Here is a 1,116,305-nt window from a genome sequence, read left to right on the forward strand (position 1 = left end):
TAACACGGACTGGCGTGGACTCTCCTTGCAAGGAGCGCAGCGGCAAATGCACAACAGAGGCACATGACAAAAGAGCTAACCTCTGTTGATGTTGCTCTCTGCTGTGGCTCTCCTGACACTGGTGTGTGTGTGTGTGTGTGTGTGTGAGAGAGAGAGAGAGAGAGAGAGAGAGAGAGAGAGAGAGAGAGAAAGAAAGAAAGAAAGAAAGAAAGAAAGAAAGAAAGAGAGAGAGAGAAAACAGCCTGGAAATGTATACCCTACACTTGTGCTGTATGCTGTATGCCATCCACAGTGATGGATATGTGTATCTTTCAGATTTTAAACTCTGAAACAGGTATTGCAGTTGAGAAGGGTGAAAACAGTTAGAATTACTAAATCAGTCCTTTATTGAGTGGGCAGGCTGAGCCTCTTCATGGGCAGTTTTTCGATGGTGCATCAACAGAGAGTTTGAAATGACCTTACTCTTTTTTGTTACCGAGGGAAAGAGGGAACGCACATGGGCAGCTGCATTGCAATCTTAGGGTGTCCTGGGGAGGGGAAGGAGGGGGAGAAAGGGTACTCGGGAGCATAAGCCAAGGAAAAGAATAAATTTATACCGATGAATTGATGGGAAAGCCAGTGAACTCGGAAAATCTGAAGCAGGTTGGGAAGGAGATGTACCAAGAATTAGGTTGAAAGTGTTCTCGCCAGCCTCTTAGGTTTAACAGCTCTGGTTCACCTGATCCATCTGCTGCTCAGCTTTATACTTTTTACACATGTCCTCATCAATCCAAAAGCTACAGATTTTGATACACACAGTATGCTCACTGCCACATGTGCAAAGCTTTCGTTACACCAACACACTTTAAAGTACTTCAGAACCCACAATTGTACAATATCATTTTTTTTTTAACCAACCAGAATGTCACAGAAGTCCTTTGAGTTCTCCTGTACCCTTCATCAAACAAGCTTTTACACAAAGCAGGGGGGTAACGAGAACGAAGAACAAAATTAAGCTGATGTAGCCATGTGGTCAGTTTGCAGAGCCTGTTCAAATATGGACTTTGTTCTGGTTGGTTCTTGCATATTGTTGATGTAATAGCACAGCTTGCAACTTCTCCAGCAGTGTTTATATCCCAGATTTGGTGCCCTCCAAATGTTTCAGACTCAACTACCATCTGACGGGCTGATGGGATTTGTAGTCAAAATTATCTAGAGGGGATCAGGTTGAGGAAAGTTTTCCCAGAAGAAAGCAGCATAGAATTCGGTCACAAGGAGCATCCCTGCTAGAGGGTTGGCACATGCATCTCTCAGATGGTGCATGCAGGGGCAGGCCATAGCTCAGTAGTCGAACACATTGTTTGCATGCAGAAAGTCCCAGGTTCAATCCCATGCCTCTCCAGGTAGGACTAGGAATGTCCTCTGAAATTCATGTGAGCCAATACTTACGGTAACTAAAGGGACCCAGTGGTCTGAGTAGAAGACTTGTTTCCTATGCCCTGGGCTTTCAGGTGCTACAGAGCACTGTAGAAAGGAGAAGAATTTGATGAAACTCACCTTTCCCTCCCTCCCTCTGGTGCGAATGTCCCATGAGTGACATTCCATTTACAGGAACTCTGAATCCCACCTACCCCATGGATCTACATTATCACCTGTTTTATCCCAGTACTGGTAGTGCTTAACTACAGTTGGCCCACAGTTAACATGTAACAATAATAGTAAACAAATGCTTTTAACTTTTCTTGCAGGGTAGCCGATGCCACAGACTTCTGGCATTCTGTTCTCATCTTCCGAATTGGTTGAATTGAAGAGCTATCCTTCATGTTGGCTAAGGAGACCCATGTTGGCTACAGATCAAGGTCACAGAAGGGGACTCATTAGTCTGGATTAAAACCTTGGCTTTTGCTGGCTCTGCTTTAACTTTAAAGATCACATGCTCTTTATCTGGTATCTGCTGCCTGCCTATCTGTACTTCTGACAATTAAGTCCTATTAATACGCACGTTTCGGGATTTTTCTACTTCATAGGGGCATTAAAGGCATGACTAGATTTAACTTTGTGTCACTACTGTTAAATTATCCTCTCTCTTTTTTTACTTGAGATCTAGAAGGTACCTAGATTTTATTACTATTTTTAATTGAGTAGTTGATTTCTGCATGTTTCTTCATCCTATCATCCCTGAGTGTAATCTGAAATCAGCACAGCACCTAGAAGAGCCTAGGTGCTTCCACACACCATTTTAATAATAATGCACTCTTAATGGTTTCAGGAGCAAGCCCCTTACTCAGCACTCAGCCTGATTAATCTGCAGAACTCAAGATATTACTCATTATTTTGTGCAATTAAATAAGTTGCCCTACTATCAAAGGATAGAGGATAATTTTACTGTGCATTTAGTATGAGCAATAGCAGACAATATTTCCCCCCCAGACTTCATGCTGATTAAAAAGAGATATTTATGCATTGAAAGTTTAGAGTGGGAAACTTTGCTGGTATTAAACTCTGGAGTAGAGCGTTTTCTAGACACACAGTGTAGATTTGTTTTAGCCCAGGAATTAAAAACAATTGCTATAATGCAGAAAACCTGGGTTCCACAGGGTGCTCATCATTATATATCAAGTGAAAAGAAATGTGCTGAAATGGATCTTTGACTTCCTGTAGTTGTCTATAAAAAGCCCATGTGCTTACAATTTTCTGGGCCAAAGCCAAAGGCCTAGCAATATGAAAACCAAGGCACAGCAATTCTTCTTTACACCCTAAAAGGGTGTAATACACTGGGCCCAGTACAGTAACGCAGCTGAATATATTCTGCAGACATTTTCATGCATCTGCTTTCATCTTCACCCCCATTTCCATGCCTCCCCCCTTTCTTTTTCTGCAGCCCCCTTTGCATACAAACCCCATTATCACATTCACCCCCCTTGCCCTCCTCCTTGCTTTTCTCAACTCTCTCTTGCACACAGCCTACCCCAAATTGCCATGCCCCATTCTTTTTCCTATTCTGCAGCTCCCTTTGTGCACACATCCCATGATGATCTATGCTCTTATATCTTTAAGAGCATGCCTGACAGCTTGTTCAGTTGGAGAAGATTAAATTCAGGCTGTGGGTGTTGTCCGTATACGCGTGTTTGATTGTTAATAATTTACTACGTGGAAGCCGAAACTTCACGTTGAAGACAACACATGGTACCAGGAGTGAAGTACAGTCTGTAAGGGCACTATGGAATATTGGAGGATTCCATATCCTTTATCTCTCTCACAGGAGGTAGCTGAGAAATGGAAGAGCGATAAGTTTGAATAAATGGTGTTGGAGGGGCACTGAGTGTTTTTTTAAGCAGCAGCAGCAGCAAGCAGTTTAACAAGGAGGAATAGCAAAGGTGGGTACAACATAGAAGCTAACACCAACAAGCTAGCTCAACAGAGCCTTTCTGAACTCCCTTCTCACTATACTCACACCTTGTTTTAAAAGGCCATCCCGCCTGCAGTGTCACACACTGCTTGCCCTACTGAAAATGGCCTCTTTTTCCCTCTCAGTGTTTCTCCATCCTTCCCTTATTCAACAGGGTTGCCAACTGCTATAGAAGAAGTTCAGTCTCTGCAGTCCATTTTTAAACTGGTCACCATACTCCAGGGAAGTAATCAAATAATTTATCCTCCATGATTCTAGATCATTTGAGCCAGAGAAGAACCACTTCTGGTTTTCCATTCATTTATTTGAAGATTTCTGTTGAGTAGCAGTAGAATCATAATATTTCACAGTAATGTCCTTCAACCATTTAATGGCAGTTCACCACTCCAGGCAAGCACTGCAGCTCATGAAATGGGCAGGTGTTGTTGCATTCTTTGATTCTTTTTAATGACTATTTACTTTACCTTTTATGACATTTTGGAATCTTAACAGAAGTCGTTTCCATACCTACATAAAGATTGTAAAACCAGCTAACAGAAGGTGGAAAGAAATATTTACTTGGTCACTGGAGACTAAACTACTAGTTTTACAAAATGGTTTATTCTCTCTGTTTTAAAATTATAAAACATTAGCTGTTAAATCGGCTGCAAACCCATATTTAACAAGATGAAGGATGTTACGTTGCTATATATATATATTTTTTATAATAATATTTAATTTTTTTAAACAATAATCAACATACATAACAACATGAACTTTTTCAGTAACCACATTTCGATCTCATCCTTGGACTTCCTCACATCTCTTGTTCCTGCTTTCTGAACACATAGATTTTCTAGCAAATTATTTGCTTAACTCAGTTTATATCATATAATTGTCCAGTATTAAATCTCAAATCTTAGAGTTTAAATCACTCTTTTTTTAAAAAAATAAATCTTAATTCTAGCATATTATTTATCTAAAATTTGTATTTTCTTTCAATCACGTTTAAATTTGTATTCTTTCGTTACTAATTTGTTGGAGCCCTCTTATTACAGATCTTACATCTTTCTTAACATTCATACAATTTACAGTATTTTTGTAAATAGTCCTTAAATTTCTTCCAGTCCTCCTCCACCGATTCTTCTCCCAGGTCTCGGATTCTGCCAGTCATCTCTGCCAGTTCCATATAGTCCATCAGTTGCATCTGCCATTCTTCCAATGTGGGCAAATCTTGAGTTTTCCAGCTTTTAGCGATGAGTATCCTTGCTGCTGTTGTGGCATACATAAAAAAAGTTCGGTCCTTCTTTTGCACACTCTGGTCAACAATGCCCAAAAGGAAGGCCTCTGGTTTCTTAAGGAAGGTATACTTAAATACCTTTTTCAGCTCATTATAAATCATTTCCCAGAAAGCCTTCACTCTAGGACAGGACCACCAGAGGTGAAAGAATGTTCCTTCAGCTTCTTTACACTTCCAACATTTGTTATCAGGCACATGGTATATCTTTGCAAGCTTGACTGGGGTCATGTACCACCTGTATATCATTTTCATAATATTTTCTTTCAAAGCATTACATGCGGTAAATCTCAGACCTGTAGTCCATAACTTTTCCCAGTCAGCAAACATAATGTTATACCCTATGTCCTGTGCCCATTTTATCATAGCTGTTTTAACCGTTTCGTCCTGTGTATTCCATTTTAGCAGCAAGTTATACATTCTTGAAAGTATCTTAGAGCTGGGTTCTAACAGTTCTGTTTCTGACTTTGATTTTTCCACCTGGAATCCTATCTTTTTGTCAAACTTAAAAACTTCTTTGATCTGAGCATAATGTAGCCAATCTCGCACTTTATCTTTTATTTTCTCCATACTCTGCAACCTCCAATTATCTCCGTCTTTTTCTATTATTTCCCAATATTTTGGCCATTTGGCCTCCATATTGAGTCTTTTTGGGGCCTTAGCCTCCATTGGTGATAACCACCTTGGGGTCTTGTTTTCCAATAAGTCTTTATATTTTATCCAGACATTGAACACTGCTTTTCTGACAACATGATTTTTAAAAGCCTTGTGTATTTTAACCTTGTCATACCACAAATATGCATGCCACCCAAAAGCACTGTTAAATCCTTCCAAATCTAAGACGTCCGTGTTTTCGAGAAGCAGCCAGTCCTTCAACCAGCAGAAAGCTGCTGATTCGTAGTACAACTTTAAGTCTGGCAGGGCAAAGCCCCCTCTTTCTTTGGCATCAGTTAATATCTTAAACTTAATTCTGGGCTTTTTGCCCTGCCAGACAAATTTAGAAATATCTCTCTGCCACTTCTCAAAAACACCCCATTTTGTCTACAATCTGTAGAGTTTGAAACAAAAACAACATTTTAGGCAATACATTCATCTTAATAGCAGCAATACGTCCTGACAAGGAAAGTTTCAATCTTGACCAAATTTTTAGATCCCTTTTAATTTCAGACCAACATTTTTCATAGTTATCTTTAAATAAGTTCCTGTTTTTGGCTGTTATGTTAACCCCTAGGTATTTTACTTTTTTAACCACATTTAGTTCTGTCTCTTTCTGAAACCTTTCTGATTCTGAAGAGGTCACATTTATTTCCAAAACCTTGGTTTTTTGCTTGTTAAGTTTAAATCCCGCCACCCGACCAAACTCATAGATCAATTGCAATACCCTTTTGGTACTGGGCTCTGGCTCCTGTAAAGTCAATACTAGGTCATCTGCAAATGCTTTGAGTTTATACTGTTTCGCTCCGACCTGAATACCCTCCACCAACCGGTCTCCTCTAATCATATTTAAGAGCACTTCCAGGACCAATATAAATAACAAAGGGGAAATAGGACAGCCTTGTCGTGTTCCTTTTTCAATATTAAACTCTTCCGTCACCACATTGTTCACTATCAGTTTTGCCTTCTGCTCCGAATAGATTGCCTCTATCCCATTCTCAAACCCCCGCCCCACTCCCATTCCTTCAAGGTTTTTCTTCATAAACTTCCAAGAAATATTATCAAAGGCTTTCTCCGCATCTATAAATATCAAAACTGCTTTTGTGTTGATATTTGTCTGCAAGAGTTCCAAAATGTCAATAATGTTTCTTGTGTTTGCAAACAAATGTCTACCTGGGAGAAAGCCTGCTTGGTCTTTATGGATCACTTCATTTAACACTTTTTTAAGTCTGCTTGCTAAAATGTCTGCAAATATTTTGTAATCCACATTCAGGAGGGAGATGGGGCGGTAATTCTTGAGTTGTGTCTTTTCGGTTTCTAGTTTAGGTATCAATGTGATGAAAGCCTCTTTCCACGACTCTGGTGCCTTCTTCCCTTCCATAATTTCATTACAAACCTCCATTAGTGGGTGTATCAAATAGTCTTTCAATGTCTTATAATACTTGGAGGTGAGACCATCTGGCCCTGGAGATTTGCCCAATTGCATATTCTGAATGGCTTCTTCAATCTCTTGTTGTGTTATTTCGTAGTTCAGGATAGTTCTATTTCGCAGGGACAACCTTGGTAAACCATTCTTCTTTAAGAATTGTTCTATCTCCGGTTCGTCTTGCGGCCCTTGTGTATATAATTGCTTGAAATATCTCTGGAAGCACTTTCTAATCTCCGCTGGGTTCTGAATATTTCTTCCTTCAATTTCTAAATTTGTTACCGTGTTCAGTTTTTGTCTCTTTTTCAGCTGCCATGCTAGCAGCTTTCCACATTTATTTGCCGATTCAAAGGATCTCTGTTTCATTAGCTTGATTTTCCATTCCACTTCCTGATTTATCAGTTTTGAATATTGCGCTTGATAAAGTTTAATTTCTCTTAGAATCTCCTTTGATTTCGGTTTAGATCTTAACTTCTTCTCACCTTCTTTAATTTTCTCCAAAATCTTATCTTTTTTCTCATTCTGTGCTTTTTTCCTTATAGTGTTCTGTTGTATCAGAAACCCCCTCATAACCGCCTTGCTTGCATCCCAGACAGTTCTTTTTTCCACCGTGGTGTTCAGGTTAATCTCAAAATAGTCCTTCAAAGCTTTTTGGGCCTTTTTAATAATCTCCTGATCTCTAAACAAGTTGTCATTCATCCTCCATCTAAAGGAGCCGGTTGGAATTAGTCTCAAATCCATCTTTACAGCGCTATGGTCGGAGCAGGCCTTTGGATGTTATGTTGCTATATAAGGTGTGTTTATACAATAAGACACAGGATACACGCGAACATAGATTTTAATTATCCAGCAGGTTACAAACTTACGGTAATATGTTGTGAGTACATTACAGATTTTTTTTCTTAAAGTAGATTTCTTATACATTCAAATCTCTTAGTCAACTGTGTCCTGAGATGAACGTAATTTCAACTGCACTTCTATTCGTCTTGCCCAGAATGGATGGGTAGTATCTCAAAGTCTCTTGGCTTCTATACAAATAGAGTGGTACCTCGGGTTACATACGCTTCAGGTTACAGACTCCGCTAACCCAGAAATAGTGCTTCAGCTTAAGAACTTTGCTTCAGGATGAGAACAGAAATTGTGCTCTGGCAGCACGACAGCAGCGGGAGGCCCCATTAGCTAAAGTGGTGCTTCTGGTTAAGAACAGTTTCAGGTTAAGTATGGACCTCCGGAACGAATTAAGTACTTAACCCGAGGTACCACTGTATAGCAAAAGAGAAAGGAGCAGCAGCAGAAGACTTCTGATACTTGTGCCCTAATTGGTCACCCTGATGGATTACCTGTGTTGAGAGTGGGACAGAGGTAATGCATCTGTGTGTCTGCTTCTCAGTCTCTTGTGGCTTTTGGTACCCTTAACCATGGTATCCTCCTGGACTGGGTATTGGGCACTGTTTTACAGTGGCTTCTTCACTCTTACCTACAGGGTTCTGTCCAGAGCAGGGATCAGCAACTTTTTTCAGCGGTGGGCCGGTCCACCGTCCCTCAGACCATGTCGTGGGCCGGACTATATTTTGAAGAAAAAAAATTAACGAATTCGTATGCCCCACAAATAACCCAGAGATGCATTTTAAATAAAAGCACACATTCTACTCATGTAAAAACACCAGGCAGGCCCCACAAATAACCCAGAGATGCATTTTAAATAAAAGGACACATTCTACTCCTGTAAAAACACGCTGATTCCCAGACCGTCCACAGGCCGGATTGAGAAGGCCTACCCCTGGTCCAGACAGTAGCATTGGGAGACTGTTTTGACCTCATGGTCCTAGTCCTATGATATGCTGCTACAGTCTTGCTCCTGGTATTTGTCATTATTGTACTGAGTTACTTGTACACCGCTTAGAGACAATCAAAATTAAGTGATATATCAATTGACACATAAATAAGTGAAGTCATTGGTCAGTTGCAAACTGCAGGGAGCGGAGTCCTGCACTTACAAGTGGGGCAAGTTTTTCCTGTTACGCTGATTGTCACCTGCAGTCATGCTGCAAAAGGAAACTGGCAAATATCTGAGATGGAAGAAGTGCTGACAAAGTGACATTGGGTTATCGCAAAAGGAAATGGTCACCAGTTCTATTTGCCCTCTGCCGAAATCTATCAGCTTTGCAAAAACTTTGCATGAAGTAGTTAAACCATGCATGCCACACTTGCAGTAGCAGCAGCAGCATCAACTCATACGAGCATCAACTAAGCTACAGTGTGCACCTATCCTGGGTTAACCAATCATTTCAGTGCAACACCCCATATTCTAAGTTTTACTTACTTTAAATACTGGCTTGCTCATACAGCCAATCACAGGATCAGACAGTTGATTGGTCCGGTTTGTCAGACAAAGCCTGCAAATAGGTGTCGGTCTTTACTGATGTGCAATGTTTAATGCAACCGGAAATACAAAAATGCAGCCCAAATACAACTTGCAGCTGTAGAAAGTGAAGTGGTAATTAAGTGTGGAACCAACCAGTCTATGATGGGATGTTATAGATTGTATTGCCCAGGCCTGGCATTTAAGTAAAGCGCAATCAGGTTTATTTATAGCAATTCCAATATGGAGGATTCAGCAACCTTTAACTAAAGGAGTCAGCTGCAATGTGTGACTAATGATTTCCCAGGAAATACTGCTAACAACTGCTGCTCATATAGAGCCAAGAGTACAGGGAACCCTTAACATTAATTTTAGTTATTAACTTTCATGAATAAGTTAATTGAAAGGTGGGGGAAATATTGATTTTGCTATAGAACTGTTTTGTTGGTATTTTTAGACCATAAGGTGGGGGGCAGACCAGCCAGTAAGCTTGCTGAAGCAGTGATTGGGCCTGATATTTGTTGCATGGTGGTAGTAAGACCCTGGGTTGACTGACCCCACCACCAAAACACCAAGTTTCAGGGCCATTTGCTTGGCAGCTACTCTATTGGCAAGCCCTCTTTCAAGGGACATGTTTGTACCTGCACTGGCAGAGTGACCTTTGTGTTCCTCCATTGTTAGTGGGTGGCCAATTAGAACTGGGAGGGTCACAAGGTGGGGTGGAATTTCTCTACTCAACACTTCTTCATTCTGACCTCATCTGTTTATTTTATTTTTATCCAGCTGACATGGTGGCTGTTGAAACCAAATAAGATTTTATGTCCTTTGTGTTTTTAACTTCTGGGTCAGCTTGGTTTCTTTCTCCTTTTCCTATGATTTCTAAATGTATTTTTGCGGGTTTTTTATTTTTATTTAGTTAACCAAGAAAGCCATTTTAAACGACAATAATATTTATATTTTTAATAAATTTGTATCCTGTCCCAAAGGAGCGCAGGGTAGCAAGCAACAAAGCAGCAGAGCAATGCGAAAAGTAAAAATGAAGAAATATTTATTAAACAAAATACAAAAGGGCCATATTTCTAAAACACAAAGATTTGTTTCACATTTTATGCCCCTAGTTTTTTTCTACAGAGGCTGTTAAACGTGGCTAAATATAAGTGTCTGGAAAGCTCATGCAAACTCCATGCCCCCATAGGAAAACAAACACAAAGCAAAAGCAGAAAAGAAAGATCCCTAACGGCAACTAAGTTTTATTTGCTTTTCACACTCCGCCCTTCCTGTGAGGAACTCCAGAAGCTCTCACGACTCCTAACGCGCATGAGAAATGGCTTTTAGAGTGCCATTGTAACACCACGTTCTGGCCAAACGGTGCATTGTATGCCTGCCTGCTTCGAAGTAAGTCTTTTGGAGTTCAGTGAGACGTACTTCCAAACAAGTATGCATATGACTGTAGCCTAGCTCACTTCCATTTCAACTCGCACCGTTTTCTGCGAGCTGCATATGCAGCGCAACAGGCACTGCTCCCCCCGCCCCACCTCCCCGTTGCATCTCGACTGCTGGCGAATTGCCCTTTGCCTTCCACTTCGCGCGCTCTTACGCAGCTGCTGGAGGTAGAAAACCCGGCTATTTATTAATTAAAGGGTTAGCAAAGGGGAAAGGAGAGCAGCCTTGCTAGCTAGTCGTGCTCGCCCGGATCGCAGCGCTGCAGTTCCAAATAAGAGCAGCCGCGCCTGTTTCCGAAAGCAACGGCGTTTGTTCTTTAAGCAACCTAGCAAAAGTGTGTTATCGTTTTCTTTCGACCGGAAAAAAACCCCCAGCCACGCAAAACAGCGCTCTGCCTGTGGTTGGGCGTGATTCTGAGGCGAAACAGAGGCAGCAAGAGTGCAGTGATGTACTTCAGAGGTTAGGGGGCATGTCGGGGGGCGCGAGGGGAAGGCGGAGGCGGGCGAGACCGTCCTCCTCTCCTCTCTTTGTATGCAGCGGGGCTGCTGGGTCCTGCGCGCGGGGTGGCGCCCAGCTCCCTCCTCCCCAGGCTCCCGCCCCCTGCCGCCGCCGCCCCAGACCCAAGCCCAGCCCGCCCCGACTGGCTCTCTTCCCCCACTCGCTGCCTCCACCCCCCGGGCGGTGTGAGAGCTGCGTTCGCGTCCGGGCCGGCAAGATGGCGGCATCGTCGGGGTCCAGCGGCGCCGAGCTGCCCGGGACTCTGGGGGAGTCGGAGGGCGCGGCGGCGGCGGGGACGCCTCGCGCTCTGGCCCCCGAGGAGATCGCCCGCAGGCTGCGCGGAACCAGGCGGGAGCTGAGCAACAGGCGCAAGATCCTGCTGAGGAACCTGCCCGCCGAGAGCAGCAGCCAGGTGAGCGAAACGCCCCCATTTCTCCCCTTCCCTCGAGGCGCGTGGGGAGTGCCGCTCGGGGCAGAGCCCTCGGAGGGGCGGCGGGGGGGGGGAAGGAGGACGACGAGCCACGGGTCCCCCCAGCTTTCCCCGGGGCTGGAGCCGAGAGTTAATGGGTTGCAGCTGTGGAAGGAGCTTGGTCACGCAGAGTTGGTCACTCAAGGAGCGTGACGGGAGCCCGTGGGGAGAGAAAGGATGGCCCGGGGGTGCATCGTCTCTTGGTAGGGAAGAGGTAATTTAGAACTTGCCAGGGATAACGGAGGTGACTGGGCTGGGAGGGAGGCTTCTAGAGGCACATCCTCTCCAAAGTGGAAGAAGAAGGGGAAGCCCCCCCCCCCTTTTACTGTTGGGAATAATAAGATTCCAGAACTTTGCAGGTAATGATAAGTGACCCAGGTGGGTAGGTATCGTCATTCATCTCCTGAGATAGTGGGAGAGAGGGGACGTCTCTATAATTGGTTGAAAGGGAACACATGCAGAAGCCTAAGTCTTGAAAGTTCTAGGAGGGATTGTGAGCTGGAGGGAATTAAGGAAGAACACTCCTCTCTCGCTTTCATAGCAGCAAAACATGCGGAGTTGTCTTTCGCTTTATTGCAATGGATACAGTGCTGTGGATAGGAAGTTTGCTTGTTGCCCTGTGTTGGGATTATACCTTACACTTGGTGGCATGAGCAGCAGCTCAGCAGGAACTCCCATCCCTGAATAAAGAAAGTCAAAAGGCAGCCAGAATAGGAGAAAAGAAGCAAAACAAAATGGGCATTGCTTCTTGTTCTCCTATTCGGAAAGCAGATGAGATTTTGTTCAACATCCTGTCTGTGCCTTGTTTTTGCCTTTGGAAAAAACACTTGTATGTTCTCATCCTCCCCAATTTGTTTATTGCTTTGCATGTCTTTTACTGTTGCGGAGACCATAATTTTTATTTACTTTTCATATTCACTCACCAATAATATATGCCTGTAGGGTAGGTGGAGGAAAGTTTTGTAAGAATTTTATTTTATTGACTAAAGAACTTAAACATTCTAAATTGCTTCCCATTGCTAACTTCAATGACACTTACCGGTAACTGGAATAGATAGCTGAAGCTGTTTTTCTTTTTCCCCCCCTTGGCTTTTCTAACTCTTGTGTAGAATAACTATGTTCTGTTGCAAAGGTTGTACAGTAGTTCAATGAGAAAATACAGACATGGATAGCCAATAGGAGGTTTTTGGAGTTATCTTTTTCAGCCTTTTGGGCACCGTTAGAAATTATTGTTTTCCATTAAGTAACAGATTTGTAGTCTTCATGATTGCGCAGGTGCATCTGAAAATTGGGGAAAGTTTGGGAAAACAATAAAGAAGTAGAACTGGGATTACATTTTATTGTTTTAAATTGTCATAGTTTTCCAACTCAAGATAAGAGGTTTTCGCAAAGGCAGTCTCAAGTTCCTCTAACATTTACAGTTTTGGAATAAAAGTATAATAAACCCATGCCATATCCATTTATAAATGGTCAATCTCAAGCAATAAAACATGCAAATTAACCTGGACTTTCTAGCTCCTGTTATGTTCCTGAATGCTGAACAAGTTGCCTTGTTCAGTGACAATCTCTCTGTGCTTTGCTTTTGTGGGTGGAGGTAGGTTATACAGAATTGAGTTTTAAAGAGGCTATTAGTCCCCAGGAAATTACTGTATTGATACGCATAAAATGTTTACTAGTGGTAGGGACACACTTCTAATGAAATGCATTACTGTTAAAATAGTAAGGCGTTGGCAAGTTAAAGGCAAAGATTCTATCATGAGCAAGCTAATGAATGTCACTGAATGAGTCTGTGGATAATGAAAATGAGTGATAAAAAGAAGACAATAATATTCTGTTCTGTCAAGTACCACATAGAAAGTTCCAAAATCTGGCATCTTTATAATATAGTGCAAATGTTCCATTTATTATTATTTATTATTAAATGTATTCATTGCTTTTTAAAAATAAGTCTCATATCAACTTGCAATAAGTTAAAATACAGGAAAGGTGAACACTAAGAACGAGGCTATAAATCAAACCAGATTAAGATCTTACAGTTCTTGCAGAGACTGTGCCAGTTCCTTTCATTTGCTGTTAAGTGGATATGATAAAAAAAACCCTTGAAACCTTTTGTGTTCCTATTTTGCCCTATGCATGGATGCGGAGGCATTCAAAATACAAAAGCTCAACTCAATGTGGACATCAATAGACAATTCCGATTTTAAGGTCACAGGTGTGCCGACTGTAAACCCCATACACTTTCCACCATCACCCTACTTAAAAGAACTTTCAAAATCTGTTTTACCAGGAGTGACAATGAGACAAAACAAATATATGTGTGCACCATGGGAAAGAATTGCTTCTGCAATTTGTCTGTGGTCTGCCTTCAGCCTCAGATAGAAGTACATATTTTTCTGGTTTCAGTGGAACTTACAGGGTGAGATCTAACAAACTCTTTCCCTGAACAAACCACCCAAAAATCAATTGACTTAAATCTGAGTATGGTTAACGTTGGATATTACACATAATGCTGATCATATATGGATACAAGGAAGGCCTTAAAAATGTCACAGCAACTTACTTTGAAGTAAGGTCCATTGAACTCAGTGGGACTTGCTGCTTAAGCAAACATGCGTAGAATCATACTGTAAGCCATTTTAGGTTTCAGCTTTCCAATTAGCATTCTGGGGATTATTAATTGGTTAAAAATAAGTGAGACCTTCAACAAAATATTGCATTGTTGAGGTTCCAGCCAACTAGTTAGAGCTTCTTTCAGAAGTTTCTGTTTCATTATCTTCAACTTTTCTGTCTGTAGTACTTAGTTTTCCATGCTCACTGAGCATTCTTGGTGGGTTGCTCAGTCTCTCCAGTCCCCCATATATATACTTTAAAAACATTTCTGTACTTTCCCCTAATCTGCTGATACTTCTCTCTTGTTCATGGTCAGTGCTGTTTTGGCCACATAAGGAACTACACTGTCTGAACGAGTTTGCCACATAGCATAGATAGAGGATGGGAAATATGCATTCAGGCTACTGCTTGTCCTGTAAGAATAATTGCTTGAAATAGATTAAAATATTCCTTAAAGTTATGTACTTTCTGACAGGAAAACAGGTTCAAGTGTTTTTCCATAAGAGGGAGTCAAGCTGCTATGCTGTGCTGAAAAGTAATTTTAGGACATATGTCTTTGTGGTCCAAATAGTCCTTGTAATAGAAACTTGCAATAGGATTGCAGGGATTGTTACCAAAAAAGGATTTCACTGCCAAGATGTTTTCATTTTCATTAGCCATGCTGTCTGAGTATTCTTTAAGCTCATTCTTTATCCAGGCTTTCTTGGATATCCATTGGAATATTGGATTACACGTAGATAGGAGTAAACACATGGTGTCTAAATATATTTTGCTTTTGGAAATATTGCAGCCTCAGAACAAGAATAATTTAGATGATAATTTAAAAAGCAATAGACTTTATTCTCCTTAAACCTTCTGTTTCATGTGAAGGATGGTGCTTCAGTGCTGTTTACTGTATTTTTTTAACCATGTTATGTGAATGAAATGTAAAAGGATGAACGCTGAGATAAGCACAGGAAGGTATTGTGAGAAAGTATAGGCTGAAGACAATTACTGTACATATGCGTGTAGAAATCCACGTTTCAAGACAGAACTAATGATTTGTCTCTGGATATGTACCACGGTGCATCTAATTGGCATACATGGTTTCTGATCCAGAAGGACATTCACATGTAAACTTCTCTTACTGAGTGGGATGTTTGTACATGGGTTGCAGTTATAGGTCCTGTTTAGGTCAGTAGGTCTTCAAGTAACGAGGCATAGGATTGGACTGTACTTGAATGTAGTTTTCCTTTAGGGAACTATAGATTCAGCTTGTAGTGTTTGGGGTTTCATTCTTTATAAGCTAATAACAAACATTTGTTCCTGCTTTACATGACCTCTGTCTTTGTTTAATTGGCCCATTAACCAGTCTTCATCAATTATTTATTATTATTCATTTCTGGATTTTTGTGTCGTCTGCACTGGTCCTTCCAGGTGACTTATGAAAACACTGATTCAGAAATACAAAAATATATAATACCTAATTACATCCCCAAAATGTGAAACAGCCAAACCCCTCTGTATTACAAAACTTATACACAGAAGATTCTCCATACCACAGCACCGACATAAAAATTCCACTAAGCAACAACTAAAAACTTTTAGCAAAGAATAATAAAACTCTAAAACCCTTAAAACCAGGTGACTTTTAAGATAAATAAAACTACTAAAATTACTGAAAAGCATGGGGGAGGGAAGAAATGTCTCCACATTGTGTCAAAAATATTGTACAATGGACACAGGTTGAGCTTGCAGAACCTTTGAATTGGGTCCAGAAATGCGCTGGCAGCCACTACAAAAGAGTAAAAACTGATGTAAATATGCTCAAGATGCCAGGTCTCAGTTAAGCAACACCACTGCTTAATGTTCCACTGGCAGATGTTTCCAGACCTTGCTCAGGGGAAGACCATCAAATAGCACAGTGATACATACAGAAGGTGATCAGATTGTAGATCCCTGATGCCAGGTTATATCCATCCAAGATAGAGCTGGTGAACTGTATTCAGTGCCATGGAGGCCACAGGTGCCTTCAGTGACTCCCAAGCTTCAGTACTCCCAAGGTTTGAGCTGCATCTTTCAGGGGAAGTGCAACCCCATCCAGAACTGGTTGAATCCCAGTTATAAAGATTCAGAGACGACCCACCAACATCTCCATTTTGTCTGGATTACACCTGAATATATTGGCTCTCATCCAGTCCATTCCTATGTTGAGGCACCTGCCAAGAACATCGGCTGCCACCATCACAGCTGATGAAAAGAACAAATGAAGTTGTGTGCCATCTGCATATTGGTGACAGCACATTCCATAACTACAGATTGTCCCTCTCAGCAGTTTCATGTAGATATTAAACAGCACAAGGAATAGAATTGGCTCCTGTGAAACCCTATAGGACAAGCTCCTTGAAGCTGAAAAATCCCCCCAGCACCACTATCTGGTTCCAAACACTCAAATAAGAGCAGAACCACCACAAAGCATGATGGTACTGAAAGTCACTGAGAGGGCCAGTAGACCTGATGGGGTTGTGTTCCTCCTGTCACAGGTCATCCAAAAGGGTGACCAATGCGGTCTTGTGCCAGAACCAGGTCTGTTCTGCTATTGAAATTTATACAAAAAATCAGTTTCTTCAAGATGACCTGGATCAGTTCAGCAACCAGCCACTTCAGGACGTTGCCCAGGGCGGTCCAGGCTGCATGCAGCCCTCACTACCTCTTTTGGCGGCCCTCAGCAATATTTGCTGCCTTCCTGAAGCTGGGTTATTGAAGCGCTGGGCTTGGGGCTCTGGCATGAGGGCTCTGGCAAGGTCCTAGAGACCTCCAGCCTCCATCACAAATCCTAGTTAGCGCTTCTCCAGCTTTGGGAAGGAGCTGAGAGGGCTCTGTGACCCTGCTAGAGCCTTGTGCCTCTTTTCTAAAGCACAACACTTCACTTAGCCAGCTTTGGGAAAGCAGCACAAGGACTGTGTGTGTATGCGCACGTGCCAGCGCCAACTTTTGGCTTCGCTCACTGCCCCTGCGCAACAAGGCAGAGTGTGGCCTGCAGGTTCCATGTCGAAGTACTTTTGTGGCCCACTTGGTATGAAAAGTTGGAACGCCCAGCACCAGCTTTTAGTTGTTTGTATTTTATTGGTCTTGGGATAGTTTCTTTAGAATTGGATTCACCTCCATTCCTTGAGGCAGGGAGAAACTCTTCCCTCTTATAATGAGGCATTTGGAGCCTCCCTGGCCCATCCTGCTAGACTTCGTAAGCCAAGTGGTGCAAAGATCCGTAGCCTTATCTACATCCTCAGACCACATCAACTGAAACTCATATATCACTATTGGACTAGCCAATGGGAAAGGGCACTTAGACTGGAGTCCTTTCTGCTGGCTTGCAATGGACTGGCTTGAGTTATTCCAACATTGTGTCTCTATACTCGATTTCATCAAGATTCTATAAGTCCTAGAAGCTCATAGATCCTTGTCCATCTATTTTTAAATATACACTTTTAATTTTACAGACACCTGATTATCTGTTCTAGGGAAACCTCTAGATACATGGAGACCATTCTCTTCTTTATGTAGAAACTGATACTTTATTTGGAGGCAGGGAGTGTTTCACACTGATAGGCACTGAGCCACCAACACTCTCTAGTTGAGAGAATGATGCCTTATATATGCATTTGAAACCAAATTGCCATATTTTATCATTTGCACTTGTTATGGAAATGTTTTCTGGTAGCTTTGTAGTGATACATACTTCTGTTTCTTGGCATTTGAAAATGGGGAACTGTTAATCTTTAGTCTTGTGGAAGCATAGCTTTTGGTTCTGGAATATATTTATTAAAATCAGCTGCAATTAGAAAAGTCCCTTTAATGAGAAAGCAAGCTTTCCCCCCCAAACCGACTACAAAATAGCAGGTACTCATCTTTGCTGCTGCTTCAACATGACTGCATTTGCCTTTTCCTAGAAATAATAAATTGTGAGAACACATAAGCTCTTGAAAGTATCATAGCTTGCTTGGTACATTAGAAATCTGACTATGATTTAGCATTTTTATGAGTTAACATGCAAAAGTGGACTTTATTTGATAGGCTAGAAAATATAAAATGTATTAGTTGATAGAACATTCATGCGCACTTTCGCATCTCTGCTTAGTGTCACAAGTTGTATTTTTCATAGTTAAAGTCATTTGCCTCAGAACTATACTTCCTGTTCATTGTAGTATTTATTTATTTTATTTTAAAAATGTATATTCTGTACCACTTAACTACAATAATCTATAAGTGGTGTACAAGTAACTCAATGCAATGAAGATAAAAGTTAGTTAAAGCTACAAAATCAGAATTTCAGTTGTTCATAGGTAAAGGTAAAGGTACCCCTGCCCGTACGGGCCAGTCTTGACAGACTCTGGGGTTGGTGCGCCCATCTCACTCAAGAGGCCGGGGGCCAGCGCTGTCCGGAGACACTTCCGGGTCACGTGGCCAGCATGACAAAGCTGCATCTGGCAAGCCAGCGCAGCACACGGAAACGCCGTTTACCTTCCCGCCAGTAAGCGGTCCCTATTTATCTACTTGCACCCGGGGGTGCTTTCGAACTGCTAGGTTGGCAGGCGCTGGGACCGAGCAGCGGGAGCGCACCCCACCGCGGGGATTCGAACCGCCGACCTTTCGATCAGCAAGCCCTAGGCGCTGAGGCTTTTACCCACAGCGCCACCCGCGTCCTAGCGGGTTAGTTAAAGCTACAAAATCAGAATTTCAGTTGTTCAAATGCCCACTAATTATTTTTTTTAAAAAAAGTCTTCAGTAGGTGCTGGATGTTTAAGAGGGAGGGGGCCTCTCTGACCTCAACGGGAATAGAGTTCTACAAAACACTGAACATATGGCTCCTGGTGGATATAAGCCATGTATCTGAGCCATGGGGGACCACTAACAGAGGCTCACATGAAGACCCCAGTGATTGGGCAGGGATATAAGGGATTAGTCACTTCTTTTGGCAACCTGGACCCAAATTGTTAAGGGCCTTGAACCTGGCCTGATAGCAAATGGGCAGCCCGTGCAAGCTTTTATTTATCTGCTGGCATTGTAGTGAGCAGTCTTCTAATTCTGGTTCCTTTTCATAAAGGATGCTGCTATGATTTTGCTGGTGCCTCTTATGCTGTCTAACTAGCAGACTGAATAAGTACATATTCTAACTAATGGCCGAAGGCTATGCTTAGCTTTGCAGGAAATAAACAAAAAGATGGGATCCTCTCGTTGTAGCATGGGATAGTAAGAAAGTCTTATTATAGCTATCTACTTTCTCTCTCTGTAATAATGTGAGCAGCACAGCTAGCTGTCAAGAAGCTAAAAGAGACCGATGCCTTTTCCCACGTTAGTTAAGCTGGTGTATTGGGAGTTAAGCTGATTTTGTTCTCTTAAAGTCAAAGGTTATAAATTAACTTAACAGAAAGTACTTTGTAGTAGTGGGTTGGTGATTTAGCTGTCAGTAGTGAATAAGAAGGTACTATTTGAGATGAGAACTGAGATCAGAGTGTGGGTAGAGTATGGGGTTTGAATTGGGGTGACCATGGTTAAAATCCTCACTCAGCTGCAGAGCTAATTGAGTGACCCTGGAGAACTTCCTACCTCACCATCCTGATCACAGGGTTGCTACGAGGGTGAAAAATGAGCTAGCTCCATTGATTCCTAGACTCCTTGGAAGAATAGTGGGATAGATGTGGATGATAAATAATGTGACTGTTGAGTAGTGTTGCACTGCAATCAAGACAATAATTTTGCTCCCAAGACATATGTGAGAATATGCATTCCTTTTGGAAAATAGCATTTCTGAATCTTCTTTCTTATTTGGAGTTCTCAAAGAAACACTTCACAGGTCAGGAGGCAAACTCTAGCAGCCCTGTTTAAAAGTGTGCTAACATTGTCAGGTTGTACAGCAGGAATGGGGAACTGGGTTTCCAGAAGCCTGAGTCCTGGGTTCTTAACTTTGCACAGCCCACCTGGCATCACTCTGAAATCAGCTGGCCAATTCTTCCCTGTGGAGAGTGGCAAGCTGTATTGCAAAAGAAAATCCAAGCTAAGCAAGGGCTGAAGCTGCTGCCTGTCAGCTAGTCAGCTACCTTGGAGTTGCCACCTATCAGCTGAAAGGTGGCAACTTCAAGCCTGCTGGAATTCCCCATGCCCCACTTTGGGCAGGGATCAGTTGCATTGCCAAGTTCCCCATGCAGAACCCAGTAGTACAGATGATGCTAGCAGGCTCGTGCTCACTGCCAATCAGTATTCCTTGCTAATGCACAATTGGGAGTGATATTAGTTGTGTGGGTCAAGGGGGTGTGATTAATGGGTAACTAGAACCCCTGTCGGGCTTAATTATATCCATGGAATGGAGGCTCCCCACTCCTCTTTGTAGAATATTGGCCTGGTTTGCATGGTGCAGTAAGCCAAACTATGCATTTGGGGAATCACACAACCCCTGCAGAGAAGCCACTTTGCTCCTTCCTGGTACTTCTATTAATTCCGTGGTACACTGAGCTAAGCCAGTGTTTCCCAACCTTGGGCCTCCAGCTGTTTTTGAACTACAACTCCCATCATCCCTGACTAGCAAGACCAGTGGCAAGGGATGATGGGAATTGTAGTTCAAAAACAGCTGGAGGCCCAAGGTTGGGAAACACTGAGCTAAGCCACATTTTACTTAGTGTGTTGCCCAAACCTGGGCTCATGGTTTAAGCTCTCCCCTTTCTAACCATTAACTGAAGCCAAGGTTTGTTCTAGGCTGCAGCTTGTGGTTAGTTGAGAAGAGAAGTTGAGCATAATAGCTCAGTCAGTAGAGCATGAGACTCTTAATCTTGGGGTTGTGGGTTTGAGCTCCACATTGGGCAAAAGATTCCTTCATTGCAGGGGGTTGAACTAGATGACCCTCATGGTCCCTTCTAACTCTATGATTCTGTTATAAGCTCATGTTCAGGCAACATGCTGTTCTAGCTCAGCATGGAGTGGCAGTAAAACAGGACTGAGGAAGAGCAAAGCAGCTGCGAATTTGGTTTGCCATGCCGTGCTAGCTAGGCCATTGTTTAAAGTACAGTCCTACTTGCCAGAAAGTATAACAAATTCCTATATATAGAGACAGGCTTAGCCGATCATTTTAGTGCGTGAATCATTTTTAAAAATATTGTTTTATAGGTGTCAGCTAGGGATTGTTTTTATTTGATGGGTACTCCAAGGGGAATAATGTGTGCTGACAAATTTCAGAAGATGCATGTGTGAGTTTCAGGCATGCTTTCAACCTTCTGTAAATATCAAATATATATTTACACATAACAAGTTGGTCGTGTACTGACCATTCCTTCCCTTTAGTGATGGTGATTTAAGACTCCAAAGAAATGTGCCTTCCTCTCATCTCCCTATGTCAGTCAGAATCCCCATTCTGGTCACAACTCCACCCCCCCACCCCCGCATTTAACCCACCATAAGGCAGATGTATTGGATTGCTGAGTAGTAGCAATAACATACTATCAGTGTATGTAGATAGCCTGAGGAGCAGCATCATGTTTTATTAACACAGCATTTGACAGCTGTTAACCGATGAAATAAGAGACTAGTATCCAATCTGACTAAAAAGAATACACTTGATCCTATTCAGATCAAACCCCTATTACCCACTAAGCTATGTATATTGAATTAGCAGATTGGCAAGGTGGGAGTGTGTTGTGATCTAGGACACTTTGTAGAGTAGAAGGATGTGTCATAACAAATTCAGTTTCATTGGAGACCTACAAGGCAGAGTGAGTGTGTAAATATATCATAATCAGTCTGATTAGGGCCAAAAGTACTCATTGTTTTTAATGCAACAACAGGGCCTTCTTGGTCACAGTTCCTCTCCCTGGTGAGGTACATCTGTCTTGCTCATAATTTACATTATTATTAACGTGGGATTTAAAGAACATTTCTGTTCAACCAGCCATTGGTGGCTGAAAGATACTGTTCCTGGCAACTTTGAAATTCTTTAACCTGTGAGGATATTTTATTGTTTTTGCATTGTTCTTTTATGTTTTGTTGTTTCGGGATGAAAGATGGAATAAAAATTTAATCAGTAAGTAAAATTTGCTACGTCTTTCTTTAGAACAGTGCTGACTAACCTGTGGGGCCTCCAGATGTTGTTCTTAATCTCCCATCAACCATGGTCATACAGTCCAACAACATCTGGAGCATCACAGGTAAGCCATACCTGCTTTAGAAAAATCTGCGGGTAGACTAGGAGGGTAGCACAGGCCTCCCCTGTATAGTTTTCCTAATCAAAATCTCCATACAGAACTGATGATTGTTCCAAAGGTGCTATTTGAAGGGCAAATAGCCACATCAGGGGTGATTTCTGGTAGCAAATGGCCCAGCAGGAAATGGTTAAACTCTCCTCCAGCACAGCAGTCCTGACCTAGATTGGGAGGTCATACCAAATGCTCTTTTTAAAAGGAAGAGACAAGCCAGTTGCACATTAATTGAAAAGAATGTTCCGCAGTGTGCAGGTCAACTCCTAGTCATGTTGAAATTCTGATACAGGCCCTCCTCGCACACTAGATACACCAGGAGAAGATATGCCAGCCATAAACTGAAATCAAAATAAACTGAACAGTGCAACATAAATGGGCAATGAATATGAAAGTAGCATTAGATTATGATTTGGATAGATTGTTATTTGGAAGTTGTAATAAAAGTAGCAAAAAAAACCGAAACAAAAAAACAAATACTAATAATGGTTGTGTCCAGTTGACACAAGGAATTTTGCCTGTGCTGGAGAACTTCCTCTCTCCTTTTCCTGTGAGCTCCCCCAAATCTGTCCTGCCTTCCATCCCACCACACAACCCTGTAAAGCATTGGGGGGGGGGGGAGATGAAGTTCCAATGCACAGGATGAAGTCCTTGTGCTATATGACTTCACTGGATGCAACCCAATGTTTTTAGTTGTAAATTGTTTTGTAAGAAGAGACTCATAAATTAAATAATAGTGCTTGTTTACACCCCCAAAGTAGACCTAATTCTTTTTATAATAATCAATATCTATGTATCTCTTCCTATGCTGTGGGATTCCATTACAGTGGTACCTTGGGTTAAGAACTTAATTCGTTCTGGAGGTCCGTTCTTAACCTGAAACTGTTCTTAACCTGAAGCACCACTTTAGCTAATGGGGCCTCCCGCTGCCGCCGTGTCGCCGGAGCATGATTTCTGTTTTCATCCTGAAGCAAAGTTCTTAACCCGAGGTACTATTTCTGGGTTAGTGGAGTCTGTAACATGAAGCGTCTGTAACCTGAGGTACCACTCCATTATTGTTTCATCATTACTTTTTGCCACCTTTCCTTTCTCTTCTAAACTGCCGTATTTTTCGCTCCATAAGACACACTTTTTTCTTCCTAAAAAGTAAGGGGAAATGTCTGTGCGTCTTATGGAGCGAATGCATGGTCCCTGGAGCCGAATTGCCCAGGGGCAAAAAGAAGATCATGCTCTTTTTTTTATTTGTTCTTTTTTTGAAAGAGGGAAGTGGATGTTGAAACAAAGCCGCTGATCCACAAGCGATCGGAAGGGAGATAAGAGACGCTAGCAATAAAGTAGGCTGCCTGGGATGGGGGAGGTAAAAGCCCATGGATCCTCAGGATTTTTACATTGGGTCACCCCAAATTCAACATCAGATCACATAGCATGTCCATGGCTACAGAGTGCACCAAAAAAAATCACACACCCACTGTTGCGTGGCGCAAAAACGTGGTTACAAAGCATGGATCCACATGGATTCTTAGGATTTTTCATTGGGCTACCACAAACTCACTGTCAAATCACATGTCTGTGGCCACAGCATGAACCACAAAAATCATACATACACTGTTTCGTTCAGAAGATTTTTTTTCTTGTTTTCCTCCTCTAAAAACTAGGTGCGTCTTATGGAGCAAAAAATACGGTACTTTCCTTAAGCACTAGGTTTTGCAGCCCCTGTTTGTTGTGGCTATAATAAACTATTTTCCTTTTCTTTTAAAGCTCAAATTAACAGTTTTGTAATGTCATATAGTTCAGACATCTTAGCATTTTCTCATAATTGCATTTCTTGAAGTAAACTTTCTGTGAACTTTACTTTCTGTATTACCCCTCCACAAAATGACTCAGTTCATATACCATAGTAAAACAAACCTTAGTTTACAGATTGTGGTTTATTGGGAGCAAATACTGGTTCAGGCATAGCACTAAGCCAGGAGTTGTGGTGAGTTTCCCCTATGCAATTGCAGGGAGAAAGCAAAACAGCCCAGAATGGTGTGCATTCACCGTCAACCATTAACTATGGAATAAACCTGTTATGACAACAGGTTTAGAATGTTCTTCTTTAATGAGGGAAATCTCATGTCCCTTCTGGAACTATCTCGATTTTACCAGCCCAAATATGGTATCTATATACATTGCCTTGTCTCTAAACCTCTGAGTTTATTGTCCCTCTAGTGAGTCTATAAAGTTCCCATTGACCCCCAACCCACTTTCTAAGTCATTGACAAGAGAGAAGCACATGTTCCTTTTCAGTACACAACAGGAAGAGGATGCAACACCCCTTGGAAAAAAATAAGAAGCATTTAGCACCTGTGAAACAGGTGCTAGCTATTGAATTCCTCAGGGATGTGCACAGAATTTGCTAATTATAGAGGAGGGAAAATGCATTATAAGAGTAGTACTGTGTAAGTTCATTGAAATGCTGAAAATAATTGTGTTCTCTAATTATACTTCTCTGTGACCTTGTTTGCAATGGTTAGATGCACACAATAAAATGTTGGGAGCATGCAGACTTTCCCCTATGACTTTAGATATTGCTAACTACTCATTGACGTGGTGTTTAATGCTGTATCTTTCAATAAAACGTGACTACTGAAGTTTGGATCAAAAATTATATTTTTGATATTTCATTTCTGTGAAGAACAAGGCAATCTGTCTCAGTAAGAGATTTCATTTTAAACAGAAGGAGTTTTGCTGTACAATGCAGAAGAATACCGTTGAGTTGCATTATTAGCAGTGTTCTACATCATCCTTATCTGGCAACTCAGTATGCCAGCCTTTTATAGTTCTTTTTTTCATTAGGCAAAAAGTAACTACTCTAGGAATTCCACTTTTCAAAGGACAGAGCTTGTGGTTGAAGTGAGTGCTCACTCATATTGATTACTAATTAATGTTTGTATAGCAGTGTGTCTATGGAGTAATTCTTTATTTGGAACAATTCGAAAACCTTAACATTAAAATAAAAATGTTCAGTGCACTGAGTTTCTTCTGATGGATTGTGTTGTTTTTTTCTTTTGCCACCTCCCCAGGAAATCCATAATTTATTAAAAGACTTTGAATTGAAGTACTGTTATGTGGACAAAAATAAAAGAACAGGTAAGAACCAAGAAGTATTATTTATTAATCACCTTCCACACATTGCTTACAGCTTAAAAAACCAGTTAAAAACAAGTGGTGTGTGTGTATTTATTTATCTACCTCTCTCTGTGTGTGTGTTTGTGTATATATACACATACAAAAAGAGTTTACGCCCATGGCAGAGAACTAGGACTATAAGATTTTGCATACAGAGCTAGTTAAGTCCATAAGACACACATGTAGTTAAACTGTGACTTCAGTGCCCTTGTTCACACATATTGCAAAGCTGTGGTTTAATGCTATATGAATGAGCCTTGAAGGATTCTGAAACTGACACTCCCCATGTCTGTTATCCCATTGTTTGCATGGGAACTTAGTGTGTGCATTGTAACCTCTTGTGTGAGCAAGGAGTACGGAAATGTTGCCAGATTCAATTATTTCAATTTTATCAGAACTGCCTTGAATTTCCTTTGGTTTAATCAGAAGTCTTTTATTGGTCTTAGATTCACGTTCAACAACACAATTTATTTAGTATGAAAAGCAGGGATTCCTTCCTTCCTGTTTAACTCAAGGACTAAACACCAGCAGTGAGTGAGGCCAGAGCCAAAGTGGGTAAAGCCAGATCCACCCCCAATAAGAATAAGAATAATAATTGATTATTTGTACCCCACCCATCTGGCTGGGTTTCCCCAGCCACCCTGGGCGGCTCCCAAAAGAATATTAAAAGAACAATAAATCATCAAACATTAAAAACTTCCCTAAACAGGACTGCCTTCAGATGTCTTCTAAAAGTCAGATAGTTCTCTATTTCCTTGACATCTGATGGGAGAGTGGGTGCTACCACTGAGAAGGCCCTCTGCTCTTCTTTCTTTCTCCCACACAAGCGTGCACTGCATCAGTCATCACCCATTCACCATCAACTCTCTCCCTGCCACTCATGGCGTTAATCTATTCACATATACACAAAGACCTCTCTTTCCACCTCTTCTTCTTCCTCCTCCTCCTCCTCCTCCGCCTCTCCTTCTCCTCTCCCCATGGGGCAATTTGGCTTAGATCAAAAGCTTCCATTGGCACCAATGGAAGCTTTGCCTCCTAAGTCTAATGGTGGCAGGGCAATGGTGGTGGCAGCTTATAGGAAGGTCTTACTGTCGCCTCCCAAAAATGTAAATTGCTCCCACCATGCAGTGGTTAGACTTCTTAATGGTATTGTAGTTTGTAGGCATCATAATATAATTCTTTTGAGCAAAATAGGAATTAGTAGTTTATAAGCATCACACTTACTTCGTTTCAGTTTCACTACTGATTGCTACCATATTTTCTAGAACATGAAGTGTGTGTGTGTGTGTGTGTGTGTGTGTGTGTATGTGTGTGTGTGTGTGTATGTATATATATATATAAAATATTTATAGATGAATAACAGAATATATAAGGGTGGTGGTATCACACATCCTGATTGGTCAAATTGTGCAATACAGAAATTTTATGAGGAAACAGCTGTTTCCCTTCAATTACAAAACATATTGCAAGTTATAAGAAAGCTTTGCGTAGTGGTATCTAGACCAAAGCCTTAATGATACAGTAATACTTACTCTAATCTATCTATGTATGTGCTTAATTAGTATAAGATGGTCCCAGCTACGATTCAGTTAAACCTGCTTAAAAAAAAAAGTGTCACTATGCTTATAATTTATTTAGGAAACCTTTTAGACTTGAGGATAGTGTAACCTCTGATTATTCAGGCTTGAAAGAAAATGTTAGCATTCCCGATTCTCAGTGGTATCATCTTTCCACTCAGTTTCACTTCTACTTGAGCTTCGGTGTTCAGTAGAAGCAGATGATTAATAGGCAATCTGGAATAAAAGATGTTTTCTGTTTTAAACCATAATCTTGCAACCAGAGCTTCCTGGAATTGAATTTCAGGAAAAGGCTCTATTGAAATATGATATGTCAGCAATAACTCTAAAAGGTTACAGCGCATGAGGCAGCACAGTCACCCCCACAGACACATCATGGCAATTTTTGACAAAGCACATGGTGGGGGAGGAGGGGCCATGGAATTAATAGGTACATCCCATGTTACTTGGTTTTTATTTAACATTATGCAGGTGTGTTTGTTTTGAGCTGTTGACCACACTACTAATAATATTTAAAGTATGCCCTCACATAGTAAAGACAAAGAATATTTTCTAAGTAAGCCTTGCTTGTACAGTGGTACCTCGGGTTAAGTACTTAATTCGTTCCGGAGGTCCGTTCTTAACCTGAAACTGTTCTTAACCTGAAGCACCACTTTATGTTTTATGTTTATTGTGATTTTGGGGCATCACGAAAGTCAACCACCAACTTTGTAATAAATGCTGGTACTTTCCTTGCTCTGAGGCTTATCCAACAAGCCAACATTGTTGCTGAAGATGAATTGTGGTAGACTATGTAAATATCTGTTGCTGTTTTTGCTGTCTTCCAGCTTTTGTTACTTTACTGAATGGAGAGCAGGCTCAGAATGCAATACGGTTGTTTCACCAATACTCCCTTCGAGGAAAAGAAATCTCAGTTCAGCTTCAGCCAACTGATGCCCTGCTCTGCATTACCAACTTACCACGCTCCTATACATTGCAAGAGTTTGAAGAGTTGGTGCGGCCCTATGGCAATGTTGAAAGACACTTTTTGATTTATAGTGAAATCACTGGGTATTCGAAGGGCTATGGTTTTGTGGAATACATGAAAAAGGATTCTGCAGCTAAAGCTAGGTTGGACCTTCTAGGGAAACAAGTAGGTGGGAATGCCCTTTTTGCTCAGTGGATGGATGTCAATCAGTTAACTCCAGAACTCATACATTCAAAGTGCCTTTGTGTGGAAAACCTCCCTACAGACTACACAGATGCAGAGGATCTGATGCAAACTTTTTCGTCGAAATATAACCCTGTGTTTTATCAGGTATGTAGAAATGTAGGACTTTTAAAGCCACAGCTCTTGTCATTGGGGGCTGTGTGGTTTGACTACTCACCTTACATGGAATTTCCTTTGTTTGATTTTTAGCTTAATATGTTCAAGCTGGTGAATGATTATAGTATGCTTGTAACAGCTCCAATAGTAGTATAAAGGTTTATTAGGGTTGGGTATGGCTGGCCTGCATTAGTCACCTGAAAATTATGTAAAATGCCATCTGGGCCACTTCCTTGCATTTACAGAATTTCTGTTTTAGGAAGCAATTCTGGGAAACATTTTAAACTTTCACTTATAAATCTTAGAGTTCCTGGTATTTCAGGGGAGGGGAGTCGGAAACAACAGAATAAAGCTCCCTCTGTATAAAAAAAAAAAAGTTATATTTTAGAACCCCAAATTGGAATTTAGAAATCATTTACTGTAAATTGGTAAAGATAACCTACTGACTGAGGAAAGCAATTAAGACATCTGATGAAGTTGTCTCTAATTCATGAAAACTTGTGCCGCAAGAAGTCTGCTAGACTTCAAGATTCCAGAAAACTCTCCGTAGCCCCCCCCCCTTCAATAGACTTAAGTTGGCAATCTCTTTGGATACTAGAAAAGACAGGGGCAAGAACATCACCTTTGTTTTGAAGGGGGTGTATGGGATTAGACAATTTAATACTGCTTGTTTATAGTATTGGAGAGGGGACTATAGCTCAGTGGGTAGAGTATATGTTTGCATGGAGAAGGTGCCAGACTTAAGCTCCAGGATTTCCAGTTAAAAATATATTGAAAGCCAGAACTTAGAAGGGCTTTTGCTTGAGACCACAGTGATCAGTATACTGGTCTAGATACCACAAGACTGTTCCATGTGTTCATAGTTATTTCCAGTGTGCTGAGAAACATCCTTATATTTAATATTTTTCTTTCTTCCCTACCTCTTCCTTGTAAACTAATTTAAACTAGCCCCTTCTCTTAATATATGTTGGAGATACGTTTGTCTTAGACTATTTCAGCTGTGGGCTGTTTAGTCACAGATGTTATTTTTTTCTAAACATTATTCCAGTTTTGTTTACATGTAGTTTTGGAAGAATGTACACTGCTTCCTATCTGTTTGACCTGTCACAATATTATTGTCTAAATATATAAATATGTTGAGGTTTGGGGTTTTTTACAGCATCCTTTGTGGCTTAAAGATATATTTTTGGTTGATAGGCATGGTTTATTATGAACCTTCAATGCATTTTGATAGGGTTTGCACCAGTTGATTATACCTATTATGTTTTTAATGTTGTTCCAAAGTGATTCCATAAGACAGAATAAACAGCTGATGCATGTTTATCAAAGGGCAGAAGCTTTCAGCTGGCATGAAATAAGCCCTGATGAGCTCTAGATTTCCTGAGAGACAAAATCGTTTTAGATGTTTTGAAAATGGGCTACAAGTAAATTAGTACAATGTGGAACCTTCAATATATATAGAAATGCAGCTAGTTTTTATTCATTTTACTATTTTTATTGTAACATATGTTAATTGTATTACTAAGCTTTGTAACACTGGTTGGACGTTGTATCCAACAAACAATCCCTGCTTTTCACTAGTCGATTCGATAATTACATAAAACTGACGCCATCCATATCTTCCTAGGGAATACCTATGTGACAGTAAAGGCTACTGAAATAAGTCTTAAGTTGTTGGTGGTGATCCAGAAGGGTACATGTGCCAAATTCTTTCCTCTGGCCAAATATCAAGGTTTTACCCCTCCTCCTCCTCCTTTAGTGCAGCATAACTCTCACCTCTAGTGAAACGCAAACAGCTTTTGTAACATGGCTATTTAAAAGGCAGCTTCTGGTGCGTTTTCGGGAGAGTGCTGCAATCCTGCAAAGAAGCAAGAAAACTAACATTTGCACGTGTGCAAAGCAGTTGGTTTCCTGTAGCTCCGCCAATAACTGAGGTGTCAAAACTAAATATATACCACCAGCTAGAATTTCATTGAATTTTGCAGATGTCACCACTGCAGTTTTTCATATTATTTAAAATGCAAAACTTTTCAGCAAAACTGTACATGAAAAAAATTAGTATTCCTCACCCATAGGAAAGAAATGCAGGGGGGGGGCAGGGAATGTGCCCATGGTTTCAAAATAATCCCCAGTTTAATTCCGTCCCTTAATGCTCCATAAAATAACTGTCAAATTTATTTCATAGCTCAAGTTCTTCATGAGATTAGATGGCAGGGCAGCAGTAATTCAAGTACAGTTCTGTGTGGCTGTCATCTGCAAAATATTTGTGTATTAAATTTAGCTTGGAGGGAGGAGTGATCTGCAATGTTAATCTGGTCTTAGAAACACATTACTTAGTATTTTTCACAGGTGGTTCGTGCTTGAGGTGGAAGGATATAGTGCTGTCTGGAAACTGATATAGAGAGCATGTACTTCATTCATTGTGTTGTGAAATGTCCCTTCAGCTTGCTCAGGATGAAGATAGCTCGGTTGATGGCTTTGCAGTCGTTGAGTATGAGACAGCAGAGCAGGCAGAGGAAGTCCAGCAAGGCACAGATGGCTTGACTTTCAGAGAGAAGAGAGTTCATGTATCTTATTGTGCTCCGGGAGCTCCAGGGCGTGGAACTCTTGCTACACTTATAGCAGCACAACGCATGGTAAGAGACTCTACCACACCCTACACCCCCAAGGAAAAACATGTGACAAATGCATTTAGGACACTGGACATAAAAAACTGATTTATATATTTATATGATGGCTGTATCTTTGGGCATGGTAGGCAGTTAGTGGCTTTGTTTATACATAGTGCTGACCCAAGTCATGATTTAGCAAGAACGAACAAGAATGCAGATACCCACTCTTGACTTAGCAAGAATGAATGAGCATGTGACTACTCTGGGAGCAAGTCATGGCTGCTTTGCTACTTAGCTACCAAAATTATGGCTTAGCATTACGTGTGAACTTGTGCTCATAGTTTGTCTCCCAGAAAGGAACGATGAACCGTGAACAAACCTTGGTTAAGGCTCATGGTGTGTTGAGAGTGAGGCAACCCAGGGAACTCAGATTTGTGTGTAGAGCGAAACCAAATCATTACTTAGTTCTGCGTAGCGTGGCAGCGACAGAAGTTGCGGAGGAGTAAAGTGGTTGTGGTTTTCTCCATGGAAACTCACACAGCTCCTCATTCTTGCTAAGTCACTATTTGGTTTACTTCTTAACTGGGATCCTGATAAAACCGTTCTTAGATATAAACACTGTGGTTTCCCCAGGTTTTCTCTCCCACCTTGTTTGCATCACTAGCGTATGATATGGTGATTCCTGCAATTTTTTGCTGAACTACAAGCCAATAAAATCTCTCCTGAAATTTGAGCCAAAGGCACCTGTATATATCCCAAGAACGTTCCCCTTGCTGGATTAGGTCTAGCTACCTAATTTTGTCTAAACTCTTTGGTATTTAAAAACACAAAGACCAGAGGGGGTAGTTATTGAGCTTTGTCTGACGCTTCAGAGCACTGTAGTTAAGCAATTTTGGAAAGAATTGCTTCCGTAAGAGAGTGCTATGCCATTTAAAAAACAGGCGGTGCTGACCAAAAAGCAGAGAGGTATACAACAATTTCAAGATAGTGGAGTTGGCTTGATTTCATGCTTGATGAGGAGTGAGGCTTTCCTGCCTTTCTTGTCATAAGAGATTATTTCTCGGAATATTGGGTAGCGAGGTATTACTGGAAGTTGTGATTTTTGTATGCAGCCTTAGATCAGAATGAATTCCCACTGCGTATGTAATGGTGGCTCACAAACTTCCTTAGGACATAATGTACTTTCCCCAATCACCAAATTTTTAATTTTCTGGCAATGGCCAGTATGACATGGCAATCAAAAGGAAGGATGAAAGCAATAGGTAGCAGAAATGAGTAATGTGGAGTAGAATATGGCTTGATAAACAAAAGAAGAGCAAGATGCCATGTAGGGCAAAGCTACTTTGGCACTCACATACTGGACCCTGGTGCAAAAGCCTTGCATATCACCTATATCTAGGATGCCAGCCAGGTTTTTTCCAAAATGAAACGAAGAACCTTGGGATTCCATTTTGCATATGAAACCACTCAAGCACAGCCCAATAATACCTCAAAATGAGAAAAACAGAGTTTTATTTTTGATTAGAATGTAATGCTGACATGCTGAGAAACAGGCTGCTAAAATCTCAACTCCTTTGTTCTTGGATGTGTGTGCTCTTGTAACCCACTGGTAACCCATTGGAAAATTGGAAATTTTCCAGTTTCTGATTTCACAGTCCTCTCACGAGGAGAATTGGCTGTGTGACCAGGCCTTTCATGAAGACTCTATTTTGTTGGAACAGTTAAGAGTTCACTAGGAAGTTACACACATACAAATATTGATTCCTTCAAAATAAAATGATATCAATAGATAAATGTGCACTGAATAAAAAAGAACCATGGTTTTACACGCTCAACTTTCTCAACTGGAACACTTTCACACTGGCAGTCAGGCTCAGTACCTTGATCTGAACCTGGGATCTCTTCTCACTGTGAGAGACCATGGCCTGTTGCAGGGAAGCAGTGTGTTAAGCTGCAATTCAGATTGGTGGTAGTAATCAGGTGGTCTTGTCTGATAAAAGATATTCTCTAGTAAAATCCAGTATTAGTCTTAGTTCCAGAAGAGGAGAGGGGTTGGGCAAATACTGGCTGCTTGCTTTCTTGAAATTTTAGACAGATTAGACATCTTTTGATGTCAAGTACACACAGCTGGGTTGTGTGTGTCGAAGTTGTGTTGGAATTATGCTTCCATACTTTGTGGAAATTGGTGCTAATTCAACTGTGCCTAATGCACAAGTATTGTTCCTCCTTCCTTTGGAAGTAAATGTTTAAGGTCACATGACTCAATGCTCTCTAATACCAAATGGTCCCAATTTTAATCTCTGGCAACTCCAGATAGGGTTGTCTAGAACCCTGGAGAACTGCTGCCAATTAAAATTAGATAATACTAAGTCAGATGGACCAATGATTTGGTGTGGTTTAAGTTTATGCCTTGTGTTAAGGATTAAATATAAAATGGGCCCTGTTGAAAAGTACTGAATTAACAAAGAAAGGTACAGTACAGTGATGTGTAAAAAAGGAAAAGTTAAAAAGTGTCTATATCAGTGGTGTTGGCAGATATAGAAAGATATGAGTAACATAATCTAGTGATTTGATTGGTTGACATGTATTTTCAATAAACAACATTGTAGGGGGGTTTTTATATTCATAGAGTAGTAGTGAAATAGTTAAGGGGACTTTATGTTATTGTGATAGTACATAGGTAGTTTTGTCTTTGGTTAAATATTTTCTTAGACCAGTTTTGAGTATCACAGCCTTTCTCAACTTTGGGTTCCCGTATTTTGTTGGACTGCCACTCCCATCATCCATAGGCAACAGGGGCAGCAGTCAGGGATGTTAGGAGTAGTAGTCCAAAAACATTTCGGAACCCGAGTTTGAGAGAGGCTTATTTGTAAAAGACTATCTGAGATTACAGTTAATATTATTAGCTTTGACAGTGCATATAATTAAGACAGCCTGCTCATCTTACTGTCTCTTATCATGACTGCTTGGAAGCCACAAAGTAAAAAATAAGATTGCCTGTTTGTAAATGTTCATGAAGTGATGCCCCTTGCAGCCACAGATCCTTATCCTTAATAAGCATATATGCAGTAATTGAAATCTAAATGGCTAAAAGGGAAAATGGGAGCATCTCTAGTCTCTGTCAGAGTTACAAAAGGTTCCTCAATGTGTTCAGTCTTACATGTGACTGAGAAGCTACTTGAAGTTCAACAGCTATATGCAAGCAACTCTCCTTTACAAAATGAACTTTCTTCTATCTTGGGAGAGAATCTGATTTTTTCCCTATTTCTTCATAATTCAAGATGAGGAACAACAGAAAAGGTTTGCTTCCTGAACCAAATGCAGTGCAGATTATGAAAAGCTTAAATACCCCAGCGATGTTACAAATGTTGTTGCAACCTCAGTTACATGGATGTTCTAATAAACTTGGTAAGATTTTTTAAATATATCTGTCTGTCTCCGTCTCTATCTATCTTTCTATCTATCTCTACCTATCTATATCTATCTACAGTATATCTGAAGTGGCGAAAAGTCTCCACCTTAGTAAAGGCTTTTGAATACAGACTTACTGTATTAAAAACAGGTTCTGGGGCCACGTTCTTGTGATCCTTGCATTGCATTGGCCCTAATTCACATATCCTTGGAGGACCTCACTGTTTGCATGCTTTATAGAAACTATCAATTTATTCCTGTGTTCTGACTCCTTGAACCAGTTACAGATCCGTAAGAGAACCTGTCCTCTTCTTTTTCTTTGTAAAAAATGCTTTCTTTATCATCCGTGGGATATACCGGTTGACTCTTCCGAGTACCCACAAAAGTTTTGGTGATACTTTGCTCAGCAGGGTTTGTTTTTCTGTGTTTCACTAATTCTAGCTTTAATATGTTTTCAAAATTGGAACATCAAGAATTAGCCCGATAGCAATACTGCTGCCTATTTGCTTTTTGTGTAGCAGTACAAGCTGTGTTGTGTGCTGCTCAAGTGAAAACTCATTTCTGTGCCAAGCAGAGTGTGCAAAGTTGGCTTGCTCTGCTTTACCTCCAAAAGCTCATGTGTGCTTTCCCTTTATATTAGCTATGGCTGGTGCATAATTAAATGCAACTGTACAGTTCTTAAGAATCAAAAAGGAGATTTTGTTTCACCCCTTTCAGATTCTGCATTGGCTTCCATAGACTTTCACCAGCAGAAGTAACTCTAAACTGTATCATTCTCTAATTGGTTGTGTTTTCTTCTTTGTGGCCAACTAGACAAAAACTGCCAGGACGTGTTCATTGTTATCAGCATTCAAGGACTTCACATTGTCATTAAATCGGGGTGGGGGGAGAGGGTTTGTGGGAGATAGGAAAATTCGCACCCAAGAGGAATTGTCAGTTTTGTCTGCATGCTACTAAATACCAGTGGTACCTCGTGTTATGGACGGGATCCGTTCTGGAGGCCCGTCCGTAACGTGAAATGCCCACAACTCGAAGTGCTGCGTCTGCGCAGGCGCGCAACACGATTTGGCACTTCTGCACATGCGCGAGCAGCGAAACCCGGAAGTAACCCCTTCCGGTACTTCCGGGTTGCCGCAGGACGTAACGCGAAAAGACGAAACACGAGGTATGACTGTACCAAAGCAAATTCAATGTGAAGTGCAAGCAACTGTAAGGCATATGAAGAAGTTTCATTGGCCCAATTTGCAAGTAATGCAATGGTTTATTGCTACATGCAAAAGCTAATGACAAGCCTAAGCAAAGCCTTAAACTTGAGTGCTCCACTCTTCCTCTCTCCTGTGTCTATGAGACTATACAAATGTTGAGTTTCACTTTTCACCTAGTTTGTGTCATGTGAACCAGATCTCTGGTTTAAAACAGACTGGTCATTTTCAAAATAAGACATGTTCAAAACGTAGCTTTTGAAGGTAGCCTTGTTAACCAGAGTTTGTGACAGGCCATAATCTCTGGTTTGTATGCAACAACAAGCAGAGATTCTAAGCTGGACTTCCCTGGGACACTAAATATGTGAGAGGAGGAGAGGAAAGGAGCCCTCGATTTTGTTTGGGTTCATTCCAACAAAACCATGATTTAGCATTTTTTGCAAATGACGACGACTTAGCTATTTACACATCTAGCAGAACAATTAAAAAATAGCAAGGAAAGTGTGGCATTTATAGCAATTATTTATACTCTTTATATATACAGGCATTAAGTGCTGTGGATTTATAATAAATATGACAATCTGTTTACTCTAAAGCAGTCCTTGGAGCTCCCATGAGTGTGCCCCACCTTGTAAACCCATCAATCAACCCAGCCTTTTTGCATTTCAACAATGTTCATCAGGTATGTCTATAAGCTGATATAAAATATTTTCGCGAAGTAATTTAAGTCAATATGCACAGTGAGAGTTCACATGCAGCTAGTGCAAAATGTCAATTATATTCCAGGGTTGTAGTCAATATAGCATTAAGGGGAACATTGCTTCAGTGCAAAGATTTCTCCTTGTGCAATGGAACATTCTTCCCATCCCCACCAGATCTGCTACGGGGTTTTCCCCAACCCAGCAGAACAGATTTGGGGATGGCACATGGACAAGAAAGGAAGGAAGTTCCATTGTGCAACTGGATCTTATTTTGCTCGTGCAGCTGGGGAGTTCAGGCATCCCCAAACTCGGCTCTCCAGATGTTTTGAGACTACAGCTCCCATCATCCCTGACCACTGGTCCTGTTAGCTAGGGATGATGGGAGTCGTAGTCTAAAAACTTCTGGAGGGCCGAGTTTGCCTATGCCTGCTTTAGTTGAATACCACCTGTTTTCATTGACATATAATAACAATAATATATTATATGATCCACACTTCAGAATGGAATATCATTGAAATATCTTTGTAATTCTTACTCGAGTATAAGCCAACTTTTTCAGCACATTTTTTATGCTGAAAAAGCCCACCTCGGCTTATACTCGAGTGAGGCAGGCGGCGGCGGAGGGACGAGCGGCCCAAAAGCAGCCCTTTCAGGCTGCTTGTTCTTCCTCCGCCGCTGCTGCCACCACCAGGTTTGTCGTATGGTGAACCGGCTTATACTCAAGTCAATAAGTTTTCCCAGTTTTTTGTGCTAAAATTAGGTGCCTCGGCTTATATTTGGGTCAGCTTATACTTGAGTATATATGGTATATCATCTTACAAGGCAATACAATAATGCTTGCTTTCCTAAATACACTCTCAAAAGAGAGCCAACTATCATTGATTTATTCATTAAACAGCAGAAAAAGAAAAGGATCTGTTAAAATAAAGCATCTTTCAGTTAGGGAAATGTTCAAAGCATGACCTCATTTTGAACTGTCTGAGACAGCATGAAATCTTGGGATTTTTTACTTGATCCACAATGACAGATTGTTCTAAAGTTTGGAGGAGGGAGAATTAAAGAATAAACCATAAAGCGAATATAGCATTTCCCTTTAAAATTCTATTGTATGGCTAAAGGAAAACACATGCTAAGCCTCCAGCTTGTTCTCATAACAGACTGTCTATAAGGCAACATGAATCTAAAGATAATAAGCCTTGTTTCACTTTTCTAGAAATACGCTGAAGCATGAGGATTTTGTTTTTGTTTGTTTTCTAAACCAGAAGATTGAGAGAGAGAGAATAGGTATAACGTGATATGCAGTTGATTCACACTCGGCAGATCAGAGGGTCAATCACACTTCTGCATTTGGAAGTGTAACTGCTAAAGTTGTGTAGGTGTTAGCTGTTACCGCTATTATGTAGGACTTTGGTTTATACCCAAAGAAAATTGCTCCCCCCACTCCCGGGAAGTATCACTGGAAACACATGTTGCATGGTTGCATTTTAAAAAGTAACCCTTTCCCAAATACATGTCATTGGTGTTTATCTCTATGGTCTTTGCCAATTATGTAACTACTTTGCAAAGGAACAGGAATGCCTTTCCTCAATTCACAGTGAGGAGGCATGTTTGACTGTAGTCAGAGTCTGAATGATGAGGCTTGAGAATCCTGCCTTGGATTAGGTATGCAACGACCAAACAAGGAGGTGCTTTTACTTTGCAACAGAATTATGCCCTGAATTTACTTAACGGAAGAATTATGGTTTAAACGAGTCATTAAACTTGACCCAGAAAGATGAATTAAACTGTCATATAATCAGCTATATTTTGTTTAACACCATACTTGTGATATCATTGCTGAAAGATTTATTTTTATACTTAACTCCTGACTAATTTAAATTGCCGCAGCTTCTTTAGAATCCAGTGGTTTTGTATTTATGTAATTGGTTGAAGAAAGTTGGCAGCTCCCTTTATCTGTGTTATACTGCAGTTTACTTCCAAATGTGTTTTTGATAAAGTTGTTTGGTTTGAAGAATGTATAAGTCCAATATCATCTATTGAAACAAGCATTGAGGGGAGGGGGGGTGCAGATTAAATGCTTTGAGGTTCAAAGTGATTGCTGCAGGGGACTTAAGGTAGTATAAAAAAAGAAGGGAATAGAAAGTTCTTCCAATTTATAATGGAGACTATCCTGAATAATAGAGTAACTTTAAATAACCTCTTAACAGAATTGTGAATTGACAAAAGCAGATAATTAATGTAGCTCTTGAATTTAATTTTCTGTGATTGTAGAGTTTTCTGACAGACATATGAAAATATTTCTTCTTCTGTATCTGAATAATGCTGGTTTCATATATAACTCATTTCTCCCCTCCCACTTTAAACTGACAGGGACCAATTCTTGGAAATGCATCTAGTTTGCTGCTACAGAACCTTTCCAATTTACAGCTGGCACAACTAGCGAAGCTTGAGAATATTCAGACAAATAGTGTGAGTTGAAATCTTAGACTGACCATAATAAACCTGTAGTAATCTCCTTTAGTCTATAATTCTGGATTAGATAAAAAGTGGGGAAGTCTTCCTCCTAGAGAATGTTATCTTGTCGCACACGAAATGTTTCCTTGTTTCTTTGGTCTTCTGTTAATCCAGTAGTATACTCAAATAAATTACCTGCATTTGAAAGGCTGAGAAACAAGTCTACTAAGGCATCTCTTAAACGTATGCAATTCTTTTGTACTTCTTTGCAGAAACCAGGCTTGCTTGGAGAGCCTCCAGGTGTGCTGCTTCAGACAATGTTAGGAATGGGTGCTGTGCCATCAGTCACCACAGACATGGGGAGTCACGGAGAAGCACGCAATTGCAAGTAACATTTCGATTGCTGTTACAGTAGCAAACGCCCGCTTCGAAAATATGCTTCTGACTCAGGTGGTGAACCTCAGTCCTGGAAGCCTAATGCAGCTTTCCAGGCCCCTCAGTCTTGGCTTTCAGGACTCTTTCCCAGGACATATTCCTTGGCCATGGGTGGCCCTCTGTTTCAGGGTTATGACCCTCAATGGACCTGCTGCGCAAGTGCTTTTCTCTGCCTCGAATGTGTCTTTGAACTGTGTAAATGGCTCTTGCTTGCCTGAATTGAACAATGTTTGTGTGGAGGGGTATGGGTGCATGCAGATACCTCTGACTTTTTATGTGGTAGCCTGTTGTACAATGCAGCCCACTGAACCAAGGTAAAGAGCCATAGTCGTTGCTCCGCCCACTTTTGCATGTGGCCCCTGGAAGGTTGTCCCTGAGGGAATGTGGCCCTTGAGGTAAAAAAAGGATCTCCCACAGTGCATATATAATTAAGAACAGCAGCCCCTTTAGATAGCATGCTCTTGGCTTTGTTTTAGCAACTGCGTTAGAAACGAGAATGTTTAACAAAGACAGTTTATGGGTAGCTATGGTTGTTTGCCATGGTGGATTTCAAATACCTGGTAGAGGGACTGCAATCCTATTATAGGATAAAGTTAAATAGTCATAGAATTGCAGAGTTAGAAGGGACACTGAGTATCATCCAGTCCAAACCAAATGCAGAACTATGCAGTTTGTCTCATACAAGGATCGAACACGCAACCTTTGCATGTGTGGAAGAAGGCAGCAGAAAAAAAACAATGGGCATATCCCCATGTATTTTTAAAAAAATTGTCTTAATGAAAGCTCTACTCCAGTTCTACCCATGTTCCTTCAAGAGGCTTCCATGTTTTGCATTTCCCACTTCCTCTGTCACACCCTGTTTAGTTACAGAACAATGAATGTCTTTGGAATGGGGGCATGGGCGTAGCCAGGATTTGAGGGGGGGGCAGGACCGTCGTGATTGGTCAATTAAGTATTTCTATCGTTTTGCTTGATCTAGGGTGGCAGCTGCCCCTCCCTGCCCCCCTTGGCTAGTCCCATGGCTCAGGGGTGGGGTGGACGGACAGGAAATGGGGGCAGGGGCAGGAGGGCCTGAAGGAAAGCGTGGCTGGCACCATTTTATTGTAGGTCCAAATTGTTTCCTCTGTAATAAAGAGAAGGTGGACTGACATACTGCTGGGCTGGAATGGCCAGTATGTGATGGCAGTTATGGAAGGAGTCTATGTCTTATGTTCCTCTTGTTAGCAGATGGTGGCCCTCATATTATTTGACAATTCAGATGTTTTAAGGTATGAAGCGCCGTAGCTTTCTCCTTCAGCACAGAAGATTCTTCCTAATGCTTTCTTGCCTAAGGCATCTTCTTTTAATTCTTCTCTGTGAAATTTTAAAGCACAAGATCCCGCTTTTCAGTCACTAGCAATGGTTAAGGTGTAAGACCAGTTGTATACATAGCAAAGTTAGAGAGTCTTTTGAGTTTTAATGTATTTCCTTGCCGGCCGCTAGAATTATCTTTTCTGTTGCAATCATTTAAATAGATTTCTCAGTGCTTTTCACATAATAAACAACATGAGCATGATGTTCTAGTAATAATTCTTGCCTAATATGGCTTCCTTTTTTTCCATTTATGGTTGGCTGCGCAGTATCTACTCGGACTGCAGCTCAAACACCGGTTGCAACAGAGTTTGGCATGTTGCCATTCTTCCCAAATCAGCATGTATCTGGACAAGCAGCGCCAAGGCAAAACAACACGCAGGACAAGCTGTCACCCGCAGTAGGACTGACAGAAGGCACTAGCTCAGGGTCCCAGGGTTACCTGCAAAGCTTACCAAATGTCGCTGCTGGAGGCTTACGGGCAGGACATCTCAAGCAACAAGGCCAGGCAAAGAGCCCAGATTCAAGCTTGGGGGTAAGAAGTTGAGTACATTATTTTGAAAAAAAATGTTTTTAAAACTTGTTGTTTTTTTTTTTTACTGATAACTTTGTTTTATTATCGTTGTAAACTGCTTCAAATTTATTTTGCTTCTCTTTACATTCAAGAGGTGTCTAAATTTTGTAAGTTCAGTACAGTCGTACCTTGGAAGTCGAATGGAATCCGTTCTGGAAGTCTGTTCGGATTCCAAAACATTTGGAAACCAAAGCATGGCTTCTGATTGCTTGCAGGAAGCTCCTGCAGCCAATCGGAAGCCCCATTGGATGTTCAGGTTCCAAAGAACGTTCACAGCTGAAATTTTATATTTGTAATTATTCTGTGTGGGGGTTTTATTATGCAGCAGAAGCTGATGTATAGATAATCAATGTTTCTTTTATGATGTAAAGTATTTAGTTATATTTAGTTAAAATTTCAAAACAGTGCATTGGGACGAGTGCAGAGATAATTAAATGGGCTTTCTAAACTGCAGTTAAGAAGAGTTAGGTCACAATATCATCAACACTTTACATTGATTGCATTGAATTCCACTGCCTGTATTAACCACAGTGCAGCACTGCATTATCATTGCCAGTGACATTAACTGCAATTATCTGAAACAGGCTTAAATGAACGAACAAATGAATGCATGAATATGGCTATCGGTCATGGATGCTTTTGCTGTGATTCCTGCATTCCAGGAGGTTCGACTAGATGACCCTCAGGGTCTCTTTCAACTACAACAACAACAACACCAAAACCCCCCATAAAATCTTAACGAAGATTTGAAATCTAAATAGCTTTTAGTCATATCATGAGTGTTATGGAGAGGGAAGAGTGTTTATTCTTGGGCAAGGAATAAATGCAGGTTACTTTGGAAACACATTTTTAACTGGAGCCTTTTTGCATTAACATAATTTCCATGTAAGTGGTGGTTTGCAAGGCATCTGCTAGGAGTAAATAGATGTATGTTTTTGCTGTGTTGATACAAACCTGACCCGTGGTTCTTCCTTTGTCTTTCAAGAAACAATGACTGGAAAGTGAGGAAGAGTCATACAATTCTTATCCATTCATGCCTTATGCATACACAACTTAGGAAAATTCAGACTGGGGGCAAGATTCAATATGGCACCTGTAAATGAAATGCAACTTCCTCTTGCTCCTCTCCTCTGTCCTGCTCACATCTGCTCTGTGTCTCCCAACCTACCAGAGAATGCATTAACGAGGATAATGTAGTGAGGAAGAGTTGTTGTTGTTTAGTCGTTTAGTTGTGTCTGACTCTTCGTGACCCCATGGACCAGAGCACGCCAGGCACTCCTGTCTTCTACTGCCTCCCGCAGTTTGGTCAGACTCATGTTTGTAGCTTCGAGAACACTGTCCAACCATCTCGTCCTCTGTCGTCCCCTTCTCCTTGTGCCCTCCCAACATCTTTTCCAACATCAGGGTCTTTTCCAGGGAGTCTTCTCTTCTCATGAGGTGGCCAAAGTATTGGAGCCTCAGCTTCACGATCTGTCCTTCCAGTGAGCACTCAGGGCTGATTTCCTTCAGAATAGATAGGTTTGATCTTCTTGCAGTCCATGGGACTCTCAAGAGTCTCCTCCAGCACCATAATTCAAAAGCATGCATTCTTCGGCGATCAGCCTTCTTGATGGTCCAGCTCTCACTTCCATACATCACTACTGGGAAAATCATAGCTTTGTTGGCAAGGTGATGTCTCTGCTTTTTAAGATGCTGTCTAGGTTTGTCATTGCTTTTCTCCCATGACAAGGCAGCGATCCATGAAGGAGGGTGAGGAAGAGCGGAAAGGTTAAATCTCATTTATAGAAGCAGAGGTCCACTGCACAAACAGGATAACACAGTTGAATATCATTCTTGGACCCTTTTTTTGGTTTTGTTTGTTTCTATACCCATTTTCTCTCTTCATCTCTGCACATAGGCACCCACGCTAAACAGCTGATTGCCATAATGCTGATTTACTGTTTCCTTCCTTATATAGAATTGCAGCCTGAATCTCTTCAGCTCTATGTTATGAGAAGTAAAATTTCCCTAATAGGGTGTTTAATTTCAATATCTGTTCAAAATTTATTTTTTTATGTTGTTCAACCTTTAGTAGAAGTGTCGACATTTTATTCGCTTTTTACTTCAGAGTTCTTCAAAAAACCAGACCTCTCTGCTTGGAGAACCTCCCAAGGAGATCCATCTGAGTACCAATCCCTACTTGAACTTGGCAAGTGTGCTGCCTTCAGTCTGTCTTTCAGGTAAGCAGGTAACCAACCGGTGCCTCTGAAGGCAACCCTTGGGTTTTCTCAAGAGGGGGAGTGTGGTTACTGTAGTTGTAAATAATGCCAGCGACCGCGGTATTTCAAATTATTTAAAATAATCTTTCATTTTAAGAAGATCACCATTAAAAGAAAAAATTATCAGGTATACTGGGCCGAGGCTGTTTAGGGCTTTAAAGGTCAGCTTCAACACTTTGAATTGTGCCCGGAAACGTACAGGGAGCCAACGTAGTTCTTTCAGGACCGGTGTTATGTGGTCTCGTCGGCCGCTCCCAGTCACCAGTTGCATTCTGGATTAATTGTAGTTTCTGGGTCACCTTCAAAGGTAGCCCCACGTAGAGCGCATTGAAGTAATCCAAGTGGAAGATTACTAGAGCATGCACCACTCACCTTCACTGGATTTTGCCTTCTTAATCTAATTTCATATGATCAAACTAATTCATCCACAGTCTCAACTAAACTGTGTGTCTTAACTAAACTGTGTGACATAACAGTCAGTGTTCCACCTATTTAACTCCAAGAAAATGCTGATAACGAAAGCCAAAATACTACATGATATGTTGACTTGCCAAGCGACAGCAGGGCCCACCCACTTTGGATTAGGCCCACGGTTGGGGGTGGGGGGCGTGTATCTTAATCCTTTCTTTGCACACCAAAGCCTCCGCTCTATGAGCTGCTATTAGTTGCAAGGGGAAACGTGTGTCTTAATTTAATTCTGCTAGTTTTGCCTCTGCAGCTAATTGCAACTATGCATGTGTGTGAGTTTCAGAACTGCAATAGGGTAGGGTACAGTGGGACAACCCTCACTGAATGCCCATAGTCCCAGTTAAAAATGGGAGTCCCCTACAGCTGTTTTTACAGAAAGGATTTACTTGGAAGCACCAAAAGCAAAGCTCCAACATAATATGCAGTTTAGCCCTAAGGCCAGAGCCTACCCCTTATGAGACAAACATGGGGGTTTCCATCCTTGTGCAAACGCGCAGAGGTGGGGAGGCATTTATGGTGAGAATTGGCAGTCCTAGTGCTTTGCGTATTCCACTGATTGTTCACCACAAATGCTCTGTGCTATTTTTAGCTCATTTTCTCCCAGCTAGGTTCCTGGCTGAGGGGAAAACAGCCTTAAGAGAGCATTTGCAGGAGCTAATCAGAAGGTGGGGGTGCTCCTTACCCCCCGATTCTCCTCTACAAAAAGCCTCTGAGCCTCTGCATTTGATCTGGCCTGGTGCCTTACCACCTGCCTGTCATGCTCCCTAGATACCAGAAGTTGAGGAACTGAGAGTCCCAGTTATAACTTTAAGTAAATGACTACAGCCTACCCCTTTTAATCAGAACCTTTTAATCAGGAACCTAGGGCTCCATGGTGATACAGAATCATATATAGAAGGCAGAATAGTAGTGAAAAGACAGAAAAGATTTATACAGACTTAAACGCCTGGTCTATCTCTTCCCAAGTGTTGGGAGAGGCTTCCAATCGAGGCCTAGATTCTGATATTCATTAAGAGAGAAGCCAATGGTTAGTCAGCAAAATTGCCCTGTTCTGTATCACTGCCAGAATTTCATGGGAACTTATACTTCGATGAAGAATAAGATCTTCAGTCAGTGTGATAACCAAGTGCTCAACATCACTCCTTCCTTTTTCAGCCTAGCTTTGGCCTTTGGGGCTATGGATTGATGGTGAACGTTCTGTTTTAGAGGAATCCTTGTTTTCAGTCTTATAGGACATGTAAGAATGCTTTTTTTTTCTTCTTTGAGCAGCAGCAATTGCCCGCAAAGCCAGTAATACTAAGCAGCAGGCCGGACTTTCAAATAACTCACTCAGTTCTGCAGCTGCTCAGGGAACTACAGCGCAACAACCGGTAGAAAGCTATTTTAACTATTCACCGCAGTATGAGGATTACACACAGGTATGTGGCTTGAATATGGTTTCATTGCAGCTGGTGGCTGTGTGTTTTGTTTGGGTCAGAGTTTGTTATAAAAGCATGACTGGGTTCTAGGCAGATGATCATTTAAGGAGACCCATAAATTATCATGCATTAAAAGCATCAGACAGTGAGTCAGATTTCTAGCTGGTAAATGTTTTGTGTGATGTAAGGGATGGTATAAGCTTTGGAATACCATTCACAGAGTCATGAACCTTTCTGTGCAGGAAACTGATAAAGGTGAATAAAATTGTTTATGTGTCGGTTTTGAATAGAACATTGAGGGGAAAAGTATAACTATTACCTGTCTGCATTTTGCCACTTTTTTAGTTCTTGTGAATTTGCTTTCTTCTAAAGTGCCTGGTCTGCCTTATGTGTGTCGCTGCTAATTGTGGAAACTGTTGACAGCAGGATTCTGTAGGTCTCTGCTGGCAGACAATCCTGCTGTCAACAGCTTTTCATACATTTAATGGGAGTAGAAACAAATGGCACCATTTAATATGGAAGCACAGCGAGGCAGATGATTCTAAATTGGTGAGGTGCTGCTAATAGTGCACCTGGAACCACATGGCAAAGTATGTCCTGTAGACCCAGTACAACTCGAGAGGGATCACCAGCACTGTTTTCCATTCAGGAAGTTTCTGACACTGATGAGAAGTAGCTGTGGCATGCAGACACACATGTACAACACTGTTTTAAGGCTTGGGGGAAGTTGATCTAGTTGAGCTGCTACAGCAGCTTAGTTTATTGAGTCCTGAAAGAGAGAATTAAGATCATTCGCTAATCAGTTGGTTTGATTAAGTTTCTCACTGGCATTTCTCATAATTTATTTAATCCATGCCGTAAGTGCTGTGCTGTGAATGTTGCTGGGAAAGCCGCCTTTTCCTCTGTGAACATGGGGCTGAATTAGCTTTTACCAGACCAGCCCCCCTCAAATAAATACACTGTAGCTACTAGCTTGTTATCGATTATGCAAGCCAGGGTGCAGCAAAACTAACAATTAATTCACCAAATACAGCATTTATAAAAGAAAACGTAATAAAGGATAAATTTATTCATATAAAAATTGACATAACAAGCAATTCTAAGTAAATTCTACCTTAGCTTGTGATGAATGTTGCTAAACAGATGGCAAAACTTGGATTTAGTCTTCTGTTTTAACTCAGTTTATCTAACCTGCACAAATTCTAGTTGGCCTTTCATCCTCTTCTTTATTTTTTTCTGGACAGTCAGTCAGTATACATAATAGAGGCCAACAGGTCATTAAAAATAGGTCTCATGACAACTTCAGCCTGGTTGGTTTTAAACTAGTCTTGCAAATATTTTCAAAAGCCAGAGTGTAAGTCCGTTTGTGTCACATTGACATTCTCATCTAAGTGTATAAATACATTGCAACCTGTTAGCCAAGAAGCATTATTTGCTGTAATACTCAAAGTTATCTTTCAGCCAAGACAGAGGATTTTACATTTGAGAAATATAGATAAGCACGCAAGGGCAGAAACTTGGATGACTGCAACAACAGTTACACTAAGTAAGGTCCTGAGAACAGGATACTGGAATAGATGGGCAAGAATTTTCTTATGCTTTGAGCTGTTTTCCACAAATTGAAATACTTGTCACAGGGACTGTATTGGTTTCTTTCCAAATTAAAGGATGTGCCTAATAGATGGAGCCAATCTATTAATTCTCCTGTAGCTGTGCAAATTACTGTATAAATTATAGGATTATGATGGTCAAAATATCTCAAGACACTGAGTATTAAACACTTTCCAGGACTGTACTTCCTGAAAAACCTTAAAGTTATAAACTTGTTAGATATTGTTGGGGGATTAAAGCTGATAAATCAAGGAATCCACTAGGTAAGCACATATAAAAACACAAAATATTGCTGAGTGATGTGTTATAGGAAATGAAAGAGAATAGGTAAGAGGGAGCAGAGAAAGCACCACCTTAACTTTCTCTTGCATTCAGATGGAGCAGATTGATCCAGATTAACAAAAACATGCATATGTATTTGTTTTTGCAAAGCTTGTGCTTTTAATATCTCATAACGAGCATATTAATCATGGTGCGAAATTGCAGAAGTTGATAAATTTAAAATTGCCTTGTCTTTTGCAGGATTCAGTCCAGCAGTGGTATCAACAATATGCCCAGGCATACCATACCATCCAAACTAGAGTAGGGGAATTAGAAAATGGTGGCTCAGAGGTAAGTGGATGATGATTCAGTATGCTTCACCAGCAGCCTATGTCAAGGTTGTCAGTAAACAAGGCTAGATTTTGAAATTCAACCAAAGTAACAGATTACATAGCACTTCTTATAATTTTCTCCCTGAAGTTCTTTCAGTAAGCATATTTCAGAATCTTCAGGACACCTGTGTGCTATGAAGTAACCAAACACTATTTGAATAATTATTTTTTTTTCTTTGCAAACTTGAGCTTATCCTTCTTAAAAGGAGAAAAAAAAATAGGCTAGGCAGTGTGAACCATAGAATTCTGAATTTCCCTTTTTGCGGGATTCTTTTCGTAAATGAAAATTATCCAGGGTATTTATAGGATAGGTATTTGTTGGTAGTAGAAACATTCCTTTAATGGAATGAGGTGCATTCCTCTAATGTTAATGTTCTGCATTTATACCGTATTTTTCGCCCCATAGGACGCAGCGGCCCATAAGGCGCACCTAGTTTTTTGGGGGGGAAATAAAGGGGGGGAAATTATTTTTCCCCCAGGCGTAGGGCTGGGGCGGGGGAAGCCCAAGCTTCCCCCGACCCTAGCCCCCAGAACAGGCAGCTCTCCACAAGCCGTGGGAGCCCAGCGCCGGGCTCCCACGGCTTGCGGAGAGCTGCGCGAAGCCTGCATTCGCCCCATAGGACGCACACACATTTCCTCTTCATTTTTGGAGAGGAAAAAGTGCGTTCTATAGGGCGAAAAATACGGTAATTGCCTGCGTTTTCCTTAGCTCATCTGGGCACAGGAAATCAAAGAAAATTGTTCATTGGGCTCTAGCAAAATCTCAATACCATTGTCAAAACGCCTGTAATTTTAGGGAAGCATTTTAACAAGGTGATGTAGCATAGGTTACAGCATCTGAAAAACAGAATGAACTGGTTTTCATTGGTGTTTGGGGTAAAACATCTCCCAAGTTTGGTACTGACCATGTTTCTGGCTCAGATGTCTGAGAAAAAAATATACTCTCACCAAACAGTAAAGGGAGATTCTCAGAGATACTTTGCCTTTAAGAAACTTACACTACTTTTGAATACAGGCAACAACAGATTTGTGTGTGCCCCTTTGAGGTGCGACTGCACACGTGCACATTGCAGAGACCCAGAAGTGGTAGGAAAAGCAGGCACGGTCGAATGGGCTTATGCACCCTCTTGCTGTGACACGTCATGACCTGGAGTGCAACCCCTGCGCAAATTGGGGGTTGCCTGCACATTGATACTCTCCTCTTTCTGTCACAGAATTTATGATTGTTTCTCCCAGAAATATGTCTCTGTTTCTGTTCAGTGGCCAGCAACCGTAGTGCTTCCCTTTCTGTGTTTTCTCCATGTAGGAATCTGATAGTGGAGTGTATGGGGACTTCAGTAGCTACTTGCAAGTCATGCCATCGTATTACGCTGCCACCCAGGGGTCCTTCCATCCAGGCATTTTGCCACTGGCGCCTCAAAACCCACTGAAGGTAAGAGGAAAGCGTTGGCACGCTTATTCCTGACGCAGCCGATAAATTACACTACACATCTGTGATGGATAGCCCTTCAGCATTCTCATGTATTTTTAAATAGTATGCAAATGAGAAATTTCGTTAGGTACAGCTTTCCGAATGCAGTGGATGAGTAGGATGAAAGTGCAATAAATAAATAAGCTAGAATTGCTTCACACATACATATGAAATGTAGTCAAATTTTTATATTATATATATATAGAGAGAGAGAGTGAGTGAAGAAGAGAGACCAATTTGGAAAAAGTTCTGCACACTAGTCTGTTTCTCTGTTGGCCCCTACATGTTGCTAGGTTGATGTCTTGTGCTGCCACCTAGTGTTCAGTAAACGCATAATGCAGCTTAAGAATTTGTCAGGGCTGCTATACAAAGTCTTTTGACTTCATTTTGTTGCTATTGAAAAACATTCCAAGTAGCCTTATGGTTTGTCCTAGTCCACTTATTTTATTTTATTTACGTAACTAGATCTAGTGTTGGTCATCCTTAGAGAGCAGTATAGTTTGCTTATAGAAAGGATAATTCAGTATTCTTTCAAATAACTGCACACACGTTGCTGTAATAATGGGCTTTTATGATGTTTAGATGACACCAATAAGAAATGAAAAGCGGGGCTCTTCGTACCTCATCACCACTCCAGAAGATGGCCCAGTGGAATACGTTGGTCAGCAAACTCAGGGCTCGGGAGTACATTATGCAGAATTGTATCTTAAAAGAAAACGTGTTTATTAAGATCAGCATCTTGCTTGGAGTCAAAGCCACATTCATGTCATCCTTACCTTTCACTTTTAATATGTATTGTAGATACTGGAGAACCAATCTATGTAGTTTCTCTGAGTAAATTTGTGTGTGGGGAGGTACTAATGGCGGATACCCTCCAGACTAGTTTCTATGCATTGAGTGACAATTAAGTTATCTCTTAAGCTCTTAAAGAAATGGCAGCTTTGCCCCCTTGAGAATGTCTCACGAAGCAATAAAATAACAGTGAGAGGAAATGTTCTTTGCTGGGAAAGTTGCAGTGGTAGTCTTAAAGAAACAATTGTGCTGGGTTTTTCCTCCTTCAAAGATTTTGATTCTTGGCTGCAAGGTTAAATTCATGTTTATTCCTGATAGCAATATTCCTTTATTGGCTTTAATGGGGCTTGCATATTGGATTACAGCCCAGACAATGGTTAGGTTGAGTATAATCATTGCAGTACAGTCTAGTCAAAGTAGGCAGATCTTTTCTGGATTAAAAAAATAATAAAATAGCAGTTGTAGCTGCTAAAGTGGAAGTATGCTAGGAAGATACCAACGCACTTCATTAAAATAAATGATTGCTGGCAATACCAAGTGTGCATGACAAAATTTCCATGAAGAGAATTGATACTAGCTGTGCATTTATAGTCTTAGGCTTCTAGGTCTATTTCTTGTTAATCGGTTTCTTTGGGGGGAAATAATGTGAATTTAGTATCCAGTGGAACTGAATGCATTGCTATCTTACTGACTTGCATTTAGTTTAAGGATCTATGTGCTCCACACCCTATGTCTATACTACAGTACTCTTGATTAATCACTGCCACCTTGGAAATTCTTCAGTATCTTTTCTTGCACTTTATAACCATGGCAATTATTTGTGTTCACTGGAACTGGGTGGAATGTGGTGTATTCATGCTTTTTGCTGGCTCTTAATTTATTTCTAACTAAGATTCACAGAAAGCTACTTTCCTGTTGTTTGGAACATGTTTGAAATAACCACTACAGCTGCCATTTTCCATAGTAACCCCAATTTGTAGGTTTTTGTTTCTGAAGTAAGATTTAAAATGCATGAGGCCCAGCATTAGCAATGGTAAAATCTGCAGTGGGAGGTTATGAAGAAATGTACATCAATGAAGGCAGCATAGTTTGTCTCCAGTGAAGAGAAATCAAGGTAAGCCTGATTGAAATCCAGTCAGATTTAAAAGTAGGTGCAGTTTACAAGTTTCTTGAATAGGAGGCTGTTATATAAAACTAATATACATTATTCAGAAGTAACAGAACGTCATAGCGAGATTTTTCTTCTCTGTGTTTAGTATTATTCACATTGAATGTATCTTTTCTGAGCAATCAATTTCTCTGTAAATAAATTGGCAAGCTACACTGAAGTATAAAGCTGGCGTGGCTTATTGTGTGCTCCTGAAGGTACATTGTGAATGTTGGGTAGGGGGGAAAGACCTGTTGTGAAGCTGAGAAGAGTTGTGTCCTATGAATGCATAGTCTTGTGGCACATTTTAAAGATACTTATGGTGCTACAAAAAGCAAGCCATGTCAAATATCAGCATTACCTTTCTGAAAACTTGATTTGTTGAGCCAGTTGAATATTTGTAACCCTAGTACAAGACAACTCTTTTCTTGAAAAGTCAGTGGTCCCCTAAAGTGTATGTGTTGTATTGTTGACATGACTGGAGGTCATATTGCTTGAATTTTTAAGTTTCTAGGACAGGCTGGGCAACCTCCAGGCACCATAGGTTACCCCTCACCTCTGATCTAGAAGCGTTGCTGTATTTAATTCATGTTGTACTTACATACCAACCTATTTTCACAGTAGCAAACTGGCTGCCAGTACCAGTAAGGTTATAGCTGCCGTTGTGATTCTCCAACAGTCTGACTTCACCTTTAGAGGTGCACTCAAGACAGTCACCTTTAGAGGTGCACTCAAGACAGTCAACACCCCTTGAGAAATGTTGTCTCAGCTATGAATGAAGGCAATGCATTAATTGATAAAATCTTTATTTTTTATAAAGAATAACAAAGTGCATACAGAGTACAGTGGGGGGAAACAGGCTTGATAGCATTTCTAATTTGATACACATTACATTATTGCAAATTCTGAATAATTCCTGAAAAGCAATATCTGACTTTAGGAAAAGACTAGCCTCCAAAATTCACAGAGTAAGGCAATGCATGCATTCTGGCCCCAGAGCTTGTACATGGCTCTCTCTCTTCGTTGCAGATCCCACTTCTTTTATAGCAAGTGCACAATGCAGGAATAATGTACATCCATCCCCCTATTCCAGGTTGGCATATGTTATCTCTTGTAATATCTTCATTTACAGAGTGCGCATTAAAATCCATGCACCATTCAGCCTCACTGGAGAAATTATGTCTTCAAAACTCACTATTCTGCTTAATTGTCACTTGCAATCTGTTATCCAGTAAAAACCCCAAATGTTGTCATGCTTCAGTGGTCTTTTTGCACCCCTAAGATTATAGAGTTTTCCTTTTAAAAGAGAAGGAATATATGAGAAGGACTGACTTCTTTCTTGATGTAGAGATTTTGTTGGACTAGATCAGAATGCTCCAGGACAAAGTGCCAATGGTGTCTGGATTTTAATGAATATACTAAAAGCAAATGCTACAAATATCTATCAAGAGGGAGAAACAATGCTGGGATGACAGGAGTTTCTTCAGGTTTGCTGAACACAAAACTGCTTTTGCGAGTTGATGCAAGCTCAAAAAGTAGCTTGGGATGTGTGGAACAGATCCAAAGTCCCTTTGGGTGTAGGACAAAACTGGTGTTGGATTCCAACAAAAGTTATCTAGCACACCTCCTTAATATTCATTTTTGAATGCTGTCAAGAACATTTCTATTTATCTGCCATGATTAACATTTTGTACTGTAATGACAGCCACTACACTGTTTGGAAATCATATTTTGCTCTCTAATACAACATGATTCAAACTTTGTATAGGCAACCTGAAATGATTTTTTTTTCCTCCCTCAAAAGTACTTGGCCCAGCAGCTGAGATCCTACAGGTAGACCCTGTTGGCACAGACTGCTGCTTAGCGGACTCGCGTGTTGGCTACTCAAACAGAAAAACCCTTTTCAGACACAACATTACCAAAGTACAAAATTACACTAGGTAATAAAAAGGCCTTGTACACTTTTCAAAACATTTAAGTGGCAAGTATAAAATGCATGGATTACATTTTGTTGATAAGTGCTTCAAATCCTTGAATCAGATTGTGAAAGCTTGTCCGCTCACCTGGGTCTTGAACCCAACACTTCCCCATCAGTTGGTTAACCTAGTAAATGAAAAGGGTGTGTTAAAGAAATAAGATTTGGACATTTAAGTTTGTGTCTACATGTACAAACATGTACAAAAGGTTGCTCGATTATCAAGAGTATTGGCTACAATAGCAGAAATAGCCAACGTTTAATGCAATGAGCTTTAACTATGGTATCAGTAAAGCTCACATATTATGAGGGAGACACTCCAGGTTGAAGAATCACGACATTCGACTTCCGGGTTAGCGCGAACGGCTAATGGCGGATTCCCTCCGAGCTCCGGAGGGAATCGGCTCTGCTGAGGACGGGTCTTGCCGTGCCGGCGACACGGGGACCCTCAGAAACCGCAGGCGCGGAAGCCTGCGGACTTGGTGACTCGGTGGGCACCTTAAGCGCCCTCCCCGACCCACGAAGAGCCTTTTTAAAGGCTGCGGAGAGGGTACGGAGAGTGGCGTGGTGCTGAGAGTAGACCGCTACCTCAGTAGAGTGAAGCCGCAAGCCATGGCCGGAGAGCGCTGACTTTCTTCCCAAATTTGGACTGGATAACAAAGGACCCGTGAGTAATGGAATTTGGACTTTAAAAATTTTATCCTGTGAATTCGGCACGATCGGGGGATGTGTTAAAGGGAAGTCCGCACCCCCTCTACTTATAGACGTTTCAAAGCAAGGAACGGAGAATTAAGGCGGAATGAATACTGTTTTGAGGATTTAAAAGTTTCTCACAAATTTGATAGAACAAGATTTTTGTGCTGGAGAGAAAGGGAATTTGGAACTTTGTGTGTATCCCCCCCAAAAAACCCGGGAGTGTCCTATTTGGGTCCCGGAGGAAGAAGTGAAAGGAGTTTGACAGCTGTCAAAGAAGCTGTCAAACGGGCGGACAAAGTAAAGAATTTTGCTATTTAATAACTCTTGGAATTAAAGTTGATACATTTGGACTGAGGCGATTGGAAACAAAGTATTGATAATAACAAAGTAACAGATTATTGGAAAAGGACTACTAAATAACTGAAAGCCCCCTAGGGGGAATTAGTGACATTACAATGGCTGCAGAGGGAAAATTACTGGCGGAGATAGAAAAAATGTTTTTTCTCGTGGGAATCCTGCAGGAGCAGAGTATGGCTCTGAGTAAAGTTTTTATGACCTTGAATCCTGAAACAAACAACTCTGCTGAATGCACAAAGGAGATGTACGATAAAAATTCTGCAGCTGAGCAGGAAGAGATGCCTTTGGAATTGACAGAGAAAAAAGAAGGAGTTCAGACACTACAAGTGGAAAATATCAACCAGAAATCTGCAGCGTCAGAGTATGAGCAAGAAGACCTCTGGATTACAGACCTGCGAAAGATGAGAAAGAAGAAGAGAGAAGCCCCTGGAGTACTTGGAATATTAAAACTAGAAAGAACAAAGCAATATGATTGGGACTTTTCTCTTGAGTATGGAAAACTAGATGGTCTTTCGCAGCAAACACTCTTCAACATTCTGAATGAAAGAAAATATGATCTGACTCTGACTGAACTCCTTCGGGGTCTTAGGACCATCAAAGAGGACTACCAATATAGCTGGCAGAGAGGGACTGACAGAGAATCAGACGCCTCGGACGTGAGGAATCCGGGCTAGAAATATTTTTTGTTTGTTTTCTGGACATTTGTCTAGGAAGGGACAGAAACCGGGGCAGGGGGGGGAGAGAATAGAATTATAAAATGTTATGTTTTGTTTTACTTGGTCAATGTGACCTATAATTAATATAATAAAGGGAAAATTTGTGAAGGGGAAGTTAGATCGACCTTAAAAAAAAAAAGAAATTAATGATTATAAGAGAATTGGATAGTTGAATACAGATAAACAAAAGATTTTAATTTTCAAAAGCAATGTGAATATCTTTAAGAGGTTAGGTAAGAACTTGCTGAATTAACTTTGGAATTGGGATGTAAGAGGAGGGGGTGGGGGGAAGTCAATGAAAGTGGGTAAAGAAACTTAGGGTATGTAATTGTATTTGTGTGTTTGTTTGTCTTTGTCTTTGTGTATGTGTTTGTTGTTATAAAATGTAAAAACCCAATAAAAATTATTTTAAAAAAAAAAAAAAATGAAGAATCACGACATTCAACGCTCTACTGGAAGGATGGAAAACAAATAAGCCAGATCCAGGAACTGGCATTTCCCCCACCCCATATTATGGGCCTAAATGAGAGAGCTTTAGATCCTGTCCTTCCAAAGCTTCCCTCAGTTCACTCCTAACAAGCCTTCTCTGCCACCCGCAGGAGCACTGCCAGCTATGGAGGCATCTGCAACCACAAGGAAGCTTCTAGGGGTGGACCTCCTCTGCCTGCAGAGAGAGGGGTCCATAGCATCTTATGGCTCCTAGGATACCTTCCTACAGACCAGCAGGTTGTGCCCATAATACTTGCTGCTTTTGTTGTAATCTCTACAATAAAATCCTACAAAATACAAGTATGATTCAGTTAAGAAAAACTGTACAGTGGCTAGTCAGCTGGTAGCACTTTTTATATTTATATTCAGTCTTTCTTTCCTGACAAAAAAGTTCAAGGTAGGTAACAAAAAAATATGGGAATAGGTCAGCAGATCAGTGGGAGAGAGCACCTACAAAATCAGCCTTTGAGAGTTTCTGCATAGCCCTGACTGACGTTCGTACAGGTAGTATAAAAGATGTCATTGAAAATTGGATGGTATTTCCAGGGGCAGTTGAAAGTTTAAAAAAGAAGAAGAAGCTAAAAACAAAATACAACCTATCCCAACTGTGAGAGAATTGTGATTAAAAGAGCTTTTTCCTGTGAAAGCTCATAAACATCAAGCTCATGGGAATTTGCCCAACACAAGACGATGCATAAACATTCTTAATGCCTTACCTCTGATGGGCAATTTTTAGGACATGGCAAACGTTTGCCTTCTCCTAATACCCGCACAAGCCGTGTCACTGTCATCTGGCCTTGAGTTGGTCCAATCATATTCAAGAATTCCTGTAAGTTATGAAAACCCACGTTTAATCTCATTTCTCTATTAGTAAAAGGGTACGGCTGGGCTGGGTGCAAGAGTCAAGGGAGAGCGTAGGAGTGGTGCCTGCTTGATGACAAGGGCCCAAAGATAGGTAGCAGAACCTTGGACTATTGGGTGTGGAGGTGGGTGAAGAGAGGTTAACGATGGGGGGAATAGTTGGGATATGTATGCATGCACGGCTGCCATTCCAAAGACCAGCAATGGTGGGTTGTACATAGGTAGAAGGGAGGGAGCATGGGCACTGGGGCAGAGGGTTACGATAAATGGAATGCAAACAAAAGCAAGGAAGTCAACTTTGCTGTAGAGACCAATGTGGATTGCAGAAACCTGGGGAGATTGAAACTGGCAGAACCTAGGCTTCAGTTTATTGAACGAACCCCTCTTTCCCTCTTTGTTGACCTGTTGTGTCTAGCTAACCATGGACTGGGACGCCCAACCCCTTAGGAACAGTTTCACATCTTTGCAAAGGATGAACGCCTAAAAGTGAAATTTCCCAAAATAGACGGTGTGTGTGTGTGTGTGTGTGTGTGTCTGTGTGTCACACATCTTTGTCACATGAGACAAAAATGAGAACCAAGTGTCCTCCAGGTCAAGCTCAGCAAAACTTTAAAGTACAGGGAGCCTGCGATTGGAGAGTTTCAAAGGCACGCAACGAAAAGTTTAAGAACTTGCCTATCCAGTGCTTTTTTTCAGGGGTACTCAAAGAGGTGCAGGTAGTGTATACCCTTAAGCGTGGCACTGACTGTAACAACTTCATGGTGAGTACTGGCACCTATTTGTCTAGGAAAAAAAGCACTGGCTATATATCAAATTGCTTTCTTAAGATCCCTAGACAACCTAGAAGTAGTAATGGTTCTCCTGTGAACATAAATAACTAGTTTCAAACAGAAATAATGGGACCACCTATATAAAGTATGATCATTTTCATCAAATAAAAGGTCTATGTTCATCCTTTCATTTCATCCCAGCTTAAGTTTAGGAGTTTCATAAGTGCTTCGGGGGGGGGGGGGAATCATTTTCAGACAGTGAACAACATTCCCCTAAATGCAGTGTTATCCATGTATGCACACACTTAACTGCCCTGAAATCTGGGACTTTTAAAGATTATGGGGGGGGGAAGGACCCCTTAAAGCACTTACACACACTTTACTCTTATTTTGGAAGAAAGCATATGGGAAAGAACTTTTCCTTTCACAGCTACTTACTGCCATTGGACTGCATGCAGGATCACAATAGGTCAGTAGCTCATAGAGGGTCACTCCAAAAGACCAAACGTCTGAAGCAATGTAGAATTTGCTCTGCAGTAAGCATTCAGGAGCATACCTGTAACCATATAACACTTTCATTTACTTTTGGTACAACTGCGGCACAAAAGCCAAAACTCACTTTGCATCATTAAATAATGGAATTCTGGATAATGATGTTGCCGTCGCAACAGAAACTACTAAGATGACTCCATATGCTTCACATAAAAGTATTATGCATCAATTGAACAAACAAGAAAGAAACAAATATTGAAATAATTAAAGGTAGGAGAAGATTGTAAAGAGAAACAAATATCAAAGTAAGGACTAATCTACACTGGTCAGTTAAAAACATTAAAAACGTGTTATAAAAATATGACACCAGAAGGCACTGTAGAGCAGTGAGCCATCGTCAATGTAAAATTGCATTGAGAGCTTATACTACTTTTTTAATAGTGTTTTCCAGATCACCTATGTCTGTTTTCAGGCAAAGACAACTATGAGGCACTTTATAGTTTTGCAAGTAATTCCTATACCTAACCATAAATGTAAGCATAAAATGCATCAATAAATACATGTACATGCCACCACCTGTCAGACTGCTCTTGAACTAGAAAATGCAATACAAGAACCCTTTCTTATGGTCAAGTGATCATTATCAAGTTAAAACCTCCCATTACTTATTGATAACACCTACCATGAGGATAATCCGTAGTGACACACAGTGCAGTTTCAGCTAAAAATATCTCTTGCAGCAAAAACTTACTAGCTTGTCACTATATATCTCTCTTCCTTACCAGAACACAGGGCTGTCTTTTTCATCATTGACTTTGTAATATTCCTTATCCGTCTCAATTGCTTTGGTTAGCCCGAAGTCCCCAATCTTCACTCTCTGTTCATTTTCAACTAGAACATTCCTTGCAGCCAAGTCTCGATGAACATACTGCTGAGATCCCAAGTAGTCCATTCCCTGATGGTTGAAGACACACAAAATTTCAAGTATTGTTTCATTCTCTTGCAATTAATTGCTTTCTACCTCAAGCACCTCTAACAATGTTCTTTAGAATTTGTACACCCAATCCTTCTGTTTGGTAAGCTTTTCAGTGCTCATAGTCTCAACCTCCTACAGAACCAGCTAGAGTTTTGGAACTAAAGCACATGGCAGCATGAAGAATCCCTAGCCTTAGGCTCTTTTTACTTTTTCTAAGAAGTCCTCTCTGTTTCTGCTGCTGCTTAGTTACATATAATTTAGCCAGAGAGAAAATTAGCAACAAAGCTCACTTTAATACAAGGCTGTATTATCATTTTCAACATCGTTTTCAACTTTCATAAATGAAATCATTCACCTCATAAAACATGGGGCACATTAAAGGTAAGAAACCTGGAGCAGAGATAAAGTGAAGGAAGAACCAGCTACACACACCTTAAAACTCCTTAAACCCCAAAGTGGGATTCAGGGGACCTGTATCCTGCCATCACCAAGGTCAATAACTGGTGCCCCCACACTTGTGGACTCTGTCCCTCCCCCAGGAACTTGCCTTTTAAGCAACCCCTAAATACTTTTTGCATTTATCCAAGCTGCTTATGGCTGTTGTCCCATTAGCTTTTATTAGCCTTTTTGCTCAGTTGGTTTATTCTTGCATTTTTATTGCAACTGAAAGGCTGGCCTTAACTGGTATGGAAATGTTGAATAAATTATTTTTTTCAAAAAGGTAACAACCCACCCCCATATTCATGCATTATGATTTTAAACAGATATTTCAATTCTGAACACATGAATGAAAATTAAACATCAAGACACTGCTACAACTAGATATTAAAATATGTACAGCATTACCTTGCAGATTTGTACAGCGTATTTCAATTGCTGTTTCAGACCGATTTTATTCTTGTTTAGTGGAAGATATTCCTTTAGGCTTCCAGAAGGAAGAAACTCCATGATCAGCTTAATTCCATTTCCACCTTTGATCAAGAAAGCCAAAATTATCTCAAGCAATTTTCAGAGTCAACACCTATTATATAGTGAGTCCAGCCAGTGGTAGTATGGTAACATCTTTATTCATGGCAGCAAGCAAGTAGAAAGACACACAAAACCCCAGCCCTGCTGCTATATATAGGCACCTGGGCTAGGACTACCCAACCCAGCTACTTAAAAGCAATTACTACCTCCCTTAATTAGTTCCTGGCTGCTCTGCTACCGTGCTGTGCCTGCAAATTCAATACACAACACCCTTGACCACATTATTATTATTACTATTATTATTATTATTATTATTATTATTATTATTATTTATATACTGCCCTATACCTGGGGGTCTCAGGGCGGTCAAGTATTACTTTTAAGTATTTTCCATGGTCCATTTCATCCAGTGTTTTCCTAACACTTTTCCATCCCTCCTAATATCTTTCCGTTCCAAGGAAAAGAATGATTCACAATGACCGGAAAAAAAGGTCAGTTTGTCCATTTTCCCAGCTGCCATAACCAGGGGATGTAACATGCATAATAAATATGTTCAATGGGATTAAGTGTATTGTATTGCTAGAATTTAGTAATTGGTCTTTTCCTAAAGATATCTGGGGGGGGGGGAGGGATAATTTAAAAGCAAACAGGAAAACTGAAAACATTTTCAGAACTTCCAAGACTTACCATCTTCGGTGCAGATTCCTTTGTATTTCACAATGTTTTCATGATAAAGCTTCCTCAGGATTTCGATTTCTTTCTTTAGCTCAGCAATATGGTTCCCACCACAGTCAGGTTTCAGTGACTTTACCGCCACTTGTTCTCCAGTATTATCACCCTCAGGGTCGTACCTGCAGAGTTCAACTTTTCCAAAATGGCCCTAATTTCAAAAATAAAATTAAAAAACATGGTCAGCCACCCACACTCTTGCTTTGCAAAAGAAAGAGAAAGAGAAAACGAGGCAGCTACTTCACCTAGGAGAATGTTTCAATGATACCCAGTGATAGGCTGTATTCGTGATCAGCAAACCACTGCAATAACGGGGTGACCTCCACTATTCAGAAGTTCCACAGAAGAAAAATGAATAGGAACCAAATCCCTGCTAGGTTTCTTTTACAGACATTTGAATCTGCTTCTGACTTTACTGCTTAGTGGATCTGTGGTTCTTGGGACAATCACTTGACCCTTATGGACCAAAAACCACTCCATGCTGGGCGCTTCCGGGTATCTGCTTCAGTCCCTCTTTGCAATACCAGAACATATCTAGCAGGGGTGGCTAACCAGTAGCCTTCCAGGTGGCGTTGGACTATGTTGGATGGGGCAAATGGGAGTTGTGGCCTTCCGGATGGTGTTACTTAGTTACCACAGATGTCAAGCAATAAACAGAATGTCTATAAAACGTGTGTGAGGTGCTTTGTCTCACTGAAGTGTTTGCTACAAGTAAAACGGGGGCCTGGAACTTACACCAAGGGAGGTGCGACTCCCAGGCAGGTTTGAGCTAAGGCATATCTCTACTCAGAAACCTTGCCCTTTGCACTCTGTGCTGCTTTTGGAGCCCTCTGCATATTTATTTATGTCAGAAGGGAATATTCCACACTTCACTTGCTCTATAAACATATGAACAAATCCATTGCCCTACACAGAGAAATGGGCTGACTTAACACGTTATTCCCGTCTCTAAAAACAATAGAAGGAACACAATGCTGAATGATCACAACAAAAATACAAGCCATCTATGTTTCAGCACACTATGACTACAGGTGCAAAAGGGGAATAAGAGCACCTTGTACAGCACCTCAGTGCCAAATCTTCAAAAAATACTTAGCAGCAGCAATAGAAGTAAACATACCTCGCCTAAGTCACGAATGCGCTTCAAGAAGCGTTTCTCAAAAATGGTAGGATCAATCTCTGCATTAGGCTTCTTCTCCGAGACGATATCAGGATCTGGCACAGGTAAGAATATTAGTGTGGTACAAATGAGTACTTTTACCCTTTAAATTTTCAAATCTATTTTTACATACGCTTACTTTGCATTTCAACAGACCCCATCACCTTGCTGAATGTTCTGTCAAACTGCAGATTCCTAACATTTGTGTATCTTCCTCTAAATCATTGGCCCCAGTGAAAATCTTCCCAGAAGATGGACTACTGCTTTAGAAATGAGGGAGTTAAACTGGCAAAGGGAAGCTGGCAATATCTGAGGGCAGGGATTAGCAGTCACCCACTCCATTCTGAACGTTCAGAGTAAACCTTGTAGTCTTATTCCTAGCCAAGAGCCAACCACCCTCTCACCAAGGCAAGCAGAATCATAGCACAAGGTGTGGGCAATAAGACGACACACAACCTCTCATTGTATACTAAGGGCTATGGAAGGGGTATTAACACTGGCAAAATAATCATTAATACACAGGAACTGATGGTGAGGCAGAGCTTGACAGCTCTACCCTTGCGTCACCCTGGATGCTTCCATAACTACTGTAACACAAACAATATTCCATGACAACGGCAATCCAAAACAGTGTCGGGTTGCGGATTTTTATGTATAGAGCCATCTTGGTAACTATCTTACTTTCTGAACAGCAAATCCCTTCTGTGCCTGTGGGGGACTGTATATGGCTTTTTTTATACTGCCATCAAGATGTTTGCAAATTCATTAATGTTAATGTATCCCACAGAGCAAAGAAAATAAAACTGACAATGAAGAGGGGAAATAAGCAAAATAGATTACTTACTTTGTTCTTCTAGCTTGTTGATGTCTCGCATGATTGCTCTGAAGAATGGTCTCTGGCTGGGGTCATAGTGCATGCACTGCTTCATCAGGTCAGCCAGCTCCTTGCAGGATGGGACTGGAAGCGTGAAATGCCCTTCATAAAACCTCTCCTTCTGCAAGATTGGTTGGGAGACACCTGTGTTATTCTTGGAGCTAGGAAACATGCCTTCTTTCACACCCCACCCCAAGTTTCAAAAGAGGCTGCCTTCCAGCAGGAAATATCCTTTTGTAGGGGAGCTCTTAGCAGTGGACTGAGGTTTTGCAAAACCCCACTGGGGTTTAATTAGGCTACTCAGAACGTGGCTTCTGTTTGTAAAACTCTACTGCGCACTACGACAAGGTTCTTCGGCTGACATCTCCACTTGCCCTACACGCTTTCTACAAGAGAGATAAAAATGTATTTCCACAAAAGGCAAAATATAGTAAGAAAGGGATACCTTAACGCCGCCACGCCACAGCCACCCAGGCCTTACCTCTGCTAATGTCTTGTCTTTAAGTGGCACTTCTCCATTGTAGCAAATTTCCCACAGTGTTGTACCAAAGCTCCACTTATCAGCAGCCACACTTAATTTTTTTGAGTCTTCTACACATTCTGGTGCAAGCCAAGGGATGCGCTCAACACATTCTGGGAGGAAACAAAAAATTGAGGTGAAAACGGTTTTGAAGCGAGTCATGGTATTGGTTGCTTAAATACATGTTCCTTTTTAAACTACTTTTTTGGGGGGGGAGTGTACATTGAGGAGACTCACTTTTAATGTAAGCACAGAACTATTAATAGAAATAGCCACTCCTATAGAGAAAATACACAGAAGGAAAGAATCTGGAAGCAGTTATGGAATGGGTGTGGGTTCGAACCCCACATCGGGCAAAAAACCCCCCCTGCATTGCAGAAGGTTGAATATGGTCCATGTGGTCGCTTCCAATCTACAATTCTATGTATCTGCCATATTTCAGCTGTGCGAACAGCCTTGAACTACCTGAGTCACTTGAAAGATTCATTTATTGCCCTCTTGTTTCTAGGGAGAAACTTGCTAAATCTTGTTTTTTTACTTTTCTAGTATTCAAGGGATCTTGATCTATATACGCACATCATTCTTAATTAATGTGTAAACAATCTGCCCATTTTGAGGTGTCCTTTAAGTGCCCTATATTGCAAGAAGGGTGTATAAATATCACATTTTCAAAAAAAAAAACAAAAACCCAAACCAGTAATTTTGGCCTCTTGGACCCATGTATACCAAATTTCAGGGCTGCACATCATCAAGAGTTATTCCAACACTTTTTTTTTAACACAAACAAGTTCAAAGTTGCCTTCATATCATGGGCTAGTCAATTGCTTCAGAACCCTAGTTTCTACCGTTCAGTAGCATTGAACAAAATGGAAAACTATAGTTAACTGGCTTGTCTGTTTGCTCACACAAAAGGAGGAACAAAGTACTGCAAGCAGAGAGTCAAAGCCTAGATATGAGCATGTAAAGGCAACCAGTGTGCAATTAAGTTATGGCATTCAGTACCATGCTGTGGGCAAGTTAGTCCTTCTAATATTAACCCAATTATAATATTAAGAGCAGTTCGACTTTTTAAGCAGAAGTTGAATGGCCATCTGTCATGGATGCTTTAGTTGTGATATGGACAATGCCAGCTATTCTCAGTGCATCTCTTTGGAAAATTAGTGCCAACACACCCTAGACATACACACTGATACACAGATACAGATGCATGATACAGGTAATAACAAGTAAGGTTGTTTTCTAAAGGGAAGACTTTCCCGGCAGACGCCTCTCGTGACACCCACTGCTCGTCTGTCGTGATTTTCATTCCTACAGTTTTCTTTACAATTCTGATAAAAACTATTTTCTAAAAGAATACCTTTTCTAGACAGCACTGTTATTGGAATTCCTGGGTCGCTCAGTTTTATGAAAGGTCCATATTCATTGTCAATTCCTTCCCTTGCCAAGAGTATATTTTTTGTGCAAACGTTTCCGTGAACTAGATCTTTGTCCTCCTGCATTTATAAGAGAATGTCATAAAATTGGCGTGTTAATACGATGGCATCCAAATGCACTGAAAACATTTTTGAATAAACTGAAAAACGTGCTTAGAACAACAGTTCACAAAACGCTACTGAAGTTCACGGAAGGCAAGCTTCCACTCACTTCAAGACTGACTGAGCCTATGTGTGCATAACTGGCTTATCAGAATGCATAGCCAATGCAAGTTGCATTTTGTGATATGGAAGACTTGCAGAAAGAATTGCTATCAGTAGATGACATCTGGGACTTACCAGGTAGCTCAATGCACTTGCCAATTGCTTTGCTACTTTGAATTTCCAAGGAGTAGTAAGCAGATCGCTCTTGCGGTGCATGAAGAGATCCAGAGGTCCAAATTCAACAAACTCTTCTACCATAATGTCTGCAACAAGCACAGGAAAAAAATTAGTGGTGTTGGAAGAGCACAGATACTTCAATCTCTTTAATGCATTTTTAATTGAGAGGGAAATTGCAGGCAAGGCATATTTCAGGCAGGTTTAACTTAGAAGCATATGCATCACCAGACTGATTTTTTTATTTAGAGAGAGAGAGAGAGAGAGGTGTCATTTTAAGATGAGGAATTCAACTACCACTTCGTTTTGAAAAGCAGTACTCAAAAGATTTCACTTACTTTCCACATCACGGACACAAACTCCATGGAGGAGGACGATGTGTTTGTGGGAGATCTGCCTCATCATGCTTGCGGTCTCAAAAAATGCCTATTACACACACAGGGTGACAGAGCAGAGATTTTAGATCAACAAAACTATGAAAGGAAGAAGCAACAGTAAAAGTCTACAGCCAGAGGGTGCCTAAACAATAGCCAAGTTCAGTGATGCGCATATGTTTAAACTACTGCTTGAGTTTGTTATTATCCATGAGCAAAATTCCCCTCGCCAATTACAACAGCCCAGGTAACAGGTTTTATGTAAAGTCCTGCAGCCACAGAAAGATCCTGGAGTGATTCATATGGCTGTAGCAGAAACACAGGTTGCCAGTTTCTAATGACTTATAAAGGGAAGCATTCTGCTGCATTTCTAAAGCTCCAGTGATGTGCAGTCCAAGAAGCACTTGCTGGTCTGCACCATTAGAGGAGCAGTATCTTAAGATGCAGCACCTGTTTCTACCCTATAATGACACGCAGGAAATGAGAAACCCCTATGCAACACACATCTTCCCCTCCAGGCAAGAAAGAAAGATTTCCTGATAAAATATGTCAGTTACTAACAGAAATTTGGGACACCCCATTCCTAACTGGGAACATGAGACAGATCTTTCACACACAAAGAGACTAGTTTCAGTTCAACAAATACCTTTAATAAATGGGTATTTTATCTCTTCCCAAGTGGAAATATGCATTGATGTGGCTTCAGAAACAATTGTATGACCTCCCACCCAGGTTATAAACCGTAATTTCAAATGGGGTTGACAATCATTTATAGTCTTGCATTCCAGACTGCCTATAAAAACTTAGCAGCAGTGACAGCAGCCATTTCATAAAGTGAAACATACCAGAGAAAAGTGCCTGTGACTGGGGTCCAAGACTTTCAGGAGAACCTTCATTGCCTTTTCAGCCTGATAGCTCTCATCTTCCTTATACCTAAGGACCCCAGAGTAAATCTGCGTTCTTGTTCCTCTGCCAAGGTGTTCACCCTAAAGTATAGTTTAAATCCAACAGTTAGAAATTGTGCCATACTTATCCACTGGCTTTAGTACTGCAAGGACTATCACATCACTTTGGGTTTTCATTATCAAGAGGTATATTAATTGTACTATACTCATTTGATAGATAAGAGATCAGTCTTCTGCATTAGTATCAAATGAGTCCAACGTGACAGATATAATTAGAATATTGCCTAATGGCTTCTTTTTCAAACTAACAAGATATGAATGCAATTATTTTGAAATCCTAAAAAGTAATTCCAGTTGGGTTGCTATCTTTTCTTCAGGCTGCAAGTCAGTTTGATGGGACAGGTTTGATAATAAGTTATTTGTACTCAAATGAATTCTGGAGTCACAAGAGTGTTCTGCAAATTGCAGTAAAGTTACTTTATGCTTTACAGAATCATGTGTGGTAAGCATTTCTCATTAAGGAAGTCTTCCTCTTTAAAACAAACTGATCTGAGTAACCTTTCACCTAAAAACAGCTTGACTCATAGCTCCCTCTCCAAAAATAGATTAGAATATCCTTTTTGCAACAGATTAATAGCAGTGCATACAATAACTTGCAGGATTTTAAGAAGGCGGAAATGAACCTTTTTGTTACCACAGAAACATGAAGGTGCATTGTAATCTGAACATTTACGACTGATTTCAACAGAGGTTGGGATAAGGTGATCAGTGTTTTCCTCCATTTTCTTAGACATTGGTATTAATATTTATCAAAGAATAATAAAACACAAAATGTTTAAATGTCATGATCACTTACTTGTATTATTTCTTCTTTAAGGATTCGGTGGAAGCTCAGCTGTCCTAACGGGCAGACTGGTTGCCATTCTAGGGATTTCTTTGTCGCCACCAGCAAATTGGAGATTTCTGGAAATACAAAAACCGTTCACTAAAACACTTCAAATAGATTTGCCACTTCATGTGATGTTTCCAGAACAGTGGCATTTAGCCAGCACTGGCGTATTACTGTAGTAGGTAAAAAATATGCTGAACATACTCTTCAGCATTGCCCCGATTAAAACACAGAAAGCTTATATGAGATACGGACTTTTTCTATGAGAAACACAAGTTGAAGTTAAAGATTTTCTGTAAGAAATATACTTCTGTAAAGTATCTTTACAGAAAGACCCCCTTCAAGACTCTACCTCTTGGCTTTGGCTGACAGCACTTCTTTAGTGTGAAGACTATATTGTCTGTCCTAAGCATCTGTCCTTTTAAATGGTCCATCAACTCCTTCAGAGATAGAAATAACCGATCAGATCCATGTAAACGACATCCATCTTTAGTCATTTCAATCTGGAAGTTCTTGTACTGTTTTGAAGAGGTCAGCATTTGCTGTGGGAAAGGAAGGGAGACAGAATAAATAATCATCAAGTAAACCCAAGTAACATGGAGATAATAATTAGGTCTAAATGTATTCCTGAGGAGATTCCAGTAAATGCAGTGAAATCATACTAGAGGTTTGTTTATCAAGCATTTGATGAAGCATTTTCATCCTATCTTGTGACACAACAAAGGAGTCCTGGATGATTCATCACATGTATGATAATGAGAGGAAACATCACATGTATTTTCTCAGCCAGAATCTGGAACAATGTCATCAATAGCTTTGCCATCCAATGTAAGTTGATCAGTTAACAGTGCCATGTCAATCAGAGAGGTACAATGACAGATGATTTCAGAACTCCTTGGCACCAAAATTTCAGATTAATACTTTAACTACACATAGATCACACTCCAACTGGTAGTAGAAATACTACAGATGAGAAGGGACCACCACACCTTATTATTTAATCAACCACTCCCTGTCTCTAGTTTACCTCCCAGATAGTAGAAAGGTACATAGTATGGAGTCTGCTTAAATTTGTCACATGCAGAAATAGACTCAGCTAGTTTCAGCTTGCAGGCTCTCTCAGAAATAAGTGGGAACAAAATGTCACACTTGTGCTGGAGTCTCATGAGCATATAAAACCAGCAAAGGCAAGACTTTTCTCAATCCTAAATCCATAAATTATTTTTTATAGATCAAAGTACAGTCTTTACAGCTAAAGCTATTGGGCATATAAATGATAACTCTTATCGTACCTGTGAGTATTCACTACATATAACAGTCATGAGGATGTTATGGAAATCTGTACAGCTCCACCTCAGGACATACATCCCCTCCTCATTTCCTTCTTGCTTCAGCTTGTTGATCGCATAATCTGTGCTGGAAGTGTTCAAAAATGAGCAGTTATACTCAAAAGCCTCTTGAAAGCAAGTCTGTCATGTAGCAAAACTGAGCCAATTTTTTAAAAAATATGGGATAACCACAGAATAGACATTTCAGGTAGGGGCCATCAGGAATTCCAAATAAGAATAAGAGTGAGAAATTCAGAATACGAAGTTCAGTTTTCATGACCTTAAAAGTTTGGAGATTCTGTAGACAGCAGTTTAAGAGCAGGTTCAAATTTTGGACTGTGACTCATATTTCTTAACATTTGGTTTTTAAAAAAAACCTTTTTAAGATTACTGAACAAAGTATCCAAGAGGTAAGTTGTTTCAAAAAGAGGAACAGACAATCTACTACTACTATCTTTTATTTAGATACAGTTCCCACAAGTTGCAAAATCCTTATTAAACACATAGAAAGCATTCCACAACCAAGAATACCATGCTTATTCAAAAGTACCACCATATGGAGGTATCTTCTCTAGATGTTCATATTATTATTATTATTATTATTATTATTATTATTATTATTATTATTAAGTTAACCAGTGGCACTGAATGTGGGAAGGGAATACTTTAAGAACAACTTTAGCAGCTGAAGCTGTTATCAGTTCCTTCACTTCAATGTAACCGTTTACTTTGGTTTTAATTATTCTGCAGAGTCCAAAGTAGCATTGGCGAGAAGTAACATGCATGTTGTTTATGTGAACAAAACTTTACAAACTATAGTATTTGAAGGATATCAACTAACCATATTGGACCATGGCAGCCATTTTTAATGTTGTGTTTTATCAAGGGTGGCGCGACATCAGTGCAGAGATAATGATGGGCATCTGCAGTAAGCCTGAAATACCCATCTATCAAAGCGGCAAATGACAAAGCTTCCTCACACGAAGACAGCTTGAATTCCTAGAGCAGAAAAGTAATTTCATGAAGAATTATTCCTCTTCAATTAAGAAACAAGAGTAATCAACATTCAGGAATCCATTTGTTTGCTTAGGATTTTGAAGGTTGTAAAATGTGTATCTATCACACACAGTAGACTTGAGAGGAATTTAGTTAGTTAGTTAGTTAAAAGGATCTTCAGCTTAAATCCATAGCACCTGCTCTGAGGAGGATAAACTGAAGACCCATTAAAAAGGAAACACCTCCTCTAGATCTTGGCATTTCCCTACAAAAATGTTCAGCCTTCTCTGGATTCAGATCTACTGTACCTCAGACACAGCGTCCCAGTAATGGGAAGCAGACCTTGTATGCACAAACAATTTGCATAGGATAGAGTGCTACCTTAATTAACAATACACAGTTGGGTTTCTGTCAGTACTTTTGCAACACCTTGTGCAAGTGGTTTGGATGATCACACACACATATATATGAGGTAGACGAGTCTCATGTATTTTCCAGTCCTTTGATGACAGTGTAAATAGGACAAAGTTCCAATTTCAAATAACGTTCAGCAGGCTACTGCAAAAGGGTAAGAGGAGCCTTGTCACATGCTAAAATTCTCTTGTTAATAATTTACACTGATAGAATAACCTCCTTAGTGCAACACTTGATTTTCTACCAAAGGGCATAGAATTCAGGAATGGTAATTTTGTTATCATTTGCACAGAATTCAAAAGTGTATGAACATGTGTAATGGGATCTAGAGCTCTTACCATCCTTTTGTTATCTTGCTTGTAAATGCAGACCATGGATTCCTTGATCACAAGGTGAGTAATTTCAGGAAAGTAACAAAAACTATTCCATTCTTCTCTCTCATTTTTTTCTTCGTTTTTCTTGGCTTTGCCATCTGATCTTTTCCTCTTTGTTTTGTGTTTCTCTCTCTCGCTCTGTGTAACCTGTGTGACATAAACACATGTAGACTAGGGGCAGAAAGAAAGGGGCAGAACCCTGAACCTGAACAGTTCTGGAACTGTGTGTTGTGCCGTGTGCTTGCACAGAAAAGACATAAAAGAACACTGAATGATAAAAGTGAAATCAAATTAATTGTAGGCAATTGTGTTGGCTTACAAAAAGGCAGTTTTATATTTCTTCAATTATAACTGAATTACAGGGCTTGTCCACATTTCTGCTTGTCCCATAACGAGAAAGCATGGGTCCAAGCAGTTTTTCATTTGTCCCAAGGAAAACCCACTGTTTACCACTAAATCAGAACAAACATCAATCTGCAGAAAAACTGTTGGTTCCGATTCAACAGTAAAACACTGGGTTTTCCCAGGAGAAAATGGTGTGGCAAGTGGAATGAGCCCCAAATGAGGCTTTAGAAGTGCAAGACTTCCCATTAGTATTGAACCATGACATGATACCTGCTCCTTCATTCATTCTTGATCATCTCACTCCCATAAAACAAAGAGTTCAAAAGTCCTATAACTGAAAAGATCTCTGTCCATTGTTTGAACTTCCTTCTGTTGTACAGTCTTGCTCTAATGAAACCTTATTTAGCAAGACACTTCTACCAGTACAAAGTGTGTTTATAAATAAGTAAACACATCTAAGCCATAGCTACCGACTGGCTGCAACTTTCATGACCTCAGAGGCTGGGTGGTTTACCTATGAGATTCCTGATTATAGCAGTTTCTGAAATTAACAATGCTGTACAGATGTTATTTAAATAAATAGGTGAAATGCAACGAAACAATTCCTCTAGCGCAAGGACTTTTAGCTAGGCAATGGAACTGGCACTTATGCCCATCAGGATACTTACAATTGGTTTCAGCCGCCACTGGATTCCATTATTGCCTGTTACCATCACTTGATAACATGGGATGATCTCGGAGTAACCCGTGTCAAAGATCTTCTCGTTCTCTGATGAAATCAACAACGAGGCAGTCTCGAGTATTTCTGCACCAAAATGTTGCGTTAACGTTTCCAATGTCGCCAAGTATTTCACCTTCAGATCATGTGGAGAAACGCTGCTGTCGCAAATGGTCTTCTTGTTAAATTCCTTAAGGAAATCCTTGAAAACATTGTTTATCCGTGTTCTGGTTAAGAAGTTCCTCTGTCTTATGGTCTTGCTCAGGCTTTCGGGAATATACCGTTTATAGCTGGGAAGGGGTGGGGAAGAGGTGCATATTCATTGTTTCTGTCAATGTTTCATTTATACTAAGCTGCCCAAGAGGATATTTCATGAAAAACAATGTATAGAGAAACAAAAAATCCTTCAAAATATCAGATAAAAATACTGAATACATATACGTAAACACATAAAAGCATATTTGTTGTTTTTGAGTGCAATGTATGTAAAGATATGTGGTTCAATTTATTCCCCTTCCAGCTCTGAAACCTCTCCTTGAAATAGAGGGTTGATATCCTTTGATGTGTCCACCACTGACAGAAGGCATGGTTTCCAAAACTTGGGTTTCCAGCTGTTTTTGGACTACAACTCCGATCATACCCACATTGCAGGGCCCTAGTGGTCAGCGATGATGGGAACTGTAGTCCAAAAACAGCTGGTTGGGAAACCTTGATCTACAGTAGGCATTCCCAAATTGTGATCTGAAGACCATCAGTGTTTGACAATATTTATTCAAATCAGCAGGAGGTCTGCAGTCTGTGTGTGTGGATTTGTGGTTGAAGATGGGAGACAGCACAACCACTGCACTGAATATTCATATTATTTTTAGTTATATTTGTATCGCTTCTTATATTGTATTGCAGTTTATTGCTCAGGTCTGATGGTTACTGCAGACTTGATGGAATATATGTTTTGTTTGATGAAGTATATTCGATTCTATTTCTTTATGTATTGAATTGTGGTGGTCTATGGCTCTTAGCAATAAAGATCAGCAGCAATAAAAATACAATTAAGAACCATATAGCTTGGTCAACTGCCACACTCTACACAAAATGTGCCGAGCAAGAGACAGACGACCTTCCCGAATCACATGTCCAGATGGAACAGCCACTGAACACCTCCCCTTGACCAAGGCTAATGCTTCTGGGGACATAAAGGAGCTCTTAAGAACAAGTCAGAGAGTTTACCTGGCCCCAACTGCTACCATATTAGTCATGACTAGCTAATAAAAGTAGTGTTCTGGACAACAGTAATAAGGAACAGTGAAATAAATGGAGTTAAAGGGAGAAGGTAATGCTTCTGGTAACTGCAGAAATGTGCTACTTGATTGGTACAGTTGAGACCAGGCTGAAGATTTCCAAGTCAGCAAAGCCCTGGCTAAACTACTCTCTTGTAGTCATGCAATATCAACAAGACAACACAGGCACATACTGTTGCTTTGCAAACAACAGGAGACAACTGAGTGGTGTGGAATTGTGACTGGGATTCTGAGGGGAGAAGGCAAGAATTCAATCACATCAACTCCTGAGAGACACACCATTAACATGCTTTGAGTTCAGTGACAACTTAAGTCATTATAGATCACACCAATAAAGGTTCAGGACCCGCTATGGCACATTTGTACTATGAATGCCTTCAACTTCATAAAAACTTTTTAAAAATAACAATTCCGACTCACCTGAAGTCTCTGGAAACATCTGGCAACTTCAGGTCTTTTTTAAGTGCATAGTGTGAGATTGCAAGCACAGCCATCCCCAGACACTCATTTTCAATTTCATTAATCTCCTGGTCATTTTTCGGATCCCGAACAGGTGCAAAGCATCTTATCAAATCATTTTGTCCCTAATCAGAAAGCGGGAGAAACCTGTTTTTAGCTAAAGGCATGGCTAAATCTCTTCAACCACCAGAAACCCATGAAGAAAACTATGTGAAACATTTTAAAGCTGGAATCAGCAAGCGGGCAAGGCCACTTCTTCACGACAAAAAATAAATAGTTAACACATATAGGATCAAGAGGCTCAGGTGTACGATGCGAAAAGGTTCACAAACCTAATTTACTTATATTGCATTATCTATAGGTAACTTTTCTGCAGATGTGCATCTAAAGAAATATAAAATTAAAATGAATCTATTAAAAAAACATTGTTTAACATTTAGTCAGTAGCGGCCAGTGGTGTGGGTGGAGCAATATGGCTCCCCCTGCTTCCCAATACAGTGAGTCACTTATTGAGAGGCAAGGTGCAGGGAGCTCAATGTGCAGCATGTAGAGGTGGGAAGCATCAGATTGGCTCCACTGCCATGCACAACACTGGGCCAAGCTCCATGTGCCCTTACCCTTGGCAAGCACCAGTGGCCCACCAGTGGCTCACACCACTTCACTAACCACTACTGCATTTAGACAGTGTACGAACGGAGAACTTAAACTGGATTTTATATGGATCATTTTAAAAATAATCGATCAGGTCATGAACATGATCATGAGGCCCACCCCCTCCTGAAGAAACAAATACAAAATTGTACTGATAATTTTTTTTAAAAGGATGCTGCTGCTATACCACAAAACATAAAATCACCCTCTAACTTACCTGTGCAAAGATATATTCTAGTGAACTTGCATCAAGTAGAGGTGTTCCTTCTTGTGCTAGTTTCTTCTCATAAGCACTCTTAGATTTCTTTGGAGAATGTCGCCAGACCGGGGGTTCGCTTTCATTTGTCCCATGCCAATTAGTAAAGTAAAACCTTGAGGAAGTAAAGAGTGGGACTTAAGGAAACTATGTGAGCTCATGTGCAAAATTTAACCTTTTTAATATAAGACTGGAAAATAAGGACTCAGCAAATACCAAAATAGAACCTGGTGAACAAAAATAACATTCAGCTAATAGGAATGGCAATTCGCTCATAACCACTCAAGCTGAGGCTACTAATTTAAGATTAGCAAAGCCACCTAGTCCCTTATACTGCTCCTTCCCAACACCCCCAAAATCATTGAGCAGCCCAAGCCAGTGATGGCTGTATAACCTTCTTAACACAGAATTTCCCCTTAACGTGACTTAATCCCAGCAACTACTTCCTGCTAGACACCAGTATCACTCAGAGTAATGACCACACAAAGTTGGGCAAAACAGAACATTAAACTCCACCCAATAGGTTTGTGACCTTGTGGGGGAGGGTGAATTCAATTTACCATATTTAATATCTGGTACAGTACTGTTTAGTTTAATTGTGCCACTAACAATACTGTCACTGAAGCGATGAAAACAGAGTAAATTTAAAAGAGCATTCTGATAAACAGGTGGTGCTATCCTGTTCGCATGGATCTCTGGAGCAGAGTGGGCAAGAGTGAGCTGTATACTGGAAAGTCCACAGTTCAAATCCTCCCCATGAACTTACTAGGTGACTTTAGGTTTTGTGAATTGTAAGTAATAAAGGAGGATTCTGATGATAAAGATCAACTGAATTAGAGCTGGGAGGTGGGTGGTATAATATGTATGCTCAGGAATTTAAAGCTAGAAAATTAGACCGTGTGTGTGTATACATATTATATATATATATATATATATATATATATATATATATATATATACACACACACACACACACACATACACACACACACACACACACACACACACACACACACACACACGTCTTTTAGGTAAAAAATGATGCATGAGTCTGGGAATGGCTACATCTCCATCAGATCAGCAGGTATACCTTCTCATCCATCTGATTGCTTTACTTTATGTAGCCTGGAAATACAAACCATCCTAAAAAGGGTGTGTGGAAATGAATATGAGAAAGCAGCCATAAATTTGCTTTTTTGTTCCTTAACACATACACAATCTTGCATCGGTTTTTACTTTGCTGTTTTTTGGACTGTAGCCAATTTCTCTTTGTGCTAAATAGGACAACCCCGCCAGGGTTCAAAGAATACACTTTTGCAGGCTACAAAATGCTATAACAATTTTTCCAAAGGCAGTCAGAGATCAACGTTACCTCGAAGACCACGTTTCAAGAAACCCACAGTTCATATAAGTTTAAATTCTTAGACACAGAAACTATAAGAAGTTCAGATCCTCCTATAGTAAGTAGGGTTGACATACATCCGGAATTTTCCGGACATATCCAGAATACTGAGGTTGGCAGCAGTGTCTGAGTGGAAATTGGCAGAATGTCCATGAAAATTCGGGTGTATGTCAGCAGTGCCATTTTTCATAAAAAATAGTTCAAAAACAGCATTTTTTAAAGTGATTTTGCAAAAAAAAAAAAAAAAAAAAAAAAAGCTGAACAACTAGGGGGAGGGGAGCTCTGTCCAGATTGCCAGTGTTTGAAATATGGCAACCCTAATTGTAAGACTACATCAAACCAAATAATTATGACTTTATGCATGGTTTAGTTATTCATTGAACTTATACCTACCGGTAATCTTCTCTCAACACCCCTGGAAACTCAAAGCAACAATCAAATAACAAAAGTTACAATAAAATCATTTTGTGTCATAAGCAGTAAGACTAAAACCTTTTCAAACCTTTCAAGTCAGACTCTTGGAAAGAGATATCCAAGGGCTGGTTGCATTTTAAAGTAAACTGATTAAATACCATATTCTACAGAAAGTCACAGGTATTTGAAAAGATTTAACAATGGAATAAAAGTCTTGTTACGTGTACCTCATGCGATAATGTACTCGGAGTACAGTTTTGTCATCTATTTGGAAGACATGATTCGGGGCATACCACAGCTTTGTGTGTTCGTCAAAGAGTGCAAACAGGTTGTGGCACAATGGAGATATAGCTGTTAAAAGAAAACGATGTAAGTTCATCAGCTTGGGGAAAAGCACAATAAAAATGTATTCGCCCAAGTCCTTAAAAAGAAAGAGGTGATAGGGAACTGAGCAGAGCACAAGAAACCTAGAACTAAAGGGCATGTTGCATGTGAATAGCAGCCAGTTAGCACTGTGTGCCAATCTGGGGGGGGGGGGGGGAGGGGTTACACAGTACTAGACACTTGTGATGACAAAGTCGGATAAAACAAATACAGAAACTTCAGCCCTGTTTGCATGTTAGCAACCATGAGAGAAGTGGGAACTGTTTTAACATAAGTTGTCAACAGAAGAACGGAGGAGATATTAAACCATCCTTATGAAGGCAGCCCTGTTTAGGGAAGCTTTTAATTTTTAAAAGACTGTTGTATTTTAATATTCTGTTGAAAGCCACCCAGAGTGGCTGGAGAAACCCAGCCAGATGGGTGGGGTATAAATTGTTGTTGTTGATGTTGCTGTTGTTATGCCACTGCAACTACCCTTCTGAAATTTGACAAGATGCATCCCCTCAGAAGGAACTACCATGCCTACAAATATCACTCAATTCAACCAAAATATAGGAAAGTTATTGCCCGTTCCTTTTTTTTGTTGGGGGGGGGTGGAGTAGGGTATCTAGCACAAAACCCCTTAATTTGGTGGATATTGGTCTGCACAGGAAAAATCCATCTACTGTACTTCTGTCAAAGGGACTTAAAATATATATATCCGTAACAGCGAGTATGGGAAGCATGATGCTTTGTTCTTCAGTATCAGGATACAGGTCTGCACCCTAAACCAAATCTGACAGCCTCAGAATCGCTTCAGATCAAATGTTGCTCTTTTCCAAAGCAAGGTACAAACCAAATATTGTGACCAGTGCACAACTTGGTAAGATGGAAGACAACACATTAGGGAACAGGACATATTAAGGAGGACTTAGTGGGTCACATTTATACATGGTGTCCACACAAGCAGAGGCAAAACTCAGAATCTGTTAAACTAATAATTATGAATGAAAAGGGGGGGGGACTAATACAATATCTAAAGGGATATTTAAAAAAAAATCAGAAAATTATTATATTTAAACCAGAAAAGGTAGCTGAGAATGGAATAGAATGAGTTTGAGTGTTGGCGACTGGTGGTATTTTCTTTTTGGGACTGACTGTCGTAGTTTAAACCAATGCTAAGGACTGGAGGGATTGTGTTCATGGTTTGATTGCCTCATATTGTGCTTCATTTTTACTTATTTTGTTTTTTATATGTTGCATTGTATATTTGTAAGTCACACTGAAAAGCTTTTATAAAGCTACTAAGCTTCATAAACATTATGATTATTTTTGCGGCAGCATCCTGGAGGGCCCAGTCTTTCACTGGATAACATAGTGAAGCCAAGAATTCTTGGCCAACTCTATATCCATTAAGGGAAAACAAACTCTAGTTTTCTCAAAAGAATCACCTACAGGGAAAGAGTGTTCCAAAGGCCCACAAACAAGATTAAAAGTGTGGGGGGGGGGGAGAAAAACCTATTTGGGAAATTTCGGCAGACACTAGGCTACAGCAGACCAAGCTAACTGCATTGGCATTCAGGTTAAACAGTAGTATAGAAGACAACTAAAACTCACAGCATTTCCGAGCAGCTTCAATGCAAAGGTCTTCTGCTGTATACCTGCCAGACGTATACCTAAGAGAAGGCTTCTCTTGCAAATAGAATGCTACTTCCAGGCCTGGTTCTTGAGCTTCTGTGTTCACTTCATTTTTCCTGGAACTTCTCAGTTTGGCACAGAAAGCCATGGCTTTGCAGTCTTCTCTTACATTAAAAAACTATATACAGGTACATGAAAGGGGAAGAACCAGAGAACAGTACACAGAAGAATTAGATTGTACTTCCATTTCCTTCTCGTCTTGCAGCTAAGGTTGTGTAGGCATCTGGGGATAGGCATCAATGTGAGAAAAAACTCCAGAAAATACTATTAAAAATAAAGACTCTAGTAACTATGGTCAATTTTGGATACACGGTTTTCTTGCAACAGTAAGGTGCTAACAAAGAATCCTATCCAGCTTTTAAGGCACAAACATTTTTGGCTGGGACTGACAATCAATATTACTTTCTTGATTTTCATTGCAATTAACATCAGCTATTCTGTTTCAGTGCACTGTCACAGAAAGTCATCTTATCTGGAACTGCTTTTGCTCTTTCACCTGCTTAGTGAAATGGATGGCTTAATGCCGTTTCCTGTGTGTAGACACTGTACATCTTTCTATGAAGTGTTTTTAAAACTTAAATAGTGCTTTCCTCCAAAGGTGGGTGGCACATACCAGATATCTCACTGCAGCAGCCAGCTATGGGCAATTCAGGGGTGTAGGGTAGCAAGCGGGCTGAAGGCTGTACAGGTGGCTCCAGCTATTGATAGATCCAATACCAGTGTACAGTGGTACCTCGGGTTAAGAACTTAATTTGTTCCGGAGGTCCGTTCTTAACCTGAAACCGTTCTTAACCTGAAGCACCACTTTAGCTAATGGGGCCTCCCGCTGCCGCTGTGCCGCCGGAGCACAATTTCGGTTCTCATCCTGAAGCAAATTTCTTAACCCGAGGTACTATTTCTGGGTTAGCAGAGTCTGTAACCTGAAGCGTCTGTAACCCGAGGTACCACTGCACAGGTCTTGATCAATGGAGAGGGGCCAATTTTAGAATGCTGATAGTGAGCAAGTCAAATGGTAGTTTCTCCTCTGCCCTACACCCTCTCAAGCTCTGATTCTGGTTCTATGTTTGCTAGAACCTAGATGCCCTCTCACATGGCACAAGCCACTACTAACAGGACACACACTCCTAATGATATAAATACCAAGATAGTATTCCAACAGTAAAAGGAGTACACCACAAATCTGACACTGCTGAATTTGGACTCAGCAAGTTCTGGGACTGTCACTCATCACAGAAATTAACAGATCATGCTTCACCTCTGTATCACCAGTGGCTCCCTAGTTCAGAAGGGGTCGCCCATGCGGAAGAGTTGTTGCATCAATCTAACTGGATTCTGGATTCATTTGTGCTCTGCATAGCATTGAGACACACACTATTGTTTCCTGCTTGACTTTGTGATCTCACTTTGTTGAAGAAGAAAAAATCCTTTCTCTTTGTACTCAGGACATACATGCCTATCCACCTAAGTACCACTTTGAGCAACTGACAAAGTGGGCTCTGGCTAACCAATTCTTATACTATAAAAAATTGAATCTTTAAGTTGCCACAATACCACATATGCTATTGACTGGCAGGAAACAAGGACTAAACTGATTTTTTAGGAAATGGTATGTGGTTTGGTCTTAAATTTGCTAACACTATAATTACATTAAAATACATACCGGCATTTATATGGCTGTTTGAACTTCCAAGCCAGCTAAATAGATGTGACTTCAAGATAATCGAGAATTTAGTCAGCCCTGAACAAGAGAACAGAAAATAGTATCAAATCCCCAAATTTTAGGCTACAGGAAAATGCCAAAGATAATTTTCAGTTTACCAGAACAGGGTTTTAGGAATGCTCTAAAAATACGATACTTTAATTATCTAAATGTTCTAAACTAGAGTGGCTATATATTTGAGGTGAGGAGAGAGAGATGTCCATTCTGTATATAATATAGCTAAAATACAGAGCCAAAGCCAACTTTTCAAAAACTCTCATCCATGTCTACTGATGTTCGAAACATCGCATGTTATCATTTTACAACAGCAAGGAATCTTTTTTCCATTGGAGAGCCACATGTCCTCATGGACAACAACATTTAAGAAGTGGTGGGATCAGTAGGTGGAGCAATGGCTACATTTCAACCATAGGCAAAAATATCCGAGAAGGTAAAGCGGGATTGGCAGGGGTGTGGCCTGGGACAAATGGTGTAGCCCAGTGGTTTTCAACCAGTGTGCCGTGGCACCCTGGTGTGCCTTGAATGATAGTCAGGAGTGCCACGAGCAACACTGGCCTCTGTCCCTCTTTCCTTCCTCCTCTGATTCCCTCTCATGTCTCTGCCTCCCAAAGGATTGCACAGCTGTTCGATGCTGCAGCAGCTCTGGCTACAAGCTTCCCAGGCAAATGGTGCCTCTGGGGCTGACCAGGGATGCTTCCCAGGCCGCTGTGGGGCAATGTGAAGAGGCACCTCTCTTTGGGGCAGAAGGGAGAGCTCAGAGACCAGGGCGGCAGCTGCGGCTGCCCGGGGGACTCCCAAAGAGAGGGGAGAGGAGAGGAGGCTGAGGGAACATTCCACAATGGAAGGTGTTTGAAAATGGATGAAAGGCTGCCAGCTCTGCAGGCAAGGGGTGACATAACTCAGCACCTGAGCCCCACAAGGGTGCTGCAGAAAGAATGTAGCTGGGTCAAGGGAGCTGTGGACTCAAAAAGGTTAAAAACCTCTGGTGTAGCCTAAGGAGAGTCCTGAGGGATGGAGAGAAAGACCCACCCCTATTTTACAAACACAGAACATGATGTTAACACCCCTTTTAGTACATCCTAGTATTCCACTCCATAGGGTCTCACAGCAAAATTAATTTCTCCTGAAGACTACAGAATCTAGACACTCATTGGAAATGCCTTGTTTTTTTAATAATAACTTAATAGAGGAACAATACATTTGAAAATTGATTATACCACAACCACTGAAACATTTGTGAGAACTACTATCAAGGAAGAATACAGATTTAAAGATGAAAAATAAAACCTACAGCTTTCCCGAAAACCTCACCTCAAGTCAAAACTATTGCTTTTGAGAACTGCTTTTATGCTACACTTAACCCTTAACTCTAGTCTCCAATTATAGCAACTATTCCTGGAATACAGAAAGTAGTGAGTGCAATTCTTTTGCAATAATCTTCTAGGGGCCAAAACAATCAATGCCCAGTCAATAAGTACTTACTGCAAAGCTGTCCTCATATTCTTGTTTTCAGTAGGATTTTTTAATTTTTAATTTTTAAAAAGCAGCTCTTCAGCAACAATCTAGTCAGTGGGACATAGTCATCCACAATATTCACCTTGGTTGCTGAGTACTCCATATCCAGCAAATGATACCATTTATCTAGACACTTAATACAGTTGTATCATGGGAGAAGAAAAGAACAGAAATCCAGACTTATGGTCCACACAAACAATACCTTGTATGATCTCGAGCATTTCTACTGCTTTGGGAGAATCATGCCAGGGTGCAAAGAGCAGTTTCTTCCACCACCTGCTGCAGGGATTTGTGTAAGGTGGAGGGTGGAACCTCACTGCATCCTTTGGCTTGTTGCTGTCTGCTCTCTATGGCAATGGTCACCAAACTGCCCACCCTGCACCCCAGACTGGCCACAGACTGCTTGAATATTACTGAGGGTTTTGGTGGGCTGCTTAAGGATTTTTCTGCTGTTGTAGCAATTGTAATGCACTGTGTCAGGTGCTTTACAATTTTTAATTCTGTGGTCCATGCTGTAGACCAGCGTTTCCCAACCTTTGGTCTCCAGCTGTTTTTGGACTACAATTCCCATCATCCCTGACGACTGGTCTTGCTAGCTAGGGATGATGGGAGTTGTAGTCCAAAAACAGCTGGAGACCAAAGGTTGGGAAACACTGCTATAGACCACAGGGACAAAGCTGACTGCACTTTGGGAACCCCTGCTCTATGGTGTTCTATTAATATATATTTGTTGGCTAAGTATATTTAAAAGCAAGTGACAACTGTAAAGTATTTTGGGTCTGGCTAAATATACCTCGGAAGTCGAACACCTTGCGAGTCTTGGCTCCTGAACACTGCAAACCCAGAAGTGAATGTTCCAGTTTGTGAATGTCCTATGCTGGTTCCGCGGGTTCCGATTGGCTGCAGGACCTTCCTGCAGCCAATCGGAAGCTGAGCTTTGGTTTCCTAATGTTTTGGAAGTCAAACGGACTTCCGGAATGAATTCTGTTCGACTTCCAAGCGGTTCTCAACCTGTGGGTCCCCAGATGTTGTCGGACTACAACTCCCATCATCCCTGAGCTCTGGCCTTGCTAGCTAGGGGTGATGGGAGTTGTAGTTCAACAACATCTGGGGACCCACAGGTTGAGAAAGGCTGTCTTAAAGCAAGACCAATAACCTTGGATGGTGTGAAAAAGCACGTAATATACTGGATATACTGATGAATAATTATTCTTCCTCTTGAAGCAGTAGATGTGTTAGACATTAAGAACTTAATATTATAATAGCAATTGTTTGCCCGTAAGCAGTAGCTTAATTTAGCTACTGAAAATAATATGACATGTAATCCGGAATTTAAAATTACTCTTAAAATATTAATGTTGGAAGGCAGCTTTAGGGCATTAGGTAGTGTTTACAGAAATCTATGGCCAACATGAAAAATTAACAGCCTTATAATATCTATGTACTGCTAATGGAGGTATTTCACTATTGGAAGAAGATTGCAAAGACAGCCACTAAAATCACAATTCTTTTAAGGATATTAATGGAGGAAAACATTAAAGGATTCCACTGTTAACTTCCGTGGACAGGAAGGGAAACCAGTTCCTTCACAACTGAATCTTTATCTTGTTACCCAAATACTTCTTAGTAAATCTGAATAGCTGCAACTCATCTTCCCAACCACTTTTTAAGAAGTGTTCAGATTTGAGGAAGGCAGCAAATAAATAAACCAAACAATTATTTTTTTGCGCCCTGCTCTTCTAACCAGAGGGCACCAAGAGCAGATAATTTTTATTACAAGACTTTAATGCCACTTTTCAGGACTGGGGTTCTTTCAAAGTAGCTCACAATCAAAACAGAAGCCTGCACATTATCAATACAAGCATTAAAACCACATTTTTTAAAAAAGAAAAACTCATAAACATAAAAAACACTGAAGGCCAGCATAGAACCAATTGGTTGGGTTACAACCTGCCATCAGCTATGCTAACCAGCATAGCTAACAGTGCAAGGACAATGAAAGTTAGACTACAATTCCTGGAAGGCTGGTTACAGGTTCTACATCCCAGACTTAAATAAATCAAGTATTTATGTGCATGAGGCATGTTATTCCTAACATGCAACAATCAAATTCATAAATGCTCAAGGAACTAACCATTTCTGCAGCATTCATTTTGGAAAGGGGAAATGAAAACCTTTCTGTCCCTCTGAGGTGAAAGTCCAAACCTTATAGCCCTCCAGAATATTATGTATGCCAAAAACTGTCCTATCATCAGGGCAAGGTGAACATCCCACATAGGCTTGCTTGCTTATTTATTTGTTTGTTTGTTTGTTAAAAAAAAATCAGTTTACAAGCATAAAATTTTAATAATACCAAATAAATACCCACATTGAGATTTCTCTGAATCTCTGGACTTATTTGTCATCATTTTCAACTGCATATAGTTTCATAGTTCATATTTTGTATCTGTCCATAGTAATTGTTACATTACAAGTGTTATTAAAATCCTGCTAATGTTTTCATTTGCTTACAGTGGTCTCCTAAGTAAATTATATATATATTTCCCATTCTTTCTTAAAGTTTTTGTCATCTTGGCGAAACTGACCAGAAAGCTCAAGAACAAAGATGACACATAGGCATATTTAAAATACTTCTTCACTGAAATAATAGAATTGTAGAGTTGGAAAGGACCACGAGGGTCAGTCTTCTCAAACTCCCTGCAATGCAGGAACCTTTTGCCCAACGTGAAGCTAGAACCCACAGCCCTGAGATTCAAAGTCTCATGCTCTACAAACTGAGATATCCCATATTCCAGGGCAGTATGTAAGAATGTGCATTAAATTAATTCACAAAATAAATGAATCAATATACCATTTATATCCATTTCACAATTAAGGTTGTGCTACTAACAAGGCCCTATACAATTCAGGACCAGGTTATCAAGAGACCGCTTCATCCCTTACATACCCAGTAGGCGTCTGCACTCTGGAGGAGAGTTTCTCCTTCAAGTTCAAAAAAGACAGAAGCCTACTCCACAGTAACTCGGAGCAGGACTATCAGTGTAGTTGCCCCTGTTGGATAAAACCATGTCCCTGCTGAGATATGACAGGCACTCGCTATCTGTACTTTCCAGAAACTACTGAAGATAGTTCTCATCCTGAAGCAAAGTTCTTAACCCGAGGTACTATTTCTGGGTTAGCAGAGTCTGTAACCTGAAGCGTATGTAACCTGAAGCGTATGTAACCCGAAGTACCACTGTATTTTCATTTGGCCAGGTTTTTCAACTGGATGCAAAGGTTTAGAAACAATACAAAGCAAACATCTACCTTCCATAGTTTCTGTACTCTTTTAAAAACCATTTAAACTGTTTATACGGTATGTTTGTAAACCACCCAGACACATTTGGAAAAGGAGATTAATAAATAGTGTAACCATCATGCCAATTAAGATTAGGTATAAAGGTGCATCTATAATTTATACACATTCTGAAGATATGTTCTTTGTATTTAATAAATTTCTTCTCATAGTGTTTAATCTCTGATCAGAAGGTATGCAACTGGATACTGCTGTATAACCCAACTAAATTAAGATGGGGGCAAAATATATTTTGCACAAGGGCCGACAAGGAAGTATGGCCACCACTGGATCCTTTTAAATTACATCCGAAAACTATTCCCATGCACTAATCATCTGGCTAAGTGTTGGGTCTGGTAAGCCCCAGGAGCCTATCTGATCGAATGCTGGCTTTTCCCTTGTCAATCATAGTCTTCCTTTCCACTAGTCATAGCACAGTAGTACAGGTCAGCAACAAGTGAAATATGAAGTGGCTCTATGGTTGGCAGCACAGACTGACAGCACAACCAGCAGCTCATTTTATGATCAGATGAGGTACCTAGCACAATATACACCAATTATAAAATACAATCAGAGCATTTGAAAAGAATAACAGCTTTATCTAGATTGCCTTCAGTACTTACCATATTTTTCCGTCTATAAGACGCCCCCATGTATACGACACCCCCTATTTTGGGGGACTCCAATTTAAGAAAATGGGGGAGATGTATCCGTGTATAAGACACCCCCAAATTTTTGACCTTTTTTAAAAGGAAAAAAAACCCTAGTCTTATACACGGAAAAATACGGTATTCAGTCATAGTACAAAAGAGTTCAAAAATGTTCTGTGCTTATTTTTTAAAAAAACCCCAACAACAACACTTTACTGATCAGCTATTGCTATAGAATCACATTTACAGTTTAGTTTTCACACAAAGGTATACATTTGACCAACTTTATTTTTATGGGGGATAAATATTAGATTGCACTACAGACCATAAGCCTTAAAGAACTACGACTATAATAGTTTTATTGTTAAAATAACCATGATTTAAATCAGTGACAGAGAACCTGTGATCTTCCAGATGTTGCTGAACACCAGATCCCATCAGCCCCAGCCAGCATGGTCAGGAATTATGGGACTTGCAGTCCAACAACCTCCACAGAGCCACAGGTTTCCTACCCCTGATTTCCTGTTTCCAGGAAGTGTGGGAAAAAGAAAGCAGCCCTTCATAGTACATGGAGTCTTTTTGGAGTGACACATAAGGAGACACATGAGTCAGAACTACTCTCAGCAGATCTGTTCTAACCTTAAGATGAGTCTAGTCAAATATCTGTACCTCTAGGATCCTTATCTATTGGCCAGGCATTTCTTCTGACTAGGGAGGAGAATCCTTCCTCTGCTCCACACACATGGTTTATAGCAAGGTATGGGGCAAATCAAGAAAATGGGGGCCTGAAAGGTGTCAAGATGCAACAGCCAACTAGTTCTGTACTGCATAAGAAGGAAAAGAAGACCTTCTCAGGGCATCAAATGAAAAATTCATTCTCTCTCTCTCATCAGATATATTTTAGGGATGTAGCTAACCCTGTTCCCTCACCCACATGCAGATGTTAGAGAACTGTTTATTTTATAATAATAATAATAATAATTTATTATTTGTACCCCGCCCATCTGGCTGGGTTTCCCCAGCCACTCTGGGCGGCTTCCATAAAAACCAGAAATACACTAAAATATCACAGATTAAAAACTTCCCTGAACAGGGCTGCCTTAAGATGTCTTCTGAATGTCAGGTAGTTATTTATCACTTTGACATCTGATGGGAGGGCGTTCCACAAGGCGGGTGCCACTATTTTGTTTTAAGTTTTGCTTCTCCTCATCCTAACCACTACTTTTCACCAGTTGGCTTCTACTTCCTCTTTGAATGATGGGGTTTGATTTTATTTCTCTGAAGAAATGCTGAATTTGCTAAAATACATTTAGGAAAAAAGGCTGATTATATTTAATGTAACATGACCCACTCCCCCCAAAGGGTGCATGTATGAGACCTTTGAGAGAGAATTATATATAGATATGGTCCAAGATCATGAAGGAGTTCATCATTTCTAGAGGAAATTGCATCCCCCTCTCCACACATAAATATTAGCAAAATGTTTAGGTGAAAAGATGCGATGGCATGCACACATGCACACACAGTCACACACACATGTGCGATAATGAAGAACAAGCATGAGGTCTGCCTTGATACAGGTGCCTATTTTAAAACAGTATTTTACATAAAATCATAATCATATTTGCTCAAAAGGTCTTGTTTAGCCACACATTAATGCACTCTACGTAATTCCAATTCAGCTGGTGCAGCTCTGGGTACAAGTACAGTGGTACCTCAGGTTAAGTACTTAATTCGTTCCAGAGGTCTGTTCTTAACCTGAAACTGTTCTTAACCTGAAGCACCACTTTAGCTAATGGGGCCTCCTGCTGCTGCTGCACCGCCGGAGCATGATTTCTGTTCTCATCCTGAAGCAAAGTTCTTAACCCGAGATACTATTTCTGGGTTAGCGGAGTCTGTAACCTGAAGCGTATGTAACCTGAGGTACCACTGTACAGTCTTCCCTTCCCTTCTCACCCCCCACCCTGCCCTATAACATGATGAGATCTAGAGAAAGACCTACTGGCAGATGGATTCCTCTACTTGTCTCACAACTAAAAAAAGTTACTTAAAGTATCCGTGAAGCACCTTATTTTTTGCTGATAAAGGACAAGTAGAAATATATCCATGGTATAAGGTAAGGGTAAAGGGACCCCTGGCCATTAGGTCCAGTCGTGGATGACTCTGGGGTTGAGGCTTTATTGGCTGAGGGAGCCAGCGTTACAGCTTCTGGGTCATGTGGCCAGCAGGACTAAGCTGCTTCTGGCAAACCAGAGCAGCACACGGAAATGCCGTTGACCTTCCCGCTGGAGCGGTACCTATTTATCTACTTGGACTTTGAGGTGCTTTCGAACTGCCAGGTTGGCAGGAGCAGGGACTGAGAAACGGGAGCTCACCCCGTCGTGGGGATTCGAACCGCTGACCTTCTGATCGGCAAGCCCTAGGTTCTGTGGTTTAACCCACAGTGCCACCTGCGTCCCATGGCATAAGGTACTTGCTTACTAATGGGGGGTTTTATATCAGAACCCCCAACACAAATCAGTGTATTACATATGAAGCAAAAGAAGAAGACATGCAGAGTCCTGAGAAGCCTGAACTGCTGTATAAAAATACATAGAAGATAAGCTAACGCAGAATTGTTTATCTGGGCAATATATGTAACATAAACATTCAAAGAAAATTCCTAAGCAGTTTCAACTTTTCACGAGACCCTATTCTAGTCTATCACTGCAAAATTACTCATTATAATAGGCTTCTCTGGTCCCTTCAAGTATTCAAGATAGGACACTTTCACACACAGTCTTTCACACGCAAATCTACTTAGCATCAGAGATCTACCATGGCTCCTGCATTGCTATAACACCTGCAACAGCTTCAGCTAAAAAGGTGTGGTTTCCTGTACACTTTAAAAAAAGAAAAGAAAAGAAAGAAATGCATTACTTTTCTCCATATGTGGGCAAAGTGAATACGCTGATGCCCACACTGCAATTCATATATTTTAAAATCAAGAGTCGTTTTTAAAAAACTGCTTACACATGCTTCAACAATTAGGTAATTCACAAGAAATGTGTTTTTGGCAGCAATATACAACACAAAACACAAAAAAGTATTTTGACATCAAATTCCAAGTAAACAAGCATAGGAATGGATGGAGCTTAATAGGACTTACAGGTAAGCATGTATAGGACTGTCTGCAGTCACAGTTACCAACAACTCCTGTAGCTAACATGCAACTGTTTAATTTTAAAGGGAAATAGACTGATGCTCTTACCCCATAAATCTTATTGCCTATGAAGAGAAGGGCTTCAGCCAAGTTACATTTAGATTCTTCATTCATCCCACCTTGAAGACTTACGGGTACATAATAATATTTTAAATGTAATAATAAACCCAAAGCATAATACAGTTCCTTTTAAACCCCTGATCTCTGCACCTGACAAGCCAAGCAGCCTGCTTAAAAGACTGCAGTCCCATAATATGTGTCTGTCTGTCTGTCTCTCTCATCAGGAAGAAATACCACTACCCAGTGGGACTTACAAACACAATTGCATGAATGCTTGCTCAGTTGTAGCCTAAATGCCCAGTGACATAAATCAATATAAAATAGGTGGAAATGAACAGTCCACATCAGGTATTTTTAAGATGACCAAATAGTGAGCTCATTAATATGAGGGAGGGGGAGAGATGATTTCAAATTCTGTTTTCCATTGCACAAAGCGGTACTACCTAACTTTATTATGGTAATTTCATCCATAATGTTGCTTTATATTGCCATAGAAGAGGCACATCCATATTTCTTCACTTTGTCAAAACTATAAACTGTAACATTGTAACAACTGGCTTTATCACCCTAAAGAGCCTAACTGTGCTTTGGTCACATTTTAGCCAGTATCAGTGCTGATTAACAGCAACACATTTTTCACCTGGTGCAAATAAGTTTCACCTGGTGCAAGTTCATCAAGCTCATTCTGTACTCATATTGCTGCTTTACCACTCCTAAAATCTGAAGACTAAAATGTATACATAAAACACAGTAGGTTGAGCAGTTCAAAATAGGCTTTTTAAAAGTACATTTAGCAAAACAACTGCTACTATTTTTCTCTATGACACAGAACTGTTCTTTCACACGAAGTCAATGTCCTTATGCAACATTGTGCCTGTGTCGGTTCCTCTTTCCTCCCCTTCCCACACCATTTGTCCTAGAAGGGCAGCTTCATTTCTCTGGCCCTCCCCCAAGCAAAAGACAAAACAGTAAACAGGGAACTTCCTGATGCTACAGCTTTCTTCAGAAGCCGTGCCATGATTCAAGATTAGGACTATTCGTGCCCTTCTTCGAATGCTGTAGCTCAACGTACAAAGCCCAGCGATCGGCAACAGCTGCAAGTTCTTTTCTGGTTTTAAAGAAACCAGAAAGAAGAAGCCTGTGTGTGGACGGGGTCATCTGGTTATCGAGAACTGAGCAAGCAAACACACACACACACACACACACACACAAAACCCTCACTATTAACACCAAGCTGTCTCAAGAACACAGACCACCTCTGGTGCGATTATAAACAGGATGTCAGCCATCTCCACTTCTGGTTGTTTGTCACCAAAGCGCAACGACGACTTGTACACGCGAGCTGGCTATGTATGCAGAAGGGAAGGAAGCGGGTTTGCTTCTCTCTCTCTTCTCTTTTTCTGCAAACCTCTGGTCTCGTACACATCCCCAGCAACAAGTCCACCCGTCATCCTGCCTCCATCTCTTTTATTTGGGGGTGGGCAACAGTCGAATTTCTTGGCTTCTGCGGGACGACCCCCCCCCCCCGAAGCCACCACCAACCCCCTACCGAGCTTGGTGCCGCCTACTCTGGCCGGCAGCAGCAGCAGTTCTCGAGGGTTTCAATTTCCCCAGTCCTGCCTGTAGGGCGCCGGGGATCGAAAGCACCGTCCAAAGCAGCAGCCCTTCCAGGGAGCTCCAGCCATTGCCCCACTCCCCGGAGGGAGGGAGGCTGGCGGGTTTCCCCTTCCCAAGGCTGTCCCGCCTCTTGCGCTGAGTCCCCACCCTTGGAGAAGCACCGCGGGGGCGGGGGGAGAGCTTTGTGGGCAGGAGACCCCCGCAAAACAGGCAAGAGCGACCCCCAAGCTGGGCGGGCCAGGCTTCTACGCCGGCAAAAGAAGAGTCACCCCCGGGGGGGACGCCATTCACCCCGCAGCGCCCCGGGGTAGGAGGAAAAGAGGGCTCCTTTCTCGCCCTGCGCCCCTCGACGTACTCACCGCTTCCATGGGCGCCTCCTTGGGCGAAAGGGGTTCCGCGCTGCTGCTGCTGCTGCTGCTGCCCGACCTCACTCTCTGCCCCACATACTTTCCTCTCCAGCCAGAGCAGGGAGGGTGGGGGAGAAACGCGGGGCTTTCCAGGCTCCGACCCCAAGGGGAGTCGATGTCCGCTCCCGCCCACGCAGGATGGCGACGGACCCACTGAACCCCTCCGCTCCTCTCGCCGACGGCTGAGTGAGGAAGCCAGCTCCGCCGAGCCAGTGCGCAAGCGCCGGGGGGTTGCCCAGCGCAGGCGCACTGAAGTTTCCTCAGCCTTCGCTACGTTTTCGGTCTGTCCAGCCCCGTGTGTGTGTGTGTGTGTGTGTGTGTGTGTTTTAAAAGTGACGTATTGTTCTGCAAGGGGGGGCTGTTGCTGGAGTCCCTTTCTCGTCTTGCCACCCTCAGAACCTCTCCAGGAGGAGGCACAGGAAGAAGGGCCCCAGAAGATGATCTCAGGGTCCGGGTAGGTTCATAAGGAAAGAGGCGGTCCTTGAAGTATTGCCGTCCTAAGGCTTCACAGGTCAAAACCAGCACTTTGAATTGGGCCCAGAAACTAATTGGTAGCCAGTGCAGTCGGACCAGGATCAGTGTAATATGCTCAAAGTGTTCTGCTCTGGTGAACAACCTAGCTGCTGAATTCTGCACCAGCTGAAGTTTCCGAACTGTCTTCAGAGGCAGCCCTATGTATAACACACTGCGGCAATCTAACCTTGAGCTTACTAGAGCATAGACGACGGTAGTTAGGCTATCCGTGTCCAGATAGGGGTGTAGCTGAGCCACTGAGGCCATCTGAACCTTGAGCAGAGGATTAAGGAGTACCCCCAAGCTATGAGCCTGCTCCTTCAGAGGAAGTGCAACCCCATCAACAGCAGGCGATCTCCCACCCATCCAGTCTAGGGAACCACCCACCAACAGTGCCTCCGTCTCATCTGGATTGAGTTTCAGTTTGTTGGCTCTCATCCAATCCATTACCGAGGCAAAACACTGGTCCAGCACTTCCATTGCCTCACCTGCAGATGTAAAGGAGAAACAGAGCTGAGTGTCATCAGCTGATGTACTCCAAACCTCTGGATGACAACCTCACCCAGTGGTTTTGTGTAGATGTTAAACAACATACGGGATAGGACTGAACCCTGCAGAACCCCACATTGAAGGTTCCACGGGGCTGAAAAGCATTCCCCAAGCAACAGCCTCTGGGAACAACCATCCAAGCAGGACTGGAACCACTGGGCAGTCACTCCAGAAGGATACCATGGTTGATGGTATCGAAAGCCGTTGAGAGGTCGAGAAGAACTAACAGGGACATGTTTCCCTTGTCTCTCTCTCTCTCGACAGAGGTCATCTTACAGGGCGACCAAAGCAGTTTATAGCACCTGGATCTGGTCTACAACCTACACCTAGATGGAGGGGAGAGTGGTAGCTGGGGGGGGGGAGGGCGCACTGGGTGCCACACTGCAGGGGATGGCACTTACTGTGCCAGAGCCATGCATCTTTCCTGGGAGTAATGGGGTGGCTCAGGCGCCTGCAGGCTCCATGCTGCCCAAAACAGCAGTGTGGGCAGGCCTCCCCCTCAGCCACTCTGCAGTTGAGGGAGATGCGGTGGGCGGACTCTGTACTGCTTGAAAAAGCAATGCGCCTGCACCACCCTGAGCTCCCTAGCTATGAAGGTCTGGCTTTCATGAAAGCAGCAGCATTGGATTCAAAGGACAGCAAAAAAAGGGGGGGCATATTCTGTATCAATTTGTTCAAGCCTGTCATTCTGCTCCTTGGACCCTCCCCCTAACCTACCTCATTCAAAGTTGAAAACCTAAGCCTCTGCCCACTAACACCCAGCAGATCAGGGGCCCCATTCCCCCTTAGCTGAGAGTCATGCCCTAGCAGTTCTTCTGCCTTATTACTAACAGCTTGCACATTTTAAATACTGTAGTGAGCATGTTCGTGCAATTGTTACACAACACCACTTTCTTAAACAGATGGGTTAAAGATGAGGCATTTGTAAAGATTCTTCTCAGTGTATATCTTGAGAAATTATCTAATGATGCCAGACCCAGTGTAGTTAATAGAATATTTCTACAATCAGTCATTGTTTGAGTGACAAAAAAAACTAGAAAGCTGATCTAGAATAAACAACTCTAGAAGTTAACTGACTCAGAATGAACTTCTAGTGATTTTCTCATCCTATAAATGGAGGCGGTGTATATATTACTATTTACTCCAGCTCCAGTGGTGTTTGAAGCCAAGTACACATAGCATTAGCCACAATCCACATGCATCCAAGTGTGTGCAGTAATGTAAAAACGTGACCTGAAATACAGGTGAGGGGGACATCTTTGCGGATGGAGACCCTTCAACAAATATGAAGGATAAGAGATTTTAAGCAGCAAAATAACTGGCTAACAGCATGTTCCTAACCATTTCTACTCAGAAGTAAGTCCTACTGACTTCAATGGGGCTCACTCTGAGTTAAGTGGGGTTAGGATTGCTTAAAGCTGAAAGTTCCCAAAGAGATTAGATAAAACAATCTGAAGTTATAATGAGATAAAAGATAGTATGTACAAATATGCATTCATCTATCACTGCTTGAAGAAGGCACTCAAAAGCAAAATGGAAAATGAAGATTAACATTCCCAGGTAGGAAGTTCAAGCATCAATGAATACTATAGGAAATTTATGGAATAATACATACCATGGCACCCTTTCTGGTTTTTTATTTATTTTTTTATTAAGAGTTTTGTTGATACAGTAGAGAAAAGACAGAATAAACAGGTAATAGACAGAAAGAAGAACAAACATAAAATTTAACATCTTGTAATACCCATCTTTTGGACTTCCTCAGATCTCCCGCTCTTGCATTCCAAATTTATAAAACTTTAGCCAGCAACTTGTCACCTTGTTTCAATTCTTATTATACACATTTCCAATGTTTTGTCCCTAACTTTGAATATTTTTATCTAGGTCTTAAATACCTGATTTTAACACAATGTTTATTCAAAATTTATTTTTCTCGTAAAATTCACTCATTCTCATAATCTTATCAACTAACTTTATGGGCCCTGTTATTTTCAAATCTCTCATCCTTCTTAGCACTCATATAGTTTACAATGTTTTTGTAGATAGTCCTTGAATTTCTTCCAGTTTCCTTACATTTCCAACACTTATTATCTGACAGGTGATATATTTTTGCTAGCTTGACTGGGGTCATGTACCACCTATATATCATTTTCATAATATTTTCTTTCAAGGCATTACATGCCGTAAACTTCATACCGGTGGTCCATAACTTTTCCCAGTCAGCAAACATGATATTGTACCCAATGTCCTGTGCCCACTTTATCATAGCTGATTTAACCGTTTCATCCTGTGTATTCCACCTCAGCACCATGGCACCCTTTCTGAAGTGATAAATCTTATACTGGATACCCTGAACTAAACCCAGTTTAGCTGGCACATATGCAACCAAATGTGTAACCGAATGGCAGAATAGCATGGATTGCACAAATCAGTCAATGTTTTTGTGTATTTATATATTATTGCTATTCATGTGCTGCTTTTCTGTCCTGCAGCGGGTCTCAAGAGATAATGAGTTGGTCAGCTGGGGGAAATAAGCCACAGACAATGGGGGAGGTAAGGTTTGACTCAGTCTTGCCATAAAACATTATAGCACCAGAGTTGATGAGAACTAAAATTTGCCAGCTCCCATCTCTATGTCAAACAACAACAACAAGCCAACTGTATGGATCCAGAGCAGGGGACATTTTGCATTTGAGCTACAAGGTTGAATTTGGTCCCTGGTTCCCAGCTCATCATCAAACAACAGGGAAGACTTTGAAGAAGGCATTCTCTAACATCCTCACTGTAAAGTAAAAACACAGAGAGAGAGAGAGATGTTTGAACAGGGTAGATCTTCTAGACAAGGGAAGGGCAAAACTGAGCAGCAGGGGAATTGTTTAGCAGTGTTCTGTAAGATTTCCTCCTTTTTCCTGCAAATGACACCTACTGGCACTGGGAGAAACTCAAAAGATGCAAAAGGGGTGTGTGGGTTTGTGTAGTGTAAGAGCATTTTACCAAGCAGAAAAGGAAGACAGCAATGCTTGTGGTATAAGGTGTGCAGAATGCGGTACTAGGATTTAGAAGTATACACATCCACCCTGCCCTCCCACCTCAGGCCTTGGGCCAAGCTTAGGAATCCTACAGTTCTGTCGAAATCGGCCTCCCAGATTCTGGTGCCCTTCGGACATTTAATCGGCCCCAACTCAAATTGTTCCAGGCCACCTGCCACGCTGGCTGGTACTAATGGGAGCTTAAGTCCAACATCATCTGAAGGGCGCCAGCTTGACGAAGGCCGCTCTGCGGAGATGCTAAACCCGAGTAATCCACATCTTTTCTAGGACAGCGTAGCAAAGCAAACGGGAGTCTGTTCTAGTCTCCTCTCTCCCTCGTTTCCACCTAAGTTCCATAGACTTCGCCTCAGCTGCACGACACGTGCAGAAGCGCACGTCCTTTTCGTTTTGTTTTCTCGCCTCTGCGTTTCGGCTTGGCCCGCTCTCTCCAGCGCGGTCGCACCGCTTGCAGGCGAGTGGTCCGTCTGTTCTCCCGCCAGGGCGTTGCAGAGCCGGCCTGGGCCCTTGCTGATGCCAAGCGCAGCGAGAAGCCGATGCGCCCTAGGACCCGGCAGCTGCATGGAGCCAGAAGAGGAAGAGGCCGGGCGGAGCCTTGCAGCCCTCCGTGCTGCGTGTACGCCGAGACGTCACTGCTGGAAAGTGGAAGGTGGGCGGAGGAGGCGGGGAGAGAGGGCTTTACCGAAAGTGGACTGCGCTTGGCGGGGTTTGGATGTGATATCCTGGAATTCCCATCAAGTATTGATTTGGTTGTGAGATGAATAGATCAGGTTTCATGCGTGCCACTAACTTTGTCGTGTCTCCCCGCTTGCCTCGAGTCCTTTGCTGGTTTTCAGAGGCTGGAGTGGGGATCAATCCTGCGCTTGCTAACCTTTCGCGAGGACCTGAGCCCTGCCGTCTTCTCGCCGCCGGAGGGGAGGGGTGTGCGCGCGCGGTGCGGGAACGAGCATTACTCACGGCTCTTCCTGGAAAGTCAAGGTTGGAGCAGTAACGATGGCAGAAAAAAGCTACAATAAATCGCACCATTGCAGATGGAAATCGTTTTCAGAAAGCTGCGTGCTGCTCATGCAAGCAAAGTTGCTGCGGTTATTGTAGAGTCAACAACAACAACAACACCTTCATTAAAATGCCAGCCTTTACTACTTTTTAAAAAAACATTTATTCCGCATTTGCTCTTACCACGGAAAATCCACACACCAGACCATCATTCATAGCACATTCAGAGCTCATCACCCGTCTCTCCCCTCCCCCCACGGAACTGTAGTTAACCTTCCACACAGAGCTAAACGCTCAGCAGTCTTAAAAACAACAACAACAAACAGTTCCCAGGATTCTCTGGAGGGAGGGAATGTGCTTTAAGGGTAGGATGTATGCCAAGTATTTATTTATTTCATAACATTCACAAAGGGCTTGATTTTAGAAAACAAAGCAGTTTACAAAAGTAAAAAATAACACACATCTGCCGCCACTGCTAGTGTGGAAGCTCACTAGTGTAGGTTTTCGGGTGGGACGTGGGACTATGGGTATCCAGTTTGTGATGTCCTCTAACAGCACACCATGACTTCAATTTGCTCCTCGCTTCAGCTCTGCCTAGCTATTTTGTTTCCTGTGGCCCTTTCTAACTGAGCTGTCCCTCAAGCATATTTGCTTTTTTTTTACTGATTGCCTCTTGCTGAAGTCGCATTTGAATTTCAACAACCCAGTTATAGAGTTCATGTGGGGGGGTTACCGCAGAGGCTGTGATCACGGTACACGCACTGAGATATTTTCTTGCACAAGAATGCAATATATTTTTTATTTCTTTTTATCTAATGGAAATGGATATTGCTCATCCCTGCAGAAAAAGCCATGGAGCCAAGCAACAATTTCCCCGTGCTAATTTCTGGTAGCAACCATGCAGGTAGGAGCAGAACCACCTCCCGCTTCCCCCAGTCACTGTAGAAGAACACCATGGTCAATAGTGCCCAAAGCCATTGAGAGGTCAAAAGGAACCAAGGTGGTTTCATTTCCACCATCTGTCTCCCAAGAGAGGTCATCAATCAGGTTGACCAAGGCTGTTGTGGTGCCAAAACTGAGTCTGAAACAAAGCTGGACCAGGTCAACACAAGCCTAATACCTTATACATTATGTTCCAAGTGCCATCGATAGCCAGCTTTCTCCCTTTGAGATTACAGTGGGGATCATATAAAACTCCAAAGGTTCTGCACCTGCATAAAACTGGGAATTACCTATGATCAGTGTATAACTGATGTCTTTTGGGATTACTCCCCCCCCCCATTATTCAAGCCTTTCCTGTTACGTTTCCCTCTGTAATAATGAAGCCAGACATAAGTTTTGTTTTGACATAGGATGCATTCCGATGTGGGGGTTATCACATTAGTTTTTCTGATTACAATGTTGGTGCTTCTGCCCTGATATCCAGTGTTCCTTTTACACTGTTTTACCTGCTGTGTTGTGGAATTGTGGCTTTTTAAAATTGATGTACTCCCATGTCATGCTAAGTTCCATCCACATCACTGGCTGGCGTGTGACACAGCAGAGGATGTCACTGGACATGTCACCAACCACTACACACCCTTTATGCGCATGTGTGCTTCTGTTCCCCCATGAGTTGCCTATGGAAATGGTGGGAAAGCACAGTATGCCAGGATACCACCCCAAATTTTGTCCCGCAATTGTTCTAGGTTAATCGGGCTGAAAATTAGAAGCAATTAACACAGAGATGAGTGCTAAACTTCTGCTTGATTCTGCTAGATTTCCAGAAGCAGCTCAAGTGTACTTTCAGTTTGATGCAAATGTGTATTTTCCAGTATATAGTAATTAAAGCTGGGAATACCATAGCATTAGCTAAAGTGAACCCTGAAGGTATGAAAAAGTGCCAAACCTGATATTGCCTCCTGACAAAATCAGGTGTGGAAAGGTTGCCTAGTAAGCAACAATGGGGAGAAAGTTTTATAAGCTCTTGCTTAAGATATACTTACTACAATGATGTCTGAAGGTGAGTAGCATAGCCTCAGAGAGAAAGCATGGTACAAACAGTAGTATCTGGAAATTGGGGCAAGAAGCAACAAAGAGTCTTAAGCACCTTATAGGATAAAAAAAATACACTGGCATAGCTTCTGTGGACTGCAGTCCATTCATCAGGTGCTCTGGATAGCACCCACAAGACTTTCTGCCATAAAAAATGGTTAGTCTTTAAGGCGCCATAAGATTATTTTTACTGCAACAGGGCAACATAGCTCAAATGCTACCCATATGGAAACTGGAGCTAGGATGTTCCTTTGGCATAAGGTCCCCTTTGCTACAGAGGGAAATGATTTCCTGCTTCTCATCAGTAAACCTGATGCTTGGTCTTTAATTCCAAGGTGGAAACAGATGATTGTTTGCTTTTCCTAGAGAGCTGAAGGCTGTTTTAAAAAGATTGATGCTTGTCAATTGTACATACCTCATTTGCATTGCTAGCAAACCGGCTTTGCAGGGTTTGGTATTGTTGCAAAAGCTGACTGAACCTAGTTGGCAATGTGTGTGGGAGGGGATCAATGTTTCGTTATAAGTTTGGTGCGTGTATTTGTCAGACTAGGTGCCAGACCCCTCTAATCCCTGGATCAAGCAAGTGTTGAAATCTAATCAAGACAGGCTAGCTTCCTGAACCCCTGGATCCACCAAGTGTTAAAATTAATAGCCAGGAGGTATAAGGAGAACAAAGGAAAGGGCTCTGTGGAAGACAGCAAATGAGCAGGGCCCATCCTTCAAACTGCACATAGTAAGAAGGGCAAAAACTAGGGTTGGGAGTTAAGAGTTTGTAGTGATATGACCTAGAAGTAAAGCAGCAAGCTAGAGAAAAAAATCAGAGCAACATTTGAATCCAAGGCTATGGCTATGGGAGAAACAGTACTCTTTGGGGTGTTGATGCTGTGAACCCCTCCATCATAGGCTCAGGTTGTATATATGTGTAAATAAACCATATATCCTAAAGACAGCACAGTCTCCTCTGTATGTCATCCTCAAACACCTGTCAAAGCCCACACCTAAAATGGCCAGGGCCCCCGATGCCATTGCTGCTGCCCTTGCCATTTCTTACTGGCTCTCCGCTTGTGACCAAAGCAAAGAGAAAAAGAAAGAGTGTCATGCCATCAAGCTATGGGATGGTAACTGCTGCCTCTTACTCCCTTATCTGGCCTTTCCTCTCTGAGAAATGGTGGGGATTGGGCTCAGCATGAGCAAGCAAATGATTGTAGGAAGAGAGTGGCTAAAAGACATCCACTTCCAAAACAAGAACAACACATAGCTTCCTTCTGTATTCTTGCATTATTTCAAAGCTCCAAGTCATGTGGAAATGAAACCACCAGGGTTGAATTGAGTTTGATTTTTCTTTTCTTTTCAACTAGATCATTTTGATATATTTCAAAAAGGAACAACAGAACACAGGGCAATGTTGTTGTTGTTGTTGTTTAGAACATAAGCTATGCCCTGACTTTGAACTTCAAAACTGGTCCCTGGCAAGAAGTTAGTTTGTTGAGTGGGCAGATTACAGTACTGCAGAAACGTATAATTTGGTATGTTGGAGGTTTAAATTATTTGTATTGGGGGAAAATTTTGTAACCATGGGAAAGCCCTGGCTTTGCATCCAAAATATCCCACATTTAATCCCTGCCATTTTCAGTTTGGACTGGAGAAGGCTCTTGCCCAAAACCTGCAAAGAACTACAGCCAGCCAGGGCACACAGTACTGAAAACCAGTGCTCTGACTCAGTAGAAGGCAGCTGCATTTGTTCCTTCGTCTCACCTGGCTTTCTCTCCCAAAAAACCAAGAAATTCTACTTTTCATATTGACTGTTCCTTTAAAAAGTCACATGAGACGGTTAAAAAAAAAAGGTGATACCTAGCTGTATCAGCTTTTAATCTGTTTCTAGTTGCATACTATATCTGGCCAGGGAAAACAGGGCAGTTTGCCTGTCTTTATTTACCTGGTAAATGAATAATTGCCCTTTTCACCTTTTGGATGAGTCTGCAAATATCTATACATATCTATACATATCTATACAACTGCACAGAAGACAACTCTGCACGAGCATGTAATTGTTGTTTCCTAAGGGCAACACACTTGAGTTTATGCTATTATTATTATTATTATTATTATTATTATTATTATTATTATTATCATCATCATCATCATCACCTTCCTCCACTGTCAAAGACAGTTAACTTCTGAATACCAGTTTATGGGAATCACAGGTCATGAGAGTGGTGCTGCACTGAAGTCCAGCTTGCAGGCTTCCTATAGGCATCTGGTCAGCCACTGTGAGAACAGGATGCTAGGCTAGGCAGGCCATTGGCCTGATTCAGCAGGCTTGACTGTTGTTGTTGTTGTTAGGCACTTTTATCCTACTGAAAAGGGCTCCAATGGCAGGGCTGATTCCATATATAAAGTTATATGGAATTACAAATGTAAAAAAAGTAAAGACCAGTGCTGTGGTTTGGAATGTAGCTGAAGACAGTATCTATGTAGGGAAATAACTGTGTGGACCTTGGGCATGATAACTGCTGGCCCTTGGCTGTTTAGCAAGAGAGTCTTTTCATCTCTGGGTGGCTTCTAAACCTTTATCCAGGAGGGCTGTATCTGTTGTGTCATATGAGATCAACTTATTACAGATAGCCTGTGCAGGTAATGGCAGCTGAAATTGCAGCCACAGGCAGGGTTAGGAAAAGCATGAGGCGTAACCAAAACCCAGGCAAAACACTTACTGTTGCCCACATGGTAAGCAAACACCTCTGTGGCATGCCCATTGTTTGTTTCCAGCCTAATTCTTTTGCTTTGTTTGCTCCCTTTTGGAATTACTTGGGGGGAGGGGGAGAAAATTAAGTTTCCAACTGAGAAGTAACCAACAGGCATGGTTGCATTGGCTGTTAATTCTTACCTTCCTTTTGTTAGCTCAGGAAGAGACAAAACCTTTAACTAAGACTGTAATCTCTTAATCCTAGCTTTGATAAGACAGGAAAATGGGATTCTTAGTATTTGCTCTCCTTTTAATCATTAAGGCCCTATCTTAGTCATAAAATGGTTGCTTTTTGCTTTTGGGGTCCCCAAAGAGGCCTGATTTCCTTTACATGTGACTTTTCCTCCCTGCCTCACCTCCTCCTCTGTCACTTTCTGTTGCTGAACAGGTGCCCTCATCTCAACCACAAAAAACCCACCTCCTTGTAGACATATGGAAAGTTATTAGCCCTTCTCTCTCTCTCTCTCTCTCTCTCTCTCTCTTTTGCAAAACCAAACCCCCACTCTCTTCTATATTCTGCTTTCAAACCCAATCAGGTCCCATTTTCTTTGGTAAACCTGCTCTCTTTCTTACCCTTTTACTCTCAGATCATTCTTCAAGGGTGTGTTCACATTACTGTCCTAGAGCATAGTTACACCCCACCTGTTGTGTGTGCACTCTCCATCTTCCACTTAGTGTAGAAGCACAAGAAGGGTGCTTGTGGGGACCATAAGGAGATATGTGTGGGAGATTTGCTATCAAACCTAATAATGCCAGTTAGTATGTGAAGGGTTAAGGAACCACGGAGTTCTAAATTTATAGAGTAGGCTTACTGATGTCACCCCCCCCCCCCTTCTCCTGAGAGGGAAAAAGTAAGGCATGTAAGGTGGTGGAAACACTCAGAGACAGGGGATTGGTGGTAGGGTGGTGATGTGTGGTCAGAGGGAGAAGCGGGAGCAGACTGGGAGGAGGAGGTATCAGAAGGTGAAGAGGTAACAGGGTTTTAGTGAGCAGGAAGTGGCTGTGCCAGAGAACAGTCCAGAATCCGAGGCAGAGAGGAGTGGAGGCTGGAAAGAAGGGCAGATCAAGAGGCAGAGATCTGGCAGGCTGCTGAAGATGCCAGGGAGACTCCTCCTCCTGTTGCGTCCAGCTCCCCCCCCCCCCCCCCGATCTCCCAGAACCAGACAAGGAATGAAGAGTGCAGAGCAAAGAAGGACAAGATGAATAAATCTCAGGTTGCTGGGGAAGGACCCAGGAAAGCAGTCATGGAGAGTGGTGGGAAGGACAGAACCTTCAGTCATCGCAACTGGCCCACTGGGGCAAGACCTACTGGAAAAAATTGCTGTGATCAGTAGGCATGAGGTGTCTTGGTTTCTTTGAATAAAGAGTTAACTTCACTGATACTGTGTTTTATTGTTGACCTGCTCCTGACTCCAGCTCCTGACTGTCATAGTCTCATTGCTGAGCAACAGTGTGCAGAGCTCAGTGGAGTGGGAAGCCAGCCAACCAGAAAAATCTCTGAGGTGTACAGTGGTACCTCAGGTTGCGGACAGGATCCATTCTGGAGCTCTGGTTGGATCCCGAGGTTTCCACAACTGGAGGGACAGCTTCTGTGCATGTACGTGCGACAGTAGAACACTTCTGCACATGCACGTGCGGCAAAACCCCAGGAATATACTTCTGGGTTTACCGCTTACGTATCCCAAAGTTTACGTAACCGGAGTGATATGTAAGCGGAGGTTTGACTGTACTTGCCTGGAGGCAGAAGTCAGGTCCAGTCTTAGGTTTGGGCGAACAGCAATCCACGTGGTCAGTTGGTCCAGGGGTCAGGAAATCCAATGTTCATGGAGTCAAGGGCCAAGGCCTAAGACGAGCAGGAAGCAGCAAGGTAGGGCCAGGAACTTCCAGTGTTGTTACCCGCATCTGACTGCTGCTGGAAGCTCTGCGTAAGAAGGCTGAAGCCAGCAGGTTATCAGTGCTTTCTCTGTGTCCTTGAAGGCTGATCAGCTGCAGGTGGAGTCACTCCCCCTTCTCCCCCTTCAGGCTACTGACTCCTGGCCCATGGCACTGACACTGAGTCAGGTAGGATGTAAAGCAGCCATACCTAAAAGGATAAAACCCAGCTTTAACGGCTCAGGCCAATTTTTTTTTAATATAAAGTTGATTTAGAACCAAGTGAGACTTTTTCAACAGTACCCCTTTCTACCAGTGCAATCCTATACATGCCTCCTCAGAAGTAAGTACTATTGAGTTCAGTAGGTTTTACTTCCAGGTATGTGTGCATAGGATTGCAGTTCAAGTAGATATTTCCCCATTCCATTTGGATATTGCCCCAACATATGAAATGGAAGGCGAAACTGAAGGCCAAATGCACAAAATATACTTTATGGAAATAGCGTTCATGTAGTCTTCTATTCCATGAGGAATGTGAAGCTTTTAAAAGAACTGGCTGAAATGAAGACTCTGTGCTGGGAATGAGTTTGTTTGCAATTTTTATGCCTCCAGGGAAGATATTCCCCCTAGGAGCAGGCAGCGCTGAAATAATTTCTTCTGGGAAACCAAAAAGTAATAAGGCCTTTTCAAACATTTTTATTTAAAGGACAGGTGTTTGATTATACTATTTGAGATTTATCAATATAATGTATATTTAATCATTATGAAAATACATTCATACTTGTATTTGGGTTATAACCAATCTTAGTCACACTCAGAGGAGGACTACAACAATTAATGGGCATGATCAATGTCTCTTTATTTCTGTGGGTCTGCTCTGGGTGTATATTAGTTGGATATAATACATTATTTCCATATACAGTGGTACCTTGATTTATGAACGTAATCCATTCCAGAAGTCCGTTCTTAAACCAAAACCATTCTTAAACCAAGGCACGCTTTCCCTAATGAGGCCTCCCGCTGCCGGTGCCCTTCCACCCTTTGGCTTCTGTTCTTAGACCGAGGTAAAGTTTGTAAACCGGGACACTACTTCTGGTTTTGAAGTGTTCTTAAACCAAATAGTTCATAAACAGGGCTGTTCTTAAACAGAGATACCACTGTATCTAACAAAAAACTAAAATAATGGTGAAAATCTGGAACAAACCTTACTTACAAGAGTAGGAACAGGGTAATAGTGTATGAGAAAGTACTGTCTTAGCTGTGGACCTAAATTAGGAGTTGGTAATTATCTGGTTGGAAAACTAGACAAAGGCTTGCCAACCTTCATGGGTGAGTGGCCACTTTTGAATTTTGATAAACTGTTATGGGTGCCCACCACAAAATGACTGCTCTTGGGGTATGGCATAACACAAAATGGCTTCTACATCTAATTTTTTTGTGAGAGGGGGATTGTGTTCAACCAAAGATGAACTGTTCTGGACGCTTTGCTAGTACCATCTTGGTAATCAAAGATAACCCCACAATTATTGGTAGTTGCTGCAGCAATGAGCTCATATATGTTTATATATATGTACCCTTATTTGTGAGCTTGAGGGTGCTGGGCTCTGAGCTCAGAAAAGGGAACTATCTGTAAGACTTTGGTATTTGCCACCTATGCCCCCATCTAGTCAAGTGAGGTGATGGGAAGTCCTAGAGTGACCTATGATGCTCTGTGTCTAAAGAATATGTGCACTTTTGCTTAGGTGCAGACAAGCCATCTCTTTGGTGCAGTGTTCAACCTGTGTTTGTAAAGTCTAGGAGACCTACACCCATCTTTAATAAAGCACTGGAACTGGCCATTCTGATGTTTTTGACATCCTTCTTTGGTATCCCTGCACCCAACCACTCACAAAATCCCTCCTTTGGGCCAGCAGTTCAGAGCAGGAATACAGGACCACATTGTGTGGCATGCTGCCCATTAGTTAAAAGTTATACCTACATCAGCCACCACTATACTTGTTCAGTGAGCCCACCAGCACTTCATGTGGTGCCTATGCAAGTTTTCAGTAAATATTGCCTCAAAAATCAAAATGCACGAGAGTCTGTTTATTCTTATTGCTCAATTTCTGTTTGCACATTCTCAGCCTCTCGTACACTGAACGTGTTCCCCAAAATATGTCTACATTTTATTGGATACCAGAACTGGACACCCACCTTCTGTTCTGTTCTGTTCTGTTCTGTTCTGTTCTGTTCTGTACAGAGGAGGGGTTCAAGGAAAGATGCAGCACCACAAACATGGTAGCAGCTGATGGGAGGATATATTTTGGGTTGCCTGACCTCCAGGGCTGACCTATACATGCTGCTTGCATGCTTCAGCCCAGCAACAGCTGGCTGAAAATTATTGTATAGACTCCCTGGCTGGGGTCTGCCCTCCTTTCCATTCCTAACCAAACTTTTACACAGCCATGGAGTCCTCTCCCTTATAGAGTGTTACCATGGAAAAAAGAAAGACTGCACTGGAGTGAAGGGAATAGTCCCTAAGCCTAATTACACACATACCAATAATGGGGTGGTACACATACAAAAGGATGCTGACCAAGGATTCCTTGTAACAAGCAAATACGGGAAAAGGTGAGGCTTTGAGAGAAGCAGCCGCAGCCCCGTGTTGCCTCTGGGTTTTTGCTATGTTGCCTTCCCTGAATTGCTTTCTCCAAATCAGCACTGAGAAAGAACTACTTTTATAATGGCATGTAGTTTAGAGAACAAAGACCCATGTTCCAGGAACCATAATGGCATAGATTGTGAAAGCATTATCCTTTGCCAAAATCCAGTGCCAAAATCCAGGCCTGTCTTGATTCACGTGCATGGGAACAGCCGGTTGTCAAGGCCCAGAGTAAGTAGCAAAATCCAGCTTGCTCCAGCTTGTTCTTCAGCCCCTGTAAGAAAAACCATTCTGGAAAATGTATCTGTTCTGATATGTGGTTGCTAAGCAGTTGCTAAAAACATCTAGGCTTGATTTTAAGGTTACTGATAGAGAATCTGCAGGGCTTTATTATACCAGGTTTTAAATCTAGCTACTGTATTAAAGAAATTTAATAAATGAAAGGGCAAAAAGGAATTAAGATGTGTTGCTTTTTAAAAGCACTATATGTAATAAAGAATATATCATGAACATAAATGACTCCAGCAAGCATTGACTTACTGCACTTTCTCAGTCTGTCTGAGTACTCCAGTACAGTATACCTGAAGGAGCGCCTCCACCCCCACCGTTCAGCCTAGACTCTGAGGTCCACCACCGAGGGCCTTCTGGCGGTTCCCTCACTGTGAAAAGTGAAGTTACAGGGAACCAGGCAGAGGGCCTTCTTGGTGGTGGTGCCCACCCTGTGGAACGCCCTCCCATTAGATGTCAAAGAAATAAACAACTATCTGGAGGCAGCCCTGTTTAGGGAAGCTTTTAATATTCAATGAATTATTGTATTTTAATATTTTGCTGGAAGCCACCCAGAGTGGCTGGGGAAACCCAACCAGATGGGCGGGGTATGTATGTATGTATGTATGTATGTATGTATAAATAAATAAATAAATAAATTATTATTATTACCCCACAACTTCCCCCTGGAAAAAGGCACTGGTGGATAGCTCAGTTGGTTACAGCATGGTACGGATAACACCATGTTTTCAGGTTTGACCCCAGATGGGACAGCTGCATATTCCTGCATTGCAGGGGGTTGGACTAGATGATCCTCAGGGTCCCTTCCAACTCAAAACAAATCTCTGATTCTACAAAAACCCACTCTTTGCTGCTGAATCAGAGCAAACTGCAATTCAGGTTTTCCACAGATTGTTGTTCTGATTCAGCAGTATAGAGAGGGTTTTCACAGGGAAAGCATCAGGGCAAAAATAAGAAGTGCTTGGAGAAGGGCTTGGAAAGCCTGGACCCACCCCTAGAAATGCAGAGCAAATGTAAACGAGCACTTACTAAAACTATTTTTAAATGCAAAATGCATTTTAATTGTGACATTTCCTTAAATTTCCAAATGTGCCCTCTGGCCTGAAAAGGTTGGCAGCCCCTGGTCTAAGTCTTTAATACTAGGGCAACTTTAGCAACTTCAGCTAGTCAAGTGGGTAGCAGATTTAATTGAACACACATGGCCAATACAAACACCATAACAGTTGGCCTCTATTTTGGGAAAGAGGCCAAGGATCAAAGATTCTGAAAACATTTATATATTGGCACAATATTTTTAATGACTTCGGAAAAATAAAATTTAAGAAATGAAGGATACAGAAATTCACAACAAAAATTGGCATCAAGAACTGTCTGCAGCACTCACTGACTTCAATGTGTCAGTGCTTTGGCAGCAAAAGGGACCATACTGTGAGGGGACTGGCAAAGAGACAGGAGATGTTATGGACTATCTTTATATGGTGGTTTCTTACATTCAAAGTTTTCTTACATCATGGCTGACACATACATAGAAGCACCGGGATTTTTTTCTGCACAGCCACTGCTTACAGCTGCAGCTTTGAGAAAATGTAGAATATATTGCATGTGGCCATCGCTACACAGCAGCTCTTCCTGTGCCAATCATGTGGTGATTGTAATGTTGGAAATGCTTTTAATTCAGAACATGCTAGGACCATGTTGTGGTACCCAGGAAGGTACGGTGTATGTTCTGACAGAGTGAACTTCAGTTTTGTATAGGAAATGTTATGCTGTACTCAATATGTGATATTTTCTCTAGGTTGCACACCCTGATCAGTCTAATTAATCAGTCTAATTAGCAGCATCCTACTTTTGTTATACCATGTTTTCCTGAATCTACTTTTTCCCCCTGCTCCATTTAGAGAGAATAATGTTCCTTTGGGAAATACTAGTTTGCTGATTTGAGCATGTTTACTATTGCGATACTTGGCTGTTTCAAACAAGATTCTTTACTGATTGCCAGGAAAAGAAAAGAAAAAATCCCACTAATGGTAGTCAGCCATGCCAAGAACTAAAAGCACAGAACTTAACAGACCTTGGGACTGAAGTTTTTCCTATAAAAACTGGACACAGATCTGCTGGCATAAGACAGGGCATGTATAGTAGCAGAGTTAATGCCAGAGAGGGGCAAAGGTCTAGGGAAACCCATGATGTTGATGATCTTTCAGGTTTCTTCCCTGAACTCTTAACCTCTTCATTTTAAAAGTCTAGTCCTCTTATTAAGGGAGAGAGAAAATGAAAACAACAAACAAACCACACGAGCAATATACTGTTTAATTGCTCAGTTAGAAGCAAATATGATCCCACATTCAGGTTTTCTAGATAGTGAATGCAAAAAAACAACAACAGTGGGATAACTAACTGATGCTTGTCCACAGCACATTTTCTATGCAAATGCAGATTTATTTATTTTTTAAAGATATGAACTACCTATATTTTGTGTTATGTTGTGAATTATAAAACTCCACCCAATGTGTACTTGGATTTACCTCATCTCAAAGTTTGCTTTACTTGAGATTTCTTCTTCTTCTCTGAATGCCAAACTGATTTCATTTTGTATTGTGCCATGAGGACCTATTATACTCCTTTCCTGTCACTGGGAAGGCCAGGGAATCACTGCAGGCTGTTATCTGAGCACTGGGAGCTGCATCCTTCTGAAGTGTCAATCAGCTCATCGATGCTCCCTAAGGAAGGTGCTACATGGCTGCATTGTAAACATTTTGGCAGGTGTCAATACCAGAAGCACCATAGTACTTCAGATTACTCTGGCCCAGGCAAGTTTTATGACTTGTAAACAGGCAATGGCCTGTGGCAGAAATGCAGGGAGGCACAGCCCAATGAAGTTAACACAGTTCCTATAAAATCTATCTAAGGAGGCTCTGTCCCTGACTCATTCAAATTCCTATTGAATTTTCTATTATTATTATTATTATTATTATTATTATTATTACATGGGAAACACAGTTTGTTCTGCACAGACGTTTTGTGCATTTTTAAAAGCTAAAAGAACATTGCTCTGCTGTAAATCTTTGAACACCTCCACCCCTCTGTCCATTTTTGAATTATTTAGCATCTCCTGTCAACTTATAAAGTTAATTAAGGCAGTCAATACTGTACTGAGCTTCAATGCAAAGCAAGAGGGTCGTTGGGAAGAAGACAACTGGAAACCACCCGACCTTCCTTTGTCCTTCTAGAAATGCTCTAAGTGGGCTGCATTGTAACTGACAGACTTCCTTAGTGGTACTGACAAGCCCCAACCAAACGCTGGGTTCAAAGCAAACATGCCTTAATGTAAAGAGACGTGTGAGCACAGTGATGCAGGCCCAAATGTAGAACACAGCAAGTCCTGTAACAAGGGTCTCCTCGGGAAACATGAACACTATCTCTACAAACTAACTAAAAAAGGTGGGAAGGCTTGAACAAACGCAGCACTGTGGCCCTGTTACAGGACTGCTAAGCAGGAAAAAGAAAGAAAAGCAAAAGAAAGAAAGAAAGAAAGAAAGAAAGAAAGAAAGAAAGAAAGAAAGAAAGAAAGAAAGAAAGTATTTAACAGCAGCTGGATCTTCAGAGAGATCAGTGGGTGAAAATTTTGCAACATGGAGATAAGCATTATCACTTGCTCCTGTCTGAAGATCTAGCTACAGTTAAAAGGGAGAGAAGCAGAGACTGGTGGGAAAAAAGAGGCAGCCTTATTCTATAGCAAATAGATTATGCTTTATTGAGGCATGTGATTTTTACAAAACAAACTGCCCTTTGGGTGCAAGGAATAAGAAACTAGGAAAACTGGAAGACCCGCTGAGGGTCATTTAGTCCAACCCCCTGCAATGCAGGGATCTCAACGTGTCGTCCCCCATCCAATCTGAAACCATACTGGACCCTGCTTAGATTTGTGAATGTGCTAGCAGCTTTATTGCTGGACCACTAGGAGCAGGATTAATATTTGAAAAAGCAAGAAACAATAAGCCCTAGTAGAAAATTACCCACACCTCAAGAGTAGAGCTCACTATACAAAATCAACCAAAAATGCAAACCTAGAGCAGCACACAAAGCATTACTTAAAGGGCCTGGTTTTTTAAAAAATATCCACAGCAATCAAACTTTTCAATATGTGTTTAAACACAACCAGAGAAGAAAGAGGTTTCTGCTTGTTGTGAAGCTATTGAAAACACAGGATCCCTCCTAGAAAACAGAAGGCAAACCTCTCGTTCCAATCATATTGGGATGGGGGTCAGCGATCATTCAGAACTTATCCTAGCAAAAAGAAGGCAAATATCTCATTTCAATCGTATTGGGGTGGAGGGATAATTCAGAACTTATTTTGTGGCACATAAAAGTCTTAATTCAGCATGGAAAAAAGCTAACTCTTATGGGGTTATTTGCTTCACAGGATATGAGCAGGAAGGAAGTGCTCAGCTTCTAAAAAAGAAAGTAGACAAAACATGCAATGGTATCTCTGTATGGCTGCATAAACAGCAATCATAAATTGATTCTTGTTCTTTTTGTTATTGTGCATAATAAAAGGTGCTGGAGAGGAGTGTTTTGGACTTTGAATCAGTTACAGATAGGTAGCCGTGTTGGTCTGCCATGGTCAAAACAAAATAAAAAAATTCCTTCCAGTAGCACCTTAAAGACCAACTGAGTTAGTTCTAGGTATACCTAGAACTAACTCAGTTGGTCTTTAAGGTGCTACTGGAAGGAATTTTTTTATTTTGTTTTGGACTTTGAAGTTTGCTTTGTGTTTCTGTTTAGAATAAGTTTTGTAATGTTGGGTGTTCACAGTATTTTGAATCCAGAAAGTGTTTACCCCACTCAAAACACATTCATATCTCCTGTATTTCCCCTTTGATAGAACAAGTACCAGATGTGTGCAGCTTCAGCCAAGATCAAGACTTGGCTGAGTCCGTCATGTTTGTGATGCATGGGATACAACAGAAACCAACAAACAAATTCACCCAAAGCAACATCTGACTGCACTTTGGAATGATGTCCAGATCTTAAATGCTGGTTTGGCTTTAATAATGTTTTTGCTAAAAACATTTTTTGTTTAGGCAAGCCTATGAAGACATGTTTTAATCTGGTTGGTGTGTTTTTTTAATAGCTTATTGCTGATTTTAATTGTTTTTTGAATAGTCATTTCAGTTGCTGGGAGCTACAGGCTCTGTGCAACATAAAATAGTATTGCTCACCTGCACAGAAATCTGAAGAGACTGAACTCTGCAGCCTGTGGAGAGCATCTGTGCAAGGCTAAATAGAGCAACCCCTCAACAAAAAAGCCAAACAACATTGTGGTCAGCGTCTACTACTATAGGCCACCACACCAAAGAGAGGATGTGGATTGTGTCTTCCTGCAACACATGTTTCAGAGAAGCAAGAATTAGAAGTCACAGAGAAATTCAACTGTCCTGATGTTTGCTTGTTAGACAAACGCTAAGCATGGAATATCGAACACATTCCTGGCATGCACTGCTGAACAACATCCTCTTGCAGAAGCTGGAGGAAGGACTAAAGAGATTAGCTGCCCTCCATTTGATCATAACCAGTAGTTTGGTCAGTGAGGTTAAATCAGGAAGAACCTTGCGGGGGGGGGGGAGTGACCATTCAACACTGGAATTCTTATCATTAGGAAAGCTAAAGGTTAGTACTGTATAGTGGATTTCAGGAAGACTAGTTTTTAAAAAGCTCAGATACTAGGTAAGATTCCATGGCCAGATATACTAATGGAGAAAGAAACTCAAGATGTGAGGGACTTCCGGGTTAGCGCGAACGGCTAATGGCGGATTCCCTCCGAGCTCCGGAGGGAATCGGCTCTACTAAGGACGGGTCTTGCCGTGCCGGCGACACGGGGACCCTCAGAAACCGCAGGCGCGGAAGCCTGCGGACTTGGTGACTCGGTGGGCACCTTAAGCGCCCTCCCCGACCCACGAAGAGCCTTTTTAAAGGCTGCGGAGAGGGTACGGAGAGTGGCGTGGTGCTGAGAGTAGACCGCTACCTCAGTGGAGTGAAGCCGCAAGCCATGGCCGGAGAGCGCTGACTTTCTTCCCAAAATTTGGACTGGATAACAAAGGACCCGTGAGTAGTGGAATTTGGACTTTAAAAATTTTATCCTGTGAATTCGGCACGATCGGGGGATGTGTTAAAGGGAAGTCCGCACCCCCTCTACTTATAGACGATTTAAAGCAAGGAACGGAGAATTAAGGTGGAATGAATACTGTTTTGATGATTTAAAAGTTTTTCACAAATTTGATAGAAGAAGATTTTGTGCTGGAGAGAAAGGGAATTTTGGAACTTTGTGTGTAATCCCCCCCAAAAACCCGGGAGTGTCCTATTTGGGTGCTGGAGGAAGAAGTGAAAGGAGTTTGACAGCTGTCAAAGAAGCTGTCAAACGGGCATAGTTGGCAGAGAGGGACTGACAGAGAATCAGACGCCTCGGACGTGAGGAATCCGGGCTAAAAACTATTTTTTGTTTGTTTTTTTTGGACATTTGTCTGGGAAGGGACAGAAACCGGGGCGGGGGGGGGAGAGAATAGAACTATAAAATGTTATGTTTTGTTTTACTTGGTCAATGTGACCTATAATTAATATAATAAAGGGAAAATTTGTGGAGGGGAAGTTAGATCGACCTTAAAAAAAAAGAAATTAATGATTATAAGAGAATTGGATATAGATAAACAAAAAGAATTTAATTTTTAAAAAAACAATATGAATATCTTTAAGAGGTTAGGTAAGAACTTGCTGAATTAATTTTGGAACTGGGATGTAAGAGGAGGGGGTGGGGGGAAGTCAATGAAAGTGGGTAAAGAAAATTAGGGTATGTAATTGTATTTGTGTGTTTGTGTGTTCTTGTCTTTGTGTGTGTGTTTGTTGTTATAAAATGTAAAAACCCAATAAAAATTATTAAAAAAAAAAAAAAGAAACTCAAGATGTAAGGCACAATCACAAACGTTTCCAATGAGAAAGAAAAACGGGACACATCTTTAAAAGGTCTGTGAGGAAGGCGAGGGGAAGGGGGGGGTTGGATTTTGTTTCCTTCGGCTACTTGTATGGATTGTTGCATATCATAGAGGCATGGATATTTCGCCTGTTTGTAAAGATATCATTCTTGATTATCCATTGGGGAGTATAATGTTAATTTAGAAACCTAGCAAATACTCTGAGACTCAAGTATCAAGGTACGTACAGTGGTACCTCCGTTTACAGACTTAATTAGTTCCGGAGGTCCGTTCTTAGCCCGAAACCGTTCTTAACCTGAGTTGTGCTTTCGCTAATGGGGCCTCCTGCCGCCGCCGTGTGACTTCCACTCATACCCGAGGAAAGTTTGCTACCCGGAACACCTACTTCTGGGTTAGCGGAGCTCATAATCCGAAGTGTTCGTAAGGAGGACAGTACGTAACCCGAGGTTCCACTGTAGTTAAAACTCCATTGCACATGTAAGAGCTGACACGTCTCTTTTGAAGTTAAAAGACTCCAGACTTCCTTGAGCCTGTAACCTGAGGGGAGGAACATGTGATTGACAAGGGAGAATGTACATAAACTGGTAGATAGCTAGGAGGCTGGCAGTTCAAGTTATACAATAAGGAAAAAGCTTTGGAAGCCTGGCAGATAGGCAAAAGGTCTTCTATTTCACTCTTGTTTGGTGAAGAGCAAGAAGTAAACTCCTATAAATGTGCACAAAATGGATATGCTTTAATTTCTGTTTTTAAATCCTCAGTTTTGCATAGTACAAAGACTGTGGCCCAGGGATTGGGAACCTGGGGTTCCCCAGCTCTTGTGGGACTCCAGTTGCCATCAGTGCCAGTCAACAGGACCAACAGTCAGGGGTGATGGAAGCTGAAGTTCAACAACATCTGGAGTTTGCCATTCCTACTGAAACCAATAACTTCATAACACTGGAGCCAAGCTGAAGTGGTTAAGCATTCTTTAGATTCCTCCCTGTTCATAAAACCTAGGTTTTAAAATTTCAGCAAACCTAAATATCAAGACACTCTGGCACCCTCTAGTGTCCGGTTCTTAATTTTGCAGCTTTAGACAGCAACAATGCAAGACTTCCAAGGGCTGCTTCCAGCATTGCTTCTGTTTTACAAAGCCTGATACAAGTTTGAGAGCAGTTTCTGATGTCTTAACAAATGTTGATGGAAATGTGATCAAGCAGTACTTTGGTTTTTATGCTTTTTCTGTACCATGGAAGATGCACCAACTATAACTGCCCCCCCTGCCCGATCTCTTGAAGGACAGAACGCATACACCCCCAAAGTCAAGGTGTGTGTGTTTTGTTTTCATAGAGGAGCAGCAGTGGGAAAACAGGAAGTGCAGCTCAGTCACACTTCTTGTTTTGGTGGCTGTTCCATTCCCCCAACTGGGCAACCATTGAAGTCACCCATCAGAAATCTTCTATGAAGCTAAGCTCCCCAGTTCACACAGCTCAAATAATTTGGCAGTGTGACTCACATCTGTGCACTGGTTCTCAGTGCCCAGTACTGTTAATGTGGTAACTATCAACATTTCTGACCATTATTAACATTATGAAGACAAATTCCATCTTCTTCCCTACACCCATTTTCAACACTCAAGTAGGGGGGTGTAAAATGGTGTGAACCCGGATTGCTCTTGATTAGCATGGAGTGGCTCTGTAAGGGGTCAGAATGTGAAGGTAGTAACCAAATTATATAATATTGGTCTTTGGCTCTGTGTTGTATTTGCAAGCTAGTAGCAATTCCCTTTCAATCTGGTCATGATAACAAATTTGTAGCTTCAAGAACTGGCAGTGCCTGGGTGCTTGGTTTTTTAAAATCTTCTGTCCCCATCTTTTCCCTATTGTGTTGTCTTTCAGATGAAAAGCCTGCAGCTAGGATCCACCGTGGGGTTTTTTTGCTTATTGATTTTATGTATGTGAGCCATTCTGGGATTTGAGGCTGAAGAATGTAGAATTGCTTAAAATAAATACCCAATCAGGAACAGGCCATGTGATCAGACTCTCCCTCCCCTCTATTATGAAGCAGAGATTCCTCCACCAGGCTTAACCATGACTAACAATTAAATTGGCAGCAAGGGGAATTAGAGTTACTGGCGAAACTGAGGTTGTCTGATTAATCTAGGATCTGAAGCTAGCTCTAAAGTATGGTTTCAGGTCTTGTGTTAAGTAGAACCCAGGTTAGTCCTGCACATAGTTAATGTTGATTTTGACAGGGCGCTTGTCCCATCTGAGCATTATTTAGCTGTTAACTCAATCCCCAGAATAGTTCCCACCTGCACATTTTTAAATTCATGTATGAACAGCAACTTTGGTTTTTCCCATTTATACCAGTAGGCATCTCTTTTGTGTTTGTCTCTGCCTTCTAATTTGTTGATTCTGTTATGCGAGTTAAGTACTGACAGGGCATGATCACATATAGCTGCTCACGTTTTGTTTTGTTTTTAATTCCCCGCTTAAGAAGTGTGCAAAAGCACAATGTCAAGCAATTGTCATTTGCTTGTGCAGCTTTCTGGTTCTGTGGAAATGTGAGAAAAGTATATATAAAGTACTGTATATTAAAAGGCCAAGCACCTGGCACACCCTTGCTGCCATGCTGGAAAAGAAAGGAATTGTAAATTCTCAGCACACTCTTTTCAGATTGGTGCCCAATATATCTAGTGTAGACGTTTTCTTCTTTTTCTTTGGTGATCACTTGTAGCTGAGTAAGATTGTCTTTCATGAACACGGTCTTAGCAGTGAGTCTGTAAGTGACTGTGGAGGTCAATTCTGGGGGCATAGGTTTCCGGGTGAGAGTTGATCATGGTGAGGGTTTGCCAAACATGCCTTCCTCTTAGCACGTTTCTCTCTTTCGTCCTGATTTTAGTTCGAGTGTCTTCAAAGTCCATGACACCTTTGGTAAAGGCTGTTCTCCAACTGGAGCACTTGCAGGCCAGTGTTTCCCTGTTGTTGGTGTTTATACTATATTTTTTTAGATTTGCATTGAGAGAGTCTTTAAACCTCTTTTGTTGACCACCAGCACTACACTTTTCATTCTTAAGTTCGGAATAGAGTAGTTGCTTTGGCAGATGATAATCAGGCATCTGAACATGACCAGTCCAATGAAGTTGATGTTGAAGAATCATTGCTTTGACACTGGTGATCTTTGCTTCTTCCAGTACAATGGCATTAGTTCACCTGTCTCCCAAGTGATATGTAAAATGTTTCGGTGACACCCTTGATGGAATCTTTCAAGGAGCTGAAGATGGCATTTATAAGTGGTCCATGTTTCACAAGCATACAGGAAGGTTGGTCGTACAATAGCTTTATAAACAAGCATTTTGGTTTCCCTGCAAATGTCCCAGTCTTCAAACACTCTGCACTTCAATCGGGAGAAAGCTGCACTCATAGAGCTCAGGCGATTCTAGATTTCAGCATTAATGTCAGCCCTTATGGAAAGATAACTGCCCATGTAGGAGAAGTGATTGACACTTTCCAACGTTACACCATTGAGTTCCATTTGTGGTGCTGCAGAGGGGTTGTTTTGTGCTTGTTGGTACAACACTTTGGTTTTTTTGGATGTTGAATGAAAGGCCAAGCTTTTTGAAAGCTTCTACAAAGATATTTAGGATGGTTTGGAGGTCATTCTCTGAGTGTGCACACACTACGTTGTCATCAGCATACTGAAGCTCTATGACGGATGTTATGGTAACCTTACTCGTTGCTTTCAGTCTACTCAGATTAAAGATCTTTCCATCTGTTCAATATATGATTTCTATCCCGGTGGGATCAAGTGGGATCATGGCAATGAAAATAATAGTTGGGGTGATAATAAAACCCTGTTTAACACCTGATCCTACTGTGAATGGTTCACTTTGAGAGCCATTGTCATCTGCGATTGTTGCTGTGATATTATCACAGAGGAGCCGTTGGGTGTTCACAAATATATCTGGGCAGCCAATTTTCAGAAGGACAGTCCATAGGGCATTATGATTTACAGTGTCAAAGGCCTTGATCAGATTGGTGCCCAATATGTCTAGTGCAGAAATTTTTAATGTGGTTTGCTTGTGCAGTTATCCGGATTTGTGCAAATCTGAGAGATCAAGAGGGAGGACCCAGGAAATAGTTATTAGCATAGCTGGAAAAGAAATGACAGCATAGAGGAAGTAGTGGGCCCAGAAAGGGGAGGAGGAGGAAGCGACAATGGATCCACCCAATCCAAAGCACCAAGTTTTGGAGCCCAATCCCCCCCCCCTCACAACTCATCCAATTATCTCCATATAGAGTAAACTCAAATTTACTGGAGAGGGATAAACATGGGAGATTGGTACTGTTTGAGGTCAATGTCTTGTGGACTATGCAAATTAAATGGGAATGCAAACAGCTGCAAACATACAGTAAACTCCAGTGGATACAGGCCCTAAATAGCTAACCATGCTTAAGCCTGTCAGAGGAAATTTATAGCTCCAAAAATATTGCTTGGAAACATTACCTTGTTCTCTCTCGCTCAAATTGTCTAACAATGACTATGTAACTGATAGCATTATGTTTGTGTTTTCTAGTGAAACGTTCACCATGACCATAGATTTTTGTCTTTGTTCCCACAACTTGGGAAAGGGACTCACCCATCAATTCTGAACGCCAATTTAAAATGTTTAAAAGTCACATTGGAAGATTTGCATCACATACACACAAACCAGTTAAAGTACTCTGTTACCACTTTCCCAGTCATGACTTCTGCCAAGGAATCCTGGGAACTGTAGTCTGGAGTCTCCTAACAACTCTCAGCACTTTGACGAACTACAGTTCCGAGTATCTGTTGGACAAAAGCCATGACTGTGACAGTGGAATCCAAGTGCTTTAATTGGATTGTGTGGGTGTGCTGTTACAGTTTGCTAGGCTCCTTATACCTTCGGATGAATGACGGATATTTGTCAAATTCAGGTTTTCAAACTGCATCATGTTAAAAGTGTCCTTCCATTAAAAAGGTGATTGTGCAGCAAAGTTTGATTTTCATTTTTTGGAGAGATCACCAAACCCACCTGTCACTCTTTACTCTAATGTCTATAATTTTTGGGAGAACCTCTAAATAACAGAAAGGAGTTACATGAGAAAAGCAAACTTTTGCTTTCAAATTTTATTGAAGGTACCATCTTGAAGTGAAATGTTAAGCTGCAAAAATGGTGAATGTGTGTTTTCCAGCTTTGGTACGTGCTGCTGGCTTTGGTTTTCATCAATATAATACAGCCAGATTTTCAGGACAGAACACAGTCTTCTCTGATCACCGCTTGCTGAGTTCCTGTGATGCTAAGATGGCTGCCATCCTTCAGTTATCACAGTACTGTACCTTTTGTATAGACAGCATCAGCACAGTGATAACTGAGCCAGGGCAGCCTGTCAGTCATTGCCTACCCATGTTCTTGGGATGAGTGGACTTCCAATTACCAGATGCAGATGGCCCCAAGACTCAAAAGCTTTACTTCTCCTCAGCTGCATGTACAGAAAGATGAAGGTCACAGGGGGCACTGATGCTCGACTCTCGTCACCGCTGAATCTGATGCACACATAATAAATATACAGAAAAATTTGCTTGGAAGCTTATTCAGTAATTGAGCAACCATGCTGCAGGCACTCTAGTTAATTGTTCATGGTATGACTAGATGTATTTTTATACAAACGGCTCAGAGAACAACAACAACAAAAATCACTGGTACAGCATTTATTGACAAAATGGTGGCCGAGTCATTCCAGAGAGACTGGCATCATGCTCAAAAGACTCCCATTTGTGCAAAATAACAACACTGTGGTTGAAGAGCCGTTCACACGGGGGGGGGGGGGGACATGGCATGGCTTGTCTTTCACAGTGCTGCTGAAACCAACTGAAATGTTGAGTCAGGATTCAGTGATGCGTAATTATTAGACTGGCACTCCTACTAGGCCTTATTATGTCACTTTCCTCAGGAAACGTTTCACATGAAATCATGTTTTACACAATACCTATTTTTAAAAGCAGTTTTCAGACTTGGAATGGGGAGATCCTGAAAGAATAAACATCACCCAATGGACCTCAGTTTGTTTGCTCCGTCACCAGCATGTACTTTCCGGAAACTCCTGAAGATATTTTTGTTTCAACAAGCTTTTTCCAGCTGGATGAAAGGGTCTCTACCTTAGATGTTCATTTTGTATTGTTTTTCACCTATCTTCAGTAGTTGTTTTGTACTGTTTTTACGGTATGTTTGTAAATCACGTTACTCATGTAACTGGGAATCCCATTCAACTCCATTAAACTTGCTTCTGCATAAACATGCCTAGGATTGTGCCATTGGACCATTACTAACAGAACAGGTAGAATAGCAATGGTGTTGCAACTGCAATATTTCAGGCTTCTGCCTTGGGTGCTTGCTTATATTTAAATCTAGCTGTTGTTGTTTTTGTAATTTTTTTTACCTGCTTTTAATGGTTTTTATGGTATGGTTGTAAATCACCTCTGGACCTATGTGAAAGGTAAATCATAAACTAATTAAAAAACACCACCAAGACCACCAGAGCTGTTATGTCTTGTTTTGACTACAAATCTAATCTAGGTCTCAGAGTTTTAAAAATCTAAGCTGTGGGGGTGGGGTGGGGAGGTGCAAACTGTTTTGTCCACAATACGTTTAAACTTCTAGGTGCCGAATAAAGAAGGAAGAGTGCAGAATTGCTGTCAGCAAACATTAAAGATCCTCTGGGTTTGCAGTGCCTGGTTTGAGGGTGGAGGGGTGGGAGGCTGCAGGGAAGATGCCCTCAGTTGGCCTACCTCTCCCTCACTGCCTTTCTCCCTCCTCCTATTTCTTCTTACAGCTGCCTGCTCTCCCCAGGAAGAAAGCAAATAGATAAGATAGAGAGAAGGGAGGCCTGTCAGCTGCTTCTGCCCATCTTCCCACTACCATCACCTGCTTGTTCATCACTTCTGATCCAAAGGAGACAACTGAGCAGCAGTGCTTAGAGGTTATGGAATGACTGGACCCCTAGATTGTGAGCCACTGGAGGTACCCAGTCACATCAACTTCTGACACCCGTCCCAGACGGTAAAATCATTATTAATTTACATTACTTATAAGTACCCCATGCCAACAACAACATTTTCTGAGCAGCTCAGGAAATAAAACATTCTTTAAAAAGCATTCAGCAATACATTAAAAAAAACACCACCAAGATAAAAGAAGATATACTGTACAAAACCTGTAAATTGCTGTTTGCATACCATTTGCTATTTTGTGTGTTTTATTCATCATAGCCCAACAGCACAATCAAAGGCAAGTCTACACAGAGGCAAGTCTTATGGAGTTCAATGGGACTTCCTCCCGGGTCTGTGCATATAGAATTGTAGTCTTAGGTTAAATAGGGTTTTTGTGACTACCTACTGTAGCATTAATAACTGTTGTGGCACAAAAAAGGAATTTCCAGGACCCAGGGCTCATCTGTGAGTACATCTTTCCAAAAACAATGCAGCAAAACTCTCGGGAACTGATCCCAACAGAACTCTTGTCTCTAGTAGTGTTACTCCCTAATGGAAAGTCAGTGCCATCCAGTGGCTGGTGTGTTGCATTTGTTATGAAACCTGCCAGTTCAAATTTCAGGAGAGAGATCAGAGATGGGGTGACTACTCTAGCCCGGTGGCTAAGAGACTGTTAATGCAATAGGCAGCCTCAGGCAAACTGCAGCCCCCTTCCAGTAACAGGGGAATAAGAATGTGATCTACATTACAGGTCTACCAGAATGGTTACTAAGATGAGGTATGGTAAAGCACTCAGAATATGAAAAAGGTACTGCAGAAGTGCTAAATATTACTAGCAAGTCTTCAGAACCATGCTTTGTCACGAGGCCCACGTTCCTGAATAATAAAATACAAAATGCTGAGAAAATATATTGGGCACTGCAGCGCACTTTCAATCTGAAAAATAGGTACTGCAAACTTTGCATTAGTGAGGAGTGGGAACCTGGGTATGTGAACTCTGAAATAGCAAGGAGCCCTCAATGAAATTTCCTTGTGATAAAGATACATGAGACCTATTGCTGAAAGGCCAGCCATCCTTATGTTAGCCAAATGACGAATGATTAAATGAACCTAGCAGCACTGTGGCCATTTAAACAGGTGGAAGCAGCAAATCACTGTGTTTCAAATGCTCATGTTACATAAAAAAAACACATATTACAACTGATGTTTCACTATACAAGCAGGGTATAAGGACTTTGTTTCACAAAGCATTTCAAAATGTTTCATCCCAATTCAGGACCTGCCCAATTCAGGCAGCCATCTCTAATTAGGCAGGGTGATTTGGGGCAGCATTAATATGCATATACATCAATTGCATCCACACACAAACATATAAACTATATTGCTTATCTTCACCCCCACCACTGCCACTTCTTTCCTTCTGCTGTCTCCACCTCTATATTTAGATTGTAAGCTTGCTGGGGCAGGGAACTATGTATTGCTTATAAAGGTAAAGGGACCCCTGACCATTAGGTCCACTCTTGGGTTGCAGTGCTCATCTCACTTTATTGGCCGAGGGAGCCGGCGTACAGCTTCTGGGTCATGTGGCCAGCATGACTAAGCCGCTTCTGATGAACCAGAGCAGCGCACGGAAACACCGTTTACCTTCCCGCCGGAGCGGTACCTATTTATCTACTTGCACTTTGACGTGCTTTTGAACTGCTAAGTTGGCAGGAGCAGGGACTGAGCAATGGGAGCTCACCCCGTCGCGGGGATTCGAACCGCCGACCTTCTTATCGGCAAGTCCTAGGCTCTGTGGTTTAACCCACAGCGCCACCTGCGTCCCTGTATTGCTTATAGTTCTCTGTTAAATATCATGTTCACTGATAGTTCTGAATAAACAGAAAGCAAACAAGCCGATTTTTAAAAAAATTGTAAAGAGGGAACCCTAGTTTGATTTTCTGCTCAGGTAAACTTAACTTCACCTTATTTACTAATGTGCCTTAAACCACTCCTCCAGCCCCATGGAACAGAAGATTTCATCAAAGGGCTCCTGCTACATTTGGTGCTGCACACCAGTCTGACCAAACTGCGGGAGACAGTGGAAGACCGAAGTGCCTGGCGTGCTCTGGTCCATGGGGTCACGAGGAGTCGGACATGACTAAACAACTAAACAACAACAGTCAAAATTGAGCCTCAGTGCCCTCTGGTTATTCCAAGGAGCTCTGGGACATAACCTCTTACTGCACTCTTACGGGTATTAACAAACATAGCAAGAGACCAGAGCAAGTCCGGCCTCTGCTAGAAACAGTAGTGCACTCAATTACTGGAATGCAAGTAGGATAAAAAAGGCAACTTGCAGAAAGATGTCAACATTTTCCATATGAAGACAAAAGCTAATGAAAAATTACATAAGAAGATGGCTTATAACAGTCTGGTGATTTAGGATGCCACTCAAATCAATGACTGCTTAGCCATTAACTTCAGCGAGACATGAACTGTAACCTCAGGCTACGATGTTCCTTGACATTTAGATCCAAAATACAAAATGTTAAACCAGTATCTCTAGAAATGAAAGGAAACAGAACTGCAAATAAATAAATAAATAAATAAATAAATAAATAAATCTGCATCTAAGTTCCCAAATAACTATGAATGTATACGCCAATGAATGTTTCCATATTACAAGATAGGAATCATAAAGCCATCAAGCAATTGCACAGAGAAATTGCTAGGCTGAATTAGTATTAGAATAAATCTTGCATACTTTGTTAAACACAAGAGGGCAATAAAGAGACAGAAAAACTTCTTGGAAAAATACTTTTAAAATAAATCCCAAGCAAATGTTACATAACAGCAGAGAGATATTTACACAACGGGATATGAAGCCCCAGCCATCCGATCTTGGCTAGTTGGAACCTGGAGTGATCCGACAAACCTATTTACCCAAATTTTCTGGGTATCTCCCACAAACCCCTGTGCCAGTATAAAAGAAAAGAGGCATGTAACGTAATAGCCCCAGATCCAGAGATTATACTGTGTATAAACAGCTGTGCATAAGCTGCAAGATGTAAGATGTGAGGATTTCCTGCACTCACCACAAAACAGATGAGCAAGATATTCAGTTCAGATAGTGATCACCTGTTGAGGAAAGAGACATTGCCTTGAGTCAGTCTCCCAACCCCCCAGGTCAGCACTGTATGCACACTTTCAGGTGTTGGATGTGAGCTTTCCCCCTTGTGTTTGCGCTGGCCAGCAGCCGTAAGAGCAGTTCACACACAGATGGCTGTTTCCAAGTACAGACTTGGCACTCACACTTATCCAGACCTCTTAATACAAACATGTCATTTTCAGATACGATGGTGCCAGATGTTGGAGAAGCTGAATAACAGGGTTGAAAGAGGCATTCTTACTTGAGACCTACAGCAAGAAAAGCAAAATAACATATTGCCTTGGGGGTTTTTTTGAGAGGAGAGAGGTCAGAGGCAGTATTTGAATGAGTCCTTACTTTGGTATAATTCACATCACAGTACTCTGCTAATCAGATTCCCCAAGTGAGGAAATAACAGACTCTGAAATTGAACACAGCTAGGCAACCGACTTCAGCTTCCTTACCCATCTTCACATGCCCATCATCTAGTACGTATAAGTACTTCCCATTTAAAAAGTACATGTTGTGACTGAACCATAAAGTGAGTTTGCTGCGACTCCCAATCTTCTTATTCCAAACAAGCACAATGCAACTAACGTGAAAAAGTGAATGTCTTGAATCTTGCCATTTAATGCCTATTAGATTGGAATGTGAAACCTTATTTTCCATTTCACTTTTCTTTTAAAATGAACACTGAGGTGCAGCTAGCTCTCCAGAATGAACTAAACAATAGGAACTGCCAATGGTAAAGAGGCTAAACCAAAACAGCACCCAGTCTCTCCAGAAAATACCTACACATGAAAATACTGTAATAAAAATAGGTGGTGGTTTGGATCAAGAGGAAGCAGGAAAATTGAGAATTAGCAAAAGTCACCCCCTTTCATACTGTACAAAAAATTGCAATTTCTTTAAATATACATATGCATATACATGTGCTCCTTGGAGAAAGAGCTATAGTTCTGGGCCATGCCTCAAGTGGTAGAGCACATGCTATGCAATCAGACTCATGGAATTGTAGAGTTGGAAGGGACCCAGAGGATCATGTAGTCCAACCACCTGCAATGCAGGAATATACAGCCTGTTTATAAGGATGGTGTAAACTATATGTTGTACCACTGAGCTATAGCACACTGCACTGTTCCAACAATATTTTTTTAATTATATAATCTGTAATGACAATCAAAGTTCAGCTTGTTGCTAAATGTATTATCCCCTTTCCCCATAGCACCATACGCTTCATTAATAGCCTCCACACTACCCAGCATTTACATCTACAAGAAGGAAATGCATCACAATCATGATTAGCAAGAATTAATATTTTAATCAAGGGAGATATTAAGTACAATCCACTGGGAAACTTGTATGCAAGGCCTATTGAAATCAGGGCCACATTTCAATGTGGTTTGAGCAAGAAAGGTTCCCAGCAGACAATGCTGTATGAAATTACAATAAGAGCAGAGCTCCGAGTGCTCTGGGTGCTATTAAGGAGAAAATCTATATTTTTGAAACAAATGAATTACTAACAGAAGGAAAATGTAGACACAGCAATGGAAAAGCCATAGTTCTGAAACTGTCATTAAAATCAATCAATTTCCCAGTAAGTTTAATGAGCAAGACTTCTGCCTTATATTTTATTTTTGAGTTCTCTTTCCTTGAATATTTTAAAGCACCAGGCTCCAACCTTTTTTGAGTCAGGGCCCGTATTTAATCCCAACCTTCAACACTGGGTAAACTTACTATTATCCATCTAAATGGCTCCATCTTTTTAGATCTTCATTTCTCTCACTTGCTTTCTTTCTCACCCTGTCTGTCTTTTTTATTTCCTCTAGCAGGTGGTGGCTGCTAGAGGAACAGACCTTAGGTGAGGCTCCAGGTTACATCCTACCAAATGAAAACCTATATGGCATAGGCAAGTCCTATGCAGGTTCCCCAGCCAGAGGCTTAAATGGCTGTTGTCTGTGGCTTAAGAAGAACTGAACATTGATGGTCCACAAGAATCACACAAACGACATAAACAAAATCTCAGCTGTGCATCAGTCATCAAAAGGCTTCTGGCTGCCTTTCTTTGGTCCATTCTTCTCCTTTCCCTTCTACCACACCTTTCTTTATAGACATCTGTTATTTGAGAGTCTACACATGACAAGAGAATTCTCACTCACCCTGAAAGGCAACTTCTGCTGTCAGAGCACCAAACAAATGAATAATTCAACACATAAGTCTCCAAAATGCCTTATTAGTTATGCATTAGCTATCATTCACAGGCATGTAATCCTGTCTTTCTTTCTTTTCCCTGGAAGCCTCATGGACCAAACAACTTTCTCCAAAAAATCCTCAGATATGCACTCCCAAACCTGTGCTCTTGTATAAGAACAATGGAAGATATCAGGTTAATATTATGGCAGCATTGATCCTATGTCTCCTAAGACAAAGGCTGCAATCCCACTTACCTGGGAGTAAGCCTCACTGAATTCAGTAGTGTTACCTCCGAGCAGACCTGGTTAGAATTGTGAGGTTAGTATCTTAATCTCTTCCCATTATCAAGTGAAATGGAGACCAATTTTGATCAAGAAGTTTAGATTCAATCGCTTCCAAAGTCCTTATTAGCACTCAAAAATAAAGGGAAAATAAGAGCTAGTTGTTATTTCTAGAATGTCTCTGTCATATTCAGGTGTGCTGTAGATCAGTGGTAGAACACCTGTTTTAGTATGCAGAAGGTCTTAGGTTCAATTCCTGGCATCTCCAGGTGCGGCTGGGAAGGACTTCTGTCTGAAACTCTGGAAAGCTGCTGCCAATCAGTGTAGGCAGTACTTAGCTAAATGGACCTAGGGTCTGACTCAGTAGAAATACAGCAGTTTCCTATATTCCTATCAAAATTCACAGATGCTGCAGTCATGGAACCAAGGCCATAGACCTGGACCTTTGTCACTTATTGGCCAAAGAGAGCAAACATCCCTATATTTTGTTAAAATATAACCTCAGTCACCAAGAAGCAAATGGTTTATCCAAGCATTCTGACGGAGTGGCCATTCTGTTTGTTCATATATAAACTTAGCCCTAGAAAATCCCTGGGTTTGCCAAGTAGAGTTAAATGATCTTATCTCCGCTATAAAGCAAAAAACCTGGGATCCAACTGCAGGTGAGACTGGGGGGGTGGTAGTATCTCCACCTTTTCTCCTTATCAACTTATGGTTTTGGGTGCTCTGCTGAAGCCCTCCTGATATTTCCTTGATCAGAGAGACAGCACTCAGCAGCAAGAGACAGGGCATTTTCAGTGGTGGCACCCCAGCTATGGAACATCTTCCTTAGAGAAGCTTGCCTAGCACCAACTTTATAATAATGTTGGCACTAGGCAACAATGTATTTTATTACCCAGCTGTTTTAATCTGCTGGAAGTCAATTTTTTAAGCGTTTTATTCAATTTTATTTTTATTAAAATTATTTATTGTACACAGTTCAGAAATGAAATAAAAGATGTCTGGCAGCATGAAAATGTTTCAGGTAACACAAGCAGAAGGGACCTAGGGAAGGAACTTCAAGTCCAACCTCTTGCTCAAGGTGAGATCCAACTACAGCTTTCCTGGCAGGATAAGCTGCCCAGTCTCAGCTTAAACATGAGAGCCTGCTGCTTCCCAGGGTCAACCTGTTCCTCTGTGTCAAACATCTCCTACTACTTCTAATCTTTAGCTGGGGTCTGCTTCCCTGATATTTTCACCCTGCCCTCTGGAGCAAGAGAGAATAAGAAATAAATAATTAGTACATTTGGATGAGCAGGAAAACCTTGAAGCTCGGCTGGCAAGTAGCCCAGTTGACACAAGCGTGTTCAGAAACAGCTAAATTGCAACATAAAAATAAAACGAGAGGGAGAGAGAGGAAATGCTCTCTGGATCTTGCCGGAATAGCTTCATAAGGATTTGTTATGCCTAGAACTATCAGATATCCTTGATTTTTTAAAAGATGTTATGTATTTGAAATTTGTTCCCTCAGTCCATATTTTCAGAGCATATTCCTGGAATCTGAGGGTCAGAATGTCCCAGACTCAGTGTGTGATGGAAAGACACTCTGGCCATACCCAGAGGCACTCTAGTCTTACATGCATTGCTAGGAATTGAAAACAAGATGGAGGTTAAGGCTTCAGTCCTGCACGCTTAATTGGGGGTCAGCCCCAATGAACTAAATGGACCTTCTTTCTGAGTAAACGTGACTAGGATCAGTTCGCATACCACCGTTTCTGGATAAACTCAAGCCTTACAGGGCCAGTGTGAGACAGTAACACACTACTGGCTTCTGACAAGAGACATACAAGTCCTGATATCTGCTCAGCCAAGATGCCACTAGATAGCTTTGGGCAAGTCACTCTCTCTTAGAGAGGATAAATGTGGTGTGCATGCTATGACTGCTTATAATAGGGGCAGCCTTTTAAACACCCAGGGCCCTAGTTGTGCAGATGAGGGCATTTTAGCTGATGCAACTTGCAACCCACTGCGCACCTCACCTCACCACAGTACTGATGGGGCTAAGCTCCATCTCCCCAAATCTCTCTGTCAAAAAACACAAGATCCCCAAAGTTAGTGTTGTCAGCTGACAGGCTAGAGATCATGGATGGTCTTTTGAAACCTCTGAAGCAAGAGCAAAGACACAGCCACTAGGCTGCCCTTTCCATTCCTTCACTGTTTCCTATCCAGCTGCCTTAACAAGCAGGAGTTGATACTGCCCTACAGAGGAGAAAGGTGGGTGACAGGGACTAGTGGTGGAATAGGGCAGGTGGCACAAAACTGCAGCTTCCTTCACTTTTAAAGTGACAGGCAATAAAGAGCTAAGAGCTGACAACACCCCCCTCTTTAATTCAAAAGATGATCATTTCATGCACAGCCTCAAAGCATTTTGCCTTAAAATCCAAACTCTGCAGTAAAACAAACAGAACAGAGTGCCCTACACTGAGTCACTGACAATCTGCTGCCCCTTCAGTGCATCTTCAGCTTTATTATGTTGGAAGGCACCCCGGCCCTCCCTACCTTACCAGCTGAAAATAAAAGAAGATGCACACCAAAAAGTGCCCATACTGGAGAAACACGACTCTACAGGAAGCTGCCTTAGACCAAATCACACCAATGGTCCATTTAGCCCCCTACTGTCTACTCTGAATGGCAGCGGCATCTCCAGGGTTTGAGGCAGGAGACATTCCCAGCACTGAGAACAGCAGCAGGCCAGACCAACCGGCTCGCCTGCCCTGTGCCAGCCCGGAATCTCCAACAGGGAAGAAGCTTTGGGGTATCCGAGTAGCAGCACTTGTCCGAGGAGCGACCCTCAAAAGCGCGCGGTACCAAGGCTGCTTGACAACAGCTTCCAGCCCCAGCTGTAGCTCCTCCTTTCGGGATACTCACCCCAGCCAGCCTGGGAGCCTCCTCCGTCTTCCTCTTCCTTCTGCTTCCGAGGCTCCTCCCTCTGGATGTTTCATGTAAACAACATCTAGGCTATATTTACAATCGCTTGACTGGAAGGGAGCAGCGCCAGGATTCTTAAGCAAAATAAGAGTGCGCAACGTTTTTTAAAAAGCTACCCAGGCACCCGCCCTCGGGGGGCTCACTAGCCATGCGCCCCCCACCGCCACCTCCACAATCGCCGCGCAAGAGGAGGTCTCCCCTCCGCAGGGTAGAAAAATTCGCCTTGTTCTAAACATCCGCTCCCTCAAAGGGTTCGGGGAGAAGATGGGACCCCACCCCTACCCACCTCCCCGTCCCTCGGGGGTGGGGAAGAAACCCCAAAGCAAAGCAAAACATTCGCTCCCGTACCCGAAAAGTGCGCCTGCGGTAGGCGTGCCTGATGGTTAGAGCAGAATAATTAGCCAGCTGTTAGGGAGCCCCGCTTGTAAACAAAACCCAGCGTCTCCAGCGGCGTGCAGCCACGGGCGATCGCGGATAGGAAAGGAAAACAAGGGGGAAGGGAACCCGAATCTGACCCGCTACTCCTCCCCTCAGACCCCGCACCCTCGAGAAACACCCCTCCCCTCTCCGCCGTAGAAACATGCACCAACCTCGGCAGCTGGGCTTTCCAGGAGAGTCTGAAATGTGAATGGAGACCTGGCAGCTCGGGAGTTGGGCTGCCTGGCTGCGATGCCCTGGAAAAACACACACGGCCGCCCGCCCCCTCCCTGATCCCGTCCAACCCCCGCTCCCCGCAAGCCGCTGCCTTCTGCCCACCCACCTTTCCAGTCGCGTTTTCTACCCCCTCTCTCTTTTTTTCTTTGTTCTTAGCGATCTTTGCATGAAGATTATCTAATGACGCAGCATAGACTCGCCACAACGTGACTGTCGCCATTTTTCTGTTTTTATTATATATCTCTCTCACTGCCATGTGATAGATTAAAAAAAAAAAAAACCACCACAGAGAAAGACACACACACACACACACACACACATATATACACACACACTTCCGGGTCTCATGACCAGAATGAAAGCAGCACAACAAGAAAGGAAGGAGACAACTTCTGGGGAATGTGTGGGCACCTTGTCTCGGTCTCTCTCCTATCCAAGCGGGAGTCTCAGCTGACAGAGCGGCAGCAAACACATGGCGCATCGCTTCTAACCTGCACACCCGATCAGCTGGTGGCTAAAGTGTCCGACCAGGACCACACGACGCAGGGCAGGCGTCGCTTACCCCGGAGTCACTGACAGTTCAGATGGTATCAAAGCAAAACTGGCTTAGCTCCCTCCTTGGCAGCCGAAAGGGCTTTCTGCAACATGACATCTTGGGGAACCAACTCAAGGCATTTAATTTTACTTCCAAAATGCATTAAGGATACTAAACACTATCCCTTGGGTTTTGTTTGATTTCGGAAACTGCTGCTGTTTTGAAGCACAATAGTAAACAGATTCTTTTCCTGCTTTTTAAAACATCAATAATAAGACGGAATGCCAGGGATTAAGGGTCAGTTTACATGTGTGTACATGTGCACACTGGCGGTGCCTCACAATTGGTATTCATGCTCAGAACCAAAGGTGTGAATTGACTGCATTGAAAAAGCATTCAGATGCAGGTGACATGCAGTTCTGTGGCTGTTTAATTTCTGGTGGCAGCTTTACACATGCAAATGAGGACTGCTGCCTCCTTTACTATTTTAAATATTGGCATGAGCCATGAACTTTCATATATCCAGTATCCACACAAAACAGCATAATGGTGTATGTTGGACCTTTAACAGTTCATATGGCATCTTCACTGTAAGCCCCTCAAGCGTGGCACAGCTTCAGTGGCTGCCTCCTTCTCCTTCTCCTGTGGAGAGGAAGGAGGGCCAAAGGAGCCCCTCACCAATGGCAGTGGCAGCAGCAGCAGGAGGAGCCAGTGGCCACTGAAACTATGCTGCTGATGCATTCAGCTCCACCCTGGCTCCTCCCATTGCACGCACAACACCGTGCGCATAATGTCACCCCCCCCAATTGCCCTTGCAAGCTGTTGCCCCTGCGCTGGAAGGAGCTCAGAGAGAAGAAACACCATGGTGCATCTGAAGTTGCCTCCATCTTCCCTAGCTGCAACAAACATGTCTCTTCCTTATCAGTCTCTACAGCCACAGCAGGCACTGCAACCTTCCAACAGTTTGACTTTGCCCCCAAAGGCGAACTCCTACATTGTCTCCTGAGGCAGACGAATGCCAACATTGCGTTTTATAAAACAAAATATAAAAGTTCAGGCGGTGTAAATAAAGCAATAAAAGTTCAGGCAACATATAACAGTGGTATGAACAGCACCATTAGAACGGAAACCTTCCATTAAAACAGGAATGCAGAGCCTCTGGACCAGGGGTCAAATGCAGCCTTCCTGGCTTGTCTAACCTGTGTTCAGGATTCTCCCCAAGCCACATCCCTCACTGGCCTGGAATGTGTCCTTGAATTCTCCTAATGCTTTTTGCTTGCCTATAGGTTCCATCTGCACTATATATTTGAAGCAGTATAACACTACTTTAAACAGTCATCACCTCCCCTTAAGGATACTGGCTATTGTAATTTGTCAAGGGTCCTAGGAGTTGTTAGGAGACAATTTGCCTCACAGAGCTTCAATTCCAAAAGCTCTCTGGGAAGAACAATTGATTGTTAAACCACTCTTGTCATAGAGAGGAAGAGGGACTGAATACGGAAAGTAGCCTATTGTAGGAACCTAACATTCACATTGGGATGCGGGTGGCGCTGTGGTCTAAACCACAGAGCCTAGGGCTTGCTGATCAGCAGTTCAAATCGCAATGGAGTGAGCTCCTGTTGTTCGGTCCCAGCTCCTGCCCACCTAGCAGTTCGAAAGCAGGTCAAGTGCAAGTAGATAAATAGGTACCACTCCGGCTGGAAGGTAAACATGATCTGGAAGCTGTCTGTGGACAAGCACAGGCTCCCTCGGCCTATAGAGTGAGATGAGCACGCAACCCCAGAGTTGTCCAGCCCTGACCACTGCTATTATGCAGGCTGCAGAAGGTTGTCCAGAAGGAAGTGCAGCCCTGTGGCTGAGAAAGGTTCAGCCAGAATAACCCACAGCACACTTTGACCTCTCAGACATCCCTCATGGGATATTTCTCCCAGGTTTCTTGTGCTGCAGAAACGAACAGTTCCATGATTCTCCAAGTGGTCAGAAACTCAAAGCAGTGCTCAGATTTATTACTATTTTATGAAGCATCCTTTTGTGAAGAGAGTGTGAGAAACTCTCTACGTTCAATACACACACACAGCCTAAAGAGGACGAGTATGTATGTCAAGCATGCTCAAGTAGCCACAAAATGTGGAGTGAAATTTCACAGATTTGTACTTGAACTTAGCTTACAGACTCTGGGGTTGCGTGTTCATTTATTCAATTTCTATACCACTCTGTGGTGCAGCAATAAAACTGCTAGCACATTTGCAAAGCTAAGCAGGATCCAGTATGCTTTCAGCTTGGAAAGGGGGCCACATGTTGGATCCCTTCCAACTCTACAATTCTGTGATTCCTCTGAGGATCACGGAACAGTTTATAATATAAAATATAAAAACACAAAAGCGCACTGCATAGTAACAAACACCCCCCCCCTTTAAAAGGCCATAGACTGCTTAATTAGCCAAAGGCTTAGGAGAAGAGGAATGTTTTTGTCTAAAGATATGTAACAAAGGTGCTGGCTGAAGGTCCCTGGGGAGAGCATTCCACAAGCTCATGTTGCCTCCTCTAGACCTCTCATCAACTTTGAATAATCAACAATTATTGCAATCTTAAAACAGGTTTACTCAGAAGCAAGCACCATTGAAGTAAATGCAACTTACTCCTTGGTAAGTATTGTTACTAGGTAAATACTTTCGAACTCAAGGGGACTTACTTCTGAGTAGTTATGTAACCAATTGCATTTTAAATTTTAAAAATGTTACAAAACGGCTTGCAGTTTTGTAGTTAGATTCCCCCCTCCAAATTGAAAGCAAACTTGTTTCTTCTAAAGACAGCAGAGACTGATGAGCGATGCTGCATATGAAACTCATATGTAGATGTTTGTGATCCATCAGAAGAAACTGCTTAAATGTTTCTATTTTCCTTCTTTGCCTTTCAGTTTATTATGTGATGTCTGAAACATTATTTCCATGATAATTCTAGTTTTTGTCTGTTGTAGTCCAATGATTGTATAAGGATAAGGCTGGGCACCTGTCCTTATAGATCTAGCATAAAGGGGTCTCTGGTCCATATTTTAATTATTATTAGGGATTGTGCATCTACAGCATGAGGAGAGGGTTGCATGCATTTCCTAATTTGGGAGGTGAGGGCCCTAGTAAAGCAGGTATAAAAATGTAAAAATGACTCCCAGGGCCTTAGTACTTCAAGGCTGCAATGTACTTTCTTTTGAGCAGACATGTATCAAGTTCAGCTTTGTGGCTTGTATTTTTGTTATACAGCGTATGTGTCAGGTTGTATACTCTGCAGGAGGTGTTTTGCCCTCAGAACTTGGGTACAGAAACTTTTAATGTTGAATGGCGTCGATTCAATGAATAGTGATAGTTATGTAAAAAAAATGTAGCTGCATTAATTTTAATATTTATATCCATCTCAGTGAAAAAAATTTGTTCCATAGATCTCTGGGGAACGTTGCATTTTCGAGGGGTGAGGGGAGGAAGAATTTATAGAAATGTGGCTGTTCTTTAAAAATTCCACCACGTGTCTTGTCCTCTTCCTAGACGTTGCAAACCTACGAATTAGCAGTCTTGTTAGAAGGTTGTTTCTTATTGTGTGGGTGGTTGTTTTTTTTTTAAAGTCATACTGTGCAAACTTTATGATACCGCCTAGTCTAATAGAAATCAAGGCAACTTTCGAGTAAGCACGATTCCGGCTGCAAATAATTGTTCCCTACTCCCTCGGTGCCAGTAGGGGGACCCGCTGCCTTCCTTTTTTTCTACTGTGTTTCCAACCCTTAAAATTAGCAAAGGGGATGGAGAAACTCTGCATCCGAGGAACAAACTTCCAGGTTTCAAATAGTTAAAAACAAACAGTACGCTTTTGATAAAATGATTGCTTCTACCTCTAGACTACTCGCTGCTGATTAAAAACATTTCCTGCACGAGCTGTTCCGCCCGCCATCCTTTGTAACATTACGAAATAGCGCCTACGTATCAAAAATCCCCATTTTAAAAATCACACATTGCCCAGTTGCACCTATGTACATTCCAGCGTATTCCTATAAGGAGAAGGGCGGGACACGGTCGACTTCCACTGGGCTGCTGGGATACGTAGTCCAGCCGAGCGGCAGAGGTTAAAGGACGGTAGGCTTTTAAAACTGCAGTACTACAAATCCCGAAGTTCTTTGCTTCCTACAAGGGGCGGAGTTCTCCTCGCTGTTGTCTACATACAACTGGCATTTCTTTGCTTTAATGATGGGCTGGCTCCTGCTGCCGCCGCTGCTTTCGCGGGCAGGATGAGTAATTGAGAGCAGCAGTTTGCATTTGCAGGCGCTCACTCTCTCCTCTTAAAGGCGCAGGCGGAGCAGCGGGACAGCAAGGGGGGGGGGCATTGCGAGCTTGTATTTTTTTATTGGATGTCAGGATAGAGAGGTAACATGTGAAACAATCAGTTGAACATTTTAAAAACGCCATTTTGCGGGTTTATTTGCTTTCCTGGTGTTCCCTCGGCCCTCCTCTCTTTTATAACGCTCCAAAGAAGTGGTGAGTTGACTTTTCTTTCTCTTTACCCTAACAGGCTATTTTTGTTTAAATCTGGGCGTGTGTCAGTTTTCCCGACTAGGATAAAAGAATGGACCGCGTTGCTAGCTTGCTTGCGCTCCACCCCCCACCCCCTTCTCCGTTCAGGCGTCAAAAGTTTTCTGGGAGTTTTCTAGGGGTCTCTAAGCCAAGTTAGTGTTGGGGGCGCTCTCTGTTTTTATAGCCTGCTGCTTTAGCGGACGGCAGGGCTGAATTTTCACTCATAACGGCGCGAAGGAAGTTTTATTATTGATTTCTATGGAATCACTGCTGCCGCTTAAAAGGCATTTGGGGAGACTTTGTCCACGTGCAAAAAAGGCGAGTTGGGGAAGGGAGAGTGCACACGGGCATAGCTCTCGTTCAAACTTTTGCAATTGTGTGTTCCATATTGCTTTCTGTGTCTCTGCATTTATTTAACTGGCTCTGGGAGGAAGGGATTGGAAGTGACAAACCACCATTCAGTTCTCCGTTCCCCACCCCTCGCGGGGAACATTCCTGCCTCGTCTCCGGAGGTGATGGGCGGGGAGGGAGAAAGTTTTGCTAGATCAACACGGTCGGAAACGACTGCTGTGGCGCTTGCTCCGGACTTGGAATGATTTGAAATCTGGGCTGTCCTCCCCCCACCCCGTACTGGGGTGGTGGTGTTTTGACACGGAAGCAAGGGCAGTTAGGAAGCGTAGGACGGGACCGTATGCAATTCTCTGGTAAGTTATGGGAGCCGCGCTCTGCTTTGCAGGTTTTACTGGACGTCACGGTTTTGACTCTTTGCTTCTTCTTCTAGATTGGGCGCAATGGCCTCCAAGCTTCTGCGAGCTGTTGTCTTGGGTCCCCCGGGCTCCGGCAAAGGAACCGTGTGCGAGAGGATCGCCAAGAGCTTTGGCCTCCATCATCTTTCCAGTGGGCAGTTTTTAAGGGAAAACATCAGAGCAAACAGTGGTAAGGGGGGGGGGAGTCCTCCTCCTGCTTGAGATCTAGTACGTGCTTTGCTGCATGCAAAAGATACATTCGGAACGGAGCAGATCAGTTGCAGCAGCTGTCTTCCAGCTCTTTTTCGTGATTTGTTCAAAATGACTGTACACAGTTCCTCTAGGAAAGGAACAGATTGGCATGTGTTTTCGGTGGGGGCGGTAGCGTGTATCATCGGAACCTGCACTTTGGAAAGGGCTTCATGTGGAGTACTAACTTGAGAAGAGGACTACAAGATTTAACATTGCACCTTCCATCTCCATGCTGTCTTAGGGACTTGTGCAAAAGCTGCAATATGAGTGCAGGGCGAAGATTAGAACCAGTTACACGGGAGGCAGAGAGCAGCCTTTCCCCCAGTATTCTGAGAGCTGGTTGTGAAGTCCTCTGTTTAATCTAAGCTGACCTGCCATCCTGTATCTACACAGTATCCTGTATTGCCCGAAGCAAGTCCTATATAACTTGGTGATGCATACTTCTGAATAGTCATGCAAACGATTAAACATTAAGATTTCAACACCACGATTTTTGTATTTCAGTTAGTAAGGCTGGAGATTGTGGACAAGGTGCTTGGATAGGTCAGGGTGACCACTTGTGTGTGCTCTGGATCCTTTTTCCTCTTGGCTGATTAGAAACTAGCAGGAAGGGAACAGTTCTTGGAGGAAACTGATTTTCTAGATTCATTTCAATCAGGGTTTAAACCCAGTTTTGGTGCAGAAACCAGGGGCGAAACTAGGCATTATTTCTCCCAGGTCAAAGACACAATTTGTGTATGCCAGAGGTTTTAAACCTTTTTGATTCCACGGCTCCCTTGATCAACTGTGTTTTTTTCTGCAGCACCACATGAGGCTCAGAAGCCCAGTTATGTCACCCCTTTCCTGCAGAGCTGGCAGCCTCTCATGCTTTTTTGAACATGCTCCCTTGTAGAGTGTTCCCTCAGCCTCCTCTCTCCTCTCCTTGGGATTTCTCTGGGCAGCTGCTACCGCTGCCCCCCTGTTCCAAAGAGAGGTGCCTCTTCACACTGCTCCACAGGGGCATGGGACCTCAGCTCCAGGCAGCAGCACCCCCTGGCCAGCCCCAGAGGCACCAGTCACCTGCTGAACTTGTAGCAACAAACAGCTGCACAAGCCTTTGGGAAGCAGAGACACCATCAGAGGAAGTAGGGAAGGGTAGAGGGACAGAGGCTAGTTGTCCGCGGCACCCCTGACCACAATTCAAGGCACCCCAGGGTGCCACAGAACACTGGTTGAAAACCACTGGTGTACATACACAGGCTGGGAGCCTCAACAGCACCCCTCTGGAGGCTACACTGGGGGGGAAATCCTGGCTAGTCCCCCCCCCCCAGCTACGGCTTCTGACAGAAACTGCTTTGATTGCCCTGTATGATGACCTCTGTCGGGGGAGAGAGGGGAAAAATACATTCCTGTTAAATCTCCTCAACCTCTCAGCTGTGGCGGACCTTGGGGTCTCAGATTTCAGCAATGCCCTGTGCAACTCCAAAATTTGGTGCTCCTTGCCTTTCATTCTACATCTTGGTTGTGGTGTCCCCTGCAGCGCCCCGAGGCTCTGTGCCCAGTGTGACTGTATCAGTCGCACTCTCTGTTCTCAGTGGCTTTCAGTATCATCAACTGTGGTATCCTTCTGTAGCAGCTGTCTGAGTTGGGGTGGGTGGCACTGCTTTGTGGCGGTTCCCTTCCTCCTTGGGTGATCATTACCAGAGGGTGATGCTTGGTGAGTGTTCTTCAGTTCCATGGAGTTTCCATGTGGGGTTATTCAGGGTTTGATTTTCCTCCCCATGCTGTTTAACATTTACATGAAACTGCTAAGTGGGGTTATCCAGAGTTTTGGAGTATGTTGTCAGAAACATGCTGATGACAAACATGCAGCTGTGACAGTGGATGTTCTCACAGTAGTACCCTATATATAGGGCAGGGGTCAGCAAACATTTTCAGCAGGAGGCCGATCCACTTTCCCTCAGACCTTGTGGGGGGCCGGATTATATGGGGGGGGGAATGAACGAATTCCTATGCCCCACAAATAACCCAGAGATGCATTTTAAATAAAAGGACACATTCTACTTATGTAAAAACACACTGATTTCTGGACCGTCCGCAGGCCAGATTTAGAAGGTGATTGGGTCGGATCTGGCCCCCGGGCCTTAGCTTGCCTACCCATGCTATAGGGTGTTGACATGTTGCCAAAAATGTGCTCTTTGCAATCAGCTTTGTTCGGCTGCAGATAGGCACATTGGCTCCCAGTCACTTGTAGTTTTTTTTATGCATGTGCAGTCTTCTGGTATAAATATCAGCCTTTATTGCACATTTTGGGCTTTGTTAGTCATATCTTATTCATTCCCCAACATTGCCATTTTATCAGTTTGTTAAAAATGTAACAAAGATGAGCCTTGTAAATGATGCATGTTACCAAGTGTTTTGATAAATGAAAATGTCACTTAGCTCCCTAAATGGGAAGTTTTTTATTTAGACTGTAGCATTTAGAAAGCATGCCGCACAGGACAGAATATAGGATCAGATGCTGGCACCAACAGCTGGCCCCATTCCTGTGCCAAAACAATAACAGCCATCTGCTTCCAAAAGGAGTCCCTGACTTGGTACAGGAATACTTTTTTAAATGATCCATTTTTCCTTTAAAGAGGGTAGCAGACATTAACATCTTTAAATCTGGCAGCCAGTTTATAACACCAGTGCAGTTTTGTGCTGTTCTTCCTTGTATTGCATAAGATCTTGTTTTGTAGGTGTTTGCTCCATTACAACTGCAGAAGCGAGTAGGAGCAAGCTGCCTATCTAATCACTGCCTTGTACATGCGGCAGATTTGAAGCTGAAATTTGAACCCATAACCAAAATGTCAGAATTGGCTTATTCTAAATATTTGTTGATAGAATTTGCCTCAAGTTCCCCAGGACTGGACTTTGGCATTTAATTATGTAGCTATTCTTCATTCTACTGCTATGTAATTATCCAGTGGAGTCCAGAATCAATAATTGTGCCTAAAAACCAACTATCAATTTGGTTTTGCGCTTATGTATTGCTGTATTACTCAGTCTCGTAACCTCTGAATGTGCAGTTATATGGCTTTTTGCAAAATTGTGAACAGATGCATGCAAGCCACATATTGTGCTATACTTACATTGCACGTTTGCTTAATAATGGAGAAGGAATGATAAGTATCGGTTCATCAACTGGGGCAAACTTTTCCCTCTTTTATCACTCCTGTTAAAACCAGTGACACACCTACTTGCTTAGCATGGGCAGGATCATGCCATGGATCTTGTCTGTATCTAAGAAGCATGTGATTATATAACCTGATACTAACTACAGTCCTTGGAAACAAGTTGCACTGATTTCAGTGGAGTTCATTTCTGAGTAAATGGGTTTAGGCTTATAGCCTTCATGTTGAGCCTTCCTAAGTAGCAATTTTGACAGGCTTACTGAACTTAGTTGCAGCTGTTGAGCGCTCTGTTAACGTGCTGACATCCCAATTATTTAAATGGGACTTGGTATATCTAACTGTGGGTGGCGGGTTGTTTCAGCCCGGCAGAGTTTCTGTGGAACAGGTGGCTTTAAGCCCATTGTACTGAATAAATTAGTTCAAAATATGTCTTAAGTGCTTCTTTAAATGCTGAAAGTATTCTGTCCCCTTATGCACGAATTGTTATATTGTTGAAAGCAAAAAGGAAAATAATGAAGCTGTTTTCCTTTATATTCAGTGTATCTTTCAGGAAATAAGCAGCAGCAAGCAGATACATTTCCCCCCATCTTGTGAGGATGAGAAAATACAGTGCTTTCAACTTTAGTGTAACTTTATTTTAATCTATTAATTTACAATGAATGTAGCCTTTAAAATGCTGGATGGAAGTATTTCATGGTTTTTGATCCAAAAAATGCTTCCACTAATGTAAAAGTGGGAAGGGTTGTGGCTCAGCAGGAGACAATCTGCTTTGCATGCAGAATCATAGAACTGTAGAATTGGAAGGGACCCTGGCAATCATCTAGTTCAAACCCTGCAAGGCAGGAATATGCAGCTGTCCCATACAGGAATTAAACCTGCAACCCTGGTGTTATCAGCACCAAGCTCTAACCAACTGAGCTATCCAGGCCAAGTAATGAACTTTCCAGGTTCAATATCTGTGTAAGAGGAGGGGAGGACATCTTATCCAAATCCCCCTGTATCCCCAAAATTCTGTTCCAAAGGTTTAGGGCACTGTCCAGATGGGTAGGGGAGGGAGCTGGAGGGGAAGGGGGAATTTGAGGAAACAGGCTCACCATTTCCTATGTTAGCATTACTGGAACAAAAGCTATTTCACTAATGGAACAGCACCATTGGATTTCACCCACTATCTACAAATTATTCAGGACTGCATCTTGTCTCACTTATTGAAGCAAATTGCTTCTCTGCTTCAGGAAGCAAATGTCTTCATGCCTTGTAATGGTCAATATAACAAAATGCAGCATATATAAAATAAACCAAGGCTACATTCATGTCAAAACAATGACAGAAGAAATATATCTAGAAGAAACAATTCAATATCAAAGGTCCTACTTCTGGCCTTAATATTCCCACCCTATGTTCCCATATTTGGCTTCATTTGTACAATGATGTGGGCTGCATCTCCATGGGATAATCCCATACCAGTACATGATAGATGGTATGTGCCTTGATTCTACAAGAGAAACACAGCTGTGTCTGGTATCATATTGAATGTACTTTTTCCGTTGCCCCATAGTCAATTGTTTGAAAACTTGTTATAAATTATACTTTATAACAAGATACTCTGGATAGTGTCCTAGGTTTGCCACCAGAGCTCACTCAGTTCTACATATCATTTGGGCAATTAACAAATTACTGATAAAAAGAATTAACAATAATCTTAATTGCACAAACCTAAGTTTCTAGGTATGCACTTGAATTCTTTCCACCTGGAGGCATTCAGGCACCCTATTTGACGAGTTTCTGTGGCATGTTAATAAACCTTGAGTTGCAAGGGTTTTTTTAGAGTGAATGTCACCTCAGCTGTGTTTGGTGAAGATTTGAATGGAAAGATTATACTTGCATGGCCCTTGCACCCTTAAGTAGAGTTAGAATACCACTGGAGTTGAGTGCATCATTGGATATTAAAATTCAGCATGACAGGTGTGTATGTATTTGTTAGCAAGAACAAAGCTCTTTTTCTGATCTTTCTCTTACCCCATTGTTTCTGCATTACCCTTTTTGCACAGATACAGTATCTGTGTCGCTCTGTTATCATGTCCTTCTTAGCTAGTTGGGTAAATATTGGACAAATAGTAATTCAGTATCTGAAAGAAAAGTGTTGTTCTTATTGGTTACCTAGGAGATGCAATGTCAGATAAGAGAACTTGGGTAATTTAATGTTATGTTCTTCTGAAGGAGAGAGTGGCAGATATATATTTTTTAAAAGCAGGGCATTAGTCTAAACACACTGAAACTTTCAAACTGGGGCAGGAAATAAAAGGTTGCAGGAAGAAGGGTGTTATGGTGCAAGGATAATCCTTCTTGGGTAAAGGAACTCAGTGTCCTAGAAAAAGAATTTGGTTTGCTTTTTTAATGAAAAGACTTAATTATATAGTTGTTTTCTATTTTTGTTTTGTTTTGAGTGGTTCTTGGGAGATGGGGGGGTTGAATGCAAGGCCAGATCCCAAACTCAACTGTTAGGATTTGCACATTTATAAATCTTTTTCACTATTGAATGAGAACAATATTGCGAATTGAAGTGGCCTCCTTCTGGTCCGGGTAAAGCTCTGTTACACACCTATGGCAGCAAGCCACTCACACAGGTTAAATTCTTGCTCCTATTCTCAACTATACCACTAGGCAAGAAAAGTTATTGACTTCAGTTTATTATGGGCTTGCTGAAATCATGTCTTCTTCTAATGGCAAACCCTGTCTAAGGGTTTATCCACACTTCCTCTTGTTCTGCTGCTTTCCCTCGGGGAAAACCACTTTTTAGTGCTCAGTTGCAGCAAACAGCAATTCAGCATTTTTCCAGATTGCCATTTATTCCCAGGTGGGTTTTCCCTTGGAAAGTAGTAGATCAAGCAGAAAATTTCTCAGACCCGTGTTTTCTAGGCCCTGCACAGAGTGGATGAGCCCTAAGGTTAGACAACTAGTTGCAGGAGACAGGTCTTCACTCTTTACCGAAAGATATCTGAAATTATTATGAATTTTAGTACAGTGGTACCTTGGGTTACATACGCTTCAGGTTACAGATGCTTCAGGTTACAGACTCCGCTAACCCAGAAATAGTACTTCGGGTTAAGAACTTTGATTCAGGATGAGAACAGAAATCATGCTCTGGCGGCGCAGCAGCAGCAGCGGGAGGCCCCATTAGCTAAAGTGGTCTTCAGGTTAAGAACAGTTTCAGGTTAAGAACGGACCTCCAGAACGAATTAAGTTCTTAACCTGAGGTACCACTGTACTTGGGTAGTACATGGCTAATCAAATAACAAAGTTAAGGGTCACCTTGATAATTTTTTTATGATCAAAAGACACAATCCTTATGGTGTTACCTTCTCCTAAGCCTCACTTCTCCCACCCTCTGATTTGTTGGTGACTCTCCTACATCCATGGGTGTAGCCAAGGTGGGGGACGGGGGGGACTGCCCCCCTAAATTAAGCAAAAAGTATTCCACTAACTGAGGTTCTGCCCCTCATAACATAAAGCCTGCCCCCTAACATAAATCCTGGCTACACCCATGCCTACATTCTGATCTGTCCGATAATTCGTTGGGGAGGCACAAGCAAGACTGATACTGCTACAGCTTTCATCTCTTTGAGGCAATTTAATCAAAGGAGGGCTTTCCCCCCTCATGGATAAGGTCCATAGGTTTGTAAAGTGTGCCTGAGGGTTTTTCATAAGTCAAAATTCTCTAATTCCTTATGGAGATCAAATTGTTTCAAGTGAATTTTCTGGATGGGAAATTGGGATTTAATTTTATATTGTACCTGTGCCTTTAGCATTTGTTTTAGGGGTTGCTACCATGTAAGTATGCAGTGCTGCTCTGCATCATGTCATAAAGATATGGAACAACAAATGACCAAGCGACGCTTGTTGTTCAGACTTCTAGGCATGTTCCAAAAGCAATACCTTTCCACCCTGCTCTTTTGTATCCTGCTAAATTCACTCTTGACTTCTTGCCAGCCCATATAGGTTTATCATAATCTAATATGCTTTCAAGTCTTTTACGATAAACAGTCACAGTTTATTAAACAAGAAACATAATCTGAGTGTGGAATCCTTGTTCATTATGGGGATCTTACCAAATCCAGGAGACTGCAATTTAAACCAATTGTAGGTTTTAAAATAACAATTCACCCAATGTAGCAAATGGAAATTCTCTATAAAACTAATCCTTATGTATTTTATTGGACTTTCCATCTGCTTTATTTTATACTTAATGGTTGTTTTCTGTTTGGATGCTTATTTGTTACCTTCAAACTTGTTTGGTTTTTTAAATGCCCGTGACATTTTGTCTTTTTCTTCCCCAACCCAAATTCCCATCTAGTTCTGAGCCTTCAGGAAATGTCTTCAAAGCAATGAAATGCAAAATACCATGATAAAAGCAATGGGTTTTCCTTTTGCCTTGCTAAAGTTTATATTGCTTCAGAACAGTACTGAGGATTGTTAGAATGGCTTTTGGGTATTGGAAGAAGCTGGTCTTAACAGATGAACTCTAATCAACCTGGTGCATAATTTACTGTAGTTAGTGTAGGATTAACTACAGCAAATATGCATGCGTCCTCATTAATGAAAGCCTTTTGCTAAATTAAAGAAAAACTAGAGTTTTTGTTTTGAGGATTTTGGCCTTGATCACGATGGATAGAGTGCATTTGGCAAGTGAAAGCAGTTAAAGAGCTGTTTGAAGATACCTTACACATATACAGTGAACCACATGCAGCGGTACTAATCATTGTAGTGACTGCAAAGAACCCCTGAATGTGCAAATGTATGTGCAGTGGACTCAAACCACGGCATGTTCAGACCCTCTGCTTTTCCAAGCTTCCCAACAGTACAGAGAAGAGCTTTCTGTGTGTACAGATCTTCTCAATGAACACACATTCATCGGAGGTGGGAGCTTGCCACCCCAATGCAATCCACCTGCAAAAATATTCATTAGAAGTGCATAAAGCAGCTTAACAGGGCCCAAGACTGGCTATATTGCACTATTGATTTAATAGGGATTTGGAAAAGTTGCATGAATTAAAGTATAACGCAAGAATTCCATGGGACTAGAACTAGCTTCAGTAACCAAAAGAAGAGCACTGTGGTTAAGCCAGGAGGACCATTTGCCAATCTCATTGGAATACTTGCAGGGGGGGGGCCGTTCACATGTTTATTTGAGTTAAGCGGCAAGGAAAGAGTCACTCATGCTATAAGAATCATTTCCTAGTGTGGACAAATCTTTTACTACATCTTGATCACTCCATAGGACATGCTTTTAAGAGTATTCCAACTGTGGATGTAATTCTGATACATATTAATGATTGAGAATGTCAAAGATGAATTGGAATAAAAATATTATTTATAATATAAAATCCCTCAGATTGTTTCAGCAGGAAGCCAGTTAAAGTGAGCTGTACTGTGAAGTTCTATGTACAAGTATATGGAAGTGACACTTTTTAGGTTGAATTGGGTATGCTTTTAGAATGGAAGGTGTGCCTCCACATTTTTTAGGGCAATTTTACACATGGGAATAGGCTGTCATCCAATGTACACTTACTTGAGAGTTGATCCATTAGACTCATGGGAATTTCTAAGGACACATTCATAGAATTTGGCTGTGGAACCTGTTGGTGAAAACAGAAAATAAAACTCAAGAAACCTCTTACAGGATTGCTAGATGCTACTTATGTTAAAAGGGTTATTCTTTATTCCACAATAATAAAGGTATATAGAATGCTCCTTTACTCAGCATCACTCTGTACACACTTGAGTTCATTAGTAAAGGTAAAGGTAAAGGGACCCCTGACCATTAGGTCCAGTCGTGACCGACTCTGGGGTTGCAGCACTCATCTCGCATTATTGGCCGTGGGAGCCGGCATACAGCTTCTGAGTCATGTGGTCAGCAGGACTAAGATGCTTCTGGCGATCCAGAGCAGCGCATGGAAACGCCGTTTACCTTTCCGCCGGAGCGGTACCTATTTATCTACTTGCCCTTTGACATGCTTTCGAACTGCTAGGTTGGCAGGAGGAGTTCATTAGTAACCAAGAGCAAATGTTAATTACTTTTCTTATTAAATGCAAGTAAAATAAACATGCTAAATTAGATCACTCTCTAGGGCACCAAAATTTTTACCATGAAAACTGAAAATATTCTAATGCAAGTTTACCCGTAGCAAATTTCCCTGTGGGTAATTACCCTAACTTGCATAGAATTTTTTCCTGGAAAGAGAGTCAATTATTTTCTGACTTTCAAATATCAGAACACTGGTTTTTCACTAGCACCATAAGTGATTTCTGCTAGTTATCTCAATTTAGGATTTATTGGCCTTTCCTAGCTAAGAAAATGTGGGTTGGCCTCGTAAGCGCCAGCATTCCTTGGAAAGGCCAAGGACTGTATATTCATAAAGTATTCCCTTAATTCTCAGCTTTCTTTCTAGTTATTGAGGCATATTCTGAGAATATGAAGCTTTGGTTCAAGGCCTTGTGGGTTGGGAGCAGAGAGATCTCCCCCCCCCCCCATTTTATATAATGTAACTTTTGACATATGTGGCTCTTCACTTTATGATGAAATTGGTTATGATCTTTCACCAATTCCATGTTCGCATTGCTAGGCCCATAAACTGGCTGGGTCTTTGTTCAACCTTTGTGCCTGAATGATGCACTTGGAAGGAGGGAAGACAGTTCATATTCCATCTTCCTGTTTCTATTCAAGCTATGGATGTGGCTCTTCTATGTCTGGTCTTGCCTGCATGAAGTGTCTCTTGCCATCTGACTTTGAAAAGCAGCTAAGGGATAGTTTGCTTCCTCCACCTCTTGCAGCTCCTAGGATAGGCATTTGTCATCTCTCTCATAGAAATGGAATGCTTTCCATTGTGATACTATTGGCCAGTGGTGAAAAGAGCAGGTGCCTTTTAATTATAATAATAGGTGTAGGGTAATTTGTGACTCCATCTTTATTGTTATTCATTCACAGTCCTAGGGATGTGTTTGTGAAGGTAGCACTTTGATGCTGTACTTGAGCAGACAGATCTTACTCTCACCCCAGATAAAGACACTGAGGTTTTGAAAACAAGCCTGAGTCTGTGAATGAATTGCCGCACAAAGCAACTCACACGAACAACTGTGTTGGGGAGTGGCTCTTCCTAGCAACAGTGCATTCTCAAGCTTTTAGCAAAGTTGTTAAAACAAAAAAAGCAATCAGAAAGATGTTATTACAGGTCATCTGCAACGGTTGGTTTCATAACTTGTGTTTTTCTAGTTCTCTTAAGGAGCATTAGCCAAGGTTGCAGTGAGGAGTGGAAAGAATGTCGATGTGTCTGTATACAAAAATCTCTTCAGTGAAAATCAAAATTGATCTTCACTGACACTTTGTGTGCACACAAATCTCCCCATCTGATTTAAACTTGCTTTAGTAAAATACCTTGCTTTAACAAGTGACTCATCTTCTTTACAGTAAAATGAATGAGCTCACTTTTCAACATAAGGTTGATTATCTGGAATATGCTGTGTTTCCAACTTCTTTATGCTTCCGGCAGGGAAATGCAAAGAAATATCCATTAAGTATTATAAAAAGCATTCCTAGCAATAAATATGCGAATTAACAGTTTTTAAACTTTGGTATACCTTTTATCATTGATAATGCTAATGATTTGTAGATCTTCTTTCTCCATTTGCTTGGCACAGTTACTTGCACCTTCTGAAGGACTTTGTGTTAAGTTCCATATTAAAATGGGAACATTCCTGTATCCCAGTTTGTGGTGATTTCTAGCTGACTGTGCCACAGAAATGTCTTGACACCTCTCAGAATTGTCCTAAATATTATTGGTGCTTGCTGATTTGGGGCTGAAATTTATTTTGCTTCATTGTTTAGAAATACGCCATCAAAAATTGATTCACAATAATACACCCGTTTAAAATAAAGCTTCAATTGGACCATAACACCGAGATGTGGTAGGGCGTTATTGAAAAGGTGTCTGGGAAGGAGATGGGATGAAAAGTGTTTGGTACAGATTAGGTGGCTGCCTACTAGAGAATAGAGAATGTTTGCAGCGGTGCTGCCTGTTTGTCAAAAGCCCTTCTTGCGGGGGATCACTTGGTGTCTACATTGTGATCTTTTGGGCACCAGGTCTCAAATGTTGAGTGTTTTTAAAGATCATTTGCACTATGGTTGTTCCCTGTCACTGGTTTTACTTTGGAATTATTCTTCTCTTATTTTTATTGGCTTTTGGTTCTATGCTTGTCTTGTATACTCATGGGCAGTGGTAGGGGGATCTTTTTCAGCCCAAAGGCTGAACTTTCTGAGGTACGGTAACTTTCTGAGGGGTGCATGCCTGAGGTCAGTGGAGCTAGCAATGTGGCTATCGTCTTTGTATAGTTGGCTAAAATTCATGCAAAAGTCAGCCTCAGTCTCTCTCTCTCTCTCTCTCTCTCTCTCTCTCTCTCTCTCTCTCACACACACACACACACACACACACACACGTGTGTTCTGTTCTTCTTCCAAGCAAGCAAGAGGCATTAAAATAGTTCAAGGACAAGTTCTAGGCAGGGAAAAGTACTTGAAGGGAAACTTGAAGGGGGACTGTATTCCAGCCCCAAGGCTCATCACTCAGCTCTTGGACTTTAAACTGCTCAAATAACTTGTTTTTAGGTGGAATATAAATAGTGTAAGTAAATATTCCTGATAACCAAAAGTGCCTGATGCAACTACTGATGGCCAGAACCATCCTTTAAAACAGTAAGTCCACCCAGTGTGAGAGAAGATGTAATTCAAAGATGTAATATAACAGGTGTTTGTAATATAACAGGTGTTTTAGTTAAATTCCTAACTACTGTGCTGAGTTTCAATGGTAACCAAGTTATGGAATACCCACCCCAGTTTTGATTGTTTGCAGGGTTAGTGTCCCCCCTCAAAAAAAAGTTGCTTTTTTCTGGACAGGAGCTTTGGTTGTGCCATAATTAATAATTTACATCAGCTTAGTATAAAGAATAGTGTTTTGTATGAGAGCCAAACACTAGTTAAACAGCAGTCTTTTATGAAATGGTTCCAAGTGCCTGCCATTTGTTACAAGGTTTATGCTGCATTCACTTTAGCCATAAGTAGATCCGTTTATCCCCTAGAGTTCGCTTTTATACCAGGGACATCCAGGGTTTGTAGTGCCCTAGAGGGCATTTAGAAAAAGCTGTGTTTATGGCTCTTTTCATTGCACCATTCCAAGATGGGGCACCAACCATGGAAACCCACCCCCCTTAAGGAATCCCCCAGATTCTATAAGTCATTGGGCAGTATTCAACTAGTATATAACTGTGCAAATGGAATTACTCTTGCTTAAGCAGTGGGACTCCCCCCCCTTCTCCTCCCACCATGTGTCCCCTGCACCACACCCAAATGTTCTTCAGAGCAGATTAGGGGAGCACAAGGAGAGAAGGGAGAACGTCCCATGGTGCAAGCTGAAGTCCTTTTGTTCATGTAAGGAGTTACTCAGTGTTACAGCTCTGTCTGTGCAGATCATCCTAATTGTCCCTCTATCCCTGCAGTCAGTCCAAATGTTACCAGGAGATGGTTGGTCTAGGGCAACATGGTGACTATCACCATAACTATTAACCAGCTGTCCAGTTGAAGAAGAAAAAATCTAGGGTATGACCTGCCTCGTATAATGAACCAACAATGTTTTGAGACAACTCCATGCCCATGTTAGTCATGATGTGCCAAGCCAATCCATTCAAGGCGATTTTTGGTTGTTTATTGAAATCTCCCAGAACCAGCATCCTGGGATTATCCAACAGTACCCCAGAAACCACCTCCACCAGCTCAGTGAGGAAGACTTCTGAGCAGTGTAGTGGATGCCACACCAGCAGAATCCCTGCTTTGTATCTCTGGTGCCACATCGCATGTATGTATACTGCTTACTAACAGCCATGCCAAACGATAGTTTGCATGTATGAAACATATACCATAGATGTGATAGCAAGCATGCATATCACCTGGAACAGTGTTTTAGGATGGAGTCGGTAAATGTGTTCTGTGTGTATGAATTAGGCCATGACACTCTCTTCTGTTATTTTGACTTTTGCTATGATGAATAGTAATTGGAATTGACAGCTGGTGCAGCAAATCTCAGAGCTGGCCTTACAAATATTTTCCCCTATTAACCCTGTAGGAAGGCAGGCCTGGATTTGTATCCTCTGCCACGCATTTCTGTTACAAGACCTGTTATCTCCTGTCCCATCCATCTTTATTTTGAACTGCTTCCCTGTCAGAGAAGACTTACAAGCTGTGGTATTTGGTTTTTCTGTCTAGTATATTGTATCTGTTGTCTCTGAAATCAAAGATTCATTTAGCTAACAATGCAGTCTGCTGAAAAGAGGTTGTTCTAGCTTTTCTCGCAGAAACTATTGTGAAGAAATCAAAAAGCTTTTGTTGTGTCATATACTAATAAAAGTATATTTAGGGAAAGGGTTGGATCGCTCCCTTTCACCTAGTAAATGAGTTGCAGACTTTTCCACTGCATTCTTGAGTTAATATGTAAAGGTTCTGGTCAACTGAGAGCACTGGTAAGGAAGGGTTAGCTAAAGGAAGTTTGAATGGGTGAAAGGTTACTCAGTCTTTAGGCATCTTAACATGCTGTATATATTGTTTAACAATTTAACATATATGTAATGTAATGGCTAAATTATCACCAGATAAAAGATGACTTAATATGATTTTGTAGTACTGTGGGATAAATGTGCCTGGTAAAAAAACCACAAAAAACTTCTTTCTGGAATAAAGTTGTCTGTATAAACTAATAACTATTTATTTATTTATTTATTTGCGCTGTGGTCTAAACCACTGAGCCTAGGGCTTGCCGATTGGAAGGTTGGTGGTTCGAATCCCTGCGATGGGGTGAGCTCCCGTTGCTCAGTCCCAGCTCCTGCCAACCTAGCAGTTCGAAAGCACGTCAAAGTGCAAGTAGATAAATAGGTACCTCTCTGGCGGAAAGGTAAATGGCATTTCCATGCGCTGCTCTGCTTTTGCCAGAAGCAGCTTAGTCATGCTGGCCACATGACCTGGAAAAACTGTCTGCAGACAAATGTCAGCTCCCTGGCCAGTGAAGCGAGATGAGCGCCGCAACCCCAGAGTTGTTCGTGTCTGGACTTAACTGTCAGGGGTCCTTTACCTTTTTTATATTATCTTAAGTCTCTGTCATCTTATACAGTGGTACCTCGGGTTAAGTACTTAAATCGTTCCGGAGGTCCGTTCTTAACCTGAAACTGTTCTTAACCTGAAGCACCACTTTAGCTAATGGGGCCTCCTGTTGCTGCCGTGCTACCGGAGCACAATTTCTGTTCTCATCCTGAAGCAAAGTTCTTAACCCAAGGTAATATTTCTGCGTTAGCAGAGTCTGTAACCTGAAGTGTCTGTAACCTGAAGTGTATGTAACCCGAGGTACCACTGTACCTGTCTCTGTGTTGGCCTTCCCTAAAAAGAAAATCCAGTCAGGCAAGATGAAGATGGTTTATTTAAAGCATTTTCACCTCACTTGTTAACTGAAGCCTCAGAATGGCTTACAAGAATCTGTAGTAAGACAGTTTCTGCCCTCAGGTTTATAATCTGAAAAACATTATGCACAGGGAAAGGGGCAGGGGGTAGGGAGTAAAGAAGAGAGGAGCAAGCTCACACACCAGTTCTTTAAAAATCCTGTTCTTTTAATGGCCAACTGGGATGGAAACAGTTCAGATAGCCTGATGGAATGGCTGCTGGTAGGTGATAGTTGACTAAAGGCCAAAGGAAGTTGGTCTACTAGCAGGAGTGATGGAAAATTCATGATTCTCTACTCTGCATCAGCTCTTAGCAGAGGCAACAGACCTGGCATAGTTTGGTCAGTAGAGCATGAGACTCTTAATCTCAGGGTTGTACATGCAACCCCTTTTAGGCAAAAGATTCCTCCATTTACAAGGAGTTGGACTAGATGACTCTTATGGTTCATTAAACCTCTACAGTTCTGTGAGTCTTTGATCATACGCCTGTAACCTCTATGGGTTTTTTTTTTTGGGGGGGGGGAGTGTTTTCAGACCAAGGGCCACACCCTTTCCTAAACAACCTTCTGAGGGGTACATGCCATTGGTGAGTGGGGCCTGAGGCAAATGTGTAAAGTGCAACTAATCAATCAATCAATCAATCAATCAATCCCTGCCCATCTGGCTGGTAAATTCTACCATTGTACAGTAGTTTCCACACATCTATCCTCTATCCAGGCAAGCCAAAGGCATCATCAGAGCTCAATGACACAGTCCAGTAAGGCAAAAGTGTGTTTGTATGTGGGGGGATTTTGAAGCAGGACTAGTGAGGGGTGTGGTCTGTGGGTAGGAAGCAGGGGTGCCAACTTGAATAAAATATGGGAGGGCAGGCAAGCCCCCCCCCCGAAGCGATCACCTGGCGCTACATGCACACCCCATTTGAATGTTTTGTTCCCCTTGTCTGGACTCTAATCTCATTTTACCAGCTGTCTGGCTGCTGCTGTTCGTGTTCTGACAGGCAGGTGGGTTGATTACATGCTTGTTTTAGGTCTTCTATAAACCAAGATAAACTGCTTTTGTGGAAAGTACATTTTATCCTGTTTTGAATAATACAGTTCAATTAAAAACAATGCTTGTGATGTCACCTCATATGCTATCAAAAAGCAACTTTAAAAATGCATTCTATGTACTGTCAAGGATCTAGAACACTATTCTAAATGTTACTTTAGTAACATTCAGATACGAATAGCTTGATGAAAAGCTATTCAGGGTGTTAATAGCTATTTTGCATCATGTACAAAAAGCAGGGGTAAAGTGTAAGGTGTTTTGTTTGTTTGCTGGGGGATTATTTATTGAGTGCTCATTTAAATTCCTTTTCAATGTTTTGAACTCTTTCGAGCTTAGGTCTTATTTCTGTTCAGAGCTAAAATGAAATGTTCATGTTGTTACATGCCCAAGCTATTGAATGCCTGGAAAATGTAACAGCTCAGTTTAGTCTGTCAGGAAGTTGCTTTGCCAGATAAATTGTCTGTCATGCATTGTTTCCTTTTACCTCTTCTCTCTCTCCCCCTCCCCAGTTACATCTCTGAAGCTTCTAATCTGAATCTTCCTTACATGGCAAATTATTCATAGCATGGAGAATACAGGGAGAGTGTTTTTTATCCCTTTCTCATAACACTAGAAATCGTGGACATCCAATTAAGCCTAATGTTAGACTATTCGGGACGATTCCAGCAGCAGATAATTAAACTATGGAACTCTATGCCACAGGAGGCAGCAATAGCTATCAGCCTAAAAGGTAAAGGGATCCCTGACCATTAGGTCCAGTCGTGACCGACTCTGGGGTTGCGGCGCTCATCTCGCTTTATTGGCTGAGGGAACCGGCGTACAGCTTCCGGGTCATGTGGCCAGAGTGACTAAGCCGCTTCTGGCGAACCACAGCAGCGCATGGAAATGCCGTTTACCTTCCCGCTGGAGTGGTACCTATTTATCTACTTGCACTTTTATGTGCTTTCAAACTGCTAGGTGGGCAGAAGAAGGGGCCGAGCAATGGGAGCTCACCCCATTGCGGGGATTCGAACCGCCAACCTAGCTGACTTTAAAAGTTGAGACAAATTAATGGAGGAGAGGACTATTGATGGTTTCTAGTCATGGTGGCTATGCTCTACCTCAGAGGTCAGCAAAATTTTTCAGCAGGGGGCTGGTCCACTGTCCCTTAGACCTTGTGGGGGGCCGGACTATATTTTGGAGGAAAAAAATGAACAAATTCCTATGCCCCACAAAGAACCCAGAGATGCATTTTAAATAAAAGCACACATTCTACTCATGTAAAAACACCAGGCAGGCCCCACAAGGAACCCAGAGATGCATTTTAAATAAAAGCACACATTCTACTCATGTAAAAACACCAGGCAGGCCCCACAAATAAGCCAGAGATGCATTTTAAATAAAAGGACACATTCTACTCATGTAAAAATATGCTGATTCCTGGACCGTCTGTGGGCTGGATTGAGAAGGTGATTGGGTCGGATCCGGCCCCCGGGCCTTAGTTTGCCTACCCATGCTCTACCTCCACAATTGGGAAGCAGCAATGTTTCTAAGTACCAGTTACAGTGGTGCCTCGCAAGACGAAAAGAATCAGTTCCGCAAGTCTCTTCGTCTTGCGGTTTTTTTGTCTTGCAAAGCAAGCCCATTAGTGGCTTAGCAGATTAGCGCTATTAGCGGCTTAGCGGATCAGCTGATAAGCGGCTTAGCGGCTTAGAAAAAGAGGGGGAAAGGGAAAAAAAAACCCGCAGGAACTCGCAAGACATTTTTGTCTTGCGAAGCAAGCCCATAGGAAAATCGTTTTGCGAAGCACCTCCAAAATGGAAAACCCTTTCGTCTAGCGGGTTTTCCGTCTTGCAAGGCATTCGTCTTGCGGGGCACCACTGTACTGGAAGCCACAGGAGGGGAGAATGTTTGTGTGCTCCAATCCTGCCTGCAGATTTTCCACAGGCACCTGGTTGGCTGCAGTGAGAACAGGACTCTGGACCAGATGAGACATTGCCCTGATCCAGCAGGTTGTTCTTATGTTCTTACCAGAATTGTGGGGAAAGGTAGCCACCTACCTGCAGACAAATACTGAAACCCAGACTGGAGTAAGCCCCATTTATAGGCAGTGGGATTTACTTCTGAGTAAACATGCAGTGGATTGTACTCAAAACATAGCTAGATATGTTAATAAGCAAATGAATTATCAGGTGATATAGTGTGGGATTGTAGGTCTTAAACTAAACTAAATCATTTAGCAACTTAAATACTGGGGATGTGGCTCTAAAGTTGGGTACCCATTTGCCTCCACTGTTCCCAGCCCTCTTAGATCTACGATTCTCCCCACTGGTTTTTCCTTTCCTCAGTTATCTTTATTTAAACTCACTGCTTCTTCCACCTCTGATTTCCTTAGCTGTTGTGTTTTGGGCTGATGCATAATCTGCCCCCCTTCTTGAAGTTTCTGGCCCCTCTTCCATGGCTCCCTGCTTTTTCTTGCTGGACCAGGAGTGGTTAACCTGTGGTCCTCCAGATGCTGTTGGACTCCATCTCCCATCAGCCCCAGGCAGCATGACCAATGGTCAGGTATGATGGGACTTGTAGTCCAATAACATCTGGAAAGGCCTCAGATTAGCTACCCCTGTCCTACGCTTTCAACTTGGCTCTGACCCATGCTTCCTTTGTATTGTCTTTCCACAGCAATTTCTGCATTATCTGACTTTATGCTCATTTGCAGAGCAAAATAGGTAATCTTCTCAAGAGTATGTTGCAGCAATATCTCTAATACCACAACTCCCCATGTCCATGCAAGTACTTCCCTTATGGCTGCAGATATAGCTATAGCTATATAGACTGAGCATGGGAGAAATTCCACCCTTAAGGTTTCAGAATTGGTCTTTGGCCTGCCAGATGCAAGATGGCTAAGCTGACGTACGTGGCAACTTAATGATTCATCTTAGCCTGGCAGATAATGCTGGGAGTTGGAATTATGCTAATGAGATGAGAGGTGTGTTTCCCTGTTTAGGGAAGTTTTTAAGGATTGATGTTTTTAGATATGCTGTAACCTACCCAGAGTGGCTGGGGAAACCCAGCCGGATGGGTGGGGTACAAATAATAAAATTAGAATTATTATAATGTATTTATTTATTTATTACTAGTGGTGTCAAAAGGCACGGAATGCTGAATAGCCAGCCAGTCTTTGCATGGCTTTCTCTGTAGTTCTATAGGGCATGGGGAGATATTGGGGAGGGGGGGCATTGCTTTGGGGTAGACAGTAATGGAGCTTTCAAACATTGCCTGTTTCTTTCTCTTGCTCTTTCCCGCTCCCCCAGGCATTCTGTTTGGTACCTCTTTCTTTTGAGTTAGTGAAGCAGTTCAAGAGGGGGGAATAACTCATTCAGAATATGTCCAGAACATACATACATACATACATACATACATACATACATATATTAGCAGAACAATAAAAAGTTTTTGTTTCTTCTTTCATTCCTGAACAGATGTTGGCATACTAGCAAAGCAGTATCTTGAGAAAGGCCTTTTGGTGCCAGATCATGTATTCACACGAGTAATGATAACAGAACTGGAAAAAATGCAGACCCAGCCTTGGTTACTTGATGGTAAGTCGACCCCCCCGCTTTTCTTTAAACATTTTGAGTGCTAGTAAAAACCATTTTGCACTTCCCTCCTTCTACAGGCTCTTTTAAATTTGATTTAAATAACATGCTATTTGTGGAAAAGTAATGTAACATGAAAACAGCCTTTCCAGTATTTTTAGCAACTGGTGGTGTAATGGGGAGGTAAGTGAGAACACCCTGAGAGCTTCTAAGGACAGAGGATTCATAGTTAAACCTTTGGCAACTATGATTCCACACATGGAAACTAAGGGATGAAAATATCTGGGTTTCTTTCACAATGGTGCATTTATTGAGCAACTGAAGAAAGGTGACCACAGTCCAAGCCACCTTGGATTTCTTTTGGGGCAGCTCAGTACAGTTACGTACTTGCCTGAATTATCTTCAAGTACTAATATGAACTACTCTGCTCCTAACATCCCAACACATTCAGTTTCATTTTGCCTCAAATGTTCATTTGGTGAATGAATTGGGAAGTTACTGATGATGCCTAGAGCAGTGTGTCCTGCAACTGGCTATTATTGTTTTCTGCGTCGGCACACAATTATGTTCAAGAGAGAAAATGGCCACTTTCCCCTCAATACCTGAAAAAGGTGAAAAAGACTGGCCTACTCTTTTAGGAGAAAGAACTATGATAATATTGTGGGAGATACAGGATACTAAGCAGGAGGTATTATCTTTCCCTAAGGTCATCAGTGTGATGCCCACAGGGACCAGTGTGCCCACCAGCAGGTGCCTACAAAACATAATACTGTTGTAAAGATCCCTTTCAAAATCCAGAGTGTGTGGATGTTCAAGGCTTTCGGCTTTCCCTGTTCAGTGTCTGTTTGCTCGGCCTACCCTACGCTAATCACATAGCCTTGAACATGTCAACGTGTCATTGGATGCCACAATTAGACACCCACCATCCCATTTGCTCTGAACATAGGAGAGGTACAAAGAACTGTTCCTAGCAGTTCTTTTTGAAGATGGTATCTTTTCCTTCATTGATGGGGTATGCCCACAGTACTTTGTGGTCCTGTCTCTTTTTCTGCTATTTAGATGTAACAGCTATTTTGTGTTATGCCATTTTGTGTTATTTGGTGAGTGGTGCCCACTGACCCCAAATGATTGGCAACCCCTGCTATATTCATATCCTGTATTAGACTGTCTCTCGACTTCTGCTGCTATGGCCAATGAATGCATAAGCACTAGGAACTTATATTTTTGAAAATATAAGATGGAAATTTTATTTCTGTTTAATGGGTAATATCCTATGTAGCCTGAGGGGGGTGTCTACTTATGCAGTGTGGGGGGGTGTTCTTCCTCCACTGCCGCACCTGCAGGGTCCTGTTCAGGTTTGGCCAGGCTTATGTTTGACAACACAGTCCTTCTGGTAACTAGGCCCCAAGACATCTAGGAGTTCAAAGACAAGTACCAACATGTTGAATTGTGCATTGAAAGCAGCAGTGGTGCTGTCTGTTGTTTCAGCATGGTCTTGACCTTCTGAAATGAAATTGTGCAGTGGTTGAAAAACACATGCTTTAGCTTTGCCATCCTTCCCAGTGAAAAATGACACATAGGAGTCTTGCTACCCTCAAGTGCTTGGGGATATGACTAAGCTGTGAGGCTCCTGGATTGGCCTTCTGTTGCATGAAACAGTGTGATCTCTCTGTGTGTCTGAAGTGTGGCAAGTAGCAACTGGTAGGTGGGAAGGAAGGCATAGAGCCAAGATAAATTGCTAATAGCAACATCATCTGTGTGCTATGAACAATTGCTAGCCATGCCTCATTTATGCTAATTTGCGTCCTGTTTTTTTTATTAAAAAATAGATACTTCATCCAAAAATCATTTTCTTTTAAAAAAGCAAGTTTCTTTGCATTCAGGAAGCTTGAGTTTATGACAAATTACTATGGGAAGAATTGATTATATGGATTTTTGAACCCAGCCTCCATACTAAAGCAGGAAGATAGAGGTCAAAAATAGAACAAATACTACTTGGGGGTGGGTGGGGTGGCAGTACTTTCCCATGCATACTTGAATTTAACTTATTGTAAATAATAATAAAAATTCTGCAACCCTCTCCATCTCTCTCTAAGACATTACTGAGTAATGTGTAAAGGTAAAGGACCCCTGCACAGTTCAGTCCGGTCAAAGGCGACTATGGGGTGTGGCGTTCATCTCACTTCAGGCCGAGGGAGCCAGTGTTTGTCCACAGACAGCTTTCCAGGTCATGTGGCCAGCATAACTAAACCACTACTGGTACATGGAACACAGTGATGGAAGCCAGAGCTCACGGAAATGCAGTTTACCTTCCCGTAGCAGTGGTACCTATTTATCTACTTGCACTGGTGTGCTTTCCAACTGCTAGGTTGGCAGGGGCTGGGACAGAGCAATGGGAGCTCACCCTGTTGCACGGATTCGAACTGCCAACCCTTCCGATCGCAAGCCCAAGAAGCTCAGTGGTTTAGAACTTTAGACCACAGTGCCACACTGGACAATGAGACTTCTAGCCAAGTTGGCAGATCAGATGTGAAAGACTTTCTTTTCTGCCCAGGGACTTATTTACTAACAAACCTTGAGTAGCAAAGCAATAAAGGCTTTCAGCCTTGAAATGCAGCTGCTACTTGGCATTAACCAACTTTTCCCAACCTGAGGCTCTCCAGATGTTTCCACCAGTCACAACAGCATGGATCAGGGATGATAGTAGTTGCAGTTCAAGGCATCCTGGGGGAACCAGGTTGGGGAAAGCTGGTGCTAAGTGTGCATTAGTTTGAGATGGTATAAGGCACATACATCTGATATAAAAGTGAAGGAGCTCTATCTAAGTTGCTTCAGAGAAAGCTCGGGGCAGGAATCTATCCACAAATTATGCACTATTTTGCTCACTATAACATACTTATGATTTATTCAGTAGTTGTCTCCATTTTTTTCCCTTGACCAAGTTCCAAATCTATATCTCTATAATATTAAAGAGGTGGCTTGCATGAGACTTAAACAGCCACTAGCTTGAATAAATGTGTCCTTGCTGAAATACTGCAGTATTCAGAAAGAGAAATAAGTTGTTGCGGGTTCTGAAATGTTCCTGTTCATCTACATAAAGAAACCAGTGTGGGTTGAGAGCTCCAGGAACTAATGCACATGGCTTGCAGTACTGTAAAAGATCACGTTGTTTCCTAACGAAAGACATGAAGTAAATCTTTAACACTCCCATCCTCTCTTACAGTGATTCTCACTGTTGCAAAGAACATGTGTAGATCTAGTCAAGACTGCCAGTACAAGAAGATAGCACTGTGTATTTATAAAAAGAGAAAAACCCATTTGTTCTGTTAACTCAGTGCTTGGTAAACCTTGTGGTGGAAAGCAAAGCAAAACACCCCTCGGGGGATGTTGGACAGTCTGAAATGGGGACAAATATGGTTATCAATCAGGCCCTGTGTAATAGGAATCTGCCTTATACTGAGCTGGTCCATTGGTTCATCTAGCTTAGTATGGTGTGACACTGACATAATAATAATAATAATAATAATAATAATAATAATAATAATAATAGTAGTAGTAGTAGTAGTAGTAGTATTTGTACCCTGTCCATCTGGCTGGGATGCCCCAGCCACTCTGGGCAGCTTCCAGCATATACAAAAACATAATGAAACATCAAACATAAAATGCCTTCCTATACAAGTTTGGCAACGAAAGCTCATGTAGTAATTAAAGTAGCTTAATTCTAGCATATTATGTTGTGTGGGGCAGCAATCAGAACAATCCCTGATGTGATCGCTCCTATAGCCTATTGCACTTGAGATCCTGATACTGTTTCAAGTCTGGAGTCACAACACAGGTAGATAGGTATGTGATGAATTCAAAATTCACAGCAAACTCTTGTAACAGGTTATTAATTTTTGTTCTCTTTTTGCACATAGGTTTTCCAAGGACACTGGGTCAAGCTGAAGCACTTGACACAATATGTGAACTGGATCTAGTGATAAGCTTGAACATCCCATTTGAGTCCCTAAAAGACCGCCTAAGTGCTCGTTGGATTCACCCAGCAAGTGGGAGAGTCTATAATATGGAATTCAACCCACCTCAAGTACATGTAAGATAACTAGTCCTGCCCAAACAATGTGACTTGGCAAGAGAAACCATAGACTATTCATCTGCCAGTAAAAATGGCGAATTATCTTAATAGTTGTCAGTGTGTTGCCCTTGGGTTTTGATGTTGCCTTCGTTCAGGGGAACTCTCCAATGCACTGCATCTCAGGCACACAAATAATTCCTTCCATGCACCATTTTGAAACAGGAAGTTCCATCTGTGCTTCCCAAATGGTAAAGAGAAGGAACAATATATGTGTATGAGAAGTAGTACATAGGAGATTTTCCCTGGCAAAAAAAAAAAAAAAGAAAGAACCCAGTGGCAACATGGAAATTCATTGAAAACTATATTGTAATACTGGGTGCTACTTAACACTACAGTGGTACCTCGGGTTAAGTACTTAATTCATTCCAGAGGTCCGTTCTTAACCTGAAACTGTTCTTAACCTGAAGCACCACTTTAGCTAATGGGGCCTCCTGCTGCTGCTGCCCCGCCGGAGCACAATTTCTGTTCTCATCCTGAAGCAAAGTTCTTAACCAGAGGTACTATTTCTGGCTTAGTGGAGTCTGTAACCTGAAGCGTATGTAACTTGAAGCGTATGTAACCCGAGGTACCACTGTATTAGCATTTTTGTGTACTCACCAATTGGCTTGGCCTGTGTTCCCATTTTTTCCACATTGGGTGTGGCTCTTTTGGGTGAGGGCTGTGTATAATTTGGCATACCAGTAGCACATGTGTCTGTCTGAAGTGTTTGGCTATATTGTGCCCCTAGTTCCTTACCACAACCAAGGCTGTGAAGATAGGCCAAAATTTGACACCTTTTTGCCCAAATGTTAATTTTATTTTTAGCGCAACATAATCATATCCCTTGGTAATACTAACATGTTGATTTGTCATGCCACTCTTGTTAACAGGGGGTTGATGACGTTACTGGTGAGCCATTAATCCAACGGGAAGATGATAAACCTGAAGCTGTTGCTGCTAGGCTTAGAAAATACAAAGATGCTGCAAAGCCTGTAATGGAATTGTACAAGTAAGTTGGAAGCCCAAGCTCCACCAAAGACTAAATTTAATTGTTACAGAGATACAGTGTGCATGCACCGTGGCATGGCAGTAGAGTTTTCATATTATTTCATGAAAATTCTGCTGCCATAATCATGGCACGTACATTTCTGGAAGCAGTTTCGTTGGCCAACTTAATATCCTCTAAACTGTATTAATTATTAGTACATTATATTATTGAACTTTGGCTAATGAAATCATAGCTGGGCATCTAGATTAAACTTTGGAATGAGATATCTTGTCTCCATATCATTTAGGAAACCAAAATTTTTGGTTTGGGAAGGTGATCACCACTCTTAAAATAAAAGGGATAAAATCAGAGAGTGTAAGCTTTGGAACTTGGAGCATGCATGAGTGGCTATATATATATATTTGTTGTTGTTGTTGTTTAGTCGCTTAGTCATGTCCGACTCTTCGTGACCCCATGGACCAGAGCACGCCAGGCATTCCCCCCCCCTCTCTCTCTCTCTCACACACATATGTATATTTTACACACACATACTACCTTATACTGTCATACCTCTGGTTACGTCCGCTTCATGTTACATTCTTTCAGATTATGTCCCGCGGTGACCCAGAAGTACTGGAAAGGGTTACTTCTGGGTTTTGCCACTCGCGCAAGTGTGATGGAAAGTGGAAGTACAGGTACTGTGCATCCACACACATATTTTTTGCAACCTGTTCTAATCTGCAAATCCACTCCAGAGGTTTAGACAAACACACAAAATCCAAACACACAAGGCTCTTCCATGTGGGAAATAACATGCCATTTATATATAACAGTCCTTCATTTCTCTTTTATTCTGTCGGTGCCCATGGCTTGTGGAATATTTCACACATTGCCTTCCTTGGTCACAAGTATGAATACAGCACAAGTATGAATACAAGTATACACACTAAAAAAGGGAATATGAATCAGCACTCTATCATAAGATAATAATTGCATCGTAACTAAACTTGCAATACCAGGGTTGGTTGGTTTGTAAAGATTCTTCATTTACATTTTTTTTTATTTCTTTATTTCAGAAACAGAGGAATCCTACACTCATTCTCTGGGACAGAGACCAACAAAATATGGCCTTATGTGTATTCTCTGGTGTCCAGCAAAATTCCTCCACTCCAGGCCAAAGAAGCAAACTAAGCATTTCCAAAACGAGCAAGAGTTAATATAACCAGAGTTGATTTTCTATTAAGTTTGTGGTGTCCTGTATCTGTGCTCTGCCTATATATATATATATATCAGCTGTCTCCCTGGTTTTGCTGGAGAATAGCTGCAGAAATATAGTGATAGCTAAGAACATCTCTGAAAATGCTATATGGAATCCTAGTCCTCAGCGTATTAAGTACTTGTGCATGGACTTCCAAGGAATCCTAAATTGTTATGCAGAGACAGATATACCTTAGGAGGCTTACAGAGCCTGTTGTCTGTTCCATCTAGCCACAGCTAGTTCTTCTGCATATTCAGTGTGCCATTTCATGAATGTTTGGAATTGTTTTCCTTGATCTAACACTCCACAGCAATTTAAAAACAAACACTTCTCTAAATGTACCTGCAGTGCAACAAGCACTGTGGAGCATATATGCATTATATAGTTCAAATAACAAAAAATGTGTTCGAGTATCAATTAATGGGGAATGGAAATTATGGTTGTTTTAAAACATGTTGGTTTGCAGAAAATACCAACATTGAAGAATATATATAATAAAAATGCTGCTGTAATGTTTATGGAACTAGTTTGTAATTCAGTGGTGTGGATTTAAGCCATCCTGTATACTAGGATATAAAGGTGGTCTATTTTTTTATCAAGAAAAGTTGCACAACTTGGATAGTATTATTATAGCCTTAATATTATACAGTGTTACAGCCTGTTACTAACTGCCAATGAGCTTCTGCTCTCTTTTTATCACATTTAAAATTGTCCCAAATTATCTCCCAGACAAGTGATGATATGATTTAACATAATGACCTGTCCAGATGATCACTATTATATTGAGCTGCTTCACAAGTCACTTGTTTGCAAGTCACATTAAGTCATAGTTTAACCATTGAAATGGCATGCACTTTTACTGCTGGTTTTGTCCATACCAGAGACTTGTTGTTTCCTCCCATAAACAAATCACAATCAAGAAACCAAGAGCAAATCTTGGTTACGGCTTGTGATTTGGACAGAAACAAACCATAAACCTAGGTTCAGATGTAATGGCAAGCCAGATCATTGCTTTTTTCCTGGGCAGTGGCAAAAGCAGGGGAAGAGTGAAATGCCTGTAATTTTGGCAGTATGCACTAGCGTACTGTGTGTTCACATTAAATGTTTAAGCCCTTTAGTTTAACTGTGGTTTATTGTGACATGTGAACCAGGACAGTAAGCGACAAATTTTCATGACCACACAGTCTAGGAAAAACACTGTCACAAATGTGGAAACTGTTGCCAATATATATCAATGGTTTGATTATTAGGCTTGTTCATATAAGGACAATCAGTTGTGAAGGCTCACATGTGCAAAAGGAAAAAAAGTTATGTACTGGACCAAAGACTTAGGCTATGTACACTTTAGCCGTGTTAAAATACAGTGAGGTTGTTCTCTCCCACTGCATTTGAAGTTGCATTTGCATGTTGCTGTACACGCTAGAAAGGGTACAGGAATATCCTACCCAATGCACGTTTCCTGTTTAGTTTTTCCATGCCTGCAACCCCGCTACCAGCTCCTATTTATAAAGTGGTCATTGTGTGTGCATGGTCATTATGCATGTGCAATGGCTATCTCAAATGTACACAGCTTAGCTTAATTGCATAGTGGATGTGAGTGGAGTTTTCAAATTGGATGGAAGCTGGTTTGAAGGGAACACATCAAACAGCTGTATTTCTCAAGAAACTACAGGATAGATGTGGGTTGTGGCCAATGACATGTATGCATGGCTTCAAACCCAGTTGGTGGGAGCAAACCAGAGCCAGATTCAATGGTAATGTGTACATAGCTTTACTTCAGTTGGTCTCTCTCTGTGTGTTTTAACCACCTGTCTTTAACTGAAGTCATTTCTTTCCTGTGTGAGTTTGGCCTGTTTTGAACCAATTTTCCCTTTCCTCTAAGTGGTCTGTCTTTGTCCACATAACTCTTAAGATCTCATCTATTAGTTCCAATGTACTTTTCTCTGAACGCTTCTTTGCATCATTCACTAGAATCTGAATGAAAATGAAGGTAAGTAAGCACTCAGGTCTGAATGGAAGCAAAATGGTCTACTATGCATGTATTCCTTGATAGCTGGCCATTTGGAATGTTGCTCTTGAAATGTGTTGCTAAGTATGCTAAGCTGACTTGAACATTGAACAGATTGCTACCAAATAATTTTAGACCAAAAGCTCAACAAAAACACTTGATTTTTCCAGAGCAATTGTTTCAAAACTTTCTTTCCTCAAAGAACCAGCTTCTGCATGGCTGTTACTTCTAAAAAATTCCAGGACTCCCTGAACATAACATAGGATTCTAGGTTATATTTTAGCTTATGATTTGGCTCTTGCAGTACATGCATGGGCCAGCCATAATTCATGGTTCTTGGTGTTGATCCATGCAAAATGGAGATGGTACCCTAGAATATTTCCAACACACTCCCTCAGAGAGCACATTTAATCAGATCAGTAGTGATGGGAAAGCCGGTCTGCCATTATAGATCTCCTCACTGTAGAACCTGTAGCAAGGAATGCCAGAGTTCTCCAGACCAGTCTTAAAGCTACTGTTGCAGATTAAACAAATCAAATCAAATGTGCTTTAACTTTTCTCTTCACTTTCCTGCATGTTGGATTGGCTCCAGAGCAAAATAACTTGCACTTAAGACCTGCTGAATTCAGTGTGATATGTTAGTGATAAGTAACTTGCATCCCACTGAAATCAATAGGATGTAAGTGCAACTTAACTTTGTCTCCACTTTTCTATTTCCTTTCCTGTAGTACAGGCATAGCCAATGTGGTGCCCTCCAGAGTTTGCTGCACTCCAACCCCCATCATCCCTCACCATCGACAAGGCTCTCTGGGGCTGATGGGAGTTGTAGCTAAACATCTGGAGGGTACCATGTTGGATACCCCTGCTGTAGTATATGAAATAGTCAAAGGTTATTGGTTAAAGTGGGTGGGTGTCTCCTATTAATGCACAAAAATGTAGGCTGCTCTCCATGGAGAAAGAGTGTGATACTTTTCCGTGAACAGATTGTTTTCATGCTACACAGCATTGAAGTAAAGCAGACTTCCTTTTGTACCACATGGCAAAGAAATATTTGTCCGTTCATGGGCAGATCAGCAGTGGTCTCAACCATGCCCCATCTTTCCTGCTCCTGAGCTTAATCTCCAGTCAGCAGCACTGGCTGTGGTTGAACTTTCCCCCCCTGCACTCGCCCCATGCCTTGTTCAGCTGGTCAGAGATTATAGCTCAGGAGTGGGGGAAACACTGCTGGGGAAAGGCCAGTGGACCAGACTGAGAAGTCCTGCAGGTATTACCCATCTCCACCCCAGAATCAAAAACTAGTTTCTCTTTAAATGGACGAAACAAAAAACCTGGGAGTTTCCCATAATTAATAAATGTATAGAAACGTGTATGTGTGTGTGCATACCCATTTTTGTGTATTTTTTCTATAACCAGAGTTCATATAGCAGCTTTCCTAAACTGGAAGCAAATACTGTAATTTTGATGCGTAATATTTGACAGGAACTATAACTTGATCTGTGTGTCCTCAAGTTGCCTTATTTTATATAAAATGTGGGGGGAATGTATTTAGGGGAGAAATTATTCTGAATTATGCTTTATAGTCCCCACCACTAAGAGACCTATGCTAGTTTGATGATAAAATTATGTTGTTTAAGCTCCCCCCCTCCCCACTGGCTAGCGTATTATACAAGAAGCTTTATAGTATTTGAGAATGGGCTACTGCATTAACTGCCAAACTAAATGAAATAACATTTTAACATCAGCAGTGCAAGACTACAGCTTAATGCCATCTTACACCTATATTAGAGTTTGTTCTACCCAATAGCTGTGTGCATAACTGTTTGAACCCACTAAGCCCTGGCAGCATAGGTATAATACTTCACAATGTCTTAACCATGGTGAACCTTGGGGGTCTCAAATTTCATTTTTTTTAAAATAATATTTATTAGATTTTCAAATAGTACAAAAAGCAAAAAGTAATAAAAAAAGAGAAAAGAGGAAAAAAAAGATTCAACCTTTACAATCCATATTTTCAGTAACTTTTTTCCAGAACTTCCCCTCGCCTCCCCTTCTTGTATTCCATGTCCAAGTATTTGTTCAACAAGTTCTTGTCCCTAAGTTTTTAACCTTAATTTGTTGTTATATTTAATTCAGTTTATATATCAACTTTTAACTTATATACATCAATCATATATGCTTACACACTTTTTCTAGGGTCGACCCAGTTTCCCTTCCACAAATTCCCCATTTTTATACTAATGACAACATAAGAGTAGGAAAAAAAAAGAATAGTAGAAAGAATCAGACACCCTTCGGATTTCCAAACTCCCACCCTCCCTTCCCTGGTTTCGATCCCCAGGCCATTGTCCATTAGTCCGTCTACTATCAGCCTGGCGACCTCATGTCTAAGGCCCTTAACTCTCTCTCAGTCTCTCTCTGCCGGTTTCTTTGGAAGTCCTTTATATTTAACACCGTCTCGGAGGGGCACTATCCCTATAATGTCCATGTTCCTTCCAGCCAGACCTCCATGGTTAAAGGTGGAGCTCAAATCTTGTTTCTTAATTCTTTTAAGTCCAAATAACCCAAAGGCTCCAACTTCCACCTTGATCAAATTTATAGTCCATAGATCTTCAGATCCCCACAAAAGGAGATCTTTCCATTCCTCATTTTTAAATTCAAACCAAATTTCCCTCATCCAGTCCTTATTTTCTTTTATATCCATCTTGACAGGCCTCCGGCTCTCCTTTGCTTTCTGCAGCATTGCAGCCCCTCTTTCCTGCTCCTCCTGTTCAGCGTATATCCCTTTCTCCACTTCCTCAATTTTCTCAAATTTCTTTTCTTGTTCAGCTGCCTGGGTTTTGTACATCAAGTTCTTTTCCAACTCAGTAGATTCATTTGCTGTTGGCTTCGAAGTTGTGGCACTTGTAGACAAAACATGACCTTGCTCTTGCAACTTACACAACTTTCCCAAGAGAAAAGCAACCTCGTCCAGGTCAGCTAGTATTTTCCGACCTATTTCCATTCTTGTAATGTCCCTGAACCCCTCTAGAGGGATTCTGGTTGTTCAATATTCCTTTCACTTCCAACCCAAAAGTCAAGTTAATTTGTTTCAATTCTTCTTTATTTTCAACAACTTATAACTATATTGTATCTAATGTAGCCGGCAAGAACATCAGAAACAAAGTTCTCTATTTTTTCCAACTTTGACAGCTAATTTGACAGCTGTCAAAATCTTCTATGTCTCCTCAGCAGGCTCACTCCCAGTCCCGGGATGGGTGGCACTTTAACTCAAAAAATTAGCTCCAGCACAATTACTTATGCTATCAATCCGTGGAATTAATAACTTTTATCCAGTAAAGAGAAGGCTCTTCTCTTGACCTTAGTTGTCAAATCCTTGCTTTAAATTGTATACAATGGGGGGGAGACGGACTTCCTTTTTGCACCTCCCCCGCTCATGCCGAATCCAAGAAAATTGTTAGTCCAATTTCCAAATTACTCACGGGTTGTTGTTTTTAAGTTTTAGTCCAAATTTTCAGAAGAAGAAGTCAGCACTCTCCGTCGAATGGCATGTGGCTTCACTCGGCAGGGGAAGCAGAAGACTCACAGCACCGCGCCGCTCCCCGTCCCCCGCTCCGCAGCCTTTTTAAAGGCTCCTTCGCGGGTCAGGGGGGACACAAACGGTGCCCGCCGAGTCACCAGGTCCACGGGCTTCCGCGCCCGTGGTTTTTGAGGGTCCCTACATCGCCGGCGCGGCAGGACCCAACCCCTGTCGAGCAGATTCCCTCCGGAGCTCAGAGGGAATCCGCCATTCGGCTGTGGCACCAACCCAGAAGTCCCTGGGGGGTCTCAAATTTCAGTGGCACCCTGTGTGACACAAAAATTTGGCACCCCTTGCTTCTCTTGCTCCACTCTAATTCATAGCTGCAGCACCCAGTGAGACCAAACTAGTTATGCTCCCCTAAATCCCCCTTTAGTGCAGTGGAAATGTTGGTGGTTCTAAGTTCTCTTCTCTACACTTGGATGTAAAGTGTGGATAAGCACTTTTTCCTGAACATCCACATCCTAACGGACAAGGCTCTGTCCATGATAAGTATTTCCTTTTGAGAAGGAGGAGCATGCTATCTGAATGCAGCCTGAGTTTTTCAGGCTGCACTGTTGTAGAGCAAAGTGACAGGGAATGGCAAGCTGTTATCTGGCTCTGCCGGTACCCAAAAAAGCATTCCGTATACAAAGATGCATCCCAGGAACTAGACTCTAGCATTGCTGCTTTTTTCTTTGTTGCACTTTTATCAAGACAATCTGGACATTCAATGTAGATGACTCAACTACTATATTTGTGCTTTAGAAAGACTAAAGGTCTTCTGAAGGTCAACTGTCTCCTGAGATGGCTCATGTGGTGCTGATAACACCAAGGTTGCAAGTTCGATCCCCATAAGGGACAGCTGCACATTCCTGTCTTGCAGGGGGTTGGACTAGACAATCCTCAGGGTCCCTTCCAGCTCTACAGTTTTTGATTCTATGTACTGAGGACTCCAGCACTGCAACTCTATAACATCTAATGCAGGGAGTTTCCAGAAAGAATGCAGAGGGTTTACGTATCCCTGTAATTGGCTACAATGATGAGCACATTTTAAGCTAATAACAAAGAATCCAAAGAGTTTAACAAAAAATCCATTACCTCTCACTGTGACTACTTCTGAGTGGGCCAGGTATACATGAGGCCATCAATTATATAGAGAAGGCTCAGATGTCCATGAATTGTCATAATGTTATTTTTTTTTAAAAAAAGTGATTTTACATGTGGTGCACATAATTAAATGTGTGACAAATGTATGTTTACACAAAGAATTGGACACCAGTGATAGTTTTTATTAGATAGTTTTTATTAGATCTTCATTTTTATACAAAAAGCAATATCTAGAATAAGCAGGGAGATGGGTCACCAAGTGCCCTCTCCTCCCCTGGCTTCCAAGGAGAAGCTTCTTTTAGGAAACCATCTCCTGAAAGTGTCTTAAGTGATGGGAGGGACATTGGGAGATACCTTCATTCACTGAAACTCAAAGCACTCTAGTTTCAAGGGGGCAGGAAGGTATGGCTGCCTTCTAGGGGGCTTCTTTGTTCAGCCTGTGGCAGGTGGGAGAAGACATATATGGGTTTGTTTCATGTCTTGACTGAGTTCTATATTTTTATCATGTTTTTCTTCACCATGGGCTGTCTCCAGGATTGCAGAAGCAGAAGTCATGTTTGTGCAATGGATCCCCTTCTTTCACCTGCTCTCCCCTGTAGACCCAACAAAAGTCCTCGCCAAAGAGTTGTGCAGGGGGGTGGGGACTGACCAAACATTCTGGGCCTTATCATTTGGGGCTGCAGTGAAAGAAGGGAACCCCAAACTGGCCAAGGAATCTTGCACTCTGTCTTCCTCTCATCCACAACATTGGATTTTAATACAATATGGTTGAAGTTACTTGCTCAGTACCCCAACTTTTCTTACCTGCTTGTATATCTATGCATTAAGAGCAACTGGCCTATGTGAGCAGAATATATTGAGTGTGAGACTTGGGCTGCTTCCAGACTGTAACTATGTATTTAACAAATGTTGTTTGGCTTTAGAGTGATGGGAAAGAATTGCAGAAAGATAACAAAGAATCCACCCACTTCTGTTATTCTTTGTTTTTATTTCAAGGTTGTAAATCCCTTTGGCAAAGCTCAGTTTGTGCTTTTTTAATTTTAAGTAAGGTTTATTTTCGAGTCCTTTATAAATAAGCCAGGGTAGAGCTGGAAATGTGAAACTGGGGGAGCCAAGTGTGTGGAGATAAAGGAGCTTGGGCGTGCTCTTTTGACTCGGATGTAACAGCTCTGAGAAATTTGACTTGTTCAAAGTGATGGATTCACTTTACCTACTCATTAATCTCATATTCAAAGCAAGAGTGGTCTAATTATTAAAATATATTTCTAGGTGAATTTTATAGAATTTGTATAAATTATTCCAGGGTCAAAATACATTATCGTTGCTGCTCTGAGTACTTTCAAAAGCGCTCCATTTAGAAGCTACCCAGATACTATGTTCTCTATTGCTTTGGTTTTTAGCTTTTCCTCAGAATCACAGTCTTCTGTAATGCACCACAATTTTCACCTCATGATGTTGGCACTTTACTGTGAATCTGATGTATTTTCTAAATTTATGGTTCTGTTTTGTACTAATGACAGTATGTTGGGAGGGAGTTCTGTACTTAGTTGTTCTAGGGAACAGTATTTGTATGTACTGTAATTGAGGGAGGTGGGTTTTTTTGTTTTGTTTTGGATAGTCTCTCCCCCTCCCCCCAAGAAAATCCTACAGCTGTATAACCATTTGATATTTGTAAATAAAGTTATTTTGAACTTATTCTGCATCTTCTCAGATGTGTTTCATTCCATTACCTACATTTGTTGGTGAAACCCAATTCTGTAAATTATAAAGATGATTCCACCTCTCTATACTATGAAAGGGAAGATCCAAGTTTTCTAAATTTGTGGTATTTGGTAGGTTAAAATAAACTGTTACCTTCATGCATAGTGCTGCAAGGGAGGAAATAAGCAGAACAAAGAACACAGGACTTCTGCCAAAAATAGCAATCCTGAGTTGAGTTCATACTTCTGTTTTTCCTGTGGTATGCAGTAACATAATGTGATGTGATGTTCCATTTCCACACACACATGATAAGCAGCCTCAGTAAGCATGGCAGGGATGATTTTAGTTGTAGTTCAACAACAACTGGAGGGCCAAAGGTTCCCTACAACTGCTCTAGAGGGTGGAGGAGGGGGCTTGCAGCACCAGGCTTGCTATTCTTTGTTGGCTTCATCTCTTTTCACCTAGAAGGAGACTTCATTGTATGCAAGTCTAGCATCTTCATAAGCAATTGATTGACTATGCATATGTTAAAAACAAACATGTAGCTTACATCCCCCCCATGTGGTGTATAGCACCATAAATTACTTAAGAGATGTGAGCTAATGAGATAAAGACTCTCCTCCCTGAAAGAGAGGGGAGTGGTTGTGGGCGGGAGCCCGAACACCGCTCCTAGCAGGGGGCGTTGCCCCCTGCCTCCAGCTCACCTGGCTGGCACTCACGCCCCCCCCCAGTGGCCGTCCAACCAGGTGCCATGGGGGGCGTGTCCAGCAGCCTTTATGCTGCAGCGCCAGCCTCTTCCCGGCCTCATTTCTCTTCGTCGTCCTGTGCGAGTCACCCAACCTCCACTCCCTTTGAGTTAGGGCTTAGATCATTGGCCTTGCTATGGACCTTAGGTTGGTTGCCCCAGTTGCCCGGGGGGCCTGGTAGGAGTTTTTCCATTTGGCATTAGGCTTTTTGGTTTTTTCACCTACCTTGTAGCAATCGTCACAACTTTTTGTGGTATTGGTGGGTAGGTTAGCCATTGGAATAATGTGCTGTGGTGTGTCGAAGTGCTAGGTGTGGCCATCGCCTATGCCTTCAATTTCTAGGGGTATTCCGTTAAAGGAATCTGGCGGTCGTGTATTCCGTCCGAAGCCTGCTTGGCGGGAGGCCATGGCACGACCCTCGGTGACATCAGGGGTGAGCCTATAGTTGGATTAGCATCAACAGGTGATGAACCCCTGGTGAATAAACCCACTTGTTTCGCGATCCAATGCCTAAGCCAATACCTTTTCATTGCTGTAATCAATAAAGTTGTGGCCTTTTCTAGCCCATTAACCTTATATCACGTGTCCCTGTGTCTTCATTTCACTTCGCGGGGGTCGGGTCCTCGAACCACAATCTGCACTTTGAGTGTTTGAGTGAGAGAAAGCAGTGAAGCAGGGAATTTACAGAGTTTTGACCACAAATAGGTGATTTTCAAGCTTGTGAGATCTTCTTTGTTTTTGACTAGAATTCAAAGATGAACCAACCCAGAGCCACATGCAAACAGCACACCATTAGAATTAACCAGCAGGCCACCCCTGAGCATATTCTGGGCTTAGAAATTTGTTTTCAGTCCCAAAACTGAACTGAGCTCTTAGTCCTTTCGTATCAAGACCACTTCTGGTTAGCTTTCTTCATTTCGGCAGCCTTATTTAGGTGGAATGGTTTTGCTCTTGCTGTTATTAAATAGTTGGGAATTGAACTCTTGCTATCTACTGCAAATCACCCACAGTTCTACCAGTAGATCCCAATCTGCCATTTGTTCACCCTGGTCTATGTTCACCACCAGCTCTTTAGCATTTCGGTCAAAAGCTTTCTCTAATCCTCACTGGAGATGCAAGGGCCTGAAGCCTGGACTGATTTGCATGCAAATCATGGGCTCTACCACTAAGGTAAGATGAGCGGGGAAATTACCCCAGTTCCAGTGCTGGGTCTTGCATTTCCTGCTTGCTTCTCCATGCCCTACACGATAAGCCATTGGAGGTGGCAATTGTTGCTAGAAATCTGAGTAGGACAATCCTCTCCCTTCTCTCTGGATTGAATTAATGTCCAATCTCCTCCTTCCCAGTCCTATGCAAAATGCTAAGCTTTGACCACTATTTATTGCTGGTTGAATCAAAATTGGTTCATGCATAAGTGGAACTGACTTCTCTTGCAACAGAACTTCACCTTCCACTGTTCTCTTCTGTAGCTCCTACATACCCTGAAAATCTGCTCCAGGAGGTTGAGGGGGGACCCTTTGCTGAGAGGAGAGGAAAGCATTCTGTTGCACTCTTGCAGTGTTGGATTCTGCCCTGTGTCCTAAATCATGTGCCCAACAGCACAACTTTAATTAGCTGATTTTTATTTTTTTTTGCTCTGTTTAAATATACATTACAGTCATGGATGCAACTATGAGGAAAACTGGAATAAAAATAAAGTGCTGGAAACCCGCATTTAACAAGAGGATTATATTTGTTCTAAGTGATAGATTAGAGGAAAGACATTTCTGCAGAGCTATTACATAAATCGGATTTTGTTTGTGGGCTTAGACATTTAGAATGAAGAACTCTGTTACACTGGGGCTCTATCTAGATCAGGCTCTATTTAGGAGGCCCCACAACATAATAATATGTGTATTAAAGGGAACTAACTTTGCATGCTAGATGGCCATTCTACCCTTCTATCGTATTGTTCTGTGTCCAAAAGGCTCAGATAATGTAGCCTATATGCATTGCCTTTCGCATGAGATCCATAGAGGCATTTACTGTAGCCTCCAACATGTTTTATTAAAATTCCCTCTGACTTCAGAGTAACCCAATATATGTCTCTTACAGAGCCAAGAGCCAATATGCTGCAGGGGACAGTGTTAGACTAACTAAGGAGACTTCAGCTCAAATCCTCTCCAAGTCATGGATTGATCTAGGTTAGGCACATAGACTTAACCCAGACTCTCACTGCCTTGTTAGAATATGAGAGGGGCATCTATGCCTCCTTGATGAAAATGAGTGAAATAAAGATCAATAAAATCTGGGCCACAGATGCATCATCCCATCCAGTTTTCTTGTAGGGTAATTAAGTAGCAAGCACCCCTTGCATAGGGGTGGACTTCAGGCTTGTGGAATGGACTGTGTTTTACTATAACCCCACATTCACCAACTGAAGTAAGGTGCAAAGCAGTGCAAGAAGAATCTGCATACAGAGTTGGATGCAAAATTGGGGCTTGGGTGGTGTCGATAATCTTGTGCATCCCATAACACATTCCCTGGGATAAGCTGCAAGTTCAAGGACAAATATTCACCTGAGTTTTTAATACAGATCAGGAATGCTAACACAAAGCTCTACAACAGGCCAACTGAGCTGCAAAAAGACCAGTCAAAGGAAACCAACTATTACTCTTATTTTACAAGTGAAGAACACTGAGATGGAAAGATAAGTAGTCAACAGAAAGAAGGTCAGCCAGGACAAATTAGTGTTGTCACTAAATGATTAGAGGACAGAAATCCATGCCAATCCACCATAAAATATCTATCAGTAGATCACCTGTCATAAGAAAGACTCTCCTCCTGGAAGAGAGGGGAGTGGTTGTGGGCGGGAGCCGAGCTCCGCCTCCAGCAGGGGGCGTTGCCCCCTGCCTCCCACTCACCTGGCTGACGCCCACGCCCATCGGCAGGCACCCAACCAGGTGCCTTCGAGGGGGCGTGTACGGCAGCCTAAATGCTGGGGCGCCAGCCCCTCCTTGGCCTCACTCTTCGTCGTCCCGTCGCGAGTCACCCACCCTCCACTCCCTTTGAGCTCAGGGTCTTAGTTTTTTTTGGCTTTGCTATGGACCTTAGGTTGGTCGCTCTGGTTGTCTGGGGGGCCTGGTAGGAATTTTTCCATTTGGCATTAGGCTTTTTGGTTTTTTCGCCTACCTCGTAGCAATTGTCACAACTTTTGTGGTATTGGTGGGTAGGTTAGGCATTGGAATAATGTGTTGTGGTGTGTCAAAGGGCTAGGTGTGGCCATCGCCTATGCCTTCAATTTTTGGGTATTCCGTTAAAGGAATCTGGCGGTCGGTGACATCAGGGGAGAGCCTATAGTTGGATTAGCATCAACAGCATTCAACCTACTGGTGAATAACCCCCCCCCCTTGTTATAGACTCACCCCTCTCTGAGGGGGTGGAGTCAGCTGACGTAATCCAATGCCTAAGCCAATACCTTTTCACTTGCTGTAATCAATAAAGTTGTGGCCTTTTCTTGCCCATTAACCTTATATCACGTGTCCTTGTGTATTCATTCCACTTTGCGGGGATCGGGTCCTCAAACCACAACAAACCTATTGGATTGCATCCAACATTTTTCCTACTCTGAGTAGACTCATTTAATTTAATGACCATGAATAAATTATGTCTAAAAATTTACAACCCATTTTCTTTTTCTTATGGCTCAGCAGGGGAAGCCAAGGTCTATATCAACATTATATTACATTGGTCTTTGTCTTTCAAAAAAAATTGCAACATGTGATTCACGAAGTCATTTGTATGCTTGGTTGGGACAGCAACACATGACATCTGTGTTACTAGTCATACATTTTTTATAATGAGTGTAGACCTGTGTAAAATATGCAATGATTTTACATTATTCCTGTATAAGCTCCTCAGGGAGGGATCTGTCCTCTTGTGCTCTGAAACACATTATGTATGTTAATGATTATATAGTACATGGGATATATAATGTTATGCTTAACTTATTCACTTTTTATGGGGCATCCACACAATGCTATCATCTATTGCATGTCATCCTACATTTCCCTTGTGGTTTTTAAAAAACTTTTCTCAGACCAACAGAATATTTGCCTTTCCCCCCAGAAGAACAGAAGAGTAGTACAATCTCTACAGGTACAAGTGCCTTTAATGCAAGTCTTTTGGTCTTTTATTATTATTATTATTAAAGGGGCAGGATTTTGATGTGGGCAAGTAAACCTGTCACAGAAGAAGAGAAGAAGAAGTGTTTGGATTTTATATCCCACTTTATCACTACCCTAAGGAGTCTCAAAGCGGCTAACAACTTCTTTTTCCCTTCCTCCCCCACAACAAACACTCTGTGAGGTGAGTGGGGCTGAGAGACTTCAGAGAAGTGTGGCTAGCCCAAGGTTACCCAGCAGCTGCATGTGGAGGAGCAGGGAATCGAACCCGGTTCACCGCTCTTAACCACTACACCACACTGGCTCTCAAACAGCTCAAAACAAACAAACAAACTCAACAGCTCAAAACAGCTCAAAACAAATCCATTTTAACCTTTGTGATGGGTTGCTATTTATTATCCCATTTCTTTTTGAAAATCCATTGCATGAGTAGACCTTGTTCCACGCATGCAACAACTTAGTTGAATCCTGCCCAATTTGGCATGGTTTTGCAGCAAGGTCTGGATTTTTGTAGCACTAAAGTCTCTGAATGGTAAAGACTGACACTAGTCCACATTAATGTGATCTAAGCTAGTGAGAGCCAGTGTGGTGTAATAGTTACTGGACTAAGGCTGGGAAAAAACTGTAATTCAAATCAACAACGCTCACTTGAGAACAACAACATATGCTGCCTTGAGGTCCTTATAAGAAAGGTGGGATATAAATGTAGCTTAAAAATATATAGGCATGTTTACATTTTAGTGTGACTATGACTGGCAGCTATTTGATAGTATCTCTGGCATGTAACAGCATGCTATATATTGCAGAAATATGCATGCAGTGGCAGGCTGCTTGTGATGTATTCATGAAAATGCTAGGTGGTCAAGAGGAGAAGCAAACACAGAGTACTTGAGCAGAATGCAGGAGAAAAAGAAAAGTCTAAATGGGACAATTGCACTTAGAACAAGATTTGAGAGGCAGTTCCCCACCCAGCAGGAAAGCTCCAAGGCCTTGAATATTCCTCTCTAGGACTGTTCACTAAGAGTCCTCCAACTCTATCCCAGCATCTAGCTAGCTGAAGGTCTGAGTATATTTGATTTATGGGTTGGGTATATACAACACTTAAATCCTAATTTCTGTATCTGGCACAACTTTGAGACTGTTTTAAAAGACTTCTGTATGTGAAAGAATAGGTGTAAAACAAGATATAGCAAGCCCTTTAAAAAGAGGAAAAGTTGCTAAACCTCAACTACAAATTGACTAGACCAGAAGCTTGGTGTAACAATAAAATTGCAAGCACACTTGCAAAGCTAAGCAGGGTCCAGCATGGTTTCAAATTGGATGGGATACCATGTGTTGAGATTCCTACATTGCCGGGAGTTGGACTAGATGATCCTCGTGGTCCCTTCCAAGTATACAATTCTATGATTTTATCTGGTCCAGTTAATTTCACCAATCCAGAATAATTTATAAGACAATAGGGCTGCATTTATAAACATACACTTAAATGGGAGTAACCTACTAGGACTTATTTCTGAGTACACACATATAGGATTGCCCTATGAGAGAGAAGCAGCTGCAATGAAGAAAACAGAGTGAACTCACTTTTTTCACAGTGAAAAATGGTGCCTGTCCATCATTATTTTTGTTAATAGCTGCAGACCAATCAATGCTAAGTTGGAGCTGGTTCTAAAACAGAGGTCCAGAAGAAATTGCTCCATGGAAATAAACAGTTAGGTGCAGGCATGTTTTTTTGTTTTTTTTTTTAGTAAGGTTATACCATGGCAGGAAGAATGGAATTTTATAAACAATCTCATACTTTACAGTCTATAAAACATCAAAGCCACTTACAGATTTATATGACACAGGTCAGTATAATTTATTCTCCTCTCAGTATACTTTATATATGTTTATTTCATTTTTTTTATATATAATTTGGGTATTTATTACAAGGCAGAAACTGCATTCTGATAAACTCTGGAATGAATTCTCAAGACAAAAATAGCTAAATGTGGAAATTAACTATCCAATTTTCTAAGCCGCACAGATTCTAGGTTTCATGCTAGGATCTAGCATAACATGTGAATTGTGAACATTAGCTTCACAAAGAACACCTTTTAGCTGTTTTTCCTTCATCCTGTTTCTTGCTGGAAAAAAGTAACAGAAAGATCTGGATCTTTTTAAAAAAAATAATGAACAAACATTGCCTGTAGAAATGAAATGAGGAAAAACATTTGGCTCCAGATCCTCTGTTCCATGCCAGATTTTATAAAATATGCTATGTCTTCTTGCATCCTCATCCTTCCTCTGATTTTGTATAATCCAAACTATAACCCAGCATTATACACCGTTTTCATACAAATTATCACCACATCACTGCCTCGGACTGAGGAACGTAGCCTTCGTGACCTATGACTGGCTGTGAATGACAAATCAAAAGTCAGCGTTTCAGAAATCAGCTGAGGGTTTTTTTTCCTGCTGAGCTGCAGCAAGGAGAGGGAAGGGAGGATGAAAGAATCTGAAAATAAAGGTAAGGAAAACCTATAACTAGAAACATGTACAGTGTTATAAACATATGATGCTTGAGTCATTTATGTGGTACTATTTACAGTCTATTCTGCTGAGTAACCATTTTAAAACTGCATCGTGCATCTTGAATGCAAACAAGCCATGTTTAAAAATAAATGCAGTTATATAATATGCTAAGGGATAGACTTTGTATGAAATCTCCTTCTTATTTGAAGCACAAATTAGAATGCCAAATTCGTTAGTTCATAGCTGTGAATGCAGTATGTCTTACAGTATGACTGTATTACCAAGGCTTTATTCAAATACCAATGTATATATTTACAGTGCAACCCTAGTCATGTCTACTCAGAAGCAAGCCTTACTGAGCTCAATGGGACTGATTCCCAGGTCATTGTATACAGGATTGCAGTCCTAATGTTTGATGTTATGTTATCTGATAATATTGATAATAGCAAAAAGAAATGGGATGTCTCCCCATTAAAATATTTATGGAAGCTTGTGGTCTACAGTAAATAAACAGACCTCTACTTCCTTTCAGTGTGTGTATGAAAAGTATCCAGTATTTGAGGATACTTGACCTTCATAATTGTATCAGAGTGATATTGCAAAACTGAACATAATTTTCTCCTTTAGGGGAAAATACTTTTAAATCTACATTACAAATCACCTCACATTTATGTCACATTATTTCTGCTTTGAAATCTGAATTATCAAAACTAAGGCTGCCCAAAGGAGTGAAGGGAGATTGGTTGAACTGTGTGCTTGTCACAATGTTGCTGAGACAGTGATGTGACATTACTGCCACTATTCGATGCTATAGGTAGGTTTATTCCACAATTTTGCACTGAAGTGTTTGGCCTTTCCTATCATGTTTCTGATTTATATACAAATGTCCTTTCAATTTAGCAAAAATCAATGTGAGCAGTATAGATTCAGATGCCGAATTTGGGATGAGGCCTCCATCTTCCAATGCTCCTTGAGGGAAAGAGCTGTTTATTTCAGTCGCAGCTTCATCTGAGAGGTACAGCCTCTTTCTATCGGCTCATGTAATTTAGATGCTACCAATAGCAGCCTGAAGACAATGCAGGGGTGCACTATATTTAGCCAGCTGTGACAGCATCTGTTTCCTTCTGATCCAAGAAACCCAAAGCTCATATGTGCAGCATTTATGAAATTCTTTAACCTTTAAGGAGAAACCATGGTGGTTTTTTTGCCCTTGAAACTCATGGTTGTGTGTGTTTGGTTTTTTTACTGCATGTCAACGGTAGTATAAGCACTCTCATTTAATTGCTGACTGACCTAATCTGTTCTGCATACGGCTTTTACCCAGCTGCAGATTAATCCTCAGAGTAGGAAAGAAAGCCTAGGCCTCAAGTCTATATACACTGTTTCCCACTCAGAGTGGAGTTAGAGTTGTTGCAGAGTCAGGCATGTTAAAAACAACATCATGGATTTTCCCATGCAGCACAAAATCTATAGACTAGGATATTATATATTACAGAAGAGGTAATCGTATGAAGGAGATCTGTAGAGACTATTTTGAATGAATAGTAAGCCAGTCATATGTGCACACATTAAACCATCTTATCAATTGAATAATATAGAAGCTGCAGTATATATTCACTTCTTCACCTTCTACTTTCAAGGTGTAAATACCTTTGTACGAGAATTGCATATTGCATAATATTACATTAGCATTTGGATTAAAAGGTGAAGAATAGTTGGTGCCTTTAGCTGAATCAAACAGTAAAGCTTTTCTGGGACTGTACTACTTCACACTGCCAGAGGACTTGCACATTCAAAAGCCCCTATACTAAGAAATAAAGCTGCCCAGCACATACAGAAAAATGGTGTACCAGGGTGAACGCTCCTAGGTTTCGAGACTTAATTCTCCCTTACATGCTAGCTTTGTACATGAAGGGAAATACATGAAGGGAAATATATAATGTGCTCCCGCTCCTATTGTTGTACAGCCCAGGAAATCTTTTCAACTTGATTCTGCTGAATGTATAAACATGTGCCCTGAGAGATTATTTAGGGATACAAAGAAAACATTCCTGTGATTAGGGCCAGTCTCCTCATTGGTACATGACTAGGGATAGACAAATTTGTCATTTTTTTATTTCTTTCAGTTTTCCAAACTTTAGTTCTCAATAGTTTGCAAGTGTTTTTTTTAAGTCCCCCTAATATGCACTTTGTACTGTTTTCCATTTTGCCCAATACAGATTGTTGCAAAGCTATTTCCCCCAATTAAAAAAAATGTTCATTTTTTTACTAATATATGCATTTTATGCACACTTGTCCTCAGTATATGGGGGAAAAAAATTTACACATCACTTGGCAAACAAGTACATTGCAAAACTCTGAGAAGTGTGAATTTTTGAACCATGGCTATTTTGTTTCACAAATTCACTAGATTTGCCTTTAAATGTGATCTGAGTCAAGTTTCTCCCCCATCTCAGAATATGACTCATTTGGCTTGTTAGTGTCAAAGGGGCACTTTCCCTGGATTCTATGACTCACATTCTCAAGCCATCTGGCTGCATTACGTAAACTCATCCCTTGTTTTAAAGATACCTCTGACTTGGTGCTCTTTTTAATTATTATTGCTGCACTTTGGCCACACAGTGCAAGATGCATGATGTGCTTTGTTAACCAGTAATTGGACTGGCTACATAGAAGATCCTAGCTCAGGCTGCAGAGTATACTTACTCAGGACTCTGAGCTCGACTCAACATAGCAGGACTTACTTCTGAGTAAACATGCATAGGACTACATTGTCAGTGCCTGAAGCTACATTGCATTTTCTGCAAGTTGAGCATAGTTCTGTAATTCTTTAGCGCAGCCAAATAATAGAAACTGTCACTGTCAAAAAAAAGTTTTAGTATTTTGTATTTTGATGGGGCAGCTTCTGTTAATTGTTGACTGCTATTTTATATTGTGTTTTACACAGTGTTTTACTACAGATCATTTTAATTTTTTATAGTTTTAAAATCATTGCTCATAACTGTCAACTTTCCCCCTTTTTTAAGGGAAATTCCCTTATTCAGAATAGGATTCCTCGCAAGAAAAGGGAAAAGTTGACAGCTATGTCATTGCTTCTAGTTGCCTCACACAGCAACAATTTCCAGAGTGGTTTAACAATCTTTGAGGGGAATAAGGATCTCCTAAGAACACTCAGTGTCCTTAGCTAACTAGACTTCCCAGGATCCTTTGGAGGAAGACACAACTGCTTAAGCTGGTATGACACTCCTTTAAATGTATAGTGCAGATGCGGCAACAGTTGCACTTATCCTAGTACTACACATGGACATTTTAAAGTACGTCCTACCCCATCCTTGTGTGGTTTTTTAAAGGTTAACTCTGGAGAAATCCTTTAAAAAGGTATTTAAAACATTCACAGAACACATACACATGCAGAGTACTTATAAGGTGAACCAAGGCCTACTCTCTCCTTTGTGTTGTTTTTTCTTATTTTAACACTTATTTCAACACTTATTTCATCCCATTGCACCTCTACCGTGTACTTTAAACACTATAAAAATAGTACAGAAAGTTACTGCATGCCACTTCCCATGTAATGGTATGTACAAAGTGCATTTTATGAACAACAAGATGACTGATCCCATGTACTGATGGCTATTTCAGAATGGCACAGGATACCATGTACCCAGTTATTATGCCCCACAAGTGGCATAAGGCACATACCAGTACTATGTATATGCCACTTTCCATACATACATTGCCCATTTGTACATACAGTTACACACTTCCTGCAGAATTTTCAAAGTGTTTTTACTTAAGGCACGATACCTTAAAGCTGCTCCAAGCAGCTTTGCACTGTTACAGCAATCAATCAATCAATCAATCAATCAATAGCAAGCCCTCAGTTGACCTCCTAAGTATAATGGTTGAACCAACCCTCAGAAAGAGTCGTAGATCTAAAGAACTAAACTGCAGGTCTGTGGCCTGTTTGCACTAGTCTGATGACTGGTTTTGCAGCAAAATCTTGTATTCTCTGGCATCTCACATCTAATCAAATATCTGTTTACCCTAACTGGAAACAGTTCTCCATGCTCTCAGATACAGACCTTTCCTCAACACCTGCTACTTGACCCTTTAAAAACAAAACAAAACAAAACAAAACAAAACAAAACAAAACAAAACAAAACAAAACAAAACAAAACAAAACAAAACAAAACAAAACAAAACAAAACAAAACAAAACAAAACAAAACAAAAACAAAACCCTATGAGGTAGGTTAAGCTGAGTGACTGGCCCAAGGTCGCCCAGTGAGCTTCATGGCTGATTGGGGATTTGAACTCTAGTCTCCAAGGTTCTAGGTTAGCACTCCAGCCACTATACCACACTGGTTTTTATTATGAGCACCACCTATGGGGCCCAGATCTTCTCAACATTATCTGAATAAAGCGGGAGAAGCACAAGCTGCAGTAAACCCCACACCACCCAAGGACAGATCTTAGGACATGGTAGGTCATGCTAAAAAGAATACTAATAATCATTTCAAATATTATTCATAAGGACAAACTAATGGTAGTGTGGGTCCACCACAATCATTTGTGTGCGCCCAATTCTAAAATGCATGTTTCAGGACTATGCAATCTTGCCCACCCTCCCATCGCCACCACTACTGCAAGGCTTACTTCTAACAAGTCATTCCTCCAATATCACATTTTCATCAGCCAGGCTCCAGTTTGAAAGTGAATCTAGCTAGGAGATAAATATTTTGGATGGTAAAAGGCAGGGTGCTGTGGAATGAGTGTTCTGAACTCCTTTCTTTACTGAGCCAAAATAGGCAAACTGGTGTGCTTGGTCTCAGAGGACAGCATTGATATACAGTGGTACCTCGGGTTACATAGGCTTCAGGTTACAGACTCCGCTAACCCAGAAATAGTACCTCGGGTTAAGAACTTTGCTTTGGGATGAGAACAGAAATCGTGCTCCGGTGGCACGGCGGCAGTGGGAGGCCCCAATAGCTAAAGTGGTGCTTCAGGTTAAGAACAGTTTCAGGTTAAGAACGGACCTCTGGAACGAATTAAGTACTTAACCCGAGGTACCACTGTAATGAGATGTAAGTGTTGTCGAACCAATTGAGAGCAGTGGCCATAAAGCTATTATGTTAAATATACATGCAAATTGCTAAGAAAACTCAATATGGTCACATCTACTTCAAAACAGGAAACCACCCCAAAATGAAGAGATTGGTAAAAAGGAAGCTAACAGGCAAAGCCAAGGGGGTCAAATCTCCCTGAAATGCTTGGGAGTTGTTTAAAAACACAAAATTAGAACTGCCATGCATACTGCAGATCAGAAAAGGTATCACCAAGGCCAAGAATATGCCAGTATACAAGCAGAGTAAAGGAAGCTATTAGAGACAATAAGGTTTCCTAAAAATGGAAGTTTTGTCCATGTGAGAACAGAAAGGAACAGAAATTTGGCAAAAGAAATGCAAGCAGACAATAAGGGATGCTAAAATTACATAAAATTTTAGGAGCACATTGCTAAAAACATAAAGACAATCACTGCCAACAAAATATTTAAATATATTAGCAGTAGGAGAAGGAGAAGGAGTAGTATAGGGAGGAAGTGATATGGGAGTTAAAGGCGTGCTGAAGGAAGATAAGGATTGCTGAATGAATTATTTTCATCTTGTCTTCACAGCAGAATAGATCAGATCCTCCAAGTGTCCCTATTTTAGCGGGACATCACGGATTGCAGAATCCCATTCCGAATTCTGACTGGATCCGTGAATGTCTCGCTTTCCCTGCCAGAGCTGGTGGCGGCTATCGGCGCAAAAAAAAATTTATTTTTTATTTTTTTGCAAACAGAGCCAGGAAGTGTGTGCGCGAGTATCACTCTACTTTTTCCTATCTCTATAGACACGCCTGTTCTCGGTACAAAGACTTGCTCTGCCAGCAGAGCCAGGAAGTGTCCGCACGAGGATCACTCTTTACCTTTTTTCTATGGTGCTAGCCTGGGCTCATCATCCACCGATGGATTCAAGGCTGCTACCTAGACCTGTCCGAGATGTTGGGCATGTGGCATGTCGGTGCCCAGTAAGCTGCCCATGAGCAGGCGGGAAAGGCTCCTTGAGGGGGTCTCTCTCTCTGTCTCTCCTTTCCCCCTTTAGGGTCTCCCGTATACTCTGTATGCCCCAAGGCCAGGATCCCCACCCCACCCCAGTGCATTATCCATTGGTTGCAAATAAACTGACTCTATTCTGCAATACTAGAAAGATCTAAGAAAAGAAAGAGCGAGCGTGCTAGTAAAAATGATCTCAAGCTCTCTCAGTCCAAATTAAAAGTTATTTGTCCAATGGGCATTTGGATAGCTAGTTAAAACACACATCTCTCATGTATGGTCAGGGAAAGGCCCCCTCCCCATTTTTGTGTGTTAGCAGACTGGAGAAAGAAAGTCCTGGGGGTTGGGGTGGGGGAAGAGTGGAAAAAATGGCTGGAGCACTTGGGACCCCATTTCCCCCCTAAAAGCTTTGCTCCTTTCCTTTGATCACCATACTGCTTCAATCTTCATATTGTGTTTCTTTTTTGCCACTATGTGACCCCCGAGCCAAGGAGATAAGTAACAATACAAGCTTTAGAATACATCTGAAGGCTACCCTGTATAGAGAAGGGTTTTTAAAAACATTTAATGTTTTTTGTTATGCTTTTTTATAGGTTGGAAGCTGCCCAGAGTGGCTGGGGCAACCCAGTTAGTTGGGCACAGTATAAATATTATTATTATTACTATTATTATCAAATAGGATGTCCCTATTTTTTATCGGAGAAATGTTGGTGGGTATGGAAAAGTGAGAGGGGAAATGCAGTGGAAAGCACAAAAGAACATCCAAGTGCTTGCAATGTCATGTAGCTTCTTCAGAAACATATAAGCATGACTGCTCACTAAACAACCCATTTAGAAGCTTTCATTCTTCCTTCTGACTCCCTCTTGAGGCTTATATATTATCAGTAGATGTCTGGAGGCTTGCAGCCTGTATTGTCAGCACCAGCCTTATCCACCTGTAGCCCATCATGGCTGATTACTGGTTGTACTCCTCATGAGCAAGTGGATAGTCTAGGAGCTGCTTCTTCACATCCAGCTCCTCAAAGTGTTCTAAAAAGGGTGGTTTGCCTACTGATGGAGTGGGGAAAATGTTTAGCTTTGTTAATGTTCCCACCCATCTTTTTAAACTATGTTGGTGCTGTCTTTTCATATCTATTTCTTCTCATCAAAAGCCACAGTGCATAGGGGTAAGCAGCCATATTGACCCTGACTCACTTTAAAAGTTGCTTAAAAACATTTGGGCACTGGAAACCCTCTGTAAAGCAACACTTTGTGGCAACTGCTCTTGGAAAGTTTAATGCCTTTCATTCATTTCTATGAAAGGTCTGCCACTTGCACAATCTTCTCAAACACCTTGACAATTCAACAGTGAAACAGACATTGTTCCATTGAATAATTGTGGAAGAATTCATTGATTGCCTCCCAGCCTCTTTCCACCTGCCCTCCCACTTCATACATTCTTTATGAAATCACATTCATTCTCTTGGATGAGGAAAGGAACAAGAGAATGACATACAGACTGAAATTGCTTGATAACTACTGCTGAAATGAAAGCCTTGGGAGAATAATCAATAAAAAGGGAAAGGCTGCTTTATTTGGTGAGTCAATGAAGAAAAACACAAGGCAAGCAAAACTAGACAGGATGCCAGTAATGTTAGAGGAAGAGTTTGTAAAGAAAGTCTTGACATTTTTGAGGGACTGAATAAATAGTTTGCTGGACAGCAAAAGGAGGTGGCTTGGAACTTCCATCAGCTGTATGTTTCAGAAGGTATGCTTCTCAACTGCCATTGACGAGAAGCCCCACTGGGCTTGATTGCATTAAGAAGTTACCCATTGGGATGGGGTGGTTTCAATACAAAGTGCTTATGAGTGGACTTCAGAAGGGATATCTCTGCTCACTAATCAGCTGGTTGGTGCACAGAGCCAGCCCCTTTAAACTTGTTACCTGACATCATAATAATGTCAGGTGATTGACAGATAGGTGGTCCCACAAGGGTAGGAAGGTTCTAGCTCACCAGCCAGATCCAGTTATGCACTCCTAATCTAGGTGGCAACAAACAAATTTCATTTTACATAACAGTGTTTTGGGGGTGCCAGCTACCTCTTTCTGGAGATCCAATGTGGCAGCAGTGCACTTTGGCTGTCAGTTGGAATATTTTAAGTTCACCTATGTTCAACCTGTGTATTTGTAAATAAATGCAAATATTACAAAATCCAATAAACCTCCAGTAATCCTTCATTTGAAAGGCAAACACAAACCTCTGGAGCTTATCACAGCTCAGACAAGCAGAGAGAGCATAACAATATACACAGATTTAATTTATAGAAGTCTAAATGCAATCACTAACAGGCCACTGGGTGGAAGTCCTAGTAATGAATATAAGCACTAGTAATGAATACACATCTTGATGTACTTTGGTGAGCTGCAGGCATAAAAGAAAGCATTACATTTATCCAAATTATCTCAGTAGTTCTTGGTTGCATTCTCTTGCAAACATTTAGCATTCTGCACATAGATGAAAGTGCAGCAGCATCTTGTGCTGAAGAATTTGCATGGATTGAAGCTGGGACATAGCAGAAAGCTTTTTCCATGTTCACAGACCACTGTATAGATCTCTGAAATGTGTAGATATTGGTAAGAATATCGTCCATTTCTAAACCTTTTTTTGCGTTTGCTATAGACTATTCTAACAATATGTATGAATATTATACTGGTTCAGCAACTTACATAGCGTTTAGAAACACAATTTTATAAACAAACTTATGCGGAGGAGCAACAGAGGAGCATCTTTTTGTATGATACGATCAATCTGTAAATGTTAATCCATTCTAATAAGCTAATCATCTTCATTGTACTTGTGTGCTATAGCCTGGCTGACAGGATTTGTTCAGGAGCCCAGAAAGGATTAATTGGGATTCTAAAGAATTTGCACTGAAATCACTCAATTTCACTGCCACTCTACCCTTGTTCTATAGTCCTTCTGTATCACTGTACCCAATGAGAGGAGAACCTAGCCTCTATCTGGGTTAATGAAGCTAGGACAATATAAGCATGAGAACGCAAAAAAAAACTTCTGACACTCTATTTCATAAAATATATATTGCCTATGATTGTTTTTCTATGTTGGCTGAAAAAAAGATATGTGTTGCTTTCTTACATCATGGAATAATTATGGCCAGGCTCAGGCTCTGGGATTTTTGTGGGCCAAAGGAAGAGTAAAAGCTTCTCAATGACAGGGTACAGCTCCCAGGCAATTTGGAGTCCAACAGCTCTTTCTTTTCTTCAAATAATTGCTCTTCTTTTGATTTGCTATAATAACAGATGAATCATTAAGGTCATCCTAAACCTAGTGACTTTGGGCATGGTGACCAGTTGCTCTTTGATGTTTTTGTGTGTCACAGTTCTGCTGGCTGATCATCATTAATCTGCCTCCATGTTGACCCAGCTTTTGTTAATGTTCTAGGGAATGGTGTAAACCCTCTAGCCACCACTCTCAAAACATTTCACCCCATAGTGACTTTGTTGTATCAGTTACCATCTCAACATTTTCCCTGAATCTACTCCTACCTATCTAGCAAGTAAGACCTTCCAGTTTCCCAGGCTGCAACGTGATGGTAGAGAAGTCCATTTATAACTGCGCTTCTCATGCTGACCCCACCATCAGGTTTTGGTTTTTTATAATATTTTTATTAGATTTATATACATATATTCACCCCACCAATAGTTTTTGCAAAAGTCACAGAGGTTAGCAGCTGTAAGTCAACTGCATTGAGCTCTATAGCTGCTTAAATTGAGTTGATGTTATTTGTAGTTCTGTGTTACTCCCAAACTGAATAGTAAGGCCTCCACAGTCTTGGAAAATGAAGCACCCTAGTGGTATGGTTAGGACTGCAGCCTTTGGAAACAGAGCTGTAGTAAGGCTATAGAAAAAAATGGCTCAAGCCATAGGTGGCAGGTTTAACAGACAGAGCCTGTTTCTGCAGCACTATCTTTTCCTTTCAGAAAAGGTTTCTTAATGGACCACATTAGGGCATGCAAAGGAACTCAACTTATTTCAGCAAGTTAGAGCCACTTCCTTCCAGTGATATGGCTGTTTTTGCTTTTCTCTTTCTGCAGATGGGCCACCTATTGCCACCTTTTAGGCTGCAAATCTGTGCAGTCAAAAAACCCTGTTTAACTCAGTAAGACTTACTTTTTAACTAACATAGCATCCAGTGTTTTAACACCCACATGTACCTCGATGCTATTGTTGGACAGATCCCCATCTACTTCGCTTTTCCATTAACATCCCAGTTATCCTGATTACAAACTCAGGGTAGCTCTAGGCTTCCCTTCCCCTTCCTTTGGTTGTAGTCTCTCTCTCTCTCTCTCTCTCTCTCTCTCTCTCTCTCTCTCTCTCTCTCTCTTTCTCGCCCCTTCCTAAAACAAGGGAAAGAGGCGGCAATTTAAATATATATTTATATATATGGGAGATCTGGGACGGGAGAAAGTGCTGGAGTCAAGAGTGGCGGATGCATCACACACAGGGCGTGGGAGGGAGCTGGGAAAACTTCCGCTTTTGTGGAATTCTGCCGGCTGACTTAAAACCGAGGAACACTCCTGGGTTGTGGAACGCGGAGCTCTGCAGCTTTCACCGTCGGGATTCAGTAGGGCTGCTCCTGCTGTCGAGCCACCCCGTCCCCTTCCTGCATGACCATTGAGATTGACAGTTGCATGGCCGGCGATGCTCTGTGCGCGGAGAGGAGAAGCCCAATGGCAACGGAGGCACGGCTAAGGCGCCTCCCGGATTGCTTCCCGGCACCAGATCTCTGGAAAACGATGTGTTCCCTAATGGCCAGGCCCCGGCTCTCGTCCGTGGAAGGCGAGGCGTGCCTTGCCCAGGCTGCTCCAATCGCTTCCAGGCAGAGAGGCGGGGACGGCGGGAGGGAGGCGGGTAGGCTGCCACCGCGCGCGCATACACCCACCCGCTCGCTCGCCAGGAAGGCCCTGCTGGGGCTGCAGCCCCCTTTTTGGGCGTGTGGCTGCCTCCGCCTCTCGGCGAAGGTTATGCACTTGTGATTCCCTTTCTTCCTCCTCCTCCTCCTGCCGCTTCCTCCTTTATGCCAGTGGAGACCCTCTGTGCCTGACTAGCCCATGAGCCTCCTCGGGAGCTACCGGAAAAAGACCAACAATGATGGCTATGAATCTTTGCAGCTCGTGGACAGCAACGGTGACTTCTGCGGCAGCCGGGAGCGAACCGGCGGCGGCGGAGGCGGCGGCAGCATCAGCAAACAAGGGGTGATCCCCGCGGTGGTGGCGGCAGCAGCAGCAGCCCGGAGCCCAGCGCGACAGCAGCACCAGCCGCTCGACTGCAGCACCATGGACAGCTCAGGTAGCGGCTTTAACTTCTTGGCCGGGGAGGGGAAGGAGGCTGTGGGTGATGGGAGGCTCTGGTTACAGCCCCACCTTGCTTCCCAGCAAGATCTGAGAGGCCCAGGCGTGCTCTGGTGCTGGGAGGATGGCAAGGCTGGCCGGGGTCCAGGCCATCCTCCGGTTTCTGAGGCAAGGAAACCTAAGAGGGCCCGGTGTTGCAAATTTAAAGAGCTTTGAAGACCAGCTAATGAGGAAAGTATCCCAGCTGTCACTCTCTTCTGTTAATTGATGGGGAAAGGAGTGAGGAGAGATGCAAAGGAACTGCTGAGGTCAGTGTATTGTTCTCAGGATGTGTGCTAAGTGGGCAGGAGATGGAGGGAAGATGGCTTAGGTTTCGTTGGCTGGTGGTGTGCCTTATTAACATAAGTGAAGAAATCATAGTAAACTCAGGGTGATCATTGGAAGAAGGAAAATGTATTTTTCAGAAAGTATTGGGTCCATGTCCAGTTTACCTTATGGTGAACATGCTTAAGAGCAGTTTTAAAAGGAACACATTATAACAGTGGAAAAAATGCTTTGGGTCATTGTTTAATGGGGGTAAAATACAACTGAATATCAGATGTGGAATAAATGTTGATGTTGTATTGGAAATGAAGGCTACTAAACAATGGCTCATTTATTTCTGCAAACAACTATCCTGAGTGGCTTGGCCAAAATAGTTCTTTTGTTATCTGTAAACGCTAACAAGCCTGCTAGTATTGTCTCTAGATCTATTGATAGGGAACAACACAAGAATAAATTAGGAAACACTGCTTTATTGGCAGGTAAATAAAGTTGTGCCTCCTCACAATAGCAAAGGGAAGGAAAGCTTGAATGTAATTTTGCTGGAATGTTTTCTTCATGACCAGTGGAATTATACTGGCATGCTGCATGAGTTGGGAAACTACCCCCACCCCTTGCTAAATCTTCCAATTGTATAGCCAGATGGCTCACAGGATTGGTAATGAAAAGCTATGCACTTCAGGGGTCCTGGTTCAGATTGGCCTGGATTGTGGAGAGTAGTTATTGATGGACTATCAGCTATGTACTGAAATGTGTGGATGGGTGTGTTCCTTCCTTCCTTCCTTTTTTTTTTTAAAGGTATTTCAATACTATTGATGCAAGCTGTATTTGCTAACAATTTTATCCATAGCTCTGTTTCATTTCTGACGCTAGCTTCCTTTTTCCTCCAGAGAACATCTTCTTGATGTATAAGCAGTTTCCACAAAGTGATGTGCTGCCAGTCCGTTTAAAAATATAATCTCATATCCAGTGAAGTGGAATCCCAAAGCACAACTGTTAGAGTGAGAATATGATAGTCTACAAGTACTTAGTCCCCATCCTTGAATTTATGTGGTGTGATTAACTTGGTTGATATAAAGAGGATTGGACTTGAGAACTGGTTTATTCACTGTCTCAGGGTTGGGGGTAGAATTCCAGATGCTTTACATGATATAAGAGCAATACACATGATGAACCATATGACCTGAATTTGGGAGTCCAGTTTATAATACAATACTACTGAACTAATGGTTTATTTAAAAAAATAGACTCCATGTAGGTTTCAAAATGGTGGAAGAAGAACTAATGCTTCTTTTCAAAACTATCTGCCAGGATTACTCCTCTTCACCCAATGAGCTGAGCAGATGTTAAATTGTAGCCTGTGCTGGCTAGGCCTGATGGGAGTTGTGACATAAAGTACTTGGAGGACACCAGGCTGGGGAAGACTAATATAGTCACACACAATGCGTTACCTCCACTTGGTAATTGACAAAAGGCCGAATCCTAGTTTACATGCATCAGTTCGTTTTAAACAAACAGGTGTGTTTAGTGTTAGTGTGCACCCACAATGGAATAACTTTGATCTAAGAAAACTTTGTCTTGGTCTTGTAGAGGTAAGGAGTCTTTTCCCCTAACTGTTACTGATCAGAGAAGGATGTAAGGGGTAAAGCTTCGGTTTCTCTTGGAATAGAAGGAGAAATGAGGTCTGTGCAAACTCATAAATTGTGCTGGACTTTCCAGGTACAGTTCAACCCTCTTGACCCTTGCCCATCTTGGCTTCTTAAAGCTAACCATAGGAGATTAATAGGGTCCAGGAAGTGATTGGTGCTTCATTGGAATGGGTGAGGAACCATTTGTCTTGAAGTAGGCGGTGGTGTGTCCACTCTTTAAGAGAACCTCCCTAGACCTGGAATTCAGTGGCAAACATCCTCTTTTTGGAGAAGGTGCTTGAGAGGATCGTTGCAATTGAGCTTCAGACATGCTTGGAGGAAAATGAATGTCTGGATCCATTTCAGTCTAGCCTCAGGCCCATTCATGGCCCTAAACTGTCTTGATCACAGTGGTTGATACATTTGTTAGAAGAGAGATGGAGGGGAGTGCAATCCTGCTTATTCTTCTTAGAAGCTTTTGATACCATTGACCATGGCATCCTTCTGGAGCAGCTCAATGAGGTGGTGTTTGAGGGCACTGTATTTCAGTGGTTCCGCTCCTACCTCCAGGGTCATTTCTAGAAAGCATTTATGGAAGGCCGCCGACACCATTGGAGTTTTCCTGTGGTGTTCTGCAGGATTCCAACTTGTCCCCCATGCTATTTAACACCTGTATGAAGCCCCTGGGAACTGTCACCAGCAGTTTTGAGTGAAGTGTTACCAATATGTGGATAGCACTTCTATCTCTCTGTTCCATCTGAATCAAGAGAGGTGGCTGAGGAATGAACGCAATGATGTGGGCCAACAATTGGAAACTGAAGCCTGAAAGGACAAAGGTGTTATGTGTTCCAAGTCTTGTTGAAGAGGTTCTGTACAGGGTTGCAGTCCCCTGGAAGGATCAGGCTTGTCGCTTGGGGGTACTCCTCAACCCAGTGAAGTCACCTGAGGCCCAGGTAGCCTCTGTGGCCAGGAGTGCCTATTTCCAGCTCCAGCTGGTTTGTCAGCTACACATTGTGGGTTTCACCTTGATCTGGTAACTTCCAGATTGGATTATTGCAGTGCTCTCTATGTTGGTGTGCCCTTGAAGTCAACTCAGAAACTTCAACTGGTTCAAAATGCAGTGACCAGATTACTGGCTAGGGTTTTCCTTAGAACTCTTGTATAATCCCTATTTTAAAACAGCTACACTAGTTGCCATTTTGTTTCTGGGCCTAGTTCAAGGTGCTCACATTAGTGTTGAAAACCCTACATGACTCAGGCCAAAAATACCTGAAAGGCTTACTCTTTTCCTGTAGCATTCTAATATTGCCAGAGGATACCCTTTTGGTTGTTTCACCATCCGCAGAATCTCAACAGGTGACACCCAGGGAGAAGACATGCTCTGTGATAGCCTCTGAGTTTTGGAATTTCCTCCTCACAGAGATGTATCTGGCACCTTCACTATAAAGCAAGCTTACTCAAACTCGGCCCTCCAGATGTTTTGAGACTACAATTCCCATCATCCCTGACCACTGGTCCTGCTAGCTGGGGATCATGGGAGTTGTAGGCCAAAAAACATCTGGAGCGCCAAGTTTGAGGGAGCCTGCTATAAAGCTTTCAGTGAATGCTGGAGACATACATCTTTACTCTGACCTTTGACAACTGAGAAGTGTGTTTCCAGAAGACATCCTATTCCTGTGACTATAATTTGTTTTAACAGGTTTTATTACCGAATATCCAGATCTGAAAACAGAAATAATCAACACTATTGAATCGACTCATTTAAAATGAGAGGAGGTGTAACTTACCCTTACTTTGTTGTTCTGTGTAGTCCAGTATTTGTATTTTATAAATTAATTAAATATTATTTAATTTATTTAAAAAATAATAAAGAATTTTAAATTATTGTAACCTGCCCTGGGACTTGCTGGTGAAGGCAGGTAATAAACGTAATAATATAATCCTAGAAAACTTAAGAGAAACCATGCAAAAGTTGGCCTAATTTTTCATTAAGAGCATTTGCCACTGAAATTAAGTAAACAGTAAAGAGGAAAGCCACAGGGGACAAAGTTTTCAAATACCGAATCTGCAGCTTTGAAATCTGATGCTTTTGGGTTCTGAGGCCACAATCAGAACACCACAAATTAATTGGTGTTCCCTGCATTAAGGAAGAGACACTCTTTTTCTTCTGTGCTCTGCCCATGGGTAAACATATCTGTAAGGTATAATGTTTTTGAGTATTGCATGTATGTGTTTGTATTGACGTGGTGGAATCGTATTTCTGCAGATCTATAAGCTCTAAGCTTCCAAAGAATATAGGAATCAAGTGTGTTGGCGCTTTATAAATGCCACAAAGTAGTATCCACACACTGGGGTAAAATGAAAGGAAAAACTGAATATAGATTTGTCTAAAGAAATATAACATGTCCTATGAACTTGAGGCAGGTAAAGAGATCTTAAAATTAAAATACATATATGCTTCCATCTTATTAGAATATGCTGGCAATTTCAGGCCAGCCTTGGGAGAACCTCTGTGTCTCCTTGCTGGTTACTGGTATATTTTTTGTCTTGTGCATTCTTGAGATGGCTGAGTTATGATGGAAAACATTACAGAAATCTTTTAATACCTTTTTGTCACAAGACCATAACATTCTAAATGGCAAATCCAAATACAGTTAATAATAACAGAAGACCCCTACTGGATCAGGCCAAAGAACTGTCTAGTCCAGCATCTTTTTTTCCAGCACTGAAAAACCAGATGGCAATGGGAAGCCCACAACTGGGACATGAGGGCAATACCAATTCCCGATGCTGTTCTTCAGCAACAGGAGTTCAGAGGCACATTGCCTCTGATCTTGGAGGTAGTCATTTTGGCTCTTTTAAAATTATTGGATAGATTTTTAGTACACTGTTTAGAGTGTTTATTTTCCTTAAATGGCTTACAAGAGATCAATAAACTACATTAAAATTCAAGGCTTGAATAGCAGTAAACAACTGAGAAAATTAAAATACAGTAGTAGATAAAATAGTCATCAGTGGTATGCGGCCATCATGGCTAGTAGGCTTTATCCTTTGTGAAATTGTTTAATCTAGGTTGGAGGCCATTACCACATTTTGTGACAGTGAATTTAATAATTTAACTACTTGCTGGAAGAAGTCCTTCTCTGTCCTTAGTCTTCTGCCATTCAGCTTCTTTGAACGACCCAGTTCTAATATTATTCAGAGAACAAAAAAAAATTCTCTGTCCACTTTCTCTACAGACATAATTCTATACACCACTATATGCCTCCTCTTTTTGCCTCTTTACCAAGCTAAAAAGCCTTGTGAGGACAATGATGCTGTCAGTACAGATTCTAACAGTGCCATCCCATATACTTCGGTTTGGAAGCAAGTTCCATAGAATTCAGTGAGACTTTCTCCCAGGGAAGTAGGTGTAATATTGCAGTTTTGATCATGGGTAACATATTACTAGAAAACATTGCCATTGAGAGGCAAACCTGCCATGCTATGCATTGTATGAAACTGCAACTGTTTTGAATTGGCATTTATTTAGTTTTAAAAGTGTGCAATACTAAGCAACAGGTCAAAGAATCGGGAGAGGGGGTTGTCACAGAATCACAGAATCGTACAGTTGGAAGAGACCCTGAGGATCATCTAGTCCAACCCCTGCAATTCAGGAATATGCAGCTGTCCCTTACGGGAATCAAACCTGCAACCTTGGCGTTATCAGCACCGCGCCTTAACCAACTGAGCTATCCACTGTCTGTTCTAGATGGGGTCACACTCACTCTGAAGGAACAGGTATGAAGCTTAGGAATGCTCTTGGGATCATCTTTATCCATAGAAACTCAGGTGACCTCAATGGTGAAGAGTGCTTATCACCAGCTTTGGCTGGTACGTCAACTATATCCTTTCCTGAACAGGGATAATTTGGCCACTATGTGTGCCTTCCCTCTTGGCTGGTCTGGAGGCTGCAGCTGGTGCAGAATGCCACAACCCCAGTGGTGAGTGATGCCTCTCATCAAGCACATATCACACTAGTACTAAAAGATATGTGCTGGCTGCCTTTAATCACTGAACCAGTTTTAAGGTTCTACTACTAACATATAAGGTCCTGAACAACTCTGGACTATGTTACATTTCCCCCTACGCAGTATGGTAAGGGCATTAATATCACTTCTAATACATCATGGCTACATTTCTATGTGCATACAAAATACTATAATTGCTGCATGTGATGCATACGTAGGCCTAGCAGGAGATAGATTAACCCAACTGCGGCCAGAAATTTCCAAACCCACTTCCTCTATGTAGCTTCCATTGTCTCAACCAAAGTGCCTCTGACTTAGCCTGCTGCAGATTCCTTTCTCTCCATGAAGAGCTTTGTTCCCTCCAGGTATCTTGTGTCTTTCCATCTCCCTTCCCTGCTTTTAGCAGAAAGGCAAGATGGGAACTCAGCCCAGAATGCAAAGAACTACTGGAAACCAGTTCTGTGAGCATCTATCAGATCCTTCAACTGCTTGGTCAATACCTAATGATTAGTGGGTATTAAGGGACTTCTGAACATCAAAAAAGACCAACATACTACAATTATGTCTGTTTCAAATTTACTGTATGCATACTGCATAGCGAGTATACTTTCAAAGTAATCAAAGTAATCAAACTGAATGCACCAGGATAATGAAAAGAGGCATGTTACATAAAACAGATAGCAATTTATGCTTGAATATAGAAGCCATGTGGTGAATATTATACAGTTGTTTAAGCTGCTGCATTTGTTCTGCAATAGCTGGTGTGTGTGGATGCATTGTTCAATTGATCACTAGCAAAAATGCTTCTGACCCCAAACTGCTCCTGGGATAATATATTTTCCCTGCTCTCAAGATTTTGCATTGTAAGCTATTATCAATTCTTGCAAACCTTCATGCTTAAAAAAAAATACATGAGAATATCTTCATTTTTATTATTTTCATTCATTTAGCTATTCTAATTTTAAAAATGTCTATGGTGAGCTGCTCTCTGAAATTTATAGGCATTGCATACCAGTTCTAGTACTTCTATGAATTTAATTATCTTCCTTTTTATGATAAAGGCATATGCATATTTCCAGTTTATTACTTCTAGCAATACATCTTCTGCAGGCCTTGCTAAAAATTCTAATAATTCAGTTGTAATAACGAGACAAATGAGAGTATGTAGGAGACTGTACAGTTCTTTACCATCAGCACCTGTCAGATTCTGAACAGGTATGAAAAAACATTTCCACTGATTTCTGTAAAGCAGTGCTGATGATCATAGGCAGATATATATTTTTTGCCATGGTGTGCTTTGTTTTTTTTGGGTGCTGGTAGTAGTGATTTCAATATAATTGCTATCTGAAGCCCTAGGGGCAGACATTGGCAATCTTTTGTAATGGTTGAAGAGCAACATTTTTGCCTGGCGCCTAAAGCTATATAATGAAGGCACCAGCTGAGCCTCTCTGGGAAGAGCATTCTACAAATGAGGAGTCACTGCAGGAAAGGCCTGTTCTCTTGTTGCCACCCTCTGGGCCTCTCATAGAGGAGGCACACAAAGAAGGGCATCAAATGATGATAACAAATTCTGGGTCAGTTCATATGGGGAGAAGTGGTCCTTGAAATATTATGGTTCTGAGATGGTTCTGAGCTGTTTAAGGCTTATAGGTGAAAACCAGTGCTTTCAATTGGGCCCAGAAACTAATTGGCAGCCAATGCAAATTGGCCAGGATTGGTGTAGTATGCTCAAAACCATCTTGCCCTGGTGAGCAACCTGGCTGTTGAATTCTGCACTAGCTGAAGTTTCTGAACTGTCTTCAAAGGCAGCCTGATGTATAACGTGTTGAAGTTATCTAGCTGAGAGGTTACCAGAGTACAGACAGCAGAAGTTATGCTATTCCTGTCCAGATATGGGCACAGCTGGGCCACCAGCTGAAGCTGATGGAAGGCACTCCACTTGAGTCTTAAGCAACAGCAATGGATTCAGGAGTACCCCCAAGCTGTGTACCCACTCCTTCAGTGGGAGTTTAACACCATCAAGAACAGGCAACCTCCTATCCATCTGGTCTATGGAACCACCCACTAACAGTGTCTCAGTCTCAATCATCTGGATTGAGCTTCAGCTTGTTGCCTCTCATCCAGCCTATTAGCAAGGCAAGACAAAAGTCTAGCACACCCACTCCCATACCTGCAAATGTAAAGAAGAAGTAGAGCTGTGTGTCACCAGGATATTGCTGACAGCATAATCCAAAACTCTGAATGAGGAAGGTTTTATGTACATGTTAAACAGCATGGGGGATAAAATCAGACCCTGAAGAACCCCACATTGAAGGCTCCATGGGGCCAAAGAGCACTCCCCAAGCAGTGTCCTCTGGAAATGATCACCAAAGTAGGAAAAGAACCATTGCAAAGCAGTGCTACCCACCCCTAACTTGGACAGGTGCTCCAGAAGGTTACCATTGTTGATAGTATCAAAAGCCACTGAGAGGTTGAGGAGAATTACCAGTAATAGGAACACATTTCTGCTGTCTCTTTCCCAATGGTGGTTATCATACAGGGTGACTAAAGCAATTTCTGTGCCAAAACCGGGCCTAAACCCCAATTGAAATGAATCTGGAAATGCAAAATATCACTTTAAATTTGCTTTCTGAAACTTCATAGCTGCAGGATGGACTATGAGAACAAACATCCTCTATTTGATTGACAAAACTAGATTCATTTACAAAACACTGACCATTCAATTAGTCCAAAATACCTTCAGACCAGGAAATGTCAATGAAGATAAGACCTTTGGAGTTGGGTTTCTCATAGATTAATCTCAAGAGCTAGCAGTGATCAGCTTAAGTAAGCAAAGTATTCTTTGCTTTTCTAGAAGTTAACATCTCTAGTCTTTTTATATTTGCTTTTCAATAAGCCAAGAGATATCTCTGTATCAGTGAAAACAAAATAAACCAAAACAATCTGTTAGACAATGTCTGGTCTGTCTTTCTCCTTTTTTAAAATAGAAGAGTCCATTTCATAAGCTTCTTTGTTTCTAAGAACTGAATAGCACCACCAGATCGCTTGCACATCTTTTGCCATTGCATCATTAGTGCTTGTTTTTACACAGTTTTGCCCTTGACTGTGTTTCGTATTGTCATTGTTTAAATGACAGTTCTAAGCACAAATTTAATTGCTTTTTTGCTAGTGAGATAATACTTTGAAAAAGTAAATAAATAAAATATTTTAGTCCACATAAAGCTTAAGTGACAAGCTGATAGAAATGTCAAGGTAATGAAAAAAAGTTAAACATTCCCCCTCCCTTTTTCTATGGTAGGTGAAATCATGCAGGATTATAACTTATTTTGCCATCAAGGCTATTAGAATCAGAACAGTATTTATTGTTATTGTGTTATCTAATTAAGGTCCGTAAACCATAGAAGAATAAAACAACAATGTACAAGGGAATTAAGACTTTCATAAAGGTGTAGATAAGGCTACTAACAGAGGCAGTTATCACAAGCAGCTGCATTTCATTAAAAAAACACAAATCCTTCCAATGAGATGTTAGCAACTGACTTAGGAAAGCATGCCTGTTACCAAATATCCTAGTCTTATTTCACAACCAAAGTAGCAGTTCTTTACCAAAAAGTTCAGAGTTAACTAGATTATAACTGATGTACTACATAATTGTTTGTGGTCTCTTGAAAAAGTGGAAAGAAGAACCAAATGCACTAGCTATGCCCAAGAGGCTCTTTGGATCCCGGCTATATTCTTGGCTATGATAAAGCACTTTCAAATCTGTAGCTGCAATGCTAAGCACACAGAGTGTTATGGAGAGGTGCCCTAGTATTTAGTAGAGCTTTATACTCCCACCCCCAGGTTGCCACTGTACTGCCTGGTGCACAGCATTGTGGCCAGTATGTTAATTCCAAGGCAGGCTTTCCGCACCTTCCCTGTAAGCATTTGTAGGGGGAATCTGTGGACCCCTGATGAAGAGGCTACTGCCCAGAAACACAAGAACAGTTAGCTTTTGGGTGCTTGCAAAGGAGGTGTGGAAGAAGAACCTGCCTTGGAATAAATAGAACAAAAGTGGCCCAGTGGGGGACCGAGCACTCCATTAGGGCACCTACACATACTACTGTGTACATCTGCACTCGTTCTTAATTAGCAGCTGTGTTGTTACAAACACACCTTTGTTTTATTTTATTCTTTTCATGTATGCTCCAGTCCAAGGATCCATTGCCCATTCAACTCTGTGGATCTGTTTCCTGCTTTGGAGTGAATGGGAATGCTGATGTAGTCATTCACTCAAGATATGTGGTGTAGCTTCCACAAAACAAATTGCAGATTGACAAAATGGTTCAAAGAGAGCTGTGCAATGGGCTTTTAAGTAGGGGAACTTGCATAAGAAGAGTGAGAGATGTTAGAATGCTCTCTCTGTGCATGGATATCATTGCGCCTGTTATCAGAATTTATCACCACTGGGTTTCAGATCATAAGAACCCAATGTCTGGATACATGTCAGTGTGAATTTCGCAATGTAATTCTGTTAAATTCTCTTTAAATGGGTAGTGTATTCAAATGCTGAAAATATCTGATGCAACAGGCTTAGCCTGGCCAGGGAAAATGGACTGATAAACAGAAATTCTTTTGCATTTGTCAGAGTTGGGCATGGTTGATAGTATGCCTTTGTTCCATATGACTTTTTAAAAAATCAAAAGTAACACAGCTACAGACCTAGAGCACCATTCTTTTAAATGCCTTGCAACTTTACTTGAGACATGTGGCTCTGTATTTAGCAAGCCATGCATTAGTGATATAATGACTCAGATGGGCTTTGTCACATCAACACCTGCCTCTGAAAGCTGTCTCGGGTCCTGTAGTACATCCTGCTGAGCAGCAACCTGAAAACAGGCTTTCCTATCTGAAAAACGCTTCTTTCTGTGATACCCTGTTTCCTGTTGCTAGTCTCTCTCTGTTCCAGGTACATTCACCTCTGATTCTGTCCAGCCCACAGCCCACATGGAACAGAGCAAAACAGTACAAAACAGTACAGTACAGTACAGTACAGTACAGTGTTTGTTGCAGAACTGGTGCTCCTCATATGTGCCTGGTTTTGTAGTGACTATGCAATGTCATTGGTAGCCTGTCTTTTTGTACCATTTAATCTGATTTTTTGCTTTCCAGGAAAAATTCTGTTAACCTTTCCCACCCCCAAAACAAAAATTGTAACATTCTTTGGTTATGTCACTACCACAGTTAAATAACTCTGATGCATCCTGTTGTTTACCAGAGATTGTGACTAACTTGGTTGGCATTTACATCTCCATTTGCTCGTTCCTAACTGGAAGCTGCATTGTTGCTGCTGATGTGTGCTAAGATCTGGTGCTTGTGGTGGTTGGTAAATCTCCAGCAAAGCAATGTATGTGTGTGTGTGTGTTGTCTTATGTCTGGTTTTCTTCTTTTAAGGTGCCTCGTCTCCGGACATAGAGTCTAACTATGGGGGAGGCCTGTTAGACATGATGAAAGGAGGAGCAGGGAGACTGTTCAGCAACTTAAAGGATAACTTGAAGGACACTCTTAAAGACACTTCTACGAAAGTTATGCAATCTGTTGCAAGGTACTATGAAACAAAAGCCCTGGAGAGCTCAGCTAGCAAAATAGTAAGCTTAGTAATTATTTCCCTGTCACAGGGAAATAATCAGATTTTAGTAGGCTTGGACAAAGGGATTATTTAGCACCCTGGTGAGATCTTAGGAGGGAAACAGAAAAGGTTGCTGTAGAAGCCTGAAGTTTGAATAATATGATGGCCCTCAAGCCACTGTGGCTAACTCCAGGAAGCCTATGAGGAAGGCATGGAGCAACTACCGTATTTTTCGCTCTATAACACGCACCTGACCATAACATGCACATAGTTTTTAGAAGAGGAAAACAAGAAAAAAAATATTCTAAACGAAACAGTGGATGTATGATTTTTGTGGTTCATGCTGTGGCCACAGACATGTGATCTGAAGGTGAGTTTGGGGTAGCCCAATGCAAAAATCCTGAGCATCCATGTGGATCCATGCTTTGTAACCATGTTTTTGCACCATTGTGGCCCCATGAAACAGTGGGTGCATGTGTGTTTTTTGGTGCATGCTGTAGCCATGGACATGCTATGTGATCTGATGGTGAATTTGGGGTGACCCAGTGCAAAAATCCTGAGGATCCATGTGGATCCGTGCTTTGTAACCACGTTTTAAGTGGGGAGGGAAGGAAAAGCACTCAAGGGACAAGGAGCACGTGTGGGGTGTGTGGAGAAGGATGCTACTAATAATGCAGGAGAGGGGTTTAAGGGGAGAAGGAACACACGTGGGGTGTGTGGAGAAGGATGCTGCTAATAATGCAGAAGAGGGGTATAAGGGAAGGAGGCTCCTCTCCTCTCCCGCTTTGCTCCTTTAAAACAAGCAGGCTCTGCTTCTCTCCCTCCTCCCCTGCTCGGCTCGCTAAAAAGTTTTGCTGCTATTTAGCGAGCTGAGTGGGGAGGAGAGAGGGACAAAGAGCACGGTTGATTTAAAGGAGCCAACCGGACAGGAGCTGCTTACACTTGTGTAAGCGGCTCCTCTCCTCTCCCGCTTTGCTCCTTTAAAACAAGCAGCCTCTGCTTCTCTCCCTCCTCCCAACCAGACAGTCAACCAGACAGGAGCCGCTTACACCTGTGTAAGTGGCTCCTCTCCCGCTTTGCTGTTTCAAAGCGAGCCACGGAGGAGGGAATGAAGGGGAACCATGGATCCTCTGCTCATGACTGCAGCAGATCCCCCCCGCCATCCGTAGGCATTAACTCCATAACACACACAGACATTTCCCCTTACTTTCTAGGAGAGAAAAAGCGAGTGTTATGGAGAGAAAAATACGGTAACTTTCCTTTTCTCTTGTTTCTCCAGCTGATACTCAGGAGCATACTTCTAGATATGAAACAGTTCCCTTTAGCCGTCATAACTAGTTAGCTATCAATAGCCTTATCCTCCATGAATTTGTGCAATCCTCCTTTTAGAAGCCGTCTTGTGGAAGTGAACCCCATAAATTAACTCTGTACTGAGTGAAGCTTTATTTCCGCTTGTTTCCTCTGAACGTACTGTCAGTCAAAACCACTGGTAGACCCTGAGTTATAGACAGGAAGAAGAATTTCTCTCTATCCATAAATTATTCACTTTTTGGAAATGAATATCCTCAAAAAGGTTAGTGTAGAACTGAAAAGGGTTCAGAAAAGGGCAACCAAAATGATCAAGCGGATAGGAAAAAAATCCCCTGTGAGGAAAGGTTACAGCATTTGGGGCTTTTAAATTAGAGAAAAGGCAAGAAGAGGTGACATGACAAAAATTTATAAAAGTTTGCATGGTGTGGAGAGAGTATATAGAGAGAAGCTTTTCAATAAAGCTAAATACTGGATGATTCCAGACAGACAAAAGAAAGTAATTTTTCACACAGTGCATAGTTAAACTATGGAATACACTCCCATGAGAGGCAGTGATGCCTACCAATTTGGACGGCTATAAAAGAGGGTCAGAGAAGTTCATGGAGGCTAAGGCTATCAGTGGATGCTAACCCCAATGGATATTATTCTATCTTTGCTGTCGAATACCATTTTACTGGAATCACTGTTGTCCTCAGGTCCTGTTCATGGACTTTCTATAGTCATCTGTTAGATCACTGTGAGAACAGGTGTTGGACTAGATGGGTCACTGGCCTGATCCAGCAGGCTCTTCTTGCATTCTTAACTTGGTCTAAAAGTGTGTGGAATTCGACAGAAAAGTAAGGGATTTGTTTTGAGGGCTGAGATCTTCAGTATTCAGGTTGGTGGTAACCATGAACACAAATTCATGAGGCAGCTTCTTTCCTAATGTTCAAAGTGACCCCTGCAGCCACCATTTTCTTGCTCTGGGAGGCCCTTCTGTCATTATGCTCTTTGAGTCAAATGTACTGAAACAGTAAAGGAACATTTAATATTAGTTGAGTAGACACCATAGGTGGTATCCAACAAAGTAGTTCCCTTAGTGCAAGAATTTCTGTTTGCACAATGGAACTTGCCCTCCCCAAATTTACTCCAGAGGTTTTAGGGAAAACCCAGAACAGATTTAAGGAGCATGCATGGACAGAAGAGGGAGGGGAAGTTTTCTTGGCAGCCCAATGATCCTTGTCCTAACAGAACTACAATCTTGGATACTATCTATTGAATTATTTAGCTGGCATTATATGCAGTTGTCTACAAATAAAGACCCAGGATGAGCTTTGTAGTTTTTTTTTTTTAAACTACCTAATTTCTAATATTACAAAATAGCTTGAGATTTTAGATATTTCCAACAAAGTCGTGAGAGTGAAAGGCAATGAATCCCAATTCAGGGATGAAGCAACTGTGGCCATCCCAGAGGTTGGGCTACAACTTCCATCATCCCTGACTATTGTACTTCCTGGTTGGTGTTTATGGGAGAAGGAGTCCAGCAACATCTGAGGCCACAGGTTTCCCATCCCTCATATACTTTATTGTTACCTGAAAGAGAGCGAGAGCGAGAGTGAGAGAGAAAGCTCATGGGAACTATTTCTTAAACCACCTTTGGTTCCATGACAGAAGAAAAGGAGGGGTATACATATAAAAAAAAATTTTGGTTCATCATCTCTTAACGCATTCTGGTGCAGGGCCAGTTTAAAATCAATAGCTAATTGACATGAAATATCTGCATAATTGCACGAGAGAGAGATTCCGCTGCATAGTCAGAAGTGAAATAATATGAATGCAGCAATTGGAGAGGAACCACAGGGGCATAATGCACCCCCAAAATATGGGGAAATGCTGTGCATTACAAGATGCTGCAGTTGTCTCTTTGCTGAGCAAATATGATTATTACTTTACAGACACAGGGAAGACTTGTGCATAGGCCTTAATAGGACATGGAACATCTATAAAACTTCTGTTGATTTTGGTGTGTGTATTAACCAGCATTTATTTTCCTGTCTTTTAAAATAGCTACACCAAGGGAGAACTAGATATTTCTTACATTACCTCAAGAATTATTGGTAAGTGTGTGAGTTACTTCAAACAATGAAGCAGTGCTCCATGTAGCAATGCAGCCATGTTAGACTTGTTAATTGTCAATCTTGTATCTTTTCTGGTTTAGAATGTAAACTTACATTTTTCATGTCTTGATAGTGATGTCATTTCCTGGTGAAGGAGTTGAACTAGGATTTAGGAATCATATTGATGATGTACGGACGTTCTTGGATACAAGACATCCTGACCACTACACAGTTTTCAATTTGTCACCGAAGTCTTATCGTACTACCAGGTTTCATAATAGAGTAAGTGACTTCTGCTGGTACTGTGATTTGACCCAGACTATCACAGGGTGTTAGCTCTGTTTGTAAGATTAGGCATGTTATCTTTACGACTTTCTCTATGCAAAACAGGTGCTCTACTGGTGAGCTACATCCACTCAAGTTGGCAAGGAAAAAAGAGGTGCCTAAATTATGGAAAGGCCTCTCAGTGGAGGTTCAGATGGGTACTTCTTTGCCTGATTTTAACCAATATCATAAGACCATGTTATTCTGATGGACTTACATTTTTGGATGGAGCCTGTACTAAGTTTTTGTTTGTTATTTGCTGATATTTATATGGTTCTGTCTTACTGATATTTGGTTAGTTTGTGTATTGTTAGGACATTAATAAATCTCCTTGGAAATAACATGGAAATGAGCGCTTAATTTGTGCTGTATTCTACTATAATCCACTATAGTTCTGGAAGTAGCTTTTACATCAAGCTGCTTTTATATAATGTGGAAATTAGATTTTAGGGAAGTGTCATGAAAATGGAATAAACTGCCATGTGAATGCAGCTTTTGAGTCTTAAAGAACAATGGCAGGGCCTTGCCCCAAGCTGGATAAATACACTTACTAGAAACAAATACCACTGAGACTAATGAGGTGTACTACCACGGAAGAATGTGGGTGCATGCAAGCTGGAATTTTGTAATACACTGTGGACAAAATGCTAGGGACTAGTGTATACTTGATACAAAGAGCACTTATTAGTCAAGCATGCAGGAAAAGTAATGCATATTTCAGAAGAGCTACTTTAATTATTATTTAAATTATTTAATTATTATTAATATTATTTAAAATAGTTTTAGGCAGTTTTTCTGGGCAAATGCCCATCCAGTGTATCTTCTCCACTGTTCATTATTCTGTATGTGGTGTTATCTAAATTCGCACAGACAGTTCTTTTGCTGCAGTGCTAAAGAATGGCTGGCACTTATATTGTTGTGCCTCAATAATAGAAGAAAGTTCTTGTTCATGGAAACTCATGTATTAGCTTAAGCTGCCTTAATCTTGTGGCTTTCAGTGAGATGTAAGCAGCCCAGTTATACACAGAATTGCAGCCATTGTCCTTAGTTGCCACAGGTCTCTTTGCAATTATATCAATTTCATTTGGTTAGCTGACCTCTCTCCCTTTATTAAATATATTGTAATTTTCAAAGTAGTATGATAGTTTTTTTTAAAAAAGCCATGCCTGAAAATTTGTTTTCAATTCCTGAATTCTGTAATAAATTGTTACTGTTAACTGGGTAGCTGCTGAATTATTGTGTGCTATGCAAGCACAGACTGTAGATACAGTACTCAAAACACCGGGGCTGCATGCATACACACCATACATTTAAAGCACAGTATTATTAATATTACTGTTGTTGTTTCAACAAGTTATATACAGTGTAATTTACAATCATCTCTAAGTGGTGTGCAGAAGATTAAATAAAACAAAATTTTAAAAACTATTTAAAAAAACTTCAACTAAAATGCCTGCTGGAATAATAAAAAAAGTCTTCAGTGGATGCCTGACCTAAACTAGAAATTTAAAACAAAATTTGACCCACAACACTGAATGCACAGCTCCTAAGAGATATGAGCTGTGCATCCATGCCTTTGGGGACCATTAACAGTGAGTTCTCTGAAGACCTCAGTGATTAGGCAGGAACTTAAGGTATCAGTCAACCCCTAAGGTATCCAGGGTCTGAGGGCCTTGTAAATCAGTATAGGAACTTCCACAACTTCTTCCAAATTATTCTGGGAACTGTTGTTTGATTAGGGCAGGCATAGGCAGACTCAGCCCTCCAGATGCTTTGGGACTACAACTCCCATCATTCCTAGCTAAGAGGACCAGTGGTCAGGAATGATGGGAGTTGTAGCCTATGCTTGGTTTAGGGTGCTGGGAATTTTAGCTGTGAGGGGTAAACTACAGAAAAGACTTGAATCTTTTCTTTCCAAACCATGAATTTTTATGTTTGCTAAGCAACGCTTTGTTAAATGTTTGATAAACGTGCTTAAAGGGACAGCTTGTCCATTAAAATGAATGGAGCAGATGACCTAACATGTTACTATGAAATTTCAAATTAACCTTTCCTTACTTTGTGACTTCTTTAGGTATCTGAATGTAGCTGGCCAATTAGACAAGCACCAAGTCTCCATAACCTCTATGCTGTATGTAAGAACATGCATAACTGGTTGCAGCAGAATCCCAAAAATGTTTGTGTCATCCACTGTATGGTAAGTCAGGCAGTAAGTAACCACTTTTCAAGAAAAGTCTGATCACAAAACAGCTTGTTTATAGAGGAACTGAGAAACTGCTGACTCGTTTTTAAAAGCTCGTGGTGGTGTACAATAAAGTGTGTATGGAGGTATCCAGTTAAGTCATTTTTTGTCAGTGAAATTATTTGATTGTGGTGCCCTAAATATTTTGTGGTTCTTCCCTCAACCTTCTGGAGCAGATTTGGGGAGGGTGCACACAGTGAGATAAAGGGGGGGGGGAGTTGTGCAAGTGTAAATCCTTGTGCTGACAGGATCTGTTGGTTGGATTCTGCCTGCATATATTTATTTTTAAAGATCAATTAATTATGGATAACTTTTTAGTAAGCCTAATTGATTAAAAGTCGCAGTCTTACTAATATGCTTGATGCTGTACCCCAAGAACAAAGCCAAAAAGAGGAATAAAAAGGAGTATCAATTCCAGCCTGTCAGGGACACAGAAGTACCTTTCTGAGTAAATCTCAGCTGAACAGAAGGCTGATTCATGGGTTACTGAGCCAGTGTGGAGATAAATAAAAACTGTTTCATTGTGGCATTGCTACAATGTTGACAAGCTTCTTGCCACATCTGCCTACTCAATTGCATGGAGAGTCTCCACACTAGAGCTACTACTGTAGTTGCTAGGGAAATGCAGTGCTGGTATGGAGGCTGGAAGATGCAGTAAGAGGTTTGCTGCTGATTTAATAGAAACAGTTTTTCATAGACTCTGTATTGGTCCTCAGAATTAATTGTGTGGATGTCACTGGTTTATGAGTTGTATCTTTACAGTGGTTTGGGAGCATTAATGGTATTTGCATTCAATTGCTACTGTATGAATTTAGTATTAAAGCCAGGAAGCTTCTAACTTGAGAGAACCTTGATCAAATAATGTATGCATTAAATAGAAAACGGCAAACCTACTTCTCTACTTAGCCTGATAGATGCTCTTGTGTTTTATTTGACAGGATGGTCGTGTAGCATCAGCAATCCTGGTCAGTGCAATGTTCTGTTTCTGTCATCTCTTCTCTAATCCAATTCCTGCCATTCAGTTGTTAAATTCAAAGAGACCTGGAATAGTACTCTGGCCATCCCACAGAAGGTAAGTTTTCCCGACGGACCAAATATCTAAACACATGAAATGTGACTTTCCATTTCTTTATTTCTTGGAGTCAGATTTTATTCAGTTTCACCCTTCCTGTCTGTTTAAAGCTATGTATCTGCACTGAAATCAGTGGGAATTCGTTTTATCCAGTCACTGACTGGTTGAAGGCAGATTGGGAACAGTTCAGCAAAACAAATGCTTTCAGCTAGGGCTTCAATGATCCCACTGGGTTCCTAAGGCTGCATTCCAAAACACAAGTATTCCTAAATTGCTTTGGTCCTGTATAAATTAGACTGTTCCAGTATAAGTGGGAATAATAATTTTTAGTCATTAGTAATCTCAAGCCCTGGGTTTTTGACAATCACAAGAGCATCAAGACTTTAAAATGTGGTATCCCTACCACAAATGAGGAGCTGTAATCCAGCAGCATTTGGAGGGCCACATAGCATTCCAGTTCCTTGACAGCAGGATTTCTACTATTGAAAATACTAGATTCTGCAACTTGAGGAACCCCAAATACTTTTATAGAGCTAAAGGATTCTATCATCATCATCATCATCATCATCATCATCATCATACCCTGCCTATCTGGCTGGGTTTCCCCAGTCACCCTGGGCATCTTATAGCATATCAAAAAAATAATAAAAACACCAAGCATTAAAAACTGCCTGATACAGGGCTGCCTTCAGATGTCTTCTAAAAGTTGTGTAATTCTTTACCTCCTTGACATCTGAAGGGAGGGCGTTCCACAGGGAGGGCGCCACTACCGAGAGGGCTCTCTACCTGGTTCCCTGCAACTTCACTTCTCTCAGTGAGGGAACCAGCAAAAACCTTCAGAGGAGGATCTCAGCAAAGCAGTAATATGAATGGACCCCTCTTAATTATTTTTCTCATTACAGGTATGTAGGATATATTTGTGATCTAATAGCAGACAAACCTATTCAACCTCACTGCAAGCCTCTAACTATCAAATCAGTCCTCTTCAGTCCAGTGCCCTGTTTCAACAAGCAGAGAACTGGCTGCCGGCCTTTCTGTGACATTCTTATTGGAGAAACCAGAATCTTCACGACCTCCCAAGAGTATGAAAGAATGAAGTGAGTGCCACTGTGTTTACTTAGAATACTTCTGCACCCATACATACAAAGCAGGGGAAGGAGCTATCTAGAGCACACAATCTACTTATGCCCCCAGGCACCAGTAAACATGCTGGTTGCATCCCCTGGTTGATACGTGATCAACACCAGTCTGAAATATAGGTATGGGTATCTGCTTGGGCCTGTGTCAATACAGCTGTGGCTATTTGGATGGGAACCAGGATTTCCCAATGCATATGTGTGTAGGGGCATCCTATCTTCACACTGACTCTTATCACACATGAACTGGGAAGTGCTGCCACCATACACGTTGGCCATGTTCTGGATGGGCCCTTCACACATTGGGCACCTACAGATACATAATGCTTAAATAGGGATAATGTTTTGCCTCTGAAGTTTTGATTTTTGTACTATGGGTTGTTTCAAATTCTGTGCATTTTCTGCATATAGTATATTGGTGGATGTTGGCATAGGCTGTAGCTTGTGCTGTGAGAGAGAAGGGAGGTAAACAAACCAGCCAAACCAAGACTTCCTTCTTGTTAACTGGCCCAACCTACTCCTTCTACTCGGTAGAGTGGTACAGTACTTGGGTGTGGGGTAAGGTCACTGTGAATTTTGTTTTGATGGTTCTGATTAATATTACAAGAGTTGTAAAGTAAAAGTTATTTTACTTTTCTTTAGGGAATTCCGTATTCAAGAAGGAAAAGTTGTAATTCCGTTAGGAGTCACTGTCCATGGCGACGTAGTGGTTTCTGTCTACCATATGCGATCAACCATTGGGGGACGACTTCAAGCTAAAGTATGACTTGATGCATTTGTTGAATGTAAAGCTAAACAAGTGGGGGTGGTTAGCCAACTCCAGATTCTTAAATACTGTGGTGAGGTAGCAGTGGGGTGTCAAAATCTAAAGACACAATGAGAAGATCAAAAGCAGCTGCAGAAGTCAAATCTCAAAAGGGAAGAGACAGCTGACAAAGAGAATAGTTTCCTGATATTTTTCAAAACATTCACTTTATCAAGGGAAATTTATTCCAATACTTGGGGGGTAATGCTTGGTACTGCTCTTCTTTCAGCTCATCTAAGCAGACCAAAAAGAAAAGAGATGTTCCCTTTCTGCAATACACAGTTCTGCACCCAATTTTTTAAAAAAACTGGGAGATATGGAAGCAAAATAAGAACGAGGCAGTGATGCTACTTATTGAAAGATGTTTGGTAGTTTGTCTAATAATATAGCTGAACAAGTATTGATGTCACTTTAGACTATAGTCCAGTTCAGAAACTTATGGAGAAACTTGAACTGTCTTCACAAAGTAATATCCCTCTATGTGGTGACAACAACACACAAATTCTTATTATGCATAGTCCATTCCCTTTCCAAAAGGAGTGGACAGATCATGCAGAACTAAGTCAGAAGTTATATTATTACTGATAACATAAAAGCGATAATAACTCTATATTGTACAGAATAATTCTATACCATGAGCAGTATGTTTCATTCGTGTCTTAGTCACATGAATATTAGGAGGGAGTGCCATCATGTTTTATGACTCAGATACTATTACATTTTATGTTCTCATGGTAAGCAGGGCAAATGGGCTTCTGTTTCTCCCCCCACTATAAGAATTGAATGCAATAGAAAGATACTGTCAGAGCTGCCCGAAGTCTCAGCTCACAGAGGACCAACGCCAGGTCGTTGTTATATACAAAAGTCTTTATTGACGTTCAGTCTCTATTTCAAAACCGTGGCGCGCAGCTCTACGTCTTAAACCCTAGACCGCTGAAGCTCCGTCTGAATCTCCTCCCCTCTGACACCAGTTTAAGACTCTAGACCTGCTCCACCTCTTCCTCTGCTCTCTCCTCCTCTGGGTCCTCCTGTCCGCTGGGGCATTCCCCTTTCTGGACTCTTCTGACGCTGAGTCCCCTGACTCCTCCCCCTGCCTCCGGCGGGCTTTAGGAGCTGGTTCCCAATCCGGGTTCTCTGCAGTCCCGCGCGCCTGTACATTTGAGCTTGGCTCTCGCGCCAACCCAGTGACCTTCCTCCTGACCGTTACACTGCTTCTGTCACTATTTCCCTCTTCTGGGAGGCTAGCTGGACCTGACCTCCCCTCCGTTCCCTGGCTCTCCGATGGAGGCGTGGTCAGCCCTGACTCATCTTCTCTCCCTGCTGGGGGAGACGCTGGCCCCGAGATCTGGGACTCTTCCCCCCCACTACGCTCTGGTGGGGAAGCTGGTCCTGATCTCCAACTGCTGCTCTGGGAGTCCCCGCTGGCCCCTTGCTTCTGGAGTGTCCCCTTTTGGACCCCTCTTGCCCTGGCCACCGGCGCCCCCTTCTGTGAATCTTCTGATTCGCTGGAGAGGCTCATGGAATCTCTCGGGCCACTGTCATCTTCTCCTACGCTGCCCTCAGATTCTTCCCCTTCGCTCTCCATTTCCTCTCTTCCCTGTGCCTCTGCTCCTGAGCCCCTGACAGATACATATTTCCTAACCCTGATCCAAAAGTATGTCTTCATCAATGCAACATTTTCATACTTTGTTATAATGAAGGATTTGAATTTGCAAAATAACTGTTTAAGCCTGCTACAAACTAACTTACTAATACCTGCATACTATACGCCAAATATTTTATTTTTGTGAGGGGGGTTGATTTTAAAATTGTGTTTTAATGTTTTCTTTTAGATGACAAACACACAAATATTCCAGATTCAGTTTCACACTGGATTTATAGCCCTGGGAACAACGGTATTAAAATTCAATAAGTAAGTATCTCATGACTAGAAATGATTCTGTGTTCTGAGTAGTTAGCTGCATATGGATTATTGCAGCAACACCCATAAGTGTTGATATGCAATCAAGCGACACCTATTTCAATAGACATCTCAGGAGTTTGAGTAAATGAAGCATGTAGTTCCCTATTTATCTTAATATAATTCATTGCAAAAGCAATGCATGCTTTTAAAATCTCTTTAGCGAAGGTTGTAGATACAAGACTGGGCATTCTCCTGCTTCATCCCATGATTTCAGGCACATTGGAGTTTTGTTTCAAGCAGAAGGTCTGCATAGGCCCAGAAACAAAATCCACAGAGAAGCCTGTATACTTAACTGGTTGTCATAGATCTACCTAATAATGAAACAAGATTATGCTCCTTAATTATGGAATATTCTAAAATAAACTAGAGAAGTCTTGCCTTCTAGACACTGTAATTTTGCTAGTGAGTACGATGTTCTGTTTCTGTTCCCTGGCATGAAAATGTTCCACTTATCCTAGTAGCAAAATAGGATGTGTTTGAAGTTAAGGCTGAGATTAAAACTCATACGTGAAAATTCTTAACTTTCTCTCCATAGTACTTAATTGTAAAGCCCAAGGGACCATTAGGCTCTAAATTTATCCCTCTGCTCCAGGGCAGGACCATCCATACAAGTCATGTAGATCATGACTTGAATGTTTAAAACACAAGTGGTCAGCAAGACTAAGCAAGGTACATTACTCCAGGTGTCTGTACAGTAGGCAGGTTAAATTAGCATCCTGTGAACCAGCCCCTGCATGTGAGAGCCATAGCAGATAGCTGCTCTCATCTTTGCAAAGCCACCAGAGAAGCTAATGCCAGTTCTTTCAGCCACGGCTCTCTTGTTTTGCCTGCTGCCTGAGGAAGCCAACCTCTGTTATGATGAGCAAGGAGACAAACACTGGTAGTAACAGTAGCACGCCTGCTAAATGGGCTAAAACAGGGATGGCTATGGCAACAGCAAGAACTTTATCTGCTACATCTAGCCCAAGGCTTCTATACATGTTAGAGCTGGTTCAAGATTTCTGAAGTAGCAGAAAGGAGCCCTTTAATACAACTCTGCTCACTGAGGCACAACATGTTTTGAACTAAAATAGCTTTTTATCAGGGAGAAAGTTAAATGTGAATCAACTTTCATTTTGCATGTTCTAAAATAAAAGGTAGGTGTCCTGTCCCTGTGGATCACTATTAAATACTCCCTGAACCCATTTGGACTAGAATTACAAATCCAAACTATCCTCTTCATCTGCAATCAGAAATTTCTTCTGAGATTTTAAATAATTCAGATTGAGAGCACAAAGTAAAAAATCCACTAAGGTAATATTTTGTCATTGCTCCTGTCTACTAGGATGTCACACTCTGTAAAACTTACTTTACATATATAGAATGCAACATATTTCAGCCATATCAAGTACTTCTTTGTGCTCATCCTATGCAGGCTCAATATTTGATTTTAACAGGATATCTTCAAACTGTTTTATTTTAATTTGAAGAACTTTCTGTCAATGTTTAGACCTGAATTGGATGCATGTGACTCATCAGACAAGTACCCCCAGCTGTTCCATGTCATGTTGGAGATAGAAATAGATTCTGCTGATAGACAGACTGATCTAACACCTCCATGGGAAAACTTCACAACAAAAGACATCAATCCCAGCATTCTTTTCTCATCGCACCAGGAACACCAGGACACCCTTGCCTTGGCAGGTAAAAGCTCTATAGTTTTAGTGCTGCAGTTTTGACTTTAATGAAAATGCCAAAGTTGGCCATTTATTTCACACATTTTTGGTATGCCTTGACGCTTTGTACATTATAGGTAGAGGTCCTGTAGATGCGCCACAAGATAACCTGAAGAATGTGGGGCAGGGTGCATTCTTGTCATCTCTCAGCTGGCAAGGTATGGGTAACATATCTTTTCAGAACTCATAATTCACATACTAGTTTTCTTCTATCCCTTATCTCGTTTCTTGTCCCCAAGGAGCTCGGGAATGCTGTGTTCACATGGCCCCATGGCAAGGCATAAGCATTTTCTTGACTCATAAGAAAGAACTGGCCAGCATATAGACATGCATAGTATTCATGGGCTCATCACACTTCATAGAGCTTCTGGCCAAGTTCTCATGACAGGCTTATTTTGTGCTCATCATTGCAGTTGACTGTAATAATGTCCCTTGGAAAATAATGTGCTGTCAGCACTGTGCGTTTCCAATTTTGTGTTTTCCATTGTGTGTTTAACCCAAAGTACTTGGGTTAAGTGTAAACGTTGCTATTGCTGGTAGTGTTTACTTCCACATGTGTGGTGTGTGTGTGTGTGTGTGTGTGTGTGTGTGAGAGAGAGAGAGAGAGAGAGAGAGAGAGAGAGAGAGAGAGAAGGGGTATTTCCCCCCCCTTGTATCTAGCACTGAAGGATCAACAGAACTACTAGCTAATCTTGAGCTTCTTTTGACCACTTAGATCAAAAACTGGAGAGAAGTAGCTCTCATCCCAGCTCTGAGGACCGGGCGGCACTGGTGCATGAAGAAAGTGAGCAGTCAGATGATGAACTCTTATCCCTCTCCAGTCAGCATAGTAACACCAGCAGTGACAAAATCCACGGGGCACCAAAGCATACCAAGAAGCATCAAGAGCCACCAGGTCCACCACCCCCAGAGGATGTCGATCTTTTAGGCTTGGAAGGCAGTCCTATGAGCAAGAACTTCCCAGCAGCACCTGCCGCACCGCCCTCAAACTCAGACTTGCTGAGTGATATCTTTGGGGTTGGTAACTCTGGAGGACCAAATCAAGGTGGACAGTCGGCTGTTGAGGATGTATTTCAGATGGGTGGCACTGGATCCACACAATCCACTCCACGACGGTCTGCAGCTTCAGCATCCCCATCTCTGTCCCCAAGAGTAGGAGAAGGTAAAAACTCCTAATTGTGACACTTAAAAAACCCAAAACCTTCTAAAAAAATTTCTTGGCAATCATTTCTAAATAGGATTCTCTTTCTACTAGGAATGGGGGAGAAACTCAGTTCAGTTCACATTTGAAATGCGTACCACATGCATGCATATATTGTTAACAATAACATACATGACACTAGGGGAAATGTGCAAAAATAGTATCACAAGAGAAATGTGAACTAAAAGGATGGCAAATATTAATGAGGACTTTTAAAAAATGCAAATTGATGTGGCAAAGTGAACTTAAGATTGTACAAACAAACCCTTAAACAACTGCAGAATTCTAAGAAAGATAAATGCTGTTTTATATTAACAGTTACTTGTCTGAAGCACGGTAGCCTAAGCTGTCAATTTTAGTTTCTAATTTTTACAATCAAGATTCAGATAGTATTATTTCATGATTATTAACTTGGAGTAACCATTGGCTTGGTTCTGAAAATTGTTAATGGGAGAAAACTTTCTGCGTGTTTTCAAATTTGGGAAATTTCCTCCTGCCCTTGGTGCTCCTGTGATGTCCCATCCCCCACTTCTCAGGAAAGTCTCCTGACCCAGGTGAGAACCTTTTTGCTGGGTGCAGGAAGTTGGAGATGTAATGGGAGAATGAAAAAGTCCCCTTCTGTGAACTCCCTTCCATTCACAGTTGTGAGAACTCAAGCCTTTGTTTATGAGAACAAGAAATTTCTTGTTGTATCAGTCACAAATCCTTTATTGTCTCAAGTCATTCTGGTCACTTGTTTTCTGTAAGAAATTCTGAAATCCCCCTAACAAAACAGCCATGCTTATTGTTTACCTGATTCTAAATCAGCCCCATAGTGTATGCCAAGGAGGCAGTGCATGTTGTGGCTGCCAGTGGAACATGCTGAGTTTTTAGCACGTAATCACAACTGCCAGCTTGCTTCTGATTGTGACAGCATGCTAAATGCCTATCCTTCCTTAGCGCATGCTGGCAGCAGTCATATGTCATCCCCTCACCCCACCCCCAACACTGATTGAGTGCTGTTGTTGTCAGTGTTTTGATCCAATAGCAACTGGGCATTGCAGGGGGGGAATGTGCCATATTTTTCCACGTTTACGTGCGTTGCAACAGGAACCATTTAGAATTTTCTGGTTTTTATTAAAACTCATCACATTATTCTGTCCTTAAAAATGAAAAACCTTGATAAACAACTATTGGTATGCAGTTAAAGATGCCTGCATAGTCCTAATAAATGCATGAATTTCAGTCCCTGCCCATACTTCTATCAAAGTTTATTTGCTATCCTCACAGACTTGCTTCTGTCCCTTTAACAGATTCTCTTGCTATTTTCTTCTCTTTCTACCTGGCTCCACTCCCCATTTTCCTAGGCTTCTGTCACCTCCCACTTGCCATCCCATTCCTGCTCTCTTCTCTGCTTTTTAGCCACCTGCCTTTTAGCACTATGCCTATTCCAAATTTTCTGATGATACAAAGCCCCTCCTGTTTCTTGGTCCTATGTGAAACTTTCTTCCGTTCAACCTGATTCTGAACATCTGTCACAAAACCTGCTGTGCACTGACATTACTGACACATTCACCTTGAGCTGACAGGACACCTGAACATGGCACCACAACAGCTCAGGGGCACCTTCTGGGTACATAAGAGGCAACATGCATTTTAAATGCTTCCTCTTTGTGTCAGAATTGCTGTTCCTTAAACCTTCTAGCCTCTTAACTAAATTTAGAAGATAAGAAGAAATATCTTAGTTCACAGTGAACACAAACAGAAAGAAAACATGAGAAGAAAGTACTGAAATGCTAAAAGTGAATGAACTCACTGAACTTGTGTGCTAGTGAAATTTATGTACATTCTGGAGGAAACAGTTGGTATAAATGAGAGAGCTGCAGAACATAACGAGAAAGATCCAAATGCAAATCAAGAGCAAACTTGCCTATTGCAAGGAGTTATTGCCTTCTTGATTGTTTTTTTGGTTGCCTGAGTTGAAATTTAAACACTCCCATGAACTCCCAATTTCACGTACATGTGGAAGAAGGTTGTTACTCTAGCTTCAGGCTCTCCTGCTCCTTCCTCCGCCAGAAGATGGAGCAATGTAATCAATACCTCTACACGAGTCTTTGTCTTCTATAGTTCTTGATTTGATGGCAAATCCTTAATCTCTTCCCTAATTGTATCCTATTTTTATGTACAAAACAGTTAGGAGTAATATGGGTTTGCTCTGGAGTAAAGGAACACAGCTTAATAGTGGACTTGGGGTGAATGGGATACACGTTTAATAGAACAAATATGTTGTTTTTGCAGCAGCTGCCTTTGACCCATTTGGCAGTAGTCCCAAGAAGCCTGCCCCTGATCTTCTAGGTTCTTTTCTTGGTTCATCAAATGCCACCACTGATCCTTTTCTTCAAGGAGCACGGAGTCCTTCACCTACTGTTCAAGGAGATCCTTTCAATATGGGTAGGAAACATTTCAAATGCCCACTCTTTTGTTTTTGAATAGAAGTTTAGTGGTGATAACCATATCTTCATACACTTGCAGATTATTCATAAGGTCAAATAGTTTCTCGTCCAGTTTCTTAAGTGGTTAGTGGGCCTCAGATATACAATACTAAGATATGATTTTCATGTTTTGAAGTTAACACCAACAAGCCATGGGCTCCGAATTGTTCACATGCCAAACAATATGAAATTGTTTGATATGAGGAAGTTTATTGGGGAGACTGTATTCTTTTCCATAAAATTTGAAAAAGACTGAAATCCTATATACACTTATGTAGGAACAAACACCATTGAACTCTGTGGTGCTTACTTTAGAATGAACACATGGAATATGGTTGTGTGGCATCAAAAAGCATGTCATTATGAACTGTAGGTCTAGATGGGCTGGGTTTCTCTGAGGGCTACAGTAGAACTTTTCTCCATTTTAAAGCTTAGTATAAGTGCATCTAAATTTTCCAGCGGGCTGCAAGCTTAATCTAATACAGTGGTACCTTGAGTTACAAACACCTCAGGTTACAAATGCTTCAGGTTACAAACTGCACTAACCTGGAAGAGTTACCTCGAGTTGAGAACTTTGCACCAGGATGAGAACGGAAATTGTGTGCCGGTGGCGCAGTGGCAGCAAGAGGCCCCATTAGTGAAAGCACGCCTCTAGTTAAGAACAGTTTCAGGTTAAGAAAGGGCCTCCGGAACGAATTAAATTTGTAACTAGAGGTACCACTGTATTAATATCCAGGCTTGGAAAATAGCATGTACTAATTTCTGATACAATGAGTAACCAATGCACCCAGTGTTCTGTCAAAACTATGAATATAGTGAAATAATGTGCATCCAAAATTACTGGAAGGACATTTCCTTAATTTTGATAAACAATGTATGTTAATAGGCAATTCTCTTCTTGTTTAGCTTCTTCTAGTACACCATCTGTTTCCATTCAGCCAGATGTTTCAGGTGATTGGGAATGGCCTAGCAAATCAGGTTTGTCTGAAACTAGTCTCTAACTTGTTTAAGATGATTTGCTATGTGACGTTCATTCCTATTGGCTATGAACAGTGACACTTTCCACTAATTTCCAAATAGTCCACTTTACATTAAAATGAACCTATGTGATGAGGTAATTGCACAAATGGAGACCTCTAATGGTTATCTTAAATAAACTTATCAAATTCATTTGTTCTTATTTGAACATAAAACATGCACACCAAAGATACCAAGAAGATTGTACCTCTGGTCCAAACTAGCTAAGTTAAATGTGTCTTTGTATTTAACATGCATTAAAAACAATGCAAATAGCCAATGGTTGGTGCTTAATAATTATAATAATTATAATTAAAAACATCAGGGGAGAGGAATTTAACCCTTTCCTCACCTTTTGCTGTCCTGATGAACATATGCCTTCTGTGGCTGCTGTGTGCATTGGGAATAAATCCTCCATTGGTTTAACCTCCCTTTCCCCTACCTGTTGTGATCCCAATAATTATCACCCTCCACAGAAGCTGCTATTTGCATTAAATATGTGCACATTAAATGCAATGATAAATTTGATATCGTCTATAACTTGGCCCTCAGAAACAAAACATATAACGCAAAAAAAAAAACTAGTCTAAGCTTTAAGCAAGAACTACTCAAATTTGTTTTAAAAGTCTGAGCAAAATGTAACATTTTTACACACAAAGATTCCCAACTCTCTTTGTGCATGCCTAAACATGGCAAATGGCTTGTATGCTATTAAAACTGGCATATTATTCATACTGCTAGCTACATTTACACAATTGCCAAAAGCCACTTCATAGAACATGAACGAAGTTAAAATTCTTTAGTATTTGTTCATTTGATGGCAAAATTTAATGAGGGTGCAGCCTGAGAAATTGCCACCACTGGTGAGTTTTGCCAAAAGTTATTTGGGTCGCAGCAGGAACACCTTCAATGCTCTGTTGAATGTATCTTCTTGTGTGAATTTTGTACTTATCGTTTATCTCTAAATTACACGTCTGCTGAGGTGTCCGTGTGTTGAGCTGACCAACTAATAAGAAGCAGCAATCTTATATTAATTTTGTATCTGGGGTCATTAAATTATATTTTATAAGCGTTCTCTTTTTTCTTCTTAGGTGGTCTACGTATGGGGAGCAAATCAGCTGCTACCAGCCCTACAGGGTCACTACACAGCACACCTACACATCAAGCCAAACCACAAACACTGGATCCTTTTGCTGACTTGGGAACTCTTGGTGCAAATCTGGCAGGTTAGATTAAACCTGAACATTGTCCATAGAATCATAGAATCATAGAATCATAGAGTTGGAAGAGACCACAAGGGCCATCAAGTCCAACCCCCTGCCAAGCAGGAAACACCATCAGAGCACTCCTGACATATGGTTGTCAAGCTTCTGCTTAAAGACCTCCAAAGAAGGAGACTCCACCACACTCCTTGGCAGCAAATTCCACTGTCAAACAGCTCTTACTGTCAGGAAGTTCTTCCTAATGTTTAGGTGGAATCTTTTTTCTTGTAGTTTAGAACCATTGCTCCGGGTCCGCTTCTCTGGAGCAGCAGAAAACAACCTTTCTCCCTTCTCTATGTGACATCCTTTTATATATTTGAACATGGCTATCATATCACCCCTTAACCTCCTCTTCTCCAGGCTAAACATGCCCAGCTCCCTTAGCCGTTCTTCATAAGGCATCGTTTCCAGGCCTTTGACCATTTTGGTTGCCCTCCTCTGGACACGTTCCAGTTTGTCAGTGTCCTTCTTGAACTATGGTGCCCATGTTTTTGGCTACCCGTTCTACTCAATCAGATGTGCATTTTTACACTAGGCAATGAAAGGGGGACCACAGTGAATTGCACAATGGAGCAATTAACCACTTGCCTGCTTCTCTGGAATGAATAGCCCTTGCAAACCCATCCATGGCAGACAAGCAAATGCTGTAGAACTACATAGGTTGATCCTGTGATCCTGACATATTATTGCTGCATATTCAACTTGTTATGCTTTTTATGAAGCAGAAAGAGAGAGAAAAGGCAGGCTGATCTGAGAAAGATGGTAAAAGCAGGCAGATTCAGTGGAGGAGAGCTTTAAAATCTGTTTGCAAAGACTGGCAGATTTAGAAGGCAGGATCTGCTCCATCTCTTGAGTCAATTAATACAGATTGGTAGCTTGATTAGACTTTCAATAAAATGTTGTATTTAATATGCGTGAAAGGCTACAATTTACCTTTGCCTGATCCCACCATAGTTACCATGAGAGAACCACATTGTGGGATGGCATGAAGTAAAGCTATGCTTTCAAGCTCTCACCTCTTTTACACATTCAACAATGGTTTCAGCAGTATTACAACAAAGCTTTAAAACACACATTTGTGTTGGATCTGCTGAGACTCATGATAAATTGGCTATGTATCTTAAATATGGTTCTGTTCAATTGAATTTGAAAAACCCTTAATTTGCATAAATAATTCCCATTGGGCTTTTACAGTCTTGATTAGCAAACAACAAGGATAGAGCAGGTCAGGAAGGGTGTTGAAGTAAAGAAGGCCATAGAGACATTACCAGTTGAGCACTGAAGGAATTGTCCAAGCCTGCCTGTCTGTTTCAGCTTATGTGGATCTTTCCCCATTGCTTTAAAATTCTCACCAGTCCCCCTACCCTCCAAAAATGCTTTACATTTACAGCACACAACTTCCTCCAAAGAATCCTGGGAACTGTAATTTGTTAAGGGTGCTGGGAATTATAGCTCAATGGGGGTCAAACTACAGTTTTCAGGATTCTTTGGAGGATGTTGTGTGTTTAAATGTATGCTGTGGCATGTGACCTGAGTCAGACCATGGTCTATATCAACTAGCAGCAACTCACCAGACAGCAGGTATTCCCAGCCCTATCTGGCGATGCCAAAGAACAGGGGTCAGCAACCTTTTTCAGCCATGGGCTGGTCCACCGTCCCTCAGACCATATGGTGGGCCAGACTATATTTTTTTTGGGGGGGGGGGAAATGAACGAATTCCTATGCCCCACAAATAACCCAGAGATGCATTTTAAATAAAAGCACACATTCTACTCATGTAAAAACACGGTGATTCCCGGACCGTCCGCGGGCCAAACTGAGAAGGCGATTGGGCCACATCCGGCCCACGGGCCTTAGGTTGCCTACCCCTGCCAAAGACTAAACTAGGGACCTTCTGCCTGCAAATCAGATGTTCTAACACTGAGCTATATAGTTCTTCTCTAGAACAGTAGACATTTACAAGGTGACGTTTACAGAAATAAAAACTTGGCAATATAGTAAAAATCCATGTTCACAAGACAGGAATGCATAGAGCTTTGCAAGTAGGCCTTACAGCAATATATCTGAGAGAAATTATGTCAATTAACCCCAGAAGGCTATAGTACTTTTTTTGACTATTTTTACAGAAAGCCTTTCTCCTCTGATACTTCTGAATCATGCTCCTTCTAACTAACTAAAAAGGCAGCCAGTAAAAAGTGCAGAAGTTGAACCGAGTTTGGTTTTTCTTATATTCTCACTAACTTTTTGTCAGTTGAACAAAACATGACGAGCAGTACTGAAGATCTCTTGGGCTAATTAATTACATTTAATATGTGATAGGAAGATAAAGGGAACTGCTACACTAATTTGTGCTATTGTACACAAATATTTGTGTTTGCAACTCAAGGTTTAACCTCCAATATCTAATACAGGCTTTAATATATGAAAAAATTACCCTGGGAAGGTGGCCTTTCCTCTCCCTGCCCCACCCATTTTAACCATATATCATGATTAATTGGATAGATCCAAGACAGATGGATCTGTCCTGTGAACAATGCAATGTGTGGCTTGCATAGGGCATCACTTAAATGTGGGGCACAACCCTAAAAGTCATGAACTGACTTCTTGTCATTGACAACAGTATGTGAAAAGTTAACCTTGCTTAGTAAATACAGTTGAGGAACAAAGTAGGAAATTCTGGGAGGGGGTGGGAAGGATGAAAATGTACTAAAACTGAGAGTAAAATGTAGGTCACTGCCTTGTTTGCAAGTACCTTCTTCAAGGGATGCTTTCGTCTTTCCTCCTTTTTCTAAATAGGCTTCCCTTCCGTCTTCCCTCCTTGGCCCCCTAATTTCTACCATAACAATAACAGCTTGCATTACCTCCGCTCCCTGTTGTTTACCACTTCATGTGTCCAAACCTCACGTTGGTTCTGAAATTAGGTGTCCTGCTTCCCTCTGCTGGTGTTCTGCTGCTCTGCAGGATCAAAAACAGAAAATGTGTCTGATGTCACGTAGTGCAACAACTTGTGGCTATTTCTTCTTTTTTTAAAAAAAGAAAAGTCTGCAGTACTGAAGGGGTTCCATGATTTTAAGTAAAAAGAAGTTGAATATGCAGAATAGTAATATCTGAAGTAAAAAAAAAAAAAAAAAAAAAGCAGCCAAAAAACCCCCACAAGCAACAAAAAGGCAATTTTTAAATAATCTATAGTTTCTACTATATTTATGTGATCAGAGGAAATGGTGGAAATGGTAAAGTTCTGGTGGTACTTTATGAAAACAAATGGGTGAAGCTTTTGAATTCTGTAAAAAAAAGAAATTATTAAGGACATTGGTGTTGATTGGATTTTCATTCTGATCCAGAAATTGTTCCCTGCAAGTGAAAATACCATTATCCTTATTTTGCACAATGTTGTGTTTAGCCTTCAAATTGCTGATAGCTTGGAGAAAAAGAATGACACATAATCTCTTTCTCTCTCTTTGCCCCCCCCCCCCAATTATTAGTAGGTTGAGTAATCATATGTGATCTGTATTTGTGTAGACTGCTCCAGAATGCAATTATATTCAGTATTTACACTCTTGAGGAACTTACAAGTTTAATCTATGCCAAATCTTCCAAGAAATGCTTATTTGCTGTTTTCTGGTGCAGCACATTTCAATATAAGCTATGTCGTTTCCACCTGCCCTATGCTTCATTGGAATATATATCTATAACCCAATGCTACTAATATTATTCTTTAAATGCTTATATATATTTATTTAAAAATCTGTATATTAAATGATTTTGTTAACAAGTATACAAAAGAATATATAGACGTAGGTGAAATCCAAACATTTATGTGTGCATATCTAAACTGCTTCCTGGAGACTTTATTGACTTGAGAGGTTTTTATTTTTGCTTCTTGTGCTGCACTGCAACATTTCTTCAACCTTCAGACATAGAAGGGATGGGTGGAAGCCTCAATGCTTGGACCCAGGTCCACCTGCAGTCCTTTGAATCTTAGTAAGGAAATTACCAGATATCAACTGGTAATTCTGCTTTCCTATTACACAGGCAGTATTATTAACACAAAATGCTTTGCTTCATGTTTCAGGCTGTCCTTCCTTCGCTAGCAAACCCAGCACACCGACAGGAATGGGTGGAGTATTTCCTCCTATGGGGTCACCACAGAAACCATCTCCTCAGCCAATGGGAGGAGGCAGCTGGCAACAAGGCACTGGATACTCTTGGCCACAATCACAGACAAAACCCCAACAAAGCATGCCACATTCCTCTCCACAGAACAGGCCTAATTATAATGTGAGTTTTTCTGCAGCGCCCGGTGGCCAAAATGACCGTGGAAAAGGATCAGGCAGTTCTGGTAAATTGATTTTTTGATCTTTTTAGTCTTCCGATGCGGTTTTGTAGTTTTGAAGGCCTAGAGGTAGAGTATTTCCAAGCTGAAAATATTCAGTCAAATATAATACAATAATATAATGTGTTTTGAAATTAATTTAGACATTCTGGTTCTAAGTGAAGAACTAGATATTATTGCAGACATGATGTCATGCTCTGACCGTTGTCATCAGTGTGGAATAGGGATGGGGAAACCTGCAGCATTATGACCTTGCATCTTGCCATTGGCATGAGATGCTACTGGGAAGATAGGAAGAAAGAAACTCACTCAGAGGGGCTGTCATATTTGGTAGCAGTCCCATATCTGCCAGAATGTTCAGCTTCACCCTAATTTGTTATGCATCAACTTAATGGGTGTTAGATTTAACAGATGTCGTGAGCAAATAGTTAGAAGGCATCTAGTTCTTATTTATCACACTATTTTATTCAGTTTGAATTGCTGATTGCTGAGTGAGTTCAAGTTCAAAATGGGCAAGCAAAACTTGTAAGATTCAACTGGGAAATCCTGCTTGTACGTGGATGCTTTAGAAAGGGTGATATGCTAAGTGACTTGTGTTTTTAGAGTGACCTGTACTCAGCAGAGGGGTGAATGTGCCATCTTTCTCACAACGGTGGTGTTGGGATTAAAAGTGCTTAAACTCCTTCTGTTTGCGCTGCAGAGGAAAAATACAGGTATGCCCATATGTACTTCTCTGCATCGTACGGAATGATTTTGTAAAGTATTTAGAATAATGTGACATTTATATCTTCTTAAATCAAGTAATACTTCCTTTTAACACTCTATACTTTTTTCCCATTAAGAATCCAAACCAAAAGTGTCTGCTGATTTTGAAGACCTCTTATCTGGTCAAGGCTTTAATGCTCACAAAGACAGAAAGGGACCAAGAACAATAGCAGAAATGAGGAAAGAAGAAATGGCCAAGGAGATGGACCCTGAAAAATTAAAAGTAAGCTGAATGCTTTGGATTTGATTTCCAAATTGTTCAAGATTTTGCTTTGACTGGATTGTATAATAGTTGAATATTTAATACTTCAGAGATGTTTTACGATGCAAGCATGATACCAAGATCAGTAACAGGACCTTGTCAGTATTTGGGTTTTGCATGCCTATATTTTTCTAGAAAGCTTCAGTATCCACACAAGGGAACTGATTGTTCAAAACTGAGAAGGTGGGGATGGACTGTGTCTAAATGTAGGTAAGACTCTGTCTTGATGGTAGAGACTCCCTATTTGTGCAGGAAAATAGTGTGGGAGAAGGATTAAAACAGTTCCCCCATCTCCGTTCTCCTAAGCTCTGTGTGGGTGAAAGTTGGCATGCATTCTTCCCTCATGCTACCTGGAAATATCTCTGGCAGTAGAGAACAGTACGCAGGTTCTAGGTCTTGACCTGTGTGGGGAGCAAGGACTGGATCAGGAAAAAGGGTGGCCTTTGGCCTGCTCCCTCAGACCTTAATTCCCTCTCATCACTTTTTCATAATCAGCCAGCTTCAAACCCTTCAACAAGGTGTGGGGGCGGGGGCGGTGGGGGGCTAAGCCCACTTACCCCAGCTTCTCCCAGCAATGGCTTTGGCCATGGGGGGTCTCTAAACCCATTTTGCTCTTTTCTAATTACTGTTTAAGGGGTGAAAAGGTCTGTGATCACTATGGCAAATGAAGGTGTTTAGATGGAAGATAAGTGCAAAACTCACTATGCCTTCTGCTCCAACTCTCTTCATATGGTCTGTGGGTTCCAACTAATCACTAGTTGGAATGATTACCAGAAAAACTCATGAATAATTATTATAATTAAACTGACATTAATCTTTTATGAAGGACTAAATAGGGTCTGTCCCAATAACGGTACAAGTCTTTCATTTGGAGGATTATGAATTATGTATATAAGTTACCTAATATTTATTTTGCTAAGTTTATTCTATTTATATTGTTGAATCCTTGGGCATGTGATTCACACTAATTTCCTTGGTCACTAGCTATATCCATGTATCCCACAATTCTAATTTGGAGAGTTACAGAACAATGCTAGCTGAAGCTCCATATTCAGAAGCAGTTTTATGTATCTGTTCTTGGAGGTAACAATTTGACATTTCCATTTGATGATATCTATCTCCTGTCTTTCTGAGATTCAAAGCAAACTGGGAAGAAGCAAACTATAAACTGTTCCAATAAATAAGTATTCATGCTAGTATAGATATTCTCTTGCAGTTTGGTTTAGTACTACATTATCTATTTTCACAGATCCTTGAATGGATTGAAGGAAAGGAGAGAAACATAAGAGCCTTGTTGTCCACAATGCACACAGTACTATGGGAAGGAGAGACAAAATGGAAACCTGTGGGCATGGCAGATCTTGTTACTCCAGAGCAAGTAAAGAAGGTTTACCGGAGAGCAGTGCTTGTTGTGCATCCTGATAAAGTAAGTAATAATATTTTGTGTTAATCTGTTACCTCATGTACTAGTTTAATGATTCCCACTTGATCCATCCCTGCAATTACTTTCACCATTATCACTTTAAAACAATATGGAGCGAAGAGTCACTGCAGTTCACTGAAAATCTTTGGTGTAGCAATTATTACCAGTTGTGTGGGAGCTTAGGGAAAGTTTATTGGGATAATTTCAGAAATAGTCTGACAATGTGATATGGCTCAGTCAAGTGAATGAAAATAATAAGACCTTGCATGTTTACTAATTATGTTTCTGGTTTGAGTTTTGCAGCAAAAAAATGTTTTAAAATAAAAACTGTGGTTCATAAAACTGATATGCTTAGGCTAAGAATTAAAGTCTGATGGGTCTGGAAAAAATTAAACAAGGGGAAATGTTGATAGATTGTGTGGGCAAGGTGTGAGGTCATGGTGAACAACATTACTTTATAGCTCAAAACTATATCAATAGGTAAATACTATGCCGGCCTATTGGAAGTTGTAAGTCTATCTCCATAAGAACTACAGATTGCAATAAAGCTTATTCACTAAAGGCAAGTGAATATGTACCAGGAGCAACCACAACCTACTTCTATAGTGTCATTAAAACATACCCTATTACCCCAGGGTAAATGCTGCAAAAAAAACATGTATGCACAGATCAAAGATATGCTTGCCTTTTATGAGTAAGAATTGCCTCTAGGCAGCTAAGTAGGAAAACTTTATACTATGTTGACTGTTTCTTTTAATCTACAAATACCTGATAAGTAGATGTGGGGATATAGGCTAGAAAAGATTTTTGTCAACTCGTAACTATTCTGGGTTAATTCAGGGTTTCATGCCACCCTTTTCAGCATGCTTGCTCTTCTATGATAAGCGTAAATTATACCTACACTCTGCTATTGACTTTCTGTATGAACAGTGTCATCTTTAAGCTTATTTTAATATGTTTGTGATGTATCTTGTTTTGCTTTCTTGTAGGCTACGGGGCAGCCATATGAACAATATGCAAAGATGATTTTTATGGAGCTCAATGATGCCTGGTCAGAATTTGAAAACCAAGGCCAAAAGCCCTTGTATTAGCATACTTCCTCAGACATTGCTGTAGACCTGTGCTAGTGTTCATATAGTTCCTTGCCACAAGATTTTCACAGCTGAATTAGTATCTGGCTGGAAATTTGGAAAAAAATAAGACTAGCCCTAACACTAAAACCTTTTCGTATGGAGAGAGGGAAGGTATGGAGGCTGCTCCTTACGTATGCCATGAATTACAGATGCAAAGAGAGGAGTTCTAGAAGTTAATCTTATAGTGTTCTTTCAGGTATAAACAGGGTAGGTAAGGTTGCATTCTAGAAAACTGGGATTGCTTGTCTTGGAACAAGTGAGGTGAAATGAATGGTCTCTCTCACTACAAACCAAATAGATGCTGTGTCACTAGGAATGTGGCTTAGTCTTGAAAGTTTGTATCCAGGACAAGCTTTGTCAAAACAAAGCATAAGGATGTTCATATGTGGTTATTTGCTGTACACTAAACTCTCATAATAATTTGACCCTTCAATTACTTCTTGTAGTGTTTCTTTTTTTTAATATGACAGCTAGGCAACTGGATATGTCTTTGGCAACTTACTGCTGCCTTAAACATAGTACTGTATTTCGTGTTTCAGACAAGCAGACAGCTAGACATTTTACACCAACAAAGAATTTGGGAAGTGTCTTTAAATTATTATTTATTTATTAACATGCAAAAGCCTGTTGAAGCATTATCCCAAATCAACAGACCACTAAAGTTGTTTGCTGTTCATTATTATTAAAGTAAGGGTGAAAGAATACCTTGCAAAAAAATTCCCAGTTAAAAAACACTTTGAAACCTGCCTCTGAAACAAACTTTGCTGCCTTCTTCAGCATTGTGAAGTTATGTTCTTAATTGATTCAAATTGTATATTTAAATTGAATCAAATATCCAGTTTTTCCAGAACATTTGTGAACACAAGCTAATGTTACCATGTAGCCTCAACTTCTGGACTTCTATAGGTAACTTACTATGTTCATGTAGTTTTGTAAGATCTGAGGTGAGCAAAAAATACGAAAATTTACTTACTTACTAAAGTTATATTGGCCCAGTAAGCAATAATGTTCATATATTCACATTATGGTATCTGATGATAAAACAAAAGTATGTTCTCTCATCTAATGAAACTAATTTTACATAGCACTTTGAACTGTTTCTCCTTTTGCAGAGAAACTTATAATGGGAGTTTTATTTATTGACATTTCCTGAATGAAATCTGGTCTCTGGCTTGCATGGGGTAGATTAATATTATCTGGTATCCTCTCCTTCAAGCAGTTGATAGTTAAGTCAACGTGCAGCAACAGCCATGTGAAACTTGGTTGTTTATAGAGGTCCAATGTGTTTATAGATGCTGATTCAATATATTTCTTGAAAACCAAGTATCTACAGGCTGTTGAAGGCATCGTGCCACCTGACTCCATTAAACATTGGATCCCATTATGCAGCCGATTTCTTCATGGAGCTGTTGAATAGTAGCTACAAAAGTCACTGTATGGGGGGAAATGGTAACATGCATCTGCCTTTTTGATGTTCAACAGGTGGACAAAAAGGTTTCCACATGCAGGGAAAACTCTCTAGATGACGTGAAAATCTTGGTCAAATTGGTGTTTTAAGACAATCTGTTTTCTGTTGTTCTATTTTCTTTATAGTGGGAAACCCTTTTCTGCAGATACAGCATGTCCACCAGCCTATGTTTATTTTTATATTAAATGCCATCTTTTTGTTGTATTGATCCATTATTTATTGCCATTACTGCCAATGTGAAACAAAACACCAAGCTCTCCTTTTTATATGTACAAGATATTAAGACGTTTGAACAACTATAACAAACTGGATGTTATTTATTAACATATTATGAAATGTTTTGATCAAGTATGTGCTTGTCTATTAAAAACATTTTGAAATGTGAATCATGTTCCTGTGACTTGTTTTAATCTTTCATTCACTTCTGTAGATATTGTGTGAATTATGCTTATGAAATATAAATGGATTCAGTTAATGTAGCATCAGTTTTTGAAATTACAAAAATAACATTAGCTTTGTGCATCAGACTAATAGATCTTTTTTTAATTTTAGTATATGTGCTGCCGAAGCGAGCACTAATAGATCTTTTTTTAAAAGCCCAGGATAAATTCAAATTTTAACAAAATAAATATATCATTTAAGCTTCATCTAGTTCAGTAAAAAGGAAAAAAACTTACCCAACTTAAACACCTTCTCTAACTGCAGTGCTCTCAATGGTGCATGAAAGTGAGACCTATGTGTCAAAACTACTGAACTCAAAAGGGCTTTTCCTTTTCCTTTTGGTCCTATCTGCTCGTCAATGTTCAGGTTTACTGTTCTGACTAAAACCACTATTATAATCTCTCTTTTTTGTAAATATGCAGTATACTCAATGAACTGTGACTGGTTGAAAGCATTTGTATATATATTAAAAAGGTGAAAGAACTTTCAGTCCTTTTTATTTGTATTTTATCCTATGCAGAGAGGAAGACAAAGCGCCTTCAAAGGGGATGTTATTGAGTATATTGATATTGAGGCTGCTGTAGCAGAAGGCGAAAGAAAATAAACCCACTACTCCATGGGACTGAATAACCTGTTCCTGAATGTAATGTCTTGTGTTACCTTACAGTACAATTCTATATGTCTTCATAGGAGTAAGTCCCATTGAGTTCAGTGGAGCTTACTCCTGGGTAAGAAAGAATAGATAGCAATGCAGCTGTAAGTCATTTTTATATGCTGAGAGGAGCAAATGACTTCATTCTTATATAAACTTAAAACTATTGCTCCTCTTTCTGAACTTGCGTCTAACATTATAGAATATGTGTTTTACTGAATGCAAAAATGCTTCTAGCTGCCATGTCTCCCAGCTTTATACCATAGAAGTCAACTCCTGGGAGCCCCCACAATAAAATATTTGAGGGGGCCAGGCCCCCACAAAGTTGATAGGCATTCCTATTCAAATGGGGGGGGGGGTGCACTGCGTCATGTGATTGATTATGCGGTGCAGGGCTTACCTGGGCCCCCACAATATTTCATTCAGGTTGGCGCGTCTGCTTTATACAAAACATTGGCATTGTGGTGAAATCACTTTCGGGGGAAATTGCAGTAGGAAACAGTAGAAAGCATGAATTAGAAAGGTGTGTGGGTATATAAATATGCATGAGGACCCCAAGGAGCACTAATTAGACAATGCTTAACGCTTGATTTAAGTAATGGAAACCCCTGGCTGTACAGATGCCACCCACATTTCTAAATACAGTGGTACCTCAGGTTAAGTACTTAATTCGTTCCGGAGGTCCGTTCTTAACCTGAAACTGTTCTTAACCTGAAGCACCACTTTAGCTAATGGGGCCTCCTGCTGCTGCCGTGCTGCCGGATCACAATTTCTGTTCTCATCCTGAAGCAAAGTTCTTAACCCGAGGTACTATTTCTGGGTTAGTGGAGTCTGTAACCTGAAGCATATGTAACCCGAGGTACCACAGTATCCATGGGTGTGTGCAGTCAAAAGACTTACCCTCACTGGAAATGAATCTACATCAATGGATCCATACAAGTGTGATTTATTTGGGCGAAAAAACCAGCACGCCCACAAAATCCCAGTGACTTCTTTCGAAACTGAGGTGATGAATTGTGCATGGCTGGCATGACGGCGCTCGCTTGCTGAGGTCTTTGCTTTACTAACAGGGCCATCCTACTACGTCTGTCTGCTCTGAAGTAGGCCCCGCTGACCGCATGGGACTTACTCCCAGGGAAGTGTCTGGGATGGCAGCCCAGACTAAACAGCAAGTTAAAGTTTTTTGTTGTTTTTGTTTTTAAGATGGAGTTAATATCAGACGAGCACATGCCCGACCTCAAAACCAAGGTTTTTGCTCTGTGGGGCCTATGCTTGACCCTGAAAGTGAGATAAGAGGCCGCCCAAGCCTTTGCAATCCGAATATGCTCTGGGAGGGCAAAGGGAAATACGGGTGGATGGATCCACAAAAAGATGTTTCAACATCTGGCACAAGCAGCAGTAGGACCAGGACCAGCATTTTAAGCCATTTCTGAGGGAATTTCTGAGGGCCATTTCTGAGGGAAATTCCCCTCACTTCGACTGCCTTGGCGCCGCCCTGAGGCAGTTCATAGGCGTGAAAAGAGTCTTAGTTTCTTTTTTTAAAAAAAAAAAGAAAGTGCTGCATTTTTGTTGTTGTTCCTTCCCCCTGTGAGAAGGGGAAGGGTTAGAGCAGGAGCCACGTGAGCAGAAGGCGGAAGAAGTCGACACATTATTCTCCGCCTCCTCTGCTTCGTCGTCCAGCGAGAAAGAGAGCGCGAGCAAAAAAGGCGCCCCGCAAAAGAAAAGGAGACATGGCGGGGATTAAAGGTATCGGGCCGCTTCTCTCCTCGCGCGGCGGGTGGCCTCTGTCTCTCTTTCTCTCTCGCTCCGCTTTCCCCGCCGGCGCGGCTCTCTCGCTCCGCCGTCGCTATGGCTACCTCGCTCCCGTCCCTGCCCGGGTAAAGTTCCTCTGCAAATACGGCTAAAGGAGCCTTTCGCTGTGCAGCCCCCTCTCGGTTGTCGCCAACAACAGACTCCTCTCTGGGGCAGCGTAACTTTTTGCACCGCGCCGGCGCTGGGTCTCTTCCTCCTCCTTCCTACGCCCTTTTCCAGGGTGTGGATGTGAAGCACGCGGGGTGGGGAATCCGGAGGCGCCGGCGAGGGCAGGGCTCTTTTCGCTGGAGCAACTGCCGAGAAGGGCTCTGGCCGGTCACATTTTGCTGAAAATTCCTTTCCCTTGAAGCCTATTTAAAAGTTCAGGAATTTTCCCAGCTGCTGTGACCTACCCCAAACCATTGTTTTACATGCGATCGGGTTTGATTTGAAAGCAAAAAAAGAAACCCACTATAGTTCTTAGCAGTGCTTTTCTTATAAAAAAATATATGTTTATGGGTACTCTCATTTTCCTACTCATTGAAATACTGCCCCTCAAAGGGGGTCAAACTTAGATTCACAAAATTTTTAGGGGTGTGCGTCCCCCCCCCCAGAAAAAAGCACTGGTTATTACAAACTTTTGGACTTTTTGTTTATTGTAGTCACCAAGGCAATGAGTATACAGCTCATGCGGAGTGTGGTACTTCACTAAGTTTAAAATCTCTCCATCCCAATTGCAGAAGTATAATTTAAGTGATCAGTGAAACCCTTTAAAAAAGAAAATACCAGCAAGAGGGTCCCATCCTGGAAGTATGGCTGTCGAAAGTGAAACAAACGTTATTTACTTACTTCATAAGATTTATACACCTCTTTATAGTAAAAACAAACAATCTTCAAAGTGGTTTGCAAAAAACAAAACAAAACAGTAAAATCAAGGAAAATTCCACAAACCCTACTTTAAAACACACAAAAGTTAAAATACTAAAGCATTGAAATTACCTCGCCTTTCTCTGCATCCAGATAGGCTTGTCTAAATGCAAGAAGTAGTGACCGCCACCAATTTGGGATAACTTTTAAGGAAGAGAAGACAAAGTCATGGAGGATCAGGCTGTCAGTGGATACTAGCAAGTGGTGGTGGTGGCAGCAGCGGGGAGAGCTCTTGCACCCAGGTCCTGGTTCTGGGCTTCCCATAGGCATCCCATTGGCCACTGAAGAGGATGTTGGGGCATTGGTCTGATCCATCAGGCTCCTCATATTCTTAAGGTAGATCAGAATATACTGGTAGATCTCTGGGTGATATGCATTAGATTACTAATGGCAGCAACAAGGTGATTTCCACTCCACCCCTATGTAGGCTGCTGAAATGAAGAAAGCTAGCCAGGAGTGGATTTTTTTTACATGAAATGACTGTGAGCTCAGTTATGTTCTGGTACTAGAAAGAAATTCCTAGGTTCAGGAGGCACTTTGGTATTTAATTCTAACTTTTTTTGTTTTTAATTGGCTCTGATTGGAGTTCCAGTAAAAAACAAAGTAGATCCAACAAGCCTGAATTCTGACCACCTCTTGAGATCAAATATCTGCTGTATCAGGAGGCTACACCTTTAACTGTAATGTTGGATCACTTTGTGAATTAAACTGCACAGACTGTGATTATACAAATGAATGTTAAGCGTGTTAGTGATGTCATTCTTTTTATTTCCACTTGTGTAGCCCTGGTTGGCTTATCGTTCACTGGAGCTATGGGTCTGACGTTTCTTGTATTGGGGTGTGCACTGGAAAGTTACGGGTAAGACTGAATTAATACGAGATATATCACTGTTCTATGTTGTGTGATGGTTCCAAGCATGCTTATTTGGAATGAAATCCTTAAGCAAGCAGTTTATGAACGCAGCTTGAATTCTTTTTTCATTCTAACGCCTTTCAGATGATTGAGGGAAATGAGCGGCATCAGAGATTGTGTGGGAGAGCAGTCTGACAGCTGAGAAGGAAAATGAGGGTAGTTTGGTAAACCTTTGCTAAAGCAGTGGGTGTTGAGGAATAGAAATTGGCATGTCAGAGAGAGAAGATGCAGTAGAATGCTAAAAGGTTCACAGATTAGAATCTGAGCTGATACGAAGATAGGAGATGACAAGGGATGCGGGTGGCGCTGTGGTCTAAACCACTGAGCCTCTTCGGCTTGCTGATCAGAAGGTCGGCGTTTCGAATCCCTGTGACAGGGTGAGCTCTGTCCCAGCTCCTGCCAACCTTGCAGTTCAAAAGCATGCCAGTGCAAGTAGATAAATGGGTATCCCTCAGTGGGAAGGTAAACGGCTTTCCCATGCGCTCTGTTTTCCGTCACGGTGTCCTGTTGCACCAGAAGCAGTCATGCTGGCCACATGACCTGGAAAGCTGTCTGTGAACAAACGCCGGCTCCCTCGGCCTGAAAGCGAGATGAGCGCCGTAACCCCATAGTCACCTTTGACTGGACTCAACCATCCAGGGGTCCTTTACCCTTTTTTTAAAGAGATGAAACTGCAGAAAACAAGGGGCAAAGAAGGGAGGAGGAAGAAAATGCAGTTGGGCTGGAAAACTGAGTATCCTGAAGTGAGTGGAAGAACAAATGTATATGGCCCTAGATTTATACTTCAGTGACTTTTTCCTATGTACATTGGTACGTCTGGATATGAATTTAATTCGTTCCGGAGGTCCATTCTTACCCCGAAACATTTGCATCCAGAGGCGCCTGTTCTGCGCAGGCGTGCGTGACCGTAACCCGCTTCTGCATAGGTGCGGGCGGCGGAAACCTTTCCGTCACTTCCGGGTTTGTCGCGTGCGTATCCTGAAGTATTTGCAAAGGGGACAGTACGTAACCCGAGGTTCCACTGTATATAATTATGTGTATATTTCTGTGCTCAGCTGTTATGATTTCAGAGGATGATAATAGGTTGTGCATAAAATTCATTTTAAACGGCATTAACTTCTCTCATCTTTTGTGTTTATCATTCTGCAGCGTCTACTGGCCTTTATTTGTTTTGATATTTTACTTCATAAGTCCTATTCCCCACTTCATCACAAAAAGAGTAAGCGATGATACTGATGCCGCAAGCAGTGCCTGCAGGGAGCTGGCATGTTTCTTCACGACTGGAATTGTGGTTTCTGCCTTTGCGTTTCCTATTATCCTTGCACGCGTTGAAGTGGTAAGGTCTTATCACAAGAAAAGTTTATATGTCACCTTTTGACCCCTCACAGTCCTGGACAAAATACAAAATACAAAATACATCCCACTCTTCTGATTGCTCCATTAGCACAAGCATTTCAGCTTGCCAGTTGGAATGGACCCCCCCCCAAAAAAATCTTTCCCCTGTATGCTGTTCCCTCACATTCAGTCAAATTTTGGGGGGGAGGAAGCTTGGCACTCAAGCAGAAGTCCTTGCACAGGGCTTCTTCTGATGAGAGTCATTAGGTAAATCCCACACCCTGTTTTTCTGGTGTATGGCACATTGCTTTGCAGATAAACACTTCACAAAATGAGTCATCTTAATAATGTCTTCTGGTTAAGTTGCTGCTCACAGTAAACCAGACACAGCACCAAGCATAATTTCACAAATGTCACTGTGAGTGATGCTGCTGCCCCCTTTTTTTAAAAGAGAAGTTTACATTAAAAAAAATAATTGCTCAGCACTGTAAATAGAAATACTGGGTGAAGCCACTTCTAACTTCTCAGTTGAGGGGTAGGCTGCTGCTGCACCGTGGGTGTTGAGGAAGGCCGCTCCTTCCTGTAGGCCCACTCCACCAGGCCTAGGAGGCGGGGCCCACACCCGCCACCGCTACAGCTTTAAGGACACTGGTGCTGCTGCAGCAAATGTTTAAAATGTTTTTATATGTTTTAAAGTGTTTTAAAGGGGTTTTTACTTTTTACTTTGTTGTACCACCGTGAACGGTGGTTTTTATTGATGTATTTTTATTTTGTTCCGTTTTATTTTGGTTTGGGGTTGGATATTGAGTGGGGTGGGGATTGGTTTTGTTTGGTATAATTGTTTTTGGTTTGGTTTGTTTTTCTATTTTGTAAATGGAGGTTGGTATGAGGCTTGGGATTGCTACCGTGGTGGGGCGAGGGAGGTATGGCAGTGGGGGCAGATGTCATAGGCGAAGGGGATCGAGATACGGATATGCTCGTACCCCTTCCAATCTGCGCCCCATCCCGAGGGACGAGGGTAGGGTGAGCAAGGATTACTCACCTCCGTCACTGGTGTTGTGCAATGCCAGGTCCATAGGCAACAAAACCGCCACCCTGCGAGATTTCTTCACCTCGCAGGGGGTTGACCTGGCTTGTGTGACGGAGACCTGGTTGCGCAAAGGGGAAACTGTTACCTTACGAGAGATGGCGCCCCCGGGTTTCTCCGTCCTCCACCAGTCGCAGACTGTGGGCCGGGGGGGGAGGGGTGGCATTATTAATCCGGGAAGATTGTCCTTTCAGGACTCTACCATCGCCATCGATCCCTGGCATTGAATGTGTTGGCCTAGTGTGGGGCTCCGAGGTGAGCTTGGCTGTCTGGCTGGTGTACCGGCCACCTAGCGCACCAGCAGCCACCCTGTCAGGCCTGCTAGAGGCGGTGGCCGGCTGGGCCTTGGAGTTCCCTAACCTATTGGTATTGGGGGACTTCAACGTCCATGCTGATGCCACTCCCTCCTCACAGGCTATGGACCTGGTGTCTTCCATGGCGACACTAGGGCTCTCCCAGTTTGTTTCAGGCCCCACACATCAAGCAGGCCACACGCTGGATCTGATCTTTGGCGTCGGTATAGATGTGATCATGTCTCCTTCGATGAAGGTGCCATGGTCTGATCACTACGCTCTGAAAGCCAGGATTGATTTTCCACCCCCACCCTGCTTAGGTGGCGAGCCAATTTGGGCTCACCCGCAGAGGCTGATGGACCCTGATAGATTCCATCAGGCCTTGCGGGACCTTGCTCCCCCTGGCGACTCATTGACTGAGCTTGTTGAGGGCTGGAATATCCAGCTCCTGGCAGCCATCGATGAGATCGCACCTAAGCGCCCTCTGCGACCCCGCAGAAACCGGGCTCCCTGGTTTACCGAGGAGCTTCGGAAAATGAAGCGGGACCTCAGACGGCTAGAGCGAGTATGGCGGGGTGCCCGTGACAGAGCCTCAAGAACATCTTATAGGGTTTTTATGAAAACCTACGAGATGGCAGTGAAGGCAGCTAAGAAGTCCTACTTCTCGGCCTCCATTGCCTCCGCTAGCTCTCACCCAGCGCAATTATTTAGTATAATTAGGTCTTTAACGTCACATGAAGGACAGTCAAATTTAAATAACAATTTGACACACAGCTGTGAGGCATTTGCGAGTTTTTTTGCGGAGAAGGTCCTGTTGCTCCGCCATGACCTCCCTGCCAATTTGGATACAATAAAGGAACTGGAGGCCCCTCGACTGTCCTCGGGTCCAGTATTTGACCACTTTGACCGGATATCCCCAGCCGATGTGGATAGACTCCTCCAAGCTGGAAAGCCCACCACCTGTCCTCTTGACCCGTGCCCGTCTTGGCTGATTAGAGCGTGTCCAGACGAGGTGCGGGCCCCCCTGGGGGATATCATCAATTTGTCCCTTGACACCGGGATATTCCCAGGGGAACTGAAGGAGGCAGTGGTGCGCCCGCTCTTAAAGAAAACATCATTAGATCCCTTAGATCTATCCAATTACCGCCCGGTTCCGAATCTTCCATTCCTGGGTAAGGTGATTGAGAGAGTGGTTGCTGAACAGCTTGGTAGGTTTCTGGATGAAACATCGGCTCTGGATCCATTCCAGTCCAGCTTCTGCGCCGGTCATGGGACCGAGACGGCTCTGGTCGCCCTAACAGATGATCTCCGCAGGCAGCTGGATTGAGGCGGGTCGGGGCTGCTGATTCTTCTAGACCTGTCAGCAGCCTTCGACATGGTCGATCATGAACTCCTGGACCACCGCCTTGCCGACGTGGGGATTCAGGGCACAGTCCTTCAATGGCTGCGCTCGTTTCTCTCTGGTCGGGGACAGTGGGTGGCGCTTGGGGGGGAATTGTCATCGCGCCACTCCTTGGTGTGTGGAGTGCCTCAGGGTGCGATTCTCTCCCTGATGCTTTTTAACATCTTTATGCGCCCCCTTGCCCAGCTTGTCCGGAGTTTTGGGCTGGGTTGCCATCAATATGCCGATGACACCCAACTCTATCTGTTGATGGATGGCCATCCTGACTCGGCCCCAGACACACTGACCAGATGTCTGGAAGCTGTGGCTGGATGGTTATGTGGGAGCCGGTTGAAGTTAAATCCTTCAAAGACAGAGGTCCTCTGGCTGGGACGGGGCGATATGGGATTGAGGGGGCAACTCCCATCTCTTGCGGGGGTGCAATTAGTGCCAGCATCGTCCGTTAAGAGTTTGGGTGTAATCTTCGATACCTCCCTATGGAGGCGCAGATTACATCTATAACAAAGGCAGCATTTTTTCATCTCCGCCAAGCTAAGCAGTTGGCTCCTTATCTCTCTCGCCCTGACCTAGCCACTGTGATCCACGCGACGGTCACCTCCAGACTGGATTATTGTAACTCGCTCTACGTGGGGCTACCCTTGAGACTGACCCAGAAACTCCAGCAGGTGCAGAATGCCGCGGCGAGACTCCTTATGGGGTCTTCGCTGCAAGATCACATTCATCCGGTACTATACCAGCTGTACTGGCTCCCGGTGGAGTACAGCATCAGGTTTAAGGTGCTGGTTTTAACCTTTAAAGCCCTATACGGCCTAGGACCCTCGTACCTACGGGACCGCCTCTCCTGGTATGTCCCACAGAGGAACTTAGGGTCTGCAAATAAAAACATCTTGAAGATCCCAGGCCACAGAGAGGTTAGGCTGGCCTCAACTAGAGCCAGGGCCTTCTCGGCCGTGGCTCCAATCTGGTGGAACGCTCTGTCACAAGAGACTAGGGCCCTGTGGGACTTGACATCTTTCCGCAGGGCCTGCAAGACAGAGCTGTTCCACCAGGCCTTTGGTCAGGGCGCAGCCTGACCCCCCTCCTCTGGCAGTCTGCACAGAATTTTGCTTAATGGTTGCCATCAATTTGATTTTAATTAATTTTTATAATGAAATGTTTTTAGAATCGTTGAATTATTTTGATTGTTGTTAGCCGCCCTGAGCCCAGCTTCGGCTGGGGAGGGCGGGATATAAATAATAATAATAATAATTATTATTATTATTATTATTATTATTATTATTATTATTATCCCAACACCTTTCCAGGCCCTCTCAGGAATCCAGAGAGGCCTGGATGCTTCTGGTTCTTGAGGTGCCCAGCCATAATATCAAAATGTCAATACATGAAAACATAAAAAGCACTAAAAAGAGTGCAGCATTAAATAAGTTATTTAACAAATGCTGCTTCTAACATATGCCTTTTACCAAATCACCTCTTGCTTAAATTTTCAGCTGTGTGATAGTGTCACATTTAGGTCCAGTGTGCATAAAAGCAAGTTGTCAAATGCCAAAAAATTAACAAGTGACTAAATATAAGCCCCCCTTTGAACTTGTAGCCCAAGCCAAACAGCCTTGGATTTGCCCTGCCCTTGCGGTTACAGTTCTGAATGAGGAAGTTGCTGTTATTGCCATTAATTTCTTTAGTCCCATATCTCTGGGCTCAGACCCTGACATGCACTGGGGATGGAACCCAGAGGTACTGTGAATGACTGTGATTGTAGCTGACTCAGCCAGTGTTGAAAAAAAAGTGCTGGGTGTGAGGCAGACACAGATGCTAATAACTTCCTTATTCACATTGTCTCTGGGAATCCAGCATGAACACGAGAGGGCAAAAAGTTTCTGGTGAGCTGTGCTGTGTGTGTGTGTGTGTGTACATGCAGCTGTCAACTCCTTCACTCCTGACCTTCATGTGTTTAGTGTTAAGGCCTGAAGAGGGCTTCTTAAGTGCACTTGGCTGAACCCCCATTTTTCCCTCAGACTGAAGCAGACTGATAAGTTTTTAGTGGTCTTCTTGCATTGTTTACATGCATTCTGGTTCATTTCCTTTTGAAAACTTTATTTCGCAGTAAGGTTTTCACGTGAATAAACCACTGGTTGTGCGGGTGCAATTCTCTGCAGTAAATGTTTTCTAGCTGCAGTCTAGAGGAGCGTAAACACCTAGCTGAACTTACGGGGGTTTAGGTGTAGTTAACACACACCGGATTGCACTGTCTGGCTTTGATGACGGGAGCACCTTTATATGCCCACCTGTGCTTGCAAGTATGCATAGCAGGACTTCATACTGCTTTCCATTATCTGCCTGGCAACTTTTCCAAATCCACAGCGAGCAGGAAGGTAGAAGGAGGTGCTACATGTTGCGATTACTGATATCTGCAGTTGCTCACCTTCCATGCTTTAAGAAAGCGAACTATTACCTGCTTTAATGCTTGACTCCTCTGAATTATTTTTTGGTGTTTGTGTTAGCTATCGCAGATGCTGTTTTGGCTTTCATTCAGGTATTCCTCTCTATCCACTTCCATACCAGCAGGAGTGAGTTCAGCAACATCAGTAGGCGAGAGCTGCTGCCCTTGCATGTTGTTATTGTGCTCTGTTCTCCTTCCTCTGTTGGTTGCCTGTGACAAGATAGGCTAATGACAACCATACTGGGCTAAGGACAGTCATACTGGGCAGCAAAATGCTTGGTGATGCTGGCTGGCTGTCTTGCTTGCAGTGTCCAGTTAGAAATCCTTTGAAACTCCAGTCTCCAATCTCTTACTGTTCTTAAAACATCCCTCCCATTCACAAATGGTGAACAGTCTGTTTCACCCAATTTACATTTCTATCTTGTTTACTGTTCTGTTTGCTCTCATTCACTTTGGGACCTTAATAGGACAGGTTAAGATAAGTGATTTTTTTGTTGTTGTTGCACTTGACTTTGCCTTAATGATTAAGCCACGGTGCTTTGTTACCAGAGTAGAAGCACGTAAAGACATATTTATATCTTTCTCATATCTAGTAGTGTTCTCCCTGGTTTCCTTACTCCTGAGCCCTTAGTTGAGGTTCCATAAACTTTTTATGTCTAGAATTCTCCTTTCCAAGATCTTATCTAATTTATTTTCCAGTAATAATTCTACAGTCATACCTCGGGTTACAAATGTGATCCGTGTGGGAGGCACTTTCACAACCCACAGCGCCATGTCTGCGCACGTGTGTGACGCGATTTGGCACTTCTGCACATGTGCGTGATGTCATTTTGCGTTTATGCGTAAGCACCAAAACACGAAAACGCACAACCCACAGTGTTCGTAACCCGAGGTATGACTGTATACATCTTCCGCTACTTAGTCCATTTCCCTTTGTTAAGAATGTTAAATAAGAATAAATAATACAGTCCGACCACTAGAGAGAGCTCTAATTCCTTTTCTTACCAAACAATGTTTTGCTAAAGGCTGAAGATTGTAAAACATCTGGAAATGCAGAAACCATGGGTGGGAGGAACATTTTTACAGGTTTTTGGTGAAATAAAATCTGTACAATACATATAAAACCCAAAATTACTTTACTGGAAGAGCTTAAAGTGAATAATGGCTAAGCCAATAGAATTTTATTTGCTGATCTATATGGCATATTTATGAAATGTAAAAATATAAGTTCTGCGCAGCACAGTGCTTTGAAGTAAACTGCACAGAGTTCTGTGAGACTTATTTGCTCCGAAGTACAGTAGATCTTTATAGGTTTGCAGCATCAATTGTATTGAAACAATATTTCTCAATAGTGCCAGTGCTAGAGATGGAATTTTGAAAGTTACTGCTTCCAAAGGTATTTAGGTATATCTTAGTTTTTGTTAGTTGAGAAAACTTAAATAAAATACTGTGGTAGTTTGTGTTATGGGTCTATAACTTTAACAAATAATAAAACCATGTAATAAAACCTACATTTTGTTTACTACAATCATTAGCTTCTAGCTTTTTTAGGTGCTTTTATATAAAAAAAGACTGCTAGCAGTAATAGAATCATAGAATCATAGAGTTGGAAGAGACCACAAGGGCCATCGAGTCCAACCCCCTGCCAAGCAGGAAACACCATCAATAATACCATTTTATTTTTATTTTTTAAAAAACTTGCATATTTTTAGAAAGTTCAGAAAACCTATAATATAATCAAGAAGTAGCATTAATATGTATATTGAGCCAAGCAGGGTTACTATAAAATTTATATCATCAACTTTTAAAAATGGGCTGCTTCCTTGGATCATTGTTCTCAATCTTCCATGTCTGCTTTTTGCTTAATAGTTTGCATGTTTTCAAACAATATTGGTTTGCGTCCCCTGATGCACAAGATCAGGAATCGAAGGCTCATTGAGAAGCACAAGAGATTAGTGACTGTGTTGTCCAAACATCTTTCTGCCTTCCTTGTTGCAGGAACTCAATGTTCCCAGGTTGACCAGATTTGTTGCACATACTTGCATTTGAAAGTAGTTTTCCAGCACCAAGTTCTGAGAATAATGCTTGGTGGACCTGTAATCCTATGCCCATTTTTCTGGGAGCAAGCACTATTGAATTCATGGGACTTATTTTTGAGTAGACAGATGGAGGATTGCCCTATTAGTAATCTAGAGCAATAACAATGGAATAATAACATAACAGTTTAAATTTATTTTAGCTGTAAGAGATTTACAAGTGTAAATTCTTTTTAATATTATTTAAAAACATTGTCTTTTCAAAACCATTTTACTCACAATTCAAAGATAAATGATGTCATATTTGTCTTTATTTTATCAGTTTCACCCAAATATTAGTTTGGCCAAGGTGGCAAAGAGAAGCAATGTGTGGACAGTGGGAGTTCCAGGCCTTCATAGTTCTAGTAATGGGGGCAGACTTTTAATTTGCTCTTTTGAGAAGACTATGGCTGGCTGCCGCTAAATTACTCTAAATTATTTTCCCCTTCCATTGTGGATGAGCTTGAAAAATTATCACTGAACATCTTGTAAACTTTTCATGAACTGCTATCTCGACCAGTTTTACTGTACTCATAAAGGACAAATAATTGTTTATATATATATCACTGCATTTTAGCGAAATGTTTAATTAGTTCCTGTAATGACTACTTAGGTATGTAACAATTTCAGATTACATTAGTTTCCTTGGTACTCAAAATTTACTGTTTGATCGTAAGCGCTTTTAGCATCCTGATGTTGTATTTCTTTGTATGTGTCTAATGCTCAAAGTAGGGTGCATTTTCTATCAATGAATAGAGAGTAAATCCTTCTTCTTATTCACTTTGTATTTCAGATCAAGTGGGGAGCTTGTTGCCTTGTTCTGGCTGGAAATGCAGTAATTTTCATTACCATTTTAGGCTTTTTTGTTCTATTTGGAAGAGGAGATGATTTTTCCTGGGAACAGTGGTAGACTTCACTATGGATTTTCATATGGATCTGCACTTTAGGGCTTACAGGGAGCTTTACTATGACACGGATCTTAGAGTGCATTGTATGTATGTATGTATGTATGTATGTGTATACACGCATACGCATATGATGACATATATTATTTGCATGCATTAATAGCTTTACACTATTGCAAGGCTTCCCAAACTTAGATCTCCAGCTGTTTTTGGACTACAATTCCCATCATCTCTGACCACTGGTCCTGCTAGCTAGGGATGATGGGAGTTGTAGTCCAAAACCAATGGGCGAAACCATGCACTATTGGATATGGGTCCGCTTTTTGTATCTAGTGCCAGCCTAACACAGGGTAAATGTATTGCCTTTTAAGTACTAGTCTTTCTATTTAGTTGGATACATGCAACTTGCTGCAATTTGTGAGAATTTTTTGGACTGCAACCTACATTTTGCAAATTGGGTCTGTCTTGCAGGTTAGATGAATTTGTAGTGATGTGGAGTTTCGTTTCAACACTTAAATTTGATACAACATTTGCTTTTTAAAAACAAAACAATCCTGACGTACAGAAAAAAAGGTATTGAAATTATATTAAATGCAAAAAAAGTTTCATTTTGCCAAAGTGCTGAAATAACTGTAGTAAGCATTTCTTTGTGACAATAGCACAAAGACATTTTAATGGTAATGTTTGTAAAATACTCAGACTATTCGATTCTTAAATTACTCAGGGTTTGTAATGCTTTGGATACAGTCTTGAAGAGCTTTTGCATGAGTGAGAAAATGGGATACAATCCTGCAGATGCATTTCATGCATTGACAGTTCTATTCTGTGTTGCTGGAAGTTTTGAGATAATTAATTTTAAAAGTAGTTTTAGCTCTGGTAAGAGTAGAGGTATGAAAAATTAACGCTGCCCTCCTCTACACGTTTGCTTGGGAGTAACCCAGACACAAGTTTACTCTACTGAAGACAGTGGGATTTACTCCTGAGTCAACATGCATAGGGTTAGGTTGTGAAGTTGCCTTATAAATTATGCTGCAGCAAAAAAAAGAGAGAAGGAATAGAAATTTAGCTTTGATCTTCTTTTCCTGGTGTTCCAAAAGTCTGTCTTTCACCATCATTTTCAGATAATACAGAATACACCTTTTTTAAAGGTGGCATGATAAAGGCAAATGATAATGTTCACTTTCTGGCGCAGGGATGGGTATCCCACAGCCTCTGGCCTTATTTCACAGGGCCTTTAACCTGATTTAATATGGGTATTCAAAAGAGTGTGCCTTGCCTTGCTTTGGGATCTGCCCCTCCAAAACTGACTTTGGTCGCACCCACCTTGACCGAGTGTGACCTTCAAAAGGAGATAGGTTTTGCCATCTCTGTTCTAAAAGGTGCTTTACTCTTTAAAGTGGGAACACAAGTTATTTTATAGGTGAGATATAGTGATGAAAGTTCCCACCCCCCATTTAATGTGCAAACTCAAATTACTATTTGTGGTGGTGTGAAATAAGAGTTATTGCAAGGGTTATAAAGGTTCCTGTGAGCCTGATATTATTTGGCTCCAAGCTTGTCATCCTGCCAGTATCTGTGACCATTTATGTTAGCGATTTTCATTATATAGTAAAAAAAAAAAAAAGTATTGTGGTACCCTAAATACTCATAGTAATCTTACTCCAAAGTGCCTTTCTCCAAGATTATTGTGTTCTGCAGGAGGCATGTGCATCAAAGCCATGCTGCATGTATTTGATAAATATTGCTTTGCATTCTCTTGTTGACGATGTTTCATATACAGCATATATGAACTTTTGTAACCTTTGTAATTTATGTCATTTGAAGTACTGGAATTGCACAGTATTAGAATACATTTGTGAATGTATTTTTTAAAAACTCAATAAAATTTTACTTCAAAGTCTTTTTTGTGGCGTGTCTTCTGAATTATTGTGTCCCTTTTGATTTCATAACAAATTAAAAGAAGTAAGGACTGCACTGACCTTGATCTGTGGAAAGTAAAATATAAATGCAAGTAAAAAACTTACTGTAAGTGCAGTAAAATGAAATTCCCCAAAAGACATGGCTCTACCAATGTGGGCAGCAGTTTTTGCCTAGTAAACATAACAAGCTCAGTTAAAAGTACTTCCCATTATATAATGTTTGGCACTTATCACTTCTGACAAGAGAAACCTTATAAGAACTGTTTATCTAAACTTGCCTTTAATGCAACACAAACAGGTTCTAATTACATTTAATGGCAAATTTGGGTCTACAATCAAGTGAAGATGCAATTTAAGATTTTCTTATTTTCAGCAGATTAAATTAAGCGTGATAGCTTTTGTTCTATATACACATAATAAAAATGTAAGGTTGTTCTCACATTGTAGTAAGCTTGGCCACAGGTGTGTGACACTGCAAACTGCAGCATGATAAGAAGCAGTGGAGAGACAGCTAGAGCACACTGCTCTGCCCCAGCTATCTTGGGGATCCACTGTTTCTGCCACCAGTTAGGATGAAGAGCCAGCCTAGCGGGAGGAATAGCACAGGAAGGTGATTGGAAGTGGTGGCTAGCTAGCTAGCCTGGTAATCTGTCATTACTGTCACCATTTATAATGAAGAGTTGGCCTACAGCAGATCTCTAGACTGGCTAGCCACCACTTCAGGTCTGTTTCCTGCAGTGATCCTCCTGGTGGGCCAGTGGTCCCACTTGGCTGCAGTGGTGGCATGAGGTGGAACCAGAATGACAAATAGATTAATGGGGGGACTGGAAGGATGGCAAAGTCTAGGAGTTGGGGTTGGCACAGTACATGGGGGCTTCGTGAAGGCTAGGCAGATTTGACAAGCAAAGGTTAGTGGCGGGGGTGGGTGGGTGAGATCTAGGGAGGCTTGGTGAGGGGGTTAGATAGGGTTGGCAATTGACACCCCTAAAAGCATGCATATTTTCCTTCAGCATTTAATATAGCCTTGGAAGAGCCCGGGCTTACAAAATCAGTTGTTGCTTCTAACTTTTGCAAATTACAGCATTCTAACGGTTTGGGTAGATATGTAGCAGTTCTGGGTTGGATTCCCCCTCACCCTGCATCAGCTCCCATTGCTGTTCCAGAGGGTCCTCCACCCGGTGGTGGGCAGGGACAAAGGCAAATGTGGATGTGATTCCTACCTCTGTACTGTTGGCTTTGTGCCAGTCACGCAGACATGTCTACACCACCATCCCATGTACACACTCCCCTACATCCAAACGAGCAAGAGGCATTATCACAGTTGAAGGACACATTTGAGCCGAACAAAAAGCACTCGAGGCATGTGCAGAACTGGGACGGTGGGTGGCATTGCGAAAGTCCTGAGGGCCAAATAGGCCCCGAGGTTCTCCAACCCTGTCCAAGGCTATGAAGCCTTCTAGAAAGAAGCTTTGATTCTCTACTGTTAGCCAACAGAATTCTTCATCCGTGGTCCATTGTTCCCCCAATTCTGTTTCTTAGAATCAGTAGCAGTGGGGAGGTTGATGTAGTGCATATGCCAATTCAGTGCTCCTGCTGTTGTGTTTGCACCAAGCCAACCTCTCCACTGCCTTTCTCCTCTCCTTCTGGGTAAGAAATTCAACTGGCAGGAGGTCTGGTGAGTGCTGCTGCTGCTGCTCTACCACTCTACCCACTAGTGCTTAGGAGATATGTGCTGGCTGGGGCTGATGGGACTTTTTGTTCAAAGCAACTGGAGGACCCTAGGTTGGTTAAGGCTGCATTTATACAATAACACCAAAAAACTTGATGTTCAAGACTAGATCTTTTAAGTAATTGTCATTGAGACATTTTAAAAACTTCACAATAATAAACTAGTGTACCACTGTGACATTTTACAGGGCAAATACATCCTGCAATATTTCTCTCCCCTCTTTTGTGCTTTATGCCAGCTGGAAACAGAATAACAACTGCTGACTCTCTTTTCTCCCAGAGGGGAAATGCATATCTAAGGTTTAAGTGGTGTTACTTTTCTTGCCTCCTAGCAATATGCCACAAAGCACATCTTAACATAAGACATACTCGTTGATGCAATGCTGTCGCAAGGTCCTGAAATGAGATACATTACCATCACATCCTATGTGAGTGGTGTTTTGTAGAATAGGGAAACTTCCCTTACAAGATGGAAGTGTGCACATGTGTATGTGTGAAAATTAGTGGCTGAGTTATATGAAAGTTGCTTTAATTGGGAGCTCAACAACGAGAGATTAATAGACCGCTACCATCCATTACCCTAGGACTTTTTGTGGAACAAGGACACTCAGAACTATGACCAATTTCATATGCTCACATAATTCCAATTACGTTTCAACCTACAGTAACTTTCAGACGAAATAATATTGAATGAATTGTGTTTTTTTCTTGGTCTGAAAAATGAGTCAATGCCTGTTGAGGTTTTACCATATTATTTATAATCAGGATTAACAGACTTGGCAGAGTGAGTTTATTGAGGTTGATGTAGCTATCAAATTGTGTTTACCTGATGGACACACTTTAGGACACAGAGCAGTCAGATGAGACTGGTTGGGTTTTGGTGTCAAGGTTTTCAAGTCTCAGAAATGAATGTTGGCTGTATTGAGCCATATTTGAAAAGGTAGTCAAACAGCAGTTTGTTTTCAAGGTGAGGCCATTTACTGGAATAGCAAATGCTATACTCATTATTTGATCAATGCATTACATCTCCATTTGCTACAGTATATTTCTTCTGGGAAGAAAAAGAGAAGGGTAGTACACACAGTGAGCAATTGGGTTTATGTTCCAAAGAAACTGTTTGTGGGAAATATTTGCAGTATGCAGTATGCAGCTAGTTTCTGCTCAGGGAATAACTGACTTCCTAAAATTAGCACGAGGTTGTCTTTGGGGGAAGCAGCAATGCCATGACCCTCATGGCAGCCATTTTGTGCTATGCCACTTTCCAATGGCTGCCATTTTGTGACAGGCAGCCATAGCACTACCTCAAAATTCAAAATATGCCAACTAATCCAAAAAGGTTGGTAATTCCTGCACATCACATAAATAATATTACTATATATTGGAAGATGATAAACAGAATTGTTTTCTTATTTCTATTACATCCTGATTAATATAAAGAGAAATTGGCTTATTGTAGAGGGAAGAGCAGTTGCTGGCCCTCCAAGTGTCCCTATTTTTCAGGGACGTCCCTCATTTAGAGAAGCCATCCCAGTTTCTGATTTGGTCCCAGAATGTCCCACTTTTCCTTAAGATGTCCCTATTTTCATTGCAGAAATGTTGGGAGGGTATGGAGTTATACAATCCCTGAGTTGTCTGAAGGCAATCCTGTACGGGGAAGTTTTTTAAAAAAATGTTTACTGTTTTATTATGGTTTTATATATGTTGGAAGCTGCCCAGAGTACTGGGGCAACCCAATACGATGTGTGGGATATAAATAATATAAAAAATAAAATTATGAAATCGGACGTCCCTATTTTCATTGGAGAAATATTGGAGGGTATGAAATCAGTTATCCAAAGGTTTTTTCTTTTGTAAAAACTGTTAATGCAAGTAGGTTAAAGGACAAACTTGAATGTTTGTGCTTGTTTTTGGTTTTGTTCTTCTAACATCAAGATAGACATTTTGTAGCACACGTCTCCACCAAGGTAAGGTAAGGTATTATAAGTTGTTGAAACTAATTTTATTCCCACCTCTAAATCTTTTTTGTAATGTGTAGATAATGAGGAAGTCTTCTAGTTAAACTCATTATTAGGAGCAGTCAATGTATGTTTCCCTGTAGCACTTCAGGTAATTTCATTAACTCTGTAGCATTTTCCACAGGTTTTTGCAAACTTTTAGGTTTCAGCAAGTGATCATTCATTCATACTGTCTTCTTACAGCACTATTATGTGAATGTTTACTGAGAAGTAAGTCCTATGCTTTTCAATGTGGCTTATTTCCTGGGCCAGTGATTCCCTAGCCTGCTTTCGAACAATGGTACAAATTGAGAATATTTTCTTGCATCTAATGGCTCTTTACATTTTACGGTCTTTAAGAATGTTTAATGATTGATTTAATTGTGTTTTTATCAATCTGTTTACAAGCAACTGTGGCAAAAATGTGGCACCTGCATTTAAATGTAACTTCAGTATGCTTGCTTCTTGGATAAAGGTTCAAAAATCTTATCTCTTAATGTTCACGTGGCATATGTTTGTTTGTTTGTTTGTTTGTTTGTTTGTTTTTGTTGTTGCTATGATTAAATAAAACATACTTTATATGTAGCTTTTATGTTCAGCTAGCTTCATTAGTTGATGGTGTATATACAAAATAGACTCCAGTCTTATAATCAATGGGGGGGGGGGAGATACAGTTTGGAATAATGTTAGATGCAACCTTTGCAAGGGGAAGAGCTGTCTGTCAAAATTGCTGGGTCATGCTTGACATGTTTCATGGCAAGACCTTTCGGTTAAGGAAACTGATCAATATGTGTGAAATCATAGTGGGTAACCTCAGGGACAGCACTGAGTGGTATTGTTATATTGCAGGCATGTCCAAAGTCCGTTTCAGGGGCCTAATCCGGCCCATCAGCCAATTTAATCCGGCCCCTGTGGCAGTTTGTTCCCTGGGGTAAAATCCTTAAAAAAAGGTCAACAACTTTGGTCGACCCTCACGCATGTTCACTTCATCAAATCTGGCCCTATTATATTGTAACCAGCCGAGTAAGAACTATGTTGCTGCCCAAATGCAAAATGATGACGATGTTGATTAAGAGGATAATTATATTTCCATACCACCCATCATTCAAGGACGACAGGGCAGTTCACAATATAAAAGCACAAAAAATGCATAACATAATGACAAACAACCCTCCCCCCTCCCCCCAATTTCACATTTAGCAATTTGGTTAAAGGTCAGGATGAAGGAAAATATTAAAAGTCCCCCTCCCTTCAGCTGCCTCACTATGAATTACTACAGAACCTACTTGTGGATAGTGATGTTTTTAGGTGCCCTTACTCTTCATCTCTCACATTTGACACCATCAGCATTTTGGGACCAGCATATCCTTATTCTGTGCTATTGCAGGGTCAATTTATGTTTTCCACATGGTGTATGATAAAAGCCATACATTTAGAGGAAAAAGGAGAAGAAAATGCAAAATTGCACATTGGAGTGTTCTTCGGCTTCTTTGTCTGGAGTTTTAGAAAGCCATATATTCTCTTTAATTGAATTATAGTGTCGGCTGTGTTAAATGGTCCAGCAACTAATTAATGTCAGGTTCTAGAGACATTTTTTTTTTATTGGCAGTGCTAGAACATGCGGAAATTTTTCATATTATATGTGAAAAAAGACATGCTTATTTGTTCCATAGTCCTCTTTCACTTTCCTCCCCCTCTGAGACATCTTTCTATTCAGCACGTACATCCTATTAAGCATCAAGCACATTTTGTGTACAGCATGGTTATTTTGAATTGGCTTTTAATATAATAGTTGCATGAAGAATTGTATCAAGTGACCTACCAACCATAATTACAGAACCGCTTTCATAGAACAACTAAGGTAACACATTGGTCAGAATAAGTATTGAAAAAAGAGATAGTTCCAGGTTAAGAATGAACAATAAATCCTAGGCCTGTGACTATGTGACAGGAGTTGCTATTCTATGGCTTCATCCCATAACACTACAATAATATTTGAATGCCTATAAAGTACCATAAAGTAGTATATAGCACCATAAAGTAGGTCTCATCCTGCGGTGCTGATCAGATGGGAAGGACCTGCACAATCCCCCCCAACCCCACCTTCATGCACGCACATGCACATTGTACTGAACATGCAAAACTTTTGCAGCAATGTCGGATAAATACATGAAAGAAACATGTCCGTGGTGCTGCGAGGGTCAGACATGAAGAATCCTATAGTCCCCCTACGATTCAAAACTCCCAAGAATTGAATTAACATCTGATGGTTTGGGTCCTTCAGGAAATGAAGTCTTGCTCTGCTATGTCCACAGCCCCCTGATGGCACTGTGACATGAGGACCATAAATAATCCTGCTGGGCCTTCCATGTTAGGGGAGGTTTAATATCCAGAGAGACACATGAGTTCCTCCAACAAAATGTGCTGATTAACTGGCTAATTTAGTGCCTCCCATATGTATTGGCAACTGTGTCTAGAGCAGGCATCCCCAAACTCAGCCGTACAGATGTTTTGGGACTACAACTCCCATCATCCCTAGCTAACAGGACCAGTGGTCACGGATGATGGGAATTGTAGTCCCAAAACATCTGGAGGGCTGAATTTGGGGGTGCCTGGTCTAGAGTGTCCTGCAATATACAGAGTAAACTCAGGTGCTTGTCAAATTTCAGTCTCTGTCCAGACTAGTGCAGCAAACTACATAAGGGATATTTTAATTTGCTTTCATTCGAAGAAATGGTGGAAGTAATCATTTTAGGAAAACTGGTGGTTGCCAACTGCACTTGAAAAACTGAATGAAAGGGTTATCCTGGAGACACAGATAATTGGAACCACTGGATAGATATACCTATCAAGTATTCTGCATGTCTTCCCTTTCTCTTGGGTTTTTAGATCAGCCAGGAGGTGGGGCAGAGACCTGGGCCTGGAAATGGACTGGAAGGCAGTGAAGATGTTAAAAGTACTGGCATAATGGACTCATATTGCCCAGTCCCAATAATCTCCCTTGCCGCCATATACTGCACTAACTGCAGTCTCTGGATTATTTTCAAAGGCAGCCCATACAAATAATGCATTACAGGAGTCTAGAAGGGAGTTTAATAAGGCACGGATGACTGTAAACCCAGTAAACAAGTAGGGCTGCACTTGGTGTATCAGTCTTAGCTGTTAACAGCACTCTGAGCCACAGAGGTTGCCTATGGCTCTAAGGACAAAAATTCAGCTGCCCTCACCTACTCCTCCAGGTCCTCCAAACATACCTTTTCCAGAAAAGGGTGGATTTGTTCACTGCCTTTCATATTATTATATACAGATACGCTCATTGTAGATCCATATTAGAACACAGTGGTGTGCTTCAATTTTATTGACAAATAGAATTAGTTAATTAACAGCCTGCCTTTACAGTACTGGTTTTCCATTGCTGCAGTTGCTGTGAGTCTAGAGAGGAAAAGCTCTGTTCACTTTAAATGAGCTACTGGCAACCATTAGAATTCTAAGGGAAACAAAACCAGACATATAAAGAACCAGCATTCTCATTCTCTCTCTCTCTCTCTCTCTCTCTCTCTCTCTCTCTCTCTCTCTCTGTGTGTGTGTGTGTGTGTGAGAGAGAGAGAGAGAGAGAGAGAGAAAGGGAGATCTCCAGCTGTTCGAGATAAGATGTACCCTTTCCTCTCCCCTCATAATCATTTAAAACGTGCATACAGATCAGATATGTGCTTATTGACATTGAAAGGCATCCACCTTGAGGAGGGAAGTTTATACAGTATTTGTTGGACAACAGACTTGTTCTTTGTAACACTGAAGAAATGCAAAAGGTTCACATGTCAGAATGCCTTTCTCTAGCAGCAGCAGCATAAGTGCAAACTGTGATGCAAATGTTACTATAGAAACTACTTTTTTTCAATTTAAACTCCATAAACAAGCTTGCAGAACACAGGTATGCTTCGGATTCATAAGGTACAACTGTCTGGCTTTACATTTACCTTGCACTTTTCTACACATGCATATTTACTTTGTATTAAGGCACTTGATACCTATTATTTTTCTTAGTTACCAGTATTAGAGTTAAAAAAAAAAAAGGACAGGGGAAGGCTAGATTAGAGTTTATTATGAAGGATGTGACCTGTCCCTGTGCTCCCATGTGTGAAGAGAGTGAAAATGTCCAAGGCTTATTTTTTTGGCAGTTCACAGTTGACAGAAATGTGAAGATAATGTGTTCTCTGAAAAAAATTAGAATTAAAAAAATATATGCTTCCCTATGTACTCTCCCCAGTGGCTGGATCTTTAGGAAGACACTATTTTAGAAACATTTTTGCTTCTTCCTACAGAATGATTCCAATTTTCTCCCTGAACAAAAACCTCAGTATCACCAACCCGGAACCCCTGGGCACTTGCACAGGCCTTCACTGGCACACCTGGGCAGGGACGCCAGACTCCAAGCTTTTGGAGGGTTTTTTGGGGGGGGGTGGAGTAAGTCTCTAGCCCTTCTAAAAAGTAAATCAGAAAATGTGCAGGTACACATCTCTATGATTTCAGTGAACTTAGCCATCCTCCCTATTGCTGTTTTTAATCAATGAATGAAATCAGAGTTGTGATGGATAAGTGAGCTGTTTGGACACCAGGCAGTAGGAGTCCCTTGAGTCCTAAAGGACTGCTGTTTCTCCATCCTCTTTAGTGGTCATTTCCTGCTTTTGTCCTGCAATCTTGGAGATTACAAGGTCTAGAAATGTCCATAGTTGGCTTTGCATCTCCCCCTAGCAAACAGAATGTATCTTTCCTGTGATGGGTTCATGTGACACTGGGTAGTCCCTAGAATGCTGCTACACAAATACCACTACACAGCTAAGGGGGTTAAACAACCCCCGCTCCCTGCCAAAGGCAAATGTGAAAACGTTGCAAAGAGGCTTAGGGCTGTGACTTGCCTGCAGAAACCAAAGACCACACACTCATTAAGAATTAGCTGTATAGTTAACTGTCAGTTCAATGGTATTCATATCTAGTCAGACGTTTAATGGCAGTAACTTCCAGGTAAGAGATGGTAGCCTAGGATTTGGTTTAGGGTTGGTTTTGGTAGGGAAACAAGGTTCTTGTGCCTTTAAAAACAGTATGGCAGGCAGAAATTCAGCAAGCAAGTGAAGCCTTTCCTGGTATGGAAAAACAATTGTGAGAAAAGCTTCACTACAGTGACTGCAGTTTCTAATTTTGTGTTATGCCATGCCCCCCACAGCAGCTATTTTGTGGCAGGTGCCCACTGCACATTCTGAAAATTATGAAACTGGTCCAAACAGTTTGGTGATCTCTGACCAAGAGCAGTGGATAATTTTGAGTTTCAGTGCCTCCTGAGGTTCCCTAGGTGTCTCTGTGCAGCTTAGGCCACTTTCTTATTTACTTTTTTTCCTTAATGGTGCACAACTTGCCCTGCTCACCATTCAGTTTGGAAATCTGGTCAGCTAATCATGCTATTTCCCCCCAAATAGTAGAAAATTTCTTCGTTAATTCCAAGCCCAACTGAGAGTGCGATGGGGTCTGGATTCTGCCCCCAAACCCTTTACCTGGATGATGCTTCAGCAGCATGAAGGATCAGAGAGGGCTCAGTCTTTTTTAATTCAATCACTGCAGTCAGTTCCTTTTGCTTTATCCTTTTTCTCTGTTTATATGAACACATATTATTGCTGCTATTCATCCTGCAGATCAAATCCCAAGAAACATAAGGAAGAAGCATGTGTGTCCAAATAATACAAGATTTTTTGCATCCATCTCCTACTTTGGGCAAGGTTTGCTATGTCGTATGCTTGATGTCTTGCATTTATGCTGAAAGCTTTATTGTCCACCTATTCTGGAAATTGAGAGGTTTTCCAAATATTTCCCCTGAATAAGTATCTCTGTGTGTTCACATTAAGAAGTTCTGCAAGGCTTTTTCTATATGCTTTGTACTTGCTAATCTGCATACCAGTTTGCTAAAGTGAAAATGCAACTTGGGAGTAATCGCAAACCAGTGCAGTGGTGACTGCATATATCTGTTACTAATTAAAGGGGAAAGAATGATAAAACCTGGGGAAACACTGCAGTTTATGAGTCAACCTATTTTGGACTCGAGTCACAGACAGTTATTTAATTCTGTTATCCCTGGTAATTCAACAAGGGTTTTGCATCATATCTATGTAATGCAATGAATACATTCATTTTTTAAAAAAATTCTTTTTTTGCAGCATGTTCATACCATTCTGTGACTGAAGTTTGCACTGAAGTCTACATTTGGGCTCATCCAAAGCATTCTCCTCCTTTGTGCCATTTTCACACACAGAGCAGAGTGGCTGCTTACAGTCCTGCTCAGTAAATGTTAATCTCATAGGTGTCTTCATGGTTCATCACTGTCCTGGGGACATTTCTTATCCACTCTGCCAGAAGTTATATTTCCTTGTTGTTTTCATTCTGGCCTTTATTAACGCACTGCTAGACATGTCTGTCAAAACTCTGCTTCTGGCTCTGTTATAAATAGATCAGACTAGGGATTCTATGTTGGATTAGTTTGGTTAAAAAGAAAAACAGATATGGTGAAATAAAAAGAGAATTCCCTCTATGCCTAGATCCAGGTTTGGGGGCAAGGACTCTTTGGTCGAACAGCCCCAGCAGAGACTTAAAATCACAAAATATGCAGCAAAGTAAAGCATGGAAATATAGGCTGTTAGACCTTCAAGCTATCCCTTCTAAGTTGCTTCCAAAGTTCCCAACTTCCCTTAGCATACAAAAAGACCACACATTTGGTAAGTTAAAAATGGTTTACTTACAAACTCATCAAAGGCCAGATTCATGTGCTTTTCCATACGACAGCAAGAAAATACAGGCAGTATAACTTAGGCTCCAAAATGGTGAGAGTTTCCAAATTATTTGTATAGAAACACAAGGATGGCTTGCTTAAGCCACCCGATCAAAGCTTGGAGCATCCAACTTAGACCACCTTACTGGTAGAGTTCATATGGTAGAAAGTGAAAGTACAGAGTTTGGCAAGCCTTCCTCCCAAGGTGTTCTTTCACTTTCACTCCAGAGGGACAAATAATATGTTTAAAGGCAATATAATCCACTTCATGATGCTAGAGGTCCTGTTTATTGATGAGAGAAAGTGTGGCTTCTCCCTCTTAATTGCTAGTGCCCATATTTTTGCATTAATTTCCCCATATTTTGTAAAGCCAGTAAGGTGAGCCTACAGAATTTGTGGCACCCAAACAGCCAGCCAGCCAGCATGCTGTGATTCAGTTTAATACTAAGTGTGATTTCAGGTTAAGCCTGCAAATAACCTTCTCTTAAAAGGCTACAATTCTACATACACAAGTCCAGCAGCAAGTGCAACTGAACACAATAGGCCTAAATCCCAAGTGTAAGTTTGGACTGCACAACTATTGCAACCTGCAACTATTGCAACTATTTCATCCACCCTCCTTTTCCCCCTCAGCAGATGGCCTGAATAAGTCTGTGAACTTGAGTAAAAGGTAAAGGGACCCCTAACCATTAGGTCCAGTCACGGACGACTCTATGGTTGCAGCGCTCATCTCGCTTTATTGGCCGAGGGAGCAGGCGTACAGCTTCCGGGTCATGTGGCCACCATGACTAAGCCGCTTCTGGTGAACCAGAGCAGTGCACGGATTCGCCGTTTACCTTTTCGTCGGAGCGGTACCTATCTACTTGCACTTTGACATGCTTTCAAACTGCTAGGTTGGCAGGAGCAGGGACCGAGCAATGGGAGCTTACCCTGTCGCGGGGATTCAAACCGCTGACCTTCTGATTGGCAAGCCCTAGGCTCAGTGGTTTAGACCACAGCGCCACCCGCGTGAACTTGAGTATTTTCTCCCTACTTTGTGATGTTTCCTTTAGACGCACCAAAGGTCTAGTACTACTATTGATGTTCACTGCTTGGATCTAGCACTGAAAAGGCATACCAAGTGATTCCCACAAACATGTCTTACTCACTTTCCTGCCCCCACAATGTTTTCAAATACTCCTTCTAGCATTCAAGTCTGAGTCTCGCCAGTAGTGAAAAGTGGGTTGGTCTTGCACTGCCCCCTCAGCAGCTGCCCTATGACCCCTTTCGTCTTGCGAACCTAAAATGGAAGTGCAATATCTAAGAATGCTACAACTGGTCATGGGATGCTTGGATCATGACATACAACCCAAGGTATTATGACCACAAAGGGAACATCCTCAAGCATGCAGATGCTTGGCGTCATTGCAAATCTGTTGACGGTGGCTTCAGTACATGGTATTTATGGTTCACAATAGCCTGGTTGGCTTAAAGTAAAAGGTTTATTGATGGAACAAGGTCAAGTACGAAATGATTTACAAACTGCTTTGAGGTTTTAGTACAGTCAAAAGGTATATTATTTTGTGAAATAAATAAATGCACAGAATAGTGCATTTGCAGGATAGTCATCTAGCATGGTGCTTGTACTTCTTGTACCTTAATTTCTTGTACCTTTTCAATGCAGAGCTATGACAATTGTTCTGTCAGCATTTCCACTTGCTAAACTGAACAGTCCCCCTCTCCTTGACCTGCACACTGCTCTCCTCCTCTTCTGACCCCTCCCAGAGCCACTTTGGGGATGGGTGAGAAGATGGGCAGGGAAAGCCCTGTTGTGCTAGTGGAAGTCCTTGAACAGGGTTAATAATAATAATTTTATTACCGGTATTTATACTCTGTCCATCTAGCTAGTTGCCACAGCCACTCTGGGCAGCTTCCAATACATATAGAAAACCTCAAAAACTTCCTGATACAGGGCTGCCTCCAGATGTCTTCTAAAAGTTGTGTAGTTCTTTATCTCCTTAACATCTGATGGGAGGGATCCACAGGGAGGGTGCCACTACCGAAAAGGCCCTCTGCCTAGTTCCCTGTAACTTCACTTCTCACAGTGAGGGAACTGCCAGAAGGCCCTTGGAGCTGGACTTTAGTGTCCAGGCAGAAAGATGTGAGAGGAGACGCTTCTTTAGGTATACAGGGCCAACGCTGTTTAGGGCTTTAAAGGTCAATACCAACACTTTGAATTGTGCTCAGAAACGTACTGAGAGCCAGTGTAGATTCTTTAGGACCGGTGTTATATGGCCCCAGCAGCCACTCCCAGTCAGCAGTCTAGCTGCCATATTCTAGATTAGTTGCAGTTTCCAAGTCACTTTCAAAGGTAGTCCCACGTAGAGCGCATTGCAGTAGTCCAACTGAGAGGTAACCAGAACTGTACCACTCTGGTGAGACAGTGCACGGGCAGGTAGGGTCTCAGCCAGTGTACCAGATGGAGCTGGTAGACAGCTGTCCTGAACACAGAAGTGACCTGTGCCTCCATGGACAGCTGTGAATCTGCTAACAGGACTTGTTCATTGAATCTGCTCCATTGTGTTTATATATATTTTTCCCCTGTATCTTTTTATCTGTTGTAAGCCACTTTGAGATCTTCTGAAAATAAGTGGTCTTTAAACGGAAATAAGAAAGATAGATGGATGAAAGAAAGAAAGAAAGAAAGAAAGAAAGAAGAAAGAAAAGTCAGCTTAATAGCACATAGTGTGAATATATTATTAAAACCCAGGAAGGGAAAAACCTGGAAAACTCCAGTAAGCTCATGTCTTAATATACCCTGGGTGTTATTAAACCCTACTCCATAATGAATTTTAATAGTCCTTAAACTGGTGCAGAAAGATTTGATCATATTGGTGTATGGAATTATGTTTATGCTTCATCGTCAGATCTGAATCTTGCAAAGTGCTCTGTGACCTTATTCCATCAAGGAACCTTTACTTAAAGCCAAGCTCTTCTTGTTGTCAGGCTGTTATGAACCATAAGTATCTTGTACTGAAGCCTTCTCAATTGCTTTGCGATGATGCCTAGCATCTGTTAAATACGTGGTGATTGTTTGTTTGGTGATTGCTCAGAGCAGTGCTTGAGCTTAAGAAACTCAACCTCATTTCAAGACAAGTTCAATACTAATAGGCAAGAAAAATGGGGTGGGAGGACAGGAGGATACGGATCTCAGAAAGCGTTTTGTTTTGCTAGAGATGTACCACCTTGCAGAAGAAACAGATTAAAACCTTTTATGCTGATCTTTGAAGTACACGTTAATATGCATCCGAGTTTTTTGGAAATAGTGCACCTTTCACACCTCTTCATTGTCAGTCCTTTCCCTCAGCTATAACACTGCCTTTATTTTTCTTAAAGAAAGAAAGAAAATCTCTCAGTTGTATTTCTGCAGTAATTGAAGTCCTGTTCCTGAGAAAATGAAAGTCTGTTGGTCGTGCAGATGGAACTATGGATATGTTAGCCATGTAAATTAAGCCACATTGTAATGAAATACATTTTTAAATATAATTGAAAGTCATTGTGAAATACAAATGAGTATGGTCTTGCTAATTTGATGCTGTGTGTCTCAGTGAAGCTATGAAAAGAACATTTAAGCTCTCCTCACTTCCTCTAAGGTAGACAAGTCCAGAAGCAGTGCTATAGGCTGCCTTCAGACATGGCATTTACAGTGTTCCAAGGGAGTTTTGCTGATTATCATGCTTGCACTCCATTCCAATTTCTAACATTCTATTTACTCTGCAATACCTGTTGCATTATGGAACTGGGGCTAAACAAAAGCTGTGAAGCACATGCCTGCCCTTGCTATATAACTGCCACAGGAGTGCGACTAGTTATGTATGTGACCTGTCCAGTGTTCTACCACCACCACCACCTCCTTTTTACCGCCAGCTCTGGGGCACGCAGGTTGCTATCGCACCAAAGCTAAGAACTGGATCAAATAACATCGCCTTTTAAGGTAAGGTTACCAGACGTCCCCCTTTCCCGGGGATAGGCCCCGGGTTTACAAACTAGTCCCCATACGAAATCCCGGATTCAGTGAAAAAAATCTGGTAACCTTATTTTAAGGGCAGGTGAGAGACATTTGCTTCCATCATCATTGTTGTTTTGTTACAGTTCTTGACCACCTTCTAGCTGCTTGGAGGTACACATATTTGCAGCAATTAAGACACCCAGTCTTATTACTTATCCTCATTGCAGGGAAATTCTGTATCTTGATATAGAGCAAATTGGAGCCTGTGCTCATGTTTAAAATGTGGATACTGGGGAAGGGTGAGCTGGGGATAATATATATACAATCACCTGTGCACCCAGGACCATGGGGATATCATTTCACAGTCCGAAAGTTTCAAAGTCATAATTTTGTAAATACATGGAAGTGCTACAGGGTTAAAAACTAGCACTCAGTCTGATAAGTACCTCCCCCTCCCCAAAAATATTTTTCTGTTGAATTCCTCAGAGGGTGCTTACCACAAGAAGAAATGAGGAGATACACTTCCCCATGGATTATTTGGCGTGTGAGTTAATTTAAGTTCCTCCATGTGCAGCCGCTCGCATCAGGAGAGCAGCTAATCAATCATCATCTCCCTGATTTTAAGTTGTGGTCTAGCATGGGGGAAGAACTGTGTAAGAACTGTAGGAAGATTAATGCTATTTTGGAGTTTGTATTAGCCCTGAATATGTCTGGAAAATCAGAGACAATCGTTTACATACTTATGCTGATTAAATATCAGGGAGTTTGGGTAAGAGTGCAAGGATGAAATTATTTGATTCCTTGTTATAAAAATGATTAATGGGTGGGTGGGGAGAAAGGAATGGATCAATCCGACTGAATGGAGAAGCCCCAGAACATTTTAAACATTCAGAGCATTTCATTTGCAATACAAATGTTAGCTTTTATCCAGCAGGGATTAACAGAGTGGCAGGGCCAGCTTGGGATCCAATTGATCCTGGACCAGCTGAGACCTCTCCACACCTAGAACGCCCCATTTCAGGTCCCAAGCTGGCCCTGCGATATCTAGGCCAGGACTGCACACCAAGGGAAGGAACTAACTGCTCTCATCTCAAATCTCGCTATATGTACAGTACAGTGGTACTTCAGGTTACATACGCTTCAGGTTACAGACTCCGCTAACCCAGAAATAGTACCTTGGGTTAAGAACTTTGCTTCAGGATGAGAACAGAAATTGTGCTCCGGCAGTGTAGCAGCAGCAGGAGGCCCCATTAGCTAAAGTGGTGCTTCAGGTTAAGAACAGTTTCAGGTTAAGTACGGACCTCCGGAACGAGTTAAGTACTTAACCCGAGGTACCACTGTATAGGCAATCCTCCAAAGGTTTTTTTAGAAAGTGAAACAAATGGGTTTTGCACAGGAAGAGTCCTCTACCTCGTTCCCCAACTTCTACTGGTATGATGCTGCTTGAGTCGTATATAAGAAAAATCTGCATATTTGATATTTGTCTCCTTGAAACTCAGCATCCTTGGAAAACACAATCCAGTAGGAATACTGAATCACTTTATAAATTGACATGATGTGAGTGAGAGGCACAGCTTTGTAATTCTTTCTGCTACACTATAATACGCGAATACGTGGGTATTTAGGCATATTGCACTGTAAAGCTATGGCCAAAAGTACTTGTATGGAACACCATTTAATTTCTTAACAAATGTTGCTATGGCTTCAAACCAGGTTTTTTCTTCCCACCAGGCTGCCTTGTTTGGGGAGGGAGGAGCATGAGAAGGTATGCGTTCACAAGAGATAGATATACTTATTGTATTTCATGCCATTATGTTAATACACAAAATTGTCATTGTTCTGGATATTATTGCAAATAAAAACTGAGTTAATGAACTTCAAACAGGTATGTTGACTGAGTGGGAGAAAGAGACTTTCAAAACTGAACATTTAAGCATTTGTGCCGTCTTATTTCCTATTAGTAAGCATTTGTGGATCCCTTGTTTGAATAAATTCAGACGAGAACTGTGTGGCCAAAGCACACTGAAGATATTGAATATTTTAATATCAAACACTTGCTGTGAACATTTACAATCTTCCACTGAAGAAAGAGGCAGCTACAACAGAGTAACATTATTTCTTATTCATTTTATTGGAATAAGAGTGCAAACTAATTTACTCACGGCAATTAAGTCTGGTAAATGAATCAACTTAAATAATAGCTGTAGGTATTTAATAGCTATTGTTATAAAGAATGGGTGCAAAGTAATTCCCCACCATTGCAGATTAAAATATAACAATTGTGTACAGCTTCTTTCCAGAACTTACAATGTGAATGTCTGGTTTGCGTTCTTATAATTTTCAGAGGAGAGCACAGGTAAGCAATCCTGAATCACATCTCATGATCATTTGTTAGATTGCTTACCTATCTTTCACCATGATGTACCAGGGTGGGTTGCAACAATTTAAAAATAAAATATTGTTGCACATCACCCCAATCTCTGAGTTGTGTGAGGTTCCATGGGTTCCAGGCGCTTACCTGGGGTTCGGTTTCCTTGAACTGAGGGAGAGCAGAGATGATGGTATCTTTATGATATAAGGTTTATTTACACATGCATGCAACCTGAGCCTAAAATGGAGGGACTCACAGCATTAACACCCCAGAAGGTCTTGCTTCTTCCATAGCCACTGAAATATACTCGGAGTCGAGAGTGGATTTCATGCTCTTTATTCAGCTCATAGTGGTGAGGAGGAATGAAAGTTCCCCCACAATATCTGCTTTATATACATTATTTACACAATGGGCCGCACGTGATTGGCTAATCCTGGAATTCTCCTGTAGGCCAATCAGGTTGCGGATTCACTTCCACCTGGAGCTGGATTGGGTGGCTCCTGCAGACCAATCATACTGCTGCATTGTTCTAGGACCAATCAGACTGCTGCATTCTGAATCCTATTGTTCTAGGACCAATCAGACTGCTGCATTTTGGATCCTATTCAACTCAGTACATAACAGCCACAGTCTTGGATTCAAGCAGAAATTAAGCATGGCTCTCATTCTCTGTTTCTGCCAGCAGTCTGCACACACCAGCCCAACTATGGCTTTTGTCCTTCTAACTACCAGCCCACCCATTTGCCCTCTGGCACAAAGCAACTTCCTTATACTAACACCCCATACTTAGGGCTGTTGTAGCCCTGGCCTGGCTAATTCAACAATGGGATTCTCCATTAGACTCCACACACATACACACTCAAACTCACAAAAATATAAAAAGTACTTAAAACAATTAACAAAAAAAAAGCTTAACCATTAATTTTAATGAATCCAAAATGCTCTCAAAGGTCCTAATTCATAGAAAGTTAGTGTGATTCAGGGCTTATCCACACCTGTGTTTGCCTCACTGCTTTCCCCCAGGGAAACCTGATCTTTATCGTTGAATTGGAACAAACAGCAATGGGGTTTTCTGTAGAATGCCATTTGTTCTGATTTAGCACCAAAGAGTGTTTTTTTCTGGGGAAATGCATCTGGGCAAAGTCAAAAACCACTTAGACCCATGCCTAGAAAGTGCAGGAGAAGCAGAAAAACCACTCAGAACCCATGCTTTCTAGGTACGGGACAAGCCAAAGTTGTGTCTGATCTAGAGCCATGGCTTATTTAGAATTCTAAGCTTTAACATTTTTTATGGGAGCAGACACTTAACAGCGTGCAGCACCTCTGCCAAAACATTTGCACTGGCTGCCCATATGCTACCAAGCCAGGTTCAAGGTTCCCCTATTAATATACAAAGCCCTAAACAACTTGGGTCCAGGATACCCTACAGACCGCCTGAACCCTTGTATCCCAACTCAGTCACTAAGGTCATATGGATGAGTGCTGTCAGTTGTCCCCACCACCTCCAGTCTCAACAGTAGGAAAGTTACAAATATGCTTGCTTGAAGCACACCATTAGTGTGCACACCATACATACATTAGTGTGCACACCATTAGAAGCACACCATACTACAAGTTTCCCTCCTTTTTTGTTCTGAGTTAGTACTTAACTCAGTTAGACCTGCTCTGCTCTACCTCACAAGATAAAGTGCCACAACCAGCTTTGAAACTTGAAATAGTTGTGTGATGTGACACAGAAGTTGGAGTTAGTGTTGCTATTTGGCAGGTGTGGGTGGGTGTGGGTGTGCATGTATGAGAAAGTATAAAAGCTGGACTGGGCATGAACAATCTTTTTGACGCGTAAAATGATTTGCTTTGGTTACAGTCTTTGTTTCTGCACCTCTTTTCAGTGGATAGAATAAACTATTGTTGCTCCTCTTCTTTCTGAAGTGCATTTACATGGTTGAACCTCCTCAACCTATATCTCTCTACTTCTTTTTGCTAGGCTATGCACGCATAGTTCTCTCAGCCTTTAACTTGTTAATTTGCTTGGAGTATTTATTTTCTCCCTTCCTCTTACACAAATTCCTGTGGATGCTCATGGGGTTGAGAATTTTATTAGAGCCAGTGCAAAACTGCTTCTGGTTTGTGCCTGGGCATAGCTAAAAATTACTAACGGAACACAAAGTGAAACTAAACAAAAGCACATGCCTTGCCCCAAAGCAAGGGGTAGAACCTTTTTGGCCCACTGGACCAAATCTTTATCTCTCCCCCTCCAAACCGTGGTGGTCAACTTTGACAGGGGAGCAGTGCCACCCACCTGTCAATCATTATATATAATGATGGTGTTAGGTGACTGATAGGTGGACAAGACCTGTTAAAGTTAACCCATGGGGTTGGGGAAAAGGTCTGCCTATTCCTTCAGGGAATACGCTGACAAAACAACATGTTTGTCAGGGCCAGAGGCTAATACAATAAAGTTATTTAGATTGGATTGGACAAAGCAACACCCTGCAAAATTGAAATCTCTGCTCACCAGCTGATGAGAAGAGCATTCAATCCTGTGAGATATAGAGGCCAGCTTTGTAAGCAGGACTGAACACTGTCATGGTGCCCATCAGCTGATATTACCCAGTGCCATTAGCTGATGGACAGGTAGGTGTGGTTTGGGAGAAATGGTCCTGTGGGCCAACTTGGACTCCTTGGTGGGCCATGACTGGCATTGGAGCTTCCCTACCTAAGGGGTCAGGCCAAAATTACTATATTGTGAGGCAACACCCACAAATTCCCAAATGCAAGCAATACATTAATTGCTGATCTTAACACCATTGCGTGGTCCCTATGACCCTATTCCATTTTCCTAGCAAGTTGCAGTATGAGGATTCATGACTGCTACAATTGGATTAGTAACACTGCTTATGGTTATAGGTTTAAAATGCTGAGAATTAATCTTAAATGCATTTTTGTTCATCTTGAATGCAGCTAAGAGTGGGATGTTCAGACCTTGTTTAATGTTTCCCACCATTCTGCAATAGCATGTCTGCTTACTAATGCTGAGCATACAACATGGATAGTGTCATTATATAGTTTAATCACTAGCCTAAGCTGTATCTGCATAGTCAGGAGTTTACCATTCACAAGGAATTTGCTACTGTGTTATTTTTTCATGAAAATGAAGTTGTTCGTCTAGCTTCCTCAAATGATGTGTTTTGTAAGCATTGCCTTACACATATCATGACTAATACCTTCTGTGTATTGAAAGCATCTAAAATGACTAAGGACTTTTGAGTCACAGCATCACATTATTGACTAATGTTCAGTTTATTATCTGGTACAACCTGAAAAGCTTTCTCCCTAGGTAGTTACATCATTCATCTTGTGGGAATGTTCAGGATGGCAGAAGAGGATATATTGTTTATTAATAACCTTCCTAACTTGTGCTAGCAAGTTCCTTTACTTAGCAGAGTTTACATTACCCTTCTCACGCACAGCAGAAAACTAGTTGCAAACTCGTGTGAGTTTCTTAAGACAATACTCATGATCAGGCAGAGCACAGTGTGATCCCTGAAGGCAGGCTTAAGGCTTAAATATAAAAACAGGTTTACCCCATAGGTGGGTTGACCTAGTGACTGCAGTTAGCAGTCCGGGAAGTTCGCAGGATGAAAGGAAGATGGGAAAGAGAGAGAGTGGCAGGATGCCTTGTCCTTTTACCAGGTCTGTAAAGATCATGCCCACCACCCACTAGTCACATGCAAGGAAGTATGCTCCAGGCCAGGAGGAACAGGAAGTTTCAACTGGCTGGACCAAACATTCCCTTGCATGCCCACTCTAGCAAAACAAGGAATGTTGTATTTGACTGCTCCCAGTGGATTAGATCCCACACATCTTATATTTTTGCATTTGGTTTTTCCTTACTGTATGGAACAGGTAGTCTGTTAAAAAGTTAGCAAGGCACTCCACAGTTCACAAATTTCATTGAGCATATGTGTAAATATTTCCAGCACACTATTGATAATATTGATGAAACTGAACAGCAAGCAAAATTTGCTCTATTGAATGTAGAGTAAAAAACTATCAGAAGTCATATGAAAAAACCAATGATGGGACGGCACCTTTAGACAAAATTTATCCAAGAGACAAATTTAGGGTAAATTCATTTATTCCTGTCATAGATGCTCTTAAAGCCAACCTAGACAGAAAAGCAACAGGTTGTAGGAGTCCAGCTGGCAATTTTTCATTTTTGGTGAACCTGCTATCAACAGATTCGCAATGGTGGCGACATGTTAATACAAGAATATCCAAAGAATGTTGACCTTAGTCTGCTCAGTGAACTCTTGCACTCCCAACAAGCTCTCCCAGAAAATGAAAATTTTACCTACCAAGATATATGTATCAAATAATATTCCAGGAGAAAATTTGGACAGGTTTTCCAAATGCAGAAACAATTTTCAGATTGTTCCTGTGTTTAATGGTTACAAACTCTACTGGTGAAATATCGTTTTCTAAACTAAAGAAGGATAAAGTATTATCTGTCAACAATGTCCCAAGATCGCTTGTCTGATCTAAGAATTCTCTGCAAAGAAAATTATAAACTGTGACTTACCAGTTTTAGTGATATAATTGAAAAAAGGTCTTGTTCTGACTTTGTATGTAGTTCCTCAAAATATTTTGCTTCAGTTGCCATTTTGTTCCTACCTCTACCCTTTACATGATACTGAGCATGCTTGCCTTATGCGACAGTCAGGTCCCATTGACCTGAAGGGACTGAACTGCTTTATGCACAACGCTTTTTAATGACTCAGCTAAAAGTAATTAAATTTCTCAATGAAATTTAGGCTTTTTACTGGCTATTAACAAAAAGTTCCCAGTGCTCAAACCAACTGACTGTCAAGATGGGACCACCCCTCAATGGTGCTGTAATCACATCTTGTTGAATTAACTCTTGATCCACTTCTGCCAGCAAGTCATGCAGAAGTTGAGTTACGTTAGGCGATGTAAAAAAGAGAAAAAGATAACAATGTAAAAAAGTAAATTAAGTAGTCCAGTTGGCTGTGATGTTAACGCCTCCCCTTCCTCTCCGGAGGAAAGGCTGAGTCACTGAAGATGTTCATGGTGAGAAGATGGTTGGTGAGAAGATGAGAGCCGGTGTGGTGTAGTGGTTAAGAGTGATAGACTCGCAATCTGGGTAACTGGGTTCGCGTCTCCGCTCCTCCACCTGCAGCTGCTGGGTGACCTTGGGCCAGTCTCACTTCTTTGAAGTCTCTCAGCCCCACTCACCTCACAGAGTGTTTGTTGTGGGGGAGGAAGGGAAAGGAGAATGTTAGCCGCTTTGAGACTCCTTAGGGTAGTGATAAAGCAGGATATCAAATCCAAACTCCTCCTCCTCCTCCTCCTCCTCCTCTCCTTTTCATTTCTGAGATGATGTCCAGGTGGAGGAAGAACCAGACCTGCACACCTCCTCTCTGTCCATCTGAATCTTTTTTTCCTGGGCTTTATAGAAAGAGAAGGGGAGAGAAGCAGGGCTGGGGCCTGTTTAGCATTTTGCTTTGGGAGAGATGAAGCACAGAGGTCAATCCATATGCTGCTGCATTTATTTTGCTGCCTGTTCTTGCTCTGAAATTGGTTGTGGTGTCAACTCCTCTCTTCTTTGGAGCGAAGGACAAGTCAGGGCAGCTGCACTTCATGCCAGGAGAGACTTGCAAGGCAAGCAACCAGTTAGGATGGTTGCTACCCATTTTATTTATTTATTTGGAGGGTGTTGGGAGCACCAGGGCTGTCCATCTCTTTATTTTACCCATGGAAGGGCTTTAGGAGGGGGGAAAGAGGATAGGAGAAGGTATGCTTTCTGTGGGCTTTTTGAAAAAAAAGAGGGGAGGGAGAAGAAGCACTGGAGCACATTCAGCTCTTGTTTCCTTTGCTGACCTTGTGGAGCAGGCAGTGGGCAACTGACCTGACCATGGGAGGGAAATGCAGGGCTGGAAGTGATGGAACAAGCACAGGGATCAGCCGTTGGTTGCTGTATTTGCTCTGCTCCATGCTGGCCATATCAAACAACTACCTGAGAAACTTTTTATAATGTGTGTGTTAGAATGGAGGGGGTGGAGGAAAGAAGCCTAGGGACTGCTGTGTTTGCTTTGCTGCCTGCCAGCTGTGCAGAGCAAGTAGCAGCCAGCTACTTGAGGGACTTTAAAAAATGTAGCAGTGGGGGAAGAAGCAACTGCTTGAAATTGACGTCTGCTGAACATTAGCGGGGGGGCGGGGGGCGGTTGATAACCTTTTCTTGTTCCTGCTGCCTGCCCTGTAGCAGGAATTGTTCCAAAGTTGTGGTGGGCATTGCAGAGGCATCATTATCATCCTGATCTGTTCCCTGATGCTTGCCACCAGCAAGGTCTAGGGATTGCAGTGCAAAGGCACAAACACCATTGATACCATCAACGTTATTATTACAGTGGTACCTCGAGTTAAGTACTTAATTCGTTCTGGAGGTCTGTTCTTAACCTGAAATTGTTCTTAACCTGAAGCACCTCTTTGGCTAATGGGGCCTCCCTCTGCCGCTGTGCCACCACTGCATGATTTCTGTTTTCATCCTAAAGCAAAGTTCTTAACCTGAGGTACTATTTCTGGATTAGTAGAGTGTGTAACCTGAAGTGTCTGTAACCTGAAGTATCTGTAACCTGAGGTACCACTGTATTACTCATCATTATTAGTACAATTTCATATTGCTGTCCCTTTTCTTTCCCTGTTTTTATTGAAGGTGGCAGCTATTTTGTGCTAGGCCACTGTTTCTTTCACAGTCTGTGTACTAAGAAGGTGTGAGCTGAGGCCTGCAGTACAGTGTGCATGCTTCTGCGGCTTCTTCCCTTGTTCTTTTTTAATATCTTTCACTCCAAATAAAACTTTATTGACCTCTTCCAAGGTGCCTCGTGAGCAAAGCTTGGCTATAAACCTCTCTGCATTAAGTGCTGCCAAAGTCCCAGTTGTGAGGATTTCCTACCACTCTGTGCAAGTTTCTAAATGCCATAGGATGCGACACTAAGCAAGCAAGCATTTATGCACACATGAGGGAAACACAGAGGTGTGTTATAGCATTGTGTGCATTGCACACAAATTATAACCATATACTGCGCTAGGCAGGTCTAGATTTTCTTTTTTAAAAGCGCTGCCCCCCCATCATATTTTTTAAAAAGCCACTTGCACAGCAACCAAGTCTACTAAGAAGTAAGTCCTATAGAATTCAATGGGAAAGTGGGATTAGGAGTGAGCAGTGGCGTAGCGTGGGGGGTGCAGGGGGGGCCGGCCGCACCGGGCGCAACATCTGGGGGTTAGGGTTAGGGGGCGCAAATCCACGCGTTAGGGGGTGCAAATTACTTGCCTTGCCCCGGGTGCTGACAACCCACGCTACGCCACTGGGAGTGAGAATCCGAGCGGCTTACAATATGCAAAGTTCTCCCAATCAATCTGTTTATTTAATTCTCAGACTTGCATTCATGGCAATTATTTTTATTTTTTGCTCTGAACCTTAACTAATCGAGGAAGCAGCATTTGGTTGTTGAATGAGGAATGCCTTTCATTGTTTTTGTGTGTTGACTCTTCATTTTTTGTTTTGTTGTGAGTCCGGGTGTCCAAAGATGGAAATGGACTGGATCTCTGATAGGCCCTAGTCCCAGCTTCTGTCCTCGTTCTCACAGCAAGCAATATTAGTCAAATAATCCACCATTCCTGGCTATCTGCTGTGTATTCTCTTTGTGTCCCTTAATACCAGTGTAGATTTATGTTTTTATGTTTAAAAGCTTGGCGACTACCAATGAAGGAATAAGTAATATGGAACACAGTACAGTGGTACCTCAGTTTAAGAACTTAATTTGTTCTGGAGGTCTGTTCTTAACCTGAAACTGTTCTTAACCTGAGGTACCACTTTAGCTAATGGGGCCTCCCGCTGCCGCTGTGCCACCGGAGCACGATTTCTGTTCTCATCCTGAAGCAAAGTTCTTAACCCGAGGTAATATTTCTGGGTTAGCAGAGTCTGTAACCTGAACCCAAGGGACCACTGTACTGTATGTCTTACTTTGTCCCTACAGTCACCTCAGGGGCAGCTTTTTAGGGGAAAAGGAACTCTTGTTTATGTGGTGAACCTATAGTGGACATTTGTCCTCCGTGCGAAATTTCTAAGAAACAAAATGGCCAGGTCCCCCAAGAATAGTACCGAACTGCTAATGTCCTTTCCCCCTTACGCTCCTAAGTATTGTGCAATTTAACTTCCTATTATGTGTACTTAATTTATGGCCTGGAAAACGGCAACAACTTTTTTGAAAGCTTAGTGCGGAGCCCTGGCTGCTCCCCACCGAATACAACTTGGGCTGCTGTCACGAGCATATAGTGCCCAAGTGGCGGGAAAGGTCAGAGGCGTTGGGTGGCGCTGAAACCGCGCAGGTGTTGGCGGCAGGTGCCGGGAGGTGGCCAAAGCCGTCCCTGGAGACGCCGAGCAAGGTTCCCACGACCAGCACCAACGGCCGAAGGAGTGCGTTATAAGTCCTGGTAGCGAGAGACTCGGGCGCCACGTGACGCTGGCCCCAGCCTCTGGCCAGCCGGCGCTTCCCGCGTCCCCAGCAGGGAGTGCTAGTAGCCGCACAGGTAGCGAGCGAGAAGCTGCAGCATTTTCCCGCCCGCTGCTTGTCCTCACCAGCGCCGCGCGCCCGCCAGCCTCAAGACTCCTCTGCAGACGGCGCCGACGCCGAGCTGACCGGCTGGCTGGGATAAAGGCCGAAGGGGGCTGTGGGGGGAGGCGGGGAGAGGGAGAGGGAGAGGGAGCTATGGTTCCACTGCCAGCCGGGTGAAGAGCGTGGGGCTTGAGGGGAAAGGGCGCGCGCCTCACAGGAGCGGGAGCAGTTTCTCCTTCTTCCTTCCCCCTTCTCTCTTCCCCCCTGCGTGAAAAGAGCGGCCGAGATTCCAGCTGGTCGCCACAGCAAAGGTACGTGTTTTCCTTTTCTCCTTCTTCTGCCTGGCTAGCTCTGGCTGAGGGTCTTTTGGCACTGGCTGCGTTGGGGAGCCTTGATGCGCCACACCGCTATAACCATCACAGCTCGCAGGAGCTTTAATCGTTGTTATTATTAGTATTATTAGTATTGGTATTAATATGGTGTTACTATTTTGGTCGGGTAGGGCTACTTTCAGTTAACTTTGGGTGGCTCTTGGGTGCTTGGGACGGCAGGTTGGGCCAGAGAGTAAGTCTCGTTGAAGCCAGGGAGGGCTTACTTCGGAGTAAACATGGCCAGGACTGCACTGCATAAAGGATGCTGCAGGAAGGACCTGCTGAAGTTTGCGCAGAGAGGGGAAAGCGAAAAGCGTGTGAGGTGGTGCGACTGGCTGGGAGACGATTTGCCAGGCGATAGAGGCAGGCTTGTGTTTGCGCTGCCGCGGACCAGACTGCGCATCCGCGTCAGTCTTGTTGTCCTCATCGTCTGACAAATGGGACGTGCAACAGTTTTAGCGGAACCACCGAGGACAGGAGGAACTCGCTCGGAGTTGACATTTACAGCTGCAAGTTGTAATCATTGTAGAGTTTCCTAGGTTATGTTTCAGATCTCTTCAGTCTATGTCAGTGAAGCTCCTTTTGTCCTTTGGAAAAAGAGAGGCAAAGATGCTTTCAGCTCCTTGGTAGTTTGGCCACCTTAAACGAGCTATTTGTCTTGTTCTCTCAAAAGTTTTCACGACAAGGACTGCAAACTAAAACAAAAAGCCTGGAAAAAAATAAATCGAAGAGAAGCTTGTAATGAGTGCTGGTAAGGTTTTCCTTTGCAAATCTCACCAGAGCTGTAACCTACAACTCTCTTAGTGATCTGCCACCAGTGGCATTTTTGCACATCATGTTTATCATAGTTCCTGTAATGCAGTTAGAAGACCCAACATCTACCACATTTTCATCCTAGCCTTCCTCCAAGGAACTCCTGGCGGCCTAGGCCGGGGTTATCCAATTTTTATCATCATAACAAGCTACCAAGGTAGGTTGGTGTATGGGATGCCATACCCTAGTTTGATCATGGCTGTGCAGGGATTTGCATTCATGAGTTGCTGCTCCAAGTCCAAATTCTAAAAAGCTTTTGGTACAATGTACTGTTGATTTCAGATTGTCAATTTGGGTCAGAGTGACAGTGTTCTGGTGTGGGTGACACAGTTTGGAGAGAAACAAAGCCACAAGTGCTGGTTCCTATATCATGGTAAACCAAGGCTCATGGTTTGTTCCTCCTGGCTCCAGGGAGGGAGGAACAAAGGTAGGAGCAATTCAGCAGTGTGCACTAGCATGCTGCTCATTCACAGCAGGTCATGGCTTATGGCTTACCACAATGTGTCAATGTGTATTTACATCAGTTGGAATTGGTTCCAGAAATAGGTTTTAAAATGGTGGGAAATGTTAGATTTTGTACAGCCAAAATCTGCTGGTTGATACTAATAAAAGTCTTGCCCAGCTGTGGGGTTTCCCCCCTTTCATTTTCTTATGTACTAACATGGACCCTTTGCACACATACACACGCGCACACATGCGCGGCAGTTTTATTGATTTGAAACACATTCCTAACTTATCTATTCTTTTGCTTGAAATTACACAAGCAATGTGTTGTTGGCATTAACTTTGTAACAGTCATGTAAAGATGCAGTAGCTATTAAAAGATAGCATAATTAAGGGTTATGCAATGGGACTGTTTAGGACTTAAGTGTTTTCACTGGCACTTGTTTTGTTTCCTAGTGTAATAATGTTCCATTCATTTTCAAACCTTGTGGGATTTGCATGACACAGAACAGGGTGAAGAGTCATTTTATTGAGACCTTTGGCTGTTTGCTTAATAAAAACAATTTTAAATTATTTTGAAATATTAGCTGTTCTAATATTTTGGAGAGCAGATGCAAACTGCTCCATGGCTTGTGTTTAGGTGTACGTAATGAAAGAGAGAGAGGGGGAACTCTTCATGTGGCTATCTGAAATTATTATTTATTATCTACATATATGAGATCCAAGCAGCTTCCTAGAGTTTCTGCTCACCCAGTGGATTTTAAAAACCCATTTTCATAGGATAGCTGACCCCTATGCCACATCACAAACTGCTTTTGAAAGTCCTACTACAAAGCAAGCCCATATAGATTTACTCAGAATTTGCACTGTGTCCAGAACAGCTTACTCACAATGTGCATAAAATTATGAGAGGTGCTGCTTGAAAAAAAAAAACTTCAAAGACTGGCTCCATTTGTTTCACATTTTTTTGGATCCTGACTGCAGTGCCTACAAGTACAATTAAGACTAGACAAGATTTCTTCCTGTAGCAAATCTGTATAGCAGAGAGTTAATTTGTAAACATTTGAGAGAAAACATTTAATAAAAGTAGGTTAAAAAGTAGGAAGCATTAACAAATAACAATAGGGTTGCCATATTTTGAAGAGCAAAAAAGAGAATGCCATGATGACTCTAATTTTAAATACCCCAAATATATGCAGGCTATAGAAGCTGTGATATATTGCTGGGGGGGGGGGCAGGAGAAGAGAAGAGGAAAGCAAGTCTTCAGCCACTAGTTATGTCTATGTCTCATCCAGAAAGTATAGTCAGAGACATTTTGGCAAATTTTAAAAATCTGCCCAGACAGAAATTTTACCCCTGAAAAAGAGGACCTGTCCTGGAAAAAGAGGACACATGACAACCCTAAACAATAACAAATACAAGCAAATAGTGAATTCCAGATATTTGAAAGTTATGAGGGGTAGAAGTCCTGCATGGCGTGGGGAAGAATGTGTGACAGAGGCACAGGCGCATGCATTCTACCCCTAATTTGCCCTGTGCCGTGCTGAAAAGGAAGTATTTAAATAACCACGTTGGAAATATCTGCATGGTTCTAAGAATGTTCAGCTGAACACAGTTATAAGGCCCCTTCAGACATTTATGGGGAATGCTTGCACATGAGACATGGTGGCTTTCATCACACATTCACTTTGAATGCCTTGAGACCACAGCAAATAGGGCAAGAACTGACCTTGCATCAAACTAAGAGACATTGACCATAGTACCACATAACTAGTTCTGCACAGCTAAGGAAGCTTTGGGCTATGTCCCCTGCCCCCTGACAACATAATCCTGTGTCACATGGTGAACTACGTTCGAAAATGAGGGGAGTTTGAAAAGTAGGGCCTTCTTGGTAGTAGCGCCCGCCCTGTGGAACGCCCTCCCATCAGATGTCAAGGAAATAAGCAGCTATCTTATTTTTAAAAGACATCTGAAGGAAGCTCTGTTTAGGGAAGTTTTTAATATTTAATGCTGTATGGTTTTTAACACTCGATTGGGAGCTGCCCAGAGTGGCTGGGGAAACTCAGCCAGATGGGCGGGGTAAATTATTATTATTATTATTATTATTATTATTATTATTATTATTATTATTAATAGTTGCAAGCAGTTTTCTATGGCATGGAGGTCTGCTATTCAAAGAAAAAGGTTTTTGAAAAACCCTATTCTCCATGCTAAGCCATTGGATTCTTGCCTTGAATTAAGAGAATGAGGTTTAGTGTAGAGATCAATCAAATAAAAATAAAAATTGTGTTCTGCAGGAATTTTTATACAGAACTTTCAATTTTTGATTCAAGTTTATTTTGTATAAGCTTCACAAGATGATGATATCCTTCAACGATAACAAATGCAGCACCGAGCAGTATGACAGCGTGAAACAGGGCTTGCCCCAACTCTTTTTGGCAAATTCTTCTCCCCAGTGCTCTCATACACCTTCAGCTCAACTGAAAATGGTGTCGCCTTACATTCGAGGAGCGACATGGGTCTGTTTGACCTGGTATGGTCTCTGCACCAAGACAAAAGTGCAGTGGATCCTTATTCAAGAGATGTTGTTTCCAGATAATGCAGCCTTGACAGCACACTCCGTGGAAGCTCTGCAGAGACTCATCATTTGTCCAAGCCTGCAAGGAGTTTGGCCTTTCCCACAGCCTGATGAAGACCAACTTCCTGGGTCAGGATGTTGCCAGCACTCCAAGCATCAGCAGTGATGACTACATGCTTGAGGTGGTAGACGATTTTGTCTACCTGGGTTCCACCATAACCAGCAACCTCCTCATTGATGCTGAGCTGAACACATGTATTTATTGGCAAGGCAGCTACAGCAATGGCTCGCCTCTCCAAAAGGGTATGGGGAAATGTCCAATACCAAGCTGGAGATCTACCAGGCTTGTGTATTGTGTATCCTTTACAGAAGTGAGTCATGGGCAACTTACAACCACCAGGAACAATGCCCCAATGCCTTCCACATGCACTGCATCAGGAAGATTTTGGGCATCACATTGCAGGACAGAATCTCAAACAAAGATGTTCTCTCTGAAGCCCATATTTTTAGCATGCTCACATTCTTGTCTCAGGGACAGCTACGCTGGCTTGGCCATGTCCACCAAATAAAAGATGGTAGGATCAGGTTCCCCAAGGATGTGCTCTACAGGGAACAGGCTTCAGGCACCAGGCCCTTTGAAAGACTAACTGTGTTACAAAGATGTCTGCAAATGTGACATGAAGGCTGGCAATATCAGTCTTGTGTGGGAAATCCTTTGCAGATGATTGCAGTGCCTGGAGACAGACAGTCAAGTCGCACATCTGTAGCAGTGACCAGAGAAGGAATGGCTATTGGGAGGAGTGCAGAGAGAAGAAACACCCTGGTGCATCTGCAGCAGCACAACTGGATGTCTTCATCTGCCCCAGTTGCAGTAAAACATACCTCTCCCATATCAGTCTCTACAGCTACATCAGGCGCTGTAACTCCCCAGTAGTTTGACTTCACCCCTAAAGGCGCACTCTTCCATTGTCTTCCGAGACAGATGGACACCAACCACAATGGTCAAAGGCCTGGAAACGATGCCTTATGAGGAACGGCTAAGGGAGCTGGGCATGTTTAGCCTGGAGAAGAGGAGGTTAAGGGGTGATATGATAGCCATGTTCAAATGTATAAAAGGATGTCACATAGAGGAGGGAGAAAGGTTGTTTTCTGCTGCTCCAGAGAAGCGGACACGGAGCAATGGCTCCAAACTACAAGAAAGAAGATTCCACCTAAACATTAGGAAGAACTTCCTGATAGTAAGAGCTGTTCGACAGTGGAATTTGCTGACAAGGAGTGTGGTGGAGTCTCCTTCTTTGGAGGTCTTTAAGCAGAGGCTTGACAACCATATGTCAGGAGTGCTCTGATGGTGTTTCCTGCTTGGCAGGGGGTTGGCCCTTGTGGTCTCTTCCAACTCTATGATTCTATGATTCTACAAGCCGTAAAGTAATGTCCACAATTGCAAATAACAATTATGATTTAAAATTCTATGTAAAACAAATTTACTTTCAGTATAATATTGGCATCATGTTAAAAATTATCACTAAGGTCCACTATGAAGACAATTATGTATGTCAAGAAAACTTTGATTACCTTTTGTCTGCAATCAATTGCTTCTCAGTCTTTTGACTAAGATCAAGTGTAGTGTAGTGTGTTGTGTTTAATATAAATGCAACTTAATGGTGGTGGTAGACTGACATAGTGAAGTTGTGGTTTTTTTGTACTTTGTGTATTCTCTGCTTAGTGCCAGAAGATACTTCTTAAGGAAGCAAATGACCTGAAAGTGAGGAGCTTTTTTGTAGTTGTCAGACCAATTCTAGAAGCTTGCCAAAATGGAACGTTTATATGCTCCATCAACTTCTTCCCTGTAGACAGTTGGAAAACTGAAATGTCTATACAGAAAATAAATATTCAGCCAGCAGTACCTTCTTAATCTGTAGAGTTTTATAAGTGTTTTGTTTTGCAGGGTGGGGGTGGGGGAGTGACCTTGTCCTTTCTGTATTGTCTTTTTGTGTCTACAAAACCTACTCAGTTAAAAATATTTATGTCTAAATGTGATATGCAGCCTGTTCCTCTGTGAGTCACTGTCTTTGTTTGAAGGCATTATGATATGTGATGATCTATTAAATATATATGAAGTGCTTCTACTAGTGCAAAGATTTCTGCTTGCACAGTGGAACTTCCCCTCTTTCTCCCTATGTACCTCCTGTCCCCGCACGCTCTCAAAATCTGCTCTGGAGGGTTGAGGGAAACCCTAGAACAAATTGGGGTTGCAGGAAGAGGAGAAGGAGGGGAAGTTCTATTGCACAACCTTGTGTTGTCAGAACTACTTCATTGGGTATGGCCCATAGTATCAAAATAACCCGTGGTGAGACTTAATATGCTGATTATTTATACATGTATTCATGATGGCTTCACTGAAATAATTGATTCAAATCAGGATTTGAATCACTAGGCATGAAAAAAAATCAGTTTGAATAAGTTATTTGAAGAATCAAATCTCTCTTTTTGTAATCTGTGTTATTTCCTGACAAGCTTGCATAGTAATTTTTTGCCATAAAGAATTAAACATATTGCAGCACAAGCCTGGATTTGCCACCAAGCAACGAACTTGGTTTAAGACTGATTTTTGTTTGTTAGGGAGAAATAAATCACAACCCTGGGTTTGGTAATCCTGGGTTCATTAATCTATTTGCTTCTCAAAGAGGGATGAGCAAAGCAGAAGTGATCAGGATACATGCACCAGAACACAACTCACAGTTTGGTTTCTTAAGCTAAGGTTTTTGTCTTACTGTTACATGCAAACATGACCATGTAGAATCCAAATAATTCCACACTTGTTGCACCCAAAAAGATATGAGCATGAACTGGGGATTGGAAAATACCTCAAAACTAGGATTGCAAATCAGGATCAAACAATGATTTCTCCTACTAGTTTGGAGGAGTTATACAAACCACAGTTTTCTGGTTTGTCACCCAGTGGTAAACCACATTTTACACAAAAGTGGAAATAATGGATTAAAACATAGCATACAGGTGGAAGAGGAAGTGCTGAAGTTTTCTCTCAGCCTGCCAACCCTGAGCATAGAGCCTGTTGATGCCAAGCCATGTTTGGATGTTAAATGTGAACCAACCCTACAAATTACCTTAGCATGGGGTGCTTCCAGTCTGTTGCTAATTTGTGGATGGGATTAAAGTGCATATCAGTAAGTTCAAGTTGTACATTTAAAGTGGATATGGTGCTCTTGCGCAATGAAGCCACTTCTGACGAGAACCAGCTCGCCATCCGTAAATAATCAGTCTCACGCCAAGATGGGTTGAAGAAGTCAGCCGCAGCTCTCTCTAGAAGCTGCTGCTGCCCCAATCTTTATTGTGAGTCCCAGAAAAGATACAAATTCAAAGAGAGAGCTTTGCCTCAGTCCGCAGATAAAAGACAATACAATACATTAGTCTCATGTTCTCACACCAGACCACGTATTTGATCATGTTATACTACGTGGACCAATCATTGGATGGCATGAGCTCTCCACGCGCTGTTCATGCTTCCAAGCAATGCTTTCTACTATGAAATCATCCTTGCGATAATAAACTTTTGCCCATGCTCTTATGGACAAATGACCATATTCCCACATCCCCTCTTTTCTTGTTTATATTATAAGAGGGACCATTAGTACAATTAGCAAAATTTTTCTTAACCATGTTCTATTAGGTAGCCAAGAAAACAACCATTCCATGGATCAAAACCTTCGGGTGGATTCAAAGGATTATGGGCTATCATTTGTTCCATATAATCAGTAGTAGCAGAGATATTAGTCAATTGATCAGATATATACATACAACAATGAAAATGAATCAAGGCACAAACTCCACCTTTGGAAGCAAGGATTACATCTAAAACATTTTAAGCGCTACATCTCTTATTTCTGACATTTATTTCAAAATTATTTTTCTCAGCAGCTGAAAGGCAGTAGCCAAGCATATCCCGCTTGCTGTAACTAAAAAGATTGCAACAAGGTAGAGAACAGAGCCCATTGTCTTCTCAGGCCCTGCTAAAGAACCACATTGCAACTTGCTCTCTGTCCGGGAACCATGCCAAAGCACAAGTATGAAACAACTGGAACACACTGAAACCTCCTCACCCCCTGTCCTGCCAAGAGTCCACAATAGTTCCAAGACAGCTTTCTGTACATGCTCAGGGGAACACATCATGGGGCAGGACTCCTGAGGGAGGAGAGAAGAAGAAGAGATCTGGGGGGTAAAATCCAAGCGATGCCAGTATAGCGAGGGCATCCTTCAAAGCCAGGTTCATTTCCCAAACAAGAAGCAGCAAAACTGTAATGATATTTGGTGGTTGAAGTGGCTTCCCAGGGGGAAGGGGGCCAATGCGGTAGATACGAAGATGGCCTTTCAACGTGCCGGGAAACACTGGAACAGCTGTAGAAGGTGACTCCATCCAGGGCACGTCAATGGGGCGATGTCTCCAGCTGCAGGGCGGGTTGAGGTCAGAAGGCAGATTCCCACAGGCAGACAGCGTAAAATACGGTTGCAAGGCGCTGGTGTCTCCTTGGGCGAAGACGAAGTGAAGTTCAGCAGGCGTAAAATCCTTTCTGCCAAATACCCAGGGTGGCCAGTGTGAGATCTAAGATGTGCTTCATAAAATTGACAAGTCCTGGCCTGTATCAAAGATGGGGCACTTTGTGCTGGGGTGACATAGCTGTGTGGTAGATCTGCACTGCACATGAAAATGACCCACTTCGCCACATCCAAAACAGGTTTTATCCTTGGCAGAATTCTGAGACACGGTGGTGGACAAAGCCGTGGCTAGCAGGCAATCAGTCCCCACCGATTGGCAGGCTCTAAGCATATCTGCAATGGCTATATTGGGAGTTGTCATCAAAGGGCGTAGTGCTTGCTTACAGTCCTCATTGGCATTATCAAATGCAAGCTGGCGAACAATCACTTCTTGGGCTGCCATGTCTTGAACTTGCCGCTTAAGGGTGTTATACAAGTGATTGACAAATTGTCCAGAAGGCTCTGTAGGATCCTGTCTGACGCTGCCCCAATGGCCATCTCGCTCATTTTTGTCATCAGGTACAGAAGACAAAGCTTCCTTTATGAATCTCAAATCAAACTGTTCGTGCCGGGCTGGGCCTCCCCCCGGGGCGGCAGGAGCAATCACAGGAAAGAGATTAGGAGTTGTAGAATCAAAGGCCAGCAACGGAGCAGCGGCGCGAAGGGCCTCTTGAAGTGGGGTGGAAGCGGTGCCAGATGCCTTGGGCAGAGGAGGTGGGGGCTTTGGAGGTACATAAACCGGAGGATTCGAAGAAGGCAACGTGGGATGCAGAGGCAAAGGAGGAGCCAAAAGGACAGGAGAAACAGGCAATGAGGCAGCCAGGAGGATATTTGCAGGAGTTAAGCTCGACAAAGCTTTGTAGACTTTACACCAGGCATGCAAAACTTTGATATCAATTTTAGGATGGTTCTGGAAAAATTGCCCTATTTTTTCCCAGTCTTTTAAATTCAAAGTGCCATTTTGAGGATACCAGGGGCAGTGGGTGTCCAGAGCTAGTATAAGCGCTTTGAGGTTGGCATCAAGTACAACAAGGTTGTTACTGGCAAGAAGGAACTTAAGTTCATCAAAAAATTTCTTTTGTGGCGCTGAAAGAGACTGCCCCATAATAGCAAAAAGGGCGGGAACACTCACCGGGGATCCAAAGTGGATGAAAGACGCGTCTGAAACCTGTGCCGGGCGCAGTGAGTGCTGAGAGGGCCGCAGCCCCGAAGTCCGAAATCAGTCGAAGTCCGAAAGAGACTGCCCCACAAAGGCAGAAGGACAGGGAGCGCTCACTGGGATCCGAAGCGGATGAAAAAGGTGTGGTGAGCGCTGGACGATGAGAAACAACGTGGAGTCCGAAGGTAGTCACACGGGGCACCAAATGACGAGAACCAGCTCGCCATCCGTAAATAATCAGTCTCACGCCAAGATGGGTTGAAGAAGTCAGCCGCAGCTCTCTCTAGAAGCTGCTGCTGCCCCAATCTTTATTGTGAGTCCCAGAAAAGATACAAATTCAAGGAGAGAGCTTTGCTTCAGTCCGCAGATAAAAGACAATACAATACATTAGTCTCATGTTCTCACACCAGACCACGTATTTGATCATGTTATACTACGTGGACCAATCATTGGATGGCATGAGCTCTCCACGCGCTGCTCATGCTTCCAAGCAACGCTTTCTACTATGAAATCATCCTTGCGATAATAAACTTTTGCCCATGCTCTTATGGACAAATGACCATATTCCCACACACTTCAGAGAGGGGGAAAATACAAGTCTTTTTTTGTCACAAGTGATGGGGAAATGCACTGTACAACGTGGAATAACAATTGTTTGACCTGATGTTGCGTAACATCTCCACAAGCAAATAAGAACGAATGATCAATAGAAGGTGGACATCATGTAATCTTTCACAAACTTTGTGGAAACCAGTTGGGATGAATACACACCTCATCTGGAAGCAACCATGGAAGTTTCATGGACTACTTATGTAACATGAAAATAGTTGTTTCTTGGTAAGTGTGTGGCAACTCTGTAATCATGTATGTGTGACAAACCTGTGAATCGATTACTCCAATTCCAGGGATGTGGCTCCCTTCTTTCACAGCTTACAGAATTTCTCTATCTACCTTAGTCTATTCAAGGTAGGCCTGCTATTGGTGTTGGATAATACTTATTGATAGAAGTGTAAGGCTGCTATGCTGAAAACTAGGGAGTAATTCCTGCTGAAAACAATGGGATATACTTCTGAGTAAACACGTATAGCATTTTGTTACTCCTTCACTTTTATTGGTGAAACCCCGAGGTATCTTGAATGTATATTTGCTTTGTTTGTATTATTATTATTTTAACTTGTATGCTACTTTTCCTCCTAAACGTGGCACAACAGCAAAAATACATACCACTACATGCTTACAATAAATACTAATACCCTGCAGCAGATGATTTTTAACAAGCCCCACTCTCGCTCTCATATTCTTGTGCAGTTCTTAAAGCAACAGAATAGGGAACTCGGTGTTCTGCTGAGCATGTAGAGAATAATTGGGGAAATTACATAGCTTTCTAAAGTTAAGGGTGCAGTCATCCATACTTGTCTTGAGTGAGTCCCATTTAATATTGTGGGATTTGTTTCCAGGGGGGAAAGGATGAAGCTACAAGCAGAAGTCTTGCTTTGTTTTTAAGGCCTTTACTTCTTTCAGAACACTTTTTGTAATATACAGCCACATTTCAAATTAAGAAAAAGCTAATTATATGGAGGACCCAATTTTTAGGAGTGTGGGGTGACTTCTAGCTCTCAAAGAAATTAATAGGAGATGCATGTAGTTAGTTATGAAAATCAGAACACATAGCCATATGCACTATATCCATATGCATTATTAGTAGGATGTTATGCTTTGGAGGCATTTATTTAATATTCAAAAACAGCTGTTTATTTTTAAAGATAGTTTGGGTGTGCACAGTAGTCTGTTCCCATTTCATGTTAACTAACAGCTGTTGATGTTTTTATTTCACAAGCTTTTTGTCCTGTTAATAGATAAATTGAAGAAGACCCAGCCAGATGTGTGGGGGTATAAATAAATAAATAATAAAACAAAGTTTATGTTTTCACTTGCCATTTAGTGCCAGAACTATTGGATGTGTTCCCAGTCTTGTATGGTTTACATTTGATCATTGGTGACTAATTTGATATTTGAACTATTGCTGAAAGACCCACTTATATTTTAGTGCTGTTTCATCTATGGCTGTTCTGAAATAGAGTATAACTTCTTCACTCACCCATTGATTTCAGTAGGTCTGCTCTGAGTATGACCTAGTTGGATGCCACCCCATTTCTTCAAATTCAGCATAGGAATGGACTGGATTTTAAAACATAATTAATCAAAAGTTTCCAGTTCCTGTTGATGTTAAAGAAATGCTAATTACATGCTGATATGTCATTAATGGTGGTTGGGGTTTTTTGTTTTGTTTTTTTAAAGTTTGTTGGGAAATATCAGTCGGAATATTGATAATGAAAAACAAATTCACATACAGTATCTATGGTTCATGTCAGATCCACTGTGAAGGGGTATCATCTTCTCTGTGGTGGTATCTCATCTGTGGAATGCCTTCCCTTCAGAGGTACAGTTGCTTCCATTTCCATCTCTCTATTCATTCGCAGCAAACTATGGCAAGTTCTTTAAAAAATGGGAGGGTCTGATCACCTCATCTGTCTCCTGAGAAATTTCTATGTGGAACAAGAAGCTACAGTTAGAACTGGATATGGAACAACAGATTGGTTCAAAATTGGGAAAAGAATAAGACAAGGCTATATATTGTCTCCTTGCTTATTTAACTTACATGCAGAATTCTTCATGCGAAAGCCTGGACTGGATGAAACCAAACCGGAATTAAGATTGCTGGAAGAAACATCAAGAACCTCAGATATACAGATGACACAACTTTGATGGCAGAAAGTGAGGAGGAGGAATTAAAGAACCTCTTAATGAGGGTGAAAGAGGAGAGAGCAAAATATGGTTTGAAGCTCAAGATCAAAAAAACTAAGATCATGGCCACTGGTCCCATCACTTCCTGACAAATAGAAGGGGAAGAAATGGAGGCAGTGGGAGATTTTACTTTCTTGGGCTCCTTGATCACTGCAGATGGTGACAGCAGTCACGAAATTAAAAGATGCCTGCTTCTTGGGAGAATAGCGATTACAATCCTAGACAGCATCTTATAAAGCAGAGACATCACCTTACCAACAAAGGTCCGTATAGTTAAACTATGGTTTTCCTAGTAGTGATGTATGGAAGCGAGAGCTGGACCATAAAGAAGGCGGATCACCAAAGTATTGATGCTTTTGAATTATGGTGCTGAAGGAGACTCTTGAGAGTCCCATGGACTGCAAGAAGATCAAACCTATCCATTCTGAAGGAAACTGGAAGGACAGATCCTGAAGCTGAGGCTCCAATACTTTGGCCACCTCATGAGAAGAGAAGACTCCCTGGAAAAGACCCTGATGTTGGGAAAGATTGAGGGCACAAGGAGAAGGGGATGACAGAGGACGAGATGCTTGGACAGTGTTCTCGAAGCTACAAACATGAGTTTGACCAAACTGCGTGCTCTGGTTCATGGGGGTCACAAAGAGTCGGACACGACTAAACAACAACAAATTCATTCATTCAAAACTGATGTATGGTTATTGGATTATAGCTTCAGGCTGGAAATATAAAGTCTCTTTTGCTGTTGAAAAAATTGTTTTTTAAACATGTAATTTAGTCGTCTATACCTTGTTTCAAAAGTTCTATTGCTTTTTAACTGTGTTTTAATGACAATGGTTTTATGGGTATTTGGGGTTTTTTTAGCTGTTTTGTGGACTTCAGCTGTGCTTTAGTTACAATTCTATCATGTACACTCCTGTATTAAATTTCATGGTTTATGTTTAATTTTTATGAATATGGTATGTCAATTTTTATGAATATAGTATGCTAAAATTTAACACTGGGTTGATTTAAAAACAAATGCATAATCTTACCACATTTCAGATGAAGAGTGGCTGCCTTGAAATTCGGTTTCAGCTATAGTTGTGTGCCATTGTTGTGACTGAGGGACCTTTCAGTGGATAGCAGAAGGCTCTGATGAGCTTGAGGCAGCTGTCCCGACTCTGACTCTCCTCCTCAAATCTCAAACTGTCAACATGACTGGAGGTATTAAAGGCTGTATTAACGAAGTCAGCACAGTATTCCAATGGGTCTACAGGCACATGCACAGCAGAGCATGACAGTGCATGAGTAGACTTAGCTAAGAGGTTGATGCAACATTTGACATGCCCCCTTTTGAAGAGCAGGACAGGCACAGCTATTTGTGCAGCGGATGTCCCAAGCCTCAGGTCTGGATAAATAAATGGGTAGTCCTCCATCAAGGCTGGGCTTGTATGGTTTGTTTGTGGTGTCACCTCCATATCCTTGGAGATGGAAGTGATGCTGACGGAGCTAACTTGCTGTCAGACTTATCACCAGGTGCCTCCCCAGAAGGTGTTTCACTGACATGGAAAGGTGCCAGTTGGCTTAGTGGCCTGTGACATTGCACTTGGGGTGTCCTGTGTTGCGGGGTGCAGGCTGTTCTCTTGCTACCTTGCTAGGCCTCTTCCTTGGTTCTGGATCTCCACCTTCCAAGCTGTTGGGACCCTCTCCTGGGCCAGAGTCCTTCTAGGGTCCCATATTTCCATCCCCCAACCTGCTAGGACCGTTCCCGAGGTCAGATTTCTCTGAGCATCTCCCACTCCTTCTTGTCATCCCAACTGCCCTCTTTAAGGCATCGCTATGGAACTCATGACAGCAACTTTCTCAAGTAGACCATTGCCACCATCCTGTGATTCAGAGGGTGGGTCCTCCGCAGTACTCCTGCTCCCCAGCCTCACAGAACTCAAAAGCTACAAAATAAGGCAAGGGCTGTTTGGCTGACCAGACAGCTACTCCTGAAGCAGAGCTTACAGCACTTCCGGTCTGGTTAGGCTACATAACACTTTAGTTAACACTTACTCCCTGCAGTTGTAGCATCTCCTGTGGCTGGTTTAGCAGGGCCATTTAGAGCTGTCCAAGGTCCTGTCTTCTTGACTGTCTTCCCTTGTGAGTCTTCAAGCTCACATGTTGCTGGGCACATGCATTTTCTAATGCATTTGTGCTAGCTCAAAATGTATCTAAGTTTTGCAATTTTGATTCTGTCAGAACTTCAGGGATATTGCAGAGGACCTATCTTTTCTGATTTGTTCGGGGGGGGGGGGGATGCTGCATATCCCTAAAATTATGTTTCAAATTTCCTGTTTTGATCAGTCATTTAGCTAAATGCAAATTGTTCAGCACATGAACAATTGGAGAGAACGTAACAATTTTTACAGCCAGTGTCACAATATCCATGGTAACACTGCCAACAAACAACAGTTATGGTGCAGCATGGCAACAACAGCTTTATGGCTACAGCCTGTAGACAAAGTAGAAAGAGGGGCTGAAAGAGTACAGGAAAGTGTGGATACATGGAGACAAAGTTGTTACACTGATGAAACTTTGGAAATTGAATTGTGGGAAAAAAACATCATCGCATGCACAAGTGAAATAAAAACACAACTGAGAATGTGCCCAACTGTCCCTCTGGCTCGGGAATTGAGGGGGAATGTTGGTATTAGTGGATGAACTGTTTCTTTCCAGCAACTTGTTCACCATTGGTGAGCTTTCTCATTACAGAATGTTTGACAAGCAGGAAGTCTGTATGAGGGCTATTAAGAGAACATCTCATCCTCTGAATTTTAGAAATAATATGCATGGCTATTATTTTCACTGTTCTTGCACCTTTCTTCTCTGGGTCCTCTATTTTTTATTGTAGCATTGAACGAGAAGAAGGGGGGCATCTGCTTTATTTATTCTTTCAAGACAGATGCTTGCAATAGGTTTGCTTTAGATTGGGCAGTGTGCAGCGTTTGACTGCTTTCTTTGTACCCCTGCTGAGAATTGCAACATTTTTTGAACTGAGCACATACAATTTTGCAGTCAACCTGGCTAATTAGAAGTGTGCACTATGTAATTCAGATTACCCAAGTAGAGATTGCACATAATGCAGTGTGTATTACTGCACTGAAGCTTTTGCAGACTTTACCTATTATTTCAAATTGTTTGGCTAAATCCATAAAATAGTTTGAGAGATTCAATTCCTTCAAAGTAGTAAATAACACTAAAACTGGTTTGGTAAGCAAATAACATTCCTCCAATTCAGAAAAATAACATAGCACACATCTCTTGGGCCTGTGCCTTGGCTTCCTGTTTGGTCTCTTGGTGCTAATGTCTTCAATATGTCACTGGCAGCCATGACTGATGGGACATTTGTGACTTGCCATGTCCAAGTGAAACTCTAGGGAATGGAAAAGAACAATTTTTCTTATTTTTATCTTATTTTATAAGCAATAAAATGTGTTTTCACCGTGGGCAGCCCTTTTTATTTCATTTTTAGCCTAGTTGTTGTGAATATGAATAATGAATTTCAGTTTAATTTCCTGATTTAAAGTGATGGACTTCATGACACTGAGGCTGCATCACATTAAATCTGAATTCCTTCCTAAATAATGTTACAGACCTCGTAAGTTCACCCCATGTAAGCAGCTCCCGTTTAAGACTGATCTTGCATTCGTTGTTGGAATGCTGTTGAAAGTGGCATTCAAGTAGTGAATGCTATACATACCACATTTAAAATTAGAAGTTCTTGCCTTGTGGATAGGAGCCCACACATTGTGAGCATCCCCACTGCCATCTGCAGCTTCCAGGGTTGGGAAATGGTTGCTGGTGGTATCGGCATGCATGCAAAATAATAGCTGCCTTCCACAGGGCAATCCTTTAACATTGCAATGGGATGGGACTATGTGTGTGTCCATATATCCTTTGTGAATCAAAGTCTGCAGCTGACACCTGCAATCTGCCTTTCCTATCCTCCCTCTGTCAGTGACATAATGCTAATTCAGTTTTAAATGTTTGAAAGCATCTTCCTCTTTCTGTGAGACCAGATGTGGCATGCACCAAAGCACTCAGTACTTAGCTAAAACTCCCAACTTTGATCTGCATCAGGGACAGTGGGAAATCTTCCCTGGCCAAAGTCCACCCTATCTAGATGTGATTGCTTCTGCAGGAAATTTCAAAGTCAGCTTCCACATTGACCAGAGAGTTTCCAGTATGAGGTAGGTTTTTGTGTGTGCCAGACACAGCCAGCTTGTCTTCAATTTGAAAATGCCTTGAGCAACAAATGAACTTTGGGAATCAAATAAGTTTAAAGGACCCTGTCTAGATTAATACATTGTCTGACAATGAAGTAAAGAGCTTAAGATACAGTGGATGAGATTCAGAGATGCTTTTCTGCAACTAGACCTTTTCCACAAGTAGAAGAGCATTTCCCGACCTCACACATGTGAAAAATAAACCAAGGGAGGAAATCAATGTAGCACTATGGCAATTGTCCCATCGGTGCAAGCATTTTTGCTTGCCAGATAGAACGATTCCCTACTCTTCCACCCTTGTGCTATTCTGGGGGTTCTCTTGACCTCCCCAGAGCCAATGTTGGGGGCATGCGGGACTTGCTAGTTGAATCTGGCCCTGAAAGTCCGTAGTGTGTGAGGTCTTCCACTGTCTCTTGTGCAACAGTTTACAGAACAATAGCATTGCCAGTATTTCTTCTTCTGGAATACATCTGGATCCAACTCTCTCTCTCTGTTTGTGTGTGTTTATGATGCCAATTTTAGAAGTTCCTTCCTTCCCTTATTTTCAGTGTTGTCAAACCCTTGATTTCCCTAAATAAATTCAACATTACTATTTAGTTGTAACCATGTGGCATGGATATTTCATGCTCAGTACACCTATGCTGGTGTTCTAGCTATATACTGCTTGAACTTTTGGCTCTTATATAGGTATATCCAGGCATATTTAGTGCCATGTTTCTTATGGAAGCCCAGAAAAGAACTGGGGAGTTAAGCAGGATGTTAAGGAATCACTCTGCACCCCCAGTTTGCCACAGTGGCATGCTGCCTCAACACTCACTTTCTATGTCTTTACGGGAGCAGATATTGAGAGAGAAGGGAATGTACATGCAAATCTGCACAGTAATTTGTGGCATGAGCATTGGAAATATTTCCGTGTTGACTGAAAACAGTGTTGTGGTTCACCCAGGCTTTTATGGGGATTGATTTGTATGATCTGAGAGCTTATTCTTTTTTGGACTGCTAAGGGATTAAAGCTCCCTACCCTACCATTGTCCAGATCTGACTAAGCACCAGTTCACTTGCTGTTTACTAAATAGAACCCACCCAACCCCCGGACAAATTTTTAACAAATAGCCACATCTAGATTTGCAGAATCCATTTGGGTTACTTGAATTAATTGCTTGCTATGGATCTGAGGTAGCTAAATTTTTCATTTCCTCAGAAGGAGTATCTTCTAAGGTTATTGTAAGATGAATCATAATTATGGTTTGCTAATAGTGAAAGAGAATATGAAGCAAGGATCCCTGGACGGCACTTTGAGGTCCCAACAATCAGCTGATTATCATGGCATCAAAGCACTCTTTGCAAGAAGCTTCTAAAAAGCCCTTCATGGTGTTCTGAAGCTCAGATGAGCAAGACTTTAAAGGTCTGTGCAAGGCTCTTTGGAAGCCCTTTGTAAAGAGCCCTGCACTGTGCTTTGATGCACCAGGTGCACCAACCTGGCCACCTTTTTACCTGCCTACACCTGATGTCATGTATGAGGTTGAGTGATTGGTAGGTGGATGTAGCTTAGCCAAAATGGCCTAAAGTGCAAAATGTGGAGGCCTTATGGGCCTAGTTAGACCCACTAGGTCAGAGGTTCCCTGCCCCTGATGTATGGGAAGGACAATTTATAAACTCTTGAAGCTGACTTTAACTGGTTGCAGCTGCTGTTGTGCTAATAACTCAAACAGTAGTTTTCCTATAAAGGTACATCACATTCTGGCTTTGGCTTTTAAGCAGACAAAGCTATTTCGGTTTAGTAAATGTTGATAATATATACTACAGGCTGCAGAAGAAATGGATACTGTTTACTTTTACAGAAGAGGTTGAGATATACAGTGGTACCTCTGGTTACATACTTAATTTGTTCCGGCAGTCCATTCTTAATCTGAAACTGTTCTTATCCTGAGGTGCGCTTTTGCTAACTGCGCCTCCCACTGCGCGCGTGGCTGCTGCTCACATCCTGGGGCAAAGTTCACAACCAGGAGCAACTACTTCCAGGTTAGCGGAGCTCATAACCCAAAGCGTGTGTAACCAGAAGCGTTCGTTACTGTAGGACTGGGAAAGAGCACCTTCAAATCCTACAATGGTCTGACTGAGTAGAAGGCAGCTTCCTATGTTCCTTATTCTGGTGAGAAGACAATTCTGCCCATATTCTGTTTTATTTTCTTTCTGTTTCACATGCTATTAAATAACTGGAGCGTTATATAAAATGTAGACTTCTAACATGTGTGTGGGGGGGGGACTCTTGCACAATGTATGGCGTTTTTCATTTACTTAAATGGAAAGAGCAGATCTGTGCTTCATAAAAGAATGTGCAGATAGCTCTGCTCTCTCTCAACTGAAATGAATGGTGGGTGTCTAGTCAGTGCTGTGTGTGCGTTGGGGCTCTCAAGGCCATAGAAAAATGAATGGACAGGCTAAATATATGTGAGTTCTGTTGACTTTTTCTAAGATGCATTGCTTGTGTTTTTCTGCTATATCATTGGCAGCATGTTATAACCACAATGGCTTCTATATTGGTGTTATTCTCAAATGCACAATAGCAGTTATAACCACTCCTTTTAAATTGCTGTAATACTTGACCATGTAAACTTCCTTGTTGGGAGAAGAACTAAACTTGTTACAGTTCAAATACAGAACTGTTGTTACCATAGCTGAAAGCATCAACTCCTCTGACAAAATGCCTTTGAATTCTAGGTTTCTTTATTTTTCCACAAATGTACAGGATCTCTAAGAACTGCAATTTTAGTATCACAGAAATCCTAATTAGGCAGTGGGGGTGGGAGAAGAGATAAGTGGCAAGTCAGTCCATCACTTCCAAAGTGCTGCTGTTACAGATAGGTAGCCGTGTTGGTCTGCCATAGTCAAAACAAAACAAATTCCTTCCAGTAGCACCTTAAAGACCAACTAAGTCAGTTCTTGGTATGAGCTTTCGTGTGCATGCACACTTCTTCAGATACACTGAAACAGAAGTTTCCAGACCATTCTATATAGTGAGAAGGTGGGGAGGGGTATTACTCAGAAGGGTGGTGGGAATGGGTGATTGGCAGATAGCTGTGATGAGCCTGTTGACGACTCTAAATGACTGCAATAGGTCTTACAGGAAAAAGCAAGGGGTGAAAAGGTGAAAGATCTTCTGGAAACTTCTGTTTCAGTGTATCTGAAGAAGTGTGCATGCACACGAAAGCTCATACCAAGAACTGACTTAGTTGGTCTTTAAGGAAAGTGCTGCTGGTTCACTTTGGGAGGGAGGTGTATTTTTTTTGTGTGTGTATTTTTTTTAAACCCACATTTCATTGCTTTCAGTGGGAGGGGGAATTCCTATAAGTATAGGAGCTCAGAACTAGCAAGCAATGGACTTTGGATCCAGCAGATCCAAGGCTGTCCTTCTCAGTCAGCCTTAAGTAGGAGTTGGTTTGCTGTGTCATAAATATTCTTTATTCTTCTATAAATGCCAGTGTGACATTATTTCCCCCTGATTGTTTTTGCCCTCAGATCTGCTGTTTAGACCAAGATGAACTGGTATAATATTTTGACTGGATTTCTACAGCTGAGTAAGTTGTCGGCTACTCTTTCTAAACAACAGCATAAGAAAATAATCTTAGAAGATGCTAGTCGTCTATTTGGTGCACTTCTTTCTTGGCCAGTGTCCCTGAATTTCTCTGTATCTTTGAGGGATTTGATGCTAGAATTAGTAACAGATTGGCAGACGAATATTATAGCTCAAATCATATCAGAGGAAACATTTTTATGATGAAATTGTTCTAGATAATGTAATAGTATAGCAAGCCAAGCATACAGTTGCAATCAAAATTATTCAAAAAAAACCCCACCCGGTTGCAAATTGGGTTTGTTACCAAAATTTAAAGGCTTTCAGCTGTTTGCAATGAGCAAATCAAACAAAAGCAATTGAAATAGCTCAACGCAACAGATGCTTCAAGTGGTTTCCCCAATTAGCAACTTAACACTGTAAATTTTGATAATAACCCTATTTGCAATGGGTTGTTTTATAATTTGACCACATACACAGGTGCATGTTCAAAAGATAGGGAACACTATATATTATCTCAACATTAGCAACATGATTCTGTTCTGTTGATTTCTTACAAAATATACATAATATATGGTAAGAATTGCCATCTTAAAGTTAATAGCCACTAGGCTTTTATATATCGCCTTCACGTGTCGAACCAATGTGTGGGGCTGTGCTGGCTAACACCACCAACAATGTTGCATGTGTTCACTAGCAGTTGTTGCTGTCATCCATACATGCTTCTGCAGCAGGGAGCCTTTGTGTGTTCAGCTGTGTGGATGAAGGTTTCCACATGATCTGGAATCCTGTGAAACACGTGGTAATGATTTGGTTGTTTAATTAAAAGCATTTCTAAACTGTTCAATATTTAAAGATATCTGCGTGGTGGACAGAATTACAACATGAAAACAACAAAACAGTATCATAAAAACAGTGATACAACATAGAGAGCAGGAATTCAGTGACTGCGGGGTCCAGTCTTATGGGGCAAGGCCTAGGCATAAAAGATATGAAGATGAATGATGCTTTGTTTACTGTAAGAGGAAAGGGCATTTAACTGTGCAGGGGGTTCCAGGTCACATGGAAGGCCCCCTCTCTGCACATATTTGTGCTGTCCCCTTGAGCTCCAGGGGGAAGGGCTGCACATTGCCTGTAATGTTGTGGGCGGGGCTAATAGTTGTCACTCCTCATACACTGATCTACTGCACGAGGCCTTTATACGTACAGAGACATACTTTTGCAAAGTAAGTACAAGTGGTTTTAGGCAGTGGGGGTGACCAGTATCAAGACAAAAAACACCAGTTGCAAAATTTAAAAACTTGACAATATAAAACAATGTTAATAATAATAATAATAATAATAATAATAATAATAATAATAACAACAACAACAATTTGTACTCCTGAATTTTGTAACTAAATTTTACTAAATATAAATATGCTGTTCTATAATACATTCGTTTATAATATATACCCTTCCTTGCTGAAAGATGAAGGCAATTTTGGAGTGCTTCTCAGGGGATGGAACTGTGGCTGAACTGCTTCACATCAGTGTACATAAGTTATTTTATATCCATGTGAATCTAGTTCTTGATGTTTTGTTCATGAGTAATGACAGAATATGTAATGACACCCACTCGAATATGTAATGACACCCAGACAGAATATGACAGAATATGTAATGACACCCAGTAATGACACCCACTCGAGGGACGCGGGTGGCGCTGTGGGTAAAAGCCTCAGCGCCTAGGGCTTGCCGATCGAAAGGTTGGCGGTTCGAATCCCCGCGGCGGGGTGCGCTCCCGCTGCTCGGTCCCAGCGCCTGCCAACCTAGCAGTTCGAAAGCACCTCCGGGTGCAAGTAGATAAATAGGGACCGCTTACTGGCGGGAAGGTAAACGGCGTTTCCGTGTGCTGCGCTGGCTCACCAGATGCAGCTTTGTCACGCTGGCCACGTGACCTGGAAGTGTCTCCGGACAGCGCTGGCCCCCGGCCTCTTGAGTGAGATGGGCGCACCAACCCCAGAGTCTGTCAAGACTGGCCCGCACGGGCAGGGGTACCTTTACCTTTACCTTTAATGACAGAATAAAATAATGGGGGTGGTGGGGAACCCAGAATTAAGCTGGTAGCCAAAAAATTATTTAAGTATCAGTGAATGTATTTCTGTGATTTTATGCATGTCTTTGGAAGTGTGCGTTCAGTAATTTTGCCCAGAATTTGTTTTATCTTGTGCTAATAAATGTTCTAGCTCTCAGTTATATGAGGTATTCAGACTAATCCTTTCCCCCCCCCCTGTACCCTCAGATTTTCTTCGAATGGTAATTTCCTATTGCATGGTATATCAGATTCCTCCACAGAGCTTTCAGCTACCATGTGTGCCATCAGAGAAGACTTCTAACATTTCTTTGCCCGCTGGAATTGCAGAGAATGGTCCTAGCATAAATGAGGAACATGGTACAATTAAAGCCAATGCCACATCACTGGTGACTGAAGATCATTTCCTATGTTGCCAGTGGAGTGATACACATATTAACTGTTTTGTATATACTTCAGAAATGGAAATCAAGGCATTTACGTACTCGGAAAGCGGTGCTTTTACATCTCAACAAATAGGTATGCTTGGTATGCAATCATTATTATTGTTGTAGAAAATCATTGTTATTATTGTTGTTGTTTTGTATACAGCCCTTCTTCCATATATCTTCCATGGCGGTTCAAAACATAAAAATACAAGATAAAAACCACAAAATACATAATAAAAGCAAACAAACTAATAACCTCCACCCCTTCCCACAAACACATTTAAAAGGGTATAGGACAGGGGTAGGCAACCTAAGGCCCGTGGGCTAGATGCGGTCCAATCACCTTCTCAATCCGGTCCGGGAATCAGCATGTTTTTACATGAGTAGAATGTGTCTATTTAAAATGCATCTCTGGGTTATTTGTGGGGCATAGGAATTTGTTCATCTCCCCCCCCCCCATATAGTCTGGCACACCACATGGCCTGAGGGACGGTAGACCGGCCCATGGCTGAAAAAGGTTGCTGACCCCTGGTATAGGATGTTAATCAACCAAAGGCCTGGTTGAAGAGTAACGTTTTTGCCTGGCACCTGAAGGTGTGTAATTGAAGGTACCAACCCCACCCCCAAGAGAACATTCCACAAACAGGGAGCCACTGCAGAAAATGTAAGAGGATGTTTTGAATTTATTGGTATTGGTACGAGTAAAAGAATTAAGATCACCCCATAATTTAAGAACACTTGATTATTTATTTGGGATTGGAAACTTTCTTAGAAATGTGTTCTCTCCAGTACATGGTATTTCAGTGGTTTTGGCTTGCAATGAAGTTCTGAAAAATATATAAATTTTCCATTTAGATTCAATATGGAATCTACAGTTTTGGTCTAAAGAAAGCACAGAGGAGTTATTTTGTCTTGTGGAATTATCTACTAAGTCACCATACCTGGATGAAGACCTTTCAGTGAATCTGTTGTACACATTGTAAGTATAATCTATGTCAAATGTCAAATTTATGTAGTTTACAATTTACAGGATTTTTTATTTTTAAAATTCTTCTTTACTTTTTCTAACACTAGCGGTGGTAATGGGTTTGGGAGAAGAGTATAGGAAATTATCAGATGCCTCTATATACCAAACTTTAAAAGCGAATTGTTAGCATTGGAATTTTCCCCTGCCCTGCTCTATCTTTGTCCTTTTATGAAACTGCTACTAACATGAGTTTGACCAAACTGCGGGAGGCAGTGGAAGACAGGAGTGCCTGGCATGCTCTGGTCCATGGGGTCACAAAGAGTCAGAAACGACTAAACAACAACAAAGCATTTTATTTAGATCAGAGGTCTCTTCTGTCAATATACTTATTGTGCAATATTTCATGGTTTGGCCATAAAGGATGAACTTAGTCTGCCTTAGTCTGATGTTGACATCAGATACTTTATATTTCTTCAGTTACTATTGGCGTGTTTTCCAGCAGTACCCTTCACGCAGCCCCTTTAGAATTTTTTATTGCTATTAAATGTGTTCTTTTGAATAGTTAGATGTTTTGCTTACATGACCTGGTGTCCTTTATGTTAAATGCAAAATTTAGTCATAAAAGTGTATGTTTGGTTAACTTTGATGATAGCATTGATCTAAGCGTGTTGCTTTTCATATGAATGGTACACATTTCTGTTAGGACTTGTAGAAGGACTACCGGTATGTTCTTCTCAGCTACAAACACAACATCAGACACTCATGATACTATAGTAAATCTTTGTCTCCTATAATGTAAACCTACTGTGCAAAAACATATAACAGAGGATGTTTCCAGTCTTTCCCAATCTCCTATCGTAAGAATACTATAATTCTTGATATGGGCTGCCCATATTTTATGAAAGCACTGGCTTCTCTGTAAATATGTAATAGCTATTACAGCCTTGGACATTCACCTCTGTGGGGAACAGTGAGCTGAGTATATTCTACTGAAGGCTGCAAGCCTAGACCTATTGATCTCAGTGGAACTTATTTCTGAGTTAGAATAGAATTGGCTGAAAATGTATCAGCATAGAATTAGGCTGCAAATGTATCAGCAAGTAGATTCAAACATCAAATCCCACATCATATTTATAGAATACAACATTCTCTCTCAAACATTGCTATGTTAACTGCAGACAAAAATAATAATAATGTGGCCCCTTTTTAAACAGTGTGACTCTAACTTTCTTGTGCCACAACAAGGGTTCTAAAATCAGTCTGTCAAACTAAGGGAAACCAAGGATTATTTCTTGGAATTTGGTGATGGAATTAGGCTGCATGCAGAGTGAAGAGTTCTTGCTCCAGAGTATTTTGGGTATCTGAATGTTGACTGCAATGAGTCAAGCAGTGTAAGAATTTATTGGGATATAAATCTACTGAGAAAAATAGCTGCATTAATTTTGCTCAAATTTCTGAATAGCTGTCCATGATTTATGATACCCCTTAACAGACAGCTTAACAGACATATATAGCCAGGATGCAGTCACAATTACCCTCATAACCACCAAATATGCAGATGCATATTTGCCAAGAACATCTCCCTGGCTGTTCAGTAGGATGAGCTGGAATTGACCTGCATATTTCCTCCAGTGGAACAGATTCCCTAAACAACCAATTCAGATAATGAACTTTTCTTAAGAAATTTGATATTTAACTCTCACTTTTACCTTTTGGCAATATGAACATATGTCTTCTTACATTGATTTCTATGGTAGCTGAAAATAAATTACTGAAAGGCTGTTTAAACTCCCAATATACCCAGTTATTTCAAATTCTTCCTTTAAAAAAATACCCAAAACATATTTTCCACAGATGATTTTAGAGTACAATTTTTTTTGGCAAAACTCTAATATGAATAATAGGCAACAATGAAACCTTGCCAAATGCTTTTTTTAAAACAATAACAACATTTTTCTTGAGTGCTTCAAAGAATTTTCCATCACATTACAATGCAACTGTAACATATAAAAAAGGGAAAATACAGAACAGTAGCCAATGAATACCACAGCTGGTTTCTCTTATAACTACAGAAGGAAACGGTGGCAAGTGGAACAATGCTGACTTTCCACTTTCAAGTAGTGTAGTGTAAGCTGAAGCCAAACCGTAAAGCGAATATATTTTTTCACTCTGTTTATCCGAAGCCTGGTCCAGGAAAACATTAATTTTACAACTTTAAAAATAAAGTTCTGCAGTTTTATGCCAGTTTCAAGAACTAACCTTTCATGTTGCAAAACTAAGGGAAGTATTCTTTGCTGCTGTGAGCTATTGTCATTATCTCCTCACAATAGTTCTTCATGGTTTGTGAACTGTATGCACCACCTGAAAAGACCAATCAAGTTTGTGATTGTCTCACAGTAAGCTTGCAAGAAGATCAAACCTATCCATTCTTAAGGAAATCAGCCCTGAGTGCTCGCTGGAAGGACAGATCCTGAAGCTGAGGCTCCAATACTCTGGCCACCTCATGAGAAGAGAAGACTCCCTGGAAAAGACCCTGATGTTGGGAAAGATGGAGGGCACAAGGAGAAGGGGACGACAGAAGATGAGATGGTTGGATAGTGTTCTCGAAGCTACCAGCATGAGTTTGACCAAACTGCGGGAGGCAGTGGAAGACAGGAGTGCCTGGCGTGCTCTGGTCCATGGGGTCATGAAGAGTCGGACATGACTAAATGACTAAACAACAACAACAAAGCTTGCATTCCCTTTCCCCAGACTGCATTTTAGTGCTTTAGAAGAAACTATCATTTGGGGGCTCAGTGGATTATTTGGAAGGCTGGCCTTCTCTCATATTTCTGAACTTATTCACACTGCGTACAACTGTTATTTTTTTGTTATTAATTTTCTTATCCTAATTTTAATATCCCCCCTCAAGACTGGGAGAAAAGGCAACTTGTGTCTACTGCATTCAGTATTGCAGAAACTGAAAGGATTTAAATTGGGAATGCTGTGAGATGTTTCTGGTACATTGCTGATCTATGTGCTCATCTGTCACATAGGCTGTGCTTACTTGAGCTGTAACTAAGTTGTAAGTGTCAAACATGCAGTGTCAGTGTATGACTCTCCCGCAGCACATTGGCACATATCTGACGAGTCTCAAAAGGGGCTGTGCATTTGTGCTACTTTTCAGCAAGCACCGAAGAGAGTACAGTGAAGGTGCCCGCTTGATCTCAACAGGCAAGGAGTTCGAAAGTGCAGATGCTGCCACAACTAAATGACCAAGCTCTTATAAATGTGGAATGGGTATGATGTGGCACCTGTCATAGTGCCAGTTGCACTGATCAAAGTGGTCCAGTGGGCACATGGACTCAGCATTTACTTAATGGCAGTGGTGGCTGGTGCATGTTGGAACTGGTAGGGTGGAAGACAAGGAGACCAACAGACGGTAGAGCCATAACCAATGATACGTAGCATCAATGGATCCTAATTTTTGTCCCATGCTCCTCCCTGCTGAGTTCTACAAGGGCAGCTCTTGAGACTGAAGAGTATGCTGGTAGCCATTCCATCTCCTGGGCTGCTTCTAAGAGAGAAGGCAGGCAAGTGGGGGCTGGCTGATGCAGACAGGTTGGTGGGACAGTGCCCCATTTGCCCCATCCTCTACTACGTGTCACTTTTTCATGAATTTCAGGATGTTCCACATTCACTTAGATTTGTGGGTCATCATCCAAAGAAGTGTTCCACATGTGCAGAAGAAAAGAAGGCTACAGCTGGAGGCTTTGTTTCCCCCTTGACACTGGGAACATCTGTAGCAAAATAACAACAAATGACCTGGCTGCATATCTGGGTCCTGGCCACAGGGTATCCTCAACAGTGTTTTCTGCAGATTGGGAGGTCCTTTATCTCAGTTAATAGCCATACTATCACCAAGGCTCAGCACAAGTGACAGAAGTTTAAGATAAAAAACATAGAAACATCTATGTTTACCTTTCATACACTGATGAATTAATTTAAATTTAAAAAACCTGTGTTTCAAAACAGGGGTCATTTGGCTGGACTGCTGTGTGCGAGGCAAGCTAAAACCACTATTTGGTGTGTGGAGTTAATTACACAGTTCTCTGGATGGTGGATGGTCTAATGTGAGACTGGTGCCACACTTGCATTAACTATTACGGACAATTAAATGAAGGATTTATTTTTCTGCAGCAGGTGTTTAATACACATTAAAATTACATACTTCATACTGTAGTGTTTGTGCTTTACATTTTGGATAGTTCAGTTAAATAGTACATTTTTTTCAATAAGAGTTTTGCTTGAGTCTATGGGAGTTTTCCAATATATTTAAAAATGCATAAAACCAAATTTATTTGGGGAGGTCAACCGAAGATATTTTGGGCTTATTTTAGTTTTGCAGAAGGAACAAAACAGAATGCTAAAAAGCCAGAATATGAATATGGTTTATTCCAAAGCAATAGCAGGAGTGATTGGGTTTAAATGAGTCTTCTTCTTCTTCTTCTTCTTCTTCTTCTTCTTCTTCTTCTTCATGGAATTGGAGAAGCAAATTATCCAAAAACAGAACATGAACCCCCCCCCTTCAAATTCTGTGACATTAACATTAGAGGATTACTTGAAACTAATGAATTTTGAAGTATGCTTTGTGTGGAAACTATGCTATTGTCTCAATATAAACAGGTTTCAACAAATTTCTGCTGAAAACAGATGTAACACTGTAAGAGTGAGAAGGCAGTTTGATAGTGCCATTGATACCTATAATGTAGACTTATTTCCCCCCCCCTGACCTGATGTGTACGCTGTTCAGACTTGTTTTGTGTGAGATTCAAGCTAAACTGAGAAAACACCATTCCTCCACCCCAGAAAGGAGACAAAGGGTTGTATCCAATGTTAGTAGAGAAGACCCACTGAATTAATGGACAGGACTAGGTTCATTAATTTCAGCTGGTTCTACTCTGAGTAGAATTTACCTGGCTACAACCCAAAGGCTGTCATTTGCATCACAGCTATGGTTATCTATTAGCCAGTTTGTAACATCAGTTCCTTCAGTCTGTATCTTCCATTCTCCAGCCTCAGATTTGTTTTGAAATTATGTTTAAAAGTTTTAGACTTTATATTGCATTTGTGTTTATTATTCTTTTTAAAGTTTTTTTTAAAAAATGTGCAAGTTTATCTACTTGTTCCAAGGCTTTAATCTCACAGTTTGAAAATTAATTTCTTATTGCCTTTCAAAGCATATTCCAGTGAGTAAAAATGTGTTATTGTTTTCCGGCACTGTACTTAACATTTTATGGTATGTTTTAAAATACATAATGAGGCTTTTTTCTTGCACAAAGACCATCCTTTAACCCCCACAGTAGGACTTCCAACTATGTGACATTTGCTGGCACAGCCAGTTTTTAAGGCTGGATTGAGGGTAGAGCCATACCCAAACATATGTGGGAAATCACTTGGAAAATGTTAAGTTTATATGCAGTGTGTAGGTTGTTCCTAAGAAAAGACTAAATGTTGCTATATGGTTTTTTCCCCTCAGAATTTTGGATAAATAAAAGCTGCACAGTCAAGCTACAAATCCCCTCCACTTCCCAGTGGGGAGGAGTTGTGGTGGACCACATGGCCATCCACTTCCCTCTGGGGGCGGGGGACAAAGTCCTGCGTCACCCGGAGGTTCCTGGTTACGTCATTCACCAACCAGCCAATCCACTGGCTGGGGGTGTGGCTGGGACCCATTTAAACTGAGGTGTGAGCCGGAGAGCTTCCTCTTTACTCGCTTCCTTGATCTCCCACCCTCCCTCCCTATTTTTCAGGTTTCGAATTTGGCCTTGCTATGGACCTTGGTTGGTCGCCCTTGAGGGGCCTGGTAGGAATTTTTCCACTTGGCAAATTGGCATGGGCCATTTCGCTTTCACCTACCTCATAGCAGTCGTCACAACTTTGTAAGGATTTGTGGTTAGGCATTGGTTAATCTTATGATGGGGGAGGGGAGGTGTGGCCATCACCTGCTCCCCCAAGTTTAAAGGTATTCCGTTAAAGGAATCTGGGGATGTGGATCTTGTCCAAAGCCCGGGGCCGGGCTAGGGCCATGCCACGACCCCGTCGGGAACCCAGGGGAAGCTCGAGTTGGTTTGCATCAATGGGGCTCCCCTACTGGTGGTTGACCCTTACTGGACTCCCTGCGTGATGGGCAGGAGTCAGATACAGTTGGGTCAATTCCAATGCCTAAGCCAATACCGCTCACATTCTGTAACCAAGAAAGTTGTGGCCTAAATTTGCCCAATAACATGAACCTAATATCTGTGTCCTTGTGTCTTATTCATCAGTGAGTAGGTGGTCTCAGGGTCTTGACATACAATGGCATTAACTCCAGTACTCTTGCTTTTTTGTTTGATTAATATGACTAGGCATTGGGAAAAATTTAAACAAAATGATCACAACCTTTCTCTTGTCTTTGTATGGGTAAAAGTGGCATTCTGGCATGTTCAGCATAGTCTTTCTAGAGAATCTTGATCTAAAATAATTAACCCATCTTAAAAACAACATCTAGTAAAATGCTTTAGACATGCTACTTCATACAAAATATTCACAACTGATGGGTTTCTTTTTCTTTTACAATTCAGAACAGATGTATCATTGGGAAGTACCTCTACACGTTCCCTAAAGGACAATGTCACGGTCACTCACTGCAATGCTGTAAAAAACCAAAAATACAAATGCCAGATAACTTCAGCAAAGTTCAAGCATATTTACATTATGTGGCTCAAGATCACAGATGGAATGACATTTCTTCAGTCACCACTAATGTTAGTCAAGCCTACAGATATTGGTAAGTTTCAGTTTATTGGCCAAAGTGTTAAAATCAGAATAACAATAAGAGCCTGAGGAAGCTTCCAAAATGATGATTCCAGAATATACACTGAGTATACACTATGGCAGAACTTAATTCTATGGAAAACACCCTCCCTCAAAGCAACACACAAATACATAAGCTAGTGTAGAATAAAATGTTGGTATTGCAAGCCATTTTTTGCTTTTCCCAACATACTTTAGTTATATAGCAAAATACAATAAGTAAAATCAGTGATGTAAGTCCTGAATGAATTCCCTAAGATACGTGAAATCTCATCCTATTGTAATTCCAGCAATGTTAAGCTTGTTCTTGAAGCTGCCATAATTCATAACAATAACGACATAATTCTTTCGCCACATGAAACTGATGGTGGAAACGGTTCAGGATCTTAGGGCTCATCCAGACTTCCATTTGTACGACTGCTTTCCCTTGGGAAAACTCGATTTTTATCGCTGAATCAGAGCAGACGTCAGTCAGGATTTTCATGGATTTATGTTTGCTACAACTCAGTGCTGAAGAGCGGGTTTTCCAGGAGAATGTAGCGGAGCATACAGAAAACCACTTGGACCTTATGGCTAGAAAGCATGGGACAAGTGGGAAACCTGCTTTTTCTAGGCACGGGATAAATGTAAGCCTGGACGCGCCCTTGGTATTTTCAGTTTTATGCAGCATTTACTTTTTCTACAAGGTAAATGAAGAGCAATGTTTATTAGCTCATGGTGTCCTTAAGATTTAATCATACTGTCATTTCTGAAGTAAGAAAATTCTTGGCACAGTAACTTTGATCCCTTTGGTAGGCTGGTTCTGTTCATTGCATGGCTGGCATGGAAGCCTGAATGACAGGAGTTTCTAATGAATTGAAATGAATTATCCTGCACAGTTCTTAACCATGCCTACAAAATCCTTTTCATTTTATTTTTAAAAATGTGGTTGTTGTGGCACAGGGCCATACTACGCAAGATGATGGCAAGTTCTCTGTGTATGAATATTGAACTGCCTCAGTCACACAGAAAAAGAAGGAAGTAAGGGTCCAAAAACAAAAGTGTCATCTTGATAAATAGTGCAGAAATCTCCCTACACTTCTCCCCCGGCAGCTCCTCTTATGCTGCTTCTGGTACTGGAGCTCATCTGAGGAGAAGAGTGCATGGGGGAAAGAATTCCCTAAGGGGAATCTGCAGGCAGGAGGAGTGTCCTGCTTACCTTCCTCCCAGGTGAGTCTTTCCCCCTTCTTATAATTGGATGGATGCTGTCCCTCTTTCTGCATGGCTGGGGCAGTATAAACATAGAACAGCCACTGTCAAATCTAATGTGGCAATAGTTAAGATCCTAGAACCTGCTTCACAGAAACAAAAACCAGCTTTCCCCCCTAATGGTTGAAGGTGTACTGCCAGCACAAAGTTAAGAATGGGCTTTAAGTTTTGCATGGAGGAAATGTTCATTTGAAAGCAGGTAAAATTGCCAAAATTACTAGCTTGAAGAAAACAGCCATTTGACGTGTTTTCCATAAATAATCATTTTTGTACCCAGGACTCCTTCCTGAAATCCATGGAATTTTTAAATGCCTAACTCTGGCTGGATCGTGCATACTATGTGCAAAGAAATATTCATTTATTGGAATCATTAAACTGTTGCATCTTCACAGCACAATGTGGATTTGAAAAAATAAATATGTATACATTAACTCAAATGAACTGCCTGGATTCTTGAGGGTGACATAGCTATCAAAATTGTTGGAAAATCTCATTCCAACCCCTAGAACCTTCTTCATTCCAGCTCAGTGAAAAAAGACAAGAAGATGCTGAGACTCAATAAAGTTCTAAAGGGTTACTTATTAATGGGTGTTTTAAAATCAAGGTACAGAATCTTTTAAAATTAGAATTTTAGCATTTAAAAAGGTGGAAAGCTTTGCTTATGCTTTTTAATCAAGTCATGGGAAATGGTACAATCAGATGGCGGAAGCTTTAAATGCTTTGTTGCTTTCTGGCTGAAGAAGCAGCTCCTTATGAACATTTGACCATTTATGAACTGTTTAGTGTTTTAACATTCTCACCATAATGAAAAGAACATTTCAGTAGCCTATTTTTCTTAGTATCTTTTTTGTAATTAATTGAAACCTTTTAGAATGACCATTTCATGTTGCTTACAAATTAGGTTAATGCTTTTGAAAGATGATGGGATTATAGGAATAATGCCACAGTGATTCTTTCAAATCATGTCACTGAGTGGCCTGCTACTTTAAAACTGTACTATCTAGCTTAATTATATCTAGAATTAAAAATGGCACTAGGTGGAGTTCATTTCACATCAAATCCTCTGTAAGGCTTGAATGAATATACTCTTGTGTGTACAATCAGTCCTCTGGACCACAGCCATTGACTATATCCAGTTAAGGTTGCAACCCTGCATCCATATATAGTACCTAGGAGTAACCCCCATTGAACTCAGGGGGGCATAGTTTTAAATAAACATGTATAGGACTGTGCTTTCAGTAAATGCTTGAATTGTACTTTAAGTCCCAATAGCAACTTTTAATTGTTTTCTTAGATGTATTTATTCACTGTTTATCATTTCGTAATACCCAACCAATATACAAGGCTAGAACCATAAAAAGATAAAAATCACTCAACAGAAAATACCAGCATGTATGGCTGGAATCACTCATCTGAAAGGGCCTGCCTGAACAAAACGTATTGAACAAGTTTCAGAAGCCTAGCATTGCCAGCATTCCTCTAACATCAAAATGGAAATCCAGAGGGTTGGTGCTAGAACACTAAAGGTGACCATGGAAACAGCTACAGGAACATATGGTACCTCTACAAATGGTCCTCCTGAGAATTATAGAGACTGCACTGGTCCATGGAGGGAGTTAGATGGTCTCTCAGAAGACCAGAACCCATGTTTACGGATTAGCCTGGCAGCACATTGGCAGTCAGTGCAGTGCAACATGCTGTTGGTAGGTCTCTTAGGTCAGCTGCTTAGTAGCTGCATCCTGCACCAGCTGCATCTTCAAGACCAACCTTAAGGCGGAAGCCCCACAGAGTGCATTGCAGCAAAGCAATCCTGTCATCCACCAGTGGACAGACCACTGTCTCCAAGCTATCCCTAACCAGTATGACCATAGCTGCTGTACCAGCCAAAGTTGATAAAAGGCATTCCTAGCCACTGAGGCCACCTGTACTTGAGTAACAAAGATGGAGCTAGGAGGATGCCCAGACTATGCACAGTTTTCCTTCAAAGGGAGTGCAAGTCCATCCAGCAGAGGCTACTGACCTTTCCAGGACATGGTAAACACTTGGCCACAGCACCCTAAGGGCCTCTGCTTATGGAATTTTGCATTCAAGATAGGGTTGACTAAGGACCAAATGCATGTTTGCATTTAACATACGTGGCTTGAGTGTTTTTGGTTTTTTTAATTAACAACTGTTTGTGGATTGACAATTAAGTCCCCTACAACATCCCCTCTGGATTTTGTACAATTAAGGGAATGCTGTTAGTTACCCTGATAATTAGAAAACATTATGCCATCCTTTTGCACTGCCATCTTCATCACTGAAAGAGGCTCCTCACTTTTATTGCTTCATCACTACAACTGTAGGCTGAGGTTCCTTTTCATTGTTACATCCCAGCTATGAAGCCTCTCTTCCAAGCCTTCAAATGCTGAATGATAGAAGTATTTTGAATTAATTGTTTTTTCTTCTTTTGGAAACTGAACAAGCTGCCACCACAGCTCTTCCAGACCACAACCGCAACTCAGGAAAGCATTTATGAAAATGTTGAAATACTTTCAGTGAACTGGGGCATGAGGCAGTAGGTTATCCTTCATAGCTTAAAGCCATGTAAGGTTAAAAAGCATGCTCCAGTTACTGTGTCACTTTGAAAGACGTTTTGCATCATTGTGTGTATGCATGTTAATGTATAATATGCATATATTATGAAAAATGAATATAAAATAAAAATGGGAATATAAGTGGCTATTCAGAGTAACCAGCATGCTTAAACTACCTTGTTGATTATAATGTTTTACAGTAAAGCCTGAACCTCCATCACATCTGCATATGGATATGACAGACGAAGGACAGTTAAAGATATCTTGGTCTCGCCCAGCATCAATATCATATCCACTTCAGTATGAAATAAAATGCTTTGCAAATTCAACTGAAAATGTTTGGCAGGTGATGCATTTCTTGTTCCTAAATTCACTCTATGAAATAAGCAAGCCAAAGATGAAAGTTAAGTTCTGATCTAGGAAATCCTTGTCTTAATATTAACAGCCTGAACATTTCATTTGTGAGAATTTTGTTAAAAAAAATAAAATATCAATAATGCACTACAAAAGTTTCTGAACACAAATAGAACTATAGACTTTTTCATGTAACTAATACAAACAGTGATAGTTTCATATCATGGCATGGTCCAGTAAACATTGCTGCCAAAGTACTATTGAAATCAATTGAATTAAAGTGATCAAAGGATTAAAACTCATGACTTGAGTTTTACTGGGTTGCACTAACATGGTTTGTGCTGTAGGGGCACTGATGCACAAGATTATTACTGGGGGTTGTTGTTTTTTTAAGTGAGATTAAGGCAAAATTTACCTTTAATGGGACCACATAACATTGGCCTAGCTCAAGCTGCTTGTAAAAACTCACTCTCTGAATACATTTTGAACTCTCATGCTAAGCAAGCACAGTTTGGGCCAGAAACCAAACAGATGTGTGAGCAAATAGAAACCACTTCTGTGTGAACACATTAGGATTGGCAATTCCACCTAATGATGTTCCCCATGTACATCAATCCAAAAACTACTTGGTGGGGGGTGACTTGAAATGGAGATCTGGAAGAACCTCTAGGTGTACATGGAACTCCTACATGCAGTTTTTTGCATTATGGCCATAATAAGCCCACATCATATCTGAATGTATGTCTTGGCTTCAAGTTAAAGTATTGCAAGAGTGGCATTAATAGTGTTGTTCTGTTTGTTTTTGACATAATTTAATAGGTGGTTGAGAAGACCATGGAAACGTCATTGATCATAAGCAATACACTATTTGATTCTTCATGTGTAGTTCAAGTCCGATGCAAAAGCCTTTACGGACCAGGCCTTTGGAGCGACTGGAGCACACCTTATAACTTGAATCTACAAGGTTTGTCCCCGGTGGAAATCTGATTTGCTAGTACTGTGGAAGACAAAGAATGGACTATGTGACCCTTGGGGTCCTGTCCAAGCCTACAATCCTATGAATCTCAACATATGATCATTATCTGTTTTGAAAAACATATTCCTATTTGTAAGGCGTGATGTATGAATACATGTTATAGGAATAATATATGTGTGTGGTCTTTCTTCACCAGGGCAGGTTGGGTGGTACGGTTCTGCATCTGGAAACCACAGAACAAGTCATACTTTCAAAGAGCAAAATGATTAAAGAGTTCCTGGACATTTCTTCCTTATCCAGTCACTATGCGAGACTGCTTTATGCACATAGATTCCCCCCACCTCGTAGCTCAGATTCTAGTTCTCTGAGGGCAGAGCCCAGTTAGAGGCACTGTGACCACTGAGTGGGAGAATGATACAAGGGATCCTTTTTTTATCAAAAATTCCACCATGAGTTCCAAATCCCACTGAGAAGATGGGAAACTCTCCCACAAGTCTGGATGTTTCCAGGGGAACTACAGTATTATTATTATTATTATTATTATTATTATTATTATTATTATTATTTAATATACTGCCCTATATCCACTGGTCTCAGAGCAGTCTACAGAATAAAATAAAAATACAAAACCACAAAATTCATAATTAAAATAAAAACAATAACAACCCAATAACCCCCCCAAAGAAACCCCCCATTTTAAAAGGGCATAGGAAAGAAGGAGGCCAATTTTACTTTTCCCTCTATGAGCAAATAGCTATCCATTATTATGGTGGGGGGAAAGCACTTGGAGAACACCTTTTTTTATGGAAACAGAAAGTGCTTAACTTCTCCACCGGTGAGTGGGCCAACCCCACTGACAGGCATCAGTGTGCATACTGTGTGTGAGAAAGACATATCTCTTTCCCATTTTCTAAGGAAAGAAAAACTTTTAGGGTGATGGAAGGATGGGCTGTAATTTTTTCATGCTTTAGTTCTGGCATCAGGTTCAGGTGTGAGGAAGGAGAAAAAACAATTCCTGTGCTTGTGAATAGGAAAGCATTTTTCAGTTTCTTTACAAGGTCTCAAGGGTATGTTCAGTTTGGACGTGCAGTCAAGGAAAAATAGTCCTGGACCCACTCCTTTGTCTGCCTCTAGCAATTGGCTTTCCGGACTCCATCCCATTTGCCAGTATATTGTAAGAAACAGTTTCTGGCAATGCACACAGAATGCATGGGAAACAATGTAGTAAAGGATTATAAGTCTCTAATGCATAAGATGAAATATTAATATTCAGCAAACATGTGCTTTACTGGTCACATACCATGTTGTGATGAGCATGACGAGAACCTTAGGAAGGGTAATATCTTCCCTGCAGGGAACTCAGATAGGGCTATTCTCTCAATGGCTAATTCTAGTGTTAAACCAATAGAAAAAGAATTAACCCATTAATGAAGTTGTGGCAGCAAAGAAGCTGTTTTGTATTCACCTCAGTGCATTAACATCAGAAGTACAAAATGCTGGAACTATACAATTATATATTTATGTATTTAATTAGAATTATGTTCAGACCTATATTTAACACTGAAGGCTGTACTTTGTGTAAATTGGTAATGCTGCATATTGCAGAGCCTGGTTTGTGGGAACTCCCTCTGAACTGCACTGCACTGGAAGTTTATTCTTTCATTAAAGAGTTACTATGCAGGAGTCAGCAAGCTAACCCTTTATAGTGAAACACTTCATTGTAGTATTTTGCCAATTAGTGATCAAATTGGGTTCCTCTGGTTCTGTTTTATCACCCACCAAAGGATTAGGACCAGTGCTATTTTACCACAAGAAGAGGTGCCAGAACTCGCCATGAACACCTCCATCATTCACTTAGAATGGCAGTGGCACCCACCTGAGAAGTGCCAGGACTAAGTTCCAAAAAATAAACCCTGATTAGGACACTGGGGACACCTGTGCCTCATTACAATTATTTAACTGATTTTTGGTATGACATGCACCCTAACCTGGGAGTACTAGAATCTGAGCTTGGAACATATGGACATTTGACATAAGTGTTTCCATACTATGATCACTTATAGTGATCGCTTGTATTATGATGTCCTGTATCTGCACTGTGTTTGTGTGTTTGTTTTGGAGTCCTCTTGAAGAATATTATGTGCATAGCTGTGAGCACCAAAGCGGTACTGAGTTGCTAAAACCTTATCTATCCATCTATCATCTATTTATATCTATCTATCTATCTATCATCTATCTATCATCATCATCATCTATCTACCTATCTATCCAGTGCTTTTTTCTGGGGGGGACGCAAGGGTACGCATCCCCTAAACATTTTGTGAATCTAAGTTTGGCCTCATTGAGGGGCAGTATTTCAATATGAGTAGGAAAGTAAGAGTACCACTAAACATTTTTAAGGAAAAAAGGCACTCTATCTTTCTATCATCTATCTATCATCTATCATCTATCTCTATTTCATGTACACCCCAACTTTTCCCCAAGGATCTCAAAGTGGTGTACATAGTTCCCTGCCTCTGTCGCGTATTCCACGCGGCGCTTTCAGCAGAGACGCTAAGAGTTCCAGGTTTTTCCAGTGCAGTCTTTTTTAATGTGAGTTATATACAGGCATTTACAAAAGAAACAGTCCATACAGAGTACTTACAAACGAATACTCTCCATCACAGCACCACCACACTACAGCACAACCACCACAGCAACCACACCCACTGTTAAACAGGCTTTCCTTTAAAAACAGGTGATAGCCAATCACACTAATCACACTCCTGCTGAGTCACTCTGACCCAGCAGAGTATTGCATCATCCTGTTGAAGCCTGCAGACTTATCCAGGATCCTGCGAATCCCAACACTCCTCCTTAAGTCAAAGGCTTGAGACCTAATAATTCTCTTAAGTCTCGAAATTTAGGAGCATCCAAACATTTTGTATACAAATCTACCACATTACATTTTGTGTTACAGTGCTGTACCTTTAACACATTTCTTTCCAAAGCATTTTTCACATTTCCGTATCTTATAGCTATATGTTTACTTTTGCTCTTAAAGTTCTGTTGGTTAGCAAGCTGTTGTGCAGCCATGTTGTCACTTAGCACAGTGATTGGCATTTCAGAAGGTATTCCAAGTTCTTTTGTTAGACAAGCAAACCACTCTATTTGTGACACACATTCGCTTATGGCTGAGTACTCTGCTTCACAAGTACTTGTGGCAACAAATGTTTGTTTCTGGGATTTCCACTGAACCAGGGCATTTCCAATATATATGGCATATCCAGTGGTAGACTTTCTATTTTCTCTGTCCCCCCAACTGGCATCAGCGTATGCATACACTTGCTGATCATATCCTGTATCCAGCACCAGTTTGTAATCTTTTGTGCCTTTCAGATACCTTAGGATTCTTTTAAGTGCTACCCAATCTCTCTGAGCCGGGTCTGCACTTCTTTGGCTTAACATGTGCACTGCCAATGTTATGTCGGGTCTTGTCCAACAACTTAAATATAACAGAGAACCCAACAGAGAATGAAATGCTGTTGCATTTTCACATTTTTGCCCTTCTGGTTCATTTTTGTACTGGGTAGTTATGGGAGTGTCAACCTCATTTGCCCTCTCCATTCCATATGTCTTCAGTAACTTTTCAATTTTTTCCTTCTGACTCAGAGAGTAGACGCCCTCTTCATTTCTCTGAACCTCTACTCCTAAGTAATTCTGAATCTCTCCCAAATGCTTCAGTTTGTATTTGTTACCTAGGCTGTTTATAAACCAAGACACTTGCTTTTGTGCAGTTGTTATTAGACAGATATCGTCAACATACAAAAGTAAATAACAAACACTTCCTTGCAATAATAAAGTTACTTTGACTGGTGGACGTGATCTGGAAGGGAACTGAGTTATTATAATCCACCTAGAGGAGCCGAGGGATATTACAAGTTGTTGACATCGAATTTGACAGAACCTTTTATCTCCTGGGAAACTGCAGAAATGGAACATTATTTTGACTACAGAGGTTTACACACTAAAGTAGACAATAGACTTATCTATTGAAAATGGAAGGGACTTGGCATCATGTTTCGTTCCTGAATAACAGAGCCTCTGCAGCGGAATTTAGAAGCTTTTGGAATTAGAACATTTGTGCAGGAAAACAGGAAAAGAAAGAGGAGAGAGACCAACAAGAACATCAAAAATAATAAGAATTGGACAAAGTTGGAAGTGGGAACATTTGGGAAATCCAGATTTGAAAGGTTTAAGAAATAAAATTGGAGTTTTACTCCCAAGTATATAAAAATCTGGATGGAAAAAATGGGCCTTTTTGAGATAGACTCCTTCCAAGATTGGACATTTAAAATTAAAGAAGACTGGTAAAGGACTATGGCTTAAATAAATGTGGGAACTCCAGGAAGACATTAGATGTTGATTAATACGGGAAACGCAACCAGGAAAAGGGGGAGGGATTTGGAATTCAAAGGCTGTAAAATCAAAATCATATTTTATTTTATTATATTTAATCTATTATGTATATTAAAGAGGGGAACGCGCGGAAGGGAATAGGTCGATCTTAGGAGATGGGAAAATATTTTTAAATAGGGCTAAGGATAACAAGGTTAAAATTTGGGATAATAAATTGCTGAATTTACTTGTAAGAATTGGGATACAAGAGGGGGAGGGGAGGGGAAGTCCTGGAAAGATGTTATGGAAAATAAGATCTTAAATTTGGATGTTTTGTTTTTTTATATTATTGGAAATTCTTAATAAATATTATTTAAAAAAAAAACAAAAAAAACAAACACTTCCTTGCACCATTGCTGAATATAAACAGGAATCAGCCAGGCTTTGTTTGAATCCCATCTTTTTCAAAGTTGTGTCTATGCATTCATGCCATAGACGTGCACTTTGGTGTAAACCGTATAGTGCCCTTTGCAGTTTTAACACCATGCTGTCTTTTTCCAGCTCATAACCTGGTATTTGCTGTAAATACACCTCGGTGTCAATAGGAGCATTTAAATATGCTGAGGCAACATCAAAATGATTAACTTTTAACCCTCTCAGACTTGCCATTGCTAAAACTGATTTTACTGTTTCAGCCTTTGCTGTTGGGGCAAACACTTCATCATAATGTATCATTTTTCTTTGTGTAAAGCCCCTTGCAACCAACCTGGCTTTCCTCTGCCAACTACCATCAGCCAGCTTTTTCACTTTAAAAACCCACTTACAGCTTATGGGCTTTTTACCTTCAGGCAATTCTGTAGGTACAAAGACATTGTTGTTTAGCAGAGAGTTATACTCTGCCTGCATTGCCTTTAACCACGCCTCTTTCTCTAGAGTAGGTAACTCTTGCACTTCTTCAAAGTTTTCTGGCTCAGTTACACAAACCTGGTTTATGGTGGCTGGGAACCCATAACGGTCTGGAGGTTGACCTTTATTACTTCTTGAAGACCTCCTTGGTTCATTAATCTCACCCCCTGGGCTACCTTCAGGACTGCTTTTGGGGTGGATTGACTCTGTAGATCTTCCTCCTCCTGTCCCTGTTGCACTTTCTTCTCTCCCCTGCTTTATGCTAGCAGCTGGAGAAAAATGCTCAACCTTTACCTCCTCCCTTTCAGTTTCTCTGGGAGAGCTGCCAATTCTCAGCTTTGTTTCAACTGTCTTAGCAGGTACGCTCGGCAGTAAAACTTTTTCTGGCAGCAGGTTTGCATGTATCTTGGGCCAATTTCTTTGCTCATTAAAGCTGGCTGCTCGACTATAACTCAAAAGATTTTTATCATCTTCAAACCTGTAGGCTTTTGTACCACTTTCATACCCAAGAAATAGCAACTGCTGTGCCCTTTTTCCACCTTTTCTTTGGTTCTTTACAGGTATGTCAACCCATGCCTTTGTCCCAAAGATTCTCAAATGTTGCAAACTGGGACTTTTGTTATAGAGAATTTTATAGGGTATGTCATCTAGTACCCTTGACCACAAGCGATTCCCAATATAATTTGCGGTCTTAATACTCTCAGCCCAGTACTTAATTGGAAGATTTGCATCTGCTAATAATGCTTTCATTTGTGTCTGCAAGACACCTCCCCTACGCTCTGCTACTCCGTTCTCCTGAGGCGTTGCCACATTGGTAAGTCTATGTTTAATCCCTTGGAACGCAACCAGTTTCTTAGGGAGCTTGCCATAAACTCTCCTCCCCTGTCTGTCTGAATAGAGCACACCTTTTCGCCAAGTTGCCTTTCTACCCTTCTTACTCAGAACTTCAAAGTTTGGGCAACGTCAGACTTTTGCTTTAATGGATAGACCCAGCCAAATCTAGAATAGTCATCCACTAGGATCAAACAGTACTTGTTATGGGAGACACTTGGTGGAAAAGGACCAGTTACATCAGCATGAATCAACTCCAGTGGTTTTTTGGTTTCTCTCTGGCTTGCTCTTGCTACTGGGCAAGCCCTGCTTTTAACCTCCTTGCAGATATTACAGTCTAAGTAATTATCACAACTTTTAATGTTTTTCATTCCCCCACACAACTCCAATGTTTTGTTTAGCACCTTATAGCTAGCATGAGCCAGACGCCTGTGCAGGAGATGAATACACATATCATGGGTTGGGACATTTTGCACATTCGCAACCTTAGACTCACACTGCAGTACATACATACTAGTTCTAAGGTTAGCATTTGCCAACACTGCCCCATTTTGCTTTATCTGGCACTGATCTCCCACAAAGTTTACTTCAAAGCCTGCTTTTGCCAAGTCAGGAATGCTCAGGAGATTGTTTTGCAAACTAGGCACACACAACACATTCCTGAATGTGTGTCCCAGTTGTGGGAACACAACCTCCCCCTCACAAACCACATTAGCTTTCTGGCCCGTAGCAAGACTTACATGTTTTTTGTTTGAAGCCCTAGCATCAGTTAGCAATGCTTTTCTTTTACAAAAGGTTTGAGAAGCTCCACTGTCCAGAACCCACAGCTCTTCATTTTCTTGACCATCTGCAGACACCCAAGCGGTAGATTCTCTCTGCTGCCTCCTGTGCTTCTGCTGTTTTTGTTGTTTTCTCGGGCAGTCCCGAAGCAGATGTCCACTGGACTTGCAGCAAAAACACCTTTTTACTCTGTTGACCACCGGCTGGTCTGCAGCAGCTCCTCCTGGCTGTTTCTCCGGCTCCTGACACCTCTGCTCTTCCCGGCTGTTGTTCCCTCTGGGATGCACCAACAGCTGGGCTGAGGTCATCTTTCGCTCTGCACGCCTGTCCTCCTCTGCATACAACCGTCCAGTAACGTATTCCAGAGTCAGCTTATCAGTCTCTACCGACTCGAGGGAATTGACCAGCATATCATAGCTGTCATCAAGGGAACTCAGGACTATAAAGACTTTGTCCTCTTCCCGCACAGGCCTCCCTCTTAAGGCTAGCTCCTGGAAACAGCCTGTTAGGAATTTTAGGTGGTTCACCAGGGAGTCCCCCGGTTTCTTCCGACACCGGTACAGTCTCCTGGTCAGTGTTATCAGTGAGCCAGCTGTCTCTCGCACATGGACAGCCTTGAGCGCATTCCACGCCTCACTTGCCGTCACCTTATCAGCTACGTAGACTAGCTGGCTGTCGTCCACTCCAAGGATGATCGTAGCCAAAGCTTTCTCATCCTTTTCAAGCTGGGCCTCTGCAAGTGCCAGCTTTTCATCGTCCTCATCCCACTCAGGGGGCTGCGGTGTAGTTTCCACCACATTCCACAGGCCCTCACGCTTGAGGAAGTGTTGCATGCGGACCGACCAGATGCTGTAGTTCGTGGCTGTCAGCTTCTCCAGCAACACGCTAGTTCTGGACTGCTCCATCCCTGCAGCTCACCTCCAGCACCCACGGCTAGATAACTGCCACCTGCACTCTTGCGCAGCGGAAGCGTGCTGGGCCCATAACCCTGTCGCGTATTCCACGCGGCGCTTTCAGCAGAGACGCTAAGAGTTCCAGGTTTTTCCAGTGCAGTCTTTTTTAATGTGAGTTATATACAGGCATTTACAAAAGAAACAGTCCATACAGAGTACTTACAAACGAATACTCACCACCACAGCACCACCACACTACAGCACAACCACCACAGCAACCACACCCACTGTTAAACAGGCTTTCCTTTTAAAACAGGTGATAGCCAATCACACTAATCACACTCCTGCTGAGTCACTCTGACCCAGCAGAGTATTGCATCATCCTGTTGAAGCCTGCAGACTTATCCAGGATCCTGCGAATCCCAACAGCCTCCCCATTTTATAACAACTCTGTGAGGTACATTAGGTTGAGAGTGAGTGAATAGCCTATGGTCACCCAGTGAGCTTCATGGCAGAGTAGGAATTTGAACCCAGGTTTCCTAGGTCCTAGACTAACACCCTTGCCGCTACACCACACTGGTCCTCTTAAACGGACAAAATGGTTTCTCCTTTATAGAGTGGTATACAATACAGAAAAACTCTGAGCCCTTTTTTCAGTGTATGACTCCTTTTCCAGTACATGTAGATGCCATTTCTTGTTTGCTGTTCTCTGTATCTTATGTATGCTTTCACTGAATAGTTAAATTGACTGAACTTTCCACCTGTAGCTAAACATTTTACACACACACACACACACACACACACAGTGTTTTATTCTGTAAAAAATGTTGAGGCGTACTCTCATTTTGACTCAAGAAAACAACCATTTTATAGTTCAAATTGGGAAAAGTAAATACAGTAAATGGACAAAAGTACAAAGAGTCACAAAATGTTTAGGGTATGCATCCCCCTGCATCCCCCCAGAAAAAAGCACTATATATATATATATATATTCATTTCATTAACAAAATTTATATACGATTTGATTATAATAAAACCTCGAAGTGGTCTGCAAAATAAAACCCTGAAATTATCAATAAAAGACAGTTAAAGATGATTTGACAACAACAAATGTCATTTCAAAAACAAATGAAAATCAACAATAAGCTAAAAACAGACTAAAACACATGTGACAGGTTGGATAAGCAATCTTAAACACTACAATTAATAAGAAAAGGGATATTCATTTTTTTCTATTGTAAATTATCATTAGCACTCATTATATATATATTCTAAAAGTTTACTGCACTGCATACATTTTGGTATGTGATTGTTTTCTTCCAATTTATAATGTTTGTCTCTATTGTCTTTTTTCCACTTTGTTTCTTGTAACAGAAGTCATGTATTTCCCTTCAAAAATCCTGGCAAGTGTTGGAACAAATGTTTCCTTTTATTGTATTTACAAAACCAAAGATAAAGTAATCTCATCGGAGAAGATAGTCTGGTGGTTAAATTTAGCAAAAGAAATCCCTAGGCATCAGTACACACTTGTGAATGACTACATTGGCAAAGTAACACTTGTCAACTTAAATGCTATGAAGCCTGGAGGGAATTTCCTCTTTAATGCCTTATACTGTTGTAATGAAAACAAGGAATGTAATCACCGTTATGCTGAATTATATATAATAGGTAAGATTCCTGCTTATTTTTAAATTAATGTTGGTAAATCCATTTTTTCTTAGATTTTCTGTTGATTAAGTTTGTCTTTTAAATAGATGTTAATATCAGCATCACATGTGAAACATACGGCAACTTGCAAAAAATGACTTGCAGATGGTCCACCAACACAGACCCACTGCTTTCGGAGAGCACTTTGCTGTTGAGATACTACAGGTACATGTTCATTTTAATCTGATGTTTTGTGAAAAGGTGCCACATTGGAAATGGTGGTGGATAAAAGCATGAAGCAAATAAATGTAGTTGAGCCTAGGACAGTCAAGCATCAGGTCTGAGGCCCACTTTTGCTAGATCAAAGAGGAAAGCCTGAGATGGAAAGTCTTATAATCAGGAAGATTAGTTTGGGAATTATTTTTTTATAAGTCTTTCCCCTGTTTCCAGTCTGGTTTGATCTTAATGGCAATGTTCAGGCTAAATGTTTACCTCATATACTGAGGTCCCAGGTTTGAGATTCACTAATAGGGTTGCCATATTTCAAAAAGTAAAAACCAGGACACCCCAAAAGTTGTTGAGCTTTTTTTTAGGAATTGACCAGTAATATCATAGAAAATCTAGACGTATGGCAGCCGTATTCACTAGAGACTTCATTCCTGATACTGCTGAGCATGCTTACTCATTGTGAATATATTATTGGCTCTATCACATCAGACTTTGCTTAGAGGAGGGGACTAAATCCAGGCATTCCCATGCTCCATTATCACTTGCATCAAGTGATCAGCTCTCTGATAGGACATTGCTGACTCTGTGTTCAGGCGTCAGTAAAAGGATTTAATCCAGCTAAAATTATTGCTAAGTCCTATTAAAATGAGACGTAAATTAGTTGCTACTCACTCCTTCCATTGCTTATAGTAGGACTTAAGCCATTGTCTTCTGAAGAGTGAGTAACTGACAATTTTCATTGTCAAGATTGCATCAGCTAGACTCCTGAAAATGTCTGACAGAATGTCTTGAATAATATCTATTCTTTAGAAGCTAAAGTGGTTACTGATTTTGTTTCTGGGATCAGTTCAAAACAGATGGTGTTCAGTTTAAAAATCCAAAATGACCAGCGTTGAAGGAACACTGCCACCCATATACTCCCTATTGTGCCTTGAGGGGGCATGGTTTTTATCTCCTTTTTTCAGGAGGCACAGTTACAAGTAACAAGTTCTTGGGCCTTCTCTAAGTAGCATGTCACCTCTGGAATTCTCTACAGGAGATGTGTAAGTAGTTGTCTCTAAGTCATAGTTTTAGTTTTAGTGTTCTGTCAAATCTGGGCCACTGTTTTTATCTCATGCATCAGTTTCACCAATGAGAACAACTTTAAACTATGCTTAGTTCTAACAAGCTAGAATCAAGCAATGGTGTATGATTCTGGCTTCATCACTAACCACTGTATCAACTAACGACAGTCATCCAAGTCCGGACATAACATGGAGCTGTGGTTAGTTTAAGACTGATCTCACAGCCAAGGCAGGATAGAAGGGGGAGTAGAACATATCTCCCTGGTAGCACTTAGGCTGGTTTAGGCAATACTGAACTAGTTGCACCAATGGTACAATTTAGTATAAAGCAGCTTCATATGTTCCTATGTGCCTAAGACTCATCCATGCATGTTTAGGTAATATGAAGCCATGCCAGAATTATGTCTGAACTGGCCAGTAGTTTCTAAATTACCATAATCTTGCAACACTGCACATAGTTCAGATAGAGACAATGTGTAGCAAACAAAGCAAATCCCTTGATCTTTACACTGATTTAAATTTTGCAGGTGAAATTCTGCAATGCTTTTCCAATGGGAGGTCAGTCATGAGTTGATGTTTATTCTTCCCTTGATGCTGGTAGTTGAAATATACTTTTCATTAAAAAAATAAAAAAATCCTGTGCTAAATCTTCAGAGAGAATTGTACTGATTTAATCTGCATTTGTTTGTCTGACATTAAGAGGGAAAATACAGCTAAATATGCCACTGAGGGGCCAATTAAATAAGCAATTTCCTTTCTGGCTGCCTGCTTGAAAGGTTTATGTGCCACAGGTATGTCTGGTCATTCTAATAATATAGAATATACTTTCAGTACTTAAAAACAACAACAACCAATCAGCCAATTTAAGACTCACCCATATATAGTGCTTCTGTCAAAGCAACTCCCTAGTTCCATTCCTCCGGGTTGAATACAATAACCACCATGCATATTTCTCCTTTTACTAACCACAGTGCTACTTATGCCTGTGCATACTTGGTTGGTAGTGGGTTAAAGGTTAAGAACCAGTGGCCCAGCTCACACATCACATTAAACTATAGTTTGTTTTTACCAGGATAGTACACTTGGTCAGACAGTCTCACTCCACTCCTCCCTGCTCCTGCTCCAGGAAACAAGCCAGAGTGTAGCTTATAATGAGAACTGAACCTGGGCTCATGGTTTATTTCACCCAAGAACAAATTTTGTTTATGTAGTTGTTGACGTTCATCTATCTCAGAAGATAATGGAAAAGTACACCTTCAGGGGTAAAGTAGAATCGTTGGAGAATTTCAGTGTTTGTGGCTGTGAAGATCAATACAGAAGAGACATGTTGTATTGCAGGTGTAGTAGATGAAGATATCTAGTTTTGCTGCTACAAGTTCAACATGGCGTTTCTTCTCTCTGTGTTTCTTCCAACAGTCATTCGTCCTCTGGTCACTGTTGTGAATATACAAAACTGTCTGTCTCCAGACACTGCAATAGTCTGCAAGGGATTCCCGTATGGCGAGGTTAATGTTGCCAGCCTTCATGTCCTGTTTGCAGGCATCTTTGTAACGCAGAGTTGGTCTGCTAACAGCCCTAATGTGGAAGCCAGCTGCTCTCCCTTGGGGATCCTGCCATCTTCCATTCTGTGGACATGACCAAGCCACAGTAGATGTCGCTGAGAACATGTTGGAAATGAGGTCTTAGGAGAGCACACATTTGTTTAAGACTCCACCTTGCCATGTGATGCCTAAAATCTTCCTGACACAGAGATATGGAAGGCATTGAGGCATTGCTCCTGGTGGGTGTAAGTTGCCCACGACCCACTTCCATAAAGCAGCATGCTCAAAACGCAAGCCTGGTAGACCTTCGCCTTGCTATGTTTGGTTATGACCAACCAACCAACCAACCAACCAACCACAAGTTCAGGTTCAAAGGACCCAGAAAGCCAAAGCCTGCATTGTTTCATGGCAGCAAAAGGGCCAGATAACTTTTCAGTAATATGGACATTATAGTTTCTTTTTATCTATTTTTTAAATGTGACATTGAAAGCAGATGTTTACAGAAGGATTCCAGAGACCCATATGAACTTACCTATTATGTTCCCAGTTGGACATTTTATATCACTGAGCACCAACTCCCCTTTTACACTAGCTCAGTACTTGGTTATGTCTGCTGCTTGCCACTGAACATAGGTTTGCTATGAAGTCTTAGTTAGAATTGTGGCCACAGTCATTTGGATTGCTAATTCTTATCTGATCAGAAGTGGGTGAACCTGCTAGGTGGGTTGAAAACACTTGGAGGGCACAATGGATATATTTCTAACCAGAGGCAAACAGTATGAAATAGACTAATGTTCATCAAAGCATGAGCTGGGTCATTCTAAGGGAGCACATATACTTGCTGCCAAAGTGGAGTGAGTAAGCAGGAGCTCACAAAGTGTTTTGTTTTGGAATAAGCTATGACTGTACTGAGAGGCAAAGCAGAGCCATGTGAGTGTAAGACGAAGTGGGAGGTCTAGACAGCTACTCAGCTTCACTGGGTGTATGCTAAGGAACTGTGCTTTTATAATATCAAAGACCAATATGAAGCTTGTTGGGGGACAGTCATATCCAGAGATGTCTATGTGCATGTGCAAACCACTTCACCTTGCACTGGGGGGTGTGGGGAAGATTCCTCAGCCCACCCCACAACTCCATTCTCTCATGCCTCTTGGTGTGCTGCTGTGGAAAGCCTCTGACCTTTTGAGAACAGAAAAGTAATGCCACTAGAAGATGCAGAAAGCCATTTGCAGTGCTTTGGATGCCTGCTTATAAGTCAATATGTTTTTAACTGTGGTACATTTGGAGACAAAGCAGGGCGTTTAACAGTGACAATCTATGGCATAGTGAGCTGGGAAGCCGCCAGGTAAACCTGCCTATCAAAATACAAACCTGGCAGTGTTTACATTCCTACTTCTAAGCATACTGTCAAAATGCAGGCCAAATGTGTCTTTATAGTAGAACCTCTACTTATGACCGCCTCTACTTGGACCTGATCCAAGTTGCGACCGTGGCAAACTCGGAAGTAAATACTGGGTTTGCCGTGATTTGCCCATGCGCAGAAGTGTGCTGCCGCCAAATGCGCCTGTGCACAATGGCACTTCTACCACCAACCGGATCGATTTATGGATGGACCTCTGGAACTGATTACATCCATAAGTAGAGGTTCCACTGTATATCCTAGTCATTCATTCACCAGGTGTTTCTCAAATTACAGTGGTGTTCCACCCCAAAAACACATACTGTACTTGGGAAGCATGTGAGAGGCAACACTGTTGGACTTGATTTAATGAAGCTATAACACCAGGTTGCTAACATTTCACAAAGATCCACTGCAATTAGCATACTGTTACCATTTGTTATGAGCTGAGGATTTGTCAAATGAACCAGTGTGGTGCAGTGCTTAGAGTATTGGGCTCATATGTGAGAAAACCCGTTCAAATCCCTTCTTATGGGAAATCTGGGCAAGCCTCTCAGCCTAACTCACTCTCAAGTTTATTCTGAGGTTGCAGACCCAGGTGTGAGCATCTCCTAGAATTGAAGGGATACATATGTCATTCAGCCCAGACACAGATATCCGGCACTGACAGCCTTCTGGCGGTTCCCACGCTGCAAGAAGTGAAGCTACAGGGAACCAGGCAGAGGGCTATATTGGTAATGGCACCCACCTCGTGGAATGCCCTCAGATGTTAAGTAAATGAGTAATTATATAACATTTAGGAAACATCTGAAGGCCGCACTGTATAGGGAAGCTTTTTAAGGTTTAATGTTTTACTGTGTTTTATATATGCTAGAAGCCGGCCAGAGTGGTTGGGGCAATCCAACCAGATGGGCAGAATACAAATTAGTAGCGGCAGCAGCAGCAGCAGCAGCAGTACCATGTCAATTCTGAGGTTTTCTGCCAGGGAAAGGAGTATTAGATTTGGCTCAAAGCTGCTCGGCTGTGGGATCTCTGGGTAGGCTCTCTCGCCACCTTCAAAATGAAATTATTATTTACCTACTTCACCTAATTGTGAAGAAGAATAAGACAAAGGATTGTGAAGTATTCTGTGTGCTAGAAAAGCTTTATAAAAATAAATACAAGTTTTATTTAAAAATTGAGGGTAACATATAGCCCTGAATAATTTTTGTTCATGAGTACACACACAAATGAAAATATGCTACCAATGAGTGAGAAGGAAATTATGAAACTTGTCTCTTCCCCAGTTTGCACAGCCTGCAAAAAAGTGTACAAAGAGAATAGTATAGCTGATTCATGTTTTATAAAAATTACCCAAGAATCTGTATTTTGAGCCATCCATCTACCTTGAGAGATTCCAGATAGAATTGGTAGTTTTGATTCTTTACAGCAGGAATGGGGAACCTGGGATCCACCAAGTATTCATGGGTTACAGCTCCCATCATTCCTGACCATTGACCATGTTGGCTCAGCTGATGGGAACTGAAGTCGAACAACATCTGGAAGGCCCCAGATTACCCACCCCTGCTTTCCAACATGCTCTTAGGCCAGTATTAAAATAATTCATTCATATTCCCAACAGGATGTACATTAGAGCCAGTTATTATTATTATTTTTTGTGTGGCAGGGTTCCCAGTGACTTAAACAAGCTGCAAGGCATGCTCTTTTTCTAGTGAAATTGCCAATACGTTGCCCATTGTTGAATGACTAACATGAAACTGAATAGGAGCTGGGCACATCTTAATTTCAGAAAGCCTTCAAACTCTTGGCTTGGTCAAGTGGGACAAATCACATTTGTGATGTAAAACAGTAATGTAGGGAAAGTTTGTACAGGTGTCTGCTTGCGAGATGGATATGGATCTGTCACAAGGTCTGTGCATTTACATCTATCTTGTAATAGGTACATTAAGAATCTTTTTTAATGACTGTTTGAGTAGCCATGACCTAAAATGGAAATGGAGAGCAGCCTTGCTTAGCCTAAAGTACAATGACCAAGGTTGCAAACTGATGTGTTCCTGCAAAATTTGCCCGGCTCAGGTTGAATGTTTTGTATGTTAGTTCCTTAGACTACAGCCCAATAGTGCTTAATTTCTAAAATGAGAGGTACTGAGATCCCAAATAGACTTACCAAAGGGATAGTCAATGTGGTACCCACCAAATGTTGTTGGACTACAGTTCCCATAATCCCTTATGAGGCAGTTCAAAGTGAATAAATGCACATTACCATCGGAAGAGGGGATCCCTGTAAGAGTATTAAATCTGGAAATTAAAATTACCTAAATGCACCAGTGGCTTCAGGCAGTGTGGGACAAGGCAGTGATGCAGAGAACAGGTAAAAGAACATGGTGGGGATAGCAATGGCTTCAGTCTAGGCCCAAGCCTTGAAGCATGTTAATATGAGGGTGCCATTTCAATGCAAAGAATAACACACAGCTATGTCAGTATAAGCTCATTGCCTTTTTGAGGTTCCATTCACTGACCTAGAAGGCTGTAACACCCCCCCCCCCTGCCATGGATAGTGGTTATAGGTAGCCAGTGGGGAGATATAAACATTCACTTGCTTCATCTATTTTGCATTCAAACTATCACAAGAATTTCCCTTGGATAAGCCCAACTTCTGTTTTGCAAGAGAATTCAGTCCCGCTTGCAAATCTAGCACCATGATACCTTTCATAAGCAAATATATGTTGGTGAAAAAGGTAATTTAACAGCAAAGAATAATTATATGTATGAGTTGTTATTCCCTTTTCAGTGTTCACAGGGATTGTTTTGGTTTTGGGAACCATTTTTAAATTACTGATTCTGAAAGAGATATTTAGTCCATTTCAGCTGAGTAGGCAGAGAGAAATTCTTAAAAACAATTTTTGTTAAATTGATGGGTAAAAAACATGGTGTTTGAGGGCTTTCTCATCTGTATTAGGTTTTTTTACAGCATATACAAATGACAGTTTTGCATTGTTAATCTCCAGATGCATATAATCTCATAGCTAAACTGAAAACAATGTTTTCATGTCTTTTTAAGGAGTGATGTGTATTGTACAGAGTCTCCAAGTATGCCTTCTGATTCGGAGGTAAAAGAATGCACTTCACAGAAGAATAATTCTTACGAGTGCATTTTTCAGCCTTTTTATCTCCTGTCTGGATACACAATGTGGATCGAGATTAAGCACTCACTGGGGACAGTGACATCACCACCAGTGTGTATCCTTCCAAAAGAAGTAGGTAAGTGAAGACATTTTCTGAGAATGGATCATTGATAAGTTTGGGCCTCCCAAGGTCTCCTAGCCCAGAGCCTCCAGTTGCTTAAATCTGGGCCTGCCTGGGACCTTCTGCATGCAGGGTAGATGACTCTACCTACCACTGAGCTATGGCCATTCCCCCTGGTGCTTTTGTACCCACAGGTTGCAGTATATTACCTTTCTCAAGGGACTTGGGCATGCTATCCAATTCATTAGGAGTTTCTTTCAAATGATGTTGCCAAGGAAAAGTAGTTTGTAAAGTAGCTTTTCACTTTTGTAGAATACCAATATCTTTTAAGAGGAGGGGGGATTCTGGACCCTAGCCACACTTTCAAGATGCATACAATATGGAAAATCCCAGCTACCCCACAGTAATTCAGACTTTAATTTGAAAACTGTAAATTACAGAACTATAATATGTTTCCTTCTCGCATAAGTGCCTTTGTGCCTGCCCCCTCCAGTTCCTTATCTCCCCCACCCCATACACACACACTATGGTCTCTTCTCTAAGCATTTGTTTCTCTTATGGTATTTAAATCATCCAGTCAATGATGGTGAGCTTGTGTGATGGCCAGTGACATCTGGTTTTATTAAAACTGAAAGAAAATTAAGTGTATGAATTACCACGGCATGCAATACTGTAGCTAGATATTTCCAACAATGGCTTTAATTTTCAATATTCCTCATCTCCTTTTCCATTTTCCATCACTTCCTTGTTACTTTTCCCTTGTTATAACTTGTCTCCAACTGAACATATATATTCATAGGGAGTACCATATATCCCCAAACTACACCCAGTTCATATGGATTCTCAGCTTCTTGGTGATGATATGCTTAGTATCATACCCAACGTTTCAGATGGCATGTGGAATAGAACATAAGGAATTATGAAAATTTTGAAAAGAAAAGCTGTTAATAACAACGAAATGTTCATGGCTTTAAACTGGGGCGGTACCACCCTAGTTATGGAATATGCCCTCCAAAGTGAGGCTCACCTCGTACCTATATTAAGATATTTTTGGTACCAAATGAAGACATTTTTATTCTCCCTGTGTTTTTACATTTTATAGAGCATAGAGTTCTGCTTCAGTGGATTGTTTTATTGAGATTGAGATTGTTTTATTGAGATTGTTTTATTGAGAGGAGACCCACTGAAATTAATGGGCCTAACTTAGTTATGTCCATTAGTTTCAATGGATCTGTTCTGTGTAAAACTTAGTTGAATGCCACACAATATATTTTAGCCCTTGAAACCATAGTTTAGTCCAGTTGTCTCTCTCTCTCTCTCTCTCTCTCTCTCTCTCTCTCTCTCTCACACACACACACACACACACACACACACGGACACACACATACCACGGCCATCCTTGTGCTTGCTTTTTTTAAACTGGTATTGAAAAACATCAAAATTACTGAAGTACCTACAAAACAGTTCTTGCATGAAGGAGTGCCTCTCCTCATACATCAGCCATCCCTACATCAGGCTCTCTTAAGATCTTCAGAGGAGGCTCTTTTCTATGTTCCATTGCCGGTGCAAGTTATTAATGTTGTGGTGAGGAAGACAGCCTCTCTTTTGTGATGGCACCACAGCTGCAGAATGTTCTCCTCATAGAAGCATAACTGGTGCCAGTGTTGCACTGATTCTGGCTCCTAGTTATCTATCTACCCAGGCATCTTAATGTCTTATACTTGTGATTGTTGAAGTACTCTGCTGATTTGGCTGTCCCTGTTTCTGTCTATGTTATTTGCTTTGCTGCATTATTTTGGCCTGTCCCATTTTATTCCATGCTTCTGTATAGCAAGCTGGCATCAGAATGAGCGAACATGGTGTCCTTCAGATGTTTATGGACCACACTGACACCATCCCTGATCACAGGCCTTGCCACCTAAGGATGATGAGAGCTGGAGTCCAACAACACTTGTAGGGCACCATTTTGGGTACCAGTGTATAGATGATGGTCAAGCTATAAATATTTTTAACAAAATGTAATAAATGAATTGTTAAGAAGACAGAATACAGCTATAATGAATATATATTAAAAAAATACATTGCTCTAATGCCAGTTTGGTAAGGAAGAACTGACACACAGCTTTATAGATTCTATTAGCGACCTCATAAACCAGTCAAATTTATTTTGTTTAACTTTCTAGTGAAGCCGTTTTCTCCCTCCAGTGTCAAAGCAGAAATTACAGGGGAAGCGGGACTGCTGAATGTGAGCTGGAAAAACCCAGAACTTCCAAAGAATGATCTCCAGTTTCAGATTCGGTATGCTGTCAACGGAACAGAAATTGCCTGGGAGGTATGGCCACACTTAATCTAAATTAGCCTGTGCATCATGAGATGCAAGGGTGCAATGGCGTTTTGCTGCTAGTTTGTAAAAATGTGTGGATTCCAGCATTTGGTTTGTCTAGCAAAATAAACATTTGTGACATGCCTATCTTCAGTAGATCAACTTTCATCCATTGTGTGTGAGGGAGGGGGAAACGGGGGTGTATTTTCCACGCCAATGAGATTTCCATTATATGATGGGTTATTTTCAATTATGAACAATTACAAACAAAAACTATATTTTAAAGTAAAATGTAATGAAAATATTGTAATCTTTCTTTAAGAAAAACCCACAACTTTATTACAACTGAGAACCAATGCTAATAGTTTTGTGGGGTGTTTTTCTAACTTCTGGTAGAAAGTTGCCCTTGGTTAGATAAATATCATTTGTGCCAATCTGCTGAAACCCCATAAACTTCATGACCTTTCTTGACCTCCTTCTGCCTATTTGTCTATGAAAAAATGATGGGATGTTTTACTACACCAATCTGTTAACATTGGCTGGCTTAGTAAACACACACAAAGACAAAATTCATTGCATTTCTGGTGCAGTGTTTGTTTGTTTGTTTGTTTGTTTGTTTGTTTGTTTTCAGAAGGAAAATGGAAAGTGGTAACTGGCTGAAATTTGGGCATATTTTACAGGTGACAATTTGTGACAGTGTCCAGGGAGAACTTTTCTTCAGGTCAGCTTATGTGTGACTTGCACAATGAAAAATGCACTGGGGAGTGCTTTGGCCCCTACAAATTGGATGAAGATTAAGTAGCAGTTAGCCTATTGAAGATTTAAGATCTCGGCCTGTCACTCAGAAATGATTTTGTTTGTTACTAGTTTAAACATCCTTTTTTGTTGCAGGTGCAGGAGGTTTCTGATCCATTAATTAGCTCTGCCAGCACAAAGGTGCAGGATCCCTGCGCAGTATACGTCATTCAGGTGCGCTGCAGTGTGATTGATGGAGTGGGCTACTGGAGTGATTGGAGCAGACCCGCCTATACAGTTGTTAAGGATATCAAAGGTCAGTCAGTGTCTTACCTGTATGCTTTCAGTTTGTTGGGGTTGGTTTTTTTTGTTTTTTACTAGATTTATAACCAGATAGGCTGTTGTTTGCTTCTTACTGTATTCCCCCCCCCCCCCCAGCTCCCTTGAGAGGACCTGAATTCTGGAGAACCATTAATGAAGATTCAACAAGGAACCAGAAAAATGTTACTCTTTTTTGGAAGGTAAATCAATGGAGGAGGGTAAATGAGATATTTGAAATCTATTTCAGGTTTGTTTTTTTGTGCGATGTTCATGATATATATTGTGGGTGTTGGCTGGCTTTGAAGGATACCAGACCTAAGACACTGGTAAATTCTGTTAGCAAAACCAGTGAAACATAGGTTTACAATAGAGCTCTGTGACAGATCAGAATATGATGTTTGGTGTGGGGCAGGTGGTAATGGCTTGGAGAAAATGGCCTTGCAAGCCAAATTAGGATTGTTGTCTGTCTAATTAGGCTTGTACATCAGAGCTTACCATGAAGATCATCCCATGATGATGACCCGCCACTCTAGGCTGACAGAAAGCTTCCCATTAGGCACAGGAAAAAGATCTCTAACAAAGAAAAGAGCCTCTTGAATCTCCAAGTGCCACCTTTTTAATAAACAGAAACATTTTCTCATGAAGAATGAGAGAATCTGTTTTTGGACATGGTCCAATCCCTGTTGGCCAAAGCTAGCAGGGGCCTGGCAAGTAAGAACTATTCATAGATTATTATTCAAAAGGGGAAATTGAATTAAGTTAATAGCATTTCAAGCACCCTTACTGCACAGCCTGCCAGGATGTCAGACATTCCCTTAACAATTCACAGGTCACTCATATTTGTTAACATCACTTATCAAATAGGAAGAAAGGAGGATGATTTGGTAGGTGTCTGATTCTGAATGACAAGCATTAATTCACAAAGGAAAAGGCTGTTTAAAATCAGGTTTCTTATGTAAAATTTATTTCACCAATTAAAAACCCAAATACTTCTCTTTGTGCTACACTACACTTCATACTATAAAACCTAAGTTTGATTATTTTAAACCCAACATTGCTTGCCCGGCAAACTGTGTTAAATATTTAAATTTATATTTATTGGTATATAGAAGTAATCGAAGGTGGACTGTTATAGGCAGTTATGGACAGATGCATGGTAATTATTATAAACTGTAGCTTTTAGTCTTGCTAACATAAAAATGAGATACCAACCCTCAATTGCTCCTTAAAAAAACATACAGCTCTGCCCAAACCAACCTCAATCCACAATTGAACTGCCTAACGTATCTGAATTTTTCTTACAGCCACTGATGAAGAATCTTTCCTTATGCAGTGTGCTAGACTATGTGGTTGAGCATAATACTTCAGAAAACATTACTTGGTCTGACTATGTAGAAAATGATACTGCCTACACATTTTCATGGACGGAGGATGTACATGCCATTAAGATTCTAGCTGTCAACTCAATTGGAACTTCCTCAGTCAATTTCATTTTAACTCTATCACAACAAATCAGCACAGGTAAGAAAACCATTTTTTTTATAGCTTCAAGTATTGTTAACTCAGTAATCTAGTTTATAATAAACCATTCTCATTTTGTAATGTGTTCATGTTTAGATAAGTAGTTATTTGAGTGGTAAGGCCATGTTATTGCTCTTCTACCTATTTAATCATATGAGTTTCTGCTGCCAACAGAAAATTAGGAGGCAGGGAAAGCTAGGCCACATGGTTCCTGCCATCTGGGCAGGAATTTGGGTTGGGGGTGGGGAATGCAACTTTCATCATGTGCCTCCACATGCCTAAAAAAGAAGGATCTTCATGGTGCTCCGGTTTATTTTCTTGTGAGCTTTTCCAAATTTTTAACCTGCAGGCTAAAAGCAGCAGTTGAAATATACTTCACTCTTCTCTGTAGCATCTGATGAGTTCTCTCCTAATTTGTAAGGGATAATGTACCTGATGACCAACATGCTGTTTTCCTGTTTTGTCAGTAAACATTGTGAAATCTCTCAGTGCCTACCCAGTGAACAGCAGTTGTGTCATTGTGTCCTGGACACTTTCGCCTGTGGCTTATATAATTACATCTTTTGTAATTGAATGGACAAACTTAAACGAAGAAGAGCAGATTAAATGGATTATGATTCCCTCAAATGTTAGGAAATACCACATTTTGGGTGAGTTTGTACTTAAAAATCTATTACAGCTTCTCTTGTGTTTCAATATCTTCCCACCAGTATTTGATTATAGATAAAGATTTACTGCAAAACTGTAGAGGCTAGCAACTATTGTACATTTAACATAAATTCCAAAAGGTCTCCACAATAGCCTTTTATTTAACATTGACGTACAGGTTTCCTTTCCTTTCCCTGTGATAAATGGTATACTTGGTTTCTTATAGTGCAATTTGCTCTGTTAGAAATGGTGTTTCCCAGCTCATCTTTGAAATTTATTGTGGATTATCCTTCTTAAGACAAGACTGATACAGTAACTGAATGGTCTCTGTGTGAGATGAACAGTTACAGAGGATTGTTATGTGTAGTGACTTTTTATTCTTTCCTAATTTCTAAAGGCTGTAAAGCAGGGATGGAGAACCCATGGCCCTGCAGATGTTGTTGGGTAACTGCTCCCACTATGCCTAAACAATGGACTTGCTGGATGGGAGGAACATATGAAGGAACACATTAACCCTAATGATAGAAATCAAGAGAGATGCTCATCTTTCAGCGTTGCAAGGCCCACACTGTTTTACGGATTTTTATAGATTAGGAATTGTTAAGAAGTTTTAGTATGCCCAAATTAAAAATGTGCTGTGTTGTCTTTGTTCCAGATAATTTCATTCTTATTGAGAAATACAAATTTAGTTTGTTCCCAATAATTCCTGAAGGAGTAACAAAGCCCACAGTGACATATGGATTCTCCAAAGGTGAGCAACTGGCATTTTTAGTAGACTTTTCCTTCAGACCAAGATTTCTTGCTCTAACTTTTAATGAGAAAAAAAAATCAGATAATACGTTGGGAATGGCATGGCACATCTCGAGTCTTGATTATGCCAGGAAAATTCAATAATTTTTAAATGAATAATCTTAATGATCTGTAAGCAATTCCAATCTCTCTACTTAAAGCATACATGAGCATTTCATTATTTTTACTTAATTGCACGGTTTCAAGAGAAGAGAAAGGGAAAGTCCCATTGCATGAGCAGAATGCCACTCACACAACTTTGGATACAACTCTATATATCCAAGTCTCATTTAACTTTATGGAATAACAAATCAAGTTCAACTGTACGAGCTGATGCAAACAACCAAGTCTGCAATCTTATGGTCACTTAATTGGGAGTAAAGTTCATTCTGTAGGATTACATTGTAAATATTCTCTTTAGTGATAGCTGTTTTAAACTGCTGGGTCTTATTTTCAGCTGGAATTGAAAAACAGAATGATGTGAACTTCTATGTGATTCTACCCCTAGTTATTTCATGCTCCGTTTTGCTGCTTGGAGGTCTTTTGATCTTGCACCAAAGGTAAACCTTTCCTGTATTGAATCTGTTCGCAAGTTTAGATTGAGATGAATAATTTGAAAGGTGTTATAGATTAATCCCTGGAAAGGCAATTTCCAGTAGCAGACAGCAGGGGCGGGGGGGGGGGGGATGACAACAGTGGTGCTTACTTGAGCTCCCGCAAGTGTGCCACTGCTGCTTACTGGGAAGAAGAGTGAAAGGAGCAAGGAAACAGGAACATCTGTGTTTTGCAAGAACATTGGCACGTGTGCCGTAATGGCTATGCCATTAGGTAATTTTTGAAATTAGGTAATTTTTAAATTCAGTTGGCATTTTTAAAGCATCTGTAGGTGCTATTGGTTTCAAGATGGCTTCTAAAAAGAATAAATCTTTATTTGTGAAATAAGTATTCAGAGTGAAAAGTGATTATATCCTTCACTGTGCCAAGTCAATATCTTATCGGCATATTTCAGAATGAAGAAATTATTCTGGGATGATGTTCCAAACCCCAAGAATTGCTCTTGGGCACAGGGAGTTAACTTCCAAAAGGTATGGATTCCCACTTAAATATATTTCAGTGATTTGTGAAATTTGTGATTGAGCTTTATTTGCTTTTAACTAATTTATTTACTCATCAAGTTTTTTAACAACCCTGTAAATAATGGCCATGAATAAAGAAATGAAACTTAATCATGTGCCTGCTACTCTCATGCAAACTTAAATACTAGAATGAACGGGGCTTTCTGGAAATGAAAGCCAATGCCTACTATTAAATTGATGAAATTGGGTTCTACATGGGTTCCACAGGTACACATCCAACAAAAAAATGCCCTAATCCAGGGATCTTTTATGTGAACTGGAGACTCTCGTGTATGGAAAACTCTTCTCCTTCAAGGCTTTCACTTCATCACAAGAAGCAACCTCTCATGCTCACAGAAATATGTGCATGGCTCTCCTCTCTCCTTTGAATATAATAAGGTAGCCCATGTGAAGAGAATATTCTGCATGCAGTTGGTGCATAGGAAGCTCTTAGAATGAGTCCGACCATTTCACTCAGTATCTAACTTCCCCCAGCTTGGTTCCCTTTCAGATGTTGTTCAACTCAATATCCCATCAGCCCCAGCCAGCATAGGCAATGGTTGGGAATGATAGGAGTCCAACAACATCTAGAGGGCACTAGGTTGGGGAAGGCTAGTTTACACTAACTGGTAGGAGCTTTCCAGGGTTTTCACAGTAACCTTTCCAAATCCTACTGGGAAATGCCAAGATTCAACCTAGGACCTTCTGAATGCAAAGCAGGTGCATTCCCATAGTGAATGGGTACATTTCTATAGGATTTTGGTGCATTTATTGGTAAACTGGACTCTGCTAGTGCAGCTGTTGTAGCTTAAATGACAATACAAAACAAATTCCTTCCAGTAGCACCTTAAAGACCAACTAAGTCAGTTCTTGGTATGAGCTTTCGTGTGCATGCACACTTCTTCAGATACACCTTCTTCAGGTGTATCTGAAGAAGTGTGCATGCACACGAAAGCTCATACCAAGAACTGACTTAGTTGGTCTTTAAGGTGCTACTGGAAGGAATTTGTTTTGTTTTGACTATGGCAGACCAACACGGCTACCTATCTGTAACTTAAATGACAATGTTTACCATTAGATAATTTTACCTTGGAATCACAAATGTTATATTAAAAATTGAGATGGGCACAAGAAATATCCTAATGATCAAGGAGAATGCTTGCTTATTAGGTTCCCCCCCCCATTATAAGTTATTTCAGTTTTCATTCCCAGTGAAATATTTATTTTCTCATCTTTATTGTTAATTTTATTTCATTTCATTTAAACAGAGAATGGACATTCTTTGAAGTCTAATCATGATCACTGCCCGCTGAACCAATGTGACAGCTCCCAGACTTCCTATACAGAGTTGTTAGAAGAATTATCTATTTGAATTCAGAAGACAGAATTACTTACATATCATTTCATTATTCTGCTGATTTTGTTCATACATAATAGTGCTGGAAATGATTTTGTTCAAAAGTTGCACTACTGGTATACAATTTTGAGAACACTTTCTATATTTCAGACCAGGTAAAGGGTTTGCTGGGTTTAAAGGGAGTATACATATCAAGATAGAAGTTAGGAGGTCATGCTACCTTATGATTTAATAACATGGGAACAAGCCTACACTTGAGAGCAACCCTCATCCCTTTCTTTCTCTTGCTTGGCTGGGAGGAGGAGCTCAGCTTTTTGTTTATTGCAGTTTGTCATGTCATCCAGACCAGCAACTTTGGTTAACATGGGCTAAGTTTAGTTACAAACAAACTTACTTCAAACTGCAGTTTCTGAAGCAGGCTTGTTTAAACTAACCATAGTTAACGTTGATGACAAGTCCATAACTGAATGATATGGCAAACTGTTGCTGTTTGCTGGCATCCGTCTGGTGAAGCAAAATGGAAACTTCTGCCACACAGGAGCATATGAGCTCAAGAAGATGCTTGGCTTGTTCCTTAATCAACTGTAAGTGAGCATAATGTGTGAATGCAACCAATGTGTGCCATGCTATTCTCACTTTACTCCCCAAGACTCCTGTTAACCAGCCTTAACTGACATGAATGCATAGAGAGAACATCAGTAGTATATGGCTGACTAAATGAGGGGTGGCGTAATGGGAAGGGAACCTGATTTTGCATTTAAGCCTGATATTTCCCATCCTTGGTTTACAACAATAGCAATAGGAGTCCAGAATGCCATGGCCTTAGAAACATCAATCTTTCTGCTATATTTCCATTTATTTATAAATGGTCTTTTAAAATGCTTTGCTAGTTGAACCGACACTTCACAGTATGTGCTCCTAAGTGTGTTGACCACCTAGAACGTGATTATTCTGTGGCTTCAATAGAGCTCTACGTATGTACAGTGGTACCTCGAGTTACAAACGCCTCAGGTTACAAATGCTTAAGGTTACAAACTCTGCTAACCTGGAAGTTACTTCAAGTTGAGAACTTTGCCCCACGATGAGAATGGAAATCATGTGCCGGCGGCGAAGCAGCAGCAAGAGGCCCCATTAGCGAAAGCACGCCTCTAGTTAAGAACAGTTTCAGGTTAAGAACGAACCTCCGGAACGAATTAAGTTTGTAACTAGATGTACCACTGTAGCTGAGTAGCATAGTCAGTAGAGGCACAGCCCTGAACTCCTCCCAGTTACTCTAATATTTCCTATAAATTGAACAGGAAGCAAGAAGATACTGTCATGAATAAGTAACCACATCTAAAACAGTTTTATTCAGGAAGAAACCCTCTCTACTTAGTTTGATTAGTAAGAAAAGTACCCAATTACTCTGACATTATGGCTTTTAAACTTTCGACTGACTTTGAGGTTATCAGTTGGAATATGAAATAGGAACTTCCTTAGAAACTGAACTTTCAGTTCAAAATCCTTCAAAATAGGGCACTGTGTTAATGAGAAGCTATTAGATTCTATGGGTCTGTGATTTTCTTTGTATGAAGAGACTTTTCTTAAAGACAAGAGATGCCTAACAACACTATTACGGAAGTACATGTGATTTCTGTTCATGTCCATCAGAGTACTGAATGTCACACAACAAGATATATGGAAAATCCCAGTTGTTTGTTTAGCTATGCACATCTACTCCACTTTAATTTCATTTCATAGATGTATACATCTCCAAATTGCCTTTGAAATGAACATAATTCTTAAAACCTTCTTAATTACCTGACTGGGTCCTCTGTGGTTATTCATATTACAGTTTCTAGTTAGTCTATTAAACTCATTTTTCTTTCTTTATTGTATTTACTTGACTATATCAATAGCGTATTAGCATTTTAAAAAGCAATGTCAATATATGTAACAGAGGATGAATTCTGAAAGCAACAGGATTTTCCATGCCCTCCCTCCAATTTCTGTTTACCTCAGCGCACTTGGTGTAGAAGTTCAGTTTTAGAAGAAGCTCCTAAAAATATTGAACATGTTTGAACAAAAAGTTTATTATTGGAAACACTAAAGGGGCTATACTTCCTAGTGTAAGTATAGCACTTGTGTACAGGGCATTGTACCTATGGCTCAATGGAGGCCTTTTTCTACTTTCACCTCTTGAAATGCATGCAGAGGTGAGAACACAGGCATCACACCAGGGTATTGTAGGGGACAGGAGGTATTTGAACACCTACCATCCAGCCATTCTTAATTACTTAGGCATGGGGAGATGGGGATAGGGAGCAGGACGAGAGGGAAGACAGAGAAATAAGATTCTGCCCACACCAGAAAGGATGCCCTAAGGTAACATAGAAATACCAAAATGTAATTGAGATTTTCTACAAAAGAAAAATGCAACATAAACAAAGGGCATGCAGTAAAAATTAAATTAGTCATCTTCATTAACCTTAGTTGGTCTACTCTTGAGTAGGAGTAATGTTTCAGACAACCTCATGTCTACAGAATATTGAAAAATCATTATTTTTTGCAGCCACACTCCAATCCTTCAAAACTACCAAGTTACAGTTTCCCCAGTGAAGTCAGTGGGATCACTTTTTCATATCGTGAATACAAATAAATTGCATGTAGGACTTTAAGTGACTGTATTTTGCACTCTCTCGTTATCTTGCAGTTGAATCCAAACTAAATTTTATATGACAGCTACTGAAGTTATGAATGCTCCCTTCGTGTTACTTTTCACAGGCTTAAATTGCTGCAAAAATGTTTTCCTGGCACTCCCATTTGATGCATATATTCAAGAGCAAATATTTAACAGCCAAATGCTTAAGCAATTTACTCTGCATTTAACTATTTTATCATTGTAGCATTGTGGGGGTTTTTTCCCCCCAGGAAACAGTACCTACAACATCTAACTCATATTAACTCATATTAATTCACATTCTAATTCATATTCATTCATGCTAACATATGGCTTATTTGATTTATGCAATCTGTGTCCTTGATTTGACTCTGTAGGTCAAGTATCAGAGAGCTGCATTAGAAAGCTGTAGTGGTAAACTCAAGCCCTATCACTGTGTGATCTGTGGGAGCCTCTTACGTCTCTCCGTACAGAAAATCTCTATAGCACCCAAGGGACCCCTGTGTTATATAAGCAGTCTCTCTTCTCCTATTTTAGCTACTGCAATTTTTTGTATTTTGATAGTCATATAGATTTATAAGCCACTTTTCTTTAGTTTCTTCTCTGTTGGGCTTATAAAAACTGCCTACCTGAGCAGGGTAAGAGGAGAAGCTATGCACCTGGAATGCATAGCCTTATCCCATGACTCTAGAACTAGCCCTGGGTAGCTAGTAGGTAGGAAGGAGGCAAAATGGCATTACATTTTAATCAATATCTGATCGTAGTATGGGTTTAGTACCACTGGATACAAATTTGCAGGAAACGGTTTTGATTTTTCAAGAAGCCAGAATAATTCCCCATGCAGACTTAACAGATACCAGAAAACTTCTCGTCAGAGTAGGGAGCAACTTGACCAGATATCAGGATACAGTAGCCTGTTAGGTATGGCACTTGACTAAATTCTTGAAGTTGATAAGGAGTGGCTGCTCTTGATAAAACACTTGTACCAATGACACGTATATCCATCATTATTTCTACTGGATTGGAGAAGTAAGGGGTGCAGATAGACCGCATCATTTCTTCCATATACTATAGGCTATAAAACTTGTGAACCTTAATTACCCAGGCTGGATGGCTTTGGGTGGACTTTAATAATTTGCAGAGACTGTAATTGTTGACAACAGCCAATTTTGCTTGTCAACTTGTGGGTTTTAAGTGCTGCAAAACTTTGCCCTCCCCATTATTCTCATAATTCCTCCTAAATGACATGAATGCAAAACTGGCTCAGAGCAATTGCTTTAACAAATTTTGAGGCCCTTTTCCCTGAAGTGGGTGGCTGCTCATTGTGCTAGTTGTATGAACCAGTTTGCTGCCAAAGTGCACTATAGCCCAGCCCTTCGAAGTGGAAATGGGTAGGAACTTTTTCCTACCAGTCTACACCAAAGGCATAAATAGGGAGCAAGACTCAGGGCTTCAGCACTGCCAATGTAATGCATGCATACTTTCTCTTCATTGACAAGAATGAAAATCTGGTTCAGAACAATTATGTTTCCCTTTGTTATATAAGGTCATCAGAGACTGACCTGAAATGGAACCTTCAGTATTATCCAAACTCCAATGGTATCATAAATGTAAATGTGTTACAAATTTCTGGCACTAATCTCTCTTTTGTTATAATGCTTATGCACACTACTTAAAATTAAGCATACAACTTCATGAAATGTGAATGCCATTACATTCATCAGGCTTTTAAAGTTGTGCCAAATTAAGAATAATAAAATTGAAGTGTTTATTGTATTTCCTTTTCCCCACCTTTCTTTTCTGTTCATTACAAGTCATTAATTAATAAATGAGCATTAAAATGTATCTTGTCTTCTAGCCTGAAACCTTTGAACATCTCTTTCTCAAGCATCCTGAAGCACTGTCATTTGGTCCTCTTCTTCTGGAGTCAGAAATAGTGTTGGAAGATATCAGTATTGAGAAAGCAATGAAAGACGAAGACAAACAAGACTTACTAGCTATTGACTCTCTGTTTGCAACCACACAAGACTTGGAGCATGACTCAGCTTGCTCTAGTGGCCATTTCAATAGTGATAGTGTCTCTGAGAATGTCCATGATGCTGAAACCCGTGGTGGAATGACAGGACAGTCTAATATAAAATATGCGACTATTTTAACCAACTCCATGTCAAGTGGGCTTTATGAGCCACCAAAGGATCTAAGCAGTTCTTTTGTAAGAGGTTTTCTAGGCCATGATTCCTTAGTTCCAACATCTTTCTCTGGCGGTTCTTGGGCAGTGGGAAATCAATCATTTCTGCTATTGCCTGATTGCGATGAACACGTGTCGCCTCAAAAGCTCTCTCTTTCTGTTGTTTCATCTGAGGGCTTCTCAGAACCTTCAGAGCAGGATAGAACTTTCAGTGAGGAACACAGTCCAAAGAGAAGCATGTTCTACTTAGGAATGAGCTCACTCAAAAGTGAAAATAACATCTTTTTAACAGAAAGTTCCAATGGGGTTTGTCACTTTCACACCAATACTCTAGCTGGAGGCATGAAGTTTCCTCAAGATATAACCAGTGATCTAAATCCCTTGATCAACAAGTGTGAAACCCCTGTTCAAGCTTTCATACCATACATGCCACAGTTCCAGACAATGGCAATTAAATTGCATGAGACAGCCAGTGGTAAAGTCTAAGCTGCCACCTATTGAAGTGTACTCTTGATGTACTCTTGATTAAGGCCTCTTTTCTCTCCTCGTGATTCGCATTTTCCTGCAATGAACAGGCCCATATTTATTTATTTTTTAACTCATAGCCCACATATTTTATTCAACATTGCACTTCTGTTGCAAGAATATTGCATTTTCTCCAGGTACAACAACGAAACAGCATTAGGTACCTGGCAAAATGTGTTTGCTGCCCTCCCCCTGGCTGATAATTCCATTGTAACTTTTATGTGAAATGTGGCTGAATCCAAATCTTTTGGATGCCATAGTGGCCTTACTAAATTCAAAAGGAACAAATCCTTTCCTCCCCTGTCCCCCATCTGCTCCATGACTGCATCATTCTGAGAACTTTCAAAACCAGAAAAGGACTCTCTTGCTGTATGGCGCTACTGCAAAAACAAACAAACAAAAACCCCTTAAAAAAACACCTCGCTGAGCCTTGTATTATATCACCCCATATTCCCCCACCATTTTATGAACATTTAAAAGACATGTGTGCTTTTCCCTATTCACATTTTTAGAAACTTGGGAGAGAAGAGAAAGCCTATCTGTTATCGGAAAGGCAGATACATGCACTCGCACACAGCATGTGTTATGTGGGAGCATATACTGAGCAACTGAAACTGGATGGGTGACTGGGAGCATGGGGAATAAAGTGAGGGCTGGATACTGCTTGATCTAGTGAAGAGACCCTTAAAATGTCCACCTATATTAGATATATTGATTTATACTGAGTGTAGGGTGTTTTATGTTATTTTTAGTACCAAACTAAGTGCTTTGCTGCATAGTAGACTCAGAACTTACCCACTCTTCTGCTTGTCCTATGGCTAGAAAACAAGGTTCCGAACAGCTTTTTGGTTGTCCTGTGCTTTCTAAACATGGGTCTAAGCGGTTTTGCCTTTGCTCCACCACCTCCCCCTGGAAAACACATTCTTCAGCTATAAACTGGAACAAACAGCAATTTGTGGAAAACTCAGTTGCCATTGGCTCCAAATCAGCACTAAACCATGGGCTTTTCTGGGGAAAAGCAGCCAGGCAAATGCCGGTTGTCCTGAAACACATTATCTGCAAAACAACTAGTAATAGCTCTCCTCCAAAGAGCACTGTTGTCAAGGGTATTTTCATACAATTTTCTAGCCAGGACTTTAATAGAAGGTGGCAGGGGCAGCCCAGACTGTTTTGCCACCTGAAGCAAAAAGGGGAGGTGCCACCTCACCTGGCAGCTGCTGCCCCTGCTGCACGTCCTCAAAGTCGGAGTCACGGGGCTTACCGTTTGGCTGCGTCAGCTTCCAGCAGTGAGGAGAGGTGGTAGTGGCTTCTCCTCATTTCTATGCTGGGAGGCGACTGCGGTGGCATCAGAGGAGACGCGGCAGCAGCAGTGAGATCTGGCCAACCCCACTGCCACTGCTTCTCCAGCAGTGGGGGGGGGGGAGCACACAGTGTCAGGGGGTGCTGCCTAAGGCATCTGCCTCCATTTGCCTCATGGGTGGGCCAGCCTGGAACATGTGAAAAAAATGTTGAATAGGTATGGTGTGTGTGTGTGTGTGTGTGTGTGTGTGTGTGTGTGTGTGTGCTGTCTTAAACAACTAGATGTGGCATTGTGCAAGCATATTCCTAATATCTAATCTCTCAACACTAAAGCTTGTCCTGTCATTTGGGATCAGTGCCAGTCTGTTAATATGGATATGCTTGAGCAACACCTGTAATCATGATGATTCGGACCACATTGCATGGAGGGGATGCCTGAAGAGTATATGAGTACCAACACTTGCATATGCCCAGTCTCTGATTAAAATCTTCAAAGATTTTTTTCATCCATTTACCCAGTGTAACAGGGACAGGGCTATCAAGTTCTAACGTTGTTTTGTTTTTTAAGTGGATTTGTCAGTGAGTAAGATACTGTTGCCCTCAGCAATGGATCTTAAAACACCAGCATGCCTTCCTTCATAATTTGGATAGAAAATTGACAGTGCAAACCTAAGTTTGTGTGTGCTCAGAGGTTAAGTCTCAGTGTGCCCAATGAGACTCACTCACTAGTAATGAGTTTAGAATTGGAGCTGATACAAAGGTAGCATAGGCTGTGTTCCAATTCCAGTGTTGCTCTTCAGCAGAGAATTGTAGAAGCAGGGTGGGAACAAATGCTCTAGGTATTGTTCTAGGTGGGCAGATAACTCATTGGAATTGGCTTAGAAGAGCCATGCTTCTTCCATGGATTTTGGTGGACTGAATTGGTTTAACAAATGTTCAGGTCTCCAATATCCCAGGTCAACAGGGGTTTTGAAAGCTTTCATTTGGTTGTGGCAAGTCACACTTTTGCCACAACCACAAAAGTGTTCCCACTATCCAAAACAGCTGAAAAACCCATTTTTGACAGCACTGTGACAGCACTGTGACCAGGCATTCAAAGAGATAGCAAATTTATTGACTTTTACCATAGCTACCCCAACCAGTCATCATTTGTGTGTGTGTTTTTAAATATATATTTAATTAATTGATGCTAGCAACCCTAGTCCATTTCAAAGATTCTGGTAACAGGACCAAGCCACAGCTTTCCTAGTAAGAAAAGGCAATAATTTGTAACTATTTCACCATTCAGCTTAACTTTAGGTATCAAAAGCACTGCAGACTGAAATCTATTACATAATTTCTGAAGCTGAACCCACAGTTGCTACCTGTCTAATGAATGTACAGTACATGGAACAAAATCAGCCCTGGAGGAATTGTGTGTTTGGTTTTATCAGTGGCCTGCTGTTTTATCTGAATGTATGGGAAAACTCTTGTTGGTTTTGTAAGCAAGAAGCATTACCACGATGAGTTAGCAAGGCAAAACAAAAAAAAACACTCAGCTCTTTCACCATAGCTCTAATCTTGATTAGCACCTTAACTTTTCTATTTGCTGTGCCTCTGAACTCTGAATGCTGTGCCTTACTGTTTGTTCATACTGCTTAGCTAATTGTCGTACTTTGAAATTCAGGTTAGGAGGATGTAGTGACCCACTTCTAAAGTATACACACAATTCTAGGCAAAATCACAGGTAGTTGCTGCTCTTTAAGTAGTTATAAAAAAATAGGTTCATGTTTTTAACTGCAACCAACGAAGAGAAATTTCCCAAGTTTTCAGGAGCTTTATTCTTTGTCTTAGTTTCAGTGACATAGACAAGCAGAGTGCATATATATACTATCTAGAATTGCTATTAAAATCTCAAAATGACATTCAGTCTTGCACTCCTATAAACTCCTATAAAAGAGGCAACATCTGCATATTCTGCATCTACCATCTGCTCTGTTCTATCTATGCCCCAGCCTAATCTTTAGTAATTACTGTAGCTAACGCTAATGATGCCTAGGAATAAGGCCTTCGACAGTGAAGATTAGAAGCCTGGGCAACTCTTATATAATGCTTCATTTTACGATTGCTTTTTGTGATTCTTCAATCTATGGTCTGTTTTCTCAGTATTTTCATTACTTTAGAGCACTGTAATGAGACTTGTAAAATCTCAGTGTTCAAATTTCCTGGAGAGCGGTGGAGGTAAATAACAAAATACAGCCTCACCAGTCGGAATTGCCCTGGGACATTCAAGAGGACATGAAAATAAACAGTTCCAATAAATATGAATACTTTTTACCTTCATGGACCAATATAAAAAGACAAGGAATTTGCATCATGCAAGTTTTTATCATTATCCCAGTCCACTTAATGTACAATATCTGGAAATTCTAAGAACTAGAATGTATGTAGGTCACCAGTAAAATGTTCCTCTAGGTCCCAAGAGGGAGATACGATTAGGTAGGCAGAACCAAATTTGCTTTGGCTGATGTACATGTATTGATGCTCACAGTAAATTTGGTCAAGATGCACAGCTTTTTGCCCAAATTCTTTCCTGTTATGTAAACACTGGATATTTGATTAGAAGTGAACAGGTCCTCCCTTGATATTCCCCTGCTTATCCACACAAAGATGAAAAAGACACCGGAGGGGTGGGGTTGGGGAATTTTAAGCATTACACTGATGCTATTTCTACTTTACACTGTTCTGTCAAAATATAAGGGTCTATATTATATGTTCATGTCATTGATTCATTTAGCCCAGGGTTGCCTATTCTGGCAGGCAGCACCTTTCATGGTTTTGAGCAAAAGCCTTTATTGATCTGTTACATGAAGCTGTTTTAGCCAGGCTATGCTAGGAATAGTAAATGAGGCCTTATACACAATCCCAGCACTGGTCCTTTCTCATTGTAAACAGAACATCACTGGTGGTTTCTCCATAGCACTATTCCCCCTCCCCGCAACTAAGTTTAGGGGAAATGTTTGGGTTCTAGATAATAGGAAGAATGCAAAGATATCCATGAAAAAGCAGAGGACATCCTGACCCAAAGACAATCACTTGCAGTCTTTGTATGCTACCTCCTCACCCCCCACCCCCAATACTCTCATGTTTCTGGTTACTGCTCTTGCATGCACTACATGTTGCACTCTGATGTCATAAAGACAATTGCAGGTACTCAGGCAGCCGAAATTGGCCCACTTCCCAACACAATGCTTATTAAACTGCAATGGCCTTAGGGTGCTTTTGCATTTCCTAGGTACAGGACTAATCAAGCAGCAGCTCAGTGCTTTGGTTGACATGGTAGTATCTGCGATCTGGTAAGAGTCAGAGCATTACATGGATAGGTGAAGCGTAACCACCATAGGTGAACCACTTTGGTAACCACCATAGGTGAAGCATAGTTTCCACCCAGTCCTCAGTGGAAGTGAGCTGGGAGAAGGAGTGTCCTCACCCATAGCTAATAGCCATAGCTGGTTTGTTTTAGTCAATGACAGCTATTTCCTCAACAGGTACCTCTGCTCTGTGCATCACCCTTGCTTACTGCATACCATTGTGGATTGCTCTAGCAGCAGAGTTGGTAAGAGGATGTTTCGTACATTTTGCTGTCAAAATGCTCCCAGTTGCTGTCAAAATGATCCTAGCTCCTACAACCTGCTAAATGCCGCACTGTGAGCAAAGCCCATGCAGGTCTATCTATACAGGTATTTAGAAATGATCATTATTATCCTTTGATTCTTACTCTTGTCATTTAAACTGGTGGAACACTGGCCCTGGAGAGCAACATATGAATAGCTTCCCAGTACTTTCAACAACAGTGTGTGTGATGCGCACATTGTGTAGCAGATATTTATTAGAGGAGTAATATGTTTATATGAACGTGGAGCATAGATTACAACACTTTTTCAGGTGAAAAAGTAGCAAGCTGTATTAATTAACTCTGATTATTGACATTACTTATAAAACCTGAAATAGCAGGCCTGTTCACTACCACATGGTGCTGTAGGAACAGAGGGATGTGAAGGGAAAGTCAGAAGGAGTAACATACCTTCTGTTGACAAGGAGAACCCCATCAGAATTAGCGGCTCCTGCCCACAGACTCTATAGCATAGTGCATGCTGACACATGTTATTGGGTAGTACTGTGCCCAAATTGCACATAAACCTGCACTTATAGCTTTTGTTCAGGAAGAATCCAGGACAGGTGCTAATGGTAGTTTTTAACCAACACCTTCCTATCGATATACCTCAGCCACTGCTAAGTGCAAAACAGGGTTGATTCTTACAACTTTGGTAGTATAGCTGTAAGTTTTGCTGAGTGATAAATTATTTATCCAGGTTACACTTGAATACACATCCAGGTGGAACATCCATACATCCATGAGTCATTTCTGTTAACCTTCAAGAAAATAACTCAGATTGAATTCACATATGCTATTCACTATTACGGGTCATTTGCAGCTAGATATGATTATATGATAGATAATCTAACTATATTTTTCAAATTGTGGCCTGTGAGTGGCATAAGTAACAAGTACCACGTTGCTTTTGTACGTCTGTAGAATTATGGTTTGTTAACCTCTCACACCATTCTGTCTGACTATCCTTGGTATTTGAGTGTAAAAATGTTCTGGGTTTTTGTTCCTGCCGAAACTGTGGCTTGAATTGGGCTTTGAACCACGATTTCTTAGTTGTGGGGTATCTCTTGAGCTCATGCTTTAAAATACTTGCCAGAGTACTTTTGTATTTATTTTTGTGAATAAAATGTTTACTGTTGAGGTTGTATTTTAATAACATCCTTGTACTCTTCTGTGTGTAGAATCTTTGTTGAACTTTTGGGACGCAAAGCGTCTGGAGAGTTGCAAAACGGAGCCCAGTGAAGAAATTCAGTGACCACAATATGGGGCAAGAGCAGTGATGCCCAAGCGTGCAGCAATTAGAAGGTTTCAAGCGGCTACATATTTACGATCTTATGTAGAACATATTTACATATTTTTGCCACATGTCACTTGCCTTTCGGTGAACCCCACATCCACCAACAGCACAATGGTGACATTCCCAATACACTTATAGTAGTTGATCAGACATTTCTAAGACAGGACATTTGCTGCATAGTATCAGATTCTAATGCTTCTGTTACCATGGGGTACCCAGTGGTAGCAGAGAGCAACAGCTATAGAATGCAACTGACTAAAGACATTGGGAGCAATCCAGAGAACATTTACCTTCTTAAATTGACTGGGGGCGGCCGCCGAGACCACATAACACCGGTCTTGAAAGACCTACATTGGCTCCCAGTACGTTTCCGAGCACAATTCAAAGTGCTGGTGTTGACCTTTAAAGCCCTAAACGGCCTCGGCCCAGTATACCTGAAGGAGCGTCTCCACCCCCATCGTTCTGCCCGAACGCTGAGGTCCAGCGCCAAGGGCCTTCTGGCGGTTCCCTCATTGCGAGAAGCAAAGCTACAGGGAACCAGGCAGAGGGCCTTCTCGGTAGTGGCGCCTGCCCTGTGGAACGCCCTCCCATCAGATGTCAAAGCGATAAATAACTACCTGACATTCAGAAGACATCTTAAGGCAGCCCTGTTCAGGGAAGTTTTTAATCTGTGATATTTTAGTGTATTTTTGGTTTTTATGGAAGCCGCCCAGAGTGGCTGGGGAAACCCAGCCAGATGGGCGGGGTACAAATAATAAATTATATTATTATTATTATTATTATTATTATTATTATTATTATTATTAAATGCCACTGAAATCCTCAACTCTTTGAATTGATGGGGAACCTAAGATCTGGGTGCCAAGTTGGCCCTCTGATCCTCTCCATCTTACCTTCAGAACTCGTGCCAGGCTACATTCATTTTCATGCATCCTCTTTGGGTGTTTGTGTCTGGCTGGCATGTCGCCCATAATTCTGATAATGCTTTACAGAGGTGGGTATGTGAGTGTGTGTAGAAATTAGCGTACTTTGCCAAGCTAAAATTCACATTACTTGCTCTATCCACTTTCTCTCTCTCGCCCTACTCACCACTGGCATGTGGCTGCCCCCCACCCCTGCCATATTGCCCAGAAATCAACAAAAATACTGGCTGGAAAATGCTTCCCTATCCCTCCACTAGAGCTGTTAATTGAGTGCATAAGGCCCCTTGATTTGAGATAAATTCATATGCACCTGTTTTTCATTAGCTCTAGCCTCTTTTCCAACACCATAAGGTAAATGCAAGCTCAGAATGCATTAGGGTTATATTCCAGCAATTATACGTGTTCTTTAATTAAAGGTGTGTTCCCAAAAGGAGAGGGACAGCTTCAGCCTCTTTTAGAGCTCGCAAAAGCCAGGCGATCAGGTGAAGTCTTTCCTCACTCAGGCAGAGTTGTGGCATGAGAAGCTGCACACCTGAGAAATGTGAACCTCTTTTTAGTGCCCTAGTTTAAAAAACCCCCACAAAAAACAGAAACAGAAAGGCTACCTCTTTTCAAACAAAGTCACTTAGCAACTTAGCTTTAAAGGTTAAAATATCATCCAAATATCTGCAGAAAGAGTGGGTGGTTCATCCTGCCTTGACAGCAAAACTCCCACCCATGGTTCCAGCTCTCAGTTGCGAGAAAGATGATGACAAATTTAACAATCTGAGTGCTTTTGTTTTATAGCAGCAAACCCATTCTCTGTATAATGAATTACAAGAAAACTTCAGCACTTTTCGAATGCATGGAAAAGCAAATAAAAAGCCAAACTGAAATGGTTAATAATGATTTGAAATGGATGTTCAGATTACCTTTTGAAGAAGGCAGAGTCTTCTTTCCTTAATGCTTGAGTCCTGCAAATAATGACAAGTAGGCCTGTCAGTAAACAAAGGTACCTGTGGGATCTTCTGCCTCAGGTGCTAAAATAACATGGCTGCTGTTAGATACTGTGCCCACTGGCTTGCAGGGGAGGGATTTCCACTTGCTTTTCCTCCTTAGGTAATCACACATACATGTTTGGTGACTGCAGCGTTTAGTGGTGGGCTGCATATACAACACTACCAGCACAAATAAAACCCCACAAACAGCCCTTTGGACGAACTCTCAGGCAGATTACTTTTCAGCAAAAGGTTCACACACATTTAGCTACTTAATGAGGAAGTGATGAGACGTTTAGTGATGTACACACATCTATTAAGATCAATGTACCTGACAATATGCTAAGAGGTACTACTAAGCATTAAAATCAATATGTGTGCAGCTTGTCCAGAACCACTAATTGTTCCACTCAGTTGTGTGCAACTAGCGCTGGATGAGACTCAGGGTCTCCAAATCCTGATTTCATAAACAACTGTTTTCACCCAAATCTATATGCATAAAAATAAAGGACAGCCAATTTGCTTTCCAGACTGATTCTTTGCATCTAACCCTCCCCCCCCTCAAAGAAGTTTCTATTTGTGTAAAAACTATGGATATCAGGATGAAACCTCCTGTGTGCTGCTGCCAACATGATCAAGTTTTGCAGGTCGTGCTGCTATAGTTGTGCCACTAAGTAGTTCAGGGTCAGGACCTCCCTCACTGGCACACCATGTGTTCATGCATTTTGTCTTCTGCAGCTCAAAATAGCAGAGGCCAAAAGCGTTAACAGAGCCATCAGTGTTATTTATCCAAGAAATGGCTTCAAAAAGAGTGGTCTAATGTTGATTGCTTTCTGTGAAGGACATTTCAGGATTTTTATTCTGATGCTTCATTTGCACCCTTTTGGTACCTTTTCTGCACCCACGGCTGGAAAGAGCTTATTGGGTAGAGAACATTTGTGCCCTCACCCTCAAGGCCATGCAAAGCTGGTAACAGGCCCAGGCCAGATGGGAAATAAAGGCCCCATTTCTGCTTTTACTTATCTATATTTTATCTTGTATTAATGTTTTATGTATCTTCTTTAAAATATTAATATGTTGTGTTAAAGGATCCCCCTTGACTCTCTTTACAATATCCTACCAGAGGGACTCAGAGTAGGCCTCCTGAAAATCATAGGCCCATGCCAATTGGCTCCCCTACCCGCTGCCTCTGTTCGGGCCTGCTCACCCCCATGCCCTTTCAAAAGGCTTCATTGGGTTTTGTTTCAGGCACCATGCAAAACCTGATACTATATTTGGGGGGTCAGAAACAGCGAAATCTCACCAGCTTAGTTAGATAGACTAGCTGGCATGGTTACTTCAACCACCCCCTGCTACAATATATGCTTTTAACTCTCTTTATGGTATCTTAATGCATAATTAGTAAAACTGACAGGTGACAGAACTCAGGTTTGCTTGGTCATTACACAGTCTGTCATGTACTCACAAGAAGGAAGGTTTTCCGGTTCATTCAATAGTGAGGAAAAACAATATGAACATGACTCTGTATTTTCCCCTCATATGTTTTGAAGCTAAGCCCTGGACATTGAAAACAATTTCTGAGAATTAGCCCCTTGGCTCAAGGCTAAGCCATGTTGTTTTTTTCTGGTGAGACACTGAAATGAATTTACACTTGAAGTGACTCATTACATTCAAAATTGAAATGCAGTTATGAAGTAGGGATGAAGTAAAAGATTAGCACCTTGATGGGAGATTCTGGTTTGGAAGTATCTTAATTTCCCGGAGCTTTGTTATGAATGCAAGGTTTCACATGAGCAGCAGGTATAAGTCTTCTATTGTTTGTCCATGTGCAAATACAGCAAGGGGCACATTTATGTGTGTGTGTGTGTGCACCCTCCTCCCTAAACATGATGTAACATGACTACATCCCCAAAGGCGTACTCCTCCATTGTCTCCCAAGACAGACAGATGCCACCAACAACCAGGGCAAGTTTGTATGTATATTATGGACAATTCCTGTGATTGTTTCATGCCTTTCTTGAACTGGAAGGATTTCAGCAATCTATGTACATGTCTCTCCCCCACCCACCATCACAATGCACACTTAGTGGTGGTGTGGCACATGGTTTCTCTGTCCTTGCATACACACAGACCATGAACTGCCTTGAAGGCCTATTGACCCAGTTGGGTTGTCCTGGGATGCTAACCTCCAAGCTCATTAAAAACCTCTGGCTTCCTTACATATTTCAGGAGCAAATATATGTTTCAAAGGAGCCAAGTGGGAATTGTCAGTCCCTGCCAAGATCAGTGGTTCTTGACTCTTTATCAATTCTTGGCACAAAGAATAATAATAAAGATCTTTCAAACCATAACATAGTGGTTAGTTTTAGAGGGCCAAGTTCACAGAGACTTGCAAACGACCCGACATGGTGAAAAGGGGTGTGTGCCAAAGATAATTTTCAGACATTACAGAAGCAATGCCAGCTAGATGTGCAGTTTCTCATACACAAACCAGCAGTGCCTATTTGTAAGATCTGAAGTGAAACTTGCAGGAAGATACATGACTGCTGTAGATGTGCGTCTCCTGCCATGCCAAGAGACAAAATACCTGCACTTGAGCTTTATTGGGCTCATTTGCGCTGAATGAGATCATGTGAATGTTAGAGAAAAACACCACCCAGTTGTATTTTACATCTCCAGACACTCTTTCCAGTGATCCGCTTACATGTCAAGAGGCCACATGTGAAGACCTTACTGTGAAAGTCGGCCTCCTGCCAGATTCAGTACATTCTCTGAACCTTTTATTGAAAGATTCGGGACAGACAAATTCATGGCTTTGTTCTATCTCCATTCTCGAAGATACGCTTCTGAATACCAGTGGCTGGAAGCCTCAGGACAGTGCTGTTGAATTCAGGTCCTGCTTCCTGGATTCCCATAGGTGTCTGGTTGGCCACTGTGAGAACAGGATGCTGGACTAAGATGGGCCACTGGGCTGATCCAGCAGGCTCTTCTTATATTCTGAATGTCATCCAGATTTAGTGCACAGTTAAACCATAGAATTCACTGCCACAAGATGCAGTGAGAGCCACCAACTTAAATGGCTTTTAGAAGAGCTTAGATAAATTCATAGAGGATAAAGAAATCAGTGACTGCAATAGTTATATAATGTCTCTGAGGCAGTGGGCCTCTGAATACCAGTTGCAGGGAAATGCAAACAACAGAGGGCTTTTGCATTCATGCCCTGTTTGTGGGCTTTCCATAGCCTTTCCCACTTGGCCACAACGGAAACAGAATTCTGGACTAATTGGACCTTTGTTCTGATCCAACAGGGATCCTGTAGTCTTATGTTCAACTACATAGGCTACAAAAAGTACTTAGTTGATGGTGTATATTTTAACTTTCTCTTCTGGCATGTGTGCTGTTCCTTTGGCCATTCCTTGCTCCCCCCCCCCCCAAGTTCTTTAAAGAAGTGGTGACATTTCTGTAATGGCATAGCTCATACTAACAGCAGATATTAGATACAGTGCTCAGGACAAAAAGCAAAATGTGCTTTATCTCTCAGCGGGAGCTTTACATTCTTTTTAAAAAGAATACCTTGGCCAAATGATAGAAGGCTTCCTTCCAATACAAAAGTCACTTAATAATTTTTTTTTAATCTGAAGTAGCATTTATCTTGCCTCTGAATTTCAAACTAAAAAGCTTCTCTTCCCCCTCCCTGCTATGCTCAAAGGCTTATGCTGCAGTAGCCTGCCATCTTGTGGACGCTAAAGCAAGTTTGAATTTCTACTTGCCTTCAGTTAGTAAGGAAACCCATTATATTTAGATGATAATGGAAACAACTTCAGTTTTTTAAATAATGCACAGGAAAAACAGAAGTAATGTTTGTGTGAAACTACAGTATGTGCACTGGCTGATTAAGGCTGCAATCCTGTACCCACTTACCTGGATAAGCCCCATGAACTTATTTCTGCATAGACATGTATTGGACTGCAGTGTTGGGCATCCCTATTAGTGAGTTGTAGACTACAGCAGGGAACTTGCATATCATAATGTTCCTTCAAACACACAAATGGTATATATTTTTAAATCTCTAAACACACACATATACACACACACAAAGATAAAGGTTTTAGCCCAGCTGGTTTTCTATTTAAAGGATTGTTTTTGTGGGGGGTGGGGTGGGGGGAATGTCCCACAGAACTGGTACAGTTGAGACACAGGTTTACAACTGGGAGAAAACGAGGCTTTAATTTTCTAAAGAACATAAATATCTTAAGGCACAATACTATGCATGTTTACTCAGAATTCAATGTGGCTTACTCCCAAAATATAGGATTATACCCTTAATAGTCTGTTTTCAAGAAAAAGTTACCTTCCATAGAGATTACAGTTTGTCTTCCTCCCTTCGTTTTTTGTTTGTTTGTTTGTTTGTTTTGTAGGCGGTATCCCTTAGGGCTATAGTGCTGAGCATTCATAGTTGGAAGTAAGTAGTTTTTAAAATCATGCAGTTTGCTTAAAGAGTATGCATTGTCAGAACAGGTCTACTAGCCTGTGACGTTTTATGGAACTATTCATAATATTTTCAGGTATGCTTTTGTAAGCAAATTGTAAACAAAACCGGTATACTATTATTAGGTCACATACATATACAGTAAAGTATATGCCTAGCCAGCTAAAATCAGTAGGCTGGCAAGCTTGAGTCGGTACTAAATGTTCATATTTAAACTTTTATTTACTCCAGTAGAAAGTTGCATGCATGCACAGGGTGGCCACATGCATATCCCTCAAACATCCAATTTTAAGTGAGACACCCCAGAATTACAAAAGCCATCCAGACTTCTGATTCTATCCCAGAATGTCCTGTTTTTGGTCCAACGCTCTCGCTTGAGTGATCTGGCTCCTGCGAGAGCTCAGGGACAAAAAACAAGCATCCCTATTTTGATCAGTTGGAGGATATGTACATGTATCACAAAAAAGGGAAAAGGAATGGAAAACACCACCCACAAAAGGTCAAAAGATGCATACATGAACAGCATAAAGGGGCACAAATAACAAGAGATTTCATCCCAGGCCTGCTTAAGCAATATGTAATATACTCTATCTGGCATTCCATATTTACGTGGTTAAGTAGAGCTCACATAAAATGTGTGCATGAGGAGACTTCAGAGGGAGGAAGAGAGCAATTATTATAAAATGATACTTCATGTAGGTTCCCTTCATTAAAATAGTGTTAGGATGAGATAGGAAGCATGTTGCAAGTAGTTGGAGTATCAAACTTCAAACTGGGTGAACCTGGACTACCTCATCTAAATAGAAGGCGAGCAGAGAACCCTCACATAATATTCATCCATCACCATCACCTCTGCTATTATTATTATTATAGCTCCCCAAGTTTATTAAGAACATAGAAAATTGCCTTATACTGAGTCAGATCTATCTCATTGTTGCTGACACTGATTGGCAGCAGCTCTCCAGGGTTTCAGTCAGGGGACATTTCCAGCCCACATACCAAGAACACGGCAGCATTTCTTGAACAACCAGCCCTGTGAAGTCTCAGCCTAGATTAGTAATTTGTTTTGTAACCCACTCATATACGCCTCAAAATGTAAGAAGGCTTAGTATCAACACTTACCCAGCCTCCTCCTCTGCGTCAACTGCTGAAAGCAGCTCCTCGGGAAACCTTGATCTGCCTGACTCATTAACCTGCTTCTAATTTCCATAGGAAGACACTATTGCGAAAGACCAGCCCAGATCAAATACTCCACTATTCAGAAGGCATCAAAATGTCTTTGTGATGAGTGATACTTAGGAAGATGCTTTATGCTGAGTCACATCACTGGTCCATCTACCTCAGTACTGTGCATGTTGACTAACAGGACTCTTGACTGGAACATCCTGGACATGATGGGGATTAAACTTAGGACTTTTTGCATGCAAAGTACATGCACTACCGCTTGAAGGCAGAAAGGCTGAAGGCTCAATTTTGCTAGACGTTCGTTCTTGATAGCAACCCCAGTGGTGAAGAGCCTGGTTCATCTTTCAAGTATGAAAGACAGAAGGGCTCTGTAAGAGAGAGGAGGAGGAGGCAGAACAAAATTACCGGTGAATGTCTTACGTACTTGTTGCGAGAGTCAGTGTGCCTTGATGTTATGATTCATCTCAAATTATAAAGTGACTATTGCTCAGTAACACAAGCCAAGGTTCTCAAAGTGAATGGCTCTATATGGCCAGCATAGGCCACTTCTTGATACCTGCCATGAATCCGAGTGCCCATGACTCACTATGTGGAGGCTCCTTAATAAATAACTTGATGTGTCTGCACAGTTCCTTGAGGGAAAGGGAGATTTATGCCCTAATTTTCCCACTGCATTGTGACAAGGGCAACTTCCACAGGGTTCAGTCTGCTCTGGCAATATTGGCAGTGGAAGTAACAAGATCAGCCATCCAACCCATGTGATTCACGGATGAGACCACATCATGTATTTGTTTGAACATAATGCTAAACCACAATTTAGTGTAGTGGTGCAGAACCTCTGGCCTAATCAGGCCTGCAAATCCATTTTTAGCAAGCCATACCCACATGATTTCAGACATGAGAAAGTTCAAGGCAGGGTGGCTGTAAAAAGGAAGAATCAGAAGTGTACTCTAAGGGCTCATGCAGACTTCCTTTTGTGACATGCTTTCCAGGAACAGGCCCGTGCTTTAAGGCTCCATGTCTGAGCAGTTTTTGTTTCTCGTCCTAGTGCTTTCCCTGGAAAAACCCACATTTTACCACTGAATCAGAGCAAATGGCAATCCTTGGAAAACCCGACTGCGCTTGGCTCCAATTCAATGGTAAAACACAGGCTTTCCTGGGGAAAGTGTCATGACAAAAAACAAGAAAGAAAACTCTCAGACACGGAGCTTGAAAATGTGGACCTGTGCCTAGAAACACAGAACGAATGGAAGTCTAGATGAGCCCATAATCTTCCTTTGCAGGCAAAATCCAAATGCGTCCACTTTTGTATACCACCCTGAACAACTTGGAGAGAAACCTCGAGTCCTTCCTTTGCAGCCACAAATTGAAGTTACAACCAGATGATGCCGGATGAACTGGGAACCAAGGTACACCTTAAATCCAAATGATCCAATTCAAACCAGTTATCCAAATAGCATAATGACTTCCGATAACAATGCTGAATGTGGAGCGTAATGCTATAATAGATTCAATTTGTTGCTCACCCTTCCCCTCGCCCCACTTAAAGAGCCATGGGTGCTTTGGAAGCAATTTCCTACCTTCTTTTTAATCTAAGCAGTTACATAATGGTTTAAATTGTCAACTGCTTCTTTAAAAATATGTGGGGGCCTATAAGCAATTGCTGAAGGAGAGATTTGTCCCTCTGCTAAATCCATCTTCCCATTCAGTGGTTGGCTCAGAGTTGGAGTTCCCCCACAACCTACAGGGCATGAAGAGACCACTTTTGTACAAGTGCAAGAATTAAGGGTACGATACTCTTCTCAAATAAGAAAATATTTTAAAATAAATAAGGAAATTCAGCACTGTGCTGTGTTAAACGTTCCATCAGTAAGACCTTTTCAGCTTGCCAGATTGAATAATTCCTTCTCTCCTGCCCCCATGTGCTGTTCTGGAGGTTCTCCTGAACCCCCTCAAACCAATTTGGGGGGCCAGGGGATGGGATAGGAGGTGAGGAAGTCCCACTGTGCAACAGGGAGTCCTTGCACAGGGCATCTACTGAAGTGAATCCCGCCCTCAGAGTTTCTTTTAGTGCAGTACTAGCTTGGACTAGCTCAGTAGCAGCTCCTCAATGTGGCCAGCAAGTTTGGAATTAAAACAAGTACAGTGGTACCTCGGGTTACATACGCTTCAGGTTACAGACTCCGCTAACCCAGAAATAGTACCTTGGGTTAAGAACTTTGCTTCAGGATGAGAACAGAAATCGTGCTTCAGAGGCGCGGCGGCAGCAGGAGGCCCCATTAGCTAAAGTGGTGCTTCAGGTTAAGAACAGTTTCAGGTTAAGAACATACCTCCGGAACGAATTAAGTACTTAACCCGAGGTACCACTGTATGAGATAACGTGAAGTACTGTATATCCCTTCTTTCCCCTTGCTTTTCTGCTGTTGTTGCCCCAACCCAGGACAAAAGGGGATTCTGGTCAGAATTCCCATCCATTCCACCCTTCCAGTAATGCCAATAGCAGCAGAGTTCAAGAGACCCTTCCTCTCTCTATCTCCTCCATTTGTTTATGCGCCCAAGAGAGCAGAGAATGAAATCTGCACCCCACATTAAATGTGAAGAGTTAATAGGGGTTGGTGCTGCCAGGGAGGTGGGGAAATGGAGGGCTACGGATCACCACCACAACAGTTCGGAACAAAACGTAGCACTTTTGAGGCACTGAAACAAAGATTCTAAATTGCTAATGTGGCCCAAAGGAAGGCCTGAAGCTTCCTTAAGTAAAGAAGAGCAACACCGTCATCCCCTTTCTATTGTGCCCTACTCTGTGGTGCTGTTGAGTAATTTGTAAGCCCAGACTTTACAGCCGTCCCTGTGTTTTACTTCACTTCCATCAGAATGGGGGTTCAGTAGGCCCTGTTGCATTTGCTGTTGATTCTGCTGTGTGAGTCCCTTGACTTCTGCTCCAGAGTGCTGTCCTGACAGCACCATTGACTCAAATTACTAGCTCTTCACCGCTGAGCTTGAAATGGGAGCTTGCTGCTTTCTCGTTTTCCCTCTCTCTTTTCTGCCCAAATCCAAACAGCGGGCTTTCAGTCAGAACAGTTTCCTTCCCTGCAACATTGGGCCTACCATGTGGTCACTCCCCTCCACGGCTAGAACTCTTACATGTACCACCATGGCGACACACACTACACATTTAAAGCACACAAACAGCCTACTGGAGTCCTGGGAACTGGAAATTATAGCTGGGTTATTATTATTTTTGAAAAAGGGTGAAGGATTTTGAGTGTGGATGGGGACCCTATGTGACCCCACAGATTCCCTCAGTTTTGCACCCTCAGCAACCACGCACACCCTCTGAAGGTTACAAATATATGTAATATATCCTGCTTTGCTAGCACAGTCTCTGACAACTAACATTTTTCAGACTTCATCATTGGCAGGAGCCTGTCTAAAAGAACATTATGAAAAACCCTTGAAGCTATCCTGGTCCAAACATCTGTTCTTGCAAGGTTGCATTAGCAGGGCCATAACTGCATTAGAGTGGAGCTACAAATTCAATACAGTTGGAGATAATGGTGGTATAAGTGTTTCTTCATAGATGATAGTCTAGTGGAGGCGAAATCCGGGAATCAACAGTTTTAAAAAACACAAAAAGCCAGGCTACTGTCAATCCCTTTAATGCACAAGGCACCAAAAGTATTGCAGAAACAATAAAAAGTCCTGTGGCACAGACCTGTTGTCCATTTGTGTTGCAGCAGAATAACATGGATGCTCTTCTGGAATTCGTTGCCATCAAAAGTATTTCAATATAGGAGTGAAATCCAAGCCAGAATTTGAAGCACTTCTCAGTTTCAAATATTTGCCTTAAAAATGAAATAATTCTAATTGTAATGAAAGATTGAACAATACCTTATTTACAAGCAAGTAGCATTAACAACAGGTTTAGTGCTGTCAGTTAGCGATGAAAGGATCTGTTGATTTTGGTTACTTTAGTTTCTCCAGTCTGAAATCTAATTCTCCACATTTCTGCAGCAATTTGTGATTTATTTATTTATTTAAAAATCCTTATGAAAATTCATTGCATTTTAATGAGATCTTCCCCTCATAAAGACATTTTGCATGCAATTTTAACCAATGTACAGATTTGTGCAGGGAATTTCTCCAATATAATGTATTTTTGTATGTTATTTTGACTAATATATTTCTTTTTACACACACTTCCCCCTGATATGTGCATAATTCTAAACACTGTTTGTATGAGAACTGTATGGTGAAATTTGGAAATGTGAATTTTGAAGGATAGCTGTGCTTTGGTTCACATATTTCAGAAAGTGTGAATTTGATAGATTCACCTTTGAATGTGAACTGAATCAAATTTCTTCCGCATCCTTAGTTGTTTACTTATGGAGTTCAGTGGAACTTATTTTCAGGTAAATGTGTATAGGACTGAGATGTTGAAAATATCAACATTTTTCACAGGTACTTCCCATACTCCTGACTGGTTGCACTGCAACTACATCCCAGTAATATAAAATGGAGTCCTATAAATAAGAAACAAGTAGATTGCAGACAAATGTGATGTCCTTAGTATCATTACAGTATCTTTGATAATTAACAGGTGATTGAATACGTATCAGTTTTTAAGAGGACAATCCAAAAATAAGCTAAATGTTTCTACATATTAATGGGAGCCCCTCAGAATGCAGTTGTATATAAGTTTGTAAAGAAATTTATCTAGAGGAACTAGACAGGGATGCCCTTTATACCTTCTGCTCTTTGCTACTGTCATTTATCCGTAAAGGTACCCCTGACCGTTAGGTCCAGTCACAGACGACTCTGGGGTTGCGCGCTCATCTCGCTCTATAGGCCGAGGGAGCCGGTGTTTGTCCACGTACAGCTTCCGGGTCATGTGACTAGCATGACTAAGCCGCTTCTGGCGAACTAGAGTAGCACACAGAAACACCGTTTATTTTCCCGCTGGAGTGGTACCTATTTATCTACATGCACTTTGACATGCTTTCGAATTGCTAGGTGGGCAGGAGCTGGAACTGAACAACGGGAGCTCACCCCGTTGCGGGGATTCAAACTGCAGACCTTCTGATCATTTAACCTTGGGCTATAGCAATAACAGAAAACATACACATTCATAGGATCCAGTATGGATCTTTGGATACTAATATAATCCCTGTGTCTCACTCCCAGAAATCTTATAAATAAGTCATAAGGTTATTATCTAGTTACAGTGAAATATCAGGCTATAAAATAAATTATAAGATAGCACAGTGGCTACGTTACAATGTTTCGAATGAAAATTTAAAAGATGTTCAAGGGATAACCAAAATACCATGGAGAAATGAACATAGAATTAAATATTTGGGAATATGAGTTACAAATAAATTGGAAGATAGAGTAAAGAATGATTGATTGATTGATTGATTGATTACCGAAAGCTATTTCATGAGTAGGAGAAAGAACTGGAATTTTGGAATTTCTTCTCTCTCTCATGGTATGGGAGAAAATCTACTGTAAAATAAATATCCTGCCCATAAGTTTGTTTATTATACTCCTAAACATTCCATTAGTTGCTCCATCTGAAATACTGTCAAAATGGCAGAGACTGAAAGTTTTATATGAAACTAAACACACACACACACACACACACACACACGCACGGTAGCTGCCAACATTCTATTAAAAACCAAGCAGCAGAGGTATGGCAGTACCTAGCATAATAACATAATAACATAAAGTTATTAAAAAACAAAATTGGCAGGCAAGCCGCACCTACAATATACTGTCGGCCCTGGACATTGCCCAGACCTAGAGGATATATAACTGCCCAATCACAGCCATACTAAATTCCTGGGTTTTTCTGCTGTTTTCTATAAGCAACAGCTCTAAGTCCTCTATCACAGAGAGGAAAAAAGGTGTCTAAAATAACTAGATTTTGGACAGCTTGTGTGAGTCTATCAGTTAATGCTATGGTTGCAAGCAGGTGAGAAAGGAACAAAATGTTCTCTTCTCTGAGGAGTCACTCAACAATTCTTAGCACCCTCCATAAACTATAGTTATCAGGATTCTTTGGGATAAAGCATGACTGCTGAAGAGTGCTCTAGATCTATGGAGGAAGAGGGAAAAGAATGAGTTGACCTCATGCCTCTTACAGTTTATAAGGGTATCCAGAAAGCGGATGGGAATTAGGGCTAGCAAAACAAATCCTATATTAAAAAAACTTGTCCTTCTTACATTTCGGAAGTGGCAAATCTTTCATTTTCACTAGTTTATGCACTTTTAAGCAGTTATATCCTAGCACGGGGTGGTTCCATGTCAAAGCACTCTTGAAGCCCACTTGGTATGAAAAGTTGGACCACCCTACACTAGTATATGCAAGTTATACCCTGGCTGGAGAAGTACCTTTCAAAATTCAGAGGTGACAATTTAGAAAAATGGCTTCAATTGGCAGAGTTTCAGAAAATGGAAATTAAGTATTTTACCATATGTAGTGGGATTGTAGTAAAATCAAAAAATTATGGGAAATGATATACAATCAGTTGAAGAAAATGTTCCAATTAACATTTGTAAAAAAGCCTGAAGCGTTTTTGTTAGGGATTGTAGGAAAATACCTGCCAAGGAAACTGAAGAACATCTTCATGTACGCGACAACGGCAGCAAGAGTCTTAATAGCACGAGGATGGAAGAACGAAGAAATCCTGACCAAAGAACTGTGGCAAGAGAAACTGATGGACTGTGCAGAATTGGCAAAATTGACACACAAACTACGTGATAAGGACAACTGTGACTTTAAAGAAGAATGGGAACCTTTTACAAAGTACTTAAAGAAACAGCAAAATGAACTGGACTCCTTGGCAGGTTTTGAATAAACATACACAAACTTTTTATTGGTAACATATAGATAGATAAATTAAGGATCTTTACAATTTTATAATATGCAGAGAATAACATGCGATGAAAAACCAGAGAGAGGAGCTGAGGGTAGTCTGGGGTGGGGTGGGAAGGTTGGGCTTTTTTTTTCTTGGGGAGGGGGGAGGGGGAAATGGGGGGGGATGAAGATTATGTGTTTTTGATAAATTGCTATGTTGAAATTCTTAATAAAAAATATTCAAAAACGAAAAAAAAAAAAGTAAATTAAGTAGGTTTGCTTTTAAATGCATACAGAATTGAAAATTCTCCCCCATACCTACTTGCGGTAAAGCGGGATGTTTCAGGAGAGAAGAATGGAGAAGAGGAAGAACTCTGCAAAGGGGCGGGGGGCAGCGGGGTACACTTGTCCCAGGCCTCGGAAGGCTAAGCTAATAGGCTGTTTTTTTGTTTTGAGTTTATAACTTCATTCTAACAAAACTCCCACCTTGGGCCTCAGACAAGCTCTGCACGGGCCTGCTTCCCATCATTCTCCAGAGACGTACCTTACCCCACTGTCATTCACAGGAAAACCTCTCTTCTGAAGAAGCCTGAACAGCAGGAAAGGCTCTTGCCTGAGGCGACCTGGACTCCTGAACAGGAACACTCTGTGCATGGATTAGGGATACACTGCAAAGATTCTGCTGTAGGGTCCCACTTGTACTGAAAAACAGAGCCCGTCTTAATATGCTCCTTTCAGTCATTTACTTCTAAATAAAAATCCTTTTTATTTAGACATGCAGTTTGAATCACAACATCTGAGACAATCCAAGTTTTAGGTTTCTACAAACAGCATAACAAAGAAGTTCTGGGCTAGGTTTGTACTACAAAGGAATTACCATCAATAAAACTATAAATATTCAGGTCTGTTCACATTAAAGAAAATGCATTGGCTGTGAAGAAAGCACAACCTATGTTGCATGATTTTTTTTTCATGTTGCCAAAATAAATAATTAAAACTAGGCCTGAAATGCAACATTCAGCTTCCAGTTTTAATTTCCAGCTTCTGCAGTTGAACTTGATGTTGAATTGTGTGTGTCTATCATTTTGCAGAACAATACTTTTTTTACCCCTAAATCCTCTTTTGATCAGATTTCCTTATTTTATTTTAAACTATTTATCTGATGTAGGGCACATAGCAAAGACAATGCAAAGCCCTTCGGTCACTGCATTTTCTGTCACTTGATATGAAATTGATTTCATGTCGATATTTTAAAAACAAGTTTAAAAGGGGGAAGGAGTAACAGTTCCAGAGCCCAGCACCAAGGACGAGGCCGCATCCTCATAATACATTTTAAGCATGTGATGTCTCACAGTCCCACAAAGAATCTTAGTAACTGTAGTTTACTCCCCAAAGAACTCTAATTTCCAGCAACCTTAACAAACTACACAGTTCAGGATGCTTGAGGGGCCTGCCATGCGCCTAAAATGTATTGCATGGACATAGCCTGGGACTCAGACCTCTGCCAACGATACCTCTCCTCTTCTCAAAATTCAGAAGTCCTTTTTTTGTTTGTCCACCCCTCTGCAATTGGAGGGCCTTTTTTAGTAGTGAAGCAGCATGCCTCTTTGCAGAAGCAATTAAGATCCTTATTCTACAAGACTGGTTTTTTTTCACATGCTTAATCATTCCAGCTTTAATAACACTTCCTACCAACTCTTTGAGAATATCAGCACACGTGTGGGTGGCAGAAACACAGTGGATATTACATTGATTAAAGTCACACACAAAAAACTACTGAGTAATAGAAATTTTCTGAGCACCTATATACCAGGATCAGTGATATTCAATCCGCCCCCCCCATAAATGATCCAGTAATAGGAAAGGGTAGTAAGATATCTCCAAGTTGTTCAGAGTCAAAAATTACTTAACTACATAGCTTGCTGTTTGTTCTTACATTCACTAAAAATACTGAATCCCACTCTAGATGTGGAGACTTCACCTTAGCATTGCTCACAGACTTAAAGCTCTTCTTTGTGGTTAAGAACTTGCTTTTGTATAATTATGAACGCTGGGATTGTCAGAATGGAGGATTTTGCCCCTGGTACCAAATTCTGTGGTGGAATATATACATAGTCCTCCAGTTCTAATGGGTGCAGTCTACTTAGGGATACACACACACACACACACACACACACACACACACACGGATAAAATCCTGTTTGCAAAACTGCTACAAAATACTACATCAACTGAAATTCTGAGATTAGAGAGCCCATTACTTAAACAAAAAAAATCACCCCTAATGCCTATTTACCAATATATAAGCACATTTCCCCCTTAAACAACACTAATTGACACTAACCCAAATGAGCACAAAATGCTCTCTGTAGCATGACTTCCTGGATTGTAATGATGATTCAAGCTTGTTTGTTTATTCACTAATGTGCATAATCTGAAAATCCACAGCAGGGTTCCTAATTAATATGGGAGAATTAGCAAGAGTCTGCTTTGTAGCTTCCAATTAAACTTCTGCAGAGGCAGAAGAGGTGTTTTGTGCCCTGATGACAAGTTGCTTCTGTGGCATTGCCATCACCCTACCTGCTTTGTGTTTTTTTAATCTACGACAGTTCACATCGACATAATTGGTTCAGTCTTCATCAGAATATTTCATGTCATATTAATTATGCATTTATTTATTTTTTAATGAATGCAGGACCTGCTACTTTAATTATTTTTCAAGCATCACTATCCTGGCCTGCCCACCATCTTCATTCCCCAATACTGACCAGCACTTTATTGTTGAGCATGCCCAGCCACCCAACCATGGGTGTAATATATGTATATATGTATATATGTATATATATGTATATATATATATATTAAAGAGAGACCTCTTCCACTGCCACCTGGTAAGCAGAGTGGGAGCAAAGTCACCAGTGTTGCAGTGGGGAAAGTAGCAGCAGGAACACAGCAGTATGGGGCAGGGGGGCAGAGGACACTTGGACCAGGGTTCCTTTCAGACTTGGTAGCATCATCTGTTCTTTTCAGAGTGGTATAGCCTAAGCAAATGTAGGCTATGATGGATGTTCCATCAGTGTGCAAAAAGGATGGTAGCTTTTTGCTCTTGTTGGCAAGTGATTGCTCTGAGAGTATCCACAGGAGCAATGTTTTAAAATAATTTCCCAAAGAACGTTTTATTCTCTTTATTCAGGATACTAGCAGCCTCAAACTCAGCATTACTCAGAATTCTAAGGTGGGGGAAATCAGTGCATTTTTAAAAAATCAGTGGTTAAAGTCGGTGCAATTTTTAAGTTTCAGTCCACCACCTTGATTCAAAATGGTGTCCAATTGTATCAAAACATAGATGAAACCCTGCTTCTTGACTTTAGGAATCGTTATGCATGATTTCGTTATGATATCTTAAGAGCTGCAGAAATGCAGAGCAAAAAAATGAACAGCTTTCAAAAATGAATAGGAGATTCTGAGATCTCTCTTCATTCTAGCAATTATGGACTTCTTTCTTATACAGGCGGTGACCATTTTGCACAGGGGTTCCATTCCTGCCCCCTGTGTGTTTCGGCGAAGTGTACATAAGCTTTCCCTCTTCAGCCCCACCCCTGTTTTCGGGCAACTTCCGGATCAGCAACAAGAAGTGTGTGACTGTACATCAATTTTGGACGCATGTAAAATGGTCGCTATCAGACTACTATAGGAAGTTAAATTTGACTTCTGTGGGATGGGTTTGATGAGTATGAGAGGGTATATTAACTACAATTTTTCTCTTCATGTGTGTAGGTTAAAGAGGGTTTTAAAATCTCATCCTTGGCAGCAAAATAGAAGCTTTGGGAATTAGGCTGCAAAACCTGCCTTTTGAGCAAGTCCAGCTAATGAAGTAAGCTGGCTTCCCCCTTCTTACCTCACTTAACAAAAAAACAAAAACAAAAAACAATTTGTAAAGTAAGTTTAAAATATGATTTACTTACTTAATAGTCTTGCATTGGTTCACAGCAAAGGCAGCAGTAAAAACTATACAGGCAAAATACTTATATTTTGAGCCTGGAGCTGAAGCAAGCAGTGACATGTCTGCTTTAACTGTTGGTTGAAAAAGAGAGCAAAGAGAGAGAGGGCAACAGGAAGGAGAAGGGTTTGTATCTCTTATTTCTTCCTGCCATATAAATATGCTTAAAGTGGCTTACAGCAGAAATGCAAATCAATACATCATTACAGTATCAAATATAAGTAAATCAATTAATAACTCAAGTTAAATAAATAACACTTAAAATCATCATAAAACAAACTGTCCTTCAGTTAAAACATATCAATTAATAACAAATATAATGATCATCCTAATGTAATCTCATGACAACTATAATATATCTAACAGCCACTGCATGGCAGTACTAAACCAAATTGTACAAAATTAACAAATTTTCATAGGGGCTAAAAGAACTGTGCTCATAGTTCCTAGAAGCTTGATCATATATTGTAAAATAAATAGCAATTAATACTACTATGCTATAAGGTGCATAAGAACTTAAAGTGGTAAAAAATTTCATAGCATTTTTCACAGCAGTTTGATTGCATAAACTGCTAAAAACAACAACACCTCTTCATCGGTCCTCACTGGGACTCTTCTGTCAACAACAAACAGATGGCTTTGATCACCTTTGCTTAGGACTCTCACCACAGTTTCCCATTGAAGACATCAGATAATCCCCAATCCACCTCTCAGATGGAGAATTCTATATTTGTAATTATTCCTCTATATTCCATGGACAAGGCCTTTTAGGATTTTTTCCTGTGAATAGCACTTGAAAGTTGCAATCATATTGTCTTTCAGTGAAGTAGGTCCTTGTAGAATCTCATGCCTTGCTTCACTGACATCATAGCATGCTCAGTCCACAGACTCCGCAACATCTTTTGCCACAGTGGTTTAACAATCAATCCCTCTTCCCAGGGAACCCTGGGAATTATAACTCTCTGAGGGGAATAGGGGTGTCCAAACAACCCTCAGCACCCCTAACAAACAACAGTTCCTAGGAAGCCATGACTATTTAAAGTCGTATGGTACTGCTTTAAATGCATACAGTGGCTGGATTCTGAGACAATGGATGAGGAAGCTGACAAGCAGTTCCATCACCCAGATTTGTTGTAAGTCTGGAAGCTGGCTGAAGATGGACTGAGGTTGGTGGGGCAGTACCCTGTTTCCCCCACTGAACCAGCCTTTATCAATGCTTACCCACCACTGTTGCTACCAGTGGCCACCAACTCTTGCTCCCACAGGCAGTGCTGCAGCCACAGAACTGCCAGTGATTCACCCACTCACCCTGAATGGGCTTACTTGATGGCACCAGAGCTTTTGCGATGAGTGCCAAGGGCTCACTCAGCTCCAGTCTGCACCAGCCATGTTTTGGGTGATATAACATGGCATACCCTGGCCTCCACCCTCAAAACACTACAATGTAATCCCATCCAGGATAGGCTGAGTAACTGGCAACTGCAGCACTACTAAGGAGCAGAACTGGGGGTGGTAGTGCCTGATGGAGGCCCAGGTCAGCATGTGTGGTGGCCACCAGTGGCCCTATGCAGAGGGCCTGCTCAAGCCTTGTCAGTTGTGCAAACAGCCCCTCTTCCTCCCTTGCGGAAATGGTTTATAGAAGTAGCATTCTTGGAGGAGTGGAAGGAGATTGGACCTATCAGTTTTATGGTCAAATGCTGCTTTGCCTTACCTCTTTTATTGCTAGCTGGAATACATGTTCATTCAGTTTCTGTCTCATATCAGTATAAATCCTGGGAACTGTAGTCACACGAAGGGACAAAGAATATCCAGTTAAGAATTGTTGCATACTGTACAAAACTGCGGGGCTTCTAGGGCGAGATAAGGAAATCAATCTGGTTTCAAACCTTTAGTACATACCGTATGTGCATGTAAAACAATTTGTGTGTGGCAAGAAACAACTGTGCAAACGTGTGCTATGTAAAATACTGTACTATGTAAAGCAAATACAGGCTATTCCAGGTTTGGGCAAACAGAGAAACCTCCTCTCTTTCACAAGACCACCTCCTTGTAGGAAATTGCAGATGGAAATGGGTAATGTTCAAATAATGAGGGTGTGCAAATTTTATGAGAAAAACACAGGAATGTCATGTGCAGTGAAGTATCAGTTTGGGCAAATATGGCCACAGACAAACACTTCTTATTTGAGAAACTTCTAAACAGCTTGTAAGGACGAGTACTGAAGTCTGACCAAGCGGTGCAGACTACACTGCGATATATAACATCCCGTGTAGGCCCCATTTTATGACTTCCCTTGCCTGAGGCTAGTACGCCCCTTGCTCATTGAAGAAGGGGTAGAAGATCATTTGTGCCCCCACGGATCTCTGAAGCTAATCTTTCAGCCTCCTGCCTGAGATTTAACATTTCTCTCCCCCACCCCTTCCTCCCAGAGCAACGCGAGCTCTCTGCCGTCCCCACTGACCAGGGCGCAACTGGTGTTTGCGTGCTTGGAGGGGGTCTGTCAGCGCCTGGAGCTGCCTGGCTGAGCAGAGCAGCCTCGACAAGTGGTGTCCCGCCCTCTCCCCTCCTTCACACACACACACACACACACACACACACACACACACACACACACACACACACACACACACACACACACACACACACACACACACACACACACCGTGTTACGTTGCCGTTCAGCGCGCTGCTTTGGGCAGCCTGGCAGAGCTCTAAGGCAGCCTTAGGTGCCGCTGTTGCCGCTGCTGCTCACGAAGAGGCGCCGCGGAGGAGAGACCGAGGCTGCTGCTGCTGCTGCTGCTGCTGCTGGGGGAGCATCAGGTGGAGGAGCAACAACGAGCGCTAGTCGGGAGGCGCAGAAAAGAAAGCGCCTTTTCGCCTCTCCGGCGGAAGCAGCGAGGGAGCCTCGTTTCGGGGCGCGCGGGGCGGGCAGGCGGAGAGGGAGCGCGCGCCGCCGCCGCCGCTGCCACTGCCGCCTCCGCTAGGAAGGATAGCGGCAAAGGTAAGATACTTCGGGGCGGGGGGTGGGTGGGAGGCGAGTAGCCAAGGGACGCCGAGGTGGTGCAGCAACGTTTTCGGCCCCTCAGCCCTTACCAAAAAAAAACCCCGTGGGTACTGGCGTGGGTTGTTTACCTAGGCGGTGTGGGGAGGTGTGCAGCACACTCGCTTCCCCGTCAGAGGGGTACCAAAAGATGACCGGGGTGACGGTGGGGAGACGGGCGGAGGAGGCATTTAGGGTTTTTTAAAATATAAAAATAGTATTAAAATTAGTTTAAACCACCCAAAGGGAGACCAAAATGCCTCCCCGCCTGCCTACCGACGGTGTTCTGGCTTCTGGAACGTGCAGCACATATGCAAGGCTCTCTGGCTCGCGCTGGCGAGGACAAACTCCTGGCGCCTTTTCGCCGCCAGAGCACCCACAGGAAGAACAGCGCCGGTGAACTTCGGGGTGCCAAGGTGCCTGTCGAAGAGACTTCTCGGGGGCGACAGGTTAAGACTAGCCTGCCTCTTCCCTGGGCTGACAGCTGAGGCGAAGCACCCGGCGGTTGGAGGTTGGGGGGCGGGCGGGTGATCCTCTGAACTTGCACCAAACAATCTCTGGAACAAAAACTCTGCCCAAACCGTGCAGTGAGTGTGTGGTATCATAACTGAGGGTTAGCTGTTCAGTGGAAAGCAGGGCAATTTGCCCTGTTTTGCTTATAGCTGCGCTGTGATTATTCCCTTGCTTTTCTTTTTGACCTACTTTCTGGGGGGTGGCTGGGTGGGGGGATGGATAAATGGGTTGCAGAACTGTGGGAGATATTTGAACGGTTGTGACAACACTAGTTCATGCCTTCTACTTACGGTTGTATCCCTTAGTCTGCTTTTGATCTTTAATACGATGCATCAAGGAAAATTGGTTTTACCTTAGCATACTCGTTCACCAGTGATATACATACATGGTGGATGTGTTCAGGTTACACTCGCATCTCTTTGGCCATAATATTTACACATTATACAGTAGATCTAATTAGGACTGCATCATTTCTGAATTTTACTGCTGCATTTATATAAGATTGAGACATGTGAAAAAATGGGTATCCTCACTAATAAGCAAAGTGTATGTGCGCACGCTTCATCCATTATTTTTTCCTTTTGAAAAGTAATTTCAGTTATTAATCCTTAAGTTCTCAGCTCTTTCTAACCTGTTGCTATCACATTCATAAGATTTGTAATGGAATGACAGGACACTGGCCCACACATTTTGTTATTTTTGCCTTCTATCATATATTATGTTTAGAAAAACAAAATGAATCAGTCTACGTTTATCTCTGTTCAGTGTTTTTTCTTGTAATAACAATAATTGTGTGGTCCATTTTCTTTCCTTTATTTTACTCTTTTTATATAAGTTTATGTTTTTCTTTTATGTAGTGTGATGTGGAGGGACTTGTGGGTATAGGAAGACCTTGAGAACTGTCCCTCCATTTTTGATTTACATATTGTTTGGAGGACATATTTGTGTTTTTAGGTGGTTGGTTCATAGTGAGGGTAACAGGTGACATGGAATTGATGGGGCATTGTATGTATTTCCTGAACAAGAAAAAGAGAACAATCAATTCAGTTGCTGTGCAGGGACACTCATGGAGGGTCCCATAAAGTAACTTCCTTGAAGATTAAGCATAAGATTTACAGAAAAAGCTAGAGAATGCTGAATTAGAAGGTTGTATTATTTCACGTTCATTGTCAGCAGCTGTATATATTTCAAGGTGTCATTATCTATATGGAAGAAGAAAATCCTTTTACTGGAACTATACTATTTAGGAGCCAATTAAGAAATCTTTTTTTAAAAAATATATTTTTTATTTTCCAAGATTTTTTTAAAAATAAAAACAATTTCCCATTCATCTTAACACCAAATTCATCTTGTTTGACTTCCCGCCACTCCCACCCCCCGGTTTCCAATTTTTTTTCATTTCTTCCCCCTGCATATTTGCAATACTTTTCCAATTAATTTTCGCTTCTTCATATTTAACTAAAATATCAAATTAGTTCATAAGGGCTACACCAATCCTGCTAATGTTTTGACATATTTACAGTGGTCTTTAACATAGTCTATAATTTTTTCCCAATCTCTCTCGAATTTCTTCGTCTTGGTTTCTGATCTTCACACTAAGTTTTTCATTTCAGCATAGTCCATCAATTATCCATTCTTCCTTCGTTGGTACACCCTCCTCTTTCTACTTTTGGGCAAATAGCATTCTAGCAGCCATTGTAGCATACAGAAATAGTCTCTTTACATTCTTTGGTATTTCTTCCCCCGTTATTCCAAGCAAAAAGTCTTTGGGTTTTTTATGAAAAGTTTTCTTAAACATCTTTTTTAATTCATCATATATCATTTCCCAGAAGTCTTTTGCCTTTTTACAGGTCCACCACATATGCAAAAACGTACCTTCGTTATCTTTACATTTCCAGCATATTTTAGAAGATTTTTAAAACATTTTTGCAATCTTTACTGGGGTCACATATCTAAAGAAATCAATACTGTACTTCATATTTAAATAATGATGTTAGTTTTGGTTATACATGCAACTGAAAACAAAAAACAAAAATTCTCTCCCTTCCTCTTTCATTTTGTTACCTGCAAGATTTGTGTTATGTATATTTAGTTTGAAAGGGTAGTTAAGTATGTAGAAGCAGAAAATTACCCATTACATCTTAAGGCCAAATGTATTTGTTATTACAAGAACATTAATAACAATACTTTGCTATTTACATCCAACTCCTGCAAACACACTCAAAAGTGGCGTCCAACAAAGGAAAGATAAACACAACCATCAGATAAAGTTAAAAATATTACAAATTAAAAGTTATTGCAGGCCAAAACTAATATTTACTTGATCAACTTTGTGCATCTGCATTACAGACCAGATACTGGGGACCAAGGTAATAATTTGAAGAATGAAAAGGAGAGAAAGAGTTCTTAGGGAGATCATGTTTTAGAAACAAAACAAAACACCATATACACTTGCCAATGTTGTTCTTTAAATTAAGGCTATAGAATGTTGGGATGCTCTAACTTAAGGAGTTATGTCTTGCTTCTAGTGTGACCAGTGGGGTGTCATGACTGGATGATTTCCCAATTGGAAATATTTCTAAGTCTGAAAGGTAGTATCTATCTACGTTTAAAATGCTTTTCTATCAGTTATTCCTTTGTTGTGATGGGTGACCTGCCATTTCTGAAATGGGTGCAAAATTATGTAGTCTTTCTAACACATTGCGTGTGGCAGTGACATCTGCCTTCTACAACATACAACGTTCTCTTGAATTTCTTGCCAGTCATTCTGCTTTTGAAAGCAACAATTTCTTCAAGATGAGCACAGGTATTTCAATGACTGGATTCACAGTGATATGACCCAGGGTTGATGGCAGACATTTGGAGACTTGTGGAATGAAAGAAGGCTTTCTGTTAGCTTTTTCAAGGTATTGTGAAGTGGCTGGCAAGGGGTTTACTTAGGAGATAGTAGATTAAAAGTATGCCACCCAAGTCTTAGGGTGCTCCTTCTTAGTATCTTCTTCATCTTTACAGTAGATGGATTGTTTGGCTAGACAGATGCTTTGTGGCTTTTATGGATAATGGCATATTCAGAATACCTTCTTTTTAATATTTGTGAGCACTTGATTTATTCTTGGATGGCAGGAATCCCAGTTTCAGCAGATATGAATATCAGTGTATAGCTATCTTGTTTTGTTTGGTGAGGAGAACCCTGATGAAAGACATGCGTGCATTTTTCAGTACAGTGGTACCTTGGTTTACAACCATAGTCCGTTCCGGAGGTCCGGTTGTAAACCAAAACAGGTTGTAACCCAAGGCACGCTTTCGCCAATGGGGCAAAACCAAAATTGGTTGTAATCCAAAAAAAAGGAACACTTCCGGGTTTGACGTGGTTGTAATCCAAACCGGTTGTAATCCAAAGCGGTTGCAAACCAAGGTACCACTGTAGTGCTATTGCATAAAAAAATGATTCCTGGATAAACAGAACTGATACAGTTCCTGAATTGTCACACACTGTCCATGCCACTGGTCCATACTGCAAATATATACTTAGTGTATCATCTTTGTTGGCAAGTTCCTTAAAGATGGCTTGCTCCAGTTTGCCCATGGATAATATGGCGTTAAAAAGGAGCCAAGTGGGTAGCATAGGTGGACCTTGTATGTCTAGGTGCTGTTTATCATTGAAAGTGACGTTGTTGCTAAAGTGGTGCACCCTTTAGGACGTTAATTAGAAGGTCTTCTGTTTAGAAAATCTTAAATGATTTTAATTCATCTCCATTTCATCAACCACTTTATAAAGATTTTATTGCTAGCTTCACTCTGCTTGGAAGCTATTCAGCATAGTTGTTTTTATGATAATCTACACAGCTAATAAAGTATACAAATATTATTTGTACACTTATGCATATTTTCTTAAAATTTTAGCCAGATAATCTCAGGGTGAGCTCAGATACGTGTTTTTCATCCCTTGATTATTTTTATAATGTTAAACAGCTGTTTCAGGTAAAAGAACATGTGCTGAAGTATCATATTTGCTGTTACCTCAAACACAATACAGTACTCTTTCAATGAGACCATTCATATATTCACCTAACACACACTGAGTGATGATGAGTGATATATATTAGTCCTCAGATTTTTAAGCATGGTGAGGAAAAAAAGCTATGATGGCTGTAGGTTGTCCTGTTCAAGAATATGTTGGGTAAAATAAAACTTGTGCATAAAAATGGTAGCAGTGTAGCACACTGCTGCAAGAATTGGTTATCTGGATGAAAATATTGTGGAAAAGTCGTTTTCACTTGAAGATGATCTGAATTCTCAGGGTATATTGATTAGTACATTTTGTTATTGTATATTTTGTTCTTAAGGATTATCCACTATACTGTAATCTAAAAGCCCTTTACTTTTATTACTAGGGCTTTGAAGCAAACTCATATGAGGTTTTGGTGGTGGGTTTTTTACAAAGGGGAAAAATTAATTCTGTTTTCCTCCTGATTTCTCCTTAGAAACTTGCGACTGAAAATCAAGCTGTTTTTTGATGTCAGGGGTACAAATTTTTGCAGGCAAATGGAGGCAAACATGGCACTGAAATGAAACAGGGTGCATTTATGCCCTTTTAAATTCCAGCCTAAGATTACAACCCACTTTTACTTACTTGTCAATTACAGCCCAGTTAATGTAATGTTTATGAATGTGTATGCTTAGGGTTCAGGTAAAAGGCTGCAGGGAAGGCTGCAATTAGCTGCAGTATATAATGCAGTCAGAACACCTAATTCTAAATGTCTTTACCTGAAAGAAATCTTCAGTGGAACATAGTATATTGTGTGTGTCCTCAAGGCTTCAACTTAGGAATTAATTCAGTCATTTGTATACCTTTTTACCTTTATTACACAGTCTTCTACCCAAATATCCCTCAGAATGCATATGTGGGAAGCACTCATTGATAGCATCCTCAAGTCACTATCTCCCTTCATGTGAAAAAGTTGTTGCTGGCATCCATGTGTCTTGAGAGACAATGGAATGTGCCTCTGGGGGTGAAGTCAAACCACCGCATTAGCAGCACTGAAATTACCTCCCCAGGGTGCAAACCTGGGAAGTGTGTATGGAGGTCCTGGGCTGCCCAGATGACAAGACCTCCCTCTCGGCCTTGCAGATATGGTCCAAAGGAAAGCAGAACAATACTTTGGTACCAGCTGGGTTGCATGAGTTGCTGAAAGGAGGCGTACAAGGTGTCATCCAACTATCTTAGGGACTCCACTCTGGATTTGTGTAGGGTTTACTCCTTAGCCTTTTCTTTTCCTGTAGTTATCCCGCAAGGCAGAAGAGGTTTAGGATCAGAATTTTCCCCCTCCTAGATGGATTATCTTTCTAGGTTGATGAGCCCCATCTGCCCCTCACTTCCCTCTATAGCACCTGCAGAAACCACCTTTTTGACCATTACACCCACTATTGGTCTCATCCCTTCATCAGAGCCTGTCTTCGCATGCAGGGCGAAGTCTCTAACAAACCAAGGGGTTGAGACCCAGCCAGCTATCCTCACCTGGTCAGTTGAAGCCGTTTCCCAGAATGTGACCACTGTCACATGCTGACAGCTTCTAGGAGCCACAGGTGAGAGCTGAGTGCAGGGTGGGCAAACTACACCAGAAGGAGCATGGCGTGTCCCCCACCAGAGGTACTACCCCTCACTTAACATCTGAGCAAAAAGACTCTGAGTTATGAAATCTTATGTATAGTTAGGAAAAGAGCTGTTAGTACCCGTGCAACTGTTCTAAATCTGGCAATAGTCATGATGTGTAGGAGGGAGTGATATCATCCCACCATAGGCTGATTGTCACCATATTTAGAACATCTGCATAAGGCTGCTGCTTCCCCCCGCCACTTCCTTTTTTTTGCAGTTAGACTGTCCGCACTGTTGCCCATTGTCTATCTAATATTTGAAAAGTGTGCTTTGATTTTCATTCCAGCTTTTGCCGTTAGTACCCTAACACTTATACATCCTGTAACGTTTTAGCATTATAAATGTAGTTCTGATGTGGAATCAGTTCAGATGGGGTACAAGGCCAGCCCCAGGCATTCGGGTGCTTCAGCCACATTTCCATGTTCATAAGCTGATCAGACTGGTAGCTGAATCTCACTTCTACAGTAGCAGTGGAACAGTGTTGAAGCTAGGGTTGAACACTAGCCATGAAACAACACTTGAGGACAGGAGGCTAGTTTATTGGTCAAAAGGCAGGTTGTGCAGCATACACAGCTGTCTTCCAATCCCTCCCTGCCACTCTCTGCCCCCTGCATCTGCTACCTGAGATTAGTGGCGAAGCTGCATGCTCCACTACCGGGGTCGGAGAGCAGGCAGGGGCGTGGTACACCACCCGCTAGGGGGTCGCGAACCACCTGCAAGGGTGTGGCGCGTGTTCTGGGGGCGTGATGTGCCAACTGTGGGGGCATGGCAACCGGGGTATGTGCGGTGGTTGTCGGGGGGGGCACCACGATGGCACCCTACCAGAATAGTGGTGCCGGGGGCGGTCCGCTCCCTCTGCACCCCCGTTCCTCTGCCAGTGCCTGAGTTGGCTACTTCACTCTGTCTAATGATAGGGACAGCCCTGGATATTGTTGAACAGTTCGTTCGTTCCAAGTTCCACCACTACTGTGTCCCTGTACATGTCTGTAGTACAGCTTAAAGCTGCAGTGTTAGGCTGCTATAGATCAGTTCATATATTATGTGCTATAATTGATGTTCAGTTCTGCGTTGATGGACCTCCCAAATGCTTTCTAGCTTCTGTTTTGCATTTAAAGCTTGAAATGAAATTGTTTCTTATTTGCACAAACAAAATTAATGAGGCACTTTTCTCTGATGCCATCAGATCTGTGTGTTTTCAGGAGACTGTGTGTCTCTTTGAAGACAAGACAATTTGACATGAGGTAAGCCATGCTACTTTTCTGGCTAGAATACTGCAAACATCTGAATTAATTGGATATATGTCACAATTTGGATCCTATAGGTTGATGTAAGAAAATGAGCAAAAAATCACTTTTCATGCAGTATGGACATGGACTTTTAGAGGCATAGAGCATTTTCCAGAAGCAATTCAGTTAACTTGATTCATATTGGAATGGATATTTTGATTTTGAAACTGGTCCTTTGCAGATAACGAACCAGGGGTAGCCAACATGCCTGTTTTTGGACTTCAACTTGTATCAGCTGCAGCCAATGGTAAAGGATAAAAGGAGTTGTAGTCCAGCAACATCTGAAGGACATCATGTTGACTATCTCTTTAATTAACAATACCGTCCATAGAAAGACTAAGAATTGTTAGAAAACACAGAAGAGAGATGGATTCACATATTTGTTTGCCTGTGCTGAAAAATATTATATGGTGATAAATACAGGCAAATATGGCACCAAATGGGAGTGGATTTATAGTCTATCCAGATCTTTCACTGCTGTTAAGCAAATCTCTGAATCTGCTGCAGTAGCTGGAGTGACTTCCTTTTATAAGCAAGTTACGAAAACTACACAAAACAATGAAAGTAAGTTTCAAATAATGCACACTGCGGCAAAATAATAATTAAAAAATCCTAACATTACAAATTCACTGATGGGACCTGAACTGATGGTGACTTACCTGGAACGAGATCTTGGGTCAGTGGTGGAAAACTCAATGAAAGTGTTGACCCAGCATACAACAGCTATGAAAAACTCAAATTCCATGCTGGGAATCATTAAGAAAGGCAGAGAAAGGAAAAACTCACAATATTGTACTTGTCAATGTCTTTATCTGTGGTGCAGTTGCACGTGGGATATTGCACACCATTCTGGCCTTCTTATCTCAAAAAGGATATTGTTGAGATCAAGAAGATGCAGAAAAGAACAGCCAACGTGATCATTGGGCTGTAGCAACTCCCTTATGAGGAAACATCCCAACTTTGGGGACTTTATAGTTCGATGTCATGCCCCTGCTGGAGGAATCCTCTTTGCAGAGTGACCTGAAGCTCCTAAAGACAAACATCATGGAGAAGCTGCCCATATCAAGGGACTTCAGAGATCTGGCAGGATCTGGCGCTCTCAGGGAACATGGCAGCCGAATCTTCTCCTCAAGGTACAGCCCCATCACAGTATCGGAGGTGGAAGCTGAGTGGACATGTGAGTCCTAGGGAGTGCAAGTTCCTGAAGGTGAAAGCTCAGTCAACCACTGGATGTTGGAGTGCCCACTTAAGGAACAAGGACTCCTCAGAAGAAAATGAGATACTCATGAGTAAGGCAGTCCTTGTGAGCTGACCAAATCCTCAGGTGACTCCGATGTCCTGCAGCTGTGCTCTGGGTGGGACTCTGAAGGCTCAGGCTTAAGAGCCTTATGTTTCAAGCACAGAATGTGAGAATTACATGTGTGCAGCCCTGACAAGTCATTGGACTCCCTGTGTTTGGGCCCCCATTTCTTGTGCTGTCTCTGCGCTTTTGACTACCTTTGAATTTGGTTCTGGTACTGTTGACACTCAGCTGCTTTTCCTGTGCAGCAGGGCATTTAAGAAAAAGTGAGTAACAGGGTCATGATAGATGTGCACAGAATTATTCATGGCAAAGTGAACTTTGACAGGAGGAGGTATTTGTCTAGACTAGAAATTGTTCAATGAAGCTGAATGCTAGAAGATTCAGGGCACACTTCTCCACACAGTACATACTTAAACTATGGACTTTAAAGGGGATTGGATGATTTCATGAAGGATAAAACTATCAGTGATTTTGTCACGATGGCTATGTATTGCCACCAGAATAAGAGGCCACATGCCTTTGAATACCAGAAGAACAGCAGCAGAGGACTATTGCTGTTCCCTGCCTATGGGCTTCTCGTTGGCATCTAGTTGGAAACTTCAGGAAATGGGAAGTTGGGATTAGATAGGCTTTTGGTCTAATTCAGCAGGTCTCTTTTATGTTTCTTGTAACAAACCCTATAAACAAGGAGGCAACGTCCTATTTTTATACCACCATCCTTGAAAATGCATTCACATAGAAACAAGGCTGAGGAAAAGTTGGGTAAGTCAGTTGCTTTCAGTGTTTTCGCATGGCCCTTTACTATCTAACTGTTCACTGTGGAACACACACAAGCACGGAGGAAGATGGTGTATTACTGCATATACAGTTGATGTATCCCATGACAGCAGAAAAGAAAATTATCTCCCCCTCATGTCAATTGAAAAGTAGAGCAAGAAGGTGAAGATACATTTCTTGGTGTCTTAATAAGTGATTACATAGTAGTCCCTTTTCTCCAGACATGAAATACATGCCTGTTTGAGGTTTGACCTGTAGCAGGTTTGGGTCCCCCTCTGGGGGGAAAATCTGCGCATAAATTGTCTTCAGCCTTAATGAGCAGTAGAACCATGCTCTTTTTTTTTGTATTGTAGTCTCATTTAGTAATGAGAAAAGTTGTGTGGAAACATCCTTTATTATATCTGCTGAATTGGTAATATACTTTGTAAGGTTAAAGTTTAAGTATTCAAAGGAGATGTCTCAAAAAGAACATCACAACATTTCCAAGTTTGTTTCCAAGCTGATTTAAAACAAATAAAAGTGATTAAATGAACTGTTAGGACTATATGGAGAAGGGAGAGGGAAAGGATCTGGTATAATAATGTACAGGAATTTGAAAAGAACTGTTATCATTTAAGATAGCAAAATGTTTCTTTTTGTTTTTTAAAAAGAAGAAACTACTAAAATCAGCTACTGAGAAAAATGCTGGAAGAAATAAAAAGTGAAATTGCAAAATGGCATGTTTGTCTTTGATATGTGTGAATCTATAAGCAGTGTCCCACAAGAATGGGTTGGGTGGTGAAATGAATGGATTTAAAACAGGCCACAACATTGTTGAATAAACTACCAGAAGAGCCCTTATTGCCTATGTCCCTGAGGCTTGCCATGACTGCCCTGCCATTTGACCCCAGAGGCCATCTTACTTCTGAGCTGTTCCAGATTAAGCTGTCTTGCTTTTTGGTCAAGGAAGGGGGACCAGCTCGCCCACCTGTCACAGTACTTGTGCACCTGCCAGAGACGGGGCTTCTTTTGCTTGGCTTCCACCCCCCATCTCCAAACCAGAGCTCAAAACACAGCAAGAACCCCAACATAGATCCCACAACAACTCAATATAAACAATTAAAGAGGACATGATATCAAATGATATTTGAGGAAAATGTCTCATCCCTAGTCAGAAAGATGGATTTGAAAGAAAGAAGGAAAGGTGAATTTCATCACACCAGTAAAGTGGTTGTACCTACGTAACTTCTTGTTGTTTGGACACCCACCACCACTAAGAAACTGCATTGGCAATTTCAGTATTTGATTTAAGTGAAGCTCTCTTCTTGGCCGTAGGATATCTTGCCCACATCCCTGGCGTACTTCCCATTGCCATGATCCTTGCCATGATCTCAAGACAAAGTCAAAGCTTCAGTATCTCAGTCATGCCCAATCACTTTTGAGAGGCAGTAAACCAGTTGAGACTGAACCCAAGTCATTATTTCCCAAATTAATCACCAGTTACATAAGCAGGGGCTCAGGACTTCAACACGCCCATCAACTCAGGGGACAAAGAAGCCATAGCATCTCTCAGGTTTTAAATCATTTGATATGAGTCATTCTGCTAAGGTTCCAAGATGTCAATGTGCAACAGTATGCCTCGCTATCCAGTACAAGAAGCAGCTATACTCAATGACCCACATCTTTTTGGGGGAAGAAAGCTGCGAAAAAAGAGAGAAAGAAAAACCCAGGCTTAGCAACCAAAACTACCTGCATTCCTAGCTTCCCAAGCCTCAGTCCAATATAGGACGAATATGTCCTTGAATGCCATTGCTACTAAATCCTATTGATGAGGCCATCATGACTGCCCTTACGCAAAAAGAACAGAAAACATTACCACCAGCAGCAGCCTAGGAACAACCAAATAGCAATCACTATAATTGCATAGAAAAGTCATAGAAAAAGTTAACTCTTCCACACTTCTTTTACCACTGAACATCTGAACTTGCTAGTTTTCCTTAAGATGGTAAATAGCAGCTGGGAGTGGTGATTTTTTTTTTTTTTAAAGAATGTGACAATAAGGGGAAGGATTATAAATTTGTCTCCCAGTGCCATGGTGCCAATCCAGGCTGAACTTTTCAGAAGGCTATTTGCTAAAACTGAAAGAGACAATCTATTGTTGCATTTAATTTGACCCCGTACTGATGCGGGGGGTGTCTTTCCAGTTGAAATATAGTTAATCGTTAGGCAGTTGATTAGTTTGGTCTGAATGCATTATGGATGTGCTTTATTGCTGTTGCGTCAGCATGGAAATCTCACATCTGAAAATGAATGGCATGTTACAAAAGAAACTGGAAGCAGCAGCATCCGTTCTCAACTGGATAACAATTTGCAAAGCACTTGTCAAGAATATGACAGACTGTACTGATAAAGAGCTATACGTTTCTAAGGGTCCCTATAAATAGCAAAGAGCTGTGGGATATGAAAAGTATAAGTGGTGAAGCTATCCATTTCTGAACAAAATGTTTTAAGAGGCAATCTAACAAAGCAACTATGTAAAATGACACATAAACCAAGCACAGGGTGCACTGTAACAAAGACAGGTGAAGTAATTTTGCCAATTGAGGCAGAAAATTCCACAAGTCTCTCCCTGCTTCAATCCTTGGCAATAAAAATACAGCATTAAATTAAATACTATAACAGCTGACTGCTCTTTCTTGATACTCAAAATCAGCTGCATTACTCTGCCTTATTTATTTTTAAAGCATTTCTAAACTGCCTATATTTTTTTAAAAAAAATCTCTTTTAAGTGGTATGCACTATGTACCATATAAAACAAAACAAAAATGCAATTTGAAACAATGATTTGAGGGATTCAGGGACATAGATTGGGGTCCAATCTTACAGCTCAGGGATAATTTGGACAAAAAGATCAGCTTTTAGAAGATGATTGCTGCTTCACATGGCAGAGGGAGGGACAATGGACAAATGCCTGGTTTGGAGTCATTGGCCTATGATACTGTATTCTGTAGGATGTGATGCCATGATCGAAATGATCTTACAGGCCTATAGAGAGGCTGGCGTTCTTTTAGTTCTGATAGTAGGGCCAGTCTTCTAAGATAATCCAAATCAGTAAAGTGTTTCTATAACGCTTACTGTTAGATAATCCTTTAATCCTTGGGATGTCAGCATGGCAAAAAGGCACAATTTGGGACACACACACCTCGGCGAAGCCTCTGAGCATCCCCCCCCCCATTCGTTGTATTGTTAGGTGAGATGTAGTGAGGGTGGTTAGCTACCCCCCCCCCAATACTACAGAATTGAATGAAGAAGCTGGAAGAACAATGCTTTCTCTCACAACTTTATGTGCTTTTCAAGGCTCAGATGGGCAACCTAAGCTGTTGAACAGAAAGCAGTTGAAGGAAAGGGGAGCGATCTTGTGGGAGGGGGGAGGGGGAGGGGAAAGGGGAAAATGGGAAGAGAGAAAGTAAGGAGCTTCAGAGTCAGACGAGAGTGAGTGAAAGGAGACAGCCCGCCATTGGCCATCAAGGTACAGGTCACATCTGTCTCCAGTGACAGAAATAATGGCTCTTGTGCTTTTTCAGCACTGCCATTGTGCAAAAACATGGATCTAAGGTACAGATCCTTAGGGATCTTGGTTGTTGTTGTTGTTGTTGTTGTTGTTGTTGTTAAAGAGATCCCTGCAAAACCACCATCAAATCATAGGCCACCTGGATATGCTCTGTGATTTATTGGTGGTTTCACTGACATCCTATGTAAAAAACAACCATGAAGATCCGTAAGGATCCATGTCTAGAAAAATGTGATTTTTTTACTGCACACTCTACCAATGTGAATATTAATTTGATAGCTCTTTTTTTTTAAAAGACTCTGTAAAATTGTGCAAATTAAAGAGAATCAGTTTAAATCCTACTGGATCCATCTTTGAGGCAGTGTCTATATGTGCACACTCAGATGGTTTTTGCCTGAGGGAGAAGTGACGGGGGGTTTCCACAACACCCCCTCAAAATTCCAAATGTGCTGATTGACCCAAATAGGTTGGTGACCCCTGCAGTTTATCCTGTTGCTATACGAACATAATTATTTGTGGTTTTTTTAATCATTTGAACTGCCTTGGGGACCACTCCTATTCAGTTTGCATAACCGGAATATTTAAATTCTACTCTGCACAGTCTATGCTGGATTTGTTATTGAAAGCATCACTCAAAGTCTCTCTACATTTTCTCTCTCTTGTGGCTGTGAATGGCTCAATGGAAATGTCTTTTGGCAGTTCTATATTTAAGAAAGTCTTTTAGATCATAGATGTATGCTCACTTCTTTATAGACAACAGCATTTTTTCGTAAAATAAAAAGAAGGCAACAACCAATTCACAATAAACAGCAATCTAAATTCAACAGAGTAAAAACAATGCTTTATGGCTCAGTGAATACTTAAGTAATATTCTTCCTGTTTATGTCTATGGGAAAACAAATGTGCAACTATGTAAATGCCTGATTTTTAAAGTACCGCAAAAAAAAAAAAAGCTTTTTAGATGCAGTGTAAGGATTTTATCCCCTTTATAGCAGGGATGGGGAACCCATGTCTTTATGGTGTTGGACCTTCCATAGCCTGAGATAGCACAGTCAATGGTCAGGGATGATGAGAGTTGCAGTCAGGAGGGGTTTCCCACCCCTGCTTTATCTTCTCCTTGAGTTATAACTGATGCGTGGAGCACAATACTATACCGGTCGAAAACTTTGTATTTCAGTGCACATGCTGAGAAGGGGAGACATCCTGCTAGGACTGAGAATCTGCCTCTTTATCTATGGCCTTGCTAATACTTCATGGACTGCATGGCTCCTTCCCCGTCATCTGTCTTGCCATGTTACCTTTTCATTTCCATAGCTATTGAGCTGCTGAGTGAGCATAGTTGTTACAGTACTGTTAGCTCTGGCATTGCATGCTCTGGAACAGGGGCACTGTATGGTTAGGCTGAGTTGTCAAACAGTAGGAATATATTATCTAAGTTCATGGCAATTTATGTGAGTATCAGCTTGCAGCCATTAGAACTCTAAATGTGTTTGAAAGACTGTGAGACTGTATTCCAAGAAAACAATATGTGAGTTTGAAATTGAATGACTTACTAAAGACACCCCACAGACAAATAATGCATTATGTTGATAGAAACCTGGATGTTTCAACTTTAAACCAACCTGGTTTACTAACCTATTGGTTCCAAAGTATTAAAAACTTTGTTGGGTCAATCCCGCCTCCTTGGAGCTTCTGAATATTTGCCTGCCATCAGGGAGGCTAGGGCTAGTTCTTGAAGTAATTCTCAATGCCCTGAAATAATTGTTGTAGCAACCCCATCCCTACCTTCCCTGGACCTACTTAAAAAAGGCCTGTGTGCCCTGACAGAAGGCAAAAGTGAGGCTGTGTCTGGCCAGGAACCTACCGCCATCCATTCATGGTGGTTAAAATGCCATGTTCAAGTAGATGTTATCACCAGATCAACATGAAGCTGGGTCCTGTATGCATCTGTCCCCGACGCTTGTCAACATTTTTATGAAAGCAGATAAGCTGATGTTTGCTTCATTAAATATATTAATATCATGCTAATAATCAGGCTACATTGGACCAGGACAAAAGTCTTCATAGATACAGATTCCAATCTTGTGAGAAGTATTATCCATATGAAAAGAGAATAAATACACAAGTTTAAATGGGGAAATAATCAGAACTAAGAGAAACTTAATTCATATAAGACGGAAGTACTGTAGGCTGATGGTCCATCTGCATTGGGATGAGATGTGCAGCCCATTTCTGAATGGGGCTACCCTTCAATTGAAAGGTCAGGCTTATAGTGTATGGGTGCCTTTTCATTTGTTGCTACTTTTTGGAAGATCAGCAGATGGTAGTGACTACCTTTTAACATTCTGTGCCCTTCCTGGAGAAGTCACACGTGTCATGCCCTGGTCATCTCAGTTGGTAGAGCATGAGACTCTTAATCTCAGGGTTGTGGGTTCTAGCCCCACGTTGGACAAATGCAGGGGGTTGGACTAGATGACCCTTGTGGTCCCTTCCAACTCTACAAGTCTATGAGTTTATGATTCTACCTCCAGGCTCAACTACTGTAACACACTGTATGTGAGGCTGCCCATGAATATCTGGGCACTGGTACCATGCTACTGACATCATTAATTGGGGCATATCAGTACAATCATATTCCATTTACTGTATTTTTTGCTCTATAAGACTCACTTTTTCACTCCTAAAAAGTAAGGGGAAATGTGTGGAGCGAATGCAGGATGCACAGCTATCCCTGGAGCCAGAATAGCAAGAGGGATTGCTGCTTTCACTGCACATTGATCCCTCTTGCTGTTCTGGCCTCTGAGATTCAGATTTTTTTTTTCTTGTTTTCCTCCTCCAAAAACTAGGTGTGTCTTGTGGTCTGGTGCATCTTATAGAGCGAAAAATACGGTACTTGGGTCACCTGTTTGTCTCTAGTAATAACTGAAGGTGCTGGTTTTAATCTTAATATTGGAGGCCTTGTTCCAGGTGAGCAGCAGGGCATTTTCAGTTATGGTACCAACTTTGTGGAATACCCTCCTCAGAAAGGCCTATACCTACAGTATATGGTCACTAAACTGTTTCAGACATTGGGCCAAATCCCAACTGTTTCAAAAAGTCTCTGAGTTAAATTTTAAACTGTTTGATTGTTGTTGTTTCAGTTCTGTTGGGTTGTTTGCTTGGATTATTATATATTGTTATATTTATGCTGTTTTTTAATTGCTGCTGTAGCTCTTGCTTTTCCTGTTTTTCCTCTATATATTGTTTCCCTGTTGATTTATGTCTTTCATTGTTCCAGTGATTCTATAGCGTTAGCCATTTTGGGTTGCCTTTTGACAAGATAAGGCAGGATATAATATTTTGAAAAAAATAGTAAAGTGGCCAGGCTATTCAGAAGGACATGGAGATTTTAATGAAGCACAGTTTGATCACACGTCTTCAACGACTTGCTGTTGTATTAGGATAATTGTAACCTAACAAAAACATTTAATCCGGTACTTTGAAAACAATAATACAGATGTGCTTGTTTCTTTTGCAATAGGTTGCGGTTTTTAATATAATTCTTAAAATTACTGAAAATGCAAGACATGTTGGAGGATGCTTAGTCTAAAGAATAAAGTGTTAAGGCAATGTGATTATGGGAGTTGAATAAGGAGGTAGAATACATGATATTTGCTACTGATGTTGAGATAAGAGGTGATGTGAAAGAGATACAAGCAAGGATAAAATTCCTAACTTTTCAGGAACAAATTCTCTGGCAAACTGCAGAATTGGCTTCATTAGATATTTTGAAATGGAAATGGTTAAGAAACCATCTGAAATTATTTGGTCTAGCAGATCCTACCTCCTTTCTAGTACATTTATTTTTTTCCTGTCCATTTTTTATTAAGTGCAGTTTTTTAAGTCCAAATCCAGACAAACCTGGATAAGCTTAAGTATGATTTTGGGAAATGAGTCAGGCTTGAAAACCACAATTTTACATTGTCTTGTTTCCTTAAACCAGGGATGAGAAACTTCCTTACCTTGACAGTTTTGTTGATCTCTAATTATCATCAGCAGTAGCCATCATGGCCAGTGATCATGGGAGTTGTAGTCCAACACTATCTGGAGGGTCACAGGCTTTCTCATCCTTGCCTTATACCAGAGTTGACCACAGTTAATTTAAAATGGAAGGAAAAGTCTCTGGTTTTCTCCTAGTGGCTGTGCCAAGGAGATGCTAAATGGTCAAAGGCACAAACTAAAGACCTATCTCTACTCATCTGCACCCGGTACAAATATATACCAGCTTGTTTTACATTCACTTTGGAATGCAAAACAGTTACTTTAAAATTCTTATGAAAGTGACGAGGCTGATTGCATAAGGCACAGCGTGGTTAAGGTTTTCATGAGCTATCTAGCCTTGCTCACAAAATTGTGCCTTAATCCTCCCTGCCTATGTTCCTCAACTGTGCTTTCCAGAGCAGGGAATGGTGATGGTTATGCGATATTATCACAGAGAATGTGGAGAATGTTCATTATGAAAAATCTTACAATAGTTTATGACGGTGCATCATTTATGAGCCACTTTTCACATTTGAACCTTTATCAGTAGAGACTAGTATGCTAACATGTTACTCCTGGTAGAAAACAGACAGATTTATTGTAGTCACACACAGCAAAAATCCGCCTACAGGAATATGTGCATGAGTGTGCAACGTGCGTTAAAGGCCACATAGAGATTTCATTGAATATCTATTACTCATGCAAAATGAAATTCTTTTTTGAATGTGACTAATCTGTACTGCGGATGACAAGCAAAATTGAGGGATATGCTAAATGTCCAAAAATGAAAAGAGTGCTTTATTTTATTGCTGGTGAGAAAACATGGCTTTGGGGCATAAATAGAAATTACTCACTTAAAAACAAAACCCAACACCTCACTGAGTGGCCCGTTTGCACAACACCCCAGTTGCACACTTTTCTCTAATACATACAGTAGGTCCACAACTTATGTGGGGGTTACGTTCTGGGGATCATAAAAAGGTAAAACCAAAATTGTGTACAATCAAAACCCATTGGGTTCAATGGCGGATGGGATTCCCAAAGTCATTTCCCCTGGAACCCTGTCCCCTTTTTAATATTTTTGTCGCATGTGCAAAATCTAAATGTACGCAGATTGCAGGCTTACTGTACTAATAATCCAGACTTCCCTCACCTTCTGCCCTCCAGGTGTTTTGAATTACCATCATCCCCCAGGAAGTACAGCTGGTCCAATACATTTGGTGAGCACCAGGTTGGGTTGGGCTGTTATAATGTATTGGCTTACAAATCATGGTTATCTCATTTTCTCAATGGTAATTTAGATATAATTTAAAATGCTGTAAGCATATCATGGGCTCCTGCTGTGCAGAATATATATCTATTACACTTTTAACATGTTCTTCCTCCAAAGAGTGGTTATATATGCTCCCTAGTCAGTTGATCATCATCCATGCAGTTTTAAGGACCAGAGATGCTTCGTCTCATCCCTAGAAAAGTGTTGGCTGCCCTCAGACCATTTCTTGGAAACAACTTTTAAGCAATTTGACATTTTCCCAGGATAAAAATTGATAATGTGTTTCATGAACTCACACTGTATATATGAAGAGCAGAAGTAGTCAATAGCATTTAAAAGAGTGTATCACTTTGAAGGTCAATATGCAGAACACTTAATTTGTGTGTTTCAGGTTTGTGTCTCTAAGTAAGCAGAACTGCTACTTTTCTTGGAATGCTTCTGGCAGGAATACCTGGGCCAGCTTCTTCTGATGTGTGATTCCTTAATGAGTCCTACTGTGACTTATGGATTATTTAGCTGACACTGTTGCCTCACTGTAGGGTGCTGTGCATCTAAAGGTTTTTAATTCACCATAACAGAAATAATACGTAGTTTTCAAGAAGCTAACCTTTAAAATCCAGCAGTTTAAAGAAAATTGTTGTTCTGTTTGAGAAACAAAAGGTCTTGAGTTGCTATGTTTGTGTTGCAGCTATAATATAAGTGTACTTTTCTTGTTTAAAGGTATAACTGTGTTCTGCAATATTTTTTAACAATTGCCTTGAAAGACTTCCAGAGGATATACAACCAAGGAATATCCCCAGTTCACACCAGTATCTCCAAACATTTAAACATTTAAAATTAAAAAGTGGCTTCTATATCTCAAAGCATTTTTTGTTTTGTTTTGTTCCTAAGGACAGCTTAGTATGGCTGTCATTCAGCTCTGATTAAATTCTAAGTATTTTCCATACCATCTGGTCCATTGCTGTGATGTGACTAATGCATCTGATTTAACACAGGCTCTTAACAAAATCAGTTTAGGAATATCCTAAACTGCCTCCATTATATCCTCATTGTGCTGTCCGGCAGAGTTTTTCGAGGGAGTGTGGATCCTTTTATAGTTTGGCCCCAAGACCTATAAAGCCTTAACAGCTCAGGACCTCAAGGACTGTATTTGCCCATATGAACCAACCCAAACCTTGCAATCATCACCTGAGGCCTTTCTTTGTATGCCTCCTATGGGAGAGGTCCAGGGTGTGGTGAACAGGCCTTTTCTGTGGTGGCTCCCCGTTTGTGGTACGCTCTTCCCAGGAAGACTCACCTGGTGCCTTTATTGCATATCTTTAGGAGTCAGGCAAAACCATTTCTCTAAAACCAAGCCTTGGGCCATTTAAACATTCTAGGGCCTTTTAAATGTGTTTTGTTGTATTATGTATTCTCATTTTGTATTTTTATGTTGTGAACTGCCCTATAATCTTTGGACAAAGGGAATTATGCAAATTTAATAAACAGTAAAAATAATAAATATCCCTTGGCTCATTTTAATGAAGATTAGCAATAGGGAAAGTGATGCCAAACCTGAGTCGAGTGGAGCATAGTCATTTAGGTGCAAGAGGGGGGAGGCATAAGAGGAAGCACATTTATACTCACGTCTGGTTTCACTTTTTCTAGCTTTACATTTTCACTGTGCTTTAGAGAATGGGATATAAATGCAGGTTTTTGATGATACAATACCAACCGATGTGATTTATTGTCTGAAAGGATTTTAATAAGAGTCTTTCATGATGTTACATTGAAAGTTCCTAGAATCCCAGTAGGAGTAGCTTACCTGGTCTGAATTGTACAGCACATGTGACAGTCTTTATCCTGCCCTGCTATTCACATAACTTCATGGGGGGAGATCAGAGAATTCTTTATTTCTCCTCCCACTCCCAGAGCTTAAGAAGCAAATAGATTGGCAATGCAAGTTTGTCATATTTAATGCTGGTCCCTTTCTGAAGTATTTCGTGTGTTGGCTTGTGCACGATAGTTTCTGGATAACGTTTCTTTGCATCTGAAATATTAATTGAAGATTCTATACTGAGCTGCAAGAGCTAGCTTTCTTGAGCAGTGTTTCATTCCTTGCAATTTGAAAAACAAGTTGTATACCAATTGGTAGCAGGGGTAGAATAAAATCTGAGGAGTGTATCCCCCCCACCAAATAAGGAAACACCTTAGAACAGGATTGGGGAATTCATGACGCTCTTGATCAGAGTTTCCCAAACTTGGGTCTCCAGCTGGTTTTGCATCATCCCTAACCACTGGTCCTGCTAGCTAGGGATGATGGGAGTTGTAATCCAAGTTGTTTCCCAAGTTTGGGAAACCCTGCTCTAGATATGTTGAACTCCAACTCTATCCTGTCCCAGCCATCATAGCTGGTAGCCTGGGATGATGGGAATTGCAGTACAGCAACATCTGGAGGACCAGATGTCCCCCCATCACTGTTCTAGAGACCTCTAACATCCAGAGAACCCATACTCTCATAGTAATTTGAGCATGGCAAGCACACAGTTGGGGGCACAGGTGGTCTTATAGCATTAAACTGCTTCTCAGGCCCTGCCTGCTACAAATGTAATTGCTGCTTCAAGTGTTTACATAACAACTAAACATTTATAAAGTTTTTAATGGGTTTACAGATTATTATTTTTTGCATGTATGTTACTATATGCAGCTCCTCTCCTGTTGAAGTCAGCATCAAAAACTCCTGTTGCTCTTTCTAGATGTTCAATAATAAGATCATGAGGCTCTGAACAACAATTGCATGAATCTAGCTTTTGGGGAGATGGTTTACTATTCAGTTGTTGCCAGACCATGCAGCAATTAAAGAGTTGGGGATTTTTTGCAGGCTGTCAAGATGGTTTAGGGCTTATCTGAGGTAAAAAGATGACTGAATTATAAGGCACAAAAATATGCTATCTGGTACTACTTTTGGAGTGGCTACGTAATTATATATGGGGAATTATATATGGGGAAGTAGGTGCATTCTATTGTACATGGAAGTGAAGGCAATTTGTTTGAAAAGGATTTTAGTAGAGAGTAAAATCCTCCACAACCTAAGTCTCAAAGTAATTCAAGGCTTGATCCTTGAGTAAGAGAAGATTATCTGCAAATACTAAAGAGTCTGTGATGGATTAATCTGGGACATAAACGAACTAACTTGTTGCCTGGAGCCCCTGTAAAATGTATTTGTTTATATATAGCACTTGTACACCATGCTATAACGCAAAGTTCTCTGAGAGACTTAAAATAAGTAAAAAAACCCAATAATTTAATACAAAGTAAGACATAAAATCAATACACATACAACAAAAATCAAATCTCATGGCACCTCCTAAAGTCAAAACACAGATTTTGAAAAAGAAACTCAGACTACATAAGTTGTTTAAAAGACCTGATTGAACCGGGTGCCAAAACCCCATAAAGATGGCATCCGTCAAGAATTCCTTTGAAGACTGTTCCGGGGTGCTACTAACAAAAAGGCCTTCTCTGTGATAGCTTACCCACCTGGAGTAGGTCAAACTAATATATATATATATATATATATATATATATATATATATATATATATAAAATTTAAATTCTATTTTGTTTTTGAAAGCTGTAACGACACACAAGATGTCCTTGTGCTTATTTGAATGATTGGTCTTTGAAAATTTATCTTTTCTTCGCTTCCTTAAAAAGGATATAAAGCTAGAGAAGGTTTAAGAAATTTGCCTCTGCCATAAAAAAATATGACTTGTAGAGTAATTCAAATTATTTTCATGCCTCTCTTTCTCTCTCTCTGTGTGTGTTGGTTTGAGGAGGGTATCTTACCACCTCGGCCCTCCCAGCCTTTCACCAACTACTGCCTGTGGATTGATGCCATTGTCGCCTCTCTCCTTCTGCCTGCGGAATGTGGGAGTGGGTAGGACCGCCGGCCATGTGATCGCCACTGGAGGCAGTCACTGGGAAAACCCCAAATGGGACATTCCAACAGTATATTTGATCCCTAGTTGGCCCTGCTGCTTTCAAGGAACGACATCAGACTCAGCCAAGGCCCAGTCACTGCATCAGTTTCAGGCTGGTGTGGCAGTCTGCCTCATCACCATACACAACAGGCCTGTGTTGATGGCTCCATTCAGCCTCACCGGGAGGGGATCAGGGTTCCCCCACGCAAGTTCAGGAAACAGCACTGTTAGAAATATTTTTTTCTGTGGAGAAAGGCTTACTAGTCAGGTACTCTTGGTTGAGGGTGGGGGAAAGATCCTTAATGGCAGAGCATGCTGGAGTGTCGATGGAGATATAATGTAAGCACTGGAAATGCAAAAGCCCTGGTTTTTATTTGATGCTTCTAGAATTATTTGCCCAGTTCATTGTGTGCATATTCATCGGTGCAACCATTGCTGTACTTCCCATTCCTTGCTGCAGTGTGACCTTAAGTGCTTTCCTGTACAGCCCCATTCATATGCAAAGGTGTTTTTTTATTATTATTTAAGAATATTGAATGGAAGAAATTGGAGCAGAGGTCTGCAAAAGCATATAAATAATACACCTACAAAAGAACAGTGTGAAGCAGCAAGACAAAACTGATAGTTTTGTAGACAAAGGTAACTTTAGAAATGTCCTATATTTATATCACTTAAGGATGCTGCTGATTATAAGCTACCATCTGGCTTGTTTCACACGGAGTACAAGAATAAAAGAGATGTCATGTCCAGAGCTTTATTGCTATGAAGGAGCATTTGTGAGAGATCGGGATGCTATTCCTGTGCTAAACCTTTTTGGTAGGAGAGGGGAAATGGTATCCTTTGCAGATCAAACACTATATATATTGTCTATGGATATGCATAGAATTTTTGAAAACCATAGAACTTTCAGTTGCCCGCTCGTAGACTGATCAGGACTATTACACAAAATATTGCTTCCCAGGTGTTCTGAGGACGCATGCCATGGGGTGTTCTCAACATCTCCCTAATAAAATACATTTTTTAATAGTGTTCTCCCTTCTTTAAAAAACGAATATGAAGAAAACCAGCTCTTCTGAACATGGTTTTCATATCTTCCGGTGAATGTTGTGTACAGTATTCTAAGCAGATAGATAGACAGATAGGTGGGTAGAGATAATTTCTGAATGCATTCTCATATTTGCATATTTCTGGTTGGCATTTTTATCTATTTACTGGTAATAGTCTCAGATTTATTTATTTATTCTTTAATGAGCATTTCTGAAGCCGGTATTGGCAGTTTGATCTCTATATAGTGCTTCACTGGCACAGTCCCCATTGGGGTTGTTTATGTGTGACCTTGGGCAAGTTCCTTAATCTCTTTCTGCCCTAATTCCCCTTATCTGTAAAATGTAGATGATTTGTGCTATGAAATCCATTAGAAGCAATGTGAGTTGGGGGTGCTTTTTTTTTTTTTTTTTTTAATCTGCTTGTTAAAAGTAACCAGTCGGCTTGTGTAACCAGTATTTTGACCTGAGAGATCACACTGTAGCTGTACAAATACAAGAAGCTGTTTTATATCGATTCAAACCACTCATCCATCTAGTTAAATGCTGTTTGTGGCTTTACAGGATATTGGGTTAAGATCCTTCGTGGAGTCTACCTGAGTTACTGGTTTTAGTGGAAATGCAAAAGATTGAACCTAGAACCATCTGTTTCATGCAAAAAAGTGCCCTGTTGGTGAGGTACAGAGAGTGACAACATGAGAACAGTGACAACAGTTCTCATGACAACATGGGAACAGTGGTCTCCTGCTTGGGGAATGCTCTCCTCAATGAGGCAACTTGATGCCATCTTTATCTAGTTTTAGGTCTGTCTCCCCTTCTGCTCCCTTTGTGTGCTTTTGGTCTTCAGGTGCTAGACGAAAATGTTCACTTCGACCAGGCCTTTGGCTGATTGGCATCCGGTCCTCTTTTAAATGTGCTTTGGGAAAGGGGATTATTGGTTTGTTGTTGTTCTTATTTTTACTATGTATTTTGTGGTTTTTATCTTGCAATTTTATGTTCTGAACCACCCTGAGATCTATGGATTTAATAACTTAATAAACAGCAGCAGCAACAACAACAACAACAATTAACAACAGTCAATACTTTCCCCTTCAGATTGCTACTGAGTGGGAAAAGAACCAACAACTATGGCTGTCAACAATTGCAATAGGTATCTAGGGCTCCCAGTATCAGGGTAGGGTCTATGTTCAGCTTTGGAGTAGTAAATTCCTCTCCCCTAAGAAATAAAAACAAAAGCTTTGCTTTCTTGGTGCCGAATGGGACTGGTAGGGCTGAAGACAGGGAGGCCAACAGTAGATAGAACTCCCTTTTCTCTCAGCTCTGTCACTGAGCTAGGTCGCTGCCTGAGAAATCTAGAGGTCCCAAAGGCTCCCAACTAAGTTCCGTGACTTAAAGCTGCTAATTGCTATACGTATTTGTGAGAAGTTATATTTTGTAAAGGTCACAGTTCATCTGCTGCCATCTTGTATAAGTTGCGAACAGAAAGATGCAGCATGAGGTAGGCCTACACAGTGAAGCTTTGCTGGAAAATGAGAGCTGTGTCCAGAGTGAGGCTTGAAGCTGTTCGCCAGGAAACAGCTCTCCCCACCCCTAGGAATACAGTGTCCTTTTCCGTTCAATTAACGGTGTCACACTGTCTGTAACTAGCCAGCCAAGACTCCCAGCAAGTATATAGATCACCTGTAGGGAGGAATGGTGGTTTATTTTTTTGTATAAGATACATCTGCAGGTTTTTATAGTTTTGTCAGTCCCAGCCATAGATTGCCACATTTTCTTTCTTTCTTTTCAGAAATAGCTTTGTAATTTGTTCTCATGAGTCACTTCAGTGCAGGAATGTTTAGCGCTGAGGGCTATCTGTATAAAAGAATAATTGACTTCCTGTTGGTGAATAGAAATAGCAGGTAGGTGGTGTGATGAATGGTAGCTATTTGCCACTGATTATTTTTTTTGGGGGGGGGATATTGCTTTATCTCTGTGATTGGCTTTTTTTTTTTAAAGAGCGTCATCTTCATTCCTGTCCTTCATGAAACCTGAAAGTTGGCATATGGGAGTCTCTAATAACTCAATGCTATTTCAACAGTTTCCTTTACTTTGCCAATTAAGTTACTCCTGCATCATGAATTTAAAGATCCATGCCTCATGAAATTGCCAAGACACAGATATAGACACTACTATGCAGTTTTGCACTGAATTCCTGGTCGATAAAGAGCAAATAGGCTCTACTATAGGCACCCTTACACTTTCCAAGCTATCATTTGTGTCGTCTTTGGAACTGGGACAGAAAGAGAAAACCTGAGAGTACCGTGGTTTGAAAAGTAAGACAAAATGTTGGTTGAGGAGAGAGAGAGAGAGAGAGAGAAAACTAAGGGAACTTGCGTTGGCCAGAACTGCTAAGAAAAGTCATTGCAGCAAAGAGGGGGAGAGGAAACAGTAAATAGGCTTTATTTCCTCTCAGGAGAAGAGGGGAAGTGACCTAACTGAGCCTACCGTAGCACTTAAAACTCTGTTGTCCTTAATCCTTTCATATACTAACAAGCGAACATGATTTGTTATGTTTTACTGTTGAAATCTCCCACAGCGACATCCTGTTTCCTCATGTGACGTCCAGTTAGTTACACGGTCAGCACCCACAGCTTGTGTGAGTGACCATGGCAGTGTACCACAAACCATCAGCTTGTTCTCAGCAAATTGCTTCTAGTCTTAGCATATTTGCTGCTGTCATTGGTGGGAAAATTGATGTAGGGAAGTGCCCTAAATAAACGTTGGGAGGTGGGTGGGAGAAAAGCAACAAATCCTCCTAAAATAGATGCTATTTCATAATTTATCCTTCTTGGCACAAATTGCTTTGTCTGACATCATATCTGTAGCTACTAATAGGATTTGGTTACCGGAACATCTACATGCTCCTTTTGAAATTTATTAAATGGCACTCCAGTTACTCTTTACTCAACACCCTTCACTGTAACTTGCATGTTGGAATGAGGAAAGGATATTCTGGAAGTCAAAGGTAGTTTTTCTTATTTCTGTGTGATAATTGTGCAGTGTCCTGAAATGGTGACTATTAATATGCATGCGCTCATTGAGACTTACAGTCTTGGGAAAAAGTAATGGTTTAAAAGCTGTGGAGAGTAAGCTCCAAATGTTTTATACCCAGCTAGATAGAAATTGCCAGTGCACAATGTTGGAATTTGCAATTCTTCTTATTATAACCAGCAACTTTCCATTTACACATTCAGGTCCAAATGCAACAATGCTGCATTCCTCCCCCCACCCCCATTCCAAAGCTTGTTTTAGCAAAGCATTCTTCCTTCCTTCCTATATACATGAAAATGTAAGGCTGTCATCATGTAGCCCCACTGGAGGAATTATAGTCCTGCATCACAGCCCTGGATTTGCATGAAATCAGGGTGAGGAGAAAAAGAGAAAGCAGGTTGCACGGCAGTAGAGGAAAACAATGGTTCTAAACAACACAGAGGTTTGAATAAAGTAGAGATGGAGCAAAACGGAGGGGGGAAATGGGCATGAATTTAGCAAATGAGAGAAATGCAAGAAGCAGAGGCTGTGGGGAAGAGGAGGAGGAGGGAGGAAAGTTTTGACTTGACTGCCCAACATAACAGCCTGCTGCACTGTGTCCAGCTTCAGAATGACATATAATTTGGGGTTGGATTATTTTCCTAATTCAGATCATCTCATGAAATGGCACATTAGAATTTACTGTTGAAAAGAAGTGAGGTGGGTGCTGATTGAGGTGAAGTCGTGTGGATCAAGGCACATACGAGGAGCTACTAATCTACAGTATCAATGGGGTAAATGAGTCCTCAGTATCCCAACCTTCGAGTGGTTCTTTAAAGGCACATTTTAAAGTCTTTTCCCTGCAGAACAAAAGAGAAAACAATACTCCCCTCATGGTTCTCTGGGTTGAAGCCACTGAGCTTTGGCATTCTTAGAATGGAGAGCATTTAAATCACTAATAATACACATTTCTAGTTCATAAATAACACAATACTCAAAATCTATAAAGTTTTTAAAAAATACCTTTTATCTCTTAGACATGCATTTTAACTCATTGACAAGTAAATGTTTTTTTAAAAATCTCGGTAGAGTTATGCTTTCATTGTCAGAATACTGAAAGAATTACTTGCACTTTCAGTTTAGCTCTGCACAAAAATTTAAACCTTGTGTCAAGAAGCAATGTAACACGTTTAAATTAGTATAGATTTTCCCATCATGTTTGGAGAAAATGAAAACCAATGGCAGTATAATTGTACCTTCTCTGACAGATCGAAAGAGTTACTGGAATTTTAAAATGAGACTAAATATGTTATACTCATTTTTAATGATTTGATTCCGGCGGCAGGGGGGAGATTTATCTTTACAGTCCTCTAACCATTGTGACATCAAAGTAGGAGACTCCCTAATGGAAGCTGATTGTGTGTGTGAGAGAGAGAGAAGCCATAGATATGAAGTAGTAGTAGTATTAGTAGTAGTTGCTACTACCGTCCTTCATCCAAGGATCTCAGGGTGGTTTACAATCTAAAAGCACAAAAATACATAGTAACAAACAAAAGCAATACCCCCCCACAGTTTAAAAGACCATTGTTGTTGTTGTTGTTTAGTTGTTTAGTTGCGTCCGACTCTTCGTGACCCCATGGACCAGAGTACGCCAGACCCTCCACTGTCTCCTGCAGTTTGGTCAAACTCATGTTGGTGGCTTCGAGAACACTGTCCAACCATTAAAAGGCCATAGATGGTTTAATTATCTAAAGGCCTACAAGAAGAGGAACATTTTCACCTGGCACTGAAATATGACCATTGTTTCCTGCAATAGCAATGCATCACATGACTTACCTGGCTATTGCCATAAATGAAACAGGCTTGTCGTACTATGTAGGCTTGTCAAAAGTGTAAGATCTTTGTTTCCAAATGTGTTGACCTGCCCTCTTAACAATTGGGTCAGACTGAGGAAAATAAGCAAATCTGGGAGCTTTGTACCAACACCATGTTGGTTGTCTAGCATAATGAAATGAGGATTATGTGCTGTTTTGAGACTGTGTCTGCCTGCTGTTGCCCCTCCCCAGTGAACAGCTACTATCCTGCAGGGAACCTATGTCTAATTCACAACTTTCCTTATTTGAGCTATTGAGCAAATTTATAATTGTTCAAACCTTTAAAACTATGAATAGGATTAAAGAAACAGGTGTTTGTTTATATATAAAAATGTTTGAAATAACTTTGGATGTACTTTAGTTTTAAAATTTTCAGCAATTTTACATGAAGGCACAGTTTCTGAGAACCATGATCACTGCAGAACCTGCTTCTTCCATGTGTGCAAAGCAGGTGATTTTAGATTTTCAGTCAAAGTGAAACCTGGACTATACTACCCTCTTTCTTTGTTAAAAGTTGCTAGCAGATCCTAAGGTGCTGCTGATCGCTAAGGAAATTGGATGGTTTCAGTGTGATCCCAGCTGACAAGTGATATAATTACATCTGTGTGACTGGATAATCTCTTTCATCCATTTGTTGCTTCCTAAAAGCTTTTCCTCTTAATTCACTCTCAGGGCTCTGCTTTTTATCCCTAAATCATCTGTTTTGGTTTGTCTGTAAGAGTTTGTTGCAGTGATCAGTATCATTTCCTTCTAAAAGCATATTTGTTTTTTCTCACCATTATTTATTTTTTAAAGTTGAATGCCCTCCAAAACCCCACAGAACTCTCTTCTTTAACCTGTTGAATAGGCAGTAGTCTCTCTCTCCCCCCCCCCCCGCCAAAAAGATAGGAATCTTTATAGGATCAGAAATACAGTTTGGTCTCTGTAATTACAAACCTGTCATCGTGTATCTGCTTCAGACAAAATCCAAACAAAACAATTATGACTGCAGTAAATTGGTCCTTCAGAACATGCTGTCCATAATTTAGAGGTGATAATAATCTTACTTTAAAACTAGGTGTGGATAATAGTTTCTCTCTGTTGGAATTAATGAAATTTGACATGTTGAAAAGGAGGTAGGTAACGAACATTGAGTCATCTTGTTCTGAGTACTGACCTCTAGCAACAGAAAACTATGATTATTCTTTTTTAACAACCACTAAAAAGACAGTGTTGCACTCTTGTTTTCATCAGCTGGTTATATTGCTGTTTTCTAAAATCAAATTGAGTTAAGAAATTACCATACTTTCTGTTTTTAAGTGTAGACTGATCAGTTTTTTTAAAAGAGTGCTGAAAGTAACTAATATGAACTGTAATATGAGTGCTGAAAGTAACTAATATTTTGGAGTTTGTAGAGAGCATACAAGGACCCTTGTTTTATCTGAATGGCTGAAATACATTTTCTTCAATACCTGAGATTTGGGGATTTATATCCCCAAGTACACAAGATATGGAGCATAAATTTGATGGTGATGTCACACACCAAAGAGTGCTGCTCTCTATAAGTTGCTAGTAAATATGCCATGAAGAAATTATTTGGCATTAGATGTAGCTGCCAGACCTAAAAATAGGTCAGTCTTGCAATGAGAGAAATGAAAAGGTTACTCTGGATCACATGATCAGGCAGCACAATAGGAATGGTCACTGCCCATGTGGGCCCAGTCATAGAATTTGAATAATGTGAGCAATTAAGCCAAATTATTACAGTTATTACAGTTAAAATATCAGATAATGATCTCAAGCTTAATATGGCAGATTGGGAGAACTACTCATGCCATTTGAATATCTGGGCTTCATTGGTTCCTGGTGAAAACATAATGGTATAAACACAATCTCTTATGGTGACCCAGATCCCTGACTTGATGTTCCAGGTTGCTACAGCAGAAATAGAGACAGTAATGAGTTGCCCATCTCTCAAATGTGCTAACTTCCAGCTAATGGAGAAAAATGCCAAATTGCCGAAGGTCAGTGTGTTCATTTGCCATTGATGAAGCTCAGATCTTCATCAAGATTTCTAAGTTGTGATCTTAGATGTACCCAGGAATTTCAGTGCTTCAAGCATAATCTTTGAGAAACTGGTGTGTAATGCAACTAGGGTTTTCTTTTGAAATTTATAGTTCATAATCAAAGGCAAACTTGACCAGCCTCTAATCAACAAAAAGAGCACTCTTTACTCAGCTAGACCTCAAGGCTCCAAACATTGGGTTGTAGCCAACACTGTAGCTCCTCTGCTGTAAGGGAATTCTGAACTTCCTCTCCCCCTCCCCCTCCAGCCCCCACATGCCCTCAGAGTCAGCTTCAGAGAGTTGGAACCCCACTAGTACAGCATTGGGTGCAACCCATAAATTCTAGTTCTCATCCACAGGAAAATGGCTGGACTATGAAAGAGACTGAAAATACAGGAAGTCACTTTCTTCAGTTAGTTAAAAGAACGGTCTCTTCTGGATATGAAGTTTACTTGCAATTAATTGGATTGCTTCTGTTTTTATACATCGTTTAAAGTCAGGGTTTCATACGGGAGGGAAGAGCACGCAGTGTGCTGAAAAGTGACCGTTGCTTATTCTCTGACAAGAGGACTTGATATAAGCCTGTTGGTTGGTTGGTGTTCAAAATCTGATTAGTCACTGCGGTTTGTTCTTTAAAAATTGTCTTGTAGCTTGGTTTTCCTCTTATTGTCTCTGGAGATTCTGAGTGTCAGTGTGTTTATTTGTTTTATTTGTTTTTGTGTTTGTTTACTGAACTCTGTGTTAGAGGTGTGTATGGGGGAATCCAGAGGGTGTATATTCATATCTTGAAGGAATTATGTAAGCATTGAGATACTGCATTGATTTGTTAGCTCAAAGGGCCTCTGTGGAATGTTGCTGTTGGGCACTCATAGCCCACGTTTGCCTCAGCACAGATATCCAATAATTGGATTCATATTCATTTCTTCAATCAGTTTTATATGTTATGTGTAGAAAGTCAAGAGGGACCACACTGTTGTTTCACTGCACATTGCTTCTAGAAGAAAGAGATGTTCTGCAGGGTATTTATAGAGAAATGTATGTTCCTGCTGCACTAGTTCTCATGAGAAATGGTGTTGCACACCAATACAATCTTCAAGTGGTACGATAGTCTAGGAGTTCCAGCACTTGCCCAGCGTTCATGTTTTCTTTTGGGAATGAGGCACAGCGGAGACTGTGGTGTCTTTATGATATATGGTTTGGTTTTTTTACACATACATACAACCTGAGCCTATGATGGAGGGGTTCATAGAAGAGAAGAAGAAGAGTTTGGATTTGATATCCCACTTTATCACTACCCGAAGGAGTCTCAAAGCAGCAAACATTCTCCTTTCCCTTCCTCCCCCACAACAAACACTCCGTGAGGTAAATGGGGCTGAGAGACTTCAAAGAAGTGTGACTGGCCCAAGGTCACCCAGCAGCTGCATGCGGAGGAACGGGGACGCAAACCCGGTTCACCAGATTACGAGACTACAGCTCTTAACCACTACACCACACTGGCTCCCATAGCATTAACACCCAATAGGGTATTGCTTCTTCCACAGCCACAGTTTTGGATTCAAACAGAAATCGAACATTGCTCTCACATATTGCTCTGATTCTCTCTCCAGCTTGCTGCTTTACTTCTAGATCACATCACTGCCACTCAACTCTGATTCTGGCTTCGTCCTTTTAAATAAACATGAGCTGGGGCAGGGGACCCACCCATTTGCTGTCTCCCACAGAGCCCCTTTGCTTTCATTAATGGCCCATCACCCAGACAATCACTTCAACAGGAAGCTAGCCCAGCACTCGCTGGATGCAGGGGATGAAGGGTTTCTGCCTACAGCCTACTTCCTCCCCATCAAACTCATAACACTAGAAGGACCTTGAGGTCTACAGATTTTCTATCTTTTAGAAAACTTTTTGATTTTCTGTTTCTTTGTACAGTTGTGAAACCCAGGAACTCTCAAGAGAGTCAACATTATCAGTTACCAGTTTCCAAGTTCACCCCATCGTGGGGATTAAAACCAACAATCTTCCGATCAGCAAGCCCAAGAGGCTCGGTGGTTTAGACCACAGCGCCACCTGTGTCCCAGCTCTGTCCCAGCTCCTGCCAACGTAGCAGTTCGAAAGCATGCCAGTGCAAGCAGATAAATAGGTACCGCTGCGGTGGGAAGGTAAACAGTGTTTCTGTGCGCTCTGGTACTCGTCACGGTCCTCCATGCGCCAGTAGCGGTTTAGTCATGCTGGCCACATGACCCAGGAAACTGTCTGTGGACAAACGCCGGCTCCCTTGCCTAAAAGTGAGATGAGCACCGCAACCCCATAGTCACCTTTGACTGGACTTAACCATCCAGGGGTCCTTTATCTTTTACCTTTTTACCTGTTTTATAGTGCTTGTACAAATTGAAGGCACTATTCAGTTCCTATCCTGCAAAGAGCTGGAACTTTCAGGTGGTTCATTGATAATGAAGCTGAGTTATGCTGTGTCACGCTATTGGTCTTTCTTACCCAGTACTGCTTGCTCTGTCAACAGGTTTCCAAGGACTCAGCAGATCTTTCCCACCACAGCTAGCTTTTAACTAGAAATGCCAGGGATTGAAACCTAGAGCCATGTGTGTGCAAGGCATGTGCTTTATTGTGGTGCTATAAGTTCTTCCTATTGTGTGAATTAATCTTTCTGTGATTGTCCTAAAATGACATGGCTTGGCACGGCTTCAGGAAATGATTAAAATGAGAAATGGATTGTTTCTAAGCACCATCCTTCTATACAGGGAAAATCATGGTGATTGACCTGTAAAGATTATTTGGGCCCTTAGTATTTTTACAGTCACTCCTCTAGAGTGATAAATACACACATGGTTTCCTTACTTTAGCTGAATAAATATAGATTAATGGTGTAATGATCAATTAAGAACTTATAATCCATCTGCTTCTTTTTAATCTAAAATGTGACAATGCATTCTGGAGCTGGGATGTTTGGGGGGTTTGGCTGGTGGTGGGGGAAGTTGTTGCTGTTGGTTTTTTGTATTTTTATTTTAGATTTTGCTGTGATTGATGTGGAAATTGTTTAGTTTGGTTTTGTATTTTTTATGTTTTATTTATTGTTTATGAGTACTTTTGCTATGTTGTAGTTATGTATCCCTTTTCATTTTGTAAGCTGTCTTGAGCATGGCTTGAACTGTGGAAAGGTGGCATACACATGAAAGTATGTATGTATGTATGTATGTATGTATGAATGTATCTTCCCAAAACTGAACTCAATTATTATTTTGCAAAATAATTATATTTATGGAGTTCTACTGTGTCCAAGTATTTTCATGACAAATCCACATATGAAGGCCGAGTCAATTGTGGGAAAAATGTGTGATTGATCCTTCAGCACGGACCGAGAATATGATTATCTTCTCTTTTGCTAGGTTTATTGGTCTGGTGGAAAACACCACTGAGAAGAGTGCTTGACATAACTGGGACAATTTTCGATCGCTATCATGAAGAAAAGCAGGAGTGTGATGACAGTCACCACAGATGGTGTAAGTGTGTTCTTTATATATGTACAGGGGGCTACCTTCACCTAGTTAATTCGCATTCTAGTTGACACAGTTGTTTGTATAGGTATTACTTTGCCTCCTATTTAAAAGACTTCTTATTCACAACAGATACAGGCGCTTACATTAAGGCATTTCTTTGGGAACATCAGCCAGTCACACACTTCCTGCTGCTTTAAATATATATCAGCAAGAAGTGCCAGTGCCCTTTGTGACACAATTTATGATTTCGCAGAAAAACAGTATATTGGGCTGCATAGAGAACTGAAAGTTGGCTTGCTCATAGCTGAGATAAAGCTAGATCCATTGGGTGTTCTCATCCTGAAGCAAAGTTCTTAACCTGAGGTACTATTTCTGGGTTAGCTGCATCTGTAACCTGAAGCATCTGTAACCTGAGGTACCACTGTATTATATTTAGTATCACAGGCAGGATGCCTATGAATACCAACTTATGGGGGACATGAGTGGAAGAGTACTATTGCCCTCATGTTCTCTTTGTGGGTGTTGATCTGTTTCAGAAGAGAGTTCTTCTTATGTTCTTAGTGTTGCTCCAGAGAAGTGTGGGAACTTCAAACCATGTCTCAAAGCTTTCTGGTGCTGATCGCAGTGCTGCTGCTGCCACCACCAGACTGGCAAAGCTGGAGGGCCCCACCCAGGACTCTTTGCTCATTGAGCATATCTATTTCCTTATGAAAATAAGTTCTTCCCTGGGAGGAAATGCGGGTCACTGGAAGGTGAGATACCTCACCCTGCAAAAATCCTGTTTGAATCCCCCACCCCCAACATTCTTAATGTTCAAAAGGTCCACATGAATTTCTCATGCTCTGATGTGCTCTTTTTTCCACATTTGTTCTGGACTAGTTTTAAAGTATGAGAGGTTGGAGAGAAAAATTATTTAACTAGGCTGCTAAATTCCCCTCTCCCCCACTTTACTTTTGTGTGGATTGCAACCCTTTAAAAAAGGGAAGTAGCAAAGCTATATAAGTTTATTAGCTACAAGAATGTGCCATGTTAATGACAAGAAAGAAGTTACTACTCAATATTTTTAGTCAACTATTGACCTTTCCCCAATTGTTTAAACTATTGTGGTGGAACTAAGATTGCTTTCAGAAGCTCTTGTATTACCAAATTGGCCTGAATGTAAGCCACAGTCCCCCCCCCCCCAATTCTGCCAGGGAAAAGTTCAAGTGCGGCTTATAATTGTGACCTTATGCCACCAGCAAAGGTCCCCCCACCCCAGGAAGCAGCGCAGGACAGCGGGGCAATGGCACGCAGCCTGCCCGCTGCTCCCAAGCCTCCCCTGAGCCTCTGGAAAGAAGAGGGAAGGGGAGGGAGACCACCGGCAGGAAGCAGCCTGGGGATTTTCTTTTTTTTCTCCTCCCCCTTCAATTTTAAAGGTGCGCCATATTTGTGGGTACGGGTCATATTTGGGCCGATATGGTATTCTGGTCTGTTGTTTGGCTTCACAAATTGTGCAGTTGGTCAAGCCTTTTCTTCACTAAGCATGACCTGTAACAAGGTTTTTTCTTGGTTACACCCCATGGTTAATTTGGAAAGAGCTTACGAACAAGCCTGGGTTTGGATGACACACCAAGTCAAGAGTGGGGAACTTTTCTGGCTCCATGGGCCTAGATCATTATCAGGATCAGTCTCACAGGCCATATTTAACAGGTAGATAGCCACTGACCTGTCAATGACCCGGTGGCACAATGATGTCAGGTGCTGCTGAAACGAAGGGGTTTGTTGTTTTTTTTAAGCAGGCTCTGTTTTGTCCTTGGATGAGCAGGGGTTAAATCCTGCTGCTTTGGTTGTGCACCCCGTTCCCTTCTGGGAACAGGAGCATGCAGTTAACACACAATTCTACCTTGCCCACCTGATAACCTCATAATTCATTCCAATTCGGTTTTGAAACTTTTTAACCTTCTTATAACAAACCTTACCACTTTTTTTACATCACCTCCTCAAAAGGCGAAAGTGGCGCATTGCAGTACTGGGGCCCCTTGGTTTAACACCTCTTGCAAACTAGCAAGATCCCTTCTTCATTCTATCTATAATGAATACAAAAACTCTAATGCCCAGGCTCTACCACCCTCCTATTTACAAGCCAAAAGAGCATACAAACAGACTTTAAAGCTGGCCAAACGCGAGTGGTACCAAAAGCGCTGGCGAGCCTTGATTGCGGCCTCTAGATCCCGCAGACCACAGGAATTTTGGGCTCTGATAAACAAAAGAGGAAGGAAGTACCCACTGGCGATTATCCCTGCGCCCACATGGGAACAATTCTTGAGTAAATATTTCTCTTTGGCAGAGGAATCCAACTCACCCACGGAATTCCGAGCCGACCATCTACCTTTGTGGCCCTCTACTGACCCAGAACTGATAATGGACTTGATACTAGATCTGAAAACGGGCAAAGCCCCTGGGCCGGATCTAGTCCCTGCTGAGGCTATTGTTGCGCAACCGAGGTGGTGGGCCGAAATTCTGGCCAAAGTCTTTGATGCAATTAATTCTACGGGGCTTATCCCTAGGTCATGGAAGGAGGCCGTGATCGTACCAGTCCATAAAAAGGGTCCCCCTGCTGACCCAGAGAACTATCGGAACATCAGCCTTTTGTCTATCATCGGGGAAATCTATGCAAAATTTTTGCTGTCTAAGCTGTCCCATTGGGCATACGACTCAAATTTGATTGGCCATGAGCAAGCGGGCTTTAGGAACATTCACTGACCATATGGTAATTATGTATCATCTTGCCAGAAAATACTCTGCCCCGAGTCGGGGGCGCTTATGTGTCGCTTTCATAGACTTAAAGGCTGCCTTCGACAGTATTCCAAGAAACTGTCTATGGAAGAAATTAGAGAGATGGGGCATAGATAGAAGGCTGTTATGGCTTATAACCCAATTACACCACGGGTCGTCGGCTAGAGTGAGACTCACTCCAGCGGGAAACCTATCCAATGAGGTCCCAATAAATAGAGGAGTGCGCCAAGGCTGCATTTTGGCCTCACTCCTCTTCAACTTGTTTATTAGCGACATGAAGCTCTTTCTGAGTGAGTCTCAAGCCAACATTCATGCCCCCCGCCTAGCTGATTTTCGCTGCCCTCTGCTTTTATATGCTGACGATGCAGCGATCCTTTCCTACTCTAGAGTCGGTTTATGCAGAGCTCTAAAGGTTTCTGCGGCTTATTGCAAACTCAACAATCTGACAATCAATCATGGAAAATCTAAAGTACTGGTCTTTACCAGGTCTCGGAAAACTTACAGCTGGAAGTTAGATGGAGTCCAATTAGAACAGGTTTTCAAATTTAAATACCTGGGAGTCTTTTTTCACTACAACCTAAGCTGGAAGCCACAGATACAGTATTTACTGAACAAAGGGAAAACAATACTTTACACTCTACTCCAATTTTTTGCGGTCGACGGAGCCTCCCACATCCCTTCTGCATTGAAGGTGTACCACGCAAAAGTGGTTTCCACCCTCTGTTATGCTGCCCCGCTCTGGGCCCCAGGGTCCAATTTAACATCGCTGGGGATATTGCAGAATCAGTTTCTCCGTCGCCTCCTGAAACTCCCCATGTGTGTGAGCAATGCAGCCATACATCTGGAGTTAAGGATTGCATCACTGGAGACTGTCATCTGGAAGCGAGTCTTTGGCTATTGGCTGTCCAGCTGGCATAGGCTTCCCGACCACTACCTCTTTCAGTGCCTCTGGCGGGATGACTTTGTTAATCCGTGGGTAGGAAAAATCCATGCCAAACTTCTGAGCATCGGAATTTCCCCAGCGGACTCCTTAAAGATGAACCTACGCTCAGCCAAAAGCCTTATCGAGCAAAGATTAGCAGACATTGAAAATCAACACAACCTCTCCAGGGGTGGGGGTGTCTGCTCCCCCAGGTATCACGGAATAACCCCACCACTTGGCCTTCCATCATACATGTCATCTCTTTCATCTGTACCACACCGACTTGCATTTATTCGTGCAAGGTTCAATGTTTTTCCATCGAACCTGCTGAGCCACAGATTTTCCAAGGGTTTGGTGTCTCCGCTATGCGAGTGTGACGGGAAAACAGTTGAATCTCTTCCACATATAATGTTCAACTGTCCCTTACATAGCATAGCCAGGACTAATTTCCTGGGTCCTGCTTTACTGCGCTTGGTTGGCAGGCCTGTTGAGTCACATGCCGCACTGCTTTTGCAGGATACGGATCCTTCTGTAACTCTGCAGGTGGCGAGATTCCTGAATGCGGTTATCTCACACACAAAAACCACCAAACAACAACAACAACAACAACAAAAACTAATCGGGCAGTTATGATGAGAGTGCACGACGGATCTCGTCTTCAGTTCTCCTTTTTCTGTGAACCGTCCCTTGGATCTTTCCGGGCCCCAAGCTGTTACTTGTCACTGCTCAATGACCCACCCTTGCATCGTGGTGTTCCCCTTCTGTTGCTAGATGTATTGATTTTTATGCTTCTGTGCTTTTATGTTTGTATATATTTTATGGGCTAATAGCCGTAAATAAATAAATTTAATTTAATAACATAATTTAATTTAACCTCATAATTCATATCAGTTAGTGGACAGGTAGGTATGGTTTTGGGAAAACGGACTTATGGGCCAGCTTGGACCTCCTGACATGCCCAAACTGACCCATGGGCCAAAGGTTCCTCACCTCTGTACTAAGCAATACCTTGGCTTGGTTCATGGCAACAAAGCAGAAAATAGGATCAGAGGTGTGTGGCATTCTGCTCTCTGGAAGCCTGCATATCTGTGTGAAGTTAAACTTTGGCTTGGCATGACACATGAATCAGGCCATTATGCCCCTTTGATTTCAGTAGGAAAAAGTTTAGCATGTGCTTAAGTTACCTGTTTAGGCTCATGGGTGAATTGCACCCAACACCATTTTGAACTGACTTTTTACTCATTTACAGCTATTTTGTAATTTCACTGTTGTAGTCACAGGCTGGAAGCCAATCACACAGCTTGCCAAAATATATTAGTGCAGAATTGAATATGCTTATTTATCTGTATCTATACATGTTATCAAAACACACACACACACACACACACACACACACACACACACACACACACTATATGTTAAGAAACTATTTTATATGTTTTTCATGTGAATGAACAGTGTACATTTCCATTTTGTATTTGTAAGCATTATTGATATTCTAATTCATGAATTGGAATCCCTGTATAAATAAAAATCTCTATTTTAATTTTTTTTACAGAATGTGAAAGATTACTTAGAATGCGGCCTGAGCAAGTCTTATAGCGCATCTAGTAACACCCTTGGCATAGATCTCTGGAGAGGAAGAAGATGCTGCTCCGGTAATTTGCAGTTGCCACCACTGTCCCAAAGGCAGAGTGAAAGAGCAAGAACACCAGATAACATTTCTAGACCCACGACTTTGCCCCTACTGAACCTTCCCAGCATTGCCATTACCACTTACCAGGATAGGTAAGTTTCTCGAAGAGAGATTACATCTGGGAAGTTTGTTACGTATTATCTTAAGGCCTTTCTTTTGTTAGAAAGACTGTTTCATAACAAGAAATGCTCGTGTTTCAAAACCGACCGGATTTCCATGGCATGTGCATTTTATAAAAACCATTAAGAGGTGAAGCAGTTTACCATGCACTCTTCTGGAATTTTAAACAAAGTTGCTATTTTAGGAAACTTTATTCCTTGATCCTTTGACCATGTTAAGTGTACACCTAGAGCCATGGAATGCTGAAAAGATGAGGGTAAAAGAGAATTGAGGAGTAGTGAGGGTGAATTGGCTTTCTAGAGCTTCTAACAGTTTACCTGTTAGAACAGGAGCACTCCTGGGGGCAGATATACTGCAGTATTTTGTTGCAGGTCCTACTTGTTCAATTTAATTTGTAAAACATTTTTCCAGTATAAAGATGCAATATATATACTTGAAATCTTAATGCTAATTTAATTACTGTATTACTGTATTTTGCCTTTATAATATCTTCAAAAGGTTTTAAGAATAGCAGTCCATATTCTCAAGGAAACTTTATCTGAAAACTTTCCAGAGACTATTAGAATATATTTGAGAGCATGAGCAGAATGTGTATCTTTCAGCAAGATCTACTTAATGAATTCTGTTGGATGTTAGTGATGCCTTGTTCAACAAAAATTCATGGGGGGCGTGAAGCCGTTTCTTTTCACAAATCCAAAATGAATAGCAAAGAAAAGGCATGTGTCTTTTCTTAGGATACCCAATGCATTATGTTTGAACAGCTTGTCTCCTTTTGCCTTTAATCTGTATAGCTTTCTATTACTTTGGAAAGATGAAACATTCTTTGATCTTACTACCTTTGCATACATTTATTTTAAAAACTTAAAACTTTTCCAACCTGGATATGTTGCAAAATCCCAACACTATTAGTGAACAAGTTCAGTCTAAAGTATGTTACTTAAAGTCTTAAATGGCTCAGGACTGCAATACCTCAAGGACAGCCTCTCTCCTTATGAACCAACCCAGACCCTGCAACAATCATCTGAGGCCCTTATTTGTGAGCCTCCTTTATGAGAAGTTTTGAGGGTGGAAACATAAAAACAGGCTTTTTCTGCCTTGGCTCTATGCTTGTGGGATATTCTTATCAGGGAGGTTTGGCTGGCACCTTTAGATGCCAGGCAAAAAACACCTGTCTTCTCCCAGGCCTTTGACTAGTTAAACCATTTATGGCCTCACTTCATTCATGGGAGTAAGAAGCATCCACCAGTTATCCTGTCACCCTGAACGATGATGTTATTCCTCTTCCTCTGAAAAAGAGAGAGAGGCCTGGAGCTGTGTTTCCCCCATCAGCTGTATGGTTCACCAACAGACTATGATCATTTCAACAGTTTTATAGTTCAGTCTACTCTCTTCCCAGCTGAAAAACCTTTCCACAGCCTCATATGTGCTAACAGACTCACACCCTGCCCACAAAAACCCCCTCTCACTTTTGAACAGTTGGTCGTAAATATTCCATACAAACTGAGGAGCTGAGCCAAGGGTGTTAACTTCAGGTTTTTCCTTTGGTTGCATTTATTTGATTTGAAGGGAAAGTGTAGATTGGCAAGACCAATGTTGATCTGAATATCTAGCTGATCTTTGCTTATATTTGATTTCTCATTCATCTCCTTACAATGATAGTAAAGGACTTCTAAATGATTATCCAAGGCTGGCTTTGGCAGCCTGAATAAGTGTATAGATTGCCATGAATATGCGGTATGTGGGATTGGGTGAAAGATAAAACGCAGGTGTTCCGCTCTTACCAAATTTGTTATATGTTCTACTTAACTATTTCCATCCTTAAAATATACTATTTCCAGAAAGAGCAATCCCCATATGGTTGTCCTTCTACGCACTTATGATTATAGATTTGGCACAGTTTTAACACTTTCTCCTTTAAAAAATGTAATAAACAAAGTTCATGTGCATGTTTCTTACAAACAGGTTCTCGTTTAGTTTTAGCTAAATCCAACCAGAAATTACTGGTTCGTGATTAGTTCTTTACAACACAAGAGGGCATTGCTGCACCTCTTTTCTGATACAGTATGCATTTAATAAAATATCTTCAAACTGGTTACGGCCATCATGGATAAAATATCTCCTAATTTGTGTTTTAAAAGTATTATTGAATTAGCACTGGCTTGTTTTTTGGGGGGATTTTAAGTTTCTGATATACGGCAGTATAGGTCATGTCTGATTTAATAGGCATTGTGCAGCAGAATCCTAAACCTAAGTGTCATTACAGAATGTCTGCTGTAGTGTCACAAATACCTTTTCCGGTAAAATACTGCACAGTTACCTTGGAGCAGTGAGCCAAACCCTCTCCACTCTTCTCATTCCCAAGCGTCAGCACCTGTTTACATGATGGGTGTTGGAGATGCAATGCTTACCTCTTCATTTGTCTGTGATTACATAAGTGCACACCCCAAGTGTTTTTTAAGTTGTTTGTGCACTGGTTGTAATGACAAGCACCTGCAGAGGATGGATGTAGTGAAGGGAAACTGTGCACCTGAGGAAGAGCTTGGACATTTCGAGATATGTGTGAGATAACTTACACAATTTCTTTTCAACTCCCCATGCAGATTCATAAACTCTTATTTCTTGATGCCACTGCATTTTAAAAGGGAAGGCTCTTCTGTTTATCTATGCTTCAATTCTGCTAAACAATGTGAAATGAAATAAAATTGGAATAGAGGCAGGTGGGTACAGCTAGAAAATTGTGGCGTCCTTGCCTCACAATAGACACCTCTTCATGCTGTGATGCAGTCCACTTACTCCATAGCCAAAGTGAAAAATAAGATTGGACTGCCTATGCATATCAAGACTCAAGTTGTTGTTGGCATCCGTCTGTCTCAAGGGACAGTGGAGTGTACTTCTGAGGGTGAAGCCAAACCGCTGGGGAATCACAGCACCTGCCGTGGCTGCAGAGACTGGTAACTTGTAGCTGCTGCCGCTTCTTACATTGTTTTTTGCTGCATTAGCAGCACCAAAGTGACCTCTTCAGGGTGCAAGCCTGGGCAGTGTGTATGGAAGTCCTGGGCTGCCCATATTAGAAGCCCCCTCCCTTGGCATGACTGATATGGTCCAAAGGAAAGCAGAGCAATACATTCGGCACCGGCTAAGCTGCAGGAGTTGCTAGAAGGAGGCAACTGTTATAGGATTTGTGTAAGGTTTACACCGTAGCCTTTTCTTCTTCTGAAGATGTCCCTCAAGGCATTGGGTACAGATTTTTCCTCAAGGCTTACTCCCAAAACCTATAGCATGAAATGGGTATTGCCTCACTTCCGGGTTGGCGCCACAGCCGAATGGCGGATTCCCTCCGAGCTCCGGAGGGAATCTGCTCGACGGGGGTCGGGTCCTGCCGCGCCGGCGACGCGGGGACCCTCAAAAACCACGGGTGCGGAAGCCCATGGACCTGGTGACTCGGCGGGCACCATTTGCGCCCCCCCGACCCGCGAAGGAGCCTTTTTAAAGGCTGCGGAGCGGGGGACGGGGAGCGGCGTGGTGCTGTGAGTCTTCTGCTTCCCCTGCCGAGCAAAGCCGCATGCCATTCGACGGAGAGCGCTGACTTCTTCTTCTGAAAATTTGGACTAAAACCTAAAAACAACAACCCGTGAGTAATTTGGAAATTGGACTAAAATTTTTCTTGGATTCGGCACGAGCAGGGGAGGTGCAAAAAGGAAGTCCCTCTCCCCCCCATTGTATACAATTTAAAGCAAGATCTGACAACTAAGGTCGAGAGAAGAGCCTTTTCTTTACTGGATAAAAGTTATTAATTTCATGGATTGATAGCATAAGTAATTATGCTGGAGGATAAGAGGTAATTTTTTGAGTTAAAGTGCCACCCATCCCGGGACCGGGAGTGATCTGCGAGAGGAGCCTGCTGAGGAGACATAGAAGATTTTGACAGCTGTCAAATTAGCTGTCAAAGTCGAAAAAAATCAGAACTTTGTTTCTGATGTTCTTGCCGGTTACATTAGATACAATATAGTTATAAGTTGTTGAAAATAAAGAACAATTGAAACAAATTAACTTGACTTTTGGGTTGGAAGTGAAAGGAATATTGAACAACCAGAATCCCTCTAGAGGGGGTTCAGGGACATTACAAGAATGGAAATAGGTCGGAAAATACTAGCTGACCTGGACGAGGTTGCTTTTCTCTTGGGAAAGTTGTGTAAGTTGCAAGAGCAAGGTCATGTTTTGTCTACAAGTGCCACAACTTCAAAGCCAACAGCAAATGAATCTACTGAGTTGGAAAAGAACTTGATGTACAAAACCCAGGCAGCTGAACAAGAAAAGAATTTTGAGAAAATTGAGGAAGTGGAGAAAGCAGGAAAGAGGGGCTGCAATGCTGCAGAAGGCAAAGGAGAGCCAGAGGCCTGTCAAGATGGATATAAAAGAAAATAAGGACTGGATGAGGGAAATTTGGTTTGAATTTAAAAATGAGGAATGGAAAGATCTCCTTTTGTGGGGATCTGAAGATCTATGGACTATAAATTTGATCAAGGTGGAAGTTGGAGCCTTTGGGTTATTTGGACTTAAAAGAATTAAGAAACAAGATTTGAGCTCCACCTTTAACCATGGAGGTCTGGCTGGAAGGAACATGGACATTATAGGGATAGTGCCCCTCCGAGACTTGGTGTTAAATATAAAGGACTTCCAAAGAAACCGGCAGAGAGAGACTGAGAGAGAGTTAAGGGCCTCAGACGTGAGGTTGCCAGGCTGATAGTAGATGGACTAATGGACAATGGCCCGGGGATCGAAACCGGGGAAGGGAGGGTGGGAGTTTGGAAATCCGAAGGGTGTCTGATTCTTTCTACTATTCTTTTTTTTCCCCACTCTTGTGTTGTCATTAGTATAAAAATGGGGAATTCGTGGAAGGGAAACTGGGTCGACCTTAGAAAAAGTGTGTAAGCATATATGATTGATGTATATAAGTTAAAAGTTGATATATAAACTGAATTAAATATAACAACAAATTAAGGTTAAAAACTTAGGGATAAGAACTTGTTGAACAAATACTTGGACATGGAATACAAGAAGGGGAGGCGAGGGGAAGTTCTGGAAAAAAGTTACTGAAAATATGGACTGTAAAGGTTGAATCTTTTTCTTTTTCTTTCTCTTTTCTCTTTTCTTTTTATTATTTTTTGCTTTTTGTATTTTTTGAAAATCTAATAAATATTATTTTTTTAAAAAAAGAAATGGGTATTGCCTCAAGGCAGCAAATGTTTAGGATCAGAGCTTTTCTTCTCCTAGATGGGCTACCATCCCAGGTTGAAGAGCCCCATCTGCCCATCTTTCCCTGTAACTATCTTCTTGACTATTGGACCCATTGTTGGTCTTGTCCACTCAATCTGCCAGATGAGGGTTTGAGACCCATCGGCTACACTCACCTGGTTTAACAGGCTGGTAGAAGCCATTTCCCACCTGTGGCTGCTGTCAATTGCTGACAGCTTCTAGGAGCGATAGGTGAGAGCTGAGTGTAGGGTAAGGGCCAGTGTTGGACCAACTACTCCAGAAGGAGCATGGCGTGTCCCCCACAAGAGGTGCTACCCCCCCCTTAACACCCCCTCCCCAAATACTCAAGTATGTTGAAGGAAAGAGTGTGTGGAAAAGCTTTCTTGTGCATATTGTCTGCAACATTAGCATTTCTTGGAACTGGCATTCACATTTTATATTGACTGGGTTTTTCAAAAGTTACATCAAAGTGACTCATTAATCATTGACATCTTCAGAAAATCTCTTGGCAATTAGTCATGTTTTTAATCAGTCTGGCAAGCTTTCTGGCATGTGACTTCTGATACTGCAGGTCAATTTTTATCCTGTTATGTGTTGGTCTTAAAACACCTTCTAGGCACCAGTACACCTGCATGAATTTATGTATTATCATTATAAAACATATATTTTTACAAATTGTGCAAAACATATATACTTAGTTCTCTCATGTAGATAAATTGGAGCAAACAAAATATATTTCCCTATGTTGAATTGGTAGTCTATGTACATTCTATGCATTGGCTATGAAAGAAAACAGTGTGAAAGGATCAACATCTCATTCTAGATGGTTAACTTAGTTGCAGTTACTTTAAATAAGAATGCATGTGCTGCTAGGTAACTCACTTTAGTGGTATATCAAACATAATACAGGGTCCCTGCCTCTTTAAGAAGATGCTGAAGTGAGCTTCGGAGTTTCTCATCTTAACAAAAGATAAGTCTATTACACTATGAGGCTCCTACCTCACTTTCACTCCCCCAGTTATCACTCATTAACTAGGGACCGTGGACCATACTTGCACTGCTCAGTCACATCCACAACCTCTTCCTTGTGGAGTCCGCCAGGCTTCTGTCAGAACCTCGGCTGCAGTTTCCCTCTACACTGATTTAGCAACGAAGGTTGCTTCAAAAGCTATCGTGCTGAAACTTAACTACAACTCTCTTATCAACCATCGGATAGTCTCCAGTTGATCTACTGTATCTTCCCTCAAAACCTGTAAAGTCTTAAAAGGGCTTGGGGCCCAATACCTGAAGGAGTACCTCTTCCTATACCAGCCTGCCAAGGTATTAAGATCACCAGCAGATGTACATTGTTTTTCCTTAATGGAGAGGGTTGTTTCACACCCCCCCCCCCCGCGTGTTGGAGTCATGACTTTGGGATTGCCTTTCCAAGGAGCACATCTGGCAATGACATTACAGGCTTTTAAACACAAGGTGCTTAAAACAGGTGCTTCCTGTTTGGGAAGCTTAGGTAAATTTTGGAATTCTGTCTTACTCTGCTGTCTGCTTGTTTCTTTCTGTTTTTCTTCTTCTCTTACTGTATTTGTTAAGTTTATTTGCTGGTTTTAAATTGTCTTTCTATGTTGTGTGAATTAGTTTGATTCATAGTTTTGTACATCACCCTGGAACCTTTTGATGAATAGCAGTAGGGTATTTATTTATTTTAAAACATTTCTTACATTATTAAAGATTGAGATGATCTTCTATTGGGAAGTATGCAAATCTCTGCTAAAGGGAGTTTATAAGGGCCTAATCTGGCATTCTGGGTCAATCCAAAATTGGATGAAGTTTGGTATTTGCAATAATTTTTTTTAGTGTTGCTAAACATAAAATATTTCATTTTTAAAAATGGCATTTGCATTTTTTGTGGGTTCATCTATTGTCATACATTGTTGTTAGGCAATAAACTGTGTATGTCAAAATAAATAATAACAAAGGACTAGGAGATAATTAATCCTGACTTTCAATAAAACAAGGAATCTGGTTTGGGTACAGGGGCGCCGACTTATAAAAAATATTGGGGGGGGCGGGGGCCCATACCGACATAAAAAATATTGGGGGGGCCCAAGACCTCCCAACCGCTGCTGCTGGGGGAACGAAAGGGGCGAGCCCCGGGCTGCCCCGACCTTAAGTGAACCTGTGAGGGCCCGCTCTTTGCGGCAGCCGATTGGCTGCCGCCGTGGGCGGTGAATATTAATGAGCTAGGGGGAATCCCCGCTTCTCGCGGGGCTGACGCCAGCCCCGCAAGATTGTTGATGGGTCGAGAGCCCGCAACCCCACCCCCTCTCTAGATCGGGAGTGGCTTTGTTTTAACTCATTACTGAGTGTATTTTAAAAGGTAACTATCGTCAAACAAGGAAAATAAAAAAATACCAACATAATTTTGTGATTTTACAAAGCATAATATAACTAATAATTTTCTTAAATTATTGGGGGGGCAGAGCCCCCCCCAACGAATTTTTGAGGGGGCTCGGGCCCCCTCAGGCCCCATGGAGTCGCCGCCTATGTTTGGGTATATGAGGTTGCTTCAGAGAAAGGTCCAACAGGAATGAGTCCATGTGTAGGAGCTTCACCCATGCTGTTCAGTGGCCATACCTATCCTGTCTTCAGGACATCCAGACATGAATGATAGCATTTGGAAAGATGCTATGTAGCAGAACTCAAAATGTTTGCTCCCAGTTTGTGTGCTCATTTTTCATATTTTCAAGGGCCATTTATGACACGTATCAGACCCAACACGTATCAGGTTTCATATACCCGCTGCTATGCAAAACTAACATCTAACACATGGTTGCCTGACACTGGCAGAGTGAACTGGGCCACACTTATTTCTTGCACAGCAGTTACCTGTATCCAGCATTATCTGAAGGAATCCCCAAGTTTCAAGGTCATTTTGTGTACTGTTTAGAATTGAAACTAATATGATTCCAGTAAAGAATTCACATATTTGGTTTTTTTAATTAATAGAAGTGCAGAAGGGACCAAACGTATTGTGGTAGTAACCAAATAATTTAGTCATCCAGGGTGTAAAGGGTTAGAAGCCTCTCAAAGAGCCAGACAAAGGTTGATTTGGCTTTCTAGAATTAGATTGCAAGAAAGGTTACCTGTTGCTGCTGCCTCCTGCCAGCAAGGTTCCTCGGTGGGTATTTTTTGTTAGGATTGAGCTTGTTATGATCCTCTCACTTTAAGAATCTCTGTTAGAGGTGCAGCAGTTGCCCATATAAAATCGAGGACTTCATGGGGCAGAAGTTGTTGTTTTTATCCTTGCTTTTTCTGGTTAGCCTATGGAACATGAGGGATGAGCAGCAGCAAGCTTTGGTTAATTATCACATGTGCAAGAATTGTAGTAAGGAAACACAAGAGGTCTGGATTTAAACAGTAGTTAAATCTTCCTTCCTTACCCCAGTTCTTTGTAGAAATCAAAGAAGTTGGAACAGAATTCAGTGATGAAAAATGTTAGGGGTGGGTTAAAATGAGCAAAATGCTGGAGTATAAAGAACAAAGTGTAGAGAGTACAGTGGTACCTCAGGATGCGAACGGGATCCGTTCCGGAGCCCCGTTCGCATCCTGAATAGAACATAAGATGCGACAGTGCATCTGCGCATCACGTTTTGCAGCTTCCGCACATGCGCGTGATGTCATTTTTAGCGTCTGCGCATGTGCGAGCGGTGAAACCCGGAAGTAATGCTATCCGTTACTTCCGGGTTGCTGCGGAGCGCAACCCGAAACGCTCAACCTGAAGCACATTCAACCCGAGGTATGACTGTATGTCAGCTGCTTACCAACATTTGAACTCCTAAGAAGGCAATTAGCATTATGTTATATAAGCCAGGAGTGTGTGGAACTCATTTATATGCTGCCACATAAATATAGCATAGGTTTTTAAATACTGACAAATATTTTTCTAATACCAGTTCAGTGATAATGTCCATACAGATTAGTTAATGTTTTAGTCTTGATCTATGCTTGTTTGGTAAGGTTTAGAGAAGCCTTCCTCAACCTGGTTCCCTCCAGATGTTTGGGGCATGTGGGGTGGGGACAGTGCTGTTGTGCTCAGGTCCTGCATTTGGGCTTCCCATAGGCATCTGGTTTTGCTGCTGTGGGAAGAGAATGCTGGATTAGATGAGCCGCTCATCTGATCCAACAAGCCCTTCTCATGGACATGCTAACAAGGGCTGATTGAAGTTGTAGTTCAAAATATCTGGAGGGAACCAGGTTGGAAAAGGCTGGTTTTGGATGACAGGGAAGTTTATTTTTCATTTTGCACATATCTGCACACACACACCATTTTGTCCTTCAATGCCTGCCATGTTTTTCTTTAGAACAAGGTGACATTTCTTAAAAAAGAAAAAAATAGATCATGTGCTGTTTGTAACATCTAATGTACTCCATAGGAAAATGGTTTTTAATTACAATCTACTGTTTCTGGACAATATAAATGATAGCTTAGTTTGGAAAAGAGAATTACTATGATTATCGCAAGTTTCCTTGACAACCAAGTAGATATCGTGAATGTTGAATTGTTTTAGAGCTGGATATAGACTTGAAGACTTCATCTAGGAAAAAATATTTCGGTGTGCTTTGGGGGATTCTTTTCTTAAAATGGAGATTACCCTGAAGCCTTGCCCCAAATGGTTAGGAATCTTATTGGTTTCAGCATAGACCTTGATATGTGTTGAACACAATTACTCTCTCTTGTCATTTTTGCCTTCTTTTAAAAAAAATTCCTGAAAGGCATGTCCACTGAACTATGGAAATATGCCAACAAAATGGGAAAGTATTCCTTGCATATTGAAGTGAAAGGTTATATGCCTTTTGGTCATGTTTACTGCTATTTAGCTTGGCATAGCTCACCACAATAACATATTTCTATTCTATGAAAGTGTTCAGAATAAATATTTGTGATAAATTTCTTGCCATGACTGTGCTTTTTGTAAAGCCAACAGACCAAAACAAGAATTATTTTCTTGGACGAGAGAGAACTTGAATTTAATAATGCCAGGCAGGAAATAAATGAGTTAGATCTAGCATCTGTGGCTCAGCCAAATATTAGGACAGGCTATTGGACATACTGCTTTGTGCTTGCTTGCAATATAAGTTTTGTTCACATTATCCATGTTGTTTTCCCACAACTGTTGGTCTTTAACTGTGAATACCCGTACAAAGTATGATCAAGAAAATTCAAAACCTTAAGCCACCATTTGAGCCAAGGTAAGTTAAAACAAAGGTGGGAAGGTGGTAAATAAAGATGAGAGGATGTAAAAGTCCTGACCACAGGTGAGAGCAATTATAGTCAGTTTTCAGCTGCACATTTTTGAGCACATTGCAGTTTGAAGTGGAAAAATCTGCCTGTCCACTCAGACTAGCGTCTTATTGTGATTGAAAACAATAGAGAAGCTTTTATTATATCTATGATACATTTCATAGATACATCTTAAACTGAATTTTGGATAGCCCATTTCTCAATTGTAAGGTTCAATAAAGAAATGAGAAATTCGGTTCAGTTTACACTTCAATGCAAAAATTTCTGACTTGCACTCCTGAATGAATATGTGAGCCAAAGTGCAGTTATCCTTTAAAATTCTCATATTTTTAAATTTCCAGTGCAGTTCTCCAACCACATATGTAGCAAGATGTGTATATTAGGGGAAGGTGTTCATAAAAATGCATATACTAGTGAAAATAACATACAAAACTCATTATATTAGGGAAATTTGCTTGCAAAGATACGTATATCGAGAGCAATTCGCAAAATGCTGATGAATTTTTGTGAAAATGTTTTTTTTAATTGCCGACAGATGTAGAATTGTGGAGAACTAAGAATGGAAAAATGAGAAATTGAGCGAAACCAAAATATCACAGGAGTATCAAAGTGCAAGTAGATAAATAGTCTGGCGGGAAGGTAAATGCGTTTCCGTGTGCTTCTCTGGTTCGCCAGAAGCGGCTTAGTCATGCTGGCCACATGACCCGGAAGTTGTACGCCGGCTCCCTCGGCCAATAAAGCGAAATGAGCGCCACAACCCCAGAGTCAGCCATGACTGGACCTAATGGTCAGGGGTCCCTTTACCTTTACCTGTTTTAATGGAAATAAAAAACAGCTAAAGATCCTGGGAAGGCTGTCCTTTAGAAATTGACTTAAGTCCTGGTTTTCAGCCATTTTCTTTTCAGAATTTCTTAGCTGTGCTTAAATCTAGTGCATGTTGCAGGTACTGTAGCATATATCAAGAGACTAATTGCCAAAGAATTAATTTGTGCTGTCTGTGGTTTATCAGTAAAGTCATTTTAACTGAAAATATACAGAGAAGTGTTTTGGCTGTCTATATTTAGCTTTCATCTGTTGCTGTCACAGATGAATATCTTGGATCTTTCAGCTCAGCAGGAATATTCTCTGTTTAGGGTAGCTGCATGAGTATGGTATGATTATTATGGTTTAGCGTGACGATAACCCCCTTATATAATCACATGAAACACTTGTGGGATTATTTACTACAGGTTGTGGTTTAAAATGTGAATAGATGATTCTGCTTGTTTGGACAAAGGCAGCTATGTCTTCGTTGGGAATGAAATTTATTGTTTGGGTACGCAATAGGCTCGTTATTGCTGCGGAAAATCATTCCAAGATGCAGTGCAGGTATCTGAAAATACAGAAAGCTCTGGATACAGGTAGCTGCACAAGCAGAGGAAGAGAATATGTTTTAATGATTCTCTTACAGTAATGTACTCCCAGCAAAAGTAAAGTGGGACAGCTCGAAGTGTATCTAAAACTGGGAGAGCTGTTTCAGCAGGACCAATTAGCAAAAGAATTGAGCTGCTGAAAAAAATCAGTGCTTAGATGCAGCCCACAAAATCCTAAAATAGTAATAACCATATTTAGGGGGAAATGCTTTAAAAAGAGAGGGAAAAAGAATGTGATCGAAATGAAATTTCTTGAGCTGAAATGAGGACAGTGGAAACATTTTATAACATTGCAAGTTTGAATCATGGGATAGTTTTCTAGGGAATGAACTGTTGTGAGCCTAAAACATCTGGTGCATATAACAATTTACAGAGAAGTCACTAACATGTATTTATTAACTTGTATCCTCATCCAAAAACTGGTTGAAGTAGAACATATAAATTAAGCCATTATAGTCAAATGCAAGAAAATAGAGTTATATCTGTGTGAACCAACATACTGTGGCTTGTTTGGGTTGGGATTGTGTATTAGCCACTTTCATTGGCATATATACCATCAATTTGCAATGTGTCCATGAGAAATGATCTTCTGCATATTCATACCAAAGTGTATGTGGGAAATTATCTTCTATCTTGTCATAGTTACATGACAATCTTATGTTAATGATGAGAAACAACATCAGTTCCCACTATTTTAGAATTGGATGCTAAATTGTATGAATATGCAGTAATGGTCAAGTTAGCAAAATTACTATAAGTCTTATCACAATTGGAAATCTTTTTTTTTTGTTTTGTTTGTTTTTTGCAGAATAAGGCTAACACTCCTGAAATGTAAATAATTTATTTTAGTGGTTGTGACTCAAAATATGTTTACATAGATATGAGATATGCACACTTTGTACCTTTTCTAATTTTAAGTTCTTAAAACAAAATTACACAGATACAAAATACACATCATTAGTTCTCTACTCTTGAGATGTTCTGTTCCGTGAGTCCAAGTACAGACTGGGGAGAAGGATTGACTGATGCCCCAAAGAACCTAGTTGCAGGGATTCCAAAGAAAGATGCACAAAATTCTAGAGTGTTTAGTTCTAGAGCTGTATTTATAGAGATCTGTCAAGAGACTTATGCATAGCAATGCAATGCAGGGTTCCTGGCCACTGCCGCAGGACGGACACTGAAGCACCAAGCATTATGACTTTGTCTGTGAAGGGCTAGTCATGTATGGGTTACTTAAAAGAAAAGCTGCAACAATAGCCCAATCAACCACTCCTGGTTTAGAGGCTCGTTCCCCACTGCCATTCCCTCTCCCAGCTTACTAAACCAAAAGCTAAGGCTCAAGCTAGCAGATAAGCATATAGGATCTCCTTTTACAGCTTGCACCGATGATTCTCCTGACTATCAGGATGGTGTTTATAGGCCTTCCAGGACATTTGAACCATTTGGTTCTATTCACGAGGTTGCAAACATGTGGACAGTCCTAGCATTCTGGGAGAAGTCAATTAATACTAAAAAACCCAAAAAAACTTTTACACCTCATTTAAGAAGTAATTATCTTGGCCTGAAGAAAAAGTCCATGAGCCCATATGCTCCCTTTTCCTTCTCTTCTTACCCCTCTTCCTAGCCTGGCTTGTTAAAACCACAGCTTCCCATGATCATATAATTGTAGAGTTGGAAGGGACCCTGTGGATCATCTAGTCCAACCCCCTGCATGCAGGAATATGCAGCTGTCCTATATGGGGTTTGAGCCTATGACTTTGGTGTTATCAGCACCACACCCTAACCAATTGAGTTGTCTGCCGGCAGTGTAGTTTAAGCACTGCTTACAAACCAGGATATGAAACATGGATCAGACATACCACAGTTTATCAGCCCAAGATTGTTGTGTCTGAACCTTGTCTTAGTCACTCACAATTGCCCTCTGCATATCAACAAATAGCATAAAGTCCTGGAGAGGCCCTAGATGCACATTTGTTCAGATAAATACAGGCTAATGACATTAATGATGGGTATTTCAACTTCTTTTGGAACTCCAGCCCTGCCTACCCCCCAGCCATAACTTGTGTCTAGCCTGGGTTTAGTCTTTTTGTATTCCTAATCTAGCAGGCAGCCACCCTCAAACACTAGTTAATTATTGAGACGACTTGTCCTGTGTCTCCCCCCCAAATTGCTATGGCCAGAAATTTCAGCCACCATCATATGAACATCGTCAAATGCCACTGCCTTGACTGATATTTTGTTCCCACATTCTCATTTCAAAATATACTTTCAAATCTAAACACTTAAAAGAGCTTATTTTCAGTTGCAATTCATTTTATGGTCCAGCTCTACCTTCCTTACATTGCTTTTTATTTTTAAGGCCTATGGCCCTACATGCCCTATCCATATTCCTGTTTTCAGCTTCTATCTGGATTCTGTCATTACAAGCGTGTAATTCTAGTTTGAACCTTTATTTGAACCTTCTTACTGCAAACAGTCTCCAAGTGGTCCCTTTCAGCAAGTCTGTTCATGGTTCTAACAGAATTTAAGGCTTGCAGAATTTAGGAATGTAAGGCTGCGGAGGAGATGGTGATGCCTAAAAGCATTGCTGCATTGCACTACTTATGCATTTGAACTATATATAGCAGAATTTAAACAGAAAATGAAGGAATCCTGATATGCTTCTCTTTCCAGTACATTAGGAATAGAATACTTTTGAAAAATCAGACAGATTTTCTAGCAGCCGTATTTGACACAAACATTAGCCTTTCTTTCTACTTTTTAGCCCATTCCCCCAAATGAATCTGTAGGGTGCTTCTATGCCTTTTATGTACCAGTAATAGATGCCTGGAGGTACATAGCAGTTCTGTACTTCATCTGCTCTTCCTATAATCTGGAATTGTACATCTGAAGATAATGCTAGACAACACTCTGTTCTACATGAAGAAGAGTTCTGCATAACTTAAGCTGCTATACCAGAAGTATTTGGTCATATATATATATATATTGCAGTAGGTACCCTTTCCTCATCTGTCTGCCTTACCTGAGATGTCGGTAAAAACCCAATTAACATTTCTAAAAGCCCACGGCTGAACATTTATCCCAAAAAACTCAACTACATTACAATAGATTGTATTGGGTATTTGTGGTTCAGCTTCTTCTAGGATGTTAGTTGAAACACACATGTGGTCATAGTGATCAGAAGCCACTAACGCTTGAGAGCTGTTTAGTGGCAGGAACTATTTCACTATAGATCCATAATGGATATGTATCTGTCAAAGTTGCTGTTTCATTTGTTTCTCATTATTGGATGACAATCACAGGAGAGTTGCTTGGATTGGTCAAGTTAAGAGGGATGGAAACAGCAGTCAAAATTGACACATCAATGTATGCAAACCACTTTCTGCTTGCTCCCCGGTGCTGTATCAGAATCTCCAATTATTGAAGTGTGTCTGCATGTATATATTTTTCTCTGTGGAAAGCTTGCTTGGATTTTGAATTCATTAGTAAAAAATACATCTGTGCACTTCAGAAGAGAATCCCCAAAGCAGCCCACATCACATCCTGCCAACTGTGATTACCCATTATGAATAATAGAGCAGACGGTTAAATATTCTTTGATAAATATTCTAAACCAACTAGATTCAAACTTGCTGAGGAAGTTCTCATTGAGAGAACACCAGCTACAATTACACTAGCTCTTGCCTGCTTTATACTTCAAATAGTAATTTACATACACACACCACCACCACCACCACCACATGCATATGTTTTTGCCATACAGAAGAATATTCTTGGTGCAATAATAGCATTTAGTATTAGTTTCTGTTCCATGGCCTGAGGTTGCTTGTTGGGGAGTGGTGTGCATGTGTACGTTATGGCACACCATGTCAGCATGCCAGACATATTTAAGCCCATTATCTTCTCCATCTTCTGTTTTTTTAAGGAAGTAAAATGAGAGGAAGCCAGGGAGAAGCTTGGATTTGATATTGCTAAGGAACCCCTCTAAGTGCAAGTGATGGGTAAGATCTACAGTGGATCCCTTTGGGTAGCTACCCTGAATTTATATGTCACTTGATGTGATGTGGCTTATGACAATGGCTGGCATACACAACCATAGAAGCAAAGCTAGCTATCTGAGATAACTGAGCAAGGAATATGAAACCATGTAGGAAGACTGACCGCAGGAACTAGGCCAGAGGAGGAAGGATCCAGAGTCCTTTACTCAAGGTTTCCTGCAAGAGTTGCAGACTCCCCTGCTCCATTCTAAGGTTGCAAAGGGGAGCACCGAGGAAAGAAAAGGATACCATCCTGGGTGCACTGATTTACTTCAGATATACATGATCAACTTCCATTGAGGTCAGAATGGGAGAAGTTCTCGTGGATGGTGGAAATTTAGACGAACTTTCTCCAGTTGTCAGAAATGGCTAGGCCCAAGAAACAAGGTCTGTGTGAGTGACATGGACCCTTTAGCGCAGTTTAGGTATTACTATTCTGCAACCATTTGGAAGTACAGTTATAACTTGGTTCCATACAGCACATAATATACTGTCATTTTTACCATTACAGTCAATAAATTACATTCATATTTGCTGTTTACCTATTTATTATTTGTACTTAAAACCATGGGTTGGTTTTTTAAAAATTAAAACCCCAAACAACTAATGCAAAATAACAAAACAGAAGCTCAGATCCATGTTTGTCAACAACGGGAATGATTGAAGCCATTTTTTACTTAGAAGTAACTCCCTACTTTCTAGAAAGTATATTTGAAACTATTTCCTTTAATGACCAATTGTCTCCCTGGTGGTTGGAGTTTAACACTCCTTATATAGCTAAAATTGCCTTTCCTTTCCTTTTTCTGAACTGGCTTTCTTTAAGCTCCTGCTCTCAGTTGTTTAAGGATTGTCAATCCCCACCATTTTTTCATCCTCATTTATTTATTTGCATACTTTTGTAAAACCAAGTAATAAAAATTATCACTAGCCATTGTGCCCCTGCTGTTCCCTTCCTCAGTAGCAGCAAATTGTAGCGGTTAAGATGAGATGGTGCCAACACTATACATGCTTCTGGGTAGCATGGTTCAGCCCCTAAGGATTCCCAGTTTTCCTCATGTGGAACCTTGTGTATAAATGAAACTGAACATTTTGGTTTCCTCCAGCAGCTAACTGCGCAGTCCCTTTCTCTTCTAGCCCTTCTTGCACTGCTCCAAGCAATGGTATGCATGTCTGTCATTTTACCTGTCCACAGTGTATAGGCTGGTTCTGCAGTTGTGTTGTAGATTCTAAAAAGTCACCACAAATCAGCTCTGAAAAGACATGCAAGTATTTGACAGTGATGTGGCCTGGATATTCTGTAGAAAGGGAACCAATAAAGGATGGCAATTCTACACAAAACAAAAGGGTAAATTAAATCCAGGATTAGGGGTCAGATGGATTCTTGAGATGGGATGTGGTATGTTTTTATGTCTTTGTCATTTTGTTCCCCCTGGCCTGGAAGGACTATCAAGCTTTCCAGGTCAAGCTGAATCTTTACCACTCAGCTGTATCTGACTTGCTTCAAAACTTAATTTTTGACTTCAGTTTCCTGACTCTTCGTACAGCAGCTGCCTAAGGGGCAGAGGATTGATCATTCTCATGATTCATGAAATCTAAAAGACTCATGCTTTAATTAAAAGTAACTTCAGTTTATCATAAGAAGGGAGTAGATAGAACAAACTACCTGATTTTGGCATGCATCTTTTCTGCAACAGCCTGTTCTTAGAAGATGTCCACTAAAAGAGTGATGCATCTTCATGGTTGTTAAATAAACCTGAAGTTTTGTCCAGCCATCAGAGACACTTCAAAGACTTGAGTGGGATTAGTTATGTGGGATGTGTACTTTAATCAACTTGAAATCCCAGTTCTGTGGTGGGCTAATGTTTGCTGTGGGGAATAATAATTTGCATTCTTATGGATTGATAATTTCTCCCTTTTGAGCAATCAAACCTTGTTTTCACTGAATCATACAGTTTATAACTATTCATGTACTGCAGTTTTTGGTTAGCCCACCATCTTGGAAATGTCAAGCAAAAGATGAGGAAGGTCCTCAAAATATGTTGCCTGTTTTTAAAAGAGCTTTTCAGAGGCTGGCTTCTGGAAGCATTCAGCTGTGAAGTAGCAGATGTTGCAAACAAGCTGTGGGATGAGGAGAGTGGGAGAATTCTTTCTCACAAAATACAAGAAAATGGGTTCCGCTTGTTCTACAAATAGTCCTCCTTCAACCAAAATCTATTTGCATCAGGATAATATTGCTCATAGTCATCCCCCCCATCCTCAGCACCAACCCCTTTTTCTTACTCTGAATTAAACATTCTACAGGAAATATTTCAGGTACACCAAAAAGATTTTGCTGTACAACTTTTTGTCTAATTAACAAGGCTCTCCTAGTTATTTCTATTTTCCCTGGACCCAGAGCATTGTAGCAGAGCATGGTTGACATCCTGCACATTTTAGAAAAGGGTCGATCATCATGTTTATGTGAGGTACTCATATATGACAGCACAGACACTTGCAAAGCTTTGTGAAATAATGCAGGATGATTTACCACACACTGCTGATTACAAAGAAATGAACGGTCTGCCAGCCAACTATACATGCTTCTTGTGAAGGTTGTTTCCAAAGTGTGCAGTAAGCCTTTATAACTGCAGAAGCATTTGTAGCTGCCTTACTCCTTATTCTCCTCCTGGAATTAGTACTGTTTCACTTCTGTAGTGTCAGCACACACAGTTCTGAAATTTAACTATGGCATATTTCTTTTCCTCTTGATTGCACATAATGACGCTCCAAGCTGAGAAAACCATGTTTTTCTTCATTCACTTGGTAAATATTTTTGATATATCCTCAGTGCCAAGCAAGCCATATATGCACAGTTCTGGATTGGTAATTTCCATCTACTAATACTCCCTCTGATTTACTATACTGGCATCCTTTAAGGAATAATATTGTAGCTGATGGATACAGAGATTTCTTTGCATTTTCTTTGTTTCAAGTTTGCATTATCAGGTTTTCCCCCAACTGCTAGATTGTCACAGGTAACTGCTTATCTTCCTTTTCATCAGAAATAATAAAAAACCTTCTATATATAATTGTCTACCATGGTACCCAAGACACTCTAGTTGTCAACCGAGTGTTTGAACAAGAAACTGATTGAAGTGCAGGGCAATTTTTTATGCTGCCTTAGAAGGGACAGAATCTGATTCACTTAACCTTAATTGCAGAGGCTCTGCTGGGCTAGTGAAAGTAAACAGCAGCTAAATGTAATTTTGGCTATCGCTGCAGGCAGATATTATTCCACATACTGTATACCCAGAAGAAATCTGCTGAGCAGAGAGATGCTGTCAGTGGGCTCCCCCTGCCCACACAGCTAGGTAGGTGTTACCTATAAACATAATTATAGGTAAAGGTAAAGGTACCCCTGCCCGTAGGGGCCAGTTGTGTCCGACTCTAGGGTTGTGCGCTCATCTCACTTAAGAGGCCAGGAGCCAGCGCTGTCCGAAGACACTTCCGGGTCACGTGGCAGCGTGATGAAGCTGCTCTGGCGAGCCAGCACCAGCGCAGCACACGGAAACACCTTCCCGCTATAAAGCGGTTTCTATTTATCTACTTGCACTTAAGGGTGCTTTCGAACTGCTAGGTGGGCAGGAGGTGGGACCGAAAGACGGGAGCTCACCCCGCTGCGGGGATTCGAACCGCCGACCATACGATCGGCAAGTCCTAGGCACTGAGGTTTTACCCACAGCGCCACCCGCGTCCTGTAAACATAATTATAGGTAGCACCTATTCAAAACCAATAGTGTATAAGATGGTAGTAATGATAATCATAATTCTGCAAACTGCCTCGCAGTCTTTCTCATCTTCACCATAGACCTTTGAGAAGTGGAACAGCACTGGGTGTGAGCTGACTTGCTGAAGACCACCCAGATACTGGACCCAATCCGTGCAAGTTGAATTCCAGCCATATTTTCTCTCAGCGTTCGTTGCAAGCAATTGCTTGTACTAAAAGCTGGCATTGCTTTGCAAAATAGAAACATCGTTTGAATGGAATTTTCCAAAGTTTCCTTTCTGGTTTTGGGTGATGTGGGGGAGCTAGTGTTATCTTATCTATAATTTGTTTGAAATCACCCTCTTTTTTTAGTTGACAGGGTTAGCATTATCTTTTGGCTTTTAGAGAACATTGTGCTAAGAGATTCCTAGCAGCTGTTATATGAAGTTTTCCTTTCTTTTGGTTTGACTCATTGTTGCTAATCCCTCTTAGATGGTACAATGACCTAAGTGACAGAAAGAGGAGCCTTGTAACTAATTTTATCCAAATAATGTGCTTTCATGGAATGTACCTTCTGGAAGAAGCACCCAATTACTCTGCCATCAGTATTGTAAAGAGTCAATGAAACCTCCCATCTTTCCCCAGCAAGGCATACAAAATGCTTCAATGTTGTGCTCTGCCACACCAATATAGCATGATACTTTTGACTTATAACTATGCAGATAGTGGGAGAGCTTTTAATGTTGAGAATCTTAAGTAGAATTCATAGTTGTTGATAATTCTATGGCGATAATAACCAAAATATGAAAATCTAATTGGATCAAATTTTATTGTGAAATTTGCTGGTTGCTTTTGAAGATGCTAATCCTGTGAAAAATCAGAAGGATAACTGCAGTGGTTTTCCCCCAAAAGGATAGCTTGTTATAGTTTTAGGATGGATGAAAATGGACTTATTCTAGGCTATGTATACACTAATTAATTGTCAGCACAAAAAGGTAGTTTTCTTTAATTTGGCATCGTTCATGCTTGTCCTCAACATGCTTCTTTCAGTCTAGATTTATTCTGTTATCCACAAGGGTTGAAGTGGATACCTGAAAACCCTCCCATTGATTAGGTTATGCAGACTTTTCCCTTCTTCATATGCCCTTGGTTAATGAAGAATGAGGTGGCATTGCAGATTTGGTGTATGGCCATCCACAATGTAATTAGGAAGGTGTAGATACGCATACATTTGCCATCATCAAGACTGCTTACCTCCGTTTTCATCTGTTTCACAATAAGATTTTGTTTTTTGGGAGTGAAACCAGTTTCTCAAGAAGCAGTTGGGGAGGGGAGAGAAATGTGCAATAGATCTAAATTGTGTGCAGACTAGGGAGAAAAAAACAAGTCCTCCCTATCCATTGGTTCTAGGATAAAATGTTGTGTTTATACAGCTGAAGTGTTTTGCGGGCAATCGGCCTGAAAATTGCAGACACGAGAGAGAGGTACCACTGGGCAATAGACCTGCTAAATCGTAAATAAGTAGGCCCTGAGGCTTTTGTGTGAGGCATCTTTAAAGTAGTTAGGGTGTGTGTAGGATGGGAATTTGCCTTCCATGTAAAATAATTCCTTTCGATTATAACTTGGAGCTGTCATGTACAAAGGAGATCCTCCCTGCCACTCCTGGGATGGGGAGGTCTTGGCATAAGCTTAGAACAGAAGTTTCACTCTTGCAGAACTCCCCCCTCTTCCCAAAGCACTGGGATTGGGGAGTACTGGTGAAAACATTCCACCTGGGCTCTTCCTCTGCACCCCCTCTCCACTTTGATGTTTGCTCTCTCTTCCACCAGCATCTCAGCCTGGCATTAGGGTAAGCTTACAGATGCTATTTTCCTTGCAGAAGATACTTCTCTGCAGTATTGTTTATCTGAAGGAGTGTCTCCACCCCCATCGTTCTGCCCGGACACTGAGGTCCAGCGCCAAAAGCCTTCTGGTGGTTCCCTCACTGAGAGAAGCCAAGTAACAGGGAACCAGGCAGAAGGCTTTCTCGGTAGTGGCACCTGCCCTGTGGAACGCCCTCCCACCAGATGTCAAAGAGAACAACAACTACCAAACTTTTAGAAGACATCTGAAGGCAGCCCTGTTTAGGGAAGCTTTTAATGTTTGATATTTGATATATTACTGTATTTTAATATTTGGTTGGAAGACACCCAGAGTGGCTGGGGAAGCCCAGCCAGATGGGCGGGGTATATATAAATTATTATTACAGTGGTACCTCGCAAGACGAATGCCTCGTAAGATGAAAAACTCGCAAGACGAAAGAGTTTTTCGTTTTTTGAGTTGTTTCGCAAGACGGATTTCCCTATGGGCTTGATTCACAAGACAGAAACGTCTTGCAAGTTTGTTTCCTTTGTCTTGCAAGTTTTTTCCTTTTTCTTGAAACCGTGCATTCAGGGGGTGCAGTTGCGACTTGACTTCGAGGAGCAACTCATAGCACGCGGTGTGGTAGCCTTTTTGAGGTTTTTGAAGACTGGTGATTTTTGAAGCTTTTCCAAAATCCGTGCTTCGCAAGACGAAAAAAATCGCAAGATGAAAAAACTTGCAGAACGAATTAATTTCGTCTTGCGAGGTACCACTGTATTATTATTATTATTATTATTATTATTATTATTATTATTATTTCTTTTTGGATTACAGAGGAGCTCCAAACTGCTTCTACTTGTTTCTGTTTCTACTTGTGCTTCCTTGTAGAGATCCCACATCACCTTTGACAAACCCAAAATACTCATGAGGGATCTCACTTCACCTTGTGATTCAGGATGAGTCCAAATCTGATTTGCATTCCTACTTTTGGCTATAATTCCATTCCATTTCACATTAATCTGCAAAATTAAATCTTCTCAAAAAAAAATAAAAATTCTTGGGCTGCATGTTTCCTCACAAAATATGTGTGTGTATTTTGATGGTTTTAAATTGCTGATACCTGCGTTGCACCATTTGGAGAAGTGGATAAGCCAGACCTGATCCACCCTTTAATTTTGATCTATGTGGTCCATGCTATTTATAAAGGAATTTGAGAATATCATATTCCTGAAACATCTCCAAAGAGGGTACCATTTTCCTGCCTCCATTATCTGAGTACTATTTAAAAACAGATTCCAGTTTCTGAGCAAGAAGAAACTATTCTGCTTTCATTGTGAAAAAAAATGTTTTATGAGCTAGTTGCTTGTTTTCTTTTCCTTATGGATTCTTTCATCAGTAAAATTAGGAGGTGGCATTATTAAGGCCTTACCATGGAGCCTTTCTGCTGAGTAGCATTAACAGTTGTAAACCTAATTAATTTGTTCCTTTTCAAGGCATGGCAATGCTTTCCTTATCTGCAAAACAGATAAGCCACCAACTCACACATTATGACATAGGTGCTTGTTTTCTCTCTCGATACAAGCTTTAATGCCCATTTCTGAAAAAGTAACAAGCTGGGAATATAATAGCTTTTTCAACATGATCTGAACGACTGAGGGAACTAAAAACCGTGACAGTCACCACTATATAGAGAAGCGCCAGAAAGATATGCAAAATTAGGTGTTTGCTTCTAAATTGAAACACAGCCCTGAAATGAGATTACACTGATTATAAGAGTTAAATGGATAGATCAGAAGCCTGGTGGGAATGGCATCCTAGTTCTGCTATGTCTGAGATGTAGCTCATATGTGGGAATGAATGTCTTGTGTGTATTACAGTGGTACCTTGGGTTAAGTACTTAATTCGTTCCGGAGGTCCGTACTTAAACTGAAACTGTTCTTAACCTGAAGCACCACTTTAGCTAATGGGGCCTCCTTCTGCTGCCGCTGTGCCGCCGGAGCACAATTTCTGTTCTCATCCTGAAGCAAAGTTCTTAACCTGAAGGACTATTTCTGGGTCTGTAACCTGAAGCGTAACCCGAGGTACCACTGTATAGCCTCAGCACTCTAAACACAATTAATCCCTCTCTCCTCCTTACCCTGAACTTTAAGGTAGGACTGGTGAACTGCTGGCCCTCCCAACCAAAGCTTTTGAAAAGGGCTACCCTTCTTCCTATTTTGCCAGCAGTGGTGAGTAACATTGGAGAGGGCATGGTTTTCTTCAGCTGATTCTCTTACACCCTCTGAGCTTCCCAGTTGTGTTCTTCTACTTCCTCCCCTGACTTCTGAGACCCTGTGACATGGTGCTTACTGCAGATCTTCCAAATTCTCCCAAAGCAATTTTTTTTTTTTTTTTGCAACACTGCTCTCATGTGTGGTCTGGGAAGAAGAGGTGAAATGTAAGGGGAGGTTGGTTGATATAAGTATTTCCTCCCTTCCCCTGCCACATGTTTAACCCCTTATTTGCAAATCACAAATGAAAGAGGAAGCATTGCTTCCTGCTTGGTCTGGCTCAAATATATGGGAGAAAGTCAGTGTGTGTGGAATGCAGGTTGGCTGGGGTGGGTGAATGAGAGTGAGGGGCAGCTTCCTGCTCAGCCCTTTAAGCTGAGCTGCCTGGAGATGAGCCCAAGAAAGGCGCTCCCTTCCTGTCCTAGGACTCACCGCATGATCAATCTTCAGCCTTGGGGAATGATTTTTTTTTAAAAAATTGTTTAAGTAAGGGCTGGAAGGGGAGCGATGGGCAATTCCTGTGACTCATGGATGGCTTCATTGTAGTGGCCAAAGAAGGTCTTGTCGTCACTTTATCTGATTTCAAATACCACTAGTAGTGATTAGTGGTGGCATCTTTGCAAAATCCCCCATTGGAGGCAGCAGTGAGGAATTTGGGACACCGTTCCTTTGTGTCTAGACTGAATGTAGGGCAGTCATGCACAATTTGGCCATGCCTTAAGAATGTGGGTTAAACCACAGAGCCTAGGGCTTGCCAATCAGAAGGTTAGCGGTTCAAATCCCCGCGATGGGGTGAGCGTCCGTTGCTCGGCCCCAGCTCCTGCCAACCTAGCAGTTCGAAAGCATGTCAAAGTGCAAGTAGGTACCACTCCGGCAGGAAGGTAAACGGCGTTTCCATGCACTGCTCTGGTTCGCCAGAAGCGGCTTAGTCATGCTGGTCACATGACCTGGAAGCTGTACGCCGGCTCCCTCGGCCAATAAAGCGAGATGAGCACCACAACCCCAGAGTTGGCCATGACTGGACCTAATGATCCCCTTTACCTTTACCTAAGGTTTTGCCTTGGTTTGAAAATGCTATTCTTCTGTCAGATGTGTATTATGTGTAAAACGTTAGTATTACTCTTTCTAAGTGTAATATTGCACAATACATTAAATAACTATCCCCCCCCCAGCTTTATTCAAATTTAGCGCATTTGTCCTTCATTGGCTATCAGTGGAGGCAGAAAGAAGAGAATAATGTAAATGTTTGTCTATTGATCCACATATTGCATTTTCAACTAGCTAAATAGCTACTCATTTTCCATTGGTGTAAAAAAATGCATTGATAATGCAAAAAATACCCCCTGTGAGAAACCTTTTGCTGGTGAAAAGATACAACAATAGTGGCAGCTCAGGAAAGCACACTTATGTTTCTTCTGCATGTTTCCTGCTGCCTCCATATTTTTTATTTTCTTCATTGAACTCAAATTTAAATAATCGTCTGAAAAAAGTTGATTTTTATTTTGCAATTTTTGTGGTTACTAATGTGCACTCCCTGACATGTAGCATTATTATAATATAGGCTGAGAAGTATGGATCTCTCATTACAAAGTATGTCATTCCTTTTTTTTTTTTACACAGTGTAATGTTTGGGGAGGGGAATGGAATTAGATACAGATACAGAAAAAGATGGTGCTACTCATCTTTGTCTTGGGTTGTCCTTGTGGGAGGTACAGTCATACCTCAGGTTAAAGACGCTTTGGGTTAAATCTTTTCAGGTTGCGTCCCGCGGTGACCTGGAAGTAACAGAACAGGTTACTTCCGGGTTTCGCCGTATGCGCATACGCTCAAAATGATGTCACGCACATATGCAGAAGCTGCGAATCACGAATCGTGACCCACACAGACACGGGTTGCGTTCTGCCCAGGTTGTGAGCAGAGGTACCACTGTATTTGGGAACAGAGGAGTGGAGAACTTGTAGCCATCCATCTGCGCTTAGACTCCAACTCCCATCAGCCCCAGCCAACATGGCCAATGGGCAGGGTTGATGGGAATTGTAGTGTGGGAGGCCATTCCTGTCATAGAGTCCAACAGCAAGAGAAAAAGTTGCTGACACCATCGAACCGACATCTAAGACACTCCCCGCAGTGACTGATTATGACAGCTGCTCTATATTCTGTCAGGCTGTAACTGTTGGAGCATCATTTGCAGCACTGCCTAGTTTGTTTTTGTTGGGCTGTGCTTCAGGAAAGAGTGAAGTCCATATAACGCTATGCGAAGTTTGAGCAAAAACTGCATACAGTTTTTGCTTTGTTGTTGTTTAGTCGTTTAGTCATGTCCAAATCTTCGTGAGGCCATGGACCAGAGCACGCCAGGCACTCCTGTCTTCCACTGCCTCCCGCAGTTTGGTCAAACTCATGTTTGTAGCTTCGAGAACACTATCCAACCATCTCGTCCTCTGTTGTCTCCTTTTGCATCTGCCCTCGATCTTTCCCAGCATCAGGGTCTTTTCCAGGGAGTCTTCTCTTCTCATGAGGTGGCCAAAGTATTGGAGCCTCAGCTTCAGGATCTGTCCTTCCAGTGAGCACTCAGGGCTGATTTCCTTCAGAATGGATAGGTTAGATCTTCTTGTGCTAGTAGCTGGCAACTACCAACAGCCGGATGGCGTGTTTGAAAGATAGGGTGTGACATCCACACACACACACACACACACACACACACACACACACCAGGTCTTTACGGATATGGTAATATTCAGTAACGTGTCTTTCACAGTGTAGGGGGAGGGGAAACTTCCTGCAGTGTGATTAGAACACTGATTGTAATGTTGTTTTAATTAAAAAGTGCACATCAGCCAAGGAAAGCATTTGATGGCAAGAACAACACAAACTACATAGAAAGTACAAAACAATGAAATAACTTGTGTGAACAGCAAGCATCCCGCCCAACATTGTCTGCGCCCTATGGTGCTTCTTTTGCAAGAAAACATTGTGATCGCTAATAGAATCAAAGGTACAATAGAATGGGTATAGATAAGGGTCTAAACTCTAAAAGGGTCTAAAGAAGAGAATGAGGTTGACCAGGACCTATTGCAATAGAAATACCAGATTTAAGAAGCTGCAGAATCAGCTGGACACTCACCTTTCCTTTCACCTGTCTGAAGTTCTCCTTTAATAATTTTTAAAGCTATGTAGCCTTTTCAACTTACCTCTGCCAGATTTTATTTCGTTCTGTATTTCTGTATGCTGCCCCAATGTTTTATGAGAGAGCAGTATTTAAATACTTCTATAAATAGATAATTTAAGAAGCAGTGGCACCTTCTTCCTAAACAGTTCATAGTGACTATTTAACTCTCGTTTTTGTTTAGGGCTCAGGTGCGATTTCACCATAAAGCAACAGTGAGCGTGATCTTACCTTGCTGCTCTTGCTTTCCACAATAGCAGTGATTGCCACTTCCCAGGAGGCTCTTAAACTTTTATAGAAAATAAGATTGAGCAAAACTCTACCTATTTATTTGCTTTTGCTCCCCCCCATCCCTTGCGGGTTTAAAAAATGTTTTAATTTGCTGTCTATTGACTGTAGAGCCTTTGGATGAAGATCTTTATTTTCACATTCTGCTAATAATATGGTCAATTCTAGCCGTGCCTTTGTTTAGAGATCATGAGCTAGAGGCTCTTGGTGTGAGCACAAGATCTCTTCTGAAGCAGTCCGACTGATAAAGTGCCCTTTATGTATAGAATAAGGAAGGGCAAACTTGCATCCACTTGTCAAAATAAGTTGAACCAATAAGCATGTTGTAGGTGGAGCAACTGCCGTGTGGGCTGAGAGCAAATAATTCTGAATGAAAACCCTTTAAAATAAAACATGCTGGATTTCAAATAGCCAACGTGTAACAAGCAGGAAAATAAACTGTGTCATTTTTCAGAAAGGGGGGGAGGGAAGCAAAGTTTGTGTTGATCAGGTATTTTAAACCTAACATAATGTGGGAAAGGACTGATGGGGAGTCCTTATGCATTTTTCATGAGCTGGTATATGCAGCTGAATGAATTCAGCGAGTGTCACACCATGTAGCTTGCAGACAAACCACATCCACAAGGAGGCTACTGACACAGAAAGCACTCTGGCGCATTTTCAGAGGGAAAGCCAAGACTGATCAAGCTCTTTTCTGAAGGGATTGACTTATCTGTTCTTCGATTATGCTGCTGTTGCATTAGGCAGCCTTTTCATTCAGACCTCAGCTGGCTGAATGACTGGCACGGAGCTTCTCGATTTATCAGCATTTGAATCTGCAGCAATGTCTCTGGGCTGTGCTATTGTTGTGTTTTCTGAATGGTGAAAGCTAACACAACATCCAAGCTATGACAGCAAAAGATTCTTCTAAGGAACTTGCTGCTCCAGAGACGGAGATTTACATAAAGACTTTCAAAGAACAAATGCATTTGGAACTCGAGCTTCCCAGAGTGCCGGGGAACAGACCCACCTCTCCAAAAATCTCCCCCCGCAGCTCTCCAAGGAACTCTCCATGCTTTTTCAGAAAGTTGCTGGTGAATAAAAGCATCCGTCAACGGCGACGTTTTACAGTGGCACATACGTGGTAAGGCTACCTTGATATTAATATCTATTTAAAAGGGTGTTTGTGGCTTTGCTTTCTACACTTTTTTTTTAAAAAAAGAAAGCCTGTTATCTGTTTACAGTACCTGCTGCAATAGTCAAATTATGTATATTTACATTATTTCTGCAACTGTCCTCCACGTCATGTTTTTCAAAGCAAACAATATGTTGCTCATGAGGATTCTAGTTAAGCTTTGCTAAATGTGACTTTCAGAATATATCTTTTCCAAGCAGTCTGCCCCAGTGTTGAGAATCTTATCCTGCAATGGATTGTTTTTGGAACCTTACGCTCCAATGTAAAAGACTATGATGTGCTAGAATTTTGACATGACTGTCATTTGACTGTAGGGCAAAAATCTCCCTCTCACAAAGCATCTTCAAGAAAGGTCTAGCTGGCAGCCAGTTTTCTTAAACTGACAGTTTTTGCTTTTTCAGCCCTTTGTGTAGTGATGTAGCTGACGCTCTGATCTGGAATTTGTTATCACAGAAAATAAGTAGGAAATTGTTCTATTGATCATGGTAGAGAAAATAATAAAGGATTAGGAACCTGATTAGATTTGATTAATCTGTGCTGTGGCTTTTCTCTTCCTGACATGAACTCTGGATATGTTTCATGGATATGCACCTAGTTCCCGCATTTTTAGGTATATGTTTGATTAACATTCCCAAGTATGTTGTAACTTGATTGTCATGTCTATAAACATATTTGTTGATACCTAATTTATAAACTAAGGTGGGATGAGGGCTAGGTGGTGACAAAAAATTGTATGTGCTATATAAGTATGTATACATATATGAAATATACCTATTGCCTTTGATAATTTCATCTACTTACAGTGCAGGGGGGAAATCATTTAAAATATTTTAGTTTATATTTGTGTTAGGAAAATGCTTACTGATGCATTAAAACAATAACTTGCTAAAAAGGAGCTTTCCTTCTCTTTTTGGCATTTGTTTATAGCAAATGAACAGCTGTAGCAGCTGTTTTGAATATTGACCAATACAAGTACATTGGGAAAAGGAAGCCTGATGCCACATGACCACAGATTGAAGCCAATATATTCATAATAGACAAAACATAGGGAAAAGCAATGGGAGTACTTTTCAGGCAGCATGTTATTATAAATCAAATTATCTTGGAATGTATCCTTCTTTGGGGCTTACCATACCAAAAAGAAATGTCATAGAATTCAATTTTCTCATGGTTCGAAATTAACTGCACGAGTCAGTTCTGTGTAGTTCACTGTCCTAATATCTTAGCTATCCGTTTGCCAGTGCTGCAGTTAGAGTATGGTTTGTTTCACTTGGTCTGAAGACACTATCCGGCTTAGAGACAGTACAAATGGGTTATTGGAAGGATGATGAGAAAGAGGTCAGTCAAATACGTCAGCAGATATATGGGCAGCTGGGCATTTAATAGCACTGTAGATAGATTCTGGGAAAAGATTTCCACTTGTTTTCTCTTCAGATTGTTAAACAGTGACAGAGTGATAAAAATAAAGATGGTACACTCTTCATCTCTCTGTATCTGGCAGAAGCAGCAGAGCACTTGGTAGTGTTCCTTATTTTTATTACATCTGATATATGTTGACCACAAAGAAGGCCAATGGGAAACAACGCTGCTTGACCAGTATTGTTGGAATCCCAGGTGACAGCTGTGCCAAGAGCACTTTTGATTGGTTCCAGCTGATTCACTGGCTATGCCTGGTGCTGGAAAATAGAGACCAGGCTGCTGTCATTAAAGTTTTGGTGGTTTCTAGGTGAGATGGTGGTTATGCACTTCATGTGAAACTGCCCTTGAAGACAGTTCAGAAACCTTAGCTAGAGCAAAATGTGCTGACCCAGCTGTTTATCCAGTATAGACCAAGGCTCTCACAGCGCATAATTCATAGTGCTAGTTCTTAACTTTGAAGCCCTAAAGGCTCTAAAGTTCTGATTACCTCATCAGATGTCTCCTTCCATATGAGCCCATGCAACAGTTACTCTCTGACATGACTCTTCTGAGGATTTCATCTCATGGGGAATCGAAATGCCCTTCCTTCAGGGAGTGTGAGCTGTTCTGCGGTAAGCAGCCCTGCAGAACTCTATGCAGCCCTATGGCAGTTGTGGACCTCTCTCGTCTGAAGGATGTTTGTAAAGCCCCTGTCCTGCTGGCTTTGTACGAAGAAATGCAAAGTGGGTTGCATTTTCCATTGGCCTTTTGCATTACTTATACTCGTTCCCTACCTATGAACCAATCTTCATTCGATATGGGAGGTGGTCATGATTAGATTGTTGGGTACTGGCACCCTTGGTCCTTCAACTACTGTGTTGTTGCAAGACCTGTGAAGCCATTTCAGGTTCCTCTCCAGTTTCTGTGGTGCAGCCTCCTAAGCAGAAGAATCTCAATAAAGGTGAAATACTTGCCTCTCTGCTGTTGCTGTTTCTTTTTCTGTCCATATCCTTTGTGGGGTCCAAGCAGAGCAGCTTATGTATGCAGGCTAACAGAGGGCCAAACATCTGGACGCTTTCTGGGTATGGCAAGCCTTCTATGGAAGCACCATATCTGGTACAGTATAGAGTTCTGTGACTGGGACAGCCATGGTATAGTTCAAGAGACTTGGTGCAGGTACTGGTTGTGTGCAGTGAGGCTTATGTGCCATGGGCCAGGGTAGGAAGCTGTGTTGAACCTAATATTTAATGATATGAGTTACTTTTCTTGTTCTTAAAATGTGGTCCTAAACTACTGGATAAATAGATTTGTTAATAAACTTATTTCTTATTCTGGACTGCCCAACTGTTTCCTGCTGCTTCTTTTGGCTACTTAAAGGATTTTGGTTATAGTTGATGGCATATTTTAATGTTGCATAAGCTGTAGCACTGCAATAGCTTTCACAGAAACATTTCCATTAACCTCCTGATAATTACTCAGGAGTGTGCTTATGCAGGTTTGCAGCTGCTTTATAAAGAGATGGCAGTAACTTCAAACACTTAAATGTCTTTTTTGTTTTACATGTGTTTATATTGTGAGAGGAGAATGTAAACATGTGTAAATCGTGTACTTGCAAATTACATTATCCTTGTCCCTGCTTTCAGAGGCAGACATTCGGAACATAACATAATACCTTCTAAAATGGACAAATGCTGTGTTTTTGTCTTTCATTTTGGATGGGTCTGAGTGTCTTGCTTGATGGTTAATTAGTACGGTTGCTGTATTTTGATAGTATTAGCATTCGCTGCAAGCCTAGTGAACGCTGAATTTGTATGTACACAAATGGTGACATTTATTAATCTGCCAAACAATCTGTAGTACTACTTGTATTTGCAAATAAGAGAATTCTACCTACTCACCCACTAGAACAAATGGTTTGGAAGTTGTTTTGTGAAGCTTGTAGAATCACAAGAATCTAGATTTTTACATTAAATTTCAGCCTCATGGCTGCATCAGCCTCTAATATGGCTTTCAGTGTTTTATTTTTATGAGGTCTTTCAGCTCTAATGATCCGAGGACAGCTAACAAAGTACTGTATAAGAGCAGAAAAGTTTTAATATAAAGTATTAAAACAATAAATTCAAGTAATCACAAAAATAGTGGCAGAAACAGTGGAAGCAAAACATTAAAAATTATAGCAGTAAAATAAAATAAAACCAGATTCAAGTCCCCAAGGTTTTAAAAGCTCTGGCAAAATAAGGTTTTAAAATACATGAGGTGAACTTCCCTGGGGAAGACATCCAACAGATGTCACAGTCAAGAAGAGCCTCTGCTTGATGATAGCCGTTGTGAGCTTAAAGTATCTCCTCTGAAGAGAACCTTAAAATACAGCAGGTTCATTTGGGAGAAAGTGATCCACTAAGCGACACATACTGATGCTGCCAAAGTTCGTCATTCCCTGGCTTAGACTACAGATTTGCCCAGCCCATAATGTTTGAACGTATTGCAAAACAAAACCACTTTCCTGAGAAGTTTTTCTTTGCACAGAACTAGGATCTCCACACTAACTAAAGGGAAGCCAAGTGGAGGTGTGAACTCTTGTGAGCCAGGTTCCACTTGCACTCTCAGAAACGGCCCATCCTGCTAATGGTACATCCAACTAAAAAGCAATAGATAATACAGTACTGAGTCATCTTAGGCTTTATCATGTAACACCTCAACAGACAGAAGAACATCAGATGAAATGATCTGCCTACAGTCACTTGTCATTCATTGGAATGTTGGTTGCCTTTAACAGAATAACCGTCATGTTGCTGGTTGTGTAAGATTTCCCCCCTCCAAGGTTGCCCCATGTGCCATTCTTTATTAACAATGTAAATAATTACTTATATTGATATGCAGTGGACTCATGGCAATGCATTTATTATTTGAACCCCCTTTTTCTTTTTCTCATTTTTTTGAAATCTGGAGGAATATATGCCAGGACGTTAGTAGTTATGGGGTATGGTTGATGTGCCAATCATATATGTGCATATACCCATTAAAATATAACAGTATATCATTGTTTGGGCAGCTGTGAGAATATGGTGCGAGGAGGATGAATACCTTTGTAGATTTGTACACTTATTCAACAAAGCATCAAAATCCTTTAAGTTAGGCTGTGTTCCTTCTGCTGCTCAAATTTATATCCAGGTGTGCTACAACAATAATTGCTTTGCTTTACTTTATTGCTTGCTGTCGTGAGTTTTATGGCAAGACAAAGTGGTCATTTTGTGTGGGTCAAAAAAACAAACTACTAGTGCTGCTAGAGCAGTGTTTCTACAGCTTTTTTCTCTGGACAACACTTTCAGAATAAACATTTGCTCACCCCACACCTATTTTTTTTTTTTATTGATAAGAAATTCATTGTAAAACAAAAAGAAGCAATTCTTGGCAGTGCTTGATTTATAACACAGAACACAACTACTTTATAATACGATCGTGGGACATCCAGAAAGTATGAAACGATGCAGCTACATAAGAGCAGGAATCATTCCCAAAATATAATAATAAATGACTCTTCCATATATGTACCTTAAATATGTATACAAGCTCAATGAGTGGTGTGAGCTTGCTTTTGCCAGGTAATCTCATATATATTAGGTCTAATTTGAGACAAACAAACTCTCATCTCCTCTCATCTACAAAAATAAGCCTTTTTGTTTTCTGAACTTTCATATTTGTAAGAGTTGACAGAGTTTCTTGGGCCTGTTGCTGGTCTCAAATTGAATGAGTGTTCTCCAGCATTCTGTTCTAACAGCATTTTCTGGATCGCAACTAGGACTGTCCTCAGTATCACATGAAGCTCTTGCTCTCATCTTGAAAATTTATCTATCCAAATTCTGCAAATAACAACAACAATAATAATAATAAATTGATACTACACTACACCACACCACACCACACCACACCACACCACACCACTACACTGAGATGTTTAAATGTTTCTTTGATTGTCCTTGAATATTCCCAACACACATGCCATCCTCTCCTGTCACACCAGTGTGGCACATCACACCCTTTGGAAACCACTGCTAGAAGCTAGTTTGAACATTTCTCTAGTAGCGCTTAAATCAGTTGTGGACCTGGTTTGACCAGGGACCATGCATGCGTTCAGAGTGGGCAATGACAATTCCACTTCTCTGAAAACTGATCATCTATGCAAAGCTGCTGAGAAGAGATACTTCCAGACGGGTTGTTTTATCTTTATTCCCTACCCACCACAGTAAAGTACAGTCTTCATTCAAAACTTCATGCTGCTTAGTTCTGAAGAACAATGGTCTAAGTCAAATTACAAACAGCCTATATGCTCTCATTAGTTGCTCATGCTCAAAGTGTTTAAGAAATTAGTAGGTTTAATGAAATATGGTTAGTCTTACGTTTTTCATTGGTTTTTCATTCAGCATATGACTCCCAATCAAATCCACTTGTACCTTCATTCTAATTATTCTTTTTCATGCCTGATCTCTCTTGAGACTTAAAAGATGTGTTTACTGGGTCAGCTCTCTTTAACTCAGTGGGACTTATTGCTTGGTATAGATGTGTTTAGGATTGCAGCCTAAGGCAGAATTAAGTTGGATCTCCTGCTCAGATACCAGATCCTGTTGACATGAAGCCTATAAGGATAGTTTCTTTGCAAAGGGACATGTACAAGGATAGTAGTATCCTGTTGGTTTTGGAAGCTATGCTATACGATTTGTTTGCCTGCCTATGACAGTTATTCCAGTTAAAACGTCTAAAGAGTTTTCTCCACTATTCTTCTGCTGTCACTGAGCATGACTGGAGCTGAACACTGAAAATATGAGCATTTTTCTGAACGTTATGCCTTCCTGCTTAAAAGTGTTGCACAAAATGCGAAGCACAAAAATTGAAGCTAGCTTTGATTTAAGAACTTAGGAGCAATCTCATGTTGTCAAAGCAAGGTCTGAAGGTGCCCCAGTGGTGCCCCAGTTGTGGAAGTCCATTCCCAAACAACCTCACCTTCCCTTGCTCTGTTACCCTTTAGGTATCTGTCAGGTTAAGACGTTTTCGTTCTCTCGGGCATTTTAATGGCTTTCTACTGCCGTCTCCCTGATGTCCCTGAAAAGCTACTCACTAATGTTGAGGGACTCTTCAGACTGGCATTCTACGTACGAGGCCATGAAAATGCCATTGGAAGGGGAAACAATTAAATCCCAATGCATGCACAAAACCACAAATCATAGCATACAATTTTTAAACACAAAAGTAATATTTGAAAATGTGTTCCTAATAACCCTTACATAATGCCACCCATTAATCTTAACTCCTTGAAATGAACTTTACATTGCCTTAGAAGATGGATAGGGAACATTTTTAAGCCTAAGGGCCATATTCCTTTTTTGGGCAGCCTTTTGGGGGCCAGTGATGGGTGGGATCAGGGGCAAAAGTGGGCAGAGAAATGAATGTAAATTTGACCTTTGTACTGTAAAGTAGCTTCTACACAAACCCTTCCCTATCCCCCATCCAGACAAGCAAGAGCCATTATTAAGAGTTCAAGAGGCACATTCCACCCAGGCAAAAAATAAACAAACAAAAAAACACCACAAAGGAGGTTGTGAAGCAAGGCCAGGGAAGGTTGTGGGTGAGTCCCGTGGGACAGAGAGGTTGTATGTGTCTCCAGGCCTGAGGTTCCCCACCTCTGTTTTAGATGATGTATAATTTCTGATTTTGGAAAATTATGAGAGGAAGACTGTTCAGGGGCATAGGCTTTTCCTTTACATGCCCTTGTTCTCAAAACTGTTATGCAGGTTGTGTGCTTAAAGAATATAATATATTTGTTCAGTAAGTAGTTCAGTAAGCTAATAAATTCTGTGGAAGGTATGTCATTGTGCTTCGGTTCAAAACCCTCCCATTGGTAATTTGTTGGTAGTACTGAAGCTTCACAGAGTGCAGATAAAATGAGCAAATTGTGACCTCTTAAAATTCAGTACAAGGTAAGTGTCAGATCCTTATTTAGGCATGTGGATAAATGGGTCAGACTTACATGCTGAGTACTAGACAGCACCTAGGGATACTTTGCTGGATAATAGTCAAAGCATCTCTATCAAACCATGCATTGCATTCAGCTTTTCACTACAGCGTCTAAGCTCTGATGCTCATTAGTGCAGAATACATATTTAATTGCTGTAGGTGCCTCTAAAGTTGAGAATTTTTCTTGATATATTTTCAAAATCCAATCTTACAATTGCTACATGACAGAAACCAATATTGCAAGTATAACCCCATAGCAGTAATTAATTTATAAACTCTGTTTCTGGAGAATGAATGCAGATTTTTGTGTGTGTTAACTCTAAGTCTTCTGTGATGTAAACTGATTTCCTTGTAATTGTGATCCATAAACAAGTGGTGGTGGTTAATCCTTATGAACAAATTAAAATCTAGCTTTAGTAATCTTCATGGACTTTGCTGATAGTGATGCAAAGTTAAAATGGCATTTCTGGCAGCAAATAATACACTGCTTATATTATTATTTATTTTGCAGAGATAATAAGCTTAGATATGTTCAGGATTTCAGTAATGCTGTTCCTTCACATAGGCATTCAATCTGAAATCCTCTGGAAGCTTTCTGGAAACAGAAAAAAAAAACTGTATACAGGTAACTCATAAGTTACACACATTTAACTTACGTGTGTTCAGCTTTATACGCTTGGCAGTTTAAAAAAACGCCTGTTCAGGAGGTCCTCTAACCTTCTGGAGTAGACTTTAGGAGGATACACAGGCATATCCTCCAACATTTATCTGATGAAACTAGGGATGTCCTATTCCATAATGATGATTTTATTATTTATACCCCACACATCTTATTGGGTTGCCCCAGCCACTCTGGGAAGCTTCCAACATATATAAAAACATAATAAAACATTAAACATTTTTTAAAAAACCTTCCCTATACAGGATTACCTTCAGATGGCTCAGGGATCGGATAACTCCATGCCCTCCAACATTTCTCCAATGAAAATAGGGACATTCGAAGGAAAAATGGGACATTCCAGGATCAAATCAGAAACCAGGACAGCTTCTCTAAATCAGGGACGTCCCTGGAAAATAGGGACACTTGGAGGGTCTACACAGGGAGAGGAGAGGGAGGGGAAGTTCTGTTTCACAAATGGGAATCCTCGCTCTAACAGAACTTCTTTGGAGACTATTATTCTTAGGTGCCAGCATTGCATTGTCTTGAGTCTCTTCGGTTGGTAAAACTGTGGCATTTAGGCTAAAGCGAAGCTATGATCACATAAACCCAGCAAGAAGTACTAGACTTCTCTGTAGACATTTTTCAGGAGCAAATGCTGTGCAGTTCACACACAGACTTTATGTTCAGGAATATATTCCCATAAGAACTGTGCATAAACCTGATTCAGAGGAAGATCAAACACTGTTTTGATATGCTGTTCCTACACACTGTGGGGAAATTATGCAATGAGATAAGGCCAGTGTTTGTTTTTTCAAAAAATTCAAACCTGAGATCTCTTAAAAGATTCTGAATTGTGTCTTATTATGAATCTCTGAATTTGTTAGGACTAGGAACACTAAGTTTAGCAAAATGCTCCCAAGATGTATCACTGGAGAATTGCACATTGCAGTTCAGCTAAGTTTATTTTTATTTATTTTATTTAAAACATGAATAACCCACTTAATCTTTTTAAAAAAACCTTTTATGCTGTTTTTGGTAAGTAGTATATTTTCACTGCAGTATTTCCTCTGTCGTTTGTTTAAGCTGAAAAGACTAATGAATTGCAAATCTACTACACATTTTTATTAACACAGAACTGTATAAAATATTGAATGAAGTGCTTGCTCCTTACACAGTTGCATCATGATTGTACCATAATTAAAACCATTCCACAGCTATGCTGGCATACAAAAGAGACCCATCAAAATTCCCTAAAGGTCAGTCACCACACTTAATCATGCAAGAAGATAATAAATGAGAATAGGAGTGACTAAGCTGAAAGAGAGTAACTGAGAATAAAACCACAGTCGTTTAGTAGCTGAGTGTGATAAAATACATTTGATGTATGCTGGATGAGGGAGAGTTGTGATGTGGCACAGAGCAGCCTCCTCCAACCTGGTGCCCTCCTCCAACTGGTGTTTTTGACTACAACTCCCATCAGCCTCTGCCAGTGGAAGTGGTAGTCCAAAAGATCAAGGGGCAGCAGGCTGGAGAAGGCTGGAGGGTGAAGGAAAAGTTCTATCCCCCAGCCCAGCCTGTCACACTATGGCTGATTGGTTATCTCTGCCATGGCCCAACTATCAATGTTTCTAAGATCAGGCCTAGATCTTTGCCTAGGTAACAGTGACAGATGGAAGAATCTGTCCATTTACGTTTTCTCCATTTTTCATTGTTCCGATCTTAGATTCAGTTACACACATTTTGCAGCAATTTGCAGTATATTTATTTATTTTCAAAAGTCCTGGCAAGGAAACACATTTTAATATGCAGCTTTGGCTAATGTGCACATTTCTGCAAGAAAAATTTTCCCTGGTAGAATGCATCTTTGTATGTTATTTGCACTATTATCCTCTATTTTCTTTTTGTATACTTCCTCCTAATATATGCATTTTTGTAAACACTGTTTGGTTGGAAAACTATGTTGCAAAACTTGGATATGTGTGAATTTTGAAGGATGGTTGCATCTTGGTTCACATATTGTTCTGAAAAGTGTGAATTTGATAGAGTCAGCTTTAAATGCGTCTCTCACCCCTCTCCCCTTTTTAGAAATGAATCTCTCCCCCCCCCCCCATCCAACTCTAATAACAACTAGATTTTGTTCTTGGTGGTTCTTTTTTCTGGTTCTTGGGTTTTTAGTCCAAGAGTTGTTGTGGTTTTTTCTGCTCCCCTCTCCTCTTTGGATTTTGATCTGGTCCTGGGATCAACTTGCTTCCTTTGGATTTACATTTCTGTGATAGGTTCAGGTAGTCTCACTTCCGAAATTCTGCCTAGGTGTCTTTGGGATCTGCCTCAGCATGCCATGGTTCTCAGGTCCCAATCCATGCATCCAACTGCTTACAAGGAGCACTAACATATAACGTAAACTGCATTTTTTGGTTAAAATATTTCAAATTGCTAATCTTGTTTTCAGCTGTACATTATATACATTTTTATTGCTTGTTGACTTTGCCTGAAACCTCAGTTCTGCATGATTTAAAGCTGGTTTTTGTCTTTTTACAATATAAGCACAGTCGGTAGAGCATGAGACTCTTAATCTCAGGGTTGTAGGCGTTGGACTAGATGACCCTTGTGGTCCCTTCCAACTCTGCAGCTCTACGATTCTATGCATGTATAAGTTTCGCATACCTCCCAAGATTTTTCATCTTGTTTTTCTTTATTGTTGGCACATGTTTCCCTCCCTCCCTCCCTCCTTGAAAATCTCTAATTAACCTTTTTGTATTTCTTGCAAGCTTGATTTTTTAAAAAAATCCATTATTTCAGGTAACCCTTTGCTAAACTGCTAGAATTGAGCTGGGCAGATCGATTTGCCATGTTTGGGCTCTGTGCTGCTATTCTCAGAATCACTTGTATATACAGAGAGAGATAATCCCCTGGACATCATTGACTTTACCTCTTCTGAGGTTATACTAATGCAAGTTTTCTTGGCTGAATTTTGAAAGTTTTCTTTCCCACTATGCGCCTTAACAAATACAGAGAAATAGTATCTCTAAACACATTATCCAAGTAGATGGCTTTGGATTCCCTATTCTATTTTTTATTATTATTTCACAGTAGCCTTTTGTGAGACTGCGCAAGAAAGAGGGTATCAAAAGTTGAATAAAATATTTCTCCTTGTCTGTCCAGGCTGCCATAGGTCCCCCTTCAACTTGACAGGTTTCTTACTTACAGCCCAAGGTCATTGTTATGATGTTTGTGTCAGCCTTCTGCTTCAAGAAACCAGCACTGCAGGTAATTCTACATGCTAGCCTTTGCTAAGCAAGCAGCATCATTCGCAGGAAACTCACACATGGGCTGTGCCTTAACTTGTATATATGAGCCCCATTCTATTCTCAGCTCCCATGAAGGAATGGTAAAACAGGCGAGGAGGGGGTGCGAGCATGGAATGGAATGAAAAGACGTGGCTGGCTGGAACCCTGGGCAGAACCCATTCCTACGCTGCAATACAGTGGTACCTCGGGTTACATACGCTTCAGGTTACAGACTGCGCTAACCCAGAAATAGTGCTTCAGGTTAAGAACTTTGCTTCAGGATGAGAACAGAAGTTGTGCTCCGACGGCACAGCAGCAGCGGGAGGCCCCATTAGCTAAAGTGGTGCTTCAGGTTAAGAACAGTTTCAGGTTAAGTGTGGACCTTCGGAATGAATTAAATACTTAACCCGAGGTACCACTGTATTTTGTTCCAGGCCTCACTTTCTCAAAATCCTTGGCAAGTTTCAATTGTATATTCTAACTGTAGATGCTATTTATGCCAATATTCACTGTGAATTCCGGTATGTATTTTGTTCTGAGTTGAGGGGAACAGATGTTCTTCATGACTTGAGAACCAACAGGCTGCTGGTTTGGGTTGGCTTTAGCTCTGGATTTCCCAAGTTTCCTAAGTTTTATTGGGTGGGTGGGGCACACCAAAGCATAATTATAACAATATCATACCAGTATATATGATGATAATATATAGGTAGCATATACTACCTATATACTACTAGTTTTAGTAGTAAAACTAAATATTACTTCTTGATAGAGTAAAAAGAAAGAGGGGGAAGGAAGAGATGAATAATACTACTTTAAATAAGTATATAATTATAAACCATCTGTAAGGAAAAAAGATGCTTCTAATATGGCAAGGGATTTATTGCACCAAGAATGAAATAAAAAGTCTAAATTTAAAAATAAATCTATTGCTTTCAGTGTTATCTGACTGTTACCGTATATGTTAACTGATAGGGTTAACTGGTGGGGTTTGGGTGAGTGACCGTCCAATGCCGGCTTGTGCTGGCCTGAGTAGGGTGGAGAAAACAATATTGTTCTTTTTTTTGTCAGGTAGCTTTCCTTTTTTCTAAAATCCCCCCTTGATACTAGTAGGTTGGAATTAACTAACTCGGGTACAAGCTTGCCATAGTTGGAAACTTGCTTTTGGGATCCCTGAGAAGAATGGAGGAGCTTTGGATTAAAGGTGAGCAGATTGCTATCAGACAGCTTTTACACACACATACAACAAGGGCATGATTTCCTTCTGGTGGCAACCTCACACACCACATGAGATTCTACTGCAATGGAGGACCACTTCAAAGCATTTGAGGGTACAGGGAAGGCTGCTATTGGGCAGACTGTTTATTAAAAAAAAAATCCATGTAGAAACAGAATACCATGCTTGATAACTCAAAATTCAGCCATTATATCTTTAAGCCTTTTCCCACACTAAACATTTCTCAGTTTTCCTGTCCTTCACACACTGATTTGCTGTGAGACAAACTGAGATAGAATCCTACTAAGAAATCCTACTGCATATTATTCACCTGTTATCATCAGTGCAATGCAAGGTATATTTTTGTTAGATTCCACTCTTTTAGTGAAAGGCATTGAGGCATTATTTTTCCCCTTCTTCATAGAAAAAGAAACAAATGCTAAATGTGTTAATTGTAAGATTTCTAATGCTTCTGAATGTGCCAGAGGTGGGGAAACAAAAGCCACAGGTATCGTCAGTTAATCCTATGTGCGTTTTGAGCTGGGACTCTTTTATCAGAGGCAGAATAAAATCTGAGAAAAGCTTTCATTCATAAATAAATGCAGTCTTTTCTATTCTAGCCAAAGAAGTGCCTACTAACAGATCATAGACTAAAGATCTGGATAGATTTGGAAATTAATTATGTAGCATCTGGTTCTAATAAAATAAAGGATGTGGCTATGATAATTAGGGATAATTGTTACTTAGTTATAGAGGGGGAAACTGATAGAGAAGGGAGATTAATTTTTAACTTAGCATATGCTGTGAAGCCACAAGAGTGTACATAAAGGAAAAAATGTTCTATTGAACAAAGAAATGCCAGAGGTCCATTTCAGACACAATTATTTTCAATTCCTCTCCTAAACATAACTAATATGTTTGGATGTGAGAATTACATCTGTCAGGTAGGATTGAGACAGGATAGATATAGAAAACCTTCCAAAGGCCCGGTGTTTCATGGAAAGCTGTTGTCACCTGAAGAAAATCTATGCAACATTTGCAGAATCCTGACATTCTCAGTATGCTAATAAAACTTAGTTTTGGCCATCTTCTGATTAACCTTTTAACATGCTTGACAATGTAAATACTTGCATAGTCCTAGCAGCAATTGGTGTTTGAGGCTCTATGTGATCTAGGTCATGCTACATGATGAGGCCACAGCTATACTGGCAACAAACAAGAGGACTATACAATTTTCACAATTTAGCACCTATATCATATTCCAAAGTAGAGGTGAGTTGATTATCTACTTGCAAATGAAGCTTTTAAAGAGTACAAACAAAATGGATCTGCATACCTGCTTTTGCACTTTCCTATTAAATAGAAATCTCAGTTAAGATTTGCCTAGGTATTGTAAAGTAGAAGTTTTATTAAATGTCCAGGTTCTTTTGATACTGCCACTTCATACTCAGAACTTGAACTGTTAGCTGTGTCTGTACGTTACGAAGTCAGTGCAGCCTCCCAACATTGGCCTCCAGATCTACATGTTCAAACCAGGTAAAGCATATCAGAGTACTAGGCTAGGCCAGGCCTAGCAAAGACTTTGATCATTCCTCCAGCACTCACCTTCTGAAGAGCGGAGTGGGCATAGCTTCTTTGCGTGATTGTTGTCCTGAGAACTGGGACCAGGCAAACAAATATATCTTCTATCCTTGAAGATAGAAGTGGAGTAGACATAGCCATCTCACAATTGGTTTTCTGTACAGGTGTCTCCACTGAGGGGGGGGGGTCTTCATTGACAGGTATCCGTTTGGCCATTGTAAGAACAGGATGCTTAACTAGAAGGGTCATTGGCCTGTACCAGCAAGCTCTTATGTTCTTACAGGCCAAGAGAGGAAGGAGATAAAATTTCTCACGGAATGTAACCCCCTAACTTCTTAATTAATTTGAGATTGGGTGGGTAGGCTTGCTGCTGGTCCTCAGTTTTACTGCTGGTGGGAGGTTCTTGACCAGATTATGCCAAAACATACATGGCATTTCACCTTGGCTCTGGTATTTGAGACACAATGTGTCTGTCTAATGAGGTGGGTGAGACTTCTTATCTTCAATAATTCATACTGTTTTGTTTCTAGCATCAAAGAATGCATGCCCAAAGCAAGCCAGTAAACAATGGTTATTTTTTATTTGCACATTCTTTCTATAGATGAGTCTTGAATTCTTCTTCTTTTGCAAAACAAAATAAAAAAAATTCCTTCCAGTAGCACCTTAAAGACCAACTAAGTTAGTTCTTGGTATGAGCTTTCGTGTGCATGCACACTTCTTCAGATACACACTTCTTTTGCAATCACTCGTAGCCGAGTAAGATTGTCTTCCATAAACACGGTTTTAACAATGAGTCCGTAAGTGACTGTGGAGACCAATTCTGCATCCACACGTCTTTCCACAGTGGGGACATTGGTCTCAGGGTGGGAGTTGATCACAATGTGGATTTGCCAAGCATGCCTTCCTCTTAGCATGTTTCTCCCTTGCGTCCTGAGTTCAAGTGTCTTCAAAGCCCATGACACCTTTGGTAAAGGCTGTTCTCCAACTGGAGTGCTCACAGGCCAGTGTTTCCCAGTTGTCAGTGTTTATACTACGTTTTTAAAGATTTGCCCTGAGACAGTCTTTAAACTTCTTTTGTTGACCACCAGCATTACGCTTTCCATTTTTAAGTTCGGAATAGAATAGTTTCTTTGGAAGACGATATTCAGGCATCCACACAACATGACCAGTCCAACGAAGTTGATGTTGAAGAATCATTGCTTCAACACTGGTGATCTTTGCTTCTTTCAGTACACTGGTATTAGTTTGCCTGTCTTCCCAAGTGATGTGTAAAAATTTTCAGAGACACCCTCGATGGAATCTTTCGAGGAATTGGAGATGGAGTTTGTAAGTGGTCCATGTTTCACAAACATACAGTAAGGTTGGTCATACAATAGCTTTGTAAACAAGCATTTTGGTTTCCCTGCGAATGTCCCAGTCCTCAAACACTCTGCACTTCAATTGGGAGAAAGCCGCACTTGCAGAGTTCAAGCGGTGCTGGATTTCAGCATCAGTGTTGGCCCTTGTGGAAAGATAACTGCCCAGGTAAGAGAAATGATTGACATTTTCCCACGTTACACCACTGAGTTGGATTTGTGGTGCTGCAGAGGGGTTATTTTGTACTTGTTTGTGCAGCACTTTGTTTTTTTGGATGTTGAGCGATAGGCCAAACTTTTCATAAGCTTCTTCGAAGATATTTAGGATGGAGGTCATCCTCTGAGCATGCACACACTACATTGTCATCAGCATACTGAAGCTCTATGACGGAAGTTATGGTAACCTTACTCTTTGTTTTCAGCCTGCTCAGATTCTATCTGTTCAATATATGATTTCTACTCCGGTGGGGAGTTTCCCTTTGACAAAGTGTAGCATCATGGCAATGAAAATAATGAATAGAGTTGGGGCAATAACACAAAGTCTTGAATTATGAAATGCTTCTTCATATATCATACGAAGTAAACAAGTTTTCCAGGATCATGTGGTAAAATATTTATATCATATCTGCCCTATTCAGTGACAACATCATCAAATAAGCAGAAATTGGGGAGGAAGTGACTATAATGAGGTGAGCTTTCTATATGCAATTACTTGTAGGTCTGCTGTGTTCAAACATTGTTGTACCTTTGCCCATTTCGCTAATCAACAGCCAGGAAAAGCGATAACCCATCTTTTTGTGTGTGTGCTAATGGGGTAATAAGTCAGTATGAAGTCTGGCTCCCTCTGCTTAAAATGGACTTATCAGTTGGCTGGTAATGGGCCTATGTTTTTGTTGGCTTATTAGAGGGTCTTTTTGCAATGTTCACAGTGAAAGATGGCTGCTGTTGTCGTTATACTCTTAACAGGTTGTATAATGTACAGGATGCTGTTTTATGGGATGTATCTTCCTTTCTTTTTCTTGGCCACTGACGAGGAATATATAAACATTAACAGATGTAGTCTTCATTGCAACATAGACTAGAAGTTCCACAAGCCGAGTCGCATAATTGACTTATTACTCAATTAAAGTTCTTAGAGATATTGCTTTCTTTTGAAGAGCCCAGCTGCTCAAACGATTCACTTTTGCTTTCAGTGTTAGCTGTGATAGTACTGAATGGGTGATTGCAGTAACATGCATTAATTCTGAAACTTGTTTATATGAAACAATCACGCATAATACAAAATGTAATTAATCAATAGACTTTTACTCCCTCTCGAAATTCAGTGAAACTCTAAACCATTAACCAACATCATTGGAATCTTCTACATCTCAGTTTTGTGTATTGATATTAGCGTTTAGAGACAGAGCACTTCAGTAAAGAACAGATTTTGATGCAAGAGTTAGTTGCTTTAGTATTGAATTATTGATGTCCAACAGAATAGAGTGGATGCTTTTTGCCTGCAGCCCTGCTGGCATTTTTGTGTGTATGTTTACGCATCATTGTCCTCTCTCTCTCTTTAGGAGAATAGTTGATTGGCAGTCTTGTTCCCAGAAGCAGGTAGATTCTTGGTCAGCAGTTAGATCCACTTTGCGGAATTGGTGGCCATTGTGGCCCAGGTGATGTGGGCCTTGTATAGGCTCTCTTTTATCCTTCCTATTCCTTCTTCTAGGAGGGTGGGGCCTGGGGGAGTAAACACATTGCCTAGCAATTTTTAATCCGTGGGCAGAGCTTTGCCCCATAAAGGAGCCTAGAGCAAAAAGGAGCAGGTTGATAGCCATAGTAGAAAATGTACACATTAGTGGCTGGAAATGCAGCAAGGTTGCACCCACCCCTACCCTCACCCCCCGGCTGTGCTTCAAGTTGTGTTTATATGTTTCTGTTCACACCAGGAGTGGGCAGGGGTGTCTTCACCCAGTGTCCATTACCTGATTTGGTTACCTGCACTGAACTCTAGTGCATTGACGCGTACACACCTGATTGCAGCTTCTGTTTTCAAATGGAATGTAAGCTGTTTTGAGGGAAGGACAATTAAACAGGAGTATTACTCAAGAAGCAACAGGTTACCTATTGCAACTGGAGACTTCAAACTTGTCTCTCTGTGTGTTCTGGTATCGTCATTTAAGGTACCTGTCCCTTCCTTAGAACGAGCTGTTTCTGCCACAGATCACACTCCCACAGGCTGTGTCCCAAATCCCTCCCAGTAACAAAGGGAGCCCTAGCAGACAAGTGGCTGCCAGTCATTCCTGAGGTGGTTCACTTGCCCAAACCTCCCTAGCACTTCTTTTTCCCCACATTGGCATTCCAGCTCTTCTCTTGTTTGCCTTACCAACCTACCTCACCTTTTAGAGGCTGTGACATGCAAGCATGACAAGCTATTCTGGCCTTTCCAGCAGCAATATCTTTGCATGACAGCTTGCATCCTGCCAAGTTCCCTGAACTGATATTCCTATTCCCTTATTCTTCTTCACCTCCATCCCAACCCATCACAACTGTCACTTAGCTCCCAACTACTGAGATAAGAGCTCCATAGCTTTCATTCCACTGCTTTTATGGGAACATTGACAGAGTTGCACTTCCAGGCCTAAGGGAGATTATGTGAAAGCATAATCATTTTTTTTTTTTTCAGATTGCAAAGGAATCAGATATGATTCATTGCATCATATTTGCTGATTCTGATCGCTTTAATTAAATCTGTACTGGATGATGATCCTTGCTTCAGAGCATCCAATTGAAGATTGCATTTAGAAGAAGCCCTATAAGAACCTGAACCTGAACCTGAACCTGAACCTGAACCTGAACCTGAACCTGAACCTGAACCTGAACCCTAACCCAATCAAATCTTGGGTTTGTCTGTAGTTCCTGACTCAATGCAGCTACACTTCTATGCTGCTAGCTGGTGCTCAGTGCTTGAGTTGATATTCTTTGCCCTAATTCATTTGTGTATCTTACTCATGCACTCCAGCTGCTCCTTTGAAATGGAAAGACAGTATAGGAAACTAAAGGTTGTCATCTCGTGTGAATTTCCTATCAAGTTACAATTTTCTGCCCTAATAACATCAAGATGAATCCCATTATTATCATTACAGATGGCTAGAAATTTTTCAGACTTACAAATTGTGTTAGAACAATTTTGTTTGCAGCATGGCTTTGTTGAATTTTTGGTTCCACTGAGTTCATAATCAAACACCAGTTTATGGAAATATATCAACAACCTTCTCACTTACATGTATATTTTTTTATCTGTCTATATCTTTGTAAAGATATTGAATGGAATTCGTATGAAGAAATATTAAGGCTAAACTATGCTTAAATAGTCACTGACTCATTCCCAAGCATGCTGGGATGTCCAATTCTGTATGTTATACAATCTTTGTTGTAATGATTTTTCCATTACAGCAAATGTAATTACCTAGTCAGGCTTTTAAGTCCCTGTGATGAGCCACTGGGACTTGGAAGTCCTTTGCTGGCACCTTGCCCTTAAGTAGGCTCCAATCCCTATCACCAAACAACAACCAGGTAATGACTTCTGAGGAGACCATACCTGGCCATTGCCTGGAGGGTCCGCATGTGTAGAGTGGGGTGCTCCTCATCTAACTGATGGAATGGAAGGAATACAGATGCAGGGCATCAGACAGATGGGGTGGGGAAACTTGGAGGCAGTAAAAAGCCCCACAGAAGGGGAAGCAGAGTAGTTAAAGTCCAGAGAATAGGCTGGATGAGAGTTCCCCACACAAAGTTGAGAGGCTTGGCCCTTACTCCTCCAGCAGGGTCCATTATTTAGGCACCTTCCCTTACCTCCATTGGGTGGAGCTGAAGAGGAAATAGCTGTATTCCAGATCTGCCTAGTCCCCTTCCTGCACAGGAAGCCATATGAATTCTTAAACTCTGCCTGCCATGTTCAGGCACCTCAAGAGAAGAGGCCTACGGAAGGGCATGTTGAGAGTAACTTTGGACATGGTAGAAGCTGGCCTGTGAAGCAAAAGTCCTGAAATAAAGCCATCCTTTTCAGATAACCAGTTATCATACTGGACTGTCTAAAGTGTTTCAAAGAAGCTGGGAGGCGGGGAAGGTTTAGGAGAAGTAAGCTAGACTTGCAATGTATCATGCAGTTGTTGTTGTTTAGTCATGTCTGACTCTTCGTGAGCCCATGGACCAGAGCACGCCAGGCACTCCTGTCTTCCACTGTCTCCCGCAGTTTGGTCAAACTCATGTTAGTCGCTTCGAGAATACTGTCCAACCATCTTGTCCTCTGTCGTCCCCTTCTGCTTCTGCCCTCCATCTTTCCCAACATCAGGGTCTTTTCCAGGGAGTCTTCTCTCCTCATGAGATGGCCAAAGTATTGGAGCCTCAGCTTCAGGATCTGTCCTTCCAGTGAGCACTCAGGGCTGATTTCCTTCAGAATGGATAGGTTTGATCTTCTTGCAGTCTATGGGACTCTCAAGAGTCTCCTCCAGCACCATAATTCAAAAGCATCAATTCTTCGGGGGATCAGCCTTCTTTATGGTCCAGCTCTCACCTCCATACATCACTACTGGGAAAACCATAGCTTTAACTTTACGGACCTTTGTTGGCAAGGTGATGTCTCTGTTTTTTAAGATGCTGTCTAGGTTTGTCATTGCTTTTCTCCCAAAAAGCAGGCGTCTTTTAATTTCATCACTGCTGTCACCATCTGTAGTGATCATGGAGCCCAATAAAGTAAAATCTCTTGCTGCCTCCATTTCTTCCCCTTCTATTTGCCAAGAGGTGGTGGGACCATAGCTGTCTATGGTTTAAAGGGCAATTCCCTTATTCCGAATAGGATTCCTCGCAAGAAAAGGGAAAAGTTGACAGCTATGGATGGGACCAGTGGCCATGATTTTAGTTTTTTTGATGTTGAGCTTCAGACGATATTTTGCGCTCTCCTCTTTCACCCTCATAAAAAGGTTCTTTTAATTCCTCCATGCTTTCTGCCATCAAGGTTGTGTCATCTGCAGTAGGCCCCTTCATGTACCTCAGTTGATGTGGGGAATTGTAGTCTTAAAGCCCATGAGGTTTTGTCTTTGAACCTTGAGACATTAGTTGAGCTATGAACTTACTGGATGGCCCTAGGAAAGTCGCTGTCTTCCAGTCTCAGTTCCCAACTTAAATTTTCCAGCTTTACAGGAATATTGGCAAAATTAAACTTACCCCCTGCTAAACTGGCCTATCACATTCCCATTACATTATTTTACTATTGCTTTAGCAGAATGTGGGCTGCAAGCACTTCAGCTCCTTACTGCTCCATGCATCACATGAGACACCTGGGTCCAGTCAGGACAGGGATGAGGCCACGCTGCAGCCCTTCCTAAATTAAACAAATTTTCAAGAGTTGATAGTGGTATAGGAAAGAGACACAACGTGGGCTCCTCATGCATGGTATGAGACTTCTGATGATACACCAATGGTGTGAGGAGTAGCATTGCAATGGCTTTTTATTTTAAAACTGAGGCCCAGGAAAGTTGCTTAAAACTGCAATGGTATATCAGTGTTGCTTTAAAGTGGTCCATTGTGGCTGTTGAAATATGTTTTTAGTACAATATACCAAGGTCTGGAAAATAAAGATAATCTCAAAACAGCTGAAATTGTGGAGAGATGTTGTGATTTGACAACAACTAGCCTGAATGGACCTTATAAAGACAACTTGTTTTCTTTTTGTGGCGATGTTTTCATGCATCCATAGATTGTGTGGAATTTCTAGTGCTTGATAAATAAATTTTGTGGTTTCAAATGTTTATCAAAATAGAAGGAGTTTTGTTAAGTTCCTTTTGTAAGTAGTGCAGGCTTGGAAAACCTACCAGTTTCAGAAAAGAGATTTCTGAAGCTTTCAGGAGCTCTCCGTTATACTGACTTATATTAAAAGAATGAATTCTGTATTTATTATGTATGTGAATTCCTCTTTTTAAAAAGCATGTGTCCACCTGCTGTCTGCAAGTGTATTCATTTATTTTGCTTTTCTTATGTTTCAAATTGCTAATTGTGGCTACAAGACTGTTACCATCAGGCTACATGAAATTTGTAAAAAAAAACCAAAACATATTCTCTTCGTTATGTTTGGCAGTGGATATTGCCTAAAAATGAGTCAGGCTATGGAAAAAGTAACTTTGCTAAGCAGATACAGATAATATTCACAGGTGCATTGATTTAGACTGAATCCCTATTTATGTAGAACAGTAACAATAAGGCAAAAACTGGAACATGTTTCCTTAGCCTTCTTCACGGGAGAATATCAAATCCTGTATTCCTGCAAGGGAGGAATTAGCCTTATTTTACAGATTTGGAGAGGGAATCTGCGAACAGCTCTGCTCTTCGAAATGATCCATTATATCAGTGGCAAGAAGCATGACCAATGCTTTATGCAGCAATGTTGTAACCATGACACTAATGACGTCATTCAAACCATTTGTGAAATAAAGCTAGAGCTGCTCTATTCTCTGTGCAAGGGCCCGTTGCTAAATGGCTGCTGCAGGGAAACGTATACTTTTTAGATTTAAATCGACTGCAAGCAGTCTTCTTGCCTTCGTAGCTGTTTTGAATGAACTGGACGTTTTTTAGACTGCACTTTAGAATCCTTCCAAAATCCCAATGGTTGTTTTATTTTGGGAGAAAAGGTTCCTTTTTAGAGAAAGAGGGTGAGATTTGGCACAATGAGCATGGGCAGGTTTTTTTTTTTTTAAATCGCTGCCATCTGCTTGTACAGTTGTCTTCAGCTAAGGCTCAAGTGCAGGAGGTTGGAAATACAGAATCTTTCTTTTCAGCAGGTTTTCCTGAGAGGCAACTCTGCTGACTCATTCAGTTTTATTTATTCCTGACTCTTAACTGCAGGTGGGGGGGAGACCTAATGAAAAAATGGAGCTGACTGTGGTATAACATAACAGTAGTTAATGCATTAGAGAAGCCATTAAAGTTGTTTCCATTGTCACTGTAGCAGAGAGATGGAGAAGTTGTATATAAACATAGAGGGAGGAGGAAGTGACAGCCACCATAAGGCAGACAAAAGGATGAAGTGTTGGGTAAAAGTATATGCATTTAAAAGTAGGTAAAGACACATACTGTATATGATGGAAAGGGCTGAAGCAGGGAACTCTGAAAAATAACTGGAGTCTTGAAGTCTGCAAGGCCTGTGTCGTTGATTTGTTCCACTATTCTTTACCTTCATGTTTCTAATCTTGCCCTTTTTAGACTGGATTCTCTCGTGTTCTGCAGATCTTCCCTTAGACCAGAAAATAAAAGTTTGACATCCCAGTGTAGACAAAGTAATTTCAGCCAGCTTGCTGGGTGAGGTGTCCATTGTTGGTTTAAAGATGAGGAAGGGATCAGTGATAAACCTGCTTTGATCCAATTCTCATTACTCATCAGCCTCATGCAGACCTCAAAATCTGGAGCTCTGTTACACGCATTTCTATGAACCTCTGTTGTTTGGGGCTTATCATGCTTGCATGGGAACCATGTTAGCCATCTGATCCACGTGTTTCCTATAGATGAATATATATCTATCGCTATCTGTGTGCATGGTGCTTTACAAAGCAGAGGTATGACAGGTCCCTACCTCATTGCATATGCATATAAAATAGACAGCAGGGAAGGAGGAAAATTGATTGTGGATAGGCTGGCAACAACACACTATTTCAATTACACATACTTTGGCTTAGTTACAATAAGGTATAGGGATTAGGGGAGATGGTGTAAAGCAGGGGTAGGCAACCTAAGGCCCGGGGGCCGGATGCGGCCCAATCACCTTCTCAATCTGGCCCAGGAATCAGCATGTTTTTACATGGGTAGAATGTGTCCTTTTATTTAAAATGCACCTCTGGGTTATTTGTGGGGCATAGGAATTCGTTCATTCCCCCCCCCCCCAAAAAAAATATAGTCCGGCCCCCCACAAGGTCTGAGGGACAGAGGACTGGCCCCTGCTGACCTCTGATGTAAAGGCTTCTTGGAAAATGTGAGTTTTGAGGAGGGAATGTAAGGAAATAAGAGAACAATGCTGTCCCTACCTTGTAATGATTTGAAGGAGGTGGGGCATTAGGTTTGTTCCATAAAGTGCTGCCAGTTGGGGGTTCTCACCATATTGCAGGCTCCAGTTTTCCCCAGATCGATGGAAGCTACTGCTAGCAGTTCTCACATTAGCAGCGACAAACAAAATGCCCTGACACAGGCCAACTCTGGAGGGGGACCACAGGCCACTCAAAACCATATCTAGCCCAAGGTACATGCATTAGTCACCTTTGTTCTAGCAAGAACCTCCTGTGTAGGCATCTGTAGAGTACAGGAAAGCTAATAGAAAGGTCATAGAATTGTAGAGTTGGAAGGTATCCCACGGGTTATCTAGTCCAACCCCCTGCAATCTCAACTGAAGCATCCAGGGCAGGTCCATGTGATCTGTCTAGTCACGTGGTTGTGTTCTTTCTCATGCAGCCAGCAGAAGTTGCGGGGGGGGGAGGGGCAATGTGGCTTCCCTGGCTTCCCAATGCTGAGGTTGTTGCTGATAATTAGCTCTGCTGCTGCTGCATCTTACCTTACATAAAAATGGTTTGCTGTGTTTGCATGAATCTGAACAAAATAATAAGAAAATTCCTTCCAGTAGCACCTTAAAGACCAACTTAGTTCTTGGTATGAGCTTTCGTGTGCATGCGTATCTGAAGAAGTGTGCATGCACACGAAAGCTCATACCAAGAACTAACTTAGTTGGTCTTTAAGGTGCTACTGGAAGGAATTTTCTTATTATTTTGTTTTGACTATGGCAGACCAACACGGCTACCTATCTGTAACTGCATGAATCTGAGCAGCTTTTTGGAGTAAAAGTGTAAGGTGCTTCAGCTGACTCAGAGTGGTCAATCACAAGACAGATTGGCAGTGAGTGCTAAGATTTGTTCAAGCCCCCAGCTGAGTAGTCAGCAATGTTGCCTTTTCTCTCTAGAAAACAACTATTTGCTATTCAAAAGAAAGGGAAATGTCCTACTCATTTCCTGCTTTAACTTCAGGAGATTGGCTGATATGGCGCTGTGTTTAGAAAGGGGTTCCAGAGACAGTAATTCCAGCTGTCATCTGAGTCAAATGGTGCTGCAGTTTGGCACAGAAAGCCCATTCCTTTCTTTCGAATTTGTTTGCTGTTTTTATTTAAAATGACAATGTTAACCCTGCAATTTGCTTTAAAATAGTATAATAAAGTAAGGATTAAAGCAGAATGCTGATAATACTTGCTATGCAAGCAAAATAAACATTTCTTTATTTGCAATAAAGTTTGGGATAGGAGGTCATGGGCATCAGAGCATGAAAATAGTAATGTAAATAGTATGCTATAAGTAAGGCTTTTGTATACTCTAACTTGACATGATGTCTCTTGGGATTTGCAAAAGGCTGTGTAACTCTCATCTGCTGGATATATATATATTCCTAGAGGATATACAAATGCTGGAGATAATTATGAAATGGATGAACAGGGAGATTAATTGCTACTTTGGACTTTTGAACTCCTGTTTAGAGTAACAGTTTAAATTCATGGAAAAATATTCATAGAAATGTTTCCTGTCTTTAATAAGATGTCAAATAGTGAAAATGATGTTAAGCTTCTTTATGTTTTTGATCTGTGTAAAATGAGACACAAATCTGGCTTCTGGAATACTATTCAGATGGTGGGGGGGGGAGAGAATGTTGTTCCATGTACATCTTACAGATAAATGTGTACTGTATATTTGGATTTTTAATTTATTTATATCTTGCCCCTCATACGTGTTCTCAGAGTGGATCACAACCATTTAAAGCACAATACAAAATGAAAACTGTGATTTAGTGTGTAATCTGTGATTGTAATAAAGATCGGATTACTTTAAAATGCAACCATCAGAAACAAACCTATTTTACAATAAAAGTAGAAGAACTAAGGCATTTTTAAAAGGTGGTGAGCTTAAAGGACAATTTGGTGGTGGTTGTTTTTTTTAAAAAATAATATGAAAAGTATTGTAGCTGGGGAGAAATTAAGTATGGTGCAGTTAATATTTTTCAGTTTTGACAGCAAGCAGTAGAAGATGATACAGAAGCCTAAATTGCATTAAGAACCTGGAAGTTGAGGACATGAAGCATGGCATATTGACTCAAATATACTTGGAGCACTGAAGTGCGTGGGCTTATCGAAGTTATGCCTCTTGTTCAGCAGAAATAGGTTCCTATATGGCAGCATCTAGAAAAAGTAGATATTCTAATTGATATCTACTGTTTATGTCACATGGCTAGCGTTTTGTTAAGGGGTGAATATCCACAAAGGAAGGAAGAACAAGAGGAGAAACAAATCCATTTATGTACAGTATCATAACTATTACCTGTTATACAATGCTGCTATAATGTATTCATAACAGTATAATCACAGTGCATTTAATATTGCAGCACAGTTTTTTCCCCTTTAGCAAAGCATGAGTCATGAACTTCTCCCTTCCCTTAAATCAACTTGTGCATTCTGTTTATTCATTCATGAAATCTGCTTGGCTGCTTTTCTGAAATGTTGTATTGTAAAGAATTTAAACCCATGATCCAGGTGTATTTTTACCTTTGACTGTTGTGATTTAGTATTGATTTAATATTTGAACTAGCTGACGTTGCAGTGCAAATGAAAACACAGATACCAAACAGACATCCCCATTCAAATTTTTGATAGATAGGCCCAAAGAAAGGCAAGTGTTCCATATTTAGTATACATTTGCACCATTAGTTGTTGTTTATGTATATAGCCCCATTGATGTGCATGGTGCTTTGCAGAATAATGACAAACACCCAGAGTCTCTGGCTGAGGAGCTTACTATCTGAAATTCACCACAGGGGACACAGGAAATAGAGGGAGGGGGAGATAAATGGAGGCAAAGTAAACAATAGATGAATATGCTCACATACATTTTACAGGTACTTAGATGTGATTTTTGAGGAAGAATGAAGAATTAAGGGGTGACATCATGCAGATGTTATGGGACAGTTACAGGCATGGGACAATTCAATGATAAGGATTTGAGGTGGGGTGTCATTCATGGTTGAAAGTGGCACAGCTGGAGGCCACAGGCAAGGTTATATTGGGATGTAAGGGTAAAGGGAAAAGTGGGGAATACCATGCTCTGAATATTTGTGCTAGGCCTATAGTTGGACAGGAAACCACTGTAAGGATTTGTGGAGTGACATCATATCATCCAAGTATGAATGATTTGGTTAGTTTGGAGGTTTTATTTATATATATGCACACCATACAATAATGCCCAATGAAGGCAACATTCCTGTACAGGTGGGCACTCCCAACATAAATGGAGGAACATTTATGTGCCCCATAGCCTCTTCAACAATTCTGATGGCAGAATTATTGATAAAGGTGAGAGAGCTAAGATGTGTGAATGGAAAGCCAGAGAGGTGGAAGTTACAGATAATTAAAGTGTGAATCATTTTGTCAAAAGGATTATGGAAGAAGGGTCTTATTTATTGCAACATAAGACAGGGAGAAGTGCTATGTTCAGGAGTACCAATGTGAGGAAGGATAAAGTCAAGTTTTTGTGATTAACAGGTGGTGTTGGTGAGTACAGAGAGTATACAAGGAGAGAGAGAGATGGAAAGTCAAGTGACCCTTGAAGAATGTTATCTGAGCAGAGGAATGCAGATGAAGAACTTTCTTGTTTGAAAACAGTAAGACAAGTAAGATGAATTAGCTGAGGATATTCATGGAAGCCCTAGTGCATGAAGGGGATTTGCACTGGAGAGGTTAAGGAGATTAGGATAGAGTCGACACCCGTTGATTTGGCAGTGGGGAGATCCATGGTTTGGTGATAAATAGTTTGCAAAAGTCTGACGTATTGCAGAAATATCCCAAGAGGATCAAGCATTGAGCTAAGGAATATTGATTTTGCAGGTTCAATCTAATAATGCATCTCATAGTCAAGGTTAGTAGTTTCATAGCTAACATAATTTTACATTTATAATATAATGTTACATTTCTAACTTGCTTTCAAAGGTTTGTTGTTTATTAATGCACAGACACTGCTTTTAGAAATTATATTTTGCCAGTGTGCATTCTTATAAAATAGAGTAGACATTTTCCCTGGAAACAATTACCATAAAGTATTGATTGAGCAGAATAGATTAGTAAACACAGAAGGATAGAGCTTGTTGCCATGGAAACATAGATATTTAGAGAAATGCAGTATAAGAGAATGTCTGTTGTTTCTTTTCCTCTAGTTACACAACTCAAAATAACTTCATTCCTTTCACTTGTCTGAGGATGTGTGTGTGTGTTTTACACTACAGAGAATTAGCTAATGCAATTCTTTCTTACTGTTTTCAGAAAATATGGTTATCTTCAAAATTAATATGGAAATTATTTCAAAGTAACAATTTTGGTAGCAAAAGGGAAAAAATGTGCCTATTTTTCAAATGGGTTTGCCTCAGAAATAGTGCTGCTTTGTAAATAATATGAAGATTTGCTATAGGTACCATACCAGAGTCCCATGTGTGCTGTGACATGCACAGGGAGTTCTTTCAAGCTCCCTCATTCATTTCAATGGTGGGCCTGGGGAGATTATGTATGTAAAATTATGTGTGCTCTGGCCCACTCCCTCCATGGAGATTACTGGGCATACTTTTGTGGGTGGGCAAAATTCAATGAACCCACCAGGCAAGGAACTAATTTAGTCACACCCAGAAGTAGGTTTGCCTTCTCTTCTGTCCTCCATCTTTGAACATGAAATCCCCATGTTATGTCACAATATATCAGTTTTATCATGTGGCATCAGAGTTGCTGTCCATCATACTACTTAAGGTCCATCATACTACTTGAGCACACCTGCTGTGCCTTCAGGTGCACTGTAGGATTCTATTCCATTGCCAGATTAAGATTCACCTCCCAGTTCAGTCAGCTTTTGTTGGCTGGAATGGCGCCATCTTGTCTTTTGCCCAGGTAGAAAAATGAGGTGGTCCTGTGTGGCATTAGAGGACGTGCTTTTTCAGAAAAACAAGTCCAACGCTCCTTTTAGTGGATGAAACTCTCCGTGCAGCTCTTTGGGTCCAGTTGGTAATCATGCCTCTGGATCATACAGGATAGGGAAGCCAGTAAGTGATCATGAGCAGAAAATTTGCTGACAATAAAAGGTTTCAGAACCTCTCAAAACTCCACTCAAAACGGCCCGCTCTTGAAATTGTCCCCCTCTTTCTTTCTTTCTTTCTTTCTTTCTTTCTTTCTTTCTTAAAAAGGCTGCTGGACCTTTGTTATAATTATTTAGATGTAGCATGTAGTCTGCTTCTAAGAAAAAGCTAAATGAAGGGGAAAGGGAGGGAGACCTAGTGCTCACCACATAAATATTAAAAAGCTGTTTACTTCGTAACTTTCCCAGCATTACATATTAGGAGTAGTCCATGTTTCTGTCAAACTGTCTCTATCTTGAAATGAGAGATGTGCAAAACTACTCTGAGAAACGTTGCTAACCTGGCTCAAATTCTTTTTATTTTCCTCAGTGGTAATAAAGAAATTGTGCCTCAATTCTTCTCTTCACAACATGCACTCATCCTTCACTCACATTCACTTCAGTTTGTTTTAGGTGACATTTGGAGGCAAGTCTAAAGTTGGTGAACATCAACTTGAAAGGGAATATACTCTCTTACCCATTTCCTCCCATGAATCTAACCAGAATTGGAAAGAAAAAAAGATTTTAATAGCATGAGAGGAAAGGGTAAAACTTTCTTAAGAAAAACTAAATCTATGGAACACTCAATTTATTTCCCTGCTCCATTAAATGTTACTCAGCTTCCTGCTAAAATTGTCTCTAAATGTATTTTAAAACCTGTGGTGTTAGGTAATCCCAATTTTCTCAATGTATATTTCTTTTGTCATTTGAATAATGTTTATTTATATGTTATACAAAGATGAAAACGTATCAGAGCATGATTGACAAGATAAATATTCTCTTGAGGTAGCCATTTGTGGGCCATTTGCAGGCCCAAGCACAGCAGGTCGGTGACCCCGGTGGGGTGATATGTAATAGCAGAAATGATGACAAGACAATAATCCGGGATAAAAATTGACCACAACTTTATTGAATATAGATGTAGTAGGTTTTGGTCTAGAAACTGGATATGTCCTAAACCAACCAACCCATCTGCTGATTGATTACTCCTTCAGGGTCAATTCTGGGTTTAGGGATCTGCCCATGAAAAAGATCAAAATGCGGTGATCCTGCCAGGATGCCATTAGGTTTTCTATGGCCCAATGGCTCCTGTCTGGACCGTCGGACAGAGTCTTCCCTCTTGACCCCTTTACTGCCCTGAATTTTGATCCTGATAAGGGGGGTATGGGTGAGTCCACTCCAGAACATAGGCTATGGATGCAACTCAATTCATTTTTCTGCTGGGTAGTCTGGTGGCAGACTGCACTGCCTGCTCAAACACAGCTAGCATTTAAACTGGCTTTGTCCCTGCCCACCCCACCCCCTGCCATGATTGGCCATTTTGAGCAGAGCTTCCTGTGAGCCCCCTATGGCCAGCTGGGGCCACTGGTGGCTACGTGGATGATGGGCCCCCTTACTCCGCCCTCTCCCTGAGGCTGTGCAGAGCCGCAACTGCTGCTGTCCCCACAAAGGTAAGCTGAATTTATATTTCACAAGGTTGTATTGTGAGGGCTGTTTCGCTTTTAGGTAACTGTGATCTTGTGTTGCTGGATTTCAAGGATACAGCATTTTCCCATACCCCTCTGCAAAGACAGTGTTATGAGTTTGTGGGCACTGATCCTAAATTTATGGAATGTAAGTGTTAGAATTTAATCAAGGCTCAGGGTGTTAAAACTCTGGGTGCAAGGTTCATGTGTATTACGTTGTGTGTATTAAGTTCCTTGAAGAGGAAATGTATATTTAACCCCACAGGACTTGCAAATGTTATTTCTTAATTTTCATTTGTGTTAATTTCTCCTGTCTTAACGCACAAGCATAAGTCAGTTATTCATTATCTGAGCCACAAAATATCTCTGTATGCTTGTAATTATTCTGTAATTAGTATTCTTCGTTTATTTTACTGCATTTGACCCTCATGGGTACTTAAGCATATGTCTGAAAAAGTTTTCTATAGAAGCGTAAGAATAATAAAATTGAGAAACAATATCAAGGTTCCCTGGAGCATAGAGTAGGGAGCCAAAATTCAAACAGTTCATCCCAACGTGGGATTTATATTATTAACTCATAAAACAGTATGACACCCTTGCTATTGTTTTGTGATTCTACATAAAAATATGTCTTAAAATGCTGTTTCACATAAGGTCTTGGAATATAAAGAGCGAGGAAGAGGGATGCAGAAAGTGGGATAAAGCAGCCGTACCATGGAATAAAATTTAAGACAGAAAAGGGCTTGAAGCTGAGACCTGAAAGTGAACGTATCTACTTTTGAATACCTACACCATTTTTGTGATTGGTGTTTGGGCTAATAATTATTTTTCTTTCTTCCTGGTTAATGTCTATCTTTTCTCCCAGGTCTCAATACTATGATGATTCTTTGTGGCTGGATCTCTGTCCACCCCTTGAATGGTTAGGAAATAGTTATGCAAATGTCGTTATTATGCTGGTTGGAGATTTAACGCTTGAACAGAGATGAGGACCAGTTAATTGCTTCTATTCTGGGCCTTCACATGAATGACTACATTTTCCTCTTTAAAACATCCTAAGGATGTTTCAGCAGGAAAACAGCTGAAAACAGCTTTTACATAACTTCATTAGATTGTAAAAGGTAGGGGCCACATGGATTAGAAAATGGGATTTTACCTGATTTTCAACTCATTGTTCCAGTGTAGGTGCTGATAGTTACATGCAGTCATAGATGAAGATGTTGAAGGCCTTTCATACAAATCATGGCCAAGTTTAATACTTATATGGTGAACACTAAGCTTCCAAATGATATTCAACCTATTCACTACTTAATTATAATTATTATATTTATAATTGGGAATTGATAATACTGTAATAATAATTATTATGATTGCATTACAGTCAGAACCTTTAGTAAGCAATTTTTTTTAAAAAAAAATAATATAATATCCCCTCATACTGTATTGTTTGATTAGTTAATTGACAGAGTTTAATCAACTCTTGTAGTGATGACTACGTTACCTACAATTAAACCTAAAATGGCATCCTGTTTTGAACACAAATGTTATGAAGCCAGAAATTGTTGATCAAGTTGTTAGAAAAATCAAAATGGAAGATTCCCATTTGGCTATTAAATCTGGAGACAGTTGGTGGATGGATGGCGGCTAACAGATTGAGGTTAAATCCTCTCAAGACAGAAGTACAGTTCTCTGGGGACGGGGCGGGTGGGTGTGGGGGACTCCCTGCTCCTGAATGGGGTAACCATGCCCCTGAAAGACCAGGTGCACAGCATGGGAGTCATTTTGTACTCACAGCTGTCCATGGAGGCACAGGTCAGTTCTGTGTCCAGGGCAGCTGTTTACCAGCTCCATCTGGTATGCAGGCTGAGACCCTACCTGCCTGCAGACTGTCTCACCAGAGTGGTGCATGCTCTGGTTATCTCCTGCTTGGAGTACTATGATGCACTCTACGTGGGGCTACCTTTGAAGGTGACTCGGAAACTACAATTAATCCAGAATGTGGCAGCTGGACTGGTGACTGGGAGTGGCCACCAGGACCATACAACACAGGTCCTAAAGGATCTTCACTGGCTCCCAGTACATTTTTGACCTTTAAAGCCCTAAACGACCTTGGCCCAGAATACCTGAAGGAGTACCACCACCCCCATCGCTCAGCCCAGACACTGATATTCTGCTCCGAGGGTCTTCTGCTGCTTCCCTCACTGCGAGAGGTGAAGTAACAGGGAACAAGGCAGAGGGCCTACTCGGTAGTAGTGCTCTTCCTGTGGAATGCCCTCCCTTCAGATGTCAAGGAAATAAACAACTATCTGACTTTTAGAGGACATATGAAGGCAGCCCTGTTTAGGGGAAGTTTTTAAGGATTGATATATTTATTATGTTTTTAGATACATTGTAAGCTGCCCAGAGTTGTGGGAAACCCAGCCAGATGGGTGGGGTATAAATGAGAAAAATATTCTTATTTTTAAAAGAAAAGGGATTCTAGAACACAAATAAAGGCAAAAAAGCAATATACACAAATACCATTTTGGTCCTGTTCAAACATTTCTGTTCAATACATCCCTTTCTTGTAGATGTTGGCAACAATTGCTAGGATTGGAGCTGTTTGTTTCATGTTAATATCTCAAATATGGCTTAGAAACAACATTTGTTTGCTTGTTTTGCTGCTATATTAAAGTTGCCCAAGATTTAGAAATTCGCTGGACCAGTACTGATTATTTGTAAGTTTGATAGCTGTTTTAGATGCAGATAAATTAATTTCTCATCTTTCCAGCCATGAGGTATCAAACAAAAACAAGATTCCCAATGAAATCTTCAAAAAAAATATAACACTGGCCTTGTGGGTTGCTGTCATTTGTAAGCTCTTTGATTTCATGAATTAATTTCATTACTTCATTTGGGCTGGAATGTGAGCTTGGTAGTATCTCATTTATTAAAAAATAAATAAAGGAGATAGATTGCTTCCCACCAATCACTTCCCTTTACATTTAGTTGACATGGTTTACAAATTACATACTATTATTCCCTTCTTAAAGAAAGTAATGGGCTGCTGTGGCCAGGTTTTAGCACTGGATACTGAACCACTGACAATACGTTTTGTCTTCTTCCTTGTTGTTTTCAAATATGTGACTGTTTATAAGGAATCTCTGCTGTCATGCTGTCACCATCAACCTAGATGCCTCTTTAGCCCAGTGATGTCAACCATTGAGAAAGGTCTGCTTTGAACTAATTACTGAACACCAGTTTGATTGCCATCTGTTGTTTTTACTAAAAAGTCTATTACAGATATAGATCTTCCCCCAAATAACCTTTTAACAAAGAACTTCAGCACAAAACAGGGTTGTATCCTGGTCCCATTTTTATTCAATTATTTGAAAACCCAGAGCTATGATAGGGCAAGAGCTTATTTAGAAACAGAGGGGCAGTAACATTTTTCAACACAGAGATATTTGTTCACACAGGTATAGGTTTGCACACAGGAAATGTTTGACAAAATAATTTTCAATCAATTATTTTTTTCCCTTCGCTAATTTTAAGCTTTCCCATTATTTGTAAAAATAAATATAGATTGATAGTAGAAATGGAGAATAATTTTGATTAAGATTTCGATTGCAGAAACTAACTTTTGAGAGGAGGGAAGATATATTGTCCCTTTGGGAAATATAAAACAGTTGGAAAGAACAGAGACGCTTCGTAATTAATTTATGTTCTTATTGTTACAGTCTTGGGCCTTTGCAGGGGTAATGGAAAATCTAATCTTCCGTGTTCAGTCAAATAAATGGGAAAATAAGGAAGAGGATAAAAGCGAAATGAGAGGTGGGAAGGAAGAGATGGGGTACTTTTTGTGTGTCAGCTGGGCAGAAAGAACAGTCGCTCTTTTGGTAAACTTGCAATCAAAGCACTCAAAAGAAAGGCATGAATTATGGTGAGGTGTAAGGAGAACAAAGAAAAGGGCTTTGTGGGAGGTGGCAAATGGATGGGGCCCCTCCCTCAGTTTGTAGATCGTGAGAACGACAAAAGCCAGAGTTGAGAGCAGAGAGTTTAGCGGTGATATGACTGAGAAGCAGAGCAGCAAGCAGAGAGAGAGAGAGAGAGAGAGAGAGAGAGAGAGAGAGAGAGAGAGCGATGCTGCATCTCTCCTTGAATCCAAGGCTGCAGCTGTGGGAAAAACAAGATCCTTCGGGTGAGTTAGTTCTGTGAACACCTCCATAGAACACTCAGGTTTTATATATGTGTAAAGAAGCCATATATCTTAAAGACACCACAGTCTCTGCTGTGCCTCATTCCCAAAAGAAAACATGAACCCTGGGTAAGGACCTGGAAAGTCTGGAATCTCGCACCACTTGAAGATTAGAGTGGCGTGCAACAATGCCATGTGGAAAGAAGGATTTTCAAACCTGTAAAACCGACCACTTAGATTCAACATGCTGCCTTAGTTGCTATGTATTAATAAAGATAATCCCAAATCTCAATCCCAAAGAAGGGCAGTGCCAAAGAATGCTCCAACTATCGCACAATTGCACTCATTTCGCACACTAGCAAGGTTATGCTTAAAATTCTACAAGGAAGGCTCAAGCAGTATGTGGACCGAGAACTCCCAGAAGTGCAAGCTGGATTTAGAAGAGGCAGAGGAACCAGAGACCAAATTGCAAACATGCGCTGGATTATGGAGAAAGCTAGAGAGTTCCAGAAAGACATTTACTTCTGCTTCATTGACTATGCAAAAGCCTTTGACTGTGTCGACCATGGCAAACTATGGCAAGTTCTTAAAGAAATGGGAGTGCCTGATCACCTCATCTGTCTCCTGAGAAATCTCTATGTGGGACAAGAAGCTACAGTTAGAACTGGATATGGAACAACTGATTAGTTCAAAATTGGGAAAGGAGTACGACAAGGCTGCATTTTGTCTCCCTGCTTATTTAACTTATATGCAGAATTCATCATGCAAAAGGCTGTGCTGGATGAATCCCTAGCCGGAATTAAGATTGCCGGAAGAAATAGCAACAACCTCAGATATGCAGATGACACAACCTTGATGGCAGAAAGTGAGGAGGAATTACAGAACCTTTTATTGAGGGTGAAAGAAGAGAGTGCAAAATATGGTCTGAAGCTCAACATCAAAAAAACGAAGATCATGGCCACTGGTCCCATCACCTCCTGGCAAATAGAAGGGGAAGAAATGGAGGCAGTGAGAGATTTTACTTTCTTGGGCTCCATGATCACTGCAGATGGTGACAGCAGTCACGAAATTAAAAGACGCTTGCTCCTTGGGAGAAGGGCAATGACAGGCCTAGACAGCATCTTGAGAAGTAGAGACATCACCTTGCCAACAAAGGTTCGTATAGTTAAAGCTATGGTTTTCCCAGTAGTGATGTATGGAAGTGAGAGCTGGACCATAAAGAAGGCTGATCGCCGAAGAATTGATGCTTTTGAATTATGGTGCTGGAGGAGACTCTTGAGAGTCCCATGGACTGCAAGAAGATCAAACGTATCCATTCTTAAGGAGATCAGCCCTGAGTGCTCACTGGAAGGACAGATTGTGAAGCTGAGGCTCCAGTACTTTGGCCACCTCATGAGAAGAGAAGACTCCCTGGAGAAGACCCTGATGTTGGGAAAGATGGAGGGCACAAGGAGAAGGGGGCGACAGAGGACGAGATGGTTGGATAGTGTTTTTGAGGTTACCAGCATGAGTCTGACCAAACTGCGGGAGGCAGTGGAGGACAGGAATGCCTGGCGTTCTCTGGTCCATGGGGTCACGAAGAGTCGGACACGACTAAATGACTAAACAACAAAAAATAAAAATAAAACCGAAGTGGATATGCCCATAAACCAACTTTTTGGTCTTGAGAATCCTACAAGTGGCACGGCTTCTGTAGCGACATGTTTCAGGATGGAGGAGAAAATGAAAAAAATGTTCCATGACACCTCTCTGGAGCCTTCTTCCAAATGTATAGCATTTGAGGGCAGTGGTGCATGACTGGATGTTAGACCCAAACCTGAACATTGTTTAGCTATATAACACTGGGAAAGGGTGTCTAGAGAGTGGAACCTTCTTGTAGAGTTCAGGGAGGACCTCACAATTCAAGCTCCCTCAAGCCTAATTTATCCTTCCAGGATATTTTTATATGAAATGCATTGACTTATTTATTTTCTGTTTACATACACAGTATACATTGTATATCTGTGGCAATACAGTAAGGTTAAAAGAAACAATAAAGATAAAATAGGTTAAAATGAACCATAAAATTGGACAACTTTCTTAAAATGCCTCCTGAAATAAAGAGGTTTTTACTAGTCATTGGAAGTTTGACATGGGGTGGTGATGGAGGCACAGTAGTAAATGTGTGGCTTCCCAAAGACCTCAGTGGCTAGGAAGCAGTTAAAGGAATCAGGTGGTACTTAAGGTACCCTGAGCCAAAGTTGTTAAGGCCTTGTAAAGCAAACACGTAGGCACAGTGTTCTCGCTTGGGATGAACACTATGTGAATTACCATGTGAAAGGGAGGGGGGTGTACCATGTGTTGGGATGACATCCTAGTGCTGAATGTTAGAATAAAATATCTGAGCGATAAGAGAAGGAATAAGAAGTTAGTAAAGACTCGCTGAACACAGTATTTTCACACAGGAAATGGAGGCAGAGCAACAATTTTAAAACTACTTAACTGATCTGGATTACTTTAGCAGCAGATTTTGTTTGTACACTTTTCATGTTGGACAGTAGTTGTACATCAGCATGTGAAAGCCGAACATATTGCAACATTACAGTAAACCTCACCAAATGCTTTTTAAAGGGGACGTTTGATCGTGGTGAAATGAATGGCAACAGAACGTCCTGGTTTTCTAATTAATTTCACGCAGAAAAGATGTAGTCATGTTTTTTTTAATCAAGTATGAGACAATACTGAGAGACATTGATGAAATAAGGAAAGAAGGTCAAAAAATACCTTTCTTCAGATAGATTAGCTAATAGTCGGGAGCATGTTTTAGTCCTGGGGTTAGAAAGCAATATAAATCCTACAGATAGTTTGTCATGTAGCTGTAATTACCTCAGCCCCCATGTCTGCTTCCTAGTTTATTTAGTTGTCTTCTCAGATAATTGGAAGCTGCAGAGTTTGGAGAAAATAAAAGATAAAGTGCGAGATTGGTTACATTATGCTCAGATTAAAGAAGTTTTTAAGTTGGATAAAAAGATAGGATTCCAGGTGGAAAAATCAAAGTTAGAAACAGAACTGTTAGAATCCAGCTCCAAGACACTTTCAAGAATGTATAACTTGCTGCTAAAATGGAATACACAGGATGAAACGGTTAAAACAGCTATGATAAAATGGGCACAGGACATAGGGCACAACATTATGTTTGCTGACTGGGAAAAGTTATGGACCACCGGTATGAAGTTTACGGCATGTAATGCCTTGAAAGAAAATATTATGAAAATGATATACAGGTGGTACATGACCCCAGTCAAGCTTGCAAAGATATACCATCTGCCTGATAACAAATGTTGGAAGTGTAAAGAAGCTGAAGGAACATTCTTTCACCTCTGGTGGTCCTGTCCTAGAGTGAAGACCTTCTGGGAAATGATATATAATGAGCTGAAAAAGGTATTTAAGTATACCTTTCCTAAGAAACCAGAGGCCTTCCTTTTGGGCATTGTCGGCCAGAGTGTGCAAAAGAAGGACTGAACTTTTTTTATGTATGCCACAACAGCAGCAAGGATACTCATCGCTAAAGGCTGGAAAACCCAAGATTTGCCCACACTGGAAGAATGGCAGATGCAACTGATGGACTATATGGAACTGGCAGAAATGACGGGCAGAATCCGAGACCTCGGAGAGGAACTGGTGGAGGAGGACTGGAAGAAATTTAAGGACTATTTACAAAAATACTGTAAATTGTACGAATGTTAAGAAAGATGTAAGATCCGTAACAATATGGCTCTAATAAATTAGTAACAAGGGAGATAAATTTAAATGCAATTGAAAGATAACACAAATTTTGGATAAAAAATATCCTAGAATTAATTTTTAAAGAATAAGAGTTATTTAAACTCTAAAATTTGAGATTCAGTATTGGACAATTATATAATATAAATTGAACTAAGTAAATAATTTGCTTGAAAAATTTATGTGTTTAGAGTGCAGGAACAAGAGATGTGAGGAAGTCCAAAGATGAGAATGAAATGTGGTTAATAGAAAAGAACATGTTTTTATGTATGTTGTTGTTTATTGTTTAAAAATTTAATAAAAATTATTTTTTAAAAAAATATTTAGTTGTCTTCTCAGCATAAAAGATGTCGGTACCAGAAGAAAGAGCAGAAGAGCAGTCAGAGAATTACAATTCACCATAAAAGGAAACCTCTGTATATAACTGTATGTAACCTATAACTGAGTGCCCTCTAAAATAGTCCCTCTCCACTTAGGACACTTGAAGTTCAGTCGTCTCTGTGCCATGAGTGACTTAAATGTCATTTCACCTATTCTGACACATGGCTCCAGTGGCTTACTTTCAAAGAGTATAGGATCATCTTTGTGACATGCTCAGTCCCGAAAGTGAAAGCGCAAATGGAAGAATTTCATGAGAACTAACTTGCTTCTGTAGCTAATGACTATGCTGGTCTTTTTGCATGGCGAGGCCCCGAGCACCACCCCATTTCTTAGATAAAGAAACACACGGACACCAATATTTTGGGTTAATGGGATAAATAAGGCCACAGATTGTGGTTACAGATGTAAGTGGTATTGGCTGAGGCATTGCAACTGAACCGACTATATCTGACTCCTGCCCGCCATGCAGGTAGTCCCATAAGGGTCAACCACCAGTATGGGGAGCTCTGTTGATGTACATCAACTGTGAGCTCCCCCAGGGTCCCCAATGGGGTCGTGGCATGGCCCTATCCCATACCTGGGCTTTGGACAAGCTCCACATCCCTGGATCCCTTTAGCGGAATACCCTTAAAGAGGAGGGGCAGGTGAAGTTCAAAACCTCCCCTCCCATAAACTAGGTTTACCAATGCCTAACCACAAAACTTTACAAAGTTGTGACGATTTCTACAAGGCAGGAGAAAACCACATGGCTGGTGCCAATTTGCCAAGTAGGAAAATTCCTACCCGGCCCCCCCAACAGGTGACCAACCGTAGTCCATAGCAAGGCCAAGATAACAAACGCATGAAAATAGGGCAGGAGATCTGATGCAGGAGGAGAAAAAGGAGAATGGGCACCGGCCATGCGGAGGTTTAAATCCGGTAAGCCATGCCCACAGTCGACCTGATTTGTTGGCTGTGGGGGCGCGATGTGGCAGGGACTCCCACTGACGTGAGCGGCATCACCATGCCCCCCCCCCCCGCTGTGCATGGGGAGTGCTCATGGCCAGGCCACAACTCTGCCCTCCTGGGAAGGTGAGTGGTTTTGTGACATATTAAATAACCTCCAGATACTCTTAACTACGTCAAGTTTAAGAAAGCCCATAGCACTAACCAACAAAAAAAATGCATTATTCTAACAGAAATGATAAAAAAATATAAATAATAATGTTTTACATTTTCATATATACTGGTACATAGGCGACAAGGCAACTAAAAATTAACTTTTAAAATCTGTTATTCAATTCTACAATTTTCTTATTCTATGTAAAACTTGAGATTAGACATTTATCTGTATTTAGATGCTTCTCATAATCTGAGACCCAAAACCCATACTTTGTGCATAAATCTGGCACTGAGAACATCAGGTTTTTTTCATGCATTCCTGACCTTTTGTTCTCCCTCCTTCTGCTTCCTTCTTTGTGCCTAGGGCTACACAACCTGTCCCCCTGCTCACCAATTCATGCAGCTGTTCCTTCCTAGCTACTTGCTAGACTTGATATTGTTCCCATTCACTAATTAGTGACCATAATTGCTGTCCCTGAAGATGGCTTGCATATGATTGGGTCAGCTTTGTCTTATAATAAATAGAGTGCCTTTTCTTTTCCTTACAGCACTTTGTAAAAATCACCCTTAAATCGTAACTATGGTTTCTACATCTATAGAGTTTTCTGTTCAGTTTGGTAAGTCTTTTAAGAACAGAGAGTGTCCACTGTTTCAAGGCAAGGTCAAGCCCCACTTTCCTATAGTCAGCCATGGATATCAAGTGTATCGACGGTGGGGTTGGGAGAGGAAAAGCATGTAGACAGTTCCAGGTTCAGTCGCTGTCATTTCCTGTTAGGGCTGAAATCCTGGAAAGCCACTGCCATTCAATGTAGGCCATACTGATCTAAATGGACCAGTACCTGGGACTCAGCATAAGGCAGCTTCTTATTTTCCTATGACTTATCATCCAGGCAAACGACCATTATAATTTAGTTTTTCCCTTCACAGGAAATGTTGAATATGTCTGTCCTTTGCAACTGCAAGCCTCTACAGAGAGCAATTCACAGGTGCCTGGAGTTATGACTTGATTTGTGCTATGCTCCCCATGGTCAGGATCCTGACTTAGGATGTGTGCTATTTGTTTATGCTAATTTAATTCCACTATTTCTGTACACAGAACCATCAAGTTTTAGGTTTATGCTTGCTGCTGCCATTAATCGCACATCCCCCCTCTGCATTTACTATCCGTGTATAAGACAACACCCAATTTTTGCCTTTTTTTATAGCAAAAAGCATTGTCTTATACACGGAAAAATATGGTATATATCACATTTATGTAGAATTTCACAAAGCAGAGGTGAGAGATACCTGAAGCATGGATAATTTAGCACAATCAGCAGAACATATACTGCATAGGAGAAGCTATCACATACCATAGGATGTTGATTATCAGTAAGAGGCTGACTAGCTTGCAATACACTGTGTGCTGGTCCAGCAACAGCAGGAAGAGACAGTTAAGGGTATTTAACTCAACTTGGAACAGCTCTTAGCAGGTGGCTGCTTTAATTCTTTAAGTCAGGTAGCTGTGTGGAGGTTATGACCTTCTATTAACAATTCAGAAAACGTTTTCTACTTCACATTTTGTGGCTTTTCTGACAGTCTTGGAACTCTCAGCAGCTATTTGCCTCTCCAAACACACTCTGGAATTCAGCTCTTTTAAACTCAGTTGAGACTTACCTTTTAATCTACATGTTTGTTGAAATAACTGGAACTGGATTGATTATTTATTTCTCTTCCATTGTGTGGCGTTGAGCAAGTCATGCTGAGCCATTATTCTAGAAAAATAGGCCTCCATTGCTTATGAGTAGGTTTCTCCTAAAGAGCTGACTCATTACATTACTAGCACAAACCGTGAATAGATGTGAGAATCATCCATGATTCTGGTTTCCCATCAGCAATAAAATCTGAGATGATTTGACTTACAGTTGGATCAGTACACCGAAAAGCACTCTGGAGGATATGGGTCCTTCCCAAACTGTCATGCTTAGGGTACGCTTAGTCTCCCAAACCCATGTATTGAAATGAAGTGACTCTTCTCCCACTTCCAATATTTGCAGTGTACTTGGTGAAGACTGGTCCATTAGGGCAAACACAGCAGTGTCCCACCAACCTCAGTCTACCCTCAGCCTGCCCACACCTGCCTGTCTTCTTATGTCCAATCCAGGGGGTGAAGACACTGCATCTTGGCTTCCTCATCTTAACTCTGTGTTGCCATTGTACAAGTCAGCGGGGGGGGGGGGGGGAGGATAGAACTAGTGGACTCCACCTGCCATTGGCTTTGCCTACTCTTGTGTTCCCTATCTTCTGCCATACCTGTCCCATCAGCAACAGCTACTGGCACAAGCCAAATAGTTGCCTAAGCCTGCTATAAATATTAGAACGCAATCCAAAGTAATCTAATCTTGATGACGGCATTCATTTTAATGGATTTATGATTGTTCTGTTGGTTTCTTACGGGATACCGTAAGTCTGCAGCATTTACACTTGTAGTTGAGCAAACTCAAAAAAATGAGCAAGTATTTCACATCCCATTTTCCTAAGTTTTCAAGAATCCTATTTAGTTCAGTTTCATCGTAGTTGCCAAAAGTATACTTTCCAACTTTAATGGGTGGCATTATCTGAATGGGGAAAAATATATGCAGGTGGTTTTATCTGAGAAACGTTTTTAATACAAATCTGGAAGTCACTTCTGTGGAGTCTATTTCTGTCTCTTAGGTCCATAACTCTTGAAGGCAATAGGGTGCAATTCAAATGTCGTTTTGAAAATGGAGTCCCACAGAACTTCTCATATCTCTGCCTGCCAAAAACTTCATACCTCAGCAGTGTGTCTTTTATCTGTTTAAAGAACTCTTTAGGAAACTTTTTATTTATCCATTATGATCCAAGGATAGAAGCCATTCTAATCCAAAGGGATAGCTGATTCTGTCTTTTATAGCAAAATCAACAGGGTTCCATGTTGTCAGATGTATGGATTTGTGTCCTAAGTTGACAGTGAAGGGGAAATGGTATAAGCAGTGGCCCTGTGTAATGCAAACAGCTGCAGTAGACCCACAACATTTCGATGTAGCTCCAACTATATACAAAAATGTATTTATCACTGCACCACGGTTTTCAAACTTGTTTCTCTTCATCCCAATGAGTAAACATGCCTGCCAACTGACAAAATGAGCTCTAGTCCACAAAAGGTTATGGCGAAATGAATGTGTTAGGCTTCAATGCGCCATGGGAATTTTTGTTGTTTAAGCCGTTCTTTGTTACCTGGTGAATACTGCACACATTTGTACTTCTTATATTGGCATATTATTTGCTCCATGGGTTGCAATGACCCAATTGCAGCCACTTGTCTCTTTTTAGAAAATATGTGATTAATTTTAAGTCACACTGGTAGTAAGTGAAAGAGAGGCTTGCTGTGCAATATTGCATTTAATGTTACATTACTATTTATCATGGTTTTAATAACAGTAATGCTTAAACTAAAATATAGCCTTTGCATTTCTGCTTTAGTTTTCACATGTCAGGCTCTGAGCCTTCAAAAAAAAAAAAAAAAAGCTGCATAAAATAATTTTCTGGTTCACTGGTTTGCATGGTTTCTATTTTCTATGTAATACAACAAAACCAAAACACCAAACCAGCTTGCAAATATAAAGGGCAATTTTACTTAGTTCAGTAACGTGCATATCAAAGCCTGGAGACTTATAGACATACAGTCAACTAGTGGCACAACTCTGCCAATAATGTATATAATAATAGTGTCATAGCACAGTTGAAACAAGCAAATTGTTCTACAGTTAGTTATCTACTGGAAGCACAAAGTCATGTACGTGGGAACGGTTGCAAGAAAGGGTTCTTCACATGGCCATATGTAGAGGCAGGGGTCATACGTAAGTAGTAGTTGCAGACGAGCACCTCCTCACCATCCCACGGCAAAAGTAGTACAATTGATCAGAAGACCTGTACTCCGGATGTTAAGCAGGTTTCTCAACAGCTTCATCAGTCCATAATACTATACACTCAGCACAATACACCAAGAATATAAGATAATCACAGGCACAGCAAGTGTAGGTCTTTTATGCTGAAGTAATGATCCCTGACTTAAGTGGCAAGAGCAGATCCCCAATAGGACAAATAGCACATGGCCTGAGTGTCAATACTGAGAAGGAATTTAGCAGCTATCTGCTGGCTTCCCTGGCCAGTTACAGATTGGTATTTATTGCAGTCCTTTCCCCTTTCTTGGCAAGCTCTGTTGCCTTCCCTAAAATTGCTGCTGAATTGTTTTCCTGAGGATAGAGGAGAGGACAACAAAATAATTGCAAGGGACAACACAAAACTATAGGGTTTAACTACAGAGCTGCTATTCTTCCGGTGGGACAATTTGGATACTTCGAGAGGGCAAATATATTTGAAATCCTGTGGCATTGGGACAACAGGAGTCTGGGTGATTAGGAATTGGGAAATAGTGAGAAAAGAAGAAGATGAACGTTACATCTCTTCTGCGCCTTACAAAGTGGCTGTGTCACATACAGTTTGACCTAAGGAGTTAAAAGGCTTTTTGTGGTGTATTCCTGTAGTAGATTAATACAGCTACTCTCTTGTTAGTTATATTATTTGCTTAACATTGTTGTTCTGTTCTTAAACCAAAAAGACTCCCAGGGCAGCTTACAAAATCAATACTAGGCCACCTCTTAAAGTTAACATTCTTACCACAACAACCTGGGATGGGAATATTTCAAGCAGCTTTATGCAGTGGCTGCTTTTAGGTGACAGTTGAGGGATGACTAAAGACAACTGGTCTCTCGGAAGAGGCAATGAAATTCTATAGTTCACCGTAGAGTTAGTAACACAATGCAAAATAATATTTGGAATATGCCTTTCCTGACTATGACCTGCAAATGGGAATAAATGAAGGGGTGGATACAGGAAATTCTGTCATCTAGAGGTTGCTTCCCATGTGACTGAGCCGATGTTCATAACAGATGCAAATTGTGCTGGGGTATTTATCGTTGCTTTTACATTGTAGTTGGTATTGGAGTGTGTGTTTTCATCTAAAAAGACATTTAAAAATAAAATAAAAATATGATGCAATTCTGATTTTGTCTGAGAGATCGACTTAGTCGGTGCTAACATCCCCATTTCAGCCTTTTCTTGGGGTGCAGTATCTGGACTTACCAGGCTGCTGAAGCAATTGTAAATTGTGGATGAACTCCAGGTTGTAGAAAAAAGGGAAGGAGAACAATAAAAAAGAAAGTGGATAGCTAGGAAATAGGTTTTAACCATTTTATTTTCATTCAAAAATCGAATTGCTTGTTGTTTACTGAAGGTCGTAGCGCTGCCAGGAAATATTTCAAGCCCCTCTCTTGCATTTCTCTTTGGCTATGACTGAGGCTGAACAGCAGCAGTGCAAAGGTGATTTCAAGATAGGCTTGTTCGCTTCTTGATCCTGTGCCATCTCGCTTGATGCACGCACAAATGTAGCCAGAGGCTGCATACCAGCTTTGTTCTCCTGTTACTTTATTTAGCAAGATTACAAGAGGTGGAAAGTGTGTGAGTCATTGTTTTTCTTTTTTCTCCTTGAAAACCCACTGTCTTCTAAAATTGTTTGAAGCATTTTTTTTTTTTACACTTGCCATAGAAAAGTGGCATATTTAACTAAAAAAAACAACAAATAGCCTTGTGGCACCTTAAAGATTTACACATGTATTATGGATGTAGTCCACTTCATCAGATATATAAAGTGTTATCCTGAATTTTAGGTGTGTACACACACACACACACACACACACTTTTCTTTGTGGGCTGTGTGTGCAAAATGAGTTTGTAAATAATAGAAATGCAGAAAAGGACAGACTGTGATAATAATTTTATTAACAGTAAACATCCTGGCATTGCTGAGCCAATTGACATGTGATTCAGTCCACAAGTGACAAGCACTGTATTCTCTGGATGGTTTCATCAGCATCGTTTTGCAGACACCCTTTGAAGTTCTTTGTTCCAGTGTAGCCACCTTAAGGTCAGTTGCAGAGTGTGTTGGGAGGCTGAAATGTTTCCCTACTGTGTTTTTGATACTGCCATTTCTGATGGAAGATTTGTGTCCCTTCTTTTGTATACACAGAATGGCCTGCTTGCACTGTGTAGAATGCACAAGGGCATTGCTGGCAGATGATGGCTTGTCACATTAGGGGGTGAGCAGGTGAATGGACCCCTAATGTTGTGGATGGCCTTATTAAGTCCTATAATTGCACTTACAAAGTAAGCTTGGGGACAGAATTGGCACCTGTGTCTGCCACAGGTCCCTGTGCTTATATCTCTTTTATATGGCCTCTTGTTGCTGGTGAGTAGTTAACGAAAGAGCGTCTTCAGAACCTTACCAGCATTGTACCACTGAATGTTCAAGTTAAGTGCACTGTTTCCCCCCCTGTTTTTTTTAAATGTGGCATTAACTATAGTCAAGAAAAACAGGAATGACAGCAGGAAAATCAGGTCTGAATATTAAATCTTCCCCATGTTAGCATACGGCTCTATCCTGATATGCAGCAAGGTGGGGGCGGGACACATCATAGAAGTTTGCTTACACTGTCAAGAAGTCATGAATATTCTATTCATTTCCAGTGACACAGTCAAGATGGCATGAGATGCTGCCAGATTTTTCCATGAATTATTTTAAACTAAGAAGCACTGTTTCTCAGGCACTAGTTTTGTGTTTGAATTTCCCCAGTGCATTTATCATAACTTGATTTTCTAGCTCTGATAGCAGAAGGTGAATGTTTTTCTTACGGCGCATATTCTAAAGCTGCACTGACTTTCTTTTGGTCGTTTTATTTACTCCCAGAAACTAATTCAAGCTGGAAAATTATGAAATAATAAGTTTAGTGGTTATTTCCTCAGCAATACCCTTATTGTTTTATGTTTTCAGCAATTTTAATTCTCTTCTGCCCCTAGATTCTGTAAGTCATGGGTGCATAACAAATGTTCATTAGCTATAGGCAGTGTGACTTCCAAGAGAGCATCTGTATCAATAAATATCACTTTGGGAATGGCTATACCAAACTAATAGTTGGGACCTTAATCTTTTTGGAAGCTGCAACTCTCTGGAGTCCCTGTTTGTAAGCAAAATGGCTCATAACAGCAGCAGCACAGCATGTGTCAGAATGTTTGTTCGTTCTTAGACTAAATAGCCCCAGGGCTGCAGCTTTAGATACCAATCCTCAAAACACTTTATTGGTGGAGGGTTGGAAGGATAAGCTCTATTTATTTCAGTGGTGGTTGTACCAAAGAAGCAGTATAAAAGCCTGAGCAGCTTCTCTATGAGGAGTAGAGGTTAGTAACACAGAAGCAGTAACAACAAATATTAATATTATTATTATTCCCAATCAAGGAAAGCTTCCAGACTGTGACTATTTTGCAGGCATGATTCTATCCTAAACCAGCAAATTTAGGTTGTTCAGTTGAAGTGGATTGGGTGTTCTTATGCAACAAACCCAATTCCGAAACGAGCAAACAAAAAGCCAGACAAACAAATCAGGGTGAATGCTCAATGTGCAAGTCATCTGGAAGAGTAGAATCAGACTGAACTTATGACTTGATCTGGAAAATTAGCTCACAGGGTGCACAATGAGTGGTGTCCCCTGCACCTAAAATTTTCAGCCTAAGGACCCTTTTGACTTCGGAATTTATCTCAAACATGCAGGGTGGTGTGTGTTTTTTTAAACTTAATGTGACAAAAAATATCCATATTAAGCTTTACAGAACCCGAGGAGGTGCATTGTTAGTGACTGATAAAGGTAAGGCTGCAGCTATCTGGTCTCAAGTTCAAAACCTCAGACTGTGAAGGGCCACTGGTAACAGGGTTGGGCCAGACCTCCAGCCACACAACCCAGGCAGCACAATGTCAGGCAGAAGAAAGGAGAGGAATCAACTCCAGGTCAGGGGTGTGGAACTTAAGGCCCAGGTGCTGAATGTGGTCCTTCAGGCCTCACTATCTTGCTCATGGGACTTTCCCTTGTCAACACCCGGCTCCTCAGCCCTGTTCTGCATGTTCCCCAAGTGTTTCTGCCTCGTTGGAATGTGTCTTTGCATTCTGATAATGCCTCTTGCTTGCCTGGATAGAGAACAAAGAGGGGAGCGTGAATGTGCATAGAAACTAGCCTATCATTTTGTTGTTGTTTAGTCGTTTAGTCGTGTTCGACTCTTCATGACCCCATGGACCAGAGCACACCAGGCACTCCTGTCTTCCACTGCCTCCCACAGTTTGGTCAAACTCATGCTGGTAACTTCGAGAACACTATCCAACCATCTTGTCCTCTGTCCTCCTCTTCTCCTTGAGCCCTCCATCTTTCCCAACATCAGGGTCTTTTCCAGGGAGTCTTCTCTTCTCATGAGGTGGCCAAAGTATTGGAGCCTCAGCTTCACGATCTGTCCTTCCAGTGAGCACTCAGGGCTGATTTCCTTCAGAATGGATAGGTTTGATCTTCTTGCAGTCCATGAGACTCTCAAGAGTCTCCTCCAGCACCATCAAAAGCATCAATTCTTCAGCGATCAGCCTTCTTTATGGTCCAGCTCTCACTTCCATACATCACTACTGGAAAAACCATAGCTTTTACTATACGGACCTTTGTTGGCAAAGTGATGTCACTACTTTTTAAGCCTATCATACCAAGGTAAAATTTGCATTAATTGTTCCACCCACTTTTGCCTCTGCCCCACCCACCACTGGGAGGGTGGAAGCTTGCCCAGAAGGGAGTGCGGGCCCTCAGTCAGGAAAGAATCCTCATCTCTGCTTCAGGTGCTACAAAACAGTATCATAGAACCTGAAGAGTCTTCCTCTTTTTGCCTGTGAGAGACCTCAGTCTGATGCTCTCGACTCAAGTCTCACCCTGTTTTGACGAATAATGTAGTTGATGGTCACTGGGACCCCATATCTCATATCTGATTGTCCCATTCACTGCTTCTACCTACAGTCACACATACTTGAATTAGAAGACAAAAGTTACTGCCATGATTGTATGTTTTCATTATACAGTGGTACTTTGGGTTAAGAACTTAATGCATTCTGGAGGTCCGTTCTTAACCTGAAACTGTTCTTAACCTGAGGTACCACTTTAGCTAATGTGGCCTCCCGCTGCTGCCGCGCAATTTCTGTTCTCATCCTGAAGCAAAGTTCTTAACCTGAGGTACTATATCTGGGTTAGCGGAGTCTGTAACCTGAAGCGTATGTAACCTGAAGCATATGTAACCTGAGGTACCACTGTACAGAGGTATGCATAACTCCTCTCTGCCAGTAATTGTCTGCACCACCCTTCGTCCCCTAATTATTTTGCCATCACCCCTGTTTAAATCTGTGGGCAGCAGTAGAAACTTAATGCTTCCATGTAGCCTGTTGCAGCTAATTTAAAATGCAAGGCAACAAATTGTTCATTTTGTCACTTACTTGAAGGTAAACAGCATTGTTTTGCAGCAGTGGAAAACTAACGGTTACAAAAATAGATTCTAAACAAGGAAGGCTGCATGTTTTTTTTTTAATTTCTCTTCTGTGATATTTCATATTTGTGTGTTGTGGGAATATTGAGAAATTGGAAACAAAAATTGCCATAGCAAATGTAAACAGTGCGAAGTACAGTAGACACTTTCTTAAAATACAGCCTTCTGCTCAGCTAATAAGGTTCGGCTCAGCTCTGCTTTAAATTGACATGCAATTGTATGTTAATTGTGAAACACTTTATAAGCTCTTTAGTCTTCGAAGAAGTTTCTAAGTGATCAGTGATTGCTTATAGGAAAGTTTCCTAGGTAGTTTATGTCAGTTTACTAGGTAGTTTATTTCTGTTATTTTTTCTTCCTTCCAGTCTCTTTCTCTATTAATTCTTATTTTCTGTTCCCTCTTCCATGTTTATTTGGGGTTACAAGAAGTTTGGGGGTGGGCAATGTGCTTGGCTGCTTGTGCAGCAGGGCAGGGGGAGTTTAGAATATAGCTTGTCCTGAACAGTGAGCTTCTAGTTTTCCTGCAATTGGGATCCCGTTTAAATAATTTATGCATTGGCCTGGCTTGAGTTCGCCACTCCCTTAAAAACACTTCGAAGGTGTATGAAGAACTGGGGACCAGAGAATAAAAGGAAGGAACTTGCTGACTGGGGAGAAAAAAACAAAGTCAGCCATTATGGAGCTTCAAGTGGAATTGTCAAGGGTTGGGAACAGAGGGCTTGAAGAGACTGCTTAGCAATTCTGAGCTGGTTTCTTTGCAAAGTGTCAGCTCTCTATTTCTGGAAACTGACTATCTTGAGAAACCACCCACAGGTTGCTTTCCTCTATTGATTATGGTGCTGGCTGGGTGGTCTCCATCTCTGCAGTGGTTGCAAGCATCTTGTAGAGAGCCTGTCAGATTATTATAAATTGAAAAGGTAGAAACAATGAAACTCATCGCAGGATAATGCTTAGCAGGTAGGCAGCCAGCTAGTTTGCAGTGTTTGCAAAGTGATTTAAGAGGGGCCTAATTCCAAGTAATTGGGCTTACTTTTGGAGCATTGCAATGCAATCCTATTCAAAGTTAAACATGCCAGAATCCTTGCTAATTAAAATGATTAGGCTCTGAATAGAATTGGGCTGAAATAGTTAAAATGAAAACAGACAAACCCTGTAAGGTATTTCTCCCAAATTCTCAGCTACAAAGGTTGTTGCTCAGATCTCTTTCCTTTTGCTCTCCATGATATCCCACGTTCTGGAACTTTCAATGCCTCAGCCATTGGTATATGTTGAAAATACACTGTGTGCACACAGTTAAATTGCCTTGCTATAAAGAGACAGACTCCTGCAGGTTTGAAGCACCATTGGGGAAAGGAGGACTCCCAGGGTCCCAGATCATATAGTTCACTCATCTGAGGTTGCAAATGAAAATGAGAGCAAGCAAGAGTAACTCACTTGCATTAAGTAATCTGGGATATCAACTTTATGGGTGAAGAGGGATTATAACAAGCAGGATTGATTTGAAGACTATGGACACTGGAGGTGTTTGGATTATTTAATGCGGGATACAAGGGTGTGTTCTTGACTGTGTTATTACACTGTATAATTTGCTGCTGTCTTAAGAGCAGCTGTATTGAGTTAATTTTTTCTAAAGGCTTATACAGTTGTACCTTGGAAGTCAAATGGAATCCGTTCCGGAAGTCCGTTCGACTTCCAAAATGTTCAGAAACCAAAGCGCGGCTACTGATTGGCTGCAGAAAGTTCCTGCAGCCAATCAGAAGCCACGGAAGCCCCGTTGGACATTCAACTTCCAAAAATAGTTCACAAACCAGAACAGTCACTTCCAGGTTTGCGGCGTTCGGGAGCCAAAACTTTCAAGAACTAAGCTGTTTGAAAACCCAAGGTACGACTGTACACCACTTTTTTAGTCATACCATCAGCATGGTAACAGTGAGCTTTGATAGCTTGTGAAGTTTTAGTTTGCTTGATCTAATCCGATTTTAGAGCTAGCATTTTCCCTTTACTCCCCATATCATTCTCACTAGCCAGTTAAAGGATGCCTGTGTGATACCATGTAAGGTTTTAACAAATGTATAAATCAAGCTTCTACTTTTTTGCTGTATGAAGGTCATATATTTAAAGCACACGTCTTTCCCCTTAAGAATCCTGGGAAATGTAGCTTACCACCCCCCACAGAGCTACAGTTCCCAGCACCCTTAACAAACTAAACTTTCCATAATTTGTATGCAGCCTTTAGTGTGAAACCGTTTGCAGTTAATAGTATTGGATTTCTCCCACCAACAGTGATCCCATTTCTATATTATTATTTATTGCAAACTTTGAATAAGTTATTTATTTACTTACTTATTATTAGGGTTATGTTTGTAACTATAACCCTAGTAAGAATTTTCAGCCCTTGTAAAATGTTGTTATCTGAGGTGCATTTATATTTTTGTAGTTTGTTACTTATACTTGCATGCAAAATTCTAAGCACGAAGTGGTACTGTAAAGGCTAAGTCTGTAGCTGTTTCATTTTATCTGCAATTTTACAGCTCAGCTAAGGAGTGAATATGTAGTGGATAGCTGCACAGAATGTCTCTGGACACTGTATTTAGTAGGCAATAGTCTGATACAGAAAAGTATTCATCTGGAATGAAACTGCTTTTTGAAGTGCATATATATATCTGCCCTAGCTATTACTGTAATGATCACTTTAGGAAATATATTATTCCACACTATTACCAAATTGGTATTTCCTTAAGTTTGGCAGTCTACTAGCTTTTTAAAGATGAACTATATATTTGGCCTCCTTGTAGCTGACATTGCTTATTGAAGAGTGCAAGATAGAGGGAGTTAAAGGTGCCTGTGACATTTAAGTTAAAAGACTATTATTAATCTTTAAGTTGAAGTTGAACGCTGGCACAGGCATCAGGAACTGCTACTGAAAGCCAGAAGAAATCATTTGGAGGCAGAAAAAAACAAGGCTATCTAGAGGATGAGACCAGAAGTTCCTTTTGTTTTAGAAGGGTTTATTTTCCCAGAAAACAATATCTTCATGTAGAGTGTCCTGCGTTTCTCTTCCTATTTTTTACCCTGGTTACATGCTTTTCTTTTCCTTACCCAAGCAACTATGTGTTTTGAAGACACTAGTAAAATCTAGCATGCTTATCTACTCCTCTTCCTATCCTGGAGCTTCAGCATGTACCTGTATTTGTGGCAAAGGGAAGTGTTTGACTCATGTGCCTCACTCATGATGAGCAGAAGCATCAGGGATCTAATGAATCCTTTACTGAAGATTTATCCCTTTAACAGGTTCAAACTCTTAAAAGTATCTTAAGCCTAGGTTTGGAAGTCGTTTCACAGCAACTTCAAAAGAATGTAATTTAATTATAGAGTTTATGTGCAGGCAGTGTTTTGAATACTCCAAACGTTTTTTTTTTTCTGATTACCTGTCACATCAGGACATCTTGACGTCTGTGGTTCGCTTGTCACCTCCAACAGTGAAGGTTGTCTCTCTGGTGTACTGTACTGCCTTAGGCACTTCATTAGCATTCATCAACAGACCTAGTTCAGTTCTGAAGGTACAACTAAACAGCATGGTTGCCCGAAATTTAAAATAAATTGATGCACTTCACATGACAGGCAGCTCTCCTTCATTCATTTGTTGGAGAGCAAGCAAGGCACTGGTATATTCCCTTCTATTTGAAATTATTTCATTTGTTAAACATTGCCGTTACATGGTGCATTAATACACGTAAATATTTACATGCAGATTCCCAAAAATATATTTTTTTATGGAAAATATTGACAGTAAACTACTGAAAGAGTTAAAGTAAACAAGAAAAATCCATTTTTTTATCTGCAAATTTAACAGGGAAAATAAAAAAGAGAAGGGGGAAATAAAATTAAAGTGGAGAAAGCAAAAGATAAAAAATATACAGATAATAACAGTAAACCACGATAAGTTTACATCTCAAATACATAGGTACATAGTGTACAGAAATAGAATATCAATCTTAAAGTGGTATTAGAACATAAAAACCAACAAGAATTAAAAACTTCATAAATAAAATAGACTAATGTGGGATGGTTGGGAGAAAAGAAAAGTTTTCCACAAACTTAAAAAGCACTGCAAAATTGGGGCTGTGTTATTTTTAAAAAAGTATATATATTTTTAAATTGCATAAAATTTGCAAATTCTACTTTATATGTATGGTTGCAGATTTAGACTTTAAATATCCCAGGGGGCAAACCAACTAATTTCCCATCCAAACCATCCCAGCCTCAACTAATTGGTACTCCACTCCAGATCATCCCAAATTAGTTCCCATTTAACTCATTTTTCCAACAAATCTTGCTCCAAATCAGTTATACAGTGATATCTCGGGTTAAGAACTTAATTTGTTCTGGAGGTCCTGAGGTACCACTTTAGCTAATGGGGCCTCCCGCTGCCGCTGCACGATTTCTGTTCTCATCCTGAAGCAAAGTTCTTAACCCGAGGTACTATTTCTGGGTTAGCGTAGTCTGTAACCTGAAGCGTCTGTAACCTGAAGCATCTGTAACCCGAGGTACCACTTTATTCTATTTAATTACCCCTGATTAAATTGCCCTCAATAATATCTACATAGTTATCTTAAATTAATTGATTTTCTCATATTAATATTCTACAAAATAAGCAATATCGCCTCCCTTCAATTCAATTTTCCCTGACTTCATTACCCACTCAGAAAAATTCAAGACCTGCAGAAAAGATCCCTAGCAACACACATGGGTACTGAAAGTCTTGGAAGCAGGGCAAACTACAAACCTGCTGTTTCAAAGCTCTTCTTTTTAAAAAAATAATATTTATTACCTTTTCCAACAATCTAAACACTACAAAAAATAAAAACAATACAATACAATACAAAAAAACACTACATTACACTAACAAAACACTAACATTAAACAACAAAACAAAACAAACACAGTTTAAAACACATCAAAAAATTTCAATATCTTATCTTTCATTCACTTATTTCCGCGACCTGCTCACACCTCCCTTTTTGTATTCCACTTCTATTAATTTTTCCAGCAATTCCTTTCCATCTTCCTCTATTTTTAATCCTATAATTATCTTAACACATTCTAACCTTATTTCCCCTTTAATACTCTATTAATCTATTTATCCTTAATTCCTTATAACATTTCTACTAAAGCCATATAACTTCATTCCAACATTTTCCTAACATTCATTAATTTTACAGTATTTCCGTAAATAGTCTTTAAACTTTTTTCCAGTCTTCTTCCACCGACTCTTCTCCCTGGTCTCGATTCTGCCAGTCATTTCCGCCAATTCCATGTAGTCCATCAACTTCATCTGCCATTCTTCCCGGGTGGGTAAATCTTGTGTCTTCCAATATTTTGCGATGAGTATTCTTGCTGCTGTTGTTGCATACATTAAAAAAGTTCTATCCTTCTTTGGCACCAATTGGCTGACCATGCCCAGGAGAAGGGCCTCTGGTTTCTTCAGGAAGGTGTATTTGAATACATTTTTTATTTCATTATAAATCATCTCTCAGAATGTCTTAATCCTTGGGCATGTCCACCAAAGGTGAAAGAATGTACCTTCAATCTCTTTACACTTCCAACATTTATTATCGGGCAAATGGTAAATTTTTGCAAGCTTGACTGGTGTCATGTACCACCTGTAAATCATTTTCTTTTTTTTCTTTTTTTTTTATAAAAGATTTTTATTAATACAATAAAAAAGAAAAACAGATAAGAAAGACAAGAAAAGAAAAAGAAATACAGTTTTCATCTTACACAGAAAGCATACCAGAACAAAATCAAAATCAACTAGATATTAACCGTATTTTCTTCGCTTTTTGGACCTCCTCACATCTCTCGTTCCTGCGTTCCTAATTTATAAAACCATTACCAGCAATTTATCACCTTGTTTCGATTCTTATTTTGTAAGTTTCCAATATTGTGTCCCTAACTTTGAATACATTTATCTAATTCTTAGATGCTTAAATCAGACATAATATTTATCCAAAATTTATCTTTCTCTAAAATTTTCACTTGTTTTCATATTCTTTTTGACTAACTTAATGGTGCCATGTTATTTTCAATCTCACATCCTTCTTAACACTCATACAATTTGCAATATTTTTGTAAATAGTCCTTAAATTTCTTCCAATCCTCTTCCACTGTTTCCTCTCCCAGGTCTCGGATTCTGCCAGTCATTTCTGCTAGTTCCATATAGTCTGTCAGTTGCATCTGCCATTCTTCCAGCGTGGGCAAATCTTGGGTTTTCCAGTATTTAGCGATAAGTATTCTTGCTGCTGTTGTTGCATACATAAAGAATGTTCGGTCCTTCTTTAACACCCTCTGGCCAACAATGCCCAGAAGGAAGGCCTCTGGTTTCTTAGGGAAGGTATACTTAAATACCTTTTTCAACTCATTATATATCATTTCCCAGAAAGCCTTAACCCTAGGGCAAGTCCACCAGAGGTGAAAGAACGTTCCTTCACTTTCTTTACATTTCCAACATTTATTGTCAGACAGATGATATATTTTTGCAAGCTTGACTGGGGTCATGTACCACCTATATATCATTTTCATAATATTTTCTTTCAGAGCATCACATGCTGTGAATTTCATACCGGTGGTCCATAACCTTTCCCAGTCAGCAAACATGATATTACACCCAATGTCCTGAGCCCATTTTATCATAGCTGATTTAACCGTTTCATCTTGTGTATTCCATTTTAACAGCAAGTTGTACATTCTTGAGAGTACCTTAGTCTTAGGTTCTAACAGTTCTGTTTCCAACTTCGATTTTTCCACCTGGAATCCTATCTTTTTATCCACTTTAAAAACCTCTTTAATCTGAGCATAATGTAGCCAATCTCGCACTTTATCTTTTAGTTTCTCCAAACTCTGCAGCCTCCAATTGTCTCCATCTTTTTCTAGTATTTCCCAATATTTCGGCCCACCTGTAAATCATTTTCATTAAGTTTTCTCTTAGGGCATTACATGCCGTAAATTTCATACCTGTGGTCCATAACTGTTCCCAGTCAGCCATCATTATGTTATGTCCAACATCTTGTGCCCATTTAATCATAACTGATTTCACCATTTCATCCTGAGTGTTCCATCTCAGCAACAAGTTATACATTCTTGACAAATGCTTAGTTTTTGGATCAAACAATTCTGTTTCCAATTTAGATTTTTCCACCTGGAAGCCAACTTTTTTGTCCGAATTATATGCCTCCATTATTTGGTAATAATGAAGCCAATCTCGCACTTTATTTTTCAATTTTTCAAAGCTCTGCAATTTTATTCTGTCTCCATCTTGTTCCAAAATTTCCCAATATTTCGGCCATTTGGCCTCCATATTGAGTTTTTTGTGTGCCTTCGATTCCATTGGTGACAACCATCTTGGGGTTTTCTTTTCTAACAAATCCTTATATCTTATCCAAACATTAAACAATGCTTTTCTAACAATGTGATTTTTAAATGCTTTATGTGCTTTTACCTTATCATACCACAAATATGCATGCCAACCAAATACATTATTAAAACCTTCTAAATCCAACACGTCAGTGTTTTCAAGAAGCAGCCATTCTCTCAGCCAGCAAAAAGCAGCTGATTCATAATATAGTTTAAGGTCTGGCAGGGCAAATCCACCTCTTTCTTTAGCATCAGTTAATATCTTAAATTTTGCCCTGCCAAACGAATCTAGAAATATCTTTCTGCCACTTCTTGAAACAATCCATCTTATCCAAAATTTGCAATGTTTGAAACAAAAACAGCATCCTTGGCAGCACATTCATTTTTATCACAGCAATTCGGCCTAACAATGATAATTTCAAATTTGTCCATATTTCTAAATCCTTTTTCACTTCAGTCCAACATTTTTCATAATTATCCTTAAATAAATTCACATTTTTGGCTGTCATATTAACCCCTAAATATTTCACTTTCTTAACCAATGTTAATCCTGTCTCCTCCTGAAACTTTTCTCTCTCATTCACAGTTAAATTTTTCTCTAAAAGCTTAGTTTTCATCTTGTTCAACTTAAAACCTGCTACCTGTCCAAATTCTTGAATCAGTTCCAATACCCTTTTAGTACTAGATTCTGGCTCCTGTAAAGTCAACACTAAGTCATCAGCAAATGCTTTCAGTTTGTACTGTTTAACTCCCACTTGTATACCTTTAACCTCTTGGTCCTTTCTAATCATATTTAACAAAACCTCAAGGACCGATATGAAGAGCAATGGAGAGATTGGGCAACCTTGTCGTGTCCCTTTCTCAATCTTAAATTCTTCTGTCACCACATTGTTCACAATTAGTTTTGCCTTTTGTTCTGACTGCGGAAGAAGCCAGGGAGAAAGCTGTTGCTGCTGAATGTAAAGTAACAGAATTTGAGGCAGAGAGTGTCCCAGCCCTACAGAGGCAACTTGAGGAACATAAGTCGACGCTTGCTATGATTGAACTTAAAGGAAAACAGATGAATTTGAGGATCAGAGCCCTACCTGAATTTGAGAAGGAAAGTTTGACAGATTTTCTCACACAAGAATTTGCTGACTTCTGGGACTTGGACTTGGGCCAAGAAGAGTTTAATAATAATAATAATAATAATAATAATAATAATAATAATAATTTTTATTTATACCCCGCCCTCCCCAGCCAAGGCCGGGCTCAGAGCGGCTTACAAACAATAATAAAAACAAGAAGAATGATTACAACTTAAAAACAAAAATAAAATACAGCATTAAAATAATGGAACATTAAAATATTAAAATGTAGCCTCATCGCAGGAGGAGAAGGAAAAGAAAAAGAGAGAGAGAGGGGGGGGAGGGAGGGAAGGAGGGAGGGAATCAAATTGGCTCCAAGCCAAAGGCCAGGCGGAACAACTCTGTCTTACAGGCCCTGCAGAAAGAAATCAGATCCTGCAGGGCCCTGGTCTCATGAGGCAGAGCGTTCCACCAGGCCGGAGCCAGAATTTAGAATTGTGAGGGCCTTTAGACTTGGAAGAGGAGGGAAAGAAGAGAAGAACAGAATAAGAGATTGTTTGATTACCCTTCGAACGAAAGAAGAGAGAGATAGAATATTGGGCTGGCACTATCAGAAGAACCTAGAAGTACAACGGTCAAGAGTGGAAATTTTTAAAGACGTCCCGAAATATCTTTTGGATCTAAGGTCTAACTATAGAGATCTGGTTGCCCTGCTGAGAAAGAACAAAATTATCTTTAGGTGGGAGTTTCCCCAAGGTCTATCTTTCAGCTTCAAAGGAAGGAAAATAAAAATAAGATCAGTAGAAGATAAAGTAAAGTTTTTGGATAAATACGAAGAAGATCTGCAGAAAGGACTTGGAAAAGAGTCAAGAGTAACGGATAGAAGATCACCAGATAGAGGATCACCAAATAGGGGAATATTGGATATATCAACATTATCCTTTGGACTGGATTTCCCAGTGAACGTGCCACCACCACCACCAACAGAAGTTGGTGTGCAGTTGGAGGAATATCAGCGTAAATACATGATGGCGTTGCAGGTTTCGAGCTGCAATGTGAATGGACTGAATTCCCCGGAAAAAATGCGGAGAGTCTTTCATTTATTGAAAAAAGAACATTTGGACTTGATTTGTTTACAAGAAACACATGTGATAAGGCTACATAGGAAGATATTGAGTAATAAAAGATTGGGCCAAGAATGCAAAGGAGAGCCTATCACCGAAATTCATATTTAAAGATGACCAAGGAAGATTTATTGCAATTGAAATTCAATCACAAGGAGAGAAATTCCTAATTGTAGGTACAGTGGTACCCTGCAAGACGAACGCCTCGGAAGACGAAAAACTCGCTAGACGAAGGAGTTTTTCGTTTTCTTAGCCGCTTTGCAAGACGCATTTCCCTATGGGCTTGCTTCGCAAAACGAAGCTTGCCCCGCAAGCTCCGGGGATAGCGGGGAAGCGCAGCACATCTTCCCCGCTGTCCCCGGACCTCTTTTGAAGCAAGGGGCGGCGTTGCCAGCCCCGCAATCTCTGGGGACAGAGGGGAAGGCGCGCGCTCTTCTCCCCGCCGCCCCTTGCTTCAAAAGAGGTCCGGGGACAGCGGGGAAGACGCGCACGCCTTCCCCTCTGTCCCCGGAGATTGCAGGGCAGGCAACGGGGAGAAGCAATCTTCTCCCCGCCGCCCCTTGCTTTAAACAGGTCCGGGGACAGAGGGGAAGGTGCGCGGCGCTTCCCCTCTGTCCCCGGACGGTCTCCATAGGAACGCAATGATTGATTTTCAATGCATTCCTATGGGAAACCGTGCTTTGCAAGACGAAAAACTCGCAAGAAGAAAAAACTTGCGGAACGAATTAATTTCGTCTTGCGAGGCACCACTGTATTTATGCACCAAATGAAGGCAAATCGGAATTCTTTTTAAGCTACATGAGACTTTGATGGATTATATGGACTATAACATGATTTTGATGGGAGATATGAATGGAGTGGTGTCTACAAATATGGACAAGGCACAGAGACAGGTAGTCAACAAAGATGGTAGACTACCTAAAACTTTCTTTGACATGACTGATAATATGGATTTAGTTGACATTTGGGGAGTGAAGAACCCGATGGGAAGAGAGGGAACTTTCTTCTCCGAGGCTAAAATGACATGGACAAGAATTGATCAAATTTGGGTAACTAGGGGATTGGTTCCGAAGATCAGCAAAGTGGAGATCTGCCCCAAAACCTGTTCTGACCATAATGCTGTGAAGATGGAAATGAAATTGATGCCAACTGGTTCCTTTAGATGGAGGATGAACGACACCTTGTTTAGGAATGAAGAGGTGACCAAGAAGGCCCAAAAAACTCTAAGAGACTATTTTGAAATAAATATGAATACTACAGTGGAAAAAAGAGTAATTTGGGACGCAAGCAAAGCGGTTATGAGGGGATTCCTAATACAACAGAATGCAATTAAGAAGAGAACTCAGAATGAAAAAAAGGATAAAATCCTGAGGAAAATAGAGGAAGGAGAGAAGAAACTGAGAGCAAAACCAAAGTCACAGGAGATTCTGAAAGAGATAAAGTTATACCAAGTACAATATACAAAGTTGATGAATCAGGAAATAGAATGGAAGATCAAACAGATGAGGCAAAAGACATTTGAATCGGCAAATAAGTGTGGAAAATTATTGGCCTGGCAAATGAAAAAAAGACAAAAACTAAATACTATTACGAATTTGGAAGTGGAAGGAAAGAATATACAGAACCCAGTGGAGATCAGGAAGTGTTTTCAAAGATATTTCAAACAACTTTATACACAGGAGAAGCAGAAAGAAATGGACATTGATCAATTTCTGAAAATAAACGGACTACACAAAATTTCTCAGGAAAAACAGCTAATGTTGAATTATAAAATAACGGATCAGGAGGTGGAAGGGGCCATCCAGAATATGCAATTAGGTAAATCTCCAGGACCAGATGGTTTGACTTCAAGATATTACAGATCTTTGAAAGAATGGCTAATACAACCATTGAAGGAAGTCTGTAACAAAATTTTGGAAGGGAGAAAGGCACCAGTGTTTCAAAGCTCTTTAGTGCATAGATTTGAGTGACACATTGGCAGTACTAGAGTTAAAGGCACAGCAGGTGAAAGGCAAGGCTAAGCAGGATCTGAGACATTGATCCAACAAGCTGCATTCTCTGTGCCTTCTCGGTTTGAAGAGTGGGCAGGTGCAAGCCTGAATGTGGCAAATGCTCTGGAAAAGCAAATGGGCACTTCTGTGAGTGGCATGGAATGTGTGAGTTTTATTCATGCTGGTGCTGGAATCTCCATGCCCTTGGCAGTGGACTCAGTATCCAACTTGCTCTCAGACAACTCCCCTGGGGGAGGCTCCTTACAGACAGGAGTCACCGGATGGACTGGGGATGGCCTGACTAAAGGTGTCTGAAATCACAGGGGTGGAACAGCTCTCTGACAACCCACTTGATCCTTCCCTGGGATCCAGCTCCTGCTCTCTGCTCCATCCGCCAGCACTGGCATTTCCTGAGGCACCAATGCAACCTCCCACATCCTACTCAGGCTCTCCTCCAGGTCATTTAGCTCCAATTAATTATCTTTGCCTCCACCTCTTCAGGATCCTCACTCTCTGATGATAGCTCCACAGGGTTCATAGAATAATTCACTTTTTTCCAGCTAAGTATGACCTCTGTTATTAGTGAAGATTAGAAAAAAAAAACCCCAAGGTGTTTAAGCATGACTGAACGTGTATCCCACTGCTCTATCATTTCACCGTGTATATTTCAACAGAACACTAAAATGCAAATAAACTATAGTCATTCAGACAAATAATATATTTGTGCTTAATTCAATGGTTTAATTGCTTTAGATTATGTGAATATTTTGTTCATTCAATCAGCTGGGTTAAGTGGCCTTTTTGAAGTTCCAATGATAAAAATATAGCTTTGTGTTATCATTTTTTCTGGCTTAAAATAACTAAACCTTGGCCCTCATTAACGAGTTCTCTTTGGGTTAAGGTTCTGTGAAGAAAGGTGAAAGGCTTTGTTTCCAAGGAAACAAATATGCTTCAGTTTCCATTGCGGAAAATGCTGTAACAGTGTTCTATAGCCAGGCTTGAAAAAAGTTAATGAGATTTTTCAAACATTTTCTGAGTATAATTAATTTTGTATTTTCCTAAAATAACGAGTGTTTCTTAAAAAGAGCCACTTGAACATTTTAAAGCCTATTTCATCATACAAAATATAGTCCTTGTTGAAATACAGAGCGGTTTTTTGTATGAAAACATGCTGTTCAATAGTCTTTAGCTCTGTTAAAATTTGTCTTCGTTAATCCGTTAAAAAAAACCAACCCTCTATGAAAATCATTTTGTATATTGCAAAAAAGAGAAAAGAAGTGGCACTATATTATTGACCAAAATACCAAGTATTTCCTAAGACTTGCTGGGCTAGATATAGAGCTCTATGGGACACCTGAGGGGCACATGGAACTAACAGGTAAAGCTCTTCAGCTTGCTTAACTGTTAAACACACAGAGGTCTTCCTGACAGTGAAGTAAATCTCTTGAAGACTTGTTAAGATCCAGGTGTTTGTTGGAAACTGTGGATGTGCAGTTATATGGATGATTGGGATGAGAGGTGTTGGACTGTCCTTCCTTGGAGGTTTTTAAGCAGAGATTGGATCTCCAGCTGAGATTCCTGCATTGCTGGGGGTTGGACTTGATGACCCTCGGGATCCCCTTTCAGTTCTATGAGTCTATGAAATCAGGCTTTTGAAACTGGGACTTGAGTGTTTGAGAACAAGCTAAGTTTATTATTGAAGGGTCCTAGCGCTTAGATGGATAGGATAGTTGTTATATTCTCTACCCCCATATGTTTTGTTTCTAATCTCCCTGTTTTTTCCCTTCCTTCTCATGCAATTCTTCCTCTACTTGCTTTTTGTTTTCCTCTTTCATTTTTATCTTCTGTGTATTCTAATAATAGCCTGTATCTCCATAGGGAGGCCCACTCACACTTGGAGAGCCATGACCCCAGGATGCTAGGATGTAGGCAATGCACAGCCAAAGCTCTGAATGAAAGTAATTCAAAGAAACCCAGTGGAAGCAGCGGTATAATTAAAGTTGAACACTATCTTCAAAGCTGTTTTCCTTGCTGAATGTTGTCAGGGACCAAAATTACCTGGGCTGTAATGATTATGCCATAGATTGATTTGCCATTCTGCTTCCTTTATTACATATAACATGTTACGCTGGCTGATAATTTATATCCCTTTATGCAGCATGCAATACAGATTTAAGTTGGGTACATTCCCATTGGGGCAAATTAAGCAAGATACACGATATGTAGCAATCTAGACATGCCAATCTGTACAGCAAATTGTGTTGTTTTGACTGATACATTTTCAGATAGGATGCCACAATTATTATTATGCCACAACACTGCTTTAAAAGTCACAATTTATGAGTATAAGCAATTTTAACAACAATCCTGGACAGTTTTATTTTTCTCATGGCTTCCTGGTTTCAGTTAATGTGACTGAAAGGAGGCAAAAAGTTCTGATTTTGTATGTGTAGATATGTCTGAAGTCACAAATTAAAAGTCAAATTGGATGGAGAAAAGAAGCAATGTAGTAGCCATATATGTTTACTTTCCCTTCTGGCTTCTCAGTAAATTGCTTCTTAAATAAGCATTCAGAATAACTGCCTTCTCTTGCTGTTAGTTCAAACAGCCAGTGCTGTGGTCAGATAGATGTAAAGCTGATGCTCGTGGGGACGTTAAATCCAAAATGTGCATGGCTATGCTGTTCATGAATGACTGGATTCCTCTACTTCGTTCTCCATCATTTTAGCATTATAAGACCCATCACTCCATCTAACAGCAAACTCAGCTGGTGAATGCTGACAGGACTGGAGCTAAAATGGGAGAACTGATAAATGGCAGGGGTGACCTGCTTGCTAAGGAGAAACTCAAGATTTGCAAAGCACCAGTGCACTTGTATCTTTAAAAAACAACAACAACAACAACCCAAGGGGGCAAAGCACAATCCAGCACAGACCAAGTATGCTCAGTAGCAATGGAGTGTTGTGTGTCAGAAAATAAAAATGCAAGACAAGGGTGGGGATGGAATAGTCTCCTGGAGGGAGGGCATGGCTGGCTGGAATCTTGGAGTATGCAGTGCAATATTTTTTACGGGTCCCACTTGTAAAATCTGACGTTAACCATCCAGAATTCACGCAAACCTTGCCTGTTTTAACAGTGCTGTTTTCTAAGTGATTCTTTTAAAAAATCGCAGATGAGATGAACTGGTTATTCTTGCATGTATTTCAATTCTCAGAAATGCAAGATCTCTGATGTTATTGTCCACACTAGAGACTTGTCCTTCATTCCTTCCTTCCAGGAATCTTGCTCGCCACTTGCCCCATCAGGCTCTGCTGTTAGCGAATGTTGCAGCTTTTCCATGGAGGGGCACTGGTGAGCCTCACAACACTTAGCAGGTACAAACACGTAATGTTGCCATGGGGGAGCACCTAGTATTGGACTGCTTTAAGCCCCTCTGCCCCCTCTCTGGCATCTTCATTTGGAGCTGAGTGGGACCTGTAACAAATTCTTTTCAGGATTTTTTGGCTAATTGACTCAGTCAACAAGGAGTCCCCCTACTCTGCACTATCTACTGTCTCTCTCTCTCGCTCCCTCCCTCCCCCCCCTCCGCTCCAAATATCCTTTGGCTTGGATGCCTGTAAAAATAGGTTGATTTGGTCACATTTTGCTGGGTATATGCGGGAATTCAACAGGTAGGATAGGGTTTGGTGAACATCCTAAGGCACCTTTTTGGAATGGGCCAATGTAATGGACAGTGTCTCCTTTTTCACATTGCAGGTTGGGTTTGCCTGATTGGTTATCACTTAGCACCCTGCATATCTTTTTGTAGGTTCATTCAATAAATGTGCTCCATGTTTAACCAATTTCACCCTGCATCATGCCTTCTTATTTCCTGGCTGCAGTTGCAAATCGTTGAACCTGTAGTCCTGTTACGGAGCTTTAGAGGATTCTGTAGGGAGAACCCGGGGGTTTTGAGCTCTGTGAGTTGTTATGTTCCAATAAGCTTTTGCTTGCTATTTTGAGAGACAAATGATGGCTCTGCTGCTGCTGCTGCTGTTTTGTTTGTTTTTTGGCCATTGTTACTTACAAGCCGCTTTTCAGCAAAAGTCTCCACAGAGATATCTACTTGCCAGTGTTCGAAACTCCCGTTGCTCTAGGCGTGTTTTGCGACAAGGAATTTCATGAGCACAAGCAGTTTCTGGGCTCTGGGCACAGTACTGCGCCTTGAGAAATCAGGTTAAAACTGCAGAGTGGAAGGAAAGGAGGACCTTTTTCTGCCTTCCCACTTCCAGCCACTCTCTGAAGACTGGAGAAGAGACCCCCTTGAGAATATTAGGGCGGCAGGCAGCAGGAAGCATGGCTTTGTTTTTTGCAATCTTCAGATGAGGACTAGACCATGTAAAAATGAATATAAGATTTTAGCTGCAGTTCATTCATTTTCAGCTTTGTATTTTTGTTATTTGCGTCCATGACCCAGGTTTAAGGTGCCATTCAGCTCCTAGCTTTCATCTTTCAGTTTCTAACACTGCTTCTTGTTGCCTGTTGTGGGATGAAGGGGGTAAGTACAGTACAGTGTGCTGGGAATTACACTGCTAGACAGTATCCATAGATCAGAAAAATAGTGGCAATGTTTTGCAACCAGGAAAGGCTGTTATAGTTTGGCCCTGACTTATTCTGAAATAGAACATATAATGTATGGAGGGGAAAGTTCACTACTGGATATTATTTGTATTATATCATAATAATTGTTTTCCATTAATAACTAATCCATCTTCCCAAACTAATCTTACTTATTAATCCAAATAGCTCTGAAATGGAAGTATACAAATGCTAGATTTCTTTTAAATTAGAATTGGAAGAAAATCATATGCCATCATTTCTTGGTAAATGTTAAAGGCAACATATGTGTGTGTGTGTGTGTGTGTGCGCGCGCATGTTTTCCTTTTGATTACATTTACTCATAATTTTAGTCTCTTTAAGGTATATCTCTTGAGTTACAGATCTCCGGTGGAGCATCTTATATATAAACCGTTGTGAATTTTTTAAAAGCTTCAGATGTATACAAAGGAAAATGAGTAATGAACTCTCCCTTAAGGTCTTTTTTTAATACAAAATGTAATCCAGATGGATATGTGTTGTAATGTGCATTTATCAGAACACATTCTTGCATTCGGTTTAAAATTGTTTGTAAAATGTTTTTTTGACATATAGCTATCTATCTATCTATCTATCTATCTATCTATCTATCTATATGAGATGTGTAAAAGATAGGTGTCGTTTTGTAATATATCTGCCATTCAGTGATTATTTGTGATACATTATTTAGGGTTTTTTATTATTAAAAACCGCTCAATATTATTTAGTTAGAGAATACAGCTTCAGCTAGAACGTTCCCATGATAGTTTAATACAGCACCAAGTGTGGTTTGGTGTTTTACTCTTTGCCTCTTTCCAATACTTTAAAAGCAGGCGTGGCTAGTGGCCATGGGGTCTTTTGGGGCGGGAGGCAGGAAAGCCAACAGGAGAGGGAGCCAGAACCAGAAACAACTATTTCTACCTTCGTAGTCCTCCTTCACCCTGCTGAGTTCTGCAAGGTGAAAACTATGACTGAGGTTGCATGCACACCATACAATGAATCTTGGGAACATTGGTTTGTTAAGGTGCTGGGAACTGTTGCTCTGTGAGGGGTAAACTACAGTTTCCCAGATTTCTTTGCTGGGGGGGGGGGGCTCTTTTAAAAGTATGGTGTTTAAGCAGCCAGAGGAGGAGGAGGAAGCAGACAGTGAGGCCCACCCCTGCACTTGATATAAGTACAAAGGTGGGCAGGTTGGCTTGGAGGAATGAAGATTGTGGTGGGTGAGGCCTGCCCCATTTGCCCCAACCTCCACCGTTTAACAGTGTTGTTCCAATATGCCACATTAAATGCATCCCACTTGTTCAGACATGTAGCATCAGGGATTTCCCTAGAGAAATTTTGCTTCTGATTTCTATTTCATCTTGCTTTTTCTGGTTAGGTGAGAGAATAAATGACTTTCTGACACATTAATTGGCATTATGACATCTGTAACAGCAACCCAACGACTTCTTACAACTGGATTATTTCTCAGTGTTTTTAGAAATTAGTACGGAAAAAATGGCTGTGATCAACAATCTACTTTACATGTATTTTTCCAACCAGGGACTTTCCAGATGCTTGCTGAGGATCATGGAGTTTGTAGTCCAAAACATATGGAGAGCACCAGGTTGGGGAAAGGTGCCCTACAGTACCTGCATGCCATTTCTAACTCCTCCCATCCTTTGACATGATATTCTTTATAAAACAATGCTCTTAGTTTCAGAAGTAGTTTCTTATGCGGCATTTGAGGGGCAGGGGATAGGAAGACTGCATGAGAAACCAAAGCGCAAAGCAACCTTGGGTGGCACACAGAACTACTTGAGACTAATATATTCTGTTCCAAGTACAGGCTTTTTTAAAAAAATAAAATAAAATGCAGCAATCTCTTAACACTGGTTCTTTGCGATAGCGATGTGATGAGCATTTGGGCAGGCCCTCGTGTAAATGAGCACCCCTGATCAAACACTTGCAAGCAGAATTAAGGCAAGCACAGTTGTACTTGCCACACTATGCTGGCCTTGATCTGCGATCCTTTTCTGCATGTTCCCCATGTTCCAAGGACCAGAAACTCACCTACAGGCAGGGAAAGACAGGGGTAGAAGCAGCGGCAGTAGATACTTCAAGGGAGCTGAACATTTATTTTCCCCATCTAGCACAAGGACTTCAAGCCCCAGAACCCCCAGGGTGAAACAGCCATTGCACATATTATTATTAGCATTGATATATTTCTAGGACCTGTAATCGCAGGCCCTGGTGGGAAAAGAAGCTTCACCTGGGGCCTTTGTAGAAGCCACACACGCCAACACTGTAATTTTCTGCCATGGGGCAGGTTGGGTCTTAGAATCATAGAATCATAGAGTTGGAAGAGACCACAAGGGCCATCAAGTCCAACCCCCTGCCAAGCAGGAAACACCATCAGAGCACTCCTGACATATGGTTGTCAAGCCTCTGCTTAAAGACCTCCAAAGAAGGAGATTCCACCACACTCCTTGGCAGCAAATTCCACTGTCGAACAGCTCTTACTGTCAGGAAGTTCTTCCTAATGTTTAGGTGGAATCTTTTTTCTTGTAGTTTGGAACCATTGCTCCGTGTCCGCTTCTCTGGAGCAGCAGAAAACAACCTTTATCCCTCCTCTATGTGACATCATTTTATATATTTGAACATGGCTATCATATCACCCCTTAACCTCCTCTTCTCCAGACTAAACATGCTCAGCTCCCTTAGCCATTCCTCATAAGGTATCGTTTCCAGGCCTTTGACCATTTTGGTTGCCCTCCTCTGGACACGTTCCAGTTTGTCAGTGTCCTTCTTGAACTGTGGTGCCCAGAACTGGACACAGTAATCCAGGTGAGGTCTGACCAGAGCAGAATACAGTGGCACTATTACTTCCCTTGATCTAGATGCAATACTCCTATTGATGCAGCCCAGAATTGCATTGGCTTTTTTAGCTTCCGCGTCACACTGTTGGCTCATGTCAAGTTTGTGGTCAACCAAGACTCCTAGATCCTTTTCACATGTACTGCTCTCAAGCCAGGTGTCACCCATCTTGTATTTCTGCCTCTCAATTTTTTTGCCCAAGTGCAATACTTTACATTTCTCCCTCTTAAAATTATCTTGTTTGTTTTGGCCCAGTTCTCTAATCTGTCAAGGTCGTTTTGAAGTGTGATCCTGTCCTCTGGGGTGTTAGCCACCCCTCCCAGTTTGGTATCATCTGCAAATTTGATCAGGATGCCCTTGAGTCCATCTGACAAGTCGTTGATAAAGATGTTGAATAAGACCGGGCCCAAGACAGAACCCTGTGGCACCCCACTAGTCACTCTTCTCCTGGCACTTCTCACTCTTCTCTTGGCACTGAAGAAATGGAAGGTGGAAGATGTGAATGCGCAAGTCTTTGTATTCTGCATTGAAAACTCTTAAAGCCCTTAATTATGTCCCCCCCGCCGCCCCCCCCCCCGCCAGCACACAACAACATTTGATTGGAATGCTTGCAAAAGCAGTGGGGTGTTTCTGCATCCCTGATCAGCATGTTTAGACCGTGTGTAGCAGTTCTGACACTGACAACATATCACATTATAATGAAATGTAGAACAATATACTTATAGAACTAGCACTAGCCATAAACATTTGGCTCTTTGAGTTCGTTTTCTCCAGTAAATTTTATTTTTCTTTACTTCTTCTTGCACGAGGATTTGCTTAACTGGCAGCGTGTGATCCCAGTTTACCACTTTACAGGGTGCAGATCACACTTACAGACATGCTATCTGTTGAAGACATAGAAATTTGAATTGCAAATCAGAGTTTCTGCAGTATTAAGCAGTATAGTCAGTAAGAATGACTGAGTTGAATGGATTTGGTCTAGCTGAGTAATTTGTTGGAAGCCACAAGCAATTTCATCCTTTTAAAAATCAATCAGCGCTATTGTGCTGCATAAATTAGCCTCCGAGGGTTTGTAAATAAAAAAAGTTAAAATGAAACTCTTGAAGAGGGGGAGATATTCTTTCCCAAGGGTGAATTCTCTCCCTCCCCCCCCCCCAAAGCATATGCATAACATTGTGTAAACCTCCTCACCGTATAGCTGGTGACAGGGAAAAGGACTGAGGCTGAGAAAGAGTAGAGCTTGCCTAAAACCACGTGGCAATTTCATGGCAGGTGTGAGATTCAAACTGCGTACTTTCTGATTCCTTTCTCAGCTCTGCCTCTGAGCCACTGTGCTAAGTCAGGTTACTTTTTGGCATATATGAACAACTCTAGAGTGTGTACACACCTAATGATAATGTGCATTCACTGCCTGATGCAGATGTGTTTTGGGGGCACTGTACACACAGCACCATCCCCATGTCATCCCTGTCCCATCTAAAGCATGTTCTGCTTTAGATATATTTCTCAAGTGCTTGCAGCTGCCATGCATACACAGAGAAGATTTTTGGAAGTCACCTGCTATTGGGGTGGACCTAGAAAAGCTGTGCTACTGATTCTGCCTTCAAACCGAAATGGCATATCTAAGCCAATCCTTGTGAGCCGCAGTTAAACTAGGACACTTAGGTGTTGGGAGCTGTGCGTTATAGACTACAGGCTGCTTTGGTTTTGGGAAATTGTGAATTTCCGCATTCTTTGGCATTCCTCCGTATCTTTGAGCAGCAGACAAACTTGGTTGCTGAACTGAATTTGCGTGGTAAAAGTTTTATCATAGGAGGTGCCAGCCAGCCAGCCATGCATTGCTTCCAAAGCTGTTCTTTCCAAATCCAATTTGGTTATGATGATCATGCCGGGAAATTGGTGCCTGTGGCATCTCAGAATGAAACAAAGAAGTGGACATGTTTTTAAAATACCTCTGAGAAGTCCCTTTTTTGTGGGGAAGGATACTAGAACTATTTTCAGTGAATTAAACGTGCCCCCGAAACTTCCTGTTCCCGTGGGACAGCTGTCAGTCTATTCTCATTAACAAGAGCATACTGGGGGAAGGGGACACATATGTTATGTCACCCAAGGCATAACAGTTACCCGATTCAGCATACAAATTCTACCACACATATTGCCTGGATATATTTCTGTAAAAACTTCTCTGGCTGTCAGAGATTAGACGTGGGCTTAGTGTCCTTGGAAAGCATTCCTAATCCTCCCTCTCCCAGGACCCAGCGTGCGTTGAGAGTACAGTCATACCTTGGAAGTTAAACAGAATCCGTTCCAGAAGTCCATTTGACTTCCAAAACATTTGGAAACCAAAGCGCGGCTTCTGATTGGCTGCAGCCAATCGGAAGCCACAGAAGCCCCATCGGACATTCGGCTTCCAAAAATAGTTCGCAAACTGGAATAGTCACTGGCGGCGTTCGGGAGCCAAAACGTTCAAGAACTAAGCTTTTTGAAAACCAAGGTACGACTCTAGTAGAACAGAAAGCTCAGAGGCAGAAAGCACAGATCAGCCAGCGCAGGGATGAAGTAGAATAGGAGAGACGGAGGGGGTGGGACTTTACTCGGAGCAATGCTTTGAGAGTCAGCATCATCCGTCTCTCTCTGTGAATAGTGAATAAAATACCACGGTAAGAACTTCTTGTTTTCCCATTTCTGGCTGCCAGCTGTGAGGGAAGGGGACCGGATTCCCTGAAGCCTGACACTGGCTCACAGTGTAAAATGAAGTTCTGCACATTAGCTTCTAGGTGGGCATCTGTGTTAAGTTTTCTTCAGTAAGCTTACTCTCAGTGAAACTCTCATCACTTTCTGTGAACTAGCTGACCAGACCATTCAGTCAAGCAAGTTTCTGTTTGGTGTGCCCTCTCTCTCCAGGTCAATTATCTTGATTTTGTAAACATTTTAAGCAGTGATGTTCCCATCTAGCTCTAAAACATTTCCTAGTTTTTAGGTTGTGTTTGTTTTCACAGGGTTATGTGCATTTAAGTTCCACACTTCTTCTTTTTTTACCTTTTCCAGAGTCAATACAATAGGCACATTCACAGAAGAGCATCAGCAATCATTACAAGCCAGGAGAGAACTTGCCAACATAGATGAGCTGTTTTTGGAATGCTTTCAGAGATAGCTCATAAATATTGAGCTGATTTTGAATGAAGCCAAGTATGTTTACTGAACATTGTGTGCAAGAGGAAGTTAATTTAATGGGCAGAACCATTCGGTGGCCTGCCTTTCTGTTAACAGGTTCTCTCGCCTAAACAACTTGCCAGTTTTATAGTTTAGCGTTTCAATATTTGTTATTAAATTAGATTGTAATGTTTTGTTTATAGTCCTACAGCTATCACTGACCGGGGGCAGCCAGCCTTTCGAAATTTGGGCTCCCATACCTTTCACAGTTAATTAGAAGGGACCACGAGGGTCATCTAGTCCAACCCCCTGCAATTCAGGAATCTTTTGCCCAATGTGGGGCTCAAACACACAGCCCTGAGATTAAGAGTCTCGTGCTCTAATGACTGAGCTATCAGAGGCAGTAGACTTGTCAGTGCATATTACATAGCAGGGATGGGGAACATGCGGTCCTACAGGTTTCATGGCACTTCAGCCCCCAACAGTTCCAGCCAGCATGGCCAATGGTCAATGATGACAGGAGGGTAGTCCAGCAACATCTGGGCTACAGGTTCCCCAACCCTTTTATATATAAAGAGAATTGTTTTGCTGGATGCTTAACTGTTTCATAAGGGACGCGGGTGGCGCTGTGGGTTAAACCACAGAGCCTAGGACTTGCCGATCAGAAGGTCGGCAGTTTGAATCCCCGTGACGGGGTGAGCTCCCGTTGCTCGGTCCCTGCTCCTGCCAACCTAGCAGCTCGAAAGCACCTCAGAATGCAAGTAGATAAATAGGTACCGCTCCAGCGGGAAGGTAAACGGCGTTTCCGTGTGCTGCTCTGGTTCGCCAGAAGCGGCTTAGTCATGCTGTACACCAGCTCCCTCGGCCAATAAAGCGAGATGAGCGCCGCAACCCCAGAGTCCGTCACAACTGGACCTAATGGTCAGGGGTCCCTTTACTTTTACCTTTACCTTTAACTTTAACTGTTTCATAATTTACATCTTCCTGTGAAGAAGCTAGGCTTCCAAAAATGTTCCACTTTACTCTGCTTCATCCAGATGATATTCCTGGAATAAAAGAGGCTCCATGGAGAAAATTCTGTCTTTTGCTAAAGTTGTACAAGTCTGTGTTCATCTAATTTAGAGCCCCTGCTCTCTTCCTCCCTGCCCTCTTACTTTACCTCTTACAAGTCTATGGCTTGCTTAGAGCCACTCAGCATCTGTATGCTAAAGAAGCTTTCCCAGACAATCATTAAGGGATCCTTGATTTTGACTCAGATGTGTCCCAGGTCACTTCAGGCGAGTCAAATATCCATTACACCTGTAATTCAGATTCATTTGGAAATTAATAAAGCTTTGTTTAATGTAGGGCTCATTTTTAAAAATTGGAACTAATAATGTATTCTTAGTTTTGTGTAGTTTAACAGAAACGCTAAGGGCTAATTTTGGTTGTGCTGTCCGGATGATTTGCCCAGTTGATTAGTTGCATCATCAAAAAATCTCAGGTGTGACATCTTTTGTTCTCTGTGACATACTATAATTTAGGTGATATGGGTAGGGGGTGAATGGTGGCTGAATTTCATGCATGCAGAGAGTGGGGCGATATTATACATAAATTCCTTTCAGTCCTGTGATTCTACAGTTATCCTTATTGTCAGTATTTTATTGGATTAATAAATTAGCTGCCATGTCCATAAATATGTATTATGTATCAGGAGGAAATAGCAAAAAATTATAATAATGTACCCAGTATCTAGCTGGGGTGTGTGGGAGTTTCTTTCTCATGCATCTTTTTCAGACTTCCTCTTATCTGACAGATTGCTTGAGCATAAAATATACATGCCATTTCTGGACAACAGTTATGTGTCAATACAAAGCATGTTAATATCGTCCTTTTATGCTGTGGGCTAACAGACTCTGCAATTTCTAGAGCATGAAAATGGGCCAAAACTCCATTTCACTTCTAGGAGCAAAAGTAATTGAATTTTGAAAGTGATAAATTGCATCCAGAATTCTGCTGCTGTTGCATGTGTGTGAGTGCATAGATTGTATCCAACATTGTTCATCATTCACTTCCACTATGCATCCTCAAAAAACTTCTCAAGGAAGTCAGGGGGCTACTGAACACGAAGGACTCTGTCTTATGATGCTGCACTCTGGGGGACATCACGTAAAAGTCGGAACCTTGCATGAGCGATGCACAATTCATATGTTATGACCATCATAACAAAAAAGCACGGTGAATAGCCATAGAACCTGCAGACAGCTAATACAGCCCCCGGTAAGCTGCCTGTCACCACATGCATTGAGGAGATATCAGAAAACAAAAGAAATCCTGGGATAGGGCTCCAAGCTCTTTGTCCATAGGTAGAGAGATCTCTATAGCTCTCCAAATATGTCCTCTGCCCATGAACAAAACAGCTCAGCTGAAGTAAGCAGGAACTGAAGACTAAAGGTCACAACAAAATGTGGATTTAAGTCCACTAACATCCTCTTCATTGAAACAGCTGCACCTATAAGTCAACAGCCATTTGAGGAGTGGATCAAATGAGCACATTGTGGGGAAGGGATGAGAAGAGTATATGGGCTGGAGGACAAGAGAAGGAAACAAGCACACCAGATAGATGGTCCTACTGAGAGGCCGCATGCACAGGGACTATCCATTCCAACTGAAACCAGCAGAAGTCACCATTAACATGCTCTGTTTTTATCTTTCCAAGCAGGCATCCATGCAAAGTTCCAGGATGCACTTTAGCCCATCTTCCTGGAGTCAAGTAGACAGCTTAGGTTTGCTGTAGAAACACTGGACTGAGAATCAAAGAGCGTCAGAAGATCCCGTGTGATGCTGAACAACAACTTACTCAGTCTTTTTTATAACTTTTGATAAAAGCTTTCGCTGATGCTGTTGGTGCTATCCACAGTGCTTGGAAATTCAAGAACCACCCATTCATCCACGCTGCTGTATTTACAGAGTTCTCTTTTGATCCGTTCACAACTCATTGGTATAAGCTGATCACAATGCTCTGTAGCTTAAGCTCCTAGTACTTTAGCATTGACATAGGCAAACCCACTGAGGAGGGCCAAGCAGGCCTCAATTGCCATGTTGGTGGAAACCTATGCAGTGTGCGAGAAAATGAGGTACATGAAAAGGGAATGGGTACACAGAAGATATTGGAAATACAAAGCACAACCACAACTTTATACGAGTCCTCTTATATGAGCACTAATTATACCATCAGTACTGTCACATGGGTAAAGTGGTTAATTTTGAATGTCAGTCAGGGCAATGAAATAAAGCTTTCTACTTCTTCCTAGGGTGGGAAATCCACTGTAAAGGGCACGTGATGTTTCTGGCCAGCATTTTATTTTCTTTAATCCATTGAAACTTCTTTTAGTGTTTCATATGCAGCAGTGTTTCCTTTTTAAAACAAGGTTTAAACTTTCTCGCTGAAAACCACAATTAATAAAATGGCGTAAGTGCTTATTTTTCTTTTCTTTATGCCCATCACTTGAATGCACAGGCATTATTGTCCAACACTGGTTTCAAAAGTCAGGCCAATAATGATATTCTTCCAGCAGTAATGTGTGACTCATTGTTAAATGCTGCTGGCAGCTAGCGGCTAGCTGTTCAGCTGATAGCTGAGGTTGTTTCAGTGGCATTCATGCTGTTAGCCTGCTGCTAGGCTGCCTACGTTTCTTTTGTACGGTGTGATAACACATCTTTTAGAATTACCTTTGAATCTGATGAAAGCCTCCTTGTAATCAGGGGCTCCCTGCAAAAATTGTGCTTCTATGTAATGCCTCCCCCCCCCCACTATTTTTAAAAACAATTAAGAACATGGAAATCCTGTACCCACTTGTATGGGGCTTCCCCTGAAAACAGCCTTTTTTAAAAATACTATATATGTGTATATATATTCAGTAATTAGCAAAGCTGTCAGTGGTGTATGACTCCTTTCACACCTTTTATGTGTGGTTTTTCCCACCTAGTTTGTTAACGTGCACTGCCACACTCCACTTATCCACATGTGCCCCATGCCTGGCGCTTACTGTTTAGCACTTTAAAAGGAGCTGGATATTCCCTGCATGAACCTGGCAACTAGCTGCAGACATCAGGACATGCCCTGCTATATGCCAATTCACTCACATGAGGTTTGGAGAACAAGGACAGAAGATTCAGCCACCTTTTCAATGCGGGTGACACTGTGGTCTAAACCACTGTCTCTTGGCCTTGCCAATCAGAAGGTCAGTGATTTGAATCCCTACAACGGAGTGAGCTCCTGTTGTTCTGTCCCATCTCCTGCCAACCTAGCAGTTTGAAAGCACACCAGTGCAAGTAGATAAATAGGTACCGCTGTGGTGGGAAGGTAAACGGCATCTCCAAGCACTCTGGCTTACATCACGGTGTTCTGTTGTGCCAGAAGTGGTTTAGTCAGGCTGGCCACATAACCTGGAAAGCTGTCTGGACAAATGCCGGCTCCCTTGGCCTGAATGGGTGTATTCAGACATCGTCAAAACATGCACTTTATGGCACTATCTGTTGTATTTGATGTATTTTTGATGTAACACCCTGAAGTATTGACTAACTTGGCCCACAGCACTCAATTTAATTCTTCTCTTCTAGTAATTCCAGATCATAACTTACATTTTCAGAAGCCCTGGGAATCAGGACATCCCCACCCCATCTTAAATTGCAGCAGCTACCCAATGTGAAACATGGGATTGTTGTCCACATAACTGCATTTTTTAAAGGCTTGCAGCAATAACAAAAAGTGAACCATGGCAGGAAAACTGCTTGCTACATGGAGGCAGCTACCATGGAAAGCTGTTAAAAGTAGACCCTTCATGCTTGCCTTCATGCACTGACTAGGCTGTTGATTTGAAAGTTCACAAGTTGAGAGACAAAATTCCTTGTGCCTCTGTTTGCGCATGTGTGTGCGCACAAACATGCTCAGAGGCTACAGACTTTAAAATCTTGTGAAATGTTCACTTGGTATCTTTAGCTGTAAATGCTGATGCTATAATTAGCACTCTCTTTCTTTTTACTTTCAATGGCTAAGGATGAGAAATATATTTTCTAAACACTTTTTACCCTTTGCTGCTTTACCAGTGTATTATGCCACTGACGAAATTCAATTTTCTGTGTTAGGACTGCTTCCAGCATGCTCAGAAATGCTAAGCAGTGGTGAGCTAGTCAAATGAGAGGTACTGCAGCTGCAGAAGTAATGTGAAGTTCAAGAACTTGATGACGAATAAGTGAAGTTTAAAAACATATCCACAAATGTTGAATTTCACTGTGGACTTCACTTTGAAGCTAATGGTTGGACAGTGAATAAACTTCCTGCTTATCCTTCTCATTTTTGGATTTCATTATCGTTGGTGGAGGATTATATAAATGAAAACAGGAAACTGCAGTCAAGATATTTTTTTGCCAAGAATAGATGTTTCTCTCTGATATAAGCGGGGAACTATGGAAGGCCACGGAAGCTGTTCACCCTTGAATTTTGAATAGCAAATCATTTGCATTCATACATACATACATACATACATTCATACATACATATATGTATGCATATGTATGACATCCAAACTGAAATGCAAGCTGATATTCAATTACAAAGTATAAAAACCTTTTGGAGTGCTCTGTGTGCAAGTTAAGCAAATTATGGAGAAATTAGAAAACCAGCTTCTGATTAAATTTAAGAACACTACAAAAAATTGGAAGATGTTAAATATTAATAATTTCTGTAGTAGCCGTCATTCATGGATATGGTAAGTTTGTTTTACCAATGAATTTACTTATGTTTGTGAAAGATAGCTATAAATATACTGAACCCACAATTGTGTTATATAAACATGCATTAGAATATACAGCAAGGCAGGAAGAAAGATAAGAAAATTTTGTGATTATATTCATAAATGTCGCTGGTGTTTTGTGGTTCATTGCATCAGCACTCTTCAATTTTGGTACAATGCTCTCTTTGTGGTGTGATAGCAAAATTTGCCTTAAAAGTTGTTGACAGGATTGCAGGACATGGCTGTAAATAGACATGAACTACCGATCCTATGGATAAAGTTCTAGTTAAGTGGATGTGTCTTGTTTACAAGGACTGCACAACAAATGAAACGACTTGAATTGATATAGACTGTGAACATGTAGCTTTTAATTTCAGTTTAACATTTTAAGTGTTGCATTTTCGACATAGTATTATCAATACAGTTTCCTTTGCCAATATTAAAATACAGACTGCTTTTTTTTTATGCAGATGTTTATTAATGCTGTTTGAATTCAGCCATTGTAATGCAATTGGAGGTAGAATGGTGTTTCCAAAAAATACATCCTCTTAGATATAATACATTTGTGAATTCTTGAATTAAAGGGTGGGGTGTTTTTTTTTTGTTTTATGTTGATATACAGATAGTAGTCTTACATTAGTATAAAACTGCAATTTGGGGCAGTTCCTCCTAGTAGTGGGACTAAAAGATAGTGGCTAGCTTATGGCCACATAATTCATTCATGTCTGATGTGAAATTTGAACTGGACACTTTCAAGTTTACATGGTTTGACCATACCACCACACATATTCTTACCAGTTCTAACAACCTCTGCCTCCAAAGATTCTCATCCCTTAAAATATATCTGACATTGACACTGGATCTGCAAAAAAGTGTGGCACAATGGCATGGTCTCACTGTGATGAAAGTTTAATTAACAGGGCCCCCGAGTTTTTGTTTTTGCTACTTTAATCTTTTCCTGTGGCATAAATAATAAGTTTTTGACAATAATTCTTCTCATCCATTCAGAGTTCTGCTGAGGTACATCCTAATTTTGTTTATCGGGCTGCTCTGTAGGTTGTATCTATTGCCAGTCCTACTCAGAATAGACCCAGTGAAATCAGTGGACCTAATTTTGTTATATCCATTAATTTGAATGGGTCTACTCTGACAAAGATTAGCATTGGATACAGACCTGTACTTTCCTAAAATAGGATATTGGGGAATTGAGAGACATGGCTAACATACGCATGAGAGGATTACAGAAGATGTTGTAGAGTCCTTTGACTTTCCACACAGTGCAAACACATTGGGGGTGAGTTAAAAGGTTTGCTTTAGATTGCTCAGAATGAATCCTCTTGAGCCACAAGAAGCTTAAATGTTCAGGAAATACTCCAGCCTGCTCTAGCATAAAGGAGGCACTGGGCAGTGGGAGCATTTGCACATAATAGTGTTGATCTAATTCCGTACTACAGAGTACCCTGTTAATATTTACAACAGTTTATAAGCCAGTGTGGTGTGATTATTACATATCACACAAAACATTATCTCCTGACTCACAAGTGCTGCTTCCGGATTATGCAAAGACTAAATCTACAATAGCAGAGAAACATTCTGCATAGAGTAACATATATCGCACACCACAGAAGCTGCTAAGTTGCAAATTTCACCTAATTCTGTCAAATAAAAAAAAAGTTATATTTATTTATTGATTTCCCCATAATAGTGACTGGGTAGATACAAAGCTTCAGACTTTCAGATTTTGACCCAAATCAGGCAGTCTCTTGTAGTCAGTACTCACCCCAATAGTTTTAACTTTGTGTCCAGCATTATTATCAGTCTACGAGGAGTGTAACTGGAAGATCAGCAGGTTTCGGACCCTGAAAATGTAATATATAATCATGTATTATAGTTTATGTTGTGTTTGAGCAGAAGGAATGCCACTACATAAAGTCCTATGCTTTTTTATCTGCTTGAGACATGTGCAATTTTTAAATTAGGCTCAAAATATTTCAATCAACAGTTTCTGAAGTGATTGGACGTTTTAAATATTACCAAAAGCTGTCATTTCTCATGAAAGCTTATTAAGCTCTTCTTCTTGTTGTTGTTTAAATAACTGAAGCACTGTCATTTGGATTTATGAAGTTTTAAATAGAAATTTTGCTTTAAGTGTTAATGTTTTGTCTTGTCAGATTCTGCAAATCATATGAATAATGGGGCCTGAACTAAATCTAGGTTTAGATAGCCAAAATTGAATCTGGATTGAAATAAGTAATGGGGTGAACCCTCCCCTTGCCCCCAAGATAAACTTGTAATTGGGCTTCGAAAACCAAACAGAAAGTACATCTCACGCAGCACAATTCTTACCATTTATATTCAGAAGGCTGATATAGTGAATTTTGGCAACATCACAAGTTCAAATTCCATTCATCAGCTATCCACTCATCAAGTGGCCTTGAGTAAACTGATGGTTCTTTGTTCAGTTCCCAATGTGCAATATGGAAATAATGCAGACCTACCACCAGGAATTGTTTTGAGGATTAATTAAATGTGGATATGCTGTTGTCAGTTGCATTGAACTTTCAAGACAGTGTAGGTGTAAAGGTAACAAATAATATTAATGGAATACCTATGCAGGCAAAGTTTGAAGGCTTAATCTATTTCCTCCTCCACCCTAAATCATAGCTGGTTCTTAAAACTTCAGGCTGTGTTACTGATGCCGGGAAGCAGGCATATTAATTGCTTTGAATAACTTCCAATCTGTTAAGTATTACAGCAAGGCTGTTGGCCAGAATGCAGGTCCAAGTAACAATGCTTCCCCCCCCCCTTTTAAGCAGTTAGTCAAGAACTGTGCCTTCATGGAACCAAGTGCAAAGAACCTCATAGAGTGACATTTTATACTGTCCAAGAAGAGGTGAAGGGTGGTCCAAATGTTTGTGTACTTGAAAAAATTAGGAAGGAACCTCCTCTACCTAGTTATTTCAGCTAGCCTGAGTACTAGTGTGGCTTTACAGAGGAAAGTCCTGTATTTGAAAAGCTGTCAGAGGGCAGTTCTCTATTTGAACATGGCCTGTATTTCAAGGGCTGTCCAGTCCAAGTGTGGTTTCAAGATAAAGGACCAGAAGAAGTTAGAAATAGGGGCCTTGAAGTTCCCCATCAGCAGTTAGCACCTGAATCAGGAGGCTGCACACATGCCACCTGGTCAGTATTCTCCCCTGTGGTGAGACTGACTATTTCTATTTAAATTATAATAACTATTTCTATATTTGCATTTATGCATCTAAATTAACATGCTAAGCTGTGCCCTCTTTAGGTGATGCATTCATTAGGTGATGCGTCTTCATTAATGGTATGCTACTTAGTACAGCCATCCAGAGCAAGATGGTAACATGGCCCCCATCCACATACACAGTAGAAGGCAACCAGACCAGCATTTGAATCTTAATTTAACATTGGTGATGGGACTTGTTCTCTGCTACACTAGCAACTGGAAGCAGGAAGCTACCTTAAGGAGCATAGGGCAGGTAAGGTTGCCACCTTTGGCTGGGCAAAATAAAGGACAGGTCAGGGGAGAATTGGGGGGCTGAAAATTACTTTACCTGGTGCAGAAATGACTTCAAAGTTCTCCACCAAACGGGAGGGAACCAGAACCCCCTCTCTCTGACTGACCTGCCTCTGCCTGTGCAAAAAACTCTAATTTACCAGTTCCTGCCCCCCATTCTCCACCAGGCCTATGCAAACCCTCATTCTCTGACTCCAAGTCTCTGTCTCTGAGCCACCCACCTCTGCCCACACAAAAACTCCCCCCCCCCAGTCTCCACCAGGGCCCTCTTCCCCTCAGTTCTATTTCTAAACCTCTGCCCTCCTAACAGATATAGGCAACCAGTACTTTTTGCACAACCTTCAAGCTCCCATCACTTTGCACTGTTGACTCATAGCTGTAATTACATGAGGGGAGAAGGAGGAGGAGAAATGAAGGTAATGATGGAACTGAGTCTAACCAGAGCCGTGCTGCGGACGTCCTAAAACTGGGTAGCTCTCCGTTGCATTATCTCACTATAAATTTCTGATCTGAGCAAACACCATCACTTTGCCCTGCCTGCCCAAAAGCTTTGTTTATGTGATTTGTTTGTAGAGGAGCTTTTGTGTGTTCATATATTCTGATATGGTTTCTGTGGCCCTGGCTGGCAACTAATTTTTAAAAGGAAGCATATTTTGAACTGCACTGAGAGGCTAAGTAAAGACAAATGCAGTATGCAGAACATTTCCAAAAATAATGTTAAATGAATTGCCCTGTATCAGCAATACATAATGCAACTCTGTTTATTTTGCTTTCTGTTGTTGTGTTTTGGAAATAATACTTTAAAAAATCCAAACACAGATTGAAGGGGCTGTAGGACTGGCATGACCCACTACCTCACAGGCAAATAGCCCCTTCCTCATCAGTAAAATGCAACACAGCCTCTCTAATAATTCCTCTCTCATCCTCTTAGGTATTTTTCTCTAGTCTTGGCTTGGTAAGGAGGAGGGTATGAGCATAGCTGTTCAGGTTCATAAAGGAGAACTCCATCAAGCCTATGTTTTTCGCACTGGGGGAGTGTGGATTAAAGAGCCATTTGCCTGTATCTCGGGGTGAGTGGCTGAGGAGTGTACAGTAATATATGTGGATGTAATAAATAGAAGGGATGCGGGTGGCACTGTGGGTTAAACCACAGAACCATCAGAAGGTCGGCGGTTCGAATCCCCGTGACGGGGTGAGCTCCCGTTTCTCGGTCCCTGCTCTTGCCAACCTAGTAGTTCGAAAGCATGTCAAAGTGCAAGTAGATAAATAGGTACCGCTCCAGCGGGAAGGTAAACGGCGTTTCCGTGCTCTGCTCTGGTTCACCAGAAGCGGCTTAGTCATGCTGGCCACATGACCTGGAAGTTGTACGCCGGCTCCCTCGGCCAATAAAGCGAGATGAGCGCCGCAACCCCAGAGTCGGCCACGACTGGACCCTAATAGTCAGGGGTCCCTTTACCCTTTACCTAATAAATAGAAGGTTGTGCCAACAACCTGCCAGTGTTCGCACTGGATGGTTAGATTGCTTTGCCTGTGTCTTCGATTACACAGGAGTAAGGTCTGCAGTGAAGACTGAGCCTCTGTGGTGCTAGAAGCCTGTCTCTAGCATATTCAGTGGATGGGATGTTTTAGCAGGCTTAAAAGGAATTTCAGTAACTCCAATCTCTTTCCCATTAATGAACATTACAAATCCAAAGGATACTACAGGCAAAAATGGATGGTCACATTAGCTTTATTGTATATATCAGGCAGTGAAGTGGGGGTGTTTGGCAATGGAAGGTGTGGTTTAATAGGAAATTTGTGACAGACCAGGAGCAGGAGATCTCAGGTCCCTAATGCAGACTTTCACATTGCAGTCATTCTGACTTCTCATGAATAAAATTCAGCTATTGATGCTGGAGTTAAATCATATTTTTTTAAAGCATAATACTCCATCTCCGAATGTGCTGGAACTAGCACATTATTAATTCTTAAATTTCAGCATTAAAGGAAGCTATAATTGGTCTCCTACTCTCTCAAATTTCCTATTTAAGAGAGAGATAGCAGGAGACTGTAAGCACAATGGAAAATGGGAAAGACAAATATTTTCACATACTCAAGAAACTGCAGTCAACTAAAGACAAAGAATGCATTGTTTAACTGTAGTTTTGATTAATAAAATTCCATGAGATGAAGCAATTGGGGGGGGGGTGGTAATAAAGCATTGTGCTTCAGTGCTTCTTCTTCCTGCTCACAGACCTTTTTTTAATATAGGGATTGTGTGTGTTTTTACCATCCTAATAAGATGTTGGTTACATTACCCTTTCTATTGTCTTCATAGAATCATAGAATTGTGAAGTTGGAAGGGACCCTCAGGGTCATCTAGCTCAACCCCCTGCAATGCAGGAATCTCAGCTGAAGCATCCATGGCAGATGGTAAAATATAGTATAAAGTCGTTTCGGGAATGCAGTGTACGCAAAGCGTTGGGTCATGAGGTTTATCCTATATATATAACTATTGCTTACCATTTTGATTAATTCTGCAGATTTCATTAACATGCTTCTATTTTTATCCCACTCATCACTGCTAAAAAAATCTGACATTGAGACATTGGTTTTCCCCCTTCCTATCTTGTAGGTTTTCATTTTTTATGTAATACATTTTAAATTTCTGGTCCATCTCATGGTATCTTCATGGATGTCACATTTTTCTAGTTAAATAATGTCTTATATGGGACTATATTAAATATGGACCTTGTTTGCAAATGTGCGAGATTTAGAACATAAATACAGGCAGTTTATATTCACATAATTGGGAATGTGTGTGTATTCTATATATAATCAATTCAGGAAGCTGTTTACAAAAAAAGGTTATTTGGCAAACTTCACTATCCTAGTGATTACATGTCTCTTCCTCTTTTGTATCCCAGTATTCCTTCAGCAGAAATTCCAATTGATTTCTACTGAGTGCTGGGTTTAATGAGTTAAGAATGGGACTTGCGATGCCTGGCTTTGTGCTATAATGATTGTGAAGCCTATTTCACTGTGACTGAACTGGAAAACACATCAGATCATCACAGCTTTGCTAGCACAGTAACCTTCAGCAGTCTTTCCCTATGGCCATCAATAGCTTATATGCAATTACTCACTGTGAACTGTAGGACCAGCTTCCAGCTGCAAGCTTAACAGAACATAGCCCACAAGCAGCAGATGAAATATGGATTTATAATCTAATCCATAAAGAAAATCTGAGTATGTGTGCACATGCTTAAATCTAAAAGCATACTTCACGGGGCGTTCCTGATGTGATGTGGTTTAAAGTCTTCATGATCATGAGTCCCAGGTGCCAGATTCCTGAAAGTGTATATAAAACTGCATCTGTGATGTTAGCAACCATACCCTCTGATTACTAGGAAGAGGCAACTGAAGGCAATGTCTTAAACAGCAGTCCATCTGCTTCTGCCTATGCTATCAGCACTTTAAAATTTCTTAAAACTATAAGCCACCTCAGGGCCGGATTTAGGTTTGATGAGGCCCTAAGCTATAATGGGGCCCTGTATATGTCCTTTGTCAACAACAAATTGCCATTGTTTTTTGTGTGGAATATATGATATATGGCGATTTATGGACCTAATGGGTATCTAGAGCCATTTGCACAGGTTGCCATGCAACCAGTCCATGCAGAATGTAGGCACCCTATATATAGAAATGAGCAAACCAGTGATATTTTAGGGAGCAGGCGGAACCCATTACTTACATCATAGGCACCTACACAGCACAAAACACTGTTGCTGTATGTAGGTTTTATTTCATTTGTTTTTTATCTTATATTTTGGAAATGTACATCCAGGTTTTTTTTTCTTTAAATTTTTTTGGGACCTCCAAGAGAGTGGGGCCCAAAGCTATAGCTTGTTTAGCCTATACGTAAATCTGGCACTGAGCCACTGGCAAATGCCATGTCTGCCCATAACCCTGTTGGAAGCTTTGTTCAATAGTTCCACTTCCTGAGGACTGTACGTCTGTATTTCTAGCTCTGGTGATTATCATAACTGAGCATAGTTCCCTGGCATGCATAATGCTCTGTCTGCAGAACTCTCCTTTCTGCCCTGCCTTTCTGCAACTGGCACACAAATCACAATGCAGATTAAATGAAGAGTGCTTGACCCAAAACTGATTAACTTGACTCTTTATCAGCCGTCTCCACACTCATTTCCTTAGTTTAGGAAAGTAGTAGAATTAGGAAGGTGGGTGAGCATTCTCATCATAGTTGCTCCACACAAATTATCTTCTTTGTAACTCATCACATGTGGCCACAAATGTAAGATGCGCATGAGAGAGCATATATTTTCCCCTAGTACCAAATCCAATCTGCAGTTGAAAGGCTTTGGAGTAGAAAATGAACCTGGGGTGAGGTTCAGGGACAAACAACATGTTACACTTACCTATATGTACCTTTTATCTTAGCTTTTTTCTTTTTGTCACCACACTTGGAAGCTGGAAGTTTCTGCAAACAAACTCGGGAAGGGAGAGGAGAAAAAAAATGCAACTTAACACTTTGCCTGCTGATCAATTTTTCTTTCAACTGAAAAGAGATACAGATAGCCATATTTTTCCCTCCATGCAAAAAGCCTGGTTGCGAAGAATTATGGTATGAACTGGCCAACAGGGAAGAGGTTTAAACATACTCTTCCATGCCACTTTGCCTCGAAATTTAAAGCCTAATGTAATCCTAATGAGTTACTGTTTATCCCTCCCTTTTTAATGCACTTTTCCTGCTTCTGTCTCATTTTCTAGTTCTTGAAAACTCTATGGTTTCCCTTCCCTATTTTCATCTTTCATGTGGTAGGTTGGGCTGAAATCAGGTACCTAGATGGTATTTTCTGCAACACATTAGGTGCAGAGAGGGAATCCCATTCCCTCAATTGGCAAGTGTGAAAACTTTGCAAATAGACTTAGGCATGTCTCTTGCTGTGCAGGAGCTAAATACTGTACCAAGCATCCATTAATAATTCACTGTACAGTAGTACCTCGGGTTAAGTACATAATTTGTTCCGTTCCGGAGGTCCGTTCTTAACCTGAAACTGTTCTTAACCTGAAGCACCACTTTAGATAATGGGGCCTCCTGCTGCCGCCGCACCGCCGGAGTACAATTTCTGTTCTCATCCTGAAACAAAGTTCTTAACCCGAGGTAATATTTCTAGGTTAGCGGAGTCTGTAACCTGAAGCGTATGTAACCTGAGTTACCACTCTATAGTTAACTTAAGGTACAACGGTATAAATGTCTACTCAGAATTAAGTCTCTTTGCTTTTAATGGGACTTACTCCCACTAAGTTGATACAGCCTAGGCTTTGGTTTAGAGTTGGCATGGGGGACAGCCAAGTTTTTTGTGCCTTTAACAGCTGTGTCAAAGGCAAAAATTCAACAGGGTAGCCTTTTCCAGTATGAAAATACAATTATGGGGGAAATTTCATCTGTCCCTGTTCTGTCTGTCACGCTTTTTAATATGGGGTTTATTTTTATGTCCTCCACTCAATCTGCAAAAGGGAATACACATTTTACAAATGATACAAAGCATATGCAAATTGCATGCATGTGTCCTCTTTTATGAGGGCCCAATCCACATAGTGTCGCCACCTCTGCCAAGGGATTGCCAATGTGCCTTCTAGGCTCCCTAGAGAGAGGACCAGAAAAGGAATGGTGCCCTAATGACCAGTTATTCTTTCCCCATAATGGCATGCCTAGTCTTCACTACCATGCCTGCCTGTGTCCATTACGGTCTGAATGGAAGTGCCCTACCCAGTTCTAGCCTTTTATGCCTTCCAGAAACGTACTTGGCCAGCCTACTCAACCCAATAAGAAGAAAACGAGAAGAACATGCAGGTTGCCACATTAATAAACAAATCACAGTCCAGGAAGAGTTATACACTCAAAATGTGTGTGCATGTATTTAACCATAGCATCAGAACAAGAATAGAAAAACACAAAACATGGCTTACACTTACTACAGTTCTGGTGAATGAGATAACCTGCTCCGCTACCAGCGAACCACCTATGGCTGCCCTCTCACTGTAGGCTCACCAGGGCTGTCTTACCCATAGGTGCCAGGGCTGCAAGGCACCCGGGCGCTGGGCTCTCAGGGGTGCCAGGCCAAGTCCGGGGCTCGAAAGTTGAGTCTGGGGAAGAACCCACCCATTGGTTGGAGCACCACGGCGGGCTCTTCTGCTGTGGGTGGCTCTGCGCCACAAGTTTGGGGGTGACCGAGCCCGTGAGATGCTGAGGTGGTCGGCTGGCTCTGCTTTCCTGTGCACCTGGGACTGGGCAACCTGGGGGGGGTGCCGGGCGGATCTTTGCACCCCGGCGCCGCATATGCTTAAGACAGCCCTGAGGCTCACAAGGGAGCTCACTCCCCTCCAGAGGCAACCCCCCTACCCCCCTGACCAGGGGCAATCCAAGGCAGGGGGTGGGAAGCTTGGCACACTCTCAAAGCACTCCAAAGAGGGACAACCCAAAGGAATAATCCCATTTCTCTTTGGAGGTTGCCTACCACTGTGGGGTACCTTGGGGGTTAAATTCCTTCTACGCTGTCAATGGCTGTAGACAGGTGTCAATTTCTTCACTGAAACATGAAGTTTTCCTCACCAAGGCAGTGACGGTCTCCATGCCTCCATTGCTGACTCTTTTTAGGCAGTGCAGCATTTGTTGGAAAGAAATCTGTACTAAAGCTGAGAATATTGTAAAATCAATATAAGTTAGAGTAGGCCATAAAGAAATAACTGAAGTGTTCTGGAGGGGAAAATATTTGTCTCTATATATAGGTCTATTGGTTATATTTAATAGTCAAGGGAGACTAGAATAATTGATATGTATTACTGAACCAGAGAGAGAGAGAGAGAGAGAGAGAGAGAGAGGGAAATCAGGTTACTTTAGATTATGAAAGAGATGTTACTGCTTCATCTGCTGTGCTGGTTTTATAATTCCTCACTGCAGAAAAGAAAGAAAACTTTTAAGGGAAGTAAATGAAAACCTTTTAATGTGATTTCCCAGTTTTTACTACTGGGATTTCCCCCCTTAAAAGGATGTTACAGATCAGTAAGCAGATTTCATACTTAATGGCTCTGCAGTTATATATGAAACCTTATGTTTTATTTGGATTATTAATAATCATGCTGGGCAATAATATTTCTAAGATGCTCTGTGCTATTCTAATTGCTGCAGTTGCAAGGTTCAGAATGCTGAAACACTGCTGCTTTGGTGTTGAGCCAGGAGCGCCTGATTGATAATATCTGTCTCTGGTGTCACCATGAGAGAAAAGAATAAAGTCTCAGTAGATTCAGTGCAGTGCAGCTGTCTAGCTTAGCTCTAATTTCTCTGGCCCATTGACGTCATTGGGAGGTTTCAAACCAGTCCAAGACGCCTAGTAAACTTGCACATAAATGGAACAAAAATGCACTGATTCCATAATCCACTGCTCAGGAAAAGTTAGGGATTGTCTCTTCTCATTCTAGCTTGTTTCATTTCCCACATTAATTCTTTTCACTTTTAAAAACAAAACATTTCGTTAGGTAGGATGTGGAGAAATGCCTTTTAAAAAGGCAAGTGCAGAATGCAGATGTAGAAAGATGTAAAATGACAGAGCTTTGCTTATCTGTATCTTTCAGCCTTGAAAGATGATGAATTTGTAAATGTGTATAAGGATTTACACAAGTAAGATGCTTCAATTGTAGGAGGGTTTTTAAAAAACGAAAATGCCACTGTTGCCTCCCAACAACCCATTGTGTTCAGTATTAATCTGCTTATGTCATATTTATAGGTTTTTTGGGGTGGGGAGAGGGGGTAAAAACAAGAATGATCTAGTTTAACTGTAATTAATTCATTTAAAGCTGTGGAATTTTTTTTTAAAGAATGAGTAAAATAAGCAGCTGAAATAGATGCTTTTGCTTGCTAATATACATACTAGGGAATTTTCTCTACATGAAAGGGATTTTGTTGTTGTTGTTGTTAGCATTATTTGCACTACACTAATATCTTTACAGATTATATGTAGCTTTTTACTGATTTAAAGTACTGAAATTACCTGCGTTAATTAGTAATGATACAAAAGGCATTAGTGTGTTAGGAGTGTGCATTATTAAAAAGGAGCAACGTTCCCCAAATAAACCATTTAGAGCTTTGCAGGCAGCTGAATGTCTGCATTGAAGGGGGAAAAAGTAATGCAAACGTTAATTCGTCTTATATGTCTTAAAGTTTGTAGTTTGTACAGCAGACCTTCCAAGTGTCCCTATTTTTCAGGGACAGTCCCAGATTACAGTTTCTGTTTAGATCCCAGAATGTACCACTTTTCCTGAGGACATCCCAATTTTCATTGAATAAATATTGGGGGGTATGGTAGGATGTCCCTATTTTTATCAAACAAATGTTGGAAGGTATGGAGTTATTGGACCTCCAAGCCAACTGAAGGCAGCCCTGTATAGGGAAGTTTTTTTAAAATGTTTAATGTTTTATTGTGTTTTATATATGTTGGAAGCCACCCAGAGTGGCTGGGGCAACCCAGTCAGAATGGCAGGGTATAAATAGTAAAATTATTATTATTATTATTATTATTATTAGGAATAGGACACCCTTTTTCATCGGATAAATGTTGGGGGGCATGTGTACAGTATGATGAACAACAACAACAACAACAACAACAACAACAACAACAACAACGTGGCATTGTTTATAGCATAATTTGATTCTGTGAGATAGACAACATCACAGTCTGCATGGGTATGGTATTATGCCTTAAGGTATCGGATTCTTCCCCTGTACATTTTGCTTCATGCCCTTCTTCCTATTTTGTGAAGGTTAAGAGAGGCACTGTAACACCAAGTAAAACTCCTGTATTGCGCTTCAGAAGGTGCGGACCATCCTGTGCTCCTCACTTTTGAGTCACTGGAGCGCTTTCTCCACTACCAGCACATGCTCATGTCATTCAAATGCCTGTGGCTCTTCTGTTCCCTCACACTGCAGTGCCCTTCAGAGGCTTTCTGTTTTCTTCCCATCATTCATGCTCCCAAAATACAGAAACAGAGGCAGGGCAAACAGTCACTATGGTGCTGCACTGTGTCTCCACAAAAGGTGCCCATTCTGTTAGGATTGCCATATTTCAAAAAGTAAAAACCAGGACACCCCAAAATTTGTTGAGCTTTTTTTGGGGGGGGGCACAAAATAGAGCTTCTTTTGAGGAGACCACCAAAACTAAGCTTTTTTAAAAAAAATAATAATGCCAAAAACCACGATTTTTCAATTGACTTGCCTAAGTTCCAGGACGTCAAAGCACGTCAAAGTGCAAGTAGATAAATAGGTACCGCTCCAGCGGGAAGGTAAAGGTAAACGGCGTTTCCATGCGCTGCTCTGGTTTGCCAGAAGCGGCTTAGTCCTGCGGCCACATGACCCGGAAGCTGTACGCCGGCTCCCTCGGCCAATAAAGCGAGATGAGCGCCGCAACCCCAGAGTCGGCCACGACTGGACCTAGCGGTCAGGGGTCCCTTTACCTTTAAGATCCAGGACAAAACTGTGCCTTTCAGAATTTCCCTTGCATTTAAATTCTGCATTTAAAATCCCAGACATTACTGGGAAAATTAAATAGACTTATATGCTGGAGGACCCTGTAACGGGGCTTTCTCCTTCAAGTTCCTAACCTTAGTTTTCAAACATGAAATAGGCCAGTCTTACAGCATTTTGTATGAGGATTGCCCAATCTTGAGGCTTCATTTGGCCTGCCAATTGCATGGGCTGATGTTGCACACCCTTATCTTGATTCATTGCAATTTTTCTACAAAAATAGGTGTCAGAACTCACCGTGAATGCCTCCCTTTTTCCCTTAGAATGGCAATGGCACCCGCCTGAGAAGTGCTGGAACTCAACTGAGGGGTTCCAGAACCCATCTGAGAGGTGCTGGAACTGAGTCAGTTCCCCCTGGGGGGAAAAGCCCTTCCTGTTTTGCTCATGCAAATCGCGTAGTCTATGTTGGCAGCTTACTGGGCTAAGTTCCACTCTCTGACCCTGAGATTCCCGTAATAGCTGCATACAACATTTTCTGTTGAAAAGTGGATATCTCACATGATACCAATAATATGTAGTTCTCATCCCATTTGCTATCTAAATCCCTGTCTCTTACATAAAGCTGGGTCACAGTGTTGTATCCATACAGAATACCTGGTACACAGCCTTAATATTCCTCTTGTGATGATATATCACAGGAAGTTACCAGGACTGCTGTAGCACAGCGGGAAAATCACTGGAGTTTGGATTATGGTTTGTGCAAAGGAAAGGAAAACAAGTGCTCTTATTCTGCTGATAGGGAACAAGTGCTCTTATTCTGCTGATAGGACTCTGGTACATGTCTGTGTTGGTGCAGAAATCCTGTGGGATCAAGAGGCTTATTGGCTTGCAGAGCCAATAAGTCTCACATGGATTACTACTCTGGACAAGAAACCTTTAATTTTTCACTGAGCAAATATACTTGCAAATACAGCTAAAAGCACTCTCTGAAGAAAGCGGAACCATTTTGCAACAAGCCTGATAGATAATCAAGCAGAGAATATGATATGGCCTTCCAGAAGAAATGAAGATGCCTGTGGACCCTAAACTAGATTTTCTGCAGAAATACTTTGTGCATGTTAATTTCACATCTCTTCTTTAAAAATATGATGTAGTTGACGTCAGCCACATAAAGTAGCTCTTTAGGAGAACTGGGCAAAGGAAATAAGCCTGGGGCCCAATGTCAGTTTGATTGTGCTGCCTGGTGGATCGCTGAGCAAAGGTCTATGGCAGCAGGGAAGCTCAGATTTTTCCAGCAGTTCAAAGGCAATTATCTTCACCTTCAAGGCTACCAACAGTGCATTTTTAGATAACGTTTGGTAACTTAATTGTATGTAGATTATTTTATTTATTTTCAAACACAGTGGTACCTCGGGTTACATACACTTCAGGTTACATACGCTTCAGGTTACAGACTCTGCTAACCCAGAAATAGTGCTTCAGGTTAAGAACTTTGCTTCAGGATGAGAACAGAAATTGTGCAGCGATGGTGCAGCGGCAGCAGGAGGCCCCATTAGCTAATATGGTGCTTCAGGTTAAGAACAGTTTCAGGTTAAGTACGGACCTCCGGAACGAATTAAGTACTTAACCTGAGGTACCACTGCATTTCTATCCTACCTTTCTAATAACAGTAACAATAGTACTCAAGTTGGCCCAAAAATACATTTAGAACACCAAAAAACCCATTATAAAATGCAGTATTATTTATGATTTACTTCGTCACATTGTAAAATTTAAAATGATAGTTTAAAAGATCAAGATTCACAAGCAATACATTTAAAAGCCTGCTTAATAAGAAAAGGCTGGGCTGCTTGCCATCAGTGGCTGGGCAAACATCCTTTGGCTGCATGTGCCAGTCTCTTGGCACCCGTAGAGGAAAGGACCCTGCCTCTCATGGGTGAAATGTGGAGTAGAAGCAAAGTAAATGGGATGAGGCACACAGGTAAAGTCAGCTCTTGAAACATTCTGGGCTCTTTCCCACTATACTGTTCCACAAGCACAAACACTTTTGGCTGTAGAATGGAACTTCCTCTCCCCTCTCTGTGCCACCCCTTAAATCTGCTGTAGGTTTCCCCCACCCTTTGGAGCAGGTTTATAGAGGCTCACAAGAGGAGAGGGAGGGCATTTTGGTTGTGTAGCCAAAAGTGCTTGCACAACTGTTCAGTTGAATGTTGCCAATAAGTATTCTGATAGTTGTGTTATGGACCAATTAGTGTTTCCAAATTCTCTTCAGATGTAACTCTGCACACAGAAAATCACAATGATTGCAGCTCAAAGGCTTGTATCAAATTTTAGTCCTACTCAAAGTAAGCCCATTTAAAATAATGAACTCTGGTCCTTTAATTTCAGTTGGCTTACTCTAAGTTGAATAAAAATTGTATGTGTTGCATCTTGTAAGTCAAATGTGTGGGAACTCGGGGATATTCCTGAATGCCTTTCAGCAGAGGGCTGGAATCAGGCTTGTTCGAAGGTCACTAAAGCTCATCGTGAAGGATCTACTGTCATATCAGGCTTATTGTCAATCTTATACACATGCCATGGTCTACAGAGATGGACTGTATCGTAAGTTCAGATTCACACAACACCTCTTCACACTCTGGGCATCCAATACCTCAAGCAATCTCCTAACTACTGGTTTTCTGCTGCCACAATATAGACCTAATATTTCTGCCTGACTTTGTCACAGCTTTGATGTTGTTGTTGTTTAGTCGTTTAGTCGTGTCTGACGCTTCGTGACCCCATGGACCAGAGCACGCCAGGCACTCCTGTCTTCCACTGCCTCCCGCAGTTTGGTCAGACTCATGTTTGTAGCTTCGAGAACACTGTCCAACCATCTCATCCTCTGTCGTCCCCTTCTTCTTGTGCCCTCAATCTTTCCCAACATCAGGGTCTTTTCCAGGGAGTCTTCTCCAGTGGCGTAGCGTGGGAGGTGCAGGGGGGGCCGGCCGCACCGGGCGCAACATCTGGGGGTTAGGGTTAGGGGTAGGGTTAGGGGGCGCAAATCCACGGGTTAGGGAGCACAAATCCACGGGTTAGGGGGCGCAAATTACTTGCCTTGCCCCGGGTGCTGACAACCCACACTACGCCACTGGTCTTCTCTTCTCATGAGGTGGCCAAAGTATTGGAGCCTCAGCTTCAGGATCTGTCCTTCCAGTGAGCACTCAGGGCTGATTTCCTTAAGAATGGATACGTTTGATCTTCTTGCAGTCCATGGGACTCTCAAGAGTCTCCTCCAGCACCATAATTCAAAAGCATCAATTCTTTGACGATCAGCCTTCTTTATGGTCCAGCTCTCACTTCCATACATACTACTGGGAAAACCATGTAGTTAAAGCCATGGTTTTCCCACAGCCTTGATAGCTTGGCCAAAATATGAGATGTAGTTTGAATGAACGAGTCTTTATTATTGTAGCAACAGCTGAATATAGCATGTGCTTATACAGTTTGTTTTCAGTAACAGTGCTTGGATACGGTGTTTGTGCATCGTAATTAACATGAGCTTAGAACTCTATTCCTAATGTAAGTCCTAACCCTGCCCTATTCCCCTACGCTTCAGCAGCAACACCAGCCACCCTTCCCCTTCTCGCTTCCCTCATGTGTACGCCCTTACCCTCAGCCAATCAGCACAGCACACCCCAACATTCTATCCCTCCTCGCACTCACTCCTTACCTCTGTAAGGCGCATAACATTTTACCAAATATCTCTTAATATACAAACTTGTACAAGTCAGCTACAGTGACAAGCACCACTGGAGCACCCTAAATTGGGAACCTGACTTTTAAAGGATGTGCAGGCCTATCCAAAACGGGCCGAATATTTCCTGGAATGGAACAACTCTCAATTAATAGTACCTCTGCCTCCTCTAGAGCAAGGCTTCCAGCGGTTCATATTCCAAAAGTGGCTCCGGGCACCACTTCAAAACTTCCACCGCTTCTCTGAGTGAGATCGTTATTGTCTGAGCCTCAGACAATTCTTTGTTGGCAAATTTGCTATAATTGCTCTCCACTGACTGTAGCTTTCCAATCAAGAGGAAAATTTGTTTGGGTAAAATTTTGCTTCCAAGTTTTACTTAGCTTGCATATAAAAATTGTGCAGGAAGAAACAAACGGAAATATATCGGATATTCTACTGAAATTCTGAAGATGTGTGGGTTGATTAAAGTAGTTTTCCTGTTTGCTTTAATTTAGCTTGTTTATTAATGATGTGAACGATGAGGAGAAACAGCCTGTTAATTAATACAAGAGATGATGCTAATTTGGGAAGTGTTGAAAAAGGCAATGAGGATGGAGAATTAACATGTGGGCAGCTCCTCTCCAAAGACTGCAAATAGATTATTAGGGGTGGGAGAAGAAAGAACAGGAATATATTCCTTTTCCAAAGCTGCCTCGCGACAGGCAGTAATGTTGAAAAACAATAGAGTAAAAAGTGATAGATTTAATTTCACTTATTTTAGAATGATAAGGTCCATTTTTATCTGTAAATACAGACCTTCTAAGTATACTTTATGTTGTAATTAGTCTTTGGAAAACATCAATTTCCCATTGGTTGCAATTGCCCACTATAAAGATTCATAAATTTGCTCTTGAGTAGGAAGCAGGCAAGTAAAGCAGCCAGAGTTTATGGTTGTTTGTGTATGAAGTGTAGAGGGACTATGCTGTATCTAAGAGCCAGGGACAGGCAAGGCAGAAACATGGGGGAATAAGACCTAGGCAGAGGGCCTTCTCAGTAGTGGCACCCACCCTGTGGAATGCCCTCCTATCAGATGTCAAGGAAACAAACAACTCTCAGACTTTTAAAAGACATCTGAAGGCACCCTTATTTAGGGAAGTTTTCAATGTTTGGTGTTTTATAGTGTTCTAATATTCTGTTGGGAGCCACCCAGAATGGCTGGGGAAATATATATTGGTGGGGGAGGGGATGAATGAATTCCTATGCCCCACAAATAACCCAGAGATGCATTTTAAATAAAAGGACACATTCTACTCATTTAAAAACACCAAGCAGGCCCCACAAATACCGGTAACCCAGTTATTCATTTTAATTAAAAGGACACATAATAGTCATGTAAAAACACGCTGATTCCCGGACCGTCCACGGGCGTTGAGAAGGTGATTGGGCTGCATCCGGCCCCCAGGCCTTAGGTTGCTTACCCCTGGTATAAATACTATCTATCTATCTATCTATCTATCTGATCATGTCCGTTCCTGTTCCCAGTTTAAGTTTTGAGCATTGCTTGCTTCCAGATGCTTGGTTTTTTTATAACTTTATTAGTACTTTATTAGTACAAATATTGTTGTTGGTATCCATCTGCCTTGGTAGACAATGGAGTATCCCTCCAGAGGTGAAGTCAAACTGTTGGAGAATCACAGTGCCCGGTGTGGCGACAGAGACTGGGACCTGCTGTTTACTGTATTGTATTAGCAGCACTGAAGTGACCTCTCCAAGGCACAAGTCTGGGCAGCGTGTATGGAGGTCCAGGGCTGCCCAGACAACAATATCCTCCCTTGGCCTCACTGATGTGGTCGAAAGTAAAGCAGGGCAATATGTTTGGCACCAAGAGTTGCTGGAAGGAGGTGTACAAGGCACCATCCAACCATCTCAGGAGCTCCACTCTGGATTTGTGAAGAGTTTACGCCTTAGCTTTATCTTTTCCCAAAAATGTCCTGTAAGGCAGTGGGTACAGATTGTTCCTCGGGGTCTACTTCTAAAGCCTTTCTAATGAATGAGTCTAGCTACAAGGCAGAAGAGGGATAGGATCAGAGTTTTTTTTCTCCTAGATGGGCACCTTCCCAGGTTGACAAGCCCCACCTGCCCCTCACTTCCCTTTACAGCATATGCAGAAACAGCGTTCTTTAGGGTTGCCATATTTTGGAGAGCAAAAAAGAGAACACATTTGCTGACTTCTACTTTTAACTATGGATTGTTATGACTGCTATTATTTTACATAAGCATGGAAAAGAGGATGTGTCCTGGAAAAAGAGGACATATGGCAACCCTCTTGTCCACTAAAAGCCACTGGAGGCTGTCTTCATATGCAGGGGAAGTCCCTAACTCACCAAGGGTTTGAGATCCATCAGCTACCCTAACCTGGTTTAGCTGGCCAGTCGAAGCCATTTCCTGGGGTGTGGGTTCTATCGCATGCAGACAGCTTCTAGGAGCCACAGGTGGGAGCTGAGTGCAGGGTTGGGACCAAAGGTGGACAAACTGTCCCAGAAGGAGCACAAGGTGTCCCCCAGCAGAGGTACTACCCCTCCCCTCACACCCCATACACTCTAGTAGAAATATACATGCATAATTATGTATGCATCATGCTGAATAGTCTGTCCAGCACTCAGGTTGCATTGTCCACTTGTTCTCCATCTTCTTCAGTGGTTTCCTATCAAACTGAAAAACATTTTGTCTCTGTGGATGATGTGCCTCTTATGAAAATCTGTTCCCGTGGAGCTGGCTGGCAATTTTTCTCCGCTAAGAAGTGGTGGTGATATAGAAATGTAAGGAAAGCTACTGCTGTAGTTCAATGCTGTGGTAAATTGTTTTATGGAGTTGTGGAAAGAAAACTGTATCCAAAGTGCCCTCTCCATACAATACAGAATTGTGTAGCTCAGGAAATGTGATTTTCCCAACACCAATACTCAATATAAGACATGGCATTTTTCTAGTTCAGAAGTTGGGTGTTCCTTCTGAAGATTTACTACTAATGTCTACAAAATTTTTTAGTCTGACACAAATTTCTGGGCAGTATCTGTCACCTAGCTGTTTCTGGACTCGCTGTATTCCCTGTGCTGCGACAGAATCATTTCCACACACACACACACACACACACACACACAAAAGATTATTACATATCCAGGTAAGACATTTTTAGATAAAATATTTCTTTTGACAGTTGTATGACATATCCCTGTGGAGCCTGCTTTCTCAGATAATCGACAAGAGAACACAAATATTGGAAATGCCCCTCAAAGGTTGGCTAGGTCTATGTTGGCTTTAAAATTATTAATCTATACTAAAGCTGGAACTACACATTTTAGCTGGTTACAATTTAAGGGGGAGAATCAGTGAGTTAGAAGGAAGTTTCTGCAAGGGTAAACCCTGTCTCACCAACTGTTTATAGAGTTTTCTGAGAGCATCAGGAAGCATACTGGCTGAAGACTCTTGCATAAGCTTAGTAATCATGGAATAAGAAGTGAGGTCCTCTTGTAGATCAGTAATGATTAAGAAACAGGAAGCAGAGCAGGAATAAATTGATAGTTCTGCCATTGGAGAGATATGGGAAGTGGAGCCATACGTATCAGAAAGGAGAGTTGTAGTACTTTCTATAAATGATCTATAATTAAGGGTGAGCGGTAGCTAGGTTTGCTTTTGATGTCAGATTATTAAGGGTGGATTGCAAAGAGGTCCCAAAAGGTTTCTCCAAACTGAGTGAATGGGCAGTAAAAAGGGAAATGCAATTCAGCTTAAGGAAGTATGAAGTGATGCACACAAATGTGCTCCTGATGTCTGAACTGGCAGTGGCTGAGCAGGAGCACAGAGGTGTGCATGCATAGCCAAGATGCTGAAGATGTTGATCAGTGAAAAAGGTGAATGTCGTGCTAGAGATCACAGGGAAAGAGACTGACAGTTTTATTTTCAATGTCATAATGCCACTGTACAAATCTATATTGCCTTGCCTCAAAAGGGATATCGTAGATCTGGAAAAGGTTCAAAAAGGGCAGTCAAAAATGATCAAGGGGGTGGTGCAGCTCCCCTGTGAGGAAAGATTGCAACATATATGTATTCTATTGTTCTGTAAGAAGCTTTGAGACATGCAGTGGAAAGAAACTACTTAAATTAAAAAAACACTATGCAGATACTAATGTTTTGAAACAATTAATGAGTGACTTAATTCAATCCTTTAAACCATGTTATGTGCTTAATAGAAACATTCAAAAATAGCCCCTCTGTCTTTTAAAACAGGGTCCTTCCTGTCAATTCACACACAAAAATGAGTTTGCTGAAAAGTCCAGCATAGTTAATTTCTTATTTGGTGCAAAAAGAAGCATGACTATTCTGGGATATAATGCCAGTAGCAGTGTTGAGTCATGGACTGCAGCAGAGGTAATGATAAGAGAATCTATTTATTACTCTTCTCTTCCAAGCACCGTGTGGTTAGCTCATCAAGAAATTGTTATTATTCCTTCTGGATGATTTTTATTTATTAGTTTGTAATTATGAAAATATTATCAGAGCATGGTTATATCTAGAAATTAAGTCTTCACAGTTAAATGGAGAACTGCAAGATTAAATCTTACTGCTTTTTTTTTTTTAAAAAAAGTAATAATGTAGCTTCCTTGATATTGATACATAATTCCTCGTTTCTGCAGACTCTCCAGCATGTGATACTCTATTTAAATTCCCTTCATTGGCGGGTATAAACCACTACCTGGGTTAAGACTCACGGAAAAAATAGCTCCCCCATGAAAAACAACAACACCCTGCAGTATATTGCAAGAAGTCAGTATTGTGAATCCCCTATCTGAAAACTAATAAAAGAAACATATCATTTTCAGTTCCAGGTCTCCCAATATCCTTTGTTCCCCTACTAGATTTTGAAGCAAGTCAGAGGTATGACCCTTGCTGCTTTCTTTCTTCCACATGGTAGAAAACAGGAGAATAACCTCCCTAACTGGAGCTACAGAACTGATTGCATTCCGCCCCCCCCCCCGCCCCCCGCAGCTGAGGACATAAGAGTCCTTCTGGATCAGACCAAAGGCCTGTCCCATCCAGCATCCTGCTCTCTCAGTGACCATCCAGGGCTTCATTCAGCAGCTTTCAGGAGTTAGCTGCCTTGGAACCAAACTAAACATTCAGAAAAACCAAGTGGTTTTGGGAAAACAGGGTTTCTTCTTTTGTGAGAATGGCCATGATGGTATGGAGACCCCACTTAAGGTGCCCCACCTGGGTGCCCCTCAATCCTGGCAGTGCTCCTGACATTCAGTTTGGGCATAATGTTAAACCGTGGCACCGAATTAGGTGAATGAGCTTTGGTGTCAGGGACTGGGCAGAGGAGGAATGGTGGAGACCCCCTCTCCATCCTGACCCTTCCAGGAAGGAGGAAGAAGAAGACAGTGTAGATTTACAGTTGCAGCTCAGAGGCAGATGAGGGGAAAAGCTGGGAAATCATGGGAGGTCCAGAGCAACACCTGGCTGACACGTTGTCATTTGAAAGCATTCCAGGCCCTCCCATCTCCCAGAACCCGGTGAGCCTTAAAAGTAGGAGAACAAAGAGCTCAAAGACAGAGGGCACTCAGCAGCACCCACAGAGGAGGTGATGAGGATGACAAATGAGGAAGTGGGAGAGACGAGGGGGTGGAGATTCACTCGGGCCAACGCCACTATCCAAGAGGCTGGGTTCTATAGCCTCTCTCTTTAAAGATTGAAATAAAAAAGTACTGTAAGAAACTTTTCCTTGTCTTTATACTTTCCTGGGCAACCAGCTGGGAGCCACTGGTAGCACCCTGATGCTTGGGCTTATGCTGTCGTCCCTTCCTTTTCCTCCAGCAAGGCTGCAAGGAGGAGATCGGAAGCACCTGCTTCATATTTTTTAGTGAACTAGAGTTTGTCACTAGATCCGAGAAGGACAAACTCCAGTTAGTTGGAACCTAATAGTTTATACTTCTGCTCTCCTCTCAGCCAGGCCAGATGGGGCTGGCACCCGGTTTGAGGGGGCCCTGGGCAAAGTGCCCTCTCTGGTGGGTTACCCAAATACATGTGGCTCAGTGGTAGAACATCAGCTTCCCGGCCTCTCCAGGTAGCGTTGCGAATTTCCCCTGTCTGAAACCCCGAAGAACCACTGCTATTTTGTGTACAAAATATCGAGTTGGGTACTAAACTGGTGTGACTTAATGTAAAGCAGCCGCCTACATTTGTTCCCTAACGTTAACACATACCCACATGTTGCATGCTTATAAGGGAGTGAAGGTGACAGACAGCAGTGGACAGCAGAGTGGACAGCTCCAGCTGAAAGCTACACGGCTCCAGCTTGCTAGGCACTACTTCAGCCTGAATCTGTGAAGAGAAGCACTGAACAAAGCAGCTGAAGCCACTGCTGCCGTCCTAATTACGTCCGGTGTCTGTGGGCTCTCCCCCCAACATAGTACATGTTAGTACTTCTAGTTATAGTGCCAGGCCATAATTATGTTTGCGTTTTTCTTTAATTAAAAGGAGGCCAGCATCAGCTGCAGTGAGCTCTCTGGGCTCATGGGCTCCTCCAGAATTCGCCTCGCCATGCCAGGTGCTGACACCAGATCTGGCACCAAACATCAGGGGATGAGAGGGAAGGGAGTGCTCACTCCTGCTTAACCACAGCTTAATGTTGCCTCTGAACTGAGCCATCATCATAATAATCGGTATAGTAAGAAGTAGGATCAATATCCAAATAAGGGAATGATATTTATATGTGGAGCGGCATATAGCTTATTTCCTGGTTTCACAGCTGCATTTTTTCAACACTGCACAGAGAAGCTGCTGTGCTGCTTTAAAACTCTCTTCTGCCATGGGAAGTGCTGTAGTAAAGACACAACGCTCTAGATACATACACACATTTTGTTCCTTACGTTTACACCCCATCTTTGGGTCCCTATCTAAGCCTTTCTGCCTTGACTTGCCATATTTAGATTATAACTTGCTCCAAAGCCCAGATTTTGTTGGAGTAGAGAAACTTGAGGCCCAAATTTGTCTTCTGTAGTTAAGTGCAGTAGTAGCCCCTGAGCTCTCCATAGAAGTTAAACGTGATTAAGCTCTGCAAGCGCACAGCCTGTCTAGTCCATGTTGCTTTCTTCCCCGAAAGGCTGAACTTCAGCGGGTAACTTGAATTCCTGTTTTTAATATATATATATAATTCCCAAGGGGAGACGTTTTTGAAAGGCCAGTCTGGCACATGCTGTAGTTACACAAAGTAGCACTCAGCTGGTTGGGGCTAATGCTTCTCTATCACAATGCACCACCAGCAGATAATGGCATGCAGTTATCCTTTCTTGGAGTTGTCATTTTGAAGTATTATTCAGAGCTACCTAGAGTGCTCCGCTCTAGCCTTTCTCACTTCATTATTTATAAAATTTCACCCTTTTGTTACATAAAATGCAGAAAATGAATTAAAAAAAATTGGGAGAGCAACTTTTATGAGTGTGTGAAATAGTTTTGTGCGCAAAAGGCTATGCCTTTATATGCTTGTCATAAATTTTTGAAAGATTAACTGGATTTTGGTGTATTTAGACAGTACATTTTTCCTGGGAAGGAAGTGGCTGTTTCTTTTATTGCTTGCTCCATCACTGTTGTTATCTCAGTTGAGCAATCTTTTGCTGCAATCTTGCAGCCTACTTCAGTGAGACTGAAGTGCCTAACAGTGGGTGTGTGGTTCCGGCCTATGCAGTACTGTATTCTCATATATAAACAGTAAAGTTGGATTGATCTAGAACAGAAGTCAATAGCCTCAACGTGAGTTTGCTTATTGGTTTATAATTAGATGTACAGTGATACCGCGGGTTAAGTACTTAATTCGTTCCAGAGGTCCGTTCTTAATTTGAAACTGTTCTTAACCTGAAGCACCACTTTAGCTAATGGGGCCTCCTGCTGCCGCCGCACCACCGGAGCACAATTTCTGTTCTCATCCTGAAGCAAAGTTCTTAACCCAAGGTACTATTTCTGAGTTAGCGGAGTCTGTAACCTGAAGCGTATGTAACCCAAGGTACCACTGTATAGGCTGCTTTTCTGCCCAAAAGGGCAACAGAAGCAGCATAAAATATACTAGCAGACAGATTCCCGTGAGGGAGGATGCTGGTCCTGTACCTGTTCAAAAGTTAGGTTTCTGCTGACTTACGAACCATACATTTAAAGAGCATTAGTTCCCCCTACCAAAGGATCCTGGGAACTGTAGTGTGTTAAGGGTGCTGGGAATAGTGGCTCTGTGGTGGGTAAGCTACAGTTCACAGGATTCTTTGTGGGGAGTAGTGGGGTTTAAATGTATGGTGTACGTACCTTAAATAACAATCTGTCCTTAAAATAAATGTTTTTAAAATAGTTGAAAGCTTAGGAAATATTGCAGACAAATTCAGAAAGAAGAATATGAATTAATATAGCTTGGAACATACAGCTATAAATATAATGTTCTCAAGTAAGTAACAGAAAACCTGGGTTATAAATAATGCTCAAATGTGACAGAAGTTTGGTTTTTCTAATTACATATTGTGCATTGCTCTGTGGATGATGTTCTATCAAGAAGAGGAGGTGTTTCACATGTCCACCAAAGTTAAGTTCTATTTTGAGCTGTGTTGCGAGCAAGTTAAAAGCCTAGTCAGAACAGCCTGGAGCTTTGATAAAGGGAGTAGCTATTGGTAAATCCAGTTTGTCGACAATGTTTTGGTCAGATTTAGACATTTCTCCTGGGCAAATAGCAATCCTGGGATGCTCCACTACTAACAATTGCAGCTTGGGTTCTCTATCTTCATGGAGAATAGATTGGCACAGATTCTTTTAGATAGTGTAGAAGAGGAGTTTCTCTCCCTCCCCCCTTACAATTCACTTTATCCTTCAAAGCTGGACAGTATGTCCAAGCTTAAGCTGGCACAATATATTGCACAAGATCGGCTTTACCGAAGAACCCACTGGCCTGACAGGAAGAAAATAAGAGGCTATGAATATCTCTGAAGATGAACTAAGGAGCCTAGGGCATGGCAGTATACAGTGGTACCTCGGGTTACATACGCTTCAGGTTACATACGCTTCAGGTTACAGACTCCACTAACCCAGAAATAGTACCTCCGGTTAAGAACTTTGCTTCAGGATGAGAACAGAAATCGTGCTCCGGCGGCGCAGCGGCAGCAGGAGGCCCCATTAGCTAAAGTGATGCTTCAGGTTAAGAACAGTTTCAGGTTAAGAACAGACCTCCAGAACGAATTAAATACATAAACAGAGGTACCACTGTAGTTCCCGCCCCCCATCAACTCACCTATGTCCAATTCTACTCCACTTTTCAATTAGTAAGTTGAATTAAAATAGTGTTGCCTCACAACATGTGGAACTCCATAGTAAGATTTCAGAGCAATGGCTTTCTGCAGGCTCACATAATAGGGTGAACATAAGGACACAGGGTGAACTGTGTGAAATGCTAATCTGCTTGCCAGCATAAATTTGTCAAAAAATGAATTAAACTTGCAAATATTTTACACAGTTTAATATCCTTCTGATTTCTCTCTCCAGGTACTTACAAGCTCAAAGGTGCTCTTAAGAGAATGAATAGCTGTGTCAATGCTGTTTTGCCCTATCTTTTGAACATATATTTAATTAATGTTTACAATATCTAATATTGATTGTACAATTTTAGAAAAGTTTGGGTTAAGGGAAGAATTAAGGCTCTCCTAAATTCTCTCATGCTCCAAAAAGTGTGAAAATTGTATCTTAAAGCTTCCCCACTTAATTTAGTAAGCCCTAAATAAGTTGAGGACGCGGGTGGCGCGCCTAGGACTTGCCGATCGCATGGTCGGCGGTTCGAATCCCCGCGGCGGGGTGAGCTCCCGTCGATCAGTCCCAGCTCCTGCCCACCTAGCAGTTCGAAAGCACCCTTAAGTGCAAGTAGATAAATAGGTACCACTTTATAGCGGGAAGGTAAACGGCGTTCCGTGTGCTGCTCTGGTGCCGGTTCGCCAGAGCAGCTTCATCATGCTGGCCACGTGACCCGGAAGTGTCTGCGGACAGCGCTGGCTCTCGGCCTATAGAGTGAGATGAGCGCACAACCCTAGAGTCAGACACGACTGGCCCGTACGGGCAGGGGTACCTTTACCTTTACCTAAATATGTTGAATGGTCTTGCATATTGGGCGTACTTATGGGCTAGGATTCATACACACAAATTTTGCATTTCCGTCTCCATGGTCATCTTCTGCAGGTTGGGGGCAACACTGAAACTAGGCCCAGGTTCGAATCTTCATTCAGCCATGAAACTTCACTGGTTATCTTTAGACTAATGACCACCTCTCAGTTTAACTTACCATGCGAAGCAACAGAAAAAAGTGCACAGAAACCTCCAAATTGAAGTTCATAAGATAGAATTTGGAGCACACTCTCTTTCCTTGCAGCTGCAACTTGAACCTTCCCATGCCTGACATATCCCAATTCATTTGGGACCACTAACCCACACTTTCCCCAAAGTTCAAGTTACTACCGACTTGTACCACAGACCTTTGCTCACACCGCCTTGTTCAAGCATGCGTTCCCTCCCAGACTACCCCTGTTTTGCATTCAGTCACAGGATTTGGTGCTCACTTTCCTAATTTCGTGATGAAGAAAGTATGATCCGTCATGAAAACAAGTATCTTCATTGGCAGAAAGGGAACAGTCAAGGTGGACAGAGGAAAGGATTTTTGGCTTTCTGGTTGAACTTCTAAAAGTGCTTACTGATTATTAGTACGGCATACAGGTGGACTCGTTTCCTGTGGGTTTGTGGTGTTTAAAGGTTAAGGTAGTGACCGACTCTGGGGTTGCGGCGCTTATCTCGCTTTATTGTCCGAGGCAGCCGGCGTGACTAAGCCGCTTCTGGCGAACCAGAGCAGTGCACTGAAACGCCGTTTACCTTCCCGCCAGAGTGGTACCTATTTATCTACTTGCACTTTGACGTGCTTTTGAACTGCTAGGTTGGCAGGAGCAGGGACCGAGCAACGGGAGCTCACCCCGTTGCGGGGATTCGAACCGCCGACCTTTTGATCGGCAAGTCCTAGGCTCTGTGGTTTAACCCAAATGTTTGGTAGCTTCAAGAATGTTGGCGATTACTGATAGGGGACTTCTTTCCAGGTTGGGATATCCTATGGTGAGGGCATTCTTTTGGGGCAAGTGTGTGTCAGGAATGTTGATGAATTTCAAAACTGCCCTGTACTGGGTTAGCCCATCCCACCCCAAAGACTCCTATGTTTTGCCAGGAATTCACTTTATCCAAAAGTGGATGGGGAGTTACAAAACAGAAAAAAAACAAATTTCTGAGCAGAGCAGTACAAGGAAAAGGTTAAAGAGCTTCTTGACTTGAGAAATGCCAGGTGTTCCTTTGAAAGGGGAAGGCAGGGGGTGTTGGTATGGCTGCTGCTGCTGCTGCAATCAGCCAAACAGTTTGATGGAGATCTCAACTCTTTCATACAGGCAGCCAGTGGAGAGGGGTCTGGTAATGCCAGGTTAGGGCACTGCAAAATTACTTAGGATATTGGCAGGCAGTGAAGAGTAGGCAGGGAGAAAGCAAGCCAAGCCTTCAGTAAACAGACCATGGTTTGTTGAATATCACACAGCTTAAACAAACCATGGCTTTGCATGAAATGTGAACGAGGCTAGGCATTGCTGGAGGAATAGGAGAGAATGTGTAAACATCAAATGACATATAACACACACACATCGGTTCCTTGCACATGAATCTGTGTAATTCTGATCACTCAATAAACCATATTCAGAGAACAGAAGTAAATAAAGTGAAGCAAATAGAGAGAGAAAGCTCCAGAACAGTCAGATTACTGTGAAATACCCGAGTTAGCTGTATTTAGATGACAGTATCTGAAAAATAAAACATTGTCCTGTGGAATAGTATATTTTTTCAATAAATTTGCAGAATGCAGCCTTACTATAATCATGTGTGAAATTTAAACATATTTCATGTCCAACTTGAGCTGGCCATCCTTTCTGTTCGGTTCAGCTGTGTAAATAGTCAGCGACTCTCTAATATTGGCCATTTTTGTTTTGTTTACCTTGCTCAAATAGTCGTTTTGGTTGATGTGGCTGATTAATAGAGTATGTCGCATGTGACCTTCATGGTGTTGCATAAAGGCAATGCCCACTAGATTTCTCTTGCTTTTTTGATCTTGCTCTTTACCAGACTTTCCCTGGGGCTGGTAGACAGATAATTCTCTTAGTCTCACGATTGATTGGTGTTTTGGACATCATCCAGCCTTAAGTGCTAAAGCACTTTTCAGAAAGGTCTTTCAGGACTGGAAATTGCTCTGTGGAGCACATGTGTGAATACCTTTATGCATACATGTAAAAATGTGCAGATGTGCACATGCACAGTCCTCAGTTTTGGACCAATTTTACATTCGATGAGAAGCTGGTATTTAAATACATGTTAGAATGGTTGGTGATCCATGGGGGTTGTTTGTAAAGTATATTAGAATATGTGGCATAGTTCAACTGTGTGAGCAACTGGCTGCAACTGTCTAGTACCTGGCAGGGTGTACCTTGCTTCCTCTGTTAGTGGTGTGCTAATATCTGGATGATATAGGAACGCGGGTGGCGCTGTGGTCTAAACCATGGAGCCTCTTGGGCTTGCTGATCAGAAGGTTGGTGGTTTGATTCCCCAGGACACTGTTAGCTCCCGTTGCTCTGTCCCAGCTCTTGCCAACCTAGCAGTTCAGAAGCATGCCAGTGCAAGTAGATAAATAGGTATCGCTTCGGTGGGAAGGTAAACAGCGTTTCCGCGCGTTCTGGTTTCCATCATGGTGTTCCGTTGCACCAGAAGAGGTTTAGTCATGCTGGCCACATAACCCGGAAAGTTGTCTGTGGATAAACGCCGATTCCCTCGGCCTGAAAGCAAGATTAGCACCGCAACCCCACAGTTGCCTTTGACTAAACTTAACCCTCTAGGGGTCCTTTACCTTGACCTTTTTACCTAATATCTGGATGGACTGTGGAGTATGAAAATCAAAGGATTGTGTATCTGGGCTTGTGGCTTTCACACTATCTTCTGGGGAGCACTGGATTCTTTAGAAACTTTAGCAGACATTATTCAGTTAAAAGATTGCCAATGCCGGACAACTTTCCCTGAAGGACAGTTTTCCCAGTACTATAAGCCTTGCAGAATATAGCTACAAGAGAGCCTTGTATATAGTTTTGCGTGAACATTCCATTCATGTGGGAAATAGTGAAGCCCAGGAGACCTCATTAGAGGACTACACGGGTCCTTTTTAGCCCTGTGATTATGTTTCTCTCTCCCCCATAACAGGTGTTTGCAGGGAGGGAAGTTAAATATAGATGTATGTGTGTGTTTTAAATCCACTCAGGTGAGTGTTGTGTAAAATGTATCAGCAGCAACAAGAATTTCTTCCTTTCTTGAGTTTGTCACCTTGGACACTCTCTAACATCTCTGCATGTGCTTTGTTTTGTCCAATAAAGACAACATCCAAACAGGATGTCTGCATCAGGGCATACTACTGAATCAGGTTCTTGAGCTTGATACAACTTGACCATCAGTTTATCTTGATCATTGTTGGCTTTATAGCATTGTTACATGGTTGTGGTTGGGTTGGATGACTTCTCAAGATCCCTCCCTGCCACATTCTCCAGCATCACTGGACCTAGGAAGCTGCCTCATTCTGCCAAATGGCAGGGCCATTGCTGTTGTTGACATGCTGCCTGCTCTGGCTCCGTATTGGCTCAATAAACTTGGAAATTTGAAAGGCATGGAGTCATGTCATTACTAGTTGCACCACGGCCAGCAACTGAAGGAGGAGCATGCGTGCAAAGGAGAGTGGTTGCACATGATACATTTCTGAACGTTTCTGAGATAATGTAGAACTAGGCCACGAGGCAGGACAGTAGCATATTGTTTTAACACCCATTTGATAATCCCTTGAGATCCAGAGAAAACCAGGCTGTTGACCAGAATATTATTCTGATAATTTCCCCCTTCATCTGTGAAACTAATTTGCAGAGCCTGGGACCTATTTTCAACCATTTCTGCTTCCCTGAGGCCTTGTGCCGTGATCTACTTTAATTTTAAATGAAACCTGAGGCTATCTCAGGTTTGGGATTTAGAAAAGAGGCCAACTGCAATGATATTTATTGAACTAAAGACGGCTTTCTCAACTAATGCCACTAAGGCTTAGGGGACGGGGATGGAAACATATTTGCATTTCTTTTCTTTCTTTCTTTTTAAATAATTTTTTATTTGATACACACACACACACAACAAACAACAATTCGAAATCCAAATACTGAGATTACTCTGAATCTCCTGACTCTCCCCCCCCCCCCGCATCCCTTCCATGGGTCCTAATAAAAATAATTACAACTACATTTCAATATTTGCATTTCTGAACCGATATTTGGTCAAACGGCCCCAGTTCCTAGTTATCTGAACTCCTTGCTGGATCAAAATGTTCGTGACCAAAAAGTATGTGTGAAGAGCCTGGCAATCATAATTTATACCTGCTCAGCAGTCTTCCTTAGAGGAAACAGTCAGAGCTACTTACTTCCTACTGGTAAGTTGTAAGAAAATGTCCAAGCTCTTGATTTTTGCTGTAATTAGGAATTGCACAGCTCGTTCATGTTGGGGCGTATTGTAACTCAAGGTTTTATGAATATAGCCATATTTTATTTACCATACTTTTCCGTCTATAAGACGCCCCCTTGTATAAGACACCCACCCCCCCTTTTTGGGAGACTCAAATTTAAGAAAATGGGGCGGGGGAGATGGCTCAGAGTTGTTTAGCTTTTGGTGGGGGTTGACCTGAGTTTTACAGTTTTAGGGGGAGAAATTGCCAAAAATTGCTCACACGCAGCATCAACACTGACAATCGTCCACTTGCCACAGCGATAGCCAATTGCAAACAGACCCTTCCCCAGCAAAAAATCTCTTACCTGACTGAGAAAACCTGTCTGCTGGCAATCGCGTGCGTCACAGAACAGCAGCTGCCAATCGCGGCAGCGACAGCCAATCCACAGCAGTGTTTGCTGCAGAAACCAATCGCAAACCCAATTAGAAAAGCAGCAGCCAATCCAAAGCAGCTCTTCTAGCAGCCAACAATCGTCGCTGACCACAACTGCAGCCAATCACCTGTCCACCCCATTCACTATCCATGTATAAGATGAGGCACATTTTTGAACATAATTTTAGAGGGGGGAAACCTTGTCTTATACATGGAAAAGTACGGTATATACCATATTTTCCACAGGTTTGTACTCAAAATATTTCTAAAGCTGCTGACAGTAATAGTCACAAGCAATACGTCCCCACACCAACTTTTCTACCCATACTGAAAAGACCAGAAAGCCCCTTATAGTTTTACTTTCAGCTCTCAGGGCAAGGAGGGTGGTTTATGGCAGGCAGAAGCAGCGTTCACTAATCACAAACTTAGTCCACCTCTCGCCATTCACTTTCAATTAATATCAAATTGGTCTTCTTTTAGAAAAACAACGCTTGAAGTTTTCTTTTAGCATCTCTATAGTTAAAGCTCTGCACTTTTAGCTGAGGCAAAAAAATAATGTCTAGGTCTTATGTAACAGTCTAGAAAATGTGGTTTCGGGATATGGGTGTGTTTAACCCACAGTATTTTTCACAGAATCACACATCGGAGTTCTTTTGCACTTAATACTGGAGCAAATCAATGTGTATTTTCATTGTGCGCAATGTGTCGTGCTTTGGTATCTCCTAAAATGCATATTTCAGTGAATTAATACAGTAACACAGATCTGTAATATTTTGCTTGCATGCCTCCCTCCTACTTAGAATACTTGGTGCTGACAAGTAATGCTACAGAGCCACCTACTGCCCTGCCTTCGGTTAACATCTAGAAGGCAGTAGGAGGTGGGGAGGGAAACTTTCCTTTATTTTTTATCTTGCTTTTGCTGGCTTTATAACTTCTGCTTTAGCAATAAGGAATGCAATTTGTTCTTCTTGGATTGTTTTCTACTCCTTATTCTGCTAGCAGTGCCTCAAATACATATGCTAGCTTTCTGAATAGTTCCATTACACGTTATGCAGTTGGATCCCCTCCTCAACAATTCCCAGAAGATTAGCAAATTAAGGTGCAGGGCAAGGAGGGAAGGAAGGGAATTAACTATTTTCACTGTGCCATTTTGCTGATTAAGTCACTTCCCTCATTTAAAAAAACCCCAAACCCACCTTGTTTTTGTTTTTGTTTTTACTCAACATGGCAAAGCATCCCAGCATGGCAAAGGTCCCAGTCAGACACCACCTCTATTCCCCAGCCACTCTAAAAATATAATAAAAATGTAATAAAAACATTTTTATATATGCAATAGTATGTATGTATGGTTATCATTGTAAGCAGTCTTTGGACTGTTTGAATTGTGTTTTATAAATAATATTCCACAGTAGTAATTTGTTGTACCTGAGATCTGAGCTATCTTTCCATTCTGTGTGATAAAGATTAATATGGATCTCCAAAGACTATAGAAAGATTATTATCTTATTTTCTTTTAAGAATGTATTCTTGTATTTCAAGTTAAATAAGGTGGTTAAAGATAGGATTTTCACTAAATCTCCTAATCTGGCTAAAATGCAAGTTACTATGGTATAACAGTTACAATGCTGTACTGGTGTGATTTATAGAATGATCTACGTTAATTCTAATTCTAAATTAATTAAAGGTAATGTGATAAAGAGCTCAAAGACCAAATGGTGATGTGTTGGAAATGGCATTTCCTAGTGGGCATCATGAACGGAAAATCTGACAAGTTGGTGCTTAGACCTTGTGGCAGCTGATAGCCAGCAATATTTAAAAAGGCAAGAGTCACAATCTAGTCTGATCAGTACATCTCTTTCTCCATTATTTAAACATGTTTTCTCTAGATAGTTCTACATAGTATTGCCAACTTCATCCAGTTGCCCACCTCTGCCTTCAGATGGGGTGGGTTTTTTGAGTAATTATGATGGCAATGACTAGAACTACAGCTGGGATGCAGTATTCCAGTAGATGGCACTCACTGAATAGCAGCTGCTTGCTATGATTCCTAATATGGGACTCATTAATAGTATTCACTATTGACACCTCTACAGTATTTAGAGTTTAAATCATGATGGCATGAGTTGATTTCAGGGACTGGCTGGATGTTGAAGAATGGTGGGAAGCTCTAGCCAGAAAACTCCCTAGGGAAGCCCTAGAGGAGGAAGGCTCAGAGCCAGGGAAATGGTGGTGGGACCCTGAGGACAGGTCTGAGGATGAAGGGGGACAGAATGGTTGGATGCTGAAGAAGCAACAGGCTTGATTGAGAGAGAAGAGCCAGATGCTGGAAGCCATGCAGACTCAGGACATGAAGCAGAGAGGGAGAGGCCTGAGGTTGCAGAAGCATCCATCGAGCTTGTGATAATCTCATCTTTGAGTGGTTAACTTTGAGGTCAGTTGTTACCCAAAACTGCTTCATCTTGAGAGCCTACTGCAGTGTTACATTTTGCCTCCTTAAAATAACAAGCAACAATTGTCCGTGATACCCATGGGTAGGCAAACTAAGGCCCGGGGGCCAGATCTGGCTCAATCGTCTTTTAAATCTGGCCTGCGGAGGGTCAGGGAATCAGCATGTTTTTACATGAGTAGAATGTGTGCTTTTATTTAAAATGCATCTCTGGGTTATTTGTGGGGCATGGGAATTCGTTCATTCCCCCCCCCAAAAAAATAGCCTGGCCCCCCACAAGGTCTGAGGGACAGTGGACCAGTGCCCTGCTGAAAACGTTTGCTGACCCCTGGTGTTACCTTTGCGGTGTTCTTTTAAAATGTAGTGATCTAAAGGACCCTACAGTTGTAGAAACCAACCATTGCTTTCCTTTATCAGTGAGAAAGACAAATACAGTGGTACCTTGGTTCTTGAACGAAATCCGTTCCAGAAGCCCATTCGGCTTCCAAAACGTTCAAAAACTGAGGTGCAACTTCCCATTGGTTGCAAGAGCTTCTTTGCACTCAGCGGAAGCTGCGTCACACGTTCAGGTTCTGAAAAATGTTTGAAAACAGAAGCATTTACTTTCAGGTTTTTGGCATTCGAGAACCAAAACGTATGACAACGGAGGGGTTCGGGAACCGAGGTTCCACTGTACAGCCATTTATATGTTTACAGAAATGTAAGCAAAAAGGCATTAAGGAGTGGCCACAGTAGGCTATCATTCAAGTTTCCGCCCAACACTTTAATACTCTCTATGAAAGGCATGAGAATGGTCAGGGGCAGGAGCCAAATGCAGCCCACCAACCATCTCCATCTGACCCTTAAAATTATCCACAGGTTCCCTCCCTCCTCAGCCACAGCCCCTCTTCCCAGGCCTCCTTGAGTGTGATTCCCCAGCTGGAATATGTCCTTGAACTCCAATAATTTGCTTGCCTGGACAGAGGGTAGAGAGAGATGCATGTAGAAACTAACCTGCTGTACAAATACAACATGGGCATTCCTTGTTCCACCCACTTTTCCTCTAGCCCTTTCCAGCACAGGCATGTGGCCCCTGGAAGCCTGCCCAAGAGGGAGTTTGGCCCTCTAATGCAGAAAGTTTCCCCACTCCAGGTCTAGGAAATAGGAGGATAATACTTTCAAAGACACAATCATTATTATATTACAGTAATCGCTTGATTTAGATTTTTTTTAAAGAAGGTTTTATATTTGCCTCTTTCTATACAGTGGTACCTCGGGTTAAGTACTTAATTCGTTCCAGAGGTCCGTTCTTAACCTGAAACTGTTCTTAACCTGAAGCACCACTTTAGTTAATGGGGCCTCCTGCTGCTGCCGCGCTGCTGGAGCACAATTTCTGTTTTCATCCTGAAGCAAAGTTCTTAACCCAAGGTACTATTTCTGGGTTAGCGGAGTCTGTAACCTGAAGTGTATGTAACCCAAGGTACCACTGTATTCAGAATTAACAAGAAAGAAAATAGTGTTGAATCCAGTTACGTCCTATTCAGAGGTGACTTACTGAAATATAGCTTACTTGGATTCAACTCATTATTTACTTTGCATCAAGCTATGGATCATATTAAATATTGCTGGCACCATTCAATCCTCTTCCTGATTACACTGAGATTTAGTTTTAATTCAAGTACAAAAAAGTGTGAATAAGAATGTGGCTGTTAACTAGAAGTTAAGGGAGAAATCATTATGATGTCACATCCATTTACCTTTTTATCTGTACGAAGCGGATGAGTTTCTACATGTGAAACACATTTAAAAGTGTATCGAAAACAGGAGAAATGACAGTTGAGTAACACTGACCTTTCAGATGGCCTAAATAAAGCTGCGAATGCACATGAACCATGCTATTGCCCTCATGTTGTGTGCTATACGTTGCTGAGGAGACAGAGGAATGTATTTGCATGCATGGATTGATCTGGTATCTGAATCAAATGACTATTTCAAATGAAACAGATAACGTTTTAATGGAATATCTAGAGACATTCTGTATGTGATTTTGTTTCTTAGTTTTGTGAATGGATGGTGAGCATAATTTATAAACTTAATCACTCAGCGTCAACTGAGTACGCTGCTGAAAAGTTAACACTCTACCTGAAAAGCTAACATTCTGGGTGTGACTGTTTTGGCTCGCACGGACTGTGTAAGAAAAGGAGAATAAATTGTGAATCAAGCAGCAGGTCAGAAACAAATACACATGAAATAAGTTATAACTGAAGCTTCTAAGATACCGTATTTTTCGCCCTATAGGACGCACTTTTCCCCCTCCAAAAATGAAGGGGAAATGTGTGTGCGTCCTATGGGGTGAATGCAGGCTTTCGCTGAAGCCTGGAGAGCGAGAGGGGTCGGTGCGCACCGACCCCTCTCGCTCTGCAGGCTTCGCGGACCTCTCCGCAAGCAGCGGGAGCGCTCCCGCTGCTTGCAGAGAGTTGCTTGCATGCAGAAGCCTGCGCGCGCTGAGCTCAGCGCATCCAGGCTTCGCAGACCTCTCCGCAAGCAGCGGAAGCCAGTGCTGGGCTCCCACGGCTTGCAGAGAGCTGCCTGTTTGGGGGCTGGGGCGGGGAAATTTTTTCCCCTTTATTTCCCCCCCAAAAAACTAGGTGCGCCTTATGGGACGGTGCGTCCTATAGGGCGAAAAATACGGTACCTTCATTTTTCCCACAAAGGAAAGAGATATCATTATGAAATTCTCCCAAATTGTCCTTGTACTCTCATAATATCATAAATTGCAATGGAGTAACTTTCCTGCCATGATACGATGACAAAATAAGATCTTTTGTAGATAATTAATGGTATTTGCGATTGTAAATAGGGACAATAAATGAGATATATAAGATGAAAATATTTTAAACATTGCTGACCTTCTAAAGACTGGGAATATGAATTCTAAGAGAACTTGGGAGACATTTGAATTGGAATTCTGAGTTCCATGGAAAGAATTTCTTAAATGACAGAGGTGTTGCCTACATGCCATGGGCTTCTAAATGCCACTTTATTAATCTGGTGCAAATTAGGTGAATGGTTCCTGATCATTATGGTGTGCACATGTATTCGCCAGAGACAGCCACAATCTTGCTGACATGATACATGATAATGGCATGTATACTAGCTTTCTTTGCTTAGTGTATGTTGATTTTGAAAGTCTAAAAATTGCAATATTTGGAAGCTAGAATTTGTGCCACAGAGGGTGCCTGTCTTTGTTTTCTGTCTGCAGTTAATGGCGGTTTGGAAGGGGGAATGTACTGCAGCAGAGAATTGAAATGAGGAGAAAAGATTAGGTTCCCCACTGCTCTATTTTGCAGCCCCCATCCAAATCAGGCCTCCCATAGCTGCTTTTTGGAAAATAAAATTATGTGAGAAGATCCAGTTATGGATATGCAAGTTCTTTGTTCTGAGTCACAAGAGTGCTAGTGCAGTCCTGCTAAACTGTTTATATATCTCTAGCTATCTAAAAAGACACACACACAGAGCTCCACAAAGTTTTGCTTGGCGTACTACCAGCGCTAATTGGCAGTCAACACTGATCCCCCTCCCTGAGGTTCTCTGCATGTGCCAGAGAACTTGTGGGAGGAAAGTTTCTCATGTATTGCTGAATGGGGAGGAGGCCTGAAAATGTTCCTGCAGTGTAGGAAGCCACTTCCGTGAAAGGCAAAATAAACGGGCCTGAAAAAATATCAGCTTCAGAATAAATGTAAAGCAAATGGGATAGCTGTAGCTAGAAGTTCTGCAGAATTTATTAGGAAACTATAGTGGCTACACTAACTCATTTTATTATTTCATTTTATTATATTATTTATTAGACTTATTTATTAGACCTGTATCATAAGATATCAGGGTGGTTCACAAAATTTAAAAAAGTACAGTGGTACCTCGGGTTAAGAACTTAATTCATTCTGGAGGTCTGTTCTTAACCTGAAACTGTTCTTAACCTGAAGCACCACTTTAGCTAATGGGGCCTCCTGCTGCGCTGTGCCGCCGCTGCTCGATTTCTGTTCTCATCCTGAAGCAAAGTTCTTAACCCAAGGTAATATTTATGGGTTAGCGAAGTGTGTAACCTGAAGCGTATGTAACCTGAAGTGTATGTAACCCGAGGTACCACTGTATTACACAAACTTTCAGAAAGTGAAGTTGGAAGTGCAGTGTCTTGCATTCAGCAAGTTTGCCAGGAGATTTTTAGACCAATTTTGAGTTTGTCCATGCATGTTTAATATCCCAGTATAGTAAACTCATCTCCCACCCTTTCCCTTAAGAGATAATAAAGAGAAAGTCTTAGTGGATGAGTTAGGAGTTCTTCTGGGTTCAAAGATTTTGCAGCTGTGAAAACATTCTCTGCTGGGCTCACATCGGAGATTCAGATCTCATCCCACATGCTCTTTGGGCAAATTAGACCCAGATGCTTGTTGTTGGTCTGTCAGGTTAGCAGTGGAATTTCTGGGGATTGATATGAAACATAGCTTAAGTTCTAAAAACATTAGAATTGTAGTAATTAAACATGAGTGATTGTTTGGCATTAGTGAATTTTGTAAACATTTCGCACTATCAAAGCTGCAGTGTGATTTGATGTTATAAAGGGAAAGCAAAGGGTAGCAAACAGTTCAGTCTGGGGCAGGAAAAGCACATAATGTGGACATACATGATGATGATGATTATGATGATGATGATGATAATAAAAATTTTTATTTATATCCCGCCCTCCCCAGCCGAAGCCGGGCTCAGGCCGGCTAACAACAATCAAATAATCCAACATTCTAAAAACATTTCATTCTAAAAATTAATAAAAATCAAATTGATGGCAACTGTTAAGCAAAATTCTGTACAGATTGCCAGAGGAGGGAGTCAGGCTGCGCCCTGACAAAGGCCTGGTGGAACAGCTCTGTCTTGCAGGCCCTGCGGAAAGATGTCAGGTCCCGCAGGGCCCTAGTCTGTTGTGACAGAGCGTTCCACCAGATTGGAGCCGCAGCCGAGAAAGCCCTGGCTCTAGTTGAGGCCAGCCTAACCTCTCTGAGGCCTGGGACCTTCAGGATGCTGATTAATATCAGATTTTTTTTTATTATTATTTTTACAATGGCAGTGTAATCCTATGGAAGTAATTCAGGAATAAATATTTTGTTTGAGAAGGAGATATTTTTTAAAGCATAGTATTTGCATGTGCTGCTAGCATTTTCTGCCAATCATATTCAACTACTGGGGAGACAGAATGAATTACAGTCACCAGAAATTCTGTGCACATTGATTTGCATAGTAGGAACAAATTTCAAGTGCATTTGTCATTTCCTCTCTCTCAACAGCAAGCATAATCTCAGATGAATACATGGTGCAACTGCATCTGGAACACAGAGCACAGTTCTGGTTATCCAATCTCAAAGAGAATCTGGGTGAACACATACAGGCAGTTCTTCTTTGGCGATCACTCGTAGCCGAGTGAGATTGTCTTCCATAAACACGGTTTTAACAATAAGTCTGTAAGTGACTGTGGAGGCCAATTCTGGATCCACACATCCTTCCACAGTGGGGACATTGGCTTCTGGGCGGGAGTTAATCACGGTCTGGATTTGCCAAGCGTGCCTTGTGCAACATGTGTGGGCCATGTGAGCAAGTCTACTTGCTTCTTAAATGCGTGCTGAAGGCAGCAATTGAGACAAAAATGGCAGTTTTTGAAGTTTTCCACGGTTACCAGTGTTGGCTGGTATCCAATGGTGGAAGGCAGGGAGCAACTAACAGTAGACGGACCCAGAATTAATTAAAGCCACTCTGCTAGACTTAAGTTGTAAGAAAGAAAGCAGGAAGTTGGGGGCTGGCTGAAGTTGGTGGAGCAGTGCCCCATTTGACCTTATTGACTAGCCTCCACTGATGGCTGCTGTTGCTCCATCCCTAGCTATTGACAAGTTTTATGGTGTTAAGATGTTCGTTCTACCTGTACTTTCATAGATTGCTAAAGTGCTTTACCACTACAGTGGTACCTCGGGTTACAGACGCTTTAGGTTACAGACTCCGCTAACCCAGAAATAGTACCTTGGGTTAAGAACTTTGCTTCAGGATGAGAACAGAAATTGTGCTCCGGTGGCATGGCAGCAGCAGGAGGCCCCTTTAGCTAAAGTGGTGCTTCAGGTTAAGAATAGTTTCAGGTTAAGAACAGACCTCCAGAACGAATTAAGTTCTTAACCTGAGGTACCACTGTACTTTCTGAGTTTTTTCTAAACAAAAAGTTGATGATTTTGTTTTAGAAATTGTAAAGTTCGTACTAAATATGGTAATCTCTGCACTGGTTTCCCTCTATATATACATGTATATATATTTTTTAAAGTGTTCTCTCTTTCACATGAAAAACCGCAAGGATATTGCGGTGCACTTTCTCAATAGAGCATAAATCCTCACACACCAAAACATGCATAATTAAAAGGGGGGGGGGAGAGAAATCCTTCGCCACCACTTCAAAAGTGCAAAGGAATGTTTCATGCTGCATAAACGTACCTGGAACTGTATAACCTAAAAACGGTGCAGAAAAAGAAGGTACTAGTCAGGAAACTGTATGGTACAGGAGAATACTTTCCCCATTCAATATCACCATCCACTAATATGGCACCTGTAAGTGCATCTGTTCCTACAGAGGTGTTCTTTAGTGCTGACATCTCCTCATTGAAGTTCGGCATGAAAGAAGCCTTCTTTAGCTGAAAGAACACTCTTCTCAAGATTAATCATGGTGCGAGGGCAGTTTCAGGGGGTTACAGCTGGGGAGGGGAGAGTTCTGCAACACGTGGTACCCACAGCAGTTTCTCTGGTTTGCAAAGGTGCCCATGGCAAACAACCAACTACATGACTAAGCAAGGAAAATTAGATGTTTTCCAACTTTCTCGTGTTCAGCTTGCTTGCTTTTAGCCATCACAAGACACAGTTCAAGTGCAGAACATGTAAACAGCTTAAGGCACTAATTGCATCTCATACTGCATGACTTTTATCTGTTCAACAGTAATTAGGGTAGGAGTATCTTGATATTGAGAAGAAAATAGGAGGATGTAGTCCCTATCAGTTCCAAAATAAGAACTTCAGAACAGCAATGTTAGACACAGTGTTTTGAAAACAAAAAATATTAACTCCCCCTCCTCACACTAATGAATCAACTGAGTTATATAGTCAACTAAGTTACTATAGTTCAAGCCGTTTATCTCCCCTATTGAGTAATGAGCCAAAATAAGTTTCACAGCCTATGAAAAAGACATCGCAAGAGTTCCACAGTATAAATTCAAAGTATAATATCAGGCCTCACAAATGGCAGCATTGTGTGTGTGTGTATCTCCTCATGGTGGATTCATGAGACTATTTTCTCCAGCATGAATGAACATTTTTAGCATTCCCTTGCAAATGATTCAGTATATTCAATTTTTTATCAGCTCACATCTGGAAACATTCGAGACTAGTAGGCTGGCTCATATTCTAAACAGTAAACCATGAACACAAGGGCTGCTGCTCAGATCAGCCTGAGTTTGTCCTCTTTCAGTTTCACTGGAAATGTATCACAGGTCAGTTCTATTTTGTTTTGTGTGTAAACTTTTTTAAAGAACACATGAAAGGCCAGCATTTAAATTCTACACATTTTAGTACGCATTTCTCCTAAAATATCCCCCCTCAATATTTCCAGTACATCTGCGAGGAGGAAACATGAATAGTGTTATGTCTGTGTAAGTCTTTGCAGGAACCTCCGCTGGCAATAAACCAGATCAGGCTGATCAGCGCAACGCTCCTCCCATCATGCAGTGATAAAGCAGAAATGCTTTGTGGGAGGCATGGGCTTAATCAAGAAGTAGGAAGAGGAAAAGCTGAGAGAAGGAGAGGATTGTTGGGATCCATTCTATCCTGCTTGCAGTTTAGGGGAACAAAGTTAAGAGGTTGGTACCCTCCAAAGAGAGGTTAGAGGAGAAAGGGGATTTGGGTGAGGGAGCCCTTACACTTTTGTCTTCGAGGGAACAATAATTAAAGACATTGGTGTCAGGCCTATAAAAAGAGATTGGTGGAATTGATGGATAGGCTATCTGAGCTCTTGTAGCAATGGCTCCATCCATTATACTCTGGAATAAGGGTTGGAGCTCTGAGGATTCTGTATATAGCAGCATTCTTCAGTAAATGCATGTTTTGTCCAGGTGTACATCTTGCAGTGCAGTTAATTTCCAGGACCTTCAGAGAAGACAAAAGAGAATACTTTTTCACATTGGCCACAAACAGCTTACTGCCACATGATGTGATTATGCCTACTGTTCCTGACGAACCGCTGTATAAGGAAGCATTGTACAGTGGTACCTTGGTTCTCGAACAGCTTGGCTCCTAAACAAATCAGCTCCTGAATGCCACAAACCTGGAAGTGTTCCGGTTTGCGAATGTTTTTTGGAAGCCGAATGTCCGATGTGGCTTCCGAAGCTCCTGCAGCCAATCAGAACCCGTGCCTTGGTTTTTGAATGATTCCGGGAGTCGAACAGACTCCCGGAATAGATTAACTTTGACAACCAAGGTACCACTCTACAATTGAATGTCTGGTGCCAAGAATAACCAATTCTTACAGACAAATCTGAAATCACCTTTGTTTGGTTGATTTTGCCTTTGTTGTTGTTGTTGTTATTTATCTCATCTGGGAGATAAATTTACAGAATTGCTGTTTTACTGCAAATCTTGTGTGTTCTGCATTTTGACATCTCATTTGCTTTTCTCTGTGTCCACAGTGAGTGCTCTCAAAGGTTATTCAAAGGTGGCTTTAAGCTCACATAAAGGATGTATAGATTTCTCAGAGAGCTTTAGGGGAGATGATGCATGAAGAGAATGTTTGGGAAAGGCAGATGATGGTGTGCAGTACATGGTGGGACGATTTTAACAAGAGATGCTGTTAACAAAATGAAAACTAAATGGTAGTAAAAAGACAAAGAGAAGTACAATGGCAGCCGCCCATGGAAAATATTGTCCTGATGGCTTTGCATTTCTGCATCTCCGTTTCCCTGTTGCAACATGGAGGAGTGAATGATATTGTTTGTATTTGAACACATTGAATAAAGTAATGATCTAAGGTGAAGAATATGCTATCCTGTAACAGCCATGCTTGCTTTATTCACAGCTTTGATGTGGAAAATGGCCCCTCACCAGGTCGCAGCCCACTGGACCCTCAGGCTGGCTCTTCGTCGGGACTTGTGCTCCATACCACGTTTCCAGGACACAGCCAGCGCAGAGAGTCATTTCTTTATAGATCAGACAGTGACTATGACCTGTCACCAAAGACCATGTCCAGGAATTCCTCTCTACCAAGTGAACAGTAAGTACACATATCACAATATACTCTAGTAGTACCATGTGCCGTACCAATGCATATTAACAATTTGATGGCCTAGATTAAGCAGTAAATTCTGATTGCCCTTGGCTACTAGTTTTTATTGAGCATGTCTTACATTAGCTATATGTGGTTGTACAGTCCTGCAGCAATGTTATTAAAACTACTTGGTGTTGTAGATTTAAGGGTTTATAGGTGAAGATAAGTTTGGCTTTAGTTGGCTTTCAACAAAAACTTACCTCCTTATTCTGGAATTATCAAATGGTTCTCCTCCTCTACCTTTTCCATCCTTTTTCCTTATGCATTTAAGGTTGCAATCCTATACATACTTACTTGGGAGTAAATCTCAAAGAATTCAGTGTCGTTTACTTTTGAGTATAGAATTTCATTTTAAGTCTTTAAAAACGTAAACCAGATGGTAGGGCATTATGTCTTTAGTGTGATTTATTTATAATGCTAAGTTATGATAGGGACTGTTGAAAAAATGTTTTTTTGTTTGAGATGCAAGTAAAACAACTAATGCACAAAAAGTAAAGACTATAATCTCTAATTGTATACAGTATATATAAATAAAATATCCAGAGCAATATAATCACACCAGCACAATTGTAATATGCCATTTCTAAGTCAAAAGGATAAAGTTTTTTTTAATTAATAAAATGTTTAGCGTGTATATGGTTGATTATAAATGAGAATATATATTTAATGAAAACCCCAAAGATTTTAATGCCCTTTCTACCATGCATTGTAACTACCATGCTGAAAATCCACTGAAAATCCCTGCAAATAGCATTAAAACCAATGAAAGCCAGAAAATTTAAAGTTGACCTTTATTCAGATGGCTTTGCTCTTTTTCCAGCTGAGAGGGAGTGTACAACCCTAACTTTGAATTTCCTGGCTCTTACTGCCGTGTATTGCAAGAACCGAGTGGTAGTTCCTGCTTGGATTATTTTCTTCTTATGAATATACACTATAATTGGAGAACATTAGAAGCAGCCTTGTATGAATACATAAAACAGAGGTATAGTAGGTATAGTATAGGTGGTAAAGAGTTTCTTATTGAATATATGTTATTATAAGCAGATAATCCTTTCATAGTATCTTTCCAGCTTATAAATAAGTTGAGGTTGGCATAAATATATAGATATATATAAGCAATGGTATAGATACAGTAAGCCCACAATGTATGTGCATTTAACTTGCATGCATTCAGCTTTATGTGTTTGGCAATTATTTAAAAAATAGGATCAGACCCTAGGAAAAAAGAACCCAATGTCTTTGGACCCCAGTGTCCTTTGGCTATATGTGATTGGGCTTTAGGTGCGATCCCTGAAACATAATCCCTGCGTAAATTGCAGATTTATTGTATATATGTTAATAGGAATGTAAGTTGAGTGGTTAGGTTAATGTGCATAATAACTGGCCATTGTGCAAATTCATCAGGCCTTATGGAGAAAGTACATTTATTCCTTCCATGAAGAGGGATTTGTGCACATTTTCAGTTCAGTATACACAATCTTCAACAGGCCCTGGAGAATGTGCAAATCTTGGCTGAATTTTGTACAGTTTCCAGCTATTATGCATACAATGTTATGCAATATTATACAATATTATGCAACAAGAAAGGGAACTTTTACAGCTTCTCTCCCCTTCCCACATTTCTCATGGAAGTTCCCCTCCTTCGGTGCTGCTATTAAGCTAATGGGTTTCTTTATAGTAGCTAGGGCCAATCCTAATAGGAATCACAGGGGAAAGAAGATGTAACCACTTGAAGAAGGGTTACCCAGCAGGTAAAAGAAAGCTGGGAGAGAAAGTGTAAAGTACATCTGATCTTACATGCCGCCACCCTACACACTGGAAGGAGGATGGAAGGTGCTACTCAGCTGTCTGGGAAACAGCTGATAGTGGTTAAAAGGGGTGCTGGATTGCAGGAAAAAGGGCTCCTTTAGAGGAAAGGTGGGATAAAAATGCAATCAATCAATTAATTAATTAATAAGCCTTCAAGCCCCGCATTCCTGATTCTTGAGCAATCAGTGTGAGGGTATCTTGTGGACCACGTAACATTACACAGTGGGTCAGAAGCAGCCTAGCCTGGGGAGTACAGATTGCAGACTTCTGAACAAGAAATAAAGAAGAGGATTTGTTTCTTGGAGACTGCACATACTAATTTGATAATGTGCATATGTCCGAAGAACATACAAAATACATTCAAGAAATGGACCTACTCCAAAGCCTGTTGGAGATTATGCAATGTACTATATGCCCATTCCCCCCAATGCCCATTGGGTATTATGTATTTTGGCTGGGAAATGTGCACAATTCCCTCCTCATGGATGGATTCCGTGCACATTCTTCATGAGGCCTGGTGAATATGCACAATAGCTAGCAATTATGCACATTAACCATTCAAGTTACATTCCCCTTAACATATACATGCACATCTAGCACTGTTTGCATGTACCACTAAGCCAAACCATGCAAATCGAAGCTTAATGCAAAAGAACAAAATTCAGGTTCCCATACAGAATATCACTGTTTCTTTGCTCTTTGCTCTTCCTCTGGTCCTTCCGTGAATAAAGCCATGGTTTGGTTTGGCTTAGCATTGCATCTGAAGCCAGATAAACCATGAGCAGTAACTTGCCTACAGTTTGTGCTTTCTCTGCAGCAACATAAGCTATAAGATAGGGCTCAGATGTAAAGCTTAGTCCAGCCATAGCTTATCCCTGGGTAGCAGCAGGATCAGAAGAGGACCAAAGTAACCACCATCTTCTCTCCAGGAACCCACAGATTGGCTGACTAGTTCTCAACAGGTTTGGCTTTGTGATGCGTGCAGATAGTGTCAAAATATACTTTACAGCCTAAACGTAGTCTGCAACCAACCCAAAAGGTATCTGCAGCCCGCCCACTCTTTCATAATCACTTACCTCATTTAGTGAGGTACACTAAGGAGGTAGGAAAGAGATGTGGAAAATGTCATACGTGACCAAGAGATGCAAGATGGATGTGCGTCACAGAGACGGGGGTTAGAAGGCAAGGGAGCGAGGGCCAAATCAGATGCAACACTAGGAAGGTTGTGTGTAGCAGTGAAGAAACAGAATTTCCATAGTGATTCAAAGTTGCTACATGTGTGTTTCAGTGCACATCTTAATCTGTATGTACAGCATGAGTATGCAACTGTAACATGGGATGTTGCCCAAAGATTTCAAACAATATGAGAATGCATCATGTTTCTTGACTATGTGGTTGTTTATTAAAATACTGTATGGGATTCTTTTTCTTTTCATTTCTTGCTAGACATGGAGATGACCTGATAGTTACACCTTTTGCTCAGGTATGTTCCAAATATTGTGACACTGATTCTAGTGCGGATGGTGGCCTATCTGAGGCATTTGAGAGCCTAGAGTGAACTTATGAGTATTGCACTTTTGCTTCATAAGGATCCTGGCCCATGTGATTCCTCCTCCTTCATCACTGCATCTGGCCTTCTGATTTGTCAGGCTTCACAGGTCTTACTGTATAGTCAACCATAATGTCTTGATCACAGCTTCCCATTCCGGCCCCACCCTGACCCAGGCATCCTGTTCCAAATATCATGGCATTACTAGATTGTGATAGTTGCATTATATATAGTTATCACTTCTTTTGCATCAGCTTCATGTGCTAATTGTTTCCTACAAATAACTGTCCTGATTAAGGATGTATGAGTTCAGCTGTGTATATTGTATAATGATGTTGAATATTTAGCGGCTTTTTTGCTTGTTAGGCATGATCCAGTCAAATTCAATACTGTGAAATCCCATTGTTTTAATGGGAAAGTGTCAATCATGTGTTTAGTTCTCTCCCACTACTTAAATCAATGAAGCTTTAGAGTATTTAACTGTCTAAATGTTTATATGTACATTCTGAATGCTTGCACTTGTTTTAATATTTAGTGTGGCCTTATTTTTTTGTAGGTCTTGGCTAGTTTGAGAAGTGTAAGGAATAACTTCACGTTATTGACAAATCTGCAAGGAGCATCAAACAAGTAAGTTGTCTCCTTTAAAAAAAAAGTGCTACAAAATTCACTGAGCTCCCATCCTATGGATGCTTACTAAAGAGAAAGACCACTGAAATGAGTGGAATCTAGGTTTGACAAAATATGCACAGAATTGTACCATAAGGCATATCTTCAATCTCAGACTGATTTTTACCAATGCTGGCACCTGATTAACACTTTGTTCAGTGAGGGAGCTATAGTGAAAAAGCATGAGGCCCAATGTAATGCATGCAGCCTGTCTCATAATGAACTCATGCCCAAATCAAACTGATTTTAATGAAACTGGATTTTAGTCACTAATAGTTTAAAATGTGTCCAGGAATTTTACCTAGCCTGTTGAACTATTTGCGAGTGCAAAGCAGTATGCTATAAATCGGGCACTCCTAAGCATGACCAATGGCACAACTGCTTAAAACATTGTATTCTATTGAGGTTTGTATGACAACAGTAATAAGGCAGATATGATGTTGCTGGACTCCAGCTCCCATCAGCCCCAATCAGTATGGCCCATTATTAGACAGTAGTGTCATTACACTAATGTTGGGACAAGGACACGGCTGAGAAAAATAGTGGCTTGTGTCAAGCCACCTAACGGGTTCATGCCGAGGTGAAAGTTAAACTAAGAATTTCCAACTTCTAGTCTACTTTCTTAGCCCTCTAGATTGCAGGGGAAAGGCTGCAAACCTAACCACTGTCACTTGGGTGTAAGCCTGACTGAATTTGGTAAGACTGACTTCGGAGTAGACATTGTTAGGATTGTGCTGTAAGCTAAGAAGTGTTGAATTCAATAAAGATTGAAGTCAGACATTACATGCCCCTTCTGCATTATACGATGTGAAACAGTGTCACATCAGATAGCTATTTCTCATATGGCTATGTCTGAAGAAAATGAAGCATTCCTTCTATAACTTCAAAACCTCCATCATCTCTTTACTGTCATGGAGGCACTTGTAACAGAATTCATTATAATTTATTCTCATTTGAAACCAGTTTAAACTGATGGTTATTTGAGAAAATTGGCTTTTTCACAGGATGTCTATTTTTGTTGGTCTTGGAGAGGCTTTAAGTGGTATTAAAGCAACCTAGAATGTCACATAAAACTAGTACTCTCTCTCTCTCTCTGTCTCTCTTTCTCTAGACTTGTAAAGGCATCCCAATGCAATAAGTATGCATATGTTGCTCTAACCATATCAAAAGCACTGCTTCTTTCAGCTCATGATTTCAAAGAGTGCAACCTCACTTTTCCTAAACTTGCCCTCATGTGGAAGTTGCTTGCAAATGAATCTATGTTGCAGTTGCGCCACGTGGCAAGTGCCACATGGATCAGGCAATATGCTGTATCCTCTATGCAAAACATTCCAGTTTGCTGCTTATGGATACATGGAAAGAAGAAAAAACATTGCTAAAAGCTGATCCATATGAAAATATTCTACATTCACACAATTCACATAACCATCAATTGTTCATGTGAAATGGGGAAGAAGAAAAAAACCCTTCTGACTGTATTAACAGGTACCTACCAGCTCTGGCAATATGAATCTCACGATGCATTATTTATACCTATACAGGAGGTCACCGGCAGCAAATCAACCACCAGTCTCCAGGGTTAACATTCAGGGTATGTATTCTGTTGAACGAACAGTGTTTAAGTGGCAATAATTTTTTATTTTAATAAACAGTTAACAGTACTATTGATTCCATTAGAACCCATTAGAGATATAATATTTCAATCATCAAGGCTAGGTACATTTACAGCATAGAGCAAATCTGTGTCATAATTGTACAGAATATAATCAGAACTGCAGTGCTTCCCCCTTGTTTCTTTGTATTTGTTCTGGTCATTCATGAGAGGTGGATAGAAAACTATTTGACAATTCTATCACTGTAACCCGAGTGGGTAATCCAGGAGAAGCACTTTTTAAAAAATGTGTAATGGTTTGTGACTAAGAAGATTGTTATTGTGGAAAGATTAGTGACTGTCCATTGAGAAAACTGGATATAGAGAATCCAGCAGATGGCAAGATATGCATGCAACACATTAGCTGGAAGAAGGGGGAAACAGTAATAGAAAAGAAGAGATATAGGAAAAGATTCAGTGATGTAATGTGTGGTGGCTTTACACTTGATTTGTGACCAACCTGGTTATACAACTTTACATAGAGACTTCTGTAGCAGAGTGATGCATTTCACTGTCTTAAATTCTTTGTGCAGATACAGCAGGGGTCACTAACTTTTGGGGGCACTTTTGCAAACAGAAGAAACTCATGGGCAGCACACACATCCTGCAACTAAACATGCAGAGCAACCCATTCCATTGGCGCCAATGCTTCTTTGAAGCCTAATTTCAGCAGGGGAAAGGGGGTCATGTGGACAACAGGGAAGACTTTTGCAGCCATAGGTGCACCACAAGGCAACAAGTTGGTGACCCCATGTTGGCTGTACCTAACTGTGTTCTTAAGCTGAAATACTGTATTGCATTTCATTAGTCATTCATAAGTCATCTTGGACTATGGAAAAGCCTTTTCAAAGTTCATGCAGCAGGCCTACTCATAACTGTATATGCCTTCTTGGGCCATGCAAGAGCCCTAAGCATAAGCCTTCATTCAAGAAACCCTTAGTGAGTTAGGGACTTTCCCTCCATGCAAAGACAGGCTCTGGCGGATTGAGTGGACAAGACCATTAGTGGGTCCCAACAGTCAAGAAGGCAGTTTTCTGCACGTGCTGTGGGGGAAGTGAAGGGCAAACGGGTGTCGTCAATCTGAGAAGGTAGCCCATCTAGGAGAAGGAAAACTCTGATCCTAAACCTCTGCTGCCTTGTGGGATATCTTTGGGAGTGGAGTCCCTAAGATGATTGGATGGACCTTGTATGCCTCCTTCCAGCAACTCCTGCAGCCAAGCTGGTGTCAAACATATTGCTCTGCTTTCCTTTGGACCACATCAGTGAGGCCAGGGGGAGGGGTCTTGTCATCTGGGCAGCCCAGGACCTCCATACACACTGCCCAGGCTTGTGCCCTGGAGAAGTCACTTAGCTGCTGCTAACGCAGCGGTTTGACTTCAGCCCCGGAGGCATTCTCCATTGTCTCTTGAGACAGATGGCTGCCAACAAGAACAACAAAAACCCTTTACAGTACTGATGATCAGTGCTGGGATACTGGTGCAAGTGCTATGCCTTGTTGTCTTCTTGTGCAAGAGGCATCAGCTGGAACCAAGGATACTGCTACGAAGCTCAAAGACAGCTTCTCTTAACAACTCTAGAAATTACTCATGGTTTTTGTCACTCATCCTTTTGTTCCTTCCAACTTCCTTCATAGGACACATTGTCATTGGCATAGGTCACCATCATCTCAGCTCTTTATACATGCCAGTGCTCACTTCATGCTTCCAGGACACAAGACTGCCAGTCCTGGCCCCAGTTCTGTTGGCTGTACAACTTTACCACTATGCTTCTAAAGCCAACACTTTGTTCAGCAATTCCTCTGCGTAATTGGGCTCCCATCAATACCATGCCTTGATATTTGGATAATGCATCTAATAACAACATATGTTCTTATCTTCCAATGGTACATAAGCAAATCCATACATTTTAAAATGTTTAGTTTACTCTAAAAGGCGGGGAGAGGAAATGATGCCCGAATTTAGGAAGTGTGATTAATTTGGAAACAGATGGCCATTTAGAATCCCAGACAGCAACCATTAAACTTAATAAGAGAGTTTCTGTTCGTTTGGATAAATGTGACATATTTCTTGCCAGCTTTCAGAAAAAAGAAAGACTAGAGATCAAGAAGTTAAATACTTTTTTCAGTAAGGTCAGCAATATATATATATATATATATACATATCTATATATATATCTATATATATTTATTTCTTCTGGCTTCTGTTTCATGCTATGGCAGAGTAAATTATTTTACCCAACAAAAGACTATCGTCTCTGTGGGGGTTCTGTTGACACTTTCAGGTTGTTTGAGAAACAAGGAGCAGTGTTGTTTCCCATTTTTTGTTGTGATTCTCGTGCAGGGGGGCGGGGTATTGAATCATCCTCAAACTGAAACAGCAATCTTTTCTCATTGAAAAATGCAGTTCAGTCCTCATCATTCATGCCTTAGCAATGGTTGTATGGCATTTGACTGCTCAGGTATAACAATACTGAATACAGTGGTGCCTCGCAAGACGAAATTAATCCATTCCGTGAGGCTCTTCGTATAGCGGTTTTTTCGTCTTGCGAAGCAAGCCCATTGACAGCTTAGCAGATTAGCGCTATTAGCGGTTTAGCGGCTTTTAGCAATCAGCTGTTAAGCGGCTTATCAGCGGATCAGCTGATAAGCGGCTTAGCGGCTTAGGAAAAGGGGGGAAAAAGGGGGGGAAACTGCAGGAACTCGCAAGACATTTTTGTCTTGCGAAGCAAGCCCATAGGGAAATTCGTTTTGCGAAGCGCCTCCAAAACGGAAAACCCTTTCGTCTAGCGGGTTTTCCATCTTGCGGGGCACCACTGTATTGCTTGTGTAATCATGAGTGAAGAAGCTCCCAGTTCTTCCATGCACCCCAAATGCCAACACAATGTTACTTTTTATCATTTCACAAGTATTCCTTTGAAAGACAATAATTTCACATATGGTCTCTTTTGTTTCTGCTTTCTTTTAAAATTGAAATATCAATCAAAGGATCCCCTTAAAGATCCCTGCTACACATATCTGGTCAAAATGTTGATATTTAGTCACAGGGAGAAGAAAAAAATACAAATAATAGAAACAGTTCTATGCCTAGTGAAAACAATACACACCAAGTTATAATTCCCTGGTGTGTCAACCCATGTGGCTTGTGACTATAAAAATTCAGGCTGTGATAATCATGAAAACATTCTTGGACTCTTCAAAATATTTTCCCAATTATAAGTCCTAAGATTTAATCCTAGTCAGTAGTTTAAAGAGATAATATTGATCTTTGCATACCTTTTCCCCCCCTGAATGCTGTCCACTGTGTTCATAGCAATTTCAGAATTTCACGTGTCCTTAACCACTGGTTCAATATATGCATTCATCTACTGTGGGGTTGTTTCCAACAAGGTCACCCCATTTGTGCAAGGACACTCTTCCCCCTGTGTTCCTCCATAATCTGTTCTGGGGGTTCTTCCGGTCCCCGGAGCACATCTGGAATGGGTATGGAGCATGAACAGAAGAGGGAGAGGAATTTGCATTGTGCAAGCAAAAAGGACATCTTGGTTGGATACGACCATGTCTCTTTATATTAATTGCACTAATTTGGTTCTCTTTTTTTTTTTTAAGTGCAAACTACACTATAGATTACGGTACTTTGCTTTTAAGTTTTATTTTAGTGGACACACATGTTTACCTTGCCCATTATTTGTGCAAATTTATTTTTATTTTGTCCGAGTCTCTAAGAAAGATGCACAGATATTTAAAGTATACGTACGAGTGGTGTTTCCTAGCAGATCAATATTATTTTCCATCACGGGTTGCTTCTCTTGTTAACAAGGCTAGGTACTCCCTTCACATCATCATAGAAGACACACAATCAACTAACATCAGTTGAATCAGAGGAGATTGTTCTCTTTGCTTTAGAAGTGTGACTTGTATCCTGTTATGAGAAGCACAAAATGCTTAAAGCCAGCTGACAAGTGTAATGTTCCTTGGTGAAGGAGGCAGACCTCGTTCAGCATTTGCACTGGAAATGAACACAACACATTTCTTGGCACTAAATAGAATTTCCAAAACTTGGCAAGCAAACGGCAATTCTTCATTCATTATGTTTTCTTAAAAGATTATACAAGGAGTTTCTTTGCCCCACAGCAGAGCATAGAATCGTAGAATTGTGGAATTGTAGAGTTTGAAGGGACCACAAAGATAAATCTAGCCCAACGCCCTGCAATGCAAGAATCTTTTGCCCAATGTGAGGTTTAAACCCACAACCCTGAGAGGAAGAGTCACACGCTCTACCGACGGAGCCATCTCTTGGACAGGACAGAGTAATATTCAACACAGATATAATGTTTAGTGCATTTTTAATATTGAAAATGCTTCATGCACAACATGGCAGAAAACTTTATGGCAACCCTGTAAGGTAGGCCTTTGCTAATATCTCCATTTTGCCAGTGGGGAGCTGAGGCAGAAAAAATACTGGCTTGCCTATGCCTACTCAGTGAGCTTGTGGCTTGGGCAGGCTTTGAACTGGAGTTTTCCCAGCTCACATTCTGTTACTACACTATACTACTAATTTAATGTTCTTTTAAACAGCTGTCCAGTCTTGTCATGAGATGTTTTCCTTAGTCTTAAAGCCACAGAGAGGACGAATAACATGCATTAGGAATACACCCTGTGCTTTGTCCTAAAATCCAGCCAGATTTCCCCCCCCCCTTTAATTTTGTTGTAATTACAGACCACAGGAACACACAGAACTGTTTTCACAAATTAAAAAGACTCTTAAGGGGTCAAAAAGGCAAGTATTTGACAAATAAATAAATCTAGTTTGTGGGAACATCTGTTCTGCAACTGTGTGAAAAACTTTTAGTTCAAGGCAACAGTAATATAATAGATATTGTTACTGATCCAAGTTGCTGTACTACAACCCTTGGCAGCAAAAATATATATGCAAAAATGTACCACTGCATTCATACAGTTCCATGCTGCTTCCATGCTGTTAATGCTTCTGAGAAGTTGCAGTTCCACTATCTGCTGGAAGCAGTCTCATGCTATGTCAGCCTCGGATGCATATGGGAATACAGTGGTACCTCGGGTTACAGATGCTTCAGGTTACAGACACTTCAGGTTACAGACTCCGCTAACCCAGAAATAGTACCTCGGGTTAAGAACTTTTCTTCAGGATGAGAACAGAAATCGCACGGCGGCAGTGGGAGGCCCCATTAGTTAAAGTTAAGGTTAAGAACAGTTTCAGGTTAAGAACAGACCTCCGGAACGAATTAAGTTCTTAACCCGAGGTACCACTGTAGATGCATGGGGCATATTCATTATAGCTGAGTGGTAGTAACATGGTGTAGCATTTCTTCTATATGTTTTTTTCAGCCATTCTCCAGCAGCTAGTGAGAAAAGAAATTGTATTCAAAAAATAATCAAAGGCAAAAGAAACTTTCAATGAAATTATCGGTGATGAGTTGTGGGTTTTTGTCATGCTTGCCTTACTTTTGTGGTGGCCAAGAAGGAATGGTGAGTGACCTTTCATTCTTCAAATCATCTCGCCAGACTTTGCTGCCTCCTGGGTGCCTGCACTTAATCAAAGCCCAGGAGAAGACTTCCTTCCAGAGGGCTTTTTCAGCTCAGGAAGTACAGCAGCCAGAGACACGCTGCAGAGTGCTGGAGAAATGTTTACTGGAAAGGCAAACAAATATACTATCCTTGGCCACCTTGCGGGAATAAGGTAAGCTCAAAACCCACAAAAATTCTAAGCTGCCTGGACAATGAGGTAGAAAAAATGGAAGCCTCTTTTGCATATGAAGAACGATTTCGAGAAATTGAACAGGACAGATTTCAGCACAGTACTGCTGAACATTTTGGAATCTCTCCTTGCCTTGAAATGACCTGTTCTACACATCCTTGCCTGCCAAGAACGCTGGAACTTATAGTCAAGCTCCTTGCGCTATTTGCTGCTATGGTGCCTTTAGCTCTTCTACCCTCCACCAGGTAAATACGTATTTTCCCCCTCAAGTGTGGGGGCTGGCAAAGAAGCATGGGGAAGAACCATAGGTCAGTGGTTGAGCAAATGCTTTGCATGCAAAAGATTGCAGGTTTCATCCATGACACCACCTTGTATGACTAGGAAAGACCTGTATCTCAAATACTGGGAGATGCTGGACGTCACTATAGACAATAATGAACTAGGTAAACCAAAGTATAAGGCACTTTCCTATGTTATAGTTGAACAGTTTGTGAATTTAAGTCACACACACACACACACACACACACATACACACACACACAATCAATCCATCAAGGTATTCCAAATGTTTGAAACTTAAACCATGCCATGAGTCTGGAGGTATGGTGGAGTTCAGGTGAAACGGACAAGGAGTGGGGAAAAGACTTAGCATCCGTTCTTTTTTAAAAGGAGTATGTTTACCTGTGAAAATACTATAGAAAATAAAATCAATTTTGACCTTTCGTACAAATGGACAAGCAAACTCTTTAATCATCAACACTGCTGTTGAAAGAAAAATGAAAGTTTAGGATAGTTCTAAATCCTCAATCCCGCATCACTGTCTTGTGAATATTGGAGTGATCATTCTGTGATATTTTGGCAGTAGACAAAGCTGTAATGTAACTTTTGTATAAATGTTTATTTAAAGAAGGGGATAGTTCTAAATAAACAACTTAGGTATAAATGTTTTACTTGAACTGAAAGCTAAATTATGTTATAGACCACCCTGAGATGAATTATTTTACAGATTAAATCGGCATCTCCAGTATGAGTTCCTGTCAGTGAGCCTCACTGAACACAGTGGAGTTCTTACTTCTGAGTAGACATATATAATATTGGACTGTGCAGGTATTACTTGAGTCTGATGGGGCTGTAGCATAATTTTTAGAGGATGGAATCATTTTATTATGACAGTGAATTGTTACAGAAACAGATTGAGGGTGGGGAGGGAGAGAGACAAAAAGAGAAAGCTCTTCAAGTGTTTTCAAAAGAAAATAAATGCAGCATGATAAAGAATTACATGCCCAACAGTACAAAATCTGGCTTTTATGCTTTGCAACATTAGCTTGTCGATGTGTGCAACAAATTGCATAGTTTCCCAAGGCTCATGGGTTTTAAGTATAGTAAAAGCTCTGCTGTTACGAGCAGGTGTGAAATGGTGTTTTTCCTTTATTACTGCATCAGCTGGCCTTTTCTTAAACTCCTTACATGCCTTTACATGAACAATCAAATGTACTTCTTTATATGGGTGTCTTCTTGTGCATGAAAGTCCAAAGAAAAAGATAAATGGCTAGGTTGTAAATTATCTAAAATATCATCGTAACCAAATTGTACAACTATTTTGAGAACTTTTTATTTTAATCCATATAGATTATGGATGTGCATATAGTAAATGAGCTGCAGGAATTTGCCATCATAGCCCCAAATCTCATGACAATCTCTGAGGATTTTTTCACCTAGCTCAGGGTATGCATACTGATGCTTTGGGATATAGACACTAATTCATGCACCTACTCAGTTATGCAGGATAAAATACTATAACTGTTTGTCATATATCACTTGCAGAGTACTTCATAGTCTTCATTGTGGTTTTCTTGCACAAATAACCTTATGAGGTAGGCACAAAGGAATCACGGTAGATCAGTGATTTCCCTAAGGCCACAGAATGAGTCTGTGTAGGATTTGAACCCAAATCTCTCAGACCCATATACTACTCACTGTATCCTGGTAGGTCTAAACTGAAGCCATTTAAGTTGACCTCTAGTAATAGGACAGCTCTATACTAGGAATACAGGGATATAAAATTACTGCCTTTGTGACAAAAAGACTTTAAAGATCAGAAGTTGCATTACTTCTATGAAAACCAGTTCAGATGCAAAAAATAAAAATGTTAATATAGAATTTATAGTAGGGTGGTTTCATGCTAAATATCTAAATTTAACACATACTTGAAAATGGCTAGTATCACCATCACATAAGTAAGGAGGGATAGAAGCAAGCCAAGATTAATCATGCAAGTAACACAGACTTCAATAGGAAAGGTTTTTTTGGTTGTGGTTTTTTTTTTACCAACAACCAAAACCCAAACAGTGAAAACAAACAGTGAAAACCCCCAGGTGGCTGATACATTGGGTATACATAATCAATAATAACATATTCAAATCAACCATATGTACAATTCTATATACCTTAACACTCCTCCCTCCACAAGGTTTATTTAACTTTTAACATTTTTATTGCCCCAAATTGTTCAAACCTGCCCAAATAAGTCAATATTTTCTCAGACCAATCCTCCTCGTTCTCACTGACCTCAAACCCTTTCATTTTACGTATCTTCACAGTTAGATATTCTAAGATTATAATATTTTTCAATTTTTCCCTCCATAGGTTCACCCCTAGCTCTTCTGCATTTTTCCAATTACTCGCTATAACCTGTCTGGCTGCAATTACCATCAATTTTACCCATTTACATTCCTCTTTTGTTTCTAACTCAGTGCTACTCAGGCTAACAAGAACCATTAATTTAGATATTTCCACCTTCCTACCCACAATTCCCGATTCAACAGGAAAGCTAAGCATGTGCCACTGAAATGTCTGGGCTTGCACAACAATCCTAAACATGACTACTCAGAGATGAGTCTGTCTGATAAAGTTCAGAGGGGGTCACTTTCCAATAAATGGGTGGTAAAGATAGGAAACTGCCTTATACCAACTTAAACCATTAGTCCATTTTGCTCACTATTGTATATATACTTACTGGCATCAGTTGTTCAGGGTTCCAGACAAGTCTCTGCTATTCCTTTGTGAAAATGCCAGGTTTTGAACCCAGGATCTTTTGCATGGAAAGCATGGCCTCTTCCATTGAACTATGGTCCTTCCTCTGGCTTTAAAAGAATTTAGACGGGCTAGATTACACTGTGTGTTTTTGAAAACATAACACAGTAGATTCCTACTGGTAGAAATCTAAATTAGGAAACTCAACGGTGCCTCTCAGTTGTTTTGTTTTTAATGTGAAAGCTTTTAAAAAAATTAAAAAGTAAATTTCTAATGAAGCTTGATGTTGTTGCAGATAGCTGGGAACAGCCAACAAGATAAGCTGTCATTTTGCATTGTAAATGAAAATATTGCAATCTTTAAAATATACATGAAGTCTGCTGGAGAAAATGAAGAATAGTTCTTTTGTCAGATAATACTAAAAAACTCCCCTCACCCCACCCCAAATTAACTGACTAGTGTCCAATGATCCTGGCTACAATAGTGGCTTCATTTCCTGCACTGCAAGGCTAGTTCATTCCCACAGAGAATCCACTTCTCATTTTCCCATTGCTTAGAAATACACACCCCCTGAAAGTTGGAATCATGCATCTTACTAAGTATTTCAGTTATGCTATTGACGTCAATGCAGTCATTAAATAGATTGCTGGCCCTCCCAGCAGTAAGCTTGTGCCAAAGACCTAGAGGCAGACACGTTTTAAAAGAAGAACATCAGGTTTTCTTTTTAGAAGTTCAGAAAAATAAGATGCAGCGTTTCTCCCTTCACGTCTCTCTGCTTCACAATCCCTCTTCCGTCTTTTAGAAAATTTCGTTGCTTTTCATTGTTGGTAGATTTGCTCAGGGGTTGCCATTCTGTTACTATGTACATAAACAACCTTAAATGAGAGACTTAAAGAGTAGTTTCTTGTGATCAGCTCCGACTGAAAAGCAACGCTAATTTTACGTTCTTGTAGATGGACTTGCTTACATATATCATGTAACATTAAGTCAGCCAAACCTTTTTAGCCTTTGACTCCAGACGTTCTTCAAGGATTGATTTCATGGAGTCTATTAAAAAATCGCTGCCATTTCTCCTCAGCGAGCCTCCTGTGGGCTCTGAAGATGTGTAAGCCAATCACGGTTCCATAGCAACCAATGTAAACTGTTCCCTGTCACCCACACCTGTGGACTCTCATGTTAGGCATTCCACACGTGCTACACCCATCATGCCCTCAGCCATTCCACCCAGTCCAACTGCCATCTATGGCAGCTGAGCAAGCAACAGTGATGTCAGTGGGACTCCCCGAGCGTAGCCAAGGAACCCTTCTGAGGTTCCAGAGGGGAGGAGGCGAGGCAAGCGCTCTTCCAAGACGAGAGTGACTGACAGATTCATTCATTATGTTAACCAGGGCAATACATACATCCTAGAGCTGCCTGCCCCATCCTCTTTAGATACACAGTGCAGGATATGCAGCTGTCCCAGACAGAATGGATCTGACAGGCAAGAGTTTTATTTAAAAGGCCTTTTAGAGCTCCACAACGGAGGATTATATGGCACCCTTAAACATGTGGTGGACGACCTTACCTTTTGATGGAACAATCAGGTATGTTTTACAATGAAAGCACTAGAATTGTTTTCTAGCGATTTGTAGGTAATCGAGCCTCTGCTTTATTGCCATTTGCCCTTCCTTATTGCTCCCTGCTTTTTTCAGTCTGTTAGGAAGATTCCTCCATCTAGCAAAGCCAAGTTCCTTTCATAATGTGCTCCAATGTAAACAGGAGGGCTCCAGCATCACTTCATACTACATTTCTTAAAAAACCCACCGAGCTGAATTCTGAGTTTTGTATACCATATGCAGACAGACTCAACCTTGAAGAAAAGAGTCTGTCTGAAAGTGAAGGCCTGGGTTAATTAAATGTGCTTTATTGAGAGTGGTGATAGCGACGTGTTTCCCCAAAAAACTGACATTTCTTGTCTCGAGGTGATTTCAGGCCTCCAATTTACTTACTTACTAACTTGCACCTATACATTTCCATGTCCAAATGAGAACTTCATTGGACTCTTGTCACCTGGGGCTGATTCAGAGCAGTGATCCTTTGAGCCATCCCAGCAACCTATCATCCTGGCCTCACAGACTGCCAGCCAGGAATGGGAAGGGTGAAATTTAGGAGCTTCAAAATAAAAGAAGGGGTGCATATCAACAGTGTGTCTAAGGAAGGATTTGCACATGCCAAATATTTAATAAAGCAAACTTTTAAGTTGTGTGAAATCAAATTCAAAATACTATGTGTATATAAACTTCTGAAGCTGAGTTTTAGAGAACTACTGCTGATGACTCATTCAAGCACTGAGAAAGTGGGTGGCAATGATTAGTCAACGTTCTTTCTTTAACTCTTGCTGTTATGGGCCATATCCCATGCCTTCAGTTTTCCTAGCTCCTTCTGATGTAAGCACCAGTCTGGAAAATCTGGGACACGGCTAGAATCCATTATTGTATGATATGATTATGAGGGCATGAAAAGTTTACGTCTGATGCTGCCATTTGCTACTGAAGAAGACTAAAAGTAGTGCCTACATGTACTACTTGAGTTGAATTTTTATTTTTTATTTAATTTGTTTTAAATTTTATATTTAAATTTAAATTCCATAAGGACTCCTGACCCACTTTATGCAGTAAGTTACATTAAAACCATATCTAACAATAAAAAGCAACAATAAAGACAGCATAAGCAAAATCAATTAAGTGGGTATAGCATTAGGAACAACTATATAAACCCACCAGATATTTTGCTAACACCCAGAAACTATAGATTAGGATTTTTAAGTGTCTCTTGGATGACAATTCACCTTATTTTTTCAAACTTTAATTTGAAAGGCAGACTTGCTGTTTTTGCTTTACCCTGTGGAAAATATGTTCATGCCATTATCTATGCGGTTATTAATCCCTGTGTACTAAACAAATAATACAGTGGTTTAGCTAGGTAATTTGAGATGAGGGGGCTTTAGTTGGTCATGTAATTTTTTTCTTTCTCGCACTGCTATTCCATATTTTAAAAACATCTATATTCTTGATTATCTGTGTGGGTGTCTATTTGAGAGAGAGAGAGAGAGAGAGAGAGAGAGAGAAATTTCCAATCTTTAATAATAATAATAATAACAACTTGGAACATGTAGAATTTAGCATTTTAAACTCACTTAAGTGTCACTGTATAATCATGACTGCTTTGTTGATTCCAAACACATTTACTTTGGAAGAGGGACAGTTTTGTTGTAGAAACAGATAATAGATTCCAAAAGTAAAAAATAATAAAATGAGCATCGCGCCTCTAGATTGGTGTTTTATTGTGGGCATCTTCTGCAACATGTTCTTGACATAATAATAGTAGTGGATTTATTCTGCTTTAGAAGTTGTTCTGTGATGCTCCTCCAATGTTCCCACATTATTGATGTCTGGAGGAGCTATTGTACAAGGAAAGCAGGACAAAAATAAAGTAAAATGACTGTGGTATGAAAAAGTAGCAGGATATGCAGTGGCTGAAAGTGAAGCAGTGTGACCACCTCAGAACTTACGTAGGTGCTAACAGTATCAAAAGCGGGATTTCACCTGACCTTCCCCAGTAGCATCATGAGCACAAGTCATCATGGATGCACAACACAAAGGATGTTTGTGAAACAATAAACATACAATAAGACAACTCCAGCATGGCCATGCTGGCCCAGGTGTTGATGTGGGGTGCTTTGCTAGTGCCCTCATCACCTGCCATTCTCAGAATTGTCAAGGTGGAACTGTGAGGCCCTGGACCTCAGCCTCTTGTTTGAGCCCTAACTGCACCATTGACGTAATGTATGGCATACTGCACCAAGTTCATTCCTCACTAGTTAGCAAACCTTAGAAGGGTCTGTGCTTCAGATTGAGTCACTCAGGCTCCCGTAGTTAACAGTGCTACCCACCACAGTCTTGGGCAGATTTACTCAGGAGATTTACTCAAGTTACTCAGGAGCAACTTCTGCTGTATCCTATCCACGTTTAGAATTGCAGCCTTACAGAGCAATCCTAGCAGTTGGGTGTGTTTTTTCTTAATTGATCATTAAATTGCATTATATGGCTGACATGTTGTGACTCTTAAGTAGCAAACTGTCACCAAGGGTCAAGATTCCAGGGCGGGCATAAAGTTCTCATGGGCTGTTTGCTTTGCGAAGAAAGTAAAGAGGTCTTAGGTAACTGGAAATGTTAAAATAACTTTAAATAAGCAATGAGAAACAAGATCCAGTATTTTTGTCTAGGTTTTTTAGACCCCACCATTATATTAACATTTATTAACATATTAATATTAATATTAATATTTATTAACATATTAGCATATTATTAACATTTATATGAAACTACTAGATGAAGTTGCCTATTTCTCCACTATGTGAAGGTGATTGCTGGATGGGTTGAGTGTATGTACCAGCCTTAACCTGTAGAGTTTTCTGGGTTGCCACTAAGCCCACTAAGAAAGAAAGAAAAGTTAAATAACCCAGTTAAACTAATTAAAAATTAAATAACTAAAGGAGGGTTCTTCTAGTTCCTGTTCATCCCTCTTCCTCTCTGTGATTTACTTAGCAATAGATTATTTTTAAAACTGATTTCACCACAAGAGAAAATGAATTTCATTAAAAATGCATCAAAACCACAGGCATTGAACCACAATTTTGTTAATCAAGGATGGTTAAATTGCTAAAAAGTGATTTTAGAAACACTCTTAGGTCTATTAGCAGACTTTTATTTTTAAGGATTTTTTTCTGAGCTGCTGATTATGGATTATTCCATTGTGTACAGAATTACAGTGTTTCAGCAAGCTTTCGTGCATGTAACAAACAATAATGATGAGAGAAAACTCTGAGAACATTGTCATTATTTTATCATGTGTGCGCCAGAAAATGCAGGTGTTTAACATGCAAGAAATAGATTTCTCATACACAGTCAGAAGCTTATTTTGATGCATAAAATAAATGCTTGAGGTTTCATTCTTCAGTTAATCCGCGTACAACCTATGAGTGGACCTAAATAAAGATGTGGATTATCAAGACATATTTTCATAGAAATAGAGAACAGTGGATAAGCAGCAAGTTATTGACAACATCTCATGAACATTCATATTTGCTAATTGCCTCCAGCCTGGGACAGGGACTCAAAGTGGCTTACAGCTAAAAAAGAAACAGATAAAAACATAGGGGGAAAGCAGTCATTAAAGAAAATAAAAATAAACATTAAAACATACACATTATTACAATAAAAACATCATAGTACCAGCCCTTTCCTTAAAAGCGGTCAGTTCCCAAAGCCTGTTGGAACAAGAAAGTCCACTCCTACTAGTGGAAGGACAAGAAGGAGGGAGCCGGTCTACTTTTGGCTGAGAGCCCGGGAAGACCTGTTCCCTGCCTTGCTGGCCTTCTCCTACCTGGCCTGGGAGGAAAGGAGACCGCCTGCCTGCCTTCAGCTACGAAAGCTGCTGAACAGGCTCTTTAGCTGTGGTATTGTTTAGAGCTTTTGGTTGGGGTTTGTTGTTGCTGTTATTAATACTGATATTATTTTTTGTACCTTTTTTTTTTTTAGATCCGTCATATGATTTATGTAGATATTGTTTCCATTTGGTTGTGTACTTTTTGGTGTGTTTTATTTATTTTTGTTATGTTTGTAATGATGTTAATCTTGTTGCAAGCCACTTGAGCATGGTTATAGCTATGGAAAGGCGACATACAAATCAATTGATGATGATGATGATGATGATTGATAGTAATTTCTCTAGGAAACGAGTTCCAAAATCTGGGAGCACCTACCAAGAAGGCCTTCTCCTGCATCACTATCAAGTGTGCCTGTAAGGGGGTCAGGACTAAGAGATTCATAAAAATGAAATCAGATTCATAAAAATCAGTAGACATTTGTGGACTTTTTAACATAATTAAAATATATTTCCCCCTATTTGCTTCGTTGCATATACTGCCTTAGTCAGGGAGTGTTATTTCATCTTTCCATAAGCATTTCTAAATGGATTGACAAAGGGACTTGAAACATTGTGATAAGAAAGCAAGGACGTTTTGAATTTTGCCCACAAAGTATTAATGCCTCAGCCTAGTTCTTTATCCTGGCAATGAGTTCTGCCAAGAGCCAAATGCAGGAAACAATGTACTGAGGCTGCCACAAATCAGAAAGAAAAGTGACAGCACTTGTATGGTGCCAAATGGAAGTAGCAAAATGCAGGAAACATTTTGTCAAATGTCACTTAGCAATGATATCATAAGGGGAATCAAGGAATGGGATTTGCCTGCATACTAGAAATACCACAGTCAATGGATATGTAGAAGCAGAAATAGCCAAGAGTACAGAGAGACTTATCTTTGGACATTGAATGAAAACGAAAGATTACACAGATCTCTCTCCCAGAACAAATGGATGATTCATCACATTATCATTTTACTGCCTAGGCTTAGTTCTTCAGCGCCCAGCTGAATTCTTGTGTATGTTCATGAATCATGGAGGAAATGATGAATTGCTTGTCTGTCAATTCTAACAAAAAGCTAGAACATTGAGGAATAACTCTGCAGGTTAACAAGTGCATCTTTTGGGATAACATTTCAAAATGGAGTAAATTGCTTTAAAATATATAAAGAGAACAGAATTAGTGGAGGAGAGAGTAAATGGTTATTAAAGTAAAACAATATATTCGAACCAGGCTAAGTATTAATTTATTGGAACTCAAAGATAACAGCATGGATGTTACAACATCAGACAACTGAAATAGTTGATTCCCAAGACCTCAGAGCTCTGCTGGCTCCTATTGATTCTATAAGGCTTTTGTCCCTCCTCCAGCTGTAGGTGTAGTTCTTACATCAAATTGTGATGGCTGATAGTATAACTTCTTTTTGCTTGGTGGTGTCAGATCGTTTTGCAAAGACATTGCTCTGCAGTTGGACTTTGTCATAGACTTCCACTGAAGTGCCGTGTACATCAACTGAGTTATTATGGTCTTCCTAGATTTTCAGAGTTGTGTCATCTACTTTTGAAAAAGCTCAGAAGCATTTGTAATCCCAAGTGGCAAGATTTCGAAGAATATTTGGTTTATCCAAGGTATTTGTCAAAAAACTACTTGGAGCACTGAGGCACATCCTGGCCTGTCTCAGATTTAATAGAAAAATAGAGCTGGGTGTTGTCAACATACTGATGACATTGCGCCCCAGACTTCCTGATGATGGCTCCTAGTGATTTTGTATAGATGGTAAATGGGGATAAAATACTGCCCGGCATGATGAACACAAGCTGCTCCTCATTCTAACTTGTTTGTATGGAAAAGCATAAAAGATTTAATAGGCGACCCACTAGGCTGTGTAAAAAACAGTTTTAGCTTACGCTAGTTGAGGAGTTTTGGAATCTCTTGTAAACTTCCTCATAAATAACTATTACATCAGCTTCTGCATCTATTTTGAAATTAAGGATTGTCCCACAAATAGCTAAGTTTACTCTCCAGGGTGGGATAGTGTCTTTACAAAATATGGAGCCTAAGAAGAACTAGCTGCCCACTACCATTAGATATGCTATACATTTTGGCGACTACCGGTAATTAGGCGTGAACTTTCATACGTATCAATTACACATACTCATTACTGCAGGTAAATTCCCCTGCAAGGCAATTACTATGTGGAAGATATTTGGCAGGAACTGCAGGGACTTCCTCTATTGGGAGTATCCTTAGCTTGAACCACTGTAGCTTCCTGTATTATTTCCTTGCAGTGTCACCATGCTTGTTGTTCAGAACAAAACCAAAATGAAACACACAATCCCAGGATTCATGCAGAGTTCCAGTTGAACCAAGCTCCTTGGTACCTTTGGGCAAACCCCTTGTAATGTTGAGCTGATGGTAGCATCTTGAGAAATGGTAGCTCCCCCCCCCTTTTCCCCCTTTTTGGTGCAGAGTGCTTTTTTTAAAAGTAGCTGGATTGCTTTTGGGGACTTTCACTTCACCTGATTTTGCAGACACGAGCGAGTTTACCCTTTTTAGAATGGCTGCTATAACTACCCCATAGTGTTTGTGAAGCAGAGCTTACTTTTTCGAAGTCATTCCCAATTTTTCTTTGCTCCTTATTCCGAGGTTTGCACAGCTGGTTACTTTGCCATCTTTATGGCTTTGTGAAAGGTTGAGCCCCCTATTAGCTCCGTCCTTTCAGGAAGCCCTTTGCTTCGAATTCCAAGTGCCAATCACTCTCTAAGGTGCTCTTCCTTTTTATTAGCAAACTCAGCCTGTTCATACAAGGCACTGACAAATGATTGCACTGGTTCTCAAGGCTTCTGCACTCTTCGATAGAACCAGAGCCTTCTCAAAATCCAAACACCTATTGGAAATGAAATGGGCATCCAACCTGTCCAGAACACTCTCCACAAAAGTAAATGATTTATATACATTGCTGGCTTCTTCCCCTATAGCATAATGATTTGCCTTTCTCCGTGGAACTTTATAGCAAGGCAAAGCAAGCATGCTGCAGGATTGTTGTAGTCGAAAGCTTCTGGTGCCCTGGGATGTTTTACAGATGAAAAGCGGTATTTTAAAAAAAATGGGTGACTAAATAAAACAAGCAGATGTTCACATTGGAACCTGCAAATCACAAGTACGGTACTTTATCTCTAAATATACTCTGTTGGTTAAATAAATGTGGTCATAAATAGAATTTACCATATTTTATTCTCACAAGCTGCTCTAACCTCAGTTCATGATGCCATCTGAATACGAGAAGATTCAGTAACATAAACCAGAGCAAGACAACCTTGGGGTTTCTTAGCTCATAGACTCTAGTTACCAAGTGTCATCACTCTCCTTAGTCTTGTGAAAGTGTTAGGACCATTGTTTGTCTCAAAAGCAAGAGTCTGAAATGTGCAGGCATATAGCTGTCATAGTTATGGTGTGTTCTGCATGAACTGTTCTACGTATAAAAGTTTTTATGTGTTCCCTGTGCTCCTTTGCCAGGAATGGTCTCTTCCCTAATTTTGGTGGTGAAGTTGATTTTCACACACAGTTCCTTTGTGCACATAATCAGCTCCATGCATTGAAATAAATGGCAGGGTGTGTGCATGTTTGTGTTTACCAGAATATCTGGATTGTGTTGCCTATTTACAACCTTTGCTGCATGCTAAAGCGTTATGCAGATTGCAATACCTCTTTTCTGGAATAAGAATTGTCCATGCAGTTGGCCCCATCCACATGATTTTGCTATTAATAAGCATACCACAGCCGCCTCATATCTTGTCACAAGGAAGCTTCTCCCTCCCACAACTTTATAGACTTGTCTGGGTGGAGCAGAGTGTTTGGAACGTTGAACACACAAATCAGTGTTTATTCGGAATCAAGCCACAAAATAAAATATTCAGCAAAGTATTTGTTAAATCAGTTTGAAAAATATCCAAGTAAAAGAAGCAATGGCATCCTAATTAGGCATTCCAGGCAAGGACTAAGCTAGGATCCTCAGCACTTGGATTCATTCCCAACAATGTGCATTTTAGAGCTGCAGTTTATGAAGCTTTATTTTCCCCCAAATAAGAATTATTAAATCAGTGCTATCTAATATAAATGTGCATGCGTAAAGACACAGCCTCACATACGTATAAACTGTGGAAGACCACAATTTTTTGCTTGGCTATCTACTTTCTGTTATGTTTGGACATGCCTGAATGAAATGCTACTCTTTTAACTTTGAAAGTTAAATAAAGGGTGTTCCTCGCGTTCATGTTTAATTTGGGATTAATTAACAATCAGATGAACCCTGCCCAGATGTGTGTGCAGTCAGTTGCTGTAGGTCACTATTTCTCTTTCTCAACCACATTTCTAATCTCCAACGTGACTTTCAAGCACATGGTTGTTGCTTAGTCAAATCATGCTCGGAAGTAAATAACACTTTTTTCCTTTCACTGTAGAATGTTCTCTTCTGTGATCTCCTGGTAGGATTTTTGTGAAACTGAATATTTTGCTACAAGTCAATGCCTCTGGGTCCTGAACCACTACAGAAATATAAACTAAATTGTTTTAATAGCTGCCTGTTAGTTTTTATTTAAAAGTATTAACTTTAGCAACTAATTAGAAGTAGTGACATTAACAAAGTTTGCAAACAATGGGTTCATAATATGAATTTTCGCTGTTTTTAATGCTAAGACTTCCTATTTGTGTTGGATATTCTCATCCTTGAGCTTTTACTCCAGTTGTAGTTAATAACAAAACGTATTTCAAGTTAATGTCCCATTTCTGCCTATTTGCTAACAGCATTTAGCAGATCAGACTGGCAAATCCTATAGCAACTGTTGGTTCATATCCAGAACTCAATTACTTGAACTCTTTACTCATTCAATATTATGTGAAGCCATCCTTTCTATTTGATCACTGCATTATAGTCCAGTCTTAGTTGTGAGTATATGTTGGGGGTGATCTTCCACTACAAACCCTGCCTCCTTCCCCTATGATTAACTACTAGCATTCAGTCTACTTCAACATGGGGAGGAGTTCTGGGGGGACAATGGGGGTGATATGCAATGCACAACTGAAATGTGTGCCAGTTCCCTACTGCCAATGCTGCTACTGCTAAAACTGTGGATGTATCTTCCTCCTCCACATTCCCGCCTGCTTTCATCCCACACTACAGTTTCCAAGTGACAGAACAAAAACTCACACGTGCCAAACCATTGTGATCCCTTTTAGCACTTTCCCCCATTGTTCATAGAAAAAGCTGATAGGGGCCCAGGTATTATTCGAGGTAAATGGTGTTTCTGCATCACTACTTAAAATTTGGTTTAGGGAAGACCCAAATCAAACTGTTACTAGAGTGCATGGATGCAAAGCTGTTTACAAAATAGGTGCAGGTATTGAGATATCCCCTTTCACTGTTGCCTGGTATTTGTGCCTTAAATGTGTTGCCATTACTGGAACTGCTACCATAAAGAAGCATGTGGAGGCTTCTCAGATAAGCAGCTATTTTGCAAGAACAGGTTCTCAGCCACAGACAAGCCAACTCCACTTCCTCTTGCTCAGTGAATTATAAGAAATTGTGACACTGATGTGAAAGATAATACTTCCAAGGAACTTCCTCTCTTTCAAGTAACATCTTAACATGAAATGCGGCCTTCCTTAAATTATTGGCCCTCTTGTAAAGCTGTATATGTACATCATTTCTCCCCTTACACAGTTGTCCTTTTTCGGGAAGACTTGAGAAAACTGCTTATGCCAAACAGTATATTTCCCCCTCTGCAGACATCTGCGGGGGGGGGGGAGGAGGAGGAATGCTCCATAGTGGGGGATAGTGGCTTGAATCCCCACTGCTTTCTCCAAAGGAAGAAAGCAAACCACCTTGACTGCAATGTCACATGGTGCAGGAGGTCGTGTTTTACATGGCATGACCTTGCAGCACAGATTATTTAAATCCATTGGTTTCAGTGGGTCTACTCTGAGTATGACCACTGTTGGATGTCACCCAGAGAAAATAACTCTCCTGCTGTAGCCCTTTTAAGCACTCGGAATAGAACTTTATGTGAAAGCACGTGGTTCCTTTTCATTGCCCTGAGTTGGAAGGGAGGGTGAGTACTCTCTACTGCTTAGAGATTTAAAGCTGCACAGATATCTATACCTATACCTATATCTATATCTTTATCTATACAGTAGTACCTCTAGACACGAACAGGATCCGTTCTGGAGCCCCATTCGCATCCTGAAGTGAATGCAACCCGCGTCTGCATGTGCGCAGGTTGCGATTTGCCGCTTCTGTGCATGCGCGTGACGTCATTTTGAGTGTCTGCTCATGCACGAGCGGCGAAACTCGGAAGTAACGTGTTCCGTTACTTCCAGGTCGCCGCGGAGCGCAACCCAAAAACTCTCAACCCGAAGCTACTTCAACCTGAGGTATGACTGTATCTATATCTATATTTATATCTGTGCATGTATCCTCCAACGATATGGTGCCCACCATATTGGACAACAGCTCCTTTCCTGGCTGTGACTGATAGGAGTTGTAGTCCAAACCATTTGGAAGGCATCATGTTGATGGCTGGTATATGAATAGAATAGAATAGAATAGAATAGAATAGAATAGAATAGAATAGAATAGAATAGAATAGAATAGAATTCCCAGTTGTGTTCCTTATTTATTTCTGGGTTTGCACTATTTTGGAAGACAAGAGAAATAGTTGTACCTAGAGGAGGAGGAGGAGGAGGAAGAGGGAGGAGTGGTATTACTAGTAGTAGTAGTAATGATAAATTTATTATTTATACCCCACCCATCTGGCTGGGTTTCCCCAGCCACTCTGGACGGCTTATAGCACATAAAAAATTGTAAAATGTACATAGCTGTTATACGCAGGTAATCTCAGTGTTTATATATATATATATATATATATATATATATATATATATATATATACAGTTACTACAGTGACAGATATAAATTTATTGAACAGGTGCTGAGCAGTCATGGCAGCTGCTCTTTTTCTTTTCTTTTTTTCCATCTTCAGACTAATGATGCATTGTTTTGCTTTGGACTTCCTGTACCATTTCCAGCAACAATATCATGGCATTTTTGGCAGGGGCAGCCATCATTCTACACACACACACACACACACACACACACACTCTCCTGGAATTATGCTACGTGTCAAAGCATTATACCAAGGGCATTCAAGGGAAGGGCAGAATGGTAGCCACAAGTGGCAGCCACTGAGAACGATTCCACTGGGGCCACAGGCAGTGGCAGAAATATACATCACTTACATTGCTTAAAGTGAAAAAGAGAAAAGCACCACTTGCCATCATAAGCATGCCACATGAACCAAAAGGATTTGACCCAAAATCAATAAAATAGCCCCTCCCTAAATTTGCAACCTGCAAATGAGGTAGGGGGCTGTCTTTCAACCCTAAATATAATTTGAGCTCCCACAATCCTTGCACCAGCAAACAGGTTTATGCTGGTGCATAACTTTTGAGTCAATGACTATCATGGGTTTTTAGAAGTAATTTTTATGACCAAATCTGAGGTGCTTGCTACCTGTAGTCCAGACAGTTACTAAGTACTTAAAGGTCACAAGCCTGTGTTCAAATTTACATAAACTTGCATTTACTAATGTGCTTGTATTGGTGTTTCTTGGCAAATTAAGATGGCAGGTCACTGGAGCCCCAACCTCTTATAAGGAAACTATTTTTTTCCTTAAGTTTGTTTGTTTTATTATTTTGTGAAAGGGAGAGGAGATCCATGCCCTGCCTGGGCCACACCTGCCTGTGATTCTTTGTGGGTCCCTTCAGCAGAATCCTTTATTTGTTTACTCAGAAGTAAATCTTAGTAAGTTCAACAGGACAAATTTAGCCTCATAACTCCATTTAAGACTGCAGCTTTAGAAAAGATTTCAAATAAATGCTTGTTCCCCAGATCAAATGTGCAAAGGCAGGAAAATAATGGTAGTGTACTACAGTCAAAGGGGGACATGGGTAGTGCTATCGTGTAAACCACATAACCTAGGGCTTGCCGATCAGAAGGTCGGCAGTTTGAATCCCCGTGACGGGGTGAGCTCCCGTTGCTCGATCCCTGCTCCTGCCAACCTAGCAGTTCAAAAGCACGTCAAGTGCAAGTAGATAAATAGGTATCGCTCCGGCGGGAAGGTAAACAGCGTTTCCGTGCGCTGCTCTGGTTTCGCCAGAAGCGGCTTAGTCATGCTGGCCACATGACCCGGAAAAACTGTCTGCGGACAAACATTGGCTCCCTCAGCCAGCAAAGTGAGAGTCGTTTGCGACTGGATTTAACTGTCAGGAGTCCTTTACCTTTACCTTTACCTTTACCTTACCACAGTCAAATTTTAAATCCCTCTGGAAATCCAGTTCAGAATTTCCTTGTGACTTTGCCATGAACTAAAGGGGAGTTTAAAGTTGATTAAAAGAAGCGGGATTTCCATTTTGCCAGTTTAAATAAAAATCCAATATTTCTGTGGTTTCCTGTTAAGAGACATTTCATTGAACACCTAATTGAATAGATACGGATTTAACAACAAGAAAAATCCCTCCTCTTTTAATGCAAACGATCTTTCTGCGGAGAGGATTATCACAGCTGCAGAAGTTCAGGGAGTTTACTTCCAGTTATTTTTTCCTGCTCATTTGTTTTTTATCTGAAGTTAGTTTTTTTAAGGGAAAACTGAGAGATGCAGATTGATTGCCTAATCTCACTCGGTGACACTTTAACAGTCTTATAAAAAATCTCAGCGCATGATTAATGCTTGAGAGGAGACGGGAAAAAACCCCTTTGCTTACGAAGAACTTGCTTTTCCTCATCTGTTCTGTGAGTGCATAATGTACAATGCAGATGAGCCTGTCAGAGGTCCCTCCCCTTACATCCCCTACGAGAGGAAGTTTGTTGATGTAGTACTGACATTGCTTCTTCAAAGCCAGCAAGAACAAAAAGAAAAGAGAAGAAAGCCCATGAAACCACAACAGCCACTCCAAGGCGAGACGTGCATTGATTTGTTCTGCTGGAGAGTGGAACAGGAGCTCGCAGAACTCATGATGAAAGAGCACAGCAGCAGCAGCAGCACCTACAGCAGCGTCGGTCCGAGCCGTGTCAGCGATTCCACCATGGAAAGCCTGCAATCACTCAAGCCTAACTACATGCCTGTGTGTTTATTTGCAGAGGAATCTTATCAAAAATTAGCAATGGAAACTTTGGAGGAATTGGACTGGTGTTTAGACCAACTTGAAACCATTCAGACCTACCGATCTGTTAGCGAAATGGCATCAAATAAGGTAAGAGGAAAATATTTATTTCCCCCCAAAATAGTTTTGAAAAATGGAATTTAGTTGCACAGGGATTTAAACTCCCCTCCCCCCACATATACAGCTGTATCTGCAGTCAGAACTGCTACTGATTTTACCAAAACAAAGTTAAAGAAAATGGGTGAACTCTTACACACCACCTCTGCTTCTTATTAAAGCTGTTAAATATTGGTAGTTCCTATCATTACACTATGGAGGTGGAGCAGTAGACATGTGTGGTGTCAAATTTTGCAAGCTCTCACGCAGAACACAGTTGTATCCAGAAATCAAGTTTTGCTCTTTGATTTTGTTAAATGGGTACCTAGGTGATCTGTAAATCGGGGGAGTGGGGTGGATTATTGTATATATTACATACTCTGAACAATTCCTGATTTTGTATTAATTATCCCTTAGATACATAGGAATAGCAACAATTAGGCAGTGATATCAAGTTAAAGGAGTGTTTGTAGGAATGGAACTTAAAATCCTGATGGGGTTATAATTGGGACAATCAATAACTTTGGAAATAATTGTTTTTAGTAAATTGTCTGTGGTGCTGATAATTACAGTACAGTTATCTTCGCAGTTGCCATGCAGTAAATATAGTGTGTATTGCTTTGATTTCAGTTACCGCATTGTACATTGTAAAAGAAAGGTGTTCTGGTTTTGTATATTAGTAGTTGCATGTGTAATGACAAGTCATATAAAGTGCTGCTATGTTAGGAGGCACATTTCTAAAAAGTGGTAAAAATGTGTTGTAGAAGGTTGGCTGATATGCTTGTGTGTCGTATGTATGCCTTCAACCAAACCACTTGGAGAGCCATGCTGATTGTATGGGTTTAATTTAGTAACTAATTGTAAAATTTCCCGAATACAGTGGTACCTCAGGTTAAGTACTTAATTCGTTCCGGAGGTCCGTACTTAACCTGAAACTGTTCTTAACCTGAAGCACCACTTTAGTTAATGGGGCCTCCTCCTGCTGCCGCGCAGCTGGAGCACAATTTCTGTTCTCATCCTGAAGCAAAGTTCTTAACCCGAGGTAATATTTCTGGGTTAGCGGAGCCTGTAACCTAAAGCGTATGTAACCTGAAGCGTATGTAACCCGAGGTACCACTGTATATCTCTAACACCTTATCCTTTTACAGTATGTAGTTAAAACCTGTCGCTCGGACTGTATTTACACCAGAGTCGCTCTTTCATTGGCTACTAGCCTGAATATTGATGGATTAAACAAAAGGCACACCTACTTCCCTGAGGCCATGGGCACCTTATCTGCTGTGATCCCAGGCACTGTTCAACAGAACAGTCTTTTGCACTGTTAATGCAGTCAGTTGAGCTACAGCATACATGATTCCAGAATCAGCATATATAACTTTATCCAGGTGCACTTATTAACAGTGGTACAGTGGTACCTTGGGTTACATATGCTTCATGTTACAGACGCTTCAGGTTACAGACTCCGCTAACCCAGAAATAGTACTTTGGGTTAAGAGCTTTGCTTCAGGATGAGAACAAAAATCACGCGGCAGCGGTGGGAGGCCCAATTAGCTAAAGTGGTACCTCAGGTTAAAAACAGTTTCAGGTTAAGAACGGACCTCCAGAACGAATTAAGTTCTTAACCCGAGGTACCACTGTACGTGGCGTTTTATGATAAGCAAGCTATGGGGCCCAATATCTTATTCTGTTTCCTTCTGCAAAGGTATCAGTTTTCACATGCTGTTTTCAACATTTTCTTTAACAAAACCCTCCTTTTAATATCCAGCCTTCATAGACCCAGCCACAAACTTAACCTTGCTCAGGTCACCATCATGCACTTTGCTGCTCTATAATAATAATAATAATAATAATTTATTTGTACCCTGCCCAGCTGACTGGGTTGCCCTGATTTGTATTTAAATTAGGGATTAATAACCAACTTCACAACCCTGTTGTGAGCAATAATGAGATATGGACATTTTACACACAAAAAAGGGCTACGTGGCAATTAAATAGGAGGCAATAAAGATAGAATAAGGTTTCAGGCAAAGGACTCCCAACGCTCCTCTCATCTTTAATTTGCAGTTTTTTTACTAGATTGTGTAAAATAGGTTAGAGCATGGTGCTGATAACGCCAAGGTTGCAGGTTCGATCCCCATATGGGACAGCTGCATATTTCTGCATTGCAGGGGGTTGGACTAGATGATCCTCGGGTCCCTTCCAACTCTACGATTCTTACTATTTCACGTAAATGTATCCTTATGTGCTTTTTAAGGATTTGGATATTGGACATGTTTCGTGCAACTGGAACTACAGTGTGATTGCAGCTTTTCAAAAGCTCTTAAGAAGCCTCTTAAAATATGTCAATTCATTAATTAATTGTCAAGTTTTCCACATCCGTGAAGTATCAGAATGATCTGCCTCTCTTCCGTCGTCTGCGCAGAGATATGGCAGTAGCAAAACAGTCTGATGCTTTGAAAACAGGATGCTTCTACCTCCCCCTTAGTAAAGAATAACGGAAAGAGCAACAGTAGAGAAAGGAAGAAAGCATATAGACCCAGCATGATCCCAAGTGCAAGAGCTGTATAAACAGTGACCTATCTTCCTGACCTCTGCTATTGCTAAGTTCCTGGCCCTCTGCCACTGAAGCCAAACTACGTCATTTGAGAATGATAGTGGGCATGGCACAGCTGTTGTAAGTGTGACTCGAATTTCCTGTCTCCTTCCTGACAGACGTAGTTTTGAAGTACAGCGTTGCAAAAACAGTAGACAAAGAGGGGGGTGACTGGTTTCTAGTGTAGTGCACTTATTCAAAAATGTTACCAAAATACGTTTCTTGATCATTTTGGTGATGGGAAAAAGAACCTTGGATGAATGTCTCCTGTTTGTAAAATACTTGTAGTAAAAAAGAAGACGCAAATGTCGCTGAAATGAATAATTACATTACTCAGGAATATGAGGAACTTAATCTCTGGTGTTCAACAGCATGTAGCTCTGACATTCAGATGAAGAAGCGTAGAAAACAGTTCAGAAGGTCCCTGGAGGAGCAAACAGCAAAAAGTAGCAAAGCATTCACTGTGGCTGGGCATGTTCCCGTTTCATTAAAATGATACACAAATGTTGTGTTAATCCCATTCAGCTATAAAATACAAATTAGCATACTTCCTGCTGCTGTTGGCTCCTGGTTCATGATGTGTTTCTTGTGCAACTCTTTGTTTTGATGGAGTTTCCAATCCTATTTTTATTGGCATTACTTATTTGCATTTTAGAATCCTTTCCACACAAAAATCTTAGTGGCTGATTATTATTAGGTGGAGCATATATGGAAGTGGTGGTTTTTAGAAATCTCATAAGGTAGCATGACATATATGGCACGTATACAAGTGGACTTTATCGTTTTAACTAAAGTCACTCAGTGTGTAAAACTAGTGCTTCTGACAAATAAGAATAATAATTTGAGATCTGAATGCTTCTGGATGGAACCTAAAAACATTGCCTACTAAAAGGAGGAACCAAATAATGACCTGCCCAATACACTCAACCTGCTTTTCGTTATTAGAACAGACATCACTTTGTGTTTTTCCATGGCCTGTATAAAGCTGATATAGAAATAAGTTGCACAGTATATTAAAAAAATCATAAATACTGCACTCAGTCAGGTCTTCAGGTATCCTGGGCATGCTTATAGCCAATTTGCATGGCTTGTTGAAGAAATTTAGCCTTTACCTAGATGATAATTTTGTATATCGTGTTTTGCTCATAGGCCTGGAGAACATGCATGTCTTCTTTCTACATTTATAGAATCATAATGTTTAAAGGTACTTCAGTAACAGTATAAATCAGGAGTGGGGAGCTCCAGCCTGGGGTCTAGATGTGGCCCTTCAGGCCTCTCTATCTGGCTCCCAGAACTCACCCCAGACCACACCTCTCACTGGTTCTGCTTTGCAACCTGAGTGCTTTTGTGTCGTTGGAATGTGTCCTTCAATTATGATAGCGCCTCTTGCTTCTCCGGATGGAGAACGGAGGTGTCTGTATGAGTGAGTGCAGAAACTACCCTTCTGTACAAAAGTAAAAAAAAATATATGTTTTTGTTCCTCCACCATCTGTGGAGGTTGCCTAGAGGGTTATGTAGCCCTTGGACCGCAAAAGTTTCCCCATGCCAGACCTGATCTAATCCAAACCCCTTCTGATACAGGAACCATCCCTGATAGGAAAAAGAACTTTTAATGAAGGAGAGTCGGCTCCCTTCTAAAACCACTGTCAAACTTGTCAGCTTCCCCAGAAAAACTGGGACATCCCTTTCCCCCCCCCCCCTTTGAGAGCATGGTGGTCATTATGGGCGCCTTGCTCTCTTGTGATTTCAGGTCAAGATCTCACCCTGAAAAAGCTTTTCCCCCCCAAGTTCGTGATCTTACAGGCACCCCAAAATACGCATCTTTGGGCACCTTGCCTCTAAAATGCTGTTCCCTGATCCATGATTATCTAAACAGCTCATACCATCAAGAAGCGACTCCTAATTTTTGACAGAAATCCCCATGCTTGTAATTTGAACCCACTGGTTCAGGTTCTAACTTCTGGAACAGCAGAGACGAGAGTCATCTATGTGACACTCTTTCAAATGGTTAGAGATGGTAACCATGTTACTCCTAACAGTAGCTTTTCAAGGCTAAACATACCCAACTCCTTCGACCTTTCCTAATAGGACTTGGGTCTCCAGCCCCCCAGCCCCACCTTATGACTTCATTGCCTTTATTTATGGGCATGTGACTTGACTGAAGCGAGCCATGACCTTCACAAAGCACACCAGGATATGATCTTTCAGAATTACCTAAATGACCCCAAGGGGTATGTGTCCCTACATCACGTAGGCGCTTGCTGAAATGTTCCATTATGGCTCTATTCTGTCTTTTGTTAGCAATTTACATACTAGACTATTGTCTGTTATCTGTAAATGAAAATCTAGTGGTGTAAACAAAACATTCACTGCACTATTTCAAAAGGGGTTTCAGTCACATAAGACACGCAGGGTCACGCCTCAGTTTTAGGAGGCTAAATAAACTAAACATGAGGACACTAATGTAAACTCTGGAGGTAACTGCTGGCTGCCTTCCAGCTGTCTATGTGCCTCATTGCACAATGTCCATATTGGGAAAGAAGGGGGTGTCTTATAAGTTTGCAAGCTCTAGATTTGGCTCACTTGGTACGTGATGGTTCCCTAAAGGTGTGTCAAACTGTTCCTGCTTTTCAGTTTACTGTAACTTCCTTTGTTTAATATACATTGCAAAATAGCCATAAGCCTCCCAAAGACTGTCTAGATTAGCTGTTGGGCAGTCAGCTATAAAACCTACTCCTTTCATTCCCTTTGCTTTTTTAAAGTGGAGTTTAATAGCTGTGAATCAGGGAATTTTGCCTAGATTTATGACCTTTGGTTTGGCATTCCTTTCTTCTGATAGGCTACAGCTATTTGTCCTTGCCTAAGCAAATGAGGAAAGTTGCTACAGGAAATAATGTTTAGACTAATCAGTCATTAGAGGTGCTCCATTATTATCAATAGATTTCTTAAATGAATCATAACCTTATAATAAATCTCACATACCCTGGAGCAATTTAGTGACTATAAGCGTTAAATAGCTAATTCTTTCTCTAGTAGCTTAAGTTATTATTACTAAACTCTTTGTGAGAGTTTATGGAGGTACTGAGGAACATTCCACCGGATAATAACTGGACTGGCTAACTTTGTTTTCAGTCAGGTTCTTCTAGCACAGAGGAAAGCAAACAGATTATTTTCTATAGCAAGGAGTGAGTTGTGCAAATATTAGTTTTTTGGGCCTATTTAGGATGCACTGCCAAATTAGGGAGTTGCTGTTGGCATTGCTAAACATTTGTATAGCGCTAAAATAGACTAAATACTTTAAAAACTTATGTAAAATAAATAAATATAAATAATAGGACATAATAAGCTTTGTGTCCAAAACTAGCCCTACTCAGCGTAGACACATTGGAATTAATAAACAGAAGTTAGCCATGACCATTAGCTCTCATGGGCAAACTTCGAGAACTCACTGAAGAAGTGTGCATGCACACGAAAGCTCATACCAAGAACTGACTTAGTTGGTCTTTAAGGTGCTACTGGAAGGAATTTGTTTTGTTTTGACTATGGCAGACCAACACGGCTACCTATCTATCACTGGGGTTTATTTACCTTTAATATCCTACCTAGAACTTGAGAGTTTGCAGAATACCCAACTCTGATTTAGGGAGATGATGGTTGCCTTAACAGAATACAGATGCAGCCTATGGCATGCTAGCTGGTTTTTTGAGCTTAGTTAGCACTGAGGAACAGAGTTTTGGCTATTTTCCCTTGCAAATTTGGAAACTGAGCAGTTCCATTTCATATCCTTAACACTGGGTGACATTGATTAATTGAAATCAACAATTAATAAAGGATTTTAATGTGCCATAACATTGTCTCAGGAATGCCAATGATCTTGCAAATGATCTTGCAAAACTGGCTCAATAAGCAATTGATTTGAGACCAAAATTTGTATAAGAAAAGATGGAGAGGAGTTAGTGTGTTTATTTTGGACTGTCCTTCCTCTTTGCCCCCCACCCTTTTTTAAAAAAAGAAAATGTAACACCGCTGTGAGATAAATGAAAATTGATCACGAGGGAAATGTACATTTATTTATTTTTTATATTTTTGTTCTTCAGCCAAGATTCAAAACTAAATCTCTCTGTGATGTGCAGACATGTATCCTCTCACCTTTTCTAAATTGATGTTGATATCCTGTTTGGAACTGAATACAACTCACATCCTTTGTTTGAGTTTGAGCATGGTGCCAAATAAATAATTTAGTGGGATTAGCAAGAGTCTCTTTCCCCAAACATGGCACCAGACAATGCCAACTTCTCCCATGTTATCATTGATTGTGTTTCTTCCTCACGTGGAACTTCTGCACCAGATTTGTTTTTTTAAAAGCAAGACTGATTTCGTCTGAATACCTTACAACTTGAATTAATCTAAAAATCCTATGCAGTTCTTTCCCATTCAAGCCCTTCCATGCTTTCCCATGGAAAGAAGTATGAAGAAAAGTAAAAAAGGTTGTAATTTATCATGAAATTGACCGAACATTCCATCATACCATGTGTCCAGCATGCTGAAAGTCCTCATTCTTGGCACTGGCACTTATTTTAGAAAATTACAGGACTAGAAAGCATGAGGAAAAATCATCAAGTCCATCTACTGCCTTGAGACAGGTGGATTATACTCTATATTAAATAGACCAAGAACTAGTTGCTGAGGTTAATTATGTGGGATGTGAGCTCAGTAGCATGAACTTTGTCAGTTCTAATAGTAAGTTCATGCAGTTGATGTGACAGACATTGATAAACAAATTTACCCAGGATCATTAATAATATTTATTTATTTATTTATTTATTTATTTATTTATTTATTTATACATACCCTGCCCATCTAGCTGGGTTTCCCCAGCTGCTCTGGGTGGCTTCCAACAGAATTAAAAGCACAACAGAACATTAAACATTAAAAACTTCCCTAAACAGGGTTGCCTTCAGATCTCTTCTAAAAGTCAGATAGTTGTTTATTTCCTTGACATCTGGTGGGAGGGCATTCCACAGGGCAGGTGCCACCACCAAGAAGGCCCTCTGCCTGGTTCCCTGCAGCTTCACTTCTCGCAGGGAGGCCCTCGGAGCTGGACCTCAGTCTTTCAAGGGATAGTCAGTGGATATAGTTGGCTCACTGGTCAAATTGCCATCTGTCTTTTGAGTAAAGAGAGGGAGATGACTAATTTATTACTGTAAATGTAAAACATCAACATTAATGCAAATCTGAAGTAGTACTTCCCAAAGCCTTTTAAAGAATTGTAAGTGCAGTGTTTTTAAAAACAACAAGAAAAGCAGGGACACCATCATACTTAGCAATTCTTACAATAGGCAAACCTATTAACTGAAGAATGACTCAATGTCTGGCACAGTTAATTAGCTCATAATTGTTTTTACAGTAGCCTGAAAACATGCATAACAGGAAAACTTCACAATTGGGATCTATTTTTCACAGCTTTACATTTGCATTGACCATTGTTAAAAGATAATGATAGAATGGGTTTTAAGCTTAATCATCTATTCAGATGTTCACAAAGTGTGATCTTGTAACTGATTATGTGTATGCAGTATCTTTATTTCACTGTCTTAATTAAAATAATACAATTTAATCTCACTCTACATGCGGGGGGGGGGATTATGAATGCAAATTAAGTTGTGAAAGCTCACTGAAATATACAAACTGCAGCATTCATTCAACTTACCTAACCTAAAATAGTTATAATTTTCTCTTGTTTATATGCAATAGTTATTTTACATGTCACTTTTAGTAATTTAGATTTTTTTTAAAAAATATTTACAGAGGGCTACACTAGTATTCATGGATTTATTCGGGGAAATCAGTATTTGCTTACCCTGCAGGCACAATTGTGTTTCTATGCAGCATCTGACATCAGTCAGTGCTCCATATAAATGTTATAAAGGCTTGTTTGTATGGTGCATACTCAGTGTGAATAAAACTCCATCTGAAGTTGCTGACCAAGCAAGCAATTTATCTATATACCAGTTGCTTCAAAATGTCACTGGATTACATTTTGTTAAGCAGAGTCATAACTTATCAATGCCCTGTACGTTCCTCCCCGCCTTTATCACGGAAATTCCACTGAGTGGCACAACATTTGGGCATGGCAAGAACCAAGAGAAAGTTAAGCAGCTTATCTGAATGCAACTGACATCAATGGACCCCTGTTCTGAATTCAGCTCTTGCTCAATTGATCCAAATTAGATTTGGGCATGCCTAACTTCCAGTAGCATCCAATTAAACTGGTGCTTCTTCAGATTGCCATTTAGGCTTGTGGGCTTTCTATAGGCATTTGGTTGGTCATTCTGAGGGCTTTTCCACACTTACCTTTTGCCTCACTCTTCCCAGGCAGAGGTCTGTGCTTTAATGTTCCATGTCTGAGCAGTTGTTGGTGAGGGGTTTTTTTTGTCCCCCTGAGCTTTAAAGAGCAAAAACCCGCTCTTTAAAGCTAAATCAGAGCAGACGTCAATTTGGGTTTGCTGCAAAGGAATGTTTGCTCCAATTGAACTTTAAATCGCAGGTCATGCCTGAAGAAAGCAGAGGAAAGTTAAGTGAGCATAAACCCTGAAAACAGAATGCTGGGCTATGTTCTTGTCATGTTCATGATGACGGTTCTTGTCATGTTATATGAACACACACTTACCTCCCATTGAACATAACAGAGCTTACCTTTGAATAGACATGCAAAGGATTTCACTGTTAATTGTACACATCCATCTGAAAGGAAGTGTATTGTGAGCAAAGGAAGTTTGGACAATGAGTATGAGAGGAACTCTTTCTTAGACCCATGCAGTCTTCAGCCTGCTCTCATATAGGCCCTATTTAATTTATAGATGGCTGGGCTCTTCAAATGTCAGCAGAAAGGCAATTCTCCCCTGTAGACTGCTGGTCAGATTATATATATTATTTCCCCAACTGTAAGCAAATTTAAGAAAACCACTTCCTATCCAAACTCCTTTATTAATATTGCAGAGCCATACCTTTGTGTTCAGTATAAAAATAAATGTCTTAGATTATATTGATTTGGTTCTCAGAATAAAATCTTCCTTAATTGAAAGCCTGACGTTCTTTCGCTTTTGACTAAGTTGTTGGCGCACCAGTCCATTGATCTGAGTCCTAAATGAGATTCATGAGCTTGAAAGTCATTCCCCTGCGCCTACGTGGCTGAGATTCCTGACCTTCACAGGGAGCATCATTCACACCTTCTCTTGCCCATATCTTATGACATATTCCTGAGCAAACCCATCATGAGCCGGTCGGAGAGTGACGCACACCAGAAGCTGCCTCTGTCCATGTGACGCTTCTCCCAGAGCACCCACTTGGAAGCACACAATACTGGCAGGCAATTTAAAAGACTTCTTTTCACAGTCTGTAAAGGAAACGGTTCAGATACGTTGTAGCTTATATTTAATTTCAGAGTTTTATAACCCTTTGTTGTTTGTACATAAACACCAGGATTGTGTGTTTTCTCTTCTAGCATTTCAGATTTTGGCTCCAAAATCCAAAGTATTCAATCACATATTTCCCATTCAAACCCAAACTGTAGAAAGTGAGTGCAGCTGAGTACTGTAGGAGTAGTAATAAGCCAGAGTAGCTAAAAGCTCTGAACATTCTTTGACGGCCGATTCTCAGATTTGTTTTTTTACTTGGACAAAGCATGTATAGGTAGTATTGGCTGTGTGCTCTTCCTGCAATCTAAAAGACACAACATAGGCTGCTGTTAGCAAGGTTCGTGTTGCCATTGAACTGGTTATACAACCTGTTCAGTTTTCCTGTTACTGCGTATATAGCCCACTTGGGAAAATGAACTAAGCAGTCACATAGAGGACTGAAGAGTATGTGTCTAACAGATGTTGTTCTGCTGCTGCTAGTTTTCAGTCTTGGCTATTTTGTTCTGGGGTCAAAATTATTCATGGCTTCTGAACGAATCCCTTAGTGCTTTCCATCACAACTTGGAGCTATTTCATTTTCACAGCAATCACTTCAGATCTGTGAACATCATAGAGTATTCTGGTGTGTGGAGGAATGGGGGAATTCTGTTATAGTTATGGTTTATCGATCAGCTGGTGTGGGGTGAGTTCAAACCTGTAGGACCAGCTGTGCAACTGATTTCCCATGGGGAAGCCGATAGCATAGCTGATCCTTGCAGAAATCCACTTTGCTGTCCCAGTGCTTGGGAAGCACTGAAAACAGGGCTGAGAAAAAAGGACATTGTGCAGTGCTTCCAAAATGCCCCAAAGCCAGCTGGCTCTCAGGCATTTGGGAAGCACTGCACAATGTATTTTGCAAGCCCTGTGCTTAGCACTTCCAAAGCATCAGCCATAGGACTGACAAAGCCCCTTGTGCTGCAGTTCCCAAGCACCTAACAACCAGCTGGCTGTGTAAAGCATTTTGGGAAGTGGTGCGTGAAGCAGCAAGCCCACAATGATGTCAAATGATTGACATGTGGGATGTCTCATCTACCAGTCTAAGGTGGCCCTCAGGGTGGGGGCAGATAAGAATAAGGTTCATAAATGGTTTATTGAAAACCAATCTTGTTTCTACCTGTTAGGATGGAGAAAATCCCATGCAACTTCTGTTTAGCGGTGGTGATTGGTCAGTCAATTCCAATGGAACCTCTTCAGGTCAAACTTTTTTAGCCCTGCGAAGTAGAGTTAACAGAGGTCTCTACTTCTTAACAGCACATTTATGTAGCTTGAATTCCAACACTTAGCTTACCTTGTTGCAAGCAAACAAGGAGTTCTATGAAATTATTTACATAATATCTGGGCATGGGGTACAGTTTAAATTTCTGGGCAGGCTGGTTCTTCATATGTGGTAAAGACCAAACAAGCAATTTATCTAAACAATAGCTAATCACACCTGTATACTATTTTAAGTATTTGATTAAAAAAAAAAATCAAAACATGATCTATTGCCTGAAAGGAGAGTAAATAATATGTTTCTCTACCCAATGAGCTCCTTTCCAAGCCATTATTAGGATAAAAGGTTGACCCTAGGATCAGCATGGGGAGAAGCTATTAAAATGTTTGGATTGCCAAAACCTCCTATTTCAAAAGGATATCGCTTATTCCAAGCCATAAGAGATGCGGGAAATTGAATGGAATATCAATAGAACAGTCAACTTGGAACCAAGTGGGTCTCTTAATTCTGAAACTGTAATATGGCACTTATTGCTAAGCTACGCTGCAATTTGCCAGTACATTCGTACCTTGGAAGTTGAACGGAATCTATTCTGGAAGTCCGTTTGTTTGACTTCCAAAACATTTGAAAACCAAATCGCAGCTTCTGATTGGCTGCAAAAAGCTCCTGCAGCCAATTGGAGCCCCATCGGACGTTTGGGTTCCAAAAGAACGTTTACAAACTGGAACAATCACTTGCAGATTTGCGGCATTCGGGAACCACAACATTCAAGTTTCAGGGCGTTCATGATCCAAGATATGGCTGCACAGAGAATGGGATCGTAAATCTCTTGCCTTTCCACAAGGAGTTAAAATAAGCAAGGAAAAGGAATAGACCTAGCTCTGCCCCACAGTTGCAAAATATGTATTGGTTGCTTCCAGGCCTTCATCCTGATTTGTTTGCAGGGAAGTTATACGACACTGCATCAATCACAGCACTTTATGGTGGAGGTGTGGGGAGCGGTTTATTGTGCAAGGGCTCAAAACCCACTTTAATTTTGCAACCTGAATTTGCCAGTGTGCCATTGAATGCCACCCACAAAACTGCAACCATCTGGAAGCACCCACTGTTACTATATAATCACTCAACCTCTCTTACGCATTAACTCCACTAACATGAGAATAAATAAAGGGGGGGGGAGCTTGAAGTGAGAAGCAGCACTGATTGTGGGAACGGGGGCTCATCTGTGGCTACACTTAAAAACCAGTTTAAAGAAGTATTTATGTGAATTTATGGAGCAGTGCCAACCTAGCAGTTAAAAAGCACGTCAAAGTGCAAGTAGATAAATAGGTACCGCCCCTGCGGGAAGGTAAACGGCGTTTCCGTGCGCTGCTCTGGTTAGCCAGAAGCGGCTTAGTCATACTGGCCACATGACCCGGAAGCTGTACGCCGGCTCCCTCGGCCAATAAAGCGAGATGAGCGCCGCAACCCCAGAGTCGGCCACAACTGGACCTAATGGTCAGGGGTCCCTTTACCTTTAAAAGAAACAAATGTTACTGTTTTCTGTTGCTAAAGGTCGTATTGAATATATCACTTTGTGACTGAAGAAAGAATAATACTTCTAATGCAACTTCCATATAACAGACTATTCTTTATAGTTCATATGTATTCTATCATGATATAGATCATGACGTCATGATTCTGGTACCAAAAATGCTTAACAGCTTTTAAGAAGTAGATAAAAATATTTTTCTGGTCGAAGCTTTTGTAGCTTAGGTTTGAACCAATAAATAGCAGGATTTCTTTTGTCCAAAGAGACGGAGATTCTATATTACTAGACTTGCTTTACACACACACACACACACACACACACACACACACACACTTTAGATCTCAGGAATTAGCTTCCAATTTGCTTAAAGCACTCTTGGAATTCCTGTAGCAGGCCATTAGGGCTGCATGACAGTAATCTGAAGGGAAGCCTGTCTGTAAAGGAGGGTGGCTGTCATGTGGTGTTGTTGCCATAGTACCATGGTATTCTTTTGACCAGCTGTATATGAACTCTTGAAGAAGGGAATGAGATATGTGGGGTGGGGGTGGGGAAGAAAGCAGCTTTACATTATAAACCTACGCTGGCTGCTAATTAAAAACAGAAATAATATGAAGCTCACCTTTATTTTTAGAATATCCCTGACTCCTAAAGTGGTCGGGGGAAGAGACAAAAGCGGTGCAAATGTGCTTGAAATGACAACAATCATTCAGTCTGATTTATTTCACTTTACTGAGTGCTTTTAGTGTGGATTCATATACTGACATAAGAAGAGGCAGCGTTTGCATGCCGTGGTTCCTTTGCAGCCTGGGCTTGTAAATGAAAACATGCAGCATCCTGCATCACATTGGGCTTCTGAATAACTTCTTTTAGGGAACAGGCTGTGGAAATCATCTTACATTTTGCTCTGCAGATATAACATCGCTTTCTATGTTTGCTAAGAATTTCAGAAGTGAAAGCCGTCTGGTTTTCTTTGCACTGAAACATTAAAATACTTCTTAGCCAGATGTGAGCATATGTATCTTCTCTGTATATGTAAAGAAATACAAAATCATATTGGAATGGGTAGGGAGAAAACAATTATAATTTTAAATCAGTGTCCTAAAGCTGTGTTTAAAAATCTCTGTGAGTGAAAGGGGATTTCCCCTAATGGCAATGCAGTGATCTGGAGGAGGAGGAGGAAGAAGAGGAGGAGGGGGGCTGCTCACCTTATTTTGCCTTGTTTAGATATGCACGGGGCTTCCTCCATTTTAATCTTTCTTTTGAAAAGATGGCTGTATAGCTAAATCCAGCAATGCCTACAAAAGCAGCCGTCAGTTCTTTTTCGCTCAGTTCAGCAAAGGAACACTAATTTGGAAACCCCCCTTCAGACAACTAAGCAACCAGGACTATTCATAATTCATAAGTGCTTTATGGCAGCTTGCTGGAAACAGTTGGATTAGCTCTCACTCCTCTACGCAGCCCTTTTACGTCATTTTTGTGTGTGTCTTTTGCCGACAAAGCCTCCAACAATACATTCTTTTCTGCAAACCTGGAATACAAACCTTGGTGTTGTCTTGGAGTAGCAAGTAGCCATTATTACAGGAATTGTTGAGTTTTACCCATATTAATCTCACTGACCGGGAAATCCTTCTTCCTGAGGAGTTCCTCCCTCTGATCTGCAAATTCTTCATAAGAGATTTCTCACTTTTGGCGTGCAAAGTCTTCCAAAAATGCCTGAGGCAAACTATTTGTTATCTGTATCTTGGGGTTATATCAAGGTGGGTTTAAAATAAAGAAAAGCAAATAATAATGTCCAGTTGTGTTATTTATATGTAAAGTATATATCAGGATCATATTTATTGCTATATAGCCTTAAACATGTTAGATACTTGTACAGTAAGGTGTAATATTGCCATACAAACAGAATGTCTTGAAAAATAGGAGCATCATTTTATGATCATTTACACAAAGTATATTTAAGTTGTATGCAACTTGATAATCCAGCCAAATGCCATATTAACATTTCATTTTTCCCCTGGCAAAAAAAATTATAAATTGATGCTGCTTTTGTGTTGTATGTGGAAAATTGCTAAATCGCTCATGATCAAGATTAAGAACAGGTTTATAACTTATAAGATTTAGAACAGGTTTATAACTTATAACCAAAAACTGCTCTAAAATCGACATAATTTTCCAGAATTAGGTAAAATGTATCTGCCTTTTTAAAATGATATTTTAAAAAACTGACAGCACCATGACCTTAAATCGCACCATGTCGTCTAAAAATATTTCTTATATGTTTATAGTTTATTGATAAAGGCATTGCTGAATGATGTCATCTTTAGGTTAGTTAATAATGTCCCATTTTATTTACTGTGCACGTATCGCTCAAAAAAACTGATGGTTTGGGTTTTCTTTTCTTCTAATTACCAATAGTTCAAGAGAATGTTGAACCGAGAACTGACACACCTTTCGGAAATGAGCCGATCGGGGAACCAAGTGTCTGAATATATTTCAAACACTTTCCTGGGTAAGTTATTTAGCACCAGACCCATTCCATTCTTTGTGTAAGTTAGGTTTTAACAAGCATGGCCAGGCTCTGATGTGCATGCGGGGCTGTTCTTACAGGTGCAATGATGCTTCAGTGATATAGCTGCACTTAGTTAAACTATGGAACGCACTCCCACAGGAGGCAGTGATGGTTACCAGTTGAATTGGCTTTGAAAGAGGATTAGACAAATTCACAGAGGAGAGGACTATGGAGACAGTAATGCTTCTGAACACCAGTTTCTGGAAACTACAGGATGAGAGAGTCCTCTTGTCCTCGAATCTTGCTTGCAAGTTTCCCACAAGCATCTGGTTGGACACTGAGAGAACAGGGTGCTGGACTAGGTGGGCCAGTGGCCTCATCCACCGGCCTCTTTTTATGTTTACAACCCCAACCCCTTCCTTTCCAATCCCAAACCCACTGCGCCACCCAACAACCCATTTTAAGAACCTAGTGGACTTCTGCTTTGAGTATAGTCATTTGTTTCTCTCATTGAAAGTTTTTTTTAGTGGACTTTAGGAATCAGTCTCCAATGCAATGAAAGGAGCTGTGGTCAGGCAGGGTGACCGTAGAAGCCCCAGTGCTGTGTAGGGATGAGCTTGAGCAAAGAAACTGGAAAAAGTGCTGTGGGGTGCACATTTCATCATGGCATGTCTTGGGCAGCAGATGAAACCGTGGCGTATGAAGGGAGCACGATTTATTCCTTTACGCCACCTTTAAACAGAAGAAAAACCTAATTAGTAAAATCTAGAAGTATAAGAGCATACAGGTGCTATCGAGGGCAGAAGTTAATGTTGCAGGCTGTTGCTTAGCAACCATCCATACTCCATACTCCCCAGGCTTGAAGTAGTGGGGTTGAGAATGGTGTTTGCTTGCCTGGGGCTATTCATCATGGTGCATTATAAAGCTGAAAAGTTAGAGCAGCCATGTCAGCTAACTCTGTGGTTGGGCCTGAAGTGGTTTGCCCATTTCACCAGGACAGCCCTACTTGCCTGCTTTTATAAGCTCTTCATCTGATTTCTGCTTTGACTATAGCCATTCTTTTTTCTTAATGAAAGTTTTTTAGTGATTTTTTCCTTCATTATATGGAGCAGTGACAAAGTATTTAAATACTAGTACCCTTCCACAACCAATACTCCTCCCCCCCCCCAAAAAAAAACTTCCAGGCTTCGTTCCCTTTGTTCAAATGCATCCAGTTTAAACTGGTCCATAATATGTAAGATCTGTTGCAGTTTTGTTTGGTTTGGTAGTGTTGAATAGTGACAATTTTTGTGGGGGGGTATTTGTTTTCCCCATTTTAAGCAGCCAGCAAATTTTCAGTGATAGTTGCAGTTAATATATGTGTTTTATTTTTTATTGCTTTTCGCATTTTCATACTGCCCATGCTCCAAGGAGCCCAGGACACAAATGTATCTTTCCCCAGTTTATCTTAATGACAAGCCTATGAAATAGGTTAGGCTAAGGCACAGTTACTGGTCCAGGATCCTTCAGTGAACTGAATGGAGATTTGAACCTGGGTCTTCCTGGGCCTAGGCTAGCTGAGTATAGATTTTACAAAATAGCCACAATTCAAGCTTCATTACATACAAAAGCAATTTAAGAAACAAATTATAGATGAGTAGTAACACCAACCAGCATGATGATTCTACTAAAGCATCCAACACAGGAACAGTAGTATTAATCATAGTGTTAACCTATGGTTTTTCCAAAATAATGTTGGTAAATAGGCATTTTGACGCACGCACACACACAAAATTAATCTGAAAGTCCACATTTCACTTAGGATTGTGAACACACACACACACACACACATACACACAAATTATGACATTTTAAATGTTTTTACTCTTGTTTTACCACCAAGTAAAAATAACTCATTTGTCTTCAGTGGATATTCTTAGGTGTTGACAGTTGAACACTTTGACCCACAAAGTGAACACTTTGATCCACAATCTTTATCCAAGCACTGATCAAGTGCACAAAATATCTATTGAACAAATAATGATGATATCACTGTGTTAAAATTGTCAGTGATATTGGTCCCTTTTTAAGGGCCTCTGCCATTAATGGCTCCCGTTGACTTCATCCATCATATAGCTCCACCTTTGGTTATTAATCATTAAAAATAATCTTGGCAATAGTAGTAGTTTTTGTCTTTATTTGTAACAGTATCCAAACATTAGATTTATAAATCCATTAAACTGTTTAAACTATTTTGAATAAGCAAGTAGTATAATATAAACATTGTACACAAGTGATATTAAAACAGATGATACTTTGCTTCATAAACTTTGTAATTCATTTCTCTCTATGTTCTTCACAGACAAACAGAATGATGTAGAGATTCCCTCTCCCACACAGAAGGATAGAGAGAAGAAGAAAAAGCAGCTCATGACACAGATCAGTGGTGTGAAAAAGCTGATGCATAGTTCAAGCTTGAATAATACTAGCATTTCAAGATTTGGTGTGAAAACAGAAAAGGAAGACCATCTAGCCAAGGTGAGTGCAGTTAACTTATCGTTATTTTAGTCTTTTGGTGTAAGATACCACTTGCTACCAATGGAGAGAGATTTTGATCAGCTGCTTAATATAGTATATAACACCAGTATTCAAACGTGTATTCTGATTATATCAGAAAAGTATTCTGTTATGTAGTTTAAGAATTCACCATTAGTAGTTTTGACTCACTACTCCCTAGCACATAATTGGCATGGTAGCAAAAAATAGTTAAATACAGACATACCTTGGAAGTCAGACAGAATCCGTTCCGGAAGTTGGTTCAACTTCCAAAACGTTTGGAAACCAAAGTGCAGCTTCTGATTGGAAGCCACAGAAGCCCCATCGGATGTTCGGCTTCCAAAAATAGTTCGCAAACTGCAACAATCACTTCCGGGTTTGTGGCGTTCGGGAGCCAAAACGTTTGAGAACTAAGCTGTTTGAAAATCAAGGTTCAACTTTATGTTCAAATATGTAGCTGCAATTTAGGAAGAGATGTTCTTCCTTGTTCCTTTTACATGATATATAGTGTTCTTTCGATAACTATCTTATTAGTGTGTGTGTGTGTGTGTGTGTGTGTGTGAGAGAGAGAGAGAGAGAGAGAGAGAGAGAGAGAGAGAGAGACTACTTATGGGCTTGCCTTCATTGCATTAGTGTTGTATATCCATTATTTTTTGTTTAATATTGAGTGTTTTCTCCCCCTCTAGGAGCTGGAGGATCTGAATAAATGGGGTCTGAACATATTTAACGTTGCAAGATATTCACACAGTAGACCTCTCACCTGCATTATGTATGCTATTTTTCAGGTTCGTAATTTCACTGGTTATATATTGCTTCAGATGGTTGCATTTAAAGGCAGCAACAACAAAAAGTCCCATCCCATCCACCCCCATGATGAAGCCTTCAGGTTTGCATCACCTTATAACCTTCTGCAATTTAAATTACCTTGAAACAGGAGAGAGATCTGCTAAAGACATTCAAGATTTCATCAGATACCTTCATAGCTTACATGATGACTTTGGAAGACCACTACCATTCTGATGTGGCCTACCACAACAGTCTCCATGCAGCTGATGTAGCCCAGTCAACACATGTCCTCCTGTCCACCCCAGCCTTGGATGTGAGTAGCTCCCCACCTGCAGTGAGAAATACTCATGTTGCAATAGTGAATTTGTTTCGCAGGTTAATTATTTATTTACAGCAGTTCTTTGTTTTATTTTAATTCCTATTCCTTTGTAGTTGCTTTCACCCTTCTGGGATTCTACACCTGTTTCCATATGCTCTTGCATTCTTGGTAGTTGCACAATTAAGCTGATTTCCACACCACTAATGGAGAACCTGTGGCACTCCAGATGTTGGGCTTCACCTTCCATCACCCCAGTCAGCATGACCACTGGCCACTGAGGGTTGGGAATTGTAGTCCAGCAACATCTTGGAGGGCTTGGGTATATAGTTAGTAAGATTAATTTAGACCAGGCTTCCTCAACCTTGGCCCTCCAGGTGTTTTTGGCCTACAACTCCTATGATCCCTAGCTAGCAGGACCAGTAGTCAGGGATGATGGGAATTGTAGTCTCAAAACATCTGGAGGGCCAAGGTTGAGGAAGCCTGATTTAGACCTTGATTTCTAAGATGGAACTTCTCAGCAATACTCTGATATCAAAATTTTAATTTTTACATGGAGAAACTTAATATTGAATGCAGTAGATTTATATATGTGCAGTTACATCACCTGTAGTAGGTATACAGGGTCTATTGAGCCCAGAAGAATGTGTCAGAATGAAGGGAAAGTAGCAAATGGTCCTGAAAGTTTTAAACTGTTTGTGTCATTTTAATAATGTGTGACTAAAACAGTCTAAGCCCATAACAGTCTACACTTTAAGAAATGCCTATGATTTGGTTCCTGTTGATGTCTTTGTACGTGGTTAATGAGTTCAAAATTATGATCTATCTATTGCTCATTTTTGCCTTAGGCTGTCTTCACTGATCTGGAAATTCTTGCAGCCATTTTTGCAGCAGCAATTCATGATGTGGATCACCCTGGTGTCTCCAACCAGTTTCTTATTAATACAAGTGAGTCCTATGTTTATTACAAACACACACACACACACACACACTTACCACCAATTTGGGCAGTTATACTTCATGAAACTTATTTACTAATTAGATCTTTTTTTAAAAAATCATGTAATAAATATAATTCATTCATTTTAAATCATGAAGCCTTGAATATACTGAAGATGAATTTCCTTAGGAAATAATGAGTTACATTATCTGTTTTTTTTGTGGGTTTTTTGGTCAGATTCTGAGCTTGCTCTGATGTACAATGATGAGTCAGTCTTGGAAAATCACCACCTTGCTGTGGGTTTTAAGCTGCTACAAGAAGAGCATTGTGACATCTTCCAGAACTTGACCAAGAAGCAACGCCAAACTCTCAGGAAAATGGTGATAGACATGGTAAGGATTTGGTATCCCACCCCCTGAAAACTTCTTACTGCTCATTTTTCTAATGTATGCAACCAAAATTCAGGTTTCTACTTCCTTGCATTTACAACAATTATTTTTCTTTTCATATAGGTCTTGGCCACAGATATGTCCAAACACATGTCCCTACTGGCAGACCTAAAGACTATGGTGGAAACTAAAAAAGTGACAAGTTCCGGAGTTCTGCTTCTAGATAACTACACAGACAGAATACAGGTGTGTTTGGGAGCTTCTGTTTTTGTGATGCTACTTCTCTTTTAAAAAGGCATATTGCTTACTGTGACTTCCTTTAGGGATCAAAACAGAAAACATAACAAGTTATATTCTTGATTTACTGTGGAGAAGGTGTGTCCAGAACCTGATAGTTCGCTCTGCTGTGCATCAAAGGACTTCTAGCACAAGGCATTGCACTGTTGTTCTGGTGGAAAAAGCCAGCCTATTTTCTGGTAGTTGTGCGGCCGGGGCGGGGGGTGGGGGATAACTTTTTAAGGTGAGGATACAAGGCCACCTGCAGCTTTAGCATGGCATAGTAATGGCTGTGGAAGTGACTTGCACCAAAGGGGGTAGTAAGAGGAAACCAGGTGGGACAAACGTTGACTATATGCTACTGTAGATGTTGCAACACACAATTTCCCCTGTGCTTACAACTGCTGTTGGAAACATGACTGAGCTGATAAGCACACTGACATTTGCGCACGTAAACTATATAATCATATAAACCTCTCCACAAGATAGGAATCTGGTGGTTTGTGGTTTCCTACATTCTTCAAACCCACTTGGAGAAGACAGGATCCCACAGTCATAAGGAGTATAATCAGTTCAGTGATCATTTGGATTTGTAGTACAGCCAAGTGTTGTGCAATCTGAAAGTTTCTTCTTCACATGCTTATGGCTTCCAAGGATTAAGACTTGTCATGGGTGGCTAAGAATATTGAAAGAAGAAGTTTATTCCTTAAAGACAGGGACTCCATTCCAATAGTTTACCTGCTTTTTCCACTTTGATGATGATACACCTAGAAACATCCATTTTAGAATATTCCTAGAAATTTCTGTGACTTGAAAAAAATATTTTTATGTGAGGGTACTTATTTAACCCTTATCTTGATGAAATATTTGTCCTACAGTTCCTCAGTTCTTCAGACACAACAGATATGCCAGAAGAGTAACTAGCTTTGTGGCAATGCACAGTGCCCCATGACAAACCCATTGTTCTTCAGTTCTAAATTTCTCCCAGTTGGCACAGATTTCCCATTTCTAAATAAGCATTACATAAATATGAAAGAAAAATATCCCTTCACAGAATCTACTACATTAAACCTTTGGCCCTCCTGTAGCAACTGAGAGCTACAACAGTTATACAACATATTCCAGCTTCTAGGAAGTAAGTAGGGTGGAAAGAAACATGACTAAGACAGACATTCAGATATCTATAATGCTTGGAAAAACAAAGGGCCGGCTAGATGCCAGTCTTGGCAGGCACTGTCTGTGAAGCTGCATAAATCAGGGTCACAAATTCTGAATCAGACTCATGAGTTTGACAGCTCAGGTGCTACAAAACCACTTTTCATTTGATTTATTTCCTCCAAGGAGCTCAAGCTGGTAAATGTAGTTTTGTCTTCCATTTTATCCTCACAGCAACTATGTGAGGTAGATTAATGGCATGCCATATTACGTCTTCTATAAAGGTCGGGGGGGGGGAAATGAAGTGACACTTTTTAGACTAACTGAGGGAGGTTAGGCTGAGAGATAGTTCATCCCATGGCTGAGACAGAATTTGAAATTGGGTACCTCAGTCTCACTACCATACTAACACTCTGTAGGATTTGCTGACACCCAGTTGAACCAGGGACCTTTAGATCTTCAGTCTAACTCTCTCCCAACTGATCTTGAATCAGATTCAAGACACGAGAGTCTGGACACATTTCTTTCTTCCACACTTGTATCTTTAAGGCACAAGCAGCGTAAAGTAATGTGCAATGCAACTCTAAGCTAAAGGGTAGGATGGAAGTTTCCTGTGAAGTAACAAATAATAATAATAATAATAATAGATAGTAATAACTTTTATTTGTATCCCGCCCTCCCCTGCCGGAGCTGGGCTCAAAGTGGCTAACATCATATAAAACACAATATGCATAAAAACAAACAAACAATGGATTAAAATGCATCCCAAAATTAATTCAAATAAATTAAAATTAAAATTAGACTGGACAAATAGTCATCCTCAAGTTAAAATTGAAAGTGGTTAATACTCACCAGGACCAACTATTTCCACTGATATTATAAGGACCTGTGAGCGGGCTGGGAAACCTCCTTCATACTTGTTCATACAAAGAGAAAATGAGTCAGACTGAACCCTGGCCAAAGGCTTGGCGGAACAGTTCTGTCTTGCAGGCCCTGCGAAAAGATGTCAAATCTCGCAGGGCCCTGGTCTCTTCTGAGAAAGTGTTCCACCAGGCTGGGGCCACGACCAAAAAGGCCCTGGCTCTGGTCGAGGTCCATCTAATCTCCCTGGGGCTCGGGATCTTCAGGGTGTTGTTATTTGTACTGTAAGGTCCTCCGTGGGGCATACCAGGAGAGGCAGTCCCGTAGGTACGAGGGTCCTAGGCCGTGAAGGGCTTTAAAGGTTAAACCCAGCACCTTAAACCTGATCCTGTACTCCACCGGGAGCAAGTGCAGCTGGTATAAGCAGATGTTTGTCCTGCTCTGTGGTGTGGTGAGCCAAGGCCCAACCAGGATCTAAGAAAAGGAGAGGTTCAGGCAAGACACAAGGCAGAGCTCTGAAGTCACTCCAGCAAGGAATAAACTGAGCCCTTATATAACAGCAACAACTAAAGCCTTTTGGTAGCCCTGCCTGCACTGCAAGGGGCTGCTTTGAGCAGAGGAGCCTCAGGTCATCTGCTGTAAAGTCCTCCAAGTCCAAGAATGGCAGTGTCATTGGGTTGGAGAGGCAATGGTCCCACAGCCCTTTTGGGGCTGGTCCTGCATCCCCCATCCCTTCAGGTTTGGAATCCTTGCCTCCATGACCCATGAAACAGGACTCTTGACTCCTAGTCCCTGATTTAGTCCCACTTCTGGGGTTTAGGCTTAGTTTTAGTTTAGTTTTGCACTTGAGTATTCAGGAGAGTGTTACTGCAGCTTGCACAGACCGAAATTATTGCTCATCATGCATATCCACAGTTAATTAGGGTGACATAACATGACCTCTCACCAAATAATCCACATCTTGACTTAGTAAAAATGTATTTTAATGTTCTCTTTTTATAAAATACTCCAAAATAAGGGTATTTTTGTGATCAAAATGTTCTTCTTTTAATGTGAAATTGTACAGGATGTGCCAGCAAGTAGAGAATGAAATGTTTTTCTATTCTGCCTGATTATGTGAGCCTTCATATTAATGCAGGTTATGCAATTACAGGTTCTCCGAAATATGGTCCATTGTGCTGATTTAAGTAATCCCACAAAATCCCTTGAACTCTATCGACAGTGGACAGACAGAATCATGGAGGAATTTTTCCAGCAGGGGGACAAAGAACGGGAGAGAGGAATGGAAATCAGCCCAATGTGTGACAAGCACACAGCTTCTGTAGAGAAGTCACAGGTATTTGACTTTACTTTACTCCCCCCCCCCCACCACATATTCAGTTGGGGTTTTGCCATGAGTGTGAGCTTTTTCTAAGGTGGGGTGGATGTCCTCCCCACCCCCAATTCTGTGTTATTTGCATTTACTGGTAATTCCAGAAGGTTTACCGTATTTTTCGTCCCATAGGACGCTCCGTCCCATAGGACGCACCTAGTTTTTTGGGGGGGAAATAAAGGAAATAAAGGAACGGCGCTGCGCCTCCCTGCTGTCCCCCGAGCTTGTGGGGCTGGCCGATGTCTGCCTCAGGCGGCAGGTTGCTATCCGCAGCGTGGGGAGCCCTGCGGGGAACTCCTGCAGGGCTCCCCACGCTGTGGATGTCTGCCCGGCGCACGGGGCGCTCTGCTTCAGGGTGCCCCGCCTGCCGGGCGGCAGGTTGCTATCCGCAGCGTGGGGAGCCCTGCGGAGAACTCCCGCAGGGCTGCCTAGGCTGCGGATGTGTTCCCGAAGCGCCGGGCGCTCTGCTTTCAGGGCACCCGACGCTCCGGGAAGCAGGCTGATATCCGCAGCCTAGACATCCCTGCGGGACCTCCCACAGGGCTGCCTAGGCTGCGGATGTGTTCCCGAAGCGCCGGGCGCTCTGCTTTCAGCACCGACCCCTCTCGCTCTCCAGGCTTCAGCAAAAGCCTGCATTCGCCCCATAGGACGCACCCAGATTTCCCCTTCATTTTTGGAGGGGAAAAAGTGCGTCCTATAGGGCGAAAAATACGGTAATTTTGTATCTGATGCTGAACACAGATTGATTCCAAATATCTAGATGTCTCTGAAACCTTTGCGGACTTTAGCAAAAAAATCCTCTACTGTCAGCTATGAACGTCTCCATTGTGTGAGGGATATACCGTATTTTTCATCCCATAGGATGCTCCGTCCCATAGGACGCACCTAGTTTTTTGGGGGGAAATAAAGGAAATCCCCCCCCTTTATTTCCCCCCCAAAGCCAGGTCGGGGAAACCGAACCAGGTCGAAGAACAGCGGGATGGCGGCGCTGCGCCTCCCTGCTGTCGCCTGAGCTTGTGGGGCTGGCCGGTGTCTGCCCAGCGTACGGGGCGCCCTGCTTCAGCTATCCACAGCGTGGGGAGCCCTGCGGGGAACTCCTGGAGGGCTCCCCACCCTGCGGATGTCTGCCCAGCGTGAGGGGCGCTCTGCTTCAGGGTGCCCCGCGCGCCGGGTGGTAGGCTGCTATCCGCAGCGTGGGGAGCCCTGCGGGGAACTCCTGCAGGGCTCCCCACGCTGCGGATGTCTGCCCGGCACGAGGGGCGCTCTGCTTCAGGGCGCCCCTCACGCGGGGCGGCAGGCTGCTGTCCGCAGCCTAGACAGCCCTGCGGGAACTCCCGCAGGGCTGCCTAGGCTGCGGATGTCTTCCTGAAGCCTGGAGAGCGAGAGGGGTCGGTGCGCACCGACCCCTCTCGCTCTCCAAGCTTCAGTGAAAGCCTGCATTCGCCCCATAGGACGCACCCAGATTTCCCCTTCATTTTTGGAGGGGGAAAAGTGCGTCCTATAGGGCGAAAAATATGGTAATCATTATTTTTTTATATTCCCAATTCTAGTTGCAAATGCTTGAGAACCATTTTGGGGTAATGACTATATCAAGGGTAGCCAATACCGTGTTCTCTGTATTCCCATCAGCCCCAGCCAGCATGGTTAATGGTTAGAAATGATGGGAGCAGTAATTAAACAACATCTGAAGGGCACCACATTGACTATGCCTGGGCTTGAGCAGTGGAACTTAAACTATAGGGACTGAGTGCTCACTAGGTTATCTTTGGCTGGTCTATCTCACTGTCACTGGCTAACCTACCTCACAGGATAAAAATAGCAGAAATTGTGAGGATAAAATGGAAGGGAAGTTGCATACTGCCCTTAATTTCTTGGGAGAAAATCAAGTTGAAAAAAACTAATAATAATAATAATAATAATAATAATAATAATAATAATAATAATAGAAAAGATAGCACAAAAAAGATTAAACAATGTCCTTTACAATTCCAAAACAAGTAAAACAAAGTCTATGCATTTTCCTGGTTCAAGTTGTCTGCTAAGAGAATAAACTTTCTACTTAGTGTTAAAAAAGTTGAAACATTTCTAGTGGCGTTTCTTTATGGCTATATAATGCTGAAGAACCCCACCTTCTAATAACCAGGCAAAGCTATTTAACTTAAAGGTCTCTCCTGAGCATACTCTGCAGGAAGTTTTCGTCACCTTTTGGCTTAAGCTGTCTCAATAGTTACAATGGAATTATAACGGCTCATTTAACATCCTGTTGTGTCTGAAGAAGGCAAATGTGATTTCCAAACCAAACATCCTAGGACTGCAATGGGCTCCTTGGAGAGCTGTTTTCCTGCTCTGTAAAGTTGCCGTCCAGCAGCTTTTGGAATTAAGTGACAAACTTTGGCCAGGCGGAAGACGATAGCTTTTATGGCCATTCAGTTTTCTCTCTTCTGCGCTTCCTGTTGTCAAGCAACTTAGAACTAACTCAGTTCAGAGCTTACTCATCAGACAAAACGTGAAGGCATCATTCTTTCCCCACAATGACACACCATTTCCACAGAACATTACGGTATCCCCACACTGAGTGCAAGGGGCTGGCTGTAAGAGCAGTGGCCTCCTTTCTCTTTCCTGGTGGAGGAGAATATAAATATTAAAGGGAAACATCATCCACCCCTCTGCTTCTGTCCAAAGATACAGTGCGTTGTGCAAAGTATGTTTACAGTTATAAACTGTTAGAAAACTTCACATCAAAGGTAGGGATGGAAGGACGTGTCAATTTCAGGTCTCAGTTTCTCTCTCCCCCCCCCCCCGCCAAGCTTAAATGCAGTTCACCACATTGTGCACCCATTATAGCGGCAGCTTTTCATGTTGTGTATTTTCTTACAGTTCTTTCTTTTGTTCTTAACAAATTTAGACCCGTGGTAATTTCTTTCTATTGCTTTGCAGGTTGGCTTCATTGATTACATTGTCCACCCGCTTTGGGAGACGTGGGCAGACCTAGTACAGCCAGACGCCCAAGATATCCTGGATACTCTAGAAGATAACAGGAATTGGTACCAGAGCATGATCCCTCAGAGCCCTTCTCCTCCCCTTGATGAACGCAACAGAGACTGTCAGGGCCTGATGGAGAAGTTCCAGTTTGAGCTGACGCTTGAAGAAGAGGACTCTGATGGGCCTGAGAAAGAGAGTGATGGTATCAGCTACTTCAGCAGTACAAAGACACTCTGTGTGATTGACCCAGGAAGAAGGGGTTCCCAAAGTGAAGCTAATATAGAAATTGTGACAGAAGATACATCACCTATCGATACCTAATATATTGTTATCTGTAAGGGTGAATTTAAATACTTCATGCACATGCAGGTTGTCTTGCTAACTAGCCTGAAATCGAGGTCTTAGGTCAGCACCTACCATTGGCTAAAAGACCTTTCCAGCTACTTGAGATTGGAGTCAGGGTTAAAGAGCGTGTAGTGATTGCTCAGGAAATTAACAGGTGATTTATATTGCAGCTTAAGCTTTGTCAGCCAAAAAAATCAAAATCTGGAACCAGTGTGAGTTGCAACTGAACAAGCCTGATCGTGAACAACACTCGGCTGAAATATTTTCTATTCTTAAGAGATTTTGAAATCTAGACAGGTCTGGCATGTAGAACTACTGATTTGTAACTCTGCATTTAAAACTTGTCCACCTGTCTGCAGACCCGTGTGCCTTTTTTATAAAAAAAAAACTTCCACGTCTTTTCAAGAAACCTACTAAGTACACAACAAAACATGTTTGATATTGATGTATAATTTTTTTAAAAAATATTCCTGTTTTAACTAAATAGGTCTTCCTTTGTAGGGGCAATACTTGTTTCTTTATTGCAGTTTAATCACGTTGACTTGCTAAATAAAGCAGGGTGCCCTCCTCTTTGCATTACTGCACCATTGGTCACTTTATCAACCCTGCAAAACCTGTGTTGTTAGCTACTGAAAAATGTCCCCCCACCCGCCCCTGGTTAGTTGTTTTTGACCTTTCTTTTGCACAGGATAAAGTGTAGCTTTCTGTTCCATAGCACAATACAGCACATGTAAAAGTCAACATACTGAGGTAATGTGATGTACATTCTCCTCCCCTTATTTTTTTAAAAAAAACACTCGGTGGAAGTTGCACGCTTCGTCCTTTGTGTTTTCTCCTCCCCACTGTTCATGTCCCCTTTTCTCTCTTGCACTTGCCTTGAGCTCTAACATGTCCAGTACTGTTTATAACAGTGTATTTATTACTTAATGTATATAATGTAATGTTTTGTAAGTATTAATTTATATAAATTAACATTGCCTGTCAGTGGTGATGTTACTTGTGTAGAATACTCTGCCTAAGAGTTGCCTTTCTTGTAACCTTTTGTATTGCATAAAGTAGAAAAACCTGAACATAGCTTAAAAGAGACATATTGAACCCAGAGAGGGCATTCAGGCAGCATTGGCTCACGGGGGTTTCATTTCCACTGGCATTTGGGAAATCATCACAGTTGGTGGGTGATGGAGAAATATTTAGAATCATCTGTTCAGATGATGTGAAACTACTGAAACTTTGAAAGAAGAAACCTACAGTAAAATGCCACAAAATGTTAAGTGTCAGTTTCCAATTAATGAACAACCCAATGTGAATTTATATGACAAAATGTGAACTGGTGTTATAATTGTGCTGTGAAACTTCTTCCAACAAAGCTTGTTAGGCATGTATACAGTGCCAATCTCAGTTTGTAAAACTATGTTCCAAGCTTTCAGTCCAACTTGTGACTAACTAGTTGATGAAATAGCACAGTTGTGCATGATCAATGGGTTTGTATGTCTGTTGAACACTGCATTGTTCCAGGTGGTTATTTTGTTTCAAAGTTTCACACAATGTATGTTGTTATAGTATTATATATTGTGTTCAGATGCATTCTTAAGAGATTTTTATATGAAGTGAATAAATTAAAGCATGACTTAGGCTGGGGCTTTTCTAGATGTTCTTTTTAGTTATCTACTGTGCTTCAGTTGCATGTTTAATGCAGAATTTTTAAATTGGTGGTAGTGAACAAGGTATGAATCGCTCAACACAAACACACATACTAGTCACTGGTAGAGACATGATACTGAATTAGGTAAATCTCTTACTGATTAATAAATACATAAGAACACAGAGGGTGAAACAGATTTTCTCCCTTAAGAGTCTCATACCCTGCAGCAAGTTATGGCAGTGTTGTGCCCCATTAATTTCTGTAAGCAGGTTTTTAAAAACTTATAAGCTGCCCCATGGAAAATATTTCTGAAACACGGGGTATAAACGTAATAAATCGGGAACTAAACACATACATTTATTTCATGGGCTTAATAATTTTCCTTAGCCTCCCTCTCAACACCAATTGGTATGAAATGACAAACGAACATACACCAGTATCTTAAACCAGTTCCCCACAAATGAAATGCCCATTTTATCAGCATTGCAGAGAGCAGTAAAATGTAAGGAAAACTGTCTGGGTACCTGAAAATTAATATAGAAGAGCCATCTGCCTCCTGGTGGTGGCTGGAAAGCAGAAACTACTGAAGTTTGTAAAATGTCTATGCAGTAGTGGTCTTAATTCTATATTTTAACTAATAAACACATAGCTTTTCATGCGTTGGAGAACTTCCCAAGAGTGGCTGCACAAATCACTAAAAACAAAATGTGATGTGACTGAAGCCATTCACTACAAGTAAGTCATTCTCAGTTCCTAATCCCAAGAAGTCTTTGTGCCGGTGATAAAGGAACAAACATCATAGGTAAATATGGTCTCAGGTTATCTTGGATAACCTCTTAAATAACCTTTTTGTCTGCTAATCTATGAACAGGTCAGGTGGAGCACATTCAGATGCCACTTCCCCCGGTTTGTCACCTAGATTGCTACGGGTATGATGTGAAAGTACCTGCAGTTCTAAATTTTGGATTGCCAAGGAAATATGATTAAATTATATCATTCTTTACTGCAGAATATTTGCATGAAGTGGTTAAACATAGAAGAAGCTGGAGAGGTAATGAAGACAGATCTCTTGCTGTCAACCAGCCCCCCCCCACACACTATGACACTCTTAGGGGAGCGGGTGGCGCTGTGACCATGCCTCTTCGGCTTGCTGATCAGAAAGTCAGTGGTTCAAATCCCTGCAACAGGGTGAGCTCCTGTTGTTCTGTCCCAGCTCCTGCCAACCTAGCAGCTCGAAAGCATGCCACTGCGAGCAGATAAATAGGTACCACTACGGGAAGGATTAAAGCTAGTTGTTCTGGACAACTTGCTACACTGCACAGTCCTAAGAGGGAATGAACTCAGCCAAATACTGAACAATCTCTAAGAACTATCGCAAACCCTTTTTATAATCCAGTGGAGGCATTTCATTAATGGCATCCACTTTGCTGCCACCTGGCTTCAGTCCATGGCTTGAGAAATAATAATAATAATAATAATAATAATAATAATAATAATAATAATAATAATTACTTACACCCCACCCATCTGGCTGGGTCTCCTACCCATTGCCAGTAGTCATATTTTTCATTGAGGATGGCAAAGGGTTTCTTCCTTGCCAAGTTTCTCTGGACATCAATCTGTGTGAATGTAAAATTGTCTCCTGACAGCCTTCTTGAAGTTCTAGGGTCAGGACACAGCCTAAGCGACCCATTCTTCTTTTGTATAATACTTCAGCTACTCACCCATGCTATAGGCTGTCATGAACTGGCAGGATGATGGGGAGGAGGAAGAGGGTCCCAGCGAGGGGTGTAGCCAGGACTGGGGCACACTGGGGCAAGCAGGGGATGGGGAAGGAAGGAAATACTCAGATGGTGACAGGGGATGGATGCACAGGAACCAGAGCAGCAGGACCCATCACCAGAGCCAGAGGGGCTCTTGTCCCCATGAACACAGTGGGCTCTGAGATGTAGGGAGCAGAGGGAAGGGTGTTCTAGGAGGCTGGGGCAGACAATAGCCCACAGCCCAGCTCCCTAGCTGGCCAGGTGGGGCTCATTAGCTCTGGGAGAAGGCGTGTGATTCCTCAGTTGGAGTAGGCTCAGAACAGGTGAGGGTCACAAGCCTCATCAAGCCCAGATGCTGCAATCAGCAAGCAAAGAAGGAAGCAGAGCTGAGGTGCTGTCTGCTCAACTGCCCCTGTTGATAGACTTTTGCTTGAATGCTCCTGGAGTCTGCTTTCGGTTTGACTCTGGACTGCATTCTGACTGCTGTACTTCAAATTTGGCTACTTGGATTGACTCTGGACTGCGTTTCCTGACCTTTGGACTTTGGTTGTGTGGCTTGACCCTGGACTTCGGATTTGCTGCCAGGTAAGCCTGGGGTTCAGGACATAGACTTAGTCACTTTAGAGACGACCCAATGAACTTGAGGTACTGTGGGGCTGATTGCAATTGGTCCTCTATGGTGTTGGAGATATTCCTGCATCCATAAACAACTAGGGGCACAACTTAGTCTACATAAATGTAATGCACACCTGGAAAGTGTCTCAGACCAGCAAAAACATAGGAGTGTGCTGTAAGGAGCTATGTCTTTAGCAGTGGCCAAGTGGCATGATCTTCATTCACACCTGATGAGTTGCATAGTCTCACATGCTGCATGGTCCACCTCAAAACACCTTTCTTGCAAAAGGCTACAAATGTCCCTCCAAATGCAGTCAGGGTGACACTTGCTGGGATTGGTTTCACCTTCTTGTGCAATAATTTGCCAACTTCTCTGCACCAGTGTCCAGTTAGAAATAAATAGGCTTGCCAGCAACAGTAACTGGAACACCAGGGAGCAGGGGATACCTTTTGCACAGCATACACAAAGGATTATGGTCCTTGTCCAGGAGTTGATTAACAAATGTCTACAGCACAAGGTAGGATTTAAAGGTTTTTTAGCAACCTAGCCCTCACCCTGCCTGAGCATGCTCTACAAACAGCATGGTTATTTAATGAGGAAGACGAGCAATTCTCCAAACTCACAAGTTTGTGCAAGCATCTTTAAATCAGTGACATGGCGATTAGTGCTTTCCCCTTCCATCTGAATTCATGTGAAGAACTTGTTTCTGTCAAGTCATTCTTTTTAGGAGCGTGGTAGGCCTCAGATTTGCTGGTAACAAATGATATATTTTACTTATCTGACTATTTGGTGAACTGAAAGATATTGAAAACCTTCCTAGCCTCTTCCCCAGGCACATGCAGAAATAGGACAGTTTTTGATTCACCATCCTTTATAACTGCATCGCAAACAATGCTGTATACTTCAAATTCCTGCTTCCACTTTCTCTAGTTGCTGGTCACATTGCCCTGAAGTACCAGCTTCCCTGGAAACTCATATTTGTGCCATAACCACTGTGCTGAGATGTCTATGGGGAACAGGCCCAGCTCTGACACCATGCAATATGGTTCAGTGGATCCTTTGTGTATCTACTCACATGGTTGCACACCTTCCTGTTAACCCTACACCACAGCATTCACCAAAAAAAGCAGTTGCTGAACTACAGAGGAAAAACAAATAGCTCTGAGGCTGGCTTGCACCAAACTGAGTTGGTAGAGGACTGGCACACAAGCACACTATAAATCCCACCCACTAAGGATCAATTGTGTAACAGTCAATCTCATTTTAACCCTTTACATGCCATATATCACAGGGCTCATCTTTTCCACAGATTTTTGCATTCATTGTTATATGCTGTTACCTCATTTTTGATTTTGAGTTATATCTTCCTATACAGATAACAAGTTTTTTAAATGGCAGTTTTAAATAACAGAAGAGGTTTGACCAAAGCAGGGCACAGAGGAGTTGTAAGGATATGATGGGGTTTTATTCATCTATTTATTTATTAAATTTATATACCACCCTTCATCAAACGATCTCAGGGCAGTTTGTAAAATAAGGGGTTTAAAGAGCTATGAGGATATGGGAGTGGTTTGAAAAAGCTAGAGAATATGCACCTCCTTCCCATAGCTGTCAATGTTTCCCTGTTTTTAAGGGAAATTCCCTTATTCAGAATAGGATTCCTCGCAAGAAAAGGGAAAGGTTGACAGCTATGCTCCTTCCCAAAGCCTACTTAGCACTTTCCCAGCTTTCAGAAGGAGGCGGGAGGGCTCCTGGCGCCCGACAGAGCTTTGTGCCTCCTTCCCATAGCCCAGCACCTTGCTTATCCAGCTTTGTGAACGGAATGAAAGGGCTGGGGGGGGGGTCGTCCAATTTTGGGCTTGCTTCCACCGTCCTGCATGACAAGGTTATGTGTGGCCCATGGGTTCTGCATCAAAACACTCTTGCAGCCCACTTGATATAAGTTGGGTTGCCCTGAGCTAAGAGGTTATTGTGAGGGTGGCAGGGGAGATGGCAATAGGAATGATCAGGGGCACAGCCCCATGTGCTTTCAAGTGTTCAATACATTATTCTGTTATAATCCTCACAGCATCCTGGTAAGCACACAGAATTACCCACATGGGGAAGGGAACAAAACGAGGGGTGGGGCTTGATTGACGTCATCTAGTTGAGTTCATGATAGTGCTGATTCATAGCTAAGCTTCTTAGTCATTATGTGAAACTACAGCAGATCTCAAGTTATTTGGCCACTGATAATTCTTGTGTTATATTCTGAATTTCGTATCAGTGATGTTGCTCAAGGATGGTGATTTTCTAAACAGGACCAACCTTTGCTCATCCTTCCCTAACATGAACTGGAAAAGACTAACTTCTGATATTTGTGCATTCAATCATAAATCAACAGCACCATCTGGTGGAGAAAGGGATAATAATAAAGTCATCATGCACCAAATCAGTCTACCTACCTGTCTGGTCTTCTTCCTCCTTCCCTGACCCCTGGTCCTCCTCCTCCTGTTCCTGCTCCTGCTCCTTCCTGACTCAACCAACCACTCAAACTCTCAATTAGCCCTCTTCCCACCAGCACCTGGCTATATATGCACTTCTTCTGGAACGTCTAGTCCTGCCCCAGCCAATCACACAGTCCAACTGAAAATTCAAAACTCGAACGCACCAATCAAAACAAGCATATTCTTATGCATAACAAGAATTCTAACACCAAGCAATATTTCACTAGGCCAGATAAAAAAGGCCCCACAGCGAATCCATTACAATGCAACATTACCCTACAAATGTCAGAGCACATTACGCAATGCCTGTTAACACTTCATTCGAATAAACAAGATTCCTTCACAGAAGCACAGCCAGGTTCGCCTGGCGCCTTCATTATACACCAGGGGTCAGCAACCTTTTTCAGCCGTGGGCCGGTCCACTGTCTCTCAGACCATGTGGGGGGCCGGACTATATGGGGGGGGGAATGAATGAATTCCTATGCCCCACAAATAACCCAGAGATGCATTTTAAATAAAAGCACACATTCTACTCATGTAAAAACACACTGATTCCTGAACCGTCTGTGGGCTGGATTGAGAAGGCGATTGGGCCGCATCTGGCCCCTGGGCCTTAGGTTTCCTACCCCTGTTATATACCTTTAGGTGCTAGGCAAAAACATTTCTCTTCAGCCAGGCTTTTGGCTAACACCCTATATCCTTTTAAATGTGTCTGTGGGAGGGGGTGGAGGAAGCAGGTTTATTGTTTTGCTTTGTTCCTGTATGTATTTTGTGTTCTTATTTTGTATTTTCATGCTCTGAGATGTACAGATGAAGGGTAGTATACAAATTTAATAACGAATAAATAAAAAGCTGCCTTATGCTCAGTGCTATTTTTTCTAGAAAAAGAGGTGCCGGAACTGAGTTCCAGATGAAAAAAAGCCCTGCTTTTACAGAGTCAGACCATTGGTCCACCTAGTTTACTAGCTGGCAGTGGCAGCTCTTCAGGGTTTCAGTTAGGGATTTTTTCTCTAGGACCTTTGGCATGCAAAACAGGTGCTCTCCCACATGCTCCACCCCATTCCCAGTTGTAAGGTGGAGGGTGAGTCACCATACACCCCATCAAAATTTCCCTGCCCCTCTGCAATTTGTGTCTGTGGGAGGGGAGGGGGAATGATATACTTTAGCAATGGAAGGGTTAAAGTAATAGAGTTGATTCCTAGAGAAGAGAGACAGACTGGACTGAAGAAAATGGCTGAACAATGTATACAGGCCTTAACCCAACCATAAGAGCAACACAATGCATTATCTACATCTAGGGAAACTGAGCAACTATTACAGTATGTAAAAAAAATAATAGGCTTTTCTGAGCTACTGAAACAAAAATAATCTTGACAGGGAAGACTTGGGAGGGAGAGGTGTTCATGACGCTCTGCAGAAACACAGTAAAAAGTAAACAAGAAGTGGCTATTCCACAGTAATTACCCTCATGCACACCCCACAACCTGTGATATAGGGAGGGGTGTGCCCCCCCCACGGGAACCTCACAGGAACTCAGTTCCAGCACTCTCAGGTGAGTTCCAGCACCTCTCTGGTGGGCACCATTAAACAACAACAACAGAACAGGGAAGGTGTTCATGGTGAGTTTCAGCACCTAGAAAAATATCACTGGGTATGGGGATAACTTGGCATGCCAGTGGCCTGATAGCAGGTGAGAAGGTGCAAGCACTATAATAATCAGAGATACTGAGATGTCAGGAAGTTATATGAGGATAAGAACCAATAAACACAAGGGGGGCTTATTTCTAATATGATTTAGGCCTCTGGTAGACTGCATATAACAACTGGCACTGGATCCCAAAACATGAAAAAGAATCTAAGCATTTGTCCCTTGTGAATAATTACTGTATATACCTGCTATATTGCTTCGTCTGGCTATAAACATGCATCTCATGGACAGAAACAGAAGCTTAAAGAACTGAACTGGAACAATTGTTTTAGATTTAAGCTATGTTGCAGTATCTGTATATGGTTCAGAGAAGTGTATATGGAAATACTGTGGATGGGAAAACCACACAATTATACATATTGTGGGTTTCTGTTTTGTTTTAATGGTGCATTCAAGGCGTAGTTTATAAGACAAAATTTATACAACTACTATTAAAAAATGTGGGGTGGCGGAAGAGGAGGAGTAAGGTTACAATCCGATACCCACCTAGCTGGAAATAAGCTTCACTTAAGTCAGTGGGTCCTACTTCTGAATTTACATGTATAGGTTTGTGCTGTAAATTGTTTTGCAAGTTCTTCACACAAACTAGATAAATGCAGATTTATAGCAGCATAAGGACAAGTAGGTAGAATAGACAGAAATAACTGATGCATAATGCTCTATATACTTAAGTGTGGTGTGTTTTGTAATGGACCATATCCTTTTAGTGTTTGTTTTTGATCTGCTAGAGGCAGCTTTCGCTTGGTGTCTATAAACTGTATTCCTCAGAAACCACAGCAATATCAGCTGTAGGCGGAAATTTCACTTTCCTTTTTAAAAAGAAGCTGTCATGTGACAACTGTTTCCTTCAGCAAAATAAAGCTTTGAAGTAACCAAAAGCAACTAACATTCCATTTTCATTGGAAACTAAAATGCTTTTCTCCCTGAAACAATTTTAGATGCTATAAAATTGAACATGATGAACTAGGACAGAGAATAAGAATAATTGAAGTGCTCAGACGATTGATGCCCACAAAGCTGTCCTTAACATTTAAAGTATGCGGCAGGGGAGGAATCAGCATCCCAAATCATATACAGAGACTTGAGTACAACATAAATCTTAACCAGACTTGTAAAGAAACCTTGCACGTTTTGTGTTGGTCTGCTATGGAAATGCTGGCTTTTAGCTTCTTAGCAATGTACTAAATAACTGCATTGTACCAAGAGGACAGGTGGAAGCAGAATGGAGTGATTTGTTCATCCTCTGCCAGCTCTCTGTGTTTCCATGCTGGTTGTGCAGGAATAAACTGTGCTTCCTTTGTAGCTGGTGCAGAAATCTAGTAGGCTGGATGGAGCGATCCACCACCCCTCTGCCAACTGGAATTGATGGCTGGTCCACTTAAGAATTCAACCTAACAGTGCTGGGCAATTTTTCATTCACCAGGACACAGGCCAGTGGCACTCAAGGGCCTTTAAGGGTTACTTCTGCTCATCATAGCAGCTACCACTGGTAATTTTTGAATATGTTGTAGGATGGAAGTGTGTATGGATCCTCAGGCACAGCATTGTGCACTGGGAAGGAAAACATGTGAGGCTGACACAGTGGTCAAGTCAACTACATCCATGGGTGCATGTTTCCTGGATCTCCAGGTAGGGATAAAGTGGTTGTGTTCCCTGGTGGAGAAGAAGCAAATCCAGCACCAAGGCCCTCCCAATCTGTTGGTTATTTGCCTGGGTGAGAATTATCTGTGCTCACACAGGTACATAGACTTTGTATGTCCATTGCCTAGGCCTCACGGCTGCAGTGCTGAGCTCCTAGGCCGGCTTAAACCCCTCCCTGGATGCCCAGTGGGATCCTGGTTTCTTGGCTTGTGCCACACCAGGATCCAGCATGTGGGAGATTGAAGTCAAATACAACTAACAGTCATAGGGCTAGTTAGTGCATGAAGTACCACAGAGTTGTATTGCTAGATAGACTCAGCTAGGACACGCCCCTTCCTTCCTTCCTTCCTTCCTCCCTTCCTTCCTTCCTCCCTCCCTTCCTTCCTCCCTCCCTTGCAACATGTAACGAGATGGAGGTGTGTAAACTTGCTTCAGAGCTTACAGCATGTGTTTGGAACTATATTCTGTACTTTCTACCCAATAGAATTTTGCCTGTATTATCTTTGCTGCTGCATGGAACAATGCATGACTGAGACCTTGAATCTGTAAGTAAGTATTTTAAACTTATTTAACAGTGTGTGGTCTGCTCTAGGGGCACAAAGAGGTCAACTGTTATGCACCACTGAATGGGATAACAAATGGTTTAACAACCTATATCTCCAAGACTACATTGCTGCTTATTTTTGTGAGTTTAATATTCTGCTTCTGGAGCTCACTGTGTGCTACCCCCATGTTCTGAATCTAGGCACCTATCCATTTTCTTTTTGTTGTTCACCTACACATGTGGGTCCTTATACAGCAGTAGTCAACTCACAAGGTTGCAATGGGTTCATCACAGCCATAGTGCTGAATACTATTCCAGTAGCAAGGACTGCTTGGAACGATGACCTGATCCTTTCCCTACTTCTCTGCCAACCCCACTCAGCTGTTATATAATCAAAGCTGTGGCCTGATGGGAATTGTAGTCCAGCAGCACCTGGAAGCAAGAGGTTCCACACTCCCAGTTAAAAGAACTAAGGGTTTAAATTAGAGTATTGAGAGCTTAAATTAGTATGCAGATGATGGGTGGCCTCTCCTCTTTCAAAGGTGTATAGCACCTTGAAGATGTGCACAGATGGCAGCTGATGCAAGACTTGATGCCTGGTGCTTTATTTATTTACTTTAAAAAAAAAAAATCAGCCCTTCAGCAAAATGATCAGCCATCTGTAGATGAAAAAATCACACTTAAAATAGATAGTCTGCAGTTTTAAGCACACTAACTAAGAAGTAAGCCCCATCGAGTCCAGGGGGATTTACCTTTGAGTAAAGATGCATAAGATTGCACTTGAAATTAGAGCTGCAGTGCATATGTTAAAACATTGCATCTTCTACCATGGTTCTAATCAAATCAGCCAGTTTTAGGAGATGTTCAACTGTATTTTGAAATATGGTGCATGGAAAAAGCCACAAAGAAGGACATTGGCTTCCCCCTAAATTAAAACAAATCCTTTAAAATAAACAGTATTTGCATCTTTCATGTAACTATTGTAGCAAAAAAGCTATAATTATGATATGTACTGTCAAAAGCAAAAATAAATAACCAAAACAAAATCTAGATTTGTATTTTGCATCAGATGAAATATTAGCTCAGGCTGACATATGTATTTACATGCAGCAGCAAGCCTAACCATTAGATGTCAGTAGTGTGCACAGTACAAGACTGATATTTAGCTGCCAAATCACCAGCTCAGATAGTCACCATGATAAACACTTCATTTCCAATTCTAAGAGGCAGTCATTAACCCTTTAATGATGTAAAATGTTCAAGGGCATGGGGTTTTTGAGCTCTTAAACTTTCAGCAGTAGGTTACTGTAATGTTAAGGGAATCTGGTCTTTTTGTTTTATATGTTCCAGTTCACCAGAGTCTGGAGTAGTTCCAGTCCAGGTAAGGTTACCCCTTTCTACATGACAAACTACTTCTGAAAGTCCTCTCCATTTCAAAAGGGCTGTGTTGCATTTTGAATGGGAAGCTGGTTCAAGAGACATGGCCTAAAAAGCCCTCCAGCTACATGGAGCATGTTGTACAATTATTTGGATTCTAGCCAGTGTCTGTATCAATTCAAGGAGAGAGATAAAGAAATTTACTACACTGTAAATTCACTCTTCTGTCTAGAGTGTAGCCTTTATATCTGAAATAGCACCACCTCTTGGTCCTCTAAATCAGGAGAGGTTATGAAAGCTCTGGATCGATGTTTGGGCCCTCACTTGTGGGGTGCCTCAGGGTTCCGTCCTCTCCCCCATGCTTTTTAACATCTATATGAAGCCACTGGGAGAGATCATCAGGGGGTTTGGACTGGGTGTCCATCAATATGCAGATGATACCCAGCTCTACCTCTCTTTCAAATCAGAACCAGTGAAGGCGGTGAAGGTCCTGTGTGAGTGCCTGGAGGCGGTTGGAGGATGGATGGCAGCTAATGGATTGAGGTTGAATCCTGACAAGACAGAAGTACTGTTTTTGGGGGACAGGGGGCGGGCTGGTGTGGAGGACTCCCTGGTCCTGAATAGGGTAACTGTGCCCCTGAAGGACCAGGTGCGCAGCCTGGGAGTCATTTTGGACTCACAGCTGTCCATGGAGGCGCAGGTCAATTCTGTATCCAGGGCAGCTGTCTACCAACTCCACCTGGTACGCAGGCTGAGACCCTACCTGCCCGCGGACTGTCTCGCCAGAGGGGTGCATGCTCTAGTTATCTCCCGCTTGGACTACTGCAATGCGCTCTACGTGGGGCTACCTTTGAAGGTGACTCGGAAACTACAACTAATCCAGAATGCGGCAGCTAGACTGGTGACTGGGGGCGGCCGCCGAGACCACATAACACCGGTCTTGAAAGACCTACATTGGCTCCCAGTACATTTCCGAGCACAATTCAAAGTGCTGGTGTTGACCTTTAAAGCCCTAAATGGCCTCGGTCCAGTATACCTGAAGGAGCGTCTCCACCCCCATCGTTCTGCCCGAACGCTGAGGTCCAGCGCCAAGGGCCTTCTGGCAGTTCCCTCATTGCGAGAAGCAAAGCTATAGGCAACCAGGCAGAGGGCCTTCTCGGTAGTGGTGCCTGCCCTGTGGAACGCCCTCCCATCAGATGTCAAAGCGATAAATAACTACCTGACATTCAGAAGACATCTTAAGGCAGCCCTGTTCAGGGAAGTTTTTAATCTGTGATATTTTAGTGTATTTTTGGTTTTTATGGAAGCCGCCCAGAGTGGCTGGGGAAACCCAGCCAGATGGGCGGGGTACAAATAATAAATTGTTATTATTATTATTATTATTATTATTAAGCATGCCAAGCAACGCCTAACTATTAAAAGAAAATCTAAATACAGTTTCCAATGTGTCCTTAAGAGTATTTGCTGACTTATTTAATACAGCAAAATATGAGTGTGCCTAAGAAGACCTGCTGCAGGCAAGAACAGAGCTCATATGCCTTTAATTTGTGCAACCAGGGAATCCCACCAGGTGCAGCTGGTTATTAAATAGAGTGGTAAGGCAGAGAAAAGCTGCACCTTCAGGCACACAACTGTTCAAAGATTCAGGGAGCCGTGTCCTTGTGTCTAGTGGTATGTCTGAATTTTAAAGGAGTTCCTTCAAACTGTGTAAAGAAACCATCATTACAGATAATGCCTGCCCTTCGTAAAAACAGCCATGTCCCATCTCAATTGCTGTGCGTTAGTTGAATGATCTTTGATAATGTGAAATACATTTCGGAAGGTTTTGCGATGGCGCTATCTATATTTGTCATCCTGCTACTTTTTTTTGGTACATATCAGTTAATTAAATCTGCATGCCTGAGAATCACAGATAGTGATACTGTATTTAGTGGAAAGAAACTAGTTCTCATGACTTCAGTTGCATTTGCTGATTCCTGTCCTTGTTCATTCAGGAGTAAATGGATTACAGTGGAATGGACTTGCTCCCAAAGAAGTACCAAGGATTGCAGCCTGATATTCAGGTAAGCTTTATTAGTAGGGCTTGCTTATAAGAAAATTTGGTGACAGTAGCATTGGAAGTATTTATGCAACTTTGGTGAAATATGTAGGGAATGATTTGTGTGTAAGTTCTTTCAGTATATAGAGATGTGAAATTCCCTTACATTGAAGCTAGGCTTACAAATATCCCTGGTTTGAGCTTCAAACCAGCCCAAGCAGCTGGCCTCTCTTACTATTATCCTTGTAATTAGACGTAAAATATTATTATTATTATTATTATTATTAAAATATTGGTGAGCTTTGGTTTCTTACATTGAAAAATCGAGGCGCTATGTACTAAGAAGGTGATACTGCCTCTCTTATCAGACTGTAGCAGACTGTTCTGTCAAAAAAGATCTGCCTCTTGACAGTTGCCCATTTTAAAAAGCTCTGGATAAGGGGAAATATTAGCTGTCAGGTGAGTCCTAAGGATTCTTGGAGAGTGCTGCTAGACAGTAATTCCTGCATGTGACTGGGAGAGATGTTTCCCTACCTGTGTGTTTAACTATATTAAGATGGCTTTGCAGACTGGATAAGCTTTGCAAGGCAGGATAGTGGAAAATGACGTAACAGAGGGACAGAGATGTTATCCTCTGCGTTTTTTTGTTTTTTTAAAAAAGTGAAGCTCTGTAGCTTTGAGTGGGGTTTTATTTCCTGTTTTGCCTTTGTTCTATCTCCATGGAATTATAGAAGTGTCTTTTCCCTGAGTTAAATAAAGTGTTTGTAGAAGTGCTTCCTTCCATGGTGGAGGAAAAGGCTGAATGGACATTGTATGACACTTTAGTATGTCCAAAGATGGGAAGTCTTTCTGTAGAGCTGAAATGGCTGTGGGAAGGAGTAATTTTGGTAAATCTACCCGTGGCTGACTTATGAAAAGCAAAGCAAAAGGGCTTGAATTTGGGGTTTTGTCTTGCCAGACATATAGTTAGACCACTAGGGGTACCCTAAATGATGTAATGAAACACTTACCTCCTAAATTTATTTAAAGTAAATCAATTGTTTTAAGTATAAACTTGTTTTACAGGAATTGAGCAGGAGTTGCTAGTTAAAGTATGTAAAATAAAACAGTTATTGCTAAAGCCTGCTTCTTACTGAAATGGTAAACCTATGTTTGGCTGCCCACACAGCTCCGATGTATGTGAGGAGTGTGTCACATCCGAAAGTTCTTAAATAATGAAAGCTAAGTATTTGGGAGAAGAGTTATAACTTTACTACTCTCCCTGACATGCTAGATTTCTGTGTGAAGGAGTTTTGTACTATATGGCTTTTGTACAGAGAGGAACTTTCGGTTCCACCTGCAATTTACAGTTCAGGCATGTTTTCTATCTCTCCCAGAACTAGGCCCGTAAGAGACCATCTTAACAAATGCCATGGCTTTCGTTGTTTATGGTTTTTTATTGGTTTATGGGGTTATATTTCTGTAAAAGTGGAAATACTGTATTGAGCTGTGTGTTTAAAAAGGAGACCTGGGAAGTAAAATGCTGCCTTTGAATCCCTGTGTATGACCTGAACTGCTCTCTGTACCCAAAGGCGTAGGTTAATTGTCTCTACTTACACGGCAGGGAGGGGAGTATTAAGTGAGGCAAGTTGTGCTGTAGCTGATTAAATTTCTCCTGTACACTGTACACCACTCTTACAAAACCTATAAATTTTGTATTGACAGACTGACTGTGAATTTATCTGTAGATCTCTAGTTTCTGGACAACAAATGAAGAGGCAGCCAAAAGTTTCCTAGTTATTTATAGATGCACCAAACTCAAAGCGAGTCACCAGCTAGGTACAAATTGGATTGAGATCCTGTACTTCTGGTTATGTAGAGTTTTTTGGCAGGATTCTTATGAATAGGAATGAAAATATCCACCTTCTGAAATTTCCCCTTCTACAACACTATTCAAGGTACCAGAATCATGTCCTTCCATTATCTGCTATTACCTTTTGCTCAGCTGAGTTTTGGGTAGGAGTCTCATGTAAAAGACTGGGTTTAAAGTTTCATAGTGTAGCCAATGACTTCGGAATGTGTTCTTAAATAAATGCTCTCTTTTCCTTACCAGATTATAAAGAGTGGCATGTACAGTGGCTAAAAGAATAAAGCTCTCTATTGCACAGAAGTAAACTTTGCATAAGGGATGCATAAGGGATGAGGGTGACACAGCCTAGGGGTTGCTGATCAAAAGGTCGGCTGTTCGAGTCCCCGTGACTGGGTGAGCTCCCGTTGCTCGGTCCCAGCTGCTGCCAACCTAGCAGTTTGAAAGCATGTCAAAGTGCAAGTAGATAAATAGGCCGGGAAGGTAAACGGGGTTTCTGTGCGCTGCTCTGGTTTGCCAGAAGCGGTTTATTCATGCTGGCCACATGACCCGGAAGCTGTCTGTGGACAAACACCAGCTCCCTCGGCCAATAAAGCAAGATGAGCGCCGCAACCCCAGAGTCATCCGCGACTGGACTTAACAGTCAGGCATCCCTTTATGTTTACCTTTAAACTTTGCATGTTTAGATCAGACTGGCTAGACTCAGCAATGAGATTATCACCGAAGGAGGAAGAAGGGAGGATGACAGCACAAGTGGTAATAAGATTATGTAATTACACAGTCCACTAATAACTGCCGAAAGAGTAGCCTGGGTTTTTAAAGTTTTTTTTTCTTTCCAGTTTGCAGCATCTATTCTTTGTAACCTTTCACAATATTTTCAGTAGAAAAAGAATCTCTTGCATTCAGGCTGCAATCTTATACTCTTACGTGTGAGTAAGACTCATTGCAGTCAATGGGACTACTTCTGAGAATCTACTGAACAGGAAGCAATAAAACAGGGGTTGCCCATCTTTTTCAGATCAATGGACACCTTGAATTTTCAGAGTGCTGTAGGTACCAGCAACAACATGGTTGTTAAGGGGGCAGGACATAGCACAAAATCAGACAGTACAGTTATGGTGAAGATAAGTTCCATTGAATTCAAGAGAACCAACTCCTAGGTTAGTACATATAGGACTGCAGCCTAAGGATCACATAGAGGACAAGGCAGATGGATCAAACCTAGAGCACACAATTCACTCAGAAGTGTCCCTGCACAAGGCCCACTGAAATGAATAAGAGCTGTGCTAAGCCATATTTCCTACTCATTCTGCTTAGGCTTCTAAAAATAATTTCCTGGTGGATTGTGCCACTGGATTTTCCATGTAGGGAGCCAAAAATATCTTGCACAACCCTAATTTGGTAGCAGATTTTGGCTGCAATTTAGATCCAAAGTGTCTTACTGTGATTGAGTCAAAATATTGTAGAAAACCTCAGATGAGCTGCAGGGGAGTTTGTTTTTTAAAAAACCCCAAAATATAGAGAGCCTTGTGATCGTATATCCCTACCCCACACATGCACTCCACTTTATAAAATCAGGAGTGGTTTTAGCCTTCAATCAGTTCTGTAGGTATTAATGCTCAGAGTGTGAGTTGGTACATTTTTTCCCACTTCACAATTGATTTTAAAGCAGATTGCCTCTTCAGAAGAAAAATAAGGCATGTAACTTAAATTAGAATCTAATATCCATGTGGTCTGTGTGGAAGTCAATTAGTCTGCACTAATTGCTATACAGGGATGAACTACAGGCATTGTCAACTGGTATCTGTCAGATTTGATTTTCGTAGGCTCTTAAAAGAAAGCCCAGCATCCAACTTCTATGTTCATATATGAGAGCAATTAAAATGTACACACAGTGAAATACGAACTCTGTTTCAGACCCAGAATGCTTGAAAAGGTCAAACTCATCAAATACAAACACAAGTTAAATGGGCTTGCTCAGATAACTAGATTGAAGTTTTATTACCTTTCTTGTGTTCTATTGAAACACGTTTTAAATGGGCTGTACATATTTTATTGCAAAGAAAAATGATGTGTTTCGTTCTTTGACTAATCAACTGCTGTTGAGCTGTCAAGTCTGAATATTCATATATGCTGATAGTTTTATAAAGTACAATAGTAAAGTTATTAGTAATATTTCTATCACCTTTAGAGACTTACTATTGCCCCTTCTGCCATTCATTTAGCTGACACAAGCTAGGGACTGAAAGTCTCACCCATCTTCGCCACCACCCTTGTCTGGGATCAGCTGAAAGTATGGAGTTGAAGGATGAGAGGAAACTGATTAGTACATAACTCCTCTCTTATCTCAGCACAACATGTGGAGCAGTGTTGTCCACTTGGTAAATGCTCTAACACTGATCCCTTTATTGTGGCAAATTCCAAACTACTTTGCAAACAAGGATGCAGCCTCAAAGTCAACCAAGACAAGTTATTCAGCTCTCCCTATTTATTTTTAAAAAGCAAAATACAGTCATGGGGGAGTAGTAGATTTGGTTGGAGCAGCTGTGTGTAAGAGGGCCTAATCCTTTCCTCCAGGACCATTTTTCTGATCACACTCCCCAGCCACTTTCCTGTCCATGGTGTGGGAGTTATGGGGAAGCAAGGGCTAAGGCTGAGGAAGTGATTTGCCCAAGGCTAGCCAATGAAATCCGCACTGTGCTCGCCGGAGTTCTCAGTGGCGCTCTGCATGTACTAATACAGCTTTCTATTATTTGCTCTTTTGAGATGGCAGGAGACAGTTGTTTACAGTGGAAGAAAGGTTGACATTTGCTATGGATCAGTTAAGTGGCCATAAAGCCATGCAGGCCAATATGTGAAACAAAAATGTGTGGCTACCGTGTATTATTTTGATTTATGCTTTGTTATTTACTGTCACGGTATTCCATCTAGGGATGAAGCTGGCGGATTTAAGCTTTATTTAGCAAATCCCTTGCCATCAGAACCTAAAGCTCCTTGCGCTCGGCAAGCACTGTCCAGAAGGCACCTTGTCTAGCAAGGCATATGGAGCATGCTACTTGGAGCTAATAGCTAGGAACCAAGGAATACAGCTGCTCCAGCAGGACCTTGTCTTGTGTAATAAAGCATGACTTCACTTTTGGCTATGACTAAGTCATCTTATTTTTAATGTTTCTGCATGGAAACTGAGGCTGTTCTTAATTTCTGAATGTAGGTTGCAAAAACAAAAACCTTCCTTAAAGGTTCAGATTAAAATCCAAGGGATTTCACTAAGCTGCCTCTTCACATGTCAGGACTGTTTAAATTGCTGTGAAAATCCTGATTTGTTCATGACAGCTGATAGCCGTAAGAATTGCCATTGCTCAGTGGTTGAGCACATCCAAGATTTTTGTCCTGCTTTTCTCTAGATAGAGTAGTAATCAGTGTGTTTCACCAAAGTCCAAAAAGGGAACAACAGATAAAAATGGGAGTTGAAATATTCTAAAGTAAATGAAGCAGTATGTAAAAGCAGCAGTTCTCAGTAAAAGCCATTTATGGAGCACAATACCGTGGAAATCCATGCAAGAATAGATTTCACTGCCCGTTTGAAAGTGAGCAGTGTTAGTGGGGTCACCAGTTACGTACATATTGCCAAAAAAAAAAAAAAAAAAGAGGAGATGCATTACTGAAAGGTAACACAGATCTGCATAAAAATTCCATGTGCTAATATATATTTATGTATAATATGCTATAGATACACATTTAGAAATGATTACTATACTTTAAATAGAAGTACAATAAACAGAAATACAATTCCTTTTTTGTTTATTTATGTTGTGAGTAGATTCATAACATGCCCATCATTGCAGTGTATCTCAACATGGGGTACAACACATGACTGTGACCAGGTGAACTGTTTGCCTGCTATCTATGTGCTGTTTCAACTCACATAATAAGTGCCAAATACTTTTCAGCCATCCCACCATGGCACCAAAAATGCACACACACTTACTAATTTTTATGAAACAGTTTAATCAATGTAACAGTGCCCATATGTTTTTCAGACATTATTGGAAGATAAAGAGAGCATGCTATGGGGCGGGGAAACCTTTCTTTAAAAGTCGCTGTCTGAAGACAGTAATGGTGCAAAACTGAAATGGGCTACTATGAGACCTTGGATCTTCTCTGACTAATGGTCAAACTAGACAAGACACTATTCACACAGGAAACAATTGTGTGAATGGTGTCTAGAGATAGTTATGAGGTAGAATGCAGATAAGGATTTTGGAACGAGATGGGTCTAAGGGTGTGGTCAGCTTTGCTCCTGGTCTATTCCTCATCCAGATCTACACCTCCCACACCAACTCTTTACCTTTTAAGAGCTATTCATGCAATGTCTGAGCAATGTCTTGCCACATTTGTCCTTAGAGAATCTTGGAGAAACTCTCTGGCTACCTGGAGCTTCTATTAGGCATTTAAAAAAAATGTTTCTGATTTATTTCTATGACATGTTACCAGCAAGTCATTGAATGGCCTTAAGCAAGTCCCAGTCAATTCCAAGTCTTTATGTCCAGTCCAGTAGTAACAATATTGTATGTGTAGGACTGTCTGTCTTCCTGTGTGTCTCCAAAACAAGAATAAATTAGCTGGTACCAAGACCCTAGCCTACTGTGAGTTTAGGCAAGGGTGTTCTTTTGGCTTTAAATCTCTGGGAAGTGTAATCTAACTCTGGTCTCCAATTTTCAAAATTAAAGCATAAGAGAGTTTCTAGCCCACCCTTTATAATATGATTCCAGGGTGGGTTCAAGTAGAATAAAGCAATGCAGCCCAATGTTATAGAAGCAGGCACAAATACAGAATCTTTTTGAGAAACGGTCAGGGAGTCATGATCTTAGCTCCTCATTTGCAGTGGGAATGACCGCTCCCCGCTTAAAACGGGGGGCGCCCTTTGTGTGGACGCGTGCAGCTCCTAGATCTGGAGCGGCTTCAACAGCATAGGCTTGGCTTTGCCTTCCCTCAGGTGGGATACCTGAAGGTCTCCGCCTACCTCAGTCAGTTGTCCAATCCCACCTGGGGGAAGCGTTGCCAAGGAGACCAGGCCAGCTAGGGGAGGGATTACCTGCCCACACAATAGAGGGAGGATCTTACCTGGGAATCCTCACTTGGCTCCAGAGCTTCTCCCACCCTACCCACCCTCAGTTAATGTCTTATTTTGCAGGTTAACTTTTCTCTTGGGCGGAATCCTTTAGTCCATCTTCCTCTTTGCGGCGGCGATACCAGGGTTCCCCGTTAAAGGGGTTTTCTGAAGGGAGGCTTTGACTGTACGCCGAAAGGTCGTCATTGCTCTCTCCTGCGGCGGCGGCTATCTCTGCTTGAACATATGTTCTCCAGAGCAGGCCCATCCCCCCCCCACACACTGGATAACCCTGATGCTCCCTAGGTCCCCGGCTGGGGACTGGGGAGGGAGAACGCCCAATGCCTGAGCCAAGGTCTACCCACATTTGAAATTTAATAAAGTTGTGGCCAATTTAATCCCATAGCACGTTGTCTTGAGTCGTTATTCCACATGACGGGGGGACCGCGTGGGATCTGGGGACTCCGCCTGTCCACGCAATGGTGGAATTTCCAACCCCCTCCGCTGAAAAACCCTGGACAAAGAGACAAATTTAACCTGGTGCCAAAAGAAGAACAGTACTGGCACTAGATGTGCCCCTAGGACAGCCTACACCAGTCTGGTACCGTACCCTCCAGAAGCTGTGGGTAACAACTACCACCAGCCCCAGCCAACTTGGTGAAGGCTCCCTTAGAGGGAGGGCATTCTGCAGGCTGTTCATTTGACAAATGAGCAAGTGATCCAGATAAAGCAGGAGCCAAAGGCTGCAAAGGTTGGCATGAGTGGCCTCCTTCATTTGTAAGAAGGGATACCCTGCAGCTCTCCTGGAGAGAGGTGGCTATCAATTCTGCTTAGAAGTCAATCCATTATGATGCTTTCTTTTCTCTTCGTTGGAGACAGGAAGCCCAAAAGTGGGATATCACTGATGAGAACTTTGTTTTAAAATTCTAATACCGTTCTGTGAGGTGGCTTATTTTGCTTAAAAAGGCAGATAATTATCTCAGGAATTGCTGAGGCTGTTAAGGTAAGCTGAGGACCCACTGAGATTCTTGACTGTTTCTTTCATTTTGAGGATCTGCTGTTGATGGCCCCTTCCAAACTCTGGGTAGTGCGTCTTAAATAAACTACTGCTCTCTCTTTTTAAAGCTAAAGTTGGTATAATAAAACACCACAGTGTTCATGGGCATTGCTATAACTTTCAGAAATGATAGCTTCTAACTAATGTTCTTTGTTCTTGCTATGCTAAAGAGAATTTATTGCACCATTACCCAGCAAGGGAGACAAGTTGGTGGGTTTTATATATTGCAAGGAATATAATTTTTTCTAGATGACACAGTGGAATTTTATTTATTTACAGATTATTAGGTTATACTTGATCCATTGAAAACAATATAGTAACGTAATCCTATTGATTTCAGTATGTCTACTCTGAGTATGACTTAATTGGTTTTCACCTACTGTGTGTATTTCAGAAGTGCATTATATTGTTTGAAAATATTAATGTTGATGTGTAACCTACCCACCCCAATACTTGTTGCTTTTTCCTTATCTCCCTCTGTATCTGCGTAGAATATTCTTCCATTGCTTACTAATTTTCAGGAACCTTCCAATATCTTTCCTATTATTTAATAGAAAAGGCCTCAGCCCTTCATGCAGAATTTTGTGAGACTTACCTGTAGTTGCCATTATATGACAAATTTAACGGCTTTTATAAGTGGAAATGGATTTTGGACATATATGAAAGCATCCAGGATTTTGAAGAATTCTTGTTCAGCCCATTTTTGTCTCTCAGAATATAGTTAGGTGTGTAAGGAAAGAAGAAATACAATTAATCAGCACATTGCACTAGAATTTTCTTTGTATTGTTTAATACCAACTCCCTTCTCTTGCGGGGGCCCAATTAGTGCCAGTACCTTCCCTTAAGGGTTTAGGTGTAATCCTTGATGCCTCCCTTTCCATGGAGGCGCAGGTTACAGCAACAGCCAAGGCGACATTTTCCCACCTTCGCCGCATTAAGCAGTTGGTCCCTTATCTTTCCCACCCCGATCTGGCCACAGTGATCCATGCAATGGTCACCTCCAGGCTTGACTACTGTAATTCACTCTATGCGGGGCTGCCCTTGAAGGTGTCCCAGAAACTCCAGCTGGTGCAGAATGCTGCATCGAGGCTCCTCACAGGGTCCCTGCCATGGGAGCATATTCACCCAGTGCTTTACCAGTTGCACTGGCTCCCGGTGGAGTATCGGGTCAAGGTGCTGGTTTTGACCTTTAAAGCCCTTTGTGGCTTAGGGCCCTCGTATTTACGGGACCGCCTCTCCTGGTATGCTCTGCAGAGGACCTTAAGGTCCATGAATAATCACAGTTTAGAGGTCCCGGGCCCTACGGAAGTCAGATTATCCTCCACCAGGGCCAGGGCCTCCGCAGTGATGGCTCCAACCTGGTGGAGTGCTCTGTCCCATGAGACCAGGGCCCTGCAGGATTTAACTTCCTTCCGCAGGGCCTGTAAGACAGAGCTATTCCGCCTGCCTTTCAATTTGAACTTAGCCTGATCTTTTATTCCTCTTCCTTCCCTACCCCTCCCCTTTTTATGAAGATTACCCGTCTGGGATCCCACAGCTAATTCTCCCCTGGTCTCCTCACTGGCCCAAATAGGATTAATTTAGCCAGCTAGCCCTGGTGATCACCTAATGTTTATTGGATGGATTTCCCCCTAAATTGATTTTTGAATTCTGAATTTATTGTTATTCACGTTTTATACTGTATTTTATGCTGTTTTTTTGTTGCATCAATTAACTGTTTTAAATTTGTTGTTAGCCACCCTGAGCCCGGTTTTCTGAACCGGGAAGGGCGGGGTATAAATAAAATTTTATTATTGTTATTATTATTATTATTATTATTATTGGGCAATGGAATGTAGATTGCAGGACATTATAGTGTGGTAGTATTGTGCCTGGGTTGCTCATTCCTTCATATTTAATTGTTTTATAAATATTGTTCCTCAAATATCCCTACATAATTTAGTAGATATATTATGTTCTAAGAAAGTTAGAACAAAGTTTCATTACACCTGCTGAAGAAATAATGTAAATTTGTAAAGCAACTATTACAAAGTCAACTTAAATTAAAACATAAGGAGACAAATGGTTGTGACTCCTCTAAAATTTTCTCCATCCACCTACAACTGCTATTACTTTAAAAAAAAAATTAAAAATCTCCTGACATTGGGCTGTATCCAGTTTTTTCAGAGTAGATCCATTAAATTTAGTTGTCCTGAATAACTTTGCAATCAACAAAATAGTGAGTAGCAACACATTCATGGTAACATCTAGCTTGACCATAAATTACAATTACTCAATTTACCCATTGCTGTCTTTTTTTATTTGTATATTTTATTTGCTTTTTATGTTTTATGTTGCTATGGCCATTGGCTAATGCGAATAAAGTTTATCTTATCTTACAATTACTCAAGTGTGCCCCCCATAGGGTGCAGTATAAGCAAAGCACATTGTTCACATGGAAAATTTCCAGTGTTTTCCTTTTATAAGTCAAGGAGCAGCAGTGAAGTTTGGCAGTGTATAGGACAGTACCATTCACAGTTTCTCAGAGCTACTTTGCTTTTGCTGTCTGTCTAGACTTTATCATGTGTGTCTCTTACCCCACACTAAAGTGCTTTCTTGTTCAATAATTCATTTGAATGAAGAGCCTTAAGTTAACCTCCCCACCCCCCACCCGATTTCTATAACAGGCTATCTTGGGAGCCTTTAGTAAATCAAAGGTCTGAAGTAAAATGGGTGTGTAATTACAGTGGTACCTCAAGTTACACACTCCTCAGGTTACAAACGCTTCAGGTTACAAACTCCGCTAACCTGGAAGAGTTACCTCGAGTTGAGAACTTTGCCCCAGGATGAGAATGGAAATTGTTCCAGTAGCGCAGTGGCAGCAAGAGGCCCCATTAGCGAAAGCACGCCTCTAGTTAAGAACAGTTTCAGGTTAGGAACGGACCTCCGGAACAAATTAAGTTCGTAACTAGAGGTACCACTGTATAATTATGCACTAAAAATGTTAACACATATGATGCCATGCTACAGCTGGTACACATGTGGTCTTTATTCTGTGACCAATTCTGAAACAGTGTCCGTCAAGATGACCGGTTGTGTGTGTATGCAATAGTTCTCTGCACTTGTATGCACACCTTGCATAGGAGCCAACTCCTAGGGGCTGTGGGGGCTTCAGCCCCCACAATAAAATATTTGAGGTGGTCAGGCCCCCACAAAGTTCATGGACATTCCCATTCAAATGGTGTGTGCACTGTGTCATGTGACTGATGATGTGGGATGGGGCTTACCTAGGCCCCCCACAATATTTTATTCAGATTGGCACCACTGACATCTTGTATTCCTTCCAGGCCTGTACAGAGGAGGATGGGAACTGGGTACACTTGCTCCGAATTTGGAGAGCTAAGGTGGTCAGGGCCCCCGCCAGGGATCGGCTGCTTTTTTGTTGGAGTTTATTTCTTTATTCTAACAAGACTCCTGCCCTGGGCTTCAGACAAGCTCTGCACCAGCATGATTCCTTCTTAACTCAACTGAGAAGCATTGAAGAGATGGCCATATGTAGTTATTGAGGCCCAGTACTGCCCAGTGTAAACAGTTTGCATTGGAATGGCCCAGTCTTCCAGCTGTTTTGTGGGGTATGAGAAACTGGCTGTGCAGGGGTGGGCTGTCACCAGAACATTATCTGCTTTTTAGTCCCGGTCACGTCTCAACTTGGAAAGAAATAGTATCTCTTTATGCACTTTGAAGTTAGAGTTTTTGTCTTGTTTTCAAGAGAAAGCCGTTATGTCTTTTTAAAGTGTCTTTGATATTCTGTAACAAACCACAATATTAAGAAACATCCACATTCATGCCAATGGTTGGTTCACACAACCTCTAAAGTGGAATTTGTATATATAGGGTGATATTAAATTCTAGTTCTACTCAGAATAGACCCATTGATGATTTTCGGAGGGTGGAAACATGAGAACATGCCTCTTCTGCGGTGACTCCCTGCTCTTCCCCAGGGACACTTGCCTGGCACCTTCGTTGCATATCTTTAGGCACCAGGCAAAAGCATTTCTCTTCTCCCAGGCCTTGATTTAATTATTTAAACCCAGTCTATGGCCTTTTAAACTATTGGGAGGGGTATTGTTTTTGTTATTATGTTATTTTTCTGTTTGTATATTATAAACCACCCTGTGATCTTCGCATGATGGGCAGTATATAAATTAAATAAATCAATAAATGATAAAATTACTTAGTTTCATTAATTTCAGTGGGTCTATTCTGATTGGGTTATAGTTGAATACAACTACAGGAGGTACTCTGTACATGTACGGTGTAAAATTGGATCCATGGTGCACATGAGCATCAGACACCATCACTCTTTCCAATGGGAAAGCTCTAACTGCAGGCGAAAGCATATATGTACAATGGGCTTGTGTAGCACATTGCATTGTATGTTCATAGGCATACATTCAGGCTCATGGTGCTGTTGCACATATGAAATTTCGAAATCACAGATTATCTGAGAATTAATTTCTAGTTAGGATTAAAACAGCAACTATGAAGGAGATTGTTATCTGGGCAGCCATACACACTGCCCAGGCTTGTGTCCCGGGCAGGTCACTTCGCTGCTGCTAACGCAGTGGCTTGACTTCACCCCCAGAGGTGCACTCCATTGTCTCTTGAGACAGACGGATGCCAACAAGTCTCAAAGCAGTGGAATGTATGTACTGATTGGAAGAGAGCAAAGAAACAATAAGAGCAGTTGGCAGTCCTGCGGGCTCCATTATTATGACTCAACCTTCATACCAAGATCATGTGAATTTCCGGTTGGCCAGTCAAGACTGTGCAAACTCCTTCCTCTCTAATCCCCCAAAGCCATTATTTCACTGACCAAGACTGTGCACTAGTGCTGCTGCATCTAAGTTGTATTTCTGCAAAGAAGACAAATTTTGAGCTGAGGTGTCTAAAAGACTGGGAGTGGTGGGTCCATTGGGCAATATTCCATTATAGTCTCCATGTCATATGGCTTCAAGGGAATATTCCTATATCAAGGTTCAAACCAAGGCTAGTGTTCTAGAAAGTTTGCCAAGAACATTGAATTATTAGATTTAGAGGACTTTGTCCTTACTTGAAAATCTTAATGCAAAAATCATACTAAGAAATCAAATCATGCCCCTTGTAAGTCAGCTGTTAACCATGTGTACCTGTTTGAACTCTTATAGCTACCTCTTATGCCATAAATGAGGCGGAGGAGACCTTTGGCCCTCCAGATGTTGATGGACTGCAATTCCTATCAGCCCCAGCCAACATCACCAATTGTCAGACATGATGGGAGTTGTAGTTCAGCAGCATCTATAGAGCCAAAGGTTCCTCACAGATGGATAAATCTGTTACTTAAGAATTCTCCAGCCTGTATAGCACAGGTCACTGGAAAATCCTGCAGCAGGGATTTGAGAGAGCAGATCCTTTGAGAAAACACAGCATGTTTAAATGGAAAAAATGTTAACTTCACCAAGTTCCCTTAATCCTGGTACTATGTGAAAGAGTAAATAATTATTTTTCCAGAACTTTAAAGAATACCTTAAGACTGTTGCAGAGATAGATAACTCTTATCTAAGTCTCCTTTAGCAGTCACTGAGACAAATTTTATTTGCTTCCATTGTGAGCATTGGCTGTGGCAAAAATGCTCTCTTCCTTTACCCACTTCACATATTTACTTCAGTAGTAAATATGTTTAGCAATACAAACGGCTACAGAAGAACTACTAGGATATGATTAAATACGCCTGCTATGGAAGGAGAAGAGAGACGAATTACAGGGGGTCGTCAGCAACACTCTAGGTTTCCTTACCCCATCATTTAGCCTTGTATATACAGTTTGTTACTGCATTGCAAGGTAACAAGTGAGAGATGCCAGTGTTAACTCTGCTGGTTCGTGTCTGTTTTACCGTTGTGTTTCCTGAAAAGCTGCAGCCTGGTCCCACAGCTTTTTATTTCTTCTCTCCTGACGTTCTTGCGCATTTCCGAGCCTGCTGGTTTTGAAAGTCCCTCGTGTCTGTATCCCTTTTGTTTCCTCTGGTTTTCTAATGGCAGTTCCCTGCCCCTTGATGCGGATGCTCTCCAAGCGAAATTAATTCCAGTGCACTCTTGGAAGGTGGTCTGGGTGAAATTCCTTCTGCATCCTCCTCCTGAGGATAATTGTTTATGATGTGACGTCAGGCCAATTGATTTTTCTCTTGAATGGTTGGTGGGGGGCAGGGAAGGAGGGACTGGCAGGGAGGAGAGGGGAATTGGGGGGGGGGGAGGAATCAGCCGACACAAATGTGAAGCCAGGCTTAGTTTCTCTGTGTTATGAGATCTATAGAAGCTGACATCCTGGATACATGGGCATTATCAGAAGGCAGCTGCGCAGTTCCATTTATACAGTACCATGCCAGCAGAATTTATTTTTATTTTTTTATTTAAGAATATAATTAAAGCAATTTTGCCCCAACCCTGTTTACATGCAGATTTCACAGCAAACCTCTCTGCTAATCTGACAGTGCTTGATAATTAATCTTGTTCACCCAGATGCTGCCACAAGATTATTAGGGGGGGGGGGGAGTACATCACAAGGCACAGAAGCTGAGGGCGTGTGTGTGTGTGTGTGTGTGTGTGTTGTGAAACCGAGGGGGAGAAAGGGGGGAAAATAGGTTCCTGTGTTCTCCAGGGGTATTGTGTCAGGAGATGCAAGCAAGCTACCATGTGACGAGATAGAAAGCTAGAGGGATTGGCTGAGATACTAGCAGGCGTGTGAGCTAAGCCAGCTCCCTCCACCCCTCCCTTTCTCTCTCTCTCTCTCTCTCTCTCTCTCTCTCTCAGCATCCTTCTGTGAGCCTGTAGGTGATACAGCTACAGCAGCATCCATGGCCTATCTTTTGCCTTAGCACACTCTCATTCTGTTTTTTCCTCCGCATTTTATTTTCTTCTGGCTGCTGCACCAATCATGTATCTAAGACACTGGTTTTAAGGACTTACATTAAGCATCTGATAACTGGAATCGTAATTTCCTGTATTTTTTCAGGCTCTGTGGAAACTGAGGAATGCAATTCTGCCACCATGATGGAAGGTAGGTTCTCCTCTGATTATGCCTTAACATTTTTAGCGCTGTGTGTCACAGCAGGGCTTGGAGGGCAAAACTGTTGATGCCTTAGATGGCTATCATCTATAGAACATTCTGGGTGCAGGATTTAAAATATTAAAAGCCGAACTTCCATGGTAGAAATAACTGACTTGCCAGATACCATCTCTAGTGATCAAATTCTCGGTTCTGTTGATGCAGTTGTGGACATTTTTTTATTCATGCAGATCTTCTCAGGGTGGAAGAAAATCCAGCAGTTAGTGACACATTGAAATATTCTGTGCAAATAAAGAGAAGGGGAGAAACATTTGCATAGCAAATATGGAAGATGGGAGTATTTTATTTTATTGCATTAAGAATGGTGCGTTGAATACTCTGTAGAAAAATCACTGACACTTTTTTGTGCATGTTTGGGGGGGAGGGAGAAAAGGGTTGCATAAAACATTTTCAGGTTAGATTCACTTAATCTTTTATTGGAGAAGGAATCTATTTTGTTCTGTAGTTATTACTTCTTTAGACATACACCTGAAATAATTAGAAGGATGTAGATATATTCAAACATAAGAAAAGAAGGATACTTTTGGGTTTTCCAATCAGTGTAGTATTTGTGTTTGGAGGCCATAATATAGCAATCCTCCAGCCCTTTAATTTGCAGCAGTTGTGGCCATAGAATGTTAGCCTCTTTTAGCTTAGAGCTTTGCTATAGGGAAATGTATGTGACTTTATGTAAAACAACATGGCCCACTAAGTACCATAGGGCTCTTGCTGGTATAGTGAAACATGTACATATAAGCATGTATGGTTGAAATATGGATCATAATTCAGTTTGACAGGTCTCTTGCAAGAGGGCTTTATCTTTCTGAGGTGGAAATATTGCAAACCTCTAGAATACTATTTTTTGCTTCACCAATTCTGAGCTCTTGAGGGAAAGGAATCCACCCTGGGATGTTGAACTAAGATAAAATTCTTAATTGTTCTACGGTTTCTGAGATGATGACAAAATTAGTAATGAGGTTAAAGGCATTCATAGCTGGTATACTGAGACTGCATTTTTTGTGGCTTTCATACCACAACATGCTGCAGAGATACTAGCTTTTGTAAAAATGATCCATACAGTTTTGCGTCCAATACAAATATAATAGTCCGAAGAAGTAGGCAGCTCAAAGGGGAAAACTGCATTTATCCTACATATTCAGTAAAGATTGATGATTTCACAGCTAAACGTTTATTTGCCTGCCATTTCCCCTACCATCACTGTAAGGTGTCTAACTATGGATGTCATCCCATATCACAGCCTTTTCTTGACTATGACAAATTTCATAAAGCCTTTTCTGTAGCAAGAAATGCAGTCTATATAGCTGAAGAACCAGTATAAATTTAAATTGCAGTTTGTGGCCTATGTGTTTCTTTAAAAATAATAATTACTGTACCTAAATTGCAATATGAATGAATACAGTCAAATAGAAACCAAACTCAGTTTTTAGTCTGTTGAGATTTTTAACAATTTAAGCATGCTGTTTGAAGATCATATCATAGTAAGACACAGCTTTGATTCCCTGCCTCCCTCTTTCCTGCTATATATTGCACTGTCACGTGTTGAGTTCAGTGCATATTATTAAGCTTTATGAAAGTTCTGCTTAATTTAAATATGAATTAAACAAACACACGTACAGTGAGTTTATTGCCTATAATATCATAAATTTGTAGGTACCCATGAGACACATTGCAGGCATTTCTTGGAGATGACAAAATTTTAGGTTTTTTGCAATGAGAGGAAGCTACACATCGAGAGAGATAGCATACTTGTTGGAGTGGCCTAAGTCAACTAGTTACTAGCCTTTTTAATTAGCATAATGCTTTCAGGAGCCATAAACAACTGAGAACTGAAAGGTAAAATCATTCTTATTAGCATAATTATGAAATTCCTGAATTTTCAAATGCTGTTAAGCTGGTATTTGGACTGGAGAATAGTGAACTCCAGTCGAAGCAAATCAAAACAATTTAAATCTTTCCCAAAGTTTCTTTTTCAGAAAAGCATCCAAATTGTGTGAACAGACATGAGGGTCTCTTTTTAATGTTTGTTATATTTGAAAGAATGAATATATATATATATATATATATATATATATAAACATACACGTGGAACCAATGGTATTGAGACCAAGAAATTAACCTGCTCATTCTTTAACCTCTTTCACAGAGGAATGTATTGAATCATAACGGGGGGCCGGGGTCAAATAAGAGAAAGATGCTGATGGAACCAACTTAATTATGACTTACAGCACAATCCTGTGCATATTGACTTAAAAAGTTGGGTCCCTTTAGGTCAATATGCATAGGATTGCTGTGGAACTCCCTTCCCTGGGAGTGTATATACATCAGTGTTTGGTCTCCAGCCTCCTAGAAAGCTTCAGGCCTTCTCTACTCCCATACTTCTCTCTTCTGCTTAGGTATATTTCCCTGAAGGCCTGTTTACCATAGGATTTTGATGATTTTTTAAAAAATCTAATGTTTTGTGGTGGTTATGTTCTGGGGCTTGTATCCTAACTAGGTTTCTCTGAATGGAAGGGCTCCTTCCATGTTGGATTAGGATCTGGGAGACCAGGTAAAATTGGAAGGAAGAAAGGTAAAATGAAAGGGAAGGCCGGGTCTGTGGAGCATGGCCAACAGTTGTTGAGCTGAGATGTAATATATTGGTTGAAATAAATAACTAATTGAAATAAATAACTAATTGGCTGCAAGGCATGAGGCCTCCTCTTTCCACCCATGTGCCAAAATTTAAAGACAAAATAATTGTCTTACTGTGTTTTATATGCATATTGTATTTCAAACAACTTTGACCAGATCTGAAAATTATCACATTAAAAACAGATTGTTGATCCATCTTGTGCCCAAACATGAGCTGGATTTCTATTCTGCTGTTCTAACGTCAGCAGATCTGTTTTATAATCACACCAGCAAACAGTAATTCTTATTCCCAAGAGCAGTAGTATATGGTACCTCTTTTGAGCTGGCTTGGGTAAACCTGTACTGCTGGAAAATCATTTGGGCTAATGCACATTCCCAATACTGGATTTGTTTGGACTTTGGGGAATATGCAGCATGAATGAAGAAAGAGGAAATGTATGACTATGCTAAAGGCCTAAGAAAGCTCAGCAAAAGTTGGAAATTCCATTATCATAAAAACTGATATTTGCAGACATTTTAAAACAAAACTGATTCAAGCTGAAGCTGCATGCAGATACCATATAGACAGATGCTGTTTGCTTTATTGTGTATAGATTGTGCAGTCTGGGCCTACATGCATTGATCACTAAGCAGATGCATTCCCATGTAAACAGTGTCCATCCAGTGTGTGGACTGCAGGTGCATGTGTGGGGTGTTGGAATAGCCAGCCCAATCCTAAATGTCTGCCGTGTATTTAATATTCTTTATTTAAATATTTCCACTGCCCTTCAGCAGAACTTATAGGGCAAACTGATACAATTCAAATAAAGCATAAACAACAAACTTTTTTTAAAAAACCCATTAATATTGTTAAAAGACTGGGGAAATGAAAACATTGTTGCCTGGCACCTGGTGATAAGAGAGGCATAGTCTAAAGCATTTGTGAATGAACAGCTTCCGTGGTCAAATAACTAGAAACTTTAATTTTATGGAAGCTGAATATAAATGGACACCCACACTCATTACGTATCCTCTCTCAAATAATTAGAGGTTCAAACAGAATTTTTGTCTCAGTCTGTACTTGTTTTGTAGAATAAATCTACTTTCGAGTTAACTCCTTTTTACTTATTTTGACAATTAAAATTTTTCAAGATGGCAAAAATCTTATGTTTCCGTCAAGCCTAAAATGACTACTGTATCTTAAGGTAAAGGTAAAGGTACCCCTGCCTGTACGGGCCAGTCTTGACAGACTCTAGGGTTGTGCGCTCATCTCACTCTAGAGGCCGGGAGCCAGCGCTGTCCGCAGACACTTCCGGGTCACGTGGCCAGCGTGACGAAGCTGCTCCAGCGACCGGCACCAGAGCAGCACACGGAAACGCCGTTTACCTTCCCGCTATAAAGCGGTACCTATTTATCTACTTGCACTTAAAGGTGCTTTCAAACTGCTAGGTGGGCAGGAGCTGGGACCGAACGACGGGAGCTCACCCCGCCGCGGGGATTTGAACCGCTGACCATGCGATTGGCAAGTCCTAGGCGCTGAGGTTTTACCCACAGCGCCACCCGCGTCTACTGTATCTTAGGCAACTGTAATGCATCAGTAACAATTGCTTGTCCTTCAGGCAAGATAGCATTGTGCAAATGTAAAGCTTGGAGCACTGCAGCTTGACAGCATACATTCCAAATAGGAAGCATACTTTCTTGTGCTATATTCTGTGCTACATACAAATGGCAGAACTATTGTACCACCTTTTCTAATTTCTCTGCTTTTAATTGAGTGCTAAATCTTGGTAAAAAATGAAATATTGGCAGATATCCCCCTTTTTAGTGGTTTTCTTGGATTCTTGACGATGCAAGTTGATAGATATTGTTTGCACTTAGCATTTACAGCACTTTTAAACATGTTCATTACATTACAGTCATTCTCCAATTTCTCTTCACAACAATCATGTATTCCCTGCGGCTGATCAGGAACTAAAACTGTATAACTGCAATTTGCATAAGGCCAGGCACTAAGTCCATGGCTGAGTGGGATTCAAGGTCTCCCATGGCACCCAAACATAGAACATAAGAAGAGCCCTGCTAAATGAGACCAAAGGCCCATCTAGTTCTGCCTCCTCTTCTCACTGGACAACTACATGCCTTTGGGAAGATGGCCAGGAGGGCTTGAATGCAACAACAAACTTCCCACTTGTGCTTTCCAGCTACTGGTATTCAGTAGCATACAGCCTCCAAAACATGAGATATCATACAGTCATCATGAATGATCTTCTTGCAGTCCATGGGACTCTCAAGAGTCTCCTCCAGCACCATAATTCAAAAGCATCAATTCTTTGGCGATCAGCCTTCTTTATGGTCCAGCTCTTACTTCCATACATCACTACTGGGAAAACCATAGCTTTAACTATATTAATAGCAGTAATTTTCCTATAATTTGTCTTACCAGAAAACAGGCAAAGGAGTATTCATTGCAAAGCATCTTTATACAACATATTATAGAGCCAGTCAATGCTATTTCCCCTTCCTCACCTTTCAGCGCAGGATGTTGAGATATGCAAGAACTAGAAATACTGTTCTAGGGCCACCTGCAGCATCGTTGACTCTTGTGCACTCAACAATCGGTGCCTTGCATAGTGTTCCTCTTTTGTTTTGACCTATCCAGGTGAGTCAATCTCTCATAGATGCTTCCAAAATCTACACAAGCAAACACAGCATAATGAGTGACCAATCAGCACCTAGCTGCCCTAACTTTGTGTTTTGAATATGCAGGACTTAAAAAAACAATCTCACAGGAAGTGAAAAGGTGAGGAACAACCTTCCATTTCATTTCAATAGTCAAAGACTTTTGGACTTACCGTAGTTTGAATTATATTGCTTTTCAATAGCATTTAGCAAGACTATCTACCTCTGTGATGGCTTATTCTAAGCTGTATTTATTGTTTGCTCAGAGCTAGTCTTTTAGTCTGTGGGGAAAACCTATGTGTCTTGTCCAGCTGTATATGGCACATAGCCAAACTTATGTTCAGTCATATACATGTAGAGGGGGAAATAGACTTCCAGACGTCAATCAGTTTGAGCTAATGTGCTTCTTGTATAATTTATAGAAGTGTTTTAATTTTTATGAATCCCTGTTTACTATTGTGTACTTGGAACTAAAATTTTGATATTATCACCCACCCACCCTCCAAGCATGTGTGCGCTAAATTATTTTCTATTTAATATACCTTGCCTCATAACCTCTTGTTTCTTATTTGGGTGTTCAGTACTAATACGCTGCATTCTGGTGCTCCCCTGTTTAGAACTTCCCCGCAAAGTGTGAATCCCTGGAATGGCAGGGCAATGGGAGTGGGTTTCCACTCTCCCCATACTGTGTTAGTTATGTATGAGGCTAATACCTGTATACAGCTATAGTGTTTGTTGTATTCCTTCTGGAAATAATGAGAGCAGTCCAACTAAAGTTGAGCACCTATACGTTCCATTTATTTTGGTGAGAGAATCAAGCCTATGGATAAGCATCTTCACTTAATACTAGTTTGGTTTATCTGCTCTCTTCACTTTGGCTAAGTTGGGTCAATAGTTCTAGTATTTCACTACAATTATTTTAGTACTTGAGAGTGCACATTATATAGGAGACGAATGGTTTGCTGGTGAGCAGTACACCAGAGGTGGGGAACCTGTGACCTAGGTACTGTTAGACCGCAGCTCAAATCAGCCCCAACCAGCTTGGCTGACTGTCATAGATGATGGGAACTGTAGTCCAGAAACATCTGGAAGGCCAAAGGTTCTCCACACCTGCAAAAAACCAAATATCCACAGTCAAATACAGAAGTGATGCTTCTTTAATTTACTCAGTACACACTTGTAGTGGTGCGTGAAAGAGTTGAGTGTCCCTTTACCAGCTTATCCTGTATTTATTCCAACATTCTTTACCCATGATATTATTTAGTATTATTTATTAAATTTATATACCACCCATTTCACTGGCTAACTCTTCTGTGTTATAAAACCAGGCACAGTGAATTGAACTTTTAAAATAACCTTCTGGTTATTTAACATAGTTAATAAGGGGTTTTTTTTATTTCATACTGAGTTGTACATATTAACCTGAACATCTCTAAGCAAAGCTCAAGTATTTAAGGGGGGGGGCAGGGAACAACCTACCTATGTCTTGATGTCCAGGAAGACTGGAATGCAAACCCATTGCTGTGAGAGGGAAAATGAGGTTAAATTATAGGTCATGCGTGAAGATGTTTATGCAAATCTGTTTTCTTGTATCTATATAAGGAGTCCAGATCTTATGAAATTTGCAGGAGACAGTTAAAACTGCAACTAGGCCAAAGTGTTTCTGCTACTGTGAAGGAGTGGGTGGAATTCAATCCATTGCAGCCAGCGTACTTATCTATATGTCATGACACAGCAGCATTCCAGTGGGCATTGTAGGTAACAAAAAAGATGGCTGACACCACTCACATGTTTAAATATGCTTCACAGTGTACAGAAAAAGAGCCAGATTACAAAGTGAAGTTTTAAGAACCATTATCATGCCGAGCCTCATCTGGATTGGGACCATGGTACGTGGGTAGAGGGGTGAGGGTTCTTCCTGCTGTCAGAGTCCCAACAAAAACCATACTCCTGCTTTGCAATTTGTCTTGGGAGGAAAATATTCTGTTTGCACTAAGTGTGGCAGAAATAGTTGCTTCATACTGCACAGGGATATAAGGAGCCTTTGGCCATCCATATGTTGTTGGATTTAGATTTGGTGGATAGAGTGCCTGAAGAACTATGGATGGAGACTCGTAACATATGGTTACCAGATTTTTTTTTTATGAATCTGGGAACACTTATTTATTTATTTTTTATTTTTTTGAAGCTGAGTAGCAACAGGGAGTCAGTAGTGGGGATGGTGAGGCAAAAGACCCTGGGCCCCCAAGCACACATGCATATTGTATAAAGGTGCAAAGGCCTTCTTTTGCACCCTGTGAAACATAACTGCGCAGAGGTTTTTTAAAAAACTGGGCAACAGCACGCTGCCTGCCCATGACTCCCAAGCCTTCCCCAATCTCCTTCCCCCTTCCGCCTTTGTTTTGTCAGATCAGGGGAGGCTCGGGGGTCAAAGGCGGGCGGCCGTTGCCCAGGAGGGGCCAGCCTGGTAGTGTAGTTGGCTCTGGCTAGCTTCAGGAGCTGCTTGCTGCTCACTGCTGTGGCGCAGGAAAAATGGTGGGCGCCACAGCAGAGAGCAGCTCCTGAAACCAGCCAGAGCCAACTGCTAAGACTGCCGCTGCCATGTTTCCCGGGGACAGATTTGCAAATCCGGGGACTGTCCCCGGAAACCGGGGACGTCTGGTAACCCTATTGTAACATTATACAGGAGGCAGCAATGAAAACCATCCCAATGAAAAGGAAACTCAAGAAAGCAAAGTGGCTGCCAACAAGGCCTTACAAATAGTGGGGGAGAGAAGGCAAGCAAAATGCGAGGGAGATAGAGAAAGATACAGGAAATTGAATGCAGATTTCCAAAAAATAGCAAGGAGAGACAAGGCCTTCTTAAACAAGCAATGCAAAGAAATAGAGGAAAACAACAGAATGGGAAGAACCAGAGATCTGTTCAAGAAAATTGGAGATATGAAAGGAACATTTCGTTCAAAGATTACCATAATAAAGGACAAAAGTGGTAAGGACCTAACAGAAGCAGAAGATATCAAGAAGAGGTGGCAAGAATACACAGAGGAATTATACCGGAAAGATATGGATGTCTCATACACCCCAGGTAGTGTGGTTGCTGACCTTGAGCCAGACATTCTGGAGAGTGAAGTCAAATGGGCCTTAGAAAGCACTGCTAATAACAGAGTCAGTGGAAGTGATGATATTCCAGCTGAACTATTGAAAATTTTAAAAGATGATGCTGTTAAGGTGCTACACTCAGTATGCCAGCAAGTTTGGAAAACTCAGCAGCGGCCAGGGGATTGGAGAAGGTCAGTCTACATCCCAATCCCAAAGAAGGGCAGTGCCAAAGAATGCTCCAACTACCGCACAATTGCACTCATTTCACACGCTAGCAAGGTTATGCAGGCGTCTTTTAATTTTGTTGCTCCTGCCAACCTAGCAGTTTGAAAGCACGTCAAAGTGCAAGTAGATAAATAGGTACCGCTCCGGCGGGAATGTAAATGGCCTTTCTGTGCGCTGCTCTGGTTAGCCAGAAGCGGCTTAGTCATGCTGGCCACATGACCCGGAAGCTGTACGCCGGCTCCCTCGGCCAATAAAGTGAGATGAGCGCCGCAACCCCAGAGTCGGCCATGACTCGACCTAATGGTCAGGGGTCCCTTTACCTTTACCTAATTCTCCCTCAGTTACTTTGATTCCTGGTAGCTCCCCCCAAACTAGTTTCAGAGTGCCTGCTCTCTCTCTCTCTCTCTTCCCCCACCCACTACTTCCGTCCTTTCAGATCCCTTCCCTGGAGCCTTTGGCTGAACCCCCTTAGTCCTCCAATACTGTCTCTATTTCCCCTTCTCTGTCTTCAGCTAACTCCCCATCTGGGGATACTGTAAAGCAACATGTACATTGCTAGTGCTATAGAAATTAATTAATTAAAGTGGGTCTGTAGATATTTCTGTTCTTTTACCTGACATGCTGTTGAGTAAGCTGATTTGTGGTTTCTCTCCCTGTGTTCTGGTGTTGTGCTGCATCAAGCAGGAAATATGTGCCCTCATTCGTTAATTTATTTGGGTCATTTACTGCAGATTCTTGGGGCAATTCACATTTTATCTCTTGAATGACCATTTTGTCATGTTTTATCATTAAGAAGTCTCCTTCTGCCTGTATTGGCCTCTGGGGTCATGAGGAGTGCACAAGGTAAGGTGAATGCTGGAAGTGTTTTCCAGCCACGGTTGCTTGTATTGGCAGCTAGTAAAATGGAATCTGCTCTGCTTCTCCAGTGGACCATGGTGAGACTTGATTCTGCGCATTCTATTACTAAGCAAGTATCTAGCTGGGCCTCAGAAGATAGGCAAATCTAGAGCAGAGGTCAATATTTTCCTACTTTCTAAGGCCAAACTAGAATTACTTGCTCAGAGGATGTTTGGAATCAAGCTTCTCTTTGTCTGTAATCCTTGTTGGCTCCAGGTTTAGGAGAGCCCTTGGGCAAGAACTCCCATAGTCCTTTCAACACCATGAGTCTCTTTCTCACTGCAGCAGCTCCAGGGAGCTCTTATCATCAGGTCAGCTCTTATCATCAGGTCCCTTGTCGGGGGTGACCCCCGTGACACATGCCTATGCCATACCCGCCAACATTTCTCTGATGAAAATAGGGATGTCTCATTCCATAATGATAATTTTACCATTTATACCCCACACATCTTACTGGGTTGCCCCAGCCACTCTGGGCAGCTTCCAGCATATATAAAAACATAATAAATCATTAAACATTTTTTAAAAAAACCTTATACAGGATTGTCTTCAGACGTCTCGGGGGTTTGATAACTCCATGCCCCCAACATTTCTCCAATGAAAATAGGGACATCCTAAGGAAAAGCTGGACATTCCAGGATCAAATCAGAAACTGGGGCGGATTCTCTAAATCAGGGACATCCCTGGAAATTAGGGACACTGCTGTGCTGACCCTTGATGGCTGACCCTGCCTGGTTCCCTGGAAGACCAGAGCAGGCTCTTACTGGCTTCCAAAGCAAGCCAAATGAGGAAGCTTTACTTGTGTGTTTGTTGATTGGTGTCAAACCCAACCGGTCATAATGGACTTCTCAAGCATCACTTCCTACAACATGGTTGCTATGGTGTTGCTTAGAGAGGCATTTAGTGTCATGGATCAAGAAGGGAGGACCTTCTTATCATGCTTCCAGGAAAGTGTAGTGGAAGATGGGTAAGGACTTAAAATTGTTCCCTTACTCTCTGAAACTCTAGCTTAAGTCAATGGCCCATGCTATATGTTCCCTGTATACAAAGGCTGTGGTGCAGGAATTGGATGATGATACACCACACACAGTCAAGATAGCTGCACTTCAGGGTAATGAGGAAAGGAAAGAAGATATTTGTTCACCCTCTAATAGGAATTAGCATAAGTTGTGTATTTGAGGGGGTTGATGGTCAGAGTGTTGCTGCCTAAGGCAAAGGACAAAATGGCAGTTCCCCTCCCCATTCCACTTAAGAGAAGCAATGGAACCTCAGTTCATCACTAACGACAGGATGGTATACTCCACAACAACTGAGGTAGCATGCTAGTTTAGGGGGTGCAAGGACATGCTGTACAGCATATACAGCTCTGTCCTCCAACAGAAGAGAATGGCCGGGGGGCTCAGAAGGAACAGCCAAGGGGCTGCTTTCACCACCACTTGAGGTAGTCACCTCACTTTGCCTAATGGTAGGGCCAGCCCTGGTTGTGATTGATATTTTATTTATTTTTCTGCTCTGTGAACTTGGTGTCCATATCCCAAAGATTAACCTAGTGTCCGTGGCTATGGAAACACTCTGATATTCCTGTAGCAGAAGCAGGAAAAACCCATCTTACTGACAGCAGTGTGGAGAAAGATAAAATAAGCAACAAATGAACTGTTGTCAATGGTTTTCAGACTCACCCGACTGTCCCCTTTATGGTTTACATGTGGCACAAGTAGCCTGAGAACTCAGCTGGGCTTACTCCCAGGCAAGAATTTATAGGACTGAAGTTTTAGAGATACTTCTGGCTTTTCTGTTGGTCTTTTAAAACTACAAACTGAGCATTATAGATGAAGCTCTCATCTAACTTCTGTCCAAGATTTCTCAGTCCTTTTTCTTTTACAGTTCACACTGCTACAAGCTATGGTCAGTAACTGCCAGTTCCTATTATCTTCAGGGAGATGGCTCCTTACACTTGAGATAAAGCCTTTAGTCTGTGGTGATTTATCTGGAAAAGACTACGTAAGAATAATAAAAAAGAGCAACAATAATTATGATTAGGCCCATAGTGACTGAAAAAAATCATTATTTGTAAACTAACACTACTTAATGACAGATAATATTATTTTTAGAAACAAAGAAAATATCCATTTAGAAATAACAAGAAGCATAAAAGCTACTTCAGATTACTTTTTCTGCTACTCATTATCAGTTGCTGGTGTTTTCCATATTCTTTTTTTAAAAACCCTATAAAGGCAAAATATAAAGATTCAGGTTCACAATATTATGTGAATGATATAAGGATATTGACTTTTAAGCAAACTCCAGTCCTAACCCTGGATCTGCTAGCTGGCCTGGGGAGCAGTTTGGGATGAATTGGAGGCACCTCTCTCCATGCATGGAAGAGTTTCTCTGGTGAATGAGCACATCTGCTTAATAACAATAATAATAATATGACTGTGAACATAGATCTATTGCTGGTGGGTTTTTGACCAGCCATCAGTAGGCCCTAACACTGGGCCCGATTCTGGGGATGGGGCATGATAGCGGTGGCTTTGAATACACTGGATCTAAGCCCCTTCGTTCCTCATAGAAGCCCCAGAATAGCCTCCCTCTTCGTATGCTTGTGTAACTAATTCTACCCCCTATCTAAGGCAGGAATACATTTAGTCCTCTCCTGCCCTGGCCAGCAGAAGTTGGCAGAGCTTTGGAAGAGGCAGTTAATCCACCAGTTCCACCCCATCCCACATAAAATTATGTTGTAAATCCGTTCCGCCTCTCCAGTTGTTTGTCAGATATAGTTATGGCAAATGCCACACTAATTTCTGAGAATCACATGCCACAAAGTCCTGGTCCAGTGCCACTGCATGATGCCCAGAACCACAGAGTTAGTCTACTCTAAGTAAAACATATCTGATTACCACGTATAAAGAAGTCCCCCTTTCACATTTTAAAATGGTTTTAAACTCACAATTCTGGGTGCGGTAGTCACTGAGGGGAAGAGTTGCATTAATTATTTTTATCTTGCCATCTGTGAGCATCTGATGCAACAGGGCACCAGGGTCACGATGACTGTGCAGAAATTCATTGTCGACCAACATGGATGCCTTCTAGTGCTGGGAAGGATGCCCCTAGGCCCTGATGGGCGCTAAGCAATATCTGCATTCCTGTAGCCAGGCCTTTTTGTGTAAAAATAGTTTGACATTTTTCTAATGGCCCCCACTGTGATGAAGATTGTGGATTGCAACACCTATGCGTGCCTGGGTGCAGCTTGCTGGTTCAAGGCTGGCCCATGGCATCCAGAAACAGCCTAAAGTTTCCCTAGTTGGGGTTCTAACGGGTTGGGGGCAGTACTACAAGGCAGGGTTTGTTTTTAGCTTGTTTATTCAACTTCCTATTGCAACTGAGGAGGTTGTCGCCCTGGATTTGGATATGTCAGTCCTTGATGGATTTATTGGGGTGTTGAGTATTCACCCTCCCTATGTTATCACTCCTTTCTTTTCATTGCCTATTGCCTAGAAGGAGCATTTCTAACTCTGTGGTAATAATATCGGGAGGAAGATCCTTTCTATCTTAATAAAAGCAACCCCAAGCACTCTGGCATGCAGTAGATTTATCATTTTTTGCTAAATCTGGAAGAGAAGAGCACTTTAAGGACAGTATCTTTCTTGTTCAGAAAGGTGCTTAATAACGCTTGCATAGAACAAGTTCATATTAACCTCCTTGCCGACAAGACCTTTCCCTGATGCAGTCTTGTTATCTCTCCCCTACCATCGCCCCCCCAGCCCCCCCCCATAGTTTTCCCAGCCTTTAAAACCAGGACAGGGAGAAGAGTGGATTGCAATTCAACATAGCACAGCACTGTCTGTTTCCAGCTAGTCAGTGCAGTGTTAGCCTTGTTTCCTGTGATCAGGGAAGACGTAGCCATGGTGCTGCCTCTGGAAAAACAAATGACTAGGCTGATTTGATATTTGTGATGTAGTAAAGCTTTTAAAAAGAAAGCAAGAAAGGGAGCCAAAATGTCAATTAATCAGAGTCTGCAGTGCTGAATGTAAGTGAACTGCCATAGGTACTTCTTAAACGCAGGCAGTGACGTGGGAGATCCTCTTGGCTGTGACTATTGGATGGCTTCAAAGTGCTGGTTGCAGCCCTTTCCCAAACATCTTGGGCCCTGCAGACATTACAGAATGTCTTCGCTATATCACTGCTTCCCTCTGATTGTGGGATTGATGTCTCTTTCGTATGCCATCTTTCCCTAAAGTAAGAACAGTTTGGGCACAGAGAAGAGCTTCATCAGTAGAATCCTTTGCTTGGAGAGACTTACCAGCCCATTTCCCTCTTTTCCTTCCTCCTATGAAAATACAGTATTTACATTCTTGAAGGATTTTCCTAGTGTCTGAATTGTTGGACATTTAATCTTTTTGGTTGCTGTTTCTTTTCCTTTTTGTTAGGATTGTTTACACACACACACACACACGTATTTTACCTGTTTTAATTGTGGTAGGAAGCACCATTTTGTAATTTGCTTCATGTACTACGTATTGGAACAGGAAAACACCTAACAAATAAATGCATGCAAATTATGGAGTGGCCACTTAGGATTTCATGGGGTGGCAGCTGCAACCTTGTGGGGAACCAGTCCTCTCTGGTGAGCAGCCATGCAGCAAAGCTGGCTTTATTGCTCCTTTTTCTATCCACGCATTTCCATGCACTGTAGTTGCCATGCATGGTCAGACTAGTTTTCATCACAAGGCTACTCATGCTGAACTAGGCCTACCTGGCCTCTGGTCCAGTTGCCAATTTGATGCCAGAAATGGTTGTTTAAATGCAAGAGAGAAAGGAGAAATCAGATTTAAATAATGTCCTCAAGTGAGGCATTATTATTTTCATTCAGTGTGCATGATGAACATGAGAAGAGTCCTTAGATCAGACCAAAGGCCTACATAGTCCAGCTTCTCAGAGCTGAGCAAATGCCTCTTCCCATAGATAGAGGTGCCATGCACCAAGATGGCAACCTCTCAACACTAGGACAGAATTGCTAGATTTTGGAGAGAATGTCAAATTCATAAGAAAGGGGTCAGTTCCAGAGCTCTATTGTTAAAATGTTAGCAATCAGAGAATACAAATAGGCTGTTTATGTGAATTAAAAAAAAGATAATCATGAGAAGCAGCCTCTGCAGTGGCAAGCAAAATAAGAACCCATCACCAATCATTATTATATATTAAGTTTGTATACCACCCTTCATCTGAAGATCACAGGACGGTTCACAACATAAAGAAGTGCCAAAGTTGCTTGTAAAGGCTGTTTCTCAAAAGAAGCGTGACCTACAAAATCATAGCTCAGCTGCTGCTTGTGTCAACTCCCATTCACACTGTGTGAAACCCAGTTTTTTGAATACTTCTTTAAAAAGTGATGTTGAATTGTGAATTCAAGAAGGCCTTCTCTAATTTTTCAAAGGGTGCTTTTTTTTTTTTTACTGCCCTTGCTTTTGCTGCTGTTGACTGATGTTCTGAGGAAGAAAGGGGGGAAGCAATGCCAGCCGATTGTCCTCCTCTGCTTTTCATTCACCCCCATCCCATCTTTTCTGGGCTGGCCTGAGAGTTTGGGGAAGCGGCTTCTTTGCCATGACCACCCTCTCCATGCTTCCGCAGCCTCTCAGGAGTGCCATTTGGCTACCCGTAGATCAGGTCAACTTTGTAGCATGCCAACTGTTTGCCTTGCTTGCTGCTACTTGGTTTTGAACTTACCTTCATTCAAGCAAACCTAGTCCATTTATAAGGCTTCTTGTTGCAACCCTTTGGACTCCTTAATTTTGTAATTTGTTACACAAAGTGGAATTTCCTACTATATTATGATCATTATAGGAGTGGAAAATATGCACAAAACACAATGTGTAGGCAGTATCTAACACCAAGAAGACAAACTATGATAGCCAATGGTAGATGCTGGAGGTGCAGATTACAGAATGCAGACTCTGCCACTGACAGTTATCTACATAAAAGATAGCTAAGTTGACAGGATGTGGTGTTCTTAAGGAGGTTCTGCTAGAAATAAAGCATGTGTCCCTATGCTCTAGTTTGGGCAACTTTTTTTGTTCACCTTGGCACTTGGTGGCTCAGCCGTTATTAACTCAGATCTCAGGAGAAGCTCCGTTCCATATTCTGTTGCTCACACAAGTAAAATCAGAAAGTGCAAGGAGTCTAGCTTTTTCCATCACTACCCCAATACTATGGAATGTCCTTTTTGAGGAGATCCACCTGACTACTTCCTTGATGTCATTCCACTAACAAATAATAACGTCCTTGTTACTCCTAGTGGCTGAGCAGAATTCATTCTGCCACTCAGGTTACTGTTTGGGAGTATTATCATTTATAATAATACTCCCAAATAGGAGTTTGGGAGTATAGCAGTTATCATTAATTTCAGTTGATTTTAAAATTACTCCATGAAGAGCTGTTTTTAAAACTTATCCTGTGAAAGGCTCCAGGCAGAGAGTGTGATTTATAGATAGACTTATTTTATAGTGCCAGATGCCCACCCAAAAATCTGCTGTGCTTGCATTCATAAAAAGGGTGCAGGCCGATGTGCTGCAAAGTTTATTTTCTTCTAGCAGCAAAGCTACATTGGAGAGGGTAGCAGGAGTGCTTGCTTGGCTCTGTTCTATAGCTGTGCCCAAGATAACTCTGTTCCTTCCCAAGTGCCATAGATAGCTACTGCCTCTGCCTGTTTTGTTGCGCCTGTGATACAACTGCCCACCAGAAATCTAGCTAGACAAGATTCTGTATGCATTAAGGATCAGGAAGATCAGGAACACATGTGTATAGGTGTTGAATGAAGGAGGAACAGTTAGTTAATTCATTAATTTCATAAAATGTATATTTATACCAGTTGAGGAAAATATTCTTTGTCTTTAATAAATTATTGAAAACTGCTTTTTTTTCTCTTGCACTTCCCTTTTGATGTTAATATTTACACACCACACACACACACACACACACACACACACACACAATTTGGTACTTTCATCCTTAGGTAGATTACTTCATTGATTTTTTAACTTTTTGCCCTTCTTTCTCCCTTTACCAGTTGCGGGCAGAGTCCTGATGTTTTTATTTCTGTAGCGTGCCAAGCATATCCTAGGCATTTTATAAATGAAAATAATTGTGATAAGCAATTTTGATATCTCGAATCACCATCTGAATGCTAAATACTAAAGTTGTTTTCTGGGTACCTTCTGTCTCCTTTTTCTACATTTCTGTGTTTCAGCTCAAAAGCCGGAATGATCAAGAGAAATAACTCAAAATACGAACTCCCTGTTTTAGAACAAGGCAGTCCCAATTTAAGTTAGGCAAATCCCCTTTCAGCCTTGTCTAACTCAAGGTCAAACTCTTTCTGTGGAGCTGTGCCCATGAAATGACATATCCATGGCCAAAGAGAGGTTGCCCATAAATCCAAGTGGATGGGGACTTTCCTGAGCTATATGTTCAGGTCTGCCTAAATGTAGAGAATGTGAATTCTTTGTGCTCTGCTACCAGTTTTGACTCCATTCTACTCTTTCTATGCATCCTGATCCTAAGCAAATTTCTTAAATAGCATATATTCTTTGACTGGTATAGTTTGCAACTTCAGGAGTTTTCCTTCCCATGGGCCTAGCCATATGCCCATGCCTGGAAGCCGATGGGATAAGCGGAAATTGTTTTTCAACAACAATGATAGTGGCAGCATATTACCTTGCCCATAGATCTCCTCAAATTTCTTTCATAAGGATTTGGCAGCAGTAAATACCAATAAAAGGGAGCAGGGGAATTGGGATTGGGTCAAAGTTTATTCTTCACACTTCCATAAGATATCCCCATATCTCATGCAGAGTTTTCTTATTCCTTTTAAATGAAAGTTTTGATTTGCAGTTTTTACAGAACTATGGGATCATTACAGGGAAGAGCTGCAGAAGGAGGCTCTAGAAAATAAAATTAGACAGACAAAAGATAGGATGTGATATATTATTGTGGGATGGGGAGGAATGGAATATAATCTTCTCAAGTAGAAGCAAGACTATATTTCATGTTCTATATTTCTAATTCAGACATGAGTGAGCAGGTAGTTTTAGTGCAGAAATTTGCCCTGCTGTTTCCTCCATGAATAATAACTTTGTTCTTGCTTCCTGGTTAGATGTTCCAGATAAATAATAATGGCAGCTATTATACCTATGAATATCTGCCAGTATTATATTTCTCAAAATGTCAAATAAGGAGGCAAGAACAAAGTTATACTTCAGTGGAAAATTCACAGTATGAACCTGTTCAGACCTAGGAAGACTGAGTGATTCTTTTTAAACAACAAAAGAAGTGGAATTCTTAAAATGCATCTTTTTCTGCATTCCAACAGAGAATGAAATATGAGGGCAATATTCTGCTTATGTCATGTTATGTGGGGCATTTTCATTCAACCACATGGAATAGAAAAAATATTCAATGAATGTACATAAATTGAAAATGTTATTTTGAGCTCAGATTTTTATTAGAAGCAAGCATCTACGATTCAGCTGAATGATAGAAAATAATAAAAGATAAGAGAGCTTTTAAAGAACAAGAACATACTTATGAGTAATATAAATAGCAGTTCTATGAATGAAATCCAAATGGTGCCTTTGTGCTTATGAAAGGGCTTTTGACCTGGCAGGTGTTTTTGCTAACAGAAGAATGGAGGAATTTTATGCAAGTTTTGCCTTCAACCCCTAGCCTCCTGGCTTCAGTGCCCAGCAGACAGACTGGAGTGAAGCCCACAGGCTCAGTCCGGTCTGCCCACAGGGTAACCTGCCCATGATTGGACAATTTGTGGGCAGGCTGGGAAGAAAAGGAGGGATCCCCGGTGAGAGCTGGGAGGGACTGCTATCCTTTGTAGGTGGTGGGGGCTGAGTATTATTGCTATCATCACCATCACCACCACCATCTGGGTGGGAGGCTAGGACTACTGATCAATGTCAAGTTACTTGAAGTAATTTTTAGTGAATTATGAGACTAAATTCCAAATGAATATGCATAGGATTTGGCTGTGTGGCTTAGATCTTATCTTCACTATAGCCTTACTAGGTAGTATACAAACAAGTGGCTTTTTCATAAGCTTCCATTACCTGACCAGTAACCAAAGGAGTTTGGTATACGTAGGCAGGTGTATTACATTTCTCTGTTGCACACAAAATCCAAATGGAGTGAATGTGACTCACCCCCAAATGGAAGTGTTAAACTAGCAGAGCACTGAGAATCATATGACACCAAAAGTGGGACAGTTCCATTTTGTAGTGAGAAAGCCACCTCCAGTGCTTGCGGAGTTCTAGAGTTTCAAACATCCTAATGAATTCCAACTCATCAGTTTCTTGCTGAAGACTAAGCTAGTAGCACCTATCTATAGCAAAAGGCAGAGATTCAAATCTGACTTATATGCTGATTTTTCTTCATTGCCAATGTTAACAAAAAGTGATTTTAGTCTTAATTTTTCTTTGGGAAGGTATGGAAAAGTGACTGGGCATCAGATACAACATTTCTACAAGGTGATTTGTTTGGTAGATGAACAAATGAAAATTGCTTGTTCCTGGTTGATATGTGGAGTAGCTTTTAAAATGCAGAGTGACACAAAGTCTGGGGGAGGGACCCTGGAAATAGTAAGATGTTTCAACAGTGGGAGCTTTCCCATTGTCCATTCTTGCAGAATAGCAGAAATGGGGAATGTGTTGCACTCCAGATTTTGTTGGAAACCAACTCTCTCCAGCCTCAACCAGCATGGCCAGTGTTCAGGTACGGTAGGAGCTGTTGTAGTCCAGTAACACCTGGAGTTCACAGCTTCTGTGTCTCTGCCATATAGTTTTGTCTGAACATTTACCAACTTTACAGTCTAGGGTCAATTGCACCTGTCTAGGATCAATATGCCAGTTTTTAGCCTCTCTTATACTTACGGGTGTTAATGACTGTTGGTTTGTTCATTTAGTTACTTATGTTGTATCTTACCCTTCTGCCAAAATGGAGCACAGAGTGCAGCAACGATTATAAAAGGCCATAAAATACCAAAAACTGACAAGGCAAGAAACTGCTGAGGGTGGGGTGGGCAGGCTGGTAATGTTGAATAGCGGGTCTACATAGCATACTATGGGATTGCATGTAGTCACAGGCCACTGTAGGCCAGCATATGGGGTAGGCAAGAGAATAAATATTGTCACCTTCACTAGCTGAAGGGAGATGCAGTTACATTTGAAGATGGAAAAACACAACTTGCAAACTGTGGCAGTGCATTTAAACTGGCATGGAGAAAGTCGTAATAAAGCACTTTAAAATGTCAGCTTTCACCAACCTGGTGCCCTCCAGATGTTTTGGACTACCATGCTGGGGCTGATGGGAGTTGTGATACATAACATCTGGAGCGTATCAGCCTGGCAAAGGCTGGGAAATGTGATCTTGGTCTAAGGTACATTTTGCTAAGGAGGTATCACAATACACGATAAACAGTTCCAGAGTTTGGATAAATGACAGCATTAATTACCTTGATAGATGCTGAGCCGGAGGGATTTGAGAGGGGAGAATACCGCAGCAGGAAATCCTAGGCTGCCTTACTTAACAGCATCCACATTACAAGCAAACAGTAGACTCGGTTCAAGCAAAGACTTTTAAGTCTCATTTCAGTGAGATACATTTAAATGCGGCCAACTTTCCCATTTAAATGAGACTTGCAGCATAATCTTATACATGCGCACTCTGATGCGATTCCTGTGGAATTCGGTGTCTCTTTGCTCATTACTACAGTTTCCCCCTAAAAGCTTCACCTATGCTGTATCTTGCATGCTGTAAGGCTTACAATAACTGAATAATAGACTGCTACTAGTTGTTATTATTATACTTGTATTTCAGATGGAGGAGGTGGGTAGAGTCTGGAATATGCCCATGTTCCTTCAGTGAGTTCATAGCTAACCACAGATTTGAACTGGAGTCTTTGCAGTTCACACTAAGTGTCCTTTAATGCTTCTGCAGCTGTTACTCAGCTGCCTCGTCAAATCTATGCCTAGGTAAACCAATGTGACATTCCCTGGCATTGTGGAAGCCCTTATAGTATATAACATGCAGACATGAGCTGAAGTGGCATTTATTTTACATGATTTTCTGTGTCCATTTTGCAAGTGGAAAACCTCTTATTACTTGATCAGATAAAGGTACAGCTTCATTCACAGCAGAAACAGCGGCATCAAACTGTAGTGTTGCATCAATTACAGTATTTATAACAAATGTGTATACCCTACTGGGATAGGTATTGTGAGAATATACAGTACATTATAGTGAAATCTATAAAATAATAAAGCAAGTTGAATTTAGATTATTTTTATTAAATTGGTATACCACCCTTCATCCGAAGATCACAGGGCACTTCAAAACAGAAAAATACAAAACAAGAACACAAAAAACAAAAGAAAAAACAAACCAATACCCCCCTCCCACAATCACCTTTAAAAGGCCATAGAATGTTTAATTAGCCAAAGGTCTGATTACAGTGGTGCCCCGCAAGACGAACGCCTCGCAAGACGGAAAACCCGCTAGACGAAAGGGTTTTCCGTTTTGGAGGCACTGCGCAAAACGAATTTCCCTATGGGCTTGCTTTGCAAGACGAAAATGTCTTGCGAGTTCCTGAGGGTTTCCCCCCCTTTTTTTCCCCTTTTCCTAAGCCGCTAAGCCGCTTATCAGCTGATTCGCTGATAAGCCGCTTAACAGCTGATCGCTAAAAGCCGCTAAACTGCTAATAGCGCTAATCCGCTAAACTGTCAATGGGCTTGCTTCGCAAGACGAAAAAACCGCTATACGAAGAGCCTCACGGAACGGATTAATTTCGTCTTGCGAGGCACCACTGTATAGAGAAACTTTTTGCTTGGTGCCTAAAGATATGTAAGGAAGCTGCCAGGCAAGCCTCCCTGGGGTGAACATTCTACAATGGGACATACAAAGAAGGGCCTCAGATGATAATCACAGGATCCAGGTTGCTTTAGAAACAGAGTGGTGGGCCTTGAGATATTGTCCTTGAGATCCTCAAAGAGCTAACACACAATTCATTGACATGGAAGATAATACATAGTTTTATAACATACACACACCACAAAACACACACACTGCAGGTGAAGATACAATGCAAATTGTGATATGTATTTTCCAATTAAATCTGGATGATGGCATTTTATAACAGAACAGGCATTGTGGATTCTTAGAACTGGATTACTTTCAAAGGGTCTCCCTAGTAATACAATACTATTAGCAGTACAACAATAGTACAGATACCTTTTTCATGCTCTTTTCTTGAATAGCATGAGGTTGGCATACTTGCAGATAATAGCTAAATTGTATAGAAACCAATAGTAGTCATGGATTTATGGCTAGAAAATGGGTGACAAGATCCATAGATTTTTAACAAGGCCTCATCAACCTTGTTAAGTTCTCCCACCCCCCACAAAACACAACCAACTACCAACAGAATGGAGGGGTCATTTACATGGCATGGTTTTATTTAATAACTTTGCAGTAGATACCTGCTTTTGTATTATATTTTATTGTATCTCAAAAGCCAGTGGAAAGACAAATAGCTTTGGCCCTTAAGAGGGGATATCTCAAATTTAATAATATAATTTATGTAGTATTTAAATAGCAAGGATAGCACATCTCTTAAATGTCATGTCATATTTCTTTTGATTTTGGGGGGGGAGGTAGTGCTATAAAACTTACAATACTCTTTGATTATATACAGTAATAGAGTGGGTGGGTGAACCAGAGACTACAACATTCAGGCTATCCTATCACTGAATGTAGTAAAAATATCACCCTCTAATAATTAGTGAGGCATATAAAATAAATAAATAAATGGTAAGAGGAAAGGGGCTTCCAGATCTGGATCACTGTCGACACCTTGACCCTCTTTGTGCTGTGTCAATAGCCTCACAGTGCACCAACAAGGCTCTTTCCATCTTTATGTAGGACACAAATTACCGTACTTTGCTCTTTGCCTAACAGCTTAGTAGCTTCCCCTCGTCATATCTTATTAAATTATTGTGTCTCTGTTTGGTTTCAAAAATGCTTTGCTGTTTTATTGGATGGTGCCAGATATTTTCAAAAGAATGATCTAGTGATTTTTGTCTGAAATGCTTCTCAGTCCAGTGATATTCCATAAACAAACTATAGACTATTCATTATGAACTTTCAAATAAGAGTTGATATTTATAAAATTGATGCCTTATGGGTGGTATATATTTGGAGTGTGGTAACCTCACAGGAACTGTCTGATGTGTCTTTGTGATGTTCTGTATGATCAGTTACATTGCATCTGTATTGCGTGTAGCTATAATTCTGAGATCTCTATATCTGTGAGTCTTGATATCCAACCTGGTTAGCCTTCCACTGACCTCTGTTTCCAGATAACTCTGTTCTGATCTATATTTCTGAGCCATGGGTCTGTTAAAGCAGTGCGATAGCAAGGCCATTGTCTCACTCCAGCACTTCTAAGCATTTTTCCTTTCGTCCCCACTGTGTGACATCTGCAATTCTACTTGTAAATGAGTTCTATAAAATATTAATGAACATATCAGATTGTCATGCCAGACATTCAACTTCTATTTGCAGTATTCTACAAAGCAGCTTTGTAAAAAATGATGTAAAAAAATGAAATGGGGCACAAATTCTCCCTCTCTCCCTCTCTCTATATATACATGATAGAACTACAATTGTCTATAGTGCACATTCATTTTTTTTTTTTTTTTTTTTGGTCCTGCTGTCATTTCTTATGAATTTTATTTTGGAAGGGTTATAGTATTCTTGGACTACATATAGTAATGGGTTGGGTTTGTGAACCAAAGACCCGGGTTATAGAACTTCCTCCCAAATGACATTTGGTTATCTTCTACATTGTCCTCATTTAGATGCAAGGTGAAAATCCCTGTTCCTGGGTTAGAGGGAGCGGCCTCTGGGTGCACATTGCAGTTCCCTTCTCCTCCTCCAACAATTAAATATATTTAAGAGGTCAGTAAAGTATGGTCTTACTTAACTGTATACTTAATCTAAATCGAGGCACTTCCATGCCATTTGAGAAAGGAGAAAATTAAAATTCAGCAAATGTCAGAAGATGCCAGTGTTACTATTTCTAATTCAATTCATACATTACATCTTATTGAAGCTTCTAAACAAGGTTAACACTTCTCTGGTTAAAAATTAGCCTTCTTGACATGTTACACATTTCTTATGCTGCTTTAAGGTCAGAAAGAAATGCGCAGGGGCAAACTTTGGTCTTCCATATTTCAGCGACACCCTGTGTGAGACGGAACCCCCCCCCCCCCGCCTTCCATTCTGCTTAATTCACAGTTGCGGTACCCTGCAGCGCCCCCTAGGTTTGATGCCCAGTGCGATGGAACTGATCACACTGTCCTAAATCTGTCTCTGAAATACGTGTCTCTAGGATAGCAGCTCCTAGTAGCAAGCTTCTTTTTAATTATTTTTCTGGTTATGTAAGGAGCAAATAGGTTGAATGGAAAATAGTCTAAAAGAAAATCTAGCCAATAATTAATAATTAATAGAAGTATGGTAATTCTTTTCATTACGGCTAACTATATATTCTTTCCTCATATTCAAAATGTTAATCCTGTATTCTCTGCAGATTATTTATGCAAAATAGTGTTTGATTATTGCAAAAGCCAGATCCCTTTGCTTTTGACAATGCAAAGTGATGTTTTTCTTTCTGTCAAGGTTTGTTGCTAAAAATAATTAAATTACTATTTACCCCCCCTTTCCTACCCTTTGGTTTAAAAAATCAAAATTTTAAAAATGCACAACATTTTGACTTATTTCTTTGAGCTAATGTAACAGAAGTTTCAATCACTTATTTTAAGAAATTTTGGTAACTTGATCAAATGCTAGAGGAAGCTTCTAGTATCAAGTCAAATCCTCTCCTGCTAAAAACATCAATGCAACAAATTTCCCCGTTAATTAATTTATATTGCAGGAATTGCATGTTTCTCAACTAAAAGTGAATTAAAGCTAGTCAGTTTGAAAGAGAGCTGTAAGTGAATAGAGGTAGAAACACATTACTTTTGCTCTACTCAAAAAGGTTTTGCAGGTTTTTGAAACTAAACACCTGAAAGTTAGATGAGCAGAGCTCCCTCTTTTAAAATGCTCAAGCTCCTGAGAAAAGCAAATTATTATTGGTCTTGGAGCCTAACTACTCTGATCTTATATTATGTGGTTAATTTCTGTTTCCTGTTTATAGTTCACTGTGGGTATTCCATCGTAATAACTATAATCAGTGTGTTTACAGAATCGTATGACTCTATTGGTGTTTAGTTTCCAAAGGAATAGCTGGATTAGAAATGAAATGTATAAAATATAAATAGTTACAATTCAATTAGAGCCAGAATGTATGCAAAATAAGTAGTGTGATCCTTTACCATGGCAGTGATAGGTGATAAAATAATGGACTTAGAAATGCTGAGTTAATTAACATCTGCAGTTGGAAAGGAAACCACTGGCTGTATTCAGGCCCAAAGGAATAGAGTTGAACTTCTTGATGAATGGAAACTGAGCTGACAGACTGCTGGTAGCAGACAAAGGCTTGTATTTAATATTAATGAAAGTTAATGGCATATAATCACTATTATCTTAGTGGGTTTTTTATCATCCTTAGTATGTGAGTATGGGACTTAGTTTGTATAGATCTAACGTTGTAATTATTTTTGCACATAATTATTTTTGCAATTATTTTAAAATCTAAGGAAGCAACTGCTTTCCATGCAGTTGCTATTATGTACTTCACTGGCATACCTTAGTGTCTGAATTCCCAAAGGTGATTATTCTCTTGAGTTAAATGTCAATTCATATTCTTGAACAACCTCTTAAGTGTCTTTTGTATTTGGATGCAGAGTCCAGAGACTCTGTAGCATATTAGTGGTACTGCAAATGTTTTCAGACACAATTTGCCTCTCTTAGAAAATTGTACTGTCATTAGCAGTTGGGTAAAAGTGCAGTTTGACCTCTTCAAGACTGAACCTTTAATGTGAATTGCAGCATTGTCTGTTTCTAGGCTAAGAGATTTGTGTTCTTTCTGCCGTCTCTCCGGAGCACGCTAGTGCAATAGGCTAGTGTGGAGACACCAGCTTGGCCAAGATCATTCAGGGACATCCAAAGCAAGTGTAGTATCGTGGTCTCTCTTTCATTTCTGAAAACTACTTGGGCAGTTGATTAAATTGCATAGGAAAACTGTTCTCTCAGTCAGTGTCCAGTCATCATTTCTTGGAAGCTGGTCCAGACCTATACAATCTTGTATGTTATGAAAGGAAATATCGAATTTTATTTGAGAAATAACATAAAGAGACCATAGTACTTGCATTTGGCAGTTTATCTAGCTGTTCATTTAGTTCTTCAAACAGTGCTGTAACTGAGGCAGATTGTGGAAAGACCATGTCTCTTCTGGAAAAAGTATCTCTTAGCTTCTTTCAGTTCCATTTATTGAAGCTCCTTGTGTTTCTTGCTGCCTGATTGGTATTTGTAGGCAGGCATTGCTGTATCACATATAGTTGTGTTATTTATTTAAAATATTTTAATTTTATATTTCTGTTAAAATATCCAAAGCAGTACATAAAGGCAATGTATCAGAAAAAAAGTGTAATACAATTTGAAACAGCAGCACCAGCAAAGGAAACAGTTGAAAATCAGAGTGCTCTGACAAATGCCCTTTAAACATTGTTCCCTGTCCCTGATATCCAGTTTCAGTTCTTCAGATAAAATGCAGTGGTGGGAGGGTGGTGGCTCTACCCTACCACATGGGATGTTACTGTTCCTTCCCTAATGATCAGAGTTGCAGTCCAACAACATCTGGAGTGCTACAAGTTACCCTTCTTTGGCATGCCAAATATCTGCAAAGACTAAGCAATTCTGGGACTGGCAGTTCTTTAAAGAGTATGTCACATAGACATGTATCTTCAGACCTTTAGAAGTGGGGCAAGTGACTATGGTGTGGGGTCTTTTGATAACATAATGTGAAATGTGAAAAAAACAAGACAAAAATACATTTTCATGGCATTTGCATATGAAATGATGTCTGAGTTTAGGGATATGCCACCTGGGGATAAAAAAGCTTCACTGTGCATTACCTTATAACTTAGCTGCACATTATCTTACCTCAAATAAACAGGTGGGCTCATTTCTTCTGAGTCAAATGTTGATGGATGTGTTCTGATAACATGGCCGGTTTGGGTAGTTTCACGTGGTTCCCCAACTATGAAATACCCACCCTGATGAGGTTTACCAACATGGTTTGTTTTTAGTTACCAGACTAAAACCTTCCTGTTTGTTTTTATCTTTTTTTCCTGCAACATGTTTGCTGATGTTTTCTTTGGATGTTGCATTTTAATTTTTGTCCTGATATCCTTATACAGAACTGGATTGATGTGTATGTATGTATGTATGTATGTATGTATGTATGTATGTCTCTATCTAAAGATATATTTAAATATACTACCTGACAACTTTATTTTTTATATAAAAATACTTACATAAGGATTAGGCTAAAGCTTTATCCATGGTTTCCTTTTTGTAAATGGTTTGGTTGGTCATTCTATGCCAGCCTTCCCCAAACTGGTGCCCTTACATTAAATATAATATTTTATTTAATATTGTTGCATGCCATCCCTATCTCTGAGCAGTGCAAGATTCCAGGCACTTACCCAGGATCCAGTTTCATCCAAATGAGGGGCAGCAGAGACTGTAGTGTCTTTAGGATAAATGGTTTATTCACATATATATACAACCTGAGCCTACGATGGGGGAGCTCATAGCATTAGCACCCCAGAAGGTCTTGCTTCTCCCATAGTCACAGCCTTGGATTCAAGCAGAAATCAAGCATGTTTCCCATTCTCAGGCTTCTGACTGCTTTTAACCCAGCTCTCTCTCACATCTGCCCCTGGACTTTGTTCTTGTCACTATCAGCCAGCAGAGGAAGCCCCCCCCCCATTGCCTCCCCACAACTCCCTTTCTTATACTAACGACCCATACTTATACCAAGAAGCTGGCTTTGCTAATTCAACAGTGGAGTCCTCCATTAGATTGTAACCCTTGCCGGATTGAGGAATTAGAAGGGACTCAGACATACAGCCTAACCCTCCCCCTCCAACTCACAATACTATGTATTATATTTTTAGATATACATGTAGAATGTTTTATTCCCCCACCTGAAAGCCAGAATAGGCTGTTGCTGCCTATGGCAGACCTGGATTTGTAATATATGAAATAGCTCATCGTTGGATGAGGATGACTGCTCAATGTATTTTTTCCCCAATAGTCATGACTAAGCACCCTTTTTATAGGCAGTGCTTATGACATCAGATTACTTTGCTCTCCCTCACCTCTCAATCCTCCAGAATCACTTGTGCTGATGACACGCTTTTCCCCAGCAACATGACAGAGTCGCACAGGCTCTACTCTCTCTAAAGATACTAGCAGGAAATGTGGGAGTGTTTTTGCAACAAGGTGATTATTAGCTTGGCCTCTGGAGCTTAAATGAGCAGGTATCACTGTAGCAACGAGTTTGGAGATATAACAGTAGCCGTTCCATTCTGACTTACATAATGCTCACACAGAAGTGCTTAAGAGTTTCCTTGGTGGACATTTCTCTCTCATATCTAAGGATAGACTAGTGGTCTAGATATTTGCAGCACAGGAATATTTTATGGAATAGAATGCAGGCCTAAACGCTAGTGAAAAGGAAGTATTGAATGAAGCAGGGACTGGATAAGAGCAGCTACAAACCACTTTAGTTTCAAAGAGTGCTATCCCCCCCCCCCAGTATTGCAGACCTGGAGGATATTATTGCTTTATTAAAATATAGAGAACAGTTGCAGACCCTCCAAGTGTTCCTATTTTCCAGGGACGTCCCTGAGTTCTGATTTGATCCCGCAATGTCCCACTTATCCTTAGGATGTCCCTATTTTCATTGGAGAAATATTAAAGGGTATGGAGTTATCTGACTCCTGAGTCATCTGAAGGCAATCCTGTATAGGGAAGGGTTTTTTAATGTTTAATATTTAATTATGTTATTATATACAGTGGTACCTCAGGTTAAGTACTTAATTCGTTCCAGAGGTCCATACTTAACCTGAAACTGTTCTTAACCTGAAGCACCACTTTAGCTAATGGGGCCTCCTGCTGCTGCCGCGCCGCCGGAGCATGATTTCTGTTCTCATCCTGAAGCAAAGTTCTTAACCTGAAGCACTATTTCTGGGTTAGCAGAGTCTGTAACCTGAAGCGTATGTAACCCAAGGTACCACTGTATGTTGGAAGCTGCCCAGAGTGGCTGGGGCAACCCAGTAAGATTTGGGGGGTATAAATAGTAAAATTATCATTGTGGAATGGAATGTCTCTATTTTCATTGGAGAAATGTTGGAGGGTATGCAGTTGTAATTCACAACTGGAGGGCCACAGGTGAAATGTGCTGAAAAATACAATTATTTCTGCTAGAGAAATTATGTTATTAGAACATAATTATAATTGTGGAAGCAAATAATGTAGCTTCTCCAGAGATGACTGGGGCATAGAGCCCATTTAATAGACTTTCATATCAGCAGAAGAAAACGATTGGATATTGCTGTATAGGCAGCCAATGGTTACAAATAATGTCAATGGTCCAAAAATGCTCTTGGTTTTATGCTTTGGGGGGGGGGTATGCTTCTAAATCAGGGGTAGGAACTTCAGGCCCACCAGCTGATCCATTGTTTCCCTGAAACCACACACAGATGTTAGTCAGGTGATGTCACTCCAATGAGCAGGTGATGTCAGCTGTGATGGGTGGGGCAAACAGATCCCTTCAGAAAGCAGGCTTGAGCCACCTGCTCATCAGCTAATAGGTGGTGCTTTGAATCCTACCAGGTTTGGCTGTGTGTGCTAGTTCCCGGCATTCACACAATCAACACCTGCAGACAGCAGGAGTGACCTCCATGTACAACAGTTGATGCATGGAGAAGTCAACCCTACCCACTTTGACCACAGGAGGTTCCAAGTGCCCAACAGCCAGCTAGAGCATTTGGGAACCACTATGCAATGTGTTTTCACAGGTAGGCAGTACATAGTGTAAGTCATAAAGATATGTAGTTGACAAGTGATTTCCCTACTCTCCTGTCAAAGTTAGCCCATGCAGTGTGGAGCCAAAAAGATTCCCCACCCCTGTTCTACATAAACACAACTGGAACATGCCACATGTTCCCTAAACAGCTTACAAAACATGGCAAAAATATGCATTTCTCATGCCTTGAAATATCTGGCATTTATTTTCTTCTCTCAATTACTGTGTCACTTGTAAAATTACCTTAACTTATGTTACTTGAAAGTATGTTGCACTGATTTACGATTGGAAAGAAATATGCTTTTATGTGTTTTTTCTAACTGCAACTTTGTAATTTATAGAGCATTTTATTCATTATGTCATAATGTTTTTTTAAATATTCTGTTAAATCTTCCAGCCTAACTAACTCAGGGCAGGCTTATAACAAATTTAAAGCTACCTAATTTGTTCAATTTATATTTTCCTTTTGTCTCCACAGGATTGAAAAAACGTACAAGGAAGGCCTTTGGAATACGGAAGAAAGAAAAGGACACTGATTCCACGTAAGTATTATTTAGGTTTAAAGAAGTACCGGTATTTCTGTATTGCCATATGAAATATATCAAGGCGAAATAGACTATGGAGTATAGCACATCATGTAAAATAGGACTTCCGGGTCGGCGCCATCGCCGAATGGCGGACTCCCTCCGAGCTCCGGAGGGAGCCTGCACGGCAGGGGCTGGGTCCTACCGCACCGGCGATGCGGGGACCCTTAAAAACCACGGCCACGGGGGCCGTGGACATGGAGACTCGGCTGACACCGTTAGCGCCCTCCCGACTCGTGAAGGAGCCTTTTTAAAGGCTACGGATCGGGTGCCGGGGAGAAGCGTGGTGTTTTGAGTCCTCTGCTATCCCTGCCGTGCGAAGCCGCATGCCATTCGGCGGAGAGCGCTGGCTTTTTCCTTTGAAAATTCGGACCTAAAAGAACAACCCGTAAGTAATTGGAACTTGGACTAAAAAGAGGGACAAAAATTTTAAAAATTTCGGAGCGAGCGGGGGAGGCGCAAAAAAGGAAGTCAGCCACCCCCTCCATTGTAGAAGGGTCAAAGCAAAGGATCTGATAACTAAGATCGGAGTAACATCATTTTGGCAAGTTTTTAACCTCACGAGTGAAGAATATGAGATTGAGCTGGAGGAGGAAAGTAGAATTCGGACTTAAAAACAACCCCCCCTGGAACCCCGGGAGCAATCGATGACGGAGTTTGGAGAGGAGAAAGGCAAGTTTTGACAGCTGTCAAAGAGCTGTCAAAGCGGAAAATAAGATAGAGACTATGTTACAAGGACTTTGCTGGTTATATTTGTTATAAATTGGATACAAATTGTTTTAAATAAGGATTATAAAGTTACTAGGGCTAATGGACGCGATCTGGAAGAGAACTCAGTTTTTGCAATCCACCTAGAGGAGCCGAGGGATATTACAAGTGGTTTTAGCTGGAAATTGGTACTGAACTGTTTATCTCCTGGGAAACTGCAGAAATGGAACATTATTATGACTACAGAGGCCACTACACCGAAGAAGACAATGGAATCATCTGTTGTGGAATGAAAGGAACTTGACGTAATGTTTTGTTTCTGAATAACAAGCCTCTGTAAAGGAACTAACTTTTGGAATTAGGACATTTGTGCAGGAAAACAGGGACAGAAAGAAATAGAAAGAGGAGTGTGATCAATAAGAACAACAAAATAACAAGAATTGGACCAAGTCAAAAGTGGGGACATTTGGGACATCCAGATTTGACAAGCTTAAGGATTATAATTTGGAGTTTTTCACTCCTGGATATAAAAATCTGGATGGAAAAAATGGGCCTTTCTTTGAGACAGAATCCTTCCATGATTGGACATTCGAAACTAAAGAGGACTGGCAAAGGACTATGACTTAGAAAGATGTGGAAATATCGGACATTGAGGAACATTGGGAACGCAACCGGGAAAAGGGGGGGTGGGAAATGTGGAATCCAAAGGGCGTAAACTATGTTTTATTTAGGCTATATACATCTACATGGTATTCTAAAGTGGGGAACTCGTGGTGGGAATAAGCCGATTTTAGGGGAATGGAAAATAATGTTTTTTTAAAAAAAAAAAAAAATTGGGTTAAGGATAACAAGTCTGAATTGAGGAGAAGAACTTGTTGAGATCATTTGAGAGATTTGGAATACAAGGGGGGGAGGGAAGGGGAAGTCCTGAAAGGATGTAATTGGAAAAAGATTTGAAATTGGATGTTTTATTAATTTGTAATTAATTGGAAAATTTTAATAAATATTATTAAAAAAAAAAAAAGCACATCATGTAAAATAAAAAATAAAATATGAATTCTGTGTAAGTATTAATTTATATTAATTTATAGAAGAATTTCCATACCATCATATCATAAAATATATCAATGCAGTGTACACTAGAAAACATCATTTAAAGTTAAATAATAAAATATGGATAATCAGTTCAGGTGACTGACTCATCAAAAATTAGACAACTGCAAAGGCCTGTCAGCACAAAAAATATTCAAGAGATGCATGGAAGTCAAAACCAAGGAAACCTGCTGAATCTCAGCTGGGGGAGTGTTTCACAGCATGGCTGTGGTGATTCTAAATGCCTGACCTAGTTGAAGCCAATCGGGACTGTGCAGCATGAGGGACAACTAATAGTGTTCCTCTTGAAGATCTCAGTGATTGGACTGGAATAAAAAGGCTCAGGTGGTCCTTAGGTTTATAGAGTGGAAGAGCAAGGGGGCTAATGCTGAATGGTTAACAAGATTACACCATTAACTCATGAAATCTGCATTTTCACATTCACAATGGAAAACCAGCAAAGCAGTATCCAGTAATGCATACTTTAAAATACATAGCAGCCTTACACCTGCATGAGTGAGACAGCTGTCTGATATTGTGAGAATGATAGACAATTTTGTGTGTTTCAAGTCATGGACGTTTTATAGGTGGCCTATATTTTGCCCCTTTAAAAAAGTCTTAGTGGCTATGCTTCATTCCTCAGAAACATAGTTCTCTGAAAAGCCTAGGAGTAGGCTGAAACTTTCTTGTTCTAATTGCATAGTATATCTAAACATGAGCCTTGACAGTAGGCAAAGGACATCTCTTAGAAAGAGAAAACATTCTGACACTTTTTGTCTATGCAGAATTGTCCTGGCTTTTCAGCTATACTTCAGTGTCATGGTGATTGTTCACCAGCTGAGGTTTAGAACATAATGGGATTGGTGAATAGCTTTTGATGTTAAGCTGTTTTGTAACATGCGATGCTTAACCTTTCTGGATGATGGGGGGGGGGGGCAGGTTGAACTATTTCAAGTGTTTTCCTGCCCTCTATTTCTATAGCACTTTTAGGGAGCGGGAGGTACAAATTGAACTATCCCCCCCCCCCTGAAAACAGCGTGGAAAAGGGGTGTCCTGACTCCCAGTTGCTCAAGAACTGGAAAGAGGATTCTTTCCAAAAGCTTTAATGTTTAGATTGCTGTATACATATGCAAATCTTCAGCTTAAGCCATAATAGGCAATACACGCTATTATTCCTAGGTACAGTTACACAAAAGGTTTGGACAGTTGATCTGACACTAACACACCCCCTTGCTATCTTTTATATAGGATTGGGACATGCTCAACTTAGTGCAGCAAAAATTTCTGCTCTTCAGCAATCAATCTCTCACTACACCCTGTAGGCAGAATAATCTGTTCCTCCTCCTTTAGCTCCTCCTGGAGGACAGGGGAGGTGTCTTTGCCTCCCCCCCCCCCCGCCCCGAGAGCTGGGTGGGGCTGGCAGAGGCAAGGCTACTCCTCATGTCTGAAAGCACCAGTTCAGGTGGAGCAATAGGCACCGTGAAAGATTCAGGGAAAGGCTCTAATGGCTATGGAGAGGGAAGCATGGCTTGTGGATCTTGTTGTGGAAATGGGTGAGGCAAGAGAGCAGGTTGAATTCCCTATCCCACTTGAGCCCTTTCCTAGGTCCTTGGCAAACCATCCATCTGTATTGTTCTGACTCAGCCAGCCCATGATGAGGGGGAGGGGGGAGGGAGAGAGAGAGAGAGGCCATACTGTCTTTGTCCCTGTGATTATTGCAGGTAAATTTGTCAGTTTCTTGGGTGGTTTGGGGATTTGTTTTTGTCAAATTCTTTTGGTGACCTGGGTGAAAGTGAACAACAACGTTAGTTCCCAATAACCTATTTACAACCTTCCCCAAGTGTAGGGAGAAACAGTTATTGCCTCACCTTTAAAGGTGTGTGCCTCTACTGCAGCCCTAGTCTGTGAATGGGTTGCTTAGCAACAGGTAAAGGAGGTTGCTGCAACTATAGATTCATTTAAGCTGACAGAGAATCCACCTCCAGTGCCTGAAGTTGATCAGTGCTACAGCTCCATTTCTGGAACATGTGATATAATAAGGATAATGGTTCTCCTGAACAAGGGACAGATTCCTCACCACTAACTAAAACTAGCCTTTGTCCCATCTGAGATTAGAATCTTTGACTTTCTCAGCAGGTTTGAGTTCTGGCACTTCTCTGATTAAACATATGCCTTATTTACCTAAAAAATGTAATGCGTGTGCACAACAAACTCTTTGCAAGCATGGATGGTACCCAATGTTTGTCATTCTCAAACTAGACCCACTGAAAACCAACAGGCCTAAGAAATTTGTCCATTGATTTTCAGTGGGCCTAAGCTACTGAGGATGATGAACATTGGATATCACTTTATAAGTTCAACTCCACCACTGTATGACTATGCAGTAGCAATTATTATTTGCTGCCATGTAATAGTGATCATTGCGAAAAATACGAGACAAATTGATTATTATTTTTATTTATTACATTTTGAATATTAAATGTTTGGATTTGTGTTCTTCTCAACTTGAGCGGCTCTCCCTAAAACGTAAGAGACAATTATTTATATTTCCACTATAAGACTATTAGTGGAATGTTTGTTGTTCGTATGAAGCATTAGGTTAAAGGGGAGAAGGACCAACTGAACAAAGAACATCAAGAAGGGAGCAGGCAGAATTGTGTGTTTTGAATTATTATTCACTAATGTGTCTGTCTAACAACAAAGCTCATACCAGCTCATACTTAAGAACCGCCCCCCTCCCTGCAAGCTTCAGTGTTGATAGCTTGCAACAATGGCATAGAGACAACGAAAACTGTTTTAAATATTTTTCTCTAGAGGAAATTGTTGAGATAACAACTAACCTTCTACATTGCATCAAGCTGAATGCCCGACATAATCTTTAATAATTTAAGTTTCCCTTTTTATGGGCACTCTGGGAGCACTAATGGTATAGCTTTATAGTATCATAAAGTGGTAGTGTGTAATTATAATGGGCTGGTTGAAAATACAGTTTTGAAACACGTAAGTTAGCAGAGACATTAACTGCTGAAGACCCTTGTGCTGTTTTCCTGTTCAGGCATTATGGGGTTTTCTTTATATTGCAATATGGATCTCTAACTATGCAGACTTACAGAAGTGAAATGAGCCTTTTCTAAACCTCGGTTGTTAAGAAACTGTAGGGGTCTTGTGTTGTCAGCTCTATTCCAACCTTCCCCAAGTGTAGGGACATATCTTCATATATGTCACACAATCTTCATTGTGTTCAGCCTGACAAATAGCCTTCTGCCAGCAAGCTGTTATTTATTTCATAGACAGAAATTTGAGGAAGAGAGAGAAGCATTCTTTGGGTTACATCTTAAGAGTATGTGGAGAGGGTTTGGTGTTGCTTATACCAGCCCCTATGCCTTATGTACCTGACCCTGGCTCCTCCATTTCTGACTTTTGTAAGTTTACTGCGAAGATCAGAAGGGAGGTTATAAACTCATTCAGCAGAACATGCTCATAATCCACCTCAGAACAGGAACTCTGAAGGTCAGAAGTGGAGCTGACAAGGACAGGGTTCCTTGTTTAATGAGAGAAGATTTATTATTTATTAAAGTATTTTTACTCTACTCTTCAGTCGAGCAGGCTTCCAAAGATAAATTAAAACCAGTGATAAAACATTTAAAAAGTAAAAATTATGCATGTGGTCTTTAAGTGAGCTGTTCAAGAAAAGTGACTATATAATAGCAGTTTGCTTCATTGAGTGATACTTCTTTCCTCACAGGAAACCCAGCCAGATGGGCTGGGTATAAATAAATAAATTCATCATCATCATCATCATCATCATCACAGGGCAGTTTCTTGCAGTGACCTCTGTGAGGGGGAGAAAGGGCCTAGAAAAGCTGGTGAGGCAGCAGGTAGACATGACTGTGGTGGTGGTTTGCCTCATTGGCTGCCTCTTCTTCTGTTCAAAGTCAACTAATCTATGTCGATTTGATTAAAAAACAGTCCCACATTGTGTCTCAACTCAAGTCCCCTTCATGTGTGAATTGCATAACCGAGCATGATAGGATAAGTGGAGCAGTCGCGCTACCTCACTGCCCCAACCCTGAGGTCATGCAGCTCCTTCGACCTTTCTGTATGTTAGGTGTGGAAATAATAATAATAATAATAATAATAATAATAATAATAATAATAATTTATTTATACCCCGCCCATCTGGCTGGGCCTCCCCAGCCACTCTGGGCGGCTTCCATAGAAAGCAAAAATACAGTAAAATATTCAAGAGAGGCCCTATGTTCAAAAAATTTCCATATGTTATGGGACCACAGTCACGTAGGGTTTTGGAACAAGTGGGAGGTTTGTGCATGAAGATGTCTAGAGGGACCGAGGCACAGAAGGCTTGAAGAGCAGCATAGCTTCAAGGTGGAGGATAGTGGCATGGCCCTGCAGCCCCTTTCTATGCCCCCTTTATATGATTCATGTGTGAAAGAGTCAATATTGGCTGATTGTTTTGCAGTGCAGAACTCCAACCTTTAAAACGATGAGGGGAAAGTATTTCCAAAAAAATTAATGCAGGAGGTTTGATGTTTTGTAGTAATGGTACATATTTTTGCTTTCTTACAGAGGATCACCAGACAGGGATGGAACTGTAAGTATTTAAAGGAATTTACATATTGATTTAGTCTTAACTTTAAATTAGATGTGTCTAATGGAAAATGCTTTCCCCATCCTGTGAATCGTCATAAGCAATTTTGAACCCTTTGCCCTATTTCTATTTTAATATAGTTAATAATATTAAAATGATCAATGTTGATACACTGTCTGATGTGCATTGGCTTATATGCACTGTCTAAGGCCCTTCTCTCAAAACTTTTTTGGTCAAATGATTATCAAGTGAGATAAATTTTCTAATAATCGTCATAAATACAATGAACAAAGACAAACAATTACATGAAAGATGAAGAAACATTTAATACCTGCAAATATTTTATATTGGTTAAAAATAACAATTCAGGACGCCTTCCTGTAGAGAATAGAAATAGGAGAAGGGTTGCTGTTGAGTTACTGTTGCTTTTATTTATGGTTTTAGGTTTTCTGTCTCTGCTAGAACTGGACTTTAGAAGGAAATGTACCACATCAGCTATTAGGCTTTAAGTTTGCAATGAAGAATGTTGGGCTCAGATATGGATTTTACTTCACTTTTTATTGATTCCTGACTTTAAAACTCCCATTTAAATTTATCTTGTGAAGACTCTAAGGAAAATTGGAGCATTTGTTAGTCTTCACCAGATTTTCAGCAGTGGAATGGAAACACTACCAGCCATAAACAATGTCATTTCTCTCCTAAAATTAAAGGAATTGGAGTAGTAAGGGCCTTTCCAGATGATCATTATTTTGCGTAATAAATGAGCTGCTGTTTCATTGGTCTTGATTCAGATGTCTTCCTTAAAGAAAATGCATCTGTGTCTGGAATATGCATTGTCCAAGCATGTACTATGTCAGTGGGGAAATTGGGTTCTTCCCTACTTAGCATGTCCCTTGCTATTTCGCGAGTGCTTTGCAAGGATGCATTGCATGAGTGCCATGACCACAGATAGAGCCATTAGTGATGAGTGCTGACTTCCCTGCCTGTGATCATGTTTCTTCATATTTCTGGTGTTGGAGCATTTATCTTCACAAACAGTGGCAAAACAAACGAAGGCTGCTTTTTCTTTTCTTCCTCCTGCAGCAATGCTCTATTGCAAATCCCCTTTTCCATTTATTTGGTTCTTAGAAGGCTATGCCGTTCCTTCTCCAATACAGGAGTGCACATCTCCTGTAGGTTTTTATTTTTACTTTTTAAGGGCTGAGCATCTGTCCCTATACAGCAGAAATGCATAGGGGGGAAAGAATGGGTATGAGAGAACTATACAACTTTAAATGGGGTTTCTCATACTAGTGGTGCTGGATAGAGGCTAGCCCAATTGTATCTTGATAAATAACATCAAGGGGTTGGCGGGGCTTTTGTCTTCTGGAAAGGCCCTAATAATTTTTTCTTTCTTTCAACTTCTGTCTATTTAAACTTCTGACCCAAGATCCTTAATCCTAAACATATTTACTTGCAAGTAAATATTAATGATTTCAGAAGAACTGAACGTCCAAGTAGATGTGCTTAGGGTCACAGCTGTAGATTGAAAAAAGCCTGCATCCACACATCCTTCTGCATCCCCATTGTGCTTTGTCAAGCGCTTTTAGCTTAAAGATTCAAAAAGCAGACCACATTTGGAACTCTATACTGTTTTTAATGGTTCAGCCAAGGCTCTGTTCAGCAGAAGAAAAAACAATGCTGTTCACTTTCCCAACCTGCACGTTGATTCCACCCCACAGTCCCCGTCTGTGTTACACACTTAAAGAAGTAACTGGTGCACTGCCCCTTCAGGCACTTCACATACCTGAGATCATGTAGAGAGTCCCCACATGCCCCCCGGTTGTCTCATGCTGGCCCTCCCCAACACCGTCAATGTGTTTGAGGGAATTCTGAAGGGGAGAAGTCTTCCTAATGCCCCCATGAGCTGGAATTCCTGAGCATGCGGGGTTCCAGCTCATAGAAACAGCCTGCACATATTCAGCAGTCTTTCTCCTTCATTCCTGTCCCCAACACATCACCAATGTAGGGCTGGAAGAGGGATGATATGATATGGAGGAAATACTTGGTCTACAAAGGGAGGAAGTGAACACAGAAACCCCGTGCAAGATACAATCTGCTCGCTTGTTCACCACCACCCACTTAAATTTAACACCAAAGTGATAAACAGAAGGCAGAGGAGGACTGGCTTTTTTTGCAGATATGGGCCACATTTGCACTATACATTTAAAGCAGTATCATACCACTTTAAACGGTCAAGAATCCTGTGAACTGTGGTTTGGAAAGGGTGCTGAGTTGTTGGTAGAATCCTATTCCCCTCACAGAACTACAGTTCCCAGGGAGGAATTGAGTGTAATGCCATGGCTATCTTTCCAGCTTGCCAGATGGCACAACCCCCCTCTCCCCAGCTCTATTCTAGGGGTTCTCCTGACACACACCCCTGAGCCTGTTTGGAAACACACAGGAGGAGGAGAGGGGGGAAATCCCCATTGCACTAGTGGAAGTCCTTGTGTGGGCTTCCATTAGCAGGACTAGTTAGTTGAATCCTGCCTGTAAAGTGGCTTAACAATCCCTCTTCCCATAGAACTCTGGGACTGTAGCTCTCTGAGGGACGCTGGGGTCTCCTAGTAACTCTCATCCTCTATGAGGCAAGCTGAGAAGCAATGAGCTGCTGAGCAACTTTTTTTCCCCTTGGTGTTGACCACGAATGATAAAGGGGCTCTCTCTGTCCATGCTGGTTCATGCACCGTCACCACCTCGGTGTGTTCATTGTGACACACTAGTGCTTTCCCAAGATTTTTCATTTAAGGCCTTCACTTCTACGTTTGTTGATGATGTTCCTCATGTAGCATTTTGCTTTTCGGAGGCTATGAGAACGATGCTAACTTCATTTCTCATTTAGTACAAAAAAATTACATTCTCTTTAAAATTGTACACAATCCCTTCTCACGTTAAGATTAAGAGAAGGTGCTTACTTTGTGAACCTGAAGAATTTATTCTGCTATATTTAGTATAATGTAGCCTTATTTTTATGCTGACTTTGGAATTATGCGCTTGCAATTTTTAATCAGATTAATAAAGAAGAAGAAGCTAAATGACCAGAATTTTAAAGTATGCTTGAAAACTGTTCATGTTATTGGCCTGTTTTTTAATTACTTTGTAGTCTAGAGGTCATAAAAGACTGTAGGTGATGATCAATAGGAAAAGAGCTGGCACTTAGAGAAGGATCATATTCCCTAGAACTCTTCAAGACTTACTTAATACCAAAACGCTGCTAACCTTTTTCTTGCACAAAACCAGGATGAAAACATTTACTGAGTCACTTCTTGTAGGTGTGTGTTCAGTTACAAAAGAAATGCTGAGTTATATTACAAGACTCTAAAGGCCCACTGCAATGGCTGCCACATTAAATAAAGCATGTTCTGCAGAATTGTATGAGGACATAGTTCTGAAATGCATGAAAACGTTATGTCTTGTAAACATCTTACTCAAAGGAAATAAGGGGAAAACATTTAACATTAGAGATAATTGTCCATGCCACTCAGTTATAAGAGAACCAGTTTCTGCTGAATAGAGTCCTATCATACGTTCCAAAATAGTCTGCTGACAGCAGCATTTACATTTGGCAAGTAATGCCTTTGAAAAGTGCATTCTGAGCTTGCTTACTCCATGTAGATTCATGTGTTTAAAAAAACCAAACCACCCAATACTTTAACCCTTTTTCTATAAAAAAACAAAATCCATTCCAGCCACCCAGCCCTCATCCTCATGATCCACCCTCCAATAACAAAGCAGAGTGTGCACAGGAAGGAGGAAAATCAGTTTCGGTAAGGACATGAATATTGGTTTAAAGCTTCCCGGGGGTTGGTTGGAAAATTGTGTAAGCCTGGCCAAAAAAAGTTTGCATGTACAAATGTATGTTTGGCATTGTTTATGCATCACTTACTTCAATGTATTTTTTTACTCCAGGTGCTCTGCATAGGATGCCCAACCACATATGTTTTTGCCCCTGTGATTCTGATGTGTTTCTGTGTGTCCATAGATGTCTAATTATGTTTAGGAACTCACTATGGTTTCCTAATATTCAGTAGTATTTGGATCATTTGTGATGGATACAGGTAACTAGAAATAGAAATGGATTACCTCGTGTGCCAGGCTCACCTTGAAAACTACATTCATAAGATAAATAATACAGGACTGCGTTCATAATATGCATTAGGAAGTAGATAATTTCATGGATAATTTCACACGTATCATGCAAAAATGGAATATTTTATAGGACATTCCTTGAATGTTGAAGGTAACAGCTGGTTGAAATGAAATATTTGATTGATATCTGAACAACTATATGATTATTTTGTAGCTTTCCTCCTCCTCATTAGTCTGCTATGTATTGTATACTTCTCCAGGTTTTGTAAATGGCTCAAGACTATGGGAAGAATTCAGGATTGCTCTAAGGAGATCATTCCATCACTACAAGCATTTCAGCTTGCCAGACAGAACAATCACCCTCTTCTCTCCCCACACCCCTGTACACTGTTTTGAGGGGTTCCCTGATCCCCCCCAGCCAATTTAGGATTGCACGGGGAGGGAGGAGTGGGATCATGGAAGACCTTCTGCTCATTTCCACTAGCAGGACTCATTAGTTGAATCTGGCCCACTATTTGATCACCTGACCGCTTTGGTTTTGAAGGCTTCGGGAATGAAGTACAACATATTAAAGTAATACTTATTTAAATTTAGGACAGCTTAATTAGCTCATCACTTCTGTTCAAGTGTATTTGTAACATAGGGGGCTGCCATATACCAGATCATATTATTAATTTCCATTTAATCCAGTATTGTATAATCTGACTAGTAGCTGCTGTCCAGGTTCTCAGGTCTTGCTACTTGACCAATGCCAGAGGTTGAACCTGAGACCTTCTGCATGCAAATCACATGCTCTACCACCAAGTTGCAGCTCTATCCTCATTTGTCTTGCCCATAAGCCATAATATCTTCCAGCATGGTGGTCTCTCCTTGCAATTCCTGCTCCTGGCTTATCAGGTTTGAAAAATTCAAGAGTTCAAACACTGGAAATTACTTTCTCAAAGAAGATTGAGAGGCTGGCATTCTCTTTCTAGAGATTGATTAGCAGGGAGCCAGAACCCACTTTAGTTAAGAGACCATCCCAAATTGAAAACTCATGACTTTGTCATATCTTCTAAGAAACTAGTGCATGTTGCTGTTCTCCCCTTTTTAATATAAAACTTATCATTTTTAACTGTGTATTACAGAAGAGAACCAATGGTGCTCCAAATGGGTTTTATTCAGAGATTGACTGGGAAAGATATGTAAGTAAGAGTAATCACCTGGCATTCATACCTTCCCAAGAACATTCCTTATTATAAGAATTTTCTGAGAACTTGCCTCTCTGTTTGTTTTTGTGTGTGTGTGTTCACTGTGTTTCTTGATTACTTCTTTCACACTTTAGTACATCTCATAATCACAGCACAAAGCGGATAACAATATTTGAATATTCAGGATTTCACTGACATGTCCAGCTGCCCAGCTATCCAATTGGGATCTTAAATTTGGCCCACGTAGAAATATATTGTTCTCACAGTTTATTTATGACCTTCAAACTGCTGAGCAAGTAAGAGTCCACCTTCCTTCTAAGCCCTCCAGCACATGCATAGAATTTAGAAGAGAGGTAAGAGTCTTTCCTCACTTCTGCAAAGCTTTAGATTGCCAGGAAACACTCTCACTATCTTATTCAAACTAGGCAGGCATGAAATGTCAGTTTTACTACACACTCACCTGTCACCTGCGCCTGTCAGAAGGCTAAAGGAAGATGTGGTGCCTTTTCTTACACAGCAGTTTGGAGAAGGTTAGAAATACCAGTCGTTCTCTTGCTGTTTCTTACCTTCTTCAAACTTGTATGCAAGTGAGCTAAGACTCTGCCTCTGACAAACAGATGGAACATGAAAAAATACGTAGTTTCCCCTCCGTAGTGATGTAGTTTGCACAAAAGAGAAAACTACAGCTTCTTTCTTTTTCTAGATTACCATGCAGATTGCCATCAAATTTGGAGCCCCTAGCAAAATTGAGAGTTGTGTCACACCTGTTTCAGGTTTAAGTCTCTGCTGGTTTTGGGAATTGCAACTAGAGCTAGAAAAGGATATGATCTTGGAGTAATTTGAATGAATTAAACCAGCAACAATTTAAATTATTTAAGGAAAATAGTGCATTCATATAGATGTGGATGCGAGTTTACACTTTACTCTGGAACAGAGATACATAAACATCCCTGTGTTCAGCTCAAAGGTTTTTGCTTCCTTTTAGTACTCATAAAAGCTTGAGGGCTTTTGCACATGCTAAACATAAAAATGTTTGCCTGCCATTGTCTAAACTGCAGTGTCTTTCAATATACCTACTTGAAATCAGCAGAAATACGGTCTCCATGATTTTAACCAGGCAGATGTAAAGATGTTTCATCTCTGAAAGCACCATGCGTGGGGCAGAAAGCAAACCTGCTTCTGAAAGGCCCTTGGGGCATGAGGATTATCAGCAACAGCTTTGGTTTTTGTCCTGCAAAAACCTTTCTTGAAGTTCTAGGTCAGGCTTCCTCAACCTCAGCCCTCCAGATGTTTTGAGACTACAATTCCCATCATCCCTGACCACTGGTCCTGCTAACTAGGGAACATGGGAGCTATAGGCCAAAAACATCTGGAGGGCCGAGGTTGAGGAAGCCTGCTCTAGGTTTTACAGCCCCAGAACATGGACATTAGCAGTGCTGTCAGAACGCAAGATCTTGGGCTGCAAAAAGCAGTCAGCCCCACACAGCCTTGTGGAAAGGGGGACTAGCCTGGGGGGGGGAGGGGAGGGTGAGCAGAACAGACCACTTTGGTTCTCCTCGCAGTCATTTGAGAAGGAGTGTTTGCATATTTGAGCACCCTTGCTTCAAAGGGATGCCCTAGCCCTACTTTGGAATATCTTCTAATCTTTTCGTGTTAATTAGATTGTGCAAAATTGCCTTGGAAGAATGGGAAAGAGCCAATAAAATGTTAAAGACCAATTATGCTAATAAGGTGGGCACCATTTCAGACAGATTTCGTGCTGTTAGTATGGAAGGTGTCCAAGTTAATTAGAAGAAATTAAAATTTCTTTTGGAATAGTTTTTGCTTGCTTTAGCTGAAAAGAATTTAAAAGTTCAAGTGTGTTCCTGTTTACAATGATCACCTTTAAAATCACACGACTTGATCTGGTAATATAACAAAATTACTGTAGTCCCTAACTGTGTGTGTGTGTGTGTGAAGTTCTTTCTCTTCACTTTGTATACCAAGTATATATAATATATATATGCATTATAAGTAAAATAATCAAAATATTACTATTATTTTTAGTACAGTTACTATGCTCAGTTTGAGGAGACTGGGTGTTTGGGTTGAAGTATTATTTGGCATGATTAATATCTATAAATAGAGTGGTATGCTACAATATATTTTTTTAACACATGTGTCATGCATTCTTTCCAGACATTGTTTTTTGGGAAATGCTTCAATAAATGAGATTTGATATAGAGACAGTATAGTTCAAATAAACTGCTCTTTCTGGTACTACCTTTTTGGCTTTATCAACCAGCTGTGTCTCACTGTAACTGCATTTCCTTGTCATGGTCAGATCCCCTCCTGTTGAGATTTAGATTGTCAATTACTTTTCTCTTCTGCAGAGACGGGGGCCTATTAGAATGGTCTGCTGTCGAAGACTGATGGAACCAATTGGCTTCCAGGAGACTTTGGGGGTATTTTTTCTGCTGAGAGGTTGAGGTCCTGGTCTACCTTTGCAATTTAGGATTTGCCCTATGTTCACCCCTAAGGGCTTTGCCTGAGCCCAAGTAGTACCATGGTATACCCTGGAGTTGAGAGCAATAAAGCAGGTTAGAATATGATTATAATGCAAGTAGAGGAAGAATTGGAATGAATGCAGTTGAAAGCAAGTGTGTGCTCATTGTAAAGCCTATTTTGTGCTGGTGAAGGCAGTAAAAAATTACTTCTCTGCCTCCATAATCCTTGGTGTCTCATCCAGCAGAGCTTTATAGGATGCTTTTACATATTGGTCTGAAGGATATGGTGGAACTCTCAATGGCCTGCTGTGAATTATTTGTAAGGCATGTTGAGGATATGATTGCTTGTATCCATAGAGACCTAGATTTCGCTATTATAGCAGGCCAGTTTCTAAGAGTATCCAGAACACTATTTTGTCAGATGTTTATGGATGAGTTTCAATTAATAAGGCTTGAGAATGTGGATTATTTGCTTGGAAGGGTGTAGGTGTTCTTGCCCCTGTACATGTTATGACTGATAACATCCAGTAGGGAGGGGATGGCCAACTAGCCCAAGAAGATACTGTATTTTTCGCTCTATAAGACGCACCAGACCACAAGACGCACCTAGTTTTTGGAGGAGGAAAACAAGAAAAAAAAAAATCTGAATCTCAGAAGCCAGAACAGCAAGAGGGATTGCTGCACAGTGAAAGCAGCAATCCCTCTTGCTGTTCTGGCTTCTGGGATAGCCGTGCAGGCTGCTTTCGCTCCATAAGACGCGCACACATTTCCCCTTACTTTTTAGGAGGGAAAAAGTGAGTTTTATAGAGCAAAAAATACGGTAATTAATGCCTCTCTGAGAGAGGGAGTAGTCCCACGAAACAGCCAGCAAGACTACTCATTAATAAAATTCATTAGACCCAAAAGTTATGTATAACTATAGACTGGTTGCAAATGTCCCTTTGCTGAGCCCGGTTCTTGAGTCGGTGGGCACCAACCAGCTCTAGTCTCCAGGCACTCTTGGGTGAAGCTGATTTTCTAGATCTACTTCATTCTGTGTTTAGGCCTGGTTTAGGCACTGAGGCCATCTTGTATTATACCTTGTGTCAGCAGAGAGATGGGGGAATGTGTCCCCATTGATTGTCCTTGGTCGCTTGACAACTTTCCATATGATGGTCCATGATGTTTTTCTTGGGAGCACCAGTGATAGGATGCTTGTATTCTGATTATGTTTTTATATGATTATGCAATTTATTACTGTATTTTAATTTTAGTTGTAAATCACTTTGGAGTTTTTTGAAGAAGGAAGCAACACGGGAATTTTGTAAACCATCAGAAAATAAGCAGCTGGTTCTGTTATGAATGTTGTCATGGCCATGTAAACCAAAGTGGAGGCTAGATTTTATTTTATTAAATGAGAGCCAATTTGATCTCTGATACAAGGACATCACTTTTATAGAGTAGTAACCAGAAGGCAAAGGTGCAAGAAGAAAATTCTATCAGGCACTGGAAATGAGCCCTTCTTTAGCAAGAGGCCTCGTGCAAATGTTTGCATACATAATGCTTTGATGTCTTCCATATTTCCAAGCAACCATTTTCTTATATTAGACATATTCCTTATCTATTTAATATTTTCACCCCACATTGCCCCTACTGCACAGAGATCAGAGCAGTTAGCACAACTGTTTGACTGCCTGGCTGAGAAAACAGGTTCCTGGGTAGACTCTTTATTCTTAGTTAAGCGTAGAGAGCACTGCACATACCAATAGTTTATTGGACAAGTGCTTCTTATTAATATGAAATTGGTGGGAGAGAGGGGAAAGAAAGAGTGATTACTTAATGTTTTGCAAGTACTCTAATTGCTTCACTATGTTTGCTGCACTAGAATTCACCTGAGCTTGATGAAGAAGGATACAGCATCAGACCAGATGAACCAGGCTATATCCTTCATGGTCAGTTTTACAACTGAGTTTGCAAACTCTGAAACAAGTGTGGGTTCTGTTCAAGTGTGGCCACCTGCTGCCATCCTCCCTACCGCTGGATGCCCCTGAAACATCAGCATCTCAAGTTTATTTTATTTTATATATTTATCAAATGTATATCCCACCCCTCCTCCCAAAGGAGCCCAAAATGTTCAAGAGGCTTTATGAATGAAAAGATAGTGGCCATAAGTAAAATTTAATTTTAAGCAATCATTATAAAAAGAAAAAAGGAGCCAACACTCATGCCTGGTGTTGAAGGCAGTGATGGTCTGGGTAGGGACCAAGAAACTGAAATTGATCCTGATGGAGGTATTGTGGATGGACCAATCTTATGTCCAGGAATTAGGTGGATGACCTGTTCTGAAAGGGTTGCACTTACTCTGAAGGTACAGGTTCGTAGTCTGGGAGTACTTGCTGATCCAGAATCAACTTACACAGGGGTTACGTTCTGGTGATCAAGTGTAAAGCCAAAATTGCATATAGTCAAAACACATTGGGTTCAGTGGCAGATGGGATTGCCAAAATCATTTTTCCTGGAACCCCACTTCCTTTCCACCCCTTTTATTTTATTTTACTTTAGCCAAACATGTAAAGCTGAATACGCACAAGTTAAATGTGTGCAGGTTGCAAGTTGCCTGTGTTAGAGGCTCCAGTGGCCCTTGTGGCCTCTAGAAGTGCTAATGCCCAGCTTAGGCTAGTCCACAAGCTGTGGCTATTCCTGGACAAGAATAGCTTGGGCTAAGCATGCTGCACTGATCTCCCATTTGGATTACTGCACCCTGCTGTGTGTAGGGCTGCACTTGGAGACAGCTTGGAAGTTGCAGCTACTGGTAGGATTCTGGTCCTGAAAATGCTGAGCTGCTAGGCCCGATTCAAGATGTTAATACTAGTGTACAAAATCCTAAATGGCTTGGGCCCAATAGCATTATAGTTTGCCTTCCGCAATATTAACCATCTCATATCTTACGGTGCTGCTGCTGCTGGTTGCTGTTACTCTCTGGAATTTGTAGATCTGTTTTTATCATTGTTGGCCCATGCCAATCAGTTCCAAAAGTTATATTTTGTGATTCAACAACATTTCTCTTTAACTGTGATCTACCTACCAAAGGAAAGCACTTTTATTCCTCAAGTGAATCTGAAGAGGAAGAGGAGGCACACAAGAAATTCAACATTAAGATTAAGCCCTTGCAGTCTAAAGATGTTCTTAAGAGTGCGGCAACCGTTGATGAACTGAAAGCCTCTATAGGCAACATTGCACTTTCGCCATCTCTAGTGGTAAGCAAAACTCTTTTTTTAATATGGTGATTGATTAGTTTTCAAAAATTAATTTTGCTTAGCTTTCTTGTTGTATTTGTTCCTTGAATTAGCATTTTTATTATAACAAATCTTAGTTTTATCACACAATGGCAAGGCTTTTTAGAAACTATTTTTGGTTCAGTATGTGTTGAAAAATGTGTTCTGCATGTTGACAGGTTGCTTTTTTAAGTATATTGCTGAACTGCACTCGCAACTTTCTGTGCATGCCAAGTACATTTCAGTAAGCCTAATGTTTCTCATATCAGTGAAGGGCACGGCTATTTTGATCCATGCCAAAAGAAAAAACATTTGCAGCACTTTAACAAAAAATAATACATTACTAATTATAGATGACTTTACTTGTTAAAAATAGGGTCACATTTTTGTTGGTACACTTTAATTATAATGCCCACAAGCCAGATAGCCATATATTGATTTTGTGAGCTCAGGAGAGGTCCTTGATCTTTTTTTAGGGGAAGTAGACCCCCTCCTATGCTTTATGCTGAGCCACCCTCTGAGACTTGAAAGCCAGCCATTATGTATGCTTAAAGGTGTAAAGCTGTAATTTGGCAACGTAAGATTCCATGTAAAGTCAGAATCTAATTTATTGGAAATAGTCTGGATTGTTATGTCATAAGGGGCAGCAGAGAATGAATGAAGATGCTATTGTTTTGCCCCTTGGAGAAGGAGAAGCCATGGCAAGTAGTTCTGTGATCTGGAGGATTCCCCCACCCCCAACAGAATACAAGGCTGCAATTTGAAAGGAAAGACTGGCACAGAGGGAGAGGTACTTTTTTAGCACTTTCCCCACATACTATTTCCATCTGAAAATTTTGCACACAAGCAGGACTTGCACTCCTGTAACACTTTCCGGGGAGAAAGCCCCACTGAACACAGGGAGACCTCATTAAGCATGCATAGGATTACACTGTAAAATGTTTTAAATGTATAAGTGGAGATATGAAGTGTGAGCACAACAAAAGTGTTTGTCGTAAAGAACAGAGCTGTGGTAAGCTACTAGTCCTTGTGTATCCAATGACAGCAAGTAAGAAATAATAATAATAATAATAATAATAATAATAATAATAATAATAATAATAAATTTTATTTATATCCCGCCCTCCCCAGTCGAAGCTGGGCTCAGGGTGGCTAACAACAATAAAACAGTACAACAGTACAAAACAACACAACACTCTAAAATCATTCATTATAAAATTAATTCAACTCAAACCAATGGCAACCATTGGGCCAGAGCTCTGCAAAGATTGCCGAAGGAGGGAGTCAGGCTGTGCCCTGGCCAAAGGCCTGGTGGAACAGCTCTGTCTTGCAGGCCCTGTGGAAAGATGTCAAGTCCCGCAGGGCCCTAGTCTCTTGTGACAGAGCGTTCCACCAGATCGGAGCCACAGCCGTGTTTTAAATAATAAAATAATTTATTGAAGTGAAATAAAAAGAGGTTGCCAGCCATGAGAGAGAGCTTGGAGATAAAGGCTTTGGAGGACCTTCTCCCTTGTGGAAATTACTTGTACAGTATCCATTTCCCACTGGAGATTCCAGAACTCATAGGAAAGCAAAGGAGCAGGGATGGAGACTGAACCCCTTTCAGGGCAAGCAGCAGTTTGTATATTTCAGTGTGGGCTCTGTCTCTTTAAAGTCTCGTCTGACTTGTCTTGTTAGCATGCAATGTCTTGAAGCTTTGCAAAAAAAAAAATCCTACTCACCCCCCTAAACTGTTCAGATTTGAGGGGGGGGGGAGTTGTAGGCTCCCTTGTTAAGGAGGTTAGGCAACAATGCCTTTTAAAAATTGTGTTATGTGTGGGGCCATAGTCCAACAGTATTGCTTGTGAGTTTTGAGGACTGTGGAATAAAAAAAATGTGAAAGTAAAATCTCAGAAGTCACTGTTTTGTGTGCTTGTACATGAACCCATATGCTTTCTCTAAAATTTTACTCTAAATCCAAAGTAGCCAATGTGTTATTGGACTACGATTCCCATCAGCCCCATAGCCAATGGTCAGGAATGATGGGAGCTCTATTCTAACAACATCTAGAGGATGTCAGATTAGCTACCTCTGCTTCTATCATCTGGAAATTTTAATCTAAAGTGAGGACAAGCATATATGACAGCTGAATCAAATCTATATAATTTTGTTCAATTTAGAGAGCATGTTTGGGGGGGAGGGGAAGAGGATAGGTTATCTTTTCCTGCTAAAACAGATTTTCTAATTTTGATAAATGATTTTGCATTGAGGGCCAGGGGCCTGGCATTGTTGAGTAGAACAGACTTATCACATACACAAACTTATAAATACATTGCAATACTTTCTCTCAAAGCTTTTGTATAACCTTGTCACCGGAGGCGCTGCTGAACACACAGCACCTGCAGAAGGCTGAATTTTGTAGCTTGCTAGGGAAAACCCACTTAGGTTGAAAGTGCTGCAACAATCAACTTATTTTTGGAAAATGGGATGCTGCTTTAGTGACAAGAAATGCTAGAGATAATACTCTTGGATCACTTCTAAATCCTTAGTTTTGTTTTCTATCCAGTCTACCATTGTTCTAAAAATCAAGGGTAGACTGCTGTCAGAGGGGCACACAAACAAAATGTAAATGTAAGACTTACTTACATGTTACTAATTCATACCTACATTGCAAATATCCCATTTTCCCCTTTGCAAGGAACCCAGGGTTTTATAGTTATGAGAGGTGAACAGTGCTTCAGGACTTTTCAGTACCCTCACAGAAGTACTATTCCTGACATTCTTGGGAGAAAGCCATGCCAGAATATATCCTGGCAACAGAAAAACTGGAGAACGCCCCTAACTGATCCCTCGTCACTGCTAATATTAACATATATCTATAATTAATTGCTGTTCTAAGTAATAGTGTTCTGTGGGTACATAATTGCTTAAAAGCTTTTCAGTTTACAATGGAACAAAATGAATTATCATTAGCTGTTTTTAATTTGCAATCAAATAAAGTTTTCCAATGTTGATTGACTTTTAGCAATTGCATTTTCATCTGATACTTAAGTTTTAATAATATGGAACTAGCTACATAATAGGAAGTAGGTGTCAATGTCAACTTTTGTTTATTTATTTGTTGGTCTCAACCTTGTAAACCAAAGCAAATAAACCCTGAAGTTGTACTAAATTAAACCACATAACGTGTTTTAACAATACTGCTGGGATCACATTTACGTTGTTTTTAAATTTGCTGTTGCATTCTGTTTTTTGCTTATGTGCTGTGGCGGTAGGTCTTTATTCTAGCAAGTGAGCTTTGCAGTCATTATGCAGTCACCAGGCTGTTGCAGCTGGGCTTGGAGGCAAGACAACAGTGCATTATATTGTTGTATATGGAAGCCAGGTTCAAGAGTTGATTTGTGACACTCATTTCCTGGGCTGTGGAAGATGTGGGAACAGTAAATCAGAATGATGGCTTTGTTGCAGTGCAGAAAATGCAGCTTCCTGATCTACTGATGTTGTACGTCTTAAGGAAGCTTGGCATGTAAAGCAGTAATGCTCTTTATGGAGAGCAGGATGCTAATAAGAATAACTGAACTAAATTGCTCTGTAACTACACACTTTTAATAAGGACAGAATATATACCAAGGAAATTGCATTGCTTTACATTCTTTTCTAAGACAGCAGCACTTCATGCTGTTATATTTAAAAGCAAAACAAAATAAAAAAATTCCTTCCAGTAGCACCTTAAAGACCAACTAAGTTAGTTCTTGTGCATGCACACTTCTTCAGATACACACAAGAACTAACTTAGTTGGTCTTTAAGGTGCTACTGGAAGGAATTTTTTTATTTTGTTTTGACTATGGCAGACCAACACGGCTACCTATCTGTATTTAAAAGCAGTAAATTAAATAAGATATTTGGGGTGTTTAATTCAAAAGACTGTACTCTGATCAATAGAAGTGATGCCTTGTTTTCTAACACAACACTTGGTTCACAATAGTTGGATTCCATCTAGTGTGTGAAAGCATTGTATATTTGTTTTCCACATCCTATTATTGGCTAAAGGGTAAATGCCAGCATCCTCATAAAGTCTTTATATTTCACCCATAAGGCACCTAGGGTGGTATATAGAGGACATGGCTGACTACTCTGCTCCTTTAAGCTTTTATAAGAGGCAGAGGACGGTGTGCTTGAGGATATCCATTAGCTAAGAAGAGATGAGGTAGGAGCAAAGACGATTGTGTGGAGCAGTTACTTTAGTTACTCAATTATTGTTTCTGCTGTACCTGATAAGGATGAAGGTGGTCAAGAAAGCAACAGGATAGGCGATTGCAGCTTCATTTTTAACTTTTATTGTCAAGGGGTCTTTCTTTAAATTTCAAAACACTAACAAAAGTCAAGCAGGGTGGAAACTCCAGATATGATTGGCAATTCTTTCAAAAATTTCTTTTATTTATTATTGTGTCTATAGGGCTCCAAGGAGCTCTGGCATACATTGTCCAGGCCTGCAAGTGTTGCCCTTTTGTGTAGGGTTTCACTGTCCCTCTTACACCCTCTTTTGGGCTCCTTTCTTCCATTCTGTCCTGTCATCCTGTTCTCTAGGCCTAGAATACCTTCTGTTTGACCTTTTTATTCAGCAAAGCCAAGTTAGCCTGACCTTACATTCATTCCACCTGCTTCTCCTTAGCCTAGATCCTCAGAGGTATTCTAACAAGGCAGAACAAGCATGGTGGGGGCATCATCATGGCAGACTCTACCCCAACTTTCACATGTTCATTTAGAGGTACTAAAGTGAACCTGATGCACATGGCATTTGTGCATGTGTACGGACCTCTTTATATGACCAGGAATCCTTCAAAGGCCGGGTTTCGGATTGTGTAGAGACATCACTAAGCACATACACTTACTTCAGATGTTGAAACATGCTAGAGGTGGAGACTCCCAGCACAGTGTTGGTATCTCCCACCACCAGATAAATTGCACTATTCAGTTATATGTGACGGTAGCACCTATGTTCTTTTCATGTGCCTGCCCCTGTTCACAAAGTAAAGCTAGGGATGGGATGGTCTTTCCCTGTAACTCACATCTCCGCAGTTAATTTCTCTTGGCACTTTTGTCTGCTCCTGAGTCATTTCTAGCATTGGAGCCAGGAAAGAAGAAAAGTGGATGGAGTAGTGAGGCACAAGACAAGCAGCAGGGAGGGTTCACCTTCACCGATAGGACTTTTCTTTTTCTCTTCTTTTTTTAGTGTGTTTCTTTTTTCTTTTCTTTTTTTGATATATAGTTACTTCTTCCTCCATGTCAATTAAGCTAATAGACTTAGCAGTGCTTTGCTCTGCCCTGTAACCTGCTTTAGCCAATGGCCATCTGCTCAAACACCGAAGCATCAAACAGGATTGAGGCACTTGGGAGCGAGTAGCATTTGCTGGATATTGCAGTGTCTCAAAATAAATAGAATAAGGAGGACAACCAGGAGTCCAGATAAGAGACAAATGAGAAGTTGTTATCAGAAATAAACCAAACCTCTTTTGGAATATGAATTGCATATTCATTAGAGGATCCCATAAGGTGTTAAGTACCTTCAGGGAGGCACCTGCTCTAGAGCTGAAAAGCAGAACCAAATTTCTTTCCTTATATAGGAGGGACTTCCATGCACTTATCAGACTGGCTTTACCTGCCAAGCCTCCAGGTGGTGCTTGGTTGAAGCTCCTAAGAGCCGAAATGGTTCCTTCTTCCTTTGGGGTGGGAGGTGGTAGAAATCCCTTTATTCCTTTGGTTGCTGCCTCCAGATATCCGCTCCCCCTTCCTACCAACACATCCTAGGCTTGGCAGTCGGGTTGTGGCTCCAAGGGTGAGGGTAGCGATCTGAGTTGGGTAGGTGTGTACCAGAATCTCTTGATGCTGATGGATGACAGGCAGAAGGAGGCTGGGTGCTCCACATGATCTACCATGGGGCACTGCTTTGACATCCCTGACCCACAGGGTATGTGGCTGCGTGTGGAACCCATCACAGAACTCTTATCTTATAGAACTTTCTTGCATGGCCATAGCAAGCATGCATGCTTAATGGAGCAGCACATTGGAGGATTGAGGTAGCAAAGAGAATACTTCCTGAGGTCTATGGCACGGGGTGGAAGGGCAGGTCCCAGGGCCAGTCTTAGGACAAGAGGAAATAGGAGCTTCAGGGACCATTCTGGTTCCTCCTCTAGAAGCTCTTCCAGAGCTCTTGTACTTCCCACAAGCGTGCAGCCCATGGGTTCCAAAGAGGCACCTCCTCTCTTTGGTGGGGGAGGGATGACAACCCCCAAAAGAAGCAAGCCAACACATTCCCCTCATTGGCTATGATACTGCCAGTGCGCAAAGCTAAGCCAGCATGTTCCCATTGACCCTGGGGTTCATTCCTAGCCATGCCACGTAGCTATATGAGGCAGGGTCTGAATCCCCAAATACAGGAAGTGGCAGAGGGGGAAAGACTTTAGGAGTAAGACAGAAAGCAGCCTGCCCTGCTGTTTCCTTTGGAAGTTTTCCTGGTGCTTTTGGTGAACATCGCAGAAGCCACCCAGAAGGGAGCAAGAATCGCCTTCCCACAGGATCCTCCCTGGGCGTAGCCAGGATTTATGTTAGCAGGGGCAGGCTTCATGCTGGGGGGGGGCAGAACCTCAGTTAAGTATTTTTATTGATTTACTTCATCTAGAGGGGCAGCTGCCCCCCTTAGCCATGCCTATGGGGTCCTCCTTAGGCATTGCACCTGCCTAAGGCTTTGAAGACAGAGTGGGTAAGCCCAACTAAGGGCTGGCTTAGGCTGGCAAACAAGCTGCATTTCCTCCCCAAGAAAGCAGTGGAGCTGTTGTATGTGCCTGTTCATTTATTATGTCAGCTCCTAAACTGGGGAACACCCAGACAAGGAGGCTTTTCTTATGTAACCTTTTCCCAGGTCAGGGTCCAGGTAAAGGAGGTTTTAGAGGAATATTTCTTTGTTTATTCAGCTCCCCAATCAATTCCAGTCTTGTTCTGGGGAGTATGGAAAGGCCATAATTTTGCTCTGTTTGCTGGCTGCAGGGGAGATGCCCCCCTCCCAAATAACCTTCAGCATCCTCTGAGAACAGCAGCCCACAGTAAGAATTTGTTTTTTCACAACAAGAACCTGTCTTGTGAATCTTGCTTTATTCCATTCCTTAAGCAGATGGCAAACAAATAATTTTTGATTGAAACTGAGGCTTAGTGAGAGGTTTCTTCTGTAGTATTTGATGGAGGAACTACTCAGAGGCTTCTGTTGAGTTGTAATAGGTCTCTTATTGGATTACAAAAGGAAGCTCATTATTCTAAATGTATAACCCACAAGTTTTCTACTCATTTAAATAGGGTGGGGGTGATAGTACTAGCCTGCTTAGGCAGAAGAGAATGCATGTATCTTCAGTTACTTAGTGGATCACATCTATCATCCCTATTTTCTGGAAATGGTTTATTTTATTATCCTTATTAGCTAAAGTAAATCTGATAATGGAAGCCAGGATAATGATTGGCATTTTCCTGACTACTTCTGTTCTCAAGATAACTACCAGAATGATGTCTCAAATAACTGCCAGAAGAATGTAGCAGTATTTGGTTGTATACAAAACACCTGTAACATCACCATCATAACAGTAATATAACACTGAAAGTTTGTTTTCAAGTCAAATAGCTTTTCACGAAAGTAAGAAGCCAAAATTGTTGCAAATGCCTGTTATGGAGAGAATAAAAACAAGTCCTCACTTTTTGAAAGGGTACAGCTTTTAAAGCCCATCAGGATACTCAGTTTACTGCCATATACATATGTTAATGGAAAATTGATTGTGGGGTTTGAAAATAGAGTTTCTCTTTATTTGGTGTACCAGCAATGTGTAACTGGGCATTTACAATGTAAGACTGCAATTGTATGCACTCTTATTTGGGGGGTAAATGTCATTTATCTCAGTGAAACATATTTCTGAGTGAGTATGCATAAGCTGGGATCAGACTGCACTTACATTATTTGTTTACACTTCTATATGAGTATTTACTCTATTTTGTATATGATAACCTTTTAGGCATTTCAGAATTTGTTAGTTTGCTTGTAATGGAATCCTAAGCATACTTTCCTATAAGTACGTTTCATGGAAATAAATCCCATTTTACTACTGAGCAGACCTGCTTGGACAGGAGACTGGGATATTTCATGGAGAGTGATATTCTATGCATAAATGCTTATGTTTTTAGAAAATGCTTATTCTCCCTCCCTTTTCTCCATTTGTTAATGCATTCTATAGAGGAAAAGTCCGGTAAGAAATTATCTATCCCGTTTTCTTTCTTTGTATCTATCATTTTAATGGATTATTTGCATTAGAAAGTATTCACTTTATTTATCTTTTTTTAAAAAAAACAGTCTATAAAACCAAGAATATAAAATGCAAAATCTTATTATTTACAGGTACTGGTAATTTTCCATTTGGCTTTCTTTATGAGTGGTGGCAAATCCCATTCAATTCATATTGCACATAAATATATGTAATGGTATGAAGCTTTAAATCCTAACAATGCTGGAATAAATGGGGACATTGCAAATTTCCACAAGTAAAGTATGAACCTCTGTAACTCTACTTCTGGTTTCTTGACTGTTCATAAAATCATTCAGCCATAGTATTTTGTGGCCTATCATCATCATCATTATTATTTACTAAATTTGTATACTACTCTTCAGCTGAAGATCCAGTGCTGGATTTTCTTTTATTTCACTGCATTAATTTCTCCACGTTTTTTAGACAACATGAAGACTGCTGTACAGTCTGGTTCAACCAGACATCCAGGACTTTGCTATACTGATATGCTAATTTGACCCCTTTCCTAAATTATGGAGACATAAAAAGGGGGTTAGCACCTCCACCACTAAATTCATGTATAAGCTTTTACATCCACAGTAGTTTTCTTTCACTTCCATTGGGCTTATGACATCTGTACCCATCCTGCCACCCCACAAAATCCTCCCTTACCTGGGTTGTGTGGCAGCACCTGAGAAGTAGTGGTGAGCTCTGGTAGGATCTTGCAAAGCACATGAGATCTAGCCAGAAACTGCCATTGCTGCTTCTCTGCTAGTGTGGGTGGGGTGCCCATGGGCGAGTCTCCTCATGGGTGGGCCAAGGAATACACATTGTGTACTTATGAGAATTAGACCTATTTGGTTTACTCTGCTTTGTGGTGGAAGTTAATGCAAAAGCACAATTGCAGCAACAACCTGCACTGGCGTGGAGAGGGGTGGGGTGAGAATAGCATGACAGGCACTTTCATCTTGTTATCTGTAGACTCATCATGACGAAATATTTCCTGCAATAACGTGCACACTTTCCACAGTTCAACTAGCTACTATATGCGTGTGTAAACAGGCTTCCACTCAGCTACTCCTTCCCGATACAACAGTTGCAGTTGAGGGCATGTAGCCCTCTAAACAAAGCTGAAATCTGCTGATGGGCTGTTTGGCAGTAAGAACAGAATTCAGTCCCCTTGGACAGCAGCTGATCAGTGAATCTTAGCTTTGTTTAAAAGGCTATATGTGCATGGTCTCAGCTGCTTCATATGATGTTCTGTAGGATTGGATCAGGGCTGGCCCACCCATGAGGAGACTCCCCCATGAGGAAAATTGTGTCTGCTTGGTGGGCTGAGACCAAAACTAAAGGCTAAATTAGTGGCATACTAGATATTTGCAGATTCCTTTCCTCAGCCTTAAATGTCACAGATAAGTAGAAGTGGCAAGCAGTTGCTTACTGGAAAGAATGAAAGGAAAATATGTATTGACAAATATTTGGCTAGTGTGTATTGGCATTGTTCCACTGAAGTAACTGAAACTGTGTGAGATCATGAGCACAGTAGTATCCAAGCTATAGCCAAAAATAGCCCAACTCTCTCCAGAGAGCACTGCTGCTTCAGTTATATTTATTTATTTTAGAGGTTTACATACCACCAGTAGACAAAGTATCTAAGCGGTGAAGACAACACACTCATAAAAGAGCATAAATGCTATAAATTACTCGGCATTTCCTGGTTAGTTTGATTTGCATTGCAATATGATTCCAAACTGATCCTTGTGCATCTTTGGCTCTGTTGTTTTTATAATCTCATCTAAATCAATAGCCAAGAACATTTTTGAACATTTATGCACTCATTTTCAACAAGTGTCTCACCTATATTCCTTTATTTGGGCAGTCATAAGTACATTATTACCCATTTTGGTATGGGGGAACTAAGAAGGATGGCTTGCCTAATCTCTCTTTGCATCTTGTGTACTTTTGTATGCCACAGCATTTCCTGTATTTATAAGAATTAATGTGATCATTCTTTGGAAAACTCGTGACGTGTGTGCCTGTTTGTCTGTATTTCTCTACTAATTTCTTGCTGCAAATAAGCCAACACAGTAGAACTCTAATTTGCCAATTTATTTTTTAACAAGGATTTACTAGAGAGATATGAGAAGGGGAGCTTGAGGGCAGATTAAAATTTGCTAGGCTTCTTAACAATCAGTGTCTCACCCTTCCATACCTATGGCATATCTTCCTTTAGTTAGGTTTGTGGGGTATCAAGGGGTTAGACTACAAACGACAAGGTAGATCTGTGATTGGATAATCTTTTTTGTTTTAGAAACTTAAGAGCAGTGACAAAGAGCCCCTCGGCAGCTCTGAGTTGAGGGAATATTTACCCTTCCCCCCTGGGTCAGTTCCAGATTTGGAGTGCTATGTGCAGGCTGCCATTCTAGGCTCCATCCTACCAGAGTATCTAAGCTGGGCAGCCCCTTTGGTATTGCTTCATAGGCCTTAAGGAGCCTCAAAGTTAACCATTTGTTTCCAAAATTTCTGCAGACATCTATATAGCTTACTCATTAAAAGGACATCAGATAGGTTCGGGATCTGCATGAGACAGGGAATCTGGGGAAATTGTTTACTTAATTTGTGAAGCTAGAGGAAGATCTCATCATCCAAAGTCCTTTTTTTATTATTGATCTGTCACTGACTAGGTACCTTTCTCTCTCCCTTTTTGCTGATAACAGAGGCGCAGCCCGGTAAGACGTTGCATGACTTTTCGCGTTAAATCAGTAGCAGGAATGACTGGGAGTGCTTGTCATTTGGGTTTAATTTAAATTAGTTTTGTGAACTGCAAGTACAGCAAATTGATCTAACTTAAAAGTAATTGGGTGAAAATTACTGTTCTTTCAGGGGTGTGTGGCTATCTGTAGCAGCCTTGTTCTGTTATAGAAATACTGAATGGAACCATACTGGCACTGCTACAGATTCCACATAATACCTGTTCCATATTTGTAAAAAAAAATCCATTGTTTTGTGTGGCAGCCCCTCCTCTTTGGAATTCCCTGCCTATTGCAATCAAGCAAATGCCTTCACTGTACTCTTTTCAGTGCCTGCTAAAAACATTCCTGTTTAGACAAACCTCCCAGATGCTTAGAAAGCTGAGGTAATTTTAATCTGTTTTAGTATTCAAACTTGTGTGTGTTTTAAAGTAGGGTTGTGAATTTTCTTGATTTTCTTGTTTATCTTTTTGTAAACCACTTTGAGGTGCCTTTAAAAAAATAAAATCAAGCAATCTCTAAATTTTATTAAATAAATCAAATATTGCTTAGGAATTCTTTCATGTTTTATTTAAGTCTCAGTAGTGCCACTCTTGAAACTGCCCTACACAGAAACTGTCCTCCTTGGAGAAATTGATAATTTTTGGATTACTTCATTTTGAATAAAGCAGTCTGCCAACTCTCATGATTGTTCAGAAAATTTTCAAACCAATTTCTTCATAGAACAAGGAAGCAACCATGCTAACTGAATTGAGCTATTGCCAAGATGAACCTCCCTGGTTGATTTTCTTTTTCTTTTGTTTTTGAGGTTCTGACCAGAATTTTTTCACACTTGCTATTCCAGAATAAGAATACATCCATATACTTCCTGCAATGTATTCCTTTGATGTGATAAGGCGCCTATTTAACAAAACTGCGCAAAAAAATAGCTTGGTCTTACAGCTTACTATTGGCTTCAAAAGAGAGAATTTGATGGAACATTATTTGTTTAATTGGCACGTGTTAACATCAGATATCTCATAGGCCGATAATATGCCTAGAATATCCATTAGAATATGTTTCTGAGGATTGACTACAGAATGGAAATCTTGGCAAGAATCAGCTAGTGACGTGTTTGGCTAGGAACCAATTCTCTTTCACCAGACTTCTGCCTACAGTGCTAAGAATAATTTTGTTGTCCTTAATAACTCCCTTCCTTGAACTTTGGTGTTACTGTCTCTTCCTGTAGCATAGAAGTATTCTTAGTGGAGATATTATTACAAAGCGTGATTTGAAAGGAGAAGTTTTTGCAAGAATTAGCCTAGAAAAACTGTTTTCTTTGACAATACATGCATTTTGCAGAAACATTGTGTGAGTGAAGGATGGATGTATGATGGTGGCAGAGATATGAGAATTAGTGACTGACAGTAAATTTGCCATATCTTCCCTGTTGCTATGGCAAATACTGTTGACAGCTGTTCTGATACCTTTTGCACATTCAGACATTGTTTCCCACCTGCCTCCTACTTTCAGAAGTTTTATCTCCTTCCCCCTGTCCCCACCAATTGTTTCTTTATATCTTCTGGAATATTAAAGCCTGCTTGGAAACATGTTTGATTTCAGTCCAAAGCCGGTGATCAAGTGTGTGAGACTATGTATGAGTGCATTCAGAAGTTCTAGAACAGTAAATAAATGACTTGTCAAGCTCTCTGGATTTGTTTGGCACATCGTTGCGATTCCAAAATGTATGATCACTTTTGTCTTGATTCAAAAACCTGAAATTCTCAGGCAGTGCATTTGTAGCAGCTAATCAAATATTCTATTTGCCTATATCTGGTATATGTGTGTGAATGAATCTGCACTGGGGTACAAACCTCCAAAATGAAGAATGTGAATCCAAGTTAATGTATATTTTATTTTAGCAGTGTTAATGCCTAATTCTGTTTTCTTTCTTTTCAACTAAGGCAAGCTGCCATTTATTGTACATGTCTAAAAGTATAATCCTATAGTCCTAAACTGTAGTTTTTGCTTTAATTGTAGGGTTCAATTAAAAGGAATTTATCTAGTAAGTATATCTATTTACTGAATTTTGTTGGGACACAATATATCTCAGGAAGTTGGATATATTTAGAATCATCGAGATTACATAATTTTACATCTTAATTTTCAAACTCTGGAATCATTGCAACAACTAATTTTTAAGAGACTAAAGTCTATATATTGTTAATGGGATAGACCTCAAAATGCTATGAGGACATTATTCCATGCACTAGTATTAAATTATGCATGAATCTATAATGTAAAATTAACAGACTCTGACAGTCTCAAAATGAGATGACGCATTTTAAATGAAAAGGCATATGGAGTATTTGCAATTGGCTGAATGCACAAACCAGTTCAACAGGGCCTAAAATTACAAGATGTTCGTAATCTGGAACGATGAAGGGTATGGCTGAAATGGGATTTTCTAAAGCTTTTCCATAAAATTGGGCCACATGAAAATAGGTTAATGGCAAGTCATGGAGTCAGTTTATTATCTCACAACAAATGCATTATATGTTTTTAAGGTAGTAAATGAATAATATTTTTAGCAAGTTATATTCTGTTAAGAGACACCCATCATGAGTAATGTGAGGGGAGCAATTTGAAGCTGGAAGGGCATGCAGGGTCACATTGACATGAATTATGAAAACTGGTTCAAATTATTCTGGAAAGGGACAACATAGTTAAGCTTGGACCTAGTACTATATAAGTACTAAAACTAGTAAGAAATGGACTTGCGGAAGGAACGCTGTGGTGGCGCTGACATTATCAAATAGTTATGTGAACAAGTTTTCTAGAAGACACTATGATAAAATTACCTTAAAATGGTGTCTTATGTGCCAGGTGAAGAGATAGCAAGGCCCAGGCGTTCAACACCTACTCCAGAGCTTCTAAGGTTAGTATAAATGTTAAATTAAAATTTAAAAAAAAACCTCATTCAAGTCATGGATGGTGTGGAATCCTTGTACCCAAATGATGTACGTGCTCTTGTTCTGGCTTACCGAGTCCTATCTGTCAAGCCTGTGCACACCTCATTATAGGAAAAGGCAGTCCCTTTTCCCTCTGCATGGAATGTAGCCTACTGAACAAAGATAAGTCACATCAATTCTTCCACCCACTTTTTGCCTCTGGCCCTGCCCACCGCTGCAATGCAACCCTCAATTGCTTTCCTTTGAGGAAACGCTGCCTTGAACTGAAAATGGTTCCCCACCCCTACTGTAAAAAAAAAATAATAAAAAATAAACTCTGCCTGTCACCTCTGCTGAATAAAAGATCATTGCGCGTAATTATCATTCAGCATCTGTGTTGTGCTGCAGCAAAAGAGCCCCGGAAGATCCTGCAGTACTAGCGCCATTATTTGGTCCACCTCTGGAGTCTGCATTTGAAGAAGAGAAGTTAGAAGGTAGGTGTTGCCAGTTAACTTTATCAATGTACCTTTCTATGTCTGACATGACGTTTTGTTTAATTTGTTTTACATCTTTATTTCATATGCCCGAGTTCTCTGAAGAGGTGTGGGCTACAAACTCAGTGAATCACATAAATATAAACTGTCTGTGAACGCAAATGAGTCTGTGATATGTATGTGTGCACTTGGTGAAATCTGCCACAAGTTAAAAAGGAGAAAGAAGTGTTTAGCAATTTCTAGGCAACCACATGATGTTAATTCCCAGACAAGAAGCAACTAATATTTGTCCATTGTTTGCTTTTCTGCCCTGTGGGGTAGTTGGTGCTAAGGGTATCTTGTCCCAAGCCCAAGTGTAGGGTTCAGCTAACACCTCTTGCAGTCCACTTTCCACCAGTGCTTCCTAGCCTTTCCCAATCCTGGCCTTAGTCAAGAGCAAGCTGGGTTGCTGATTCCTATTATATGTGACCCAGAAAAAACATGAGATCAAGCCATTGGACGCAGGTGGCGCTGTGGGTAAAACCTCAGGGCCTAGGACTTGCTGATCGTAAGGTCGGCGGTTCGAATCCCCACGGCGGGGTGAGCTCCCGCCGTTCGGTCCCAGCTCCTGCCCACCTAGCAGTTCGAAAGCACCCCTAACTAAGTGCAAGTAGATAAATAGGTACCGCTTTCTAGCGGGAAGGTAAACGGCGTTCCGTGTGCTGCTCTGGTGCCGGTTCGCCAGAGCAGCTTTGTCACGCTGGCCACCTGACCCGGAAGTGTCTTCGGACGGCGCCGGCTCTCGGCCTCTTAAGTGAGATGAGCGCGCAACCCCAGAGTCGGACACAACTGGCCCGTACGGGCAGGGGTACCTTTACTTTTACTTTTTACAAGCCATCCAAGGTGAGAATGTGGCTGAATACTTCCTTTCCTCACTCATTATTCTGAATGGACAGACCTGCATGAAAATCTATGGTCATGTTGATTCTAACTCAGCACTGAATTAGGGGAATGGTTGTGGTTATTTAGGTGTCACTGTAAAGCTTTTGTGTTTTGCATATGACAGCTCCAACCATGTTACTTTTATTGGCATAAATCTTGATACCAGAAAAGCAGTTAACTTCCTCATTGGCTAGAGGCACCAGGAGGCCATTGATCTCTGTATCAATCTGTGTGTGTGTGTGTGTGTGTGTGTGTGTGTGTGTGTGTGCGCATGCATGCACATCCGGGGCAGAAAGACGCTCAGAATGGTATTCACGAATTTGGTGGTATATGCATTTCCCAGCACTGAAATTCATTTGTGGGTTTTGGAAAATGGTTATTAACAATTTATTTCCAAAAAAATCATATTCTTGTTATATTCCCTTCTCATTTTCCTCCTGCCATAATCTATCAAGTAGCTCCTACAGTTCAGTTTGGAATTAAGTTCTCACGTTACTTCTAGATTTCTATGCATCATGTTATATGTCTGTGACTTCAGCTTCCATAGATCACTCTGAGGTCTGGGGTTCTGTGCAGCCAGCAAGTCCAAGTGTAGAATCACCGAATTCATCACGACCTTTTCCATCTGGAAGTAAGTTGAGGCATCTCCTATTTGAAAAATTGTTGGGGTTTTTCATTTTGTTTTTCTCTACAAAACACTGAAACGTGAGATGGAAGTGGCAATGTTGAGGGTTATTGCTCATTATACTGTCATGGAAGCAAAGAGATATTAGTTGAATTATGCATTGGAAACGCAGCTTTCAGAAAAGGCAAAGAGACGATTCCGAGTCCCTGGGGAGAAAAGCCTCTGTGATCTCAATTTGCAAAGCTAAACCTGACTCCTTCCTATCCGAAAGACAAGTCACCTAGCAACCAGTGCAGCATGCCATAAATACACAAGCTCCTAATAAGAACCAAAAATTGGATTCGTGGATGTGGAAAAGCAGAATAAAACTTCACAACATTTATATTAAAACATATAGTTCACACTGGAGAATGGAAACAAAAAAGTTGTCATCTCATAAAATATCAACCACAACAAAAGGCAGGTGATTCCTGGTGCTTAGACTCTGCGGCATGTACTGCCATATCATAATGGTGATGGGGGGAGAAGAGGGATTTATTTTTTTTACTTATCTTCTTCTATAGGGATGAGAAACCCTTTTTGCTCTCAAGAGCCACCTGCAGCAATAGGTAGAAGCTGGGGATGGGGAAGTACACATGCACCCTTACACACAGTTGTGTGAAGTTTACTTGACTTTACCTCCCCAACACAGTTGTGCTTCCCAACCCTGTGACTATAGCAGATACAGAGAAACGCATACAGAATTCCACTCACACAACAGGTCTTTGTCCTTCCACTGCAGTCAGACCAGAGGGCTGCTTCTGAGGGTTCAGGGACCCTCCTGGACAGCATGGAATGAAATGTGGTGGCTGCAGCTAGAGGAGGGAATTGGCAAAAATTAGGGGACTTGCCCAAGCAGAAGTGGCTTCCACTTGCGGAACAGACTTTGGATCTCAGCCATCCTTTGGTTGAATCTCTAGATATGACTGTGAATTTATGTTTATTTATTTGATGAATGTTGTCCATTCTTAACTTAAAATTCTTCCATTTGGCTCACAGCACCTCCACCTCTTCCACCTAAGAATATTCCAGCTACACCTCCCCGCACTGGTTCTCCTTTAACAGTTGGAGTAGGTAAGTATGTTTAGCATAAATGACTTTTAGATGTGTAAGATCTCTACTTTACTGCAAAGTAACTATGTTTCTATTCAGTGCAAATTATAAATTGTAATGTGAACAGAATATGAAACCTTGTAATCGTTTTCTAATAATGACCATCAAATTAGATGCATTTTATGCATATATGATATCCAGGCATTTAATATTTTCATCTGCCTTCAGATACCATAGCAGATTTTCTTTATTCAGCAAAAAAAGAAGTACAAGCCTAAGTAGTGCATAATCTTTTTTTCTAAACCCCTTGAGATTTTAAAATGATTTCTGATGTCTGTATTGTATTCAGATATTGAACACGTTTCCCACCAAAGTATAGCTATGGTAGTAACATTTTGTATGAACAATTTGGCAATAACTCTGTCAGCAAACTAATAATTTGTGTTATACCTGGTTTGGGTAAGAAGAAAAGTCGGAGGAACTTTAGTGAGCCTGTCATGAATCTTAGCACACTTAGGCCTAGATGTAATTAAGAATAATAAAGGTTATATCTTGGCAGTATGGTCTTCATACAGAACTATGAGTTAATGTAGTTAAAATGATATAGGAATGTTCTTAAAGCCATGTTTCTTCATGACTTGGGTCCTAAGTTGTTTCTCTGTTCATGCAAGGTGAGATAAATCCACTCCTACCTTTGCACAAACAGAGAAACAACTTAGGATCCAAGTCGTGCAAGGGCAGGAATGGTTTATCTCACCTCCCCCTCCGTCAGCAGCCCATGTGGTTCTCATACCTCCTCCATTCTCCAGGATTATATTTTTGGGACACAGGAGACTGAAGAGGGAAGTGAGAGGTGGAAAACCCTGTTCTCTGAATGTGAACTCTTGAAAGGATCCTCAGGATCCAAGTGATTGTGGTACTCAGAGACAAGAAATAAGGAGCTTACCATCATATAATTCATGTTGCAAGTGAACATCATTAGCTGTATGAACCGACTTGTAAATTTGAGCATGAATTGCTTTGCTTAAATGAGAAAACACAAAGATGGCTTCTAAAAAGATTAGCATAGTATGCAACATAAATGTTACCTTGTACAACAATACTTGCAGACTTGATGTTTTAAGGGTATTTCTCTTCAACTGTCTATAACTTTTGAATTACAAATTGTGTCCTCTGCAATTCCCAACTTCCAACCCTGTATCTATGCTGGGTGAATATAACGCAAATGAAATGCACATCCATGTGTGATCATTTATTCCCCAGATTAACTTACTGTGGATTTTATGTGAATCACGAACAGATCCAAAAAGAAAATAGGATTTTTTTCCCTACCAGCAAACCTTACATTAATTGGTAAAATAGTTTTCTACATGACAATATGACATGAAATGTAATTTTCCCATACTCCTTTTACATTGAATTTACAGATAAAGGTTCAACATACAGTTTTGCAGAATCAAAGCAGCATGCAGCATTTGTGGACCAAAGAGATGACTGGAAAGTCATATGCATAGACATGACAACCTGCTCATTCAGTGGTTCTAGGACAATGGAAAGAATGGATATTCTATATATTCTATGGGGAAAATGCATCTCTATGTTCACACAAGCATTCTCATTATGTGTGCATAGTATGGGGTTAGAATGGCAAAACTGTGAAAAAAATCATTCTGAAATGCCTGCTGACTTCAGTGGGCCTTTAGTTCACTTAACGTTTTTTTAATAGGATCCAGTGAGACCTAATCACAGGACAGAATGTGTACTTTAAGCATAGAAGAGAAGTGGAAGTTTCGAGATCATACCTAGTTCTTTTAGAACAAGAGTGGTAATTTTCAGATGCTCCAAAATGCAACAGAGCTTATAATACACTCTTTATATATCCTTCATATAGCTCTTTTTTTTTTTGGTCTACAAATTGCCTTCCAGCCATGGAGGAGAGGAAAAAATGCCAAATCAGTTTCCTTTCCATTAAGAAGGCACTCCATTTGCCCAGAAATTACAGATAATAATGAATGTTCAAGTTACAGATAGGTAGCCGTGTTGGTCTGCCATAGTCAAAACAAAATAAAAAAATTCCTTCCAGTAGCACCTTAAAGACCAACTAAGATAGTTCTTGGTATGAGCTTTCGTGTGCATGCACACTTCTTCAGATACACTGAAACAGAAGTCACCAGACCCTTCTATATAGTGAGAAGGTGGGGAGGGGTATTACTCAGAAGGGTGGTGGGAATGGGTGATTGGCAGACAGCTGTGATGAGCCTGTTGACGACTCTTAACGACTGCAATAGGTCTTACAGGAAAAAGCAAGGGGTGAGAAGGTGAAAAATGGCTTTGTCATGTATAATGAGATAAGAATCCAATGTCTTTGTTCAGACCAGGTCTCTCCATGGTTTTAAGTTTGGTAATAAGTTGCAGTTCAGCAGCTTCTCTTTCCAGTCTATTTCTGAAATTCCTTTGTAATAGAACAGCTACTTTGAGATCTTGTATAGAATGTCCTGGGAGATTGAAATGTTCTCCTACTGGTTTCTCTGTCTTGTGATTCCTGAACACTTCAATCTCCCAGGACATTCTATACAAGATCTCAAAGTAGCTGTTCTTATCTCATTATACATATATATATCTCATAGCTGGATTCTTATCTCATTATACATGAGATATATATATGTATAATGAGATAAGAACAGCTACTTTGAGATCTTGTCTGAACAAAGACATTGGATTCTTATCTCATTATACATGACAAAGCCATTTTTCACCTTCTCACCCCTTGCTTTTTCCTGTAAGACCTATTGCAGTCGTTAAGAGTCGTCAACAGGCTCATCACAGCTATCTGCCAATCACCCATTCCCACCACCCTTCTGAGTAATACCCCTCCCCACCTTCTCACTATATAGAAGGGTCTGGTGACTTCTGTTTCAGTGTATCTGAAGAAGTGTGCATGCACACGAAAGCTCATACCAAGAACTAACTTAGTTGGTCTTTAAGGTGCTACTGGAAGGAATTTTTTTATTTTGTAATGAATGTTCAACTCAAGAATAGAGCCCTTTGATCATCTATATTCTCATTGGTCATGCTAAAATAATCCCACAGTGTATACTGCACAGCACAAATATACTTATCTACATGCACGTCATCATGCTTGAATTTCAAATTATGTACTTTACCATTTTGTTACTAATAAAGGCACTCTGTTGGCTTTTCCCTAGCAAGCAGTTTTCCTAGATAGCAATAGCTCCATTTGGGTATATTGGTATGAACGAGATACATAGTAGACAGCATATTTACATGCAGGTCAACATAGAGCACACTTTAATATTTGTGTGTGTGTGTTTGTGTATTTATATATCACACCCTATTATGTAGATATTTGTGTACATGAATTATGTTCCTAGTAGCACCTTAAAATGCGTTATGAAAATGTCTGTGCTAGAATGTAGCTGATTTTAAAAGCCCCATACTTACGTAGAACGTTAGTACAACTTAGCATCTGTACAAGTTGATGTTAAAGTTTAAAATCAACTACTTTGACCACAGGAAATGACCAGACAGCAACAGAGGTCAAAAGTGACAAACTACCATCAATCAATGACTTGGATACCATTTTTGGCCCAGTATTATCCCCCAAGTCTGTTGCTGCTGACGCGGAGGATAAGTGGATCAGTTTTTCTGATCAGTCCCCGGAAAACGTAACTCCAGAGGTGACTTCACGGGAGAAGGTGGTGTCCCCACCTGTGGCATCAGAAACCCCAGATGAGCCTCCAGAGGCTGAAACCTCTCGCAGTGTTCCATCTCCACTCAATTTAGAAGAGGTTCAGAAGAAAGTTTCTGAGCAGACCCACGTTAAAGATGATAACTTAGCACCAGCAGCATCTCCTAAAGATTTTGGGGTGGGACAGAGAGCAACGCCACCTCCCCCTCCACCGCCTACCTACAGAACAGTGGTGTCATCACCCGGACCCAGCTCTGGCGGTGGCACAGGAAGCACCAGTGGTATGTCTAAACAGCTTTGAGTGTGCTTCAATGTGGCCATGAATGCTGCCGTGTGAACACAAAACCTTTTTAGCTACTCTTAGTTGGTTGGCTTTTAAGCATCAGTCATTGTTTGATTGTACTGTGCCCCGTGGCTTCTTTATTTTCTTTTTATTCTGTGCTCTCGTGGTCCAATTTAACCTTGAACCCTTGATACTGTGTGTTCTTTCCCTGCCACTGCTGAATGTCTGGTGTTTACAGGAGAGCGTTATGTCTTTAATACCAGACATAGTTGGAAAAGCTATTACCTTAAGAGTTTAAGGTGAATTTATAAAACTTCCTAAGCTACAAAGCAACTAGTTAAAACTCTTGTCCTCTCCCATTGTACAACCATGCTTAGCTTCTGCCCCTCAAGGAATGGGCAACTCCTCGTTTTTCTCCATAAGGAAGTGATGATCAAAGATACTCCTTTTGCTAAGGAACTTCAGAATCTTCTTGACCTTCCTCAGAAAACCAGTGAAGCTTTTAATAGGCTTTCTTCTTACCCTTCCAATTTAGAGCTGGGTACAATCTATGAACAATATGATGGAAATACTGTATCATAACTAGGAAGGATCTCTTGCTTGCCTATCAAACATTTATTCTGCCAATTCATGGAGCTATCTACAGCTACTGGCCATGATATCTATATTCGGCCTCCACTGTTGGAGGCAGGATGCATCTGAAAACTAGTTGTTTAGGAACACAAGTCAGAAGAGTGCTGATGCGCTCAGGTCCTGGGTTTAGGATTGGACTAGATAGGCCTTAGGCCTGATCCACCAGGCTCTTCTCCTGTTCTTCACTACAGATTAAAAACCATAAAGTTAATCTGGAATTTTCCATCGATGTTTTGTAAAGGTCGTACCCACACAATACAATTAATGCAGATTCAAGGCACATGGATTCCTCCAAAGAATCCTGGGAACTATAGTTTGTTATGGGTGTTATGTCTTCCCCCATTGCAGGTAGGAAAAAAGATTTCATAGTGACAGGAAGAAGTAGAGGTTAAGGGTTCTATTTTCCCCCTTCCTACCACAAAAGTATAGAGGATATGACATCATGGAATCCCCTGTCTGTGACTATCTAGCAAACATGCTGCACATCCTCCCACACACCTTAGGGCTGCAGTCCTATACAAACTTACCTGAAAGTAAATGCCATTGTACTTGAGATGATTTACTTCTGGGGAGATGTGAATAGACGTGCATAATAAGTAACTAAGCTTTAAATGTGAGTGTGGGTGAGGAATTAGCAGAAAAAGCAACAGTAATTGTTTCATGACAACCTTGGGTTCCTACACAAGATATGCAAGTGTGAAAGAGAGTCTTTGCATTGTCTACTGTGCATGCAGCTCTCTGAGAGCCACTGGGGGCAAGAGAGGTCATTTGGTAGCCCTTAGGCAGAGAACTTTTCATAAATCCACTTAAGGAGAAAAGGATACCTAGAATGATCTAGGCATGCTTGCATACATGCACCATTTCTTTCCCAGGCCTCAATCCCTACCTAACTTCAAAACCTACATGATGTAGTTCTGGTTTGGAGGAGTTTCAGTTGGTGCATGCTTCTTAAGATAGGTACTCAAGCAAGTTGCTGAAAGTGGGAGAGCTTTCTCTGTGTGCGCTCTCACTAGAGCTGGTCTGTATATGGAAGATTATTTCCAAGTGTGGACAGCTGTCTTTAATATTCTGCATATTTTAGGCAGATGCAAGGCCCGCTAAGAATAATGAGTCCCCATACTGGGCTAGTATGAAGATTTATGCAACTTGTTTTCTCAACTCTTTAGCAGAGCTCCAACAGGAAGCTGATCAGATTCGCTTAATAACTTATAAGAAAGGTTTTAATTATCACCAAAACTACAACTTGATTGGACTTTAGTTTCAAAACAGAGTCTTTTCCATGGCTAACAGATTCAAGATTAGCAAACTAAATGAATTTTAATTGAATTTATTCTTGATATGAAATGCCATGGATGTAGAAAACATTGAAACCTACCTAGGTCTGATGCTGAAATGGAAGAAGATTACTTTTAGCGTAGCTGCAATTGCAGCAATATAATGAAACCATATTTGTTTTAACTATAGTGATTTCTATCTGCATATATATATATATATATATATGAGATATCTGCTGATTTTGTTACAAGGTGTTGTAAAGGTTTCATTTTTTAACATCTAGATGTAAAACTCTAATGTTGTTCCTGTAGTAAGAGGTCCTCTTTTAGTTGATCACCGAGGTGACAGATGGGTTCTTACAAAACTTCCATCTGTTTCACTGAAGTTTCATAGGACACAAATCTGGTAGCTCTATGACACTGGATCACACATGCTGCCATAATTTGTTTTTCAGTAATCTGGGATTAATATTTGTGTAGTGCATGTTTAGCATAATTGGGGTTTTATGTTGTTTTAATGAGGAGGGGAAATAGTGGTTTGAGTGCACAGAACTTGGTACTTGGCACTGGAGTTTTACATGCACCAATAAATACAAAAAAATATTTTAAATGGTCAAGGCTTTTCCAAGAATTTACCTTAAGCAAGGAAGTGTTTAGGGCATGCTTAGCAAATGCAGCATCATTACATAATCATCTAGCCTTATATTTTTAAAGCTCCATCAATCATCTTCTGATAGCTGTGTGTTTTGTGTGCGTGTTCCATTGACTGCATGAAGCATGTAATGCAGCCAGTGCTTACGATCAACACTGTAATGCTGATATGATAAAACCAACCCATACACAACTTGGATGTTAAATATCTTGTTTCACTTTTAAAGGACTGACTGACTTAGGAATTGGTAGGTCTGTTGAATGTGGAATATATTCCCCTTCCTTTTTCTATTTGGAATATGGCTTTGCCTTTTACAGTTCACAAATACCTGCCATTTTAACCTTGGGAGGAAGGAGGGACATGTACAAAATGTCACACACCAGAATGGCCCAATAAAGAAGGGGTGTTAATGGGGAGGGGGTTTGCTACCTTTAGCAGCATGAGAGCCACGGCAGCATAGCTCCTTCCTGTGTCACTCAGTAACATCTGTCATATGTGCACAGTATGTACAAGGAGCCCGTGCTGTGAGTCCTTCCCATGCTACTATTATTCCAACTTCCAGGAAGAATAATGCTAGAATGGGAAGAAGACACAGCAGGAATTCCTCCTGTGACAGCAGACTTTTGATGTTTCCAAGCAGGTGCAAAGGAGCAGCGCTGTTGTAGCTTAGATGCCACTGAAGGTAACCTGGGCTCTTATTCAGTCGTTTTCTATTGTTATCTCCTACTCTTAAGTTTAGAAAACATTTATCCTATTTTGGCATAGTAAATTATATAAGTTGCTATGGAATTGCTGAACTGTGTTTTGATACGTATCAATAACTATTAAACTGCCATTTAAATAACCTTCCCTTTTGTAGTTTAACCTCCTTTGTTGTTCAGTAGTCATCAATGATGATATGAAAAAACCATTATACACTTTGGAAGAGAGATTATTTTTCAATTTCTTAAATATCTGCATTTTATTCCAAGTCGTTGTAACATCAGTCTTTTCACTATTCTAGTGTTCTTAGCTATTCTCTTATTTGCTAGCATCTTACAGTTACAATCACATGAAAATAATTGTGCAAGGCTTGTCTCTTTGTACACCATTGTTCCCTAAGAATAAATGGGTATTCTATTGTTACATCATTGCGTTCTGTTGCAGCACCACTTACGTTTGCATAACAAGAACACATTATGCTTTTATTGCAAGAGCATAATAAGGAATGGGTAAGTTTCAGGAATACCCCCAAAAAACTTCAATCTTTTGGTATTTTTAGACATCACTTTTTCATCTAAAGTGGGTTCACTTCACCAAGTGCTGCTTCCTCATGTAAGTTAAAGAAGTTTATGTAGGAGCAGTGTGTTAACTGTAGTCACAATATCGTCATTGCCAAGAGCATGTGAAACTTCCATTGGCATAATAGCAGGAAAATAAGCTTTTCTGTTTTATTGTGACTTCACAACTTTCTGATCTTATCCAATTCCCATCTACATATATGAATTGTCTTGTTATGCAACAGCTGCCAGCCTAAGTCAAAAGCTGTTTGGGCAAATGTTTGCTTGATGGTCTGCTATGTGTTGGTTTTTTTTATAAAGGTGGGTAAGAACTACAGTAAGGACAGCTCAACACCATATTTATAGTGTGCGTTTATTTCAGGTTCATCATCTCCTGCTCGACCTGCAACCCCGTTGGCATCCTGCAGCAGCCCTACTCCCCCGCCTCCTCCACCTAGACCCCCATCTCGTCCAAAATTGCCTCCAGGGAAGCCTGGAGTTGATGTGGTAGGTTTAGCTTCTTCAAAATTACTAATTAAATTGAGACAACATAACTTCAGCTCACCGTCGTACAGACAAATAGAGATGAACAAAGAATTCTTAATAAACAAATGACTTCTGCCATGTCCCTAACTAGTGTCTGATTTCCTCCATTATTTGAAACCAAGAGAATGGAATAATCTCTGTTGATGACGGTAAATAGGCAGATTATTATGGAAAGTCCACATTTGAAATTGCAGGCTAGTTTTGTTGGTCATGCCACAAACAAGTCAGAATTATTACACCTGTGTAGGAATATGCATTTGCTTTAGCAAGAACATCTCTAAAATGTCAAGAAAGGTCAAGAAAGCTGCTATGCCCCAGTTAAATTGAAATTGTCTGACACTAGTGATGACATGTATCTTTTCACATTTTCTGAAACACTTGGACTTGTACATACATAAGCACACCAAAGGGATGCTTCAATTTTTACTATTCTGACATGAAAAGCACTTCTTTGTCAGAAAAAGTGTACATATTTGTTCCTGTCATGTGACAGATGTGCATATACTTTCCACTATGTATAAACACAATCTTGGGAAGTCACAGCCAACTATGAATTCCAAGTACACATTCACAAAGTGAAAGAAACTCATTTACCATGACCATCCATGACCATCCACATGCTCTTTTCATATCTGTTCCTATGTAGCCATCCTTGCTATATAAGAAAGAGTGTAGTGTTTGGAACAACTCTGTATGAAAAGTAATCCATCATTGTGGATTCCATTAGTGAAACAACCCAGTGATTTTATTGTGGACCATTGTTTAATTTTGCACCTGTGAACTGTTTCTTGTGCACCATAGTTTTTGCAGTTTCAGATGCATTCCCCAAACGTTACATTCTGCAGCATGTTTCTCATCTGCACTACAAATATAGATCACGTGCATTAGAGAACTCAGTAAAACTTTTGGCTACACAATTGGGCTAGTAAAAAATAAATAGCAGCTGAGAAATCAATGGATCTGTAAATCCACTCAGTGTGAATGGATTAATTCTGGGTGTTCCAGGGGCCTTAGAAGATAGCAGTTGTGCAGTTGTGAGTATTCTTGCTTGAGTTCATGTTCAGGAATGCACTGTGTGTATCTTTAATCTTGTTTGTGTTTGTCTACAGTCCAGACCTTTTAGCCCTCCGGTTCACTCTTCCAGCCCTCCTCCGATAGCACCTTTAGCACGTGCTGAAAGCACCTCTTCCATATCGTCCACCAATTCCTTGAGTGCAGCTACTACTCCAACAATTGGTAACGAAAAGCTTTTCTTTGTTTGAAGAATAGTTTCCATGAGTGGAATGGCTTGAATATTTTAATTTCTGAAACCCTTTATTTGGTTTATATTTTCCTTTGTTTTCGTTGTCATGGTCATGTTATGTTAAAGCACTTTTTAATGTAAATGAGAATTGCACTCTTGATTAACTGTAGACTGCTGCAACTGCAATGTATATTTGTGTATAAAATAGCAGGGACCTGAAGGGATGCATAGGCTCCCTTTATTCCCTAAACTGTGCCTTCCCCCAATAATGTCCTAAATTCCGCTAAGATGACGAAGCAGTTTTCATTGGGTGTAGGAGACTTTCCAAGGGGAGATCAGAAAAGTGGAAAGAATGGAGCTCATCTGCTGGCAGGTTTTCTATGCTGAAAAGTTATTCTGCCTACAAACCAAACTGCTTTTTGAATTGGAGGAGGGAAACTCTAAACAGTAGTTTAGGATTCAATGCAGCATTTCCTGGAAGTCTCTTAGAAGCCAGTGGAGATGTGGAACAGTCATGTTTCCCTTTGAATTCTGACCACTATAGATACAAAATGTTTTACAGTACTGTCTCGCAATTTGGCAATAATATAAATCATTGTTAGATTAGTTAGCTGTAGCAAAACTAGATAAATGCAATAAAAATGAATAAAGTTTAACACAAAGTTTATCTTAGTAAGGAGAAATAGGAAAGGATAGCAGGAGCAGAAAGTATACTCTAGAACCAGATATTATTAAAAAGTAATGTTACAAACCAATTGTATTTGCTTCTTGGATTGCAGAAACGGTACACATGAAAAATTTCAAAAAGTTCTAAACTTTTTCAAATCCAGTTTCATAGAAATTTGAAAATATGGAAAGTTGTACTGAAAATGTGTTTTTTTCTTCTTAAGCTGAGGTTAGATTACACTTGTCAAAAGTGATAAATGTTCTGTGGCTGGCAACACCTGGATGTTGATGCTTTTCATTTTTTGCTTCATTCTCTGGTCTTCCTTTCTGCTCCCTGCTCCACTTCCTTCTCAGACAAACATATATTTGAATTCTCTTTGTCATTCTTTATTTCATTTACAATACTCTTCATCTTCTTTACACCTTAAAACCACCTTCTTCTCTCTGCTATAGTTCTTTTGTGCTGCAGACTCCTGGTTTTCCTTTCTGACCTGCGTCTCTTTTCATCAACGCTTCTGCTCTTCTACAGACCATCTCTGTCACCTTCAGTTCTCATTGTATGCCAGGTTGTTTTCTTTTATTGGTTTTCCCTTCTTTTACATCCCTTTGGACCCGTTCTGCTATTAGTCTAAACTTTCTTTCTGTAGTGTTCCTGCTGTGTGCCTCTTAACCTCAATTTTTTTATCAAGCATTTTCTAATCTGTGTAGATGAGAACAGGCACTTGAGCTGCTGTTCAAATTGTCTTTCTGACTATTCTGAATGAACTCAGAATGGCAACAAATTGGATATTCCAAGAAAGGGGAAAAAAATCAAAAATCTGAATGAGCTGAAATGGATATATTTTGTCTTCATTTGAGTAATAGCCATTGAGCATACTACTGACTTCCCATACTAGTGGTGTTTAGTCTTCACTCAGTCATAGTAATTCATACATACTTGTTTTGCTTATTAGAAAATGAAGATGCTGTCAACTGGGGCATATATTCAAGCCTCCAGTGATAATTTGTTAAATGCTGAACCTGGTTTGAAGTGCTTTCAGCTTTAGTTTGTCTTTTTGAAAAACCGTTCACTCTTGTTTCTTTCTGCCTATTGTGTGTGAAATGGAAGTGTGTGGGGGAGAGTGCTTAATGCAATTTTCTGACTTCATGTTTCCCTTTTCGTACCTACCGGTATGTCCTTTGTTTCTGCTTGCTGTTGGTCAGTGCAATGACCAGGGTGATATAAATGCACATCAGTCAAAGTACTGAATAGCATTTCAAATACCTAACTAACAATATCGTATTATCAACTAAGAGGCTGTGTCATCAGTGGCTCAACTCCTTGTATGTGAAGTATTATGTTCCATGGGGTGGTGTAAATTGTCTGAAACTGATGTCGATCAGTAGTTTTTATGACACACTGTTGTGTGTTCTTATCAGTAACTGTGTTTCAGAACATAAGGTTCCAATGGAATCAAGCCCAACTGATTTGTGAAAAGGGCTACTTTTAAGTTGAAACGTTAGCCTAGGTTTTGTGCAGGTAAAACAGGTGATGGGGAGGAAAACACAATTTTCTGTTGAAATAATAATTTCCCCCCTATATAAGCATGAACATGATGACTCTGTCACTATGGACATTTTCATTAATGGAAGTTCCTCTAGATAAATTTTGTTGCTTTTAAAAGAAATAACCAATGATCCATAGAGACCATTGCTGGTTTCTGTTTGATTTTAGGATAACAATTGTGAAAGTCAAGGTGAATTAGAGTCAGGATTATTCTGTTGTTATTCAACATGATTCCACAAATCTAGATAGCCTTCAGATTGATATTCATAGATGTGGTAACTACAAAAAATGTCGAAACATTTATTTATTTTAAAACATAATATTTATATTATGCCTATTGTAAAGTTACATGTCTTTTCTAAAGCTGCCAGTACATCCAACTTGTAAATACAATATTGGAAAAATCTGATGACAGTTCAAATATAAACAACCATTAAAATAGCCATCAAAGCAGTATCAAACAAGGGTTGCCTGAAAAGAAAGGCTTTATATAATCTTTCTAAAAGCCTGTGCTTATGAGCTCCAGCAGATATTCTTTAAGTTTTTTTTTCAGTGGATGGAAGGAACCAGTTACTCAATAGCCAAGGACATCTTTCAAACACAACTGTTTAAAAGTGCTATAGATTACCCCCAAAGCCTTATATTTAACCTAAACTTTAGAAGCAATGTGAATGTGCAGTTGTGATAGGGTAGTACATAGTCCAAGTTTTAGGTGGCAGCACACTTAAAACGTTACAAGCTTTGAAGGCCACATGCTTTTGACTAACCATTCAAGAACACGAGTAGGCCTTTGATTCATAGTCTTGACATGAACATGATTCATTCGCCATATATGATTTTTAGAGAAATTGCTGTTACATTTAAGTTGATTGAGTAATCAGGCATTTTATTAAAATCATCTAAGTGGCCTTTTTTACAGATGGCCTTGGAGATTTCACCACCCTTGTTGGGGTGAAGAGAAGCTTTAATACAAAACGATTGAGAAAACAGCTGAAATTGCTAATAAGGAGTTCCTGGTTTGTATTGTACATCCCAGCTATTTTTAGTTATTGTGGATTTGTTCATAGGGACTAGCCTGAGCATTCTTTATGCTGGCAATATGAAGGTCTTGACATGAGCACTATAGTTAGACTTCCCACTGACTGGCCTGATTTGCTTGCCACGCAAAGCTAAATCAAGGCTTAGTGTGAGTACATGGGTTCCCAGAGAGGAGCTTGCAGCTGCTTTGCTGTTCCTGAGTTCTTTTTGCTGCCACATAACCCTGATCTAAGCCAAAGCTTAGCACATTGTTCAAACCTGGGCATCATGGTTATGGTCCCTAGACTAACCACAACTAACCCTTGGTTACAGCTCATAGCTAGTCTGGAGACAGCCTGATCTTAAGTCCAGGCGCAGAAGACATGCTAAGCTTAAACTTGGTTTAGCTCAGCATAGCACATTAGCAAAAAAGACCAGGGAGCAGCAAAGCAGCTGCAAGCTCCTTTCTAGGAGCTCATACATTCATGCTAAGCCATTGTTTGGTTTAATGCTATGTGCAAGCCTGTTCACTTTCGCAGCTTATAAAAAGGGGCTGCTTGGTTTATGCATCCCTTTTTTTTAGAAATCTGAAATTAGGATTCGCTTCTAGAGATAGCCAAGGAAATAGTCATACTCTTAGACAAGACAAACTATTTCTGGAGTGTTTTCTTGAATGTGTTAAACACAGACACAATTTTACATTAATATTAGATCAACTTGTTTTGTCCTTTGATATTGTTGGGTGTCTGTGTCTCTGTGGGGAGAATTGTATTCACTGTAGTAAAATAAAAGGAAATCTTTGTTAAATGCTCAAATTCTGTGTTCTCCTCAATGCTCTCCCTGAGTAGGGACGGAGGGAAGGACCGTATTCCCCACAGGTACCTTAATTTTAAAAATCTCCCTTTAGTTTTCCATATTGTGAGAATATATAGGTAGCTTCCAGAATTTATTGGCTTCTGGAACAAAATAATGAGAATTTTTTCATCTACTCCTTGAAAATAGGAATGCATGTTTATTGGCAACAGAGAAAGCTCCACCTGTCCCAAATAGGCAATTGTCAGATCATGTGTTGGATGAGACTGGATTGTGCCAATCTGCTCTTGTGGCCCATGACAAATAATGCAGTAAATTATGCTTAATATGCTGAATGGCTTGGCATGTAAAAAGCTTCCAGCTCAAGGCAAAAGCATGGCAGGCCTTTACCATGGAGAGGGAATAGCAATTCCTGTGGGGCACACAGAGCTCAAGTTCTAATGCAATTTCAGACCTATTGAGCCAGGGCTAGTTTGAGTCCTTGGTTCATATCCTAAACCATGGGATTCAAAAAATTGTTCTAAAGATCTGGCCTTTGTATTTTTCCCTGTTTCAGAGAACAATGATTATGGGTTACAGTGATACTATTAGACTTGAACAGGTTAGCAGAGTAAAAAAATATGGGAGGCCATTAGCAAGAAGCAATGGGTCCCAGTTATAGCAAACTCCATTTGAGTTCAGCATTGGGAAATACCACTTGATTGTAGGAATGGTTGGACAGTGGAACACAATTGGTTTTTTTAGAGGATTTTAGCAGGAGTAAATGACCCTTTGCCAGGTATGCTTTGAGTGTAGGGAACTTTTCCTTGTTGCAGTAGCCCCTTTTAAATTCTGTGGATCTAAGACAAGAGTAGTCAACATGATGCCCTCCAGATGTTGCTGGCCTCCAGCTCCCATCAGCCCTAGCCAGCATGGTCAACAGTCAGAAATGGTGGAAGTTGTAGTCCAGCAACATCCAGAGAACACAGGTCCTCCATCCCTGGGCTACAGTCACACTTCAGCAATTAGAGTTTCTTCAGCACTCCTAAACTGACTACTCCTGATTTAAGACATGGAAGGGTTTGGACACTCATTATAAAATTCTACATGAAGAGTAAGGTACACAAGATACACATCTACTTAGAAGTAAGCCTTATTGAGTTCAAAATGACTTACTCCCAGTAAGCGTCCCTACGCTTATGGCCTAAGTAGCTCATAAGAAGCACAATTTCTCAGCCTTTTTGGCTTCCCTGTGTGTAGCTCTTTCAGTCTCTAAAGGTTATCCCATATATGGAGAGTTTGTCTGAGGAAATATGACACAAAATTATTTCATTTACTATTTGTCTTTTTTTGTATTTGTTTTTGGGTTCTTGTGGTGGTTGTTGCATATGATTTTGATAATAAAAAGAGATGTGTCCACCATTTCTATGTCTATGATCTTTTTTTCATTGTAATGTTTGTGGTTTGGTTGATAAACAGCTACTTGATTTTCATTTGGAATTTGTGTTTTCATTGTTTTTCTTTTACATTTCTTTTGCTCATGGGTTTCAGAAGATGATGCTTATGTTGACAAACTGCTCACGTTTGAAAGGCATTGTGAAACTCCTGCAGGTACTGTACTAGCAGAGTGGTTTCAAGAAATCTGGATTTAAAATCCTAGCCATTGCCATCTGAATGCTTCCTTCACTGCCACCCTCACCACCATGAGTGTCAAGTGCATACAAATATATACTGTACTTATATGTAAAAGAGAGGAACTCATGCCAAACTCAGAAATGCAGCATATAGCATGCCAGTTTCCCAATGGCAAGAGTTTTGGAGAGGTGATAGATTTTTGACTTGTGGTTCTTTTTTATGTAATGTATAATGCTACCACTCAAGAGCAGGTCTTTCCCATATGTATATTCTGTCAACCCAGCTCTTCCTTCATTTTACAAGGCCAGATGTGCTTAGCTTCAGCAGTAGTATTTCCTTAGGTGTTTTTAGTTTGTTTTACATGTACCCTGGGCTCTTTAAAATATTGTGAGTCAAAGTAACTGGTAATTTTTGACTAGGAGAGAGAGAAGGGTAGCTTTAAATGTTAATTTATTGGTTCAGTTTGGAATTTTATCAAATAATACGGTTCAATAAAATCATGCACTTAACCAACATTCCAGAAATCCTGCCCAGTAGTTAGTTAATCCAAATTTAGCACTTTTAGGGGAAACTGTCAAACCAGAGATTAATGCCGCCTTTGGAAGCCCACCCATACTGAAGATCCATGCAACATACGTTCAGAATTATAATGCATGCTTATCTCAAGAGCATGTGAGTGCCAGAATCATTGCCATGTTTTTCCCTTACCAACCTTTTTCTTCAAGACAGGTTCATGTAATAAAGTTTAGTGCTACATTTTCAGATGTTGTTTTCATACCCAGAGGCATCTTCCAACATTACAACAGCATCTTTAAAATGGAGACAAGGCCTTGTGTGACAAATTCCGCCCAAAGCTAGTACAGCAAAAAAAACCCAACATACTAATATTCTGTTGCAGCAACAGAACACTTCTCACACCCTCCATGCACAAACACGTAGGCAGCAATCCAGTGGGCAAAAATTATCTCCATTTAGGATTCCATAGCTTGCCATTTTTTTACCTTTTTTTTTTTTTTTTTTTTTTGCTTTCTGTTTCCTAAAAGAAAACAAGAAAATTGTTTTAAACTCCCTTCTACTCCCCCTTGCACGTTAACAGCTCACAGCGCCTCTTCCTCCCCTGTAGTGAGATTAATAACCTGCTTCTGTGACTTACACTTATGTCCTTCTCTCTCCCTTCTCCTTAACCTTTCCCATCCCGCTTCAACTCCTGGCCATACAGAGAATGAACAGCCTTCCCTCGTCTGGTTTGACAGAGGAAAGTTTTATTTGACTTTTGAAGGTAAGTAGTGCATAGCATACTGGGTTGGAACTTTAAGCCCCCACTTTGCTCTTATTATTTAATAGAAGCCCTTTGGTTTCCTACAAACAAACAAACCCATTCTACCTTTCTGTATGGTAATGCTATGGCTACTTAGATGACATGACGAGTTCAATCAGAATCATTTTAAAATTTGATTTGTACAACTGTGTCCCTTCAATTGTTATAATTTAAAGGGGGAATGGGGAAATAATTGTTGTTGATTTTTTTAAAAAAAAAATCTTCTGGAGTTACTGATTATCAAAGAACTTGACTCTGTCAACCAGGGCTTCTTTGTATACACTTTGCAAGCAGTTTTTACACCTTATAGCAGCTACACATTATAAATATAGGTAGAATGTTCTATTATCCTGTTATCCATTTCTAGAGTTTTCCTTGCCATCATATTCTTAACCATGACAATCTCCCATTCCCCTAATAAATAGAGTATTTCAGAGAAATATGAAAAATACATTTGTATTTAGTGCTTGGATCATGTACCAAGACCGTTTGACGGGGGGGTGGATAAAAATAGTATTACAATCTGAATGTTGGTCAATTAATAAAAGTCCATTATCCCTTTGGTACTTCAGTGGTGTCATTTTAACATTTATGTAATCTTTTTCCAGCTTGGCTATACAGGAGAGTTAAAGCTTTCCTATATTAAATGTTTGATTTCATGAACCTGTTTTATTCTGTGGCAAATATCCCCTGGAGTAAAAATTGGTTGGCACAACTCAAGTTGTTTTTAGTACCCCCAAAAAGTGTTCCAGAGCATTGTTGAACCTCCTGAACCATGGGAAGGTACTGCAGAGAAGTGGCGCCGAATCAGCAAAATCACCTCCCTCTACCTTCCCTTTGCAGAAACTCTACACTACAGGTTACCAATCCCCTTCCTCACAGAAGGGGCTCTTCCCTGAATGGAAGGATAGCTTCTTAACCTTTTCTCTGGAATTGCTCCACATATCTTGTTACCTCTAATTCACCTCCGGGGATAAATTTATAAGAAAAAGAAAGTGTACTAGAATGACTGAGTTTCATATGAGCATGAAATGTTGTGATCTGAAATGGAATACTGTATGTAAGTCAGTTAGCCAACAAGGTGCCCTTCAGATGTTCTGGACTACAGCTCCCATTATCCTCAGTCATTGGCCATGCTGACTGGGGCCGATAAAGTTATAGTTCAAAATGTTTGAAGGGCACCTGATGAAGATTGAGAAAGCTAAGTTTGATGGCTCCGGAAATGTTTTTCTGTTATAAACTAGGCAAAGCGAATGCATCTTTCATTCCCGTTAAGTCAGCCTCTGCCTAATCTTAACCAGTTACTGATAGGTCTTTGTGATTTGCAAATACTGATACGATCCTTTTAGTTTTCTAAGTTAAAGGAATACCCCCTAATGGTTTATGTACCTTAAATGTACTTCACAGAACTAACATCATAGTACAACTCTTCTGCTATATGTAAAAGTTGTTGCCCATCTGCAAACAGTTGTTTTTTTAATCAATCTTGGGAAATTGTCCATATTTGCTGCCAGTAAACTTTAATTTTGTAGGAAAACAGCTAGGGGGGGGCAGCTTTAATTGACTGCATGTTTCTCTCAGCAGTTAATTGTTTGGGCCTATACTCAAGCTGGGCTTGAGAGTCCTGTCAAAAGTAGCACTGGAGCTCTAGAAGTTTTTGCACCTGGTTCCCTCCGTGCCTGTTTTTGGTGCCATAATGCCAAGTGGCGGACCCATTCTTATTTTGTGGACATTGTTTTTGACCTGTGCCTCTGCTAATTTAGTTTTGTGTGTTTTGTTACATTTTATTTTTTGTGAACCACCTCAAATTCCTTCAGTAGACAGAACGGCAAGATAAAAATATTTTGAATAAATAAAACAATATTGCCTAAACATGTGTAGAACCAACCCAGGGAATCCCTGTGGATTTGGCTCTGTGGATAAAGAACCTATCAGCACATTGGGGAAAGGCAGCATTCACACATGCACACTCCCAAGCAGACATTGATCCAGCACACTTTTAGTGCATTTGAATAGGGCTTTCATTTCTGCCATTCCAGCCTGCCTTTAAAAAGCAAATATGGACAGTGGTTTGACTTCTTGTATTCACAAAGCCTATGATTTCCTGCTAGTGATTTCATGATTTATAATGGTGTTCTTGAAGCACTTGCATTGTTAAGTAAACAATTTCTGTCTGTAGGTAAGAATTATCTACATTTTTTTGTTGAAATTTGATCAGTTTCCATATATTTTTAAATCTTGCATAATCAGCTCATAAAAATACAGACAAATCTCTCAAAATAGGAAATGCCTTATACCTCAGGCTTGAGAATTTAAAAAATGGCCAAAATGCTAAGTCTTGTCACTAGGGCAAAATCAACCACAGGTTAGTCCTAACCCTTCTTACATTGACTCCCTTATGGTTGAATCTGAGAGCCCTAGACTATAGTTTTTAAAAGGTCTTCATCAGGTGCCAAAGAGGCATTACATAAACAAACAAACAAAAACAATAACCACATGTCAATAAAGCCTGTTCAATAAAGCAATTTCAATAACCTGTAAACAAACCCAGTAGAAAAACAACAAAAACTTCAGCAGCAAGTACAATAAGAGCAGATGGTGCAAATTACCAAAAAGCTGGATTGATTTCTTAGTTTCTAATTGGATTTCTTTGACAAAGACTCCATTCAGCATTGACAGAATAAGTTTATTCAAGGCAAGGGGAATAAGCCACAAAGTGTTGGGTATTTTCCTGCAATTGCCCGTTTGTGGGAGGAGGAGTGGAAGAAAGGGAGTGATGAGAAGTAGGTGGTGAAGAGGAAGCCTGAGGAACTAAGTGAGGAGGACAGGATCCTGCAGATTCTGAAAAAGTTTACCCCAACCCTCCCCCCCCCCCAAAAAAAGATGGTGCTGAAATCCCATCCCAGCAACTGCATCTGCGTCACTATCAGAAGCTAATGACTATCTATGGCAAAGCAGGATATTTGTTTGGATTTCTGCATAGCTCAAGTTTATAATACATTTGAAGCCAATTTGCATCCTAAATAGAAGTTGTTCTTAAGGTTGGAGCCTGGTAGTTGGTGCTGCTAGACTTTCTTGTAGGGTAGAGTCTTGTAGGGTAGAGTCTTGTAGGGTAGACAGTCCCCGGATTCACCAATCTGTCCCTGGAATGTCCCCGGGGACAGCAGAAAATTTTAAGTGTGGGAGAACATTGGGCAAAGGAAATCATTGTACTGGTGCCATGTGTCCCAGTGCATGTGACCCATTGTCTAGGCCCAGCAGAGGGAGGAGTCAGCCTGCATTCACGTGGGATCTGCAAGATGGGATGGGATCCCCTTTTGTACTAACTCTGCAATTGCTTATAAAGGCACAGTTGTTGCTCAGATGCCAAATGCAAACTGAGCATCATTGGGCAGCCTGCACTATGACCATAAGTTTGGTGCTACATGAAGCTCTCAAAACAGGAGCATAGGAAGCTGCTTTATACCACATTAGTTTGTTGGTCTATCTAGCTGTGATTTGGAATGGCTCTCCAGCATATCAAACAGGGCCCTTCCTATTTGGTAATTGAAGTTCATAGTGTTTAATGTTTACATTAAGTTTATTCAAGGCAAGGGGAATAAGCCACAAAGTGCTGTCTGTTGAAAACAAGCCAATGTTGTGTGGTGGACCCTCTTGTTTGCAGTTTTAGAAACTTGACAGATTCACTCTGTTTGGATAAAGCAGTGTAATACAGAAAGTGAGACAGGTGATGTTTAGTTTACAGAAAAAGAGAGTCCCAAGCAATCAGCAGTAGAGTTTGATCTCCCATCCTCTTCTTTAAACTACTGCCTAAAAAAATCTGCTGCCTTTGCAAACCTGCATCCTAAGTAATTATCAATCTCCAACTTCATTGTACTGTAATGTAGTCCCTAGTCGAGCCTTAAATTGTAGCCCCTCTGAGTCTGTCATCTGCTGCTGAGTTTTGTATGACACGTAACAAACTAATGCTTAATAAATACTAATACTTTTTACCCCAAGGAGCATATTTGACAGAAAAGTAATCGCTCATCTACAGATACATTTTGTGGTACTTTATTTTCCCAGCTTTTATGTCCCCACTACAGTAATCCATGCCTCTGAAGCGCTTTGGTTTGTCATGATTGTAAATCACACTACTTGCAAATATCACATATGAAAGTTACATTAAAATTGCTGCTTCTGCAAATTTATCTCTTCGCTTGTTGGGTAACATTTTAGAAAAGCTGTTTTCCATTTAGTGTGAATGTATTTCATAATCTCCAATAGTAACAATAGTTGGGTTTTGGTTGGGTCCAAAATATTGGTTCCCTACTTTTTCTTTCTTCTGTGAACTTAATTTAATTTTGTCTGCTTAGAAGACATATTCTCAAATCAACTGCTTTGTGAATAAGAAGGCTGGTGTATCAGTTTATGCTTATTGGGTCTTCAAATCTTATTTAAAATGAAGAAGGGTGCTTACGTCTATGGGACAGCAACTATATCCATCTGAAGTGTGCTGCCTAGCCTCTGCTTGACAATTTCAAAGCTAAAAGAGGTATGAGAAAACTGGCATCTATGGCAACTCATGGGGCTGGCAGGTCAACTGAGTAAGACCTCACTCATCCACAGTTTGATTTTGGATGAGGAGGTTGATCTGGTTTGTATCACTGAGACTTGGGTGGATGAGCAGGTTGGAGTTGATCTCACCGAACTGTGCCCATCTGGGTACTCAGGTTAGCATCAGGGCAGACTTGAGGGGGGAGTAGGGGAAGTTGCTTTTTTTCTACAGAAATTCTCTCCCTCTCCTTCTCCCTGCTATCTGTACAGTTGGGGGATCTAAAGTGTGTGTTCCTGGCATTGGGCAATCAGGACAGATTAGGGATTCTGCTGTCTTGCTTCCCGCTCAGCTTTCTCCTTGCCTAAGCTTACAGAGCTGGGCTCAGAGGTGGTGTTGAGGACTCCCAGACTGCTGGTTTTGGGGGACTAACATCCATGCTGAAGCGAGTGGCTCTGGGGTGGCTCAGGACTTCATGGCTGCCATGACGACCATGGGGCTGTCTCAACATGCCACCGGTCCAACACACTCTGGCAGGCCACACTCTGGACCTTGTTTTCTCTTTTTTTTTTAATAAATATTTATTAAGGTTTTTAAATATAAATGCACACATAATAAACAATCTTATTTCTGTCATAACAATTTCATCACTTCTTTGGACTCCCTCACGTCTCCCGCTCCCATTTGCATCGTTAAAAAATTTTCCACACAAATTATCAACTTGTTTTCAATCTCATGTCCATTCATTCAAATATAATCTAGCACTTCTTCCAAAAAATTTTATATTTTCTTTAGTCTCACTTATCATCAAATTTAAATCTAATTTAGTGGTGAGCAGTTTTTTATAATCCAGCATCCTTCTTAAGATTCAACCAAATTACAATGTTTTTGTAAATACATTTTGAATTTCTCCCAGTCTTCCTCCATCTTCTCTTCTCCCAGATCACGGATTCTGCCGGTCATCTCGGCCAGTTGCATATAGTCCATCAGCTGCATCTGCCACTCTTCCAGTGTGGGTAGATCTTGAGTTTTCCAGTTTTTTGCGATAAGAATCCTTGCTGCCGTTGTTGCATACATGAAAAATGTTCGATCCTTCTTTAACACCTTCTGGCCGACAATACCCAGGAGGAAGGCCTCTGGTTTCCAGGGTCCAAGGGTGCAGGTACCTCTGGTGTTTCAGGCCCTGGAAGTTGGTCAATTCCTTTGTGAAGGTCCTCTCCGTATACGTTCAGAAATTTATCTCTATCTTCCAGTGTTCTGATTTTGATCTTCTTCCCTCTAAAGGTAAAAGATAATCCTTGAGGAAATTCCCACCTAAAGATGATTGAATTCTTCCTTAGTAATCTTGTCAACTCCAAATAGTTAGATCTAAGATCTAGCAGTTGTTTAGAAATATCCTTGTAGATCTCAATTCTTTTGTCCAAAATGTCCAGTGACTTTCCGTAGTGTAGGCCCAAAATCTTATCCCTTTCCTCCTTTGACCTCAATATTATCAAACAGTCTCTGGGCTTCTCTTTCTTTAAAAGTCTTCCGAGCCTGAAAGCCGAAACAATTTTAAAATCCTTTTCCTCTAAGCTCCAAAATTTGGAGAATTCTTTGGTCAAAAACTCAGCTAGGTTGCCTTCTTCCACTTCTGGTATTGCTCTTATCCTTAAATTGCTCTCCCTGTTCCGCAGTTCAAGCATAGACAGATAGGTCTGGTGTTCACCTACTTGTTTGCAGAGTGGTCTTACCTCTTGTTCTAAATTTTCAAGTTTTTGGCTGGTGTCTACAGCCAATTTCCGATTTTCCCCTGCAGCCTCCTTCAATTCTCCAATTGCTTGAGTATTCTGTGCAACTTGTCCAGATAATTTATTTAAACATTCTGTGTTCTGCTCAATTTTATATGTTTGCTCATCGGCTTTCTTGTCCAAAGATTCTACTTTCTTGTCCAAAGATTCTAATTTTTCAAAAATTTTCTCTAAAATAGCAGTGCTTGCCCCTGAGGCCATATCTTCCAGTTGTAATTCCTCAGTTTCTCCCTCCCCTGCCCGTGGCAGAGAGACAGCTTCCACCTCAGAAGGCAAAGTAGGCACAGATGATCTACGTGCCTGCGAGGCTGCGGTTAAAGTTGTCAAAGTTGTTTGTTTAGTTCTTCCTCTCCTTCTTGTACCACTCATTCCAAAGTTATCTAAAAGTCAAGGTCAGGCTGAGTTGTTCCCATGAGAAAGCAGTGGCCCAGATGGTAACAGTCAACAGAGGGCCGGGAAAAGGAAAGTAAAATAAAAGTCACTGTTATAAGTCCCAATTCCTCTAGGGGGAGTTTAAAATATTTCAAGGAAGAAATCAATTTCAGTTGAAATAAAGTCAGGTTTCTAAGTCCAAGAACCTTCAATAAAAAAGAAATTTTTCAGCAGAGTTGGAGTTTAGTACAGCAACAGTGTTTCTGATGGTGCAAACTGGTAATCCAAATGCCTCAAAGTAGCAAGTTCAAACTCTCTCAGATTGTTTCAAAGTTCAGATTCAAAGTATCCAAACTGCAAACTGCAAGCTGACAGCTCAGTTTCTCAGGCAGCTCCAGCGCCTGGGGTTTTTAGTTAAAATGTAGCTCCAAGAGAAGAAAGATATCCCCGTGTAGTTAAAATTCATAAAGTCCAGCACATAAGATTAATATTCCACTTAGAATAAAGTTCAATGGGTGCTCAGATCAAATAGTTTAAAAGGTCTCTCTTTGCCTCCACTCCTCCAGCTCTTTGCGTTCAAGTTCAACGGGAGCGGAAGACGGACTTCCTGTTTTTCGTCACTCCGCTTTCAGCCAAATTTAATGTTTTAAAGTTCCAAATTGCATACAGTCAGTTATTTACTCACGGGTTGTTGTTTTCAGGGCACAAATTTCAGGAAGAAAGGTCAGCGCTCACTGGCAACAGCTACGCGGCTTCACTCCGCCGATTGCGGAACGACCCACAGCGCCGCAGCCTCCTCCGCGATCCGGAGCCCCTTACGGGGTTCCTTCAACGTTTTGGGGGCCGCTACTGGCGCCCGCCGGGTCCCAGGACCGCAGGCTTCTGCTGCCTGCGGTTTTCCGTTTTGGGTCTCCGCTGCGCCGTAGCGGACGACCCTTTCTCGTGCGGAGCTCCCTTCCCGATTAGGAAAGGGCAGCCATTACCCTTCGCGCCGCCTCCGGAAGCCCTGGACCTTGTTTTCTCAACTGTGCTGGAAGAGGGTGATCTGAAAGTAGGGAGCATTGAAACCAATCTCTGGTCATGGTCAGATCACTTCCTGTTGAGTTTTAGGCTTTCAGCATCTTTCCCCCTCTGCATGAGGATGGTTTGCCCTTGGAGGCTGATGGACCGAGTGGGCTTCCAGGCGGCTCTGGGGGATTTTCTGGCTAATATGACTTGTGCTCCTGTTGAAGTCCTGCCTGACCTCTGGAACATCTGAATGGCTCAAACCATTGATGCAATTGCCCCATAGCTGCTCCTCCTGCTTCATGGAGCCCATTGGGCTCCCTGGTATACTCCAGAGCTTAGGGTGAGGAAACAAGCTGGACGCAACTGCAAGTGGAGGAAAGATCTGGCTGAATCCAACCAAACAGTGGTGAGGGCTCATCATTGAGCCTACCTATTTGCAGTGAAGGCACAGGAACGAAGGCATCCTTTTTACCTCCATTGCATCCTCGCTATGCCGCCTGGCATAGCTTTTCTGGGTAATACAGGCCTTTTAAAGTCTGGCCTTAGGCAGTTGACAGAACGACAGTAGCTTGCTGTGACTTGTTTGCAAAGCATTTTTAGGACAGCATGGCTTGCATCTGTTACAGCACATGAATCCTGAGTTGTGTCCAGAGCACTGTCTAGTCTTGTTATGTTGGATAAGTTTCAGTTAGCAAGGCTCAAGAATGTGGGAAAGGTGCTTGGATAGGGTTGCCATATTCCAAACAGTGAAAATCCAAACAGCAAATTCGACACTGCTGGTATGGATTTTATGCTGATGGATGCGGTATTCCAGATATGCCCAGGAAATTCAACATGTATGACAACCCAATGCTTGGATCAGTCAGGGCGACCACTTGCGCTCTCTACCCTTGCCCCTTTGGCTGATAAAAACTAGCAGAGAGGGGACAGCTGTCTGTTTGATAAGCAATTGCGACATAGAGAAGATAGGATTGCCTGGCAGGCACTGTAGCAGATCTCCACGGTGTGCCCATGGTCTTCAGACTTGGAGGAAAATTTCATCCTCTCTCTTTTTAACCTGCTCTGCACATGTTGAAATAACCATTGTTTTTCCTGTACATAGCTCACGGTTCTGACCAAAAACGAAATTTCAGGTTTAAATTCCCTCTTGTTGTTTGTAAATAAATATCACAGCTTATACAATTCATAACACTGATATTAAATATAACACCATGTAACCACTCACATTCATTCAACAACTAAACAGGCAATTTTATGTTAATTGATACTGTTATTTCCATGATGATTGCTTCATAATTGGTACACACTTGAACCAATTAATTTTACTTAGCCATGTAATTTTATCTTGACTATTTTGAATTAATTTATTCGCAGTGTACTCTGAAATTTTGCTGGTTCTGTCTATCTCTATTTGTCCCTAAGCGATAAAAGCATAACAGTATAAAATAATAAAATTTCAAGGTTACAGAACCCCAGTGCCTTAACCGTACTCATTAAACCTCATTTTAACAAACTTTGATGTGCTGAATGTTGTTGTGATAAATGAACCTGTCATATGAGCATCAAAATACATTTCAACATCTGAGTTTATTTTCATATTTTGTGTAGTATTTTGAGTTGTATAATTGTGATATTAACAATGAGCTTTTCATTCTTAGCTCTTCTTTATTAATACTCTTCATATTCACAGCACAATTTCTAGGAGGACATTTTGTACTATTAAAGCTATAATAGATGTACTTTGTACCTGTCTAAAAGGGATGGCATGAATAGGCTACAAGACAGAATTTACGCAAGAAGCTTTTATTACTTGCCTAAGGGCCAAACTACACATGATGGGCAATTCTCTAATTTTTCTTCCTTGTTGAGCAGCTAGGAAGCCAAAGCTTTGAGCAGAGAACCAGAATAGGGAGGGGTTGAAGAATGATTTCCTTTTCTACTGCTTGTTTGCTCAGAATCTCCCCCTGGCAGGGAAAGCCCAGGTTAAAAAAGCAATTTTCAGCAAATGGCAAGAATGGTTAGGATTAAGCAGCCTCTCCTTTTCTTTTTCCATTTCAGCTTCCCATGGCTGCTTCTTATTCAGGAAGAAAGTGGGAGGGAGAAGCATGGAACTTGTTATATATCCATAACAATGATTTACTTACATACATGCTAGTTCTCCCTACATGAGAATTTACAGCCTTGTGGTTTGGATCCATTTGCTCATGCTACACACAGCAGTGGCAAAGGTTGCTTAAAAACACAAGGCGGACATGCCCCTGTGAATGATGGTTTGAACTATTTGCACCTGCTATGAACTGCAAGTCTATAATCCTTTTTGCTTGTTGTTGTGCTATGAATCTGGATGTGAAAGAGAGGGGAGGCATGAATGCATATGGTCTGTTTAAGACCACTTGTGCATTAATTACCTAAGAGTGACTAAATATGACCCGACTTTAACTGTTCTTTAATTGTTCTTCCAGGTCAAGTGTCAATTCCAGAACAAGCCAGGGTGATAACCTGGATAAATAATGCTTTTGGGTGTTAGATTGCTCAGCAGTGAAAATGGTCCTGTAGTCTAGGTTTCATCTACATGTGTAAGATGTGGATCAGAGTTATCTATCTTATTGAATAGCTGTGAGGATGATTAAGGATTGCAAATCACTTTATGCAAGGAGAGTATCTGCATGACGACTAAAAAAGCAAATGAAGGCTACATAAACAGAAGCATAGCTTCCAGGTCACAAGAAGTAATAGTTCTGCCCTATTTTTCTGCTGGTCAGCCAGCATTTGAATAACAGTCTTCAAATATCTTCAGGGCCCTCATGCAGAAGATGGGATGAACTTGTTCTCTTTTGTTCCAGAGAGTAGAACTAGAACCAATGGGTGGAAATTGCAAGGGAGCAGATTTTGGCTAAACATTGGGAGAGGCCACCTAATGGCAAGAACTGTTCTCGACTGTTGGAACAGTAAGGACTGGAACAGAGACTGCCTTGGGAGGTTGTGGCTATCCATTGGGGACACCGTAAATGCTTCGTGCATTACTCAGCCTGCATTGTGTAGGGGGTTAGACTAGATAATCTCTGTGGTCCCTTTGTTGTTTAGTCGTTCAGTCGTGTCCGACTCTTCGTGACCCCATTGACCAGAGCACGCCAGGCACTCCTGTCTTCCACTGCCTCCCGCAGTTTGGTCAGACTCATGTTTGTAGCTTCGAGAACACTGTCCAACCATCTCGTCCTCTGTCGTCCCCTTCTCCTTGTGCCCTCCATCTTTCCCAACATCAGGGTCTTTTCCAGGGAGTCTTCTCTTCTCATGAGGTGGCCAAAGTACTGGAGCCTCAGCTTCACGATCTGTCCTTCCAGTGAGCACTCAGGGCTGATTTCCTTAAGAATGGATACGTTTGATCTTCTTGCAGTCCATGGGACTCTCAAGAGTCTCCTCCAGCACCATAATTCAAAAGCATCAATTCTTCGGCGATCAGCCTTCTTTATGGTCCAGCTCTCACTTCCATACATCACTACTGGGAAAACCATGGCTTTAACTATACGGACCTTTGTTGGTAAGGTGATGTCTCTGCTTTTTAAGATCCTGTCTAGGTTTGCCATCGCCTTTCTCCCAAGGAGCAGGCGTCTTTTAATTTCGTGACTGCTGTCACCATCTGCAGTGATCATGGAGCCCAAGAAAGTAAAATCTCTCACTGCCTCCATTTCTTCCCCTTCTATTTGCCAGGAGGTGATGGGACCAGTGGCCATGATCTTCGTTTTTTTTGATGTTGAGCTTCATACCATATTTTGCGCTCTTCTCTTTCACCCTCAATAAAAGGTTCTTTAATTCCTCCTCACTTTCTGCCATCAAGGTTGTGTCATCTGCATATCTGAGGTTGTTGATATTTCTACCGACGATCTTAATTCCGGCTTAGGATTCATGCAGCCCAGCCTTTCGCTTGATGAATTTTGCATGTAAGTTAAATAAGCAGGGGGACAATATACAGCCTTGCCGTACTCCTTTCCTAATTTTGAACCAATCAGTTGTTCCATATCCAGTTCTAATTGTAGCTTCTTGTCCCACATAGAGATTTCTCAGGAGCCAGATGAGGTGATCAGGCACTCCCATTTCTTTAAGAACTTGCCATAGTTTGCTGTGGTCAACACAGTCAAAGGCTTTTGCATAGTCAATGAAGCAGAAGTAGATGTCTTTCTGGAACTCTCTAGCTATCTCCATAATCCAGCGCATGTTTGCAATTTGGTCTCTGGTTCCTCTGCCTCTTCTAAATCCAGCTTGCACTTCTGGGAGTTCTCGGTCCACATACTGCTTAAGCCTGCCTTGTAGAATTTTAAGCATAACTTTGCTAGCATGTGAAATGAGTGCAATTGTACAGTAGTTGGAGCATTCTTTGGCACTTCCCTTCTTTGGGATTGGGATGTAGACTGATCTTCTCCAATCCTCTGGCTACTGCTAAGTTTTCCAAATTTGCTGGCATATTGAGTGTAGCACCTTAACAGCATCATCTTTTAAAATTTTAAATAGTTCAGCTGGAATATCATCACTTCCACTGGCCTTGTTATTAGCAATGCTTTCTAAGGCCCATTTGACTTCACTCTCCAGGATGTCTGGCTCAAGGTCAGCAACCACACTACCTGGGGTATACGAGACATCCATTTCTTTCTGGTATAGTTCCTCTGTGTATTCTTGCCACCTCTTCTTGATGTCTTCTGCTTCTGTTAGGTCCTTTCCACTTTTGTCTTTTATTATGGAAATCTTTGTACGAAATGTTCCTTTCATATCTCCAATTTTCTTGAACAGATCTCTGGTTCTTCCCATTCTATTGTTTTCCTCTATTTCTTTGCATTGCTCGTTTAAGAAGGCCTTCTTGTCTCTCCTTGCTATTTTTTGGAAATCTGCATTCAATTTCCTGTATCTTTCACTACAGTGGTGCCTCGCAAGACGAAATTAATTCGTTCCACAAGTTTTTTCTTCTTGCGAGTTTTTCGTCTTGCGAAGCACGTTTTCCCATAGGAACGCATTGAAAATCAATTAATGCGTTCCTAGGGAGACCGCCTTCAGACCAGGTCCAGGGACAGTATGTCCCCGGACCTCTTCTGAAGGCTGGCGGGGGGGGAGGACTTTTCTCCCCACCGCCAGCCTTCAGAACAGCCTTCTGAAGGCTGGCGGTGGGAAGAAAAGCCCTTCTCCCGCCGCCAGCCTTCAGAAGAGTTCCTGCAGGGCTGCCTAGGCTGCGGATAGCAGCCTGCTGCCCGGTGCGAGGGACGCTCTGAAGCAGATCGCCCCTCGCGCGGGGCAGACATCTGCAGCTTGGGGAGCCCTGCAGGACTTCCCCGCAGGGCTCTCCAAGCTGCGGATAGCAGCCTGTTGCCCCGTGCGAGGGGCGCTCTGCAGACATCTGCAGCTTGGGGAGCCCTGCAGGACTTCCCCGTAGGGCTCTCCAAGCTGCGGATAGGGGCAGCAGGCTGCTATCCGCAGTCTGGAGAGCCCTGCGGGGAACTCTTCTGAAGGCTGGCGGGGGAGAAGGGCTTTTCTTCCCACCGCCAGCCTTCAGAACAGCCTTCTGAATGTTGGCGGTGGGGAGGAAAACCTTCCTCCCACCGCAAGTCTTCAAGACAGGTCCGGGAACAGAGGAGAAGCGCTGCGCGCCTTCCCCTCTGTTCCCGGACCTGTCCTGAAGGCTTGCGGTGGGAGGTCCGGGAACAGAGGAGAAGGCGCAGCGCTTCTCCTCTCTTCCCGGGGCTTGCGGTGGGAGGAGGGTTTTTTCTCCCCACCGCCAACATTCAGAACAGCATTCTGAATGTTGGCGGTGGGGAGGAAAGCCCTCCTCCCGCCGCAAGCCTTCAGGACAGGTCCGGGAACAGAGGGGAAGGCACGCAGCTTCTCCTCTGTTCCCGGGGCTTGCGGTGGGAGGAGGGTTTTTCCTCCCCACCGCCAACATTCAGAACAGCATTCTGAATGTTGGCGGTGGGGAGGAAAGCCCTCCTCCCGCCGCAAGCCTTCAGGACAGGTCCGGGAACAGAGGGGAAGGCACGCAGCTTCTCCTCTGTTCCCGGGGCTTGCGGTGGGAGGAGGGTTCCCCGCTGTCCCCGGAGATTTCCCTATGGGCTTTCGTCTTGCGAAGCAAGCCCATAGGGAAATTCGTCTTGCGAAGCCGCTAAAAAAATCGGAAAACCCTTTCGTCTTGCGGGTTTTTCGTTTAGCGAGGCATTCGTCTTGCGGGGCACCACTGTATCTCCCTCGCATTTTGCTTGCCTTCTCTCCCCCGCTATTTGTAAGGCCTCGTTGGACAGCCACTTTGCTTTCTTGCATTTCCTTTTCGTTGGGATGGTTTTAGTTGCTGCCTCTTGTATAATGTTACGAGCCTCCATCCATAGTTCTTCAGGCACTCTGTCCACCAAATCTAAATCCTTAAACCTGTTCCTCACTTCCACTCTGTATTCATAAGGGATTTGACTTAGATTGTATCTTACCAGCCCAGTGGTTTTTCCTACTTTCTTCAGTTTAAGCTTGAATTTTGCTATAAGAAGCTGATGATCTGAGCCACAACAAAACAAATTCCTTCCAGTAGCACCTTAAAGACCAACTAAGTCAGTTCTTGGTATGAGCTTTTCGTGTGCATGCACACTTCTTCAGATACATGGTAGATAGATGGGTTTAAAAATTAATGGTTCTTAGCGGTGTTTATTAAGGAAAAGGAAAAGAAAGATCAAAAACTATGGGAAATAAGGGAGAGGATTTGCTGATTGGATAATGAAATTATAATACAGAAGGGGGAGGTATGAGGACGTCGGGGAAATAAGGGTTAAGAAAAAAAAGGATGGAAATTATACTTGTTTTTGTTTGTGTATGTTTGTATGTTTGCGATGTTGTTTGTGTTTATGTGCATTATTGGAAACTTTAATAAATATCATTTAAAAAAAATAATTAAGATGTCTTCTGAATAATTAAAATAATTAAAAATAATTAAGATGTCTTCTGAATGTCAGGTAGTTATTTATTCTTGCCCATAGTAGTAGATATGATGGTCATCCAAACTGAATTCGCCCATTCCCGTCCATTTTAGTTCACTAATGCCCAGGATGTCAATATTTATTCTTGCCATCTCATACCTGAAGGAGCGTCTCCACCCCCATCGTTCTGCCCGGACACTGAGGCCTTTGCCCTGCTTCGTTTTGAACTCCAAGGCCAAACTTGCCAGTTGTTCCTTTTATCTCTTGACTCCCTACTTTAGCATTCCAATCCCCTATAATGAGAAGATCTGAGCCACAGTCCACTCCAGGTCTTGTTTTTGCTGACTGTATAGAGCTTCTCCATCTTTGGCTGCAGAGAATATCAATCTGATTTCGATGCTGCCCATCTGGTGATGTCCATGTGTAGAGTCGTCTCTTGTGTTGTTGGAAAAGAGTGTTTGTGATGACCAGCTTGTTCTCTTGGCAGAACTCTATTAGCCTTTGCCCTGCTTCGTTTTGAACTCCAAGGCCAAACTTGCCAGTTGTTCCTTTTATCTCTTGACTCCCTACTTTAGCATTCCAATCCCCTATAATGAGAAGAACATCCTTCTTTGGTGTCATTTCTATAAGGTGTTGTAAGTCTTCATAGAATTGGTCAATTTCAGTTTCTTCAGCACCAGTGGTTGGTGCATAAACTTGGATTACTGTGATGTTAAAAGGTCTGCCTTGGATTCGTATCGAGATCATTCTATCATTTTTGAGATTGCATCCCAGTACAGCTTTTGCCACTCTTTTGTTGACTATGAGGGCCACTCCATTTCTTTTACGGGATTCTTGCCCATAGTAGTAGATATGATGGTCATCCAAACTGAATTCGCCCATTCCCGTCCATTTTAGTTCACTAATGCCCAGGATGTCAATATTTATTCTTGCCATCTCATACCAGAAGGAGCGTCTCCACCCCCATCGTTCTGCCCGGACACTGAGGTCCAGCGCTGAGGGCCTTCTGGCGGTTCCCTCATTGCGAGAAGCAAAGCTACAGGGAACCAGGCAGAGGGCCTTCTCGGTAGTGGTGCCTGCCCTGTGGAACGCCCTCCCATCAGATGTCAAAGCGATAAATAACTACCTGACATTCAGAAGACATCTTAATTATTATTTTTTAAATGATATTTATTAAAGTTTCCAATAATGCACATAAACACAAACAACATCACAAACATACAAACATACACAAACAAAAACAAGTATAATTTCCATCCTTTTTTTTCTTAACCCTTATTTCCCCGACCTCCTCATACCTCCCCCTTCTGTATTATAATTTCATTATCCAATCAGCAAATCCTCTCCCTTATTTCCCATAGTTTTTGATCTTTCTTTTCCTTTTCCTTAATAAACACCGCTAAGAACCATTAATTTTTAAACCCATGTCATTCTAGCATTCATTAATTTTACAATATTTGTTGAGATAGACTTTAAATTTCTCCCAATCTTCTTCCACTGTCTCTTTCTCCTGGTCCCGGATTCTGCCAGTCATCTCTGCCAGTCCCATGTAGTCTGCCATCTTCATCTGCCATTCTTCCAGGGTGGGTAGATCTTGTGTCTTCCAATACTTTGCAATAAGTATCCTTGCTGCTGTTGTAGCATACATAAAAAAAGTTCAGAAGACATCTTAAGGCAGCCCTGTTCAGGGAAGTTTTTAATCTGTGATATTTTAGTGTATTTTTGGTTTTTATGGAAGCCGCCCAGAGTGGCTGGGGAAACCCAGCCAGATGGGCGGGGTACAAATAATAAATTATTATTATTATTATTATTATTATTATTATTATTATTATTATTGACTACATCCAACTTTCCAAGGTTCATGGTTCTTACATTCCAGGTTCCTATGCAATATTTTTCTTTACAGCATTGGACTTTCCTTTCGCTTCCAGGCATATCCGCAACTGAGCGTCCTTTCGGCATTGGCCCAGCCGCTTCATCAGCTCTGAATCTACTTGTACTTGTCCTCTTCCTCAGTAGCATGTTGGACGCCTTCTGACCTGAGGGGCTCATCTTCCAGCGTCATAACTTTTATATGCCTGTTGTCTTTGTCCATGGAGTTTCCTTGGCAGGGATACTGGAGTGGCTTGCCGGTTCCTGCTCCAGGTGGATCACGTTTGGTCAAAACTCTCCACTATGACCTGTCCATCTTGGGTGTCCCTGCATGGCATAGCTCATAGCTTCTCTGAGTTATTCAAGCCCCTTCACCACAGCAAGGCAGTGATCCATGAAGGGGCTGTGGTCCCTTACAACAGTGTTTCCCAACCTTGGGTCTCCAGCTGCTTTTGGACTACAACTCCCATCATCCCTAGCTAGCAGTACCAGTGGTCAGGGATGGTGGGAAATGTAGTCCGAAAACAGCTAGAGACCAAAGGTTGGGAAACACTGCCTTACAATTCTATAATTCTATTTTATAAAGCATAAAATGAAAGTTTAGCAAAAAATTACACTTGCCTAAATCTATCCAGAAAAATAGCTATGGAGAAACAACTTCTATCCTTTATTATTTCTTTGCTAAATCTAAAACTACCTGGACAAATTGCATAGGAATGCACATTCAGAACCACATGGGCAGATTGCCGAGGGATTCACATTGAAATATACTTTAGGATTACACATATGGATGTAAGGCATCTAATGTACAGCAATGCAGGTGGGCAACTTCACTTTCCAAAGTATTTGTCTAATCCTATAGGAGTTTCTTGCATGGGATTATAAGTGGATCAGGGCCACTTGATTACTGTTCTGTACATCTACTGAATTTTAAATATGTACTATAAATAAGGATTTAGACCAAGCTGTGGGTTAAACCACAGAGCCTAGGACTTGCCGATCAGAAGGTCGGCGGTTTGAATCCCCGCGATGGGGTGAGCTCCCATTGCTCGGTCCCTACTCCTGCCAACCTAACAGTTCGAAAGCACGTCAAAGTGCAAATAGATAAATAGGTACCGCTCTGGTGGGAAGGTAAACGGCATTTCCGTGCACTGCTCTGGTTCGCCAGAAGTGGCTTAGTCATGCTGGCCACGTGACCCGGAAGCTGTACGCCGGCTCCCTCAGCCAATAAAGTGAGATGAGAGCCGCAACCCCAGAGTCGGTCATGACTGGACCTAATGGTCAGGGGTCCCTTTACCTTTACGGATTAAATATAAGGTTGGATAATTTGACACATTGCTATCATAACTGGAAACAACCTATTTATTGAGGGCAGCTAGCTTAATTTGATTTACAAAGGTCATGCCACATGTGTCCTACTGAAACATTTACCTTATGCACTTGGAGAAGTGACACTTAAAAATGTATTACAGTGGTAACAGCTGAATTTATAACATGGGCAATAAGCAGTGACAACCCAAGCACCACTGAGATGATGAAACTAAATTACACCTTGATGGTTAATGTGACAAAATAAATTCTTGGGACGTTGGGAGACAGAAAAAGAGACAGAACCAAATAGTTTTTAATAACTGCTTACCACACATCATACAATTAAAGTATGTGACTTACCCCAGTGAAACAAAAAGGGATTGAGAAGCGCTCCAAAACGATCTCTCCAATATGTACGAATGGGCAAATGCAGTTCAATGGAAATAAGGATAAAGTGATGAACGTCAGGGCGAAAAAAATATTAATTTCACATATATGCTCATGGTGTCAGTTTCTCACCAGAGAACATTAGGGTTATCGTGACATTAGGGTTATCGTGCATAGTTGGATGAAGACATTGGGCCTGTGTATAGCAACTGTAAAGAAGGCAAATTCTATGCCAGGAAATAGGAATTTAATTGGAAAAAACCCTGAGAAGAAGCCTGGTATAATACAGGTAGCAGCTTATAATAGAGAACAATTTAGTCTAAGGAAACTCCACAGAAGTACTGCAGCTATCAAAATTGGGTTATCCCATTAGCTTCTTTAAAGTGAATGGTTAGTCTTAATTATGAAAATAATTCTTCCGTCCCACAACAATCCAGATTCTGGAGTTCATGAAAGATTTGTCACAAAACTTCATAAATTTCCTGACAATGCCTCATGTTGGTTCAGTTCAAACTATGTGTGTACAACCATCACATATATGCAAAGGTATGCATAGTGCTAAATTACCATATTTTGCTGTTATCGGGAGGTAGATTTATATACCTATCCTGTGTTTTTTTCCATTTCATTTGCATCAATGGGCAAGGCCAAATGTGATGCTTCTATTCTTCTACACATCCATTCCATCTAGTGCATACCAGTTATCCTGTTCCTGTGTGGTTACTTTTATTGAATTTTACATTTCAAGACAAAGATAACTGATCTGCAGAAATTCTTTCAAGGTGCAAGCACAAAACGGTTTCTAGTGAGTTTGCAGTGTTGCATAGTTGCAGAATACTTGTGGAAGCAGGTCTGTGTCTCTTGAATACCATTGCAAAACATAAATTGTGGCACCCCTAACAAATGACTTGCCACAGCCAGTAAGTAGGAACAATCTCATAATTATAAATATGCTACCTAGAGCTCATCTATATTGGCTCTTCATAAGCATCTAAAAGTGTGCTGGTCTAGGGATGTAGATCAAATGTTTCAGGACTGGCTGTGGCTCATAGTGAAATTGCCATCTCATTTATTCAGTTTACATCCTGCACACACTTCATCTACATTTTCTGGGATGCCATCAATTCACAATTGAAGGCCTAGGGACTGAAATATAAACAAAGTCCATAATTAAGCCAGCTGCTTCATCAGCTGTCCAGCTCAACCTATTCTGTCTACAATCCTAACAAACTAAAGGAGGAATGGAGGACCTGTGGACTAAAACTTTGATCATCCCTGACCTTTGGCCATGCTGGCTTATTAGAAGTGCAGTCCAGCAACAACCGGAGTGCCATTGGTTCCCCGTGCCTGACTATATGAAATCACCCTTAGACTGCATGTGAAAGCTACATAGAATCATGCAGGACAATCATCTGAGTATCATACCACTTCAGGGTGCTAGTGGAGAATCACATAATTGGATACTTCCCCACATTTATTTTTTTAAAACACAACTGATCGCTGCACATGGAAATCTGTTATAGCAAGAAGGAAGCTAGGTTAGAACCATTTCCCCATTAGGCCTGCTTTCCACAGGCAAGGAGGTTTTGATCTGGGAGCAGACTCTGAATTGGTGCTGTTTAAGGATGATAGCTTAACTACTTGGAATTATATATCTATATGTATTTGAATCTATATATCTATATCCATCCATCCATTATTACTTGCATTTTGAACCTTCATAGCGAGCTATTATCTGCTAGAGCACCTAAGAATTCATGAGGTTATTGGTCCATGTCAGTAGTGTCATTAGGTACAGTATTGCATAGATACATGTGGGACTATTATAACTATAGACTCTATTGTTCAGCCTCATTTTGAGAGGCTGGGCTGAATTTCCAACAGACCCATCAAAATTTACCTCCTTGTGATGTATTCTTTGATCTTTTCCTCTTTGAAAACCAGGAAACTGTTCCCTTTGGACTTTGGGCATGAAAATAAATAGTTGCAAAATAATAGCTCCAAGCCTGTATAACCCTCTTGGGACCAATATTCCCTAAAATTAAATCATTCTTTGTTCTTTCACTGCTGAAAATATGAACCTTGTGACTCAGAGATTTCTCAGAGGATGAATGGAGGTACAAGAAGGGTTGCAAGCAATCTAATAGTGCATAAAAATGTAATAATAAAAAGAGGGAAAGTAATTAAGAGAATTGGCTTTGTGGTGGGAATGAGCCAAAATATAGCGCTCTTTCCCCATGGAAAGCCTTCTCCTGCATCCATGTTGATGTTCTTTTAGGGAAACATGTCTCTCTCTGTGTGTACTTAACCTCAGTGGATTACAGTCCACTCTATCTCTTTCCAAGGCTGGGACAAGATCAAGATTCAGTTGTGGTTCAGATCACTTTGTTAAAGTGACAGTTGCAGCATCAGTTTAAGCAAAATGATCAGCAAAGATATGCACAGTTCAGCAAGATCCCTCCCTTCCTTTTGCAACACATATGCATTTGGCTTCGCCCCTCCTTGTAATGGTCCCTCCGCCTCATCATTATGTAACTTCATTATGTAATAATATGGAAGTCTGTAGCTGGATATGTTTAATTTCCTCTTCCCATTACTTTCTATCCTCTCTCTTAGTTTGTAAGTCATTGTTATAGCCTATAAACCACCTTGAGTGCTTTGGCCAGAACAGTAGTAACTAGACATAAGCTAAATTGCAACCTCTTCCTTTGAAGACTACTCTAAACGGGTGTGTTTTAAATAGACTTTTATGGCGTGAAAGTGCCCTTAGGATGTTCTGCTGTTATACATGGCCCTTTTATACACCATGACAGGGACAGTTTCCACATATCACACAGTGCTGCTGTTGGAGGTGGAATCACAAAGGCCAGTCATCATCTGTCCTCTAGCAAAGAGTGCTAGAGAAGAGACCTGCAAGCCTCACACAGAAGCAACATTGGAGCCTTCCATGTGAAGCGTAATATCTGCATGTTAAATTTCATGGTGGTTGAATCTTCATCGAACCAAGTTCTGTGTATCCCGGGGGGGGGGGGGGATATATTCCCCATATCTTGTCTTTGTTTCAAATCAGAAGCACTTTTGATAGTTTAAATATTTGACCAGAATAAGGACAATTTCCAACAATATAATGATAGAAAATATAATGTAAAACACACTAGAAAATGAACTTTCTTTTTGTAATTGTCATATTTATCCCTAGTATATCATAAGGGTGTGTGGTTGAGAATGACTGAAGAGAACATGACTATGCAGAGGTGTTCATCTAAAGATGGATGTTCTTTTTCAAGCGTGTTGGGAAAACATTTTCCCAGGTTTTGTTAGCCACATTAAGAGATTTTAAGTTAAGCAGGCTCTCCTCAGACTAATATGCAATACTGATCATGACACCGTGTGAACTGCTTGGGGGGGGGAAAGGTGTCTGACTGCAACATCATGATGGTAATTGTTTTTCTTGCTGGCCTCCTAACTCCTGCCAGAGTTATTTTCCAGATATTTTGCATAAGTGGTAAACAGATAACCCACAACCTGCTGCATACTGAATTATTACAACAGTAGCACTGTATTGCAGGGTAAAAGAAAATAGTAAAGCTTGCGTATATATTACAAAGCATTTAGTGCTACTTTTTCTAGCTAAATAGACAACCAGAATTTTAAAAAATCTCTTTTGAAATGCACTCTGTATGGCAATTCTATATGTATTCATATCCTCTGGAAAGCTAATCTTTTCCCCATGAGGTATGTTTCTGTGGGTTTTGGTGAGAAACGCAACAGAGACCAGGAAGTGTAATCTGATTTACATGGTAGATTTATTCATATTATAATTTCTACTCAGAAGGACCTTCAGGGGGTTCCCCCTCCTCATCTTTTGAAGAAGAAGGAGAAAAAATGTCCCAATCATTTATGGAAGTAGCTTATTTAGAAAGTTGTTTTGGTGCTACTGCAGACAAACGGGCTGAATGCCATTTTAAGCTCCTGGTTGTGAATTGGCATGATTTGTGGGAATTGGTCTTGCAGGCCAAATTGGGACTTAATTTGGCGCACCAGCTAGAAGCCCCTCGCCGCTGCCCTAGAAGGGGAAGCAGGGAGTTTCATTGTGATCTTTCCCCCTCAGACGATTCTTGTTATTATGTCCAGCTCAACAACAACTATATTTTACTTAAGTATTATTTCAGCATGTGGCATTGTACTGGTTGTATGATTCACTTAAATTTACCACATTCTTTGGCACAATACATTTTACAATACTTTGAAACTTGTTGTTGTGGGGAAAACTTTTAAAAATAGTTTTATTTTGCTGTTTGTTTAGACCCCGTAATCTGACATTCCTTTGGTCTTGATGGATGTCTTGAAGAAACCTCTCTCTCTTTTCATCATTAAGCTCCAGACTTGGAACCTAGTTGGAATTAATAGACTAGTCCTTTCTTCCATATTTATATAGTCATGGTGGGAATAGATATAAAAAAGGCGCTTCAGAGGAAGAAGCAGTGGAGGCATGTCCATTACAGTGAATGGAGCACTGCCCCACGAACCTCAGCCAGCCCCTCTTACAGACTCTGTCATTGACTCCAGCTCCATCTATTGTATATCTCCCTGCTTTCTGCCCTACCAGTCCTGAAGGCCAGAAGCCACCACCAGAGGGAAGTCTAAAATATGCTTCTTGGAGTTCATTTACTTGCTCCTCTTTATATTTCAACCTTTCCGTCTTAATGAGAGATAACTTAACCCTACCAGCCTATGTGGAGATTAGTTGTGTTCCAGTGAGAAATGAAAACCGTATTTATAGGTTTTTGCACAATTTTTCTATTCTTCATTCTGGAATACCTGTTGAAATAAAGGGAGAATTGCATTGCATTTTTACTTTCTTGAGCGACTAAATATATTGTTAATCCTCTGGAGACTTACTGTATTTTTCCATCTATAAGACACCCCCATATATAAGATGCCCCTTATTTTTGGGGACTCAGATTTAAGAAAATGGGGGGAGATGGCCCATGTATAAGATGCCCCCTCATTTTTGACATTATTTTTTAGGGGGGAAACCTAGTCTTGTACACGGAAAAATACAGTACTTATCAGAATGGCAAAACCATGGGGGTGTGATATCCGAAAACGCATATCTACTCTGCACATGACTTAGTCAGATAACACCAATGGTATTGATCACGTCTGCTCACAGTGGGAGAATACATGCAATTATTTTTTGTTCTTTTGTCATTGCAATCGCTTTTTCTTTTGAGCCAGACCCAGATAAAGCATCACATCTTCAGCAGCTAGCTTTTGGTTTAGCATGACTTTCTGTTGAGCATCTGCTGAGCATATTTCAGTGGAAATAGGGGTTCAATACACATAAATAAAAATAATTTTCCCTTGTGCCTAGGCTGCTGCTTTTTTCCTCTTACGTCAGTGTGAGATTTGAGAGTTAAAATGTGTGCAGGCTTCCAGAATGGCCACACTAATGCTTATTTTATCAAAATGTTTGGGATATTTTTGGAAGAGACTCTTAATTCATACAATTGTTCACTCTTGTAATACCCATTGAGCAACTTGCTATATCTTTGCCAAACATTAATTGAAGGCATAAGGCAATTGTTGCCAAATATGTTCCTCTGTGATTCCACTCTGAGTAAACAAGGCATTTCATCTACTCTTCAGTTGAATACGTGAAATTCTTGGTTTTTCCCCGCAGTCATTTACTCCTCAAAAGGCCAAACTAGGTGTGATGAGGCTGCCATATGTATGTTATCCATATGTCTGCCCTGTTCACCTATAAATCATGGTTAGGAGACAATATGTGAAAAGGAGTGCATGAGGGAGAAGAGCAAAAGTTGGCTCTCCTCCACTTTATATCTCTGTACTCCAGAGCTTTCATTTTCTTCCAGGTCGGCTTAGTTCCAGTAGTAGAACTAGACAGAGAAAACAACTTAAAGCAATGGAGTCCAGCAACATCAAGTGGAAGAGAATGTAGGTTTTCCTTTCCTTTCCTGTGTCCCTTTTCTTCAGCACCCCCTTTGAGGGTTGCCATATGTCAGGAACCTCCCGAACATAACCAGAATACTGCAGTCAGAAGCAGTGTCCAGGCAGAAATTGTTAAAATGTCCGGGAAAATCTGGACGCATGTTGATCCATGTCAGCAGTGTTGTTTTTGCCAATGTTCCTGAAAAATAACTCAAAAATGACATTTTTGTGGGGGAATTTTGCCAAAGAAAGCTCAACAACTTTGATGTCTGGATTTTTACTTTTTGAAATAGGGCAACCCAACCCCTGCCCCTCTTTATATGTGAATGGGACAGACATTTGGGCAGCTTGCCCAACATACCTAGTTTGGCCTTACTGCTGAAAGAGCAGTTTTATACAGGGCCTCTTTGGGACTTAATGGGATTCTTATTTAACTGCCCAAAGAGGAATAGGTAAATGAGACCCTGCATTCACCCACAACTGCCCCTGCTTTGTTGTTTTTTCTGTCCTTGAACCTCAGTAATTGTGTCCATGGGAAAGATCTATCTCTGGATAGGCAATTGAAATCAGATGGATATCAGCTTTTGAAGAAAAGTCCAGGCACTGAAATATTGCAAGTCACCAAACCGAATGAAGTAATGAATTAGAAGGTTTCTACTGTACTGCATTAAATAAACCCAGACAATTATCCACATTCTCAAGTAGCCATTTTAAGTGTTCAGAAAACAAGAACCAACCACGACGATCACCAGGATAGATACTCCACTCAAATGGCTCCCCTTTTCAACAAACAAATAATTAACGTTCCTGATGAACTCTGCCTTTTCAGTGCAGGACTGCACATGTACCCTGTTTTAAATGAGGATGTGGCCTTCCTGCAAGTTAGCTATTACCCCATACAGTCAAAGGTACATCTTTTACCCCCCTCCCATGGTGGGGGCGAAGTTAGTGTGAGACAAGGGGCACCTCCAGACATCCTCTTTATTAAGCTCCCCCCCCCCTGATTTTTGTGTGTGAAGGTTATACAACACCCACTGTTTATTGAACTTTCATCCTGATTTTTTGTGCAGGTTATACAACTTCCTGTCAATGATTATCATACACTTTCTAATGCATTTTCCCCTTCACTTTTCTTACGTGAAAAGACTGCTTGTTGTTTTTATTTTTTAAAAGTGGGTTTGTTGCACAAGTGCGCTTTAATCCACCTGAATTGCACAGATCTCAATTTTCCCGTGTGTAATTGAACTCCTCCAGCAAAATAGTGACAGTCTGGGAGAAAACTAACACTACACTAGCACCAGTGCTAAAAACATTTTTAAGCCGTCTTGCTAACTGCACTGCATCGCCTGCGCTTCTTGTCTCTTGCGTTCTGCCTTGATGGATTCACTGGTTTCAGCTGATTTTTCTTCCCAGGAGTTTCCTTTCAACAAAATTACATTGATTATTCTCTTATTCACTGTGGGTGGATTGCTCTGGTGCTGAAGTTCGAAACTGTGCCTGGCTTGCATTAAACACACACACATATACACACTGCTACTAACAGTGATTAAAAGCTTTGGTTTTGATTTTTGCTTAGAGAAAAACGTGAGTATTTTTTTAGACCAGAAACAAAGTTGACGTAACTTGCCAGTAGAGTGCTTGATTTATAAAACGACTGTTTTTTGCCTTCTCTTTGCATTTCTCTGCATTTCCCTTGATGGAGTTGACTTGATGCAATCGAAAAGGTTTCTGTGTGCATAAAAAGTGACTATTTTTCATTGGTTGCAGGCTCTTCTAGAGGACCCAGCCCTTTGACAATGGGTGCACAAGACACTCTGCCCGTAGCTGCAGCTTTCACTGAAACAGTTAATGCGTACTTCAAAGGAGCAGATCCTAACAAGTAGGTATCAAATTGTTTGCCCCCATCTCTTCCCCATACAATAATAGACAGTTCAGGGTTGGTCTTACACAGTTAGAGTATGTTCACCTTTACTGCTTACTCTGCATCCTGTGTACTCCCACTGCTAGTTCCCCCCCCCCCCGAAGCCAAATTCAGAACCTGACCTTAGCCACAACCCATATTGATGCTGTAGCTTCTTGACAAATACTGTTGTTTGATGCATTTCCCGCTCTCAATTGAACTTCAGTCCAGCTGCATTCACTTAGTACTTTAAGAATGGTGTGTATGTTTGAGAAGGCAGGGAAACAAAAAAGGCTGCACTCCTTGGCTGAATCCCCCTCTCTGGTATGAACAGCACTGTGCAAATGTGGTTTCAAATGCAGCAGTGGGAAACAACCTCACTGAATTTTAAGCTGCTGGTGTGAACATCCCCTTATTTGCCTGTAGGTGGGCCGCATGTTAGGGACTGGTGATGTAAAACCAGCAACAAAGTTGGAGAAAATATTCTTTGGCAGCTGACAAATAATTCAGTAAATAAGTACAGTTGTACCTCGGGTTACATGCACTTCAGGTTACATACGCTTCAGGTTACAGACTCTGCTAACCCAGAAATAGTACCTCGGGTTAGGAACTTTGCTTCAGGATGAGAACAGAAATTGTGTGGTGGCAGCGCGGCGGCAGCAGGAGGCCCCATTAGCTAAAGTGGTCTTCAGGTTAAGAACAGTTTCAGGTTAAGAACGGACCTCCGGAACGAATTAATTACGTAACCAGAGGTACCACTGTACTGAGTGGGGAGAGGACACAGGGATCAGTTATTTTGCAAAAAGGGGACCCTAGCATGATGCAATCAGAGTTCTGTTGAATGCTTTCATAAATTAGGGAATGCTGATATTACTGTGTCAAGAGAAAAAACCAAATGCTCCAGCTTCTCAATCTTCAGCGTGGTTGGGGTATTCAAATATCATCTGATCTTCAGTGAAGTATGACTGTAGTCTGGTATATTGGTTTGCTGTTTTTATTTCATTTCACAACTCTCTTACTTTTCTTTTTCTCTATTACTTACCTGTTTTTTCGGTGCCTACACATTTTTGTATGCAACAAAAAAATCAAATAAAACGTTTTCTTTCCTCCAAGTATAGGGAAATGTACCTGAATGAATTGTTCTCTTTCTCTATGTTTCTTTTGATATTAAAGATGCATAGTGAAGATTACTGGAGAGATGGTGCTGTCGTTTCCTGCAGGAATTACTAGACATTTTGCCAATAATCCCGCCCCTGCTGTTCTAACATTCCGTGTAACAAATTACAACAGGTTAGAACACGTCTTGCCAAACCCCCAACTGCTTTGCTGGTAAATATCTTTCTATTTTAACTCTTATAGATTTATAGGAAGAAGTTGCTTTTGTAACTTTCGCACAAGAAACTTTTCATAGATAATAAATGAGATCAATAGCATTCTTAATTTATAAATATCTAAAACCTTTCAGTATATTTTTGTATGTCAAAAACATACAAAAGTACCTGTGGAGTTTATACTCTGTTGATGAAACGGCAACTCTCACAATGCTTTCTTTTATTGTTGTATAGTGATTTTACAGATGAGCAGCATGCTCATTTGTCAAGCTGTTGTCAGAAAGCAAACACAAAATGTTCATGTTGATCACCATCAGCTCGAGCATGGGTCATTCTGAAGCAGCTATAATAGATGACTATTTCGCTTTCCAGTTTTTGGCAGTGCCAAATTCGGCACTCCTAGAAGAAAATGGGACTGTTAACAGTATAGCTAGAAACCTGCTTGCCATTCTTCAGCTTTTCACTGTGAATCATCTGATCATTCAGCTATGTTTGCTAGCAGCCAGTGCTGCTGAAGACTCTGAATCAGTCTCTGTCTCTCATTCTTTGCACTCAAATTTTGCCCCAGTAAGAACATTACAATTTGACGTCATTTCTTAACACAGTGAACATGCTACAAATATAACACACATCAGAAGGACGTGTGGTATTTCATCCCTGATCACTGGACATTATGGTTGGGTTGGGGCTTGGGAGTTGTAATCCAACACCTAGCTGAGCCACAGGTTCCCCAACCCTGCTCTTCGTGTTATTACTTGTTGACAAAAGTTTTCCATTTACAAAATTAACATTTTCTCTCTTTTTTCCCTAAATGGATGCAGTGACAGTACACAAGCTGATGCCAACGCAAAGGAATTCTGGGTAAACATGCCAAATTTGATGACGCATTTAAAGAAAGTATCTGAACAGAAACCACAAGCAACGTATTATAATGTGGATATGCTTAAATATCAGGTAATACCTTTTACAGCATAAAATCTGGTGAAATGTTCAATGTGCATAAGGGCTAGATAAATATAGTTCATTTTTGTTAGTCATTGCTGATTTCAGTATCCCCCCCCCAAAAAAAAAAACTTTTTATGAATGGACATGCTGAATTGTGCTAAAGGAAAAGTAAAAACAATGCAAAGTATATTCCAGGCCAAAAAAACCCTTTTAATCTGAAAGTTTATTACTACACTTTGCCTATGAAATCTACCCTTTCTCTTTCTTATAAGGTATCAGCCCAGGGTATTCAGTCTACTCCATTGAACCTTGCAGTGAACTGGCGGTGTGAGCCTACAAGCACCGATCTACGCATTGACTACAAATATAATCTAGAGGCAATGACTACACCAGTAGCTTTAAACAATGTGCAGTTCCTTGTTCCCATAGATGGAGGAGTGACAAAACTTCAAGCTGTACTTCCACCTGCTATTTGGTATGAACCTAAACTGGTCTTTGATCCTTCCCAGTGCTCACTCCAGAGATGCATTGTTCTTAATGGCTGGAGGTTGTTCCATTTGGACAACCTGAAACTGTTTTTGATCAGCCCTTGTCATTATGTGATTAAAACTTTTGCACAGTCCTGTATGAATAACTCTGTAGCATTTAGAATATTTGTATGCAAATGAGAAAGAGAGAAACTTAATGCGACAGCTTATCCACACTTACCTTTCCTCTGCTCTTTCCAGGCATGGTCTGAGATTTAAAGCTCTGTGTCCAAGCACCCCCCCTTTTTTTTTTTTTTGTTCCAGAACTTTCCCTGAGAAAACCTGTTCTGTAAAGCTCAATTGGAGCAAACATCAATCTGCACAAAACCCGAACGGAAGTTTGCTCCGATTCAGCTTTAAACAGCAGGTTTTCTCAGGGAAAGCTCTGGCCAAAAATCAAACAAACACGGGTGCCCTTCAGATGCTGTTGGACTGCATCATCCCTGAGCTTTGCTTGGCCATGGTGGCTGGGGCTGATGGGAAACTGTAGTACAACAGTGTATAATGGGCACCAAGTTGGCTGCCCCGAGGTAGTGGGGTTGCTAGCTTTACACAAGGCAAATAGTTATGGGAACTTCCTGTTCAGCACTGTAACAATAAACTGGAATGGTTCCTGAACTACACTGTTCTGTACTAGTTACAGATAGGTAGCCGTGTTGGTCTGCCATAGTCAAAACAAAATAAAAAAATTCCTTCCAGTAGCACCTTAAAGACCAACTAAGTTAGTTCTTGGTATGAGCTTTCGTGTGCATGCACACTTCTTCAGATACACAGTATCTGAACGTTCAGATTTTTGGGTATTGAATTACAAGAGGATCTGTCCTGGAGTGTCAACACAAGGGGGCTTGTGAAGAAGGCGCAGCAGAGACTGTACTTTTTGAGAATCCTAAGGAAAAACCATCTTCCGCAGAAACTGCTGCTTGCCTTCTATCACTGTGCCATTGAGAGCGTGCTCACTTATGGCTTATGTGTGTGGTACGGAAGCTGTACTACCCAGGACAGGATGGCGTTATGCAGAGTTGTGAAGGCAGCAGAGAGCGTTGTTGGCTGCCCACTCTCCACCTTAGAGCAGATTTATGCCACAAGGTGCCATAGGAAGGCACTGGACATAGTAAAAGATCCATCGCATCCTGGTCACTGTCTCTTCGAGCTCCTGCCGTCGGGACGGAGATACAGGACGATGATGACAAGAACGAGCCGTCTCAAGAACAGCTTCTTCTCCAGAGCGATCTCGGCCCTGAATGGGAAACCTGGACTTTGAAAGTCATCTAATCTTCCTTGCTGTATTATATTATATTGTTTTAATTAGTGTTTTTATAGTTGTTCTGATTTTGAGTGGAGTGCCCTACCTGGGTGGATGGAGCAGCCAAGTAATTTCGTTGTCCCCGAGAGGGGGCAATGACAATAAAGATATTATTATTATTATTATTTGAAGAAGTGTGCATGCATACGAAAGCTCATACCAAGAACTAACTTAGTTGGTCTTTAAGGTGCTACTGGAAGGAATTTTTTTATTTTGTTTTGACTGTTCTGTACTGACGTTCTATGCCTGATGATGCTAATTTCAGATTGCCTGCTTCCTGCAGTGCTTAATTTCCTTGCTACGTTTCCTGTCATTCCAAAACTCATATCAACAAGCTTTCTTTTGTTTTTAGGAATGCTGAACAGCAAAAGATATTGTGGAGGATTCCTGATATTTCACAAAAATCAGAGAATGGAGGTAATAAGGCAAGCTTACATGCTCTTCTGAAAAATCAGCCTCTTTGGCCTTACGTTTTCTCCCTCTACTCATACTAACATTTGCCCCACTTATTGCGTCGTCATGTATAGCTGTCTTCTCACTCCTCTCTCACTGTGTGGAGTGAGGAAACTCATTGAACAGTGCAGCCAGGGATAGTTTTAACATGAAACTGAATACAATTCAATAAAATCAAGAGTTCCTGGGCTGCGCACTTATTTTAACATGTTACTGGGGTGAGTTAATTACTGAAATGTCATTGCTATTTACGTATTACGTTTATGAATTTATTTTGAATTTTTTTTATATGTACTGTTTCATTATTGCTGCGAACTGGTTTGGTTACAAAATTATTATAAACAATAAGCATACGAATAAACTGGTGAGACTGGTATGTGCAGTGTGATTATGCATGTTATCTCAGAAATAAGTTCCACCAGGGGAGCCAATTTGAATAAAATATGAGGTGGGCAGGTAAGCATAATCAGTCACAAGATGCTGTGCACACACAGTATTTGAATGCCAGTGTCCATCAACTGGGAGGTGGGCAGCCCCCTCAAATATTTTATTGGGGGGGTGGTTAAAGGGACCTTGGCCCCTAGGAGTTGGCTCCTAGGAATTCCACTATGTTCAATGATGTTTACTTATTCCCAGGTAAGTTTGGATAGGATTGCTGTTTAGAAACACCAGTTGCTTAGGAGGAAGAAGGGGAAGTGGTGTGATCTGACTTTAACAATTAGCAAAATGAAAGCTTATCCCCCTGCCAGTGAGTCTCCTACATGTGCATAGGTTTTCTCACTATGTTACATTTTTGTAACATACTTGATGTATTTTCTACCTTAAAGGTGTGGGCTCTTTGCTGGCACGATTCCAGTTATCCGAGGGACCAAGCAAACCTTCCCCCCTGGTTGTGCAATTCACCAGCGAAGGGACCACTCTGTCCAGTTGCGATATTGAACTTGTTGGAGCCGGGTATCGTTTTTCACTTATTAAAAAGAGGTTTGCAGCAGGTAAATTTTTTGTTTGTTTGTTTCTATAGAGGCGCCTTAAATTTTCTTCTTCTAAGTTGGGGGTAGGGGTGTATCAGCAAAATGAGGAGCTGGGTGGTTAGGTCTGGAAAGGTCAGTGTCCAGGGTTATTTAGTCTGGGTGCCTATATCCCATCATGCCATCTGTTAAAAGATGCATGCTTCCCATTGTAATTAAGGATTTGGGGATGGGATGCTGGCCGCATCTTTTCAGTTTCATCCTATAAAACCAAGCTGTTGCCTGATGTGTTGCTCAAACTCTATTGAGCTGTGAGCACACATGGGTGCATGCATACATATGGTACCACTTCTTCCTTTTTACCACCATGGAGAATTCCTTTGGGATCTCATGCCTCAAGAGCCACAGGTCTTGATAAGAAGTTATGGCGCAGATGGGGTGATGGGGTGGAGTCATGAAGCTGCCCTCCCAACAGCAGCATCACTGCAGTTTACTTAGAGAGGGGTGGGGCAGAGCAGAGCAGAGCAGTGGTGAGGTTGGGATGGCACAGATGCACCACTGTGGGTGCCGGATTGGCTTTGCCAGGGCATCTGTGTAGACCTGCCCAGGTCAACTGCAGTGACTCTGGTGTTGGGAGGGCAGCTCCTCCCCACCACCCTGGCCACTAGTGTCCTATGGGGATGCAACACGCATGTTTGGATTTCCTGTGCCTTGTCTAAGGAATAGCTCCAATATGAATAAGATATGAAAAGTTGTTTGATCTCTTCCCCTTCTTGTGCCCCACTGAGAGATCTCAACCGGTCTCAGGCACCTGGACCTAAAGAAGTACCGTAATTCACAAACTTTCTGAAAAGGAAAAGAACATGCAAGCTTGATTTAGCAATCATTCAGTATGTTTCTCAGGTTGTTATTAGAACAACCTTCCTGTAAACAGTAACTTGAAGACTATTGCCAGGTGAAAGATTTGAATAATTTGTATTATTAGGCGAAGTCAAGAATCTAGATTTGTTTCAACTGCAGTAGAGGGACAGACTTGAAAGTCCACATTTCATGATAATGTCATCAACCACCTAGGCCGCACCTTCACTTAAGTAATTTAATTGATAGGCCAATGTGCATGTAACGACAAGCTATGGTTAATGGCTTATTGGGACTGAACAGTAAGTGGTGAAGACTTGGCTTATCAATAGGTCTGAACTTGGGGTTGTGGCTTGTTTTGCCCTAATAAATAATTATCAGCAAGTCATGCTTTCATTTGTTAGAGAGAAACAATCCACTGGGCTTGGCTGCAACAAGCCAAGTCTTCATGACTTGTTGGTCCCAGGCACTCCAGGGGAGAAGCAAGGTGGGAGTGATTGGTTGGTGTGGAAAAGCATGCTGCTCAGACCTGGTAAGCCATGAACAGTGGCTTATTGTAAATTGCCATGTTTATAAAAATAAATACGAGCTTTATTAATGTTATGAAACTTTTATTTTAACATACCTTTTATCACTTTCCTTTCAGGAAAATACCTGGCAGATAACTAACAGAAGTTTATGCAAGTATGTGGAAAATCCATATAGCTGAGGACTGCTGTGGGTGAACGGGTTTTATACGCTGTTTGAGGAAAAACTAAATCCTGTACTTGGGACATTTCTGTTGGAAGTGTCAGCAACTTTCAACATTTTCCCTCAGAAAATGCCATGTTGACCAGTCCTACAGTATTTACTTCTAGATGTAATATTGTTAATGTTTTAAATTGTAATTATTGTATTTGTAAATTGTACTCATTCCAGTAAGGCTGTATTTTGGCAGTTAGACACTTGAGTTTTAGCATTTTACCATTCATGAAATGGGTGTAATTTAAACTGTGGTATATAAATTTAATAGTAGTACTGTTGAATGGCGCAATGCTTTCAGAGGTAGATAACATTTTGTCAATATATACAATCTGAATACCATGCTAATTGCTGTGAGAAAGGGGGTGCCTCAAAAAAGAAAGTTTAACTAAAGACCTGCAAATTCACTCCGTTTTTCCTTTAGCCCTTAGTATGTCATATAAATAGTTATATGAATGAACAGGTCTATCTTCTAAGTATTTGACTGATTTAACTCCAGAACATTTTCAGTAAATATGGTGGTGGTTATAGCATACTTCCCCCAATGACAGAAATGTATCTCCCCCCACCCACCCACTTTTTCATTGTAAAAACAAGTTGATTTTTTTTAAGGTCTGGATATAAGTTATTGGATACACTTCCATTGTGATGAAGCATGTGTTGGAAAAGCTTTCAGTTCCTTCCCCTTTGTCTGAACATGATCAGATGTGGCGGTAGGGGGCCGTCCACTAGAAACCTCCTCACTATGCAAGCCCTATTGAATTGAATGAAAGCACAGCCAGGCAGCGAAGCAGTTCCAGTTATTTTCACTAAGTCTTGCACAGGAGAAGCTTCTGGTGAGTTGGGCTCAAATAAGCAGTTTAAAACACAAATGTGATAACTTTTGACAAATACATCTTTATAAAAGAGACTGTGTTTTATTTCAGCAAGTTTTTCTTCCAGTTTGGTAGGCATGCCTGTTTATTTTTACAATACCATATGCATGCAGATTCCTTGCTAAGAAAATTTACATTTCCTAGTCAGAGTCTAAGGTACAAGTGAAGGGAGAAAGAGCTCGAAAGTAATGTATTCATGTGTGCTTTAATCTGTAAAGGTTTGTGTTGTGGCTTCATAGTGAGAAACCGTAGCTGCACTAAGTTTGTGTGGCAGAATTGGTGGCACAATCATTAATCGTACTGGATTCTCAGTTGCCCTGCAGATATTTAACTGCCAGCATATTCTGCTTTCTTCAAACAGACGTTTTGGGTTTTAAGCTTCTAATCAGTTTTGAGGTATTTCTTAACATCCATCGCAAAGGAGAGTGCAGCACTTTTTAAAGAACAAAACTGTCCAGTTCTCTTATGTTGCTGAAATGCTTGCTAGATATTTATAGTGTTTTAGTTCTGCTGCATTTGTTCATTTGGCAGCTAAGCTTGCAGCCTGTACAGCAGGAGCTAATGAGAGGGCTCACTGGAGTTGTGCAGAGGGTCATGAGACTAGTGGATAGTATCCATGCTGCTTTTTTTGTACACACAACTAGTATTTTTTTACATTGAGGTCTAAGTAGGTTGGCATCCAACTGTCTCATTTGCATGCGAAAATGGCTGTGCTTGAGGAACAGCTGTGTCTGCATTAAAGCAAGCAAACAAAATCAGAGGCTGTCCTGGTAGGAAATCCGGTCATAAATTATATATCCCTTTGGAAACAAGCATGGGAAATATATATCCTAAAGTGGTAGAAGCTGAAATTTCATATATCATCAGAAGGGAGAAAATAACAGAGAATTTCTTTTAATATGAATCTTGGATGAGAAACCTGAGGAGCTAATTTTGAGGAAAATACGACACACAATATAAAAAATATAACTACTTTTCTTTGGCCCCACTGGTTTCTCTGTAGCACTGATGTTGATTTTGTGAATTGCTAGAACTCTGTGTGGCTTGAGGTGGAAAACAGTCTTATATTGTACTTTGTGTTCCTAAAAGTTGCCATGTTAGACATGTGTCTGATCTTTCTATGTGAAAGTAAATGTGGCCTTCTGGTGACATCATCATGATGCTTATTACAAAAGCTGGAGTGAGAGAAAGCAAGTTTTTGCCTTGCTCTAATGGATGGAGAACTTTGCTTACACTAATTTTATTTTCTTCCAACATGTACAAGTTACCAGGCAGTCACATAATTGTGAGCTTAAAAAAAAACCTATAGCTAATGTCATTACTGTCCACAAAAAGTTCACAAATTCTGATTTGAATTAAAAAGTTTTTTTCATGCAAATAGCACATGATGTGCATTTGAAAAATATTAGTGTACAAATTCATTTTCAGTGCTGGAAAGAAATTCACCTTCAAAAAAAATCTAAAAGCAAACTAGGGATTTTAAATCTCTGAGCAGACAGGTAAATGGAGAGAAATATGTTAATACAATTGAATTTGATATGTATCCAACATAAATATAGCTTATCCCAATCTTAGAAAAAATTCTGCAAACGTTCAAAAACAAATAATTTATAAATAGAAGAAAATATCTTTTTTTTTAAAAGTTTCTCCATTTGCCTTATTTAGCAGTTAATGTAGCAGTATTCACATCTTCCCGCAAAAAGGTCCAACTAATGGCCAACATGCCCTAGCTCTTAATACGGTTATTTTTTCCAGCACTTTCTGCCACAGGGTGTGCAATATCAACTGCTGGCAACCATGGAGTGCCATCCATATTTCTCCCTGTAACAACTCAAAAGTCCTGATCCACCAATGATATTGAAAAAGGGAATGAAAACATGTCCTGTCATTTTTTTAAAAAAAGTTATTCGCCAAGTTTTTGTAGTAAAAGAAGCTCTTGTGCAAGCTTTATTTGCATTTCTGTGCAGCACCCACAGGCTTTATCAAAAGCTTTTTACTGAATACTGATTCTAGAAGTACATTTTCAATTATTAAAAATGCAGCCTATGCATGACGGCTGTGTTGCACACATTGTTTGTCTTATCAGCCCCAAGCACACACTTGTGCAAAGAAAGTTCTAGTGTACCTCTGAAACAGCTTCACCTACAGGGTCATCTTCAAGTAGTAAGCATAGCTAAGATACACAAGGAATTGAGTGTCATTATGGAGGTTACCCAGTTCAGAAAATAACTAAAATCTAACTCCTTCATCTTAGCTTTTCTTGAGTGAATAAAGAATTGGGGACTATCTGAGCCAGTTGTGATAAGTACAAGTCATCAGCAGGGAGAGTGAAGAGGATTCATGTATCTGTAGTAACTGCTGATGGATTACACTTTCTCATGCAAGGCATATTCAGAAAGGCCTACTGTTTCATAAAATAAAACAAGCAGAATCAAAACACAGCATGCCTTCCAAGCAAGCTATTCAAATGGAAACAGCTTTCTATATTGCATGCAAAATTTGGAAGGGAAACAATAGGATTTAAAGGTATAAGTAGGGCTGAAATCTTATTCACACTTACTCAGGAGCAAGTCCCATTGAAATATGTGGAACTGACCTTGCTGTAAATATGCATAGGTTCAGGCTGTAGAGGTTTTCTAAAACTATATTAGAAAGTAAAGCATTATTTCTATACAAAGTTGAGATTACATTTCTACCAAGTCCAAGTTTATAAAACATTAACCTAGTATCTAGTACTTCAACAGGATTAATGAAGCACATGAGGTGTGTGGTGGTTTTTGTTTTTGTTTTAATTTGATACAATATGCAATATTCAGTAAGCCAACTAAACTTCAATGGGCCACCTATTTCTAGATTTGTTTTGAATCAATTTATTTGAATGTAATTGTTTTTTTTTAAAAAAAATACAGAATTCAAACAAGGCTTTACTTTCATGGCCTAATGCATGAATAGGCACTCTTAACAGTGCAATCCAATACACATCTACTTAGGCCCTTGGTGAGGCTTACTTGCAGGTAGGGGAGTATAAAATTACAGCCTAATTCATTCTTCTTCGTGGCTTCCATACTATATTTGAAAATGTCCCTTTCTTTTTAAGCAAAGTGGAAAACATTCCTGTTAATTTATATATGCCACACAGTTAACACCTATAGCTAACTCATAGTTTATGCTATTACCAAATTGCAGAGCATTCTTGCCATTCCACATTTTGGTTGTTTAGGATGATGTTAGTGGCTGTAAACTCTCTCCAATGCTCATACTACGTATTAAAGCATGTGTCACACCTTTTAAAAATTGTTCCTTGACCCCCAGTTTGCCTTTGGCATGAAAACATCTGATGGAAAGGGATGTGTGTTTTAAGTTTCTGCAGTCTAGGTTTAAAGAAAAAGTCAGTGCTGTTTTTTACTTAGTTACTTGATCCTGATTGACATGAAGACTTGAGAGTGAGGATTGATCCTATCTGTGCTCCCCCCCCCCCATACATAGAATACTACAAGCTGCATGGAGTGTACATTTGTAGAGCCATACATATGTATGACATACCAGTAGTATGGGGCACATGTGACCCTGAGCCTTGCTCTTGTCAGGGACTTAAGCGAACTGGTTTTTAGAATTGTACTTAGGACAATCATAATATTTTAGGTGTGTTTTTAAGACCCTAGGCGCAGCAGATCTGTTGTTTGTTTCTGAATTATTTAACTGAGCTGAATACTGTTTTACAGGTAAGCCAAATCAAGCTTCATTAGCTAAGGTATACACATTTTAAAGGTGAATGATGCTACCAAGTGCTTGGAAGTTGAAATCTTACCTGCTCAGATATTTATTTATTAATATCATTCATAAGCCACTTTCCCAATAATTGGTCCAAACTTGCATACATAGTTAAAACTATGTAACAGGCAAAGTTCTAATTGACTTCATTGGCAGAATACACTTAGTTCCATTGAAGTGGTCAGCTACTAGTTATAGAAATGATATCTCAGAAGAAATATATAAAATCGTAACAAAAATACAACCTAGTTGTCTTTTCTCTCTTTTTATACTTAAAATTACCATCCTTAGAATGCAGTACTGGACATGTCTGCTCAGAAGTAAGTCATATTACATTCAGTGCAGCATGCTGCTTAGGTAAGTAGGCATCGGATTGCAGCCTAAAAAAATATTTAGCAGGCCACTGTAGAATAAACATTTTGAGTAACACTCAGGTGCACCAACATATCCAACAGTTGGGCATCCAAGTTGCATATCTGATTGTTGTTGTTTAGTCGTGTCTGACTCTTCGTGACCCCATGGACCGGAGCACACCAGGCACTCCTGTCTTCCACTGCCTCCCGCAGTTTGGTCAAACTCATGCTGCTAGCTTCGAGAACACTGTCCAACCATCTCGTCCTCTGTCGTCCCCTTCTCCTTGTGCCCTCCATCTTTCCCAACATCAGGGTCTTTTCCAGGGAGTCTTCTCTTCTCGTGAGGTGGCCAAAGTACTGGAGCCTCAGCTTCACGATCTGTCCTTCCAGTGAGCACTCAGGACTGATTTCCTTAAGAATGGAGAGGTTTGATCTTCTTGCAGTCCATGGGACTCTCAAGAGTCTCCTCCAGCACCATAATTCAAAAGCATCAATCTTCGGCGATCAGCCTTCTTTATGGTCCAGCTCTCACTTCCATACATCACTACTGGGAAAACCATAGCTTTAACTATACGGACCTTTGTTGGCAAGGTGATGTCTCTGCTTTTTAGGATGCTGTCTAGGTTTGTCATTGCTTTTCTCCCAAGAAGCAGGCGTCTTTTAATTTCATGACTGCTGTCATCATCTGCAGTGATCATGGAGCCCAAGAAAGTAAAATCTCTCACTGCCTCCATTTCTTCCCCTTCTATTTGCCAGGAGGTGATGGGCCCAATGGCCATGATCAGCTTGAATATCATCACTTCCACTGGCCTTGTTATTAGCAGTGCTTTCTAAGGCCCATTTGACTTCACTCTCCAGGATGTCTGGCTCAAGGTCAGCAACCACACTACCTGGGGTGTACGAGACATCCATATCTTTCTGGTATAATTCCTCTGTGTATTCTTGCCACCTCTTCTTGATGTCTTCTGCTTCTGTTAGGTCCTTACTACTTTTGTCCTTTATTATGGTAATCTTTGTACGAAATGTTCCTTTCATGTCTCCAATTTTCTTGAACAGATCTCTGGTTCTTCCCATTGTATTGTTTTCCTCTATTTCTTTGCATTGCTCGTTTAAGAAGGCCTTCTTGTCTCTCCTTGCTATTTTTTTGGAAATCTGCATTCCATTTCCTGTATCTTTCACTATTTTCCTCGCATTTTGCTAGCTTTTCCCCCCGCTATTTGTAAGGCCTCGTTGGACAGCCACTTTGCTTTCTTGCATTTCCTTTTCATTGGGATGGTTTTTGTTGCTGCCTCCTGTATAATGTTACGAGCCTCCATCCATAGTTCTTCAGGCACTCTGTCCACCAAATCTAAATCCTTAAACCTCACTTCCACTGTGTATTCATAAGGGATTTGATCTAGATTGTATCTTACCAGCCCAGTGGTTTTTCCTACTTTCTTCAGTTTAAGCTTGAATTTTGCTATAAGAAACTGATGATCTGAGCCACAGTCAGCTCCAGGTCTTGTTTTTGCTGACTGTATAGAGCATCTCTGATACTCATCCTCTATTTACCTTCTACTGTATGTGATAAAGAAAAATCAGACCTGAAGCTGTTAAAATGGGAAAGAACCATTGTGCTTAGATGTTTGTTTGAACATATGAAAACCATTGCAACAATGGGTTGTATTCAGTGCTGCCATTCCACGTGTGTAAGACTTCTACTTGCACAACAGAACTTCCCACCACCACAGTCCCCCCACCACCACCACCCAGCTGCCGCTACGCCCTCAAAATCTGCTCGAGGGTTGGGGACTCCAAAGCAGATTTGGGAGGCATGCAGGGAGAGAAGAGGGAAGTCCTGTTGTGTGAGCAGAACTCCATTCACACAATGACCGCAGTCTAAATCATGACATGGACTTCTAAACTTACCTTTGGGAAGCTGCTCTTACGTGGCCCTAAGTAAGCTACTCTTGAAGCCTAGGAAGACCCTTCCTAAGTGGGACTCCCAAGCATTCTGCTGGTAACAGCAAAAATCCTAAAGAAAAGCTGATATAAACACACTAACTCTTGCATGTACCTAACAGGGTTCTTTTGCTATGGATCAATCAACCCTATTGTTAATCGTCAACAAGCTGCAAACAAAGAGAGCCACTCTTGACTGACCCTAGTGCAAGTATACTGATGGTGCTTTCTGAACTTCTTCTGGTTGCAAGAGTTAACATGAACAATCACTACTTTATCTTTTATAGGAGTAATTTTGAAATGGCTGAATCATGTTGAAAGGGATCAATATTTTTAAAGAGCCTGACAAGAAAATTGAAATAATTCTTTTACTTAAAGATTTAGAGTAATTGTAGTGACAGCTCCTCTGTCCTCTAATTCTTGTTCTTCAATTTTTTACCTTTACCATAGCTAAATAGGAAAGACTCCTCTCTGTGTACAACTTTATTAGAAGTTACAGGATACCTCTGCATATATAGAGCACTCTGGAAAAAGTTGTACATTGTTTTTTAACTAAACAAGTAATGTTATCTCATTCATGTTTGACATCTACTTAGGTGCTGAGTCAGTTCAGTATCACTACAGTATAGATGTATTTGTTTTTTTTTTAAAAAAAATAGGCATTTTTAACAAGCTTTTCTTGTTAAATTTTTAATTTGGAAGCTTACCATGATAACCAAATCACTTCAAATGCAATATGATAATGAATACTTTTTCCCATGGGAAAATCCCAATCTTGGGTCTACACCAGAGCTGGAATTTCTTTCTTGAAAGTTTATATAAGAGGCGTTTCTAGTGATAAGGGACATCTTATGCTCTTCAACATTTTGCTCCATTAGACGTGGTTAGAAATTTACAACATCACAAAGCAATTGACCTCTTTTGACCTTTAAGAAAGGATTACTGTTGCTGCTACTGAACTCTTACTTTTGATTTAAAGGATTAGTGTGATGATGATGTTCAAAGGGTTTACCCATGAGCAGGAATTTCACTATAGGCCAAGCAGTATGTGAAAGTCTAGAATCTGTCTTTTAGTGACCTTAACAATGTTTAACATTAATAAATTGTATTTCAAATTAGTATGAATATGAAATACAGCTGTTTTAGCTGTTACCTCCGGTAAATTGGGATTATAAAACTACCACATCATTTCTCAACTAGACACTTAAGAATACCACTTATGCTAGTGTCTTAGAAGGGGAGATGGATTTTCAAAATGAAGGAATTGTAGACACACACTTTTTTCTTCTTCATTTAACTGGCTCAATCAAACTCAAATGCTAAACTCCAATCCTGCCAAACTGTTGTACACATGTTTTCAAAGGCACTATTGACTTGCATGCAATTAAGCATGTGTATAAGCATTTGCAGGCCTTGGGTCTTAATTCTTAGCTGTGATTTCAACCCTAAAGGAATTTTGAAACCTGAATTAGATTCCCTGGTGTTTTATCAGATATCAAACTATATCATTTTATAATAAAAAAAAACCTTGTGTATAAACTGTTTATAGATATTTGTGGACTTAAAATACACATGTATATTTTTAAACATTTTTGTTTAAAAGTCTGGACTTCTCAGCCTACGTGTGCAATGAAATATACTATCCTTTTAGTCTAGTTGGCCCTGTTTACTGCTTAGTCTGTTATGAAAGCTTTGCTGCTAACCTGATGGTCTCAGAGAAAAATTGTAAACTATATAGGTTTGTTGCATCAGAAACACTGCAGCAAAGCTTTATATCTGACCACTGGTAATATGAATGTGTCGTATTGACTTGTTGAAGATAATCATAAAACCACATGTTTTCAGTGTTTCTTTCCTTATAGATTAGAATACAAATGTCTATTTTTTTTGTAAATAATGATTTTTATAAATGTCTTTCCATCATGATTTCCCCCTAATCATCCATTTCACAAAATCCTGAATATGCAATTATTTATCATACATGATATTATACAAGAAATAGGGTCCCCGTTTCAGAACAAAGTTTATTAAATTCTATACATAAGAACAAATTTAAATAAGTTGTACTTGAAATGTGATTTCCCCCCTTGAAAATAAATGACAAATCTAAAAATATTTTATGTTTGTGCTGAATTATTTTCTCCTAGAAGTCATTTACAATATTTACAGTGCCATTCTATACATGTCTACTAAGAAACAATTATTGTATTCCATGGAAATTACTCGTAAGTATGAGTGTATAGGATTTGGTTGCTGTACATTGAACAACTAACTACCCAGACTCTCTTCCCACAGTCTGTTATTTAAAGCAGATCTGAAATGAGGAGATGGATATTGGAGGAAACTGAAAAACGGGAATTTAGGGTTACAGTATTATAGCCCGGAAGTCTGCACCAGCCTTTCCCAACCTTGTGCTCTCCATATTTTGGGGAGAGTACCATTCACTCTCATAATCTGGAGGCCCACAGGTTTGCACTAGATTATTCTTTTGTTAGCTCATCATTTTATACACAAGAACACTTAAAGGTGCGGGGAGAGCATTTTTATTGCGTAAAAAATCTGGCATATTCATCATCGGCTTTCTACACCTTACACTGTATAGGGGCTGCCACGTGGCATAAGCGCTTATACTGTAAAACTAATACGAGGCTACGACTTTTAATTTGGGCGCTCTATTCCTGCACCAAAGTGGAGAATCGGGACTTGGCCTGAAAGGGACCGGCCAGTAGTAGCATGTAAAAGCAGAAAGCAAGGCAGGGAATTTGCTACATCTCCGGGCTACCAAGACGCACAGCCAGCAGCTCCTGGCGACCATAGCGCTTTCCCCACACGGTTCCTTTGGCGAGGTGACTTTCCAATGCTCCTTTTTAATGACGAGGGCAGCTGCCGACGTTGCTCCCCGTGTCAGGACGTGCCTCACAAGACCCCCGAGCCCAGCGACTGACCCGGAGCTGCTCCACTGGCGCGCAGTTAAAAAGCAAGGCTCCGGGGGGAAACGGAGAAACAGCCAAGGAAAGGCGGGGAGCGCCCTGCAGCTGCTGCAAGAGCTGCGCTCCAAGCGCCTCTTCTCGCCCGGCAAAGCCACCTTGGGACGCGCGCGCAAGGCGAGAAGCAGAGAGCGGCTCTCCTCCGCCTCTTCCCGCCCATGAGGGCGGCGGCAGCAGCGCCGTGACCGCCTTCCGCGGCGGCAACAGCCTCCGCGGGGTGATTGGTCACCCTGGAAACCAGCAACAGCTGCGGCTCCGTCCTGCAGCAGCAAAAGAAGGAAGAGGAAAGGTAAGAACGCGCCGGCGGGAGGCCTGTTGGGACCCCCGAAAACGGGGGTGTCGCCTGGGGCAGCAGAAAGGCGGGAAGCGGAGTGGCCTCCCACCAGCGCGCGCCCCCATTCCGACAGGGCTCTTGCGCCTCTTGCAGCTGCGTCATAGGCAGGGGGTTCTACCCATTGCGCGGTTGCATTCAGAGTTGGCCCACTTAAATTAATGGATGTGACAAACTTAAGTCCATCGGTGCACGTACTCCGAGGAGAACCTGGGCGGCTACAATCCAAAAATTAGACTTGAAACTCCCCACCACCGCAGGGATTTTGCAGCAGTGGGGGAAATCCTCATGTATTGGCTTTCTGCCTGTCCTACAGGGTCCCTTAGCTCTGGTATTTAAAAGAAAGAGCGATGTTAATCTTCATGCTGTAGCTGTGTACAGACGAAGGCTAATTTTATTCTGGAGCCTCCCCGTTCTAATCATTTGCATTTGAATACATCTCCCGCCTTTTCTCATTGCCCCACAAGAAGTCATTTCTTGGAAGTCTGAGGAACAATACTGAAGAGATACTGCGTCTTCCTAAGGCGAGACTAAATGTGCCGGTGGAAGGAAGTTTGTGGACTTGTAATAAATACACACAAAGTGTGCCCCAGAGGTGGCTCATGAGTTGCACAAGAGCAGCTGAGGAGGCTGCACTTCTTTCTCCTCTGCCCACCCCGTTGCAAAGCGGGATGGGCAATTTGTAATGGTTATTTGTTGTTCAAGGTGCCAGCCCGCTTCAGGAGGCCTCAGGCGATCCTTAGCTTACAACAGCAGTAAGGAAAGGACTTGTATTGTTTCCTATGTGTGTGCATGCATAATGCCTATTTATGAGAAGAATTGGAGGAGGAGGCGGCGGCAAGCCAAATGAATGGTCCAGTTCTTCCAAGTGGCATGCCACTATTCATGAGTAAACTTCGTTCTTCTTTCAGAAGGGTGTATACATTAGTCTGATACAGCAAAAGCAGCAAAAATTATGGCATTACTTACTATTTTTATAGAATAAGGTTGTGAGTGTAGAGTGCATGCATCTTCTGAGGTGGAGTCGAGTCTAGTTTATGAATAATGCCATAATAAGTTTGTTGAGACTTTTGGTTGCTTTTTATTTCTGAGTAAGGCCTTGCCTTGTCACATTTTTTTTTGACATTGCATTTATTTACAGTAAGTCATTTCTTGGAGTATGGAGGACAATGCTGAAAAGATACTAAGCCCTATAAGGAGAGACTAAATACACACAGAGATGGAAGTTTGTGTGGTTATGTTCTACCTCCCTTGCCATCAGCAGAATGCCTCTGAATACCAGTTGCTGGGAGTCTCAAGTCGGGAGTTGTGCTCATGTGTTGCTTTGGGGCTTCCCATAGGCATCTGGTTGGGCACTGTGAGACCAGGATGCTGGACTAGAGAGGCCTTTTGCCTGATCTGTCAGGACTTATGTATGTTCCACAAACAATCCTGAATCGGGCAGCTGTGGCCTCTTTTGTGGCATTAAAAAAATGCTCCACGGCACTTCTCACCCATTTCCAAAGCCTTGCAGCACTTCCAGCATCCTCGGGAATACTTGGAGTGGCTTCTGCTGCTGTGCAAGTGCTCTGTAGGCCTTGACTACTTGCCAAGAAGCAACAGTCCCTGAAGGCTTTGCTTGGGTACCACCTTCTTGAGGAACCTGCAACACCTTGAAGCAGTGGTTCCTGAAAACCTCCTTTGCCTTTCCTGATGGGAAGCAAACCTGGAGCAAGCTGAAGATGCAGTTCCCAAAGAAGTAGCCCTCTCTTTGTTGCTTTTCAGCCATTTCCTAAAGCCTCAGAAGATTAATCAACATATCCCAGAATAGGGCACCGAATGGAGTAAAATTGCCACACTGTTTGCTAATTATATTTAGTTTGTTGACCCCCACTCCCCCCCCCCAATAATGGAATGATTATTGAAACCATTGAGGCAATATTTTGGGGAGCTCTCCTAATACCTAGGTATAACCACTCATGCTTCCACTTCACAGACTCTGTGCATTTCCAAAGACTCTCATTACAATACCTTGTGTAAGAGGCATTGCTCTGATACCAGATGCCTATATACTTTTAGGTCACAATTATGTTTAAAAAATACATTTCCTGTATCTAGAAAACATGTCGGACACAATGAAGGAAAAAGCGGCTCGCTTGTTAAAGAAAAGAGGCAGCGTATCCTCTTTAGGAAGCCATGAAGTCAGGGCGAAAGAATTTTTTGGAAGAAACAAAGAGTGAGTAGCCTATTTACCATTTTCTGACTTTTCTTCCCACCAGTTTCTTTGGAAGACCATTCCATCTGGGCAGTATAAAAAATATTCTTCAGGCTTTTGCAAATGTCATGCTCAGTTATTCTTTTTCTACATGGGGGTGGCTGGTAATGGGTGAGAAGCCTACCTGGCTTTCAGCTGCTTTGAACCTAGTGCCTGCTTTAGGTAAACAAAGAGCTGTGTTACGCAAGGGCAATGAGGGGCACCCATGCTCCAGATGTAAGAGTTGCAATCAAGTGGCCTGATGAAAGGGCTAAAAATCAGAACTCACATCTTCCTCCCAGCATGTAGTTCTGTCCTAACTGGCCATGCACAAATACTGTGCTGTGTCATCATATGCTTCGGCACAAGGAGAAATGAAAGGGAAAATGGAGATCTCACTACAGACAACCAGAGACAACGAGCCACACCCTAGGCCACCTCCCAACCTCTCTTACCATCCAGGAAATATAGCAAGCGAATAGAAGGAGAACCCACACAAGTGATGCTGACACAAAACCCCATGCATACACTAAGCAGAAGAATAGAAGCATTACCACCCCACCCCACCCCATGGACCCTCCCTACTCTCCCCCTCTTTTCTTCCTAACCTAAGACTGCATGCAACACCAATGTCTCACAACAAATGAAAGTGATCTGTAGAAAACACAATTATTAAAAAGGAGAATGCATGTATTTTTGTAAACAAAATCTTTAATAGAAATTATTTTTTTAAAAGAGGGAAAATGGAAGGAATGGTAGAGCTTAGAACAGATGTCGGGAGTCTTTGGCCTTCCAGAGGTTGCTGAACTACAACTCCATCATCCCTGCCCATTGGCCTTGTTTGCTGGGGCTGATGGGAGTTGCAGTTCAACAACCTCTGGAAGGCCAATGGTTCCTCACTGGTGACTTGGAATCTAAGTTAGTTAGTTGAAGGGGCAGATAGGAGGAGCATCATTCCTCTGATGGTTTCTAAGCACTTAGGAGCATTCTGACAAGGATTCCCGGCCAGACCTGAAGCAGGAAGTACAGAGTCTCAAGAAGTAGACACTGTGTGCTACTGCCAATACTAGAATAGTGGGTCAAGAACAGTGGGTCAAGGACAGGGTTGCAGCAGCAGCACTGGTAAATGGGAGCTGAGGAGCCACTGCATAACTCCTGTCTGGGTTTCCCTACACCTGATCTCTCTAAGGGCCAAGGGTTCCCTACACTGGGCTTAGAACAGACATGGCCAAACTTGGCTCTCCAGATGTTTTGGGACTATAACTCCCATCATCCCTAGCTAACAGGACCAGTGGTCATGGATGGTGGGAACTGTAGTCCCAAAACAGCTGGAGGGCCAGGTTTGGCCATGCCTGGTTTAGAGTCTTAGAGACCGAGAGACTTCTGTAGTCTTGTAGCCCAGCTTCCATCCTCTATGGGTTTACTTAGGAACAAGTCACACTAGGTTCAATTGGACCTCCTTGCCTACCCCCACCAGTAACTGTGCATGGTATTGCAGACTTAATAACACTCTGAAAATGTCCAGTGTCATTGTGGAAGGTGGTTTAAATCATGCATACCCTTTCAGATGTTTATTTATCTGATTTTTATTCCACCTGTCCTCCCAAGGAGCTTAAGGTGGCATTTATTGTTTTTCCCATCCCCATTTTATTCTCACAAGAACCCTGTGAGGTAGGTTGGGCTAAGAGACAGTGACTGGCTCTAGGTCACCTAGCAGCTGAGTGGAGATTTGAAACCAGGTTTCCTAGTCTAACACTCTAAGCACTACACCACACCAGCTCCAACTTCCATCAGCCCCATTCACCAAGGCCAGTGGTCAGGGATGGTAGCAGCTGTAGTCCAGCAATATCTGGTGAGCTATAGATTAGCCAATCCTGCTTTAAACCCTCTTCCAGTGTCATTGGTGTTGCCTGATTTTGTTAAAATTCTCAGACTGTAATTGATGTTGTCTCTCCCTAATTCTTTCCAACGCCTAAAATGTTGTATATGACAAGTTCAAAGGGATTTAACATATTACAAATCACTGTTTGGGAAGGGCCTCATACTTTATTTTAGAGCATTGCTTCGCATACTGAAAATGTTTTTTTGTTTAAGAAGGTTTTCCGTGAGATGTGACCCAGTCATATATACAGAATCATAAATCAATGTCTTCAGGAGCATGACATTGTTATAAATATGTAAAAGATAAATAAATAAAAATAGGTGGGGTTTTTTTTAAATCAATGTAGCTTTCAAGAAATCACATTTAATTCAATTATTACTGGGTTCGGTTTCAGCTCCATAAGTACTGTGTCTTACATGGATGAAGCTGGCCACCATGATGATATTCTTCGCCCTGGGGTTCAGATGGAAAACACGTACCAGTTGGGTAAGTATCTTATCTTACTCACTTTCTTGCTAATAATCTAGTCCCACTCTCTGTAGCACTATACAAATAATAAAAGTAATAGTAATTATTATTATCATCTTTATCGTATTTATGTGTTATATTTTATGCTGCTGTTTACATTATTGCAGTCATCCTACAATGAATACATTGCAACTGAGGAACAAACAAGAATAGCAGTATGTAACAAATAAACCATTCAAATCTTAAGTCTTTTGTATACAACAGTAATAGCCTTAGGGCAGACAAAGTATATCCTACTGTTGGTAATTTCTGCAGCGTACAGGCAGTTTTTCACCAAACATTCAAGTATGACTATTGTGGTATAATGATCAAATAAATTGAAAAGACTGGAGCTTTTCTTTTTGCTTCGGGGGGGGGGGGGAGAGCCATAGATGCAGTGTAAATATATAAACTAATTTAGAAAGCTGCCTGAGGCAAGCTTCTGCTCATAAGCCTCTTGAGTCGTCACCTGGGCATTCTGCGTGACACAGCGCATGATCTATTTTTGGCATAAAACAGCAAAATAAATTCTTTCCAATGAGAGATATTCCATGTTAGGATATGATTCCATATTTGGTGGAGAATAAAATGGAAAACTAGAATGCTCAGGTTTTGAAATTAAAAGGGTGGATTTATTTGACCAAGTATTTCCAAAAAACAGTGTGCTTGAGTACCTTAGGAAATACATCATACTTTTGTAGCAATACTTATTTAAATTAAAGGGGGGAGGAGGATTGTTCTTTGTTTTTTAAAAAGGTTATAATCTTGTTATTTCATAGTTTGGTAAATTGTAAGTGTTCTTCACAGACAGAAGCTCACAGGCCCCCAGGGGTCCACAGACTGTAGTGTGGGGGCCCTTAGACTAAGTCAGTGGTGGCCAAACTTGGCCCTCCAGCTGTTTTGGGACAACAGTTCCCATCATCCCTGACCACTGGTCCTCTTAGCTAGGGTTGATGGGAGTTGTAGTCCAAAAACAGCTGGAGGGCCAAGTTTGGCCACCACTGGACTAAGTCATTGTTTCACTGAGTAAATGTGTGCACAGTTGGTTCCCCACCCCCACCTCCTAATATCACAGCCTTCCAAAATAATGGTGTGAGTTCTCTCTGTGCTCCAGGTCCTGCAAAGTGCTTTCCAGTGGGCACTGTGAATAATATCTTGAAGGATGTGGTAACAAGTTATCTTCAAGAGGAAAAATATGAAGCCGAGTTGTGCAGACAAATGACAAAGACCATCTCTGAGGTACACAATTTATTAGTAAAGCAAAGCTGGGAAAGTATATCGGAGGTATATCCTATAGAAATCTCTGCAGTGCAGGGGAAAAACCCCTCTGCTCAGAACACCTTTTGGATACAAGAGTTCAACTTTAGGATCTATGAAGGGATATATTAAGATGTTTGTGTAAGGAGATGATAATCTAGTTAACCTTGTAGGTCAGCTGCTTCTCGGATAGTTACCACGTTGCCCAGCTTATGATTTTGTATCTTGGATATAGTGGTACAGCTAGTTTCCATGTGTGCTGATGCTGAGAAATCTGTTGCTGCATCTTGTGTCAGGAATATGAGTCTTCTCTGTACTGCATGACCTGCCATTGGTTCTCTCTCTCTCTGTCTCGTTTTCTGGGTCAAAGAGCGTATTTGAACAAACGCTGTCTCCCCCTTTCCTTTTTAATCACATCAGCTAGTCCACCTTTTTACGGCTATCAACTGGCACTAGAGTCAGAAGTTGTGGTTCAAGACAGGCTTGAGCCACACCAGGGTCAACTATGAGACTGAGGGGCTGCTCCTCTGTCACTGGGCCCTGGTAGGCTTCTCTAGCTGTAGTAGTAGTGCTATAAGCATCACTGGGCAGCTATGTCGGGTCACCCTTTAAATTTCCCAAAATGCCTGGGAAACAAAACGTATAAAATTAAAGCCTTTGCGGACGATTTACTTGTTATGACTGAAAACCCTAAAGAAAGTCTGAAAAGAGTGCTGGAACTGATTAAAGAATTTGGAGAAGTGGCAGGCTTTAAGCTGAATATAACAAAAACAAAAATGCTTGTTAAAAATGTAACCACGAAGGAAAAGGACGACTTAGAAAAAATATTGGGCCTGAAAATCTCTCAAAAAGCAAAATACCTGAGTATTTGGATCACCCCCAAGAATATAAACTTATTTCAGGATAATTACACCAAAACTTGGTTAGAGATTAGAAAAAACTTTGAAACCTGGAGTAAATTAAAATTAACATTTCTGGGTAGGCTTTCCCTCATAAAGATGAACGTGCTTCCAAAATTAATCTTTTTATTTCAAATGATTCCAATACTGGGCGTTGCGGGTTGTCTCAAGATATGGCAAAGAGAAATTTCCAAATTCCTGTGGGAAGGGAACAAACCCAGGATTAAACACCTGATCTTAATAGATATAAAAGAGAGAGGGGGCTTTTCTCTACCCGACCTAAAACTTTACTACGAGGCAGCCTGTTTCATCTGGTTTAAAAATTGGTGCACATTGCAGGATCCGGACCTCCTGGACTTGGAAGGTTTTGACAACCGTTTGGGATGGCACGCCTACCTGATATATGCAAAAGCGAAAATTCACAAAAATTTTACCAACCATATAATAAGAAAGTCACTCTTCGCTGTATGGGAAAAATATAAAGACCTGATGGAGCCTAAAGTCCCATGGTGGACTTCTCCAATAGAAGCCATAGCAGTAAAATGGAAAAATACCCAGGAAAGCCGGCCAACATACAGAACACTTCTAAAAGACGAAGCTAACCAACAAAAATTTTAAAGCTTCGAGGAAATAAGAGAATACATCTCAGACTGCTTCCAATACCATCAGTTATTTGAAAAATTTAAATCTGACAAACAAAAGGGGTTCTCAACAGAACAGCCTATATAGGGTGCAGAGAAGAAGCAGAAGTCCCATTGCACAAACAGAACTCAAGATTTTGGTTATATCAAGAAGATTGCCAGAAACTACTTTGTAGTAGTGTTCTGTAGTGGGAGGGAGGCTTAATACATGAAAACAGGTCACCCACCAATCTGCCCCTGATAATGAGGAGAATCCCCGTGCCCCCACTCACAGCTACCAGAAATGCTAGGGCTGCAATCGTATTTACACTTACTTGGGACTAAGTTCCATGTAGGACTTGCTTCTGGTAAAGCATCTACAGGAACAGGCTGTATTGACTACCAGTTAATTTTACAGGACAAAATCCATCCAGTTTAAGTCCCATGCAGATGTGAAATTGTCTTTATTTGAAGTGCAATGCATCACTGGTATATTTAGATTCCTGCCACTACCGTAAATCAGTTAAACATTTGAACAGAGCTGTATTGTATCCTAGGTAGTTTATATTGGTTTGCTTATGAGACCATGAATTTAATTGCTCCCCCTCCCCTCTCTCTTAGGTAATTAAGGCTCGAATAAAAGACCTGATGATACCAAGGTATAAAATTATTGTGATTATACATATTGGACAACTAGACAAGCAGAGCATGCAGATTGGAAGCAGGTGCCTCTGGGATACTACAAGTGATACTTTTTGCTCCTACGCCTTCAAAAATAGATCTCTGTTTGCTCTCGCAAATGTCTTTGCAGTTTACTCTGAGTAGCAATTAAAAGTTCAATATGAAGTCTATGTGACCAAATAGACAAGATACTATTTTTAGGCTGCAATCCTATGTACGCTTACAGGGAACAATCTCCATTGAATACAGTGGGTCATTGGTCTGGGTAAACCTTCATAACACCGCTCTGCATATGTAGACTGGCTAAACCAGTAGATTAGTTCTTCTCTGTGGGCATGAATACTCTGAAGATAACAGGTGTTAATGCCACTTGTGCAATTCTCATTTCTGGTGTGGAAGTGCAGTGTTTGATCATGTAAACATTCCCAGGGTTGGACTCTGTATCGTATTAGTGATATCATAATGGGTGTGCATGAGGCCTGATTCATTGTGTTTATGTTCTTGAAAAAGTATCAAAATACAGAACCAGTTTACACTTGTCTGTTTTCCTTGAAGTGTGGCCCTTTTGCTTTATGTGTGAACTCTCATTTTTGCATTTGCAGGACGGTGTGTATTATGTCTCCGTTAAAAGGCAATTTCAATTCCACCCTTAACCATACGCAATGGGTGATGGTGGTGGTAACTTTCTTAATTTTCCCTTTCAGCCCTTTTAAAAGGCTTGATACGGGCTCCACTGTGCAAAGGAGCACCCAGCTTCTTAAAAGTGAGCTTTGTCCAGTAGCTGAAACTGAATAGTCTGAAGGCAAAGTGTGGAGAATTTTTTAGCTAAAGTTTTAAGGAAGAGCCTGGAGAGTCAGTGCTTGGCTCCCCTCTGGTATTTGGGTTACAATATGGCAAGGGGCTATGAGGACTGTGCTGTCTGGCTAGCATGATGTCACATATCTGATTGTTGTTGGTAAAACTGACTAGCACATTTACTTCAAATCACAGTGGGCTAATGGAGTCTGCCATCTTGTCTTCCAAACAACACATGTGGAATGAATGCTACATCATGACATGCTGTTATTTCAACTGTGGCATTGTGAGGGAACACGACAGTTCAGTTGACCACTGATTGCAGCTGTTGTACCGCTTGAAACAGCTCAAAAGTTTTATTGAAGCAAAAAGCAGTTGATATATTATTTTTTAAGAAACTGCTGTCTCTGCCTTTACTGGTAAGCCCTGCCTCCAAAAACTTCACGCCCTTCTGCCCCCCCCCCATCCACTGGATTAACTCCTCCAGTGTTTTCCCTATCCCAATTTCCCACCCTCATTTTATTTAGCAACATTTATATGGCACTTAATTTTTTTTAAAAAAACTTCTAAGTGGTTTACACAAAAGGTATAAAATATTCATCAAATATTTTGCAATAAAAATATAGCAATGAAAATAAGACTTTTAAAATGGTAGACATAATCCCAGGAAAAGCTTTTCTGCATTCATTCATCCTGAAAGTTAATCTAGACAGGTTCGTCAGAAGTAAGTTGCATGTTCCTAGGAACTGCATGTTCCTAGAAGCTGTCTCATGCATGGTTAGACCACTGGTTCATCAAGCTCCATATTGTCTACTCTGATTGGCATCTGCCTTCCAGGATTTCAGATAGGAGTATTTCTACCTGGAGATGGGAGGAATTGAACCTGGGATGCTTTGCATGTGATCTGTCACTTAAGGTACAGGTCCCTTATCTAGAAACTGGTATTTGCTCTTAAGACTGCCTGAGTAAACAGAACCTATTCAGTGTCAGAGGGTTTTTGGTGTCTTTTTTAATTCCAAGCCTAGCACTGCACTGGCAAGAAGAAACAGCAAAAGCCATGTTGCGAGCTGCAAATTTATTGTGAAAGCAGGAACTACAAAAAAGAGAGCTGTTTGAAATACAGATGTTAAAAGACCGTTTCTCAATTTGTACAGTATCCCAAATGGAATGGCACTTAGGAAGTACTTCAGAGCTCGGAACTACAAAGTAGGATATCAAAAATACCTATTTCAAGATGTTTCTGATGTATTGTTAGCTATGAAATAGCATGCATGCCACTGTCTGATACATTTTCAGCACAGTGAACTTACAGTGCTGTCGCTACAGCCGACCAGACAGCAAAGGTCTATGAGTCGCATAATATCTTCATTCCTTTTGTGTATAGACTTTTGTTCCATGCCCCACAGATCTCCTTCAGCTTCAGAACTGGACTGGATGAATTCTTTGCTTAGGTATTCTGGCTTTTGGATCACCTTTTCATTGGCACCTGTTGAGTCATTAGTGTCAAGTGGTGAATTCAAGTGGCTTTCTTGACCTGTTGCGTGCAAATGATAAAAAATAAGAAATCTGGAGATAAACTGAAATAAACTTTGGATGTTGAACTTCAGGCAGTCCAGTGACCAAGACAACTTTGATGTTGCCCAATCTATTTCTTTTAATTTGGGTCTGAAATATTTACAGCCTACACTGGGAAATGCAATCCTAAGAAAACTTGACATACAGTTAAATTTCACAATTGATGCCTATCACTAGGATTGTCCTAGTTCTGTTGAAAAACAAGATATGTGAAGAAAGAGGAAGTGAGGGATCAGCTTCTCCTCAACTATATTTTCCTATATCCAGATAGGATTTTCATTTCCAAGGCCACAGATACAAAAACCAATCAGCTTGACTTCTGTAGGATTCGAAGTTACCATCTTAGTACCAGGATATACTTGTTAAAAAACTATTTCAAAACTGTTTTTTTTTTTTAAATTGAACCTAAATAACAGCAAAGCTATTCATGTATATCTTAGACACAGGAATAAACCTCAGTTTTCCAGAATTAAATAGTTGTGTAAAAACCCCAAATGAGATTGCTTATTACTATATTATAAATATTTGTGCTGTTTCTAAGCACTATACAGGATCCTGTTGCTTATCTTTAAAGCCCTGCATGGCTTGGGACATGGGCACCTGTGGGGATTTTTGCCTCCACACACCCCTGCTTATTCACTAAGATAATCTTCCAGGTGCCCCCCACCATCCGAAGCCTTCTCTCTGTTGTCACCAGTCACCACCTCATTTATTGAACTCTTATTCTACAAGGTTTGACTGACACCTTACTTTATATTTTCAGCACCAATGACTTTTATCACCTAATTATGAAAGTGTAATTCTGTTCATGGCAGTTTTTACCTACTGTTTTAAACTTAATTGCTTTGTCATTATAGATCAGGGTTTTTGTTTTGTTTCTTAAGTTACGTAGGCCACCCTAATATTTCTGTTGGAGTGTGGCATAGACCGTTTTAAGAAATAAAGAAAATCCACTAACCCTGGCTTTTGCATGCAAAAACATTCAGTGTGCATTTGGACCATGTATAATCCAAATTGTTACCTGTGAGACTTTTTGGAAAGTGAGTCAGGTGCCTCCTCCAGCGAGACCCTCCGCAAGTAAAGACGACAGCTCTTACAAGGTCCCTTCCGCAGAGTCTTCTTTCAGCTGCTACTTCAGAAATGGCCATAAAGAGAGAGAGCAAAAGCATCCCTAGCACCGCAGCCTTCATCTTGTCGAAACGGTGTCTGACTAATCAGAGCAGGGAAGAAAAGGACGGGACTTCTGAAGACAGGAGCCAAGACCACAGGCCAATTTATACAGCTTGCTCCTATTGTCTTGTTTGCCAAATGACAGGGTGGATGATGTTTACAGTGTTTGCCGAATATTTCTCGCAACAGTTTTAGGTGCTTTTAGGATTCATGCCTGGGTTGCTCTCAAATGGTGATTCGGGTTATAATATATTGCTATATTGTCTAAGAATAGCAACACACACAGCAGGGCGGCGTGTTTATGGAGGCCCCCGCACCTTAGATTGCAAATATGCAAACATTGCAAATATGCACTTTCTAACAGTTTTATTGTACACTTCACTTATAATAAATGCCATTAGCTCACTATAACATTTTTAATAGTGGGTAAGCTTAGCCATTTGATATAGTCTTTGCTGCTTTGCCATATTTTAATACGCTTTGAAGGAACTCCTGGGTTCATTTCCACCCCCACCCCGAATTTAGATCCAGAGTACAACTTGCTATGAGTATATCTGTCTTTGTTCAGCTAACACTATTTATATATATATATTACAAGTGTACTTACTAACATTTGGGAAGGAATTTGAAAAGTGTCTATGATTAATTCTTGGAATACCTGATAACAGATTTCCACTTGATTGCCTTTTCCATATGCTTGACTGTTGTGTGTTATACCACCTAATTTGAGATAACCATGTCAGTTTCTGAGACCACTGAATTTTTCATTATCACGGATAAAGTCACTGTTGCAGACAGTTCAAGGTGATAAAGCAGAGGTACTTTGCTACAGTCCTGTTTTACTTCTGGAAAATGTGTGTGGCTCTGAGATTCTCTCCATTTGTAAGCAAGCCCAAAGTAAGTCAGATTTTATTTATTCACAATCTCTGAATCTGTTTTAAGTTATTTCTGACAATGAAAGCAAACCCTCAGGTCAGCACTTCTCCCTTATATATATTGCTTTCCTACTGCTTATTATCACTAAAACAACACCTGATCCCTGCAAGCTGCAACGATCTAGCTGACTTTTGTCTTTCACAAGGATCCCATTCCTCTCCTCCCTACAACCAAGGGAGACTAGCACTGGGTTGCTCTTAATTTCCTTTGATTCTTCATCCTTTGGGGCACGTCCTGGGATGGCTATATGTGATCCTATGTAACTGTGGTAGAGTGAACCCCTTACCATTATCACCATGTTGAGTTGAGCATCATGGGACCATAGAGTCCAAGATGATACTGAATCAAGTGGATGATTTCACTGAAGGGTTTTTGCTTTGTGTTTTTTAAATCCGAAGCAGATTGCAGATTCTGGATCAGAATTTCAGAGATGGGCAGGGGAGAGGTACTTATGTTTTTCCTTGCGGCCCATTTTTTTTCTTAGCAAAATCATCCCGCTCCAAACTATCTTCAGTTTTACTCATGCTGATTTATCATTCATTGTATGCTATGTGGATTTTTTTAGACTTTGCTAAATGGTACTTTTTTGTCTCCTGTGATGCTGGTGTTGTAGGTTAGTCTGATACTTTTTGACTAAAATATAACCCTTGTACTAAACAGTAGAGATTAGAAGTTTGCTGATTAACACCTTGCATATAGTAGATATACCACAAAGACCCCTATTGACTCCTATTATCACCCATGTTCTCCAGCATTAAAAAACTAAATGTTTGTTCACTAATATTTACCTTGATGCATACAAATGCATTGAAAAGATCATTCTGTTCCTTAGTAGAACCAGTAAGTAAACAACTGTTTCCACTCAATAAAAGAAAGGAACTAACATCTTATCACATTTTGGGATAATGATTAACACACCGTTAACACTAATAGATAGTATATTTAGAAACATAGAGGAAATGGAGTCGTCACAGTCTCTTCATAAAAATGCGCAAAATGCACATGGAAATGGGTTATAATGTGCTTCTTAATTGTCTATATTTTTTATCTGTTTAAACATTCAGTGCTTTTTCCAAACTGTTGAATCCAGTTTAATGTTACTGTAGTTAAATATAATGCCCACGTGTGGCAGCTCTCCTGGACTGTACAGTGGAACCTCGGTTGTCGAAAGTAATCCGTTCCAGAAGACCGTTCAACTTCCAAAACGTTCGACAACTGAGGCACAATTGGCGGTGGGCAATTTCAATGGAGAAAATTGAGAAACGTGCCAGGAAAGCTGTTTGACTTCTGAGGTGCGTTCAAAAATGGAAGCAATTACTTCCGGGTTTTCAGTGTTCGAAAACCGAAACATTCAGCTTCCAAAACGCTTGAAAACCAAGGTTCCACTGTATCTGCAAAGGAAGCAAGAGTATTTAAATGCAAGACTTTTGAGTCAGGAAATGGGATTTGCAAAGTTTAGATGCTGGGACATAATCTGTAGGCCTTTTCTCCTGCCCAAATAATCCATTTTTTCCAATAACTTCTGAAATGCTATGTAGGTGTCTATAGTATTTACAAAAGCATTATCTTGCCAGAGCATATAATGCAGGTTTAGCTTCTGCCTCCTGGAGAGTCTTCAGCACATTGTTTTACTATACTACATTGGTAGCAAGAATTGATTATCTCACTTTAGCAGTGTGTGTAAAGACTGGGACTTTCCAAGCAAACATCTGTGGCATTTCAAAATGCTTCCCAACAAATTTATTCCCATATATAAACTCACACACACTTAATGGTTGGTTGTTGCATAATTAACTGCTAGGCATTAAATATCACGTCCTTTTTTCATGGAATATTGCTGTAAAAATTCTACACTGGACTGGTTAGAACAGAGCCAATCATATCATGCAAAGCATCCACCTGAAAAAGACAAAAAGGAGATGGATATATATATTAACAAACCTGATAATTCGAAAGCAAGTGGTAAAAAAGTAGGAAGAGTTTGCATTAGGTCTTTTCTGAGTGTAGTCAATCTAACGACTTCTGGATGGAAAAGCCTTATTATAACTAAAACCTTATATTATTAGAATTAGAATTTATATACTCCCTATACCCGCGTGGTCTCATAATTTGCAAACAATTTTCTTCATTACCAAAGTTGCATCTACATCATAAAGCTGGGCTTGTGTGGTGCGCTGAGGAATAAAATAAGCCACTTACGCCGCCTTCTGTACATGAATGCAGCTGAACATAAGTTTAAGCAGCAGCACCTTTCATGAATGGCTAGTCCTTCTGCAGGCTGCTTTGCTAGCGTGCCTTTGGCTTATTAGGCAGAAACGCCACCATTTGGCAAGCTATGTTCCGACCTTATTCGTGGATGGTCCCACCCTATTGCCATACCACTCCCGGCGCTCATAACTTGAATAGGTATAGTGAGGCATTTGTAGTAGAACGCTGTGGCATAGTCGCAGCACCTAAACTGGGGTCGCCGTATTTCAAAAAGTAAAATTCCTGACACCCACAAAGTTGCTCCCACCAAAATTGGGAGTGACCCCAAATTCCCCCACCCAACTCCATTTTTACACCCCAAAACCAGGACATGTCAGGAATTTTCCTGACGTATGGCAAGCCTACCTAAACAGAGCATAGTCCAGCTGATTAACATAGGGACACTGATTAACGCACTACACACGTGTGAATCTGCAGTGGGGCTCAGGTGTTACATGGGCCCCCAGTTGGGGTAGGCTACTTCAGCTTTTAATGCTGCAGAACGTACCTTCTTTCTGTCTGAAGGGATCATATTTCTTAGTGCGTACACGGTGACTGATCCTTCACTGTCGCCAATTAGAAGGCAATCTGCGTTTTTGGCAAAAAGCACAGCCGTGAATTTCACAGTTCCAGTGGCAGGATGCACAATCAGGGGATCCAGGCTACATACAAAACAATGGCATACAGTATAAAACTGATGGCTGCAGAGCTTTGTGGGACATCCCATTGTGAGATATGTTACTACCACAACTACTACTATTGTTTGCTGTTTGCTTGCTTGCCTGTTTGCCTCACAAGTTATTTTCCTCCACTACACTACCTTAATTATTCCTGCTAGTAATGCTGATGTATATAACACCATGACAGTTAGGAAGCTATATAATGTATAACCTTAGATCGCTGTTTGAACCTGCAGCATTGGTTCTGCCCTGTACCATTGCCCCATTCCAGTTAGCTGTGGTCTCTGATTAGGCCCCTGGAAAGAAACGTTGAGCTCTGGGGGGAAAACAATATCCATGGAGCTCCTTCCAGTTGGGTTTTAAGTAATCAGGTGCAAGTGTTTCTCCCAATGATACATAGCTGCTTAGCAAATAGGAAATATATACAATAGCAGAAGATCTCATATTTTGTAATGCATTCCATGTATGATACTCTGTGTTTACTTTGTTCAAGAGTAACTGGATACAGTACCTTTTTAGATAGATGTATAAATTGCTTTTAAGAAAATGGCTGATTCTTACGTGCTCACGCTAAGATCCCAGATTTCCACCCTGGTTTCGTTCGCTGCTGCAAACACATATGCTGAATTGGGAGACCACACTATGTCATAAATGACATTGGCAGTGGAACTGAAAGTCAAAACAGGACGGACTGAATCCTCGCGCCACAATATAATACTCCAGTCCGCAGAACAACTTAGAAACACTTCTGTACTGAATGGATTCCATGCTATCTTGTACACCGGGCCCTTGAAATAGAGAGAGAAAGAGTAATTGCTTCATTTTACACACATATACACACATGCAAAGATTAGCGCAGAAGCATTCTGCACCACAGCACTGAAGCCCAACAAGATTTTGGGAGACACTGAACTTCTCTAAGCAGTATGTGATGGATGGCACAGCTTTAGCTAGGTTAAGCATATTGGCCTGAATCCAAAGGAGATGCTGAATTCATACACTCAGAGGAGACCCATGCATAGCTGAAGCCTCTTTTACAGTTTGTACCACAGTAGCTGTGCTAGCTGAAAAGACAAGCAGAATGGCAGTTAGGCCCTGCTAGAGGGTTCTTGAAAACTGAAGGGAGCCCTGGCTCTGCTCGGTGCCTCACGTGTATGTAAGCTTCCTCCTTTGGTTTCTACATGTTTAAATTTATACAATAGCATTTTGAGTTCATATCTGTCAAGGAAGTTCGCAGAGGTGTCCCGAGACACTAGTTCAAAGGGCAACCCATCCTGCTATTAATGAGGGACACAATGCCATCGGATTGCTGCCCTAACAATGGGAGTTGTACTACTGTGATCTTCCTCTTGTCTTTAGGAACCCAAATATGGTCAGGAATGCAACAGACTGGGCTGCTTGAGAGAAAAAAGGGTTTCAGGGGAGACAATCTGGTATGGTGGTCAGAATTCTAGAAATCTAGAGCAGCTGTCAACTTCACCTACACAGAGTGTGAGGCAGGATGTGTGGAAGCAGGTCTGGGGGAGGATAAGGAGGGTCAGATATAGCGGGCTGGCAGCACCTTGGACAGATCACTTGAATAGCAGCTTTCTCCAAGGGACTTTCAGTTCCATCCAAGGCCCTTTATCTCCTTTTCAGCCCTGACCTCCTCCCAGATTCCAACTCTTTCTTGAGAGGAGAAAAGCCTTAAAGGGGTAGCCTATAAGCCTGGAGCCAAGCAGTTGCCTCTGTTTGACTTCTGACCACTGATGGCAATAAGGGGTATCTGGTATTGTGGGGCTCAATATTTCAGAGGCACTAGGCTCAGGAGGTGCTGCCTTTGGGGCACTGATGGCTCCAGGCCCCATGATGTGATGTTAGAGACCAGGCCTCAGTCCCCTGCCAGTGGTATAGGTAGCATGGCTTTGAAAGACACCTCTGTGTCTGTGAGTCTTGGCTGCCACTTGAAGCCAAAGTTCCTCCTGTTCATTTCAGTGGGGCAGAGAACTTCTAAGTGCACTATCACTTGTCACCCACAATCAGCTGCTTGAGGCGGCTGCCTTATCTTGCATCAGGGCAGGACCTGCTCGGTTTAAAGTCAACAACCTGGCATTCCAGCTTGTATAATGACCTAGAAGATAACTGATTTTAAGTGGTTGGTCCAGAGTCATCTGGCCTAGTCTGGTTGAGAAACCTTGATTTCTAAACTATGCAGTATTCAAGAAAGTATTATTAAAGTATGTGGATCATTAGTCATTGATTTCCCCAACACAGAGAATTTGTCAGGAGAATATGTGAAGTAGGGCTAGGAGCCTGTGTGGCCCTCCAGGTATGTATAGCGGGAGTACAACTCCCATCAGCCCCAGCCAGTATGGCCATTGGTCAAGAATTATGGGGGTTGTAGTCCAGCCACATGTGGAGGGCCACAGGTTCCCCATCACTGGTGTAAAGGGTACTAAAGACAGTGTGTGAGTATCTGTGCATCTACTTATTCAACCCAATTTTATTTATGTTTACTCACTTTGTGTCCCCTGTAGGTCTCCAAGTACTGCTCATTGTAAGAACAAGAGCATTTGTGAATAAAACCTTCCTCAGTTCCAACCAAGTATATATTAGTGTCCTGAAATAAAACCAAATTACTGTAAATGGCTTTGACTTTATCCAGATTGGGCATATTCTTTAGAATCTTCACTGCAGCAAATTGTCAGGCTTGCTTCTCTTCTTTCCTGGTAAAGTAGAGTCCAATGTAATGGAATTCTCAAAGGCTTGAGCCAGAAGTCCCAACTAACCACGTGTCCAGGAATAGAGCAGACATCCAACAAACAATATCCAACAAAACATAATAATGCATGAAAGAGTTGCATGTGTCACATGTTCGGAAGACAGTGCATGCAGAGGGGAAATATGACATTCTGATGCCACCTCCAGTTTAGCCATTTCTTGACCATGTTAATGCTCCTCCCCCTGGAGTATGCTTGTATCTCCTCTCCTTTTCCTTTGAAGGTAGATTAAGCAGAATTGGGTTTTGATAGAGAGTGGCGCTGCACCCAGCCTTGTCAAATGTGTGGCTGATTCTACCAGCTCAGAGCTACAATCCTCATTTAGTTTGATGGGAGCCCTCCATCTAGTTCCCTGGAAATACTAGGAGAGGCTACTACTACATTTTTTAGCGTTGGATGGGTTATAAAATCTCTGCAGTCTTTGGAAAGATGTCCAAAATAGAGATTCTCTGCTCTTTACGTCAATCTAACATGCTAAACTATAAAACTTATTCAGAAACAACCAATGAGTAGGAGGAACAAGCGGACCTCCATTCCTTGCTATCCATTGTCTTCAGCTAAATTATCACTTTGACCTCTGTGGACAAAACATTCAGAAAACATCATAAAAGATTAGGATACCTTTGGATGGAAATCAAAGGATAATCCTGGAGCTTGTCGAGATATGAGTGCTTCACTTTTCTTTTCTGCCCCTCCCTTTTTCTTGTCACTTGCTGTTCGCTTGAGTTTCATCAGATCTGAGTTGAGAAACAAATGCATATAGATGGTGAGACCTCCTGTTTCACTATGAGGGCTATGGGAGTGTTTCTCTTCTACACAACACATGGCCATTACAAACTCTCCTTGTCGACTATTGGAGCTAGTATAAGAAACGGCTTTATTTATTTCATCTCTGATTACCTATAGTAAACCCCTATAGTAAACCAGTGAACCCCTCGCATCCACAGCACGACCTGTGTGAACATGGAAACAGATTTCTGTACATGTATCACTAATCAGAAGGTGAATCCGCAAACAGATGCTTCCTGCTTACCTTTCCAAATCCAGCAACTGGAACTGTACATATAGGCCTTTTTAAAAGAGGCCCAAATCTTGCCAATCAGTTGTTTGGAAGGGGAGGCAGTAAACTGGAATTATTAACCTCTTTCCCCACCAAGCAGCTGGCCAATGGGATTTCAACTTTTTTTAAAGAGAGCTGTGTGCAAATAGCCCTAGTTCTTTGTGTACTCAATGGCATCACAGCCCTTATGTGTAATTCTCTGTGCTGTATAACCTGGAGTGTCTTTATTATTCCCTAACTTAATTACTTACTGAATTGTTATTATTTTATCCCACCTTTCAACATGTAGCAGCCAAAGTATCTGGCAATAATATTAAAAAGACAAGAACATAAGAAAGGTTAGGGGAACCCACACACACACACACCCCATTTAAGTAATTCCAGAATGTTTGGAGTAAGGTGACAACGCTTACCATTGCAGCTTAATCCTTTCCGAACAAACCACTTAGTCACTCTGCCGTCTGCTGATATGGAGACTAGTATCTCCCCTTTGTCCTCTCCTGTTATTCCCCTGTCCTGCTCAACCCACCTCAGCTGCCACACAGGGCCCAAGTGTTTATCGTAAGATTCGCTGAAACAAGAGATTAATACCAAACTCAGCTTTGGGCTGCATACAATTAAACTCAACACAGTAATAAAAGGGAAAAGTGGTATTGCAGGCAGGGTCAATCAGAGGGGTGGGACAAGGGTGTCACTCTTATTTGTGTGCCTTATTATGTTTGTTTTATGTGTGCGCCTTTTAATATTCTGGCTAGGCGCCTCAAAAGTTGGAAGTGAACTGGGCCTCTCTGGACTTCCAAGTATGTCTGATTGCAGGAGTTGGAGGTGGGAATGCAAGTACATATAGGAAGCAACACATGCAGGTAATGAAAATATGCCTGAAACTCGTCATAGAGGTGGGGAGAGTGTAATACAGTATAACCAATTAATCCTCCAGTTTTTCAGAATAGTCAAAGCCAAACAGAGGTGGGATTTGGAGATGTGTGTGTGTTTAGATCCAGACAAACGATATACTTTGCAATGTAATGAACAATGTGTGGAGGTGCCTTCACAAGACTTACCTGGTATCTAAAACTGAAGTTGTATGATGGGTCTGGACATTGTAGACTGCAATTGTCCCATTGTACAATCCAACTGCTAAGAGGTTTGGATTGGCTAGAGAGAAATCCAATGCAGTTACTCCATGATGAGATTGATAGACACGCTCTGGCCACTGGAAAATCAAATCTGTATTAACTAAGAGAGCATTCACACTTTATAAACAATCAGGGACCCCAGAAATTATTTAAAATTCAGGAGGGAGGATCTGATTGGCTGTGATTAAATTTTGCTTCCTTTTAAGGTGCATTTCTGAAACACCTTCAATGTTGCTGAGTGTATCTTCTTCGCATGTAGATTAGAATTTTGTTTAAAAAAGAAAAAAATATTGGACTGGATTCAACTAACCCAGTGCACTAGCAGAAGCCAGCACAATGGGGCTTTCTGCCCTCTCCTGACCCCATGAGCCCTGCTGTCTCCCCCTAATCCACTCTGGAGAGTTGGGAGTACCCTCAGAACAGTTTGCAGAGGAAGGTTGTCAGTTCATCTGGCAAGTGGAAATGCTTCTGCTGACAGAACAATAAGAAGAGTGGGACACTGAATTCATCCCATAATTGCTAGCAACTGATAAGAAATAAGATACTTTAAAATTCTGAAATTCAGTTATTGAACACTAAAGATACCTTACATTATTCAGAAAAGGAAGGGAAGAATGCCACAAAAATGCATTTTAAGTAAACTGCTTATAGGTTTTGATGATTAAATGATATATAATTCCTGTTAAATAACATAAATTAAAATAAAACAAAATGGAACTTTATCCATCTGTTGTAATCAGCAGGTACAAATGGAGATTTTACATTTCTGATTACTTTTTTGTAATATATGGTTCAAGGTTGGCATGTTTTCTTTACTATAGCATTTATAATATGGCTTAGTGATGCTTATGCATACTGTATGTTGGGAGGAAGTCAACTCAGGGGATCTTACATACAAGTAAGCTTAGATTATAAGATTGCTTTATATCTTAAGATAAGGATAGGGTATAAATGAGCTATTTGTGGTATTAACGGGGAAGCAAAGCTGAAGGCCTCGTGGGCCTAAGGAAGGGTAAAAAAGAACTTTGCTGCTACATCGCTGTTGTATCTTATCAGTAAATAATATCAAATTGACCAAAATCAAGAGGAACAGCCCAAGTATTGTGTTACCGTTGGGTTCTTCAGTGACCAGCAGCAAGCCAAGCCTTTCTTCTGCTCTTTAAAACGAAACTGTCCATAACCAACAGCCAGTAGATCCTAAAAACCAACAACACATGATTACACTACCAAGCCACAGCAACCATTGAGATGGCTATGTGTATGGCCTTTGAGGCTCTATTTAATTTGGAGTGAAAAGCTGCTCATTATGGATCCAGAGCAGCGTCAGTAGCAGCAAGACTGTTCACAGCTCATAGGATCCGGTCAGTGTTTCTGCCCCCTGCTGCGACCTTTAACAGCTGGCTCCTTCTTCCATTCACCTATCTATTGCCGCTATCATTATTGCTGTCCAAGTGTACGTATATTGTTAAGTGCTAAAGGATTTGATGCTGCTGAAAACTGGCAGTGATTAGTTAAGCTACTGTGATGTCATGAAGCTACCACAGAACAGTTTAAACTGCTGTGATCAGGAAGGTCCGGCCAACAGCATGTTTGCAAGTAGGCTACCTTTTGTGAGAAAAATGAAAAGCCCATCTTTCAAACAAACAAAAGACTGGTCACTCGCCAAATGTGGGCAAGCATTCCCAATAAATGCATGACAGAGAAACGCAGGAGATGATCTTGAGGGACAGGCTAAACACAAGCCAGCCTTTTCTTCTGTGGTATATTAATTCCAATAATAATAATAATAATAATAATAATAATAATAATAATAATAATAATAATAATAATAATAGAGTCTCTTTGCAAATGCAGCTTTGACAAGCTTAGAAATTCTACTCCTAAAGTGTTACTTAATTTTGACAGTGCAAAGAACATTTTTTCGCATTTTTCCCAAGTGTTTAGAGGTCACTTACAGGATTCACTTTGTTCCAAGCTAGGCAGCTCACATTGTTTCCTCTCATCAAATCACATGCATAGGTCCACAAGCCTTCTATATAAGGTGGTAGGATTTCCTCTCGTCCTGAACTAAAGTCTAACAGAAGTGATGACCTAACTGAGAGCACATCCTCCTCCTCCTCCTCCTCCTCCTCCTCTATGGATTCCTCTTCAAATATAGAAAGGCTATGTTCAGATTGGACAGTCGGCTCTAGGAACACATGTAAACACAGAAAACGTTGCTGTCCTTCCATCCCCAAATAGAAATAGCTATACTAGAACAGGCCAATAATCAGTTTAAACCAGTAGCTCTGTATCTGCCACAATGCCTGCTCCACATATGGGACGTTCTCTGTTCCTTCTGATATGAACGCCACTACCTGTTTTGTTGTCCTCCATGTTTGCTAAGTAATGTAGGTAGGAGGAAGAGTTTTGTCTGTGCCAGCTGGGATGTATGAAAATCCTGGTGCCCCTCTTATGATTTCACTGGTGATGAGCCCACAGGTGTGTGGGAGGAGCAGAAGCCTCCAAGCTTGCCCCCATCAGTGGTGTGGAGGGAATGAAGGCTTATCTCTTTCCTCCCTTAGCATGATCAAAGCCAAATTTGCCTCCCCTCATAAAGCTAGAATGCTTAGGACAGAACTTTCCATAGTATGCTGGTAATGATGGGGGGAAAATGACCACACTCTGACTGACTGATCTGTGACTGTAACCAGAGGAGACTGAATTTCCACAAGACATGGTTGTGATCAGATGGTAGGTGCTTCTGCGTAATTTCCTGCACTCTATAGACTGCCAGATTACCATTTTGTTGCTACTTAAATACATGTGGCCCAAAATTTTGCCCCAATGGAATTTAGCACTTCGTGATTGGTTTTAGGATTCCAGCCCAAAATGATCCATGACTTACTATTATATTGGGTTTTTAAAAAAATAAAAAAATTGTGTAGTTGAAATCTACACAAATATATGTGTAAATCGATATGAAGATTTCTGTTCTTTGAACAGGGTTGACTTTCAGAACCGCACAATTACGGTTATCACCGGCTATCTTTAAGGACAAGGGATGCTGGTGGCGCTGTGGTATAAACCACAGAGCCTAGAGCTTGCCGATCAGAAGGTCGGTGGTTCGAATCCCTGCAACGGGGTAAGCTCCCGTTGCTCGGTCCCAGCTCCTGCCCACCTAGCAGTTTGAAAGCACATCAAAGTGCATGTACATAAATAGGTACTGCTCCGGCGGGAAGGTAAACGGCGTTTCCGTGTGTTGTTCTGCTCCCTCGGCCTATAGAGTGAGATGAGCGCCGCAGCCCCAGAGTCGTCCGTAACTGGACCTAATGGTCAGGGGTCCCTTTACCTTTAGCTATCTTTAAGGACAAACACAGATTTGGAATCAAAGATTTTGAGTATTGCTGTGACTGTCCTGATCTTATGGTTTCTCGTCCCAACCAACGATGGAGCGTATCCACGGGAGGGCAGAGTGCATAACTGCAGTAGCCTAGTTGCTAAAGGATACAGTGGTACCTCTGGTTAAGTACTTAATTCGTTCCAGAGGTCCATACTTAACCTGAAACTGTTCTTAACCTGAAGCACCACTTTAGCTAATGGGGCCTCCTGCTGCTGCCGCGCCACCAGAGCACAATTTCTGTTCTCATCCTGAAGCAAAGTTCTTAACCTGAAGCAATATTTCTGGGTTAACGGTGTCTGTAACCTGATTCTCTATCGAGGGTCTTTTGGGGAGGCAAGGTGGCTTCCAGGAGGCTTCACTTGTGCTCACTTGTTTTAAGATCCAGGTCAGTGCTGTTTCCCTCCCTCACTGCAGAGTCAAGGAAGGAAGAACGTTAAATGACTAAGTGGCAAGGTTCAGTTGTGCCCAGAGGGGGCACTGTGTGCCTTCCAAGCTCCTCCAAGTCACCACCTCCTGTGGTTTCAAAGAAAGGAGAAGCAAGTCTTGCTAAACCAGACAAGCTCAAGTTTCCTAGCAGCAGTCTCAGGCGGAGAAGGGACAACCTGATAGAATGGGAGCTCCTTAGAAAGAAAATTATGAGGAGGAAGCACAGAGGCCAGCAAGATTTCTTTGTCCCTGCTCACCGCTTGTGGATTGGGGGCGCTGTATTCCCCCCCCCACCCCTGCCACCACAATCTGTTGGAAATAACTATATTAACTTATCCTAGCCTACCTCACAGGGCTGTTGCAAAGATTAAAGCAGGGAGGGGAGAATGAGGTGCACAACTGAGGTGCACAAATGAGGTGAGCTCCTGGGGCAGAAAAACAAGATACAAATGTATAATGTCATTCACAGAACCTTTAAAGGAACATAAACATGCCAAAATCCAGAAAAGCAGCCTCCCCCTCGCTTTAACTGCAACATTTCAGTTCTGAATTTTGCAGCTAAATACTAGGCCCCCCCCCCAAAGCTGCCAGCCCTGATAAACAAGCAAAATAATAATAATACTCTAAATATGTGCAGTTTCTCAACCTTGGTGTCTGAACTACCTGCCTAGCATAGTCTCCCTCACAGGGTGGCAATGATGCAGAGTGAGTGGGGCATGTGGGATGCCCACAGGGACGCTGCCTCAGGCATTTCTGCTGCCCAAGGCAGCTGCTTCACCTCGCCTCATGGGTTGGCCGGGCCTTCTAAATAGTGTTTTAAAAGCTTGTTTTTATACAAATCACACAATTTGTTTCCAGGAGCAATGGAAAATCCATTTCCATTTCAATAAAGTCTGTTGGTAATAAGGGTGGTTCCAAGATAAAAAACCATTCATTAGCTGAGTTAGAGAAAGTCGCAACAGTCTCATTTAAACTAAGAAATACTTGCAGTTACTTTTGCAAGGAAGTTTATCAGACCAAGATTAAAATGTCTGAAGAAAAATATACCTAGGAGGACAGGAAGCTGCCGATAAGCTGCTAGTTTGGGCTGGAAAATATTCTCCATTAGGACCCTCTCCATATAAAACAAATCTTGATTAAATTTTTCAGATTTCAGTATAGCTTCTGAGTGGTCTTCTATCTCTTCATGAATCCGGGAAAGAATTACACTTTCCAAGTCAATGATAGAACTTGTAGTGCTTTCTGAGGAAAGAAAGAGACAGATGTCATTTAGCAGCATAATCTAATTTCCCCCCAGAAGGAATTATGGGAAAAGAAACTTCATAATTTGCTTTCAGTATTACCCAGACTGCTTTTAGGTCTCCTGTTATCTAGAGTTAAAAACTGACAGCAAACATGTATTAAAAGCAGTATTCAGCTGCTTTTTTACTACTGTTTTATATTGACTACTATGCGATTGTATTTTGCTTTGAATTTTGTGAACTAATCTGTAATATTTGATGAAGAGTGGTATGCTCAGCCCCAATCCTTGTGTGTGTGTGTGTGTGTGTGTGTGTGTGTATTCCACCAAAAGGTCATTGGGGTTACTTAGATTCAAATAAGAGTTAACAGGAAATGGGATACTGTACATTCAAGATTTTGGGGATATAAATGATCTCACAATGTTAAACTTAAAAATACTGTACTTTCCCCATAGTGTCATTACTGAAGAATATTTAACAATGCATGATTGCCTATGGAATCCCACCCACATCTGTTCAGAGATAGATTGCAGCCTAAATTGTCCTAGTTCTTCCAACTGAGAAGTACTCCAAATACATGGATCTCTTATTGGTATTTCTCTCCATAGAATTAACCCAGCTTGTTTATGCTATCTTGTTTTAATTTCCTTTTCCATATTAAATCACATCCATTCCAATTTGACTAGGTTTACTTTATAGTTGGATAAATGACCAAATATTAAAGCAATTCAATTAAACTCATAAAAGATCTCATTTATAAATAGAACTTTATTTTAAATAGAAGTCATCATCTGCATATAAATTAATCTTAAACATTACTTATCCTACTTTAACCCAATTTGTATTTTCAACAGCTCTTGCTGCACTTTACCAAGAGTTTAATCAGCATAACAAACAGCAACAGCGCTAACAGACCTATTTGTTGTATGCCCCCAAATAAATCAGATTTTGTGAGATTCACTTTAAGCAGCAGGAATTTTAGCTAGTTCATAAACCAATTACTAACACTGAACTCCTCTAAAACTTGATACAGATAATTGCATTCCCAAATGCCATTCCTATTTCCTTTTTTGTTTCAGGTACAATGTGTTTTGTTTCTCGGTGGCGCTGTGGGTTAAACCACAGAGCCTAGGACTTGCCGATCAGAAGGTCAGCGGTTCGAATCCCCACGACGGGGTGAGCTCCCGTTGCTCGGTCCCTGCTCCTGCCCACCTAGCAGTTCGAAAGCACGTCAAAGTGCAAGTAGATAAATAGGTACCGCTCCGGTGGGAAGGTAAACGGTGTTTCCGTGCACTGCTCTGGTTCGCCAGAAGCGGCTTAGTCATGCTGGCCACATGACCTGGAAGCTGTACACCGGCTCCCTCGGCCAATAAAGCGAGATGTGCGCCGCAACCCCAGAGTCAGCCACGATTGGACCTAATGCTCAGGGGTCCCTTTACCTTTACCTTTTAAACAATCAAAAAGGCTGAAATATTAACCGCGAGTTACTTGATTCCATATTAAGTTACTGAGGTTAAAACAGAATTGTCCTCTTCCTACTATACTTTGCCATCCCCAAATCAGCATCAATAATCTCTAGGGTCTTAACCTAGTTGCAAGGGAGACAGGCACTCTCCTGTGTAATTGCATGTATATGATCATTTGTTTCTTTTTTATTATTATTATCATGGCATATACGTAATATTTGAAACTTTTCATGGCTAGCAAAGATGCAGAAATAATGAATTTACCTCTCCCTATAGAAGCTACAGATATGGCTCTGTCGCGTTCCCTGTATAGAGTTGACTTACTGCTGGTCACACTTACTGGTCTGGTACTTTTTTCTGCGATAGCTGCTTCCAATGCATTAAAGGAATCATACAAATCCCAGGTAGTGGCCATTATCTCTATAGACAAAGGACATTGTTAGATAGCTCCTTGTTCTGCATGTGCATGGCTTTATGTTACAAACGATTGCAACTAAATGGGTAGTTATACTTTGGAGTAGCAAATGGCAAAGATTCATTGAACGAGCTCGTTGTAATCAGCTGGGGTGAGTGCCGTTGGAAGGTGCGCAATCCTTTCTACGTGTGCATAATGTCTCGCGTTTGCAGCTGCATATTTTTCTGGGAGATTTGAAACAATGTGATCTGAGACGTTTGCCAACTTTCTAAAGGGTCTTCTCAAATTTTAATGCAATATAGTCCCCTAGAGGGATCTACACCTGCATATACCCTACCACACTTAAAGAGTATGAGTTACTAGTGCTGCCAGATCATCATTTTCCCAGTGAAAACTATATCAGTTTTGAGGCCTGGACAGGTACATCTCCCTATAATCTGCCATTTTTATGTTCACTCACTTTTTACGGGGCAATGAGGGGGAAATCCACATGAAAACACCAAGCCTATTTCATCTGGTAAAGTACCCCTGTTTTCTTTAAATGCTATGGGGACGGCAGTACTGTATATAGGTTGCCCAACCACCATTTTAGACTGACAGGAAAAGTACCGCCTGTTGATGGTCCTCTTTAGATATCTTAAAGAAGCAGAAGCTCTATCCCTGGTGGAATGTGGCAATCCTATGCCCACAGTGATATCCAGATATTTTATGAGAAGATGTTGCAAGTAGATAGATGGAATTATTTTTAGAAATACAGTGTTTTCTTAATTTTTCCTTTGGGTTCTGCAGCAAAATCTTGGTGTTCCATGTGAATGTTTCCTGCTGAATGGAAGCTTACGTGAAAAAAAGTTTGGGCCAAGAGCCGTATACATTCTTATTTACCTACATGAGAAAAGATGGAAAAGATGATGCTTGGACTTTGCTCCCACATAAAAGAAGCTTTGGTTTTGTCTACAGGTCTTTCTCCATGCCTCTTTCAGTGAGCTCCAAAAACATTTTCAAAATGTAATTTACCTTTGTCATCCATGATAATTTTGTCACATTGCATTTCCTTAGTCTTTGGTGCACCGCCTATAGTTTGCATCATTCTGTTGACATATCGGTCATTGCCAGCTCTGTTTTTACAGAGTTCCATATAAGCTACATTCTTTTTTCTTTGAAAAACAAAACATATATATGTATATTAACAACAACAACAACACCTGTGTACTCCAACTCCTCCTTGTTTTGTTTTCCCTTCAGGGACATAAATTTTCTTAGAAATAAGCATGTAATGGTGTGGTTTTTACAAGTAGTTGTAGAACAGTGTGCTTAAATGGCATTACAATAGATTGCAAGATTCTTCAGAAACGATTATTGACCAGATTGTTGAAATGCTGCAATGCAGTTATGTAGCCTTTAGAAAGGTTATGTGAATTGCCTCCTCCCAACACAGAAAATTAAAGTTGTGTTAATAATGTAATCCAAGCTCTAACCTTGACCTTCTGCTGTTTTCCTGCAGGTTAATATGACCAAGGGTTTTAATAGTTATAGCTTACTTCCAAGTAAATGTGATGAACAGATTTGTGAATACGAATTTGTTCATAGTTGGGCGGACTGTGTTTAGGATTGCTGCCAAAGGAAAGGGGTAGAACCTCTCTAGTCTAGTGCTTGGAGTTTTTGTTAAATCAATGCTGTGTTATTTTAACTTACAGAAAAGCCCAAATCCAATGGTAAAGAGAATACTTTGAGGATAATACTTCGAGAGATGTCATTTTAAGGCTGAAATCCTAATCCCACTTATTTGGGAGTAATCTCCATTCAATTCAGCAAGGCAGGGGTGGGGTACAACTGTTTTCATCCTGGGGGCCACATTCCCTTCTGAGCAACCTTTCAGGGGCCACGTGATAGTTGTAGGCAGGGCCAGATGCAAACACAGAGCAATGAATGTGAATTTCACCTTTGTACACTTGGCACATTTCAACCCACACTCACATGCCCCGCTCTACCCTTTCATTAAGGAAGGCAGGCTGTCTTAACAGAGTTCAAGGGCATATTCCAGCAAGGCAAAAACACTCAAGGAGAAAGCAAAGCAGGTTCAGTGGGGGTGTGGGGGGTGTGACTAGGAAGAGTCCGGGGAGCCAGGTAGGAAAGCTTAAAGGGGCACATTAGGCCCTGGGACTGAGCTTCCCCATACTGGCACTGTGGGTTAAACCACAGAGCCTAGGACTTGCTGATCAGAAGGTCGGTGGTTCGAATCCCCGCGACGGGGTGAGCTCCCGTTGCTCAGTCCCTGCCAACCTAGCAGTTCGAAAGCACTTCAAAGTGCAAGCAGATAAATAGGTACCACTCCGCGGGGAAGGTAAACGGCGTTTCCGTGCGCTGCCCTGGTTCGCCAGAAGCGGCTTAGTCATGCTGGCCACATGACCTGGAAGCTGTACGCTGGCTCCCTCAGCCAATAAAGCGAGATGAGCGCCACAACCCCAGAGTTGGCCACGACTGGAACTAATGGTCAGGGGTCCCTTTACCTTTAGGCATGGTTAGGATTGCACTGTAACTTTCATTGAAAAGCTAATGCTACATGGCCCAATGGATGGGCCCCATTGCATAGAAATTGTGCCTACCTCACAGAGTCAGCTTCCTCAGACTCTGTCGACAGCATGACAGTTGGCATGTCAAATAACCAAATTGTTTCTGTCTCCGTAAGGAAAATATCCACACGCTTTTCCAGGTCTCGCTTTGTCAGTGGCTCTGGCATTGTCTCTCGCCTGACCTGAACATCTGCCAAATTAGAAAACCATGTGAATGAATTAAATAATGTCAAACCTTCTGATACAAAGCGGCCCCAAACCAGGATGCCATCTTTTCATGACCGCACTCTCCTGGGAGTTGTGTGACCTGCATGAGATCACCCCCCCCCCAAAAAAAGCAGTTTTTTTCAGGGCAGCGATCTTGTGCTGTGCCCCAAAATGTATGTATTGGGGTGGCATGCCCCCCAAAAGTGCAGCCCAAAATCACTGGCCATTTGGGCCGCTGTCGTCTCTCAAGAAAAGACAGGATGTCCCGTTTTCTTTCTGGGGCAGTTGACGGGTTTGTAATGTTTTGTGCTAAATAATTAAGAAATCATATGTAAACAATACAAGGGTTGTTTTTACTATAAGATATGCTACTATAAGATACAGCGTGTTGGCCCAGTAGAGCCTACCTATATGGTGCAAAGGATGCACAGGTGTTGCCAACTCACGTTTTCCCATGCTTTCAGTAAATTTTGTTCAGTGAAATGTGACATCGCCACATGCATTCCCCTGCCCTCTGCAAGCAGTAGCCATGAAATGGAGCAGGGACAGAGAATAGTAAAAGCAATGGCAATATACCATTCTTTTACCAGATGTTACTAGGGACAAAAGCAGAAGAGATGTGGGTCAGTAGCAGCCATGCATCCCCGTAACATGCGGTTGGCCCTGAATATTTACTGACTTTGAGCATTTTGGAATGTCACGTGACATCCTAAATGTGATACCACATGAGAAAATTCCAGTGTATTGCATTTGTATAAGTTTACTCTACCTATAAAACTAGCAAGCGCTTCATGTCTGGTTCCAGGTTCTATAATTTCTTCTGCCAATGATTCAGTAGAAGTAGTAGACTTTGTAATACTGCTACTACCATAAGTTCTGTAGTTTGTGGGGGGAAAGAGGAAGTTAGTAGTGGAAGTAAAATAACAAAGAATGCCAAAGCACTTATAACAGGAATATGAGGTGCCAACCAATAAAATCCCACAGCAGTTGAATTGCCACAGAGTATTTATTTCGGATGAAGAACCACTAGGCTGCAGAAGTGTTTGAGCTCCCATCAGACATAGAAAAGGCATATGGTACTACCTCTCAATTTAAGTACATGCACAACTTAAAAAATAAATATCCACTGATACCCTATCCCAGCCTCAGCTATTTGTCCCAGTAAGGAAGCATCTGTTAGGGACAATAGGAACTTCCCTCTCTGGGCTAATGACAGACTTGGAACTGGTGTGTGTGTGTGTGTGTGTGTGTGTGTGTGTGTGTGTGTGTGAAAGAATGAATGAATGGAGCCAGTGTCTCCAGCGCAGGAGGGAAATAACTCAGGATGGTCTTTGAGTATGTGAATCAGGATGCTCTATGAATACAGGCATACCTCAGAGATATTGTGGGTTCGATTCCAGACCACCGCAATAAAGCGAGTCACACTTTTTTTGTTTTGTTTTGCAGTGCATATAAAAGTTATGTTTACACTATCCAGTAGCCTATTAAGCCAGGTCCCTCAGCTACAGGGGGAAAACCCGGCCCCAGCCCTAGCCAGCTCCACTCCCAGTGCCAGAAAAAGGGCAGGGGCAGCAGTGGAGTTTCCTTCCCCATGAAGGGTCTGGGCTGCCTGCAGCTGCACCCATGTCCTTGTAAGGAGCAATAAAATGAGGCATGCCTGTACCGAAGGAAAATGTCACAGCCGTGGAACTGATTGGACACTGATTAGGAATGAGCACTGTCTCATCCTTGTGACTCCACGAATATCTGCCAGTTTACTTGACATGCCTATGATTCCTGGTTAAAAAGAAGTTAATTCTGGAACTTCTGAATGAATAGGCCTGCCACAAGAGAAGGTTGATATGTTAGGAGAAGGAGGGTGATACACTCAATCAATCATCCTTCAACTGCATGATAATGAAACAGAAAAATGGATGGATCCTGCTTGAACTGCAGTTTTCATAATCATATCTAAATCTGACTAGTCATCATTTTAAAGGAGACGCCCTTTCGTGCAAAAGTTCATGGTGCAAAGCCCCTGTGGCAAGAACAATCCATCCCACATTATTGCAAAGCTGCCGGTGTTGGCTTCAGAATTTGCAGCCTGTTAACATCCACAACTTCTGCTCATACAACTGGAATCGGAGAAACAGCCCACAGGTGCATTAGACAGGCCTATAAAGACCTTTGCCCTTTTACCCACCCAATACAACTAAATTTGCAACAAAAAAGGCAGTAAGAAAACACCAAATCCCTTTTCTACCCACTTCTGAATATTATGTATTGCTGTTGGAGCCCAAACAGGTTTGGGATGCCATGTCATACCTGGAGAATGGGCCTGCTAAGCTAATACTTGTCCCAGATGCCTGTTGCAGAGAGAGGGATGACAAGAATTCTGTTGGCACTGCCCCAGCGAAATCTTGGGTTGATAAGATTTTGCTTGGTCTGTGCATGGGCCCAGGGGTGGGTCCGGCAACACTTGGCTCAGGTTGGTAGAGTGGACAGGGAGTCACATCTTTTCCTAGGTCATCAAAAACCTGTGGATACAACAAAGTTACAAGACCCCAAAAAAATTATGTATGAGCCGGTTTTTGTTCTCATCACAGCTAAAACCAATAGATTTGAAGCTAATTTATTGAAACTAACAGAACAAATCATTTTGCATGTCTATTCAATAGAAAGTCGCATTGAGCTCAGCTGGATTTTCTCCCAGGTAAGTGTGCACAAAACTGCAGCCTAACATCTCATCTTATCCTTTTCTGTTCAGAATTAACTGTCACAGAGGTAAATGGCTATGGTATTGCAGCCTAAAGCTCCCTCCTATTCACATTTGTATGAGACTAAGTCTGGTGGAATGTAATATGACATTCAGGTATTCAGGAGCCTCTGACACTCTTTTCCTGTAACCAACTTCTAGATGTCTGCAGCAAACTCTCCTTGATGATTTTCATAAAGTGGATTAAGGCATTTTCATTCCACCGGTTCTTTGCATATGGTCAGAAGGGGATGGTGTTGTTTTTTAATATGGAAATTTAAAACCTGATTTTATTGATAGAGTATATTGTTGCTTTCTTGTAATTTGAATTGTAGTGGTATTTTTGCAAGTAGTCTTTCCAGGCTATTGGCAATTTTTTTATGGATTTACTTTAATAGGATTGACTGTGTATTATTTGATAATAGACTGAGTATGTGGGCCTGTGAAGAGTCCTCATGCCATCACACTTTCATGCGAACACATGTATGTACTCAACTGATATGTGTAATGAGCTCTTTAGCTCAGAGTCATGATGCGTCATGGAGAAGAAACATGCTTCACTGGCATATGGGAGACTGAGTACTCGGATAGCAGACCAGTACTCACACAACAGGTCAATGACCTGGAAACATAGGGTTGTCTTGAAATAAGTCATACTCAAGAGTAGAGCTGTTGAAATAAATGGAGATAAGTCATGTCCATTGATTTCAGTAAGCCTACTCTCTTGGGTAGCTGGTTACAACCCATGGTCCATATGATCAACTGCAAAGCACAATATGTAGACATCATTACTCTTACATTATATAGCAAAACACTTTGCTTGATGGTTTATTACTGGAAACAGTATCAACAGTATCCTTCACATTTTTCCACAAGTCTCTACTCAGAAAATAGCTAGCCTTCGTTATAAGATTGATCTCAACACACAAAGGTTGTGCAGCAAACGCCTGGCATCGCCAGCATCACCCATTTATTTATCAAATGTAGCTGTGTTACTTTTGTTATGTTATGCCATTACCTGGACATGAGGTTTGCAACTTGCTATGGAGCCCCTTTCGAAAGACTTTCCTTCTGAAGAAATCAGTATGCTCCTGCGAGCCAGTGATCCAACTCTGCTAGCAAGCATGGTGCTGGTGAAGCTCATTTTCCTACCAGAAGCTGAGGACGATGCTAACTTCTTCACTGTGCTCTGGTCTTTTGAGGTCCTGGTTTAATAAAAAAAGAAGTGAGATTATGTGCCAGAGCAGTAGCTTCAAAATGGAACCATTCTGTCAGTTTTTGTTAGCAGATTTTATTTTATTTCACAATTCACAAAACATTTTGCAGTAAATGCTCTCATCCTTTTCAGTAATTGCCACAGAATATTAAGAGATTCAATCTCAGGCATTGCGTAGGCTTACACACTCAGTTTAAGTGTGAGTTTATCACCTTCCATGAATATCCTTGCAGAAGGACTGCCGAACTGATCAAGCCTTTAACTATCACAATACTATCATATCTTGTGAATCCAGTAAATGGTAAATGGAAGGTAAAGGGTGTTTCTGTGCGTTGCTCTGGTTCGCCAGAAGCGGCTTCGTCATGCTGGCCACATGACCCAGAAACTCCCTTGGCCAATAAAGCGAGATGAGCGCCACAACCCCAGAGTCGGCCACGACTGGACCTAATGGCCAGGGGTCCCTTTACCTTTATATATGCTACATTTCCTCTTTTTTGTGCTGCATAAATAGCCTAGATACAGGGTTCAAAATTAGCAGGGCGCCAGGTGTATTTTGCACCTAAAAGTCTCCATTTGCGAACACCTCAAAAAGTCTGGGTGTCATTTTTTGCACCTGGCTGACACTCAAGGAGTTTAATCATAAAGATTAGAGTGTTTTGAAAACCGAAGGTATTCAGAATTTCTTCTAAAAATATGATATTAACCATGTGTCACTTATGTGAATTGCATATGAGTTTGTGCTCTTATCAAAATAAGTAAAAAATGTAAACCCCCCCCATTGGCAACCAGACATTCTGTTTTGGCACCCACAACCCAGGTCCCAGAAGCTGTTTGGCTCCTAGCTTTTCTATCCCAGTCAGCGACGTAGCGTGGGTTGTCAGCACCCGGGGCAAGGCAAGTAATTTGCGCCCCCTAACCCGGGGCAAGGCAAGTAATTTGCGCCCCTAACCCCTAACCTGCTGCCGCTGCCAGGTTCTTCTTGCTGCTGCCTGGGCTGGGGTAATCACGGTAAGGTAGCCATGGCGGCGGCGGTGGGTCCGTGTCAGGTGATCTGAGGCAAGTTGCCGCTGGCGCTGCCGCCCAAACGACGCCGCTTGCCTGGAGGAGGAGGGCAGAGAGGCGAGGAAAATGCAACATGGCCCAGCAGCTGCAGGAGCAGCGGCGGGGCTGTGAGGAGGGGCTGCCTGGCGCGCCCTCTGCAGCCCTGACGCACGGGGACCGCTGAGATCCGCTGCCTGCCGGACGCCTTCAGCCCGGACGCGCGCACAGCTCGTCGGTTCCACGAGACATGGGGCTCTGCTACAGCCTGCGCCCGAGACTCTTCGGCGACTCCGGAGGCAGCGAGCGCCCCCCCCCAGATGTTCCCCCATGTGCGGCCGGCCCCCCCTGCACCCCCACGCTACGCCACTGATCCCAGTTTCTAACACTGCCTAGTTATGTGGGAAGGATCACACACATAGCTACTGTGCCTTCTCTCTTCACACTACTGCCTCAGTCTCTCTGGTGAAGTCTTTCTTTCTTTCTTTCTTTCTTTCTTTCTTTCTTTCTTTCTTTCTTTCTTTCTTTCTTTTTCCGCTTTGATTCAGGCACCTTTATTTTTTATGAGTATTCCCAAAATTCACGAGGCAGAAAGGCCTAGCTGTTATGTCATCACAAAATGACTAACATTTATTGGTACTTTTCCTGTGAACCCAAACCCATTTTCTCCCTAGACATTGCTACTTGATGTGGTAACCCATTGGTACTTACTTATTGATGATGATGCTCTGTTTCCTGCCCCTGTTGAGCAGGTTGCCTGCGGTAGTGTTGGACATGGTTGAGTGTTGTATCTGCCTTCTGGTGGGACGAAACACTAGAATAAGCAGCAACCACAATTACCACTATGGAAGAGGATAATGTGGGGAAGGGCTTGGGGTAGGGAGCTCTGAAAAAATAGGACCAGCTCAGTGCCTGGGCCACTGGGATATCAGTTTAAAATCTGAGCCCCAAAAAGAAACATTCACTGCAGCGCCTGTTTCTCTTAACAGCTGCTGCTTCAACAAGAAACTGTTTACATGGTTACCATGGCAGCTACCTTTGGAGCATGCAGCCATGTGATTGGCTGCTAGTGAGACAGAGAAGCTAGATCAAAAGACAGATTGGCTCTCTTACATTTGCCTGCAGCTGAGACTTGTTGCTCCTTGTGGAGAAATACTAACTGCACCTCCTTGCCCCCTTGTTGCTGCTGCAAGTGCCAGGGATGATTCTGGAACTGAATCTGCTCAGTTCAAGAAACTTCATTCCCATGGTCAGTGAATGCTGCACTTTATATAAGGAAAAATTGCACAATCCACTCTGCATGTGAATTTGACCTGCTCTTGTCCATTCTTCTTTCCTGCAGTCCTGAGTTGCCATGCAATGCAATGCCATCTACTAGTATTTCTCCCTCAGTAATGCTAGATTTCCATTGCATCAAAAACTTGACATACCTTAACATTGAAGCACATGTTTTTGCATGAAGAAAGTACCAGGGTATCTCCAGTTATATCTCTCAGGATATCTCTGGTATCTCTAGTTAAAATGATGATAATCCTGAAAAGGCAGAAGTTTCATGTGTCTGGAAGGTGGGGAAGTGACCTGCCCTGGATACAGTTACACTCCCCTGGAACAAGTAAGACTGCAGTTTAGGGGTGCTCCTGGATCCAACACTGCTGCTGGAGGCTCAGGCATCCTTGATGGCTAGGAATGCCTTCTTTCAGCTGCAGCTGATTGACCAGCTACAACGTCTTTTGGACTTGGCCACTGCACTCCATGTTCTGGTAGCTTCCAGGCTTGGATTATTTCAATGTCCTCTATGCGGGGTTACCCTTGAAAACGATGAAGAAGCTTCAGTTAGTTTAAAATGCAACAGCCAGATCTCTGGCTTGAGTTCTGTTAGATCTCTGTTAGAACCCCTGTTTTAAAACAGCTGCACAGTTTGCTGGTTCATTTCCATGCCCATTTCAAGGTGGTCACGTTAGTGTTTGAAGCCCACAAATATCTGACAGATTTAGTTGAGATTCCTGCATTGCAGGGAGTTGGGTGAGATGACCCTCGCGGTCCTTGCCAACTTCTGTGATTCCCTTCAGAACCTCTTAAATGCTAAGATTGGCTGATGGGACTTTCTTAGTAGTCCCTCTGCCTTCAGAGGTTTCCGGGTGTTGGTCTAGGAGAGGGCATTCTCTGTGGAAGTGCCTAAGTTGTGGAACTGTCTCCATACAGGTGTGTCTGGCACCTTGAATGCTGAAGACACACCTCTTTGCCCTGGCTTTTGACACATTATGTAGAAGTAGGTGTTCTTAGTTGCATGTTAAAGTGTTTTATATGCAAATCCAAAAAGATCAGTACTCCATAAAGATACTACGATTGCATGACTAAATGTCACCAAAGTGCATGAAAGGAGAAATATGATTGCACTTAAAAGTACATTGTTTTATGGAGCTACATCATACATTTCCAGATGCTTGGCTCGTATTGTCAGCAAGGAAACCCATATATAATGTAGATACTGTATCTATACAAGTTTCAGGAAAGAGAGAGAAAGGGCGTGTAAATTAATGTTTGTTTTTAATGCAATGAGGGAATCTTGCATGAGATTTGTTTCTAGTACCATCATAAAAATGTATGATTAAAATTTATTGGTTCTCTACCTTTCCAGTCTGCCTTGAATGGTTTTGACCTAAGTTTCATATCATTTATTATGTTTTGAATCTGATGAAATACCTTGGTAAGACTGTTTCATGCTATTCTTTCTGTGAGACAGAAAATTCAGTCACTTTTGTAGGAATATATATTTACTAAAAGTAACTTTAGACAGGGCTGCAGTCTGAGTTGCCTTTTAGAGCACAAACCGCTGGAGGCTGGTAGGATACCTATGTAATAATTTTGTTCAATTACACAATTATAGGCTGAGCATATAATATAAGGATGCAGAAGGAAACACACAGGATGGTTCAAGTTCTGATAAACTTAAATCAGCTACAAATATGCAAGGAATTCATCTGCACTTGTAAAGATGGCGGCATTGATGTGTGTGGTGAACATAGTTAATAGTTATGTGGGTGTTTTGGGTTGGTTTGTTTTTTGTGTGTGTGTGTGTTTTTTTGTTTTGTTTTGTTTTTTTTGCATTCGCTGCAAAAATTTAGAACACCAGTGCCTGTTCAACAAACAGTGTATGCATGAATGAGTGATTGGATCCATACAAATTATTGTTGTCTTACATGACAGGGGTATATCATGCATAAAAATTGTTTGTCAAAATAATGAAATTGGCTACAAACACTAAAAAGATATTATTCCGAGTTGAACAATTGGAGGGAAGGCCCTGTTTGGTCGAGATCCAGCCCTGCTAATAGACTACAAAAATTATTTCATAGTGCTCAACAAATACCACTGGACATCTATGAACAAATGAAATGCACTCTCTCCCTCATAAATAATTTGGTAATGTACTTACCAGGGACGTGGGTGGCGCTGTGGGTAAAACCTCAGCGCCTAGGACTTGCCGATCAATGGTCGGCGGTTCAAATCCCCGCGGCGGGGTGCGCTCCCGTCGTTCGGTCCCGGCACCTGCCAACCTAGCAGTTCGAAAGCACCCTCGGGTGCAAGTATATAAATAGGGACCGCATACCAGCGGGAAGGTAAACGGCGTTCCGTGTGCTGCGCTGGCTCGCCAGATGCAGCTTGTCACGCTGGCCACGTGACCTGGAAGTGTCTGCGAACAGCGCTGGCTCCCGGCCTATAGAGTGAGATGAGCGCACAACCCTAGAGTCTGGCAAGACTGGCCCGTACGGGCAGGGGTACCTTTACCTTTTAATGTACTTACCTATTTGAAGTCAGAAAGAGATTGGATAAGGGTGAACTGAGGACTTGTCCACCCTGGAGCAAAACATGGATTTGCACCTTCCTGTCTCTCTATTAATGTAGGGGCATCCATGTGACATCCTCCCCATCCCAGTGGGATCCTGGACTTTCCCTCCCCTTTAAAGGCAAGTTGTTGTTTTTTATCCTTGCCATTTTGAACTTTCAGAGGACTGAAAACCCTGCACTGAAAGAGGCAAAGATAAGGTAACAACAGTTACAAGCAAGTTCTTTGTTTTGCTACACTGTGGACAAGCCCTAGAACACAATACAGATAAGATGGAGTTGCTTCTGGTGGGAGGCTGAGCAACCTGCTAGATTCTGGATCTGCCTGCCTTAAATGAGGTCACCCTGAAAAACAAAGTTGATGGTTTGGGAGTGCTCCTAGAAGATGGTCAGATAGTGGGCATGGTCAGAAGTGTAATGTTAGCTGGTGTGCCAGTTGCACCTTGTTCTGGATAACAAGGACCCTGCAGTGTGTTTCATACCCTGCCATCAGTTCTGAAATGTTCTGAAAATTGTTGAGTTGTTACATGAAATAAAGGCAGATTTAATGGTAAGGGGAATGTAAAAAATAAGTCTACAGTGCTGTGGGATTTGAAAGAGACAGCTGCTCTTAAAGAATGGTTAACACTCCAGTAGCTTGCAATGCATTTGTACTCCACACAAGAATCAAATATAAACAGAAAAGAGCTTGTTTGAGACATTTTAACCACAATTTTATTCTACAGGAAATGACAACTTTTGAAAACGTATCTTTTGTAACTGGAAACCAGATTAAAGTGATGCATCTAAGGATTTGGATCATATTAGAAACTTATATGTAACATTTCTGTACATGTAACATCTGCAGGGAAACTAACCTTTTTTTGGGAAACTAACTATTATTTTTGTTAAAAAAATATTTCCATCATATTTTGTTTTGTGCAGATTGGTAGTTACCAGCACTAGTCAGGATTTGGGAAAAGAACCAACTTGCAATTATATAATGTTAAAAGAAAAGGCAGCCAAGTATTTCCCATAAACTAAATACACTGTTTATATTATCTTTTTTTACTTGAAATACCATGTGCACCATGTGAAATACCATTGCAGTGTTATAGACACAATGCATGTTCATGTATAATTATTTTATCACAATGCATGTTATACTGTATATGTACTAACATGCACTGTGATAGTATGGTAATTGTGTTAAACTGAGACACAATTTTGCAAGCTAAACCTAGTTTGATAGCTTAACTGAAAGGGGTAATGGTCTATAAATGATGCAAATATTCCCTCTCCTATGGGCTCTCCCAAATTTCTCCTTTATGATTCTTTTTAGAAAAGCCACTATTGTTTACAATATTTGCAATTTCCGCACCTATGTTTAAAGTACATAACTCCCCACCCCCAAAGTCCTGTGAACTGTGGTTATTCCCCATAGATTTACAATTCTCAGCACCTTAACAAACTACAGTTCCCAGGATTATTTGGGGGAAAGCCGTGTTCTGTAAATGTGTAGTGTGGATGTGACTAATAAGAGCACACACAGAATGTTAATAAGCACTTCTCTGAGTAGGCAAAATGTAATTGGTTTTCTGTTTCAAAATCTAAACAGGGATTTCCTGGAAACTCACAATTCTGTCCCATGAGGTCTAGGATGCAGAAGTGACACAATCCAGAGCTCACTTAAGCACATTTGAATCCACTGAATTCAAGGGCTTAGATGCATATAATTAAATGCATGTACTTGTGAACAGTATATAACGAAGGCAAATAATTAAGATGCATGAGAATCTGTAACACACAATCAAATTGTGAAACAAATAGCTGGGAACAATAAATAAATTAGAGCTTGTTTAATAAAAGTTAAAAGCCCATGAAGCAATTTTAAGAGAGACTTTATTTCACTTTATTCCTTGATTTCTCTGTGGATTCTAAAATGTTGTGATTGCCTTTAACACTTAAATTACTGCCCTGTATCTAGACATATAAATTATAATCCATAAAACTCTAATTCTCTTTATGTATGTGATAATTCAGGCTCATTAGATTATTTAAATAAAAGCAATGGCCTCCTGACGCAAACTATTTGCCGTGGCTTATCTGCCTGCAATACCAGCAAAATTTCTCTTTGGCATAGTTTCATGGTTGGCATCTGTCTGTCTCAGGAGACAATGGAAGAGTGTGCCTTGAAGTCAGAGTTCCTCTTGTGGCTGTTTAGACCAATATGGGAGAGACATGTTTCGTTGCAACTGAGGCAGTTTGAAATTCATGAATTCCGCAGTAAGGAAGACATGTCCAGGCCAGTTAAAATGACACCTCTGATTTCATCTTTATAAAGCTGAGGCACACTTGCATAGGTTTATTGAAATCTCTTTGGTGTTACATACATACTTAACAAAGATGAGGGATTCAAAACAATGACATTGTAAAACTGCAATACTATATAATCTTAATTGGGAGGAACCCCAGTAATTTCAATGGTACTTACTCTTAGTCAGCATATGCATTCCTGTTTACATCCAGTATGCTTGCACCAGTGGTTTGGAAAAGCAGTATACACACAATGTTAGCCACAATCCATACCTGTTTTGTTGTTTCTTATGAAATACTTTTGATGTGCCCCCCCCAACCTCAGATATGAATTGAGGAAAAGAACGACCTAGCTGTGTTTTAATCCAGTAATTTGTACAGAACCTAAGCAAGCATGCTATGATTGGGCCACTAGCACATAACTCCAGTCCTATGCCCCATTAGTACCCTGCAAGTCCTGCAGAAATCGGCGGAACTCGCTTCCAAGTGTGCATGCATAGAATTAGATCGCCAGGGAATTTCTGGTTGCACTCTGCACCTGGCAGCTACTACTACTAATCAGTCTGTTTTGTTCTTGTTTACTACTTTGACCACCACCAACAGCACAGCACATCAAGTCATCTCAACAGCATCCTGTTTTTACCCATAATGCACCAGATTTTACTAGACTCATCCCTATAAACTTAAACCGGGTTAAACCTTGGTTCCACATAGGGAGCAGTATTTTCTAAAAAAACCAAATGTCGACAAGCAGCAAAGGGGTGTAAAATTTCCTTCAGTGTAGGGAAATCTGATTAGGAGAGGGTTTTAATTTCAAAAGAGGGGAGAGGTCTTCTGAAACAAGGCGGCGATAGCTTCTTAGTTTTGTTAGCTCAAGATCGCCTAACTTCCTGTTTCTGCATCTCCCTCGCACGCACGTAGTTTATGAGTACTGCTGTTCACCTCAGGCAAAGGGCCAAACTACACTATACGTGAGAGGCTTCACGTATTGGGTTTTTTTTATAAAAATTAAAAGCAGAGGTGGGGAGGTCGCGTCAGGGTCGGTCTGTGGCGCGCTAGGAGGAGGGGAGAATTTAACCTTTCCCGCCATGTCTTCGACGAAAAGCTTGTCTCCCCACCCCCAAAACTGCTATCCCTAGTTGGGTGAGCAAATGCTCGGGACGAAACTAGACGTGATGTCAAATGATCCCTGATCGGACCTTTGCGCGTTTCCCCCCCTTTTTTATAAAGACCAATGGCCGTGAAGGTATTGATGGGGTCCTGGCGGGGGAGGCGTTCACTCTCTTCTCACGTATCTTCCACTTTTAATACCCTCCTTGCCCCTCATGGGGTGGGGGGGGGAAGGAGAGGCAGACTTTAACATGTCATTGGATGCATATGCATTTCTATTTTCTTGACACGAAATTCGTCCCGCCGACATTTTTTTTTTTTTTAATGTACGCTTTGAAATACGTAAACGTTATCGAAAGGGAGGGGGAAGGAGGAAAATAAAACCAGTGTGGGGAGCACAAGCTTTCGGCTTTCACTGGCTAAGCTCCGTTGCCGGCTTGAACCGCAAGGAGCTTCTCGGGGTTGTTGTTTTTTTTTTCATTTTGGCGGGTCCACTTTTGAGTTTCTGTCAGCCCGGGGAAGTTGCGTCATGCCCCTTGCTTTGGCTAGCAGCGAGTGAATATGTGTGAATAACAAACTGGCGGGGGGAGAGAAAAGGCGTTATGAACACGGCGACACCCCCCCCCCTTCTCAGAGGGACCAGAGGAAACCGTTTATACGGTTGGGAGGCGAGGCAACGTCTCCCCCGCCCCAAGGCCCCGCTCTGAGGTAAGAGGCTGGGAGAGCGGGCGCTCGAGTCTCGTGACTCCGCCGAGCCGCTCGCGCTCGCCGAGAGAAAGGAGGAGGGGCGGCGGCGCGGGCGCGCCCACCTCGTTTGCGCGGTGACGTTGGCTCCTCTTCCTCCCCCTGGTGGCTCCCCGCTTCCTCCTTCCCACCACTACTGCCTCACAGAGACCGTGACCCGTCGCCTCCTCCTCCTCCTCCGCTGCTGCTGCTGCCCTTCCGTGCCGTTTCCTCCTCTCTTCGCCGCGGCGGCGATGTGACTCCCCTCTCCTGGCTCGGCCCGCCCCAGCTGCGCGGCGAACATGGCGGAGGTGAGCGAGAGCCGCGGGCGGCGGCGGCGGCGGCGAGGGGGATGGAAAGGGAGGGAAGGAGGGCGGCGGGTAGAAACGGGGAGGAAGAGGAGGAGGCCGGAGGGGAGAGTCTAGTCGGGGCCCGGCCGGGAACTTGTTGCGCGGCCGCTGCCTGCCCGCCCGCCCGCCTGCCTGCCTCTGTGCTTTCGCTTCCCACAAGTTAAGTTCCAGGGGTGGGAAAGGAGGGAGGTCCCGAGACGGGCCTGGCTTGCTGGGTGGGGAACTTGCCGCCTCCCCCACCCGGCCCACCGAGGTCCGTGAGGGCGCACCGGCCCTTCTGGAACTTGGGAGGTTGGCTGGGTGCGGGGAGAGTTGGGAGCGAGGACCGGTAGGAGAGGAAATGTTGTTGTCGTCTCTCTTTAGGGTGGGGGAAGAAGAGGGTCGGTTACTATGATAGGGGTGGGGAGAGAGAAGCAGCTTTTCCTGCTCGGGGCCGTCAGGATTTGCCCCCCCCCCCCAAATACGACCTCCCTTGCTTTCTACAGAAGCGGGGTGGGGGAGAAGGGATCGTCTTGGGGAATTAAGAAAGCTTTGTTTATCTTTAGGAAGACGCATTATGTTGAATTCCGCCCCCCCCGCCCCCCACGAAAAAACCCACCTCCAAATCTTTTATTGGTAGGAGATTTCAGTCGTGTCTCTTCGGAAAGAGAGTTGCTCTTTCCCCCCTTTAAAGGGAGAGGCAGTATGCACTTTGACTAGCATTGTTCTGGCACATTACGTTGTAAAAAAATCTAAATTGGGCTGCAATATGATGTATTATCATCCACAGCACTCTTGCATTCACAGTCCTCCTCAGTCTGAGCAGCTCTAAGTGGTTTTTTAGCTCAAGCTCCCTCACTACAACACTATGTGGCTAAGAGATGAGATTTTGCCCAAAACCTCTGAATGCAATATCCCATGGGCTCCCACAACTAATAATAATAATAAAAATGTTTGGGGAGTGTGTTTGCTTCAAGCAGTAGTATACGGTGCCGAAATTTGACGACGTTTTGATTAATAAAAGTTTGAAGTTCTTTGATTTCATGGCAACCTCTTTAAAGCAGGCTTGTAAATAACAGTTCACCTAGGCCTAGCTTAGGGGTTTATCCAGGAAGTGATGCAATTTATATTGTGCCCCCACCCAAGCACCTAAAAAAGTGAACCTCCCTGTTGAAGCAGTGGCATAATTCATATGATCTCTTCTCCACCCTATCCCCTTTTAGCTTTCTTATAGGGAAGAATCTTGTAAATTGGAGAGTTATCACTGTTGGCCGTTGCGTGGTTTCCCTGAGACACATGTATCTGTAGATATGCAATGGAGTTAAAAGGGACACATCTGCTACTCCACCCCATATATTGCATTGCTTCTTAGGCCTTGGTCTCCTTAAGTAAATATCACTTCTTGGTGACAGGCTTTATAACATTTTCCCATTGAATTTATTTGTGGTATTGGGTACTTTGCTGTTAGAGTGGTTTATGAATGATTTTTTAAAACATAACAAAGCAATAAAAGCAATTATAACAATGAATAAGAATGGAGCAATATCTTAGTAGTTGTGTACAACATGGGGGGGGGGTTCTACCTAACGCCAAAAAGGCCATAAGATTTGATGCTAAATAAAGCAAGTTTTTTTCGGAAAAGCATGTCAGACCTGGGGCACCACTTCTGAAAAGGCTACGAACAGGTAGATGTGAGTACATGGACTAATCAAAACTACTGTAAGCTACTAACTTTGATGGATTTATTTGTAAGGCTGCTTTTAATGAAGCAACTTTTATTTTATTTAAATATCAAAATCAGGAAGGTCAACTTTTCTAGATCACTTGGTCATTTTTTGTTGTAGAGATGGTGCTTCTTTACTAGTTTTGATTGTGAGAAGGTGTTACATTTCAATATGTATTCTGCCCTATCAAAATTAACACTTTGTATGGAAACCTCCTTTTGCCGTAACTATATCTACACTTTTAGATGCGTTTTCATAGGCTTAATTTCCATTTCATTTTTTGTAGTAAGAGGCATGAGGAGTTACAGTTCTTTCACTTTCTGTTGCCAGTATGTCACAATCCAAGCTTGTATGTTCAGTGTAGGCTGTATATTTATGAAGATGAAATGTAGATAAGTTTCATTAGTCAGTTGAAAATATGAGTGTAAGTGCTATATTCAAGTGGAAAACTTCCAGCACACTTGAGTGTGAGAGCTAAAGTTCCAAAATTGGCCGGGACATATTTGCATCATTTTGGTATTGGCAGTACACTGTTGCCATATGCATTGGCATTATATTGCTGCTTTAGTAACATGAGGAATTGCCATTTCAGAGTAATATATAAAGTTATCAAAGTTCATGGTGGCATGTGCTTTTGTCTATACTTTGTGGACAGTTGTGTTCATATCACTATTGAAAATGGAATTTTGAGGATACATTGTAATCTGAGGAGAGTTCATGTAAACTCTGCACATTTTAAGACAAAATCCTTTTGCTGGCATATTTGCCTCCAGTGGCTATTGCTTTAAGACATTTTTGGGGATTTTTGTTACACCTCGTCCTCTGTGGTAGGAAACAAGCTAATGTAGGAATACAAAATAATGTACAAAGGTTAGTGACTTTGGATAAAAGCACAGTAATGCACTTTGGAAATCAGCATTTTGTTATATTGCTCTAGTCATGAATAGTGAGTTCTGCAACAAAATGTTGCAGTGTATCATTGAAGCTTAGCAGAAATGATAGAGACCATCCTTCAGAAGTTCAGAATATTCAATTTCTCCAGTACTTCCCATTTCTGTTTCTTTTCTAGTCAAGAGTCAGTGTCACAATGCTCAGTTCTCACAGGAGTACTTCGTTGAGGCATTTGCCCCCTTTTAAGTATTTATTCTTAAATTTGTACTTCTGCAGACCTTGGGATACCCCTGAATGTACCCTTTTGTCTATCAGTGACCCCATTTTGTCTTTAATCCTGCTCATTCACCTCCTGAGTTTGTTATTAGAGTGAGTGATTGCACTTGCTGGTGGAAAGCTGTTTCTGAAACAATTTATATCAGTAGTAAGTCCTGGGTCATACTAGCATACCTACAGGTGTAGAGGACCAACTTGAAGTGGCCTGGGCTTTGCCACAGGTGAGAGAAATATATCACCATGGTTAAACTGTACCTTTTCCCTCCTCAAACTGTGCATGAATTTCAGTTACATTTTTACTGTATTCTTCCTCATGTTTTTTTGACATTTGTTAATATATTTTGAGAGGTAATATAAAGATAAAATGTTTGAAGTGCATTTATTTGTTTTTGGTATAGTTAGCATTTGAAAACTTGCACATGGCTTCTGTTCAGTAGAAGGGAAGTTAAAAGACTGAATTTAGTGGAAAGCATATTAGTGTGGGAGCAGCTTTGTTTGTGGGACATAACTGATGGCAGTGCTCAGAAATCCCAAGTAGTCACCATGTAATTATATCCTTAGAAACAACATAATTTAGGATACGTGTGCTTGATCTTAACCCCTCCCCCTCCCCTCCCCCTCCCCAGTCATATGGACTATAAATAATTTGCAAATGAAAGGAGTACTTTTTGCCATTGTAAAAGTACTGGCTAGAGAATTTGGATTTGAGAATTGGCAGTTCCGGACTCAAATACCCATTCAGCTGTGAAGCTTCCTGGGTGGTTTTGGTCAAGATGCATTTCCCAAGGCTAAAACACTGCTCAGAGTTCTTTCAAGGAAGGACAGGATACAAATGTAGCAAGGAAGTAAACAAAAATTCCCATGTCAAGGAAGTCTGCACGTAGTCATAGATCATTATTTCCTTATTCAAGGGATAATGCAAAATTTAACTCAAGTATGCATTTGTTGTTGTTGTTGTTTAGTCATTTAGTCGTGTCCGACTCTTCGTGACCCTATGGACCAGAGTTTTTTGCAAACTGATCTTTTTGGGGGGCGGGAATTAAAAATAATCACAACTTGAGTTAAATTGTAACCAGCAACAATATAAATATGCATCTAGGCCAGATGTCACATAATTTACTTTGGGCAGAAATAAATACCTCAAGCATTTAGCTTCTGCAACAAAGCAAATAAAATTTTGTTAATTTTATACTTTTAAGAGTTCTCTTAGGCAAAATATCTTTCATGATAAATACTAGGAAATAACTGACCTTACAACTCTCTGTCTTTGGATTAGCTCTAGACTAAATTGGTTGAAATTAGGTCCTGTTAAAATCAACAGGATTTGTTAAGGAGCAATGCTAACTCCCCACTTGAACCAGTGAGGCTTTACAGAATGGCGAGGCTACCATTGCATCCACAAACCTGCTGCGCTCGGAGAATCTCACCAATGGCACTTCTGCACACTTTACGCTTGTTGATTGGAAGGGGGAGCTCTGTGCCAATGGCGTGGTATATTTCCACAAATGGTGGTTAACTAGAGGCCAGTGGAGGCTGGCAAGGTTAGGTGCACAGACCCCTCTGTCCAGTTCAATGTAAACCCAAGATCCACTGAGGTGATTAGATTTCTAGCTGAGCTGGATGAGGCTAGGTTCAGCCAGGGCTATGCTGGCTGACATTCCTCTGCCAGGCTCAGGCTGATTGAACTAGCAGTAGTCCACCTCTTGAACAGAGTTTGGAAAAGGGGTAACTTAGACCATGTTAACAAGTAAGTTTTGCTGGCTTCCTATAGTTAGGATTGTTCTGTAAGTCTTTTCAGCTGACTTCACTAAATTAGAAAGAATTTTAACATTGAATGGACAGTGATTTCCATTTTTAAAAATCAGCATCCTTTACTTTAAAATAATAAATGCACCTGCACGAGAACTCCCCCCCCCAAATTTTTTTATTGGTTTTTACAATATTAACGACAAACAAAAACACAGAACAAACAAAACATAACAAACATAAATCATACCCTTATTGAAAATAGCAGTTATTGACTTTGTAAAACGACTTCCTCGTTTCCCCTTAGTTGAATTTCATTGTATATCCTTATAACGGTTTTCCAAATCCCAATTTTGATTCCCTTTAAATTAAACATTAACATCTTTAATTCTTCTCCTTCTTATATTAAACATATTATTTTGTTAGTTAACATAAATACAATCCTAAGCCCAATAAGTATCTGGAAGCTATTTCCAGTTAATTTAGCTTAACAAATTTAGCTAAATAATCATTAAATTTCTTCCATTCTTCGTGGTGTTCCTCCTCCTTCTGGTCGCGGACTCTTCCGGTTAGATCGGCTAGCTCTTACTATTGGAAAGGCATTTTTAAGGTTTCAATATGACTTTTGGAACACTACATGGTTCTATCTTCTTGAGTGTACAGGGACAGTCAGCTTAATATCACGTATAAGTAAAGGTAAAGAATAAATCTTTTCCTAAGGTGGTGGTTCATTACCTTGGACAATCATAATATGGAGAACTTGAAAGTGCTGGCGTGACTGTACTGTTGTGAAGGAATTAGATAACTGTGTTGTCCTGCAAAAGCTTGTAGTTTGTGGAGTTTTTTGCCTGAGGTTGAGGAAAATTACTATTAATCTGAGTGCACCCTGACAGGCAATGCAAAAGAGAGGGAAATGGTCATTGCTTGAATTGAGTCTACTTTGCAGCAAAGCAGCTTTCTGTAGATTATACCTTCAGTAGATGTGCAGCCTATTAACTGTATCTGAGCACTGATATTGATATAACTTCATAATGGAAACTGAGGTGGCGGAACAGTGTCTGCATTTTTCACCCTTTGGTGTGCTTTAGTCAGAGTGATGTATAAAATAGACCAACAAGCAAAATTGCCAGTATTGCACATGGATTCACAGCTACAGACAAAAACTGATTGAAGGGTCATTCCACGCCAAATCACCTGATTTTAATACTTGACCATGCTCTCATGACTCAGATTTTCTTCAAAAAAAAAAAATTTATGTGTAGATACCTATGAGATAGAGGGACGCGGGTGGCGCGGTGGTCTAAACCACTGAGCCTAGGGCTTGGCAATTGGAAAGTTGGTGGTTCGAATCCCCACGCAAACCATAACTAAGATGTGTATCATACTTGTTTTGTAGAATGGGCTAACCATGTACTTGTTATGTTTTAAAAATAAGAAGGGTGTTTTTTTGTGGTTATAAAATAAATTGATTTTGAAGTAATTTTTTTACCCAAAAAATTACTTTTTTTGAACAAGTTTAATTTCTCTTTAAGCCTGAAATAACTCACACATTCACGAGAATAGTTCAAATTGTACGCTCTTATGTTACAGTGTCATCTGATATATTTTAAAAATTAAGTTTTATTATTTAATAAAAAATACAATTTTAACTACTGTTAATTTATCTAGTAAATTGAAACAATCCATTCCCTGCTGAAATACGGATAAAGTACTTGACTAAAATAATCCAGACTGCTTCTTCCTTATCTGTGTAATGTACCGTATTTTTCGCCCCATAGGATGCACCGGCCCATAGGACGCACCAAGTTTTTTTGGGGGGAAATAAACAAAAACATTTTTATTTCCCCCCCAGGCGCTTGTGGGGCCGGCAGCGGGGAGAAGCGCTCTTCTCCCTGCCGCCCGCCTGCAGACCAGGTCCGGGGACAGCGGGAAGACACGCTGCACCTCGCAGCTGTCCCCGGAGTTTGCGGGGCAGGCAGCGGGGAGAAGCACGCGTCTCCCCGCCGTCAGCCTCCAAACCACAGCACGATGGCGGCGTTCCGCCTCCCCAATGTCCCCCGACCTTGTGGTGCTGGCGCTGGGGCTCTCCTGAAGCCTGGAAAGCGAGAGGGGTCGGTGCGCACCGACCCCTCTCGCTCTCCAGGCTTCAGCGAAAGCCTGCATTCACCCCATAGGACGCACACACATTTCCCCTTCATTTTTGGAGGGGGAAAAGTGCGTCCTATAGGGCGAAAAATACGGTAACTTCAGAGCTGAAAATGCCTCAGTGTGACCTGCACTTGTCAATGAGGCATAGCGAAGATGAGGAACTTGGTGCCTCCGCATGTTGTTGGACTACAGCTCCATGATCCCAAACCATTAGGCCTTGCTGTCTGTGGTTCATATGTTGGAAGTCCAACAATATCAGGAGGGCCAAATGTTCTTCACTGCTGATATGTAGAGATCTCTGGTTAGTACAGATGTATATAAGACAGGTGATGGGTAGCTTAGATGTGAGCTGGATATGTGTCTCCAATACAGGAGAGCCATAACTGGGATCTTCTTTTAAAAAAATCTAAATTAGAAGCACACACAGCCGCCTTCCAATTGCTGGGTGAAGGGCTCATTGTTTCCCTGTGCCTTCTTCTAATCCAAATCCCTCCACCAGCTACTATTTCTATTACCAGGGAAGCAGGCAGCCATAATATGGGAATCTCTGTTTCTTCCCTGGGAAAATAGCAGCTTTGGGTGCATTTAAAGAATAAAAACAGCCCCTATGCCACAGCCCCTATTAAGTTGCCTTCCCCATAACTGTTTATTTTAACATTATAGGGGATAGTGATTAAAGATCTCCAGCCTCTTGTCTAACTTTTCACTTTTGAATGAGGCATTCAGTGCCAAACAGTGATCAAAATTAGCCAGGAACCAGGCACATGCTGCACCTGGCTGTCAGCCACTTGTGACCAAGTGAAGATGCCTGGGTACCAGGATGGTGCCTGACATCACCATCTGAAGGTGCATGCCTGGGAATCATTGGATCTTAACAGTTTTCACACACTAATACTACATACTGTAGAATTCTATCAGTTATATTTTATCTGCATAATTAGAATGAATTTCAGGAACCAAAATGCTTTTTCTGTGCAACCTGAACAGGAGCGGTGAACAACATTATAGTTAATTGTTGTAGCTTGTTGTACCCCACATCGCTACCCTGCTCAAAGTTTTGAAGAATATTCTTACGTTATGAACGCTCTGTCTCACCATTAAGAAAAAGAGGTAGACGTAGGCCAATATATACGTAGACTTTTATATGTGAACTTTTATCAAGTCAACTGGACAATCAAGTGACTTTTCTTAAATTCTCAAAGTTCTTAACCTAGCTCAAGGTTGTCATCTAAACTAGCTAGATGTTTAACTGATAATCACAGTCAGTCCATTGTTTGAAAAATAAGACTTTAGAGCCATCTTTCCCCCAAATGGCAACTAGACATTCCATTTTGGCGACTGTAACCTTGGTTTAAGGAACCATTTGACGCCAAGCAGCCTTGCCCCCCCATGCAAGGCTGAGAGCATTTATGCTCTCTGCCTTAATTATTGGGCTCTGGGACTCTAGGAGGCTCTCTCAAGATCTTGTTGGGCTCTCTGAGATGTCGCAAGAGTCTCTCAGAACCTGGTAAGCAAGGCGAAAAGCTCTTCCCATACTGAAAAACAGCTTTAAAGCTCTATGCCTTGCATACATTTCATTTGTGTGATTTCAGCTAGCTGGCCAGCGCGCACATAAAGCTGAGGTTGTGCAAGTTAATGGTGTGAAAGTTGCAAGTTGACTGTATGTTTGTTGTTATTTCTTATGTATATTTTTGGTGGAATTCGGTGCTGTGGGCTTCCGTTTGTTTCATCTGTGCAAGCATTGCAGCTTTCCAGATAAAACAGTCCCATGTCTCCTCCCCTTGTGTGCTGTTTTGATCCCCTCCAGAGCCAATTGGGGTGTGTTGAACGGGGAACCCTGTTGTGCAAACAGAAGTTCTTGTGCAGGTGAATCCTAATATTTTTATTTTTATGTTATATTGTACACCTTGGGCTCCTTTGGGAACAAGGGTGATCCAGAAAGACAACTAGCAATAAAATAAAATGATCGTTGTGCTGGTAGAGACACAAATGACACTGTTAAGTGTTTGAATTGTTGACTGTAACGTTTGAAAAGCTAATTTTTTAAAAGGAGGGGAGGTCAGTGTTAGAAATTCAGCTATATAAGCTAATCAGCAAATGGCACCTTAAACCTAGGTTACAGTCACCACAATGGAATGTCTCCCCCCCCCCCCCGGCAGATATTGGTGTTGTTGTTTATTTTCATTTCTATGCCACTTTATATTTTAAAGGAAAAAAATCTCAAAACTGTTTATAACACATTAAAACATCAAATCCAGAATAAAACAAATTCAGGCTTCAAGGAAAATATTTCATATCCTTCTCTGACTGCCATTTTGTTTTCCCCAGTCACCAACCTGGCATCCACGGATCCCCACGTGGTTGCAATTCGACCTGCACCAGTCGCAAAACATTCCTGACGTCTGGCTAATTTCTTTCACTGGGTTGGAGATCCATTTAAACACACAGTGTACTGATATTATTTGTCATGTGTCTTGCATGTTGAACGGCTTACTTTTAAACAATTTCCAATAATAGCTAGGGATGGAAAAAGCTGTGTTGCATTGAGCTGAACATTGCTAGTCTGTATGTTGCAGGAATGCTAAAACACAACCTTGTTTTACTGGACTATCATGATGTAACAACATGTAGTGAGGCATTCATTACTCACATTATGAAATGTGAACGCCCTCACATGGTTGTGGCTTTTTGCACGTATATATGTTCTGCTTTATCAAACTTTAAAAACTAGAAAGTAGAAATGGCATTTGTTAAAAGTTTTCATATGAAATGATGGCAGATTTTTGTGTTTCATTGCTTATACCAAGTAAGATGCAGTTTAGAGTAACTTCCTATGATGCACATATTTTCAGTTCTTACTGTTTTTATGTTTTAACAAAGGGTAAATGTTATGGTCTTTTGTTACATAGTGTCAGTCTTGTGGTATAGTGTGTTTTCTGTCAGATATTTATTTATTCAAAATGTAAATACTTCTAGGCTGTTATATGATTGATCTAAATTTTGCAGTGAAAGTCAGAAATATTCAGGTTTATGCTTAATATTTCACAATGTATTGCAAAATATTTGGCAATTGTTCACTGATAACATTTTTCTTTTTTTCTTTCCTTTTTTGATAGCCTTCTGTTGAGTCTGCAAGCCCAGGTAAAGTTTTATTCTGATATTTACAAAGCTTGGATAGAAAAGTGAGCCCTTTATAACCGGCGAGACTTGAATATATTTTATTGTATACACAGTAACTGCTGCAATTAACTATGTTCTATTCTGCAAGAGAATCTGGTCTTGAGGGGATATTCCTACATCTTAATTTTCATCCTCTGCTAAGCAAAACATGGGTGAGCCATGTTGCTCTTACACAGTTGCCATTAACATGCCTTTGAATTTGCACTAGGGCAAAAAATGGCCACCTATGGTAAAGGTGGTTCAGTGCTTATCTGACATATTTCAGAATCCCATGCATGAATTTGTTAAGAAGGGGGTAAAAGTTTCCACTTTGTCATGGATAAAGTCATGTTCTAGTGCTGGCTGAAATTAGCAACTTGCAGTCTTATACTGGTACTGAGCCCTTTCAGGCATAGTATGATTGGGCCAGGGGTTATCCTTGTTAACAGCTAATTTTGTCCATGTTAACAAATCATTGTATTTCTAAGTCTGACAGCTTCCACTGTTCAAAATAAGGTTGCCAGAATGAAAGTCTCTTCTTGCACAGCTAGTGCAGTACAGTGGTGCCTCGCAAGACGAAATTAATTCGTTCCGCAAGTCTCTTCGTCTTGCGAGTTTTTCGTCTTGCAATGCACGGTTTTCCATAGGAATGCATTGAAAATCAATTAATGCGTTCCTATGGAAACCGCCTTCCCCCGACCTCTTCTGGCGGGCGGCATTTTAAAATCGCCCGGGACAGCGGAGGACTTCTCCGCTGTCCGGGCGATTTAAAAGCCCCTGGGAAGGCAAGCAGGGGGGACAAAGACTTTTGCCCCCCGCCTGCCTTCAGAAGAGGTCCAGGACAGGCTTCGCGGACCTCTCCGCAAGCAGCGGGAGCGCTCCTTGCGGAGAGTTGCCAGCGCGCCCAGGCTTCGCGGCCCCGCCGCCCGGCTTCGGGACATCGTTCCGATGCCAGGCGGCGGGGGGAGGCTTTCTCGCCCCGCCGCCCGGCATCGGGACGATGCCCCGAAGCCGGGCGGCGGGGGGAGGCTTTCCCGCCCCGCCGCTCGGCTTCGGGACATCGTTCCGATGCCGGGCGGCGGGGGGAGACTTTCCCGCCCCGCCGCTCGGCTTCGGGACATCGTTCCGATGCCGGGCGGCGGGGGGAGGCGTTCCCGCCTCGCCGCCCGGCATCGGGGCATCCTTCCGAAGCCTGGCGGCGGGAGGAGGTGTCCCCGCCCCGCCGCCAGGCTTCGGAGGAGGTCCGAGGACAGCGGGGAAGACGAGCTGCGCTTCCCCACTGTCCCGGAGATTTCCCTATGGGCTGTCGTCTTGCGAAGCAAGCCCATAGGGAAATTCGTCTTGCGAAGCGCCTCCAAAATGGAAAACCCTTTCGTCTAGCGGGTTTTCCGTCTTGCGAGGCGTTCGTCTTGCGGGGCACCACTGTATTGTTAAAAATGAAGTAGGGGCAAGTCATCAAGTTTAACTGTGTTTGTCTGTAGTATTCCCAATTTTGGGGCTCCCCCTGTGCTGATCTGCTAGTCCTTTTTCTGTGGAACTGAATAACCAGGAATCCACACTGGGTTAGACTTAGTACAGTATACATGTTGGGCATGGTGAATCAGAGTACTGGGCACTTCCCCAAAACCTGTATGTGGAACAGATAAAATAGTATGACATCTCTTCTTACTGTAGTCCAAAATATAAAATTTTGTGTACTACAGGCTTCTTTTCAGTCATGTGCTTAAATAATTTTTTAGTTGCCCTGTTGTTGAAGTGCTGTATTCTGCACCATCCACTAGGTATTGGCAAGTGCAGAGTTGTATGATTCATGCTCTAGAGTAGGAGGGGGAATTTTTTTGGCCTGGGAGGCCAGACCTTCACAAGTCAACTTTGGCAGGTAGGTGGGATCACCCACCTCACTATCTGATCCCATAATGAAATCAGGTGACTGACCTCTGCCAAAGTTAGTCTATGGAAATGGTGTGTAATAGTTCAGAGGGCTTGTTCTGCCCTGGGTGCAAGGCTTTCCAAATGTCCAGCAACCTGCTGCTTGTTGTTAGGAAGCACTGAGCACACAGTTCGGAATGCATTTTGCACAGTGCTTCCCAGGTGCCTAGTAATCAGGCGCTTAATTATTATAATAAAATTATTGAGCATTTGGGGAGTGCTGTGCAAGTGCTTTCCAAGGCAAAGAACTTGCAAAAGATTTTGCACAGCACTTCCAAAGTGCCAGACAGCCAGCTGGTTAGTATTGATTATAGGAAAATATTTGCACTTCCCATCACAAAAACATGAACATTTGATCTTTCCACCTTCTACTCTCAAGCTAAAAATCCAGCAGGAAGCCAACATTATGAGGTCATAGTTTTCTATACATGCACTGCTTTATAGCTTGACTCTGGGAATGAATTAAAAACCTACCTATATCTTGCTTTGTAACACTGGGTAAAGTTATAAGCTACAGTCTTTTACCTAGGGGTAAGTTCTATTTAACTCCCTAGGAATTACTTCTGAATTGTGTATAGGCTTGCACTTATTAGTACCAATGTTCATGCTTTATGATTTTTGAATCTGTAGCCTTCAAATAACACTATTTATTTATTGGTTGACTAATTATTTAGAGATTTGGCTTTTGCAGAAAAGTTTCACTGCTATATTAATCTTGGTTTTAAAATAATTTGCATGTGGTAATAATGATTTTATCACTTAAGTTTACAATGTGATCAACTGTGAGGTTAATCAAATTGTAGGAGGGTCTGCAACATCAGATGACCATGAATTTGACCCAACGGCTGACATGCTGGTTCATGACTTTGATGATGAACGAACTTTAGAAGAGGAAGAAATGATGGAAGGTGAAACAAACTTCAGTTCTGAAATAGAAGATCTTACAAGGGTAAATGCTAGAAAATATTTTTGAACAAAACACTATTTTGTTTGGGAAGTAGTTTTGTCTTGGAAATGGTTTGACATTCTATTACCTGGGAAAAGATGCATTTCTTAGTTAACAGCAGAATGGGGTTGTGTTAAATGGGCTTTGGGTGAAAGGCATAGGGGTAGGTGTGGGGAACCTGTGGCTCTTCAATTGTTGGACTTCAACCTCAGCCAGTATAACCAATGGGAGTTGTAGTCCAGCAATGTCTGGATGGCCTCATGTTCCCCTAGGTGTTTTCAGGGTAGTTCCACCATATTCAGTCTACACAAGTGGTTCCCCATTAGCTAAGTATTGCAGATCTCTGTTTTTCAAAAGCCAATCCATGGACCCTACTATTGAAAATTTTGACATCTCTGTGGTAGTTTTTGTTATGTGAATGGTGCCATGGACCGTCTGGGTGGGTTACATGGACCCCCTAGGATCCATGGACCACCAATTGGGTACCACTGATCTACATTATATGACCACTTCTCTGCATCATGGGTACTCTGTCCTGATTTAGCAGTATACTTTATCCTCCTCTGTTTATTTTGTTATAGGGATGTCATGTGAGGAACTCATTCTGACTAAATGAAGACTCCCCAAGTGCCTGAGAAACTGTGTAATGGTACTTAAAAGTGCCAGTACCAAGAGGGGAAATAAGCAACTAAGCAAACATTGCTTAGCACCTTTTATATCTTCTGTTGCCCCAGTTCAGTTGCCCTAGAATCAGTTCAGTATGATCCATAGTCATGATCTTTGACAGGAGCTCAAATAAGAGATGTACAAAGTAGAGGTTTCTATAGTGTATATCAAGTACAAAGTTCATAAGGCTGTTCATTTGTTTTAAAGTATGTCTAATTTAAGCCAGTTGATTGATTCACTTTTCTTAAATTTATTTTTATTGCATTTTTAAAGTTTTCATCATTATGTAGCTTACTTATTTAATTCTGAAATTAATAATAGTTTTGGACCAAGGGATGGGGACATAAATTTTTGGACTTGTTGGAAGCTATTTTGTGTGGGCGGCCAGTTTGACTGCCTAATATTTGACATAAAGTTGTGCTTTGGGGAAAAATATAGTATTTCAGTAAGAGGATTCTGAAGGGGGGAAAATACCTTTAATCAGTTAACTTGTTAATGAGTTCCTAGGATGAGTTGTAAAGCCCTAAGGAACGGTAAGGAAGCCTGGTTTAGGGAATAAGAGTGAGCAGATTAGCAATGTAATGAGAACATTAAAGGTTCTGCTGTCAGTCAGTAAGCATACTGGTCATATCTGCACATCATGCTCAATGCAGTGCGGATGAGTTTGCCATGTCATCTATTGTTACCATAGTCTGAAGAGCAAAAACCCGAACCCATTAGAGACACCCCCACCACCATCTCGCATCTCCGTTGCTCGCCCCCTCCGCTGACCCCTTTTTTACCCACCTGCTCCCTCCTTCCCTCCCTCCCACCCTCCCTCCCTCCCTTCTCTCCCTCCCACCCTCCCTCCCTCCCTTCTCTTACCTTTGCTGTCTTTGGCCCCTGCTCAGGAGATGCTGCGTCTCCAGATGATGGGAGGCTAAGTGGCCCCGAGAAGGCTGTGCCAAGCCTGGCAGCTGCCGGAAACATCACAAGGCCAAGTACAACCCTAACACAGATAATACTACTACTAATAATAATAATGGTCATAATAAACCCTCCAAAACCCAGACACTTCATGTAAAATGCAAAAATCCACCCGGATGGGCGTGCTGCCCCCCAAAAAGAGGACATGTCCAGGAAAACCTGGACGTATGGCAACACTAATTGATTAGTTTAACAGCTTTATAGCCCATTATTTGAAATTAATCCTTGTTACACTGCATTTGTACCTGATGGGAACCCATAAACTGTGGCTTATCATGCATGAATGAGTCTGCTTTATGCACTCACACAGGGGAAAAACAAATTAAGATCCCTGACTTGGTGTTAAATCTAAACAGGATGGTAGTTTGTTTGACTCCAACAAACTATAGTTAGTAAGCCAAGGTTGATTCTTGACTCCTGGTTGTAGTTTGGAGTGGAACAGACCATTATTCCCTGTTGAGAGATAATCCTCAGGTTGTGAACGTGGTTTGTTTTCTCCCTGTGCAAGCAAGGAGGAGTGAAGCAAGTACAATTCACTCATGTGTGTGGTAAGTCATGATTTATGACTTACCGTGAAGTACAAATGCAGCCTTAGTTCAAAACATAGTCAGTAGCCACAGACAACCTAACAAACCACAGTTAATAAAAATGGAAGGCAAAAGCTTCCAAACAACCCCCAACTGCAGGGGGGGGGGGAGAGAGACTGGAGGGTAGAGCATCCAAACCTGAGACTCACTGTGGCATCTTCTATCAACCATAAACATGGCCAAGAACTCAGATTTCTTACTGTAATATTTGTTATAAGTGGTAGTAGCAAAATGTGTATCTCTTCAACGTGCTGCGGTTTTTGGCATGGAGTATTATCACCACTAATCAGATGTCAGTTTTCATAGAAAAGAACAGTGAAGGTCAGAAGCATTGAATTTTAGTGGAAGACTAGGTTATGTGTGCCAAAAATACTGCATACACTCAGCTATGTTAAGAAGCTTATTTCATATTAAGAATAGCCTTGGGAAAATATTTTGGTCAACCAACTACAGTTAAGTTGCATATGATTGGATAACAATATGATTTGCATATTATTTTATTGGACATAGATGAAAAATCTATGGTGCAGTTAAGCTTCTTAGGTGATACTCTGAAAGCCTAATCCACAAGGTGTGAAAAACCTTAAACTGCTATGTTTATAAATCCTCATAATAACAACCTAAGAAATCATGAGAGTTGAAGAAAACACAATGAAGTTGCTTTCCGGTCACGTCACAAGTCAATGGTGGTAGCTCCTCGCTGCCCTCCACAAGAGGTTTAGTCAGGGAAAAGCCAGGATTTATGAGGCAAAAATCCTGGCATTGTTCCCTAGTGGGGTCTGGGGAGCTCACTGCATCCTGCTGTGCCGCTCAAGCTTGTGTCTACCAACTTGAAAGGCAGAGCGGGTGCGACCTGGGTGTGTGTCCCTGCCATGGACGAGCCTCCGTCTCTGGCATGATTTGTGGTTGGTTCCTCCAAAATTCGGACAATTAGCATTAATCAAGAGGCGCTCCTGGACTGACATATGCCAATAGACTGCAATCAGTTAGCTGCCCGAAGGACTGGTCTTGAATCTTTGAAGGTTTCTTTGACGTTTTATTTGAAGCTTGAGAATCCTTACAACAGCCAGGAAAAAAAGGGAGTGGACAAGGTACTTTGTACTTTCTTATGGTTTTCAAGTGGTCTCCTTTTTCCCTGTCCTCCCATGCATAATGAAAAGGACATGTGTAGCCGCTGCCATGTTATTCTGTTTGTTATCGACCGATGCTGAATAGACTTTATTTAAAATTATTCATGGACTGTTGTTGGAGAAATGCAGTGGGAGAAAAAATAATGAACAGATGCAGTAAAGAGGCTGAATTTGAGAAAAGATCGTTTTTAACTGTGTGCTGAGGAAGAACTCCAGAGCGGAATTTTAATGGCGGAGTTTGGATATGCACTTTGTGAGTTATTTATGACTGCAGCTCGTACGCTAGTCTGTAAACAGCGGAAGGAATGGAATGTAACTTTGTACCATCCAGATAAACACTGCAAAGAACTGAACAATGGAAGATAGTGATTAACTCACCCAGCACACCAGGTCTGGAACATCAATATATAGGAAGGACCACACAGGTGAAATTGATCAATTATTTATAAAATGTTATGGAGGTGCTATTTGTAAGGTGAGAGAAGAGGCAAGCTGGAAGAATGGTTTAACGGCAAATGAAGGTTCTCAGCTGGACTTAAATAAGAAATGATGCGGCTATGCGATGAAATGATGACGATCGTGAGTTTGGAACAGGAGCAGGAGACCTGATTTTAAGAAATTGTATGGAATTAATTTGGTTTGATTTGTAATAATTTGGAAAATTAATAAAAATAATTGGGGGGGGGGGGAGGAAAAACAATGACGTTTTCTTCGTGTTTCTTTTACTTGTTTTCCCCCCTCATGTTTTCTGTAACATTTTCAGTTTAACTCTGCAGTCATAAGTTATAAATTTCAGCATGCTGGCAGGGGTGATGAGATATAAGTCCTAATGGGTTGAGAACTTTGAGCCAAATGTATCACTCCAAACCACTTTTATCTGGTAGCTCAGTTCCTCCCCAGGCCACCTCCTCTTCTTTCCCTCCCCGTCACACCTCTATTGACCCAACTGCACACTCTCCTTGAGTGTTTTTGCCTGGCTAGAATGTGTCCGTGAATTCTGATAATCTTGCTTCCTTGGATGGAGAATAGAGAGGGGTGTGTGAGAGCGTGTGTAGAAACTAACCTAATGTACAAAGGTAATATGTACATTCATTGTTACCATTCTTTCCTCTGGATCCACCAAGCACTAGAAGGGAATGTAGCCCTTGGACTGAAAATATTTCTCTATTCTTTGGTGTAAATCCATTGTTGACCTGCAAAAATATTTCTCTGGGGGAAAATTTTCCAACCAGAGCAATGGGATCATCATGTCAAAGGCAATAAATCTTATTCCCCCGCCCCAATGTCCTTGCCACACACACACACACACACACACACACACACACACACACCCCTTAGTTGTTGAAGATTAGATATTATTGTCATTTCATTCTGTAGAAACCCTCCCCACTCTATATGTGTGTATGTGTTGTAATCTGTGCCTACTGTAAAAGAACTTTGCTGCTAATTACTAAGATGGAGATCACCCAACCCCTGCTCCAATTGTCATGCCCCTTGTCCTCATCATTAGCATTGTCAAGTCCAACAAAAGGGATAGTGATCAGTCTCTGTGCTATTTTCTCTCTACATATTCAGAGCAGGGAATGATTTTGCTTTTCTTGTGCCTGGGGGTGTAGATTGTCATGGTATCATTGTATCAAACTGCACCAGTGCCTCATCCTGTCTTTGCTCTGCCTTGAAAAGAGCAGGATAGAGTTGAGTCAGAGGACAATACATGCAGGCTGACATCTGCTCTTCAGAGGACAGTTGTAGCCACTGTTGACCAGGCAGCCTATAGATTACAACATTGGTATAAAATTCATGGAATTATTATAATTTCCTGTTTTAATTCTTTTTAGGAAGGTGATATGCCAATTCATGAGCTTCTTAGCCGTTACGGCTATGATGGTACTGTGCCACTTCCAGAAGAGGAAGAAGAGGAGGAGGAGGAGGAGGGTGAGGGTGAAGATAATGATAACAACAGTGGGTGCAGTGGAGAAAATAAAGTGAGTTAGACTTACTAATTTGAAAACTTGGTCTGTGCTATTGTGTGCTTCCTATCGTGTGCTTTTGGCAAGCTAGCATATCTGTTCCTTAAAGCTGGTATTATTTAGTGAAGCTGCTGTAAAGATGAGTATTTAAACTTGGACTGTGCTTTTGGTTCCTAGTTTCGTGTGTGTGTGTGTGTGTGTGTGTGTGTGTAGGTTGATAAAGGCCAAAAGGGAAAGCTGGAACTGACTGCTGCTATAGGACTGTATCAAGGAGGCATAGCTGTGATTGTTGTGTGTGCATGAGTGCATACTCTCTCTTTTGACCTTTGAATTTATTTATTTCATAACATTTATATACTCCTTGATTATAGAAAAAACCTAAAGAGTTTCTGCCTTTAACTAAGGACACAAAATGTACTTGCTTTCAAAGATTTACTTGGGATGGGATGGACACTGGAGTCATTGAAACATAGAATTGTTGAGTTGGATGGGACCCCGAGGATCATCTAGTCCAACCCCCTGCAATGCAGGAATCTCAACTAAATCCCTAAACTCCATTTACCTGGGAATAACATATGAACAATGAAGAACCTATGTTTGCTTACATTTAAATGACTACGTTACCTTGATGCTTCTTTCTCCAAATCTCCTTAGTTCAATCAGTAGTCTGAACTTCAGGCTAATCTTGGTTTCTGGGGAAAGTGAGTGAGGAAGCATGTATCTCAATATCTACTCCTAGTTTCATTTTAGAGTATGATCTGAGGGTCAAGAAATGGGTGAACAGTCCCAGAAAGATCTGAGTGTAGTGTAATGCTGGGGCAACTAGCCTAGGGCCTCATTAGGCTGGCCTGGTCTGAGAAGTTGGCCTACCAGGCCATTTTCTTTCTTTCTCAAGCCTGACATCATTTTTTTTTTTTTTAAATAATTTTTATTGGGTTTTTACATTTTATAACAACAGACACACACACAAAGACAAAGACAAACAAACACACAAATACAATTACATACCCTAAGTTTCTTTACCCACTTTCATTGACTTCCCCCCACCCCCTCCTCTTACATCCCAATTCCAAAATTAATTCAGCAAGTTCTTACCTAACCTCTTAAAGATATTCACATTGCTTTTAAAAATTAAAATCTTTTGTTTATCTGTATTCAACTATCCAATTCTCTTATAATCATTAACTTCTTTTTTTTTTTTAAGGTCGATCTAACTTCCCCTTCACAAATTTTCCCTTTATTATATTAATTATAGGTCACATTGACCAAGTAAAACAAAACATAACATTTTAAAATTCTATTCTCTCCCCCCCCTGCCCCGGTTTCTGTCCCTTCCTAGACAAATGTCCAAAAAACAAACAAAAAATATTTCTAGCCCGGATTCCTCACGTCCGAGGCGTCTGATTCTCTGTCAGTCCCTCTCTGCCAGCTATGTTGGTAGTCCTCTTTGATGGTCCTAAGACCCCGAAGGAGTTCAGTCAGAGTCAGATCATATTTTCTTTCATTCAGAATGTTGAAAAGTGTTTGCTGCGAAAGACCATCTAGTTTTCCATACTCAAGAGAAAAGTCCCAATCATATTGCTTTGTTCTTTCTAGTTTTAATATTCCAGGTACTCCAGGGGCTTCTCTCTTCTTCTTTCTCATCTTTCGCAGGTCTGTAATCCAGAGGTCTTCTTGCTCATACTCTAACGCTGCAGATTTCTGGTTGATATTTTCCACTTGTAGTGTCTGAACTCCTTCTTTTTTCTCTATCAATTCCAAAGGCATCTCTTCCTGCTCAGCTGCAGAATTTTTATCGTACATCTCCTTTGTGCATTCAGCAGAGTTGTTTGTTTCAGGATTCAAGGTCATAAAAACTTTACTCAGAGCCATACTCTGCTCCTGCAGGATTCCCACGAGAAAAAACATTTTTTCTATCTCCGCCAGTAATTTTCCCTCTGCAGCCATTGTAATGTCACTAATTCCCCCTAGGGGGCTTTCAGTTATTTAGTAGTCCTTTTCCAATAATCTGTTACTTTGTTATTATCAATACTTTGTTTCCAATCGCCTCAGTCCAAATGTATCAGCTTTAATTCCAAGAGTTATTAAATAGCAAAATTCTTTACTTTGTCCGCCCGTTTGACAGCTTCTTTGACAGCTGTCAAACTCCTTTCACTTCTTCCTCCGGGACCCAAATAGGACACTCCCGGGTTTTTTGGGGGGGATACACACAAAGTTCCAAATTCCCTTTCTCTCCAGCACAAAAATCTTGTTCTATCAAATTTGTGAGAAACTTTTAAATCATCAAAACAGTATTCATTCCGCCTTAATTCTCCGTTCCTTGCTTTGAAACGTCTATAAGTAGAGGGGGTGCGGACTTCCCTTTAACACATCCCCCGATCGTGCCGAATTCACAGGATAAAATTTTTAAAATCCAAATTCCACTACTCACGGGTCCTTTGTTATCCAGTCCAAATTTTGGGAAGAAAGTCAGCGCTCTCCGGCCATGGCTTGCGGCTTCGCTCTACTGAGGTAGCGGTCTACTCTCAGCACCACGCCACTCTCCGTACCCTCTCCGCAGCCTTTAAAAAGGCTCTTCGTGGGTCGGGGAGGGCGCTTAAGGTGCCCACCGAGTCACCAAGTCCGCAGGCTTCCGCGCCTGCGGTTTCTGAGGGTCCCCGTGTCGCCGGCACGGCAAGACCCGTCCTCAGCAGAGCCGATTCCCTCCGGAGCTCGGAGGGAATCCGCCATTAGCCGTTCGCGCTAACCCGGAAGTCTTCTCAAGCCTGACATCATATATGACATTTGGGGCAGAAATGTTGGCTTTCCTTCATTAAATTTATTTTTTGCCTAAGGAGCCCAGGGCGGCAAACAATAAAGTGACCATACAATAGAACAAAAACAACCCCCCACAAAACCATATTTAAAACACTTTAAAGCATTAAGAAAAACTAAAACAAATTCAAGCTATGGCTAAAAGAAAGAAGAACTCAAACATGTAAAAAAAAAAAGTCAGCACTTTTTGAATTTGTCCGTCTTTTCTGCCTTCTTGCACAGTGATAGAAAAGGTGCAAAATTCCAAAAGTGTTGACTTATTTTTGATGCAGAGAAAGAATCAGGAACACTCAATTTCAGACTAGGGATTCAAAGGAACATTTTTCTTTTGGATCTTGGTTTGACCTCAAGCTGGAATTTGAAGGAAAAATATTTCAGTCGTGATGGAATTTGTAGTCCAGCAGTATATTGTCTACCCTGCTTTAAACTATTAAGATAAACATTATGGATAGCACTAAATCAAGCTTATATCATGAAAACAAAAAGGGGCAGTTTATATATTTATTTATTCAGAAATTTATTTGCCACCCATTATAACAGTGTCCTCTGGATAGTTGATCACAAACACATCTCTCATTCCCATTGCCAATAGCATTTACTGTTCAATTCAAACATGCAGTTAGGTGGCAAATTCCATGACTTTTTTCCATATTAACCTTTAAAAAAAAATCTGTACAACATACTACAGGTTAGGATAGTGCAGAGAATCATGCAGAAAGTTTACCCAAGAAAGAACACTTGGTTACTGAAAACATTGCGTAATATTTTGCCATCAGAGTTTTGTCTACTAAAGCGTTTTGTCTTGCCCCTTTTGCTCCATTACCTGTGATGGACAGTGCTTTATTGCTTTGGTGATGCTGTGGAATAAAGAACCTTAAGTTTTCTTTAGAACATTTTGCCCCCACATTTTTCACAGTAAATAATGCAAGTAAGACATTGCTGGTGTAAAGAGATACTCTCAGAAAATTTCTTTCTGGGACTCTGCTGCAATTTTTTCTTTTCTTTGAGTGCCTCCTGAGGTTCATATTCCAGTCTTGGCAATTTCATCTGAATGTTTTGTGTTTTGTCAGGAATTGCAGAAGCTTTGACAAATTGTATAACTATAACTAGATACTCCAGGATAATTGTCTCAGGGGGAGTGGAGTACTAAATAGATCTTGTGCTTCTGACTAGGTGGTTAATGGCAATTTGTCTCAGACTTTTAAGAAACCTTAATCTAAACAAATCATCAGCTTTCTCAATTTTTCAATACAAACTTGCAAAATACAGTGGTACCTTGGGTTACAAACACTTCGGGTTACAAACTCCTCTAACCCAGAAGTAGTACCTCGGGTTAAGAACTGTACCTCAGAACAGAAATTGTGCGCTGGCGGCAGTGGGAAGCCCCATTAGCTAAAGTGGTACCTCAGGTTAAGAATGGTTTCAGGTTAAGAACAGACCTCCAGAACGAATTAAGTTCATAACCAGAGGTACCACAAAATAGCTCACATCATCTGTATGTGACTCAGGACAGCTTGAGTGATTGGTGAAAAGCTATAGGGAAAGACTATAAGACAAGTTATAAGTATTAACTGAACTTCCATTGTTCTGTTGTTGTCATGTGTTGTGTTCCTCTGTGGCAGTGAAATATCTGGTATATAACTGAATAATTTAAGCTGAAAGAAATTGACTTAATTAGTAATTGAGGGCAATGAAATGATTAGTGCTATGGTTGGAGCACAGGTGGCAGAAGTTTTAGAAAGTATCCAACCTAACAGAGCCCATGTTGCAGTGTAAGTGATGGCAGGGGAAAACCAACCTACTTTTCTGCCACTATTGCATCTGCAAAATTGCCTGGCAGAAGAACTGTCCCAGGTGGAGAGAGATGAGAATTGCTACGAGCACTTCTTGTTTAGATTTGTTACATGCACTGCACTGTCAGGTTACAGTAATACAAAATACAGCATTAAAACTGCTTAAAACAAATTGCAGTCAAAACTAGCATGGCTCCTAGTAATGGATACTTTTCAGTTAATTTTTCCTGCTGACATGGCAGGCAGCTTGACTAATTGAGGTTTACCACTTACATTCTCACTGCTTTCCCATTTGAGGGGATGGGGACAAGGGCTGCGGAGGGAAAGGGGAGTAAGAGAAAATTGCCTCCCAGTGCCCCTTCATGGAAGCCTCCCCTGGATCAAAGAGCTTCTATGAATGGTTGCAATTGGAAAAAAACCAATGGCTAAAAATTTTTGATTTGAAAGACAGTTAAATTGACTTTTTAATCTACTTCTTCATGATGCCTGATGGGTGCCTATTTTTATATGTTTTATTACAATTACTGTATATGTGTGTTTTAAGTTCTATTTTCTCTCTCTGATTATTTGTGTGGGGTTATTGAGTTCTTGTTTTTATTTTGATTATGTATTTTGTGCTTATATATTGTGATTTTATCCTGTGAACTACCCTGAGACCTGTGGGTATAGGGCGGTATAGAAATTTAATTAATAATAATAATAATAATAATAATAATAATAATAATTATTATTATTATTATTATTATTATTATTATTATTATTATTATTATTATGGTACTCTGGGTATGCCATTCTGTATTTTAGAGGTGACCAAAGCCTTTAAGAGATGGCATAGTTCCTGTACCTATGGAGAAGTCTCTCTTATAAGTCAACTTGATCTGTGTCAAAACTGGATTATTTGGGCAAGCTTTCAAGTACGTTCTAACATCTAATCTAGACATGCCATGATTTAGTATCTGGATCTGTTCCATGCTGGTTTCTGGTCTGATTTTGGAATTGAAATTCTGTTGGCCATTCTGGTGGATGACTGTGCACCGGAGATGGGCAGAAGGAGTGAAACCCTATTACTTCTCTCGGATCTCTCAACAACCTTTGATACCATCAAGCATGGTATCCTTCTGAGCCTCCTGAAGTTGATCATGGGCTGAGCTAGTGTGATGCATCTGCAATACATGAATACAGTTTTAGACTGAACCAAGTCAGAGATTTCCAAAAATTTGCAAGGCACAGGAAGTAATGGTTACAATTTTATTGTGCAGTTGTCAGAGCTCATTTAGACTTCTGTTTCTAGCTCTGGGCACCACAGTAAGAAAAACTGATACATTAGAATGTGCTTAGAGGATGGCAGCATGTAGGAAAGGTTGAAGGAACTGGGTATGTTTATCCTCCTGAAGAGAAGCCCAAGGAGGGATATGATAGCCCTCTTCAAATTTTTGAAAGTCTGTCATGTGCAAGTGGGCAAAATAAAATGTTTTCTGCTTCTCCAGAGGACAAGATTAGAGCTACTGGGTTTAAGTTACAGGAGAGTAGATTCATGTGAACATTATGAGAAACTTCTTGACAAGTCAACAAAAGAATCAGTTGCACAAATCAGAGGTGGTAAACTTGAGACCCTCCCATCACCTCTGACCATTGGCTCTGCTGGGTTGAGCTGATGAGAATTATAGCAGACCTCCCCAAACTCGGCCCTCCAGATGTTTTGGGACTACATTTCCCATCATCCCTGACCACTGGTCCTGTTAGCTAGGGATGATGGGAGTTCTAGTCCCAAAACATCTGGAGGGCTGAGTTTGGGGGTGCCTGAGTTATAGTTTAGCATCTGGAGAGTCATGCAATAGTCATCCCTGGCATAGGGGGTGGTATTTGTTTCCTTATAGGAGGTCTTCAAGCCAAGACTAGCTAGCCATTTGTTGTTGTTGTTTAGTCTTCGTGACCCCATGGACCAGACACTCCTGTCTTCCACTGCCTCCCGCAGCTTGGTCAAACTCATGTTCGTAGCTTCGAGAACACTGTCCAACCGTTTGTTAGGGATGCTGTAAATCTGGATGCCCTAGGTCAAACAAGGGATTGGACTAGATCAGTTTTTGCCAACATGCTGGCTGTGGAGGGCACTAGGTTGGTGAAGTCTGCGCTAAATGGAACCCTTCAAACTCTAATTCTGTAACGGTGATGATGTTATATTACATTATTTCAGTAGTTTTGCTTTCTCCTAGATAGATTGTCTCAAAGTGGTGATTTGCCAGCTAATGAACAATACAGACCTACCCTCAGTTATCCATCCCTAGTTACTTCCAGGTTATACTACTGCAGTGCTGTCTCTGTTGGTTTTCCTTTAAAGAAAGCCTTGAAAACCTCAATTAGTAAAAAATGCAGGGCCAGATTGCTAGCTGGGGATGAAAGATTGGAGCATATTCCTTACTTCCCATCCCTAAATCTGCACTTAAAATTGCCAAAAGTAGATTTCAGATTGCAAGTTCCCCCTTTAAAATAACAACATATTAGCAAACAGTAGCTCCTTTCCTTTCCTTTCCTTTCCTTTCCTTTCCTTTCCTTTCCTTTCCTTTCCTTTCCTTTCCTTTCCTTTCTTTTCTTTTCTTTTCTTTTGGCTTCCTCAGATTTAAGCATTGGTTCTAGCCTTTAATGACTTGGGACCAGGTTGCCTCAGGAGCTGTGTTGCTGCAGAAGTTTGCCAGATATTAAGATTAGCATCAGAAGCCCTTTTATTGGTCCTGAGTGGGGATGTGACAGGGCCTTTTTGGTCAGTGGTACTGTGGAATGCCGTCTTTGAGCAGCTCTGCTGTGCCTCTTTCAGTTTTAAAAAACGTTAAACTTCTTTTTTCAGTGTGCAGCTTGTGTATGATTTTAGTCTGTTAATCTGCTTCATTTTTCTTTTCCACTTGGTTTTTAAGGCATCACTTCTTACTGTTATGGGTTATGATGCACTGTCAATTATACCAATTTTATTTTGTACGTTAACTTGTGTAAGTAGGGCAGAAATGATAATCGCTGCTGTCTTGTTTCGTTGTTTGTAAGGAGGAGGTCATAAAGGATTCATCTGGTCAAGAGGATGAGACACAGTCCTCCAACGATGATCCGGTGCCCTCTGCTGTACAGGAGATAATTCGCCCACGGCGGTGTAAATACTTTGATGCAAGTATGTCTTTTAAAGTATTAAGCATTGTCATCTAAACCTGTTTTCAGACATTTTAACAGCTCTTGTAATTTGATCCCATATAAGTGTTTGAGGATTCTCATACCAAAAACTGAATGAGATAAGCCTTTTCCTTACTTCCCATAGCTTAAGTACTCTCACAAGTGCCAAAAGCAAGTTTCTGCTTGCAAGTAATAAGGTGTAATTTTGTTTGTGTTCTTCCTTTTTAAAAACAATTATATAGGCACATTTTAATTATTAATTAATTATTTTAATTATTTTAATTACTAAATATTTTAATTATTTTGTATGTATGCTCTTTGGCAAATATTGGAATTATTAGGAGAAAATGGGGGGGGGTGAGGGGCAGGACTGTAGTGATGGTTAGTAAGCTGTGGAAAACTCATCCTATTTAGATCATTCCTAGACCTTGTAAGATGCATTCTGTGGATGTTAATCTTTTGCTGGCACTTAGTGGGGATAGGAACGCTATGAAATGATGAAACGATTGGAGATTTTGGGCCAGGTCATAAATCTGTAATATACATGTTGGCTTCATACATATAAGGAAATAGCTAGAAATTTAAACATTTATTTGGCAAATCTGGTGAGAGGCAAAGGCAGTGAAGTGAGCCTTTTCTAGTTCCTTTCAGATGTCTGGAAGGACTTCAGCATGTGTGTTGGGACTTGTAGAAATATTTTTCCCCACATTACAATCAGTTTCTCCCTGCCCCCCAGCCCCAGTAATGTTAGAAGCTGGCTTCCTCAGTTTTAACCACCAAGATCAGTGGTTCTTGTTCATCAGACTTGGATACATAGAGGATTCAGAACATGCAGTTGTTTGATTTACAGAAAATGAGGTGCTTTCCTGAAGGTTGAGGTGTCCCTAGCTTCCATTGGAGAGCAGGGTAAGGAAAGGGAAGCTTTTGTAATGCTCCTCTGACCCAAGCCCCGTTGTACAAGTGGCAGTCCTTGCACAATTTCTGGTGAATCTGCCCAGTATTTATTTAGTGGCCTCACTAGAATTAAAACATACTGTTGACAGCAATCAGAACTGTGTTCTTTTATAGTAATTGTCACTAGCTGTTTGGCTGCTAGCAAAAATGGTTTCAGCAACATGGGATGTAATTTTTTTAAAAACCTTTTAAAATCTATTTCAAACTTTAAAATTCATGCTTTCTCTGACTTTGCATATGCAGCTGTTCTTTGGTAAATACATTGCCATGGTGTTCACAGATATTTAAATGACTTTTTACAAATTTGTAATCTGCTTGCTTCTTACAGTTCTTTGTATTACTCAGTAAGGAGATCTCTGCCACAAGTCGTCACATAGAGTTGGTTGTGACATCATGTCTCAATGCCCAATTAACTTTGAGAAAACTGTCTCTAGGATATACTGTATTTGAAGGAATGCGACTCAGAGTAGCTATTAACATTTAAGCAAAAGTTGTTGGTTTTTGTATATAGACAGTGAAATAGAAGAGGAATCTGAAGAAGACGAAGATTATATTCCTTCAGAAGACTGGAAAAAGGTAATACTATATTAGCATATGTGGCTACTATATAAATAAAGAAGGTATTCTATACATTGTGAGTGCCCTTTGGGTGCAGGCATCACAGGGTTTGGAGCTATTTTCAGCTCCAGCTGCTGTGCCCACTAAGGCCATTTCTGGAATGAGACAGCCTCACCACAGTTCTGCATGTTCTGGCCACCTCCTGTTCAAACAACTGTAATGCCCTCTATGTTGGGTTGCCCTAGAAGACTGCCTGGGAACTGCAGATAGTGCAGGATGTAGCTGTAGGAGTCCTTACAGGCAGTTATGTGCAATGTTATGTAAAACCTATTCTGTGGGATCTGAACTTCTTCATATTTGTTACCAGGGCCAATTCTTTGTGCTTAAACTAATATATAAAGCCCTTCACGTCTTGTGGGTACACATTTGTTGAACCACCTCTCCCCATGTCAGCCCACACTCTTGAATTTGGCAGAAAACCCTGCTGGTGGTCCAACTAGCGGCTGCAGTTCACTGAGTGGAGACCTGGTGCATGGCCTTATCTTTAGTGGTGCCACAGTTATTGAACTCCTCCTCCTCTTAGCCATATCTCTAATGGGTGCCCACTGCATGTGAAGGGCACTTGTTCACATGAGCATATGAAGGGCATGCCTGATTCTTAGTCTCAATTTGCACTGTTGAATTGATTGTTGTTGGTTATTTGCTGTTATTTTTATTGATGGCATTTGATTTGCTAGATGGAAACTGCCTTGGGGTTATTTATTACTTTTAAGTAGTATATAAGAAGACAAATCAACTGTATTGTGAAACATGTTTTTGTTGGCAACTTCTGCACCTTTGTGTCACTTTAAAACATGGAAACAATACAACTCCACATCTTTTTATCATCTTTATCCAATCTGAAAGCCGCACACTGAACAATTTTGACAGATAATTGACTGTTCAGAAGGGAACGTTGCTGTCACTTCATAGCTTGTCCACAGGTTAAATGGATGGTGCTACCTCAATACAGAGTACTTACCTCATTAAAGTGAGGTAATTTTCTCAAACTGCATTTTCTCGTGATTGGAGGGGTTCATATTGTGTTAAACCTACATATTTTTTAATAATATACATAGATAGCAACAGATGGGTGCTCAATTACACTTCTGGTTATTGTGAATGTGTTTTTTTATATAGGAAATCATGGTGGGCTCCATGTTTCAAGCTGAAATTCCAGTTGGGATATCTAAATACAAAGAAAACGAAAAAGGTAAACTTTAATTGCTGTTAATGATGTGGTGGTAATTTGATCCAAATTAAGAGATCTGACAAATTTGAGGTAAGATGTTTAGGGGAAAAGGTGGCCAATGAGGTTCATGATTGAGGTAAACTTTAGCAGTTCTCATAATGTTGCAATGTGATTATCACATTAATTCCATTGGTAAAAGTTACTATCCATTAATTTTATCATGTTAAAAATGGTAATGAGAAACAAGCTCATGACCTAGTGAATCTCTATAAGAATATTTTGGTTACTGGAAAACTGCTGTGTAAGGAATATTTATTTATTTAGGCAATAGTATAATTGTATTCAGCTGAATTTCCTGGCCTGGAACTGACAGATGAAGTAACAGCTATTAAGACTCTCATAGTCCAGGGCTTCATCACTGGGCAACACCTGCTGATCTTGTAGCGTTTGGCTCTGGTGGCAGGTGCTGGGGAAGCAAAGATGTTAGAAGTCTCAATCCCCAATGCTTTTTGTCATGAATGATGAGTGAATACTTACTTTGTTCCATACAGCTTCCCATCAGAGCAAAGTGATAGAACTGAGTTGCCCATTTACAAGAGTTAGACTTTGCATAATGTCACCAATGAATATATATCCTTCAAGTTGCCGCCAATTATTAGGGAACCAGTAGAACTCAACTCTTCAGGTTTGCCAGCTTTACAGCTCAGCCCTGTGTTATCTACTCAGAAATATGTCTGGTTTTTTTCGAGAAAACCATACATTCTGTGTAGAATTATTGACAGAAATGCTGTCAAGGAAGTCTGTTTAGCATTTTGGCTTGTTTTGGAGGTAAATGGAAAGAATTTTGGTAGATAGGTTTAAAGGTAGATGATGTTAAGTCAATATATAATGTCTTGATTTCTCTAATTTAGTGTATGAAAATGATGACCAGTTGCTGTGGAATCCAGATTACTTGTCTGAAGAGAAAGTGATTGAATTCCTTAATGAAGCCTCTAGACGAACAGGTGATGAGAGAGGAATAGATGCAATTCCTGAAGGATCTCATATTAAAGACAATGAGCAGGTATTTAAGACACTTGGAACTCTTAGTGGCTTTAAAATTCCTGGTGGTTATTTTGTTGCGTGTCACATTATACTCCCTCATCTTGGCTGCCTAATGTTTTTGAGTGGTGCAGGATTCAGAATTTTATATGTATTGGGAAATATGAAATCTATGTTCCTTACCTGGATAGCTCAGTGGGTCAGAGCATGGTGCTGGTAGCACCAAGGTTTCAGGTTTGATCCCCGTATGGGACAGCTACATATTCCTGCATTGCAGGGCGTTGGACTAGATGATCCTCAGGGTCCCTTCCAACTCTACGATTCTATGATTCTACAGCAGGATCTGGCTTTGTCTTAACACTGGATTTTAAAAACAGAAACAACTGATTTTGTTCCAGTGTTTTTAAACAATAGTTGAGAAGATCATAATTTCTTCCTTCTTTCCCAGGCATTGTATGAATTAGTGAAATGCAATTTTGATATAGAAGAGGCACTAAGAAGATTAAGATTTAATGTAAAAGCAGCCCGAGGTATGTATATTTTATCATTAAAAATACCTTTAATGAAAACAGCCAATTTAAAAAGCTTCCTAACATTACAATCCCATTAAGAGCCCTTTAATATATCAAATATATATCTTCCATCCATCCATTATTTTAGAGATCTTAAAATAATTCAGTTTAATATTTATGGTTTTAATTTTTTTATTGTAAATATTTCAGTGAAACAAAATAAATGAAAAAATGCAAAAGGAAATGAAAGGTACATTAAAAAAATACAATAATTCAGTTTACTCTTGAGAGTTTTCCCACCCTTCAGGTGTACTTATTAGTTACTATTATGTTGATTTGTAGCTGTTTGACTGATGGAACCCTAAGAGTACACATCAATGGTTCCTCGTTATTCTTGGAAAATAATGACAAGTGGGGTGCCATAGGGTCTGTCCTGGGCCTGGTGTTATGACTTGAATGAAGGAATAGATGGGATGCTCATCAAATTGCAGGTGCCACCAGAGTGTTGTACGTGTGCCCCCTAGGGTACATGAAAGGGATTCAAAGGGTGGGCAGCATAATTTTTTTGTTTTACTTCATCATAGGTTTTTTTAGCTGCATAAAACAATTCAAATATAAAATAATATTATTAAAACTACCCCCAAATTACATTCGCCTGAGAAGGTGGTGCAGTGGTAAGACAAAACTCAAAAGGCATATACGATTATTTTACTTTTCGGAAACGCTTCCTCAGAATATAGAATCAGCATTCAAAATGGCTTTAACAGGTTGGAGAACTGGGCCAAAACTATCAAAATGCATTTCAGTAGGGACAAATGTTTAAGGAGGATATCAAAAAGCTGGAATCTGTGCAGAGGAGGGCAACCAAGAATTATCAATGGTCTGGAAACCAAGCCTTAAGATAAACAGTTGAGGGAGTTGGGTATGTTTAGCCTTGAGAAGAGAAGACTGAGAGGAGCTAGGATAGCCATCTTCAGATATCTGAAGGGCTGTCACAATATGGAACAAGCTTGTTTTCTGCTGCTCTGGAAGGTAGAATCTGAACCAAAAGATAAAAATAACAAGAAAGGAGATTCTAAATAATCATTAGGATGACTTTTCTGACAGTAAGATCTGTTTGAGATTGGAATGGACTGCTTCAGAAGGTGGTGGACTCTCCTTCCTTGGTGAGGAATAATCCGAGTTTGGGTGGCTATCTGGCAGAGACGCTTTAGCTGCCTTTCGCTAGATGACCCTTGTAGACCTCTCCCAACTCTAGAATTCTGTGATTCTAAAAGTTCTAGTTTCTTTAAATATAACTGAGTCCTCGTAAAATTGTCCAACTATAACATATATTCAGGTAGGTAGCCGTGTTCATCTGACGCAGTCGAAATAAATAAAAATAAATAAAAAATTGTCCAGTAGCGCCTTAGAGACCAACTAAGTTTGTTCTGAGTATAAGCTTTCATGTGCATGCACACGAAAGCTTATACCCAGAACAAACTTAGTTGGTCTCTTAAGGTGCTACTGGACAATTTTTAAAATTAATTTATTTCTACAACATATCTGACTAAGTAGATTTGATACGGCAACTATGCACACATCTGTCTCATTCATATATAAAGTGGAGGTGGGGTTAATATATACTATGTTGTAATACTGTTGGGGGAAAACAACTTAAAGATTAAAGCAGCAGAATACAACATTTGATGTGATCTGGAAATTAGATAAGATTGCACAGGGTGCAACAAGGCAAGCATTTCACTCCCCATTTGTGCTTTTTGTGTAATAGTAAACAATCCTCTCCTGTTCAATCTCTCTCCACCCATCCCCCCAAAGTTATGGTTAAGAGATGTCTGCATATGACTATGTATATTGGCTAATTTTTTGACTTAGAGCTGAGGCACTGTTAGTGGGTGGGTGGTTCCCTATAGACCAGATGGATGGGAGGTTGCCTGGTCTTGATGAGGTTACACTCCCTCTGAAGGAGTAGGTCTGTAGCTTGGGGCTAGTCCTGGGTCATTTGCTGTTGGTTGAGGCTCAGGTGGCCTCAGTGGTGTGGACCACCTTCCATCAGCTTCTCCTGGTGGCCCAGCTGCACCCCTATCTGGACATGGATAGCCCAACTTTAGTTGTCTGTGCTCTGGGAACCTCTAGGCTAGATTATTCAAACTGATGCATTGTACATGGGGCTGCTTCTGAAGGCACTTTGGGAACTTCAGCTGGTGCAGAATTCAGTGGCTAGGGTGATCATCAGGACAAGATAGCTTGAGCATATAATGTATATCCTCACCCATCTACACTGGCTGCCAGTTAGTTTCTGGGCCCAATTCAAAGTGCTGGTTTTGACCTATAAAGCCTTGAATGGATCAGGAATGCAATAATCTCAAGGACCACCTCTCCCGATACCATATTGCCCTGAATATAAGCCTCACTTTTTTTCCAAATTCCAACTGTTAAAAGTTAAGGTGTGGCTTAAATTTGCAGCCTTACAAAAATGGGCTTTGACAATATCAATGCTGAAACAGACATACGGTAAAACGGAACAAAAAAAAATATTTTTTTTGCTGATTTGTGAGCTCAAGACTGCTCATTTGCCATTTGCAGGTGTGAGTGCCTATGGAATTGTAGCAGTTGAATAGCAATTTGCCATTTGAGCAATTGTATGAGCTTGCAAGATCAAAGGCTTAAATGGGCTCGGAGTTAGAATTCTACCAACCGCAGCAATTTTAAGCCTGTAACCCAATTTTAAGGGAGCGGCTTATATTTGGCTATTGTCTTTCTCTCTCCCCCCCCCCCAAAAAAAATTTTAAAGGTGTGGCTTATTTAAGGGTGCGGCTTATATTCAGGCCAATACGGTATATACCAACCTGGACTCTGTGAACATCATCTAAAGCCCTTCTTTGTGTATTCTATGGCCTTTTCAATGTTTTCTTGTTCTTGGTTTATTATGTAATTTGTGTTCTCCTTTTGTATTTTTATGTTGTGAACCACCCTGTGATCTTTGGATGAAGGGTGGTATACAGATAAACTAAATAATCAATTAATCAATCTTTATTACGGTCCAGAGACCCAACAAATCATTACAAATCAATACACAATTCATACAGCCTACCTCCAGGTTAATCCAGCATTTTGTTTAGAATATAGGGCTCATTTGTTCTTGGACAAATGCTAGAACGTTAGCAGTAGCAAAGTTTTTATCGGTGGTTGCAAGAACTAAATAATAATTTCATTTATATGCTTTTGTATTATATTTCTTAAATTCAGAGGAACTATCTGTCTGGACAGAAGAAGAATGTAGAAATTTTGAACAAGGATTGAAGGCTTATGGAAAGGATTTTCACTTGATTCAGGCAAATAAGGTTAGTGAATTGGGTAATGATTTAAAGACCAAGTGCAATAAACCTGGGTGTAGAACAAGCGACTGAGTAATTCAGAGCAAAAATTGCCTTAACGTTCCATATCTGCTTCTGAGCAAGACTGTGCTATTTACCCTATCTAGCTTAACATGTAATGTGGTGTTTTGGGAGGGAGAAGCAAGGGCAGTTTGCTTGGCTGGTCATTCAGGGGCACTTGCCTAAGGCGTTCGGCAAGGTGTTAATCTGCCTAAATGTCCCCATTTTGAACAATCCCTCAACTCCAAGTCTTGTCATCTCAGAGTGTGTTTCATAAGTCTATATAGAAAGCAGAGTAAGTATTTGGTTTACTCATTTTTCAAAGGTACGGACAAGATCTGTTGGAGAATGCATAGCATTTTACTACATGTGGAAAAAATCGGAACGATACGACTTCTTTGCTCAACAGACCCGATTTGGTAAAAAGAAGTACAACTTGCATCCTGGTGTAACGTAAGCTGTAATCAATTTCGGTTGGTTTTGTGTTTGTGTAGAAATGGGAAATGGATGTGTGCTCTTCCTAGTCAGAGTTCCACTTACAAGAAGCCGGGTCTCTCCTAAGTCTAGCTTTTGAATCTAGGTCCCTCTAAGTCTAGCATTCAGTTAGATTCTGATCTAAGTCCAGCAGGCTGGCTCTCCTAGCACAGCAGCACTTGTCTGTCTTTTATAGTGCTTTTTGGCCAGGGAGCCCTCAAAGTGGTGCATAAATACCTGGCAATTATTATAATTGGCCGGCTTACAGCATATCTAAAAATGGTAAAAACATCAAGCATTAAAAACCTCCCAATAGGACAGTACCCAGCAATGTAATGTCAAACCAAGGGAGTAGAGTTCCATGAAAAAAAGTAGCTGGCATAATTGTCTCCAAGCAGCTTGATTTATTAGACTTGTTAGTTGCTTGTTACACAGAAATTTGCTGTGACTTACAGCAAAATAAGCATAAATAAAACACATTTTGGAGTGAGTGAGCTTGATGGAGACTTCAGTTTAAGAATGTGTATGCCACCCTCCAATGGAAAATGAACAGGGTTGCTTACAAAGAAGTATAAGACACATAAAGAACAGATATAAGTGGCATAAAATACCATAAAAGCATGGGGAAACTTTAAAGGTGTTTTGCCAGGCACTGCCAAGCCTTCCTGAGTTTCACAGATGGTGTAGCACCAATGGCAAGAAATAGTTGATGTTGTCTTATGAAGTCTTGTTTCTTTATCAAGTATGAACAATATTTTTTCCAGTTGTGCAGTACTGCTTCTTTCTACAATTGATGTCCTTGCAAAATTTAAAATTAATTTGTACATATACTGCTGTGCGCTTTCCACTAATGTTTGTCTTACTGGAATGATGTTCTAGAGCAGTGTTTCACAACCAGAGGCCATATGCCCCCCCAGGATATTCCAGTGGGGCACAGGTGAAAATCGCACAAATGGGGCGCCACAGCACGAGTGGCCACAGCGGGAAGTGAGAACTGAAGGGGGGGGGGGAAAGCATTTTTTAAAAAATACTTATTGGCTGACTATCCGCTTGGTCAATCACAAGTGAGTAAGGGGGTGGCCTACCGGGCCTAGTGCTCCTTTTTGCCCCGTGCATTTCTTGGAGCAGTCCTGGTTTCATTTCCAGTAGAGAGGGCGATCACTCTACTCCCGTTTTGACTAGTAGAGCCCGCGATCCAGAGCCCCCATGTCGGGTAAATGTGGTAGTGGGGTGGTAATGGGTAGGGCTGGGCGAGCTGCTTGGGCCCGGTGGCAGCCTGGGCCTGACTCTGCAAGCCACAGGGTGCAATCCACCCCAGCCCCACGTGGAGCAGAGCTGTCTGCCCAATTCTGCAAGGCATGGGGAAAAATCCACCCCAGTGCCCAGCTGAGTGGGGTCGTCTGGTGCTACTAACTTACATCAAGTAAATAACTGTCTACTCAGAAGAACGCCACACTGAGTTCAGTGGGTCTTACTCCCAGGTAAGCATGAGGCTATAGTGTTTTATCTAGGCAGCCAGGGCTCCTCCGGATGACAAGATCTTTTTGCTTCAGATCAGTGAGGACCACTTTCTTTTTAAAATTCTCCCAAATATACAGAATATATATATACTGTGTATATATATACCATATATACTGTGTGCCTTTTGGATTGTATCTGTAGGTTTCCCCCCTGTGTCAAATAACTGGGGTCAAATAAGTATTTTTAATTTTTATAAGACATGGAATGTGGATCTCCCTCGGGATGTTCTGGACTCAACTTCCTTGGAGGTTTCTAAGCAGAGGTTGGATGGCCATCTGTCATGGATGCTTTTGATGTGTTTCCTACATTGCAGGGGTTGCACTAGAAAGATGACCCTCGGGGTCCCTTCCAACTCCAGGATTGTATACTTTTCTGCTTCAACAATATTTCATTATGTTCCTATCATTTTATGTAATTGTATTTTGTATAAATTATAAAAATTTGTAAAATATGTAAAATTCTGTTTACAAACAAAACATTTAAATAGCTACCTTTCTACCAGTAGGAGGGGGGGTGCGCATGGGTGTAGCCAATATTTTTGTTAGGGGCCAGAACCTCACATTGGTATTGATTTTTTTCACTTATTTATGGGGGGCAGCTGCCCCCCTAGGCTATACCCATGAGGGGCCACAGGAAGGAAACAAGATCAGAAGGGGGCCACGGTCAGAAAAAGGTTGGGAAACACTGTTCTAGAGCAAGAGTGGACAAACTTTTTTGTGGGTGGGGCTGGGGGAGTTGAATTTCCTCAAGGGTAACCGGTCAGCTGCTGCATACCAGCAATGGATGGGATCAGAGCCCAAAGTTGGGTGGTCTTACCCTCTTTTCTGTTTCTGCCACCCACATGGTCCTATTTCTCCCCTTTTGCCACCCTGTTGATACAGCACTTTGAACAGAAAATGAAGATCCTGGTAGCAAACAATTGTATTAAACTTCTCTGCTTTATCCATGCTGAAGAGCAAATGTTTTCTTTCTGCCTTTAAGGGATTACATGGATCGACTCTTAGATGAAAGTGAAAGTGCTGCATCTAGTCGGGCTCCCTCCCCACCTCCCACAACTTCTAACAGCAGCACCAGCCATTCGGAGAGAGAGGACAGCACAACCAGCAGCAGTAATCAAAATGGTATGTAAAATTTCTATGTCCTTGGTATACCTGAAATCTCTTAAACTAAACATTTTTCCAAAGCTCATTGCAGATATCCCATGGGCATTGTGAACAGTTCTATAATCTACACTTGATTCACAAACACACATAAGTGGCGTGGTGCTGTAAACTCAAATGGGAAATTTCATAAACTAAAGTGGATTGCGGCAATTATATAGCCTCTGTAATGGTAGAATTTACTTATGTTATGCCCGTAAATGGTCATAAGTTTAAGTACTTGTTCCAAAATGCAATTTTACAGTCCTTTCTCATAGTCTTTCTTTGTTTTCTTTATGATATAGGTGTTTCCACTAATGGGCCAGGTGAACTATCAAGTAAAGAAGAAGTGAAAATTGAGGGATTGCACATAAATGGACCAACAACTGGCAAAAAAATGCCTCTTGTGGATCTTGATACAAATGGCTATGAAACTGAAAACCTTTCCAATCATTCTAAACTTGCTCATTCAAATTCAAAGAATGAAAATGATCCTGAAGAAAAAAATGAAAGACCTGCAAAGAGGAGAAGAGTCAATAGTAATGAGAAGGAGAGTCCAGGTTCCTCAGAGATTTACCCAGAAGCAGTGACCCATGGAAAGTTTGATGAACAGGAGATGGTAGATGACTGAATGTTTGGCTTTATTCCTTCAAGCAATTTTTGGGGTGTCCAAAATTTTCAGGGTTGGTAGGTTACCCTTACAGATTCAAATCCTTTAATATAATTTATTGAGATTTTGAAATACATTTTGGTTGCTTCCTAATCCTGACTGAAGAAGTTACAGCATACCTTTCAAATCTTGAATGATACATTTAATGGGAGCACGTTCTCTTGAAAAGGACTGCTTCCTTAGCATTTCAAGGAAAACAGACATAAACTACTGTGCAAAATACACTCTGAAAAGTCATCAATGTCAAATTCCATAATATTGGATAGTAAAATTGTAAAGCAGGATTCATAAAACAAGTGAGGATCTGATGATAGTTTATCAGTCCATAGGAAGAGAATGGTGGTTAAGGAATGCCTGTAAATCCTGAAAGTTGTATGTGAGAAAATATTTTTTTATATATAGAAATATTTAAAAATAAACCAAGTCAGGTTTGTATATGTAAAATTGTTGACATCAGTGATGTCTTTCCATATTCTTATCTGGATATAAGAGATACATTCTGTATTTTTCCAGATTCTTTGTAGCCTTTGAAAGATTTTTACAATACTTAAGTCATGATTGAGCTGTAATTTCTAAATACAAGTGTGTAATTTTCATAACTTGTACAGTATGGTAAACTTTTACGAGATTTGATCTGTCAGCTTCATTTTATTTTGCTAAAGCTTTTTTATTAAAAAAAAAAAAGAGTAATAGTCATGTTTCAGAAAGCGGTAAAATTTTTAAATATTTAAAATTCACACCCAATTATGAATACCATAATTTTTCAAATTTCTATCTTGAGACAAATGGTGACTTAGAATTTTGGAATTTAGGACGATGCTTTGATTGCACAAGTGTTCTTGCTTTTATAATTCTTTTTCAGATTTATTTTTATGATGAGACAACCTTAAATGCTTTAATGTTGCTAAATCTTGTTAGCCAAGGTCAGGCATTACATTGTTCATTAATTATTTTTACATTTCAGTGAGCACAGTATAGTTGTGAAATGGGTCTGGTAGCCTTGATGAGGAACAAATGCACAGCTCATATTTGGGCCTGATCATACATTCCAAGGAATTCACTTGGATTTATGCTGCTTACTGTTTCTTAGGAAGCAGAAGAGTCTTTGAATAATTATTGCATATATATGTATGAATATGCCCGTGTCTGTGAGGTACTGTAAAGGCTGGTAACCTTTTTAAAAAAATAATTTGCTTGACAGATGTCCTTGACAATGTGGCAGGAATAGTCCCTGTAGCCATGATTCCCATCCTTAAGAGGATTTGGATAATGGCCATGGTAGAGGTTTGCCATGTTTGTCCCTTATTGCCATGTAAAATGACTCATTGGAAGTATTGTTTTTGTTGCTTTTACATCAGGCTATCTGTAGTTTTCTCCATCTACTTGTCTTGAGTCTTGCTTTAAAGGTTACAACCATGCTGTTTCAAGTTGGCCCGATAACTCTGTAACTTGGCAAAATGTGTGATGTTTGGTCTTAATTATGTGAACCTCCATTTCATTGTAGATGTCATTTAAGTTATTTAATTATTAATAGAGCCCCCTGCTTTCTCCTGAAATGTTTTGGCAGAATGTGTTATCTAACTTACAGGGCTAATATTTATTGTCTAGAGCTCAGAAGCAGTGTATCTCCCAGCAGGCATGACTTGCCTCTATAGATTAAACCCTTCATCTTGTAAACTGAACTGTTTTTGGGAGGTGACATAGTTGGCAAAACCCAGATTTGTTAAATATGGGAATCCAAAGTTTTCATAGCCTCATATCAAAGATTGTCTCTATAAAGTATGTTAGAGCAAGGCAGCACAATGCTTTTAGAAATCTTATTGCAACTATTTTTCTTCCTTACCTATATATCTTGCAAGTGGAAATGCTTGCAATACAATTCATAGGAAAGTTTCTAAGTATATTGTTCTCAGGCTTGTAAGTAAAATATAGCACTGTGTACATTTTCAGAAATTTTACTTTGGTCTTTGATCTTACTTTCAATGGTATGCCTAAGAAAAGTCCTGACATTCCATAATCAATATGTAATGCTCAGCTGTTCATTAAGTATTTAATTGTAATGTGCATTTTGTTTATCCAGGTGTTTATACAATATTTTATTCATGTTCTTTAAAATGCAGCCACTATAACTTGATAAGACATTGCACTAGTAGTACTATTTAAAATTCTAGTAATATAGTAACCTGTTCAAGAAGCTTTCAGTTCTGTTTGGAAAAGGAAAAAATACTGCTTCCAAATTGGACTGAAAAGTCAGTGCAGCTTGTGTATAGTAATTGTAATGTATATTTTTAAGCACTATTGTGTCATGATCCATGAAGTGCATTGCGTGAAGTCTGAATCAAACCTTCAATTCAACAGGTCTGACTGTTGGACTTTATAAAAGGGTTTAAAGTGATATTTTGAAAGAAATTAAAAATTTGCAAGTTAGTTTTTATAAATTTTTCACATAGTACTTTTGCACTGTTGGTAATCCCTGTGTCCCTTCCCTAGTTCGCCATCTGCAATTCTGGAAAAGCTGATTATAAAGTATTTTTTTAAACACATTGCTTACATAAATACAACTGAATATATTAAGAGTGGAACTTCTGTTTCTTTTAAGAGAAGCTTGTGTCACTAAAGCTTGTGGAACTTTTCTGATGGTGTATTTGGACTATTCAGTAGTAGTCTTCACAGCCTTGCACATTGAACTTTACATGTGTGTTATACTGATGTATCATTAACATTTCAAAACAATTCAGGCCAGGAGAAGAGATTCTTGAAGCCATAGCTCTAGGCTTACTGTATGATCCGCCATGACTTCTGTGTTACAAAGCATTATGGGAAACAACGGAATCCATCACTTATTGACATGCTGCTGGGGTCTTGAGTGACAATAATTCAAGTCAAATGCTATTCAAACAAAATTCGCTATTGAACTGGTGAGTAGAATAGTACACCTGTATTGTGATACACCAACCAGATATACTTATTTGCAAACATTACCAGTAACACATTTACCTGTTACTGAAAAAGAAACTGGTTTTGATTCTGATAAACCCAGTAATAAAACCAACAAATTTTAAAACTGAGACATGGAAAAATTGTCTCAAAATTTATTTCTAAGCCAGTACAAAAATACATATGGACATAAAATTCCTTCTGGTTTCCTCTTACTTACAGTATATAAAGCCTACAGAATATACATTTTTTTTTAAAAAGTTGACCCTTAATGCTACAATTCTCAATCATGTAAGTAAATTCTATATATGAAAATAGTTCAGAGGAAAATTAACAGCATAGAAAATAAACTAGTAAGAATTTTGTTTTATCTTCCCAGTGTATGTAGTATCTTCTAGAACTTGGCACTGCAAAGTTTTTACAAAATGCAAATGCATTCAGAACAATTTTACATGATTTTTTAAAAAAATCTCTGTAACAAATACCCTGAGAGCAACTGCCTCAGTACAGCAGATTAGAGAGAGAGAGAAATACAAGAATTTGATTGTATCAGGAATTCATTATACATAGATGACATTTTCTGTAGTCAGGCCATGCAAATACTCTTATTTGCACAAATATTTACATATATTATTCTCTATGAACTTGTGTTTTGCAGCGTTTGGTACTTTTAGGCAAGACTCTTGTGCAAGGGAAGAAAGTAAGACAGGCAATGATGTGGTGAGTAATACCATACATAATTGCTAGAGTTGTAAAATTTATGTGGTGTTTGTTTGAAGTGAATGGAATGTCTTGTATTCTGCATAAGAAGCCAGTATAGTCTTTCCTAAAAAATGAATACTTAGGCCGAATTCTCAGTTGTTTAGATTTGAAGTTGGTATGAGAAGTGAAGTATTATAAAGTGGCTATAGGTAACTGCGACTCTGATAAAGTTCAAATCCGACAAAAAAGACGATACACACCATTCATTTCAATGAGGCCTAAAAAGCAGCTACAGGACTCTACTGAAATGAATGACATTATTGCAACATGACTATCTGGTGTGTTCTTTCCATTGTTTGCGACCAGTGATTGCAGCTGTAGAAGCCCAACTCTCTAAAAAGCAAGTATGTATGAAGTGTGCAACTGGGGCTTATACTGTGTCCAATATATGCATGCACACACAATATGTTGAGGTTAATGAATGGGAACAGGGTAACAATTAAACTGTAACATGCAACTTCAGATCAAGGTGGCTCTTTAGTATTTATGTATCTAGTCTCCTGTTTTCAGCCCATAATATATAACTGTGATCGAGAAACCTCAAACTTTAGGGATTTGAGGGGAAAGATGTGCCACAAGAAAGGGGAAGATGCTGGATTTATGGATTATATTTTTTATACTGCTGCTTCACCTTATTTAAGATTGGAATAATACAGGAAGGTAGACTTTATGGAATTAACAACCCCCCCTACAGTGGCTTTCATAACACAATCTTCTGAAACAAAAATAGACCAAATGCTATTGGGCTATTGGTGTGCAACTGCCTTGCTGTTAAAATTTACCTCCTTTTTAAGTCTTCTCAGTAGCCAGCAGCATGTGCATTTTTCCTTTTGGATAAGGCGTGTTCATATTCAAAGCATTGAAAGGTGAATTTTTTGAAATGGGTGGGAAAGGGCATCACACACCAAGAAACTTAATAAGGTTTATAAAGGTTTCCCCCCCCCCCCAGTGTTCTGCAACATGAAAGGTTCTGAACAGGGCAGAATGCATACCAATGCCTAGAAGCAGAGAAAAAGGTAACATATGCAGATTCCAGAGACAATATGTAATTTTGCAACAATAATTTGACTGAGGGTCATGGCTTCAAGCCCCATGTTGGACAAAAAGATTCCTGCACTGCAGGGGGGTTGGACTAGATGATCCTTGTGGTCCCTTCCAAATCTACAATTCTATGTGTGTGCATATATGTAGGTTGTGTTTACACATGAGTATGTTTTAGTCTGAATGGTTAACACTCTTCCCCTTACATTGGAAGGAGTAACAAATCATGAACCCTGGCTTTTACATCCAAGCAGAGAATTGAGTGTTGGACTTGGCTTACCAGGATTGCTGGTATGAGCTTAACACTAACCAGGGATCACTGGTTATTGTGCTAGAGGATGAGCAATCTGTGTAATCACAGTACACAATTAACTATGATTTATTATATGCAAGCCTGGCCCAGTTTTATGTTGCATTAGATTGTTTCAAATCATGCTTGAAAGTGCACCGGGCCTTGTCCTCTACAATCTCAAAAATCTGTTTACTGGCTGAACACAGTGGCGTAGCATGGGTTGTCAGCACCTGGGGCAAGGCAAGTAATTTGCGCCCCCTAACCCTAACTCCCAGATGTTGCGCCCGGTCCCCCCTGCACCCCCCACGCTACGCCACTGGCTGAAGATTTCCAGTTGTTGGGAGTTTGGCTTCAATGCCTGGTTTAGCTCTTTGCTTCTTCAACAAATGAAACCTCCCTAAACTTTGCAAAATAGTAATTGTAAAATTTATGTCACCTTTATTCACCTTTTTTAAAGTGCAGAATCTGGATTGAATAGAGACTTTTACTCTGAAAATAAACATGTACTGAAGTTTAAACACTGTAAAAATCATTGGTAAATGTCATCAACTAGGTGATGACCTACACCCAAAGAAACCAGTCTGATAAATTGCTTCTTTTGGGACTGCAAAGGTAAATCCCAGTATTAGTCTTAGTTGCATCACCAACCTCCATTTGATAAAAGGTTCATAGGACGTGGGGGTTAAGAGCTGTAGCCAAGGTTCCTTAAATACTGTGCTTTACTAAATGACACTTGAAGGAACATGATACACCAAGTCCTGAATGTATGAAGTGGAATGTAAAGTTAAGTATATGGAATGTGTTAGTTTTCGCTGGTCCAAAGTCTGGTCCAGATTTCTAGCTTCCGAGCTAGGTTTGCAGCTTGGATGCAGAAGTTTTTGGTGGTTTAGGATGATTTTTCTATTAATACACTTTTCCTTGATGCAGAGAGAGAAACTATAGTGGAATTTTCTGTATCTTCTCCCCAGAACTCATTTTATGAAAGTTGTCTTGTTGGCTTGCCCTTTAACCAAAGTTAAGGAAAACAACCTCTGAATGAGCTACCATCTTGAAAATTGTCACCATGGAGTCTAGATTAGAACCCATTCATCTGGCTCCTGAGAAGAGGCTGGCTGTTGCCTCACCTGGCTTTAGTGTCATTAGCGTGTGTGGGCAGGCAGCAAAGTTCCTATTTATGTTGAAGTGCTTCTGTTGGCTGCAGATCTTGAAATTTCTCTTCCACACCTGATGGAAATTGTTGGTGATCTCTCTACCTATATAATCTGATGCTTCCCTAATTAGCAAAGCCAATTCTATTTTGCATTTTAGTTAAAGGCATTTAAAATCTCTGGCACTGAGAGATTAGCTGTAGTTCTCCTGTTTTTAACTGACAGAATATATTGAATATATTTATAAACCTTGTGTTCCTCAATTTCTCGATCTAAATTTCTAAAAAAATGTATTTTCAAATTATTTTTGGAACTTAATCATTTTTCTTAAGAAAAATGCTGTTAAATACTGTTTCTAATAGAACTTGGGAGTTTCGGCCTCTCCAACCTGCATCAGTACTATTATACTTTTTTATTGTCGGTTAGTCTTGGATACACAGGGTGGAAGTACCCAGGTGGGCAAAAATGCAAATATTACAAATAACTTTATTAAATATAATTATTACAAATAACTGAATTTGTATGGCACTGGTTCAATATTCTTTTACATCTGAATTGTCTTTAGCTACTTAGTCCCAACAGTTTTGGCTACCTAGTTACAATGTTTTAAGTTATAACTTGCTTAGAGTTAGATTCATTTTTACAGATGAGTCTGAGCTTAAAGGGGGATTCATACTGGGGGCATTACAATGTTATGAAAAGAATTCCTTGCAAAAGAATCCATTTGTTCTTGCCGATTCTTGAATAAGAAAATCCCACCTAACTACTGTGCTTTACAAGCCTCTTAGGTATAAATACTGCTGAAGTTAATAATACTTTACTGTGGGCTGAAAAGTTGTTTCCATTGGGATTTAAGTGATCTGAATTGCATCCTTAGTTACTACAGTCTATGCTTCATTTCTATGAGAAATTGATTGCTGTCTTATGCTGAGTGAATTGAGTCAACACTGGGCCTTTTAGCACAATAGCCTCAGTTCATTTTGAAATATTTAGGACACGTTTTCTTGTTCCACTCAAGATTATAAAAGCTATAGACTAGAGCATAAGAAAGGCTGTGACTGTTTAAGCCTTATTCTTTTCAGCCTAGTGTTAATAACCAGCTGTATTTTGTGCTATCAGTTAAATATCTCATTCTAAAAGGCAGCGAGCAATCTTCATATTGGGTACTCTCCATTTGCACATACAATTCTATTCAGAGATACTGCACATTCTAGCGATTTGTCAGCAATCACGGCTGAAAATCAAGAGTTACTGTTGGTAAGTGACCCTTTTGTCATACAGAGCTTTTCCCTTTAATGTCCATCTTGATGCTAACTTCAGACTGCTTGTTCAGTTGCTCTTCTGTAAAGGTGATGTAAGAATACACCAGGCTTCCAGCAATACTGCAAGACACAGATTTTTCAGGTGAAAAATACAGCTTAAACTCAGTTCTCTTGAGTCATAGTAAGTAAACTCAATTCGTATTTTATATTCTACTAAACACTACAGGTAGGTAGTGTGGCAAGAACATGTTATCAGGTGGCAAGAACATGTTATCAGGTTTGTGGTGGTAAAAGCTGTAAATGTAATGAATTGCTGCCTCTGCCTGGCTTCAGTTGTGTGGTTCTTCACAACAGCTGTGGTTTTCTAACCTCTTACAACTCCCTGATCCTAGCCAGAAAAAAGTTAGGCATTCCGTATGTATTTATGGCACACAAAGCCTGCTTTTCTGTTCTCAACTGTAAGTGGAATTGTAACTGACTTTCCACACTAGGGGGAAGTATGGTGCTTTTTAAATAGGTATATTCACAATGGTCCATCATACCACTTGAAGCACACCACATATTCAGTGTAACTCTTGTAGTGGGTGCTATTAAGCTCTGTGTTTTGAGTACAAAAGCAGCACAGTCATACCTTGGTTTTCAAACAGCTTAGTTCTCGAATGTTTTGGCTCCCGAATGCTGCAAACCCGGAAGTGACTGTTGTTGTTTGTGAACTATTTTTGGAAGCCGAACATCTGATGGGGCTTTGTTTTCTGGATGTTTTGGAGGTCGAACAGATTCCGTTCTATTTCCAAGGTATGACTGTATACCATATTTTTCACACCATAGGGCGCACCGGACCATAGGGCGCACCCAGTTTTTAGGGGGGGAAATCAAGAAAAAAAATATCCCCCCCCCCAGCCCCAAAGAGCAACGTACAGGCTGCACACAACCTCTCCCTGCCGGAGGGGTTGCGCGCAATTATGGAAGAAGGCAAGGCAGCGAGCGGGATGGATCCTGCTCGCTGTTTGGCTTCCCCTTTAGCCCCGTGCAGCCTCTCCCTCCCGGGAGAGGCTGCGTGGGGCTAAAGAATCCATAGCCCCGTGCAGCCTCTCCTTGCCGGAGGGGTTGCGTGCGGCTATGGCACAAGCCTGCATTCGCTCCATAGGACGCACACACATTTCCCCTCATTTTTTGAGGGGAAAAACTGCGTCCAATAGAGCGAAAAATACGGTAAGTAAAATGCTTCTGCAGTAGGGCTCGGTGATGTCAGGTTTTCAGCATCGTGACATACCAGCAGCTAAATACCGTGATCTGCTGATATGGGGAGGAAGATTCTTCCTCCCCATGTCAGTGGAAGAAGCAGCAGCCAAGATACACTGCCCAGCCCTACGGTGAGCAAGCCCGATGCCTTTCCAGCTGGCGTGCGAACCAGAGGAGCATTGGGGCTTCCTTGCACTGCTCAGCTGACGGGCATGAGGACTCTCACCCCCCAGCTGAGCAAGCCCTGATACTTCTCTGGATTGCATGCAAGGCATCAGGGCTTGCTCAGCTGAGGGGCAGTCATGTGAACCAGAGGCAGGGGCTCCACTAAGGAGCATGCCCACCGATGTAGTTTGTTTCACCCTCTGTGGTATGAGAGGCAGAGTGTGATGGCTTCACCCAACAGTATCGTGAGGCCGCCGCCAAGTGAGGCCGCCGCCAAGTCCCTCTGCTGCCAATGGCCCATTACTGAAAGCAGCACCAGTAGCAGGGAGTGAGGAGCGGCATCTGTTTCACCCGTACTATTGCATTCTGCCCCTCATACCAGTCCTGGACATATTGATACATCCCCCTGGCCTATTCTGTAGCTATGACTCTCAATGAAAGATGATACTATAAATACTATACTGCTTTGCTTTTCCAGCTCCGCCCCCCGCCAGGAGTACTTTAATCATCACATACATAAATATACCTACACAACTGTTACAGTGATTGTAGGCTTAAGCTTTGATTGGTTGACACACACACCACATCACTAATGTTCCTAAAGGCATCTATAGCTGTCAAGTATTACTCTTCTTTTTTTTCCCGAAAAGAAGGCAACTGTTTAACTATGGTCAAAGACCAGGTAATCTCTGCGAAGGCAAAATGTACTGGGAAACATATACTCGGGAAGGAGTAAATTTAGAATTAGTACAGAAGTCAAGTAACCAGTGAAACAGTTGTCGGTGGAGCAGTCTAACCTTTATCATTTGTTAGTGAATTAACCCAGAAGGAGCCAAAGGTAGGGGGAATGAAGATACAGACACACTCGTTATGAATCAAGGTGTGCTTATCCTACCCTAATGTGTGTATTAATGTCCTCTAATTGTATGCGATTCAGTTTCATTTTTTCCTCTAAACTGCAGTTCCAGAAATCCTTATTTTTATTTCAAGACACTTTCAGTACAAAACTACCGTATTTTTCGCCCTAAAAGACGCTCTTTTCCCCCTCCAAAAATGAAGGGGAAATGTGTGTGCGTCTTATGGGGCGAATGCAGGCTCCTTGGCTTCAGCAATAGCAACGCGAAGTCTGCGCTCCGAAGGCTTCGCATTGCTTCTGCTGAAGCCAGGAGAGTCTGCTCTTTGAGGCTGGCGGTGGGGGAAAGCAGCGCTTCCCCCATCGCCAGCCCCAGAGGATGGGGGGCAGTGGGAAGGCGCGCGAAGCCTTCCTGCTACTCTCCAACCTGGCTTGGAGGCTGGCAGTGGGGAAAGCCGGCTTTTCCCCAAGGAGGGAGAAGGGACGGACTGGCGGAGTCCGTCCCTTCTCCCTCCTGTGGGCTTTTGCGGGAGATGGGGGCGCTCTTTAAAGCGGCTGTGTAGCTTCTGCTGGCTTTTCTAGGAGGTGGGGGAATTCCCCCACCTCGTAGAAAAGCCCGTAGGAGCCGCACAGCCTTTAAAGAGCCTGCCGCTCTTGGGGGCTTTTCCCCAAAGAGGGAGAAGGGACTGACTGGCCGTTTCAGGCCCTTCTCCCTCCTGGTCGAAAAGCCCGCAGGAGTCGCGCGTGGCTCCTGTGGGCTTTTGCGGGAGGTGGGGGAATTACGCCACCTCCCGCAAAAGCAGGAAGGAGGTCTTGGAGTAGTGCACAGGCTGCGTGCAGCCTGTCCGCTGCTCCCAGAGCTGCGGGGGGGAAATCATATTTTTTTCCTTGATTTCCCCCCCAGAAAACTAGGTGTGTCCTATGGGCCGGTGTGTCCTATAGGGCGAAAAATACGGTATATGCTTTTCTATACAGAAGTCATATTGATTTCAATGCTGCTTAGTTCCAGGTATGTGGATATGAGATTACAACATTTGTTGTATAACTGCCACTTATGAGCTCCCCAACAGTTTTGCACTTACCTGATATTTAGCCCTACAAAGTTTGTCCATGTGAAAATATAATCCCCTCCGAAGAACATTCCTATGTAGGTTATTAAAATATTCTGGGAAGGAAACAAAGAGGTTCAGACAGTTTTCTGTTGCTTTTTCAACATTTGTGAGATGCTAACAAGGGGGAAATGTTACAGACAAGTCTTAAGCCTTACACTGAAAGAGCTAGCAGAATATTCTACTGAAAGTAAATAGGGGCTCTACAAAAGGTGGCACAAACTGCAAATGACAGTGTTTGTATTCACACTTCATCTTTTCGTTATCTTCCCATAAACACCATTCTCTCTTGCATAGCCCAAACCTTCAAGTCAGAGCACAGGCTCTTCTACATATCAGATTTGAGGCAACAAAACGTTTTCAAAGCTATTATTTACCCTTCCTTCCCTATGATGCACCAAGACCAATATGGCACAACAGATCCCAAACAACTAACATGGAGTATTAGAAATTATTTGTGTAAATGTGTAAGTCTGAAGAGCTTACCTTAATACAACCAACTATTGTAGTTGTAAGGGCAGAATTATACTGAGTACAAAGTACTGTGGAATACATCAAAATAAACCTACGGAGAAGAAAAATTAAAAAAAACATGTAAAATAGTACCAAGCTGGGCAGAAAGTAGTAGTATACTGAACGATTTCTGGTGCCTACTGGTTTGTTCAACTACAAATACCTAGATTGGCGAATGAGTTAATTGCAACATACCCTCAAGCCCTCATATGCCTGGAGTCCACATGTAGCAGCATTCAGACTCTCAGCCCAGAGGGATATGCATAGTCTGCATATTTCTTTTCAGCTGGTGTGGCTAGCCTGCTGTTACTGACCGAAAGCAGCTATGCTCACTAATGCATAGTTGTAAGAATACAGTGTCTCTTAGGAGAAAAAAAAGTCAAGTATCCTTACCCCATTACACATGATAGTGTAAACTGTATGAGGAAAAGTTTGTCAGACCAGCCTTTATATTCCATTGCCTAGAAGCAAAACAAATACAGTATCTTAGCAGAAAAGCTAAAATTGCAAAAGTGCTGAACCAACACTGGCTTCCGGTTTGCCGCAAAACGGAACATGGCACGAGCTCAGAAGGGCTCTATCGCTAACGGGCTTTGAGGCGGGAGACGCAAAGGCTACATGTCCCCCCAACCCCCAAGAGGGAGTCTTAGGGTCAGCATAGAAGCAGTGGCATCAAAGAGGAGTTTCCTGGTCTCTTTTGTAAGGGGGGGGGCAGTCCCGACGCAAGAGAATAGCAGCCCGTGATGAGCAGCCTCATGCAGGTTCCGAGAAGCAGTAAATCTCCGTATCCCCATAATTCAATAGAGCGGAAAAGGGAACCTTACAAAAGAAACTTCCAATCGAACAAATAAATCTGGCATAAAGAAAGGGGGTAAAAAGGGATATTGGAGCAATAGAAAATGGGGCAGTACAATATTTTCACATACACTTATACAAAAATGGACATGTGTTGGCAATGTGCCCAATCCCATATGTGTATGCCAAAGACCTTATCAGGCAGCATTCACAAATCGTACCCTCAATTATGTAATGTCTTTAAAATTACACATGAAATTACTCAAATGAGCCAATCTGCAAGTATTCCAAATGACTGTCATATTAAATGGGGAACCTATACCAACAGTCTCATCTTTGGCCTAGCTTTTTTGAACACTCTGCGTCTGTGCTTAGCATCTCCACTGAAGAAATGTAGTGTGTATCAAAGGGATCATGAGCTAGGTAGCAGGTTGTGGCTGCAGTTTGGGGGGTGGGGTGGGCACCTTGTATATTCTACTAATACTAGAATACACTCCCTGTAAGCAAAAGCAAAGGATGTGAAAATACAAGGTTGAAGCCTGAACACTGCAAAATGGTTATCATTTCTGCAGCATACACCTTAACTAGGCCTCCCACTTATTAGAAGATTATATTAAAGAAGTAACATAGTGAGCATTTCAGGAGAAAAATGTTTAAAGAAATTAAATAGTAGTTTTGACACTAATCAGCTGCTTTAAAATGAGGAAAAATTACTGTTGAATCTAGACTAGAAACATTTGACACATAGACATATACCGTATTTTTCGCCCTATAGGACGCACTTTTCCCCCTCCAAAAATGAAGGGAAAATGTGTGCGCGTCCTATGGGGCGAAAAATACGGTGCGGCTCTCCCACGGCTAGCAGAGACCTTGCCGGCAGTCAGAAGCTTGGGGTGCGCTGAGCTCTGCACGCCCCAAGCTTCGGGATTAGCGCAGAGCACCTGGGGGGGGGGGAACTAGGTGCTTCCTATGGGCCGGTGTGTCCTATGGGTAAGCCTACCAGTTTTATCAGTTGGCTACAAAGAGAAAGTTGCAAAATGCATCAGCTCAAACCCAGCACTACCTTCAGATTTCCAAAGACAACCTGCAACGTACTGCACGAACTGTACCCATGCTTAAACTAAATGCAGCAACACTCAACTGCTGGAATTTAGAAATCTACAGCAAAGCATAGTGCTAGAAGCAGGTCAGATCACTCCATTAATTTCCCATCTCAGAACTGACCTATTCCTCTTGGCCTTTTTGGCATCAAAAGAGACATTTGTAAGTATACAATTATCTATAATAATGTATATGAAAGCTTACAAAGACACTGATCATTACAAATAATATTACTGGCAGGATCACAAGTGCACATTCAAATGACTACCAGTAGCGTCTGAACAATCCAGCAATAGCTAAAATCCTGGGTAAGTTCTACATCACTTTGTGGTCTATGTACACACAAATATTTGGCACCCACAGCGGTCCCCTGTCAATAAAGGCTTGGTTGTGTCCCCAAGGTCAGACCTTTTTTTAATATAAAACTGTTTTCAGTCACCAGCTATTTGATATACCTTAGAGAATTAGCATAAAGAACAGCAAAAAGTATTAACAGCAAGAGACAGCAGCCCTAAAGTATATCTCAAAAGGTCCAACTAAAATGTGTAGTAAAATCAATTAAAGGATATCCTTGTGGCACCCTTTCCCAACATTTTCAGAGCTTGCTAAAATCAGAAGAGAAAAGCAACAGCAGGAATGAGAGACAACCTTGCTTGACCCATAACCGCATATGAGATAAGCAATTCTTTGTAGGAAAACAGCTGGTAATAATTCTGTAGAACCTCTCCCTTTTGACATCCAAACCAAGGCACGGGGTCTTTATATGAAATAGCTATGTGTTATGATCAAGTAACAGAACTTATTGCTGGGTTCTGCTGGTGTAAACAGTAAGTGTCACAGATGTACTTTTCCAGTGCTTTAATAGCTGGATGATAAATTTACCCACAAGTGCTCTATGATTGGAACTAGACAGATTTTAAAGGAACTAAACTGCCAAGTGTTGGCGCAAATTCTAATTCTCTTGGCTTGTATTTAACTTTACCAAGTATATCAACTTGGATTAAGAGGGGATGGTGCCGTGTGTAAAAAGCAGAGCCATGGCCTTAGAAATATGTATCTACGACAAAGCCAATGATTTCCCAGCTCTGTGAATGTTGAGCTTCCTGGATGTTTAACAGAGCAGACTTTGTTCACCTTAACTGCCAAGAGCTTGCCAGGGGAGAAGAAAGTATTCAAAAATTAGTAGCTTAAGATATTTACACATACTGTGAATGCAAACTGCAGAGTCTAGAACAGTGCTGGTATTCTCCTCCTCACTTAATTGGTGCACATATTTCTAAATGAATACTTTTCCCCCCTCCCACAAATACATAAACACTGAGATGCTATTTTCTATCTCAAGAGGAGGTTCTTAAAATGCAATGTGAGAAGGATTCCAGGAGAGAGGGAGGCAGGCAAAGACCACATTGGAGCCTGCTCCAGCTGCACTCTCCCCTTCCCACTGTCACAGGGGATCTATCATCAACCGTCCAGAGGAAACAATTCCAGGTGAGAGGGATGCAGGTAAACAGGGCATCAGGGCACACTCCAGCTGGACTATTTCCTTCCCATCAACTCTCCAGTGGGAAGGATCCTGATGGCAGGATATGTCTTTTGATATTGTTGTGCTTTCCTCCCCTCCCCCCCCCAATATAGCAACTTAGTGGGCCATTTTTTTGTAAGCCACCCTGGAAGGATTTGAAATATAATTGTAATTATTCAGTCCACTCTTTAGCTGTGACCAATGCAAGTGTTTAGTATCAAATACTGTATCCATGGTTGTTTATAGCAGGGTATGGGGAAACTGTGGCCTACTGAATATTGGTGAACTAATGGTTCCTATCAGAAACTTTATGGATATTAGTTAATCATGCATACGTCTTGTTAAGCTAAGTCAAGAAGTCTCTCCAAAAAGGCACCTGTGGATCTGGAAGTTCAACACCTTCTGCCCTTCTGTTAACACGTGGAAGAAATATGGGAACCAGTTCTCTACAAATTACCTTCTTTCACAAAACCCTGTGGTTCTCTCGATGATAGACTTGTTCATATTTCAGCTACATAAATCCTGATATATGACACAACATAGGTGTTCTGGGTTTACTCCAATTTTTCCCTCACAGTGATGTGAAGAATTCCTTAGAAGCATGCTGTGACATATTTGCTACAAATTTAAAGTAAATAGGTCATAGTAACACAGTATTGTGCCCAAAGCACTGTTTAGTCATCCTTTTGTTGGTGGAGTTTCAGCTCTGGCAACCTGAGGGTGTGGGCAGAGCATCTCACGTGTCTGCTTATCACTTGGGTTGGCTGCCTGGGTCCCAAGGCAATAATGCCTTTCTTGGGAGAGGAAATGGCCCTGTCTGTCCTGAAAATGGCAATTAAAAGGCCACTCCTAAAGAAGGCCTCTCTAGACAACAAGGATTGTAGTAATTATTGGCCAAGAATGAACATTCACTTCTCAAGCAAGTTGCTCTGGAGTGGGTGACTCTTGGTAGCTGCAGGCATTTTTGGATGAAACTCTTTAGATCCATTCCATGCTGGCTTCAGGCACAGAAACTGCCTTGGTGGAGTAACCTATGCCAGAGGACAAGGAAGAGCTCCACAGATGCTGCAACCGACTGCAGCATAGAACTTGCAGAGCACTGGCTGCGCAGCCACAGTATCTGCAAATATTGTTGCCCCAACTGTTCACACACATTACAGAAGTTGTGTATATGGTAGGCACTGCCCCTGCAATTCCTGCATCGACTCTTAACATTGCTATGGATTATTTAGTGGTCGCTGGTAAGGAAAATGGCAATGGCAGATAACTTAGGACCATAGTATTGGCTTCCCAGGGACAATTCACATACTAGCATCATCGCACTGAAACCAATACCAATATAAGTCGGCCTTTCTCAATTGCTTCCTCAGTCTCAGAGTTTTATAGGTAAGTTTCCCTTCCACATATACCTTTGAAATTGTGCACTTTCTTACTTGCAGTCATGACAAATGCCAAGATTTTAAAAATTGTTCTGAATTAAAACTAAACAGTAACGTATTTAGACATCCTAGTACACAACACCATAAACTGCATTTTTTTAAAAAGCCCACAAAATTGTATTTCACAATTACTGACATATGGACATAAGCAATATAGTTTTCAATTAGAGCTGCCATTCTGGAATAAAAACCGAAGGCTTACCTTTTGCGCATCTCCTGTAAAATAGGCAATGGCCAAGGTAGGGAGAATCATAAACAGTGCATTGTAATATAGAAGGCCATATTTTCCCAGCTCCTGGAAATAAAAAAAAAGTTATGTACTTATTTTGGCTGAATGATAAATCCGTACACAGAGAAGTTCACAAAACGAGACCTCATCCGTCATCTCCTACAAGCATTATAAATGTAGCATCCTGTCTGAGTCCTTGAGACACAAAGCAGCTTCATGTTTCCCCATGGTGCAAATCAGCAATGATATAAATAATATAGCTGGCAAAACTTGTTTTCTATTTCTTAAAGATAACATCTACTTTAAATCAAAAGTATATGAAATTATTTTTAAAAAACCCCAAATAGCTATTAAAGCATATATACTTTACTGTTTACCTTACCTATTGATGGATATAAAAGAGAGACCATAAGCACAAATACGATTTTTATACAAACCATCTGCCCCCCCCCAAATCATTTGCCTAGTACAGCTGCAGTACTTAAACTCTGCGAAACATAGTAAGTTGGGAGCCTGCCTTGGGAATGTATATTGTTCTTCAACCACGCGTCTCCTCTCTAGAGCAAGTTGCCACCCACCCTTTAAATACAGAGCTTGAAACTACTGGGGTTATTAAGGTCTTAACCACAGATAGTACTGATGCAAACACTCTGCTTCATTGTGATTTAGGGTGAAGGAACAAACATTCCCAAGTCTGGCTCTTGATTTACTAACTGTAGATAAGAGGGAGCCAAGGCTGGGCTTCTTGGTCAACTAGCCAAAGTTAAAAGGAAGGCAGTATTATATCTGTACTGATCCACAGACTTTTCCTTTAAACTAGTACATAATGTAGCTAACCTAATAACTTTATCCTAAACATATGTGTTACTGGCAGGCTGTCGTAACATTAATAAACAATTGCATTTTTCATTACTGTACTGGTCTAACTGTTTATATTTTCCATCCTGGCTATCATCTATTGGCACAGTAAGTTTCATGACATAATCATAAAATAAATACTTTTATCTCAGTACAAGTGAACCAGATTACGTGCATTAACTTCAAGCCCCTTTGGAAGTCTGATCATTTAATATTGGTGTGAAATAGTTTCATGCCCCAAGTGGTCATGGTGTCATAGAACACAATATTAGAATGATTCTAGTTTTATGAATATGATACAAATAAAACAAACCCCAACCACCAGCAGAAATTAAATGCCGTATTTGAAAGGGCTTTGGTCCAATACAGTATGTTTCTTATGGGCCTAATTCTGGCCTATGTTTACTTGTGCGCGCTATCCTAAACACTTGCAAATTGTTAGAATAATATGTACATGGTGTTACAGATGTTTGTGCAGCAGCAGAGCAAAATGAAAAATAATAATATATAGGACAGGACAGCCACATTGTTGAAAAATGAGTATTTTCCCCCAGAAAGCAGTAACTTATTCATCCTTTACTGATCAATAAAGTGGAAAGCTGTTTTAAAATGAAGTAGCAAGCTGAACCTACCTTGGAATCTAGTTTCTGTTTTACATATGCACCGTTTGCAGCTGTCAAGACATCATTAATCAAGATAAACACATAGCCTTCCAGATCAAATGCCAGATCAGAACTAGGGGCAGAGAAGGTAATATTTAAAATCAAAGAGAAAACATAATCATGATAATTACTGAACAGCTGCAATCTGCAAGCAGAGCAGGATTCTGTACAAGGATCACATTTGCAGATTAGATCCAAGAAGAAGAGGAAGAGTTTGGATTTGATATCCTGCTTTATCATTACCCTAAGGAGTCTCAAAGCAGCTAACATTCTCCTTTCCCTTCCTCCCCCACAACAAACACTCCGTGAGGTAAATGGGGCTGAGAGACTTCAAAGAAGTGTGACTGGCCCAAGGTCACCCAGCAGCTGCAGGTGGAGGAGCGGAGACGCGAACCCGGTTCCCCAGATTGCGAGACTACCGCTCTTAACCACTACACCACACTGGTGGTGCACAAGGGAAGATCCCACTGCATCCAGTATATGCATGATCAGTCCTGCCATTTATGGTGGCACTGATCACCCATCTACAGGTGTAGATGTCAGGATCCCCAAGGATGTGCTCTATGGGGAGCTGGCTTCAGGCACCAGTCCCACTGGCAGACCAACTCTGTGTTACAAAGATGTCTGCAACTTGACTCCGCAGTGTAGGAATCCCTTGTAGATGCCTGCAGTGCCTGGAGACAGACAGGTTGTGACCAGGAGGAATGACTGCTGGGAGGAGTGCAGAGAGAAGAAAGCCATGGTGCATCTGCAGCAACTCAGCCAGACACCTTCATCTTCTCCAGCTGCAACAAAACAGGTCTCTTCCATATTGGTCTCCTGAGTGCAAAACCTTAGGGGCCACTTTAGACACTTCCAGGCATTTCTAGCTCTGCTTCAGAACTGCCTGCCAGGGAAGCCTTCATTTTCGACAAAAACTTCAAATTATTCTAGTCCATTAATTTATACTTCAGACAATCGTATACTGCCTTAGCTCTTTTCTTCCAGGGCTTCAAACTGAATTTCTATTCACCTTTCCAACAGCTAACCAGAATATTTTAAGAAGCTAGTTGAGGAACAAGCTCATAAAAAACCTGAACAATATTCAAGCTCCTTTTAATAATGGTATACCGTACCTTGCAGCTACAAATGCACCAATTATCATTGCAAATACTGTCATCTGAATTCTCCAAGAAAATTTCTTCCTAAGATAAAAATGGAAGAGCTTTCTCATTATTGCAGCTGGCGTTCTTGCAGCGTTCTTAAAACTGTGGTCCATAATAACCTTTCAAGAGATCATGAAGGAAACATTGAAGGAAAACGCTAAAAAGCCAGGGTTTTCTGTTTAGGTCAAACCCAATCGACGTCTGTGTTTGTGTATGCAGCTGGGCGGAGGGAGGCCCACATGTACCTAAGAGTTTCATTTATCTCTCTGCCTCCCACTCCAGTTTACAGCTGTCCTTAAGTATTCTCCTATGCAATTACTGTCACATAAGAAATTAGTGACCTGCAAACAATAAAAAACAGTGGTCTACGATGCAACAAAATTTAAGAATTCCTAGGGTTTCAAAGAATGAAAGAAAACACTAACCCAACAGCAAAAATCATGGTTGGCTGTCAGAGGTTGTAGAACTAAAGCAAGAACTTGCTTTAGTGGCCGATGGAGTGCCAAGGAAAGAATAGGCTCCATTGGGCCCAGCCCCATGAGGCTCCAAAGTGAAGCTGCTGCTGCTGCCGCCGCCACCAAGGGAGCTGAAGCGGTTTCACCCTGGCACCCTGCGGGGCCAAGCCAATAGAATTTGTTCCTCCCTCCACTTTTCAACATTGCAATGTATCACTAAACCACAATGTTGGCTGGCGACACACTGTGATGTTGGAAAGCTGATTATTGCCCAGCCCTCTCCTGCACCCATCCTCCCATTTTCCAAAGGAGAAGAGTGTTTTCTTGTAATGTTGAATTTTGGCACAAAGCTCAGCATGCTCTTAGAAATTTCCTTCTCCAACTTCCCTTGTATGCAAAATGGACTTGAGAAAGGAGTCACTGGTACACATTAATAAGTCTGGCCTAAGCTTGTAGACCCACGACACTTCACAGTATTCTTTTAATTAATTTTTCATATGAAAATTTAGCAAAGAAAAGCAAGGAAGAAATATATGAATACCAAGAGTAACAAAACAAAAAACTCACTATCAGTTCATGTTACAGATACAGTAACCATCAGTACCTGTTTCTTAAGTTAAATAGATAAATTATTATAACCCGCCCCCCCCATGACCAAATAGTCATCTATACAATATTTATGTCTCTATGAAATATATTCAAATGCAGCCAGGGCAGTGAGGTCTTCAAAACAATGGAAAACAGACATTGGTCCTTCAGGGCTCCAAATATGTCTCTTAGCAACCATAAGGGCTCACAGAATCCACTTTTGTTGTCCTGCTGTTAATCCTCATACTGCAGGAGTATAACTGAAAAATACAGAAGCATCTGGCAGTATGAAGGATTTCACCAATGCAAAACTGATGCAGATAACTTCAAACCAAAATGAAGACATTGCGGGACAAAGCCCACATCATATGTGGGATTCTCAGCATTGTATCTCCAGTACTGGAGATTGATCGGTGCCTTCCTATACAAATGTGGAGTCCCATGTGCTTGAAATATTTCCTTTGTTCAACCCTAAGAACTACAAAGGATGCTTGACCTTGTGCAGGCTGCATGCCGACATAACCAAAGGGAAATATAATGGCACTGCCATTGGCTGTATCCACCCATATGACACAAAACACATGAAGCAACACAGTACTGTACCATCTCACAACTCACTTGAGTAGAATTCCTTCTGCAAACATTGTAAACAGAATGGAGAACCGTCTCAGGACTGTAAACATTGGCAGGCTGTAAGAGAAATAATGTTTATGGACAGAGCTAGCCATATAGATACTCCTTATGTTTATACAGAGACATTTTAAATTTACTCCGGATAAATTTCAACATCAAAGCACATGGTGTGGTGAATGAGAACAGATGTCCCTGGGGGAAAGTCATAGGTGATTTTTTTTATTTTTTTAAAAAAGACTGTCTCTAACGTTTGTCAGAAGCAGGGAAAACGGGCTAGAAAATTCAATTCTTCAAAATTTAACAGTTTTGTTTTACACACAAGTGCAGCCCAACTGTATTAGCTATTTTGAAGCTTGGAAACTATGCGCAGAAAAGCTATTTATAAGTACACACTCTCTCTTCCAGTTCATGCCCTTGAAATGAGTTGGGATCTCAAGTTACAAGACCCTACATTTAAGGTTATATTTAACCACCAGTCCAGGCTGGTTACTAAAGCAAGTACCTGCCCACATCTGCACTAGGATGCAGAGAGCAATCATTTGTTGAAAGGCTATTATATAATAATGTCTTATTCAGCAGCTTCATAAGATCTACAAACAAATTATGTGACAAGGAAATTCCATTACCCTAACGTTACTACCCAACAGTAAATTTTATATACACAAATTGTTTTCATCTCTATATACTTTGGTATACAGTCTTAACTGTACACATCTTGCCTAGCCAGGAAAACAGGTGGCAAGCAAGTGGTGGAGAGCAGAAAGGAGATGCCTGACGTTGCATGCTGTGTTTAAAATCTGCATGGCAGCATCAGGAAAGGTCACCTGCAGCTTTCCAGTCTGTTGTGTGCAAATGACACAGTGCTCTATCTCTCTCTCTCCGTTCCAATTGAATCTAGGGAAGTTCATGGAGGTTCTGAACGATTGTCGGTAAGCTCAAATAAGGGTGAGCAAATGGAAGCTTAATCCAGACATGACAAAAGCAATCAGGGTTAGCAGAACCACTGATGTGGAAATGGGGATACAATCTATTCTGAATGAGACAACACTGCCCTTGAAGAAGGGTTCACAGACTTGGAAGTACTCCTGGACAAAGCCTTGCTCCAGGATGTAGCTGTGGCCAGGAGTACCTTTGCTCCAGCTGGATCTAGCATGCACTAAAATTTCTGTAGCACACTCTACTTGGATAGTGGCCTGGTTCACATGTCTTGCTCAGCCAAACTATGACTTAGTGAGACATGAAAACCAGGCCTTTGTCTGGAAGGTTCAGAGGGACTTCAAAGCAGTTGCAAGGCTTTGGGTTGAAGCCAATCATCAGAAGCATAAAACTCCTTTGTTATAGACTGCTAGTCTATTTCTGGACTAGTTTTCACTTTTAAATCCCTAAAGGGTTTGGAACCAGAGTATCTAAGGAACTGCTTCCTTTTTAATTTGATCAGTATTATCTGAGGTTTCACTGTATTTTACGTTCATTGGTCTGAAATACTTCATTTTTAAAAAATATTTATAGAATATGAGCCAGCTTGAAGACAAGAGACAGGCTGAAAATATTTTAATAAACAAGAGTCCTTGTTGGCTGCCAATAAGTTTCCAGGCCCAATTCAAAATGCTGGTTTTGACCAATAAAGCCCTAAATGGCTCAGGACTGCAATACCTCCCTCTTTCCATATGAACCGACCCAGACCCTGCAATCATCATTTGAGGCCTTTCTTCATGTGCCTCTTCCATGGCAGGTTGTGTTTGGCAACGTGAGAACAGGCCCTTTCTGCAGTGGCTCCTCATTTGTGGGAAGTTCTCCCCAGGGAGGTTCATTATACACCTTTAGGCACCACACAAAAAACATTCCTCTTCAACTAGGCTTTTGGCTGATTAACTTCCTATACACTTTTTAATATGTCTGTGGAGGGAGAGGGAGTTATTGCTGTGTTTTTTAAAAAATAATAATGTATTTTGGGTTTTAATCTTGTATTTTTATGTTGTAAATAGCCTTGAGATCTATGGATGAAGGGTGATATTTTTATTATTATAATTATTATTATTATAGCTAGGGAGGGTGGTAGGCCTTGGCATTTGATATTCCACAGCTCTTGACGGATTTATGCAGTAACAAGAAACTTATCTCAATGTTTTCAATGTTGCTTTTTAAAATACTGAATCAACAGGGCTCTATTGAAAAGCATCTTAAGGCTATAATTCTATACCCACTCACCTGGGAATTAGCCTCATTAAACTCAACAGAACTCACCTGAGTAACTAAGGATGTGCTGGAAGAGAGCAGAAAACTAGCTGAAGCTCCACCCCACCCCTTTTGGGTAATCTGGGTTTTTTTATGATTTACAGAGAATCAGAAAGAGCTGATTAAATGACTTGGTGATTACTTATTATGTCCTTGTAAATTATTTATTACCAAATATGCATAGCTGAATTATGTTATATATTAATGCCAATTGTTTTGTTATATATAACTGCAACAAGACACCGGATATGAGAATTATGGTATACTGAAACTTATAAATAAATTATAAACAAATGTTCTACACAATTTTCATTCACTAAATTGGAAGTAATCAAAAAGCCCTTCAAATTTAAGTACAGACCAACCAGAATTCAATTACATTTTAATAAAAGCTCAATAATTTTTTTAAAATAAAAGCTTAATAAAATTGTATCTAATTATCCATACTTCAATTTCTTTGTGCTGAACAGTCCTGTGATTTGGTTCCCGAAATACAGGAGAGGTAGTGGAAAAGTCTAGAAAGTTATAAGAGGGATAAAATAACATTCAATAAACAGGTCAAGTCAGTTGGCTGTGTAACCTTTCAAAACATTTGCACAGTTTTGTTGTCGTTGCTGTTTTTTGTTTTGTTTTTTGCAACTGGAACAGTTTTCACCAGCAGGCACACAACATAGCAAGCCTTAGGAAATGCACAATCATGCTTCAACTGTAGCATAAAAGCTTTTGCATATTAGGCCAGTATGGTTTCACATTCTGACTTACAACACCAGCAACACACATCCTTCCTTTTTCTCAAGACCGTGTAGAATTCTGGAAACACAAACATAACATCTTCTGTCACATCAGACATTCAGCCTTCCAAGTTACACCAAGAGAGTGGGCATGGGAAGAGGAACAAGCGTATACAGATGTATAAACACAGCTAATGCTATGTTAAATAGGTCATTGATCCGTACATGTACAGCAGCGGCACACCAGGAATTCATGGTAAACTAGACTGGTATAAACTGACCTTCTTTTAAGCATGATGCTCCACATGGCGATGTTTCTTTTACACGCCCGATCATGCTTAAATACAACCTCAAAAAACGTAATTGGGGGGGCCTTCAGAAATAATATAAACATGGACATATATTCCGCAGGCAATTACTCTAAGAGGCAAGTCCCTTTGAGTTAAATGACTCCCTTCCAAATAAGCTGATACAAGTCTGGTGGGTGTAACTTTGGCCCTTGCTTGCCCAGTGTTAGGGGATATTTTTTTCAGCTTGTGCAGCTCAAGGACCTGGACAGGATCCTTGGAATGTGTGCCAGATCCTTGCTCTTCCTGGTTCATTGAAAAGGCCAGTGAGGGACTGGCTTAGAAGATGAAGGGAGTGGTCAATGCCTGTTTTATAGTGGCTTCATTCCTTCTGGACTGGAGGAGGAGGAACAAGCTGAAACTTAATCCAGACAAGGCAGAGGTGCTCTTGGGGTCAGTCGGAAGGCAGAACAAGGAGTAGGGATTCAGCCTGTGCTGGATGGGGTAACACTCCCCCTGAAGACACAGGTTCATAGTCTGGGTGTGCTTCTGGACCCAGCCCTGAGCACGGATGCCCATGTCACTGTGACTGCAAATTTTGTACCTGCACAATTAAAGCTATCACGTTAGTGGCAGCCGTTCCTTGAGATGTCTGATTTGGCTACAGTGATGCACGATGTGCCTTTGAAAAGCGCTGAAACTTCAACTGGCTCCAGAAGCTGCAGATTCTTGACCAGGGGCAGGTTATAAGGAGCATACGGCTCCCTTGCCACAACAGCTCCAACTAACTACCGGTTTCTTTCTAGGTGGTTATGACCTATGAATGAATGGTGGTTATGACCTATGAAGCCCTACACGGCTTATGTCCAGGCTATTTGAAAGACAGGATTCCCTCATACAAACCTGCCTGGGTTCTGAGGGAGAGATGCTTCTCTCAGTTCTTCGACTCTCACAGGTAGCGGGAGAGATCCTTCTCAGTTGCTGCTCCCAGATTTTGGAACTCCCTCCCTAGAGAAGCTACATTGGCTCCTTCCTTGTTGTCTTCCCCTCTGCAAATGTAGGGCTTTTGGGAACTGACTGCTTTTAATGAAAGGGATAGTGCTGTGCTTTGATTGTAATGATTTGTGCATTTTTAATAGATCTTAATTCTATTAATATTTAATTGTTTTTTAAAATTATCTCCTCCCCCCAACCTATATTTTTTGCTGTTTGTATTTTATCTGTAAGCTGCCTTGAGTATTGTCAGACAAAAAGGTGGGAAATAAATAAATAGCTTGCATAGGATTGTACCATGTGGCATTCTTAACTGGGAATAAAACCCTTCAACTCTAGCAGAGCATACCTATGAGGGCCAAATCAAACATTATATTAAATGCATGATGGGAAGGTAGTCTTTGTGATGCACAGGGAATGAGGGTGGCTCCAACAGGGGCCTCTCTCCCACAGCAAACAACAAGCAGCTCCAGGGTCTGTGTGGTTTTTTGAGGACTGCACTACTAGAAAAGGTTCAGCCCTCTCCCTGTACACGGCTGCACTGACTCAGTTCTCATCAACAAATTTAGCCCTGTTACCTTAACATCACATGAATCAGAAACCATTTCAGCATTTGTGCCAAATCATTTTGTTTGCTTGTTTATCTGACCTCTACAGATTAGCATCTATAATTACATTTATCAGATTCTTTCACCCAAAGTAGAATAGCAACTCTGGAAAGTCATACTACAACAAGTCAGTTAGACACAGTGGAATCTGCCTTCTTTGCTGCAGACTCACAGCTGCCCATAATAAATGAATCCTGTACAAAAGGAAAATAAAAATGCATTGGAATGACCTAACAGCACTTTTAAAATAGTTTTCTAATTTTTCATGAGCAGCAAGCAGTACTTGTATTGATGCATTTTGATGCCTTCCTTGAAAGTTGTTCTATCTTGCATTCTTTCTACAGAATATACATACACCAGAACAATTTAGACCACTCTTCCCCATTATGGGCATGTACGGCAAAAACTACGCTTCTGCCAGTGGCTTTGTAAATGAGAGAAATATCATACCTTTCGAGGTATATTTCTGTCGAAGTCTGGAAACTTCACCACCCTGAGTGCCTTTCCCACCCAGAGGACAACCACTGTAGCCAACATCTGTGAAAGGAACAAGAGAGATCACTATTTTGCCTCTCCCTCTCCCGGCCCAATTAGAAATTTTCTTATTCAAAATTTCCAACTAACCTGGCCTAGTCCCACACACAGCGAAGAAGGAAATCTGTAACAAACAGCAGACAAATTAAACTAAACAGTGGCAACCTTCAGTGAATCATACATAATGGAAAAAGGCTAGCCTTTGGCAGGAAAAGTTGTTTGTGGCTCACTCTCCTGCCTCAGATATAACGAATATATGGAACGGTAATAACCAAGAACTCAATGTATTTAAAAAATCATTTGCCTCCAGCAACCAACACTCTTGCATGCATAGTCCTAACATGCTGAACTGTATTTGCATAGCAGTTAGATGGCAGCATCAGTCGCTTCTTTTAACGTGTCTGTTCTGGAAGTAAACACACGTATACACAAAATGTACATAGTAGGAGGGACATTTTTTAAAAAATAAATGGAGAAGGGAATGTTTAACTGTTCCAATAAACCCTTTAAAAGTGGGTGCCACGAAGAAGCAAAGCTGAACCCCAACATTCGCGTTATTGAAAATTATGGGGCTACACAGTGCAAAGCTCGCGGAGTTCAATGGAGCCAACAGGCTGAACAGGTACAGAATCGCAGCCTCGTGCTCTCTAAGCTAAATACTCCTTCCGTTTTGGGGGTGGAGGTTTGAGGGCGCCTGGCACCTTCTGACCAAGCCATCTTATCTACACGCGGCCTTCATAGATGTATCTTGGGGGGGGGGAGGGGCGGAGGCGTGCGCTATGCCCACTGCAAATGCCCGTGCCTGGAAGTTGGGAAGAGCGAGAGGAAGGCGCCGCCACCACCCCGCGCTACCGAACATGGAGGCTTGTGGAGCGTTCCTCCTCCGAAAGCAACTTGGGAGCGGGCTCTGCAGCAGCAGCAGCAGCAGCAGCCACAAAGCCGAGTCCTCGCGGCCGCCTGCAGCTCGGCGCCCACGCCGGCCTGCTCCACCTCCTTTCTCCGCGCGAGTTAATCTGTAACCCGGCCGGCGCTGCCCCTCCACTTGGCGCCGGCGAACTTTGCCCGGAGCTCTCCCGCCCACCGCCCTTACCTACCCGTAGCTGGTGAGGACGCTCTTGTTGACCACGACGATGAGGAAGGAGCTGAAGCCGTAGAAGGCAGCCGCCAGCAGCTTGAGGCAGACGGTGAGGCTGGGCGCCGCCGCCATGCCCGGCTCCTCATCTCCGCGAGCGGCGGCTGCTGCTGCTGCTGCTTCTGCGGTGGGGGCTTCTCCCTTCACGCCAGAAGCCTGACGTCTGCGCGCGGCCGCCGACATGGTTGCAAGCTGAACGTCAGACGGGGCGGAGCGGGACGCGGGCGGCAGCGAAGCCAGGAGAGGCTGGGCCCAAGGGGGGCTGCCCGACGGCGTGCAGGGAGGGCGCAGCAGGAGGAGGAGGAGCGCGCACAGCCGGGAGGCGCCAGGGGCGCAGCGGGGCTCTGTTCCTCACGCGGCCACATGCGAGCCCGGCATGTCGTTCTTCTGAGCGGCAAGGGGGTCGTTCTCTCCCAGCCCCGAAAGAGTAGGCTGCGTCCTCCTGCGCGCCTAAGTCGCTCCCCTGCCCGGGAAAGGGCGGCGTCGCTTCAGCCAAGCCACCGCGTCGGAACCTGTCCTAAGACACAGAGCAAGCGAGGCACGCGACCGAATTTCCCCCGAGCGCGTACAGGATGCCCTTATTTTTTGCTACTCGCCACAGTGCGGGACTAACGCCCAGGTGGGGGCGGCAGGGTAGCAGGGAAACTAGAGTCGCTTGTCTCTCATCACGTGTTGAGAAGGGATCACGTGCAGCGCCGCCAACACGCTTGCCGGCCACGTCCGTCGGGGGCGTGAGAAGAGGCCCTTTGCGCAGAGTTATAGGTTCATGGAGCTCCTTCCTGCGCCTTACCTACCTAGCTGCGCCGCGTGGGGGTGGGCAGGCCCCCCAATCAAATTAATGAATAAATAAAAATACCAAAGTAACAGACCAATTGTGGCGCAGATAACCCGGTCCTGGGAGCCCCCAAACATGAAGTCTGCCCCCCCCCCAAATCCTGGCAATGCCCATACCGCCCCCCAATATGATTGCGTTATAAAGGATGCAACTATAAGGTACATGGAAGACTAGCTTAGCAGTTAATATAAAAGTTACAAAAGTTTTTTCATTTTACATATAAGGAGCCACAGGCGTTTCCTTAAGTACATAGGTGGTTCATATTATGTGGTTAGCATTAAATGCTGGATTGAATAGGTATAGCTATTACTTTACCAATTTCCATGACTGCATAGTGGTAATTATTCCCATATGCACTCACTAGAATTACTTTATCTTTTTGGAGCTCAGGGACTGCTCTAGATTGGTGGGGGTTGCAACATGTCATTGATGCAGTGATAATACATTAATGTTGGATTTGTACAGAACCATCCACACGTTCCACTTTGCGAGTTGTTCTGCTATACTTCCCCCAAAGTAACATGTTAATTGCTATCTGGAAAGGCACTCTTATGCTGAATAGTGCAACAAAAAGAACTTCAACAGTAGAACAGACTCCCTTCGGCCCAGCTCAGTTGCTTAGACTGTGGTGCTGATAAGGCCAAGGTTTTGGGTCCAATCCCCATACAGACCACTTGCATATTCCAGCATTGCAGGGGGTTGGACTAGATGAACCCTTCACGGTCCTTTCCAACTCCACAACTCTCTGAAAAACAGGACAAACACACACACACACACAAACCAGAACATTTGGGTTATAAAAAAATTATATTATTCCTGCAGGACGCAACAGGACAGGCACCGATTTCTGCATTCCTCCCTGAGGCCAACTCATCCAACCGCGGGCCAGAGGCAAAAATGGGGCAGGTAGAGCGGTGGGTGCAACAATGCAGGCTTATTCGATCCACTTAGAAGCTTGCAGTCTCTCTATGTACACATACAAACACACACCTCTATCCTGGCAAGTCCAGAACATCACAATTCCAAGAACACATTCCAACCATGACAAAACATCACTGGTGTGTCATTGGGAGGTGCATGACCTGGGCATAGTCCCAACAGTGAGATAATAAAGGGCTGGAGGTTTGCATTTGACTTTGGGCTGAGGTTTCCCACCCCTCATTTAGAGCTTTAAAGGCCAGGACCTTGAACTGAGTTTGGATGCCACCTAGTAGCCAGCAACACTCTTTCACTACTGGCATAATATGGAGCATGCACCTAGGAATTCACTAGGCAGCTTTGGTTAACCCATTTACTAGCCTTCACTTTCCCCTCGGAGTGGAAATTAGTACTGGAATGCCAATGCAACATCACATTTTGTGAGACTCTGGCGAAACATCAGATGGCACATGGCATTTGCTGCTTCCGTGCATCTGATATTCTACTGCCAAGCTACTATATCATACATAATATTAATAATAAAAACCTACGTATTGATAAAGATACCTCCCTCACTCGTTGCAATCCCTTTGGACTACATTGTGGCAACAGATTTGGGGGAAGTGGTTATTGTACAGATTTATTATGCACTTCACACAATAGTCATTTCAGAGGTTGAAGCTACTTTTCATTACCCACAGGTAACAGGTTCTGCATGCTCGGATCCCTATGGGATTCAGAGACATCGAATTCTGCGGTTGGTATGCTTATAACTGGAGCATGTGCAGACCCAGCACTTTGCTCTTCTGAACATGCGGTCAATTCTGATTTCTGGGGCTCAAGGCTACTATTTACTTCTTCCTGAAAGCTCCTTAGTGATAGTGATGATGTTGGCCCAATTAACCTCTCACTGTCTTCTTGGATTGGGGACTGGGCTGAGACTTCCATGTTGCTTGCCCCGTTTTCATCCAGAAAAGGTTTCTGGTGTGAATTATCCTGGTGCTTCACTTCAGACTTGCTGCTTTCCACTGATATGATTTTAGCACAACTATGAGATGAGCATGAACTGCGAGCTGAAGGGACGGAGTTGTGGTGGTTAGCGAGTTTACTTCCAGATCTTGGAACTGGAATTGGCTTTGAGATGGGGATGTAGTCCACAAAAAGCACTCTATCCTTCTTACGGGGTTCTTCGGGGGAAGCTAACTCCTTCTCAAAAAAATCTGGAAGTTGGGATTTTATTCCTGAAATCAGGCTTCTAGATGAAATAGTACGGTATATGGCCAGCGTTGGATTCTCTCCACATACCATAAGGCCTTCTTTCTGACACTGAGGTATGTTTGTTGAAATACTCCTTTCAGGGACCGTATGTCTGCTGAAAGTTTTTGTGACACTTCCACTCATCTTCTGAACTATCTCTTTCTGAGAACTTGTGAAGATATCATCACATGGTGTTTTCTTCACAGATAAAATCTGAACAGCGATGCGTTTTGGTTTCCCAGGCTTTTTCTTCCTCTTTGTAGTTTCATTCGGGGGAGAACTTTGTTTACTTCTGGTGATTGCAGTGGATTCATTATAGTTATTTCGTAGGACCGGGTTTAGCTGCATGCATATTTCACCACTCCTATTCACACCATAAAATGCTCCATCCCCGTACATAGAAAGACATGTATTCAATGCATGCTTCTTTACATACCCTTCATTGTGGCAATAGACAGGAAATGATTCACTTGACTTCTAGAGAAAGGAGGAGAGAAATGTTAAAACCTTTCACACCAACAAAACTGATATATTCATACATATGTAAGGGAAAAATCATACTGCCACCTAAACTTTTAACTTCTGTTTCCTAGAATTATAAAAACACAGAAAACTGCCTTATACTAAATTTGAATATTGGTCCATTTAGCCCAGTATGGTTTACACTGACCAGCAACAAATCTCCAGGATTTTAGGCAGAACTCTCTTGGAGCACTCCATTGGAGATGCTAGGGATTAGACCTGGGCCTTCTGTACACATATGCTCTGCCTAGCTTAGTGGTAGAGCTCATACTTTGCTTGCCTGGGGTTCAGTTCAGTCCCTGAAAGTCCTGGCTGCTGCCCCAGACATTACAGCAGAATAAGAGAAAGACCTTTATTAAAGCGGAGTACAGTACAGGTGCAACAGCAGAAAGGGGTTAACTCAATCCCAAAGCTCCTACAAACAGGATGGAGGAGTTAACCGAGTTAGGAGCCAGGCTAGAATCCCAAAGTCCAAGACCAGGGCATGAAGTTCACAACCATATGAGAGCAGCGAAGGTGTCCCAACAAGTTCTCCTGCCCACTTGGCAAGCTTTATTAGCTTGGTGAGAATGTCTAGCTTGTAGGCATGCACACTGCTAGGGCAAGTGCATCTGTTCTCATCAGCAGAGGCATTGTCTGACCCTGGGGGGTGCTTATTAGACCTGTGCCTACTAAATCCAGTTCAGCCACCTCAAGTCATAGCTCTGAGGTCTCTCCAGCCACCAACAGCACAAGGGTAGGAAGCAGCTAGAACTCCTGTTCCAGCATTGTTGTCTGCCAGGGAAGAGCTTTCTTCAGAAAGGCTTTGCTCTACTGTCTCAAACCCCCCTCCCCATTCCTCCAGTCTGCCATCCCAGACCTGAACCCAAAGGCACTAAGTGACTCATGACATGAACATATCCAGGTAGGGATAGGAAGGACCTCTGTCTGAAACTCTGGAGAGCTGCTGCCAGTCAGTGTAGACAATACTGGATTAGATGGACCAGTGATCTAACATACTGAGTCATACTAAAGCAGTTTTCTTTGTGCATGACCCATTCTTCAAAGAGCTCAGACTAGCATTTCAGCTTCACAACAACCCCATGAGATGGGCAAGGCTGTAAGATAATGACTTGCCCAAAAATACACACAGCTTTATAGCTAAGTAGCAATTTGACTGAAACGAGATTTCCCATATACAAGCTCAGCATTCTCAGGCACTGTATGACGCTGGCCCCATTTCTGTATTTGTAGTATTAGTAAAATCCAATCTATATGCTTGGAAAACACATGAAGTCATTTGTGGGGGGGGGGATAGTACTTTGTAAACAAAGTCTTCTGATTGCAATGAGGGTTTAATTCAGCAGTAAAATCAATCCCTGTATTTTGTGACACATTTCACTCAGGTCCTATAAAAACATTATATCTGTGGGCTTAGATGTCGGTTAAGCCAGTTGCTAAAGGTCATGTGAATATGGTCAAGATAACATATAATAAGGCAAGAATGTAAAAAAATTGTATATTACCATCAGCATTAGTTGAAGAGAATGCTGATTAGCTGCTATCCAATGGGAAATGGGACTTTCTGTGTGGTGTTAGTCCTACTCAGAATAGGCCTATTGAGGTTAGAAATATGACTTAGTTCACTAATTTCAATTGTCCATGCTTAGCAGTAGTTGGTTGAATACACTTCCCCATAAAAAAAGAGTTTTAAAATATACAACAAAAAATGTCTTCTTTTGGTCCTTCAAATAGGAATAACAGGGATAGTTGCACTGTGAAGTCTATTGGTTTATGATGTATTTTAGCAGCCTCTTGCCTAAGACAGCTACTGATTTAACTGATATATTAAGCCACGGAGATTTCCATTTTTGTCAACCAGTTCTTCATAAAGAATTCTCTTACATTCTGTAATTAGCAATGAGAATTATTTCAAACCATGTAACCTGTTTTTCCAGTAGATATCTTAACATTGGGATCAGAATGAATGGGAAATTCTTAAGGTAACTACTTTCTTAACCTATAGAATTTTTTTAAAAACCCATTAAACAGGTGGTAGTGGTAGCGGTGGGGAGATGGTATTACCGGTAAACTGTCACATTTTGGCCTTGAACTGCCAGCTCTGATCACTTTGGCATTTGGTTTTTCTATTTCATCCTCAATGCACAGAGGTACAGAAACCTTCTTCTTTTTCAGTACTGCATCCTCATAGTGGGTAAAAGTCTTAATATTTTTTTCCTCATTGGTGAAATCATATTTCCAAAGAGCGTCTCTGCATTTAAAAAAAAAGTGATAGTAATAAGTGGTCACCAAACAATTAAATAAGCAATATTACTGGACATTGCTAGTTCCAACCCTGATATTACATTCTTCAAAAGTAATGTGTTATCAGCCCAGTCCTGTGGAACACTCTGCCAGTTGAGATTCAGTGAGTGCCTTCTGTGCCCAATTTAAAAAATCTGCTAAAAACTTTTCTATTCTGTCAGGCCTATGCAGGCAATTAAGAATACATTCCCACAATGGTTTACTGATGTTTGTTTTTCATTCCTTTTATCTTTTAACTTGTTTTTTTTTAAAAAAACCTTTTATGATTTTATTGTTTGGTTTGGTTTTTATATTGTTGTAAACCACTGTGATATATTTTTTATGATACAGTGGTATATAAATGTCTGTATGTATGAATGTATGTGTTCAGATAATGCCTTTTGCAAGAGCACCAGATCAATTATTCACCTGGTATGCTTCAAAGCCAGTAGTAATACTACTATTAACAACAACATGCTTTTTCAATGTGTCAAGCACCTTGCACATGTTAATCTCAGTCATTCTTACTACAACCCTAGGTCACTGTCATTGTCCTCCTATTGCATAGCAGTTCAGCTGCCATGGCTGAGCTGTAATTTAACTTGGGAATCTCCTACATCTACAGCTCCCCCACATTTCATTAAATATATTCTCATTTTTCCATAGGTTCTGGTGCATCCAAGAAACAATGAACATAAAGCAGTTGCCTTGTCTTCTTGTTTGCATCAGAAAAATTGTCGTGAACGCAACTCAGGGTCTGAGGGAGAAACCACACAGACCAAAGCAATAGTACCAGTTTTCAGAAATACTTTATTAATTCCATCTATTCAAGTGCTCTCGATTTTATAGCACATTTGCACATACTCTGTAGGGATATAGCTGCCAAAGACAGCTGCTCTGTCTAATCAAATGGCCAGTTCAACTTTACTGGGTGAGTCTGGAGAAGAAGAAAGCTGCTCCCTACCTACTTGCTATCCACGCTATGAATAATTGTAAAATATTGTGTCATATTCCCAATTTTACTTGCCTTTTTATTTTAGCTACAAAACCCCAAACCTGACCCTGCAGTCCTTCTGTATAGTCCAACAGACATCAAAAGCCACATAAAATAATATTGTAAAGGTGTTCTTGATCCTGATGTCAAAAATGTGTCCTGTAAGCCTCATAAAAGGGAGGGGCAAGTGTATTGGAGTTTCATATGCCCCATGGATTCCACATTCTTGGGCAAACAGGAGCATTTTTCATACTCAAGCTGTGGCACTTTGATAGGCTCTGAACAATTCCATATATGTTAGGAGGAAATAAAAGTGAGATTGCCAAAGTGCTCTTTTGTAAGTATATCTGTTATACTTTGTCATAAGTTTTATTTATTTTCTGACAGAGTGTTACTTTCTTGGAATCAAAAGGGAGGAAAAAGCTTAGCTTTCAACATATAATTGAAGGAAATTTATTCTGTAGGAAGACTGAGATTTCCATGGACCGTGGACTATAAAACAAAGACATGTAAAGACCCACAAATATTATTAGAGTCAGAGAAGGCATAAAAAGAACAAAGTATTTATAGAAAAGTGTTCTATATTTGTTACATATTAGAACCATAAGGTACAGGATAAAATACAATCATATGATGTATTGGTTGTTGTGTTAAATGAATAGTTGGGAAATATTATCTAAATATATTTTGAAATAATGATACTGCATTAAAATAGTATTTACTGATTTTTATTCAATTGTTTTTATGGGAATTTGTTGACTTTGCATTTTATGTGTCCCACTGGTAATAAACAAAACCACTAGCTCTACACACACACACACACACACACACACACACACACACACTTACATATTCCTTATTTCTTATGGCAGGGCATCAGGAGAGGGATAGGGAGGAGAGCAATACAGTGGTGCCCCGCAAGACGAATGCCTCGCAAGACGAAAAACCCGCTAGACGAAAGGGTTTTCCGTTTTTCGAGGCGCTTCGCAAGACGAATTTCTCTATGGGCTTGCTTCGCAAGACGAAAACATCTTGCGAGTCTTGTGATTTTTTTCGCTCCCCCCCCTTTTTCTAAGCCGCTAATAGCCGCTTAGCCGCTTAGCCGCTAAACCGCTAATAGCCGCTAAGCCGCTAATAGCGCTAATCCGCTAATAGGGTTGCTTCGCAAGACGAAAAAACCGCTTGACGAAGAGACTCGCGGAACGGATTCTTTTCGTCTTGCGAGGCACCACTGTATAAAACTGCTACAAATGAAGGTCCTCTCCCCGCTACTTTATATAACCTATTCTATTTCTGAAATTTTGAGGATAATGCCCACGCTAATTTTAGCCAAAATTACACCACCCAAGCACAAATGGGGGAGGTATGGGCAGAATCTGGAGAATCCCAAGGAAGGCACAAGTAAAAAAAAAAAATCAGTATCATTAAATCACTGCTCACCCACCCACCTGCACTGGCCTCCTGTCTCCCTGCCTCTGTCTCCCTCCTCTTTGCCTTCCAATGCTGTTGCAATGGTCCAGTGGTCCACAGTGCCATCTGTCTGTGGCCAAGCACACTACAGCATTATGACACCCTTGCATTTTTATTATATAATAAATTATATGAGTTTTCATTTATAAAAAGTAAGCCTCTAGCCCTACTAGAAGGAACATTATAAAGCAAAATATGCAAGCATCTTTCTAAGCAATTTCTGTGAACTAGTCTGGTTGCTGCTGCCTTTCAGTGTTTTTAGCCAATGAGTGAAGTCAGAACTATGATTGATGAGAGATATTTGGACGCAAGTCCATAAGAATCCTTGTGGTTTTTTCCTATTGGGACAGAACACTGGATGTTGGAAGCAGCTTTATTCTTTTACTGGGCAATTATTATTATTATTATTTATTGAATTTATATACCGTCCTATAGCCGGAGGTCTCAGGGCAGTTCACTGAATAAAATCAAAATATAAAACCCCATAATCAAAATAAAAGTAGCAACCCCTCAAAAACGCCCCATTTTAAAAGGGCATAGGAAAATACTGACTCCTTACTATATTATCTACAAAATTTAAAAAAAATAAAAAATAAAGTATGCCACTCTCCATTCTAGTCTCCTTCTCTCCAGTGCCTACAGGCCTAAGACAACTCCTCTTAGGAATCAATCCCCTGTGTAGTTGAACACAAGTAGGACTTGTGCATTGGTAAAACATGCAGTAGACAGCCTAGATTAAGATTGGCTGAAGCCTTGAAGCTATACTAATTTGCAGGGGTGGAGTATCCCCCAAAATGGACCTTTATATATACCTTTATATATACATCACTTTGGTTAAAGGAACCAAAATTTGATGCCTGATACAAGCACCACATCCTCCTTTGTAGCCATTTTATGCCTCCTTCTACATCTTCTCAACAGCCATGTGAGGGCGGTTAGGCTAAGAGTTGGTGATTGACCCAAGCAAAAATGAAAAGGGATTGTGAAATATGAAATTGCACCTGCACAGAGTATGCTCTTTTAATCCAAGTTGTCAAAGTGCTTTTTGATTGTGTTTTGGTGAGAGCTGTGAAAATGCACATGCTTTTTTTGTAGTCCCTGAAAGCTTACATAGTAGTACATTTGTTACATCGATTAATATTTTCCGGCACCGTATTTCATGCATTCCTTCTTGGGAGAAGGGGGCCGCTATTTGGGGAACCGCACAAGGGCCCCCAATTTGGTTTTAATTTGGTGTTGCAGCTCATACAATAAAGATGTGACTAAAAATAAAGAAATCAGGTCAGGTTATAGCTAACTTGTGGCAGCCCAGATGTCACTGGGCTCGAACTAGCATTAGCCACAGCCGGCACGGCCAATCGTCAGGCAAGATGGGAGCTGTCGTGCAATAACATCTGTAGGGCTATAGCTTAGCCACCACTGAGTTAAATGCTATGCTAATGCATTATAACAAGAAATCTATGTGCACTATTATTCCTTGATTATTAATAGTTACCTTTTGTTCAGGTTATCTTGTAACAAATGGACATTTGTACAGGATTTGACTTTACCCTTTCTCTTCAGTTCCTGATCAACTCCATGTTTGGCTTCATCATAAACACCTGAAATGACAATGAAATTTATTACATCTCACAAATACAATGGCATGGACAAGATAAAAGTGGCTTTTCACAGAGAACACTCATAGTAGCTTATATTAAATAATAACTTGAAGTCAGATAAAGTAGAGAATATGAGGGTGCAGGGTAGCACCGCTGTGGTTCTGTGGTTGGTCTGAGAGCTGATTCAGATATGAAAGCTCAGCATGGAGCCTCTGTTATTTATAAGCTGCTTATAAGCTAGCCACAAAGAGAACCTCCATACCTGCCCTAAACTACGGTTTTTCAATGAAATTATAAGCATCTGGTTTATTTTCATCATAATTACCTATAAATCAAAATATAACTAGGTCAATACATTCTAACAAATACTTTATTTTGTACTCAAAAGGTTAGGAAATTTGTTTTAAGAAGTGCACGAGATGTACCGAATAATATATGCAGAAATAAATCTTCGTCTGCTCTCCCAGTTTAGGCAAATGCTGCTGGTTCAAGAACCATCATCGCTAGTTTTCCCAGCCTTTGGGGGCGAAACTCAACAATTGGACTATGACTTTTTCAGTGATGGTCTGTTTCTCACTGAGATGGTTCTTCAAAATTACTGAGGAATTTGTGAGGCCAAAGTGCTATGTAATGGCTACTATGGTTTTTGTTAGTCATTTTTATTATTTATTTTTCTCCAACCTTTTCCCACAACAGCAGTTGTCCGGCCATCCTCACGACTGGTTCCTGTAAATACACTCCTGTGATAATCATCCATGCCACTCAGAGATTTCCTTTCATCCTGGTTGTTGGGAAACATTTTTTTTGTGCATATGTCAAAGCAGTTATACAGACTTACAGCAATTATCCTATGCAAGCAATATCACTTTGGGCTACAATTAAATGACATAGAGCCATATGAAGACAACATGTCTTTGATATAATTGACTCAAATTGCAAATGTTCTTTTAATACTTTGAGTTAGGTTTTATCATGTCACATGCAAGATTGTCCCATATCAATTTACACAAGAACTATTCACATTTATTCTGTATTCAAAATGCCTCTGTAGTCAACATAAGGCTATATTTTGAGGGGTGTCTCAGACCCAAAGTGTAGTGGATGGAGTGTTAAACTAGGAATTGGGAGACCAAGATTCAAATTCCTACTCAGCCATGAAGGTCACTTGGTGACCTTGGGCCAGTCATTGCCTCTCAGCATAACTTCCTTCACAGGGATGTTGAGAGGATAAAATGTGACGGAAGGGGAACCACGTATTGAACACATTAATATATTTTAAAACATGCAGGTTTTTAGATCCTCTTTGATCCCAAAACAGAGGATCCTATAAACAGGATTGTATTGCTAAGGTTGATTTCATAGGAAAAATAGTGTGGGCTCTAAATGTAATTTGTAATTACAAAAATTACTACTTATGCAAGTATTATACTTATGCAAGTATTATAATTATACCGGTACTTATATTTGTTAAATAAATATTCAAGAAAGCCTTTGCTATTTCTTTCACTATTCTGATTTCCCCCCTTGAGGCTTATTTGTCCCATTTATATAATCTGCCATTCTAAATTGCATCCCACATAAGAGGAACAGTGTTGTTTAGTTTAACATTTAATGATTTTTATCTAAAATAATCTTTTTAAAAAATTGTTGGGATTAGCAGGCAACCAGAATTATTGACACTATCCTCCCCAAGGAGAACATTCCTTTCTTCTGCAGACCATTATGGGAACATTTGGCAGTAACACAGAACTGGTGTATTACGCAACACTGTGCATCATTGTTGAAACAACCCAGGCTGCTTAACGCTGTCAAAGCCATGCAAATTTCCTCCATCAGTGGTACAGGGTTGCCATACAATCTACCGTAATTGGCTTCCTCTTTAATACATCATGCAAACATATGTTTTGACCAAAAATAACAATGTCTAACTAACCACCACCACCACCGATTAATTTTTCAGCAAATAAGAACCAGTTGACCCATATACCAGACAAGTGTGCTAGATCGTTCAATAAATTATTTTATAGAAACAGCAAGAAAACGCTTGGCAGCATGGCTCACCTCTGACATTCTCCCAGGTCTTTTCTGAACTTCTGTGGCGGAATGAGCAGATTTAAGTCTTTGTTTTAGTTTCAGGAGCGTGAAACCTCCATCTAGAGCCTCCATGTTCACTGAAAAAAACATAAACATGTGAATAAATCACATTTTTGATGTTGTCTCTAATGTTATTGGTCACCCACCGAACTCAAACCCAGCTCTGGCTCTTCTGTCGCTAGACACAGATCTAGATTCTCTCCCCTCATACGAAGAAAGGAACTCACTGCTATGCTGTTTACTGCTGCCTGTTTAGAGATTGGCTCCCATTGTAAAGACTCCAAAGGACAATTTCTGACAGGATGGCTAGAAAATGTTTGGGATTTTTGGCTCTTTCTGGGCACTTAATGCAACATGGAAGCGTTATTAGAGGTCAAACTGGACATGATCATTTCAATAATGTGTGATCACCATGTAAATAGAAGTGATGGCAATGTAAGACCTCCACTACTCATGCTTCCTTATGGAGAGGTTATGTCACAGATAGTTAAAACCTTGACAATGTGTTCAATGTTTCAGTTATTTTATAGTGTCCCCACTCAACTTTTATTTTTAAATGCAATTGATATATGCATGTAACACTGTACAAGTTTTGTTGAACTGACCAATGCTATTTTACTGCATTTTTTTTAAAAAAAATTCTATTAAAAAATCAAATTGTACAGCACTGAAGCCCACTGGGATAATTCAGTCTTCAGTATTCGATGACTGCAGTATTCGATGACTGCAGTGCAAGCATCAAGTACACATCTCTGCATGCTTTAAAATACATCTGGAATGGTCAAATGGATCATCAGATTTAAGGTAATCCCATATCCTATATTATACTGCATACTAATATTGACCACATTCTCCTAGTGTGGATCCTTTTGGAGTCAAAATGGTGCCATCAACACAGAAGAGGAAGGTACCATCAGGCTTGGGGGAACCCTAGTTGCAGAAGTATTAAAAAAAAATGGGGGGGAGAGGGTGTGGAATGTTCCAAACCAATTCCCTGCTTTAAATAAAAACAGCAAACATACCTCTCTGATTAGTTGGTTTATGTTTCAGGTAGCTTGGAGCACTAAATAGCCTCACAACAGGTTTCCCAGAGTGATCCTTCCTTTGTGTTGCCTGAGATTGGGGCCTAACAGTAATACAATAACAACAGCTGTAAACTATGGGAAACATTATATGGCTGGATACGGTTAAATTGCTTGGGAAAGGCAGCAGAAAAGAATGTCAGCATTTTGTCAGCTTTAAAGAGATTATTTTAATTGACATGTTGGTTTTCACAGGATTACTTTTATTTACACACTAGTTTATTTCTTAAATGTTATAGTCCGTTCTTTCAACATAAAGTTCTTTTTTAAAAAATTAAATTATTTTAAAATAAATTTCAGGACAGATTTCAACAAAATCATAAAGCAGTGAACAGAACAACCCAAAATGTAACAAAAAAACATTGTGGGTGGGGGCAGCCATGCAATCCTTGAAGCTGGAGACATGAGGTTGTTGGACAGGATCACCCTGGGTTCTTATTCACTATATTTATGTCCCATTCTTCCTCCAACAAACTCAAAGCACCAAACCCGGTTCTCTCCCTTTTATTTCCCCCCCACTCCCTGTGAGGTAGCTTAGGCCCAAAGCTTAGGCACACATCTCTTACTTTTGGAATGCATGCATGCATATTACATACATACACAATGAATATGTTCCTGCAAGATAAGGGTTAGTGTAACCTTCAGCAGAAAGGTGGAAGGTATTTGTTCCACAGAAATGTTTGTTTGTTCTGTACAAATTCAACAGACCCGCCATGCTAGTAAGCTTTCATTGTGCTTGCAGCATATGCGGGAGCTGGGCTGAGTCCTCCACTTGTTAGCTAACTTATTGTTGTTGGCCAAGGTCCTTGCATTGGAAGACAAAAATGAGCGAAGGACTGGACACAACATGACAAGTCTCCATCTGCACCAAGACACTGATAAATAAATTCATCCTATTTATTGTAAAAAAAAAATAAAAAATTGATCGTTAACCCCCCCCCCCCGATAAAATTATTAGTAAAAACAGCAATTTAAAGCATTCAAATAATAATTAAAATAAATGATAAGCTAAACAAAAAATTAAAACACATGTAAAATATTCTACATATCTGAGTAGGCTTGTCTATACAAAAATGGTTTTAAAAGGCACCAAAAAGTACAGTGAAGGCATCTACCTGATGCTAATAGGCAGGGAATTCTAAAGTGTAGGTGCTACCATACTAAATGACTGGTTTCTTACAAATTCAGAGCAAGTATTATGCAGCACCTGTAACAGTCCCAGTTCCACAGACTGAAGCGGTCCAGTGTAAATATATGGGATAAGGTGAAACCACTGGTAAACTGGTCCCAAGTTGTTAAGGGGTTTATATACTAATCATATTGTCTTGAACTTGATCTGGTATCAGACTGGCAACTAGTGCAGGTCTCTGAGCACAGGCGTCACATGCTGACAGCGTCTTACTCCTGTAAGTAATCATCACTCAAATCAATCATTTTATTTGTATGCCGCCTTTCCGAACTTATAACCATGCTCAAGGTGCCTTACAACTTTGTAGAAATTAAAGAACTACAAACATAACAAAAGTAGTCATAAAGAAAACATCAAAAAGTACACAACCAAATGTGGAACCATTTCCACATATAAAAATGTGATACAAAATAAAGATGCGAATAATTAACAGCAACAACTCCCACCCCCAACAAACAATACCCCAGCCCAAGATTCTGTTCAGCAACCTCAGCTTTTGTAGCTGGAGTCAGTCAGCGTCCTGCCCTCCCAGGCCAGGTGGGAAAAGGCCTGCAAGGCAGGGAGCAACTCTTCCAAAACTCACATCCAAATAGATTTGATTTTTATCCATTCTTTTATTAGACACAAATTTAAACATAAAACCTATCCTGTACCTGCTGCAAATTGTATACATACATTTATTTATAATGATTATGTCCACAAAGTATTCTAAATTGAGCAAGGAATATGAATACATACCTCTTTCTAAATAAGGACCATTTTTTAATGATAAGAAACTACACTAAATCATAAAGAACCACCTTATTTGTTCACCTTACTTACTTAGTGTATCAGACCAGTCCTCAGGGTTCAGGGAGCAATACAAAGTTTTCTGAGGAGTCAAGTGGGGAAACTATAGTATGAAGATAGTTCAAGAAGATGGACTTAACTACCAAAAATAAACACCGGTATGAACTTAAGGGGTGGGTGGGTGTCTCACCTTTGTGACTGCTGAACTGCGCTCTGATCATCTTGAATAACAGGCTGAGTGGATGGAGTTACAGAAATACTTGATTTTACAGATCGAGACAATTCATAATTCAGATTCAAGTCAAATGTCAGGGGAGTTCTCACACACGGGTTTACCTGTACTCTCCCCAGCTTTCGGCACTGTTAATAAAAAAGATACAGCGTTCACTGGTATAGTGTTTCATGCTTTTCACTAAGGGCAGAAAGTTCCAGGGCAGCTTTATGGAATGGTTTGTTTGAGAGCAATGAGGGCTAGGGGAAAATGGTGTTTTAAGATGTTTACTTTTATACAGGGTGAGTGGGTAGTTAGCAGATAGTCCCTTCTTCAAGGACTCCCACCAAATGAGGTGTGTGTGTGTGGGGGGGGGTTATAAGTGAAATTGAAACCCTGGTTGTGGAATGTACTACCAGATTGGTTTGCCTGGGCCTTAACGTTCCATTGCCACAATTTTATTATTTGACTTTAGCGCTTAAATGTTATTCTTTGCTCTTTGTATTTTATCTGAATTTGGAGTTCGTTTGAACGCTGCTTCAAATTTTATTACTTTATATGAATGTTATTTTTAACCTGTTTGTTTTTTATTATGTAAACTTGGGCACACCTCCTACTGCAGAAGAATATAGATATGTACACGTGTAAGCCCTCCTTGCATGATGTTATGATGTGGGTCTTCTGGAAAATGTTGAATTGGAAAACCAGGGCAATTTGCCTTGGAAAATTTTCAGTCTGCACTGGAATTTTTTCTGATGCCCTAGAGAGTGGCTTAATTTAGGTTGTTTACTTTACTTGTATGTAGCAAACAAAGCTAAAAACTTTGGAGGGGCTAAGGTTGCCTAATATTTTATTTGCAATTGTTATCCATCTGTTGTTTCCAGTAAACCTAGGAATCAGAATTTTTTCAATGGAAAAAGAAAGCGCTGGGAAATATTCTGCTCCACATCACTACACTCCACAGCCTCTTTTTGTGACAGGGACACTGTATGTGCATAAAGGCATACAGATGTACAAATATACATGGAGTTCTAAGGGACCACATACAAGAGTTGCTCTTACAACTTTTCCCATGTAGAACCTGCATACTAGGGACTTAGTCTTGGAAACCTAATGAATAATCCATTCACTAGGGTATCTCTATCAATCAAAATGGAAGGGGTTTTTGCCACAAGCACTGATAGCCACAGGTTACAAGAAAGTGCAACATTTCGCCAACGAGTCTGGGATGTAGAATTTCAGTGTCTTGTGAGTGAGATGAATAAACACCCAGAAATCAAAGACAATGGGAGAGGTTTTACCCCAGCAATATATCTGTCAAAATTACAAATATCTAAATATAGATGTTCATTTACCCTTTCTAGATTCAATGTGCTGCCATCTGCCTTATTGTAGGGCATGTATGTGGGTAAACTGTTTGCAGAGTGAGTCTGCCCCTGTGGCCTGATAGAGGTAGAAGCCATCTCTCATGTCTTGCTATGATGTCGTTTTTATGAGGATATACGCTCGGTCTTTATCACCCCTGTTATACAGAAAATTCCAAGTGGGTCTGAATCTCAATGCTTAAAATCCCTGATAGAGGATAAAACCCTACTGGATCCCTGGATTCACTAGGGTTTGGTTGCAACTGACAGTTATACCACAAGAAACATATTTCAAATACACACTTTTTGAAGATTGCATGTCTTCCAACCACTAGGTAATCCTAACCAAATTGGCTTCAATTTACTTATTTTTAATCTACAACACCATCTAAAATTAATCTCCAGCGTTGGTAATATAAATACTGTCATGTTTTTCATTGCTTCTGCTCTTTGCCTAACAAAGGCACTGTTACAGATAGGTAGCCGTGTTGGTCTGCCATAGTCAAAACAAAATAAAAAAATTCCTTCCAGTAGCACCTTAAAGACCAACTAAGTTAGTTCTTGGTATGAGCTTTCGTGTGCATGCACACTTCTTCAGATACCTGTGTTTTGCTTAAGGCTTAAGGCACTGTGTTTTGCTTAAGGTTAGAGGCAGGTCTGCATAACTGTTAGCTTTGGTGTTTCCAAAAGTAGGGGTCAAACATTTGCCACAGAATCTTGGATGTAGCCTGTGACCTGCAGCATCTAGCTGAGAGTTATTTAGTCAAGTTTGCAATATCCATTTTGGGACTTTGTCTAAATGCATACCGACATGAAGCCATTTTTGTTGTTGTTGTTCTATTTGTTTTGTTTTCGTTTTAATTTTCTCTGCCTGTTCCCTACTACAGTACATAACATCTAGCCTGGAGTTCAAGAGAACTTGAAAGCTTGTTCCCTATTCTACAACGGTTTGGTTGACCCTAATAAAGGTATTGCCCAACTTTAGATTTTGATATATTTCAAAACAAAGTCATAACTGTTCCTATGGCTTATATTATACGTACCTCAATTAGCTCATATTTGCTAAGTCTTTTCTTCTCATATTGCTTCATAACATCGAGTTTTACCAGTACTCTCTGGACCATGTTTATTCTTCATTCCCTAGGGCAAAGTTCTTTTTTCAAAAGAAAGAAAGAAAGAAAGAAAGAAAGAAAGGGGAAAAGTAGCAAGAATGAATCTGCTGCTATTGCTTGGCAGAGATTGGGAGTGGTGCACAACCTTTGTAACAACGTAAAAATGTCATTCAGAGATGGGGAAAATAGGGACCAGAACAGGAAGTGTTTAAGCTTTTAAATAAATAAATATCTGCTTATGTTACATGTTTTCCTTTTTGCTCACAGTTGCATAGAAACTGTTTGATCTGCAGGATTGCTCTGAAAGTTTTTCCTTGTTCTATTCATGAATGGTTTGCTTAGAGGTAAGTCTGTGTTCACCGGGGGGGGGGGGGGGAATTACTCCTAAGTGCTCATAAGACTTCAGCCTTAAAACTGCTATTGCAGCCCTGCTCTGTCTGGTCAAAGGAGCAGCAACACAACAAGAAGTGGGAAACAGCTAGATTGACCAATGTTTTGGCTTTTTAAAAATCTACACACTGTCTGCTATGAAAGTCACAGAGAAAATGGTGGCCTTCATTATGCAATGTAGGATACAAGGGATTTTATCTCTCCTGAAAAAGTAGTTACTGTAGTTGTTTTGTTAAATGTATATTCAAATACCAGAAATTTAATCTGCTTTTTTTCCAGTTTCACTGAAAGCTTCCACCCCCCCCCCTTTTTAAAATAAGATTCTCTTACAGAATAACAGAAAGCTTCTATTTTTTATTCATATTCCTCTCGGAGTTCAGGATTTCATTGTATTTAGCAAAAAGAAAAGGCAGGCTGAATCAGTATGTTTTACACATCTTTCAATTAAAGTACAGTGGTACCTTGGGTTACAGATGCTTCAGGTTACAGACTCCGCTAACCCAGAAATAGCACCTTGGGTTAAGAACTTCAGGATGAGAACAGAAATTGTGCAGCAGTGGCGCGGCAGCGGGAGGCCCCATTAGCTAAAGTGGTACCTCAGGTTAAGAACAGTTTCAGGTTAAGAATGGACCTCCAGAACGAATTAAGTTCTTAACCCGAGGTACCGTTGTAACCTATTTTGAAATAACACACAATTTTTTCCTGATAAGAGTAAAATGTTTTCAACTGATATTACTAAAGAAAATGCTTAGATTTTAATATATTGTGGTACAGACTGAGAGATGAGTTTGAAAGATATCACTCAATGATCCCATAAACTCAGTGACTCTTGACTGTAAAAGAACAATGATTAGCAGGAGTATAGAAACCAGTCTGATAAGATCTTCCCCCAAATCCTATACTAACTGCCTCCATATACTGTAACTAAAGGTAAAGGTAAAGGGACCCTTGACCATTAGGTCCAGTCGTGACCGACTCTGGGGTTGCGGTGCTCATCTCGCTTTATTGGCCAAGGAAGCCAGCGTACAGCTTCCGGGTCATGTGGCCAGAGTGACTAAGCCACTTCTGGCGAACCAGAGCAGCACACGGAAACACTGTTTACCTTCCCGCTGGAGCGGTACCTATTTATCTACTTGCACTTTGCTGTGCTTTCGAACTGTTAGGTTGGCAGGAGCAGGGACCGAGCAATGGGAGCTCACCCCATCGCGGGGATTCGAACCGCCAACCTTCTGATCAGCAAGTCCTAGGCTCTGTGGTTTAATCCACAGCGTCACCCATGTCCCATTGTAACTAAAGAGATTGCCAAATACAGGTGAAGAAACTAAATTATCTGGATATCCTTCTGGAAGATATGTGTTTCTTTTTGTTCCCCCTCTTTTCAGCTGCAGGTAATGTCACTGTGTGTGTGTGTGTGTGTGTGTGTGTGTGTGTGTGTGTGTGTGTCTGTGTGTCTCTGTGTGTCTCTGTGTGTCTCTGTGTGAAAGAGAACAAAAGACTTGGGCAGTCTTGAAACTGGACATGAAAAAGGTAGAGACTTGGCTTGCCATCTACTGTGAATCAAGTCGTACAGCATTTGGGAGACCCCTAGAAATCTAATGGGGGGATGCAAGATATTTTGGAATATATTGTTGTTGTGAGACTTCCTTCTCATGCTAGATGTATACTGTACATCAGTAAATAAAACTTACATCACAGAACCTTTACCACTCTGCAATGGCCTTCAGTCCAAGGCCACCAAACTCAAGGCTCGTGTTCAGAGGACGCCTGAAACCTCTCACTGCTTAATAATTGGGACACATGTAATAAAATGTTTAAGCAGACTAAAGCCGCTTCCTAATGCTTATTCTTGATGCTAAGCCTGTTGTTTCCCATGATATAATACAAGTCGTTGTCCACTTGTCCATAGAATCTTTCAGGAAAAAAGCAGATTGGCAAGGCCCGAGGTTCAAACCTAAAAGGACTCTGAAATTGGTTCTTTTTAATACCTACATCATTAAGAAACTGAAAGGCTGCAAACAATCTCTGCTTTCTCAAGGTGATCTTCATTCCAGAGGCTCATAGGATTTGCGGACCAGATAACATGTTAGCCTCTTGGGCATCTATTCCAGTTCCCCAGCGTGAGAAATTCCAGTAGTAGAGACTGGTGAAAAACAAGAACCAAAAAAGAAAAGAAAAAGAAAGTACCACAACCAAGTATGTGAATGGAGTGAGATGCAAGGAGCCTAAGGCACTGAATTCTTCCTTGACTTTTAAGGACAGTCATTCATATGCAGAGTCAAGAAAGATTCATTGAAGCTCAAATTCCTTTGATCCTCAGTGCCTTGAGGCCAGGCCAAGATCAAAGGCCACGATGGCCTTGCAAGTTAGGAGAACATTCGGAAGAAAGGAAATGCCCCAGGAATCTATGGAGCAAGGTGCAACAGAATCAAGAGGGGATTCTTTACCTGCTGTGCCTCCATATAGGCCTTCTGTGACAAACCCCCAAGTGTTCTCTGAAGGTTGGATTCTAATAGAACCTCTCTAAATCCATTATGTCATCATCATCTGTGACTAGCCCAGCTTCAGAAGAAGCACGCTTCCATTCTAACAAATATCACATGACTAGAAATGAATAGGTTAGAAACTTTTTAACTTCCAGAGTTAATGTTGAATGCATTACTTCCAGCAAATGAGCCACCATAGCTGCTAGAGGGCTGTGAAAATTTGTGTCCCAAGCTTTTTAGACCCACCTACCCATGTACTATACGAAACCCAAGTGCTGCATTGGTTGCCAGATGTGAAATATATTGGCATTATTTTCAGTTCTTCTACCCCACTACAAAGCAGAAGTGATTACCATATTTTTCTGTGTATAACAAGCCCCTGTGTATAAGACGCCCTCTATTTTTTGGGACTCAAAATTAAGAAAATGCACTATGCACTATCCGTGTATAAGATGACCCCTTATTTTAAACTTCAAAAATTTAGGAAAAAACATAGTCTTATACATGGAAAAATATGGTGTGTTTAGCAAGTTGTTGTTTTTTTACAAAGCTGATCTACAGCCTTTTCCATTGAGATAAATAGGGTGTTAATGCATGCAGCTTGCCAGTAAATAATGTCTATAATAACACAGGACTAAACACATTCAGATACTTCACACACACACACACACACACACACACACACACACACATCTTTTTGTGAACAAAAACCCATGTACACTGTTAGGTCTAAAAATCACATTTGTTTATATTTTGCAGCTATTTACATATGCTTGAAAAGCATTCCAAGTTGCAGTTTCCAACATTAAAATCCCATTGCACCCTTCTGCCTTTCTGGTCACCATTTTAGAAACATGTTAAATCCTTCCCCTAACCCCAATATGCCCCAATGTTCTTTCTAACCTACTAAAGGTATTTATTTTATCAATGGAAGTAAGCAACAATAAAAACTTTACTACTCAGGTGAATTGTTTTTCTCTGTCCACAACCACTACTGTGGGTAGAACATAGTGAGATACACACACACACACACACACACACACACAAAAAACTCAATACCCTTCTTGTTAATCTGGTTTTGAAAATACATTCAAGTGGGTTAAATTTAACCATCAGAAAAGGCAGTAGACTCATGATTGCAACTGAAAGGAATTAAAATGTTGATTGATACACATTGCTCTGTGTGTGTGTGTGTGTGTGTGTGTGTGTGTGTGTGTGTGAACATCTGCAACAAATGTGGTGAGGTTGCTATGCAACTGCTTGCCAAGGCCACAAGGGATGAGGGTACGGGGAGGCCAATATAGTTCCCTACCAAGGGCAGAAGGGAGCCTAGGTACCACCTCTGCTTCCAAGAGCAGAACCAGCTCTTCCACTCACAGAAAGGCCTTTGTCTCAGAAACGGACGTCATTGCCACCTGTCTTGCTATGGCATCCTCATCTGCTGTGCTGCTGTTTGATGTCCTTCTTAAGTTCTTATCGAATAAGATTGGATTTCATATCCTTGTTATTTACTGATGACACTTTCCTCATCCTCAGACCAGCTATCGATGTCCTATTCAGACAGCAAAAATCACACCGAATCAAAAGTCAGTTTCTCCATTTCCTCAAAGGTTGCACAGAGCTGGACTTTTCCATTTTGGGTTGTCATGGAGTCAGCCATATCCGGTGGTTCTTTGAGTGTTTGCAGAGACAGATTAATATCCAGTAGTATGGAACACCAGTTGCAGGTATCCTCGTGGAAGAGAAGAGCAATGATCAGTTTGAATAAAGAGTTGACTATCTAGAAACACCCTAGTAGAACCAAGGCTGGACAATTTTGATATGAATACTGCTGAAAACTTGCGCTGGTACAGATAATTAGAGAAAATTGCCCTGACAAAATGCTTAACTTTTAATTCACTGTTTTCAAACCCTAAAAGATTAGAAACCTAGACAGCTTACGGTATGGGTAGGCAAACTAAGACCTGGGGGCTGGATCTGGCCCAATCGCCTTCTAAATCCAGCCTGCAGACGGTCCAGGAATCAGCGTGTTTTTACTTGAGTAGAATGTCTCCTTTTATTTAAAATGCATCTCTGGGTTATTTGTGGGGCCTGCCTGGTGTTTTTACATGAGTAGAATGTGTGCTTCTATTTAAAATACATCTCTGGGTTATTTGTGGGGCATAGGAATTCGTTCACAGACACACACACACACACACACACACACACACAATATAGTCCAGCTGACCCCTGGCTTAGGGCATGCTATAAATGCAATATTGTGCTCGCTGCAGTTCTCCAGGCAGTAAGAGTTCCAGGGCTGCAGCATTTACTCTGCTTTCATTACTTTTGGAAGGCAATCTCTAGAGATGTACTGGCATAATATTTGGTTTATTTACAAATACACATTTTGAGCATAGATGGAAAAATAGCTCAAACACACAACAGACAACCAGAACCCACCATATCAAATCTCCAGCAGCCAAGGATTTATACAGAACTCCAACTCAGCTTATTTCCTCTTACTTAAACTGCAGTCTATTTTTTTGTTCTCTTTCAGACAGAGATAAGCTGCTCCCATCCCTAGCTTGCCTTCTTAGTTCCCATTGAGACAGGCTGCTGGGATATCTATGCTATCAACATCCTTTTGATAAACTTAAGCGAATGGCCAGGTGTTACCCCAGAAAGGAACCCACACTTCATAGAAATCTGATAGGAAACCCGTAACTAAAATTACCTTAGAACCAGGCTTCAAGGAGGTGGGAGGGGTTAGGAGAAAGGAGGCAGATTTTTTTTTAAAGAGCTGTGGGTTTTCCTACACTGACTCATACAGAGTAGAAGTTTCTTAAACTAGAAACAATATGCTGTTCTCAAATTATTGGTAATGTAGGTCACCAACTGCTTCTCTTCCCCCCTCTCAGTTGATTCATGCAGCAGTAAATTCTGAATAAGATACATTAGGGAAGAAGGAAAGTTTTATTCTGCAACTATTAGTAATGAAATCAAGTTAAGCGTGGAACTGGGACACATGGCCTGATGAAGAATAAGGTAAATCTATCAATATCTTCAAGACAATTGATATGCCTGAACTATGTGGGGTTGTTTTCCAAATCTTTGTTAGCAGGGTTAAACTACAGTGTATCACAGCTTTTTTTGACTATGCTGTTAATAGGTGGGTGTACATATTTTCCACAACAGCTAAAAATTATTAGCATTTGACTGTTATAAAATTTCAGAGCATGCAATGTTAAGATGTTTTGTGCTAAGCTGGTATAATAGAGATGGTCTTGATCTTCCCATAGACATCAGTTCTTCCTGTTTGACAGGCTTATCCCTTTTTTATCACCTGCCTCTGTTAAGATATTGCTTTTAATCTTTCCCTTGCTTTATTATACGTACAGTGGTACCTCAGGTTAAGTACTTAATTCATTCCAGAGGTCTGTTCTTAACCTGAAACTGTTCTTAACCTGAAGCACCACTTTAGCTAATGGGGCCTCCTGCTGCTGCCGCGCCACCAGAGCACGATTTCTGTTCTCATCCTGAAGCAAAGTTCTTAACCCAAGGTACTATTTCTGGGTTAGCGGAGTCTGTAACCTGAAGCGTATGTAACCTGAAGTGTATGTAACCCGAGGTACCACTGTACACACATCTACACTAGAGTTCTTTAGGATATAGATCCCTCCCCGGACAGATGTGGTGAAGCATGTACTAGTGCTGAAGCATTCTATTTTAAGATTAAATATTATTTAGATAAAGGTTACATGCCCTCTTGCTGTCCCTAGCTATCAGAGATGGTCCCTGTTCTTGTTACCTATCCTGTAGGTAACCTTGTAAATCACTGTTCCTATTTTGTCCCTGGCTTTGCTTGTTGGGGATGCCTTGCTTTTGTCAGTGTGAGCTGCTTGAATTCTGTTTTTTTCAGAGTTCTGCTCTTCCAGCCGGGTTCTCTGCAAGCGAGATCTCTTGTGGAGAGTGTTAGCAGGACTGTTTGTGTCCCTAATCACACATCAGAGAAACATGCGTATCTACAGATGTAGCTTCAGAAGCAAGATATCTAGGGATCTTTTATCCAGAGTCATTGCACGTCACTGGGGACACTGCACTGCAACTTTAAATCTCTTTAATTAAATGGGGGAAATCAACAAGGAACACTGAATCCCCATTTCAAAGTTCCAAGAGAAAACCTGCATTTAATTACAGCACTCAAACAGCATTTGAGAGTAGGATAGTTTTATGTCCTCACTCCTGAATTACAAAATTCAGTGTGTACGGAATAATAAAGTGGTTCAAGTAAAATTGTACAAAGACTACCCAAACCATTTAACTGCTTGCTATGATAAAAACAGGAATAGAGGTAGGGAATCTTACTGTTGCAGTTGCACCTCCTAATAGCTGGTACAGCAGGATTAGAGGTGAGATGGACACTATTGCTAGAGACAGGATGAACTTTAAACTAAGTTTATTGGTTTATTAAAGGGGTGCATAAGGAAATACTGGTATTTTCACTAGGGTCTTAAAGGTGCATGTTACTGCCTCCCTTCTCCTGATGTTCACCTGACAAACAAGACAGTGGGTATTAATATTTAGCCCTCATCTTTCTTTGGAAACCCTCACACCTCCCTCATCGGCTCCCTTCTCCTGAAACTCCTCCAGCTGTAAAATCTCAACTGTCTGAAAGCTCCCTCCAATACTTATGAAAATGACCTTTTCATACCCTTAAATGTAGGTCAAACCTACATTTAACTTGGAATCCAAAGAAATGAACCAAAGAACCACTCAACTGCTTCTACAATACCAAAGGAGTTTGGGGATGGGATGATGGGTTTGCGGGGAGGTAAAAGTTAAGCATTGAGTTGCTCTTTCCACCCCAGCCTTCTTGTCAGCCTCGCTGATGTGGTCCAAAGGAAAGCAGAGCAATACATTTGGCACCAGCTGGGCTGCAGGAGTTGCTGGAAGGAGATGTGCAAGGTGTCATCCAACCCTCTTAGGGACTCTACTCCAGATTTGTGTAGGGTTTACTCCTTAGCCTTTTCTTATCCTGAAGATATGCTGCAAGGTCTCTCCTAGATGGGCTACCTTCCCATCTGTCCCTTACTTCCCTCTACAACATGTGCAAAAAAGCCTTCTTGACCACTGGACCCACTATTTGTCTCATCCACTCAATCTGCTGGAGCCAGTCTTCACTTGCAAAGGAAGTTCTTAACTTACCGAGGGTCTGAGGCCCATCAACTACTCTCACCTGGTTTAGCTAGCCAGTCAAAGTCATTCCTGTGTTGTGGGCACCGCCGCATGCTGACAGCTTCTAGGAGCCACAGGTGAAAGCTGAGTGCAGAGTGGGGACCAAAGGTGGACAAACTGCCCCAGAAAGGTACGTCTTCCACCAGAGGTACTACCAGTGCTATTTTTCTAGAAAAAGAGGTGCCAGAACCAGTGCTTTTTCTGGGGGGTACTCAAGGGTATGCAGTACCAGCACTTTTTCCCCTGGAAGAAAAGCACTGGCTGGAACTCACCATGAAAGCCTTCCTTGTTCTCTTATAAGGGCGCTGGTGCCCACCTGGAAGGTGCTGGAACTGAGTTCTGGTGAGTTCTGGCTGGGGAAAAACCCCTGGGTTCCCTGCCCTAACATACCATCCACCTCAAGTTTCACATTTTCATATACAGTATTCTTCATTCATGTATCCCAATGTTACCTCCTGAGGTTATCTTAAAATAGAAACATCCTTATATAACTATTGTCCAGCAGGATAATATAAGGCACAAATGAATATTCACTGTACTTAGAAGTTGTCACAAGGCCTAACCTACATTCAGTGTACTTTTGTTAATGAAGTTTTGTTAACAATTTTGTACTAATTAAAGAGGTAAGTATGGTTGCAGAAACTTATTTCCTATGACAATTTCACCGCTTCCAGTTGAATAGGTCCTTGTTCAACATTCTGCCATTGATGTTTTATGGCATTATTTTTCTTTACTCTTTAGGAAATAGTTTAATAGAAAAAGCCCATAATTTATTTTCCTTTGTTTTTATGCACTGCTTTTTTTTTGCAGATGACATCGTTAGAATGAAGGTTACAGCTAACATTTTAGTGGTGTTATACATACTCTTCTGCAAAATATGCCAAGTCGTCCTTTCTCACCATTGTTCAGCAGTTACAGAGCAAGTTAAGTATTATGTCTTCTAAGACACTGGGAGATAATGAATTTGTGAAATCTAGAAATTTATATCAGCTGCCGTGTTTCCTATATGCAAGCCTTCAATGGAGCCAGCGTAGGATTTGGCTACTTGGCAATATAGCACATAGAGTCAGTCAAATCTCAGTTCAGATATCGGTCTGAGTGGTTTCGGTAAAGTGGCCAGGCTAACTGAGTGTACCTGACACTCAGTGAAAGGTCTCAGTGAAATGGATAAAAATCCTTTGTCAAATTAAACATCCAAGTTACAAAGCTTATAGACCCCTAGCACTTATATTTGTGCAAATGTGGAGATTTGCTCACAGTGCGCTCAACCTTTTGAGCCAATACTGGTTATTAACTTGGGTTGCATATGGACGTACCTACCTACAGGGACCAGTGTGGGTTTTTCTGCTGTAGCCATGCTCTGCTTCCCCCTTCTCTCTGGTATTAACACATCTACCTTTACCCAGGGTTTTAGTTTTCCTTAAAAATATGTGTATCTGGTTTTTCTTTCTTGGCCAATTTGAATTGTTGTGGTTTTTTTTTGTTGTTTTTTTTAAAATGTGAAACATTGCTCCAGGAAGAAGTGGGGAAGTGGCTTTGAGACTGGTTGGGCTTGTCATAACTGGCAATCTTTCTGTGCAGCTGCTTCTGGAAACAGAGTTGTGTACAAACTATACCTGTAAAGCACATTCGAAACACATTCTTTTCCTCAATGAATCATGGGCACTGTACTTCTCCCATGCCCCACAGAATTCCAATTCCCAGTAAACCTTAGCAAACGATAGTGCCCAGAATTATTTGAGGGAAAGAATGTGGTTCAAATGTGATATAAGGATATAATGTGTACACTTACCCTAGTTGCTGCTTAGCTTGATTCTTTGATGGAAGGATGAATACAGGTACACAGAGGGTTAACCCATCAAGCTATGCATTTCTGTACCTATCATTCCTTCACTGCCTAGGGTTCCAATTTTGAATTCCCACATCCTATGGATGAAAAGATTTCCGAGGACGTGACACATACTGTAAGAACACGAGAGCTGCCAGATTAGGCCAATGGCCCTTCTAGTCCAGCATGCTGTTCTCACAGTGGCCAGCCAGATCTACTTATGGGTAGCCCACAAGCAGGACATCACTGCTACATTCCTCTGCCCACCTGCAACTGGTATGCAGAGGCACACTGCCCCGACAGTGGAGGCAGCACATAGCCATTGCGGATAGTAGCCATGCCATAGTTTAACTATATGCTGTGTGAGGAAGTACTCCTTGGGTTCCAGTGTTAGGAGAGAGGAAGAAAAATATTTTTGTATCCATCTTAGGCATGATTTCAGCATTAGGGTCATTCAACAGACAACTGAAGGCTGACCTGGAGAACCTTCATGTAAACAGTAGGGTTGCCATATTGCAAAAAGTAAAAACCAGGACACCCCAAATGATTTTCCAATTGATTTGCCTAAGATCCAGGACAAAGTACCCCATTTCAGAAATCCCACCCAGGCATCAATTCTGCCTTTGAAATCCCAGTAGAGTCCAGGAAAATCCGGGTGTATGGCAGTCCTGGTAAACAGGGAACATGATAAATTACCAAACATTTGTTGAGTACCTATATTCTCCTTGTTACTAGTAGATGTACTCAGCAAAGATGCTTGAGAATTGGGCCATCAACCCATGAGGGCCAAAAGGAAGGACTAGATCTTAGGGGAACACATGGAACTGAAATACAGGGTGGGGGGTGAAGGCAGCGATCCTCTGCACACTTACATGGGAATAAGCCTCATTAAACTGAGTGAGATTTACTTCTGAGTGAACATGCTTTGGATTGCAATACAAATCAGGGATTTCCTTATAGAGCTCTATGGAGAGTAAACGTTGTCTTCAAACACATGGGACCCACACTCAGAAGAAGTGTAAGTCAATGGTTAGAGATTTAAGATATGTTAATGTCGTTCTCAGTTAGATATTGCTGAAAATGTGTAGAAACATGGTTCTAGGATGTGCTTTCCGTCTCCTACTCATATCATTCCCAAAAATACATTTGTCAGCAGTGATGAAGGGCTCTAATCTTATTTTTAAAATAGTATTTGTATTTTCAGCGATTCAGCTCAAACTGCCATTTCCTTTTTGATAAAAATCATTTAAAAGGTTATCTTTTTCCTTAGTCAAAAGAGAATTAGTTTATGCCTCTAAATAGATTCCTCAGTGCTTTATCATTAAAACCATTAAGACAAAAATAAAATAAAATAAAATATATGAGCAGTAGGAGACTGGCTAGGGAGGTGGTTGGACCTTTGGATGACCAGAGAGCTCAAGGTGTGCTAAAAGAAGATAAGGAGATTGTAGAGAAGCTAAACCAATTATTTGCAAATTTCTTCACGGTAGAAGATAAATGGCAGGAATGGAGTCTGAGGAACTGAAGCAAATAGTGGTGATAAGAGACAAAGTTCTAGGCCTTACTGGCAAAATGAAAACTGAAAAATTACCGGGTCCGAATGGTATCCACTCAAGTGTTCTAATAAAACTCAAATATGAATTAATTTTCTAACAAAAGTATGGAACTTGTCCCTAAGTCCCTCGATACCTGAGGACTTGTCAAACATTTCAGATTGTGCTTGTTGCTCTATCTTTTCAAGATTTTATTAGATTTTGGGTTTATAGGAGTACCACTGAAATGTTTTGGCCAGATAGTGGGTACCTGATTAGGTTGCGTATGTTTTTTTTTTAAAAAAAAAAATTGCTAAGATATTTATGGCAATTAATTTATTTCTCCCCCTCAGATACTATACATTGTCCTGGGAAGGTGTGGACGGAACCAGATTCAACGATTCCAATGGGCCAGAATATTACTATAAACTGCCATTCCGATAAAGATGTCTGTCAGAATGCTAAAAAACGTATGCTTCTCAATCAAAGGGAGGTCGAGGACAGATTGGTGTTGGTTATAAACAAAACTACAGTTCAACTTCAGCTTCATAATTATAACATTTCATTTTCCACAGTCATTTGTTATAGTGTATGTCCTCCAGAAAAAAGCCAAATAATATGTGGAACAGAATTTTGTGTGGGCCGTAAGTAATTTATGTGTATGCTGTGTAGGTAATTTTGCTGCTTGTAATTCATTTCCGTTAATTTGGGAAGTAAAATGAGTTATTGATTGAAATGATCAGCCACTGAGGCAAGCATTTGATGAAGTAAACTATAGTCTACAAAATCTTATGCAATATTAAAACTGCTAGTATTTAAAGGCATCACAAGACTCTTTGCTGTGTGTTTTGGCAAAAGACTAACAAGGCTACCCCTTTGGAAATATGCGAGGATGACATTTTGCTGGTGGGGCTTTACATTTTTAATTTAAAAATTATTAGCTAAGGGCTTTGATCTTAGGCTGCAGTACTAAACACTCATAATATCTAGGGAACAAGCCCACTGAACACAGTAGTACTTACTTAGGCCTAAACTTGTTACTCAACAGCAGTAGCTGCTTTATTTATAATTTTACATTTTTTGGTATTTTTGATATTGCACGCTGCTTTGCTATTACATATGAAAAAGTGTGTGTGTGTGTGTAAAAAATTAAGATCGCACTGCCAAACACATTGATATAAGTTTCACTGACTCAGTAACATGTATATTTATATTAAGTAACTTCTACTGTATGCAGTGGAGCTTACTCTGAAATTAACGTGCATAGAAATGTCTTGTTTCCAAGTGAATAATATATTACTACAGCCAACAACAATTTCAATACATGCCACTGGTTGTATAAATTAACAACTATTACCGTGAACACTTTTCCATTGATAGTTTACGGTATATCACTAGCCTCAGTAGCATATTTGGACATACTTCAGTTGGCTTATAATATTGAACCACTGGGAGGAGAGATGCCCACTAGCTGAAAAGTTAAGGCAGATCCGAAGAAGAAGAGCTCTGAGCTTTAACTTCAGACCAGTAGACTTCACAGCTTGGGCATAAAGATGGTTTAAAAGATGAGCAAAACCTAATCTTACAGTGCTTTTAAAAATGGCCAGTATTGGCCATTTCTGAGGTAGATTTAAAACAGGACATTATCCTGTAAGCTGTTTCAAGCTTTGACCTTAGAACAACGAATTGCAAGATAATAAAGGATTGCATAGTGGTTGCAGAACATTTTAAAATTCTTTGCTAGACTGGTAGCCCACTCCTAAACTACATACCTATAAGTGAACCCCATTCACTTCAGTATAACTTTCACATTAGTGTGCTCAAGACTGCAACTTCAAACTGCTTAGATTGTTCTATTTCTTCTTAAGGAAAATAGCTCTTTTAAAAGTATTTGGAAAAGATGTGATTTAGAGTAACAGAAGACATGATAAAGTATTTAGTCACATGATAAGCCACCCACTAACTACCTTTATGTGTTTTGAATCAACAGAATCTTACATGCTTTGTAATTTGTAGATTCACCGGACATGCCAGCCAACTTAACCTGTGTTGTATATGAGTATTCGGATAATATGACATGCACTTGGGACCCAGGCAAGAACACACAACTAAACACTAGGTACAACCTATACTTGAAAAGGTAAGAAAGTGGATTGAAGCATCTATCTCAAATCAGACTAGATGACCCTCAGGGTCCCTTCCAGCTCTATGATTCTATGATGAATTTCAACAGTTTTGCATATTTTTTAATGGAAAGTAGCCTTTAGCGGGCTGCAGTTTTGAGCAGAAAAGCAATGGGTAGGAGGGTGCTTGGTGCTTTTCTCAGCATCATTTTGCTATACATAATCACCACTAGCTTCTGGCCACCCCCACAGAACTTCAGATGATTATTTACAAGTGTAAATATGCACCTGGAACTGGGTGGGTGACTGTGGAGAGAGGCAGAGATCTGGCTGGGGTGAACGTTTGCAGCTCACTGTAAAACACTTAAGTAAATCAGCACTCCACTGCTTAAAAATGCAGCCTTCCAAGTCCGGTTCTTTTTTCCCTGTTCTTTTTTAAAGTACATACAAAACATTGTTGGGAAGCTATGTGAGAAGAATTTGCAGGTAATGTCAAGCTTGCTCCTAAAACTAGGTTAACTGTGAGTTCAACCAAAGATTAAGACATGACAAAGCTGCAACTGACATTGTGGTCTGACTATGTGGACTAAACCTGTGGTGAGAGACAACTCACAAACCAGTGACGATCGTGCATGTGGTGTAGTGCTGATGACTGAAAAAAAGCCGGTGTCCTACTTACATTTTCAGGGAGTGGGGGCGGGGGGGGGGGCGAGCGCAGGTCACCAGAGGTGTCCTTTTGGTGGTAGTCATGATTCACCTCTTATATCAGAGTTCCACGCTCAGCAGAAGCGGCAAACATGCTTCAATCTGCAGTCTAGCAGCATGTGCTTTGGCTGAAATTAGTTTCAAGCAGCCAAGGATGGTTGGAGCTTGTATAACACTTGAACAGCAGGTCCACAGTCTGCGATGAAAATGCACTTTCAACATGAGTTTCAAAAATAATTTGCGATATGCGATGGCCCAGGGTGGTTCCAACTCAAACCCAGTATGTGGGGTGGAGTGTCAAAAGTCCCCAAAACTCTCTTAAAATAGCTTCTCCCAGTCTGTTTTTGTATTACTATTTTTTTGCAAATATACCGTAAACATTATGGCAGCAAATAGGCATGACCCAGACACAGTAAAAAAACAACAACAAAACTCTTGTTCTGCTCACTTCATTCAGGGGATAAATTTGCTTTGGGCCAAATGGCATGTTACATGGCAGGTCAGTCATCATCTAATTATGGATGAGTGTGATGACCTGGTGTAGATACTGAGATATGAGTAGGAGAGATGGGTGGGCAGTCCTTACCCTGCTCTGTCTCACTGGATATTTGGTGCAGCACAGACCTTGGCTAGAGGGCCAGGGAAGTGGGTTTGCTGCTGTTCACAATTTGTTCTCCCTCACTGGGAAATCTCTGCCTTGGGCAGCATCTGAAGTTGCGTTTTAAGAGACAGGGATATTGTTGGTATGCTGTCCACCCAGCTGCGCAACATTCTTCCTGACCAACCTGGCTAAGGTCATCTTGAGAATGGTATTGGTGGATCCCAGACAGTAATTCTGGGTGACTTCAGCATCCATGGCGAAGTTGCCATTGGCCTCACCGTTTAATCACAGAAAGGAAGAGGCAAGGGGCCACATGCCTCTAAAACAATGTTAGAACAATACCTACTTCTTATTAATAATATTTTGTTGCTTTTTGTTTTTTTATCTACTTTTATATGTTTAAATATTTTAGTATGGTTAACAAGGCTTTTAGGCCTTTTGGCTAAGATCAAGTATAATGCAATCTTCTTTTTCAAAAGCAGCTACTTTAGATTTTTAGTTTACAGTTACAGGAGAGTAATATGCTTCTTGACTGTTTGATCTTTATAGTTTTCAGGGAGAAGAAAATAAAACATTTCCGGCAAACAATGCTTCAGGTACCATCCCTCTGAATCAAATGGGGAAAAACAAAACATTTTATGTTGGGGTCTACGCTGAAAATCACTTAGGAACAAACAACTCAGAAGAACTGTATGTTCACCTTGATGATCTAGGTAGTGTGCAGTAATTTCTAAACTTTATTTTTTAAAAGCTGGTTTTGTTTTTAGTCTAGTATATGACTAAATTTATAAGATTAAGGTCATGATGGAAGATTCGAGAATAGAGTGGCTGGGGAAACCCAGACAGATGGGAGGAGTATAAATAATAATAAAATAATAATAGTAATAATAATAATAATTACCTACAAGATGCTCCAACCTATTAATGCCTCCTAATAGGAATATTGGTAGCCAGCCATGCCCACCTACAGCAGACAAGTCTACACAGCCCCAAATTTCTCCTATTCCCCTCACCATCTGTCAACATTCTGCAGCTATTGAGCCTGCTGAGTACCCACTGGTCTATTTTTGTTGAGATTTGTCCCCTTAGTTTATTCTGTACTGCTGCAAACCTCTTGTTTTTACAGAGGCCCTCAGCACCTGAGTTTGCTATTAAAAGGAATGATACTTCTAATGGTTCACAGATACTTGGTGTATATTTATACACATGATCTTAGGTCCAATCTTTGCTCTGTGGATTCTTCTGTCCTGAGAGCTGAAGAGGTTCTTCCATGAGTGCCTCTTCCTTCTTGTGGGTGCAGGTTTCAACATGCCGTTGCTATAATTTGAAAGAGGCAGTAGTTTTATGGCTATAGTGCTTTGCTCAACTACTGGAGACTGCATGATTGATGCCTTGTCTACATTAGGAGTGTGCTCAGATAACAGCTATGCATACTATAAAAGAGGAAGTACAGGAAACAGAATTGCATATAGCCTGAAGTTACATTGGGTTTTGTGCAGCACACACCTTCCGCAATTCCAAACCCAACCACCCTAATTTCTTAATCTGCTGTTTATCCTATTGGGGATCAGAATAGCACTAAGAGATTGTTTCACTCACTGCTGAGCTGAAACAGATTAAACCAGGACCTGGCCTTCAGAATTCATACTGAGAATGTTTAGAAATTAGTTGTCCCATTTAATTCATCCAGAGCTATTTGGCTTGCTAGCTGGGTTCTGTGCTGCACCTGTCCTATGCATGTGGCAGACAGTGATCTTGGCTTGTGGTCCAATACTTAAATGCTTGAGGTAAAAAAAAGCTAGAATCAACTACACATAGAGCAACATCTTCTTTGGCGATCACTCGTAGCCGAGTAAGATTGTCTTCCATAAACACGGTTTTAACAATGAGTCCGTAAGTGACTGTGGAGGCCAATTCTGGATCCACACAGGGGACATTGGTTCCCGGGTGGAAGTTGATCACGGTGTAGATTTGCCAAGCGTGCCTTCCTCTTAGCACGTTTCTCCCTTGCGTTCTGAGTTCGAGTGTCTTCAAAGTCCATGACACCTTTGGTAAAGGCTGTTCCATACATCCCAGTTAGCCACTAGGACATAATTCCTCTGAGTTGGTTAAACTGGCCTTCTGAAATGTACTCCTTTTGCCTTTCCTCCAGTTGCTCCCTGACCTTGTTTGCAGACGACCTTGGTTTTAATTCTTGAAATGAAAGGCAATATAGTAGTAGTAGTAGTAGTAGTAGTAGTAGTAGTAGTAGACTGGAATTAACATTTTTTTATCTCTTTTAGTGGTACCAGCTACACCCATTATTATCCGGATTGTAGACTCTACGTTATTTAAGACTACAATACATTGGGAAAAGCAAACTGCAATCAATGAAACTTATTGTGAAGAACGATACAAGGAGAAGACAGGCGAAACTTGGCATGTGAGGCAACCCATTCTGGGTTTTGTATGTACCATAAGCAGTGGTTTGGCTGCCTCTTTTCATTGATTTTGGTGCTAAACCTTCCATACACAACTTTATATAGTAGTAAGATTTCAATAGCTTCCTAGGCAGTCTTACAAATACAAGAGTTTTACAAAGACATTGATGTGAAATGTTCCCTGCTCCTAGGATGCGTATGTTGCATATATTCATATACCTTCTGCGTTTTGGTGAAACTGATTTTTTTATTTCTTATTGTACCCTTTTAATAGACAAATAGTATGTGTCCCTGACAGTTTACCCTGATGGAGTGTGGCCCTCAGCAGGAAAAAGTTTCCTCACCTCTATTTTATGAAATAAACTTGCATCCAACAAAGACTTAGAGCCCATCTGTAGTACACTGTCTTTGGATGTTTATTATTAGTGTAAGGATTGATGTCACTGACTTATGGATACACAACTATATGTATACAGGGCCAGCTCTCCTGTATGTATACGGGGGGGATATATTAGTATACATAAAAAGTTCACACATAATATTTTGTACCTACATGAAGAAAACATGCTACCTGGGATAGTATAGAGCAGCCTTCCCAGATGTTAGGTCCCTAGATACTATTGCACTACAGCTCCCTTCATTCCTAGCCAGCATGACCAGTTGCCAGGGATGATGGGAGTTTTAGTGCACAAACATCTGGGACTACAGTTGTTGGTATAGTGGCTAAAAGACCGAGCATAGTTGCTAAAAGGATGAACATAACCAGACAGTCCTAGTTTGAATCTGACTTTGTGCCATGAGCTCACAAGGTAGCCTTAGGCAAGCCACTCTTCAGCCTAAGTCCCCTCATCTGCTACATGGGAGATAAGAGTGATTTGGCTTACAGGTGTAATTTTATATTGCTTGTGAAGCACTTTGAACACTTGAAAGTACTATGTTGTTGTTTATACTAGGAATAGCAATACAGAAAGGAACACACACTTATTTGAGCTTGTTATCATGAGCATACAATTCATACTAACAATTTAAGTTGTAGGTATCTCTCTTCTACCTCATGTAAAGTAACTGAGTGAATCAGACTACACCCAGCATAATTCACTCTAATAGTGGTATCCCATCCACTGAAATAGAAGAGAGATTCCTTTGGTACAATTTTACTTATATTTAATTGTGAGTGGTCTGAACAGTCCTCATGCAATAAGATAGGTTAATCCAGACCAGTGTCTCCCATTTTTTTTATATAACAGAGGAACACTACCTTTCTGAACTGAAATTGAAAAAGGATGTTCAACAACAAAAACAAAAAGAAACTGAAGATACGCCTCACCTTTATAAATATACAGAGATCCATGACTTTGGGCTCACAAGAGCAAATGCTTTGAAAACATTTTTTTATCTTGACACACCAGAACTTTTTTTTTATGCCGGTGATTTTGTAATCTCTGATCTAGACAGTGGATAGAACAATACATAATTGTCCTGTCGCTTTTCCATTTTAGGTTAGAAAATGGAATGCTGACTTTAAAAGGGAACATCAAACTGAGTACAATTTAGATGCATACATGGAGTATGAGTTTCAAGTTAGATGCAAACTAACTCATGCCCAAAGCTTTTGGAGCAAATGGAGCGAATCTGCAGTGCATATGACTCCTGAGGCAGGTGAGTTTCACTGCTCTCTCTTCCCTGACCTCCGAGTCCTTTTTTCAGCTGTACAGAGAGGATTGTAACAGGAATGCTTCAAGGGATTTAAGCTGCAACAAGCCAACCAAGCATAACATTCTGAGCACATTTTCAGCACCAAGTGTGCAAAGGAAGCTGTACCTTAATCAGCTCAGGAACTGGAATACCTGATTATATCTTTGGTTGCGCTCTTATTTCCTGTGTTGTCTTCTACAGATTGTATCACTTTGGTAGCAAATATTACCTCATTGTGGTGTTATGAATCTTAAAAGTCCATGGAAAAATCCCCTGATAAGAGAGAGAGTATATACCCTATTTCAGTTTCAGTTGCACAATACAGTGTGAGCTGGAAATTCATTCATAAATCGAAAAGTGAAATGATTGTGCCTATCCTGTCTCTACAGCAGAGGAGTCAACAACAACCTTTCCCCCTCCTTTGAAGTTCTGTATGCAAATAAAAGTAAATTCCAGCACAATCCTATGCATCTTCACTAAGAAGTAAGTCCCATTGAGTTCAGTGAGGCATTAGGAGTGGGAAAGCCTCCTTAGACATTATAGAGAATCATAGAATTGTCGAGTTGGAAGGGACCCTGAGAGTTATCTCATCCAACCCCCTGCAACGCAGGAGTTTCAATTAAAGTATCCATGACCTATGGCCATCCAATCTCCGCTCAAAAACCACCAAGAAAGGAGAGTCCACCACCTATCATGGGCGTCAGTTCCACTGCCAAACAGTTTTTACTGTCAAAAAGTTATTCCTGATGTTTAGTCAATCTCCTTTCTTGTAACTTGAAGCCATTGGTTTGGCTCCTACCCTCTGGAGCAGGAGAAAACAAGCTTGCTCCATCTTCCATGTGATGGCCCTAGCTATTTGAAGATGACTATCATATCTCCTCTCACTCTCCTCTTTACCAGGCTAAACATACTCAGTTCCCCCAAATTGTTCCTCATAAGGCAAGTAGCCTTATGTAACCAGAAGTGGATTTTGTGTGTGGATGGACTATGAGCTTAGTTCTGGTACTTAAAACAAATTCCTACATCCAGAACTGTTTAGTTCTATGTCTTTTTTGCACTGACCTCTGGCAGATCTTAGGGTTCTGATCTTTTGTGAAAAGAAACAAAAGTAGATTTTGCAAGCCTGAAATCTGCTCATCCTAAGGGAGCTGTAAGGCCAGCAAGGCAGGCAAACAAACTTCCCATAGTGATGTGTGTACTATCTTCTATATGAAGCTCCATATTCAACACAGTAATTTAGAAGTTCAGATATTTATTAATGAGTAAGTACACACACAATGTGTACAACATCTGTCAATTGGACTCCACTCTTTCTATCAAAGCTGACTACCCGATTTCGTGTGTGTGTTTTACAGCATCTTAAACTAAGCAGGCTATAAAAAAAAGAAGTTAAACAAATCTACTAGGCCAGGCCGAAATTGCTCTAAGCAGGCTCCCTCTAAGGGGCATGAGAGTTGCAGGGTGGGCAGCAGCACTAGGCTTTGCTTTGCCTCCACCTGCAGCAACAGTGGCAGCCTCAGAGGGCAGGGGAAGGCCACAACCAAGGATGGCTGACAACAGAAGGTGAAACTCTGAGCCACACAGCCTCATTTGCCTAATGTGCCGCTGCAGTGCTCTTAGGCATGGGAAGGCAAACTAAGGCCCGGGGGCCGGATCCGGCTCAATCACCTTCTGAATCCGGCCCACGAACGGTCCGGGAATCAGCGTGTTTTTACATGAGTAGAATGTGTGCTTTTATTTAAAATGCATCTCTGGGTTATTTGGGGGGCATAGCAATTTGTTCATTCCCCCCCCAAAAAATATAGTCTGGCCCCCCCACAAGGTCTGAGGGACAGTGGACCAGCCCCCTGCTGAAAAAGTTTGCTGACCCCTGCTCTTAGACCTCTAGGAGCCTTTATCACAATACAGTGGTACCTCGGGTTACATATGCTTCAGGTTACAGACTCTGCTAACCCAGAAATAGTAACTCGGGTTAAGAACTTTGCTTCAGGATGAGAACAGAAATCATGTTCCGGTGGTGCGGCAGCAGCAGGAGGCCCCATTAGCTAAAGTGGTGCTTCAGGTTAAGAACAGTTTCAGATTAAGAACGGACCTCCGGAACGAATTAAGTACTTAACCTGAGGTAATACTGTAAGCTGTTTTAGTAGAAATAGTAGTAGTGACCCCTGCTGGCAAAACAAATGAATAGTACAAAGAACTTACCAAGTGCTTCATCCATTTTTGAGGGGGAAATGGCTGGCTTTCAGGAATAAGCCTCCTGTTTTTACTACCTCTTGCTGCACCTTTAATACATGGCAGGGAGGCATGCATCAGCTAAAGCCGTTCTCCTCACTCCCCTAGAGAAAAGCTGCACCTCTTGAATTTGTTAGCTGTTAAAATTCTTGGAATTCAGCACAACCTATTTCTGTTTCAGCCAAAACTTGTGGGCATAGTCTGCCAATTAGCGATTACTTGTTGTTTTGTCAAATAATCAATTAGCCACCATATTGTTGCCTGAATCGGGGCTGACCCAAGATGCTTTGCTACCTGAAGCTCAGTTGCATCATTAAGTAGGCAGAGTGAGACTACCTCATTGCAGCTGGCTTTGTGTGCCATGAAAAGGCAGCAGTGGATTTTCATTTTATTTTTTTACTGCCTGGTAGGTGGGAGAGGTGCTTGAGGAATTTTCTGCCTCAGGCACCAGAAAACTTAGCTGGCTTTGGGGACTTTCTGGAGGTGACCAACAATTAGTGCCCAAATACTCGAAGTCAAGGCGTGTTTTATCTAATTGTGGTCTTGTTATTCTAGTAGATGAGGCAAATGATCTCACATGTCTCTCTTCCTACCTGGCACAGTCATAATAAATTTAATAACAAGCAATATCCTGCTCTTTCAGAACACCTAAAAATTGACTGCCTCAGGTGGCTGCCTCACTATGCCTAATGATTAGGGTCAGCCTGGCCTGAGGAAGTGAGGAGTTCAAAAGCCTAACTCACTAAGAAACAAAGCTGTATTCTTGGGAAATACTGTAATGTGGCCTAGCAGTAGAGACCACTAGTAATCCTGAATTCTGGATAAGAGCCTGATAATGCCCCATTGGAAGCAGACTCATAGACAGGGTTATGGGCAGAGGCATAACTAGGCTCCCTTGCGCCCTTGGCAAGGAGATGTTGATTGCCCAGGGCAGCAAAGGAGTGGCCCTGGGAGCATGCGGGAAGGCAGGCAAGCTCCTAGCCACTTCAAGCCTGAGTGGAGATGTGCAACTTTTGCACATACACCCTGTCCCTACACCCTTGGCAAGGGCCAACCTTGTCAGCCGTACCCACCTCCAGGTACACACCTGTTTATGGGCTAAGCACCTTACAAGTCATTGTCAGCTCAGACAAGGGAACTTTCACAAAAAGTGGCCTATGGCTGGTATATTACCTTGAGACAGGTCTTTCATATGTGACTGAAATGCCCTTAAATTGCAGATTTTGGTGGGGCAGTCTTTAGTGAGATTTCTTTAGTAACAAAATAGACCATCACTCCTTCCCCATACCTGATTCTAATAAATCTACATATAGATGTGGATAGAGATAAAAAAATAAAGAACACATTTGCACCTACTAGTGGCAGCAATAAGAGCTGATTCTAATGTATTTAAATATTCTTTCTTGTTAGTTTTTATGTTTTTAAAGGTAAAGGTAAAGGGACCCCTGACCATTAGGTCCAGTCGTGGCTGACTCTGGGGTTGCACGCTTATCTCGCTTTACTGGCCGAGGGAGCCAGCGTACAGCTTCCGGGTCATGTGGCCAGCATGACTGAGCCGCTTCTGGCGAACCAGAGCACCGCACGGAAACGCTGTTTACCTTCCCGCCGGAAGGTGCTCTTTTATATGACGTCCTTTTGAACTGCTAGGTTGGCAGGAGCAGGGACCAAGCAACGGGAGCTCACCCCGTCGCGGGATTCAAACCGCCGACCTTCTGATCGGCAAATCCTAGGCTCTGTGGTTAAACCCTTTTTATGTTTTTAGCTCTGTACTATTTGATTTTTCTTTTCTTAGCAGAGCCTGTGCTTTTCTGCCAAATAGGATGGTCTAGTGGCAACCTCTAGTCTTTATTTCCCACGCTGCTGTAGATCACCATACACACAGAAAACACCTCATTAGCTCCAAATGTTCACAGTTAGGATTTTGCAATAGATGCCTTTGCTCTTTTATATATATGGAAGACCAAAACAACAAATAACAGACCAAGCCAGACTTTTTACCATGATTTAAATTGAAAGTCAGTGGGCAAAAAAACCCCTCATATTCAGATTTATTAATTATTATTATTTTTTGCATTTTGTTTGTTTATCTGCAGAACCTTCTTCTATACTCGATGTGTGGAGGTTTCTGGGGCCAACGTACCCGAATGGTAGCCAAGAGGTGGTCATCTTAATCAAGGTGATATTTTCCTCCTTTCCAGACTGAACACATTGCAGGTTAAGGGAGTCCAGGGTGGTTTTATTTTCACAAGGTCTAGAATTCAGAAAGGTATTAAAAATATAAGGCAGTTTCTTCAGTTGGGGCCAATACTGGGAAGAATCTATCATGGGGTTGTATTTTGACTCAATAACATCACTCTAAAGGCTAGGAAAAAATACACAACTGCATACAGTAAACATTAGAAATGCCACTTTCTTACTTGATTCTAAGAATTTATTTAAATAAGGAAAAACAGCTGGGGAGGGGACAACTTGGAGAGGTGAAGCAGCAGGGAAAGAGTTAAGTAACCCTTCCCCGGCTGCTTTCCCACACTCCTGGTGACTACAAACAGTGAGGCTCTTCTTTGCAGTGGCTTCTGTTGCAGTGGTTGGCAAGCAGCTAAGGAAATGCAGGTTTAATCACATTTTCCCCTTAGCTGCTGTGCATGTGAAACTGCATGAACCCCCCCCCCAAAAAAAACCCCACAATGCAGCTTTCTAAAGGCAATTATCTTCCTTTCTCCTCCTTCTCTTCCTTCCCACATCCCAGCCATTTTTTCCTAAGGAGAGCAGAGGAAGAATTTTGGGCTACAGGGTGTTCTATGAAAACCAAGGAGAAATTGTGGATTTATGTAAAATGACAGAAACAAAATGCCAGGTTTTGGTTCCCCCAGCAGTTACCACTCTCCATGTGACAGCACATAATTCAAAAGGAAGTTCCAAACCTGCGAATATTACAGTGAACCAACCTCCCCATAGTTTCCATGGTAAGATACTGTACTTAAAAACTTTTGAGAAATGGATAATGCATTGTTAAATTGTGTCAGAAAAGAAACTGACCCTATGATTTCCCAACATTCAGACCCCCACCAACTGTAAGCATAATGTATTAACGCACAAACAGGACTACTTTCATCCATTACTACAATCCCAGTTTTGGAGATGCCAAACCAGATAAGTATTCCATTTCAGCAAAAGTATGAAAGATAAAGCAAAAAGCTGACATCTAAAAATATCAAATTCCATTTTAAAATTATGTCTTAGCCATCATGACTTTTAAAAACAACAACTGAGGACATTATGGGAATGACTGCTATCAAGTTTAAAATGAGTTGGAATTCATAAAGGACTTGATTCCTGGTGTGCTGTGCAAAAGAGGGGGTTTCAGCAGATACAGCTATAGGTAGGGGTGGACTTTGGTACTATGGCGCCCTGAGCTAGGCCAAAAGTTGATGCCTCTCCACAGCCCTCAGGACATGCTGGGCTTTGGAAAGGAGGTGTGAGGTTTCCGGCAGGGTCCTACAGCCCTCCCACCTCCTCCCCAAACTGGATAAGCACTAACTAGGCTTTGGAAAGGAGAACGGAGGGCTCTAGGACCCTAGGAAGCTGTCAGAGCCCTCACATCTCCTTCCCATGGCTGGGCAAGTGCTTACGGGTCTTCTCTTCTTGACAACCAGTGCAAAGAGAACCAGTCATGTTACCCTCAATCCGCCTCTGCTATATGACAAGCTACACTTGCTGAAATTCCCTCTTCTGTACAAAAGATGCAGGATCCCTGTTCTTTTTTCCACCTGGTCACCCTAGGTGAATGACAATCTAAGAAATACACCTTTGCAGTCCCATTAATGCCAGAGGGGTTTACGACACGGGATTGCACTCCTAGATGGATCCTGTAGAATAATCATGACAATATTTTTGTCATTTCTGCTCTCTCAACATGACAGAGAAAGCTAGTACTGCAATTCCAAAGTTCTGTCCTGGTTTTGGACAAGCTTCTCCTTTCTAGCTTCACAGGATGCTTCTAGCTGTTCTGCTTTCGTAGGAATTGATGGTTCCTAGAGAGTCCAGCTCAGTACAACAATCCCTGAGGAGCAACAGAAATTTTATTCCAGTTAACTATGTGATGCTAAAAGAGGACCTTATCAAAATTCTAGCTCTTTACCACCATCCACTTGGGTTGTAGATCGGCCTAGAAATGTTGAGAACACAGGTGCTTAACACAGGTGCCCAGGTTTACTCTCTGAGCTGATTCTCAGGGACGATTCACACCCCAGCCAGCACCTCTTTAATCTTCTACCCTCCGGCAGGAGATATAGAAGTATAATCAGTTGTACCAACAGGCTAAAAAACAGTTTCTATCCGTGGGCTGTTAGGCTGCTGAACAGAAAATAATATAGTGCAACTGACTTTCGGGGTTGGTGTGTTGTGCGACAAGCACACAGAGTGCAATGAGATTGAACGTTTGTGGGGGGCGGGAGGGAGGCTCGGTTACTTTCATTGTACACAGGTTGTACATTGACAATAAAGGTATTATTATTATTATTATTATTATTATTAATCATTCAGCAACTGCAGAAGTGGTAAATATATTATACTTCCAAAATGTCCATCACTTTGATGAGCTTCTCTGGAATCCATGTGTGTATATGAAGGCATTTGTCTTATCTTGCTGCTGCAGGAACAGTAGATCAGAATTTGAGGAGAGGAATGTGGTCATAGTTGGATGACATCATAGGCAAGGGTCCTAGACACTCTTTTGCCCATTGGTGGATGAGTATAGCTAACAGGGAGCTTGCAGGAGGAGGAGGAGGAGGAGGAGGAGGAGGAGGAGGCGGAGGAAAAATGTTTCTCTGGGTTCTTTCCCTCCAGTTATACAATTTCCTTGATCCTTATTGACATTGATCTTTCTAGTGTATGCACTTAGCTTAAAGAAAATGTCTATATCCTCACTTGGTTGATTTCCAGTGTGCCAGATGGAGATAAAGAAGCTGCACTCCACTTTATGCTCCCCATCAATACACCCTTCGCTCATTTCAAGGGCACCTTCTTCCTATTGCAAAACTATTTCAAATATTTTGCTAGATTTTATACAACAGTCAAGTCATCCCTGATGCTTTTCCCTGTAGATTTCCCACCACCTACCAACATGCAAATGAACCGCGATGAACAGAAAGGGATTTCTGTTGTATGGGAACCTCCCCAACCAATTGGAAAAATAGTTTTGTGGTACATAGTGGAATGGACGTCTGCAGATTTCAGACGTGGACTTGTGTGGAAAAAAGTCCCCATCCAAAACACAACAACATATATCAAAGGTAAAATATAAGTCAACTCTTTTTAGGGGCCTTCATGATATGTTGGGCTGATGACATGCATAGCTTCTTAGACCCAGAATAATTGAGCCGCTCAGGAACAGCCAACATGGCGCCCTGCAGATGCTCTCAGACTACAACTCCCATCAGTCCCAGACAACCTAGCTTATACTCAAAGACGATGGAAGCTGTTGTCCAATAACATCTGGAGGGCACCAGGTTTGCTACCCCAGGAGTGGATTTTGCAAACATGAAGAATCACTTTTAGTGAAATCTGTTTTCCTCACCCTTGGTCACCAAAAGACAACAAACATACCAAACCTACAAGCAAACTTAGCAAAGACTACCAAAATTAACATGGACAAATAGAGCTACTGTAGGAACAAAATATAAGAAACCCACATAGAGCCACCTGAGCTGCTTATTTGGAGAAAGGGATACAAATGTGATAAAACATTCTAAAATGACTGTCTGCTCCCCCACCCTTCCCCAAGAAGTCAGAACAAAATCATGGGATTAGAATTCATTGGTTCTTATTTCTGAAGTTTTACTCATGATTCCTTTTTAAAAAATTATACAGTAGAACTTATTTTCATGATTAAAATAAATGAATAAAACCTCATCCTTACAGAAAATGTCAGAATGGGGCATAACTTCAACATTTCAGTGTATGTTGTGTATCAAGATGGCATCAGCAAGGCCTGTTCCATCCCAAGTAAGTACCATTGGGGCCATTGTAAGGGGACTGGCACTATTTCATAGTGTACTGTGTTTGAGCTAAACTTCCTCTATGGTATGGTCATATCTCCCTGACTAAAAATATTTTTCAATGTGTTGATGTGTATATGGTAATTATCTTATTCAAACTGGAATAAGATAGTTTCGGGGCATTAACTGGAATGAAACCTTTCCTTAAAAGGTGTGGATGAGGACATGTTTCATAAATAATGTACAGTACACACATTTGTTTGCTGTATGTACCCATATTGCTCTGTAGAAGATGTGAGAGCCATACTAATCTTTCATGTTCACTGTGTGTGTATATGTCAGAGCGAGCAGCAACTGGCCCTGATTCACTTGCGTACGTACAGGAAAAAACTAAAGATAAGCATGACTTTCACATAATTAGAAGAAACATACTAAATCAGACATTCTTGCTCATTTCTGTTAACTTGCCTTTAGTTGTATTACATCCTTTGATTTTAAAGTTCTTCCATCAGAGATGCTGTATAAGACTGTTAGATAACCAAAGCATTTCTACACCATGAATAATAATGCCTTGATAGGAATTAAGGCGAATTTGCCAAGGACAATGAAAAGTAATAAGTTTGCTGGAATGACTTTTATGCCCAGCCTTGATTAAGCAGATTATTGTGAAATAGTAGATACTGTACCACAATTATGTAAAGTGTTACTGGATTCCATTCAAAGTAATACAAAGGCTTTAACTGCTGAATCAGGGGACCCTTCTGTCTATCAAGGTGTATTACTGTGCTCTTACATACAGATCCAACCCCTGTGTCCTCAATAATATTAGTAATAAAAATTTTATTATGTTTTTTATATGTCCTGGAAGCCTCCCAGAGTGACCGGGGAAACCCAGCCAGATGGGTTTAATATTATCAAATTTATTATCTGCCCTTCATCAACAGGTCCCAGGACAGTTTAAAACAGCTGAAAATTAAAAACAGTTAAGGCAGATTACAATCACAAGAACAGGGTGGTCCTGAAAGCACAAAGGGTAAAGAGGTGTGTTTCCAGCATTTAGTGAAAGCTGTATTGTGAGGAAGCCAGATACACTTCTACAGGGAGAGGAGTCCACAACTTAGGAGCTGCCATAGAAAATGCACTCTCCTGGGCCACCACAACCCAAACTTCTGAGAGTGGTGGAACTACCAAGAGGGCACCCTCTGCTGATCTTAACACCCAGGAGTGTCTGAAGGGACGCTCTCTTTAGGTAGCAGGCAGAAAACCAATGTAGCAGGCAGAAAACCAACAGATGGAAGTTTTCTGAACACGAAGATGGAGGAATTGCATGGGTTCCTTGGCAAATCCATAACTCCAGCCAAAAATGATGAATATTTCATACATACTAAAACCCTTGCAGAAAACATGTTCCTGAGATTGCTTCTCTAAAGCTCTAACTAAATTTAGAAATTACACCACAGGGTTAATAGCAGCAACATCCCAGTTATTCTAATAATTACCTTTTACTGCCACATCATATTGCATTTTCTTGTTAGAATTTGCTGTGGCTCCAAAGACCACAAGGCGGCAGTGTTTAATGAAAAATTATAATACGTACAGTAACTATTTTAGGGCTACTGCCGTTACCTACATACAGTTCTGTTGTTTGAACAAAATCTCCATTTCTTAAGCATAATGGAGCACAATGCCCACTCAGTATTTCAGTCACAAATGACATTTTGGCCCATTCACTCCTGCAGAAATGTGGAGCTATAAGGAGAACTAATGCATTCTTTTAGACTGGTGATGGTGAATATCTAATCATTCTACCATTTGCTGCTGGTGCTAGTAATATTTTCACTAGAAAAAGGAAAAGTCAAAATGACACTTTCCCTTTTTTGAACTGGAGCTCTCTTGTTTTTCTAATGCTACAAAGAAAATAGCACACCCTCTGGAATGCGCTTCCTGAAGAACTGCTGCACATTGCTTCATGCTAAAGCTGAACCAGCTGCTATTAAGTCCCTAAATCAAAGGAATGTAAACTTAACACCCCTAAATAAAATGGCAGTGATCCAGAGACATACACATGCAGTTCCCATTGAAAGCTATTGCAGAGTTTTCGGCAGGTGTGGGTGGGTTTACTAGACATGTCATCCAACTACAGAAATCTTCGTTGATTAATCAGTTAAGTTGCAACTGATTTAGTTAGCTAAACTGGTTAAAGTATGCCTATGAATAAAACATTTTATCAGAAGAAGAAGAATAACATTTATGTTGTTTTTAAAACATTAATAAGCTTGGCAGATCCGATTGTATTGTCTGGAATGGACAAGTACTCTATCAAAATAGATAAATAATAATACTTTCTACACCAGAATTTAATTCAATTACAGTTCCTACCAGGATGGCTACCAACAAACACTCTTTTTGGCAGGGCCAACGTCGGCACCTGGTATCCTTAGGCAGCTGCCCTTACATCTCCTCCCCTTCCCCCTCCCCCCAATGCTGGCAGAGCACTTTGAGCAATGCAAAGCATTTGGAACAAGCCACATTTTCAATTTCGCAGAATGACCTCAACCTGGTATCACTCAGGGGCATTGCAGGAAATGGAAAGGGTGGCTTGATGCAGCTGTTTCACACTGCAGCCAAGTAAGCCTAGCACTGACAAAGAAGGGGGGCACTTGTTGTTGTTTAGTCATTTAGTCATGTCCAACTCTTCATGACCCCATGGACCAGAGCACGCCAGGCTCTCCTGTCTTCCACTTCCACAGTTTGGTCAAACTCATGCTGGTAGCTTTGAGAACACTATCCAACCATCTCGTTGTTGGTTTCTGCTCTCTTCACTGTGCAGCGAAGTGCTTGTCACAAGACAATATTTACATTCCACAGTCTGTACTGTTGGGTTTTCCCATGGGAAAGGGAGACTGGATGTGATGTACACTGGTTTCCTGTTTTTCACTGTTCTTTGCAGTTCAGTGTGTGCTTTAGAGGAGAGAGGATGCTTTTCTCTGCTCCGGCAGAGGCAAGATGTTTTTTCTGTAACATACCAGCTTTGAAGTGTAAATAAAGCAATATACAGTATGTAGCACGTACTCCTCATCCTTCCGCTGTGCACGGGACTACTGCTTATCAACAATGTTTGGTTATGGGCCCAGAAAAACGCAGTCATCTTAAGAATGGGCTCCAGAAGTCGAATCGGAGTGCCGGCAAAGGATCGGAATGCAGGGGGACAGATCGGAACGGAATCTGCTCTGCGCGTCAAGATGATTGATGAGGTATGTGCTACTGCTCCGGGCAGCCTGCCAGCTTCTAATTAATGGCTTTATGGCTGGACTTTGAACTTTTAAAGCCGTTTGCCGGGCAAAGTTACTATGCGGGGAAATCGAAAGTAACTTTTAAAAGTGCTCTTGGAGTAAAGCAGCTGCAGAAAATAATGACGCAGCACTATTTAAGGCAGCATAGAGAAAGCACTTTAGAACTTTCCTTTTGAACTTGCCTTTGGAATGAAGCAGCACAGATGCAGCTTGTATAAAGCAGCATGATTTAAAGCAGCAGACATGACGCAGAAGGCTAATGCCAGAGTCATGATGGCCCTTCAGGATGCTTGTGGAATTCCTAAGCTCAATAAGAATAACTATGCGGACTGGGTTCTCTATGCAGAGGCTATTCTGCGGAAAGAGGGTCTGTTTGAAGTTATTACAGACACCCCCCCAGCTCCAGTCACAGATGCATGGGAAGCTAAAGATTCCAAAGCAAGGGGAACTCTTACATTGATAGTATCCCCAGAAGAGCTCTGTCTATTGCGTGATAAGACCTCAGCCAGACAAATTTGGGACGCTTTGAGAGAGGCTCACTTGAGGACAGAAGCTGGATCCACTATGTTTTACTTTAACAAGCTGCATAATATGGCTCTTGCTGAAGGTGGAGATGTGCGTAAACATCTGATGGAGATGCAGAATCTGAGACATGAGCTGCAACAGAGAGGACTCAACTTTCCAGAGGCTGTGTATTCCTTCATGATACTACAATCTTTGGGTTCAGGTTGGGAGTCTGTTGCGACTCAGATTGCTGTACAGCCTACTGCTCAGCTGACAGTGGACTATGTTACTGCCGTAATTCTCAATGAAGCAGATCGCCGTGGTGCTAGCTGCATGGGCAAGCGGGAGACTTCGCAGACGTCATCCCATAGTGCAGTGGAACCACCAGATGGCGCCAAAGCTTTGAAGGCAGTGAAATGCTACTCGTGTGGACATCTAGGCCATATGAAGAGGGAATGCAAAAATCCCAGGGCCAAGACAGAGCAGCGCAGTGAAAGCTCATCGCGTGGAAAAGGCCGAGGCAAAGGCAAAGGTCCAGTGTCCAGGACAACGCAGCCCAAGGCAATGGTCTCACGCTTCACTCCAAAAGTTGCAGAGGTCCAGAAGACGTCTAGATCTTTCTTCGTGGTTGATTCAGCAGCGACCCACCACATGTGCAACGATAAGCGACTGTTCGTGTCTTTTACACCGCAGGAAGGTGCGATTCACCAGGCGGATGACCACACAATCCCAAGTAAAGGCTACGGAACTGTTGTTCTTCACAGTTTGGACTTATCGATACAGAATGTGCTTTATGTGCCGGATGCCAAACATAATCTGCTCAGCGTTGGACAGCTGAATGAGCGGAATATTGACGTTTCCTTTAAGAACAAAAGGTGCATCATCACAAAGAAAAATGATTATGTATTGTATGCTGAATATGTTGATCGTTTGTATGTTTTGTATTATGATGATGTTGTGCAGGATGACACTTGTTGCATTGCAGGTACTAACAAAAGTTTGCATGCAGAATGTATTCACGATTTTCATCGAAAATTTGGTCATTTGCATTTTGAGGCAGTATCTAAGATGCCTGCCTTGGTTGAAGGTATGACTATTAAACCCTGCAGGTACCACATGAAGTGCAAGGCATGCGCAGCAAACAAGGTAAAAATGGCTGCGAAAGGTAAGGTGTCTAGTAGGCAAGCTACAGAACCATACCAAATTGTTCATGCTGATTTGGTTGGGCCACTAGCGCCCTCTTTGGGAGGAAACAGGTACTTCATGGTTCTCATTGATGCATTTTCCAGGTATATTTATGTGTACAATCTCAAGCAGAAATCAGAGGCTTTTCCTAGGTTCAAGGAATTCTGTGCTTGGTTGGAAAATGTGCATGGTAAGAAGGTAAAGACTCTTTTCAGTGATCGTGGGGGAGAATTCACTTCTCAGCAGTTTGAAGCTTTTCTGACTGAGAAAGGAATTCAACACGATTTGTCTAGTCCTCGCTCGCCATGGCAGAATGGACTTGCGGAACGAGCAAATCAGACATTGCTTCAAGGGTTAAAAACCTTGCTGCATGATGCTAATCTTCCAGAGAGTTATTGGGCCGAAGCTCTCTCATGTTTCACTTACAGTTATAATCGCAGGTTATCTTCAGCGATTGGTTGTACCCCGTATGAGAAGATGTTTGGCAAGAAGCCATACATCAAACACATGAAAATTTTTGGTTCTGACATGTGGGTTCACTCACCACAAAACTCCAAGTTAGACAAGCGTGGATTGCATGGTATCTTTCTAGGTTATCAGAAAGGGTCTTACAGAATAATGATGACTGACTCAAAGGCAATTAAGCTCACAAGAAGTGTTGAGTACAATGCCAAGTGGGGGGAGAATGTGGGAATTTTCCAGTGTTATCCTGATGACAGTGATGAGACTGAGGATAGTCAAAAGCAACCACAACAACCCACACCCACTGATGAAGGTTCTGATTCTGAGTCTGAAACTGAATCGGGTGATTCAGAGGATTTCGAGAGTGCGAAAGCCTCTATGCGACCCTCTGAAAGCTCTGATCAAGAATTGGAGGAACCATTGTTCACAATAGGTCACTTTTCTCCCAAGAAGGAAGAGGAGAGTGTTGAAGACCTAAGGCTAATTCGCAGATCACAAAGAGCCACAAAAGGCAGACCTCCAAAGAGATTTGCTGATGAGTTTGCTAAGATAACAGTAACAGCTGTTAAAAGCTCCAAGAAGGTATTTGAACCTTCAAGTTTCCAAGAAATCCAGGATTTGGATTCAAAGGAAGCTGAGCCATGGTTAAATGCAATGAAGGCTGAGCTTGATTCCTTGGAAAGGAACAAAACATGGGACCTAGTTCCAGTAGTTCCAGGAATGAAACTGCTTGGAAGCAAATGGGTCTTCAAAGCGAAGACTGATCAAAATGGCAAGATAGTCAGACACAAAGCCAGATTGGTAGCCAGAGGTTTTGCACAGGTACCAGGTGAAGACTATCACGAGACCTACTCACCCACAGTGAGGTATGAGAGCATTAGGCTTATGCTCAAGCTAGCTGCAGAGGAGAATCTACACATTAGTCACCATGATGTAAATACAGCTTTTCTGTACGGATCTCTAGATGAATCACTTTATATGCTTCCACCTGATGGCGTACAGGTAAAACAGGGATTTGTTTGTGCTCTGAAGAAGTCCCTTTATGGTCTCAAACAAAGTGCACGGTGTTGGCACACAAAACTCACTGAAGTATTGTTTTCTCTAGGTTTTAAGCAAGGGAAAGCTGATCCATGTGTATTTGTCAAAGAGGAGGGGCAAAAGAAACTGTATTGTTTGTTTTATGTTGATGATCTTTTATTCTTTTGGAAAGATGTCACAATGTACAATAACGCCCTAGCTCAACTGAAAGAGCACTTTGACATGAAAGATCTTGGTGAGGTAAACAACTACCTATCTCTGGAAATAGAGAGAGATCAAGATGGTAACATACTAGTACACCAGTCACGGAAAATTGCTGATGTGTTAAGCAAACTAAACCTGATGGATGCTAACCCTGTAGACACACCGATGACAACAGGTTATCAGGTAGATGACACTGAAGAAGCATTTTCTGACACTACACTGTACAGAAGTGTGCTAGGCAAGCTAAACTTCATTGCCAGATGTTCAAGACCAGACATTGCTGTTAGCTGTAATTTGCTAAGCAGACAAGTCAACAATCCTACTGTTAAGGATTGGAAAGCTCTGAAACGCATAGCGCGGTATTTGAAAGGCACTATGCATTACAGACTGAGATTTAACAATCAGAAGTCTGGTGGTCTTGAAATATTTGCAGATGCAAGTTTTGGAAGTGACACTACAGACAGGAAAAGTACGTCTGGAGTTTGCTATATGTACAATCAGGGTCTATTTGATTGGTCATGCAAGAAGCAAACAACAGTTAGCTTAAGTACTTGTGAAGCTGAACTGAACGCACTGTCTTATTCACTTAAAGATTGTGAATGGTTGTTACAATTGTGCAAAGACATGAAAATTCCTGTCAAATGTCCAATCCAGGTTTACCAGGACAACAAAGCATGTTTGGCTTTGCTGAATTCTGAAGGTTGTAAGCAAAGCACAAAGCACTTGCAATTGAAGTTGCAACATGCTAGGGAACGTATTCAAAAGGGATTCGTAACGGTGTCCTATATGCCAGGTAATGAAATTCCTGCTGATGTATTGTCCAAGATTGTATCAAGGGATCAACACTGTACCTATGTGCAGAAGTTGGGTTTGTACTGATATTGTACGAACACGCTGCCCAGTGATGTTCACAGAAAGGGGGAGGATGTTGGTTTCTGCTCTCTTCACTGTGCAGCGAAGTGCTTGTCACAAGACAATATTTACATTCCACAGTCTGTACTGTTGGGTTTTCCCATGGGAAAGGGAGACTGGATGTGACGTACACTGGTTTCCTGTTTTTCACTGTTCTTTGCAGTTCAGTGTGTGCTTTAGAGGAGAGAGGATGCTTTTCTCTGCTCCGGCAGAGGCAAGATGTTTTTTCTGTAACATACCAGCTTTGAAGTGTAAATAAAGCAATATACAGTATGTAGCACGTACTCCTCATCCTTCCGCTGTGCACGGGACTACTGCTTATCAACACTCGTCCTCTGTCGTCCCCTTCTCCTTGTGCCCTCCATCTTACCCAACATCAGGGTCTTTTCCAGGGAGTCTTCTCTTCTCATGAGGTGGCCAAAGTATTGGAGCCTCAGCTTCATGATCTGTCCTTCCAGTGAGCACTCAGGGCTGATTTCCTTAAGAATGGATAGGTTTGATCTTCTTGCAGTCCATGGGCCTCTCAAGCATCTCTTCCAGCACCATAATTCAAAAGCATCAATTCTTCAGCGATCAGCCTTCTTTATGGTCCAGCTCTCACTTCCATACATCACTACTGGGAAAACCATAGCTTTAACTATACAGACCTTTGTTGGCAAGGTGATGTCTCTGCTTTTACCCTGGACCTCCTCAAACCAGGCAGCCAGTGGGGCATGAAGAAACCCCAAACTGACACAACTGCTGAATTAATGTAGACAATACCCCCCCCCACACACACTACACTACAAAAGATACGTTGGCTGGATCCTAAGGCTGAGTTTTAGGAGAGATACAGTCCCTCAGGGGGAGCGTAGCTCAGTGATGACACACACACTTTGCATGTGAGAAGTCCTAGGTTCAATCCTCAGACTCTCCAGGTAGAATTGGGAAATCATGGGGAGTTGCTGCCTGCCAGTGAATACCCTGGGCAGTGGTTAGAGATCATGGGAGTTGTAGTTCAATAGCAAGTGGAGGGGTCAGAGCTTCTCACAGTGGTGTAGGCAAATATTGTGTTGGGTGAACTAGACAAATTCCTCCCTTTATGGAAGTTACCTATGTTCCTTGTTCACAGGAGCGACATATTTTCACCAACTGCAACTTGGAGAGTATTCATCCAACAACCAGTAAATACAAATTGCAGTTTAAATGAAAGCATTGAAGGGTTTAATCCCTTGGGAAAAGTGCTTTTGGTAAACTAATCGCAATACAAGGGAACAAAGTATTCACTACACTTGCTGTTGTACCACAGTGGAAGTCATTCTCCTTTTTTTCTTTCCTTTCTCCCGTTCTCTGGATAGCATTGCCGAGGAAAACTCAAGACACATATAATGGTCCAGGAAATATGTTTGCGGTTACCAACGGTAGGAAATGTCTCTGTGTCAGGTTTCCAGAAGAGAGGTTTTCTGTGTTACCAGATTTGGGAGGGTTTTTTGGTTGTTGGGTTGTTGGTGTTTTTACACCAGCCAGTGATAACATCTCAAAGAGGTGGGAACTGAGTGCAGCATTCACTGACGTGATTATAGGGAAATGAAAGTTCAGGGTGTTTTCACACATAAAAGAGCTAACTCAAATTATTCTCAATCCAGAGACATCCTAGGTTGAATATACAATATGAAAATACTCATATGAACTTTTAATGGTTGATTTTTAAAATTGTCAGTCAAGTGGCTAAAGGCACACAGAGGAGATTTGGTGTACATAAAACAACAGGGGTGAGCTGACGTGTTTGCTCTTCAGGAAACATAACCTGCTATCACCAATTGCTATCTTGCTCCATACAGTATCTCACATTCTATCAAACTGGCATGGTACCTCTCCCAATTTACTCAAGACTTGATTTGTCAAATGTGGATCTAATTATGCTACTATCTAGTTTGCCAAGGAAACACAATTCTCTAGTTAAACATCTTTATCACTCTGCTAAAGATAAGAAAGGCTAACAATGTGTATCTTGCGTAGCAAGTGCCATTGCCATCATATTCATGAGTTCTATTGAATTTGTCAAGCATGGTCAAACCAAAGCTTCATAATAAGCATAAGGCTCCCAGCCAGTTTCAGTGGCAACTTGTACTGAAATACATTATAAGGAACCTTGACAATTTGAAAAGCCCTCCTCGGTGCATCAGCTTAGCCATTCAGTGGTTGATATGGCATCATGTGAACAGCTATGAGTAGAAGCACATGGTTGTCTATACAGGACACATTTCTAAGATGCAGGCTCAGCAAAAGCAGGAACAAAGCACTGTGATGATATACATCTGAACTTCACAAGCAATTGGTCAAGCATCATAAAGTTATGATGAATTGATTTTATTCAGCAAGTGAGGTGTACCCTGAGTTAATTCTGAATACACATATGGTGTAAAATCAAAGTGCTGATCATTTCTCTCTCTCTTTTTAAGGTGATGGTGATGATGGTGGTGGTGTTCTGTGGGGAACTGGCTTTGGAATGTTCTTCTTATTTATAATTATTTTGAGTTTGATTGCTACAAACATTAAGAGGTACAAGCGTGAAGTGTTTCCCCAGACTTTTCTCCTTAGCCTTCGAGCAAATGTTTCAATCTTGGAAAATGTGTGTGCAGTGCCTGTTTGCGTTCATATTTTCCCTTATTAAAGCAGGGCAAGGGTGATGGTTTTGTAATTGATTTGTAAAGTTATTTAGGGCTGGTGAAAGATTGGTCCTTAGCTGTAATACAATATCTGACTGCAGTTAGGCTGAAATTGATGGCAAAGCTGTGTATTTAAGTGTAAAACAACTGAAAAGCAGGATGTGAGGCAACTTCATGCATAGATATGACATGACATATTTGACAAAAGATTTTCTCCACTCTCCACTTTCCTCATCAGAGCTATTTTTCTCTCAACGAGAAATGTGCTGGGGGTGGAAGAGTGATCTGGGAAGGGGCTCTGGAAGAACAGAGAAAGGGTTCAGCGCTGCTCCTAGTCGCTTGCCACTATTGCACCAAAATCATTCCAGACCCCATTTCACTTGTGTTTCTTGGTAACTGCATTTGAAGGCAAGGAGCTGCAACCATTACATATAATTCTGCTCTCAACCTTATCTAAACTACATAAGCATTTCCAATCCAATAATGAATCTGAACCGTGATCAGTTCTTCCAAAATGCAATTCATGTGTTGTGCTTTTTTTAAAAAAAGGGTTAAAACAGCATTTTGGTCGATAACACCGAAATGGCTTTTTGAAGATTATCCTAGAGTGCAGAACAGCAGTGTGATCAAATCACTTCAGGTAACTCCACAAGTCAACATTCTGTTTATTTAATGTGTCTAAAGAAACTAGAGTGAAGCAAGGTGGCACCTTGCATTTGTAGGAAGAAATGTTTGCATGACTTTAAAAACAGCAACAGCCCTGTATGCTTTATTTTATGACCATTACATTCAGCATATGTTGTGGACCTCTTTGGCTATTGCTTCTCATGTTCATCTCTCTACATGGCATGATCAAGACTTTGCACTCCTTCCCCTTGCTACAAGTGCAACATAAAATTGCCAGATTAGGAGATCCAAATTTACCTAAATGTGGAATTGCTTAAGATAATATATGACTTGATCTACTATTATCAGCATTCATCACCCATTGTTCAACTTAGTTCCATAGCTATTCATTCTTACATTCAAGTGTAACCTTAACTTTAAATCACGTGTGAATACTCTCTTCTCTTTCTATGCGTAAACAAAGGCTTGCAGTAATTAAAATGGACCAACTCCATTAACTTCTGACTTAAAAGCATAAAGGGGAAATAGTTCAGTATCAAACAACAAGAAAAGCAACAAAGAAATTCCTGCCCATATACTAGCCTTAACTCTGCAATCCTGAAGAGCTGCTGTCAGCCAGAGTGGACAATAGTGGGCTAGATTATGGACAAGTCTGACCTAGGATAAGACCTTATCTACAGAACTAGCCAGACATTCACCCTCATGAGATTCCCATCACATGAGAGGAAAGAATGGAACTATAAAGTTAATCACAACTTAACTTTAGATAGATTGGTTCAAGTTGCATTGCATAGATTTTGCCTATATCCACATATGCAAACCTTATTTTAACATTTATGTAGTTATCTTTTTATTCAGGTTTCCTATCAGTTTTACAGATGCCTCAATTTATTTTATTATAATGTGTCATTTCTGTGTTAATTACCCTAGACTAGATATTGAAACTGAATAGCTGTTTGCTGCCTCCTCCTGCCTACATTTTATTAATTTTTTCTGCAATTGTTTCTTAGGGGGAAAATGGTGGCATAACACACAATTCCACTGGGTTGTTCATCGATCATGAGGATGCTGTAGTAACTGAAGTGGAGGAGACACTGGTACACAAGGAGTATAAGGTTGTAGATCATAAAGAGGAAACTAGAGAAGCAGTTCTGGATAATGTTAACATTCCAGAAGACATACTGTTTGTTGGCAATTCGGACACAACGGAGGAAAATGGCTACAAACCTCAGATTTCCAGCCCAGCAGTCTTACAAGACAGTACTTATGAAATACATTCGCAAAGCCCAGATAAAAAACCAAACACCCCAGCTTTGCCTGTGAGTAGTTTAATAAAGGATTTCCCAAGTCCCATGGCTACCACATGGCCTATTGTTGGTACCAATGAAAATACATTTTTATTTGATAAAATCAGTCTTGTTTTGAACAACAGTAAAAGTGGACAGAGCAACATGGTCAGCTCAACAGATGAAGAGCCACATACACCAACAGAAAACCAATGGAGGCCCCTACTTTCAGATGATGATACTCAAGAACAGACCTTAATACCAGATGAACTTCTCTCTTGCTTAAATGCTGTGAATGAAGATTCTTCCGATATAATGTCTTACTTTCCTCAAAACGTTGCAAAGTAACTTTCTTATTAGGACGGAATATAAGATTTCTGCAACCATGATAAACAACCTTGTTCTGCATTTTCAAGTAGAATAACTCAAAGTATCCTCAACATTCTCAGTTCTCGTTGTCCAATTTAAAAAAACAAAAGAAAACAGCTGCAGTTGCAACCATAGCATTAATTTCTCATGCCACTTTCTTACCTTGAGATGAGACCAGAATGCCATCTTGTGAATCCTCTTCTAAGAGGCAAAATATTTCATCATATGAGCCTATCGTAGTTATCAGCTGCATCGACTGGAAGTGCAGGGTTTCCAGCCAAGCAACTGCACAGCAAGTAACTACAGATAACCCAAGCAAGTGAGCCAAAGCCAGGTAAAGGCAAAGATATCTCAAGATCCCTATAGTCTTGCTGAAGGAAAAAATATTCACAATTATGATGAACAGCAAGATAAGTGTGACCCAAATCAAGACATGGAGAAATTTTTATTTGGTTACAATTCCACCATACCTGACATCTTGTCTCTATAGTTGTATCAGTTTCCAATGCCACCAAGAAGGGGAAGAATTTAATTATGAGGCTGCCCCCCCCCAGTTTATCCAACTCTTGATCAAATATGTTTCTAATAGGGGTCAATTCCTTTCCAGCTGCAAGCGCTGTTCTTCTACAGTTGCCCAGTTGGCGCTGACCCATGACGGGGCCTTTTCTTTCTTTTTTAAAAATAGTATTTATTCAAATTTTAAAGATTACAAAGAGAAACAATAAAAAATAAAAATAAAAAAGACATAAGAAAACCAATTTTCTTGTCCAAATTGTAAGCCTCCATTATCTGATAATAATGAAGCCAATCTCGCACTTTGTTTTTTAGTTTTTCATAACTCTGCAGTTTTAATCTGTCTCCTTCTTGTTCCCATGACAGGGCCTTTTCAATGATGGTTCCCTGTTTGTGGAATTCCCTCTCTAGTGAGGTGTTTCTGCTTCCATCGTCATTAACTTTCCAGAGGAATTTGAAAAACATTCCTCTTTACCCAGGCATTTGGTGGCTGCAGAATACTTCCATGAAATAATGGATGAAATAATGTTTTAAATTGTAACTGCTTTTAAAAATAATGTTTTAAATGCTTTTTTTGCTATTAAAATGTGGGTGTGTTTGCTGTCTTGAGCTCCTTTGGAAGGGAGGTGGGGATAGAAATTAAATATAGAAATAAGTAATACAGCAGGTGTGGGAAGGCCTTGGCTCACCAGGTGTTGCTAAACTTACCATTTTGATCAGCCCCACACATTATAACACATTATGGACAGTGGCCAGGAATGACGTGAGTTCCCTACCCCTGTTTTGCAGACATAGAGTACCTACTGCAGGCTGGCTAAGCCATTGCTTAAAACTGTTCCTTGTGACTCATTCTCATTTTGCCAAGGTAGCATATGAATGTTTCTCACAACAGAACCCTCATCACATAGATCCCTCTCTGGCCAACATCAGTGGACTCTGTCAAGGCAGGAGGTGGCACAGGCAGTTTTCCTACATTGCTTTGTGAGGTAAGAGCCAGCCATGATGAAGCAAATTTGCAGTGGCAACCATGTTGCTGAAATAACACGTATGAGCCAGGACTGGGACAGTCCCCACATAGTTGACTCATGGGCCCTTTAAAAGAGAAGTCACATACCTATCAAGAAGCTTTCAAGATGTCTAAAACGTACAACCTTAATTTAGCACTTAGTGAGAGGATATAGCTGACTTTAGAAAATTTAACATCTGAAGGCTCTCAGGCGCATGATTTCCTAGAAACTGAAAAATGACACTAAACACAAATAAGTCTCTAGAATGCAAGCTGGTCTAAAATTAGTAGTTGTTGCTCTTGCAGGAAGGAAATAGTAAAGGAAAGCCACACACATAAGACGTATGATATAGAAAGTTCTTTGGTTGTTGTGTTCAGGACATTTTATGCACCTCAAATAGAAATCCACTCAGTTCTTGTTATATAATCGGGTAATATTTCTGTTTTGCCAAGAGCCATAACCTTATATTGCAAATAGCAATTAAATTTAGGGAACAGAAAATGATCCTTTCATATCCACCTCTTCAACTACCGTATATGCTGTGTTCATTATCATCACTAAATGCAATGATACAAACACACACAAAATAGCTTTGAGTTACCCTAAAGACTAAACACAACGCAGGAATCTTTTTGCCCAACGTGGGGTTCAAACACACAACCCTGGTGTCTCATACTCTGCAGACTGAGCCATCTTGGGGCTAAATTATTGATCACAGAGCTGATAGTACTGCAGATTAAGGGATGTTTTCCTGAGCAACCCACAGCTGAGCTCTTGTGCAGCTTCTAGGAATTTAAATGGAGCTTCTACTAGAAAACATCTTGATGGATTAATGTGAACATAGAAACACAGGAAGCTGCCTGACACTGTACACACTATTCCATTTGTATCACAAAAAATACAGTTTTTTCTCAGTCCAGAATCATTTGTGTTAGTCCTCAACAAGCTACTTTTAATGTAGATTGATTCTAGATCCTGTCATCCAAAAGGGTGGTTGTGGTTACTTGAGACTGTGTGAAAACCCTGCCCTTGATTAGATTATCCACCCTTTTCCTGTCTGCACATGCCCCAGGCGAATGAAGAAGGAAGTGGTGATTGCGCTCAAGGCATTCATCCACCCACAGCCTCATTGGGCAGCTGGGGATTCACCACCCGTTGCTGAAACCACCTACATCTCTTTCCAAATGGACACACTTCAGGTTAATGCAGAATCAATTTGTAATGAGCTTTAGTGAATGAAACTAGTTTCTCAAGAAGCGCTTTTCAGGGGTTTGTGTGTGTGTGTGTGTGTGTGTATGCAATAGATCTAGATTGTGTGTAGTCTGCATATATAAAAAATATAGTCTCCATGGATTCTAGAATATAATATGTGTACACAGCCTTCTACCGAGTCAGTTCACTGGTCCATCTAGTTCAGCATTGTCAACACTGACTAGCAACAGAGCACCAGGTCAGTGTCTCAGAATGTCAAGGATTGAACATGAGAACTTCTGCATGCAAACCAGTTATTTTCCTACTTCTCTGCAACTTTCTTTTTTTGTAGAGAAGAGTTGGGAACACTAAGATCAATGGACTCTGCTATTCACAGATCTCATCTCAAAACCAGTTATAAATAATATCTAGGCAATATGACTTAGGTGTACTTTGAGTAGACTAACTGAAGCCAATGAGACTTCAGTTAGTCATAACTAACTTGCATTCTGTTGAATTCAGTTGGTTAGCTCTAAGCATCACAAAGTCAGCAACTAACCTAATGTTTCAAACAATTGCAATATATATGAATGGTTCACAGGATAGGTTCCATGTCTTCTGCTTCCTTTCTAAACATTTTGACATGGCACTTGCTGCTTCCAAACTAGATTAACCTTAGTTGGTCAATGGTTTAACTTCTCAATGAATTGATATCAATAAGACTAGTTCAGTGTACTGTGTGAATGAAATGTCCTCTAAAGAACACTTTGAAAGCACCAGGCATATTTAATTCAAAGAAGTAACAGTCCAATAATATTATGCTCAATTTTCTATAGCAGGTAATGTTGACAGAATTTAAGACTGCATTACATATTCACAGCTGCAGGGGGAGCAAAATGGGGTTGAGGGTGAGGTTTAAAGACTGTCTCAAGCCAAATATTTTAAAATGTAGTATAAACACTGACAACTGGGAAACACTGGCCTGCGAGCGCTCCAGTTGGAAAACAGCCTTTACCAAAGGTGTCATGGGTTTTGAAGACACTCAAACTCAGGACGCAAGGGAGAAACATGCTAAGAGGAAGCCACGTATGGCAAATCCACACCATGATCAACTCCCACCCGGAAAACAATGTCCCCACTGTGGAAGGAGGTGTGGATCCAGAATTGGCCTCCACAGTCACTTACAGACTCATTGTTAAAATCGTGTTTATGGAAGACAATCTTACTTGGCTACGAGTGATCCCCAAAGAAGAAAAGAAGAAGAAGATCTGGGCAGTCATGTGAAAGCTAACTATCAATGGTTGCCAGATAGCTAGCTATCATGTGAAAGCTAACTATCCATGGTTGCCCGATTTACACAGTCGCTGAGATTAGCTGGTTGGACATCCCAGGGTAATTGTAATAAGTGGTCTTGGACCATTTGATGTTCTCCCATTGCTGAAGTTGAGCCAAACTAGTTATTATCCTGATGTCTGGTTTCTGCTAAAAACAGTGGATGTGTTGTTAACCATTTAATCCCTAACATTCAGTAGAATTTTATATTGTGTCATGTGGAGCTGAATCCACCCCACATAACTGGCTGCTAGTGGGGCTCAGGGAGACAGGGGATATACAAAACATAGTGATGTCTAGAGTTCTGCTAGATAGTAAGGGGACTGAAGATCTAGGTGAATATTGGGCAATATCTCGTTTGGGTGTGGACGTTATTCTGTGTTAAAGCTATTTTGAACATTCTAAAGGAACAGTACAGTATTATAACAATAGGAAAGGAATAATTGCGGAAAGCATATTTTATGTGAAAGTGACTAGTCTAGCTAAATGGTTACTAAGAAATCTTTTCAAGTAAATGAAACTGCAAAGCAACACCAACTAGAAGACCCAAGTCTAACAATAGAAGAAGAGGAAAAGAAACTGGTGATCCCTGCAGTCTCAGATTCTCAGTCAGTTTTTGCTCATTTTGCTATCTTGAGGTTAATAGCAGTGATGGTTTGGAAACTGACATTAAAACTGTATCCTTTGTAGATAGTAAGTTATACTTTGTACAGAGAAATAGATTGCTTGTGCTGCTGATTCCCCCCCCCCCCAAGGTTCACTATTTGTTTTAACATATTGAAAAGAGCAGGTTGGATACATCTTACAAACATCTGTTTCTTTATAAAGGTAAGTAGTAAATTGGAGTTTGTTTTTTGTTCTCTCTTTCTCTTGCTTTTTTTTTCAATATGTATCTCCTTTTGAAGCTAAGTGGTAAATCAGAGTTTACTATTACTATTTATTAAATTGGTATACCACCCTTCATCCAAAGATCACAGGGAGGTTCACAACATAAAAATACAAAAGAAGAACACAAAATACACAATGAAAACAGGAACAAACCAAAACCCCAGCTCCCACAAACACAATCAAAAGGACATAAAATATTAATCAGCCCAACACCTGGTTTTTCTGGAAAATGGTTTCAAAGTATATGATGAAATTTTACAAAACTTTTGTAAAACACTTTTTTTCTAAAACTACATACAAGAGGCCCTGCTACAGTATCCCTGAATCAGTTGGCCATCCTTAAAACTTGGTTTAAAATCCTGCAATGAAGGAAAACCTACCACCTTCTGCAACAGTCTTGCCCACTGTTGAGCAGCTTGTATCAACAAGGAGTTCTCCTTGTTGGCCAAAATCCTTTTTTGGCCAAAATCCCCTTTCTTGTCATTTGATCCTGTTGGTTCAGGTCCTACCCTCTGGAGCAGAAAAAAAAAGCAAATCGGCTCCAATTTTTCTAGCCTTTGAAGACAACTGTCATTTCATATCTCACTCTTATCTTCTCCATGCTAAACATACCCAACTCCTTCAGTTTTTCCATGGTCCCTAACCATCTCTTCCACCCACTGTCTATTCTTCTTATTTTCTTTGTCACTATGTTGTACTCACATTCTAAAATCCCTTTGTTCAAACAACTACAGTAATTACAAATGGAATAAAAGTGGACTTTTTCCAATCCCACTTAGTAAAAGATGAGGGCTAATTCAGACTTGCATTTGACCTGTGCCTAGAAAGCACAAGACAAGTGGGAAACAATTCAGACAAGGGCTTTCTAAGCACACCTGGTTTTGCCCTTGTCCTGCTGCTTTCCCTAGGAAAACCAACTCTAGCGATAAATCAGAACAAATGTCAGTCCTAAGAAAATTCAATTGATGTTTGCTCCAAATCAGCAAGAAAGATCGGGTTTCCCCAGGGAAAAGTAGTGGGGCAAGGGCAAGTCTGGAAGAGCTCAGAGTTGTCTTTCTGAACTTGATTAATCTACTATAAAAAAAATCAATTGGAACAAAAGTTGAGAAAATACCCAGTGACATATGTTTTGAAAAGGATGGAGAGGGTAAATTGCCATTAGACACACAAACATACACAAAATGGGTCTATAGGTTCTGAAAGATTCACATGTTTGTTCAAACAATTGTGAGAATGTGACCTGAAATGCAGAATATGGATTATGAGTTGTGTTAGTTCCCAAACAAAACTTGGGAACATGTATTGTTTTTGGTTGTTTTTAATCAATGAAACAGGAAAGAATCACAATCTTGCTAATGTAGGGTTCAAGCCCCCCATTAGGCAAAAGATTCCTGCATTGCACCTTTCCAACTCTGCAGTTCTATCATTCTTTGATCCCAACCCAAATGGAAGATAGAGGCACCATGAAGGAACTTCCTGAATAGCAGGAATTGTGCCAATGAGAAGAAACTAGTGCAATGCTAAACTGCAGCACTGACCTGCTCCTCCCCTTTTTTTAATGAATTATTTAAAACCTCACTATCAAGTTGGTTTATAACCTGCTCCTTTCCTTCCCTTTCCTAAAAAGGAATTACTCAACACCTCATGATTAAAGTTGGTTTACGAAATATACTAGAACAGCGACCACTCAAGAGGTGGGAGGGGGAGGGAAAGTGCCATGACAGGGTAAAAGAAGCCACAGTTTTAATTTTTATCCTCATTCACCGTTTTGTAGCCTGAAGCCAATCAAGTCTGACAGAGAAACCTTAATGGGGGGAAATAGCCAGCTGGGGCTGAGTGAGACTCAAGGCACCTTTCGTGCAATCCTTGAAATGTGGCTGTACATGGCACCTTACTGACAAGAAACAGAATTGTCAGGTGGTGAGTGAGGAAGCTAGTATGGGCGGAGAGAGGGAGACTGATGTCTAAGCAGGCAGGAACTTTGACTGCTTCTTTCACACAGACACACACACACAGCCAGGCGTGCTCTAAGCAGCTTCTGTGCGGCCAGCCCATGAGGTGCCGATGGGAAGAGGAACTTACATCTGCAGTGAACTGGGGTGAGTTGCTGCATAAATGCAGATAATAGATATATACAGTGCTTTTTTCTGGGGGGACAACGCAGGGGTACACATACTCCTAAACATTTTGTTAATCTTTGTACTTTTGTCCATCTACTGGATTTATTTTTCCTGATTTGAACTATAAAATGATGATTTTCTTGAGTCAAAATGAGAGTACCCCTAAACATTTTTTAAAAGAAAAGATAGCACTGGATATATAACTGAAAAGGAAGGGGAAGAAGGAGCTCATATTTGCTTGGCACCTGAGGAGAAATCAGGGACATAAGCCTCCTTACTGGGCAAAAGTATAGTGGCTTGCTCCCCCTCATCTTTTTAAAGCAGAAAGAAGCCAAATTGTTTCTTCTGATTCCATAGTAAGATCTATGGTTTTAAAATAGAGAGTCCTGTTTGGTTCACAGAGCTTACTCTTAGGGTCATTGGGTATGGGTTTAGAGCCCTTCTTGAACATAGTGCAGGTAAGGTCCCAGCTGGGCATGGGCAGTGCCCACAGAAATGTTACAGCTCCTGGTGTATCAAAACTTTTGCTAAAGAGAAAAGTTGAGGAGTGGAGAAGGAGTCGGAGGCATGTACATGAGCGGTGAAGATGAGGTAAGCAGCCATATACCAGTGGAGGAAATGCCTTGCCAAAAAGTCAAACAGGTGAACAAGGCATGGAAACGCTCCACTTCATGCCTTGTGTGGAAGCAGCTTTCTTAAAGGAGAACTTGTAGGAGGGAATAGAGGCCCTTTCCAAAAGCTTCCCAAACGCTTTTTAATTTAATTTAATTTTTTAATTAAGCTAGTCTTGAGCCAGTACAATAAACCAATCACACGAAATGGATAAGCCAAGTTAAATCTTGTTGCAGTGGATTCATGTTTCAAAAATCTCTAAATGGGGTGTGTGTATATATATATATATATATATATATATATATATATATATTCACACACCCCAAAAAATAAAGAAATAGATGAAATGCAGAGCCTACAAATAATGCATTGTTTTTAAAATAAAAGGTTTTGTAAACTATCAGGACATTGATGTGATAGATTTGCTGGTGTTTGCCATTTCACAAATGATTTTGGGGGAGATGGGGGTGCTGAGCCCACTAATTTTGTCTTAAATAAATCTAAGTGGTGCAGGCATGGGGCAGAGAGGAGCTCATTATTATAGCATGATCTCTATCCAAAAAGCGTCCAACTAGTCTTCATACAGCTGGGTAACAACTGCAAAATTAATAATAAATCAGTGGAAAAGTCCCTGACAATGATGGGGAAGCTGTTCTAGGCAGGTGCTTCATGGCAAAGGACACAGTTGAAAGAGAAAGGGGCCAAGGAGAGATGAGTTTGCTGTGCAAAGCATGGCTGCAGGAAGAAGCAGGGGATGAGAGATGATCAGCAGAACAAAGTGATGGAGGGATTTCAAAGTGAAGACTAGAACATGAAAGCTGCTATACAAATCAGGGTATCACTTGCGTGTGTTTGTGTGTAAGACGTAGTCAAAGATTGGGGAATGTGGAAAATTACCAAGCAGATTCCATTTTAAGAAATGTGTAGTACTGAAAAGGAATGCCTCAAATTCACTGATCCCTTTACGAAGGATTTAAACATTTGAAAACCCCACAGCTGAATGCACATCTTCTTTGTTCCCAACTCTTCCCCTCTTTATCACAATTTTAAAAATCATTTGTTTTCTCACTTCCTTGTTTAATTCTCCTATTGATGAAATTAGTATAACTGGCACTTGCAAACAATTGTTGTTGCTCCCACAATTTTTCCTTCCATAATAATCCCATTTGTGAAAAGTACTTTTTCTTTATTTTTAGGTTTCTATATTGTTTAGTGGGTGTGAAGAGAGGGAAAGATGTTACAGTCTATGTGTAGATATATTTGAAGATCGAAGGAGCTTCATAAAGCTGCCGCCTTATATTGCCCCACAACTGGTTTCTCACTTTCCCATCCTCACTCCCCTCTAATTTTTACATGAGGAAAGGACCCTGGTCCAGTGGGACAACATCTGCCTTGCATGCAGAAAGTCCAAGGTTCAAGGTTCTGGGGTCTCCAAGTAGGGCTTGGAAAAGTGCTTTCCTGAAACCCTGGACAGCAGCTTCCGGTTGATGTAGGCCAGGCATAGGCAAACTCAACCTTCCAGATGTTTTGGGACTTCAACTTCCACCATCCCTAGCTAACAGGACCATTGGTCAGAGATGATGAGAACTGCAGTCTCGAAACATCTGGAGGGCTGAGTTTGCCTATGCCTGATGTAGGTAGTACTGAACTAAATGGAGCCATGGTCTGACACGCTTTAAGGTAGCTTCCTATGTTCTCATGGCATTGGTGGACTTGGAGACAGTATGGTACCCAGTAGGCTTCTGGGTATATGGTTTCAGGCAAAGAGAACATATGATTCTAAAGACAGAATTCCATGAATTGGTCCCCACTGGAAGAAAATTCCAAAGAGGGTGCATTTGATATTTTGCGACTTAAACCTGTGAGGTATTTCCCCCTGCTTCCCTCAACAAACTGCCTACATTAAAAACAATTATTGTAAAAAGGAATCACACTTCTTTCTTGTAAATGGCCTAGACTGCTCACTCATCCATTTCTGAGCGCTTGACAGAAAAAGAAACCAAAAAGAAAAGCAATTCATCTGGTTTGCTTTGTTACCTGACGTATCAACCTGAACAAGCCAGATAGCCATACACCATCTCCCAAAGAGACTGTGGGAACAAGATTCAGTGAAGAAATTTATATTCCTTCCTGATGGTGAAAGAAAAGGTTCAAAAAGAAGGTCCAAATTTCCTACAAACAGCAATTTTCTACAGTGACTGTGGAGCTGGAAGCAGTCTGTAGTAATCCCACTAAGATGATCATTTTATGCTGTTGTAGACAGCAATGTGTAATAGTGGCAGGACCAGTGATATTTGGTGTGGAGACACAAAGGAGAACACAAGACCATCCTTATCTTCATTTGGGAAATGCTGGAGGATGTGGAAATATAAAATATAGTACATTATTGAAGTACTGCTATTACAGAATACTTTTGTTGGCAAAATATCCTCCATTTCAGTGCTATTTTTCTAGAAAAACAGTTGCCGGAACTCACCACAAACGCTCCCCTGTTCTCTTAGAATGACAGTGGCACCCACTTGAGAGATGCCGGAACTGAGTTCTGGTGCGTTCCTGCTGGGGAAAAAAGCCCTGCCCTGTTTGGTTGCTCCTGCCTCCCTTCCCCCCAAAACAGCTGTACTCAGTGACGGTATTGTCACCCACATGAGATGGCTTAGAAATTCAAAGGTGACATAATTAAACCATTTTTGTTCTTGGCACACAAGCTATTTTCCTTTCTCTCTAGCTGGGTCTTGTAATTCTGAAACGTTAACAGAAATCTGTTAAACCTGTTTGAGCAGATGTGGGGAGGGAGGGACTGACATTGTACACACACAGACACACAAAGTGTGTGTTGTTGACTCTCTTGTCATACCAATTCAAAATCTCTGGTGAAACTATCATGTGCGCAGAATGCCAGCATAACTTGAACACAACCGGTGGTGTATGGTTACATAAAAAAGAACACACTGCAGTGTAGCCAGAAATGTCATTTAAAGCTTTTTCCAGTCACATAAGGGATGTTTCTGACTTACAGATTAGCACTGTGTGAGAAAAGGGGAGAATCCAGAAAAGTAGGTTGTTGTTTCCCCCCCTACATTTGCACAAGTTCCAGAGTAAGGCTTCTGAGAAGCCAATTCTTAATATATTCTTTTCTAAATGGTCACTTTATACTTATATTTTCCTTTCCCACAATTTTTATATTGTAAAACAAAATAGTATGGGGAACCACTGGTTCTCCAGATGTTGCCAAACTACCACTATCATCCCTGGTCACTGGTCATACTGGCTGGGGTTGATGCAAACTGTAGCCCAACAACTTCTGGAGGGCCAAATGTTCCCACCCCTATGTTAAATAGCTCATTGTCTGAAAACATTAATGGTACACATTTAGCTTTAGATCCATGTGGGTTGACTGAATTTTCCTTCTTGTTGATTCAGGCCAATTATACATTCACACTTTCACTGTCAAAAAGAGATCTGTGCAAATGATGATTATAATAAATAAGAAAATCCAATTTGTTACCGTTATCATCATTATTATTTATTAATTTTTTGAACTGCCTTTTAAATGTGACTCATTTACAAATGTACCATAAAAACAGCTTTGAATCATTAAAAAAAAGTACCAGAAATAATAACTAAAGATAGATTTAGAAACAAAATGAACACCTCAAGGCAGAGACATTTTCATCCAGCTATAAAGGCTTTTCGAAACAAAAATGTATTCATTTTTTCCAGAAGGTATAGATAATGAACACCTGTTCTAGTTCAACATTACTAGTTGTTACATTCTTATTGCCAATTATATTACCTATGGCACAAAGCATATGAAAGCAGAAGTAATTTTTGCAGACAAAAACAACTTTTGAGGAACTTTTCCATTTGTGCAGATTTCTGCTGATGATACTCCTCAATTAAGTATACATATGATTCCAATTGGATTCATTTGCACTTGCAATTTCTCTGAAAGATTCAAAGATCAATTCATGTATATTGTACCTTTTCTCGTAATGTGCAATCTAAGTTATTTCAGCACAGCAAACAAAATAGAATGGGACTGCTGCTCTTTAACAGCCCTTCACAGTTCTAACCTGTCTCCACTATTCTTGCTCTTCCACCTCATAAGCCTGCAGAGGCCAACAAAACCCTAATTTTGCCCCTTGGCAGGTAAGGGATGGCAACCATTTCAATGGTTCCACCATACTTGAATATAGACCACAAGTGAGCAAACTACAGCAACTGCATCCAACGCAGCACTGATACTTCCTTGGTGTATGGCTTAGGGGAAAGGTTTCCCACCCAACTAACTGACAGGATCCAGTTGTGTGTGTATCACACTAAAGTCAAAAAGTAATTACTTTTATTTGCTTTTCAGAACAGTGGCTGTAGCTGATCTGCTGTACAAAATGGATCAGTAAATATCATCAGACAGTAACCCCATTAAACCCAGTAGGGTTTATCACATAGGATTAGGGGGTTATCTGTGGTACCCATGGTGAAAATGGAAGCAAGACAGTCTATATCTGAAATATACTCAGAGTCCGGTAATGATTTCATGCTCTTTATTGTAGCTTGTAAAACAGTGATTGAATTGCCCCCCAAACCTCAGGCTTTTATATACATTATTTGCACAATGAGTCCCGTCTGATTGGCTGATTCTGCTTCCCTCCTGGACCCTGATTGGTCTTTTCCTGCAGGCCAATCAGTTGTTGCATTTTAGGATTCTACCAGCCTAACAGGCTGATTAACTTCTTCCTGGAGCCTGATTGGTCTTCTCCTGCAAGCCAATCAGTTGTTGCATTTTAGGATCCTACTTGCCTATTGTTCTAGGATCCAAGGTTAGTACATAACAATATCCTGGATTAGTTAATCCAAAACATCTTCATCTCTGGGTCTGCCCGCCACCAGCAATGTGGTTCTTGATAGAAGGAAGGTTGCCCACCGCCCTGACGCAGGCACCCCCCTTTTTTCAGAGAGGACCTGGCAACTCTAACGCTATGAGCAGCACATTTTGGGGAAAAATCAGCACTAGGATGTTTATCTGAACTGATGCAACCCAAAGGCTGCTATGACCTTTGGAATGATTCTGTTTCTCTGTTTTTGTTTAAGCACTTGTGCTTCCAGAAAAGACAGAGAAGCAGCAGCATTTGCTCATGAACCAGAAAAGAAACCCAAGAAATATTGCTAATGAAAGGCAAAATAAAAAATAAAAAAATTACAAAGAGCTGGGGAATCCCTAAAATTAGGCCCTGCTCCTAGAATGAGCTTCATGTTTTATTGTAACGGTCTGTTATTTATTGTAAAATCCAGATGCTCAACGTTGCACTGAAAAGTCCCAGGAGCTTGGGATGTGGTGGTGGAGAAGCTCTGCCTTCCTGTTCTGAGAAGTAGAAAAGATCCCTCAACCCCATTACCTTTGATGAGTAGCTAAAGGGTTATTCCCCCCCCCCCACACAGAGATTTATTTGTTTGTTTTAAAACAGGGCAAGCAAACCCCAGCAAAAACCCGTGCATCAAGATGTTCTTCACAGCACATGTTCCCTTAAAGGTTTGGCTTTTAGTACACATGGGAATAGGTAAGTATTTATAATCCCAAACAAATGCAGTGGCTTCACTATTTGGGGTTGGGGGGGATCCTTGGCCCAAACACCCTCAGTTGGATTCCTAAACCTGGAAGTGTTCTGTGCCTGGCAGGCGCAAACCTGAGAATCTTCTCATGAAGATGCTCCTACCAAGTAAGACAATTGGCTCCCTTTGGCCCAGTACAGTCTACTCTGACCTATTGCAAGTCCCAAAGGCTTTAGGCAGAGGTCACTCTCATCACCTGCTAACGTGCTTTTAAGTTGGAGGTTTCAGAGGTTAAGCCTAGATCCTCATGAATGCAAATAACATGGCCTGCTATCGTCGTGATGCATAGTACCATCCCCAGTTGGGAGTGATGAGCATAACAACATAAGGAGTGCCTGCTAGATCAGGCCAGTGGCCCAGTTAGTCCACCATCTTGTTTTCCCAGTGGTCAACTAGACACCTATGGAAAGCCCGCAAGCCAGTCCTGAGCCTTCTCGCCTCCTGCAGTTTCCAGACACTGGTATTCAAATGCATACTGTCCCCAACCAACCTTTTATCAGGCTGCCACTAAATCCCAGTCGCAAGACCCTTTGGGGACTACTGTCTTTGCCACAGTGAGTTTCCATCTGTTAAGAAACCTTGCTCATTTGGGGGGACTGCATGTTCTGGGGAAAACTCCTCCTTTTATTTGAACTGTTCTATCAGAAAGCATCACATTTTCCTTTCCTTTTCTCAATCTAGGAGTACATTTTGGGAGCTCAGTTGCTTGCAACAGTAAACAGTTGAGTAGCATTGCGCTCTCTCTCTCTCTCTCTCTCTCTCTCTCTCTCTCTCTCAGACAAATATTCTGTTTATGTATTAGGCTAAAAACATTGTTAAGAACCACCCATCAGAGTTCCTAATTGTATAGCACTCTGCAGAGCCAATACATAGATTTACCTACTAGGAACTGCATATTGACTGTGGGGCCTATTGCTGCAGCAATTGTAATTGCAGATAAAAGGACAGGCTGAATTATCTCTAAAGAACCTGCATTGATATTGACACAGGAACTACTTAAGCCTTAAGGGATATGGTTATTTCATTTTCTGTAATTGTTTCCAGCCATTTTCAGTTGTGTGCGAGAGTGCAGGAATCTGTCCTATGGCCATATATACTTTACAGTTCATCAGAAGTCCTGCTACAATAAGATGGCTCATTTGTTGCTTTTGATCGCAAGTAGGGGCTTATCCAAACTTCTGTTTGTCCCACAGCTAGGGTTGCCATATTTTGAAGAAGAAAAAAAGAGGACACATTTGCCAGAAACTGGGGCAGGGGGGAGGGGATGCAGGACCAGGGCCACGCCATGGTGGGGTGCGCATGGGAATGACATTGGTGGGCACCAGAGAGTGACACAGGAAAATTTGGTGCAAAAGGAAACTCCCCGGACATTTTGGCAAATTCAAAAGATCTACCCGAACAGAAATTTAACTCTGAAAAAGAGGACTTGTCCTGGAAAAGGAGGATGTATGGCAACCCTACACAACTTTCCCACAGGAAAACCCACTCTTTACCGCTGAATCAAAGCAAATGTCAATCAGGGTTTCCATGCGTTGACATTTGCTCCGATTCAGTGCTAAAGAACAGGTTTTCCTGGGTGAAGGGGCAATGCAAACAGAAAACTGCTCAGACCCCCTACCTAGAAAGCACAGGGCAAGCCGAAAAATTAATGGACAAGCCCTAAATTAATTAATTAGGATCAAATCACTGGAAAATATAACTGTTCAAGCAAAAATGAGCACCAACTGTATTATTTCTGTATATACACTGAAAGAATTCACTTGCTCCCTACGTTGTAATTATATAATATCAGGCCTGCCAGGCACATACTGTACCATATTTTTCGGTCTATAAGACACCCCCATGTATAAGGACCCCCCCCCATTTTGGGGGACTCAATTTTTAGAAAAGGAGGGGAGATGGCCCAAAGTTGTTGAGCGTCTCCCCCCACCCCCTCACGCAGCAGCTGCGTGCAGGAAACACTCCCTAGAGATCGTTTCCCACGCACAGCAGCATTGGAGGAAATTGTGCTCCCGCCAACCGGCTGGCTGGCAGGCACACTGCTTCCCCCCCCCCCATACCACTATCCGTGTATTGGACGACCCCCGTTTTTTGACATAATTTTTGAGTCAAAAAACCTTGACTAATACACAGAAAAATACAGTAGTTGTAGAAGGGATCATTTCCCCTTTCTTCACAAGAAGCAAGGCTCAGTCCCCCTCCAAACCCCATGGAATCTGGCTGCCCTGAGTGACACAGGAATTCATTGCAAGGGAAACAGATACCTGTAGGTGGGGGTTTTCTGTTCGTCTGCCTGAATCTAAACAATGATGGAAGCAAGAGCAGCAGGCATGCTGGTAGCACAGGGTTTGGGGTGTGCGATTAGTTATGTAAAAGGCTAGACAAGAAGACCTGGAAATCCCAGACCTGTGTCTTGAAAGCACGGAACAAGTGTGGGCGATGGGGGTCCCCTGTGACGGGGATGAAATCGATCCCACCATTCTGCAGCTGATCAGTCATTTGAGAGAGGGAGTTTTCTTCCCAATCACAGCATGGTGGACTGGCAGGTTTAAACCTTAATTCTAAAGTTTAGCAGTATATGGTGACAAAAATATCCTTTCATGGGGGGGGGGGGTAACAGCCATCAGCATCAGGATGGTTGCTCCAGACACCCTGATTTAGAACACATTTCTCTTACCATATAAAGGCAATATGTGAAGCAATTTTCCATTGCGGTATTCAAAGTTGATTAAGTTCCCAATAAATTATTGCAGCACATGTCATGTTTGTTTCCTGCATTATAGGGGAGGCATGAATGCTAGTGACACAGTCGTGTCAAATGGATCAACTGTGATTCTGTCCTGCTGGCTAAACAACAGTGGATCATCTAGCAATTTGCAGAACAAGCATACAATAACTATTTTACACAACCACTCAGCAATAAGCAGCAGCTCTGGCTTTTTGGTCAGTGCTCACATTTCACTGCACACATTTGGGAGGCAGACGTTCAAATGCCATCGGAGTTCTCGGCAGGAAAGGAAAGTGATCGTATGTGGAGTTTACGTCGATGTTGGAAGTAAGGAGGTGCTTTTGTCTGTAAATGTTTTGCCGGCGTTCACAGACAATGTGTGTGTGTGCAAACAAAAAATATATAATATAAGATTGCAGCAGGGATGGCAAAATCAAGAGGCTCTGGTGCCTTTCACTCAATAACTTTCATTTATTGAGGAATGGAATGTTGTGTCATAGAAACATGAGGTATTATTCTTCCCATATACTTTTTTTTTTAACTGAGTGGGGCTTTTCACAGAGACATCCCTGGCCTGCGCCCAGCAGCACAATCCGGCTAGAAGTCAAGCATTTATAAATCCCATTCTCAATCAAAGAGATTTAAGCCAGTGATTTACTTTCCCATTGAAATCAATGGGACATAGCTTGGGGTGGTCATTCCATATTTTCAGACCTGTGTAAAGGGGGAGGGGAATCTTATTTTTTGAGCTATTTTATTCTTTAGTGATATTATATTGTGCACCAAACTCTTAGCATAAAAAGGGCATCAGACTCAGGGCATTCCTTGCCCCCACTTTCTTTTTCTTTTTGCAATAGATTTACTGTTGCGCAGGCATTTTTTTTGGTGCAGGGAGAGTGTGTTTTACAAGCACTTTTGCACCAGGCAATATCTGATCATCGCTAGATTTCCATCCCATACACACCCCTCTATGCTTCTATACCATTCATTCATTGATGGACTCTGAAGTATGCTTTAGAACTTTGGGTCAGCAGCACAATCCTATTTTGCACTTAACACTTTCTCCTAATAAAAATAATGAAATAAGCAAATATGAACTCTTTACAAACATGTAATCTACAGGCCTATTTAATTAAGAATAAATGGATAAATACAAGTCCTAGATGCCAAAGGAAGGATTCATATTAACAGACATTAAGCCACTTATGTTGTCTCCTTTTAAGTTCCTCCAGCCCAGCCCAAAAATATACTCTGCATTCAGCATGGAAAGGATGGAAGTACTATTTGCACTTGGGATAAAGGACACTATACCTACCTTGATACTAACTATACATTACAGTAAGTCTCACTTGTGTCTCAGTTTTTACTGTATTCCTATTCACTTGCACCTGCCTGTTGTCTGAGTTCTTGCTACCTTGACCTCCTAAAGCCCCACCACCTGCAGCATATTGCACTTGTGCTGGAAACATGTCTCCTTGTGAAACCATCTGGGTTAGTCCTTCACAAATGGACTTGTATGTATTGTTTTGTACTGTTTCCTTCTAGGATTTTCTTGCTACTTTCTGAACTATGGTACTTTGTGGGTTGCTAATTGTGTCATCTGCTATGGCCCCAACTCCTGGACCTAAGCAGCTCTGGGTTCAGATCATGTAATGTGCTTAACAGAAGTGTCAATTGACTGTATATAATATGGTACTGAGCAGTATTCCATTAACTGTCACACAATGTTTTATGGGTGTGAAATTATTATAATCTCAGCAACAAAGCAACATTCTTTGAGGGTAGAAAAGGGATGACCTTTTCATCCAGGTTTATCTTTCTATTGCAGGCTAACAAATGGAACCACCAATGAATCAACAGTATGGAAAGATGAAAGGAATAAAAATAGCTCATATGGCTCAGTAGAGCTCAGAATGAAGTTGAATTTTCAGTCCACCTATACAGTTGTCATCAATGCCACCAATGGACTGGAAAAGGTTTCTTCCCAACCAATTCAGTTCAGATTAATTGACATAGGTAAATGTCAGGAATTTTCCTCAATTTAAATCATATTATTTGGCTGGCACTCCAAAGGATTTCTAGAGAGTATTTGTTTGGGTGCAATTTCCTTTCACCCACCAAAAAGCCAATGAAACAAAAGAAGCTGTGCCACAATTCACTTGGTCAGTGGCAGAGGTGCCAACTTGAATAAAATATTGGGGGCGGGGCAGATAAGCCCCACCCACATAATCAATTACAAGACATAGCACACACACACTATTTGAATGACAATGCCCATCAACTTTGGGGTGGCCTAGCCCCCTCAAATATTTTAGGGAGGGCGCGAAAGGACCTTGCCCCCTAGGAGTTGGCTCCTATGGTCAGTGGTGATTGTTTGCTTTCTTGTCTAAACAGCAGGCTCCCACTCTATCACAGTATATCAGAAATAGGGGGGTTGTGTGCAGCTTCTGTGGTATAGGACACAATTGTTCAGAAATGAAAGTAAATGCTGTATACAGAGAATGACGTGTTAAACTTGGGCTACAGTTGAGTAGTTAACTTGTGAGAACGGCAGTACTATTAATCAGCACTGACTCACACACGAAACACTGAATCGCCTTTTTATTTTTTTAAAAAAGCCTTGATTGCAGAGTTCCCATATGAGTGAGTCATGTGAAGAGGGAGAACTTCACGTAGAGGCCATATTGCTTAGCATGTTTTTGAAAAAGCACATGGTGGCAAAGTCCTTTGCAGTGGAACCTGCCTGCTTCCATTAAAATCTGACGCCCATAAAGAGAAAAAGAGGTGCTGTTTATCTTTTAGATTTGTTAGCCACCTGTACTCCTAATTGTCCCAAGTAGAGAGATAGTTAGAATAATAGGTTATCTAGAACAGTGATATATAGCAGTGGAAATAAAGAACAGTTGAAGGTGAAAATGCAGAGGGGCTAATGCATGCCAGCACATATCGGCATTTTACCAGTCAGTCATTTGTATTTGACTGGGGCATCTGTTATTTATTTTTATGAGGGTGTGGTGGGAAGGAGCTGGACTCTGTCCTCTTCTTTAAATGAACATGGTCAAGGCTCCCCATGTAATACAGCTGACCAGGCTGCTCCTAGTGCAGCAACAGGAATGGACTCATAAAATAGCTTACGTTGCTGGACGCAATATGTTTTCACGAGCAGTTCCTAGTCCAATAGAGGGGTCCGCAGCTCATTCCTCAAAAAATAAGGATCACTAGTATAAGCTTTCTGTGTATAGCCACTGGCAATTTCAAGAGTACTAACTTCTGTGTTTTCATTCATTTCATTTCCTTCAAATGTATTTTTGGTCACCATAAATCAGTGAAGCCGCACGCACCCGTGAACCTCTCAGTGGCATTTGATGGTTTTGATGCAAGAAATTGCAGCATTTCGTGGCAAGATCAACAAGACGCACAACACTTTAGATTAAGATACCAACCAATGAACAGCAACTCTTGGACCACGGTAATGTTTTCTAAATGTATTCTTGTATTACTAAATGGCAAAACAGCTTGGTTGTTTACAAATTTACAGTAATGTAAATTCCTCTTTCCATACACAACCTAAGCAACCCATACTGAAGGGATTAAGAGCATGTTATACAGAATTAAGTTTTTGATATTTATCTCAGAATTACTAGACTTGGAATATCTCCCAGGACAACCTGCTCATAGATGATCCTGTGTATACATACTTGTTTGAACACTACAAGGATGAAAAAGAAGCAGCATAGAAAAATTTGGTTGGTGTGTACACAACACACACACTTCAAATTCTGCAGTCATCCTAGTTTCAGATCAGGAACAGGCAACTTTGCATAGACTCACAACCCAGTTACCAACTTAGCTCATACTTCTAAATGGATTTCTACTGATAGAAGCAAGGAACCTAGAAGTTCCTGGGCGCTAGGCTCCTCTATACATTTCTTCGCCATTTTATAGGCCTACAGATAATATGTAAATCTTGCACTCATAGAGTTCATCATAGTAAAAGCAGTACTGCATTTAGAGAAGGGCTTTGGGCTGATGTCCAGGGCCCCTGTCAGCAGAAGGAAGAGGAGGGCCCCTAAACACAGAAGGGCTGTCCTAAAACACTCTTAAGGAAATGAAGCGAAGTCCATTACCATCTAAAGCAGGGGTGGCTAACCTTGTTTGGACTCCCAACTCCCATCAGCCCAAGCTAGCATGACCAACAGCCAGGGACAACGGAAGCTATGTGTCTGAAGTGCCACATTCTAACCACCCCAATGCAAATAGATGCCCCCACCAGGATCATAAGGTCTAAAATTACCTAAATGCACCACCACCAAGCATAAGGTAAAAAATAATGTGATTCTCCAGGTGACAGTGAAAGAAATGACCTCACAACCTGCCGTTCCATTCAACTTTAATGGGTTAATGAGGTGCTAATGGCGCCAACACTGTTAATTACTCCTCAGTTACACACATCTCTGAAGAGACAGGATGAGAGCTTGTGGTAAAGGAAATGCACCATTTGTTCCATTCAGCAATGAGTAGTATACAGTACTGTGATCCTGTATTGACCTAGCAAAGTGTTTCCCAAACTTAGGGTCTCTAGCTGTTTTTGGACTACAGTGGTGCCTCGCAAGACGAAATTAATTCGTTCCGCAGTTTTTTCGTCTAGCGAGTTTTTCGTCTTGTGAAGCACGGTTTCCCATAGGAATGCATTGAAAATCAATTAATGAGTTCCTATGGAGACCGCTTGCCAGGCTGGCGGTGCGGAGAAGGGCTTTTCTCCCCACCGCAAGCCTTCAGGACAGGTACGGGAACAGAGGGGAAGGCGCGCAGCGCTTCTCCTCTGTTCCCGGGGCTTGCGGTGGGAGGAGGGTTTTTCCTCCCCACCGCCAACATTCAGAACAGCATTCTGAAAGTTGGCGGTGGGAAGGAAAACCCTCCCCCCACCGCAAGTCTTCAGGACAGCCATCCGAAGGCTGGCGCAGGGAGAAGGTCTCTCCGCCCCCCGCCAGCCTTCGGAGCAGCCATCCCAAAGCTGGCGCGGGGCGAAGGTCTCTCCGCCCCACTGCCAGCCTTCGGAGCAGCCATCCCAAGGCTGGTGGCGGGAGGAGGTCTCTCCGCCCCACCGCCAGCCTTCGGAGCAGCCATCCCAAAGCTGGTGGCGGGAGGAGGTCTCTCCGCCCCACCGCCAGCCTTCGGAGCAGCCATCCCAAAGCTGGCACGGGGAGAAGGTCTCTCCGCCCCACCGCCAGCCTTCGGAGGAGGTCCGAGGACAGTGGGGAAGACGCACTGCGCTTCCCCGCTGTCCCGGAGATTTCCCTATGGGCTTTCGTCTTGCGAAGGAAGCCCATAGGGAAATTCGTTTTGCGAAGCGCCTCCAAAACGGAAAACCCTTTCGTCTAGCGGGTTTTTCGTCTTACGAGGCGTTCGTCTTGCGGGGCACCACTGTACAACTCCCATCATCCCTAGCTAGCAGGACCAGTGGTCAGGGATGATGGGACAGCTAGAGACCCACGTCTGGGAAACAGTGTCCCAGCACTTGGTTTAGAAAACAGTTTTGATGCTCACTGTATTTTCCTTTTCATTCAAGCTTGAAAATATAAACAGCAGAAGATATTATCTACATGACCTGAAGCCAGATACAGCATATGAATTCCAGGTTTCCTGCAGGTTCCTGCCCAACAAAGGATTATGGAGTGACTGGAGTATGTTGTTTCAAACAGAAGCAGGTGATACAATTTTGAAATGCCTAGCATTTATTTTTGTACCTATGTAGAAATCAGATAACACATTCCTGCTTGCAGCCAAACTATCATCTCATAGGAATTCAGTGAGGAATAGAAATAATATTCATATGGCCTGGAGACCCAAGCAACAAAACAAGACATAAGAAAGAGATATTTTTCTCTGTTCAGTGAAACAGATGCACAAGACTAGATCAGAAGAATCAAGGGTCTATAGTGAAAAGCTCTCATAGCAGTCATCACAAATCAGCAACAAGGTATACATGCAGAATACCCACTAACACAGCAAGGATGCAGAACCAATGTTGTGTGGCCTGCACAACAGAACTTCCCCGCCTTGTCCTCTCCCTGCAGGCTCCAATATCTGCCCTGGAGGGTCCTCCAAGCCTCTAGAGCAGATTTTGAGGGTATACGGGAGGCTGCAGGAGGGAAGTAAGAGGAGAAGGTTCCACTGCAGGAGTAAGTCTGACGCATGAGCACGACAGCCTTTGGCCAGTCTGAAAGGTATTCAGATTCTTAACATGCAAGACCTGCTTCATAATTATAAAAAACATTGTCCACTTTCCTTCAAACTGGACCATCACACAGAACCATGCCACAAAGTCTTCATTTCCTCTGTGACTTAGAAAACTTTCAGCAACGATTTGTAGCTATGGCAATTTGTAGCTTATGGTCTTTGATGTCTTTGTGGGTTTCTGTCAAGCACAGAAAGACGTTACTATAAATTGTCACCCTTGCATCACTGACCACTAGTGACATAATCAGTTCCTGTCACTGACAGATGCGGCAAGAGGTGTGAACGTCTCCCTCTCACCCCTTTGTGGCAACTGACATTTTATCGTAGTACCTGCAAACCTTTTAAAAGGGCTTGGAATAAATGGAGGATAAGGGTATCAATAGCTACAAGCCATGATAGCTATTGCTGCCTTTGGAATCAGAGACAGCATGCATTTGTGTGACAATTCAACAGTGAGAGAGGGCTGTTGCCCTCATCTCGGTTTAGGGGCTTCCCAGAAAGATCTGGTTGGTTTCTGTGGTAAACAATGCCATAGGTCAGCATGGAGAACTAGCCAAAAAATTGCTCTGGTTGTAGAGGAAGTAATAATACAGTTACCCAAGAAAACAGAGTAAAGATGGCTAAATAAGGGGAGGAAGCAACAACACATGATGATTATGCCATTCAGGCACATCACCTTTCCACTATTTCCCCCCCTGCTTGCTCCAACAGTGACCCAACCACCATGACATATTTTGGATGAAAATATTAGCTCCAATCTCATTTGGCTAAGTCATGGTTATGTGAAGTGCAGGGGGGCTTTTATAGTTGCTTGCCAGGCAACTACACCAACCTACCTCATTCTTCAGTGGGGACCCGCCACTATATAAAACAACTATTCCTTCTCATTTGTTTTCTATGTGCTGTCCAATACTTTGCAAAAACCACACCCAAATCAACTATGCAATGTGTTATAAAGTTCTTCTTTCTCCTTTCATCCAGTACCACTTCAGTCAACTGATGTCTGGTATTTAATGGAAGATGTGTCTTCTGAAACGCAGAATATTACACTTTTTTGGAAGGTAAGAATATCTACGCACATACGCCATTTAGAGGGTGTTGCTGTATGTGTATATAAACCAAAAGCATAATAGTTCCTTACCCTAATTTAGGGGTGGGAAATCTGTGGCTGCCCAGGTTTTGTTGGGACTACAACTGCCAAGCTGGCTGGAGTTGATGGGATTTGGGTAAGCGACCCCATTACTGCATTAGAAAAGCAACTCCTCTTCAAAGAGCAAAAGTACATAGCAGAGTTCCCAATTTCTTTGGATCAGCTGACATTCCATAGAATAGTGAGCTGCCAAAGGGTGGTGTAATAGTTGGCCTGTTAGAACTTGGCTGGAGAGACCTGGGATTGCATCCCTGATCAACCATATGGCATGACTGCAATCCTATGAATAGCTTGCCCATTGAATTCAGTGGTGCTTTTGGTGGCCTAGGTGTAACTTGTAAAACACATCAGGTTGAATTCAAGGAAGTTGTACCCAGAAGAGACCCATTAAAATTGATGGGCCTAAGTTAGTCATTTCCATTAATTTCAACAGGTCCACTTTGAGTTTGACTAACATGGCATACAACCCAAAAAAACTTTTCCTAGTGGAAATGCAACCTTTGGCTTTTAATTGCAAATGCACAGAAGAAAGAAGTACATAGAAGTACAAAATGCAGAGAAGTACAAAGAAGTGCTACCATTTAAACCACTAACATGTAGTAAGAGAATGAGGAAAATAACCAAGGGCTCAGGACTGATTTCCTTTGATGAGGTTCCAACTCTAGGTGCCTCCAGATGAGGCGTGTTTAAATACTTAGCATTCATCCTTACTTACTGTCACAAAGTTTACATGTTAGTTAGACTAGGTCTGATCTCCATGAAACACTCATTCTGATTTCTTTAGAAAGTGTTACACATCATCTTGTTGATAATTCATTCATCCCACATTTTCAATGCATTTCCCTGTCACTTTCCAAACTGCAAGAAGTCTTTTCGCGTATGTGGTTTTGCACAAGGGTAACAGAGCACCTGAATCCACTTTAAATGTGCAAACTTAAAGTTCTGGAACATGCTTAAATCCCCACCTCAAAATACAGGCACCCTTCCTCTAAGCCAATCTCTCCACAAAGCAAACTTAGAAACCATGCACATGCCAGACCAGTGAAGGTACATCAGTTGCTCTGGCAGGTAACACCATTCCTGCCCTGAGAAAAGGCCATAAGCAAAGTTTCTCTCCCCACATACCCACTTCCTGTTCCATTATACCACTGCCTTCCCCTCATTCCCCTCTGCTACTCACTTCTTAGTACAGCTTTGCTCAAACAAGCAGTTTCTTACCTGTTTTTGTTATTCACACTGAAACGAGATTCTCATTCATACTGGCTGCTTCTTAGAAGAGAGGAAAGCCATGCTGCAGTTTCACCTGTGCTTTCTTCAGCTTGCGGTATTCTTGGTTCCACCCATTTGTCACCTTTGCCTCTGTTTGAGAGTTAAGAATCCTTAATGAGGCACACCCTACAATACTTCAATGAAATGCACTAGTAGACTATGTCGTCTTTCCCTCACATTCCCTCTGAGTTCAATAATACTAGCATCAACACACACACACACACACACACACACACACACACACACGGCTTCCCCAAATAATCCTGGAATTCTAAGTAGTTTAACAATCAATCCCTCTTCCCATGGAACTCTGGGAATTGTCGCTCTCTGAGGGGAGTTGGGGTCTCCTAACATCTCTCACTACTCTTCACAAACACCAGCTCCTTGGGTTCTTTAAGGGAAGCCATGATGGTTTCAAGTGGCCTGAAACTGCTTTAAATGTGAAGGGACATGGAGCCTCAATATAAGGGGAATTACGGTAATAAGGAGAGTTTGTATTTCATGTGCCCAAGTCTGCTCTTAAATGAAAGAAGCCTGTGCCAACCTAGTGAAGTATGCTCTTGACTAATGTTTTTTTGTCAAGAGCACTTTGAGAGGGTTTTTTTTGGGGGGGGGGTATACTTGCTACAATTGGACCAGCCATGGGCCCACTTCACCTTCCATGCAATGCATTGTGGGAGGTGAAGCTTCTTACTCACACACACTCAGCCGCTTCCCTCAAGCCAGCTTCTCATCAAATTGTAGTACAGTAATATAAACAATGAAGGGAGTCTGAGTCTCCCCATCTGTCAAATTGGAACAACATCAGAGGGCTTTGGTGAGGGCAGTCTGAAAGAAACCTGCATCTTAAAATGCTGCACCGATACTGAGGGACAGCAGCTTGCTTCAATACGGGAAGCTAAGTACCACATCCGCACTCACCCAAAAATACTAACAAGGATTATTTGAACAAGCCTCCTTCTCTCAGCCTGGCTTCCCTTGGAAGTTTCTTAGACTGACACTTGTGTGTTAGAAAATGCATTAGAAATTACTTTTAAAATATAACAAATGGTAACCTCTCAGGAGCTTGTCATTTCTACCCCACCTTTTCTTAAGGCAGCTTACATGACTCCCCTCCGCTCCCATTTTATCCTCACAATCCCCCTGCAAGGAAGGCCAGTTATGCTTAGAGGGGGTATATATGGCTGGCCCAAGTTTATCCAGAGAGCTTCATGGCTGAGGGGGGGAAAGGAGAGGGAATTTGAACCTGAGTCTCTAATGGCCAACTGAATGAACGCTGGCTTCAAACTGCTGCTAAAACTTGTTTCGTGTGTGGGCGTTGGTGAAACATGCAAAGAAACACATACGCTATTTTATTTTATTTTTTAATAGATGAGTGTATTAGAAGTGAGAAGGAAAAGTCTTGAGTATAGAGTGACGTTTTCAGCCTTAAACCAGATGCGTCAAAGAGACACGGGAACAAATTCTACAGTGCAGACCACATTCTCACAAATCATTCCTAAGACAGACTATAGCATTACAATTTGTTCTCACAACTCACGGGGAATATCCCAACCCATTTATATCACTACTAAACTAGGAATTACAGGTAAGACCCTTTCCTCCGATTCATTTGATTTCAGTATGATTCTGTCTATTACCAAGCTGCACTGGAATGTTTTATACATGGCAAACCATCATTTTAAGTTTATTAGATTTTTTGACTCCAGACTCCAGTTGTAAGTAATAGGTCAGCATTGTCCTGAGGGAGGTATACACACAACTTTGTTTAGTTTTGTATTTAGTATTCGATCACAGGTACCCCTCCCATAATTTCCTAGTGGAAAGAGAAAACCCTTAACTGGCAAGGACTGTGGCATTAACTATGGTAACTATTATGTTCCTATATAGTGCCTAGCAATTTTAGGTGCTTTATAAATACTGACACAGAAAACAAACGGAGCACTTTCTATTCTTTTCTCTCTTTTTTGGTTGGGGAAATCTCTCCTTGTTCACTCCCTGCGGTGACGCTATGCCTGCTAGTAAACGCCACAGGGACCCAGAGGATGTAGCTCTCTCACCGGTTTCCAAACAATCTAAAATAGAGGACTTTTTAAACAAATCTGCTTTTACAGTTTCAACAAAAAACCGGTTTTCTCCTCTTGAAGATGATTGTGAGTGTGGGGAGAGTACTCAAGGTGAGAGCGTGGAACTGGATCCAGCAGTTCCACGCTCTCACCAGTTATAAATACTGTATTATTGTTGTTACTGTATTTGTTATCAATGCTACACAAATGACTTAGAATTACACTTGGGTCCAGGCTAAGCAAGCTCTGATTTAGTCCCACTTGAAATCGATGGGACAAGTTAGCCATGATCAACAGAACTAAAGCATGATTATTATAGTCTAGACTTAATCCATATTGCTTAGTTCCAGTTCTTATTCCATCTCAAGTTACTTTTACTCTTGGATAATTTTGATTTCTGATGTTGTACTCCTGTGTTCAGCTAAGGATTTAATATTTTTCCTGGTCTCTCTCTCCCTCCCCCCCAAAAACTTTTCAAAAGATCTGCCACCCCCAAACCATCTTTCTGCTGTATCACTGGGGAATGGAAGAATCTCTGTTGCATGGGAAGCCCCTATTGCACCTTTCCCTTTTATTAATGGATATGTTCTACAATGGACAGAGCTCCATCACAGCAGTCACTTGAGAACTCCCATAACCTGGCTCAAAATCCCCATCTCCAATCTCACAGCAACAACAGGTAAGTTGCACAGGAGGAGAGTAGTGGGCATCCCTGTGGGCTTTATTAGGGGGAAGGCTGGCTCTGTGCACCTGGCAAAGGATGGTCAATTACTGTTTTTTGGATAGCACTTCACCCCCACACACATTAGGTTGCAGCTTTGCACTGCACAATAGTTCGTTCTGCCTTCCAATTTTTCCAGATGGCATGAGATTATCTCTTTTGAGCTGCAGCTCTCATCATAGTCACTGGAGGCAAAAGAGGAATTTGTGTCCTGTCAGTCTCAATGAGCTGAGCTCGTCTAATAAAAGCAAGCTGCTCAACACCTTATTACTACCAAACTCAATGCTAGCTTTCGGTTCCCTCCATGTCCTTTTTATTATTATTGCACATTCAGGATGATTTGTGCTAATGATGCTCTCAGGGTGGGCATACATGATCCCACATTCAGTACTGTTTGCAACTGGAAAAGTTTTGGGGTTTGGAAAAGCTTCCTTTCCAGTCAGTGCATAGCCCACTGCATCCACCTGAAATCCCATAACTTTTTATATCACAAAAGTTGTGGTTTATTTTTCTTTCGCTTTTGAAGTTCTGTAGCCCCTCCAGACAGCAATAATGTGATAGCATTGGGGAAGTCTCATAGGACTGGCAAAACAGAATAAATCCACCACTAAAGCATTATTATTATTTTCCTTTGTTCCCTGTTTATTTGGGTGGGTCCATTTGACTCACAGGAATAGCAGCTTTGTAAATGCAGTGCTCTAAAAACCATGTTTTATACCTATGTCCAATCTATGACTAAATATCAGGTGTTGTCCAGCCCATGCTTTCCCAAACTAGGCTTGGACTCGGTCTCACAATAGACAGATTTGCATCAAATACCATTATTGTCCTTTCTAGAGAGCCTAAAGCCTAACACCTGTTATCAAATCAGTGTGTTTGCCCTCTACCAGAACAGAGCAGGAAGAGCCGCTTCCACAACAGAAGATGTATCAGCAAAAGGTAAGGGCAAAGGCACTCCAGACCTAAACATACCTTTGAGACCCAACATAGTCAATTCAGATTTCTCAAGATGATTTCATGTTTTGCAGCCCCATTAAAAGGACCTCAAATTAACACAACAGTAAAAGAAAGAAGCATTTTGGTCTCCTGGCAGGAAATTCCGGACGATCATCGATTGGGCTGCATTGTTCACTTCAAGTTATACTTGCAAAAGCAATTTGTCATGGTGCCCCCTAAAGTCTACGGTAGGTATCTGTTAAAAATTAGGGCTTGGCAGAAATGGTTGGCAGCAGATGGAGAAGCTCAGAAGTGCTTGTTGAAGTTGTAGACTACTGCAAATGCTTGGTGAAAGATGGGTGTGGATGGGAGAAAGTACTGGAGGTGGCAAATCTGTGGCCATACGGATGCTGTTGAAACTTCCAACTCCCATTGGCTCTAGCCATCATGGTCAAAGGTGATAGGTGTGGGGACTTGCAACATCTGGAGCTGTCCCTCTATGGAAAAAAATGGGAGCAAAGTTTCTCAACAGAGGGGAGGGGTGCCCTGGCTCCCGTCCCACAACATGACAACAGATGCACAAATCACTTTGATACATTGTTGTCATTCTTTGTTTTAGCTTAGATTTTGTTAATTAATGCTGGGCATTTTACTGTGAAATCACCGTGAAAGCAAATTTTGGCCGAATTGATATTGGGAGACATCCAGTGATGGTGCCTGCTTGCGTAAGGGGACTTCGTTTCTTTTCCCTTGATGCACCCTCAAAACACGCTCTGGAGAAGATCCCAATCCTCTGGAGCAGATTTCAGGGATGTGCAAGGAGGAGCTGCAGAGGGGACGGGAGGAAGGACAATCTCTGCTGCACAAGCGGGAGCCACACTGGGTTTCACTTCAGAAACAAATTAACTGCTGAGACCCTAGGCAGAAATGGTTGGCAGCAGATGGAGAAGCTCAGAAGTGCTTGTTGAAGTTGTAGACTACTGCAAATGCTTGGTGAAAGATGGGTGTGGATGGGAGAAAGTACTTGTGACTTGATACTAGCTGATACTCATATTTCCCTCATTCTCTTCCTTTTCAACCCTCTCCCCACTCCCAACAGATATACCTAGCACAGCCCCACAGCCGTTCTCTGTAAGAAGTGTAGAGCCTGGTGCTGCATATGTTTTATGGATGACAGCTTCCACAAAAGCTGGAGAGAGCCCTGAAGGAAACAAACAAGAGGTTTACATAAAAGGTCATAATTGGGGGGGGGGGTAAATGTTTTGGCTCCATAGTAGTACACTGAAGGCACTTCCAACTTTGCACACCACAGGATGAGCTACTGGCATTCAAGACAGTTTTGGGGGAAGAGTTTGGTCACCGGTGTGGGTGGATGTATCAGCTTGGCTCAGATGTAGTTCTGCCTATCAAGCATCATTAGGAATGCAAAAGCTGGCCTATACTGAATCAAGCCATTTGTCTAGCTCAGTATTGTCTGTAATGACAATGGCTCTCCAGGGTTTCAGGCAAGGGTCTCTCCCAGCCTTATCTGAAGACTGAATCATCTGCATGCAAATAATTTGTTCTGCCACAAAGTTGTGCCATTTCCTCAACATAGTGAACAGCATCATACATCTGAAATAATACTAGTTCTGCATAAGAATTGCAAGAATTGCTGAACGCATCAGAGAAGCGCATCTCAGATTTTTAGCAATAGGTTAGAGAATGTTTTAAAGCTCCCTTCCCATTAGAAGAAGTTGGCATAATTATGATAAAGAAGTCTTTCTAAAGTAACAGATATCTTGCACTTACAGATGCACCCAGCTGGGGTTCTGCTCTAACAATCTGCATTATTGTGGGTCTTTCCATCTGTCTCTGCTTTGTGCCATCCATTAGGCAAATGTAAGTGAATGCTTTCTTTCTAAACATTTAACAGCATGCAAATGGTATACTGAAGAACAGTAGTGTAATGATAAAAAAATGCATACAGTGTTCAGGTTACATGGTCAGGCCCTATGCTCATTAAACCCAAACTCCAAATCTCCTGTTGGCTTCTCAATAGGTTTTAAACGGAAAACTCCAAAGAGAATAAAAAACGTTGTGACTTTTACAAGTTAACAACAAATCTGATTTTGACAATTTCAGTACTTCAGTGCATCTCTGAGGAACACTCTGGAAATCTATGCAACAGGAGAGTGTTAATGAGCCAATAGTGGCTCATAGGCGGCTTATGTCAGGAGATTTAAAAGAGGATACACAGCTTCATGATGTGACCCTCCCCCAGCCAAGAGTACTAGGAGGTAGAAGGTCCAACCAAAGGAGCTCCATGGATACAGCAGTTTCTTGGAATAGGAAGAAACAGCACAGAGAATGGCTTGAGTGTGAAGGAAAGTAAGAAAAAAGGAGAAATAAAAGTGAGCGGCCACAATGTGGTTAAGGAAGCAGAATTAGTGGCAGGGGTGGTGTATGTTGCACATATAGATAAGGGGGACATTTTGGTGTGAGTTTCTTGGGTTTAGGAGCATCAGTAGTCCTAAGATAAAGGACCATAAAGGTAAAGGGACCCCTGACCATTAGGTCCAGTCGTGGCAGACTCTGGGGTTGTGGCACTCATCTCGCTTTATTGACCGAGGGAGCCGGCATACAGCTTCCGGGTCATGTGGCCAGCATGACTAGGCCGCTTCTGGCGAACCAGAGGAGCACATGGAAACACCGTTTACCTTCCCACTGGAGAGGTACCTATTTATCTACTTGCACTTTGAGGTGCTTTCGAACTGCTAGGTTGGCAGAAGCTGGGACCGAGCAACGGGCACTCACCCTGTCGTGGGGATTCGAATCGCCGACCTTCTGATCGGCAAGTCCTAGGCTCTGTGGTTTAACCCACAGCACCACCCGTGTCCCATAAGATAAAGGACCATAGCTGAATGCTAACCATAATTACTACAATTTTTAACTTGAATATGATTATCATAAAACAGAGACATAGAGGCCGAGCCATTTAACTTCATTTGGCCCTGCAGAGACCCCATCAACATAAGGAAAACAGCATCATGTATAAAATCCCAGCATATTGTGCTAGAAACATGTCTCCTTGCATAACTATCTGGATTAGTAGTTCACAAATAGATTTGCAAGTACTGTATTGTTTTGTACTGTTTCCTTCTAGGCTTTCCTCACTACTTTCTGTTCTGCTTTGTGGGTGGCATGGAAAAGCTGTTCCAGATCCAGCCAACTCTTCATGTACTAAAGAGTTTGCATCTGTAGAGGTAAGCTTGCCTGTCACTGGTGTCACCTGTAGGAATCTCTTTGCTGATGTGCTAGTTTCTGCAAAGAGCCAAATAGCTGCCTTAAATAGCTGGCCAGCAGAGAAACAACTGCAGAAGATGCAAATAATTTTGCTACTGCCATTTGCCAGCAGGGAAAAAGAAAGGAAATTTTGTTCCTGGTAACTTTCTCTCACACAAATTTCATAGCTTGCTAAATGCTGTAGCAAGTTCCCGGCCACTGTGCAGAATCACTGGCTTTTATGGAAAAGCAGTTTGCTTTTAGGGAAAGGTAGAAAATACTTGTGCGTTAACTGAAATTTCTCCCCTATCTCCTCAAAAAGGGTGAACACAGCTTCTATTCTACACAGTTCCTAAAGAACCAGAACAGCATTGAAGAGCCTGAAACTCTACAAATAGAGGAGGTCCTCATGAAGTGGCAACAGATGCCATCTGTGGATGTGTCCCTCTTCAAACCCACAGAGGAAGGAGGAGGGAGCCACAACTGGCCAACTGCTGTCAGCTTCCAGGAAGAGGATTCAATTGTGAAAAACTTGGACTATGACCCTTTGATCACCAGCAGGACAGATGATGCCAGCCAGCACCAGCTGCTGCCTTTGTACAGAAAGGTTGGACCCGAAGAACCAAGTCAAGGGCAGGGATTTTCAGTGTACCTTGCCAGTCCACATGGCAATGTAACAGTGGACTACTTACCGACTATTTCACCTGCCATTATGGACACTGGTGAAGACAACGGCGAATCTGAACTAAACCCATTATTTATTTTCCAAAGAACCTCTTTTCTACCACAGACATGCCCCTTTGGTGGAAAGCTTACTCTAGACGCTATACAAATGGACTGTGATTCTTTCACAGAGTAAGGCCTCATTCATGTAACATCTTATCCAGGAATGCTTTAAACTTAATGGGAGTAGACAGGATATAGCACAACAGGCCTTCCTTAATCCCCTCACCACCTTCATGTGAAACCTAGCATGAGGAAGTTCATGAGGACAAAGTCCCTTATTTAGGTTTCAGCATAAATATGAGGTAGTAATTGCTGCACCAGCTCAGTCACACAAGAAATGAAAGTTAAAAAGTTGCCATATCTAGAATAAAGTGAGAATGTATATCAAAAGTGGTTTCAGAGAACTGTGGGTTGTAGCCAAGTTAGCCCATTTAGGAAAGGAATTCTGCCTATGCAGCCAGACTTCTCCCCGTGTGCCCCCATCTGCTCCCAAGGGTTGAGGGAACCCCTAGAACAGATGTGGGGACATGTGGAGAGGAAATCCTGTTGTGCAGGTCAAAGTCCTTGTTCTAACAGGATGTCTTCATTGGATACAATCCTGAATGTGTATGAAGCTCCCAGTTAAAAAACCAAACAGGCTGCAACGCAGAGGAGTGTGAGGGAGATGTTTGATCCCAGTGGGACTTTCTGGCTGTTGGCTCTTCTCAAAGAGAAGCCCCCTTCTCTTCTACTCCATTGCATAGCAAGCATCCATTGTCCACAGTCCATGAACAATGTGGATGTTATGCGTTGCCCTTGCCTCTCAAGCCTAAAGAGGTAATATTTTGAGACTGGAAAATCTGAAGTCCAGCACAGGCATTCAGGTCCACCATTTTACAGTTCATTGTCTGAGGATGTATCTAAATCAACATCATGATATTGTGTAATAATTTCCCTACACAGCCTAGATTATTGGGTTTAGATGCAGGAAAAATAAGGCCCCAATTCCTAAAAGAGTTGTGGTAAGAATAACACACTACCAGGATAGGATACTAAAGTGACAAAAGACACAAATATTAACAGATATCCACTGAATATCCCCAGAAAAGCATCACTTTATAGCCAATTATTATGGTAGTAGCATAATACCTCTACCACCATAATACTTGCCTCTCATCTTCTACAGGTTATTAAGACTGCCATCATCTCTTCCTCATCTCACACATGGCAAGGTAGCTCTAGACACTAAAGTGTAGTGATTATTTGCAGTTTCCATTGTAGCAATAATAAAAATGTACCCAAAACAATGTTTTCTGTGTAATAAACCCTATTTTCCCCAACAGTAGCAGAAGTAACAAAGAAACAGGGAGAATGAATCAGCACTGCCAGAAATAAATGAATGAACCAATGCAGATTCAGAGTTCATTGTGTTAATTAAAAAGTAGAGAAGAGCTAAAAACATAGTTTAATTTTCAAATCCTATGCATGCATTTTCAAGTGATTCCCCATACATTTTCAATGTAGGAAACCTGAAACACAACCCCATTCTTTCCAATAGACACCAGCATTGCCTAGCTTATAAGATCTTCCACAGTAAAATGTGTTTACTAAAACAATCTTACCTTTACAGCATGCTCTCTCTCAATTTTCTGCCTTCTTTAACATTTGCTATTCCTAATTTGCAATTTCTAAATGCTTGTATGAAATGCCATATGGCTAAGATCTCAATGGAACAACTCAGTCTGTGATAGTGGAGCAGAAACCTTCATTTTTCTTGCAGACATGAAATGAGTTCTGCAGCTATTTAATCATAGGCACCTGGCAACTTTTGCACAACTTCAGCTGACTCCTGTTGACAGAGTATCACTGCTACTAATTCCTTGAAAGAAAATTCCAATTATTGGGTGTCCTCAGGTAAGGCAGGTGAGGCTCTTATAGTAGTAATGAGTAGTAACTTATGGCAGGTTTGACCTGTTATGGCTGGAAAATTCTGAGATTTCTACTTTGCCTTGTTATAAAAATTGTCATTTTAACAAAGCAGCCATTCCAGGTTGCCTGCAATGCCTAAACAATATATTTTATTAAAAGAACAAGAACAAGGTTTGGCTTGAAGCTCCACCAGATGTCAGTTTATTGTGCTATTGATGCCTACTCCCAAGATATACCTTGGTCACTGTGTTTCTCTAGAGCAGGGCTAGCCAACCTCTCCAGAGGTTTCAGATGAAAACTCACCATCCCTGACCCATTGGCCACGCTGCTTTGGGCTGATGGGAGTTTTAAACCACATTACATAAGGATAATAGTTTCATCACCACTTAGCTTGCCTCTTGTTCTTTCTAGGGTAGATTAAAGCCAAACTGTGGTTTTCTTTCAGCCTTTAAATCCCTGGTAGTGAGCTCATGGGTTGCTCTCCAAGAATAACTGATCGTAAGAGCAGGTCCTTAAAACAAGAGCTTACCAAGTTGAAGGATTTACACTTTTTTTTTTTACACTTTCTTCCATTATCACTCCCTCTATTTCCAAATCACATCTTTCCCAGTTGTCCAGATGTATCAAAAACTGCATGAACACACACATGCACAGAGAGAGACAGACCCAGAGGTTAGCAGGAATAGGGGGGAAATAACTAGAAAAATCCTAAGAGGGGGGACCGCAGAAGCAGCCCAATGAGGACTTAAGAGGGCATGGAGTCCTGTGTGTGTGAAAACAGGTTGGAGGGGGAAAGGCATGGAGTGACTGGAAAATGAAAGCTGAGGAAGAGACTTATCAACAATGAGAAGCTATTTTTAAATGTCCGCAAGGACAAAGTGAGAGCTATTGACATAAATCGGTGGAGAAATTGAACATTTTAAGGTAGCTGGGATTGGATATGTGTGCTAACCTCACCCAAAAGCACCGGGGTGTGTGTGTGTTCAAAGCTGCCTAGTGAGAACAGTGCATGCTCGTTGGGAAAGGGAACTATGGACTATAGAATGGAGTGACTGGAACCTTGAACAAAAGCACTTCATACTGCAACATTTTGTTACAGGGCTCCATGTTTCGACTGCCAGTCCTTGCATAACCAAACTGACCACCAATGCACAAGGGATAAGTGTAAGCAGACTTGGGGCAACCCAGAATTTGGAAACACTACAAAAGGTCTTTAACGGGGGGGGGGGGAATCCCAAGGGAGGAGTAGAATGCAGCAGCTGGAATCCTGAACAGCAGCACCTCACATTGAAATGTCTTGTTAGAGGCTCCATGGGTCTCTGCTAGTGCAAGATGACCAGGTTAAAATGGTAGTAAGACGACAAGCTGGGGGACCTTCCAGCACAACAGAAGTGGTATTGGGCGAACCTTCAGAAGGGGGAATCTGCAAAAATCACACATCGCTCCAGTGGGGAGTTACAACTAGAGTGGAGCCCTTCCGTTCATGGAACTGGGCAGACTGGATCCAATGTTCTGGATTTTGTACCACACAATTCCAAGACAGCAAAGATATATTGCAACAGGACACAAACATTTACATCAACAATGTCTTAACCCCTCCATAATTTGCAGTTAACAGTTGCATCAGAAGTAACAGTAGAAGACTGTTCTTTCTATAGCACTTAAGATGAATTACAACTCTGCCTTTACATGCGCACCTTGTTCATTTAGATACACTTCTTAGGTAGCCTTGTGAGCTCTTCTCCAGCACCACATACTGCAGTACTTCTGAGCATTGCACACAGAGACCCTTGCTGCTATTGATTTACACAAAGCGTAAATGCACCTAAAATGCAATTGTGTTATCCCAGAGTGATTGGTCTCACCACTTTCCCAAATAAATTTGTATTGATCCAAGGTTGTATAGACCAAATCTAACAACTGCAATTTCCCATGTGTTGGGAGCATTCCACCATGCAGTGCCACACTTGACAGAAGCTAGTCTGAAAACAGCTTAGATTTGCAATGTTTTAACGCTGATCTAACTTAAGAGGCACCAAATGCCTATTTTTGACATGCAGCATCAATCCCACCCGTATAATGGGAACGGTAGCCTTCTTTGTGGTCAATTTCCCCTAACAGAAGGGTTTTGGAGCTGCCACTGACTTGTATGATGTTTTATACACTTTTGAAAAATGAAAGCCTGGTGAAGATTCAAGTTCCAGTTGAAGCTTTCTATTGATACGTTAGTAATTCACTCTCTGGCTGGGCACCTACTGTTAAGAGCACCATGGATCAACCCCTTTCCATTACCCTTTGTGTCTCACTAAATCTAGCTCAGATTATACCTCTTTTTCAGAGGAAGCAATCCCAGCTTCTTTTAAAGTTCACAAGATGGTTCTGTGTCGAGGAAGACTACCAACTCCATCTGGTACTCCATCTGAGATCCTACCTACCTACGCACTGTCTTGCCAGAGTGGTGCATGCTTTGGTCACTTCCCACTTGGACTACTGCAATGCGCTCAGCATGGGGCCACCTTTGAAATGATTTGGAAACTACAATTAATCCTGAATGTGGCTGCCAGGATGGTGACTGGGAGCAGCCACTGGGACTGTAGAACACTGGTCCTTAAAAAACTGGCTCATAGTACATTTCAGAGAACAATTACTGGTGACCTTTAAAGCGCTAAATGGCCTCTGCCCAGTATACCTGAAGGAGCGTCTCCACTCCCATCATCCAGCCAGGACATGGAGGTCCAGTTCTGAGGACCTTCTGGTGGTTCCTTCATTTCAAGACGTTACAGGGAACCAGGCAGAGGGCCTTCTTGGGTAGTGGCGCCCGCTCTGTGGAATGCCCTCCCATCAGATGTAGAAGAGATAAAATGATTATGCAACTTTCCACAGACATCTGAAGGTAGCCCTGTATCAGGAAGCTTTTAATATCTGTTGTTTCAGTTCTGTTATACTCTACTGGAAGCTACCCAGTGTGGTAGGGCAACCCAGTCAGATGGGCGGAGTATTAAATATATAAGTGATTTGCCTGGTGAGTCCTGGTGACGTATGACACAATCAGATGATGTGCAAGTAGCATGTGTTTCTTTTAAAAAAACTCCAATTCTCTCAACCTTGTACAAGATCACCTCAAGTAGCATGAAACATGAGAGGAAAGAAGAGCTGGAACATATACTTTCAGTGCTTTTCCAAAGAACTGGCTACATATTCTGAGGATTCCAACAAGAGCTGTATTTCAGCCTTCTTCATCACTTTTATACCCACAAAGTCCAATATGCTATGATCCTATCCATTCTTGAAGAGATCATCTCTACAGCCCCTAAAGTATTCAGAAAAGACGTTTTATATACAGAAACCCATACAATCCACTGCATGTGTGCTTAAAAATAAAGCCAGTGTGAATAAATAAATGAATTAAAATGGTAACTAGACACTTTTTTGGCGCCTACAACCCAGGTCCCAGGAGCCACATGGCTCCTACCTTTTCTATCCCAGTTTTGAACACTGCTTCAAAGCCTACAACACTGAAATCAAGTCATTGTGACCGGCAACCAAAATGACTGTATGACATATGAGAAATGTAGTCTGTAGATTTCCCACACAAAATAAATGGGGATTGTTTTCTGATGGCTAATCGTAGCAGGTTGAGGGATCCTAACTTCCAGAGTATTAGGTTCATAGCAAGGAATGTTGAAATGTGAATACATGAATAAAAATATGTGGATACAAGCAACCAAAAATCTCTCCTGCAATGTATGCAAATTGCTAACAGCAGAATTTGATCTACACATCCTATTTTTTGTAGAAATACATTGTTCATTAATTTCCAAACGCTAAGACTTTATGGTGCTCTACAGTCTATATTCTTCTAAAAACTGTTATTTATTTGCTCATAATTGTCTCTCCTCCCATTATTTTAATATGCTATAGCTTACTGTACAGCTTTTCTACTTTACTGTGTGCACAAGTGAAAACTATTTCAAAACCTCAGAAGCTTCACCATATGCATTTTCATAGCAGAGGCAGGCAGACTTCAGGCTTCTGTTTGTTTGTTTTTTACTAGAATTCTGGGTTCTGTCAATTAAGAGCCAAACTGGTGGCTCAGGGGGCAGCGCCAGTGACAATATGCTGCATCCTTCAAAGTGTACACTTGCGTGACCACACCTACAGGAATCAATTCACATCTGGAGCTACTTATGGATCAATGATTCCAATTAAAAATATACCAGGGGAGCTGCACAACTTGGTCAAAGACAAGTGAGGAAGATAAAAATGAGTGACAAAACTGACAACCCCAAAGCCAGTCATTTTGAGTTCATGGCTGAGAATAGTGGTGGTGGACATTTGTAACCAACCTCTACTGAACAGAGCTGGAATAGTGTATCCTCCATCACAGAACACATTCCAACACGAGTAGCCACATCCCAGCCATGGATCATATCCAACACTGTTCAGCTACCACAATGGAACCTGCCCCTCTTCTCCAGGTTCCTCCATAACTCAGCATCTGTTCCAGAGGATTGGAGGACCCTCCAGGGCAGACTTTGAAGGCACACAGGGAGGACAAATGGAGAAATCCATTGTGCAAGTGCAACTCCCAATGCGGAGTGTTGGATATAAGCCCATATTCACTTGGGCAGAATGTCAATGGGGCCTACCCTCAATGTGGACCACGATCGAAGAAGTCAAAACCAAAATGAACCAACCCAACTAAAGCTGCATGCAAAGTACTTACACAAAGTCTGATTCAAATCAGTAGGAAAATTGCTTATGAACCTGCAAATTCCAGAAAATGCAGAGTATTTCTGCACACAGCTATTCATTTAAGTCTCGTCCACCCCTGTCAGCCCAGAACATAAAACACTGTCCAAGTACAGAAAAATTTAAAGACAAGCTGAAATATAGTTGATACAACCAAATGTAATAATATATAGCAATGCACAATTTACCAAAAAAGAGAGAGAGAGGTCGTCACTGGTTTGTGTTTAATGCATAAGTGCTTTAAGGCTTTAAAAACAAACCAGTTTGTTTTTTCTCAACCAGGACCCGAGTTCTAAAATATGGGACTAGGGGGAAAAAAATACCTCTCAGCATCTGCGAAGTACTCTTTCCCTCTGCTTGCCAAGCAACAGAGTCTGTTCCCACACACTTAAGAATCAAACATGTGGTGGCTGCAATACTATTATACTAGCTCCACTTCTGATTTTCAACCAAGGCACTTATTAAATTATGAGTTAGCTCGCTTTAAAAAAAAAAGACCTTTAACTGTTATTTGTACCCTCCCAACTTTAGTTTTTTTAACCCAACAAACGAGCTTTGCATATTTAACAGCTCTCCAGAAGGCAGCAAGAGCTAACAGATTGTATTTCTAAACGGTTCTCATTCACCTCTTCTGCACTGTGTTTCTGTGATGTAAACAGAGCTCAAAAGTTATCCAGCATTCTTTAACTTGTTTTTGTTTACGCCTTCCTTTATGCATTGCCAAGTCTCAAGACATGCCACCCCCCCAAGCTTACAACAAATTACAAAACTGAGCCAAGGCCAAGTGTTTACAGATGCAATTACAAAATAAAAGCCTAAACTGGTGGAAGCAGTGACAAACGCAATGAACCTGAAATCACAGGCAAGAAGTGAAATAATGCTTATTGTAAGAGTGAAGACAACCAATGCATCCCTTTTAGAGCTGCTGCCCCTCCCCCCATCTACATAGCTCTTAGTGGCTTTTCTAAAGCTTCAACTGGATTGCGTCAAGAAGTAGTGCAGGACCCCGGGTAGCCAACAGTTCTCTTCAGTGCACCGCAAACCTTGTGAATTAGGATAGATGTTCTGCCCATGTCTGCTGAAAAGCATCAATAAACCGTCACCATACAGTGATCTGTGCATTTTCCAAGATCACACAAACCTGCAAAAAGGCAGCTGCCTCACTACAATTTATTTTCTTATTTCAGTTCACACCCCAACTAGTATTCAGCTGAAGGTGAATGCGTATCTATACTCTGAGCACTCAAGACAGCCAGAAGCATCAGTCCTGCTTTTATTAAGTCAACAGGTATGGTATGCAAGTGAATCTCATCGGGCAAGATGTAATCAACCATTAGATGTAGCACCCATCCAACAGAAAGACGATGTATATTCACAACAGACATAGTTTTGATCCTTAGGGTTACCTTAGAAGGTCTTGTGCTCTTTTTCTTTTTCCCTTTTACTAATTTGGTTAACTTCTCTGCCTGTCAGTTGACACAAGATGAACTTTCATGCTCAAACATTAAAATAAGTCAATTAATTCATATTCAACGGACCCATATTTTTTAAGAGAGGCATCACCTCTAAATGCAGTGGTGCAACAGCAGGATAAGCAAGCAGGAGAAAATGAGGTCAAATTTGTTAATAGCTAATACTAGAATTAGAATGTACAGGTAGGTATTTTGCCAAACCTGCTGCTGATGGATCCACAAGGGCACCATCCTGTGGGAAAAAGATTTAGGGGCTTGTAGGCCGGAAATCAAGTAAGAAGCCCAACATTAGAGGCATTCATAATGCCTACCTTCCATTACGTTTTTATAAAAGAGCATGAAAATAAACCTGTATTTAACACGCACCAATATTAAAGAGAAAAAAATTCACAGCTTGACACAAATTAAGAACACAGCTATTAAAAGAACAGCAAATGGGTCGTCTTTAAAAAGCCTTCCTATGCCTGTTCTATATTACATATATGCTATAAGATGAAGAAAGCATGTGTCAAGTATCAAATTGGCATGGCATGGGATGTGTGGCTTTCAGGAATAACATGTATAAAAGGGCTATGGTTTGGGGTGGGAAAAGTCATTATTAGCCTGGAAAGGGGAAAAGGGGGGGGATATAAAGAACAGCAAAAAAACTATTCAGTAAGCATGTCTTTGGGGACCAGAATACTTGCACAGTGGTTATATGAAAATGCTCTTTAAGGATACAGACAACATCCACTATTTCCCAACATATTCTGAACTATGAGATGAGGAGGGGCAGGGAACAAAGAACTACTGAAAACCTATGAACCTGTTGACGCAAGAAATTTGACTACCTCCAAAGTGGGATATTTCCATGCTAAACACCAAGAAAACTTTGAAAGAATGCTTAGCATTTTTAACAACCACCCTCCTAGGGGCAAAATCGATTTCATACAGTTAAAAATGTGATTATTTTTTCTTCTTCTTCCTTCTGGCTGCAATGATGAATTTGAGTGTACCAGAAGTCCGATAAAATACAGTAACCTTTGCTTATGTAAACAAATGTTCATTAAGAAATCATTCAGATAACGCAAGCCAACTGAACACTGCAATCGTTGAGTTTATATTCAGCTGTCCAATACTGTTGCCCATCCTGTGGCTTTAAAAAAAATAGGGCATCACCGTTAAGCTTTCTACCTAAGAAACCCATGAATGCTACACACACTCCTCAAAGTGTCGAAACCTTAAATAGATGGGTTATTTCCTGCTCTAGCCTCCTAACAAAAGTTGCAGACAAAAAGCCTAAGTAGTCCTTTTTATTATTTGCTGTTCAAGTCCTTTTGTGTTTTGAAAGTGGTAACATTCCTGTTCACAGGGATTAAGTTAAACTATTAAGAAAATTCTACAGTGGAAGGAGAACTTCTTACAATCGCCCTCTGAAAAGAAAACATTCACTTGTCAGCTAGCAGAGACCAGGAGCTGAAGCAGTAAGAGCAAAAATCCACATCTCAATTAGGTGGAGAGGTTTTGGTTTCTGTCCCACGGAGACCACAGCCGTCCCACTTTGATGCTCTTTGTTCTCCAACTTACACAAGTCAAGTAATCCTCCTCCCAAGTAGCACACAGTGCCCTTTGGTTTCTTCTTTAGGCCCAGGGTTGCATCTAACAGAAGTGTTTGAATGCATCCAGCACAGGTGCATTTTTTGTGTAGATATACTGCACTGCCAGACAAATATCAAATGTAGTTTAAACGAACTGTATTAGAAATAGATGCCGCTCCCCAACCTCCCATGTTTTGAAAAAAAAAGTTGCTCCAGTCTACAAAGTATTTTTGGTAGCAACAATATTAACAAGTTTAAACAAAGTTTACCAAACAAACAACTAGTTTTGTTGAAGAAAAAAAGGGAGTAAGATAAAAGAGGTGTATATGAGAGGTGTAACACCGAGTTTTTTTAAATGGCTTAGACCAATTATCCAAACAGAGCTGTTGGATTCATAAGAAGGTATTTGAGTAAAAACCAATGTGCTTTGACTATTTTTCAAGTATCTGATATCAATTTTGTATAAAGACTTTGAATACACAAACTACCAAAGATAGAAGAAAATTGACTTTTCCAAGTTTGAATTTAAGTATTAAAAACTTAAAATACTTCAGAAGTTAGTATTCCACACAGTACTAACAATTTTCCAAATTATTTTTGTACATATCCCAGCTGACTGTGGACTGAAAACAATCTGCTAAGCAGTATTAAAAGAGTGTGCAAGAGTTAAATTGTTTGTAGTTCGGGGGAAAACATCTAAAAACCTAACTTAAAAAAATAAAAACAAATGAAGTGAAAGCTTTAACTGGTACACACTGTTCACACCTATATTTCAAGTTTGGAAACGCATATTTTCAAGCAGCAATACAAAAAAGTATCCATGAAGAATGCATAATTTCTGAAAAAAATTATGAAAACATCCCTGCTACCATTACATTTCTAAATACAAAACTGACTACCATATTGTTGCTTCTGTGTAGCAAGAGAAGTTCATTTTCAAAACAGGTAAAATTCAGTCTTCAGGTGTGAATGGTATGAATGAGAGTCCCCTTTTTAATTTCTTAAGTTGTTTTTAGGATCCTTAAGCATGCAAGCCTTGTAGAGGAGGGCCCAACAAGGGGCAGGGTTGGCTTAGGGCATCCAGTTTAGGACAGAGCTGGGAAAGCTTCTGGGTCATCAACATCAGGAGCAGAAGCACTTGACTGAAAGAAAAACAGAATGTACGTTATCTGGAGAGTCCACGTAACCATTTTCGTTTGCGGCATTCCGTAAGGTAACAGAACGTTCACACTGAATTAATACACTGAATCAGGGCCTGGCTGTAATGATGAACTGGATGAGGGTCAACAAACTGAAGCTTAATTTAGACAAGGCTCAGACACTGTTAGTGGGTGGTTGTCTTGTCTGGCTGAGCAGTGTGCAGCCTGCTCTAGATATCCGGTGCCATCACAGGTGGCATGGAGTGCCTTCCATCAGTTTAGGTTGGTGGCCCAACTATGACCCTATCTGGCCTGGAATAACCCAGCTACGATAATCTATGCTCTGTTAACCTCAGTATATGATCGCTTTACATGGGGCTGCCTTTGAACACTGTTTGGAAACTACTGCTAGTGCAGAATGTAGCTACAGTGGTGCCCCGCAAGACGAACGCCTCGCAAGACGGAAAACCCGCTAGACGAAAGGGTTTTCCGTTTTGGAGGCGCTTCGCAAAACGAATTTCCCTATGGGCTTACATTTTCGTCTTGCGAGTTCCTGCGGGGTTTTTTCCCTCCCCCCCCCCTTTTCCTAAGCCGCTTATCAGCTGATCCGCTAAAAGCCGCTAAACCGCTAATAGCGCTAATCCGCTAAGCTGTCAATGGGCTTGCTTCGCAAGACGAAAAAACCGCTATATGAAGAGCCTCACGGAACGGATTAATTTCGTCTTGCGAGGCACCACTGTACTAGATTGCTGAACAGGCTCATGGCAAACTGATCATTCAAAGTGCTAGTTTTGACCTATAAATCCTTATATGGCGCAGAACCTTGAAATATTTTGGAACCCCCCTCCCAATATAAACCTACCAGACCCTGATCTTCTTGGTGCCTTCTCTGAGCTTACGTCAGATACTTTGTAGACAATTATGTGCACTCATACACAAGTCCAGTACAAGAAAATATTGAACTGGGATTTTTTATTCTGTTGTCATGTTTAGTAGTATGGAACCATACGTAATGCAGACTTGGAAGTGTGTGCTCTAGTTATTATGTACATTTGTATCACACCTCTCTTCCATCATGGTACTCAGCATACTGTAAATAGGATTTCCAGTCAGTCTCCAGCCAGGCACTGACCAGACCCAGACTTGCTTAGCTTCAAGCAAGGGGGTTGCATCATTTACCTTCAGACCATGCCTGTACACACACAACTTTTCAGTTGTAGAAGGAGAAAGAGGCATGAGCGCAGGTGATTTGGTGTTAAATGGAAAATCCATCACTGGCAAGAATATTTACACCTGTGTTCATGATACAATTGAATCTATGCTTCTCTCTCAGCACAAACACTGATCTGATAGTAAGGATGCCAAGTCCTGTTTATGTGGGAGCTGTATACTTTAATTCTACACATGTATCTTTTGTCTTCAGCTCAGTAACATCTTAATATAAACCCCAAATGAAATTTGCAATATGATACAGCTCACTTGCTTTGACAATGACTTTCAAGCTTTGATCAGCTTCACATTATAACACTGCAACACTCCATTTATAAAATCCATTTCTGGAGATAGTGTGCAGAAAAATGGATTCTTAGAACCCATGTAACTATAGTAAATTATAGTAAATTATGAAGTCTTGCCTACTTCCACATAAGGACAGAGTTTCATCCGGATGTTACTTCTAATTTAACCTACATATGTAAATGCTATGTTATGTTGTATGCTGATGCTAAACAGGTATCTTCATTTTAGATGACATTAAGAAACCCCAATAGCCTAGATTCCAAGAACAATTCCCAGAATGGAGGAAAACTGTTACTGTCGGTTTTGTGATCTGTCTAAATTTTAAAAAATATCTTAATAACATCATGGTTACAGTTACAGTGTTTCTATTTTATACCCAATACAACCTCAAACAGCCCTGACATGCAAGCATTACAGAAACGAAGACATGTCAAAGCTGGGGGGAAAGTCCAGGAGGATCAAAAAATGGTTGTCATCTATAAATGCTATGGGCAAGCAAATAAAAATGTGAAAGCAGGTTGCTGTTTTTAACCAAACAACAAACACAAATTAAGAGTATCAAAATGCATGCAAATAACACTTTAACCAGAAATTCTGATAAGCGTTACATATGATTTAATTCATCCTTAACACTGACTTTCACCAATGAAAAACGTCTGACCAGGAATAAGGCTACAATTGTATACACATCCTGAGAGATTTATAAACAAGTCACCAACCTGGCTGGGTGTGTGGATCACATCAAACTCCTTAACCAACTAGAAGGAAACACAGTCAAGATACAAGTATTAGTGTGGATCTGCACATTCATAATGAGCAAAATCACAAAACAGAAATGCTGGATTCTCAATTAGTTCTACTGGAAAAGCCTTTCAAAAAGAGAAATCCAGCCACTGAATTCATAGTGAAAATAGACTACTCTCTCTCTCTTTTTAAGCACATTAAAGCCAATAAAGAAAAATATCTCCGCTTATGATCGAGAAATCACTGGAGTATCAATTGCTGTTTGCAAGCTGTGGTACCCACCCAGCATATTTGGGAACTTCATGTTTTGCATGAGAAATAGGCATAATTAAGTTGCATTCAAAGTGTGCAAAGACAACACATGCAGTATACATGGTAACATCATGAGCACGTCTACATTTTGTCAAGAAAACAATGTCTTAAATCCAAATTTGTATGAGGGTGCTTCTGCTCAGTCTAGAGGGTGTTTCAGTCCCTTCCTTCTAGCTATATCCCTTAGTATTTCACAAAGATAGAAGATTCCATGAAAGAGTTTTCAGTCATGCACATGTGGGGAAAAGCTTAAGTAACACCCAAAATACTTGCAGAAGTGTCTACTGTTCAGACAGGTGATTTGGATTCAAGCCTATGTCAACTTTCAAACTCATGGTGGCAAACTAATGTATTCTGCACACGCACACATGGATTCAAGCCACCAATATTAAAATAAGTACCACCTCTTAAACTAAATTTTTGCTCCACTACAAAGGACTATTAATTAGGGCACAGGTGTTAAGGGAAAGACTAGAGGATAGATCTATGCGTAATATTATGGTAACTTGCTTGGCAGCAGCTTAGTCGCTGAAACCTGCTCATGTTGTTTTTAAGTACCATCAACAGGTATACAAAAAACCTCTTTCGTTTAAATAGAAAGAAATGTTACCTTGTCAGTTCTGCTTCCACGATTAGCTCTTCCCCCGCGTCCACGTCCTCCTCTTCCACCTCTGCCACCACGCCCAGGACGACCAAGATCTCCAAAATTGATTTCCAGCTGAGATGTGATATCATTTGCTGGCTTGCGGAAGTGATGATCCATTGCAGAGTCTTCAGCATGAGACTAAAATGAAAATAAGAAAGTCAGGACCACCACTGAAAAGGTATTTTCACTAAATACCAGATACAACCCAGAATGCAACACTGGGTGTGGGGGAGGGGGGATTACAGCACTCAAACATCACTTGTATGAAATGCTGGTCAAAAACTGCCACAAATGGCCCCAGCCCTTTTGACTACAGGAAGGACAGCCAAGAGCAAAAGCAGAATGTAGCACATGTACACCTAAGCACAGTGTGCTTTCATTTATTGTTTGCTTATTTAGCTGAATGCTGGAACTATATCAATATACAGAAAATATTTACCAAATTCCAGGTATTGGTACTTATTCATCTCTATTTTAGCATTCAGTAGCTAGTAAGAGATATGATTGTATCCAAAACATACAGAAAAAATTGCAGAGGTGGGATGGTGGAATCCAGTAGAAGCCGACATATTAGGTAAATCGTACCCAAGCCTGCCTCACCCTCTGCAAACCACCTTGAATTTCAGAAGTGATGCAGAGAAAATTGCTCAGAAGCCTCAAAAACAAAATATTGCCTGCTACTTAATTAAAATTTCCTATTCAACACATCTCTATTAACTGGAAAGGCTTCTACAAGCTAGAACAGGCTTCTGGGTGCCAACCATCAGGTGACAGGCAGTATGTACTTTTTAAAGTCACTGTCTCCTGGAGCGCCCCATATCCTGCAAACATCTATGTTTAGCCTCAACCAGACCTATACTGACCTTGCTGCTCTCAGCTTCTGCTTATCAGTTAGGCTTGTGTTACTGAAGTGTCCTCCTATGGCAGAGGTGGAGAATGCTTGGATCTTTTAATTTAATCCCTAAAATAAGACTGCATATACCTGCTAGTGTATTACTGCATCCAAACTGCCAGGCAATGAACTTTAGTATACAGATCACAGAACAGAGATCAACTGAGAGACAAAACTTACTTGACTGGACAGTAAAAGCAGTGAACACAATGGGACTTTCTCCTTTATGTTGGCTCCTCACTTACAACACAGCCAACAGCTGTCTCAGGCATGGAACCTGTTTCCCATGGCCATGACTGGGGAACGTGTAATAAAAAGGTGCTGCCCTAGACCTACAAAGTGAGGCATAGGCTGGCCTCTTGCCACTGTGGAGAGCATCCAGCGCCACTGGCAAGCTGCACCACCTGATTCCCAGGAAGAACTTCATGGCAAGAGGCAGACCAACCTGGCCCCATCCATTAAGCAGCTGCTCCAAAGCCCTTTCCTCTCCATTCCTTGCTCCTTTCGTAAGACAGCTATTATATAAGGAACCTGTCCACAGGTCCCTGTCCTACCTTTTATTTTATTTGTTGGCATTTACAGACTGCTATTCACCATGCAGGAAATATATTCATATATTCACTCACTCACACAACTTAGAAAAATTTAATGCTTTAAAACTGTTTAAGAACAACATCAACATTACCACATATAGTGTTCGTACCTCATTGGATTCCATCTGACTCCCTTGCATCTCTGTCACCCCCTTTGTCTGATGCAAATTGTATATCGATACACAAGGAGAGAAAAAAGTACATGAGAATTTGTATATTAAAATAACACGCTCTATGATTCAAGGTAGGTGAACCCAATAGGATACAAGTGACTAAACAAGTGGACAGAGCAAAAGCAGTAAGCAGATTTTAATATGCAACTAGAAAATTTGGGCAAAATCCAACATCACATCAGCAAATGCAACATTTCCCTTTCCTCTCCTCGTGTACCCCACCAATCTGTTCCAGGGGTCCCCCAACCCTCTGGAGCATATTTTAGGGGTACATAGAAGCCTGTTATTAATTTCAGGCTTGCACATGACCCTAAGGGTTATGAGCTTTTTATTGTTTTTTGCAACATCAACACCAATTAAGTGTTGAGAAACCATTAGTGAGAGGGGGGAGCTGAACAATGGATCACATTAGAATACAATGGGGTGAATAACTGAATCTGGCAAATGGGTCTGATGTTATCTCCTATATGGAACAAGTTTGAAAAGAGGGTGGGGCCAATCACCTGACTCAATTGCCAGAATGATGTCGGATGACCTTTTCTGTCCAGTTTGTGCAATCAACCTGTACAGCAGATGCAGCTAACAAAGCACTTTTCAAAGTGCTTCACAATACCAGACAATCAGCTGATCTGCAGTACCTACAAGCCAGATTTTTACCAGCCTCACACCTGACATCATGTGTGACACAAAGTGTAGGGCAAGTGGGCGTCGCTTGGCCAAATATGGAGGACTGGCAGGCTTAATCAGGTCCCTACATTGGAGGCTTCTTACCCATGGAATAAAGTAGTAATCTTTAGTTAGTCTTAACGGAGCTGAACAACTGTAAAATACATTTAAAGGCTGCAATTCCAAGCAAACTTAACCAGGAGTAAGCCTCAACACAGTGGGAATTACCTCCAAGTAAATATGCAATGGATTTTTCAGTTAGGTGTCCATTATTTCCCACATTTATGTGCCTTAGCCAATATTCCAAAATCAGAGAGAATTGGTGGTAAAAATAAGTGTAAACTCCAAATCATTTTGCAAGTATTACCTCATCTGCACAAGCATAAAATTAATCACATTGAAATTTCTGACAGGAAGCTACTACAGTTGAATACATTTCACCAGGTACTGAGAGTTGGACAAGCAGAGCCTAGGTCAACTAAAAGCACCTTTTCCCTTGACACTGCGAGCTCTCTGTGGACTTATAAAATGGTGTCTGTGGTGCATGCTTGAATTACTCATCAGAAGTGGTACCATAATAGAATGAAGTATCCCACACATGAATTCTGCATTTTTGAGTGTGCCCTAGGATTCAGGTTTCAATAAATTATGGACACAATCAACATCCCAGTGGTAAACCTCCCACCGAATTCAGCAGAGCTGGAATGCGTATTTTCATCTAGACGTTGAATGCCCACACACCAATAACTGAAAGGTTTACTAAGCTTGACCTATGCTGGAGACTTAACCAGATAGCAGCTGTGTCTCCATGGTTTTCTCTCAAAGAGAGAAAACTTCTAGCCTTTCTAGCAAAGGCTAGAAACATTTGTTTCAAAGTGATTAAAACAGGACTGGTTTCTGCACATGGGAAAGGCAAAACATCTGCTATAGAGAATGTAAATATTGATAGGATACCTTAAACTACTTACTCTTAAAGGTGTGAGTAAAATGAAAACATCAGATAGCACAGTTAGTAGAGTATGAGACTCTTAATCTCAGGGTTGCGAGTTCGAGTCCTATGTTGGGCAAGATTCCTGCACTGTGGGGGGTTGGACTGGATAACCTTTGTGGTTCCTTCCAACTCTACAATTCAGTGATTCCATGAAGACAAGATAATCCAGAAAAACCCACCTCCTCACTCTTTGACTTATGAAGAACAAAACCTTTTTTCCATTGTCCATCAGCACCTTCATTTGGTTTACGGATGTTGAATTCAACTTTTGCACGATCTTTATTTTGAATAGCTTTCCATTCATCCAGAGTCATTTCCTTAGGACCTTCTTCCTTGACTTCTTCTACTTCATTCTCTCTAAAATAAGTTTACAATGGTGGAAACTCATTTCATAGTCTTTGTCACACTCAGAATGGTGAAGTCTCAATATCGGAATGCTGGAAGCAACCAGGAAGGCCACACTTCTAGAATTTATTGTTCACACAAAAAGCTGTACTTTAATGGATGTTCTTTTCAATTCAGACAAAATACTGTGCTATTGGAAATCACTTGACCACATAAACTCTGGCTTCATGACAAGTTGCTTTAATCCAAGTGTGCAACACATTGTTGATAACTAAAAGCTGGCAGCTAAAGATGGTCACCTTATATGTATTTTAGCAGACCACAGAGATAGGACAGTTCTGCTTAATTCCTCCTTACCAGTCCTTCTTCAGCAATTACAAAGCAATTCTTTCTCCCAACAGATACAATACCTTAACAGTTTTCAATGGTTTGCCTCCCACCCCCTCCAATCATGTCATGACAGCTTGCCATATGGAGAAAGACAAGTTAAAGCACAGACTGTATGTCTTATGTACATCAGCCCTAAGGCATTCCCCCAAAGCAAGCTTTTGCACAACAGCTTCAAATGCTGATTCTCCCAGAGGCATTATGACTTAACTGATATATCAGTATATCAATTTCATTGCCATATCTATTTTGGGAGAAAAAAAATAAGGAAAATGGCTTCAAAACTTTACCAGCAACAAAAATGAGCAACTTCCTATGTGCAAAACAAAATGGAAACCTGTCTGAAGAGGTTACATCAATGATCAGCTGTGAACCTCCTGACTTAAAAAATGAATCAAGTTGTTTCATTCATGACCTCTGGTAAGGGCTCACAATTAAAGTTAGAATGTTAAATGAAATCCCAGTTTATACTTGTAACCAAGAATAAAAGACTGATTCCCAAAGTAAGTATTGCCTGAAAGCTCCCAAAGTGCATGCATGGGCCAGGTTCACATGTAGGACTTCCAAATAATGGCATTGCATGATTGTGCTGAGTTATCTACAGCACAACAGCCACTTAAACAAGGCATGTGGGATTCCTATGCTGCTGAAAGAGCTTTTCCACTCTAAAAGTTCAAGTATAGTTATCTGCATCAATGCCTATCGGTCTATGATAGTCCTGCACCTAAGTACCACCTCCACTCCCCATTTCTCATCCAATTTTACGATTTTACACAGCACTTCTGTGACGTGTCAAAACGAAGCGGCAAATGCATGCCAAGCCACTATGCAAGAAAGAAATTTTTAGCTAGCTCAAAATGCCAGCAGGTTATTCAGCATCATCGTGCAAGTACAAAGGCTCAAATAGGAAGGTTGAAATGCAACACTTTGTGGATTGCATGCACAACAGGGCTCCCTCGCCCTTTCATCATGCAGTTCCACAAACCTGCTCTGGAAGGTCCTTTACTGTCGTTTATGGACACCATCGGATTCCATCCTACAACCTTATTTACACACACAATCCTGTAGGTTTTGAAGTAGCTACTTTTTAGCTAGTACCAACGTTGGATTTCACAGTTTATCACTGACAATTCAAGAGCAGAGCTTCTCAACTAGACTCACCATTTCACAAGTTTAGATTTATGAGGATTTTAAGCTAAAATTCCACTTAAGCATCTCGACCTGAGTCTGCCAATCATGTAACAAAGGAAACTTAAACAAGTAAACAGATTTTCTTGTTTTTAAAAGAAAAACTTTATACAAAAAACAATCAACCACCTCCTTTTGACATGAAAGGAGCCTGGCAACCTCATAAATGATCAAACAAGGATTCTGGCAATATAATACTTACTTATTCTCTGAGTCGGCAGGTGGATGCTCCTCCCCCTCTGGTGTTTCCTCTGTCACATTTGATTGATCCAAATCACTGGAATTAAAGATAGTTTAAAAATATATGATGCTTCATATGAGCACTGCCTACCCACCTGATACCTGATATTCAATGACCTCAAAATTATACCAAAGCTTACAGTGGAACTTCAAAGAATATTCACTCCCCAATATAAACACTGCTCCACCATCAAACCCCAAGTCTGCTTTACTAGCTGTATTGCTGACAAAAGTATGGGTGATTTTCTATGCCAACAGAGGCAGATTTGGGATCTAGAATTATAATTTCAAATTTAGAAAAATGCTTGCTTTATACTATACTGCTGCATTATGATGACCCTTCAGGAAAGCACACAGGCAGGATGTGCACGCACGCGCGCATACACACACACACACTGATAAAGGGAAATGATCCTCCACTAAGCCAGAAAAATGGGTGGTGCATACGTTAAGGATATCAACATTAATCATGCTCACGAGACCACCTACTGAAATCAATGGACTGGCATTCCTTAACTCCATTTATTTCAAAAGGCCTATGCAGGCTATGGCTATTACATATCACCAAAAATGTTTGAATCAAATTTGAATATGTTTTTTGTAAATCTGCTCTTCTTGGGGAACAGTAAAGAGCTACTCAGGACAATGAAATGGGAAATCCTGTTCCTTTTCACTACCTCTCCTGAATTTTTTCACTCATTATGTGATCTTCCAAACTTAAAATACCCATGGTCTTTTCTTATAATTTAGTTTATTCTGAACAAGTATTTCAATACAAAATACTAACGTTAGTTCATCTTTGACAGTTCCCCAGTTGTGCGATCCACTTCCACCACGCTTGTCCTCATGCTTTAGACCACTGAAATGTGAATGTGAAAGAGAACTAACAAAACTGAGTTAACATAATAGTGTTGGAATACAGATTTTCAAAAGCAAATTTTCAAAGTATTATTCTGATATGAATGCACTTTAAAAAAGAACGAGTTTAAGACTTACGATCTGTCGCTTCCACTATGCCTATCAAATTCACGTTTGCCTCGGGAGTCAAAACCATCTCCTCTGCCCAGGCCACGTCCTCTGCCACCACGGCCCCCTCTTCCACCTGGTCCACCACGGCCACGCATAGGACGATCAATAATGGGTCTATTGTAAAATAAAGCGAAATTAGGAATGACACTAGAAAGTCTACTTCTACCTTGGCAGTGCTAATAATCATCTTTCTTAATATTATATCAAGTTCTAAAATTATGCTGCAGCTACTTAAGAGCTATTAATGCTATTAGTATCTTTTTCCATTTCAGTATCCACATACTGCCCAACAACAAACGTTCTCTGGTCAATTTAATAGTAATAATTAAAACCACAGATAAAATACAGCATGAAAACATGAACCAGTACAAAGCAATGAAATAAAATAAATAAGCAGCAGAGAATGTTTTAAGTACAGCTGATTTAAAAAGCCTAGGAAAGTAACATTTTTACCTGATACTGAAAAGACCATAAAGTAGGTGTCAGGCAAGTCTCTCTGCTGAAAGCATCAGATAACTGTGGTATCAACAATAAAAAGGTCCTCTCTCAAGAAGCCACCCACCCCATCTCACTTGGCAGGGTACACAGAAGGCTTGAGAAGATTTTGTTTTATTTATTTAATAAATTGTATACTAATTTTCAAGTGAAGTCCTCTAAGACTTGACTTCTGCATAAAGCCAGAAGATGATCTTAGGCTTCATGCAGTGGTGTGTGTATGAAAAGGCAATTCTTCAGGTACCCTGGCCCCAAGTCATTTATGGCTTTTATGCTTTATACAGACATTCTGAATTGGCCCCAGAAACAAAATGGAAATCAGTGTAGATGGCAAAGCACAAGTGCAGTATGATTATATTCATCAGTTCTTGTCAGTAATCTTCGTCCTAGTTACTGCGTTTATTTCCCACCTTTTCTCCAAGCAATACATGGTTCATGCCACTCCTCAGTTAATCCCTACAACCACCCTGTGAGGTAGGTTAAGAGGCTGTGACTGGCCCAAGGTCACAGTGTGAGCTTCATGAATGAGTGGGGATTTGAACCCTGATCTCCCAGGTCCTAGTCAGACACTCTCAACACTATATCACACTGGCTTCCTAGAGGACTTCTGCTATGGGGCAGCTAAAAAAATATTAAGAAGGTAAATAAATTCAGGGAAAGCGTAGAAAAGGAGCTGAAATATTTTCCATGAAGCTTAATTTGTTTTATTCTGGGTTGCTTCATTTGCTGTTTTAATGTGTTGCAAATTGCTTGGATTTCTTTTCTTTAAAAGATAAAGTGGTATAGAAATGATGGGGATAACAGTAATAATAATGTTCATTGTTTGGGGAAAAAAATCATGGTGTTTAGACATCCCGTTGTGGCGACCATAAGCTAGGTTTAAGGTGCCATTTGACAATTAGCTTACATATCTGAGTTTCTAACAATGCTGATAAAATGCATTTTGAGCAACCAAGGCTATATGTTCCTCCAATGACAGTAGATGATGCAGGAGAACGCTTATACCAAAACTTTGATCCTTTAGGGGGAGCACAATATCCTAAAACAGGTTCATATTAAAATACAAAAGCATGCCACATTAAGACATATATACCGCACTACCCAATTAAAACCCATTAACAGACCCATTAACAGACTAATCAGAGAACATCTTGCTATAACCAGAGGACATCCTGCATACAATTTTCTCTGCCAATCAATCTTAAAATGTTCAGTTCTTACTTATCAACAGAAAATTCTCCTCCTTCACCCTTTTCTTCAGCAGGTTTGTCAAACCTGCGTTCACGAGGAGGCCGTCTCTCTTGCCTCCTCTCAATAGGCTTGCCTTCTCCCTGAGGCTGCTGTTGATCGGGCCTTCTGCCAATTCGCCTTATCCCTAAAATAGAAAGCAATCCGCATCAGTAAGTTATTTAGCTACTTCCACAAAGCAACTGTTATTCTTGTACACACAGCAGAGGAATCCTGTAGAAGACACTAGTTGTTCTAAGGCTTGGAGGTAGTATCATAAAACTACTCCACATAACAAATAAAGATATCCAAATTACAGCCAAGTAACACCTCTGTTGTACTAATGGAAGTTTTCGTTTCAAAAATAACCATGTTATTTGAAACTTACACAGCAAAAAATGTGGCAATGTGCCTTTAAAGGTGTGGATGAAGGTTGCACCGTGTAAGGGGCATGGTGGGAATACAATACCAATAGAGCCAGTTGTGAGGGATGATGAGACTTGTATTCCAACATCATCTAGAAGTCAGCTCACTGGCTACCCCTGCCCAAGCTGATATAAATAGATATGAGATATTGGGTGAGTTTATTCCTTCCTTGGAATGTCAGGAGTTCTAACATTTCAGACAGATTGTTTTGTACACTGAAGCACAGCTGGAAACTAGGAAGTGTGTATAATTTTGCTTTGATAGTTTGATAGCATACAGAACATGATATAGACTATAATAAAGCAGAGAATTGTGTGTACCTTGTAGGAAGTAATTTTCCTATATAGAAGATTTATCAAGTTCGAAGAATTACAACACACAACTATCCTGGAAAGACAAGTGCACATCATGCACTGAAATCTGGCAAGACACCCCCCACCCCCAAGAAATTAGAAGTTAAATTCATTTGGAGAAACTTGAAAAAGACTACAGAAACTGATGTTTTACCAATGACCTGTAATATTTAGATATTTTTGAATGCAATTAAAACTCAATTAGTATGATTTGTGTCTGTATTTGTTATGCAGACTATTGTTATGAGACCCTCATGGGGTGCATTTTAATCATAGTATTCAGTCTCATAGTATTTTACTATCATAGTATTTTATGCTTTTGAACATAAAAATGACTGCTTACCATAGAGAATAACATCTGGTCAAACTAATTTTTCAGCTTTTTAATACTACTTCAACCTGTACTCTGGAAAAGTCAAATCTAAGCCCTTAGAAGCACACACTGCCAAACCCCTTCTTTCTGTTTTAAGGAAACCCGTAAGAACATTTTCTTATTTTTAAGCTCCTCTGGTGGCGAAATTGACTAGGGGTGAAGCTGTTTCCAATCTGATCTATCAATGATACCACTCCACAGCCTTATACAAGAGTAAGGAAAGCAGCCATAGTTAGGGAAGGAGAGAACCATCACTCTCCTCATTATGTATGAAAATGTACTGAGTTATTTATTTTGGATGATGGCTTGTGCTGTGGTAGGGTAAGAAAGTTGGACCCATAGCTCCAAAGAAAGAGCTGCTAGAGCAGCAATAAGCCCTACCTTGTGGCCCACTCTATTCCCTTCTTTAGGAGTGGTTGTGGCAGCACCAACAACTCCCATCATCCCAGACCACACTTCTGGTCACAAAGGCTGAGACAAAAAAGCTGTAGTCCACAACATCAGGAGAGCATCTGGTTGGAGGAGGCTGGCTTAAAGACTCTGTATCAGCCCCCAAGGTTTCCATTCAAATACAAAATGAAATTTACATTTATGTGTTACAAAGGATTTTCCTCTTGGCACCAAGGGCTGCTGCAAACATTACTACCAATATCATATGCAAAACCAAAAGGCCTATACCCCCAATTAACATTAAAATGATACTCTGGAGTAGCTTCCAGAACTCTGTTGAATGCTAAACCCATGTCTTCACTACATGTATGTCAACTTTCTACCTGAGCTTCTGTGCTCCTGTGCTCAACTTGCACGTAATGCTCAACCATGGTTTATGAAGATAGCTTATTTAACTACTCAGAGATTATTTCAAACCTGGATTCCTGGTTTCAATACATCTTTTAAAGCAACATTAAGTTATGCCATAGTCCTCCTCCCAGCGATGACAGAGAGAGCTTGTGAGCCCAACAGTCTTTTCAGGCTCATTCACATAGCACTAAAATATGGCCTAACATTACATGTGACTGCAATGAACTTTGCTGCACTCCAGAAGGTTCCTGTACATTACAGTTAAGAAATGTACGCTACTACCAAAAGGTAGCTAGAAGAGCAGTATTGTTAATGAAAACCAATGGTCAAATTTAATACTTCTTTTAAGCAGAGGAGAAATAAAATCTGCTCTCCCTGAACAGAAATGGATCACAGGTCCACTCAAGAGGTTGCCACTGGTGACTGGATCTTTTAATATCTATGTCTTGATCAAGTCCACTATTGAGGCTACCTGCTGTGGCTTCAGATTGCAGGAAAGGGAATTCTGAACTACCACTGTTATTATACTCCTTCCACATGTTTAGGAATCATGGGGGAAATCCTCCTTGTCTATTCTCCCTGCTCCCTTTCAAACTCCCAAGCAGGTCAAACGTGCTCTCTTCCTAACCCCTGAACTCTGAAAAGATCCCCAGGCAGCTCATCCAATCCATGTTCTTCTAAAGTCACTGCATGCTAGAATGTGCTCATGTTGCCCTGACAACTGTTGTCTTCTATGCCACTCTGTGGCAGCTTGTCCTGGCTTGTCTATGCAGGCCTAGAACTGAGCTTCTCCTCTACAGAGTCTACTTTAAAATGTGGTGGAGACATAAGCAAGAGTTTTGTCATGACAGTCACACTGGCCTTTGCAGTTGATCTTTGCTTCCAAGTACCTCCAATGAGCAGGGTGAGAGTTTTGATTTGTGAGAAGGGGCAGGAATGTTAGCTATCATTAAATTAAGGCTAAAATGGTAAATTCATGGAATTCAAAGTACTATAAATTAGACATGCACTTAAAGCTGTATTTGAATAATTGAATTTTTAAATAAAAAAATAATGTAGTACCAATTATTCAGATGAAATGCTTTCCTAAAGCAGTATATAGCTTCAGATTACAGTGTAAGTCTGTGGCTCTTTTGCTGCTGTTACATACTTTGTAAAATGCCTTAGTGTGCGGGATATAAAGCTGGAGAAAACAGCAGTAGCAAGACTAGTTAAAACTAGTTTAAGGCAGTTAAAAGGAGCTCCTGTGCCACTGAAGCAGCAGATTTTAAGCTGTGTTTACGGTTGAAATGCTTGTTTGATGGTTATCCAATACTCTCCCCTCTAGTATAACATACATTGAATTACACACAACTGTCACTTAATAATTTGAATAATTTGGGACAAACTTGTGCGCATATCAACAGATCCTTGATCTCAAGGCTGGTCAATGACTGAAATAAACAACTGACTTTTAGAAGACATCTGAAGGCAGCCCTGTACTGGGAAATTTTAACGTCTGATGTTTTACCATTTTTTACATGTGTTGTAAGCCGCCCAAAATGGCTGGGGAAACCCAGCCAGATGGGCAGGGTACAAATAATAAAATTATTTTTAGGCCAAAATATCACATTTAAAGCAAACTTTAAAAATAGTCTTATAACACAGGATGAGAGTATAGCAGCAAGAGCATGTCAGCAGGATTACTTGCACTACCTAATAGTTGTCCACAGCACTCATATGAGATGAACTCTTCTTCTGTCAATGCCAGTTTTGCAGAATGGCTTCAAAATTTCTGAAAAATTATAATCTGTATACAACCCTTATGTTCCACCATTCTTCAAAGGAAGTTTACTGCACTTTTTTAAAATTAAGTTTCCCCCTTCAAGTGACAGTATAACAAGGGATCCATAAATTACCATTGCCACTGGCCCCAACAGTCCTCTTGTTCATGAGACACAAACACATTATTTTGTGTTGAGGAAGGAGAAATTCTCATGTTATGCCAAGCAGGGACCCCTTGCTAACAGTGGAAATCTATGCTGGACTAGATGGGCAATAGGCCTGATCCAGCAAGCTATTGTTATGTTCTTAATATTGATTTTATGTTTGTATCAACTGCACTAATATTTTTTTGCATTTTCAGCATTTGTATTTAGCCTCCCATTTATGGAGACTTTTTAATTGTTTTTAAAATCAGGGCTGTTTTATCCTGTTTCAATTAAAGCTTTTGCAATTTTTTGTTTTTTTCATTTATTACAGATTGTCTTTTACATGGGTTGTAAGCCAACCAGGCAATATGTGCACTTAATAAATACAGGGTTCTTTTTTTAAAAGCAACAACAACCCCCCCTCCCATTATTGTATCAATGCCCAAGGTAAAATGAGTTATCAGCATGAACAGACTGTTCATCTCTTTGGAAGTTTGATACTCATATGTGAAGAGGAGTGATAATATGCAGATGCCCCCCCCCAAAGCAAATCTTTAATTGCTATAACAAAAAATTAGCATAAAAATGGGAGGACATGGCATGGCTTAGGAAAAAGAACTCTGTAAAAACCTAATGGCATACAGTGTTGATGGCACACACCATAACTCTCTCAAGAGGGTAAGCAGGACTGGCCCTGGAAAGGAAATTTGCCCCAAGACTTTGCCCCAAGAACTCCACAAAGACATTTGTGAAGGAATCATTACAGAACTATGTACCCATTAATATATGAAACTTACTTAAAACCATGGGCCTGAAACGGATTTAAGTGCCTTAAAATTTGAAATATTTTATTTCTTGCAATGAGCAGAGCACACATACCCCAGCCAGGTTGGAAATGGACAATGATGTAAGAACTACAGCGGTACCTCGGGTTAAGAACTTAATTCGTTCTGGAGGTCCGTTCTTAACCTGAAACTGTTCTTAACCTGAGGTACCACTTTAGCTAATGGGGCCTCCCGCTGCTACCACCGCCCGATTTCTGTTCTCATCCTGAAGCAAAGTTCTTAACCCGAGGTACTATTTCTGGGTTAGCGAAGTCTGTAACCTGAAGCCTCTGTAACCCAAGGTACCACTGTAATGTCAAAAAAACCTGCCCATATCTCACAAAAAACAAGTCACCTGAGTTTCCTTAACTAAAGCTAAACATTCCACACTCAAAGTTCATGTAAAAATGTGTTCAAGCATGACTGACTCAAAGGGTTGAATCCAGAGTGCTTGGGAATTGAACTCTACACACAAGATGCTCCTCTGCTAGAGAAAGGAGGGAAAAGGCAACATTCCTCCTTATTTCTTTATTTTCCAATCTTTCATAAAAATGTATCACAGTAGTATACAACTTATAAAAATAAAATTATCAAAAAGCATCCACAAAAATGTCACTAGGACATCAATACTATTTGCTTAAAAACAGAAAAATTAGACAGCAGACGTCTATCTAAACCAGGGGTCAGCAAACTTACCGCGCCTCGGGCTGGTGTCTCCAGTGCCGATCGCGTAGCGGGCGGAGGAGCGCATGCCCATACGTGTGCGCACACCCTACTTCCGGGTCGGAGGAGCACCAGAAATAGCTTGTGCGCATGTGCATGGGCCTCCTCCGAACCAGATGTGCGCTGGAAGTAACACTCGCGCACAAGCTATTTCCGGTGCTCCTCCGACCCAGAAGTGGGCAGCCGCGCAGCGCAGGTAAGAGCGGGTGGCAGCAGCAGGCCACGGGCCTTAGTTTGGGGTACCCTGATCTAAACAATAGTTTTCAAAAGACATCTGAAAGAAGGGAGGGATGGTTCCTGCTGAACCTCTACTGTAGAGGTTCCCTCTGTAGCTCCCTGAAAAGCTGCTCCAGAGGGCTGCAAGATCCTCTGGAACCATGAGGGAGGCTGTGGGAAGGGGTGTTTGGAGGCTCCAGTGGATCTCAGTCCCTTTTGTGAATGAAAGAGGTTCTTCCATTCAATGCATGGGAATATGCATCTAGTTACTTCCTACAGGAACTGGTGATGTATTGACATTAAGTTTTCAGATTCTGCCACTCTATTTTATATGTGCCGCTGACAGTCACACAAGACACTGTATCTGTATTAACACAGGGTGTAAACTTAAATATTCCAAATCTTGGTTTGCAATGTGTTAATTACAAAATCATCTCCCTTCCCGAGGAACAGCCTTACTTACCATTTGAAACTACTTGTATACAAAAAACCTTTACTTATAAGCACAAAAATCTAAAAGCCACAATAATTTTGAATTTCAAAATTTTACATTTTACTTTCAGAAGTGTGCAGTTTCAAAACTGCTTTAGAAGTGTTTCAAATTATTATTATATATATATATTTTCTTGCATTTACATCCTCTGCCTTTCTTCCACTGTGAAGCCCAAGGCATCATGATACACGTGCAGTCAGTCATCCAGGTACCTCCTGTGGCCTCAGACCATTATCACCAACCTAAACATACTTATTTATTTGTTAATCCACTGACCACAGCTAAGTTTTTTTCTTAATTCATTGAGCCAATATTTCGCTATAATAATTTAACATCCATTTCAGTTCATTTGCTGTTGCCATTCTACAATAGCCGGTTTTATTTATTTGTTAATTGTCAAAAAGCCAAGCCTCCCACCAACACCTAACAAGCCACATGTTACTGCTGCCACTACTCCAATATTCACAAGTCCCCTTTCCCCCTCGGGTTTTTTGTTTTTGTTTTTTGTTTTTTTTTTGCTCAACCTGGTAACTTGATAGTCTAGCTGAAATTTACAAGGTTCTTCAATTTTCCCTCCCTGCTGAAAGGGAGTCACCACCAGAGTACAGTACAACGGCAAGCTGGTGGTGGGAAGAGAAATTAAGAGCCTCCATAATTGGGCCAACAAACAGTTTAAAAAGATGAATATGACACAAGGACTAGCAGTTACTGATTACAGCTCAAATGCTTATTTCATAGCATATAAATAATAAATGAAGTGCCTTATTTATCAGGTTCTCAAATACTTGGGACAGTAGTTATGACATTAGTACACTGTCAATTAACAGATGTCAGAAGTCTGCGCTATTCAAAAATCTTAGCACATTTGCTGTTGGGATACAGCAGCGTTCCCATGATCAAGAGAATGCTTAAGTACTAAAGCAATTTTTGAAAGAACAACACACTTCATGCTTTTTGCAAATTATTTGTAAGCATAAAGCAGTGAATTAATCACACTAAGTAGCTATTCATTTGTAGCAAGTAATCTGGAAAATGCACACTAGCAGTCCAGTCTTAAGAAAAATGTTACTGCATTAAGTCCAATACACGAAAGGTGTTTTTTTTAGTGTTTACTTCATCTGTAACCAACTCTTAATTGTTCACTTTACGTACTTTAGAATGTTGTATATGTCACAACTCAATTATAACTTGACACTTAATTTTTATCATCAAGTTACAGGCCCATGGTTCTCCCTCCTAATGAAAGTACATGGGGAAATAGTGCAACACATGGTTCTTTTTGTCTTATTCAGCTTCAGAGAAATAAACCCAATTATCACCATGAAGCTGGGTACCATTTACCAAATGTTCTGAAAATTTAGACATTTACATCCCAAACCTTTATGTGTCTACTCAGAAATAAGTCCCACTGAATTCAGTAGGACTTATTCCGCGGTATCTGTAATCTTAATCACATTAAACATGTGGGTTCTTTAATTAGTGCAGAGTGATAGAAAAATATCAATACTTTCTTAGGTTCCAACTTTAAAACAAAAAATTGGTGTGTTCTGCATACTACGCAAGTTACAAAGGGGTGAGAGGTTCACACAGTTCTTAAAAATTTCATCTCAGAACATGTACAACTCATTTGATATCCACATCAGAAAAGCAGTACAAACACTGAACTAAATAGAGACCTCCATGGCAAATCCTAGTCGCTCTGAACTGGAAATAACACCTACTGAAGTGAAGCTTACGTCCTAATAAGCATACCTAGCATTGGGCGGCATGCCTGCAATTAAAACTTAAGACCTATATTCCAAAAGTGCCTTTCTCACGTTAGCCTGCAAGGCCCAACTTAAAGCACACCAAGGGCTCACTCCATTTTGTCTCTTCCCTCAGCCCCTAGTAGGCGGCAGCAGCAGCAGATAGCTGGAGCCAAGCAACACGCGGGCCACGCACGTGGCCAGGTGCAAATGGGCTAAACTTCATTAGCAGCGGCAATCCAGGACGCTGCTGCCTGTGCGCTTGCAGCTTGGCAAACCTGAGCCCCTCTCCTCGCAAAAGGCACTCTCCGCTCGCAGGCTTTTTCGCCCTCAAAGAAGCGCCACCATTACAAACATTGGAGGCCCGCCACTAACTTGCCCCCCTTCCCGGGCAAGGCCTAAGTATCCTGACACACACCTGCCCAGCAACCCTCACCTTCCTTCCATGCTTCCCTCCCTCTGAAGAAGTGCAGGGGCCCAGCGAGCCCCCTGTCCCCCCCTCCCATGAGGCGCGCGTTCACACGGCGCCTGGTCGACACGAGGTGGTCGACCCTTGCCTGAACGCAAGGCAATGCGAGCACAGCACCCCAGGCCGCCCTAATAAAGCATGGAGGAAAGGGATCGGGTCCTTTCTAGGAAATCTATCTAGGAAGAGACGGGGGGGGGATCCTGCTCCAGCACCACGTGCTGCGTCAAAGGCGGGCCGGGGGCTCTTCCTGCGGGCCGGACTCGCTGGGTGACGGGGGGGGGAGGCTGCCTCCGCCCGCGCAAGGGAGACGCTGCCCTGGTTTCTGGGGAGGGAGGCCCTGGCTTCCCCCCTAAAAGGAGGCACCCCTCCCTCCACTTACCTTCCTTCCTGAGGGGCGCGGAGCCAGGCTGCCCGCCGCCGCCGCCGCCGCCATCCTCTCTTCGGTCGCCGGCGCCGCCAGGCCCAGAGGAGGAGGAGGCGAAGGGCGGCAGAGGGTTTTTGCGCTCCTTCTGCGACTCCCTGCGCAGCTGCTTGGCCGCGCTGCCGCTCCCGCCGCCGGAGCCGGGCTGGCCCGACCCGCCGCTTGAAGAGGAGTTGGCTTGGGCCGCCTGCCCGCCGCCACCGCCGCGGCCGCCCTGATGGCCCCCTCCGCCGCCGCCTCCCCCTCCGCCGCCGCTCTCTTTCTTGCGGCTCTCGGCCGCCTGGATCACCTCGAAGGGGTCGGATTCGTCGTCCAAGAGCTGGTCAAAGCGGTTGGTGACGACGCAACCGAAGCCTTCCTGCAGGTGTCCGGGCATGATGGGCCCCTCTCGGTGGGATCCTCCTCCGATGCTGCCCAGGCCCCGGCCCACCCCCTCCGCGCTCGCTTGCTGCCCACACAAGATGGCCGGCCCCCTAAGAAACTCGCTTCTCTTCCGGCGAGAGCGACATCCGGGAAACAGGCGGCAGGAGGCCGCGGGCGCCCGCAAAGGGTCTCGGGAAGCGGAGGCCGGGCCCTCCGACTGCGGGAGTAATCGGCACGCCTCGAGGAGCGGGACCACAATTCCCGGCAGGCACCGCGGCAAGGAGAGACAAGGAGGCAGAGGCGAACATCCCAATGGGTTCCCGCTCCCCCAAGCCTCAGACTATCCTCTTGGGAGGGGAGCGGGAAAGAGAGCGGCAGGCAGTTCCCCTCTTTCTTAGAAGGAAGCGACAGTGTTTTTAAACAAAAAGCAAAACGTGGGGTGCTCTTCTCTACAAATCAGGCTGAAAACCTGAAAGGTCAATAAGGCTCTTTTCTGCTAACTCAAAAGACTAGTGAGGGGGGATTATTTTTGGATTGCTTCAGCTGTTTTGTTTTTGTGGATATATGTAACACCGCTATAGATACCGTCCGCTGTAATGTGCATGCAGTACAGTAAATGTTTGTGCAAGTGAAAAAGGCAGTGTGCAGATTGCCAGTTTCACTTGCTAGTTTCTGTGTAGAATTCGATCAAGGCTGCAATCCTATAAAATCTTACTTCCAAATACGCATTAATAGGATTGTAACTACAAATGGCAGCCTTCAGATTCCTGGAAAGAAAGAAAATCAAGCTACGAACTAAAAAAAATGGTAGTAAAATTGTGGTCTCTACTGTATTCAACATGATGCTTGTCACAGGATCTGAAACCAGTATTAAACTGTTCTAGAATTAACAACCATGCTTTGATTCCACGTTTACACATAATCAGGTCACCCATAAGCATGAAAGAAATAGGCGGACGAGGTTAGCCTTAATATCCCATTGGGCAAACAAATTATTTGTTTCTTTAGAGCATTTGAATCCACCCAAAGGCTGCCAGAGGGGCTTACATACAATCACTGTGTCTCTTAAACAATGCTGCCCTTCTATTAGACATTATTACACATCTAAGTATTTGTGGAAGCAACAAATTGACCATGGCAAAAGAAGGTTGCTGCATCATGACAGATTCATCTAGATATATAATGAACTAATTATTAAAGTTTTGTTCCACATGATCTTCCCACATTAGGAAAGGAAGAATAGGAAGCCGCATGTACGTGTTAAAAAAGGTAAAGAACCCCTGACAGTTAAGTCCAGTCGTGAACGACTCTGGAGTTGCGGCGCTTATCTTGCTTTACTGGCCGAGGGAGCCGATGTTTGTCTGCAGACAGTTTTTGCGGGTCATGTGGCCAGCATGACTAAGCCGCTTTATGGGCCGCCTCCACAAGATGTCCAGAGAGGGGCAACAAGAGCGGGCCTTCTCTATGGTGGCTTCCCATTTGTGGAATGCTCTCTCCAGGGAGACTTGCCTGGCACCTTTGTTACCTTAAGTATGGGTGCCCAGTGGCAATGGGAACAGCTTTGTTAAACATTTATTTCTCTACCAATTTCATATTTTTTGTTAGTGATGCTGGGGGCTTGGGGAAGCCCAACACTGTTTTCATATTTGGGGTTGCTTCCATTTTATTTACAGACGAGCATAAGGACTAAAGCTACTGCCCTGGATTCTCAGATAAATTAAGGCCATTCAAAAAGAGAAAATGTCCTCATCACTTCTTGTCCCCCGTAGTAATTTCTACCAGTCAAAAAGACAGACCTGACCAAAGACATTTTCTTGCCCTAAGCATAAGACAAGATGCTATCCTCATTCCACCTATGGAAACCAACTGGCACTTTGGGAGAGGAGGGTGGGAGGAAGTATTATTTGTACTTCGATTGAAGTTCAAAAAAATATATAAAATATATTGTCGTTTTTTAAAAAGACACCAACTGGATGATTAGCACCCTCTGCATTTACGGGGTACAAGGCAGGATATAGGGCACACACAGCTCTGTCCTACAGAAGATGGGAAAGACTGAAGGGGTAGAAGGAATGGCTGGGCAGTCACTGCCACTATCCCTGCACATCCCCCAGCAACTGCCCCTGCCCCTGAGGCAACTGCCTCACTCTGCTTCATGGTAGGGCCAACCGTAAGAAAAAGCCTCTCTAGAGGTTGGGCAGCTCTCCTGAACAATGCAAAATGAACCACGGGGTGAGAAGGAGGAGGAGCAGACTGCTCACAGTTGGGCAAAAGTCTTTTCAATTTTAGGCAAATCTTTCTCTTCCTCAGTAGCCCCCCCCCCCTCACTTGACATCAAGAGAGCTTTTGGAGTGGTACAGAGGGCTGTAGGCAGGAGCGGGGTAACAAGAAACATTCACTTCTTTATTTCTTTATTTATTAAATTTGTATACTGCTCTATATTCATAAATCTCAGGGCGGTTCGCAACATAAAATTACAATACAAGAAACAAAATACATAATAAAAATGAGATTCTAAGTTGATGCTCTTGTGCAAAAACCCTCAGCTGTAGATTAAAGAAAATTATTAGTCACTCTACTTCAAAAAAATAAATTTTAAGAGCAGTTTCACACAATTTTTTGGTGTTCACTTTCAAAAAATATAATGAAGACAAGCAGGTGCATAATTACAGGTATGGCAGTCAGAGAAGTGTGGTTGCTATTATGGGATTAATCATGCACCCTAAATGTAAGCAAAGGCTAAACAATAGGTGTGTTTGTAGCTATGCAACATAATGTTTTCTCCATTCATACTTAAAGCAGAGCTTGGTCAGAAAGGGGAATCTGACAGGAAACTCTTGTAAAATCCTCCTTTCCAATTCATAGGAGTAATTCAGATCAAGTTTTCTCAGTTTTTTAGCCTTGTCTGACAAGCTGTACAGAGCAGAGCTGGAGATGTTGGTTACAATTATTTATGTGTATAATTAGATATTATAACGTACATGTTTTTTAAAAGGAATTCCAGAGACATATGCAAAGCCAGTTGCACATTTGTAAGTTTTGCAGGTATATCTTCAGCTCACAAGCAGAGGGAGAACTAATAATCGAATAAAATGCCACTCCCTTGTTTTGTATAATGGTATCTGTCGCTTTCTTTGTAAAATGCACACAAGCACACAATCCAGACGCAATGGACACACATTTTCCAGTCTTGTGACCTAAACCAATGTGATCTGAAATTTAGAAAGCAACTAATGGAACAAAGCAAGACTTTATTCTTAAATCTAATTCTCTCCAAGCTGGAAAGGAAAGAGGAAAAGAAATAAAGAATGCTTAGTTTTGGTTACCCGTCACTGGCCTTTGGCTTAAACTGCAGCAGTCAAGGAGAGCAACCATATTAGCATCACTTATATTTAAGATTTCATTTTGTAACTTTTCCCACTTTAGCCACCTAAACTGCACCCTGGTACTTGTTTGCCTCTGGGGCATATTTCTGAATAGACATTTATTGGATAGGACTCTTAAGCACTGTAATAAATTTATCTAGAAAGTTCTGCATTTTCAGTCCATTTCTTTGAGCCCTGAGGTATTGTTGAGCGACTGGGTCCAATAGCAATCCACACACACCAAGTATTTTGGCTTACTCTGCACAATGGTATTCACTCTTCAGAGCCAAAGTCCATCAATGGAAAGATGGAACATTCTGAAGCCTGCAATTCACATTCAGGGCTGACTTGAATTGGTGTGGTGAGCAAGCAAGATGAATGGCTCCATGTAGAACTCTGAAAATGTAAAGTCGTCATGCAACTGCTATGTGGTATCATTGCGTGTCAAGTTGTAAGCACATGGCAAAGCAAGCATATGACTGCTTGCTTAATACTACAATCCAAGATCTGTGTAAGAGCCAACCCAACCCACACTCTTAATTTACTAATCAGCTCTACAAATGATTCCTGAATTACAGCCATCAGGCCAAAGTAAATAAAATGTTTAAAGGCAAGATGTGTGGACAGTGTGGGAAGAATTAAGAGAACAGGAAAGGAGGAAGAGGGAGGAAATAGTGGGAATTCAACGTATTGGAGTTGTTGCTCAGAAGGTTAACTGAAAACATGGTACAGTACAGTTCTCCATAGTCTTTCCCAGCCTAGTGTCCTTCTGGATTTTTAGACTACAACTCTCAGTCGCAGCTGGCACAGCTGAGGTTGATGGGAATTGTAGTCCAAATCATCTAGAGGACACCAGCTTGCAGAAGCTTGCTACAGACTGTACTACATTTATCTCCATCTTTGAATTATTTGCATGGATTACTTGTATGGGGGGGGGCGCCAACACCAGCAAAACCTACTTTATTGAAAGTTCTCCTTGCATGTGAAAAGGCAATGCATCATTGAGTAAGGTAAAGGTAAAGGGACCCCTGACCATTAGGTCCAGTCGTGACCGACTCTGGGGTTGCGGCGCTCAACTTGCTTTATTGGCTGAGGGAGCCGGTGTACAGCTTCAGGGTCATGTGGCCAGCATGACTAAGCCACTTCTGGCGAACCAGAGCAGTGCACGGAAACGCTGTTTACCTTCCCACTGGAGTGGTACCTATTTATCTACTTGCACTTTGATGTGCTTTCGAACTGCTAGGTTGGCAGGAGCAGGGACTGAGCAACAGGAGCTCACCCCGTTGCAGGGATTCGAATCACTGACCTTCTGATCGGCAAGTCCTAGGCTCTGTGGTTTAACCCACAGCGCCACCTGTGTCCCTCATCATTGAGTAGTCTTGCCTAAATGCTTGAATTAGCCACAGACTAAAGAGTAGGGTTGTGGTTTTTTAAAAAAGACGTTTCATTGCATGCATTCATGGAACCACTTCCAACACAGAGATTGGATATTCATTGCCTATGGCACACATCCTCATCTCCCTGTAATCCTTGGTCAAAATTAGTTTTACAACTCTTTCCTGCCACATTAAACTCCTCGAATGTTGTTTGATTAAAGGCAACAGCAGGGCAAAAGAAATTAGTAGCCACGTAATAGAAAGGAAGGCTTCCAACATACCACCCTCTAAGTACTGTATACCTGGTGGAGATCATCCCTCATGATCCCAGTTTTTTCTTCTCCACAAGCCTTCCTTCACTCTCTCTAGCTGGTTACTCAAGAACCTCCTTTGAACAGCTGTCACTGTCTGTCCATCTGGAGCAACTCACGACATACTACATATGTCAAGCCATGGATTGTGTCACTCCAATCACCTTTTTTAAAAAATTGCTGTCCATCAAAGGAAACAATTTAGGAAAGTGCGTGGAAAATTGAGCCAAGTTTCCTCAAGACTCCATTGCTAAATATTATCTATCTTGAGGGCAATTGCATTGCTTTCTTTGAACTCTCTTGTATATATTCACTATGAAATGTTAAATTGTATCTGAATAACATGCCATTATTATTTCTGTGTTAACATCGTCCTTTAGTGTTAAAAAAGTAATAATCGCCATCCATCGAGAGGATTCCAGAATGTCACAAAACATACAAATAAAACATAAAATCAAGTACATAGAACAACATACAGCAAAAGTACGAATCAGACTGAAAAGCCTAGAACTAAAGGGAAGACATATGCAGATGTTGCTCTAATGTAATAAAGCTGGTCATTATATATATATATATATATATATATATATATATATATATATATCACAATCATAAAAAGTAGATTACATTTGCAGTTTATTCCTTGTGATTTTCCAAGCATTCTCAGAATTCTGAAGCTTTTGCTACCTATAACATTTGTTTTTGAGCAGTGTTCACTAGGGTGGGTGGGTTTGAAAACCAGTGCCTCATTCTTCAAATTAGCTGTGCACCCAGAAGCACTAACAAACTTAAATAAGTCATTTTCATACAAGCTGGAGATTGACGATTTCTAATAATTCAATCAATTTCTGAAGCACTGAGCTTCTGCAGAAGCTTATTCTATTAGTCACTATTTAGCCCTGGAGTAAAGCCAGCACTTCCAGCAGCTACAGAAACAAGAAGCTGGAGCTATTTATGGCTACAGAATGAAAGCAGCATAACTTGGCTCACACAGACTCGTCCATAACCTACCTAAGGAACTGCCCCTGCACTCCTTTACCAAAAGTGGAGCCCAGTGTGACACACTGTGTTGCCTGTGCTATTTTCAAGCAGGGAGCCAACAGCTGCTGTCAGACTCCTTATTAAAGCAGCACCAAGCAGGCAGCAGCCAATGCAACAAACTAATCCTGGAGACCCAGGGCCTCTCCAGACAGGAGTTTTATTGCACATTAATTTGGCAACATGTTCTTGGCACAATAGTAGTGAATTTGTTGTTTTATTTTACTTATTTACTGCTTTATTGTGATAAAACCTCAAAACAGTCTACAAAAATACCAAAAAAATAAAACCATCCATCTCAAAAGCTAAAAACTAAATTAAAATAACTGCCGACTTTTGATATGTCTGAATAGGTTTGCCTAAACAAAAATGATTTTAAAAAGGTAAAGGGACCCCTGACCATTAGGTCCACTCGTGACCAACTCTGGGGTTGCAGCGCTCATCTCACTTTATTGGCCAAGGGAGCTGGCGTACAGCTTCCGGGTCAAGTGGCCACCATGACGAAGCCACTTCTGGAGAACCAGAGCAGCGCATGGAAACGCCGTTTACCTTCCTGCCAGAGTGGTACCTATTTATCTACTTGTACTTTGACATGCTTTCAAACTGCTAGGTTGGCAGGAGCTGGGACCGAGTAATGGGAGCTCACCCCATCACAGGGATTTGAACCGCCAACCTTCTGATCAGCAAGTCCATTTTAGCAGGAGGCAAAGAGTACAGGGAAGGTGCCTGCCTGATGCCCGCAGGCAGGGAGTCCCAAAGTTCAGATGCTACCACACTGAAAGATCAATTTCTTACCAATGTTGGAATTATTATTATTATTATTATTATTATTATTATTATTATTATTATGTGGCAACCAGGGGGAAATGACAGTTCTGCTGACCAAATCAATCAAGTGGGCATATATGAGGTAAAGCAATCTAGCAAGTACACTAGTTCCAAGCTGTTAAGGGATTTCATCTACTAATAGTAGCTATGGGAGGAAAATAGAATCCCTGTGACTCGTGTGTGGGGTAAATAACAAAAGAATCAGCTGGGTGCCTGGATTCAAAATGCAGGGCTAAATTCACTCACCAGTAGGAGACAGTCCTAAGTAGCCGAGTTTAAACTCACAAAAGTCAAGCACCTGTAAAGTGGTAGGAATATAAGTTGTTAGACCCTTTAATCCTGTTTAGTCCACTTGCAAACGACGCACCTTTCTTTCTATCTCTCTTGCAGTGAACAGACCACACACCGTTAAGTAAGTTTAAAAAGCTGTACTTACAAAACGTTCCAAGGGTCAGATTTATGCATTTAGCCAAGCAGCAGCAAGGAGATCACAGTCAGAATATTATTGGGTAGAAAATTCAAAAGCATTCTAGCTAGTGCAAGTAGATAAATCGGTACCACTGTGGCGGGAAGGTAAACAACATTCTCGTGCACTCTGGCTTCTGTCTCGGTGTTCCATTGTGCCAGATGTGGTTTAGCCATGCTGGCCACATGACCTGGAAAACTGTCTGTGGCTTCCTCCCCCTGAAGCAAGATGAGAGCCACACCCCATAGTCGCCTTTGGCTGGACTTAACCATCCAGGGGTCCTTTACCTTTTACCTTTGTAACTTCAAACATGTGCTCTAAGTTTGGGAATTGCTTAGGCATGTCTTCCTTGGTCAACATAGAGAAGGAACAGGAAGCGTACTTCTGCAAGTACTAGGTAAAACCCCTACAAAGCAAACTGTAACACCACTTTCAGCAAAATTCAATGGTTAGTGACATTTCTTCCACTTTCAACATACACTTCTCTTCCTCTTAGCATTACCAAGCAAAGGCTTTGTTGAATCATATTCAGCTTCTATAAGCATATATAAGTTATACAAAGTCACAACAATGCAGCAGGTCTCTAGTAATGCAATCTCATATATGTCTAACTCAAGAGGTAAGACCCACTGAGTCCAGTAGGGCTTCTCCCTGGTAAGTGGGTATAAAGTGACAGTTTAATTGACTTTACTCCTTTCTCTTAAAAGAACCCGTAGAGCAGGTCATGTTACTTACTCCTCTGTTAGAGGGACAAGCAAAATGACTTAAGTAAATGAAAGATATGAGCAGACAGAGACACTCCCCATTACCTTTTCAGCTGTGTCTGAAACATCATCACCTGCTTCTTCCATCAAGTGCTTTAACAGAACTCTCTCATACATTCTCTTTTTTTTTCCAACATTCTTTTTATTGATTGATTCCAGAAAAAAGAAAAAAAAAGTAGAGCTAACACACATGTAAGAAGGAGAAAATACACAAAAAAGGAAAAAAAGAAAAAAAATACCCGAAAAAGAGAAAGTAAAAAATACACAAAATTGTAGCTTTCACATCAACAATATAACATAGCCATCCCTTTAAAGACTTCATACATTCTCATGGTTTATAGTGGGCATGCTCAGTTACACCGAAAATTTTACCGCTGCAGGAAGTTCAACTGAGAATCCTAATCCTAAACAGACTGACAGCTGGATCCCAAATCTCACCAAGTTAAACAGGATTTTTGGTTTCTAGTGTGGTTAGGACTAAGGATGCGCAGATTGTTCCGTTTCAGTTTCTCATATTTTCCAATCAGAAGTTCAGTTCCCTACATTTCCACATATCAGCAATTTGCTGCAATTTTTTTCCTGATATACACACACTCCTTTCTGAAAGCGATTTCCCCTAATATAATGCATTTTTGTATGTTATTTTCACTAACACAATTTATCCAAGAATATGCTTTTTTTGCACACATTTATTGGTTGGATAATCGTGCTGTGAAATTCACGAGACTCTGAATTTTGAAAGGTAGCTGTGTTTTGGCTCCAGTTTTACACAGTGTGAATTACGTAGGTTCGCCTTTAAATGTGTACTGAATCAAACTTATCCCCCATCTCAACTGAAATTCCACTTATTTCAACATATATTATTGCACACCAGTGCAAGTAGATAAATAGGTACCGCTCTGGCGGGAAGGTAAATGGCGTTTCCATGCACTGCTCTGGTTCGCCAGAAGCGGCTTAGTCATGCTGGCCACATGAACCAGAACCTGTACGCCGGCTCCCTCGGACAATAAAGCGAGATGAGCGCCACAATCCCAGAGTCGGCCACAACTGGACCTAATGGTCAGGGGTCCCTTTACCTTTACCTCACCAGGAAGCTAGCCTGGCTATTCCAGGAGTTGAATCTGTGTTGGATCCAGAAATTAGAAGCAGGCTCAGGCACACAGCCTACCCCCGCTCCAAACTTTTAACCATATGTTTAGCCTGCTTTTAGGATATGGTTGCAATTTTTCCCTAGCAGGATTCTGTGCCCTGAGTACCACTGTGACAGGCAGAAATCCATCAGATGAAGCTTTTCATATCATTTCATCTGCATATCAAGAAACGCCTACGAGCTTTTCTATTTTCATGTAATGGCTGGGGCTCCATATCTGCTGCTTGGCAGCAAACATAATGTATAAAATGTCCCTGGACAACTACACACACAAAAAGCTATATTCACTGTTTTGCTGTAACTTAATCAATGAACACTATTTGTATGCTTTTTTAAATTTATAGCTGCTTCATAGCTGTCATCTTTTCCCTTTTTTTGCAAGGAATCCTATTCGGAATAAGGGAATTTCCCTTAAAAAAAGGGAAATGTTGACAGCTATGAGCTGCTTCTACATGGTGCCAGTATGAAGCATATATTAAAAAATGGGCCATTTTCGTCAGCAAAACATCATAGACTTTGATAGACTGTGCAGCATCATTATTTTACTGAATGATGCCAACGTAGACATTTTATTCATGTCCTTCTGCAAAAGTATCATTTGACACTAGCTCAGAGTTCTTCAGCAAACTGTAACAACAGTTCATGCTACTTTGCCTCCTTTCTCAAAGAATATGTGCTTCAAAAAAGGAATGATCTAGTTACATTTCATTGACATTCTTCCTTTTTTTTTCCCTCTGCCCATTCTTGCAAAAGTGCTAATTTATACAAATGTAACTAGGTGCAACCTGCATATTTCTTGGGGACACCCCCTTGTTACAGTCTTGAAATGTTGCAATCTTGAAACGGATTAACCTTTTGCCCTTGTATATAAGCATAAGACATGCTTCTGTTTGCTGTCTCTCTTTTTGTAATATACATGGTTTTTCCTTTCAGATAACTTAAGCTATCAATTATATCTGGCTTATTACGTTAGAGCTTTTCAGTTAGAATGTTAAGGGAACATTAAATCTTTCTAGTAAGCTGCTTCAGAACTTATTGAAAACACATCACTACGTAAACAGATTTAATATTTAGTTTCCAATAATATTGGGAGTGGAATTTTATAAAGAGAATGGCGATTTTCAGTATTTTGGGGTGGGATTCAATTACATGCATACATATTATTTATAAATAATAATAATAATTATTATTATTAACAGTGGTGCCTTTCCTGTGGAACGCCCTCCCATCAGATGTCAAGGAGGTAAATAACATTCTAACTTTTAGAAGACATCTGAAGGTAGCCCTGGAATGGGAGATTTTATTATGATTTTCTGTGTGTTGGAAGCAGCCCAGAGTGGCAGGGTATAAATAATATAATTATTATAATATTATTATTATTCTACCAGCAAATTCAGGTTGTGCCATTGCACAACAGATCCTCTCCCCCCCCCCAAAAAAGAGGGGAAACCCCCCAGGAAATTGTGGTAAGGAATGTGACTAGGAAATACACTGGGAAGAGTTGTGTGACGATTGCTTGATGCAATGTTATATAACCTCCCTGTAAACAAATTCAGAATGAATGAACAATAAATAGCTGATGTCAGCCTCCTTCAGACTTTTTTTTTTAAGCAGGTGTATTTGGCAACCTGTCACTGATGCAATAATGGCGCATTAGTGGAGGATATACATATTGGACCATCCACAAACCATTCTGCTTTGTTTCCCCAATGTTACTGCATTATTGCTGTCTGAATACTTGTGCTGTAGCAGAAGAAAAGTGGAACATTTGTGATGTGAACAGTTACAGGATTTTAGCAGGGAAATATTGTAAACGAAGCGGTCTGACTGCCTCATATTATTTGGAGGTGCAAATGGTGTTGAAAACACAATTGTGGGGGTAATGGGGTTGGTTTTGTTTCGATTATGTATGTTGTGTTTTTATATTTTGATTTTATCTTGTGAACCGCCTTGAGACCTGTGGGTATAGGGTGGCATACAAATATTATTATTATTATTATTATTATTATTATTATTATTATTATTATTATTATTAATGCATAGCTGCCCCAATAGCATATGAGCACAAATTATTATGAATGCTCAGTATCATCAAAGTTGTATGGAGGCATTTATTGTCTAACATTGCTGCAAGCAAATTGGGATGGATGCTCAACAAACAGGTCACCTGGAAGCAACCCTACAGATTCTCGGCACTCTTCAAAATGATTCCCTGGGGGCCATGAAGGTGATGCCTATGATCCAGGAAAGTGCCTTACATATATGCAAATAATTATTTGCAGGCCTTGGGGTTTATCTGGTGCTTTCTTCTTTTGCAGCTCACCCTTCTTAAACCACAATCTACATTTTAAGCTTATACTTGCAGAAAAACAATATTCTAATAAGCCTTGTCACATGCCATTGGATTGCAGCCAGCATCTTTGATTACGTCTAGTTCTGCAGAACCTGCAAACTTTATCAGCCATATGCCGATTATTTGTCAGGTTTGTGAGCAAAAGTAAAAAATAAAAGGGCATTATGGGCTTACAGTCTTCTTTCATAATTCAAAATACCCCCTAAGCATTTTCTAGGTAAAATTGAACTTTGAAAAAGTTCTCCAGATAGAATAGGTATGAGGAAAAGTGGTGTTGCTGCTTATAGCAAGAGACGTCACAGATACTAGCCAATAGGTGATGGTAACCCTTTAAAGATTCGACTCTCTATGGGTCTGGTTTGGAAGCTCCAGCTGGTGCAAAGTTATACAGCCAGGTTGCTGATGGGAGCTTCAGGTCGATAACATGTGACGCCATTGTTATAATAGCTGCACTGGTTGACCATCTACTACTGAGCCAGGTTCAAAGTTAGTTTAGGAAGCCCTGGACAATTTGGGTGTCCAGAGTACCTAAGGGACTGCCTAAAACGCTTCCTCACTCTCAGTCACTGAGATCATTTGTAGCAGTGCAACTGGTCGTCCCCTGTGTTGGCAAAGGCTTGCTTGACACCAACTCGAAGTAGAGCTTTTAGTGTCACTGGCCCAGTCCTGTGGAGCACCTTGCCAACAAGAGATCCAGTGGGTGCCTTCTGCGTCTGAAGCCTCTTACGACAGAGACAGCTCATTTCCATCGTGCCATCCCTAGCACATTGCTGAGAGGTGTTCTTGTGAAAATTGTTCTTCTACACTATGAGCAGCTACACATGGAGAGCTCAGCTGGTTAGAGCATGGTGCTGATAACACCGAGGTCGCAGGTTCGGTCCCTGTATGGGACAGCTGCAAATTCCTGCATGGCAGGGGGTTGGACTAGATAATCCTCAACTCTACAGTTCTGATTGACTCACCATGCTGAGGACACCATGCAGCTATTGGTGGGAACTGGGCCTAAGAAGCTATTGCTCTTGGCCCTTGAAGTTACCACAGACAGCACACCCCATGTACGTTCTTTGGAGTGCCTCCGTGCTGCTGCAGCTACACTTTGGGGTCACACCCATTCTTCCCGAACCTGTCTCTCTCACCACACCCAAGTATTTAATTGCCCAAAGCTGGCTTTTTTCTGCTGAGCACTACTCACACTGCTCCCCTCCCTTCAACTCAGATACTCTCCACAAGGGCATGCCACAACTAATAAGCTTCACTGTTATCCTCATATGCAGTTTAACTGTGACTCATTTTAGAGTGGGCAGCACAGCTTTCCTTCTCAGCCTCCACACAATGTATTCATGCTAATATTCTGGCTGCGGCATTTGTTTTCTTATTGTCAAAGGCACAGGCGTTTAACAGAGAGGAGAGGACACTGTTGGGTTTTCAAATGTGCTGTGTGGAAACTGAAGGCAGCAGTCAGGGCAAGGAAGGCTCTGTTGTAGACCCCCAATGTTGAAATCCTATGAATGTTTACGCAGAAGTAAGCACCACTCCCAAATATGTGTGTAAATAATTGCACCCTAAATGCTGTTGCTTCCAACACCTTTGCCAGGAACAACAGTGTTTGTTTTACTTTAGTTTGAGTTATAGGTAAAGGTAAAGGGACCCCTGACCATTAGGTCCAGTCGTGACCGACTCTGGGGTTGCAGCGCTCATCTCGCTTTATTGGCCAAGGGAGCCGGCGTTTGTCCACGGACAGCTTCCGGGTTATGTGGCCAGCATGACCAAGCTGCTTCTGGCGGACCAGAGCAGTGTACGGAAACACCATTTACCTTCCCGCCAGAGCGATACCTATTTATCTACTTGCACTTCGATGTGCTTTCGAACTGCTAGGTTGGCAGGAGCAGGGACCAAGCAACAGGAACTCACCCCGTCACGGGGATTCAAACTGCCGACCTTCTGATCGGCAAGTCCTAGGCTCTGTGGTTTAACCCACAGCAACACCCGCTGAGTTATACACCACCCTATTTTAGAGACTAACAGTGCAAACCATGTATAGTCAACAATAAGTCCTATTGGGGCTTACTCCCAGGTAAGTAGGGTTAGGATTATAAAATGAGGGATTTGGGGTTTGGTGAGCCAAATCGTTGCATTCTTGTGCTATACCATCCCTTGTCCACACTGGAGTTTACTGTGTGTTGGCAGCGGTTTGAGTTCCCATTTAATTTGGACAGCCCACATGATGTTACGCTTGAAGGACACCTGTCTTGATGCAGACCAATACATCTACTCTCCTGGAATAATTATTTCCTTCTGACTTTAGTGTGCTGCATACACACACACATATAGCAAGAGCAATTTGAATGGACATAAAGCAGCATTTGTTTATTATTATACCTCCCCCTTCTCCAAGAAGCTCAAGGTGGCATCCATTGTTCTCCCTCTCTCCATTTTGTCCTCACAACAACCCTGTGAGGTAGGTTACACTGAGAGACAGGGACTGGCCCAAGGTCACCCAGTGAACTTCAGGGCTGAGTGGGGATTGAACTCTGGTCTCCCAGGTCCTAGTCTGACACTTTAACCACTACACCACACTGGCTCTTTCCAAGTGGAACTAGGGTGGTCAGATACAAAAGAGGCCATAGCTGCTGCACTTTAAATTCCCTCTTCTAAACCATGACTGAAGATGAAGGAACCCTGGCCTCTTTTGTATCTGTCCATTCAGTGAGAATCTTGAAACCGAAATTGAACTATAAACAATGATGTTACATTCCGAGTCTGGTTGAAGAAGAATGTCCTGTGGTATCAAAACTAGCTAAATCATTGCAGCATGAACTTTTGCAGATAAGAGCCTGTATTACCAGATGGGGACAGTGCAGCTGATAGTTCTTTAAAGTATAGGAAGATTTCAACCATTACTGTACTACCTGAATTACAACCCATGTGGATTTGCAGGAGAGATCAAATTACCCCACCTTCTAAAACCAAGGAAACAAAATAATCTCAGCAAGGTATAGAGGGAAATCCAGATTTAAATGGAGAGTGGGGAGTTGTTTGCCATGTGGCTAACTGAGCCCCCAAATTATACGAAACTAGAGAACTTTTGCCTGAAAAGAAAACAATTCCATACATGATTAGACACAAATGATGCTGTTGAGTCACAGGCCAGACTTGCTGCATTTGGCTGAACAGCAAATTACATGCTTTCCTTCCCAGCTAAAAACACCTGTCCAACTAGATCACCAGGTTACTTCTGAAGGAAAAAAACAAACAAACCAAAAAATAATTCCCTTGGAGCCATCCTTGTGGCACCATGGCAATGTACTATAAGAGAAACTGGTGGCCACATTCTGTGCTTTGCCATCTGCATTGTACATGATTTAAGAGAAAACTCTCCATTTGATCTCTTGGTCACACCCAAAACGTACTTTGGAGGGCGGACTTTCTTTCTCCAATCTCACTCCACAATGCCCCCCACATGCTCAGGGGCAGCAGACCAACTGAAGATCAGTTGCTGGAGAGGAATAGGAGGAAAGGGCTATTGTCTTAAGGCAGGGAGCATCTTAATTTGCCCAGAGATTTGTGTAGTAGCTGGATGTGGTGTGTGTGTGTGTGTGTGTGTGTGTGTGTGTGTGTGTGTAAAAAGGAAGTTAGGGGCCCATACATGCACCATCACAAAAAGGACAAGACACAACAGACCCGCATGCAATTGCACAAGCTTATTTATATGCACAGATACAAATTTAGAAATACAGTCATACCTTGGAAGTCAAATGGAATCTGTTCTGGAAGTCTGTTCAACTTCCAAAATGTTTGGAAACCAAGGCACAGCTTCCAATTGGCTGCAGAAAGCTCCTGCAGCCAATTGGAAGTCGCGTTGGACGTTCAGGTTCCAAATAATCTTCACAAACTGGAATACTCACTTCCGGGTTTGCAGCGTTCAGGAGCCAAAACGTTCGACTCACAAGGCATTTGGGATCCAAGGTACGACTGTAATTGCTATCATTTGCATAGAAATACATCTCGCCCTAGTGGGGAAGACAGTGACCTGTGTGCTTGCTCTGTCTACTGTCCAAATGCTGGCTGCTGACAGGTAGGTTCCAGATCCCATTTCCCCTTCTGAGAGTCCTTTTCTTTAATCTGATCTTGGGACTGGAACTGGAAAGGCCTTCCAGCAGAGGACACCTTCAAAGAGAGGTGTTTCCTTTGACAGCCCTTCAAAAAGTGGATTATTATTCTCCGTAAAGTATGAAACATGACCACCCTCAAGGAGATGGAGGTAGGTGTGTGTGCACAGGAAAGAGACAAAGTACCTTGCAGGGTCCCTGCCTACAGGCCCTCCTAGCAGCCTCCTTCTGTGAAACATCTGGCCAACCATTGTGGGAAGCTGAATGCTAGATGAGGGGGGCTTTAGGACTGATCCCAGCAGGCCTCTTAGTAGGACTTCCAATTCTAGAACGTAAAGCAGTACAATGGAGTATGCAATAGAGTATATAAGTACATAAGTGATACAATTAATAATACATGTAAAAATTATTAACGAGACTATATTGTACTGGATCTTATTGGTTAATTTATCTCTTTCTTTCCTTTCAAATTATTCACATTCCTTTCCTTTGACATTATTTTTTTCCACTGAAAACTTTTGAGATATGCTTCTCGTCTTTATTATTTGCTTTGGGGGAAAGAACAAAACAATGCAAAGCTCATGAAAAGAGGCAGCGACTCTCATAAGGCAGGCTATTGAAACAGGGGGATTCAAACACTTGATTATACCTACAGAAGAATGGTGGTGCCATTTGGCCCCCTAGGGACTTTTGCATTTAGAGTAAAAATGTTGAATGCTCTGCACAGCAGACCCTTTTTCAGCTTTGCGAAGCAAGCGCTTAATATCTCTGAGTCATGGAATGCTTAGAAAGGCATGAAGCAATTAGCCAAGCAGTATGTTAAAAAGAAAATCAAGTCAAACCAGTAATATTTTTGCATGGTTGCCAGGTTTTCCTTTTTCTTTATTAGCAGAGCTGGCAGCTGCCCATCTGCAGGACAGCAGCCAAATGGTCTGACAAGATGGAAGGCAAAACCAGCCATGGCAGCAGAACATCATGTATGCAAAACAGAGGTTGCCACCAAATCCCTGTAAAGTGTGTGCATGTGAGTGAGTGATTCAAAGTGGAACATGGGTAGATAGGCTGATAAAATACAGCAGAAAGCCTTAAGCTCACTCTGTATGTGAACCCTAGAATATACAACACAGAGGGGCCCCCTCCTGAGGGTTTTTTCATCCAGGCTACAGCAGGGAGGGAGGAGAGGGTAACTTTTTTCCCTGCCACATCTCGTGGGATTCTAGTAATTATCACATATGAACCCCCATTGGATGCAAATGGAATAATAATAATAATAATACCACCAGCACAACTGCAAGCACCTTTAAACTCAATTTCCCAAGGTGCCAAGCCAAGGAAACTCAGCAAAGGTGGAGCAACAGGGTGGGAAGCAGAGAGACTGCCATTTTTATTTTATTTTTTGGGGTAGGTGTTGCTCATACAATGATAGTGTGTTAGTGGCAGATTTATATGTGTGGACTTGACTATCCACACATTGTTTCCTTCATTCGTTGTTCTGCAGTCCCTCCAAAATCTTGCAAAGCAAGCAACTCCTCCAAGGCTGCGCCTGACGTCTGTCATTGGACTGAGACATTGCACATGCATCTGATATCTCCACCCTGGAGCAGCCCCCCGCCCTGCCAGGCAGTATCAGCCCTGCGTGCGGCAGATAAGGCTGCAAGAGCATGGTGGGTGGATCTTATCATTTCTATAACCCTCATGATGTGCCAAGCATTTCACAGACTTTACTGTGTCGCACTCGCAACGAGCCTGTGCGACTGTTACTACCATTTTGAAAAAGAAGGGAGAGAGAGCAGTTTGGCCAAGGCCAGGCAGCAAAATGCTAGCTTTGAACCCGGATCCATGTCCACAAAACTCAATCTGCCAGCCCAGGCTCAGCTCTCAGGCAAGGTCCAGCAACCTTTTAGCCTGGGGATGTCTCTCTCAGTTCTCAGTCCAGCTCTCACCCCTTTTGTGGCCTGTGACCCACTGTAATCATGTGACCATTTCTGCCCTGCCCCTTTTCTTTAAAGCGCTATATGCAACACAATAAGCACAGAGGTCCATTAGAACTTCAGAGGAGACAGCCAAATTACCTCAGAATCTCTCTTATTCTGAGTATGGAATAAAACATTCCCATTTCTGTTCAAAGCTTTACATTTTTCTAAGCCCTTGGCTTCACAAGTTAATTTTAGATGTTCGGAATCCCCCACGTGTTAAGCATCCGTCCCATCTCATTGTTAAATTTCCAATACGTCAGCTTTTTAAAGAGCTACTTTCAAGTGCTGCCTGTAATATCTCATTGAAATTACAAATGCATTTTTAAAAATTTGCTTCTATTATATGCTTGATTATGCTTCAGACTCCATCCCAGAATGTGTGTGTGTGTCCTACAGCCTAATTCTTTCCATCTTCTAATTTTTATACTTCTGCAGATCTAAGATGCTCTCTTTTCTCTTCAAGATTGCCAAATGTACGTATTTATAATAGTGGTTACTTCAGAGGATAGCAGAACTATTCACATTTTTTCTAGAAAAAGAGGTGTGTCCACCATTAACACCTCCCTCATTCTCTTATACAGTAATGGCAATGGCGCCCACCTGATGTGCTGGAACTGGGTTCTGGTGAGTTCCGGATGAAAAAATGACCAAGTTTGACATCACTTTCATCAGCTTGGGATGGTGAGGAGGAGGAAATAAGTAGGCATGTAGATTAGAGGTTTTATGGTGCAGTGAGAAGTAGGATACATTGTGCCAGACACTGGAATGGCTCCTTTGAAATTTGACCAGAACATTGCATTCTACTGATTTCATGGTGGCTCAAGACCTTGGCAGTTGAGAATGCAAATTTATTTATCAAGACTTGGTGGGCTAGTTAAAGATGAAAATATGGTGCTCTGGCTAAGTCATTTTGTTATCTGGGGCATGATAATGGGGGGCTAGAAAAGAAGATGGAACTTAAAAGTCATCAACTGTAGGCATGTTTACAGAATTGACCACTATTATAAATATACGGACCCATTAAAAAGTTGAGTAGCAGCCACTTCCTTCCTAAATATCCCACCTGAAACAAATCCCTATAGAATTTATGGTGGGCGTACCTGAAAGTAATTAGGCACTAGGCTCAGATTGTACAATATATAAAGTATAAACTCTGCATACATCACATGTATAATAGAGTACATGTGAATACCTTGATTGCAGTTACAGTCTTACAAGGAGAACAAATCCCAATAATACAAAGGGACCCTGCTGGTCTTTTATCAACAGCAGCAAAATTTCAATTACAGTACACGATTGCTGGAAATGCAGCCAGACACTTTCCATGGAGGAATGGTTTGATGAAGTATTGAAAATACTTGATACAAGAGAATTCTTGAAAAGTGTTTCCCATTCCTAACACATATGGACAACAACAACAAGAAGAGAATCAGAGATGTTAAGTCCCATCCTTATTCTGTAACACGAGTACCAAAGTTTCAGAATGATTTGGGGGACAGACTGAGAGACTGGTGTTCTGATATGCTGAACCCTGAGAGTTAATTCTTCCAAGATGGCTCACATAAATAATTATATAAGATAAACATGAGAACTTGGGGGAAACCCTGCTAGAGCCCATCTAGTCCAGCGTTCTGTTCTCACAATGGCCAATCAGATGCCTATGGGAAGCCTGAAAGCAGGACATGAGCACAACAGCACTCTCCCCTCTTTTGTCATAAAACTTATGCAATGCCAGCCCAAGGTATTTTGCTGCCTGAAGTGGAATCTGAGCACTCCCCCAGAACCAACACTTCACAAAGTTCCCCTGCACTGTTCAGATTTCAATTCCTCCTGCCTTCATCTACAGCTATTCCAGTGTGCCTCCTCCCACCATTACCACCTGAAGCAGGTTGTTTCCTCTTGTCAATGTGGCAAGGCTGCCTTGATTAAAGTGAAATTTCCCTCAGGTTTCTACTTTCTTTCTTCTGGAACTTTCTCTTTGTCTTGAAAATACAAAGCGTCACTCTAGCGACTTGAGGCTTTCCTGTCAGCAACACCTGCAGTGATTCAACTTCTTCCACCCATTTCGCCTCCTCTTGGGAATTTCACACCAATAAGCTTTAACTGTTAGAATTTTTCTGCAAATCATGCAGTGAAATATGAAATCTACATAGATTTGGGTGGTGCTGGTGGTGGGTGGATCTCTACATGTGAGAGGTTCATTAATAAGACTGATGATATTAGGAATATAACTATTGCAGGTGTAATTTTTCTTTGCTTTATAGCAGGGATTTTGCCCCCCCCCCCGATGTTCTGGACCTACAACTCCTACCAGTCTCACCCAACATGGCATGTGGTCAAGGATGATAGGCATTGTAGTGTAGTACCTCAGGTTGTCCACCCCAGCTTTAAAGAATTTAAAGAAGGCTGAGAATGATTTAATGTAGAACTATTTCTCGTTGGGTTGATAAACAGCTTTTGTCGGGATGTTTTTAATGTCTGGTGTTTGTTATGTTTTTATATATATATTGTTCTGTATATATGCTGTAAGCTGCCCAGAGTGGTTGGGGAAACCCAGCCACAATGGGTGGGGTATAAATAAGACAAAGACGAGGAGGAGGAGGAGGAGGAGGAGGAGGAAAGATGGTGAGAGTTAGAAGATTATGGTTTTATAATTAAAGAAGGTTACAAACTAGGAGGGTCAAAAGCCCTGCATCTATGAGCTTCCTGGCTGAAACAGCATCTCTTAACCTGAAATAGCTCCGGCGACTATTTCTGATGAGAGATATGCAAAAAGTGTCATTATTTAATTTAAACACTAGGCGGCACTGGGCTTATTTGTAGCTAGATGGAGGCCCACAGATCTTATGGCTGTTCTGTTTTTGTCTAGACATTCTGACTAGTGTGCTCTCTAAGACGATGATGATGATGATGATGATGATGATGATTATCACCACCACCACCACCACAGTTATAGCATTAATTTCCTCCCTTTGTTTCAAAGGCCCTCAATGTAGTATACATGGTTCTCCTCTTCATTTTTTATCCTCACAACCACGGGGGAGGAAGTCAACTGCCCCCCCCATCAAGTAAATAAAAAAAAAATACTTAACTAACTGAGGTTTGTGTCCCCCCCCCCGTAAAGCTTGCCCCCCTAACATAAATCCTGGCTGTACCAGACAGAGAACCACCATGTGATGTAGGCTAGGCTGAGTGAGAGACTGTGACTGGCCCAAGGTCACCCAGCTGAGTGGGGATTTGAACCCTGTGGCCTCCCAGGTTCCAGTCCAACACTCTAACCACTACACCAGGGTCCATCTGCTTCAACCTCTGAGTGCTGCAAAGCACACTGGAGGGGGGGGTGTTCAAAGGGAGGGCTGAGATGAGCCTGTCGCCTTCAGATGCCTGCTCCTCCCAACACACACATCAGGGTATAAAGTATGAATGTGACAAAATAGGCATCTGGAAACACATATATCATACAGGTTAAAAGGTGTATGATGAGTTGCATCTCCTTTTGGAGTGGCTGGTGGCACTGTTTTCTCCATCTCTTTGTTCAGTTTAGTTGTACCTTACAGTGCAATCCTAAATGGGGCTGGACTGGGTGCAAAGAGGTAGATCTTCTGCCATTTCTAAAGCCCTGGACCAGCTGGAACTGGAGCAGGAGCAGGTGATATTGGGAGATCTACCTTAATTTTTAACTCCAAGCAGGTTTCTTTTGCAATCTCCCCAACTGATTCCACTAGGGGATGAATCCATAATTTACCCCCAGTCAACCTCACCTGCCCCTGCAGAATGCACATTTCAGAGCCCCACAACATCACTTGTGGTTGATCTAGGCTGGCCATATTTCCCATGGTGTCTGTGTGCTCTGTGAGAGGAGCAGCCTCCCTGTCAACAAGACAGGGCTGCTGTTCCTAACTCTCTCCATCCAGCAGATCATTTTAATATTGCTCCACGTTTGAAACTGGATTTCTCCTATTGATGTTGCAGATTCCTTCCCTAGAATGAAGTGTCCATTAGGGACAAATCTGGGGAAAACTTAAGTAACTAGGGGTGTGTGTGCAGTAATTCGCATAATATTTCAACAGATCAATCTGGAAAGAATCAGGAACATATGTAAAAGACAAAAACTAGGGTTGGCATTAATGTTCAAGACAAGAATTATCAGTCTGTGAATGAAAAAAATAAATAGCCACAAGATGGCACTAGAGATGTAGGGGAAGCACTGCAAATGTTTTGCTTCAAATAATATCACGATGGCCGGTTTTAGCTTTTCATTTGTTTGTAACATATTTTTTTTGCAGGATTTTCATGTGTGCAAAATTGGTGCACAAACAGTTTAAGTACCTAAGGTTGCTACTCTTGCAAAAAATGGAGCTGTACCACAGAGTGTTTATCTTTATGCTTTGAAAAATCACATACAGTACTTATTGCTCTTAGGTTTGAGTTTCTGTTGTTTTTTTTACCTTTTAGTGTTGGTTGTGTTATTTGTCCTGTGATATGCTTTTCAGAAACTGGTTGCACTTGAATTCTATTATCTAGAAATGAAGTGTGTACGGGCAACAGCAGAGAGAGCAGAACTGTGCAGCGATTAAATTTGCAATAGTGCCAAACACTGATCCTTGGTGTTAGAACCAGAGTGTTGCAACTACACAAGAACGTCTTCCTGTCGTTTGGGAAAACATTGAAGCTGTTTGTAAATCCACAACTGGTTTTCTATCCTGTAGGAAGGAAGCCCTTAAAAAACACACTGGGCCTTTTTTTTTTAATCAATATGTCCCCACCCGACCCCAATAATTTAGCTATCTTGTTGGCTTGTTTGAATGCCTTGCAAGTTTCTTTAGGCTGCAGTCCTATGAGTGAGCTCTGTTGACTTACTTCTGAGTAGACATGTATACAGAGATTGTGCTGTTTGTCCCACAGGCACCAACCCTGCCCCAGCCTCAGCCCTTGCCCTTTGCACACTTGACTGACTTTTACCCAGCTGCAGAGTGCTTAGCACTTAGTAAGCTCAACTGTCTGACCAGCCAAGGGATAAAATACAAACATGTTTGCTCTGAAAACAAGAATATGCAACATCCATACCCTTACAGATTTTTTGGACAGATGACTTGTGCCATCTGCTCACCCACATCTTTATTTAAATCAGTACAAGGGTCTGTCTTTCCTATATTCCCATCCACCTCCAGGGATCACTTTATTTTTGCAATCCTTTCCACAATCTGTGACATCTTTGCAAATCACACCTTCCTTGCAGAGGTGCCAACTTTTCAGCTGACCCCTGTAGCCCTCCCTTCAACAAATATTTTTTATCAGCAGCAGTTAGCAGGTGATGATGTTTACTTCCACACCAGGGCAAGAGACAGGAGAAGGACAGGCCGCTTGCTTCTTGATGCCATTACCTGATCTGCTGTGATGTCACAGCAATATCAGAGGTCCTCTGGTCCCCATTGCCTTGACTGCTCTCTTCTCATGTGTTGCTTCCACTTCAGCTCTACAAAGGCATTGTTTCTCTGCAAGAATCTGAAAACCAAATCAAAACAATTGTTCCATATGACTCAACACAGAAAGAGTAGAAGTTATATTGCTTGATTTTATATTGCTCTAATGTTTCCATATGAATTGTTGCATGATTAGTTTGATTTCATGGCCCATCTGCACTGTATATTTATAGCAGCAACATACCCCTTTAAGCATGGCTTTCTGGGAGCTGTGGTTTTTTTAAGGGTGCTGAGAGTTTCCTTCAAAGAGCGACAGTTCCCTGGAAAGAGGGATTGACTGCTAAGTAACTCACCAGTACTATTATCTCTGTGAGGGGAAATAGAGGTTTCCTAACATCTCTCCGCCTCCAAAAGCTCAATAGCAGATTTACACTTTTGGGAATATGTTCCCTGTAGGTGGGGACTTTTAATTTCTGGCTTTCTCTTGTTCTTCCACTGCCTTTTTAAACTGTAAAATGGTGCTGCTTGGATGCTAGCCAATTAAGATAAGCTTTGCTGGGTTGCCATCATTATGGTTCAATTAAATAAATTTTAGTCAGTAAATCACCAAACTGATTGATTAAATTCCCACTAATTGTGCACCTGCAGAAAAATCAACAATCCTCATTTAAAATGAGAAGGTTCCCCCCCCCTTTTGACCAAAAAAAGGGCTTTTACAGGCTTCCCCAAAGTGAGGGATCTAGGAATAAGGTGCAATTACTACCCCCCTTCCAATTGTTTCATTATAGCAACCCATGTTCACACAATAATAAGTCTAAGTGATAGACTACAGCCCAGCCCGGGCTGTAAAATACAATAAATCATGAGCAAACCACATGGAAGAGGTATGTCTTTAGGGCCATCCAAAAGGCTTGAAGCATGGGAGACCACCACAGATCCAGCGCATGAAGGTCCCAAGGCTATGAGGCCACCACAGAAATGGCCCTCTCCCTTTTTCCACCAGGAGATCTATCTTCATCATCAGAGCGAAGGAAGCCTGGATCCTTGATGGGCCCAGCATGCTATTCCCATGCCTCTGTGGCTCTGATAGCAAGGTAGTTGAGTTCATGCCTGAGGATCCTTTCACCTTGCCCAAACCTGCTTGTCCCCACATGGAGCAGCTTTACCCTGCTGGACCACAGCCTAAACTCCTATGAAGAGCTGGGAATTTGTCCGGCTGGCTTGGGGAGGGGAAGCCACAATTAACCGGGGTGGAGGAATATTTCATTAGACTGAGAGAATTTTAGTAGATTGACTTGCATCCCTATAACTATTTATTGATCACACTCGAGCCTATTCTTGCTTTAGAAATTTGAATGGCTTCCTAGCAAATCTCCCACCCATTACCTGGATCCAGTCCAGACCTCCTTAGCTTCACCACACTACTATAGGATTGGTGTTCCCAGACCAGGCACTTGGCTCAAATCCCGGCAAAACATCTGCTGCCATAGGTAATCTGACCCCAAAGATCAGACATTTTTGACGCTGTATTAAGTAGCAGTGATAAGAGGAAGGCAGCAGCTAAGGCCGGGGAGGGGGGCCTGAGCAGTGCTGGTGCCATCCACTAGAATTGCCAACTTTAGAGCTCTTGTGCTTTTCAGAGCAGGCAAAAATTCAACAGGTGTAGCAGGCTTTCACAGTAGGCAGAGGAAGCAACAAGGGCAACATTTCTGGCTGTTGTGAAGCTGCAAACCTTGAGTATATGGGTTTCATTTAACTAGTGCTCCTTGCCAGAGCTCATGAAAGCAAATCCTCTGGCCAAGGAGATTAGCTATGGCAAGCAGTCCTGGCTTAAGTTAAGCCCTGGACATGAGTTGGGGGCAGAAAGGTGAATATGGCTTCTAGCAATCTCCCCCCACTCAAATGAGCAGCTGCAAGGTCTCTCTATCTTTGTCTGTCTCTCCCCCACACAGAGAGACACAGAAAAAGGAAAGTGTGTCTTATCTCCAAAGTAGAAGCCATGCTTGTGTTTTATTGTGGGTGTATTCTTCAACTCTTCTTGACACAATAACAGTGGATTAGTGGCAAATTTATTCTGCTTTATCAGTTGTTATGCGACGCTTCCCCAGTCCTGCCACATTTTGCTGTCCGGAGGAGTTGCAGCACAATAAATGTAGGACGACAAAGAGAAAAACAAAAACCCCTCAGACTCAGAACATTGTGGCAAGAAAAGTTATGGAACTTCTGAAGGAAGTTGCAGGGTCTGCACTGATTGGAAATGAAGTCGTATGATCACCCCAAAACGTCTGCAGGCACAAACAATATTGAAAGAAGATCATAAGCACAAATAATCATAATTTTTAAAAGGATGCTTGGAGGACTCCTGTTCTGTTTCTAGGTAGAGGCCAGTTCAGGTGAAATTCTGTCTTAAAACAGTTAGGTTACTTGCATACGATGCATATAATCCTGGGAACCATATTATGTTGAGAGTGTTGGTTGTGGTAGCTCTATGAGAGGCAAACTCTAGCTCCTGGGGGGTCTCTGGAGAAAGTCATGTGCTTTAATTGTATGACGTGGGTGTGATCTTAAAGGCACAGCGTCTGCTTCCAGCCCTTCAGCAACATCCTAGCATACCTCATGGGGCGATGGAAGGGGAATCAGCCCTAGGAGGTCTCACTTGAGCCAGAGATCCCAGTCCTCGACTAGGCTGCCTAACCCAGGACATAGGTTTAGAGGGATGGGGGTTCAGGGCAGCATAGTGGGGGTCCTGAGCAAGTGATTTTCCATTTCAGTTCCCATCTGTGAAATGAGAGCAACGATTTTTACCTAATGTAGGAGGCTATTAGGAGGAGGGAAAACACAAGCAGGATAATAAAGCACTTTGCAAAAATCAACGCTTCAATCCTATGCACACCAACCCAGGAGGAAGTCTTGTTGAGCTCAGCAGGAACTTGCACCTGAGCAAACATACTTTGGGCCTTGCTGCACTTTACAGTATCTCTCTCGATTTCCCAGCCGTTTCTCTTCTGAAAACTTTAAAGCTTCATCCAGACGTCAGGAAGTTGCTTTGGCAGGAGTGAGCAACACACTCTTTGTCCTGCGCGACTCAAAGATGTCCTCATTCCACACAGGCAAAAAAAATTGCTCTTGCCTCCTTTCCCCATCCCAGCAGGCCTTTTGAACAGCAGTTTCCCATGTTGTTTTGTTTGCCTTGATAATCTAGCTGGACGTGGGGGCTGACACAGACAAACAGCACCCAGCCCTTTTCAAAACACGCTGGAAGGTGGCTGCAGTTCACGAGAAACATTTTGTGTCAAGATCACCACAGGGGAAAAATATCAAATGGCAGAGGACAAGGATATTCTATCAGCCTTTGTGCAAAACTGTGTTACTTTTTCCCAAGGCTTCAGCAGCTAAAAAGTGTGGACCAGCGAGCAGCACAAGAGGAATGCCTTGTCTCCAATGGGTGCCACTTGTGGGATATAAAAGGATATTGTTCAATGGGCCAAGAGCTCTACTTGAAACACTGTACCAGATGACCTTTCAGGAACATGAATAAACATTCTGCTTAAAAAAGAAGGATGAAAATTTTGCAAGCTACAACTTGGAATTAAATCATATAATCCAGGCTCCACCCCAGATTGTGGATAGTGGAGAACAAAATATCACTGCAAACAACAGTGCCATTTTTAGTTCCTTTCTCTTTAACGGCGGACACTTTGGGTGCCAAAGGAATTAAGGAAGTGGCAATAACTAACTGCCTGTTATAGTTTAACTTTCTTTCCTTTTTTTGCCTGCCTGATCGGGACAACCAAAATACCCAACCGTTTTTTGTCCTTGAAAAACGTACCAGGAAGTGCAGGTTTGCTTCAGCTTTGTACAGTCACTCCCTTCCAGGAAAAGCAGAGACTCTGCTTCTGCCAAGTCAGTCTTGCTCTTGCCTCATTAAGTTCCTGAGCAACCTTTTCCGAGTATCTGCTGTGGTTTCTCCCCTCTCTCTTTCTGCAGAGGCCAATTATAAGCAAAGGCTTCAATGGCAATTGGAGGTTGCAAAGCGGTGCAGATCGCAGAGGCCAAAATACTGCAAGCACTTATGAAAGCTTCGTTCTGTCGAAAGCTGTCAGTTTATGCTCCTCACCAACCTTCCACGAGGACCAAGTTAGATATGGCAGGGGTCAGCAACCTTTTTCAGCTGTGAGCAGGTCCACAGTCCCTCAGACCACGTGGTGGGCCAGACTATACTTTTTTTGGGGGGGGGGGTAATGAATGAATTCCTATGCCCCACAAATAACCCAGAGATGCAATTTAAATAAAAGGACACATTCTACTCATGTAAAAACACGCTGATTCCTGGACTGTTCGTGGGCCAGATTGAGAAGGCAACTGGGCCGGATCCAGCCGTCGGGCATACCCCTGAGATATGGCATTTACCTTGCATCTATGCAAAGATGCACTTGGGTTGCAATCCTAACCATGCCTGCTCAGAATTCAACTGCTACTGAATTCAGTGGGACTTATTGGAGACTCTTGAGAGTCCCATGGACTGCGAGAAGATCAAACCTATCCATTCTTAAGGAAATCAGCCCTGAGTGCTCACTGGAAGGACAGATCCTGAAGCTGAGGCTCCAATACTTTGGCCACCTCAGGAGAAGAGAAGACTCCCTGGAAAAGACCCTGGTGTTGGGAAAGATTGAGGGCACAAGAAGAAGGGGACGTCAGAGGACGAGATGGTTGGACAGTGTTCTCGAAGCTAACAACGTGAGTTTGACCAAGCTGCGGGTGGTAGTGGAAGTCAGTAGTGCCTGGCGTGCTCTGGTCCATGAGGTCACGAAGAGTCGGACACGACTAAACGACTAAACAACAACAGCATTCCCAGGTAAGCGGAGTTAGGATTGCAGGCTTAACTCCGCTTATGCAATAGCCCTGTGTGTGCGCGCTGCTGTCCAACATTTTGTCAGTAAAATTATCCGCATCCAGCCTGGTAGCTCTTGTCTTCTATTCTGCTGCATTAAAGGTGCAGATTTAGGACGGCCATGTGAATGAAGACGACACACATCTGCCAAAATCCCTTCTGGATAACTATTAAAGGTGCAGAAGCTTTGTCCTGTTTTCCATCTAGCTCCCTCCCCCTCCAATTTTGGGGGGCCCAGCACTGGTGTGAGGAGACAGCTCTCTCTATGTTTCAGCACTGGGACAAACCTCTCCCAGCTCGAAGGATTCATCCTTCTGAGAATTTCACAGAATGACAAATTCCACCCAGTTCAATTTTTCACGTCTTCGATGCACTCTAATGAGAACAACCGGAGAGAGGGAGTCCAGTCAGCCCAAAGCATTTCACTGCCTGAACTAAAGGACAAGATGTCTCTCCCACTCCCAATTCATGTGCAGAATCCAGCCATCCTGGCAGGTGAATCTCATTTCAAAACTTCTTTCAGCATCTTATTTCAACATTCGCAGATATTGCAGCGATGTGCAGACCAAAACAAGATTAACACATTCTTTTGCCTTGCCCTTTCAATAGACACGGCACCGTTCATCACCACTCAGCTATGTATGTAACTTGCTGGGCCAGACGCACTCTCAGCCTGACCTATTTCACAGGGTTCTTGGGTGGATAAAATGGGGGAACACAGGGAAATGCCTTTCACCAAGTCAGACCAGCGTTCAATACCATCAGACTGGCAGTGGCTGATTCGAGGCAGGAATCCTCCCCAGCCGTATTGGGAGATGGTGAGGTTTGAACTTGAGACCGTTTTGCATGCAAAGTAGCTACTCTGTCCCTGAACTATGGCCCTTTGGAGCCTTGCCTTGAGTTTCTAGGGAGATATAAGTAAGATAGCATTACAACTGCAATGCTAAGTGACTAGTAAGGGGAAGTATCCAGTGACCGAGGGGTCAAGTTGTAGGGTCTGAGTTGTCTTGCACAAAAATGCTGCTTTACTTGCTGCAGCACAAGCCTTTGTTTACACCACAGCCACTGAAGCAACACTATACAACTGGCCTGTTGAGATGCTGCTCAGCTAAGGGAGGACAGAGCAAACTGTGCAGGCCTAAACGGGTCAAACCCTTTGGATTCCTGGCAACGACCCTGATGGCAGCCTTGCAGGGCCCATCCCAGCCCCTCATATGCCGTGACCTTTTCCACCCCTTGCTCTGCAGGTTCTTGCGTGCATGCTGACCACAGGGCTTAGTCGCCAAGCTCAATGCGGTGGTCCTCCCTCATAAGCAGCGCAGAGGGTAAACAAACAAGCAGCAGAAATTACACTGCGGAGCGCCCTGGACTGGTTGCTCCCCATCACTCTGCACGGAGCAGAGCTTTGCAAGCGACGGCAGTTCACGGCGTAAACAAGCCTCCCCAGTGGACTGCCTTGACCCAGACTTTGAGGAAAGCAGCTGGCCAACTGCCCGTGCTCTCATGTTCAGCCATATGGCTCAGGAGCAGCCAAACAGGCGAAGAGGGTTGCATTTTCCCAGCTGTGTGATCCACTCTCTATGCTTGGCCAAGAATCCGCATGCAAGCCCAGCGAGGAGAAGAAAGGACGCAGCAGCTCCAGCGTGCTCCCCCTGCAATAGAAACCAAGACTCTGCAGGTTGCCAGATGTCTCGTTATTTTAATAGGCATTTGTAATGCTTGAGAGCTGGTTTCTCTTCCAGAATATTACAGCAATTATTGCTGCAAGATCCTTCTGGTTCAGTCAGTCTGCCAGTCTGCAGAGAGAAGGATAATATCAGTCTGGGGGCTTGGGTCTAGCCTGTTGGCCTCAGTTGCTCACCCCAACCCCCCTGTCATAAACCTTAGCGCCTATCTAGGTATCCTTTATAATGCACATGTATGATTATTTATGCTCATGATGGCTATAGGAAACCCCACGTTCAACACCGTTTGAGCCTGCTAAAGTTTCTAGATAGACATACTGCTTCATTTCCATCAGCACCTGTTGCGTAGCTTCTTGCTGAAATTCTAGGGCCTCTGAAGAAATATTTTTTTATTCCTGCTTATATGTGCTCATGATGGTATCAGGCCAGTCAAATGCAATCCCAGTTTCAGTGCTGTTTGCATCTGAAATTGTTTTGGAGTAATCGCATGGCTTCCGTTCCAGTCAGTGCATATCCCGTAACTTGTCGCTGAAATTCCGTAACTTTTTGTTACCACACATGCTCTGGTTTTGGGTTTGGTTTTGTTTTTAAACTTTTTGGCCTGCTTTTCATAGAATGGTAGTATTGTAGAGTTGGAAGGGACCCAGAGGATCATCTAATCCGATCCCATGCATTGCAGGAACCTCAACATGCAGTTCCCCATCCAATTGGAAACCATACTGGACCCTGCTTAGCTTTGCAAGCTATGCTAGTTCCTGCTGTGCCACTAGGAGGACATAGTGCTATAGTTCAAGACTGCACCTCCAGACAGCAACAATGCAGTAACATCGTAGAAGCATCGCAGAACAAATTATGAAGAGAAATGATGTGTGGACAGTCCAGTATAAACCCACTGCTGATGCACTATTATTGCATCAACTACATTGTGCAAAATGCACCTGCCAAAAAACAACATTCTGGAGTGACCCGTTATGCACACCCCTTAATTACCCCCTTGGCTTTCTACTTCTCACCCTGTGCACAGCCAATTATGTTCTAAGAGGGGTCCAACTTGTTCTCGCCCTGACAGCTCCCCATTGCTCAATATGCCCTTCAAGTAAAGGCAGCATTCCCCCTCTAGCAAGGCTTCCTTCCTGGGCAGAGAAGCTCCTGGCAGCAGCTGCAGTGCATTGCCAAGCAAACAAAATGTCCTTGGGGCATTTTATTCAAGCTATGCCATGACGATGCTTATTCCTTGGAAATCCAGTGAGGTCATAGCCGCTGGAATTGTCCAGCAACAACCTGGTTACGGATTATTTATTTACCATCAAGCTGTAGTTATTGATTTCAGGATTTTGCATGAGCCAGGGTTACTGTGGGCAACGTGAGAATGGAGGGGAAAGTGTAATAAATTCCTATGTTTTCCTGACTTCTGTTTCTTGTGAACCGCAGGGCTAGTGGGCAGGGATTGGGCTGCTTCCATGCCTAGGACACTGCAGGAAAGATACAAATGCTAATAACCAGTAGTGTGGTAACTGGACAGTGTAGTGTACTGGTTAGAGTGTTGGGTTAGGACCTGGGAGATGAGGGTTTGAATCCTCACTGAGCTTTGAAGCTCACTTACTGAGTGACTTTGGGCCAGCCCCTGCTAGCCCACCTCACAGGGTGGTTGTGATGGTAAAATGGGGAGAGTGAGAGTTTTGTACACCAGTTTGAGCTCCTTGGAGGAAAAGATAGGTTATAAATATAAGAATAAATAATTGCATGGCATAGTGTAACTTTACTTTTTTATTATTAAAATAAATAAAAGAACCACCCTGGGTTGCTTCACCCTGGGTTGCTTTGTGAGGCTGAGATGTAAAAATAAATAAAAATAACGGTGCTGTTGAAAATATTTTGTATTGGTTGAATTTGAAAAAAATTGATATTGCAACCTAGACACTAAAAAAGAATAGAGCAAGCCCCAACACTGGAGGGCGGGGTGGCCTGTATTTAATTTCCTCTCTGGGACCCTGCAGAAAATATCCATGCTTTCTTCTTTTGTATGGACGTGTTTATATAGGAGTGGAGCACAAGGCTTTTACGCTGCCGTGACGTGTCTAAAAGAGGGAAACTGTGCGGTTGGGGCAAAGCTGTAGAGTCAACAACAGGAAGGATGCAGTACGGTGACTGCAACACGGGATATAGTCGAGAACTCATGGCGTGGAAGAAACTGGGCTGGCAGCAATTGCATCAGTAAGGAGGGGTTTTTTTGCAGGTAGGTGGGGAGGAATAACCCATGAAACAGGAAGAGAAACAGACAGAACTCATTGTCCCCAGTAAAGAAAATAAATAACAGCTCCCTTGTACTCTGTAGGTATCTAATACGTCAAGAATTCAAGAGTGAGCTTTCAGAGACGCATCTTGCTTCAAAACCAAGTTGCACCTTTGCATCTTGTATGCTTAATACCACTTTTCTGTTAGTTAAATAGTTCATTTCTAATTGCTTGCTCGATTTATTAGGCAAGCCAGGACATAACCTAAGAAAGGGGTCGCCCAAATAGCACGGAAACTTCACATACATTTCCTCAGACATGGTTTTCTTTCAGCAGTTTCTCTCTACCCCAACCCCCCGCAAGCGTCATTTCTCACAGAACAAAAGAGGGTTTCCAGCCCTCATGAAGAAGGGAGCTGTTGCTGCTGCTTCCACTAGTGCACACTGCTCTCAGGGAAAACCCACACGAGTTGAAAAATTTCCTTCTGCAAAATGACAGGCCTGCAGTTTACTGACTGTGGAAATCTAAGATCAATGAAGGAAAGAAGATAGCAAGTTCCTGTTGGCCAGAATGGATAGTGTCATCAACAGCCCATCTGGGACATCCCATTTCTTTTTAGCCCTCCCACACTGACTGCCCATTTCTCTGGTAAACTGTCTAAGAATACCAAGGTTGCAGATTTTTTTGGGGTGATTTTTTTTTCTTAAAAAATGTTGAGGGGTACTCTCATTTTCCTACTCATAGTGAAATACTGCCCCTCAATGAGGCCAAACTTAGAGTCACAAAATGCTCAGGGGTATGCGGACCCCTGTGTCCCCCCAGAAAAAAAGCACTGGTTGCAGGTTTGATCCCCGTTTGGGACAGCTGCATATTCCTGCATTGCAGGAAGTTGGACTAGATGAGCCTCAGGATTCCTTCCGACTCTACAATAGTATGGTTCTATGATTCTAAGAAATGGAGCCTTCCCATTAACATCTACACAGCAGCATACAGATGTGTGTGTGTGTGAATGAATAAATAAATATGAACTCTTGTTCACCTCTGTACAGTACAAGACACTTCTGAAGACTCTCATGCCAGTGTTTGATCTACAAATCTAAAATATGCTTCATGCTTTTTAGGAATGCAACAATTGCTTGCTCAAATGCTTCTGGAAACAGAACAGGCGTGAAGTCTGAATGAATTTGGCTCACAATGAAAATAGGAAAAAGAAACACTGGTTTGCAGTCATCACTGTTACTAAACTGGTTTCCATTATCAGCTCCTCTGCCAACGTGACTGTTATGTACAGTCATACCTCAGGATGAATACGCTTCGGGTTAAGCATTTTCGGGTTGCGCTCTGGGGCGAGCCAGAAGTAATGGAGTGCCTTTCAAGAATGTATAACTTGCTGTTAAAATGGAATACACAAGACGAAATGGTTAAATCAGCTATGATAAAGTGGGCACAGGACATTGGGTATAATATTATGTTTGAGGACTGGGAAAGGTTGTGGACCACTGGGATGAACTTCACTGCATGTAATGCTTTGAAGGAAAATGTAATGAAAATGATATATAGATGGTACATGACCCCAGTTAAACTTGCTAAGATATACCATTTGTCTGATAATAAATGTTGGAAATGTAAAGAAAATGAGGGAACATTCTTTCACCTCTGGTGGACTTGCCCTAGGGTGAAGGCCTTCTGGGAAATGATATATAATGAGCTGAAAAAGGTATTTAAGTATACCTTCACCAAGAAACCAGAGGCCTTCCTTCTGGGCATTGTCGGCCAGAAGGTGTTAAAGAAGGACCGAACATTTTTCATGTATGCAACAACGGCAGCAAGGATACTCATCGCTAAAAATTGGAAGACTCAAGAACTACCCACACTGGAAGAGTGGCAGATGCAACTGATGGACTATATGGAACTAGCTGAGATGACTGGCAGAATCCGAGACCTGGGAGAGGAGAGAGTCGAAGAAGACTGGAAGAAATTCAAGATTTATTTTAAAAAATACTGTAATTTGGTTGAATGCTAATAAAGGATGCTAGATCATAAATAATTGTGCACCACTAAATTAGTGAGAATTAAGATGATAAGTAAATTTGAGGAAAAATTATAAACCTTTTGGAGAATTTATAGATTATACTTAAATGAATTTGACATAAGAGTGTAAACAAGATGATAAATTGCTGGCAAGAATTGGCAATGATGCAAATGGGAGCGGGAGGCGTGGGGAAGTCCAAAGATGTTATGAAAAGATGTTATAATATATGTTATACTGTTTTTTATTTTTGCATTTAAGTTTGAAAAACCCAAATAAAATATTATTTAAAAAAAACAGAAGTAACGGAGTGCATTACTTCCGGGTTTCGCCACACGCGCATGCGCAACTGTTAAAATGATGCCATGCGCAGAAGCGCCGAAATGTGACCCACACACGCGCAGACGTGTGGACACGGGTTACGTTTGCTTCGGGATGCGAACGGGCTCCGGAACGGATCCCGTTCGCATCCCGAGGTACCACTGTACTAAGCTTGGATCCTAGAACAATAGACAGTAGGATCCTAGAATGCATCAACTGATTGGCCTGCAGGAAAAGACCAATCAGGCTCCAGGAGGGAAGCAGAATCAGCCAATCAGCCAGGAGTCATTGTGTAAATAATGTATATAAAAGCCTGAGGTTTGGGGGGCAATTGATTCACTTTTTTACAAGCTGCAATAAAGAGCATGAAATCACTACAGGACTCCGAGTGTATTACAGTGACATTCCCTCTTGGAGCAGATAGTGGTTTGGGGGCACAGTTTAATGGGGGCATGAAGCAAGGCTTAAAGATTCAAGCCATAGTTTCCTCACCCCTGAATTAGCCTGATTCACAAAAGCCCTGAAGAATATAATATGATGGACCAGATCCTCTTGGCCATGGTGATTAAGGTCTGGGCATCTTGATGTTCTAGTTTCTATTTTTAACTCTTATGTTGAGCAGTCCACAAAAGTGGGAGGTGGCTGGGTTGTATCTGTGTGTGCTGTGTTGTGTCTTGCTAGTTAGCATGAGAAGGGGCTAAGTCCACAGAGCTGTATTGCTGTTAGGCAGCTGGTCAAACCACAGAAATGCAACTGGTAGAGAGGGCTCTGTGTGATGTCATTTCCCCTCCTCTCCTAGAATGGAAGGAGCATATAGTACTTCCTGTTCCCTTCTCTCTTCCTTTGTCCAACATTGGTTACAGACATGCCTCCGCCTGCTCCAGCTTTAGGCCCATGCCTGAAGCTGGTTATACTGTAAATATAAGTATTTTGACTGCGTAGTTTTTACTGCTGCCATTGTTGTGAACCAATGCATAATTATAAAGTAAGTAAATCTTATTTTAAAACTTACTTTACATGCTGTTGCCTGATTCTTTGTTAAGCGGGGTAAGAAGGGGGGGAAACCAGCTTACTTCTTTAGCTGTACATGCTCAAAGCAAGGCTTTACAGCCTAATTCCTTTTAATTCTGCTGCCAACAAGGATGGAATTTTGAAACTCTGTTCAACCCACACACGTGGGAGCCTGGAGGGATAAGTTGCAATTAATATAGCCTCTCCTACCCGTTGAAACCCATGCCATAATTGACACATTGCTAGTGAATAAGTATGTTGACATGATTTTGTTTTTAGGAGGCCACAGTGGAGCTAGAGGTCTAGTGCTCTTTTCATACATTGAATGTCTAGGATGGTATGAACTGATCCAGTTTAGTAAGAACATACTACTAATTATGGTCCACCTAAAAGCTTCCCAAGTTCCTGACTGAGTGCCTTTAGCACACACCAGGATGGCGCAACCCGGAAGGAAAGGTATCCTCTTGCTCAGGATCATTGCATCTTTCTGCTGCCTGTAAATAAGCCTGCAATTCCACCAATCTGCAGTGCCAAAAGTGCAAGGGCCACTAGGAACGAGCCAGGTCACTTTGATGACACGGAGCAACGACACGGATGAGAATGCGTTTGCCCACATGCTGAACTGATGTGTGTCTGTTTTATTTCTAAAATATAGCAACTGTTTCACCATGAATTTAGTGTACATAGCAAAAAACAACAACACACAAACCCACCAACCCTAAATGGCAGATAGTCATAAAGATGCTAAAATCAATCAGTCAATCATAATACAGCAGAATGGCATATCATAATTCACAGTCGGAGCCCTTTCACTACTACAAATCAACCACAGTTAGGCATCATACCTGAGATTTGCTGAAGGGGCAACTTCCAAGCTTGGTCGCTCACTCTAATTTTTGGAAATGAAGCACAGGATGTGAACACCAAACGACTTTTCTTCCCCATCCTTGAAACTCAAAGCAGATGCCTTTAGCCTATGGGAATAGAGGGTATATTATGCAGGGCTGCTATGCACTCCACAATTCTACAGGAGTGCAGAAGAAGTGTTTTTGTTTTTTCTTCTTTTCTATCCTGCCTTTCCTCCAAGGAGTTTAGGAAAGTGGTTCCCCACAACCTTATATTCACAATAACCCTGCAAGGTAGGTCAGGCTGAGAGATAGTGATTTGTTGAAGGTCACCCAGTGAGGTTTATGGCTTTGTGGAATTTGAAAGCTGGATCTGCTTGGTTTCTGATTTGACACTCAACTTCTGCGCCACACTGCAGGCTGATAAACCTCAACTTGCATTTAAAACTGAAACAAAACCCTAGCCCTGATGGCTATGCTTGGAAGTGTGTAAACAGGTGGCTGAACAAGATTCTCAGGAGCTGGCGTAGGGCTTCAGTGCCATGAACAGCTCCTTGTCTGTTCTGCAACTAGAAAAACCAGAATAAGTTATGCACAACAGTCAAAATTTTAGAAAATAAGATAAAACAATGCAAATTCTGAACTTGCATAATTTATACGGATAAGAGAATCCTAATGTTCTTGGTGCAACATTTGGATTGCCCATTAATAGAATTCTACATGTTTTTGGACAGGGGAACTATCCTTGTAATTGCTGATGGCTTCACCTTTCCTGAGTTAGAAATAAGAGGAACACCAGAAAGCATGAGATTTATTATCACAGCATATTTGTTTTACGCAAACCACACACAATTTGCATAAATTTCAAGAGCATTTTGAGACTCTTCCCATCGAGCGGATGCAAACAACTTCCCAAAATAGCTTGGAAAACGAGTTTAGTTTTCTTTCTTTCTTTCTTTCTTTCTTTCTTTCTTTCTTTCTTTCTTTCATTCATTTCTGTACCGCCTTTCATCCAAGGATCCCAGGGCAGTTTACATTATAAAAGCACAAAAATACATAATATAGTAACAAACAAACAATACTGTTCCCTCCCGAGCAATAGTTGGGATTTTTTTTAGAAGCCCAGTTTATAAATGACAAGGAACTTTGCTCAATTTATTCTTGACATGGTTACTGTTCAAACAGCTTCCCTTACACAATTTACTATTTTCCCCTCCACCCCGCCCACAGAGCTCAAACAGATGGCTCTTGCTTTGACACGCAAGAAGCTTTTTCACTTTTAATGCACCTCTTCTGTTAGTCTACCTAGCTTAATGAAGCATGTGTGATTCTTACGGTTATACAAAGGGTGGCATAAGCCATCTAAGGACTCAGGTTTTGTACCTGTGCATCCCCTCTTTTTCACTTCCCACAAAAAGTTGTAATTGCTAATCACACTCTTAAAATTTCTTTCTGAAAATACATATACCTCTTCTCATATATATAAAATGTAACACCTCTGCCTGGCCTCAGTTTTGTAAATACATGGAGGTTTTCTCCCCCCATCAGGACTGCAAAGCCGTCAGTAAATTATCCAGACAAAATGACCTCAGCAAGCACTCCGCTTGCAGGGGGAATTGGTGTTTGCCCATACTTGAAACCACTAAGTCAAGTTGCTGGTCAATTGCTACTCTTCATTCAGCAAGTGCAGCTCTCATGGCTGTTTTGCTCTGGAGATGGCAGTTGTGCTAGTATAATTAGCGATAATGCCCATAATATAACAGGGGACGTCAACAGTTCCATTTCTGCCTCCTGCACCATTTTGAAATCCATTCCCGTCAACAGTCCCGATTCGACTGGGACACCCTGGAATGGCAGAAGCTACCCTGGCTTCGGTTTGGATGTCCCATTTTCGGTGCTGAGCTCTTGCATGAGTCAGCTGGCTCCCATGTGAGTTCGGCATTAAAAGATGTGTCTTTCACACTAAAGAAGGCACCCGAGCTGGAACCCATGGAGGGGGAGCTGCTGCTGGTGCAGACCAGGCCCAGAGGTTACGCCACTCCTGCTGAAGGAGGAGAAAAAAGCCAGTGAAGATGAGGATGATGAGGAGGAGCTGGAGGTGCCAGTGTGGTGCTTGCTGAGGGAGCTGCTGCCAGTCAGGGGCTGGGGTAGGGCAGCCCCAGCTGGCTCACACAGGAGCATGGTAGCGAAAGATGTGAGTCCCGATTTTGATCGGCAGAATGTTGGAGGGTACAGAAATCCCCACCAGTTTTGAACTTCTCCTCTGCTTTTTATTTCTTCTTGTCAAACTTTTTCCCTAGAGGCTTTGCATGTATTCTCTCCAATGCATGCTTCCTACAATTAAAACTGGAGTGCTCACAGGTCTCCCACACACTTCCATTATGTGAACGCTGCATGATACAACAGGCACAAACAGCTTCACAAGTAACTAGGGTTCTTTTTATTTAATTTACGCAACTTTCCTCTTATAGTAGCTCCACCATTTCCAGGCTCAGTTCAAAAGGCTGCTTATCTTCAAAGACCTAAACTGCTTGGACCCACAATACTTCTGTTGGTGGCAAGGGAAAAAAATAGGTATAAAAAGGAGAATTCCTGGATGCTAAGATCTTAGTTTGGGGGCAAGTAATCTTTGGTGAGAGAATCATAACATAAGCAATAGAGTAAAGCATGGAAATATAGGTAGTTAGTCCTTTAAAATATGCCATTGTGAGTTCCAAAACTTCCCTCTTCCCTTAGCATAAAAAAAAAAATCACACATTTGGTAAGTTTAAAATGGTTTACTTACAAACTCTCCAAAGGTCAGATTCATTTGCTTTTCCATACAGCATTCATAAAAAGTCGCACAGGCAGTAAAACTTGGCCTAGTTACAGTGGTGAAAGTTCCTAAATTATTGATATAGGAACACCCGAATGGCTTGTGAAAGTCATGCAGCTAAGCTGGAGCAACCTGTTTATCCTCTTCACCCACTGAGCTTCTAAGGGAGACTGGAGGGGAACAGTGGCTTGATTAGCTAGTCCCTCCCAAGGTGAGCTAAGCCTGGCAGGACAGCTTATTCAATTGTCTTAAGTCCTTCGTGCACTAATTAGACTTAAGCAGGTTAGTTATGAGGTTGCTTATCCTGCAATTGAAAGGGCCATGTCCTCTCCATATTATTGCCTGCTCATTTAGAATCTCAGTCTCCGAAATCCTTCTCAGTGTCCCACTGCCACTTTCAGAGGAGCCCATTTTGCACAGGTGAATGTGCAGAAAGGTGTCCTCTGTTGTGGTACCCAGGATGTGAAACTCCCTGCTGCAGATGATCGATCATGTCCCTCCCTGTTTATGTTTTGATGACAGCTAAAGACGCCTCTGTTCTGACAAGTCTTTCAGCCAGGTGAGTCTTCTTTGAATTTATAGCTCCTGCTTCCCCAATTTTCTTTGCTGCTCCCTTTGTGTGGGTTAAGTTTTGAGTTAAATTTTGATATTTGTGGCCTTGGGCACTGCAATTTGAAATAGAAAGGCAAGATAGGAACATATGAATGAGCAAGTTGCAGAAAGCTCCCATGAGAAATAATCTTGGCTTGGAACATCCGAGAGTCAAGGTTAGGTTGTTTCTTTATGCCTTCATTGCATTAGCATATGTCCATGATTGGTCCCTCCATGGATATAACCTGCACAGTTGGCAGCCCACTACCATCCCAGCATGACCCAGCTCCACTCTGCACTATGAATACCTGCACTGTAAACTCTGGGCCAAACAAAACATTGCACCCAAATGCATGTCTATTTTTTAAATAGGAAAAGCAGCTTGCGGAGGGGGGAATTTAGAGTGCAAAAGCAGTGTAGGGCCCTTAACCCTTTCCTTGCCCACCATAACTTCTCTCCAGCCTCTTCCATCCCCCACCATTGGTGGGATTCAAATCACTCCCTTTGCCAAGCAGCTGTTGGGAGTTTCGCTGTGCACATTTCTGTATAAAGTGTCGTTTGGCCCGGAATCTGAATAACTGGATGAAACCTCCCCTCAATTATATTACATTACATAAGGCATGCTCCAATTTCCTCCAGTTGTATTGTTATTTATAGGTGTTGCATTGCATGACAAGGAAATAAGACAGGTCTGCAGAAACTGAGTAGTTAAGACTGCTTTGATTGTCAACTCTCTTTTTTTTGTCAGAAGCTTCGATTGAGCCATTTTGGTGGCTTATCTGGTTAGGAGAATCTGGAACTTCTGATTCCCATGTAGACTCTGTTCTTCGGGTAAATGAAAGACTTCAGCTTCTCCTGTCATGCAGACACATACCACCCATATTCTTCACTCCTCCACATACTCTCAGTTGGACCATTAAGGAAGTCATTCTCTGCGGTTTGCCAGGAAAGTGTCAGTGGCTTTCGCTTTGGCATGCGCATCATTAAGGGAAATAAGAGAACAAGCACTACCATCCTGATGGTTTGGATCACATGTGATTTCACATAAGCTGTTTTTTAAAAAAACCTAACCACTACAAATGCACCCGCACTGCTTTGAGGCAATTTAATATTGAATATACAGTGGTACCTCAGGTTAAGTACTTAATTCGTTCCGGAGGTCTGTACTTAACTGGAAACTGTTCTTAACCTGAAGCACCACTTTAGCTAATGGGGCCTCCTGCTGCCGCCAGAGCACGATTTCTGTTCTTATCCTGAAGCAAAGTTCTTAACATGAAGCACTATTTCTAGGTTAGCGGAGTGTATAACCTGAAGCGTATGTAACCTGAAGGGTATGTAACCCGAGGTACCAATGTATCTGAGATCAGGGCTCTTGAAATTTGCCCTGCTCTGCTGAAATTCATCTATCTCTTGGATTCTAAAACCTGAAATAGTAATTTTGATCTCATTTAAACTATTCTATGTTGGTTGATGTGGGGTAGCAGAACTTGGTATACCAGAACAAGCCACACCACAAGAGATATCTGTGATAAAGAAGAGTTCACTCATTGCTTACTCAGACCAGAGTTTTGCACCCGGACTCAGCTCCTACGCTTCCTGTAAGCTGTTTTTACGTGTGGCAAAAGAATCAGGGGAGGACATTCTGACATGGCCCCCTTCACGAGCCAAAAACACAGAAATTTGTGGCTTATGGGTTGCCGTCTCTAAGTGCAAGGACATGGAGTGGCTTTCTGAGACTTTGGGTGGCTTTCAGAACCACAGGATGGGCAAGTAGAAGCTGCTAGAGTGTGACCACTTATGTTTTGCCAAAAAAGAGGTGTGTGTGGAAAAGAAGCTCATGACTGCGCCACCACATGATGAATGCAGCACATATCCAAGCAAAAATCTTACCTGCAAAGCCCAACTTGGATAGACTCCACCAACCGATAAACCAGAAACACCCTTTGTGAAGGATATCCTGAGAAGCAAACAACAACATCCAAGGCAAACTTGTTGCTTCATGATGCCAAGGAGTCCAAAGAACGTAAGTGACCTTTGGTTCAGGTCAAGGATCCATCTAGTCTCCACTAGTGGCCAGCAAGATAACCTCTGGAAAATCTATAGAGAATGTAAGCCTAAGGTTGCTGGTATTCAGAGACAGACTGCCTAGGGGCAGGGAGCATTTAGAAATTAGATTTATCCCCCAGAAACCAGCAGCCAAGGCTGATCATACTATATTTTGCTGCCTGAAGGAAAGGAATAGACAGCAACTTCTCCGCAACCTGAAAACTAACCAGATTGGCAGCTGAACATTACCTCACCAATGGCAATGGGGCAGAGTCCTCCACAGCACATGAGGGCAGCAGATCAGCCTTAAGGCATGCAGAGTGACTGCTAAAGTAGCACAGTCTAAGAGTTAATGCATATGTGATTTTCTGCGCCCTTTCCAGCTCCTACCATACCTCATTGCTGATTGGTATTGCGCACCATATTTATGGAGCCAAATGAGCTCCATAAAAAGGGAGTTCCAGCCAGGAGCCTGGCAAATTATGAAAGTAAAGTTTAAAGCACAAAGGTCCATATGGGGAAGAAACATCCTTTGCAGTTTCTTGGCAGGTGATCTGAAGTACTTTTAGTGACAGCTGCCAGATGGAAACCGATGTGTGGCTATGAATTCATGCTGGACATAAGCTTGTTGGAAAGCTCTCGGACTCCTCTCCTGGTGAGGAGGCCTGTCCTCTCCTGGTGAGGAGGCCTGTGGAGTGCCTCCTTGTTATATAAGATAAAACTTTATTCACATTAGCCAATGGCCATAGCAACAGTAAAACAGTATATGCAGAAAAGGAAATTTGATATAAGAGCACAATTTAAAGTCCTGAATCAGCTGTCAGTTAGTGGCCCTCATTCTGATTACCCCTGCTATGAACCTAGCAACCTTTGCTGTTATCTGCTCGTTTTGATCTGATAGAAGAAAGGACATTGTGGCAGTGGTTAAGCGCCCTGGGATGGTTAGTACGAGTGGAGCGCCTCATTAAGTATTTAAAACACCACCCATACCAGCTACTTCTTCATTCCCTTTTTCCTTGCTTCGGATGCACAACTTACCTCCGAGAGTCTGCCTCCCTAGTCGCTTCCTTCCTCAGCCCAGCTCCAATACACCGGTACTTGGCTGGCACAAAGTGTTATGGGAGAAGGCCTGAGGGGGCATAAGCTGCCGACAGAGGAGACTTCTGTCTGCCACGCCTCCCCTTTTGCTGTTAAATTCAGACCCATCACTGCTTGCTTTCTGTATCTGGGTACACACTTGCTTTTACTCCGCATCCAGAGTGTTCCCACCACAATCAGTCTCCATGGGTGTAGCCAGGGGGCAGGGGGGCAGCTGCCCTCCTCCTCCAATCAAGTAAATAAATAAAATTGCTTAACTAAAAGTAGAAATAACCAGAATATTTCAAACTGAAATGCTCCCTGCGGTCACTTGGATGAGAATGTGGTCATTCTAGCAACGCAACTGGCAACCTGACGGGAGCAACAGAGAGAGCTAGACAGAGTGTGATGACAGGTGGGTGTCCCCCCCCCAACATAAATCCTAGCTACACCTATGTCACTCACTATCATCAGCCTGGATAGCTCACTTAGTTAGAGCATGGTGCTGATAACGCCAAGGTTGCAAGTTTGGTCCACGTATGGGACAGCTGTGTATTTCTGTATTGCTGGGGGGTTGGACCAGATATCCTCTGGGTCCCTTCCAACTCTACAATTCTATCCTGTTGTTTCTGATGAAAATACTGCTTTTTTTACAAATTTACCCTCCAAAACCAGCTTCAATCCGTACTGAGAAAAAGAACAACCTTGTCTGCATTTCAAGCCGGTCATGTGTAGTACACAGCCGATGAAACTGAGCCAGATCTGTGTTTACACACCCAGGTTTAATTTGGTCCTAAGGGTGAGGTTTTAATGTACATTGGGCTGGCTGACCTAGCCTGCCTTTCTCCCACAGCACTTTCCAGAATCTATTTCTGGCTCACACCTACAACCGTTTTTGATATGCTGGCACAGTGCCTCTCAGCATGCGCAGAGTTCCTTTTCCTAAAGGTGAAATACGAGGGTTTTTTTTGGTTTTTTTTAAGGGCCAAAGGGTACCATGGTGCTGCAGAGTGTGAATAAAATGCTCCCTTGCCTGTCTGGAGGGTAAACAGGCGTGTTTGGGGATCTGGTGTCCTGGATCAGCTTGCTTGCTTACACAAGAGAAGCACAGTGTGCTGACTGAGAACAAATTACCTGAAATGTGGCATCAGGCTGTCAAGCGACTGTTCAGAAAAAGCTAAGGCGCTACTCTGGGTGGATGGGCAAGGCAATTGGGATACAGTCGTACCTTGGAAGTAAAATGGAATCCGTTCCGGAAGTCTGTTCGATTTCCAAAACATTTGAAAACCAAGGCGCGGCTCCTGCAGCCCATCGGAAGCCATGGAAGCCCTATCGGACGTTCGGGTTCCAAAGAATGTTTGCAAACCATAACACTCACTTCCGGGTTTGCGGCATTCAGGAGCCAAAACGTTTGAGTCACAAGGTGTTTGACTTCTGAGGTACTTACACACACACCCCCACACACCAATCCACCCTGATACATGCTGCAACAGTCTATGCAGGTCCATTCAGAGCACAAAGTTTTCACAAAATAATTGCAGCGGTTTGGACTAGATGACCCTCAGGGTCCCTTCCAACTCTAAGATTCTGTTTTATATCATTTATTTGTTTGTTTGTTTGTTTGTTTGTTTACTTCATTCATTCATTCATTCATTCATTCATGTAAACAATTTATGTACCGCCGAATTGCAATAGTATCCACACATACCCTCCAACACTTTGAAGCCAAAATCCAGGATGCCATCTTCCCAGAAAACATCTTCCCTTTTTCCCCTTCCCATGATCTCACATGATTTTGCCTTGTGGTCCCCCCCCCCAAAGAAAGCACTTTGGGAGAGCATGGTGCCCCAAAATGTGCATTTTGGGTCGCTGTGCGAGATTGTGGAGGGGACATCACATGCTCATGATACCCCCTCGAAATGTCCCAGTTTTTCCATGATGCTTGTGGGATCTGCCCACGTGGTTTACAAAGATACAGTACAAAAAAATTAAAAAACTAGGGGGGGGGGGAATATTAAATTGCCTGCTGGAATAAAACTCTTCATTAGAAAAGTTAAGTAGAGAAGGAGGCCTGTTTGACTTGAATTGGAAGGGAGTCCTGAAAAACTGGGCCCGTAATACTAAAAAGGATGGCTTCTGGTGGAACTGAACCATGGAGGACCACTAACAGTGAGTCCCCCAAAGACAAGTGTGGGGATGCACACATTTGAGATGGACAAATGGGTGCTGTAGTCTTGTGTGGAGCCTTGCTTCCAAAGAATCATCCTATTTTGCTCCTGGCTATTGGCAAAAGCACCATCCAAGGAAACATCTCTTGATGTCCTGGTGGAAGAGGTGGAAGGGTAGGGCAGAAAGAGCTTGTAATTGTGGCCCCAAAGTTTAAGACAGAATTGCCCATGCCAAGGAGAACACAAAGGTTCATTTCAGCTCCTTTGTATTGCTACTCCAGCTCTATCAAGTGTGGGAGTGGCTTGAAGCTGATTCCCACATCAAGGCTGCAATCTCAGCAACCTCAGAGGCCCTTGTTTTGGAAAATGCTTTTCTCCTTTTGGAAGAGGGCCCCAGTAGAAAGGCAAACTCTGTGACTGTCAGAGGTCTCTTTTGCACTTCAGCCAAGTGAGAAGAGAAGGGAGTTACCCTCCAGCTGAAAATACTCCCAGGAAAATAAACATTTTTCCAAGCCCTGCAACGTATTTTCTCATGCCCTGGTGTCAGGGGCTGTTCTCACCTAGAACGAGCGAGAGGGAAGACATTTGTTTGGTGGCTAGCTTTAAAGAAGATTTAGCACAATAAGTGATTACAGATGGTCTAGTTCTGACTGCTTGCCCGCTGGATAAACCTGATGCTGCGCAAGAGACAAGCGTTGCTGGGATTTAGCAGAGGTCCAACAAATTAAGCAAGCTTAATTCAGGCTATCTTCAAACAATGCCTCCACCTGTTTTACTGCTGCCTTACCATCTGCCGCTCCCTTTCTACCTGCTGCAAGAGCAGCTTTCCCAGGCATCAGGCTTGACGATGTGTCACATCACATCTTGTCACGAAATACGGCGGCGGCGTAGTCTGAGCTAACCTAGCGAGATCAAAAGTTGAAGTGTGGCCCTCAGTTTGCAGATCTGTGTTTTGCCCTGGGAGAAGTGACTGCCTTATAATCACTGATTCACCCAGGATTACAGGAAATAAAGTTATCACGATCTACTGGTAACAAAACGGACACTGTGGTTTTAAGGGAGCTTATCAGAGCATAAGAACTACATTATAAAGATATTCTGGTTAAGAGCGTGGTGCTGATAATGCCAAGGTTGCAGGTTCGATCCCTGTATGGGATAGCTGCATATTCCTGCATTGCAGAGGCTTGGACTACATGATCCTCAGGGTCCCTTCCAACTCTACAGTCTATGATTCCATAAATCTGATTTATGTTAGACTACACTGAATGTTTCAGATCCAACACAGCAGCAAAAGGAGGGTGGGGTGACGGCATTCACCCGGCCTCCCCAAAACCGAGTTGCTGCTGCTTATTGGGAAGGAAAGGGGGGCAAGGGGCAGGGAGGTTGGTGCCAGCACACTGGCAGCGGCCCTGGACTGGCACCATGCCAACCTTGGCCCTCTCTTTCCCATTAAGCAGTGGCGACTCAGCTGTCAGGAGGTCAGGTTAAGTGCCATTGCCCCACTATGCCACCCACTTCTGGCCTAAAGACATTCCTCTCTCTAGCAAAATATGCCTTTGTGGTGTAATGGTTAGCATGTTGGACTAGGACCTGGGAGACCAGCGTCTGAATCCCCACTCAGCCGTGAAGCTTGCTGGGTGACTTTGTGCCAGTCACTGTCTCTCAGCCTAACGTACCTCTCAGGGTTGTTTTGAGGATGAAATGGAGAGGAAGAGAACCATGCACACCGCCTTGAGCTCCTTGGAAGATAAATGTAATAAATAATGATCAAACGAAGTGGGATAGCATTAGGCAGGGATGGGAACCTGTGGCTCTCCAAACGTTTCTGGATCCCAACTCCCATCAACCCCAGTCGACATGGACTGATATAATGTGGACAGTATTTTTGTTGGGATTATTGTTTCTCCAGTTTTTGCAGTTGTGATATTATGGTGGTGGATTCGGGGAGCCCTGAAACAGGAAATCAATAAGTCTCGCTAGCATCACTCTGGGCAGTGATGGCAAACTTGTGCTCTCCCACAGTTGTTGTTGGACCTCAACTCTCATCAGCCCCTGCCAGGATGGGCAGTGATCAGGGATGATGGGAGTTGTAGTCCCTTGGTGGGCATCAAGTTCCCTACCCTTGTTCCAAGGCTGCAGAAATATTCATAGAATCAAAAATACTCAAAACAGAGAGAAATGCTAGAACTGATTAGAATGTCTTGATAGTACAGCCTGTTCAACAGCAGAACAGGCTGCCTTATCAGAAGGGGGTTGACTCTCCTTTGCTAGAGGTTTTATTATGAGGTAATCGGTTTCCTACATTGGCAGCGAACTGGGCTAAACAATCTTTGACTCTGATTCTATGATAAAGTACCCATAACCTTCATGTAAAGTTCTGGCACAGTATGAACTGCTTTCTTCCTACCAGCAGCCCAGTGATACTAAGAAGACAGCTGAATTTGGTAACCAGTAATTTCAGGAGTTCCAATATCTGCACATCTCACTGATGCAGAAACCAGACATGCTGCTTTATCTCCGCCGCTTGAGAAAACCCCTTCCATTTCCTCATCATACTTCCTGTCCAAATGCCCCAAATGCGGTCAAAAGATCTCACTCTAGATTTTGCCATTGGGACTTTGAAGAAAATTTGCGGGTAGTGAATCCTCCCTCTTTTAATTCTTCCTTTATTCTTATTTATTCCATAATCTCCTTTTTTTTTTAATGCTTTCTTGTTCTTTGCCTTGTAATGTTTGCATGAAAGGTTGTATAGAAATAGCTTGAATAAAGAATGGCAAGAATCTTTTTCTTTAAAGTTTTATTCCAGTCAAGCAGAACAATCACTCTCCCCTTGGTTTGTCTACTCCAAACACCCACCCCTGCAACTCTCAACATTTCATGGCCACAGAGCTGGTTTGGAGAAACTCCTCCAGAGTGGTTTTTTAAATGGACTTCTACAAACTTCCACTCCCCCTTGCCTTCAGCAGATGGCCTCATATTTTCAACTCCTTTGAAATCTCTTTTTTTTTTAAGTTGACAAATATTTCAATGACTAAAAGTATTTGAGCACAGCTGAAGCATAGTAGAAGACGCAAAACTGACTGACCCAGTACTCTTATCAACCCTGCTTTGTACCTCTGTAATCTGCATTCTAGCTATAGAAGGAAGTTGGTTTCCCTCCTATAACTCCTCTGTGCTAATGTTCTTTGTCGTGGCCAAGGGGAGGAAATGCTGACTCATGGAAGTGAGCATATCAAGAACTTTGCACCTCCTCTAACATGTAGCTAAGGAATGTCAATGTCATTGGACAACCAGGGCTAAATCTGCAAGTAAAGGAGGGTTGCCCATAAATCACATCATTCGTTTGAGTTTCGATTAGTTATCAAGTTCCCACAGAAAAGGGTTTGTTGCAGTGTTGCACAGGTCAGTGGGTGGTATAAAACAAATCATTTAAAGAAAAATAGGTAGTGAACCTAGTTATTCTTCCCTTCCATTAGACAAAGTAAGACAAGGGCAGATGCTGGACAGCAGCAGCAGCAGATGCTGGCTGTCCCTCCTAAAAGCTCTAACTAGTCCCATCTGAATATACTAGATGACTTGCTCTGCTTCCCCTACTCTGCAAACTAGACTTCAGGTGCACTGGAGGATGCAATCCCATCATCATTGCATTGCAGGGGATTGGACTAGACAAGACACCCCCCCCCCCGCCTCAGCCTCAGCTGATGTGGAAAGCAGAGCAATACATTTGGTACCACCTTGGCTGCAGGAGTTGCTGGAAGGTGTACAAGGCGCCGTCCAACTGTCTTAGAGACTCCACCCCAGATTTGTGTAGCCTTTTCCTCTCCCAAAGATATTCCACAAGGCTTAGGATCAGAGTTTTCTTTTTCCTAGATAGGCTACTTTCCCAGGTTGACAAACCTCATCTGCCCCTCACTTCCCTCTACAGCATGTGCAGAAACCACCTAACTCACTGAGGGTTTGAGACCTATCAGCTACCCTCATGTGGTTTAGCTGGCCAGTAAAAGCCGTTTCCCAGCCGCTGTTGCATACTGACAGCTTCTAGGAGCTGAGTGCAAGGTGGGGACCAAAGGTGGACAAACTACCCCAGAAGGAACATGACATGTCCCCTGCGAGAAGTACACCCCAAAGTTGAAAGTAGAACTTAAATAAAAATAATTTCCTTTGCACACAAACCCTTGGATATCTAAAAACCTGTCTTACATGTAGTTTTGTCCCTTGCCCCCCCCCCCGGAAAGGTATTGAACAAAATGCACCCCTTTGTATTGTTTGCTAACAATCTTATGTGCTTCTCTCGGGCAGAAAATAGGATACCCATTTATATACCTAATCCTTTTTTCCAGGACCCGGTTTCTCAAAGCAACCCTTGTGACATTAATAGCTTGAGGGCTCAACCCTTCCTGTTTCGACAGAGGTACAAAGTTTCTCACCATATCTTCTGCCTCAGCTCTTACGTCAATAATTTACTGGAAAAAGAAGGGAGTGAGAAAATCAAGATGTTGACTGCGTTTTCAAAAGGAGGGCAGTATGAAAGGCTATGTGGCCCATTCCCTAATGCTGAGATGTGGGCGCTTGTCTACGCATGCCGAGTTGGGGAAATTCAACAAAAGAGGTATGGCTGGCCCAAGGCATTTTGTTATCTGAGACGAAACAACAAATAGTGCCCCCACCATCTATGTCAAGGTGGATAGTTAAAAACATAAGAAGAATCTGCTGAATTAGGCCTGTTTACCTGCGCTCTGCTCACTTGCAATTCCGAGCAACTTGTATTCAAAGTCATACTGCCTGTGATAGTGCTGGTGGAACATATTGGTCAACAGTCATTGATATCTAAAGCAGGGACATACCACATTTTCCAAGTGCCCTGGAACAAATGGGCCACCCTGTTTTTTTCTTGCAAGATCTCGGCAGCCATTTTGGGTCCCATGATCTTGCTGGGAAAAGTGCCTTTTCCAGGGCTGCAACACTGTGCAGTGCCCCAAAACACACATTTTTGGGCACCGTGTAAGATCTTGCACACCCCAAAATGTGTTTTGGGGGGGGCAAGGGTGAGGCACAGGAAGTGCGTCCCGGAAGACACATGTCCCAGTTTTGCGTTGGAAGGTATGAAGCCAAGGCTGGCCCAGTTATCTTGTCACATGAAGCAGAAAATCCCATAAATGTCTCTCATGGAGAGCAAAAATAATAAGTTAAATACCTAAGAATGTGCAGCCCTTTCGTGACACCACCTTACTCCCTAAACCTGCTCCTGAAAAGAGGGCTGTCTCCTCACCTGCTTGTTTCTTCCTGGAATGGCAAGGAATATGCACCTTTGCACTTGTTCTTCCTTGCCCCAGTGAGTTATTGGGACACCCTTTGTGAATGCAGAGTCCGCACCAGCAAAGACTAACCCAAGGATTATTTGTATGTATGAACCTCACTAGCACACTTTTCAAAACCTTGCTCCATTTGGCTGTGCTATTCAGCAGACTGCAGATCTTCTTCTTTACAAATGGGAAGGAGCCAAGATAGAGCCCTTCTGCACCAGAAGGTCTGCTCCCTCTTAGCAGATCCCATTTGTGGGGAGCAGCTGCATCCGGACGTACAAAGCAGTGGGCTAGAAAACCTCCTGGCTACAGGATGTGGAGGAAGGCTCCAGCTTGCCATTTGCAAGCAGATCCACTTGCAGAGAGCATTGTTTGATAGGCTGGAGAAGATGACTTCGTAGTGTTGTTGTTGTTTAAATTTCCATACTGCCCTACATTCTACCAATAGGAATAGCCCAGAAGCCTGCACCCTAATTTGGGAGACTACCGGATTGAGGAGTGTTCCACGACAACGTTTTGTGGGTCACATCTCCCAGGAGAACCATGGGCATGGATACTGATTAAGACAAATTGAATCGTGACCCTCTATATAAGCATGCACTGAAAAGTTGGGTAAAATATCTCTAATTACCACAAAGATAAAAACACAAAACGGCAGATATATCGCTTCCAAACTCCAGCAGTGCTAGGCTGCAGAACTGAAACCAGTTTTTAAAAAGCATGCAGAAATGTCTCCATTATTCCCCTCTTCCAATTTTCCCCACCTCCTTTCCTCTACTTGCAAAGAAAATTCACACACACCATGTAACCATACTTCCTTATTACTCCTTAAAAATCTGCATTGCAATTACCTTTCCTTTGTGCTCTGTCTCTCATCCATTAAGCCTTGTAATGCTAATGCACATTTAACAGTACACAGTATACACAGTGCAATCCTACACATTTCTACTTCAACACAAATCTCACTGGGTTCTATGGGACTTGCTCCCAAGTCAGGCTATAGGATCACAGCCTAAATCAGCTATATCCACCTGCTTCCTTCTTCTATGGTTCTCAAAACCTGTCCTTTGCTCTAAACGCACACGTGCCCTATTTTTATTTTATTTATTTATCTTGTTTCCTCTCTCCATTCATCTTGGGGTAATTAGAAGAGGCAGAACTTTATCCTACAAATGCAGTTATGGGTCTGGAAAACAGAAAGGAGATGCCAGATGGAGGGCAGAAAGGAAGCAGACGGATTTGGTTAGAACGGATTTCCTAACTTGGAATGCATCAGTGAATCGTGGGAACCTTCCAACAGCAGGTGAAAGCATAGCAGCACCATTAAAAAAAAAAAAGTTTTCTCATTCCAGTCAACGATGTGGTAAAAACGGATGTTTCACATTTCTGTTCCAAACCAAATCAAAGCTGAGCACACTTACTAAGGCTTATGCCTTGCTGAACTACACAGGGTTGACTTCTGAGTAAACATGCAGAGAATTGCATTGTCTGGTTGCAATCCTATGCACTTACTTGGGAGAAAGCCTTATTCAATAATTACTTCTCAATAGACATATATTGAACTGGGCTACACACACACACACACAGAGAGAGAGAGAGAGAGAGAGAGAGAGAGAGAGAGAGAGAGGGAGGATTGAGTGTCTACCAGTTTGAAACCAACCAAGATAGCACTGTAGTTTCTCCGTACTTAGGATATTGCCCAGAAAGGCTGAAGTATTTATGCCTATATAAAGGGGGGGGGGCGCTTTAAAACTGAGAATGCTCAATGGTCTCTATGAGCCATGATATTTTGAGAGCTGGTTGGAAAAGGAGAAACAGAAAACTGGGAATTTACTTTCTTCCGCCCCTAACATAGGGGTGGGGAACCTTTTTTTAAGAATTCCTCCCACCCCTTTTATTTTCACTGCTTAGTGGCTCCTTACCTTCCTCAAGCTAGCCAAAGGGCCCTCTGGTAGTATTCAGCTGTTTTCTCTCAACTGGGTCTTGTGCAAACACTCCAAAACATCTTCTGTGTTTCCTTCATTAACACTTCCCAGTGTACTAATGTAAGGCTGGATAAGAAACTACACACACACACACACACACACACATGATTAGGCTGCATATATAGAAGAATATATCATTTGTGTGGGTTTTTAATCTCTGTAGTTTGAAAGTGTAAGCTTATGTATCTACGGTGCTGATTTTTAATATAGGACCCCAGGCGGAAATTAATATTTGGGAAGTGGGTATTGTGGCCTTGAAGAGGAAATAAAAAAACTAGTATGGAATAGAAAGCAACCAGATTATGGGGGGCGGGGACGGAAAAGAAAAGAAAAGAGAAAGAGTTTTGAGACTGGCTCCTGGATCTACTGACTAGAGGCATATTAAAGTCATTGCATCCTTTATGTATGTATTCTTTCATTTGGAGGTTGCAAAGGAGGAAGGAGCACATGCAGCATCAAGTCTGCCTTGCTCCCCTGTCACCAGTCTTGGAGATTTGCAGAAAGGCACACTATAGTGGTCAGGGCAGTGCACACTGCACATGCTCAGAGGCACCTTTTTATTACTTCATGAATGCCGAAGCTTAGCCCTGACATTCAAAACCGGATCCAGGAATTAAAACCTGGCACAAATAACACTCTGTGTGGCTCTCCCCGCTCCCCAGTAACTATAGTCCAACAGCTCCAACTGGACATGACATTTCAGCACGTTTGAGTTGTTCTTGCCATGAATAGTCTTGCTCTCTGACAGGCCTCCTAATGACCACTTTAATATTATCTGCATTAATACAGTGGTGTGGTTGCCACTTAAAAGGGAATTGTGTAAATTTAATGCATAAAACAATTGGAGTGAACCAGGTAGTTGTGACTTGTGACACTCTTTTTTAAAAAAAAATTGGGGGGGGGGAATTCAATTGGTGTGACTGAAATTGTCACAACCGCGTGAGGAGCTAATTCACACAAACAATGTTCTACATGGAACCATCTCCTCGGATGCAGGTCCTTTTTGAAATGAACCGGGCCTAACCGCCGCCTCAGACCTCAAGGCCTCCACGAGGGATTTACTAACAAGAACAAAAGTCATGTTAGCTTGTTCTCAACATGGAAGCTGTAATGTTTGTGTTTTACTCTTGGTTTCACCTAGTCACATGGAAACGCTCTGTGCCTGCGTTAGGCACCTCATGGAATGGGTGCCTTCGAAAAACAATCACCTGTGACCTCCCTGTGAGGTGATTAGATTCTGGCCAACAACAGTAATATCATTAGGAAGAAAATAGGAAGCAGGAAACTCCTCCCCTTTATAGGCCTTTCAATTGGAGAGGAGGACTCTTCAATGCTTCACTTGACTGTCAGTCAGACCAGAAGCTTTCCTCATTGGCCTGAATGCAAAAGGGATGGGAGAGGAGAATTCTTTTACACCAAGCCAAGTTGCATATTTTGCCCCGAGATGACAGGTTTTAAAATGTCATTAACTTGCAAAATTATCTGTTGAAACCACGTGCATTTATGCATACAGATCCACACCAACCCCAGTTAACAGTGTGAAGTGTGAAAAATGTAAATTAGGGAAGGGAAAGAAGAATGCGTACTTCGTGATTATTTTGTCCTGTTTGGTTCTTATTCTTCACTTCTCCTGCACTGAATGATTGAATAAAATTGATCTTTCACACGGTTTGTGTAAAAAAATAAATAAAAACAATTGCTTGGCATTACTAGAGAACTGTTGGGTTTTCATTCTGCTTCAGAGTGCTGGCTGGGGAGAATAAGGGAATGTCCTTATCAATCTTTTGAAGATCTGTTGACAGATCTTCAATAGCTGCTCTCATTCCCCCCACCGCCCCCAGTGTATAGAACTGTAATATTTGGTTTAGTGGTTAGACCATTGGACTAGGACCTGGGAGCCCAGAGTTCGAAATCCCGCTCAGTCATGAAACTCATTGGGTGACCTTGCACCAGTCACAGTCTCTCTGCCAGACCTACCCCACAGGGTTGCTGTGAGGATAGAATGAGGAGGGAGAGAACCTTGAGCTCCTTGCAGGAAATATGGGGTAGAAATGCAACAAATAAAGAAAAATGTTAGTTGTACAATCAGGATTGGTTCATGCATGCATGTATTTAACTTATGGTGTTCACACAACCCTCCCCATGTGGCGAAACATTGGTGGAGGGGGGTCTGGGGGCTGCACTGGTGCCTCACTGCTGGGTTGCCCCTCCGCTGCCTACACATTCAAACAGTGTGGGAAACGGCTCTCCCCAGATACTGGTGCATTTAAAACTCCTCCACCCAGAGTTGGACTGTGGCCCAATCGTGGCCCCTCATTGCTTGCAGCTCCACCCACATATACCAGTATCCAGGGGAGAGCCCTTTTACACACACTGCAAACATGCAAAGGTGTGGGGAGGTGGGGCAAGAGGAATTCTGCCAAGTGGGGCTGGCCTCTCTCACTGAGTGAAGCGGTACATGTTGTTCATGTTCCCTTTTATCAGGCAGCTGAAAAAGCTAATGGTATAGACTGGGTTGTCCCCAACGTAGGGGTTATCCACACTTACCTTTTCTCTGCTCTTTTCAGGCATCTTGGGAGCCAACTCCTAGGGGCTGAGGTCCCTTGCCTGGCCTCCAAATAAAATATTTGAGGGGGTGCCCCCCAAGTTGATGGGCATTGCCATTTAAATGGTGTGTATGTGCCACATTTTGTGATTATGCAGGGTGGGGTTGAACTCCCCTGCCCCCCAATATTTTATTCAAGTTGGCACCCTTGTCAGGCATGGTCCACCGGAGCAAGAAAGCTTGGGGAGGTGGGGGGGAGTGCAGAAATCTTCCTGGAAACAGCAGTGGAAAAGTTAAGTGTGGAGAAGCCCTCAGAGCAGACCTACGGCTACCAATGCCCTTTAGTCTGTGGAAGGTGTGGTCGCAGTGCTTTATCTTTGATGGCTCACACATGCAATACCTCACTTGGGGCAGCTGTCATCGAGTGATAGTGCAAAGGCCTCAGCTGACCCTAGACAAAGCTGAGGCAAGAGGAGGCCGCCCTGCCTCTTCCAAAGCTTGGTTACCTCAATGTCACTTGCCTCACACACACTTGGAAAACTGCAGCATAAGCACAATTCTCCATAGGCTAAAGCGGTTGCTCTACAGTAGGTAGGCGGGCTGGGGTGTAAGTGTAAGTACCTGTGGTACTCTCTGGGCGTTTTGCTCAGCTCCCAACACCCCGGAGCTGGGAGAGGCGGGAGCAGGAGCCCAACACCACCTGAGGGCAAGTTCCCCATCCCGGATCTTGAGCAAGTGGCCAGCCCCTCCCCATTTAAATCAAGCTGCATCTTACGACCCAAAGGTCACACAGATCACTGCCCGCTTAAGAAACAAGAGCCCGAAACTCAAATCCCCGCAACCTGTCTAATTAAACGCGCCCATAAAATTCTGCCGTGCGTGCCATCCTAACAACCCCCAGTGTCCTTAGGAGCTGGAAAACAGCGGCGGCAGCAGCAAGCGGGGGAACAGGACTCATTCCGGGGTGGCGATTCCCATATCTACACGAGCACCAGGCGCCGATCGAGTTAAAACAGCCGCTGCTGCGAGCCCGCTCCCTCCTCCCTCCTGGCTTTTGCAACTTTGCTTACTAACAATTATTTATTGTCAGGGGTGATCTGCAGAGCATTAAGCCCACAAACAGAAGCTCGCGCGCAATCCCCCCTCCCCTTTCTCAAAACAAAGAGAGAGAGAGAGGGAGGGAGGGGGGGAATATGCAACCAGCAAAGAAAAAACAGCTGAGGCGGGAGAGCAACCAGGCACCCGCAGCAAACTCCGCCCCCAAAAACTTCTCCCTCTGCCAATCAGCGCCGGGCGAGGATAGGGAAAGTTACTGACCCAGCTTTCCCAGCCTGGATCTCTCTCTCTCTCCCCCCCCCCCCCGCCAGGGTGGCCCCAAGTCGAACGCCCCGGCTCATTTGCATGCCCCAATAGGGTGGCCGCATGCAAACGAGCCGGGAGACGGTTGGCTGGGGGTTGGCAGGATAACTCCGGCCCGGGGAGCTCTTTGTCCCTCAGAGTGGCAGCGCCGTGTGGGGAGAAGGAGGAGCGGGGAAGTGCGCGAAGGGATCGGCCTGAGCAGCGGGGCTGCAAGTGCCCGGGTGGGCGAGGAAGGCGAAAGGCAGGAGCGAAGCAGCACACCGCCGCCGCCCCGAAGGATTTGACTTGCTGGAGGGACACTTACCCGGATTCCCCTGAGGGCGGCCGGAGGAGCCGAGAAGCAAGGCAGAGGGCGCAGGGCGAGGAGGAGGATTGAAGGCTGCCTCTCCCGTTCCCCCCGCTGGATTGGTTTCTTTGCAGGCATCTGCAGCTGCAATATGACTCTGGAAGAGCTCGCTGGGGAGCACCAGACTTTCGGAAGGTACGCGATGGCAGCAGCTGCAGCTCGGCTTTGCGACGCGTGGCGGCGGGCGGTGTGGAGGTTGGAGGGACAGGAGTTTGCCTGCTGCAGATTTCGCTGAGTTCTCCGGATCGAGGCAGCACAGGGTCGCCCAGCTCGCCGCCGCGACCGCCAGTCGCCTCACAGCTGGGACCGGTGGCGGGGAGGCAGAAAAAAATGCTCTGGTGCAAAAAAATAAAATTGCCTGGAGGGGATCTGCGCAAGAAAGTAGATCCGCGCGTAAGGAAGAAAACCGGGAGTCGATTGCAGTGTGCGCGTGTGTCAGAGAGAGAGAGAGGCGTGGCGGGTTGTAGCTTTTCCCCTTCTTTTCTTTTTCCTGACAGGATAAGCAAGCGCACCTTTAACTCCAAATAACCTGCGCTTGGAAGCGATTTTCCTGTGGGAGCACTTGGCTCCCGCTTATTTCTGAACAGATCCCATTCAGGGGAGTTTCCAGCTCAGCTTCCCCTCAGTTTTGCAGGGCATGAGGGCGCCAGGAGGGCTGGGGGGGGGGCGCTACTTAAGGCAAGGTGATCTATTCCCCCCCCCCCATTGGATTTGTTTGGTGTGTTTTATTTAAATAAAAACGCTAATTAGAGCCTCTCGCTGCTTCCCCACCCCCTTTTTATTTTTTCTTCGGATGCCATCAGCATGGAGAAGGTAGGGGATGCCCTGGAGGAAGTCCTGAGCAAAGCCCTGACTCAGAGAAGCATCACCATCGGAGTGTATGAGGCTGCCAAGCTGCTCAACGTGTAAGTGAGAAACTGGCTTGCTGATGCCCTTTTGTATTGATGAGTAACAAGAAACAGGTCCTCCCACCTCTCTTAGGGCAGCTGTGCCTGAGGACTTTTCTGAGGAAACGCTAGATCAGTTAAGAGGCAAACTTGCACTGTGCAGATAGGAAAACTTCCGGGCAGCTGTGTGGACATTGAATACTTGATCATGCATAACTGCCCCTACTTAGGCACAGAGTTTCGTCTGTGGGGCAGATTTCAGAAAAAAACCTCTCCCCCTTTTACCCACAATGCCAGAGTTCCAAGCACCTAGTTGACAGTTGACACAATGGGAACTGCTGAACAGCGGTTTTGAAAATGTGCCCGTCCCCTTTAGTTTGGTGCTGAAATGTAATCGGGTTCCCCTCCCCCTTTGTGTGTGGGGGTGGGGTGGGAGAAAGTGCAACAAAAACCCTCCCCCTTGCTCCACAGACCTTAGTTGTAGATACATAGCCCTTGAAAATTCAGCTCTTAAAATCCAGGGTGTGAAAGGTCAACCACATTGGGTGATAGCCAATGAATTTTGACTTGAAATAGATATAATAATCATGTTCATTGATTTCAGTGGTGAGTGAAATTTAGCTGAGTACAGTTCATAGAAAACAACATAATAGGAACCCCCCCCCCCGTGTATAGTATATAGACAGTCACGTTACCATGTGTTCAGATGCCCTGTGACTTTGGTTCCTGTTTTGTCTCCCTTATGTCGTTGAAAAATGCATCATTGTTTGTTGGGGCTGTGACTAACTTAGTTGGCATTGTTTTATCCCTCCAGGGATCCAGATAATGTGGTGCTTTGTCTGCTGGCAGCCGATGAGGAAGACAACCAGGATGTTGCGCTACAAATTCACTTCACCCTGATCCAAGCTTTCTGTTGTGAGAATGACATTAACATACTCCGAGTGAGCAACCCAAGCCGGCTAGCGGAACTGCTGCTCTTGGGGGCGAGTGGAGGGGGCGAGCAGCCTGCAGACCTGCACTGTGTGCTTGTGACAGTAAGTGCTGTGTTTCATTAACATGTTGGGCATAGAGGGCAGCCAGCATGACCTCACTGTTGCTTCAGAGTCTCCTTCTGGACTGTACAGCATTTCTTTGAAAGAAGCTGAATTGCAAATTGTAAAAATCTGTCTAAATACTCTAATCTCACTCTGGCTTAAAACAAAAACTGTAGTGGTTTCTTCAGTGTCCTTTGCACTGGTGCACCTCTGCCTCTGTGGTTTGAAGGAAAGATCAGCATGACCTCCTTCACTAACCTTTTCCCCTGCACAAATCATACCACGCTTCCTACTTTGCTCATGTTCAAGCATGTTTCATCCTGCTGTCAGCAGGAGAAAACAACCCCATGAGTCACTTTCTACAGTAACTCCTTGTCTATATTTGTCTTTCCTTATTACTAATTGGCTCAGAGGTCATTATTAGATAACTCAGCTGAACTGTGATGAAAATACTCTGTCACTGTTACTCAATTCACCCAATTGAATGGGAATTGTGGACTTGTTAACCATTGCACATGAACATTGGTTTGTTTTTGAAAAATGATGTTTCTTTTACTGGTTTTAAAGAAATAATTCCAAAATACCCTGTTTAATGTGCTACAAACTCAAAATTTACGCAGATCATTTATATTTGGTCTCTTTTACTGTTAGCAGTATCATTTAATTTTATTTCATGCTGACAATGATCCTTTTCCCTTTTCTCCCCCTTTCAGAATCCACATGCCTCTCAATGGAAGGATCCAGCCTTAAGTCAGCTGATTTGCTTTTGCCGGGAAAGCCGCTACATGGACCAGTGGGTTCCAGTGATTAACCTTCCCGAACGATGACAGCATATGGATGAAGCTGAATTGAACAGAAAAATTGCACTGAAGTTTCAAAATACTTTAGTAGCTTGCTCAGGAAGCAATTTCCCAGCCTGACACAAGGATTACAGTAACTGATGTCAAGTTGAGGTTGAACTACATGTTGTGAGAAAAGGAGAGACATTTGACTTTGCTGTTGGAAGATGATGGACCCGAAGCAGAGCTATGTTGGGGGAGCAATAGGAAGTCCTTGTGGAGGAAGTCTGAGTTCTGCAAGAAGGTTGCAAAAACAGTGTGCCGATTTCCTTTCAGAACACACCAAATGTGCTTTGTTGGAGTTGTAGAAGAGCAACTTTTAGTTTCCGTTTTTAAATACCTTTCACTTGTAAGAGCTAAAAGGGTTAATTATTCTTAAATCTTTTGTTCCAACATGCTTGATTTCTTAAGTTTTTATTCTAAGAAATATTAACTTATTTTATGATACCGATGAAAGATTTATTTATGCTTGGGATTTTCAAGAGCAATCCTGCTTGCACCCCTTGTATTAAAAATGTTTGAACTGCTATATTTTAATAAATTGTTTGAAACTGGACTGTGTTCGCTGAAATAAAATTTTCAAAGCTATGGCAAATCAGTGTTTTTGCTTTTGTAAGTGAGCAGAAGGAGTTGGTTTTGGCAAAGCAGTTCTTGGAAAGCTGATAACTACAAATGCCAGGATCATGCTGATCTAGGACCATGCCTCTAGGACATTGCACACAGAGCGCAGAGTGTACTTGGCCGGAAAGGTCCTAGATGTTCATTATCATGAACTGGATGGCCACTCCTACACAAAAGATGAACAATTCACAAACAAAATGAAAGAATTTGTGTGGACATTGGGGGAAGAAGTTGCCACTACCTGTATCCCAGGAAGTAGCTAAATGGTGCCTCTTGACACTCTTCAACTGTATATAGTCAGAGCAAATGGATTATTTTAAGGAAATGTATTTTCCCAGATAACTCTTTACACAGTGTATCTGGAAAAAATAAAAATGCGGAAAAATCTGGAAAAAATAAAAAAGGAGTTCCCCACAGGGATCCCCACACTGCGGATAGCAGCCTGCCGCCCGGCGGGCAGGGCGCGCTGAAGCAGAGCACCCCGTGCGCCAGGCAGACATCGGCCAGCCCCACAAGCTCAGGGGACAGCAGGGAGGCGCAGCGCCACCATCCCGCTGTTCCGCGACCTGGTTCGGTTTCCCCGACCTGGTTTTTTTTGGGGGGGGGGGGAATAAAGGAAAAAAAGTTTTCCTTTATTTCCCCCCCCAAAAAACTAGGTGCGTCCTATGGGACGGAGCGTCCTATGGGACGAAAAATACGGTATTTAAGATCTGCAAGTTGGATAAGCAACAAATCAAATTGCAAATGTTCTCTGAAAGTCTCCTAGGATGGATGATAAAGAGATGATAAAGAGAAATGCCACTTGATAAATGTATTACCGTAGCTAGCTGAATCAGGAAAGATATTTTCAAAATTGAGTGGAATCTAGGGAATGGCATGCACCAAACTCAGTAAGCTACATCGCATAACTTTTTCATAGAGATCAGGCCAGTTGAAAACCATCCCAATAGCTACATACATTATGATTTCATTTTTACAGGTTGTTAGGAAAGACCCATTGAGCTGCTTGTATTATGCACAAGAGATATGTTTTGAAGAGGGCACTGCCTAAGTATATACACATGAGAAACAAAAGAAAGGCAAGCACCTTTGCAGAAGCTTTTGAAAGTAAATGGAAATATTCTGGAAAAAGGGTTGTAAACAAAGAGGTCAGGGCACATTGTGAAGGTCAGTGAGCAGGAAATCAAATTTACAATTTTCTGGGCATGAGCACTCACCGGGGACTTTAAAGGCTAAACCATCACATTTATAAAAGCTGCAGATGCTCTTTGTATTCAATACAAGACCAGATACAGCCCAATGCATTTTCATGTATGAGGTAGAAACTCTCTTAAAGGCATCCCATAATCCAGTATCTGCTGCAGACTACCTACATCCTGAGTAATGGTACAGCTGCCCCCGTAGCAGATGCCTTAGGGTGCTCTCATACACTGCAGTATATACTCCAGAGAACATGTCTGGATCTTAGCTTTTTCCTAGGGTGTGGCAACTACATTTAAAGGGCAACTTGTAATGCTGGGACTACCATTTCTCATCAGTCTCAGCCAGCGCGGCTGTGGGTCAGTATGATGGGAGTGGCAGCCTAGTAACCGTTGCTCTTGTTATTTAATACTCACATATTTTTTTTTGCACTCCAGTGGCTCAAAGTGACTTAGACAATAAAAATAGAAATAACAAAGACATTAAAATAAGGTATAAATGAACAAAAATGAAAACACTCATCCCAAAATATACTTAAAAGAACGTGAGATACCCGCCCCACTTAAAAGATGGGCACAAGGTTTTGCCTTGTGCCTAAGGACAGATATGGATGGTGCTAGGTGTGCTTCCCTGGGGAGAGCGTCCCACAAGCAAGGGGCCACCACTTAAAAGGCCTGCTCCCATGTCGCCACTCTCAGCACTTCCCTTGTGTGTTTGGGTTGGTTCATGTGGAGAGAGGCAGTCCTTGAGATATTGAGACTCCTGGCCTGCGGAAGGTGTCATAGGTCAAAACCAGGACTTTGGATTGAGCCTGGAAACTAATTAGCATCCAGTGCAAGTTGAGGCAAGAGACAGTCTTGCCCCAGTCAGCAATCTGGTTGCTGAGTTCTGCATCAGCTGCAGTTTCCAAGCTGTTTTCGAAGGCAGCCCCTTGGACAATGCATTGCAGTAATACAACTTAGCGCAGACAACTGAAACTAGGCTATTTCTGTCCCATCTGGAGGGCACACAGGTTCCCCACCCTGTGCAAATGGGACATGCGGAAGCAGCCTAATTGTGCAAATCTTTCCTTGGGCAACGTGTTTCATAAAGGAGTATCTCACACAAGTGTCCCATACAATGAAACAATAGAGCTGATTATCATACCACTCTTGCACAGGTTCAGATGCTGCACCGAACAAGGAAGTTATGCTGCACAAAGGCCAGACTTAGGTGCAAGGGATGTTGTTGTGAACCTGGTCAGTACTCAATGCCCACACAGAGCAAAGAAAACATTAGTAATATGTCAAAAATAATGTTATTGGGAGCTAGAAAACGGGGATTAAAAAAAGCATACATCACTCATCAGCTTACCCTAAGCTATTGAGCCCTGAAGGAAAGAAGAAGCAAAAGCACAAACTGCAGCACAAAGAACAACAAAAAATTAGCAGTGAAAGAAAGCATGCAATTATTTGAAACATGACACTGTCCCTTGAAACCTTGAATTGCTGCTTTGCATGCAGTTTTAAGTATCAGTTTGACCCTGAAATATATACAATTAAGGCATACTGGGCTTCCAAAAATATTTTCCCACTGTATTTTAATCTTAAAAATTTAGAGGCAGAAATGCTGCTCATTAAAATAATTATGTGAAACTTTATTTATTTATTTTTAAAGCTGGTAGTAAGTAAGAGAGCCATCATTCAAGGATTGCTGGTATGGAATGCTGCATGCCTGAATGAAAGGAATGGAATGGAGGCTGCTCAGCAGCATATGCCAGATGGATGGAACCAGATGGCCGAGAATCCTGCACGCAGTTAAAGAACTATGACTAACTGCTGATGAAACTGAAGCTAAAGTATGTGTGTAGCTGCAAAAACTTGAAAACTAGTTTGCTAAGTCATCACTTGTAACTGCCGAAACGAAAACCTGAAAGGTATCAACTCCGACCATCTTATCCTCTATGCACACACAACTGGAGCTCTGTACACATTAGGAATGCTGCAGGTGGAGAATGCCCTTGGATCTTTCTGCAGGCGTGTCTAATTGTGCCACACAGTGTCACTTGAAACATGTTAAAGCAGCATGCACAAAACATACACAAGTGGTATACGGCATGCATTCTCTGGATGAAATTTACAAATATGCCTTAACCAGGGAGGCAAAAAGAAGATAGCAAGGGCAAATGAACACCTTGCTTTTTCAGAAGACTGCAGCTCCGTCATTCATCCCAACTCTCCCCATGCACAGTGATGAGCAAGCAGATTATTCACAGAATTGCCTCCTACTGGCTTGAAAGCAGGGGTGTGTGCTAGCTTAACAAGCCTTTTTTACACAACGGGCTGCAGCAGGAGTCTTCACATGGAAATATATGCAATTTAAGAAGGGACCTCTATAGGCTGCAGACTGCCAAAATCCAGGTGAGCTCCCTTTGTGCACTGGTGAAAGCAATGGAATGTCTGCAACTTTTGCTAGCGGACATGTATTCCACTCCACTGATTACCACTGCTGTCCACGACCTATTGTTTCTTACTGGACCAGAGGCAGGCACACCGAGCGGAACAGCAACCACAGGCAAACTCTTTAGGTTGAATGAGAAACTATTTAATGCCCATATCAGCCTGCTCAACAGGTAGAGCTTCAATGTTGACACTAGGAGGCTACTGACAGGAGTAAGAAGTGGATCATTTAACCAGACATCAGAAGATGGATTTGTTGCACTTTCTACCTGCTGGTCATTACTAACCCCGAAGGATTTTGTTTTCCCACAAACTAGGTGGACAACCAACACACACAGATGGAAGGAAATTCCACATCCACAGTTTCATGCAGACTGCGTGTGAAGCTTTCAGCAGCAGCAATCGCCAGTGGGGAAGCAAATGCTCCCTTGCGTGGGGGTGGTGTTTATCTTCTCAGGGCTCAGTGACTTTCTAGAGAGCTTGACAGGCAGCAGTGTGCCAGGTACATTGGGACCCAGCACAAGAAGTGAATGGGAAAGCAGAACCTGTTGCTCCTTTGGCAAGCGGCTTTCTCAGGCACAGACGCCCTGCAGAAACAGCCAGGTGACAATCCCATTCCCCATGTGGTGCTGTCAGCACTCACTCCATCACTGATGCTGTTCAATAAAAACTGTCTGTGTCAGTTGCACTTCTGTTTTTCGGATGGTGAGCATCCCCCCTCTCCTTCCACTTGTTACTCACCATGTCTTCATGTTGAGCACACAGAATTGAAGGAGGTGCACTGAGTTTACTGCCACCAGGTGTAAATCTGGAACATTCATAAAGAATGACTATGTGGAGGCCCAAGCAACTCAAAGTCTCCCTGAATCAAGCAGTCCTGCTGCAAAACACGGAAGTGATGAATGCATGGGACATAATCACAAAATCTATTAACACGAGAGAGTGAGTTAAGTTGATGGGATGGAGATGGCCGGAGCAAAATGAGCCACCTTTTAGAATAGGTCAGTTACCTGAGTGAGGACACAATAACCTCATAGAAGCAACTGCTCCTTCCTGTGTATGACACTCATTTTGCTCTAGGCCTTTTTATGTCACTCAGCCATTTTCCCCTCCTGTTCACTGCACTTTCAGGAACACAGATTGCAAATGTGGCTCTTTCTTCCGGGAGTCTGCATAAAGGGGCTGAACTTGGAAGGATGTGCTCTGAGGAACAGAAACCAGCTTCCCTTTTAGCCAGAAGGACTCTTTTGAGATTTGAATCTCATGGATTCAAAGCAAACGACAGGTCAAATTTGTAGAAGTCCAGTGGAACACGGGATTCTGAACTCACAACTCCACTGGCCTTATTTGGCCTTCATGCACAACACAGAAAGCCACACTCCCCAGCTCTCCCAACTGATAAGCTGCAGCACAATGCCACAACACAGTGTTACATCAGCAGTCTTAGAATACAATGCTACCTTCACAGGCAGGTCACCACCAGCATAACTGAAGTCAACTGAACTACAATGAAAAACAGAGAACCGTATGAAAAGAAGTGATGTTTAATTAAAGTGTTTCATATCCATGGTACTATATTAATTGTGAACAAGTATCTTAATTACAGGGTTGTTGTTTTTTTTAACCCCTCTAATAATGGCAACTGGAAGCCATCTTTTAAGAAAAGATCAGGTTGTATGCAGATGCACAAAGTATGCAATCTTATTAGAGAACAATTGCTTGTGAAAGGCAAAAAACCAAAACAAATTAGCTCTAGTAAAATAATTTCACAAATCCTTTTCCACCCCCCGCCCCAAAGGCAAATCATAGTATTAGTCTTGTCAATCTAAGATTACAAAGATATTACAAGCAATATTTTGTGAAAGCAATTCAAAGAAAAACCAGAGAAGAAGTGTGCCTGTAAGAAGTAAGCAGATTACAACAAAAAAGAAAACAAAGCGTTTACTGGAGTAATATTTTACTTCTGAGGCATTTCTAATCAAAGCATGAAGACGCAGTGTAGTGGTACAGTTGTTGAAAACTCTTGTTTAAGTATCATAGTCTTTAATTTCAAAACCTCACAGTGGTCTAGTAGTAATTATTTTGGTTGGTTCAGTTTTCCCTGTTGAATTCTAGTAGGTGCAATTATCTAAGCACCATTGTGGTCTATAGGAGCCTCATACAAGCCCCACAGAAATAAATGGAAAATGAGAAGAGGGATTGCATATGACGGCAGTATTTTCTACGCTTTGCATTATGATTATAACCATCACCGCAAAGTTTGCTTTACACACACAAAAAGCAATGTATGCATGTTTTGACTCTTCAATATGCCATTATTGGAAGGCTGGAAAAATGTGACAATGCATTTAGCAGTTATCTAAAATCTGACAGAAGTGTCCCGAAGCAGCTAGCTGTATTTTGGTGTTGTGTTTACAGCTGTTCTGTGACTAAAAACTATGAATGGTCCAAAATTTAAAAAGAAACCAATACTGGGGTGAAAGATTTCAAACCATGCGTTTTAAAGAGAAAGTCAAAAGGCATTTCTGAATGCAAAGTTGGCACAATTTTTGCTTAATTAAAATTGTGTTCCCGCACCTTACAACACGACATTTTTAATACTCTCCTTCAGTTAGTAAAATACATTATGTATAATACAGTTCTAAAGCACTGCTGGTGAAAATATTGGTTTGGATCCAAAGCACCGTGAGCAGAAGTAAAATAGCTACTAGCTCTGTGCTGTAAGAGCTGGCAGGTCACAGAGTGTTCCAACAGATAAGTTCTAGAACAGTTCTCATGCAACCACTAGTCCAAACAGAACCATCAGCTTTAGGCATGCCCTGCAATCCTATGTACTTACTCAGAAGTAAGTCCTATTATGATTACCGTATTTTTCACTCTATAGGACGCACCGGACCATAGGAGGGGGAGAACAGGAAAAAAAAAATTCTCCCCCTCTCTGCTCAGCGCCCCTTCAGCGAAGCGGCAGGAGAAATGGAGCCCCTTACATTTCTCCTCCTGCTTTGCTGAAGGGGCGTTGCGCAGAGAGGGAAAACTGTGCAGCATCTCTCCAGCAAAGCAAAGCCTGGAGAGCTCTCCAGGCTTCAGGCAGCTATCCGTAAGCCTTCGGAGCGCAGCGGGAACTCCTGCCTGAAGCCCCCGGAGGGCTGCCTTTGAAGCCTCCGCAGAGCAGCGGGGTGAAGGCACCCCGCTGCCCTGCGGAGACTTTGTGCAGCCATCCCCAAGCTAGAACAGCGAGACGGAGCGCTGCGCAGCACTCCGTCTCTCTATTCTGGCTTTGGGCTTAGCTGCGCAGCCTGAATTCGCTCTATAGGACGAACACACATTAATTTTTGGAGGGGAAAAAGTGCGTCCTATAGAGCGAAAAATACGGTAAGTGGTGCTTACTCCACAGTAAGTATGTCTAGGATTGCAGCCTCACTGCACAATCCTATACCTGTCTACTCAGAAGAAAGTCTCATTGAGTTCAGTGGGGCTTATTCTCAGGTAAGCAGGTACAGGATTGCAGCCATAATTTCACTTTTCTTGCTCAACTCTTTAGCATGAGGTATAAAATAGTGCCCACCTAGGAGCACAAAACACCTTCTGCCATGTGCGAAAGAGCACCTTTGGATCCAAGCTATTTTGTCCTGGTGCTGCAACACATGAGCATGCCAAATACGTGAAAAGGGTTTTAAAATACTCTTAGATTATAATAGCATTGATATCAAGGATAAAACAATAAACCCAGAAAATGGGTCTGGCATCTAGGGATACGCACCTCTAGGCATACATAAGGAAAACTAGGGGGTGGGAGTGGAGATGAGAGATTAGAAAATAGGAAAGGCATTGGACAGTGGCAATGCAGCCTCCGTAGACTTCTTTTCCATCTTTCCTGCAAATCTTACTCTAACCAGCTTGATAATTTTCTGACAGAGAGAATGGTTGTCCAGCTGGAACCATGCCAGCTGCCTGGGTCAGCAAGTGCCGGCACTGGCTTTGACAACAGGTATGCAATACTTATGCAGCATTTAAGCTTTACATATTTGGGAACTGAATAATTTGAAGATATTTTAAATGGGTTCTATCGGCACTGTGTCACGTTTGATTCTTTGATTTTAAGGTTTAAGGACATGGCTTATCTCAAGCAAAATGGAGTGTAAATGGAAGGCAGTGCACGGAACATAAATTTCTCGCCTGCAACAATGGAATGTGTCCAAATTTATTGTCCAGTAAAGCATACACAGCAGCAGTTGCTGGTGACAGTGTAGTAGTGTATGCAGTACTGAGGGAAAAACAGTTTGTGGAATTAAAACACCTAAACTTAATATGCAAGCAATTAAAAATGATGGCAAATGATGACATAGCATCTTCATTTTAATATGAAAGTACCAAATTGATTAATGCATCTAAAACTATATTTTTGTTTTTTCTATTTTAACAACAACAACAATCCTTCATTAATTTAATGAGTTAAAAACTGCAAGAGCTTGGCTTCTGGAGTAAGGAGAATAACATTCCTAGGGTTAATTCCATTTTTTAGGGAGCTAGCATCATTTTAAGACACTGAGACAGGATTTTTTTTCCAGCTTTTGGTCCAGTATAAGACACAAACATTCTTAGGGAACAGTTACATAACAATTGTGCCCATGCACTTCTCCACATTTAGACTGCAACCCTATATGCACTTATCTGTAGCAAGGTCCACAGAAGGTATGTCTGAATAGACATGGAGTTGCTGCTAGAGGCTTACTTGGAATAAGTGCCAGACAGACACAATACTCACATTACATGGTAGTGGAGACACAGCTTCAGTGCCTGTCACATCTCAGCACAGCCTTACAAATCAGTATGTTTTAAAAATTGGTAAAAACCACAACTTATGGCTTCCCCCACTGATTTGTAGGTAGTGAACTAGTTCTATGAATGGGTATTAAGATGGCAAGACACCGCATCCTCATTTGACACACTTTTTAAAGATCTTCGTATGTAGTAAAGTCATGACCCAGACCCATGCTTGTACTGGCGTGACTGATTCAATGCGAACAAGCCTACAGAAAATGGGAGACTGCCCATGTAATAATATGGATGTGTGAATCAGCCTTTAGAAAGACAGATCTGGGTATCTCACAAATCAAAAGCTGCCCTATATTTTGAAATAAACCATCAGAGAAAGGAATGTCGCTATTTCAAAATGTGTAATCGGGAGTATTTGTTTCGTAGGACCTGTTATCCTGGTTCTTGATGAAGTAGCCATTAACTACGTTTCGGGTAGCAAGTGAAATGGCCGCAATGGGTAGCACAAATACAGATTATGCGCAGTCAAATTAATTAATATTATCAACAAACATACCTTCCTTTTGAGAGGGCAGACTGAAGTATATGGCAAGCAAAATCAGTGTGAAAGTTTATAGAGAAGTACTAAAAGAAACGAAGGTCAAATCTGCCTTTAGACAGAAATCTGCAAGACCTTGCTCCTGCAATTTCAAGTTAATATATTGCAGAGCATTATGGAGTGGAATAGGCACCTTGCTTTGCTGGCTCTGCAGCCAGCTTCTCAGGATTCAGTCACAGTGAAGTCAGGTCTTTTGGGGTCCTTCCCCCCCATCTGCTGCGAACCAGCTATTACTCCTGTTAGTTTAAAGCGAGAATTCTAGTTCTTTGCAAGTAGGGAGGTTTTTCTTTAGTTTGGCTAAAGATGGAAACCTTTGGGCCTTGCTGTAAAAACAACGCTGAGTGGCTTTGCTTTCTGTGCTACTTGAGCACTGCTAAGGTTGTATCTAGCCATGCATCTCAAGTCTCCTTGCACATGGAACAACCCTGAACCCCAAATGTTTAACACATTCTGCAAATATACAGCTATGGCAGACCACAAAGTTAAAAACATGAAAGGACTGGCAGCGCACAGAATACTGATACATACCTGGGCTTAGAAGTCGATACTGATTCATTCCACTCAGTATTCCATCAACACACGAAGGCTACACAAACATTTTAATACCATTTACATTCATCAGAGATTTAGTACTGTGAATTGCTGCAACCCTTCAAGCATTTCCTCAGCACAACCACCAGTGTTTTCCATAGGCCTTGTGCAGAAGCAATAGCACCACGGATTGCACCCAGAGTCTCCCACTCCTCTGTAGATATTATTTGGCATTTGATAGACGTGGATTTAGCAATAAGAGAGAGAAAATAGCCTGGATGCTTACCGAAAAATTAACACAACAGGGAAGTGCGTAGGAAAGTTAGGCGGCAGATTCCCCCTTAAAGCACAACGAAAAAGAAGAAACTTATCTAGACTCCATTTTCAGAATCCATGTGTGACAGTCTAAATTTCAGAGGAAATGCGAGAAGGCAGAAGAACCAAAGGCTATAAATGTCACCTTTCAAAATCATTTTGAGAACAAGAATTTATACTAAGTACAAGTCTACAAGTCCTTAAGACATTGTGAAAAAGATTAAGACATACTTGATGGTAAAAGGCATGAACTGCAGGAGTTATTGATAAATGCAGCAATAAACTTTGAAGGGCGTACTTAAAGAATGCACTTGGTAATGCGTGTATATATCTAAACAAACATACGCACGGACCATAGATACAGACACCAATTACATATACAAGGCTATACGCTGGTATAAAATCAAAATGTTAAAAGTAAGCTTGATTAGGACTCTACGCTGGTCTGCCTCACTAGTCGGAAAATGAAGTTCAGGCAACTTTGGTCTTGATTGTTCAACCTCACACCTGGAACTGTGAACACTCATTGCACTTTTAAGTAAAACCCAACCCAACCCAACCCTCTCTTTATAACCCCCAAAGCCAACATAATCCAATTCCCAACTATGCTCTTAGAACCATTCCATTGACAAGAAGTAACTTTATAAACCTTGCATCCCCATTTAGAATGCGATAAAGAAAAGAGACCTTTTTAGAAAACTTAAAAGTTCATTTTAACACAAAATGTAAATGAGTTGCTGTTTTATGCGGTTGATACCAGGTAACCTTCGGGTTACTTTTCTAAGGATCTGCTTGGTTGCAGGGGAGGGTCTTGAAGGCATTTTGCTGCTTAGCCTATAGGATAGTGCAGGTCTTTTTATCCTTGAAGGGGTTTTCCGAAGCAGGTATTCCCATTAGTAAAGGATCCTTCCTGGCATGCTCCTCACAGTAGCACATTAGATCTGCCGATGCCTTCGACACCTGAGGAATGTGTGAGAAGGGTAAATATGTAAATATGGAGCAGGTTGCCAACAACAGCCAACGAGCAAACGAGATTTCGAAGTGATATTTTTACGTTTTGTGTGGAAAAAAATTCCCGAGGCAGAAAAAAGTTCATGTTGATTGAGCCTTACATGGATTTAGAATAATACTGCATGCCTTTGTAAAATAATTAAAAGCAGCAGAAACCAGCAAATAAAACAAGATGTGAAAGAATAAATTGATGGTCAGATGTTTTGCATATTCCCCACTGTATTGCTGGAAATTATGTGCACTGACTGGGCGATAAGCAAAATCTCTTCCTCGTGTTCTAAATTGGTATACATTTCTTCTCAATATGTACATCAATTTTCACACAGTGACATTCTTTTTTAAGTACAATTCTCCACTAAATTCACACTGATGGCACACATACTGTACATATGTGAACACAATCCCAATATATATGAAGAGAAAGATATCGCTTCTCTCTGGGACAGCCTAGACTAAAGGAACGTGTTCTTAACAGTAGATGGTGATGCGATGATCCTGGTCCGACTGCACTGGCTACTAATTAAGTTTCCGGGCCCACTTCAAAGTGCTGGTTTTGACCTGTAAAGCCTTAAATGGCTCAGGACTGCAATACCTCAAGGATCGCCTCTTTCCATGTGAACCTACCTGGACCCTGAGATCATCTTCTGAGGCCCTCTTTTGTGTGCCCCCTCCTCAAGAGGTTCAGAGGGTGGCAAGACGAGAACGGGCCTTCTCTGCACTGGCTCCCCATCTGTGGAATGCTCTCCCCAGGGAAGTTCACCGAGTACCTTCATTATACACCTTTAGGTGCCAGGCAAAAACGTTCCTTTTTAACTTGGCCTTTGGTTGATCTTATTGACATCCAACACCCTTTTAGAAATGTGTTTTTTGTGGGTGAGGTGGGGCTATTGGGTTGTTGTTTTGATTTTTATTAGGTTTTTGTGGTTTTATATCTTGATTTTATTCTGTGAACCGCCCTGAGACCCCCGGGTGTAGGGCAGTATATAAATTCAATTATTGTTGTTAATAATAACAATAACAATAACAATAACAATAATAATAATAATGTGCTCTGGAAAAGCAGGGGAAAGGAGGATTGTTTGCTTTATAAAGCAGATTTAAATAAACTAAAAGGTATTGCTTTAAACAATGGTCACTGAGTATGAATAAGTTCTTCTTACCTTTATTCTTTCTATAGAAGCTTCTATTCTCAACTGCTGAACAGTTCTTCTGGCCTGAGCTATGTTGTTTGTTGTGCCGGATGTTTTGCTAGACATTTTCACTGAGCTCTTTCAAGCACTGTAAAGAAAAGCCAACTGGTTATTTTTCTACAAATCACCAATGGTTTCTGATTAACACTGGCGATGGTTGTTCAGAAAATCCATCTGTTCAAATGGTCTTTGATCTGTGGTTGCTACTAAGCTGGAAAGAAAAAATGATTTCACAGTACAGTAATAAAGCAGCAAAAACTATTGGGAATGTTGGGTTTATAAACATAAATTTTCAGTTTAATAGCTATTCCAGTTCATAAACACAGACATTTTCATTTTCAAATGTGTTACAAAGGGAAACTACCAAGGGAATTTGACTTCTGTTTAAGATCTACATGTTTCACTAACTTAAAAAATAAGAAGAGACAGCATGTCATCATTATCATCAATAGCAATAGTTCTACAACATGAATGTACAAAGTGTTTTATTCTTCAGTTGCTCCCCTGTGAAATTAGGGTTGTGATCCCCATGATCTCATCTGCCCACATCTGCTTGTGCCAGTATCAATTAAGAGGAATGGAACAATGTCATCTTTAAAAAAATAGTTTACAGTCGTACCTTGGTTGCCGAACGCCTTGGAACTCATATGTTTTGGCTCCTGAATGATCGAAAACCAGAAGTGAATGTTCCAGTTTTTGAACGATTTTTGGAAGCCGAAGGTCCAGCGTGGCTTCTGATTGGCTGCAGGAACTTCCTGCAGCCAATTAGAAGCCACACTTTGGTTTTGGAAGTCAAAAGGACTTCTGGAACGGATTCCGTTCAACTTCCAAGGTACGACCTTTCCTCCAAGGAGCTCCAAGTGGCATACACACTTCTCCCCTTCTCCATTTTCTCTCTCACAACAACACTGTGAAGTAGGTTAAGCTGAGAGACTGTGACTGGCCCAAGGTCACCCAGTGAGCGTTAAGGCTGAGTGGAGATTTGAACCCAGGTCTCCAAAGCTGTAGTCCAGCACTCCCCTCCCCACTTCTCATCAGGGAGCAGGGGATGTGCTATGTGGAGTGAGTTCCTGCATCTCTGCTTGCTCACGGGCACAATCCAGGTACCACAATTAATCAAGCTCTCCAAACAAATGGTAGCATTAAAGTCCCAGGTACATTTCTATATACAGTGAATTCCTCCCCTTTTCCTCCCCTTCACAATCCAAAGCAGAAATACTACTTCCTTTCCTTTTTAAGGTTTGGGGTGAATGTGGCAAATCATGCTAAGAGCTCTTTATTATCTTATCATTTGCTCCAATGCACAAGTTTGTTTCTACTTGTCTGTTCAATATTCAAGTTCTAATAGACCCATTTCCCCCCATTTAAATCCGTGTTCCTTCAGAAAATGACGGTGCTAAAACTGATTCAAAGTAATGCTCATTAGTGTTTATTCCAGGGATGGGAAAGCTGTGTGGCCCTCTAGATGTTGGACTCTTAATTTTTGTCAACCCCTGATAGGGTGGCCAATGGTCATGGGAGTTGTATTTCAAACATCACCTAGAGGTTCCACCACTAATTACTATCCCTAGGTTATTTTCTGGTCCCATGCTGCAAAGGACCTTTTCAGAACTCAAATATTTCAAAGGTATTTTTCAAAATACAATGTAATTTCTTCTAAATACATCTACAGAAGGTGTCTGTGTTGGAAATCTGCAGTGATGTGAGAATATAAGTGATTCAAAAGCAGAAGAAAGATACTATGGTGTTTTGTTTTGTTTTTTAAATCAAATCCCTTTTCTTTAGCCAATCCAAACAGTATTGTTCCTCACTTTTGGACTTGACTGCATAGCCGAGAACAAGAGTTCAAAGAAGCAACTGAGTCACAGGGTTTTAACAATCCTACGACTGGCTGCCTTCCAATGAATCGTCAAGACTTTGATCATCGTGTTTAGCCAAAGCCTGACCACAGTAGCACATGACAGCCTCTGCAATGGCATATGAGTGGCTAAAATGCAATTCCTGAACAGATTTCAAGGTTATATCTAAAATGGTGCCAAATACTAAAATGTTTACTGATAGTTACGTGCATAGATGCTCTGTTACAGCCAAACTCTATGAAGTAATAAAACAAGATTCTTGCATCTTGTGTAAGCAAACAGAAAAAAACACAGAAAAACAATAACAATACCAAGTCTGGCTCTGACTAGAAAAGATAAAAAATCCTAACTCCTAAAACCAAACTGCAGCACAAAGACATTATCAGTCTGAGATCAGGCTGGTACTTTCACCCTTTTGCAGTTTACAGTAAGGTGTAAATCACTTAAAGCTTTGAAAATATTTTTCCATCACTATATTCACAATAGTGCATTCTGTTACAGCTCCCCCTCCCCCAGTAATACTAACACTTTGTATGTTGTAAACCTACTGAATTACAGAGCTGCCTTCAAAAGCCATAGCCTTATTGAGATGTCCAACTCAGACAAGGGGGAGATTCTTAATGGGCATCCAAGATTAGTAATGGATTGGATGTGGGCTAACAAACTGAAGTTTTGTCCAAGCGGCAGAAGATCAGCTAATCCAGCAATAATGTTTTAGCCCTCTAAAAACCATGTTGACTTTTAATTAGACAGTAAACGGGTGGCGTTGTGGTCTAAACCACAGAGCCTAGTGCTTGCCGAGCAGAAGGTCGGCGGTTTGAATCCCCGTGATGCGGTGAGCTCCCGTTGCTCGGTCCCTGCTCCTGCCAACCTAGCAGTTCAAAAGCACGCCAAAGTGCAAGTAGATAAATAGGTACCGCTCTGGCGGGAAGGTAAACGGCGTTTCCGTGTGCTGCTCTGGTTCGCCAGAAGCGGCTTAGTCATGCTGGCCACATGACCCGGAAGCTGTACGCTGGCTCCCTCGGCCAATAAAGCGAGATGAGTGCCGCAACCCCAGAGTCGTCCGCAACTAGACCTAACGATCAGGGGTCCCATTACCTTTACTATCACCCAGCCCCTTTTTCTGTCTTGCTTGTTTTTAGTTGTTGTTTCGTTACTTATTAGATGCATTTACCCCTTTTGATCATTATGAGACACTGGCACTCTAATAGACACCTACACTGGCACAGCCAGTTTTTCTTGCGAACACATGCCAATTCTGTGCATATGACACCTATAGAAAAAGAGCAGGGGCTCCATAACAAAACATGTACACAAGTACACAGCCAGTATAATCCATGAGAAATAGTGTCCAGAAGGGAGGGAGGACTGTAATCCAAAGTCCTGCAGTAAGAACATGTATTAACGGGATCAGCTGCAGTGTAGGTGGCTATTAGAGTATCAGATCTCAGCAACGGCTTGTGCCAGACTGCACGAATGTGTCATCGTCCAAGCTTCCTGGCAGCAAGTTCAGTTCCTACCCCTTCCTAGCAAAGTAATCTCTCTGTGGGTTGGAGGTGAGAGGGAATGCAGCATAGGACATGCTGTTATTTATAAGGGAAAGGAGGGCCACTTTCAATTTGTTTTTTTGTTTTTGTTAGGAAATCTCATCTGATGAACTTGGTTCACTTTAGAAAGCCAGAGAAGAGAGCTCACTACTACAAACAAACACCCCAACCTTAATGGTGACATACACGAGGGTCACTAATTGTGCAGTGCAATAGCTTTTGCGTAGCTTGCATGCCAGACCAATGCCACAAGTTGTGATGGCAGCTCGCCACACCCGAAGTTTCAGCTCCGACTGAGTCACTGGCTGCCTCCATAATCCTGAACAGCAAAGGATAGGCATGTTAGGTTAAAGGTCTTCTGATAAAAACTCATTTCATAAAAAATGTGGGGAACTAGAACAAAAAGCCTTGTGGTACCATAAAGCCTATCACATTTATTTTGTTTGCTTTCTATGATTAGTTTTTTTATGGTGCCAGAAGATTCATTCGTTCTTTTTGCTAGAGCAGCCTAACATGACTACCCCTCTCGAAACGTGGAACCAGGACTGTATGCATACCAGATATTTAAAGCCCCTCTCCCCTGGGAACTGTAGTTTACCTCTCAAATAGCTATGGTTCCCAGCACTCTTAGCAAACTACACTTCCCAAGATTCTGTGGGGGGTCTTCCAGAGCATTCCAATTCATTTTTTCTCTCTGCCCAGTTTGCCTCTCTCCAAACAGACTTTCACCATTTCAAGCTATTCCTCATTTGGCTTGGGATGGGGGCTGGATTTTTTTTTTTTAAGTATTTGCTTGTAATTCCACAAAACATGGAGTTCTCTCAAATCTACCAATATATGCTGCTGCCATTTTGGCTACATAAAGCTCAGCATTTGGAGAATGAGATCATTGTTAGATTTGGGATCTAAGGGGTACTCTTGCCGCTGAAACTTACTATAAAACTGGAGGCATAGAAAATGGCTATACAATACATTTATTGCAAAAGTGTAGTCCTGTTCCGCAGAGGAGACCCAGAGCTGATTGGGATCCCATACAGAGCTAATGCTATTGCAGTGGTGCGAGTGATGGAGTGGAGGAAGGGGTGGTGTCAAACTATGCCAAGTACTGCAGCTCTACCATTTGACCTAATGAACTGCTTTTACCACTGGAATTTGGACAATTAATCAGAAATTGCTCATTTCCAGATATATGGATGATAAGGCTGCTCAGAGCAACCGTTTTGTTTTGTTTTTCCAAAAACAAAAACTTTAGTCACTGAAGAATGCATAGTACCATGTACATTTTGTGTGTGTAGAAAGGGTAAAACGTTAAAATCTTACTGACTCGCTTTAGAGGTTCTGCTAGCTATGCATGTAAAACACTTGAGTACTACAGAATCAGGAGTGCATGCAGTTCACAGACAAAAAAAACAACAACCCCTGTAACAAGATCACATTTCCTGTTGTGAAACTAAGTAAATAAAAGTCTGAATGCCGGCTGCCCCAGTGTGCGTAATTAGGACGGTCTTCAAAAGACTCCTTACCAGAATTTCGACTGCCCACTGCCAAAGTTCTCTTGCCACTGTCCCAAGGGCAGCACCTGAACCAGTAAGTTTATAATTCTACCAGTAACACAGTCAGTATAACTATACTACTCTCCGGCCAGTTGAGTCAGGGGGATGAACATTACCAGACAGTGACTTGTCACTATTAAAAACAACAACAACTTAGAAGGAGACATTGCTTTCACAGGGCAGAAAATCTGGCTGTGTGCCCATTCACGACTTCTCCAGTACTCTAAAACCACAGGGCATAATGCAGCCCAAGCTCATCACTTTAACATTCCAACGAATTCAATGGAAGAAACTGAAATGCATGCTATACTCTCTAGTTGGAATCTTAATTAAACAGATGTCTCCAATGCCCTGCTTCTAAGGAATTTTACAAAATTTAAGAGTGCAATCCCGGGCACATTCATGTAGGAACAAGTTCCACTGGACTTAAACAGGATGAATAAGAATCTATATAGGATTGCACTATAAAGCTAGTAAGGCTTAAAAGGGCACTGCTTCACTGTATTGTATCTAGCTTTTCAAATACGTACATATTAAACAATTTAAGATAGAATAGTCTAACACCCATACAAACCCCTACCTCTTTACACCTCTTCAATTTACGAAATATTAAACTCTAGTCAATGTGGCCAGAATGTTAAAAAGCACACCAAACTAAACATTATAAACATCCAAAGCCAGATACTTCCATTATAGTTTAATTATAGTTTTTTGTAACAAACACTTTATGGGATTATCACTATTACAAAATATATCTCCTAAGAATTTTTAAACACTAGCTGCCAACAATCTGGTCCACAACCTAAACAAAACAAAACAGTTCTGACTTATTTGTGAATATTTTTTCAAGCCAGTTTTTGAAGATCCAATTCAGTTTCCGAAGCCATTTTATTTTCCGTTAAGTCGTTTTATTTTTATGTGCACAAAAATATCCTTAACAACGCACCCCCATTTGTTCTGTCGCTGCTTCAATAAAATCTACACGGCTGGTGAAGACTCTTGACACTGATTGGCTGGTGGGGTGGCACGACTTGCTTAGAAAACTAAGTAAGTTTAAAATCCACTTCTGTGCAATGGACAGTTGTCTTTTTAGTTGGAATCTTGCTTTAACACAAACAGGCTGAGGACAGGAAAGAAGTTCCAGAATGCAGGGAAGCTAAGAGACAGAGAAGCCAAGGAAGTTGAAGGAAGTTTGGTACACTGTAGGCAAGTGACTGGCCAAGAGGGGGAACTTGAACCGCTAGGTATAGAATGAGGTTTAATATAAACAGCTGAGGAAACAGGAGGCAAAAGGTGGCTAATAAGAAATCTTTCAACACTTCTCACCTGGAACGGTCCACTGGGGGTGGGAAGAGAAGCTAAGAAGCAGGTGGCAGCTTGAAAAGCAGAAATATGAAGAATAATGACACCAGTTAGCTTTGTGGTTAGAGCTTGGTGCTGATAACGCCAAGGTCGTGGGTTCATCCCCATATAGGCCACGGGTGGGGACACGGGTGGCGCTGTGGTCTAAACCACTGAGCCTGTTGGGCTTGCTGATCAGAAGGTCGGCGGTTTGAATCCCCATTACGGGGTAAGCTCCTGCTACTCTGTCCCAGATCCTGCCAACTTAGCAGTTCAAAAGCACGCCAATGCAAGTAGATAAATAGGTATCGCTGCGGTGGGAAGGTAAACTGTGTTTTGGTGCGCTCTGGTTTCGGCTAAAAAGGCTACACCGTCACGCCAGAAGCAGTTTAGTCATGCTGGCCACATGCCCCGGAAAGCTGTCTGCGGACAAATGCCAGTTCCCTCGGCCTGAAAGCCCCAGAGTTGCCTTTGACTGGACTTAACCATCCAGGGGTCCTTTACCTTTTTACCCTACCTAGGCAACCTGAATACAGTGGTACCTCAGGTTAAGAACTTAATTCGTTCTGGAGGTCCGTTCTTAACCTGAAACTGTTCTTAACCTGAAGCACCACTTTAGCTAATGGGGCCTCCTGCTGCCGCCGGAGCACGATTTATGTTCTCATCCTAAAGCAAAGTTCTTAACCCGAGGTACTATTTCTGGGTTAGTGGAGTCTGTAACCTGAAGCGTATGTAACCTGAAGCGTATGTAACCTGAAGCGTATGTAACCCAAGGTACCACTGTATTCCTGCATTGCAGGGGACTGGATTAGATGATCCTTGGGGTCTCTTCCAACTGTATAATTCTATGGTGTGGGAAATGGGAGCTGAAGGGTGGGGCGGGAGAAGAGTCAAGGAGAAAGTAAGACTAGCTGTAACCCTAATGGCAGGAAGGAAGGAAGCAGGCTTGGCTATGTGGGCCATAGGGCACAAGTTGCTAGGTATAGAGTTTATATTCTAAACACAGAATTCTGTACCTGTGGCTTCTATTGCCATTACAAAGAGGTATGACTCATGAACCCCAAGAAAACAAAAGGAGTAAGTGGAGGATTAATCCAACCAACTCTTCAGCTACAGCCTTCTTCTACTACTATTTATAAATTATATACTTCCTAGGAGATTTTATAGAGTAGATACTCAAAGTACATATGACTTCACCTTTCAAAGGAAGGGGAAAGAAGCATGAGAGCAAAAGATATGACTCAATTACTGTGGAAATTAGATCAGTTTTCAGCAGGAAGAAATGCACGTGTACTTTCAGATACATATTTGGCTTTGAGCCAACTGCAATGTAATTACATTAGTCAGAACTCAAGAACAGGAATTCAATCTAACAACCCATACTATCTGCTACCTACCCACCAATTGAAATTATGAAATACAGTAATAAATTCTAGTCAGTCAACTTGCCCAGAAAGCTGTAACTGCCAAATAATGTATTTTAAACATCCAGTAGCAGATATTTTAATTATAGTTTAACGCAGTGCTTTCCCCCCCTTAAAAAACCAACGTTTAGGGGTACTCTCATTTTGACTCAAGAAAATCATCATTTTATAGTTGAAATCAGGAAAAATAAATACAGTAGATGGACAAAAGTACAGAGATTAACAAAATGTTTAGGGGTATGCGTACCCCAGCATACCCCCAGAAAAAAGCACTGGTTTAATGATATGTTTTTGTACCCAACATTAGTTAACTTCACTGTGCCCACTGGAAGTGTTTTGCTAATTTCACTATACAGTCCAACTGGAGGGAAACTGACCAGACAAGCTTTGTGGAAATGACAAACTAGAGGCTGATATTATGATTTTATAGCATAAAAGCTGAATAGTCATATGCATAGTCATAAACTAAACTATGCATAGTCATAAACTATTGCTCATTATAATTGTTCCTCCTCTTCTCTTAAAAATAATAATCAAAGAGCAAAAAAACAAGAGCTGGAAGCCTGGATTGTGAAACTCTAAACACTAAAACACCACCAAATTACTTGCTCTTCCCAGAAATTCAAAGCAATTCCAGATCATTTCAAACTCACTCACACATTAAAGCTTTTTCTTTTTCTTCTCATATACTGTGGTACCTTGGGATGCGAACGGGATCCGTTCCGGAGCCCCATTCGCACCCCAAACGGAACGTAAGACGTGACGGCGTGTCTGCGGGTTGCTGCTTCCGCGCATGCGGTCATTTTGAGCGCCTGCGCATGCGCAAGCGGCGAAACCCAGAAGTAACACGCTCCGTTACTTCCGGGTTGCCGCGGAGCACAACTTGAATGTGTTCAACCCGAAGCGCATTCAACTCGAGGTATGACTGTACTCTATCAACTAAGAAACCTTTAGAAAAAGGTTTTCTATACATGAAGAATTCAAGTTTCCATTCCATATTTTTCTTTATTTACCTGTCAGAACAGCTAATAAACATTACATACTAAACTGCACTGTGTTCAGCAAGACACATATGCAGGGATGTGTATTTGGTGTATTTTTCTCTTAAAAAGAATCATAAGCACTAATTTTAGAATACTGTTCTGCTTTTGTTTACAAACTATGTGAAATTTGCCCAAAGCCACAGTGCAAATGTTTAAAACACTCACAGTAGGTATAAATTTCAAAATTTAAAAGGTAAGCTCCAAATGAGGTGATTAAAGGTCAGCCTAGCTTATTTTACTGACTGTCTTAGACCATGAATGTACAAGCTACCTGCTGAGTGAAATGCAATTAACTCACAATGACAAAGCATGCAGGAGAATTGTGCCTGTGTCGCTTTGTGGGCAGCTTTGCTGTTCACTACAATTACAAACGTTTAGCTCATACAACTTTTCTAAAATCAAGTAACTAGAAACTGGGTTCTAACAAAAGACAAATATAGAAGACTACAGTTAGTTACCTTTAATTGCAAGCTTTCACTCTGGTCTGATTTGAAGCCAACTTGCAGTGATAACTTGGTAACAATGGAAAAACGAGATCCAGTATCTCTGCTGTAAGTGGCTCAATGGCACAAGGCATGAGAATGGGGTTCTGCTCCCAGTTCAGATTTGGTGCTGGATTCTCTTTCCCAGCCATAATTATTTCAGAGAGCAGGATGGTGCTACAGGAAGGTAAATCAGCTGTGATGCTCACTATCCAATGCATCCTCACTAACTTTTCCATTGAGAATTAACAGTGTCTCAAAATGCGAATAGCAACAATATTCTATAAATCTGAGAAACAATCCTGTGGCAGATTTCACAAAAACAGAAAAACTCCAACAGCACACTATGTTCAAAAACGTATCTGTCTTCTCTGGGTTTTTTCAAAGGCGAGCTGCTCTCTGCACACTCAGAGTGAACCTTGGTCCAGATTCCTGATCTAGCCTGAGTTGAATATTTTTAGGTTCAGTATATGCCAACTTCGTTGAACTCAGCAGATCTGAAAGTGCTTAACTCTGGCTGGATTATGACCCCTGTGTTTAAACTTTATGGAAAGATTATCAGCCAAGCCCCAACGAAAAATAAATAAAATCAAAACCTCTGGATGACATTGCTTTATGATTGCAGCATAAGCCTTTCCATATAAGGCAATTCACACGCTCCATTTCTGGTCTTGCATTACTCAGCATGATTTGGTCATTCTAGGCTTACTCATTGAGGCAATACTGAAGTGACGAAACCACAGACTGACAGAGCAGAAGTGATTCTTTCTCCAAAAAATAGGATCATGTACTCTTCAAAATGTTACTGTTCATGCTATTAATACTTACTCCTCCTTCTTACAGACCAATATTTCAGACTGCAAGAAGAGAACAAAGCAATTTAGTGTTCAGCATTTAAACACCATCTTTCAGTGTCTATTCACCTCACCACCACTATAAAAACTTAAAGCTCTCACTCATTTAAAGATCACTTGATTCTGTCTGAAAGCAAAAAGCTTAGAAGAAGCCAACAATCTGTGGATTCAGTGTCAGACTTGTATGAACCTGGTGCTGATTCTTTCAAAGCAGGGGTCTTAACACAACCCTCAGCCAGGAAAGAGGTGGCCCCACCAGTCAAAAGATGTCACAGCGCCCAGTGAGTATCCCTTGACCAAGTTTCTGGCAAGCAGACAGGAACCACCCAGTTAAAGAAGAGATTTAGTGACTCATTTTATTCCACAGGAAACCTCTGAAGTCAAGAATAAGTCCATGAACTCCCACTTTCCCCTTCTGTCTTATAATTCACAAGCCATCCTTCCTCCCCATCTGTGCACTAAATGAAACACCTAAAGAAAGGGAAGTTCAGAAAAGAGAGTATCCAGCTGCAAAGGAAGACAGGGTTCCCGAACTCATGCAGATGAGGAATCTTGGCAGGTGCAGTTAAACAAAAAACTGCAGTACTGTTCCACATAAAGCTACGTTTATTTATGAATTGCTTCCCATGAAGCATCACAAAGTGACTGAATGACACACACACATTGTTTACATATATAATCTAATGCAGGTAACAACTGGGATGACAACCTCCATTTTAAAAGCATGTTGAAAGGTCTTCAGTAGGTGCCAAAAAGACTGTAAAAAGATGGCAGGGGCCACCACATTAAGCCAAGAGGGGCAATGGTTGAGGGAGCACATGGTTAGGCGCATAGAGGAAAACACTTTGTCTATGCCATCAGGCTGCAGCAAATGAAACCAATCCCACAGTGTCACTTGCAAACCTTGTGGTAGGCACCTCTCTGGAGGCTGCAGTAAATTCTCTTGTACTAAAAGCATGCAGGTGCTTCTCTGGTCATCTCAACAGGAAAATGGCTGCAACTAGCTGTAAGCCCTACCTGATTCACAATCCCTTTGTCAATGTTGTCCAGTCATTTGGAATCACAAGAAATGATCCTTTTTGAAGAACATGCGCAAAAACAAAAAAGCTACAGGAAGGACTCCTAAGTGGAGATTGTGAGGAGATACATTACAGTCGTACCTTGGAAGCCGAATGGAATCCGTTCCGGAAGTCCGTTTGACTTCCAAAACGTTCAGAAACCAAGGCGTGGCTTCCGATTGGCTGCAGGAAGCCGCACTGGACGTTCAGGTTCCAAAAGAACGTTTGCAAACTGGAACTAACTTCTGGGTTTGCGGTATTCGGCAGCCAAAACGTTCCGAGTGCCAAGGCGCTCAGCTTCCAAGGTACGACTGTACTTGTGTGCATATGTTACATGTGTGTATACACACCCACACTTGCTACACTGAATTCAGAAGAATTAAATGCTGTTCAACACTTTATGTAACAAACACTTTTTTTTGGGGGGGGGGTGAGGGCTCAAACAAAATTCCACGTTTCTTGGAGATATAGTCAACTGATGCTCCCTGGTGTGCATCCTTTACCTTTTAGGGATGTTCATCTAGCCTTCATGTGTTTACTGGAGGAAACACTGAGAGAACACCATTGTAGCTGCGACAAGTCATGACTGTTGCATGAAGTGTGAAGCAGCCGTTATAAACTGGCAGATGCGTCTTGTTTACAGGACTTGTAATCTGCAAGCTACCTCTCAATTTCAAACAAAAATCTCTCTTCCACTTTTAAGTATTATTCAATAAAAGGGCCACATTCATTCTGTTATGAAACAATTAAAGGTTTGAATAGAACCTTTGGAGTTTATGAATATCTTTGTTTAATGCCTGCATTCATTTGCTGTAAACTTCCGTGAACCTTTCCTGCTTCATTAATACTCCCTGCACTACTTCCAAGTTTCTCTTTCCTGGCTCCAAATCGACCTTTGAGCAAAAGTTAATAGCCCAATAGCCAGGCTCAGCTCACATTCTTTTACAAATGAATTTGGACTACTGAACAGCTGTCACTAAGAGTGGAATGCAGAGGACTGAAGGAAACCATAAAGTATGGCTAACTATCTTTACTGGTAGATTAAAATATAACTTCTTCTACTTTAACATCAAATTCCAGACATATATTGGCTCAGTTCTGATGTTCTTCATTGGCCAGCTGCCAAACCATTTATTTTTGAAGTGTGTACCCCACTTTTCCTAAGAAAAAAATTCAAAGCAGCTTACAAAATAAATCATAAAAAGCAATTACATAAAAAACAAATTTAAAACTGCCAATCTAGCAATAAGAAGTCACAAAAAGGTGGATGTGGTAAAAAGTGGAAGACCTCTCAACTGTGACATGTGAACCGGCATTTGAAATCCCATCCGATGTGGGCTGCACACTTCTTTTCAGACCAACAGTTCCCCCAAACCAAGGTGTGGCAAAAAGGAGTCCTCGGCAGACTATCACACTCCCATCTCTCCTCATAAACCCAAATCCCCTCCTTTGAGGAGAACTAGTGTAGAGCTTTGCCTCAAGGAAATGTAGCTCTTTATGGGGCTTGGAGGCCTGAAGCACAGAAGTCCCAGCGCTCTCATGGCACCAATACCTTTGGCTACTGGGGTGGAGGAAGCGTGGCATTGTAACTACTTATAAAGAATACACCTAAGTATAAGGCTACAATGCTCAGCGATATTCTCATAATGCTAAATGATTTTTCAAAAACAAAGTGAGTGAACAGGGTGCCAGCCAATGTGAGTCATACTCAAGAGTAAACTTGTCCATTTATTTAAATGGTCTCTGAGTGTGACTAACACAGTGGCTGTCACCGTACTGTCTAATAGTAGTTGTTTGCTATTTTCTCAACTAAATGCTGGCATTTCAAACCATCTGCGTATCCACTTATTGTACCTAAATTCATGCACCCCAAGGATACACGCAATATTTAAAAAAGAACTTAAGAGCTCTACTTTAACAAAACCTTTCACTAATAAGTTTATTATGCTAGTTACTGTATATTCTCCATGTTTAATTGCCAGCTACAGAGTCTTACTAATGACTAATTTGTTTACCCTTAGAGAGTTGCAGTCTATTGTTTGCAAGGACTATATACTTCATTGCTCATAGAAGACTGAGCTCGTGATCTATGACTAACCAGAGCTCAAGCCAAATTAAAATGTAACTGGACCCTACAATTAAGAATACCAATATTGTGCCCATGCCCATTTTGTCCTAGACAATCCCAAAACTAATTTGTGTTCCCAAAGGGCAACTGCCACCATAACAGTTTAGCTTCCGATTCCATGGATCCCTGAATCCATTACACAATCCATTATCATAGATCTCTGAAGCATTTGTACGTTTCTTGAAACAATTTCCAGTGAAGCTCTGAGCTTCAAAAGGCTATCTGGACCAAACTCTGGTATTCTGGCAGTATTTGATGTTAGACCTACTCAGAGTAGACCCACTGAAGTTAATAATCACAACTAACTTACGTTCATTTATTTCAGTGACTCTACTCTGAGTGGGACTTAGCAGAGTTGCTGGACCCCAAGAGGAAAAAGGCAGCCTGAAGTCTATAAAAATCATGTTTCAAGAGAGGAAAAATTCTGCTAGATGTATTATCCCTGTCTTCCCTTATTTCACTCCTGCCTGTGTTTTTTTTTTAATGAAAAGCTTACTGAATATGAAATACTAACCATCTTGCCATGCCCATGATCTCTCTCTCTCTCTGCACCTCACCCCCTTTTCATTGAAATCAACTTTTAACTACAGTGGTATGTTGGTTTTCGAATGTCTCACAAGTTGAACGTTTTCGAATGCCAAAAACTCGGAAGTAACTGCTTCGGTTTTTGAATGCTTTTCAGAAGTCGAACGTGCCACGCAGCTTCCGTATTGAGTTTTCCGGAAGTAAATGCTTCGATTTTCGAACGTTTCAGAAGTTGAAAGGTCTTCCGGAATGGATTATGTTTGAAAACCGAGGTACCACTGTATTTCCCTTTAACCAGAAGGACAAGACATACCATATTTTTCGCTCTATAGGACGTACCTTTTCCCCTCCAAAAATGAAGGGGAAATGTGTGTGCATCCTATGGAGCGAATGCAGGCTTTCGCTGAAGCCTGGAGAGCGAGAGGGGTTGGTGCGCACCGACCCCTCTCGCTCTCCAGGCTTCAGGCAGCTATCTGCAAGCCTTCGGAGTGCGGCGGGAATTCCCCCTGGGCTCCGAAGACTTGCGGATAGCAGCCTGCAGCCCGGGGAGCGCAGCGCCAACTCCCACTGCGCTCCCTGGGCTTCAGGCAGCTATCCGCAAGCCTTTGGCTTCTTTGCTCTTTGGGGCGGGGGAGGGGAATAATTCCCCCCCCCTTATTCCCCCCCTAAAAACTAGGTGCACCCTATGGTCCGGTGCGCCCTATGGAGAGAAAAATACGGTACTCCAATAACTGATCACAAACTAGTCTAGGTCTCCAATTCACAGTGAAGCAACCTTTTCCAGATACTGTATAAAGTAAGAATGGGAAAAGATCATTTCCCCTGTACAATTAAAGACAGCTTATTCACAAACTGGCATACAGGGTAAGTTTAAAGTGCGTTTTTTAAAAGGGGGGGGGAGGGAAAGGCAAGCCACACAAGCTTTCTAGTCTAAACTAAACTCTTGTTCTCTCATTTTCCCCCCCATAAATGTTCTGCAGGCAAACTAATTCCTTCAGTGGCATTTTGTGGCCTTTCAGTTATGAATGCAGACACCTCTGCAGTGCTATTACTAAACTCCTGGATCGGGTAAACAGTTCTGCTTACAATAACAGAAAGGAATGGAATCTAGTTCAGTCTGCTTTAGCAGTTGTTGTTATTACCATATTTTCATTCTTAAGGTGTTCCGAGACATTAAGGTAAAGGTAAAAGGTAAGGAGATTCTGAGTTTAGTTACTTTCCAAAAACTCTATTTAAGGAGCGGGTTTGATGTGTACATTTGCCTTCTCTTAGAAATAGTAAAAATTCTACTCCTTTCTAAGTATTTGTGAAAGCCGTTCTGGTAATGTCCTCTTTTGAAGGTCCTTCTGACAATCTTTACATGAAACTTTTTTTTACATGTTACAAGTTTCGTTCATTGCTATTTGCATAGTGCTTTCGCAACCATTTCCTGTTCATACTCCCTAGTCTTGTCATCCACAAACCATGATTTAGTGTTAGGTGGAAAGTTCAAGTTTCAAAATTTTTATTCTACACAATGTTGGTTAATAGAAGAAAATGTGTCACGCGTCACGGGATGTCATCTCCTCATCAAAAATGCATTTTGCAAAATCCCAGGATTTTTAAAGTTTGCTGCTTGTCTCACTGCTTGCAATGAACAAATGCCCTTTAGTGACGAAACTGTAATACTGCACCAGACTATGGCAGATTGTATATGTAGTTTTCTCTGGTCTGGCTCCCTTCTAAGTGTTGCTATCACTACAGAGGGAAGCCGAGGGGCTTTATCAGATAATAGGAGACTGGCTGCTCCTTCTATTATTAGTTGCAAAGCTACATTAACAGGCAGATTTTATATGAGCTGGTTAAAACTGAATTTTGGAATACCAAAAATGGCATGCAGAGAGACTAGGATTAAGGAGCTCAGGCCACAGGACAAAGACAGGCACTCCAGGAAAATTCTCTGCGGAGTATAATCTTCTCATTCCCTGGACATTTGGCCAGTTGACCAGCAGCCTCTCTCCCTTATGTAAAAACTTCTAGAAAACTGTGTCCAATGAGCAGCTAGGCCAGGGGTAGGCAATGAGCAGCCTAGGCCCAGGGGACAAATGCAGCCCAATCGACTTCTCAATCCGGCCCGCAGACGGTCCGGGAATCAGCGTGTTTTTACACGAGTAGAATGTGTACTTGTATTTAAAATGCATCTCTGGGTTTTTTGTGGAGCATAGGAATTCGTTCACTTTCCCCCCCCCCCCCCAAAAAAATAGTCCGGCCCCCTACAAGGTCTGAGGGATGGTGGACTGGCCCACGGCTGAAAAAGGTTGCTGACCCCTGAGCTAGACTATACCACCCTGAATCAAAAGGTTCAAGCCCCAACCCTGTTAGGCTCCATATAACATTTTGCCATTTTAAACTTAAATGAGACTCATGTCTCATCAAATAATTATTAGATAAAACTGATGTGGCACAATACTGAAAGGCCAGCGACACAAATTAAACTCCCATGTGTTGATTTCAGAAATGCCTGTAAATTGTGGAACTTGACAAACTTGTTATAAGTCTATCTTGTTTATTCCATTGAAATCCCCTAAGGGAAGTACTAGTCAAAGGAAGAATACTGGGGAAATGCCTGCCCTGAGAAAAAGCTGGTTCTCTGCACTTGAAGGGTAAGAGCATAAGAACATAAGAGCACTGCTGGATCAGACCAAAGGCCCATACTATCCAGCATCCTGTTCTCACAGTGGCCAACTAGATGCCCATAAACCCACAAGCAGAACCTGAGTCTAACCCTCTTCAGTTGTGATTCCCAGCCACTGGTACTCAGAGGCATATACTGTTGGTATAACATATCCATCATGGCTAGGAGCCATTGACGGCCTTAATCTACCTGAATTTGTCCAATTCTCTTTTAGGTTGGATTTTAAAAATTCTCAAATCTTTTACATGGACAGGGAGTATGAATCAGCATCAAGCATTCTGTAGTTCCCCAATGGACATACAGGCTAGAAAGCAAACCATCCGATGCAATTGCACCTGACCTTTCCGTAACAAGGAATGATACTTATTATACATATGAGTCAAAGGTAATTACACTAATAAGCTTTCGAAAGCTCACCCTTCTTTTTTCTTGGTGGGGATCATTCAATTATTCAAGATGTCAAGAAATACTGTGAAACATTTTGTCTTATTCCCAGAACAACGGGCACAAAGTCCAGAGTTTTTTAGTTTGGTTATTTGTACAAACACTCTTGACTTTAACATGATAAACTATAATGGCCAAGCAGAAAAACTCTGGGTTGTGCATTCTGCAAAAAAAACAACAACCCATACACTCCTAGAACAAGGTGTGCTGGTACACTTAAAGGTATAATTTGTGTCTCCTATGTTTTGAAATAAATATTGCACCTAACATCTCTGGAGCTATGTGTAGTTATATTCTATACTAGTTCTCAAACCTTTGTGGGTAGATTATAAAAGAGAAAGCTTTGTTTACAGCAGTTGTAGCCAAAGAATATCAGACAAGTTATTTTTAAAACTATCAAATTTCTAGCTGTACACTGAAAAATTCCAAAATCATGAAAAGTGCCCAGATTTAATGAAATAATCGGGGTGTAGAAAAAGCAATTAATGTATACAAGAAAGGTTGAAAACTAAAATACTGTCATACCTCGGGTTAAATACTTAATTCGTTCCGGAGGTCCGTTCTTAACCTGAAACTGTTCTTAACCTGAAGCACCACTTTAGCTAATGGGGCCTCCTGCTGCTGCCGTGCCTCCATCACACGATTTCTGCTCTTATCCTGAAGCAAAGTTCTTAACCTGAAGCACTATTTCTGGGTTAGCAGAGTCTGTAACTTGAAGCGTATGTAACCTGAAGTGTATGTAACCCAAGGTACCACTGTACATAATATAACAAAAATCTGAGTCAGACTCAAAAAAACCTCTTCTAAAGGCTATCTTATGATTTTCAAACTTTTGGGACTGGCAGCCCCGAGATTATTCTATGCCAGCTCCACAAATCTTTCATGAACTATAATCATCTTCATCAGAATAAAAACAATAAGCACTGATTTCAGACAAATGATCACATTTCAGATGAAATGTTAAACAGGATGGATTATCAAGTAATATTTTATATGAATAAACATTCCCCCCCCCCTCTCTCTCTCTCTCTCTCTCTCTCTCACACACACACACACACACACACACACACATATATATATATATATATATATATATATATATATATATATATATATATATATATATTTTGCAGGAAAGGTTTTTAATCAGAATATTATAATTCCTGTTCAGGAGTCTTAGTGGCAAAATCTATGTACTCTACTATTCTGACGTATGATTATGCAGCTATCTTCCTCTGCATTTGGACGCTGGTTGCAGAACTGTTTAATGGTGGATTTAGTATCAGCAGAGGACTGACCTCTAGTGGACAAATGGAAGAGCCAACTCAGCAGAGTTGACAATGAACAGAAAGCTACCGGTAATTCCATTTTACATTAAACTAGAACAGATGAGAATAAAACAGAGCTGAAATTGTGTGGTGGAAAAGTCAAACACATTTTAAAATCAGTATTTATCTACTGCACAGCTCAGCTAATAAATTATTTGATGGATAAACATAATGTAAATTATTGAAGGGAGAGGGGAACCCCCCCAGGCTTAATTCAGAAGTCACAGAGCAGATTCCACAGGTATGAAATTTACGGCATGTAATGCCCTAAGAGAGAATTTAATGAAAATGATTTATAGGTGGTACATGACACCAGTCAAGCTTGCAAAAATTTACCATTTGCCCGATAATAAATGTTGGAAATGTAATGAGATTGAAGGTACATTCTTTCCCCTTTGGTGGACATGCCCAAGGATTAAGACATTCTGGGAGATGATTTATAATGAAATGAAAAAGGTATTCAAATATATCTTCCTGAAGAAACCAGAGGCCTTTCTCCTGGGCATGGTCGGCCAATTGGTGCCAAAGAAGGACAGAACTTTCTTTATGTATGCAACAACAGCAGCAAGAATACTCATCGTGAAGTATTGGAAGACACAAGATTTACCCACCCGGGAAGAATGGCAGATGAAGTTGATGGACTATATGGAACTGGCGGAAATAACTGGCAGAATCCGAGACCAGGGAGAAGAGTCGGTGGAAGAAGACTGGAAAAAGTTTAAAGATTATTTACAGAAATATTGTAAAATTAATGAATGTTAGAAAAATGATGGAATGAAGTTATATGGCTTTAGCAGAAATGTTATAAGGAATTAGGTACAGACAAATTGTAAATGTATTAAAGGGAAAAATAAGGTTAGAATATGTTAAGATAAATTACAGGACAGAAAACAGAGGAAGATGGAAAGGAATTGCTGAAACAGCTAATTGAAGTGGAATACAAAAAGGGAGGTGTGAGGAGGTCGCTGAAACAAGTGAATGAAAGTTATGATATTGAAATTATTGGATGTGTTTTTAATTGTTTTTGTTTTGTTTGGTTGATTCAATGTTTTAGGGTTTGGGTTGTGTGGTGTTTTTGTTTTGTTTTTGTATTGTATGGTATTGTCATGTTTAATGCTTTTTCTTTTCTTTTGTAATCTTTAAACAGCTAATAAATATTATTTTAAAAAAACAAACAAACAGAAGTCACAGAGCAGATTGCCAGCAGAACAGGGGACAAGCAGAGAAGCTCAAGGAACTGCTCTGTGGTCTTTCACTGACACACAGTGAGAGGGTCTAGCTATGTCTGAAGGTCCAATGACAGAAGTTGCAGGGGTGATGTCCCTGGGGCTCAACACCACCTCCTGAGCTTGGCCTGGTGGAGATAGTAACCCCTGATACCCTGGAGCTCTTGCTACCAAGAGTGTAACTCGCTGCAATGCCTGCTTCCCAACACACACAGAATGAAAATATTAGAGACTGCCCTTTTAAAAAGCTTTCCACCCCTCAGGAAGGAGATTGACTGTAGGCTACATAGTGAACATAACAGACCGAGTATGTAAGTGCTTGTCTGGAACTAGAAACCCATCAGAACAAGTTGTTTGGTCTCTAAGAATTGTCCAAGGTTCTGGAGGATGTCTGACCACTCAGCTTTGGTGTGATACGCAGCCTCCACAAAGGTACTCAATACTTATTGCCATCAGCTGAAGACCAGTTGCTAGTTCTACTTTCTCCCAACCACCCGATGGGATCAATCTTGTCAGGAGTAGGCACTATCTGAATTAAATATTATTGTCCTCTCTGCAGTTGAAAAGTGAAAACTGAGCAACAAAACATTTTCTTTGTCTTTCGAAACAGGTGAAAAGTTATATAAACTTTAGTTGAGGGGTGAGAGTATGGGCACATATTCCATATGCATCTACACAGTCCTATTTGTAGTACTGTGCAAAGTAAAGGTAAAGGAACCCCTGACTGTTAGGTCCAGTCGTGGACGACTCTGGGGTTGCGGCGCTCATCTCGCTTTACTGGCTGAGGGAGCCGGCGTACAGCTTCCGGGTCATGTGGCCAGCATGACTAAGCTGCTTCTGGCGAACCAGAGCAGTGCACGGAAACGCCGTTTACCTTCCCACCGGAGCAGTACGTATTTATCTACTTGCACTTTGACATGCTTTCAAACTGCTAGGTTGGCAGAAGCAGGGACCAAGCAACAGGAGCTCACCCCGTTGCAGGGATTCGAACCGCTGACCTTCTGCTCGACAAGCCCTAAGCTAGTATGGTATTAGTTAAAGGCAAATTTAGATTTCATCGCAGAATTGCACTTAATATTTCTGTGGAAGATTTGCTTGTTAAACCTCCAGGTGGCACTATAAACCTCATCTCTGAATTTTTAAAAAATGTTAATTATCTATAAAGATACAAGGAACATCTGGATTCAATAATAAGGTTTCTGCTGTGGTATAATATTTACCTTCTAGTGTGAATGACAGGAACAGTCTGGCTATTAAAGCACCAACTGGGAATCAGGTGATTACCTTCCAATTCTTGCTCTGCGACAAATCTTGCACTTGGCCTTTGGAAAAATCTGGAAAATAGATATGAAGTGGAATGATGAGAAAAGAAGACAGTAGCATCTGGAAAGGAGAGAGTGTGTTTTCCTACTGCAACGGTATAAAATTACTTTTTAGGATGTACAAATTTACCAGTATTATTAGCACTAAACATGACCTGATGAAAAGACCTGGTGCTTTAAAAAACGGGGGTTTATGAACTGCCATCCTAACACAAAGTTAAACAAAGCAAAGGATGGGATTCAGCTAACCAGTTCTGTCAACAGAAGCCCTGTGCAAGGATTTCTGCATGCACAATGGGGCTTTCCCCCCCTTCCCTCCAAAATTGACTCTGGAAGGGTTGGGACATTACCCATAACATTACACAGGGGAAGGGGGCATTGCTGCATCTAGCAAGCTATAATGCTTGCGCAGGCAGAACGAATGGAAGAGTGTGACACTGAATTCTGCCAAATATCAGAAAAGCAGCCTTAGTTAACTCCAAATGAACAGAATGTTTAAGAAATATATAGGCAAAAAGAAAGTGTCTGCAGCAGAATAATGAAGATGTGTTCCATTCATTAGTTTTATACATGATCTCTGTAACCCACACCCGGTTTCAAAATATCCCAAATCCCATGTCTCTTCTCCTGACCCCCAAATTTTTATCTTCCTAGAAATAACTGCAGTCTTAACTCTTTTCTCTTTCTGCTACAAGAAATCCTCACAGCTTCAGCATGTCAGCACACCCAGTGACTAGGCAGCACTTTTGTACCAGGAGCCAAGAGTTCTGGTTCACACACTACGATAAGCCAAATGATGATTTAGTGAGAACCTGCAGGCTCCTGGGAAGGAGAATGTGGCTGTTTTGCACCTCCCTGGTTACCGTAGTTTGCTGCTCTGCTTTACTGAGATAAGCCAGGAACTGACTTAGCATATTGTCAAAATCCAGGGCTCAAGATTTAACTTTCTCTGAACTAACCATAAGCAGTAACCAAGGTCCACAATTTTGCAAGCCACACTCACCATGGGAAGAAGTCACATGGTCTCTGGCAAGTATGATGAGCCCCAGACTCCCTTCTAATTTTGGACCTGAGTGGATGATCCCAGATTTCTACCCACCCACAAGATTCAGAGGAAACACTGGATTTAGTTTACTCTCAAGAGCACCTGGCAAAGCCAAAGCCCCACTTCCATAGTTTAGAGCAGGTCTCGTTAATTAATGGATACTGTTTTGACCAAGACAGATAAAGTATACAAGAAAAAGTATTCAAAAATCATAAAGGTAGTCATGGGAATGAGAAAGCAGAAACAATGAAGTTTGGAAAATGTGAGATTTTTCTTCCTGATGTTTAATATGTCCCAGGATGTATGTTTAACTTAAGATAAACTGAAAGCCCAGCACATAGGTAAAAGATAAAGGTACCCTGCCTGTACGGGCCAGTCGTGTCTGACTCTAGGGTTGTGCGCCCATCTCACTTAAGAGGCCGGGGGCCAGCGCTGTCCGTAGACACTTCCGGGTCATGTGGCCAGCGTGACAAGCTGCATCTGGCAAGCCAGCACAGCACACGGAAACGCCGTTTACCTTCCCGCTAGTAAGCGGTCCCTATTTATCTACTTGCACCCGGGGGTGCTTTCGAGCTGCTAGGTTGGCAGGAGCTGGGACTGAGCAACGGGAGCGCACCCCGCCGTGGGGATTCGAACCGCCGACCTGACGATCAGCAAGTCCTAGGCACTGAGGTTTTACCCACATACTGTAGGCTAAAACATGGCACTCAGGATCAAGCTAGACGCCAAACCCATGCAGTTTTCTTGCTGAATGGGAGGCCACTCTTACAAACAGGTGCCGAACACAATTCCCATGTCAAATGCAGCATCCAGGGCTCTGGCAAATAATCAGTGACAAACAATCAGGGTTGACAAGAGCTGTAGTTCAACATCTGGAGGGCACCATGCCCTCTGTCATAAACTGCCTATGAATCTTAATATACAAGCAGTATACACCACCAATGTAAGAATGAAATTCTCAATAATCTTTGAAGTCCAGGTTTTGATTAATCTGATTTCTCAGGTTATCTTCCATCTTGTTTTCTTCTCAATTCTACTTAAATTCCTTTAATGTAAGCTTTGGAATTTTGCATTCAGAATTTATATTTTTAAATAAAAACATGGAGAAGGAGGGCCCATTGCTCAGTGATGGAGTGAGTGCCTCATATGCAAAATCTCCCAGGGCACAGCAGCTAAAATGATCTAAGGCAGCAGAACTGGGAAAGACTCCCGTCTGGTACTCTGGGGAGTCTTCACCAGTCAGAGATTCAGGCTAGATCAGGGGTAGGCAACCTAAGGCCCAGGGGCCAGATGCGGCCCAATCGCCTTCTCAATCCAGCCCGCAGACAGTACGGGAATCAGCGTGTTTTTACATGAGTAGAATGTGTCCTTTTATTTCAACTGCATCTCTGGGTTATTTGTGGGGCAGAGGAATTCGTTCATTTCCCCCCCAAAAATATAGCCCGGCCCACCACATGGTCTGAGGGATGGTGGACTGGCCTACAGCTGAAAAAGGTTGCCGACCCCTGGGCTAGATGGACCAGTGGTCTGACTCAGTAGGAGGCAGTTTCATACATCCCACCCCCCGAAGATTAATAATAATAGTAATAGTAGTAGTAGTAGTAGTAGTAGTAATAGTAATAATAATTTATTATTTATACCCTGCCCATCTGGCTGAGTTTCCCCAGCCACTGGGCGGCTTCCAATCGAGTGTTAAAAACAATACAGCCTCAGTATCATTTAAATATACATCTAATACCCAAACACTAGATGCATTGGCTGAATCTCCCACTGTCCAGTTATTTAATGAAAGCATATTATATCCTGTCACTCAGTTTCACAATGTGCAGGGTGTCTTACAATTAAAACAATAAGGGATATTTAAAAAAAAACTAAAAACAGCAGACTGGGAGCAAGAAAATACAGCAACATTAAAATAGATCTTAAAAATTGTAATTGTTATAAGTGGTAGATGAGCTAACAGTCCCACAACTCGGATTAAACTGGTAATTTCTCCTTTACTTGGAGCAAATACTGCCAAACCAGAGGAGACTTCTTGATTTACTTCGCCCTACTGCAAGTGCAGCCATTTTTATGAATGGAACTCCTACTGTGGGGAATATTCCCAGAATAAGTTACTAGTCACCAGTACTGGCATAAAACAAATTATTTTGTGGATCAAAGGCTTTTTGGCACTTTAAATTGAACTTAATTCTATCCGACTTTTGAGGATGCTTCGATCATTAATCTCCAAAATCTAGTTGGACAATCTCTTCTCTCTCTCTCTGGCTGAGTAAGATTGTCTTCCATGTACACAGTATTAGTGGTGTGTCCATAAATGACAGTGGAGGCCAATTCTGGATCCACACATCCTTCCACAGTGGGGAACGTAGGTTTCTGGGTGGGAGTTGATCACGGCGAGAATCTGCCAAATGTGCCTTCCTCTTAGCTCGTTTCTCCCTTTCATCCTGAATTCGTGCTTCTTCAAAATCCACAATGCCTTTTGTAGAGGCTATTCTCCAACTGGAGCACTTGCAGGCCAGTGTTTCCTATTATCGGTGCTTATATTGCATTTTTTTTAGATTTGCCTGGAGAGTGTCTTTAAACCTCTTTTATTGTCCTCCAGTATTTGGTTTTCCTTTCTTAAGTTGGGAATAGAGTAGTTGTTTTGAAAGACAATAATCAGGCATCGAAACAGCATGACCAGTCCAAGGACATTGGTGTTGAAGAATCATTACAATACAATTATTGAGACTAGCCAAAGTGTCCACAAGAGTGGCAAGCTTTAGAGTTCTCTAGAACTCTTAATCAAGCAAGACACAGCAACAAAACAGGGGGCAAGGGAAATGAGGATAATTTTTTTAAGTACAAAAAATTAGGTTGATGTTGTAGCCATGAGGTCAGGTTGACTTCATGATGGAGACTGCAGGCTGAGTCCCTTCCTGTTACCAGGTTACAGGTATCAGGTTACACACCAAGGATGAACACCATACAAACGATGCTGATTACTGGGATGCTGTTAGGGCAAATTATATTTTAACTACTCATTTTAAGTACATTGTGATATTTCAAACTTAAATGAAACACACTAGTTCCTGATCTACACAGACAACAGAAATAAAGAGAAACATGAGAGTCTTTCATTTACCAAAGTAAGGGATTAATTTTGGGTGGTGCACTTGACAACCATCCAAAGTTCATATTAAAATTATTTTAATATGAAAATTAAAATTAGTACCTAGAACACCATCCAAAGGTAATCCCTGATTTTGCTAAATTAAAAACTGCCAAGTTTCTCTTTACTTCTGCTCTGTGCCTATGCCAGTAACCTCTGCATTTTGCTTAAGACAGTGATGGCTAAATCTTTTACAGGCCTAGGGCCAACAATGTGGGGCCAACTCTTAAGGACCAACATGACTACCTTTGCGTATTATTGCTCATTAAAGTGTTTTAAAGTTCTAGAGCCTTTGGGCCTGGGCAGACTGACAGCATCCATTTAAAAATGTCAAAGGGCAAGAAAACATGTATTGTTGTTAACCTTAGATGCTCTTATAATGCATTAAAAATAATTCTCATGAAGTCACATTGAAGGAATAGAGGTAGAAGGAAAGTATACAAGCTTTAAAAACCCAAAAGTGTTTGTGTTCCCATGCCATTACTAAAAAGAATATGGTTAAGGTCAAAAGGCTATTGCAGCAGAAAAGTGGTATGTAATTAACTTAAATTGGGGCAGAAATGGGATAGGAAAACAGCTCCCTCTCATGAACAATGGTACTCAAGTCATTTTGTAGACTAATGAGGACAAATACATTTATATGATATACTAGAATAGACTAATAAGAGATCAGCTAATGCATCTCACTGCCAATGGTTGATTTATTCCTACAGAAACATGATCAATGTTTCATACAATTTAGATTTTAAAATGCAGAATATATTATTTCCTTAGGAATATGCTGTTAAAAATGTAAGCCTCACATTTACCTTTTGAATAATATCTACTGGATATAGGAATGTGAAGCAATTATTTAATACTGTACAGTTCAAGATGCTATCATCAATATTCATGCAAACACTTCTTTTGATTTTCCAGTATTCCCACGAATTTCAAACACAGACCTGGAACCGATTCAAACAAGCATCTCCTAAAAAAAACAAAACCCACAATGCAGTCCTTCTAAATTAATAACATAAAAAGATCTGCATGTGCAAAGTTAGTATACTGTATTAGGGATATGCGGGTGGCACTGTGGTCTAAACCACTGAGCCCCCTGGGCTTGCTGACTGGAAGGCTGGCAGTTCGAATCTGCAAAACAGGGTGAGCTCCCATTGCTCTGTCACAGGTTCTGCCAACATAGCAGTTTGAAAGCATACCAGTGCAAGTAGATAAATAGGTAAGGTAAAAAGGTAAAGGTAAAAGAAAAATAGGTACCACTGCGGCGGGAAGGTAAATGGTGTTTCCGTGTGCTCTGGCACTCATCACGGTCCTCCGCGCACCAGTAGCAGTTTAGTCATGCTGGCCACATGACCCAGAAAGCTGACTGTGGGCAAACAATGGCTCCCTCGGCCTGAAAACCGAGATGAGCACCGCACCCCTTAGTCGCCTTTGACTGGACTTAACCGTCCAGGGGTCCTTTACCTTTTACCTTATTAGGGATAATGGGTTTAGACTGATCTGCACCCTGATACATGAACTTTGCTGTATACATTCAAGCCTGTCTTTCCCCAACTTACAACTATTTTTCTGCATATCTGAACTTTAAGTAACTTGACCAAGAACACAAAGGAACCTTAATGACTACGCATGGCTCTGAGCCTGGATATTTCTACATCCAAGTATGTCAGTGGCTCATTTAGTTTATTTGCCTACATACAATGCACCCTATTATTCCTCCAGGTGAGGTGGAATGGGATCAAAGGAAAAGGAAGTTATAGGCACAATATGTATCTGTTTGGATACAAAAACATTCACAGATTACTACCAATTAGGAATGCAAGATTATGCAGGGTCTTTTTTTGTTGCAACTCTGGTTTAGCAAGGGTGCATCATGAAATGGGAGAACAGTTAAGCACATGAACTGACTCTACCTGTCTTTTGAGCCTTGGAATACAATGTTTAGCCAACATATTAGCCACTTGTTTATTTTCTGACTGCTAACACAAGATCAAAACGATACTTGCTTCTTCCAGACTTACACTGAAAGCATAAACTTTTACCAGTGCCTAAATCGCTAACACAACAAGAACAGGAACGAGGAAAAAAGAGCAACTGAAACTACTTGCTTTTATATGGCTAAAAGTGAAAGTAAGATGTGGCAAACAAATTGTAGTACTCTTAAACTGCCAAAAAGGAATCTGATTAAAGTAGGCACAAATCAAAAAAATATTGCGTGTTCCAGTGGCGTAGCGTGGGGGGTGCAGGGGGGGCCGGCCGCACCGGGCGCAACATCTGGGGGTTAGGGAAATCCACGGGTTAGGGGGCGCAAATCCACGGGTTAGGGGGCGCAAATCCATGGGTTAGGGGGCGCAAATTACTTGCCTTGCCCCGGGTGCTGATAACCCACGCTACGCCACTGGCGTGTTCTATTTCTGTTGTACAGAACCCCAGCTGAAATTTAAACACTTGGGACAAGACTTCCCGGTACATAATCCTCATGTAAGCATCACATCAAGGCAGCTGTATCGTGTTCAGATCAACATCTACAAGGCTTTTCCAGAGAAGAGGCTCTTGCATAGTTTCATGTCCCAGAGACATAATGAAATTCTACAGGTGAAGCATAATGAGACCTTTAGAAGGTGGGAACATAAAAGCAGAAGAGCATGTTCCTCAGTAATGGTGGCACCCAAAGTTGAAATCCCAAAACAAGCACTGCCTTCTGGGTGCTAGCACAATATATGGCAGTTTTACTAGTCTCAGTTACGGATTTTTCAGCTTGGAGATGCGCCTCTTTATCTCGAAACCTAAGTACAGCATGGCGTGAAGATCTGTGATGTGGCATTTAAGGAGTGCTGGATTTAAGATGAAAACCAGGATTCAAATCCATGTTTAACCACAAAATGCAATGGACAGCCTGATCCAGTTATTGCTTCTCCCCAACTGTACTTCACAGGGTTGTTGGGCAAATATAAACAGCTTGATCCCAAGTATGTTACCTTTGGAGGAACTGAAGAATACCCATGTGACAAATAAAATTAAAATTCTTGGGTGGTGGGCTATCTTCAAATGCTTCCCTTCACTATAATACATTTTATTGAGCTGTAATTATTTTTTGCTGTCTGGAAGTCAGACAAAAATGCTACTGATGTTCTCAAGCAATAGGGGCAACATAAATGAATAACTGTCTGATTCCACAATTTTCAAGAACACAGGACAAACTTTAGTACACAGAAGCCCCATGTTAAGCTGAAGACAGCTGCTTTTGTGCGGCGTGTATTTCCATGGATGCTCCACCACCACTCCCAGCCTCCCAACATGGAAACTAATTGTAGTAAGCTTCAAGTAGGATGAGCACTGAAAATTGTTCAATAGCCCTGTCCTTCATACTATTAAGTACTATTGTGTCCCATGGCCACAGATACTGAACTGCATACCAGTTTATGTGTAAGCAAGAGTTTGTCTAGAACAGGCAAGCAATAATAGGCTTGGGAAATAAATTGAGTGTATAATTAGTTATCACAATAGAGCAAAACTTAGCATGAGGACTAAGTTTTCAGACAGCAAGTCTAAACACTTTCCCGGAAGTAAGCCTCACTGGGACTTACTTCTGAGTAAACATGCACAGGATTGGACTGTAATGAAACAGCCAACATAGCCCTAATTACCACATCAGACACATTAGATAAGACAAAAATTGCTTTCTCCCAGTGCTGACATGAGCGAAGATGTTTGAATCGTGTACAAAAACAACTAGGCAATTACTTCACAGACACGAAGAATAGGTCCCTAATGCTGTAAAGAATGTGGTTGCAGAAGTATTAAAGAGCAGTGTTGATAATGAGCAACACTGGTTTGCCACCCATAACTAAACTATTTTGTAAATATTTTCACAAACCTAAGAAGCTATTTTTATCCAAACAAGAACACTGATAACAACTCAACCATTGCTTTACGAAAGTCATCATGTAACAATGGTAATTTTCGACAGAATAATCTCCAATTCAACAAATTCTCCCCTTCTGTTCTCCACCCACTCAACCCACAGGAACTATTATTATTCATGTTCCTACTGTGAATCACAAGTTCCTATATATAAAAAAAGCCTTCCAGAGATTTACACCAATTATGCGGAATCTGATCATTAGCCCACCTAGCCTGGGTTTATGTACCCCAGCGAGCAGCAGCTCCCCAAGTTACACTCAGAATAATCCCACTGAATAATAAACCCAGATGCCAACTTTGCTGCCACATACACCCGGACAACACCATTACTGGCCCCAACAACATCACACATACCATCTAGGGACTATTTAATTGCTCATCGTCTAACATTGTGTATGCCATAAAATGCCAACAGTGTCCTTCAGCTCTCTATATTGGACAAACAGGCCAGACCTTACGCCAAAGAATAAACGGACATAAATCGGACATCAGGAATCACAAGACAGAGAAACCAGTAGGAGAACACTTCAATCTCCCAGGACATTCTATACAAGATCTCAAAGTAGCTGTTTTACTACAAAGGAATTTCAGAAATAGACTGGAAAGAGAAGCTGCTGAATTACAACTTATCACCAAACTTAAAACCATGGAGAAACCTGGTCTGAACAAAGACCTTGGATTCTTATCTCATTATACATGACAAAGCCATTTTTCACCTTTTCACCCCTTGCTTTTTCCTGTAAGACCTATTGCAGTCGTTAAGAGTCGTCAACAGGCTCATCACAGCTATCTGCCAATCACCCATTCCCACCACCCTTCTGAGTAATACCCCTCCCCACCTTCTCACTATATAGAAGGGTCTGGAAACTTCTGTTTCAGTGTATCTGAAGAAGTGTGCATGCACACGAAAGCTCATACCAAGAACTGACTTAGTTGGTCTTTAAGGTGCTACTGGAAGGAATTTGTTTTGTTCCCACTGAAATAAACAGACTTAAATTAGTCACGACTAATTTTAGTCCATTATTTCAACAGATTTTCTCAGAGTACAGCTTTGCTTTAAACCAGAGCCTAGGAATGGCACACTCTCTTTAAAACCAGGTACGTAGTTTGCGGTTGCTCCTGAATCTGACACTGTCCCTGGGTGTGCTGAGTAAAGGAGGGGCACCTCTACTCATTCCAAACACCCCACAGCCCAGAATTGCGGGGTGGGGTAGGGGCTGGAATGCTCTGCCCAGATGGGCACAACAGCCATAGCTTTTCCTGAATAAAACAGACCTGGCCACTGCCATTCGTGTCTTAGTATCATCCAGATTAGGGTACAATAACACACTTTTATGTGGAGCTGCCATTTGCAGAATTTTCATGAAGTACAATGGATTCAAAACACAGTGGTCACAGTATAAACTGGGGCTCATCGTGGACAGCATATAACAACTTTGATATCTGTAATTTCCCGGAACTGAAGCCAGACATTTATTGAAATATTAACTGCATAATTGTAGAAACTGTGTTATTGTTTTTAGGGACTGTATAATTTTCAAATCTCATTTATTTTATTGTACATGGGTTCTAGATTTGAAGTGGTTTATAAATCTGTAGTGAAACATTCAGAAAAATGTCTCTGGGTGCTGATTTTCTGCACTGAGCTGACGTATCTTTAGGACACCTACCTTAAGAGTTTACCCCGGATCTCAGATTAACATCAGAGGATTTGCTCTGACTCATCTGAGACTCAGCCTGCTTATGAACAAATGTAAGCTAAGTATTGTGATGAATTTCCCTTGACATGGTAGGGCAACTGATTTGGTTATTTATTATTATTGAATTTGTAATATGTGCCTATTTTATGGCTTTAAGTACAATTTCCCAATAGACCATACTCCTTTGGTTTGTTTAATTTGCTCTATTCAAAGATTTAGTTATTATATATTTTGCAGTTTGTTTTCAAATACAATGACTGCTTGATAATATACTGTAACTAAACTTTAGAAAAGTAAAAGGCTGTTTTGGGTGGGATATTGGGACAAATGTTGTATATAACCACTCCTGATCCCCCCCCCCCCCGCACGCTGTGGTCTTCTTTAATTTCAGCTCTATTCTTTTACTGAGTTATCTTGTCAGCTGCCTTGATGGCCTTGATGGAAAATAAAAAACATGTGCACTGCCACTGTGCTATGGATCTTCCTCTATTTGGAACATATTTAACTCTGTTCCTAAACAAGAACTTGCGCGTGTTGCTTAAGACACAATACAGTTCTGGATAACTGACAGGATTTATGTTTTCAGAAACGGGGATCACCCATTGCTTCTTTATCACAGAACCCTAGACGTAACCCAATATTTGCAGCACCTAGCAGACAGCAATTTATTCTGCAATCTCCATCTTGGAAGAGACACAGACTTCACGGCTACAACAGCTCCCTACGTTTTTGTACTGTTTTGTTTCATTTCACCCCCCTCCCCTTCTGCTTTGCTTAAGAACTAGCCTGATAAAGAGTTCTGGAGAACTTGCTCTCTATTTTGTGAATCATTTGTTATGATTTTAACATTATTATCTAGAGGAGACAGGCATTTATTTGGAATCTCACCATGTTTAAGGGCACAAAGTTTGCTATCCAAAACCGAGGCAAACTTCATTTGGTACTTGCATAAATCTTTCCGTTTCTGGAGCTTTAACAACAGTTAATAAAAATATAAAAGCTGCAGCTTTAAGTAGCAATTGGGAACCTCAGGCCTGAGTGGGGAGAACCACATTGCAGCTTCAAAACTATTCCCAGTCCATGCCCCCTATCCCAGGACCCTGCTTCTTAACATCCCTGTTCTGCACTCTCCTCAAGTGCTTCTGCCAACTGAATGTGTCCTTGAACTGTGACTCTGCCTCTTCCTTGACTGTAGGATCGAAAAAATATTATTATTAATATTTATTAAAATTCTATACCGCCCGTCATCTCAGGTTTACAGGGCGATTTACAGTATAAAATATACATAACAAAATAATGAACAAAAACAATGCATGTGGAGTGTTTATGCAAAAACCTTAGGGGGGTTTATAGCTAAAAATACAGGTTACTGTAAGAGTCACACCTATTGCTCTGCTCACTTTTCTTTGTCTCTGATCCTGCCCACAGCTAGCAGGTGAGCCCCGGTGCCCATGAGGAAATGTGACCCTTAGGCTGAAAAGGGTTCCCCCAGCCTGAGAGAAAGGGGGATGTTTTCAGGCGGAAAGAGGTAAAGATGAGTTGAAGATTACAAGTATACGAAGCAAATGTGTACAAAATGGAAGATTCTGGCATTAAAAATGTTGGGTCTGAAGCAGCTAAAGTGTAAGAAGAAGCAAAGTTTAATCCCACTCTGCAAGGTTTCACTATCCAGTAAGCTTTATGTTTCACCTCCATAGCAAGCAAGACTATCATTAAACATGACGGAACTTGTTAAATAAACTCCCTGATGTTCTCGCTGTGAGATTTTTCTTGTGACTAGGCTTTCCGATCAGTAGGCGTCCATAAATCCACCTGCGCTGCAGCTTGCTGGGTAAAGGGCCCCTACTCAGTGTAACCTGAGAAACCCTCTCCTGCCTCTCACCTTGAGAGGGAAGAAGGGGGCCTTCGCACTGTGCAGTGCTTGTGGGGAGAGTTAAGAGACACTCCCACCTCCCCCGCGACAACACACACTACAGTCAGGAAGGGGTGTTTCTTTTAAATTGCACTGAACAGAAGCATACTGTGCATGAAAGATTAAAGCCCACTCCCAGTGTGATATGATATGCCCCCTTCCTTTCCCAAGCTCTCTAGCAGATGCAGAAGGCTAAGGGGATGGAGAGAGTCAGTGGCAACTATGGAGTACGGCTGGGTAGTAAGCCAAGCCAACATTTTGTGGATGCTTCCCTTTCATTGCTGTTTCCTTCGAGAGAAAAGTGCACTTAATATCCAGCAGACACCAGCTATATGGTGCTTATTATTGTTCTAGCAGCTCACAGTCAAGAGTTACACTAAGTTCAGGCTAGAACAACTATCACTCTTTTCCTTTTGCTTGCAACAGCATCAATATGACTTATGGGAGCAGTTTTATCAGGTTCTCCTTCATAAAAGCATGGGAGTTTGGTAGAAACTAAACACAAGCAGCTTCAAGGATCAGGAGAATACGGAAAACCTCACCACAGACCCCATAGCTTGCTTTGTTTTCCTTGTATTTTATTTCCACGGAAGCAGAGGTGGCTCACTGGGTGGGGCAGAACTGCTGCACTAGCTTCCCTGCAAGCTGGATGCTGTTGCTTACTGGGAGGGAGGCAGGCATGGCACACCAAACTCTTTGCCACCTTGTCCTCCCCTCCCCCAGCCCCTCTTGGTAAGCAACAGCGACCCACATGCTGGAAAGCCCAGCAGCTCTGCCCCACAGGGTGAGCCACTTCTGCAAAACTGTGCATTAATTTCTTGCTTTCATTTACAAATTCTACCCTTCTGAAACTCCCAACAGAAGAATGGCGTGTTTCTTACGGAAATGCAGAGTTCAAACACCACTAGGTAAATACTGACTATGCGTCTTTGGTGGGGATCCGCTGGCCTTCCAGATGTTATTGGGTGACAGCTACCATCATCTTTGACCACTGCCCATGCCGGCTGGGGCTGATGGGAACTGGAGTCCAACATCTTGGAGGGCCCCCTGCTTTAGTGACCCTTTCTCCACAATGTAGCTCAGCACCAACCATCAGCAAAAATGAGCTGGGAGTGTTGCAGGCCAGCACCATTCATTGTCTTTTGGACACACTGGAAACCAGGAGCAGTCACACTGTACTAAGGAAGCCACAGAACTAAAAGGGAATAATTAGCATCATTAAGCCATAATGGTTGGCAAGGAGCACCAGCGATGCAGTATAGTTATGTAGGTAACCCCCATTTTATTAAACATTACAGCCAGCCACATTATCTTCTAGCCAATAAATATATATCAGTGCCGAATATCCATCATCAAGCAAAGGCCGATCTGCAGCATAATAGGATAGCAGCCTTGTCTGCAGTGCTTGCCTGCTGTCTGAGGCCCTGATACTGTTTCTGACCCTACTATGAGGTCTCATTGGTAACTGAAACTCAGCAATGAAAGCAGATAATGCACATGATGTGAGAACTCAACAATGTTTTGCTGGTACTCTATTCCAGCTGATGGGAGTTGTAGTCCAAAACATCTGGAAGGCACCAGGTTGGAGAAGGCTGGACTAGTCTATACCTGTCCATTGTATCTACTTTGGCCTCTGTGCAATTCTGGAAGACAGACCCATCCAGCAACCCAAGAGACCTCATGTAGCAACCTCACAATAGTCCTGCTTCTTCCCATCAGAGCCAACAAGATGTGGCAACAGCCGATAACTCAAGATGGTTTTAAATGGGGATTCTAGAAATGCACCATAGGCAGTTCAACAGTAGTCATAATAGCTAAATGGAAGCTCCAGGTTTAGGTCCTGAAACAAGTTTTACTGTTATGATAGGTATGTTGATGCAATTCTTTATCAATATTGTGGTGGTGGTGGTAGAATCAACCAGAATCTATAGGCAAGTTACTAGATTAGCACTCTGGTCCTTGCTTGGGGGCTTCCCAGAAACATCTGGCTAGCCATTCTGGAAAGAAGCCACTTTGGAAACAAGACGGACCTTCAGCCCGAAAACTCTTCCGACGTTCACACATACACAGAATCTCCTCCATGTTCTCTAACACGGGACAAGAGCCACCCTCCGGGTGCGGACTCCCTAGCACACCTCGTTTCGAGCAAAAGGAGCCGACCCACCCTCTCTCCACGACCCGGCGCTGGTGGCGTGGAAACAGTGGCCTAGCAAGCCCGGGAGGCGCCCGCGCGCGGCCGCCCCGCCTCGCTCAGCGCCCCGCACCGCGGCCAGGAAGAGGCGGCGGGGGGCGGCAGCAAGCCGAAGGCTCTCCCGCTCCCCACGACGACGGGTCTGCGCGCCTCGGGCGGCCGAGGAAAGGCCGCGGGCGGCCGCGGAGGGGGCAGTCCTCGGCCCGGCGGCTGCAATGGCGGGAGGCGGGGACAGCGCCCGGGCGGAGAAAGAAGCAGGAAAGAGCAGCGCTGCCTGTGGCCCGGGGAGGCCCTCCTCCCTCGCTCCCGCTCCCTCCGGCGGCGGCGACTCCGCGCCGCGCCCGCCCTCCTTACCGTGCGCCTCGCCGCCTCAGCCCCTTCTCCGGCCGCCGCCGCCGCCGCCGCCGCCCTCGCAACTCGGGACTCCGCCGTCTCTATGGGCGACCGGAGCTGGCCGACCTCTCACCCGCTGCTCCTCCTCCTCCTGCTGCTGCTGCTGCTGCTGCCTCCGCTGCTGGCTCCGCCTGGCCCCGGGCGGGGAAGGGACGAGGCTCCTTCCTGGGCCAGGACTGCGCGCTGCTCTCGTCCGCCCAGCAGCGCCTCTGCCAGCGGGGAGCGGATCCGGGGGCGGGAAGAAGCGCCCTCTCCTTCCTTCCTCCCTTGCTCGGCTCCTCGGAGGCAGCAGGAAGCCTCTCTCCCGGGCAGGGTCCGCGGCGGGGTTGGGGAGCGGCGGGAGCCCTGAGTTACCCCGCGGCCCTAAAGCACCTCTGCAGAGTTTCGTTTTAAGGCAGGAACAGGATTGCGCCCGTGGCCACCGCCAAGGGCGGGCGGGAAGTGGCTGCTGGTCGTTCTCCCTCCCTCAGAATTGTAGACTTGGAAGGGTCATCTAGTCCAACCCTCTGCAGCGCGGGAATCTCAACTAAAGCATCCATGGCAGATGACGACGACGACGACGACGACGACGACGACGACGACAACAACAACAACAACAACAACAACAACAACAACAACAACAACAACAACAACAACACACTTATCATTTGTATGCCGCCCCTCAGACTGGGTTGCCAAAGCCTCTCTGGGCGGCTCCCAACAAAATTTTGAAAACACAATAAATCATCATTAAAAGCTCCCCTAAACAGGGGCTGCCATCCAACCTCTGCTTTAAAACCCTTCGAGTCTGAGGGAGCCCATCCCACTGTGGAACAGCTCTTGCTGTCAAAAAGTTAGTTGGAATCTCCTTTCTTGTAACTTGAGTTGGTTTGGGTCCTACCCTCAGGAGCAGAAGAAACCAAGCATGCTCCCATCTTCCATGTGATAGATACAGTATTTGAAGATGTCATATGATACCTTCTCTCAAGCAGGCTTCTCCTGTCAAGGCGGAACACAGGCCTCTCCTGCGTTCATTCTCAAATTTGGGGTAAAACTAGGAGGCAATGTTTGTGTAAGGAGCTGTGTGAGCTCCATTCTGGTATTGAAAAGAAATTGTTGGGCTGAGCATGTGCTGGATTTCACATGCGTAAAATTGCCTTGAGACAATTGTGTATAAGGCAATTAATAAATTAACAATTATAAAAATAAAATAACGTTTTGCACCTGTTGGTGGACTTCAGGGTTCTATAAACACAGACACACACAGTAGATCCCACCAGCCTGAAGTCTGCCCACTCCTGGTAGGCCTGCATGTTGACTGTAGCCAGTTCTTAGACATACACCAGAAAAGTCCTAATAGGTCGGACCAAAGATCTCTTTAGGCTATCTAACCAGATGCCCCCAGGAACCCCACATGCAAAGCATGAGGGCAACAACCTTCCCTATCTATTCATTCCACCAAACACCCCACCGCATTTGATTGTTCCATTTACCCATCATAGCTAATAGTTGGAAGGAAGACTTACCAGGAAATTGGGCTTCTTTTAATATTGTTGTGATATGCTTGAAAAAAGCCCAACTGGCTTAACATGGTTCTGTAGTTCTGGCTATTGACATATGTTCAAATCCATGCCCGGCCATAACTCAATGACCTTGAACAAACTGCTGTATTTATTTTTATTACATGTACTTGTTAAATTTATACTGTCTCGTTTAGTCCAAAAAGAGCCTCCCCCATTTCCCTGTCAGCCCAATTCCACAACTGTATATAAGAAATAAAAATGACTTCATGTGGAAGTATGAACTAAACACAGTGAAGAATCAAAAATTATAATCAACACAGAGGAAAGGAGCTGCCATGAAGCTTCAAAATCTTAACATAACTGAACCGAGACATATTCATTAGGCTAGATCACGTTGAAGTCTTAATTATGTATTTGAACATCTTCAAGAACAAAGCAGAAAACATAATCTGCTGCTGAATATATTATATTATTGAAAATGATTTGCAATGAGTTTGCCTTAAAAACAAACAAGCAGGTATTTTATAGGCCTATGTTCTCCTCAGAAGACTTACTAGTTGTGAACTATAGCTGAGTAGTATACTAAGAGTTCAGGGTCATGTAGATTCAAGATAGTGTAAAACCTCTCTCTTAAATGTGAGTCAAAATGGTTGAAGATGATAATAATGGAACAGTTCCTCAGAACATGTCTCATGTTTGTCTCCATTTATTTCCATCCAGTCATGCTGACATACTAAAGAGGAAAGGTGAAATGCTTTTCTCAATTGATATTATTTATTTAATCTATTTATATCCCACCTTTCTCCCAGGTTGGAATGCAAGGTGACTTACAAGGTTTTAAAAGCATTGGTATAAAATGCAGAGTAATAAAAACAAGCTAGTTCAAAACAATAGTTAAAATGCAAGAGAATACATTTCGAAGCAGCATTAAAGTATTGATTGCCCTGATAGCAGCTCAATAAAGATTGTCTGCACCTATTGCAATATAGGAAGCTGTGGAAAGAGGACAAAAAGGGAGCCAATCTAACCTCTCTTGGAGGCAGTTCCACCATGTGGGAGCAGCCACAGAAAAAGCCCTCTCATTACATCACCAACTGGGCCTCTGGCAGTGATGGGACGGAAGAAAGGTGCTCACCCAAGGATCTTTAGCACCCGGGCAAGGTTCGTAAAGGGAGATAAATTGCTCGGGTTACCTGGCCCCAAGCCATATAGGGCTTTATATGTCATAACCAGTGCTTTGAATTGTGTCAGGAAATAGACCTGTTGTAGGCAGTGTAGTTTTAACTGGAGGAACGTGCTCCCTGTAACCAGCCCCAGTCAGCCGTCCGGACCAGCTGAAGCTTCTGAACACTTTTCAAAGGCAGCCAAGAAAAGTGCTTTATGTTAGTCCAACTGGGATGTCACTCAGGCATGTGTCACCTTGGCCAAATCTGACATTTCAAGCAACAGGCCAGCAAAGACAAAAGAGTATATGATGAACATTTGTACAGAACAACTATGCTAGTGGAAGGTACATCTAATCTAATCTAACTGAGAATAATGTCAATGTTCACCTTCATAATATATATATTTTTAAGGGTAGCCTTGTTAGTGTGGTTTTTTTAAGTGCTTAATTTAAACTTCTGCAAGGGATTGTTCAAATTGGTGCAAATATTCTCAGTTAATTATAGATGGTACTACTGGAGATCCATCTCAACCCAAAATTCTCCCATTGTTCTGTTGCATCCATGATATCTATTTGCCAGGTGTTGCTTTAAGCAGTTAATCTACACATAAAGGCATTAAAATCAAAGCATTAAATTTTAGATCCCTCAGACAATGCACATACTTTTGTAAACCAATAAAATCTTTAATAAATTTATATTTTTAAAAAAATAATAAACTTTTTTGATGTGTTTAAACTGCTATAATTTAAATATTCTCAAAGGGTTGCAGTCAACTAACCTTTACTCAGAGTAGTCCCACTGAAATGAATGGACCTAAGTTAGTCACGGTCGTTAATTTCAATAGGTGTACCGTGAGTGCAAGTTGAATGCAACCCAGTGGCGTAGCGTGGGTTGTCAGCACTCGGGGCAAGGCAAGTAATTTGCGCCCCCTAACCCATGGATTTGTGCCCCCTAACCCTAACCCCCAGATGTTGCGCCTGGTGCGGCCGGCCCCCCCTGCACCCCCCACGCTACGCCACTGATGCAACTAAAGGCTCGCTCTTACATTTATTCCTAGGTGGTACTTTCTGCAAATAATCACATTTGGCCAGAAGATGGCACTATCTTGTTTGAATAGTTACCATTAGGCCCACTAGTGGACTATCCTGAAAAAGGCAAGAATGTAGGCACTAACCTTTTATTAATGTGTGGGCAGATGAGCCTTAACCATGTAGGGCTTTCTTGGAAGGTGGTGCTGGGCTCTGTGGTTTGGCCCATTGACCTTCAGGGTCTCACACAGTTTCATGCTTCTCCCATGCTATTTAGCATCTACAGGAAACAGCTGGAAAAGGTCATCCAGAGTTGGGAGTTGGGTGGCATCAGGGCAGTGGCGTAGCGTGGGGGGTGCGGGGGGGGGCCTGCCGCACCGGGCGCAACATCTGGGGGTTAGGGTTAGGGGGCGCAAATCCACGGGTTAGGGGGGGCGAATCCATGGGTTAGGGGGCACAAATTACTTGCCTTGCCCCGGGTGCTGACAACCCACGCTACGCCACTGTATCAGGGTCAGCCCACACATGAGGCCTGGTGAGGTGAACACATCTGGCCACAGGGCCCACAGGGGTAGCAGACCTCAAAGTCAATCTTTATTCCCCCCCCCCTTATTCCCAGTGTAGATCTTTGCTTCCTCCTGGTTTCTGATGTAGATCCTTGTTCACCCTTTCCTCCATGGTGGGTGGGTGGGGGGCACAATTTTGTGGTTATCTCAGGCTAGGCCTGGGTACCACCGATATAAAATGAACCTGAACTACGCATGCCGTATATAGCAAGTCAACCACTCCTGTGCCACCCTGCAAGTGAATACGAATGTTGCACTCAAAATAGACTACCCAAAATTACGAAGATTGCAGATAAGTATATTATTTGCATAAATTATTCTGACGGGGGAAATGTTTTTGCAGAATGGATTTTTTAAAAAGTATGAGTCATAGAAGGCAATTAATGCATGTGCAAGGACAGCAGATATCAGGGACAATATTTAGGAGCTAAAGGTGCAATGCTCTACAAGTAAAATGTATAGGGTTGCCTATATGTGTCAGAAGTAATTCCCATTTTGTACCATAGGTCTTGCTTCCAGGTAAGTGGATATAGGCTTGCAGCCTGAAGGAATGAGAAATGTGTTGGGGGGGGGGGGACATGGTCTCCCATTTCCTTACCACTGTCCATTCCAAATGCTTCTTTAGGTTAGTGAGTTTTTAACCAAGCATTGCCTTCATATATTCCATCTGTTCTCAGCAATCAATAGTGTCACTGTATTCTGCTCTGGTCAGACCTCACCTGGAGTACTGTGTCCAGTTCTGGGCACCACAGTTCAAGAAGGACACTGACAAACTGGAACGTGTCCAGAGGAGGGCAACCAAAATGGTCAAAGGCCTGGAAACGATGCCTTATGAGGAACGGCTAAGGGAGCTGGGCATGTTTAGCCTGGAGAAGAGGAGGTTAAGGGGTGATATGATAGCCATGTTCAAATATATAAAAGGATGTCACATAGAGGAGGGAGAAAGGTTGTTTTCTGCTGCTCCAGAGAAGCGGACACGGAGCAATGGTTCCAAACTACAAGAAAAAAGAATCCACCTAAACATTAGGAAGAACTTCCTGACAGTAAGAGCTGTTCGACAGTGGAATTTGCTGCCAAGGAGTGTGGTGGAGTCTCCTTCTTTGGAGGTCTTTAAGCAGAGGCTTGACAACCATATGTCAGGAATGCTCTGATGGTGTTTCCTGCTTGGCAGGGGGTTAGACTCGATGGCCCTTGTGGTCTCTTCCAACTCTATGATTCTATGATTGATTCTATGAGGACCAGACACTTTAAAGAAAAAATAGGAAAAAACCTGGAATTCACAGTTGGCCATGCTGTAAGACTTAGAATTTTGTTTTACATGTTTCGTAATAATAGAAGTAATAGAAGATTATCAGAACTCCATAAATACTTTTGAAACATCTGCTAGATGTCACTCAAACAGAATGGTAATCTAGAGAACGTTCTTCAGCAAAAGTACATAGACAGTTGTTTTTATTCTTATAGCAAAGATGAAAGCACTACAAATTCTGCATTTTACTTTTGTCATCCCCAATAAAGTTTCATGACAGTTTTTTTACAAAGATAACTGGATACTGACTGTGAAATGGAAGTGGAATGCATGTTGTTCTTAAACATTAGTGTGGATTATTTGTTTTAGAGATAAAATACTTTCCCTAAACTCTTTAAATGGATATCCACTGTTAGATAGTCATTGGTTATTTCCCCAATACTATGACTATACATAGGATCCAGACAGATCCCGTTGGTGGGTTTGGGAGTGCCATTTTTCCTCCTTCCAGTGGCAGCCCCTCAGTGCCCCATAGAATACTTCCCTAGAGAATCTGCTACCTTGGGTGTGGCATTTGGGAAATAGAAACCGTTGCTTAAAGGAAGAGACTGAAAAGCCTCTGTGTGCACACACAGAATCACATGCAGCACTTGGATGTCAGCCCGAACCCACAAGCCGAGACAACGAAATCCTGCTTGATGCAATGGGATCTAAACACTGTACACATCTTCAATACAAATGAGCTTATCTGTGACATTAAAATAAATAAATTGATTGGATATTTTTGTACATGTGCATGTGCAATTAAACATCTCATGCAAAGGCTGCATGAAATCCTGGAACTATTTTTTTGTAGCCTTACTTCACCGGCAGGATAGATTGTGATCTCCTGTTTATATGATGTTCCCTTTCCTTTTGACTACAGTGGTACCTCGGGTTAAGTACTTAATTCGGTCCGGAGGTCCGTACTTAACCTGAAACTGTTCTTAACCTGAAGCACCACTTTAGCTAATGGGGCCTCCCGCTGCTGCCGTGCCACCGGAGCATGATTTCTGTTCTCATCCTGAAGCAAAGTTCTTAACCTGAAGCACTATTTCTGGGTTAGCAGAGTCTGTAACCTGAAGCGTATGTAACCCGAGGTACCACTGTATTATTAGTTTTCAAATAAATAAACGTGAAAAACATTTGAAAAGTTGAATGGAATTCTTAAAATGTATTTTTTAAAAAATATTTTTTACAGTTTCATGCTTGCAAACCTCTTAGATCCAACAATGAAAAGGCAGATATAGTTGGTGTTACTGATTGCTAATCTACTGAGGCAAAAAGATAACCTCTGAATAGATCGGGTAGTCTATCTTCAGATAGTGGAGACTATGGGAAATATCACATAGATTATTGGCATTATTGTGTCAACAAGTCAATCCAAGTCTAGAGTTCCCTCTCAGAAGATGCCTTCTTGGGAAGAGCAATCCTATGGTATATTCACGTTAGACCAGATTCCTGCCGGCAGAAAGACTGCCATGTCATGTTCAGCCCAGGAAAGGAGGGGGGAAACAGCCAGAAAGTAGAAAAACGTGCAATGATCACAGACACACATCCCCCACAGGGACATTGAAACACCATCAGTGACAACCAATCAGGGACTGCTTGTGACCACACCCAGGTCATTCTTACACACGGATTGATCCCTGTGCCACCACTTTATTTCTCGCTGCCACCACCCAGGCCCTACCTGGTACAATACTGAGTCCAGTCAGGGTTAAATTGGAACATAAACTTCTGTTTATTTATTGCAGTTTAACAAGCGTGTGGTTTCATAAATGGTATCGGTCAATTACAATCATGGGGTGCCTATTCAGACCTATAACTTCCGCTACCTGCTCTCACTCACTAAACCACCTCTCAGATATTTACTTGTCTTCCTAGCCCCTAACTGTTCCTGACTCAGCTTATTTCACTACACTAACTCAACCTACCCACAGACTCTATCCCAATTCACTCCCACTCCAGCCAACCACCCAACTCCCAACGAACTCCCCCAGAGCTGGTTTTATAGTCCCTCTGACTCCACCCTCTGGGTTCTGATTGGGTAACCTGTTTAACTATTTCACCTCCAGCACTCTCATATGTTAACGTCACATAACCATGAAAGGGATATAGCCCCACCATATCACCCCTGCATTACCACACACAAAAAGCAACACAACTCCTCCATAGCCAGAAACTACTAGTAGTGACCACTAGTGCCCCAGGCAGCTATCCAGGCAGGGAGTTGAATTTCCTTATGCAGCCTACAACGGAATGTTCTGTTTAGCTTAAAAGATTGAAAACTCTTTTACCAATTGCTTTGGGCTTTTGGAGGCCAGCAAAAACACAGTGGCCAGAGATACTCTCCACCCCAAGTAACAGTTCTGCTGCTGGGCTGTTCAGAGTTTCTCAGTGCCTAAACTGTATGTGATTCTCCCTGCAGATAGCACTTGCCCTGGTAACTCGGTTGTTGTGTGTTCATGACCTATTGGACAGTGTCCGTGCCACCGATGAGTGACAGGATTTTCCCTCCCCTTCTAAGGCAGCCAGATACCTCTTGCAGGAAGCCCGTGAAATGTTTCTCATGGTTTGCTGTGTTAAACGGACATGGTGCTTTAATGCAGGCAGTTCTAAATCACTTAACCTTCTCTGCAATAGAGGAACAAAATGAAGTGGATGTTAGACCATCCTCTTACGTAATGCCAGATGCGTGCATTCAGAGAGCTCAGATCTATCTGGGATACCTTTCCAAGTTCTTCAGGGCTCCCCTCTATCTGGAATCGCTTGGGACGGAAGGGACAGGGCCACCAGGGGTTCTGTGGACTGCATGAGATGCAGCCACAGGCCACCAGTTTCGTCTAAAAATTAGTTCCAAGGGATTCACATTGGTAGGCTGCTGAAACTCCTTTGCAAGGTGGTGCCTCCAGGCAATCCAAAACTGTGTACAGTATAGAAAGGGGGTGCATGGGTATGTGTGTAGGTGGCAGAATAAACATTGGTGCCAAATAGCTACGAAATGCAAGACTCAGTGGCAGCTCTGTGTCAGATTCATTATAATGCACATTTTCATGAACTCTGTTATGTACTGAAGTTCTCACCCTGGGCCAGCCTGGGGATACTGTAGATAGTTTTCACTCAGGTACACATATGCAAATAGGGGATTGAAAGTGACATTCAGTGATTGGATAGTTACAGAAAATGGTTACAGTTGCGTTGTAGTGGAGCTCTATATAAGCAGGCTGGCTGAACCCATCAGTTCAGTTCTGTTCTGGCCTGTGAATAAACAAGAGCTGTTTGAAGAATCGCTGTGCCGTCTGATATGTTCACCCAAACTCCAGCCTGTATCTCTTGCCCTCTGAGGAGCGGCTGCAGTCTCCATGGGCAGGTGTTCTGCAAGGCTGCTGTGACATGCAAAGTGGCCTGCCTGATTGCGTGGAGAGTTTCCATGGCACTGCCAGCCGCCGAGAGTCTCCACACAGCAGGCTGCACATTACAGCAATCACTCGGAGCAATAATCACACGCTGCTTCAAGCGGCCTCCACCACATGGCTATGATAACATGTAAACTAGCCCTAAGTAAGTAAATGAATAGATCAAACGTGTCTTTAATTATATCTCTTATTGAGCTGCTACAGAACCTTTAGGCTGCTACAGGATTCAGCCTGGCCCCCCTCTAATCTTCTCTTGTTTGCACATGATGGAGACAGAGCCGAAAATCAGTTTTGAGCGTGAGTCACTCTCCCTCGGGATTTGGTGCTCCCCAGAAGTGCATCTCGGCCCTCCTCCATTTTGTGCTGCAATTACTCACCTTCGCAGAACCCTTATTATTTCATATGTAACAGGGGGTTGAGTTCAGCCAAAGGACATGTTGGCATAATAAACCTTGAAAACGGAAGAACTGGCCTCAGCTGTGAATTGGTTCAGACTAATTCTATGGATGGCCCTTCACCTTAGTTTTCAACAGCAATTTTCTGCCAAGTGCACTTTCAGTCATACAAATATAAAAGCTACTTCCTAGGGATGGTACATCTAGTTAATAAAGAAGCTGAGATGTACATGTTTTTGAGTTTCACGTGCTACTGTCTCGTGAATATGAGGAGAAACAATATTTATCTCCCAAAGATGATGAATTCAAATCAGGTTGTGCAATTTGCTGTAGGATCTCAGATTTTAAGAACTCAGGAAGAGCTTGGCACCTCATTATAGGAGTGGGGCTAGTAAAATGAGTATCAAATCTGAGGGCCTTTCCCCCAGGCACAGGGGTGGGAAATGCAAAATATACACTTTAGTGGTAATGTAGCAGTAACAGGGATCCACTGCCAGGGGCACAATACCCAACTTGCAGCCACATTTAAAACACGGGTAGAAGACGACGATTACTTCAGGGAACAGAGCTTTGCTACAAGACGTTCCCTTTGCATACCCGAAGGTGTTCAAAGCTTGCCCACCTCCCCCTAAATCCCTCCTTGCATTATGAGGGAGGATTATGTTTTTATTTTGCCACTAATCTATGTAAAGATGGACATGGGTCATGTTGTACCATTGACACACCAGCTGAGACAGAGACATGGAGGGGAGGGGGTGTGACACATGCGTGCCAGTTTCACAAGCAATGTCCCGCAGTTTTTCTACGAAAAAAGCTCACAGGTGGATATTAATCCTTTCCCAGAGGTTCCAATGCCAAAAATAGAGCTTCCTTTGTCACTCTCTGTTCCCAGAGTTTGACTCATCCTATGACTGAAGTTTAATGGCTAGATCTGATTATTCCAGTTGTCTCTCTCACCTCCCTAGCGCTTGATCATAAAAAGGTACAGCTGAAGGTGACATGATGGTCCTCTAGTTTATTTCCTTGTATTATAGCAAGGTTCCTCTCATCCAAATATAGCTTGCAGGTATATATAATGGCATCAGATGCACTGAATAAGTACCCCTGGCAGGCACCCAATAAAATCCTCTGGAAGTAGCTGTAAATAGATTCCCTATACAGCAGGAGAACCTGTGACCACTCCAGGTGGATATTGCTAGACTACATCTCCCATCATCCCAGACTATTGAGCATGCTGACTGGGGCTGACTGGAATTTGAGTCCAACAGCCTCAGAAGGACCACAAATTCTCTATTCCTGTTTTGCACAGGAATGAGAAAGACAAGAGAATTTTTCCATGTTCTTGAGGCACCGAATCCTGACCGCTTCTCATCTGCGCTGCTTTCTTTCTTAGAGCTAGGAAAGTTTTAGGAACGATGTTCATGCATGTTTCTTAAATTTCCCATCTCCTGTTCTGAAAACCCACTCACTTCTCTTCCCTGCCAACTCCTTGTGCTCAGAACCTCACCTGCAAATTCACAATACACTCCTATGTGAAGATGACGACTAGATGACAGCTACACAGTCCCAAGCCAAGTATTCAAGGTTATGCCTGAAGGTGCAATCTGAAAATAGACAAGGAGGCGGTATAACCTTGTCCAGTTTCTTGATAGCATTTCACTTGCTGTTGTCATCAGTGGCTCTTAGCATAGAAAATGTATGAAGATTAGTAACAGGACAATGGTGGAAAATTGGAGATAAATGTCATCAGGGAGTCTGTGTGGTTCTACTATGGGGAAGAAATGAAAGCAACAAACATCCTGTTTTTGCCTAATTGAAGCTTGCTTTCAAATTTTGTTCATTCTGCTGCATCAGTGAGAGAAGCAGAATCTGGGAATGGACGGGAGAGACAGGCTTATGACTTCAAAAGCATCCAAACTCACAGACAATATAAAATGTACAGGGGCTGTGATTCTATGCGAGTAATCTCCATTGAACACAATGGGATTGACCTCTGAGCAGACACGTATAGAATTGTGCTGCAAGCATATAATAGCATCAGACAATGTGAATCAAATTACCAATTGGTACAGGTAGTGGGAAATTGCTGCATCATTTCTTAAATGCAGTAGGACTACATATAATTTTTTTTTAAAGAGAGAGACAGAGAAAGAAGCCATGGGCCTATCATCTTCTGATTTTCCGAGGGCCAACCTTTGAGCCGTTAACCCACATTTCTTGAGAGTTTGGGGATGAAGCACAATTATGATTTGCAGTCCTCAAACTTCAGTTTTCACAATGTTTCCTTTGCTTTCTCTCTGAGGCTGAAGAATCTGTATTCATGACAAGCATCTAGGGCTGGGATCACACTACTGTTAGAAAGAACTTACGCAAGGAGGAAGCATGGCAGGCGTCAGAAAGGAGCCAGTCCTCTGGAGAAAACCTGTCTGATTCATGTTTATGAACTGCAGTGTATCAAAGGGAGCCAGCCCTGTGAATAATAGCAAAGCATGCGCACGATGCTGAAATATGACTCAGACAGTGCCTCATCATTAAATTGTGCTGTCAGAAATATTGATTTACTGCTGGGTGCAATTGCTTAAAAACAATAAATAGGTCCTGGTGGGAAATTTCTCCAATTTGGTTATACAGTTTTAAAACCCTACTTTTAAAAACAAGTTAGCTGCATTTTAAATATGCTCCCCAATTTGCATTTATATGAGCAATTACTTTATAGCAATCTATATATTTTGTAATGTTCCTGAGTCTGGATGCTTCTTAAGTCATAAGATTAAGCAAAGAGCTAAAGGACCCCTAGAGAGAGAGAGAGAGAGAGGAGTGATTAAACATTACTAATTAAGTAGTTGCACATTCCATAGCCGTGTGTTGCAAATGAGGTCTATAAGATTAGTAATTTGCCCTGTACTGTATTTGATTCCCCTAGAACCCTTCACTCCAGCATTGTGCCTCCCATCCCATAAATTAAGGGTGGGCAGAAGGTAGATAAGGATCTATGTAGATCTCTGGACCATAGGAAGCTGCCTTATACCAGGTCAGACATTTACTGCATCTAGTTCAATATTGTCTATGCACAGCAGCACAGGTCCTCCAGTAGTTCAAAAAGGGGTCTCTTCTAGTCTTAGCCTGAAGCTCAGAATGTGTGTTTTATCTCTGGAAATGGATTTTGGCATTAGAAGCAGTTGAACCAAGGCTTTTTTTCTCTTTCTGCCCGAGCAGTTCCTTTCTCTCTATACTATATTTGTACTAGTCTGTCGTCAGGCTGATGATGGTCTGTGCATGCTCCAGGGTGAGGGGGGCATCTGAGACAGTCAAGTGACAGGGCGATGGGCGAGCAAGCTGGTCTTGCAGCAGGGGGTTGAAGTGGGTGAGTGGGGTGCATGAGTGAGCTGGATTTGCAGTGGCTGGGCAGTCTCAGCAAGGTGGCACAGTGGAGTGACTGAGCTGCAGAGGGGAGGGGCCTAGGGAAGCGATTGCTTGTACAAGGAATAAGGGGGCGGGGCCTGCGGCAAGCAGTAACGGGTAAGGTGGCAAGCAAAGTGAGCAGGGATGTCATCCCCTATTCCTTTTATTGCTTCCTACCAAACTGCAGGTTCCTCATAGAGCCCAGAGGCCAATTCTCATATAGATTTTATATTCAGCTGTACATGTAGCCCCCTAGCAAAATGTAAGTCTACCACATTGTGTGAGACGTGTATGTATTTGGGGTGCTTGTTCCTTTTGGAATACTAATGATGTGCGGACAGAGGGTCTGCCCAGTCCTTTTGCCACAGCATTCTGGATTATTAAACTGAAGTTTTCCTGACACTTTTCAAAAGCATATAGGCAGGAACATATTACAGTGGGTGATTCCAGATTCCTCATGCAAGCAAAGTGTTCTGTCCACATGATCTCAGCATCAAAGTGCCAGACCATACCCCTCCCCCATTTAACTCAGATTTACTCTTTCTGGGCGAAATCCAAGTCGTTTACAGAATTAAGCCCCATCTGGAAGCACCGACTGACATTTCCTTTCCCTCAAAAGTTTTAACAAGTGTGTGTGTGTGTGTGTGTGTGTGTGTGTGCGTGGAGCAGGAGGGAGAGCATTAGTCAGTAAACATGAGCTGGAAACTATAGAGTACCAAATAAATGAGTTTTCAAAGCTATACTCCCATTTTAGTAGAAATGGTCATAAAACACAATGTTAAGCATTGATTCAGACTTCTTTTTTTGTTGCTCTTATGATAAACTTCCAAATCCGTTGTCAAATACTGTGTCATATTTGAGGCAATTTCATTGCCAATGTTACCCCATTGTCTCCCCTTCTTGTGATACAGCAGTGAATCAGAGTCACTTCACACATTACACGTCAGAGGCAGTATGAGGGGGTGTTTGTTTTCATGCTCTGCTTCAGGCATTTCCAGAGGCATCTGGCAGGAGTCTGGACACAGGATAAAAGCAGAAGGCTGAACTGGGTGGGCCTTTGGTGTGATCCTGCAGAGTAGGTTTACACCTAAAAATGCAAAGTGTGACTGCAACAAACACAACCTTTCAAACACAGCCGGGGCCATGTTGAACATAAGCTTAGTTGCAAACTCAAGCCTGCCTCTGTGTGAGAAAGCATCCCATCAGCGGATCATTCGGCTTCGTGAGATTGTGAGCACAGCTGGAAAGTCAGTATAACATTGAAGTGGAATTGAAGTAGCTCGAATGTGATCTGAGAATAGACTATAGGTCCCTGCAGACTGATGTTTTATCTGCAGGAACATATTCTGCAATGTGTTCCCGACACAATAATAGTGCATAGGTGGTGGAGTTTCTCTGCTTTACTTTGCTCTGTGATGCTTCTCCCTCGTTGCCACACTCTTGCTGTCTGGAGGGGCTATAGCGCAACAAAAACAGGGGGAAAACTAAACCGAAACATTTATCAGATTTCAGCAGGAAGTGACACTGCTTGGAAATGAAGCAGGTGCAAGCGGTATGCAAAGTGGGATCGAGTGCGACTGTCCCGAAACCGCCAAGAGCAAAACCAACCATGAATGCCCCATAAAAAGGAATCTGTAGGGGCCCTATGTTCTTTGGGGCTCCCTCCTCTGTGTTCACAAAATCACATGATTGTTATAGGCCAGAGGTGGGGAACCTTTTTAACCCTAAGGTGAAGCTGGGAAGCCACATTCCAGCAGTGGATGGTGTCACACCATCAAATTACACACCCAAAACATAATACCATGCACTCCTTAACACAAAACACCATCACACACAAATTTAACACACAGAGAGAGTTTAGGCCAAGGGTTTGTTCCATTATTTGTTATCTGCTACTACAGTGGTACCTCAGGTTAAGTACTTAATTCGTTCCGGAGGTCCGTTCTTAACCTGAAACTGTTCTTAACCTGAAGCACCACTTTAGCTAATGGGGCCTCCTGCTGCTGCCGCGTTGCCAGAGCCCGATTTCTGTTCTTATGCTGAAGCAAAGTTCTTAACCTGAAGCACTATTTCTGGGTTAGCGGAGTGTACGTAACCAGAGGTACCACTGTAAAGATCAGGCTTATTAGCTGCTTTGCTTCTCAATATTCTCTGATTGGCCTCTGTTATTTTCTGCTACTGATAGGGAACCCACTTAAGAACTCTATACGGGCTCTTGGATACCCCATAAGGGAAAAGGAGCAGTTTTTTCTTATAACAGCCCCAAGAGTTATTGCGAAAGATTACCTCACACTCGGCCCATCAGATGACTTCTAGGGCTTATCCAGAGAGTTTAATTCATACCAGGGCTCACTAGGAGTCACTAGCAACAAATGTCCTTTCCAGGGCTCAGTCCTGCAAAATGTGAAATATTAGCAAAGGCTTCCTCCGGATAAGGCACAGATTGATTTTCTCTCACTGCTGAGAGCCAAACTAGACTTTCGCTTAATATGCAGCAGGCAGCTCCGTAATGGAGAAGGCTCCCCATGCAGCCAGGAGGCTTTGTGGGGAAAATCCCCATCAATGCCAATTGACTTTTCCTTAAAATCTCCATTCCAATCCCAGCAGGGGAAGGAAGAGATTAGCCTCTCTGCTCTGCATACTGCCTTCCTTGTAAAAGGACCCTGTAAAGAACTGGTTAAGCAAGAATCCCCCATGCCTCCAATTATTTTAGGAAAAACAAGGTATGTAGCTGCCTGCAACATGTTAAATAAACATTTAATTGGGCTGCATCTAGTTAGCAGAAAGGGGCATAGATCAAAAAGAGATTTCAATAGGAGGCTGCTATTGACTGGGTCTGGCCAACGGTCTGTCTAGATCTGTATTGTCTAGGATAAGGAACATTTTTCAACCCATGGACTGAATACTAGTTGTGGATGGGGCCAAAGATGTTGACCCCTCTCACTCTCCAAGCTTCAGTGAAAGCCTGTATTCGCCCCATAGGACGCACATAGATTTCCCCTTCATTTTTGGAGGGAAAAAGTGCGTCCTATAGGGCGAAAAATGCAGTAGCAAGGAAATGTGGGAGTCAGGAACGAGCCAGCAGTAAATCACACTGTGCAAGTTGGAATTAACTCTTTATTAGCAAGAACGCAATCTGCACAGGACTGGCAGGCCTAATGAGCACAGCAACTCATCTCCAGGAAGTCTTGCCCCCATGAAGCAGTTGGTGAGATGGATGGTTCCCACCTCCCCACAGCTGCCTAAGTCCCCCCCTCTCCATGGGTTTCCCCCAAGCAATCGGAGACTGTGTCTGCGTGTTACCAATCTCTCCTCTGTCCTTTTCATGCCGGTTCTGGTTCTTGGAGATGTGGGGGAGGAGAACTTGTTGCAGCAGGAGGGGGTGGACACCCGCGACTCTTTCACCAGCTTGACTCTACCTCTTGGTCTCCATCTTCTCTGACTCCTCCAAGCTCCTCTTCTGTCTCTGGTTCTGGACTATTCTCTGCCACTGACTCTCCCAGCTCACGAAGCCCTGTTACCTCTTCAGCTTCTGACACCTCCTCCTCCTCCCAGTCTTCTCCCTCTGACCACTCATCATTGTCCCACCATCACTTCCTGAGCACTTGGTGGTTTCCCAGCTGGTTCCTCTGCATCCAAGCAGTCCATGACACCAGGCTGCTGTGAAACACTGTATGAGGGGTCCAAAAATCTGGATTAGTTCAAAATACTGCTGTAAGATTGCTTGTGCTTTACAGTGTGCCTGCAGCCTGGCACTGAGCAACATGAGCATATTTATGCAGGTGCAGGCTGCCAACTTTATTGCAGATTAAATAAGCACAACATACAGCAAGGAGAGAGGGGAGCCTTAAAGTAACGTATTGCAGAACAAGGTAGCGTTCCTTAGTATGAGTGTTGCAAGATTGCCCCTGCCAGGCTCAGATCCTGGATTCTTGGCCTAAACCAAGTTTAAACCACAGTTTCCCATATGTAACCCAGAAACTGTAGCTTTAAGAAACAAGAAACTGAAACCAGACACATTAGTGGAGAAGAGGGAGGACACGGCTGGTGCTCAGGCCAATAAACCATGATTTAATCACCCTGACATTGTTTTGTCTGTACAGGGCAGGAACAGGCAAACTCGGCTCTCCAGGTGTTTTTGGCCTGCAACTCGCATGATCCCTAGCTAACAGGACCAGTGGTCAGGGGTGATGGGAATTGTAGTCCCAAAACATCTGGAGGGCCGAGTTTGCCTATGCCTGGTACAGGGCCTTTGAGAGATAAAATATTTGAGGCGAAGCTTGTCAAAAATACTGTATGTTGAGCTGGTGCAAGGGGTTAGGGCTCCTGTACATTTACTAGCTGTGGAGGGGGAAATGGAAGATTTTTCAGCTCTCCTTTACAAGCCACACCTGCCAAAATTCCTTCATCTGCACCATTTTTTTAAAAATGCACTGCACTTTTCATTTAAAAAGCCAAGAAAATTAAACTGCTTTAAAGCCAGTTTGGCTGTGGGGAGCTGTGCTTTTGGATGCTGACATATTTGTTATTTAGCATTTATATTACTGCGGAATCAGGTCTTTCAGCAGCTGAAGTCATAAGACTTCAAAAGTATTTTACTGCACATCAGAGTTCTAATTTCTGCTTACTATATTCTGCCAATATATTATGTTTTCTGCACTGCAAATTTTTTTTTTTAAAAAAATTACATCTCCCTCTACCATAATGTATTACTGCCTAGTATTGTTATTTGCTGAAATTTTGGTGTGTGTGTGTTTTGTTTTGTTTTACTTTCTTAGCTGCAAAAAGATTCCAGCTGTCACAGTCAGCAGTGGCTACACTTCCTCCACACATTTCATAATAAATGAAATTACGGTACATTGTACCCCAAAATGGAACATACTTGCTTCACTGCATTGGTCCTTTATTTTTGGTGCCTCAAAATTATAGGCATATATTTTATTTATTTAACCAGACGGCAGATCATCAACCTCAGAAGGGGATTAGGAGACGCCTTTGTTTTAAGTTGCTGTTCATAGAGAATTAAGGTGTTCTAGCTATTGAGTACTCTTCCTAGATTTGACATACTTTATCGCCCCAGTCAGGCATTGAGCCAGACCATCCCCTCTACTCCCAGCCTTCAGGGGTGCACGTTGGTCTTTGAAACATAAACAACTCCCTGTCTGAGCCCAAAATTCGGTGCCTGTTGCCTCTCCTCTTCTGTTCTGCTCAATTCACTGCATCATAGCCCTGCAGCGCCCCCTAGGCTCAGTGCCCAGTGCAGCGGAGCCAGTTGCATTGCCTTAAGTCTGCTTCTGCCAGCCTTTGCAAAGGTTCCTAACTGCAGAGACGCTTCCCTTCAGATTCTCCTTCTGACCTTCATGTTAAATGCATCATCTCTAGTGGGGACATCATTGCTGGCTGCGGGCTTGCATGGATACCCCCCCCCCTCCCCGCATTGCCCTATTCACATATGTTCAAACTAAATGTCCTTTTAATATGAAATCTCTACCGTTCAGATATATTTGAAGGTCTAACTGCAGCAGGTCTACTGCAATGAATGAAATATTTAAAATGATAACTAGAAGCCGAAACGTCAACTGTGACGTATAAAAAGTTTTTTTTGTGATTTTCCATTCCGTTCTGATGGATTTATTATAACTGTATGGCAGAATGTTAGTAACAATAAGGAGCCTCAACCATCCCAGAAATAAACTGTCCACTTCATCTCATCAGATGGTTGGACAGACTTGAGCTGCTAAACACCAACAAACCCTCTTGCTTATTAGACTTCTTAGGAGATGCCCTGCTCTGGGTGTTAGCCT

General features: G+C 41.4%; 20 protein-coding genes and 12 long non-coding RNA genes across 75 annotated transcripts; 15 read left to right on the plus strand and 17 right to left on the minus strand.

Annotated features, from left to right (window-relative positions):
- Positions 1-11,162: 11,162 nt before the first annotated feature.
- RAVER2 (ribonucleoprotein, PTB binding 2) lies at positions 11,163-51,144 on the plus strand. The gene is made up of 14 exons (XM_081867287.1): positions 11,163-11,459; positions 25,411-25,477; positions 27,921-28,390; positions 30,844-31,035; positions 34,293-34,419; positions 36,221-36,306; positions 38,696-38,794; positions 39,052-39,163; positions 40,834-41,099; positions 43,246-43,357; positions 45,134-45,282; positions 47,416-47,505; positions 48,853-48,978; positions 49,600-51,144. Exons 1-14 carry the CDS (start codon positions 11,265-11,267, stop codon positions 49,744-49,746), a joined length of 2,238 nt encoding a protein of 745 aa, XP_081723413.1. The 5' UTR covers positions 11,163-11,264; the 3' UTR covers positions 49,747-51,144.
- Positions 51,145-51,999: 855 nt separating this feature from the next.
- Positions 52,000-89,934, minus strand: JAK1 (Janus kinase 1). 2 transcript variants are annotated; one of them, XR_014157781.1, is made up of 26 exons: positions 89,692-89,934; positions 78,895-78,972; positions 77,154-77,352; positions 75,401-75,524; positions 73,319-73,472; positions 72,412-72,575; positions 70,644-70,983; positions 69,595-69,777; positions 68,688-68,845; positions 67,811-67,934; positions 66,871-67,060; positions 66,486-66,592; positions 65,570-65,710; positions 64,689-64,776; positions 64,312-64,439; positions 63,897-64,032; positions 62,501-62,652; positions 61,990-62,140; positions 61,107-61,201; positions 59,945-60,137; positions 59,135-59,259; positions 58,095-58,267; positions 57,259-57,376; positions 55,906-56,016; positions 52,541-53,059; positions 52,000-52,397 (listed from the first exon to the last, which is right to left on the minus strand). XR_014157781.1 is itself a non-coding variant. In XM_081867133.1 (25 exons), exons 2-25 carry the CDS (start codon positions 78,898-78,900, stop codon positions 52,958-52,960), a joined length of 3,462 nt encoding a protein of 1,153 aa, XP_081723259.1. In that variant the 5' UTR covers positions 78,901-78,972; positions 89,692-89,934; the 3' UTR covers positions 52,000-52,957. The 2 variants fall into 2 exon arrangements, 1 of the variants encoding a protein (XP_081723259.1); XM_081867133.1 differs by having other exon boundaries at positions 52,000-53,059.
- Positions 89,935-93,229: 3,295 nt separating this feature from the next.
- LOC309344659 lies at positions 93,230-228,735 on the minus strand. 3 transcript variants are annotated; one of them, XR_014157812.1, is made up of 10 exons: positions 228,182-228,735; positions 219,666-219,759; positions 142,437-142,503; positions 126,916-127,049; positions 121,725-121,803; positions 116,853-116,961; positions 111,791-111,948; positions 104,246-104,411; positions 94,720-101,707; positions 93,230-93,583 (listed from the first exon to the last, which is right to left on the minus strand). It is a non-coding gene; the product is annotated as an uncharacterized lncRNA (long non-coding RNA). The 3 variants fall into 3 exon arrangements; XR_014157813.1 differs by lacking the exons at positions 93,230-93,583; positions 94,720-101,707; positions 142,437-142,503; positions 219,666-219,759; positions 228,182-228,735 and adding an exon at positions 127,736-127,870 and having other exon boundaries at positions 102,173-104,411; XR_014157814.1 differs by lacking the exons at positions 93,230-93,583; positions 94,720-101,707; positions 142,437-142,503; positions 219,666-219,759; positions 228,182-228,735 and adding an exon at positions 127,566-127,659 and having other exon boundaries at positions 102,173-104,411.
- Positions 132,387-167,744, plus strand: AK4 (adenylate kinase 4). Of its 3 annotated transcripts, none has more exons than XM_081867273.1 (7): positions 132,387-132,681; positions 133,499-133,653; positions 152,902-153,021; positions 156,936-157,108; positions 158,020-158,138; positions 159,194-163,260; positions 165,193-167,744. In XM_081867273.1, exons 2-6 carry the CDS (start codon positions 133,509-133,511, stop codon positions 159,306-159,308), a joined length of 672 nt encoding a protein of 223 aa, XP_081723399.1. In that variant the 5' UTR covers positions 132,387-132,681; positions 133,499-133,508; the 3' UTR covers positions 159,309-163,260; positions 165,193-167,744. The 3 variants fall into 3 exon arrangements, with proteins under 3 accessions (XP_081723399.1, XP_081723400.1, XP_081723401.1); XM_081867274.1 differs by having other exon boundaries at positions 132,387-132,570; XM_081867275.1 differs by lacking the exon at positions 132,387-132,681 and adding an exon at positions 132,925-133,035.
- Positions 174,901-226,574, plus strand: DNAJC6 (DnaJ heat shock protein family (Hsp40) member C6). Of its 5 annotated transcripts, XM_081867146.1 has the most exons (20): positions 174,901-175,168; positions 186,443-186,620; positions 198,015-198,165; positions 201,547-201,596; positions 201,730-201,878; positions 203,995-204,129; positions 205,101-205,234; positions 206,137-206,331; positions 207,013-207,130; positions 209,008-209,087; positions 210,628-210,821; positions 210,931-211,011; positions 211,569-212,015; positions 214,332-214,484; positions 215,432-215,503; positions 216,634-216,768; positions 220,877-221,143; positions 221,980-222,125; positions 223,414-223,590; positions 224,577-226,574. In XM_081867146.1, the coding sequence occupies exons 2-20, from the start codon at positions 186,608-186,610 to the stop codon at positions 224,676-224,678; spliced, it is 2,799 nt and encodes a 932-aa protein (XP_081723272.1). In that variant the 5' UTR covers positions 174,901-175,168; positions 186,443-186,607; the 3' UTR covers positions 224,679-226,574. The 5 variants fall into 5 exon arrangements, with proteins under 5 accessions (XP_081723272.1, XP_081723269.1, XP_081723268.1 ...); XM_081867143.1 differs by lacking the exon at positions 174,901-175,168 and having other exon boundaries at positions 186,089-186,620; positions 214,335-214,484; XM_081867142.1 differs by lacking the exon at positions 174,901-175,168 and having other exon boundaries at positions 186,093-186,620.
- Positions 228,736-228,867: 132 nt separating the features above from the next.
- LEPROT (leptin receptor overlapping transcript) lies at positions 228,868-242,351 on the plus strand. The gene is made up of 4 exons (XM_081867280.1): positions 228,868-229,027; positions 230,783-230,858; positions 232,062-232,248; positions 240,338-242,351. Exons 1-4 carry the CDS (start codon positions 229,012-229,014, stop codon positions 240,452-240,454), a joined length of 396 nt encoding a protein of 131 aa, XP_081723406.1. The 5' UTR covers positions 228,868-229,011; the 3' UTR covers positions 240,455-242,351.
- A 25,695-nt stretch (positions 242,352-268,046) lies between these two features.
- LEPR (leptin receptor) lies at positions 268,047-334,123 on the plus strand. 2 transcript variants are annotated; one of them, XM_081867151.1, is made up of 19 exons: positions 268,047-268,207; positions 288,387-288,445; positions 290,726-291,034; positions 291,799-291,922; positions 298,513-298,718; positions 302,769-302,914; positions 303,742-303,886; positions 313,060-313,353; positions 313,440-313,557; positions 320,626-320,825; positions 322,994-323,142; positions 324,025-324,184; positions 324,307-324,389; positions 325,494-325,710; positions 326,178-326,360; positions 327,014-327,109; positions 327,605-327,707; positions 328,157-328,232; positions 329,531-334,123. In XM_081867151.1, the coding sequence occupies exons 2-19, from the start codon at positions 288,406-288,408 to the stop codon at positions 329,546-329,548; spliced, it is 2,667 nt and encodes an 888-aa protein (XP_081723277.1). In that variant the 5' UTR covers positions 268,047-268,207; positions 288,387-288,405; the 3' UTR covers positions 329,549-334,123. The 2 variants fall into 2 exon arrangements, with proteins under 2 accessions (XP_081723277.1, XP_081723278.1); XM_081867152.1 differs by lacking the exon at positions 268,047-268,207 and adding an exon at positions 268,314-268,336.
- Positions 294,015-344,344, minus strand: LOC309344669. Its single transcript, XR_014157830.1, has 4 exons — positions 344,260-344,344; positions 343,074-343,115; positions 298,537-298,583; positions 294,015-294,271 (listed from the first exon to the last, which is right to left on the minus strand). It is a non-coding gene; the product is annotated as an uncharacterized lncRNA (long non-coding RNA).
- On the plus strand, positions 333,044-337,098 carry LOC309344234 (leptin receptor-like; the record flags this gene model as incomplete). Its single annotated transcript, XM_081866483.1, has 2 exons — positions 333,044-333,154; positions 334,137-337,098. The coding sequence occupies 2 exons, from the start codon at positions 333,044-333,046 to the stop codon at positions 334,950-334,952; spliced, it is 927 nt and encodes a 308-aa protein (XP_081722609.1). The 3' UTR covers positions 334,953-337,098.
- LOC309344673 lies at positions 337,488-352,514 on the plus strand. 2 transcript variants are annotated; one of them, XR_014157837.1, is made up of 4 exons: positions 337,488-339,625; positions 348,841-349,220; positions 350,097-350,222; positions 352,220-352,514. It is a non-coding gene; the product is annotated as an uncharacterized lncRNA (long non-coding RNA). The 2 variants fall into 2 exon arrangements; XR_014157838.1 differs by lacking the exon at positions 337,488-339,625 and adding an exon at positions 342,046-342,233.
- Positions 349,051-362,433, minus strand: LOC309344667. 3 transcript variants are annotated; one of them, XR_014157828.1, is made up of 7 exons: positions 362,320-362,394; positions 362,137-362,241; positions 361,387-361,454; positions 359,641-359,749; positions 356,220-356,376; positions 352,529-352,658; positions 349,051-349,181 (listed from the first exon to the last, which is right to left on the minus strand). It is a non-coding gene; the product is annotated as an uncharacterized lncRNA (long non-coding RNA). The 3 variants fall into 3 exon arrangements; XR_014157827.1 differs by lacking the exon at positions 356,220-356,376; XR_014157826.1 differs by lacking the exons at positions 356,220-356,376; positions 362,137-362,241 and having other exon boundaries at positions 362,334-362,433.
- A 128-nt stretch (positions 362,434-362,561) lies between these two features.
- Positions 362,562-609,299, plus strand: PDE4B (phosphodiesterase 4B). Of its 5 annotated transcripts, XM_081867179.1 has the most exons (17): positions 362,562-362,676; positions 396,428-396,541; positions 401,794-402,023; positions 550,947-551,141; positions 554,451-554,487; positions 555,110-555,180; positions 556,761-556,810; positions 580,289-580,401; positions 595,617-595,710; positions 598,052-598,227; positions 598,932-599,030; positions 599,180-599,344; positions 600,196-600,295; positions 600,525-600,679; positions 600,800-600,922; positions 604,122-604,304; positions 607,278-609,299. In XM_081867179.1, the coding sequence occupies exons 2-17, from the start codon at positions 396,500-396,502 to the stop codon at positions 607,641-607,643; spliced, it is 2,199 nt and encodes a 732-aa protein (XP_081723305.1). In that variant the 5' UTR covers positions 362,562-362,676; positions 396,428-396,499; the 3' UTR covers positions 607,644-609,299. The 5 variants fall into 5 exon arrangements, with proteins under 5 accessions (XP_081723305.1, XP_081723306.1, XP_081723308.1 ...); XM_081867180.1 differs by lacking the exons at positions 362,562-362,676; positions 396,428-396,541; positions 401,794-402,023 and adding an exon at positions 429,861-430,486; XM_081867182.1 differs by lacking the exons at positions 362,562-362,676; positions 396,428-396,541; positions 401,794-402,023; ... (2 more) ...; positions 555,110-555,180; positions 556,761-556,810 and adding an exon at positions 562,563-562,581.
- LOC309344684 lies at positions 514,296-515,603 on the minus strand. The gene is made up of 2 exons (XR_014157849.1): positions 515,529-515,603; positions 514,296-514,440 (listed from the first exon to the last, which is right to left on the minus strand). It is a non-coding gene; the product is annotated as an uncharacterized lncRNA (long non-coding RNA).
- On the minus strand, positions 560,583-566,742 carry LOC309344665. Its single transcript, XR_014157824.1, has 3 exons — positions 565,616-566,742; positions 562,347-562,532; positions 560,583-562,243 (listed from the first exon to the last, which is right to left on the minus strand). It is a non-coding gene; the product is annotated as an uncharacterized lncRNA (long non-coding RNA).
- LOC309344678 lies at positions 587,857-592,271 on the minus strand. Its single transcript, XR_014157843.1, has 3 exons — positions 591,572-592,271; positions 589,697-590,722; positions 587,857-589,554 (listed from the first exon to the last, which is right to left on the minus strand). It is a non-coding gene; the product is annotated as an uncharacterized lncRNA (long non-coding RNA).
- A 5,970-nt stretch (positions 609,300-615,269) lies between the features above and the next one.
- Positions 615,270-763,629, plus strand: SGIP1 (SH3GL interacting endocytic adaptor 1). Of its 16 annotated transcripts, none has more exons than XM_081867166.1 (28): positions 615,270-615,493; positions 618,008-618,068; positions 619,418-619,448; positions 621,439-621,507; positions 636,522-636,566; positions 666,719-666,782; positions 673,212-673,236; positions 676,962-677,039; positions 678,489-678,545; positions 682,902-682,968; positions 684,107-684,273; positions 697,359-697,383; positions 698,205-698,256; positions 698,678-698,763; positions 700,223-700,315; positions 701,348-701,422; positions 704,936-705,391; positions 709,594-709,718; positions 710,867-710,993; positions 716,573-716,632; positions 717,876-717,935; positions 743,906-744,017; positions 745,212-745,367; positions 746,191-746,323; positions 746,587-746,789; positions 748,497-748,561; positions 749,425-749,589; positions 751,070-754,930. In XM_081867166.1, the coding sequence occupies exons 5-28, from the start codon at positions 636,557-636,559 to the stop codon at positions 751,090-751,092; spliced, it is 2,484 nt and encodes an 827-aa protein (XP_081723292.1). In that variant the 5' UTR covers positions 615,270-615,493; positions 618,008-618,068; positions 619,418-619,448; positions 621,439-621,507; positions 636,522-636,556; the 3' UTR covers positions 751,093-754,930. The 16 variants fall into 16 exon arrangements, with proteins under 16 accessions (XP_081723292.1, XP_081723294.1, XP_081723293.1 ...); XM_081867168.1 differs by lacking the exon at positions 615,270-615,493 and adding an exon at positions 615,779-615,793; XM_081867167.1 differs by lacking the exon at positions 615,270-615,493 and adding an exon at positions 617,207-617,371.
- Positions 642,696-644,059, minus strand: LOC309344682. The gene is made up of 2 exons (XR_014157847.1): positions 643,404-644,059; positions 642,696-643,034 (listed from the first exon to the last, which is right to left on the minus strand). It is a non-coding gene; the product is annotated as an uncharacterized lncRNA (long non-coding RNA).
- On the plus strand, positions 763,524-770,042 carry DYNLT5 (dynein light chain Tctex-type family member 5). Its single transcript, XM_081867276.1, has 4 exons — positions 763,524-763,637; positions 765,932-766,023; positions 767,159-767,283; positions 769,442-770,042. The coding sequence occupies exons 1-4, from the start codon at positions 763,525-763,527 to the stop codon at positions 769,643-769,645; spliced, it is 534 nt and encodes a 177-aa protein (XP_081723402.1). The 5' UTR covers position 763,524; the 3' UTR covers positions 769,646-770,042.
- On the minus strand, positions 765,950-775,870 carry INSL5 (insulin like 5). 2 transcript variants are annotated; one of them, XM_081867279.1, is made up of 4 exons: positions 775,740-775,870; positions 772,893-773,081; positions 771,607-771,830; positions 765,950-766,081 (listed from the first exon to the last, which is right to left on the minus strand). In XM_081867279.1, the coding sequence occupies exons 2-4, from the start codon at positions 773,059-773,061 to the stop codon at positions 766,061-766,063; spliced, it is 414 nt and encodes a 137-aa protein (XP_081723405.1). In that variant the 5' UTR covers positions 773,062-773,081; positions 775,740-775,870; the 3' UTR covers positions 765,950-766,060. The 2 variants fall into 2 exon arrangements, with proteins under 2 accessions (XP_081723405.1, XP_081723404.1); XM_081867278.1 differs by lacking the exon at positions 775,740-775,870 and adding an exon at positions 773,700-775,722.
- Positions 775,753-801,242, minus strand: DNAI4 (dynein axonemal intermediate chain 4). Of its 4 annotated transcripts, none has more exons than XR_014157784.1 (18): positions 797,985-799,603; positions 797,266-797,352; positions 795,319-795,505; positions 793,871-794,082; positions 792,336-792,442; positions 791,393-791,549; positions 789,804-789,943; positions 788,639-788,794; positions 786,715-786,909; positions 783,815-784,047; positions 782,970-783,056; positions 781,785-781,936; positions 781,137-781,294; positions 780,285-780,400; positions 779,405-779,503; positions 777,466-777,692; positions 776,733-776,812; positions 775,753-775,876 (listed from the first exon to the last, which is right to left on the minus strand). XR_014157784.1 is itself a non-coding variant. In XM_081867173.1 (18 exons), exons 2-18 carry the CDS (start codon positions 797,328-797,330, stop codon positions 775,826-775,828), a joined length of 2,496 nt encoding a protein of 831 aa, XP_081723299.1. In that variant the 5' UTR covers positions 797,331-797,352; positions 800,360-801,242; the 3' UTR covers positions 775,753-775,825. The 4 variants fall into 4 exon arrangements, 3 of the variants coding, with proteins under 3 accessions (XP_081723299.1, XP_081723298.1, XP_081723300.1); XM_081867173.1 differs by lacking the exon at positions 797,985-799,603 and adding an exon at positions 800,360-801,242 and having other exon boundaries at positions 776,733-776,886; XM_081867172.1 differs by having other exon boundaries at positions 776,733-776,886; positions 797,985-799,602.
- Positions 801,243-802,617: 1,375 nt separating this feature from the next.
- MIER1 (MIER1 transcriptional regulator) lies at positions 802,618-845,417 on the plus strand. 3 transcript variants are annotated; one of them, XM_081867230.1, is made up of 13 exons: positions 802,619-803,941; positions 814,759-814,783; positions 817,534-817,679; positions 822,864-823,010; positions 830,636-830,756; positions 832,221-832,285; positions 833,447-833,519; positions 834,410-834,561; positions 834,988-835,069; positions 838,301-838,395; positions 838,754-838,881; positions 841,405-841,544; positions 841,868-845,417. In XM_081867230.1, the coding sequence occupies exons 1-13, from the start codon at positions 803,930-803,932 to the stop codon at positions 842,191-842,193; spliced, it is 1,512 nt and encodes a 503-aa protein (XP_081723356.1). In that variant the 5' UTR covers positions 802,619-803,929; the 3' UTR covers positions 842,194-845,417. The 3 variants fall into 3 exon arrangements, with proteins under 3 accessions (XP_081723358.1, XP_081723356.1, XP_081723357.1); XM_081867231.1 differs by lacking the exon at positions 802,619-803,941 and adding an exon at positions 804,578-804,839; XM_081867232.1 differs by lacking the exon at positions 822,864-823,010 and having other exon boundaries at positions 802,618-803,941.
- A 4,164-nt stretch (positions 845,418-849,581) lies between these two features.
- Positions 849,582-869,713, minus strand: SLC35D1 (solute carrier family 35 member D1). Its single transcript, XM_081867259.1, has 12 exons — positions 869,466-869,713; positions 868,462-868,495; positions 868,288-868,374; positions 865,666-865,733; positions 862,969-863,040; positions 861,278-861,346; positions 860,133-860,235; positions 858,616-858,708; positions 853,950-854,017; positions 853,530-853,608; positions 853,017-853,099; positions 849,582-849,794 (listed from the first exon to the last, which is right to left on the minus strand). The coding sequence occupies exons 1-12, from the start codon at positions 869,684-869,686 to the stop codon at positions 849,686-849,688; spliced, it is 1,086 nt and encodes a 361-aa protein (XP_081723385.1). The 5' UTR covers positions 869,687-869,713; the 3' UTR covers positions 849,582-849,685.
- A 2,156-nt stretch (positions 869,714-871,869) lies between these two features.
- Positions 871,870-887,310, minus strand: LOC309344217 (uncharacterized protein C1orf141 homolog). The gene is made up of 8 exons (XM_081866469.1): positions 887,156-887,310; positions 884,728-884,897; positions 882,500-882,603; positions 881,445-881,554; positions 880,065-880,164; positions 879,278-879,383; positions 875,100-875,286; positions 871,870-872,990 (listed from the first exon to the last, which is right to left on the minus strand). Exons 1-8 carry the CDS (start codon positions 887,234-887,236, stop codon positions 871,938-871,940), a joined length of 1,911 nt encoding a protein of 636 aa, XP_081722595.1. The 5' UTR covers positions 887,237-887,310; the 3' UTR covers positions 871,870-871,937.
- A 2,293-nt stretch (positions 887,311-889,603) lies between these two features.
- LOC309344663 lies at positions 889,604-890,230 on the minus strand. Its single transcript, XR_014157822.1, has 2 exons — positions 890,059-890,230; positions 889,604-889,754 (listed from the first exon to the last, which is right to left on the minus strand). It is a non-coding gene; the product is annotated as an uncharacterized lncRNA (long non-coding RNA).
- A 2,640-nt stretch (positions 890,231-892,870) lies between these two features.
- Positions 892,871-926,980, plus strand: IL23R (interleukin 23 receptor). The gene is made up of 15 exons (XM_081867178.1): positions 892,871-893,124; positions 899,028-899,144; positions 899,250-899,318; positions 900,691-900,814; positions 902,653-902,816; positions 904,386-904,525; positions 906,023-906,182; positions 910,544-910,626; positions 911,197-911,413; positions 913,553-913,741; positions 914,370-914,453; positions 923,382-923,444; positions 924,486-924,585; positions 925,242-925,332; positions 926,330-926,980. Exons 2-15 carry the CDS (start codon positions 899,081-899,083, stop codon positions 926,951-926,953), a joined length of 2,172 nt encoding a protein of 723 aa, XP_081723304.1. The 5' UTR covers positions 892,871-893,124; positions 899,028-899,080; the 3' UTR covers positions 926,954-926,980.
- LOC309344666 lies at positions 912,270-928,419 on the minus strand. The gene is made up of 3 exons (XR_014157825.1): positions 928,196-928,419; positions 927,137-927,175; positions 912,270-912,510 (listed from the first exon to the last, which is right to left on the minus strand). It is a non-coding gene; the product is annotated as an uncharacterized lncRNA (long non-coding RNA).
- A 5,495-nt stretch (positions 928,420-933,914) lies between these two features.
- Positions 933,915-961,451, plus strand: IL12RB2 (interleukin 12 receptor subunit beta 2). Of its 2 annotated transcripts, XM_081867175.1 has the most exons (16): positions 933,915-934,004; positions 940,103-940,968; positions 943,031-943,302; positions 944,199-944,313; positions 944,804-944,991; positions 946,302-946,444; positions 948,545-948,683; positions 950,197-950,276; positions 953,006-953,222; positions 954,182-954,379; positions 955,259-955,360; positions 955,450-955,605; positions 956,457-956,591; positions 957,151-957,238; positions 958,503-958,602; positions 958,944-961,451. In XM_081867175.1, exons 3-16 carry the CDS (start codon positions 943,038-943,040, stop codon positions 959,478-959,480), a joined length of 2,463 nt encoding a protein of 820 aa, XP_081723301.1. In that variant the 5' UTR covers positions 933,915-934,004; positions 940,103-940,968; positions 943,031-943,037; the 3' UTR covers positions 959,481-961,451. The 2 variants fall into 2 exon arrangements, with proteins under 2 accessions (XP_081723301.1, XP_081723302.1); XM_081867176.1 differs by lacking the exons at positions 933,915-934,004; positions 940,103-940,968 and having other exon boundaries at positions 942,337-943,302.
- Positions 961,452-967,263: 5,812 nt separating this feature from the next.
- Positions 967,264-990,878, minus strand: SERBP1 (SERPINE1 mRNA binding protein 1). 2 transcript variants are annotated; one of them, XM_081867212.1, is made up of 10 exons: positions 990,354-990,878; positions 981,636-981,789; positions 979,887-980,033; positions 979,678-979,749; positions 978,853-978,927; positions 976,910-977,087; positions 975,011-975,058; positions 973,380-973,553; positions 972,433-972,471; positions 967,264-970,198 (listed from the first exon to the last, which is right to left on the minus strand). In XM_081867212.1, exons 1-10 carry the CDS (start codon positions 990,769-990,771, stop codon positions 970,142-970,144), a joined length of 1,362 nt encoding a protein of 453 aa, XP_081723338.1. In that variant the 5' UTR covers positions 990,772-990,878; the 3' UTR covers positions 967,264-970,141. The 2 variants fall into 2 exon arrangements, with proteins under 2 accessions (XP_081723338.1, XP_081723337.1); XM_081867211.1 differs by having other exon boundaries at positions 979,678-979,773; positions 990,354-990,815.
- A 15,802-nt stretch (positions 990,879-1,006,680) lies between these two features.
- Positions 1,006,681-1,044,434, minus strand: LOC309344671. Of its 3 annotated transcripts, XR_014157833.1 has the most exons (5): positions 1,044,127-1,044,434; positions 1,042,856-1,042,984; positions 1,026,934-1,027,062; positions 1,013,879-1,013,999; positions 1,006,681-1,006,843 (listed from the first exon to the last, which is right to left on the minus strand). It is a non-coding gene; the product is annotated as an uncharacterized lncRNA (long non-coding RNA). The 3 variants fall into 3 exon arrangements; XR_014157834.1 differs by lacking the exons at positions 1,042,856-1,042,984; positions 1,044,127-1,044,434 and adding an exon at positions 1,040,900-1,041,004; XR_014157835.1 differs by lacking the exons at positions 1,006,681-1,006,843; positions 1,013,879-1,013,999 and adding an exon at positions 1,019,586-1,020,604 and having other exon boundaries at positions 1,044,127-1,044,433.
- Positions 1,044,435-1,046,901: 2,467 nt separating this feature from the next.
- On the plus strand, positions 1,046,902-1,050,523 carry GADD45A (growth arrest and DNA damage inducible alpha). Its single transcript, XM_081866532.1, has 4 exons — positions 1,046,902-1,047,303; positions 1,047,972-1,048,073; positions 1,048,870-1,049,089; positions 1,049,803-1,050,523. Exons 1-4 carry the CDS (start codon positions 1,047,260-1,047,262, stop codon positions 1,049,914-1,049,916), a joined length of 480 nt encoding a protein of 159 aa, XP_081722658.1. The 5' UTR covers positions 1,046,902-1,047,259; the 3' UTR covers positions 1,049,917-1,050,523.
- Positions 1,050,524-1,055,238: 4,715 nt separating this feature from the next.
- On the plus strand, positions 1,055,239-1,058,574 carry LOC309344657. Its single transcript, XR_014157810.1, has 2 exons — positions 1,055,239-1,057,053; positions 1,057,565-1,058,574. It is a non-coding gene; the product is annotated as an uncharacterized lncRNA (long non-coding RNA).
- A 2,458-nt stretch (positions 1,058,575-1,061,032) lies between these two features.
- GNG12 (G protein subunit gamma 12) lies at positions 1,061,033-1,098,139 on the minus strand. Of its 2 annotated transcripts, XM_081867283.1 has the most exons (4): positions 1,097,697-1,098,076; positions 1,083,315-1,083,428; positions 1,062,579-1,062,696; positions 1,061,033-1,061,367 (listed from the first exon to the last, which is right to left on the minus strand). In XM_081867283.1, the coding sequence occupies exons 3-4, from the start codon at positions 1,062,672-1,062,674 to the stop codon at positions 1,061,242-1,061,244; spliced, it is 222 nt and encodes a 73-aa protein (XP_081723409.1). In that variant the 5' UTR covers positions 1,062,675-1,062,696; positions 1,083,315-1,083,428; positions 1,097,697-1,098,076; the 3' UTR covers positions 1,061,033-1,061,241. The 2 variants fall into 2 exon arrangements, with proteins under 2 accessions (XP_081723409.1, XP_081723410.1); XM_081867284.1 differs by lacking the exon at positions 1,083,315-1,083,428 and having other exon boundaries at positions 1,097,697-1,098,139.
- Positions 1,098,140-1,116,305: the final 18,166 nt, after the last annotated feature.

This window comes from Podarcis erhardii (assembly GCF_964252035.2).
Source record: "Podarcis erhardii genome assembly, chromosome: 6".
NCBI classification, from domain to species: Eukaryota; Metazoa; Chordata; class Lepidosauria; order Squamata; family Lacertidae; genus Podarcis; species Podarcis erhardii.

Excerpts from the sequence above, each read along its gene's own strand:
- RAVER2 (XM_081867287.1), top strand. The coding sequence starts at position 11,265 with ATGGCGGCATCGTCGGGGTCCAGCGGCGCCGAGCTGCCCGGGACTCTG. Across the intron at positions 28,391-30,843 it reads ATAACCCTGTGTTTTATCAG|CTTGCTCAGGATGAAGATAG; the intron begins GTATGTAGAAAT and ends ATGTCCCTTCAG. Across the intron at positions 31,036-34,292 it reads TTATAGCAGCACAACGCATG|ATGAGGAACAACAGAAAAGG; the intron begins GTAAGAGACTCT and ends TCATAATTCAAG.
- JAK1 (XM_081867133.1), bottom strand. Across the intron at positions 57,377-58,094 it reads AAAGACAGCCCTGTGTTCTG|GTATGCTCCTGAATGCTTAC; the intron begins GTAAGGAAGAGA and ends ATATGGTTACAG. Across the intron at positions 56,017-57,258 it reads CTGCATGCAGTCCAATGGCA|GAATTCTTGAATATGATTGG; the intron begins GTAAGTAGCTGT and ends CATAACTTACAG.
- AK4 (XM_081867273.1), top strand. The coding sequence starts at position 133,509 with ATGGCCTCCAAGCTTCTGCGAGCTGTTGTCTTGGGTCCCCCGGGCTCC. Across the intron at positions 133,654-152,901 it reads AAACATCAGAGCAAACAGTG|ATGTTGGCATACTAGCAAAG; the intron begins GTAAGGGGGGGG and ends ATTCCTGAACAG. Across the intron at positions 158,139-159,193 it reads CCTGTAATGGAATTGTACAA|AAACAGAGGAATCCTACACT; the intron begins GTAAGTTGGAAG and ends TCTTTATTTCAG.
- DNAJC6 (XM_081867142.1), top strand. The coding sequence starts at position 186,383 with ATGAGCCTCCTCGGGAGCTACCGGAAAAAGACCAACAATGATGGCTAT. Across the intron at positions 186,621-198,014 it reads CAGCACCATGGACAGCTCAG|GTGCCTCGTCTCCGGACATA; the intron begins GTAGCGGCTTTA and ends TCTTCTTTTAAG. Across the intron at positions 206,332-207,012 it reads CAAGAGTATGAAAGAATGAA|GGAATTCCGTATTCAAGAAG; the intron begins GTGAGTGCCACT and ends ACTTTTCTTTAG.
- LEPROT (XM_081867280.1), top strand. Across the intron at positions 230,859-232,061 it reads TGTGCACTGGAAAGTTACGG|CGTCTACTGGCCTTTATTTG; the intron begins GTAAGACTGAAT and ends ATCATTCTGCAG. Across the intron at positions 232,249-240,337 it reads TCCTTGCACGCGTTGAAGTG|ATCAAGTGGGGAGCTTGTTG; the intron begins GTAAGGTCTTAT and ends TTTGTATTTCAG.
- LEPR (XM_081867151.1), top strand. The coding sequence starts at position 288,406 with ATGAACTGGTATAATATTTTGACTGGATTTCTACAGCTGA. Across the intron at positions 303,887-313,059 it reads TTATAACTTGAATCTACAAG|AAGTCATGTATTTCCCTTCA; the intron begins GTTTGTCCCCGG and ends TTCTTGTAACAG. Across the intron at positions 313,354-313,439 it reads TGCTGAATTATATATAATAG|ATGTTAATATCAGCATCACA; the intron begins GTAAGATTCCTG and ends TCTTTTAAATAG.
- PDE4B (XM_081867179.1), top strand. The coding sequence starts at position 396,500 with ATGAAGAAAAGCAGGAGTGTGATGACAGTCACCACAGATGGT. Across the intron at positions 551,142-554,450 it reads TCCTCTCTACCAAGTGAACA|ACATGGAGATGACCTGATAG; the intron begins GTAAGTACACAT and ends ATTTCTTGCTAG. Across the intron at positions 556,811-580,288 it reads CTCCAGGGTTAACATTCAGG|AGGAATCTTATCAAAAATTA; the intron begins GTATGTATTCTG and ends GTTTATTTGCAG.
- SGIP1 (XM_081867162.1), top strand. The coding sequence starts at position 666,130 with ATGCATGGAGAAGTCAACCCTACCCACTTTGACCACAGGAGGTTCCAA. Across the intron at positions 673,237-676,961 it reads CACCAGACAGGGATGGAACT|CCACCCAGCCCTCATCCTCA; the intron begins GTAAGTATTTAA and ends AATCCATTCCAG. Across the intron at positions 744,018-745,211 it reads AAAGGAGCAGATCCTAACAA|ATGCATAGTGAAGATTACTG; the intron begins GTAGGTATCAAA and ends TTGATATTAAAG.
- DYNLT5 (XM_081867276.1), top strand. The coding sequence starts at position 763,525 with ATGTCGGACACAATGAAGGAAAAAGCGGCTCGCTTGTTAAAGAAAAGA. Across the intron at positions 766,024-767,158 it reads GGAAAACACGTACCAGTTGG|GTCCTGCAAAGTGCTTTCCA; the intron begins GTAAGTATCTTA and ends TCTGTGCTCCAG. Across the intron at positions 767,284-769,441 it reads TGACAAAGACCATCTCTGAG|GTAATTAAGGCTCGAATAAA; the intron begins GTACACAATTTA and ends CCTCTCTCTTAG.
- INSL5 (XM_081867279.1), bottom strand. The coding sequence starts at position 773,061 with ATGAAGGCTGCGGTGCTAGGGATGCTTTTGCTCTCTCTCTTTATGGCC. Across the intron at positions 771,831-772,892 it reads CTTTCCAAAAAGTCTCACAG|GTCAAGAAAGCCACTTGAAT; the intron begins GTAACAATTTGG and ends TGCACGCAACAG. Across the intron at positions 766,082-771,606 it reads TCGGCTGTAGCGACAGCACT|TGCTACAGAGAGTGGGACTA; the intron begins GTAAGTTCACTG and ends TTATTTGTATAG.
- DNAI4 (XM_081867172.1), bottom strand. Across the intron at positions 788,795-789,803 it reads AATTATCATGGATGACAAAG|AGATAATGGCCACTACCTGG; the intron begins GTAAATTACATT and ends CTTTGTCTATAG. Across the intron at positions 779,504-780,284 it reads CCTTTGATTTCCATCCAAAG|GACACTAATATATACTTGGT; the intron begins GTATCCTAATCT and ends GTTTTATTTCAG.
- MIER1 (XM_081867230.1), top strand. Across the intron at positions 834,562-834,987 it reads ATATTAAAGACAATGAGCAG|GCATTGTATGAATTAGTGAA; the intron begins GTATTTAAGACA and ends CTTCTTTCCCAG. Across the intron at positions 835,070-838,300 it reads TAATGTAAAAGCAGCCCGAG|AGGAACTATCTGTCTGGACA; the intron begins GTATGTATATTT and ends TCTTAAATTCAG.
- SLC35D1 (XM_081867259.1), bottom strand. The coding sequence starts at position 869,686 with ATGTCGGCGGCCGCGCGCAGACGTCAGGCTTCTGGCGTGAAGGGAGAA. Across the intron at positions 863,041-865,665 it reads TTCAGCACAAAGAAATTGAA|CCTGCCAATGTTTACAGTCC; the intron begins GTATGGATAATT and ends TTTCTCTTACAG. Across the intron at positions 853,609-853,949 it reads ACACTATCATGTGTAATGGG|GTTTATTTTGATGTATTCCA; the intron begins GTAAGGATACTT and ends TCTTCTCCGTAG.
- LOC309344217 (XM_081866469.1), bottom strand. The coding sequence starts at position 887,236 with ATGGTCCAGAGAGTACTGGTAAAACTCGATGTTATGAAGCAATATGAG. Across the intron at positions 882,604-884,727 it reads GCAGTTCAGCAGTCACAAAG|GCCCCAATCTCAGGCAACAC; the intron begins GTGAGACACCCA and ends TATTACTGTTAG. Across the intron at positions 879,384-880,064 it reads AACTGCTGTTGTGGGAAAAG|GTGTTTATGATGAAGCCAAA; the intron begins GTTGGAGAAAAA and ends TTGTCATTTCAG.
- IL23R (XM_081867178.1), top strand. The coding sequence starts at position 899,081 with ATGGGCCAGAATATTACTATAAACTGCCATTCCGATAAAGATGTCTGT. Across the intron at positions 900,815-902,652 it reads TACAACCTATACTTGAAAAG|TTTTCAGGGAGAAGAAAATA; the intron begins GTAAGAAAGTGG and ends TGATCTTTATAG. Across the intron at positions 913,742-914,369 it reads CACAACAACATATATCAAAG|AAAATGTCAGAATGGGGCAT; the intron begins GTAAAATATAAG and ends TCATCCTTACAG.
- IL12RB2 (XM_081867175.1), top strand. The coding sequence starts at position 943,038 with ATGAATGCTAGTGACACAGTCGTGTCAAATGGATCAACTGTGATTCTG. Across the intron at positions 943,303-944,198 it reads AGTTTACGTCGATGTTGGAA|TTCCTCCAGCCCAGCCCAAA; the intron begins GTAAGGAGGTGC and ends TCTCCTTTTAAG. Across the intron at positions 944,314-944,803 it reads GATACTAACTATACATTACA|GCTAACAAATGGAACCACCA; the intron begins GTAAGTCTCACT and ends TTTCTATTGCAG.
- SERBP1 (XM_081867211.1), bottom strand. The coding sequence starts at position 990,771 with ATGCCCGGACACCTGCAGGAAGGCTTCGGTTGCGTCGTCACCAACCGC. Across the intron at positions 979,774-979,886 it reads CATAGTGGAAGCGACAGATC|TTCTCTTTCACATTCACATT; the intron begins GTAAGTCTTAAA and ends CAGTTTTGTTAG. Across the intron at positions 975,059-976,909 it reads ATAAGTCAAAGAGTGAGGAG|ACAAAGGGGGTGACAGAGAT; the intron begins GTGGGTTTTTCT and ends AATTTGCATCAG.
- GADD45A (XM_081866532.1), top strand. The coding sequence starts at position 1,047,260 with ATGACTCTGGAAGAGCTCGCTGGGGAGCACCAGACTTTCGGAAG. Across the intron at positions 1,047,304-1,047,971 it reads GAGCACCAGACTTTCGGAAG|CATGGAGAAGGTAGGGGATG; the intron begins GTACGCGATGGC and ends GGATGCCATCAG. Across the intron at positions 1,049,090-1,049,802 it reads TGCACTGTGTGCTTGTGACA|AATCCACATGCCTCTCAATG; the intron begins GTAAGTGCTGTG and ends TCCCCCTTTCAG.
- GNG12 (XM_081867284.1), bottom strand. The coding sequence starts at position 1,062,674 with ATGTCTAGCAAAACATCCGGCACAACAAACAACATAGCTCAGGCCAGA. Across the intron at positions 1,061,368-1,062,578 it reads CTTCTATAGAAAGAATAAAG|GTGTCGAAGGCATCGGCAGA; the intron begins GTAAGAAGAACT and ends CACATTCCTCAG.